The sequence below is a fragment of the Maniola jurtina genome, chromosome 9 (assembly GCF_905333055.1).
Source record: "Maniola jurtina chromosome 9, ilManJurt1.1, whole genome shotgun sequence".
Taxonomy (NCBI): Eukaryota; Metazoa; Arthropoda; class Insecta; order Lepidoptera; family Nymphalidae; genus Maniola; species Maniola jurtina.
The window spans coordinates 11,107,596-12,184,133 of record NC_060037.1 but is presented as its reverse complement, the minus strand read 5'-3'; the positions used below and the strand labels follow the sequence as shown (position 1 = coordinate 12,184,133).

Sequence of the window (1,076,538 nt, the reverse complement as noted above, 5' to 3'; positions counted from 1 at the left end):
AAACTCCTAAGTCGGAAGTAAATTAAGTATAGGACGCGGCTGACGGGCGCGGCTTACGGACGAGAAAATTCGTCATGGATACCACCGACCACGGGGCAGCACAGTGGTTATGATGGACTCCTACCGACTAAAAACCTCACGAAGTTCCATCTCTGATGACGGAGCACAAGGGACCGAATACATCTTGAATATAACAGGGCGGTTCAATTAAAATGGACGGTTTGATGTGGCGGAGCCGCTAAGATCCTGAGTTGATTAATGCAGACTAAGTAATATCTAAAACGGTGTGGTATTATCGTTTCATGAATATGTTAGCCTATCCAGAGATTTATATTGACCTAGCGAATTTGAGCAATAATCTCTCACTTCGAGGAAGAGAATATGCTACAGTCGCAAAGTTCCAAAGTATTAGATCAATTGGATCAATATCAATTTTGGATCAATAGTGAACAAGTGGGTTATTTTATGTTCTCCTGGCTCTCACCGGCACGTTTGGAACCCTCGTAGCTTAAATATTTTAAGTTTGCGTAATATCATCACTTCACTAATCCATACAAACAGACAGACACATACAAGATCTACTGTATTCAGAATTAAAATCAATGATAAGTTTTGAAGTCCGAGCCAAAAATGACATTTCTGTAATGCCGCTAATTACACACGTGTGACGTCACACGCTAGTAAACAAGTTCACAGTTGTTCACACGATGTGAACCAAGTGTCAAATAGTCTATTGTCTACGTGTCGAACTGCCCGCTTTATTATAACCAATACCAATAGTAATAAATCTGTGGATTAAATCAAGCCAATCCTAATTGAGCTTGGATTCCGTTCATGGACAATTTAAGCCGCAGCAGTCATTACTCAAGGCAATGGCTGCATCAATCTCTTCGCTTTATACAGTAGATATAGTAATACTATTGCTACCGGAGAGTTTTAGGATGCCCTTTTCATTTGAATTTGGAATCAATTCTGATGTTTTCCTTTAAACTAGCGTAACAAAGTGGTCCTATAAGAGTTCCGTTATTCCTTTTGAGGTACGGAACCCTGAAAAGGACGGAAAATGAATCTAAAAAAAAGGCTCTAAATTCTATTGCTACTCTGCAGACTTACAACTCAAGCTTGGCATATAAAGTCACGAGGTTTGACAGTTTTTAAATCAATTTTATCTGTCCTGTTCTTATTATATTAATTAGTAGGTAAGAAAAAGATGCCAATACTCCAAAATATAGTACTCCAGAATCGGTAGATACTGCTTGTCCTAGCGAAAAAAAAACGAATTGTTCCTATCCGTCCCCCTAATCTGTCCCCCCGGGGGGACGGATAGGAATAAAAAGTTCGATCTGTCCCCCTACACGCGACGAGGGGACAGATCGAACTAATTCTTTCCGAACTGTCCCCCCGCTGCTTTCTTAGGGGGACAGATTGGAATAAAAAGTTCGATTTGTCCTCCTGCCACGGACGAGGGGACAGATCGAACTAATTCTTTCCGAACTGTCCCTCTGTTGCCAACGAACTAATCGAAAGAATCAGACAGATGAACAAATTATTCCTATTATCTGTACGCCAAAATAAAAATGATTAAGCATCTATACTATTACGTTATCAGTTACCGTTATAAAGTTAAAAAAATTTGGAAACGTTTCCTGGAGGATTTAACAACACTTTTCATTTATCTTCTAGGTCAGTCAAAATAGAATTATGAAGCAAAATAAGAATTAATATTTATTACATCCATGGAAACAAAACTGTGATACCACGCATTAAGAGCTGAGGTTCGTTCAATTACAGTATGACTTCAATGACTTAAGGTTAAAAATAAAAAATAAACCGGCCAAGTGTGAGTCCGACTCGTGCACGAGGGTTCCGTACTACAGAACCCTAAAAAATTCAAAATATTTTTCATTCATTAAAACTTTTACAAGTGCTTATGAATCTACTACTGATTCTTCTAATGCTAAACAAATCGGTCATGCAGCTCCAGGATTTTGTGTTATGATGACCATTACAGGTTTATAGTTTTTATTTCAATGATTTAAGGTTGAAAATTGAATGTACATCTAATGTTAAAAAAACGGGTCATGCAATTCCAGGATTTTTCTGTTTCACGTAGAGTTTGAGCTAATTGTAGTTATGCTGGTTAGTAGGTATTGTATCTACGCGTGACATCAATACTTATCTCATTCCAGTGGAGTGATTAAAATTACTAGATGTGACAAAGTTTGGAAGATCCAATTATAAGAAATTTGAATAAATCGAGAGGATTATTGTAAAGGTAAGCTTGCATAACACTTCATTCTAAACCTCATTATTTGCGATAACTTTTATGTTTGTTAGCCGGTTAGCAACCTTTTTGATTTCATACTTTTTGTTTTGGCGTTTGAACACCCGTAACTCAAAAAAAAAATCACAAATAGATCATACATAATATTACGTGTAATACGGCATACGGCAAAGTATTTAGAAACGTTAAGATCCCATTTATTAACTTTACAGTATTGATCCAGTGTAAATAAAGTCTTACGCAATCCACTGTTTGTTTTACAATAGCGGTAACTGATAGCGTAATAGTAAAGATGCTTAATTATTTTTATTTTGGCGTACAGATAATAGGAATAATTTGTTCATCTGTCTGATTCTTTCGATTAGTTCGTTGGCAACAGAGGGACAGTTCGGAAAGAATTAGTTCGATCTGTCCCCTCGTCCGTGGCAGGGGGACAAATCGAACTTTTTATTCCAATCTGTCCCCCTAAGAAAGCAGCGGGGGGACAGTTCGGAAAGAATTAGTTCGATCTGTCCCCTCGTCGCGTGTAGGGGGACAGATCGAACTTTTTATTCCTATCCGTCCCCCCGGGGGGACAGATTAGGGGGACGGATGGGAACAATTCAAAAAAACGCGCATAAATGGCGTTTTTTTTTTGTTGTCGCTGGGGAATGCATTTACGCATCCCCCCCGGAAGTTAGCCAGCCAGCCGTGAGGTAGCCAGCCAGCTGAGGCAGGGTATGTGGGACTCGCCGGCCGAGAGGCGACCGGAATACCCACTAAACCCCAGCGGCGCTACTGCGCGTCGCCTGGCGACTGGGTCACGGGAACTGCCGAAGGAAACAACCGCGACCCAGCCAGCGACGTCTGCCGAGGCAGACCCTCCACCGGGGACCTGCTCGGTCCCCACCCCCGCACCTCCGGGACGCACCAACGAAGTGCGTCCCCCGACCCTGGGACGCGCACGTCGCCCGTGTCCCATCCTACGCTTCGTCCAATGTGCCCTCTGCTAGTCAGAGGGACACGCGGAGAAACCTCCCTCCCTGCCAGGTCATTAGCCATAGCCAACTAGCATAGCCAAATAGCATAAATGTCGTAAACGTATATTATCGCCGTTAAATATTTAAACGAGTTGATGCTTGTGACTTCGTTCGCGTTGATATAGGTTTTTAAAATTCCTTGGGTACTTACTTGATTTTCCCCGACAAAATGTATGTTATGTCTGAATCCAGGATCAGAGCTATTAACCGAGATCGGTTAAGCTGCTATACCGTGAAAAGGTAACAAACAGACAGACATACTTTCTCATTTATGATTAGAATGGCGTATAGAATATTATGTTGTCACAATTTAGCTAGATTTGTTCCTACGAGTATCTTCAAGCATCTTTCAGTTCAAAAAGGTCAGATCTGATGAAAGACTTCAACCGTGGCTAGTTACTAAGATATTGGAAGTACCGTCCCGGTATTATGCCTCTGGAGATGGTGACTTGGAGAGTATAGAGCCATAAAACTGCTATAACCTTTCAGGATAGTACCGACGCGGCCTTAGAGTGCATTACTGTTAACACTCACTTTATAAAGGAGCGTAAGTAGTATAATATCTATACTACTGATTTTAATGGCCGCTATATCTATATAACATCCATACAATCCATACTAATATTATAAATGCTAAAGTGTGTCTGTCTGTCTGTCTATCTGTCTGTCTATCTGTCTGTCTGCTACGTTTTCACTGCTCAATCGCTGAACCGATTTTAATGAAAGGTACAGTGTTGGCTTACATCCCGGGGACGGACATAGCACATTTTTGTATCCCGGAAAATCAAACAGTTCCTACGGGACTCTTAAGAATCTATCTGTTAAACCGATTTATATGAAATTTGGTACAGAGAAAAGCAAAGAGTTCCCCCGGGATTTTAAAATAAGCCTAAATCCAGGCGGACGGAGTCGCGGGCATGATCTAGTACTTAATAAACAAGGTAACCCTGCCCTGCTTCACTCGGGTGTAATTTTTAAAAATATTTTTTGACGACAGGGAAGGAGGTGGATGAGAAAGGTGGAGGACCGTGTGTGATGCCACGCTCTCGGGAAGGTCTATGTCCGTCAGTAGAAACATAAAAACCACATATAGAAACTTGTTATTTTTAACCTCCGACCCAAAAAGAGGGGTGTTATAAGTTTGACGTGTGTATCTGTGTATCTGTCTGTTGCATCGTAGCTCCTAAACTAATGAACCAATTTTAATTTTGTTTTTTTTTGTTTGAAAGGTGATCGAGAGTGTTCTTAGCTATAATCCAAGAAAATTGGTTCAGCCGTTTGAAAGTTATCAGCTCTTTTCTAGTTACTGTAACCTTCACTTGTCGGGGGTGTTATACCTAAATTTTTAATTTACACTTATACATAACTAAACTATTTAAAATTATTTTGAATTTTTTGAACCCCACACATAAAATGAGGTCTATGTCAAAAGAGTAGGGTGATTAAAAAGAAATCCTAAACCATTTACGTACAATGACTTGCACTTGCAAACAATTTTGCTTATCCGCGTTAGAAAATATGATAAAAGACAACATGTGACGTCATGAATATTATGAGAGCCACCTCATAGCCACCTAAAATGAACAATAAGGCTCTTATTAATAATATGAAATAAAAAACGGTCAAAATATGCGAGTGGAATTTTATGAACAAGCATTTTGCTACTTTCAAAATTACGGTAAACAAATTATAGAATAGGTAATCACAAATTCGATACCAAATATTTATTAGACTCTTTAGAGTTTCTCAAAAAGAAAAAAGGGAATTTTATAGGATCACTTTGTTGTCTGTCTCTCTGTCTGTCTGTCGAAAGTTATTAACAATAGGTATGCAGAAATCCTCGCGATTAGAATTTAACTAGTGGTTAGTTAAAACCCCGATTCGTCAATTTTCGCATGTACAATCGTTTGTTACATTAATTTAACTAAGAATTATTATGATCACGATCAATAGTGCTGATATTTCACAGGGGGGTTATCACAGAAAGGGAATTTTCACACTTAAGTATATGATTTTGAGTGCGAAAATGTACCTACATGTTTTTCGTTTTCTAAAACGCAGCTATTCGTGTGTTCTCGCTCTCGCGCTCTTTAGCATCTTGTCAGTTCATGCAAGTGCAAGATTTAAATAACTAAGCAGGATTTAATGTACTTAATAATTTTCTTGTAAGATTTTGCTTTGATATTCCAGAGCCTACTTTACTAGGCTTACTACAAGGTAAAAGTCGTCAGTGAAGTTCTAACAGTGCGTAAGTCAAAAAGTCTACTTTACAGGAGAGTAATAAAACTACAAAATATTCGTTATCAACCCTTGATATTTTAAAAAAGGATTTAAAATGAAGCTATTGAAATAAAACCGGCCAAAAATGACTTACACACTGAATCAGAACTTCGCTGATGAAATGTCACATATTATGAAAAGGCTTTACACGTGATTTTTGACATGCTACGAAATAAGTCTGAAAGACGATTTGTCGTTTGTCGAGTGCTTTGTTTGCTAAATTTTCAGCGAGAACACAAAAGGAAGTCTTTGATGTGAAGGGTCTTTTATCGGTCGACAGCGAACAAATAGGTTTATTCAGAAAGGCCATCAAATAGCTATTATAGATATGCCGTTTCACTGAAACCTCATAGGGTAGAACGCGGGTTGCGGGGAGAAACAGTTGATATAAAAATTAAGGTTCTAAAGCAGAATTAACATTACGAAATTAGACGTTTACACATGCAATTGATAATGAAATTAATGTCGTGACACTAATTTTGTGCCGCTAATTTCTTAATGTAAATTCCGCTTGAAAGTTAGTCCTGCCCCTTACTTCAGCATTCCTTTGCCGTCTCACTCAAATGGTAAACCTATAGAAAAATCGGCCAAGTGCGAGTTGGATTCGCACAACAAGGGTTCCGCATCGTCGTAAAAGAAACCTCAAACCAGAAATTTACAAGTTAATAACAGACAGGACAAGGAACTAAAAGCTTAATTTGCTATAATTCGCCAAACCAACGAAATCTGTATGGTACGCAACACCACACAAATTCCAACACCACTCGACTCGCGTTTCGCCCCGACACCGGAGCATCCTCAGGAGATGTTGACTTTGCAATTAGGCATTGTGAGGTCTAGTTTTGATTCCCCTGAATTGACAGATGACAGACAGCAAACTAAGTGATCCTATAAGGGTTCTTTTTTTTGAGGAACGGAACCCTAAAAATAACGTGGAAATTTCGATTGAGGTAAACTTGGAATAGAACCTCATTATTCACAAACTAAGATATACCTACGTCGTATTCTGTTATTCAGTATTCAATTAGTAATTCTGTATTAAAACTTTTTGGTCTGAGTTGGGTATAAAATGATAATAATTATCAAAACTTTAATTTACCTAGACTGTGTCCACGAGAAAAACAATTTTAGACTTTTATAAGCTTTACATAATAAAGTATGTTAAATTACGTTGAATGTTCACGGAGAGCATTAACTTATTCATACACTTTCGGTTTTAAATTATAATACTTGATGAGCATAAAAGTTAAATGTGGTTAAACTAAGTAAAAGCCTTTTTATGTTTGCAACAAGGCTTAGCTGTGGTTTTCTAAGTTTGTTTTATTCTGAAAGTAATGCAAATATTTAATTTAAGTAGGTAAGTATTTTCAAATATGTTTAATGGTATTATGGGGAATACTTCGAGTACCTAAAAGACCAACGAATCTTCCGTACCTACTACAGTAGGTACGGATGATTCGTAGACGTCCTAATTAATGATTAGCTGTGTCTGGCAGTACTGAATATTAATTATTATTTACAATAAAAATTAGTTTTGAAACTCTCCTGAGAGATTTCCATTATAATTATTATAATGTAAGGATCTGGTTGTTTGTGTGTTGGTTTGGCTATGTGTTTAGTTGACGTAGGCCCGACTATTGGATATAGGTATAGGTCTTGGAAAGCGGTAGAGGCCTTCTGCGAGGAGGTAATGTCGCAGAAGGAGGCGGCGGAGCGCATGAGAGAAGATGATTTGAGCTCTCATGCCATCCGTCGTAGGAGGGTTGGGCGTAGGCGAGTCGCCCACGACCGCCGCCTACCCCCTTGAGAGGGGCTTTCGGGCGATGGGCACGGGGAGTTTATCGCCCGAAAAGAAACCAGTCCTCGAGTCGGGAGGCGCACTATTGTGTTCCTAGTGTGCCTCAGACGGTGGGTAGGGACTATATTGGTCCCCCGAGGAGAGTCCTTAGTAGGCGCCGCTGGCCAGGTTGCGCGAACGTGTTTTGGCCCCGTAACCTGGCCATCAGGCGATGCGTGGAACGCCGTGGGGTTTTAGTCGGTAAAAGTCCGACATAACCTCCGTGCCTCCCCGGGCGCGGTGGTGTCCATGAGGATTTCCCCACGATAAAAAAAAAAAAAAGGCCCGACTATTCCTAATTTCGAACCCGGGTTCATTCAGCACTCAGCTCATTTTACGTAAAACATGCTTACATAATAAATATCAGCACTTAGGTTGAAATCTATAGAGCGCACTTTGATTTTGCTTAGACTTAAGTTTCAGTTAAAACGAGACAGATTTATGCCAGCGTTATAGCGCTGTCTCGTTTTAACAGTGCCTTAGACTTAAAAGTGAGCATAATTTTTTGTCAGCTAATAGCAGCAGCTAATAAGCAGCTAATAGCTATAAATTGGCCGTCGCGCATCGTCACTAGCTAGCAGATATGCGTAGGTAGAAAAAGTACACACGGGACTTCGTCTGTGTTGGTGTTTGCTGGCGCGCGTGCTTTGCCTTTTTGGAGTGTTTTTTTTTTTGTTAAAAGTGGCCGGGTTTTGTGATTTACTGGTGTTTTTGGTGGCGAAACTGACTGGGAAGCGCTCTAAAGGGGTGCCGCGCGTGGGTCGGCGAGCGCCAGCACAGACGAAGTCCATACTTATAATATAGTTTTCCTAACTTGTAGATAAATACAAACTTCACATTAGCAAAGCTTTGTAACGCCAGAAGAGAGAGGAAAAAAAAAGTACACTATCACTTCTCCATCCCACGCATTTTGATTCTCAGTAAATAAGTAACGTCCTGGGATCTTGGTCAATAACCATAATATTTTAATATTCAATCGCAGGAGTCAACCCATTAGGCCGGTCGTAACCTAAAGTTAGCAAGGCGGAGAATTGGTTATTTTTATTTTTATCTCCAAATGTCATAGGTCATTGAGCATCTAACGACCTTTACCTACAAATTTTTAAACAGCAATTAGGTATCATGATTACTACGGGTGACCTTTAAAAATAAACCTTAGCTATCACATTGATGTTATTTTAATAGCCTATAACTTCAAAGGTCACCCCTCACGACACTTGAAGACGCTCGGTCGCATAGGTTTGTTTGTCACATCATCAAAACCCCTCGCCGCTGGCCCACTACTGAGATTACTGATAACGGGTCTTCCTCTCAGCGTGAGAAGGGCTTAGGCATGGTCCACCATGCTGGCCAAATGTGGGTTGGTAGACTTCACACACGTTTGAAAATATTACGGGGAAGTCTCAGGCATGCAGATTCCCTCACAATGTTTTCCTCCACCGTTAAAGCAAGTGAATGTAATTGCTTAAAACGCACATAACTCCGAAAAATTTGAGGTCCGTGTTAGGATATTACTGCGTCTCTGTCTTAATATTTGCAGGTCTTTAGCAAAACATAAAGAAAAGAAGTGTTGAAAATCTATTTTTTTGTTTGCTAATTTTATCAAAAATTTTTTTTGACCCCAGCCCGCCAGCTCGTTTGCTCGCTATTTTTTTATAAAAAAATAGCGAGCAAACGAGCTGGCGGGTCACTTGGTGTTAAGTGATTACCAACGCCCATGAAAATTTGCAGCACCAGAGGAACCACCATGCGTTGCCAGCTTTTCAGGACAAAAGTTAAAGGTTAAAGGACAGGTCATCATCATAAGGACCCATTTTATGTTAATAGTATTTTAGTTTTATGCTGTTTTCCTGAACACGGTTTCGTTTTTGTCGCTGCATCGTCACTAAATTCAGTAGAGTGAAATAAACTTTTCGAACTGCTGGTTTTACTTTTACCTTGTACCTATTTAGTACTTAACTTCTTTACTCAGAACCTCTTTAAGTAAGTATTATGAAACAAAGTTACAATCCACGATTGTCTTTCTTCTATTCGCTTACATAACTTTTAAGCTTGTTTTAGGATTTACAGTGAATTTCAATGCGGTTTTAAGTACAGGTATAGCGTCATATAATATAGCGGACAAACACCCCCCCCCCCCCCCCCCCCCCCAATAAAGAGCCAGCAAGAAACTCGGCGGTTGCACTTTTCAAGTGTTCAATTTACAACAATATTATGCCATACTATAGGCCCATACGCGATTATAATAATGTATGATATCATTGTTACCGCGAACTGACAATTAAATCATAATACGAGTGAAACACCTAACTCCAAAAGGTCTAAAAAGCGATGGAAAGTCGCGTTCCAACGTTTCTGTGATTTGTGAGCAAAACTAGGAAAACGACTAAGTTAGTTCTGCAAGTCGTGCGTTTCACAGCTGTTATTATTTTAATTACAGACAGAACGACACGACCCTTTAAGGCATTATAATAATAGGTAGGTATAGTTAATTATTAATAATTTCAAATTTGTAGAGAACGAGTATTATTATTATAATCACGTCTTGTCACACAATTCGTCGAGATGGAAACTTTTGTGAAAGTTCACAATAGACCTAAGATCTGGGATGATTATGATTTCTATGGAAATGATGTATTATATTGTCAGAGTGAATGAGTAGCTAATGCTTCTGAATATCTAATTCTAAAATCCCGAGGGCATTATCACTCAGTCCGAAATTCTTCCGGTAGGTAGATATTTCTTAGAAAGAATACATTTTTTTTTTAATAAAACTACTTAGGTACGTCAGAAATGGTAGATCGCTTCGCTTTTTCTGAAATAATTCTAGTTGCTTTTTTAGGATTCTAACTGACCCTATTATCCGCCATCTGCGTTTTCCGTCCACCCGTTCATCCGTCTGTCTGTCAGTGAGTTGTATCTCGTGAACCGAAATAGGTAGAGAGTTGAAATTTACACAGTATGTATTTCTATAGCCGCTTTAATAACAAATAATATAAATTTAAAAAGGGCTGTTATAAAAATTGAAAAAAAATGGTACTTATATGGTACGGTACGGTCTTATGGTACGGAACTCTTCATGTGCGATTTCGTCCGAGAAACAATGGACTCTAATAGTTTCATGCAGTACATTTCTGCCTGTCTATCTGTGTGCCATAGTCATTACAAAATATAGTAGGTACCTACTTAGCTGTAAGGTTGAAATTTTAGTACAAGTATAAACTATATCGCTTGCATTCGAATTTCGAGCCCTAAAAATCATGTAAAACTAGACTTTGGTTCAAAAAAAACATAATAAAACTATAAAATCTTAGTACAATCTTTATAGTATCTTACCTATTTATTTTTACCCTTTAGTGAACTGTGAGCGTAGTCTTGTTGCATGCAGTTTGCAAAAAATACGCCGTCTCGCAATTCATTTCACTGTTTCAAAGGTTGTCTAGGAACGCTGTCTTGTAGAAAGTTCACAAAGAAAGTTGTTAATTTATATCTGTTCTATTTCCTTGAGTAAAGGAAAATTACGTTATTTTTTGTTTACGATTATAAAAGTATGCTGCAGCTGCAGTCGATATGACTAAGAAGCACGAAGCTTTGTAATATAAAAGTAGATTTTCAAAAGTTACACCTTAAGCTACAGCCACACCTGCGCGTCAAGAACGCGGGATGCGGGGAGCGTCCACGACCCGAATCTAATCGCACACACATGCGCCCTGATTGCGCGTATTTTCATTTTTTTTCTCACAGGAAAATCTAAAGCGAAATATTACAATAAATTTCTTAAAAGCTAATAACAGAAATATAGCCAATTACAGATTAGAATTACAGATCCAGCATAAGGACTGTTGTAGTCGCGTAGGTTTCCGCTTCATAGTCGCTCTTGTTGCGCAGGTTTAGATGATGCTTTACTTGTTTGAAGTGCAATAATTAATTATCTGATAGTCACAGAACGTACAGTTAACGTTAACTTGAAACCTTAAGGGCTCTGAACACGGTAGTCTTTTAAGAGCTTCATACCATCCGTCCGTCCGTCTGTCTGTCAGCCTCCGGTGCCGTCTTACAGCGCGCTGTATCTCATCAATCATAATAGCAAGAGAGTGGTAATTATCACAGTATCTAGGTATTTCTATTGCCACTATAACAACAAATAATAAACATTTCAAAATGGCCGCCATGTAAAATAAAAAAATTAAAAAGTAAACACTTCGTGTGCCAGTCCGACTCGCACTTGGCTAGTTTTTGGTCATTTCAATACACCAAGGGGTACTAAAATTCATGCCAATAAAAACACGAAAAATGTGAAGCATCTGTTTCGAACATAAAGTAACACAATGATATACGAAAGCGAAAATTCTCGTTGGATATAAAATTAACCAAGCTACTTTGATCCTGAATTACTAACAAGTAATAAGGGCTTCTTTTGCTTGTAAAAATACAGTTTTAACGTAGGTATAACGTAGTTTGTATTGTTTGCGTTTTTCAAAGCATTAAGCATCCTTCATCGGGTAAGCAAGCATTTTTTCACATGAGAGTGTTCTCATTTTAACTATTTATTTGCTTTCTCCGCAGACAAGTGAAAAATTGTATCAGATACTCTAGACTGATATGCTTTTAAAGTTTGTATATATTGTAATTTGATGTAGTGAATTAATCTTGAGGTGTCCCTAGCTGAAAAATGTGACAAAAATGTTTTTCAGGGAATATTTTCACTTTTATTATGTTCGTTGTACAGTATAGGCGATTAGTTGATGATGAAGTAGGTAAGTTATGTTATGGCTTCTGTTTTTTGAACATAATTGAGAAGAATCTCCATTAATTCAGAAAAACAACGAGTGCAGGCTCTAGTATCGTTTACTTCATAATAATACTATAAACACTAATGGATGGCACTACTGACTATGACCATGTAAACACTCGTACCAATAACGAGAAAGAAAATTTCAGCAAAAAAAAAAGAGCAACACTGTCTCAGCTAGAACATACTACAGATAAAATTACGTTGTGCCGATACTGTCGCAAGAAAGTTGCTAAATGTATAAAAGAAATCGCAGACGAGTACAAATCTACAAAGCAAATCAGACTGAATTTAAACTATTTAAGTTTGTACGTGTTTTCTCTTGAAGAAAATCTTAGAAGTATCGCAGACGACTGATAAAATAGTCGATCCGATAAAATTAAATGAAAACACATTGAACGCAAATGCCCCACAAAAATCACAGTAATGTATGAATTAGGGGTAACACACATCTAGAGTAGAGTGGAGTCAAAGCGCAGTCTTTTTAGGGTTCTGTACCTCCAGAGAAATAAGAAACCTTCATAGGATCACTTCGTTGTCCATATTTTGTCTGTCTGTCATGTCTGTCAAGACCCGTTAAGAGAATCAAAACCTATAGGGTACTTCCCGTTAACCTACAATCATAAAATGTATCGCTCGGTCACGTGAGTTGTAACTGCAGAAACATACACACAACAGAGCGCCCGTTCGACGGCACTCGCGTAACTCTATCTCTTATTATGAGAGCAACTTACCCGATAGAGACGCGTTTATTAAAATTGGGGCCACAGCGCTGTGCGAGCTGAACTTTATTGCGATATACTAAGAATAGCAATTTATTGAAACGTCTTTGCTAGGTCAACCTTCTTTACCTAGAACGTACTACTTATTGAGTTTAGTATCCTGTGTTTAGTACACCGCATTTAAAGTTGACAGTCAACGAAAAAAGATTATTATTAATCTTCACCATAGTCCTTTCGGACGTCTGCGTTAGCTCTAAAGTTACAAGAAAAAAGAAAAGGTAACATACAGACAGTTATTGCATGGAATTCTAATGGAGTACATCATTTATATGTATTGCGAGTAATACACGCTGAATATGAAACATTGTCTTTTATATATTCAGATATTAGTATGTGTATGGAAGTATGTACTTATTGTTATGATTACAAATACATAATATTAGACTTTACCTTATTGGTATCTCAAAATACGGAATCTTAACGTATTATAGTATACAAAATAAGCCATTTAAGTATAGATAGATTATTATTAATTATAAATTGAAAGGGACAAATATTTGCTGCGTAAGCACCAGCCTATTAATTATAATTGCCGATTATCTCCCTAGCGTATTGATCATATTGCCTGCTATTGTTCCGATGATAGTAATGGGAACAATAAATTAATGGTAATAATAAATTGAATGCGAAAATAAATTTACCTGCAATTAACGAATCTCGGTTTGTATACAATCGTTGAAACACTAACTTTTGCCTGAAATGAAATTAAATGAAATTTATTTATTTGAATATCAGTTGTTAAGTTTAAAATTATAACTAAGTAGCGACCTTCATATTCTACTTCATAAGCATGCGACTTCGTTGCCTGATATTACTATTGTAAGGTTATTATTTTTATTTAAATTGATTTGAATTGTTAAAAATAATGTAAATTATTAATTTATCTCGTGAAGGTAATAGTTTAATAAAATCGATATCATACGATCTGTTGCTAGGAGGCTGCCTCAAATGAATTTGTACAAATACGATGGTTTCAGAAGAAAAGATTATTGCATATTTTTGGTGTTTAGATCGGGAACTGGATAATTAGATGTTGCGATAACAATCGTGCTCTAATTAAACTATTTATTTTGCCAATAGATTTTTTTAGATTAAAACTCAGACAACCTCTAGACGCGTTGTAACTGTGTTCTTCGCGTAGGTTTTGGGAGGACATTCCAGTAATTCGTTAAAATTATTTAAATAATACCTGCTTTTCTGAGTGACGCTTATACTATATTTTATACCCTATAGCCCATCTAGTAAATCATTAGTTCCGGAGATTATAGATCCCTTACATCCAAACTTACTAACTTTACCTCTTCATAATAATTATTATTAATGTTAAATTCAATGTTAGCTATGTTAAATTCAATGTTAATATTTTGTGTCTAGGCACGCCGCAGATTCAATTAATTTCAGTTTTGAAATTCAATAACAAGTTGTTGTTTAATAGACTTCGTATTCAAATTTGATATTCTGATATTCTGTTGCATAAACGGTTATTTGATAGTCCAAATAACAAATTAAGTAGTTTATATTCTTTAAATAAAGGAGTTTTCGTAAAAACACTTCCATCTACTGTTTTTTTAACCCCCGACCCAAAAAGAGGGGTGTTATAAGTTTGACGTGTGTATCTGTGTATCTGTGTGTCTGTGTATCTGTGTGTCTGTGTATCTGTGTATCTGTGTATCTGTGTATCTGTCTGTGGCATCGTAGCGCCTAAACGAATGAACCGATTTTAATTTACTTTTTTTTGTTTGAAAGGTGGCTTGATCGAGAGTGTTCTTAGCTATAATCCAAAAAAATTGGTTCAGCCATTTAAAAGTCATCAGCTATTTTCTAGTTTTCTTGTAGAAAAGAAGGTTAGATAACCCTTAGGTTCATAATATTCAAGTGTCAATTGACAAATGTCAAGCTGTCACGATGGACGTTGCCTAGATATACATAATTATTTATTTGAAAATGATTTGTCGGGGGTGTTGAAATTTTTTAATTTACACTTGTTTCATATCTAAACGACCGTCTTTCTTGTTCAAGTAGTTACTTACCCCCTAAGGAACAATATCCATAATTTACCTTTCAACGACCGATGGACCAAAAAACGGAACGAGGAAAATCACACCATATGGGAAATTTGTCCCTACATTTTAGTCAACAAAATTCAAGAAAAAGGGTATCTAAAGATAACTAATACACAAAAATATTTACAGCAATGTGAGCTGTAACTCCAAAGCGTAAGAGATAAAATAGGGTGTAATAAATATTAAATCAATATACGTGGTAAACAAAATTACTCGTTGTCCTGTACATGGGCTGAAATTCTTTTATATGGGTTTCGCTATTTTGACGTGTTGAAATTGGGCAGCAAAAATTATGTTTATGTTACGCTCAAAGACTGAACAAGTGTAAATTAAAAATTTATAACACCCCCGACAAGTGAAGGTTACAGTAAATAGAAAAGAGCTGATAACTTTCAAACGGCTGAACCGATTTTCTTTGATTATAGCTAAGAACACTCTCGATCAAGCCACCTTTCAAACAAAAAAAACTAAATTAAAATCGGTTCATTAGTTTAGGCGCTACGGTGCCACAGACAGATACACAGATACACAGACACACAGATACACAGATACACACGTCAAACTTATAACACCCCTCTTTTTGGGTCGGGGGTTAAAAATATCTCTGAACGCGTTATGGACACTTTAAAACATCTGCATCGCGAAATTCGTGTTATGACTTTTATGAAAATGCTCACAATACCTTTATGCCCGGACTACATCAGAGCCGATATCAATCCCATACAGATAAGAAACACAAAAACTCAGACGGCCAATCACAAACGAACACCTATGTTTTTGTATTGCATTTCGAATATTTTTGAAAACATAGGTTCTCTAATAGAGTTGTATGAAAAACGTATTGGATAACAAGTGTAAATTAAAAATTTTCAACACCCCCGACAAATCATTTTCAAATAAATAATTATGTATATCTAGGCAACGTCCATCTTGACAGCTTGACATTTGTCAATTGACATAATATTATGAACCTAACGGTTATGTAACCTTCTTTTCTACAAGAAAACTAGAAAAGAGCTGATAACTCTTAAACGGCTGCACCATTTTTTTGGATTATAGCTAAGAACACTCTCGATCAAGCCACCTTTCAAACAAAAAAAAGTAAATTAAAATCGGTTCATTCGTTTAGGCGCTACGATGCCACAGACAGATACACAGATACACAGATACACAGACACACAGATACACAGATACACACGTCAAACTTATAACACCCCTCTTTTTGGGTCGGGGGTTAATAAAACATAGGATGGAGTTCGTTTGTGATTAGATGGTGTCTCAAAAAGAGAGTTATGCTAACTTCTTTCCGTGGAGAAAGTATAACTACTCTTAATCTATACATATTATAATGAAATTGTAGAAAAGTGGTGTCTGTATAATAGAAATATATAAAAAAAAGTAGCAGGGGTTGTTATTATATCGATGCCGAACCCGAAATTGTAATTAATTTTTTTTTGTCTGTTTGTCTGTGTGTTTGTGCACGCTAAGATCAGAAACGGCTTATTCGATTTAGATACGGTTTTGACTAATATATTGTAGTAAGCTTCACTTAACATTTAATGTTTATTTCGGTTCATAAATAAAAAAGTTATGTCAATTTAAAGAATCACGGCGAACATTTTTAACGTACAGAGTACGTACTACACGCCTCGCGCCTGAGCGTCCGTGGATATATAAAGCGCGCTGATTCCACGCGAACGAAGTCGCGGGCACAGCTAGTGTGTGAATAAATCCCGCGAGTGCAAGTGCCAACTTCTACGAGACACGAAAAATTTACGATTCAGTTTAAAGTTGAAAAGAAAGATGCAACATCGTTGCGAGATTTGAAACATTCTTACATCACTCTAACTCGTGTAAGTGGTGAGTTAGCCGTAGGTAATGCTAAAGTTAGGTATCAACTTCAGAAGTAGTTTTGGTTTCAGAAATTCTGAATATACATTTCAGTATTTTAACAGCCCGTTGATATACTTAAAATAAGATATACTGCAGTCGACACAAAACATTCTGCAAAAATTAACATAGCATTTTGTTACCAGAGGTTTTTATTAGGTACCAGGGCCTGTTATTATTGGCAACTTTTCAATCATTAAATCTTTAGAAGGCGACTCACTCGTAGCTTAAATTGTCAATGGATGGGAGTGAACGTGAATTAATTATTTATTGTTCTTTTTAACCCCCGACCCAAAAAGAGGGATGTTATAAGTTTGACGTGTGTATCTGTGTATCTGTCTGTGGCATCGTAGCTCCTAGACTTGGAGAGTGACATAATAGGCTATTTTTTATCCCGGAAAATTCCCACGGAATTTTTCAAAAACTGAATCCACGCGGATCATCGATGTATATGGATTAGCCTTTCCCATACAATTCCGTCCGCAAAAATACGCTTGAATCTTACGTCATCGTCATTGACAAAGTCAAGAGACTTTTGCAAATTCTCTTGACTTTTTGAGCGCGTTTTTTATCTTCGAAGGGCCCATCCATATACATCGATGACGCGGATGAAGTTGCGGCCATCTGCTAGTAAACTAATATACTTAGTAAACAGTTTAGCTTATTTAAAATCGTATTAATAGGGCTAATTTATTATTTCGATAATGAAATATTTTGGGTTCAGGTTGGATAATTTGATTACGCTATTTAGAACTATCATTTTGGGTATTAATGTTACTATTTCAGGGAAACAAGATTTGGTGAGCATTAATCCATTTTGGGAGGCAAAAAGAATATAAATACAACACGTACAATTATTCTGATGAGTGTATAATTATTTTGGAACCTAAAACGTTGTTCTTTAGGTACCTCGTTTTACTTAGTGCTTAGATTTAGGGTTTAAATTATTTTGGTGAGCATTTAAATTATACCTATTTATTATTACAAAGTTACCTAACCTAAGACTGCAAAGACTGTAAAGGTTTCTACAGTAGAAAAACCTTGTGTTGTTGTGTGCTTCTCGAACCCCGTAAAATAAGATTTCACAAAATTTTATATGAAAATGCCAGCCGTGCCATTAAAAAAAACTGAAGTAGAAGTTTACAACTCTCGGTTTCAGTTCACAGTTGGGTAAGCGCCAAGTTAATAATTTAAATTACACAATAGAGAGAACTTTTGAACATATTTTTCACTGCGACTGAGGAATGCTAAACAGTGGAAAACTCACCCTCTCAAATGAGAGGCTTGAATGAAAGGCCGGGAACTTATTTACGTGGCGTGGGGTGTCATATTATGGCGTGGTGCCAGGTGCCACGCTAATTTCCAGTGACCGCTTTTTAACCCCCGACCCAAAAAGAGGGGTGTTATAAGTTTGACGTGTGTATCTGTGTATCTGTCTATGGCATCGTAGCTCCTAAACTAATGAACCGATTTTAATTTAGTTTTTTTTTTTGTTTGAAAGGTGGCTTGATCAGGAGTGTTCTTAGCTATAATCCAAGAAAATCGGTTCAGCCGTTTGAAAGTTATCAGCTGTTTTCTAGTTACTGTAACCTTCACTTGTCGGGGGTGTTATATATTTTTAATTCATACTTGTTTGCGAATGTCATTACATTAATCTATACTATTATACTAAAATATTTTTTTTACTATAAATGCGAAAGTAATATGTCTGTCTGTCTGTCTGCTACATTAACACGGCCCAACCGCTGAACCAATTTTAATGAAATTTTGTACAGACTTGGGATACATCCCGGGGCAGGGCATAGGCTACTTTTATCCCGGAAAATCGAAGAGTTGCTACGGGATTTTAAAAAACTTCAATCCACGCGGGCATCCTCTAGTATTATTATAAAATATTATTCGTACCTATTTAATTATAGAACACGCTAAAACTAAAAAATAACATCTTATAGGATCACAAGATTGAAAAACATGACTGCTCTGCAATACTGAATTTTACAAAATAATTATAGCCAGCGTCACTCGGGATGATGTGAGGATTGTAATGATACCCCATATATCTCTATCTGTTCAGGTGTTTAGGAGTTATGGTGGAACAAAGAAACTCATATAATATATACCCTGAAAACATTAGATACACGGTTTTTTTGGACCATCGCGTCGCGTCGTGTAATAAAGGAAGCAAATAGGCAGGTCACTTTATACTTACTTACCAAGGAGATAAATAATTACTTAATTACAGGAGATATTTTGAGTAGATCCTACTAATCCTAATATATCCTACTAATATTATAAATGTGAAAGTGTGGATATTCGGATGTTTAGATGTTTGTTACATAATCACGCAAAACCTACTGGACGGATTTGGCTGAAATTTGAAAAGTAGACAGATTATACCCTGGTTAAACACATAAGCTACTTTTTATCCTCGAAAATCAATGAGTTCCCACGGGATTTTTAAAAATCTGTATCCACGGGAACGAAGTTGCGGGCATCAGCTAGTTAGAGATAATCTAATTATGTCAGATTCATGTCAGGATCCTTATTACGTATTCCGTTGGTCTAGAAAGCCTTGACACGTGAGACGAGAGAAGCGAAGATACGTCCGCAAACCACGAACGTATCGTTCGGATATGCACGTAGTACTGTCATGCTCCCGGCATATTCTATTCAATAAATTTTATGATTTATATGCGACTTACATTGTTACGCTATCGTGCTCTACATTTTTAGGGTTCCATCCCCGAAAGGTGCCAACGGAACCCTATTTCTAAGCCTCCGCTGTCCGTCCGTCCGTCCGTCCGTCCGTCTGTCTGTCAGTGTAACTTCGAGAGTTCGAAAGTTGAACTTTACACAGAATGTGTATTTCAATTGCCACTCTAACGAACAATAAAAAATTCCGCCATGAATTATGACCGCTATGAATTATGGTACGGAACCCTTCGTGTTTGAATCCGAACGCTCTTGGACATTTATTTCTTTACAATTGCTTAGATTCAAATAGTACCATTGTAAATGAGCCTTGAAAAACTTGAACAAACATAATGGAAAAAGAAAACGGAAGCCTTTTAGATCAATCTGTTGTCAGCCTGTCTGTCCGTCAGTCCACGCGTCATGGCCCTTTTCCTTAGAAACCGCTTGAGGGATCAAGTTGAAATTACTTACTATCAAATAATCTAAGATGTATTAATATAAGATAAACTGAAGCAAAAGAAGTACTTATATAAAAATAATAATAATTTTAATAATTACTAATTGCCGTACTACAAGTACACACCGGTGCCGGTACTCGAGTGCGACGGAGTCCGGCTCTATTGGGACCGGTCCATCATCACGGACAGGACTATTCTAGCAAATAAGCCTGACATCGTGGTGGTGGACCGGGCACAGTCGAGGGTGTTTTTGGTGGACATCACCATTCCATATGACGAGAACCTCGTGAGAGCTGAGACGGAGAATAAACGCAAGTATCTTGATCTGGCTCACGAGGTTTCCGACATGAGGCATGTAGAGTCCACTGAAATCATCCCAATCGTTATATCTGCGAACGGGTTGATCCCAGTCAGCCTCGCTCACCATCTGAGGCGACTGGGGTTCCGTGGCAGTTCGCTCGCAGCCAGGATGCAAAAAGCGGTCTTGCTAGACTCGGCTTAACGATAGGATCTCTATTAATATGCCAGACGCATGTATGAGAGCGTATAATCCAGTAGGCGTTGATTCTTAGACCGATGTTTGTTTTGACGACCTACTTGAATCAGTAATTCCTCACAAGTAATCGATTCCCAGTTAAGGCTTCAACACACAGTAAAATGTGCGGCGAAGCGTGATCAGCGCCATTTCTAGGAGCTGTTGGAGCTGTAAAAAGCCTTTAGAAGAATCTCTATTCTCTTCACTTAAGTTCGGAGTACTAGTAAGCTTTATTACCACAGCTAATTGAAAAATCTATATTATTCTTTCGAAAATACCAGGGACTTCGTCTGTGGTGGCGTTTGCTGGCGCGCGTGTTGTGTCTTTTTGGAGTGTTTTTTCTTAGAAGTGGCCGGTTTTTGTGTTTTGCTGGTGTTTATTGGTGGTGGAACTGACTGGGAAGCGCTCTAAAGGGGCGCCGCGTGTATGTCGGCGGGCACAGACGGAGTCCATACATACATATAGTTTCCCTAACTTGTAAATAACTACAAACTTGACATTGGCTAATCAGTGTAAAGCCAGACGAGAGAGAAAAAAAAAACCAATATTTATTAGGCCATTAATCAGTCTAGACAATATAATCGATTAGTACATCCTGGCCCCTTTTTAGGGTTCCGTAACCAAACTTCGCCTCTTGTGCCAATTGTGTTGTAGTGGTGGTAGCCGGTTGTTGTTCTCCGCCGTTGAGACGAGGTCCATGTATGAACCCGCTTCTCTGCGTACGATCCCATCCAACATCATCCAAGTCCTCATACAGCGGGCCTCATGAACCGTAATAGTAGAAAGTAGAAATTTTCATAGTGTGCGTTTGCCGCTCTGTAACAATAAATTTTAAAAAAATCAAATGACGTACGATGGTACGGAACCCTTCGCGTGCGGGTTCCTCTCGCACTTGGCCGGTTTCATTTTAAAACAGGCACAGTCGACTGGGCTTGCACTATGGGATGGGTCACAAATTTAACCAAAGGGCTATTGTTAGGCGGTCTAATTATGTTGTCATGTTATTGATATTTTAATTTTGTTAAGTACCGGAGTACCTGTAACTGTACCAGTATAAAGTACCTACACTTTCAAAAATTAAATAAAAACTACATGTTCAAATTGTTTTCTATAGATACCAGATTAATTTATTACTAGAAGAGGTCCATGACTTCGTCTGGGTGGTTTTAACCTGTGGGACCTCCTTATTTTTTCGGGATGAGAATTAAGTACTTTCCATATCCGTATCTTCGTTGTGGCGTAATTGAAGGACAAACTAACAAACCAACAAATAAACACACCTTCGCATTTATAATATAAGTTGTGATATGAGTAATGATAATATGGGTAGTTTTGTGGACAATATAGATTTCTGAGTTTAAAAAAATGGAAATAAATATTTTCATTACGATTGCGTGAAGCGTTTGGTAAGAATACCTACGAGTCAGTCCTAATACATAAGCGTTACATGGACGGATCTATTCGAATGCACCTGAACTAACTCGGCCATTCGGGCGAGGTCGTCTGCGCGTGCGATGCGACGCGTGACCAAACCGAAACGTTTTCAATAGATTTAGCTTGCGCACACTTTAGATACGACTGCCTTATAACTTGCGCACTAGTAAGTAGTAGTGGTAGTAGGTACAAATCCAAGACCATTGGATGCAAGCACAGTTAACTTTGGCGCGCCTAGGTAAATACTACGAAGTGCATGATAGAATGAAGTTACCTACCTAGTTAGTACATTTTTGGTCTAATGCGACGAAGTCTTGGACTTGGACTACAGAGTTTAAGCCTCCTTAGGTATATGGTCTAAGACAAGAGCCTTCCTACTCTAATGACTCCTAGGGTGAGATCTATAGCAACCGCCGAGTTTCTTGCTGGTTCTTCTCGGTAGGAACGACATTCCGAACCAGTGGTAAATTATTTGACGATTCAAAAGCACTTGTAAAAGTTTATTTGAATAAAAATCTATTCTATTCTATTCTATAAAGTGCACTTTGACTTGGCACAGACTTTACAGAGTTAAGACGAGATAGGTTTATACATCTACTTACATAAAGCCACGTTTTAACTTCGACTTAAGGAGCAAAGACAAAGTGAGCTCTATAAAACTCAGGCATTCAAGGGCTAACTTGTAATTGAATAAAAAACAAGTTAACTTGGTTCTTGGACCGAATTCAATACGACAAAATCGGCATGCGTTACGCAACTAATTTACATAACTATCGGATTCTCTTTATGAAAGTGGATTAATTAGCAAATTCTATCATTCCACGACAATCTAAAGTATCCTGATTTAAGTCTAAACAAAGTCAAAGTCTATAAACCTCGGGCATTCAAGGGCTGACTTGAAATCGAATAAAAAATAAGTTAACTTGGTTCTTAATTATTATTGCACTGTATTAATGTAAATACATAGTTTGTTTATTTTGTTAGGTTAAGAATTATGTTGTATTGTTATATTTAATTAGATTATAATAGGGCTGACATGTACATATAAAAGGTATAAAAGCCCTTAAATAAATAAAGAAAAAAAAAAAAAAACTTGGTTCTTGGACTGAATTCAATACGACAAAATCTGCATGCGTTACGCAACTAATTTACATAATTATCGGATTCCCATTGTGAAGTGAATCAATTAGCAAAACCAGCTAAATGGTTTTTCCATTATTCCCCGACAATCTAAAGTGTGCAAACAACTGCAAAACTCGCGTTACGAAATGAATAGTAGTCAAAATGACAATCGTGGTCATGTGAGGTACACTCGTGCTCTGCACAGATTTGTACTAGTAGTAGTAGGTAGTAGTTTCTAAGATCTTCTCAGATGCAGTGAAGTTTCAATGAACAGTTTCGCAAGCGGAAATTGTTCAGTGCAGTCTAGATCGTAGTTTCAAATGTTTTGTGAATTGTAGCGATGTATTTGAGTCTCGTGTTTGTTTGTTTTGTTTTGGTCTTGTACGGGAAGTGCCAGGACTGCAGGGTTGGAGGGAAATCGGTAATTTTGTTTTATCTAAATTATTACTTACTAGAGTATGCCCGCGACTTCGTCCGCGTGGATCTAGGTTTTTAAAGATCCCGTGGGAACTGCTTGGTTTTCCGGGATAAAAAGTAACCTATGTCCGTCACCGGGATATAAGCTAACCCTGTACCAAATTTCAGCAAACAAACAGACAGACCCACTTTCGCATTTATAATAGGTATTAGTATGGATTTATGCGTTTACGTAAGTTAGAAGTCGAGTGATTAATTAATTATATTATCAATTATTGGATAGAATCAGGCGTTACTTTGCGGAAGTTCATGTTTAGCAAGAAACAGTTAAAAATTATTTTGCTATAATCCGCCAACAGAAAAAATCTGTATGGTCAAACATGCAGTTACAAGCTAAGCACTTGGCTTTATTGCTTGGTTGGGGAGGTAAGCGGTGCTTAGCTTGTAACTGCATGTTTGACCATACAGATTTTTTCTGTTGGCGGATTATAGCAAAATAATTTTTAACTGTTTCTTGATATTATCAATTGATTATAACGTACAGATTTTTAACAGAGACTTGTTAATAGTTTTTACCTATTCTAAATTTTCTTAGTTTACTAAACACTCGAAGGAAATTTTAGTTTAATCCACACTCGAGGCATTAATACTAAGTGTTATATTATCAATTATTGGATAGAATCAGGCGTTACTTTGCGGAAGTTCATGTTTAGCAAGAAACAGTTAAAAATTATTTTGCTATAATCCGCCAACAGAAAAAATCTGTATGGTCAAACATGCAGTTACAAGCTAAGCACTTGGCTTTATTGCTTGGTTGGGGAGGTAAGCGGTGCTTAGCTTGTAACTGCATGTTTGACCATACAGATTTTTTCTGTTGGCGGATTATAGCAAAATAATTTTTAACTGTTTCTTGATATTATCAATTGATTATAACGTACAGATTTTTAACAGAGACTTGTTAATAGTTTTTACCTATTCTAAATTTTCTTAGTTTACTAAACACTCGAAGGAAATTTTAGTTTAATTATTATTAGGATTTCAAATTAATTAATTCAGCGCTCCGGTACGATGTAGCGTATATTATATAAGTGTTGATGTGAGTCTGGGTTAGGATATACCCACTACTATTCTAAAGAAATAATCACTTTCTTCTACAAGATGTACAAGGCATGATTATTTCTGTTTCAGTGTGGGCATCACGAGCAATGTTGTGGTGGATGTTGTTTCGATGGACAGTGTATAGACAGTAAGTAATTTACAGAAAAACAACTCATATTCAACAAACTTCGAACAAAGGAAGAGGTATATTTCTCAGGAACTGCTATGCCATTTAAAATCTTAGTAGAAAGCTCTCCTTTTTGCAAGTAGTGAAGCTATTGAAATGTTTCCACCGTTCTCATTAACCGACTTCATTAGAAAATAGGATATAACAAATCTTAGGCTGTGTATGTATGTATATACTATATATGCAGAAAAAGCTGTGATAGCGTATTGGTTAGAACGTCGACCTCCTAATCGGAGGTCGGAGGTTCGATCCTGGGCACGTACCTCTAACTTTTCGAAGTTATGAGCTTTTTAAGTAATGAAATATATCTCTTGCTTTAACGGTGAAGGAAACCATCGTGATTCGTGAGGAAACCTGCATGCCCGAGAGTTCTCCATAATGTTCTCAAAGGTGTGTGAAGTCTGCCAATCTCACTCTGAGAGTTGATCCGTGCTGTGTAGTACCCAAGCCGTAGTATGAATGCCTGTAGTGAGAGAGTTGATCATGATGATGATTGCAGTGTATTAAACGAGAATAGGTACAACCTTTTTACTGTTTTATTTTGTGTAAGAAGATCGGTTTAATTTAAAAGGAACAATGATTGAAAAGACCCCGATCTCGGTCACATTGCCTACATTGTCTCGACCGAAGGGAATCTATATTGTGGCACAAGTATGCACGACATCCTTCTTATTGTTTTCTCTGACCCTAATCCGCATTTCATTTTCAGCCTACAGATCCTGTTTAGAAGATTTGAACGTGTGCAGAGACCATGTCTGCAGAGGTGAAGAGAATTGTGTGGTATACAAACCGCGGCGATGCAATGGATGCGAACCAGTGCCTTTGTGTCGGATGGAAAAAGAACCGTAGTGTCATACTGGTGAAAGTTCGTTACTTCGGAAAATTGAAGGATTTTGATAGGTTGTAAGTCTGTGGATGCGACGGGTCTGCCCGCGAAATTCAAATTTAATTTGGTTTTTCACAATTTGTAAACTAATACGACAAAGTAGGCTTATGACACTTTGATTGCACTAATGGCAGTATCATCCTCACAGGTTTATATAAAAATCTTTACTTGAAAGAGTCCAGTTTAAGAAGTTAGCTCTAGTATCGACTATAACTCACAAATTAGTCGATTAGTTTACAAATTGCGAAAAACCAAATTAAATTTCATTTCGTGGGCAGACCCGTTTCATGTCCCTTAACAAAGTTGTCTTATGTTTTTTAGTCATTATTATCAACCCGGCTCACTACTGAGCACGGATCTCCTCTCAGAATGAGAAGGGATGAAATAAAGTTATTTTTTAGTTCACATTGAAGAAATTATCTGTCTATCATTATAAGATTACTCGTAGAATTGTATAGGCACAAAGTTTTTTTTGTCAAACGAAGATTTAAAAAAAAATATAATTATATTACTGTGAATAATTAGGTACTGCAAATTAGTGATTAATATTGAAACCTGAGAAGAAACTAACAACTGCCATTTTATGAATCGCTCTAATAAATTAAAGGCCATAAAACTTTTCAAACTCAGGAAAGGAAGAAATTACTAGATAATGCCTGCGACTGCTACGTCGTTGTTTAGGTTTTTAATTCGATAAGAACTCTTTGATATTCCGGAATAATAACACCTATCTAATATATCTAATTTTGTCAAAATTGGTAAAACAGATGGGCAAATAGATTGACACATATGTATATACAAACAGACAGACAGACACACGCTTTCGCATTTATAATTAATTTTAGTATGAATAAATATAGTAGATACTCGCATCCAACATGAATCTAAAAGAATAAAATTAACTATTTTATCCAAAATATGATATAAGTAGGTGTATTATGCATGTAACAACGGATTTAATTAAGATAGTATAGTCACCCTCATTGTATATGATGACATAATTACTAATACTATAATGAGCCCGAAAACATCACAACTACATTGTGTTTTATTGAACAAGAGCTCGTAAAATGGTGGTTTTGTTTGATGAGTTTAGTTGGGTATTTATTTTGCTGCAAACCCATTGTAAGAGATAATTTTAATATTGTATACTGCTATTATTTTGTAATTTACATAACGCTGTACCTATTTGATAATTGTGATAACAGCAGATGTTATAATAGAAAATAATATGTATTATAATATAAATATATCTACCTAATAAAATATAATATCACTGATGATTTAGTGAAACGTTAATTTTATCCTGAAAGTGTTTACTTATCGCTCTATTGGAAGTAAAGTAGAAACGTTTAAATCAATTCCATTCTGATCGATTATTATTAATTAAACTTTAGCAAATTGTTGGTAAATGTAAGAGGAAGGTTTTTCATAGGGACTCAGCTCGCTGTGTGACAACTAAATACATGAGTATAGCCGCAACAATCTAGACTTTTAACCTACTAGCAAACGCCCGCCACTTCGTCCGCGTGGATTTAGATTTTTCCAAATCCCGTAAAAACTCTTTGTTTTTCCGGAATAAAACATAGCCTATGTGTTAATCAAGGGTATAATCTATCTGAATTCTGAATTTCAACCAATCCGTTCAGCCGTTTTTGCGTGATTGAGTAACAAACATCCAAACATCCACACTTTCACATTTATAATATTATTTTTAGGATTAGGATTAGGAATAGGATGTAACTTTAATATAACAGCTATCACAAAAACTATAACTATTTTATTTATTTAAAAAATAAATATACTTGGTTTAAATTGAAGCTTAAAATAAGGTAGTTAACTATCATTATACCTACCACATTTGCACCTTATCTTAACTTCTGTTATCAAGAACAAACTACTGTTAGGTAAACAACTGTATAAGAAAATATGGGTCTTTCATAGCTATAAACCATTGCAATAAAATGAACCCCCAAACATAAAAAAAGCGGAAACATCCGCCAAGCTCTTTTGAACCGTGTTAATTGGCAATAAAAGCGCTGGAAAATGACGACTACATTCCTCTGTTTTATTTACTAGTCTGTGTTAAATTATTTTATGAAACACACTATAAAGTCTATAAACTTTAATAACTTTTGTTGGTAGTTAACTGTCACAAACAGATTCAACTACATAAAATATATATAATATTACATGTAGTACAGTAACTACGCCATAAAGTTTATTTGAATAAAAATCTATTCTATTCTGTTCTATTCTATTCTATATATGTCGATTGTCGACACCGTGGAAAACTAAGCGTTGAAACTTTAGAAGTTTTGTCACAGGCTATTCATACAAGTGTAAATTAAAAATTTATAACACCCCCGACAAAGTATTTGAGTTTTCCAAAACATCATTTTCAAATAAATAATTATGTATTTAGGCAACGTCCATCTTGACAGCTTGACATTTGTCAATTGACATAATATTATGAACCTAACGGTTATCTAACCTTCTTTTCTACAAGAAAACTAGAAAAGAGCTGATAACTCTTAAACGGCTGAACCAATTTTTTTTGGTTTATAGCTAAGAACACTCTCGATCAAGCCACCTTTCAAACAAAAAAAAGTAAATAAAAATCGGTTCATTCGTTTAGGCGCTACGATGCCACAGACAGATACACAGATACACAGATACACAGATACACAGATACACAGATACACAGATACACAGATACACAGATACACAGACACACAGATACACAGATACACACGTCAAACTTATAACACCCCTCTTTTTGGGTCGGGGGTTAAAAAGCTACTTACGTGAGTAAAATTTACAGGTGTATCCGCGAACTTAGTATTATTTCTATACTAACTGATGCCCGCGACTTCGTCCGCGTGGATTTAGGTTTTTAAATCCCGTGGGAAGTGGGAACTCTTTAATTTTCCGGGATAAAAAGTAGCTTATGTCACTTAACTATACCCATGCAAAAAATCACGCCGATCCGTTGCTCTGTTGTAGCGTGATTATAGGACAAACAAACACACTTAGGCATTTATATTATTTACTAGCTGATGCCCACGACTTCATTCCCGTGGATATAGGTTTTCAACAATCCCGTGGGAGCTCATTGATTTTCCGGGATAAAAAGTAGCCTATGTGTCAATCCAAGGTATAACCTATCTCCATTCCTTTCAACCAAATCCGTCCGGTAGTTTTTGCGTGAAAGAGTAACAAACATTCATCCATTCATACAAACTTTCGCGTTTATAATATTAAGTAGGATAGTAATAAGTATGATAGTGGACACTAGACCTTACGGAAGCAAAAAATAGCGAATCAAAGAACAGTGATTGACTGACGTAACTAGATAGTGCCATCCAACATAAGGAAAAGTAAAACGTGAACGAAAATAAACCCCAGTATCGTGTGTCTGCATCACTGAATATTTTTAGGGTTCCATAGTAAGTAAAGCATGAAACCCTTATAATTTCATCCAGTCCGTTTGTCCGTCTATCCATCACTACACCCATATCACTACACCCATATCACTACACCTATGTCACTACATGTACCTACCCATATCACTACACCTGAGTATCACTTCATCCATATTGTAAATACAAAAGTGATTTTGTTTGTTGGTTTGTTGGTTTTATTGACTTGTTAGTTTGTCCTTCAATCACGTTGCAACTGAGCAAAGGATCGATTTGACTTTTTGCAAGGGTATACTTAAAGACCAGGTGAGTGACATGGGCTAATTTTATCCCGGAAAATAATAGAGTTCTCACGGTATTTCAAAGAACCTAAATCCAAACGGATGGAGTCGCGGGTATCAGCTAGACTGTTTTTATGTTAAAGTTAAAGGGTACTTTCCGTTGACCTAGAATCATAAAATTTGGCAGGTAGATAGATGGGATTATAACATAAGTAAAGGAAAAAATCCGAAAACCATGAATTTATAGTAAGGTACATCACAAAAAAAATGACGTGTTCACGAAATAGTTATTTTACTAAATCACATATTATAGATGGCGTAGTCCGTCAATAACTGGCAGCGTTCTATATAAAAGTGTTTAGGTGCATATCTGTACGATAGTACAGAACCCTTCTTGTGCTAATCCGACTCGCACTTGACCGGTTTTTCTGTTTAGACGAGGCTTTGCGTGCTTGTCCAAGTCTCCATTTTTCAGAGCGCTTGACAGTAGATCTAATCTCGATATCAAATCTCTATTTTTATAGAGGAAACCTCAATAAACCTCGTTTTGACGTCACCCACTCAAATGTTTATAACATCCTATTTCACCTCCATTAGGGTCTCGAATTTCGAATGTGTGTAGATGCATATTAAATAAACAAGTGTAAATTAAAAAATTTTAACACCCCCGACGATCCAAAGTATCTGAGTTTTCAAAACATCATTTTCAAATAAGTAATTATGTATTTAGGCAACGTCCATCTTGACAGCTTGACATTTGTCTATTGACATAATATTATGCACCTAACGGTTATCTAACCTTCTTTTCTACAAGAAAACTAGAAAAGAGCTGATAACTCTTAAACGGCTGAACCAATTTTTTTAGATTATAGCTGTTGCGGCGCGTCGCTTGTAAATGCGTAACAACGCCTGGGAACTTGTCCCACTATAGTTGACGGGGCGCGAGTGAGTGGTCAGGTAACTATTTTGCTCCCTGTTTCTCAGTTGGCTCGTAGGCTGGTTCTAACGTCCCGTCCCGTGCACCCCGGTCGTGCACCTCTACCGCGACAGGTAGATGTAATTTATTGGTATAGACGAAGAGAGGTTTCTTGAAATAAAATACTTATTTCGTATGCTAGTCTCTGGTCTGACTTGGGCTGACTGATTGGTCTCGGCTCAAGGAGTGGTATTTATATCATGAAGCCAGTAAAATATTCCCACACCAATGAGTGAACCCTTCGAGACCCTCTTTATTTCAATTTAAGTTTCACACACTTATTTCTTAGCAATAAAATAGGTTGATTTAAACACAAAAATGACAAGTTAACATAAATTTAACCTCAATTGGCCTCTACAACACAATTGGCCTCTATTCTAATTTCTATTCTCGCTAGGCTCCTAATAAATCTAAAACATAAGGGCCTTTTAACCTACACTACACTACTTGAGTTCCAAATTCTATGAGTTTAAACACTTTAGTCAAGCAGGTAGACGACGCGAAGAGTCATAAATTAAACCGTTCTTGAAACGTTCCTTTTTTGTGGGCAAACAGCGAAACATGGCCCTTTGCCTAACTTATAGGTACGTCGTGCGCAGAATTCACACAATATTAAATCTAGTCGCTAACATCCTCCCCCTTGTGCGTAGCACCAATCTTCGAACCTGGCGATGCTACATCTGCTGCATCACGACTGAATCTGAATTCTGAACTAGCTCGACGTAGCACTCCTCTTCTTGTTTCGAAAACTCAGGATCAGTAAACCACATGTGACTCTTTGATAAGTTTTCTGGTACATCTCGCGTGTCATCATCGGCTGGATTCATGCAGTGCCATTCATGTGGTTGAAAGACATCTTCGATTTCTGCAAGTCTATGTGCCACAAATGTCTTGAAGTGTCTGGGATCCGACTTGATCCATGACAGGACAACGCTGGAGTCTGTCCAATAAGTCTTTCTCTTGATTGTCAGATCTGACTCATGTATAAATGATTCAACTAGTCGGCTTCCCAGCAGTGCAGCTTGTTTTTCTATTTGCTCATTCCAGCCAATTCCACTTCTGCATATAATTTGCATTAGGTTTTTTCCTTGTATCAAAACTGGTGATGCTAGCCCTAACGGGTCTAATGTGCTCATGACTGCACCAGTGACTTCTCTTTTCGTTGGAAATCTTTTTTCTTGCAGTACTTCTTGGGGTGTGTTCCGTAGACAAGTACGAAACCCGATGCTGCCTTCTTTGGTGGACCACCGTAAGCCTAGAGTTTTCTCTTCTTTTTCTCCAAGCTCTATTTCAGTCTTGTCTGCATTTTCTTTTGTGATTTGCTGAAGAAGATTCGGGTGATTTGATGCCCATCCTCTTAGTACGAATCCTGCTTTTCTGTGGATGTAATCTAATTCTTTCGAAACTTTCACAAGTACTTGTTCGGAGTGAAAGCTATGAAGATAATCTTCCATGTAATGATTACGTACTATAGCTGTTGCTGCATCTGGATAACGTTCTTTGAAGTCTTCTGCGTTTCTATTCTTCACAAAGATAGCTGTGCTTGGTGATGAAGATGCGCCAAATATGACGGTGTTCATCCTATATTCTTTCCGTGGAGCGTCTCGACGACCTTCTCGCCATACAAATCTCAAACTGTCCCTGTCTTCAGGTCTTATTTTTAACTGCAGGAACATTTCTTTAATGTCTGCAGCTACTGCCGTTGGGCCTTGACGGAATCTTGTTAACACCCCGAAGAGATATTTCAGAAGATCTGGTCCTGATAGAAGAACGTCATTCAAACTTCTCCCTTGGGACTTAGCTACAGCGTCGAAGACGATTTTTACTTTCTTTTTTAATGGATGTTTGACAGAGAAGTGAAGAAAGTGCCATTTTCTTTTAGAATCTCGTTTGTTTGGCGTCTCTTCTGCATAGTCTTCATCAAGCAGATGCAGAATTTGCTTGATATATTCATATCTGAGGTGAAGATCTTTATCCATTTTCTTTTCTATGGTGAACAGTCTTTTTTCGGCTGATTTGTAACTTTCTGGCATTTGGTCATCTTCGTTTTTCCACAGCAATCCGACTTCAAAACGTCCATCTTCTCGCCTTCTACAGGTTTTTTCTAATATGGCGAGAGCTCTTCCATCTGAGCCTGTCGTAGGTCTTCTTGGTTGTACTCCCAACGATTCTTTGGCGAAGTCTTCTTTAATCAAATTGTGCATTTTATCTTCGACCATATTGACGTGAAAACACTTATTCAAGAAGTGCACTGGCTTCGTGTTTTTACTGTCAAAACCATGAAGAACCCACCCGAGTTCCGTCAGTGAAACGACTGGTTGACCGGGTTTTCCTCTCTTAGTTTCTTGAGATACGATCAGTTTCCAGTTGTCTTGCTCTATGAGTAACCGAGGTGGCTCAAACTCATAATAAAGAACACTTGTCATTTCTTTCAGGTGTGGATATTTTTCTATTCTTTCTTTATCCAGGAACTGTGGAGCAAGATTCAGTTCTTCGATGGTGCGAACACAATCGAGGCTTTTCTTTTCTTCTTGGTGGACTCCTCGTATTATTAAGTTGAGCTTCTCAGAGTCCCTCTTGCGTATCAATTTTCCTCCAACTGTTTCTAGCACCAATTCTTCTTCAGTTCCCTTTGCCCCAATATTTTTAGCTATTCGTGAATCAAAAAGAGAGACCGTTGATCCTTCATCCAAAAGTACTAGTATCTTCTGGGATCCTTTTGGTCCAAATACTTCTACCGGAATTATCTTCAAATAAGCCCTGGTTGTTCTCACTGCGTGGACTGGCAACATCGTGTTCACTATCATTCCTAAATTCTCAGCTCCACTCGACTGTTCTGAGCTTATAAGCTCCGAGTGCAGCAGGGACTGATTCCCTCGTTTATCTGGAATGATATCCTTTGTTTCTTCCAAAAATGAAGCCTGGATCCAGTTCTGAACATATGAAGCTGTGTCTTCTTGTTCTTCATCCAGACCGTCTTCTAAAGCTGAATCCGCAGCTCCACTCGACTGTTCTGAGCCTATGATCTCCGAGTGAAGCAGGGACTGATTCCCTCGTTTACCACGAATTATATCTTTAGTTTCTTTCAAAGATGACGTCTGGATCCAGTTCTGAACAAGTGAAGTTCTTCCTCCTTGTTCCTTATCCAGATCGTCTTCTGAAACTCTGGTCGTTTCCACTGCGTGGATTGGCATCGTTGTATTCGCTATCATTTCTGAATTCTCAGCTCCACTCGACTGTTCTGAGCTTATAAGCTCCGAGTGAAGCAGGGACTGATTGCCTCGTTTGTCAGGAATGACGTCTTTTATTTCTTCTAAAGTAGAGGTCTGGATCCAGTTCTGAACGTGAGATGTTCTATCTTCTTGTTCTTTATCCAGACTAACTACTTTATCTTCGATTCGTTGTTTCTCGAATCTGATTCTGGCCAGATTAACTGCTGCTTCAGCCCGCTGCAATTCTAAAAGCGCCAGTTCTTCTCTTGCTTTTAAGTCGCGTAATCTGGCAGAAGATCTCTTAGACCGAACTGACGTGCGGATAAAACCCCCTGATTCAATCGTCTTCAAGGTTCTGTTCTGGTTCTTCCACTTAGCCATCATCTCGTCAGTGGTCTTCTGTTCTTTGAGTCTAGCCCCATTTTCGAACATCTTCGTAACTTTTGTCGCGGTGTATCCCGAAGATTCCATATTTGAAGATCTTAAGTTCGTGGCTATAGCTTCGATAGATGTGGTCCCTTCTGATCTGCGCACATTCGCCTGTTCTGTTCGTTGCGATGTATTTGCGCGTAGGGGCACACGCTCTTCCTTCTGGAACCTGGTGAGGGTCATATCTCTTGTTCCTGTTCGTAGCTTCACCTTCAAAAATCTTCAACTTCCAGTTCTAGGAATCTGTCTTCCGGGATCCGGCTCGAAGGACCATTTGTTGCGGCGCGTCGCTTGTAAATGCGTAACAACGCCTGGGAACTTGTCCCACTATAGTTGACGGGGCGCGAGTGAGTGGTCAGGTAACTATTTTGCTCCCTGTTTCTCAGTTGGCTCGTAGGCTGGTTCTAACGTCCCGTCCCGTGCACCCCGGTCGTGCACCTCTACCGCGACAGGTAGATGTAATTTATTGGTATAGACGAAGAGAGGTTTCTTGAAATAAAATACTTATTTCGTATGCTAGTCTCTGGTCTGACTTGGGCTGACTGATTGGTCTCGGCTCAAGGAGTGGTATTTATATCATGAAGCCAGTAAAATATTCCCACACCAATGAGTGAACCCTTCGAGACCCTCTTTATTTCAATTTAAGTTTCACACACTTATTTCTTAGCAATAAAATAGGTTGATTTAAACACAAAAATGACAAGTTAACATAAATTTAACCTCAATTGGCCTCTACAACACAATTGGCCTCTATTCTAATTTCTATTCTCGCTAGGCTCCTAATAAATCTAAAACATAAGGGCCTTTTAACCTACACTACACTACTTGAGTTCCAAATTCTATGAGTTTAAACACTTTAGTCAAGCAGGTAGACGACGCGAAGAGTCATAAATTAAACCGTTCTTGAAACGTTCCTTTTTTGTGGGCAAACAGCGAAACATGGCCCTTTGCCTAACTTATAGGTACGTCGTGCGCAGAATTCACACAATATTAAATCTAGTCGCTAACAATAGCTAAGAACACTCTCGATCAAGCCACCTTTCAAACAAAAAAAACTAAATTAAAATCGGTTCATTCGTTTAGGCGCTACGATGCCACAGACAGATACACAGATACACAGATACACAGATACACAGATACACCGATACACAGATACACAGACACACAGATACACAGATACACACGTCAAACTTATAACACCCCTCTTTTTGGGTCAGGGGTTAAAAATGGAAAAAGTACGTGGTAATCAAAAATCAAACAAGATAGAAACCCTGCCAACAATGCCAGAACATATTCGGCAAAGAACTGTGTACCAGATGAGGACCACAATAAGCCTGCAAAACTCAAGAGAGAGTTATAACTACCTATTTATTTTTTCCTTTAACTAATATTATTTGAAATTCAAATTCGTACTAAAGTTTCGGGGGAAAAATAAGCCTATACAAATTTTTCTTTATAAAAGCTATGGAACTGACGGTTTCATTTATACAATTCCAGATAATCCATACCGAGGTCTTCTGAGGTTCAATATAGATTAGCGTGGATTTGATACGCAGTGACCCGTCCTACGTTTTGGTAATTTATTCTACATAAATAATAAATACTACATTAGCCTAGTGGTTAGGGCGTGCGTCTCCTATTCGGGAGATTGGGGGTTCGATCCTCTAACTTTTAGCAATTCAATATCACTCGCTTTGACGGTGAAGGAAAACATCGTGAGGCAACTTGCATGCCGGAGAGTTCTCCTTAATGTTCTCAAAGGTATGTGAAGTCTGCAAAACTGCACTTTTCCAGTGTGGTGGACTATGGCCAAACCCTTAATAATATTTTTATTTTATTTTTTTATTTATATTTATTGACTTAAAAAAATATACTTACAGAAAGTTTTTGTTACATTCATATGTAACAAAAATACTGATATCGTGTATTTGTAGGTATTGAAGTCAAAGGTATTATAAGCTACTAGTGAAAGCACTAAGGTGCCCTAAAAGTAGCAATTATCTGTCATTACCATGCCTTATATTACTTTATATCTAAGTAGTTTTTATGGGCAAGTCTTAATTTCAGAAATGTTACCTCGAAATCCAATTAGTTAATTACTAGAAGATGCCCGCAGCTTCGCCCGCGTGGATTTCGGTTTTTTTAAAATCCCGTAGGAACTCTTTGATTTTCCGGGATAAAAAGGAGCCTATGTGCTAATCCAGGATATTATCTATCTCCATTCCAAATTTCAGCCAAATCCATTCAGTAGTTATTGCGTGAAAGAGTAACAAACATACACACACACACACATACAAACTTTCGCCTTTATAATATTAGTGTGATTACCTAATCGTGTGATAACAAACTTAATAAAAATTATCCTATAATATTATAGAATATAAAGAGTGTCTATCTGTCTGTCTGTTTCTTTTTTACAGTCTATTGACGAAATCTATGACAAAAGATAAAACAAGTCAATTAAAAAAAAATACGACTGCCCTGCCCTATTGAACTTCTTTAAAAAAATGTAACTGTTACTCGGCATAATGTAACGATATTCCACACAATCCAAATCTGTTCAGGTCTTAAGAAATTATGGATGAACTCACATACATGAGCCCTGGAAACCTTACATTCCTTTTTTGGGCAGTCATGAAATAAGTAGCAAAACAGCCACTTGCAATACTCATGAATTGCAGATGCTGCAATTTAGTTTGAAGCTTTCAAAATCATCTCAGATTTGGTGGGGATTTGTAGTTCAAATCTTACGGACCTCAATGTTGACCGCTTATCGCCAGACGGATCACAAAATGCAGCAAAAGCCACAAGTTGAGCTGTGCGGTCTAAATGAGGGTTAATAAAATGAAATTGTTTTTGAAATCCTCCAGTAAAAGCACAGAGTAAGAACTATAAAGGATGGTATGTTATTACCTAGTCTGAAGTTCCAAAAGCTCGAGTATAAGAGACGACGAAATCGTGACCCAAAATTCTTTTTTTTCCGGTTTATTAGTTTGCCCTTCACTCAAATCGCAACCCGACAACGGATCTTCGTGATTTTTCGCATGTTTAAAGTTATGGTCTGGTGGGAGGCTTCGGCTGTGGCTAGTTACCTTACCTTATCGGCAAAGCCGTGTCGCCAAGCGATATCACTTACCATCAAGTGAGATTGGAGTCAAGGGGTAACTTGTAAATGAATAAACATTAAAAAAGATCTGGAGAGAGACGTAGGTTACTTTTCATCCGGAAAATCAAGGAGTTCCCACGGGACTATTATAAATTAAATCCATGAAGTCGCATGCATTACCTAAGTAATAGGTACGTGTATATAACTACGATTTTATTCAGGGACAGCAATATGTACTTGTTTGTATCTCTGCATAAAGTCTGTGCGTAACAAGTATAACGTTTCATTTTAATCACCATGTTATTGTTGTTTGATGTATAATTTCTGTTTCTGGGGTTCTATTTTCGGTCGATTCTACGAAAGCGAGTGATGCTCATTTTTCGTTGAATAGAATTTCTAATCACACTAATATTATAAAGGAGAAAGTTTGTATGTGTGTGTGTGTGTGGGTGTGTGTGTGTGTGTGTGTGTGTGTGTGTGTTTGTTACTCCTTCACGCAAAAACTACTGGACGGATTGGGCTGAAATTTAGAATGGAGATAGATTATACCCTGGATTAGCACATAGGCTACTTTTTATCCCGGAAAATCAAAGAGTTCCCACGGGAACTTTAAAAACCTACATCCACGCGAACGAAGTCGCGGGTATCAGCTAGTCTTATATACAGTTGAAAGAGGACTAAGCATGTTTTTACTCTAGGGTCCATAGGGGCCATGCGAAGGGTGGCGAGTGTTTCATTATTCCCTATCTTACATTTTATAGCTTTTTGACTTGACTGGTTTAAAGAAATTTTGCGTGTGTTGCGTGTATGTGGTGCGTGTGTGTTACGCATGTGTGGCGCGTGTATTGGCGCAAGTTTGGCGCATGTGTTGCGTATGGTACGTGTGTGACGCATGTGTGGTGCATTTGTGGCGCGTGTGTAGAACGTATGTGTGTGTGTGTGTGTGTATAAGTATATTTGTAGTATAAATATCTCTCATCCTCATCCTTATACTCGTATCTATTTCGTGTAGCATGTTATACGTTCCCTTTTATCCTTCAGGCTCAAAATGTTGAATTCCACATTATTTATAGCTCCTATAGGAATCCTAACTCGACTAAGGTTTATGTATCTTCCAGACCGACCAAACAACCTCAAGAGCGAAATGTTTTCTTTAAATATTTTATAAAATGTCAGAAAAATCTCAATGTAGCCAGCCGCGTGGGTAAGTATACGCTCGAATGGCTTCGTATAACGAATATCAAGTTTCCCACGTTCTTAGAATTCCTGCTGAAAGCGTGATTTCTACACTTCGATGAAACCATAAATTTTCCACAAAATCTTAGGAAACTTACGAATTATTTTGTTAATTATTTCAAATATCACCGAACCCAGTCAAATTAGCATTTAATTAATGAGAAAGCACAGGCCTAAGATTTGAGAATCACGTCATTTATCTACGAGTTTTTTTTTCATGAAGTATTTATTTAGGTATGTATTTTTATTGCTGCTATGTTGAATTTTTCATGACGACATCTTTGATAAGCGAACGCTAAGACAACCCCGGCTCCCTGCAACTTATTTATCTGAATCTAATAGATTTGCAGATAATTCTAAAATCCCGCGATCTTGGATAAATGTTTATTCTACTCTAGGGACGTTAACAATCACTATCAAGATATAATCAAGACTACATAGTTTAAAATACCATAAACATTTCTCTAGGTATACGAGTAATTGCAGGAAAAAAGGCCGTCATTTCGCTCCAGGGGTTTCAAGATTTTAATATAGTGATATAGGGCGCTGTTTACAAAGGCACGCCTGAGTTTTATTTTCCTTTAAGCATTAATAAAATTTGCAAAGGGCTTGCGGCTATAAAATGGTACATCTTCTGGTTTATATTAACACTTTTTATCTATGGGTCGCTTTAACAATATAAAAGGAAATGTTAACCTGTAATGGTAGACGTTAAAACGGTGAAGAGTAAAACCTAGCACGCTCCTCGGCTCTTTCCATATAAACATATACTTACTAGTATGGTTCTCATTAATTGAATAACCAATTAAATTCAATGGAATTTTGCTAAAACGTTCTAGAAATTAGTATCGGTGTTTGTGGATTGTCAGATTTCCGTAAAAATGTGTAGTTTCAAAGTTATAAGGATTGAAAGATTTGTATGTAAATCTTTGAGCCCGTATAACTTTAAACTTACACTTATTGGCTGTCTTAAAGTGACTGACTGATTTTGTAATTGTGTATTGTGGAGTCTACATCTCGTAAGGATGCTCCGAAATTGGAGTGAAGCGTACATTGAGTGTGTTCTAGAAGATTCGTGTGGTATTGTGTGTTAGTGATATGTATTGATTGCTTTTCCTGCTTCTTTAGTAGCAGGGGGCGGGTGGTACATATCTCATGCTGCAGCACGCTGTACCATACAGAAGTGTTTGTTTTGGCGGATTATAGCAAAGCTTGTGGTTCCTTGTCTATATATATGCTGTGGGCGTACCTTATAATAATAAATAAATAAATAAATATAGATTACAGCAAAAAAAAAAGCGTAACTTTTAGAGAGATTCGTAGTTAAATTAATTTGTGAAGCAAACTCTTCACAAGACACAACACAATAGATCCATAATACAGTTCCCAGTAAACCTCAACTTTGTCTAGATACGAACAAACTTAGCAGATCGATTCTAATTAACTAACCCGCTCAGGTAAATGCGATTTGTCAGACGCTTGTTTAGAGCATCAGTTAAACAAGAGTTAAACTTGACAAGGCAACGTTAAACTTATGGATTTAACGTGATTTAATTATAAACGATCAATTAAAGTTAAAGTCCGATGTATAAGACGAAGGTCGGTCAAAGGTTATTTTATTCCAGTCCAGTAAGTTTTGTCCAGTCCGTCTGCAAATCTGTCTGTGTATCTCAGGCAGCTCAGGCATTATAAAAGTAAACGTCAAAGTTTTTAACAACCAATAATTCTAAATCGATGCAACTAATTAAATGATAATTAATTAATTGACCAGTTTTGTAATTAGTATTACATTACTTAAAAAATGGTTGTATTAGTGTTCAGAGATCATGTACATGTGAGTCTATTCGTTCCATCATAACTTCTAAATGCCTAAACAGATTTGGATGTATGGGTTATCATTAGAATCCTTACATCATCCCCAGTAACACTGGCTATAAAATCTATACTAATAAATAAAATTGGAGTGTCTGTCTGTAATTTCGAAATAACTACCTCATATTAAGCTCATATGGTTATTTGAACGATACCATAACTGAATCACACGTTTTTAAAATTTTTGTCTGTCTGTCTGTCTGTCTGTCTGTCTGTCTGTCTGTCTGTCTGTCTGTTTGAAAAGGCTAATCTTTGGAACGGCTGAACCGATTTTGACGGGACTTTCACAGGCAAGTAGAGGATTGACCAGGACGTAAAATAGGCTACTTTTTTAACCGACTTTCAAAAAGGGAGTTGTGTTTTTCTACCTATGTACACCGAAATCTCCGAGATTTCTGAACCGATTTGCGTCATTTCTTTTTTAATCGATAGAGGAACTTTGCGACATTGTTTCATAAAAAATTTGGAGTCCAACTCCTCAATCCTGATGCTGCAGGGGATCTGACCAATCCACGCGGGCGAAGCTGCGGGCATCAGCTAGTTGATAAATAAAATCAATATGCTGACTGTATGGCGTCACTTTTTAACAGGGCTCTCTCCGTCACTCGTTTCATACAATCGTAGTTCCAATTTCATTTGAATATTAAGCAACCAAAGTCCATGAAATTTTGCAGACATATTCTAGAAACTAATATCTGTGTCTGTGGTGTTTTAGATTTTTCTAAAAATATGTAGTTTTAAAACTACAGGGGCTCAAAGATTTGTATGTAAATTTTTTAGACCGCGTAACTTTGAAACCGAATATTTTAACAGAAATCTGGAAAACCACAGACATAGATATTAGTTTCTAGAATATGTCTGCAAAATTTCATGGACTTTGGTTGCTTAATATTCAAATGAAATTGGAACTACGTTTGTATGAAACGAGTGACGGAGATTTTTTTAGTTTTTAGTTCATTTTTTGACAGGGCAGTTATATACGACGGGCAGTCATTTATATACGACTTGTTTTAATTATAAGCTTCGAAAGCGACAAAAATTAGGAACAAGATTTGACTGTTTGTCAAAAAGATTCTCTGGCATTAGCCAGCCAGATGAGTTCTTGCAAGAGCCCACGGATTCGATTCCCGGCAGAGGTAGTTCGTAGGAGAACACTCAGTCCTCAAAGCCAAGGAGGCCGTTAAATTCCAACTTAAAAACGTCGAATATGTATATTATGAGGGTCATGTATCTCAATAAAGCTAACAATGAAACGGATCCCACGATTTTCACGATCAGTGTTAGAGCGGTTTCAGATTGGCGTTTTTTTACTTGTATAGGTACCTACGTGCGTACTTAAATGATTAAGTACGCACCTAGGTACCTATACAATACGTGTCTCTTATCACGCGCATCTTGTACGAACGTAGACACGCTTACCTAAGCTTGTATACACGAGAGCCGTTTTTACGTCGAAATCCATATTCTTGCTGCTACTAGCCTCAATAGCTCAACGGTTATAGGAGCGGACTGAAGTCCGAAAGGTCGGCGGTTCAAACCCCACACGTTGCACTATTGTCGTACCCACTCCTAGCACAAACTTAACGCTTAGTTGGAGGGGAAAGGTGAATGTTAGTCATGATTAAAATGACTAATATTCTTTTTTAAAAACAAAAAACAAAAACAAACTTGATTGACTCAATAGAATGAATTGAATGACTTGCTTGACTCAATAGTATATGGCATATTATTGTAAATTGTACATTTGAAAAGAGCAACCGCCGAGTTTCTTGCTGGTTCTTCTCGGTAGGAACAGCATTCCGAACCAGTGGTAGATTATTTTGACGATTCGAAAGCACTTGTAAAAGTTTACTTGAATAAAAATGATTTGAATTTGAATTTGAATAGATTTCTGTTCAAGTGAACGCGTCGGAATGAGTCTGCTCACTGCTTATCTGGGGGAAGGCTTCAGCCGTGGCTAGTTAGCACGCTGCCGGCAAAGCCGTACCGCCAAGCAATTTAGCGTTCCGGTACGATACCCCGTAGAAACCGATCAGTATATGGGTTTAATGAAAGTACCATACAGGGGTATCCAACTTATCCCGCTTCCATCTTAGACTTGACATCACTTACCACCAGGTGAGATCGTAGTCAAGGGTTAACTTGCATCGTAATCTATACTATACTAATTACTATACTAGTAAATAAAATTGGAGTGTCTGTCTGTAATTTCCAAATAACTACCGCATATTAAGGTCATATGGTTATTTGAACGATACTATAACTGAATCACACGTTTTTAAAATTTTTGTCTGTCTGTCTGTCTGTCTGTCTGTTTGAAAAGGCTTATCTTGGGAACGGCAGAACCGATTTTGACGGGATTTTCACAGACAAGTAGAGAATTGACCAGGGAGTAACATAGGCTACTTTTTTAACCGACTTTCAAAAAGGGAGTTGTGTTTTTCTACCTATGTACACCGAAATTTCCGAGATTTCTGAACCGATTTGCGTCATTTCTTTTTTAATCGATAGAAGAACTTTGCGACATTGTTTCATAAAAAATTTGGAATCCAACTCCTCAATCCTGATGCTGCAGGGGATCTGACCAATCCACGCTTGCGAAGCTGCGGGCATCAGCTAGTAAAATATGAAGATTATATTGAAGCGTGAAATGTAGCGGTACCTATGCCAAAACAAGCGTTATATGCGCAGAAAAAACGCTACCATGTAATCGCCCTTAGCACCTTTCGTTTGCAGAATAACCGGATGAGCAGGGCGTAATAAAATACTACTAAAACCCTTAGGCCTATGCAAATGTTTGATTTATAGGACATAAAGTAACACCGAAAACGCGTTTCAGATTTTAAGAGTGGTTTGTGTGGAAAAAAATGAAAATATGTCTTATATTGTATGGATCTACGTAATAAAATCGTATCTCAATAATTTTAATTACTTCTTCCGTGTTAGGGAAAACCTCGGCCCTTAAAATACGGGCTCTCCCGGTTTGGAGGGGCCGAACTCCATGAAAGTTATACCTGCCTAGCTAGTGCCTATGTAACTAAGATTTCTTTAACAAATATTCATTGAATTTTATTAGATGATGCTCGCATTTCATTCGAGTGGATTTAGAGTTTTTAAATGCTTATTAGTAGACTTGCAACGAATATTCGGTTACTATTCGGTATTCGGCCTATTCGGCTGCTTTTATTATATTCGGCCGAATACCGAATATCTACATATTATTCGGCCGGAATACTTAAATAATATATTTTGTCGTAGAGAAATAATTGGTAAAATGAAAAATTAAAATCGATTGATTACGTATATATTCATATTTTCATTTCTGTTATATTCATTTAAGTAGTCATTGGTGCATAACACAGGTACATAATCATCTTCTGAATTGGAAAAATGGAGGATTCTATGTATTTGAATTATTGTGGTAATCAAAATTTAGAAGGGTAAGGTTCTCATTTCTTTTATAATCATTTATTAAGTAGTCATTGGTACATAAAACAGGTACATAATTTAATCATTTTCTGTATTAAACAAGTTAAGAATTTTTCTATGCATTTGAATTATTTTCATAATCTAAATTTAGAAGGGGAAGGTTATGGTGCAGAAAGACTAACTTTTCTGCATTTTTAGGAAGTAGTTAACTTCTTTTTTTCTCGTAGACCATCCCAACTTCAGAGCGATGAGTACATTAGAATAAAACAAAGGAGCGCGAAACAATCAGGTCTGTACAAGTTTTTGGCGCTAAAATCCGGCCGAATACTTTTGCCGAATATTCGGCTATTCGGTCAGGGGCCTCGCCGAATATTCGGTATTCGGTATACTGCCGAATATACTATTCGTTGCAAGTCTACTTATTAGTTATTTTTTAAATACTTGTGATGCACAGACAGATGGGCAGATTTACTAAAAATCCTCAACCTATACCTACACAATATTTTGTTCTTTAAAGCCACGTGTAGATTGATTGATTTCGAATCCAATCTTAAGTGACTAAAGGATTTAGCTCCGATATACCTACTTATATCTAGTATGATACAAAGATGCCATTCCGTTATTCCATTACGGCTTCCATTAAATTGATACCACCTCGGCAATAGGATCGCAATACCCCAGAGCAAACACGTTACGTGCTAAGACAATATTGCAGTTGTTTTAAGCTTTGGGTAAACCGGGTTGTTATTGTAAAGGCGTAAACATTAGGTACTCCATGGGATACTACCTACTACCTATTTAATGAAACCGTGTTGGGGGACAGAAACTTGTATGTACTATAACTTTGTTTTGGCCGTGATACTCAGACAAACAAACGGACTTAATGAAACTATATAAAAATGTATACCTACAATCTGTTGTGCTTTACAATTACGTTTAGAATGATCGATTTAGAATCTAATCTCAAATGATTAAAGGATTTAGCTCCAATATACCTACTTGTATCTAGTACGATACAAAGATGCCATTCCGTTATTCCATTACGGGTTCCATTAAATTGATAGCACCTCGGCAATAGGATCGCAATACCCCAGAGCAAACACGTTACGTGCTAAGACAATATTGCAGTTGTTTTAAGCTTCGAGTAAACGTTACTCTATGGAATAAAACTATTGAAACCTGTCTTGAGGGATACAAGCTTAAAATAACTTTTTTTTCATCAATAAATAAATGGTTATATGCATCACACATCAAGAGGTCCATGAGGTGAAAAAGAAAATAGACCTTAAAAAAGTAGTCCCAAATCAAATAGATAGTTATTTATTTTTATACCTACTGAAAATTCATAACTCCAGCATCATTGATATAAAGGTCACCATCAAGATTATTTGTATTTGTCTTCTCTGTCAGGAAACTTTTTGATGCACCCCGACGATCCCGCTCTTTATCAAAAAACCGGCCAAGTGCGAGTCAGACTCGCGCACCGAGGGTTCCGTACTTGGGTGTTTTTTTCGACATTTTGTTCGATAAATCAAAAACTATTATGCATAAAAATCAATAAAAATCTGCTTTAGAATGTACAGGTAAAGAAAGCCCTTTCATATAATACCCCATTTGTTATAGTTTTCTTGCTTTGAAAACTGAAAATTCAAATTATTTGTTCATGAACACATTTTAATTTTTTTTGTGATGTAACCACTAATTCGTTTTCGGATTTTTCTCTTTACTTGTACTAGACCTGTCCATGATTCTGGGTCAACGGGAAGTACCCTATAGGTTTCCTTGATAAATACGACAGACGGGCAGACCGACAGACAGACAGACAGACAATAAATAAATAAAATAAATAAATAAAGGTTTATTCAGCTCTCATATACAGAATCACACACAAAAACAAAAAAAAAAAAACAAGAATAACAACAAAGATAAAATCAAACTCGAATATAAATCAAACTCAAAACTAGAAAACACCATTATCCTATTGCTGTGTCTGTGAGCTAAAAGGGCTCTGCCTCAGCAAGATGCTGCAGTATTTGACTACTGCAGCGCTGATTTTCAGGCAGAGCCCTGGTGTCACGACCTGACAACGAAACAGTGCATCTGCATATTAGATTTAATCACAGATATAAAAAACAACCAAAAAAGAAAAAAGAATTATTAGTAACTAGGGTAGAAAAGATATTATATATATATATATATATATATATATATATATAATATATATATATATATATATATATATTATACAAATATAAACATGAGTAGGGTCGACATGTCTTCAGCAAGGAATACGATTTATTTATTTTTTATCTTTACTGTAGACTTCATGGAGTTATAAGAGGCAGCTTAGCATTATGGGAAACTGGTGTAGGTAGCAGGTATAAGTATAGTGCAGTGCCTGGAAGATCTGGAATGAACCTTAACCCAACGCTTTTTGTTTTTCTAAAACATATTTTTTTATAATTTTTTTAAAAGAAATTGCGGATTTTAATACACGGGCTGGGGGCGGGAGATCATTCCAGATCTTGCAGGCTGCGTGTTTAAAAGTGCCTCGGAATGCGGCAGTTTTGTGCCCAAAAGATGATCCCATAAGGGTTCCGCTTTTCCTTTTGAGGTACGAAACTCTAACAAAGCGGAATACCTTATTCTTTTAGCTATATTTTTAAATTGTAGTATCACGTTTAAGTTATTAGTGGAAACTAAGAAAAATGAGATGGCTTAAAGCGATCCCGTACAACAAATGGGTGCAATAACGGTGCTAGGTGAGAAAAATTGTTTCATACTCCTTCAATATTAAAACCAATGGCAGGAGAGTTCGGGATTCTCTTGAGAAATTTTATCCTTTGATACAAAGGCTAGGCAAGTCTTTGATAAGGTTTGATAAAACAAAAAAGCTTGCTGAAAATTGGCTTAAACTAAGGTAATTTTGCTAACTTAAAAGAAAGCTTTTTTCGCTTATTAATTGGAGCAAAAATCGTTTACAAAAGTAACAGATTTATCTATGTAGTCGAGTATTTTTAAGAGTCACCTGAAAAACAACACAGGAGTGGTAGGTATACATAACTACTACAATATTACGTTGAGGAGATACTTTTTGGGACTTTGCATCACATAATATTATAAAATGACCGCTATCACACTAATATTATAAAGGAGAAAGTTTGTATGTGTGTGTGTGTGAGTATGTTTGTTACTCCTTCACGCAAAAACTACTGGACGGATTGGGCTGAAAAGAATGGAGATAGATTATACCCTGGATTAGCACATAGGCTACTTTTTATCCCGGAAAATCAAAGAGTTCCCAAGCACGGGAATTTTAAAAAACCTATCCACGCGAACCAAGTCGCTGGCATCAGCTAGTATCATAATACATTCTCGAAATTGTTGTGTGATTTCTATTATAATTTTATATCACAAATAGACAATTGTTTAATTTATTTATGTTATCATCATCATCATCTCAGAATGAGAGAGTTTAATAATTAAGGTCTGCCAAGCTTGCACAGTGTTAGATTGATTGTACTCATGTATACATAATTTGAAATTTCCATGGTCTTATTAATAAAAAATTGTAGGTACTTACGCGTACTTGTGCGTTATATGGGATAAATATCAAACCCATTATAATCTTAAAATGTATGCCAATAATAAATTGTAATTCAACAAAAAACCATTAAATGTATTTAAAATGGAGCCATGAACCTATTTCTAGCATTCCTGTTACTCTCGTCAGTTTCAAGATGCAATACAATATAACAAAACTTCAGTCGCTATGCGCTAAGAAATTCAGGCAATTTACATTTTTAAGTCAAGAATCACGTGCAAAGAGGAAAACTAGGGAAGCCTGGCATTCATCCAGGCATGTTCAAGCTTTTATTCGTTTATAACTTTAGAGCAAATTAGGGCCATTTATCAGCTTGAATGTATACGTTACATAAATTGTAAGAAAGTAGTACCTAGTACTCGTGCAAGAACTGGTAATTATGCAAGGATAGAATTAAAACGAGCGCAATTATGTGCCCAAGAAATATAACTAGCTAATTAGGATGATTCAAGCTTTCATCTCCCATATCAGATATTGCCCTTAATACAGGCATGTTGGTCAATGCAGGGCTAGACTAGCGGTTCAAAGAACTTTTGGGACCCTAAGATGTTGGAATGGCAACCTTATACTGGAAAGCGCAAACGAGAGACCCATATCTAGCAATAGACTTCGAGAATCTGATAATTTACTAACTCGGGTGGGTACGTACTGGGTAATTTAAAGACTTGCTAATTGCGTTTCTTGATACAAAAAATGTAACACCTGCGTCTCAACTCCTGATGCCTTGATTAATGTCTGGTGAAACTTCTTCGTTTCCTCTTTTGATAGAGATCATATTATATGAGACTATCTTTTGCCCATGGCTTAGCCCGCTTATAATTTGAATCTGAGATATGTATACCTATCGCGTTCAAGTATACCCTAAAAGTATCCCTGAAAATTAAATTTCTTAAGGGATTTTCAAAAACCTTGAATCCACAAATAAAGTCGTGGGTATTTCCCTGTTCCTAATAAATAAGCAGCTATTCTTCTTATCCTTTGACATTACTAATACTAGAGTTGTCTCTTTACAGTGAACTCCTGCCTATCGGTTCATAATACCGTCATGAGTATAGGCACCTAAGTGTTAAATGTTGATATCTAACGTATTTTTTTAAAGAAGGAATCATGATTCAGAATCATGTTATTAATATAAAAGCTTGTATCAAAAATCCACATTCAAATTGGTCCATGAATTTGAGCATACATTTGCCACAGATAGACAAACAGACAAAGTGGTCAAACTTAATATAACACCCCTCTTTTTGTGTCGGGGATTAAAGAAATAACGGAACTCCTTCATTTTATAAGAATAGAAAAAACAAATAGTTACGGTTACTAACTTAGTAAGACCCTAAATGCTAGATCAAATCTAAGGCACATTTATTGAAAAAGTTTTTTCATTTTCTGTAGTACAAAAGTGAGAGCTAGAAAATTAATATTTCGGTCATACAGCGGGCAAAGCGGGTGAATAGGTATTTGTCGGTAATAATGTTGATTTCAAAGGGTGGAAGCTCCAATGATGTCCCTTGTGAGCGAACAAGTGAATCTGATGAACCAATGAGATCCAGTTTTATTGAAAGTTTTTTAAACAGCTCTTTCGGCAATTTAAGGGAATTTTACATATCGCCAATTTCAATACAAGTGTAAATTAAAAATGTATAACTACCCCGACAAGTGAAAGTTACAGTAACTAGAAAAGAGCTGGTAACTTTCAAACGGCTGAACCGATTTTCTTGGATTATAGCTAAGAACACTCTCGATCAAAGCCACCTTTCAAACAAAAAAAACTAAATTATAATCAGTTCATTAGTTTAGGAGCTCGATGCAACAGACAGATACACAGATACACAAGTCAAACTTATATCACCCCTCTTTTTGGGTAGGGGGTAAAAAAGGTAACAGCCTCATTTACTGACTGATCTATCAACGCACAGCTCAAATTACTGGATGGATCGGGCTAAAAGGCATGCCGATAGCTAATATGACGTAGACAATTCCACTAAGAAAGGATTTCGAAAATTCAACCCCTAAGCCCCCTAAGGGGGTAAAATAGCAGTTTGAAAGTAAAGTCCATGCGGATGAAGTTAAGGGCATAGGTCAGATGGTTCAAGATAAACTTGAATTACACTACCAATTTTGAACTAGGTACTTATCATATAAAATCTGCTTAATTGGATGTCAGTACTTAACACGTTTACGCAGTTTAAAAAAAAATAGGTAAATCTTGTTTCTACAAGTGTAAATTAAAAATTTATAACACCCCCGACGATCCAAAGTATTTGAGTTTTCCAAAACATCATTTTCAAATAAATAATTATGTATTTAGGCAACGTCCATCTTGACAGCTTGACATTTGTCAATTGACATAATATTAAGAACCTAACGATTAGGTATCTAACCTTCTTTTCTACAAGAAAACTAGAAAAGAGCTGATAACTCTTAAACGGCTGAACCAATTTTTTTGGATTATAGCTAAGAACACTCTCGATCAAGCCACCTTTCAAACAAAAAAAAACTAAATTAAAATCGGTTCATTCGTTTAGGCGCTACGATGCCACAGACAGATACACAGATACACAGATACACACGTCAAACTTATAACACCCCTCTTTTTGGGTCGGGGGTTAAAAATAATAGAAACTTTTTAAACTTCTTTTATAACTTTTTAAATTAAAGTAAAAAAAATCCGATTATACATTTAAAACAAAAAATCTTTCCTGTATGGTAATTAAAAATGAAACTTTTTTTTATTAAAACATACCTATTATGCTTACAAGTGTGTAGGTTGCAAGCGACATATAAATGTAGCCACTCATTTGCTGCATACTGTGCAGTGTCTCCTTTGAACCCTTTGACACTAGCGTCAAGGAGGTCTGCATGAGTGCACTGCAGTCAAAGAACTTTAAAATTAGTGTGAACCAGGATGCGAGAGCTGTAATTAACATTCCATCCAGACTGAAACGATCGAGTTTTCAACGAAATTAGAGCAAATTCCTTAACTCAAAATGTGTCCTTTTATTAACCCCCGACCCAAAAAGAGGGGTGTTATAAGTTTGACGTGTGTATCTGTGTGTCTGTGTGTCTGTGTATCTGTGTATCTGTGTATCTGTCTGTGGCATCGTAGCGCCTAAACGAATGAGCCGATTTGAATTTAGTTTTTTTTGTTTGAAAGGTGGCTTGATCGAGAGTGTTCTTAGCTATAATCCAAAAAAAATGGTTCAGCCGTTTAAGAGTTATCAGCTCTTTTCTAGTTTTCTTGTAGAAAAGAACGTTAGATAACCGTTAGGTTCATAATATTAAGTCAATTGACAAATGTCAAGCTGTCAAGATGAAAGTTGCCTAGATATACATTATTTTTTATTTGAAAATGATGTTTTGGAAAACTCCAAGTTTTTGAAAGTTATCAGCTCTTTTCTAGTTACTGTATGTAACCTTCACTGGTCGGGGGTGTTGAAAATTTTTAATTTACACTTGTTAACCTGTTATATCCGCTTGACTAAAATCTCATTTGATTACTTACGAGTCACGAGAAGCTTATGTGGATGCTCCTTTAGCTTTAAGAGGGATCTCTCCGTCACTCGCTCCATACAAACGTAGTTCGTCTCTCATTGGAATACTAAGCAATCATACTCAATGAAATGTAGAAACGTTCCAGGAACTAATATCTATGCCTGTGGTTTTCCAGATTTCCGTTAAAATATTCGGTTTCAAAGTTACGCGGTCTTAAAAATTCACATACAAATCTTTGAGCCTCTGTAATTTTAAAACTACTTATTTTTAGAAAAATCTATAACACCACAGGCACAGATATTAGTTTCTACAATATGTCTGCAAAATTTCATGGACTTTGGGTGCTTAATATTCAAATGAAATTGGGGCTACGCTTGTATAGAGCGAGTGACGGAGAGACTGTTAATGATTACGAACGACTGTCCGCTATTTCGTTCAGCAAATTTATAAATCTTCTCTATTCCTTATCCCGTGGGAATATACAAAAATCTAGCCTTCTTCCTGTGTTTTTTACTCCTCGCAGCCAAACATTAGGGGGCATACAAAGGCACACATGTCATGGGCTAGCACCACAGGCTAGCATCTAGACTGTGTCCACATAACAAAGAGAACCTCTGTGCTTTTTCTACTTCCAAGGTTTCTAGGTTTTGGCCTTCAAGGGGTTGATTAATCAATCAGTGAGTTTAGTGATAATAACCAGGCCCAATGTAACAGCTTATTCTCTTAATTCCCTCAGTTACACTCGGTTCAGACCCTTAAATCACTGGTGGTTTTTTTATTAAAACAATACCTGCCAACAAAATCTTAATAAACTTTTGATACTTGTTAAAAAGTTATAAAGCTTTTATCAAAAATTTACTTCCAAGTTTTTCATCTTTATTGATTATTTTCTTACTTAGTCATAACTTGATATAAACTTTAACAGAAATAAGATTACACAAACTTTAACTTGAACATCAAATAGAAGGGGAAAAAAATTTTACTTTGAAGTTGAAAAATCGTTTAAAAAGTAGTTTAAAGCCCATGACTTTACTAATTATTATTTATACAAAAAACTACAAAGCTTTTGATACAACTTAGTTCTTCATTTTTTGCTTTTTTACCCGTACTACGGCAAAGCCTGAAAGAAGGGTTATTAGCTAGCTAAAATTAGTCCCTTTCTAAATATTAGGTTATGTTTGTAACATATTTTCTGTATTAGTTTTTAACCTCCGACCCAAAAAGAGGGGTGTTGTAAATTTCACGTGTGTATCTGTGTATCTGTGTGTTTGTGTTTCTGTCTGTGGCATCGTAGCTCCTAAACAAATGAACCGATGTTATTTTAGTTTTTTTTGTTTGAAAGGTGGCTTGATCGAGAGTATCCTTAGCTATAATTTAAGAAAATCGGTTCAGCCGTTTGAAAGTTATTTACTAGAGTTTTATGTTGGGGGTTTTAAAATTTTGAATTTATTCCGTGTAAATATGTTCACAAAAAGTTATGTGGTAAGTAATTAACATCCATTTCTTTTCCTTTGTTACTGTCTAGTTTTTAAAGCTTATTTACATTTTATATTACAATCTTGATCACAATTAACTTTCAAGTGTGATACTTATCACAAAAAGTACATATTGGAAAGTGATTGGAAGTTATTGATATAAGAGAGCGTTGTTTTCAACAAAAAGCAATTTCGCGACAAACAGAACTTCAGAGTTCGAAGCCTTTGATTGAGTTCGATTGGATCTCCATCACCAGTTTTACTAAGGATTTCATGACAAAGATACATAGACCTAGAAATTTAAGTAACAAAAGTACCCAATTTCAATAATAGGCTTTGACTTTGCGATCTTTAAATGAGGAGCTGGTGAAGAAAACGATGTTATTACACTAAAGTAAATACTGAAAATGAATGAATTTTTGAAACTTTAACTGTAATTAAACTCAGTTTTAGGCCATTTTGCTTGGAAATGAATTCAAATTTGTATTTCGCTGGCCAAATTAAAAGTCCGGATTAAAGAAAAAAAATTGGCGTAATCATATCGTTTTGTTTGTCAGCTCAAATAAAGTTGGTTTACTTATTGTGGGTTACACTATCAATACCGTCTCGCGAATGTGAGATCACAGGATTTAAAGAACATTCGGAATTGCGTACTTATCTCGTGATAATTTTGATATTGTATTGATAGTGTAATAGGCCCTAACTGTGTTTTATACCACATAATATTATGTATCTATTAATTATAGTATTATGTGAAATTACTGAGTACAGCATTACCTGGTAATATACTTGATATCTTTACTCTTTCGAGGTATTTCAGAGTGTAGAATTTTCTCTACGATTACGAACATACTACACTTGTATCTCGTAGCAGGCGTAGCAAAGAGCTACGCAACGGAGCATGATACGAGTCTTGTAACCCCCGACCCAAAAAGAGGGATGTTATAAGTTTGACGTGTGTATCTGTGTATCTGTGTATCTGTCTGTGGCATCGCAGCTCCTAAACTAATGAACCGATTTTAATTTAGTTTTTTTTTTTGTTTGAAAGGTGGCTTGGCTTGATCGAGAGTGTTCTTAGCTATAATCCAAGAAAATCGGTTAGCCGTTTGAAAGTTATCAGCTCTTTTCTAGTTACTGTAACCTTCACTTGTCGGGGGTGTTATAAATTAATTTACACTTGTTGATGACTAACATTACAGTACTATAAACTCAACTTTATGAACTTTGACATACCTTTGAAATTCGTATACTGAAAACAAAACACGGAAGGTGCATTTCGAGCTTAGGTGCACGCAATGTTACCTACAGTGAACGTCTTGTCTTGCTACCCACCGCCACCCATACCTATGTGTCAAAACAAAGCTTCAAGAAAGATGCCGCCGCGTCTCAGCTCTGCAGGTGTGCCTTGTGCCTTAGAGAAAGCTATATCAGCATCATCGTTACCCATTGCCAAGCCACTAGCATAGAGACGGACGGACAGACAGCGGAGGCTAAGTACGAGTAATATAGTCTCGTTAGCATCCTTAGGATACGGAACTCTAAAAACTACTCTATGTCCAAGCACTTCTCAATCCTAATACGTCAAAAACTAGTCGTATTTGGCAGCAAAAAGCTCTTTCGCTGCCAAAAGTGACTATAGCCTGCATACTGGTGGATTCTCTTTGAAATGGCAGTTGAAAATTGCAGGGCTTTGTACGGGCTGTCATTGAAGGTGAAATTTTAAATTAGAACACTAAGGTGGAGCCAAAAAGCAGGTTTATTGTGAGTTGTTGAGTTTTAGCTAACTTATTATGTGTGGAGTTTGATGAATTTATCCACTTCTATGGCGGATATATCAACGTTAAAGGAAAACATCGTGAGGAAACCCGCATACCTGAGAATTTTCTATAAGGTTCTCAAAGGTGTGTGAATTCTGACAATCCTCACTTGGCCAGCGTGGTGGACTTCTCATGCTGAGACGAGACCAGTATACTCAGTAGTGAGTTGGCGACGAGTTGATGATGATGGTAATATTTTTGTAAAGGTTTATTTGCGGTCTTTACCAAGGTTTTATCTGCGGTCTTTAGCCTTTCATAATGCGAAAGAAGGGTGAATTACCGGAACATTAATGTAATAGGGTAATTGCCCTTTTGTAATCCTGCAAATAATTAATGAGACAAAGGGACGGATTAAAAATACCTGCGAAGGTTTTAATTTACTTTATCGTAGAACGAGAATACCATTTTCGTATCTTGTTAATAATAAAAATATTACCAAGTAACTAAATTGTCTAATTAATGGACTAAGGAAAAAATTAGGAATTAATAGGAATAAGGCGAAGGAATTTTGAAACATAGCTTATTAAATTTTTACTATTGAAATTTTGTTCACAAAAATATAATATCAAATAAGGTGCCAAAGTTTATCACGTTGGGTGATTATTTTTAGACAACTTTATGATCTTTGATACACACACACACACTAGCTGATGCCCGCGACTTCGTTCCCGTGGATATAGGTTTTTAAAAATCCCGTGGAAATTCATTTATTTTCCGGGATAAATATTAGCCTTTGTGTTAATTCAGGGTATAATTTATCTCCATTCCCAGCCAAATCGGTCCAGTAGTTTTTTCGTGAAAGAGTAACAAACATACACACATATACACAAACCCATTATAATATTAGTGTGAAGTGTGATAGTGTGATGTGATGTGAAGTGTGATAACATGCCCAAGTTCGTCACGTTGGGTAATTGTTTTGCGGCCTAACTTTGGTTGTATAATTGACACATGTCTGCTAAAGCACCCCCTATCTTGACTATGAGTTCCAGTGTTAGTGTAAATTTTCAAGATAACGCTAACTGTGCGTAGCTCTGCCCAACCTTCCGACCTTCCTTGTTATAAAGTTAAAAAGAATCGAGTCAATTTCCAAATCAAAAATTTATTGTAATGTCGCAAACTAATTTAACTTTTAAGGATCTCATTTACCCTTTTCTGTTGTTCATCCTATCGCAAGGAAAATCTTATACACAAAAGATAGGACAAAATGAATGAAACGAAAAACGAAAAAAATCTAGAGGCACCCTTACACCTTAGTAATTAGAAATTCTAACACTTTTTTACCTCTTAACTTGTCTCTTAGTCCTCTGTTATTATAATTATAGTGAATCAATTAAATAAAAGTCCTTCTAAGTTTTTAGTGCACAATGCGCTAGTCATAAAAGCTTGTTCTTTGGAATCGTGATTTGAATTTTTTTTTTCTCTTGTTTGAAAAGGTATACCACATTACCATATAAATTTGGTGAAGATCTGATGAATATCTTAGGAGATGGAGAACAGAACTCCTCAGTGGATAAGAGTAAATTGCTCGCGATCAGTGTAATAGCTTAGTAAACAGTGGGGTTTTAACTGGGCATAGCATATTATCACAGTTTAACGAATATATTTCGAGGCTGTGATATTATAGTACAGTGAGGCTACTAAAAATTGTAAAATAAAATATACTCAAAAGAAAAATAAAACCAAATTCAGAACCACAAACACTTTATTTTTACTTTTCAGTGTTTGTGGTTTTTGAAGTCGGTTTTAATTTTCTTTTGAATTTTTTTTATAGTTTTTTTAACTAGGTAGTTATTTTTCGAAAAATGTTACAATAAAACAAGGCTTGTCTTATCTAATTACTGTTCAAATCATGCCCCCGTGGAATGGTACCATGAATACTAGGTAGGTAACTAGGTAGTTGTAATATATTTATTTGAGCAGACAAATGAAAATATGATGGCACCTTTTTAGGTAGATACCAAATAATTTTCGTGTAAGTACCTATAAATATTTTATACTGAAGTAGAGATACATAAATTCTAGGATATCTAGTATCGGAAAAAGATATGTTATAAGTACACGTCTCGATAGTTTAACTGTCTATAGTGTCTACCTATGCAGGAAACTGTATCGACATAACTTATTGGACTGAATTCTGAAATCAGAATGTATCGTACCTTCTACGAGAAATTCTAATAAATATAAAGAGATCTCTATTCTGTTTGTAGAATATTCTTCTGCTAACATTATACTGTTAAATTATTTTGCTGAACATTATAACTCAAAATTTAAAAAACCCCCGACACAAAACCTCTATAAAAAAACTAGAAAAGAGCTGATAACTTTCAAACGACTGAACCGATTTTCTTCGATTATAGCTACTCAAATTATAAATATTCAAACAAAAAAAGCTAAATTAAAATCTCATTCGTTTAGGAGCTACGATGCCACAGACAGGTACACAGATACACAGATACACACGTCAAACTTATAAGCCTCTTTTTAGGTCGGGGCTCTAAAATAAGTGGTTTAAACTAGTGCCTTGATGGGGCCCTGTAAGTATGACATTAAGTTAACGAGCTGGCTGGGTAACGTGACATGAGAGTTGAGGTTTTGTCATTTAATAAGGAGGGCCAAACCATGGCAACGTCATGATTTGACATTTCCATTCCGACTATATCAGAGTTACTAGAGAGGAGTGAACTCTCAATTTGATCCTGAGTCGACGATATGCCAAATATTAGGCTATGGGTGACGTGAAATCAAAGAAAAATAGGCGATTCATAGGCTACCTAGCGTCAAATGTAGGAACATTTGACGCCTGTCAGTGACGTCGAAGCCTCGGCGTTTTGTTTCAAGTTCCCTATGACCTCATTCATACGAGAGCTTTTGAAATCCGTTAAAAAAGCGTTCAAATAGAAGAAATGCATTCCCAAGTATCTGTTCACACGTCAACGCTTTTTTATCGCGCACTGTTGTATTTTCAGCGCAACGCCGGGTTTTAACGCAACGCTTTTTTAATGCTCATGTGGATTAGGGCTAACTATCGTAAACTGTGACTAAATGACCAATTCGAAAAGTTTGCTAACCTTAATAAATACAATTCACATCAATCTGGGGTACAATTCGATGCAGAGTATTTGATCTAAATCGTACTTTAATAATTATTACTTTTCTAGTTGAAATAAACGTAAAGTTACGTTTGTATTACAAACATAGTATGGACATACCTACCGACTCTGCGTAAACGGAGAAACAGTGGCGTAAGACAGAAACTCGTGACGCGTGTCCACAAAGCCAAGGACAAACTTATCGGAATTACTCGAGCAGAAAAACCCTTCCGCTTCAATGTATTGAATTTTAATATCATGGTAAGTTCACACTTGGGCCAAAAATTCAGCCTAAGTTTCTTCCTGGCCGGCAAGAGTTGAGGCCGGCAGAATTCGTCCGCGTGGATTTAGGTTTTTAAAAATCCTGTGGGGAATCCTTGATTTTTCGGGATAAAAAGTATTCTATTTCATTCCCCAGATCTTTGGCTATATTAATGTAAAAGATCACACGCACAACAGACGGAAACGTTTAAGTGCGGAAACCAGCCCAGAAAGAAGAAGACGTAAAAGATCACGTCAATCTGTTGATCCTTTGCGACGTGATTGAAGATATGTGAAGGATATACCTATGTCTCGTTTTAACTCCGTCTTAAGTCTACGCAAAGTCAGAGTACGCTCTATAATAGATCTCACCCTAAGGTCTCTACAATTCCAATTAATTTCAATCCAAATCAATAGGTAAATTGAATCGATAAATATATCAATAACTGAACAGGTCTCGGCACAGCTTGCCTAATTGCTGTTAAATTGAGTTAACAGGGCTCTCTCCGTCACTTACTCCATACAATCGTAGTCCCAATTTCATTTGAATATTAAGCAACCAAAGTCCATGAAATTTTGCAGACATATTCTAGAAACTAATATCTATACCTGTGGTCTTTTAGATTTTCTAAAAATATGTAGTTTTAAAATTACAGGGACTCAAAGATTTGTATGTGAATTTTTAAGACCGCATAACTTTGAAACCGAATATTTTAACGGAAATCTGGAAAACCATAGGCATAGATATTAGTTCCCGGAACGTTTGTACAAAATTTCATTGATTATGATTGGTTAGTATTCCAATGAGAGATGAACTACGTTTGTATGAAGCAAGTGACGGAGAGGCCCCTCTTAACAGTCATTAATCCAACATAATCGACTGACGAGCCGACGACTCCATTGCTTTGACTCCAATGATTTAATTGAAAACTTATACAAACTCTAATCTGGATAAGTTTTGTAACAATTTGGAAAAAAAATGTTTGAAACATTTTATCAATGCCTTGCCTGAGTGATAGGCACAGTGTGGAGTAGGTTTTCATGTTAAAAACAATAGATTAATAAGTAGATATACCACGTCTGTGTCTTCCTTTTGGCTTTGCCGTAGTCGGGTAAAAAAATAACTTGACGACCTCCCTGCAGTGCAGTGGTGAGCGCGGCGGTCTCATAAGTGGAAAGTCTCGTGTTTGATGCCTGGCTGACAAAAACATACAAAGTAGGTAGATGGCACTAGAACAGTCTCTCTATGAAAAACAAACTTAATACATATCAAGGCATAGAATTGAATTAGAAATGTTTTTCTCAAAAAGCTCTTTACGATAATACAATACCTTTTAGAATATAAATACTTTACACAAAATTCGACTAAAAAGAAATTGGTCACGCATAAAAGAAGTATAAAACAAAAATCTGCCTCGTCCATAATATATTCCGTAAAAATCCTGTTAACTATTCAATTATGAAAATTGTTCGTTGTTTTTCAGTCACAAAAATAATATATTTACGGAACGCGTACGAGATTTATTTTCGTAATAAATACTTATAAGAAATCGGTTTACAAGATAATGTATTTTCCTCCCTTTATTCTACGCATAAGTTTTAATGCACAGGGAAAAAATAATTATTAATACACAAAAGTTTAACCGTCCTCATATCAATACCAATATCAACCGATAGAGTCCATATTTGGGCATAAATTTCTTGTAGGGACTTCACATGCCACGGCCTGGCGCCGTCTGAACCCAGCGGCATCCTGCGACTCGTTTGATATTGTCTTTCCACCTAGTGGGGGTTTTTCCAGCGCACGGTGCGGTTTCCGGTTCGAGGTCGACATTCTAGCACCTTGAGACGCCAACGTCTATCTCGCTTTTCCGAACTATGTGCCCTGAATATTGCCACTTCAGCTTCGCAACCTGTTGAGCTAAAAGGTTATTCGCCTGATTTATATGAGAAATAGCTTGTATTTGATACATGTACCTATAGTACGTGACAGGTCCTGAGTAGACCTGCGCAAGCGCAAACCTCAGATTGGACTACTTGTATCGCACGCACTATAGGCCGAAAATATTATAATCAAGGATTTATTGGACATTTAACTCCTGAGGCGTTAAAATGGCGACCGAAAAACGCTATGTTGGTCCATATAGACATAAATATACCTATACATAGTAGTTCAATGTGTTGATAGGTGGTCCCACAAGGTAGTCTCTATAAGGTAGACAGATCATTTTCTGTGAATATGCTGGCAAAGACATATGATCAGCTTTAAAATGAAACGGTTGAGGGAACGATGGCAATGACGAGCCATTTGGTTCCACGCACCATTTAAATCTACTATTGTATGCCCGTAGTTCTAACTACATTATGGTCCATAACGCATATTATTATTCACATTTGCATTAAGCGCAAGTCTGCATAATTTTCATCTAGCGGAGTAATGGGACGAAGTTAATGCGAATTTTTCGCGTTACTTCTAATTTATGTGCGGATTATGAAAGACGGCCATAAATTATGTAGGGCGTGAAATTACTTTGACATTCGTTTTCATAACGCATAAGAATTTTCATTTTGAGACGTAGATTTTAATAAAGACGCCCAGCTCTAAACAAATTATTTCCAATTCCTTGCCAAATTTGCATATAGTCGTATATGTATTTGCAGAGTCGCTATTTCAGTAGCTTGGTCCAACGATTCTTCGAGGTATGTACCCAACAATTGATTTACTAGCAAGCTGAGTAAGCTAAAAGCAAGGACAGCAGATTTTAGGGGCGGTAAAAGACACCGTATATTTTTAGGATTCCGTACCTCAAAGTAAAAAAGGAACCCTTATCACTTCCTTGTCTGTCTATTTGTCCGTCGGATCTGTCAAGAAACCTATAGGGTACTTCCCGTTGACCTAGAATCATGTTTGGCAGGTAGGTAGGTAGGTCTTATAGCACAGGTAAAGAAAAAAATTTGAAAACCGTGAATTTGTGGTTACATTACATTTAATTAGTATTTTCAATTTACTATTACTATACCAAGTGGGGTATCATATGAAAGAGCTTTGAATACCTATGCGTTTTAAAACAGATTTTCATTTATTTTTATGCATAATAGTTTTTGATCGTGCAAAATGTCGAAAAAATACGACTGTAGTACGGAACCCTCGGTGCGCGAGTCTGACTCGCACTTGGCCGGCCAGAAGAGGCATTCTGCCATTTCGGCTTTGCAACACCTAGAACCTATAGTGCGCGACAGATTGAGATGGCAACCGGGGTGGGGACGCCCCGCACACCCGCACAGCCCCCGCGCTAACCCGCTGCGGGTTAACGCGGGTGACCTGCGGGTGTCCCCCCCTGCCTGATATCCCGATTGCCATCTCAACTTGTCGCGTACTATAGGTATATTACATTGGTTACTCTGGCTCTTCCAATAATGGACTCTTCATTTTCATTTATTGAATAGGTACTTAGTTACTAAAGCAGATTGTTACTTTATCTAGATAAAGTTAGATAAACTGTCTTCAATTAATTAAATTCAATTGCTATAAATTGAGAAGGGTAAAATCTCAAATAAATCAGTCGTTATGATAGCAGAACTCTGAGATACTTCCCAAAAGTCTAAACACAAGCATTTAGGATCGTCTTGCTTCACACAACCGAATATTTCGTTTACTCTTTGTATAATACTGATGCCTAGGATTGTGTTTTACTTAGAAGTGTTTATCTTACTTATTTTCTCTATATTCTCTTATCTAAACGAGTTAACTGAATGTTAAAAATACAACCACCAAGCATTCCAATAAAAACCTCATATCACGAGCCCAAAAGCCCCTAAAGCTACCGCCACACCTACGTGTCATGTACGCTGGATGCGGGACGCCAATCTACTACAGATTGGCGCCCCGCAAGATTATTGTGTAGATTCTATACGTGCACACATAATCAACTGCTGTAGTCGCGTAGATGTACATGGCATCAATGGGAACAAGTGTAAATTAAAAATTTATAACACCCCCGACAAGTGAAGGTTACAGTAACTAGAAAAGAGCTGATAACTTTCAAACGGCTGAACCGATTTTCTTGGATTATAGCTAAGAACACTCTCGATCAAGCCACCTTTCAAAGAAAAAAAACTAAATTAAAATCGGTTCAATAGTTTAGGAGCTACGATGCCACAGACAGATACACACGTCAAACTTATAACACCCCTCTTTTTGGGTCGGGGGTTAAAAATAATTTAAATTTTGAAATTTGCGGTTTCTGTACAATTTAGGGTGGAACGGGATCAGCGTATCTACACGTGGACGGTATTTTACTGCAAATGACAGTTAGTGACACGGACCGCACGTGACAGGAATAGATTGGAAAAATATGCTTTGTTTTCATTTTTACTGGACAATCACTGAGGCATCTTTAATTTTAATACGTAAACAAAAGTTTATTTAGCTCAACAGAACACACAAGAAAGCAAAAAAAAACATAATAAAGAAACTAGAAATGTAAGTGTGAAGCTCGCCCTACTTCGTTTATACCTTAAGGGCCAATTTCATCAACGTAACTTAGAGACTTAACTAGTCTTCTTCTCTCTGGGCTGGTTTCCGCACTTAAACGTTTCCGTCTGTTGTGCGTGCGTTGCCCCTCCCCGCCGAAGTCTTCACTCCAGCCATCCAAGCTCGCTCCAGAAGCCAAGTAGACCAAAAAAATTAACTAGTCTTATCCGAGAGTGATATTTTGGCAGGTTTTCAGTGCAAAAATTGTCACTGCGCCCTATTTATTCCTCAATTAAACGTTACTCGATGTTGGTGAAATCGGCACTAAAACACGTGTAGAAACAAAAATTATTTTTTTACTTTTTAGTGTTTGTGGTTTTATCATAAATTCAGCCAGTCACAACAATTCGATAATTACAATTTTCATATGGATCTTGGTATCAAGACGAACAGAATTCGTAATATCTTAGATAGGTAGGCAGTCTATTAAATGTCTAGACTAGACTCCAAACGAAAGGAGATCATTATTTTTGGGCCTTTTCTGAAAGTGCCGGCCAACGAAAAAAAATGGTACGGATCGTTAGAACTAGCCATTTGGAGTAATAGTTAATATGGCAGAAAAGTTGTAGGATTGTTCTGAACCAAGTTATACAAGGTCGAAGATTCGTCATTTTCATACATTTTTTTGATTTCTAAAAGTGTTGGGAAACATAAAATAATGTTAGATATTGCTAGAACTAATGATTTGAAGCAATTGTCATTATGACGCGAAGGCTGTGAGGCCATTATATGTCGTGTTATACAAGTCATACAAAAAATGAATATACTTTGTATAATTAATTGTAACCGATTTTATGATTTTGTTACTGTTCTGATTGTTTTATACGAATTTGAATACACGTACAATTATTTTGACTCCCATGAAGTGCTGGATCAGCTGCAATGTGGACAAAATTCGTTTATACATACCTGGATTGTATGCGGCCTTGTAATACTAGGTGATCTCATCCAGCCATCTCCCAAACTTCTGCCACTGGGAATTGGGATATCGCCGGCGAGCTCTGTGATGAATGCACCATTTGGTTATACGTACTGTTCACCATAGTAACTACGGGCTTGCTTCAGTCGATAGCTGCTCAAAGCAACCTGCGTCAATTCTTCTGGAACGTGAATCTAGGAAAGTCATTGAACGGAGGATGTCGGCTTCCATAGCCTGGAAATGAGCTCTTCTTCTATTATAATTACATATTGTTTGTGATAACAAATTCTGCTGAACTGTTTTGCTCATTGACCAGTTCATGGATTTTGTCAAGGAAATCACGTCGGTAGTACACGTTATTGTCTATCAGAACATGATAGCTGTTTAGCGACGTTACCGCGATCCTGAAATAATCGATCACGTTACTTAATGCCCGGTCACTCTGATCAATCCTGAGCAAACGAAAATCTCTTTTAAAGCAATTGTTCATTACTTCCACAATCCAGCGGCAAATGGTAACAAGCTTAGATTTATTGGTTTGGTCAGTAATTAGCTGGGTTTTATACTGATGTTTTGTTACTGGCATTTGTGCCACATAACCGCACACCTCAAGAAAGAAAGATTACCTCAAGATTGTTTATGGTATCTCTAAAACCATGGAGTAAGATAAAAATCCAGTAAAAATCTTCTATATCATTTAAGGTATCATTTAAAATCTGGGCATTAGAAGTTGCTGCAGCGTGTAGATTATTGTTCCATCGCAACAAATATAAAGGCTTTTAAAGGTTTCGGAACTTGTGGTTAGGGTATGATTTTCACTGAAAAAAGAAAATAGTGCTTTTCTGAAGATATATGTACATGCCTGTATGTGTCTGTACATGCTCTTTATAGATAGCCTTTCTTTCTTGAGGCATGCGGTTATGTGACACAAATGCTAGAAACAAAACATTTAAATGAAACCCAGCTAATTACTGACCAAACCAATAAATCTAAGCTTGTTACCATTTGCCACTGGTTGGTGGAAGTAATGAACAATTGCTTTAAAAGAGATTTTCATTTGCTCAGGATTGATCAGAGTGACCGGGCATTAAGTAACGTGATCGATTATTTCAGGATCGCGGTAACATCGCTAAACAGCTACCATGTTCTGATAGACAATAACGTGTACTACAGACGTGGTTTCCTTGACAAAATCCATGAACTGATCAATGAGCAAAACAGTTCAGCAGAACTTGTTATCACAAACAATATGTAATTATAATGGAAGAAGAGCTCATTTCCAGGCTATGGAAGCCGACATCCTCCGTTCAATGACTTTCCTAGATTCACGTTCCAGAAGAATTGACGCAGGTTGCTTTGGGCAGCTATCGACTGAAGCAAGCCCGTAGTTACTATGGTGAACAGTACGTATAACCAAATGGTGCATTCATCACAGAGCTCGCCGGCGATATCCCAATTCCCAGTGGCAGAAGTTTGGGAGATGGCTGGATGAGATCACCTAGTATTACAAGGCCGCATACAATCCAGGTATGTATAAACGAATTTTGTCCACATTGCAGCTGATCCAGCACTTCGTGGGAGTCAAAATAATTGTACGTGTATTCAAATTCGTATAAAACAATCAGAACAGTAACAAAATCATAAAATCGGTTACAATTAATTATACAAAGTATATTCATTTTTTGTATAACTTGTATAACACGACATATAATGGCCTCACAGCCTTCGCGTCATAATGACAATTGCTTCAAATCATTAGTTCTAGCAATATCTAACATTATTTTATGTTTCCCAGCACTTTTAGAAATCAAAAAAATGTATGAAAATGACGAATCTTCGACCTTGTATAACTTGGTTTAGAACAATTCTACAACTTTTCTGCCATATTAACTATTACTCCAAATGGCTAGTTCTAACGATCCGTACCATTTTTTTTCGTTGGCCGGCACTTTCAGAAAAGGCCCAAAAATGTATGGAGCTAGAATGATCTCCTTTATTTTTCTGCTAATTCATTAAAATTTCATGATGTCAAAATATTAGTTACGTATTCAATGCGTAGGCTGCAATGACAAACAGCTCTCCAAAAATAATTCTAAATAATATGTATTTAGCATTTACTTTATAAAATGTCTCGAGTGAAATCTCGAAAGGCAGACAAATCTAACGAAATAATTTAAGTATTATTATTTTCTTATATCTTTGGTACCTTAGGGACAAACATAGATGATTATATAACGCATTAGTCTATAAGGGGGGACAAAGCTTTCTTGTATCTTTAGTCTCAAGATATCTCTGAGCAGAATTTCACAAAAATCACTTGTCTGGCTAGATTTGTAACAGACTGATAGAGACAGACACTTTTATAATATTCAAATGGATTTTTCGCTAAGCATTTCAACTTGATTTCAACAAATAAATACCTACTTAAGTATTTTTATTTAAAATAAAACTTTTACTTAAAAGGAACCCATAAGAAGCTGTCTTATTCCTAAAAGCTATTTGATTTACTTAGAGCTTTTAAAATTTATTCGTTCACCCTCGAGATCCATAAGTGTTGCACCCTTGTCAACATGCATTAAGCCCGGGCCTTGTTTTATTCCTTTCCCTTTAAACTAGATATGTACACAAATCATTTGCTTTATGTTTTTTTACCTTTATCGTATTACTAGCTGATGCTCGCAACTTCGTTCGCGTGGATGTAGGTTTTTAAAATTCCCGTGGGAACTCTTTGATTTTCCGGGATAAAAAGTAGCCTATGTGCTAATCCAGGGTATAATCTATCTCAATTCTAAATTTCAGCCCAACCCGTCCAGTAGTTTTTGCGTGAAGGAGTAACAAATATACACACATACACACATACAAACTTTATAATATTAGTGTGATTTAGGTACTTAGTGTAAGGGGTAGATCAAATCAGAAATGCGATCCGTAGCAGAACCAGAGTAACCGACATAGGTCAGTGGGTGGCGAAGCTCAAGAGGCAATGGGCAGGGCACATAGTTCGAAAAACCGATAGACGCTGGGGTCCCAAGGTGCTGGAATAGCGACCTTGCACCGGAAAACGTAGTGTTGGAACTTGGAAGATCTTCACTGGGTGGATGGACAGTCAGGCGAGTCGCAGGGAGCTACTGGATTCAAGCGCAAGACCGTGGCGTGTGGAAGCCGAGGAATTGAATTGAATAGAATAGAATAGAATAGATTGTTATTCAAATAAACTTTTACAAGCGCTTTTGAATCGTCAAATAATTTACCACTGGTTCGGAATGCCGTTGGTTCGGAATTGGTCCAAAAGTGGACGTAAATCAGTTGTGGACGATGATGAAGGGGTAGATTCTTTCTAGCGGGAGAAATTATCGTTGTTGCCTTTAATTCCATACCTACCTACGGAATCTTACATGATTACGCCAATATTCACACATCGCGCTGAGTTAGCGCTGAAATTATTGAATCAAGACTCCCTGACGACGTAATCACAGAGACAGCCCGGAAAATGAACCATGTAATATAAGCTGAGCATGACAAACGACCAAAATAAATTTATTACGTCGTGGAGGACGTCATAGCGGTAAAAATACGCAGTTAAAAATTTGGGAATAAAAAATCAGTGTTACAAATGCGATGAATCAACACCAGAGTATCCAACAACATGGCTGGGCAGCGTTCGGGAAGCACTAAGTACTTCCAGAATCTAGACGAGTGAAAATTCCTCAGTGCTCGATCAGCGTTTGAACAGTAGGTACGTGTTGCCAGTGCGAGTTTCTCCACGTGATCAAATCATAAACGAGGAGTTCAGTAGAAGAACCAGAGCAACCGACATAGGTCAACGGGTTGCGAAGCTGAATTGGCAATGAGCAAAGCACACAGTTCAAAAAACCGATACCGTCCAAACCGATAGTCGTCGGGATTCCAAGGTATTAGAATGGCGACTTCGCACCGGAAAACATAGTGCTGAAATACCCACACCAAACGACGACATCAAACGAGTTGCAGGCAGCCGCATGTGGAAGTCCCTATAAAAGACCTATGTTCAGCAGTAGACGTCTATCTTCTGTCCTGACTCTTGGGTCCACAGAAGATGTAGTCCGTCTGCTTTTTTTTTTTAGAATATTGCCATGCTCATGACCAATATTCCCCTTTCCCCTCCAATTAAGCTTAAAACTTGTACTAGGAGTAGGTACGACAATAGTGCAACGGGTGAGTTTGAACCGCCGACCTTTCGGTATTCAGTCCGCTCTTCAACCGTGGCTCAAATTGAGCTATCAAGGCTATGGAACATGCGATACATCGATGGCGATAAATAATAGTTCTATCCGTCATCCATCGACCTTTCTTTCACCTTATACGACAAGTAGAATCTGATCAGCACTATATTTCGTGAAACTGAAGCCTAGGTCTGTATAGTGACATTAATACCTAAGGTTAGCCGTCGCGATGTTTATTCATCGCTAATTGCGACCCGCCTGTATGCCCTGTATGACAAACATCGACAAACTTACGCAACTATCCAGTATCTATGAAATTAATATTATTTAGGTATCTTTAGTTCATTAAAAGTTCATTAATTTTGCCCTTGGCCTTGCCTGGGCGTAATTTACGCTCTACCTTTATTTTTGAAATATTATGTCAGTAAATCGAATCCAAGAATCAAAAAAAATACATAACAAGAAATTGTTCTTCTCGAAAAATATTAATATCTTACAATTACCTTTTTAACCCCCGACCCAAAAAGAGGGGTGTTATAAGTTTGACGTGTGTATCTGTGTATCTGTCTGTGGCATCGTAGCTCCTAAACTACTGAACCAATTTTAATTTAGTTTTTTTTGTTTGAAAGGTGGCTTGATCGAGAGTGTTCTTAGCTATAATCCAAGAAAATCGGTTCAGCCGTTAGAAAGTTATCAGCTCTTTTCTAGTTACTGTAACCTTCACTTGTCGGGGGTGATATAAATTTTTAATTTACACTTGTTACTCTAAAATTACAGTTAAATAAAATTGGAGGATTGAAATAATCTGGCAAGCCTTCTTTCTCAACCAGTCAACGTTTGGGCATCTTTAAATGACCTATAAAGATTTTTTTAAGGAGCACTAGGTTAAGTAGATACATCTGATTAAAACAACTTGCTGAGTAAAAATTTGTAATATTTATTGCATAAAACTGAAATATTTAAGTGAGTAATAAAGATTTCACAATACGCTAAATCAACAACAAAATTTAAACATTGCAATACTTTTTTGCGTCTTTTTAAGCACATTATTAATGAATAATATTTAAGTAGACCCGTAAGATAAATAACTAACCTTTTAATTTGGGAGGTAGGCACAAAACTAAATAGAAATCTGAAACAAACGTGTTAACAGAAACCGAAGCGCCATGATACATACTATAGCGCTGTTTGTACAATTGGCTTCTTTTATCTGGCGGTTCAAGAAGATTATAGGCTGTTACTCGTTAGTCTGGTGGTATTAAACCTTCAGCGATCATCCTTTGCCGTTTCGCTTCCTCCCTAGCTCGCCTCTCGGCCTCTTTCCTCTCCTGTTCCTCTTTTTCTTCTTGAGCCTTCTTTATCGCCATCGCAGCTAAAGTCTTTTGATCCAATTTGAAGAAATTAATCGGCTCCTTAATATACCTCTCATCTTTCGCGTTCATGTTCTCGATAAACTTGACATAGTTAAATGTACCATCCTCAGGGTTGTATGTCTTATCTTTGATAGCTAATTTCATCCAATCCACAAACTCAATCTCTGATAAAGGTTCGCCCCATTTCATAAGTTCTTCTCGTAGAAGTTCAAAATCCACTTTTCCCGTATTTTCATCATCATGGCCTACGTCAGCGAATGCTTTCGTCACGGCCAACTCAAAATCATCGCCCCAATTCATCTTGGCTTCAATCATGAACAACCATTCGTGGTATTCTACAGTATCTACGTATTCATCCTCAAGGAATAGTTTGAAAAGTTCCTTTATTTCCGCACCTTTTGGATTGAAGCCTAACTTTCGTAACATCACTGGAATTGCTTCCAGTTTCACCTGAATTAAAAATATTTATTAAATTTACAAATTCAAATACTCTAGGTAACATTGAATCAACTGATCGGTAGTATTTAAACTTTCAAAATATGTAGTTTTATAATTTTTATAGAATCTGAATCATCATTTTGATCTTTTCAATATTTTTTTGTGATGTAACCACAAAATCACAGTTTTCGGATTTTTTCCTTTACTTGTGCTATAAGATCTACTTACCTGCCAAATTTCATGATTCTAGGCCAACGGGAAGTACCCTATAGGTTTTCTTGACAGACAAGATAGACGAACAGACGGACAGACAAACAGACAGCAAACTGATCCTATAAGGGTTCCATTTTTCCTTTTGAGGTAAGGCACCCTAAAAATCAGTACCTTATCTATGTTTTCTTCATCAAAAGCCTTAAAAAGCTCTTTGAACTTTGCCAAATCATCCGGACCGAAACACGCTGGTGGTGGAGGGGGTTTCTTAGGCTTTGGTGGAGGACCAGCCGCCATCATAGCTTTTGCAGCGGCAGCGCCAGCCGATGGCTCTTTACCCTTACCCTTAGCTTTACCCTTCGGTGGCATTATGAAAATGTATGATACTTCTAGATCTTGGAATCAGTAGATATAATTTTACATGTCTCTGAAGGTTTATGTTTGAATGTGAATAAAATAGCCCATATAATACGTATTATAAAAACTTATAATAATAAAATTTACATCTGCGTTATGTTTCTATTACATTGTTTACATAATATTTTGCCGTCAAATAACTATCAAAACTTCAGACAACTCAGAGTTCAGACTAAAAAGTCGCTAAATATCCATATCATATCCATATTTTTATGTGACACCCATCGCACCCATCACAATGCCACACTCTGTGGTAAGTTGGGTAAGTTACCTACATCCAAAAAGTTTTTGATTAGATCATGAATTAACAGGGCTCTCTCCGTCACTCGTTTCCACTCGTTTCATACAATCGTAGTTCCAATTTCATTTGAATATTAAGCAAGCAAAGTTCATGAAATTTTGCAGACATATTCTAGAAACTAATATCTGTGTCTGTGGTGTTTTAGATTTTTCTAAAAATATGTAGTTTTAAAATTACAGGGGTTCCAAGATTTGTATGAAAATTTTAAGACCGCGTAACTTTGAAACCGAATATTTTAACAGAAACCTGAAAACCACAGACATAGATATTAGTTTCTAGAATATGTCTGCAAAATTTCATGAACTTAGGTTGCTTAATATTCAAATGAAATTGGAACTACGATTGTATGAAACGAGTGGAAACGAGTGACGGAGAGAGCCCTCTTAACAAAGTTTTTTACTTAGTATACCGGCCTTTATACCGGTTTTGAAGTTATGTGCGTTATAAGTTATTAAATATCACTTGCTGTAACGATGATGAAGAAGAAAACATCGTGAGGAAACCTGCATGCCTGAGAGTTCTCCATGTTCTCAAAGGTGTGTGAAGTCTGCCAATCCGCACTTAGCCAGCGTGGTAGACTATGGCCAACACCCTTCCCACCCTGATAGGAGACCCATATTGTGTTTGTAGTGAGTCGGCGATGGGTTGATCATGATGATAGATGAACAACACTAAATAACTAATTCTATTGCATTCCCAATTCTGTTTTCACCTACATTTCCCAAACGTTAACCCACCAATGCCCTAAATTCAAACGACCTTTCAAACAACAATCACATTAGGTGCGCGTCAAACCACGAAACCTGCACAAACAGTTCGACTGGAAAATAGTGCTTGCCATTCCGTACAATCATTTTACGATGAAGCCTAGGTAATCAAAAACACGCGGGTGGATTCTGTCCAGCGGACCAAATTTGCTTATATCAACTCTCTTTTATTTGAAAACTGTCCGCGACTTCGTCCAATTTACGTTTTTAAAATCTCGTGGGAACTTTTTGACTTTCTGGGATAAAAAGTAGTAGATGTCATACTCCAGGTCTTTATAATTACATCCATGCTGAAAATCACGATGTGAATTTATTTTTGACATAGGCATCATCCCCTTTGCCAACCAACCCCATAAATTATCTGGCTAAGCCGAAATAGAACCGTTGGGTTTTCGCGCGGTTCCTTAATTTGATTGTCGTAGCCGTGGCTATAACATCTCATTTCGCTAGGGGTCAATGTGCAATTATAGGGTTACATAGACATTTCGGAACGGTTAGGGGTTAGAGGCCTATAATAAGGATGAAGTATACCCAATATACGGTCGGTGGTGTTAACAAATCGAATTGAATGGGGAAATTCTCATGGGATATTTTTTACTCACTATAAACACATACTTGACCACAATCACATCTGATGGAAAGTGATGATGTAGTCTAAGATGGGATGCGTTTACCTAGAAGATGCCTATAGACTTTTGTTTTAAAGATAACTAACTTGATTATAATTTGTTATGAAAGACAGATCGCGGAAGAGTATTCCAAACCTTAGCCATGCGTATGAGGAATGACGCAAAACGTTTCATGCGTGTAGGTAAATGGAATGTCAGCAACATAAGGATGGGAAACTCGGCGGGCGCGACGTCTTGACTCTTGAGGTATGGTGGTAAAAAGTTGTAGGGGGGACTAGATCAAAAAGTTCCTGAGCATATTCCCCGAAATAATAGGTATATCCTTTACACCTGTATAACACCGATAAGCCGGCAACCTTATGTGCATAAGAACTAAGTTTCGCCAGTAAAGGAGAAAATTCAAAATATTTAATTTAAGTATTTAAAAAAAATGATTCCGACAAATTGAAAACCTCCTCCTTTTTTGTAGTCGGTTAAAGAGTGACATGTGCAAAGGTAGGTGCCATCTTTTGAATAATGAACACTCGAAGCACTGAGTCTCGTAAACTTTTATGAAAACGATTTCTCTTGACGTTAGCACTTTTATTATGGTCTTTCTTCCTAGAAAGATATTTTTACCCGACTGCGGCAAAGCTAAAAGGAAGGGTTATGATTTTTATTTATTTATCTAAGTAAGTATGTATCTACCTGTTATTCTAATAAAAGACTAAACTAGCGGCACGCTATGATGGCCGGTTTGACGTTTGTCCGCTCATGAAGTTCCGTATTAATTGATAACGACTTTGAAGGAAATAATTGTATTACTTTATTGACGATAGTGATGTGCAGAGATTCATAAATTTTATCGAATGTAGTTTTAGGTTTAGGACTCAAAATTTATTTATTAAATTGATTTCTTAAATGTATACAAGTGTAGAAAAATCAGTTTGCACCATTTAAGGGGTGAATGTACTTGTGAATATGAACAATTTTCACTATGTGGACAAACCTCTGAAATCGCAAAAAAATATCAATAAATTTTTAAAAATGGAATCTAATACGATCGTCACATAGGATCGCTGGCTAGCACAACTACTACCTCCGGCAAACTCGCGTCAATGCTCAATGCAAAACAAAGCAGTTTCGAATTGACGTTGCTTCGAAAAGTATAAACTGTCAGTGCAATGCGATTGTGATATAGTTTTGACCTGGCTTTGGATTTCAAATATTGATACTGCATTACTGTTGACCCTTGCTCGTTAATTTGGACTCTGTTCAAGCCCTTTGTTGTGGATTTCGTCGATATGACCGAACGTACGCAGAGAACTGTTCTAAATAGTCAGACACGTGAGTTCGTAATACGCCTTCGTAACTATTTCGATCGTGAAGCTCAAAATGGAGGGCCAATTTTACCTATAACGTCAGTGGTTGAACGCGTAGCTGATGCGCTTAATATTGGACAACGAACTGTTAGACGGATAACTAAAAAAAAATATGGCGAGACTGGCACAGAAGAAAATAAACTTCACACACCAAAAAAGAGAAAACGAGCAAAACCAGTCGTAGGCATCGATAGCTTTGATGCCGATGCTATCCGAAGACATGTTTACGGCTACTATTTACAGAAGGAGTATCCAACAAGAAAAAAGTTGGTGCATTCACTGAAGGAAGGTGGATTATTCTTCGGTGGGGAAAGTTCTTTAACGAAGATTTTGAAGACCATTGGATTTCGATTCAAAAAATGTAACAAACGCAAAATATTGATGGAAAGATTTGATATAGCGATGGCAAGGTATGCTTTTTTACGGCAAGTGAAAGAAATCAAAAATTGGCAAAATGTTGTGTTCTTGGATGAAACATGGCTTAATGCTAACCATACTGTAGGCCGTTCTTGGAACGATGACACAGCAGCATCTACTTCCAAAGTTCCTGTAGGAAAAGGATCGCGACTTATAATTTGTCACGCCGGAACCATCAACGGGTTTGTCGAAGGTTCTCTCATGGCTTTTGCGTCAAAAACCACTGGAGACTATCATGAAGACATGAATGGAGAAAAGTTTACTGAATGGTTGTGATGGTACGGTGTGATCGTCTATACTAGTGGTTAAGATTAGGCATTATGAAGAGATAAAATAAGAAATAAACTCAGCTGAATTATAGAAACACCTAGGTATTTAAGTCATGAGTTATTTACAAGTAATTAATTGGTACAGTACGTTGGGTGAACACGTAGACTTCTCGACCAGCTAACAGGTTTACACGGATTGAATTATAAAAAATTAATGTAAAATTTCAACTCCTCAAAATAGATATAATGAGTGGAGAGATTTGCTAATTTAGAACGTCCTGTTAGTGTGGAAAATCAGTTGATACGTGTATTTGCCTTATTTAGGCCATCGGTTTGAGACCAACCGGCATTCCTCAAGCACGGGGGGAGCCCTACACTGAAATCTCAGTCTTTTAGCATTGTTATCGGGGCACAGCACTTGGACTCTCCTATTTCGCTGCGAAGCGGTTTCAATTTGCCTAGGTACGGAAACCTAGGTTCTTTTCAATGAGCTCTGGGCTCGCCCCAAAACCATGGTATTTTTGTATATTTATATATTTGTTTGATTGATTGTCAATAAATTGGCCAATTTATTAGTTCGGAGAGTCCAGCTGTATAAAGACATGACGTGTTTGCTTTGTGCCGGAATCTCGCTGCTGGTACGTCACCAATCAACCATGTACCATATAATATCAAGCAAAGGAATTACAAAGTACAGCAAAACTAGTATTTTTATCTATTCAAAAACTCGGTGATTCACAAATTCAGCTGGCGTCGGTTTTAACAGATAATGTTACCTAAAATGCTGTTTGGGAAAGATCGGTACACAATAAAAAAAAAAGGTACCTACCTGCCTCGCCATCTGCCCTCTGGAGGCAGCGTGTACTCCATTGTCTCGTTCGGGGTAAGTAGATGAAATTTAGCTATGACTCGAAAGTAAAAAGGTCCCTTTGTCTTTAGCCTGAGATTCGAACCCAGCCAACTCTATTATCTTTAGTAGTGTAGAGCATTCTTGGTAAATTAGGTACTAATCGTTTTGTGAAAATAGAAGTATAAGGGAAAACCATCGTGAGAATTTCACATCCCTAGAGTTCTCTCAAATGTTCTAGTTCATTCATAACCATATAAAAGATTGATCATGATGATGATAATGATGCTTCGTCCTAACTTTTGTGATCAACTTCCACTAAAGGACGTTATTTTATTTACTCAATTTCAATACTAATTTCAATGTAAGATGGAAGAAATTTGTATTTCTTAGTTCCATAGTAAGTACTTTTATTTAGGTAGGTATTAGAGAGAGAAAGTCAATATTGAAGGTTATCAAATTAAATATGCACACATGTGACTTAAGTTTGAGCTATATCAAAAAATCAAATGAACCATAACTAATAAATCTTTAACTTGAATCTCCTTTCAATATTCACTACTTCATATAGGTATAATTAAATATAGCAATAAAAGAGGAAAATAATATTCATATAATTTATTACTGGTGAATAGATTTTCTACTACTCACTCAGTTTAAAAACAAATATAGAAGAGAAACTGAATTTATTATTTAGACTGGAAATTAAGTAACTTTATTACATTAATTAATTCCCGGCCGAATATTTGCTTCCTAAGCCATACTAATTATTGAAAGGGAAAAGCAAATATTCAAACAAAAAAACCCTTTCGGCTTTATATAATATTATGTACATCATTTTATCTAAAATACACACATGCCCACATAATCAATAGAGATATTATCTATAATTCTTACTTCTATAATAAAGTAAATTCTAAGGACACACATTATGCGTAAATTATAATATATTCATTATTTATTCTAGATATATTTGAATCCTAGTTCCACAAAGAGAAATGTCCCATTTCTATAATTTTGGATGCAAATCTAATAGTTATACACAATATTGTAACACCTCCTAATATCCAAATAATAATATCATCTCTAATTTAGTTTGTAAAATAATTCTTTACTCAAGATTTTTGGAACTGATTTTCAAATAATCTAGTTTAAAATTAAATGTAAATTAGTACATCACCATATATCAGCTTCTGCTGGTCCGGATACACACTATTTTATTCTATTTATAATTTACTATCATTAAACTACACAATTTCAATATATTTCTACACTTAATGTTCACTGTTAGGCTCTACTGCACGTTGAGCCAGACCTCAATCGAATGTCCCTCTCGGTCCCCCAGTGTAGACTTAAAACGTCCACACGGATATCTTTGTCCACGCCCATGATCTGAAATGCAAAAAAAAAACCAGCGAAATTTCGGTTTCTGATTGGTTCACTCTTGCGCACAGAATTTCCCTATTGGCTGAAAGAAGGATTGACGGCCATTTGACACACCTCGATTTCCCTGAATGGTCCGATTTTTGGCTCCACACTCGTTATTTTGTTCCCATGCTTTTTTTTTTTACTTTCGCGCAATCTGGTCGCAATAATATAGCTTTGTTTATTACACTTACAAAGATTTCTAAGTTAAAATTGACGGCTTTATCAAATTTATGACCGACCCTAACGCAATTTAGCTTTAGAGCAATTTCTTTTTAAATACTTAGGAACTTAAACTAATTTATTTGTTTGTTTATGGGTGGACTCAAAGAAACTTAGTTCCAAGACGTATTTCTCAGTATTTAATTTATTTCATTTTTATTTTTTTTTGTTCTACCATTCTTTGGACCTTTTAGAGTGATTTATTTTAATTTTACAAGCCGTTTCCTTTCTAAGAGCAAGACTTAAAGTAACGGCCATAAAAAAAATCTATGATGAATAGGTATGACTATCTCACACTCCCCCAAAATAGATTTTTAATACACGTAGCTCCTTTTGTCCCTGCAGCTGTGCTAGTCGTTTCAAAATCTATTTTTCCCCTTATCTGTATTAGAACGCTAGTATTAAACCTCCCACGCCTATCTATTTTACCCTCGGGCATGACCATAACTACTTAAATAAGGTATCTCTTTGTTTAGTGTACCCCAAACTACCTGTTTTTCTATTTCTTTCAATCCTCTAGTTTTACCTATCTTTCTAGTTATCTACATAGTACCTAAACAAATGAATGGCATTGTAGTTACCCTTAACTTTACCAGTATGAACGTCTATTAATGTATATACATTATTATATGGAACTGCCCCTATTATGTACGGTCCTTCATATAAGCGCATGAATTTTTTTGTCAACTTTTTATCCGCATCTGACTTCGTGAAAGTCTTAAGTTTCACTAAATCTCCAATTTCGAATTGTATTAACTTATGATTTTTGTTATAATGTAATTGCCTACTTTCGGCCGCCTTATCTATGTTTTGTCGTGCCTGTTGTCGAATCTGTTCTAACGGTTCACCTTGTAAGTCTGCCCTCACCGATGAGTCAGTGTTGAAATCAGTCGATAGCAGAGTACGTTTTCCATATATAATCTCGTTTGGCGAATATCCAGTTGTAGTATGTATTACCTGATTGTAACAATCTTCTATATCCGATAATAGATCTACCCATGATCGATGTGATTTGTCGCAATACGTCCTGAATAATCTACCTAACTCTTTATTAACCCTCTCTGTCGAATTTGGCCGCGGATTTCTAACAGATGTGTGCGTTAATTCGATACCTAGTTGGCGAATACCTAACTCGAAAACTTTTGAAGTAAAGTTCGCGCCTCTGTCTGAACATAATGTCTTAATTGTGACCTGCTTATGAAACTTTTTTACACAAGTTAAAGTAGCCTTCCCACTAGCCTGGCGTAGTGGGTATAGTCTGATTAACTTACTATAAGCATCTTGCATTACGAATATGTATTTAAACCCAAATCGTCCTGCCGGTAAAGGTCCAAAAATATCGCAAAAAACTCTCTCTCCTATTTCCTTCGCTATTACAGTTTTTATCGGCCCCGTGTGCGTTTCCAAAGCATGTTTTGACTTCTGACATGCCTCGCAAGCTCTTACAACACGACCTATTATACGAGACATATTTGGGAAATAATATTGACGTTTCATAAGAGCATAAACCTTGTATCGCCCGAAATGACCTACTTCTTCATGTATGCTAACTATCAAATCCCTTAGTATGTTCTCGGGAACATATAACCTTAAGATATCCCCTTTTATGTCTCTTCTATAAAGAATCCCTTCTTTAAGCACGTAGTACTTTGATTCAGAAGTGTCTGCTGTTTGCACGCGTCTAATTATCTCACTAGCAGTCTTGTCGCGACTTTGATAACTACCTATCTCTCTCCATCGCTCCCGCACTAATCGTCCTAATGATGTTTTAAATAGATTCATTTCAGGCCCCGTGACCTTGTTAGTTAATACATCGGTGGTCCCCTTTAAATGTCGAGACAATACGTCTGCTACAATGTTTAGTTTACCTTTCACATGTTCGACTGTGTAATTAAATCGCCCTATATAATGTACCCAACGTATCATCCTAGCGCTCAATAATTTGCACGTCTGCAAGAATATCAGGCTTTTATGATCAGTCCTAATGACTAAATTCGCTCCTCTCAAATATGTTTCAAACTTTGACAAACTGAAAATGATGGCCCATAGTTCTTGTTCAGTAACTGTCCATTTGCGTTCTGTCTCTGTCAATGCTTTACTACAGAACCCTAATATTTGTTCTTCACCTGCTTCATTCAATTGATAGACATAACCCGAAACCCCCAAATTACTGCTATCGGTTTGTAAATAATAAGTTCCCTTAGGATCTGGGTGTACAAGAAGTATCGTATCTATAAACAATTTCTTGACCCTTTCAAAACAATCATTAATTTCCTCTGTCCATGACCATTTCGTATTTTGTTTTAATAGGTCGCACAGTGGTTTAACCTCTTCGCTGTATTTTGAGATAAATCTTCTGAAATAATTTATTAATCCCAGAAATCCTCGTAATTGTTTTATAGTCCGAGGTATAGGGAAGTCTAATATAGCTTTAACCCGTTCAGGATCCATACGTACCCCGTTAGTATTTACTATGTGTCCTAACAACTTTACCTCTACACATAAGAACCGACACTTCTCTAATCTTCCAGTTAAGCCTGCGGTTTCTAATTTATCTAACACTCGATCTAAATGTTCTAAGTGTAACTTTATGTCCCCCGTAGTGAATATGACTATGTCGTCTAAATAGTTTACGCAAAACTCTCGTACTCCTACTAGGATATAATCCATTGCTCTCGAGAACCCTGCTACAGAAGTTTTTAAACCTTGAGGTAAAACATTATAAGTATACGTCTTCCCCATGAACGAGAACCCAGTATACTTCCTAGAATCTTTATGCAAAGGTATTTGAAAATAGGCATTATTCAAATCAATTAAACTGATATAATTTACTCCATGAAAGGATTGTAAAATCTCAGATGTGAGTGGAGGCGCGCCCGCGTCACCTACCATTTTCTTATTCAACTCTCGTGCGTCCAATAAGAGTCTTATTGACCCATCTCGCTTCTTAGTGAAAGTGAGAGGACTACAGTAAGGAGTCGCTTCCTGTCTGATCACGCCTAGTTTTTCTAACTCTTCTAATTCGGCTTTTACCTGTTCTCTATACGCCAAAGGTACCGGATAACTGTGTTTTACAAAAGGTGTTTCGTCTAATAGCTCAATAACGTGTTCGTACTTGTTTGTCAAACCTAAACCTTCCGTAAATACCTTACAGTGTTTGTTTAACACAGGTAGTAATAATTCCTTTTGTTCATTACTTAAGTTCGCGTCATCTAATTTTAATCCCTTAAATTTCTCATTATCTAAATTCATGTCTGATACACTTTGTTCCACTGGCCTAGAGTTTTGATTTAATATTAAATTAATCGTGGCTGCGTTCGTCTCTCCCCCTAACCTTTCGATTTTGCAGTCCGAATTCAGCCTAACACAAGACCTAACGCCCATATGTTCAATAGTCAAAGTGTGTTCACCATTACAGTTCACTATTCCTTTTACCCGCTCTAACCAATCGTATCCTAGAATCAATGACCTAGGAAGACGTCGCATAACTAGTACAGGTGCTTCAACTAAAGTACTACCTAACTGAAACTCTATTAGTACTAACCGATTTGTGCTTTCACTTCGCGATCCAAACGCGCCTTGTATTTGAATTGCTGGAATAGCGATCTCTGGCAATGTCCCATGTTCTCTTAGAATAGAGTCGTACAATTCCCTAGTTATTCCACTAATCTGACTTCCCGTATCTATGAGTGCACTCATACTTCTTCCATACAGTCTAACACATACTTCAGGTAACCTAGGTAAAGAATAATCAACACTCACATCGGTTTGTTCATCTAATTCATGATACATTGTGTACACATTCAAACCTCTCCTCATACAAGTTTCACAAGTCACGCCTAACTCATTACACTCTGTTACATTTTCAAACTGGTTTTCCAATAAGATTCCTATACTCCTAATTTCAAATTGACTACTATACTCGTTATAATCAACGCCGCCTCTTAATAACCGTTTAAGTCCCTTATCTCCGGTCCCCAAACTCTGTCCTGGCTTCCATCCACTATTAATTAAGATCCTATAGACTACACCTGTCCTTTCGTGATCTGAGGTCTTTCTGACGCCCGTGCCACACAAGACTAACTGATTTGACCTCGTTTGTGTTGGGCATTCTAGTTTTTTGATGATCCCTCCCCCACATTCTTAGACACAGTAAGATTCTCGCCCTCTTTCACGAACGTGATAGCCGGCCTAATTTGTTTAGATTCGGATACCGTAGGCCTGTTAAAGTTAACCCTAGAACCTAACCGACCACGATAGCCGCGTCCCCTCGTCGAATTTCCCCTAGCTCTCCAACTTCTTGTTGACATTGTTGCTACAATAGGTCGTCTCGATGATGACTCATTGTATCGTCTACCTCTGTAATTATTACTAACAGTACCTCTCGTAAATTGCCTAGGTTTTTCAACAATATTTTGCTCTATGTTTCGAAGAAATTTCGCTCCGTTCATGATGTTAACTTCCTCTGTTCTAGTAAACCATAATCGCTGTATATCTATAGCATAATGTCGCATAATAGAATTGACCAAATCTCTCTCACTAAACGCAATAGTTAATGACTGCATTGATTCTGCTTGCTCAGCAAAATGTTCGGACATCGACATTCCCGAATCGCTTGAATATACCGCATTAATCAATTTATATCTTATAGATTCCTGAATTTGTTCGGTCCAATAATTTCGTCTAAAATCAATCTCGAAGTCAGCGAACGTAGTCCAGCCCTTCGAATACAAGTCCATAACCTTCCGAGCATGCCCCGAGATGCAACCTAACGCTATATCTATTTCGCGATCTAATCCATTTACCGCCCTTATATATTTCTTTAATCGTTTTAGAAAAACGATGGGGTTAGTGAATGGTTTTCCGTCGAAATTTGGTTTAGTTACTGACGGCTGTACAACATATAAGTTCCGGGTCTCAGATAATGTACTTGTGCTCGCGGTTTCAAGATTTGACCCCTGCCTATCAGATTTTTCATTTTCATTAATCCCGTTCGACTCGTGTGAAGAAACGCTCGCGATTTCATTTGAACCGGTATTTGAATTTAATTGATGTAATTTTGCTTCGAATTCGGTGATTTTTTTCAAAATCAACTCTAATGTAGCATTCCCTAAGGTCGTTGTTTGTTCGCTCGATTCTACGGTACTAACATCGCTTTGCCCCGCACCTACTTGCTTTGTTCTACGTCCCTTCCTACCTGAAGACATCTTTTTTTTTTCAATTTGACCCTATTTCTTTTACCTACCCAAGTGCCAACTTAAATTTTATTTGAATAACTTTCATAAGTCGCGAAGCCGTATTTTTAATACTAATATATTACTGATACTAATTGCAATCACATGTTTGGGTCTGCTTCGATTATATGTATTCTCAGAGTTTGAAAAAAATTAAGTCTGAGAAATAAGCAAGGAATAATAGCTCGATCTCTGTAGTATCTTCTGAAAACCTGTAAATTTTACATTTATAAGACATACAGCTTATTTCTGCTCTCCTGCTCCCCCTATACATAAATAAATGTAAATGTACAACATATAAATATAAAACAACACGCAGTGTGTCCTTAAAACTTATAATTTATAAATAGTAATGTAAGTTTATAAATTTTTCTCTCTCAAATACCCAATCACAATTTCTACGTTGTGTTATTTTTATGTTAATGTAAATCTAGTCATATCGTTATTTCGAATACGTACATAGATCCCTGGTCACTCGGCATCATATTTCTGTGATGGTACGGTGTGATCGTCTATACTAGTGGTTAAGATTAGGCATTATGAAGAGATAAAATAAGAAATAAACTCAGCTGAATTATAGAAACACCTAGGTATTTAAGTCATGAGTTATTTACAAGTAATTAATTGGTACAGTATGTTGGGTGAACACGTAGACTTCTCGACCAGCTAACAGGTTTACACGGATTGAATTATAAAAAATTAATGTAAAATTTCAACTCCTCAAAATAGATATAATGAGTGGAGAGATTTGCTAATTTAGAACGTCCTGTTAGTGTGGAAAATCAGTTGATACGTGTATTTGCCTTATTTAGGCCATCGGTTTGAGACCAACCGGCATTCCTCAAGCACGGGGGGAGCCCTACACTGAAATCTCAGTCTTTTAGCATTGTTATCGGGGCACAGCACTTGGACTCTCCTATTTCGCTGCGAAGCGGTTTCAATTTGCCTAGGTACGGAAACCTAGGTTCTTTTCAATGAGCTCTGGGCTCGCCCCAAAACCATGGTATTTTTGTATATTTATATATTTGTTTGATTGATTGTCAATAAATTGGCCAATTTATTAGTTCGGAGAGTCCAGCTGTATAAAGACATGACGTGTTTGCTTTGTGCCGGAATCTCGCTGCTGGTACGTCACCAATCAACCATGTACCATATAATATCAAGCAAAGGAATTACAAAGTACAGCAAAACTAGTATTTTTATCTATTCAAAAACTCGGTGATTCACAAATTCAGCTGGCGTCGGTTTTAACAGATAATGTTACCTAAAATGCTGTTTGGGAAAGATCGGTACACAATAAAAAAAAAAGGTACCTACCTGCCTCGCCATCTGCCCTCTGGAGGCAGCGTGTACTCCATTGTCTCGTTCGGGGTAAGTAGATGAAATTTAGCTATGACTCGAAAGTAAAAAGGTCCCTTTGTCTTTAGCCTGAGATTCGAACCCAGCCAACTCTATTATCTTTAGTAGTGTAGAGCATTCTTGGTAAATTAGGTACTAATCGTTTTGTGAAAATAGAAGTATAAGGGAAAACCATCGTGAGAATTTCACATCCCTAGAGTTCTCTCAAATGTTCTAGTTCATTCATAACCATATAAAAGATTGATCATGATGATGATAATGATGCTTCGTCCTAACTTTTGTGATCAACTTCCACTAAAGGACGTTATTTTATTTACTCAATTTCAATACTAATTTCAATGTAAGATGGAAGAAATTTGTATTTCTTAGTTCCATAGTAAGTACTTTTATTTAGGTAGGTATTAGAGAGAGAAAGTCAATATTGAAGGTTATCAAATTAAATATGCACACATGTGACTTAAGTTTGAGCTATATCAAAAAATCAAATGAACCATAACTAATAAATCTTTAACTTGAATCTCCTTTCAATATTCACTACTTCATATAGGTATAATTAAATATAGCAATAAAAGAGGAAAATAATATTCATATAATTTATTACTGGTGAATAGATTTTCTACTACTCACTCAGTTTAAAAACAAATATAGAAGAGAAACTGAATTTATTATTTAGACTGGAAATTAAGTAACTTTATTACATTAATTAATTCCCGGCCGAATATTTGCTTCCTAAGCCATACTAATTATTGAAAGGGAAAAGCAAATATTCAAACAAAAAAACCCTTTCGGCTTTATATAATATTATGTACATCATTTTATCTAAAATACACACATGCCCACATAATCAATAGAGATATTATCTATAATTCTTACTTCTATAATAAAGTAAATTCTAAGGACACACATTATGCGTAAATTATAATATATTCATTATTTATTCTAGATATATTTGAATCCTAGTTCCACAAAGAGAAATGTCCCATTTCTATAATTTTGGATGCAAATCTAATAGTTATACACAATATTGTAACACCTCCTAATATCCAAATAATAATATCATCTCTAATTTAGTTTGTAAAATAATTCTTTACTCAAGATTTTTGGAACTGATTTTCAAATAATCTAGTTTAAAATTAAATGTAAATTAGTACATCACCATATATCAGCTTCTGCTGGTCCGGATACACACTATTTTATTCTATTTATAATTTACTATCATTAAACTACACAATTTCAATATATTTCTACACTTAATGTTCACTGTTAGGCTCTACTGCACGTTGAGCCAGACCTCAATCGAATGTCCCTCTCGGTCCCCCAGTGTAGACTTAAAACGTCCACACGGATATCTTTGTCCACGCCCATGATCTGAAATGCAAAAAAAAAACCAGCGAAATTTCGGTTTCTGATTGGTTCACTCTTGCGCACAGAATTTCCCTATTGGCTGAAAGAAGGATTGACGGCCATTTGACACACCTCGATTTCCCTGAATGGTCCGATTTTTGGCTCCACACTCGTTATTTTGTTCCCATGCTTTTTTTTTTTACTTTCGCGCAATCTGGTCGCAATAATATAGCTTTGTTTATTACACTTACAAAGATTTCTAAGTTAAAATTGACGGCTTTATCAAATTTATGACCGACCCTAACGCAATTTAGCTTTAGAGCAATTTCTTTTTAAATACTTAGGAACTTAAACTAATTTATTTGTTTGTTTATGGGTGGACTCAAAGAAACTTAGTTCCAAGACGTATTTCTCAGTATTTAATTTATTTCATTTTTATTTTTTTTTGTTCTACCATTCTTTGGACCTTTTAGAGTGATTTATTTTAATTTTACAAGCCGTTTCCTTTCTAAGAGCAAGACTTAAAGTAACGGCCATAAAAAAAATCTATGATGAATAGGTATGACTATCTCATGGTTTACCTCAATGTTGTGTAGCCTCCCTGAACCATCTATTATAATTATGGACAACGCCCCATACCACTCGATGCAAATTGACAAGCCACCTGCCCAATCCCAAAAGAAAGCTGATATCGTCGCATGGCTTCGTAAAAATGGCGTAGATGCAAACATGAATATGTTAAAAGCGGAATTAGTACGTCCTTTAAAAGAAAACAAACCAACCAAGATCCGATACGTCATTGACGAAATAGCATTAGAACATGGGCACAGAGTTATACGGTTACCGCCTTACCATTGTGAGTATAATGCGATTGAGTTGGTGTGGGCTCAAATTAAGGGATATGCTGCAAGACACAATACAGAACCCCCATTTACCACAAAAAAAATGCTAAAATTATTAGAAGAAGCTTGTGAACATGTGACTAAAGGAGACTGGGAAAAGGTTGTGAATAGAACTGTTAAATTAATAAGGGAAGATTATGAAAGAGATGTGAAAATAGATAATATTATAGAAAACGAACATATAATTATTAATGTACTAGCTGATGCCCGCGACTTCGTCCGCGTGGATTTAGATTTTTAAAAATCCCGTGGGAACTCTTTGATTTGCCAGGATAAAATAAATCCCATCAGTTTTGGTAGTCAGGTCCACTGCAGCATCAGGATTGAGGAGTTGGAATCCAATTTTTTTATGAAACAATGTCGCAAAGTTCTTCTATCGATAAAAAAAAAATTACGCAAATCGGTTAAGAATTCTCGGAAATTTCGGTGTACATAGGTAGAAAAACACAACTCCCTTTTTGAAAGTCGGTTAAAAAAAGTAGCCTATGTTACGCCCTGGTCAATCCTCTACTTGTCTGTGAAAGTCCCGTCAAAATAGGTTCAGCCGTTCCGAAGATTAGCCTTTTCAAACAGACAGACAGACAGACAGACAGACAGACAGACAGACATTGTTTTGATAGATATGATCTTTGACGTTAGGAACACACCTACATTGCTTAGACAACAGTGAGTGCTTGTAATTTAATATGAACTTTATACCATAGCAATAAAGCTCAAATTGACTACGTTTTAGTTAGAAATCATTTGTATGGGAAAAAGAAAAGGGCTATTTTTAGGGTTTTTACAGCAATAATTCTAATTTTTAGAAAAACACAACTCCCTTTTTGAAAGTCGGTTAAAAAAAGTAGCCTATGTTACGCCCTGGTCAATCCTCTACTTGTCTGTGAAAGTCCCGTCAAAATAGGTTCAGCCGTTCCGAAGATTAGCCTTTTCAAACAGACAGACAGACAGACAGACAGACAGACAGACAGACATTGTTTTGATAGATATGATCTTTGACGTTAGGAACACACCTACATTGCTTAGACAACAGTGAGTGCTTGTAATTTAATATGAACTTTATACCATAGCAATAAAGCTCAAATTGACTACGTTTTAGTTAGAAATCATTTGTATGGGAAAAAGAAAAGGGCTATTTTTAGGGTTTTTACAGCAATAATTCTAATTTTTCTCGCCGTAAAAACCATCCTTGAACTTCAACGAACATTTAAAAAAAAGATTTGGCCAAATTAGTCCAGGCGTTGTTGAGTTATGCGCTTACCAACACATTTTGCGATTCATTTTTATATTATAGATGTGATGATAGCAGTGACGACAGTGAAAATAGTAGTATGGACGAATCTGATTAATTATGGCCTTTTGTGGCACCTTTTTTGGTATCTTTTGTATTCATATGTTTCTTGTGTGCATATCTATAATATAAAAATGAATCGCAAAATGTGTTGGTAAGCGCATAACTCAACAACGCCTGGACCAATTTGGCCAAATCTTTTTTTTAAATGTTCGTTGAAGTTCAAGGATGGTTTTTACGGCGAGAAAAATTAGAATTATTGCTGGAAAAACCCTAAAAATAGCCCTTTTCTTAAACGTAGTCAATTTGAGCTTTATTGCTATGGTATAAAGTTCATATTAAATTACAAGCACTCACTGTTGTCTAAGCAATGTAGGTGTGTTCCTAACGTCAACGGTTCTGTTCAGGAGAATTTTTTAAAATACGTAGGCACAAAAACTGCCACATTACAAATCTTTTTGACAGGACGAAGTCTGTCGGGTCAGCTAGTAAAGTATGTATATTCATTTTCGTTCAAATATTCAGTTCGTTCAAATAAATTAAATAAACATATAAATTTTTGTTTTATTAAACCTATTTAATCAGGTACAAAAACAAAACTTAATTGTTTTTTGTTCGAGAATAAATTGACATTCCACATCACTATTGTAATGTGTCAAACCGGCCATCATAGCGTGCCGCTAGTGTAGTTTGAAATATCAGACTAATTTGAATACGTACGAAACGATTTGCTTCCTCTTTCCTAATTCGAACCGCTAGGATATGGAACGCCCTTCCGGCGTCAGTTTTCCCTTCCACCTATAATATGGGTACTTTCAAGTCAAGAGTGAATAGGCAACTTCTAGGCAAGCGCGCTCCATCTTAGGCTGCATCATCACTTGCTAGCAGGTCTGATTGTAGCCAAGCGCTAGTGTATATAATTTAAAAACTCTTAGTCTCTTAGACTCTTTTATTAGTCCGTTTTTCATAACCAAAATCAACCGTTAAAATATCAAAAATAATCGATTTACCTATCTAACTACTGGTCCAACTACCGTCCAAACTACCAGTATAGTTTACTAGGAGTCTAGACTCTAGTTAATTTTAGGTAGTAGATAACACAACGCAATACAACTTGCATCCAAGTTCCAAACTTCCAACTTTCCACGCAAACTACAAAGTGGCGCTGCGTAGCGGTAAATAGCTGAACTACGATGCTATCTATTAGTACTTTTTTTTTTTAACTAAAGCTAAACTTTAAGTGAGCTGCTGAATTATCACTGTATTTGCGACATTACTTAGACTTTTATTTAGTATTAAACTTTAATATTAAATTAACAGTTATTTAAGTTAATATTTTCATAATGCATAATCCATATTCTTTATTTCTGAACGACAAAGCATCTGCCTGACGCCAACTTTTGACATTTGTCCAATACCGCAAAATTCCCGTTTTTGTTGCTTAGCAAATTAATTAATATTCCGTAAATCTTAACAATTTGTGATAACTGTGAGCTAATTTGCGCTACGGAAGATGGTGGCACGGGTTGCTGGCGTATTCGATGAGAAGTTATCGGAGGCGATAGCAAATTCCAAAATATTAGTCGTCGGAGCCGGCGGTATAGGTTGTGAAATTCTCAAAAATCTCGTTCTGACCGGCTTTCCTTACATTGAAATCGTAAGTTTGGCTCACTCTTGACTTAGAAATAGTTAATTGTTATGTTTAAATTGTTTTATAGGGTTTAAAAATGCCCTATTATTCCAGATCGACCTTGATACAATCGACGTAAGCAATCTAAACAGGCAGTTCCTATTTCACAAAGAGCATGTTGGGAAGTCGAAGGCGCAGGTGGCGAAGGATAGCGCTCTCAGCTTCAACCCCAACGTGAATATCATCGCACATCATGACAGTGTTATTAGGTTAGTATGCGTCGTCAGAGGTAAATGAACTCTATGGCGTATCCTTTAAAGAATTTTTATGAATTCGCCAACTCATACAATATAATTTTAGTAAAATCAAACAATGTGGCTTATTCCGTTGTAGATATACAATCTCTAAACTAAATTGATTTTTCTACAGGGAACATTGTAAAAGTGACTACAATTAATTGATTTAGATGGCTCATTGTAGTTTAGTGATTGTGTACCACATAACCAGCCACATTGTTCTGCTTAATACATTACTGTTTTATGTATAAAAATTATATTTCCTTTCTTCTATTGTGATATACATCTAAAGTTACTATTAAACTTTACAAATGTGATATGTATGTATGAAAACTGTATTTAAATCAACTTATAAGTTACAAAGACAGATGCTGATTGTTACTTTCTTTTACTATATTATGATGCCTGTGACTTCGTCCATGTAGATTTAGGTTTTCAAAAATCCTATGGGGACTCTTTGACTATTTAGCATAAAAAGTAGCCTATGTCCATGTGTGCAACTTTATCCACATAAATTTTGGTTTCTTTTCTGTGGAAACTTTTTGAATTTGAGGGACCAAACATAGCCTAGATGTCTACCCCTGGAGAAAAGCTATTTATCAAAATCTGTTATCTGGATAAGCTGTGAAAAGCTAGCAGACAGACAGATTTATAATATTCTTAAGTTCTAACACCACATAAGTTATTTTTGGCAGTTTTAATATTGCAAAGCCATTCACTAAAGAATTGAAAGACATGTTATTTCAGCCAGGTAGAAACTAGAAACTTTTGAACAGAAAATCAAGAAATAAAAAAACTTTCCTGTAAAGTTGCTAATGTTGACTTATGTGATGTTAGAAATTAAACAACAGTGTTACAATGTTTCAGTAATGACTATGGAGTCAGTTACTTCAAGCAATTCAATATTGTGATGAATGCCCTGGACAACCGTGTGGCACGTAACCATGTCAACAGGATGTGCCTGGCTGCTAATATTCCACTTATTGAGACTGGCACAGCTGGGTATGCTGGACAGGTGAGGATTTTTGCCTTCAGGTTCAAAATATTGAATTCTTAAAATGTTGAATTCTCATAATGTTGAATTAGCAAAATGTTGAGTCCTAAAATGTTGAATTTGCAAAATGTTGAATTTAGGAATTCCTAAAATGTTGAATCCCAAAATGTTGGATTTGCAAAATGTTGAATTTCAATACCCAAAATGTTGAGTTCGCAAAATGTTGAATCTTGTTACCCAAACTACATAAATAGATTCATTAAAGAACATAGTTTATTTCACATAAATTTTTGAATGCTTTATTCAATACAAAAAATCGTGTTAAACTAGCCATATAATTTGCAAAAATTGGTAACATTTCTTTTTTTTACTCATTAATGTGGTTAAAAATCCATATTCTAGTTCATTATGTGTCAATAGGACTATATTTCTAATATTTAAATATTTTTTCCAGTAAATTAGATGATTTCTAAGGACAGATTTAGGGCTTCAAAGTTGAGTCTGTTACTGTTTTCATTAAAACTAGGCGCGGGAGATGGATCACTACAAAAGAAATAAAATAGTTTTCGCAAAAATGTTACATTAACTGTCAATACGAAAGATTGATTTATTTTAAACATGTATACAATTATGTGGAAGTCTTTCCTATGATGGTTAATTTGGAGCTCGAAAACTCGCATTTTTTGGTTTAAATGTAAGCGTGCCCTTAAACCTTTTTTAGGTGGAGCTTATCAAGAAAGGCCTCACCCAGTGCTATGAATGTCAACCAAAAGCCCCACAGAAGTCCTACCCAGGATGTACAATCAGGAACACTCCATCAGAGCCAATCCATTGCATTGTTTGGGCTAAACATCTCTTCAACCAACTTTTTGGTGAAGAAGACCCTGACCAGGACGTCAGCCCTGATACTGCAGACCCTGAGGCTGCGGGAGAAGCTGGAGCTTCCGCTTTAACATCTGAAGGTAACCTAATTGTATATGTTTTTATAATAAACTTCTGTATTACAATTTGGAAATCATAAGGCATTTTTCTAAATATAGAAAAATTATAGAAAAATTTCCAATCACTTTGAAATGGAATGGATTTCTCTTATAAGTATAAATTATTCTAAATTTTCAAATGTAAGCATATGGGTGCCAGTTCACAGTCAATATTATTTTTTTATAAATAAAAAAACCGACCAAGTGTGAGTCAGATTCGCGCAATGAGTGTTCCGTACTCGGGTATTTTTTCCAACATTTTGCACAATAAATCAAAAATTATTATGCATAAAAATAAATAAAAATCTGTTTTAGAATGTACAGGTAAAGCCTTTTCATATGATACCCCACTTGGTATAGTTATCTTACTTTAAAAATTGAAACACTTTTTTTTTAAATGATGTAACCACAAATTCAGATTTATTCCTGTATATGTGCTATATTAAGCCCTACCTGCCTTTCATGATTCTAGGGCAACTGGAAGCACCTTATAGGTTTCTTGACAGACAGACAGACAACAAAGTGATCCTATAAGGGTTCTCTTTTTCCTTTTGAGGTATGGAACCCTAAAAACTTGAAGGAGTTTATGTTTACACCAAAACTATATTACCTTTGTAGACACATTTTTTGTAAGTAAATAATAGAATAAAAACAATTAGCTAAATGGGTGGGCGTCAGATCTCATTACAGCTTCAGAAATAGGTACTGTTTAGTGTTTAATTGTATTTAGAAACACAAATTTCACTTTAACTTTACAGGAACAGAGGCAGGAAATGTGGAAAGAAAAAGCACAAGAGCTTGGGCATCTGACACAAACTACGATCCAGAAAAGTTATTCAGCAAACTCTTTGGTGACGACATTCGTTATCTGCTGTCTATGGAGAATCTGTGGAAGAAGCGTCGTCCGCCCACGCCTTTGACTTGGGACAACCTGCCGGGGAAGGACAGTCCCACTGCTCAGCACACAGGACTGCCCGATCAGAGGGTGTGGTCAGTTCATGAATGTGCACAGGTAATGAATTCCTTCAGCTAAGGATGAAAAAGTAGTTTTAGTTTCAGCCTGTAAGCGTCCACTGCTGGGCATAGGCCTTTCCAAGAGCGCGCCACCAAACACGGTCCTCCGCTTTCCTCGTCCACCCGCTCCCCGCTACCTTCTTCCGTCATTGGTCCAGCGGGCAGGAGGTCGTCCCTCACTGCGCTTACCGGTACGCGGTCTCCACTCCAGAACACGTCTGCCTCAACGGCCGTCGGTTCTGCGATAAGTTTATATAAGTTTTAGTTTACAGTAACCAAAAATGAGAATTGCAAAATTAGCTCATGGAGATCCATCATTTTTAGGGTTTACGGTCAAGTGAGATTCGGACTCGCACACAAAGGGTTCCATACCATCTTACAAGATATAAAACTTTAATAATATTATGTGCATCACTGCAAGTTAATAATGGGCGACGACAACCGCCATCTATATGTACTTAGTGATGTGTGATGTAACCATAACTTCATGATTTTCGGATTTTTTCCTTTACTTCTGCTATAAAACCTAAAACCTGCCAAATTTCATAATTCCAGGTAAAAACATAATGTGGTATTTATTGTTCGATGGTTCTGAACCCTTCATGTGCGAGTCCAACTCGCCCCTGATTGATTTTATTTCCACATTTAACCTTAATGATAGAAATAAATGAGAAAATAACATATTCAATGAGAATCTGTTTGCAGGTGTTTGCAGAGAGCTGCAAGGCCTTGCAGGCGGATCTGAAGAGTCGTCCGGACGGAGACCACCTGGTGTGGGACAAGGACGAGAAGAGCGCCATGGACTTTGTCACCGCTTGCGCTAACATCCGCGCGCACATCTTCAACATTCCACTCAACTCGCGCTTCGAGATCAAATGTACGTACTTCCTACCACTGTAACTATTTTATTATTATTATTTAAATACAAGAAAAGTGTAAATTAAAATTTTATTACACCCCCGACCAATGAAGGTTACAGTAACTAGAAAAGAGCTGATAACTTTCAAACGGCTGAACCGTTTTTTGGATTATAGCTAAGAACACTTGATCAAGTCACCTTTCAAACAAAAAAAAAAAAACTAAATTAAAATCGGCGCATTAGTTTAGGAGCTACAATGCCACAGACAGATACACACGTCAAACTTATAACACCCCTCTTTTTGGGTCGGGGGTTAAAAATACAAGTAATACTAAGTAGCATGTATTAAATAAACCATAGTAGATTGACCTTGAATGCGTAAGTGCGCTTTAGATACTTGTCGTAAAACACAAATACAATATTACAAATGTATATCCACCCTACCACTAAAAGAACATAAAAACCGGTCAAGTGCGAGTCGGGCCTCGCTCTTTTAGGGTTCCATACATAATTATAAACATCATAACATTTTGGTTGTTTGAAATATTTCTTTTCCGAGGTAGAACATTCCAATAAACCGTGAAAGAAAAACCCAAAAAATGTTTGTTTTGGTCACAGCTTTACCAAGTATTTCATAAATATTCATGTTTTCAGTATTTGTTGTTTAAATATAGTATATAGAAATAATATAACGAAATTTCATATTCCTAACTAGTTTAGTTTTGAGATAGCCCGTCACAAAAATGGTCTAAAACGGACAACCTTGACAGTAGTGGTGTCAAAAAATAATTTATCTATAATACATATTCAATATAAAAAAATATTCAGGATATTAGATATTCCTTAAACCCCATATTTAATATAAAATTTTTAAAGCAATACATTTTCTATTAGTAATTGCTTTTAAATTTGACGAGGCGTTTGCCAAAGATAGACCTACGATCTACGTCACACGATATCAGTAGCGAATACCATACGCGATAAAATATTATATTCTATCGCTACGCGTTGGTTTTTAATTCGTTTGGAATATCGCCCCTCGGTAGTTTCATTTATCAAATAGATTCTTTCGATTTTGCTATTCAATCAGGACAGTAGTTTTATTTATTTGTGAACTTGGTTGTGGGTGAATACTGAATGTAAATAATATCATATTTCGATATTCGGAGTTGATATTATCACAGATTAGGTTAGTTACTTGATTTTGTAGATTTGTGACGCGCATATTTGTTATTATAGGTTAGGTACGTAAATTGTATTGGTCTTTTTGGAAATGTGTGTGTTTGTGTGGTCTCATGATGGAACCGGGTGGGCATAGTGGATTATATCCAGGGTCTCATGATGGAACTGGGAGGTAGCCATAGGAACCGAGTGTCTGTTATAGCTCCGGCGTGCTTGGAGCTTGGGTTGTTCGATTTTTGTATTAGTTTAAGCCGTGATGAAGGCTAAAATAAAAACTCGTTATTAAAACGATTTTTAAATAGGTAACTGGGTAAACTTATCTACTTTTTGTACCTTCTTGACATTTCTTTATCATTCCAATTGTTTTTAATTTTGCATAAATACGTAGGTAGGTATAGGTACCTAGGTATTTAGAGTAAAATTATTACCATATACTATACGTCTTTCGGGATTTCTTTATTGTCATGCTTTTTAGGGTTCCGTATCTGAACCTGAAGGGTGCTAACAAGGAATACAGAATCTATTATTTATTTTTGTGAAGCTTGTAGGTACTTATTGAAGTAAAGGTTACAAGTGCCTTTGAAATTTGTTGGTACTAGTATATCGTGTTAGGTACTATTTTTATTACTTGAGTGTTATTGAAATGGAGACCCGTGCTCAGTAGTGCGCCGGCGATAAGTTCTCACTTCTTTTTAATGATTCTTATTAAAAAAAAAATGAAAAGAAATAATTTAAGTATAAAAATACAAAATAAAAATTATTTGTTTTTTAAAGTGATATAATATATTTCTACAGAACCTCTTCCGACACCTCCCAGACGTCGCTTTTAAGGTGGTAATCTGTATAATGGTTCGCTAGGGGTGAAAGCAACAGAAAAACAGGTGCAAGCGATTCTCGACCTTATTGACGGTAACGAGAAAGTTGTTATTTTGTCATATTCTTGCTCAGTATCATTCATAGATTGCTAATATGTGGTTTTTTGAAATATGTCAATAAGGTTGAAAATCGTTTGCATGCAAGTTTCTGCTTGCGGCTTTTTTTTTTGATAGTTAATATATTTTAACGTAAAAAATATTCAATATTTTTCTGTAACAAACATTAATATTATGATATAGGAATCTAACCATATTTGACACCTCTACTTGACAGCCCCCCATTTCGTTATTTTTTAAGATAAAAATAAATAAAAAACATATTCGTACTCTACTCAATGAGCTTTAAACAATGATACCCAATCATCAATGATGATGATGATGATCAATGATGAATGATGATATGATGATAATGATGAACTAGGATAACAAAGTAGTTTTTTTCTTTTCCCCAGCAATGGCAGGCAACATCATCCCAGCAATAGCCACAGCCAATGCCATAGTGGCAGGTCTGGCAGTGTTGCGAGCACAGAACCTGCTCAAAGGAGAGATTGAGAACTGCACCAGCGTCTACCTGCGCCCTAAGGTCAATCATCGCGGACAGCTGTTTGTACCTGAGAAAAGTGAGTAGTGTTACGTAATTTGTATAAATTATATATTCAACTTCAAAATATTTTTATTCAATTAGACTTTTAAAAGTACTTTTGAATCGTCAAGAGCATCCACCACTGGTTGGAATGCCTAATCCATCTTCCTTCCTTTTGCCTTATCAACTGAATGTTTACAATGCAACACTATTTACAAATAACTAGTGTCTGCTACTTTTTTCGTGTGGGTCTTGGTCTTTTAAAAATCCCCTGGGAACTCTTTGTTTTTCCGGGATAAAAAGAAGCCTGTGCTAATCCAGGTTATAATCTCCATTCTCAGCCAAATCTGATCCATAGTTTTTGAGTGCAAGAATAACATATACAATTATACATTGTTACTGTAATTTTTCCGGGTGGCAGTGGTAATTTTCCAAGATTATTTTTATTACTTTTTTCTAAAACTTGCTAAAGATTGGCATGTTCCTTTCAGCTTTGACCGCACCAAATCCTAAATGCTACGTATGCGCTCCAAAACCAGAAGTGGCCCTTGCTTGCAATCTCAAACAACTTACCCTCAAAGATCTCAACACAGCCTTCAAAGATGGCCTCAACATGCAAGCGCCGGACGCAACTGTAGAAGGCAAAGGCCTGGTCGTATTATCCTCAGAACCCGGTGAAACAGATCACAATAACGAAAAAACTTTGGAGGAAATCGGCTTGAATGATGGCTGTGCGTTACTAGTTGATGATTTCCTACAAAACTACGAAGTCAGAGTAAGATTACAACAGGAGGACGAGGAGAAATCATGGCGCTTGGTCACAGACAACGATTCACCGATGCTCGGACCGAAGGAAGAAAAAACTGCAAACGGTTCCAATGGCAAAGAAAATGATGAACCAAAACCTGGTCCATCACGTCCTAAAGATGATAGCGACAGTGATATGGAGATTATCGACGAGGATGATAACGGTGAACCCGCACCTAAACCTCCTAAACGTAGGAAGGTTGAAATGAGTACTGAAGTGGTAGAGTTGTGCTAGTATTTCGTATGCATTCTGCATATCTGGATGCACTTGCATCCTTCTAGATCTTTTGTACTAAAGCCCCTAGTTAAACAGAATTTCTCCCAAGTTATATGGGATGTCCAAAAGTGCAGTCACACAGGCTAAGCAATTACTGTCAGTGTTTGAAATGTGATTGAAGTGAAGGTGCAAACATACTTGTTACAGCCTAAAAAGATACTTTAAAGTATCTTTTTAGTATTTAAAGAGAGGGGTGAAAAGGTGGAAGGATTATAATACCGACTGGCAGAACCAACTTTGCTATTATCTTGCTTAACATGATAAAGTTGAAAACTAAAACCCAACTGCGATCATCTTAATAAACGCTGAAATATTATAGTAGAATTTGTTTTTCCGTCGCTTGGTATATTTTAATGTTGTAGAAGATTTATATTTATGAACTCAGGAATTTTCTTCTCTTTCGTTTGACATCCCACTCAATACAAAAGCAAAAAAAAAATATTTGGAGACCCCTACTTTTTTTGATGTCACATCCGTTGGGTCATTTTTTTCGTATAAAATATAGCCTATGTCACCGGGCCTTTAAAACGAATCAATTGACACCTCACTCATCAAAATCGGCCCAGTAGTTTAGGCCCTACAGTGGAACACACAGAATCTGGATACAAGCATACATACACACACACACAGCATACATACATACATAAATAGGCTGCTAAAATCATTACCCTTTCTTTTGGCTTTGCTGCAGTGGGGTAAAAAAGGATATTAGCCATTCCCCTTTCTCCTCCAACTAAGCAGAAGGCTGTGCTCCCCTGTGGCATTTTCGGAATTCAGTCCCCTGCATAACGGTAATAATGGATCAGTTCTTTGGGTATGTAGGTCCTAGGACTGCAAAACCGGCTTGTCTGTAAACATCAAGAGCCACCATTTGCCTGTCCTTTGACCAAATCCACTGTATTGACATGGTTTCATTACACCATGACTCATTAGTCTTTCATTCATTTTATATGAGAGGCGTATTCAATCAGATTGGTCGCTCATTGCATCAACACACCACAAAACATAGTGTATTTGCACCTTCATTTTTGTCATGGATTGTTTAGTTATAATATACATCAATGTAAATTTTGTCGTACATATTTTGTTGAAAACTCATAAGGTGCCCCACCCAATATTCGAACCTACTACCTGAAACATCTTATTGAGCATTGTTTGCAAATTATTATTGCCACAGACAATGGCTAGTTATATTTATAGTGAACTCTTATAATGGTTTAAGTACATACAGTAAACTATTTGTAGTGAATATTATTATTATACCTAAGTAAGATATAGTATGTTTTAACTACCCACTATAATTCTACACATACAAAATCTCATGTAATTTGAATTAAGTTATACTTATCTGAATTAATTTGGATGAACTAGAATTGAATATTTTGTGAGGAAAGGAATGATTCAATTTTATCGTATCTGATTATTATTATTTGATTCTTACACTATATTTATTGGAATAATAAGAAAGACCAGCACTGTAATTTTTTGGTTTAGTCCAGACTTTAGTTTTTATACCAACTTGTAGCATTTTGTACTGCTTACAGTACAAAGAATTTGATTTCATATTATTTAAGAAATACAACAAGATATATAAGAATACAACAAGAATTTAGTATTGTTAAAAGCTAGTAATTTTGTGTGACAACTGATTTATAACGCGTACAAAATGAGAACTCACTCGCCATTTTAAAGATTTTTAGTCCTTATTTTAAAGGTGAACAGTACATTATAACAGTTGACTTTGCAGTTGACACAGACTTAAAATGGCGAGTGAGTTCTCATTTTGTAGGCACTATACCTAATATTTATCATAGATAAAAGTGATGTATTTTAACTAAAGAAATTTTGTATATTAAGTACAAAATCAGAACAATTTGTCTTAAGTTAATTTCCTAAATATTTACTTCTTGATAATAAATGATTATTAAATTTTATTTTGTCTTTATTGACCTAGCTTGCACCTAAGGACTTCATAAAAACGATAAGGAAATTACAAAATAATTTATTATGAAAACGATAAGGAAATTACAAAATAATTTACTAACACAAAACATGTTAATATTAATAGACAAATACCTGTTAAAATAACACATACTTAGCTACTTTCAAATAAATTATTTATTACACATTAATAACATTTAATACTACGAACTAGAAAAATCTGTGAATTCCATCACACCACAAAAATGCTATTTTAAATGCTTCATTGGGCATGTCACTCAGTAAATTCGTAGACTTTAGTAAATTATAATATGTAATCTTTGAGTAATTGTTCACTACACATTTTTCATGCTCCATTAATATCTCTTAAGGCAGTTTTAATATTTATTACTAGGCATTTTAAATTCTAAACATGCATAGCTTAGCTAGATACAAATTGAAATTTTTATAGCAATAAATATCAATCAATGACCATAAATCAGACTTGTTTAGTGAGAAAGTTACAGTAATTTTTTATTATAGTTTCACCTATTACAGTGAATAAAAAATCAACTCAGCAATAGCTTGAAGATTATATTCTAGGGCATTATTTTGCAGAGTTAAAATCAGTGCTGATGAAATTCTATGAAGTATTCAGTAGTTAGAAAGAATAAAATATCAAATTAATCTATTTCAAATCTTAAAAGTACACTTTATATTAATACTTAAGTACACTTAATACTACTAGCTCACATTTTATATTAAATAATATGTATTACAATATATTTTAATAGGTGGACAACATTACATTACATAATTCATAGAAATAGGAAAGATTTTTCATTCAAATAAACTTTTACAAGAATCACCAAATGAATCTACCACTGCACAGGTTTATTTACTTAATTATTCAAAAGCACTTATCAAATACGTACACAAAACAGATCATGACGGACAAACTTTTTCTGCCCTCTGTCCCAAACAGAGACATAAGAAGAGTTGCATGACACTGGTCTGCCAGCGAAATTCTTTAATTTGGTTTTTCACAATTTGTAAATTAATACGACAAAGTAGGCTTATGGTATTTTAATTCTGACAATGGCAGTATCATCTTCACAGGATTACATAAAAATCTTTACTTGAAAATGTTCCGTTTAAGAAATTAGTCAAAATAATGAGTTTGACATGAGTTACTCACAAATTAGTCAATACTATAGCTAATTTCTGAAACTGGACCCATTCAAGTAAAGATTTTTATTTAAACCGGTGAGGATGATACTGCCATTGGTGCAATTAAAGTGCCATAAGCCTACTTTGTCATACTAGTTTACAAATTGCGAAAAACCAATTTAAATTTGAATTTCGTGGGCAGACCCGCATCCACCTTAAGAAAACAGTTCTAAAACCATCATAAATGTGCTTACTGATAATATATAAAACACATAATTAAGATAGTCATAAATCAATTAAGTAAATCCTATTATGCTATAACTTAGAAAATAAAAAAAAAGTACAGAAACACCACAAGGAATATGGTGACCCTATACCAGAGACATCTTACAAGTGATCTATAGTACTGGTTTTAATTTCAGGTGGGGTCAAATAGAGAATTTACCAGGTCTAGTTAGACTTTCCCCAGTTTGTATACTACTGAATCAACAGTTTCTAATTAATGTTACTAGCTGATGCCTGCAACTTCGTTTGCGTGGAAATAGGTTTTTTAAAATCCTGTAGGAACTCTTTAACTGTCCGGAAAAAAGAGTAGAATATGTGTTAATCCAGGGTATAATCTATCTCCATTCTATATTTCAGCCAAATCCGTCCAGTAGTTTTTGCATGAAGGAGTAACCTACACACAAACATTTGCCTTTATAATATTAGTGTGATTATTTTTGAAAAACACTGCAATACTTACACATTAGATCTGACCTTAAATTTAAATAAATATATACTTCACAAAAATCTTACATAACATCGAAGGGACGACAATTACTATGTTGCAAAATCAACAGTTGTAATAATAGGTTTAAAATGCTACAATAGCAGGGACTCAGGCTTTGCATCAATATATAAAAAAATATATGTATAACAAATACATCATTATAAACTATGTTGTTGTGACCGTTCACAAATTTTCACTGTATTAATTCTCAGGCAGCATACCATATTCTATAAGAAACTTTTCAACATTTGTAGCATAAAAATCGTCACCCAACTCAGTTATCAACTGTACAAAATTTCCAATCATTTGGCCTCCTTTATAGACCAACAAAGCTGGCACTCCCTCGACACGAAAATGCCTACTTAATCCAGCAATATTAGCTGCTATGCGACAAAACTTTACACCCGGATAATCAGCTGCAAGTATATTCAAACAACCATCCATACTCTCACACGCTTGCACACCATTATTATAAATGTGAATAATTACTGCGACTTTCGAATCTTCTTTGTCGATCGCGTTCAAAAACTCCTCTTGATTTTTCAATGTTATAACCTTACCAAAGTTAGGAGCCTTTTGCAGCTGTGTCATTAGTTCCTGCATCCTTTGTTGTTGGTATTTCATCAGAAACCCTTCGTCTAACAGTTCGTTTAACTCTTCTTCCAGTTCATCGATCTCTTTTGCATCTTCTTCTTCGCGCGCAGTTTTTACTGTCATAGTGAGCTTTTTAGCTAGAGCAAATCGTTCTTTCGCTAGTTCTTCACGATTTGCGGCTTCCAGCTCTTTGAACCTTCGCCAGTCTTCCAATACACCTTTGGGGCCAGTATTGCTTGCTGTACCATTCCAGTTGTTGACTGGGGCGGGTTCGGCGCTGGCTGTACATGGTTTCGAAGTTTTTTCTTCTTCACCTCCGCTTCGACTGTCTTCGTCCTCGGAACCCTCGTCTTCGCTGCTGCTACAATAGTTTTGTAACTTCTCGCCCAGGATTTTGTCTTCGAAAGTAGCCATACTAGTCTTTTATTATTTTAAGTTTACAAAATGATAACCTGCAAGATACTTGCTTAGCACTTAGCAGTTTAATGTTTTGTATTTGTAAACAAATTAATAGAGAGATGAGTAGGTACGCGCGCAGCACGCACTCCGTTTTTTATGGTTCTAAATAAAAAAACAGACGCGAAATATCGAATAGCAAGTCAACTTAGAACTCTACAAGTAATCTACTACCGAGTTCGAGTGACAAGTGACAAGGATCTTGGCAGTTGGCAGTTGGGACTTGAATGACAAGGACAGGTGTAGATGTATAACAATGGCTGCCAGCGAATAAAATATCCTCAATTTTAGAGAATACCTAACTATGTTGAAAATGTTAACGTTGGAAACCGAGTAAGTTTTATCTAATTTTAACTGAAAGAGCAATTACGGAAAGGTGTCCCTATTTTTGCAGCGAGAAAAAAATAATGAAATCCATTGATAGGCTATAATAACTGACTTGCAACCTTGCCCAAACACTAAAGTTTATAAAACCCAAGTTTATAAAATTCAGACATTCATGCTGACAGTTATACATCGTGATGTTAATGTATACCTAGGGAATGACAGTAATGCTGCGTACAGACCGGCCAAACGAACGCCAACGAACGGGTTTCGTTGACCTTCGTTGCTGCAATCTGGACGGCTTAGCGAATGCCAACGATCGCTCGTTGGCGTGTGCCGGCGATCCGAAGCGTGGCGGTAACATCAAAGAAATCGAGCTATTTGGACGGTCGCCGAAGGCCAACGAACGAACGCTCATTTTACTTCCACTATACACAGTCCTATTCTTAAAATATGTGGTTATCCACCATCTTCGCTTACGTTTATTTTTTCTTGTTCTTGCTAACTCGTTTTGGTATATAAAACTAGCAATTATAATGATGTCGTCGTCGTCCATGATTAAATTGCGAATGAAAGAGAAAAGAACCGGAATCAAGTGCCAACGAACGTTCGTTCGAGCACTAAATGTATTTGGACGTATTAAAGAACTCCAACGAGCGTGCGAAAGCCAACGCTAGCGAACCATAAATATCCATCGTAGGGTGTTCGTTGGGCCGGTCTGTACGCAGCTTTAGATTTTTCACTTAGCAACACCACATATAAGGGGATGATGTAGCAGGTCGATCGCGTAAAAATTGTCTCAATCTCACATCCAAAAATATCCTTAAGGATCGTTATCGTTACAGTCCTTATAACCGGTACCGCGTAAGCTTTTTCAGGATTGTAGCAATCGGTCGCAATCATGTAGCAATAGGTCGCAATCACGTGACTATCGATACTTTAGTGGTGGGTCATACTTATAATCCGACTAATTTGAATATCTATGGTAATCTAGCAATCTATACGGCCATAGTAGTCTTCCAAACTTGACTGCGTTGTAGCTAATGAAATAAAGTATTACGAGTCTGTGCCCCGTGCCGCGGAATTGTGAATTTGTGGTTCTTCTAGGTTCATAGAGTATTGTTTATTTACACTTTTACGTTGAGTTGACTTTGTGTCGAAACCTAATAAAGTAATTTAAAAGTCGAAACTAAAAAGGAAACTGGCACCCTACAGGGCCGCCTCTGTGAGGCAGCTTGAGATTCTCTTAGAAGTTGCTGAAAGCAACTCAAATATTGCACTCGGTGGGCTCGGTGGAGGACCTCTCGGCCGCCAGGTAGCTCTTAAAAATGGGAAGAGCTTTCCAGAAAGCTCAATTCTGTGGGGGCAGGGTGTATTAAACCTTCGTGGAGTGGAAGCGAGTAAGTATTCAAAACATATCGGCCACAAGCTCTATTGCGCTTTGTGGCAGATTTTTTAGTTTTAGCTGCATGTTGACCGTCTAATTTTGATTCAAAGAACGTATGCTGCAATTATGATAATAATTTATAGTATAAACTGCCACTATAAGACTATAAATAATAGCAGTAGGTTCTATTCTATTGTCATATATTGTATTGTAACCATTAAGAAAATAAGTATGTTTATTACTTTTTGAAGTATTGGATACTGCTTAAGAGCCCCACAAAAGGCAAGGCTGGAGACTTGCGACGAGCAGCCACTGGCACTGGAGGTGGACCAAATTTCAACACTTCTTTGACCCCCTATCGAAGAACAATATAAGTATAATTGGGAACGTGGCAGTAGAGGGAGAACCCAAAATCCAGATTCCAATAAATGAATCATAGCTATTATGGCAATTACACTTACTTTTGTTCAGTCTGAGTCTGTATATCACAGTTATTTTAAAATTCCACTGTCAGTTTTATAATTATACTGCAAGAGCTGTAAATTTTAAGTGGTTACTGTTACACAAAGGCATATTAAATTTTCAAAGAAATATTTAATAGTAGGTATTATGAATTTATGTATGAAATACTTTTATTTTATTTGTAGATTCCTGACCTGCCTACTCAACCAAGTACATCTACATGTACATCACCAATACGAGAAATCATTATTGATGAGCAGCTATACAACTATACAACAAACAGAGGAGCCTTCACAAATAGAAGCTACACATAACCCGCTACATATTTCACTAGCATTAGAAGTTTCTCAGTCTGTCTATCATGTTGATACTGAGATACCAGAAGTTAGCACACCAACCAGCACACAGCACCGTCAGCCTTTAAGAAGTAATAAACTTATCCAAATATATTTGAAACCTTTTCATAGCCATTGTTCACCTAACAACTATCATTTTTTTAAATTCCATTAATAACAAGATAATATTAAGATAAGCCTTTATTAACTGAATTGAATTACATTAATGCTATGTACATGATATATTTCAAATAAATAAATAATATTTTAGTTTTTGACTGGTGTTTTATTTGTTTTCCTTTTTTCTGCTAGGATCTAAAAAAACTTATTTAGTAATACAGAGTAAATAATCCATACTTACATACTATAATATTATAAATGCGAAAGGGTCAGACTGTCCGTCTGCTACCTTTTACAACCCAAAAGTTTAACCGATTTTGATGTTTGGTACAGTTAGCTTATATCTGGGGGATGGACAATGGACATAGGCTACTTTTTGTCCCATAAAATCAAAGCGTTCCCACAGAATTCCTAAAGACCCATCCGCTTAACCGATTTGTATGAAATTTGGTACTGAGGCAGCTTGCGTCCCTGTAATTGACACAGGCAACTTTTTATCCCGGTACAGTTCCTACGGGATATTTAAATACCCAAATCCACACGGACGAAGTCGCAGGCATCCTCTATACAAGTTTTCTCTATTTTATCTTCTGATCTGTATAAGGGCACGCTTTTTTCTCTTGAGTTCAGCTTACATAATTGCCCTTGATGCCATAATTGCAAATAATTGGTATAGGCAATATTTATGTATGTAGGTACTTCTTACACATAAACACACAATACTTAGTTATGAAAACTAAACTACCTAAAATAGTAGATATGTACTATGTTCCCACATGCTTATCACCATTATCATAAACAGAATTTACCCAGGCGCAAATTATTATTGAGTAGGTAGGTACACAAATCTTATGTAATACATACCCTATGCGGCTAATTAATCCAAAAACTACAATAGTTTGGTGTTTTTACTACGTTTTTACTAAAAAATTCGCAGTTGAACTTGAATACACCAAACCTTTGGCGGCAAAGTGCAAACATACGAAAGTGTCAAAAGGTAACTTTAAATCTAAAAATTATTCTTCAATGATTTTAACATTATCTTACTTCATATAATAATCCTAATTGCTTTGTTATTTGATAAATTATTTTAAAAAAGCTTTTTAAAATATTTTAACAAAAATATGAGTAGTAAAACGACTTTGGATACCACATATGTCACCGTAAATAACACCTCATGCCTTGTATCAATGAAAGCCTAGTTTGACGTAACATTTGTCGCAGTCCTTTACGGATATCTTACTTCAAAAGTCTTACGTGGAACCAATTTTCAGTCGTGTTCATACAAAATTTTTATCGATAGTGTACTGCATCAATGTCAGAAATTTTTTAGTCCTCGACGGTCCTTTACGGACAGTCTCAATGATACGTGGAGCCAAAACCATGTTTTGACATTGATGCTGTTCTTTAATGATTGATATATGTTTTACGCGATCGACCCGCTGTGTATGTATATAGCGTGACACTTGAAAAGATGGCGGCAACGTAGCGAATTACATAATCATTGATGGCAGCATTATTTCCGATTTTTACTTGAATTGAAGGAAATTCTTTCGATACTATCGGTAGTATTGCAAAATAACTTCTACAGAATCCATACACATACTTTATATATGTGGTTCCCTATAAAAATACAGAGAAAAATCATTTCAAATAGTTAGTATGCGCCCAGAAGCAAAGGTGTGCGCAAATAACCGCGAATCTCCCGCGGCCTTGCCGGTTGCGTCCGTAGTGCTAGTGCTAATAGGACGCTTGCCAGTTGGAGGGTAGGTACAGTCAAAGGCCGTAAGTCGTTTAGCACCTTAATGATCATATTCGTATGGCACGGTTATGCACATGCGTTAGGTGTGTGTGGCGTGTTTATAGAACAAAGATCATAAGTGAGACAAGTTTTTCATGCAATAGTTTCGCGGAATCGCTACTCGAATTCTGATGCCGACCGTACTTAATAATTTGATTAGAATTTGAATTTAACTATAGATTCATCGGAACCATAGAATAAGAATATCTACTCGTATGCATAGATATGTACTCGTATGTTGGAACTTTATGATTGCCGCTGGCCACTTTGTGGTGCAAAAATTGATAAGTACGTGACAGTCGAGATGGCAATCGGGGTATGAGGTGGGGAGACGCCCTGCACGTTACCCGCCCTATCCCGCACCGGATTAGCGCGAAGGCAATGTAAGTGTGCGTGGCGTCCCAACCACGATTGCCATCGCGTAGGTACCATATTATCTGGTGGTAACCTAAAATGGTCTGTAAATAAAACTATGAATAAAAAACTATTAAAGAGTATTTAATTGAATCACATGTTTATCACAACTTAATATTAACTTAACAAATCTTGAATCACAGGATGACTTTATAGATCTTTATAATCAAAACAACAATTTTAAATTTTCAGTCTTACACCGATTACGCACTGCATTCGATTCGAATCCATGAAAATCCGTTCCGAAGTAGTCATTGGTAGCTTACGTTCTAGCTTCGACTTCCGCCATCAGTGAGAATTTTTCGGATGTGCCTCGGATTCGAATCGGACGTATGACGTAGATATGTCAAATATGTACACTGAATAACTTGGTTATGGATCAGAGATCGGATTAGTGCGTAGGCAATAGTTCGGTCCGAGTTTCAAATATCCGTATTTTCATGGACTCTGATCGAGTCCGTAACCGCTCTTTCAGTGCGACAAGGATCTTAAGGCACGTGGCAAAAATCGGAACTAACGCCGCCATCTTCTGAGGTGTCAGGCTGTCCCTTTTTATGTGGTGTTACTAAGTAAATAATCTGAAATTCTCTGTTTTTTAATAATATCTAGTACCATTCCATACACAGAACATCATGATTATATCCTGTTAATGGATACAGCATAAATGTGTCTGCATCTAATAACTATATCTAGGTAAATATAGTATTTGAGGTAAACATGATACATATTAAGGGTCATGAGCCCATGGCTTGCCACCAAAATTCTTTAATTTGGTTTTTCGCAATTTGTGGGAATCGAACAGCTTCCCAATTTCTCATTCAGTTAAAGTTACATAAAACTTTCAACATTGGCATGTTCAACATATTCTGTAAAATTGAGATTTCTCTCCTTATTTTGTTTAATGGTTTGGAGATTTTATTAACTGGCATCCCTCGTTCTATAACTACGCCCCCTTATCTGTCATTCAACTACCAAAAGATCCTTGTTGCACTGAATATATATTAAATCCATACTAATATTATAAATGCGAAAGTGTGTCTGTCTATCTGTCCAAGAAGCCAAAATCCAGGCGAGCGAAGCCGCGGGCATCCTCTAGTTATTATTAAATTAGATGATGCCCGCTACTTCGTCCCCTTGGTTTTAGTTTTGTAAAAATACCATGGGAACTTTTTGATTTTCCGGGATAAAAAGTAGCCTATGTCCATCCTCGGGATGTAAGCTAACTCTGTATTTTCATCATAATCAGTTTAACTGTTGGGCTGTGAAAAGTTAGCAGACTGACCAGACTGACAGACAGACACACTTTCACATTTATAATATTAAAGTATGGATTAATAAACATGCAAATCAACAATTTAATAGATAAAAGTAGATGATAGAATATGTGGCAGAGCCAACCTCTTTCACAGTAAAATGAGAAACTTTCTTGGGCTGTTCCATAAAAGCCTCACAGATGGCGATGTTCATGTTTCAAGGAAATAATATGGTTTTATAATAACAAATCTAATATTAAACCCTTATGAGGTTGAGGTTGGTTCCATCCATATGTCATCAATATTCCATCTTTCACTTATATATCATTACCATCTACTTTTTAAACTGGACCTTTTCAATATATTTATATAAACCTGTGGAGATGATACTGCCATTGGCGCTATTAGAATGGCATAAGTCTAATTTGTCATATTAGTTAACAAATTGCAAAAAACCATCGCGGGCAGACCCATGTATTGCACCTTAATGTAGTTTGCCAGTACCCCAACCCTGAGTGAATGCCTTAAACCTAATACATCTTCACAATGAGAATAATCTTAAATTTTCAGTCTCACATATTAATTAACAATAACTTAACAACACACTCACCTAAAGGTTAACAGTTTAAATGCGCAAAAAATTAAAATAGATTCTATGATAGCCATCCCGGCCAACCCAACGTCTACAAGTGGGACATCTTCTACTATATTTCATATACTCTTCGAAGCACTTTAAGCAAAATATGTGCCCACACTTGGTCGAAATTAAAGACTTCTTCTCAAATTCTTCCCAACAAATAGGGCAGGCGTATCCTGTTGGCTGAAAAAGAAATAAATATTATTTTTGAGTAAGTAAATAATTTCATCTTGTAAAAGTTTACTTGACTAAAAATATATTCTATTCTATTCATAATCATCATGATCAACCCATCAATGGAACTAGTAAGGATGGGTCTCCTCTCATAGTGAGAAGGGTATCCTAACTTATCAGGATGCATTAATGATGGTAGGCCAACCAGTACCCTATTGCTTGGAAAAAAGAAAGCTTTTAGCTGGCAGAAATTTGGCACTATTTGATTAGGAAACAAAATGTCCATGAGGATTTCCCTTCCATGGAAAAAAGGCTGAGCTAATACAGGAAGCTAGGTAAATTGTTTAAAAACAACCTAAGAATGAATAAAGAAATAGTGACTCACATTGAAAGGATTTTATATAAAGTGTCCAAACTAAGAATGGGAAAGCCATAGATGGTTCCCCTATCTGCCACATGATGATTATCATTTGTGGGAAAACCAATTGCATTTAATGAAAAAATATATCTTATTTTTACATTATATACTTCCTACTTTGTAAGTAGGAAGTACCATAAAAAACATTGAAGATGAACATCTTTTGAGCAAAATTGGATAAAGAATGTTTAAAACAAAGTTAGCTAGACAACAATTATAATTATTCAACTTGGCCCAATAGCTCTAAGGTGGTTCTAAGACATCACATGATTGAAATTTAACCATATTCTGTTTTTTTTTAATTTTAACTTTTTACCTCCTCTGGGACTGTTTTTGCCGTAGTATCCATCTTTTCGACTTCTGGAGTAGTCTGTTTAGATTCGACGGATCTGGCGCGGTCAGCGGCAACATATCCTACTACTATAACGCTCTGATCAGCTGATTCTTCAAAGATCGAGTCACTGATTTCCAATACACTTACGTCATCTGATACTTCCATTACGCTTCGATTGGCTCCATTTTCATCATCTGAAAGGTTTGTGAGATCAATAACATCAGGTTCTATATTGTTACTCATAATTTATTATTGGTTTCGTAATAGGTAATAATTATTAGTTGCATGTATTTAACGTTGTCCGTAGCAAATGGTTTTAACGATTCCGATTCTTTTTACAGTGCCTAGAGCAGAATTCTTAAGTTCACGTGTTAGGTTATTTTCTAATTTCTATGCACTGCACTTCCTAACTTTGAATTTATTTTTTGAACAAGTTTCAGTTGGTTTTTTGGTATCCTATATGTTATATTGGTCTGTGGTTTTTACTGGCAGAAAGCAAAAGTCAGAATCAAGTATCAACGTTTTCTGAAATTTTTACGGCTCTGGGTTCTAGCTCTTTTGAGCCTGGTAGTATGGTTTAAATGGTTTAAACAGTATTATTCCTGCAGCTGAAACAATGCAACGTTTTCAGAACACAAGACAACAGAATCAAGACTAATTACTTATAGGATAAGACCACCAAAAGCTAAAACAACTATTTAATTCGCACTGACTATTTATCAAGCATCGGTAAACACCACAGAGTACTTTTATACCATAATTATACACGGTGTTTGACTTTGGTTTGGCTTGTAGCCAATCAGGTCCAAGCTCGTAAGGGGCATGAGACGAGCCTGCCCGCGAAATTCAAATTTAATTTGGTTTTTCACAATTTGTAAACTAATACGATAACGTAATTGCGACAATGACAGTATCATCTTCACAGGTTTATATAAAAATCTTTACTTGAAACGGTCCAGTTTAAAAAATTTGTTCTAGTATCGACTAATTTGTAAGAATAGTCGATACTAGGACTAATTATACTCTTTGGTAGTGACTACATAGTACATACTCTTTGGTCTGCTTAGTCTGCAGTAGAGGTGTAAAAGTAACGAAAACGAGCGTACCCGTATGCATTCGTTACTCTAACAATTAGTACTCGTTACTTTCGTATCGTTACTCGTTACTTTTGATACCACGTAAGATGAACGAATCGAGTCGTATTGCGTACGACAGTATGATGTCGCGGCGTCCGCGTCGCAACATTCGTAATTTGTAGAAAACATACTTAGGTCTACATTACATACAAAGCTGCGTAAGGTGCATTTTCTCACTTTTCCGTATTTTGAACCAGACGTGTGTTTAAGTTATTCTCAATTTAGTTTGATTTAATAAGTGTAGAATTACAAGTGAACTGTTGACGGAATCTACTAAAATATTAAAAAAAATTACCTTGAGCTTGAGCTTATGTTAAATATCTATACTAATAAATAAAATTAGAGTGTCTGTCTACAATTTCGAAATAACTGTCTCATTATTAAGCTCATATGATTATTTGAACGATACCATAACAGAATCGTACGTTTTTAAAATTTTAACAATAAACTAAACATACATCGGTTTTTGTAACGTACGTTTTTAAATTCACCGAATGAGCGCGCCTGCGCGTAAAACATACGGTTAGCAAACGTTTCAATACACGTATCTACGGTACTTGCGTGAACCGAAACAGTGTAGGAACGGTCATACGACGAAAAGTGCGAGTAACGAGATGCATTTGTGAGTAACGATTCGGTACTCGGTACTAGATGGCGCACCCGTTACTCAGTAATAGTCCTGTGTCAATCGTTCATTTTCTGCGATTCGGTCGTTCAAGTACTGATTACAGCAACGACTGAGATCTTTTCAGTCGTTCATCAGTCATCAGTCATTTTTTCGGTACTTCGGTACTTCGGTCCAATCAGTCTCTTCGTTCCTCACGAATGTATCGGTATTCGGTACTCAGTCTCAGTCGTCAGTCGTCAGTCGTGAATCGGACGATGAGACTCCAAGACGTCTCGATTGCGCACGCTCGTTTCGTATAGTTTCGCGTTTCGTTATAGGTCGTCCGACGACGCGGGTTCAAAATCGCTGCATTATTGTAATATTTTTCCCGATTGTATGCACTGTTATGATGTAATTACCTATCTTTTTAATTGAGCTTTTATTTTTAAACGTGTTTAATCATTATGTTAAGATTTATAGATACTAAAACCTTATGCATCTCATATACCTACACGTGTTGCCTAAATGAAGTAGGTAGATACCTACGATTTTACAATGAACATAACAACAAGGGTAAATATTGGGAAAATATACCTACCTAGCCCATATCTATATATTACTAGCTGATGCCCGCAGCTTCGCCCGCGTGGATTGGTGAGATCCCCTGCAGCATCAGGATTGAGGAGTTGGACTCCAAATTTTTTATGAAACAATGTCGCAAAGTTCCTCTATCGATTAAAAAAGAAATGACGCAAATCGGTTCAGAAATCTCAGAGATTTCGGTGTACATAGGTAGAAAAACACAACTCCCTTTTTGAAAGTCGGTTAAAAAAGTAGCCTATGTTACTCCCTGGTCAATTCTCTACTTGTCTGTGAAAATCCCGTCAAAATCGGTCCAGCCGTTCCCAAGATTAGCCTTTTCAAACAGACAGACAGACAGACAGACAGACAGAAAGACAGACAGACAGACAGACAAAAATTTTAAAAACGTGTGATTCAGTTATAGTATCGTTCAAATAACCATATGACCTTAATATTATTATTAAAATTTCGAAATTACAGACAGACACTCCAATTTTATTTATTAGTATAGATTAGTAAAGATTACTTACTATTACTATTTTACTATGATCTGTAGACCAATCATTTCTTTCAATATTTTTTAGTTTCATTCTTCGTTCTCGGTGGTTCTCGGTTCGTGGCGACTGGTTGAACCGGATCGGTCAAAAACGACTGATTCGTTCATCAGTACTTTTGCGCGACCTCAGTCAAATGACCGAATCGGTCGCGACTGACACAGGACTACTCAGTAACGAATACATACGGTTCGCTACAGCTCTAGTCTGCAGTCTGTTTGTGAAACCGGCGCGATTAGCGATTACTTTTTCAATTTTCACGAAATCATCGTAAATATAATATGTAATAAATATATCTTATTGTAAATTAGTCATGCCATTTAATTAAGAAACCTAATTATTCAAGTGATTCCTTTAATTACAGATAAACTACAAAGATGGCGGCGGCAATGCCTATTAACCCAAAGCCCTTCCTGAACAGCCTAACAGGAAAGGCAGTTTTAGTCAAACTAAAATGGGGACACGAATATAAAGGACTTCTGGTTTCTGCTGATGGTTACATGAACTTACAGCTCGCTAATACAGAAGAAATTGTTGATGGATCTTGTACAGGTTAGTTTCATGTTTGTTTGTAAAAAAATAACCTCTAAATATGCTAACTTGGTGTTTCGAATCTTTTGTGAAATACCAGCGACTTCTGCGTGTATTTAGGTTTTTATCCTTTATCCTCCAGTGTGTGCCTCTGCCAAAATTCGTAAAGACCGGTTAGCAGTTGAGGCGTGAAAGAGTAACTGATACTTGTATTTATTTGTTAATGTGGATTTGCGTGTTAAATCAATAACAAGGAAGGTATGTTTAGTCTTACCAATTTGATGATTGTAGGATTCGCTAGGGCTTATTATTGTCAAACTAACTTTTCTTCTATTCATTCTTGTTCTAGGTAATCTTGGAGAAGTCCTAATTAGATGTAACAATGTTCTCTATGTAAGAGGGGCTGAAGAAGAAGATGAAGAAGGGGAAATGAAAGAATGAATTTAATATTACTATCTGTATGTCACTAATAAAACCTTATGACTAATTGGTTTGAATCCAATGAATTCGGACAGATTTGAGGGGCATTCAAAAGCGCACCACACTGCCAAATACTGTAATCTCTCTTTGGCTGATATAGAGCATCAAAGGCAAAATCTGATTCTGATTAAAGTCAAAGAATGCTCTATAGATTTGAGCCTCAATGCCTTAGTAAATATTAAGTGGCTGGTTTGTTGAATTTGGATCATACAACAAATGCCACAAAACAGTCACATAACATTTAGGAGCTAGGACACTAAAACTAGAATTTAAAGTCAAGATTAAGGGATTCTTTAGAGGTCCATTAGGACAACATGTCATTTCAACCTCAATGCATTGCCTAAAGGTTGAATATGACACATATCCCTTACAAATAAGAAAATGATTTAGGAGTGTACCATACCATTTCTATTTAGAAAATCTATCAAAATTTACAAGTGACATACTGTATATTTAAATTAATAAAAAATATAGATAAGGTACTTTAAGCTATCAGATAAGTTTCTAAGAATATGTTCAATGTGATTCTTTCACTAGGTAATATAAGGTAAACATACTTTTGTTTCTTATTTTATCCTTTGTCCTAACCCTAAATAATTCCAGTCTTCAGCAGAATTGTCAGTTGAGAGCTGTCTGCAATTTACCTTGAAGGTAGGTAAAAACATTACTTAGAGATTGGTCATATTAAAGCAACCAAAGTGAGCCCCAACTTGACTGGTTTAGAAGTTAACCAGTCCTTATTGTAATTCTAGAAACATTGTCTCTGCTTTTATTCAATAACACATAGCTAAATAGGCCTTGACACCTTGTCTTGCTTTTAGCTGGAGTTCCACCAGCTAACGCCCACCTTTAGTCTGTGGGTCTCGTAAGTGTCTCGAAGTGGAGTTGCATAAGAGCAATAGAAAGTAAGGAACAAAATGTATAATTAAAATGTGTAACTCTGTGGGTGGTACTATAGTAAATAAATAAATAAAGTGGTGTCAACTGATGGACTCCTAAAACCACCCCAACATATACAAAATTAGAATCCTGATGTTCTGTGATCTGCTATCAGCCACTCTATGACCAATCGCAATGACCTTGCAGTTAGGGTCAACCAAAAATAACTGGCATTAAACTTGCGCAGTGAGTGATTTATCTATCTACTTAGCGCAGTAGTGTGGAACCGTCGTGCACTATTAGTGTATCTGTCAACCTTTCACCTATTTGCACAGAATAAAGGAAGTTGAATATAAACACAGGTTGCACTTGTTTTTAATATTTATCATCAACAAATATTTACAGAGATCACAACGATTAAATGAGCACACACAAGGCCTATATTTTTCATTTAAATAAACACATTCAACCACAGATTAAACCAACTTATATTTAAAATAAATAAATTCTATAATATAGTATATAGATAGATAAAGAATAGGTTTAATTGAAAACAATTTTGTTGTGCTATGAAAAGTTGAATAATACTATACTGTGCTCTAAACTTGTAAGTATTTATGAATATTTTTGGACATTGAACACACATGAACTACTTCGCATTAAGGCCCATACACTTTCTGCGTAGTTAAAGTGGCAAATTGGCAGTGCTCATTTGTTTAACAGTCTGTCTCAAATTGTACTATCCACACTGGAAATTTAATGACAAGGATAGCACTATTTTTAGACCTGCCAGTTTAGAATTTGTGTTCCACAGAACAAATGAATACTACTTAGTAGTATGCTAATTTGATTCCTAGTCATATGTTGTGTAATTGAAATAGGACCAATATGCTTTGCAGAAAGGTGAATTGGCCTTTGATAGAATTTCAAAAATATGTAACAGGAATGTTTCGACTAAGACAGTGATCTTAATCTAAACCTGCCTTTAGACACCACAATAGATAATTTTATAAAATATGTTATATTATGTATAATGAAATGACTACATATTTCAATGTGTTATACCAGATTTTTTTCTTTTATGCAAAATGAAACGTGGCAATCCTGATATGTACTAGTATGACAACTTTCATTTAATAACAATTCTGGTTAAAATGTATTTTTATAAGGCAGTAAAGTCACTGTGAATGTCTTTCTCTATTTAATAAAGTATTAGTAAATTCATAAAATATACATTATAGGTATACCTTTATTGGATGTGCTATACAAAAAAACGGCATTCAAGGACCTGTTATTCTTATAAAATAATTATTGCTTCATCATATTTTGAATAATAAACCTTAACATACAAAATTATTATGTAACTAAAATAATACATAGTACAAAAAATAATTATTGAGTGATTTTTTACAAAAAAAATATCTTTAAGTATAGATAAATAATACTATACCAACTATTTTGTCCATAAACAAAACTTAAGTTACAATTAAAAAAAAAAAAAACTATTTTTAGGATAGTATTCAGTAAAAATATGCTGTAATGGCTACAAATCTTCTGTCCAGATAGCTCTGCTCGATTTCCACAGAACTACTTGCCTCTTTCGCTAACGATAGTACCTGCAAAAAGGGATAAAGATGAAAAGTTATTTTTTGCATAAGTTACAGCCAATTTTTATGGGACCACATTAATAAAGTTGCAATATTTTTATTCTTTTTGTACAAACTTGTAATGACTTATGATTAAGTTATATTAACAAAGGTGAAGATTCTCTCTAATTTATAGAATATCTCTCTTTGGTACTCAGTGCTTAAGCTTAAAAGTTGTTTCCTATACTAGGTATAGGAAATTAGGTGTGTAACGTAAACTGGAACGTAGTCACGTCACTTCACCGCTCTCGCTCTGACAGGTCTATGCCTGTCAGCGACTATCTATGGCTAAACTCTCTCTCGAGGTGCCAACATAGTGATTTCACTTTACAACGTACATTGTGTTATAATTTTGTGTATTCGGTCTCTCTGTGTGTCATTTGGAACCCTAGTCCCTTTATAAGTTTGTTAATCAACTTACAGGTGTGGAATAAAAGAAACTAAAAATATAATATAAGTCAGAAATTTTCATACAAGTGCCAAAAACAACTGTAAAAAGTTTTAATTTAATCAGGTGAACAATGACCGAATATATAGGTTACAAATAGATTTACAGACAAAGGTTAATTGAATATTTAATTATTATAATTATTATATTTGCTAAGGATGAAATACTAAAATTTAAAACTTAATACTTACTTAAGAAGCTCTTAAGAATTCAGAAACTCTTCAATATTTAACTAACTATAAAATAATAGAATGGTTAGTACATGGATAAGTACCTGATCCGTTCTTGTGTTTCGTGGTAAATACAGGCTGACGTTGGAGTTGATTTCTCGAGCTACCCTCATAAGCTCAGACGCTGGTTTTGGTTCTAACATTGTTTCTATGTCATATTCAGAGTGCTGTGGAAATACAAATTCTATAGTTCATACATGTAAGTATAATATTTTATTAGAAGTTTTAAATTTCTGTCAACATAACCAAAATGAATGAATTTTTTTACAGCATATTTTTACAGAAAAATATTTTTTATGATAATTTGACTATGTGTCAGGGATTTTGGAGGAGAGCGAACAGACAAAGAGATGCAGATTGCGACTTTATTATTTAGACTAGATGATGCCCGCCCGCGTCAGGATCCCCTGGAATCCCCAGGATTGGTCAGATCCCCTGCAGCATCAGGATTTAGGAGTTGGAATCCAAATTTTTTATGGAATAATGTCGCAAAGGTCCTTTCTCCAAATCGATTAAAAAAAATTACGCAAATCGGTTCAGAAATCTCGGAGATATGTTAGGTAGAAAAACACAACTCCTCCATTTTCAAAGTCGGTTAAAAAGTAGCCTATGTTACTTCTTGGTTAATCCTCTACCTGTCTGTGAAAGCCCCGTCAAAATACGTTGAGCCATTCCGAAAATTAGCCCGTTCAAACAGACAGACACTTCAATTTTATTTATTAGTGTAGATAGTGTAGATGGTTTAGAAAGATTTATGTATAAACCCCTGCATACTTGGGTCCCATAGTGGACTCAAGATCACCATATCAGCAGTCAACATAGATGCTAGGTCAAAGAAGTCGCTCACTAAGAACTGTATCTTATCTGCTACACCCATCGATGTATACGGATGGGCCCTTCGAAGATAAAAAACGCGCTCAAAAAGTCAAGAGAATTTGCAAAAGTCTCTTGACTTTGTCAATGACGATGACATAAGATTCAAGCGTATTTTTGCGGACGGAATTGTATGGGAAAGGCTAATCCATATACATCAATGGCTACACCATACACTGCAGCGTTGTTTTGTCAGCGTGATCCTGACGGGCGACTTTTTTTGAACAATTTAGCCTACATTAAAAATCTCTACATATAAGTTGTACCTCTGAATACTTGGGTCCTCCCCATGGTGGGCTCAAGAACACCATATCAGCAGTCAACATAGGCGCTAACTCGAAGAAGTCTCCCACTATGAACTGTATCTTATCCGCTACACCATACACTGCAGCGTTGTGTTGCGCCAGCTCGATCTTAACGGGGTCTATGTCTATGGCTATCACTGGAAATACAAAAATAGTATGTAAATAAACCTCCACCTCAGGCAAAAGGTGAATAACGGAACCCTTATAAGATCACTCTGTTGTATGTCTGTCTGTCTGTCCGTCCATCTGTCTTGTCTGTCAAGAAATCCTATAGGGTACTTCCCGTTGACCTAGACTCATGAAATTGAAATTTGGCAGGTAGGTAGGTCTTATAGCACAAGTAAAAGAAAAAATCCGAAAACCGTGAATTTGTGGTTACGTCACAGAAAAAAATTAAAATGTGTTTCAATTTTCAAAGTAAGATAACTTTATTATTAATTATTTTATTTTTATGCATATTAGTTTGTAATTCATCATGTAAAATGTCGGAAAAAATACCCGAGTACGGAACCCTCGGTGCGCGAGTGACTCGCACTTGGCCAGTTTTTTTTTAAAGTTTAATCGATAATTTAAAATGATTATTGCACTTAAAACTAACGAAGGACGTGGATCTTACGTATTTTGGAAGTTCCTCTTTGTAATGATCACTGATAAATAAATAATTTACTTTTGACATAGGCAAATACTGTATTGCATCATTTTGTTCACCAGCTAGTAGATAACTAACCTTCTTTCTTTCTTCTCTCTGGCCTGGTTTCCGCAATTAAACGTTTCCGCCTATTTTTTTTAAAGAATATTAGCCATGCTAATCATGACTAAATACTCCCCTTTCCCCTCCAATTAAGGGTGAAGCTTGTCCCAGGAGTGAGTACGACAATAATGCAACGGGTGGGATTTGAGCCGCCGACCTTTCGGAAATCAGTCCGCTCCTCAACCGTTGAGCTATCGAGGCGCTATTGTGCTTGCGTTGCTCCTCTTCGCCGAAGACTTCACTCCAGCCATCCAAGCTCGCTCCAGAAGCCCAGTAGACTGCCCAGGTTGCCGAGAGGTTCACAAAGTGTGGTTGGGGATCCCAAATGGCGCTCTCAAAACTAACCTTTCTTCGAAGTCTGTGCGAACTGTATGGTGTTGCCGCCGGCGCCGCAGAACGCATCTATAACTACGTCGTATACGTATTTGGTGGCGATGTGCCGCGCCACGTTCTCTGGCGTCACGCTGAACCAACTCTCCCGGTCTAGTTTTATTCCTTCGTCGAATCTGAAACAACAGATATTTATGTCTTTGTCGAACCTTAAACAGTGAAACTCCTTTTTTTAGGGTTCCGTACTGTGGCATAATAAAACGAGAAACCAAGAAAAATATTGGTTTTATTTAACTGAAACGTTGACTCATTTGACAGTAGTTAGATGACAGTTGTCTATGGAGGTACAGCGCGGAGGTCGCATCACCTCACGTACCTCAAAAGGAACAAAGGAACCCTTATAAAACCTACCTACCTTTCGTGATTCTGGGTCAATGGCATGTACCGTACAGGTATTCCTGACAGTCAGACAACAAAGTGATCCCTAAACGGAACCCATATAGAGTTCCATTTTTCCTTTTAAAGTATGGAACCCTAAAAATAACCGATTATACCAACCGCAGAACAAATTTTAATTATTTTGCTTAGTAGTAGATCAGTTGTTTGTATTTGTTTTAATACTTTATACACATACATAAAAAGAGAGATTAGAGAAACACAAAAGAAAATAAACTTGTACATTAGGGGGCAAAGGTAGTTGTTTGGATATGTCGGTACTAGATAGTAAAGCTGGCTCATCCACAAAAGCTAAGTTGTCGTTCCACTGTAGTTTTGTATCTATGCTGTGTTACTGCTGTGCTTAATGAAATGTTATTTACCTGTGGAACAGGGAATGTCTCTTTTTCCAATATTTATACATTTTGGGATCATCTAAGAGTTCAGGTGGCATGTCAGAGGTATCGTAGTTCTCTTCTACTTTGGAATACCTTTTCTGTCTGCGTCTTCTTTTTATTTGACCTGTAAAGAACATTTCTAATTGATGTTAATATGTTTTTTTTTTAAGAATATTAGCCATGCTAATCATGACTAATACTCCCCTTTCCCCTCCAATTAAGCGTAAAGCTTGTGCCAGGAGTGGGTACGACAATAATGCAACGGGTGGGATTTGAACCGCTCCGACCTTTCGGAATTCAGTCCGCTCCTCAACCATTGAGCGTTCGAGGCTTGGATTGATTGTACACAAGAGCTCCAGCGATACCCAGAAGATAAACAGGTTCCGTAATTTGTGATTTGTATAAAAAATTAGTTTACTTGAAGTATATGTAAAAAACACTATTATTTGATTATAGTGATTTTTTGTTAGAAATGTTTGTAAAATACAATACTTACTTGTATTTTCGGTTACTTCATCTGCATTTTCTTCATTTTTACTGTCTAAAGGATCGCTGACGTGCTCATCAGAATTTGCATCATGTTCCAAACTTTCATCTATTATATTTGTTGATTCATTGGCCTCTTTTTCTTCATTTGTTGTATTTTTACTATTTTCTAAATTATTTTTCTCTGAATCAGATAGTGTTTGTGGAGCGTTTTCATCATCATCAGTCAACATCGCTCCATCATCTTGAGATTCTTGACTCTGTTCAACAAAATAACAGTTATATCAGGTACTAATAAGTCTATTTACTTTGGAATAGTTGCTTTTTTACTCAATCTCCCCTAGATTGAGTAAAAAAGCATCCTTCTTCTGCTCAGGGTTCAAACTAGGCACTCGCAACAAGAATGAACTTTGCTATCTTGTTGAACAAATAACTATTTTATTTTCATTGCTTTCAATTTTCATTGATTTCAAGTTTGGTCATTGTATGTCCAAACTTGAAATCCTACTCTTTCTTCAGTCATCTAGCTTGTCAGCAAAAACATTATTATAGTAAGAAAATCTCCAGCATGATTTATTTATAGAAGGCATCACAACCCTTAGAAAAGAGCATTGAGATAATATGAAGAAATCAAGTTTTCTTACCTCATCTATGCATGCATTTCCTTCATCATCGAAATAAGTTTTCTTTGACACTCCAAGTTTTCGATTCCTCGGCGGACGCAGTCTCGTGAAACGTTTTCTATATACGGTTTGACCTTTGGGCAGTTGTGTAGAGTCGAAGGAAAAGCCCATTATTTGGAATGTTGATTTTATCTTTTCTGATGCTATTTCTTCTTCATCCATTTCATGGCTGCAAGAAAAATTGCTAAAATGAAATTAAGACTTGTTTAAAAATTATTATTGATTATTTATTCATAATACATGATAAGTTTTTAATTATATTTAAAAAACATTGTTTTAAATGTACAATCGGATTTTAAAAAATTAATTAAGTTATTAAGGTTTATTTTGTTTTGAAAATATGGAAAAATTGCTAAAATTAAATTAAAGCTTATTACTGCTGAAAAGAATCTTAATTATGCTCTTTTTATGGTGCCTAAAAATTAGTGGTGAACTAATTTTTAGGTACATGTTACATATATTGACACCCCTTGGTCTCAATATAAGTAACATTTGCAATTTCATTGCATCATTTGCTTTGCAAAAGATCCTAAATCTTACCTCCTTTTCAGTGAAATTGGCTTTTCTTCTGGTGGTTCATCATCTTCATCATCATCATAATTGTTACAAACTGTACTATTACTACTTTGCTGCACATTATTGATCCCCATATTACTATCAACAACTTCTAATGTAACCACTTCTGCTTTAAAAGTTTGTCCATCTTCCCCTTCTACTGGTTGATCAACTGGCTGGGCAATTGGTTGATCAACAGGCTGGTCAACTGGTTGCTCAACTTCTTTTTCCTTTTGCTCTTTAAGCAAATTCTGTAGCAGCATTCCCACTGAACTTATAATACGATTATTCGATTTCTTACCCTTCTTTTTAGGCTTAGCTGGTTTCTCATTTAATTTAATTTGATCAATTTGTGTCTGAACTTCAATTACTGATGGTAATTCTTGGGAATTGCCTTCGCTATTCTCACATTCGATTTCCGAAACTTTTAATTCTTCTAATTTACTTTCGACATTTATGTTCGATAGCAATAATTTGTTGTTAGCTTCATGACATTCAATGTAATTTGCGTAGTGCAAAGCAAATTGTTCTCCAAAGTGTTTCTTCCATAGAAATTGCCAGTGTTCTTCACTATCCATTTCTACTGATGGTGTTTGATCATTGTATTCAATGTTAATAATACGAGTCTGATCATTGTACTGATCATCAGAAGATCTTGATGATACACTATAATCATCGGTAGGAGTTGATACTGAAGTCACATGACTTGACGTGACATTATAACTTGATAAAGTTAGCTTAGTCACATTAGTCATTGAATCTGTCCCGCCGAGCGTTCTAGGACTTACGATCCTTTCGTGTTCAGAACAGGATCTCCTTCTATTTACTGGAACCCAAAGATCATCTTTATCGGCTACATTAATTATTATTTTATCATTTTTACTTTCTTCTGTATTAAGTCCTTTTTGTTTCTTTTTATATGGATTTACTTTTGAGTCATAAGAGAATTTCCTTTCTCTTACACTTTCATCTTCATTTTTTAGTTTAGAATCTTTATTACAAATAGGTTCTGTGGAGTGTTGAGTAGGAATCCTACATTCATCATTATTATCTCCTAGATACGCTGGATTGATATAATCACTATATTTCTCTATCCATGAAGCCCAGATTATCCTTTCGCCATTCAAAGCCCAAAACTTTTCCCATGTGTCCTCAGATAAGTAATTCTCATTGATTTCAGTAAAATCTTGATCCATTTTCTCTATTTTGTCATGTGTGGTGTAGTCGGAATGACAATCTTGATATGTTAAGTCGGCTCCACTGTCGCTTGGTTGTAGAGCGTGGGAGGGAAAACAGTGCATTTGAGTGGGATCAAGTTCATCGGTTGAACAGTAGTTGTCTGTATGAGATGCACTGCAATAACAGCTGGTGCCTTCATCTTTCTGTAAATTAATTGTTGTGACAATTTTACAGGAACATGTTCTTAAAAGCCTGTATATATATAAACTAGCATATTCTCAGTCATAATACTAGATGATATGAACACACTGTGCAATTAGTCTTTATTAGGTTGACACACAGATGCAATTAGTCTTAACTCCTAATACATTTTTGTTTGTATTGTTGAAAAAAAAATTAAGCAATACAAGACCTACCAGTTGCATCAACTACAACATATTTGAACCATAAGTAAGTATAAAAATATTTGTTTTGAATTTTTGGTTATTGGTATGCGAAAGATGTTTTTATTTTTCACAGCAGTTTCTTACATGGGAAATAAATATTGTCTATTACTGCAAAATATTTTTAGTGCTGGTAATCACTTAAAACAGGTTAAAAGGTACCCCCGCTAATCGGGCACCCCTGTAATCCGACATGTCTATTATTATTGAATTTACTCAATTTGACATACATAATGAAGAATGCATTGTACTTCAGAGTATGTATAACATATAGAATGTTATTATTGGATCTGTAATTTGTTGGATTACAAGGTACTCTTTTGTTAAGGACACAAAGTCCGGAACTATAGAGGGTCTTAGGCAATATATTATATGACAAATTGGATAGTTCCACACTGCCCTGCCAAACATTTGTCGGATTAATGGGGATCCACTGTATTCTTAGTGAAACTATGTAGTTTGTTTAAGAAACACAGATCATGCAACTTACCTCACACTTAACTTTATAAGAAGTATTAACAGAGAAGTGGACATGAGAGTGGTCGTCAACTTCTTGTGATTGTGACACAATTTCACAATCACTCTCACTGCCACACTCCCTTTCTGCATAATAAGTCTTCATCGCATCTCTACAACAAATTAGTTTTTTAGGGGTTCCGTATGTCAAAAGGAAAAATGGAACCCATAAAGGGTCACTTTGATGTCTGTCTGTCAAGAAAACCTATAAGGTACTTCTCGTTGACCAGAATCAGAAAATTTGGCAGGTAGGTAGATCTTATGGCACAAGTAAAGGAAAAATCTGATAATCGTGAATTTGTGGTTACATCACAAAAAAAATTAAAAATGTGTTCATGAACAAATAATTAAGAGTAATTTTCAATGTAAGATAACTATACCAAGTGGGGTATCATATGAAAGAGCTTTACTTGTAGATTCTAAAACAGATTTTGATTTATTTTTATACTTATTAGTTTGTCATAGCCTGGCAAATTTTAGTAAATACCTAACAAGATTAAGTTTTCCTACTGACCTACTTCAAATTATCAGCCTGTAAAGAATTTTTTCTAATACAGAAGGTCCGAACTTTGTCCAACAGCAAATCCATAATGTTAAGGAATAATATTTATCACTATAAGAACCGAAATCATAGACAGTCCCATTGTTTTTTTCAATTTTGTGGGAAGTATTGATTGTTAATTATAACCTATAAAATGTTTTTTGATTCGTATAATTATAAGATTGTACTGTACCTTATAAAAGCTCGACTGCATAAGCAATAGAAATAATTATTATCATAAAGATCTTCGTTTTCGTCGATATAGAAATGAAATTCGGCCAAAGGCTCCCATCGATGGTAATGGTCGTAATACTCGGACATCATCACTGAAATTCAATGAAAGGGTTCATGAAATAGGTTGAGTATAAACAATTTAAGTCAGTATCATTGATTTCAATAAATACGAACCTTTTTAAAGTATATACTAATCCGAGAGGTTACTTGTTAGTTGTTTGTTTTATGGATTTCGATTCGGTGGGTTCGGTTCCTTGCGATTTCCAATTCCATTCCGTTCCGAAATCACGATTCACGAACCTTGAGTTGACAGTTGATACTTGACAGTTTATTGTATAATATTTATCTGTGGTTTATTGTTGACAGACAGCAGTGAGCAGCAAAGACTACAATATTATAGTGAGCAGTTCACATGGTTCACACCATGTTCACACAGCTGATAAAAACAAGAAGAGTCTTTTGCATTCATTTGCATTGTTTGTGCTGTTCTAGCATTGATTCGCTATATCAAAAATCAACTACAAAAAGCCACAAAACAAGAAAAGAAGAATTAGGCCTCATTTACACGAGAACTTTTTTAACGTCCGGTAAAAAAGCGTCCAAATAAAACAAACGTATTCCCAAGTAACTAGGTATCTGTTCACACGTAAAATAGCGTTGACGTGTGAACATATACCTCGGGAATACATTTGTTCTATTTTGGACGCTTTTTTAACGGACGTTAAAAAGCTCTCGTGTAGTGTAAATGAGGCCTAAGGACGGTCTGGCGTTAACGGTAACAGGGACAAAAGCAGAACAAAATAACAAATAGGTACCTAGGTTTGTAAGTCAGGAACTAGGTAGATAAGTAGAGGTAGGTACCTAATAGTACACTGGAAAGTTTATTCAAAAAAGTACTCTGGTGAATCCATCAATCTTTTACAACATCGAATATACTGACATAATATGCATATAATATTATATTATAACAAAGTACTCTGCATGTGTAAACTGAGTAGGTTCTAAACTGAGCTTGTAGTGATTACATATACTTTTTGGTATGTATATAGAATCAAAAGCTAGAATCCAGAGCTAGCAAGACGAGGTAGTCAATAAAAACTAAATTCTAGAGACGTGTTTTATGGTTATTTTCATTTTCTGAATGTTGTTTCCTTGAATATCTGTCAATTTCATTGACAACTAAAACTTGATTTTGACGTTTAACATCACATGTTGTTTTGGTTTTCGTCGGTGGTTTTAGTTATCCACGTTCAATACCGATATTATCTTCTTAATACTGTAAAATATTGTGTAAAATTACATTGTACGAGTCTCAATGGGAAAAAAGAATAAAGACACACTCGGACGAGCGCTCATTAAAGATAGATTTGCTAAAAATCGCAATCGAAGACATGTAGGAGATAATACCCTGGTAAACAATTTGAATAACTTTACTATAAGTATAATTAAAATTTCTAATGCCTGAGTAATACACGCAACTCTTTTGATTATGATAAAACTAGGCCTTTGTGAATCAATATAGGCTCAATATACATTGATAGATTCGACAAGTATTATTGTCTTTACAAAAGTTTACTGTGATATTTGCTGTTCACCAGTGCAATTTGTATCTTTCTCTAATCAAAGATAATAATTGAAACTTAAAGTTTGGCACTTCACATAATTAGAAAAGTTCTATGCAGTTAGGCAAATAGTAATGCATTTGTAATGTGGCTGTGTTAAAGTACCTACTTTAGGTTCACTAACACACAGATATCATATAGTATTTCAGTTATTAGTTCTAACAATAAATACTAATGATTAAGTAATAGATTTTTATTTTATACTAGCAGATGCCCGCAACTTCGTTCGCGTGGATGTAAGTTTTTTAAAAATCCTGTGGGAACTCTATGATTTTCCGGGATAAAAAGTAGCCTGTGTGCTATCCAGGGTGTAATCTATCTCCATTCTAAATTTCAGGCAAATCTGTCCAGTAGTTTTTGCGTGAAGGAGTAACAAACACACACACACACATATACACATACCTACATACACACAAACTTTCGTCTTTATAATATTAAGTGTGAAGTGTGATTCATAATAAGTACCTACCTAATATTAAACAAAATAATTTTTATTTTTTATAAAAATATTTTATCTTCATCAATCATTATGTATTTTAGCTTCACACAACTGAAGTTAATGACGGTTTTGACTGGGGCCGTCTAAACCTACAATCAGTGACAGCAGAGTCATCTCTCCAAGAGTTCCTCTCCACAGCTGACTTAGCTAATAGAGAGTTCATAGCAGAGAAACTAAATATCAAATATGTAAATACTGCACCATGTGAGGTTGATATTGTCACATCACAGCCAGATTTTGATGAACCTCTCACTGTTCCAAGAAGGTAAGGTATAAAAATCTCTTTTTGATTGTTGTGTTGGCAAGAAGCAATATTCAAGTCTGAATAAGTTTTACAGATCCTTACTAGTAGTATTACACACACAGTTTACGCATATGCCCTATAATACACAATTATTGATATTGTGTAGAAGCAGTCAGCATCCTATTTGGAAGCCTCCCACCAGACCAGACCAGACCAGAAACCATTTAAATATAAATTCCGGATTCAAACCCGTCACCTCCCACTTATAACATCACAACACTCAACACTGCTCCAGGAAGGTTGTCAGAAATGCTTCTGTTACTATCTAGTTACTGTTTTCAGACCAGCCTGGAAACCAGGTATTACAGCAGAAGAGCAATTGGCTAGAGAAAGAGATGCTTTCTTAAACTGGAGGCGACATTTAAATGAACTGCAAGCCAAGCTCGGGGCTGCTGTTACACCTTACGAGAGGAACCTGGAGCTTTGGAAACAGTTGTGGAGAACTTTGGAGAAATCTGATGTGGTGCTGCTTTTGTTGGATGCTAGGAATCCTCTATTGTTCAGGTATTGTTCAATCCCTTTAGGATTTTTAACATACATATTGCATTTAACACTTGGTATAATTTTTTTAGTATATAATTCAAACAAAATTATTACAAAAGGACCAGCAAGAAACTTGGTGGTTGCTCTTTTAAAAAAGTTGATTTACAATATGCTATGTATAAAAGTAATTGAAATCCCGCACAGCAATGTGCGGGATTTGCTGATTTAAATCTGTTGTCAGCTATACTTAAAACTTAAAAAAAAAGTTTTACTGACTTTGCCTCTTCTTCTTATTCTTTCTACACTTAGAAATTGTCAGTCAGTTGTATTGTACGAGATTCAAATTGTGTATAACTTGTAATAATTTAAAATTACCTATATGTAATTGATATTCTGTAGTTTGGCTTTTTTATTACTACCTTCTAGATACAAAAGATCTTAGCTTACTATGTTTTTAAATATGGGATTTCACCCATTTGCTGTCATTAAATAATTTTTATAATTTATCTTTAATTAAATCTAGATGTAGCGACTTGGAAAAATATGCAGCTGAGCAAAAATGTAAATGCATACTCTTGTTAAACAAGGCTGATTTAACTACTGAATATCTGCGCAAATGTTGGGCTGAATACTTTAATAAAGAGGTACGTAAGCTACATTAATAAAGATGTATTAATAATATCGTACAGAAATGCTTTGTCTAATATCACTAAATATTTAAACATTAAACATTCTTACTTTCAGAACATTCCCATAATCTTCTTCTCAGCTGTAAAAAGTACAGCTAGCAAAGAAAGAAAGATATCCGAAGAAGAATCAATTAAATCAGAAGAACAAGATAACGATGACTCAGGCGCAGAAATGGGCGATTCTGAAGACGAAAGCGATGTTGAAAATCCAAACGCACTAAATGACACACAAGATGACATAGAACTGTTCAAAAGACAGCTTGGAGACTTGGATAAAGCTGTAAATAATACTGCTAATAAAATAGACGCTATACAACAGGCATTAGATAAAGTTCTAGAAAGTTTACGATTAGGTAGACCAATAGAACCATTTCAAACTAATACTGACATAGTTACAGAAAATGGTGAACAAGAAGAAAATGTAGTTACAAATGATAACACATTTGAAAACCAAGGTACAGAGGGTGAAAACGTAGTTACAGAAGAATCTATTAGTAATACAGCAGAAAATAAAGAAAGAGTTCAAAATTCACACGAGATTTTTGACAGAGACCAGTTGTTACAAGTACTCAAAGAACAGAAGGTGGTCAAATTGAAGAATCCGCCAAGAATAACTGTGGGAATGATTGGATATCCTAATGTAGGAAAATCTAGTTCTGTCAATATTTTAATGCAGACTAAAAAGGTAGTAATGTTTTTTTGAATGTTTCCTATATTTTTTTGGAACTTGTGAATGTTTTTAGTTTGTGAGATTTACCAAAAAAACTCATATCACATTTCAAATTGCTCATTGAATTAACAAAAACAATCTATACTACTAATAAATAAAATTGGAGTGTCTGTCTGTAATTTCGAAATAACTACCGCATATTAAGGTCATATGGTTATTTGAACGATACTATAACTGAATCACACGTTTTAAACATTTTTGTCTGTCTGTCTGTCTGTCTGTCTGTCTGTTTGAAAAGGCTAATCTTGGGAACGGCTGAACCGATTTTGACGGGATTTTCATAGACAAGTAGAGAATTGACCAGGGCGTAACATAGGCTACTTTTTTAACCGACTTTCAAAAAGGGAGTTGTGTTTTTCTACCTATGTACACCGAAATCTCCGAGATTTCTGAACCGATTTGCGTCATTTCTTTTTTAATCGATAGAGGAACTTTGCGACATTGTTTCATAAAAAATTTGGAGTCCAACTCCTCAATCCTGATGCTGCAGGGGATCTAACCAATCCACGCGGGCGAAGTTGCGGGCATCAGCTAGTTTCAAAATAAATCCTGTAAAAAATTGTTATCATACGAGATCCTCCCTGAGATCATAAATTCAGAGTGTGTTCAAAAGTAATTGCACAAAATATTTTTTATTTTAAACATTTAATTTTTTAATTTAATTATTAATTAATTTAAATTTAATTAAAGACACATTTAATTAAATATTCTAGGTCAGTGTAAGTTCAATGCCGGGTCACACGCGGCACATCCAGTCGCTGATATTGGATGAAGATGTGGAACTGTTGGACTGCCCTGGCTTGGTGTTGCCCGCCTATGCAGTGGCTCCTGATCTACTGTTGACTGCTGTTCTGCCCATTGACCAGGTGAGTGTAAGCTCGATAGTATAATAATAATAATAATAATAATAATAATAATAATAAAGCCTTTTATTACTGAAAATTTTACAAATAATTTACAAACATATAAGTTATACATGCTTTTAGGTAAGATAGGTAATACATAATTAGAAATGTTAATCTTATAATTACAGTAACAACAAGTAGGTAAGTATATTTCAATTTTTCCATTCTTTTTTTTTTTATTTCTTTTTATGAACACAATTTATTACTACAACTATAATTTAAAAAATTGATTTTTAATCACTATTTATTCTGAATAAAACTGTTTTTAAATGGAAAAGCTCATATACACCTTTATCACATTGTAGGTATATGCCTATTGGAAGGTATATATTTGTTGTTATTGATATATAATAGTTAAATACAAATTTACAATTCATATTTTTACTAGATAACAATTTATTATCTTATGTTTTTATTTATAATATTTTAAAAAGCACAATATATATTGCATAATATATGCAGGTAAGTACATACATATTAGGTACACATTCTTTGCATTACAACAGCATATTGAAGAAGCAATGATTATACATATTATATCTATCTTTATCTATCATATCGCATGTATACATATGCGTAAATACCTGATGTGATCCACCCGAAGTAGCTTCTTAAATACCAAACGTGACTACTAACACATCAGGTATTTACAAGAATGAAAATAAGGAGAGGTAATTATAGGATTCACCATTGCTAGAAAAAATGCTTAGTAATTAGATTTTCCTGGTATATAAAGTAGGTTATGTCTATCTCTATGCTGTATGCTATCTCTGTACCAAACATTAAAATTGGTTTGGCGGTTGAGCCATGAAAAATAACAGACTGACAACTTCCACCTTTTTGACTCCCAATAAAAAGAGCAATGTCTTCAGGGTTAATGTATGTATGTATGTAAGTAATAAGTATGTATGTGAGTTTCTCTATTTTACCATAACTATGTACATACAGCAAAATTATTCTCTTACCAGCATACTAATGGCTTTAATTTTTTTGAAAAACATTCAATATGACATGGCTGTTGTGTTTTTTGTAATTGTCGACTCATATTATTAGTATATATTAGAGAAAGATTTTGACAATAATGTTTTTCTAGATGCGTGCTCACGAGGCAGCCATGGCGCGACTGTGTGAGCTAGTGGGTCGACATACTTTCGAGAAGAAATACGGACTCTTGTTACCTGAGTATGAGGGCAGCGAGCTAGAGTACAAGAAGATACTTACTGCGCATGCGTGTGAGTTATATAGATTACCAGCTGATGCCTGCGACTTTACACAAGTTTAAAAATCTATTAAAATTATGCTCCTGAAAAAAGCATATTACACAATCGAAGATTATGTAAATAATAAAAGAGCGTGGATTTGACCTGCAGCTCGTTCCCGCAATGCGCGGGATTTCAATTACTAAAAGTAATTATACATATATACATTATACATGGCATAATATTGTATATGAAATCTTTGAAAAGAGCAACCGCCGAGTTTCTTGCTGGTTCTTCTCGGGAGGAAAAGCATTCCGAACCAGCGGTAGATGCACTTGACGATTCAAAAGTACTTGTAAAAGTTTAAGTGAATAAAAATATTTTTAACTTGAACTTCGTCTGTGTGGATTCAGGTATTTAAAAATCTTGTGGGAATTCTTTGATTTTTCGGGATGCAATGCAAAACGGGATCCTATGTCACTCTCCAGATCTTTAACTATACCCATTGTAAAAATCACGTCGATCCGTTGCTTGCCGTTTGCAAGATGAGAACAATGGGGTACAATATAATATGTCTGAGGGATTCCCCAGGAAGATGGCACACACGACAAATGTCAACAGTTCCATCTTTCATTCCGTTTCCGGTAGTTATTAATTAGTCTTAATAGCTTCGTCCATAATTGCACAGATAAAACGTTCGGTTTCCCCAAAGAAAGTTATTTTTATCATTTCTATCATAGCAAGAAACAGTTAAAATTATTTTGCTATAATCCGCCAACAGAAAAAATCTGTATGGTCAAACATGCAGTTACAAGCTAAGCACCGCTTACCTCCCCAACCAAGCAATAAAGCCAAGTTCCCAAGCAAGCACTGCCACCACCACTCACATGCACCACCACACAAGACTTTTCCACTACTCTCTGTGGAGTATACACTACGAGAGTAGTGGAAAAGTCTTGTATGGTGGTGCATGTGAGTGGTGGTGGCAGTGCTTGCTTGGGAACTTGGCTTTATTGCTTGGTTGGGGAGGTAAGCGGTGCTTAGCTTGTAACTGCATGTTTGACCATACAGATTTTTTCTGTTGGCGGATTATAGCAAAATAATTTTAACTGTTTCTTGCTAAACATGAACTTCCGCAAAGTAACGCCTGATTCTATCCAATATTTCTATCATATTTTAATTTCAGTTAACAGAGGCTTCATGACGGCAGCCGGCCAACCGGACCAGTCCCGCTCCGCTCGCCTCCTGCTTAAGGACGCAGCGAGCGGCCGCTTGCAGTGGGAGAAGCTGCCGCCGGGAGTCGAACCCGCGCCCATCGACCAGCTCATACAGGAGAAGAAGAACGACGCGCGGAAACCCACGCCCAGGGAAACTAGAGCTGTAGAGGTGAGTTGGATATCTATATGAAGATGAAATTAATCGCAATAATATATGAAAACACAAAAAATGTTTCAAGCTGTCCATTATAGACTTTGAAACCATCCATTTAATATGCCCTAAGATGGTTTCATTAAAAAAAAAAAAGATTCCGACGAATTGAAAACCTCATCCTTTTTTGGAAGTCGGTTAAAAAGGCAATTATCCCAAGAGGGGTTTAGTCTAAATATATAGAAGGAAAAGGTGACTGAGTCTGACTGACTAATTTACCAACACAGCTCGAACTACTGGGTGTATTGGGCTGAAATTTGGCATGCCGATAGCTATTATGACGTATAGACATCTGCTAAGGAAGGATTTGTGAAAATTCAACCTCTAAGGGGGTAAAATAGGGTTCTCAAATTTGTGTAGTCCACGCGGACGCGGACGAAGTCGCGGGCATAAAACTAGTCGGTTAATACGCGTTGTCACAACTAAGCCACACATTCCTCCAAGTATATTTTTACACAAAACCGGTACAGGCAAGTCAGACTCGCATACGAAGGATTCCGTAGTCCGTACCATAGTACAAGAAAATAACACTTTGATTTTTGTGGCGTAACCACAAAGTCACTTCTTCTTCTTCCGGCCCTTATTCCACGCTACGTGGGGTCGGCACAACATGTCTTCCTCTTCCACTCTCTTCTTTTACCCCTTTTATACGCATATCCTCTTTCACGCAATCCATCCACCTTTTCTTTGGTCGTCCTCTTCTCTTTTTTCCTAACCTAACCACAAAGTCACTGCTATCAGTTTTTCCTCTTCACTTGTGCTATTATGTAAGACATAGCTATACCTGCCATATTTCATGATTATTATAGGTCAATGGCAAGTGTCCTATAAGTTTGATTTACTGAGGGGTCTTGACAGACAACAAAGTGATCCATTATATGGGGTCCATTTTTCTCTGGATATGGGGAACCCTAAAAACTAATTACCCAAACAACAAATTAATGCATAATAATATCTTTACAGGGATGGTTGAACAAGTCTACAGAAATTGACAACACGTTTTTCGCATTGAATAAAAGCACTGCGCATGTCAAAGGGAAACCAATGTTAGGGTAAGTTTGGTCAAATAAAATACCGTTTTTTAATAAGTCAATTGTTTTATTTAAAGTATTTAGCTGCACGTTGGTGATCTGGAAAAAGAAAAGATATTAAAATTAATATAATCATATAATGCAACGTTAAGTGAACAATAATCATAATTAGAAAGATCTGGTTTTCGGTATTTTTAGGGTCAAAAGTTGAATGTCAAGATTTTCTAAAGTACTATTGGTGAATTGATCTCATTAAATTATAACTTTCCGAAAAAGTTAAGTACTTTTGTAATTTTTTTAGATAGTATTATAATAATGGTGCTGTACATTGGTTGTACTCATCGATGTATATGGATTAGCCTTTCCCATACAATTCCGTCCGCAAAAATACGCTTGAATCTTATGTCATCGTCATTGAGTAATCGTCATCGTCAAAAGTCAAGAGACTTTTGCAAATTCTCTTGACTTTTTGAGCGCGTTTTTTATCTTCGAAGGGCCCATCCATATACATCGATAGTTGTACTATATCAGAAACTATCAAGCGAGTGCCATCAACCAATTTTCAACACAATAAAACGCAAACATATAAAAATATTTTTAGTGAATGATTAGTTAGATTTGTGAGAAAATTATATCAATTGCTAGCACATATAAAAACATATTTGCACTCATTAACAGGGCTCCTCCGTCACTTACTTCATACAATCGTAGTTCCAATTTCATTTGAATAATAAGCAACCAAAGTCCACGAAATTTTGCAGACATATTCTAGAAACTAATATCTGTGCCTGTGGTGTTTTGGATTTTTCTTAAAATATGTAGTTTTAAAATTACAGGGGCTCAAAGATTTGTATGTTAATTTTTAGGACCGCGTAACTTTGAAACCGAATATTTTAACAGAAATCTGGAAAACCACAGGCATAGATATTAGTTTCTAGAATATGTCTGCAAAATTTCATGGACTTTGGTTGCTTATAATTCAAATGAAATTGGAACTACGTTTGTATGGAGCGAGCAACGGAGAGACCCCTCTTAACCTAAATATACCGCGCCCATTCTCGCACTTTCGCATTCCGTTATTAGGCGGGTACACACATTACGGCACCCGTATTTACTTTAAGAGTAATTTGTCTGCTCGTTAACTGCCCTCGTAAAGGAGTCTAAATTAGATATTATGTTGTTCTTAAAATATTAATCTTACTTTATACAGGCTAATCCATACTGATATCATAAGTACGAACGTGTGTCTGTCTGCTACGTTTTCACGGCCTAACGTTAATGAACCAATTTTGACGAAATTTTTCAGTTATATCTAGTTTAAAAAAAAAGAAGTAAGTTAAGTTATCTAAGTTGCACTATCTAGTTATCTTGATAATTATTGTGGTTCTAAATACTTAACTGTGAACTTAATCTGTTTGCCATGTTTGCTGTTATCCATTTGTGAGAAAATTATATACTTTGCTAACAAACATAATATAAACAAGTGTAAATTAAAAATTTATAACACCCCCGACAAGTGAAGGTTACAGTAACTAGAAAAGAGCTGATAACTTTCAAACGGCTGAACCGATTTTCTTGGATTATAGCTAAGGACACTCTCTATCAAGCCACCTTTCAAACAAAAAAACTAAATTAAAATCGGTTCATAAGTTTAGGAGCTATGATGCCACAGACAGATACACAGATACACAAGTCAAACTTATAACACCCCTCTTTTTGGGTCGGGGGTTAAAAACATTACCTATTCACACTCAATAACCTAAATGTACCGCACCCATTCTCGCACTTTCGCATTCCGTCACTAGGCGGGTACACACATTATGATCTCCGCATTACTTTAGGAGTAATTTCCCTGCTCGTTAACCGCCCGTTTTCTCATAAACCAGTCAAAATTAGATAGTTTTAGTCGTTCTAAAGTAATGAATCCTACATTATACATGCTAATTCATATACTAACATAAATGTTAATAGTATGTCTGTCTATCTATCTATCTCTCTGTCAGTCTGCTACCTTTTTACGGCGTAATATGGTATGTCAGAGATCTTCACGGAAATGTCAACAACAATTGTACATAAAACTCAATCAGATAAACGATACGCGAGCGCATATGCAACGCAACAAACAAATATTAAAATTTATATTTAAAATTATTACAAAATACCAAAGGAGCGTTGACAAGATCACTCAAAACATATTCCAAAATATTCCAAGATGAAAGAGCACCGGAATATTGTCAATTATATTAAAATGGAAACCCAAATAACCTCCCGGAGACGGAACGGGCAGGCTGGCCTGCAGCCAAGCGTTAATTCATAAAATTTAACTGCTTTACGAGGAGGCGGGCGGTTAACGAGCGGGGAAATTGTTCTTACAGTAAATACGGACGCCGTAATAAATGTGTACTGTACCTAACTACCACTTTTATAAGTTGCATCAGCAAAATTCGTTTGCGCAGACAAGCGCAACCTAACGCTGACTAAAACTGAATTCACACCAATGAAATTGCTTCTTTGCCTCACCTCACCTCGCTTTATTGCTTGACGTTGATTTTTAACCCCCGACCCAAAAAGAGGGGTGTTATAAGTTTGACGTGTGTATCTGTGTATCTGTCTGTGGCACCGTAGCGCCTAAACTAATGAACCGATTTTAATTTAGTTTTTTTTTTTGTTTGAAAGGTGGCTTGATCGAAAGTGTTCTTAGCTATAATCCAAGAAAATCGGTTCGGCCGTTTAAAAGTTATCATAGCTCTTTCCTAGTTACTGTAACCTTCACTTGTCGGGGGTGTTATAAATTTTTAATTTACACTTGTTACTGAAGAACAATAGATACTCGGTCTATCTCGCTCATAGTTCGCGCGTACAAAACATGTTGCATATGCAACTATAGTGCGCGTCAGAGCGCATATTTCCGCGCGTAATTTTTAAAATTGTGCGGTACTTACGTGTAGCAAACTAATTTTATTATTGAGAAATGCTATTTTTAAACCCCCGACCCAAAAAGAGGGGTGTTATAAGTTTGACGTGTGTATCTGTTATCTGTCTGTGGCATCGTAGCTGCTAAACGAATGAACAGATTTCAATTTAGTTTTTTTGTTTGAAAGGTGGCTTGGCTTGATCGAGAGTGTTCTAAGCTATAATCGAAGAAAATCGGTTCAGCCGTTTGAAAGTTATCAGCTCTTTTCTAGTTTTCTTATAGAGGTTCTTGTGTCGGGGGTTTTTTTAAATTTTGAGTTATTCTTATGTGACTGTTAATGCTTTTATAAAAGGCGTGTTTTACTCTGTAAATCGGTACCCATGCAATATTTGTATACTATATTCAACTGAATTTGTAGTTGTCTATTTATTAAATTCTGCAATTTCTTTACCAGGATGTCAAGTGCGCAAGCGGCGGGCAACCCAGGCATTCTCGGAAAACCCTGGAAACAAGAAAAGAAACACGCGAACAAAAATAAAAGAGAAAAACTCAGAAGAGTTTACGCTCATTTAGATGAACACTAATATTAAGAATTTATCTGTGTAAAATATTATGGACTTTTTAAGAACATCTGTTTCGCAATAAAAGTACGTGTGAAACAACTAAAAATATCAGCGGAAAAACCGCGTCTACATCAATAAAAATTTACGTTGTGCGTCATGTTCGGGGAAAAATATTCTGTTGAAGCACAAATTTTCGTCAATGTACTCGTTTTTACGTAGAAATACATTCCAATTTACGGCAAAAAAACATGCAACGTTCAAGACACCACACTTTTATTGATGTGGACGCAACGTTGAATTAAATTAAAACCTGTACCTACCTACCTACTAATTTAATTTAGTCATCAAACACACTTACAGATACACTACAGTTTGGTAAAATTATAAAGATACATAATAGTCCGACGGCTTTGATCTCGTGGTAACGGCAATCTTTCAACATAGGCCCCTAACTACGTAGGCCAGTTCGGGTCATTCCTTCGGCCACACTTACTACACCATTGCTCTGTCGAGACAGCTTCGTGGAGCCTCTGTAATACCCTCCGTACTCTGTGGTTTGGTTCTCATTTGAATATTAACCAATGAAACAAAGTGAACACGTTCTAAAAACAAATATCTGTGTCTGTGGTTTATCAGATTTCCTTAAAAATACGTGGTTTCAAAGTTAAACAGACTCAAAGATATTGTATGTAAACCTTTGAGCCCACGGTTTTTTTTAGTTTATAGACCAGCGCTTGGCTGCAATCAGACCTGCTAGCAAGTAATGATGCAGCCTAAGATGTGGAGCGCGCTTGCCTAAAAGTTGAATATTCACTCTTGACTTGAAGGTACCCATATTAAAAGTGGAAAGGAAAACAGATGCCGGAAGGGCGTTCCATATCCTAGCGGTTCGGATTAGAAACGAGGAAGCAAATCGCTTCGTACGTGTTCGAGAAATTTCAACTACGTACAGATGCATACCTTGACGATGCCTTGCAGTAGGATGGTAGAAAGATGAGGAGGATCCAGGTCAAAGAGTTCTTGTGCACACTCTCCGAAATATATCCTGTAGAATACCGATAGACGACTGGCAACTTTGCGCCGATGTTCCAAACTTTAACAAGTGTAAATTAAAAATTTTCAACACCCCCGACAAATCATTTTCAAATAAATAATTATGTATATCTAGGCAACGTCCATCTTGACAGCTTGACATTTGTCAATTGACACTTGAATATTATGAACCTAAGGGTTATCTAACCTTCTTTTCTACAAGAAAACTAGAAAATAGCTGATAACTTTTAAACGGCTGAACCAATTTTTTTGGATTATAGCTAAGAACACTCTCGATCAAGCCACCTTTCAAACAAAAAAAAGTAAATTAAAATCGGTTCATTCGTTTAGGCGCTACGATGCCACAGACAGATACACAGATACACAGATACACAGATACACAGACACACAGATACACAGATACACACGTCAAACTTATAACACCCCTCTTTTTGGGTCGGGGGTTAAAAATAAATTAGTTTTTGACCTTTTTTACAGCTAACTAATTAACTGAGGTTGGGTTTTGAAACATTTTTGAGGTTATTATTCTTAAGAACATTTTGAGCGTGGATTTATTGAATGAAACTAATGTGTGGAAGTATGTACTCAAAATGTCTTTGAATACCGGCCAAAATATACAAGCTCACTAAAGGTACTTATTTATTAACATTCTGTATCATTTATGAGACTGTGAAGGGATCCAAAATAATGTAATAAACTATGTGTCTTTATTATGTGTTTTATTTTTTGTAGTAGGTACCTAGGTAGGTCTGGACATTCATTTCAAGGAACTAGGTACGAATAGTATCATAAGTTTTGGTCTAGTTTCATTAGCTGGAAGTTAGAACCAAGTATCAACGTAGTTAAAACGTCATAAAAACTTTCAGTTAAGAATTGGCAAATAAATTAACCAAATAGTTTTATAAAGATTTTTATTCAATTAAACTTTTATCAGAAGCTTTAATTTTAATGCGTCAAATGAATTAACCTCGTTATGATTCGTAATGCCCTTTCTACTGGGAAGAACTAGCAAGAAACTCGACGGTTGAACCTAAATTAGGTACCTATCTAACTACATGCATAACAGAATATTGTATTGAAAAATCACCTCAATTTGTTATGTTGGTTAAAGTACATTATACATTTTATATAAAAGCTATAAATCTATTTCCAAATATAAACAATGCTCTGACCTCATACAAACTAGAGATGACTAAGCTACAGAAAAAAAATCGATCTAGTCACTAGTGCGAGTCGGAATCGTTCACGAAATACCACTTTCGTTTTTTTTTAATTTTCATCGTGGCCATTTTGAAAATATGTTTTTTTATAGCGGCAATAGAAATAGACATTCTGTCAAAACAGCTCTCTAAGTCTCTACCTATTACGGTTCATGAGATACAGCCCGCTGACAGAGGGCGGATGGACGAACAGACCCCAGAGAAGAAGAAAAAGTACCAGTGGACCTAGCGAGGGTCATCATCATTATGTGGGGCCATCTTCTAACTGAAGCTCGGTGGTCAGCTCGAGAAGACTTTTTTTTTCGTTTAGCGAGAGTGAAGTAGGTTAATTAGGTATATTACTTTACCCTATGGTCAAGCTGCATCTGTCTTTTTGGCGTAGATAAAGTCAAAGTCAAATTCAAAATCATTTATTCAAAGTACTAGTACAGTACACTACAAAGTAAGTAGGTATTGTACTCCTTCTAATGGTTGGAATTGTTAGTTTGTACGATATAGTGGTGATAATTAATTACGTAACTTAAAACTAAAGCTACGAGGGTTCCAGGATAGATAGTGCGGATATAGATTTACGTTGTTGCATTGGGCGTCAGACACTTTCAACTTTCCTGACTGAGTTGTGCACTCCACAGTGCAAAAAAGCTGTCGCCAACCTTCCCAAATATCAAAACCCGTAAATCGTAGGTTCTCACAACGTTCTCTAGTAATTTGTTATACCTTTGATCACCCATAAAACGTCGTCAAACTTAAACCTGTCAAAGAAAAAAAAATGAACACCGTAGACTCAACCGCGATACGAGTTGAGAACGTAAAACTGAGCACTTGTCTTAAATTAGCGGGCGCGCTGTAAATCAGAAGATTCGGGCCAACATTACGCCATAGAATTCCGCGAATATTTCTACAACTACGCACTGGGAATTGTTTATATTGTGAATGGCGGGGCTCAGGGTTAACCGTTAACACTCAACGCGAATCTAACGCTCAGAGTACCTAGACTCTTTGTGATTAGCTAAGTTTCCTTCTCTATCGCGCATTCTTACAATTTCAATTATTGTGGAAGAACCAGTACTTTTTTAACAAAAGTGGCTCGGCCAAGTCCTTTACAATAAAACAAGTGTAAATTAAAAATTTATAACACCCCCGACAAGTGAAGGTTACAGTAACTAGAAAAGAGTTGATAACTTTCAAACGGCTGAACCGATTTTCTTGGATTATAGCTAAGAACACTCTCGATCAAGCCACCTTTCAAACAAAAAACTAAATTAAAATCGGTTCATTAGTTTAGGAGCTACAATGCCACAGACAGATACACAGATACACACGTCAAACTTATAACACCCCTCTTTTTGGATCGGGGGTTAGTTATCTAACTTCATTTTAGACATAGTTTTATCGTAATATACCTACATTGTTTTGACAGAAAAAAATGGGGATGAAAAATAATGAATATTTTCCCAATTTTTCTCTATGAATACCTACTACTAATATTAGGTATACTTAGTACTTAAAAATATGTTAAGAGTGCACTGATTCTTTCACAATCATTGAAAATGTTAGATTGTGCGAGAGAGAAGGAAACTTAGCAAATCACAGCGATTGAACTCCATTTCCACGTCAGCTTAGTCCGCCGCTGAGACAAGCAATGTTGTTTAGTAGAAAATAATTTAAATCTAAAATCTTCTCTCTTCTTAATGTTGCCCTCCTCGTCAGGTACACCTCGGAGCAAGTTCTCATAAAGGAGACCTTTTCGCTTTGCTGTTGACATTCCACAAGCATCAGCAGCAAAGCGGAAAAAGACAAATCTATGAAGAACTTTCGTTTCTTTCTTCTTTCTTCGTCATCTTCAACTTTGGAGTTCTTTGCGTTCTTCCTTAACTACTGTTTAACAATAAACAACTGTTTGTGTGACTTATGCCTTACCTAAGTATTAAGACAATATGTACCATATTATTATGGAATATAGACCCCTAGTGCTGTAACACTGTTAAAACGAGACAGCGTTATACCGCTGGCATAAATCTATCTCGTTTTAATAGAACCTTAAGTGTAAGCAAAGTCAAAGTGCGCTCTATAGATTTCAACCTTAGACTTAGATTGGCATTGAGACAAATCTGTCTCGTTTTAACCCTGTCCTAAAGCTGATCAAAGTCTATTAGATCTCAGAAGTTTTCATGTACAAGAATATGACAGTTGAGACCTACGGAACAGTCAGCTTATTGGCGACACTATATCACTATCTGTTAAAATTTTATGGAGTTGGGAGTGTCAAACCACTGGAGCGTGACAGGTTGCGATGGCAACCCAGGTGGGGACGCCCCACACACCCGCATAGCCCCCGCGCTAACCTTGTGCGGGTGAGCGCGGGTGAAGTGCGGGTGTGCGGGGCGTCCCCTCGCCTCGTACCCCGATTGCCATCGCAAACTGTCGCGTACTGTGTGTGTGTGTTGTGTTTTCCGTCAGAATATATGCAGTTTTAGTAACTCTTCTGTAACTTGAAAAGTTACACAAGAGCCTCTGAATACAATTTTACAGTAACTTTGACAAAGTTGCAGTAGAGCGCAAAAATGTAAATATCTAGGTACCTACGTTTAAGCAATTTTCATTCTATTTTTTTAATTTTATATTTTGAAATAAAGAAAAAAACTTTTATCATCTGCATGCATGGAATGGACAGTTTAACGAGGCGCCGAAAATATAATACAGAAAAATGTTGCCGGAATTTCGTTATACGGTTACAAAGACAAACATCGACTTTCACGACCAATTTAATTCAATTAATGTTTACCATAACTCTTCCAGACATCTGAGGGAGTATCTTGAGCGGCCCGCTTCTGTCTCCTTAGGGAAATTATTTTTATGTGATGAAAAACGTGATTAGTGCCGGAAGATATTTAATATTAATTTTAAGGAAGTTAACTTTCTTATAAATAAAATAATACACATACTAAGGTTTTTGTAATAAGTCATAATTTAAAAAAAAACATGACTGCCCTGCCAAAAACGAACTAAAAAGTAAAAAAAAATACATTTGAAAATGGCGCCACACAGCCGCCATATTTAATATTTAAAAAAAAATTATGGCCAGTGTCACTCGGGATAATGTATGGATTCTAACGATACCCCATAATTCAAATCCGTTCAGGCATTTAGGAGTTATGGCGGAATAAAGAAATTCATGGTACTTAGATACATGAACCCTGAAAACATCACTCTTTTTTTTTTTGGGCAGTCCTGTGAAAAGAAGAGGCGTTTGTGGCACTCACTCGTAATCGATTAGTTTCCTGCAAAAAACAATTCAAAATAGCGGTGCAGGAAAACTTCATAAGAAAACCTGCATGCCTAAGAGGTCTCAAAGTGTGGTCTCAGTCTACCAATACGCACCGGGCCAGATCGATATCCATTACTGGACATAGATGAGGATTTCCACTCACCACACTTTGTGCTGCTTATCACCACCAGTGATTCGGTTTAGATCATCTGTCCACCTATTCAAGTCTCAAAGCTGTTTTTCCAATGGAGTCGCCATTCTAGAGCCTTGGACGCCCATGGATAAGTATTGTTGTTTTGTAGCAGTAATGTAGTTTTTAGTAGGTATCTACTTCCGCCTACTTTACTTACCGGTCTCAGTTGGTATTGCAGCACATTATGGCTTCCCAACTATGTAACCAAAGCTAAGGAGATTATTGCACTTATAAGTTATCCAAAATGACGAAAGGGAAATACCAACTACTGATTTTTTCTATTCATAGACCAACGGCCGTAGAAAACACTTGCTGGTGCAAAAAGACAGCAGGTTTTTTTTTATTTGTGAAAGAGGTGGAACTGTTAGTCAAACATAAAATTAATATTTTTGACAATATGACTTTACCCTAAAAAAACGTGTTATAAAAATTTTTTGTTCAAGAAAATTTTGGGTGTAACTAGGCATCATCATGGATTCGTTTATGGATTTTTATTTCGAAGAAGTCTTCAGTGGTATGGAAAGGGATGGTCTAAATGTAAGGTTTAAAAGAAGGGAGCTCGTGGAATATTTTAATGCAGTAATTGCTGGATGTGCGAGAGGACAAAACAAATCAGACAACGCAACTTGTAAATCATTTGTCTCGTGTGCTCTCAGATATCACAATCGATGCAAGTCGGATAATGGTGATGTGTGTCTCATGGGAAAGTACCATAATCTTCTCTATGTCGCTATGAAACTAGCGTTCGATTGGAGTCTTCAAGACAATGGCACTGTTGCTGCATTATTGGACGAACTATATGCTTGTGAAGGAACATTCGAGAGGATATTTCTTGGTGCGATATTCGGTACTTCAGCACCGTACTTTTTAGCTGGCTGGAAATCCGATTTTGTGGATAAAGAAGAAAATGTACACGCGCTTGTGTTTTTCCTAGATCACGCTACTAATGCTAGTTTAGAATATTCAGACGGACCTAAAACCTATCGATTCATAGATGTCCCTTTGGAAAGCTGTGGAAAAGCGTCGCCTGTTAGAGTAGTCATACAAATGGGAGCGTCCGAAATATTAATGATACTCCTTAGATTTGGAGCTAGAATCACAGCTGATCACGTTTCCTCAAACCCAATCGAATGTATTCTCGATAGACTCAATGAATATAACCGGAAGTATCCTTACGAATTGGTCACATGTCTAAAACTAACGTTAAGAGCCGTACCGAGATTAAATTTGACTGTAGATAAAGCCGCATTAAAGCATTTGGAATTGCCAGATGACTATAATTACCAAAGGAAGTTAGCCTTAGAGAAATATGGTGATATACTGCAAGATCATTTGGTTCCTGCTTCAAGATGTGGTTTGCAGCCTGTAGAATTGAAACATCTTTGCAGGTGCTTGATACGACATATGCTGTGGGAAAATTTTGAGCTCCCATTTGGGATACAGAAGTTGCCTGTACCGGCGGCTTTGAAAAAGTATTTGGATTTGTGTGATGATTAGTTTAGATGTTTAAAAAACTATAAGGAACATTCAAGTCATGTTTGAAATGCGTGTGTGTGTGAGAACTGTGAGACAATGACACCTATCTTGGTTACTAAGCGTAAAGTTTAGGTTGTTAAATTGGTATGAAGTCAAAAGCAGTCCAATTAGGCGCAAAGCTGAATTGGGCATAAGCTTGGACTAACGATGAACGTCGGGGTCTCATAATGCAGGAATGGCGACCTCGTACCGAAAATTGCAGTGCAACTGTGTCCTAGGCGCCCTACTAGGTGGACAAATGACATCAAACGAGTCGCAGGGAGTCATTAGACACGAGCGACACAAAAACTGGGGCTTGATTACGGTAAAATGATAATAATAGGTACACTATGATAATAGCTATCACCTCTGATTGGCCGACGCTGCTCACTACAGGCTACAATGTATTGTCGCAACAAGAATACCATAAGTTCAGCCAATCACAACAATGTAATAATTGCTGTAACATTGATTGATACAGGTTTTTCGCAATCGAAACTAATCCAGTATAGATATAAATAGTTACACGACAAAGCATAAAGCTAGAGCGAAAAAAACTCGAAGCTCAGAGTTCGCTGAACCGTCGTCGTGGTGGCCTAAAGAAAGAATTTGGGAAATCGAGTCACCCATCAATATTAGACACTATTATGACTGCAGTGGCGCGTGCAAGAGCCGGTAGACCAATAAATCCTCGCCCGAAAATATGTGGAGTTAAAAAATAAACTGCATGCTAAAAATATAATGACGGATTTGAGAAACATGACGTCCGAAGATGAAATCGTGATGTCAACGCCCCCGTGTTAGTGCGATACAAGACTATTTTTCCCTTCACGTTACGTATAAAATACACTGGTATATTTCAACACTGTTTCATGCGCGTACGTTGGTCCAAAGCGCGGGCGTAAGACGCAGCCACTCGGAGTGCTACGTGAACACTAATTTCTCAAATAGAGTAGGTACATTCTGTTTTGTTTATCTTTTCAATAAAGTAAATCCATACGTGTCCATGTATCCATATCCATACTAATATTATAAATGAGAAAGTGTGTGTCTGTCTGCTAGAAACTACTTATTTATTTCAATTGTAACAGATGTTATGGAAGAGCGGGGCCGCCTGCCACAAGTACCTACTAGTAGTAATACTAGGCACTTACTGGGATGGTCTCAATTTCTATGTGTTGAGGAGTTGAACGAGTCAAATTAGTAATTCATTGAGTTAAGTTCCATCACCTCGCGAAAACCTGGTACTTAGATGGTTGAAAAGTCTACGTGTTCACCCAACGTAATGTACCAGCCATTAAATTGGCCATACATAAAATAACATATGACTCCAACTACCGAAGTGTCTCTAACAGTGTTCAATTGTTTTAACGTAATAAATATTTTGGTATTTGTATTTTTGCTAGCTTTTCACGGCCCAACAGTTTAACCGATTTTGATGAAAGGTACAGAGTTAGCTTACATCCCGGGGACGGACATAGTCTACTTTTTATACCGGAAAATTCGAGCTCCCACGGGATTCTTAAAAGCCCATCCGTAAATAACCGATTTATATAAAATTTTGTTCAAAGGTAGCTTGCATCCCGGAAATCGATATAGGCAACTTTTCATCCTGGAAAAGTGAAGAGTTCCCACGGGATTTTCAAAAACCTAATTCCACGCGGCCGAAGTCGTGGGCATCGTTAATACGTAATAGGAAGTAGCTTTTGTTCGCTTGTTTTACGTTACCTACCTACGTTTTTAAAGATCCGTTAAAATTTCTCATAAATTGTAATCCTTCCATAAGTAGCACTAAATAACTAATCTCAGCCGGTTTAGGCAATATACGTGTTCTTTGATAATAGGTATAATTTAAGAATAGTAAGAACATTGATGATATTCTTAGCCAGGATGAATTTTCGTGAGTTACCTACATTACATTGTAGAGTCTCAAATATCTCGACGTACATGCTCTTATCAAACTGGCGTAAATCCAAACAGGCACCAGTTCCAGGTGTATTTTTTACACACATGAATTATGTTATAGTCAATACCCGAAGCTCTGTCGCTCGTAGGTTTAACTAGTTGAACCTCAGGTCTGGCCCTGGACCCGAACGTTCGACTTTTGATCAAAGAATCTTTGATCAACCCTAAAAAATAGTCGAAAGTCGAAGCTGGTTTATACGGGTTAGCAACTGATTATATTCAATTCACTTTTTCTTTGCTCTTAGATTAACTATCGTAGCTTAGTGCCCGAAGAACAAAATTGTTTTTAACCGACTTCCAAAAAAGGAGGAGGTTCTCAATTCGTCGGAATATTTTTTTTTTTTTTTTATGTATGTTCCCCGATTACTCAAAGACCCCTGGACCGATTTGGAAATTTTTTTTTTTGTTTGAAAGAGTATACTGTGCAGATGGTCCCATATAAATTTGGTGAAGATCTGATGAATATCTTCGGAGATGGAGAACAGAACTCCTCAGAGAAGTTTCTGTAGCGTGCTTCCCAGCGCACTCCATACGTACCGTAAAACGTAGTTTAGTCCTCATTTGAATAAACAATCAAACACAATGTGAAGACACGTTCTAAAAAGCGCTCTAAAAAAATGTGTGTCTGCAGTTTACCAGATTTTCATAAAAACTTCTAATAGTTTTAAACTCTTTAAAGTTGTGTATTTAATATATTTGTATGTAAATTCTTGAGCCCATGTACTTAGGTACTTAACTTTAACTTATTATTTTTATGGATATCTGGTAGGTAAACCACGCAGATACGGATCTTAGATTCTATAAAATCTACAATATTTCATTGATTTTGATTGATTAGTATTCAAATTAAAACTAAACTACCTTTGTATGGAGCGCACTACGACTAAACTCTTAATAAGGCACTCCTAAGAATTACTTGAAAATTAGTCATCTATAGGTGTTGCCTAGAAGTCTTCCTAGATTTGAGGTTGCCTAGGCACACTGAGAAGTGCCTGTAGTTTCAGCTTTTGACTGTAGCACACATAATATATACAGTTTTTTATCCGAATAATATTTAGTCCGCGTCTGTAATCACTAATCAGGGTAGAAATAATACAAGGTCGATCTTCAAATAACTACCTACCTAGGCGAAAAGCGTACGTATTTGAATTTTAATGGCGAATTAAAACTATTCCTAGCAATGAAATCAAATGTAATTATTTCATATAGGACAACCCCTGCCACATAATATCTGACCTCCTCTACCACCGCCGGTTCGGAAAGACGCAGTTTTATTTTATTTTAAACTGTTACCGGTTTCCTGGCTTTTCTCTTTCTTTAAAACTCATAAGGCATTAAGTATACAAAACCCAAATATGTCATATACAATATACCAAAAAAACCTGTAAACGGACATTCAAGGCACAAAGTAATTAGCAAAACATAAACAATACTAAAATATGGAATATTGTAAATAAACTATTTATAGTTTTCGAACCGAACCGTGCGTCATTTCCGCTGCAACACTGCCAAAATATAGCCAAGAGGCGGAAGTTAGGGCAATTAGTTGATTTGTTTGTTAATTATTATTAATTAATAATTAGGCCCTTTCTAAAACAACGCGGTGGTTTCCTTCCTTGTTCTTTGTCGGTTACAGAAAGTTTTAATTTTTCATGACTTTTATTATTATTCTTCTGTTCCATGGGCATAGATGGAAGGTTTTACTAGAGCTAATTTTACAATCGCCTAGTAATCTTAACTCTCTTCTAACTGGTTAGTGACGTTTTGATAGATTTTTATCGAAACTTCGAATTTAAGTATTCCAGGATTTTTAAAACCACGAAATAATGATTTTACCTCAGTTAATCATTATTTCTTGGTTTTAAAAATCGGTGCTTATGTGTTTAGAATAATTGTAATATGATGTAATAATATGTAGGTACAGTTGTTGAAACCTGGTTCAAGGTTTCAGACTTATTAGTATCATCAACGTATAATAGGTGGCGCGCTAGTCGCGTCACAATGCATGCCGGGCATTACCTATTAGCTAAGTTACTAAAATTTAGAAAATACGTCGTAGAGGCACGTAGAGGGTCTACTCGTAGAGGCTCTACTAATCGTAGAGTGGCTACGCCATTGTAGCTTTCCTTTGCTACGTATTTACTATGGCAATAGCCTCAATAGGGGTCTTACATAGATGGAGATTTGCCATTCTCACAGAACGTGTCTATTGCCGCTATACCTTATCAACAAATTATAGAAATTTCAAAATGACCGCCATGAAAATAAAAAAAATTGAAAAGTGTTATTTCTTGAAGATGTACGGAACCCTTCGAGTGCGCGTCCGACTCGCACCTGACCGTTTTTTTGTTGTAAACGGTATACTGTAGGGCGTAGGCGATGACGATTGTCCTTTATTAGATTTCTAATAAAACTGAAACTATGTTGAGGGAGTAAGGACCGCTCCAAATAGCACGACTCGCATCCTCATCCGTCGGTTTATGGGTTCACGAAATAGCCAACCGGTTTCCTTATTTCCCTGCCGGCCATTGACATACAGAATATGTTAATATAACTTTGATTTCATAATAGTTATTACTTAATTATTGTTTAAAAAGTTAAGGATAAAAGAAAATGTCAGAATTTGTACCGAACAGTCTGACAAACAAACACTGTTGCATTGTTATCTAGTTCCGATCTGTAATAAAGATTAGATTTACTATTAGTATTAAAAGTGAAATACTAGTGTACCTAAGTATATAGTAAGACACTGCAAAATACTTATATTAGGTAGGTAGGTATTATTATAATAAGTATACAAGAAAAAGATTTTTGATTCTGCATTTGCGGAATGATAGCTTTTTTTAGAGGTTGAATTAATAGTTTGGGTAAGTATTAATAATAAATAATTATTGGTATGAGAATGACAGGTATTATAATTTCAAAATGAAAGTCTTCTTCGTTACAAGGCATGAGATGATACTGAAATCGTGAAATTACGAGTATGTTGTTAAATACTATTAATAATCCTTATGCGTCATAAATCAGCGCATTAAAAAATGTTTTAGGTCATTTATGGCAAATTGGTATAGAATCTAGGATACCTAAACCCAAAATCATAAGTGGAAACACTGACTTAAATGAAATTAATAACTTTAAGTACACTGCCTACAGGTATGAAGATTTGAATCAAGATTTGCAATAAGCTCTAGGTATAGGAACCTATTTAATAACGAATTCTAATCTCATCTAGTCTAAATAATCTAGATTATTTGGGCCAAATCGCATATGTTAAATATCTATCACTGTTATCAGAAACTAACAAACTATTGAATCCAAATCTCTCTTATAATGTTAGTTTTCATCAACGGGATATTTTGAAATGGTGCCAAGAAATCTTCCAGCGCGAAGAAAAGACGGAATTTCAGTCAATCAAAAGGGCTACGGGAAATCTTTAAAATCCCAAACATGACATTAGCTAAGCGAAATAAATATTTTAAGTTTGTTTTTGGTTGCGAAGTTACTTCAATTCCATAACTTCTTTGATCACTAGTTCTATTTCTACATAGTTTAGTAAAAATATGTATTAAGTAGGTAGGTACCTACTTTTCAACCATAGACAGTAGACACATAATAACAAAGATAATATACAACTCTATCAATTCATGCTCTGAGATAGGTAGGCAAAGCCATTGATTAGATAATATCAAACTAATGGGCAAAGCCCATACAATTGTTTTTTTTTTTAATGAAGACAAATTCATTCGGGTGGTATGCCACACGCGTAGCGATAATCACATGGATACTGGTAGGCAACTTTTGACACCTTTAAGCGTGCTTCAAAAAATGGTGACCTGTTACCAGGGTTGTATAATATACATATAACATAATAATTATATTATACAAGTGTAAATTAAAAATTTATAACACCCCCGAGAAGTGAAGGTTACAGTAACTAGAAAAGAGCTGATAACTTTCAAACGGCTGAACCGATTTTCTTGGATTATAGCTAAGAACACTCTCGATAAATCCACCTTTTTAACAAAAAAACAAACTAAATTAAAATCGGTTCATTAGTTTAGGAGCTACGATGCCACAGACAGATACACACGTTAAACTTATAACACCCCTCTTTTTGGGTCGGGGGTTAAAAATCTGTGGTTGAAATCGCGGGAAAAGCTAATTCATTTTAGTTCCTAATTAATAATTTCCGTTTGACACGTGAAAGATCGTATTTAGATGTTATAAATGCGTCTGTCAAACGAGGCTAATGGCTGTAACAGATTTCGCCCCGCTTCAACGTGGAAACTTTCATTTATTTGGAATCTTTTACAGTGCTTAGGTAATCACTTTAACTAAATTAAAATTACGTTTAAAGTTTATTTAAGAGGGTCACCGTCACTCGCTCCATACAAACGTAGTTCGTCTCTCATTTGAATACTAACCAATCATACTTAATGGAATTTTGTAGAGACGTTCCGGGAACTAATATCTCTATGCCTGTCGTTTTCCAGATTTCTGTTAAAATATTCGGTTTCAAAGTTACGCGGTCTTAAAAATATTCATACAAATCTTTGAGCCCCTGTAATTTTAAAACTACATATTTTTAGAAAAATCTAAAACACCACAGACACAGATATTAGTTTCTAGAATATGTCTGCAAAATTTCATGGACTTTGGTTGCTTAATATTCAAATGAAATTGGAACTACGATTGTATGAAACGAGTGGAAACGAGTGACGGAGAGAGCCCTGTTAACTAAATTAAAATTATGTTTAAAGTTTGTTTAAACAATTTCGGACATCCTTATTCGATGTGACAAGGATGTAGGTATAGGTAGTATAGATAGGTTGAGATGGTAACCCACAGCGGGTGAGCGCGGGTGACGTGTAGGTGTGCGGGGCGTCCCCCCGCCTCATACCCCGATTGTCATCTAAAACTGCCGCAAAACTTATACATTGCTCAATGTATTAATTTTTTTAAGAATTTTATCCATGTTTATCATGCCTAATATTTGCCTTTTTTAACCCCCGACCCAAAAAGAGGGGTGTTATAAGTTTGACGTGTGTATCTGTGTATCTGTGTATCTGTGTATCTGTCTGTGGCATCGTAGCGCCTAAACGAATGAACCGATTTTAATTTACTTTTTTTTGTTTGAAAGGTGGCTCGATCGAGAGTGTTCTTAGCTATAATCCAAAAAAAATGGTTCAGCCGTTTAAGAGTTATCAGCTCTTTTCTAGTTTTCTTGTAGAAAAGAAGGTTAGATAACCGTTAGGTTCTTAATATTATGTCAATTGACAAATTTATGTCAAGCTGTCAAGATGCCTTCACTTGTCGGGGGTGTAATAAATTTTTAATTTACACTTGTCCTCCAACTAACCGTAAAACGAGGTAGGTACGACAATACGGGTGGGATTTGAACGGGCAACCTTTAGGATTTCACTCGTTAACCGTTGAGCTATTGAGGCTGTAGGAATGGGTTATAGGAGGCAATTTGATTCTTAATGATTTGATTTCATTAAGTAATGTATGGACGCAAGTGTGTAAGGGCCGACGCATACAGACGGAGTGGAAACTTTTTTGATGACAACTTAAGCTGCAGGCGAGGCGGGAGCAGTATGGTGCCACCCTACCAGCCGCCCTATAACTGTCATCCAGGATGCCACTATATCTATACTAATAAATAAAATTGGAGTGTCTGTCTGTAATTTCGAAATAACTACCTCATATTAAGCTCATATGGTTATTTGAACGATACCATAACTGAATCACACGTTTTTAAAATTTTTGTCTGTCTGTCTGTCTGTCTGTCTGTCTGTCTGTCTGTCTGTCTGTCTGTCTGTCTGTCTGTCTGTCTGTCTGTCTGTCTGTTTGAAAAGGCTAATCTTTGGAACGGCTGAACCGATTTTGACGGGACTTTCACAGGCAAGTAGAGGATTGACCAGGGCGTAAAATAGGCTACTTTTTTAACCGACTTTTAAAAAGGGAGTTGTGTTTTTCTACCTATGTACACCGAAATCTCCGAGATTTCTGAACCGATTTGCGTCATTTCTTTTTTAATCGATAGAGGAACTTTGCGACATTGTTTCATAAAAAATTTGGAGTCCAACTCCTCAATCCTGATGCTGCAGGGGATCTGACCAATCCACGCGGGCGAAGCTGCGGGCATCAGCTAGTTATAAATGAATGCGTATTGTATCTGACGGGATCACGAAACACGATCCGCTAGTGGGGCGCCCATCACCTTCGATCTCATAAGAGAGAGATATAGAAAGAGACTCTTTCTATCACATTATGCCGAGCTGATTTGCACTTTATTGCGTCGTAACGAGAGTCGCTATTTATTTAATTACATTTGCAGCGTAACTCTCTGTACCTGTAGCTATGAAGTATTATATGGCGCTGTCGAGACCGTGGCCCATACTTTGCCTCTTAACACTACACTACATGGAAACTTTAATTCAATCGGCTCTATTTCAGTGTTTACTGATTTATACGCAAGTTTATATTGCTATAGAAATGTTTACAACAGCTCGCTCCACTTTACTAAAATACACGTTGGAAATGGTTTGAAAAATGGACTGTTGAAATTCGGTCTGCAACCGCCTTTCATTCGCGGATGTTTGTGGCTTGGAAGTAGGTATGCTGAATTAAATGGAATGGGTACATTAACCATGTATTTGCCAGACTAATCACAATCACAATTTCGCTTTGATCAGCTGTTTTAAATTCTCTGACTGAAACTGTAGGTAAGAGAGGCATTTAAGTAGGTTTAATAGGTAAGTAAGTATAACTAAGCCGCTGGGGCAGACGTTTTCTGGAGTGGAGACCGCGTATCAGCAAGCGCAGTTTGGGACGACCTCCGGACCCGATGGACTGACGACCTTAAGAGGATAGCAGGAAGTGGGTGGATGAGGAAGGCGGAGGAACGTGTGTGGTGGCGCGCTCTCGGGAAGGCCTATGTCCAGCTGTGGACGCAAACAGGCTGATTGATTGAAGTAGGTATAAACTAGACAAGTGTAAATTAAAAATTTATAACACCCCCGACAAATGAAGGTTACAGTAACTAGAAAAGAGCTGATAACTCTCAAACGGCAGAACCGATTTTCTTGGATTATAGCTAAGAACACTCCATCAAGCCACCTTTCAAACAAAAAAAAAAAACTAAATTAAAATCGGTTCATTACTTTAGGTGTTACGATGCCACAGACAGATATATAGATACACACGTCAAACTTATAACACCCCTCTTTTTGGGTCGGGGGTTAAAAATAAATTATTTACAACAAAAATTGCTTAGAAATGGCAGTTACGGTGATAAGATATCCTTAGCATGTATTAAATTAAACCTATCTATTAGTTAAAGTTTAAACACGACAAATTAAATACGATAACGGCATATAAAAATACAATAATACTTCCAAATGGCGTTGTCGAAAGACTTAGTACCGCTTCTCGCGACATATGCGACATCAAGATGTTGAAACTCAAATAAATTAAGAGACCACTTCATTATGTCTCGTGTGAGAGACGCACACTGAATCAGCGTAAATGTGTCCACCAAGTACGTGATTTATATCGCGAGAGGAAAATACATATTACCTACCACAGAATGCATCCACTTGTTCAAAAGTTTAAAAGTAACGTTGAACCTGAAAGGGGTATGATAGTTTTTTAAATAAAAATAAAAGTCATGCTAATCATGACTAATACTCGCCTTTCCCCTCCAATTAAGCATAAAGCTTGTGCCAGGAGTGGGTACGACAATAGTGCAACGGGTAGGAGTTTGAATCGCTGACCTTTCGGAATTCAGTCCGCTCTTCTACCGTTGAGCTATCGAGGCTTTCGAATTTATATTAAACCTATACCCCTTGGTTTCTACACGGGATCGTAACGGAATGCTAAAATGCTAAAAGGCACTTGGCGGCACGGCTTTGCCAGTAGGGTGGTAACTAGCCACGGCCGAAGCCTCCCACCAGATCCGACCAGAGAAAATTAAGAAATTATGAAATTCTAAATTTTCTCTTCCGGGAATCGCACTCACTACCTCTCACTAATACAGCACTCACCACTGCTCCAAAGGAAGGTTAGGAAGGTCGTCAAAATCCATCCAATATGTTAAATAGACATGCTAGAAGACTTAAAACTATCAAGATATAGGTACTACTACTTACTTATCTTCCAATTTCCAGGTGTGGCTGAAACTAAGTGAAAAGAGAAATACGGTCAGCTCGGTTCAAACGAAGCGTTGAAATACAAAATTACCGGCCAACGCAGATCAGACACGATAAATTCACAATCCATAACCGAGATATTGTGTTAGAAGCGAGAAAACGGAGCAGAATGTACCTAGATTTTGTAGAACAGGTAAACCGAATCGGCCTAGTTCTTGAAATAAGTAAAATCTAAATAAAATCCGCTGTGTTTATGTTTTTTGGAGTTTCTATCTACCCACCTTAGGTATTTACTATTTACCTAATTTCACATTTTTCTTAGATCTCCGGAGAACAAAAGTGCCTTATAATCTGTACGAAACTCAATACGATCTATCCATGCTTCTTTTTTAGGGTTCCGTACCTCAAAAAGAAAAACGGAACCCTTATAGGATCACTTTGTTGTCTGTCTGTCTGTCAAGAAACCTATAGGGTACTTCCCGTTGACCTAGAATCATGATATTTTGCAGGTAGGTAGGTATTGTAAGGTTATTTTTAAAAAAAGTTGATTTGAATTGTCAACAATAATATAAAATTATTAATTTATCTAATGCAGGTAGTTTGATAAAATCGATATTTGGCTCATTCGATGTCATACAATCTGTTGCTAGGAGGCCAACAAGATTGAACTTGCATAAATACGGGTGTTTTGAAGGTTTTAGTTCAGTCTCCTTCTGAGATTCGGAGCGATATCGCATATTTTCGGTATTTGGATTGTGAACTGAATAATTAGATGTTGTGATAGCAATCACGCTCTAATTAAATAATTTATTTTGGCATTAGTTTTTTTAGATTAAAACTCTCGGATAACCTCTACACATTGAACCTGGTGTTTTTTGTGTTGGTAATGAGAGGACATTCCAATAATTCGATAAAAATATTTAAATAATACCTGCTTTTCTGAGTGACGCCAATAATTCAGAAGCGGGACGTGTCTCACGTTGTCTTAATTTCGCTTTGGTATCTTTTTGTAAACAACCCACATTTGATTAAAATTTTTATTGAGTTTGATTTGGTGATTAAAATTTTTAGTTTTTTTTCAAGAATTTAGTCTTTTGTGAAGTGGAAAGTAACTTGCAGTAAGTAATTCAGATTTCGTGTACATCAAATGAGAGCATGGTCGTTTGGATTTATTTTTGATTGATTATTAAAAATGAGAGTTCGGCTGTTCAAGAATAGGTTTTGATGACATGACTAAGGGCAGCAACGCCCATGATTTGACGGAGGGCAGGATAGCCCATGATTTGGATTTGACTTAGGGCAGGGAAGCCCGCGACTGACATAACAAGATTGATTAGAAACACGAGGGCGTGTTAAATTCAGGACGGCCGAACTGTAAGGTTATTTTTAAAAAAAGTTGATTTGAATTGTCAACAATAATATAAAATTATTAATTTATCTAATGCAGGTAGTTTGATAAAATCGATATTTGGCTCATTCGATGTCATACAATCTGTTGCTAGGAGGCCAACAAGATTGAACTTGCATAAATACGGGTGTTTTGAAGGTTTTAGTTCAGTCTCCTTCTGAGATTCGGAGCGATATCGCATATTTTCGGTATTTGGATTGTGAACTGAATAATTAGATGTTGTGATAGCAATCACGCTCTAATTAAATAATTTATTTTGGCATTAGTTTTTTTAGATTAAAACTCTCGGATAACCTCTACACATTGAACCTGGTGTTTTTTGTGTTGGTAATGAGAGGACATTCCAATAATTCGATAAAAATATTTAAATAATACCTGCTTTTCTGAGTGACGCCAATAGTATTATAGCACAAGTAAAGGAATAAATCTGAATTAAGTATTTACCTAAATACCTTATTTACCTTTCAAACCCTAAATACCCTTTTGGGTAAACCTAAATACTCTTTCAAACAAAAAAAATCATTCCAAATCGATCCAGGCGTCTTAGGCTGAGATCTATAGAGCGCACTTTGACTTTGCTCAGATTTAAGACACTATTAAAACGAGACAGCGCTATACCGCTGGCATAAATATGTCTCGTTTTAACTGAGACTTAAGTCTAAGCAAAGTCAAAGTGCGTTCTATAAATTTCAACCTTAGAGTAATCTGGTAACATACATAAAAAAAAAAGATTCCGACGAATTGAGAACCTCCTTTTTTCGAAGTCGGTTAAAAATTTCGCGAAAAGTGGTGCAGCCCGCAGTTTTACAATGAAATGAAACAGAAACAGGTACTTAGTTTTGAACGTTCGTTAGAGTTAGACCATAAAATTGAAATACATACTGCACGATTTTAGTGTGGAGTCGTCAAGCAGCCAGTGAGTAAGAGACGTTCGTATTTATGGTTAGTTTATTACGTTATGGCGGTTTCACGACTTTAAAGATATACTGATAATGGTATGTGAAATGCGAAAAGTAGATGCACCTATTTACCTGCTTTGCACCGTAACATTGTGCAAACTAGGTTGTCAAACATATTTCTCATATTCTGAACAAGGATTCCTTCGAACCTTTTCTACCTAGAGGTCTTTAGGTTTTTCTTATAAAACTTACCGTACTTGTAAAACATATCACATAAAAACCGGCCAAGTGCGAGTAGGACTCGCGCACTGAGGTTTCCGTACTCAAGTATTTTTTTGTCATTTTGCACGATAAATCAAAAACTATTATGCATAAAAATAAATAAAAATCTGTTTTAGAATGTACAGGTAAAGCCCTTTCATATGCTACCCCACTTGGTACAGCTTTGTAACTTTGAAAATTTAAACACATTTTAATTTTTTTTAATTATGTAACCACAAATTCACGGTTTTCGGATTTATTCCTTTACGTGTGCTATAAGACCTACCTACCTGCCAAATTTCATGATTCTAGGTCAACGGGAAAGTACCCTATAGGTTTTCTTGACAGACACGACGGACGGACGGACAGACAGACAGACAGACTACAAAGTGATCCTCTAAGGGTTCCGTTTTTCCTTTTGAGGTACGGAACCCTAAAAATTAGTCATAGTCAATATGTTTTTTTCTTAGTATCAGATATCTACTCACATAAATCTAAATTTTCGAACGCAAGGATTTAGTGAGATCATATCGTCGTAAAAAGTTTATGATTTGGCGAACCCAATCCGCTGAAAAACTAAAATATACGAAGCTTTATTCGCGATATAACAAAGTTTCCACCTTGGGATTCTATGAATAAACAAAATAAAACGCCTAAAATCTGCTAAGATTTTCCACGATAAACATCGTCTGGGCTAGATTATTCTCATAAACTTTTCTAGTTTATGCGTATGACTCTATAGTTTTTGTATGAAGCACAAATATTTTTTTCTATTTTTTATTTATTCAAATACAAGGTAGCCCTTGACTACAATCTCACCTGGTGGTAAGTGATGATGCAGTATATGTAAGGTGGAAGCGGGCTAATCTGGCAAAGGTATGGCAGTTTTCATTAAAACTATACATCGAAATGAGGCGTTCCAGAAACTCAGAAGCAAGAAAATATTATATTTTCATATCAACGAATTTGAAGTTTGAATTAATAGAGCAAGATCCCACTGCCGCCAGACCTTCCTTATTTTCTGAGAAACAAAATGTGTGGAATAGAGTAGTGCTAGTGTGAGCCGTGGATCAATGTATATGTATCAGCTACTGAAAGTACCTATTTTAAAAAATTACTCACTTTTTTTAAAGTCAGACTACTGATTTTCACGTATGTTTTACAGAATATCGTTAATAATTAATATCAAATACTGCCAGACACTTCCTGTCGGAGGTAATTTCTGCTAAACGCTTTAAAGCTCTCAAAAATAACACAGTTTATCTTACTTATAGTATGAGTCGTAATTTTCATATAATATCAACTCAATATAAAATATAGAAATACATATATATCAAAATCAGCACTAAGACATTAAGAAAAGTGAGTAATGTTTTTATGAGGCTTTAGCAAATGATATCTTTAAATTGGCACGAGGTACAAGCTTACAAGTATGTGGACGTTTAAAGTAGACACGTTAGCACTATAACTCTATCCCACACATTTTGTTTCTCAGAAAATAAGGTAGGTCTGGCGGCAGTGGGATCTTGGACCATAACTTTTGAAGACTCGAGATTCTTTTGGCGTACCTAGCCTAGTGCCTACCTAACTGTTAGATAGGTACTTTGTAGAAGTCAAACCCATTACTTACAGTTTTAGAATACAGATTTTTCAATACTAAGTACTTACTGACAGCTAATACCTAGAAATGCGCATGATCACAATTTAAACAATAACTTTGGTAGAATCGACCGTTACTTCATCATTCATGAAAATACATTGTCGTTAGGCATGGTGCCTATCTAAGTTGGTAACACATCACGTGCAAATTAAAATACCAGCAGATGTTTTATCGGACTAGTCTTGTAAAATACGCGGAAAGACGTTTTATAGGTACAATTAAAAATGGGGATGCTACAACACACAAAACACAGATTTTTCTACTTACAGTATAAAAAGTCCAATGCACAAATTCCTACCAAAGCTTCTGCGCACGCACGTCACGCCCGTTGCCGTATATTTTTAATATAAAAATATCTAGTCCGGTATCGAATCATAAAAATATAAATATTTTAGGATCGACCGCGCGCAGCACTAAGCTTCGTCTACCCATTGACGTATTCGTTTCGAACTAATTTCGGTGCAGCGACTATTCCGCGATTCTGTAAACATCGCACCGCGGTGAAATACGACCAGTTTCACTTGGTCTGCAAACCGCCAATCGGATTTTCTTATCCACCCAGAACCCAAGTCAACGGGAGAGTCGGCGGACCAATTCAGATTGGTTGTTTTCCTGACTTACAACTTTAAGAACACAGTAGGAGAGAACTCTAAGTCTTGAGTGTTTAAAACTATTTTTGTACAAAACGTTTTAGGGATGTAAAGTTTGTACGCAATAAGCTCTGTTTTAGGCACACCGTGAGTCAGCCGCGATGAGGAAATGCGTGCAAGTTATAATTTCGGAACGGCCGACATTGTTTAATGGTTTTATAAATCTAAACCGTACGCGCTTCCTTAGGAAATCATTGTGTGAACGTTAGCGATGACTTGCCTCCGTTTGGCTCGTATGATAGATGCATCTGTTGTGTTTCACTTGGCAGGATAGCCAGAAACACTGAGCTACAAATTACAGATTGTATGTCATCATAAGATCCAATAGTTTCAAAGCTCTACGAGTTAGTACTTAGTAGGCGTGCCAACTGCCTACAATGTTTGAAGGAGTGCCTAGTTTTAATGGCACTTGCACTATTTTAGCATAGATAAAAATGATGATCGTATAAGTAGTTACCTACTTATTTATATTCTAGTAGTCAAATCCTAAAGATTACTACTTATAGCATTATAAACTTTAAAATAATTTCTGATCGATCATCACATATCTACATAAGGATTTAGGGCCTTTTCACAACACTTGCGGTACTACGTCTTGTGGTACAACGTCGCAACGTAAAAATATACGATAACGCACAACGCACCACAAGTATTGTGGAAAGGCCCTACTTTTAATCGGTAGGTACCACAATATTTAGTCGACAAAAATAGAACAGGTTCCAATAAATTAGTTATCACAAACTTCCTTTATGAAATCGGAGCAAGTATTGATTTTTATCAGCGTGTCGGAAAGATGCATACGAGTGAAGAAGAAAGCAGACGGCAGACATTAGTCGGGAGCACATCATATCTTTAGTAAAAATAGTAAAGTTTGAAGTACGGGTTTGAAGAGGTTTAGTGGAAGAAAGTTGGCGAATCCGGGAACCGAAAATCAACGTGTCCAATCGCGTGCACCCGCGTCGACTGATCGACCAATCGCGTGCACCCGCCATTCGCCAGCCAATCGCATCGAAGCTCAAGTTTTTTGCCGGGCACTGTACACTGTCAAGTATCGGGTAGGACCAGCGTTGCCAGAATGTTACTTTTGTAACATTTTACGTTACTTTTGACCCCCTCATGTTTCCTCCATGTTACACGACTCAAAATGTTACTTTACGTTACTTTTAGGACTTCATAAAAATATTCAAATTTTTCCCAGCAAACCAAAAATAATCGTGAAACGGAACGCATCCAAAACAGTTTTCGTTTGTCGTAATTGGCCCATTAGTTAGTTTATTTCACTTTCTCTAAGTTATTGGTCTAAGTTCACTTTGTTTTGTAATTACTCTGTGATTAAAAAAGTGTTTTGTTTGTTTTTCTCTGTGACTCAACTTTGTTTTGGCCAAGTTTTGGCTAATAAAGTTATTCGTGGACTTCGTCTGTGGTGGCGTTTGCTGGCGCGCGTGTTGTGACTTTTTGGAGTGTTTTTTTGTTAGAAGTGGCCGGTTTTTGTGTTCTGCTAGTGTTTATTGGTGGTGGAACTGACCAAGGAACTGACTGGGAAGCACTCTAAAGGGGCGCCGCGTGTATGTTGGCGGGCGCCGGTACAGACGAAGTCCATTCTTATACATATAGTTTTCCTAACTTGTAAATAACTACAAACTTGACATTGGCTAATCAGTATAAAGCCAGTCGAGAGAAGAAAAAAAAAAAGTTATTCGTTGCGGGGTGTGTGTGTGGGTGATATTGTAGGTAGTTAGGTATCTAAGTACAAAAAAAAATTGTATCTTTATTTCGTCAAAATTCGAAAGTGATTGGTTTGTTCGTTATCCTTATCGACTGTGTATATGTGTTGCTAACACTACTTGCTTGGTAAGTAAATGTTGTATACAATGTAGTTTTAAGTAAATAAGTAAGTAGTTAACTAATTAGGGAATCAGTAATGCAAAAACAAAGTCATAGTATTTGCAACTGAAAGCAGTTTGTTTTTGTATTGACTGTCATCTTATTATTAAGTCACATTAGTTTCCAGAAGTTCATTTAGCTATTTACTACTTAGTTATTGTTGTAGGTAACTTCGGTTTTCTTTACAGGAATGAGAGCGAGCTGAGTAGATACCGGCCGGCGTAACCTAAAATTTGAGTTTTGCTATCGAATCTATCGATCTCTTTGCTGAGACCAAGGTAAGTAGTTAGGTACCTACCTAGTATTGTTAAGTTAACAAAACGAATTTGGAATTCCCGCGTAATTTTCTTCACTGCGTACCTTGGTACCTACCTAGTGCGTTTTTTTTATTCTCTCGTCTGGCTTTACAAAGATTAGCCAATGTCAAGTTTGTAGATATTTTCAAGTTAGGGAAACTATATAAGTAAGGACTTTGTCTGTACCGGCGCTCGCCGACATACGCACGGCGCCCCTTTAGAGCGCTTCCCAGTTAGTTCCAGCATGGTTCTAGCACCAAAAACGCCAGTGAAACACAAAAACCAGCCACTTTAAACAAAAAAAAAACGCTCCAAAAAGGCACCACACGCGCGCCATGAAACGCTACACAGACAAAGTCCACCTAGTGCGTAGCCCTCAAACTCAAACAGTCCTGTGTCCAGATCGCCCCATATAAGACGATTTTAATCTTTTTAACCCCCGATCCAAAAAGAGGGGTGTTATTAGTTTGACGTGTGTATCTGTGTATCTGTCTATGGCATCGTAGCTCTCAAACTAATGAACCGATTTTAATTTAGTTTTTTGTTTGAAAGGTGGCTTGATGGAGAGTGTTCTTAGCTACAATCAAAGAAAATCGGTTCAGCCGTTTGAAAGTTATCAGCTCTTTTCTAGTTAATGTAACCTTCACTTGTTGGGGTGATATAAATTTTTAATTTACACTTGTAATAAAAATTGATTAGTTACCTAACAAAATAAGTTATAGCTATTCAAAGACATTTTTAGATCCGTTGGTATATTATTATTTTACTATTTTACTTGATTTGTTTTTCTTTTTCAGGATCAGCAGTCAATTTATTCAATCAACAATTATTATTACGATTCTTTTTAAGCTTAACTAATGGGATAAGAAAACTGTTTAAATTTTTGTATAATAAAGTGCCATATTAACCTGTGTACCTTATTACTTTTATTTTCCACGAAAAATAAGGAAATGTTACTTTTCTCGTGAAAATGTTACATTTTGAGATGTCTCGTGTTACAATTGACTATCTGCCACTGGCAACACTGGGTAGGACATGTGCGTTGATCTCTGTAAAATTGGATACCGAGTCGATTGATGTCGGCAGTAGTATTAATGGGTTTAGATGGATAATGCAGAGTAGGTAGGTAGGAGGTTTAGATGGATAATACAGGGTAGGTAGGTTTTTGATAACGTATAAAGTGTGCATGTTTTTTGCCGGACTTCGTCTGTGTCGGTGTTAGCTGGCGGGCGTGCTCTACCTTTTTGGAGTGTTTTTTTTTTGTTAAAACTGACTGGAAAGCGCTCTAAGGGGGTGCCGTGCGTATGTCGGCGAGCACCGGCACAGACGGGGTCCATACTTGTATAGTTTAACTAACTTATTACAAATAACTACAAACTTGACATTGGCTAATTTTTGTAAAGCCAGAAGAGAGAGAGAAAAAATGTTTTTTGCCCTGCTAGCACCTGTGGCGTCTCAAACAATCAGCCTAGCTTGGAATACTGTCGTAGCAAGGTAGGTTGAGTCACAAATAAAACAAAGAAATTAGTTCACACTTCATTTGACATTTATTATTTAACTAAGACTTCATGCAAATCAGTACTTTCGTTCGCAAAAATAGACACTTAAAATAACTTCTTCAAAGGATGCAAATTCTTCTCCTTTTTCAATTTACAATGCTTTTTGACCGGCCGTCACATAACGCTTCTCAATGCTTTACAAGCGTCGGCAATCTTTAAGCATTCCATGATAAAGAGTAGGTTCTCCACAGAGGCGTCTTCGTCGTCGTCGAACCAAAGTGTGAGCATGTTCTTGGCCCTGCTAGCATCTGTGGCGTTTTCTGTCTCAAAGAATTAGCCTAGCTTTGAGCTTAGAATATTATGGCAACAAGGTAGCTTAAGTCACAAAAAAAAATTTGTTCATATGAATAGGTACTTCACTTGACCTTAATAATTTAGGTTCTTACAAATCAGTACATTCGTTCCCAAAAATAGACACTTAAAATAACTTCTTCAAAGAATGTAAATGCTTCTCCTTTTTCAATTTACAATGCTTTTTGGCCGATCGTCACATTACGCTTCTCAATGCTTCGCAAGCGTCGGCCATCTTTAAACCTTCCATGATATAGAGTAGGTTCTCGACAGAGGCGTCTTCGTCGTCATCGAACCAAAGTGTGAGCATGTTCTTTGCCCTGCTAGCATCTGTGGCGTTTTCTGTTTCGAAGAATTGTATTTCATCGGGTCTGTAGCCTAGCTTAGCGGCTAGCTTCTTCCAATCGGTCAGCTTGGCGGCTAAAACGTCGAGCTGTGATGGGGTTATCATGGTTACTCTGGAGCGAGTTGTTTTTTCGTCGTCTTCGCCTGTTTGAGTTGGATCTGTCACCTGTAATGTATAGAGTGAAATTAAGTGGGGTAAACTTAGGTAGAAATCTAGACTTTGGCTTTGCTCAGATTTACAGATATTGGCTTTGACGTAAATCTATCTCGAGCAACGTCAAAGTCTCTTTAGCTAGATTTCTATGCTCGTGTGTGTTTACGTTCGATTGCGACGATTAATAAATATTAGCATACAAACGCGCGTGCTAATATTTAGTGTATGATAATACGTTTTTAAAGACTATTTTTAGTGCCCTCAACTAGAAATTTGAAATATTTTTACAGCAATTAGAGATCATTGATGAACGTGATACCCCAAGTCCTTTCTGAGGACAAGGTCCTTGCCACACAACAAATTAATGCTACGAGGGTTTCATTTTTCCGTTACGTACGGAACTCTAGAATTAAAAAAGTTGTATCTAAATCTAACTTACAGCATCCATGTCGGCCGCATCTTCTTCTTTGATGATGTCGGTTTCTATTTGCTCCTCACACATTTCTTCATCGGTAGGCTCCTGGTAAATAAATAACTGATCAAGTGTGTGACAACGCATAAGGTTAGATTTCATAGCCATGCTTGTTACTAAAAACTTTGGCAGCCATTACTTTTTTTTCCAAAAGCGTGGACAAAACCTCATAATGATTTTAAAATGATGTATCACTGGAGGGAGCATAACAATTTTTTTCGAATTAATCTTTTCATCTTTAAATCATCATAATGCGTCTATGCAGCGATACATATTTATTTATTGATTTTTTTTTAATTATTCTCTCTGTGGCTCTTCCATACCACGTGATACGTTCCACGATCGTCTTAATAAACGCTAAAATATTTTAGTAAAATTGTTTTCTGTCTGTCTGTAGTGCATTTATATTCATGAACTCAGAATTTTCTCCTTTTACATTTAACATCCCACTCGATACAATAGCACAAAAAATATTTTTGGAGACCCCCACTTTTTTCATGTAACATCCGTTAGGTCAATTTTTTTCTTATAAAATATAGCCTATATCACCCGGACCTTTAAAACGAATCAATCGAGACCTCATTCATCAAAGTCGGTCCAGTAATTAAGGCGCTACGGTGGAACACGTAGAATCTGGATACAAACATACAGACTGCTAAAATCATAACCCTTCCTTTTGGCTTTGCCATAGTCGGGTAAAAGGGTTGAATATAAATGTTACCTGTTTAATAGCTTTTTCGCTACTGCTGTCTCCGTTCGAGTTATTCGACGCGGCATTGGCGGCTGCCTCGCGGGATATTCGCTTCACCTGATATAAAATCATTTACAATGTGGTTAATTCTGTTAAATAATATTATACTCTTTGAATTCACTTAAAATAACAGGTCTAACCGATAACCGATAAACCGAACCGACCGGGATAACCTAAACCCGTAGGTATTGGTAATGTGTGGCACAGCTTTAAAAAAATTAACGTTTTTCTTTCTTTCTATGTATTAAGAGTCTGAAAAGAATATATAAAGAGTCTCCCTTAATAAAGCCGGGTCCAGACGAGTGTAATGTGTAATTTAAGATTACTTGTAATTTAGCATCAACAGTGTGGACGGCACACGAACTCAAAGCAAATTGTGTACGCGAATCTATTATTAAAGTCCAGAGCACTGCGAGTGCCTTTGTGTTCGCGCAAAAAACCGACAGCCGATGGATCAGCCCGAGCGCGGGCGCGAGCGTTACATGAAATGTTCGTAGTGCCGTCTGCACGTAGAATTCGTGTTACATTACACGGTGGATTACATTACACGTTACACTCGTCTGGAGCCGGCTTTAGTCGTTACCATGTCCTCGAGATAGTCGGGCAGTCGTCCGATGGGGTTGTTCGTGTGCACGAAGAAGTGTGGCGAGCGGCGCGCCAGCAGGCGCAGCGCGCGCCACGCCCAGCCGCCCGTGCCGTCCGTCGCAGCCGCGCCCGTACCACTCAGCATGTACGACTCTAAACCATCGACATACATTTTTTTTTCATGTAGGTACCAAAAAACTTTCAAAAAAAGAAAAACCGACTTCAATAACCACAAACATTAAAAAGTAAAAAATAATTTTTGAAGTCGGTTTTTTTTCGATTATTTTTTTATTTCACAATTTTTAGTGCCCCCCCCTGTAATAAAATATGCTATGCCTAGTTAAAAGCCTACTGTTTACTAAGCTACTAAACTTGAACATAAAGTTTAATGACAGTTTTATTGCAAAATAAAGACCTCTTGACATCCAAGATATGGAAAAATCTAAATATCTTGCAATGACATTTCAATAAAGTAGTTGGCGCCTAGTTGGCGTATTGACCCAAACATTGGTCAAACTAATGAAATTTTTACTGTTGAATTCTCTATTGATGCACACTTTATAAACACTTTATACTTTTATAAAGTTAATCCATATGAATGCACTCCCTTCGAACGCCCTCAACACAGTTTAGTAACCGCAATTACTATCAGAACAGTTGATTTTTGTCTGATATAAACTGGAGTTGAACTGAATTTTTTGGTTAAAAATTTTGAAAATCATGTCACTATTTTTTTTTTTTATAGAAGGATGTAAAAATTTATTCCAAGAAATAAATGAGAGAAATAACTCACCTAATGAAGGCATAAAATCCCTTTCCTTCGTCCGACAAGCGGCCAAGTTGTCTGGAGCTAGGTTCCACAACTTTGTGAGCTCATTGCTGCAAATAAAATAAAATAGTCTGTTAAAAGAAATAAAAAAAAAAAAAAAAATTGGGTCCTAGTATGTATATGTGCATAAATATATACATAATATATTTTTTTTCAGTAAAAATATGTTTACAGAAGTGACAGAGTGTTCATTGGCAGTGAAAACGAGCTTAATTGCGAACTTAGGCACTTAGCTTTGGGATCCTTACTTTCCCATAAAGAATTTATCTTGAGCCTCATATTCTTTGATTATGTCACCAACTGGTCGCCGTCTTTTCTTGGTTTTTCTCACTTCTTCAGTGCTCTCAGATTGAACTGGCGGCTTGGGTTTTTGAAATTCTGTCACAAAGAATACATTAAAGATGCAAAAACAGTATTTTTTTACAATGTTGATCTCATGTTTTTTATTGATAACAAGTATCTTTCTATTCTAACTATTTGGTAACAAAAGAGATATGTTTGAAACAATGGCAGTACAAGATGTGGGCACATTTTCAAGTTTTTAAAGTTCTATTTCTCCAGAGAAAAAAGGTATCCTTATAGGATCACTTTGTTGTCTTGGATGAATAAATACTCAGGATGGTATGCTCCGAAAAGTCAAATGAAGCAGGGGAACTGTCAGTTGATGAGTATGTGTGCGTTATGGAATGATACCATTCACATATGAAAATTTGCCTATTTTCCTATTTTTCCCTTTCACGATGATTATTAAAAAATGAGATCTCATTAGATTAGTCTTTATTATGATAGTTACAAATCGATGGATGTTCGATGCTAGAAAATAATAATTTATCGATTGCAACGTATTAAAATTTACCTACTCTGTTTTTACATAATTTTGATTAATTACAGTATAGGGCCTCTGGCCTTATTGAAAATCTCTGCTTAACAGGGTGCCCATCACCATGTTTACTATATAATCGTATCCTGACAGTTAAAAATAAAAAAGTTAAAAAGTCAAATATAAAAACGCAATATATTCACTAAAAATATTTAATAATAATCCAAGTATGTACCAGTTAGCGATTTTATTTAGCGTATCTCGCAGGGTTAGTAGACTATTCACTACTTTTGGTGTTATACACCGGGCAAGTTTACATCCCTATATCGTAGATCTCTTACCAAATTACACAAAGCGGCTCTTGGGTAGCGGTTTTTTTTTTCTCTAAGCCAAATTCAAAGTTATTTATTCAAAATGGGTTCATATTTTATTTGTCTTGTGTTTTCTGACATTTATGACCTTAAAAAATACCTAAATAAAGATAAATATTCTAGCTATCCGTATAGCGTCCCATCTTTGACCACATCACGCGTGACGAGTCCTCCGTTCGTCGCTAAGGTTGTTTTGGTGGGTGCCTACCAAAACAACCTATCATGGACTAACTATAACTAAATAATATTATTAATGTAGTAAGATTTTGATTACCTATTTATTTATTTCTTTATTGCACACACAAACATATACATTTACAAAAAACATAGAAGACAACATGGTAAGTACGTTGGACAGATAAAAACGTATGTTTTTATCTGTCCAACGTACGTACACCAATTACGTAGGTACCTAGGTACTTCATGATAAATTTGGCATGCAGCTATTATGACGGAGACTGGTATATTAAATGTACTACAATTTAGTAATAAGTTTTGTTTTAGTTAAATTTCAATATCAATTTAAAATCTTTTAATTAACAAAACAGCCTTTTTCGCTTAGTTATATTATGATTGTCATCAAAAATAAAATATAAAATTTGTCTAAATATAATGAAAAAAAAATTGCTCATTTTTAGGCAAAATTACCCCATTTATTTTCTGACAACCCTAGACTTCAATTTGAAGTTGTGTAATTTGCACAGCACGATTACGATACGATTTAAAATTAAATTATTTCATTGAAGTGTCAAACAAAAAAATATAATCACTACGTTGTGTCAAATGCGTATCGGAAGGTGTTAAGTGGCCAGTTTCGTAGAATTTATGTTGAGTTTGTGTGCGTGACGTGTAATTACACAGATTTGGTCGATAGTGGGTCGATAGTTGTGCTTCCTTCGTTTGTACGGCGGGGTCACCGGTTGTTTGTTGTCTGTCAAGACATGGGAATTAAAAACAAAAGGGTACTTTCTGTTGACCTAAAATGATGAAACCGTGAATTTGCAGTTATATCACAGAAAAAAAATATTAAAAAGTGCTATTTTTTGTATGATGGTACAGAACCCTTCATATGCAAGTCTGACTTTCACTTGGCCGGAGTTTTTACAAGAGTACACTGCTATGCAGTACAGTCTCAGGTTCATACTAATAAGGGAGGGAGTATCTCCATAAATTGGTTTAACAGTCATACCTGGGCAGCCATCATTTTTCCAGCTGTTCCAATGTTCCTCTCTCTTGAGTATGCTTTTAACACACTCTGCAAACTGCTTCCCGTCGGGTGGAGTTTCACCCAGTAGTCTGTATATCAATGATGTGGTTTCCTTCAACCACTCTTGCTGGTCAGATTTTAGTTCTTGGGATTCCCTGAAACACAAGAATTATACAAATAATTAGTGAAGCCTTTAGAAGGGTCAAAGTTTATCATCATCATTTAAAAGTCTAGATTGACTAACTTCATACTCCTTTGAGAACATTATAGATAGCTCTCAAGCATGCATGTTTTCTCAGAATGATTTTCTTCACTGTTAAAGCAAGTGATATTTAAATGCTTAATTAAATATCACTTGCTTTAACATTTTATTGCTTTGCTTAATTATTTAATAGTAGCGTTTTACCTGAAAATAAAACGCATATTAAAATACTTACCTCACTGGAAGCTTTATATAGAGAGTAGCATTTCCGTTTCCGTCGATTTCATGCCAGTTTTCGTACTTTTATTGATGTCATATCCGGTTTTGTGGCGCCACCTGGCGGGGTCGCGCTCAAAGTTTTCGTAAATTGCTCAGCGCGGCCATGGCTTCATTGGCTCAATATCACCAGGCAGGAATTACTGAAAGCTTCCAGTGAGGTAAGTATTTTAATATGCGTTTTATTTTCAGGTAAAACGCTACTATTAAATAGCTTGACCGTAACTGGAAGCTTTATATTGAGACCCTGTTTGTTTTCGCCTGGTGACGCCACATAAAAGATATTAGAATTCTACGCCAATGTGATAACATTTGTACCATAATGAGTACTTATATGATATTATGTTCTTTTTCATAAACAAAATTTTGTTTATTTGAATACAAAATCAATAAAGAAAAGAATTTTAACTATCAGTCATAGAACTGAAGAATAGTTAGTTGAGCGATACCACCTGGACTAAGTACATTGCCTTCAATCACTTTACATTTAGAAAAATTTTGAATTGTATTAGCTGATTGCTAATTTTCATGGGCCATCTCATCATAAGAATGATTTTCCCTGAGTTGAGTGTATGCTACTAGAAGTAGCAGATATGCTTGCTTCTTTCAAAAAGGTTTTTACCCAGTCTGCTATACCTACTGTACGAGAGGCACGTTTAATCCGTTAACCATTATAAAATATAGAGTACATATTATATTTTGTAGCATATCATACTCTGTCGTTCAATAATTAATTACCAATTACACATATAAATCCAAAAAGAGGGTAAAGATACCCGTTATGACTATTCCTATTACAAGCAATTTCTGATTGGTTGTCTATTTCAGATTTTGAGCCGAATTTAGGGCAAATGTCAGATTTTAATTTTATAATCATCAATTTTTATTAAATACACATCATTCGTTCTAAGGCACGATTTTGATGCAATATGAAGTTATCTGAATAGTAAGCAGTAATAAAAACGCAGATATTACAAATGATTAGTTAAGTAACAAGTTATTATTAGCACCCCAAACGGGTGGATTTCAAATCTTTCTGAAGAAATCGATTTTGAAACATGCTTGGACATGAATACATAATTGAGTAAATTTGATTTTATTCATTAATATAGCACATATAAAACGCGCATTAACAAACATTACTTGACTTTTATTTCATACATCCAATAACAGATCCAATTACAGATTCGTGTAAGAGGAATGAAAATTCTAAATTTTGTCATTTATATTATGTGCCAAAACTGGTGCTAATTGTGATACTTTAGGTTCGTATCAATATTTTTCTTTAAAGACCATGATGATCAACGTTTTCAAGCTTATTCAATAGTATCAAGATAGATTTCCGCTTGAAATTAAGCAGTGATTTACTGCTTAGGTTTTATGTGTCTAATGTATAGGACCACTCATTATTTCTAGACTTCTTAAGACAATGACAGACCCATTGCGAGTCAATGAGGCTGTGTTTTATATAAACGGTCGAGGCCCGCCAAACACTTTCGATCGGAGTAAATTATATAACTAAATCAACTATTCAAAAATATTCCTTTTGACCAATTGAGATGGGTCAAGAGTCAAGACGAAGGATTGAAAATAATGGCGTAAACCAACTATGCCAATGGAATTTCATGAGATACAGCATCGTGAAACAGGACTTGATGGTCCATCAAATCTAAGAGTGCATAGTTGTGTACTTCGAATGCTTTCTCCGAGGTGAATAGATCGACCTCCAGGATTACCCACTTTGCAAATATTATTTCCACACAAGCTCGTATTGCCACTCTGGGAGGTTGGCTATGACATTAGATACAAATTATTTACATGATTACTATACATACCGGATATAATATTGTATGCTATGGTGTATTTGTCAAGCCATAATTCCAGTATCTGGAATGTTTTATTCAATAAGGATAACAACATCCTTAAACCTTGTAAATATGCTTTATTAACAAATGAATGAATGAAAGAATGAACATCATTCCTCTTTTTCTTAGTAAATGAGAGAGTAACGTCTCGTCGTTACTTTGAATGAGACTTGAACTAAGGCGTAAGAAGTGAGCTCATGAAGCTTCTGAAGGGTAAATTAGACTATCGTTTTGATAAGAGTAAAGCATTTGTTCCTTTCCTGTCAAAGAGCATGATAGATGAAGATTGTTTTTTAATGCTCCCAAGCCTGATCCAAAGCATCCGTTACTAGAACATGAACTAGTGGAGGTAGCTAATATTTCTCCTTTAGCCCTTATAATTTATTTATCGCATCTGCCAGCTTGGAGTGCAGCGTGGAGATCGCCACTTGATGGATAGACGACATTTAACGAGTCGCAGGGATCCGCTGGATTCATGCAGTGTAATTACGTGGCATGTGGTAGTCTCTTTATGAGACCTATGTCCAGCTGTGGACGTCTAACGAATGATAATAGTGATCTACCAGTATTGGATAGATCTTGGATTATCCAGCGGTCATTGGTTTGTTAACTAGCGTTTCTCTAACTGTTCTTACATCCAACAGCCCTCTTTGGAGGCATTTTCTAGGGTCTCCATAGTATTTCTAAATAGTTAGACTCACTCTTTCGTGGTCAAAGAACCAATTCTCAAATTTCATATACCAAAAACAGTAAGTTCGACTGTAGTAGATATTAACTTAATGCATGTAAAAAATGTACATGTATTAAGTCTCTTGTACATTTAGCATGTACTTGCCTTAACTTGCTATGACAAGTTGATTAAGTAAAATAGGACTCATACTTCACCATTCTCTTAATATCACCCATAGACACCGTGGTTAGTCCGAACGGCAGGTAGGTTATCATCTAATCTATCTAACTTTCCCGTATGGCCTCAATAAGAAGCACTGACACAAGACTGTTTCACTACATGAAAACAGACTTTGCATGTTTATCAAAATGAAATGTTCTGCCATAACATACATAGTTGTTTCGTACTCTAAGATGTGATCTTGGTCGGGATGACACTTCGGAGTTCGGTACCAGAAACAAGGTGAAAAGGAAACTTGGCGTGCGGTGCAAGCTTCATGATTCATTTTACGCACTATTGCATACAGTTCCTTGGGAAAAGCAATAGGTGGCTTTTTAAATGTTGGTATGCGATACCATTGAAATAACCTTTGTATAACCTCTGGTGCCTCTATTTTCTTTCATTGCGAAAGACAGTGCACTAAATAACCTGCTTGGAACGAGGTCGGTTTAGTTTCTCTGATTTGTCTTGGAGAATTCGGGTGCAAATAATCATGCTGTGGCTTACTTACCTTTTTGGACCTCCAGTCCTGATTGAGGAACGATAAGAACTTTTTGATGATATCTTTGTAGATATTACCAGTATGTTCGTTTCCACCCCGCGAGGGTGTATGATATAGATCATGTTGGCATCCACCCCGCGAGGGTGGATGATATTGATCATACTGGTATTCACACCGTGAGGGTGTATGAGATTGCTCAAACTAGCATCCACCCCGCGAGGGTGGATGATATTGAGCATACTGGTATCCACCCCGCGAGGGTGTTATAATATTGCTCATGTTAGGATCAACCCTGCGAAGGTTAAATGATATTGATCATACTGGTATCCAACCCACGAGAGTGGATAATATTGATCATTGAATAGGCTCAATGCACGGCAAAGGTAGTCATGGCAGCTCTATGTATTGAAATGGTAACATTTGAAATGCATTGCCCCTACGAGGGGCGGGTGACCATTTTTCAGAAAAGCAATGTGCATGTCGAGTAGTTCCACGCGATGGAACGGCAACAATTATAATTTTCTGTGCTTGTGAAGCGGCGAACGCGTTCAATGTGTTTTCTATTTATTGCTGGGTCAAATAAATTTATCTTATCTTTATTCAAATACACTTTTGAAATTGCTTTTGAATCATCAAAATAATTTACCTTAGTGTATGCAAAATAGTTCCACGCGATGGAACGGTAACATTTTCAATGCCTTGCCCCCGCGAGAGGCAGCGGACTAATAATAATTGCTTAGCTTTTGACTGAATAAATGTGTTCTTTTCGACCCAAAAAATATTAACAAACTCCACTCGTTTTTTCCCATATGGATGTAACCAAAAGACCCACCTGGCTCGTGATAATTTCGCAGCGCATCGCAATACCTTCTATGCTGTAGCTACCCACTAATTGTGGAAAGACCCGACGAAGTCTGATTATTGATTTTAGTCAATATTTTAGTTAATTTAATATTATTATTTAAGTTAATATTGATTTTCAGTTAATTTATATACGAATAAAAATAAAGTCAAGAAAGCACAATTTTTAGGAAAACCTAGGCTTATTTTTGTTTATGCAGTATGTGATAGCTGCCATAAGCTTTATCTGCTAGAAATTGCAAGGTATCATACTTTTTTACCTCTTTGTTTGTTTCTAGGTCTATGAACCTTGAGTTTTATCAAAGACTTTTTAATGTACTGTGTAGGTACACGTAAAAACCAAGATGCGCTAGCTAAACCTGAAAAACCTGGAAACTGGTTAATTAATGGTTAGAACCTGTTGAAAGTAAAATCTAAACACGAACTTTGTTATTTGTTTTCATCCTGATGATCGTCAGGTGTGATATTTTTATTTTTATAAAGGTTACCTGTAATTTCATTACTATTCGATGTAACAATTTGAATTAACAATAACAATAACTAGAAAAGACATATCATAATCTTAAAAGAATTTCTCGTATAAATCCGAGAGGATTCATTTCAAAATGCAATCGGGGTCATAACTATCGTCATGTACCCTCTCAATAAAATGAGCATATTGTAACAGACTTAAAAGGTAAATTTTAGCCAATAATATTAATTTCAAATATTTGAAATTCATTTCTAATAATCGGTTTCTAATTGTTACATCGTCTCAAGTATGAAAAGTTTTTAATAACTACCTTCTGGCAAATAAATATAAAGTACTGTGTACTGTACTGTGTGTATCCGAACGGACAAACCGTTAAAAATATTGATCACGTACATATTATTATATTTTACATTTTACATAATGTAATATAAATTAAAAATAAGTACTTACTGCGAATTATTCACCAAATTCACTTTATAAAGTACCACACAATAAAATAAAATAAAATATCTTGCAACGTTTCGTGTTGACTGATTGCAAGTTGCTTCGACGGCAAACAAAACGCCAATGAAGCCATGGCCGCGCTGAGCAATTTACGAAAACTTTGAGCGCGACCCCGCCAGGTGGCGCCACAAAACCGGATATGACATCAATAAAAGTACGAAAACTGGCATGAAATCGACGGAAACGGAAATGCTACTCTCTATATAAAGCTTCCAGTTACGGTCAAGCTATTTAATACATATAACTCTGAAAAGTTGCATACCCGGGATTGAACACCAAAACCCCAAATAGGAGGCGGATTCTTAACCACTGGGCTATCAATAAAAAGAAAGTAGGTATATTTATGTTAAACAAAAGATATAAAAATGCACATACATTTTAAACTTAACTGTAGATGTCAAGTATTGAAATAATATCAAAAACTGTATGAGGACACATCTTCTGAAGTTTGAATCGGACAACTGCAATTCCAGAAGCTTCTGATTGGTCAGAAATTTGGCAAAGTAGTGTTGCTCTTTGCTCTCCTGCGTTTCCATATCTGTATTGTACGTCTTGAGTCTATTCAGCTTAGATTTCTGTAGCTCAACAGCTTCGAGCTTGTAAGATGAGAAGGCTGATAGTACACTGCCAGAATGCTGGAAAATATAGATTATATCTTATTATATATTATACTATTTATCTGCACAACAAATGGAAACATTTAAGTGCAGAAACCAGGTCAGAGTGAAGAATTTACAAAAAGATTAGATTAATATTTAGTGGCACTTGTACAGTTGTATAAAATCTCCAAACTAAATTCATTGGTTTAAAAATACTGCTATCGCTTTCACAATATTCCCTCCAGAAAAGGATAGCTGTTACAGCAATAGACACAATGCTCTTAGCATCAGCGATCAGCAATTTAGTTGATTTCCGGAAAGTTGATGCCATGACTGAACACTCCACTCTGCACATAGATTTTATCTTTTGTTTTAAATACAGTGATCAAACACAGATGCATTATCAAAATAATTGCTAACATAATAAAGTTTAAAAAAAAAGGGAAAATGAATGCAGAAAGTCGTCAAAACGAACAGGATAACACTAGACTTCGGACTTGTCAATTTAGTTTAGAGATTTTGTCCAACAGAATAAGCCATAATAACAGAATTGCAGTCACTAAAAGGTAAGAGAATTCATTGAAACTTACTGCAACAAATGTTTTCCACTGAATTTTGTTGTAGCATGTATTTGGATTCCTGAAAAAGTCTTGCAAGCTCCAAAACCTGCAGTACAAGTTGTAATCTATTGTGTGTTTGTTTTTCTCTTCATCTATAACCATCTCCTCATCCAAGGCGTCTTTTAACGTACTAGAATTGTCACCGCCAAACTCAGTCACATTTTCAAGATTGAACTCAGAGACAATATTAAGTCCTGAACGTTCCGAAAAAGGAAAGAATTTTGCAAGGAATAACAATATCCTTCCACAAAATACAGTGTTTTGTGATCTAGACAACCGTCTCAGCAAATCATTGCACATTCTAAGCAAGTTATTCTTACAAGCGACAAAGAATAGGTCTTCCCGCCAGATATTTACACCATTTTCGACGTAAGTGAACATTTTTTCGCATTTATTAAGGGTGAGCGCGTCAAAAATATCTCCGAGAAGAACTACAGGCATGGTAGGCGTCACCATCTGTCGTCTACACGACTCTATGCAGAAACAGACGTAATTTTCCAAAGTCTCAGGTTCTTCTATGAGTAACTCGAGAAGTTTGTCACGGAACGCTTGGTCCATTGCTGCTTTTCTATCCGTTTCGTTAACATTCTTCGAAAATGAGTCCAGTAAGTCCATGTTATTGTTCGCGAAAGCTTTGGAGAGGACATCCTGTAATAAATTGGAGTAAAATTAGGATATTTTATAAGAAAGCCGGAGAGAAAAATAGGTTAAATACTACCTTGTATTTGATCCGAAGTTCGTCGAAACCTATTTTCTCAGACATAGTGGAAGGTTTATATCTTCCAGTTCAGTCTTTTATTTCCGATACTCTCACAATACCTTACCTATGCGAAACTTATTGTAAATACATAGATAGTTACTATTTAAAAAGAATGGTAAAAAGACCAAATCAAAAGACAATGTAAAAACAAAAAAAAAATTGACATTGATTGACATTGCATTGCTCAATGCTCATCTTTTGAAGTTTTTTTGACTGTCAGGTCAGCGTGACAGCCACAGAGTACTTTTTATGTTTTTACAGCTAACAGAACCGATCACAGTTCAGAGATGGTTCATGGTGGTTCACCTTAAGTAGGTGCTGCAGCTGACATTACTATACATAGCTGACATAGCTTATTACATTGGGAAGACTGCAGCTTGCTGTGGCGCAAGAAAGTTGCATCAGACCAAGGGGGTAGGTACCTAATGTATCCGCCGGGAGCCTATGGCTTGTAATACCAATGTCATGGACCAATGTCAATCATGGACGTTTTATAACTAAATGTCAATGGGATTATGGATTATATTAATATACTCTGTGCAGCTGACATGTTGACGTGTTGACATTTGACAAGCCATACGACAGTGACAGTGACAGCTTTATGTTTTTCCATAAATGTGGCGTCGTGTGTATACTGTATATTATATTTCTTTTTATTAGTATTATAACCGCAATATTGCATTTATTTAGCCCATTTTATATAACACAAACTATACTTTAAATGGTTAGGCGTACGTGTTCGTTATATTAAGAAGTAGTAAAAGTAACAAGTGTCGTAAATTATCTAATTATAAAATGGATAGAAATAATATGAGGTAAGGGTTCTTTGTCTTGTCGCTTAGTTCTAGGCACTTTCACGAGATTTTGTTACGTGTTTGTTTAGCAATCGGATTTGTAAAATGTCCAGCAATCTAAGATTGTTGAAGGAAGGCTTTTTTATAATGATGACCCAGATTTCTCCTTTCTAAGTCTATTTGTTGGAATTTATAAATCAAAACTTATACCTCCAATTAATTCTTTGGAAGCTTTATTTTTAAATGCTCTAGTCTCTTGTTTCTAGTAAAAATAAGCAACTGATTAAAAAAAAAAAACAAAATAAGTTTGGTCAAAATCAAAATGATTTGTTTTATTTTCATTTTTATCATCAGGCAACCTTATCTCAGTGTTGAAAACATCAACAATGCATGAATCAGTGATAAGGATTAACAATACTGTCTGCCTATAAGCCTACCTACCTACTTAATCTCACATATACTTTGTTGTAACTATTTGTAATAAATTGATAACCTCAATTATTGTAGATATTTATAGAATAAATTCATATATAGCCTTTAATTTTACTTAAAATGTGTACCAAATGTACTCAGTCACATACTAAAACAAGTTACTAAGTTTGTAGAATTATTAAGTGAGTATATTAATAAAATATTAAGCTTATATAAAATTCTTTAAATTGAGCTTCTGATACCAAAAGTGAGTTTGAAACTCAAGAAGAAACTAAAAGCAGAGAACAAAAGCTAGGTTCAATAACTTGACAGTTGAAATAAAAGGATTTATTTTGCAAATTGATTGTTTCATCTATACTCTATACTAATAAATAAAATTGGAGTGTCTGTCTGTAATTTCGAAATAACTACCTCATATTAAGCTCATATGGTTATTTGAACGATACCATAACTGAATCACACGTTTTTAAAATTTTTGTCTGTCTGTCTGTCTGTCTGTCTGTCTGTCTGTCTGTCTGTCTGTCTGTCTGTCTGTCTGTTTGAAAAGGCTAATCTTTGGAACGGCTGAACCGATTTTGACGGGACTTTCACAGGCAAGTAGAAGATTGACCAGGGCGTAAAATAGGCTACTTTTTTAACCAACTTTTAAAAAGGGAGTTGTGTTTTTCTACCTATGTACACCGAAATCTCCGAGATTTCTGAACCGATTTGCGTAATTTCTTTTTTAATCGATAGAGGAACTTTGCGACATTGTTTCATAAAAAATTTGGAGTCCAACTCCTCAATCCTGATGCTGCAGGGGATCTGACCAATCCACGCGGGCGAAGCTGCGGGCATCAGCTAGTCTATAATAAAAATTATAAATGTGAAAGTGTGCTTGTTTGTTCCTTCCTTCACATCCTAACTAAACAACAAATCACCTTAATTTTGGGAATAAAGCTAGTTGAAAGGATGGAGTAGGCTACATTTGAAAACATCAAATTCCCAAGGGAGATTTAAGGAAATACTAATTTTTTGCATGAAAAATCACTCTCCTACACTTCTCTGATCAGAAAAATAATGCATGTAATAAAATAGTTTACCCAAAATCTACTATCTACAATATAATAAATCTGTCTTGTGTTTGAATGTGTTATTAATGACCGATTCACATCAATTGCGTATGCAGCACGTACACGTGACACGTGCGTAGTGACGCGAGTGAACTCATAGACGTAACTGCACGCATTACGTCTTATGTGAACGTTCACGCCACGCAAGCGGTATGCCATGTTTCATAAAGTTCCATACATTACAATGCAATGGTACGCGCTACGCCTACACTTACGCAGCCTGTCTGAACGAGCTCTAAGTCGTGGCACTTTGTAAGTTACAGATCAAACTACGTAAACAGTGGACCAAGGTCCCTCCCACACATGGGGGGAAACAAACGCCACGCGGGCAACGGTCACAGTGGATCACGGCTCAGTCCGCCCGCACAGACTACAAATAGCAACAATCACAATAACAACAATAACAAGAATCAGCATGATGATATTGTCAATTATATATTTGACTCTTGGAATAAGGTATGAAAAAATTTGTAATTTTTGTATTTTAGACAATAAAAAAGTAGCCCCAGGATGCAAGCTATCTCTGTACCTTTCATTAGTCAGTCAGTCAGTCAGCATAGACTAAGTATGTGACAGGTTGAGATTCGGCGGCAGGTATGAGGCGGGAGGACGCCCTGCACACCCGCACGTTAGCCGCGCTATCCCACACCAAGCTAGCGCGGGAGCTGTGCGGGGCTTCCCCACCCCGATTGCCATCTCGACCTGTCGCGTACTATACAAATAGCAACAATCATAACAACAACAACATTATTGCTATATTTTGGTTGGCCACTCGAAATTGTTAATTCCCCTTGAGCTTTTTTTCTCTGTCATTTGTATGGAAATACATAACAGAGAGAGTACTAACTTCTCTCCTTGGATAGAGTATAGCTTCCATTAGAAATGGTGCTTCTTATTTATATTCACAAATGATTAATCTAAACTAAGGACAGTTATTGGACTGTAAATTAGATTTAGAAATTAATCATAAGTAGAAGTTTAAGCTACAATAATATTACTAACTAGTTGATGCCCGCGACTTCGTCCGCGTGGATTTACGTTTTTCAAAACCCTGTGGAAACTCTTTGATTTTCCGGGATAAAAGTAGCCTATGTGTTAATCTAATTCTAGGGTATAATCTATCCATTCCTTTCAGCCAAATCCGTCCAGTACTTTTTGCGTGATTGAGTAACAAACATTTAAATATCCACACATTCACATTTATAATATTATTAGGATTAGCCCATAGGCTAGATGGTAGTAGCAATAAAGCTGCCATGATATAAAGGAGCTTCATGGCAAGAAAAAAAAAAGAAAAGATTAATTCCAATTTCAGGTGACCCGTGAATTGGAAAGAGGCAGCGAAGATGCTAGATATTATCAGGAAGTGCTGGCGCCGCGTCAGCTGGCCAACTTCAGGCCGTTCAACCTCGAGGACTGGTGGGGCTGCCGCATGATGCAGACCATCAACCGCAAGCACCGGTCTTAGTTCTAGCGCCCACACTTGTTACTAATATCTCATTGGTACGCTACTTGTTTAAACTATTCAGCTGCAAAAAATTCAAAAATTCAGCGGGAAAACTGCATCAATCATTATTACAGTACCCGGCAGAAAATATTGCACATCGAACTTTAGAAAGAGATTTCGGCTTCGTAGAGCGTTGTCTCTGTCACTCATACATGTGTGACGTTTTGTCGGCCTCTGCGACAGAGACGACGCTCTACAAAACCGTTATCTCATTCTAAAGTTCGATGTGCAATATTTTCTGCCGGGTACTGTACAATCGCAATCGTTGTGATTGGCTGAATTTATGTCAAAAAGTCAAAGTCAAAATGATTTATTCAAAATAGGTACTATTGTACACCTTTTGTTTGTCCGATTTGTTAGATTTGAAAGATGATATAGTGGTGATAATTAATTAATTACGTAAACTTAAAACTAAAGCTATGAGGGTATGGTATTCTTGTTTCAACAATGTTTAGCGAGCATAAACCAATCAGAGTTGATTGCGATTGTGATATTGTAGCTGTCATTCTACTGCAATCGAAACGCAAATTACTTTCTGATTTGCATTTTCCTAACTTTAACTGACTCCCAAGAAGGGGGTACTCAACTCAGCCCGTTTTTTGTTATTGACAAAGCTGTGTAGTGTATATTGAGACATTTTGAGATTTCACTCGCCATTTTAGCTAAGTGTCAACTGTCATGTCAAAAGTATGATGTTAACTCTACACTGGCGAAGTGCATTGTGCTGGGCTGGCACTACGAAAAGCCACCAAACAAGAAAAGAGGAAGTTAGTCCTTAATAAAGGAGAACCGTACTTTTGACATACCAGTTGACATAAAGCTGAAATGGAGAGTGAGATCTCATTTATACATTATACCTATCTGTGAGAACTATAATTTTACATATGCTAGCTTATCCACCCGGCTTACCTCGGGAGAAATTTGATATAGCCTAGGTACATAAGCCTACTAGCTGATGCTCGCGACTTCGTCCACGTGGATTGAGTTTTGAAAAATCCCGTGGATACTTTGATATTCCGGGATAAAAGTAGCCTACAGCACTCTTCAGGTTTTTAACTGTATCCATGTAAAAAATCGACCCGTTACTTCGTTGCGACGTGATTGAAGGACAAACCAATAAACAAACAAAGCAACAAGCACACACACTTTGTCATTTATAATATGGATATTAATAATATGGTCCATCTGGAATAATCTACCTTTCAAACAGTGAAATCATTATTGAAGTAGTTTCAGAGTTTGCCACCTACATCCAAACTTACAAACATTACCTCTTTATTATATTGGTACAGATAGTCTTTTTTCCTTACCTGGCTTCATTCTTTACTCACTTGTCCATAAAAGCTTATTAGTTGACTTCAAATTTGAAAAAATCAATTTTAGGGCAAATTTTGAAGGCTTTGTGCGTTAATCCATACTTAATACTATAAATGCGAGAGTGTGGCTGTCTTTTATCTTTTCACTGCTGCTCATCCGTTTAACCGATTTTGATGATATTTGGTCCAGATATAGTTTGCATCCCAGAGACGAAAAGGCTATCTTTTATCTTGGAAAACTGAATTTTCAAAAAACCTGTATAGACCGCATTTTTACTTTGCTTAGATATAAAAGTTAAAACAAGTAGATAATTTTATGTCTCTATCATAAACCTGTCTCGTTTTAATTCATATAGGTATACACATCTATCAGTAAGAAAATGATGGAATACTCTATATTTAAAGGATGTATAGATCAAATCGGCATTATTGTATATTATACATATCATACTTGGAAAGATGTATAATTTAGATTGTTAATTAGCCAACCACAATTTTGAAATGAAAAAAGAAATAGTAAAATCTTGATAAGCAATCAAATAATATATTTTTGTCAATACAATTTGTTAATAATGTGTAATGCAATAAATTCGTAATGGCAATAATATTAACTAGATTAATATGATTAGTTATAGAGTAGGATGTTACAATGAGATATTTTTAACTTATGAACAATTTATTCCGAATATGTATGATTTTTTCTTTGACCTAGCTATCTGACATAAAAAAGAAGATATTTAAAAATCAAAAATATTCAATTTTTGCTGTTAGGCCGACCGCATATTTACAACTATCGCTTGAGCTTGAGCGGCGAAGACAAGAATCGATGCTTGCGTTTCTGGTAGACTTTCACTGTGCCAACTGGTACGAGTACCACTCGCAGTAATAATCAAAATCCTAAATACTGAAACCATCAAGGCAATCTTGCAATCTCTCTCCTTCATATTTATAACCGCACGAAGTTATAACATCACGACTTCACGGTTTTACGATTCCACCGCGCATCTCCATGACTCCCCAGCTTGTCGCCAATGCTATTTTAAGTCATTTTTTTTAATTTGAAAGAATATTAGCCAAGTTTAACATTAAGACTAATATTCCCTTTTCCCCTCCAATTAAGCGTAAAACTTGTGTTCGGAGTAGGTACGACAATGTGCAACGGGTGGGGTTTGAACCAGCGACCTCTCGGATTTCAGTCCGCTTCTTTAACCGTTGAGCTATCGAGGCTTTTAAGTTATAGATAGCAATACGAATACAAAATAAATTGATCAGGCGATAGTAGCCAATGTGCGGCCAGCCTTAGAAATATAAACTTCTAATATTATGAGGTGTGAAAGTTTGGAAACACCATAAAATAAAATAGATTATAAATTTTAAAATAGTAGGAGATTACTATGTAAGTTTAAAAGGTTAGTTAATTTACTATTTTTACTTGTATTTTGTAAGATAATGACGATTTCGGTTCGGTTTATTCGGTCGGTGTCGATTCGGTTATTGCCGATTAGAATGAGCTAGATACTTTTTTTTGTTTTTATTCATGACATGTTTTTTTTTTAATGTAGCTTTTTTGTAATTTAGGTAGGTGTTTTGTTGATTCGAGCGTACAAAAAGTAGACTTTAGGCGTGAGTAAAGCTTGTTTACTAGCGTATAGTGCGCGACAGGTACAGATGGCAACTGGCGTAGGGATGCCCCGCACACCCGCACAGCTCTCGCGCTAACTCGCGTGAGCGTGGGTGAGCAGGGCGTCCCTCCGTTTCATACCCGATTGCCATCTCAACCTGTCGCGTACTATACTTTGTAGTAGTTTGAAACGTGTCGCTACTAGATGGCGTTAACAGTCGCTTGTAGGTATACCCATATCTACGTACTAAAAATACAACTCACATAACGTCACTAGCAGTAACTAAACCATGGTCAAAGGCGCTACGGACCGATACCCAGGAGAGGCGCAGGTTCGAATTCTGCCCGTTCCGCAATTTTTGATTTAAGTGTAGGTACCTATTAAGAAAATATTCTGTCCTTGTCTTATTGAAATAGAAAGAAAAAGATGCTTTCAACTTCAACGTTTAGTTTTCGTACGCCCGAGTTGTAACCAAATTATGTCAAATATCAATGTTTGTTTTTGTATTAACTAATATTTATTATATGAAAATCTTTGCAATTCAATAAACATCACATAAAATATAGTGTTTAAGGTTTCATCACAAATAAGTGGAATGACGTCCTTAATACTCCTCCGCGATCTGTGTTTCCTACCAATTACAATCCGGGTATCTTTAAAACAAGAGTGAATAGGCACCTTCTAGGTAAACGCGTCCCATCTTAGACCACATCATCACTTTCCATCAGGTGTGATTGTGGTCAAGCGCTTACCTATAGTGAATAAAAAAAAATACATTATCGGAATAAGTGCCGTTTTACTGTAACGGTTTGTGAGATAGGGCGCGGGTTGCGCCTGAGTTGATGGAAAAATAAACTCACCTCGCAATCAGCACCCCACCCCACGAGCCGTCTTAGGGAGAATTCACTCGTACCATAAGCATACCACATTTAAAAAAAAATCGGAAAAGATAGCCCAATCTCATCTGGTGGTAAGTGATGATGCAGTCTAAGATAGAAAGCGGGTTAACCTAGAAGGCATTAGTACAGAGGTAGCTTGCGTCCCGGAAAGCAAATAGTTCCCACGGGGATTCAAAAAAAACCTAAATCCACGTGGACGAAGTCGCGGGCATCATCTAGTTTTCATATAAATTAGTTCCCGCCCACGTGTTGTGGTTGTGGTAAGTGTAAATTTTCCCTTAGTCAACCGGTATATCTATAATTATAGTAAGTTTATTTTTTAATGCATTTCGAGAGACATGCTCGTAAAAATAATTTTTGGTAAGTAGTTTGCTGTTACCCCATTTGTAAAAGAACACTTAGTTTAAGTATCCTTATTGATTGTTATCCTTGATTTTTGACAAAATTGCACTTTTTTTACATTTTACAGATTGTGTAAAAGTACATTTTTTTCTGTCTAATGTTCTACTGAATTATGTGAAATTACACTTTTTGATACTTATTTCTTTTTTATTGGATCTGTACTTATTAGTAGGTATATTAATTATTTTACTAAAGGACGTTATTCTATAAGTTTATGGTTAACCAATTTTGACAAATAAGTAACTATGTCTTATTGTATTTATTACTACAAATTAAGATTCAAATAACATTCCATTCATTTTGTCTTGTATTGTACTTAGTAATTTCAAATAATAATTGTAAATATTTTGAAAAAAGAATGACAAAACTACAGATCACTGACTTTAATAAAACATTTTTTAGTATAATATATGTATTTTCTTTTATGTTCCTATGATATAGTGACCTATAGGGTTAGTACATTTTTCGTCACATCTCGACAACTGCAACGTTTAACAAGTGTAAATTAAAAATTTATAACACCCCCGACAAGTGAAGGTTACAGTAACTAGAAAAGAGCTGATAACTTTCAAAAACTCTCGATCAAGCCACCTTTAAAAAAAACTAGATTAAAATCGGTTCATTAGTTTAGGAGCTACGAAGTCCACTACTGGACCTGGCCTCTTGTATTTCTACAACGCTACGCCTTCAACGCGCCACACGAGTAAATGGCGCCGCTTGAATCCAGCGGCTCTCTGCACCCGTTTGATGTCGTTTTTCCAATAGTGTGAGGTTTACCGACGCTACGCGTTTCGGTGCGAGGTCCCCATTCTTGTACCTTGGGACCCCAACGTTATCGGTTTGTCGAACTATCTGCCCTGCCCATTGCCACTTCAGATACGCATAGCTTCTGGTAGGGTACCCTAAAAATTATAGGTACAACGTGCAAAAGATATCCACAGGAGTAAAGCTAATACAAGTGTAAATTAAAAATTTATAACACCCCTAACGATCCAAAGTATTTGAGTTTTCCAAAACATCATTTTCAAATAAATAATTATGTATTTAGGCAACGTCCATCTTGACAGCTTGACATTTGTCTATTGACATAATATTATGAACCTAACGGTTATCTAACCTTCTTTTCTACAAGAAAACTAGAAAAGAGCTGATAACTCTTAAACGGCTGAACCAATTTATTTGGATTATAGCTAAGAACACTCTCGATCAAGCCACCTTTCAAACAAAAAAAACTAAATTAAAATCGGTTCATTCGTTTAGGCGCTACGATGCCACAGACAGATACACAGATACACAGATACACAGACACACAGATACACAGATACACACGTCAAACTTATAACACCCCTCTTTTTGGGTCGGGGGTTAAAAATAGAATCGTTCATTCTGCGATTAAAGTGAAAGCTTTTAAACCGATCCGAGCTTTATCCAGTAGCGGGGCAGAGACCGACAGATGCGTTTATTTTTATTTCAGTTCATTAGATGCCTATTCCGGGAATTTGTGGCATCTTCAGAGTTCAGTAGTTTAGATGTTCCAACAAATTGACCTCTGATATGTTCCAACCTAATATTAAATCGGATCTGAAATGTGAATCCAGTGACTGACTGACTAACCTAACTAGTATTATACCTACCTACTTAACATATACCTACAGGGTCTTTGGTAATTAGTATATAATGACGACACGTACTCATGCTATTTTGATCTGATAAATACAATGCTGAAGTAAAATGACGAAATAAAATTACTTATAAAATTTCCATACAAAATTTTAATTTTTTTTTATGACCAAGTTTTCATGGCCCTAATGTGCCATAACTCACTGAGATCGTTGGCCTCGGCCTATTTAAAGATGGCCCACGATCTCAGTGAGTTAGGGCGCGTTAGGGTTATGAAAACTTTGGCATAATTTTTTTTTAATTTTGTATGAAAATTTTTATAATTTTATTTCATCATTATGCTTCAGCATTGTATTTATCAGATCAAACTGTACTTACTGTACGATGACCTACGGAACCCCCTGGTCGTATTATGATTTAACATATGTATAATTTTAATTTGATAGCATTGTGTTTCTCGGAGGGATGGGGACTACGGGAGGGACTATCATTTTAATTCGGCAGCATTGTAATTTTCGGAGGGACCACGGGTAAAAAAAATACCCGTGGTACTTCCAGGGACTAGGTAATAAACCCCTAATACCTACTACAATCTACAATCTAAAATGCTAAAAAACTTTTGTGTCCCAGCTCCGACCTATGTTGGAGATGAAGTTGGTTGTTGGAGTTGAAGTTGGTATATCTACAGATACCTACACTCCTAGGAATTCATAGCCGGCGCCGCGCTGCTCGTATGTCAAACAGAGCTCGCGGTTCAAAGCAACGTATTTGTGTTCAACCTCGACGCTTATGGCAACTAGCCGTCTAATGAGTATGGCGAACCTCTCATTTCTCAACTTAAACGAGAAGATTATGGTCAACAGACCAACAGTCCAACTTGGTTTTAGGGTGCCATACCTCCAGAGAAAAAATGAAACCCATATAGGATTACTTCGTTTTTTGTCTGTCTGTCTGTTTGTCTATTATGATCAGTCAAGGGATCAATATTCTATATAATAATATTCTGTATAATATATCTATTTGATAGGTAGTTAGTTAGCAATGTCTTATATAGCTTGAGACAAGTAGGACCTACCTATCTTAAGAAAAAAACCGAAAACGGGTTTGTGTTTAAATTACAAAAAAATTAAGTTTTCTTTGTATGAAGGCACCTACGAAACTCTTCGTGTGCGATTTCAACTCGCACTTGATTTTGAGGAGGGAGAATGCTTGCGAAGTTATCAAAAATATTTAGGGGCCACTTAAGTTATGAATGACAAGTTCATATTTTATTTATAGACACTCGTAGGTACCATCGTTGTATAGTCATCATCACTATAGGGTCTCCTCTCAGAATAAGAAGGCCATAGTCTGCCTTGCTGGCCAAGTGCAGATAGGCAGACCTTTGAGAACATTATGGAAAACGCTCAGGCATGCAGGTTTCCTCACGATGATTTCATTCACCGCTAAAGCAAGTGATACATAACTTCAAAAAGTTAAATGTGCGTTCCTGGGATGGAACCCTGGACATCTCGAAAAGGACTATCTTATTAGGCCATCGACGCTTTAATAGGTGTAAACCTATAATTACATCGATGCCTATAATACATAGATTGCAATGTTTCAAAAGATAGTCCTATTGAAAAATTGATTTAGTTTCGCTGGCATTAACCAATCATCTCAATGAAAAGAATTGATAGGTACCGGACCATTCATATAAATTGAGAAACAGAAAAAGTACATTAAGAAACCATTTTCTTTGGGTCCATTACAGTTTCAAAACAAGGATCGCTGTAAGTGAATGCTATCGTAAAAACTTCTATCGAGGTCTTAAAGTTCATTAGAGTGGCCAGTGATTCCCCGATAAAGGGGCTCGCCGTAAGCCGCTTTGCTACGTTTCCAGCTATTTGCAAGTCAATGCTCTTTACACAATGGGAAAATGATGGAAAATGATATTGCTCTGGAATAATATTTTCTAAGGACTTTGTCTCTAGTTTCATAGTAATTCATCGTTGACATAATAATAATTAGATGTATAAATAAATGATAATTTATTCATGAGAATGCAGGTACCAATTTAATGGTGTTTGAATATATTTTGATCTTTCCACTAAATTAATTAGCGCTCGTTCCCACTAGTTCAACTGATTAGCTCAACCGTTGATCTAGCGAGAATTTTTTTCCCACTAGTTCAACTCTTAAAAGGATTTAGATACAGTTGAACTACTGGGAATAAATAATTGAACTAAGGTACCTACTTGGTAGTGTGGTGAATTCACGAAAGCTGATTAAATTAAATCAAAATTTAATACTTGCATACTTGCCCCTCAGAAAATTATTTAATTTGGTAACGAAGTCTATGTACGTAGAAACTAGAAACTTATTTACTTAGGTAGTACCTACGTTTGTAGACTTCATCTCCTCGTAAATCTCGTAGAGCATTGATTAATTATTTATTAAAATATACCTAGGTTTAACATTCATAGCAAGTACCTACCTAGACAGGATTATTAGGTACTTAGGTAATAAATAAAAGGAAAAAGTACTGCAAAACTTCTTTATTCGTTTTACTTATGTCATATTTGCCAGAGTCGTCGTTATCGGTTCGATTTTTTTAAAGTATTTTTTCATTTCTCTTTTCGTCACAAAAAATTATCGCATAATAGAACGCTTTCCCACAAGATATATTGATCGGTCAAACTTATACTACTAAGTTTAAAAGAGTAAAAAATGTACACGGCTTTCGATTAATATAGGTAATGTAAAAACGTTCTAGTTTAAAATAATTTTGCTTTGTATACAATAGTCTAAGTATAAAAATATATCAGCGTCCAATGGCATGCATATTTCGTTACATTAGTCGAAGTTTACAAAGTATTTAACGATTTAAAACGAAACAATCTTTGTTTGAATATTATTATACAATAAAAAGTTACTCTTGTTAACATTAACTCATTGGTCCGTAAACGATTTAAGGCTCTACCACATAGATTCATGATTCCGGAAAACTTTCCTCCATAAATAACATTGGGTTCAAACCGTATTAACTCGTACGTTTCGATTTCAATGTCTTGAAGATAAGAAGTTATTAAACTCTTTGTTTGAAGGTATATTGAAAGAAGGTATATAAAGTAGGTAACAGCGGTGCTTTGTTCTTATAAATAACGAGCAAATGAACAAGCGGGTCACCTGATGTTAAATGATTACCGCCGCCTATGAACACCAGTATCTTAGGAACTATCAATGCCTTGAAGGAGGAAGCTGGTCGCATAGTTTTCAGATACTTTGCTGAAACAACTGGCATAGCTAGCGTGTTTAAAGAGAAATGAAATTGTTTATTAAGTTGGTTATTTCAACCTGGAGCTAGATCTTCTGAGACAGATATTCCAATACTTCAATACTAAAATAAAAAAATTCATAGCGAGAGGTAGAAGCGTACCAGGCATCCAGGAATTATGCAAAGGTGTGGTAGAGTCTTTAATCTATGTGATCGCTATAGTCAGTTCGCCGTATGGTCGCTTCACGCCTCGGCTGCCGGGTTCTGCGTCTGTGCGGTGGCGCCGCTGGTGGTGGATACGCTGTCAGGGTCTGGCTCCCGGACGCCCATCCAGGGTAACCGCTTTTGCAGTTCCGCCCTGGGACAAAAATTTACATGAATCTTACAGTAACAACCTATTTTTTGGGTTCCGTACCTCAAAAGGAAAAACGGAACCCTTATAGGATTACTTTGTTGTCTGTTTATAGTTATGTCGGACTGTCTGTCCGTCTGTCGTGTCTGTCAAGAAAACCTATAGGGTACTTCCCGTTTACCCAGAATCATGAAATTTGGCAGTAAAGTAAAGCAGTAAATCTGAAACCGTGAATTTGTGGTTACATCACATAAAAAGTGATTAAAATGTGTTTCAATTTTCAAAGTAAGATAACTATATCAAGTGGGGTATCATATGAAAGGGTTTTACCTGTACATTCTAAAACAGATTTTTATTTATTTTTAGGCATAATAGTTTTTGATTTATCGTGTAAAATGTCGGAAAAAAATACCCGAGTACGGAACCCTCGGTGCGCGAGTCTGATTCGCACTTAGCCGGTTTTTTTGAAGTGAAGCTTCTATATTGTGGCGTTGCCGTTCAGTCACCGGAGAATAAACCAAGAAAAACTTTCTCAGATGAATCAAAATTATGAAAAATTCATTTTTAAAATTGATAGCACTAAAAAGATCATCGTCATTAAATAAGAGTAGTTAATCTGGTTCCGGATTTTAAAAGCTGGATTAATAAAAAAAGCTTCGAATATCGTAGGAAAAAAATCTATTTAGGAGAAAAATAACATTAAAGTGAGAAAAGCTTTTTGGCTCGCGGGAAATTAGGTTATTTAAGTACTAAGTACCTACAGAAACAATTAAGAATTTGGGCATTGCGTCTAAAGGGGTTACGTGTTTAGAGATAAGACTGAAGTAATTTAGCTGAAACTAGTAAAGGGTTACCAAATTGCCAATCTTGGGAAGATTAAATGTAAACAAACTAAAAGACGATGTCCTTGGGCCAGGTAGGTATATCTCAAGCCTTTAGCAACAATATAATATTATGCTTTACTAGCAGATGCCCGCGATTTCATCTGCTCACGTTTTTAACTACCTATACCTATGCAAAAAATCATGTCGAAACGTTGCGACGCCATTGAAGGACAAACCAACAGACAAACACACTTTCGCATATACTTACAATTTATGCAAAATGCATTACCTCAAGTTGTAGGCCTAATTGTTGTGTCTGTCAGTTCTGTTATTTGTATTGGTAAGTAGATTAAGAGGGGTCTCTCCGTCACTCGCTCCATACAAACGTAGTCCGTCTCTCATTGGAATACAACCAATCATACTCAATGAAATTTTGTAGAAACGTTCCGGGAACTAATATCTATGCCTGTGGTTTTCCAGATTTTCCCTAAAATATTCGATTTCAAAGATTACGCGGTCTTAAAAACTCACTTTATGACCTTGTAATTTTAAAACTACATATTTTTAGAAAAAATCTAAAACACCACAGGCACAGATATTAGTTTCTAGAATATGTCTGCAAAATTTCATGGACTTTGGTTGCTTAATATTCAAATGAAATTGGGGCTACGATTGTATGGAGCAAGTGACGGAGAGAGCCCTGTTAAGGAGCTGTCTCAATCTGATGGGTCTTTCTGGTACTTACCGATATCTAGGGTGGTTGATGGCATACACCCATGGGTCTATGCAGGATACAACTTTCGCACACACCGCTGGTATCATCGTCGCAACCGGTGTTAGCAGGCTCCTAAAATAAAAATAAACAAATTCAATATCATGATCAACCCATCGCAGGCCCACGGGTCTCCTCTCGAAGGGTGTATACCATAGTCCGCCATGCTGGTCCAGTGTGGATTGGCAGATTTCACACACCTTTCAGAACATTATGGAGAACTCTCAGGTAACCACAGGTTTCCCCACGATGATAGATACTTAGATGATGATAGATGAAATCTTTATTGCACACAAATGTGTGCAAAGGCGGCCTTATTGCTTGGAGCAATCTCTACCAGGCAACCTTTGCTGAAAGGAGAAGCTAGTGTTGGATAGTACTAAGTCGCAGAGAATTATATATTCTAAATTATATATGATGATGATGTTTTAATTCACCGTTAAAGCAAGTGATATTTTAACTTCGAAAAGTTAGATGTGCATTATACCCCCGGGTATCGAACTCCCGACATCCCGAATAGGAGTTGGACTTCTAGGCTACTATAGGTAGGTATTTAAGTTATGATGAGAATCAGAACATAATTTTCCCAGAATTTCACACAGTTTTGCGTTTTGTAATTTTTTTATTTTTGACCGAATTCTTTTCAGATAGGTACCCGGAAAAGTGCAGTTATAAATAAAATAAAGGTAAGTAAGGCTTATCGATAACACTAACGGAAATACCGGCTTTCTTTATTTCCATATTCTTTTCAGGAACTTTTTCGGAACTCACGTGATCCGGTCTGATTTACATTTTTTTCTCATTAACCTTAGCACCTAGCTACTTTAAAGAAAGGATTAACATAGCTTGTAGGTACCTAAATACAAAAAATTTACGGAGTTCTTGTTGCGGCGGATATCTATAGTATGCATTAATTGAAACTGATAATAGAGGTATATGGCAAATTAATTACGGCTACTAATTAAGTTTGGAACGACTTCTAGATCGTTAGATCAACGACCTTAAGGTAAGAAAGAGGCGGGGGAGTGAGTAGATGAGGACTCTTGGTTGCAAACAGGCTGACGATAAAGTATGGCCTTCCCAGCAATATTCTCTGAAGCCCTCGATGAAATGGACGGCCTGCTTGAATTTTAGGCTGAGCTTGGCTCGGGGAACGCCTAAACCTAGAAAACCTCTGGCAAAGACACAGTAAGTGTACGTTATCTGGTAATGTTACCTGTCTCCAAAAGCCCCTATCATTGCGACGAATGCGTACGGCGTCCACGAGCAGACGAATAGGAAGAAGATAGTAAAGGCCACTTTAGCGATCCTGATCTCCACACTCTTGCCAGCGTCTTCCTTGCCCGCGGCTAGGGATTTCACGTTCATTTTCTTAGCTTGCTCCTTTAGCATTTTCTCGTGGAGACGGACCTGCAATCGAAGACATTTTGAGGTGAAACTTCTTAAAAAACGTTTAGGATTGCGGCCCTAAGGCCTCATTCATACGAGAGCTTTGTTAACGTCCGTTAAAAAAGCGTTCAAGTAGAACAAATGCATTCCCAAGTAACTGTTCACACGACAACGCTTTAAGTAGCCTATGTGCTAATCCAGAGTATAATCTATCTCCATTCTAAATTTCAACCCAATCCGTTCAGTAGTTTTTGCGTGAAGGAGTAACAAACATACACACACACACACACACACACACATACAAACTTTCGCCTTTATAATATTAGTGTGATGGTGTCAGATAGAATAACACAAAGGCGAAAGAAATTAAACTGCCATAAAAATGATTTCCATCCTTAACAATCGGATTCGGGAAGGTTTTGCATAGAAATTAATTTATTTCCGACATCAAAAGGAATCGGGCCGCGGTTACGATGGAAGCGATTCTAATCGTTTTAAGGACGACTTACGACAACTGGGTAGGTATTTGAATTTTTCTTAAACAAATGCAAAGTCTGATATATTTTCGATACGCTGGATGCGGCCGAATCTTGTTAACGCCAACAAGATTCGGCCGCATCCAGCGTATCGAAAATATATCAGACTTTGCATTTGTTTAAGAAAAATTCAAATACCTACCCAGTTGTCGTAAGTCGTCCTTAAAACGATTAGAATCGCTTCCATCGTAACCGCGGCCCGATTCCTTTTGATGTCGGAAATAAATTAATTTCTATGCAAAACCTTCCCGAATCCGATTGTCAAGGATGGAAATCATTTTTATGGCAGTTTAATTTCTTTCGCCTTTGTGTTATTCTATCTGACACCATCACACTAATATTATAAAGGCGAAAGTTTGTATGTGTGTGTGTGTGTGTGTGTGTGTATGTTTGTTACTCCTTCACGCAAAAACTACTGAACGGATAGGGTTGAAATTTAGAATGGAGATAGATTATACTCTGGATTAGCACATAGGCTACTTTTTATCCCGGAAAATCAAGAGTTCCCACGGGATTTTTAAAAAACTACATCCACGCGAACGAAGTCGCGGGCATCAGCTAGTAATTAATATAAATAATACAAGTGTAAATTAAAAATTTTCAACACCCCCGACAAATCATTTTCTCATCATTATATCATCATCATCAATTTATTAAACTATTTCAAATGCCTACGAAAACTTTTAGCCATTTAAAATTCTTGCGTCTCCTGTATAGAATAGCATATTTTCAAACCGCACTTTAAATTTTCCTATTCCGCGAACGAGATCAAGTCCAGGAATGAAATACATCTCGAAGCAAATCGGACTGGGAAATATTTGAACGGAAACTGGCATCGGTCGATCGACGCAAGCAATATTGGAGTCACTTAACTGACCTAGTGCCCACGATTCTTTGTACTTACACTCCCGTATTTATGCACGTCTCCTTACCACTAATAAAGGGAGCTTTTTTTAAAGTTCTTGTAATTATACAGGGTGTAATTACAGCGCTAGTAAAGACTTAACCTTATTAGTATACTATTCTGTTTTTTCTGTTTTCTTCTTTCTGTGTTATAATCCTTTACATGTGTTTTTGTGTGCAATAAAGTGTTCTATCTATCTATCTAAACAAAATCCAATGCCAATAACGTTAATAGGTAAATAAAATGCCTTATTTTGTAGTTTTAGTGATTTAGTATTTTTCAAACCCGCAATGTATAACGTGCCAAATAATGGAATTCCCATGGGATAGGGAATAAAGAGCATTTATATTTATAATATGCAGTTTACAATAACAATAATTGCTGTTCTTTTAAAAGTAGAGAGATAGAATTTTCGTCAACTGATGAAAATTAACAAGGGTTTGCAAGGCGCCGTCTGAGAAGAAGCCTATTTAACAAACTCCGGTATAGGTAATGTAGGTATTCTTGTTTGATTTCTCGCAATGTTATTTAGAACTAGTAAGAGTAGGAGAGTAAAATATTTTACTGTAACAAATTGACGGGCACTTAGGGATTAGGAGTTTTTCACTGAATTCTGCATCCGTTTCAGAATTCAGGCTCTCGAATAGAATAGAACGCAAACAAATAAGCACGGATAAACCCTCCGCGAGCTGGGAGGCAGCGCGTTTTGCTCTTTTTAACATTCTTTATCCGTCCAGTTTGTTTCTATACAGTTTTTTAACAGGGCTCTCTCCGTCACTTACTCCATACAACCGTAATCCCAATTTCGTTTGAATATTAAGCAACCTAAGTCCATGAAATTTTGCGGACATATTCTAGAAACTAATATCTGTGCCTGTGGTGTTTTAGATTTTTCTAAAAATATGTAGTTTTAAAATTACAGGGGTTCAAAGATTTGTATGTGAATTTTGAAGACCGCGTAACTTTGAAACCGAATATTTTAACAGAAATCTGGAAAACCACAGGCATAGATATTAGTTCCCGGAATGTTTCTACAAAATTCCATTGAGTATGATTGGTTAGTATTCCATTGAGAGACGAACTACGTTTGTATGGAGCAAGTGACGGAGAGACCCCTCTTAATCGCATTGGACACGTAGTACACTTTGGAGAATTCGAGCAAAATTTGTCCTATTGAAACGGTAAACGTTAAGTACCTCTAACCATTTGAATTTTTGGTTAAAGTTTTAGAACATCACGTTATGGTGATTTGGCTGGAGTTACAGTGTCTTCATCTAACATTAATATTTATAAAAAAATAAAATAAAATAAAAATAATTTTATTTCGTCATTTTAATTCAGCATTGTATTTATCAGATCAAAGTAGCATGGGTGCATGTCGTCATTATATACTAATTACCAAGCACCCTGTATTATGTCATGGTGCCGACGTATACGGTTTCTCTGACGGCTGACCTTCAGTAATGGAGAAAGACACGAAGAAGAAGTAGGGAATTTCATGAGTAGTTTGTAAGTTACGAGAGAATGCCAACAAACATGCCAACAAACCTCTGCGTATCGCTAATTGGGATAAAATAAACGTTACCAAGATCGTTAACTTTCCACTTTTTTATACTCACCTACTTATTTGATCAGCTCAGCTCTCGGGTTTGTTACTAACTACCTACTAACTACAAAGAGATGAAAGAGGAGTTAAGCAACTCGTTAAATCGTTTATCAGGTCGGAGTTCTTCGAGTGGATGATACCTACTTAATTGAATAAAGCGGGATCGAGTCTAATTATGTACTCGACCGACGACCGCAGACGAGTTCGGTTGAGTTTGTAACTTTACTTTTATTACAAAACTTACGGTATTAATCATACTATTCTTACTACTTAAGATTTATGTAAATGCGAAAGTATGTCTGTCTGTCTGTCTGTTACCTGTTCACAGCCCTCCGCTAAACCGCTTTTGACGTTTGGTACAAAGATAACTTGCATCCCAAAAATGGACAAATGCTATTTTTTATCTCAGAAAATTAGGAGCTACGATGCCACAGACAGATACACAGATACACATGTCAAACTTATAACACTCCTCTTTTTGGGTCGGGGGTTAAAAATGAATACCATCAATTACAGTTTAGAAGGATTACGATTTAGAATTATCGCATTATGAAAGTTCCGTAAAACGGGGGCTGAAATATACAAGCCTTGAGTCGACAGATCATTATCGTTTACGCCTGTAAAGCCTTAAAGCTTAGTTTAACTTTGATTAAGTGACTTGTTTCATAAAGATTAAGAATTGGCTAAAATATTAATCACCTCAGAATGTTACGAAAATAGATTTGCTGATAAAACAAAATTCATTTTATTAAAATCCGGTGGGAACTTTTTGATTTTCCATGATAAAATGTAAGGATGGAACATAAAAGCTAATTAATTACATGAAAACTAGTGACCCGCCCCGGTTTCACATGGTCGCAATTTACTAATGAAGACAGTGAGAAGTGCTAATTAAGATTTCTAGACAAAAATGTAGTTCCCAACTTTTCCGGTGGGCTTACTAAAAATGTTCTTTCATGCTCCTTGCCCTGACAATACTAAAATTATGAGCACAACATCTTACAGATGCGACAATTGATTTTTGGGTAGATTTTTTTTTTCTCTTTTTAACCCCCGACCCAAAAAGAGGGGTGTTATAAGTTTGACGTGTGTATCTGTGAATCCGTGTATCTGTCTGTGGCATCGTAGCTCCTAAACTAATGAACCGATTATGATTTAGTTTTTTTTGTTTGAAAGGTGGCTTGATCGAGAGTGTTCTTAGCTATAATCCAAGAAAATCGCTTCAGCCGTTTGAAAGTTATCAGCTCTTTTCTAGTTACTGTAACCTTCACTTGTCGGGGGTGTTATAACTTTTTAATTTACACTTGTGTATTATGCTTCAATGTATTGACTTTTACAGCGACCGAAGAAGAGGATACTTTTGAAATAAGTCTGATTAAATTTAGCCAATATAAAATTCACTGTAAGAAAAAATACTAAATAACGGACTCCTATTTCTCTGGGATCCTAATTTATTAGGCGTTAGGGAGGCCGCGTGAAATAAAACCCTACCTATATTTATACAGGGATGATATAAATCAATTTGAAATTTTAATTAGAAATTTACTTACATGTCTCAAAATTATTATAATACTTAGTAGGTACGAGTACCTATGTGATTTATAACATTACTTGAAAATTGTATTTTTGAGACATAAACGATCTTTGTACGTACAAGTACAAAGGGTTGATATCCAGAGTAAAATTTTCTGGAAGGTTGAGAATTACCTCTTCCCGTTCTCAGTAGTGGATCGGCGATGAGTTAAGATGATTGATTGATGATGGGCCTTTTTTAAATACTAATAAGATTATTATGTATCGATTGCAAACGACCAGTTTTATTTTTATAGATAAGTAATAGTACATTACAATCTAGGCCTGAAATAAAGCAATTACTGGCCAAGTAAAATTGGAAGGCCGAGGCAAAGCCGAGGACTTCTGAAATTATTTTGAAAGGACGAGGCGCCAGCCGAGTCCTTTTAAACTAAACGAGGTTGGTAATTTGTTTTTTTGTCGAGACTTGTATAGTACTTTTCTCTCATTTGCGAGGAAACAATAAAAATTAATTGAAAAAACAAGGTTTTAATGCATACAAAAATGTGTTTTTAACCCCCGACCAAAAAAGAGGGGTGTTATAAGTTTGACGTGTGTATCTGTGTATGTGTGTATCTGTCTGTGGCATCGTAGCTCCTAAACTAATGAACCGATTTTAATTTAGTTTTTTTTTGTTTGAAAGGTGGCTTGATCGAGAGTGTTCTTATTCATAATTCAAGAAAATCGGTTCAGCCGTTTGAAAGTTATCAGCTCCTTTCTAGCTATTACTGTAACCTTCACTTGTCGGGGGTGTTATACATTTTTAATTTACACTTGTGTATATTGTGTATAGTATAGTAAAATGAATACAAAAAAAATTAATAAAATGTAATAATGAAAGTATAAATTAAATATTAGAAAAGAAAAATATAAGTAATTAAAAATATATCATGTATAAAAATCAGATAATAAAAAAAACTGTTTAAAAAAGGTGAGTTCTTGTAAAAAAACGAAACAAAAATAGTAATGTGTCAGAATATTAATTTAGAACCGTGTACCTAAAAAACCTAATTTATGAAACCGTCCAGCAATTTCTATTATAGTCCGCTTGAAAACTACTGGCGTGCGTCCAGTAACGACCTGATTACAGTCCTCTGTAATGAAATCCTTTCTTCAGTAAAGTAACAGTTTCCGAGCAAGTGGGAGTAAAATAACTTTCTACTTTGTTGAAGGTACTGAGAACGAAATTTTTCCCTATTCAGTTGATGGAGAAAAGATCTAAGGGTTCAACAGCAAAATCTTTTAAGACCGGAATATCAATCAGAATATTTACACACTTACCTATACAAACATTTCGCATTTGAGTACCGTGCCTTTTTGAGCGCCTGGATTAGAAAAACCGGCCAAGTGCGAGTCAGACTCGCGCACTGAGGGTTCCGTACTCGGGTATTTTTTCCAACATTTTGCACGATAAATCAAAAACTATTATACATAAAAATAAATAAAAATCTGTTTTAGGATGTACAGGTAAAGCCCTTTCATAATAAGATACCCCACTTGGTATAGTTATCTTATTTTGAAAATTGAAACATATTTTAATTTTTTTTTAAATGCTGTAACCACAAATTCACGATTTTTATATTTATTCCTGTACTTGTGCTATAAGACCTACCTACCTTACCTACCAAATTTCATGATTCTAGGTCAACGGGAAGTACTCTATAGGTTTCTTGACAGACAGACAGACAGACAGACAACAAAGTGATCCTTTAAGAGTTCCGTTTTTCCTTTTGAGGTACGGAACCCTAAAAACTGGTCAAGTGCAAGTCGGACTCGCACACAAGGGTTCATCGTACATTAAGGGTACATCGTATATTATTTTATGGGGCCATTGTTACAGTGGCAAAATATCAACTCTGTGCATATTATGGTTCTCGAGATAAAGCCCGCTGACAAATAGATGGATAGACGGATGGACGGATAGCAGAGGCTTAGTAGCCTAGATAGGATAGATAGGATCCCGTTGGCACTCTTCGGGAACGGAACCCTAAAAATATTGATTCGGGAAAAGTGCTCTACCAAACACCGATCTGAATGGTTGCCTTTTATTGGATTGGAGTTATTCATATATCACCATGTAAAAATAAGTAACGTATTGAAACTTTTAAAAATCTTTCTAGTACATCCATACTGATACCTATTAATGCGAAAGTGTGTCCATCCATCCCATCCGTTTAACTGATTTTTAACAAATTCGGTACAGAGATAGTTTGCATCCCGGGGACGGACATAGGCAACTGGCTGTCCCGGAAAATCAAAGAGTTCCCACCGGATTTACAAAAGAATCCAGAACATAAGAAACAAGTACACTTGCGCACATAGGTATAACATTAGTAGGAGTATCTTCTTCTTTGTTATCCTTATTTATCCATTGTTGGTCATAGGCCTGCATGCCATTCTTCCCGGTGCTGGACGAGCCTCCTGCAAGTTTTTTCTGCAAACTTGGTAATGTCGTCCGACCAACGAGAAGGTTGTCCTTCAACGTTTTCCTTCTGGTAGGCACCTGGTCTCTATTCCAGTAGCAAACATTCCAGTGGCCCTACAGTTTGTATGCTACTAGCTAATGCCCGCGACTTCGTCCACGTGGATTTAAGTTTTCCAAAATCCCGTGGGAACTCTTTGATTTTCCGGGATAAAAAGTAGCCTATGTGTTAATCCAGAATAATATTTACCTCCATTCCAAATTTCAGCCCAATCCGTCCAGTAAATTTTGCGTGAAGGAGTAACAAACATATACACACACATACACACAAACTTTCACCTTTATAATATTAGTGTAACTACTTATTCCTTCTAGAATTAGTGAACGTGCAATACTTACAGCACTGAAGAGTCTAGAGTAGAAGAAGCATATTGAAACCATCGGAATGACGTAACTCCAGATGAATATGCACATGACGAATAGCCTGGTGTCGGTGTCGTCCGTGAAGTAGTCGAAGGAGCATGTTGTTAGGAAGCCCTCTGTAAAGAATAATAGATTTATAATCACACAATATTATAAGGGCGAAAGTTTGTATGTGTGTGTGTGTGTGTGTGTGTGTGTGTGTGTGTGTGTGTGTGTGTGTGTGTGTGTGTGTGTGTGTGTGTGTGTGTGTGTGTGTGTGTGTGTATGTTTGTTACTCCTTCACGCAAAAACTACTGGATGGATTTGGCTGAAATTTGGAATGGAGATAGATAATATCCAGGATTAGCACATAGGCTAGTTTGTATCCCGGAAAATCAAAGAGTTCCCACGGGATTTCAAACCTAAATCCACGCGGACGTAGTCGCGGGCATCATCTAGTAACTAAATAATAATATAAAAACCCCGTCGAAACGCTTTGACTGTCCAGGATAAAAATTCGCCTATGACAATTTTCGGGACACAAGCGACCTCTGTACCAAACATATGAATCGGTTAAATGGTGGGCCTTCAAGAACACCGTGGGATCTCTTCGATTTTCCGAGATAAAAAGTAGCCTATGTCCACTCGGGATGTAAGCTAACTCTGTAGGTGCCAAACATCAAAATCGATTAAACTGTTGGACCGTGAAAAGCTAAAGAATTTCTTTGCCGAAGTATTTCCATTAAAAAAAACTTGCCCATAATATTACTTATTAGTCGTGTAATTTAAACGTATTCAACTGCGCGTGAAATGGGTACCTATTTCTTTTTAAGACAGCCGCCATAATGTTCTTACTTCTTTCAACGGATGAGTATAATTTCTTGCACAATTGGCGTTCCTAATAAGCCGTTAATCTTGGTTTACATACGCTTGGCCACGTAATTCTTTAATGCTCTTTGTCTTTTCAATGGCAATTTATGTTCTCTTAACATGTATCTTTTCTTAATTAGGCAAACAGGCTTTACCTCGGTTCCGACGAGTTAGTATGCTGACAATCTACTACCCTGGTTTAAATTTTCACTTAGGTATATATGGCGCTAATTGTTCATACCAGGTTATTTAATTATTATCAATAGTCCTATACGAAATGAATGATATTGTGATATTAGATACATTACAGAATATCAGACACAAATAAAAACGAAATACGAAACGAATCAAAAGAGAAATTGTTTGAGATCATTGCAAATGTAAGACTAAGATATATTGATTCATCTTCAAAATTTAGAGCGTTACGAACGGAATATTTTGTGATAAGCAAAATACGAGCAAAATAAACAGGGAGAGGGAGATATAATTTAAGTTTAGACAGACTTCTATGCATTGAGCAGGTAAGTAATAAAATAAATAATAATGTCCTCTCGACCGAACACCATTGGAAAGTAAAAGTCACATCAAAGATTACAAAAATCAACGATTACAAAATTTTCTGGCGTTATACTTATCAAAGAATTTTCTACCTATACCAGAACGATAGCAAAAACTCAGCGTTTTTATTATACTTCCTAAACAAAATCCAATAACCTTAATAAATATATTGCCTTATTTTATAGTTTTAGCGATTTAGTATTTTTCAAATCCGCAATGTATATCGTGTATTTGAGTCAATGCCCCACCTACAACGCGGTATTGAACCCGAGTGGCCTACTTACGCAACGTTCGTTGACCTCTAGCGTCAATCAGGTGTTTTGCTTGCAATATATTGTAAACTTGTAAAAAATACAGGATTTTCATTCGTTTTTTCGGTTTTTTTTTGTGGTAGGTACCTTATCAGTAATCATCAGTATTATCACCTATCTTCGTTTTTGCTAGCGTTCTGGTTATATTCTGAATGTGTTGAGTTCTAAAGCCACTGAGAGCTGTTACCTGGCACAAATTTGCCCCAGACCCTGAAGGCAGGCATGAAAGTGAATGGCAGAGCCCACAGCCAAGTGAACAGGATGAGCAGCGATGCTTGCACTCGTGACAGTCGTCCGTCCAGTGGACTTGATATTGTCCTGGAGACAAAGGTTAAAGCAACTGTAGTTTAAATCTGAATCTGTCTCTATAGTCTTTATTCCTCATTACTTAGGGTCGTGACTCCTTTCCATTTACTCCTATAATGGTAAGAGTTCTCTTGGGATAATAATACGGTGGGTTTTCCTTCATCGTTAAAGCACGATATATTTACTAATTGCCAATAAAAACTTACTTATATCTATCATAGGCAATGATGACGTTTGAGATAGCGCCTCCAATGCCCGACAGTGAGCCCAGCACGCCGTATATATCACACCCCAGCTGGTATCCCACCACCCTTTGATGGAAGGAGTTGATCACAAGATACGGCATTTCCAGCATCATTGTAAGGTCGAATAGTGCTAGGTTGATTACGAACATGTTGCTTGCACTGCGTAGTGACTTTGATCTGAAAAAAGAGAATGGGGTTTTAACGGGTTTACTACAGGAAGTTATTCTATATTTTTTTTTTCTTCTCTGGTCTGGCTTTACACTGATTAGCCAATGTCAAGTGTGTAGTTATTTACAAGTTAGGAAAACTATATATGTATAAGTATGGACTTCGTCTGTGCTGGCGCCCGCCGACATACACGCGGCGCCCCTTTAGAGCGCTTCTCAGTCAGTTCCTCGGTCAGTTCCACCACCAATAAACACCAGCGGGACACAAAAACCGGCCACTTCTAACAAAAAAACACTCCAAAAAGTCACAACACGCGCGCCAACAAACGCCACCACAGACAAAGTCAGGTTATTCTATTGATTGTGTTTTTAAGTTCCGTAGCCAAATTAAGCCAACGGGACCTTATAACTAAGCCTCCGCTGCTGTCTATCCGTCTGTCTGTATGTCTGTCAGTGGGCAGTATCTCATGAAGAGTAACAGGTAGAGAAGTAAAATTTTTACAGAGTGTGTATTTCTAGTGCCCCGCGCACCACCCTGCTTGCCATCTTGACCTGTCGCGCACTATACTTAGGTAAAGTAAGTATGTAATATATTTTTTATTTTTGTACAATAGGCGGCCTTATCGCTAAAATGGCGATCTCTTCCAGGCAACCTTAGGGTATGTGGTCGGAATCACATCTAATTGGTCGGCACTCTCTCCCTGTTGGCTGAAATGCATCATCAACATCAACCAATGATCACCCACTACTACCAGGTCTCCTCTCAAAATGAGAAGACTTTGTCCACACATAGGGTTACGAGTAAAATTCAAAATCTTACATATAAAGCATCGAAGTGAAGGCATTTTCGTAAAAACTTCTAATGAAATAACTTTACGGGGAGTTTCAAATTTTATAAGTAGGTAAGTAGTACGTATACCGTAAAAAGTTAAATTATTTCCTGGATAAAATTCTAACGAGGTTCTTTAAGCTGCAAAGTAATATTCAATATTGTAAAAATGAATAGAGAGAATTGAGCTGTTTTCAATCTAGGTTCTAGACGAACAATATTACAGAACACAAACAATAATTCTTTGTGGAGCCTTTGTAATGAGCTACGGAATGTATATGCAAAATTTTTAGTTTCTTTAGCGATATTTCAAAATTACTTAAATCGGAAAAAAAATCTTGGATCTAAAAACAAAAGGTTTAGCTGATTAAAACAAAGTAAACCTATTTTTGCTTGTTAAATATACATACATAATTACTTGTACTTAATAATTAACTGTACTTACAATTAATTATACTTTTCAAAACAAAAGCATAATATCGTATTTCAATATAATCATTACCAGTCGTTTTCATTACCATCATCTCAATCCATTGCTGGCCCACTACTGAGCCCGGTCACTTCTCAGAATGAGAAGGGTTACTTTAGGCTGAAGTCTATCACGCTGACCAAGTGCAGATTAGCTTAATTCAAACACCTTTCAGTACATTGGAGAGCTTTCAAGAATTCAGGTTTCTTTCAGGATATTTAATTGCTTAAAATACACGTAATTCCAAAAAGGTAAAGGTGCGGTAATGAACCCCGGTTTGTACAATGTAAAAAGCTACATATTTTACAGAAATCTATAAAATAACAGTTTCTAGAATGTGTCCACAAAATTTAATTGGGTTTGATTGGTTAGTAATCAAATGAGAGACAAACACGCAAACAAACTTCATACAAAAGTAGATGACTACGATTGTATGGAGTGCGCAACGAATAAACTCCTCTTAATAAAAAGTAGTTATAGGAAAAGACAAGTAAGTTGCGCGAACAATGTAGCCTGTAGGTATTGGACTGGAGTGAACAATTCCAATAAAGGCAAACTTTCCCAGCAAATCCAGTTAATCCGCATATTATCCACTGCTTCAAAGTTTGCCAAAGGTAAGTAGGTTGCATGGAACTAGAAATACTAGTCAGTGACAGTTAAAATTTTTTCAAGCTCACCTTTTAGTTCTGATGATATACCTAATAATGAATTATATATGCTACTGTATTGAGGTAGGTACAGATCAAACCACATATATTTCAATTTTCAAATAAAAATGTAATTTTGCCTGTTTTATAAAAAGAAAAATCAGGATTGGCGAGCGTAGATATAATTTAGAAGATCTTTATTAAAGTTATAGAAAAATAAATAGGCGCCGGGATAACCAAACCGTTAGGTATAACTGAATGTGTGGACACAACTTACGAATGATAAACGTATTTTCTTTCTTTTCAAACTTTTACCCACCCCTAAATGGCACAGATACCTAATAATATTATACAATACAGTAAAAGATAAATAGAATGGGAGTAAAAATGTGCCGACGAAGAACACTGAACATCAGAAACGTTTTCCAAACTTCGGGAGGCGGCGGCTCACAACTTTTCCTGTAACGCTCGCTTGGATTACACCGATGTACGAAACTCCATCAATACTCCCTACATCACTAAAATATGAATCGTTTGTGGGGGAACGGAAAACATTTATTTATAGGTATGAAAACGGGGTCGCGGGATTGTATGCATCATTTTTTTTAAAGTGAATAAATACAATACTTAATTCATATTTTGTTTGGTCCTGCTAAATCATAATAGTTATCACGTGAGAATACCTATGCTTAGATCGCTGTTTTCTTTTTAACCCCCGACCCAAAAAGAGGGGTGTTATAAGTTTGACGTGTGTATCTGTGTATCTGTCTGTGGCATCGTAGCGCCTAAACGAATGAACCGATTTTAATTTAGTTTTTTTTGTTTGAAAGGTGGCTTGATCGAGAGTGTTCTTAGCTATAATCTAAAAAAAATGGTTCAGCCGTTTAAGAGTTATCAGCTCTTTTCTAGTTTTCTTGTAGAAAAGAAGGTTAAATAACCGTTAGGTTCATAATACCTACTATGTCAATAGACAAATGTCAAGCTGTCAAGATGAACGTTGCCTAAATACATAATTATTTATTTGAAAATGATGTTTTGGAAAACTCAGATACTTTGGATCGTCGGGGGTGTTATAAATTTTTAATTTACACTTGTTAGTCAATAATTTTTAACCATAAATAAAATAGCCAATCTACTACACGGTGAAATTTTAGTGATTCATCTACATTTCGACCATTTATATTGGCCCTAGTCTCAAAATTAAAAAAATTTAATCGAGAAATTATTGTGGGGAACAATTAGAAGTAGAGTACAGCAAGGACGGACGTGGCGTGGGTACATATTCGAACAGCACGTCGATGTTCGATGTATGCAATAATATTGTCACGCCACATCATTTTCCACTTACGTAGGAAATGGAAAATCTTATTTGAACACAAAAAAAAACAGTATTCCTTCGTTTTTACTTTGGACAAAAAGCTAAACATAAATTCAACGCGTAGATCAACTGAGTAGAATTATTTTGAAGGTAGCTCTAACTTACGAGCTCTTCATAGAAGAAGACGTAACTGTGCATTTACATATTCGCCCTGCGGCTCGATTTACCACTCGACGTAATGTCATAGACTCATCGTGCACACTCCGCCGGACATTTTGCGAGACTAAATCAGAGATATTGCAGGTAGCTCACGTCCCGAATCGCCATTCTTGCTCTCTCGTGCCTAAGATGCACCTTTATGGGGTGTCCATGATCATTGACAGTCGTTATAGTAGCTCCATGATAACACTCTTGAAGAGTGCCGGCGACTGCTGAGTGCGTTTACAAACTTAATTAAATCACTGCCAAGTGATGCCAGTCAACGCCACTCGATCGCCGAATTGTTCCGCCTTATTAACTTGGGCCTAACTAAAGCCAAACTTGAGCGCTTACATTCAGTTACTGATTTATTTTGAATAAATTACGATGAAAGGAAGTGTCCTTTTGGACGAGCTGTATGCGACCCATCTCTATAAAGTTTTGGGAAACTTCTGGGAATCTTATACAAACGCTGTAACTTTAAGTCATTAACTAATTTCAAGTATCTAGAAGGTCCTTCCAGTAATATCTTTGCCACCAAGTCAGAATCAGAAGTGGGATTAGGTCCTTTTTAAATTGATTTCCCATCACAGCTACATCAAGAGAGACAACATCAAGACCGAGAGCCGCGGCAGAAATGGCTGAAACCGGTAAGCGGCGCAAGTATGCCTCTCTTATCGAGAGTTAGATTTTTGTTCCGTTTGCCGTAGCGAACCTGGGGCCATGGAGCCTTTTGTACAAGACATTTTACCGCGGTTATAGCCTCATCTGGTCACAGAAAAGCTAATTTCTTGCGCAACGGATCAGAGTGTCTGTCCAGTGTGAAAATGCAATAAGTATTTTGGCACCATTTCACTGTTTCATTGTTTTATTGTAACATTTTCAATAATAAAACAATAACTCAAAATTTAAAAAACCCTCGACACAAAAAACTCTATAAGAAAACTAGAAAAGAGCTGATAACTTTCAAACGGCTGAACCGATTTTCTTCGATTATAGCTCAGAACCCTCTAGATCAAGCCACTTTTCAAATAAATAAAAAATAAGTTAAAATCGGTTCATTCGTTTAGGAGCAACGATGCCACAGACAGATACACACGTCAAACTAATAACACCCCTCTTTTTGGGTCGAGGGTTAAAAAATAAAAAACGTGTATGTAAATATAAAACTTACGTGCTAAATATCCATATAACGATTCCATTTCCTGATAACGAAGCCAGAAACAGGCAGGAGTAGATAAATGCTAATCCGAAGTGCCAGTACTTGCTCACTGCTGGGAAGTCTCGCCAGTGGTCGTGGACCATGGCCTGGTGCTCTTCTGGAATGTTCCAGCCTAGCATGTGCTCTACCACTTCTTGTGAGACCCTTGGGAGCAAAATTAAACGAAAATATTTTTAATCTGGTTCTTATTATTGTTCTATAGTCTATGGATTACTGGTATACTGTCGATCAAAAGTGTTTTAAAAAAAAAAAATGTTAATTTTTGCAGCTTATTAGAATAAATAGTTATTTATTGAATATTATAGCCTTGTGGTAAATTCGTGTTGATATAATTTTATTTAATTGCAAAATTTTGACAGGATTTATTAAAAGTTATCTATGTTTTTTACACAACTGCCCAAAAACCTCCGACTTGACGATAAAAATGGAGAAACAACAACATTTTGACGGGCAAAATTAAAATAATTAGAGTTTTCGATATTCATATTTGAAATTTAAACTTTTATTAATATCTTAAGTATTAGGAAGTCTGATTTCAGAATTGTTTTTAATACAATAAATTGTTATTGTTATTACTTTGAATTATAAAGTTCCAAGAAAACTTGAATGCGTATTTTCAGATAGAAAGGGACTTAACAAGCAAGTCGTTTAAATTAACCAATTTACATTCGTTTCGCTGATGGCACTCACAGCGGGGCTCGGGGGCTCCAGTCGGAGGTTTTTCTTATTTTGTTTTGTGGATTTGTCAAATGAGATCCGCACTCTAAATTGCTTTTAAAATAAGTTATAGCAGAAATGTTTAATGAATGAAAGCTTTCAGGGTTGAAAAATTAAATAAAATATTAACTAGATAGAGTTTCATAGTTAAATTTTTTTTTGCTGTTTTTCAATAAAATTCCATCCCCTCGATTGTCCCCTTTAGTGAGTCAAAGGATATAAAAATACAACTGTACAACAATTTTTAAATAATTTTTGAATAATAATATAATTTACAAACTCTACCTATTGGAACTTAAAAAAACTTTCTTTTAATATTTTGAAAGCGAATTTTGGTGAAATATATTTAAATATGTGAAAAAATCACTAAAGTAAACAAAAAAGAAATTGGTCAAAAATAGTAAAAAAAAAACTTAAACATAAAATATGGTTGAAAGTTGTATCTATGAAATTATAACTCGAAATAGTTATCATTTAATAAAAAGGGGAAAAAACTTATAAAAGAGTGCCTACTGAAATAAATTAATAAGAGTTAGGCAATGACCTTCTAAAGAAGGTCATTGCCTAACTTCTAAAGAAGGTCATTGGAGTTAGGATTGAATCATATTATAAAACTTCTTTTTAATATTTTGAAAGCGAACTTTGGTGAAATAGAGAAATAAATATGTGAAAAAATCACTAAAAATAAGTCAAAAATAGTGAAAAAAACTTAAACAAAAATGTGTTTAAAAATTGAAAAGGTTTTGATTTAAAAAACCGGGAAAATTATAATATATCAGAGTATATCGAAATAAAATAAGAATTGGGCCTTAATTACTATTAAAAAAAAAACGAAAAAACTTACATTTTTAATGGCCAGGCCACTGGGCCGATGTCATCTGTGTAGTTGGTCGCCATTTTGTGCACGTTTCACAACAAAATGGTCGGAGAAAGCCGGACTTTCGGGAAATAGACTATTTTTGCATTTGAATAAAGAAAAAGAAAATCACTAGGTAATGATGATTAGTTGTGATGACGAAGTGAGTAGTCCGACGGAGCCAGTCGCTTCTCACTTGTGTCCGTCCCAGAGCGACGTACTCGTTTTATATCGTCCCGAAGTGCGTGCCGGTTAATTCCTTAATTTAATAAAATAGTAAAGCTTCTAGTTTATTTGGTCAAATGTATTACATGTTGAGTATTCTTAGTGGAGAGTAATTCCTTTTAATTTGATTGTTTCTTTCAATAGGATCCACGCCGCGATGTAACAAGGTACGTTGAAAACGTGTTTACCTGTTTGCGTATTTAATTTTATTAATTTGATTTACATTAATTACAAAATAAGAAAAAATGTGATTTTATCTGTCTTGATGATTTTTATATAATTAGTTCTATTACATTTTCATTGGTGCTTAGGGTATTTACCTAGTACTAGCTTATGTCCGTGAGTTCATCCGCGTGGACTACGCAAATTTCAACCCCTATTTTACCCCTTTAGGGGTTGAATTTTTAAAAATCCTTTCTTAGTGGATATTTAAGTCATAATAGCTATCTGCGTGGTGAATTTCAGGCCGATCTGTCCAGTACTTTGAGCTGTGAGTTGATAGATCAGTCAGTCAACTTTTCGCAACATTTAGATTTATTTTTCAATTTTCACAAGCAATTGGTTTAACTGCAATTTCTTATTTGCATTATCATCATCATCACTCAATCCACAAAGCTGTCCTGACTATATATAGGATTCCGTGTTTTGGGTCAAAGCTGGTACTGTACTTAACTGTACGTACAGCCCCTATAACCATATTTCTAAACTAAGCCCGAATAGTCAACAAAAGCATTACGATCGCGACGAGATTGCGGCCGGGACCCAGTTTGGGACGCGACAGCAAACCGCACGCCGAGCTCTGCGATGCGCTAAGAATGTGACCCTCATTCTGAGTAGTTTACTTACATATTACTAAATTTTCGCTGTGTTACAAACATCGTCTTATTCAATTGAATAAGTAATTAACATATACAAAAATGGAGCCAGATAATGTGATAAATTAGAGTACAATATTATATTTTACAAGATTTCGCGCATCAATTCAAAGCTGTACTGTATTTACAGTCCTTATAACCATATTTCTAAACTAAGCCGAATAGTCAACAAGAGCATTACGCTCGCGACGAGATTGCGGCCGGGACCCAGTTTGGGACGCGACAGCTCCGCGCGGCGAGCCCCGAGACGTGCCGAGAATATGGCCCTCATTCTGAGTAGTTTGTATTTGCTTACAAACTACAAAATTTTCACTACATTAAGTAAATACGGAGTAACCATTAGAATGTAACCATTATGTAATATTATGTAATATAATCATTATATAGAAGCAGGCGTTATTTTGCGGAAGTCCATGATATACAAGGAAACAAAAGCTTAATTTGCTACAATCCGCCAAACCAAAGAAATCTGTCTGGTGCAACATGCAGCATGCGACATGCACCGCCCGCCCTCCCACTGATAAACATGCAGGAAAAGCCAGCCACCAAGCAAGCCATACGCACCACCACGCAGCACAATACAAATCCCAACACCACTCGATGCACGTTTCGCCACTTGTGCTTAGTAGTGAGCTGACGATGGGTTGATCATGATGATCATCATTATCAAGTAAATAAAGTCACCTTTATGTAAGGTATAGGTACTATGCAGCCGTGCTTTTGCTAACACTATTCTATCTAGATTGATTGATTTGACTATCCAACATACTTATAATGAAAGTATTTATTGACCAAGGCCCAAGAGTCATACGTTACTATACATATTTTAAACTGTGAGAAAACTGAGATTGGTGAAAATTCAAATCATAGTCTTAGCTAAGAGTCTACGAGGATCTACGAGGTTCTATGAGTGACGATTTATTTAAGTATATAAATCTTTTTCCTATTCCATATTATGAATCCATATCACTTATGTTATAAACGCGAAAATGTATTTGTCTGTCTGTCTATGGCCTTTTCAGGGCCGATCCGATTTTGATTTTGACGAAATTTGATAAGATATAGCTTGTGGTCTGAAGACAGACACGCTACGTTCTATCCCAAAAAATTCGAGAGTTCCCACGGGATTTTCAACGGGTAGGTATCATCTCAAACTCAAAATCATTTATTCAAATTAGGTACTATTGTACTTCTTCTACTACCTGTGTTTGTAGGTTGTAATGGTCAGAATTGTTGGATTTATAAGGTGTTAATTAATTACGTAAAAATTAAAGCTACGAGGGTTCTAAACGCACTTAGGTTTGAGAAGAGCCCGCAAAAAAATAGCAGGTTTAAAAAAAAAACATTTGTAATATAGTGTTGTCAGTTATCAGATTACTGTAAAGTTGGCGCTATGCTTGTATACGCAAGTTTAATATTCATTTATATAATCCTGTTAAGGCAACCATGAGTGTCATAATACGCATAATGCTTATTGTCTGACAGAGTGTAGGATTTCAATTATAATAAATTCTTCCAGTTCATCGGAAAGCCACTTAGGCGAGTCGTATAATCCTAAATGGTTTAACTAAAAAGAATACGGAATTTGGGCAAGAATTATAAAAGGGGCTTTTAGGTAGTTATAATTTACACCGGCTTTATTTATGTAAACTTTATTTATTCAGTAATTAGATGATGCCCAAGGCTACGTCCATGTGGATTTAGGTTTTCAAAAACCTCGTGGGAACTATTGGTTTTTTTGGGATAAAAAGCCTATATCCCATATTTGGGATACAAGCTATTTCTGTTACAATTAGAATATGATGCCCACAATTTCGCCCAAGTAGTATGATGCCCACAAATCCCGTGGAAACTCTTTGATTTTCTGGACCAAAAAATAGCTCATGGCCGTAGCAGCAGCTAAGCAGCAGACAAGCAGACAGACAGATACTTTTTCCCTTTTTGTAACATTAAGTATGGATTACTTGGGTATTGAAAGCCTTACTTAGGTATATAAACTAAGTACTATCTAGCCAACAGGCCCCAACCTTGCGCGGATAATTTTAGTGTAAAAAACAGATATTTTTATGCAGATAATGTCGTAGGATACAGTTAGTCATAGACTTATTATAGTGCAATAAAAACCTTTCATGAAAGTTCTTGTCAAACAAGTGTAAATAAAAATTTATAACACCCCCGACAAGTGAAGGTTACAGTAACTAGAAAAGAGCTGATAACTTTCAAACGGCTGAACTGATTTTCTTGGATTATAGCTAAGAACACTCTCGATCAAGCCACCTTTCAAACAAAAAAAACTAAATTAAAATCGGTTCATTCACTTAGGCGCTACGATGCCACAGACAGATACACAGATACACACGTCAAACTTATAACACCCCTCTTTTTGGGCCGGGGGTAATAAAATTCATTCACTATGAGCTTTCAAATAGAAAACACGCTTATTATTTAGTGTTTTGCTAAACATCTCTCTAATTAAATAAAAGGCAAGATTTAATTAAAAGATACAGCAAACATCTACTTTGTCCATCATCCACCGTCGCACTGGCGCCTTATATGAAATGAGTAGTACCCGAGTCTCTAGGGAATTTATGTGGTTTATTATGTAATATCACATTCCTGCCTTCTACTGTTATGTACCAAACTATAACACCCCCGTAGTTAGACGAGGATCCGTATGGAAACACAATTTTGAATCCTGCTTAAACTTCCGATTTTTTGTTCACCAACTGAGCACGGGGTCTTCTCTCAGAATGAGAAAGGTTTAGGCTATAGTCCACCACGCTGGCCATGTGTGGATTGGCAGACTTTGCATATCTTACTGAATATTCAGGCATGCATGTTTTCCATTTAATTCTTCTTTTCCTTACCGCTCTTACTCGAGGCAGTAGGGTTGATCGTGGTCGATCTCTACATATTACCATTTTTTAGGGTTCCGTTCCTCAAAAGGAAAAACCCTTATAGGATCACTTTGTTGTCTGTCTGTATGTCTGACTGTCCGTCCGTCCGTCCGTCCGTCCGTCGTGTCTGTCAAGAAACCTATGGGGTACTTGCCGTTGACCTAGGGTCATGAAATTTGGTAGGTAGGTAGGTCTTATAGAACGAGTAAAGGAATAAATCTGAAAACCGCGAATTTGTGGTTACATCATTTAAAATAAATAAAAAATTGTTTCAATTTTCAAAATAAGAATCTATACCAAGTGAGGTATCATATGAAAGGGCTTTACCTGTACATCCTAAAACAGATGTTTTTTTGTATAAAAGTTTTTGATTTATCGTGCAAAATGTTGGAAAAATACCCAAGTACGGAACCCTCAGTGCGCGAATCTGACTCGAATTTGGCCGGTTTTTTTTACTAGAAAAGAGATATGTTATCTCTTGTCAACTTTTAAATGTTTTATGATAAAAATCTAGGCCACTTGCTTACGTAGACTTTTGTTAGCACTTAGCTTAGCAATGATCTCGATTTCATATGAAAGTAGGCCATAGAAAGCTTGGAAATCATTTTCTAAAAGATTATTATTAACAAAGATAATTATCTAGTAAAATCTAAAAGAGAAATGAGGATAGGTAGAACTCTATAGCTTTTTTTCTTTGAGCCAAATAACATAAATTAAAAAATCGTCATTAATTCATTCTCAGCCCACTTCTGACCGGCGCGTCCTCTCAGAATGAGAAGGGTTTTGGTTTATTTTTATGAATCAATAGTGATCTACGGAATTGTAAAATTTAAAAAGCATGCTACTTAGACTAAGAATTTGGTCTCCGTTGCGCTCAGGAGTGGAGACCAATCCTTAATCTAAGGCATGCTATTAATAATTTCCTTAGTTGTCTAGGTTATGGACAACAGGACAGGAATAATCGAAAGCTTTTGATATCTCTATCTTTTAATTATTCCGATCAGGTGTTTACTTTGCTTCGTACCTACTTAGTGAAACAAGAAAGACTGGTTAATTTTTTTCGTAAAGAATCAACCAAGCTGTTCAGTGCAGTAAGTATTCTTAGCACCATTCCACGTGGGCATGAGTTGTCAGTAGATTAGACTAGCTATAAGTTTTTCAATAGTTGCAAAAGCTAAATCTTAATCTAGCAAACTTAGGGCAACTTTTGCAATTTAGTCAAGTACAAAACCGGGCCATAACCTCAGTATACAAAGGTACATAGTGCTCCGCTATGTACACATGACAAACTGTAAATTACTTGCAAACTTATGTTTACTCATAGTGCGCTGAATTAATACCAAAAGCGTTAATGAGGTAGAACCTAAAACAATCTTAATTATTTCTATTTGATTTCATGATTGGATATCTCTTTTCCTTCCAGTCATATTCCCAATAACTAATCAGGGACAGTTGGACTCTGTAGTACCTATAACTTTATTTAGAACTAGCTGTGCCCGCGACTTCGTTCGCGTGGAATAGTGACTTTTCGGGCAGCATGTACGTTAAAAATGTTCGCCGTGATTATTTAAATTGACATAACTTTTTTATTTATGAACCGATTGACATGAAATAAACACTAAATGTTAAGTGAAGCTTACTACAATATATTAGTGAAAACCGTATCTAAATCGAATAAGCCGTTTCTGATATTAGCGTGCACAAACACACAGACAAACAGACAAAAAATAAATTAATTACAATTTCGGGTTCGGCATCGATATAATAACAACCCCTGCTACTTTTTTTTTATATATTTCCATTGTACAGACACCACTTTTCTACAATTTTATTATATGTATAGACTAGGTGGTTAGTTTAAATTTCTGAAAATCTGTTAGTGAGTATCTAAGTTCCAGAAAAAACCTATTACCTGTATACGTTGATATGTCAGTCAGTCAGTTTATACTTTTACATGTAGGTAGTCGATGGTTTGAGGTCCGATCCCGGGAACTTTTCAGTATTATGTGTGATTTATGCAATTACTAGCTGATGCCCGCAGCTTCGCCCGCGTGGATTGGCCAGATCCCCTGCAGCATCAGGATTGAGGAGTTGGAATCCAATTTTTTTATGAAACAATGTCACAAAGTTCCTCTATCGATTAAAAAAAAAATTACGCAAATCGGTTCAGAAATCTCGGAGATTTCGGTGTACATAGGTAGAAAAACACAACTCCCTTTTCGAAAGTCGGTTAAAAAAGTAGCCTATTTTAGCCCTGGTCAATCCTCTACTTGTCTGTGAAAATCCCGTCAACATCGGTTCAGCCGTTCCAAAGATTAGCCTTTTCAAACAGACAGACAGACAGACAGACAGACAGACAAAAATTTTAAAAACGTGTGATTCAGTGTTGGTATCGTTCAAATAACCATATGAGCTTAATATGAGGTAGTTATTTCGAAATTACAGACAGACACTCCAATTTTATTTATTAGTATAGATATAGCCCTTAACCTTAAAAATTAACGCCCTACTGGCATCAGTTTTCCCTTCCACCTATAACATGGGTCCCTTCAAGTCAAGAGTGAATAGGCAACTTCTAGGCAAGCGCGCTCCATCTTAGGCTGCATCATCACTTGCTAGCAGGTCTGATTGCAGCCAAGCTCTAGTCTATAATATAATTTAAAAAAAAAAATTGCTTTTAACGACGAAGGAAAAACATCGCGACTCACGAGGAAATCTGCGTGCCTGAGATTCTCCATAATGTACCTACCTTCTCAAAAGATTTGTGAAAAACATTCAAAAATAAGTTCTTAATTATTCATTTTACTATTTTTTAACTGGCTATAAGTAGGTACTGCTTTAACTATAAGTTATTACCTATGTACTTACCTACATTATAGGGCAGTTAGTAAGTAGTTCTAATATTGTGTAGTTTGATTATATTTCGGGTCGTTGGTTTTCATGACCCATAAAACCAATGTAGCATGTGTTGTACTCCATATTGGCGTGTTGTGTCCAAAAGCAATTATCTTCACCACTTGGCACACGATATACGAGCTATGACAATTTATGAATCTATCATAATGATATTATGTGATCTAATAGGTACTGTATACATAAGAAACTAAGTTTGTTCTAGATTTTTCTCTTGTCATTATTTATTTTGTTCATGGTGAGGACTTCACGCACACATAACGCGTCACTTATCTACGTGTTACTTCTTCGTCAAGTTTTCTATGCGCTACGATTTGCATCTACGACTTTTTGTGATCTTGGGCTATTAAAGCGACGGTTTTAGGGTCTGTATCTCAAAAGTGACGTGACGTGGCTGTCCGTGGTCTCGCCGTGGGTGATGACCCGCCAAACACGCACCGTGGGAATCCGATATAATATTTTACATTTCAAAAGAAAGAGCGAAATGTTTGAGTCGCTCACTCTATGACATCGCCGTTCGAAAGCGTCCCGCAAAACATTTTCTTCAATAACTCAAAAGAAAATAGGTCATAATATTTTCGGAACAAAGCAAAAGAGAGCTAATGAAAAAAAATCCCTGGGAATTGTAAGTCGTAAAATAATAGCGCCTTTGAAAAAGATATCCCATTCATTAAAATGAATGTAAGTACGAACTACAATGGCGCTTACGAAACTGCAATTCCTTACGCCCTGCACAGCCGGTGGCAGGCGGCGCGTAGCTTACTTGTCGTGCTCTCATTAATTTGTCTTTTTGACCCCCGACCCAAAAAGAGGGGTGTTATAAGTTTGACGTGTGTATCTGTGTGTGGCATCGTAGCTCCTAAACGAATGAACCGATTTTAATTTAGTTTTTTTTTGTTTGAAAGGTGGCTTGATCGAGAGTGTTCTTAGCTATAATCGAAGAAAATCGGTTTCGGAAGTCGGTCAGCCGATTGAAAGTTTTTGGGTCGGGGGTTTAAACTGAAGCACGCTTGCCTAGAAGATGCCTAATCACTCTTGCTTTAAAGTGACAGGAAACAAGGATACCGGAAGGGTGTTCCAAACCTTAGCGGTTCGTATCAGAAACGTTGAATAAAGCGTTTTGGCGTGTAAACTGAATGTCGACCGCATAAGGATGCCAACGCGACGCTCACGATTTCTCGCTGTTCAGTGAATTGTAGGTACAGAACCTAGGGATAAATCCAGTCCAGAGTACCCTCTCATGTTTAGGGTTCCGTAATCAACAAGGAAACTTCATAGTCTTGTCCATCTGTCGGCTCGTCCGCAGTCTAGCTCAAAGAGTCTTAGTACTAGAAAGCTGTGATTCGGCATGGGTGTACATAGTTAATCACATCAACAAAGTAGTAAAATAAAATCTTAAAAAAAATTTTTTAGGGTGCCTTCCCAACACGTAAAAAGGGGATGAATTTTTATATCTTATGTTGTCTCCTGGTGCAGGGTGTCATTAGATAGTTTTTTGAAAATTACTTAGATGAAGTTGTTAGTTGTGTAAAACAGCATTCTAAGCCTTATATTGTGACGGGCAACTACGGAACCCTAAGTACACTGCCCAACACGTACTTGTCAAGTTTTAAATGGAATGCTATTGATATGCGTTTTATTGCGATCACCCTTTCCTTTCCAAACGACCTGTTCAGTGTTCATTACCCCACACACAAAGGAAGGGAGGAAAAGAATTCATAACTATTCCACAAACACAATGCAAGGGGGTGGTGAACCATGAAACCGCGATCCATTTACAAATTGCTCAGACGCTTAAATGGAAATTCACTAGAATTCATGCGGTTGTATAAATTTGAATGAGTGGTTCAGGAATCGCGTCTTTTTTTCCTGTTCTCTGTGCTTAAACTCTAGTTTTTACACTATACTTACAATGGATTTAGTTTTTTAAAAGTCCGTTGGAATTTCTCGATATCTATATAGGGTCTACGTTATAGAGAGAATCTGTCAAAATCTCAAGGTGCTAGACCGAATGGTGTGAACTGTAGGTACTTACGTTGACACTTCAGTCAGTCAATTTATCGTTGATACTATTTGTGTGGTAAAAAGTCAGTGTTACATACACTCCCTATCTGTTAATATACAAGTGTAAATTAAAAATTTTCAACACCCCCGCCACCCCCGACAAATCATTTTCAAATAAATAATTATGTATTAGGCAACGTCCATCTTGACAGCTTGACATTTGTCAATTGACACTTGAATATTATGAACCTAAGGGTTATCTCACCTTCTTTTCTACAAGAAAACTAGAAAATAGCTGATAACTTTTAAACGGCTGAACCAATTTTTTTGGATTATAGCTAAGAACACTCTCGATCAAGCCACCTTTCAAACAAAAAAAAGTAAATTAAAATCGGTTCATTCGTTTAGGCGCTACGATGCCACAGACAGATACACAGATACACAGGTACACAGACACACAGATACACAGATACACACGTCAAACTTATAACACCCCTCTTTTTGGGTCGGGGGTTAAAAATGACTGATCACACTAATATTATAAAGGCGAAAGTTTGTGTGTATGTGTGTGTGTATGTTTGTTACTCCTTCACGCAAAAACTACTGAATGGATTAGGCTGAAATTTAGAATGGAGATAGATTATACCCTGGATTAGCACACAAGCTACTTTTCATCCCGGAAAATCAAAGAGTTCCCACGGGATTTGTAAGAAAACCTACATCCACATTCCACGCGCACGAAGTCGGGGGCATCAGCTAGTTAGTAATAAATGCAAAATAAAACTCGGTCTTTTGAGTACAAAGACAAATTTAAAAGACAGTTTAAGACAAATTTATTGGTGCAATATTCATTAAAATCGATCCAAGCGTTTAGTCTCTAGAGCGCCACCAAGGAACAAACAAACATAATAGACTGATGAACACATAACCACTCCTTTGCGTTGCACAATCGGGTAAAAGGATGGGAAATTAGTACAAAATAAAAAGAAGGAAAAATTAACTGACTGACTGACTGATCTAACGCACAGCTCAAACTACTGGACGGATCGGGCTGAAAGGCATGCAGATAGCTATTATGACGCATACGCTAAGATAGGATTTTTGAAAATTGCCCGCAAAGTGGAAAAATAAAGGGTTTAAAATTTGTGTAGTCCACGCGGACGAAGTCGCCGGCATAAGCAAGTATAAATATAACAAACTTACGTACATGCATGAAAATCAACGTCCTGCCTTTTATGCGTGTGAACGCATACGCATATGATGCAAGACAATGCTGAGCCTTACACCCATTTGGGGTGGTGTCGAAGATGAAAATGTACATCTGTATACTTTGTTTTTAACCCCCGACCCAAAAAGAGGGTGTTATAAGTTTGACGCGTGTATCTGTGTATCTGTCTGTGGCATCGTAGCTCCTAAACTAATGAACCGATTTTAATTTAGTTTTTTTTTGTTTGAATGGTGGCTTGATCGAGAGTGTTCATAGCTATAATCCAAGAAAATCGGTTCAGCTGTTTGAAAGTTATCAGCTCTTTTTTAGTTACTGTAACCTTCACTTGTCGGGAGTGTTATAAATTTTTAATTTACACTTGTTATCTGTGACACCAAAAATAAATAAATGCATTTTCTTTCTTTCTTTCTTTCTACATGAGGAAATCGGCACAAGCCATAATAGTTTCCAATCGTGTCACTGACCGCAACCGAAATCCGACTCGGTGTAGGTATAACTCCGAGGCACATAATTCAGGATTCAGAGCGCGGCCCTTAACGCTCATTACCGACCGCGTTTGTCAAGATTTACGCGCACAATTTGCTTAATTAAAAAGTCGGCATCTCCCGGGAAGCTCCTGGGCCCTTATCGGTAAAACATTCAAATTAAATATCAACTCTAATGACGCCCGTTCAATCGGAGATAAAAAATGGGTTCTAATATCATTACTAATCAGACAGTAACACCCTCAAATCATTTGCAGGCTGTATTTACAGGTTTCAGACTAGAATTGGAAGTAGATGAATCATACAATTCTAGAGAAGTTGATGTTAAAAATTCCCTTCACCGTTTTTAAATAGTCCGCTTGAGATATTCGAATATTTGCAATAACTTAACATTCCTTGTTAACTCCAGCAGAGGAACTATTACTCCTGTCTCGTTTTCACGTAAAAGCTTCACATACTTGAGGCTCTTTACATAAATTATTTTGTATGTACTACGTGCGTCTGTGCATGATACAGAGTCAGACATATGAAAAATATTTTGTAAAATCGAATTTAGGTAGCTATCTATAACAAGTGTAAATTAAAAATTTATAACACCCCCGACAAGTGAAGTTACAGTAACTACAAAAGACCGAAAAGACCTGATAACTTTCAAACGGCTGAACCGATTTTCTTGAATTATTCCGCGCCTACGATCCAAAGTATCATAGTTTTCCAAAACATCATTTTCAAATAAATAATTATGTATCAAGGCAACGTCCATCTTGACAGCTTGACATTTGTCTATTGACATAATATTATGAACCTAACGGTTATGTAACCTTCTTTTCTACAAGAAAACTAGAAAAGAACTGATAACTCTTAAACGGCTGCACCAATTTTTTTGGATTATAGCTAAGAACACTCTCGATCAAGCCACCTTTCAAACAAAAAAAACTAAATTAAAATCGGTTCATTCGTTTAGGCGCTACGATGCCACAGACAGATACACAGATACACAGATACACAGATACACAGATACACAGATACACAGACACACAGATACACACGTCAAACTTATAACACCCCTCTTTTTGGGTCGGGGGTTAATAAATGGAAAATTTCAAATTTTAAACGCGCAAGAGAGACAAAACTAATATATTTTCGCTCTCCTATTCAAGAATATCGTCGATTTGACGCGAGCTGAAGTGATCAGTGAAGTGCGTTGAAAAAGCCGATTCCCAGTTTGTTCCCTACCACAGAACAGGGAATCAGCTTAACAAATGAACGCAAAACGAACGTCGTAGCTGGTAAAAAAAATCGCCGATTTTGCAGTGTATAATTTGTTTGATTACCCATTGTATTTACAGAACTTGGCACTGGAAAAATTTCACGCTACAAATTTAGCATTCAAAAATTAGGTCACTTATGGTTAATTATTATTAATTAGGTCTACTTCAATAAACTAATCAACACATTTGGCCACGAGGAAAGTGTCCATTTAGAACCGTAATACAAGCATAATAATATTAGGTATAGTCTGTATTTTAAGGTCCTACTAAATTACACGTTAAATGGATAGGAATCCAGAAATACTCCTCGATAATTTTCGCGGACGACGCTTCCCCGTCTCCCCTGTTCTCCCCGGGGCCAAGGACGGCCTCACGACCCGATGACAAGGAAATCTAAATGTCATTATAAGTTTAAGTAGAACTGGCGGAGTTCCGCTGTAGGCGGTTTTTCAAGTTTATAACGTTTGTTATAACTCTAAATAGTCTGTTATGAGAGTGCCCATTGTCGCTATTCAATGAATCACATATTAGTACCTACCTTTTCTTCTCTTGGTAAAATAATGCAGGGAACTTTCAAATTCTTCCACACCATCATCATCAACGCGAGGAGGTCTTCTCCATCTGACCTAGGTCAAGACGGGGGTACGGGCCTCGAGGCGTGGCCTCCTTGCCCGGGTGTGGCGCGGGGAAGAACACTTCCCCGGTAACGTCCTTTAAGCCGTTGTCGGCTAAGGCCTGCCTTCTTGGCTTTGGGCCTCGAGGTCTCGGATGTGTGTTGGATCCAGGGCCCCCGTACTGTGGGCGATGGACTCGCCATCGCGCACGGGGCTATTGTCAGGTCCAGTAAGCTTGCGTCGTCCTCGTCGTCATCATCTTCACCAGCAAGTTGCGCTGGTGCGGGTGACTGCATCATCAACGTCAAAAATGTCTACTGCTTATCATAGGCCTCTATCAGAGGGTGCCACCACACCCGATTTACAATAAAAAAATCTTATGGAACGCGGTCTACGGACTACGCCTGCTTACTAACATTTTCAAACCCCCAAATCTCTAGATAAGCTCTAGATCCATCGGTAGGCTATGCGATGTCTGTCAGTCAGTCACGGTACTTACTGTTTTTAACCCCCGAACCAAAAAAGGGGTTATTATAAGTTTGACGTGTGTATATCTGTGTATCTCTGTCTGTGGCATCGTAGCTCCAAAACTAATGAACCGATTTTAATTTAGTTTTTTTTTGTTTGAAAGGTGGTTTGATCGAGAGTGTTCTTAGCTATAATCCAAGAAAATCGGTTCAGCCGTTTGAAAGTTATCAGCTCTTTTCTAGTTACCTTCACTTGTCGGGGGTGTTATTTTTCAATTTACACTTGTATCTGTAGATATTAGATTTTACAACAGGGCTTTTTTTCCGTAATGTCGAAGGAGTTTGGAATATACTAAGTAAGCAATTTCATGATAATTTGCAGTCGAGGTCACAGCGGTTCTTCCATTACAAATATTTAGTTTGTCCCTGTGCCGACAAACGGTTGCCTTTGACAGATTGCTAGTGTAATTCGTTTAGCTGTAGGGTTTCTGGCTTCTCATTATTTTCCTTGCCTTGGCTGTAATATTTTATTCAGGCTGTGATTTATCACGATAACTACTATACTTATGTGTGAGAGAAACAGATGCCGTATATGTTATGAGGAGGCTGTAATGCACGAAATTGTAACAGATTACTATAATCTATCCACGGAAAGAAGTTAATATGGGACTCTCTCTGATACGTAATCCCATACAAATGACAGTGGGTGTTAACCATTTTGAGTCACCAACCAATCAATGTATTTTAACAAATCAAAGACATTTGAAATCATTCATTATCAAATATAGTTTGCACTAAAGCCCATAATTTTGTAATTTTGTAGTTTTTTACATGGTTAATTTACACACGAACTTGCCTTAAAATTTTGATTAAAATAGAAATGTTAGGGCCATTAGTCATTAGTTTCAAAATAAATATAATTTTACTATATCATTTTAGGGCTTACTTATTATTTTAGAGCATAGATAATAGAGAGATAAATAAATACCTAACCTAGTTTTAGGTTTTGAACAATAATAGGATAGTAGGTGTAATACGTTTGTATGGAGAAGCGCGTAAGAAGTGTATCTAACCTAACTCAATATGTAGTTCAAAGATTTGTTCACAACCGAGTACGCACCCTTACCAGTGCACGTAGTTTTAGCTGTCCCTGACCGTTCCTAATATGTCACCTTGTTTATGATTGTAATGGCACTCCTAGAATCCTAAAAGCCTTGCCTGTCTGGCGCTCCAGACGTCAGGGGTGGAGCATCCTGTTTGTCATACATTCGTGGTATCAGTAAAAGTGATCGTACATTATATCAGGACAACAAGAGGCTCAAAGCCGCATGCGACGCATTTTTCTGTAGGTAGGACTCATAATTTATTAATTTACTAGAGGATGCCCGCGACTTCGTCCGCGTGGATGTAGATTTATGAAGATCCCGTGGGAACTGTTTGGTTTTCCGGGATAAAAAGTTGTCTGTGTCAATAAAATGTACGCAAGCTACCTCGGTACCAAACATACAAATCGGTTGAGCGGATGGGTCTTTAGGAATCCCGTGGGAACTCTTTGATTTTCCGGGATAAAAAGTAGCCTAGATGTCCGTTTCCGGGATATAACCTAACTCTGTACCAAATTTCGTCAGAATCGGTTAAACTTTTGGGCCGTGAAAAGGTAGCAGGCAGGCAGACAGACAGACAGACACACGTTCGCATTTATAATATTAGTATGGATTTTTTATATTATCGATTATAAGTTTGCCCTTGACTATGATTTCACCTGATGGTAAGTAATGATGCAGAAAGCAAGCTAACTTGGAAGGGGTATGGAAGTTTTTAAACCCCTTATTGGTTTCTACACAGCAACGTACCGGAACGCTGAATCACTTGGCGGCACGGCTTTGCCGGTAGGTTGGCAAGTCAAGTCTGCTGGCTGACTTTATTCAGTTTTTTTTATCTGATGTTAGCCCTTGGCAGTGATCTTACTAATATATGGTGGTGGGCTAACCTGTACTGGATATGGCCATTTTATTATATCCTTACCGTAATACGTTTCTCGAGCTTTTTACGTGTCCATAGTACTGGACCATTAAATAATTTTGGTGGCATGGCTTTGCTCGTAACTAGCTATGACCGACGCCTCCCATCATGCCTGAGGTTTAGAAATTAAAAATTGACCAATTTGGGAGTCAAACCCGGGACAGTACCTAACTGCAAAAATTCGTTACGTGTGACTCTTGCGGTTCATGTGTAGAGTGCGATCAGCTTAATTCGCCCCGGAATATCGTAGCTAAATAAAATTTACACCCCCACAAGTCTCCAGGAATAGGTATTAGGTATGAATCACACGGTAATACATATTCATAGCGCTGTTCACATTGGCTGAGAGTTGAGACCAATGTATTTATTGTACCTACATTTTTCTATTTTTTTTTAAAAGAATATTAGCCATGTTAGTCATGATTATCATTCCTTTTTCCCCTCCAACTAAGCGTAAAGCTTGTGCTATGAGTAGGTACGACAATAAGGCATCGGGTTTGGTTTTAACTGCCGACCTTTCCAATTTCAGTTCGCTTCTTTGATTGTTGAGCTATTGAGGCTTCGATATTGTTTGTGCTTTAATTACGCCGCAACAGAGCAACGGATGGATCTAAAAACCTGGAGAGTGACAAGACTCCTTTTTATCCCGGAAAATCAAAAAGTTTCCACGAGATTATGAAACAGTCTTCTACTACTTATTTATAGAAATAGCACAATAATATAATAACATGCATTTTATTGTGTAGCAATTTACTAACATACACAGCTTCCAGTAATTCTACCTAACACCAACATTTCATTTCAGGAATCACCACGAGGCGATGGAAGTCCTGATTGTACCTGGCATGTCGGACCCACAAACTAAGTATGCTGCCATGTTGACCTGTCGTGTACTCTATATACCTACTTCAAATTCAGCATTTTCCTAGAAATGTGCGCTAGGCTGATGTTAGAGAAACGGGCGATGAGAATCCAGAAAAGAAAGTCATGGCTCATGACATTTCTTGCACGAAAGACGGCAAGCCATCTAAGGGCCGGTGCACATGGCGGAGCGCGGCGGAGCGCAGCGCAGAGCATGCTTGCGAGGTTTTCTAATCGCGTGACACATTACGCGAATTTCTACCAGAGAAAGCGCGAGCACGCGCGGGACTGCGCGCGTGCTCGCATTCGCATCTATTGATTTTAGATATTATTTCAATGAGGTCAATGTCGATAATACTTTGACTGTGAAAAATGCTCTGCGCTGCGCTCCGCCATATTATGTGCGCCGGCCCTAAATGCGCTTTAATTTACAGGAAAAATGTGCTTCAATTTACAGGAAAAATAACCTCATTACCTATTTGCATAGTTTTATTGCACCATGTTAGGCATTATGTTAGTGTAGTCAAATGTAGTCTTTTTAGGGTTTCAAGATAGGCGGTCGCTTAAAAAGCTTTTACCGCCGTCGTGACGTCATTTTATCTAAAACGATGCGATACTTTGGTTAAACATGTCTGCATCGTTCCATCATACTTGTCGAAGTCGTGTGATTGTGAATCAATTCCTGATCGCATCCCAACTTTACGGACTAACTGTGTAAACTGAATAACAGAGTATATTGTATTGCTTTTCATCCATTGCTGGTTATGTTCCCAAAGAAGAGCTATGCTTGTATAGTAAATAGTTGATGGATGTTAAAATATATTGGGTGTTGAGAAAATAAGTTTGTAGAATGTAGGGCGTTGTAAAGAGGTATGCCGCAAATGTGTTGGTAATAAATGCCAATATTGTGCGGGAAATGTGAAAAGCGGGAACATGACGTGGCTGTCCGGGAGCCGGTTGGTTGCGTCACCGTAAATTAACTCCAAACATGTTTCAGCTTTGATGTATAACAATAAATACCTGATTCTCTATGGTCTATTTGATTTGTTTTTATGCTGTTTCAATACTGGATGGGTGCCCAATAACTTAAAAGCAAAAATCTGAAATTGTACGGTCTACCTACAATAATTTAGGAGCTTTCTTCAGAGTCTTTATTGAATACTGAAATATGCGCACCGAAACGAGAACTGAAAGAAGGGTAGGAAGGGCATTTCCACCCAATACTTAGTAAATTCATTTTTTCGATTCAAAAGCACTTCTACTTATATTTCTAATCGTGGCAGTTATGATTGGAACAAAAACTTAAAAAGGACAAAAGAAAGGTTTGAAAAAGATCTTAGGTATATAGCTGTGTATTCCCCACATATTGTACTTTGCTGACCTTGAACACAAATTGTGTTATTATTCAAAAAGATGTACTTACGTAGACATAACATACAGAAAAGAGAAACAGCTTACGACCCATTTCTAAAGATACTCGTTTATAAGATTACGAGTAACGGGCAAAGATCTATCAGCCATTTATAAAGCTCTTGTATCAATTAGATTTTGCATGAATAGAGAATTTAATTAAAAATCTGGGTCAAATCATAAGAAGTCCTTAATAATTAACCCCCGACCCAAAAAGAGGGATGTTATAAGTTTGACTTGTGTATCTGTGTACCTGTGTATCTGTGTATCTGTTGTGTATCTGTCTGTGGCATCGTAGCTCCTAAACTAATGAACCGATTTTAGTTTAGTTTTTTTTTGTTTGAAAGGTGGCTTGATCGAGAGTGTTCTTAGCTATAATCCAAGAAAAACGGTTCAGCCGTTTGAAAGTTATCAGCTCTTTTCTAGTTACTGTTACCTTCACTTGTCGGGGGTGTTATAAATTTTTAATTTACACTTGTGTAACTGAGACAATCAAATAAGTAAATAACACATTATCGCCAAAACTAACAAGCTTTAAACCACTGAGAGGGATTTAGTCGATAGCTCTGTATCGAAGTCTTTACGCTAAGTGGTTTAGCAACTAATTGGTATCTGGATTAAGGGGAGCGTTAACATAAACCTCGGATTAGCAGATTACTGAGGATTCAGTCAAATGTTTGGGAATCGTTTTATTTGAAACCTATTTGAAAAAAAAGTATCTTAATCAGGTATATTTTAGTATAAATAATTGCGACTTCCGTAGCACCTGTGGGTAGGTACATTAAAAATATACCTATAATGCGTTGATAAAGGACATTCACTTCAATGCACTGAAAAACACACAGTGCCAGCGGGATTTTATTGATTTACTTAAATTATTGATTTATTTAAATACTTGTTTTCTTTAGGTTTTCTCGGTAGAAACGGCATTCCGAACCAGTGGTAAATTATTTTGACGATTCAAAAGCACTTGTAAAAGTCTACTTGAATAAAAATCTATTCTATTCTATTCTTTGATAGAATTCTTTGATTCTTTTCACTGCGACAAACTAGTGGAAAGAGTGTTCACGCAGAAAGTATGCACCTATTGCGGAAAATATGTAAGTACGGATTCATTACATCGATTGTACATGGATACGCTACTTTTCTTGAGCGAGAAAATAGTCTATCGCTCTAGTCGCTTACTCGTCGGGCGGTGGGACAAATGCCTGAGGTACAGCTACCTAGTATTTTTCAAATTCCTTGAACAAAAGCTTTGTTCAAGGAATTTGAAAATTTGTTTTACCTACTTACCTTTACCTACCTACCTTCCTACCACCTAGTACCTACCTACATACCTATTCCTAGTAGGTAGTACTATACCTAGTATTTAGACTGTAAGGAGAGAATATAGAAGATGTTTTAAAATCCGTTACTTGATTGGTTGGCAAATCGATCCACTCGTTAGGCAATTCAGAGGTCGTTCACCCGCGATATCTGAAAAAATATCTTCTATCTTGACGCGATAGCCGCTGGGAATTGATATTATATCGTGCATTCGAGTAACTGAGGAATATAAATAAGTATCTACCTACTGGGAGAAAACTAACATAATATACTAGCTTATGTCCACGACTTCGTCCGCATGGACTCGATTTCAAACGTCAATTTTATCCTCCTAGGGGTTGAATTTTCAAAAATCTCCTTTCACCCCATCCGTCCAGTAAGTAGGTGAGTGTGAGTTGTGCGTCGATTAGATTAGTCAGTCAGCTTTTCTTTTTAACCCCCGACCCAAAAAGAGGGGTGTTATAAGTTTGACGTGTGTATTTGTGTATCTGTGTATCTGTCTGTGGCATCGTACCTCCTAAACTAATAAACCAATTTTAATTTAGTTTTTTTTTGTTTGAAAGGTGGCTTGATCGAGAGTGTGCTTAGCTATAATCCAAGAAAATCGGTTCAGCCGTTTGAAAGTTATCAGCTCTTTTCTAGTTACTGTAACCTTCACTTGTGGGGGGTGTTATAAATTTTTAATTTACACTTGTTGTACTCGTATATTTAGACTAACGGATACCCGGCGTGTGCTACGACGCTAAAATATGCCTAACGGATTGTTTTAGTAGTCTAAAACCATCTTCGCATTATTGCCTTTCTAATGAAACTGTTTGGGGCTCATTGATTGGATGGTTTTAAAGTCTACCTATAATGGACATAGGTAGAAACAATTTTTGTGTCTCATATAGATAAATTAGTAGTTGTGCTAAATGTCAATGGATAGTACGCGACAGGTCGAGATGGCAATCTGTCAAACCTGTGCGGGATAACGCGGGTGACGTGCGGGTGTGCGGGTCGTCCACCCGCCTCATACCCGATTCCCATTTCGACTTGTCCCGTTAACTATTACCTACCTTAGAATACATAATAGTAGACCACACTATACTTAGTTGTGTTAATTTAGAAACTCATTCATTAGCTCTTTCGGTAAAATATTCGTTTAAGTAAATAAGTAATATTAACAAATACCTACATAATCAAAAGCTCTTTTGAAGTCTGGAGATGAGTATCGATTTCTTGAGACCTTGTCGTGACATAAATTATTATCAAGGATTCTTTTAGTGATTTTCATCAGTCTTATAGCAAAACGAGGACCATAATTTATTACTCATTTTGTCTTTTTTTGCGTCAGACATGACGTCTTGATGAGTTTTCTGTAACCACTTACAGAGGAATTGAAACATAATATTCAAACTAAGAAAACGATTTTCATCTCTAACCCCGCATCTACACTATACGTGGCGACGCGCAACACAAGGCGAGCGACAAGCGACGACGCGAGTGCGAGAATATTATGTACTACGCTCTCGGCTCATCTACTTATATTAATAATTATAATATTATAAAGAGGTAAGAGTTTGTAATTTTGTGTACAGAGGGTACTCTCTAAAACTAATGATTAGATTCAGTTTTTCTTCTTCTTTCACTGATAATATCTAGCTAGATATTCCTGAGGGCATATATAGGCGGATAAAGTCACATCAAAAGCTAAGTTAAATATTCAGATTTTATTTATTGTTTGGGTGTCTAGACCTAGAAGAGGCTTCCGGTGCGCTACACTCTGTGTTGGCTTTTTTTCTGGGATCAAAGAAAGTGAGGCGTGATATGTAGCGGGAAACTGTATAAAATATAGAGAGCGTTGTAGCCTTGAATTGCTACGACTCTTGCGCGATTGTAGGCTTGTGAAAGTGTAAATCAGGGGGTAAAAACTTTATGTGACAATGCAAATATATATTTTTCTTAGTTATAAGATAGTTATGATTGGGAACCTAATAAAGTTTTAAAATATTGACATGTCCCGGTTTTCCCATAAAACTTCTTCAAATCGCGAAGTTTTGAACGTTGATGTGTCAGTCAGTCAGTTTCTCCTTTTATTTAGGTAGGTATATGTATATCTCTAGTTAAAGTTTAGGTTTTAGATAAGCTTTTTGGAGGATGATCGCCTTGCTTCATTTCGAAGAAGGCACCCGATGATGATAAATCTAGATATATCTACCTAATACATAATATCGTATTTTACATATACATAGTTTGTATCCTGAGTGTTTTCTAACGCTAGGCTATGCACAATTCATGCTCTATTTGTTCCCTGTACTGTGAATGGACATGCGGCGGATTCGTTCAAAAGAAAATGGAATAAAGCAATCCATATTCCTATAGATATTTTTAACCCCCGACCCAAAAAGAGGGGTGTTATAAGTTTGACGTGTGTATCTGTGTATCTGTCTGTGGCATCGTAGCTCCTAAACTGATGAACCAATTTTAATTTAGTTTTTTTTTGTTTGAAAGTTGGCTTGATCGAGAGTGTTCTTAGCTATAATCCAAGAAAGTTATCAGCTCTTTTCGAGTTACTGTAACCTTCACTTGTCGGGGGGATATAAATTTTTAATTTAAACGTGTAATATGCCCAGTTTACCTATAATACTTTTTTGTTTCAACTACTTGACTTCGTGACTTCATTCTCGAGGATTTAGATTTTTAAAAATCCTGTATACTTTTTGGTTTTTCGGGACAAAAAAAGTCTGTGTCCTCGGGATGCAAGCTGTTTCTGTACCGCAAAATCGATTATACGGATGGGCTGTGAAAAACTATCAGACATACAGACAGACAAACAGCTAGACGGACAAACTTTTGCATTAATAATATTAGCATGGATATGGATATTTCTATGTATCCTGCTGTAGTGTATTTTTTATTAGTTTACTATTTGTCACAAAGAAAACTCGGAAGTGTAAAGTTAAAATGGAGGCAAATAATGGGTATAATAGTGGAATACCGACAGGCAATATTGACAGAGAGGGCTTCAAATGCAATTATGAGGCAGTGTTGCATCCCTCGGGAGCGGGCAACGGCGACACCGTCTGGATTCTGAAGCACATATTATGATGTCATTGCTATATGAGGATGTGAATACAACGTATGTGAAGGAAACCTTTACATATTGATATATCACTTGTTATGTACTCGTATCTCTTCGTTGAATGTTTTCTATGAAAAGTTATTCAGTTTTTCCGTCAACAAATTCCGCTTCCTCGTTTTTAATAAGCACTGCTAGAATCAAGTAAGTATAATATTATAAAAATGTCCTTATTAGTTTTTTTTATTCAGATACAAGTTAGCCCTTGACCGCAATCTCACCTGGTGGTAAGTGATGATGCAGTCTAAGATGGAAGAGTGTTAACCTGGAAGGGGTGTGGCAGTTTTCATTAAACCCATACTCCTTTGGTTTATACACGGCATCGTACTGGAACGCTAAATTACTTGCCGGTATCTTTGCCGGTAGGGTGGTTACTAGCCACGACCGAAGCCTCCCGTCAGACTAGACCAGAAATTTAAAAATTATAAAATCCCCGATGAGATTGGTTTCTATGGCCATTTTTAATGGAGTTTTAAAATAGCACATTAGGTGGGTTCGTGCACTCAATATTGATGTAAAGGACTTTAGATGCAATTATGTAGCAGAGTGCGTCGCTCTGGGAGTGCTGGATACGTTCATGTTATATTGCCTAGGCAGCCTAGGTGTATATCTATGTATGTACATAGTAAGAGAAGAGCACAGCATAATCTGTCACACTGACCAAGTGCGGATCGGCAGATCTCTCACAATTCTGAGAACAATAAGGAGAACTCTCAGGCATGCCGGTTTCTTCGCGATGTTTTTCTTCACCGTTAAAGCGGGTCATATTTGATTGCTTAAAACGCATTTAGATAATCATTTCGGAAAAGTTAGAGGTGGTGCCCGGGATCGAACCCCCGACCTTTCCCGAATAGGATGTAGACTTCTGAATCATTAGGCTAGTTGTACTGTAGGTACCTACTAGAAGTATCGGTTGACTATGATGATAAAATCTAGGTCAAGTACTTAATTAAGGTTGTTATGAAAAGTATGACGTGGATTGAAACATCTCTCTCTTTCTCGTCTGGCTTTACAAAGATTAGCCAATGTCAAGGTTGTAGTTATTTGTAATAAGTTAGGGAATCTATACAAGTATGGAACCCGTCTGTGCCGGCGCTCGCCGACACACGCACGGCACCCCCTTAGAGCGCTTTCCAGTCAGTTTTAACAAAAAAAAAAAAAACACTCCAAAAAGGCAGAGCATGCCCGCCAGCCAACACCAACACAGACGAAGTCCCCGGATTGAAACATAAACAGCTCATTCACCAACAGTTCGGGAATCAAATAAACTTTAGCAGTCGACAGCTGAAGTTTAATAGAGGTAAGGGACAACTGCTTGACAGGCAATTATCATATTAGGGCACGATCCCTACTCAAACTCAACAGGATGGCTTTTTGGCGACTATTATTAAAATGAAGCGACTATTATCAAATTTATGAAGGTTGAAGTGGTTGAGTTACTGTTTTCCACTGTAAAACTCTGCTTTTCTGCTCTATAAAAATAGCAGTTTTACTGATGTAAGTATTGTTACTTTTCTAATATAAATATCTTAGTCGTTTTAGGGTTCCATACCTCAAAAGAAGAAACTGGCCAAGTGCAAGTTAGACTCGCGCACCGAGGGTTCCGTACTTGGGTATTTTTCCGACATTTTGCAAGATAAATCAAAAACTATTTTGCTTAAAAATAAATAAAAATCTGTTTTAGAATGTACAAGTAAAGCCCTTTCATATGATACCGCATTTGGTATATTTATCTTACTTTGAAAATTAAAACACTTTTTAATTTTTTTTTCTGTTATGATTCTAAGAAAGAATTTTTGAAAATTCAACGCGCCTTACTCACAACCTTGAACGAGAAGCTGGAAGAAATCTCCGTTTAGCAATTAAGCACTTCCAATGTAACTTAATTTATTATCACTTTGTAACTACAGTTTTGCAACATGAAAAAAAAATTAGATCAATCAGTCAGTCACTCACCCTTACCTTTTATATATTTAGATTTTAACTTTACTTACTGCTGTCCAATTGCTTTCACACGTTGTGTTTGTTTCCAAGCAATGCAAACGATTTCAGATCGGAGCTGAAAACTTGCTAAAATTTTAAACAAATTCTGAAGTCAAAGCTTAGGAACCGATAAAAATACATAATAGATGACACCGAATATCACATGTCTAGACAGTTTTATTTCAGTAGGTAAATACTTTGGTACCCACCGCGTGGGTAAACCCGGTGGTAATAGCTAGTGCAATCGCAACCCTCCCTTGCCATTGTTTACACCCGAAACTGTTCAATTTATAGTAATACCACGGTTTAGCAAGCATACAGACAAATACAAAAAAAAGGCCAAGTGTAAGTCAGACTGGCGCACCGAGGGTTCCGTGCTTCAGTCGTATTTTTCGTCATTTTGCACGATAAATCAAGAACATGCATATTATAAAAATAATTAAAAATCTTTTTTGAATGTACAGGTAAAGTCCTTTCATATGAATACACTACTGGTATAGTAATCTTACTTTGAAAGTTGAAAACAATAATTATTTTTTATTTATTTAGGTATTTTATTTATTCACGGTTTTCGGATTTTTGCCTTTACGTGTGCTATAAGACCCTACCTACTTTCCAATTTTCATGATTCTAGGTCAACGGGAAGTAAACTTTAGGTTTCTTGACAGACAAGACAGACAGATAGACAGACTGACAGACAACAAAATGATCCGATTCCTTTTTCCTTTTGAGGTACGGAATCCTACAAACAGCAACACGTAGCAAAAGTTAAAATATCAAAGGTATTGAAAAGGTATTGAAGTTCATAGTTTTCAAGTAATGGAGCTTAAAATTTTGAAATTTTAAAATGACGACTCTATTTGTGACGAAATGCTCATGTCCACTGTTCATACTCAAAACAGTCGAGTGGCCGTCCAGATGGTGTTTTCACAACTGTATGATGCTTAAATTGTGTTAATTGGATGGTAAGTAAGGGGTGATACCTGAGCATATTTCCCGAAGGTATAATAAACGGGAAAACGGGTGTTTCCGTCCTAACGAATGCATCGAGAGTCAAGAGCCTAGTGCAATCACATTCTACAATTTTGGGGTAAACTTGCGATGTATTCCATCGAACCTCCTTGATCTCACGCTTGGGTAGAGAGTTTGGCTAAAGAGATAACAAATAGGTACTTAGGTATCTATTAGTTACTAGAGGATGCTCGTGACTTCGTCCGCGTGGATTAAGGTTTTCAAAGATCCCGTGGGAACTGTTTGATTTTCCGAGATAAAAAGTTGTTTATGTCAATTACAGGGACGCAAGCTACCTCGGTACCAAATTTCATACAAATCGGTTAAGCGGAAGGGTCTTTAGGAATCCTGTGGGAACTCTTTGATTTTCCGGGATAAAAAGTAGCCTATGTCCGTCCCCAGGATATAAGCTAACCCTGTACCAAATTTTGTCAGAATCGGTTAAACTGTTGGGCCGTGAAAAGGTAGCAGACAGCCAGACAGACAGATAGACAGACAGACACACTTTCGCATTTATAATATTATAAGTATATAAGTATAGTATAGATGTAATCTTTTTTATAAACAGTAGCTTACAAGATTTATACATCCATGCTTACAAGATGACAAGGCTTACAGGAAGCTTACGTACTATGAAATAATAATAATTAACTTGTCATTCATTAAGGAAACTAATTAGCCGTTTTCCTCGTACCTAGATTATATTAATTTCATCAGTGTACAAATTAATTTGTTTGCGGTTACAGGAAAAGCTACGAAAAACCACAGCTTAACAAAATGATAGCCTAGTTAGGCAGTATCTTCACAGAGGACGTTGACTTAAAAAATACATTATTATCTGTCTCTCTCAAACATCTTCCCATACTCTTCCGTAAATCGAAATCAAAGCTCGTCGGGATTGAAGCGACGTGAAGTTGCCGCGATTGTTGAAACAATGAAGTGAGCAGCAAATCAAGTTGCGTTCCGAATATGCGTATCAGTGAAAGTTCTACTAAATAATATATGTTTTTTTTTAAATGAAAAATATTTAAATTGCAATACGTAGCAAAAAGAATACTCATAATGAAATAATTACTATAAACTGAGTCGAAATATCTTGAATTTGGAATTATTTTTCGATTCTTATCTTGAGAATGACAGCTTTCGAACGCGAAAAATCACTTGTCAATGGCAAGTGTTTTGAAGAGCCGGATTGAAAATTCGTGTACGGAACGTAAACTGCATATGGCGGACGCTCAGTTTGTGTTTATGTCAATAAGAGACTGATTTTCGGTGGATTTTCGTTTTCGCGGGTGAGGATTAATTAAAATCTATAGAAAGATTATGTGCGAGTGATGCCAGTGAATTGTGTGTTTCAGTGATAATGTTTTACGTCACTGGACTGAAAAGCAACTTCATATCTTCAGTGGACTTATAAGAGTATGTATTTTCTATGTTTCTGTATACTTTGAGGTAATAAAGGTAATATTATACGTGCTAATGCTCGGTATAACTTGACCTAAGTCATATTTTATCATATCATACTCTACGCCCGATTAAATAAGCTTAAGACAACAAAAATATATCGGTATGTCTTCTGACCCTTTTCTCGTAGGTTATCATAACCAGATGATAGCATTTCGTAAATAACTAAAGTTGTTCCTTAAAGACTGACTCCCAAGTCTTCCTGTATACATAGATTTAGTCAGAAAAGAGCGTTTGCTGAATGTAACTGACTTGTTTGTTGTTAGTTAACGTAAACTAACAATTTCGTTGACTTAAGGGCTTTCGTGTATGATTAATTGATCCTTAACTGAAAGCTCTGAGTGAATTATAAACCATTACTGTAATATTTAATTTTACAAATTGCTTAAATTAATTAAGTAATGTTAGGTGTTTATTATGAGCAAATACATAACAGTAGAGCATAACAATTTAATATCATAATCATAAGTAAGTACTAATTACATATACTTACTAAAAAAACTTGGGGCCGATTTAGAATCGCTAAATAATATTTTAGTACTTATCTAAGTGAGTAATAAACTTCTCAAGTAATAAAGTTGAAGAAAAATCAAAGAAAAAATTAAAGTATACAGTTTTAGAAGCTTTTCAAAAACGAATTTTACTATTAGTTGATGGGAAAAGCTACAAAAAGTTACAACTTCTAAACAAATTCACTCTAAAATAAAGCATAGTTCTAAATTCAGAATAGAAAATCATTTAATCATAAGGCTGTCAGTGTAAAGATGTGTAACTGGTACTACTTACTGTTATGAAAACAAACTGATAACATTTTTTATTTACACAAGTAGCCAAGAACATTTGAATGTTTATGATTAGACCACATGTGGATCATCTCCTTAGCCTATGATTCATTTGCCATGTGTGGCCATTGATTTATTACTGTCTAGCTTAGTTTGACTTTTAAATATGGAATTGGGGCTATTTAAAATGGGTATAGGATTTTTGACATTCTTTACAAATGGCTCACCAATAGAATTATGCAGGGCACTCAAATATAAGCGTCACTCAGAAAAGCAGGTATTATTAAATACTTTTTTTTTATTGAATTATTGGAATATCCTCCCAAAACGTACACAAAGAACACAGATTCAACGCGTAGAGTCACACTAATATTATAAAGGCGAAAGTTTGAGTGTATGTGTGTGTGTTTGTTACTCCTTCACGCAAAAACTACTCGACGGATTTTGCTGAAATTTGGAATGGAGGTAGATAATATCCTGGATTAGCACATAGGCTACTTTTTATCCCGGAAAGTCAAAGTTCCCATGGGATTTCGAAAAACCTAAATCCACGCGAACGAAGTCGCGGGCGTCAGCTAGTATTAAATAAAAATAATGGCAAAATAAATAACTTAATTAGAGCGTGATTGACAGAATCCAGTTGACAATCTAAACACCGAAAATGTACAATAATCTTTCCGAATCTGACAGGGAGAGTAAACTCAAAACCTTAAAACACCCATATTTATGCAAGTTCACTCTATTTGGCCTCCTAGCGACATATAGTATGACATTGAATGAGCCAAATATCGATTTTATGAAACTACCTTCATTAGATAAATCAATAATTTTGTATTATTTTTGACAACTCAAATCAATTTTTAAAAATAACCTTACAGTTTGGCTGTCCTGAATTTAACAAGTCCTCGTGTTTCCATTCAATCATGTCATGTCAGTCGTGGGTGTTCTTTGCCCTAAGTCAAATCCAAATCATAGGCATTCCTGCCCTCTGTCAAATCATGGGCATTCCTGCCCTTAGTCATGTGATCAAAACCTACCCTTGAACTGCCGAACCTCGGTTTTAATATCCTCTCAACAATAAATCCAAACTACTGACCTCTCATTCAATGTACACGAAATCTGAATCACTTACTGTAAGTTACTTTCCACTTCACAAAACACTAAATTCTTTAAAAAACTTTAAAAATTTTAATCAACAAAACCACCAAACTCACTAAAATTTTTAATCAAATGGGGGTTGTTTTCAAAAAGATACCAAAGCGAAATTAAGGCAACGTAAGCCAAATATTGATTTTATCAAACTACCTTCATTGGATAAATTAATAATTTTATATTATTTTTGACAACTCAAATTAATTTAAAAAAATAACCTTACACAAAGTTGAGTTAAAAGTTATTACTAACTTGGCAAGTACCTAAGGCTGAAATCTATAAAGCGCACTTTGACTTTGCTCTGACTTAAGATTGAGTTAAAACGAGACAGATTTATGTGAGAGATATAGCTCTGTCTAATTTTAACTCTGTCTTAAGTCTAAGCAAAGGCAGAGCGCGCTCTATAGATCTCACCCTAAGAGTAGTTAGTTCATTTCAAGTTCCTTTTTAGGGTTCCATACTCGAAAGGTACTAACAGAACCCTATTACCAAGACTCTGCTGTCCGTCCGTCCATTCGTAGAACTGACTCTCTGTATGTCTGTCAGTGGGCTGTATCTCACAAACCGTAATAGGTAGGGAACTGAAATTTTCATAGAATGCATAGTTCTATTGGCACTATAACAACAAATAATAAAAATTTCAAAATTGACACCTTGAAAATTTTAAAAAATTAAAAAGTGTTATTTATTTTTTGTACATGGTAGGGAACCCTTTGTCTGATTTGCACTTTTATTTAAATCAATTTTGTGACTAGTTTGTAGACTATAGAGATAGTCTACAAACTAGTAACTAAACTAAATTGCACTAAATCACAACCTGCAACGGGAAGCTGGAAGAAATCTCTGTTTAGAGATAAGCATTTCCTATGTACATAGCTTAGTTTATTATAACTTTGTAATTACAATTTTGAAAGATTATGGATAGATTGATTATTATGATTAATTTAGGCTACTAATCTAGTGATATCCTTTTCCATAAGAACATTTTGAAAGGGATAGCAAAACATTTATACCTGTCATTTTAGTTTATTTTAGAGATTGCATAAAATAGAATAATAATTACTTAGCCACATGAGCTATGATATAATAATACTAATTTATTTATTTTATTTATTAATTAATTAATAATAGGTAATAATCAGGGAAGATTTGTTTGTTTGTATTTGACAAACTAACTCTGAAACCACTGAAGTGATTTTAATAATTCTTTCACCATTAGAAAGCTACCTACTTTATTCAGAAGAAACATAGGCTACCTATATTTTTTATGTATATCAAATTTCACCTGAGTGAAGCCGGGCGAATCAGTTAGTACTTAATAAAATTATACTATAAATATAATATATGCAGCCAACCACCCAAATATTACCTACCTACTTCAGAGTTCAATTATTAAAATAAAATTATAAAAACTTTTCATTAAGAATTGAGATTAGAGAGGTCACAGCATAATGAAAATATTATAAATTGATAAGAAAGTAATCATTATTTATGTTGATAACTATGCATATTAAGTTATAAGCAGATACTTAGTTACTCAGTAATCTCATAACTTCCTTGAGGACACTTACTCAAATAATTTACTTAATTAAGTATTTAAAGTTCTTGTTTGTGGTTCCCGATTTGTTTAGCCGACTAAAGAAGTAGGTAAGTGACTGTGTAAATGTTATATATGTTCCAAAAACTATTTTTATGGTTCCGTACGTCAAAGAAAAACGGGACCCTTATAGGATCACTTTGTTGTCTGACTGTCTGTCTGTCTGTCTGCCTGTTGTGTCTGTCAAGAAAACCTATAGGGTACTTCCCGTTGACAGAATCATGAAATTTGGCAGGTAGGTAGGTCTTATAGCTATATAGCACAAGTAAAGGAAAAAATCCGAAAACCATCAATTTGTGGTGGTTACATCACAAAAAAATGTGTTCATGAAAAAATAATAATATTTTCATTTTCAAAGTAAGATAACTATTATACCTAGTGGGGTATTCTCAACAAAATCTAAAACAGATTTTCATTTATTTTTATGCATAATAGTTTTTAATTTATCCTGCAAAGTGTCGGAAAAAAATCCCGAATACGGAACCCTCGGTGCACGAGTCTGACTCGCACTTGGCCGGTTTTTTCCTTTATCTATGCACACAACTTTTCTTATATTGCAATATAAACTCAACCACGTTGTATTCTCATAATCCTGTCCTCGGAAACTGGGTTTGCTTTGAAAATAATTTAAAAAGCTCTACTCATACTCGCATGTTGCTAAATTAGGCCGTAACAGGGAAGCGGAGTTTAATTTTTTGTTATGTAGGTTATGTGCAGGTTTCAGAGGAATAAATACGTGACGTCACCACCCATACATACAGCATTTCTTGCTGGTTCTTCTCGGTAGGAACATCATTTATTCAAAGTATTGTACATCCTTTGATAGTCAGAATTGATAGATTTGTAAGATGGTATAGTGGTGATAATAAACTTATAACTAAAGCTACGAGAGTTCCAAACGCGCCCAGGTCTGAGAAGAGCCTACAACAACTCAACCGATTATAATTCAGCTATTATGATTTATATACCATAGTGAACAAGGGTAAATTAAAAATTTATAACACCCCCGACAAGTGAAGGTTACAGTAACTAGAAAAGAGCTGATAACTTTCAAACGGCTGTACCAATTTTCTTGGATTATAGCTAAGAACACTCTCGATCAAGCCACCTGGCTTGTTCTTAGCTATAAACAAAAAAAAACTAAATTAAAATCGGTTCATTAGTTTAGGCGCTACGGTGCCACAGACAGATACACAGATACACAGACACACAGATACACACGTCAAACTTATAACACCCCTATTTTTGGGTCGGGGGTTAAAAATGAGCTTTACGCTACGCACAATAATTTCCATCCCCCATTGTTGGACACCATAAACGCATAACAATAACGCACTGAAACTCGTGAAATATCATGAAATGCCTTCATCGTGTTTTACCAGCGTAAAATGCGCCGGTACAATGTGCTTTAACCCAATTACCGGGGAGCTTAATAAGCTGGCTTCCGTTTATTATGTAGGTACATAGTTGCCAGTAGTTCGTCTGATGGGAATTTTGCAGCTTAGTTAAATTTAATAGTTCCTTGTTGCTGTAAAGTGACATTGGTCGCTATGACAGAGTTCTATCTTCTATCCCTAGATATTCTAGGTATGCCACTTCGGTATTTGAGAAAAGATTTCGCGTTTGGAGCTTTGGTTTTAAGATCATCATTACATAATTTTGCATAATTCAACAATTGCCAATCAAAAGTGTACAATGGTAGTTACCTATCACTACCCATATTTTACATATATGTATAAATGCGAAAGTGTGTTTGTTTGTTTGTTTGTCCTTCAATCACGTCGCAACGGAGTAACGGATGGAAGTGATTTTTGCGTGGGTATAGTTTAAGCCCTGGGGAGTGACATAGGCTATTTTTGATCCCGGAAAATCAAAAATTTTTAAAATCTTAATCCACGCGGACGAAGTCGCGGGCATCAGCTAGTCTATATTATAAAGAGGTAAAGTTTGTAAGTTTGTTTGTAGGAAGTAATCTCTGGAACCACTGAACCGATTTCGAAAATTCTTTAACCATTAGAAAGCTTATTTATCCAGAAGTAACATATGGTATATTATTATGTAGGTATATTTGATGACGGTAAGTATCTATTTATCCCGGCGCCCGTAAAGTAAGACATTGCATTAACCCCATGTTGAATAATCAGCTATTACACTGTTGCAGACAAAGTAGGACTTACCCAAAGCAAGAGTTTGCAGTTTACTAAAACTTTTAAACTTTGTTTGGTCCGCGCGCCGAAAAACTACGACAAACCGCGGAAACAGTTAATTCTTGTGTCTTTTATGGCCTAAATTGTTAGAATACAATTGGTTGTTACTTTGTAATACCTATTTTAAAACGAGAAATTGACATCGTCCAGCTCAAATAGCTGGGTCAAGAAATTTGAGATTCTGCTTACATGATTTCTCTATCCCTAGCCCTTCACCCTACTAAGAAAGAATTTTATAAAATTCCACGCGAGTGAAGTTAGAGTGGGTTAGCTAGTTTTGACACATATTTGATAAGAATAACAAGTGTAAATTATTAAAAATTTAAAACACCCCCGACAAGTGAAGGTTACAGTAACTAGAAAAGAGCTGATAACTTTGAAACGGCTGAACCGATTTTCTTGGATTATAGCTAAGAACACTCTCGATCAAGCCACCTTTCAAACAAAAAAAAAAAAAAATTAAAATCGGTTCATTAGTTTCGGCGCTACGGTGCCACAGACAGATACACAGATACACAGACACACAGATACACAGATACACACGTCAAACTTATAACACCCCTCTTTTTGGGTCGGGGGTTAAAAAAGGGCTGATTGAGATTTTAAAAATCGGATCCCACCAAAAACATTTCATGTAAAAAGTTAGCCAAGACTCACAAGTTCATAATGTTTTCACTGTTAAAAAGTTATGAGATCTCTAGTAGAGCCAAGCCCCTAGCTGAGCTTAGATTTGTGCTGGCCATGGGACCTATCCCAAGTCCAAAGTAATATAGCTCTTAAATGTTCTTGACTATATCACATTTATAACAATAAATAACAAACCACTCTACTTACAAGCTCTGATTCTACAAACCCTACATCTTGGTAAAAAAAAAATACGGCTTGGCCGTTTAATAACTTTTAACGTTTAATATGTTATGTCATGTAATAGTTTTACGAACATTAAACGGCCAAGCCGTACTTTTTTTACCAAGATATAGGGTTTGTAGAATCAGAGCTTGTAAGTAGAGTGATTTGTTATTTATTGTTATAAATGTGATATAGTCAAGAACATTTAAGAGCTATATTACTTTGGACTTGGGATAGGTCCCATGGCCAGCACAAATCTAAGCTCAGCTAGGGGCTTGGCTCTACTAGAGATCTCATAACTTTTTAACAGTGAAAACATTATGAACTTGTGAGTCTTGGCTAACTTTTTACATGAAATGTTTTTGGTGGGATTTCATTTCTTTTTGGCAGGTGCCCTAAATTTTTTTTTGGATCTATTTCTTGTAGGTACATCATTTTCATGGCCCACTCTCTATCGTTACCTCTTTTTTTAAAAGCTTTTATTCAACTTGCAATGTACTCGTATGTAAGTATATTTGTTCGGGTGGAATCTTGCAACTCAATTTTGAAGCAGATATACCAAATTTCAGTCTTTTAGGACTTCAGGAAACACAGAGATACTTGGTTCGTTTGATAAATCTGCCACGGACATCTTATCCTGTAAACTTTAGTATTCGAGCAACAGATTTTACAGATATGCATCTCATATACGAGGGCATGAAGGGGGACCCGATTTCTTAATTTATCTGTTGTTCATAATTCTTGAAATACCTACTTAATGCCAAATTTCAGTCTTCTAGGACTTCAGAAAGTACCCTAGAATTTGTGACTAGAGGTTTTGAATGTCGATAAATCTGAAACTATAAAAGCTAGACAATTGATACTCAGTACGTTTAATGAATCTGCCAAGGACATCTTATCCTGAAAATATCAGCATTCTACCGACAGAATTTACAGATTTGCTTTTCCCATAAGAGTCGTAGAGGGGGGGCATTGCCAATTTCTTAATTTTCCTGTAGTTTGTATGCAATTTCTAGTCTACATACCAAATTTCAGCCTTCTAGAACTTCGGGAAGTACCCTAGAATTACAGACTAGAAGTTTTGACTGTCAATAAATCTGAAACTATAAAAGCTAGACAATTGATACTCAATGCGTTTAATCAATTTGCCAAGGACATCTTATCCTGAAAATATCAGCATTCTAGCGATAGAATTTACAGATTTGCTTTTCTCATAAGAGGCGTAGAAGGGGGGCATTGCCAATTTCTTAATTTTCCTGTAGTTTGTATGCAATTTCTAGTCTACATACCAAATTTCAGCCTTCTAGGACTTCGGGAAGTACCCTAGAATTACAGACTAGACGTTTTGACTGTCAATAAATCTGAAACTATAAAAGCTAGACAATTGATACTCAATGCGTTTAATAAATCTGCCAAGGACATCTTATTCTGAAAATATCAGCATTCTAGCGATAGAATTTACAGATTTGCTTTTCTCATAAGAGGCGTAGAAGGGGGGCATTGCCAATTTCTTAATTTTCCTGTAGTTTGTATGCAATTTCTAGTCTACATACCAAATTTCAGCCTTCTAGGACTTCGGGAAGTACCCTAGAATTACAGACTAGAAGTTTTGACTGTCAATAAATCTGAAACTATAAAAGTTAGACAATTGATACTCAATGCGTTTAATCAATTTGCCAAGGACATCTTATCCTGAAAATATCAGCATTCTAGCGATAGAATTTACAGATTTGCTTTTCTCATAAGAGGCGTAGAAGGGGGGCATTGCCAATTTCTTAATTTTCCTGTAGTTTGTATGCAATTCCTAGTCTACATACCAAATTTCAGCCTTCTAGGACTTCTGGAAGTACCCTAGAATTACAGACTATGAATAGTGATGATCATCAGTGAGGGACGAAAACGGCGTATTTTAGGTATCAATAAATCTGTAACCATAAAAGCTAGATATTTGATACTTAGTATATTTGGTACATTTGCTGAGGACACCTTATACTGAAAATTTCAGCTTTCTAGCGCCATCCAGACCGAAGTTATGACGGGTCGAAAATACGGCGAAACACTTCGAGAATAAGGTACTACGTAGCGCCCCGGCCGCCGTTTGGCTCGTCTTGGCGGGGGCACTGCCGTGCCCCCTGATTAATCTAAAACTGGATCTTTAAAAAACTTAAACGAAGTCGCGGGCACACATTGCTTAGTCTTAAATAAAAAGCTAAGAAGTAATTTGAATTGGGATTTTATTTAAAACTGGATCTTTATGTAAAACTTAAACAAAGTCGCGGTCATCAACTAGTCACTACCCATATTATAAATGCGAAAGTGTGTTTGCTTTTGGTTTGTCCTTTAATCACGCCGCAATGGAGCATCGAATCGAGGAAAAGCTGACTGATTGACTGACTGACTGATCTATCACAGCTCAAATTATCGCGATCGGTCGAGCTGTTTGGCATGAAGATAGCTATTTTTAACCCCCGACCCAAAAAGAGGGGTGTTATAAGTTTGACGTGTGTATCTGTGTATCTGTGTGTCTGTGTATCTGTGTATCTGTGTATCTGTCTGTGGCATCGTAGCGCCTAAACGAATGAACCGATTTTAATTTAGTTTTTTTTGTTTGAAAGGTGGCTTGATCGAGAGTGTTCTTAGCTATAATCTAAAAAAATTGGTTCAGCCGTTTAAGAGTTATCAGCTCTTTTCTAGTTTTCTTGTAGAAAAGAAGGTTAGATAACCGTTAGGTGCATAATATTATGTCAATAGACAAATGTCAAGCTGTCAAGATGGACGTTGCCTAAATACATAATTATTTATTTGAAAATGATGTTTTGGAAAACTCAAATACTTTGTTGGATCGTCGGGGGTGTTATAAATTTTTAATTTACACTTGTGACGTAAACATCCCCCAAGAAAGGGTTTCACCCCCTAAGGGGGTAAAATAAGTGGTTGGAATTTGTGTAGTCCACTCAGACAAGGTCGTGGGCATAAGTTAGTCCTAAATAAAAGGCTAAGCAGTATAAGTAAGTACCTAGTTGAAATTAACTTTGATGACTGTCGAATCACATGCATCTAGTTAAATAGCTCTAATTCGTTAAGTGAGCCATAAACTTCATAGAACAAGGCACGCGTTTCATAGCTGTTCCTAATTAGGCACCTAACTTTAACTGTTTAACTAACTACTCTTTAGAAATAGCGGATGTTATTATTGTTATACTCTTACCATCTGCTCTAGCATACCTCGTCCAGGTTAGCCCGCTTCCATTTTGGACTGCATCACTTACCACCAGGTGAGATTGCGATTAAGGGCTAACTTGTATCTGAAAAAAAAAACATGCACGGAAAGAAGTTGCGAAGTTAGTAAGTATAGCGATTTCTCTGTTAAGTCATTCCATACAAATGAGAGTCAAAAATCTCACTGAGCGTTAACCATTTTGAGTCACCAACAACCAATCACAGACATGTTTTCAATATACATTCGAAATTCGATTCGAAAATGTTTTCAAAAAACATTCGAAATTCAATTCAATTTGAAAATATAGTTGCGTTTGTGATTGGTTGGCGAATCAAAATGGTTTACTGAGATTTTTGGCTCTGTCATTCGTAGGGGATTATGGATCAGAGAGAGTGCTATTCTTTCCGTAGAATGTGGATACAGTATAGTCCGGTGCAGGACACGTTCTAACTTAATCAGTGTTTAAAACGTTATCTTTTAAGCCTCTGTTAACATAATACAGATTACATAATGACCCCCAAAACACGGGTTTGATATATACGATAACACAAAGAACAGTTTTTTAATAATTTATTCCTCCCAGATAGTTAACATTAACAACTTTGAAGCGATGATAGCTTAATGGTTCAGATATTGGCCTCCTGTTCGAGGGAAAACTTCTAAGTTTTCGGAGTTATGTGCATTTTAGGCAATTAGGTAAATATTACATGCTTTAACGGTGAAGAAAAACTGTTGTGAAAAGCTGAAACACTATCTAAGTTATAGAATAAGTCTTTTGCCGGAATTAAGTTAATAATTTTCAGTTAACTATCAGTACTTAAATAATAACTTTCATAACGAATCCTCTTCAATAGCTACAAGACTTGCAAGTTGCAACTTACGAAGCAAACTAAGTTAAGTAGCCTAACTTTGTTTATCGTAGTTAGCTTTTTTAAACCGGCCAAGTGTGAGTCGGACTTGATTTTTATCTTCATGGCGGCTATTTTGAAATTTTTACTATTTGTTGTTAGAACGGCAATATTACACATTCTTTGAAAATTTCAACCTCCTCTATCTGTTACGGTTCACGAGATACGGACAGACGAACCAACTGACAGACAGCGGAGGCTTAGTAATAGGGTGCCGTTGGCACTCTTCGGGTACGGAACCCTAAAAAGGTATACAAGTAAAATACATAATACTTACCTACTTACTCAATTTGTTACGTTCCCGCTATCTAAACAAAAGCGCTAAAGATTAAAGTACTTTACTTTGAAATATTCATATACTTAGCTATGTCTAGATTTTATTTTATATTCTGTGAAATAGCGCCTAGGGGAATACCATAACGCATCGCTACGGGGAGCAAAAACACAGCGTAGCTATTATACAGATAGCTGGCAAACACTGAAAGGAAAAGCGTGCGATCTGTGGCCGTTTCTTGCATCGCTAACGGCCGCAAAAACACAGCGTAGCTATCATACAGATAGCTGACAAACTCGGAAAAGGTAAAGCGTGTATCTTTGGCCGTTTCATAGCTGTATGAGTGATAACTGATAAATTGTTGCACCAAAAATACTCTACGAAGCAAACGGCTCGAATAGCGACATACGAATCTATGAAATCACTTCGTCTACCTACATGAAGTGATTTTAACTATAGGTTTTTCTTTTACAGCCCTTGCACGATACCGCCAAAACAACGAAGTCACTTCTAAATTGTGTGATTGCTAAACTGCCCCACAAATCGACTCTTCGACTCGCGAGTGTAGTCAAGTGATATCACCAATTCTCGCACAATACCGCCGAAACAATGCTTTCACAAGAATAATAGTTTCTGACTGTGTGCTTAAGCTGTTACAAATCGACACTATGAGTTACTAGTGAGTGTAGATAGAAGTGATTTCATTTATGGCTGTTTCTAGGACGGATCCTATACCTCCGAAAGAATCTCTTCAAAAAGTAATTGTTTCCAGACCGAAACGAATCTACGAGAGACTCGTGAGTCGTGACTCGTGAGTGTAGACAGAAGTGATTCCACCAACCGTCTGGTTTTTATTTATAGTATTTTGCTGCGTACTGCGCCCCGTGCTGAAAGAATGTCTTTACAAGAATAATATTCTCCACACTGTATGCTTGCTAAATGGTGGCGCAAATCGACTCGTGCGTGTAGACAGATTAAGTGATTTCACCAACGTCTGGTTTTCATTTACAGTCCTTTGCTGCATACCGTGTCTCATGCTGAAAGAATGACTTCACAAGAGTAATATTTTCCCGACTGTATGCTTGCTAAACGGTGACACAAATCGACTCTATGAGGTACTCGTGAGTGTAGACAGAAGTGATTTCACCAACCGTCTGGTTTTCATTTACGACCCTTTTACCGTACGATACCGCCGAAACAATGACTTCACACGACTTCGTTTTGCTTGGTTGTTTTTTAGGGTTCCGTAGTTTTAGATCTTAAATTAATAAATTCAAAATTCAATTTTTTTTTCTATATTTGGAACTCTGTTTTATGTTTGGAACACTTTTAAATGTCATTATAAGGGTGGTGCCGATGATAAAGCTACGAACAATATTCTTTTACTTCTAATCTACCTATGAAACACGAATCAAGACATACGGTATTCCAGCTGTAGATCTCGTTCATTACAAGTCGTAATAAAAAATATATATTAAACACAACGAAATCCTTCCTATTGCCAGAAATTCTCGCACTAAATATTGAGTCAAACAAATGAACATCGCAATGCATCAATTACGTTCCACTTATAGAAATCCAAATCGCGGTTCCATGCGTGATTGCGTTCTTTCAGTCGTAGCGTTGACCTACTACGAGCTACGGTCGTAGCGAATAAGGGTCCATTCACACTGACAGAGTCGAAGCGATAATTTACGTATATTATTTAAAAGAATGCTCGTTGGTGTCGTTTTATCCAAACGTGTGTGAACAGCGCGACAGCATCTATGTACAGCACGCGACAGGTCGAGATGGCAATCGGGGTGGAAATGCCTCGCACCCTCGCACAACCCTCGCTCTTACCCGGTGCGGAATAGCGCGAGTTTTTTTTTTCAATTTTATTCATTAGTATAGATTATGCACATGAACTTATAACTTAAATCTCGCCAAACTGCATAGCGGTTTGTTGGCGAGTTAGCGCTTATAATGCTGCTACGAGTATGAGTGCACGTGCATATCACACACCCACACAAGCGTACGAATTCGTCACCATTTTTCATTTAAAGCTCCGCCTCCGATAGGCCAATCTGGAATTTTATTATTCTTTTGCATACCATATTGAACTCTATCTTCATGACCATCGTAATGCACAAATTTTCTTGAAGAAAAGCGTATTTTCCTAGAAATGAGTGCATTATGTTAACGTTACGTTACGTGCAGAAATTTTGCTATGTAAAGTTTTAGATTTACTTTGACATTGGGTCAGTATGAATCTGCCCTTGCATTTATTTACAGACAAGACGTGTATACATGAGGTTTTATATAAGACGCGCTTATAAGCGCTTATAGACGAGTTCATCGGAAGTCATATTGATACTGGCCCACATTTGTTCTAGCAAACACGCCGGAATAATCGAGTGCACTTGCGTTCGATTGATTGAAGCGCGAAATGTATACGCGCAGAAAAAATGCTAGTCTGTAACCGCCCTTAAGTTCCAACTTCCAAGTTAGAGATTGCGTTGCGCTAGATTCTATATCCAGATAGATGTCTGTGACAGTCCGTAATAGCTAGGATATAACGAAATAGGGCAACTTATTAGATCTACCTACTTAGTACTTACCATTTTGTACGGAATTGGTTTTAACAGGGCTCTCTCCGTCACTCGTTTCATACAATCGTAGTTCCAATTTCATTTGAATATTAAGCCACCAAAGTCCATGAAATTTTGCAGACATATTCTAGAAAGTAATATCTGTGTCTGTGGTGTTTTAGATTTTTCTACAAATATGTAGTTTTAAAATTACAGGGGCTCAAAGATTTGTATGAAAATTTTTAAGACCGCGTAACTTTGAAACCGAATATTTTAACAGAAATCTGGAAAACCACAGATATAGATATTAGTTTTTAGGATATGTCTGCAAAATTTCATGGACCTTGGTTGCTTAATATTCAAATGAAATTGGAACTACGTTTGTATGAAACGAGTGACGGAGGAGCCTTCTTAAGGAAGACTAGATTTTGTCTCTGTCTTTGCCAGCTCTTATAGATTACTAGCCGATGCCCGCGACTTCGCCCGCGTGGATTTAGGTTTTTCGAAATCCCGTGGGAACTCTTTGATTTTCCGGGATAAAAAGTAGCATATGTGCTAATCCAGGATATTATCTATCTCCTATCCAAATTTCAGCCAAATCCGTCCAGTAGTTTTTGCGTGAAGGAGTAACAAACATACACACACACACACACACATACAAACTTTCGCCTTTATAATATTAGTGTGAAGTGTGACTAGATGATGCCCCTACTTTGTCCGTGTGAATTTAGGTTTTTGAAAATCCCGTGGGACCTCTTTGATTTTCCAGAATAAAAAGTAGCCTATATTCATATCTGGGATGTCATATCTCTATACCAGATTTGAGCAAAATCGGCTGAACAGACGGGAGGAGAAAAGCTAGATTATAGACAGACACACTTTCGCATAATATAATACCTAGACACTAGAGATCAGTGAGGCATAGCGGTGGGCGTCAGTCTCCTTCAGGTTTGGTTTCTCCGTCGCAATTTCAATCGAATGTTATTAAGTAAATAAAGCTGAGTTTAAGTTGTTTTTAAAAAAAGACGCTGCGTGTCGGCTTCTCCACTTTGTATGTGTGCGCTGCGCCTAAGACATTATCCGTAAGGCTTAGCTTTTTTGGCAACTAGAAGATGTTGGAATAGTCTAGCCTTGTTTTCTCAGAGTTCATTGCCTCTAACGTACAAAGCCTTTTTATTGTTCGAAAATATTCCAAAGAGTCCATTGTGCTATACTAATATAAGAATAATGTATAATTTAATAATTAATTTTCCTAATAAAAGACCCGCAGTTACTAGTTGTCTGCGGTCGTTAATTTGAAAAATATTCTTTTAATCATAAAACTTCCAAACCAAGGTGCTTTCTGCGAGGTGTTTTCTTTAACCCTCGACCCAAAAAGAGGGGTGTCATAAGTTTGACATGTGTATCTGTGTATGTGTGTCTGTGGCATCGTAGCTCCTAAAATAATGAACCGATTTTAATTTAATTTTTTTTTGTTTGAAAGGTGGCTTGATCGAGAGTGTTCTTAGCTATAATCCAAGTAAATCGGTTCAGCCGTTTGAAAGTTATCAGCTCTTTTCTAGTTACTATAACCTTCACTTGTCGGGGGTGCTATAAATTTTTAATTTACACTTGTTATTTTAGCTAATTATTAGTACCTGAATCTCGTTCGCATGTTGTCTGTGAATTAATGTAAGCCGTGTAAGCCACATGAAATAAAAACTGATGACCCATTTGCCTGATGACTCTCTAAACAATGAAACATTCCCAACCAATATTTTTTTCCATACAACTTGTCTTTTTAGGGAATGTAAACAGAACCTTTGATCAGAAACAAAAGCGTGGTCCGTGTACTCCTGTGTAGTCCGGCCTTTGTTCTCGATGACAATGACGTGGATGCTTTTGAGAAAATATTTTCTTCCAAAAAAAAAACCTGGCCTAGTGCGAGTCAGACTCGCACATGAAGTGTTCCGTACAGTCGTGTAGAAAAAATAACACTTTTTTGTGCTTGTAACCAAAATGCACAGTTTTCTCTTTTCAGATTTTCTCCTTTACTCCCATGATTCTAGGTCAACGGGAAGTCTAATTCCCTTGACGGGTCTTGACAGACACGACAGACACACAAACAACGAAGTGATCCTATAGAAGTTTTTATTAAACCAACACCCCTTTGGTTTCTACACTGCATCGTATCGGAACGCTAAATCGTTTGGCGGCATAACTGGCCATGGCGGAAGCCTCCCATCAGACCGGGCCAAAGATTTAGAAAATATAAGATTCCAAATCCCTGCCGGGAATCGAACCCGGGACCTCCCACTAATAAGACCACAACGCTAACCATGTGCCAGGGAGGTTTCTCTGTAGAAATGGAACCCTAAAAATTTACAATGGATTTTTTCTTTTGCAGACATTTAGTTGCTAACAGAGCGGGACCAAGATGCTCTTCAAGACCGCATCCGTGAGTATTTAGTTGATTTTTTAAAATCTTAAGTTTAAAAAAATAATATAAATTCTATAAATTACATCACAACCGATTTGAAGCCATTCATTTAGAGTGCCATCTATTGGCGAATGTAGATGTTGCTAAGCAAATTAAGGTTGCTTTCTCCCTTGCCTATGTGATTCATTAAGGTATCGAGAGATGGCGTTGCTTTTCTTTCTTTGAAAGAGGTTTTCGTTGTTACCAGTAGATGGCACAACTTTTTACTAAGAAAGTATTGTACCAGGACAGCGCGGCGGGGTTAAATATTGCGTAGTATTTTTGCTACCCCTTGGTAGAGGGCGGTTTAAAAGTTAGTTTAACATCTAAATTAAGGGTTCATGGAGGAGATGTCGTTGTTTAAAATATTGATCGGTAGAAATTGCAACTATTGAAATATGTATTTAGAATACAAAACTAAGGTCTGTTAGTTTAATATCAAAACTTGATAACCTTATTAATGTACAAAAAAAAAAACACCTACTTATTATCTACTTCGCAATACTGATACTTATACATTTTATTAAGTTCTTATATATTTTCTACCTACTACCACCTACATACTACATAATATACACTATTTACCTATTTAGGTACAATTTTTCAACATCTAGAATTTTTACTTACTTATTTGTATTTACAATTTCAACTATTTTAACATACCTAACTATTGACTACCTCTAATCTGAGATCCATAGTAACTATAACAGCTAGAGTACTAATGTCAATTATTTGAACTTTTTGTAAGTTATTATTATTAGGTAAGCACAAAATCTACATTTAAGTTATATTATATTAACTGAACCCTCGTATAAATTAGATAGATATCGTTGCGGCATTCGAATTATAAATAAGTTAAAAGGTAGGTACATGAGCTCGGCCTCATGGGTACCGTATCCATTGTCCGAGGCGCGATAAACCATTAATTTATAGAAAGCGTTTCGGCTTCAATATTGCTCGGTGCATCGGTTCATTAATAAACTATACGCTGTTACCCGACAACAATGGCGCCGGAATTGTTCAACTGCAAATATATTGCGGTTAGAGTTTTGAATATTCGTTTCGATCCTTCCAACCGCCGGAGTATCGTTTCAAGCGTTTCAATTAACCGAAGTTTAGTCCGCGCCTATTCACACTCGCACGAACCTGCATAGTGAATGAAGCCTGCAGAATAGAGGTGAATCATTTCATATGTAACACTTGCTACTTTACTTAAAGTAGCCTGTGAACAAATCAATCAGCAAAATCTCACAAAGTTTGAGATTGATTAGGTACATTCACATCCGTATTCACAAACGTTACCTACTATGAAGTCTCATAGTGCGCTCGAACGCATAGTGTAGGTTCCACCAATCAGATTACTGTATCACGTCAATTTACAATGAGCTGATTGGTGGAACCTACACTATGCGTTCGAGCGCACTGTGAGACCTCATAGTAATGATTGTGAATACGGCCGTAAATCCCGTTTTATTTCTTAAAATTGCAAATGTATTGCGGTTAAAGTTTTGAATATTCGTTTCCATTGACCGACGGTTAGTCCACGCCTATTCACACTCGCACGAACCTGTATAATGAATGAAGCCTACAGACTAGAGAATGGATCATTTCACCGATATCATGTGAAAAATCACGTGAAAAGGTTTTTCATGTATCCTTACTTAAACTTGTCTGTGAAAAATCAAGCAACAAAATCTCACAAATTTTGAAAACGATTACTTAATACCTAGGTACATTTTAATCGCGCTTTATTGCTTCAATTATGCGAGTGCGTTTATCAACCCGAGCTAAAGAGCGTGCGAGTGAGTACATTAAGGGAATTTAGTTCAATAACAATGCAGCAAACAATCCTTTGCTACGTTTCACGAAAAGAGAATTTTCCTGATGTCCTAAAATCAAAATCCTAAATGCTAAAGTTCACTTTCCGTGAAAACCAACCTGCGAAAATCGAGCTATTGATAGCGCGAAAGAATTGAAAAATCACTTTCCGCATATAAAATCACTGTGAAGAATGATTTCACCAAATGAAAATGATTTGAAGTTCGCAATCATGCCCATCGCTACTGCAGACTGAAACCCCAACATGTCTGCGAATAAAGCTTTGTCGTAAATTCAAGCACGGCGCGAGCAGCCCCGCCCCGGGCGAGAGGCGGCGCGGCGCAAGCACGCCTGTTCAGGATACTCAACGTTACGAATGGCTTTATTAAGACTAAATATTACAATTCCCCACCAACTATTGCGATGCTTGGAATTGCTAATGCAACGGAGGAACCGAGTGAAAAGATGCGATTGCACCCAGCCAGCGATATAAATGTTCCACTAGATGGGATCTGCTGGGGTTCCGCTAGCTGTCTGCTGCGGAAATGAATAGTTTAAATTAGTATAAAGAGCAACATCCCACTTTATATTAACCCTATCTATTAACCACATTCTTTGTAATTACTTATATTCTATCTTATATACTGTCCGAAATTTCTGGCTTCACGGAAGACCAGCGCTGTACCTGCATTCCCGACACGGGCGCAGCAAATGCTGAGTGGAGTCCATTTTGGTAGCACACACCACGCATCTCATTTTGTTTCGACTTTATATATGTTATCTTATTTTTGTGGCACCAAATAACCAGTTTATCTTTCTTCTTACCTTTAGTTAGCAAGCGTGAAGCTGTAATTTCGCTGTTCATAAAACAGCGAAAGTCAGCGTTCTGGATGCAGCGATAGAAATGTTTCACTAGATGTGGCGCTTCACAGTATTCATTTTCCAACGAACATAGGTGTCGGTAGAAGGTTGTAATAGTTAGATAATGGTTGGTCTGGGATCGGTGTAGGGGATGGTGGAGCCGGTCTAGGTAGGACTAGGTTTAGGTCAGCCTTGTCTAGATACTTTTTATTATATTAATAGTTCAACTGGTATAAGTAATATATCTAGTTATAGGATCTCGTCCCATTCTATGGGTTATTTACACTATGAAGCGCACCGTCTACTGGAACATGTATATCGCTGCATGCAGCACGCTGCCGGTTCCCTGTTTTACGAACGGCGAAATTACAGCTTCACGCTAAGTTGCTAACTAAAGTGGGATGTTGTTCTTTACACTAATTTAAACTATTCATTTCCGCGGCAGACAGCTGCGAAATGGCCGAGTTCGGATTGAGTGTTTAGGATTTTTCTTTGTCCGAGATAAAACGTAATGCGCCTTTGTGAGATCCCACTGCAACTTATCATCGCAATCGCGGCCAGCGCCGGCCTTAGCTAACTCGACGCTCTACGCAAATTATTGAAGCCACACCCTTTGGGACAACAATTTTGCACAAAATAAAACACAAATGATCATTAAAATAATTTAATAACTCAAGACTAGAAATAGTTTCGTTTAAGTGACGTTAAATAATTTTCCCATTTTCCAGGCTAGGAGGTTAGGTACGGTTGCGTCGATTTTGATGTCTTTTGTGTTGTGTATGTTTTCGAGGCAAGCATTGAAATGTTTGTAGAGATTTACAGGAACGGTGCTCCTTTTGTAGACAGAAAAAAATTATGGTTACCTACTCATAATGAAAGCCAACAGGAAATAAGATACTTACTTAACAACTTTTTTTGCTAGATTCGAGCGAAGCGAGCGCAGAAATACTTTAATTTTGCAGGAAAGATGCTTAGGTAATTAGGGCGTCGATAGAATAAAATATTATAGTGTTCATAAAAACTTTTTTAATGATTTTTTATTGCTATGCTGCTACGCACAGAAGAGAAGCCAGTTACTCTCGCCGTGCTGCCCCCCACGAATTCCAGCGTCCTAGGCGATTGCCTAGGTCACCTTTATGAACAGACTGGCCCTGATTATGGCAAAAAATTATAATATCCGACAGCCTAGCCCGAGTCTGTTAAAAGAGAGGCCGCGTTTCGCAACCACAAATTACTATGATTTAATATTGCTTAGTTATCTGCGGGCTGGTAATTTGTTAGGGCGCCTCTCGGGCCGCGCTGCCGCCATTGTTGCTCTGCCGCCTTCTTTTGTTCATCGCCTGCCCCGCACGATAACATCTTGAGTTATTATGATTAGGATTCTTTGCCAAGTGAAGCCAACCGCTAATTTCCTCATTATCGCTCAAGTTTTGCTAATTTGGAAAGCGGGGTGCTATTGTTTCGTGGCATTCTATGCCGAAGATATAAAGTACCTACTTTTAAGCTAACATTTAAGATAATATGCTGTAAATACCAGCTCAAAAGTTTCATAGCATAATAAATAAATAAAGCTTTTTTTTGCTGAATTTACAAAACAATATATAGTTATTTATTTATTTAAACATCTTTATTTTTAACAAAATTACAAAGAGTAAGAGGATACACTTAAAATAAGAAAGGGCGACCTTACCACTAAAGTGATCTCTTCCAGGCTACACCCATAATTATTTATAAACTCTCACTTTAGTCTCTTTGCAACCAATGCGTCTTCTGACGTACGCGTCAGTTTTAAAGCATAATATGCTGTAAATATCAGCTAAATGTTGACAGAATTACGTGCTTATCTATTTACTACATAGCATATTGCCTATTTCGTTACAAGTTCGATAGATTATACCTATTAAAAAATCGATACTTAGGTTATACGGTAGAGCATGTGGGCAAACGGTCTACGGCGTAGACCACTGCCCATATTCTCTTCTTGCTACAGACTTCAATGATTGATGATGAATGATGTAGAACATTTATATCGCTTCTTATTGCTACTGTTGCATTACCTTCTAAAGTTTCTAAATTGCTAAGAAGATTTATTCTAGATAAGTCAGCTTTATTAGTTAAATACATTAACGATTGTTATCTTAATGGCATTTTGCTATGCATTTGCATTTAGTGTCAGCAATCACTTGATTAACACAACACATACATCCACCTGACTGTGTAATTCTATGGTGTAACTGTTTAATAAACGCCGCACTTCTTCATAAAGTCGATGGGGTTAATGCATCAGGCGCCGGCGTCACGCACGGCAATTTCATTTCATATAGTGCCCCAAATGAATCGATGGTAGTGGCCTTTTCAATTAGTGAAAACATCCAATTGTCATTGTGTTCATTATAGTGTAATTGCCGGTTTGTTATCCATCCATCTTGACCGTTGTAATGGCGGCCATCAGGGGAATGAGTCGCTTTGTCAAACGCCCTTCGATCAAATGCTGTTTAAGTACGTGGAATACCGTCAGAGTTTCATAAGAAAACAGATATCTGGTGAGCGGCTGTGCCGCCAAGCGATTTAGCGTTCTGGTACGACGCCTTGTAGAAACTATAGGAGTGTGGGTTTAATGAAAACTGCCATAGCCCTTCCAGGTTAGCCCACTTCCAATTTAGACTGCATCATCACTGACCACCAGGTGAGATTGCAGGTAAGGGCTAACTTGTAACTGAATAAAAAAAAATTCATGAACTCAGGACATGTTATAAGTTGATAAGTCAATTAAGAACTAGTTATCAATATTCCGGTAGTGTTTAATATTTCGCTGTGAACTATTAAGTGCGGCCCTGACCTACATTCAATCTAGCTATATAAAATCAATTTCATTGGTCAGTTTTATGATTGAGGATGCCATTGATGTTGGAAAAGCCACCCTTAGAGGTTGACGTCAGTGACCAAAGGAACAAGGAAATAAACTGGGTCTTCATTCTTTATGCATCGTTGAGAGCGATATTAGGTACATACATGCCCAGTTACTACATGTGAATGACTTGATTACTGATAAAATCAACTATAATTTTGTCAATCGATTTTACATACTCAATATTTAAGTAAATATTTTATGGTTAATTATATTTATTTAAACAAGTAGACCAATCAATGCATTTAAATTTGTCAAACCAAATCAAATTGCAACATGGCAGTTTGTTTTCGTACAGTACCTACGCATTGTTTTTAGATTGAGATATTTGTTTTGCACTTAAATCTGCTCCTTTTTTAATTTTATTTTCTAGTTACGATTAAGTAGAAAAAAAAAACATTGTTCCACATATTTCAACACTTAGAGTATTTTTGTTCCTAATTAATTAGAACAGACTGTCAGACTGCGAGATTTTATCTATTACCGTATATCTTACGTTAATTTTAATCTAAGAATTCGGTTAGCATATATTTATCAGCAGAATGCACTTTATTCTACAAAAACTAGAGATCTACAGTGGGGGTAGATTGATAAATGCGCGGAAGCACTCGGCGGCAAATGAATGGGGTGTGGCACGCACTGCATGCTTCTGTGTTGCAGTATGTATATCGCACGACTTCAGGGATATTTGTGAATCTCTCTTTACATGTTACAAGGTGCAACCAGAATGCTAGCGAAAACATAGACAGGAGATACCATAAAAAAAAATCTGTATTTTTTAAAATTTCGCAATATATTGCAAATAAAACAACTGATTGACACTAGAGGTCAACAAACGTTCCGTAAATAGGCCACTTGAAGTCAATGCCTCGTGGTAGGTGGGGCATTGATCCGAGTTTTGCACGCTATACAATGCGGGTTTGAAAAATAGTAAATCATTAAAATTACAAGATAAGGCCAATAGTTATTGGCATTGGGATTGTGTTTAGGTAGTATAATAATATCGTTTAGTTTTTGCTAGCGTTCTGGTTACACACTGTATAGTACCTATACCACATTTCTATGTCCCATCGACAAAATTCGTTTGCGCAGAAAAGTGCCTAACACCGACTAAAATCGAATGTACATCAATGAAATATATCCCTTATTGCTTGACGTTAAGATTCATACAACACAACACAAACACAACAACAGCACAACACAAGAACAACAGAGACTTTATTCCGAAAGGAAAAAACTCCTTAAAATAAAGACAAAAATAAATAAATAACAGAGACTCGTGCTGTCTCGCTCATCATTCGCGCGTCCAACACATTGCGCGTAGGCAACGACCACTAATGGATGGAGTGCTCTATGATTGGCTGAGATATTTTCGCGCCATTTAAAAATAAGATTTATATAGGTAAATCGGCGTAACTTTTTAAAGTAGTAGTATTGTATTACCTTATAACAGTAGGATTATGAAAGGCAATGGCTTTTCTAGCTTTTATTCTTGCGTATTGTTTTCTTGATTCTTGTTCTTTCTTGTTTCTCGTATTGTTTTCTGGTTCCAGTATCGTATTCTGGTTCTTCTTTGCTGCTTCAACTTGACTCGATTTTCGTATCCTTCTTCTAGTTTTTAGTCTTGGGGTTCTTTACTCCTAATCGTCCTTACTGGGTGAATTGTATTTACTTACTAATTTGAATTTATAATAACCACCTACATTTATTTTAGCCTCTATTTTGCCCTATTAGGTTTCATCATTTTCTAACTGACTTGTTGATTTAGATTTTCGTAATTCGCTCCGAAATATTCCGTTCTAAAATTACTTTATTACCGTAGTTAACTTTGCGTTTCAATCAAAGCAAAACTGAAAGGTTACAATAACTTGAATATTATGGTAAGCTAAGTTCAGTATTATTCTAATAATTGTCTGATCAGAATATATAAATTATTGATTTATAGTTAGATATTATCTGTAACGCTGTTGATTACACATAAATGAATAAAATAAAATAAAAATATTTAATTCTCTAATGATTTACTTATTAGAAATAGAAATTGAAAAGTTTTTTTTCTTAAATAGATTAATTTTAAACAACATAAACTACTACTAGCACTAAAATAGTTGTAGACGAGTTAAAAAGATTTGAGTGCATGTAGATAATATTATTTTTATCCTGAGGCGACGCGACGTGATGGTGCGCTTCGTACGTAGTCGGCAGTAATTTTAAATTTTAATTAATGAATGTAAGTGATGAAACAGCCCTATTGTTATTACTGTAAGGAATATTTACAGTAATAATGATATTACAGTAAATGATGAAAGCTTCACTGAAAACGGAAAGATACAATAAGTAAAATAGTAGTAGGCGAGATAAATAGATTGAAGCACTTTGTACTAATAAATAATGCGTAGGTGCGATACATAGCTACTACACCGCAGCGCCCAATTACCGCAACGTTTCAAAGATATAATTATTAATTTCCATGCACTTGGAATAATAACCATTGCAGGATGTCGCTCTGAATTCGATACCGCAATTACGTCGACCTAATATTACCAGATCAATGCTTAAACAGTTTACTAATATTTCAACCAACTACCATACCAATACCACTATACCAATTACAACTGAGAAATAAAATGAAATAGCACGAATTTCCGCAATTTCTCATCTGGGCAAGAAGTTTGTGTTTTACGTGGTTGGAGATAGAAGTCAATATCACTATGCTGTGTTAAATTTTAGAAATTCACTCCGATTCGCTTCTAGTATAAATCGACCCCTAGTATAAGTTTTCTCGAAGAGAATCAAAGACCTATTTAGCGTACCTAACTTTTAAGTAGTCTTTTTTTTATTCTGTCAGTATTTTGTGGTTAGTAAAGTATACATACACATTACACGCAGATTCAGCACGACATTCAACTAAAACACTGACTACGTAGTATTCACATGCTGCAATAATTACATAGGAAACAAGATTTGGCGTCAACCCGACGTTTTAGGATATCATAATGCTTATCGCAACCGCTGTGAAATTTCAAATGCTGTTCTAGCTGTTTGCCGAGCCAGCAACTCGTTTCAGTTTTGTATTACTGCAGATATTTCTACATTATTTGCATCGATTATTTCCAATTCCTTAATTAATTCTCTCTGTACCAAAATTTATGTTCTCTGTACCAAAACTTTATGTAGACCTTTAAGTTGTTTTATCATTTATTCCTTTGTTTTGATATCGACTTAATTAAGGTTCAGTGCACGTTTGTTTTAATTCAGCAAAACAAGATCTAAATTTAATTTAGTCCACCTAAGGGCCTTTCAACGCTGCACTTTCCAGCGCGAGGTCACCATTTCGGCGCCTTGAGATCCCAACGTCTATCAGTTTTTCGAAAGAGTCACAAAGAGACGCTGGGTTTAGGCGGCGCAAGACCGTGGCGTGTGGAGCTCCCTACAAGATACCTATGTCCAATAGGTCTTTCCATTGATAACGACGATGATGATGATCCCAGCATATTTGATGTCGTAAATCTCTTTCAACTGCACAGTTATATTTATTTAAAAAAAAGATGCACTGAACTTGAAGTTGATTTAGTGTAAACATTAGAAAGTTAATGGTACACTTATTGACTAATTTTTATTTTCTTTCACAGTGCTATCCCGCTTCTTGCCCTATCCTCAAACTTCCTGTGGGCGAATCCTTATCAATCCTTGTTGTTGGGAGAGTTGTGAGAAGATGAAAAAGAACCACTTGAAAATCCTTATTCGGAAGACTATCCATTGACGGCGTTAAAGATCAATAAACCAGAACGAATACAAAAGTCATTTAATTTATTTACCTAGAATTTCTTTTGCAGTGCCTTCTCGCTTCATGCTCCTTGAAGATCTTCTTGACAATTTCTTGCTGATGGAAAGTGTTGTAATAAAATGAAAAAGAATTACCTGAGAATCCTTATTAGAAAGACTATACAGGTAGATATTACTGATGACTATACATGACTATCAGTAATCATTAGTACTATCACCTGTCTTCGGTTATAGGGTTCCGTACCTCAAAAGGAAAAACGGAACCCTTATAGGAGCACTTTGTTGTGCTGTCTGTCTGTCTGTCCATCCGTTCGTTCGTCGTGTCTGTCAAGAAACCTATAGGGTACTTCCCGTTGACCTCTAGAATCATGAAATTTGGTAGGTAGATAAGTCTTATAGCACAAATACAGGAATCAATCTGAAAACCGCAAATTTGTGGTTACATCATTATTTTTTTAATGTGTTTCAATTTTCAAAGTAAGATAACTATACCAAGTGGGGTATCATATGAAAGGGCTTTACCTGTACATTCTAAAACAGATTTTTATTTATTTTTATGTATAATAGTTTTTGATTTATTGTGCAAAATGTTGGAAAAAATGCCCGAGTAAGGAACCCTCTGTGCGCGAGTCTGACTCGCGCTTGGCCGGTTTTTGCTAGCGTAGTGTATAGATTAATGGCATTGAAAACATTTATCAAGAAGAACTAAAATGTTTTCAAGATTAATATTGATATCTGTTCCCTAATTTATGTGAACATCTGGGTCTTTACCTACTCTCTAGCTCCCAGATCTTTATTCTCAATTTTCCGTTCAATCCATGGATAATGATAATGATAAAGTACTTCTCATTAAGGTTGCTTCAATTTGAGTAATAGGAAGTTGATACTTTATTAATAAGGCTTACCCCAAATTGTTACCATAATATTTCAAATGAATTATTAGAATTAATAGCTGGTTTGCGGTGGGTTTTTCTAGTTTTAGGTATAGGGAAGATATGTGTCTGTAAACGTCCAGTTACAGATATTTAAATCATTAAAATAACGGTTTTATTTTTTTGAATAAAATAATATAATTAAATCGATATTTTGAGGTTAGGTTTTTGGCGACCTCCGTGGACCTGGCGCAGTTTAAGCGCTGTGGTCTTATTGGTAGTTTTGGGTTCGATTCCCGGCAGATTCTCGGATTCTCATATTTGGTCTGGTCTGGTCTGGTCTGGTCTGGTCTGGTCTGGTGGGAGACTTCGACCGTGACTAATTACCACTCTACCGGCAAAGCCGTGCCGCCAAGCGATTTATCGTTCCGGTACGATGCCGTGTACAAACCAAATCGGTGTGGGTTTAATAAAAACCGCCATACTCATTCATCACTCATCACTTACCACCACGTGAGATTGCAGTCAAGGGCTAACTTGTATCTGAATAAAGAAAAGGTAAGAAATTTTGCAATAAAATGCCATAGAGATCTATGTATCGTGAACAAAACAGTCACAGACCAATAAGTAATCTTCGAAAAAATCACAGACCAATAACTTTTTTACAATAAGTACTATTATTTCCATTGAACTGTTACTAATAGGTTACTAATAACACAATTGACACGATTCTAAAGTTACCCATCGCCACTGCCATTCACATGCAGTAATTTCGTACGGCAAGCGCCCCCAAGCGTTGGCAAGCATAGGTACCTAGTACCTACGCAACATCCGTCCACATACTTTTTTTTTTCTTTAAATCTGGCTTTACTCTGATTAGCCAAAGTTTGGGATATTTTCAAGTTATTGAATTTATACAAGTATGGACTCCGTCTGCGCCGGCGCCCGCCGACATACGCGCGGCGCCCCTTTAGAGCGCTTCCCAGTCAGTTCCACCACCAAAAAACACCAACTAACATAAAAACCAGCCACTCTTAACAAAAAAAACACTCCAAACAAGCACAGCACGCGCGCCAGCAAAGCCATCACAGACGAAGTCCGTCCACATACTTGCTGGTGCTTGTTATTTGCTGTTTGTTGCAATCGTCTGGCGGCACAAATTATAGGATTGGCAATTCGACTAGTGTTACCAATTACGATTTTCGTTTTACCTCGAGTCGAAGAAAATCGGTTTAGCCGTTTAAAAGTTATCAGATCTTTTCTAGTTTTCTTATAGAGGGTTTTGTGTCGGGGGTTTTTTAAATTTTAAGAGGGCTCTTTCCGTCACTCGTTTCCACTCGTTTCATACAATCGTAGTTCCAGTTCCATTTGAATATTAAGCAACCAAAGTCCATGAAATTTTGCAGACATATTCTACAAACAAATATCTATGTCTGTGGTTTTCCAGATTTCTGTTAAAATATTCGGTTTCATAGTTACGCGGTCTTAAAAATTTTCATACAAATCTTTGAGCCCCTGTAATTTTAAAACTACATATTTTTAGAAAAATCTAAAACACCACAGACACAGATATTAGTTTCTAGAATATGTCTGCAAAATTTCATGAACTTTGGTTGCTTAATATTCAAATGAAATTGGAACTACGATTGTATGAAACGAGTGAAAACGAGTGACGGAGAGAGCCCTGTTAAGTTATTTAAATCATAAAAATCACTCCGGTGTCTCGTTAGTTGCACGTTTGTCTTTAAGGCATTTGTTGTGAATAAAAATAACCATTAAAAAGATCATGTTCTTATTCCAAATGAAACATTATGCGGGATCAGCAACCATTCGACCCAGTAACTCGTCTGCGGTTACTCCGACCGGATTGAATCTTTAAGATGCGAACCCGGCCGAACAGACATCCATATTACATCACCGGAAAGAGCGGAAGGTCCAGACGGTATTATAGTAGGTATAAGAGTATAAGATCCCGAATAGTATCGACCTTTACTGATCTGTTAAGCGAATGAATAGAATTTCCATCAGTCTTGAATCATGATGAATATCGACAACCACTTGTTGTCTACAACCAATACAACAACAATCGAAGCAAAAGAGCCTCTCTAACCAAGCCTCAATAGCTCAACGGTTATAGGAGCGGACTGAAATCCGAAAGGTCGGCGGTTCAAACCCCACCCGTTGCACTATTGTCGTACCCACTCCTAGCACAAGCTTAACGCTTAGTTGGAGGGGAAAGGGGAATGTTAGTCATGATTAAAAATAGCTAATATTCTTTTTTAAAAAAAAAAACCTTTCCTATACGCACGCACCCTTTGGCATGGCATGCCTCACCCCATGGGCATGCCCACAACCCTAATAGACTTGTGATAATAATCCTTTGAAGTTGAATTTTTAACAAAGTTTTAACAAAACCAGCTTAGTAATTAAGTCTAAATGTGATACTGTGATGTGCAAGCAAACACACTTTTTAACCCCCGACCCAAAAAGAGGGGTGTTATAAGTTTGACGTGTGTATCTGTGTATCTTTCTGTGGCATCGTAGCTCCTAAACTAATGAACCGATTTTAATTTAGTTTTTTTTTTGTTTGAGAGGTGGCTTGATCGAGTGTTCCTAGCTATAATCCAAGAAAATCGGTTTAGCCGTTTGAAAGTTATCAGCTCTTTTCTAGTTATTACTGTAACCTTCACTTGTCGGGGGTGTTATAAATATGGTGTTTTAATTTGTACTTTTGTAATTTTCATGAGCGAACAAAGTAATATTTTAATAAATTTATTTGCCCCACAGCTTTGCCCAGTGGAACTTCACAAAATCTTGGTCAGGGCGCCATTTATTTTGTAAACATATCCTTTGTATGAATGCACTATCATGTGCGATTTCATACTTCGACTCGCACTTGGCCTATTTCGGCTGTGACCACAACTTTTTAACCCCCGACCCAAAAAGAGGGGTGTTATAAGTTTGACGTGTGTATCTGTGTATCTGTCTGTGGCATCGTAGCGCCTAAACGAATGAACCGATTTTAATTTAGTTTTTTTTGTTTGAAAGGTGGCTTGATCGAGAGTGTTCTTAGCTATAATATAAAAAAATTGGTTCAGCCGTTTAAGAGTTATCAGCTCTTTTCTAGTTTTCTTGTAGAAAAGAAGGTTAGATAACCGTTAGGTTCATAATATTATGTCAATTGACAAATGTCAAGCTGTCAAGATGGACGTTGCCTAAATACATAATTATTTATTTGAAAATGATGTTTTGGAAAACTCAAATACTTTGGATCGTCGGGGGTGTTATAAATTTTTAATTTACACTTGTTTGAGGGCTGGATCCGCGTCTGACTAGACCGCTTGCAGATGAACGCAGTGAGCATAGTGGATACCCACCTTAAGACTTATGTTGTCTTTGATCATTGATGCGTATCAGGGGGTTGAGATTTGAATCAAACCCGACAAAAAACAGCAACAATGTTTATTCAGTGAAGCGGTCGGCTCACTAAATCTATTTTGAAGAGTAATACGATGCGATTTTAAAAGGGTAGCTTTTGATGTTAGTTTTATTACACGCGGTGTTTACTTTCTGGTCAATTTTTTTGGTGAATTCAGCAAATATTTATACAAGCCCATTTTTAGTATGTAATACAAAAACCCGACTACCTACGTACGCGTGGAGTTAGGTTTTTAGAAATCCTGTTTTATTTTCCGGGACAAAAAGTAGCCCATGTCACTTTCTAGGTCATATCCATAAAAAAAATTGCTCTGTTGTGGCGTGGGACCAACCAGCAAGGATTTATAATATTAGTAGGATCGTACGAGTAATCCTGAATAAAGGGGCCCACGCACTTGAACTGAACTGCAGCTGCACTGCGCGTCGCGGCAGCGTCCCGCACGATATTCTCTCCAGCCGTGACGCGCGGCAGTGACGTGCTACGCGGTATGTGCGTCGCGGCTGGAGAGAATATCGTGCGGGGCGCTGCCGCGACGCGCAGTTCAGCTGCAGTTCAGTTCGAGTGCGTGGGCACCTTAAGAGTCTTTTTAGATGATTTAGGAAGTTTTATTTGTCGAACAATTTTTTAAATTCTATAATAAATAATAATAATATCAAAGTCTTACACAAGGAAAGAGTTTACAAAGCTTGTAGATATAGCTTGTAGGTACATACATTTTATCTCGTGCAAGCTACGCTCGCATCTCGTTTATGGTGCTTTTGGACGCATTTACAAAGTTTGCTAGACGAAACCCCGCAGGCATGTAAACTTGCTTTTCATGCGAGTTTTCATCATCATTCATGATCAACCCATTTCCGCCCCACTACTGAGTACGGGTCTCCTCTCAGAATGAGAAGGGTTTAGGCCATAGTCTGCCACGCTGGCCCAATGCGGATTGGCAGACTTCACACACCTTTGAGAACATGGAGAACTCTCAGGCATGCAGGTTTCCTCACGATGTTTTCCTTCACCGTTAAAGCAAGTGATATTTAATTGCTTAAAACGCACATAACTGAAAAGTTAGTGGTGCGTGCCCGGGATCGAACCCCCGACCTCCGATTAGTAGGCGGACGTTCTAACCACTAGGCTATCGCAGCACATGCGAGTTTTACTTATCATTATTATGTTTAACCCCCGACCCAAAAAGAGGGGTGTTATAAGTTTGACGTGTGTATCTGTGTATCTGTCTGTGGCATCGTAGCTCCTAAACTAATGAATAGGTAAGGTAGGTCCATGTGTAGGTAACTGAAGTTTTATTTTAGTTTGCTCTTCGTAATCACTCATTGCCATCGTCAACCGATAAACGCCCACTGCTGGACATAGGTTTCTTGTAGAGTTTTCCACACGCCACGGCCTTTCGCCCGCCGCCTGAATACAGCGGCTCCCTCTTTTTGATGTCGTCTTTCACCTAGTGGGAGGTCTTCCAACGGTGCGAGGTCGCCATTTTATTACCTTGGGACCCGAACGTTTATCGGTCGTCGAACTAAATGCCCTGCCGATTGCCACTTCAGCTTCGCAACCTAGCTGTGTCGGTTATTCTGGCCCTCCTATGAATCTCATTTCTGATTTGATCACGTAGAGAAACTTCAAACATGGCTTTCTCCATCGCATCTTAAACAGACATACTAGTATGTCGAACCTGCCACACCTGCCTTTTGCTTCCTTTATGTTTTCATACGAAAGTATACGACTGCATATTCATACTAATATCATAATTTCGAAAGCGTGCCTGTCCCTTTGAAAAGCTGGAATGAGTAGTCAAATCCTATTCATCTTATTAATCTGGCAGGTGCGCTCATGAAAATGAATAGGGGATATCATTTATCAATGAGCGAAAAAGGTAAGGTACTATTTCTGCCATTCAGTTAAACCCCGATTTGTGGCCGACCATAATATGACCGGCTACTTTCCGCCTGGGCACGAATTTTTCCTACCCATATAAATATAAAAGTGTGTGTCTTTGTTGGTTTATTGGTTTGTCCTTTTCTTACGCTGCAACGGAGTAACGGATTGGCGTGATTTTATGCATGGTTATAGATAAAGACCTGTAGAGTGACATAGGCTACTTTTTATCCTAGAAAAAAAATCCACGGGAGTTTTATAAACTTAAATCTACATGGACGAAGTCACAGACATCGGCTATTAGACATAATAATATGTGTTTACCGAATTAGTTCGATTCATTTTGCTCTTTAGATCCATCCTGAAGCATTAGTTAGGTTAGTATGACTGTAAGCACATCTCGCCAACGTTAATAGAATTCAGGCGTAAAAAAAACTTTAACGTAAAAAAAGGGAACTTAAATACATTGTTTTAAAACTCAATTTCAGCCATATCTGCAGCGAACGTTCCAAACGGAAACCTTACGAAAATAAAATTCGATGGTACTGAATCTCAAGAACCTCTAGGACCATTTTACAGTGTGACGTTATTTTTCAATGCTCGAATTCTATCAACGTTAGCGAGCTGTGTAATCTCATATTAACCCTACAGCACTGTAATGGCGTCGATTTAATTACCTACCTAGTGGGGCTACACCACTTAATTTCCGTTCTGAAATCTCCAGATCTCTCACTCTAGTTGATCGTATATTAAGTCGCTTAATAGCTGTGACTAATTATCTCCTAATGTAATCACATAAATATAATGCTGTTTTTTTTTTTCTCTCTCGTCTGGCTTTTACAAAGATCAGCCAATGTCAAGTTTGTAGTTATTTGTAACAAGTTAGTTAAACTATACAAGTATGGACTCCGTCTGTGCCGGCGCTCGCCGACATACGCACGGCACCCCCTTAGAGCGCTTTCCAGTCAGTTTCAACACAAAAAAACACTCCAAAAAGGCACAGCACGCCCGCCAGCTAACATCAACACAGACGAAGTCAATGCTGTTATTATGACAAGCTTTGTAATCATTTGTAACTCTTCATATACTTCATTTGTAGGAGTTCGAAGACAAAATACTTTTCTAAATACAAACAGGACTATCACAACATAGTATGCTATTAGGGAGTTCCAGTGCCCTCCTTCCATATCGATCATCAGGCTCTTATCATTGTATTTTTACTTGTGAAAACCATGCAAATGAGTCTGAATTCGGCTGTCCGCAAATGCCATAAGAGAGTTCCAATGCTTACTTCCCACCTCCATCATCGGTGACAATGGTGCCATAATTATCTACTGTCAACCAAACCACGCGTGTCTGCAAAATTTCAACCTAACCTTAAGGAAGGAATTACAACATACAAACAAGTTAAACTAATAATAATTAAATATCTAAATTAACATTTGGTTACACCGAGTACCAAAATTTCAGGTTTGTAACTCATTCATCAACGACAGCCCGAAAAACGAACAGATAGACAGACAGACAGCAGAGTGACATATATAAGGCTCCGTTTTTACCCTTTGGGTACGGAACCCTAAAAAGCTTTAGCTTTATCGATTATTATTACTTATATTACTAATTCAGTACCAAGCCCTAAAAGGTTTTTGTTTATATTCCAAGCCCAAAACAAAATCCGTATTGATAAACAAAGGGAAAAATAATTATTGAAGCCAGCATAGTAAACATTTACATTACTTAATTCGTAGGGACCCTAATTTCGTAGTAAATTTTAATATCTATTGGCAAATATTATCTAAGTGTCTGGCGTCAACCTGATACGAAACAGGGGGTCAATTCTCATTTAATATTCTGCGTCCACCCCCATAATGGAATATCGTTGTGAATCCAACGCCCGCTGCGATGCGATCTATCTATATTTTATAAACACAAATTGCACGGAATGTGACCCTTGTCAGAGAGTAAAAAATCTATCCAGCATGCGAAGTGTAATGCTTAGGATCAGAACTTTTTGTTGCTATTGTTGGTATTTACAGACTTACAGCTGGGTATCTCGAATTCCGAGGTGAACTTACTATAATAACTGGACTATCAAGAGGGCTCTCTCCGTCACTCGTTTCATACAATCGTAGTTCCAATTTCATTTGAATATTATGCAACCAAAGTACATGAAATTTTGCAGACATATTCTAGTAATATCTATGTCTGTGGTTTTCCAGATTTCTGTTAAAATATTCGGTTTCAAAGTTACGCGGTCTTTAAAATTTACATACAAATCTTTGAGCCCCTGTAATTTTAAAACTACATATTTTTAGAAAAATCTAAAACACCACAGACACAGATATTAGTTTCTAGAATATGTCTGCAAAATTTCATGGACTTTGGTTGCTTAATATTCAAATGAAATTGGAACTACGATTGTATGAAACGAGTGGAAACGAGTGACGGAGAGAGCCCTGTTAAGAGAATTATGTCCCACAGGAGTCGGTTTATCCAAATAACGCAAGAAACACGATACGACAGCCGCCGCTCGTCGTGCTCTTATTTCATACTTATTGAGCCGCCATTTTTATCTTCCCATAAAACGCAATAAAGCAGGACGCCTTTAAAATTAAATGCACCGCCTGGGGGCTCTATCCGGCGTGTTCTTTTAGTTTCGTTCACTTTAAATTCAACATTTTAATGATGGTCGAAAAGAGAACCTTTTTATAAATCGTGTTTTGAAATTTTCAGTCTTATCGCCCTTTTTGTGTACTACAAGATATATTTTCTTATTCAACATTCTTTCTTCCAAATATTTTAAGGAAATTCCTAAAAATTTTTAGCGTTCCGTACCTCATAAGGAAAAACGGAACCCTCATAGGATCACTTTGTTGTCTGTCTGTCTCTCTGTCTGTCGTGTCTGTCAAGAAAACCTATAGGGTAATTCCAGTTGACCTAGAATCATGAAATTTAGCAGTTAGGTAGGTTTTATAGCACAAGTAAAGGAATAAATCCGAAAACCGTGAATTTGTGGTTACATCACCAAAAAAAATTAAAATGTGTTTCAATTTTCAAAGTAAGATAACTACGTATACCATGTGGGGTATCATATGAAAGGGCTTTACCTGTACATTCTGAAACAGATTTTTATTTATTTTTATGCATAATAGTTTTTGAGTTATCGTACAAAATGTCGGAAAAAATACCCGAGTGCGGAACCCTCGGTGCACGAGTCACACTCGCACTTTGCTGGTTTTTTTCAAATGTAAGTACGCGTATCAAAAATGCTTAGATGACACTAACAGTCGCTTAGAGTTAAAGTAGACTACCATCCGGTTTATAGTATAACTAGCGACCCGCCCCGGCTTCGCACGGGTGGACACTACCACGAAAAATCCTATCTATTTTCCGGCATAAAATATAGCCTATACGGATTCGGAAGAATCCCTCTAAGTAATGGTAAAAGAAATTTTGAAATCGGTCCAGTAGTTTTTGAGCCTATTCAATACAAACATACAAAAATACAAAAGTTTCCTCTTTATAATATTAGTATAGATGTGTATAGTCCATGCCCTGCAATGAACTCAATTGGGATTCATAATTACTATCGATGCATCTTCATTTACCTAGCAACACAAGATTTATTAGATCTCTAGAGTTAATAGCATTATTGTGGTAAGTTTAACAGTTAATTTTTCACCACAAAATGTACCGTAATATTGTAAGATATATTGTAGGGGAGGTAGGGGAGGTAGCTTGTATTGTCCATTTTTCTTTCGAAAAGCAAAATAATGGAACATGTCTTTAAAACAATAACATGTACTGCTCCAGGGCTTTTTATCCCGAGTAATGGTCAAATTGTTAATGGAGAGTTTTAATTAAGAGAAGAAAAGAGTTTTGTTTAAAAATATGATCATAAAAATTATGATAAAAATGGTAGATTAAAAAAAGGTGGTTTGCTTAAAATTGTAGATAAACAAATGTTATTGTTTAAAATTGTTCTGAAACAGAAATGGTGGAATAAGCCAAACCCAAGGCAATTTATTTACTGGTTATTGGTTTGGTAAAATTGCGATAGATTCTGATAATTTCGTAATAAGTATACACTAGCCGATGCCCGCAACTTCGCCCGCGTGGAATTAGGTTTTTCGAAATCCCGTGGGAACTCTTTAATTTTTCGGGATAAAAGCCTATGTGCTAATCCAGGATATTACCTATCTCTATTCCAAATTTCAGCCAAATCTAGTAGTTTTTGCGTGAAGGAGTAACAAACATACCCACACACACACACACTCACATACATACACACAAACTTTCGCCTTTTTGTTCAATTGATTAAAGTAAGTATAGGAAACAGTTGCTCGAGAAATGTTAGGCAAATAAAGAGCACATTTCTCCACTTGTTTGTTAGTGGAAATGGGAAAAATTCAGATGCATTAACACGTACTTAGCCGGGATTGCAGTAAAATTGTTTAGCTGTTTTATAGTGCGATTAAGCGTTTTTCTCGGTTTATTCGCTGACCGATGAATTTATATCCCGCGTCATTAACTGGGTCATACGAGTTACGACGTAGGTAAGTATCTACTTTAATACTTACTGACTTTTTTTTCAAGTTTGACTGTTAGATAGATAGATAGATAGAAGTCTTTATTGCACACAAAAACACATGTAAAGGAACACAACACAAAGAAGAAAACAGAAAGAATTATTGTGTGCAAAGGCGGCCTTATTGCTTAGAGCAATCTCTATCAGGCAACCCTTGCTGAAAGGTGAAACTAGTGTTGGATAGTTATTTGTTACCGGAAAATAATAATTGATCAATCTTTATGTAATCTGTTGATCAGCAACTTAGCAACGCTGTTATTTGTCTGTATTAAGAGGGTATAAGGACCGGTATCCACCAAAGCGGAGAGAGAGCAGAGGAGTGGAGTCAACCAATCAGATTATTATGCTATTAGGCTAGACTAGAGTTGCCACGGTAGGCTACTTTACATATACATACACATAAATAAGTTGGTAAGTATACATATCTACTTTATACTAACATTACTAACATAATTATAAGGAATTATTGTTACTAACACACTAACTTTGTATTATAATCTGTTTTGTACAGTACAGCCAGTACAGCCTGAATAAAATATTATTTAGTTATTTATTTTAATTATTTAATGATACTAATGTTAAATGTCCGTTCTAATTAAATAAAAAAAATAAAAAATACATTCAGTTGCTAGTGCTTGAACGTTTAAAAGTTAGTTAACAGGGCTCTCTCCGTCACTCGCTTCATACAATCGTAATTCCAATTTCATTCGAATATTAAGCAACCGAAGTCCATGAAATTTTGCAAACATATTCTAGAAACTAATATCTGTGTCTGTGGTGTTTTAGATTTTCTAAAAATATGTAGTTTTAAAATTACAGGGGCTCAAAGATTTGTATGTAAATTCTTAAGACCGCGTAACTTTGAAACCCAATATTTTAACAGAAATCTGGAAACCACAGACATAAATATTAGTTTCTAGAATATGTCTGCAAAATTTCATGGACTTTGGTTGCTTAATATTCAAATGAAATTGGAACTACGTTTGTAAGAAGCGAGTTTTCAAAAAAAATTCAAAATTCAAATTATTTTTATTCAATTAAACTTTTACAAGTGCTTTTGAATCGTCAAAATAATCTACCACTGGTTCGGAATGCTGTTCCTACCGAGAAGAACCAGCAAGAAACTCGGAACAAAAACGCGTAGCCGCACTGGTTCTGGTAAAAATGGAGTTAAACCAAAGGCGTTTTAACACGTCGCTCAAGCGGGATTGCAGTAAAATTGTTTAGCAGTTTCGCAGCACGTTAAAGCGTTTTTACTCGGTTTGCTAATGGAAACGGACTTTACTTAATGCCGTTCCGCTGTTGTTTAGTATTAATTGCGCCTTTTGTCGCTTTCAAGTGTTCCGTCGGTTGGGGGACGCTATTGTGGTTATGGTGCGAGAGGGACACTGAGCCCCTTTATAGCTTGTAGGCGATGGTATCTACAAATTGCGGTTATAACGGTTCTTGGGTACGAAAATGTGTTAACTGTCTTTTAAGGAGGAAAATATTGTTCTTTTAATTAGCTTCTGTCTTACGCGCAACGCCTATGGATGAAGTGGAGTGGAACAGCTTCTTTTTAGGGTCCGTAGCCGAAGGATGCCAACGGGTCGTCCGTTCGTCTGTTAGCAGCCTGTATTTCGTGAATTATAATAAGTACATACTTTTTACAGAATATGTCTTTCTATTGCCGCTATAACAACAAATACCTACTAAAAATATCAAAATTGCCGCCATAAAAATTAAAAAAATTAAAATGTGTTATTTCTGGTACAATGGCACAGAATCCTTTCTGTGCTAGTCTGACTTGCACTTGACCGCTTTTTTCAATGTGTCTTTGTATTGAACTCTAAAAAAGGTAATTAATAATAATAGACAGGGATTTTATTTTGTCTTCAATGGGAGTTATTCTCAAAATATAGGATACAAGCTATCTCTGTACCAAACGTCAAAATCGGCAACACGGATGGGCCGTGAAAAGCTAGCAAAAAGACAGACACCCTTTCGCATTTCTATAATATGACAGTCAATCAAACAGACAAACGGATTGGACTATGGGTTCCTTGTTTACTACGGAGCCCTAAAAAGGTAATAAGAGAAAGTGTTTTATTTTTCACCTCAATGGGGGCTATTCTCAAAACATAGCGGATGGACGTTAAATTCCAGTTAGTTGTGTAGAGTGCACTGGCCCAGACGCAATAGTTTGTCATCGTTGTTTTTCTGCGACAAAATAATTTTATTTATCGCCGCCATGCGCCAGTGTTACGGGGCCGTTGATTCAAAGTTTTTAATTAAATTATTCACTTGATAATTGTTGACTCGCTCTGATACTGTCGTTCTTTATGTTTATTGCCACTGGAGCTGTCAGCGGGTTGTGGGTCAAACTTAATTTTAACTTGTGTGGCTACTTTTAGTTTGACATGATTGATTTTCTTTTTCACCGTTATCTTCGTACCTACAACATCGGTTTTTCTAAGTGGTAACTAGATAGCTTTGCATGAATCGCCATACTTATCAAAGAGAACAGACACATGAATTTGTAAAAATAACGATGAATTGATGATTGAAAAATCGATTATTGACGTGACAACGTCTTATAATTCGATAGAGCCGGCTGCACGCACGAAAAAACATGACTCATGCGGCGTTACCATGCGGCGTTACCATGATGCGTTCCATGTAAGGCTTGAAGTGCAAGCGAGAGCGCGGAACGAGCGACAAAGAAACACAATCGGCCTTTGTTGTCACGTTCAACTATCGTCAGTAAACCGACTTTACAGACAACCAATTTTTTATTTTTAAAATATAACAAATTCCTGTTACCTACCCAAATATCAACATTTTTTTTCACTATATCTAATACCTAAAGCTGATAAATAACGGAATTCCTTGCGGCTATCCAATTTCTGTATTTGTCTTTAGGCACCCGTCAATCTGATTGCACTCGAAAACGTCCAGTATTTTAAACGAACTGCAATCTTGGCGTACAATGCACGCCAAGCCGTCCGTTGAGCCTCGATAGCTCAACGGTTGACAACCGGACTGAATTCTGAAAGATCGGCGGTTCAAACCTTACCCGTTGCACTATTGTCGTACCCACTCCTGGCACAAGCTTTACGCTTAATTGGAGAGGAAAGAGGAGTTATAGTCACGATTAGCATGGCTAATATTCTTATGAAAAAAAAAAAAAAAAAAATGTACTTAGTGTTTCGACGACATCCACGACTTACGGATGTAAACTGTGCGGATATAAACTAGAACTACTTATACCGTCTTGTTTTTTTTTTTTTTAATCTGGCTTTACTCTGATTAGCCAATGTCAAGTTTGTAGTTATTTTCAAGTTATTGAATCTATACAAGTATGGACTCCGTCTGCGCCGGCGCCCGCCGACATACGCGCGGCGCCCCTTTAGAGCGTTTCTCAGTCAGTTCCACCACCAAAAAACACCAACTAACACAAAAACCATCCACTCTTAACAAAATAAAACACTCCAAACAAGCACAGCACGCGCGCCAGCAAACGCCATCACAGACGAAGTCCATATCGTCTTGTATACGGTAATTTTGTTTTAAAATGATACCTGATTGTGATCCTTACATAGTAAAAGCCTCACGTGTACATTGATGAATAAAAATAAAAAGCAGTCGAGAAGAAATCGATACAGCTCAAGTTACTGAAAGAGTCCTTCAAAAAATGATAAGGGCGTAGGCGTATCGTATTTTCCGTCACACGTCATATAAACTTCACAAAGCTCTGGCTCCGTTATTGATATTGACAAGTTCAGATCAGGATAGCGGTAGGTATAAATATACATAAAGCCGAACGTTTCTGCGGTTTCCATTTTTAGGGGTCCGTATCTCCTGAAAAAAAAAGGAGCCCATAAAGGGTCACTTCGTTGTCTGCCTGTTGTAGCTGTCAAGACCGGTCAAGGGAACCAAAACGTAAAAGGTACCTCCAGTTGACCTAGAATCATGAAATGGCAGGTAGCACAAGGAAAGAGAAAAATCCGAAACCCTTGAATTTGTGATTACATCACAAAAAAAAGTTTTTTTTTAATTTATAGTCTAGCGCTTGCCTGCAATCAGACCTGCTGGCAAGTGATGATGCAGTCTAAGATGGAGCGTGCTTGCCTAGAAGATGCCTATTCCTCTTGACTTGAATGTACCCGTTTTAAAACTGGAGAGGATAACTGATGATATTTCTTGTACGATGATATGGAACCCTTTGTGTGCGAGTCCGACTCGCACTTGGCCGGTTTTTTCTTTCCCTCTCACCTGAAAATGAGATGAAAACAACTTCAACGACTTTGTGGCGTTAAAAGCCGTATTAGTTTACGTTGAAACAAAAGATGTTTACTATTTGAATGGTGTTGTTTTTCTATTATGCTTGTACGAGAATGATGCTTTTGAGTACAAAACAAAAGACTTCAAAGGTTCCAATATTTGCTGGGATATTTTGTGAATTAAGGGAATTAACAAAGGATTAGAAAGGCGAGAATAGAAAACTACCTACCTAATAAGTTAATTTGATTACTTAAGTTACTTATACGTATTACATAATATAAAAAAAAGAATATTAGCCATGCTAAACAAGACTAATATTCCCCTTTCCCCTCCATTAAGCGTAAAGCTTGTGCCAGGAGTGGGTACGACAATAGTGCAACGGGTGGGTTTTGAACCGGCGACCTTTCGGAATTCAGTCCGCTCCTCAACCGTTGAGCTATCGAGGCTTTAAAAGTAAGTTAAAATATCACAGAAGATTTCCGTTACCTGACAAAAGAAAAAAATAACCTCGAACATAAAGCCCTAGAGAGATTATAAGTTAAAATGGAATCCAAATCAAAATCCCAGTAACTTAATAATCTGCAAGTCATCTCTACTGAAGTAACGCATGGAGTAAAAATTAAATATGTCCAGTAAAACGAATCAACTTGGTGATTGTTGTCCTGAAATTGTTGCTAACGGCACGTTAAAAGGCCATCCACTACAGAGACAAATTGCTGTTCACTCACGATCAGGCAGGTGAGCTCTCTTAAGCGTCCTCATATAAATTTCAATTGGGTAGGCTTGTTCTTTATTGTATACAGTAGAAGACATATATGTATAACATTTACGCATTTCGGATAGTACATTATCTGTCGGTGCTGTTTCTTAATAGGCACTGAACTATTTGCCTGCCAGCCCATTGCCACTTCGAATGAGTAGATAAATGAAATACGAATTACCTTCAAACAATTCGCAAAATAAGTGTAAATTAAAAATTTATAACACCCCCGACAAGTGAAGGTTACAGTAACTAGAAAAGAGCTGATAACTTTCAAACGGCTGAACCGATTTTCTTGGATTATAGCTAAGAACACTCTCGATCAAGCCACCTTTCAAACAAAACAAAAATAAATTAATATCGGTTCAAATGTTTAGGAGCTACGATGTCACAGACAGATACACAGATACACACGTCAAACTTATAACACCCCTCTTTTTGGGTCGGGGGCTAAAAATGTACGAAACTTGTTGAGCTGTATAAAAGGAAACAACCGGTCGAGGATGTCGCGATAGAATAATATACATTAACCGTACTCCGGGGTTATTTATTAACTTGTACGGGTAATAGACAACACGGCGGTGTAATGGCGCGCGGGGAAAAAACAAAATGGCCGACGATGTGGACACCTGTCGCCCCGCACGGATGTTACTTAACAGGAAAGAAAAAACGAGCCTTTAAGTGTATTTGTCAATTGTTTTAGACGGTGGGTTTAATTTATTTGCAAATGTAATAAGGCTTGACTTGAAATGTAGTTGTTATTTGAGCTTTAACTGACTTAATAGACTCCCAGTGTTGAAAAACTCTTAAAAATGGATTTTGAATATCACTCGTATCTGTCAGTTATATCAAATATTACCTACCTAGAGGATGCCCGCAGCTTCGCCCGCGTGAATTTCAGTTTTTTTATAATCCCGTAGGAATTTTTGAATTTTCCGGGATAAAAGTAGCCTATGTCCTTCCCCGGGATGTATCCCAAGTCTGCACCAAATTTCAATAAACTCAGTTCAGTGGTTGGGCCGTGAAAACGTAGCAGATAGTCAGACAGACACACTTTCGCATTTATAATATTAGTAAGGATAAATGCGAAAGATTTTTGGTTTATTAGTTTGCCGCAACGGAGCAACGTATCGAGCGACGTGATTTTTGCATGGATTAAAGATTTGGAGAATGACATAAGCTACGTGTTATCCCGGAAAATCAAAGAGTTCCTATGGTATTTGTAAAAATGTGAACCCACGCAATCAGCTAGTAATCAATAATCCTCTGATGGAAAAGTTTGTATAAAATGAGAAAAGAGGCAAGTTAATAAAGACTACGAGTTAAGCAAAGAAATAGGTAGTAAGAATGGGCTACCCGTAGGTAGAAGAAGAAAAGCAAATCCGTAATTGGCCTGACTTTGACATTCGTCTGAAATCTCTTAGTATAAAAATCTACTGAGATAGTACAAAACGCACTCCTTCGCTTAACAAAAGATGTCGAGTTAATTAAAGTTTCTGAAGTCTCTAAATGAAAATTTGTAAAGGGTTTTAGCAGTTATTAAATGTAGCTGTAATTATATTAAACTTGAAGGTAACAAGGCGAAGACTGTTCGAAATGTTCCTTGGACGGAATTCGTCCTTATTATATTTTGTTCTTTGATTTAAAATACTTGATACGTGACTTTCATGTAACTTTGGACCTTCATGTAACTTTGGACCTGTCGAAGCAAGCGAGTATTTTTGAGACATAGAGAAAGTTAAAGACCATGCTACAGAATAATTTTACTACGTAAAGAAGTAGCTTATATATTTCATTCATATTCATATTCAAATTCAAAATAGTCTTATTCAATTAAACTTTTACAAGTGCTTTTGAATCGTCAAAATAATCTACCACTGGTTCGGAATGCCGTTCCTACCGAGAAGAACCAGCAAGAAACTCGGCGGTTGCTCTTTTCAAGTATTCAATTTACAATAATATGCCATATACGCTTAACTCGGTTCTCACCTTGTTGTCATGCAAGCGAGAAACACTGATGTTGCTTACGTATGATAGCGTTGACTTTGTCCCGCTCTATTGGCTTCGCTCAGACCTCAGCCATGTTCAGCTCTACCGTTACCCAAACACTCAAATCTTATGCGGACAGGCCGGTGCTCGGGTAGTAGTAATGAGTAACTAATCATTTCACTTTTATGGAGTGTCTGGGGGTGTACCATTACCTAGAATTTACAGAATTTTGGAATTCAGTCGGATCGTGGTTAAACAGATACTTTGTGAATGCAACGTGAATTTTTCTGTTGTCTCGAAAATGATTGCAAATTGCAATCACTCAGTACCAATATAATGGCTCAGTCACAGTCGCAGTCGCTGTGCCGTGATTTGTGCTCTGGTGCGGTGTTTGTAAAAGCTAACAATGGGAATGTGTGTATAGTTGCGCTGCACTTGGTCTAAAATACGGTGCCTCTTACAACTGACAGTTGCCAGATTATATTTTTAAGGCTAAAGTGTGGTATATGCTCTTAGTTTAAGGAATATTGTTAGTCTATTCTACTGAAAATATAACAGACAATTTAATTGTTCTTGAATTATCACAATCTTCTTTCTTCTTTCTTCTCTCTGGGCTGGTTTCCGCACTTAAACGTTTCCGTCTGTTGTGCGTGTCTTCACTCCAGCCATCCAAGCTCGCTCCATAAGCCGAGTAGACCGCCCAGGTTTCATGAAGTGAGGTTGGGGATCCCAGATGGTGTTCTCGATGTTCTGCCAAGCTCGTACACTCCAGCAGCACGTGCGTCGGTGTTTCATCGACCTCCATGCAGGCCCTGCACAGAGGACTGTCGGTAACACCTATAACGAAAAGGTGTTTGTTTAGTGGGTGAATCATCACAACAATACATCTTCACATCACCTCGAATTTGTCTACTAAGTCTAGGGCATATTCTATTTTCAAAGTGTATCAACTCATGCGGTCGTTCTTTTTTCGTATTTTGCCATGCAAAGCATGTCGATCGCAATCGATATCGTTTGGCTGTCGCATTTTTTTTTCCTAATATTTTCAAGGGGCTTTTATGGCTGTCGCTTCTGTACTTAAATTGTAGCATCATTCAAAAAATGTGATTTGCATGAATGACATGGACAAAACCTGTGGCGTTATTCATCTAGTAGGTATTTTTAAGTATTTAACCCCCGACCCAAAAAGAGGGGTGTTATAAGTTTGACGTGTGTATCTGTGTATCTGTGTGTTGGTGTATCTGTCTGTGGCATCGTATAGCTCCTAAACGAATTAACCAATTTTAATTCAGGTTTTTTTTTTGCTTAAAAGGTGGCTTGATCGGGAGTGTTCTTAGCTATAATCCAAGAAAGCAAAGAAAGAATTCAGCCGTTTGAAAAATATTAGAGGTTTTGTGTCGGGGGTTTTTAAATTTTTCAATTGAAAATATGCTATAAAAATATTTATCAAGTCAAATCAGGACAGCATAACTGATTGTGTGTTCGAAAAAAGTGCATGCAAACAGTACAATAATTACTAGTTGTACCAGTAATTTGTCCCTTTTATGAAAGTTGAATGGGTGCCTATGATTTATACTGCACATGACAGCCGAGCCCATTCATGTCATGGGGATACTTAAAACTTCGCTTTGTTAATGACCATGGAGTGGAATTAAATTGGTCTACGGGGATAAAACACGTATACGCAAATAATTTTGTTTACAATGTAAATCCTTTTATGGTAATCTGTCCTTTAGTACTTAAAAAGATACATGATAGGTACTTTAATTTATTTGAACAAAATAAAGTAAGATTGAGGTTAGAATGAAAAAAAAAACGTTTTTTTTTTGTAGAGTTAAGTGATTTTAGTGATTTTGAGAGTTGGTCTTTTGGACTTTGAGAACTGAGGAAAATTTGGATAGGTATTCATTAACTGAATATTCAATAGGGGTTGAATTTTCAAAAATCCTTTCCTAGCAAATGTCTACGTCATAATAGCTATCTGAATGCCAGATTTCAGCTCGACCTATCCAGGTTGCGTTCAGGCTGTGCGTTAATAGATCAATCATTCAGTCAGCTTTTCAGTCTAGTATAGTGAAATATGTTTTTTTTATTTGTGTGAAAACCTTCGCATTTATATCGAATCACAGATCGCTCGTTTGCGCATTATTACGTCTATTGTTTACACCATAATCTCTTTCTTGATTTCAAACTCTCCCAAGACGTCCTTTTACGATGTCAATTACACTTTCTAAAAGCGTCACTTTCCTAAATGTGCCAATATAAAAGTAACGTGGAACGATAACATTGTATTAAAACCGGTTGATGGTAAAGAACATCATACTTAGGAAGTGGGTACTACAAAGTAATAGCCGTCGAAAAGGCAATTAACATTGAAAGTTTGGGACATGAAAGGAAAACTTCCAATTAATTAATGCAATGTGCGCTCAAGTGTCGTTTGGCACGCAATGTTGTCTAAACGTCCAAAGACTGAACGATATGTCGTTCGATATTCTTGAAAGTTTTTCTCTATTCACATCAGGCAATCATCTTTATACAGTTAGACGTCTACTGTTGGACATAAAGGTCTCTTGTAGGGACTTCCACACGCCACGGTCTTGGGACGCCTGAATCCAACTCTCTGCGACTCATTTGATGTCATCTGTCCACCTAGAGATGGGTCTTCATTCAGAGCTCGTTCACACAGGCTGCGTAACCGTTGCGTAAGCGTAGACGTAGCGCGTAACATTGCGTTGTAATGTATGGAACTGTATGAGACATGGTATACCGCTTGCGTGGCGTGAACGTTCACGTAGACGTAATGCGTGCAGTTACGTCTATGGGTTCACGCGCGTCACTACACATGTGTTAGGTGTACGTGCTGCATACGCAGTTGGTGTGAATAGGCCATCAGGGGTCGCTGCGCTTTCCGGTGTGAGGTTTCCAATCTAGCACCTTGAGTCTCTATACGTTTTTCAACTATGTGCACATCAGGTAAATCTACTAAAAAAATATTAAGAATATTTATGACTTTCTGTTGTCCTTACTGTTAACAAGCGAAAGTTCATTAGCTACACAAACAACTCTTGTCAATTACCTACCTACTTACGCAATGTGGCACGCAATACAATAATTTGAAGCAAAAAAGTTATGATAAAAACCATATCTTTTAAGTAAAAATTATTTTGAACGAAGTCGTTACATGGATATTCATCATTTAGATGGTCTCTATCGTACAATCCAACATAGCTGCGGACATAATTGCCCTCTGGACATTTCTCCAACCGTACGTAATAGATGCAGAGTTTCATGATTGATTTGTTATCGTCAGATGGTTTGCGCCGATCCAGGCTAACGGTTTTGCTAAATTTGATATTTCACTCGATATCTCAATGGATAATCCTACATAATTGTGCGATTGAATCTACCAAATGGGACGATATTAATTTTAGCCAATGCACTATTAGTTTGAATAATTCGTATCCCGTCCTTGCACGGATTATTATGCCATTTGTATGGATGTAAGGATACTTTTTAAAGGCAACGAAATTCAAACGAAAAATATAAGTACGTAACATCATAACTCATTGAATTAACCAAAATTAATAATAATTTAGTTTATCTGTCGATAATAGTTTATTTATCAATGTAGTTTATTTTTGTTATTTGTCAAAAAAAAAACTGTACAATTTTTGACAAATCGTTGCTAAATAACTGATCGAGAGAATAGCTAAGCAAAATATTAAATGGATTACTAAAATTGTGAGAGTTAGGAGTGCCTGACAATATTTTATGCGACTATGGAATACATTCTACGACAAGTCGCATAGTCTAAGTTAGGGTAAGCTTGACAATTTCTGCAGTTGTGTTTAGATGTTAGTGGCAATGTTCGATTAAACATAGCCGTCCTGATCATCAGCCACATAGACGGCGCAGCTGCCAATATGTATGCGGTCTGACCGACTTCGTGATCTTGTTGTGTACACATCTGGACATTGTAAGGCGGTTCGAGAATATTCGACATACTAAGGTACTATGTGTGGTAGCTTCTATATTTTCATACTATAAAGTAAATAACATACACCACGATACATTTGATGATTTTAAATTATTGTTATGCCTTAATTCTGTATCTACACTGATATTAAATAAGTACATAGTTAGGTGAACTTTGTAAGTTTGGATGTAGGAGGTAATCTCCATAACTAGTTTTAAACCTACCCTATTTTAAAAAGAGTGTTAAGTTTCTAGAATCCAAAGGCATAGTAATTTCCAGAACTTATGATGACGGCATTGTGAATGGTACACGTATAAGAATAAAATCGATAAGTAGAAACTGATCTTATGGAAACGTTAAGAAACATTTCTTTCTTTATTATCTTTGGTTTCTTTATAAATAAATAAACGGTAAAGTGCTTTTAGACAACAGATGCGTTAGCTAACGGCCGACGATTATTTCTTCCTAGCTCATCCATTAGAGCTTTCGCCTCATTCCCTGCCTCAAGATGTATCCACTGCAGTATTTTCTTGTATTATATTGTTGAAAAAGAGCTTGCTTGCGCTGCTAAACTAATGTGCGATATTTTTTAAATGTTAAAAGAAAAAATCGACTACTGTGAGACATAAGATAACAAGAATTTTAGAGCGCAAGCAAAGTCAGAGTGCTTCATACAATCGTAGTTCCAATTTCATTTGAATATTAAGCAACCAAGGTCCATGAAATTTTGTAGACATATTCTAGAAACTAATATCTGTGTCTGTGGTGTTTTAGATTTTTCTAAAAATATGTAGTTTTAAAATTACAGGGGCTCAAAGATTTGTATGCAAATTTTTAAATGAAATTGGAGTAGGGTAATATTGTGTGTTCTAGCTCAAGTCTCTAGATGACGCGGCGCGCCAGCGCGCGCCGGATCTATAAGACTTAAGCTAGAACACACAATATTTTCACAATAGATATCAGTTACAAGAGAATGATCAGGTTATTGTTACTAACTCATGTAGAAAGATGATTCAATGGTTGATTTAGCACATTCTCAAGTGATGCAACTAGTTACGATACTGAGTTGGAATATTTTATAGAAATTCTATTCTTAAGCATCGATTAGATTATGTAGAATAATTTATATTTTGTACTGGAACCCTTAAGAACCTACCTAATGCAATTAATGTAGCACTCATCTTAAATTTATGTTAAGCAGAGGTTCCGTTTAAGATGGGAGCATGTTAAAGCGGAACAGGTATGTCAGTTTATTAATATAAGTAATTAGTAACCACACTCCTTTATCGTAAAGTCAAAATTCAAGTGTTGCGGTATAAAGGTTCAAACACGATCGTTCAATTATTCAATCATTCATTTATTCATTTATTCAAGTATTCAATTCATGGTAAGTGGTGTGTCAGTTTAAGATGGAAGCATACTAAACCGGAACAGGTACGTTTGTCAGTTTATTAATATAAGTATAATTAGTGACCACACTCCCTTACCGAACATTCAAATGTTGCGGTATAAAGGTTCAAAGATAATCGATCAATCATTCAATCATTCATTCATTCATTTATTCAAGTATTCAATTCATGGTAAGTGGTGTGTCAGTTTAAGATGGAAGCATACTAAACCGGAACAGGTACGTTTGTCAGTTTATTAATATAAGTATAATTAGTAACCACACTCCCTTATCGAAAATTCAAGTGTTGCGGTATAAAGGTTCAAAGACGATCGTTCAATCATTCATTCATTCATTTATTCAAGTATTCAAAACATGGTAAGTGGTGTGTCAGTTTAGGATGGAAAGCATGCTATGCCGGAACAGGTAAGTATGTCGGTATATAAGTATCAATAATAATTACTAACCACACTCTTATAATAGAAGGTTAATATTCAAGTGTTGTAGTATTAATTTTCATCCAATTCATTCATTCATTCATTCTAGTGTTATGGTATCCCACTAAAGCAAGTGTCCGAGTCAGAGGTGCATGCCTGGGATCGAACCCCTGCCCGACTTATAACCGGAGGCAGCGAGCGTCTTAATCACTATGCTATCATGACTCATAGAGTAGATCGAGTTCGGTTGATAGACCTACTATTCCATAAAATACTTACATTAACACTTTTCTACCTAACTATTTTTGTCGATAAAATCATATTTCATATAAGTAAGTATAAGTACTTTTTATTCTCTAAATAGGCGATAATTTTTATAAAATTATTATTATTATTAATCGATCCGCTTTTGGTAAGTAACTAATTAAATACTATATTGTATTTTGGCATTACACTATTTCAACTGCTGTAAACATTACCTACATAGTGCATAATATACATATACTTATCTAATGTAGAAATACAGAACAGACGCCATGAGTGTTAAAAAATAATATCAAAGTAGGTATAGTCGGGATACATCATGTGTTAACTAAAAGTGATTCTTTTCGGTGTCTAATGACTCGTATTGCAGGATTGCATATTTGCAGTTTGCTTCCTAATAGGGAATCCTAAACATGCATGCGGCATCTTATGTATGTGTGTAATAATGAGATCTTTGAATGTCATTCTAATTACTTTTATGTTTAAGAGTCATTATTCTATGCAAATACTATGAACTTTTGACTTTATTGATTGACTATTAGAAGAACCTAAATTCTGTAAGCACTGTTTTCACTACGCATTTCTTTTGTGAGCACTTCAACGAGCAAACGTTTACTTAATTCACTTAAAAAATCATTTTTTAAATTTCAAATAAGCAGTTGTTTAGCTTCAGTATGTATGTATTTTTTTATTTTTATTTTTTTACATATTTTAATGAAAGAGTTGTTGCATCTACAGAAAAATAATATATTTTTTAATATTAACTTCTTACCTAATAGTATTTTAAAAAGTTACATTAAGTACATACATGTTTAAATTTCATTTCACCAAAAAAATCTTTAATTGTTTCAGAACTAGTTAATAGTATGATGTAACAATATTAAAAAAATGTTTTTTCTATAACAGGGCTTCGAGCTTTAGTAATAATCCTTTTGATTCGGATGACGAATTACCTATAGCTTCAAATTCAACTTCAAAGAGTAAATCACTCAATAAAACGAAGAAATCAAAAAGGCGGCAGTCAGATTCAGAATCTGAACCGGAACCACCTGTAAAGCGTAAGAAAGCGCTTCAAAAAAAGCCTGTCAAGGCTGTACGTCCTTCATGGGAGTCTGAGGTGAGTTATTACACTTTATTTTTACGGTAAATATAATATTATTACAATTGTTTTCAAGAAATATTAGAATTCTGACTGAATATAAGCATCAACTAAACTCTTTGAGAAGATATTAATGGTTTTTTACATCATTATATTTAATTATTTAATTATTAGTTAATATTAATTTCGCACGTTTGAATATGGAGCCTAAGGTCTAAAGTTCGATTCTTGAGCTGGATCAAATAAATTGTTAGCTTTAGGAGAGGTTTCGTAACTCAACTCTGGGTTGTTGAATTTATTGATGGAAACCTATAAACAATTTATTAATAAACATTTTATTAAGTGAGTTAATATTTTTTAATAACTAAGAATATTATTTTTGTCTTTTCAGTACGAAGAAGAAGTGGTGCAAAAGCTTGAACCACTTAAAAATTTTATCACCAAGAAAATAGCATCAGGGTATTCTACCCAGCGAAAACCAGAGAAATTAATAACGGAAGGCGATTATTACTTAGAACTCCGCATCTATAACGCTGCTGAAGCATCAAAGATAAGCCCGGGTAATCGATGGCGTCACGCCCTTTTTACTTATAAGTCATGTATGGATACCAACTCAGAAATTTGGCAGGCAACGAATCGCTTGGTCGCTGCTGCTAAGGAAGATTTTAAAGGGGTTAAACCTACACTATACCCAGCATGAAAATTTTAACTGTATTTTACTAACTTCAAATAATAAGTACTCTTACTTAGTATAATCTCATAATGACTTTTTGTGATATTTGTAATATAACAGTGCCAAAATACTTTTCACACAAAAAAAGTTATATTCATAAGTCTAATTGTTTACTTCGCACAGAATTCGATAATGTTCAAATAATTGGAACTGCTTTTAAGAACAGAATACTAAGCTATCGTGTATGTCCATCAAAAAAATTTTTGTTACCTGAGCAATTTTTATCTGAAGTTGTAAATACGATATGTAATTTAGTAAAAAGAAGTCTTGAGAAACATAATGCTCTTAAAATAAATTTTGAACTATTTGCGACTTTTACTTTGCCAAAAAATAATGAAAAATCTTTGAAGTCGTTTAATACTAAATATGTACAAATTTTTCAATCCACAAACATAAAAAATATATATTTAGAGTGTGTAAAAAGCCTGCTTAACAAATTATCAGAGTTTGAACATTCAGAATCAGGCTGGTCTTTTGACTCTTTGAATAATTTAGAAGTAAACATTAATAAATACAATCCTTTAAGGACAGGCTCCTATATTCCACTACCAATAAAAATTCTGAAAACTAGATCTTGTGTAAATATTAAAAATAGTGATGATAAGTGTTTTCTGTGGAGTATATTAGCACATATGTATCCCACCAATAAAAACTGTAATAGAGTATCTTCATATCCTCATTATTCAAAAGTTTTAAAAATAGATGGTATGTCGTTTCCACCATCTTTTGAGGATATCACATTATTTGAAAAAAATAATTCTGACATAAGTGTTAATATATACAGTTTAGAAAAAAATGGTGATATTAATGGACCTCTGTACAAAACCAGCAAGCGTAAACTTGTTCATGTTAATTTGCTTTACATTACTAAAAACAATAAAAGACATTTTTGTTTGATAAGAAACTTTGAACGGTTGGTTCATAGTCAACTTACTAAAAATAAGTCTAAAATTTTTTTATGTGAGGAGTGCTTCATTTATTTCAATTCAGAAGAAAAATTATGCAAACATAATTGTGCTAGAATTAAAACTGTTCTTCCAGAGAAAAATAGTAAATTATATTTTGATAATTATGAAAGAACTCAAAGAATACCAATTGTGATTTATGGTGATTTTGAAAGTTTATTAAGAGAATATTCTGATAAAAGTAAATCTGGGCATACTGAAACCATACAGGTTCATGAAGCCACATCTTTCGCGTACTATATTTGTTGTGAGTCTAAACCTGAACTTAATGAACTGGTTTCATACATAGGAGCTAACTGTGCTCAAAAATTTGTAGAAACAATTTCAAATGATGTCAAACGATTACATGCAATTTTGTTAGAAAATAATCCCATGAAACTACTTACTGAAACTGAAAAGAAATGTTTTCATAATGCAAAAGTTTGCTGTATATGTAAACAAAAATTTACATCCACAGATAAAATTGTAGCAGATCATGATCATTTTACAGGGGAATATAGAGGCGCGGCTCACAACATTTGCAACTTGAGTGCAAAGAAATGTCCTTTTATACCTATTATATTTCATAATTTAAGTAATTACGATTGCCATCTTTTTATTAAAGAGTTAGCGAGTATTAACGGTCGTATAAATATTATTCCAAAAAATAAAGAAAAATACATATCGTTCACAAAATTTATATCAGTTGATTCAAAAACTGCTGCTCAATTGAAATTCATCGATTCTTTTAATTTTCTCAGTTGTAGCTTAGATAAATTAGCTAGATCTTTACATCAAGACGACTTCGTAAACTTGCGTAGGTATTACAGTGATCAGTATTTATTTGATTTGATTTGCAGAAAGGGTGTCTACTGCTATGATTATATAGACTCTTTAAAACGTTACGATGAAACTGAGTTACCAAAACGAAAACATTTTTTTAATAAACTTACTGCAGAACTTATTTCGGAAGAAGATTATAAACATGCAATGAAAGTTTGGAAAACTTTTAAAATAAAAAATTTAGGCGAATATACAGATTTATATTTAAAATGTGATGTACTATTACTAGCAGATAGTTTTGAAAAATTCAGGAAAATTAGCTTAGCAACCTATTGCTTAGATCCGTGCTATTATGTTTCTTCACCTTCTTTAAGTTGGGATGCAATGCTTTTGCATACCAATGTAAAATTAGACCTTATAACTGATGTGGAGATGTATCAAATGATTGAAAAAGGTATACGAGGTGGTCTAGCTCAGTGTTCTTTAAGATATGCTAAAGCTAACAATAAATATATGTCTGACTATGATATCAACAAATCAAGTAGCTTTTTGGTATATTTAGACTGTGTGAACCTGTATGGTTATGCAATGATGATGAAACTTCCTACAAGTAATTTTAAATTTTTGAACAAAGACCAAATTGAGACATTTGAAATTGATTCTATTACTATTGATAGTAACATTGGTTATATACTTGAAGTAGATCTTAGTTATCCATCTGAAATACATGACGCTCACTCAGATTTACCATTTGCTGCTGAAAAATTTACACCTTTTGGTCATAGAAATGCCAAGCTTATTGCAAATTTATACGACAAATGTTCCTATGTTATTCACTACATCCATTTAAAAGAATGTCTTAAAAACGGTCTAAAATTGTTAAAAATTCATAGAATTCTATCATTTGAACAAAAAGAATTTTTGAAACCATATATTGAATTGAATACCTCTTTGAGGCAAAAAGCAGAGTCTGAATTTGAAAAAGACTTTTTCAAAAAACAAAATAATGCTATTTTTGGTAAAACCATAGAAAATAAAAGAAAACAAGTAAATGTAAAACTTGTTAATACATGGACAGATAAGAATAATAAGACAAACAGGATTATTGGAGCAGAAAAGTATGTAAGTGCGCCTAACTTTAAATGTTTGTCGATATTTACAGATAATTTGGTGGCAATCCAATTAGAACAAACGAAATTAATTTTGGATAGACCAATTTATGTGGGGTTTACTGTTTTAGAGTTAGCTAAAACACATTTATATAACTTTCACTATTCTATAATGAAACCATTATATAAAGAAAATATTGAACTTTGTTATACTGATACTGATAGCTTACTATATCGCATATATACTGATGATTTTTATTCAGACATGAAAAAGAATATTAAGTTTTTCGATACCAGCAATTTTAGCGATAAAAATGTTTACAATATCCCTCAAGCAAATATGAAAATTCCGGGGTTTTTTAAAGATGAGATGGGTGGAGATGTTATTGTTGAATTTGTTGGCTTACGAGCAAAATTGTATTGTATTGAATCACAAAAAATGTCTATTAAAAAGGCAAAAGGAGTGACAACATCTGTTACCAAAAGGTTGGATATAGATAAATACAAAAATGTGTTATACTACAATCAATCAGTCAGAAAGAATATGTGTGTTATTAGATCTAAAAATCATAATGTATATACCCAAAAAATTAATAAGTTAGTTTTAAATAGTGAAGATGATAAAAGACAAATTTTAAAGAAGCAATTTAAAACGTTGCCGTGGGGGCACTACAGTACAATTTTTTAGTTGTTAATTTGTACTAGATTTTATGTTATTCATTACTGTGCAATTTTGATTGTTCATGTATGCATGCAAATATTGAAATAAATATTTACTACTCATCATCACTTACATTTTATTATTTTACCTTTTAGTTTTTTATTTTTATATTTATCGAGATCAATAACTTGAGTTATAGTGATATCATAGCAGGTGATAATGTTTGCTTACTGACCTTTACGTTTGTTTATATAGACCTTCAATTTCAACATTATATCCTTATCACCTTGGTCAAGAAATGAAAATGCAGTAAGCAAACATTAAGCAAAATTAAAAACCTTTACATTTAAGGGAATCGAACCCTTGAAATATTTGAAAAAACTTGATTGTACTACCTAATATTTACATGGAATACGTTAATATTATTAGGTACTTAGTACAATCATAATGTTTTCAATTAATAATTTAAAATTTAAAAAAAAATCAATTTTATTCTTTAAACCACGTTTATTTCATAATATAATGAATTCATGCTACAGCTCCTTACTCTAAAAAACACTATTTTTATAAACAAAAAATATGATGATATTTAAAAATAAGCAAATTACATTTCAACAATAGTTCACATTTATATGGAGTGAGTAATTTTTGACATTATTTTACCTATCAAATTTTCTGTAGCATCCATAACTTCATCGTAATTATCCTTGACTACATACTGTGCACTAACACTAGGAGTATCACCATTTATATTTTCATCTTGTTCTCCTCCATTTAGTCCATAAATATTTATTTTTATTAAATGAAGCCGTCTTCCAGTTGCTTTGCGAATAACATAGGATGTTGATGTAGAAGTCGGGGGTGAAACAGGCTTCAATAGTGATAAACTGCATTTTTTCTTTTTTTTCATCTCCTTACTAGATGCTTGAACTGGTTCTGCTGCTTGTTTTTGAGCTAAATCCTCGCAAAGTCTCTGAAATTCAGTTTCCGCGAACCCGTTTACATCTTGTGCGTAGTAAAAAGGATTTGTTAGATTTTCGTTGGGTAAGATAGGAGTCGACATAATTCTGAAACAAAAAGAAAAATAATTAATAAATAACGGTAAAAAAATACATGCTTTATTAAAAGTCAGCACATTGTTATAAAATAATTATAATAACTTACCAAGTAAAATACTCGATATTTATTATGATAAAATTATGAGCGCGGCTACTGTTTTCTTCGGGAGCTGTAGCAGGAATGAAGCTTTAATAAATAATAATTAATCTAATACTGTCTTGCGATCTAAAACGATGTAATTTGAGCAAAACGAAAACATAATGCTTTAGTGACACAGCATCACATTCCAAGTTTTTCCCGAGAGCTGTAACAGGAATGAACATGCATCGATAGTAAAATCTTATATAATCTTGTATTCTCAAATGGGTAATTTGAGCAAAGTGAAAACAAATCTTTAGTGACACAGCAACGCATTCCGAGTTTACACGTGTATGGTGTCATTTCTTTAAATTGGTTATTAACATTATGTTACATTTTAGTTATAAAATTATATAGAATATAATGTGAAGACTTTATAACAGGATTTTATATTTTTTAACAGAAAACACAATGAAGTTGATCAAACAACCAGTAACATTGGAAATTAACAATTTAAATATAGAAGCGTCATCAATCCAAAAAAGGCATAGTTTGCTGTTGCCCGATACGATTCGCTGTATAATATGTGGACCGTCAAATTGTGGCAAAACAAACACAATGTTAAGCTTATTACTACATCAAAATGGACTCAAGTTTCAAAATGTTTACCTATATTCTAAAACAACATTTCAACCAAAATATTGTTTTTTGAATAAAGTTTTAAGCATGGTTCCAGCTGTTAAGCTCTTTACCTTCAAAGATGATAAAGAGGTTATTCCTCCTACTGAAGCCTTGAAAAATTCTGTATTTATTTTTGATGATGTTACTTGCGAGAACCAAGTAAATATCCGAGATTATTTTTCAATGGGTAGACATAAGAACATTGACTGTTTTTATTTGACTCAAACATATTCTAAGATACCAAAACAATTAATTCGAGATAACGTAAATTTTTTAATAATTTTTAAACAAGATGATATAAATTTGAAACACATCTATAACGAACATGTTAATTCTGACATGACTTGGTCAGACTTCAAAAAATTATGTTCAGATATATGGAAAGATCCATACACATGTTTAATAATTAACAAAGATTGTGAATTAAATAACGGTAGATATAGAAAATCTTTCGACGTTTTTGTAAAATTTTGAATGAAATGATTTAAACAGATTGTAATTTAAAATTAGTTTCATTTTAATTTTTACTACATAGTTCAATGGTTGTGTAAAATAATTAAAAAAAGAAATGGAAACAAGTTTGAAAAAAGAGTTAATTAAATCAGTAAAGGCTATTAAAAATAAAGTAAAAAGATTACGTGATGAAGATGAAGAGTTAGAACTGAGGCGGAAAAAAATATTTAAACCACTGTCTGATCCTTTGAAAGCAATTGTTACACTAAGTAAATATGCTACAAACAAATCTTATCACGAAACTAATTGTAACAACGCAAGTGTTGGAAATAATCAATCGCCCGAAATTCCAAATATAAACTCAAAACAAGATGGTGATATTGAAATTACTCACAACGATAATAACTTTGAAGAAAATCCGAAAAAACAAGAGGAAATGTCTGAACCTTTGGAATTTCTAAATGATGAAGTCAACATTTCCGAAACACTGGCAGACAATGATCTGTTTGGCGAGCAAAGCAATGTATCTATACCATTTGGTATACGTCGCATTAACAAAAAATTGATGATAGGAAATACCCCCGTCAAATTTTCAACTGTAGATGATATGTCTTCAAACAAATTAACTTTTATTACTATTGATGATAAAAGTTATGAACTAACTGCTGGTTTAATAGAACTTTTATTAAGAAATAAACCAAACTTGAATAAAGTAACCGAAAGTGATAAAATCACATATAAAGATATCTTAATTAGTACTAGTGCTCATAAAAGGGATTACAATCCTGCTAATCAAATTAAAGGTGACAAAGGAAAAAAATATTCTCAAATCATCAAACCATTATTTTATGAAAAGGATATGTGTGAAACAAACAAATTAAAGTACGGTGGTAGGCTACCAGTTTTAAAGAAATACAAAACTGATACTGATCTCATCTATTGGGATGATCCTAATGAGTTAATTGAAAGATTAAGATTGATTATTGCGTCCAGAGACGCTGGCAACACTAATCATGATAATGAAATTCTTTCGATTATTGAAGAGTTAAAAGAAGCGGGTATAATAAAAGAATAAAAGAAAGCACATTTATGGAGCGTGTTCAGTATTGATAAGCAGGTTGAACATGAAAGTTGATAAGTTTGGACATCATGTTAATAAGATGCGAAGAATGAAAGGAGTGTTATTAGAATGCGCTTTGAAGTGTACAAACAATAATTTGGATGCTCAGCATAAAAGAGTAAAAAATCTTGCGCAACCGGTAGATTCTAACGATTGTGTAACAAAAGAATACGTTGATGTTTTGGCAGACAATCTTTCAAAAAAAATATCATCAATTAATCAGTTTATTACAGAAATAAATATTAAAGTAAGTAATTTGATCGAAATCACCGAGGCTAGTAAAGTAAAACATGAGCAAAAACAGCGTCGTAAATGAAATACATAAAAATGCAAGAGTAAACTTTCCTCGTCGACATGTTGTCATGAGAGATATAGACGATTTATGGCAAGCTGACTTGATTGATATGAAATCTCTTTCGAAACAAAATTCAGGTTATAAATATATTTTAGTTATAATTGATACATTCTCAAAATATGCTTGGGCATTTCCACTAAAGTTTAAAAATAAAGATCAGGTCTCTAAAGCGTTTGAATCTATATTAAAGAAAGGACGTATTCCAAAAAACCTTCAAACAGATTTTGGAACTGAGTTTTACAACGAAAATTTTAAAAAGATAGTCAAAAAATTTAACATCAATCATTATTCTACATATTCCACTAAAAAAGCTTCTATAGTTGAAAGACTTATAAGAACTTTAAAAAATAAAATGTATAAACAATTCAGTTTCCAAGGAAACTACACTTGGACTAAAGGTGTGCTAGAAGAAATAGTTGAAAATTATAACACCTCTAAACACAGAACGATCGGTTTATCTCCTAACGAAGTTAATGAAAATAATAAGAAACTTATACTTCAAAGATTTAATGTAGGAAAACAGTTAAAAATCCTGAAGAAGAGAAATTTAAAAGTTGGAGATTTTGTGCGCATTAGTAAGTATAAAGGTGTTTTTGAAAAAGGTTATACTCCTAATTGGTCCACCGAAATATTCCAAATTAAAAAAGTACAGAAAACGAATCCTGTTACTTACCTTATAGAAGATGCTAAACATCAGCCAATTTTGGGCTCATTTTATGCAGAAGAACTTCAAAAAACAGAAAATCCTAATGTCTATCTTATTGAAAAAGTTTTAAAAAGAAAAGGAAACAAGATATTTGTAAAGTGGTTAGGATTTCCATCGAGTGAAAATAGTTGGATAGATAGAACGAATATTTTATAACTAACCAGTTCCCAATTTATTTATTGTTATTTAAGTGATAGTATAGTTATTTTTCATTCATTGTAATAAAAGTAATGAAAGAGAGCAGTATTCTGAATTGGTTTATAAATCATTTACCATTTGAACTTCATCTACCTGGATATAATTACTGTGGTGCTGGTACAAAATTGTATAAAAGGCTTGCACGGGGAGATCAAGGTGTAAATAAATTGGATGAATATTGTAAACAACACGATATTGCATACGACTTGTCAACTTCATTAAGTGATCGTCATAAGGCTGATGAAATATTAATGAAAAGGGCTAAGCAACGTGCTTTAGCATCTGATGCAACTTTGGGAGAAAAGATAGCAGCAAATTTAGTTAATAAAGCTATGATAGCTAAATTGTATACCGGGTCGGGACTGACTAGTAAAGCCAACAATTCTAAAACAGTGTCGCCAAAAAAATCCGCTTCAGGCACTGGTTTGAAAAAACACTTTAAACATGTTGTTGCTCATGCAAAAAAGCATGTGCAAAAAATGAAACCCAAATGTAAGAAAATGGCTATAGAATTAGCCATAGCAGCAGCTAAAGAATTGACTAAAGACTCGTCAATAAAACTTCCTCGAATTATACCAATTCCAAAAACTGGTGGAGTACTTCCTTTGATACCTATTTTTGCCGGATTATCTGCTGCGGGTAGCTTAGCTGGTGGTGCTGCAGGAATCGCTAAAGTTATAAATGATTTGAAAGACGCTAAAAAACGTTTTACAGAATTAAAGAGGCATCATGAAAAAATGGAAACCCTCCATATAGGCAAAGGTTTACATATCAAACCGCATAGAGGTAGTTTAGGAATTTACATTTCAAATGAAAAAAACTAAGAGAAAGGCTACCCAAACGAGCGCTCACCAATATTGACATCATCAACCATTCGCAAGACATTCCTTACTTTCGAGGGGTATTTATGAGAGATGAGATGCCAAAACATCCTTTTCGAAAAGAATGTGGTATAGTTAATTTGGATAGCTCCAATAATCCTGGCTCTCATTGGGTAGCCTATGCAAAAGTAAATAATGAAATTCAATACTTTGACAGCTATGGAAATTTAAAACCACCTAAAGAGTTAATTCAATATTTAGGAACTGGTATGAGTTATAATTACAAAAATTTTCAAGGTAGTCATCCTTATAACTGTGGTCATCTATGTATAAAGTTTTTAAGAAGTTTTTGGAATACACAAAATAAAATGTATATATAAATAGTTCAGTAAAATCAGTAAATATTTAGTTTACGATCATGTCTGTAACAATCACTATTACCGGGCACAAATCTGTGTTGGAATCATTTTTTCAACCTCCTCTTATTCTCGATGGTGAATATGAATGCGGTTTATTATATTTTTCTGCTCTGAACTCAATACCAAACATAAATCATAGCAATAACATATTTGCATATGGTGATGAATGTAAATATTTAAAAATTCCATATGGTACTTATGATTTATATGACATAAGAGAATATCTTGCGAGTAAGTTAGACAACTGTGAAATTGAAATAAAACCAAATAATAATACTTTAACATGCTCGCTTTTTTGTTCCAAAACTGTACATTTTGACGTAGAAAACAGTTTAGGACGCTTACTTGGTTTCCCAAATGTAAAACTTGAAGCAAATAAATGGCATGAGTCTGTTAATCCAGTTAACATTCTTCCCTTGTCTGTCATCAGGATCGAATGTGATCTTATATTCGGATCATTTAATAATGGGTTTGCATCACATATTATTCATGAATTTATTCCTAACGTTCCTCCAGGATATCGATATATAGAAATTCCAAAAAATATTATTTATCTTCCTGTTAATAAGAGTAATATATCATCCATAACTGTTAAAATCATTGACGAAAACGGTAACAATATTGATTTTAGAGAAGAAAATATCCAACTGAGGCTTCATTTACGTAGAGCAAAATGATAGTGTTTAATAAAACACTTGGATATGAGGTGAAAAGAATCAATCATTTGCCTGCTACTAAAGCGCGTACACGTATTAAAGCAAATCGTAATATTGTAACAAAAAGAAACAAAGATTTTCTCCGATCACTCGGATTCAAATTATGAATATTCTAAATATTAATAACACCCCAGTATTCGATAATTCTATCGAAAGTTATGAGATCCACACGTACAATCCATACAATAACAGCTTTAAAGAAAATGATGAAATTCGCATTCCAATACATCAGCAAGACATATACATATTACCATGTAATAGTTCAATTTATGTTGAAGGCTTTGCCACAGTGACTGGAAAAGATCAATCGGGGAAAGAAATAAAGAAACCTGTAAATTTTACTAATAACCCTGTTATGTTTCTATTTCAAGACATTAGGTATGAAATGAACGGTATTGAAATAGATCGCGTAAGAAACCCTGGAATAACCACAACATTAAAATCATACATATCGATGAATGAGGGGGATAGCAAAGTCGCAGCATTGTGGGGTTGGCAAATGGATGGTTTTAAAATGACAGAGGGATATTTTAATGCTGTTATACCATTGAATAAAATAATGGGATTTGCCGAGGATTATAATAAAATTATTATAAACTGTAAACATGAACTTATTCTGAATAGAAGTAATAGTAATTTAAATAGTGTAACAATTCACAAGGATGATAATATACATATAGAAGTACGAACAATTCAGTGGCGTGTGCCGCATATAAAAGTTTCGGATCGTGAAAGACTCTCACTACTTAAGTATTTAGAAAAAGACAAACCTATTCAAATAGCATTCAGAAATTGGGATTTATATGAATATCCTTTACTTCCTAAAACTACAAAACATTCGTGGTCAATTAAAACTACTTCTCAACTTGAAAAGCCTCGATATGTTATTTTTGGTCTACAAACTAATAGGAAAAACAGTAAGACTAATGATAGTTCTATATTTGATCATTGCAAATTAACAAATGTAACACTGTTTTTAAATTCACAATATTACCCATACGATTCACTTAATTTGAAATTTGATGAAAATAAATACAGTATATTATACGAAATGTACACTCAATTTCGTCAGTCTTATTATAATCTTCCTGTTGATCCGTTGTTTGATCTGATCACATTTAAAGAAAAGGCACCACTGTTTGTAATTGACTGTTCAAGACAAAACGAGAATTTAAAGACAGGACCTGTAGACGTACGTTTGGAAATTGAAAGTTCGCAAGATATCCCGGATAAAACATCAGCATATTGTCTTATAATAAACGATCGCCTCTTTGAATATAAACCCTTAAGTAATATTGTTCGCAAGTTGTCATGAGTGTCATCATTGATGTACAAGGATTCAAGACGGATTCCAATGAGTTTATAGTAAAAGAAATAGCTATATTATGTAATAACCATATCCAGACTTATTTAATCAAGCCACCATACCCATTTTATAATTTAACGAAAACGGAAAGAAAACAAGTTTGTTGGATAGAAAGAAACAGAGGAATACATTGGAAAGAAGGTTTTATTTCATACTTAAACTACAAAGGATATGTAAACATGAATAATTATTTAAATAATAAACGTGTTTATGCTAAAGGTGTAGAAAAAGTGCAGTGGATATCGAAAATGTTTGGTTGCGATAGTGTTTATAATTTGGAAGATAAATCTTGCCCTAGCTTATTAAGTTTGTATGAACAATACGAAACGAATAGTGATGTGTTTAGTTGTTTATACCATCCTTCAATATGTGCATTAAAAAACGTGCTTGTTTTAAGAAAATGGTGTCTCGATAATAAAATTTTCTAAAAAATATATATCTAGTAGTTTTATTTACTTTCCTTTTGTTAAGGGTTGATTAGTAATATAAGTATGACTAGCAAAGTATAGTCAATATTTTTATTAGCTGTTGATTAATACGACTTTAGTTTATTCATGTACATGGTCTAAGGAAGTCATTCCTTTTCAAAAACTCAAAGTAATCATCATAATTATAAACAAATAAAAATGATATTAAAAGTTAATGATTTAGTTGACGTTGTTATTGTAAAATGGAATTTGTGTGGGCTGCATCATGTACATATATTAAACTATAAGGAATACGATGGTATTCTGATATCAACGATCTCAAAGAAATCCTACATTTATTATAAAGGTCTTAAAGTTTCCGCACGCGTATTAAGAATAAATAATAAGTATGTTGACTTGATACCATCAGCTGATTAATGTGTAGCTAAAATCGTCTGATTTTCATAAATAACCTTATAAAGCTGAGTCATTAGGATTTATCTGAAATTGACACATTAAAAGTAATTTGTTGAACGATTTAAAAAAACCATTACTTATATAAATCCAAATAATTCTAAAATGAGATGTCAATAGTGATAAGTAGGCTATCCAAGAATAATATCACCATTGAATCATCTTCGAGGAGTTTCTGACAACCTGATCATTCTCTTGTTACTGATTATATTTAACATCGATCGTGAAATTGGAAGTTGTAGCTCACGTCTATACGATGCGCGGCGCGGCGCAGCTAGAACGCTAGACGCGCCGCGCTTTATCTAGAGACGTGAGCTACAACTCCCAATTTTACCCTACTAATTGGAACTACGTTTGTATGAAACGAGTGACGGAGAGAACCCTCTTAAGACCAGAGTTGAAATGAGACGGATTTAAATTTCTACATAAATCTGTCTCTATTTAGAGTTCCGTATCTGAAGGTTTTCAACGGGACTCTATTATTCAGTGCCTCCACTGTTCGTCAATGTATCCGTTCGTCTGTCAACGGGCTGTATCTCATGAACCTTAATAGGTAGGGAGTTGAAATTTTCACAGGGTATACGTCGGCGATACGGATGCGGTGATCAGATCGGGCAAATCCATACTTCTATACTATACTAATACTATAAATGCGAAAGTGTGTCCGTCTGTCTGCTTCCTTTTCACGGCCCAATAGTGTAACCGATTCTGACAAAATTTGGTACAGGGTTAGCTTATATCCCGGGGACGGACATAGGCTACTTTTTATCCCGGAAAATCAAAGAATTCCCGCAGGATTCCTAAAAACCCATCCACTATACATACACTATACATATACATAACGGATTTATATGTTTGGTACCGAAGTAGCTTGCGTCCCTGTAATCGTTTTATCCCGGAAAATCAAACAGTTACACACACTAATGATACAACTAGTAATACATAATATTATGTGGACAAGGTCTAATAGGTAAATTATGCAGTTTATCGTTACTGTTTTTACCCAGTTTCTAACCAGTTTTTTTATGGTTAAGGTACACCTTAACATTGAATAAGCTTTAGGTATATTCGTATGTCTTTTGGATCGCAAAATCTCTCGGGACAAATACTGCACTACTCCTATGCAGCCAATATTTCACCCCTAACATTTGTGCGACACGTTTCACCGTAAAACGGGCTGTACAGTCGCAGTTAGGGTCACCATATCTCAGGATTTCGCGTGATACTCGTACATTAGGTAATTTAGTGCTTTGTTAGGACCATTGTAGGATAATAGTTGGGCTTTAAAGGTTTTACAAACAAAACGATGTCATGAAAACTAGAAGTATGCTTTTATTACGTCTGCAGTATTTTTCGATTTCATAGACCGCAAAAAAATATAGTTTGGCTTTGACTGATAAACATTTAGCTTAAACCGCTAGGCCTAGAAATTTGAGATATTGTAATGTTCTAAGGTATAAACTAAGACGTAGATCTGTCTTAAGAAAGTATTTTCCGAAATTCCAACGAAGCTAAGTAGGTATTACATGGTGTTTTTAAGAAAGAACTAGAAACGTTCAATATCTAAGTAATGTAGGGACTTCGTCTGTGTTGGTGTTAGCTGGCGGGCGTGCTCTGCCTTTTTGGAGTGTTTTTTTTTGTTAAAACTGACTGGAAAGCGCTCTAAGGGGATGCCGTGTGTGTGTCGGCGAGCGCTGGCACAGGCGGGGTCCATACTTGTATAGTTTAACTAACTTGTTACAAATAACTACAAACTTGACATTGGCTAATCTTTGTAAAGTCAGACGAGAGAGAAAAAAAAGTAATGTATCAAAAATATGTATATGTAAGAAAAATGTATAATAAGGTACACTGTTTACTTTCCATCATTTCATATTTCTTCCCTGAAAAAATAAAACTTAAATTGAAATCAGGTTTTGCGGAAAACAGCTCGTGCCCCTGTCGTGTAGCAAGACTTTAAATCAAATGAGAGACTCCATTCCTTGAAAGAGAATATAAAAACTAACTAAGTAAGTAGTTCAAAACATTTTATTATTATTTTTTGTAATTACATTTGTAATATTAAAGTTTTGCTTGCGCAATAGTAGTTATATAATATATATATTATATATATGTTATATATCGTACTAGATGACGGCCGCGACTTCATCTTCGTGGATTTAGGTTTGTGAAAATACCGTGGGACCTCTTTGATTTCCCGTGATAAAAGTAATCTATGACCACAGTTGACACTCTCCCGTTCTTTATCTATATCTATGCAAAAATCACGTCGATCCGTTCCTGTGTTGCTGCGCTATTGAAGGACAAACCAACAAACAAATATAGTTTCAATTAACTTAATAATAAATAAATAATCTCTTAGGAATAAAAAGATTATTTATAAATGTCACCTATTTTTGCTGATTTACTGAACTGTACTAAGTAAATCTGTCGAATGTAGAGAGAGATGGCACAGATTTGACTTTCAGAGCTTTTAGATGTCAGTAAATATTTTATACATAAGCATTTTTACTTATTTTTTTTAATAATTTTTTAGCTGTTCGGCCCAGAATCCAAACTTCTTTATTCCTAAAATCCTTCTCTATTTTTCAGCATATTTTATTCAAAATTTTTGATAAACTCCTACGGGACAAAAAATAAACTTTTAATAACATGTCTATCCTACTTACACTTAACCTGGCGGGTACAAAACCTGCGTTTGTATATTGAAGTGTCCATTATCCTGATGAGACGCGCATCCACTGTTGCCAGTAAAACTTGTATCGTTTGTAGATACTGATCTACCTGCACTGTGCGCTATTGTTGCAATAGTTTTTATACTTGGCATGAATAGAAAAATGCTACGTAATGTTTGATGTCGTGTATTGTGCTAGTCTGAATGTTTTTATTCTAATTCGTATACCTACGCTTTTAATATTAAATATTAACTAGCTAGACAAGCTTTTCTCGCGATTTCGTTCGCGTAATTAATGCGTTTGCCAACGCTCACTTTCTGGTGCAAGGCTGTCAATCGTCGTCGCCCGATCCCTTACCCCCCGTCCACACTCTGCCCGTGTGGCATGGGAAGGAGCGAGGAACGGAGGCAGAGACGTAGTGTGGCCGCGTTAGTCGGATGTTCCTCGTTCATGCCCATCGCTTCCTATTTTGACGCTAAGTATGCGATAGCGTGCACGCTGCCACAGTTTCGACGTCCATCGCGTTGTAAAGGCAAGCGACCTAGTGCGGCGGCGTCGCGATTAATTGCGCGAGTGCTCTACTCGCGCAATTAATCGCGAGTGTGTGGACGGGGGGTTACGACTTACGACTCAGCTTCGGAACCCATTGGGCTATGTCGGTTACTCTGGTGCCTCTACGGACTACGGACGGCTCTCTTCATCGCCAGCTGAGTGACTAAGCTATTTATGAGGCCCATAGTCTCATCACTGGTAAAACGCATTCTCCGAGGATTTCCCAGTGACGTAGGTAGAGGTATATCGTGATTCGTGACTAACTCAGGTATCTACTTAAGTGTTCTAATGTGGTTCTAATAGTAACTATTACGTATCTACCCATCTGTAGCATAGTAATAATATTATGTCCATAACAATAATAAGGACAGTATAATATCTACAAAATTCAGTCGAGTTCAACCTGCAGTTTTTTTGGGACTTAAAAATACAACATTGAAATTTGAAATATACTCGCGCTTTTATACTCTGGCAAAAAAAACAGAAACGGATTCGGCAATATATATTTTTATACTTTTCACTATTGATGAATGCTTTTTATGATATAAAACCGCACGTTAAAATTGATATTCTCTGTTAAAAATGAGTTGAAATGTACACCGAAAGTGCCAAATGTAAGAAGGCGTATGTGTTTAAAAATGGTTCAAAAGTGTAGTTTCCTTTGTGTTATGGAACATTTTATTTTATTACTGGTTGCAAAATTCGAATGAGATAGCTCAACGGTTGAGGAGCGGACTGAATCCCGAAAGGTCGGCGGTTCAAACCCCACCCGTTGCACTATTGTCGTACCCACTCCTGGCACAAGCTTTACGCTTAATTGGAGGGGAAACCCCGTATTAGTCATGATTAGCGTGGCTAATATTCTTTAAAAAAATAATTTTGCAGCCATCAGTATATAGGTAAATTAGTGTGGATAATATCTTCTTGTACAGCAGTGCAACATCTCAAACTGGTAGCTCACCAAGCTTGTATTGAGACGCCGGGCCTCTTAGAAATAAACCTGTATGTCGAACATCAGTGTTATCAAATGTCCCAACGCTGATTTTCAGTGACCGCCTTTTTACGTCCTCTATCACTCTGTGTGTGTGTATGTTTGTTACTCCTTCACGCAAAAACTACTGGACGGATTTAGCTGAAATTTGGAATGAAGATAGATAATATCCTGGATTAGCACATAGGCTACTATTTATCCCGGAAAATCAAAGAGTTCCCACGGGATTTTGAAAAACCTATATCCACGCGGGCGAAGTCGCGGGCATCGGCTAGTTATAACATACGCAAAGAAAAAAGATGGCAATGATTTCGAATGTCGATGCGTCGTCGTGGAGCGTGTCCTAGTTATTTTAAATCGATAGTCACACTTTGGATTGTGACAGTTTTATCCGTTGTTTCGCTGATTATTTCTTTGCGCGTTTGGCACAATGAGAAATCTCCCGGATTATTTTTCTGTATAGATTTTTATTGGACCCTTTCCTTTTTATAAGACTTAATTTTTTTGCTGTCTATATTTTCAACAGATGCAAATATTTATTGGATTTACGCTCCAACATTACTGTTTACTTTTTAAATGTTGGAAAAATCTAGCTCTATTTTTCTGAAAAGGGTTAGGTGTAGGTAGTAATGTCGTCATATGGTGGGGGAAAATTCACAATGAAAAAGGCTGAAGACAGGTTATGGTGGCGCTCATTAGGAAAGACCTTTGCCCAACCGTCCACAGGCTGAGTTGATGATGGGTTTTTCTAAACTATTTCCTTAGTATATAGCTAATGATATAGGTATAGTAAGTACTAATACTAGCACTAATTAACCCCCGACCCAAAAAGAGGGGTGTTATAGTTTGACGTGTGTATCTGTGTATCTATCTGTCTGTGACATCGTAGCTCCTAAACTAATGAACCGATTTTAATTTAGTTTTTTTTTGTTGAAAGGTGGCCTGATCGAGAGTGTTCTTAGCTATAATCCAAGAAAATCGGTTCAGCCGTTTGAAAGTTATCAGCTCTTTTCTAGTTACTGTAACCTTCACTTGTTTTTACTTTGTTCTTGTGTTCTTTAAATTGCACTAACACTATCCTTTCACTATGAATACTAACAAAGGGCATATTAACTTCACCCGGTATAGGACTATAGGTAGAATTAGGTACACATGAAACCCCATATCACCGGTTCGCCGGCAGCGTTATCGAGATACTGCATACGTCATTATCGTGACGTCACGTAATGACAGAGACGTCCGGCCGCCTGTCACATTACAGCACTTGACGTTAAACGCCCGAGTGACGGGCGATAACGTTGTTTACCGCCCATCGGAGAGCGTAAACATAACGGCCACCTTGTGTGTATACAGGGTGAGCTTTTTAGGTCAGAGAAAAATCGAAAATTAGCGAAATTGATGATTTTTTTGGGTTCCGTACCTCAAAAGGAAAAACGGAACGGAAGGAACCTATTTTTTTTTTGTTATGCATAATAGCTTTTGATTTATCGTGCAAAATGTCGAAAAATATACCCGATTACGGAAACCTCGGTACGCGAGTCCTTGGCCGGTTTTTAACATTGTTATTTTTTTCCCTTAGTACCTAATTTTCTCAATATGGAAGTGGGCGTTAACAACTATAACACAGTTTCTAACTGTAGCAGTTGTTACCGTTCTTTAATTTTAAGGCAATGTAAAGAGAAAATAAACAACTTTCTAATTTTTTCAGGTATTTAGAATTTTATTTTAACAAGTATACGCTAACTTTCAGAGCTTTTTAGAAAATTACATCATTCATTTGTTGTTTAAAACGGATTAAAATTATACGGATTTTTGAAGTTTTACTTAAAACTGCTCAACTTAATCCATCAACTTATTTCGAATAAAAAAGAAACAAGAACGTGTAATAGAATTTCGGCTAAAATCTTGTTTTTGTGAAGTAGAAAAACTTAAAATTAGCATACCGGTTTTAATTATTATAACTAGATGGCTATAAAAAAAGAGTTTTGTAAAGAAAGATTAGAATTATCTGATAATTCTGAAATGACACGATAGATTTAAGGATCACTCTGTATACAGGAAGGTAAGTAGATCTATAGGAGAAATATACACTTTATTGCTTACAACATAAGAGTTACATTGTTCACCTTCATCGTGTATGGTATGTTCGACCTTTCCTATATTTATTAGGTACTGAACACACTTAGCCGCTGGAAAAATTTATGGTTGATCTGTCTGCTACTTTTGCATATTATTTATTAAGGCGACGACGCTTAAAAGCTCTATGTTCCGTGTGCGCTTTTTCACTTTAGAGAATGTATTATATTAGGTCTAAAGTTTTATATCCAGGTTTTTAAATCCAAATACAAGTTCATTTTTTTTGATTCTGCTATCATCAACAAAATAAAATCGAAGCGATAATAATTTTTCTGCCAGATCTTGTGAGTAATCACTGTATCCTACTAATATTATAAACGTAAAAGTTTGTATGTATTTATATTTACTTTCACGCAAAAACTACTGAACGGATTTGGCTGAAATTTGGAATGGAGATAGATTTTACCCTGGATTAACACATAGGCTACTTTTTATCCAGGAAAATCAATGGATTTCCAAGGGATTTATAAAAACCTAAATCCACGGGAACCTAGTCGCGGGCATCAGCTAACTGCTAGACTATTCATAAGGAACATAGGTATTTTATTGAAGATAGTCTGCTGAAATCTATAGATGATACTTTTACTTTGCTCAGGCTTTATTTAGAGTTAAAACGAGAGAGATTCATGTCAGCCACATAACTCTGTCTCGTTTTTGCTTTAAGCAAAGTTTGAGCAAACTCAAAGTACCTACCTACGGTCTATAGATATCAGCCTCAAACTTACACACTGAACTAAGTTTTATTCTAAACCGAAGTAAAACTCGAGGTATAGTTTATACAAATCTCAGGCTCTGAGCTAGGTAGTTGTTCTAGACAAAATATATTTCCCCGCCCGAAAATTCCACCTTGTTCATTACATCGGTTTACAAAGACGCTGTACCACGCTCAGCGTAAGCGCACCTTTAAATTAGCCGTCTCAAGGGTGTCGTCTTTGCCGAAGTACAAAAGTAGTTTAATCGTATTGCTGATAAACTTGTACTGCCACTAAATCGTCCCGCTGTGACGTGGTTAAGTGATATTATGACAATGGATTGTCACACTAATCACACTAATATTATAAAGGCGAAAGTTCGTGTGTTCACCTTCACGCAAAAACTACTGGATGGATTGGGCTGAAATTTAGAATAGAAATATATTATACCCTGGATTAGCACATAGGCTACTTTTTATCCTTGAAAATCAAAGAGTTCCCACGGGATTTTTAAAAAACCTACATCCACGCGAACGAGGTCGCGGGCATCAGCTAGTAAATTATATGTGAAGAACTTCATTTTGGGACGAGTTGCCTTCCAGATTTATTGAATTTCTGAAAGTGTTGAGAGTACTGACAGAAAAACTTAAATTTTACTTTATAGTATTAATTGTTGCAATTATACATGTAAATGTATAAGCCAGGGTGGCTTTAAAAGCGAAACAGGGTGAAAGGAATAACACAAAAAATAAACGGACAAACTTACAAGAATTATAATAATAGAGATATTTGAATATTTTAGTTGCTAAGAAAAGTTACAACCTCAAAAAGAGGTCTAGATATTATAGATGGCAGCAGGCAGATGATTAATGCAAGGGCAGCCAGCCGTGGCGTTTATTCATATTGCGGGGGTAGCGGGCGGAGTCTTCAAACGCACTCTGTTTAATGGCCGCCTCTAGGGACCAGACAGACAATTTAAAATACCTTGCTCTCAAATTTGCGAAGCACCTGAAAGGAAGCCTGCGATAAAAAGGTAACCGACCACGGCAGATGATCTAAATTTATATATATTTTTTTGTGTTTTAGTCTGCCGTATTGTTTTCATAGATTTAAAGATGATGGCTGGGATTGCACTTGCGTGGATTTAATTGTCTTGTAGGAATTCTTAGATCTTTCGGGATAAAAGTAGCCTAATATCACTCTCTAGGTCTTAATTATATCCATGAAAAAAGCACGTCGATTCTTCTCCTTTGATTGCGTGATTCAAAAACAAAGCCATAAAATAACACACTTTTCGAACAAAGTGTGTTTGCTCCAGAAACAAACTCATCTTTAGCAATTATAATATTAATAAACGATAATGCCTTTTTAGGAGAGAATACCTAAGTACTTGCTACATAATAAATTCAGAGATCAGTAGAGAGTGGAAATTTCTTAATTTTTTTGTGAGCTGCTAAAGCAAAGCCGAAAGGTTTGGATTATAACGCATACTTAGGTATAGATAGGTACGAAACAACATCTTACCCCAAACGCATATACAAGTATCGCTTCCCTTCCGTCGTGGTTATAAATTATATCCCGGTATAATTTGTAGGCGGCGTATAAAATGATAAAACTATTATAATGGTATATGACTGAGCTACTTCTTTACAGCTACGTGTCTCGCCTGAGAACCGTCACCCGATGAGAGCGGCCGAGGAACTTCGTAAAATTCTACTCACGTAACATGAAGTCGGATAATTCCCAGATGTATATCTACATTTTAGTGAGGTGCTGAATTTTTTTTATATACTGTACCTGACAGACTTTTTCAAACTTTGTTAGGTACTGTTAGGGTAATAGTATACTGTTGGGAAAATAATAATAATAGGTTTAACGATCTCTATGTATGTATGTATGCGCGCAAAACAAGAAATCCATTCTGAAGTTGTAACAAGGTGGTTTGGGCAGGTCATAGACTAAAGATCAAATATACAAACCAGCTGAGATCTGTTTTTGTATATGCGTTTTGTATCAAGAACACCTATAGGGTAGGTACTTCCCGTTGACCTAGAATCATGAAATTTGGCGTAGGTAAGTCTTATAGCACAAGTAAAGGAATAAATCTGAAAACCGTGAATTTGTGGTTACATCACAGAAAAAAAAGTGTTTTAATTTTCAAAGTAAGATAACTATACCAAAGTGGGGTATCATATGAAAGGGTTTTACTTGTACATTCTAAAACAGATTTTTAGCTCTTTTTAAGCATAATAGTTTTTTAATTTATCTTGCAAAATGTCGGGAAAATACCCTAGTACGGAACCCTCGGTGCGCGAGTCTGACTCGCACTTGGCCGGTTTTTTTTGGAAATGTAGGAAGTTATACTGGCCCGTACTTTCCTTTAATTATAGTTTGAAATAGGAAGACTTCAGAAGTTTTACTTTCCTCTTTATTCTACGATTCTACGAACAATCAATCGAGCTCTTGGAAAAGGAAAAACTCTGCATTCTTTTTTTTTTTAATAATGTGTTTAATAGTTTTCTGCTTCTGAATAAAGTTCGTAATTGCTGCCAGCGTAGTTAAAGACATTACCGAGAATTTTTACTTAAACTCTAGAATGTTGTTATCTACCTACTGGTGTTGGCATTGTCTTCTTTGTACTTCATTGGAACTTTTAATATATCCCGAGTTTTATTAAACTCTATCACCTTTACCCGAGTTAGTCGGAATGTTAGTAATACGGAATAAGGGTATTGCTCTTTGAAAGTTGTCTAATTTATACCCAATTCCAGCTTCCGAGCAAGTGGAAGGGATTAGTCGACTCGTTGCTTCCTGCGAATCGCCTGATAACTCGGAACAACTTTTATCTTTATCGGCTCCGATATTTACGCCCTTTCTCCGTTCGAGCGTGTCCTAATACTCTTGAATAGATCGTAGTTTTAATCTTTCAATACCACTTCATGTAGGAACTAGTTATATCAATTAGTAGGAGTATGTAAAACTTATGATTTAATTTAATTTACTTGTTTTATGGAAGCATACAGTATAATACTTAAATGATAGGTAATCATGGATAACAGTTAAATTTTCATCGTCTCCAATGAATGATTTACACTTATTACATTAATTATAATTGTGCCTGTAACTTAATAATTGGGTATAGCACGCGTATCGTTACGAAAACGAAAAAAAGAATGATATAGGTTACAACGTTGTAGACAAAAACGAACCAAAAACGTAGTATGATGAATAAATAATTTATAAATACATATCAAAAATTTAAAGTACTAATTATTATTATTATTAGTAAAGGGCTTTACTTGTACATTCTAAAACGAATTTTCATATATTTTATGCGTAATAAGTTTTGGTTTATCGTGTAAAATGTCGGAAAAAATACCTGGGTTTGGCCGGTTTATTTAACTGAATTCACTTTTTCACTATTTTTTTTTCAACAAAATATGTAGAAGTTGTACCTACGTGTCGTCAACCATGTCTAAACGTCGTAAATCAAAGTTCTGAAAGTTTACTTTTCGATTTCGTTAACTTTAATGGTCTCCGTATCGTAGCTAGTTCGTGTAGAAGACTAAGTTTAGTGATTTCAAAACTCGATTCCTGATGTGTTTACCTAGATACTAATACATGACTTAGGTCATGTTTTGAATAATTAGGTTTTCAGAACTATTTGCTTCTTCTATGACTACTACTGCAACGCCTGCAACTAATACTTAAATAGGAATGTCTTTCTTCAAATCAGGGCTGTATGCTCTTGGCTTTATGCAAGGGTGGATATAAGTACGTATAAGTAGATATATGATGAGCTGAATTTTTTTTTTTACGTTGCGCCACCTATGGCTCAGTTTGTTACGGCCTTCTACTTGGGACCTCTTGGACTCAATTAATAAATAGTTCACGACAGATCGACATGGCGATCGGGCTATGAGGCGAGGGGACGCCCCGATTGCCTAGTCGACCTGTCGCGAACTGTAGGTAGTCACTTGAGGTTCAACTAGTAAAGTGGATACAATTAACCTATAAACATTTTTTTTTTCTTCTTTCTTTCAAATTTTCACGTCATCGACTAAGGTGAACTATTGTACGACTAGCTGATGCCCGCAGCTTCGCCCGCGTGGATTGGTCAGATCCCCTGCAGCATCAGGACTGAGGAGTTGGAATCCAAATTTTTTATGAAACAATGTCGCTAAGTTCCTCTATCGATTAAAAAAGAAATGACGCAAATCGGTTCAGAAATCTCGGAGATTTCGGTGTACATAGGTAGAAAAACACAACTCCCTTCTTGAAAGTCGGTTAAAAAAGTAGCCTATGTTACACCCTGGTCAATCCTCTACTTGTATGTGAAAATCCCGTTAAAATCGGTTCAGCCGTTCCGAAGATTAGCCTTTTCAAACAGACAGACAGACAGACAGACAGACAGACAGACAGACAGACAGACAGACAGACAGACAGACAGACAGACAGACAGACAGACAGACAGACAGACAGACAGACAGACAGACAAAAATTTCAAAAACGTGTGATTCAGTTATGGTATCGTTCAAATAACCATATGACCTTAATATGTGGTAGTTATTTCGAAATTACAGACAGACACTCCAATTTTATTTATTAGTATAGATAAACAGCTACACTAAAATATCTTCAACAATTGGAATGCTATAAAGCTACGTATTAATTTAGCGCTTTGCTCAAAGATTTCCCGTAATGGTCTACACATATTTCACCCCACACGCTCTTGCCTCGGGTCGAATGAATCCTACCACACTTGCGGCAGCTCAGCAATTTACATAATTAACTAACTTCCCAGCGACTTCGCATCAACCTTCGTTGGATAACGTCTAGTATTTTATTCCGTTCATATTTTACTTGGCCGTGTCGTAAAATGTTTTCGGCTTAAGTTGAATTTTAATGCGCTGTCGTTACTCGTTATTATAGAGTTGTTTATGCTCGAACATGCGTCTTTGGAATAAGATATTATCTTCGTAAGTTGGTATTATCGGGCAAAATTTTAGTAAGAAAGGGGTTTTTAAGGGGTTAAAAATAGTAAAGATAGATAGATAGATAGATAGAACACTTTATTGCACACAACAGCACATGTAAAGGAACACAACACAGAAAGAAGAAAACAGAAAAAAAAATTGTAACTAAGAAAAGTTGTAACTAAGAAAATTAAAAGCCCTTTCGAAGTCGATGTTCGAACGCTACCCCTTATATCCAAATCTGTTCAGCCATTAAGAAGTTATGGTGGACCTTGAAACAAAGACTCTCACATTTACTTATAACATGAACCCCGAAAACATGAAGTACAATCCTTTTTCTGGGCAGAAATTCGCTGAAGAGAGAGAAGTAGATAGTAGAGTTAAATTGGCTCTTTATATCTGTAGAACTCAAGTGCATTGCTAACAAGTGTTAAATTAAAAATTATATAACACCCCCGACAACTGAAAGTTACAGTAACTAGAAAAGAGCTGATAACTTTCAAACAGCTGAACCTATTTTCTTGGATTGAAGCTAACAACACTCTCGATCAAGCCACCTTTCAAACAAAAAAAAACTAAATTAAAATCGTTTCATTAGTTTAGGAGCTACGATGCCACAGACAGATACACAGATACACACGTCAAACTTATAACACCCCTCTTTTTGGGTCGGGAGTTAAAAAGCCAGAATGTGGTAAAATATAAAGATTGCTTTGCGAGAATAATATTTGAACTTGACAAAAATACACCTGTAGTATGCAACAGTGTTGCGAGGTAAGGCAATATACCATGTTACGGATGAGGATTACTACCCGGTACAGCCGCTTCCATAACATGTGGCGTTCCCAACCTCAATCCGGAATTGATCCACCTTTCACAATTGATGTGCGGTGCATCACTTATCCTCAACATAGGATGGTAGACATTTTGAACTCTATCTGCTGAAAGAAGTTAAGTAGTATAGTGCTTTCTCTGTTACGTAATGCCATACAAATGATAGAGACAAATCTCAGTCGGCGTTATCCATTTTGAGTCATCAACCAATCACATATGAAACTATCTATCTAATTGAATGTCGAATGTTTTTGAATTGAATTTCGGATGTTTTTGAAAACATATTTGTGATTGGTTGGTGACTCAAAATGGTAAATGCTTACCGAGATTTTTGTCCCTATCATTTGAATGGGTTTACGTAACAGAGAAAGTGCTATACTAATTTCTTTCCCGGATAGAGTATAGCTTAGCCCTCGATTTTGATGCCTTTTATTGAGTATCACAGAGTCAGTGAATAGCCCCGCAGGAAGGTATGTGAATATCATAAGGAAGTATATTCCCTGTCGACGACGTAAAGACTTAAGCTCTCTGTACTTTGGGTTGGAACAAAGGCAATTACTTAGCTATGACTTATTAATAGTGTGCGCATTGACTTACCCTCCCTCTCAAACAAGCGACCCTATACATGCTAAGTACTCTTAATTCAACCCAAACAACCACATTAACATACCACAAACAAACCAATATAGGCCTACAATTGTAAACTATTCCTCTTTACTAAGAAAACGTTATTGTTAGAATGTTAGATAATCACAAGGCCCGAAACTAGAGATGGGTATTTCAGAAGTAGCATGTGAAAATCACGCGAAAACCTTTTCATATGTAGCACTTGCTACTTCGAAGCAAAATCTCACAAAGTTTGAAATTTTTACATTTTGATCCTGCTTTATTGTTTAAACGGGTGCGCACGGTCTTCGACCCAAGCTAAGTACGTGCAAGCGAGAACACTCCAAAGTAGTAGTAGCGAAGTAGAAAGAAAAAAAAGTCTACCTAAATCTATGAAGCTAACAATCGTGTACTACGTTTCACTGAAAGCGAATTACGCTGTAAGTGCGAAAATTCACTTTCCGTTAAATGTAAAATATTAGTGCAATGACCATGATCACAATTCCTTGTTAAATTAATGTAGCGAACGCTTGTGAAATCACTGTGAAAAACACACACATGAAAAACAACAATTTCATCAAATGAAAATGATTTAAAAAATAGCAATAATACGCATCTCTACCAGAAACCACTTTAAAATTCAGTACTGTCACACCAATCTTAGCATCTCGAAACAAACTACCAAACCAAAATTCACGACAACGAACGAACGAAGTTTCTCATTCACGATTTATGAATCCCTGAAAAATATATTTAAATACGGTCCGTGATATACCGCCGGGCGGGGCTTGGCAAAGTTACAAGAATGTCCGGCGCCGCGGGCTGTGTGAATTGTAAAAAGCATAATGAGGCAATTCATGGGATTGATTTATTGTTCCCGACGAATGAAACTTGTTGCCTAAATGGTTTTCAGTTGTAATGGAACACAAGACCTGAAGAGAAATTGCCCAAAATACTTTTTTGCAATCAGCGCCGCGTCGATTTTAGATAACCTTAATAAGACAAGTGTATTTAAATTAAAAATTTATAACACCCCCGACAAGTGAAGGTTACAGTAACTAGAAAAGAGCTGATAACTAAGATTTTCTTGGATTATAGCTAAGAACACTCGATCAAAAGCCACCTTTCAAACAAAAAAACTAAATTAAAATCGGTTCATTAGTTTGCCACAGACAGATACACAGACACACACGTCAAACTTATAATATCCCTCTTTTTGGGTTGGGGGTTAGTAATATTTAAATTACTTAAGAAACGGTCAAGTGCGAGTTTAGAAAGAAACATTTAAATAGTTATTTGGTTAAATTTATGTGGACAGCTAAACTAAGTTTGTTTGTAAAGCCTTATTTCTGATACTTTCTAAAAATCTGTGTTATTGTAAGTATTTTATAATGCGACAATTCCTCAAGTACGAATATACATTTATTTTGGTTCCAGTGGCTTTAGCTTGGCACTATAATAGCGTTGCATTTAAAAATTCATTCTTAATCTCTGTTGCGAGTAAAATTGGCTCTGGAGAGCCCAATTCATATTTTAGAGGTTTCTTGTTAAAGTTAAAGTTGAAACGCAAGCAAATTGGGATAACGCCTATGTCAAAAATAAATTATTTCTTAGGAATTATTAAATAGCGAGTTTTTTTTTGTTCAATAAGAATTAAAAAAAAAAATACATATATTGTATCCGAAATTCGTAAAATCCACATCCTCTTCAAGTTTTATGTTTGCTGAACATTTTCAATTATTGATTTAACTAAAAGACTACTTCAAATAGTGCAAATGTCTATGACGTCACATCTGTGAATTTCATACAAGCTCCCTTGCTAAGCGAGCGTTTTGACGTTATATAAAAGGTCATTGATTTGTTTAGTAGTCATCATCCCCATTGAAAAGCTGGCGAACATATTAAGGTGTAAGTAGTTACGCTTATCCTGAACAAATTTTTTTCATGCGGACGTTTTTGACCACTAAACACCAATCAGAATTCATTTCCGTGTAAAACGGCCTAAAATTCTGCTAAAATTGACTGCAAAGTTCGTTATTTGTATCAACGATTACAAAGAACTCCTTTCTAAGCAAAGCAGTCTAAAACTGTGCTTAAATTGAGACCAAACTTCGTGATTTTGATAAAAAAGAATAGACATTGTTATGACAAAAAATCAAATTAACGTTGATTTATTTATTGAACCAGACCATAGATAAATCTGATGCTTTGACGAGCGAGTCCGGTAATCAAATTCCGATAAATAAAAAATGCGTTGCAGTCGTTTTTTTTAAACACAATCGTAATCACAGAACTGTAACATTTAGTTTAATAAATCAACTATGTGATGCGTCCTCATTCAAATGAGTGGGTTTCCCTATTCTATACCTAAGTATAGTAAAGAATAGTTTATACATACAATTTCAAACCATGCTCGTGGAATGCATTGAAATTACAATGAAAACTTCACTGAAATGTTATGAGTGAAGGGGTGTTATAAGTTTGACGTGTGTAATTGTGTATCTGTCTGTGACACCGTAGCTCCTAAACTAATGAACCGATTTTAATTTAGTTTTGTTTTGTTTGAAAGGTGGCTTGATCGAGAGTGTTCTTAGCTATAATCCAAGAAAATCGGTTTGAAAGTTATCAGCTCTTTTCTAGTTACTATAACCTTCACTTGTCGGGGATGTTATAAATTTTTAATTTACACTTGTATACATTGAAAACCGGTCAAGAGCGAGTCAGACTCACACACGAAGGATTCCGTACCATCACACAAGATCTATGTACTTTTTAATTTGTATAACGGCAATAGAAATACATACTCTGAAAATTCCAACTTTCTATCTACCTATTACAGTTTATGACAGACCGACAGGCATACAGACTGACGGATAGTGGAGGCTTAGTAATAGGGCTCAGTTGGGTACGGAACTCTAAAAATCAAAATATGCATAACATATTTTTCGTTCAAAGATCTTTTCGGTTTATTTATATACCTAGTTATATCTCTGTATACAAATAACCCCTTAAGCACAATCAATTTGATGATAGCCCGAAATATTAATCACGTTGTATACAAGGGTCTCCAACCCTTTTAAAAACCAATCATGCCCTCATTCCTGTTTCGATGGTCTCGATTTTTTTGACGTGATTTCGTTTTCAAAGGTCGCGTCGCGCTTATTTACTCTAAGTCCAATTAAGTGCTTATGAAAATTAATGGAAAAAATGCCTTGGATTTAGTTGAAAATTTTAATTAAATGAAAGTCGGGGTTTGGGTCACCTGTAACTGTCTTTCATGTGGATTATATATAAACGCAATCGATAACAAGTGTAAATTAAAAATTTATAACACCCCCGACATGTGAAGGTTACAGTAACTAGAAAAGAGCTGATAACTTTAAAATGGCTGAACAAGTAGCTGAACCGATTTTCTTGGGTTATAGCTAAGAACACTCGATCAAGTCACCTTTCAAACAAACAAAACTAAATTAATATCGGTTCATTAGTTTAGGAGCTACGATGCCACAGACAGATACATAGATACACAGATACACACGACAAACTTATAACACCCCTCCTTTTGGGTCGGGGGTTAAAAACAATAGAAATTACAAGGTCCTTGTAAACAACTACTTTTAAAGTTAATTCATTAGTCTATACGATCGTTCACTTTATTATGATTCGAACACAGCGACTATTGCTTTTTAATTTCCCTAATGGTATACCTACTTCGTTTGTTATGCAAATTGTCAAGTTATCTACTGGGTGAGGATTATTTTAATAAACTTGATGTATGTACGTAGTTGTATTAAATGCCCATCTTTTAAACGTTCTTCCATTTGAAACTTTGTTTGTAAGATTCATTTAATCAAAGATAATGACGTCTAGAAAATTCTATGATTTCGTAACTCCTTAAGCCATCTTTTTCTTGAAAAACCTCAATAGCTCAACCGGTAAAGGAGTGGACTGAAAACCGAAAGGTCGACGGTTCTAACCCCGCCCGTTGCACTATTGTCGTACCTACTCCTAGCACAAGCCTGACGCTTAGTTGGAGAGGAAAGGGGAATATTAGTCATTTAACATGGCTAATCTTCTTTTTTAAAAAAATAAATAAAAAATATATGGAATTAGAGGATGCCCGTGCCTTCGACCGCGTGGATTTAGGTATTTAAAGATCCCGTGGGAACTGTTTGATTTTCAGGGGTAAAAAGTTTCCTATGTCAATTACAGGGACGCAAACTACCTCGGTAAGTACCACATACAAATCCGTTAAGCGGAAGGGTTTTTAGGAATCCCGTGGGAACTCTTTGATTTTTCAGGATAAAAAGTAGCCTATGTCCGTCCACGGGATATAAGCTAACCCTGTACCAAATTTCGTCAGAATCGGTTAAACTGTTGGGCCGTGAAAAGGTAGCAGACAGACACACTTTCGCATTTATAATATTAGTATGGATTAAAATTAAAGTACAAAATGTGTACATATGTTACTCTTGTATTCAAATCACGGATTAGAAACTTTCGAATTATCTAAAATCTCCGACCAAAAACTAATGTTGCCGACATAAACATGACCATCAAGTGCCAGATTTTGTCCCTTTTCGTAGCTGTAGGTTTCAAAGCAAACGTGGCCCTGAGGTGGGTGCGGTGTACCTAACCGACCGCAATTCTGTAGATGGGACTCAAGCTGCCACTGGGTAGACAGCTGTGGGTATTGTACGTTTACTGGACGAATGTTTAGTTCTATAGGTAGTGTAACTTTCGCTGTATTCACTAGTACTTTTATCCTACTTTAGTATCTACTTCAATATTTTCAAATGTACCTATTCATCTCAGATACGTATTCAGGATCGTTGATTTCAGCTATCTGTGTGACATACTAAGAGATGTAGGTATTATGTTTGTATAAGAATCCTTTTATATATTGTGTGTTTATTCCACTACTTGGTTCACCTCTAACTCGATTTTTTATTTATTATACTTAATCTAACAATCTACAGTAATTAGTCTTTATATCTAAGAGGCTAGTTTGCGTAAAATATGGAAAAACTTAAAAAGCTATATGGAAAAACCTGACTATCTACCTTTCCAAGGTAACTCGAACTTGACGAAAGGCACAAAGATATTTTAAATTCTGGAGGCGGACATAAATTACTTTTTATCCCGGAAAATCAAATGTTCTCATAGGATTTCAAAAATCTAGATCCACGTGGACGAAACCGCAGGTATCAGCGAAATTCAAAATAAATTGTTAAACAAAATGATGTACCAAGTCACTTAATCATCAGGCATATTTAATCTGTCCTGTCATCTTTTTTGCGGTCACATCACAAAGACACCGTAACCAAAACCCGCTAAAGAGTCCGACCCTTTGCCCTTGCAAAACTAGCCACGTCCAAAACACATTCCTTTTTATACACCATAGACAATGAGGGGCGGCTTTTAAACAATCATAAATCACTGGTTGATTAATGAACCAAATAAGAATGGGACCTCGTCTGATTATGTGCCCGCGGATGTCCTTTACGCTTTTTGTCCGTCACCCCGAATTTTGTTACTCGTTTCGGCCAGTTGGATAATCCTTTTGCCTTGTTAGGGCGGCGAGTGAATTGTTGGAACATTCACTGCAACAAACAGTATTCTATTTGAGAAACGTACAGAATTTTTCGTTTTCATCTTTACGTTTGTTGATGTCTTAGCGCCTATCATTCGCAGTATCGGATTGCATGGGTATTCTTCGGTGACCTTTTTTTTTTATTCACTATAGGCAAGCGCTTGACCACAATCACACCTGATGGAAAGTGATGATGTGACCTGGCATAACTATGCATTATAGTTAGTATGAGATTTCGAGCATCGAAACACTATAACGTCACAGGAAAGTGGACCTAAATACCTTTTCTTCATTTAAGGCCGATTCACACCTAACACGTACACGTGACACGTGCGTAGTGACGCGAGTGAATCCGTAGACATACGTACGCCTACGCGAACGTTCACGCCACGCAAGCGATATGCCATGTCTCATACAGTTCCATACATTACAACGCAATGGTACGCGCTATGTCTACGCAAACGCAACGCTCACGCAGCCTGTGTGAACGAGCTGTTAAAGTAAAAGATTCAGTAGCACTGATTTTTATTTCGAGAAGTGTTCGTAGAGAAACTTCAAGCATAGCACTCTCCATTGCTCGTTGATTTGGAGCTGTGCCTTTCTCGAGCATTAGGAATACTAATTCAAAAGTTGGTTAGTAGTTTTTATTAAAGGCGAAACGCGGGACTGAGTTAGTAATGTTTAAAATCGATACCGAAAAACTTGCGGGTACACCAATCGATTAACTAACAAGATTGCATCGACCAATGCATTCAAAATCGCTACAAACTAATAACATTAACTCTCTGGCCGTGTCGTCACCAGTTCGAGCGTGGCCGCCGTGACAAATGGCGGCGCTTCGGATGTTTCCAATTTCCTCGTTGTGTCGCACCAGCCGCCTGCGAAAGCTAATAAATGACTCCAATGGCTTAGTACTGGAATCAATGGAGGGCATTATTTTTCGGAACTACCTATTCTTAAAACAATATTTACGATCAAAGATATTTGTTCGTGTCATACCGGGTCTTGACGGTATGTTTCCCACAAGACACAATCAAGAACAACACAATCAAGAATGAAGTCTTGATTGTGTTGTTCTTGAAAATACATTTCTGGCCTAACACAATCACACTAATATTATAAAGGAGAAAGTTTGTATGTGTGTGTGTGTGTGTGTGTGTGTGTGTATGTTTGTTACTCCTTCACGCAAAAACTACTAGACGGATTGGGCTGAAATTTAGAGTGGAGATAGATTATACCCTGGATTAGCACATAGGCTACTTCTTATCCCGGAAAATCAAAGAGTTCCCACGGGAATTTTAAAAAACCTACATCCATGCGAACGAAGTCGCGGGTATCAGCTAGTCAAGAATGAATTTCTTGATTGTGTAAGGCCAGAAATGTATATTTGTACATATTCCTTAATTTAACTTAGTAATTAATTCTAATAATATCAATTAGTTTTGAAGTCATTTAATATTGAACGTGAATTTTCGTTTGTATATTTCAACTTGTTACATATTGTGCCAGCTTTTATAGTTTATCGACTTTATTCCAAGCAGCCTTATTACTGTTTCGAAGGCGTACAAAAGAATTTCTAGCTTCTTACCTGTGACATTTTTGTCAGAATGTGGACGCCTCCAATATTTTCGGGGTGTCATATTTTCCTTATACAAAGCTGTTCTTCGAAATAAACTTTTCTACTATTGTCACAACAAGTTTTGCTTAGGAGAGCTTACTTAAGAGGGCTCTCTCCGTCACTCGTTTCATACCATTTCATACAATCGTAGTTCCAATTTCATTTGAATATTAAGCAACCAAAGTCCATGAAATTTTGCAGACATATTCTAGAAACTAATATCCCACCAAAAACATTTCATGTAAAATGTTGCCAAGACTCACAAGTTCATAATGCTTTCACTGTTAAAAAGTTATGAGATCTCTAGTAGAGCCAAGCCCCTAGCTGAGCTTAGAATTGCGCTGCCCATGGGACCTATCCCAAGTCCAAAGTATATAGCTCTTAAATGCTCTTGAGTATATCACATTTATAACAATAAAGAACAAATAACTCTACTTACAAGCTCTGATTTTACAAACCCTAAATCTTGGTTAAAAAAGGACGGCTTGGCCGTTTAATGTTCGTGGTACTTTTATCTGATATGACATTTAAGCCCGGAATAGCTTGTGCGACAATCATGAAGAATAATATAAATTAGTAATTGTCGAACAAACTATTCCTTATGACCTTAATATTAGAATATGTTATGACATGTAATAGTTTCACGAACATTAAACGGCCAAGCCGTACTTTTTTAACCAAGATTTAGGGTTTGTAAAATCAGAGCTTGTAAGTAGAGTTATTTGTTCTTTATTGTTATAAATGTGATATACTCAAGAGCATTTAAGAGCTATATACTTTGGACTTGGGATAGGTCCCATGGGCAGCGCAATTCTAAGCTCAGCTAGGGGCTTGGCTCTACTAGAGATCTCATAACTTTTTAACAGTGAAAGCATTATGAACTTGTGAGTCTTGGCAACATTTTACATGAAATGTTTTTGGTGGGATTTCATTTCTTTTTGGCAGGTGCCCTAGATTTTTTTTTTGGATCTATTTTTTGTAGGTACCTACATCATTTTCATGGCCCGCTCTCTATCGTTACCTCTTTTTTAAAAGCTTTTATTCCACTTGCAATGTATGTAACTATGTTTGTTTGGGTGGAATCTTGCAACTCAATTTTAAAGCAGATATATCAAATTTCAGTCTTTTAGGACTTCAGGAAACACATTTTTTAAATGTACAGACTGGGAAAAGTTTATTTTCCTGTTGTTTGAATGAAATCCCTAGCCTACATACCAAATTTCAGTCTTCTAGGACTTAGGGAAGTACTTTAGAACTTTTGACTAGAGGGGTTGTGAATGGCAATAAATCTGAAACCATAACAGGTAGAGAATCGATACTTGGTACGTTTGATAAGTCTGTCAAGGACATATTATCCTGAAAATATCAGCATTCTAGCGATAGACTTTACAAATAATTTGCTTCCCCCATACGTGGGAGTGGAGGGGGAAAATTTTGAATTTCTTAATTTTCCTGTAGTTTGTATGCAATTTCTAGTGTACACACCAAATTTCAGTCTTCTAGGACTTCGGGAAGTACCCTAGAATTACAGACTAGAATTTTTGACTGTCAATAAATCTGAAACTATAAAAGCTAGACAATTGATACTCAATGCGTTTAATAAATCTGCCAAGGACATCTTATCCTGAAAATATCAGCATTCTAGCGACAGAATTTACAAATTTGCTTCACCCATAAGAGGCGTAGAGGGGGGGCATTTCCAATTTCTTAATTTTCCTGTAGTTCGTTGTCAATTTTTAGTCTACATACCAAATTTCAGTCTTCTAGGACTTCGGGAAGTACCTTAGAGGTTTTGAGTAGAGGTTTTGATGATCATCAGTGAGGGACGAAATCGGCGTATTTTAGGTATCAATAAATCTGTAACCATAAAAGCTAGATATTTGATACTTGGTATATTTGATAAATTTGCTGAGGACACCTTATACTGCAAATTTCAGCTTTCTAGCGTCATCCAGACCGAAGTTATGACGAGTCGAAAATACGGCGAAACACTTCGAGAAAAAGGTACGTAGCGCCCCGGCCGCCGTTTGGCTCGTCTTGGCGGGGGCACTGCCGTGCCCCCTGATCTATGTCTGTGGTTTTCCAGATTTCTGTTAAAATATTCGGTTTCAAAGTTACGCGGTCTTAAAATTTTCATACAAATCTTTGAGCCCCTGTAATTTTAAAATTACATATTTTTAGAAAAATCTAAAACACCACAGACACAGATATTAGTTTTTAGAATATGTCTGCAAAATTTCATGGACGTTGGTTGCTTAATATTCAAATGAAATTGGAACTACGATTGTATGAAATGGTATAAAACGAGTGACGGAGAGAGCCCTGTTAAATATTTTACGTAGGTAATAGTGCTGACTTTCTCATAAAAGGTATAACTGATTTTCTTGTAAACAAGCAACCCGCCCCGATTTTGCACGGGTTAAATGTGGAATTACTAATGTGGTGGCAGTGTAGTGTGGTTATTTGTTATATAAAAAACAGCATTTTCGATGAAAGCTCTCAGTCGGCTTGATTTCTTCCTACATCTTGAATTTACGTTATTTTTCAACAAATTGACACACGATATAAACCTTCCTCTTATAGGGGCAGACGATAGGAAGCTTGTTATATTATACTATGGACGAGTATGTATAGACTAATCTTGTTACAGCTTTTTAAGATTAATTTATGTTTGTGCATCCTCTGAGAATCAAAACTTTAAAAAAAGCCTATTGTCTTCTTTTGCTTTTAAATTTTTATTCTGAACTAATTGGAGATATAAATTCTGCAAGAAAATTAAGACTACGACTTTTATAGTTGTAGAGAAAAAGTCCTAACTAATTTGTCTGGCAGTCGACTCCATTATAAAGGAGCTGCACTAGTAAAGTCTTATAGAGTTTTCTAAGTGACTAGCTCACCCGCCCCGGCTTCGCTTGAGTGTTATTTCAGAAATCCTTTCTTATTAAGAATCTAGATTATCAGAAAACCTACATGCAAAAGCTAAAGGTTTTTTAAAACTAATAGTTTGAACTTTACGTTGATTTGCTAGTCAGCCTATTTCTCTTTTTAACCCTCGACCCAAAAGAGGGGTGTTATAAGTTTGACGTGTGTACCTGTGTATCTGTCTGTGGCATCGTAGCGCCTAAACGAATGAACCGATTTTAATTTAGTTTCTTATATAAGTATCTGATGCCCGCGACTTCGTTCGCTTGGATTTAGGTTTTTAAAAATCTCGTGGGGACCTTAGATTTTTCGGGATGAAAATAGCCTGTCACTCTCCAGATCCTTAACTGGGTATACTAAACCTATTACCCATCTTTATTCATGCGAAAAATCACGTCGATCCGTTGAGAGTTCCGTATTTATAACATGGTTAGTAGTATGGGTAAGTAATAATATAGTTTTCTATTTTAGGCTCCAATTTTATGTACAGTGTCCTTTGGGCCATTGCGTCTCCGGACTTCATCAATCTTATTCATATTTGTCACATTTTCTTATCCAACCTAGGAACACTTCGTGTTAAGAAATGATAAATGCCTACACACTAGGCATCGGTTTTGTTGTTTTTCATGCTATATATATCATTGTCAAAAGCCTGTGAGCATTTTGTACCTAGGTATATATCCTACTAATATTATAAACGCGAAAGTTTGTATGTATAGATGTATGTATGTTTGTTACTCTGGATAACACATAGGCTACTTTTTATATCGGAAAATCAATAATTTCCCGCGGGATTTTTAAAAACCTATATCCACGCGAACGAAGTCGCAGGCATCAGATAGTTATTTTATATAGTATGGCACTCAGTTTGATGGTTCCGGTAAAAATTGTGAGGCTCCAGCGGCACGGATTGTACTTCGTGAATAAATAGCTACTGAACGTACTGTATGTGTACATTTACAGGCAATGTTTATTTTGCGATTTCGGAGTTTTAAAGCCACCCGTGTTTAATGTATCTTTTTATCGGGCCTGCTGCGTGCAGTGCAGTATATTAAAATACTTTTTAGTTCTTGGTTGACTTATTCTATTATTAAACGCTCATGATAATGTGCTAACTATTAGCAAGCTGAAGTGGCAGTGGGCAGGCCATGCCTGTCGTAGAGGCGATGGCCGTTGGAGCCGGAAAGTCCTTGAGTGGAGACCGCGTTTAAGCAAACGTAGTGTGGGACGCCCTCCAGCAGGATGGACCGACGATACACTTTAAGCTGCTGGCGGGAAGTGGCTGGATGAGGAAGGCTGAAGACCGGGTGTGGTGGCGCTCTATAGGGAAGGCCTATGTCCAACAGTGGACGTCCACAGGCTGATGATGATGATGATAACGTGCTAGGTGCATTGTCCAGTGTTACAAGTTTAAATCTTTGTATGTATTAGGTAGACTAGCAACGTTGCACTGGAGATTGCGGCTTAGGAGACCCGAATAAGGTGGACAGACGACATCAAACGAGTCGTACAGGGTTGCGAGATTCAAGCGTGTGGCGACCTATGTCCAGAAGTGGACGTGTATTGGTTGAAAATGATGATTAAGTATAAAGTTCCTATCATTATCATCATCTCAACTCTCAACCCATCGACCATGAACCACTCCGGATCATAGTCTCCGCCCAGAGCGAGAAGCCCATATCTAGCAGACGATTCATTTCAAAATGTGAAGTTATCTTCTACAGTCTTATTCATAAAAATCCCTTAATATAGGTTTAAAACGTTCATTAGCTAAAATGCTCATTAGGCCTATTAAACGTTTCATAACTTTCTTTATTCATAAAGGTTCAATAAACCTCTCACAACTAAATTCTCGCTATAGGCTAGTTTCGCTTTGTTATGTTGTCGTTCTGATGAATTCATAGACAAAATTGCAAAAAAACTGGGCTCTACACAGAAAAGTGACGCAGGTGTGACATTTGTTTTCGAATTTCGGTCAATTGTCTGAGTTCTGGAGGATAGTTAGGTATTATCTTTCGGAGTTTTGTTCCGATTTATTTAATTATAAAAATGGAAACAGGAAGGAATTTAGAAATTAGCGTTAGATTTTATTATACTATTTAAAAAAAAGATGTATTAGGTAAAAGTATGTATTAGAATTTAGATACCTGGACATGATATAGATAGTACCTGGACATTTATGGAATAAAATCCTTTTTTTTTTAATTGAAAATATTACAATAAAACTTAAAGCTAGCCTTATCTAATTACTATACAAATCATGGCCGTGTGGAATGGTGCCAAGAATACTGGTTGCATTTCCACGCTTGACAGCCAGGCTGATCCGTTGCGCAAAAAATGAGCCAGCCCTTTTTTTACCCAAATCCTTCTCGGTTTATGTAGTTAGGTACTGAGCTGCATCACCGCCATATTTCTTACGTTAGAAGAAATCACATACCTATGTAAAAGAATGATTACATGAAAAGAAACTTCGAAATTAGGTAGAAACTTTTAGGTACCTACTTCACGACGTCCGTCCCTAGCATCTTATGGCAATTAAAACTTGCAACTCTAGTTAATTATCACAGCCTCTCGAATCCAGAATAAATAACGTACAAATAATAATGACAATGCAATGACACTAGAATCAACCAAAACAAAATAACCTCACTTCCAAACAAATTATCAGCTGTTAAGACAAGACGGCGGCCATCTTGTTCTTTAATAAGGGTTTATAGTAGGGTTCAGCCTGTTATAAGTTATGGAGCCGTTATTGAACACTTTTAGCACTATTGAACGTTTATGAATCATGTTTTTGAGAACTTTGCTTATAACAAGCTAATAAAGCTTCTACAAATTTTTATGAATAAGACTGTATGTACAAGTGTAAATTAAAAATTTATAGCACCCCCGACAAGTGAAGGTTACAGTAACTAGAAAAGAGCTGATAACTTTCAAACGGCTGAACCCATTTTCTTCGATTATAGATAAGAACACTCTCGATACAGTCACCTTTCAAACAAAAAAAAAAAACTAAATTAAAATCGGCTCATTAGTTTCGGAGCTACGATGCCACAGACAGATACACACGTCAAACTTATAACACCCCTCTTTATGGTTGGGGGGTTAATAAAAGGAAAAGCCGACTGACTGATCTATCAACGCACAGCTCCAACTACTGGACGGATTGGGCTATTAGGACATTTAGCAGTTAGCTATTATGACGTAGACATCCGCTAAGAAGGATTTTGGAAAATTCAACCCCTAAGGGGGTAAAATAGGGGTTTGAAAGTGTAGTCCACGCGGACGTCGTCACGGGCCTAAGCTCGTGAACCAATATGATTCTAACCCTTTGGAATATTATCGTCGTAATAACATTATTATGACGTGTTAATTCCAAGATCAGGCGAGTTACAAATGGCGTTTGTTTTGTGAGTTATAGCAGGCCGAAGAATGTATGGAATTCACTAGGGAACTCGCGGTCCGATGAACATAACTATGAAGGCCAAGTAATCCTTTATAGTAATACTAGCTGATTCCCGCGACTTCGATCGCGTGGATTTAGGTTATTGAAAATCCCATGCGAAAGCCTTGATTTTCCGAGGTAAAAAGTAGCCTATGTCTCTCCAGGCCTTTAACTATACCTACCCATGACAAAATTAACGTAGATCTGATGCTCCGTTGCGACGTGATTGAAGGACAAACCAACAAACAAACACACTTTCGCATTTATAGTATGGGTTGTGATATCAGACATGAGACAATTTTTATATTAGGCCGCAATTACACCTGTAAGTTCTACTCACATAAGTAACTTACGGGATTAACTTACGACGTAATGTAAACACTTTTATAATTGTCAGTTAATTAATGAGAGCCTACAGATCCCTAAAAAAGGATAATTGAGGACTTAGACATATGGTAAGTTGCAGCGACCACCATTTGGAATAGAATAGAATAGAATAGACTAGATTTTTATTCAAATAAACTTTTACAAGTGCTTTTGAATCGTCAAATAATTTACCACTGGTTCGGAATGCCGTTCCTACCGAGAAGAACCAGCAAGAAACTCGGCGGTTGCTCTTTTCAATTGTGCAATTTACAATATTATTCTATACTATACAAGCATGGAATATTTAAATATGACTATTCCACTTGAATTATATAACGATTTTAAACAAATTTCCAAGAGCGCAAATAGAATTAGTGAACCAATTTGGAGCATTCAAGTTTGTCCGCGTTGGAGTTCTGAATGCGTTAAAGTTAAGAGATAAAATATCTTGTTTCATTTTCTTTAAACTCTGTCTCTAGATGCTTTGCTTTTTTGCTGCATATTTGTATTTCAAGTGCTTTCGACTCCGACAATCGTAACTTTTTCCTTCTTACTGAAATGACTTTTATTTCTTTTATTGAAATACCATTCTGGTTTAAACTGGGTCTTAGAGTTGATATAAGTATCTGCGGAAGAAAGTATGTCAAATTGCACTAACAAACTACCCTTTGCTTCTATTTTTAACCCCCGACCCAAAAAGAGGGGTGTTATAAGTTTGACGTGTGTATCTGTGTATCTGTCTGTGGCATCGTAACTCCTAAACTATTGAACCGATTTTAATTTAGTTTTTTGTTTGAAAGGTGGCTTGATCGAGAGAGTTCTTAGCTATAATCCAAGAAAATCGGTTGAGCCGTTTAAAAGTTATCAGCTCTTTTCTAGTGACGGTAACCTTCACTTGTCGGGGGTAATAAATTTTTAATTTACACTTGTTGAAGATTGACTATTGATACTATAATGATGACAATCAGAAGAAGTTTCGCTCTTCATTGGCTGACAAGTGACGATGCAATTAACTAGCTTCATTCTTCATACATTCTTTTGCTCAGCTTTTGCCCGAGCAGCAAATAATTCTAGAAAGTAGACCTATCTATATCTTGTTTGCGAGTGGTTATAGATACAGTGTAACATTATATTATTTATACAAAATGTCTGTATTCTTTACTTGTGTTAAAATGAACAATAAAGAATTATTATCAATTGTTAGTATGTTTATTAAGGTTAGTTTACTCCTTTGAGTTCCTTTTTTCAACGTACTTATAATACATGAACACAAAACGCTTTGTATTTAGAGTGGCGAAAGTCTTTAACTATCCGTAAGTTGGGAATAGGTCAACTCCTATCAAAATAGATGGTATATTCTGGTACAATCAATACGAGTTCAGAGGAAGAGAAATAATTTAACGTTTTGTATTATAAAGATTAGCCTATTGTTATATATTAGCGACTAAATGTAAAATTATTATCTTTTACCGCCGCATGAACTTAATCCGAAGTAAGTACCTAGGTATTAGCTACCTAAAATAACTAGTAAAGATACTTAATGAGTCGAACACTTTAGGCAACGATATATTGACACAATACAAGTTTAATGACCTAAACACTTAAACTAGTTAACGTTTGGAGGTGATATAAATATTTAAACAAAACAGTTAACGCTTGCCTTGAATATCTGTCGCATATTATAGGCATCAAACTGGCTATTATAATCACATGGCGTCAATTTCCGTCGCAACACTTGCCTCGTAACGAGCCTCGTGATTTAATACCTTGGATGAGATCAAATCCTGATATTTTGTTAATCATATATTATTCCATATAATCATCATCATCACACTATCACACTTCACACTAATATTATGAAGGAGAAAGTTTGTATGTGTGTGTGTGTGTGTATGTTTGTTACTCCTTCACGCAAAAACTACTGGACGGATTTGGCTGAAATTTAGAATGGAGATAGATTATACCCTGGATTAGCACATAGGCTACTTTTTATCCCGGAAAATCAAAGAGTTCCCACGGGAATTTTAAAAACCTACATCCACGCGAACGAAGTCGCGGGTATCAGCTAGTCATTATTACTATCAACCGATAGACTTGGATATAGGTTTCTTGTAGGGACTTCCACACACACACACACACACACAGGGGATCTCCTCATTTCAGATTCCATAACAATCCTTTTAAAATAGTCGCGGAAGGAAGAAAATTTTCAAGTAGCGTTAATACGTTGTTCAAAAGCATACAAGTTTCTATATCCTTTAAATAACTGCCTGTATCATTCCTTACATTGACAACGCTAAGATATGTTATTTCTTTGTATCTAGAAGTAGTGATATCTCTTTCACAATATTCCAAGTGGAACCGCCGAATTCTTGGTTCTGGGTAGAAATGGCATTTCGAACTAATTCAATGGTAGGTTTGACGAATCAAAAGCATTTGTAAAAGTGTATTTGTAATTCGTATTTCTATTGGGAAAAGCATATCTGTGCACTTCGTGTAAGAATTTGTATACAACCAAAATTGTAACAATATTGAAAGGAAGTATCGAAGTTTCTTGCTATTGATTTTTTATTTAGACCATATTTAATTACATAATTGGTTTCAGGGTTAATAAATGTATGTATGTATTTCTTTTGAGTTTCTTTATTCCACCATGACTTCTATATGCCTGAACAGATTTGGATGTATAGGGTATTGCTAGAATCCTTACATCATCCCGAGCAATATTGGTTATAATGTTTTGAAAAAATTCAATATGGCGGTTGTATGGCGTCATTTTCAAATCTTGCCTTTTACTTTTTAGTTTGTTTTTTGGCAGGGCAGCTGTATTATTATTATTTTCTGAATCGTTAAGCTTATCTATTCTATGCTAGACAGTATTTGCTATAATCGTGTCAAAGCGAACACACCAGCAACTTGCGTAATTGACACTAAATGGATCACACACGTCCATGTCTGTATGTAGATGCCCCGATCAAATACTAGTTAATGGATTAAACTAAGGAGCTTGACATACTTTATCTTTCTTTGCTGATAAAGGATTAGTAGGCTTCCCTTTAAGTTTTTCAGCACCTTTCTAATTCTTTATAAATTCGTTATTTATATATAACTAGCTGTGCCCGCGACGTCGTTCGCGTGGAATAGTGACTTTTCGCGCTTTATATAGCCACGGACGCTCAGGCGCGAGGCGCCGTGATTCTTTAAATTGACATAACTTTTTTATTTATGAACCGATTGACATGAAATAAACACTAAATCCTAAGTGAAGCTTACTACAATATATTAGTGAAAACCGTATCTAAATCGAATAAGCCGTTTCTGAGATTAGCGTGCACAAACACACAGACAAACAGACAAACAGTCAAACAGACAAAAAAAAATTTAATTACAATTTCGGGTTCGGCATCGATATAATAACAACCCCTGCTACTTTTTTTTTATATATTTCCATTGTACAGACACCACTTTTCTACAATTTTATTATATGTATAGATTAACTACTTTGCCATTGTTTCTAATACACTTAACTACTTATTTAATCGATTCACGTCTAGGTGTACATAGATCTTTTGTGTCGCTTGTATCCCAGAGCCTCATGCGTCTAGACTCTAGTATTATATAGGTGGCCTCTGAATGGGCGGTCTACCAACAAATCACTTTTGGTTGACGCCATTCCAGCACCTTGAAAATTAGTTTATGGTATCTTTCTATGTACTGTATAGGTCCATGGTACTGTGTTGCTCATTTTCCAAATAAATGATTTTTTAATATTATTTCCATACAACAAAAAGTGTTCAAAAGATATGCACACTAAAAAGTGTTTTGAAGGTAAAAAAAATTCATTAAATATCTTTTATACCTTCAAGCTACTTTTTGGTGTACATTACACGTCTTTTGAGAAGCTTTAAAGTTAATTTTGGCGAACAATACCTTAATAATGGAGGGACAAGGAGTGGCGGATACTGTGAAATTTAACGGTTCATTAAAACTTATTTAAAAATTTACACGAACAAGCTTCGGGCACGTACCTTATGTCTACAACTGAATTATTGTAAAATTCAGTGATGAATTTCCGTATTCATTACTTATTTAACTACTTGTACCACTTCTCCAATCATTGTCATGACGAATAATTACATTTTTTAACCTATTAAAGACATTCATTTGATAAGGCAATCTATATACCTACGGTATATTAGTTTTGTGACCTAAATTACAAAATTACATCTTTGTGCCTACATGTCTTTGATGTGGTTTGATGAAAATGCTATACCCCTTCCAAGTTAGCCCGCTTCTATCGACTGCATCGTCACTTGCCATCAAGTGAGGTTGCAGTCACGGGCTAACTTGTACCTATCAGAATAAATTAAATAAAAATAAAGCAACTATTTCCTCACAGATTATTACAAACTAATAACATTTGTTGTGCGTCTATAATTTAACTAGCAGCATAGAGGTGTAATAGAGCTATTAATTTATTTACGCCATTAAAACGGGTTGTTGGCGCTACTGAATAATAGATTTGATCCGTTAACAAACATATTATTTGCTTGACATTTATTACGGTTATTCAAATCGCTGCGGTGACAATTAATCAGGGGGCACGGCAGTGCCCCCGCCAAGACGAGCCAAACGCGGCGGCCGGGGCGCTACGTACCTTTTTCTCGAAGTGTTTCGCCGTATTTTCGACCCGTCATAACTTCGGTCTGGATGACGCTAGAAAGCTGAAATTTTCAGTATAAGGTGTCCTCAGCAAATTTACCAAATATACCAAATATCAAATATCTAGCTTTTATGGTTACAGATTTATTGATACCTAAAATACGCCGATTTCGTCCCTCACTGATGATCATCAAAACCTCTACTCAAAACCTCTAAGGTACTTCCCGAAGTCCTAGAAGACTGAAATTTGGTATGTAGACTAGAAATTGCATACAAACTACAGGAAAATTAAGACTTTGGAAATGCCCCCCCTCTACGCCTCTTATGAGAAAAGCAAATCTGTAAATTCTGTCGCTAGAATGCTGATATTTTCAGGATTAGATGTCCTTGGCAGACTTATTAAACGCACTGAGTATCAATTGTCTAGCTTTTATAGTTTCAGATTTATTGACAGTCAAACTTCTAGTCTGTAATTCTAGGGCACTTCCCGAAGTCCTAGAAGACTGAAATTTGATATGTAGACTAGAAATTGTATACAAACTACAGGAAAATTAAGACTTTGGAAATTCCCCCCCCTCTACGCCTCTTATGAGAAAAGCAAATCTGTAAATTCTGTCGCTAGAATGCTGATATTTTCAGGATAAGATATCCTTGGCAGATTCATTAAACGCACTGAGTATCAATTGCCTAGCTTTTATAGTTTCAGATTTATTGACAGTCAAATTTCTAGTCTGTAATTCTAGGGCACTTCCCGAAGTCCTAGAAGACTGAAATTTGGTATGTAGACTATAAATTGCATACAAACTACAGGAAAATTAAGACTTTGGAAATTTCCCCCCTCTACGCCTCTTATGAGAAAAGCAAATCTGTAAATTCTGTCGCTAGAATGCTGATATTTTCAGGATTAGATGTCCTTGGCAGATTTATTAAACGCACTGAGTATCAATTGTCTAGCTTTTATAGTTTCAGATTTATTGACAGTCAAACTTCTAGTCTGTAATTCTAGGGCACTTCCCGAAGTCCTAGAAGACTGAAATTTGGTATGTAGACTATAAATTGCATACAAACAACAGGAAAATTAAGACTTTGGAAATTTTCCCCCTCTACGCCTCTTATGAGAAAAGCAAATCTGTAAATTCTGTCGCTAGAATGCTGATATTTTCAGGATAAGATGTCCTTGGCAGATTTATTAGGGAGTGGGCCATGAAAATGATGTACCTACAAAAAATAGAAACAAAAAAATCTAGGGCACCTGCCAAAAAGAAATGAAATCCCACCAAAAACATTTCATGTAAAAATGTAGCCAAGACTCACAAGTTCATAATGTTTTCACTGTTAAAAAGTTATGAGATCTCTAGTAGAGCCAAGCCCCTAGCTGAGCTTAGATTTGTGCTCGCCATGGGACCTATCCCAAGTCCAAAGTAATATAGCTCTTAAATGTTCTTGACTGTATCAAATTTATAACAATAAATAACAAATCACTCTACTTACAAGCTCTGATTCTACAAACCCTATATCTTGGTAAAAAAAGTACGGCTTGGCCGTTTACAGTTCGTGGATTTTTTATCTGAAATGACATCTAAGCCCGGAATTGCTTCTGCGACCATCACGAAGTACAATACAAATTAGTAATTGTCGAACAAACTATTCCTTAAGGCCTTAAAATATGTTATGTCATGTAATAGTTTTACGAACATTAAACGGCCAAGCCGTCCTTTTTTTACCAAGATGTAGGGTTTGTAGAATCAGAGCTTGTAAGTAGAGTGATTTGTTATTTATTGTTATAAATTTGATACAGTCAAGAACATTTAAGAGCTATATTACTTTGGACTTGGGATAGGTCCCATGGCCAGCACAAATCTAAGCTCAGCTAGGGGCTTGGCTCTACTAGAGATCTCATAACTTTTTAACAGTGAAAACATTATGAACTTGTGAGTCTTGGCTACATTTTTACATGAAATGTTTTTGGTGGGATATGGTTTTCCGATAAAATTACAACGTTGTTCTAATATTTAGTTAGGGAAGTTAATTTTAGTGACTAACACAATGAATATGAATATTGAATGGGTTTTCGAAAATTTTGATTTTGGACTAGGTCTCTTGCATGCATTTTACCAGTGCTGAAACTCTTGAGATCGTCCGCCCACGGGATGAGTTTGTGCATTGTGTTATCAAACCATTATAGTTTTTCCTATCGTGTGACCTCGGCTTAGCAGCGGCGCAATTAGGCTGAGATTTTAAGACCTGCTTTGACTTTTCTCAGACTTGACTAACTCAAAACATAAACATGTCTCTGTGTCTTCTTAACTCTTTTTTAAGGTCAAAGCAAAGTTAAAGTAATCTTTATAGATCTCAGCTTTTTAGACTCGCATGAGTTGAGATACTTAGATTAGGATTTTAGTGCGTATTTTGACTTTGCTCGGACTTCTTACCCAGTTTTTAACCCCCGACCCAAAAAGAGGGATGTTATAAGTTTGATGTGTGTATCTGTCTGTGGCATCGTAGCTCCTAAACTAATGAACCGATTTTAATTTAGTTTTTTTTTTGTTTGAAAGGTGGCTTGATCGAGAGTGTTCTTAGATATAATCCAAGAAAATCGGTTCATCCGTTTGAATGTTATCAGCTCTTTTCTAGTTAATGAAACCTTCACTTGTCGGGGGTGTTATCAATTTTAATTTACACTTGTATCTTTTAAGTAAAGTCTGAGCCAAGTTAAAGTATGCTCTAAGATCTCAGCTTCAGAAATCAAAAACAAATGCGACTTTAAAACAATTGTAAATTAAAAATTTATAACACCCCCGACAAGTGAAGGTTACAGTAATAACTAGAAAAGAGCTGATAACTTTCGAACGGCTGAGCCGATTTTCTTGGATTATAGCTAAGAACACTCTCGATCAAGCCACCTTTCAAACAGAAAAAAACTAAATTAAAATCGGTTCATTAGTTTAGGAGCTACGATGCCACAACAGATACACAGATACACACGTCAAACTTATAACACCCCTCTTTTTGGGTCGGAGGTTTATGAAATATAGTCTAAAATAGTTTAACAACGTCTAAATTCTGTATTGACTCCGTTGAGGACAAAAGAAATTGGATGAGTCCGAATTTCAACAAAGTTTCCCTCCCATCTAAGCAACGCGTATTTTATACCAGTGTCAAACATCTCGCCTGCCCCACTTAGTTTGCCCAACAAGAGCGCAACTTAGGAGAGGCGATATATTGTACAACTTAAGGTCTTTTCTTTAACTTTGTCGGGATGACCCTCGCTAGATATAGAGCTGCTATCTTTTAGTTGAACTTTTTCTCTCTGTGCAAAACTACGCATAAAGATCTTTCAAACTTATGAATTATGCTATAGACTTCTTATGTCGCCAGTGTCAGATGAAAATCTTAAGTTCTGACATATTAGAACTTATCCACTACAAAGGATATTTAGAAACTTTTTTAGATTAGTTTAAGTAAATAAGTATAATATTCCAAATACATTATTATTATTAGATGACAAGCAATATAAATATAACCATAACCAATATTACCGATTTAGGGGTTACCTTTTCAATCCCTACAGAAATTAATTCACCAGTCTACCTAAATGTGTCTGAAAAACTCAATTGCTAAATATCATGGACTTGGTGAAGCTAGATATAGAATTTTGAGTCAAATGTGAGCGAGTCAAGCGTCGATTTTATTTTCGTTCTTCTGTCAATATTATGATTCCTCTTTCCAAAAACGAATAACGATCCTTTCTTCTGTCAAAGTCTGTAGGCTCACAGACGCATGGCGATTGAAACTTGTGATTGCGCGTTGTGATCATCACTCTCGTGTAACATCATCGTAGGTAGAAACCAAATAGGCGTGATTTAGGTTTTTTCAAATCCCGTGGGAACTCTTTGATTTTCCGGGATAAAAAGTAGCCTATGTGCTAATCTAGAAGATTATATATCTTAATTCCAAATTTTAGCCAAATGCGTCCAGTAGTTTTTGCGTGAAGGAGTAACAAACATACACACACACACACACACACACACACATACAAACTTTCGCCTTTATTAGTGTGATGATTTGATGAAAATGCGGCATCTAGTTATTCCAAGTCCGTGATCAACAAAATACCAATTTTTTATTTGACTCTATCCTACAAAATTTGGGCAGGAACATGTACTACTAAGTTGAAATCATATTTAGATGTATTGAGGCACGTCTCTATATCGATTTCACATTTTACAGGTATATAAAGTTTATATTTATATTTACTTTATAAAATTGCAGCAGTGTAAGCACTTTGTATGCAAGTTATTCCATAAATTGCACTCAGTTTGATGGGTCCGTTAAAAATTTAGGTGAGTGTGCGGTAGCTACTAGCTTCCAACGAGAAAGTAGACGGTGGAGGTAAATATTTTCGAAGCCATCTTTATATTGAGTTTTTAATCCTGGTGAAGATTTTTGCTTCTACTCGGCTTCCATTCCTTTTTTTCAGGCTTCTTGAATTTTTCGAAGTTCTCTCTGTCGTCGTTGATCTCTATGCTCACGGTAATGATAAGAGATACTGTCATATTGCTTCAGTCCTAGCATAACCAGTGCGAAAACGCTTTCTCGCGACTGTGATGGTTTTTGGACCGGCAAAGCCTTGCCAAAGTCGCGAGAAAAAGTTAAACTGATCTTGCTGCTGGAGCGTGGAATGTTACGCAAAATGGTTTCAATCTGACTAACACTTTTTATGTTTTTTCTTGACATGAAATTGGCTACAGTCCAAGCACAATCAACGCGACAACCCTTCCTCGCGCATTTTACTTTGAGTAAGCGTTTTGCAAAAGCTGTGAGAAAGTTTTGTCTCACTGATTGTTTGGACTACTGGATCAACTTTTTCATACTATCCGGCATGCTTTCACCCATCACCCTGTCTTTTTTTGTAAGCTTCTACTTTGATATTGCTTTATGATTTACATATAAATCAATCACAATCACAACTCACAAACGCGAATGTTCATGACAATTGAAATATCGCTTTCATTTCAATTTACTCCCTACTACGTAGGTACGCAAACCCAAATTACAGCTGTGATGGGTTGATATCAACACTAAGCATATTAGACGGGTTACAAATTGTGCGTGTTTTATGAATTATGACAGTCTGGAGAACGTATGGAATCAGCAGAGGACCCCGCGACCCGATGACATAAATACCAAGGCAAACACAACCCTCCGCGCGCGACGTGGGATTAGTTTGACATATGCCAGGTGTGATTTGTGAAACGTTTTAAAAGGCTGTTCTAATTTTGCACATGCAAAAAAATGATTCATTATGATATGTGACAGTTAGTACTACAAAAAACGCTGCTTCAGGCCTAAAGATCAGGTCTAAAATACTGAATATTCGGGGCCTTAATTTGGTTTTTTTTTGTTTTTGTTTGAATGTCGGCCTTTTCATTTTACACACGCAAAAAGTCGTAATTAAAATAAATTAAAAAAACCACGACTGCTCTGTTATATTGAATTTTTTTCAAAAAATCATAACTCGGAGGGATTATCCAAATCAGTTCAGGTATTACTAGAAGTTATGGTGGAATAAGGAACTCACATACATACCTACATTCGTGACACTTGAAAACATAACACTCCTTTTCTTGGATAGAATTTCTGTTTCTTTTTTACAGTAACCCATTGAAATCGTTTTTTATCAGCTATTATAAAGTAATCAAGTCTTAGCTATAACTATTAGAATGTAATCAAGTTGATTATTAGAAGGTAGGTGAGTAACTACCTAAGCTTTAATCTAAACCACATAAATGGAGGTTTGTTTGGTGAGCAAATATTTGCGTTTTCAATAAAAGGGCTTACCGGATTTAGTTTAGACATTGTATTCTACTTCTACATGCAAGGCATCCATATCAGACCCGCTTGACCGCGATCCTCTTGCTGAAATCAACCACTAAGAAGAACCACAAAGCAGGCCGGCAGGAAATATCGTAAATCGATCTTTAGAAGGGAATTTCGCCTTCATAGAGCGTTGCCTAAGGCCGATTCACACCAAGCACGTACACGTGACACGTGCGTAGTGACGCGCGTGAATCCGTAAACATAACTGCACGCATTACGTCTACACGAACGTTCACGCCACGCAAGCGGTATGCCATGTCTCATACCGTTCCATACATTACAACGCAATGGTACGCGCTACGTCTACGCTTACGCAGCCTGTGTGAACGAGCTGTTTGTCCACTCATACAGTATGTGACGTTTTGTCAAACTTAACGACAGAGACAACGCTCTACGAAACCGCTATCTCTTTCTAAAGGTCGATGTACAATATTTCCTGCGGGGTACTGTACTGGCGTAACTACACCGTTAGAGGTCCTTGGCAAATTCATCGGATGGGACTCTACCTCAAAGTAGAGAAGGTTAACCGACGCGGTTGAAAAGATCAATGATGTATGCGTAGTGGACAGGCATGGTCGCAATCTATGATTTTAGGTCGAAGTCTTCTACTTGGTACGGACATAACTTGCGTCATAGAGACGGATATTGACTAGATACTTTTTATCCCGGAAAATCTACCTAAATCCAGGCGCATAAAGTCGCGGGAATCATCTAGTTTAAAAATAAAAGTGGAAAATAAAAATAATGCCCTAATTCCATATTCTAGCGCATAAAACAAAATACAAAGAATCCTCGTTCGTTTTGAACGCACTCATTCGGCTATAAAAGTTTGATGGCGCAATAAAACATGACTGCACTCATAGTACGTTCCCTAATATTATGTAGACAATAGTGTTAGTACAAGTTTCTATGTTTCTACAACGTTGATAGTTTACGAGTATCGAAACACAATAAAAAAAAAATATAGGACCAAATTGAAATGCACCTACCTTGTTAAAACTAGAATACGTCGTCCATACATCTGCAGCTAGAACTCTGAAGTTTTGTGAAATAACATAATAGAATAGAATAACAGAATCTATCAACGCGGTCGATATTAAAAATCATATTTTTTTGATATAACTAAGTGTATTTTATAATTGTATGCAATAGTATATAAAATTAAGTGTTGCAATTACCGAACGCATATTTTAATGGCGTCCTGTCTTCTAACGTCAGCCGACTTTTGACGGCTGAAGTTAGCTGGTTTGACAGGAGATTTTCGGTTCGCCGCCACTCCTGGACATATTTTTTTCATCCTAAATAAAGACCTGAAATACGTGTTTTTATTCAAATGTTTTTTTAATCTAAAATAATTTCTGCTGTGTAATTTTGCTCCCGTAAAAGGGAGCGGAGTTTGGACTTTAAAGCAGAGTTTGGGACTTCAAAGCCACGTTTGGACTTTAAAGTATGGTTCGTGTTTAAAACCTTCAGCACGCCCCACCACCACGTCAGCACCGTCGGGATCCCACGGCCAAACACCCGCTGACCAAGACTCCACGCCTCACGCCACCTAAGAGGCCATCGACACCAAGGAGAGTACGGTCACATGCCCTAAGGAATTTGCCGAAATCGACCTACACCACGACCCTACAAATTTGTGTGCCACCGACTAGCTAAGCCGCGGTAGTTTCTGTACCATTTTTAAACTTAATTAGTATTATTAAACATTACCGTGTGCTGATCAATCTTTCATTCTTAATTTTTATTAATTTTTTTTAACACCCGGTACACTGGCGCCCAACGTGGGGCGCCAGTGTACCGGGTTCGTATAAAAAATATTATCTAGGTACTTATTATAATGTATTATTTTATTTTATGTTATGTATTATATTTATATAGTAAGTAATTATATTATATTGTACAGTTTTATTTTCTCAGTTACGTTCACTCTCGGCCTTAACAAGATTACTTTTCCTTTTTTTCACAACTATTCATAAGCTGCATGCACTTTAGGTCAGGACAATTATTATTGGTATTGCAAGAAAGTAACTTTAATTTGTAATTTTGGATTTTATTTTTAAAATAAAATCCTTACGAACGAAGGGGGGTAATGTAACGAAGCGTTACATGCTATATTGTATTTATATTATTATTTTATCTATTTACTATTAAAAATCATATTTTTTTGATATAACTAAGTGTATTTTATAATTGTATGCAATAGTATATAAAATTAAGTGTTGCAATTACCGAACGCATATTTTAATGGCGTCCTGTCTTCTAACGTCAGCCGACTTTTGACGGCTGAAGTTAGCTGGTTTGACAGGAGATTTTCGGTTCGCCGCCACTCCTGGACATATTTTTTTCATCCTAAATAAAGACCTGAAATACGTGTTTTTATTCAAATGTTTTTTTAATCTAAAATAATTTCTGCTGTGTAATTTTGCTCCCGTAAAAGGGAGCGGAGTTTGGACTTTAAAGCAGAGTTTGGGACTTCAAAGCCACGTTTGGACTTTAAAGTATGGTTCGTGTTTAAAACCTTCAGCACGCCCCACCACCACGTCAGCACCGTCGGGATCCCACGGCCAAACACCCGCTGACCAAGACTCCACGCCTCACGCCACCTAAGAGGCCATCGACACCAAGGAGAGTACGGTCACATGCCCTAAGGAATTTGCCGAAATCGACCTACACCACGACCCTACAAATTTGTGTGCCACCGACTAGCTAAGCCGCGGTAGTTTCTGTACCATTTTTAAACTTAATTAGTATTATTAAACATTACCGTGTGCTGATCAATCTTTCATTCTTAATTTTTATTAATTTTTTTTAACACCCGGTACAATGTGCAAACTCGTATTAGTCATAACTATGGCGTTCAGTCAAATCACGATATGGATAAATAGCTGTGGATCACAATATTTATTAACCCCCGACCCAAAAAGAGGGGTGTTATAAGTTTGACGTATGTATCTGTGTATCTGTCTGTGGCATCGAATGAACCGATTTTAATTTAGTGTTCTTTGTTTGAAGGTTCGAGAGTGTTCTTATCTATAATTGAAGAAAATCGGTTCAGCCGTTTGAAAGTCATCAGCTCTTTTCCAGTTTTCTTATAGGGGTTTTTGTGTCGGGGGTTTTTTAAATTTTGAGTTATTGAACGTGTAGCCTTCGCCTGTGTGCTAACTCGCACTAGGGCTCCAGGTATATGAATTTGCATACATCGTTGAAAGTACATTAGCGGTATGAGTGCTTTTACATTGATCGATATTTGGCCGTTTGTAGTTACGTTTTATAACGCCTCTATACCTGATGGTTTATCACACTAATATTATATTATAAAGGCGAAAGTTTGTATGTGTGTGTGTGTATGTTTGTTACTCCTTCACGCAAAAACTACTGGACGGATTGGGCTGAAAGAAAGATTTTACCCTGGATTAGCACATAGGCTACTTTTTATCCCGGAAAATCAAAGAGTTCCCACGGGAATTTCAAAAACCTACATCCACGCGAACGAAGTCGCGGGTATCAGCTAGTTTAAAATATTTCGATCGTAACAGTTGATTTAATTTGACAAAATATAGTTTTTTGCGAAAAATATAGTAAATATATACCTAACCATGTACATTTTGTATTCACTCTCTTTTTGAAGGTACTAATCTTAGAATAAGAACCCAGGCACCAATATAGTTAGCGTTGTAAACGGAAGCTTGCGAGGCTTTTATATTCTAGCAGTACGTTTAGAAACGAGGTAGCAAATCGCTTTGTACTTGTGCATGGGATTTCGACCACAGAGTACATTGATTTCGGCTATATTGGGGTTATATGTATATCTATTCGCTACATTATTTCTATTTGCAGAATTTAATATTAGTTTTGGGTAAAGTTTGTACAGATAATAATAGGTATCAAAAGAATATTCAACGAGCGTCTTAAAGGTAAATAACTTTGATGAAAAATATTGGTAACTTACTTTGCGTCGGGAAATCTGTTTGATGGTTCAAAAATTTTCGTTCAAAGGTGTTCGAATAATGCTCAAAATCAACCTTAATAAGTTACCTAAAGGGGCTGGTTAGAAAATGTGTTTCTAACGAAACCTTTTTAATCTGTTTTTATAAGCTGTCCTTTCATAATAGCTTTAATGAAACCCTTGTCACCGGTGGGCTGGTTTTACTTTAAGTCCTTCATTTTAATAACGACCTTGAGGGACCCTAAGTGATAGGTACAGTCCACTATTGGATAATATTGTTTCTGTACTAACTTTGTATTAGCCGTAATAGCCTAGTGGCTAAGAAGTCCGCCTATTCAAGCGTCCTATTCGACAGGTTGGGGGTTCGATCCTGGGCGCGCACCTTTAACTTTTTGGTCTTATGTGCGTTTTAACCTGCATGCTTGAGAGTTCTACATAATGTTCTCAAAACTATGTGAAGTCTACCAATCTGCAGGTGGCCAGCGTGGTGGACTATGGCCGAATCCTTCTCATTCTGAGAGGACACTATTCTTCAGTAGTAAGCCAGCGATCATGATGAACTTTGTATCAGTAGGTATAGGTTTATTATAGAGTTTTAAGGAATTATAAATTCGCACTTGGCCAGCTTACTTCTAGACCTAAGTTAGCTCTAAGTTACAGTTGTGGTTCTTCTAAATTACCTCGCCTTCATTTTAGACTGTATCATCACTAGATATACTATCAGTAGATTACTGCCCAGTCTAGGGTTTCGTTAACAAAAAAATGGGGACCGTGCGTTATCACGTTATCAATTTGAAAACAAAAAAATACCTCAATATCTCGCGGCCGCACTCCGTAAGTAATGGTACAATAAATCAGATACGGGTTTTTATTGACGCCCGCAACCATAATTCTGTTTACATGTCCCCTGCTTGAATTATGTAGCGATGCTCGCCTTTAAGCTCTAGATGTTTAATTTTTGAATTACCTATGTACCTCAAAAATCCATTCCATAATAATATTATAAATGCGAAAGTGTGTCTGTCTGTCTGTCTGCTACCTTTTCACGGCCCAACAGTTCAACCGATTTTGACGTTTGGTACAGAGTTAGCTTACATCCCGGGGATGGACATTTCAATTAACGCACATACAGCCCTATGGCGTGCTGTAATGACTCACTATATTGCTCTGGTGTAAATGCAATCGATGTATGTTTATGTTAATCGATAATTTTACACACGATACGAAACGATAACACAGTGATATGTTACCTATAAAAGTACCAAAATAAAGCAAAGAGAATTATTCTAAGGTCGTTTAAGCAAATACCGCAAACATCGATACGGAGCGGCCGACATCCATCCCATCCCTATCTCAAAGAGGACATAATTTTCAATTTACCGCGACAAGAAATATTTGAACATAATATGCAGACAACTCTTCACATTCTATGATCCTTGTTACAGACCCTTTCAAGCCGGCGCCACGGGCTATTTGTCCCTTGCAGATAAGCTTTTATACCTATTGTCAATCCTGAGGCCCAGATAGACGGATTCGATGTAGTCATTAAAAAAGAATAACGCTTAACAACCCTTTTTACTAGAGTTATCTTTTTGGGACTCGCGTAACGCAGACCCGAGGTTTATAAAAAGTTCCTTAACCGGCCAAATTGATATTACAAGTACCTATCCTTTTTGGCCTTTTATTCGCATGGAGATTTCTAATTATTTTTTAATTTTGCTTCATTCATTAGGCACTGCCTAGGGACGCGCGCCTTTGTATATTATGGCTTCATTAATACAAAATTACATTGTTTCAATTAAATTTCAAACGCCGATAAGCTTTATAAAAGCTTTTACCTTTTCTGAAATATTAAGGTATTTTAAGACATCGAGTTTTTTAACATTTTGAAGTAGTTTTCGTAGCAGCTGGACCTAGCAATGACGTAATTAGCAGCTGTCTTTGGATAGAATAGAACAGAATAGATTTTTATTCAAATAAACTTTTACAAGTGCTTTTGAATCGTCAAATAATTTACCACTGGTTCGGAATGCCGTACCGTATGATAGGTATCCTTACTTAATTGCCTGCTTATCACAACACCTAATCAAATCAGCAACTCTTTATCATAAGTCAAAACGCGCGTTAGTATGGGAGCGTGTATGAAATAATGCATTCTAACATCATAAACATTTGACTACTTCTTTAGTTCGTTAATTTTAAATGGTTATTCAACTTAAAACTGATAAAGGACGTTGATTTTACGTATTTTATCAGTTAACATTAGGGATGTTAGTAGGTATTTGGAAGAATTTGAGAGAAAAAACTTTAAATTATAAGATTGTATATTAATCAGAAAGAATGTTTGATATCTAAATGAAGCTCGCCAGTCCTTTCGCTCAAATATGCTTTGGCGCAACATCAAAAAACTTTGTTAATTTAACTTAGTAGAAACAGTTTCTAATTCCAGGATTATGAAGGAATTCCCACCCGGGTTAGGCGTGCAACTGGAATTAAAATAGCAATTACAAAGCGCAGGTGTAAATAAGTAGAGTTTACAAGTGGCATGTGTTGTATCGGCGGTAAATGTGTGAATGTGTGAAGTATATTATGTACAGTTTAGTTTTGTCTCAGTGAATGAAATTTGTCTCAGGAATTGGCGTAAAAACTACCATGGACATTGGACATGAGGCGTCTAGTCACCATGACTCATCAAGAGTCGAAATAAAAGCAAACCCGTTACCTACAGTATAATTATGTCGTTAAACCACGAAATAAGCTTAAAATCATTGGCATTAAAACGTCAATTTTAGAGGGAGTCCAAAGTTTTTTAAAGGGCCGTTGGTTTTTATAAGTGTGCTGTAAAAACTTAAGATGGGATTGAAGTTAGAGGCAAATCATACTAATATTTTAAATATGAAAGTGTGTTTGTTAGTTGGTGTTCTTTTTAATCACCCTGCAACGGAGCAATGGATCGGCATGATTTTTGTTTGGACCTAGAGTGTGACATAAGCTACTTTTAATCCCGGAAAATCAAAGGGGATTTTAAGACCTAAATCCACGCTGCCAAAATCGCGGTCATTAGCTAGTCTAACAATATAAACCGTGCTGTAAAAAGTATCATTGGTCTAATACTTGAAACATTCTAGAATAGTTAAATCCGAAGAAGATAATATGTAGATAAAGTTCCAGGCATTTGCTTGTGTAAAAACTGCAACAGAAATGCGGTTTCTAGCCTGCACTCTAATATGTATAGCACTATCAAGCGCAGAAGGCGTTCTCCACAATGCAATGGCTTGACTCATCGTGTATTCTCATTGTGCTTATTAAACGCTCGGATTTAGTGTTAAGACCTGATTTACTTAGGTGCTACCTATACCTAACCTGTCTAGTACCTACTTTAAGACGTTATTCCTTAGGGAACAGCTGTAAAACAACGTTTTTAAATGCAAGGGAAGGAAGTTAGGCAGAATGGCTTAATTGGTTTTGCTGACATTATTTAAAACGGTTAATTTTAGAGCCTCGATAGCTCAACGGTTGAGAAGCGGACTGAATTCCGAAAGGTCAGCGGTTCAAAACCCACCCGTTCCACTATTGTCGTACCCACTCCTGGCACAAGCTTTACGCTTAATTGGAGGGGCAAGGGGAGTATTAGTCATGATTAGCATGGCTAATATTCTTAAAAAAATCATGTAAAGATATTATCAAAAAAGAGGGTGAAGTTTCAGTTATCCTAGCATAGCAGGTTTATTAAAAGCGTTTTTCATATCAAAACATTCAAATAAGTTCCGCTTCTTTTGATTACAAAAGATTACAATTAACTTTTATTTATTTCGTTCATAATAAAAAAATATAGTGATTCTGCACATAATGTCTTTTTGTTGATTTATCATAAATTCATCTCTCACTACATAACCTGTGTAAAATAAAATCCAAAGAAAATGAGGCAGGTTCGTTTTGCTATCGTGCTGTGCAACCATTTTCCTTAAATTATGTCGTATAATATATCCAGCTTAGATTATTATTAATATCCAGACTACCTAGACCTGTTCTACCCGCAGAGTTCTCTGGCCAAATGAGCGGCAACTATCAGGATTAATGGCAATTTCTCCGCTTTAATCTCGAACTAGGTACACAGTCTGGCTGTACACGGACCGGTTTCGTACCAGCTAATAAAATTGGACTGTGCGGGCGATGACAGTACTGCCTACTGATTTGCTAACTTAGTGTCTAACACTGAATGATAGCCATCGACAAAGAAACAAAGAGAAATTCCTTTTTTAACCCCCGACCCAAAAAGAGGGGTGTTATAAGTTTGACGTGTGTATCTGGCTGTGGCATCGTAGCTCCTAAACTAATGAACCGATTTTAATTTAGTTTTTTTTTTGTTTGAAAGGTTGCTTGATCGAGAGTGTTTTGAGCGATAATCCAAGAAAATCGGTTCAGCCGTTTGAAAGTTATCAGCTCTTTTCTAGTTACTGTAACCTTCACTTGTCGGGGGTGTTATAAATTTTTAATTTACACTTGTAATTTACATTTTGGCCTTAGATTATGGCGTTGTTTCTTGTGTAATCACCATTATCACGACCTACTACTGAACTGGTCCCAGAATGAGAAGGATTCAGGTAATAGTCTAATGTGATACACCATTATATTATTAGGTAGCTTTTCTGAAACCGGGTCGGACCGCAGCCAGACTCCGGTTCGTGTAGGCCGAGCCTTATTGCCGGAACCGTATCGTCCATTGCTTACTTTTAATTTACGAAACGGAGTTTGCCTTGCCTAGCGTCGAAATTCGTGCCTCGCGCTACCGTAATTCGTTTTTTGCGGACTTTAAACCGCTAAATGGCCTTTTGCGAAATTTATGCGCAGATTCCGTGATTTTTATGAGCAAGCGGACTTTAATAAAGGTCGATAAAATGTAATAAATATTAAGCATGCCCACGACATATACTATCTTAAAGCTGGTCACTGAATATTTTTACGTAATTTTGTAATCGCTTTAGCATAATTGGTCGCTTCCACATAATTTTAAGAACCAATTTTATAATAGTGAATAAATTACCTATTCGTATTTGAAAAAATTAAAACTGCGCGCTTTTATGATAAAGCTTCCTAAAATGTTAGTAGAGATCAAACAAGTCCAAACTCTATAAGCTATAATATGGTATAGATAGGGTAGCTTTTAGCCATTGAAAAGTCCCTATGGCCTCCTTCCACTTCCACCCTTAAACAAGCACGCTGGTGATGGTATAATCACCACCACAACCACCACCATCATCACCATCATTTAATATTAGTACACAGTGTATTGACTATCTGTATCTAGGTACATTTTTTGAATGGCAATTTGAAATTTTGGACAGACTACCACGTTGGTAAGACTAAGTGCGTATTGGCAGACTTCACACACCTCTGAGAACATTATTATGATTATGGAGAACTCTCAGGCATGCAGGGCCTCTAGGCTATCATAGCTTGGCTAATATACAGGAAGATAGCTTTCTAGATAGTCAAAGTCAAAGTCATTTATTCAAATTGGGTACTATTGTACACTTTCTGTTTGTCAAGCAATAATGTAGTGATGATAATTAATTACATTAAAACTCAAACTACGAGGGTTCCAAACGCGCCCAGGTCTGAGAAGAGCCTCCTAAAGGCTTTTCTCAGACCTCCTATGGTTTCAAAGAGCCTCCTCCTGATAGGCTCCTAAAGTCTCAACAAGAGTTGATCCGGTGCTATTATACGTTTAACTAAAATTAAGGCGTCCCTTGCATAAACTCTGGATTAGTTTGTTCCGTAAATGAAAGTTGTTTACTTCGCCAACAAGCCACTAGACTTTAATATTATTTTTTGTTGTAATATTATAATCTTCAGAGTTCGCTTTTGGCTAGAAAATTTTAATGATTTACTGTTTCAAGGGTTCCGTACCTCAAAAGGAAAAATGGAACCCTTATAGGATCACTTTGTTGTCTGTCTGTCTGTCCATCTATTCCGTCTGTCCGCCTATCTGTCGTGTCTCTTATGAAAACCTATAAGGTACTTTCCGTTGACCTAGAATCATGAAATGTGGTAGGTAGGTAGTTCTTATAGCACCCAGTAGCTAAAGGAAAAATCCGAAAACCGTAAATTGGTAATCGGTTAAGTATCTCTGTTTTTTATAATCTAGGGGAGTATGACTTTTAGGGGCGATTTCAATGCAGTTTTGATCAAAAAGATTTTTTTATTAACTACCAAATATAATTAATTCAATTAAACTCTTAAAACCTCTATTATTATCTTGGTATCTTTAATTCCTATACTTATTTTAAAATGCACGCCAATTATTATGGGAATTATGGAATCCAGCCAAAAACATTGGGCCATCTAGGCCCTTAATGGGTAGGGACATAGTTTCATCTGGAATTTAATAGTAGTTTAAAAATTAAATATTTACTCCCTAATTAGCGGGTCGCAGCAACGCGCCGAGGAGACAGTATCTAAAGCCCTCTACACACGTATTACGCCCGTTTATAATTTATTCGGCAAACTCATTGCGGGAACTTGTACAATGGACTCGGAAATTAACATTTATATCCGAAGCTCACTGTGCGATAGTCTGGTCCACAGTTTAGCTAACATACAGTTCCCTAGTACTGTGGGGGCTTTTCGCAGCGCAATATATTCGCCTGGGTATGAACTGAACTGCTAACCTATCCTTCAAATGTATGCATTATCTTATAAGAATTATTATTTACTACGTCCATGACATTTATAGACATACAAAATTGTGAGAAAGGGATATCTTTAATAGGGATGATGACTACTAGTCAAATCAGTGACTTTTTATCAAACGTCAAAACGCTCGCTTAGTAAGGGAGCTTGTGCGAAATTCACAGATCTGATGTCGTAAACATCTGGCAAAATTTGACGTACTTTTTTAGTTAAATCGGTAATGTTAAATGGTTAACAAACTTTAAACTAACAGTGGCCGTGGATTCTACGAATTTTGGAAGATCCTCTATTTAATAATTCCTAAGAAATAATTTATTTTTGATATGGCATCATCCCAGAAAGCACACTTCTCAAGTTGTCACCTTAGGTAGGCACAACAGTACTACAGTTTGACATTAATAAAACCTTGACTTGTCAAATCTATTAGCGATCATACGCATTAGCAGCTAAACTGCATACGCGGCGGAACTGTAAGGTAGCTTAGCTATGGTCAAAGCCCCGGGAACAAGTTCAGTGTCTTGCTTAAATTATAATGTACAGAATCGGGACTCTAGAATAATACAGATTTGTTTCTGCAACTGGACCAAGGATAGCGTTGGTTATATATACCTACCAACTATAGTACCTAGGTATCTCGTGTATTATGATTTAGGCTATACATAGAGTGCACAGTTGCCATAAGAAATCGATTGCGACTATCGTATAGTAATGTGATATCTATACTAATAAATAAAATTGGAGTGTCTGTCTGTAATTTCGAAATAACTACCGCATATTAAGGTCATATTATGGTTATTTGAACCATACTATAACCGAATCACAGGTTTTTAAAATTTTTGTCTGTCTGTCTGTCTGTCTGTCTGTCTGTCTGTCTGTCTGTCTGTTTGAAAAGGCTAATCTTGGGAACGGCTGAACCGATTTTGACGCGATTTTCACAGACAAGTAGAGAATTGACCAGGGAGTAACATAGGCTACTTTTTTAACCGACTTTCAAAAAGGGAGTTGTGTTTTTCTACCTATGTACACCGAAATCTCCGAGATTTCTGAACCGATTTGCGTCATTTTTTTTTTAATCGATAGAGGAACTTTGCGACATTGTTTCATAAAAAAATTGGAGTCCAACTCCTCAATCCTGATGCTGCAGGGGATCTGACCAATCCACGCGGGCGAAGCTGCGGGCATCAGCTAGTTAAAAATAAATTGATACGTCACATACACGTCTGAAGTGTTTGGGACACATTTGTAGAGCGCTATCTCTTCTGATCTCATGCGTTTTTTATCTTCCCTCTTACTCAACAGAGATCCTTTTTAAGGCATGTGATATGAACGTTACCTAACATTGATATGGCCCGATTAAATAGTTATATGAGAAACGTGATAAGTCAGAAAAAAAAAAGAACAGAGAAAGGACATCTACGTCGCGCTATAATGTTTACGCCTGTTTTGTTTTACTTAGTCTATTAATGTTTTCTTCATAAAATAGGTCAAATAACACAATACCCGAATCTCATATCTTTTGCATTACGTTTACCCTAGTATTTCTTTGACTACACAGAGATGAAGACGACAATCGTTTAGCAGATAGTATAGTGGACGACATTTTTTCTTTGTAATTTCCTCTGAGGGATTCTGTGAAATGCAATAATAATTCTAGCCTGTCAGCAAAAAAAGCTGAGGGAATTCTTTTGTTACCTCTCTCCTGTAAAGTTAGACGGACTGTCTAGATTTTTGGGTTTTTATTATACGAGTAGTCTCCGATATTCAAAAAGAGGCGTTTTGTAAATAGCTCTTACAGATGTTTGCAGGATTAATTCCCGTTTTCGTCATCATCATTTATTCCTGACCATTTGCTGGTAAACCGCGAATTTTTTTAACTATCTTTCCTAGATGCATTTGTGCCAGATAATATTTAATGTTGAACAGTCAGAAATGCTAATGGAAACTATACTCGTAGAAACAAAGATACTACTTGAACATCGCGTGGAAATCTGCATACCTGAAAGTTCTCTAGAATGTTTTCAAAGGTGTGCAGAAGGCTGCTAAGGCCCACTTGGCCAGCGTGGCAGACTACGGCTTAAACTTTCTCAATCTGAGACAGGACCCGTAGTCAGTAGGTAGGCCGGTGGCATATTTGCGTATTTAGTTTCCGTGTTCAATAATAATAGCAATGTTTATTTGCAAAAAAACTTATGTTGAACTTGGTGCGCTTTGGACCCCTAACTCCCAAAAAAGTAAAAACTAAGAAAGTAAAAATAGGAGGCAGAATAGCCGCTAATTTCTTTCCGAATTCGTGTTTAAGGCACAATTTAAGGCACATTCGATGTCATACGGTCTGTTGCTAAGAGGCCAACAAGTGTGAACTTGCATAAATATACGGGTGTTTTGGAGGTTTTTAGTTAAGTCTCCCTCTGAGATTCGGGACGATTATGGCATATTTTCGGTGTTTGCATCGTGAACCGAATTATAGATTCGTTGAACCTGTGTTCTTCGCGTAGGTTTTGGGAGGGCATTCCACTAATTCTTTAAATAATACCTGCTTTTCTGACTGACGTATTATAATAATAATCAAACATCTTAGCACAAACACGCCTATTCAATCTGCGTAATTAATAATACAAATAATCAGTACTATCGTATGCGAGATGTGAGCAAGCAACAATCGCGATCTATAACCTATTTACATAGAAATGCCCAACGCTGATAAACATCACCCAATGGCCCACGACACATTATGCTAATTCGCCTACAAACGTTGTATGGACCAATTAGTATAAGCTATATACATTTGAGTGGTTTACTAAGTGCATCTTGATATTGCTGGCTCAATTTACCTTCACTGATTATATGGTTTCTATTTGTGGTAAGTAGATACCTTCTATATTTAGCTCTAGCGACCACTCGCGGTTTCTTTCGGCAAAAATGTAAATCCTCTTAATTCCCTATTCCGTAGGGATTTCGAAAAATCCAGACTTATTTTTTGTCTACATTATAAAAGGAATTCAGCGCAAAATTTCAGCTTTCTTGGTCCAACGGTTTGGGCTGGGCGTTGATAAGTAGGTCAATGCGTAAGCACCTTTCATTTTATTTAGATAAATGCGACGGCATAACATTATTAAAAAATACTGAAAAAATCACATAAGTTGGCTATATTTACTAAAACCAATCCACATACTCGTAGGTGATATTATATCAAAAGTTTACAAAAAATAAAAGTTACAGAGTTACAAAAATATCTACATGGATATGGTATGCAAGACGCTGGTGCTTTTTATTTTTGAATTGCTGAGCTTTGTTTAGGCTAACATTACTATGAGATTTTCAAACACCTATTCGACCACTTCTCCACTCGAGGGGTGAGGAAAAATTAAAAATATAATCAAAATGAAATACCATACTTATAGGTAATAGGTAAGCTACATTTAAATATGTATCTATCTAAAAAAGACTAAGTATACTTTTAGAATAAATACCCTTTTGTATCTACCATTAGATACAAAAGGGTATTTATTCTAAAAATTGTATATATTGCATTAAAGATCGTTGATTGCATAGCACGACAGGAAATGAAACTAATAAAAAGGGGTTCACATAGTTCGAGATAAATGCAAGGGTCTAAAGGACCCTAATAACTTCAGCTGCCAGTGATCTCGCAGGGTTGACGTTTAAACTTTACCCGTAGATGTTTACAGCGATCCGAGCGGGGCACTTACGGAACAACACATAAAACTGTCGCGCTAAAGACGCTGGACAGGGCACCTTTCTCAAAAAACTTTAATATTTACTCGACGTCTATTGGCTGGGGTATTTGCTGTAATAACGTTTGTTGAAGTATTTATGTAGGTGACATCGTTTTGTGGTGCTTCCTAGCCGTCGATGTATATGGATTAGCCTTTCCCATACAATTCCGTCCGCAAAAATACGCTTGAATCTTACGTCATCGTCATTGACAAAGTCAAGAGACTTTTGCAAATTCTATTGACTTTTTGAGCGCGTTTTTTATCTTCGAAGGGCCCATCCATATACATCGATGTTCCTAGCGTAGTCATAGATAATAACACTAATACCTGCTAAGCGTAGTTTCGAGGAGACCAGTGCAATGCTGTGGTCAAAAAGACAAAGTATTCAAGATGCATGCGTTAGATGTCCACTGCTAGACATATCATAATTAGGTGAGACTGAGACACGAGACTCTTACAAAATATAGATATTACTAGCTGATGCCCGCGACTTCGTTCGCGTGGATGTAGGTTTTTTAAATTCCCGTGGGAACTCTTTGATTTTCCGGGATAAAAAGTAGCCTATGTGCTAATCCAGGGTATAATCTATCTCCATTTTAAATTTCAGCCAAATCCGTCCAGTGGTTTTTGCGTGAAGGAGTAACAAACATACACACACACACACACACACACACACACACACACACACACACACACACACACACACACACACACACACACACACACACACACACACACACACACACACACACACACACACACACACACGCACATACAAACTTTCGCCTTTATAATATTAAGTGTGAAGTGTGATAAATGCAGATCATTACTTTAAACCATAAATTTAATCAATTGATTGATTACAATTTTTAAGTATGTAATAGCAATTAAATACCACTAATAGATTAAACACAATAATTGATCATCAAACTTTATCATCGATATTTCTCCGAAGAAAGTTTTTTTTAGCAAAGATTAAAATTTAATGCTGAAACAATTCTATACCTTTCTCTAAGTACAAAACTTTACGATATCTCTAGTATGAAAACTTTGCGAGTTATATGAAAACCTTCAAAGCAGTCATTATTTAAAGCGTTTCCAGGGTCTCTATATCGGTGTGGGGAGCCTTAAGCAGATAATTCCGGCTAGTTGCTTCGGAGTCGTCACCTGGGAACACCTAATTGCCACAACACAACTGCTCCAAGTGATTTACGTGAAATCTTAACAGGGCTCTCTCCGTCACTCGCTTCATACAATCGTAGTTCCAATTTCATTTGAATATTAAGCAACCAAAGTCCATGAAATTTTGCAGACATATTCTAAAAACTAATATCTGTGTCGGTGGTGTTTTAGATTTTTCTAAAAATATGTAGTTTTAAAATGACAGGGGCTTAAAGATTTGTATGAAAAATTTTAAGACCGCGCAACTTTGAAACCGAATATTTTAACAGAAATCTGGAAAACCACAGACATAGATATTAGTTTCTAGAATATGTCTGCAAAATTTCATGGACTTTGGTTGCTTAATATTCAAATGAAATTGGAACTACGATTGTATGAAACGAGTGACGGAGAGAGCCCTCTTAAATACTGGCTTATAGAGGATTCTGAAGAGACTTCTTATTGCCAATTTTAAATATAAGCTATCTAATACACGAATGACGTGTGGCCTAGTTGTTACAACGCATATCAATCGATTGCGATTGTTAAGCAACGTTGACCCAAGTTGGTAACTGGATGGGTGATCGATTTTGGAGGTCCTGGCCTTTTCTGATGATAACTGTAAAACCTAAGAAACAAAATTTTGTTCTCTTATTGAAGTTGTATACGAAAGGATTATCCCAAGAGAACATTAAAACAATCGTGAGTAAGTAACACAACGTTCATTAATTCATTTAAAACATTTGTAATTAGTAAAGTCTATTATAAAATTAACGATTACATTGATGATTAATGCAACGCCGTCTCCTTGCTAAACCAAAAATTGCAATGCCCCAACGGGGTTCCAATATTGGTATTGTATAATAATAGTAAATAAGTCTTATTGCAATTGTTGATTGAATCTATGTATCTAATATTGGAATGCATTGAATAAATGACTAAAAAAATGACCCTTCGTCTGGGAGTCTGACTTGCACTTGGCCGATTTTTTACACGGACCGGGTACCATCTGACCCCTGTACACCATTAAGGGTTAACGCGTAAGCCATCGGGGTTGGAATGATATTAAACCAATAACGGGGATAGACCATATATCCTCTACGAGGCATGGGAAGTAATGGCCTAATTTTACGCATCCAGGCTGAATATTTATGGTGTTAGATAATAATATACTTACCGCTGAACCAACTACACATAAAACCAATTTGAGTGTTTTGGCGTATTGCCTAAATCCCTTAGGTGTACCCAGATGTTAGGTTTTAGTAGTTAAGGAAAACTTACGTTTAGATACAGTCTTAAACCAGAAACCAGAAGTGCATAAGCACTTCTGGTTTCTGGGTATATCTGGTACTTAAAGGAACGCACCTGGTTTAAACAAGTGAATGCATTTAGAAATAACAACATTGCTAAGTAATGTATCTACAGATAACAGATCGATTGAATATTGAAAACGGATAGCTCAACAGAATTTTTGAAAAGCTAAAATCCAACCGGACGAAGTCGCGGCGATTTGTGATCAAAAAGCTCGCTGTTATAATACTTAAATTGTATAAAAGTATCAAAATGATATTTTTCAGTTAGAGCGCAACTACGGGAGTCAAAATGTACTGGCTACGTATAATCATGATACACGACATCTCCCTGCCATCGATCACCCGCGCAATTTTCCAGCCCCGGCCCAAATCTGGCCTTTGTCGGATTGCTCTGGTGTGTCGTTCACGGCATTGATTTATATAGTTTTTATACAACTGTTATGCCCAATAACTGACAACCCCCTGGCGTAGTGGTGGGTGCTGTGATCTTATAAGTGGGAGGCCTTGGCTTTGATTCCTGGCAGGCGCTATTTGGAAACTTATTTGTAAAGTATCTTATTTGGACTGGTGGCAGACTCCTAATTTGTGGGGTGTTTACAGCGTTTGATGCCAGATTCGTTAAGTAGCATATTACAACGAATACAAAGCATTGAGCGATTTTGATTAGGGTAAGCAGTTCCTTTATGCATCAATCCTGCACGCCACTGATCATACAGATACAAAGTATGTTCATTACACTGACGCCTAAATAAGTATCAATGTTTGCGGGAATTGTTGTTGTTTATATGTGAGAATATTGGTGACAGATTATATCCTGGCAGCTATATACCTTTAGTGAGGTGTGGAAATCTCAATAAAGTGCAGAATTTTTGTAAATAAATTGCCTGTAATGGCGACTTCAAGGGTGCTGAAAGGCACTATTTAAAGAAATGTAATTACTAATTAACGTCTAACGAAGAAATAGCGTAGTAAATATGTATAACTACCACCATATACGAGTACATATTGTATGCAATCTACTTTAAACACTAAAATGCCAACATAAAACACCACACTATTTTATGTTTAAATAAGTTCCGCTAACACATTATCATTAGCATTTACATGTGAAATAATGTCTCGCATTTAGTACTACTTGAACGAGCGAAAAATGCAACTATTTGATTTTTTTATACTTTTTCCACCGCCTTTGTTTGCGAAGAGCGTGGAAATTAGACCGTTACGGGAAACCTTTAGAAAATTCTATCGCAGCCACTTTTCACCATAACTACTAAAATGTTACTTTCGCAGCTCGTTTTCGTTCTCCCCTTTTAAAAGTATCCACTCCTTTCATTTTTATTTCAGCTTACCTTCTAATTAAAAGTTCGTGAGCTAAGTACACTTACTTAGCGGGTGTTGTGTCTACGAATTTTCGTGAACATCATTTTTTTTTTGATAGGCACTTACGCATCCAAACTTTTCTTAAGTATGTTGGTTTTTCTATTTTGACCACCGAAATATCCTCGATTAAATTGTGTTTTTTGAATTGTTTGTGGTTTTTGAAGTTGGTTTTATTTTCTTTTGAATTTTTTTTACTAGTCACTAAACTATGCTCAGTATTTCATGATATGACTAGATTTGTTTTGTGAAATGGACTGATTGAGTTATGCCTTGAGCCATTTCGCTGCGACGTATAGATCTCACAATAAAGAGGTTCACAATCTTTCGATAGTTTACAATCTCACGAAATTGATTCTGTTTCAAATTCAAATTCAAATTATTTTTATTCAATGAAACTTTTACAAGTGCTTTTGAATCGTGAAAATAATCTACCACTGGTTCGGAATGCCGTTCCTACCGAGAAGAACCAGCAAGAAACTCGGTTTTACTAACGGTATTTACAAATTCACGGTGACGTAGTACAGCTGTGGTGGTTGTATTATTACAGTTGTAGTCATGTTTAGTTACATAATGAGTCCGTAGTCAAGCTCTAGGTCACGAACATAAAAAAAGAAAATGAGAGCTAAGTAGCATTACCGTTTTCATACTCTCGTCGATCGCTAACCGCACTCACCGCTTATCTCTGAAGTCTGCTAATGATCTGTTTCTAGACCTGACGTATCATCCGGCCGTTTGTATTGTATGCTTTGTAACAATAATTACCTGAGATGCATTTGTTGGGACGGGAATGAAACTTGGTTGTGTAAAATACTGAAAGAGTGCTACGTTTTTAGACATTAGTGGGGTTTCATTGTTTGATACGTAGATAGAGAAAAGAATTCTTCTTAAGCATACAAAAATCTACCATTGATGTGTGGTAATGGATACAACAATTTTGACAAAGTAAAAAGCATAGTATGGACACCGGTTCCGATTAACAATCGTAAGTTATTTCGTTGCAGCGTGCAATGACCGTAGAGCCCTTCGGATTGAGTCCGAGTAGCGACATCTAGTATTTGTTTATGAAGCCCACTACAGAGTTAAAAAAAAAAAGAAAAAAAAGAGTTTTCGAGTCTAGTAGGTATAATGAACGACGATGAGACCTAAACCGACATGACAACATCAAAGGCATTCTCCAGCACACCACATCCGGGCAAGGAAGCTATTCCTCGAGACTCGACTCGTCTTGGCCTGGGCCCTAGACCCCTAGACCTCGCTGTGAAAAATAGAGAAACAAATTGCAATGCCTATCTAGTACTAAGCGATCTAGTAGTATATATAATAGTTGGTACCTACTCGTACCTATACTACTGTGTACCTACGCATCCTATGAGTTATTATATCATTTCTTTCTGACCTTCCCCTTCAAAACTAGACACATATTGTCCATTCCGCCCTATAAAGGGTTGGCAAAGGTCAACAACGTATTCTATACAAAATGCAGGATGACGTTATTCAGGCTAAATAATAGCCTGGCCATCTATCACGTGAATAAAAGGGTATTCGTTGATAAATCAGTCAAATCATACCATAACGTTATATCTGGTGGAGGGATTTTATAAATGAATCGAAAAATGTTGCTACTATAAAGGAGTGATAAAATATTAAACCTTCTACATATTATTATTTTGCTTTGTTACCTAATCTTTTAAAGCAAGATTTTCTCATTTAAATTATTTCTAACGTTATGAAACAATAAATATGATTAAAAAATTTAGAAGCAATCATAATAATAATTATTTAGATATCAAATGGCAAAAACGGTAGGTATAGTGTTGTATAGTGAGAGTATGAAGACGTATGGGAGGTCTCCATAATGTTCTCAAAGGTGTGCTAAGTCTGCAAATCCGTTCTCATTCTGAGAGGAGATTTGTGCTTAGTAGTGGACCGTTGACGCGTCATAATATTATGATGAGTGCTGTATTTAAAAACTTTAGTGTTAGAGCATAGGCAACTATAGGTGCTTTATTAATAGTGTGAAGTCGCAGTATTTTACTAATGCAGTTATCTACCTATGTATATATCTTTTATACCTATTAAAAAATCAGAAATTAATAGAAATACACAGGGCTAAGGTTTGGAATGCTCTTCCGCGATCTGTGTTTCCTACCAAATACTATCTCGGGATATCTATAAAACAAGAGTGAATAGGTTTCTTCTAGGTAAATATGCCCCGTCTCAGGTCACAATATCACTTTCCATCAGGTCCCACCTGCGGTCAAGCGATTGCCTATAATGAATTTAAAAAAAATCTCTACGGCAGCAGTTAAAAACGTTAGACCCTGGTAAAAACGAATAAAATGTCCAAAGATGTTGGTTACGAAATGCAACTTAGAATACTTGCTGATAAGAACAAGTTAAAGTTTGCCAAATTAGTGCTCGGAGGAACTGCCAGCGTATTCTGACTTGCCGTAACTCCGAATGCGACTGTAATTCACTATTAAATGTCAGCAGTTTTACTAACTTTGACATATTCAGTTTAGCCCATCCGTGATTCTTACCACCAAGATGTAACTTATTCTGAGCCTCGAGTGTTTATTGACCTGGATGGACAAAATATATGACTTAAGGCCATAAAAAAAAATTACTCGCGCTTTTAATTGGTGTATCATTTCATCTCACCTTTCTCATTTAAAAGGTACTTTTTAACCATCAAATTTTGAGATGACTGAGCTCGTTTCCTTTTCGCTAAATTTCGCTTTTTTCTATGCTAAAACAGAAAAAATGCGCTCGCTGCGCTTACGCTTCTATTTGCAATTGAACTGTTAAATGTTACTGTCAAATAGGAAGGTAAAATTTTACTAACAACTTTTTTTATAAAGAGAGTGTTTAGGCTGTGATAAAAGATTTAAAAAAAATCATACAGAAATCTATACTAATAAATAAAATTGGAGTGTCTGTCTGTAATTTCGAAATAACTACCTCATATTAAGCTCATAGGGTTATTTGAACGATACCTTAACTGAATCACACGTTTTTAAAATTTTTGTCTGTCTGTCTGTCTGTCTGTCTGTCTGTCTGTCTGCCTGTCTGTCTGTCTGTTTGAAAAGGCTAATCTTGGGAACGGTTGAACCGATTTTGACGGGATTTTCACTGACAAGTAGAGAATTGACCAGGGAGTAACATAGGCTCCTTTTTAACCGACTTTCAAAAAGGGAGTTGTGTTTTTCTACCTATGTACACCGAAATCTCCGAGATTTCTGAACCGATTTGCATCATTTCTTTTTTAATCGATAGAGGAACTTTGCGACATTGTTTCATAAAAAATTTGGAGTCCAACTCCTCAATCCTGATGCTGCAGGGGATCTGACCAATCCACGCGGGCGAAGCTGCGGGCATCAGCTAGTCAAAAATAAAATCGCACTTTTGGTTAGTTGCATTTGTGGTAATCTATGTCCACATCTGTCTTCCATCCTCATAACAGCTTGATGGCTTATTTTATAGTCATCAATTGTATGAGAAGTTTTAGATTGAAACTATATTAGAAGTAGGTAAAAAGTAAGTTGTATTCTTTAACAATATCACGAAGTCACAAACCAAGCGTTATACAAAAAGTATAAAAAAGAAACTCCGCATAAAAATATCAATAACTATTCAATTCTATTCTTCCACGTAATAAAGCCCCAGTCACGCAAATAAAGGGCGGATAGGGAAAACAATTATAGGGACAAAGCGGTATTATTTAGTCAATAAACTGGAAGGGAGCATCACAGATCGTATCAGGTGGGATCTCCATAGAACGAGGTGTTTTATAAGGGGGGCAATCGTAACTGTTGGGTTACCAAACGACGGGAATTTTTGCGGATAGGTCCATCACTTTGGCCCAATGTTAACGGGTAATTTGTTGTTATGGTTATAATAATATGCTATCGGAGTGATTGCGTGTGATGCTATTAAAGTAACACTTGATTTAACGGTGAAGGAAAACTTGCATACCTAAAAACCACATCACACTTCACACTTAATATTATAAAGGCGAAGTGTTTATGTGTGTATGTTTGTTACTCTTTTACGTAAAAACTACTGGACGGATTTGGCTGAAATTTGGAATGGAGGTAGATTATACCCCGGATTAACACATAGGCTACCTTTTATCCCGGAAAATCAATGAGTTTCCACGGGGTAAAATAAACCTATATCCATGCGAATGAAGTCGCGGGCATAAGCTAGTTCTCCATAAAGTTTTCAAAACTGTGTGAAGTCTGCCAATCCGCACTGAGCCAGCGTGGTAGTTTATGGCCTAAAGCTTTCTCATTCTGAGAGCAGTCCCGTGCTCAGTAGTGGGCTGGAAATGGGTTGATCATGATGATGATAATCTTGCGGAAAATTAGGTTTGAACCGCGTTTCTTAAATTGAGGTTTTTTGTTCAATTTATCAATCTCTTAAAATAAGAATAGATTTATTGGCCAGTTGTAGCTGACAATTTTAGTTACAAAAAACATGAAAAAACATAGAAAAAATCTGCTTTGCCTCCAATGTCACCGCAAAAAGAATGATATAATTGTTGCATTGTTAAATATTGCTTTTTAAATACACTAACTGTTGAATTTCTTGCATGATTGTTCTCACTAGATTTTGTTTTATGAACTGGGGGATAAAATAAGCCCTTAAATTTATTATTTGGATATAATAATATAAAATTTCATGTATTTTGTCCGGAATTCTGATATTTACACCTGGCAACCCTAGGATGGGGTGTGGATAACAGAAATACGGACAATTGTTAAAGAATAATAAGCAAATTAGTGTGAGAAAATATTTACTTTCTTTTTTTGGAAAGAGACGGTGTTTTTTTTTGTAAATTAATGAAATAAATTATATTATTGATGTCAGCAGTATACCTACTTGTCTGTGTTAAGAAATGAAATTATGTGGGATGATAGAGATCTTTAATGTTATTGTAATTTATTTCAACGAAATTGAGTCTAACCCGAGCTTATCGTTAGGTCAACAATCTATTTTTACATAGATTGCTTTGACTAAGAATAGCAAAATATATCTTGTTTTGTTTTATAAATGTACCTACTTCTATTCAGCGTTTTTATTATCATCATCAACATATTGCCGGCCCACTACTGAGACCCGGTTTCCTCTTAGAATGAGAAAGGTTTAGGCCATAGTCTGCCACGCGGACCCAATGCGAATAACTTTCCTATTTTAACCAAGCCTATGCTGAACAAAATCCCTAATTACGCACAGCTAAAAAAACAGGTGAATAGCCTGCTATTGCTTCCTATTCATATAAAAAGCAACGTCTTCTTCTTGTCCTTTATCCTTTGCCCTTTTACACACATATCCTCTTTCACGCAATCTACCCACCTTTGTTCTTCCTCTCCTCTTTTTCCTTCTAAGTACATGCATATTTAACATTCATATAATTTTCATATAAAAGCAACATCAAACTTAATTTAAGTAAAACATACACTTATTAAAGTTAAGTTCAGAACTACGGATATCAACCACTTGGCCAAGTAGTTGCAGTATGCAAAGTTCTTTAATACGATCTTGATGTGTTACTCGTTTTATGTCTCACTTTACGAGCAGCAGTATTCAACTATCATGCTCTCTGTGGTTATTGTTCTTAAAGTTTTCTACTTCGCGAGCGGGAATGCTTTTCTAAGGCTGATCGCATATACTATAGCAACAGCACGCGCCGCAAACGGTGCATTACCATTTACCACAGAATATTTAACAGTACCTTCCAAATGCAGAAATCCTCCTGTTTTCCTAGTGCGCTTTCTGGTGCGAAGTCGTCATTCCAGCACCTCAGGACCCAATGCTGGCATCTTATAGGAACTATTACTAAAACGTGGCTAAGAATACTAGTTTGCTAGCTATCACCAAAAACATGAACAAGTGGAATCATGAAGACTTATGCGAATGCTGTAACAAGGGTACGTTACCGTAGGGTTTTTGGGTTGTGTGGCCAAGTGAGCCCGGTCTGGTATTACTGGAAATGTAGATGACGTCAGCAAGTGTCATATGCACTCAGAAAGAGCCTATCATTTTACTCAGAAAGAGCTGCACTAAGCCTATTATTTTACTTCGTGTCACAGCGTGCCGATTCTTGCAACCAGCATGTCTCGTTCTATTGCACTGTGTTTCTGAGCGACAAAAAAAAAACATGTAGAGAATTATCCAGCTCAAACGTGGCACTTTCTGTTGCCGTCATCAGCATTTTTGTAGTCCATTGCAGTCATCGCGTTCTGATGGAGTCATTGACGCATTTTCAAGATGTTTGTGTTGCGGTATTGCTTGCGTTTTGTGTGGTGCGCGGTGTAATGTGCAATCAGTTAAAGTTATCTTCGCGACAGGGAATGCGTTCCTTAATAGTATGTCCTGAACGTGTGGAACTGGTATTTGTTAATTTCGCGGTATGTTTACTTTGCCTTGCCATTCTGTATTAGAAGCAAATTTATATTCGTTTCCATGCGGCCGTGCGACGTAAATATTCTTTTTGGAAGATAAAATTGTATGTAGTACACTAATATTATGAGGAGAAAAGTTTTGCTTGTTTCTAATCGATAAATTCTGAAACTGCTGAACCGATTTTAATGATTTTCTCAACATCTTTTCTTAGTGCAGATCTACGGATTTTAGGTTCCGTCTATAGACCTCATGTACCTAATTGACTTTAGACCAAGCTTTGAGCTATAAATTGATACTTATATCAATCATCCTTTTATGTGTTTGTTATTGTTTATTATTGTATTAACTTTTTTTAATATCCCGTGGGGACTATTTAATTTTTCGGGACAAAATCTAGGCTATGTCTGTCCCCAGGATGCAAATATCTCTGTATCCTAAATTCGTCAAAATTGGTTAAACGGGCCGTGAAAAGCTAGCAGACAGACAGTCAGACACACTTTAGCATTTATAATGTTAGTGAAGATAATCGCATTCACGAGTATATTATTAAGTATGTGGATATATATAATGAATTTAGAATATTTCAACCTAATGCAAAACATACTTACATCTACCCAAGAGAGTAGAATTAATGCTCGCAACCCCAACACTCCGAAAGTGTCACAAATACTTAGCTAATACGAATAGTTCATAAACTTACGGAATAAACTCATCAGTCTAAATGGGGCCACGTAAGCTCGTGGAGGAACTTCAACAGACAGCGGGCGAGCACAAATCATTATAAGTTGCAATTACTGCAGCGGGGCCGGTCATAAATAGCGGTTATTAGTTGCATAGTTGCGAAAGAGTGCGCCGCGCAACAATTCACCCCATTATTAAAAATTTGATTGGTGGCGGTGGATCGCTTAGTCTTATTACCGCCAGTGGGTACGCGCTGCAACTTATTATATTTTGAAATAGTGTAGAATGTGTAAGGAACACAACTAGGTATTTTTTAGAAAAAAAAAAAAAAAAACAAAAGCTTTCTGCATGTTAAATTTCACCTCGATCCGTCCAGTAGTTGAAGCTGCGTGTTGGTGTTCAGTCAGTCAGTGATATTGGCGTCACTCAGAAAAGCAGGTATTATTTAAATATTTTTATCGAATTATTGGAATGTCCTCTCAAACCAACACAAAAAACATCAGGTTCAATGTGTAGAGGCTATCCGAGAGTTTTAATCTAAAAAAAACTAATGCCGAAATAAATAATTTAATTAGAGCGTGATTGCTATCACAACATCTAATTATCCAGTTCACAATACAAAAACCGAAAATATGCGATATCGCCCCGAATCTCGGAAGGAGACTAAACTAAAACCTTCGAAACACCCGTATTTATGCAAGTTCAATCTTGTTGACCTCCTAGCAACAGATTGTATGACATCGAATGAGCCAAATATCGATTTTATCAAACTACCTGCATTAGGTAAATTAATAATTTTATATTATTTTTGACAACTCAAATCAATATTTTAAAAATAACCTTACAGTTCGGCCGTCCTGAATTTAACACGTCCTCGTGTTTCTAATCAATCTTGTCATGTCAGTCGCGGGCTTCCCTGCCCTAAGTCAAATCCAAATCATGGGCTATCCTGCCCTCCGTCAAATCATTAAAACCTATCCATGAACTGCCGAACTATCAGTTTTAATATCAAATCAATAATAAATCCAAACGACTAACTTCTCATTCGATGTACACGAAATCTGAATTACTTACTGCAAGTTACTTTCCACTTCACAAAAGACTAAATTCTTTTAAAAAAAAACTAAAAATTTTAATCACAAAATCAAACTCAATAAAAATTTTAATCAAATGTGGGTTGTTTACAAAAAGATACCAAAGCGAAATTAAGACAACGTGAGACACGTCCCGCTTCTGAATTATTGGCGTCACTCAGAAAAGCAGGTATTATTTAAATATTTTTATCGAATTATTGGAATGTCCTCTCAAACCAACACAAAAAACATCAGGTTCAATGTGTAGAGGTTATCCGAGAGTTTTAATCTAAAAAAAATTAATGCCAAAATAAATAATTTAATTAGAGCGTGATTGCTATCACAACATCTAATTATCCAGTTCACAATACAAAAACCGAAAATATGCGATATCGCCCCGAATCTCGGAAGGAGACTAAACTAAAACCTTCGAAACACCCGTATTTATGCAAGTTCAATCTTGTTGACCTCCTAGCAACAGATTGTATGACATCGAATGAGCCAAATATCGATTTTATCAAACTACCTGCATTAGGTAAATTAATAATTTTATATTATTTTTGACAACTCAAATCAATATTTTAAAAATAACCTTACAGTGAGTTACCTTTCCTTTTATATGTTTAGATAGACAATTTCATGTTATATTTAGTTTGTTACCGCAGCTTACAGAATTTACCTTTAACAGAACTTTGGGTCCGTTGAAAACATATCAAACACAAGTGTAAATTAAAAAATTTATAACACCCCCGACAAGTGAAGGTTACAGTAACTAGAAAAAAGCTGATAACATTCAAACGGCTGAACCGATTTTCTTGGATTATAAGCTAAGAACACTCTTGATCAAGCCACCTTTCAAACAAGAAAACTAAATTTAAATCGGTTCATTACTTTAGGAGCTACGATGCCACAGACAGATACACAGACACACGTCAAACTTATAACACCCCTCTTTTTGGGTCGGGGGTTAAAAATATCGACAGAATTTCCACTCACCGGCTAATCTGTAGCCTTAGTATAAGATTTTACATCTCATCAACGTTGATAGAAATCGAGCGTCGAAACACTTCTGCGTTAAAGTAAAGTGAACTTTAGCTTCTTGTTTTAAAGCGGAAGTTCGTCTATAGGTACATCTACAGCCAGTGCCCCAAGCGGAAACCTTGGCCTAAAACGATGAATAACTCAAAAACGGACGCTTTGTGCCCATAGGTGTTAAGGGATCATTTGATAGCATTGGGCCTCCTCCACAACCTCTTAAAGAGAAGGTAACGTTTTGCTAGACTTCATGTATAAATATCATACATATGGATTAAAAAATATTAAAAATTATTTCCCCTATTTATTTTTATTAATTAATATATAAGAAACTATAATTTAAAAAAATATCAAAATCAAACCCGTTTCTGAGGACTTTCTAAGATTGGCTATTTTACTGCTTTATTGACTCCACTATTTGCCGTTTTTGTGTTTCGACACGAATTCTATCATGTTGGGTGAGAAGTAAAATCTCATACTAAGCGTACTGGTTAAATTTTAGTTAACGATTCACGTGTTCCCGTACACCTGTGCTTCGATCTACAGTGGGGACATGACTATAATGTATTGCCGGGCCGCGGAGATCGCCCGGGGATAATGGCCTACCTAATTTAGGTAATGTGTTGGATCTAATTTTGAGCTTCGAAATGTATGTTTAGGACACAGGTTGTAAAATTTAGAGGCACGAGCATTTTCAAGGAACATTTGAAAGAAAAATAAGTGCAATCATCGAAAAGTTTTCTCTTCGACCTTAAATCAGAGCCTCGATATCTCAACGGTTGAGGAGCGGACTGAATTCCGAAAGGTTGGCGGTTCAAACCCCACCCGTTGCACTATTGTCGTACCCACTCCTGGTACAAGCTTTAGGCTTAATTGGAGGGGAAAGGGGAGTATTAGTCATGAATTCTTAAAAAAAAAATTGTGAGTGAAATTGCTCCTTTTAGGCAAGACAGATTAAAACGATGTCGGCATGCTATCTAAATTTGAGTGACCCGGAAAAGCACAGAATAAGAAGTCCAAACAGTGCGAGCTAGATTTTTTATAAGGTTTTTTTTAGGAAATTAATTTACCTAATTCTGTGATAAGTAAGCAAAAAACTTAACACGGTGCATTAGGAATGTATTTTTCTTAATTGAGTTTCCTTATTCCTAATTACGAAATAAAGTCTTTGTGAAATAAAGCTGACACATTTGCAAATTATGTTCGCTGCTTCATCAAAACTCTGTCATACATAATACGAGTATCTCGCACGGTATTTTTTAACCCTCGACCCAAAAAGAGGGGTGTTATAAGTTTGACGTGTGTATCTGTGTATCTGTGTCTCTGTGTATCTGTGTATCTGTCTGTGGCATCGTAGCGCCTAAACGAATGAACCGATTTTAATTTAGTTTTTTTTTGTTTGAAAGGTGGCTTGATCGAGAGTGTTCTTAGCTATAATCCAAGAAAATCGGTTCAGCCGTTTGAAAGTTATCAGCTCTTTTCTAGTTACTGTAACCTTCACTTGTCGGGGGTGTTATAAATTTTTAATTTACACTTGTCTTTATATGAATTGAATATTGATGGCTAAGCTATGTATTGGTGACTTATAACGGAGCATATAATAAATTAACAAGCCCCTTTAAATAGCCTTCTATACGACCCTTCTTTCTGTTATACTTGAACTCTTAAGGGTACATAACCTTTCGCTTCCCCATTGCACAATTTTATTTGCGAGAATTAGAGCAAAATATCTCGGCAATCCCTTTTAATATCTCCGTGGATTCCAATCCCTCCCTCGGTGCTAAGATTGTCTGAAAATAATTTTTCAAATAAATATCCAATATTTGTATAATGTGCCTGCCCAGTCGTATGCCAATATTCTAAATTGATATTTGACATAGTATCCTTCTTTTTTTTTATACTAACTTGCGTGACTTTTACGGCCTATAAATACTTATGCCGATGCTGGTAAATTTATGCTCATACGCTCATACTTTTTCTTTTTATGTTACTCTACTCTTTTGCCAAATACCTATAGCTTTGTTTAAATATAACCTACATCTTATGAAGCAGTATTTTCGTTTTGCAATTGTCAAATGTATCACTGGTATCATCCCTCAAATATACTTGTGTCGTGATTATTCCATGTACAAAAATAAATAATAATAATTGGAGCAACTTCTTTCTGTTTATTTCTAAATTTAACGATCGAATTCCCTACTCTCAAAGAAAAATTCGGTGGCATTTGTGTATCAGAATCATTAGAGAAACACTTATTTTTGTTATAAACATGAAAATCCATACTTTCATCAGTCCACCCAACTAGTAACGTTGTCAAAACAAGACTAGACCGTTCTCCTTTTGTGCCGAACGTTCTATGATCAATAAAGCAAATATTTATATAAAGTTAGCACTGGGAAACTCCTGTTTTCCCAAGTGTTGAAGCGTAGTAACAGAATCCTAACAGTCGGAGTCCATTGTGAGATATCACTAGGAGTATATTCGATTTAGATGTGTGCTGGGAGATATGTTCGGTCACGTATGATTCTAGAGTCGCAGTCACCTTTAGTGGGAAAAGTGCCAGAGATGTTTCGTGAAATAGATATCTCGAATTGCATCACGATAGCGAGGGTGCAATTCAATACGAAATATAAGGCGTTCATAAACATCACACACGATTACTCTAAAGTTTTCCAATGCCACTGGAGGGTCGTTATTCCCCGGCTATACGCTGCTTCTGTTTGTAGCTTTGGATCGTCTACAGTTTTTAACCCCCGACCCAAAAAGAGGGGTGTTATAAGTTTGACGTGTGTATCTGTGTATCTAGGTGTGTAATGAACCGATTTAAATTTAGTTTTTTTTGTTTGGTAAAGGTAATCGAGAGTGTTCGTAATAATCCAATAAAATCGGTTCAGCCGTTTGAAAGTTATCAACTCTTTTCTAGTTACTGTAACCTTCACTTGTCGGGGGTGTTATAAATTTTTAATTTACACTTGTCCATCCTTTGATTATTACGCTCTATTCTAAGCATCTTGCGAAACTTGAACCAATCTAGGTCGTCATTCGTTAATACCAAGGTTTAGTACTACATATAAGGAATTTTTGGACAAGGACATTACCACGGATCTGTTTTGCGATAACCTGGCTAAAAAAGCCAAGTTGTTCAAATCATTCGATTCCTCAATAGGATAACGATAATTAGTGTCAGTCCCTAGCCGTAAGTATATTGTATTTTAGATGATTTAGATAATTTAGCTTAGTTTAACTTAACTTAACTTTAACTTAATTTCCACCTTATTATATTCTTTTAAAATTTATAACTTAGGTATTTTTTTATAGTCCTTAGGTTAGCTATTATATTATATTTTATATTTTACTGTACGACTTATGTTTATGTTAATGCACGCTGTGACTGCCCGTAAGTGGAGTTGCATAAGAGCCCTAGAATTTAAGGAACAACATGTATAATTTAAATGTGTAACTCTGTGGGCGGTACTGTAGTAAATAAATAAATAAATAAATAAATAAACTGCATTTCGTTTCGGGTTCGGCAATATGTTGGGTTTGTGTTGTAATTGGTAAGTAATGCATAACTACTTTTATAATTTTATGCAAGCATTTGGTGATGAAGGAAACCTGCATACCTGAGAGTTCTCCGTAATGTTTACAAAGGGATGTAAAATCTGCAATTTACACTACCCAGCGCAGCGGACTATGACAACAACCCTTCTTATTTCGAGAGGACACCTGCCCGGCTAGCAGGGGCAGTAGATAAAAATTATATCCCCCGGTTAAATCCACTGATGTCATAGAAATCAGTGGATATAAATGGGGATATAATTTTTATCTACTGCCCATGCTAGCCGGGCTGTGCGATCAGCCGGCGATAGGTTGATCATAATCATATAGTGGCGTATAAGTAGTGGAGGCATAGTATCCTTGTTAAAATAGCTCGATTCTTATATTTCATTATGAACTGATCTGCGAGTAAATAAGTGTCTGCCTCCCCTGGCTTGGAATCCTATGCAACGCTGGGGTTTCTGGTCCGAGATCGCCATACTAGGCCACTTTGGGACTCCAACGTCTATCGGGTTTTCGAACTATGTGCCCATTGCCACTTCAGCTTCGCAACTCGTTGGGCTATGTGTGGTTGTCCTACGGTCCTAATCACACCAATTACAGCACCTCAATTGCAGCAAAATGCCCATGACCGATAGTTTACAACACCGTTTATTAAGTGTACCAAATGGCATGTAATGGCATTATAAAAGCCAGACTACTGTTTTACAATCCATGGAAATATAAAAATATACTTTAATGGAAGGCGTTGAAGTTTTAGTGCACAAAATGAACACAATTTAGGATCGGTTCAGACGGGCCACAATTACACCATCGGGCAAATATGCTTCTGGGCACTTGTTTAAAACCGCGTACCTAAAGTACACGCAGATGTGTTCAGACATACTACAAATATTTGCAGATCCTAAGTAAAGGCTGTTTTACGCCGGACCAACAACACGCGACAAAGCAAAATGCTACAAATGAAAAAATCATTCATTAATGTGCGGCCTTAAAGGCATGTAAAAAAAAACTGTACTGTAGAATTGAAAGTACGACAGTTTACAACGATTCTTAGTACATTTTAAAATAGTGTAGCCTTGTCGCATGCTTCAATACCGCGTAAAACAGCACAGCCTAATTTAGATTATATTAGATTTATTTCTTTACATTTTTATGACGCTCTATGAGGAGACGACGCGATGGCGTGATGAAATAGACAATTTTCAGTTAGATGCCCCGAAGAAACACAGAATAGAGAGTTGTGGAAGATTTAAAGGGAGACCCTTGCCCAGTTGAGGGACAGTAAATACAGCCAAAATAGATTTGATTCATTTCTTGAAATTTTTGGCGGTCTATTGTAGCCCATCTCAATCAACCTTTAGACGCAAAACTTACGGCGTTGCTTGCACAGAACATTGCAGCGGTCGATATAAGTACCGCTCACTGAGCTTGTAAAATTGCAGAAATGATGGATCTGGTACATTTTCGTGATGAATATTTAAATGGACATTTATATATTTGTATTCAATTCGTGAGTCTCTAAAGTAATTGCGTCTGTCTGTTTAGTTGTAAAGAAAATAAAGTTGGCACCGAATACATCAAGTTCTACAAAGGTACCTTTGATAGTTTTAATTAAAATGTACGAGTAACTTCTGTTGGGACCGTTTTTTTTCTAATAGTGAAACAGACTGTTGCCTAATTATTACTTTATTTTAATAACTTTTCATTAACAAGTAGAGTTGTATGTAAACACGCCAACTTCGTATGAAAATTTACAAAAAGATTAAAAACAAATTTAATTAATCAGATTCTTTTAATCAGACATTATTAATCAGATTTTCTGCTGATTAATAATAATAGTTAGTTGTTTTATTTACAACTTCAGTACAAAAAGCTTTTACGTTTAATATGCAGCTCCCACATTTAATAACCTACTTTTTCCAACAGCAACGACTACAATCCGTACTACATAATCAACTTCGTCCGTATTCTGTCTAATGTTTTGTACCACAGAATACAGAACCGGTATAGAAGAGGTATAAAATATGTATAGTAGCATGTGCATGTCGCTATGCAGATGAGTAATGAAACATCATTAACTAAGTAATAGTGTTTAATTTTTTTGTATTTAATTTACCTTATTGAACTGCTTTAACTAACTTTATTATTTTTGTTAATTATTTCTTTTATAATAAGTAATTGTAACTTTTGATTGAAATTGGAATATTTGTAACACACTACTCTGACCTATCTTAACAGGTATTTGAGGAAAAATCCTTTTCAAAGTTTAAGTCTTAATAAATAAAGCTACGCCAAACAAAAAACACTAACTAAATGCTTTTGAAACATTATAATGTAACGTTATTTTCAATTTGTACAACGTCAACTTAAACTAAATTATTCTTTGAACAACAATATGTTGTTAAATTAAGTTTTTTTTTTATAGGAAACTTTTATTTATTTTTAGAGAGAGAGAGAGATACGCTGTCGCGGCGTTGAAGATAGCAGCTGCCCTTTCTATTATTGTATTCGAAATTCTCTGTTTCCTACCTCCAGGCCGGCTTATTAGTACCGGCTTCCGCTTACTCATAAACGGTGTTCGCCATTTTCTTTCTTACAGCTCCGGAAAAATAGGTTTAACGTACGTTCAACCCGGCTTGCCTGGTGTTAAGTTTAAATGAGGATCGCCTTTTAATACGCTCACTTTAGACCCTGCAACTACCGCATGATGTAAGCTGAATGTGAATGGAACTACAAGTAGGTATAGGAAGAAAAATGTTTAGTCCATTTGTTCCGATTAAAAGAAACTAGCGATCCGTTCCGGCTTTGCACGGGTGTAAGGTAGATACGAAAGTGATGTCCCGTGTCAGTGTGGAGTGATTTTAGTCAACTCGTTTTCTGCAGCTGACATCTTGAAATCATCATCATCATCATCATCAGCCTGTGGACGTCCACTGCTGGACATAGGCCTTCCCTAAAGAGCGCCACCACACCCGGTCCTCAGCCTTCCTCATCCAGCCACTTCCCGCCAGCCGCTTGATATCATCGGTCCATCGTGCTGGAGGGCGTCCCACACTACGTTTGCTTAAACGCGGTCTCCACTCAAGGACTTTCCGGCTCCAACGGCCATCGCCTCTACGACACGCATGGCCTGCCCACTGCCACTTATGCTTGCTAATAGTTTGGGCTATGTCAGTGACCTTGGTTCTCCTGCGGATCACCTCATTTCGGATCTTATCCCTCAAGGAAACTCCTAACATAGCCCTCTCCATAGCTCGCTGAGCAACTTTGAATTTGTGAACAAGGCCATTTGTCAGTGTCCACGTTTCAGCACCATAGGTGAGGACGGGAAGGACACACTGAAATGAACACTTCTTGAAATATTATGGTTATATTTCAACAAATTAACACAAAACAATATTAACCTATATGCACCTATAAACCGTCCCCTTAAATCACTTTATCTATTGATGAAAACCGCATTAAAATCCGTTGCGTAGTTTAAAAGATCAAAGTGTACAGAGTGACTGATGGCGGAAAGCGACTTTGTTTTTAACCGCCGACCCAAAAAGAGGGGTGTTATAAGTTTGACGTGTGTATCTGTGTATCTGTCTGTGGCTTCGTAGCTCCTAAACTAATCAACCAATTTTAATTTAGTTTTTTTGTTTGAAAGGTGGTTTAATCGAGAGTGTTCTTAGCTATAATCCAAGAAAATCGGTTCAGCCGTTTGAAAGTTATCAGCTCTTTTCTAGTTACTGTAACCTTCACTTGTCGGGGGTGTTATAAATTTTTAATTTACACTTGTATACTATGTAGAGAAGTACTCTACTTGAAGACACTTCAATATATTTCGACCGATAATGATAAGTTTTTTGGTGCTAACGTCATGTTTCTTATCACTTTTCCTTATTTATGATATTTTTCTTTTAAAAGTAATACTTTTTTGTATAATTCCTTTCGAAATGGTACTCGTAGGTATATACTATTGGCTACATTGAATCGAAGCAATCCAATTTTTTTATAGTGCGATGTAAAAAATATCTTTATTGTTGTTATTACATTAATGTAATGATAAGTTAAATTAACAACGGCACTTTGAATACGTTCCAAAACAATAATATGTCCTGCCAATACGATTGTTAAATGTAATCGTAAAATTTCATTGCACTTTTTTATGCGAATCACGAAAAAATTTTATTGTTATAAATACAAACATTTATTTTATATAGCAAAGGAAAAATCCCAATACATTGTCAATAAATCATATAGAAAATCACGTCACCCGGTCTTTCTTTTATTTTACACACTCTTTTACTATTGGCTTTAATACACAGTTGCAGCAAGAATACCATAAATTCAGCCAATCACAATAATTGAGTTTATTGTTGATTCTGCTTTCTTGGTGTAACAGCCATACTTTTACGGTCACAGTTATTGACACTCTCTCACTATTTATTGCCTGACTAGCCGATGCCCGCGGCTTTGCCCGCGTGGATTTAGGTTTTTCGAAATCCCGTGGAAACTCTTTGATTTTCCGGGATAAAAAGTAGCCTATGTGCTAATCCAGGATATTACCTATCTCCATTCCAAATTTCAGCCAAATCCGTCTGGTAGTTTTTGCGTGAAGGAATAACAAACATACACACACACACACATACAAACTTTCGGCTTTATAATATTAGTGTGAAATGCACAGTAGCAAGAAAAGCATAAATTCCGCCAATCACAAAAAATTGCGATTGTTACAATATGATAGTCACAATAATTATCGTGCTAAGGGGACTGAACACGATTGACTGCTGTTCAACCAATCAGCCTGTTTGAGTTCACTGCTGGACCGGCTTTGCCAAAAGCGCACCACCACACACCGTCCTCCGCCTTCCTCATCCAGCAATTTCACTCTATCTTCTTAAGGTCGTCTATCCAGCTGGTCGGAGATCGTTCCACACTGCACGTACTGGTACACGGTCTCTACTCCAGAACACGTCTGACGAGAGGGACATCGGTTCTGCGACAGACATGGCCTACACACTGCCACTTCAGCTTGCTAATTCGTTAAGCTAAGCTAGTCACTTTGGTTCTCCTACGGATTTCCTCGTCACGGATTTTGTCCCTTAGACAGACATTTACTTACTGCTATTATGTGTACCTAATATCTTAACAGGGCTCTCTCCATCACTCTATTCATACAATCGTAGTTCCAATTTCATTTGAATATTAAGCAACCAAAGTCCATGAAATTTTGCAGACATATTCTAGAAACTAATATTTGTGTCTGTGGTGTTTTAGATTTTTCTAAAAATATGTAGTTTTAAAATTAAAGGGGCTCAAAGATTTGTATGAAAATTTTTAAGACCGCGTAACTTTGAAACCGAATATTTTAACAGAAATCTGGAAAACCACAGACATAGATATTAGTTTCTAGAATATGTCTGCATTTCATGGACTTTGGTTGCTTAGTATTCAAATGAAATTAGAACTACGATTGTATGAAACGAGTGACAGAGAGAGCCCTCTTAAGCAGTTTACATTTTAATATGTAAAATACAGGATAGTAAACGTTAGTTATAAAGACACTTATCATGGAAATTAAGTTGCGAAGTTGATTAACATTTTTATATATTTGCAAGTTTTAATTAAAACTAGCGCTAGTTGCGACAGAATCATATTCATAGCGCTGCAACTGTCCCCAGTAGAGGCATTAGTTGCATCGCGAATATTCCGCGTTTGTGGAAAAAAGAAGTTATTGTTGTAGAACAAAAAAGCAACTCGTGAGATAGCGTTAAAAGATAATCTCATATTTAATTTTTCCATTCTTTTCACACTACACGCTTCGTCTTTGCACTGTAGAAAAGTAACTTGAAAAATAAGTGTGATTGGACCCATAATGGTAGCAAAGATAGATAAATAAATAAAGAATTCGAACTAGTAAGTAAAAAGTAAAGTAATTTTATTAGAGTAGAATAATGTCAAAAATATTAATGAATAAATAAATATAATATTGGAAGCATGTTAGCGAACTTACGAAATAAAATTTGCTTGCTTTTTTCCTTTCCTCTTTTATTCATGTTACATTGATTGATTCAAAACAAATAAAGAAAGATAGATTAATCTTTTAAGATCTTCTTTTTAAATAGATTAGATAGATTTTAGATAGATAAATAAACTTTTGTATATCAACGAAAAACGAAATCATTGCGCTTAATCCTACAAATGAAATGATTTTGTTCTATTTTATAAAAGTATCATTTTTTGATCGTAGAGTATTATTGTCTCTATTGCCGAATATATTTTTATGGCGCACTAAGACTGAGATTACGCGATAATATCTTGCTATTTTTCTATCTTTGTGTCTAGACAAAATACTAGGGTTTCTGAAAGCTTGTTATTAAACCTAATATTAATGTGAAGAAAATCGATGTAAGTGCTATCACTATTTTTTCTAAATTATCTGTGGAATTGGTAACTATTATTGTCAAAACAAATAGCTTCCACAAAAACTTTTATTTTTTAACTTATATTTTAATTTTATAATATGAGTAGATTCTTCTAATAGTGATTCTATGGTGGATTCTATACAGAGTGTTTGGTAATTAGTATATAATGACGACAGGTACTATGCTACTTTGATCTGATAAATACAATGCTGAAGTAAAGTAGCATGGGTACGTGTCGTCTTTATATACTAATTACCAAACACCCTGTATACCTATAGGGTGAATCCGAAAGATCATATGATTAAATGGTATTCATTATTATTGTCTGATAGTCAGATATTTTCGTCTGTTATAAATAATGTAATTAATGACCACGTAGCACGATTTATACCATGACTGCTAAATTATTATCGATATTTTAACCCTGCATTTCTCGACACAAAACAATTTAAAAAAGGACACATTTAAAATAAAGCCCGGGATGTTTACCTTCAGATGAGGGTGCCACTACAGGTAGGTTAAACAATTAACAATGTTTGCTTTAATTACAAGTGTAAATTAAAAATTTATAACACCCCCGACAAGTGAAGGTTACAGTAACTAGAAAAGAGCTGATAACTTTCAAACGGCTGAACCGATTTCCTTGGATTATGACTAAGAACCTCTCGATCAAGCCACCAGATTATCCAGAACTCAAAATATCTGGCTCTCTATCTACTTAATACTTTTTAACTCCCGACCTAAAAAGAGGAGCGTTATAAGTTTGACGTGTGTATCTGTGTATCTGTCTGTGGCATCGTAGCTCCTAAACTAATGAACCGATTTTAATTTAGTTGCTTTTTGTTTGAAAGGTGGCTTGATCGAGAGTGTTCTTAGCTATAATCCAAGAAAATCGGTTCAGCCGTTTGAAAGTTATCAGCTCATTTCAAGTTACTGTAACCTTCTTTTGTCGGGGGTGTTGAAATTTTTAATTTACTCTTGTAGATCTACATCTGTGCCTCTTAATAGGCGGAGTTTTGCGGCTTCAGTTACATAAATTAATTCCTTTGAGCCGTAGATTGTTCTCTAGCCGATGTCACATTGCAATAATCGTTATTACTTGTCTATAAATCAATCCATCACTCCAAATCTTATACCGTTCTATGTGCTTAACCCGTTACCCGAAGCCATTGAAGGCAATTTCCACTATATCAAAATGTCACGCACGTCCCCAAGTTTAGATGGCCTTTATTCATCGAGGTCCCAGTCCTCACCGATGCTGTATAATGAAACAAATCCCAAGTTGGAATACCTCTAGGTTTCCCTCACAAAGGACAGCCCAATTGTTGTCAAATGAAGATTCAATTGGAGCATAATAAATTAGTTCAGGTCCCTCGTTTATAGTCAAAACTCAAAGCCCTCAGACAAGCGTGACTTCCGCATTGTTGTTTGGTATTCGCATTTGATATTAAATGGCTTGGCGTTTGTATGTCGGATTGTTGGTACTGTGCTTAATATAGTGTGGTAATGCGGTGGAATGTATAATAGTATGCGACGATACCTACGCAAATACAAGGTAACTATGAACTCGGAACTGAGAATGTTTGCCCAAACCACACATAGATAAACGTTGCTCGCGTAGCGGATTAGCGATCTTTATGTTGCGGCTACATTAAGGTTAACGTCAATGCCCAACAACGCCATAATTATCGCGATAATTAACGCGTTAAACTGAGTGGCCACACTTGAACGGTTAACGTATAATGTCAATTGAATTGGGGTTAAAATCGTCTAACGCCAAACGGCATTATGAATGCCGTTGTACGTTGATCGTGGCTACATCTATGTTTAACGGGAAACGCCGTTGAACATCGCGTTATTGGTCGCTAATGTAGCCGGGACATTATACCTACTGCTGTGCTATTGGAGAAATATAATTCCGATTATATTCAACTTTATTTTCGTTAAACCTAAAGCCAAAGCATTTATATTCAAAATGGGTAGGTACTATTGTACACTCTTTGATTGTTAATTGTTGGATTTATAAGATAATAATAATGTAAGCTCGACTTGGCGGGGGCACATCCGTGTCCTCAAATAGTGATATTTAATTACGCAAACTTAAAACTAAAGCTAGAAGCTTGGTTAAAACTAAAGCTATGAGCTTGGCTATTAAATTATTGTAATTTTATAAATGTAGCCCATATTGTTTTTAAATAAATGCTTATTACAAAATTCGCGGTTGAATTCAATCACGCCGCTGCCTCGGTCCCCGTTTAAAAGACTCAAATTGAGTCTTACGCCGCAATAGGGCCCGAGTTTGCCGAGTCAAATGTCGGGGCAACATCACCCATTATTGCCTTCTGAACAAACATTACCGGCTCACTCGGCTTAAGTATCCCCTCTTTTGTCTCCGACCTCCGATGCTGGGAACAATCGGCCTTTCTATATCAACTCCCAATTTAGTGTACTGCGATAATGCTTGCGCCCCTAATATCTGCCTTTTATTAGGTTTTTAAAGAATTCAGGTTGATATCTTCATGGACTTAATATGGCCTCTTTTATTTATAACGGCTATATTTTATTTAGGCATGTATTTAAATGATCGATTTTATTTTGCTTAACGGTAGATTTTTTTTTATTGATTGATGCCCTTTGTTTGAGGTATAAAATAAATCAAATCAATCAACTTAACTATATAACTTAAGTTCTAAAAGATAGGTATATCTACCCAATAGAACCTAAGTGCCTTATTTATGTACTAACTAATCTCACCCGCCGGTTTGGGACGGCAAATGGCCGGTCACGTCATTCAATCATTTAAACAATACATCATTTTTAAAAGATATTATAATAGATCAATTAGATTTTTAGAGGATCAAATATTATTTGGAACTTTCCCTTTTTTTATAACTGATACTATTATCTGATACTGATACGTTTTTCAGGTAACTAAAACCTTAAAAAATACCATTTGTAAGGGAAATACCCTTTATTGTTTGCATTGGTATCGAATTGAAATTATAGGCTTCAACTCTTGTTCGGAGAAAAAGTCGGGATGTCGAAAAACGTGGTTTACAATTATTCAGAATTGGCCTGATATGGCTGTTCGAGCGTTGTGTAATATTTATGGGTTATAATAAAGCACGCTTCAACGGAATAATGACCAGTGTCGGGTTATGAATGCTTTATGACGGTAGCCGCTATGAGCTTTTCCACTGCGCTTCAGTTGTAATTTTCATTTACTTTAAAAAAAAGTCCGGCTGAGTTTGTGGGCTCTTCTCAGACTTGGGCGCGTTTGGAACCCTCGTAGCTTTAGTTTTAAGTTTAAGTAATTAATTATCACCACTATATCATCTTTCAAATCTAAAAAACGAACAAACAAAAGGTGTACAATAGTACCTATCCATACTAATATTGTAAATGCGAAAGTGTGTCTGTCTGTCTGATTTGGTTTTTGATTTTACCTATTCATGTGACTCTTTCTTTATCTAACTTAATTTTGTTGTATCTTTTACTAAGATATTATGCTATATATTATTGCGCCAAAATTTGTTTGGGCTTTTACATACTTTGGTAGTATTAGGCGTTAGTATAATAAGTATCAAGGATTCGATATACCGAAGCAAAGAGCAAGTAGTCTTGATAGCTGCAAAGTGTCGCTACTAGATGACATTAACAGTCGCTTTTGACCATACATATCACAAACGTTACTGAAGCGAAACGGTGGCTTAGCGGTCAGAGTGTCGAGTGCGAACCGATAAGACGCAAGTTCGAATCCTGTCGGTTCCGCGATTTTTGATATGTAGGTATTTAAAAATAATATTTAGAAATTCCTTGAAGTGTACATAAAAACACTGTCATAAAAATATCAATAGTATTTTTCGACTGGTAATAGCAAAATCCCATTGATGACAGGATGATTTTTCTTCACAAAAGATTCAAAAAGGAAAATTATGAGATGCCTGACGGGTATCCAAATAGGGATCGAAGAATCTCGACTGGCGACACGGTCTACTAATGAGATTGTGCAAATAATTGGTAGCGTGCAGTGTATTGCTTGATAAGTGGAATAGGACCGGATAAAGTGAATGGGCCCGTCTGTCTGGAGGACGGATCGGAGGATATTTTGCACGAAGTCATTCAGTGGGTAATAGATGATATTTTAACTATCTAATTTATATATTAACCCCCGACCCAAAAAGAGGGGTGTTATAAGTTTGACGTGTGTATCTGTGTATCTGTCTGTGGCATCGTAGCTTCTAAACTAATGAACCGATTTTAATTTAGTTTTTTTTTGTTTAAAAGGTGGCTTGGCTTGATCGAGAGCGTTCTTAGCTATAATCCAAGAAGATCGGTTCAGCCGTTTAAAAGTTATCAGCTCTTTTTTAGTTACTGTAACCTTCACTTGTCGGGGGTGTAAGGTATATTTTGGGTTTTACTTTTCATAGTTTACAGTACAGTACAGTACAGTTTTACAGTACTTATGGTATTCCTACAGGACTGTAACAGTCAATTATTTATTAGTAATCTAGGATTTTTCTTTCTTTCTTGACGTTCATTTGTAGGTGCATGTTTTTTTTAAAGTCAGGTAGAGTACCTACCAATTCCTTTTCCAAACCTAACATTTATTTATTTTAATGCTATAGGGCGTTCCCACTTTTTATTTTAATGGGTTCTATTTTGTCTAAGATTTTTGAATCAAGAGAGGCATTTCATAAGTGAATTATTAAAAAAAATAACTAGTCGACTCAAAGCTGACTGCGCAAAGAACTTTCTCCGAAAATCAGTTCTTTTCTTAGTGAAAACCGTCAATAAATTTCTTGCAATATTTTTTGAGACCCTTTCAAGAAAACTCGGTGATCTCAAATTATTATGTAGTAGCAAGGCACTCTAAGGAAAAGGTTACACACTTAAATATGTAGAAATCCAAAACTCGTTACCATATTCCCCAAGCAATAATAACTTGACCCACTCATACACAGATATTATCAAAATTATGCGTGCTAGCCAAGCCGTACCTCACTCGGTATCGGTTAGGAAGCTTGCCAGTTTCTTTGCTGGTCGTACGTCGTATGGTAATTCACCTTCCTTCCTTGTGGCGGTGAACATAAATTAGGTGCCAGCGGCCTTCCTCGTTGAAAAATTACCAACTTGTGCGGAAACAACGGCTTACTCTATCTATATGTGGTCATCTAATTCGCTTCTTTTAATATTATTTGTGGCTCAGTATAAACACTCACTTTTACACCAAGTTGATTTAGTTGTTTAAAAATTTCGTGGGATAATTTTGATTATTCGCGATATAAAGTATCGCGCATCCTCCTCATAATGTTATATGAAAAGGACAGCCACAGTTTGACAGTTTTAAATATAATTTAGAGCTGTCGAACCTCGTGACCTTAGCTGCCATTGCTTATTTTTAACCTCCAACCCAAAAAGAGGGGTGTTATAAGTTTTACGAGTGTAATCTGTGGAATCGTAGCACCTAAACTAATTTACCGATTTTAATTTAGTTTTTTCGTTTGAAAGGTGGCTTGTTCGCGAGTGTTCTTAGCTATAATCCAAGGAAATCTGTTCAGCCGTTTCAAAGTTATCAGCTCTTTTCTAGTTACTGTAACCTTCACTTGTGGGGGGTGTTATAAATTTTTAATTTACACTTGTTAATTGTGTAGCTTGCACCAAAATTAAGAAAATCCATGTTCCGTCCTTTTTAGCAATATTAAAAAGAAAACGATGCAAATACTTACTCTAGATTTAGTTTATAGAAAGATGACAGAATCAGCGCCAATATCTGGTCGTCTATCTTATTTTTAGAAGACAACTGACCGGCGAAAAAATGCTACTTAATTCGTAAAATTTTGGAATTCAATCCCCTTTCTAAATACCGTTTACTTTGTGTTTTTTCTTAACTCATCCCTTAATTTTTTTTACTTTGACAATAGCGCTAATATACCCATTAACTCTGTTCAAACTCCAAACAACATAAGTGCTCATTCAAATGTATTATTAGGCGCATGGAGTATGAAATTTTCAACTTTGTGATTGTTCAAAGTTCCCCGGCTAATAAGCCAAGTTCGCATCAACTTCGTTCCCACCCTTTGTTAGAGCAGTTAACCAGTTCGACGCGTGCCAAATCAAAAATTACGGCTTCAATGTAAATAATAATTCTACAATATTATACTCGTATGTATGGTATTACCATAGTCTTTGTTAACCCCATGCTATGCTTACTATGTTGGCACAAAAACGATCTTGGCTTCGCATATTTTATGTAGGTAAAGTAAAACATTCTTTATTGTACACCTTAACATCCGTACTGTTTATTTTTAACAATATTACAAATGTGAAAGTAACAGAGTTACTAATATTTTGGTAAAATAAAAATAAAAAAAACTTTCATCCACTATTTTTACCCCCTTTAGGGTAAAATTTCAAAAAACTTTGAATGTCATATTTATTTATCTAAATATATCTACCCAAAAGCCCAAAAAATAAGTTTTATGCTTCTAGCTTTAAAAATGACGTAACTTCCATTCAAACTTTCATTCCCTTACAGTCCTTTATTTTACATTAAAAATTTGCCTATGTCCTTACTCAGGCTTTAGACTATCTTTGTACCAAATTTAATTGATTGCGTAACACACAGACAGACAGAGTTACTTTCGCATTTATTTATAATATTAGTAAGGATTTTTTTTGCAAATCCTCTAACAGAGCTATACATACAGCTATCCATAACTAATGTATTTCGATCATGTTGGTAATCATGGTTTGCGTTGTTAACTTACCTTGTTAGCTTGAGTGGATATTGATAATTAATTAATTAATTATTAATAATAATAATTGAGCAATGGATTAATTGGTAGACGTACATGTAGATAATTATTATTATAAGAATAGAATGTAATAGAACCAAGTTCTTGGTGGAAAGGGCGTTTTGAACCAGTGATAGATTCAGTGACGTTTCGTCAGGACTCGTAAAAGTTTATTTGAATATAAAAACTTTCTATTTCTATTTATTTGCAAATAGACAAACATCGCATTCCATTCCATTCCATCCGCATGTATGTGTCCACCGCTGGACATATAACTTTCCAAGAACATATAATAGTATTCGCGCGGTTTTACCATTAAAACTGTGATATTGCTTTACAAATATTTTTATTTTTAACCCCCGACCCATAAAAAGAAGTGTTATAAGTTTGACTTGTGTATCTGTGTATCTATCTGTGGCTTCGTAGCTCCTAAACGAATGAACCGATTTTAATTTAGTTTTTTTTTTGTTTGAAAGGTGGCTCGATCGAGAGTGTTCTTAGCTATAATCGAAGAAAATCAGTTCAGCCGTTTGAAAGTTATCAGCTCTTTTCTAGTTTTCTTATAGAAGTTTTTGTGTCGGGGGTTTTTAAATTTTGATTTATATTGGAAGTGTTCATTTACTATTTGTGAAACCTACCATTGAATGAAACTAAATATTTAAAACTTTAATCATAACTAGTAATTCAAACATAGTAAGTAGGTACATACATTTATAATTATCATCATCATCATCATCATCAGCCTGTGGACGTCCACCGTTGAACATAGACTTTCCCCATAGAGCGCCACCACACCCGTTCCTCAGCCTTCCTCATCCAGCCACTATACCTACTTATACTGCCTTCAAATCTAATCTTCCCTGTTTACGGTCTATTTGTTTTACCGATTTTGGGAAATCCAGTAAGTGCAGATATAGTTTGCATCCCCAAGGAAAATATAGGCTACCTTTTATCCCGGAAAATCAAAAAGTCTCCACGCTAAATACAAGCGGAAGAACTCGCGGGTCGTGAAGTCTAGTAAAGAAATAACAGCTATCTATTCATACTCTCGCAATAGTAAACTCGCTATCAATACCGATCTCGTAAACAACGGACGAAGCTGGCCTCGATCCAAGCTTCCTGTATAGGGTTACAAAGAAAAAAATCTCCACCAGAGACTAGGTACGTATGTGGCCATACAAAACGCACTAACGTCCCCGATATGCAAATCTCTATTAGCCTTTAGTTACGATTAGTACACACTAGCGACTGCGGCGCTAAGTTTTTGTCATTCGACAAAAAGTTGCTTCCCATTTGGTATCCATGCAGAAAGACAAAATATAATAGAGGCAACCGAGGGTAGGTTCAATAAATAATACTAATTACTTATTAATTAAATCTGTTAGTACCTATGTTAATCCATTTTGTCCATGTTATAAATACGTATTTTTATATTAATTTCCTTTGTGCTAGTGTAACTTTAAAACTGCACATTTTTACAGAAATCTGGAAAACCATATTTGTTTATACCTATATATGGTTTTCCATTATTTATTATTTCCATTGGTATTGGTGTTGGTGGTTGGTATTGGTACTTATATGTCTACAAAACATTAAGATTTATTCTTTGAACCAACTACATCTGCATAGAGGGTTACTTCTCTTAATGAACAGATTGTGATTTCTTTGTGAGATTTCTAACTTATGTCGTCGTTCTTAATATTAGTTCTTGCAAGCCTGCAACCACTATATCCACAGGGTAAAAAAACCCTTCAAAGAGAGCGTCTCCACTTTCCACATACGGTCACGTGTTCTTCACTCTAGCTAATTCTTGCTACCTTTCTGTTCAGTGATCCGTCGTTCCAAGCTGCGTTTACCGAAAAAGCCCAACTTTAGTGCCTGTTGATACTACCAAATCAAATCTGTCAGACCAATAAATTACATCCATGTTTATGACTATACAGGACAAAAAGTTTTGAAACAAAAAGTCGCAAGCGGGATTTTACGCTTAGAGGTATCTCTCTACCTCGTCGTTGCTTTTTATACCTCCCAACTGTTAAGGTAAACTGCACTTCTTTTCGCTTAAGCAAAGTTTCAGCGGTCCCTTCGGCGCCGTTCTCATTTGAGATTGCAGTTATCTGAACAGTTATTGCACTTTTAGAGGCTTTTAGTAATGTTTTAGGAGAAATAGCATTATCTTTTTAGGGGTTTTGTCTGTTTTCTTAAAATATGGTATGGGTTAATATAAGTTGCAACTTGTTTGCAGCTGTGGAGCCATGATATCGTTCTTTACGTACCTTATCAAGACGTGAAAAATAAATCTAAAATATTTTTTTAAACAATTTTTAAATGTTTGTAAAACTCATGTCTTCATACAATGCAAACTAGCGGACTAGGGGCGCGGCGTCTTTCCAAAATAAGTTTTATTTGCTTTCGTAAAGCAGCGGCGGCAGGCGGCAAGTCCCAAGCGTTCAATGGAATTATTGTTTACAAATAACTTCATTCATTATTTGTATAAAAGTACTGACCTTCCAATTTGATGTCAGTAGTTATTACGTTCATCCAAAGTTAGTGATCAGGAACGAAAAACGTCAAAACGGGCTTTTTAGATACCTAAGTTTAGGCAGTTTCAAAATGATGACTGTACACCTCCAATCTGCCTGCACCGGTTTTGATTGTGAGAACTATGAGTTTATAGTCATCAAAAAGACTCCATTCCACTATCTGCTTGCACTGGCCCATAGAAAAGAATTGTGAAACTTATGGCTACTCCACTTGCCCTCAAAAACAAAGATCTCTTTAATTTATTACTCCAGAACCGTTGCCAATGGAGCCAATGCAATTCCATAAATAGTTTGCTATCGATCGGGAGCAAAAATGTCTCCGTCGTGTTTCCCAATTAGGACTGACATTGATTCCGTCTGCAGGCGGCGGATGGCCGGCCAGAAATAACCGGATCGATGCTCCCCGGTTCCGGATCCAAACTTTATGAGCTTGCAAATTCTGACCGGGAGAACAGTACAGTTATAGCCGAGATAAAGGCTATTGTGTACTGCGGCTTTCTTACTACTTCGGACTTATTTTCGGACTAACTATTAAGTATCTGTTCATCTTTGGTTTAAGTATTATAACAAGTACTACCTGATGCTCGTGACTCCGTTCGCGATTTAGTTTTTGAAAAATCCCGTGGGAACTCTTTTATTTTTCGGGACAAAAAGTAGCTTATGTCACTCTCCAGATTGTTAACTATAACCATGTTAAAAATCACGCTGATCCGTTGCCCCGTTGCGTGATTGAAGGACAAACCAACAAACAAACACCTACGCATTTATAATATGGGTTGTGATTTTTCGCATGGAGCAATGCAATATTGCCTCTTAATCGCTCTTTTATCGCGTATACTTTGGAGAGTGTGCTCAGAAACATAACAACCTTGTAAGTTCTTCATCTTTTTACCAGAGAAGAGTGAGAAACTGTGAGCGTTTGGATCTTTATGTGGTCTACTTTCAATCAACTCTTACGAAACGTTTTTGCTCAAGTTTTCATTTGTACATTCTATGGCTGAAACCCTTCTCATTCTGAAAGGAGACCCTCAAGTGGGCCGGCGATGGGTTGATCATGATGATTTATCTTTTACTAGCTTAGTGGATGTCTACATCATAATAGCTTCCGCCCAATCCAGCTAAGCCTATTTTCAGCCCGATCCGTCCAGTTTTGAGCTGTGCATTGAGTAATCAGTCAGTCTGCCAATTTTTCCTTTTATATATTTGGAGGATTAAAAACGTAAACGAGTTATAGGCAAAAGCTAGTTAATTTCAAAATTGTTTATATGGAAACAGTTGACATTATGCATAGTGGAAAGTCTGGTCGCATCGCCACTGATGCGATTGCGACCGCGAAACCACCGTTCTGTCAGCAAATTAACGCTCACTGCTGCTACAGAGTTCATTTTAATAGTAATTTTGTATGCCTATAATATGTTTTAGTCAAATTCTCACTGACCAATTGCCTAGTGACTAACTAGTTTATTTGGCTATGGATCATGAGGTCTCGAGTTGGTCTGGACGAAAAAAGTTACTGGGTTTAAACTTTACAAGCGAACCGATTTAACTACCCATTACTACTACCGGTTCACCTGCCTATTCGCATACTATTTATGTATATGGGTAACGGCATGGCTGAGGTCTGAGTGAAGTCAATCGATCGGGATTAACAAACTTCATACAGCTTCGAGAACATTATGGAGAACTCACAGGCATGCAGGTTTTCTCATGATGTTTTCCTTCACCGTTAAAGCAAGTTTTAAGCAATTAAATATTCATTTGCTTGATACGCACTTAAGGTGCGTGACCGGGATCGAACCCAAACTTATCGAATAGTAGGCGGACGTGTTAACCACTAGGCTATCACAGCTTTATATATATATAGGCGATACCTACGCATTATATATAATCATATGATAGGCATATTTAAAAATATATGCTTATTAATAGCATATATTTCAGCATACATATGCATGTGTACTGTTTAAAGTTTCATAATAAATGTGTAACGCCATTTCATCAAATATTGCCAATTAGTAATTACATAACGTTTATTTGGTTGAATGCATTGATTTTGCCGTATATCTATCGATTTTATCGATGCTTTTAGTAATAACACATACAGGACTGAATAAACAAGTTCATTCAACTATTTGCTATTTTTTCATTATCATCATCATCATTAGCCTGTGGACGTCCACTGTTGGACACATGCCTTCCTTAAATAGCGCCACCACACCCGGTCCTCAGCCTTCCTCAACCAGCCACTTCCGCCAGCCGCTGTATATCGTCGGTCCATCGTGCTAGAGGGCGTCCCACAGTAGGTACGCTTGCTTATACGCGCTCTCCATTCAAGGACTTTCCGGCTCCAACGACCATCGCCTCTACGACAAGCATGGTGTGCCCACTGCCACTTCAGCTTGCTAATAGTTTGCTATTTTTTAATCTATCTTAAATACTACATCCTGATCAACCCCCGGCCCACTTCAGAGCCCGGGTCTCCCCTTCAGAATGAGAAAGCTTCAGGCCGTAGTCCGCAACGCTGACCCAGTGTGGATTGGCAGATGGAAAACGAACATAATTCAGAAAAGTTACAGCTGCGTGCCCGGGATCGAATCCCCGACCTCTCGAATAGAATGCCGGCATCTTAAGTACTATGCTATATAGCACCACTAAACTTTTATTTCATAGAAGGGTTCCGTACCGTACGACCGTACAAGAAATAACAATTTTTTATTTTTAAATTTTCATGACGGGCATTTTAATTTTTTTATTATTTATTGTTAAAGGGTCATTCTACACACACATTCTACGAAAATTTCAACTCTTTACCTATTACGGTTCATAAGATAAAGCCCGCTGACAGACAGATGGACGGGCGAACGGACAGCGGAGGTTTAGTAATAGAGTCCTGTTGGCACTCTTCGGGTGCGGAACTCTAAAAAATAAGGTCTCATTTGTTCATTAACTAACATAAAATGTATTTTGCACCTAACTTCCCGTAGGTATACACAGAAACTTCTTAGCATCCTCGCAAGAATGAGTATACTTTCCAAGAAACCCTTAGTAAGTACATTCACGTAACAACTCTACGCTGCTCCATTACATACTTTGATACTGTCTTTCCTTACGACATACATAACGGGGCGAAATGCCTTTGTAATACGTAAGAATACGTAATTTAATATACATAAATACATGAGTAAACTTGATGGAATGTCGGTCCTAATGTTACGTAAAGTACGCCGTGGGTGCGTATTTTGTTCGTTTTATATTCTACTTGGGAAGTATCGAGTTTCTACGTTCTATTGAAACTTAAAAGCGTCTATATAAAAAGCCAAATATACCTTACAAACGTTATTTATATAAACGTGTTCCCATTTTCTTGCATTCGACATCATAAAAGGAAGAAGTTTTGTGCGAAAAAAACTATGACCACGATTTTTTTCTGTGCAATATTTAAGATTCTGCAATTCTTGACATTTTAGAAACATATGATTGACTAGAGGATTCCCGCGACTTTGTCCGCGAGAATTTCGTCTTTTAAAGATCCCATTCGAACTATTTGATTTTCCGGGATAAAAGGTTGCGTATGTCAATTGCAGGGATGCAAGCTACCTCGGTTCCAAATTTCATGCAAATCGGTTAAGCGGATTGCTATTTTGGAATCCCGTGGGGACTCTTTGATTTTCCGGGATAAAAAGTAGCCTATGTCCATCCCCGGGATGTAAGCTAACTCTGTACCAAACGTCAAAATCGGTTAAACTGTTGGGCCGTGAAAAGGTAGCAGACAGACAGACACACTTTCGCATTTATAATATTAGTATGGATAGTATGGATGGTTTACCTCTATATCAAATCAGCGTTTGGTATTTCATTAATTTTTGCAAAACTAATCAATATTATTAAACAAAATAAAGACAATTTAAATAATTATAAAGCCAACTATGCCCCTCTACATTACTAGTATTGCAATTTTATATTTTACTAGTACATTTTGTTAACACACGAAATCGTTTCTATATTTCACTACGGTACACTACACAGTGCTACGTTTCACTACGGTTCATGCTACTTTCGTAGCATGCGCTACGCACCTGCAGTCTAAGCGCAAAAAGTGCTACAAAGCTTCAGAGGGTATTTTTATATGTAAAGCCTTTCAATAAATCATTGTGCTCGTGTTTTCAGTCTTGCTTAGGTACGTTTGTAGAAGATTTGCTGACCATCATCTCTGGTCAGAGTATGAAAACATTGACAAGTTTGAAACAGTGTATGGCCCGATCCATGCACGGTATAATATGAATCCACCCTTAGTTCATACGGATCATCGACCCGGCCCGTGAACTGTCTCAACGTAAATCCACCATAAAATGCTTAACTCAAACCTTTTATGAATAAAGTTGCTTCACAATTTATAACCATTTTAATACTCGCCCGAAAAGTTCTTGTTAGTCAAATATACAGAATTTACGACCAGTGTATAAAACTGTTAAAGCCGGTTATATAAGGTGCTATGAATTTAAAAATGTCACGTATAAATTATAAGCACAACAACATTTTAATAAAACGGCTAGAGCAGAGCGCTTTACCCCGAGATGTTGGGATTCTAGCCTTAATTTAGAGCACGCTGTGTTCCAAAATTGGGAACTTGTGGCCAATATCTCTTGCTGAGATTCACTGGAACCTGTTTATTAGCGGCTAATGCGAATGTGTTGGGCTTGGGCGAAATCGCTTGGCCAACTTTAGGGCCAATGCAGAATTATACGGCGAAAGATCTGGGCAAATATTCAAGACAACAATTACAAATGTTTCCTATTGGCTTTCAATGCAGAATAAACGTACTGGTCGCGCCAAATTATGTGACATCTATTCTTATTTCAAACCGAGAGGATTTGCCCAACACGGAGATCGTTGAGTTTCAATAAAAAACATATTTTGAATAATAGGATTAAAACTTAACGATATCTAGAGATAAAAGAACTAAGAAACAGAATGGTCCAAATCAATAAGTTATTAATTAATCTAATATAGATTAATCAATAATTTACAAATAACGATATTGTTAAGTTACTTATTTATGAATTACAGATATATTGACTATTATTTATTCATTATTAATTTCAGCTGTTAATCGACCAGCTCGTATATCTAGGTTTTCGTTCGGTAAAATGATGAATTGTTAATTTTTAAGGTTTGATTATATTGCTCTGTGCTCATACCGTTCATTCTGTCATAGTCATAGAAATAAAATGATTAAGAGGGCTCTCTCCGTCACTCGTTTCATACAATCGTAGTTCCAATTTCATTTGAATATTAAGCAACCAAAGTCCATGAAATTTTGCAGACATATTCTAGAAACTAATATCTATGTCTGTGGTTTTCCAGATTTCTGTTAAAATATTCGGTTTCAAAGTTACGCGGTCTTAAAAAATTTCATACAAATCTTTGAGCCCCTGTAATTTTAAAACTACATATTTTTAGAAAAATCTAAAACACCACAGACACAGATATTAGTTTCTAGAATATGTCTGCAAAATTTCATGGACTTTGGTTGCTTAATATTCAAATGAAATTGGAACTACGATTGTATGAAACGAGTGACGGAGAGAGCCCTGTTAAAAAATGAAATAAGTGCTTCAAATACTACTACTCAAATTTTCTGACTTATTGCTTATGTGTTAAGTTTTATTTTATAGTAATTAATTTTGTTCTCATTTCAAAAATACGTTGCCACTTGAGCGAGCTCATTTTTTTTTATCCCCCGATCCAAAAAGAGGGGTTTAAAGTTTGACTTGTGTATCTGTGCATCTGTCTGTGGCATCGTAGCTACTAAACTAATGAACCGATTTTAATTTAGTTTTTTTTGTTTGAAAGGTGGCTTGATCGAGAGTGTTCTTAACTATAATTCAAGAAAATCGGTTCAGCCGTTTGAAGGTTATCAGCTCTTTCTATTTACTGTAACCTTCACTTGTCGGGGGTGTTATAAATTTTTAATTTACACTTGTGTTCGTGTCATATTATTATTATCTATACCTACTGTTCTAGTATATCAATGCACACTGCAATAAGTAATTTTCATATCTATAGGTATAGGTACGAAATTGTATTATGCAGTAGTAATTTTGTCTAAAATCAAAACGCTTCGAAATTATGCTGCGACGTTTAATTTCTACAATGTATTGAACTAGCTGGGTAATGAACTAGCTGCAATCCCAGCATACAGCATCAGATAGCATCGCGGCCGCCAATAAATCACATATTGCTTGTACCACGATGTATTATTGAATGTGTGTATTTACGGTAGTGCTATTCCACGCGGGCAAGATATTTAAATGAATATTAACTATGCATGTATACACAGAAATATCGTTGATTTTTATACTGGTTCATTTTTAGGGTTCCGTACCTCAAAAAGAAAAAAGGAACACTTGTAGGATCACTTTGTTGTCTGTCTTTCCGGTCTGTCCGTCTGGCTGCCGTGTCTGTCAAGAAAACCTATAGAGTACTTATTGTTGATCTAGAATAATGAAATTTGGTCTTATAGCACAAGTAAAGGAAAAAATCCGAAAACCGTCAAATTGTGGTTACGCCATAAAAAATAATTAAAATGTGTTCGTAAACCTCAATAGACATAATTGCGTCGTCCGCAGCGCTGTGCCGGTTTTATTCAGTTCCATTCGGCTGGCACCGGTTTAAACCAAATAAAACCAGTTCTAACCAGTTCAGACACTGGCCCGGAGCGGTTCGTCGATAGGTCCGCGCGACTGCGTATCGGATTGACGTGTAATTTGTGATCGCAGACCCCTATCTATGTCGTACTGCGTGGGAGTACTAGACAAATAGACTAAAAAAGTTTTATTGAAAAGTGAGCTAGAAGTACGAAATGGAACTGCCGCGAAAAAAGAAAAGTTTTTGTTTGAGTTTACTCGTCTAGGTTCACTCACTTTTAACCATTCCTCAGGCAAACAAGGAACCCTGTAAAAGAATTTGATGTTTTGACAGTCTTTGTATTGGAAATCTACCAAAATGACAAAATTTATCTATCAGATAACTCGGCAGTTGAAAAATTTGTCCTTAGAGACCAATACATCTTTATTCTTCAGTTAAACATTAGTTATATAAGAAAAATCGGCCAGTTCCTAAATCAAATGGCCCTCTTAATTATGAGTCAATATACAACGTGCAGGGTAGTTAGTTCTGTTGTATAGAATATCTAAACTAAATTTTCAAGATTAAATCTAGTACGGTCCTTTTCCGCAAGAAACATTATAAAAGGAGAAGTATTTTTTGTTAAAAGAATTTTTCTAAACAGAATTAGCCACAATGTGTATGGTCTGAAATTCGTACATATTCTTGTATGATAAAATGTGACCTAGATTTTCCAGACGATTCTATAATCTATCAGATTTTCATAGAAAGTAATAATTTAATAACACTCAAAATATTATGGTTACTCCTATATCAAAAGTTTTGTTTATCCTTAATTAAATGAGTACCTCGAAATTTCTGGGCTGTTTTAATAGGGTATTATAATACTTGTTTGCATTTGATGCCTCGGTAAACCCCATAAAACACAATGTTTTTAAATCCACTCTCTCCCTAGCATTAAGTAGGAAAAGCAATTTCGCATTTTCGTCTACACCGAGCCTTACACTCACTCTAAGTAACAAACCCTACCATGAACAACATTGGTTTTTTTTTACGTTTTAGAAGTGATATCGAATCGAGTTCGGAAGATTTTTGTCATTGCATTGATATCCATCTCTAATGGTGCAAAGCAATATGTCTGGCCTGTGTTCCTGGATGGATAGCAGATGCAAAGCAATACGTCAATAGTCTGGCTTTTATTGGTTAGCTTTTTTTTTTTTTAATCAGCCAATTATTTTAGAATCAGCCATGTCAGGACATATACCTCTTGTAGAGGTCTCGTAGTTTCTTGTGAGGCGCTTTATTTCGTCTGCACACCTAAGGGAGGGTCTGCCATCATTACGCTTTCTGATAAGAGGTGGCCATTCCACATCTTTGGACCAAAATTTTTATGGGTTCATGAGCTATGTGCCCGACATTTTCGCTTCACACCTCGCTGAGCTATTTCTTACGTAGAAGAACTCCGAACTTTACTCACCCCGTGAGTGACTATGGGCTTTCTTTATTCTTTGACAGTATTCCAAATTATCCATAATCTCATACTTATAATATAAATGCGAAAGTGTGTCTGTCTGTCTTGTACCTTTTCACGAATCATCCGCTTAGGTAATTTTGACATAGTTTCTTTCAAGGATAGTTTGCATTTGGAGACGGACATGGCTACTTTTTATCCCGGAAAATATTAGTTCCCAAAGGATTTTTGGAAATCTAAATTTTGGGAATCATCTGTACTGTATCCACGGAAAGAAAACATTTTCGAATTAAATTTCGAATGTTTTTTGAAAACGTGTTTGTGATTGGTTGGTGCCTCAAAATGGTTAGCGCCCACTGAGATTTTTGTCCCTGTCATTTGTGTGGGATTATGTAACAGAGATAGTGCTATACTAACTTCTTTTCGTGTATAGAGTATAGTTGGACTTCGTCTGTGTTGATGTTAGCTGGTGGGCGTGCTCTACCTTTTTGGAGTGTTTTTTTTTGTTAAAACTGACTGGAAAGCGCTCTAAGGGGGTGCCTTGCGTATGTCAGCGAGCGCCGGCACAGACGGGGTCCATACTTGTATAGTTTAACTAATTTGTTACAAATAACTACAAACTTGACATTGGCTAATCTTTGTAAAGCCAGACAAGAGAGAAAATAAAAGAGTATAGTTTTATATTAATATATTTTCGTGGGAGTGGTAAGGGTTAGAAGCATTAGGTGGATTACACAGAACGCGCTCGACGCGCGAAATGACAACTTAAGCACCTGCTCATCGTCTTAATGCCGAGACGAAAACATTTCCAGCGGGGATGATAGAGAGCTATTAATAGAGGATTTAAAACGGAAAATAATGAGCCGTGTCCTGATAAATGCATTTATGGACAAGTGGTTTTATGTATAACTAGCTGATGCCCGCAGCTTCGCCCGCGTGGATTGGTCAGATCCCCTGCAGCATCAGGATTGAGGAGTTGGAATCCAAATTTTTTATGAAATAATGTCGCAAAGTTCCTCTATCGATTAAAAAAGAAATGACGCAAATCGGCTCAGAAATCTCGGAGATTTCGGTGTACATAGGTAGAAAAACACAACTCCCTTTTTGAAAGTCGGTTAAAAAAGTAGCCTATGTTACTCCCTGGTCAATTCTCTACTTGTCTGTGAAAATCCCGTCAAAATCGGTTCAGCCGTTCCCAAGATTAGCCTTTTCAAACAGACAGACAGACAGACAGACAAAAATTTTAAAAACGTGTGATTCAGTTATAGTATCGTTCAAATAACCATATGACCTTAATATGCGGTAGTTATTTCGAAATTACAGACAGACACTCCAATTTTATTTATTAGTATAGATTTTGTGGCGCCACAATCCACATCACTACCCATCACTACCCACAGTGCGAAACTGTGTTTGTTTGTTAGTTTATTGGTTTGTCCTTCAATCACGCTGCAACGGAGCAACGGAGCGATGTGATTTTTCGCATGGATATAGTTAAAGGCCTGGGCTCCTTTTTATCCCGAAAAATTAAAAAGTTTCCAAGGATTCCATAAACTTGAATCCATGCGGACGAAGTCGCGGGTATCAGCTAGTAAACTTAATCGAGACTACTTTCAAAACAAATAAATAGCTTAAACTTTTACCATAATTTCGATCTAATGCCTACTTACTTACAATGCTACATTTGTACGCAGTGTTTGCATGCTGTTTATCTTTTTTATTATCTTTAATTATGAAAAAGTGTTTTTCATTTTGAAGTAGAGAAACTTATAAAGCTAAAGTATATTTGCTATTACTCGTAATATCGTAAGGTACTTTATCTGCTTTTCTAGGTTCCGTTTGCAAAAAAAAATTAGCCTGAAAGAAACAAAACTTGTGTAGCAACTGAATGAGCGCGACTTTGTATGGTGAACGTACGTTTACAATTTGTATACCCGTGCATTTACACATTCACTATCATGGCACGCCGCGTCACTCGTCATACGTCATCTACATGTTGCGCATAATCTCGCCACTGCGTGATTGTGAGACCAGAACGAAGACGAATGTGCGAACTGGTAGCTCGCGTCACGGCTCGCTATTCGTCGCATCCTCGTTTACAAATGTGTAAATGCACCTTAACAATTTTTACGAACAGCGTTACCCTGATTCGTTGTTGATGTCTGCGATATGTCGCGCATAATCTTGCCACTGCAACTCTTACAAGGCATGATTGGGGACGGGAATGCGTTGCCATGGCAAATATGTAAATGCAGGGTTAGACACGTTAGGCGCACATGTTTTTAAAAGTTTGAATCTCTTTAGGTATCGACAGGATATAGTGGAATTCAAATGACGAAAAACAAATGTTTTCTCAATCAAATAATTTTCCTTTAGAGGCATGGATCCCTAAAACAGCTGGAACATGTTTATTTTACTTAAAATATCGTAAGATACGGGAACCTCATCTGTTTTTCATGGGCTAAATACTCGTACTAAAGAGCGCCTCTTAGGTTGGGTATCTTTTAGTCCAAACGTCGGGTTCCATTAACTATTGACTTTTAGGTTTAGACCCGGGCAGATGAATGGGACATTCTGCTAAAAGCTGCCGTGCAGTTTAGTCACTATAAACTGTGGTGTGTGAGTGCTGCATATTTTTAGTTACTAGTATTACGGGTTTTACTACAAAATCCTACTAATATTATAAACGCGAAAGTTTGTATGTATGTATGTATGGATGGATGTTTGTTGCGCTTTCACGCATAAACTATTACAGGTTATACCCTGGATTAACACATAAGCTACTTTTTGTCCCGGAAAATCAATGAGTTCCCACGGGATTTTTAAAAACCTATATCCACGGAAACGAAGTCGCGGGCACCAGCGAGTTATTAATAAAATAAACAAGTGTAAATTAAAAATTTATAACACCCCCGACAAGTGAAGGTTACAGTAACTAGAAAAAAGCTGATAACTTTATAACGGCTGAACCGATTTTCTTGGATTATAGCTAAGAACACTCTCGATCAAGCCACCTTTCAAACAAAAAAAAAACTAAATTAAAATCGGTTCATTAGTTTAGGAGCTACAATGCCACAGACAGATACACAGATACATAGATACACAGACACACACGTCAAACTTATAACAACCCTCTTTTGGGTCGGGGGTTAAAAAGGTTTCTAAAGCGTTCTGATCTAAAACATAAGAACGAAATAAAAAAAAATATTCAGTTGTGTTTCTAATAAAGCGAACAGTACAACAGTTTAACTTTTGAAAGTAAAGAAATGAAAAAAACAACCATCATAAATATGGACGATGCAAAAAGCGATCCGTCAAAGAGACGCGAAGCCGCAAAAGAAAATAATGCAGAAACGAACCCGCCCGGGAACAACTCGGGAATACATTGTTTTTCAGCGCGCGTTTAAACTTTTCAGTTTTAACTTTATATTCCTTTATAAAATCGCACAAAGTGTGACTTTTAAATAAGGTCGTGTTACAGAAGCATTGATATAAATATCTCAAAGATACGTCCTACTTCTAAAAAAGTACACCCCCGCCTTCGTAGCACGAGACTGGGTTAACTTAGAAAGAGAGCTAACTCAGACGACCGTCATTTCGCTGCCTATCTTATGACACAACATAGTCAAAGACAAAAATAGTTTGTCTTGCTTTAGAGAACTGAACTCTTTATTTTTAACCCCCGACCCAAAAAGAGGGGTGTTATAAGTTTGACGTGTGTATCTGTCTGTGACATCGTAGCTCCTAAACTGATGAACCAATTTTAATTTTGTTTTTTTTTTTTTCGTTTTAAGGGTGGCTTGATCGAGAGTGTTCTTAGCTACAATCCAAGAAAATCGGTTCAGCCGTTTGAAAGTTATCAGCTCTTTTCTAGTTAATTTAACCTTCACTTGTTGGGGATGATATAAATTTTTAATTTACACTTGTTTGTATAATATACTTTCCAACCTATCATTTTATTTATATAGAACACAACAAAAGACGCAAATACATTGAAATCAAAATCCATTTTAGGTCCTCGTGTCATCGGATTTATTCAAATTATTGCTTTTGTGCTTTATTTATATGCTTCATGCTTTACTTATACTTTCGTGTGCGAGACTGTGTATCTTTCTATTAAGTATATCAATTATATACTGCGATATTTTCAAGAAAGAGTCCTTTGGTACCGCGGTGTTTCTACAGTGTTTCCATATGCAAATCGAATGTGACTTTGGCGTTGTGACGTTTCCTCCGCGCCCCGCGTTTCTCCTCGGATATATAAGATGATAGTTTTATTGTCAAGCTATTCCAAGTGAGGAAAGGTGTTTTGAAAGGCAGTATGAGATGTTAAACTTGTTGTGCAAGTTCTTTTGTTTACGATGTTGTTTAGTGTGTACTTACTAGATAATGCTCGCGACTTCATCCACGTGAATTTAGTTTTTTTTTTTAAATCCCGTGGGAATTCTGATTTTCCAAGATAACAAGTGTAAATTAAAAATTTATAACACCCCCGACAAGTGAAGTTTACAGTAACTAGAAAAGAGCTGATAACTTTCAAACGGCTGAACCGATTTTCTTGGATGATAGCTAAGAACCCTCTCGATCAAGCTACTTACGTTTACGTTTTACGTTTAGGAGTTACGATTCCACAGACAGATACACAGATACACACGTCAAACTTATAACACCCCTCTTTTAAGGTCGGGGGTTAAAAAGTAGTCTGTGTGCGTCTTTATGATGCAAGCTATCTCTGTGCCAAACGGGATGATGGTCCACGAAGATTCAGGGTTTTTAAATATCCCATTGAAACTCTTTGATTTTCCGGGACAAAAAAGTACCCATGACCGTCTCCAAGATGCTTATCTCTCTACCAAATTTCTTCAAACAGACAGATGCACTTTCGCATTTATCATATAAGTATAGATAGTATGGATACCCGCAATTATGAATAAAGCCTAGACTGACATAAATAGAAATTTAAGGGGAGGCATGTTTACTCTGTTGTTTAAAAAAAACAACAGAGTAAACTGAACTGAACTGAGTTGTTTAAAAAAAATCACAAAAATCACTTCGATTCGCACGTTGCTCCATTGCTATATGACTGAAAAACAAGCCAATAAACAGACACACATTCGCTTTTATATTATCAGTAAAGTATCATTTTTATCAGATATATCCAATCCCTCATAAACCAATATAAACCAACTCAAATATAAAACCGTCATGCGTTTTAAGTAAACAGTGGATACATAGACACGTCTTACTCGTACCACTGAGTTACAGACTGAAGAGGTGCAGACCCTGCATTAAAGGGTAACCTTGTAGGTATATAAACATAACATCCCGCACTCTTATAAAAGTACCAAAAGAGCTGCATTATATAAGATCTTTATAATGATACTTATACTGTTGACAGATTAAAAGGAGACAAAGTGCCGATTCACAGAATAGAACAAGTGTTAATTTAAAATTTATAGCAACCCGACAAGTGAAGGTTACAGTAACTAGAAAAGAGCTGATAACTTTCAAACGGTTGAACAAATTTACTTGGATTATACCTAAGAACACTCTCGATCAAGCTACCTTTCAAACAAAAAAAAACTAAATTAAAATCGGTTCATTAGTTTAGGAGCTACGATGCCACAGACAGATACACAGATACATAGATACACACGTCAAACTTGTAACACCCCTCTTTTTGGGTCGGGGATTAAAGAAGTAGATAAAATTGTTCCTCTTCTTCATAATCAGATAAGTCGTTTTGTGGTACGTCAGCTTCTCTAGTTAACGGCATCTCTCCGACTTGTATGTACCGAATAAAACTTTACACATAAACTCGTGGAAACACGTGCAAACAGGGGTATAAAAATTGCTACCTCGTACGCAGCTTGTTTGCTGAAGAGTTTAACCCTTACCGGATCAAATTTAGTTACAATAAATATTTTCACACAAACTTTGTCCCTCCACTCGTCTCGTGTTAGCTTTCAAGTTCACTTGCTGAAAATATCCTGTTACACACACGGTCGTCGAGTTTGGAGGACTTTCATTATTGCGTATTTCTTTTTGTAACCCAACGTCTCGTAGATGAACAATGGAAATAATACAAGTACCTACTCTTAAACATAATATGATATCCAAGTTGTAAAGCGAAATCTTATTAGTTAACTATAACTATCTGTAAACGTGTATTAAAAATTCTGATAACGTTTGTTCTTATTTGTTGTAACTTTTTAATTCTTTTTTTGTTTCATGGCAAACAAAGTAAAACTATGTGGCTTATATTTCTGTTCCTTACATTGGGAATTATAAGTTTTAACTAAAACAACAGGTCTAAATGCATTTTTATATTTTCATTATGCTCGCTGCCGTAGGAGATAGATAACACTAGAGTTGGACATGTTCAATTCAGTTTAATTTATAGATTTTCTATTGCAGAATTAGCCACTATGCCTAGTCAATCAAATGAGCTATTCTAGGATTTATCGAATATTAGGACTGATGATCTGTATGTATTGCAATCAGGGAAACAGGATTATAATGAATAAACTAAGTGAGGTTATACTCAAGTTCAATTCTTGTCATTGAAGAAATAATTGAAAAAGTGATCTGATACATGGGCGTACATACTATTCTCTCTATAGCTTCTAATTTGCCGTTATATGTATTTTATTCACCTCACATCCCTTTATTCCCTTGCTTCTGGTAATCGGTCATGATGGTTCCCCAAACCAAGCGAACGTGTGTGACGAAAGCGCTAGTAGCACGTTAAACGACAACTCGACGCTATTTGCAGTGTTGAATTTCAACGTTATCGAATTTCTACTTCATAAACTATTCCATTGCTGCCCAGGCAGTGTGGGCCCGTTTGTTTGAGTAGCAAAAAGTAGTGTGTTGAGTCCCTCGCCAGAAAAAACCGGCCAAGTGCGAGTCAGACTCGCGTGCCTAGAGTTCCGGACTCGGGTATTTTTCCCGATAAATACAAAACTATTATGCATACAAATAAATAAAAATCTGTTTCAGAATGTACAGGTAAATCCTTTTGGTAATTTATCTAACTTTGAAAATTGAAAATATGTACTAATTATTTGTTCATGAACACATTTTAATTTTTTTTTTGTTATGTAACCTCTTTTAAAATTCACGGTTTTTGGATTTTTCTTTACTTGCGCTATAAGACCTACCTACCTGCCAGGTATTTGACATAGATTCCAATCCAAGGCTGATCTTAAAAAAACAAAAGTCACCCAGCTAGAAAAAATAAATGAGTAGAGAGTTCAAAAGACAATATTTCAATATCGCAAATTGTACCTGTGGGATTGATTACTGTGTTTATTTATTAATCAAAAAAATAATCAAACCTAAGTGCTTGATAATTCGAAGAAGTGGGTCTTGATAATAAAACTTGATAAAAAACTCTATTTCTTGTTCCAAGTAAAATAAGAAATATGGATGAATAAAATATTCAAACACCTACTATTTCTACGAAATAGATTGATAGACTTTCGATGGCTTATCCATACTTCCATACTAATATTATAAATACGAAAGTGTGTCTGTCTGTCTATCTCTATGTCTGTCTGTCTGTCTGCTACCTTTTCACGGCCCAACAGTGTAACCGATTCTGACATTTGGCACAGGGTTAGCTGATATCCCGGGAATGGACATAGGCTATTTTTTATCCCAGAAAATCAAACAGTTCCCATGGGATCTATAAATATCTTAATCCACGCGGACGAAGTCGCGGGCATCCTCTAGTAAATTATACTTGTCTCACAGTAGGCATTTATATAACAGTGTCACATCTTGTTTCATGAAAACCATTGACAATAGCACTCGGAGATAATGGTATCGGGGATATTAATGGAAGAATTTTCAGAACAGGACCCTAGTTCCGAAAATTCCAGATGGGGCGCGCTTACCTAAACGCCCCTCAACTTGTGTTGAGTCCCTGGCCAGACAAAACCGGCCAAGTGCGAGTCAGACTCGCGCACCGAGGGTTCCATACTCGGTTATTATTTCCGACACTTTGCATAATAAATCAAAAACTATTATGCATAAAAATAAATAAAAATCTACAGGTAAAGCCTTTTTATATGATACTCCACTTGCTATAGTTATCTTACTTTGAAAATTGTAAGTACTATTTGATGAGGACACATTTGATTTTTTTTTTGTGCTGTCACCACTTTTGAAATTGACGGTTTTCAGATTTGTTCCTTTACTTGTGCTATAACCTACCTACCAAATTTCGTGATTCTAGGCCAACGAGAAGTACCCTGGATTTGTGGTTACACCCGTCGTGTCTTAACAGACGGACGGACGGACAGACAGATACACAGACAGACAGCCAGATAACGAAGTGATCCTATAAGGGTTTCGTTTGTCCTTTTGAGGTACGGAACCCTAAAAACTATTAAAATGTAATAGCGGTAGTGATAGAGATAATGATACCTCTCTGATAAAAACACTCCACAGCCTGAAGAGCCTGTGAATTGGTCCTTATGAAGCCGGATGTCTGTAATTGAGTTAGTGCCAGCTCTCTCGAGTTAAGGCTCTTAAGTGAGCGGATGCATTGGAGGCGTTTCTTGAGCGTCTGCTTGAATATTTATAGCCTGTTGCAGTTTATTAAATGTTTTATTAAAAATAAGGGAATATGTTCTATAGCTGAAAAACTGAAAGAACGCTTTTGAAGGTGATTGACTGTCTAAACTTATTTATTTTAACTTTGTAGTGACTTCGATACAGGTTATTCTTCTTCTAAATGTAGGTTGGCGATTATTACGGCAACAGCAGCTTTGGGCTAAAATGAACGCCTAATTAAACCATAATATGCTATATCATCGTCAAACGACCGACGGTCAATGCTGGACATCGGTCTCTACCAGTGTAGAGACTCTACAACATACATCTACATCTGATATGTCTACATTGTTCTATAAACTGACAGACATTGGGGCTCCAAAGTTCTAGAATGGCGTTCTAAAAGCACACTATATGGACAAACGACATCATACGAGTCTCAGGGAACCGCTGGATTCAGGCGGGGCGTATTGCCCCGTGGAGTGTGGAAGTGCCTACACGATTCATGCTATTTAGGTGATTACTCTCAATACAGGCAAAACCTCTACAAAACTGACAGTTTTTAAAAATAATGTCCTGCTAGGTCCACTATTATCCAATACAAACTCTTTTAACTTTAAAATTATTTGAACGGATATTTGATAAGTAAATTTTGCTCCTATTTAAACAACGTTACACAGTAACATAATTACGACCGCCAGCCGCTTTTTTAATGGCCACGGCATTAAGAACCCGTGGAGTAGAGGAAATCAATGCGATGAATAGACGAGAAACGAATTGTGGGTATCGGCGGGGAAAGTTTGCAAGCCCGACTATTATGCTTATACCATTGATCGAACTGGAACTGCGAATTATTGAGGATACGACTTTCTTCGTCTTTATTTATACTTTACTAAGGGATGCCTGCGACTTCATCCGCGTGGATTTAGACTTTTATACAGACAGACAGATAGACAGACAGACACGCTTTCGCATTTATAATATTACTACAGGATGCCCGCGGCTTCGCCCGTCTGGATTTCGGTTTTTTAAATCCCGCAGGAACTTTTTGATTTTCCGGAATAAAAAGTAGCCTATGTCCTTTCCCGGGATGTAGCCCATGTCTGTACCAAATTTCATCAAAATCGGTTCAGCGGTTGGGCCGTGAAAGCATAGCAGACAGACAGACAGACAGACACACTTTCGCGTTTATAATATTAGTATGGATTATTAGTATATTAGTATGGATAATATTCTCTTCGATAGATTCAAGTCGTACGTGAGAGTATGCTTTTTATCCCACTGGACGGAGGGAGTTGCCCGATATAATTTGACAACACAAATCAATGTTTGGTATCGGATGACGGAAGGGCTGGCTCATTTTTTGCGCGAAGAACCAGTCTGGCTGTCCAGCGTGGAAATTCAGCCAGTATTCTTAGCACCATTCCACGCGGGCATGATTTGTATAGTAATTAGATAAGGCTAGCTTTAAGTTTTATTGTAATGTTTTCAATACAAAATTTTTAAAAAATTGTTTGGTTTTACATTCATTTTTTTCCGTAGCACTTTTTACGAAAAATGGGCTGATAAAACCTCCTTCTTTTTGGTAGTCAATTAGGTAAAGTTTCTTCTTACATCTACTCTATTGATTTTTAATGTTGATCACAGCGGAATACGTAAACGTCATCACTGCTATAGGAACATGAAATCAGTCGAATAAACTTAATACGTAATATTGATTCGGGATCATTTATCTCTTGCACGAGCGATAAAACAAATGCACCCAGAATTGCTCCCTGTATTGCGCCCAGTCATTTTCTACAGCACAGGCAGTGAGATGCTGTAATTCTAGAGAGTGCAATGTATCGCAAAGTAGCCTCAACGCCAACTGACTGGAGCGGCGGCGCGAGCTCGTCGGCTGTATCTAGTGAATCGTAATAAGTAGACAGTTTGATAGGATGTGGATTTCTATTGCGGCTATAACGACAAATAATAAAATTAAACACAAGTGTAAATTAAAAATTTATTACACCCCCGACGATCCAAAGTATTTGAGTTTTCCAAAACATCATTTTCAAATAAATAATTATGTATTTAGGCAACGTTCATCTTGACAGATTGACATTTGTCTATTGACATAATATTATGAACCTAACGGTTATCTAACCTTCTTTTCTACAAGAAAACTAGAAAAGAGCTGATAACTCTTAAACGGTTGAACCAATTTTTTTAGATTATAGCTAAGAACACTCTCGATCAAGCCACCTTTCAAACAAAAAAAACTAAATTAAAATCGGTTCATTCGTTTAGGCGCTACGATGCCACAGACAGATACACAGATACACAGATACACAGACACACAGATACACAGATACACACGTCAAACTTATAACACCCCTCTTTTTTGGTCGGGGGTTAAAAATAGCGGCTATGAAAATTTGAAAAATTAAGTGGTTTTTGTTTGTACGATGTGGTACGAAACCCTTCGTTTACGAGTACGACTCGCACTTGACCAATATTTAATTTATTTCACATCTGGTATAAATATGACCAGGTTGTTGCTCCATAGTCCCAACTCAATGTGAATGAGCGATAAAACAAAATGCACCCAGAAATTGCACCCCGTATTGCGTCCAGTCATTTTCCGCGATACCATTGCCGAGTTGCACAGTTGGTATTATTTGCCGACTTATAAAACCGACGTTCATTCAATTTTAACAGTTACCCCGCTATCACACTGCCCCAACAACCGTTCGGTGTATTCCTTTGTTTTCCATGCGGTTTTAAGGGTATATGAAATAATGCATTCCGTATATTCTGATATTATTATATCCATCCACTCATTAAGCCTGAAACACATACATTTACAAAGAACCAAAAGCTTAAATTTCTGTAATCCGCGGAAACAAAGAAATCTGTATGGTGCATCATGCGATATGCACCGCCTGTCCTTCCACTGCTAAATATGCAGGAAAAGCCGGTAGTTAACAATCTGCTACCAGCTACTACCACAGAGTTACTTTTTAATCCATACTAATATTATAAATGCGAAAGTGTGTCTGTCTGCTACCTTTTCACGACCCAACAGTTTAACTGATTCTGACGAAATTTGTACATGATTAGCTAGGCTAATTATCCCGGAAAATCAAAGAATTCCCACGGGATTCCTAAAAACCCATCCGCTTAACCAATTTGTATGAAATTTGGTACCGAGGTAAAAGCGTACAATAAAATAAAACACACTATATTTTATCATGCAACTTGACCTGTCCAACATTCTTCGTATTTGGTAGTGGTGACAGCCTAGTGCTAAAAACGGGGGCGTCCTATTCTGGAAGTCTGGAGTTCGATCCCCGGCACGCACCTCTAACTTTTCGGAGTTGAGCGCGTTTGAAGCAATTTCACTTGCTTTAACGCTGAAAGAAAACGTGTATACTTGATAGTTCTCCACAATATTCTCAAAGGTGAGTGAAGTCGCCATTCCGCTCTTGGCCAGTGTGATGTACGGCGACCTAAACGCTGCTGAAAAGGGACACATGCTCACTAGTGGGCCGGCGATGGTATGAAGTATGATGGTATGATGGTATTAATACGCAGCAAGAAACAGGATAAAAAAAAGATCATCAAGGTATGGAGGTGATGGCACTCCTTTATTCTTAAAGCAATATATCTGCTATCTACAAACATCGAGGTAGATGGAATGTATAAAATTTCACATAATATGACGTATTAAAAGATGAATCATCCCGCATACCCGCCGGAGTCACGGTGTAATGACGTCATTACTTATTATGACTTGCATTATTCGCGCCGGGATAAAATGAAATAGATCCTTCATTTTGTCTAGTTTTTATATCAGGTTCTACCTTTATACGTAATGCCTAGAAAGAAATTGATTGAGGTTTAGATAGTTAGCGCTTGGAAACTATTTTAATTGATAGTAGAAATGATAAAGGGTATCATGAACAGGCTAGGTTTTCAAAGAATTCTTATATTTATTTGTAAAGTTAAGTAATTTTTTGGCTCCCACCGATGTCACTGTTTCCCACAAAATAGTAGGGTTCAATTCCCGACAGGGGAATTTTATAATCTGTTTTCTTCTCGTCTGGTCCGGTGGGCAGCTTCGGCCGTGGCTAGTTACCATCCTACCAGCAAAGCCGTGCTGCCAAGCGATTTAGCAGCCGACAGACAGACAACAAAGTGAACCTATAAGGTTTCCTTTTTACCTTTTGCGGTACGGAACCCTAAAACGATTACCGTTTCACGCCGTCACGTACAACATATTTTAATTTCTCTCTTTTAATTTGAGGCATAGTTCCCTAGCTAAGAAGAAACGTTTAGCACTCGTTCCTTTCATTACTCTATACGACGTAAGAACTAAGGAGCCCTTAAGCTCCACTGCTTGACGCCTCTAAATTTTGTAAGTTCTATTTTTTACTACGTCTGGATTATTAAATTTCTTTACATGTTAAGTATAGTGTTAATAGCTTAAATATTGCTTTTTATGATTAATATAATTTCTACTTACTTAAATAATTTAATTCAATTCAGTCAAAATACTTAATTTATAGTTTACCTTCCAAATCCCTGAAATAGAAGCTTGCGCGAGAACATAGGCCCAATTTTGAGAACCAACTCCCTTTGGCGATGTTCTCGCTAGATTTCAAGATGGGGTTACTCAGGAAACAAAATTCCTGAAAAGCCGGTAATACATTAGCGGTTCCTATGTAGAGCAAATGTTTATAGGTAATAATCAATTAATACAGGTTACTCGTTTGCTAATTATTTAAAAAAAAATTGTAAATTTTAACACGTATCTAACCTTATATTATCTGACACAACACAAGTGACAGGCGCAAACCCATATAGTAACAAGTGTGAATTAAAAATTTATAACACCCCCGACAAGTGAAGGTTACAGTAACTAGAAAAGAGCTGATAACTTTCAAGCGGCTGAACCGATTTTCTAGAATTATTGCTAAGAACACTCGATCAAGCCACCTTTCAAACAAAAAGAAAACTAAATTAAAATCGGTTCATTCGTTTAGGAGCTACGATGCTACAGACAGATACACAGATACACACGTCAAACTTATAACACCCCTCTTTTTGGGTTGGGGGTCAAAAAAAAGCTTGCAATAAAACAAAATGTAATCAATCCTATCTATATGAAACCTAAAAACCTTATAGGACTTCATTAGAATGAGCGTTTGTTATCGCGAATCTCCCATTGGATGTATTTTAATCCGGGGTTTCATTGTTTGTTTTTGGGAAAGGTTTTTGGATACATAAAAGTTTAATGTATGTAAAAGGAGTACGACCGGCCGGCATAAAAGTTGTACCGTAATGAAATCTTTGCGGTTAATAAAATAAATTAACATTAGCTCATTAAACCTTTTCTTCCCAGTTGGATTGCCTATGCCCAGTTAAAATGCTTTTTGACACACACAACACACATAGCTAATATTATGCAAGCAAATAGGTACCTACTTCGTGCGCCTGCATATATCGATAGGTATCTCAGGCATCAACTAGTGTTATAAATAACTAAAAAGTCGGCCAAGAAAAGTACATGACAACTTTGACCATTTATTTTTCGTATAACTTTTCCCCATTTACTTTCATCGCGATGATGTATAAAAAGTTAGAATTAAAAGTTCGAGGAAACAGATATGTTTAATTTTAATGACTAGTTCTGTGAAACAGTATATTTTAATTATTATATTTATGTCCACAACCAGCGGGATGTTGGAATAAAATGTAAAGTTTTAGCCATAGATACAAAATTACTTAGATTGCGCGTCTCTATGAGTCCCTAGAATTAACTTTTATTAAATTTTGGAGTGCAACTAAAAATTTTAACTCAAACAAAGCTTGCCATTGATGGTAGAAAACGTGTAGAAACCTAAGGAAATATCCAATCTTTTTGCCAAAAAATTTAAACTAGGATTTCTAAACAGCTTTAAAAGATGAAATAAATGTTTTACCCTAAAATTCTAATTTGAGCAACGTTACACCGGTCGATTTAAAAGATGCTACGTATAAAACAAATAAAACGCGGTAAATCGGTCATGCCATTGACCTTAGTTTTTTTACAGTTTTTTATTAAGAGAGGTCTCTCCGTCACTCGCTCCATACAAACGTAGTTCCAATTTCATTTGAATATTAAGCAACCAAAGCCCATGAAATTTTGCAGACATATTCCAGAAACTAATATCTATTATAATCGAATACCTATCTGTGATTCTAATATCTATCTGTGGTTTCCAGATTTCTGTTAAAATATTCGGTTCCAAAGTTACGCGGTCTTAAAAATTCACATACAAATCTTTGAGCTTCTGTAATTTTGAAACTACATATTTTTAGAAAAATCTAAAACACCACAGGCACAGATATTAGTTTCTAGAATATGTCTGCAAAATTTCATGGACTTTGATTGCTTAATATTCAAATGAAATTAGAACTACGATTGTATGGAGTAAGTGACGGAAAGAGCCCTGTTAAAAAAGGTACACAATTTTTTGGTTTTACTTCTTTAACTCATAATATTTTTAAACCGTGTTTCCTTACTTTTGATATCAATGGTTTTAGCTCAGTTTTCTATGTAAATCGGAATCGCGGGGCTCAGTTGGGGAGAGCAAACAATGAGGTTTGCCCCATATCGCTTAATGCCGAGAGTTCAACAGATATATTATATTGCGCACCTTCAGCGCTTAGTTCACACTTTGTATCTTTTTCTTTTATTAAAGATAGAAAATTCTCCTATATTTTAGTTTTATACGGCATTGTACTTATCTTACAAAATTTTAAAATTACTTGAACCAATAAAAACCGGTCAAATGTAAGTCGTAGTATTCGAAATGCATTATCGCTAATGATATTATATAAATGTGAAAAAGAAGTAGCTATGTGTTTAAGTGAAGATTAAAACTACAACATTTGGGTTAAATTTGTAGAGTACTATCTCTTCTACTCTCGTGTGTTTTGTATCTTCCGTCTTACTCATTACCGAGCACAAATTTTATACTCATTAAACTCATTGTTTATAAATAAAAAGCTATCTGTGGTTAATGCTAATCGCAGTGACAAGGAATAAAATATATCGGCGAAACATGTACATACGAAACAGAGAAACACAAAACCATATTTTATTTCCTTTTAAGCCCGGCATCGTCACTTTTGTCGCATTACGTCGCTTGTAAGGCCTTACAAAACGCGTCACTTGCACCATTTGTTTACCTCCGCCACCCTACACCGGGATTTGAGGCTTAAGTAGCGTTTAATATAAGCTCGCGAAATGCATTAGCTCTAATGGTGACGCGTTGACGTAAGGACGCGGTATTGAAATTTCGGATGTTTTAAATACGCCAAAATACCCGAAGCTTGTGTACGTATAAATTAAGATTTAACGGTTGGTTGTGCCCGATTATTGTTTAAAATTCATCACAATTTTTAACCATCGACCCAAAAAGAGGTCTATCTGTGTATCTGTCTGTGGCTTCGTAGCTCCTAAACTAATGAACCGATTTTAATTTAGTTTCTTTTGTTTGAAAGGTGGCTTGATCGAGAGTGTTCTTAGCTTCAATCCAAGAAAATCGGTTCAGCCGTTTGAAAGTTATCAGGTCTTTTCTAGTTACTGTAACCTTCATTTGTCGGGGATGTTATAAATTTTTAATTTACACTTGTGACGGTCAGTCTTCAGTTTCAATTCAAAATTTAAACGACTATTAGATGCTTTCGGAAATGATTTTGATTTTGAGGCTGCGATAACAATCAAATAATCAAACAAATATTGTTATTGGGTGTAGCTAAGTGTATGATTACCAGTCAATTCTTTACGTAGTAATATAGTTAGGTGTAGTTCTTTGATCAAGCTGAATATGGTGTATTGAGGTTTTATTGCGTAAGTATAAACACACAAAACATGAAGAGAACCTATCTAACATGTAATTTCAGCAAAAGTTTTGATACCATATTAAGCTTATAAAGAAAAATATGTTAATATGTTCCAAATGTCTTAATACAATGATCTCCGCAGTGGCGTAACATATTCTCCGTCTAAGGGATTAAAAGTTGGCCAAATTGTAATGCGAGCATATTTGCTTTGGAGCGTGCCACAATTAGAATTCTCTCGTATTTGAATGTACTTTTGGGAATCACTACACAGTCTGAAGTAAAGTTAGCCCACCGAATCTGTCTGTTTGAAAGCGGTAATCTCAAAAAGTGCTGTACACGGATTTCATTAAAGTTTCCCATTCTTGAACCTCTCGTTGTGAAGGTTTCCGTATTCTTGTGTGAGCTTGACTTCAAGGCTTTTCGGTTAGTTGGATGTGATTTTAAAACCTCTACCTAACACGTGCGACATTCGAGTAAAAGTAAGTAGGTAATTACTTACTGTAAGATACTTTATACGGCAATTACAAAAGACTTTCTTTGTACCAAAGAAAGTCTTTTGTAATTGCCTTGGTTGGTCCTTCAGACCCAAAAATTAATTAAAGTAGTGGAGCCACCAAGATTATTGAATTATTGATGTAAAGTGTGGGGGGGACCCCCCTTCAGTTTAAGGTAGGTTTATTGATAGGGTCCGGTTGGCATCTGTTGGGTTTGAAATCCTAAAAGCCCTCAAAATCGTTACGACACGGTGAAAATTAGTTTCAATATACTTAGAAATACTATAACTGCGGGAAAGTGGAATTAAATTAATGGCTTTTCACAACTTATCTGCAAGGAAATTAAAACAGCTGTTCGTTAACGAACTCGCCGGTTCCAGATAATGATCACTGCGCATCAAGTGTGAAGGACTTAGGGTTGCCTCACTATTGGAAACTTAATTAGGCGCTAAGTGACTTTAGTATTAATAGGAAACTAAACCCTAACCGCGCAAAGAATTTAGTATAACGATCTCTGTTATGTAAATCCCATACAAATGGTAGTGGCAAAAATCTCAAGCGCTAACCATTTTGAATCACCAACCAATCATTAACAAAACTATGTTTTCTAATTGAACTACAAATGTTCTTTGGAATGCGCTAGTCTATAAATTAAAAATGTAGGTTGAATGAATCTGTTTTATTATAAAAAAAATATTCCTGATATTTTATGCTTGGCCAAAACTCTATAGTGATAAATGGATATGCGTGAATATCGCATAACCCTAATTGCCTAATATGTGGTCGTTTAATTGAACATTCATTCAATAGACGAAGTTCTCAGCTTGCTCGTCTTGCTTATGAAAACTACTGACTTGAAAGCTCGTGAACAGTGTTCAAAGTGCTAAATTGCTCTATGTAAAGCCAAACTTGCCGAGAGTGTAGATGGCGCAAATTTTATTTTTTAACCCCTGACCCAAAAATAGGGGTGTTATAAGTTTGATGTGTGTATCTGTTTGTGGCATCGTAGCTCCTAAACTAATGAACCGATTTTAATTTAGTTTTTTTTTTGTCTAAAAGGTAGCTTGATCGAGAGTGTTCTTAGCTATAATCCAAGAAAATCAGTTCAGCCGTTTGAAAGTTATCAGCTCTTTTCTAGCTGTCGGGGGTGTTATAAATTTTTAATTTACACTTGTTATATACTTAGATAAATTTCTCCTTTTGAGGGTTGCGTATCTTAAAAGAACTAAAATCATAACCCTTCCTTTCGGCTTTGCCGTCGGGTAAAAAGAAACCCTTCTAGGATCACTGCGATGTCTGCCTGTCCGTCTGTCTGTCAAGACTGGTCAAGAGAGTCAAAACTTAAAGGGTACTTCAAGTTGATATAGAATCATGAAATTCATCAGGAAGGAATTTCTTATAGCACAAAGAGATAAATCCGAAAACTGTGAATTTGTGGTTACATCACAAAAAAAGGTTGAAAAGTGTTATTCCTTGAACGATGATGCGGAACCCTGTGAGTGCGAATCCGAATCGCACTTGACCGGGGTTTTATCGATGGTAGTGAAATCGACTCTGTAACTAATTTAGTCACCTTAAGGGACAAAAACACATTTCGAATGGGGTACACAACACGGTTATAAAGATACTGTTATTATCGAAGTCGTAGTTATAATTTTGGCCGCATCTGCTCTGAAGTACGGCAGCGTTGTGTTTCTGCCCTCGTATTGGTAATAACTTCGAGTTTGTGTGTTTTAGGCACAGGGCCCTGTAGCCCTGTCTATTATTGTATTATATTATGGACAGTTACGTGAGAGATACGGTACACAGCCGCAACTAACTACCTCGATGTACTGTCAGCAACACAGCTAGGTTTGAACCCGCCTAGTCGCTTGTACTGGCGGGCGCGAACCTAGCTTTGTCGCTGACTAGTGTACAAAGAAAAAATAAGCAAGAAAGAAAGAAAAACTTTTATTTTTTGATAGCTGTGCGACACATTAGGAGTACCAGTTATACCTACGGGTCAGGCTATCCCGGCGCCTCTAATACTTGAGCATTTATTTTCATACTAATTCTGCATCCTGTTTAAAAAAAAAGTGGTTGACTGCATAAAGTAGTTTTTGAGTTATCACCAAAAAATGGTGGAAATTCCCAAAAACTGATGCTTCTAAATATAATGATATCCATACCTAATAGAAGAACTAAGGCGCTTATATGAACCCAATTCTATTCAAACTAAGTACAATTGAAACCGAGGGCATTCGTTATTTCAAACATTATAAAAATAACCAGGAGTTGAAAGGTTAATATAAGCATTATCATTTCTCATATAAATGGTCACGATCATAAATTTTCAGGCGCGTGGCAAATAATACCTGCACGGGTTGCTAATCGTATGTAAAAAACCGGCCAAGTTCGAGTCAGACTCGCACTTGAAGGGTTCCATTGCACAAGAAATTAATTTTTTTTTAATTTTCATGGCGGCCATTTTGATTTTTTTATTATTTGTTGTTATAGCGGCAATAGTAATACACATTCTGTGCAACTCTCTAGCTATTATGGTTCACGAGATACAACCCAGTTACAGATAGAGAGATGGACGAACAGCGGAGGCTTAATAATAGGGCCCCGTTGGCAGTTGGCACCATTCGAGTACGGAACCCTAAAAACCAATTTGTTTATGTTTTCTTTATGGCGCTAGACTTATTAAGGTTAAGCTTCGCTCCACCTTTCACTAGGCAGTACAATACAGACAGCCAAGGAACGTAAGGAAAAAGAGAAATGGGTGTGTTACAATATAGCTAGTTTTAATTACAAAAACTAAACCAACTACTATATTACAAAAATAGTAAAAAAAGCAACCCTTATGGTACAATTTAGTCCGTTTGTCTGTCTGTCACACCTACTTATTTAACTGACTACTAATGCTATCGCCTTGTTTAAAATAATGCTTGTCCTCCCTTATTCCAAATGAAAGAATTCAAAAAATATTACCTATTTAGTTTTTTGAGAGTTTTGAGTGCGAAATCATATGAAAGTTCTTTATTTGCACTTCCTAAAATGGATTTATATGTATATTTAAACCCCTTAGTATTTGACTAATGTAAACTAATGAACTAATGTTATAAAAGTACCGTAATTTTACCAAATATTACGATTCAAAGTCAAAGTCAAAATCATTTATTCAAAGTAGGTACAATTGTACTCCTTTCGATGGTCGGAATTGTTAAATTTGTACGATATAGTGGTGATAATTAATTACGTAACTTAAAATTAAAGCTAAGAGGGTTCCAACTACTACGAGGTTTCTTTACAATCTACGGAACCCTCGGTCCGCGACTCTGACTTGCACTTGGTCGGTTTTTATTTCCACGTTATGAAACACTCTGTTTTGTACTGAACTACAACTAGATCCCTACTTCAAAATAAAAATATATAGAAGGATTTATTTATTAAAAAAATGTGTAGTCGAAACTTAATTGTAGCAACGCCTCATTAAAAATTTCGACTAATTAAATCGCCGGTGGGCATTTACAGCAATTTAATTACATTACATTACACATATTTTGTCCTATCACGCATAGTAGGTATGTGTTAACAAACAGTCGTATGACATTAATTGATGTAAAATGTATGCAAATTATGTATTTAATCATTTTTGAATGCGCGAGTAGGTGATCTTTCTTCATGATATACGAGTTTAACCGAAAAAGTGATTACATAGTCACATCACATCACACTAAATATTATAAAGGCGAAAGTTTATGTGTATGTTTGTTACTCTTTCACGTAAAAACTACTGGACTGATTTGGCTGACTTGGAATAGATTTGGAATAGAGATAGATTATATCCTGGATTAACACACAGGCTACTTTTATCCCGGAAAATTAAAGAGTTCCTGGGATTTAAAAAAGTTATATCCACGCGAACGAAGTCGCTGGCATCAGTTTATATGCTTAGGTATTTTTTCATATTCTGCAGGTTAGGTAATACTTATAATAAATTTCTCAAACTTTAAAGTAACATAAGTGATAATTCCTTAGAAGGCACATAATTGCAAGCTTTGAGAGATCAGCTCTATCTTATCGTAGTGAAGCTACCTGTGATTCAATATTCAGATTTTACTGAAAAGTAGCTGTCAGGAAACAGAGAGATAAGCCACAGATGAGCTTACGGTCGTCAAAAAGGTGTTCGTGAATGAATATAAAACTTACCTAATAATTAGTAAGTTTTGATGCAGCCTAAGGTGAAGCAAGTCTACGTAGAAGATGCCTATTCACTCTTCCTTTGAAGGTTCCTTGGTAGCTTTAGCTTCCATCAGTAGGTATGTATGATACCTCATACAATATGATATGTATGTAATTATTGTATTACACCTAGCATCGATAGAGCAAATACCTGCACATTCATTAGGTTCATATAATTACACATACATATTATTAACATAATACATAGTAATTTGGCACTCCGAGACAGTTTGAACATTGATTCGCTGTTATTAATATGAACATTACTAACCGCTCTGTGTTATGTGCGTAATATTATTATTAAATGTGTAATTAATATTGTGCATGCTGATAAAATACGGTAGTTATAATAAAATTATAGTCTCAACCTTTCGCCCGGTCCACTACTGAAAACGGAATTTCTCTCAATGTTTTTTTTATAACTCAGATACAAGTTAGCCCTTGACTGCGATCTTACCTGTAGTAAGTGATGATGCAGTCTAAGATGGAAGCGGGCTAACCTGGAAGGTGTATGGCAGTTTTATTAAACCCATACCCCTTTGTTTTCTATACGGCATCGTGCCGGAACGCTTAATCCTTGTACATATATGTAAGAGTAGGAGAACTAGCTCCAATAAAACTCGCGCCATTGTTATTATTCATCACAGTTTATTATCAAACTTTTAACCATCTTTAATATTACTTTTATCCAAATAAACCTTTACAAATACTTTTGAATCATCAAATGAATCTACCACTGGTTCGGAACGCCTTTCCTGCCGAGAAGAACCAGCAAGAAACTCAGCGGTTGCTCTTTTCAAAGATTTGATTTACAATAAGATTCGATTTACAATATTTTAACCGAAATTACATTTAACCGTCAAACTTAAACGAACAAATTTGAAAGAAGTTAAGAAACTCAACATTTAAACCAAAGTTACAATTAACTGTCAAACTAAACCGAATAAATTAAAAAGGTAGACAAATTCAACGTGTTATCACTTCGACTGTCGATAATAGAATGCCGCTCCGCTGGACCGCTTCGCTTTTAAATACTATCGTGGCGGTGGGGTTCGGAAACGTCGACGACGTACGATGCGTCATTGAGGATTCTACTCGTCATTCGATCTATGAATTACGTGTCTCATTATTGCGCCGATACGGCCATACTGATCATAGGCGCGTCCCTGCGCCTACTCTCGTCCTTTTTCTCTGCAATAAAGTGCATAAATTAGTAAACCAACATCACACACACATAAACCCTTATAATTTCGAAATCAAAAATGGTTCCTCAACACTCTTATCACGTTAAGAATCTCATAGCCTCAGGGCCTCGACACCCATATTAGCTTTCACGTTAACTCATAGCCTTCACGTAAACACATTTCAATTATCTTGGAACACATAAGTGATAACGTCAGAACCTCATAGCCTCAGCGCTAATTTTGGTTCAGCCTCAGAGCCTCGGCGCTCATTTTAGCCTTGACGTTGACACATGAATTACAAGACAATTGAAAACACATAAGTGATCATCAGAACCTCATAGCCTCAGCGCTAATTTCGGTTCAGTAACCATTTTTTTTACATTTCAATTATCTTAAAGCACAAATGACGTTACAACCTCATAGCCTCAGCGCTAATTTTGGTTCACACATCAAATGGACTTCAAGGATAATTGAAACCCCAAGTGATGACGCCAGAACCTCATAACCTCAGCGTTAATTTTGGTTCAGCCTCAGAGCCTCAGCGCTCATTTTGGCCTTGACGTTTACACCTTCGGAAAGATAGTAAAAAGTGATGACGGCGGAACCTCAAGCCTCAGCGCTAATATTGGTTCAGCCTCAGAGCCTCAGCGCTCATATTGGCCTTGCCGTTTACACTTAAATAATGGAAAAGTACTTAACTTATAAAAGCACGTCAGTCTGCGCGTCAAATCCTCACTTTGCCGTACTATTACGTTTACTCATAGCCGATACGGCCACATTACTTTGTACTTCAAATTTTGGTACGCTTTCCAAACGTTCGTTAATCGTGGCAAACTTTTCTTCTGGTCCCATTGGTTTACTTCGATGAAGTTCACGTCTATTGTTCAGTAATATTCATATTCAGAGGATATTCTTACTTCAGCTTTTACGTTAACATTTTATACAATATTATTATCAGTTTTTTTTTTTTTTCTTTCTTTCTCTTTTTTTTTTTTTTTTTTGCATTGTTTATCTTTTTGTTTGTTTTTTTTTTTTTTTTTTGCGGTATTACCCTTTTTTTTTAAATATTTATCCTCTTTTTTTATCATTACTATCCCATTGTTTTTTTTTTTTTTTTGTATCATTGTTTGATAAATACAAAACCCCAACTCTACCTAGACCGGCTCTTCCACCCCTATACCGGTCCCAAACCGACCATCTAGCCTAGCTACCACAACTAGTACTATGACCTCAACCAACGGAAACCACATAAGGTAACCACAACTCTAAAACCTACAGTAAGTACGACAGACCGTGTCTACTGAGAAGTGTCTCTGACCAGAGCCGCAGAATAATGAATCGGTTTTGATATATACAACACCCAGCGTTACGAATTCATAAAACACCACGGGATTCTATAACTAGATCTGATATGTATCACCGACCTGTAGAACTCTGATTATAATAACAACAAGTAACTGGGCGACGGTACCCTACACTAGATTGGCTCCATCGTAACTACTATCTCAACCGTCTAATCAACATTTCTAACCAACAATATCCACACGTATGTAAATTCACATTATTTGTACAAATTGGAACGAACTCACCAATTACAACTGCAACTTAAAATCACTTTCACAGTACTGACTCAAGAAGTCCTTTCACTACTTCACTCTGTCGAAACACCACACGTAATGAATGCCGCTCTGCCGCTGGTTAGCGTGTCTACCCCAAAAATCTCCCTACCACTTCACGCCATTTTATCATAAAAATACCCGCGCCACTTGCTATTGGTCGATTCAAACATATCACAAGACTGCCAACATAAAAAATCATATTGCCAATATTGTTAAAGTTGCCACTTGAAAATAATATTGACTATGGACAAACACGATTTACTCAAAACTTTGAATAATTATGGAATTATTAAACAGTTTTAATCGAAATCACGACAATTGTAATGTTATTATCTGTTCGTATTTGGTTGGTACCAAAAATTTGTAACAATAAGAAGAGAAAAAGTGGATTCGCAAACACATCTCTTTATGAGGTCTGTACTATTTGGTAGATAATAGGAACACATGGAAGCACTTAAATTATAAAATCGCGTCAACACCTTGAAATTAAAATTTGGATTGCACTACAGGAACAAGCGAGGTCTGTTAGTCAGTCATCAACTCATCGCCGATTGGGCGAATTTCATAATTAGTTGATAATAGGAACACGTCAAAACAGTTAAATTATGAAACCACGTCGATCGCCTTGAAATTAAAATTTAGATTGCACTTCAGGAACAAGTGAGGTCTGTCAGTCAGTCATCACCGATGTGGTCTCATTGATTTCTTGGGTGAATTACATAATTTGAGAACATGTTCGGCCATTCTGCCCATGACAACCTTTTCTCGTCAGTAGACAATAAGTACCTCAGATATGCCGTGATTAAGTCAGTACTTTCATCTCTTTTAGGATCGCTTTATGGTGTGATTTGATGTATTCCACTGAAGGTTTGATTAGACATTTTTAACTTTCTCGTAAAGCTTGAGCTTGATCTTAATATGGGATGGTGTTATTAAAACTGATTTAAATTGTCTGTCAATCGTCCAAGTAAATTACTTAGTAGAAAATTCTTTACAATAATGGCCTTCTTAATGAACCAAACTTATGAACATTCAACAAATTTATGACTACAAGACTCGTATCTTGGTTGAAAAATGAAACCTTAAAAATTTATTCACTACTATCATTTAAGACAAAAAGGAAACTGGGATACCGGTTCTACGTATCGTTGATATTTGGCATTGGCACGCACAACACACGGAAATGTTTAAGTGCGAAACTTGTAATTAGAATAAGTCTGAACCGAACGAGAAACTCGAAAGAAATGGCCAATACGAAGATGTTCCAGTAAGTCTTTAAGATAGCTTGGATTCGGGCTCCAAATACCTAATCGAGCAATCCATGTACCCACAAATGTTTAATCCGCCAAATGCGGCAGTGGTCTGAGAAACACGCGGAACAACTATTAAAATATCAACTTAAAAAAAAAATTAAAAATCTCTGAGATTAAATCCTACAAAAGATTCATAACCAACGGCCAAGAAAGACAATTTAGTTTTCCCAACAACACTTCCTAACGGAGCCAATACTTTTAACGGAAATGGAAAATGATCAGCAAATCACCAAAGCCGTTGAGTCACCTCGCACAGACCCGTCAGCTCACCACAGAGTTTGTCAAAGTTATTCGATAAACCTGTATTACGAAGAAAACAACCGATTCTATATGACACAACATCCAGTCAGTAGCTTGGTCCTTGGTAATAGTATTCCACCATAAAACAGAAAACGTTGAAAAGAAGGAACACTGCCGATCAGTGTCTCCCACCATAAAACAAGCCCTTGATCTAGTACGGTATTAAGGATCACTTAAAAAAACAAAAATACTATGCTATTATGACCTCTCAAAGTGACTGCTGTGAAATTTAAGAATATTCAACGGTTCGCCATTAACAGTGAAATCTACGAATAATCAAAAACGATTTTGAAGACAAAAAAAAAAACGGAACTATCCAGAAACACAACAGGAGTCCGATAAATTGCTTAAACCCGTCTACTATCATCTTGGGACCACGAAATAGTAAAGTAAATGTTTTCAAAGAAATACACCTGTGAAGCTTTACAAAACACATCTGCTTCTAATAGCGGCCTACCACTGGAAAAATAAATAAAGATTATGATAATAATAAATGAAATGATGACAAATAAAACAGCTCACACCACGCCAGGCACGTCATCTTCTGTCGGCAACTATCTTTGAAATCTTAGGTTTGTATCACGTTCCAGACTTTGGATACCTTCAGCCATTATTTCACTTATCCAACATCATACGTATGCCAATTCACTCAGGTTATACTCCTTGGATTGATTGTTCTAAAACTGGTACTGTACTCCGTGTCGTGGTTTTAAGCAAACATTCCCACGATTTTACTGCTCCTAAATGAGCGCTAGCTGCTTTCAGTCGCACTTCGTTGTATTTTAAATCATATTCATTTCTTTCACATCAGGGTTGAAGTTTGAAAATAAACGGCTAAAATCTATTCATTATTTCTCAATCTATGTCTCTAAAGTATTATCCAGAAATGCCGTTGCTATTAGCGAGGCGATGATGGTAATTGGCGTTGATTCATCCCACTTCTGATGTAAGAGTAGGAGAACTAGCTCCAATAAAACTCGCGCCATTGTTATTATTCATCACAGTTTATTATCAAACTTTTAACCATCTTTAATATTACTTTTATCCAAATAAACCTTTACAAATACTTTTGAATCATCAAATGAATCTACCACTGGTTCGGAACGCCTTTCCTGCCGAGAAGAACCAGCAAGAAACTCAGCGGTTGCTCTTTTCAAAGATTTGATTTACAATAAGATTCGATTTACAATATTTTAACCGAAATTACATTTAACCGTCAAACTTAAACGAACAAATTTGAAAGAAGTTAAGAAACTCAACATTTAAACCAAAGTTACAATTAACTGTCAAACTAAACCGAATAAATTAAAAAGGTAGACAAATTCAACGTGTTATCACTTCGACTGTCGATAATAGAATGCCGCTCCGCTGGACCGCTTCGCTTTTAAATACTATCGTGGCGGTGGGGTTCGGAAACGTCGACGACGTACGATGCGTCATTGAGGATTCTACTCGTCATTCGATCTATGAATTACGTGTCTCATTATTGCGCCGATATATATAGGTATATATAGCCTTGTGGTTAAGACTTGACCTCCTATTTAGGGGGTCCACCATTAACTTTTGAGAAAGTGTGCCTTTTACTAAATTAACGGTAAAAGAAAACTTCATAAAGACACTTGCATGCCTGAAAGGTTTCTATAATACTTTCAAAAGTGTGTGAAGTCTGCCAATCCATACTTAGTTAGTGTGGTGGACTACCGTAACCACTAAATAGCTAAACCTGGCCTAAATCTATTTTATTCTGAGAGGAGAATTGTGCTCAATAGTGGGTCTCGAGATGAGTTTGATGATGATGCGGCCTTATCCGGCTGGGTGGTCTTCTAGGCGCCGCCTGGACCTTACCACTTAAACAGACCTCTTTAAAAATTGTTTTAAAACTTTACAGTAAAAGATCCATATAATTCTTAAGAATGAGCGTTAAAAACGCCCTCGTTTCAGGATCGTCCCCAAAAAAATAAATGTAGGTCTTACACAATGACTTATTGTAATCTCAATTAAAATATTCCCGAAATACCCGAGTAATGCGAGAGTGGCCGCTGAAAAAGAGCCGCAAAGTTTAATTTTTATACGGATTCCGGGGAGAAAATTTCACGGCCCGCTGCCCCCTTATTTGTCTCAACAGTTTCTTATGTCTGTTTCCATTGAGCAACACAGACAAATGATGACTGTTCTTAGCCAGCTCTACAAAGTCACGTTCTTTTCATCGGCCAGTAGGTACCTACATTCCTTCAATATCAACGAAGTCATATGAACTAGCTGGTCTCCACGACTTATTTATGGATTTAGGTTATTAAAATCCCATGGAAACTCTTTAAATTCTCGGGGTATAAAGTAGCCTATGTCAGTCTCTAGGACTTTAACTATATTCATGCAAAAATCACGTCGGTCCAGTTCTCCCTTACAGTGTGCTTGAAGGATAAACCATCAAACACACTGAATATGTGTTAGTGATTATCATGTATTTCTTGACTAATAAAGCCCGTCTGTCTGCATACTGCAATATACTGCACAGTGCACACGTATTACAACAGATAGATAGAGATTATAATTAACATCACTGTCGCTCCAAACAAAGTCCCCCACATTTCATGCAGAGTTAAATAAAAATTCTTTTTCCCAACATATTTCCAGAATTTCTATTCAATCAAGGTAAATTAAGCCTATTTGACAAGCGGCTAGTTTTTATTACATTGGATTGCCATTATCTTCTACACCAGTTTAACGCCTAAATATTGATCTGAAAACTGAATCAACATTAAACAATAATAGGTATAAATTAACGGTACTTGTATATTTAACACCCCGATACAGTTCTTAATATGACCAAATGGACCGGTACATTGGTTAAAGATAAGTAACATTACATTTAGCGTCTCCCCGTTTAAGGATATTTTACTTATTTTATTCCGTTTCCCCAAAGTCTCTTTGGAAAAGCAAAGGCTGACAAAAAAGGAGCGGGGCATCACAAGACGGTCGGCCGCTCTTTGTAAATCATTATTATTTTACTTTATCGCCACGCTAGTTGCTTTGTGCCTTTTCAAAGGCCTTGTCAAGGAAATTATTAATATGTTTAGCGTATAAGATCCCGGTTACTGATATTCTATTGTCCTATGTTTGTTACGCTTCCGTGGAATGTTCCTAATTAGGTTTGATAAAGGATTTAATTATGAAACATGTTCCACCAACGATATAATTATTTTGAGTAAAGTTAAGTTTTCAAACCAACCCAATATACTTATATCAGATTTAAAATCAACCAAATAGCAGATCAAAAGCACTTGTAAAAGTTTATTTGAATAAAAACTCTACATATTTTTATTTACATGCAAGTGGAACGCTTTAATAGGTTATTGATTTTTTGATTTATTTATTTAAATTTTTTATTTTGGACAGCATAATATCACTGTGTTTCAAAATAACATTTGTGCATTATCATTTTTATTTGAAAGGCAAACAGCCTTTTATCATCATTATTATAGGTAAATGTTATACTTTTTTTAAGGGTTCTAAAAATACGAGTATTTCAAAAAATTTCGAATTGGCGGCACTGTAACGTGCATAACTCTGGCTATGGCAATCATGGTAGTTTGACCTTTGGAGTTCAGCTTTATTTAAGCTATTTTTTACCAACCTCTTAAAAATAAATCATTGGTCCATGGATCCATAACAAAAGAAGACCTGACCCAAATTCTTTAAAAGACTTTAAAATTTAAAACTTTCGTGAACCTTTGCGAAATTTCAACCGGATTTCGTACTAATTTAAGAAGTCCTTACAACCGAAACAGAAGAATACCTTGGAACACCTTATTTTTCTCTGACAACTGACGTTCAAAACAGACTCATTAAAAAGTGGCAGGTCAACGTCGGAGGCTCCATTCAAATCCATATCTTGATAATCGTGTTGGATTTGACTCTTATTTGAATAGAAATAAGGGTGGTAATGGCTTGAGGATTGAATGTGAAAGTCTCAATCGTGGCAGTTAGCGCGAACCGCGGGTGAATAGGCGCTCGCCGCAACTGACAACAAGATTATCAAGTTATAGCGAAGAAAGGGGGCAAGAGCTTGTTAATCAACATCAAATGCATAAAGAATGTTTCGCGTCCATTTTGTAGAAGCTCAGGCTTAGCGGCCGCGACGTGAGGCAAACTAAGGCTGTTTATAAACACTAAAATCAAACCCTTCTTGGTTGAGAGTATCGTATAATGATTTGTTACCCCCCGTCCACACACTGCCCGTGTGGCATGGCCAGGAGCGAGGAACGGAGGCAGAGACGTAGTGTGGCCGCGTTACTCGCATGTTCCTCGTTCATGCCCATCGCTCCCTATTTTGTCGGGGTATGTAATAGCGCGCACGCTGCAACAGTTTCTACGTCCATCGCGTTGTAAAGGCAAGCGACCTAGTGTGGCAGGCGTCGCCATTAATTGCGCGAGTAGAGCAGTGTGTGGACGGGGGGTTACAGTAAAGTGATCGTATAATGATATGTGGTGTAAAAAATGTTCAAACGTAGCTAATATTTCCGAATAGTTCCGAACTGGTGGTAGAGTTTTGACAAACCTATCATATCCCAACAAAACTTACCTCTAGGTAAAGCATTCCTCGGGCTGATGATGTAGGAGTTGAAAACTTGCACTTACCAATATTTCTTGATGATAATATTATATGTTAATGGATTGCTGTCAAATGCTAATTTTTCTTCAGAAATCTAAATAATGAATTTTACGTAAAATACATGAATAATACGGGATAAAAGGTTGCTTTAAAAAAAAATTAACTCGGTCGCTCGGTCGGTTTTATCAAAAAGAAAATTAAAAGAATAAGCAGATTAGTAAAGCAGAAAAAAAAGTGGTTTGAAAGAATTCAGTTACCTTTCAATTAGGTGTCCTTTGCTTTGAATTAAATCAAATATTTGGAAATGATTATGAACAGGATTGACTAGGTATTTAATTCAGTATATGTTTTTTTTTAACAGGGCTCTCTCCGTCACTCGTTTCATACAATCGTAGTTCCAATTTCATTTGAATATTAAGCAACCAAAGTCCATGAAATTTTGCAGACATATTCTAGAAACTAATATCTGTGTCTGTGGTGTTTTAGTTTTTTCTAAAAATATGTAGTTTTAAAATTACAGGGGCTCAAAGATTTGTATGAAAATTTTTAAGACCGCGTAACTTTGAAACCGAATATTTTAACAGAAATCTGGAAAACCACAGACATAGATATTAGTTTCTAGAATATGTCTGCAAAATTTCATGGACTTTGGTTGCTTAATATTCAAATGAAATTGGAACTACGACTGTATGAAACGAGTGACGGAGAGAGCCCTCTTAATAGTCTTATTAATTGTAACTAAAGCTTTAGGGAATATACAAAATAAGCAAAAAGTTTGCTTTATTTGGAATTCTTAAGTTGTCACCGAGAATATATATCATTTGGACAGCTAAATCGTTCTTTCTGCCGGTTTTTTGGAATTAGGCGGCGGGATTACGTAGGGAATCCGAAATTCTACACGATTTTATGCGGCAAATAAATGCTAAGCCAAAACACAATGAATTTAAAGGAGACTAGATATTGTACCTACTGTATCAATTATTATATGTTAATCCTGAACAATTTGAATACAAGTGTAAATTAAAAATTTATAACACCCCCGACGATCCAAAGTATCTGAGTTTTCCAAAACATCATTTTCAAATAAATAATTATGTATTTAGGCAACGTCCATCTTGACAGCTTGACATTTGTCTATTGACATAATATTATGAACCTAACGGTTATCTAACCTTCTTTTCTACAAGAAAACTAGAAAAGAGCTGATAACTCTTAAACGGCTGAACCAATTTTTTTAGATTATAGCTAAGAACACTCTCGATCAAGCCACCTTTCAAACAAAAAAAACTAAATTAAAATCGGTTCATTCGTTTAGGCGCTACGATGCCACAGACAGATACACAGATACACAGACACACAGATACACAGATACACACGTCAAACATATAACACCCCTCTTTTTGGGTCGGGGGTTAAAAATGAAGTGCTTTGAAACAAATCTAAAATAATTTATTCCCCAAAACAATATAAAGTTTTATATAAATTACTAAAGTAATGAATCAGTGCTTTTCACTGATCAAGGATAGTTTACGATTTTTAATGAAATTTTTTTTGCCTTGGATTTTGATTTACTATTAATTGTACTGATGTTATAATTTTCCTACATAAAAACTATTACTTGAATTCCCAACGCATCCTGGTCTAAAAAGAAGCCGACAAAATAATCCGCTGGGTATGATTTTTTTATCACTATTGCTATCTTATGATTTTTTATCACCATCTCACATTATTATCAATTAAAAAAAGCTGATGAGAGTCATTCACTCCCCAACGTCATTCACTCCCTGATTCATTTTTGTCATTAAGTAATAACACATTCGTATCGTATGGAAGGATTTTTCTATAAGCTATATCAAAAGTCATATAAGATCTTAGATATCCACTGTTAGACTTCTGCAGTCTTCTTCATCCAACTTATATTATTTATTAACCCCCGAGCCAAAAAGAGTGGTGTTATAAATTTGACGTGTGTATCTGTCCGTGTGTGTCTGTGTATCTGTCTGTGGCATCGTAGTTCCTAAACGAATGAATCGATTTTAATTTAGTTTTGTTTTTGTTTGAAAGGTGGCTTGGTCGAGAGTGTTCTTGGCTATAATAGAAGAAAATTGGTTCAGCCGTTTGAAAGTTATCAGCTCTTTTCTAGTTTTCTTATAGAGGTTTTTGTGTCGGGGCTTCTTTAAATTTTGAGTTATTCGTCAAAACATTGTCATAGAATGTCAGGAAGTATATTTTAAGCTACATTCTAGCCGACTTAAATTAAACAAACTGTATACAATTGGGTTTTTATGACGAAATCGCTATACCAATGACACGGGGCAACAAAGCAGTTAATTGAAACAGTGAGCTACGTAGCTGCTACGGGCGGCGTCAGTGCTACGACGCTCATCGCGTAGACCGGTCGCCGCTACGCCGTAGTCGTACAGTCGACAGTCGATAGAACGTTGTGTGAACGTACTTACATGTAAAGTGATTGTGATAACCGCATAGAGTTGGAAAGCGCATGTTTAAAACCCCATTTCACTTTAAAAAGTTTTTTTTGTTCTCGTAATGTGATTGTTGAAAAACTTCTTTTATATTTAAAAATGTTTTTCATTTGTTTGGAATGTGATTGTTCCAAAAAGTGAGAATCGATGTGTGTATACGTTTTTTTGGATAGCGCCCTATTTGGTATGTAGGTATAATTTAAGGTACGCATGGATTCTAGAGATTTCTACTCCATAGCGGATATAACTTATGGTAAGGTAAAAGGTATCTTATGATTTAGTTATTTGGCCTTTTTCATCTGCGTTTTTCCGTACTTGGTAGACAAAAATAAGTACAAAACAAGCCTTAAATCATCAGGAATTTTAAACTAAAGATATTTTTACGAATTTCAAACATGAAATAGCAAAAAATTCTATTCGTATACGTAAAATAGTAAAACAATATAAATAATATTCGGAAATGGAATTATAATTTATCAAAAATAGCGTGCCTTACTCGTTAATTTCTGTACCTATGTTCTGTTTCTTTGATATGAAAATTGTAGAAGTGGGGCACGCAATTTTACTTTAGTTCAATTCAATCCAATTCAATTTTTATTGCGAATTTGGGTCAATTTACAGATCTTAATACTATGTAGTTCTAGATTTTACCCAAAAGAATTATCTATATCAGGTATATACTAGCTCTTATCTGCAACTTCGTTCTTATAATTTCTAGCTTTATAGCACTCGGGGATAATGCAGCTTTTTATGAGTGTTTTTTTTTTTAAATATCGGATGATTAGTTTTAAAGATTACCTCCTGCCCAAACCGCTGAGTCTAGAAACTTGAGAATTTGCTTGTTAGTTCTCTTTGTAAGCGCAGTAAGATAGACCCCATTAAGAAAGGCTTTGGAGATAGATATTTATCCCCATCGAAGCCGTGTGAATTACCTAGTGTGGATTTGAAGACCTCCTTGGCGTAGTGGTGAGTGCTGTGGTCTTGTAAGTGGAAGGTCCCGGGTTCGATTCCTACAGTGATCTGGAATTTTATAATTTTTAAATTTTCTCTGGTCTGGTCTAGTCTGGTGGGAGATTTCGGCTGGCTTTACCACCCTATTAGTAAAGCCGTGCTGCCAAGGAATTAAGCGTTCCGGTATGATGCCGTGTAGTATCCAAAGAGGTATGGGGTCAAAAGCTGCCATACCCCTCCCAGTTCAGACCGCTTCCATCTTAGACTGCAATCGTCACTTACCACCAGGTGAGATTGCAGTCAAGGGCTTACTTGTATCTGATTAAAAAAGAAGGTCTAGACTGCATCTCAGGCTCCACCAATCGCTTTTGATCAAACGAAGCGCAATCGAACTGCGAACTAAATACACGCAAGTTTTAAATCCTACCGGAATATGCAACTTTTGATTGGTATATACCTAGCTAAAAATTATTAAGACTAAACAGAAAAAAATATGTTAGAAGCATTATATTTAAACAATTTCGTGAAGAAATTCTTTGATGGAATATAACGAAGAGCGTTAAATTACGAGTAAATATGTTTTGAATTCCTTTTTAATTTGGTACTTCGCGAAGTTCTCAGCGCGCCTTACAGTACACCGTAAATACTTAACAACTTACAGACGCTTCCATTTTCTATTTTAATATGAAAGCCATTTTAAGAGGGCTCTCTCCGTCACTCGTTTCATACAAACGTAGTTCAAATTTCATTTGAATATTAAGCAACCAAAGTCCATGAAATTTTGCAGACATATTCTAGAAACTAATATCTATGTCTGTGGTTTTCCAGATATCTGTTAAAATATTCGGTTTCAAAGTAACGCGGTTTTAAAAATTTACATACAAATCTTTGATCCCCTGTAATTTTATAACTACATATTATTAGAAAAATCTAAAACACCACAGGCACAGATATTCGTTTCTAGAATATGTCTGCAAAATTTCATGGACTTTGGTTGCTTAATATTTAAATGAAATTGGAACTACGATTGTATGAAACGAGTGACGGAGAGAGCCCTGTTAAGTACGAGTAGGACGTGACAGCAGAAAAATTGAAATAGATTTTTAATGATATAATATTACATTTTTGTCTATTTCATTTGATAGTGATATGATACCTAGATCTTAAATTGGATAGAGTTAATCTGTAGTTTTTCTTACTTAGGTATTTATATTAGGAGTTATATCATTTGTTCCTTTCACTCAGCAAAATATAAGTTTTTCCTTATTCCCTATCCCGTAGGGATTTTGAAAAATACAGCCATATTCATTGTCTATATCAAAAAGGGAACCTCTTTGCAAAAATCCAGGAGTTTGGGCTGGGCGTTGACGCGTCAGTCAGTGAGTGATTAAAGTAAGTTTTGATGGAAGGGTAAAAAATACGGTCGTGTCAAAATTACGATTTACCTTTGAACATAAGGGCTTAAATAAAACTGTACTATTGACATAAAAAATTGCTTGCATCCTGAAAAACAACACAGATTAGGTACTTTTATCCTGGTAAAATAAAGAGTTCCCACGGGATTTCGAAAAACCCTAAATCCGCGCGGAAGAAGTCGCGGGTATCTAGAATTTTATAATTAGGAAACGGAAAAACCTAACTGAAAAGAAAACCGGTCTTGTGCGAGTTGGGTTCTCGCACACTAAGGGTTCCGTACCATTATACAAGGTATACCTAACACTTTTACGTAGAATATTGCAAGTTAATAAGGGACTACGCAATCTATATGTCATTTAGTAAATCAAATTTTTCATGAATACATTTTAATTTTTTTGTGTGATATAACCACAAATTCACGGTTTTCGGATTTTTACCTTTACTTACGCGATAAGACCTACCTACCTACCAAATTTCATGATGCTAGGTCAACGGGAACTAGACAGACAGACAGACAAACAGACGGAATACAGGTAGCAGATAGACAGTAATGTGATCCTATAAGGGTTCCTTTTTTCCTTTTAAGGTACGGAACCTTACAAACGTGAACCTTTCCCTAATTCAATTTCAAAGGCGAGTGTAATTTTCCTCAATTCTCAATGTAGTATTTTTTAGTTACATTTTTCGGCTGATTGGGGTAACTCGCTATTTTACCCGGCGCTTGAATCGCCACTGACACGCCGTAATTGGTGCTCGATGCGATTGCATCTACCCGTACTTTTGTTATTAAGAGGGGTCTCTCCGTCACTCGCTTCATACAAACGTAGTTCGTCTCTCATTGTCATACTAACCAATCACACTCAATGGAATTTTGTAGAAACGTTTCGGGAACTAATATCTATGCCTGTGGTTCTCCAGATTTCCGTCAAAATATTCGGTTTCTAAGTTACGCGGTCTTAAAAATTCTCATACAAATCTTTGAGCTCCTGTAATTTTAAAACTACATATTTATAGAAAAATCTAAAACATCTAGAATATGTCGCAAAATTTCATGGGCTTTGGTTGCTTAATATTCAAATGAAATTGGGACTACGATTGTATGGAGTAAGTGACGGAGAGAGTCCTGTTAAGTGATGGCAATTTACAATTGAATATATTGAAAAGTTGCCATACGTTTTTGTTTTAACTACCTCTCTGGTGTACAAGGGGTAACCAGAACGCTAGCATACATTTATCATTTCCAAAAAACGGACGTTTAAGGTTCTTGCTTCTGCTCTACAATGCTTGAGTAACACATTATTTCCTTCTGAAAGTTAAAAAACCAGCCAAGTGATCGAAGGTTCCGTACTAGGGTATGCTTTTCGGCATTTTGCACGATAAATAAAAAAATATTGTGCATAAAAATAAATTGAAATCTGTTTTAGAATGTACAGGTAAAGCCCTTTCATATGATACCCCACTCGGTATAGTTATCTTACTTTGAATATTTAAACACATTTTTTTTAAAATGATGTAACGACAAATTCACGGTTTTCGGATTTATTCCTTTACATGCTAAAAGACCTACCTACCTGCTAAATTTCATGATTCTAGGTCAACGGAAAGTACCCTATAGGTTTTCTTGACAGACACGACGGACGGACGGACAGACAGACAGACAGACAGACAGACAGACAGACAGACATTAGGGTACCGTTTTCCTTTTGAGGTACGGGACCCTGAAAAAGAAAAAATAGGTTACGAGTGTAAGGTTAGGGTTGGCTCAGACAAAAAGTCAAACTGTATCGAGTTGCCCTCTGTGGTAATCGCGGGTCGATACACGGAGCACGCGACTCCTCACTAACTGCTAATCCTAAGAAACGACACTACTTTCCGGGTTGCCTTCCTAGATTTAACCTTTTTAATGACTTCGTGTTTTATTAAACTTTACCCCTTCGTTCGATAACCCCCCGATTTAAACCCTTCTATAAACCTCCGATAGTCGAAATGCGTTTTGTGTAACTAATTTGAGTAAATGCGATAAAAGATTTATCTTTTAATTTTTTTTAATGGTTGTAAGATAAGGGTACAGGAAGGTAAGTATTTTTGCTCAAAATTTTTAAAATCACGAGGGAAAAAATACCTTTTTATAATTTACGCTGGTTTTAGCATAGTACCCTTTTTCTGTGATTTTTTTTTCTGCTGAAATTCGCAAAGGAGATAGATTATGCTCTGGATTACAAATACACCATTTTTTATCCCGGAAAAATCAAAGAGCTCCAACAGGATTTTGAAAAACCTTAATCCACGCGGACGAAGTCGTGGGCGTCAGCTAGTAAAGCAATGATGAGGTCTGGGATTGAGGGCACTGGTCTAGAAGACGTCTTTTTTTATCTCTCATTAGGAAAACTTACTGAATCTCATTTAACGCACTCTCAATCAGCTGGATCTAAAAGCTTGAGATTTTGCAGATTTTGTCTAAAACGTAGACCCTAACATTAATACAAGCTAAACGTAGCCGAGACAGCTCTCCTAGTAAGTAATAATAATTTGCCAATTTACTCTACCTGTTTTCTGAAAGACATCAACAAAACGTGCCCAAGTAAAGCTCGAAGAAGCAAAAATATTATATTTCTTGAAGACATTTTGCTTCGCAGGTTGGTTTCTTTCCTCTTTTCTTATACTTTAGTTATTTTTTGCCTTCGTTAGCGCAATAGGAGCGTTCTATTTATAAACCACTGCAACTGCAACGGTTGTAAGTTACGGCCATTTCGGCGATACATTCGACTTTTTAAATCCGTTTGAGGTTACTTTTAGTGAGTGGAGTTGGAAGCATAAACCATTCCTATGTACCCGTACCGCTGCTTAAAGGAAAATATTTTATAGTACTCCTAGTAGTTACTAAGGCACTTGTCCCACCGACGAGGAAGCGGTTATAGCGTTCGAATATTTTATCGCTCGTTGGTATATATTAAAACCCGAAAATTCACGCCATTTCAATCGCGGGCACAAACTAATCCATAGATAGATAGAAAGATTTTATTGCACACAAAAAACACATGTAAAGGAATACAACACAGGAATCCATGTTCATATTATAGATTTAAAAGTCTGTCTGTCTATTAACTTTTCACGGCCTATCCGCTTAACGAAATTTGACGTTTGGTACAGAAATAGCTTGCATCCTGGGAACTGTAATGTAGGCTATACAGGGCTATATTTTATCCCGGAAAAATCAAAGAGTTATCACGTATAAAATCAATTTACGTGGGACGTGGATTTATTTGTAAAAGTCATATGCTTTGAAAAAGTGGTTTAACATAATATTGTATATATGTCAAAGTTTTACCAATGAATTCAACTGTAATTGACTATTTTACAGGAAGTAATTGAATTCCATTGAAAATATACGATTATATTGTTAAAATTTTCAGTGAAATTGTATTTTCTGTGTACTAGACTTCATACTCACTCATTTGATTAATATAAAATGTTTGACGTTTAATGTATGCCGTGAACCATTTATGAGTATAGCCGGAATAATATATACTAATAGTATAAAATGATTACACATTTTATGTACAATTCAAGTTGACAAATATTTTCATTTAGTATTTCAAGCACTAATTAAAAAAAAAACGAACCCAGTTTCATTTACAAGCTAAATTAATAATAAACATTTTCCTAAACAAATCGTATACGTATATAACTTTGCATGGAATGAATCTTAGAATATGGTTTTTTTTATGGTTTTTTTTGTGTTGGGTATTACTATCTGGGATAAAATCCGGTACGAGAAATTCGCAGAAGAACAAGAGGCTTTTCGGTACATAGCTCAAAGGATTTGCAAGCTAAAGTGGCATTGAGCATGTCATGTCTGTCGCAGAACCGACGGCCGATGGAGCAGATGTGTTCTGGAGTGGAGACGACAGTGTGGGACGACCTCCAGCCCGCTGGACCGATGACCTGAAGAAGGTGGCGGGGAGCGGGTGGATGTGGTAGGCGGAGGACCGTGTTTGGTGGCGCGTTCTTGGAAAGGCATATGTCCAACAGTGGACGCATACAGGCTGTTGGGATGGATCATTGTGCCCTTCATTCATCGTCTTTCACTAAAAATAGTTCACTACATGACCCGTCAGTTTTTCGTTCACTAACGTCTTATAAAGACGTGTTGGTCGCGTGTCTTATTTGCACCCTCCCCACATTGCGTGACCGAAGTCAATATCGCGCGCCACCATCACTAGTGGTGAATTATATGTTTTTTTTATTCAGATAAAAGTTAGCCCTTGACTGCAAATCTCACCTGGTGGTAAGTGATGATGCAGTCTAAGATGGAAGCGGGCTAACTTGGAAGGGGTATGGCAGTTCTCATTAAACCCATACTCCTTTAGTTTCTACAAGGAATCGTACCGTGACGCTTAATCGCTTGGCGGCATGGCTACGCCGGTAGGGTGGTAACTAGCCACGGCCGAAGCCTCCCAGTAGAACAGACCAGAGAAATAATAAATTTTCAAACCCCTGCTGGTAATCGAACCCGGGACCTCCCACTAATAAGACTGCAGCGCATACCACTGTTCCGAGAGGCCGTCTTATTTGCACCTTCCCCCACATTGCGTGACCGAAGTCAATATCGCGCGCCACCATCACTAGTGGTGAATTATATGTATAATTTTTACGATATTATACCAATTACACTGAATATATGTCAGTTCAAAGGGCCTCTCTAGTATGATATCAATGAAACGAATCCATAATTTCATTGAATGTATTATTTCCATTTGCATATAAAATATCGGAGATATGATCAATGCTATTGCAACACGCACGGTGTAGTGGCAAAGTTACTCTTTGGAGGTTTACTTACTTTATAATATTAAATATAATTTATGATATATTCATTTATCTGTCCATTAAATGTATTTTCAGTAGATGTGTTAACTTTTTTTCAAAATGTTTTATTTTTTAAATTTTAAGAAAATTTATTTACTTACGAACTTTTGTACCATCTTTGCGGGTAGAACTTTATTCTCAGGTTCTTGGGAATTGATTTGAATAAAAATTGGATCTTACTTTGAGCTTTCGTATTATTCGTTTAGGGGTTTCGCGTGAATCCACACAAACAAATATACATCTTGAAATCAGATTTTTGCTTGGAACTTGGTCGACGTAAAATTAGGTTTAAAAATGTAATCATTGTTTTCGTGTGAGAAAAGTGTCCAAGATGCAAGGTATCTTTGTGCTAATTGTCTTTGAGTGAGTCTCATTCGTAATTCGAACCGCTAGGATATGAAATGCCCTTCCGGCATTAGTTTTCCCCTGCAATTTTAATCTTAGATACCTCGAAGTCAAGAATGAATAGGCATCTTCTAGGCAAGCGCGCTCCATCTTAGGCTGCATCATCACTTGCCAGCAGGTCTGAAAAGACTGATTGAGATGTAAGAAGTAACAAACCAACAAACAAACACTTTTGAACAACACCAGAAGTTTGGATTTTGAGAAGATAGTAACATTGTGATGAAGCATGTAAACACGAATTCAATATACGCACAATATGGGTGTTTGCGCCGACTATTGGCTGATCGGTGATGCGGAAAATATGCCCTACAATAAGAGGGTTATGCCTTTATGGGGATACGGTTTCCGCATATGGTTTCACGAAAATGACTTTTAATGTATTCTAAGATATGAAACATTATATCTTTTTAACCCCCGACCCACAAAGAGGGGTGTTATGAGTTTGACGTGTGTATCTGTGTTTCTGTGTATCTGTGTATCTGTCTGTGGCATCGTAGCGCCTAAACGAATGAACCGATTTTAATTTACTTTTTTTTGTTTGAAAGGTAGCTTGATCGAGAGTGTTCTTAGATATAATCTAAAAAAATTGGTTCAGCCGTTTAAAAGTTATCAGCTCTTTTCTAGTTTTCTTGTAGAAAAGAAGGTTAGATAACCGTTAGGTTCATAATATTATGTCAATTGACAAATGTCAAGCTGTCAAGATGGACGTTGCCTGGATACATAATTATTTATTTGAAAATGATGTTTTGGAAAACTCAGATACTTTGGATCGTCGGGGGTGTTATAAATTTTTAATTTACACTTGTTGGAGATATAAACTAGGTCAAGTCTGTGGCATGTGTAAAAGTTAAAAAAGATAGAAAAATGATTGTAAAATATTCTTTCCCTCACTGTACACACATCTTCTATTGTAATAGTAATCTGTGTTACTATATTGTATCAAGTAGAAAACATGAGCATGATTTGAAAAAAAAAATAGACTTATTTTTAATTCAATCTTTGAAACACTGTCTAGAAATTACGTATATTATTCAATGCCTGCTAGATCTGTTATAAAGATAGGTTTAAAAGATACGCCTCCGAAGGACAACTTGAAAATTTAAAGCTGAATTTAACCCCAAAGGAGTCGTGTTCGTACACTAGCAATTTATTGCTTTAAAAGCAAATTTTACTTAAGAATTTTTAAAAATACCGAAGAGTATTTTACTGTACATAAAAGTGCGTCAGTTAACCAATATAAATTCTACACATACAAAAAATTCATGCAAAATAATTGAAAATAACTACTTAGCCGACGCCCACGACTTCGTTCACGTGGAAATAATTTTTTTTAAATTTCTGTGGGAACTCTTTGATTATCCGGAATAAAAAGTAGCCTATGCCAATCTCAAGGATGTAAGCTGTAAGTACTAAGCTGCCTAAGTAATCTTTGTACCAAATATCGTCAAAATCGATTTAGCGGATGGGCAGTGAAAAGTAGCAGACAGACACACTATCGTATTTAGTACTAGCTGATGCCCGCAGCTTCGCCCGCGTGGATTGGTCAGATCCCCTGCAGCATCAGGATTGAGGAGTTGGACTCAAAATTTTTTATGAAACAATGTCGCAAAGTTCCTCTATCGATTAAAAAAGAAATGAGCAAATCGGTTCAGAAATCTCGGAATTTGAATTTGAATTTGAATTCTCTACTTGTCTGTGAAAATCCCGTCAAAATCGGTTCAGCTGTTCCCAAGATTAGCCTTTTCAAACAGACAGACAGACAGACAGACAAAAATTTTAAAAACGTGTGATTCGGTGTTGGTATCGTTCAAATAACCATATGAGCTTAATATGAGGTAGTTATTTCGAAATTACAGACAGACACTCCAATTTTATTTATTAGTATAGATTTCGTATACACTATAATATTAGTACGGGTATGAATACCTATTTGAATTTTAATTTAATCAATAGCTGTACCATAATGAAACAATCAATACATGTACAAGTGTAAATTAAAAATTTATAACACCCCCGACAAGTGAAGGTTACAGTAACTAGAAAAGAGCTGATAACTGATTTTCTTGGATTATAACTAAGAACACTCTCGATCAAGCCATCTTTCAAACAACAAAAACTAAATTAAAATATGTTTATTTGTTTAGTAGCTACGATGCCACAGACAGATACACAGATACACACGTCAAACTTATAACACCCCTCTTTTTGGGTCGGGGGTTAAAAATAACCCAAAGAGTTTTTTACATTTCATCGCGCACACCTTTTACCCTAATATATCGAGTGTCGAACTCGACTGACTGTCAACAGTGCTCACTCGCAATCTGTTTTGCACACACATAATCTGTTGTGCACACACATAAATTGTTCGGTGGGCTCTTTGTGTGTTGAGGCTAATTGATTTCGGCTCGGCCCGCCTTGTGGGATACAATAGCCGATTGCTCTTCTCGAGGAATAATTAACACCAAATTATAGGTGCGGACCGCTCCTTCGGTTTGCTTACTTTAATTTATTTGAAATCGCAGTATTTATGTGTAGGTACTCTCCGGTTGTATTTCATCGTAATTTGCGAGACTTCGTAATCCATACTTCCTTATCCATACTAATATTATAAATGCGAAAGTGTGTCTGTCTGTCTGTCTGCTACCTTTTTACAGCCAAACAGTTTAACCGATTCTGACAAAATTTGGTACAGGGTTAGCTTATATCCCGGGGCTACTTTTTATTCCGGAAAATCAAAGAGTTCCCACGGAACTCCTAAAGATCCATCCGCTCAACTGATTTGTATGAAATTTGGTGCCGAGGTAGCTTGCATCTCTGTAATTGACATAGGCAACTTTTTATCCTAGAAAATCGAATAGTTCCCACGGGATCTTTAAAAACCTAAATCCACGCGGACTAAGTCGCGGGAATCTTCTAGTTCGTTATATTTAGACAATGTGCTACCACAGTGTAAATACTTAGGTACAGTAAGACGATACACGTGATGTGCACGGACGAGCCAGTTTTACGGCCGTAGCACCATTATCTGAATTCCGAACGACCGATCCACTAGTAAGCATAATATCCATACTTCCATAGCAATATAATATTATAAATGCGAAAGTATGCCTGTCGGTCTGTCTGTCTGCTACGTTTTCGCGGTCCAACCGCTGAACCGATTTAAATGAAATTTGGTACAGAGTTAGCTTACATCCCAGGGACGGACATAGGCTAATTTTTATCCCGCGGGATTCTCGAAGGCCCATCCGTTTAACCGATTTATATGAAAGGTACAGAGTTAGCTTGCATTCTTAGACAACTCTTTATCCTGAAAAATCAAAGAGTTCCCACGGGTAAACCTAAATCCACGCAGATGAAGTCGCGGGCATCATCTAGTTAGAAATATTTTAAAATAATGGCCGTAAGCCCATTCGAACGTTCCATGGTTAAATTTTTCGGTTTATTCGATCTTTTCCGGAATAATTAACACCAAATTAAAGGTCGTCCGACTCGTTTCGTTTGCTTAATTTAATATTATGTTTGGAGATCGCAGCACTCGTATTTATGGGTATTCTCGGTTTATGTTACACCGCAATTAAATTTTGGGGCTTCTAGTTTTTTAACCGCCTACTCAAAACGAAAAGCGTGCAGTTATTTATTAACCCCCGACCCAAAAAGAGGGGTGTTATAAGTTTGACGTGTGTATCTGTGTATCTGTCTGTGGCATCGTAGCTCCTAAACTAATGAACCGATTTCAATTTCGTTTTTTTTGTTTGAAAGGTGGCTTGATCGAGAGTGTTCTTAGCTATAATCCAAGAAAATCGGTTCATCCGTTTGAAAGTTATCAGCTCTTTTCTAGTTCTTACTGTAACCTTCACTTGTCGGGGGTGTTATAAATTTTTAATTTACACTTGTTATGAATATTTTTTAAAACAATGGTGGAATGATTGCCAACATTGTTCCTAAAATATATCTAATAAAAATGTTGCTTCTGAAAATTTCTTCAATCCAAATTATTTTAAGCACAAAGGTCAAACTTATAAATATAAATAAAATGTTTCTGCGAAATTGTATTGACACCAAAGATAAGTGACTCAAAAGATAAGATTAATCTTTCCTTACTTTTTTCTTTTGATCAGTGGCCTTCTGTAACGCCCACACTGAGTGGCAGACGTTATTTATGTTATAACAAGATGATGCCCACGTCTTTGTCCGCGTAATCTTATAAATAACTCTTTGATTTTTCGAAAACTACATATTTTTATGAATTAAAAAAAAATACACTTTATACTTTGACGAAAGATTTTATACACCTTATCTGCCAAAGACACGATGACACGATCAAACTTCATAATCGCTGATCGTCCTTTCCTGTATTGGGGGCAATGTGCAGAGAAACTTTCAGCTTTTATAAAACAACTAAGGGCTCGTCCTCACAGGCTCCTCTATTACACATTATGAAGTTAGCTTTTATGCACACATGTAAAAAGCTCAAAGGCAACCCATGCATGCCGAGGCTAATTGATTTCGGCCTTTTCTTGTGGCGCAGAACACCGATTGGCCTTTGCCGCGTAATTAACTTCAAATTATGCGTGCGTGCCATTCCTTAGGTTTGTTTACATGATATAATGCTTTTTATTTTTGCTTAGTGACGGAGTTATTTTGTAACCTATGTAAAAATTAAAAAAACCTACTTTCTGTATGTACGTATGTTAATTTACTGTATCACTTCTGTTTCTTATATTAGTGCGTATTTAGATTAAGTTGGTGGCCGAATTCGTTAACATATGTCTAACATTCAATGCATGTTAAGTTGGTAGCCAAATTCGTCAACCGATGTTTAACAGTTCAATGCACGTTTGACGAATTCGGCCACCGACCTATATATAAATGCTCCCTAAAGCCTCGATGACACGAGGCGAGTTTACAAGCTGCTAGCGAACTCGCTGCCTTGTAACTTGTAAACTCGCCACGTGTCATCGAGCTTTTTCACAATCTGCTTTTGATTATCAGATTGTAAAAACGCTGCTTGAAAAATAGAAAGCCGGGCTAATTTACTCGCCATTCGCTGGCGTGTTGGCCTGTAAGCTAGTTAACTAGCCACGTGTCATCATCACTGCTAGTAAACTAGTTGCGAGCATCTGCGTTTTGGCAGTTAAAGCTAAAATGTCAACACGCTAGCTAGTTGGCTACTGAGCGAGTGGAATGTTTTGTGTGTCATCGACACTCGCTTACTCGCTCACTCGCTAGCTTTTAAACTCGCCGACTAGCAGCTCGTAAATTAGCCCAGTGTCATCGAGCCTTTAGTGTGCTAATGGCTAGTTGCTAGTAGCCTAATTACGACTGCGCATATCAATTTAAAAAATTCTATTCGTCCGGGATTCGATTTGATTTCGGGCACTCCTACCCTAATATTTGATAATCCTTGGTAAATATAAGACCAGTAGAGTGCGGCATGACCCAAGAGCTGACCATATTATTGTTCCAAGAAAACCCAATCTGATCTGAATATGATTAATGGAAAGGGTAACGATCATCAGTAATTAGTAATAGATATTCGTCAGAATACCACACAAAAAGAGACAGTTTATTCGTCGAAATCTTTTCCGCGAGGTTAATTGATTTTTGCAGGGCTGATTTTGCCCTTCCTACGGAATTATTAACACCAAATTATGGAGCCCCGCCGCTCCCTCGGTTTACTCACTTAATGTATTTTAAAATCCCATTCTTTATAGCAAGCTGCCTTCGGGTTGTATTACGCCGTTATTAAAATTTAAAACGCGGCTTCTTTTTTTTAATTTGGTCCGTACGCTTAATAATAATTTTCGACCGCGAAATGCGGAGCGGAGCCTTTGCGATCCCTCGAGTTTAAGGCATGTAAAAAACTCATAAAATTGTTAAAAAATGTATAAATCCTTTTTGCGTACGTAACTTTCATTTTTGTGTACATATACTTAGAATGTAATCTCTAACTTGTGCGTTTTAAGCAATTAATTGTCACTTGCTGTAACAGTGAAGGACAAGTGTAAATTAAAAATTTATAACACCCCCGACGATCCAAAGTATTTGAGTTTTCCAAAACATCATTTTCAAATGAATAATTATGTATTTAGGCAACGTCCATCTTGACAGCTTGACATTTGTCTATTGACATAATATTATGAACCTAACGGTTATCTAACCTTCTTTTCTACAAGAAAACTAGAAAAGAGCTGATAATTTTTTTTAGATTATAGCTAAGAACACTCGATCAAGCCACCTTTCAAACAAAAAAACTAAATTAAAATCGGTTCATTCGTTTAGGCGCTACGATGCCACAGACAGATACACAGATACACAGATACACAGATACACAGATACACAGATACACAGATACACAGACACACAGATACACAGATACACACGTCAAACTTATAACACCCCTCTTTTTGGGTCGGGGGTTAAAAACATCGCGAGGAAATCTGTGTGCCTGATTGTCCTACATAACGTTGTAAAAGGTGTGTAAAGACAGTCGATCCGCGTGCATTGCGCGTATCATGCGCGCAGCGCGCACTCTGCTTTACTACGTATCACGTGAACAGACCCTTAAATCATAATCTCGGATGGGTCTTAAACTAGTCGGCCATTTTCTGCTAAAATATGTAACTTTAGCCATTTCATATAAATGTATAAATATACTAGCTTATGCCCACGATTTCGTCCGCGTGGACTACACAACTTTTAAACCCTTAGGGGTTGAATTTTCAAAAATCTTTTCTTAGCAGATGTTTACGCCATAATACTCGTAGCTATCTGCATGCCAAACAACCCACACCGTCCAGTAGTTGTGCTTTGCTAGGTTAGTCAGTCAGTCAGTTTTTTCTTTAATATATATTTATTACTTTTATATATTTAGATTTATTACGTGTATTATACGCGCAGGGGCTGTCGTAGGGGCGATGGCCGTTGGAGCCGGAAAGTCTTTGAGTGGAGACCGCGTTTAAGCAAGCGTAGTGTGGGACGCCCTCCAGCACGATGGACCGACGATATAAAGCGGCTGGCGGGAAGTGGCTGGATGAGGAAGGCTGAGGACCGGGTGTGGTGGCGCTCTTTAGGGAAGGCCTATGTCCAACAGTGGACGTCCACAGGCTGATGATGATGATGATGATGATGATGATGATTATACGCGCAACCGATATCAGTGTATCACAACACAAGACACCCTGTCAATCAAAAGCCTCGCGAAAGCAAACAAGCCGGAGATCTGACAAACCGACTCCAAACACTGTCGTGTTCCATACGCCAGTCACGTGCGATCATCTGTAACCAACAAAGGACGGGCACAAAAGCCAACCTTCTTTATGCGGGGGCGTAATTTATAGACGGGAAGCGGTGACTGAAGGAAAAATTACAATACTAAACTTTTCCGCAAGGTAATCCATATGGAAAAACGGAAGTTTGAAATATCGTATCCGGAAACCGACGATCACCATAATAATATGTATAATTATTTTCCATAGTATTCACGATATGTATTATAAATAGATATATGTAAAAATAGATATGTATTATTATTATCATTTAAGTCACAGAATTAAGTATAAGTAATGTATAAAGTTTAAAAAAAATTCTCACTGCGGTTTGCACTGTTCTCTCATGTGTTTATAAATGAAGAATTTTTTTAAGCAAAAGAAAGAGGAAGAAGATATTGAAGAAAATATCTTTTTTCCAATTTGAAGTTGGCGCCCATACAACCGCCATATTGTTTATTTTTTTCAAAAACTTTTTAAACTGTTTTTCTCGGAATGATGTAACGATTCTAATGATACCCCATTCATCCAACTCTGTTCAGGCACTTATTTAGAAGTTATGATGGAACAAAAACCTCACGTTCGATAATAATTAATTAATTGGTAGCGGCACAACATTTTCGTATTTTTAATGATTTCTTGTTTTACTCCTGTTTTCCATTAACTAATATTCATTTACCCTATTCCAGGATATTATAAAAGCTGTCGCTATATCAAAGCTGAAGTATTTTGTTACAACTCCAGGTATACGACAGCGATATAGATGTTCCACTAGATAGGGCGGTAATAATAGTAACAACGTGTTCCAACGAACTCTGTGTCCGCAATCCATAATCCGCTTTGAACGCAAATCTAAAATTGTGAAGTGGTGATATTTAAAGAATACTCGGTTGAGTTTCTTCTGGGTTCTTCTTAGAGCTGAGCGCGTTTGAAAATCTCGTAGCTTTAGTTTTAACTTTTAAGCGTAATTAATTACTACCATTTTCAACAAATTCAACAACTGACAATCAAAAAGCTTAATTAATTACCACTATTTTCAACAAATTCAACAATTGACAGTCAAAAAGTGTACACCTTATCTGATTTTGACTTTGACTTCAATTATATTATTCACGTTATCATTTTTGAGTAGGTATGCTTTAGTTTAGCTTAGTATATAATATAGTGCTCTAAGTTATCCATGTCTATAGAAATGAACTGCGGTGGTCTAAAGCGGATACAATTGACAGGAGTGCGGCCAGCGATGTTCGTTTGAAACATGTTATTACTACAAAGCGCCCCATCTAGTGGGGCATTTATATCGCTGGTATACAACATGTCCCCCCTTTCCCCCCATAGTCACATTGTCTCCGCTGCATTATCGTAATTGTGTGCGGCATCCTATGGGACAGCCGTCAGAAACTGAGTTTGCATGGATACACCATTAGTATAATAGAGAATGCTTAATTAAACGGTGTCTGTTCTCCAGAGGTATTTCATAAAAACTTCAGGCCCGTTCTCTCAGGTTTGTAAATCCATATTTAGATATAAGCAAACCAGCCCGGCTAGCATGGGCAGTAGATAAAAATTATATCCCCGATTATATCCACTGATTTCTATTACATCAGTGGATATAATCGGGGGATATAATTTTTATCTACTGCCCATGCTAGCTGGGCTGAGAGGACAAAACTTACACAAGATAGAAGGGGATAATTATATGCCACGATTACACCTGTAAGTTTTAGTCACGTTTTTAGCTTACGTAAGCTACAAGTGTGAATTAAAAATGTATAACACCCCCGACAAGTGAAGATTACACTAACTAGAAAAGAGCTGATAATTTTGAAACGGCTGAACCGATTTTCTTGGATTATAGCTAAGAACATTCTCGATCAAGCCATCTTTTAAACAAAAAAAAAAAACTAAATTAAAATCGGTCCAATAGTTTAGGAGCTACGATGCCACAGACAGATACACAAATGCACCGATAGACAGATACACACGTCAAACTTATAACACCCCTCTTTTTGGGTCTAGGGTTAAAAATTACTATAACAATTTAGATAAAAACATATCTTAAACTGACTATGTACCGTACAACGGACCACTTGGTCACGAATTACTCTTAACTGATCTCTACGTGAACCAAAGTTAGGTAACTTCCAGTAAGTTAGCCTTCCACAAACACCGCCTGAGGCGTTCCCATCGCTGTCCTAAATCATTCGCTTCACCGGCCACAAATAAATGCAAATTCACTTGGTTTTCGTTAATTATGATGAGTTCGAAATGAATTTTAAATGTGGTTCGAAAGTGAAACTTTACTGGAGATGACCCACTCGGGGTTTGTTGGAAAGTGGGTGGTAGGTAATTATGGATTCATTTGTGGTGATTAAATTTATAGGAGTATTGATTTCATTCAAATTTACATATTAGAATTTCATTGGATGATTACCAAGTAATGTGAAAAATGGATAATGAAGGCTTTTAATTCGATAAATGACCTTAAGGCCTGAAGGAGTGTTTTAGGTTGGGTTTTGGGTGCGCTTTCCTTCCACTGCCTTTGAATCTATACAAGTTTTCGATCTCTAAGGTTATCTAATGGACGGATCCGTGTGTGTGTGTGTGTGTGTGTGTGTGTGTGTTTGTGTTTGTATGTAGTTTGTAGGTATAAGTACACCTGTATATAAAATCCCGAATTTTCTAAGTTTCTAACCTCCTGAAGTTCTAACCTTTCTAAAAAATTCTGCCTGACGACGATAAAGTTGAAGATCGCTTGCGTACTTTGGTCGGTTCTCGAATTTGTTAGAAAAACTATTGTAATTTCGAAATGTAATATTACTTTTCGCTAAAAACAGACAACGATATGAGGTTTTGAAATACATATCACGTTTTTGGTGGCAAAGGCTAAAGTCCTCTTAAGAATTAAAAATATATTTTCAGCGTTAATTAATGTGTGCACAGCGTCTACTTTTTCTATGCGGTGACTTTAGAATGATAACCTTGTTTAGTATTTCGCGAGAATATGAGAAAAATCTCTCTTACTTAAATATCAAACTTAAACTTAGCATATTGTATAGTAAACTAGTTGACTGACCCCAGCTTCGCACGTGCATAATTGTTAAGTTCATGTAAATCTGTAACATTATAAAAGTGGATGTATCTTTGTTTTTCTCTGATTTAATAGGATGAATGGTAAAGGAATGCTCAAATTCTTTTATCTGATTCCGTTAAAACTTTGTACAGTTGTTGTTGGGACTTGCGGGAAGGTTTCATACATCGCACGATCTAGGTAGGTACCTACGTTCGTATTACATGGCGTATAACAGTCATAGTGTAGAGTAAGACAAGATACACAAGTGTAAATTAAAAATTTATAACACCCCCGACAAGTGAAGGTTACAGTAACTAGAAAAGAGCTGATAACCTTCAAACGGCTGAACCGATTTTCTTGGATAATAGCTAAGAACACTCTCGAGCAAGCCACCTTTCAAACAAAAAAAACTAAATTAAAATCGGTTCATTAGTTTAGGAGCTACGATGCCATAGACGTCAAACTTATAATACCCCACTTTTTGGGTCGGGGGTTAAAAACAGTATTGAAATCCACTAAGACGTTACAAATGAATACACATGGATTTTGTTTAATGTTGCGAGATAGAGAAGAGAATAATACAGTTAAATCACAATAGATATTCAAGAGTTTTCCCATACATTTGTCCGTCTCGAGTTTATTGTGCTCAGTCTCTATTCAAATGGCGTACATCCAACATATAGATAGAGACGGTAGGTACGTCCTTCGTCGCAAAACGACGGGGGCCAGACCAGGGGACGGGAGACAGGTGCGACTAGCGTTCAGTCCAAATCGTTAAGCTTGGACTGCTCGAAATAATAAGTAGTTCCACCGTTTGAGTTGCGGAAAACGTCGCCGGCAATTCCATTCAAAGGTAGAATGAAGATAAATGGAGGAGTCGGCTCTATAACGAGCCGAAGTCGACTGTTTTCAATTTGCCCACGCTCTTGGTTCGATTTTGTGTGAATTCTGAAATGTATTTTGTTTGGCGATCCGCCGTACAACGGATGATCGGGGAATCGATTCTTTCGTTTTTTAACCCCCGACCCAAAAAGAGTGGTATTATAAGTTTGACGTGCGTATCTGTGTATCTGTTTGTGGCATCGTAGCTCCTAAACTAACGAACCGATTTTAATTTAGTTTTTTTTTGTTTGAAAGGTGGCTTGATCTAGAGTGTTCTTAGCTATAATCCAAGAAAATCGGTTCAGCTGTTTCAAAATTATCAGCTCTTTTCTAGTTACTGTAACCTTCACTTGTCGGGGGTGTTATAAATTTTTAATTCACACTTATTTACTGCAATTTTGTTAGAATGTACTCGTAATTGCTTGTAAATAAAACGCATTCTTGAACTATAATCAAGAATGTTGTAAGGGACATGTCAATCCCATCGTTTTAGATTTTACACAGTCAGGTACAGGCATGGCACGTTCTATCTTAATTAATTTTCACCGTGTTGTTTGCTAATGTTTTTCTTTGTGTAATCCTTAATTTATCATTTTATTTTATACCTTTACTTTCATATTTGAGAGATTTGCTGGCTTTATAATTTAATATTCAAGTTATCGTTCTTTTATACCTATTGGTACATTCAGAATAAACTTTATCTACTATAAATCTTTTTGAAACAAAAGAATAAGATAGATTAAAAGATAGATGGCTTGTTTTATTTATGTACCTAAATTGGTTAAACTTAGTTTTATTTGTCGTGTGTTGAAATCATTAAATACAGAGAACTCAATTAATTTGATTCAGAGAGTTTCTCTGTGCCAGCTATCATTATTATGGTGCATAATTCCTCTGAATACGGGATGGATGCCGCCAACGCGAGATTTTTACACGTCTTTTTTTGTGGTCTTGGCATCTCGCCCCTTTATGCACTTTAATTAGAAGATATTCTTATGTCTGGGTTTTTTGTGATTATGTGAATTGTACCTAATTTTATTAAGGGCGGTTACGCACTCATCCGATCTGAGTCCGTGAAAATAAGTTCCGAAGTAGTCATAGAACTGTTTGTATGTTAGCTCTAAACCCGACTTCCATCATCCGAGTTCCGTCCGTCTGTGAGAATATCTCGTATGTGCCTCGGATTCAAATCGGACATAAGATGTAGATATGTTAAAGATATCCACTGGATTACTTGGTTTTGGATCATAAATCGGATTATTGCTTAAGCAATGTCAGAATTTAGTCTTTGTTTTTATATCCATATTTTCACGGATTCGGATAAAATGATAAACTTCATGTACATACCTAGTAGGTACGTAAGACATAAGTACGTGCTAGTACTCATGTCCTTCTCAGTCTTATAGTCATATACCTAGCTTTATATTGTCAAATAGAAGCTAATAAAGTATGTTATATCGATGTATTGACCTTCACGTGAAACTTTTTCTTTCACACTTTTTCACTTACGTACAGTTTGTTTATTGTTATGGTTTTAGTATTAAAAATCTGCTGTGTTGGATATAAAGCACATTTGAAGCTTCCTGTTGATTAGCTTTAGGATTCATAAAATTGCTTCATATTCATTTACCTTCTGTCCGGACGGTGAAATATTAAATGCAAAGTTTGTTCGAGCTCCCCTCGGCTATGATTTTTAAACGCCCCCCATAATCCCGCGGGCGACCATACGTGAAATTAAACGCCACTTTCAATTATCGGGACAGGACTTCCGAACGCCGTGGGCTTTTTGGAAGCCATGAATTTTAGACGTAACGAGCTCAATCTGGAGAACTAATGACCTGTAAAGTATCTCGCCGAATTGAGTAATTTTTCTTCGCGCCCGTCCGCTTCGGCTTTTAATTAGGGATATCATTGGGTTGAAATGGATGCTTTGTGATTGACGAGGCGTTGCTCGCAGGTTTTGTGCTCGGGATTCAATGGGAAGTTTTGTCTTCACATTTCGTCGGTTAACAAACAATACGTTTCAAATTTTTCAAATTGGCAGGCATACTGAAAACAAAATACGTAGGAGACTAAAACAAAACGCACGGCGCGCGTGAGCGAATCGTGCGCCGTCGCCTTTATGCCAAAGTTAATAAACTAAATTTAATTTAAGTTACTATCGAGAAAGATGCCGCCTCGGCTCCATTCCTGTCTACCAGTGTACGTTGCGCCTAATAGTATTGGAAACATTATTAAAGCAAATTCGATAAAGATACGAGGTATCATACCTATCTTAACCTTTTCTGTGTATAGTCAAACATTTGTATAAATACGTTTGTGTTTCATAAATTATTATCATGCGGCTACTTCCTCCTTTGTATATAAATTATGAACGGTTCTTATGTAAGTACTACAATGATGAATGCTTTCATCTTTTTTATTCGATCCCTCTTACGGCCCAGCTCTATCTGTGGTGATCGAGCTAATCTCAACCTTATGTCTAAGTTTTGTGGTGGATTTTCGTGAATACGTTTTGGAATAAGTTTATTCACTACCCCAGATATAGAAGCAGTTTTAGGCTCTGTTATTTGCTTAGGGTCGGGTTGGTCGCCTCAACAAATACTGTATGCTTGAATATTCGCTCCAGTAGCAAATGTCAAGTACTGTACGTAAACGCAGCGAAAACAGAGTGGTTCTATCGGAACATTCTACATGCCATTAAAGTTATTGCTGTACTTGTAACTTCCGTACAGGGTGTGTCATTATACCTACTGTTTTGTGTCATGATACCTACTTTGACTTTTTGCAGGACTGCTTCAGATCCATGTTTAAACCGAGCACTCATTTAACTCAAATGAAATAAAATTATTTATATGTTACAAAGTAGAAACATTAACTGACAAAGATGGATTTCTCCAAAATTCTAAAGCACACTCTACAGTTTTAAGGAGAGAACAGAGAGAAATTATTCCAGAATTGTTAGAAAATAAAAGAAAAATGCACACATGCAAACATTTTATTTAATACCCTTAGTCTCTTTGCTCATAACGAATGACCTAAAAACCTCAAAAACTTAATATGTAACTCGGAGGTTTTTTAACCCTTCGTTGGAAAAATGTGTAGAATACATTTTTTAGAACTTGCCTTTGGTCACGCGTTGAGTTGGAAATGTAGATTTTTAGGGTTCCGTAACCAAGCTTTCAATGTTTTTGACGTGACAACGTCTTATAATTCGATAGAGCCGGCTGCACGCACGAAAAAACATGACTCATGCGGCGTTACCTCGCTCTGAGGCGTTCCATGTAAGGCTTGAAGTGCAAGCGAGAGGGCGGAACGAGCGACAAAGAAGCACAATCGGCCTTTGTTGTCACGTTCAACAATCGTCAGTAAACCGACTTTACAGACAACCAATTTTTTTACTCCACTCCACTAATTAACAGTGAAGGAAAACCCGCAACGAAACCTGCACGCCTGAAAGTTCTTCATACTGATCTCAAAGGTGTGTGAAGTCTACCAATCCGCGCTTGGCCAACGTGGCAGACCATAGCCTAAGCCCTTCTCATTGAAGCGAAGACCCAGGTTCAGTAGTGGGCCGGCAATAGGTTAGTCAAGATGAAAGATTAATTAGGCAAGAAATATTGCCCGATAACTATTAATTAGATGATTCTGTTTTATTTATGTACGATTAAAAAACGAATAAAAAATGTACGTATAAACCCGGCTGAGTTTGTTGTGGGCTCTTCTCAGACTTGGGCGCGTTTGGAACCCTCGTAGCCTTAGTTTTAAGGTTACGTAATTAATTATTATCACCACTATATCATCTTTCAAATCTAACAAATTGGACAAACAAAAAGTGTACAAGTGTATTTTAAATAAATGATTTTGATTTTTTTTTGAAACCAAAAAAAAATCAAAACACGTGCCATATTATAAACTTTATTCTCTTCCACACTTATGAAAAGCTGCTGTAAAAGTTGTTGAACATAGAATTTTAACAAGGTTACTAACAAAAAGCCTAATTAGTGGAGAGCGAAGTAGGTTTGTTCAGATAGACAATAGACCCGTGGCCTGAAAACTAGGTTTTATAGTTAAGAAGCCCCGGGGATTGGTCACATGCTAGCATAATGAATTAGTGGAGTGTGGACTTACTGCGAAAAAGTTTTGTTCGTTTGTCAGTTTCTGTTAGTATGTGGCATTTAATTTTATGATGTGAAACACATACGTTTTGATGACAGTTGCACTTGCCATTCTAATTTCAATTAGGTAATGTTATCAATTTTAGGAGTGCCTACTATATTAATATCTTTTTGTTGCAAAGTAGTTTTATCTACTCATGTACTATTAGTATCTAGTAAAGTATCTACTCGTACCTACCTAGGAAGCGGTGATAGCTTAGTGGTGAAGACGTTGGCCTTCTATTCAGGAGGTCAGGGGTTCGATCCCGGGCACTCACCTCTAACTTTCCGGAGTTTGTGCGTTTTAAGCTATTAAACATCACTTGCTTCTATATAATGTTCTCAAAGATGTGTGAAGTCTGCCAATCCGAACTGGAACAGCGTGGCGAACTACGGCCTAACCCCTTCTCAGTTCGAGAGGAGACCCGTGCTCAGTAGTGAGCCGGCGATGAGACCCTCTTTCGGAAACATGGAGAATTCTTAGGCAAGCGGTGAAGCGAAGCAGTGAAGGTTTTCCTTCACCGTTAAAGTCGTTTTTTGCCTTGAGGAACCGCTACGAGTGATTTTCGCAGTATCTCTGTGGCCGCCGAATAAAATGAATAAGTAAAACTTTTTAAAGTGTAACCTCGACCTACTGTTTATTCATTTTGGTAATGGAATTTGCGAGTTCCGTTGAAATGTGAAACACTATAATCTGATTTATGTGTAGAGTGTGTTATTAACTAACTACGAAAATCGTATAAATTGTGTTTCATCCTTTCACTGACCGAGCTATACTGATGTCGAATTTTTAAAAGACTATATTTGACCTCTAACGAGACCAATTGTCAGACCTTAGAATGTACCATGAGATTGTATAATTCGTGGGTAGGTAGGTAGGAGTACTACACTAAAGACAGTTTTATGTTTTTAAATAAATTTTTGAAATTTTCGTTACGGTTGTGTTTTTACCCGCAGTCGGGTAAAAGCTAAAAGGAAGGGTTAAGATTTTTTTCAATACAGATTAAACCCAGTGCTAGTATAGAACATCAGATTGTACTCTTGTAGTGAGATGCGGTTAGAGGGAAATGGTAGCACGCACAGATAAATTTATTTCCTTCATCTGCGGAAGGAGCTATTTTAAGCGCTATCCTCCAACGAGTTGTCGCTTCTATGAATAAGGCTCTAAAACTGTTGACTTGTCGTTAGGTCTAAGCGAGGCCTTAATTCTCTATGACGTTGCAACATAATGCGTGAAGGTGAAATCCATTTTGACATGAATTAGGACAGTTGTTCAGCTACATTTTTCTAATACAACGTCTGTCTAATTAATGCCCTATATTCTGACTTCATACCTATCAAGCCTACCGATTCGCCAATTAGTATCTAACATTTATTTTTAATCGATTGAAGGTTTTCTACGAAAAGTTATTTTAGTATCGCTCAGTTAAGCAGCAATGTAACCAATCAATGTTAAATGAGCTTGGTGGCATTAATTCAGTGTTAGACACTGAGTTAGCGAATCAGTTTTGGTACCAAGTAAGTTAAAAATTAATTATGACAATCAGATATTGTACCCACATTACCCACTACCTAATGTAAAAAATTTCATGGCCACCATAACAACAAAGTTGCTTTGTGAAGCCCGAAAACTTTTGAAACCGTGATGACTATCACTTTCGCGCCCTCTATAGAACGAACCACTTGCTAAGTGAACAAAATAAATCATTCATCACTTCTAATTCCGCCCTTAGGGAAAACTGAGAAAATCCAAAGTCCGTGTCGGTAATTAGGAGTAACTTGGCAACAAGTAGGTATGTACAAGCCTCAGTTTGGTCTGCCGGGCGATTCAGAACACTCGATTCGGTAAGTTATCGTTCGATAAGACGTATTTTTCAATGAAGAGTACGTCTTATCGAACGGTAACTTACCGAATCGAGTGTTCTGAATCGCCCGGCTGATCAAGTACTACTATAGGAGGGCTCCCATGTTTATGTGTTATAAAAGGATATTCCCTGTTTATTTATAATAGGTGTTAACCTCTCATAAATAGCTTTTTTTTTGGAAATAAATTCATTAGTTTACTAGGTAATTTTAATGTACAATGATTTTTACCAAATTATTATTTGTCTTGATATTGCAATAGTTTAGTTTCATGCATACTAGTAACTACATTTTACAGAAATCTGATTTTTATACGATTTAAGTACATATTTTATTTTATAGGGACTTCAATTTACCATGGTCTTGTACCATGTACCTATAGATCTAATAGGAAAAGGTCTAATAGCACTGCGTTTTCTGATGCGGAGTGGCCTGACCTTAAAATCCAATTTTTCGAACTACGTTCATTGCCACTTCAACTTTCCGACTCTTATCTATTGGTCTTAATATTCCAATGAAAAAGTATAATTTCTTTTATTACAAACTAGCTGATGCCCGCGACTTCATTCGCGTGGATGTAGGTTTTTAAAATTCCCGTGGGAACTCTTTGATTTACCGGGATAAAAAGTAATCTATCTCCATTCTAAATTTCAGCCTAATCCGTCCAGTAGTTTTTGCGTGAAGGAGTAACAAACATACACACACACATACAAACTTTCTCCTTTATAATATTAGTGTGATCTCCGTAAGTTTCTGATTTGATTATGCCGATTTACTCATAATTATGTGCACTCAGAAATAAACTTCTTGCAAAGGTTTTGGTATACGAAACTTTTTTTAAACTTCATGTGTAGCATTTATATTCAGACTAGCTGATACCCGCGACTTCGTTCGCGTGGATGTAGGTTTTTTAACATTCCCGTGGGAACTCTTTGATTTTCCGGGATAAAAAGTAGCCTATGTGCTAATCCAGAGTATAATCTATCTCCATTCTAAATTTCAGCCCAATCCGTCCAGTAGTTTTTGCGTGAAGGAGTAACAAACATACACACACATACACACACACACACACACACACACACACACACACACACACATACAAACTTTCTCCTTTATAATATTAGAGTGATTATTATGCTGCAATACTCACGTCTGAAATTAGTTGGCTACGCAGCGGTGCCTCGGGTCCTCGACGTGGAGCTGTGTTCTCACATGCACGTAAGAAGCTTGCGACTAAGTTTAGAGCGCGATCAAAACTAGTTGGATTACTCCGAGCATACGTGAGTGTTACTTTTATACTATTGAGATGTAATAAACAGACTTGTTTATACCGAAATCCCATGCATAGTAACTACTAATTGATGCCAGCGATTTTAAGTTTTAAGATCCCGTGAGAAATTTGATTTTCGGGATAAAAAGTAGCCAATGCCACTCTCAATGTCTTCAGCTATATCCATCACGCCTACCCGTTGCTCCATTGGGGAGTGATTGAAGGACAAACCAACAAACACACTTTCACATTTAAAATATAAGCTTTCCGGTACGATGTCACGTAGAAACCAAATGGGGTATGGGTTTAAAAAAAAACTGTCATACTCCTTCCAGGTTAATCCGCTTCCATCTTAGACTACATCATCACTTACCGTCAGGTGAGATTGCAGTCGAGGGCTAACTTGTATCTGAATAAATAAACTACCTACCTATGCCCGACGAATTGGAAACTTTAATGTCGTATAGATTTTAAAATGTATTTGAGAAACATTATTTTATGCTATAAAAAAAATAAAGCATCTTGATTTTTATGCTCACATTATGGCAACCCTAACAGCTATATAACTTTATCGTACAGACCTTGTTCTGCGCGCAGTAAGAGTCATGAAAGTCGTAAGACCGTTCTTGCTCAAAAGGCACTAATCTGGCCTTTTAGCCTTACACTAATGTGGGAATGTGGTTAATGTTAACATTGCCAGCACAATGTACAACGTACTCGGTCTTTCAAGAGATGTATAGACGAACACAGAGTCTATTACGTAGTATATATATTTAGATCTTTTGATAGCTATGTACTCCTAACGTAAAATAGGGCCTGTTTCACAACCACCAGGCTTAACTTTATCGTCTGTATCCTACGAATAACATAGATATTGTTATTCGTAGTTCGTATCGTATTCGTTATGTAACGTTTATCGTGCAATTGTGAAACAGACCCTTACATTTTTACTAGGTATTCAAGAATCTTCTTTGACTGATCGATATTTTGATCTATCAACCAACTGGACATCAAATGAATTCTGACTAGACTTGATGACAGAAAAATTTCGGAGGAATTCTGCAATTGCTAAAAACCTCGGATTTTCCAATCTTTAGTTATAGCGGCAATAGAAATAGGTACTCTTTGAAAATTTCAACCCATTAAATATTACGGTTCATGAGATAAGGCCTGCTGACAGACGGACAGAGGGATGGACGGACAGCGGAGGCTTAGTAATACAGTCCCGTTGGCACCCTTAAAGTACGGAACCCAAAAGAGACGATAGATAAATACTAAGTACTATATCTAAGGCAGAAAATAGTAGCAATATTCGTTAACGTTTACGACACCCACGAACGTAATAATGGTAGCTTTATTACGTTTTTACTCTGGCTATTATCAAAATCATACTCAGCTTTATTAAGATTTAAACGCCTCATTTGCTTTTATGATCGCAATCAAAACTAAAGCCTGCATGTGTGGTGTTAAGACCTCACATGCTAAATGGGGATCAGGAGTGTACCTATAAGGGTAATTTGATATAATTATCAAGAAAGTCTGCTATACTATACTTAAGCTTTTAAATTTGCATACACATGCGTTTATTTTGATGGTTCTCGTACTGGTCTAGAACATTAACTATACATATAAAAGATAAACTGACTGGCTGACATAATTGAACGTATAGCTCAAACCACTAGGTCTTAAAAGAGATTTAACATGTAGATTATCTCTTTAACCTAGGTCTCCACTTAGAAATATTTTGAGAAGAAAATCTTAAGATTTTTTTTTCACTTGAACGAAGTAAGATAAAACTAGTGTTATTATAAGTATCATGAATGTCTGCTGTACTGTACTCGTGAATATACTGTTGGTGGTTGTACTCTTTACGTGTTAACAAAACCGAATACAACTACTTATTAACCCCCGACCCAAAAAGAGGGGTGTTATAAGTTTGACGTGTGTATCTGTGTATCTGTCTGTGGCATCGTAGCTCCTAAACTAATGAACCGATTTTAATTTAGTTTTTTGTTCGAAAGATGGCTTGATCGAGAGTGTTCTTAGCTATAATCCAAGAAAATCGGTTCAGCAGTTTGAAAGTTATCAGCTCTATTCTAGTTACTGTTACCTTCACTTGTCGGGGGTGTTATAAATTTATAATTTACACTTGTTATGTAGGTACGTGTAGTCACTATATGCAAGCAATGTTATTAAAAGTTTTAAGAATGTTTCTGCTGTATATTTACTCGTATTTTAAATTCGGAAAGTAGAAAGACTTGGACCTGTTATATTATTCCCAAAAGTTTAAAGTTTATCGCATGTTACTAAACCACAAGCAACGAATTTTTCTTATGTAACATTCTATTTAATAATATAATTTATTCGAAGCATTTTCACCGAAATTCTCTTGAAACATGATAGCTTCTAAAAATTAATAAAAAAATACGGCGTTAATAAAGCAGAAATGATTGAAAGTAATATGATCAGACCCGACCATTTACCGGGCGGTTCGTTTATTTTACTAAAACCTAAGTAGCTGTTTCATAATCTCCGCCCCTGTATTTTCACGGTATTTACCCAACTATGCCTACTTAATTACGTGAAGCTGTAATGGTCTAATATTAACTACTAATATTATAAATACGAAAGTGTGTTTATTCGTTGGTTTCTGGATTTGTCCTTCAATCACGCCGCAACAGAGCTTCGGATCAGCGTGATTATTTGCTTAGATATTAGATAGGTATAGTTGAAAACCTGCCTACTTATTCGCTAACTCAGTGTCTAACATTGATTGATAGCCAACGAGCTCATTCGACATTTATTTTTAATCCATTGAAGGTTTTCTACGAAAAATTATTTTAGTATTATAGAAGTAGCAATGTAGAACCCACCAATGTCAAATGAGCTCAATGGCTAAAAAAAACAGTGTTAGATATTGAATTAACGAATCACCCCGTTGGACTAGCGACATAGGCTACTTTTTATCTCGGAAAACCAAAGACCTGCCACGGCATTTTAAAAACCTAAATCCAAGCAGATGAAATCGTAGGCATTACCTACTTACAGAACAGAAAAATATTATTTAATTTTTAACAATTTATGAATACTCAGTACCTACTCACCTATTAGGAAAATACATGAACAAACGTAGGGTACCTATACGTAAAGACGGACTTTTTTGCTACGTATAATAATTTTATGCGTCATTGGGTTGAATTTTAGGGGCAATATGTAGGATCACTAGCCTATTGATGTTCGTTCTGGGTTGCTCTCAGGGGCACACTTCGGCGTTTTCCACTGTTCGAGCAGTAAAATTGGTTTTAGATAAAAGAAAGAGCTTTATCTAAATTTTTTGCCTATCTCGGGCCGGTTGGGAGACGTACTCGTTTATTTGTATTGATCTTTACTTCCTACTATTCTTGCTGGTCTATTTTTATATCTACAAGGAGGTACGAGTATCAAAGGATAAATAAAGCCTTCGCGCTTTCATCTATTTTGTTGAAGAATTCTGTGCGGTTTCCAGCATCATTTAGAGAAAGTTGCTTACAAATCTATATACCAACATAACCTAACATTCTCAGTGAAGCCTTTATCAAAGACTAGAATCTGCTTTCTGGGCCTGTGTAGTCATTAAGACGACCTACCTACGTACCATCGGTTTCATGACGCTTACTGCTGCTATCAGCGCCAAAATGGCGAAAATCAAGGTATTTCGAAACCAGGTCGGCAATCGCAAGTCCAGAGCACTTGTATTATTAGTAGAGGTCAGTATCTGAACTGCATTAAAACTATCCAATTTTTCCGTGGGCTTACGATCACAAGTGTAAATTAAAAATTTATAACACCCCCGACAACTGAAGGTTATAGTAACTAGAATGATAACTTTCAAAGGCTGAACCGATTTTCTTAGATTATAGCTAAGAACACTCTCGATCAAGCTGCCTTTCAAACAAAAAAAAAATCGGTTCATTAGTTTAGGAGCTACGATGCCACAGACAGATACACAGATACACACATTCACACGTCATACTTATAACACCCCTCTTTTTGGGTCTTGGGTCAAAAATGCAGAAAATTTGTGTAAACTGTCAAGAATGTACAAGTAGGTACTATCCAACCTCCTTCCTAGAACTTCTCCTTTCAGCAAAGGTTGCCTGGTAGAGATTGCTCCAAGCAATAAGGCCGCCTTTGCACACAATTGTTTTTTTCTGTTTTCTTCTTACTGTGCTGTTATCCTTATATGTGTTTTTGTGTGCAATAAAGAGTTTCTATCTATCTATCTATCTAATGTACGAAGAAAGAATGTGTTGATGTATCTAAAGGAGTTTTTATTATGTAAAGCTCTACAAAAGCTCAACCTTAAGCTTCATTATCCGTGCTAACTAAGCGCATGCAAAGTACTACGGTGCTAAGTATCCTACGAAGCACAACATGATACCGACATCAAATCTTCACACCTCCTTGTATAAAGCTGAGATGCGTCTTGTTAAAAGCTTTTGTTCAACAAAGACTTGTTTTTAACTTGATAACTACTTGTTTATTTAAGAATCCATACTATAATATTATAAATGCGAAAGTTTGTACGTCTGTCTGTCTGTTAGATTTTCGCAGCCTATCAGTTTAACCAATTTTGACGGATGCAGAAATAGCTTGCACTCCGAAGATGAATATAGGACTCTTTGCTCCAGAAAATCAATTAACTCCCGTGGTATTTTTAAAAAACCTAATTTCACCTAGAAGAAGTCACACGTGCATCATCTATACAAGCATTTGGTATCCACAGATATGTTGGTATCACAAGTGTAAATTAAAAATTTATAACACCCCCGACAAGTGAAGGTTACAGTAACTAGAAAAGAGCGGATAACTTTCAAACGGCTGAACCGATTTTCTAGGACTATTCCGCGCCTTCGATCCAAAGTATCTGAGTTTTCCAAAACATCATTTTCAAAATAAATAATTATGCATCAAGGCAACGTCCATCTTGACAGCTTGACATTTGTCAGTTGACATAATATTATGAACCTAACGGTTATCTAACCTTCTTTTCCACAAGAAAACTAGAAAAGAGCTGATAACTTTTAAACGGCTGAACCAATTTTTTTGGATTATAGCTAAGAACACTCTCGATCAAGCCACCTTTCAAATAAAAAAAAGTAAATTAAAATCGGTTCATTCGTTTAGGCGCTACGATGCCACAGACAGATACACAGATACACACGTCAAACTTATAACACCCCTCTTTTTGGGTCGGGGGATAAAAATGAAGAAGGATTACTTTTTGTTAGGTTTGAGTAATACCATAAAGTGATTCGTTCATTGTTTACAAAACGTTCAAATAATGGGAAGTTTTATTACAGTCTGCAGTTTGTTATTGGATCGACAATTTATCTAATGGCCCCGAGTAAGCGATGTCGTTACATGTCAGGAACCGAGTTACACACACATTCGCTCACTTTTATACCGAGTCGACGCTTTTACTCGTTACTCGCTTTTCTTTTTTACTCGTGCTTTAAGCTTTTGGTAATAAAATTGTTACTTATCTAATCCATACTAATATTATAAAGGCGTAAGTGTGTCTGTCTGTCTGATTGCTAGCTTTTCACCGCCCAAATGTTTAACCGCTTTATTTTAGGACAGATATCGCTTGCATCGCTCAGGGAAGGCTTTTGTACCGGAGACTTAAAAAAATTTCACGGAATTTAAAAAAAATAAACCTTTATGTACATAGGCATAGGGCACCACGTAGGACATCATAGTATAGTGTTAAATATCACTAATTCCCTTCAATGCGGTGCCAATGTACCTAGTTAAAATTATTTTGAAAAGCATTAGCTTTTACATAAAGTAAAGCGTTCAAAATTAAATAAATTTATCCCAGTTGATTAACGTTCCAAATTGATCTCAAAAGATCATCACCGGAATAAATTGAAACGGAATCAAATAGTTCGTTAAGGTCCCGCCGCTGTATATTTAAGATAACAAACAATTTCTCTTTCAAAGAGGGTATCTCTCAATGCCTACCTAAACAAATTACACAGGCAATACAGTCAGAAGAGTGAAAAATAACCCTGACGCAATCAGCCGGTGGATGGGACGAACCGTGCTTGAAAAGAAACAAATTAGATCCGTCTCGAGAACACCGCTTTTCAAATAGATCTGGGGAAAAGACCCGCACCGCTAATGAAGGGTTGGCTGACGTACGCAACCCAAGAATACTCCGATAATATGTAACAAGAATAAGTGGGGAGGATTTTTCGGACCGCCTCAGAGTTTAAATTCCTAGAAAACACATGCATTACAGAAAACCAAAGGATGCCCGCGACTTCGTTCGCGTGGATTTAGGTTTTTAAAGATCCCATGGGAATTGTTTGATTTTCCGGGATAAAAAGTTGCCCATGTCAATAACAGGGACGCAAGCTACCTCGGTACCAAATTTTATACAAATCGGTTAAGCGGATGGGGTTTTAGGAATCCCGTGGGAACTCTTTGATTTTCCGGGATGAAAAGTCCCATGTCCGTCCCCGGAATATAAGCTGACCCTGTACCAAACGTCAGAATCGGCTAAACTGTTGGGCCGTGAAAAAGTCGCAGACAGACAAACCGACAGACAGACAGACGCACTTTCGCATCTATACTAATAAACAAAATTGAAGTGTATGTCTGTAATTTCGAAATAACTACCTCATATTAAGCTCATATGGTTATTTGAACGATACCAACACTGAATCACACGTTTTTAAAATTTTTGTCTGTCTGTCTCTCTGTCTGTCTGTCTGTCTGTTTGAAAAGGCTAATCTTCGGAACGGCTGGACCGATTTTGACGGGGTTTTCACAGACAAGTAGAGAATTGACCAGGGAGTAACATAGGCTACTTTTTTAACCGACTTTCAAAAAGGGAGTTGTGTTTTTCTACCTATGTACACCGAAATCTCCGAGATTTCTGAACCGATTTGCGTCATTTCTTTTTTAATCGATAGAGGAACTTCGCGACATTGTTTAATAAAAAAATTGGAGTCCAACTCCTCAATCCTGATGCTGCAGGGGATCTGACCAATCCATGCGGGCGAAGCTGCGGGCATCAGCTAGTTTATAATATTAGTATGGATAATTGCGTTACAAAAAGTAAAGGTGGCGACTGACCGTGGAGATTGTATGATAACGTAACATTCGCAACAACGTGTTATATGTAATGCGGAGTTCGTGATGAGTGGAGAGGCTTGCTTTGCTTGCTTGCTTGAGTCTACTGAATGTATATTCCTCACATTGTATACCAAGTTACACGTTATGTTACGATACGATTTTAAGGTGCGTACTGATCAGGAGCATTCACTTGTAATACAACAGCTTGGATTTGAGCGTTTGTCGGTCAAGCCGAGCACTGCACTGCGCACTTTTGGAATGAACAAAGAGACAACTTCGAACATTCCCGTATTTCTATTTTATTATTTTACATTACATTGCCGTTTTTATATTTCATTCTTTTTCGTCGATGACTATGACAGGCTGGGCATTAGGTACATTGAACACTTTTGTTACGACTAATGATACAACTTCGAATATTGCTAAAGTGTATTGCTACGGTCAGTACCATAGAAATAAATAAGAGATTGCGCTCCAAAATCGATGGTCAGTACATACCACGCCATTGTATTGTGATACTCAAAATCGAATTAGAAACTCCCTCACCCTCACTTTAGTTCACTCTGGTGTTGATTACCGAATTACCGTATCACCCCACAAGTCAGTGCGCGCCTTTAAATAACCAAAAAAGCATCAGCAGTGAATCGTTGCTATTTGCTAACATAACATAAAATACATTTTAACAAGTTCCGTGTACCCATAACTACCGTATAACGAGCAAACATTTAAACTGTTTGAGAAACAAGCACGTGCAAGTGGAATAGTAAAGGAAAATATTGGTTTACACTTGGAATAATATTTTATGTGGAAATGAGTTCTCCATTCCGGCAAGGCTTCGGTAGTTATCGTCTAACAGGGAACGTTTCTCAGAGAGATTTCACGTCTCGATACATCGGACTGACTGGTAACGCAGAGGATATGTACGTGGGCAGAGAGCTGTTATCACTAGAGTAGTAACTCCGCGAACAAAGATATAAAACTCCAGATTGGCAAAGCGCACATTCATATTTTAAAAAGAGAAGACGTACGCTTCTTTGTGTGATCTACATACACCAAGGCGGCATAGATTACATAGACATTTGTGCGGTGTTTACGCATCTTTGAGTAAAACGACACCTACGAGCATATGTTATGACGGCATATTACCAATCTATAAAGTTGTGCCCGCAAAATGGAATCAAGCTGACTGGTGTACAGATTTATGATTTGCTGTAACAGCCTGTTTAATATATAAATTACAAGAAATATAAATTTTTATCCAAATAAATTTTTACAAGTGCTTTTGAATCGTTTAATTTACTAAAATGTATCTCAAATATTAAATTTACAATAGCTATATTTAAGTAATTGCAGTACCACATATTGTTGGAGCGATTCAAATTCACGCATTTTTATCATTCACATATTAAGTGCAAAAGCGTGGATTCTAAAAAAAAGCATATTATATACTAATATATGAGCTTGCTTTTATCATATTAATTATATTTATAAGAGGCAACTCTAAAGTTATAAGAGTTAAGGAGTTATATACATTTGCTAAAAATGCTTCTTTCTAATCACTAGATGGAGCTTTTTTGTTTAACGCCAATTTGCTGCTCCATATACATTAACTCAATGTAGGGAATGAAAATGATATCACTCCGTTACTCGCAGATTTTGGAATTTTGCAACACAAGCTAGAATACGTTTGCTATGCGACTTTTGAGATCTATCGGGAAAAATTGTTCAAAGGAGACGTAATTTTTTTATGATTTTGCTGAAAAATTGGGTATGATTTGCTTAAATCATGCATGGTATACCAGCATTTCTAATTTTTTTGTTTCCTTTCTGTATAAGGAAATCCCTTTATATATAAGGATTTCAAAAAACTGTTTTAATAAAACTGACTTTTATTTAATAGCTGGGTATATTTCTGGGTACACTCATATAATATGCAATTATAAAAACTACTATTAGATATCTTCGTCTTCCCAAAATACTATGCATGAAGCTATTACTTCAGTCATTTATACATGAATAAACAAATACTGTAATCTTCATACATTTTCACCTTATTATTGTAGATCTTACTTTATATAATAACTAGCTGTACCCGACATGCGTTGCAATGCCGTAAACAAACATTTTTTTTTAGTCATATATACATAGTTTTTTTGATGCAGGAACCATCTCGGGCGCCCAGAACACGCTACCAAAGTTTCATAACAATCTGTTCAGCGGTTTAGCCGCCTATAGAACACAAACATACAAACATTGATTTTTATATATAAGAAGATAAAAAGTTATAATGTCTCAAGGTAATATTGTTATAAATATTTTCCATGGAATTTTCTATTCCATAGCGGTATCCGTTAAAAACCAATGCAATCTTATCAAATAACTACTCCGAGATATTGCTTTCAAGAAGCGTAAGATTTATATATCAGAATATCGGTTTGAATTACAAAAACTGGCCAATTGCGAGTTGGACTCGCGCATTGATGGTTCCGTAACTTAAAAGGATGCGTGTGATTATTGCTCAAAATATTTCCAATCGCTAATAAGTTTGTACATTTGAAATCGCAAAAAATATTTCTATGTAATATAAAAACAATTAAAAAATTATAAAAACAATTATAAAAACAATATTTTCGGATTTTTCCTTTATATGTGATGTGAGAGCTCGCTTCTTGACTTTCATGATTGTAGGTAAACGTCATTGACCCTATAAGTATTTTTTGATTTTTGTCAAAATATGCGGTGTAAATGACTGTAAGTATTTCTTGATAAGCTTGATTTTTTAAGGCCCTTAGAGATCGTAGACCTGAGTATTTGGTATTAATTTCAACTCGATACGCGATCTACGCGATCCTGAGAAAAAGGGTTTGTTAGACAGTCAGACGGGCAAGAAAGTGGTCCTATCATGAAGGTTCTTTTTTCCTTTTGAAGTACGGAACCTTAAAAATGAGCTCGCAACTGCACGAAGCGGCGAAGGAGAGAACCGGAATAAATTCAAAGTTTGGCGAGGTCCGATGAAGTGAATTGAAAGCGAATCATACCGCCCCAATTTGAGGGTTTCTTCGAGTTTTTGTGCGAATTGAAATTATATAGACGGTCTGTTAATTGACTGGCGGCGGTAATTAAATATCGGATCGCGTGAAAATTTTATTACAAAAAATCGTTTTACAATCTCACGGCTTTTTGATTGAGATTTGTTATTTTTCTGATTGTTTGAGATTTTTGAAAAACGAAACCGTGATTTGTTGCATAATTTGTACAATATCAAAAGAAGTAACTATTTTATCTAAATAACCAGATTCTTCTTCTCCTCTTTATTTTGCTCCATGGCTTTTATTAGTGCCACATCAGCACAATCCACTTTGCCAATGTCACGTGGAATGGATGAGCCACAGAGGGGAAAATTAAAAAAAAAACAATATTTTGTGATAGAAAGTAAGAGTTAATAAATTAATAATTTTAGCTACAACAAAACATAATTTTCTTTCTAAATGGTAATATTTTTATTCCAAATATCGCCTAGTTTAACAGCACTACCGTTTTTAACGAAGGGCCATTATTTTATTGTTGTTCATTGGAAACGCGAACGTATTTGCATCGACCACGCGAATATATATTTTATTTCAACACCCACAAGTCTCAAACTAGACTGCGGATAGTCAGGCAATACTCAAAGGATTTCTGGGAATCTATTACTTTATGTATTAAAAAGGCGAAGAAACTAATCCTTTATAGCCTTTGAAAGCTACGACGAAGGTTCTAAATCTTCGCCTTAACGTTTTCCGGGTATTGAACTGGGGTCGCTTTATTTCTTAAACTGATCTTGACAGATTGTACTATACGATGATCCACTCATATTAGACATCATATCAATTGCTATTTGACACTTGCAATCTATTGAATAAAGTAAAACGGTCAAGTTCGAGCCGGAATTGCACACAAGGGTTCCGTACCATCATACAAGATAATTATAACACCTTATTCTTTTTTTTTTTAATTAGTATGGCATCCATTTTGAAATCCGCTGTCTTGGTTTTTCATTATTTGTTGTTGAAGCGTAACAGACATAAGCGGCGAACCGTATTAGACTTTTGAGAGGTCAAAGTCTAATACGGTTCATAAGATACAACCCACTAACAGACAGATGGATAGACAGGCAGACAGATGGATGGACAGCGAAGACTTAGTTTAATTAAGTAGCCAGAGACAGTGGCATATAAATGAAAGGTAAATCTGGATTCAAAACCCTTCTTTGAATCTATTTTGGTAGACATCTTCGAAATGTAGATAGATGTATTAAAGTGAATTAAAGTCGCAATACCAACTCAAGTTACATCATAATTGCTTGTCACGTTTTCAAAAGGAACACGAAAATTACATGATTATCCGTACACAGTCGCAGACTTATAAAGCCATAAACGTTTCCCGAACACAGTCACTTTTCTAGAAAACGGTCACTTTTCTACGTACATTCGTTGCTTTATAGAAATCGTTTCGTTTTAAATCAAATTGCTTTTTGACTGCACCTTGTAACACTTGGTTTTCGTAATTTTATTTATTTACTAGATGACGCCCGCGATTTCTTCCGCGTGAATTTAAGTTTTCAAAAATCCTGTGGGAACTTTTGATTTCATAAAAATCGGCCAAGTGCGAGTCAGACTCGCGCACCGAGGGTTCCGTACTTAGGCATTTTTTCGACATTTTGCATAATAAATCAAAACTATTATGCATAAAAATAAATAAATCTGTTTTAAAATTTACAGGTAAAGCTCTTTCATGTTATTATGACACCTCACTTGGTAGTTATCTTACTTTGAAAATTGAAAATACAAATTTTTGTTCATGAACACAATTTTTTTTTGTGATGTAACCACAAATTCCCGGTTTTCGGATTTTTTTCCTTTACGTGTGCTTAAGTATTTACCTACCTGCCTTTCATGATTCTAGGCCAAAGATAAGTACTCTATAGGTTTTCTTGACAGACACGACAGACAGACAGATAACAAAGTGATCCTATAAAGTTTCCGTTTTTCCTTTTGAGGTACGGAACCCAGAAGGACCCCGGATGGGTTCGAAACTAGTTAAACATACGTCGAATAATTACGTGATTATTCATTAAAGCTGTAACAATCTATACTTATAATTTGTAATAACTTTTTTGTAGCTTTATTTCATGTTGTAATAGAATCTCTAGAGGAAACAAACGTTGTGGCAACCGCGAGCGTTGTTTATTGCCTCTTCGGTTTCACGTAATGGTTTTAAATTGGTTTTTAATATCAACTCACGTTCGCTCATGATTTATTATTTTGATTAACTTTGTTTATATATCGGTTTTTAATATTAACTCTGATGCTCATAGTGTTATTTAACTTTATTAATTTCATAATAGCCTACGATATGTATCTACTGTCTTAATATTTGTAAACTGTTAATTAATTTCTACAATTCACTTTTTCGTGTAAACTATCGATCCAACTTTTGTTTGCGAATTTTCTCGATTGTTTATGGCTGTTAACATGATTTAATTGTGTTTCGTTTTTAAAAAAACTTTTTTCTATTGTACTGGGGTATATTTCTAGAATTTTATGTTATTTGTGTTTTTGCTTTTATTAATGTAAACTATGAGCAATATTGGCTCATAGATTACTTATAGTAACTACACGAAAGCCGATGCCGAACTGGGTGGGGCCTGGGTAACTTTAAAAGGATTGAAACAAAAATCCCAGATAGCTATAGTAAGGAAGGTGGCTTGGCCTCAGGGCGCGTATCCTTCGACCAAAGTTAGTTTGAGAACAACCAAGGGCTCGTACCCTAAGGAGTAAGGACGAACTAAAAAATGGTCAAGTGCGAGACGGAATCACACACGACCAGATAAACTTACCATCCATCGTACGAAAAATACCCCTTTTTGTTTTTTTTTCATGGTATTTTGAAAATTTATTAAGTATTTATTATTATTATTATAGTAGTATTTATTATGATAGCGGCAATGGTGGGATATTGTGTGTAAACAACTTTCTACCTATGGTTCACGAGATACAGACAGACGGACGGACGGATGGACATCGGAGGCTTATTAATAGGGTCTCCTCGGCATCTTTTAGGTACGGAACCCTAAAAAACTTAATGCCAATATCTCAAAATGCAAGGCAAACATCTATTTACTTAAAAAAGAAGTCTATAAGTTTTGTACTGGCAAGGCAACGAATACAGAGTACTTGCTGCACCGTGGGCAGCAGAGCGAGGCTAAGTGCAGGAAAGACTCCAAAGAGAGCTAAGCCAATCCCAAATGATGTGCCATGCAGTCGAGAATTCTTTACATAAAATATACCAAAATATTTCGTCTACGTCGAGACTATTTCAGTATATTATAATGGTAACTTTCGAATATTTATTAGCTTTTCACCTTGACTTCGCCAGCGTGAAATTCGATTGCAGACTAATATTGATCAAAATTGTAGCTGTATTCAAGTCTTACTTGTCTCTAAGTCTATATAATAAGTAGCCTTATGTGTTAATCCAGGGTATTAGATATTTAGAAAAGGTAAAAAGAAAGCCAAATAGACGATTTTGTGACGACTAGGTCATGAAGAATAATAACATAGCGTTTATACTTATCGGTACATTAAATCCCGTTATTTTCTTTTTTTCTCCGTTTTCTTCTCCATAATATTCTAAAAGAAGAATTGTTTTTTGTTTTTTCCGTTGTTCCGTTTGCCGTGGAGACCCTGGTGCCATGGAGTCTTAGTGCAAAAAAAAATTTACGAGACATTTCACCGCGTTTAATAGCCTCATCGGGTGACAGAAGGGCTGGCTCATTTTTTGCGCAACGGATCAGCCTGGCTGTCCAACGCGGAAATGCAGCCAGTATTCTTGGCACCATTCCACGCGGGCATGATTTGTATAGTAATTAGATAAGGCTAGCTTTAAGTTTTATTGTAATATTTTCATTAAAAAAAAAAAAAAAAGAATTTCGAAACACATTTTTGATGGTACCGCATTAAAGGTGACAGCATCTAATTTACTCAATTCACTGACATTTTTTTCATGGTTATGTACATTTTATCACAATCTTCCCCGCGTTCATAAACTTTCATCACTTTTCATCACTTTCATAGACTTTCACAAAGTGCGTACGGAAACGCGACGCTACTTAGTCTAAACGACGTTACTGTGTACATATTATGCGAAAAATTTACCAAAGTTTGTTCCTTTTTCGTCAAAGGTAAGTAAGTATGCTTAATTTCTTCCTAAACGTATTGTCGGATAAGAAGCATTTAAGCAATTTCTAATACTTTGAGAAGAATCCCCGCGAGCTTATAATTTTTAATAAAAAAAATACATTTTATGTAAATATATGTATATACATATTACATACATACCTATAACAAATATATATAATAAATATATATAATATTAGACTATGGTTTTGTATTTAAAGACGCATCAAAATGATTTTGGCATCTGGTACCTCAGATGTTTGCCATAGAGGTTAGTTAGTGTCTGAGGGGCGCAATGATGACGCCTCAACACGCCTACCTGTTCGAGGTAAGGTCCAGGTCCTTTCACGCAAAAACTACTGGACGGATTGGGCTGGAATGGAGATAGATTATACCCTGGATTAACAGATAGGGTACTTTTCATCCCGGAAAATCAGTGAGTTCCCACGGGATTTTTAAAAACCTATATCAACGGGAACGAAGTCGCGGGTATCAGCTAGTTACCTATATTTGATTATAGATAGCTACGCGTTGCTAATACAATACCCCTCTCTACATGATTTCTAGACAATGTGTTCCAACTATTTGTGTAGTTCACATCTTGATTACGTTTGAATATACCTAGGATACAGCCCGTCACTGTTATAAGGCTATTGTTAGGTCTTTGAATGGCCTGGACTTGATGGTGTCGAATCCCATATCCACATACAATCCATGCAAGTTATGTATTCTTGTCTAAACGACGTTAACCTAGCAAACAGCTGATTTGAATTCAAGTATATTTGTGCGTAGCTGCAGTTTCTCAACCTATTGTTGATTAATGTTGATCAAAATCCATACTTTTACTAATATTATATATGCGAAAGTGTGTCTGTCTGTCTTTCACGGCCCAACAGTTTAACCAATTCTGACGAAATTTGGTACAGGGTTAGCTTATATCCCGGGGACGGACATAGGCTACTTTTTATCCCGGAAAATCAAAGAGTTCCCACGGGAATTTTAAAAAACCTACATTCACACGAACGAAGTCGCGGGTATCAGCTAGTATCTTATAAGAATTTAGAGATAACAGTGATTACAATATAGTTATGTTATAGTAATTACTTATAGTTTTTTATAGAATATTTGCAAAAACTTTTAATTGTTACAATCAGTTTCTGATATTGACAAGCTTATTATATTGTTTCCATTTATTTTATTCATTTTTTTGTTGGAATAAATTGCTTTCAAACGATTGTTTTAAACCTATTTCAGTGATGGAACCTTATTAATTTGCTCACAATTCATCGTTATCAATTTTATTTATGTTATATTTATATTCTGGTATATAGTACCAGAATATAAATATATAAATATAATATAACAAAATATAAGTACTTGAGTATATAATTTGTAAGTATACCTCCATATGCATTTTTTATTTTAGATCCATAATTTTTCATAAAATGGTACTTAACTGAAAATTCCTCTTAACCTATTAGGTATAGAACCTATTTCGATCTCAAAATGTGAATTCATCATCTATTGTTTAAAATGGCGAAATACGGAAATGGAATTTCTATTTCTGTAACCGCTTCTGTTCATTAATAAAAACAATATGGATGAAAACATTTAACAAAAAGGTGAAAGCATTAGGTTGCGTATTATAATTGGTTTTCCGCGTTGTAATATGAATATTTGTATCCAGTATCAAAGCCGTTGCCCTATGAATTGAATATGTAGGTACAATTGATTTTTTTCTTTTGTTAATTTTGCCGTTTAATTATTATGAATCTGTTTCAATATAGCTGCCGTACTAACAATACCAGCTTCCATTATTCCGACATGGCGCATGAAGCATCACTACACAGGAACTAAATTAAATTAGCATTCTAGAATTTCCTTATATTTAATTAGGATCTAAGGATTATTCTGATGTACAAAGGAGATGTATGTGGATATAATAAATAATTTACGTTCTTTTAAATTATTCTAGAAGAAAGCTAGGTTTACGCTTAGTTGTTCCCACTATTCACTGCTAGTTCGGGTCGCTTCTTCGTCCGCACTTAGAACACAATCGCTCCGTAGACAGTTTCGTCAAACCTCTTTTATATCTATAATACTATCCTTAAACTGTGATACAGCTATTCAAAATCAAAGTCAAAGTCAAATTTAAAGTAATTTATTCAAATTGAGTGCTATTGCACACTTTCTGACGGTCAAACAATGATGTAGTGGTGATAAATAATAATGTTAACTTAAAACTAAAGTTACAAGGGTTTCAAACGCGCCCTGCGTTGTCTGTCTGAGAAAAAGTCTGAGAAAAGCCCACAATAAAACTCACCTAGGTATTCTTTTTTTTCATCACCACTTTCTTAAATAATTTATACTTATTAGAACTATCAAAGCTGTTTAGCAACTCATTTCCAAGCTTTCTTATCATTTAAATAATCCTTTACATTGTAATAGGATTTTTCAATCAGTTAACGTTTTATGAAAAAAACTTGTTCAGAGACATCTCTTATGCCTTTTAAATGCCTTTTAAAAGCTTATTGTATTCGTTAACTAGGTATGTTCTAGATATTTGTGGTAAGTAGTCTATAACCGTGTCTACGCTCCGGTGGTCTTTACACCGTAGTTCATGGTTGATACTAAATCTCGCGGTAAGGTTTCATATTACACCTAATGATAGTCGTTAATCCTTGCCAGGAATTATTCCTGTCCTTACAGCACCCGTATACTACTACTCTAATGATGAAGTGCTTACCTCATCGTTTATTGTTTGCTGATACTAAAACTTGTAGGGTTGCGAAAAACCTTTACATGAAAAGGGCCGGACCCTTTACTGCAACTCACAAAGTAGTCGATACTAGAGCTAATTTCTTAATCTGGACCTTATCAAGTAAAGATTTTTATATAATCACGTGGAAATTATACTCTTATTGTCGCAAATAGAATGCCATAAGCCTACTTTGTCGTATTAGTTTACAAATTGCTAAAACGTAGCTCCTAAACTAATGAACCGATTTTAATTTAGTTTTTTTTGTTTGAAAGGTGGCTTGATCGAAAGTGCTCTTAGATTTAGTCCAAGAAAATCGGTTCAGCCGTTTGAAAGTTATCTCTGTTCTAGTTACTGTAACCTTCACTTGTCGGGGGTGTTATAAATTTTTAATTTACACTTGTGTTCTGTCATCTATACCTAATACATCAGTGGTGTTTCGACGCTGTATCAACGTCGGTGCGTTGTATAGTTATACTCTCATACTAAGCATACTGAGGATATAACGTGGGTACTTGTAATCGGTGACCTTTTCAAGTTCCGCAAGCCCCACCACCCTTTGTCCGTCGACGTATCAATAGCAGCGCGATCTTTTGTCACGGGTCAACCTTTGCAAACAAGAATGCGTGTTTGTCTCCCTATACATTATTTACCCAAGGGTTATATGTCCGAATTGGGTCTGGTTTGATTTATTTACGAGATATTTCTATCAGTTTCATGGATATTTTACTTCGCTACCGATTTCAATATAAGTGAAACTGTTTGTAAATATATTTTATGGGAGAAAATTACTTATTTATTTATTTAAAACAAACATGCACTTTTAATACTACATTACAAAATCAATTCCGGAGGATATTTGTGAATTTATTATGATTTTTTTAATATTATTATAGTTTTTTTATACGATGGCCGACGTATTGGTCGTCGCATAAAGATGTTTGTAGGTATAAGTACGGATCTCTATGCATAAGTACTTGACTGCAGTCTCACGTGATGTACTCGTATGATGATAAATGACGATGTTATTCTAAGGGTTATATTTATAGAGCGCACTCTGTCTTTGCTTAGATTTAAGACTTAAAACGAGACAGGTGTATATCTCTCACATAAATCTGTCTCGTTTTAACTCAATAGGAATGAAAATTGGTAACTAAGAAGAGGTATGGTAGGTAATTTGAATAAGAATTATTTTCCCAAAATTTTGTGGTATTGAAATTAATTGCTCTACTGGTATTAATTGTGAAAATAATTAAGGAATAATAAAAACAAATTTATTGAAGGTACGTTTATTCCCCATAAAGAATTTTAACATAACCATAAAAGCGTTAAGGCTAAGCAATTTAATTACCCACCGCTGGCTTTATAACAAGGTTAGTTGGAAGCTAATGTTGTATCCTTGGTCTTAATGAACACACCGTGAATTGGCTATTTCGTACGAATTGAGGCACACTAACCACTAAAATAATAGACCAAGAGCCTGCGTTCACCAGCTTGGTAATTCGCCGACTCAATGTCTAACACTGAATGATATCCACCGAACTCATTAACCCCGACCCAAAAAGAGGGGTGTTATAAGTTTGACGTGTGTATCTGTGTATCTGTGTATCTGTCTGTGGCATCGTAGCTCCTAAACTAATGAACCGATTTTAATTTAGTTTTTTTGTTTGAAAGGTGACTTGATCGAGAGTGTTCTTAGCTATAATCCAAGAAAATCGGTTCAGCCGTTTGAAAGTTATCAGCTCTTTTCTAGTTCTTACTGTAACCTTCACTTGTCGGGGGTGTTATAAATTTTTAATTTACACTTGTTTTACATTGCTGCTTCACCGAGTCATATTAAAATATTTTTTGTAGAAAACCTTAAGTGAATTAGACACAGAACAAATATCGCCGCGATAGTATCGCTCTGAGGAGGTTGCCCATAGAGTTTGTATCAAATTTTGTCACTCAGCGAGATTATCGCCCTGATTCTCTCGTCCGCCCGTGGAGATGGCGCCTAAGGAATTGCCCATCGACGCATTATTCTTCCTTGATTCAAGAGACGCTTGGTTCACGCGTTCTTTCAAAACTAAGTACACTAAATTTTACTAACATATTAGCATAAATATTACGACTTAGTCGTTGCGGTAGAGGCATCTTCGTCTATAATTATAATTCATCGCTTTCAGGAAAAAATAACCCAATAAATAAGTTACTAGAACATGAAACAAACCCCGGTTTTAGCATCCCACTTTCTTATTTTCCACCTTATTCTCTCTCGTCTGGCTTTACAAAGATTAGCCAATGTCGAGTTTGTAGTTATTTGTAACAAGTTAGGAAAACTATACAAGTATGGACCCCGTCTGTGCCGGCGCTCGCCGACACACGCACGGCACCCCCGAGCGCTTTCCAGTCAGTTTTAACAAAAAAAAATACTCCAAAAAGGCAGAGCACGCCCGCCAGCCAACACCAACACAGACGAAGCCCTATTTTCCACCTTGTTGTACACGAAATTTTACGAACTCCACCACAGATTTCTTAACTAAATTTTTTTTCTCTCAAATCCGCAAGACCGCTTTTATATTAATTAGAGACGTGACAGGCAAAAAATTCTGGCTAATTATTCATCGGGTCCGGTGGTAAATCGTCAATTTGAGCTTTCTTTAAAGTTGTTCGCGCACTATGAGAACGCACATAGGTAGGTAATATACATAAGTATAAACCTTTAAGATAAACTTTTAATTAGTAAGAAATAATTTTACTTAATCCTTTATTTTGGCTTATTTATAATAGTATTAAGTCTGAACTGTTAAACTATATTATTTGTAACTTTGTTGATTACAAGAAAAAATGAAAGACTTCAAAAAGGAAAGCGTCTCTCAATGTGTATGTACATCGATTTCTACCTAGATTTACCTAGATTTTCGTGTTGATTCCCGAGGTTTTACTATAAATCAATACAAAAAACTGTATAAACTAGATCCTTTAAAAATTTCTTAGTTAAGTAGTTTTTAGGTAGGTATACACTATACAGCTTAAAAAATTGGTGTAATTTATGTTCTTGTCGTGCAGAAATTCACTAAATAGCTACCTGCGCTGAATAAACGTAAGACGCGTTCCTATTTATTTATTTTAAAAACTTTCTTGCGGACAAAAGGACACACAGACGAAAAAAATTAAAAACTAGGAATATAGAACTTCACGGCCTGTCATATAATATTATGGCTCTCTCGATATAAGCAGTAGGTAATTTTCTACTATTAAATTATACATCATGTCCGGCGCTAAATCGCCAGTCTACGCGTCTTTTTAATGGAGTAGAAAATAAAAAAGTTTTGAAACATAACAAGTGAGGCGTGTCCCACCTTATTCATGAGGCGGGAAGTTGAAGGAAATTTTCCTTAATATTTTATAAACAAGGGCCGTTGCAGTGTTAAACGTAACGGGAGTTTTGAAACTTTCTGAGGAATTGTAATATTGACGTACAGTATACATAACAAGTGTAAATTAAAAATTTATAACACCCCCGACGATCCAAAGTATTTGAGTTTTCCAAAACATCATTTTCAAATAAATAATTATGTATTTAGGCAACGTCCATCTTGACAGCTTGACATTTGTCAATTGACATAATATTAAGAACCTAACGATTATCTAACCTTCTTTTCAACAAGAAAACTAGAAAAGAGCTGATAACTCTTAAACGGCTGAACCAATTTTTTTGGATTATAGCTAAGAACACTCTCGATCAAGCCACCTTTCAAACAAAAAAAACTAAATTAAAATCGGTTCATTCGTTTAGGCGCTACGATGCCACAGACAGATACACAGATACACAGATACACAGATACACAGATACACAGATACACAGATACACAGATACACAGACACACAGATACACACGTCAAACTTATAACACCCCTCTTTTTGGGTCGGGGGTTAAAAAGTGCGAAAGTAGGTTGTTACATGTAAGTTTGTACATACTTTTTTATGTTTTTCTTAATTGACTGCAAGGTATGGAGGAAATTCAATTCAACGCGTAGATTTTTATCTACGTATCGCGGTTTCATATTGGACATGTTACAGTGTTACTAAATAAAACAAATAGAGTTTAACCAATTTACTGATGTATTATATGCGCTGTACAATTGTACCCACATAGGACTCATTTAAGAGTATAACTCAAAATTTAAAAAACCCCTGACAAAAAAACCTCTATAAGAAAACTAGAAAAGAGCTGACAACTTTCAAACGGCTGAACCGATTTTCTTCGTTTATTGGCTAAGAACATTCTCGATCAAGCCACCTTTCAAACAAAAAAAAACTAAATTAAAATCGGTTTATTCGTTTAGGAGCTACGATGCCACAGACAGATACATAGATACACACGTCAAACTTGTAACACCCCTCTTTTTGGGTCGGGGGTTATAAACAAAGCGACTTTAACCAATTTACTGATTTACTGATGATTTCAATATGCGTTGTACAATAATTATTGTACCTACATAAAACTCATTTAAGAGTATAATAGGTAAATTTTTCTCTGTTCTCTGATAGAATCTCTGTAGGTCAAGATACAACATAATATGTAGTTAATGTATATTCTCATAATACTTCTGTTTAGACTACACTGTGGCATTTCAGATAATTCCCTGGATTATAAGCAAAGGTTGAGGTTTCATTGTCCAGGGCAGCTTTGACACGGCTCACCCCACTTGAACTTCTGTAAACTAATTACTTGGTCGGTTACGGAGAGGTATTACACACTAGAGTTAGCAATGTCCTACAAAACAGCCACTACCTACTAGAAGAGTAGACGTGCAATTTCTCATGCAGTCAATTGACGCTCTACCCACTTTTTGCACGACTGCCCAAAAAAGGAGTGTTGCGTTTTCAGGGTTCGTCTATGTATGTGGGTTTATTTATTCCTTCAGAACTTCTAAATACCTGATCAGATTTGAATGTTTGGGATATTGTTAGAGTCCCTATAGGATCATGAGTGACACTAGCTATATTTTTTTATGAAAAAAAAAATCAATATGGCGGCTTTAATGCGCTATTTTATACTCTTTTTTACATTTTAGTTCGTTTTTTTGGCAGAACAGTCGTGTTTTTGATTTTTTATCATACAACTGGTACTAACTATACTTTCAATAAAATTGCTATCTATACTAATAAATAAAATTGGAGTGTCTGTCTGTAATTTCGAAATAACTACCGCATATATTTGAACGATACTATAACTGAATCACACGTTTTTAAAATTTTTGTCTGTCTGTCTGTCTGTCTGTCTGTCTGTCTGTTTGAAAAGGCTAATCTTGGGAACGGCTGAACCGATTTTGACGGGATTTTCACAGACAAGTAGAGAATTGACCAGGGAGTAACATAGGCTACTTTTTTAACCGACTTTCAAAAAGGGAGTTGTGTTTTTCTACCTATGTACACCGAAATCTCCGAGATTTCTGAACCGATTTGCGTCATTTCTTTTTTAATCGATAGAGGAACTTTGCGACATTGTTTCAAAAAAAATTGGAGTCCAACTCCTGATGCTGCAGGGGATCTGACCAATCCACGCGGGCGAAGCTGCGGGCATCAGCTAGTTTTTAATATAATGGGATGCACCTCTTATAGTACCTATTGTAATAGGAGTAGGTAAGTGTTCAATGTTGTCATCAATATTACGTATTGGTATAATTTATATGGAGACGCTTGTTTAAAGCCTGGTCAGTATTTCTATGGTTTATAGCTCAATGGTCGGCTAACGACTAAGCAATGTGATGAAAAATTACTTCTTCAAGCAATTAAAAACTTTTTATTACAGAAAGGATCGTGGCCTCGTGATAATCTCTGTTATGATCAAGTAGATTTTTTGCTTTTTCCCCAATCAATTTTCTATCTCGAATGGACTTTTTTTCGTACCCTGTCTCAACATTTGATTTAGTTAACGTTTGGGTATGGGGTGAGAAATGCAGAAGACCGTGTGTGGTGGCGCGCTCTTGGAAAGGCGTATGTCCAGCAGTGAACGCAAACAGGCTGATTGATTGATTTAGAGCCTCAATGGCTCAACCGGTAAAGGAGTGGACTGAAAACCGAAAGGTCGACGGTTCACACCCCGCCCGTTGCACTATTGTCGTACCTAGGTACTCCTAGCACAAGCCTGACACAGGTCCGTCACCGGGTTTCAAACTCTCTCTGTATTTTTCTTCAAATTCGTTTAAACGGATGGGCAGTGAAAACCTTACTTAACGTACGAAAAAGTATTAATAATATTAGAACGGATAGGTAACGTATTTGTTTTTTAACCCCCGACCCAAAAAGAGGGGTGTTATAAGTTTGACATGTGTATATGTGTATGTGTCTGTGGCATCGTAGCTCCTAAACGAATGAACCGATTTTAATTTTTTTTTTTTTTTTGTTTGAAAGGTGGCTTGATCGAGAGTGTTCTTAGCTATGATCGAAGAAAATCGGTTCAGCTGTTTGAAAGTTATCAGCTCTTTTCTAGTTTTCTTATAGAGGTTTTTGTGTCGGGGGTTTTTAAATTTTAAGTTATTAACTTTTGTTATAATTTTTTTTTGTATGCTATATTATTATAATCAATATACTACTAGTGTATTAGGTACATGGATACCTAAGTACAGACTACTTATAGGTTAGAGTAAATGTTATGTAACCACATATTGTTACGCCTGGAGTGTTTCATTACTCATTCCGCTTTTAATAAAACTTACAATTGCAAATCTACTTTCTATTTAAAACTTCAGAATACCCGCTTATAAAATTGTCTGTGGAAATACGACAAAAGAAGTTAAAATAGAAGCTACTTGGTTATTCTGTAGTGCGAAATCTTTCTCATTTCCCGTAATAATAGAACAGGGGAATGTCTGCTAATAATTAATACAAGTCCAACTAGAACTTCCGAGAGCACTTAGCGAGTAAAGTTAGATTAAATGTTGTACATCGACGCATATCAACCCGGGTCGGGGGTGCAGCTGTGGTTTTGTGCGGAATTGTATTGCAAATTAGTTTGGAAACGGAATTTTTCACAAAATGGAAGGTTGCGAGGTGGGTTTTTGTTTTGCTATGGAAGTTCTATCCATTGTTTTACAGCAAAACAATGAGATGGAGAGAATGATTCTGAATTATTAGGTATTATACTTAATTCAATCAGTCGTCAAAGAACAAAAAATATTTGCTGAGAATAATACAGAATGATGTCGTATTGTTCTTTTACATTTAATATTAATTCTTTCATAATAAAAGATTTATTAATTCTTTCATAATAAAAGATGCTTCGATGTTTGAAAAATAAAAATATTAAATTAGTAGGTATTGTAGCTAATTTAATATACCTACCTACTTAACAAATAAATGGCAAATGTAGTCTAATGGTTAAAATATCGGCCCCCTATTGGGGACTGGGGTTCGAATCTCTAGCTTTTCAAAGTTACTGTAAGTATATTTAAAGCAATTAAATATTACATTTTTTAATGGTGAAGGTAAACATACCATACATGATTCTATGTCAACGGGAAGTACCCTATAGGTTTTCTTGATAGACATAACAGATAGACGGACAAACGAACAGACAGACAGAGTGATCCTCTAAGGGTTCCTTTTTTAACTTCCGATCCAAAAAGAGGGGTGTTATAAGTTTGACGTGTGTATCTGTGTATCTGTCTGTGGCACCGTAGCTCCTTAACTAATGAACCCATTTTAATTTAGTTTTTTTTTGTTTGAAAGGTGTCTTGAACGAGAGTGTTCTTAGCTATAATCCAAGAAAATCGGTTCAGCCGTTTGAAAGCAATCAGCTCTTTTCTAGTTACTGTAACCTTCACTTGTCGGGGGTGTTATAAAATTTTTAATTTACACTTGTTCCTTTTGATGTACGGAACCCTAAAAATATTATTTCCATTTCCATAATCTAAAGCAGCAGTACAAACAATCAAGTTAACGATAAATAACGTTATCAAATAGCAGTAAAACACACATACAGCGTTGCAAATTCTTGTGCATAAATTCCGGGCATTGTCGGGCGATAGCGTCTGAACGACGTATTGATCTTTCGCACGATAACCTGCTCACATGAATCTTTCACATTATATTATATCTACTATCTACTAGATTCTACCCCTATTTTACACACAAGGGGTTAGAATAGGGGTTGAATTTTTAACCTCCGACCCAAAAAGAGGAGTGTTATAAGTTTGGCGCGTGTATCTGTGTATTGTCTGTGGCATCGTAGCTCCTAAACTAATGAACCGATTTTAATTTAGTTTTTTTTTTTTTGTTTAAAAGGTGGCTTGATCGAGAGTGTTCTTAGCTATAATCCAAGAAAATCGGTTCAGCCGTTTGAAAGTTATCAGCTCTTTTCTAGTTACTGTAACCTTCACTTGTCGAGGGTGTGATAAATTTTTAATTTACACTTGTCAAAAATCCTATTTCAAACTGACGTCCATGAATAAAAATTGCTAATGCCCGCGACTAGATTTCCGCGTGGATTTAGGTTTTTCAAAATCCCGAGGGTAGGTACTCTTTGATTTTTCGAATTAAAACGTAGCCTATACCACTCTACAGGTCATCAACTATACCCATGTGAAAAATCAGGCCAATCCATTGCTCTGTTGCGGCATGATTGAATGGCAAACCAACAAACCAATACACTTTCGCATTTATAAAATAGGTAGCGGCTGATGATATTGCAAATAGCTAGGACAAATTGACTTGGTAGTGCCAAAGACAAAAAAAAAATGACACCATCTAGAGCTAGAGAAGGTCAATAGAAGATCTTCATCTAGAATAGTATGAAAATAAGATTACATACAAAAGCGTTAACTGTCTGACTGGCATATTAACGTATTACAGCTTAAACGGCTAGGTCTTAAAACTTAAAAATTTGCATTTAGACCCTTACTAAGAAGTATGTTCAAGGGAGACGGACCAACAAATTCCATAAAGGCCGGTAACGCATCGGTGATCCCTCTGGTGCTGCAAATGTTCATGGGCGATGATAATCACTTAACATCAGGTGACCCGCCTGCTCTTTTGTTAGCTTTTTAGGGTTCCGTACCTCAAAAGGAAAAATGGAACGCTTATAGAATCACTTTGTTGTCTGTCTGTTTTATTTAAAAAAAGATTGTTACCTAGAGCCCTAGAATACGAAATACATACTAAAATTAATACATTTAAACAAAAGCACAGCTTAATTACCTTAAATGAAAGTATGGAAACACAGGTTTTATCTACTAGGGAAGTATAAATTATGTTATCAATGTGGCATCCACAATCCACATACATGAGTTGGCGAATTCTTGCGCATAAATCCCGGCGCGCTGTCATGCGATAGCGTCCTGGCGGTATTGATACTGTGACGTTAGGTGTAAGATAGTACAATGAAACATTCATGTTTGGAAACACGGTTTCATTTTAAACGGGCTCTCTCCGTCACTTACTCCATACAATCGTAGTCCCAATTTCATTTGAATATTAAGCAACCAAAGTCCATGAAATTTTGCAGACACTTTCTAGAAACTGTGCCTGTGGTGTTTTAGATTTTTCTAAAAATATTTAGTTTTAAAATTACAGGGGCTCAAAGATTTGTATGTGAATTTTTAAGACCGCGTAACTTTGAAACAGAATATTTTAACAGAAATATGGAAAACCATAGGCATAGATATTAGTTCCCGGAAAGTTTCTACAAAATTCCATTGAGTATGATTGGTTAGTATTCCAATGAGAGATGAACTACGTTTGTATGGAGCGAGTGACGGAGAGACCCCTCTTAAGGTGCAGGGTACGGGTCTGCCCGCGAAATTCAAATTTAATTTGGTTTTTCGCAATTTGTGAACTAATACGACAAAGTAGGCTGATGGCATTCTAAGAACGCCAATGGCAGTAGGTATCTTATCCACAGGTTTATATAAAAACCTGTACTTGAAAGTGTTTAGTTTAAGAAATTAATCAAAATAATGAGTTTGACGTGAGTTACTCATAAATTAGTCGATACTCTGACTAATTTCTTAAAATGGACTCTTTCAAGTAAAGATTTTTTATATCTACTGCTCTATCTGCTCTATGCCTAAGATCTATAGACTGCTCAGATTTAAGACATTGTTAAAACAAAGACAGCGTTATACCGCTGGCATAAATCTGTCTCGTTTTAACTGAAACTTAAGTCTCAAAGTCAAAATCGCTTTATAGATTTTAACCGAAGAGTAGTACGGAAAACTTAGCCCGTGTTTGTGATTGGTTGGTCACTCAAAATGGTTAATGCCCATAACTTTTTTGTGTCATAAGTATTGGATTACGTAACAGAGAGCGCCGTATAGTAACTTCTCTCAGTGGATACAGTATAGTCTGGATGAATAGTAGTGACAAGCGAATGAATTGGTTTAACCCCGTGTATTATGCAACTAATAAATTCGCTCAGTTAGCCGTGGCGGCCGGCCCCACAGTGTGACGTTGCATTTTCATTTAATTGATGAACCGGCTTTTCAATCTGCAGTCTATCCTGTTATATTGATTGTTGACTGTGTATTAGTTTATTTTGTAAATTGACAAGCTGCGAAATTCAATAAATGTACACCCATATACTGATTTGTGGAATGTACTGATGGAATAAGTGGAATGTACTGATATTGGCTTTATTTTCGACGTAGGGATTTCAAAACTTATCTGAATTTTATTGCTAAACTTTACATAGGTAGGTACTTAGGTCTCGTCTCATCATCGCTGACTCACTATAGAAGGTCATAGTGTGGATTGACCGACTGGACATGAATTTGAGAACGATATGGAGATTTTGCAGTTATGCAGGTTTCGTTGCGATGTTTTCCTTCACCGTTAAATCAAGTGATATTAAACTTTTTTAAACGCACATAACTCCGAAAAGAAAGACAATCGTGCAACTGAAATAAAGACCACCCAAGAGGAGACTGAATCCTATTGTGTCTAGGCTGTCATTGTTTCTATTAAAATCTACACTAGAAGTCATGTATTTAGTCGATGTATGTCAGTCTCAATCGCGACGCGCATAGAGTCCCTAAGAAAAAGTCTACAGTGTTGCAAATTCGCTTAGCTTACATTAAAAAATGTTTTCTTAAGCAAAATCGTTGTAGGTAAGTACTTACCTATAATGTTAAATATAATTGCGAAAGCCAAGCTGTCTGCTGTTAAAGCTAAGCTGAACCTAGATTGCAGATAAAGTAAATATAGGAATTCTAAAACCGTACGATCTAAATTCAACGTTCAATTGAGAGATCTTCGCGTCACATAAATCTAGCGGTCAGCTGTCCTCGATAAATGTGTCCAATGTTACGTATTCCAATGTTGTATCGAACTAGACAATCGTGCAACTTGGCATTCCCCGGAATAATTGGTCCAACATTGGACATATTATTTCAATCTTGTGAAGTAAAGTGGTCAAACAGTCAAAACTATTACTCAGCTTAAGAATAGGTTATTAAAGATATATATTGCGGACAATATTGTATGAGTAGAACTTGTAAATTACACAAAATTGATTTACTCGTAGTTAATCAATAAGTTAAACATAAGTGTTGTGAATAGTTGATTACGTAGACATGGTTTACATACTATAGTAAAACTAGCTGACGCCCGCGACTTCGTCCGCGTGGATTTAGGTTTTTCGAAATCCCGTGGGGAACTCTTTGATTTTCCGGGATAAAAAGTAGCCTATGTGCTAATCCAGGATATTATCTATCTCTATTCTGAATTTCAGCCAAATCCGTCTAGTGGTTTTTGCGTGAAGGAGTAACAAACATACATAGACACATACACACAAACTTTCGCCTTTATAATATTAGTGTGATGTAAGATTAAAATTGTAAAATGTAAATGCATATGAATGCACAAACATATCATGATGTTTCTTTTACAAATCTTGTATGAATAGTGTCAAATGAAAATCAGGCGTACTTAGTTGATTTCAAAATTAAAAAGAACTGAAGTCAGAGGCTTCTGATTTTGGATGTTTTTGTTTATTTATAACCCATACATAAACAATCCGTTACATCCAAGTTATTGCGCACGAATCGTATTGCAATTCGAAATATATGAATACGAAATTCAATTTTTACTTGGGGAATCTTCGTTGGCTATAAATTTCGTTTCCTGTCAAAGATAACCGTGCCCCATGTAACGTGCTCCGATATAACACAGAACACTGACTTGTGACAATGCATTTACACTTATTTTTTTTTAAATGAAAATCACATCACACTTACACTATCACATCACACATCACACTTAACACTATCACATCACACTTCACACTAATATTATAAAGGCGAAAGTTTGTATGTATGACGTATGTATGTGTGTATGTTTGTTACCCTTTCACGCAAAAGTACTGGACGGATTTGGCTGAAATTTAAAATGGAGGCAGATTATACTCTGGATTAACACATAGGCTACTTTTTATCCCGAAAAATCAAAGAGTTGTTTAGCAGCTCTGGTAAGTAAGCAAAGCAGCTCGATCACGGTAAAATGACAGCTACAATGTCACGAACGCAACTACCTCTGATTGGTTGACACTCGCTCACTATTGGCTACAATACATTGTTGCAACAAGAAAACCATAAATTCAACCAAGCTCTACAATTGAGATTGCAGTAATGATTGATGCAGTTTTTCCGCAATCGACCAGCAGCTATTCTTAATGTATTTAATCGCTTCGCCTTTTTTAACCCCCGACCCAAAAAGAGGGGTGTTATAAGTTTGACGTGTGTATCTGTGTATCTGTCTGTGGCATCGTAGCTTCTAAACTAATCAGCCGTTAGAAAGTTATCAGCTCTTTTCTAGTTACTGTAACCTTCACTTATTGGGGTGTTATACATTTTTAATTTACATTTGTAACTCTTCAGATCTGATTTTCTCAATCATTTCTCGAGGTTACTGAAGAGGCAATAATGCGAAAACCAAACATTGCTCCATAGTTACACAAACCAAATTGTGCAAACAATGCATTTGAATGCAGCATGCGGTAAAGACCAATTGAGCGTGCCGAAATAACAACGCGTATCAAATTAGCCGTCCGTCGGAACGTGAAACACCAGCGATGCGCTTATTTTCACAGCATTTGGGTCTCGAACGATTTTGCTTTGCATATTATCGATATCGTAGTACGCCTATAAAATTAATTAGTATTTGACCAATGACCAGTGAGGCAGACGCGTTCTGGAATTGAAACGTAAGTACCGGTAAGCGCAGTGTGGGATGACCTCTAACCTTACAGAAGAAAATAAGGACGTTATTTCTAAAATTGGCGCGTTTGGCCACTTTATATATATTTATATTTATTTTTCATGTACCAAAATTGTAGTTACAAAGTTATGATAAATTAATCTATGTACAAGGGAAATGCTTATCTCTAAACAGAGATTTCTTCCAGCTTCCCCGTGCAGGTTATGTTGATTTTTGTCTGATTTTGTAGTTTTAACCTATTACTTACTTCATTTCCTATTGAAAATCTTTACATATATAAAACGATAACTGACTGTAACGTCTTACAACGAATTTTTAGACATCCGAGCGAATTCAGTTTTTCCTGTTGAGGTACGAAACCCAATATTTTTGGTCTCATCCGAAAATCAAAACTAGGACCACGTTATCCGCAGTCGAACATGTTAACCACTAGACTAGCGAGGCTAAGAGGAGTTTGATCGCAGTGGGAAACTTCTCTTAAGAGTTGGGAAAAATATACCGGTTCGATTGAAGTACCCCTAAGGGAGGCGTAATTAGTGTTACCGGACCCTAATTTAGTGGGTTATTGATTTGCTGTTAGTTCCGTAGTTTTGTTTGTTGTTGTTGCTTATAGCCCTGTTTATATTAAGTGCTTTTGGTGGTGATTAAAACAGGGGAAACACTTAATTAATTGTATATTTTATGAAGCATTTACTAAGTACTATCCATATTAATATTATAAATGCGAAAGTATGTCCGTTTGCTGGCAAGCTTTCCACGGCCCATCTGTTTAACCGATTTTGATGAAAGGTACCTACAACAGAATCAGCCACAATATGTGGTTAGACATTATTGTTTATTTAGCTGTATAGTCACGATTTCGAGTGGTTAATGTCTAAAGTGGTCCAGATCAGTGTTCAAACAGTGTAACGGGTAATCTCGTAATGCGCAGCATCCATATGGCCATCTGCTTTACGACGCGGGGCAACATGTGCGCGAACATATAATACGATGGCTATAAAATAAGATTAGCTTGGAATAAAATACGGTACAGCATGTGTAAGGTTCTACTTCTGTTTTACAGCGCTCATTGAAGAGTTTATGTCGCGTAATGATGCCTTATTATGATGAATGCCTATTGCGATAAGATTGTGATGAGATGATCTTAACAAATTATCAAGCAGAAGTTACCTATTCATCAACCTGACTTTTTGTATACATTTTGATACAAGTTAGCCCTTGATTGCGATCTTACGTGGTGGTAAGTGATGATGCAGTCTAAAATGGAAGCGGGCCAATTTGAAGGGGCATGTAATATTTGGTTTCTACACGGCATCGTACTCGAACGCTAATTCGCTCGGTGGCAAGGCTTTGCCGGTAGGGTGGTAACTAGCCACGGCCTAACCTCCTGCCAGACAAAACAAAAACTTTCGAGATGTGCTTGAAATAGCGAAAAAACTGGTCGAATGCGTATGCGAGTTCGAGAGAGTTATACCTTAGATTAATACACATGCTACGATTGATCCCGAAAATCAAAGAGTTCCCACGGGATTGAACAAAGTCGCAAGTATCAGCTAGTTTGTCAATAAAATCTAGGCAGTCATTATTTCTTACGCGGTATTTTTTTTGGAAAATCTGTCTCAAAACCTTATACTTGATTTAGAGACCCAACTTTTTTTGACTCACACTGTCATGTTCAGGAGATACCGACCCTGATTTTTTTATTTAATTAACTGTGTAGTAAAATTGAAATTTTTCATGAAAAAGATTTGACGAAAGGAATTTTCCAAAATTCCACCCAACGCAGCTGGGCGGCTCAGCTATTTTACATTGTAAAAAGCTGTAGCAACTGTAATCGTTTTCCGATACTGAAAATAAACTGGTATTTTTGTCACACACTGTCCCGTATTATCTAAATTACTCTTATTTACATAGGTAGGCGTTACGTGAATTTATTTTACAAACTCCCTCGAAAATATGAACGTTCATTCATTAAACTAGATTACATTGATAACGAATTTATTGTACAAATATTCGCTTTTGGTACGTATTTTGGGAGTACATAGTTTTGCCATGGTTTGCTGATGCCGAAATATGTACGTACAGAATGTCTATAAACTAAATTGAAAGGAATCTAATAGAACAAGATCCTGTTATGGTATCGTTCAAATAACCATATGAGCTTAATATAAGGTAGTTTTTTCGAAATTACAGACAGACCAACCTAATCAAAATGTCGGATTTAATAAAATCTTCTTTTTAACTTTTTCAAACTCAACCTAATTTAGTATAAAACTAAATTATATTTACAAACTAGCTGATGCCCGCAGCTTCGCCCGCGTGGATTGATCAGCATCAGGATTGAGGAGTTGAAATCCAATTTTTTTATGAAACAATGTCGCAAAGTTCCTCTATCGATTAAAAAAGAAATGACGCAAATCGGTTCAGAAATCTCGGAGATTTCTGTTTACATAGGTAGAAAACACAACTCCCTTTTTGAAGGTCGGTTAAAAAAGTAGCCTATGTTACTCCCTGGTCAATTCTCTACTTGTCTGTGAAAATCCCGTCAAAATCGGTTCAGCCGTTCCGAAGATTAGCCTTTTCAAACAGACAGACAGACAGACAGACAGACAGACAAAAATTTTAAAAACGTGTGATTCAGTTATAGTATCGTTCAAATAACCATATGACCTTAATATGCGGTAGTTATTTCGATATTACAGACAGACACTCCAATTTTATTTATTAGTATAGATAAACGTGCGATAAACTAAATAATGATAGAGTATTTGGCAGGATTAAAGAGGTATTTAATCGCGTACTAGCTCAGATTCCAATATACCTAATTACTGCTCTCTTGAGAGTTTCCCTTCCAACGCAAGATATTTTTCTAACTTCCATCTACTAAGAATCTCTGCGGGCTACAACTTTTGTTTCAATATAAGCTTCGTAAACATGGTTTGTGGATCGCAAAACTTCTTTATGAATGTGTTTATATGAAGGCAGTAATAAACTAACATCGCATGAACGAACAACCTATTACGAAGGTAAAAATATGGTGGCTGCCCCGACTTCTTTCAGGAAATTTGTTTTTAGTCTTCCGTACCTTAGAAGGAAAAACGGAACCCTTATAGGATAAGTTTGTTGTCTGTCTGTCTGTTTATCTGTCCGTCCGTCTGTCGTGTCTGTCAAGAAAACCTATAATGGTACTTCCCGTGGACCTTGAATCATGAAATTTGGCAAATAGCTATTGGATAGCGTTTACCTCTGCGCCAGGACGGCCGTCAGTTTAAATAACATCCCGGGTACCTGAAATCGGATAAATTCAGGTTAAACTAGAGTTAGATTAACTTATTAAAAACTAAATTTAACAAACTCATGATAATATCAGTCACCTTTGTTAAATTATGCTATTTTGAAGTGTTAATAACAGTAGCAGGTATTAGAGTACAGTAGAGTGGAGTATTAATATCATTCTCTTTATGATAAAGACGCTTTATAGCGAGTCGGAGACGCTCGAATTCAGCGAAGTTCCTCCAAATTTCGTTTGACGAAGTGTATTCGTACCCATATCGTAGTTTTCGCGGAAATATGAAAGTTTAGCGAATTTAGAGCGTGTCGCGCTCCGGAGTGCGATTTGGTGTTCTGTGACGTATACGGGAAAGGATAATACTCGGTTCAGTTTTAAATTTTGATGTACGTACGAGGAAGTTCTTTAAACAATATTCAGCTCGTATTCTGAATATATAAGAAAGCTCAGAGTCACTCAGCGAGCGATGGAGAAAGCTATGCTTAAGAGGGGTTTCTCCGTCACTCGCTCCATACAAACGTAGTTCATCACTCATTGGAATACTAACAATCAAACTCAATGGAATTTTGTAGAAACGTTCCGGGATTTATGCCTGTGGTTTTCCAGGTTTCCGTTAAAATATTCGGTTTCAAAATTACGCGGTCTTAAAATTTCACATACAAATCTTTGAAAAAATTATTATTTTTGAAATAAACTATATTGACCGTCTTGGAATTTGTTATTTCGAGTTTATTCAAATTCAAAATATTTTTATTCAATTAAACTTTTACAAGTGCTTTTGAATCGTCAAAATAATCTACCACTGGTTCGGAATGCCGCTCCTACCGAGAAGAACCAGCAAGAAACTCGGCGGTTGCTCTTTTCAACTATTCAATTTACCATAATATGCCATACACTAGTATTAGACATAATATTATGGTTCAATTTATCCCTGTTTTGGATTATTTTCTCTCGAGTTTATTAGATATATCATGATTCAATGTTATCCTATTTCTTAATAGGATAAAACTGTTGGAAACTGAAAAATCTTTACAATACTCTTTCAAATTCAAATTCAAATTCAAAATGTTTTTATTCAATTAGACTTTTACAAGTTCTTTCGAATCGTCAAAAGCATCTACCACTGGTTCGGAATGCCTTTCCTACCGAGAAGAACCAGCAAGAAACTCGGCGGTTGCTCTTTTCAAAGATTTGATATACAATATTATGCCATGTATAAAAGCAATTGAAGTCCTGCGCATTGCTGGAGCGAATCGAAGTTCAAATCCACGCTTTTTTATCATTTACATAATCTTCGATAGTATAATATGCTTTTCTCAAGAGCATATTTTTAATAGATTTTTTGAACCTGTGTAAAGGCAAGTCCAAAATTGACTGAGGAATTTTGTTATAGAAGATTATACCCATTCCCACAAATGACTTTTGGACCTTCCTGAGACGGAGCGTAGGAGTCGCAAGCCTGTTACGGTGTCTAGTCAGCCTGTTGTGTAGATCGCCAACCTTCTTGTAACTAAGAATATTTTGTCTTACAAAAATTATGTTGTTGTAAATATATTGAGAGGCTACGGTAAGGATACCTATTTCCTTAAATTTTTCTCGAAGTGAATCGCGTGGTTTTAAGTTATAAATTGCGCGTATTGCCCTTTTTTGTAATACAAAAATTCTCCCAATATCTGCCGCTCTACCCCATATTAAGATTCCATAAGACATAATACTATGAAAATAAGCAAAATATACTATCTTTGCGGTCTCCACGTCAGTTAATTGTCGAATCTTTCTAACCGCGTAAGCAGCAGAGCTTAGTTTGCCAGCAAGAGTTGATATATGGGTGCCCCATTGCAGCTTCGCATCTAAGGTTATCCCCAAAAATGTAGTAGTCTCTTCTATTTTCAAAATATCATTATTTATCCTTAAATTAATGTTACTTGTGTTCTTGGTATTGGGCAGTGCGAATTCAATACACTTAGTTTTTTTTGCATTTAAAAGTAGATTATTTACAGTAAACCAGTGAGTTACCTGAGATATGGCACCATTTATATCGTCAAAATTGTCCTTATTTCTATCGACTTTAAAAATCAAAGACGTATCGTCAGCAAATAGTACGATATCGCAAATATTTTGGACTACATATGGTAAATCGTTTATGTATACTAAGAACATGAAAGGACCTAGAATAGAGCCTTGAGGAACACCCATTAGTGAGGCTGATCCGGATGACTTCACATCATTCACACATACTGTTTGAATACGATCACTAAGATAGGACGCAATGAGACCAAGCGCAGTGTCTTTGATTCCATAGTGGCTCAATTTAACTAAAAGAGTCTCGTGCTCAACGCAATCAAATGCCTTGGATAAATCACAGAAAATACCAATGGCATTCTGTGACCCCTCCCACGCATTGAATATATGCTTTAACAGCATTGCGGCCGCGTCGGTTGTTGATCGACCTTTAGTGAAGCCATACTGTTCAGAATGGAGTAGCTTATTAAAATTGAAATGCTGAAGCAGTTGGTTGAGCATGATTTTCTCAAATATCTTGCTCAGTGTTGGCAAAATTGAAATTGGCCTGTAATTGTTTGGGTCATTTTTGCTACCCGATTTAAAAAGTGGTATCAATTTACTACATTTCATGAGATCTGGAAAAGCGCCTGTATCCACAGACTCATTAAAAATTAAGGCTAGATATGGCGCAATAATATCAATAATATTGTTAATTATTTTTACTGATATTCCCCACAGATCTCCGGTTTTTTTGCTTTGTAAAGATTTGAACACTTTAACAATGTCATATGGAGTAACGTATTCAAACCTAAACAACACACCGCATTCAGTGACATTGGCCCTGAGAAGATCATAGGCTTCTGTTGGTGAAGAGCTAAGGGAACTAGTAGTGATGACTGGAATGTTCTGGAAAAAATTCTCAAATGTATTTGCAATTTCAATATTGGAGTCAATAATACGGTTATTAATTTTTAGCTCCAATTTATTGTTATGCACTTTTTGTTTCCCAGTTTCATCCGTGATGATATCCCAAGCTGCTTTAATTTTATTATCAGAATTAATAATTTTTTGCTTTATGCAGAGTGACTTTGCTTGTATGCAAACCTTTTTGAATAATTTTGAATAATTTTTTACATATTCAACAAATGTGGGAGTGTAGTTATATTGTTTTTCTGCATACAAGTCGAATAACTTATTTCTACTTTTATAGATGCCAACAGTAGCCCAGTCACTAAATTTAAGATTTTTAAACAGTTTTTTTTCTACAATTTTAAAGGTAGAATTAAATTGAGAGTTTATGAGATCAAAAAAAGCATTATAGTGTTCATCCGGACCACCCTGAGTAAAGTCAAGTTTAGGTAAAGCAGTTAAAACCTTTAGTTTGAACTGCTCTACCTTTTTAGTGGTTACTGGCCTATACTTTATTAACTTTGTTATGTCTTGATTATCACTGGGAACAGATATCATTTGTCCACAGTGATCGGATCTTAGATTCGTCATGATCGATTTTGCGACAATCTTACAGTCACAGAAAATGTTATCTATACAAGTGGCTGAATTTGCAGTTATCCGTGTTGGTTCATTGAAAATTTTCTGTAAATTAAAGCTTTTAAATAAATTGAGTAATCTGTCAGTAAAAGAAGTGTGAAGCAAAATATCAATATTGAAGTCTCCACAAACTAATATCTTTTTTGATGACCTACATATCCGCCTCAAGGCCTCTTCCATAACGTCCTCAAACAGAACAAAGTCACCTGAGGGGGGTCGGTACACGCAGACGACAATATAGCGCTCCAGCTCAACACAGGACAGCTCAATAGTGCGTTCCAATGAAAGATTAACAATGTCTTTCCGTTCTTTATAATTGATATTGTTGCGGGTTAATATTAAAGACCCTCCGCGTATAGCTTTCTTTCTAGAGAACGCACTTGACAATTGATAATGTTTTAAATTTACTATTAATTGATAACTATTGAGCCAATGCTCAGTGAGGCATAAGATGTCAATATCAAATTTTTTAATAAATAGTTCTATCTCATGTTCTTTGCCAGATAAGCCCTGAATATTTTGGTGTACAAGATTGATTTTACATAGCTTATCTGTTGTCGCACTACTTAGTTTAAAATCTTATTACTGTTTACAGTAGTGTCCATGCAACTATTTGTATCCAAACTATTATAATAGTTTGTATCCAACGTAAAAAAACTGGAATTAGTAGTATTACTAATTAGGTCTATATTATTAGTACAACATGTACCGTTTTCAAAAGAACTCAAGCTAAAAATAGCTGTGTCTTGTATATTACAAGCTACCAAGGTAGCTATTTGTTTCTTATAACTAAGGGGCAAGTACATTGTATCCTTTGTCAGTGAAAATTTTTTTATAAAATTATTCGTGTCTATTATGTGAATATAATCCCTATGGCCAAAACTTAAATTATTAATAAGCATGTTGAGTTTATAGACATACCTATTTTGTGCTGGGGTTAAAGTGCAAGAGTAAGGAAAAGTGCACAATATGAATTTACAACCCGTATTTTCTTGTAGGTCCAATAGGTATGCAAAACTTCTTAAAATTTGTTTTTTTGTTATTTGCATGCTGTCACCTATCAACAAGACAACTGTACTATATTTATCTAAACAGCAGCCTTTTACATTTTCAATTATATATTCATACTAGTGTTTTGCTCGGTGCGCGAGCTGCTAAAGCAGCTCGCGTGACGTGGTTATGTTAATTTTTTTGTATTAAACCGAATTTATTTATTGAGATAGACAATCCACCCCGAAAAACCCATGAAACGACACCCATGTAAATTTTTTCTTAAAAAGTGCATGTCCACCACCTTGGATCTAAAAATGAATGTCATTATCAAAATCAGCACCCTGGAAAACCCTGAAAACGATATCCATATTATTTTTTGTAAATTAGGATAATAATTTAGTAGGGTGCGTGGGTGCGCGGACCACTAAAGTGGTCCGCGAGCATGCAGAGTTTGTTTCACCGAGTAGACCTTCGGACCCTGATCATCTTTTGCCAAGAAACCACTCGTCCATCTTTTATAGCCTCCGAGATAGACACCGACGAAATTTGTACGGCGGCCATCTTGTTTTTCCAAAATTTTCCACTTTTTCTATTAATCGCTTGCTACATTCTTTAAAGATTGCGAGTTTCAACGAAATCGGTTGGAAAACAAAAGAGTTGCAAAAATCACGTCGGACGCCATCTTGTTTTTCTGAAATGTCATAATTATTCCCTACTCGCCTCCCCCACCCGAACACATCTCCCCTACATTATCGTATCGTTTTCCGTCTCTTTCTAGGAGAATGAGACATTCAATATTCGCCATACAAAATGTATGGGAAAATAAATTCCGCCATTTTAAATTTTTTTTCTATTCATCGAGTAGACCTTTGGATCCTGATCCTCATTTGCCAAGAAACCGCACCTCCTTCTTTTATACCCTCCGAGCTGGACGCCGGCGAAATTTGTATGGCGGCCATCTTTTCTTCGCCATTTTGAATTTTTTTTCAGCTTTTTGGCAATTGGATGATGTCATGAATGACATTTGGTCGAGCACCCCCCACCTATCTTCAATACCTTGAGCGGACCCTTCACCCGTCTCCGACATCCTCGATCATCAGCTATTTCCAAATTTTTCCTCGATTTTTTTTTTGTTTTCTATACGAAACCATCAGTGAAAAAAAAAATTCATACAAAATTTTACAGGAGGAGTTTTTGGGGAAAATCTCGAAAATCTCCCCAAATGTGGCAACACTGTTTACATATTTCGATACTGCTGGTCGAGTCACACAATCGATTGATACATGTCGACTTTCCAAAATGTTGCCAACTGCCTCAAAAACGTGATCAAAATTTCGGAAAATTTAAGGAAAATACAAAATGGCCACCAACTCTTTTTGCAGAAGCAAATTAGATAATTTTACAACTTTCCCATTAACTAAAGGATATACCGCTCCCGATACCGTTTCAATCTCTCATCTCGCTCGCACCCACGCGAACCTATCGTCCCTGAAAAAAGACCATGTCGAAAATCACTTTTTCTTTGATGAATTCCAGTGTTGCCAGTCTCCGGCGACAAAAATACCCAAATGTCATTTGTACAAGCAAAACACATAATCGCTCATACTCGGATTTTGCACAAAGTCCTTATTTCGATTTTTTACAATTTCCCGAAAATCTTGAAATTTCCCTAAAAATGGGGTAATTTTTTCCCACCGATCTATACCTCGAGTCTATACGTACAACCGCTTCATAGAAACCAAAACGGTCCGACGTCGTCGACTGGGAGAAATTTTAATTTTAAAATTGCGATTTTTCGTACCTCTAACTTAACGGCCGCCATGACAGCCGCCATCTTGAATTTTTAAAAACCACTCCTGTTTTGTCAAAATACAGGATGATCGTGGGCGAAACACGAAAAAATAATTATCCTCGACTTCTCCGTCTTGGATCAGTGGCGCCGCGGTTAGGGATCGAAAAATGAAAATTTTGAAAACTCTCCAGCTCGGCCGCCATCTTGTTTTTTCAATTTTTTCGACATTTCCCATTAATCGTTTACTATTTTCTTCAAAGATTGCAAAATTTAACGAAATCGGTTGGAAAACAACGGAGCTGCAAAAATCACGTCGGCCGCCATCTTGTTTTTCCGAAAAGTCATAATTTTTCCCCAGAGGGTTCCCGAATCCAAACACATCTTCCCTACATCACTATATCATTTTCCTTCTCTTTCTAGGAGAACAATTATGTCAATGAGTGAGTCAGTGAGTGGTAATCGAGCTATATATAGTATAACTAGCTTTTGCTCGGTGCGCGAGCTGCTAAAGCAGCTCGCGTGACGTGGTAAGGTTAACTTTATTATAGAAAACCAAATTGATTTATTAAGATACATAATTCACCCCGAAAAAACCCATAAAATGACAGGCATTTCTATTTTTTGTAGAAAATGTAAGTCCGCCATCTTGGATTTGAAAATAAATGTCATTATCAAAATCAGCACCCTGGAAAATCCTGAAAACGACATCCATATTATTTTTTGTAGATTAGGATTATAATTTAGTAGGGTGCGTGGGTGCGCGGACCACTAAAGTGGTCCGCGAGCATGCAGAGTTTGTTCCACTGAGTAGACCTTCGGACCCTGATCATCTTTTGTCAAGAAACCACTCTTCCATCTTTTATAGCCTCCGAGATAGACACCGACGAAATTTGTACGGCGGCCATTTTGTTTTTCCAAAAAATTCCACTTTTTCTAATAATCGTTTACTACATTCTTCAAAGACTGCGAGTTTCAACGAAATCGGTTGGAAAACAAAAGAGTTTTAAAAATCACACAGGCCGCCATCTTGTTTTTCTGAAATGTCAAAATTTTTGTCAACTCTCATCTCGCCCCCGAACATATCTTCCAAACATCATATTATCGTTTTCTGTCTCTTTCTAGGAGAATGAGGCATTCAATATTCGCCATACAAAATGTATGGGAAAATAAATTCCGCCATTTTGAATTTTTTTTCTATTCTTCGAGTAGACCTTCGGATTTTGATCATCTTTTGCGAAGAAGCCACACTTCCATCTTTTATACCCTCCGAGCTGGACACCGGCGAAATTTGTATGGCGGCCATCTTTTTTTCGCCATTTTGAATTTTTTTCCGGCTTTTTGGCAATTGGATGACGTCATGAATGACATTTGCTCGAGCACCCCCCACCTATCTTCAATACCTTAAGCGGGCCCTCCACCCGTCTCCGAAATCCTCAACCATCAGCTCTCTCCATAATTTTGGCTTACTAACTTTTTGTTTTCTATACGACACCATCAGTGAAAAAAAAATTTTTCATACAAAATTTTACAGGAGTTTCTTAGTTGAGAATCTCGAAAATCTCCCCAAAAGTGGCAACACCGGTTGCATATCTTCATACTGCCAGCCGAGATACACAATCGGTTCATACATATTGACTTTCCAAAATGTTGCCAACTGCCTCAAAAACGTGATCAAAATTTCGAAAAATTAAAAAAAATACAAAATGGCCGCCAACTCGTTTTACAGAAATAAATTACATCGTTGTACAACTTTTCCAATAACTACAGGATATACCGCTCCCGATGACGTTTCAATCTCTCCTCTCGCTCACACCCACGCGAAACGATCGGCCCTGAAAAAACACCACGTCGAAAATCACTTTTTCTTTGATAAATTCCAGTGTTGCCAGTCTCCGGCGACAAAAATACCCAAATGTCATTTGTACGAGCAAAAGACATAATCGCTCATACTCAGATTTTTGAAAAAGCCCGTATTTCGATTTTTTACAATTTCCCGAAAATCTTGAAATTTCCCCAAAAAATGGGGTAATTTTTTTCCTCCAATCTATACCTCGAGCCTATACGTACAATCGCTTCATAGAAGCCGAATCGCTCCGATGTTGCCAACTTTGGGATATTTAACTTTTAAAATTGCGTTTTTTCGTACCTCTAACATAACGGCCGCCATGACAGCCGCCATCTTGAATTTTTAAAAACCACTCCCGTTTTGTCAAAATACAGGATAATCGTGGGCGAAACCAGAAAAAAAAATTATCCTCGATTACCCCGTTTCGGATCTGTGGCACCGCGGTTCGGGGTCGAAAAATCAGAATTTTGAAAACGCTACGGCTCGGCCGCCATCTTGTTTTTCCAATTTTTTCCACATTTCCCATTAATCATTTACTATTTTCTTCAAAGTTTGCAAAATTCAACAAAATCGGTTGGAAAACAACGGAGCTGCAAAAATCACTTCGACCGCCATCTTGTTTTTCCGAAATGTCATTGTTTTGCTCGGTGCGCCAGCTGCTAAAGCAGCTCGCGTGACGTGGTTGGGTTGACAAGTATTAAAACGATAGTATTTATTAAGATACAAAATTAACCGCGAAAACACAATAAAACGACACCCATATCGATTTTTTTCTTAAAAAATGCATGTCCGCCATCTTGGATTTCAAAATAAATGTCGTTATCAAAATGAGCAACCTGGAAAACTCTGAAAACGACATCCATATCATTTTTTGTAAAAACGGGGTAGTTGAGGTTAATAAAGTAGGGTGCGTGGGTGCGCGGACCACTAAAGTGGTCCGCGAGCATGCAGGATTTGTTCCACCGAGTAGACCTTCGGACCCTATTCATCTTTTGCCAAGAAACCAGTCTTCCATCTTTTATATTCTCCGAGATAGACACCGACGAAATTTGTACGGCGGCCATCTTGTTTTTCCAAAATTTTCCATTTTTTCTATTAATCGTTTACTACATTCTTTAAAGATTGCGAGTTTCAACGAAATCGGTTGGAAAACAAAAGAGTTGCAAAAATCATATAGGCCGCCATCTTGTTTTTCTGAAATGTCATAATTTTTCCCTACTCATATCGCGCACCAAAACATATCTCCCTTACATTATCTTATCGTTATCCGTCTCTTTCTAGGAGAATGAGACATTCAATATTCGCCATACAAAATGTATGTAAAAATAAATTCCGCCATTTTGAATTTTTTTTCTATTCATCGAGTAGACCGTCGGACCCTGATCATCTCTTGCCAAGAAACCACACTTCCATCTTTTATACCCTCCGAGCTGGACACCGGCGAAATTTGTATGGCGGCCATCTTTTCTTCGCCATTTTGAATTTTTTTCCAGCTATTTGGCAATTGGATGACGTCATGAATGACATTTGCTCGAGCACCCCCAACCTATCTTCAATACCTTAAGCGGGCCTTCCACCCGTCTCCGAAACCCTCAATCATCAGCTCTCTCCATAATTTTGGCTTACTAACTTTTTGTTTTCTATACGACACCATCAGTGAAAAAAAAATTTTTCATACAAAATTTTACAGGAGTTTCTTAGTCGAAAATCTCGAAAATCTCCCCAAAAGTGGCAACACCGATTGCATATCTCCATACTGCCAGCCGAGATACACAATCGATTCATACATATTGACTTTCCAAAATGTTGCCAACTGCCTCAAAAACGTGATCAAAATTTTGAAAAATTAAAAAAAATACAAAATGGCCGCCAACTCGTTTTGCAGAAATAAATTACATCGTAAAACAACTTTTCCAATAACTACAGGATATACCGCTCCCGATGATGTTTCAATCTCTCCTCTCGCTCGCACCCACGCGAAACGATCGCTCCTAAAAAAAGACCACGTCGAAAATCACTTTTTCTTTGATAAATTCCAGTGTTGCCAGTCTCCGGCGACAAAAATACCGAAATGTCATTTGTATGATCAAAACACATAATCGCTCATACTCGGATTTTGCGAAAAGTCAGTATTTCGATTTTTTTCAATTTCCCGAAAATCTTGAAATTTCCCCAAAAAATGGGGTAATTTTTTTCCTCCAATCTATACCTCGAGCCTATACGTACAATCGCTTGATAGAAGCCGAATCGCTCCGATGTTGTAAACCTTGGGATATTTAACTTTTAAAATTGCGTTTTTTCGTACCTCTAACATAATGGCCGCCACGACAGCCGCCATCTTGAATTTTTAAAAACTACCCCCATTCCGTCAAAATTAAGGATAATCGTAGACGAAACCAGAAAAAAATTATAAGTTTCAATTTCCCGTTTCGGATCTGTGGCGCCGCGGTTCGGGGTCGAAAAATCAAAATTTTGAAAACGCTACGGTTCGGCCGCCATCTTGTTTTTTCAATTTTTTCGACATTTCCCATTAATCGTTTACTATTTTCTTCAAAGATTGCAAAATTCAACAAAATCGGTTGGAAAACAACGGAGCTGCAAAAATCACGGCGGCCGCCATCTTGTTTTTCCGAAATGTCATAATTTTTCCCCAGAGGGTTCCCGAATCCAAACACATCTCCCCTACATCATTATATCATTTTCCTTCTCTTTCTAGGAGAACAATTATGTCAATGAGTGAGTGAGTCAGTCAGTGGTAATCGAGCTATATATAGTATAATAACTAGTGTTTTGCTCGGTGCGCGAGCTGCTAAAGCAGCTCTCGTGACGTGGTTGGGTTGACAAGTATTAAAACGAAATTATTTATTAAGATACACAATCCTCCCCGAAAACACCATAAAACGACGCCCATATCAATTTTTTACTAAAAAAGTGCATGTCCGCCATCTTGGATTTCAAAATAAATGTCGTTATCAAAATCAGCGCCCTGGAAAACTCTGAAAACGACATCCATATCATTTTTTGTAAAAATGGGGTGGTTGAGGTTAATAAAGTAGAGTGCGTGGGTGCGCGGACCACTAAAGTGGTCCGCGAGCATGCAGAGTTTGTTCCACCGAGTAGATCTTCGGACCCTGATCATCTTTTGCCAAGAAACCACTCTTCCATCTTTTATAGCCTCCGAGATAGACACCGACGAAATTTGTACGGCGGCCATCTTGTTTTTCCAAAATTTTCCACTTGTTCTATAAATGGTTTACTACATTCTTCAAAGATTGCGAGTTTCAACGAAATCGGTTGGAAAACAAAAGAGTTGCAAAAATCATATAGGCCGCCATCTTGTTTTTCTGAAATGTCATAATTTTCTCATACTCATATTTCGCATCCGAACATATCTCCCATACATTAATGTATCGTTTTCTGTCTCTTTCTAGGAGAATGAGACATTCTATATTCGCCATACAAAATGTATGGGAAAATAAATTCCGCCATTTTGAATTTTTTTTTTATTCATCGAGTAGACCTTTGGATCTTAATCCTCTTTTGCCAGGAAACCACACTTCCATCTTTGATACCCTCCGTGCTAGAGACCGGCAAAATTTGTATGGCGGCCATCTTTTCTTCACCATTTAGAATTTTTTTTCAGCTTTTTGGCAATTGGATGACGTCATGAATGACATTTGCTCGAGCACCCCCCACCTATCTTCAATACCTTAAGCGGGCCCTTCACCCGTCTCCGATATCCTCAATCATCAGCTCTCTCCATAATTTTGGCTTACTAAGTTTTTGTTTTCTATACGACACCATCAGTGAAAAAAAAATTTTTCATACAAAATTTTACAGGAGTTTCTTAGTTGAAAATCTCGAAAATCTCCCCAAAAGTGGCAACACCGGTTGCATATCTCCATACTGCCAGCCGAGATACACAATCGATTCATACATATTGACTTTCCAAAATGTTGCCAACTGCCTCAAAAACGTGATCAAAATTTCGAAAAATGAAAAAAAATACAAAATGGCCGCCAACTCGTTTCACAGCAAGATTTTATACGGTTTCATAATTTTCCTATAAACTACAGGATATACCGCTCCCGACGACGTTTCAATCTCTCATCTCGCTCGCACCCACGCGACAGGGGATACCGTGAAAAAGACCATTTCGAAAATCACTTTTTCTTCAATAAATTCCAGTGTTGCCAGTCTCCGGCGACAAAAATATCCAAATGTCATTTCTACGAGCAAAACACGTAATCGCTCATACTCAGATTTTTCAAAAAGCCCGTAGTTCGATTTTTTACAATTTCCCGAAAATCTTGAAATTTCCCTAAAAATGGGGTAATTTTTTTCCTCCAATCTATACCTCAAGTCTATACGTACAACCGCTTCATAGAAGCCGAATCGCTCCGATGTTGCCAACTTTGGGATATTTAACTTTTAAAATTGCGTTTTTTCGTACCTCTAACATAACGGCCGCCATGACAGCCGCCATCTTGAATTTTTAAAAACCACTCCCGTTCTGTCAAAATACAGGATAATCGTGGGCGAAACACGAAAAAATAATTATCCTCGATCACCCCGTTTCGGATCTGTGGCGCCGCGGTTCGGGGTCGAAAAATCAAAATTTTGAAAACGCTACGGTTCGGCCGCCATCTTGTTTTTTCAATTTTTTCGACATTTCCCATTAATCGTTTACTATTTTCTTCAAAGTTTGCAAAATTCAACGAAATCGGTTGGAAAACAACGGAGCTGCAAAAATCACACCGGCCGCCATCTTGTTTTTCTGAAATGTCATAATTTTTCCCCAGAGGGTTCCCGAAACCAAACACAACTCCCTTACATCACTATATCATTTTCCGTCTCCTTCTAGGAGAACAATTATGTCAATGAGTGAGTGAGTCAGTGAGTGGTAATCGAGCTATATATAGTATAATAATGGTGCCCCTGGTTATATATTCATATGGTGCCCCTGGGTTACATATGTTGATCACTGTTTGATGTAATTTATTACTTATTAAATGACCAAAGTCTTTTCCCAATCCATCTGAAACAACAAATGTTTTCCGCTGAGGGCAATGTAACGAGGAACCATTGTTTTCACAGCCTTTTTGTTGTCCTATACACTGACTGTCCACTGGCATTTCGTCCGGAACCTTATTTGAGCACTCACATCTATTGATCAGAGAGTCAAGACGATCTATATTATAATTACTTAGGGCTAACAGCTCATCAGCGGCCAGTATATGCTCACCGACCTGTTTCTGTGACAGCTCGTACTGGGAAGTAACTGTTTTCAAGGAGTTTTCCAGTTTTAGAATCTCCTCATTAAGACTCCGAACGTCAGTTTCATATTGAACTCTCATCTCTTGCAGTGAGGAACAATATGTATTGAGCTTATTTAATAAATCTGAACGTTCTTTTCTAAGCCTAATGTTTTTATTACATAATTTCTGAAATTTTATTAATTTTTTCGTTTTTTTAATTAATTTACCAATTTTGATGTATTTTTTAATTTTTTTGTGACTATTTAAATGGATAGTTTCTGAATGTGGCTTATTATTAGCAGCACAAGGGCTGTCACAGGTCAGGTCAATTGTCAACACGGGTGCTGTTGAGGATGAAGCAAGCAGCTCATCATACAAGTTATTTGTTTTTTGTGTTTCACAACTTGCTATTTGTGACTGAAGGTCACAAATTAACTGTTGAGATTGGCTTAATTCATCCTCTAACATAGATATCTTTCCCAGAGCCTCTTCATAAGTTTGTATGCACTGATTGAACGACCCTACTGCCAACTGAAGTTGGTCGCGCTCCTCTGATAACAAAGTATGAGCGTTGTGCAGGTTTGCAAGTTCAGACTTTAACTGTGAGTTCCTAGCAATAATGATCCTCATCTCAGCTTCACTTTCATCTTGTTCCTTCAGTAGTTGGGTATTTAATTGTTTCAGTGATTTTATTTCGTGTAAAGCATTTTTCAGTTTCTGTTGTTCTTCAAGAGCGGCAGCTTTTCTGGTGAACATAGGAGCCATCTTGTACTATATACCTGAAACACACCAATAGATATATGTAAGTGAAGGAAATGGAAAGTGTTAGGAGTCTAGCAGAGAGAGGATGAGAGACAGCGAGATAACAAAAGTGAGATAAGTTAATAGACTAGGAAGAAAAGTTAAAATTAGTTTCCTGGTATGTTGACTAGGTTTATTACCTATATCATAAAATAAACTAAACAAGTAATAAGTAGGTACTTGATGCAAACACAAATAAAGAGGCCATAGGAAAATTTAGTCAGACTTACACTATGCCTAATAACTATTTATACCTAACTCAGGTGGACTACGTCGTACTGTAATCATTATGTGTACAGTGGAATGTTAGTTTTGTCTGAGGCAGTAGGTACAGACTGTACAGATCATTCTTCAACTTCACTTCCACTGTAAGTCAAGCAAAGTGAGAACAAGTTTTGCCTAAGTGTGTGGAGGGACGTGTCTCGAGATTCTCGAGTATGTACGAATACCTATCGTGTAGGGAGTGTTGGATTACTGAATAAGTTGTATAAAATAATAACAGATACTCCCCCGGTAAAAGTCCGTTATAGGTTATTGAATCACGTCACACCGCTCACAAGTCCGTCTCACTGGTGCTGGTTGGCAGTAGATCGGTATTGAAATTATGATTTATCACAAAATACACTTTGATTACAGTTGTTTTACAATAATTGTAGTCTTATTTAAATGTAAATTTACTTAAAATTGTAATTAAAATTAAACAGCTGATTTTCAGACATGTCAGCTTCAGTGTTGCCACCACAAAAAAAAAAGCTCTTTTCTTTGAACAAATAGTGAGTAAAGAGGTACAATCCAAATAATGGTACAGCGGCATGCGGTCTCGTATTAATAAAGTTTCAAGCATTTGTAAACTCCGCAATACCTAGGCGAAGGCTTCGAGACGTCCTAGTTTAAGATATTATTTTTTGAAGTAGCATTTTCAGTCTATTTCCTGAGTTTTGCTGGTTTGCTCATTACTGTGACCTAGATTTTACAGCCTACTAGTTAAAATTTAAATAGATATATGTAAATCATTTAAGAGTAAATTTAGGCATGGACTTCGTAATTTTTTTTTGAATTTAAATAAAAAACCGATCAAGTGCGAATTGGATTCACACACAAATGAATTTTTCGAATTTGTTTGCTTTACTTGTGATATAATACCTACCTGCCTACCAAATTTCATGATTCTAGGTCAACGAGAATTACTCTCAACAGACGGAAAGATGGACAGACAGACAGACAGACAACAAAGTGATCCTATAAGGGTTTTGTTTTTCGTTTTGAAGTACTGAACCCTAAAAGGGTTAAACCACCATGCTTGCCACCAGACCACCATGCTTGCCAAGTTAGTATTGACAGACTTTATACCCCTTTACCTCATAAAAAAAGCAGTGAAAGCCTATGGTTAAAGACATGAGCCTATTCGAAGGGTCCGTTGTTCAGTCTCAGGTACGCATCTCTAACTTTTCGAGGTTTTGTACGTTTAAGCAATTAAAGTCTCTCGCTTTAAATAAGAAAAACGTGCGGAAACCTGCATGCCGAAGACTTTCTTCTGTTACAAACAAAGTAAATTTTACACTGGTTAAACCGAAGAAATATGTCAATGTCTTCCTCTTCTAGTGGCATTTTCGGAGGTTGACAATCATTGAGGCTAATTGGATTTTATACACCGCTTCCCTAAACAGTAACCTTGTACGCTTGTTGAACCATGGCGAAGGTTCTTAAGCCAGGACGTTCGTCTACGGCCAGGTCTACGATTGCCTTATATCTTGCCCTGTATTATAAGCTGTAGCAGGTCATATTTTGAATTACACATATACATATTTGCACTCATTTTAGTAACTCAGTGGACTTCCCCATTCTCTGCAACAAACTTTGCACAAATGTCAATATACATTAACATTATTCAAAGTTACTACACAAACATTATCCAAACACTGGCGTGGACGGTTTCATTACCGGCCTAATAGCAAGTTTCATCAACTCTCCTCTAAAAGCTTTCTCAATCGTGTATAATTAAAGCTATTATTACCGACTCCGACTTGGCCTAATGAAATCTTCCACGCCCCCCTCCTAGTTCCCTTCTTTCAATTCCACCTTGTTACACTTAACTTTTAATTTTGGGAGATATTATGCATTGTACCTAATACTTGGTTTGTTCAAGTTGGATTGGCGTGGTTCTGTAACGGTTTATTTTTTGAAAAATATGAGGTTTGAATAATATATATAATATGACAACGTCTCAGCATTTCTAATGTGATTTAAGACCTTTTAATTAAAAGTATTTCCCAAATCGTTAAGAAAAACAACTTCGGGGAGGTGGCAATATGTATCTCACTAAGGAAGTTTCATCAACTCTCCTTAAAAGCTTTCTCAATCGTGAATAATTAAAGCTATTATTACCGACTCCAAATTGTTCTAATGAAATCTTTCACGCCCCCCTCGCTAATTCCCTTCTTTCAATTCCACCTTGTTACACTTAACTTTTAATTTCGGTAAATGTTATGCCTTTTAATGTTTGGTTTGTTAAGGTTGGATTCATAATTATCGTTTCGTGTGGTTTTTCAACGGTTTATTCTGTAGAGAAAATAAGATTCCAATCCATACCTACTTAATATTATAAATCCGAAAATGTCTCTGTCTGTCTGTCTGTCGGTCTGCTACCTTTTCACGGTCCAGCAATGTAACCGATTCTCGAAACCGATTCGATCGATTCGAAATTTGGTACAGGGTTAGCTTATATCCCGGGGACGGACATAGGCTTATTTTTATCCCGGAAAATCAAAGAGTTCCCGCGGGATTCCTAAAGACCCATACACTTAACCGATTTGTATGAAATTTGGTACCGAAGTAGCTTGCGTCCCTGTAATCGAAATAGGCAACTTTTTTTTTCCGGAAAATCAAACAGTTCCCACGGGATCTATAAAAATCTAAATCCACGCGGACGAAGTCGCGAGCATCCTCTTGTTCCTAATAAATATAAGCTTAGACCACATTCCGTCTTTTCAAATAAAATTTTGGCATCATGTCTTCCCAACAGTTTCCAACCACCAGATGTTCTTAAAACAATATTGCCTTACCTATAAAAGCATTATGCTAATAGCGTGTAAGTAGGGGGGAAAGAGGAGCTCTCACCATTAACTACCCTATCGGACCGATAAAAACTTTGCCTCTTTTGAAATTATAATTTTGGACTCTTTTTTTCAAAACTTGGTTTAGTATGGTAATTGAAACTAAAAGCCCGTGAAGTGGTGAAGATTTTTTGGTGCCTTTTTTGCACTTAGTAAAAAAGGCACCAAGAAAATTCCATTAGAGACTTAGCTTTAGAATGTAACCGGGTTGTGGTTTTTTTAAAAACCTGGTACAACGATATAGCTAAATAGTGATTGTATACGCCTGCCAGAGTACCTGAAGTTTCGGTACTGTATATGCTTTTCAAATTTTTTTCCGAACTAGACAGATAGTTCTGTGCGGAGTAAAATTCAGAATTCAAATTATTTTTAACCCCCGACCCAAAAAGAGGGGTGTTATAAGTTTGACGTGTGTATCTGTGTATCTGTCTGTGGCATCGTAGCTCCTAAACTAATGAACCGATTTTAATTTAGTTTTTTCGTTTGAAAGGTGGCTTGATCGAGAGTGTTCTTAGCTATAATCCAAGAAAATCGGTTCAGCCGTTTGAAAGTTATGAGCTCTTTTCTAGTTACTGTAACCTTTACTTATCAGGGGTGTTATAAATTTTTAATTTACACTTGTTATTGAATTAAACTATTACAAGTACTTTTGAATCGTCAAATGCATCTCTATTCTCTACCACTGGTTCGGAATGCCTTACGAATAAATCTGTAAATAATTCTGTTAAACTCACATACATTTCTGTTGTTAAAAAAATGTTCATAACATAAACACAACATTGATGAAGAATATTCAAATACGCTATAAATATTTCATACTCGTCTCAAGCAAGGACATCCCATCGCGGTCCGGTATGAGCTAATTAAATTCTTGTCAAGTCTCCGGTGCCACCCTCCTCTAAGCCTGATTCCTAGTTTCTTTTAAACTCGACAACTTGTGTTTTAATTTAATTATGAATATTATAATTCTCGCCTCGGGTCCCACTCTGCACGCAAATTGGCAAAGTTTATTATTTATTGTCCTGATCCGTTATAAAAGCATCTAGAGACGTGCCAACTTCCAACAGACCCAGAGTCAGCAGCCGACGCTTTTTAGAAACTTTTTTTATGTTGGTAATTCGTTCCGTTGCAATCCCCAATTTAAATTATACAATATATAAAGATACAAGTGTAAATTAAAAATTTGTAACACCCCCGACGATCCAAAGTATTTGAGTTTTCCAAAACATCATTTTCAAATAAATAATTATGTATTTAGGCAACGTCCATCTTGACAGCTTGACATTTGTCTATTGACATAATATTATGAACCTAACGGTTATCTAACCTTCTTTTCTACAAGAAAACTAGAAAAGAGCTGATAACTCTTAAACGGCTGAACCAGTTTTTTTAGATTAAAGCTAAGAACACTCTCGATCAAGCCACCTTTCAAACAAAAAAAACTAAATTAAAATCGGTTCATTCGTTTAGGCGCTACGATGCCACAGACAGATACACAGATACACAGATACACAGACACACAGATACACAGATACACACGTCAAACTTATAACACCCCTCTTTTTGGGTCGGGGGTTAAAAATGACTGACTGACAACCTACTTTTACAAAACTTGAAAAGCTTGTCTTTGCAGGTTTTCTCTACCTATAACGTTTAGAAATCCTAACCGAATGAAGTGGGTGGGTCAACTAGTCAGTCAAAACTGTACCTAATTTTTAATACAATTTACAAAATTCCTTCAAGTAGAACGAAGGTTCGTAAAGAGATTTACAATCAAATGAAAATCGTGGTAGGTGTGTGAAATGTACGCGTTATTAACATTATTAGGTTAGTAAGTGACTTGTTGGCAGGTCTGTAGATGTTTTAATAAACTCAGTGCGACCGCGACGGTTTGGTGGTATCTCACCGAAGCCCGTAAATAATCGGAAATTTTCATATTAAATATTTATTTCATTACCCAGTTTGTTTTGGCGGCAATAAATTTTATGTACTTCTCGTATTCCGAATTTAACTTCGAAAGTATAAAATGAAGATAAATATCAAATTTTAACTTTACCATGTCAGAATGATATGAAAGGTGAAAATTTTCTGAAAATTATTAATTATTTTGTAAAAAAAAGTTTTAGCGTAAACGAAACTCGTTCTTCGGAAAGCGTTTATGTTGTAAAAGTTTAACTAAACAAGTGTAAATTAAAAATTTATAACACCCCCCCGACAAGTGAAGGTAGAAAAGAGCTGATAAGTTTCAAACGGCTGAAGCGATTTTCTTGAATTATAGCAAAGAACACTCTCGATCAAGTCACCTTTCAAACAAAAAAACTAAATTAAAATCGATTCATTAGTTTAGGAGCTACGATGCCACAGACAGATACACAGATACACACATAAAACTTATAACACCCCTCTCTTTGGGTCGGGGGTTAAAAAGCTGTGGGATCAAGGATGTGTGTGCAGAGAAAGTCGAACACGGAACACCTACGCATTTTAAACTTAGTCTCGCTGGATAGATCATTGGATTGATCGCGAACGATCACACTAATATTATGAAGGCGAAAGTTTGTATGTGTGTGTGTGTGTATGTTTGTTACTCCTTCACGCAAAAACTACTGCACGAATTGGGCTGAAATTTAGAATGGAGATAGATTATACTCTGGATTACCACATAGGCTACTTTTTATCCCGGAAAATCAAAGAGTTCCCAGGGGATTATTAAAAAAAACTACATCCACGCGAACAAAGTCGCGGGCATCAGCTAGTAGATAATATAAATAAAAAAATTTTTTTATTTCAGTAGATAATATATCGAAGGAATATATTTCTCGTCTGTCTGACGTCTATTGCTTCTTCGAACTATGCGTTCCGTCCATTATCACTTCAACTTAACAACTAGTTAGTTCAGCGTTGTCAGCTTTAGTTTCTTTATGGATCTCCTACCATCATAAGGCCTCATTTACACGAGAGTTTTTTTAACGCCTTTTAAAAAAGCTTCCAAATAGAACAATGTATTTCCAAGTATCTGTTCACACGTAAAAAGCGTTGACGTGTGTACAATGTACCTATACATATATTGTTGTATTTGATCGGTTTTTTAACGGACGTTAAAAAAGCTCTCGCGTAAATAGGGCTTATGTCAATGATGGATCGCATCATTTTCGATTTGATCACATAGTGAAACTCCGTATTATTCAAATAGGTACGAAATGTAAACGATTGCAGGTTCAAAGTTTAAAATAATTTACAGGATAAAAATAACTATATTTTATACTAGCCGATGCCCGCGACTTCGCCCGCGTGGATTTAGGTTTTTCGAAATCCCGTGGGAACTCTTTGGTTTTCCGGGATAAAAAGTAGCCTATGTGCTAATCCAGGATATTATCTATCTCCATTCCGAATTTCAGCCAAATCCATCCAGTAGTTTTTGCGTGAAGGAGTAACAAACATACACACACACACACACACACACACACACACACACACACACACACACATACAAACTTTCGCCTTTATAATATTAGTGTGACTAGCCGATGCCCGCGACTTCGCCCGCGTGGATTTAGGTTTTTTGAAATCCCGTGGGAACTCTTTGATTTTCTGGGATAAAAAGTAGCCTATGTGCTAATCCAGGATATTATCTATCTCCATTCCAAATTTCAGCCAAATCCGTCCAGTAGTTTTTGCGTGAAGGAGTAACAAACATACACACACACACACACACACACACACACACACACACACACACACACACACACACACACATACAAACTTTCGCCTTTATAATATTAGTGTGATAAATCCGCTTTTTTGAACGCTTAGTCGAAAATAAAAGTTGCATCTCGTTTTTGTGGCATCAACTCGTAAAGTACCTCCCAATGTTTGTTTTATTGGTTAAAAAGTTGGCCGCGCATTGGCCGTGGCACAGAGATAACGGCATTACCTAGCCGTTAATTCAACAAATTCCACGAAAACTGGTTATTTACGTGCAGTATTTTGTTTAATTTAAGCTGAAATTGTTGTGCTTAGGATACACTATAAATCCAATATATTTGCTTCTGTGAAACAGTGATAATACCTACATTTCAGTTTGGAATCTAAAGCGCTTAAAATAACAGAGCCAAACAATTTAGAATAACTTTTGTTTGAGGAAGATTCATTAATTGTTTAGGTACTTAATTCTTCCTTACTTCCTTACATTCCTGTATACTTCTTCCTTACATTTTTTTTTTATAAAGAATATTAGCCATGCTAATCATGACTAATACTCCTCTTTCCCCTCCAATTAAGCGTAAAGCTTGTGCCAAAAGTGGGTACGACAATAGTGCAACGGGTGGGGTTTGAACCGCCGACCTTTCGGAATTCAGTCCGTTCCTCAACCGTTGAGCTATCGAGGCTCTATTTCTGTATACTTATCGTTATATTATATTCTCAAGCGCTTCAGTCACAGCTTCAGTATTGGCATACTGGCCATAATCATCATCTACGCGGTGATCATCACCACAGTTCACGACAGTTAGAGAACTTCTAACAAAACGTCGAGGCTTCAAAGTCACTGGCAAACGTCAAATGTTAGTGCATCTGACGCAGGTAGCCCTAAAGTAGCCCTACTTTCTTTGATTTTACGTCACCATAACATAAAAGGCACTCGACATATCACACGGAGATTTCCCTCACTCTAGTTCAGTCTGTTATCAATAAATGAAAGCCACCGAGCTCATTTGACATTTTTAACAGGGCTCTCTCCGTCATTCGTTTCATACAATCGTAGTTCCAATTTCATTTGAATATTAAGCAACCAAATTCCATGAAATTTTGCAGACATATTCTAGAAACTAATATCTGTGCCTGTGGTGTTTTAGATTTTTCTAAAAATATGTAGTTTTAAAATTACAGGGGCTCAAAGATTTGTATGAAAATTTTTAAGACCGCGTAACTTTGTAACCGAATATTTTAACGGAAATCTGGAAAACCACAGACATAGATATTAGTTTCTAGAATATGTCTGCAAAATTTCATGGACTTTGGTTGCTTAATATTCAAATGAAATTGGAACTACGATTGTATGAAACGAGTGACGGAGAGAGCCCTCTTAACTAGATTATGCCCGCCACTTCATCCGCGTAGCATACACTTTCAAACCCCTGTTTTACCTCTTATCCTATCCTTTTTTAGCGGATTTCTACGTCGTAATAGCTATGGCCTATCAGCATGCCTTTCAGCCCGATCAGTCCAGTAGTTTGAGCTGTGCGTTTATAGATCAGTCAGTCAGTCAGTTTTTCCTTTTATATATACAGATTTCGACCTCCTGCCCGCTGGACCGATGACCTGAAGAAGGTGGCGGGGAGCGGGTGGATGAGAAAGGCGGAGGACCGTGTTTGGTGGCGCGCTCTTGGAAAGGCCTATGTCCGGCAGTGGACGCATACAGGCTGATGGAATGGAATGGAATATACAGATTGTTGAGCTATTGAGCCTTCAATTAATCCACACATCAATCATGTAACAAGTCAATAACTCAATCCGAGTCGCGCGAAATATACTTGCACATAGAACTCGAACACCGTCTGTTATACACATCTGTCATTGTCACATATCCGTCATATTACACAGTATCGCTGTTTAAACTGAATAATAGCCAAGTGGTTAACATGTCCGCTTTCTATTCGAGAGGTAGGGGGATTGATACCGGACATGCACCTCTTGCTTTTTGGAGAATATCGCATGTTTTAACGATGAAGGAAAATATCGTGAGGAAACTTGCATGTCTAAGAGTTCTCTATAATGTTCTCAAAGGTGTGGGGAGTCTGCAATCCGCACTTGGCTAGCGTTTTGAACTATGGTTAAACCTTTTGCGGTCTCCTCTCAGTATGAGACGTTGGGCGAGTTTCCATCCTTATGTCGTCGACATTCCATCTACATTCTACACGCACGAAACGTTTTGCGTAATCATTCCTCATATACATGGCTAAGTTTTGGAATACTCTTTCGCGATCTGTGTTTCCTACCAATTACAATCCGGGTTTAAAACAAGAGTGAATAGGCATCTTCTAGGTAAACGCGTCCCATCTTAGGCCACATCATATAACGTTCATCAGTACAAGCAGGTGTGATTGAGGTCAAGCGCTTGTTTATAATGAATTTAAACAAGTGTAGATTAAAAATTTATGACACCCCGTCAAGTGAAGGTTACAGTAACTTGAAAAGAGCTGATAACTTTGATAACAAACGGCTGAATCGATTTTCTTGGATTATAGCTAAGAACACTCTCGATCAAACCACCTTTAAAACAAAAAAAGCTATATTAAAATCGGTTCATTGGTTTAGGAGCTACGATGCCACAGACAGATACACAGATACATATACGTCAAACTTATAACACCCCTCTTTTTGGGTCGGGGGTTAAAAAAGACCCGTGCTATTAAGTAGGTGGCGAAAGAGTGGATGATGATACTGTTATAAACTTACTAGTATCCGCCCGCAACTTCGGTCTAGCTTTTTAAAAAAGGTTTTTTAATAACTAAACTTATTTTATCTTTTGAAATGAGAGTTGGTACCTCTAGATACTATGCAGCAGAGTTTATACGCCCCATTGATTTATAGCGGCCTCCCGTAGAGTTGTAACTCTATATTTTCCCCTTTTTCTTTCCAACAACGTGATCTACGAGTGCGTTTCCAGTTCCAAGTCATTTGAAATTCAGATTAGCCTTCCTCTGAAATATGAGTGTCATTGATGGGCTTATTTATTAAGTACCTACTGGCTGATGCCTGCTGCGACATCGTTTAAGATTTTGATTTCAAAAATCCCGCGGGAACTCTTTGATTTTCTGGGATCAAAAGTCAAAAAAGATCAAAGCTTATCTTTCCCTGGGATGCAAGCTACTTTTGTACCTAATTTTGTTAAAATCGGTTAAACGGATGAGCCTTTAAAAATCCCGGGAACTCTTTGATTTTCCGGGATACTAAGTAAGTATGTAGTTATGTCTGTCCTCGTGTTGCAAGCTTTCTTTGTATTTATAATATGGTTTGTGATAATATTATGGGTAACCATTTCCTTTGAGTGTAGGAAAAAACTTATACTTCGTAAAAATTTTAAATAGTACCTACTTTTTGCAATTCGATATATATATTTTTTATTCGTTAGTTTTATTTTTAACCAAATCGTCTGTATTGTCTATTCCAAACGACCTCATGCAAATGGTTGGCCCTGTAGACAAAACCCATTAGTTCTATTTGTACGAAAACGATCAATTTGTTATCACAAACAAAAATGATTTCCATAGAACTTGTTCTTTTCCCTTGTCAGTGCTTATAAGGCAAATGGATGAGTCTAGGCCGTAAGGTTATTCTTTATTTTTCAAGCAAAATCTAGGGTTTAATAAAGCGGTGATAGCCTAGTGGTTAAGTCGGCCTCCTATTCGGGTGGTATGCGGTTTGATTCCTGGAACGCACCCCTAACTTTTCGGAATTAACATGTGCGCTTTAAGAAATTGAATATCACTTGCTTGAATAGTGAAAAAAAAAATTGGCCAACGTGGTCGACTATAACCTAAGTCCCTCTCATTATGAGAGGAACCTCGTACTCAGTAGTGTGCTGGCGATGGGTCGATTTTGATGATGATGAATAAGTTACCTCAAATATTACTATCCATATTAATATTATAAATGCGAAAGTGTGTCTGTCTGTCTGTCTGCTACGTTTTCACGGCCTAACCACTTAACCGATTTCAATGAAATTTGGTACAGACTTGGGATACATCCCGGGGAAGGACATAGGCTACTTTTTATCCCAGAAAATCAAAGAGTTCCTACGGGATTGAAAAAAAAATCGAAATCCACGCGGGCGAAGCCGCGGGCATCCCCTAGTAAAAAGTAAAACAGCACTTTTTCAAGTTTTTCTGGCGTTCGGTGTATTTTAACGCTATACTATATACATTTTTAAGAACGCAGAATGTTTTCTTCTTTCATTTGATATCTCACTCGATACAATAAAAAAAATTTTTTTTGGAGACCCCCACTTTTTGAACTTAACGTATCCGTCAGGTCGATTTTTTTCGTATATAATGTACGCTATGTCATCGGGGCCATAATAACGAATTGACATCTCATTTATCAAAATCAGCGCAGTAATTTAGGCGCTACGGTGGAATACACAGAATCTGATACATTCATATATACACACAGACTGCTAAAATCATTTTTAAAAGCCTTTTGGCTTTGCCGTAGTCGGGTAAAAATACATTTGACTACATTTCCATTAAAGGCCGCTTAGTATGGAAAACGTTAGCATAAAATAAAGTTCTTAACTCTCTCATTTTCTTTAACAGGCACATTAACTATCTCGCTACGGTTATGTAAAGTAAAAATCGAGTGAAATCATTAGACTACCGGAATGAAAACTCCGCGTCACCCGTTATAATAACCCAAGAGCTGGAAGAAAGTTAAGGGGAAGTGCTGAAAGTTAGTTCAATGATTCATATACCCTAACTCTACGTTGATTGAGTATAGCAAACTGGAGCCTTACTAATATCGATTAAAATAGTAATGTTTTGATATTGTTTTGACATTTTCATATGAAACTTGTATGAAATTGTCAAAATAATACTTAAAAATTTCTACTTCAAGCAGTGGTAGTAGGGTCCCTGAACTTGTCAGCTGGTTGCTAGCGTTTGTGAACGTGGTTCCATAATTAGAAGTTTCAGGTTGATGTGCCAAGTAATGTAGTTCCGCTTCCATTATCTACCTTCATCTTCTAGGCGCCATAGGTAACCGCGCTTCAAAATAGACCTCGTCATGGCTTTTTTATGGCTTTTTTAATAGCATGATTATTGTCAAGCGCAAAACTATCAAAAATCTATGCTCTACCAAAGGCTTCCCTTTCAACCTTCTATTTATTCAGGTCTTCAATTATGCATCAAGTTCGTCACTTTCATCCATCGCAATTTTACCATTAACCTATTTTTAAATTAAAAGTTGAATCCTATCCATCTCATACACAACTTAATACCAACGCCATTCGGGCAGCAGGTTTACGCTACTGAAAAAATATATCAAGCACCTCTTCAAAATTTCCTACGTGCTCTCGGTTCATAAGTGTCGATGCCTAGAACTTAAACGACGATAGTTCCAGTGGAGCTTCGGGGACGGCTATTAGGGGCAGAAGTTGGCGCATCTATGCGCAGCCACCATTTCGATGTCTTCCATACCCCTTAAAAACTTTCAACGAATTTTGGGATAACTTTTAATTTGACTTCCTTTTGAAATTTTTGTTGGAATTCACTACGTTTTCTCTTTATTACGGAATGTAACCCATTTTACCTATTTAAAATCTATCCCTGATACCTAATATTATAATCGCGAAATATCTTATATCTTTTCACGGCTTAGCCACAGAAATAAATCTTGACAGAAATTGAAAAAGAGATAGCTTGTATCCCGGAATGGATATAGGACACTTTATACCCCGGAAAATTAGAGAGTTTACTCTGGGTTTTTAAAATAGGCTTAATCAATGCACACGAAATTCCAATCATCATGGATTTCTAATACATTTTCAGCGCCGCATATTTCAATTTTATACGATTTTTGCGTTTATACGTTGCGTGTTTTTTGTATAAGAATTTCTTAATATTTATCATACTTAATAACTAAAGAGTGTTATATGAAATAAAGTCTAGTTTCATTTTAGTGAGTAATCGAAAAGCGTAGGAGTATTGATATTTGGCGCGCAGCCATGGTTGAAGATCCTGCACCCAATAATAAGCACCTGCAAGGAAAATGGGGTTAGAATTCAATTAGTATACCTAACTACTCAGAATTCATGAGATGTTATAGTTTATTACAACTTTAATATTGTTATGTATACGTATAATTTATAAGGGTTTTAATTTATAAGGTCTTCAACACAGTACAGAGATGAAACTGGATGACACAAGACTTCAACTTCAATTTATCGACGGTTTTTTTTTTTTTTATTCACTATACAATCACAATCACACCTGATGGAAAGTGAAGTCTAAGACTCTTGTTTTAAAGATACCCGGATTGTAATTGGTTATAAGTCTCGTAGGTCGACGGTCAACGGCATCCAGAGCCGCTAGTTGGTACTTAGCGGAGCCATCGTAGAGGTGACTGCAGTACTCCATGCACGACCTGACTTGATAGCCGATGCCCGCGACTTCGCCCGCGTGGATTTAGGTTTGAAATCCCGTGGGAACTCTTTGATTTTCCGGGATAAAAAGTAGCTTATGTGCTAATCCAGGATATTATCTATCTCCATTCAAAATTTCAGCCAAATCCGTCAAGTAGTTTTTGCGTGAAGGAGTAACAAACATACACACACACACACACACACACACACACACACACACACACACACACACACACACACACACACACACACACACACACACACACACACACACACACACATACAAACTTTCGCCTTTATAATATTAGTGTGATTAATAAAAATAAAAAAATTGAAATTTATTTTGATTTTGCAGATCTAAACATCAAAATTGGTATTTTTTTGATATTATAGATGACCAAGTTAAAAAATTACAACGTTTCGCAATAAACAAAGGCTCCACAGTGGCTAAAAAAATCAAAAGGTCTGTAAAACCAAAAAAAAATCATATATTTTTCCCGTTGGTACAATTGGATTGGGTCTAGCTTACTGTTAACTCAGTTTCTTATGTATATTTTAAAAAGAACTACACTGTATATTACATTAAAATCTAAACCGTGCAGTAAGTTGTAGTTTTTGAAATTATCTTGTTCATAATATTAATATTACCAAGCAGAATTTTAACAACCGCAAACTGTGGTTCGACTAACTTACCATTAATTCAATTACAGTTCGGTATTGTTTGTGATAGTACTGTATCAGTTTTTGCTGAATAGGGGGTGCTTATTCATTCTCCGAACGGGGAACTCCACTAATTGCTTTTTGCCTCGCTAATTTTCCAATTGATAAAAAAGTTTCCAACTTTCTTTTTCGTATTGCCGAACGGATCGGTGTTTGCTTTTACTCTGTATTTGTAACATATTGAATAAAACGGGTCCCAGCTTTCAATTGCGATCTCCAACCAGAAAGTGTAGTGTTGGAAGTGTTGGTGGACAGACGGTGTTGGTGAATAGGCACCTTCTAGGTAAACGCGCCCCATCTTAGACCACATTATCATTTTCCATCAGGTTTGATTGTGGTCAAGCGCTTGCCTATAGTGAATTAAAAAAAAAACAGATAACCCCCACTAGATGGGCAACGGAATCAAATGAGTCGCAGGAAGCTGCTGGATTCAGGCGGTGTAAGACCGTAGCGTGTGGAAGTCCCTATAAGTGGAAAAGACCAGCAGTGGACGTTTATCGATTGACAATGATTGATTATTGCGTTAAGTTAAGCAATGCAATTACGTTTCGTGAAAAAAATTGTTAAGCGTCTCCAATATGGCAATACAAATCTCTAAGAGTCCTAGAAGTTTAGGGCTTTAGTCCTGTTTAGGGCTTTAGTACTTAGATATATAAAAAAATCAGTAGAAGGTTAGTACCATTTTGGTTTTATTATCGACACAGCGTTGTAAAAGCCGCAAGAATGCATTGTAGCTATGACTATGCTTTGAAATCAGTTCTATTTCCTTGAAAATAATTCAGACTTGCAAGTTCTTTGGAAATATTTAGTGCTTCAAACATTTTTAGACCATAAAACGGTTGAACATTAGATCCACAGACACTAAGTCAGACTTATCAAGGCATATCTACCTGAGCCATTTGTTTCCTTCTCGCCCAAGATTCTATCGTATTTGCGATAGTGTCAAACCCGGCTGCATGCGAATGTTGGCTTAGCCACGAACCAGTTCTAGTCGAAGCACTGGTGGGAAAAATTTAGGATGCATCTACTTGATCATAGCTAAAAGATTGTAGTACCAGCCTCGACATACAGTTAGCGAGTCTGAAACAGATTGTTTATTTTGCTATAAAGATTATGTCGGCTCATCATATTTGCCTACACTTGCTTAATATTTCTGCTCAAGAAATGGTGTTTAGTCAAAATAAATTCTCGCGCCGTTAGCAATAGAAATACTGGAAAGAAATGCGACCATAAAATAAGAACATCCATAATTTCTGACTTTTTTTCTGGCCATAAAACTCCATTATATAGTGGCAGCTTTATTGCTATTACCATCTAGCCTATAGGCTAGTAATCAATATTATTCTAGCTTAAACTTCTTCATATGATTAATTTCCAAATCTAATTTACAGGCTAGGTACAGAACGCTCACTCCAAAAAGACGTTTAAATAAATAGCGACTCTGACTATGACGCAAAGAAACTCAAATCGGACAGGCCTGCGACCTAAAATTTAACAAACGCTTCTCTTTCTATCACATAAACTCTCTATTGCTATGAGATGCGAACGAGATGTCGAAGTAGCGCGTTGGAGGTATATTTATCGGGTCACGTGACAAAGTGAGCCCGGCCTGATATAAGTTTCAACTATTATTACAAAGTACCTATCTCTTCAAAATTCACCACGAGCTCTTGGCAATATTGGGCCACTATATGTAGATCGTTGCGCATCATAAAATTTAAAGAATAGATCCCTTTATTGCCTCTAGCTGCTGAAAGAATTTATACGACGGAGTCCATTCATGAATTGCTTTCTATATCCTGAATCATGCGGCTAGCACAACCGACTCAAAAATAAAATTTTATCACATGAACTTTTACGGCAATCATCTCTGCGTATCGTTTGTCCACTACTGAGAACTCTAGTCTTTTTCAAAACGAGAAAAATTACAGGGTTATATACCTACACCATACACCACACTGACATACAAATTAAGAATTGGTATACTTCGCTCACCTTTGAAAATATTTTGGAGATACAATTAACCAAAAGCTTAATTTGCTATAATCGCAATGCAAATTGACTTTGTAAGGTCTACATCTCCTGAGGATGCTACGGTGTCGGGGCGAAACGCGCGTCGAGTGGTGTTGGAATTTGTGTGGTGCTGCGTAGTTGTGCAGTGCGTACCATACAGATTTTGTTGGTTTGGCGGATTATAGCAAATTAAGCTTTTGATTCATTGTATAATATCATGGACTTCCGCAAAATTATACATTTTGGAGAAGCAAGTGGTATTTAATTGCTTGAAATACACATAGCTAAGAGGCGCTTCATGATCAACCCATCGCCGGCTCACTACAGAGCACGGATCTCCTCTCAGAGTGAGAAAGATTTTGGCCATAGACTACCACGCTGGCCAAGTGCGAATTGGCAGACTTCACATTATGCCATACTGTGGCCTACACCCTTCTCACTTTGAGAGGCTGTGCTCAATAGTGGGCCGGTAATGGATTGATAATGATCATGATAATAACTTTCTTACTCACATACTTTTCGTCAAATCTCTGTAACCATCAGTATTTATAGTAGCTCTCATCATAGCATTATAGTTAATTCATGAAACGCTAATAACTCATTGCAGTCATTAAACCCGTTATGGGAATAAACTCAGATAAACGACGCGTGGAATTGTTATACAAAGCAAACGCTTACGCCGAATTAACCGGCACAGTATGTATGTAGCGATACTAAATCAAAGTACGTTGCCGTATCTACCGAACACGTACAACAATCTGCGCTAGTTGTGATTTATTTCGAAGGTGTCTCGGATTTAGATAAGTTAATATTATGATCTCTAAGATTGTCATAATGATATAACTTAAGGCTTCACACCAAGCACGTACACGTGGCACGTGCGTAGTGACTCGCGTAAGCCCCTAACACACCGGGTTACGCATACGTCCACGCTGTACGCAAGCGGTGTGCCATGTTTCATACAGTTCTATACATTACAACGCAATGGTACGCGCTACGTCTACGCTTACGTAGCCTGTGTGAACGAGCTATTAAACTCGCGTTTAGAGTCCATACACACACTCGTACTTGCCTGCGTAATCAAAATTAAACAAAAGATGGATCATGGAAGTCCCAAGTGCTTTTGATTCGCCAAAGAATTTACCACCGTTTTGGAATGCCATCTATAATATTGTCTTGGTATTGTCAGTGGTAGATGCTCTTGACGATTCAAAAGTACTTGTAAAAGTCTATTTGAATAAAAATATTTTGAATTTTGAATTTTTTTGAAACGAAAATTATATCATTTGATACTTATTACTGTACCTACGAGTACATGAGGAGTATCACTGTTATTTTAGACCCAAATCTTTACTTGTAAGACAGTTTTTATTCTGTACGATTTATATATTTGAGCATTGTTATTTTAGTTACATAATCTTCCCAGTCTCAACGAGTTCGCAAACGTACTAATTACCCTGTTACTCATTTCGGTGAGAATAAAACCACCCGCATCCTTTGCACTTCCATAATTAGAGAGTGCGTTAATATTTTGTAGTACAGCAAAGTACTACAAATTATTAACAGTGTTCCAGTGTAGTTTGCAATTTCAAACAGCTGCTTAAGAATAATTGCTCGGAAAATTGTCTTACCGACACTAATTAGAGCGCAGCAATGATTTTATCTTTGTACCTAGATCTTAATTCTAGATGTCGGTTTGGAGCTCAGCCCAGATTGTGTTTCGTAAAATCTAGGCTAGTGTTGGGCGTCGAATGAAACGGTTTCTTTGGAGTCAACGGATAAACCGTTTACTGTTAATGGAAAAACTAGTTGAATCATAAACAACATATGAGCTTAGAATGTCACAAATACACTGGCAAAAGTATGTATGAATATGTATGAAGTTGTTTTGGGCAGCGGTGAACAAAATCCAGTCAGCCTTAATGATTGCCAACCTCCGATAAGTAGGAGATGGCACCAGAGGAAGAAGGTGTATGAACAAGCCCATTTGCCGTTATCGCTTTTGTCTCGGCTACACATTAAGGGTCTCCCCATATCTATCGACGTGGCAGTAGTCGATCCGAAAAAGTTAAGAGGGCTCTCTCCGTCACTCGTTTCCACTCGTTTCATACAATCGTAGTTCCAATTTCATTTGAGTATTAAGCAACCAAAGTCCATGAAATTTTGCACATATATTCTAGAAACTAATATCTATGTCTGTGGTTTTCCAGATTTCTGTTAAAATATTCGGTTTCAAAGTTACGCGGTCTTAAAATTTTCATACAAATCTTTGAGCCCCTGTAATTTTAAAACTACATATTTTTAGAAAAATCTAAAACACCACAGACACAGATATTAGTTTCTAGAATATGTTTGCAAAATTTCATGGACCTTGGTTGCTTAACATTCAAATGAAATTGGAACTACGATTGTATGAAACGAGTGGAAACGAGTGACGGAGAGAGCCCTGTTAAGGGTGAAAATGACGTCGCTAGTCTCACTAGGGTCAGATGATTTTTGGAAAACGGTGATCTGTAGATTTGCCGAGCGCATCCATATGGCATTGATGGTAACCTGACGCCCAGATCGGGATACCCTGCACAGACGATCGATATTATGTGGTCCTGGTGATACAAAACCGATACCGTGTTGATAAATATGAGAACATTTGAACTAGTCTAGTTTAGACTTAGCGTTACTATTATACAACCTTAACACAATCCAATGCCAATAACCTATTTCCTTATCTTGTTGTTTTAGTGATTTAGTATTTTTCAAACCCGCATTGTATAGCGTGCAAAACAACCCCGCCTACGAGGTGACACTGACTTCGAGTGACCTATTTGCGGAACGTTCGTTGACCTCTAGCGTCAGTCAGATGTTTTATTTGCAATAAATTATAAACTTTTAAAAATACAAGATTTTTTTAATTTTTTCATAGTTTTTTTATGGTATCTTATCAGTAATCATCAAAACTATCACCTGTCTTCGTTTTTGCTCGCGTTCTGGTTACACCTGTATATAACTGACTGACGGGTTAGTTTTTCGACGATGGCGGTTTTGAATCGACTGTCAAATCGACATCACTAATCTAAATTCTAGGTTAATATGAAAACGTACCTACTTGTAGTCGTCGAAACGACAAATTCCCAGTCAAACCTCGCTTTGCTCGTTCGTTAATTGTCAAAGTTGGCTCCAGGTCCCCGGGCGTTGTGATATCAGCCGTACGTTCAATAAAGTTTTGGCAAAATTATCGTTTGTATTGCTATAAATTGTTGTAGCGTGATATTGGGAATAAATAATGCATTTTGACTGATGAAGCTTTGTTATAATGCTTGGGTTATATTATCGAATTTGCGTAACTTTTGTACATGCATACATTGTATAATGATATACATATGTTTTATTCGGGAACGTTTTGCTAACAAAGAAAGGCATATTTGCTGAATCAATATAATTTATTTACCTATGAACTACAGCACGAATTTGACGAAAATGTTTACGCACTGTGTTGAATATGTGGTCCATTCAGTTCAAATCGTGGAAAAAGACCTGGATTTTTAAGACGTAAACTATATGTCTTATATTTTAACATATCTGCCTACAACGTATCTTAACTCCGCGCCACCTCACTTTTGTTTTCTTTTACAAGTGTTAATAAAAAATTGCGCCACCGACAAGTGAAGGTTACAGTAACAAGAAAAGAGCTGATAATTTTCAAACAGCTCTACCAATTTTCTTGATCATAGCTAAGAACACTCTCGATCAAGCCACCTTTCAAACAAAAAAATAAAATTAAAGTCGCTTCATTAGTTTAGGAGCTACGATGCCACAGACAGATACACAGATAGACAGATACACACGTCAAACTTATAACACCCCTATTTTCGTGTCGGGGGTTAAAAATGTGTTATATTAACAAAGAAGGCGATATTTGCTGTAATTTAGTAGTTATTTATTATATTATGATTTATTAAAACAGCCATGTTGTCGTTAATTTTGATATTACTGGTACCATTCTATGTTATTTAAACTTAGTTCAGTATTTGAGTCAGTACTGCTAGCAAAATGTTCATAACCCGGGCACAACACAATTCTACATTTTTAATGTTTAACAAATTCGAGTTTACAAGCGGCTCGCATTGAGGGCTTTAAAAATTTCACACTTAAATTTTGACTAAGCGATTCAGCATAGAATTCCGTAAATATACATTTAGATTACAAGCGTAGGTACTTTTAAAAACCAGTTGTCGGTACTCAAGTTGTGAAATATGATTTTCACATTCAGAGGGAAATGTAGGTACGGATAAAGAACTGGCGCACACTGAGTCACCGGTGGTGAGAGTAGTGGCACCAAGTGAATGAAAATGTTCGTACACTTTACAGAGGCAAAGTATTTGTTCAACTTGTCTTGTCCAAGTTACAATCGACCAAATAAATATAACTCTGACCTGTAGAAATATCTGTGCCACTGCGCATTGGTTTATCAGTCAAGCTATCGTTTCGCGCTGTAGGCTAGAACAGCAGAACCATATACTCATGGGCTGACAAATCCCCGTCACTCTCGTCCAGAGATTTTTACGTGATGCTCACTATAGTTTGCAGTTCGTGCTTGATTCGATCTTAGTTACCAGTCCATAATGGCCACTGTTCCAATTTAGTTGCGAGAGCGTTGAGTTTGTTGTGGGCTTCTTCTTAGACTACGGCGCGTTTGGAACCCTACTAGCTTTAGTTTCAAGTTTACATAATTAATTATCACCATTACCTACATGATTATCTTACAAATTTCACAATTGACTATCAAAGTGTGGTGATTTGAGTTTAAACCGCATAGACGTGCTTAGACGCTAATTGCTAGTGACTGCCATTAGCGGCTGCCACTGGCGACCGCTACTGGTAGCCTGGTGTGCAAAAGCTCTATAGCTGAATGCGTGGTAGAGTATTTATTATGAATGTGTAAACACGGCGGCGAATGGAAACGAATGTACCTACTGTAGGTTCTGCAAATGTTTCTATTTATACAATTTCATGTTAACGTTTTGATATGCTTAACGTAAATACGAGAGTTTGTAAAGTGGTTCTGGAATTTGTCTCTTCCGTTTTGTTTTATACTTTGTACTTTTGTCAAACTCAAATACTTTATTTCAAGAAGCACCTACTTTACAAATGTTTATGATAGACAGTTCTAGACTCTACCAACGGCACGGAAAGTAGGTTCACTGAGAAGAGCTAGCGAAAAACTCTGACGTAAGGTGCGACACATACTCATATCTTCGGAGTGGTGTAGAGCCAAGGCGCATCGTTTCCTTCTTTATTTGGTTTATGGGCTTTTATTAGTACCTACCTTTGGCGTGTTCTTTGATAACAACTTAAATACAACTTTATTTACTTCGACATACGGTTGAAATTGTAGGTATAGGTAACTCGTCACTGCTATGCCAAAATAATGATATAAAGGTGAGTTTACCTAATCAAAATACGCTACGTTTCGGTTCAGTTTCACTCTGTAGGTATGTGATGCGCATTATTCATGTCAAAAGAGTATGTCTCAAATACGATCACATTGATTTTTATATGGATTTTTTACTAATGGATCTTAGGAATAATCTCCCCTTAACCGATTGGTTAGCGATATTACCTACATCTTTTCTTATAGCAGAGTAATTCTGAAGAGCCCTTATGTTAAGGAAAACAACTTCAGAAAGGGAATAGTATATGAGAGTAAATTTGGAGCACCATTAGGCAAAATATTATTATCTCCACACGACCCAAAACAAGTGTAATTATGTGTTAGAATCGCGCAAGTTTCTAGTATGTAATAACATTTTGGAGATTGTGCGAAGAAATATTATTGCCGTCGTTAAGGCACCCGTAGTCGACGTTATGGTAATACTAATGTTTGTGTGGTTTTTGGCTCGTTTTGGGAATATTTTTGCTGGGATCGGTATTATTTTTGCTAGATAGAGCGTTATTTACTGATTGATATTCAATATTCATCTCATGATTCTCTGTTAAACAAAACTAAGTGTAATCTCTCTGTTTCAGCTTTTAACTCTTCTCTGTAGGTGTATAATGGGCCTTATTCATCTTATTTTTTTTTTATCTAATTATTATTTAATCATTTTGTTTTTTCCTAAAGGGGTTTGGGTAACTTTGTATGGAGCAGTGGTGCCTATTTTTTTTGTTGCGGCCACTGATGGTATTTGTGTTATTTTATAGTGCTACTTTAAACATTGTAATGATAGTAAATAATGTTGCTCTAAGTGACATCGGGGCTGAGATATTTGAATTTGAAAAATTAAACTTGAAGCATGAAACCCGATTTCAAATGCACTTTCTAACTGAATAATATCTTTAAATATGTAGATATGACAATGCATAGGATGTATAAAGATAAAATGACCTTATTTTGAGCTAAAAAAACCCCCACTTGATGGACAAACGAGCCACAGGGAGCCACTGGATTCAGTTGGCGCAAGCCCGTAACGTGTGGAAGTCCCTACAAGAAACTTATATGAAGCAGTGACCTCTATTGGTTGATGATGATGAGAGTAAGTAGTCCCTATGATCTCCAGGTTATATACCTAAACAAAGTAAATTCTTCTCTGCGCGACCGTAGGTAGACGAACCCTGCGCTGTGATTGGCTGTGAAACGCAATGCGCCTCCATTTGTATTTTGGGAGAAGTTCTATGGACAGTCCTAAACCACTACACAAAAGCCGGTTGAAGATTTGGCTAGAGATCCCCGAGCCAAATTGACTCGACGCTACACCGAAGATGTCCCGGACGTCAGCCTATATGAGATTACTATGGCTCTCAAGCAACTCAAGAACAACAAGGCACCAGGTGTTGATGGAATCACAGCAGAACTCCTGAAAACAGATGGAAAACCATTACATAGGTCTTCCAGCGCTTGTATAGTCCTGCCATCCACGAGGGCATAACGCCAGAGGCATGGCACAGAAGCGTAGTGGTTCTGTTCTTTAAAAAGGGAGATACTACCTTGTTAAAGAATTAAAGACCCATATCCCTGCTGAGCCATGTCTACAAGTTGTTCTCGAAAGTCATCACGAATCGTCTCGCTCGTAGGTTTCCAGCCTCCCGAACAAGCCGTATTCCGAATAGGCTTCAGTACCATAGATCACACCCACACCGTTACGGCAGGTTATACAGAATACCGGAAGAGGATTCGAACCATAACCTAGAGGCATCCTGTGTTTTGGCTCTGACCCCACCATGGGAACTGGACGCTATGACACTGGCTTGTATGTACCAGAGTAGGGTGGATGCCCGTTGACTGGCGGAACACCCGTGCGACAGAAGTAGATGGGTGGCAGCTATTAGCGTAGATCGAGTTCTTTTTCCATTGGCAGAGGTGGCTCGAGTCACCTACAGCCGGTCACAAGACGATTGAGGCTATCCGTTCTACCCTCGCGGAGTGGATGAAGAGGAAGCACGGACCACTCACGTTTCACCTTCCGTACCGACCGTCGCTTGTACCCTTGAATAAGATCTCTAGGTAATAGGCACGGAGAGTTTTACTCGTGGAAGAGTATGTCCTTGAGTTGGAAGGCAAGCCTTTGTTCCCGGCGAGCCTTAAACTGTGCGTTAGGGATCCCTTTTAGTCCCACAGCGAGGCCTGCTTTGGCGGGTGCCGTTAGCTAAGTTGCAGTTGAATACATTCGTGTCCCTATGCCCAGCAACAACGGACGAGATGGAAAACCGTGGGGTTTTAGTCGATAAGCGTCCGAAATAACCACTCTTACCTCTCCGAGCGCAGTATTATCCATGAGGATTTTCCTATGTAAGAAAAGGTTATACAGAAGACTGAAGATCATAATCGACCAATTTGCTTACCGTTTGCGGACTATGAGAAAGCCTTCGATTCAGTGAAAACTAAGGCTGTATTGAGGTTGCCACAGAAATGTCCGATCGGCTACTAATATATCCAAGTGCTGAAGTGCTTGCACGAATAGACCACCATTATATCAGTTCGTATACCAGACTACGAGGCTTATCCAATTGCAACAGGGAGAAGTAATCTTCCCGAAGCTCTTTTCCGCTTGTTTGGAAGAAGTCTTTAAGCTTCTGGGTTGGAACAGGCTTGACATTGACAAAATGACATTAATGACCTCAGCAGAATTTCTCAACATTTGGGTCTAAAAATAAACGTGAGGAGGACGAAAATCATGTCCAATGCTCTTGTCTCGTCCAGTAATTGTTAAGAGCTCTGCAAATTGTAGATAAGTATGTATACCTAGGACGAACAATCGCGCTATGCATGTCAAGGCTGGAGAAAGGGTTTCGCCCCCCCCCCCCGCCCCCCCCGCCCCGCCACTAAGTGGACAGACGACATCAAACAAGTCATAGGGAGCCTCTGGATTCGGGTGGCGCATAACCGTGGCGCGTGGAAGTCCTAACAAGAGACCAATGTCCAGCAGTGGGCGTCTATCGGTTGATAATGATGATGATGATGATGCATTTTGGTGTGGGCATTGCTTGTGAGTTAAAAAAAAGCATTTTTTACTACTTTTAATGCGAACAATTACAAAAAGACATTGGGTGTAATCAATGGAATTTAACATATTGAAGATGGAATATCTCTGCCCCGATTTGATTTAGCCATATGTATTATATAACATTTTTTGTTTGTTTTTTGCTGTTCTGTCATAAAGTACCAGTTTTATCGGTGGCCGCAATCCTAAAAAAAGGCACCAATTTTACCCAAACCCCTTTTGCATGGAATTTTTCAGTGGATCTTGGAGTAATCTCCCCGTAACCAAATGGTTAAGGACATTAATCTACATATTTTCTTTATTATTATTACTGTTAGCCCGAACTGTCCCAATGTTGGGCAAAGGCCTCCCCTTCTTACAACAGATAAATTCGGAAGAGCCTTAGTATTTATTTAAAGTTAAAATTATTTCATGATTCTTCCTTCCACCCAGCTCCGATCTCCCTTTTACCTTGCCCCTTGACACATGTGTTAGAAAATTGAAAAACTAAAATTGCGCGCTGAACTTAATTTTGATTCTTTACGTCCGTCGTGTAAAAATGTAGATTTCTTTTTAAATTATTTCTTGATGAGCATTTATGTCTAAAACATTCTTTTTGACCGCCTTAAGCGTGTGGCTACCTTTATAGTTACATCGCTTTAGTTTAAAATCTAAACATTTTATGATTTACTTAATGTCCGCAATTTCGCCCGCTTGGGTTTTGATCTTGAATCCCGTTGAAACTCTGTAATTTTCCGAGATAAAAAAGTAGATTTTGTCCCTCTCTAGATCTTAAACTATATCCATGCAAAAAAATCACGTCAATCCATTGCTCCATTGCGGTGTGATTGAAGGACAAACCGACTAACAAACAGTTTCACATCTCTATCTCTAATATTAATAGTGTTAACATGTTAATAATTCATTTACTGAGAAAACGGCTCATACTTAAAGCATAATTTAAATTTTAACCATTCCAAATCATTACAAAGACGCTCTAAAATTTACTCTAAGTAAGAATGTCACGTACAAACCGAGTCCTGACCATAGACTTCGAATAGCTAGATACCGCATGCCATCCGTCCAGCATGCCTGAAAGAGTCAATCAAACATCTATCAATACTCCGAAAATCGATCCTCTTTCCTGTCGAACTCTGTTGACGTATGCAGATTGAAACTTGTTAGTGCGTGTTGTTTATTATCACTAAGGCCTCATTCGCACGAGAGCTTTTTTAATGTCCGTTAAAAAAGCGTTCAAAATAGAACAAATGCATTCCCAAGTATCTGTTCACACGTCAACGCTTTTTTAACGCGCACTTTGTATTGTCAGCGCAACGCCGGGTTTTAACGCAACCCTTTTTTAACGCTAGTGCGAATTAGGACTAACTGACTCGCGTGACGTAACGTAAGTATGAAGCAAGTCGTAATAAAAAACAATAATTACAAATTAAATATCAGCGAAATATTGTCCATACTTAATATTATAAATGCGAAAGTGCGTCTGTCTGTCTGCTACCTTTTCACGGCCCAACAGTTAAAACGATTCTGACGAAATTTGGTACAGAGTTAGTTTATATCCCGGGGCACGGACATAGGCCACTTCCCCGGAAAATCAAGAAGTTCCCACGGGATTCCTAAATTCAAAATTCAAAATATTTTTATACAATTAGACTTTTACAAGTCCTTAAGACCCATCTGCTTGACCAATTTGTATGAAATTTGGTAGAGCCTATATTGAAATGACGCGCCCCACTACATAATTTTGTGTAGTAGTGATGTGTAAATTAAGGTGCTAGGGCGCGTCATTTCAAAATAGACAAGCTCTACCAAGGTAGCTCGCGTCCATGTAATTGACATAGGCAACTTTTTATCCCGGAAAATCAAACAGTTCCTGCGGGATCTTTGAAAATCTAAATCCCCGCGGACCAAGTCGCAGGCATCCTCTAACGTATTATAATAATGAAAGTGCGGCATCTAGCTATTCCAAATCCATGGCCGCGACAGTCGGGAGGGCTCAAGGATCACGGAACAACTTAGATATTCCATCTGGATGTAAATCCGCTAACTAGATAACTTGTCTGAATGCGAATGTTAATCAGTAAACACAATGATTAATTGAGTAACTCTGGAGGAGACGTGATCTTTGTTATTTTAATGAGTACCTCCCGGTATTCATATGCAAACGTCTCGGCTAAAGAGCGGAATCCCTGGTGGATTCTGTCAACTAAACTATTTAATTTTATATACCAACCTGCTGTTAACTTTCTCAGTTATTATAAAAGTTAAGCTTTTATGATAAAATTGTAAGTATCTAAATGTAGAATGTTTAGAAAACTGTTTTAGCATAGGAATTTCCGTGTTATCAATTACTAACTGATGCCCGCGACTTCGTTCGCTTCGATATAGCTTTTTTTAAAATCCCGTAGGATTTCTTTAGTTTTCCGGGATAAAGAGTAGCCTGTGTGTTATACAACTGTAAAACTACTGGATAAAATGGATAAAATTTGATACTTTAAAATAAAAGGAACTCAATAATGATTTAAATTCACGTCAAACCGTAAATAATTCCTAAATAAACACCACGGGAATACAATGACCAAATAAATGTATAGGGCCACCATTTCGATTCGTTAATACAAATTGAATCGGCCGACGCATTAATTTCCTGTCAACAGCGCGCCGGTTAAAGTGTCCGATAAATAAAAACGGTTCCAAATAACAAACGATCTGTATGAAAATTCAATATCCGCCCAAGAGCCCCGAGAAATGCAGCGAAAATACAATGCAGCGGATTGAGATTTATATGCCGTAATATACATAATATGTAGCCTTCTACACACAAAGTATGTGTATTATGTACATTTAGGTTTAAAGAGTTTATTTCTCAGAAGAACAATGTTCACTTATATGAGAATAATTCTAAATATAAATATAGATAAAACATAATTTTTAAAGGTACGGTGATACAATACTAATATTTCAAAACATGCTATATCCTAAGTTAACTAACTATAATATATATCTATCTATTATGTCTGACAGTACTTTTTTAACTCGGCTTTAAATTTTGGAAAAGATTTTTCCTCCAATATGTGTTTTGGCGTCATTATATAGTAGCGCTCCCTCAAACTGTATAGTTTTGGTACCATAATAGTCCTAGCTTTAGTTAATTGTAGCATTTACTCTTCTGCACATTTATGTCGGAACTACCCTTTCTTCGACAAATATAATAGTCTGAGATTTATGTGCCGTAATATAATACTTATGTAGCCTGTTACACACATACCTATGTGTATTCTTCGACACATACTCGTGCCTAGTCTGATTTTGTTGCATCGGTTCAGATTCAGTTGAACTGACGGACAAATTCATATAAATACAGCTCTAATAGCTAGAAACTTGATATTGGTTGATTTTTACATCACTGCCCAAAAAAGGAGTGTAACGTTTTCACGGTTCATGTGTGTGTGTGAGTTCCTTTATACCAGCCTAACTTCTAAATTTCTGAACAGATTTGAATGTGTCCTGTATCCTTACATCAATTTGAGTGCCGCTGGCTATAATTTCCCTTAAATCATTATTAATCTAGCATAAAAAGTGAAGTTATCAGTTTCACATCCTCGCATTGCAAACGCCGGGTGCAAAATTCTGAATTCTATTCTAGCTAGACTGCTGGCTGTGGGATCGAGGCCTTGCAAATTATTCTCTACGTACATAAAATATCATGGCGACATGAAAATTTGACACACGAGTTTAGCCGCGTTGTTTTGTTAACCAAACAATAACAGTTACTCGGCAACATATCGTGGATGCATTTCACTGGGAGCAGTGTACTACCGTGAACTGCGTACTGTTTAACAGGGCTCTCTCCGTCACTTACTCCATACAATCGTAGTTCCCATTTCATTTGAATATTAAGCAACCAAAGTCCATGAAATTTTGCGGACATATTCTAGAAACTAATATCTGTGTCTGTGGTGTTTTAGATTTTTCTAAACATATGTAGTTTTAAAATTACATGGGCTCAAAGATTTGTATGTAAATTTTTAAGACCGCGTAACTTTGAAACCGAATATTTTAACAGAAATCTGGAAAACCACAGACATAGATATTAGTTTCTAGAATATGTCTGCAAAATTTCATGGACTTTGGTTGCTTAATATACAAATGAAATTGGAACTACGTTTGTATGAAGCGAGTGACGGAGAGACCCCTCTTAATATATGCGTACAAACAAGGCCATGTAGTGAAATGGTTCGCAGTTCCCTCGCAGCACCTACTATTCTCTAAATGCAAAACTTCGAGCTTGCATTTCATCGCTGAAAGCGACCAAACGTAATATTTGACAATACATTAGCATCGTTTTGTATGCGTGATTTGATTGAAAACTACTTCTGCCAACAAGTGTAAATTAAAAATTTATAACACCCCCGACACGTGAAGGTTACAGTGACTAGAAAAGAGCTGATAGCTTTCAAACGGCTCACACAATTTTCTTAGATTATAGCTAAAAACACTCTCGATCAAACCTCCTTTCAAACAAAATAAAAACTAAATTAAAATCGGTTCATTAGTTTAGGAGCTACGATGCCACAGACACATACACAGATACACATGTCAAACTCATAACACCCCTCTTTTTGGGTCAGGGGTTAAAAATCATGTTGTAAAAAGCATGCTATGGTTCAAGTTTTGTCAGTTCTGCGTGTTTTTTCATGAAGCAATAACAGTCTTGCACAATAGCTTCTGTGAGTCATAGTTGTACGTAGAGTTACAATAATAAGCGGCTTATTCGTAAGGCGTGAAATGTCATAGTAATGAATATTCCTAATAATGAAAAGAAATGTTTAATTTGTAGCTTAAAACCATTGGTGCTTAATGTGTGTCAAAATATATTACAGCGGCGAATTCAACGACGTCCATAATATTTTATAGAATAAAATATTGTCGTTGTCCTGTTTCCCAACTTATTTCCAACTACTTGCACAGTGTTGTAACTTTTGAGTGTCGATGGAAAAAAGAAATAAATATTGGCTGTCAATTTTAGTTTTTCATGTGAAAGGAGGTGAAAGGCTTTTAGAGGAATGTTTGAAATAGTGGTTACGCTCTCGAATGTAAATTTTGATATATTTGTGTCGGCAGCGTTGTATGTTTTTATTTGGTGTCATCCGAATATTTTTGTTTGTTGAAAACTGGCTAACTTGGGTCACATTCGCAAGGCCTTGGTAGCATAATATGTAGGCAGAAGAGAAATACTACCTTTATATTTATCTGAATATGGTAGTTTTCACATGAAAAGAACCATAAGAGTGGTTATACACTCATCCGATTCGAGACCATGAAAATACGGATAAAATAAACTGGGACTGAACTCGGATATTGACTCTAATTTTAATTCTTAATACATAAGATCTTCCAAAAAATATCAATGTAGTGTGCTTATATATATAAAGAATGATTTAAATCAATTTCCAACGATTTCCAAAAAATAGACAAATAGCGTATTATCAAATAATATGTCACACACGTCATTACATTTAAACATGGCAATGATATATTACGAACTGCTCCCGCGTTGTCTAAGCGATCATGCATACGTAATTATATAATACTAGCTGACGCCCGCGACTTCGCCCGCGTGGATTTAGGTTTTTCGAAATCCCGTGGGAACTCTTTGGTTTTCCGGGATAAAAAGCAGTCTATGTGCTATTCCAGGATATTATCTATCTCCATTCTGAATTTCAGCCAAATCCGTCCAGTAGTTTTTGCGTGAAGGAGTAACAAACATACACACACACTCACACACACACACACACACACACACACACACACACACACACACACATACAAACTTTCGCCTTTATAATATTAGTGTGATTAAAGCAAATTGACCATCTAGATTGCAGATTGCAAAGTAAATAGTTTAGCGCTTTGACCTGCTAATATGTATTTAGAAATCTCAACCACGAGTGTTCGCTTTTGAGTAAACAAAACTTGTCGCTCGAGTTAATCTGTTTGTACGGGAAAGAGAGTTTCTGAAACAAGATAAAGTTTAATATTAAAATCTGGCTACTGCTCTATTAGAAAACTGTATTACTTTTCACTACTCATATTATAAATTAATGCAAAAGTGTTTTCATTTTTTAGTTTTTCTCTCATCCGTGTAGTTGCAACGGAGCAACGTTATTTTATGCATTATTTAAAGACCTATGAAAAGACATAAGCTACTTTTTATAAGCTATTTATGCGAAAAATGATGGACCAAGGACCCGTATTGGTCATAATGTTTATGTCACAGCAAATCGTGTGTGAGAGATGCAAAGAATAATGTTATAGAGGGTGATCCGAATAAAGCGATGCGGGTAAACTATGCGTGGGTTCTGTCTAGAGATCCTCAGGAAATGAACCAGAAGGCTGCGTGGAGATTGCTAGTGCTATCCGCCAACAATGTAAAAGAGTTAGGCCTCATTCGCACGAGAGTTGTTTCAACGTCCGTTAAAAAAGCGTTTCAAATAGAACAATTGCATTCCCAAGTTCACACGTCAACGCTTTTTTAACGGGCACTTTGTATGTTCAGCGCAACGCCGGGTTTTAACGCAACGTTTTTTTAAAGCTCGTGCGAATTAGGGCTTAATATAGACGTACGGTACTTAGAAATGTATATGGATAACATATTAAATCATTTTTGTTTTGTCGTTTTTTGTCCCAAATGATCCGGCGCAGTTATTCTCCTCCAGTTTCTATATTGCTGATCTCCGTGTATGGTTGCTAAAACATAGTATAATGCCACGGTTAGACCATTAAACTAGACGCCAGAGTCACAAATAGATTATAACTACGCCCTATTAAGATGCACATTGGATCGTTAGTCTGGCTGGGTTTAGTTGAGATCGCAAGGAAAATTACTCGGAATATGGAAAATGGATGATGCGTTTTATAACTGTATACACATTACTTTAATATTGTAGCGTTTTGCATAATATTTCTTTGATCAAAGTTGAAAGACCGAAAAGGGTTGGATTGAAAGTCAAAATCCAGTACCATTTATCTTAATTTTTATTGACTGTAGATGTAGGGACGAACTTGAGCACTAATATAAGCCATTTAAGATTAATTTTTCACGGTATTTGCCTATGTCAAAAATAAATTATTTCTCAGTGATTATTATTAAATAGAGGGTCTTACACGTGTCGTCCAAAACACGTAAAATCCACATCCTTTGTTAGTTTTAAGTCTAATAACTGATTTTAAATAATCAATTTAACGAGAAAAGCATGTCTAATCATTGTGAGATCACACGCCAGTATTTCACAGAAGCTCGCATACTAAGCACTTGATAAAAAGATACTGATTTGACTAGTTGTCTAACACTGGATTGTTTTGACGCCGGAATTCTCGTTGATAAGATTTAAAATCTTATGCTAACCGTACATTTCCTTTTTCTACATTGCATATAAGTCGTCAGATACTTTTTAACACGTAGTGTAATTCAGGCTTAAGAAAATACAGTTTTGCACACAGACGCCGCACCTCATTAAGTTTAAGTACGACATTATCTGCGGCCATGTAAGCTGCCACTTGCCTAAACGAGCACGCATGTCTCATTAGACTTACGTGCTCGTTTGGGCAAGCCGTCTGGCTGTCATATTATTCAACATCGTGTATAAACTGGATACCTGAGTAAATGTTATGTTACGTTTATTACTCTATCCACGGAAAGAAGTTAATATGAGGCTCTCTCTGTTACGTAATCCCGTACACATGACAGAGACAAAAACTTGGTGGGCGTTAACCAGTTTGAGGCACCAACCGATCGCAGGCACCATGTACTTTGAAAATGTTTAAAATCTTGGCTAACAATGTGTTTCATCAAGCCTCAATAGCTCAACGGTTGAGGAGCGGACTGAATTCCGAAAGGTCGGCGGTTCAAACCCTATCCGTTGCACTATTGTCGTACCTACTCCTAACACAGCTTTGCGCTTAGTTGGAGGGGAAAGGCGAATATTAGTAATGATTAGCATGGCTAATAATAATCTTTATAAAAAAACACGGCTCTTGTGATATCAAATCTCTACCAACCAGTTCGGAAAGCAGATTCTACTGACAAGAGCCGGCAAGAATCTTGAGCCAATTTTGATCGTTAATTTAACTAGGGCATTATCCATGAGCGTGTAACAGTAACGAGCACGTGCGTCTAATGTTGCATAAAACGACTGCCAGACCATTAAATTAGGCGCCGGCTAACGATAAGAGCTTATTACATACCTACCTACAACGATATCTATGCCTAGCTGCTGTAATCAATGTATAGAAGGATATTATAATTCTAAAATTCAACTTTTGAACCGACTTCAAAAAAAAGAAGAGGGTCTCAATTAGACTGTATGTTCCTTTTGTATGTTTGTTACGCGATTTCGCCGCCAAATATGAACCGGTTTTGAGTATTCTTTTTTGGTTTGGTAGTTCATACTTTAGAAGTGGTCCCATTTTAGTTTGGTGAAGATCTGTTGAGTATCTTCGGAGATGGAGAACAGAACTCCTCAATGGATAAGAGTAAATTGCTCGCGATCACTGTAATAGCTTAGTAAACAGTAGGTTTTTGACCAAGCATAGCATATTTCAATACAGTCGGGCCACTGAACATTGTGAAATAAAAAAAAACTCAAAAACAACCGATTTCAATAACCACAAACACTAAAAAGTACTCTTAAAAATGTCGCTTAAGTATAGAACTACATTGATCATTACTCTACTATACATATAAATAATATATTCGGTAATAAATCAAATTAAATTATTTTTTACTTTTTAGTGTCTGTGGTTATTGAAGTTGGTTTTTATTTATTTTTTTGAAAATTTTGTTTGAAGTAAAGAGTAGCCTAGAATTCTTTTTAATATGCATTTAAACTGTAGTACGGTAGTAATATGGTTCCGTTGGCACCCTTCGAACACGGAACCCTAAAAATTGTGGCAGAACTTCACCGAATGTTCCTGTGGTATTGTCGTAGTATTTGCGCCTCTGATAATACTGACAGCAAGGCCTGGGATTAGCCGCAACGGTGACAGCCCGCTATTTTCTTTTCCACTACTAGATAGTGTATCGCGAACACGATTCATCGTGTAAAATCCATCATGCGTCGATAGGATATAAAATATGCTCCACAATCCGTTTTTTTTTCATATAAGTAGGTATAATAAGAATTACGCTTATAAGTAGACCTGTAAGTAGGCAGGTAGGTATTTGAAAATGAAATTTTGGATGTAGAAACTAAAATACTGATTTTACTAAAATTGTAGAACATCATAATTATCTTATAACAATAGGCACAAATTCTGTTATCGAATACCTAGAATTTTAACAATAACGTTTAAGTTTGGGTAAACTGAAACATTATCCATTAATTAACGGTATTCTGATAAAACAAATCAGAGTAGTATAGAAGCAGGCGTTATTTTGCGAAAGTTCATGATATACAAGGAATTATACAAAATTTGATAATGCTATAATCCGCCAAACTAAAGAAATCTGTATGGTGCGACATGCACCGCCCGCCCTCCCACTGATAAACAAATAAGCTTTATTATTGAACTAGGTTTTGCCCACCACTCCGTTCACGTGAATTATTCTACTAGAAACTGATAATCAAATAATATTTTTCTGACTCAACGACCTTAATACTACTTATACATACAATATAGGTAAATCGAATCTTTAAAAAGAGCAACCGCCGAGTTTTTTGCTGGTTCTTCTTAGTAGGAAAGGCAATTTGTACCAGATGCAGTGGTGAATTCGACGCAACGATTCAAAAGTAAGTTCTTGTAAAGGATTAGGTACTTATTTGAATAAAAAGTATTTCTGTTCTAATCTATTCTATTATTCCCAATAGCCATATTACGTCATATACCTACATGTATGTGATATATTGATTAATCATTATTATATATAGATTTAATTCAATATCCTGACAAAACAGCCACGGCAGTCAATCTGTGCAAAATAAGTTGTTGTATACAAAAAAAAAGCTAACGTTATAGAAGTTCGCAAATGAGGTCGCTTAGTTAATTAAGATCAAGCGTGATTAAACGTTTCCAACTTGCCACATGATAGATGGCAGGGGTTCTGGTTCTTAAGGTGAACGCACACGGCCGCGAGATCTGCAAGGAGTCTCAAAAGGCGCAAGCTTTTACACGTCTGCCCAAAAAAATAGAAATGTTTTCAGGTTTAAATTATGTATGTATGTGAGTCCTTTTATTGCACCGTAACTTCTAAAAGCTGGAACGGATTTGGACGTGTGGGTTATCGTTAGAATCCTTACATTTTTCCAAGACACAGACTACAATTTTTTGAAAAAAATCAATATGGCGGCTGTACGGCGCCATTTAAAAATGTAAAAAGAATATTCCTACGATTATTTGTACATTTATGAACACATGATAGACATTACACTACATAGAGACATATGATAGGGATCGGTTAATTCTGAATCTAGGTGCCATAAGTTTGTTCTGGCAAACTATTTGCACGTCCGCGCGTCATGTATTGGAAAACTTGCAGAAATTGGCATGACAATGACAGCTGGTTTATTGCTGGTGACCACATAGCTCAAAAAAATAGCAATAGAGGTCAGCATTGACTAGTCTTCTACTTACACGATAAATACGACATAAAATATTATCTTTACATTTTGAGACCGCACTCGTCATTTTAGCGCCATGTGCCTATCACTATGCGAATGAAATCTCAAAATGTACGCGCTATACGTCTCTTGTAACTCTAACGGCTCTTGCGATCTCCGACATTCTTGCGGCTATGTGCGATCTTCATTATTGTTGCTTACTTGCGAGGGCTACCGGCATTACCAAAATTTGTTTGACGCCTTGTGGCGTATGTTATGGAACATTGACAACCCTAGTAACGTCCATTGTAATTGCCTGCACGGTTATAATCAGAAGTAGAGTGTGGTGAGTGGAGTCCGTCTCCGTAAAATCTATTGTTTTTTAATAGATAATAAGTTGACCCTAGACTAAACCTGACCTGATGGTAAGTGATAACTGATAATGCAGTCTAAGGCGGGAGCTGTCTGTAGGGGATATAACTATTACCCCTAATCAGTTTCTACAATAGGCATCATACTGGTATGCCAAATCGCTTGATGCACGTCTTTGTGGCTAAGATGCTAACAACAGCATCCCACCAGAGTACCAGAACACCAGACCAGACCAGGGACGATTTAGTAATTATAGGTGCCAAAATTGCTAAGAATCAAACCCTCTTATAAGACCATGCGTTCAAAATTGCGTCCGTAGTGTCTGCGTTACTAACCGACTTCAAAAAAGAAGGAGATTCTCAATTCGTTGGAATATTTTTATGTGTGTTCTCCGATTACTCGACGACTTAAAAAGTCCTTTTTTTTTTTGTTTGGAAGAGAATAATTTCCAGGTTGTCCCATATACATTTGGTGAAGATGTGATGAACATCTTCGAAAATAGATAATAAATAAAATCAATAAATAGATAATGGCACTCCTCTACGTATAAGAGTAAATTGCTCGCGATCAGTGTAATAGGTAAACACTAAACAGTATAGATTTTTATCCAGGTATAGAATATTTTTAATTTTTAATGTTACGTATCGAAGTCGGTTTTAATTTTTTTGTAATTTTTTTTATTATTTCCAAACAATGAATAAGTTCCTCTATTATCGTCTATTCAAACCCCATAGCGCCAATACGGTCAAAATGATTGCATTACCTCCCTACACAGTAAACACGGCAGATTAATAATGGTCTAACATTGTACTGTAATTTCAGCTAACCTAGATCTCGATATGAATGGGTAATTAAGGTTATATAAGCGTGTTATTTTTGTTTACACGGAACCAACAGTGTGTAACCAATCATTCAATCGTGAACTAATATTTCCGTTAATAGATAGCCTGGATTGGTTAGATACGAATTGTTGATAATGATTGTAATGAAATGAAATGAAAGGTTTTTTTTCTCTATTAGGTACCGTATTTATGTGACTTATGAGTTATAAACAATATTTACCACCCAAATAAGCTTTTTGACCCCATAAATATAAAACTATTCTAAACACCAAAAATAAGATTACCTGAATATTTCCTCTTTCTCTCCTCTCTTATGTATAATATCTAGGTACAACTACAGAATTTTATTAATTTAATAGAAATGGTATCTGCAAAAGTACCGAATCAATTTTACAACAAGTGTAAATAAAAAAATTATAACACCCCCGACAAGTGAAGGTTACAGTAACTAGAATAGAGCTGATAAATTTCAAACGGCTGAACCGATTTTTTTGGATTATAGCTAAAAACACTCTCGATCAAGCCACCTTTCAAACAAAAAAAAAAAAAACAAAAAAATCGGTTCATTAGTTTAGGAGCTACGATGCCACAGACAGATACACAGATACACACGTCAAACTTATAACACCCCTCTTTTTGGGTCCGGGGTTAAAAATTCATACGTAGAATGGAATAAACACTGGTACGACAGATGCGTATATGCAGTATAGGTGTAGAGGGCAGCTTAACAGAAATAAACGAGTTTACTTTTGCGGCTGCTGTTAAAAGCTGTACATGTTCACAAATCAAAAAATGTGTTTGCACGGTCGCTGTGTGCAAAACTAGTGAAAAAACTTTCAAAATGGCCCTTGAGCTTTAACTAGTGGACGCAATTCTTCAAAAAAAAATGTACAATAGTAGGTAATATTTTTATTTATTAATAAATGTCTATATATTTTTTTATATAGACACTTAGGCTGAAATCTATAGAGAGCACTTTGACTTAGCTCAGACTTAAGACACTGTTAAAAAGAGAAAGCGTTATACTGCTAGCATAAATCTGTCTCGTTTTAACTGAAACTAAGTCTAAGCAAAGTCAAAGTGCGCTCTACATATAATTTTAAATTTTAGCTTCAGCCTATTTAAGCTTAGCCATTTAAAAAGTTGAATTATATCACTTGTTTTAGTGATGAAGGAAAACACCGTGAGAAAACCTGCGTGCCCGATGCTTCATAATGTTTTCAAAGGTGTGTGAAGTCTGCCAATCCGTACTTGGTCAGCGTGGTAGATTGTAGCCATACATCTTTTCATTCTGACAGCAGACCAGCTCTGAGTAGTCGGCGATGAAGTGATCATGATATCGATATTTTGTACAGTTTTTGTAGTAAATTCTTTTATTTATTTAGATACAATTAATTGAAAGTATGCCTCTAAATAGAGATGGGATTTTCAAACAGAAAGTATAGGTGAAAACAGAAGAAACTAAATGAAAAACTGAAAACACAATTTTTTTTATACTATAGGTACCTACTTATATTCGTATCTCTATCTATAAATTAACTTGTTATCTATAATAGAAATCTTTTGTTCAACACAAAAATTTGTTTCAGAGACTTGTACAGAAAATACAAGCAGAAAACTTTGAGGAAACAAGTTAAGGAGTATTTACACTACACGAAACATGCTCTTGCTTTCTATTTTTATTTATCTTTTGGTTTATTTTTCTCCACTTGATGAATTTAATACATGCTCGACGAGCAAGTATTATAATAAATAGATTTTTTTAAATCTTGTGTCTACAAAAAGAACTATAAACGTCGATATGCTTTCTCTTGTAGTTAGATTTAGCAAGGCATATCCATACAGATACTTTCTTGATGAACAAGTGTCATGCAGCATTGAAATGCTTGACGTTGTGTCCATATTATTTCAATTGTATGAAAAAATACCTTGAATTTAATTAAATGCACTTAGAGACCTGACAACTAGGCCCCCATGCATAAACTAGAGTAAAACTTACAGGTGTAATTACGGCCTTAGAGATACAGTTTAATTTATAATAGTGTTAGAGGATGCCCGCGGCTTCGCCCGCGTGGATTACGGTTTTTTGAAATCCCGTAGGACCTCTTTGATTTTCCGGGATAAAAAGTAGCCTATGTCCTTCCCCGGGATGTATCCCATGTCTGTACCAAATTTCATCAAAATCGGTTCAGCGGTTGGGCCATGAAAGCGTAGCAGACAGACAGACAGACAGACACACTTTCGCATTTATAATATTAAGTATGGATTGGTACTGCCAGGGTCCATGTAAATACTCCTCTAACTTCGCTATGAGTTAGTAAACAAGACGTCCAAATGCGCTCGCTTAAATAATAATTTGGCTCCCGGCACGGTAGAGTACCTTTATAATAAAAGCGAGTCACTCAGCTTCGTGCTATGCAAATAGCTTCAGTCGCCCGGTCACACCTGGTCCGGTCTTATTGGAAGTTATAAGTCGTGCAAACTGGTATTGCTCTCTATCATTTGATATCTAACATGCTCGCACATCTGATGGTCCGTTCCGCATAAGCCAAATATAATAAGCATTCCGCATTAGCTAAATAACCACCGAGCAAGAAAACGCAAATCCAAATATATGAAAAATCCTGTTTTACTCACTGCCCTTAGATCTGGAAAGCTAAAATTTTCCTTAAAAAATCCTTTTATAATGTCAGCAAGGATTTTTAAATCATATAGCTAGACCTTATAGTTTGTCTCGTGCTCTTGGAAAATTAATAACGTCCCTAGTACACATAACTGAATAGAATAACCTGAAGAAATGAGAATGATGTACAGCCGATAATGATAGCGAGTTGCCTGAACAGAACACTATTATCGTATTTTCTTTACACAAAATTTTAATGAAATCACAAAGCTGTTAAACAAAATCGATGCTCTGCACTTGATAAATATCAAGCATTAATTCATCGTCAATCGAACAGTCATAAAAATTTTCAAGCAAATAACTCATCCATAAAGAATCTTGTAGATTAAATGGCACGTGCGGAAAATGAATTTTATCTCGGGCTCCAGAAAATTTATATGAAGTCGTTCCGAATGTGCTTGATTGCGGATGTGCTGATAGATGTGCGATCAGGTTTAGCCCCGTAGCTGTCTCTGTCTAAACTGTGAAACTGAAAATTCTTTATTGAATTCCAAGGTGAGATCCAAACTCCTTTCGCTCGCTGCAGTTATTCAAGTAGGAGAGTAAACTTGAATAACTGATAAAAGTTATTTCAAACTTCGGTTTCCATAAATTATGGTGTCATCGAAATAGTCTTCGATATTGAGTGCTCTTATACTGGGGACGGGACTTTAAAATGGATCTTTTACTTTTTCATTTCTTTTATTGAACGGTCCCATATATCACATTAAGTGCAAAGTGGGTCCTCAATTCGCAAGAGCTAGTAGAAAATATTAAGGAGTTGCTTAATTTAAAGTCTGAAAGTTATGGTGCTTGATGAAAGATGATTACGGTTCTTCAACGTTAGATTGAGTTCCGAGGTGGTCAATGGGTTTACGTTTTTGCATTTTAAGTGGGGCTCGGGTTGCTTCTTTGCCTATGGTAATATCAATATTTTGAATAATGCAATTGTTGCATTATTTCAACTTAATGAAGATTGTGGATCAAGGATTATACTTATAGTAGATCAAAGATCTTTATTTCCATTGGCACCTCCTCTAGCATCTTTAAAAACTTTAACCTTCAACTTAAAAGGTAGTAAGTAACACTTGCATCAGAATATATTGGCATTTTCAGTAGATTATGTAATGATTCAGCCCCAGTCTACTTTGAGTTTTGCTTATCTATTATTGGGTTTTGAGCGCCGCATGACTACCGGGAATGGTGTTTTGTTTTCCTCTCACATAAACATATCAATAGCAATGAAGCCGCCTTTGCACTTGTATAGTTTTTTCTGTATCTCGTATTATTTTTCTGTATATTTTGGTATGTGCCACAAAGATTTCTGAATAAAGTAAATAAATAAATACATCTCTTTAATTCAAAAGCATGCTCTGCTAACTATTTAGAGAACTAAGCGTGCGGAGCTTAGTTCTCTAAATATTTCGATTGCTCACTATCCCCTTCCCTACTCTATCACGAAGGCTTCGTTTGTATTAAGCACCTCTTCAAAATCGTCTACCAGCTCTAAGGGTATTGGTGTTAGGGAGTGGAATTTCACACGTTTCCACTATATTTGACCGATTTGGCTGGCCGAGGCCATAAGCTTAAGTAATGGCTTTTAGTGAGCGATTAGATAAGCATAGATAATGGACTTGGTGCATGTTTCCCGATATGTTAATAGCTAGACAGAAGACAATATTACACATAATTGAGTAGGTACATTGTTATAATTGTCTATGAATATCTAATACACAATTATACATCAAGTACTTAGATGATGCTCTCAACTTTGTCCCCGTAGGTTTAAGTTTTTTAATAATCCCTGGGAACTCTTCCTTGTAAAGTAGCCTATGTTCGTCTCCAGGATGTATGGTACCTTTCATCAAAATTGGTTAAACGGATGGGCCATGAAAAGTCAAGAGATGATAGACAGACACTTTTGCATTTATAACAGTGCATTAATTATATTATGGATTACAAGTTTTGATGGTTTGTTTGACTTCTTTGAACGACTTAAAAAAAGGAGGTTTGATAGTTTCTGCTTTCAACATTATATAACAAATTGAAGTGGTTTTTAACCCCCGACCAAAAAAGAGGGGTGTTATAAGTTTGACGTGTGTATCTGTGTATCTGTCTGTAGCATCGGAGCTCCTAAACGAATGAACCGATTTTAATTTAGTTTTTTTTTTGGTTGAAAGGTGGCTTGATCGAGAGTGTTCTTAGCTATAATTCAAGAAAATCGGTTCAGCCGTTTGAAAGTTATCAGATCTTTTCTAGTTATTACTGTAACCTTCACTTGTCGGGGGTGTTATAAATTTTTAATTTACACTTGTTTATCAAATTTTTCCATACTCACTCATGACTTTGATGTGGACTTGTCAGATCGTGGTGCGTCCATAACCCAACCAACCTTGACTTTATCGTTGCTTTAACCAGGCATGATTGTCGTCAAGCGCAAGGCATTTTGAATTTAAAAAATCAAATTAAATATATAATGGATGTGTGTATCCTAAACCTCACGGCCGTCGGAATTTAATTACAAAATGCAACATTTGGAATGGAGGAACTTTGCTAATTATTGCGAAATAAGCCACTCTGGTAGCTCCACGATCACCGTTCTAGTTAAGAACCATTCGGAATGTCGGCTTTAACTTTCTGTAATTTAGGCAACATTGTTTCTTTTACAGTTACTTCACGTGCTTTAAACTCCATTATTAAGCTATAGTTACTTCTACTTAGTATTTTTATGAAGTTCGCTTATTATCGTAAAATAAGGTAATCGTAGTTTCGCGAACAGTGGCCTTATTTTCGAATTTCTTTTGAATATTTTGTTAAAGAATATTTAAGCGAAAAATAGGTGTTGGTACGACAATGTCTATGGAGGACTTACGACGTAATACAACTCTTAGATAAAAGGAAATTTTTATAAGATACGTTCAGTTACTTTTTGAACACTTCTTGCGTCTTGCGTCTTAGCTTGTGTCTTGCGGTTTCTAGCTATTCGCTTGAGATTGCTCGTGTACCTAAAGAAGGTAGACGGCCGGTTGTTTGGTGAGAGGCTTCGGCCGTGGCTAGTTACCACGAGCTAAACCCTACGAGCGGAACGCTAAATCTAAATATTTGTTCGTTTCCTCCCTAACGTTAAGGTTGTCTGGCAGAGATCGCTATTTAGCGATAAGACCGCCTTTTTGTACCTACATTTTTAAGCTTTCTTTTTTTGTAATCTGTCATTTGTGTTTTGTGGTTCAATAATGTGTATACATACACATACATACATACTACAATTTCCGGTTTACAAACTTCTTAACTTCTAACGTCCGCACATACGAACTTTCCGTGTATTTTACGATACAGTTGAAATTTAATTAAAAGTGCAATATTTCGATCGGTTGAACTTCGCTCATTAGTGTACACGAGCCAACGTTGGTCGCGATCGTTGCCCTACTTAGGGCGCCATTGGGAATTTTGCTAACTGAAACTTTAATTTTGTCACTATTTCAACCCCCGACCCAAAAAGAGGGGTATTATAAGTTTGACGTGTGTATCTGTCTGTGGCATCGTAGCTCCTAAACTAATGAACCGATTTTAATTTAGTTTTTTTTTTTTGAAAGGTGGCTTGATCGAGTGTTCTTAGCTATAATCCAAGAAAATCGGTTCAGCCGTTTGAAAGTTATCAGCTCTTTTCTAGTTATTGTAACCTTCACTTGTCGGGGGTGTTATAAATTATTAATTTACACTTGTTAGTACTAGTTTTCGTCATCATTGGGGTATAGATAGTATATCTTGTAAGTTTTCAAGTACTTAAAATTATTATCATGCAGTTAAACAGCTCTAAAACCTAAAACCCGACTATTACCCGCGAACTGCCGATAGATAGCGACAGATATAGTAAAATTGTTTTTCTGTCGCTTGGTGTATTTTAACATAGTACTATATTCGTATTTATGAATTCAGAAATTTTCCTCTTTCATTTAAAATCCCACTCAATACAATAGCAAAAAAAATTTTTGGAGACCCCCACTTTTATGGATGTAGAATCCGTCTGGTCAATTTTTTCCATGTTATCCGAACCATATAACGAAATTAATGATAAAAAGATGTGGCTACTTTTTGTGCCGGAAAATCAAACGAGACCCTATGAATTTTTATAAACCTAAATCTTCGCGACGAAGGAATTAATGTGCATCATCTAGTAAAAGTTTTTTTCTTGTAAAAAATATCAGAACTCAACGTATGCATACGTCGTAAAAAGGCTTAGTTATGTTAGACATCACATAATATTCTATGTTATAGCTCGAACCATAAACGTCTAGAGGAATGTTGTGTGGCTACGCGTCTAGCAACAATGTATCACCCCGTAGCCACCTCGTAGCACATTGCTACAAAGTGACTTATGCATGCTCTACTATGATTCCACTGCCACCAATTTATCTATACTAATACTAATACTAATATACTAATAATATTATAAAGAGGAAACCTTTGTATTTTTGTATTTTTGTATGTTTGTATTGAATAGGCTCAAAAACTACTGGACCGATTTCAAAATTTCTTTTACCATTACTTAGAGGGATTCTTCCGAATCCGTATAGGCTATATTTTATCCCGGAAAATAGATAGGATTTTTCGTGGTAGTGAAAATTGTGGAGTAAGGCGTCGAAAAAACTGCCGTACGTTAACGATTCTCGCGAACGCTGCCTAATGGTTAGAGATGTATGGTTGATTTCTATAGAAAAGTTGTAGAACTCAATAATGCCTAAAAACCTAAATTTACGCGGACGAAGTCGCGGGCATCAGCTAGTGATTCAATAAAATATGTCCTTACCATTCGCGACACGTTTTACACATCGAATCTCACTTTAAAAATATAAATGCGTATTTTTTTTATTAAAATCACTTTTTTGTTATTTCAATTCTGATGTTTTGTCAACAAGATGCGCGTTCCAATTCTATTTTTATTTTTTTAATGTTACATATCGGCATCATACGTAATATATGCTGCAGATATGTAACAAGTAGGTCAATCTCGTTACAGGAGCGACTCGAGGGGAGCAACGCATATGATTTTAATTTCAAGAAATAAAAAATGTGTTTGATGAAAAGGAAGTTCCGTTGTAGTGTTAACAGACGAACGTACAAGTGCCGTGTTTCACAAGGGTCCAGTTGAGAAGACTATAAACTCTATAACAATGGAATATGGTTGAACTCTCGCTCCCGTTTCAACCGAACTGTGCTTCCGGAAAATGATCGCGCGCAGTGAAACAAAACCCTAGCAAAGAATCGCGAAAAACGAAACAATCAACTAGAAATTAATAAAGAAAATAGTTGTATATAAATTATATAGTTACTAATCGTTGTCCTTTACAATACTCTCTTAGTTGTAATATTTCGAATTTTTTAATAATCATCGAAGCGGTTGTCGTATTTTTTGTGATATAAATAAAAATAATATTTGTTAGTCGAATAAAGTTATTATTAATGTATTGAAAAGTTTATCGTAAGTGGCAAAACTCGGTTGTGATGTGTATAGTGTGTAAGGAGTAAGTAATATTTGGGGTTTTTAAGGGGTTGGTTCTGGGTTGGGTCTGGGTTGGGGTCTGTGTTGGTGGGTGTGGTATGCAGCGCGGATGCTCCGCGCGGTGATGTTGGGTACGGTGCGTTGTCACGTGGTGTTTGGCACAGGCGCAGCCCGGCGCCGGTAAGATGCGAGAGAGGCGCCGCGCGCAGCACCGCACCGCCGCTCTGTTGACCGCCTGCCTCTTCTTCCTGTCTCAAGCCGACGCTGCTGGTAAGTCCCGACTAGTTTTAGTCTGGTTATGGCTCTCATTTGTTTCTTTGAAACTAAAATCTGCAGCGTTTACACTATCGCGAGTTATATTCATCTATTATATTTTGATTTATACCAGAAAGTTGTAACAATATAGAGAAAAAGAAAGAAAAGTGGACAAGGAAGCACTTATCTTTATAAGAGATCTCTACCAGTGACCCTTGGCAGTGCGAGCGGTTGTAAAGGGAGTAGAATAGATACAAAAATGACTGGTATTTGTAAAGAGAAAAGATTAGTTTGGTTGTTTGTAATAGATAAACTCAGAAACTACTGAATCAATTTTTCTAATTCTTTCACCATTAGAAAGCTACTTTTTTCAGAAGTAACACGTATGCTATAATAAGGTATGTGTATAGTGTATATGTAAGTAAATCAGACAATCTTATAAAAGTTTTGATAGTAGAGACATAAAACTCACAGAAACTGGAAGATTCTTTATTCAAATCAACTTTTACAAGTATTTTTGAATCATCAAGTATAATGTACAACTGTTTCGGAATGCTCATTGGCAAGAAATGCGGCATACAAAGTACTAATTATAATTAGTTGATGTAATACAAACTAAGTAAAAAAAATACGCTACTGAAACCTTGCTGAAATCTAATTAAGTAAAGATAGAAAACAATACCCAAAAGAACAGTTTATGAAGGTTAAACTTTAAGTAAAAAGTTACACGAGTGTTCAAACTAATAAAATGACATTTAAATATTTTTTTAATAAATAAGACTTATTTTAATGATAAACAAATTTTAGCATTAATTTCGTATTCAAAATGCGGACTCACGAAATTCTAGAAACGAATGGGAGCCAGACCAACTAGCATGCTATTATTAAGTTGTTATTTAAGTACTTTTGGAATGTAAAGAACGAACTGACGATCCACCGGCACGGAAGTGTACCACAGTTTAACAAACTTACAGTTTGGAAACTGCTAAGTTAAACAGGAGTCTACCGTCACCATAACTAAGCATTTAAATAACACGTTTCAGTCTGCCTGTAAAATTCAGTGCACAAAAGCGAGTTTTGTAGGACGCGATCAGTATCTAAGCCCTAATTCGCACGAGCGTTAAAAAAGCGTTGCGATAGAACCCGGCGTTGCGCTGAAAATACAAAGTCCGCGTTAAAAAAGCGTTGACTTGGATTCGTTCTATTTGAACGCTTTTTTAACGGACGTTAAAAAAGCTCTCGTGTGAATAAGGCCTGAAGGCCCTTGTAACTATAACTTTTCAACACATCGTGTCATTTAGTATGGAAGAAAAAAGTAAAGACAACATTTTCATCCCTTTTCTGTCTGTACTACCTAAATGACAAAACGAACAGTTTCAGATTGAATCACAGAGCCTCTCATTTATACTCGTATGTAATTTGTAACTTAGAATTTGACAGTTCAGATTTGTCAAATTTGACGTCAAATGTATTTGCGAGTAGCTACAACGTCATAAAGTATCAGGGTCCAGAGGTATAAAGACATTCTGTTTTCCCAAACTGTATGATGTTTAAACTAAGACTTTCGTAAAGTCTAAATAATTACTTACATTCAGCACAAAATAGGTATTTCATGGCATTATGGTAGGCCATACTGTTATTATTTTACAATTCTCAAGGGAAAAGACACTTGTAACTATTTTACGTAGTAATTATGATTAGATTGATACGAAAAGAAATTTCCTAAGTAATGATAATTACTACTGAAAGTTATATTTTCTAATTAGTGGTTAGTGGTGTGTACAATTTGTCTCAATTTAAAGTAAATTAGCATTTTTTTTGTTAATTTCAACATAGGACTAAATCTATTAGTATAACCTTCTTACAATAGTTTTCAAAAATTAATTGGAAGTATTCCATCACCCCAAAAACACGTCAATACAACACGACTGTTATTTTATGGTGGCAATAAAAAGTTAAGTTTTATAGACCAAGAGTCCACTTCCCACATTAATGTGGGACCACACCGAGCCAGTGCGGCGGACCATGGACTAAACCCGTCTTATTCTGATTGGAGACTCATGCTCAGTAGTGCTGGCAATGGGTTGATCATGATGATGAGTCCTGGTTGGCAGTGGCATCCAAATCCTACATGTTGACTAGCTAGATCTACAAGGAACCAAAAGCTTAATTCCTTCCTTCCTTCTTTCCTTCCTTCCTTCCTTGTATGTCATGGACTTCCGCAAAATAACGCCTGCTTCTATACTTCATTTGAATAGATCTGTATGATTTCACGCATGGTAATTGGAAGTACTACCTGGTAGAATTATTATTTCCTACATCCATGAGTTCACGTATCCCTAGCCTAATATACGAGTATATATAGACAAATGTCGATTCAGGATCTAAGCCAAGAGTTGCCTCACTCTAGTTCACTCTGCTATGGCCTTAACCTAATTACATAAAATGTCAATTACAAGAACGTTTAATGAAAAAACTGCCATAAAGCAAAACATTATGGTAATAAATTCAACCGCTTTTATGAACGTCAGGACTAAAAATATTGTGTACATACCTTTAATGAGAAATATCAAAAAGCTGCTTTGGTTGTGCGTACCTTAGAAGCTTATTAATAAATGTCGTTATTGTTTCTAAAGCTAGGAACAAAGTGTATACTTTGTTCGGAAAATTTTAGCTATCCACACTTCTCTCTATCTGGTATCTATGTAGAGGTCTGTCTGTCCGTCCGTCCGTCTGTCCGTCCGCCGTGTCTGTCAAAAAAACCTATAGGGTACTTCCCGTTGACCTAGAATCATGAAAGGCAGGTAGGTAGGTCTTATAGCACAAGTAAATACTTCCGAAAACCGTGAATTTGGAGTTACATCATTGAAAAAAATTAAAATGTGTTTTAAATTTTCAAAGTAAGATAACTATACCAAGTGGGGTATCACATGAAAGGGCTTTACCTGTACATTCTAAAACAATATTTTTTTTTATGCATAATAGTTTTTGATTTATCGTGCAAAATGTCGGAAAAAAACCCGAGTACGGAACCCTTGGTGTACGAGTCTGACTCGCACTTGGCCGGTTTTTTTCTCGCTCTCCCAAAAAGGACAATCGTATTGCAATTCTTTGATGTCTTTTTACGCAGAGTAGATGCCTTCATACATTATGTACTGCTATGATATAAAAGCTTAATTTGCTATAATCCGCCAAACCATCCATGGTTTGGCGGATTATAGAAAATTAAGCTTTTATATCATCCTTGTATATCATGGACTTTCGCAAAATAACGCCTGCTTCTATAATACATTATGTACTGTTATAACGCCTGCTATACACTCACTACAGCCTGGGAATATTGCAAAATAATAATGTGCATAGTGCATAGTCTCGCGTTGTTCCCCGTGTAGTGTTGGTTTTGATGACAAACAGACTGCGAACTAAATTCCATTGTGACTGTAAAGGGGCAATGCCACGCAGGGATCACGCGTGAGTCGCGAACAGAATTCCGCCCGCGATCCGCCCTGAGTGTGGAGAAGCTGTGAATAGCTCCGGATTCGTGATTATAGTGGGTATCTAGCTTTAATCAACATTCCGAATCAGTGGTAAATTAGTTTGACGATTCAAAAGCACTTGTAAAAGCATTTGAACAAAAATCTATTCTATCACACTTCACACTAATATTATAAAGGCGAATGTTTGTGTGTATGTGTGTGTGTATGTTTGTTACTTCTTTACGCAAAAACCACTGGACGGATTTGGCTGAAATTCGAAATGGAGATAGATAATATCCTGGATTAGCACATAGGCTACTTTTTATCCCGGAAAACCAAAGAGTTCCCACGGGATTTCGAAAAACCTAAATCCACGCGGACGAACTCGCGGGTGTCAGCTAGTTCTATTCTAAAAGGAGAGAAATTCACCCAATTGAAATGAGAGAACTAAATTTGAAATAGGCACCTTTGTTACTTTACTGGTAATCTTCAAAGCGGTTCCAGCTAGCACAATAATCAACTCTCTATGTTTTCGTAATAAGGGCGTTGATATTTTGATTGGTTCCACGTTGAATCCGCCTGAGTAAAATTAACATAATGCCCTTTTACTAAAGTAATTGTGCTTATAGCGAGGGTGCCTCCACACGCGTTCGTATTGCCATTGTTTGATTTATTTCTATCAAAAAATTTGAGACCCTAACTTCCGTCAGATCGATTTTTTCGTATAAAGTATAGCCTATGTCACCCGGGCCATTACAAAGAATCGATTGACACCTCATTCAGCAAAATCGGCCCAGTAGTTTAGGTGCTACGGTCCAGATTCTGTGTGTTCCACACAGAATCTGGATACAAACATACATACATACATACATAGACTGCTAAAATCATAACCCTTCCTTTCGGCTTTGCCGTAGTTGGGTAAAAAAGAGCGCTATTTCGGTCTACACATACATGACTCACGTTCAGCGCAGGATACTTTCGGGTGTGTTTTTGATCGTAAACGTTCGTTGGAGTTCAATAAGCCAAACGACTTTCAGATGCCCAGTATGTTCCCACTTTTCAAATAAAAAGAAAGAAAGAAGGCTTAAAAAGAAAAATTATATTAGTGAAAACAACGCCACAGACATATTATCTATATTATCTAGCGTATTCGTTTAACCAGTGTTTGTAAATCTAGATAGATACCTACTGCGTTCTTATTCAACCCATCGCTTGCCCTTTGCCGATTACTGAGCACATGATTTTGGACATAGTCCACCATGCTCCAAATGCGGATTGTCAAACTTCAGACAGAACCGGGACTCCCTAATAAACATACCCGATCATTTGTGTACGCATCCTTAAAAAGCGTATAAAGGATTAAATAGTGGTCCCATACGTACACGTCTCGTATTCAGTCATTAGCATAGGGAAGGGTATATTAACATAAAACTCGTACCAAAAATCGCATCCGTGTCTCGAGTGTAACGGGGGTCTGTATTACCCCGTCGTGGTACCCTTACCCCGCATAATTATGCTCCCACTGCTTTATGAAAATGAGATGTTAAAATGGCTTCACGCGCCCAAATTAAATGTTGAGGTCTGATTACGAACGGACCAGATAAAAGTAAATAATGGTAGGCAGCTCGTATTGCACGCCACTCAAACTGAACTGGGGGTAAATTCAATTCTTAAATATCTGTTGTCCAAAAGCGATGATCGGAAAAATTTATCAATACCTAAGTAAAAAAATCACTAACCATATTATAATGATTAATGCGAAAGTGTGTGAAAAAAGAAGTCCTGACTGATTCATTAACGTCCAGTCCAGACCCTTGAACCTAAAAATTGAACTCATTAACGTCCAGGCCAACACTTGGACCTAGAAATTGAAATGTTATGTTGGAACCAAGAAATTAGCCCAGATTTTGGAATTCCCACTGGATAAAGAATAAAGAAAATTTATACAGGTTGTAACGAGAACGCTAGCAAAAACGAAGATGGTGATAGTACCTACTGATGACGACTGATAAGATACCATGAAAATTACGTTTTTTTTAAAATAGTATCCTGTAATTTTTAAAAGTTCACAATATATTGCAAATAAAACATCTGACTGACGCTAGACGTCAACGAACGTTCTGTAAGCAGGTCAACGAAGTCAGTGCCCGTCTTAGGTGGGGCGGGGCATTGACCCGTGTTTTGCACGCTATACAATGCGGGTTCGAAAAATACTAAATAACTAAAACTATAAGATAAGGCAAATGGTGGCATTGGATTGTGTTGAGGTAGTATAATAATAACGCTAAGTTTTTGCTAGTGTTCTGGTTAAATCCTGTATTTTCGCCGAGCAAAGCGGCGGGCGGTTCTTAGTTAAAATATAATTTACATCTCATTTTTTTACATTTCCCATCCACAACCCATGATTTACTGACACACGCGCTACACTGTATCACAATATGACAGCTTCATTCCTCGTATTAAAATGCAAATCAACGTCTGCGGTGGCGCAATTTTTAGGGTACCGTACCTCAAAAAAGGAACTCTTAACCCTTCGTTGTCAGTCTTTCTGTCTGTGTGTCGTGTCTGTCAATTAAAAGGGAATCAATACCTATAAGGATACTTCCCGTTGACCTAGAATCCTAAAATTTGACAGATAGGTCTTATAGCACAAGTTGAGGAAAAAATCCGAAAACCATGGATTTGTTGTTACATGAATGATACTACATCACAAACAAAAATTAAAATGATATTTTCACGAAAAAATAATTACTTTACTAAACAGCATAATATAGATGTCCGTTATTACCTTCCAGTGGCTCATAAAAGTTTAAAATAACTTGTACAATGGTACGGAACCCTTCGTGTGCGAGGCAGACTCGCACTTGACCGGTTTTCTTTGCCGAATAGATTCGAAGGGAGCAATCGAGTCGAACATAGTCACGTCTGTAATATATTTTTCTCGGCTGTCGTAAAGATCTAATACGGAATATTTTTTACTTATTCCAATATGTTCCGGTGCACATACGAGAATAATAGATTACTCGTAAACCATCTTTCCCGCACGCCGCGTTACGCGTTTACGCCCGCAATAAAAATTCTTAATCGAAAATTAATGTTGAAGTGATACCGTTTGTACGAATAATTTTGCATGCCGCCGTACTTTTTCTAAAAAAGGGCCAACCTCAAAAAAACATTTTTTGATTTAACGCCAAAAAGGGTGGCAATTTTTAAAAACTGAAAATGCTACATAGGAGAATCTCGCTTATGCAAATGGTTCGTGTTGTTTGGCGATAACGCAAAAACTATTTTTTAGGGTTAGCTGCTTTTTAGTAAAAAAAAAAAAACAGCAGTATGGAGGGTTAGCAAAAAGGGTAATTCCGTGGAGTTGGCTCCGTTATTGTATCAGTTGGTTGGTTCATTAATTGCGATCTTAAGTTCGACGCGGGTCGCGGCTCAAGGGGTCTTATCACCGGTGCAGCCGCGGAATCTCACTTATGCAAACGGTTTATATTTTTGGCGATAACTCAAAAACTATTTTTCGGGGTTAGCTGCTTTAAGCAATAGGAGAGCAGTATGAGGGGTTAGCAAAAAGGGTGATTCCGTGGAGTTGGCTCTGTTGTTTCATTTGGTTCATTGATTGCGTTCTTAAGTTCGACGCGGGTCGCGGCTCGAGCGGTTATATCGTCGACGCAGCCGCCGAACCTCGCTTATGCAAATGATTCATGTTGCTTGGCAATAACTCAATAACTATTTTTCGGGGTTAGCTGCTTTTAGCCATAGGAGAGCAGTATGAGGGGTTAGCAAAAAGGGTGATTCCGTGGAGTTGGCTCTGTTGTTGTAGCAGTTGGTTCATTGATTGCGTTCGAGCGGCCTTATCACCGGTGCAGCCGCGGAATCTCGCTTATGCAAACGGTTCATGTTTTTGGCGATTACTCAAAAACTATTTTTCGGGGTTAGCTGCTTTTAGGAATCGGAGAGCAGTATAAGGGGTTAGCAAAAAGGGTGATTCCGTGGAGTTGGCTCCGTTGTTGTATCATTTGGTTCATTAATTGCGTTCATAAGTTCGAAGCGGGTCGCGGCTCGAGCGGTTTTATCGTCGACGCAGCCGCCGAACCTCGCTTATGCAAATGGCCCGCCGCGTGTCTGTAACGATCGCATTATAACAATTTAAGAAGTAAAATAACAATACGGCCCATCTCCCGCGGGGTTATTGACAAGGATACTGTTATGGAGAGTGCTCCTGTAATATGCGATCTTGTGTCTCTATCATTGTCTTTGGATAGCAGGGCAAAAAAAACCTTACCGTGTCCGTCTTTTACCGTGGTAAAAAAAAACTTAGGACTATTGGAAGGTTTATTTAGATTCCCTCAGAATGGATTCCTGTACATATCAATATTAATAAATCAGATAAGACAACGCACAGCTTAAAACGGTGGGTCTACAAAATGTATGTTAGTGCTATGAAAGAGCTACGCGATTTTTAAAATTCAGACGAAATCGAAGGCATCCACTAGTTAACTTAAAAGCTCGCCACATGCAAAGCCACTGTATTATTCCCAGTAAGTTGTACCAGATTTAATCTATATTGCCAGATGAACGTCTCAGGCAAACAATTCGCAAGCAAATAAAGCATAGTGGGAGAAACGACGTGCGTTGGCGAAGATAATCTAAATGCTAATATGGCGTCAACTCGTATCTGCCGTCAGGATTGGAGAGTGGGAAGCTATCACGCTTGATAGTCTTCTGAGGTTGCTTTAATAAATTCTCATAGGTTGAAAATCATTACTGAATTGTTTTTGTCACACTATCACACTTCACACTAATATTATAAAGGCGAAAGTTTGTATGTGTGTGTGTGTGTGTGTGTGTGTGTGTTTGTTACTCCTTCACGCAAAAACTACTGGACGGATTTGGCTGTGGAATGAAGATAGATAATATCCTGGATTAGCACATAGGCTACTTTTTATCCCGGAAAATCAAAGAGTTCCCACGGGATTTCGAAAAAACTAAATCCACGCGGGCGAAGTCGCGGGCATCGGCTAGTTCTCTATAAAATATAATCTTTACTTTTCCTCCATGAGCAGCGAATTTTAGGTGACTCTACTATGATATTCATTACTTTTTATTATTATCTATGTTAAACATATTTTCGTCATCGTCATCGTGGTCTCAATTGATGGACGTCTACTGTTCTAGCAAGAATGTCCACAGAACACTGTCAGAGTGACTAGTGTGAGGGAACTCTCGGTTATAGCAAAATAAGGCTATTTCAGGGCTACCTGCGTCAAATCTACCAACATTGACGTTTTGTTAGACATTCCCCTGTTGTGAACTTTTTTGTGTTGTGTGGCACTGTCCTCTTGTGTCTAGCAACTTGCTTGAGATTTATGTCCACCTAGTGGAGTCTTTCAACGCTGCGTTATCCGAGTTTGCTTTCAAGCACTTTAGAATCTCAACATCTGCTGGTTCTGTGTGCTCCGCCCATTGAATTGGTTACTCTGGTACTTTTATATATGTATTTTCATTTTTCCTCGAATGCATAACGAGTTGTAGTGAGTTTTTTTCATACTGTCCTTGTTTAACATCGTTTGTCATAATCGTTATCTCAATCAAGAGACGTTTACTCCTGAAAATATGTATTTTGCAAAAATTTTCACATAGTAGATACCTGCGTCTTGTCTTGCTAATGCCGCTAGTATCCAGTGGAGTTCTGCAGCTCGCGTAAGATTTGTCCATTTGGGCACAACATTTTCCGGTGCAGAGGCGTCATTTGAACACCTTGGTATCCCAATCTATAGCTTCTTTATAATATGCTTCGCTGTTTTTTTCGCACCCACATAACCATTTTAGCTTCGCATTCGAGGTTAGTTATGTTTGTTACTCTGGTTCTCCTGCGATTTTCATTCTGGGTCAAAGTACAGCAAAATGTAGACAGCTATCAATTATAAGAGTATCTTTCAAGCAATAAAAGTAATCGCAATTTTATACCAAACGTAGAATTTTAATGAGCCCTCCAAAATAATATATTCCTCGCACATTTCCCAATACTTTTGCGCCTCAAGCGACCCGATAATGAATATGGATGAGCTGTAATTCTGACGTAGATGTATGTTATTGTTTAGAATATGACTCCCCAATTTGAAGTACCGCCTACCCTGCGGCCTGAAGTATTGATTCGGGGCATTATCATGATGCCTTGGTGCTTATTAAGTATGTCAATTGTATATAATTTATTAAGAAACCGGTCATGTACAACGGTACGGAACCCTTTCTGTGCGAGTCAGACTCTCACTTGACTGAGAGATACGGAATTTTTCTCTGGAGATACGGAACCCTAAAGTTAATTTAGATCTTAATACAATGCGATTAGGTACAACAAACGCATCGTAATTCGAAAAAAAAACCAGCCAAGTGCGAGTCAGACTTGCGCACCGAGGGTTCCGTACCTACTAAAGTATTTTTTCCGACATTTTGCTCGATAAATTAAAAACTATTATGCATAAAAATAAATAAAAATCAGTTTTAGAATGTACCGATATAGCCCTTTCATAATACGATCCCCACTTGGTATAGTTATCTTACTTTGAAAATTGAAACATTTTTTTTTAAATGATGTAACCACTAATTCACGGTTTTCAGATTTATTCCTTTACTTCTGCTATAAGACCTACCTACCTGCCAAATTTAATGATTCTAGGTCAACGGGAAGTATCAGTATTGACAGACACGACGCCGACGGAGGGACAGACGGACAGACAGACCGACAGACAGACAGACAACAAAGTGATCCTATAACTATAAGTGATAAAAAACAATAATATACACTAATTTTCACACTTAATATTATAAAGGCGAAAGTTTGTATGTGTGTATGTGTGTGTGTGTGTGTGTGTGTGTGTGTGTATGTGTGTGTGTGTGTGTGTGTGTGTGTGTGTGTGTGTGTGTGTGTGTGTGTGTGTGTGTGTGTGTGTGTTTGTTACTCCTTCACGCAAAAACTACTGGACGGATTTGACTGAAATTTGGAATGGAGATAGATAATATCCAGGATTAGCACATAGGCTACTTTTTATCCCGGAAAATCAAAGAGTTCCCACAGGATTTCAAAAAACCTAAATCCACGCGGACGAAGTCGCGGGCATCATCTAGTAAAATATATTTTTATCCTTATCTGGATGATCCTGTCGTTCAAACTCCAACTTGAGCCTATCGATAGGCCACTTGAGACTGAAATGAAAAATTAATGGTGTGGAAGTAATTCTCCTTAGATAAACGTGAGATAATAGATTCCGAGTTCTGACGGTCTTTAAAATCCAGGATCAATTTCGTTTTATAACGATCTCCCGCCTTAATTAGTGAAACTTTTGAAAGGTCGAGTAAATTGAAATTACCTTTATATTGAAACTAACTTATGCCCATGACTTTGTTCGCGTGGACTACACTTTCATATCCCAATCCAAAGTCTTTAGAGGATCTCTACGTCAATATAACTTAGCTATTAACAGGGCTCTCTCCGTCACGTACTCCATACAATCGTAGTCCCAATTTCATTTGAATATTAAGCAAATTTTGCAGACATATTCTAGAAACTAATATCTGTGCCTGTGGTGTTTTAGATTTTTCTAAAAATATGTAGTGTTAAAATTATAGGGGCTCAAAGATTTGTATGTGAATTTTTAAGACCGCGTAACTTTGAAACCGAATATTTTAACAGAAATCTGGAAAACCACAGGCATAGATATTAGTTTCTAGAATATATCTGCAAAATTTCATGGACTTTCGTTGCTTAGTATTCAAATGAAATTGGAACTACGTTTGTATGGAGCGAGTGACGGAGAGACCCCTCTTAAGATATCTGCATGCCAAAGTTCAACCTGATCCGTCCAGTGGTTTGTGCTGTGCATTGATAGAGCATTCAGTCAGTCACCTTTGCCTTTTATTTTTATTTAGGCTAGCGGTTTCACTCGACACACGAAATCACAAATCTTTTTTATTCCCTACCCCATGGGAATTTCGAATAATCCGACCTGATTTGGTGTCTACATTGTAAAGTATACTTCAGTACAAAATTTCACTAGGTCCTTGGGTTTGGGCTGGGCGATGATGAATGAGTCAATGAGTGAGTAATGACTATTCTTTTCATATGTATTGATAAGATGGTTTGTGGTCGTAAAAATTAATTAAACAATAAAAATTTAACGGCGTGACTCTATGAATTGTGGTTAATATAATTTTATTTATGCGTGATGTTTTAGAAAATATGTTGTTTTGATTTATGACAGTATTAAGTAATAAAGGAAGGCAACGTCCAAATAACATGCGATATCACAATTTTGTTGATATACCTATATAACAGAGTGTAACCAGGACACTAGCAAAAACGAAGACAGGTGATAGTGCTGATGTTTACTGATAATACACCATTAAAAACTATGATTTTTTTAAATCTTTTATTTTTCAAAGTTTCAAATATATAGCAAATTAACCATCTGACTGACGCTAAAGGTCAACGAACGTTCCGTAAATAGGTCACTCGAAGTCAAAGCCGCGTCGTAGGTGGGGCATTGACCCTAGTTTTGCACGCTATACAATGCGAATTTGTTTCAGAAATAAGAAAAGTGTCTTTTGCTGGCTCAAACTGCTTGAAAGGCTGGAAGGAAAACAATTACGTGCTTGACATCAAGTCGCTTGACCGTCTCGAAATAAATTTAGTTTAATTTCGAATAAATAGACGTACAACTTAAACTACTGGGCCAGAAAAAGAGTTTGCTAATTTGCTAGTTGTTTGTGGCTTAATATTGGACCCCCTCTAAAATAACTTTTCAGAAAATCTATCCAAGCGAAGCCAAAGCAAGTTTTCACTAAGTGTCGTTCGTGGAAGGTTCATAAACACATATATCTTCACTCAGCTGGTATTAAACGAGAAAGACGATCCAAGTTAAAAGTTTTCTATTACTGTAGATTGAAAGGATTCCCTCAGAAGCGATCATATTGGGCCAGGATTAATATCTAACGGTTGGCTTGTGTATAGTCACTGCAGATACAATTGTCGTAGCATCTACAGACGAGCAAACTCCAACTCTAGTTCAGATTGGCACCCAACTTGCTCGCATTCTGTGGATTGGTTGACCTAAATAGTGATAAATACTAAATGAATTAACTGCTCTATGGCTCAAGGGATCTTTATGTAATAATACGTGCAAGACGGAATAAAAAAAATTGTGGGTTGAAATTTTACTTACACAATACTAATTTTGACAGCTTTAAAGAATACAATTTTTATTTGAAATATCTCTTCTGTAGACACTACTTCAGTTCAATGAATGTCAAAGTCATTTACAAATTCATATTTTGTGAACTCATGATTTTAATGCCAGACTTCCAGAGAATCAGCATTCTGGTAATTCTGGTTGAAAAGTATCTAAAGCCCATTTTGAGCGATGGTTGACCTAGTTGTTTCAATCCACATATTACAAGGTTGGAATGTGTCAACTTGTTGGCTCATCTGAAGATGGCTTTATATGAGACATCCTTTGTGTGCTGTTCAATTTCTTGTTTTTTAGAGCGGCACATTGCTGTGTGGCAAGTGGCGCCAATATATCTGATTAAAGTGGTTTAAAACTCAGCGCTGGATGCGGTTTCTCGTGTATTGTTGGCTGGCAACTAATAAGTTCGGAATTGAAAATGCTTCCCGCATTTTACAATGGGACAGTGAAAAGATTTTTTGATGTCGTTTGTTTTGTTTTTAATTCTGTATTGCGTATGGAAAACATTTGCTTACAATGAACTTAATGCCTAGAGGCGTTTCAATTAACTTTGTAAGTAGAGCCAACTTCCCTGGCACAGTAGTAAGTGCAGTGTTTCTATTAGTGGGAGGTTCCGGGTTCGATTCCCGGCAGGGGTTCTTAATTTCTCCTTTGGTTTGGTGGGAGGCTTCGGCCATGGCTAGTTACCACCGTACCGGTAAAGCCGTGCCGCCAAGCGAATCAGTATTCCGGTTCGATTCCGTGTAGAACCCAAGGGGGGTTTAACAAAAACTGGCATACCCGGTTTAGCCCGCTTCCATCTTAAACTGCATCATCACTTACCACCAGGTGAGACTGCACTCAAGGGCTGACTTGTATCTGAATCAAAAAAAAAACTTCATTATATTATAAATCGTAAGCTCGCTCAAAAGCCCGAGCACAATCAACGCGACACATCTCATTCGCGGCTTTTCAACGCGAAAAAGTGTCGTCGCATAGATTCTACTTAGGCAATAGGCCGCAGTATGGCGTGTCTATCCAGGCATTTAATATTATACAGCTACTAAATAGCCGTCGCGTAAAGTAAAAACGTATTCAAAGCGCGCTCTTGAGTTGCTATCTCGGGTTGCGTTCGTAATTACCAACTAACGCTAGAAAAATTGGCGGCCGGCGCAAAAATGGTGGGTCTTTTACCGAGACGATGAGCAAACAAGCCCGAGATAAGGTGCATTCAGGGCAAAATTGTGAAAGCGTCGAGTGCCCCCAACAAAGAACCGTATTAACCTCCCACTTACTAATGGACGCCGATAGGGTTACAAAATGGACCGAGTAAAAAGCTTTATAACAGGGATATATGTAAAGGGGCCTATTTTGAACGTTCTTCAGTTAACAGGGCTCTCTCCGTCACTTACTCCATACAATCGTAGTCCCAATTTCATTTGAATACTAAGCAAACAAAGTCCATGTTTGCAGACATATTCTAGAAACTAATATCTGTGCCTGTGGTGTTTTAGATTTCTCTAAAAATATGTAGTTTTAAAATTACAGGGGCTCAAAGATTTGTATGTGAATTTTTAAGACCGTGTAACTTTGAAACCAAATATTGTAACGGAAATCTGGAAAACCACAGACATAGAAATTAGTTCCCGGAATATTTCTACAAAATTCCATTCAGTATGATTGATTAGTATTCCAATGAGAGACGAACTACGTTTGTATGGATTAAGTGACGGAGAGACCCCTCTTAATAATGCAATCGAATTTAATTGTATCTGTTTTAATGTCCTCTTTATTAGATCGGCTTCGCTGTGCCAAAACCAATTTGTAAGGCAAATATTGGGGCGAATAATGTTACAAAACACATTGTTCCCAAAAATGCAATTTTCGTACGATAAAGTCAAATATGGGAATACATTGAACGTAATAAATTAGGAGTTAACGGCCGAATACTTTATTTCTGAGGGCCTACAATATACGTTATTTCATTGGACCTTATTGACTGGCTTTATTACACCTCTAATACAGAATGAATACTGGCACATTATGAACAGACTTTCTGAATATGTCTGAAAGTCTGTTCATAATGAATAATGATTAAAATTGTATAGATGTTATTTTGGAATAGATCGCGGTTGATAAAGCTAAATCAATAACCTAGGCATTCACCATTGTAAAAAAGTGCCTAAACTAAACTAAAAGTTGTACTTACAAACTTTTCCTATTGGGAATATAATTGTGAATAATATAGCACTACTTTTTTACCCCCGACCCAAAAAGAGAGGGGTGTTATAAGTTTGACGTGTGTATCTATCTGTGGCATCGTAGCTCCTAAACTAATGAACCGATTTTAATTTAGTTTTTTTTGTTTGAAAGGTGGCTTGATCGAGAGTGTTCTTAGATATAATCCAAGAAAATCGGTTCAGCCGTTTGAAAGTTATCAGCTCTTTTCTAGTTACTGTAACCTTCACTTGTCGGGGGTGTTATAAATTTTTAATTTACGCTTGTTATAAACCTGTCAATTTCATTTAATTTCGAGTCTCTGTGCATCAATGCTTATGAAGTGCATGCCGTTCATCGTGTAATAGGTGCCAGTAATTAATCGATAGCCATGTCTATCCAAAAAATTCCAGAGACTTTTTTAATCAAAGTTTGCCAAAAAAGCGTCATGCAAGCATCAAAGCACCTTTGACCACCGCTATGTGAATAGGCAACGCCTTCAATGGTGAACGGGATTGAATCGACACAGAGCTCGATAGAGGCCCATGTAAGCCTACACTTCACCCGAGACTTGGACAGCGCTGAAAGGAGATGTAAACAAGATAGGTACTTTGCGCGTTAGAGCACACTAAAGAATTTTTGTTGTAGAACTTTTTAGCTGGTCGCATTTAAAAATGTATAATAATACTGGGCGATTTCCACGACTTCGTTCAGATTTTTAAAAATCTCGTGGGAACTCTTTCATTTGCCGGTATCAAAAGTGGCCTATGTGATCGGGACGTAAGCTATCACTGTACCAAGTTTCGTCAAAATTGGTCGAATGGATGAGTGGTTAAGAGCTAGCAGACTCCACAACAGTCAGACAGACAGACATACCTACTTTTGTATAGTATTAGTATATTAGTATATCTAATATGTGGATTTGATTGCATTTAACAAAATAATACAATCTTCAGCTTCTGAATTGTCTGGCACTTTTATTCTAAGCTCTATAAATTCAAGTAAATACATTAATTTGGTTATTAATTTCATGACAGATATTGCTTTCATCGACTTTTTAATCGTCTCTGCCAGGTTGTTGTCTGGTATTGCAAAGTATTTTTCTTGTCAAAAATATAATATCACAATTACCTAGTCATGTTTCCTTTTAAAAGTGTGTAGCGACATTCAGTCGAGTGTGAGCTAGTCTTAAGCTAAAGTATAGACCACGAAGGCTTAGAAAACTGAAAGGAGATGTAAACACGATACATGCATAGTTTACTAGCGCCTTTACTTTGGTGGAGTTAATGAGTGTAGGTGCATAGAAAGCCTGCCTTATCTGCTCCGGTAAAGAGGAGGCTTGTTGTCACATGGGGTCAAACGCTTGGAAAGATGACTATGCTGAAACGTACTTACATTGTGTTTTTTTAACTAACTAACTTGCGTTGGAAGCGTGCTTATTTTAAATCTGACATCACACTAATATTATAAAGGCGAAAGTTTGTATGTGTGTGTATGTGTGTGTGAGTGTGTGTGTGTGTGTATGTTTGTTACTCCTTCACGCAAAAACCACTGAACGGATTTGGCTGAAATTCGGAATGGAGATAGATAATATCCTGGATTAGCACATAAGCTACTTTTTATCCCGGAAAACCAAAGAGTTCTCCCGGGATTTCGAAAAACCTAAATCCACGCGGACGAAGTCGCGGGCGTCAGCTAGTACTAACTAATGTAACAAAGACGAAAGTTTATGTGTATATTTGTATGTTTGTTACTCTTTCACGCAAAAACTACTGAATGGAGTTGACTGAAATTCGAAATGGAGATAGATTATACCCTTTTTTTTTTTAGTAGTCTATGTATGTATGTATTGTATGTATGTATGTTTGTATCCAGATTTAGCGCCTAAACTACTGGGCTGATTTTGATGAATGAATTGTCAATTGATTCGTTGTAAAGGTCCGGGTGTCATAGGCTACGTTTTATACGAAAAAACTGACCTAACGGATGTTACATCAAAGCAAGTGGGGGTCTTCAAATTTTTTTTTTTGTATTGTCAAATGAAAGAGAAGAATATTCAGAGTTAATAAACATTTGAACAGCATTAAAATATACCAAGCGACAGAAAATAAATTTTACTATAATATTTCAGCGTTTATTAAGATGATCGCAGTCGGGTTTTAGTTTACAACTTTATTTAATTTATTTTACTGGTTAAGACTGGTTAAGGTTTAAGACTGGTTTGTAACCTACCACAAACCAGTCTTAAACCTTAACCAGGTAGGTAAGATGGTTAGTTTTGTATGCCGAAGGTGTTATGAGGTGTCGATTTTACTGCTTCTGGTACTATAAAGTCATGTTTTAAGGTTATGTTATAAAATGTAGGGGCTTAGAAAATACTTGGACATAAGATGTTGCTTTTATGATTTACGTCATAAAGTTTGGAACTAAAATCCTCTTAATAAAGGAGTTGATGCATTTTTAGACATAAATCTAGATCTTCAAGATTATGTTACAATGTAAGAACGTTAATTAAACAAACATGGAAGTAAGAAAATGGGATGGCCTTAAAGATAAAAACGCATACCATTCATTTAATTTACGAAATGTAGCACCTGTATTATTTACCCTTTTTAAATACTCAGAGCGGTGCTATTTAGATTAATTTTCATCCCTAATACCATACTCTCATTATGCCCCTTTCCATTAATTACATAATGGTAGGATTTTTCTTGGGATTTATTAATCTTATGATGCGAAACTAGTGTCTAAATTGATTATGACAAAATTTGTGTCATGGAATTGGATAGGTATTGAAAAATAAAATAAGAGAACAAAGAGCTCCCACAGCATTTAAAAAAAATATTTGAGTCGGACAAAATCATAGCATGAAATGAATCCATATATAACAACTGTAAATTAAAAATTTGTAACACCCTCGACAATTGAAGGTTACAGTAACAAGAAAAGAGCTGATAACTTTCAAACGGTTGAACCGATTTTCTTCGATTATAGCTAAGAACACTCTCGATCAAGCCAAGCCACCTTTCAACCAAAAAAAACTAAATTTAAATCGGTTTAGGAGCTACGATGCCACAGACAGATACACAGATACACACGTCAAACTTATAACACCCCTCTTTTTGAGTCGGGGGTTAAAATAGAGGTTTGGCGGACGAAGTTGCGGGTATAGGTTAGTTATTCAATAAAAGGTTGTTCGAGCCATCTGTTCGAATAAAAATATATTTTGCCCAAGTAGTTTTCACAAAGGGAGGCAAATTGCCCGTGTTATTTATTCAAAAATAACAAAGTAACTCGTAAATCCTCTTCCACATCGCCACAGCAGAATCTCAGTTTTTATTAATGTGCCAAGATTAAACAATTTCACGTAACGTCTTGAGTTTCGCTTGAAATTCCTCCCTAATAGAGCATATAGATCATCGTGAAATATAGGCGAGGTTTCAGTACGCCAGCGGGTGAGTTAGGACTAGATGTAGGGCTTCCGAAGTTTAATACTGGGAGATGCTCGGTAGCTAAATATTAATACCCGTCTGTTTCACAAAATAGCTTAGATACGCTTATTAACAGGGCTCTCTCCGTCACTCGTTTCATACAATCGTAGTTCCAATTTCATTTGAATATTAAGCAACCAAAGTCCATGAAATTTTGCAGACATATTCTAGAAACTAATATCTGTGTCTGTGGTGTTTTAGATTTTTCTAAAAATATCTAGTTTTAAAATTACAGGGGCTCAAAGATTTGTATGAAAATTTTTAAGACGCGTAACTTTGAAACCGAATATTTTAACAGAAATCTGGAAAACCACAGACATAGATATTAGTTTCTAGAATATGTCTGCAAAATTTCATGGACTTTGGTTGCTTAATATTCAAATGAAATTGGAAATACGATTGTATGAAACGAGTGACGGAGAGAGCCCTCTTAATACTGGGAGATGCTCGGTAGCTAAATATTAATACCCGTCTGTTTCACAAAATAGCTTAGAAACGCTTATTAATACCAGTATAACAAGCCAAGATCTGCGCGTTAACAACCTACTGTATATGTAGGTAAAGATCATTTTTAAGTATTAGCGAGATTGCTACTATTCCATGGGATAAGATAAGAGGGGTCTCTCTGTCACTCGCTCCATACAAACGTAGTTCCAATTTCATTTGAATATTAAGCAATCCATAAGTCCATGAAATTTTGCAGACATATTCTATAAACTCTCTCTCTCTATAAGAGATCTCTACCAGTGACCCTTGTTAATGCGAGAGGATGTAAAGAAAGTAGAATAGGTACAGCAAATTATTAATCTCTTTTATTGACGCATTGTACCTACGTGTATCGTATATATATCGATTTATTGAACCAGAAAATAGTTGAAAGCTAGTCACTAGAAAGAATCTTAAGAAATGCAAGCCTAACACCCTTTAAGAACTGCAAGACGTGCATTTTCTGAACTGAAAATACGGATGTCGTCAGCGGCAGATGTATCCCAAATTATTATGAACATGTTCCAATAAGGACAGCGATTCAGTCACGTTGCGGAAGGCTTATTACGTCACACATATGGTGACCTTTATTACTTTCGGCTTCGGTAACATTTATATCTTATATGATTCTATTTGCTTCGTCTTCCTCGTCGCGTACGTATTTGCCCGTTTTTGTGTTGCCGTACCTCAAAAGGAAAAATGGAACCCTTATAGGATCACTATGTTGTCTGTCTGTCTGTCTGTCGGTCCGTCCGTCTGTCCGTCGTGTCTGTTAATAAAACCTATAGGATACTTCCCGTTGACCTAGAATCATGAAATGGCAGGTAGGTAGGTCTTATAGCACAAGTACAGGAATCTGAAAACCGCGAATTTGTGGTTACATCATTAAAAAAATATTAAAATGTGTTTAAATTTTCAAGGTGAGATAAAATTTCATCGATTAATTATATTATTTCTTCTTATTAAAGCCTTGTGATAAAGCTTAAAGTCACTCAGTGGGAAATTAAATGGGTTGGAGTTTCTCTACGTGTTCAAATCAGAAATGAAGAGATCCACAGAACTAGACTAACCGACGTAACCCCATGGTTCGCCCAAGCAACGGGCGGGATGCATAGTTCCAAGAATCTATGGACTTTGGGTCTCAAGATGCTCGAATGTTGATTTTCCTCTTATTTCTTCAATCTGGGCTGGTTTCGCAGTTAAACGTTTCCGTCTGTTGTGCTTGTATTCCTTCTTCCCGTCGAAGTCTTCACCCCAGCCATCCAAGCTTGCTGCAAAAGCCAAGTAGACCGCCCAGGATGCCGAGGGCTTGATGGAGTGAGGTTGGAGATCTCAAATGGCGCTCGCGTTGTTATGCCACGTCAAACTCTATAGGAGCACGTGCGTCAGTGTTTCATCAACCTCCATGCATGCCCTGCACAGAAGACTATCGCTGAAGCGGCGTTAAAGTAAAAGATGCACAAAACAATGCTTATTTCTGTAATAAGTTAAAATTACAGTATACATATTATGTATATTTCAATTTAAATTAAGAAAAATAAAATTATTATAAACCCGCCCCGGCTTCGCACGGGTGGACATTTATTTTTTCTATTTTCAGGGATAAAATATAGCCTATACGGATTCGGAAGAATCCCTCTAAGTAATGGTAAAAGAAATTTTGAAATCGGTCCAGTAGTTTTTGAGCCTATTCAATACAAACATACAAAAATACAAGGGTTTCCTCTTTATAATATTAGTATAGACTAAAATAGCCCGGTACTACTGCCAAATAGTTTAATTTCATTAACATCTACCGTAAATTTTCCTATGATCTAAAATTCACTAAGAAGACAGGTAACCGGAAGAACGATATCTATGCAAATTCGAGCAAAGGGAACAGTAGTTCGTATAATCAGGGTTAACGAAATAATTGGATAGGTCGCAACTCAAACCTCCGTCATATATCTCTGTGGCAGCAAAGAGGTAATTTTAGACCCAGTCGGCTACAACTTGGGTTCAGGCACTAAACCATAGATAGAGCTACGCTATCTTAAGCTAGTTAACTTGTGCAAGCTATGTATTTGGATATGGGGTGAATAGAAAATTTAGAAATGCAATGAAAAATAAAATTAATGAAGTCATAACACCCGTTATTTGTACAACAGAGAAGTGGAACCTAGAACGAGGAGATTTAATTATTATTAGTAAAACTAACTTGCTTATAACTTGTAATATTGTATTTGTACGTATAATTTGTAAAAATTATGATTTGAATACTTGGTAGGTACTGTGTAGTAAGATAACTATACCAAATGGGGTATCATATACAAAGAACCTTACTTGTACATTCTAAAACAGATTTTTATTTATTTTTACGCATTATAGTTTTTGATGTATCGAACAAAATGTTGAAAAAATACCCGAGTACGGAACCCTCGATGCGCGAGTCTGACTCGCACTTGGCCGTTTTTTTATGTTAAAAGGTTGAAGAACAAAAGCAAAGAGAGATATTTCACAATTAATATCTGATGTTGTGTGAAAGCTTCGCTTTTCATAGGGTGTAGTAGGTTAAAAGTCGTAGGTAAACAGGGTAAACCGTGACGTAAATAATTACACGCACCGTGAACACAAGGTTAGGGTAGTAACATACTACTTAATCGCGACGCAATGTGGTAAGCTGGTTGTTGAAAGTATGACTCTCTCAAATATGCTACAGTTTGATTTACCATGGCGTCATCTGATGGATCGCGTGTAAGGATCAATGCATATTGCTGCAAAGTCTAAGCGAAGCAACGACACGTCTTTTCTATGATGTTGTACGTGTTTCTATGTTCAGTACAAATCAAAGAATATTTAACTTTACTGCAATGGCCAATTTGCATTTCAACAAAATGAAGGTCGATTCGCACTGACGCAGATTTGAAGAGAAGCGTCAAATTCGCGTGCCCTAAGCCGCTTGCAAGAGAAAATAGGCGCACGCTCGATACGTGTATTATTCTGTTGGGACAGAGGTCAATATGCTGTATAATACTTTAGATTGTCGCTTCGATGCGTTTCGACTCTGCGTCAATGTGGATCGACTCTAAGATAATCGTAGATATTGTAGATATGTATATGAGATGCAAGTTTAAATTGTAATCTAACCTACCTACCTACCTACGTGCTTCAGTACCTATATATTATAACTGGCAAAGGATTTCCATATCCCATGTTCGTAACAAAGTAGCTATTCCGGGAGCGTCCATCTTCATTTCCTCTAAAATATTCAAAGCTTTAAAGTAAAACGGTATTGTTATAGACATCTATTCTTGTAATAAGGCCACTTGCCGTTTATTTTGTTACCTGGAAATACTATTTTAATATGTTCTCTATGTATATAAAAGTATGTGTAAATAGTGATGATGGCCTAGTGGGTAAAGACTTTCGCATACTATTCGGAGTGTCCAAGGTTTGTGCGTACCCTGGATACTTCTAACTTGTAGGAGGTACGAATGAATAAATTAATATACTTCTATAATTGTATGCCACAAAATTTATACAGAAAAATTAATAACGAGGTATGTGCTTTGATCTTCTTTCGGTTGCTCTTTTCAAAGATTTGATGTACAATATTATGCCATGTATAAAACTTTTAAAATAACTACCCCACGGGCAATCTGTTGAATTGTTTTCATTGCAAAAATATCGATGGAATGTGATGAAGCGCCATAAAGTCTGCAATGGCGGCTCGTAACCGTGAAATTCGCTTTGATGCCGACCAACCGTTTCGTGCTTGACGAAGAGAATTTCCAAATTGATTTAAAATAAAATATAATATTTTGGATTTTATGCTCCTATCGAATTCCTTTATGCGCTTTTGTTGAGATTTTAAATTATATTTTTGAAGTCAGAGACCTGCAACAATTATTGTTACCTTGAGGTCATAAATCTCTATATAGCTATTGGATAGAGCACTCCTAATACCGGCTTCCCACCAGCCCGCACCAACGCGGACGTACCATGGGAAGAGTACCGTCCGTGGTAGCGCAGACATTTCGTGGGAGCCTTGTGCGCGGCGCGTGGCTGTCCGTTGTCGTCTACCGTGCTCGATAATCCGCAGAATCATGCACCGTGGGAAGCCAGTATTATACCTAGTTCAAACAAATATCATCTCTACCCTACTTCGACTGCCATGCGAGAACGAGAGGTCGGACCATAGACCTACGATTTTTCGGGTCGGACACAATTGCCCCTGATTGTGTCTACGGAGCTGACTGTTTATAAACTCATATGTATTTAAACCGAACGTTATTATAACTTACTACTTGACGCTTGCGGTTTCGTCCGCATAGTTTTTTTTTTAATTCCGTGAGAACACTGATTTTCCAGGATAAAAAGTAGCCTTTGTCACTCTCAAGATCTTTAACTATACCCATGCGATAAATCACGTCGACCTGGTGCTCCGTTGCGACGTAATTGAAGGACAAATCAACAACCCACTAAACCAACAAAACAACAAACAAACACACTTTCATATTAATAATATGGGTAGTGATTAAATCTGAAGGCAGCAGCTTCCATACGAACGATATACAATTAAATTACGATCTTGCTATTGGCTTTTCGATTTAAACCAATCTCAAATGTAAACAAATTTCACGTGAAACAAAATGGCGTTAATATTGAAAATGGTAATTATATTTGGTTGGTTAATCCAGTTTTAAAATGCAGTAATTTTACATAATATATTATTTACTAGAGGATGCCCGAGACTTCGTCCGCGCGGATTTAGGTTTTCAAAGATCCCGTGGGGACTGTTTGATTTTCCGGGATAAAAAGTTGCTTATGTCAATTACAGGAACGCAAGCTACCTCGGTACCAAATTTCATACAAATCGGTTAAGCGGATGGGTTTTTTCTACTTAGTTCAAGAAATATCTAAGTATATTTGTCACCAACATCTGGCATTGCGTTAAGATGTGAAATTGCAGAGCACTGTTCGTTATCACGGTTAGTCAGACTTGCGGATCATTTGTCTAAGAGCTTGCTATAAAGTTTATATGAAGAGGCGTAACCTCATTCTATAAAAACCCAGTTCGATATGAATTACTAGCCGATGCCCGCGGCTTCGCCCGCGTGGATTTAGGTTTTTTGAAATCCCGTGGGAACTCTTTGATTTTCCGGGATAAAAAGTAGCCTATGTGCTAATCCAGGATATTATCTATCTCCATTCCAAATTTCAGCCAAATCCGTCTGGTAGTTTTTGCGTCAAGGAGTAACAAACATACACACACACACACACACACACACACACACACACACACACACACACACATACACACACACACACACACACATACAAACTTTCGGCTTTATAATATTAGTGTGATGCACACGCGCGGTTTCTTGAACTCAACTATCTATCTATATCTATTATAAGAACTTGAACTAGTTTTTTCCACTAGATTTATCCCTATTCCTTTCACGGGCTTAACTGATACGAGTGTGACGGGGCACATAATAACCATAAAAGCAACAACAGGTGTGAATATCATCCAGTAAATTGCCTGACGCGTCACTCCTTTGAGTGTTCATCATATTATCCCCCCTCCATAATACACGGTAGGATATTATATGGCCCCATGCAAAATTGTATAGTGCCTCCCTGTTTTATTACTCTTTTATGAGACTTTTCAATGACGGCTTCTTTTATGTAACGAGATTGCTGTATGGGTAGAAAAATTGTGTTATCATCGTTGTCAACCGGTCCACGGACATAAGTCTCTTGCAAGGGCTTCCACCCGGTGCAATCTTGCGCCGCCAGGATTCAGCGGCTCCTTGCGACTCTATCTACCTAGGTCCTAGTGGGGCATTTGCCAGCCCACACCTTAGCATCTTACCCTTAAGCGGAATTTACATTACGAAATTAGTGGCACGAAATTAGTTTCACGATATTAATTTCACTATCAATTGCACGTGTAAACGTCTAATTTCGTAATCATGCATTATAAATGTAAATTCCGTTTACCTTACTGAGGTAGCTTGCATGGAGACGGGCATAGATTATTTTTTATTATGGAAAATCAAAGAGTTCTCGCGGGGTTCTTAAAAACTTAAACCCACGCGGATGAAGTCGCGGGTGTTAGATTTTAGTTAACGAGTGGGCTTAAATGATGACTAATGAAAGTTATCATCTATCTTTTATTTAAACTTGTAGGTAGCTATGATTTTGTCAGGTAAAGCCTAAATATTAAATCATTTAACAATTAAAATCAGAGCAAAGCAACTACTGTATTATTTTGTAAAGTAAGAATCATAGACTGGTTTGTAAAATAGAATAAATTAATAACCTAACCTATACTTTTATTTCAATAGATAAAGTTAATTATTTACCAAGAGAGGGTAGGTAGTAAACACATAAGTAAAACAAACCAAGCTGGATAATAATAATAATTAATCGTTTATTCTTTCTTACTTTAATCTTTATAGATCTATCTGTATTTTATTGTATTGTTCAGCATAGATCTATTTATTTAAAAATGAATCTACCGCCCGTTTCGCAAAGGTGTTTAGTCGTGGAGAAGAAAGGGCAAAGAAACTCCACGACACACGTCCTTTAAAAACCATTACAACATACAATAAATAGTAGATATTTGTTAATTATATTAATTATTAATTATAATAAAATATAAGAATACTTAACTTTGGTATAGCCTGCCGCCCTTGTTTGCTCTGAAGTGAAGGACTTCACCGTTTTGGATTATAATACAAGACTGTGCTTACTGTTTGAATTATAAGACTAGAATGAGCCTCCTCTGTCGAGGTAGGGTACTTTTATAATTACTGTCATCGCAAACAACGGCGGGAGTCGGCAGTCACGTGATCTTAATATTTATTTGAAGGTTGGTACATTGTATCAACAATGTACCAACTACCAACCTAACAGTATGTTGACAATATTTAATTAACATTAATAATATCACTAGTTACATTGTATTTACGGATTACATATTATTAATTTGACAACAATAATTAATGATATAATAAATGGAAGGTTTACATATTATTTCACATAATAACTTGACAACTGTATATTACATCCGGCAGTATAATGTCAACCCTAGTATAGTGACAGTATTTAATTTACAATTAATAATTAGTGACATGTATTGATAATTAACATCATAATATTTTAGACATTCTCTTATTCCTAAATACCGGACTTAACTACAATTGTTAATATTAAGCAGTACATTGACATTGGATCCACTAGTGGAATAGTAACGTTTCCGTAAAAATATTACAGTAAATATCTAATTTAATCTTCAACTTTATGATTGGGTCAGTTTTAGCATAATAAATATAGACATAAAATTATCTTGATATGACACGGCCATACTGACAAGTACTTCGCTCTCGAAGTACATAGGGAAAAATAAATTTTTGGTATAAAAAATATAGACATCAAAATCATCGTGATATGAGACGGCCATACTGGCAAGTACTTTGTTATAAAGTAAAAAAAATATTTACCCATTCGGGAGACTATACATTATATAGTTTTTTTTTTTGGTTTTTTTTTTGGGTTTTTTTTTGGTTTTTTTTTTGTTTTTTTTTTGTTTTTTTTTTTTGTTTTTTTTTTTGGGTTTTTTTTTTGTTTGTTTTTTTTTTTGTCTTATTCGAGAATAAAAACATTTATAATATTTGTCCCATTCGGGAATCTCAATTTCGTCCCATTCGGGAATCTCAATAGTATGTAAATTTGTCCCATTCGGGAATCTCAATTTCGTCCCATTCGGGAATCTCAATAGTATGTGAATTTGTCCCATTCGGGAATCTCAATTTCGTCCCATTCGGGAATCTCAATAGTATGTGAATTTGTCCCATTCGGGAATCTCAATTTCGTCCCATTCGGGAATCTCAATAGTATTTGTCCCATTCGGGAATCTCAATTTCGTCCCATTCGGGAATCTCAATAATATGTGTCCCATTCGGGAATCTCTTTTTGTTTTTTTTTGGTTTTTTTTTTTTTTTTACATTTGTACAGTTACAGTTGTAACTATTGCGTTTTTTTTTTTAATATTTGTACTTATCGCAAATTTTTTTTTTTTTTTTTTTGGTTTTTTTTTTTTTTTTTTTTTTTTTTTTTTTTTTGTTTTTTTCTTTTGTGTCATTTAGCATTTAGATTATTAGTATATTATATATATTGCTCGGCCATTCTGATAAGTACTTCGCTCTCGAAGTACATAGGAAAATAGAATACTCCAGCCAGTGAAATTTAATAATTGTGGCAACAAAAATACCAACTTAAAAAAAACATTTAAGATTGTGTCATTTAGCATTTAGATTATTAGTATATTTTATATATTGCTCGGCCATTCTTATAAGTACTTCGCTCTCGAAGTACATAGGAAAATAGAATACTCCAGCCAGTGAAATTTAATAATTGTGGCAACAAAAATACCAACTTAAAAAAAACATTTAAGATTGTGTCATTTAGCATTTAGATTATTAGTATATTTTATATATTGCTCGGCCATTCTTATAAGTACTTCGCTCTCGAAGTACATAGGAAAATAGAACATTGTAGTCAGTGAAATTAAATAAACTGCGGTAGCAAAAATACCGACATAAAAAAAAATTAAAATGGTGTCATTCGTAACAAAGTACAACGTATAAAAATAAATTATGTATAAATACGATTGTGTCATTCGTAACACAATTAAAATTCAAAGATTCAATGTCAATGTAACTGTCATCAAAACTACGACTACACAGAGCTAGACGCCAGACCGAAACAATGTACCACATAATATACAATTATTACTGTTTGTTTTTTTTTTTTTTTTTTTTAAACTATTCAATTTTTACTGTATGAATATACATTGTCTTTATTTTATGTACAGTATTTGTTTTTTTTTTTGTACATTATCATTTTCTAATTAATTCCACATTGTTTATATATTTTATCAAAACGCTCGGCCAATCTGACGCCTAACTAGATTAACCATTATCTAAGTAAGATTATCTTAATCTAGATTTGTCTTATTGACTAAAACTTTTGTAACCACTCTCACCAAAAAATAAACACTAAAACTTAGCTGTAGCATTGAGTTTCACCAACGGAGCGACGTTTTAACCAACGGTGCCAAACTAGCACCAAGTGCCACTGAAGACAGGGTTGCCCATCGCTCTCTGGCCATCGGATTAACAGCACCAAATGCCGTTGACGACAGGCAGCAGCCTGTCGCTTCAAGGAGAAGCCGCATCCACGATTACTGAAAGTATTTAAAAAGTATTAGTATTTTAAAAGGCAATATCTTATCGTATCCCACTTCTGATGTTAGATTTTTGGTTACAGAGTGGGCTTAAATGATGATGATTAATAAAAGTTATCATCTATCTTTTATTTAAACTTGTAGGTAGCTATGATTTTGTCAGGTAAAGCCTAAATATTAAATCATTTAACAATTAAAATCAGAGCAAAGCAACTACTGTATTATTTTGTAAAGTAAGAATCATAGACTGGTTTGTAAAATAGAATAAATTAATAACCTAACCTATACTTTTATTTCAATAGATAAAGTTAATTAATTACCAAGAGAGGGTAGGTAGTAAACACATAAGTAAAACAAACCAAGCTGGATAATAATAATAATTAATCGTTTATTCTTTCTTACTTTAATCTTTATAGATCTATCTGTATTTTATTGTATTGTTCAGCATAGATCTATTTATTTAAAAATGAATCTACCGCCCGTTTCGCAAAGGTGTTTAGTCGTGGAGAAGAAAGGGCAAAGAAACTCCACGACACACGTCCTTTAAAAACCATTACAACATACAATAAATAGTAGATATTTGTTAATTATATTAATTATTAATTATAATAAAATATAAGAATACTTAACTTTGGTATAGCCTGCCGCCCTTGTTTGCTCTGAAGTGAAGGACTTCACCGTTTTGGATTATAATACAAGACTGTGCTTACTGTTTGAATTATAAGACTAGAATGAGCCTCCTCTGTCGAGGTAGGGTACTTTTATAATTACTGTCATCGCAAACAACGGCGGGAGTCGGCAGTCACGTGATCTTAATATTTATTTGAAGGTTGGTACATTGTATCAACAATGTACCAACTACCAACCTAACAGTATGTTGACAATATTTAATTAACATTAATAATATCACTAGTTACATTGTATTTACGGATTACATATTATTAATTTGACAACAATAATTAATGATATAATAAATGGAAGGTTTACATATTATTTCACATAATAACTTGACAACTGTATATTACATCCGGCAGTATAATGTCAACCCTAGTATAGTGACAGTATTTAATTTACAATTAATAATTAGTGACATGTATTGATAATTAACATCATAATATTTTAGACATTCTCTTATTCCTAAATACCGGACTTAACTACAATTGTTAATATTAAGCAGTACATTGACATTGGATCCACTAGTGGAATAGTAACGTTTCCGTAAAAATATTACAGTAAATATCTAATTTAATCTTCAACTTTATGATTGGGTCAGTTTTAGCATAATAAATATAGACATAAAATTATCTTGATATGACACGGGCATCATGAAGTACTGAATAAAGCACTTTAAAAATGTCATCGTCATCATGATCAAATCGCCGGCTCACTACAGAGCACGGGTCTCCTCTCAGAGTGAGAAGGGTTTGACCGTAGACTAACTACCACGCTGACCAAATGCGGATTGGCAGACTTCACACACCTTTGAGAACATTACGAAGAACTCTGAGGCCTGCAGGGTTTTCTCACGATGTTTTCCTTCACCGTTAAAGCATGTGGTATTTAGGTAATTACTTTAAACCCATATAACTCGGAAAAGTTAGAGGCGCGTGCCCGGGATCGAACTCCCGACCTCCGATTAGGAGGTGGACGTCCTAACCACTAGGCTACCACAGCTGCAAGCTTTTAACAAGTGTAAATTGAGAATTTATAACACCCCGGACAAGTGAAGGTTACAGTAACTAGAAAAGAGCTGATAACTTTCAAACGGCTGAACCGATTTTCTTGGATTATAGCTAAGAACACTCTCGATCAAGCCACTTTTCAAACAAAAAGAAACTAAATTAAAATCGGTTCATTGTTTTAGGAGCTACGATGCCACAGACAGATACACAGATACACACGTAAAACACACGTAACACCCCTCTTTTTGGGTCGGGGGTTAAAAATGTAATTGACGTTCAACCAAACGTTTTTATTTTGCATTTTATTTTAAAAGACAACGTTTTTTTTAGTTAAGTACAAAACTTAGGTTTAAAAGAAAATGTTTATTCTAACCCTCGTACTGCTCGTGTCATTAGTTGCCGACAGGAAGACCGGTGCCGGAAAAATTGCATGACTAAAAACTTTTACCCCTTTTGTCAGCCCGAAAGAATAATGCGGTACAATTATGCGACTAAATTCGAAATACAACACGGTTTGCTGGGTAAAAGCGCCGTTTTAATTATTATGCTTATGCTTTGAGTTTTAAAAGGCGCAAAATATGATAACTCTGTAAAACAAGTTGTCTCTGATTTTAGCATTCAAATGATATGAAATGAAATGTACCTATTTAGTTATTTGTACCATTTTACTCTGTTCTGCATTTTGTATAAATTAGGTCTAGTATTTTAGTATTTATTTGTCTTTAGGTTTATACGCTTAGCGATGTTCTACATATTACAAGTGTAAATTAAAAATTTATAACACCACCGACAAGTGAAGGTTACAGTAACTAGAAAAGAGCTGATAACTTACAAACGGATGATCCGATTTTCTTGGGTTATAGCTAAGAACACTCTCGATCAAGCCACCTTTCAAACAAAAAAACTAAATTAAAATCGGTTCTTTACTTTAGGAGCTACGATGCTACAGACAGATACACACGTCAAACTTATAACACCCCTCTTTTTGGGTCGGGGGTTAAAAATGAAAATGGGTACTTTTAAAAGTTATTTTCGTTTGTCTCATTTTCCGATCGTAGAAGTTATACTTACAATATTACGTTGCCAAAGTAGAATGACCCAAGGATCCGATATTAAGTTATCGGACAGAGGTCGTCCGGTAATTTTCCGCCGCATAACCGGATAACTACGTGAAAGTAACAGCGTTAGGGCACGCCTACCTAATGCCCTTATATCGGAGAAGATTACACTGGAATTAGATGTGAATATAATAAATATTGATGTCGATACATCCTTCGTTGTCGTTCTATGATGACGAGGAAAATTTATCATTACATATACCTCAGTCCTAACTCATTCGCTGACTCATCATAGCCAGCCCATCTATTGGACCAAGAAAGCTGATCTTTTCCACAGAGGTTCCTACAGAAAATACATACAAAGAAAAACAAAAATATAGGCAGGAACAATTTGGCAGCCTTATCATTACTTAGTGATCTTTTCCAGGCACCCAAAGTGGTGCAAACCATAGCTTTAGAATATTAGAGGTAGGTGGTTCCCTTTATGACTGAATATCCAGAACTGAGTCAGCAAAGCTGGAATAGGTAAAGAATAAGTGTTTGTATAAAAAAAGGAACATGACAAAGCCGCATTTTTAGTTCAAAGAAAATACTAAAATAACCTTTTGACCTAGTCAGGAGGCGGAAGTAAGTACATACGTACGAGTATCCTACCCATTGTTGAGTTTGTACGTATAACGTAACGAGAAACAGTAAATCCCTGCAATCAATAACAACCAATGCATTCGATCGAAAAGTAAGCCTCGTGCACAAAAGCGCAATATATAATGCAGCCATTCCGAAACACGTTAACTATTCATTACCCATTCGTCAAGTTGCGGCAATTCGGCTGGCTCAGCTGGTATATCGGGAACAATATCCGTCGGCGGCACGAGAAATATGTGAAACGTTCACAAAGCCACAGTGAATTCAGCTATTTAGCTTTTCACTTGAAAACTGCGGGCGCCCCCAGTCAGCTTTGACTTGGCTGACATTCGGCGATTGATCGTTTCAAGTAGGTACGCTCCGAGCTCAGCGTATGTGAGTTACGCTCCATATGCTTTACCTGTGTTTGTAGCTTTTATAAAATTTCGGACTAAAATTTCTTGCTTGTTTAATCGAAATAATTTGCCTTATATATTATATACATACAGTTGTAATCAGAACGAAAGCAAAAATTTAGCATTGTACTATCTTAACACAATCCAATGCCAATAACAATTTGCCTTATCTTGTAGGCATTGACTTCGAGTAACCTATTTATGGAACGTTCATTGAACTCTAGCATCAGATAGCTATCATGATGAAGAGGTAACGTTAAGAAAGGATTTTTGAAAATTCAACCCCTAAGAGGGTACAATAGGGATTTGAAATTTGTGTAGTCCACGTGGATGAAGTTGCAGGCATAATCTAGCTATTCAGTAATAGGTTGTTTGAGCCATCTGTTCGAATAAAATATTTTTTGCCCAAGTAATTTTCAGAAAGGGAGCAAATTGCTCGTGTAATTTATTTAACAAGTGTAAATTAAAAATTTATAACACCCCCGACAAGTAAAGGTTACAGTAACTAGAAAAGACCGAAAAGACCTGATAACTTTCAAACGGCTGAACTGATTTTCTTGGACTATTCCGCGCCTACGATCTAAAGTATCTGAGTTTTCCAAAACATCATTTTCAAATAAATAATTATGTATTCAGGCAACGTCCATCTTGACAGCTTGACATTTGTCAATTGACATAATATTATGAACCTAACGGTTATCTAACCTTCTTTTCTACAAGAAAACTAGAAAAGAGCTGATAACTCTTAAACGGCTGAACCAATTTTTTTGGATTATAGCTAAGAACACTCTCGATCAAGCCACCTTTCCAACAAAAAAAAGTAAATTAAAATCGGTTCATTCGTTTAGGCGCTACGATGCCACAGACAGATACACAGATATACAGACACACAGATACACACGTCAAACTTATCTTCCCCTCTTTTTGGGTCGGGGGATAAAAATAACAAAGTAACTCACACTAGCACACAACACAAGCTAGTCTTCTACTAAACTGGTTTCAAAGCAGTCAATAGCGATGTATTCCACTTATCTTCGGAGGCCCGAATACGCATTTCCGATTTGTCTCCGAGGCCGAGACTCGCAGCGAAACGTGCCTCGCATGCCAACACGACATGTGTTCACTTGTACCCGGATATTAATCGCCGGCAAATATTTTGGATATCCAGTTTTGTTTGCGTACCAAAGACAGGGTCAACACGCGTAGGATATTAAAAGATTTTTTTTCTTAATGCGTCAACTAATGCGCGACAAAAGCGACTACTAAGCGGGAACGTCAGCCGCGCGGAGGTCGCCTCACGCAGTGTCGTGCACTGGTTCGAACCAGAGTATATAACAACATACATTGTTGTATATCAAACTCAGCAGCTATAGCTGAAGCATAGCTGTAACAATCTATACTTATGGAAATCATTCACGGTAGTTTCAATGTTAAAACGTATAATTTCTTAGAACCATTTTCCCACTTGGTCGGTCCTGTTTTATTTCTCGATACTTTCATAGGTCCACGGTCGAATGGACCGAATGATATTTTGCTTATTCAATTGTACTCTTTCAGCCGTGACATCGGATAGAATATTCAGGAAATTCCCTATTCGTTATTCAAATATTCAATATTAGAGGTTGGAACGCCGGGAAACTTGGACTCAAGCCAGCCTGGCGTACAAAAACAATTAAGTGATACGTTTTTTGATTTTAATCACTTATTTAGACTTTTATTAATCATTCTATTTATTTTTATCTATCACTGTTTATTTATTGACCAAAAAATTAAATCAAAAAAAGGACGTCCTCTGTGGCATAAAATTTGATTTTTGTTTACCAGTGGGTCTAATATGAACCCATCCATATTAGATATTAATTAAAATAAAGGTAGAAATAAAGCGATCTTTTTCAAGGGATTTGTAACAATTTTGGGTTCATTCAGGACCAATTTTAACTAATCGAATTTACTATAAAAGCTGAAAGTCTTCCCTCGCAAAGACAAAAATTGAATTTTCCGTTGATACTCGTAAATATACGTAACTGTACAGCGATCGTTTTCCCGTTTCCTTGATATCCGTTAAAGGGTCAGACACACAAAATGCGTTACGCAAACGTCCAACGCGGCTCCTAGAAGTATTAAGACTATTCAGTAATACTAAAAAGGAACTGTATGAAGTACCTACTCTCATATTCTTCCTAAATGTTGTACTAACGGTGGGTATTGTGTTAATCCAAAACTTGAAACGACTTTTAATAGTTCTCAGCAAGGAATTAAATACATGACCTTGGATACGCAGAACTCATATTTTGAGGGTCCTTGATTGGTTTGCTGTAATGTTATCACGTCATGCTCTTCCGCCCCCATTGGTTACAAAGCGTCTTCGTACAGTATGCAACACCAATCCTTTAAGCAAGGCCACACCTGCGAATCATGATCATGAATGCGGGATGCTGGACGCGATGCGGGAGCGTCCACGACGCGAATCTATAGGTACGTGCACACCTACGCGACTATTTTAGTCGCATAGGTGTGTATGGCGCTATTTTTCGTAAGAGGCGACCACCGTGCGACTGATGTTCCCGCTTCGTAGTCGCTTTGGATGTTTTATAGCATAGCAAAGTAGGCAAGTGTACATGTGGGTATGTATCCAAGCTCATCCTCGAGATCCTTGGCCGTTTACTATACAAACATCTTGTTAAATTCTATTGCTGATTTATGAAATTCGTCAAAACAAAACAAAAGTCATGTACCAAATTGGCTATCTACAAAGCCCTTACTCCCGCTAACAAAGTTAAATGTATTTTTATTTCCTCGCTTGCTGTATACCATTGACATATAAAACCAGAATAACATTTTTAATCGCCGCGGGAACTCTGTATTTTCCGTGATAAAAATGTTATTATTCAACCTAAGTATTTAATTATATCCATGCAAAAAATCACGTCGATCTGAGCCTCCGTCAAAACGTGATTGAAGGACCAACCAATAAACAAACACTTTTTCGGTAAGGTTATAATAAAATAACTGCTTGTGATTTTGTTTTCGTTGAACATGAAAATAATGGACAATTTTCGAAGCAATGAATTCAAGGAACTTTACATCTAGGTTTCCTATATCAGCGGTACTTCAGCGCTGTTATTACGAACTCGAGTGTTTCGACACTCCTTAAGAAACATTACTCCACTCTTATTAATCACGTCCTGCTCCGCCATTTTTTTTGACCGCAAGGAAATAATAAATTTCGGTTAATTTGCATTTTGGCCCTTATCCCCCGCCTTTATTGAGCTATTTTCAGCGTTTGCGTTCGCCTTATAATTTTAATTAATTTCTTACCGCGCCTATTTTTTTTTGGCATTAATTTTTTTGTTTGCATCTTGAATACAAATATAATACATCAGTGGTTTGTATGGATACTGTGTAGTTGGACGATTTTACTACCTATGGTAAGAAGTGATAGTGCAGTAGAAGTGCAATCGGGAACTTATCTCTCTCGCAATTTTTGTAAAGCTTTGTCGATGAAAAAGCCGTGAGAAAGCTTGCATTGAACAGACGTGTCAGAAAATTCCACTTTTACCTACTTTTAGATGACCTATTTCATAAATAAATAATAAAGTTGTATATACAATATATCAGCGATTCTAAATCGTCGGCAAAAGATAGTGTTATTAATATCCCGCCAACAATAGATCAGTGTTGAATAGAAAAATGAATACAATATTCGGCAGATCGCGAGAAAAATGGGTAGAAAAATAAATTTGCGCGCCAAATCCGAGATAACCGGTCAACCGTTCGATCTCATCAATCATTAGCCCTTCGCCCAGGCTGATGGATGTAGTCCTGGGCGAGATTGCGGGCCTCCCCTGACGTATCAATTTATAAGACAAAGAATGAACTGTCAGTCGTAGCTAGATTAGCGCTGAGCATTCTGATAGCGCGATTCAGGCTGATTGACGATAGGTACAGGCGTAATTATTTCAAGAGATTCCATATTCCAATAAAATAAAATAAATAAATAAAAAATACCGTAAAAAAACCAAATGATAATTAGTACATACAATCTTTAATCCAAATAAAGGCTTTGAAAGCTCATTTGAATCTTCTTCCAAAAACCGCTTTCTCTGTTACAGAGAAAACCTACATGAAAAATCTCTAATTTCTATACCCACTTATATCTATAGGTTGAACGTTGTTTTTTATTCTATCAGTACTCAGTATATATCCATACTAATATTACAAACGCGAAAGTGTGTCTGTCTCTCTGTCTGTCTATCTGCTACCTTTTCTCGCCCCACCGAAATGACCGATATAACTCAATGTGCTGCGTAGCTGAAGTGGCAATAGTTGAAAGATAATACTATCAAGAAAAGCCAGCAAGAACCACTTTATTTGCAAAATATTGTTGCGCAAACACAAGTAAACGTAAACCAGTTGCAAGGTAAAAATAGCGTACAGTTAAATCGAAATAGGTAAACAAAATCGGGTTATCAGCTCCTATGCAACTACAGTGCAACAAATACACAGTTCCATTCGAACAATTGGCTGCCTGGTGAAATGTTCTCCGAAACTCGAATTCTCTGCACTAGATACATCTCCTCGTACATTTCAAGTCGATCGTGCATTATTGGCGAAGTTACCTGTAAAATATTATGTTTCCGCACTTTCGCGGCTTTCGCCTGCGGTTTCATCTATAAACTTAGTTATTCAACAAGCTTCCAACTCGTAAACAGTACTAACATTATTACCGATGCCGCACATAGTTTGAGCAAGCTGGTAGCATTTAAAACTCCTTTTGGCCGGAAGAGAAGTTTGGTTGATGGTTGAATTTCAAACTTGTTAACATAATACAGGTATCCATCAATGGAAGAGTTTGGTTTAGCGGAATCCGTGCAGGCCACGGCCAGATTTGTTTTACAAATTGAAGGAAAACTATAACATCATCATGATCAACCCGTCGCCGGCCCACTACTGAGCATGGGTCTTCACTCATCTATCTCCTTTCACCAAAGGCTGCGTGGTGGAGATTGCTTTAAACAATAAGACCGCCTTTTTATACAATCGTTTTAGTTTACAGTTTCTTGTTTTGTCTTGAATTTTTTTTTTCACTCTGGCCTTGTGAGAATTGGCTAATCAAGAATAGATTAGAATTTGCAAATATTTCCTATTTAAATATATTTTTTGGAAAATTCTTCAAATTTTTAAGTGGAAATATTAGTGTGTTTTACAAGCAATGACGATATCTACTAGAAAAACATAAAACAATGGAATAAGAAAAGATTTACTAAGCAGAATAGCAATTATAATAGGTATATTCTGGAATAATACACAGAGGATCTGTTATTTAGGAATCATAAGCATCCATAAGAGTTGACACGCGAAACATTATAGAAGCTGATGCTATAACAAACGAATTAACCTGTCTCTGCCAATCTATTGACAGATCCAGTATCCACACAAGCATCCTCAACTTCCGTGTTAATCATATTTTTCCCAGTTAAGTGCCTGCAATCAGCTCTGCAAATACTTTCATACACTTCTTAGAAACGCCTGTTCTTGAGGGTTATACAAACTTTCAGCCTTCCAATTAGGCGTCAGTCGATTCCCATTTTATCCGGCAAAGTATTAATTGAATCGTTTGCGCATCCTCACAGAGCTTAGAAGAAACTACTTCAGTAAATTGTTGATAACCTATATTGGATTCTATCTTGTAGAGATTTAGATTGGTTATCGATTGGATATTTTCTGTTAAGTTACCTGTGTCAGAAAAACTTATAGTACCTAAGTGTGATCTACTTGCAACACTAGCAAATAGAACTCGTTATCGGGGACCTAAGTGTAAGTTTTCAAGTTAAAGCAAACTGTGCGTAAGTATATCATTTGGATAGATATGGAACGCCCTTCCGTTATCAGTTTTCCCTTCCACTTTTAATATGGGTAGCGTTTTTTATTGCTTAAAATGCATATAACTTGAGTTGCGAGGCCAGAGTCGAACCCCCGACCCCCCAATTAAGAGCTTCTTAACCGCTAGGCTATCACAGCTTTTTCTAATAATAATTCCCAATAAACTACTAGCGTTCAGCTACTATTTTTTTCGCTTCTTTTCGCTTCTTTAGGCTTTAATCGGGCAGCCGTCCTGGAATGTAGCAATTTTCGCCGTTGCCCGTCACCACGTTTAGTGGAATTTAATCCTATCCCGCAGATAGGCCGCTTACTCGGTCGGATTTTTGCAGAAAATTTGCCTACATTTTTCCTTTGCCTTTGTAATTCAATCGCATCTTATGCTTCGGCTGTAGAGCGTTCGCTGGTATTGAATAAGATATTTTGTTCTTGCGAGAAAAATTATTATAGATCCATGGCAAAATCTATGTCCTTTGTTAAACAAATCATCTGGAAGAACTGTGCGGTCAGTGTGTATGATATTCCACCGATTTTGAGCACATCGATAGAATTCAAACGTCGAAACACTTCAGCGTTAAAGTAAAATGGATTTTAATAGCTTTATTTTAAAGGACAAGTAACAGCCATACATCTACAGCCAGTGCTCCAAGCAGAAACGTTGTTTTCAAATTTTCAGTACTCCGGTTCTGAACGTATGACTTTAATTCGGTTTATTTTACTTTGACAATATTATATTTCGATGTCAAATTCTATCATCGTTGGGTCAGGTGTAAAAACTCGTAAGAAGCATATAGGTCTACCGAAATTATTGTTATTATTAATTAGACATTATTGTTAAGTAGCCTGTCCGTCCCTGAGATGTAAGCTGACCCTGTACCTTTTGTCAAAATCGTTAAGCGGATGAGCTTTGAAAAGCTCGTAGACAAACAGACTCACTCTCACATTTATAATATAAAATCTCCGAAAGTAAAAGAGTTTTTTTTTAAATGCCAGGTTTAAGTAATGAAGGTAGAAGTGCAATGAATGAGAAAGGATTTAAAAAAGCTCGCTTGTAAAAGTTCATTTACTGCGATTAAGGTGTCACAAGATATGCGAATGAAATTGTTTACTAACCCCCGACCCAAAAAGAGGGGAGTTAAAAGTTTGACGTGTGTATCTGTGTATCTGTCTGTGTCATCGTAGCTCCTAAACTAATGCACCGAATTTAAATTAGTTTTTTTTTTTTGTTTGAAAGGTGGCTCGATCGAGAGTGTTCTTAGATATAATCCAAGAAAATCGGTTTAGCCGTTTGAAAGTTATCAGCTCTTTTCTAGTTACTGTTAACTTCATTTGTCGGGGGTGTTATATATTATTTATTTACAATTGTATGATTTTGTGTTTGAGGGAAACCCCTAGTGTTTAGAATGTTGTAGTTTTGATTATAATGAAGTCACGCAGAGACGTTATTTTCTTTTAAAATTCAAATTACACCGTACGTTGCTTATCGCAAGCGTAACTACATGCGATTGAGTAACTTTTTACTTTTTAATTGCGTTTTCAGTAAATTAATTGCGTGAAGAACTCCAAATTAGTCAATTATCCGACTATGTTTATGTGAACTGTTTTACTGAAACTCTACTTAAAATTTCAATTCTTAATAGACAAAGCCTTTGCTTCAAAATGGGTACCACTATACACTTTTATTAAAAAATATATATATATTAGCCATGCTAATCATGTCTAATACTCCCCTTTCCATCCAACTAAGCGTGCCAGGAGTGGGTACGACAATAGTGCAACGGGTGGGGTTTGAACCGCCGACCTTTCGGAATTCAGTCCGCTCCTCAACCGTTGAGCTATCGAGGCTCTAATATATTGATAGTCGAATGTATGAAATAAATTGACAAAATGGTGATAATTAATAATTATGTAACTACGAAACTTTTAACTAAAAAGTATGTTTTAGTGAATTCACAAGTGTATAAAGTTGATTTCAAACTACGGAATATACCTAATACCTAATATTATATATAAATATAGTTCACCCTACTTTTAAATGTCACTGTTCACAGAGTATTTATTCATCCAAGTGTTCACACTGTTAGATGTAATAATATTACATCTAAGTGTGAACAGTGACATTTAAAAGTAGGGTGAGCGATATTTATATATTATGTTATATTTCCGTAGTTTGAAGGCAACTTTAGACTAGTTTATATTTTTTAAGTACGTTATTATTTTGAGCAAGTTTATTCAATAGGATTTAAATAATGGAAACCCACAATTAAAAGTATTAGTTATAAAATAAGTATGAGTAGCTACTAATTTTGAAGATGACAAAAATATTTAGATAAAACTGAGCGTTAAAAAAAAAAGCGATGATTCTCTAGAATGTAGAAGCAAAAAAGTTGAAAAGAAAGATGGTAATTCCAAAACAGTGCCAGGAAACAAGGAAGATAATTGTTTTCTTGATTAATTCTGAATACGAAACGCTCTTCCGTTCCCCGGCAGAGATCCGTCTGTTTGTACTGGCTACATAATTGAAATGATCATTGTTTTCTTGAGCAATGGGGAATGTTATCTGATGGTTACATTTGTTTTTTCTTGTTTTTTTTTTCTGGTTTCAGTACGATTTTCCGGTGTTTAAACTAAATACAAATTAGTTTGCTTATAAAGGATATTGGGTTTCTTTAAAAATGCTGTGAATGTGAAAGCATCAATCAACGCATTTTCAATGAAAAATTGGATTAACCATTATTCCGTAAATTTCTTATGTATAGTCTTCTATGCATATTAGTTTATTTAAATCGTTTGCTATATATATGTCGATTTCTTTAGCTTTGAATTATTTTATAACAGAATAAAAAGAGGGGTCTCTCCGTCACTCGCTCCATACAAACGTAGTTCGTCTCTCATTGGAATACTAACCAATCATACCAAATGGAATTTGGTAGAAACGTTCCGGAAACTAATATCTATGCCTGTGGATTTCCAGATTTCCGTTAAAATATTCGGTTTTAAAGTTACGCGGTCTTCAAAATTCACATACAAGTCTTTGATCCCCTGTAATTTTAAAACTACATATTTTTAGAAAAATCTAAAACACCACAGGCACAGATATTAGTTTCTAGAATATGTCTGCAAAATTTCATGGACTTTGGTTGCTTAGTATTCAAATAAAATGGGGATTACGATTGTATGGATTAAGTGACGGAGAGAGCCCTGTTAAGAAGAAAACTGGCGATATCGTTGTTAGAAAGAGGCATTCGATTACATATTTTAGTCGCATCTTCTATATTTTGTTTCTAATATCAGAAGAGCTTTTAATACAGTTAAGTGCTGCGTTCACTTTTATTTACGCTTCATGTATTATTTGTACATTTATTCTCGTGTGTAGTGTATTCCATTTACTACGATGAGATTTTCTAAAGGCTCCATGTACTATAGACTCAATCGCTTTTCGCGCATTTCTTGTAATAACACCGTAATTTATTGGTTACTTCACTTCATTGCTTTGTCCAGGACTTCGACCGCCTGGAATTGTATTTAAAAATCCCGTGGGAGCTCTTTGATTTTTCAGGATAAAAAATTGCCTATGACACTCTCCAGGTCTTTAACAATACCCATGGAAAAAATTACGACGATCCGTATCTCTGTTGCGACGAGATCGAAGGTTAAGCCAACAAACCAATAAACTAACTAACCCACATAAAACTTACAAACCTACTCTACTGGCTGGTAAAACAGAGTGGCTTTTGACGTAAGACATTATCAGCCCAAGTACAATCAGTGTGACAACGCTTCTCGCGATTTTATTGACAAACCGTTGGAATAACTGCGAAAAAGATTTGTCGTAGTTATTGTATTCGGACTGTAATAGCTACCACATATGCCTCTCTTGTCTCTTCGGCGAGCTTGCAAATTTTAATAAAGGATCTGTAATTACTTACTTATTTTTCTGTTAGACGCTTTAAGTATGCTTAGGTCTCGGCATTTCAATCTTCCTTTATATACTGGTGCTGGCTTAATTCAAATTTTCGTCTTTTTTCACATCGTGTATAAAAAATATACTTATTTGGATTTCTATTCGATCGTTATATTCTCTACATTGAAGTTAAATGGAAATTTATTAAATTTCACAATAGACTCGTCGAAAGTAACGTTTCTTGGCTCTAGCGTAACTCCTATTAAAATATGGAAATAAGCAACGGCAATTCAGCATATGTATTATGTGCTATTATAAATTGGAAACGGTCGGGAATTATTCAAATTCGGAATATAAATGCTTTCAGGCTCTCCAGAACATTTCTGCGTATTTTACATTTTAGTATAAATATATTCAGTTGTTTCCTAAGTATTAATGGAATCTTTGCATATACTTATTTATTATGCTACCAAAGTCATTTAAGTTTATTAATTAAGGTGCAGGGCACGAGTCTGCCCGCGAAGTTTATATAAAAATCTCTATTTGAAAGTGACCAGTTTAAGAAATTAACTCATTATCACATTCACATTCACACTTTCACACTTTTCTCACTATACTATAAAGCCGAAAGTTTGTATGTGTGTGAGTATGTGTGTGTATGTTTGTTACTCCTTCACGCAATAACTACCAGACGGATTTGGCTGAAATTTTGAATGGAGATAGATTATACCCTGGATTAGCACATATAGGCTACATTTTATCCCGGAAAATCAAAGAGTTTACACGGGATTTCGAAAAACCTAAATCCACGCGGGCGAAGCCGCGGGCATCGGCTAGTTTTGACTAATTTCTTAAACTGAACACTTTCAAGTAATGATTTTTATATAAACATGTGGAGATGATACTGCCATTGGCGCTATTAGAATGCCATAAGCCTACTTTGTCGTATTAGTTTACGAATTGCGAAAAGCCAAATTAAATTTGATTTTCGCGGGCAGACTCGTGCCCTACATCTTATTTCCTTTTATCAAAGCTCAAGTTTCACAGTTCAGGCTTATTATTGCATTGCTGCAATCATCATCATCATCATCATCGCGTGCCTTCTTCGAAACGAAGTTTGGCGATCATCATCCGAAAAGCTTCTCTATTAAAAGCCGCCTCTTTCAACTTCGGGTAACTAAGCCCTGTCCACCCCCTTATATCGTCCAACCATTTACGTCTTTGGCGACCTTGAGCTCTTTTGCCTGCAATTCTCCCTTGCTGCAATAATAAGCCTGAATTCATCACCCATTTCAGAGTGATAGCAGTCAAGCGCATGGCTATTAAGTTAAACAAACTGGCCAAGTGCGAGTCGGACTCTCACACGAAGGTTTCCGTACCATCGTACAAGAATGCAAGTTATTGTCGGACAACACCATCTATAATTTAGTAAACATATTATATTTTATTCGTGTTTTTTAACCCCCGACCCAAAAAGAGGGGTGTTAAAAGTTTGACGTGTGTAACTGTGTATCTGTCTGTGGCATCGTAGCTCCTACACTAATAAACCGATCTTAATTTAGTTTTTTTTATTTGAAAGGTGGCTTGATCAAGAGTGATCTTAGCTATAATCCAAGAAAATCGGTTCAGCCGTTTAAAAGTTATCCGCGCTTTTCTAGTTACTGTAACCTTCACTTGTCAGGGGTGTTATAAATTTTTAATTTACACTTGTTTTTACGATGTAACCACAAATTCACGTTTTTCGGATTTTATTAATTTACTTATGCCATAAGACTTAAGATGAGCAAATTTCATGATTCTAAGTCAAAGGGTAGTACCACGGTAGTACTCTAGATAGGTTTTGATTTCCGAGTCTTGATATAATATTAATAATTTTTTCAAGCATTATTTTTCAAACATAAACTATCAAAATACCTGTGCGCAGGTAATGAATTGGATGTCTACTGTGCAACCGGACTGAGTTTATGTCCGTTATCATTGTTCGTATCAGCAAGCTGCACTGTTGCCCTCACGCAATTTGCTGAGTGCTCCCTTGTATCATACGTTGATAACTTCACGCTACTGATACATCATCAAATTACATTAGTTGAATTCTAGTCATCACAAAATCTTCTCTTGCTGCCGTAAATAAGCAGAACACTAGTCTTTAATTCACTTTAATTACTTAATAGAAAAAATGAACTCATAGAAATATAATGCTAATATTCGGTTAGATTAAAGCATTATCCAAACCTACGCGATCAAAGCGACTACGAAGCGGGAACGTCAGCCGCGCGGCGGTCGCCTCTTACGATATAATAGCAGCCAATAATAATAATTATAACCGGCCAGCTACTTTAACTTTTGTCTTAGAATCATCTGATCCTTAGAAACAACTGAGATTTCATCATTCTGGGTTCTGTAGTAAAACAAGGAACACTAATAGTTTCAACTAGTCCATCTGTCTGTATGCCTAAACTATCATTTATTAGTGTTTAATAATAATTTTACTAAACGCCGCCAAAGTGCTAACAACTGGTGTGGCTACAGAACTTTTCCTTATGCGTGTTCTGACATGAACTTCTCACACCAGTTTTATATACCCATTTGTCGATACTTTTGGTTTTTTCTCCATTCTATAGTCTTTTGAGTTTTGATCTCATAGCTCTTTATTCACTTTGTTTACAAATCGACAGTATATTATTATGGCATTCTCTATATCCTCAGTTTATTTGTGTAACACGTTTCTCATATAGAATTGTCTATCCCGGAAATAAAAAGAAAAATGGAGATATATTGCGCTTCTATGGAAAAGTAAAGTCGGTCCGTTTGCAGAATCGTAATAACATTATCAAGGTTAGGATCGGCTTTGCACTCAGCGTACAAATGTAGGGTAAATTGGCCCTCTTTAAGGAGCTCTCGAGGCACGAATCAGCTATCGAATAGGCAATTCAACGGTTAGCATGATACGAGAATAGGGTAATGATTAGTGGCCCTTAACTTCCTTCCCTTTAATCCTGATCACCTATTCATTGCCTCTCCAATGGACGTATAGGCAGCTACTTTCTCATTCAAGCTTATAAATTTTCTTATATTTTGATTGCATATTAATGGTATCATTATACTTACTTGTACCCTCAGCTTTCCATATCCGATTTAAGGTTGTGGATTTTCATCTGTGAACTGGCTGATGCCCGCGACTTCGTTCGCGTGGATGTAGGTTTTTAAAAATCCCGTGGGAACTCTTTAATTTTCCGGGATAAAAAGTAGCCTATGTGCTAATCCAGGGTAAAATCTATCTCAATTCTAAATTTCAGCCCAATTCGTTCAGTAGTTTTTGCGTGAAGGAGTAACAAACATACACACACACATACACACAAATTTTCACCTTTATAATATTAAGTGTGATGATTAATTTATAGGTAGATTGGCTGAATGGATTTAGGCTTTTAAAAATCCCGTAGGAACTCCTTGATTTTCCGGGATATAAAGTACCATATGTCCTTCCCCGGGACGCAGCTATATTTGTACCAAATTGCGTCAAAATCGGTTTAACAGATGGACCCTGAAAAGCTGACAGACAGGCAGACATACTTTCACATTTATAATATTAAATATTATGGATGTTTTGGAACTGCAAAAGTTTATCTTAAATAGTGGATTCTGTTGTTTTGTATGATCCACGCATAAATAAACAAGCTTTTTTCTGTTACAGGAGAGACAAAAAGATTTTAATTATTCAAGTCACTGCACAAGTTTCGGTTCATGTATTTTCGAAACTGTATTACGTTTCCTTTTTAAGTCAGAAAAAGCATTGCATGAGAAATGAACACAATTTTCTCCGAAATAACATTAACGTTTCTGCTTTCCAATCGACAGTCAGAAAAAAAAATACATTTGTACAAATGTATGTAAATAATATTAACTTTCCTCGAAGTTTACTGTCAAATGCACCCACATTTTACCTTTCGTGAGTATAATCGTATAGATAAACTAATTGTATCGTAATCTATCGAATGCTATTTTCTCTCCTTACGTTATATATATTTATGAGTAATTTTAAGATGATAATGTATATTTATTCATGAATATTTAATATTTTAAAGAAAATACTGCATTTATTTAAAACAAATCAAATGAAAATATATATTTTTTGGACGATTATGGATAGAGAAGTAATTTTTCGACGATCTACAATTCCCAATAGGTAGGCATGATACTATAGAGATTTTCAGCCAAGGTTTAGATCTTAGATAAACGAACATTTGAGGTTTCATCATTTCTTCTACATTTTTTTTTTAAATTTTATAGTATTGTAGGGTTTCTTTATGTTTAAAACAGCAAAATATAAACCAAGCAAAGTTTTTGTTAGTCCAGGACTAAAGCCTACCTACCTACCTAATTTTAATCCTCGTTTGAAACGTAAAATTTTATTTCTATCAATAAAATTGATGTTTTTTTCATATCGTTCTTTATGTTTGAAATCATTTTAAATAACTCGAATCCATTCATCCGTGCGATTAGATTCGAAGCTAATATTATTTGATGATTGTGTTTGAATATCGTTGAGCATAATTTCAACGCTATCGCTCCAATTGAATGGGGCTGTATATTTTTATGTGCTGTTTCGCGATCAGTATCAGCTTTATAGTTACAGTTTGTATAAATAGACCCTTATGTTATCTTTTATCGCTTGTTCTGCTTTTGTCTACGTCCAATACGCTCCGATGAACATTTTGGGTTGATTATATTACACGTTTTCATAATAATATAGTGGGTTATGGATTAACAATAAGCAATTCATAAAAGGGAAAGCATAAGCATAGACATGAAAGATTATTTTGGTAAAATTAGCAGTGCATCCGGGTAAATAGATGACTTTATCTTTATTTAAAAAAATGTTTATTTATCTGAGACATTTCCTGTCTAGTTAATAATGAAATTAATTTTCAATCTTCTTCTGTATTGAAAAAGTTCGAAAATCCTAAGATTAGGGGTCGTAAAAGATTGCAGCATCAGAAGAGCCGCCAATGCGTTTCTGGCTTTTTTAAGACCCCATCTTAAAATCTAATGGGAACACCGCTGAAGAGAGTTAAGTTCCACAATTTGCGCATTATTTTATTTAATCTTTCACATTTTTACTAGCAGAATCTTTTTACAACAAAAAATACAAAAAAAAAACAGGATTTCGCACGCAGTCATTGAAGGCACAATAAACTGAAATGGATGTACGGTCATTCAGTTGGCTGTTTTATAAGCAATTTATGTAATTTTATTTCGCACGATCGCTGACCTAACGATAACGTTTTATTAATGGCAATACGTTTTTCAGATTGATTTTATATGCGATTTTTTTTTGTTTTAATCCATTGATGCTGATATTGCTTTGGACCTTTTGTTATTCATTACAACAGAAGCCAATCCAAAATCGAACTTAAGAGGTGTCTCTCCGTCACTCGTTCCATACGAACGTAGTTTCAATTTCATTTGAATATTAAGCAACCAAAGTCCATGAAATTTTGCAGACATATTCTAGAAACTAATATCTGTGCCTGTGGTGTTTTACATTTTTCTAAAAATATGTAGTCTTAAAATTACAGGGGCTCAAAGATTTGTATGTGAATTTTTAAGACCACGTAACTTTGAAATCGAATATTTTAACGGAAATCTGGAAAACCACAGGCATAGATATTAGTTCCCGGAACGTTTCTACAAAATTCCATTGAGTATGATTGGTTAGTATTCCAATGAATACTTGACTCTCTTAGTCGTCAATTGGTTCACTTCCATTGCTGGACATACTCGTAGGTCGATAGTAAGAACTTTCACACGCCATGGCCTTCACGCTAACTTAGACGTGTTTTATGTTAAGTTATTGCTCGAAGCTACACCGTTTACCTTGGTTTTTAGACAATTCTGAGGTCTGGTAAGAGCTATAAGGTCAAGGGTCAAACTTTAGATTATTGACTGACGAGTTTTTGGTCAATGTTACGAGTACTTGAACTTTTTATGGAGTTATTAAACTTCAAAACTTTAAAAATCTTATAAATCTTATAAGATAGGGTAGGCATACCTAGACAGGGCGGATTTTTGTGAGTAAATTACTAAATTAATATCTGAAATTTGACCTTTCAAAACATTTTTTAATAAAGTAATCTTACATAATTTTTGAAGGATGGGAGTTATAAATAATAATAATAATTAAACTCGTCTACTTTATAACGTACGTTTTAATTCGATCTAATTCAAGTTAATATTAGTGAAGGGGAAACTGCTGTTTTTGAAATCCCAACGGATAATTAAATTAACATATCCGGCACTGGTTCAGCGTTTCAAGTGGATTTTTTCGCGAATCGCTCCTCCCTTTACTGTCGCATATAAAAGAGAACGACCTATACTAATAGTTTGAGAACCAGTGGGAAATATTTAGGGGTTATCTAAAATGAAGTGAATTTCTTTGATATTTAAAAGTGCGCGGTCCCTGCTTCAGAAAATGTCTACTGCAGCAACTATCCTTCTTGTGATAAACATGATTTGTCCATTGACATTTTTATTTTTCTATCTTTCTTTTTGTTTCATAGATTACACATCTGTCTTCTAATTATAAGTCTTCTTCATAATAAATAGTAAGAGATTTTAAGTTTTATTATTGTAACTGTAGCTTGCAGTAAAATATTATTGACTTTTTTGACGAAGTAAATCAAATTCGCGAACAAAAATGGCAATTCATTGTCTAGACAGCACACAGACGTCGTTGTATGTAGGAATCGTCAACTAACCATAACACATAACAAGTGTAAATTAAAAAATTATAAAACCCCCGACAAGTGAAGGTTACAGTAACTAGAAAAGAGCTGATAACTTTCAAACGGCTGAACCGATTTTTTTGGATTATAGCTACACTTTTGATCAAGCCACCTTTCAAGCAAAAAACTAAACTAAAATCGGTTCATTAGTTTAGGAGCTACGATGCCACAGACAGATACACAGATACAGACGTCAAACTTATGACACCCCTCTTTTTGGGTCGGGGGTTACAAAGGAGGATGCGAATTTTGGTCTCACCCTCCAATAGCTAATAGCTATGTGTAATACATCGTTGGATAGTTATTTTTGAGTTGAACAAATGTTACTTCGGTGCCAAGTTTATAAAAATCCTGGCATCATCGTCCTTTCAACCCCCTCAAATTTTACCACCATCTCTCGGACTCATACTAGTTATACCCGCGACTGGTTTCTAGTTCTCGTCCGGGAATTGCTAGTGTTGTCCAGAGTCGACTTTTTGTGTACCAATTGTTATCTACAAAGTACCGTAGTTTTGTTATAGGCTATCGCTCGCTTCGTTATCTCTTTGGCTATAAAGGCAAATGGTATTATTGTTTTGTAGAAGTATAGTTCGCGTTTAAGCCCTTTAATGTCTTTGAATTTTATTTTTTGAGACAATTTTTTTCATCAGATTGGGTGCACATTTACAAAATCAGATTTGCTTATGTTGTTTTGTTGTAAGCAGCGATTGAAATAGGTAGTGCATATACCTAAGGTTGGTGAAATGAGTTGTTAAAACCAATCTATACTGACTTATTTTTGTTGAATCCCGGGATTTAGTGAACTACTTGTTATCCCGGAAATTAAAACAGCTCTTATGGGATTAAAAAAATCTAAACCAAGCAAGTAATCTAAACATCATATAATATTAGAGTCATGAATAAAGCGAGTGACTGATATGTTACATATTTTGTAGTTTCGTATCCTATAGTTGCTGTATTCGGCCGAATTAGTATTAAATAGCCCCCTTTTAATGAAACAATACGATCTACCATTACGATTCATTTCGCTTCGGCAACGTTCTTTTTTCTCCTCATTGCGGGCATTACGAGAGCCCATAAATGGAATAGCCACAGAAATGGGCGGTCGAACTTGCCTTACGGACTTTCGATGGACCTAATCGTTCCGCCTTTTTCGTTTCCCGAAGAGGGATAGACGTGGAAGCCAGTTGAAATATTTATATATAAAATAAAGACGGCGGATTGTACGTGATCTAAATTTATTTCCAAAAAATATTTCTTACCAGCTAACTTGTCCTGGGTTTGCTTTGGTACTAAAAATCCCTAGATAGTGGCGTTGTAGAGAAAACCTATCGTTCGCGACAGGTCCACATGGCAATTTTCTAGTGATGTGACATCACATACCGGGTAATATCTATAATTTTTTTGATAGGTACGCATCAAAATGAGCGTCTGAGTTGTTACGACCTTTTTCTTAAGTAATATTTTATTCATCACAATCAAAATTATTTGATTTATTTGGATGATACTAAAATTGAAAATTAAATGTATATGCAGATCAAAATATGCTTAATATTCGAAACCGCATAATAAGCTAGGTTTTCTCTGACCTTTTAATATTGTAAGATAATGTTCCAACGTAATTTTAATTTTCACGAGTTTTTTTGTATCTAAAATTGGAAACATTTAATGTTTTTCTCACACTTAATTATTTTTCATATCCGCGGTAATCTCCCGTATTCATCATCTGCAACATAAAAACGTTAATAACTGCTCTAAAACATTTTAATTAAAGTAAACCGTTGAGTAATGTCCGCAAGTCTTATGGGCACTATCTCACTAGGATACCAGTTGCGGCGCTGCCAGTCACGCTACCAACAAAATGTATATACCTACAGCAGACAGCTCTATGGAGGGTTCCTTACCAAGGGCCCGCTTGGTTGCGCAAACAATTTGGGGCGATTAACTGCTGGTGGCGCAACCACTAAATTGTATAGAGCTATTTGGCGTCTCCCACACGCCACTACCAGATTCACTATCAGGGATGCCGTTCGTCGTATGTACCTATTAGCGAAAGAAGTTTTTAGTGCTTGATGTAAATTTCGAAATAACTATCCTGGTGTCAGACTTTGGTGTTTTTCGTTTGGTAGCTCAAAAGACCACAGTGACGTGAACGGTAGCGCCGCCATGGTGTCCTAGTGAGATGTTGGCCTTTATGGACTGCAGATTGTAAAAATCTCTTTGTTATACAAGCTAAAGAATATTCCCTGAGATAATGGAAAGCTTCATCAAAAATTTATAAAAGCTTATCTATGACTTGCTTGCTTTTAATCAAAATGTCTAACTTAATCTTAATCAAACACTAATTTCATTTTGTTTCTTCAACCGTGTAATCAAAGAATTCTAATTAAAGTACTGTCAATTACTAATCTAGAGTATAAACCAGGCTAGAAAAGCGATGATTGTTGAAAGTGAGTGGTTAACAGGGTTCTCTCCGTCACTTACTTCATACAATCGTAGTTCCAATTTCATTTGAACATTAAGCAACCAAAGTCCATGAAATTTTACAGACATAATATTTTAGAAACTAATATCTGTGCCTGTGGTGTTTGAGATTTTTCAAAAAATATGTAGTTTTAAAATTACAGGGGCTCAAAGATATCTATGTGAATTTTTAAGACCGCGTAACTTTGAAACCGAATATTTTAACAGAAATCTGGAAAACCACACGCATAGATATTAGTTTCTAGAATATGTCTGCAAAATTTCACGGACTTTGGTTGCTTAATATTCAAATGAAATTGGAACTACGTTTGTATGGAGCGAGTGACGGACAGAGCCCTCTTAAGACTGTGCGGAGATTGGGGTTTGACACTTGGTTCATGGATAAAGAAAACATCATACGGGAACCTGCATGCCTGAGATCTATACTTAAAGTGGACTATACTTAGAAGCTGTCGTACCTGTTTCAATTTTTTTAATGTAAACTATAATTGCATAAACAGTTGCACTCTGTTTCAATGCAATGATTTAAAACCCTTAAAACTATTAGCAGCTTATCCGATGTTTTGAAAAAAAAAAGCCTTTATTGTAACAAACTGCTAAAACAACTAGCGATACATAAAATCCAATATAAATGGCCGCCGATCCCTTTCTCCACTAATACCATTATTGAGAGAAATCGTCGCGCCATCCACAATGGTCGGCTTAAAAAATGCCGACCTTAAATCACACGTCGCCATCGCGGAGGCATTCAATATTCAGTTTCATAAATAATTCAATCCATCTAGTGAATTCTAGTTGTGTGTTTTGCTTGCAGACCCTTTTTTCAATGATCATTTTCTGGAAGGAAGTCACTTTTACCATCACGGACTAGGAGCCAGCGAGGGCCAGACTGGTATAGGCTAAGGCTAAGGCTAAATAGTAAAAAGGTGATAGAGAAAGAGAGCCAGCAAGGACCAGACCTTCGTTATATTATAGAAGCTGAAAGTTTATCTGCGTAGTCCCCAAAACAGAGAAGAATAATCAGCGACTATGAAGTTTGGATCAGTGTCTGACAGGGGGTTACCATTATACTAGTGTCTGGCAATGCATGACGTGATTTCTAATACCATTCCAAAGAAATAAAAAATTACACGTTATAATTTGACGTAAAATTTTTACATCTTTGTTACCTGTTACCTCCTTAAGCCACCATGATCCAAACTTCATAGTTGCTGACTGTTTTTCTCTGTGTTGGGGACAGTACGCAGAGAAACTTTCAGCTTTTATAAAATAACGTAGGTCTGGTCCTTGCTGGCTATCTTTCTCTATTACCTATCTCTAACCCCGACCCAAAAAGAGGGGTGTTAAAAGTTTGACGTGTGTATCTGTGTATCTGTCTGTGGCATCGTAGCTCCTAAACGAATGGACCGATTTTGATTTAGTTTTTTTTTTTGTTTGAAAGGGTTCTTGATCGAGAGTGTTCTTAGCTATAACCGAAGAAAATCGGTTCAGCCGTTTGAAAGTTATCAGCTCTTTTCTAGTTTTCTTATAGAGATTTTTGTGTCGGGTTTTTTTAAATTTTAAGTTATTACTATTATTTAGCCTATACCATTATTTAGCTTGAGAGTTAAAACATCCATTATTCGGTTATTAAAAATGCAACGGAATGTAAAAGTTCAACTCCAAGTATGAAAAGTAACTTTTGGAAACAAAGTTATTTTGAAGTAAAACCTATAAAGCCAATAAATCAAAAACCACATATCATGGCCTAGCAACACCCCATGGAGTCCGGTTACCACTTAATCAACAGGAAAAAAGAGATGGATACACTCTAGGGATTGTGACTCCCCACAAAATCCATTACGCACTTAGTACTTTGAAACACATACCAGTACAGTGTATATAGTCGCACCACAGCGTAATAAGCTCATACAGTTAGGCGACGGGACTTGATGTCGGCTTTTCGGACGTAGCACCTACACGCCCGAACGACTGTCACTACTTTTTTGTTGTTGTGCCTTATCGTGCGATCAGTTTGTGGACTGTGAGTAGATTGGTTGGAGGACAGGTTAGCGTTCAATAGGAGACAACATCCCCAGCGGGAAAACTCCACGAGTCTCAGCTAAATATCCAGTATATTTACACTACGTCTTATTCCCGATTTTTCTATCGTCAAATAACTTTTATCTGAGGAATTAATTTCAGATTTTACAGTTTTTGCATAAAAAATCTGTCAATACGTCAAATAACTTTTATCTGAGGAATAAATTTTAGGTTTAGCCCTAATTCGCACGAGCGTTAGAAAGCGTTGCGCTGAAAATACAAAGTACGCGTTAAAAAGCGTTGATGTGTAAACAGATACTTGGGAATGCATTTGTTCTATTTGAACGCTTTTTTAACGGACGCTAAGAAAGCTCTCGTGCGAATGAGGCCTTAATAGATAGAGAATCTGTCAATACGTCAAATTTATTCCTCAGATAAAAGTTATTTGACGATTGAAAAATCGGCCCTTGGTATTAATTAATTAAAGTTTGTTCTACTGACTTCTGCCGGTTGGTATAATGCCTCTCCCGTCTCGCCTCTGGGAGCCCGCACGGTTAATCTGCCTAGACAAATTATTATTCGACCGACTGTATGAAGTACCTATCTCTTTAGACTGTGGTATTAGGCATATACGATCAGCTATCCATTGACTTTGAGAGATCATCCATTATGTGGATGAAAGGTTTTATGAGAAATTTTGATCTCCGGTCGCTTAGTGTTATGAATTCTGTATGATTTTATAACAACTAAGTATATCCCTAAGGTTTCATCAATCACTTCTTTTGAATACCTAACAATTTGTATAAGGGATATTAAAAACATTATTGTATAACCTAACTTTGAACATTTTTACACTGAACACTAAGGTACTAGTTACAAGTTAGATTACAAGTTAATAAAAAAAGAGAAATCACGCTGAAATAGCTTGTTTTTTAGGGTTCTGTACCTCAAAAGGAAAACGGAACCCTTAAAGGATCACTTTGCTGTCTGTCTGTCTGTCCGTCTGTGATGTCTATCAAGAAACCTATAGGGTACTTCCCGTTGACATAGAATCATGAAAGTCAGATAAGTACGTCTTATAGGTCTTATTGCACAAGTAAAGGAAAAAAATCGAAAACCGTGAATTTGTGGTTACTACACCAAAAATAATTAAAATGTGTTTCAATTTTCAAATTAAGATAACTATACCAAGTGGGGTATCATATGAAACTTTACCTGATGATACTTTACCTGCACATTCTTAAACGGATTTTTATTTATTTTTATGCGTACTAATAGTTTTTATTTATCGTGCAAGATGTCGGAAAAAATACCCGAGTACGGAACCCTCAGTGCGCGAGTCTGACTCGCACTTGGCCGGTTATTTTTAACTAAAATAACTAATATACCTACTCTCAGGTATAAGAATGAACTCAGTCATTGCTCCCAACGTATCGCTTTATTTGGTATTATACACCACAAATCCGCAAATCTGACAGAACGTCATGAACAAAAATTTGGAAAGTTGCATACACGCTTGAGCGACCCGGTGCCTTATTCAATTTTCCTCTAAACTTTGGCTTCGAGCCAAAATGTAACGACATTCCCGCGAACTTTATAGGTACACGTTGTTTTCTATTTTTTTTTTTTTAAGTAAATCCATCAATTTATTTAAAGTTTAACACATAATTTAACTTTATGAGGTTCTCACAAAGTTGCATCTATTACACAGAAAGAGACATTAAACTAACCAAACCCTCGTCACCAAACACTTGTACTTTGCTTGCTGACATTTTATTACTTATCGAGCGAAATATAAAATCAAGTCTCACAATTTTATCGGTATAATCAATCTTTTCTCAACTACCACATGATAAATCATTATTTTGCCCTGTCACAGTATTCAGTTCAGTTTTGCTTTAGAAACCTTTTAGTTTTATTAAAGTGCCAATAGTGGCTCAACTCAGAACGACTGCCTCTCTGTGCGATAGAAAGAAGTAAAGTTTAACTAACATAATGCTCCTCTTATTTATAGAAATCTCCTAGAAGAAAAAGAAAGTATCACACTATAAAAAGTGTCTTAAGAGGGCTCTCTCCGTCACTCGTTTCATACAATCGTAGTTCCGATTTCATTTGAATATTAAGCAACCAAAGTTCATGAAATTTTGCAGACATATTCTAAAAACTAATACACTAGCCTGTGGTTTCTCAGAATTCTGTTAAAATATTCGGTTTCAAAGTTACGCGGTCTTAAAAATTCAAATACAAATCTTTGAGCCCCTGCAACTTTAAAACTAGGTATTTTTAGAAAAATCTAAAATACCACAGGCACAGATATTAGTTTCTAGAATATGTCTGCAAAATTTCATGGACTTTGGTTGCTTATTATTCAAATGAAATTGGAACTACGGTTGTATGGAGTCAGTGACGGAGAGAGTCCTGTTAACTTCATACAATAACTTAGTCAAACGCCTCGTCTATCATCCGACTTCACAAAGCTTCCAGTACTTTATAAGGCCCTTAATGGTGTTTTACGGTACATAACTTCTGAGCTAACGGTTGCCATCTGATTTTTATGTCCTCATTTTACAAGTCGAGCTCTGAATATAATTTCTTCTGCTTACATTTGGTTCTTTTTATTTAACCATGGAAAGAACTGTGAATAGACACCACCGTTATTATCATCATTATCGTAACTCGATTCGACACAGACTCTTTCTGATTAAGATGAAATCAACATATTAAAATGCAATAAGTACTCAGCTGAGAACAATACACTCATACATATTATCAACTAGGTCAAACCATTCTCGACCTGTGCTCAATAATATTCAGTACAAAATGTATAACTACCCATTCACGTGAATAATAACCAAAATGGACGCGGTTTATTGATTGTCAATATAATAAGTTGTATATTATTAGTTAATATTGCTTGCGTTTGATTTCCAATTACCTTAATGAGTGGTTACAGATGTGGTTTACATTGTTGTTTTGAAAATTGACCGCTGTTTGTGAACTCACTTCACAAACAATGGATGCTTGCGTTGTATTGATCACATTGGCACCGATCCTGTTGTCTTTCTCTAAACTATATTTAGAGTATTTGCATCTTTTGACGTGACAACGTCTTATAATTCGATAGAGCCGGCTGCATGCACGAAAAAACATGACTCATGCGGCGTTACCTCGCTCTGAGGCGTTCCATGTAAGGCTTGAAGTGCAAGCGAGAGCGCGGAACGAGCGACAAAGAAGCACAATCGGCCTTTGTTGTCACGTTCAACTATCGTCAGTAAACCGACTTTACAGACAACCAATTTTTTCTTTTCAATATTGCTAAAAAAGAACAAAACATGAAGTTTAAATTTAGAGACTCTAAATTTTAAACATTTTTTTTAAAGAACATTAGCCATGCTGATCATGACTAATATTCTCCTTTCCCCTCCAATTAAGCGTAAAGCTTGTGCCAGGAGTGGGTACGACAATAGTGCAACGGTTGGGGTTTGAACCGCCGACCTTTCGGAATTCAGCCCGCTCTTCAACCGTTGACCTGTCGAGCCTCGTATTTAAACAATAGCTCGTGATATTTGACAGCTCTAAATTAAGTATAAAAATGTCAATCTGTGTTTGTCCTTTACATATTACATTAGTAAGAAAGGGATGCGAATACTCCAAAATTTAATTATGTTCAGAATCAGTATCAAAATATCTCTCTGGCGCAGTGATGAGTGCTGTGGTCTCAAAGTGGGAGGGACCGGATTCGATTCCTGCAGTGGCAATTTGGGAATTTATATTTTCTAAATTGTATCTGATCTGGCCTGGTGGGAGGCTACGGCCGTGCCTAGTTACGACCCTACCGGCAAAACCGTGCTGCCAAGCGATTTGGCGTTCCGGTACGATGACGTGTAGAAACCAAAGGGGTTTAATTAAAAAAATGCCATACCCTCTTCCAGGTTAGCCCGCTTCCATGTTAGACTGCATCATCACTTACCATTAGGTAAGATAGCAGTCCAGGGCTAACTTGCATTAGAATAAAAATTAAAAAAACTCACTTTACAAACAACGAACGCTTGCGCTGTATTGATCACATTATAAATTGCATGCCACAAAAGGCTGCATTTTTTGTATTTAGATTATAACTTGCGTGTGTCGCTATCAAACCTCATTTACATCTATAATGTTAACCCAATTCTATTAAGCGTTGTAAAATAAATTTTCTTTGTAGGACTCTTGGCGCCTGATAATATTGGTCCGCAGATTTTCCCTCAAAAAACGAAAAAAAGTGGTATTTCTATCAATCAATCAATCAATTTATGGCAAATTCTAATACACACATAATAGTTAAAATGTATGAAAAACGGTATTTTAAGAGGGTTTTCTCCGTCACTCGTTTCATACAATCGTAGTTCCAATTTCATTTGAATATTAAGCAACCAAAGTCCATGAAATTTTGCAGACATATTCTAGAAACTAATATCTATGTCTGTTGTTTTCCAGATTTCTGTTAAAATATTCGGTTTCAAAGTTACGCGGTCTTAAAAATTTTCATACAAATCTTTGAGCCCCTGTAATTTTAAAACTACATATTTTTAGAGTAATCTAAAACACCACAGACACAGATATTAGTTTCTAGAATATTGTCTGCAAAATTTCATGGACTTTGGTTGCTTAATATTCAAATGAAATTGGAACTACGATTGTATGAAACGAGTGACGGAGAGAGCCGTGTTAAGACTAAATATTTTTGATCTTTTTCTGTAGACCGTATGTTTCTGTGTCATAGCGCAAAGCTATGGTCCCTTAAGTAATGGAATATTTATTTATTTATTTTCATCTCCTGTTCTAGATAAGATAATAAATAATACACAATAATATAAGCTATAGAAAGATGTAATGTATATATCGCTACACAATTTCAAAGAAATAGCCAGCACTTTATATTATTGTCACAGTGTTACCACACATTTAACGCTTTCATTTTCGCCTAACGCTAAGAGCATCCGATCGGGCTGCCATCTCAAAGACAACACTAGTCCTGACTCAAAGGTAAAGGAAAAAAAAGCAACGAATCTAATAAACGGGCCCAGTATCCATTCCGTTTGAACCGACATTTCCACAATACAAAGATCTTTGGGGTAACATCCATTTACTCTTCGTTAGCGTCGATCAAAATGACTTTTAGGGGCCGCGATGGGTCAAGTAAAGTTGGCGCCAATACATGTCCAATTCTGCGAAATGGAAGGACATACCCTGGGGACGGCCTTTCACAATAGACCTTTCAGAATGAGGGCCATTAATTCACATCTTTGTTTTATAAAACCCGATGTGACACGAATCGACGCTATGTGAGCTCATTTTAACGATAATTCAGCGTAAATGCTTTTACGCAAAAAAAGGTTGCGCATCAAACCCTTTTGAGCGTAATCGAATTAAAATAAAGATCCTGAAATTCGGGTTACACGGCTATACGGCTTAATCCATTATTGTTCTATAAAAAAATTATGTATCATAAATCAGATGGGAATGGGTCGAAATGTAATCTCGTTTTCAATAAACTGCCCGGGATTAAGTATGATAATAAAAAACAACATATTGCTGTGAGTGATTTGATAAACATATATACAGTTGAGCATAATATGTTAAATCATCGATTAACAAGTGTAAATTAAAAATTTATAACACCCCCGACAAGTGAAGGTTACAGTAACTAGAAAAGAGCTGATAACTTTCAAACGGCTGAACCGTTTTCTTGGATTATAGCTAAGAACACTCTACTAATCTTAGCAGAAAAAAACATAATTTTTATTGTGTGTAAAATGTAAATACAGTTTTGGCGTTTCAAATTGTGGTACGTTTTATACATTTCCTAAAAAACATTACCTAACTCCAAGAACTTTTTTACGCTACTACACACTTTTTAACCCCCGACCCAAAAAGAGGGGTGTTATAAGTTTGACGTGTGTATCTGTGTATCCGTCTGTGGCATCGTAGCTCCTAAACTAATGAACCCATTTTAATTTAGTTTCTTTTGTTTGAAAGGTGGCTTGATCGAGAGTGTTCTTAGCTATAATCCCAGACAATCAGTTCAGCCTTTTGAAAGTTATCAGCTCTTTTCTAGTTAACTACTGTAACCTTCACTTGTCGAGGGGTGTTATAAATTTTGAATTTACACTTGTATAATTACAAAATAATATTGATGATAATAAAGCTTTAGTGTATCAGTAATAGTTTCACTCAATTATTTTCAGAAAATCTGATATAAAGGACCCTAAAAACCTAATTTTTTTTCTGCGTCGCATCGCAATGATCAAGAATTATCCGTACAAGAAAGTAATACGTTCCGAAGATTATTCCTCTTTTCGATATGCGATCCAATACGAGACGTTTATTGAAATAAATCACGTCTACGGCGAACAATGCCGTCCTCGTTTACTTGTATCCGTTTTTTTAGGATTCCGTTTTCAAAAGGAAAAACCAACTCTACTTTTTGTTGTTAAGTACAAGTTTCTTGTCTTGTAGAACACAGATTTGTACAAATTAAAGGTCAGTGACTAAGTAATTACGACAAAAGATCATTATTTCCGTCTTAGTAAAAAATATAACACGTGAATCAAATTATTGTTAAAAGCCAACTAACTAATACCCAGCACGCCTTGCAATGGTACCTTGCGGAGTGTCTATCGTTGGTACGTTCAGCATATCAGAAATCTTTTCACGCAAGTGCCAACAACATCAAAACAAAGTTTCTACTCTTCGTATGAATGATTCGTAAAGGCTTTGGTAAAAAAGAACACATAAACATTCATTTTTAACCCCCGTCCCAAAAAGAGGGGTGTTATAAGTTTGACGTGTGTATCTGTGTATCTGTCTGTGGCATCGTAGCTCCTAAACTAAAGAACCGATTTTGATTTAGTTTTTTTGTTTGAAAGGTGGCTTGATCTAGAGTGTTCTTGGGTTATACCCAAGAAAATCGGTTCAGCCGTTTGAAAGTTATCAGCTCTTATCTAGTTATTATAACCTTCACTTGTCGGGGGTGTTATAAATTTTTAATTTACACTTGTTATAAATATGTATTAGATTTTACGAGTATTATACTCATAAAATCTATATCTATATTAGAAGACAGTTAAATAATCTTAGTAACAATGCGGAACCCACATGGAGCGAGCCCGACTCTTTCTAAATCAGTTTATTTTTTTATTAAGCCGAAGGACGGATCAGAACAATGTTCAGGGATTTACGACTGTTTGCGGAGGAACGAATATGTTCCAACAGGTCCAAAGTGGGCCCACACGAACGGACATAAAATCTGAACTAAAATTGGGTACCTCGATAAAATTTTTTCGTTATACTCTTTTAGGGCCGTAGTTGACTTCTTTGATGGCTATAGAAACGTTTACGGCTTCATCTATTGGATATCTTAAATACGTTTCCGTAAACAGAAAGTTTATAGCTACTTCAATGGCGCTTGCGATTTGATTAAATTCTCTTTCTGATTACAATTCTGGGTTTCATCGTTCTAAATTTGCATAGGGTTTGAATTAAATTAACAAAAAACCGACCAAGTGCGAGTCAGACTCGCGCAGTGAGGGTTCCGTACTCGGGTATTTTTTCCAACATTTTGCAAGATAAATCAAAAACTATTATGCATAAAAATAAATAAAAATCCGCTTTAGAGTGTACAGATAAAGCCCTTTCATATGATACCTCACTTGGTATAGTTATCTTACTTTGAAAATTGAAACATATTTTAATAATGTTTTAATGATGTAACCACAAATTCGCGGTTTTCATATTTATTCCTGTACTTGTGCTATAAGACTTACCTACTTGCCAAATTTCATGATTCTAGGTCAACGGGAAGTACCCTATAGCTGTCTTGACAGACACGACGGACAAACGGACGGACGGATGGACGGACGAACGGACGGACGGACAGACAGACAGACAGACAGACAGACAACAAAGTGATCCTATAAGGGTTCCGTTTTACGTTTTGAGTTACGGAACCCTAAAAAAAAGTTAGAAGCTTATTCAAAAGACCTAAAAATTAAAAATAACAACAGAGCAAAGTGTCCCAATAAATTCGAAAAAATATTTTATGTACTACCTATAAAAACATAACGGTCTCGCCGTAATGTTAAAATTTCCCCTTTATCGATGTAGAAGCGTATAAAGTGCGCCGAGTGTAAATGCCGAGGCTTTGGCTCCGTTTAATTTTGTGGGGTCATTTTTTGGGTCATTACGCATGCCGTCAGTTCACGATTTGACTTTTGGCTGAGTGAATAAACGCAACGATTAACGGGGTCAACTTGTTTATGAACTCTCCTACTTAACTGGATCGGGCTAGGTGAGTTATAAAAGTACTACTTTTTTTTTTCTCAACTGTAGATCCATACTAATATTACAAATGCGAAAGTGTGTCTGTCTGTCTGTCTGCTACGTTTTCACGGCCCAACTGCTGAACCGATTTTAATGAAATTTGGTACAGACTTGGGATACATTCCGGGGAAGGACATAGGCTACTTTTTATCCCGGAAATCAAAGAGTTCCCACGAGATCCTTAAAAACCTGAATCCACGCGGACGAAGTCGCGGGCATCCCCTAGTTTCCAATAAATTTCTCGCTCTCGCTGCATTGTATTTTTCTCTGCTGAGGATTGTGACCCCCTCCATTATTCACATAATGGCAGGAGTTTTTCTTCATATAGTAATGCAGTGAATTTTTAGATCCTTCCACACATTGTCAATAGATTCTGTCCAATTATTGACTTTAATTTGTTAAATTCTAACTTGACTTTCTTTTCTACAGGCACTTATTTAAAGTAAAACCTTAATAATATACTCGTACAAAAAAGATTTCGAAATAAAGGCAAAAAAGGCGTAGTCCGTTCTCCTTAACCATAATTTTGTCAAGGAGATTATGATCCACGAAATTATTATTCATTCCAACTTTCTTATTACCTACTCTATATTTTATCCAGCATTTTATTCGAGATTTGAATTTCGTCATTTTTCTTGCTACATTATTAAAATTTGAACGCGGTAACTTTAAAAAATCTTAAAACAACCTGAGGACATCGAATGTTGGTCAGGTCTTTCCAAATGATTGTGGCCATCCTCAGTCCAAGCCTTTCTCATCCTTATACCCTCTAGCCTCTATGTATATCGTCAGAGCCTCACTAGCTCAATAGTTAAAGGAGTGGAATGAAATGCGAAAGGTCGGTAGGTTCAAACCCCACCCGTTGCACTATTGTCGTACCTGGAGACGAAAGGAGAATATTAGTAATGATAATCATAGCTATTATTCCGTTGTATTTCGTACACAATTTTGCATCATATTCATTGATTTAAATACAAGTGTAAATTAATTTATAACACCCCCGACAAGTGAGGGTTACAGTAACTAGAAAAGAGCTGATAACTTTCAAACGGCTGAACCGATTTCCTTGGATTATAGCTAAGAACACTCTTGAAGCCACCTTTAAAACAAAAAAAACTAAATTAAAATCGGTTCATTAGTTTAGGAGCTACGATGCCACAAACAGATACACAGATACACACATCAAACTTATAACACCCCCCTTTTTGGGTCGGGGATTAAAAATGCAGTACAATCATTCAACCCTTAAAGATATGTTAACGCTAGATCCCCGTAGTTGGGTTCACCGATCTCAGATTACTAATGAGAGGGCACCAAGGGATACGGGTTCGTATTACCTACTTCCTGTAACTCGCATTCGATGGAATGGGGCGATGGTTTACGCCCAATATACACCAAATAAGGCTTTATCCACATCCGAGAACGAAATATGCTACTTGACACACTGCCAAGAATAAATCAGATTTCCCCAGGAGTCTTGCGTTTTCTGATCTCCGGGCTTACATCGAATGTAAGCCGTTTGATGGTCGCATTAAAATTCAAATTAGGTTCCCGTTCCTATCCAACTACTCTTAATGTTTGTTGCATGTTTAATAAATAGGCCCGGAGACGACTGGAATGATGTAGTACGGAATAAATGCATAAGAAATTATGGTACCGTAACTTACTAAACTGGAATAAACATGCAATATTTTTATCCGCTAACTCTTTTGGTACATAATTCAAACTGAAATTTTATATTTTTCTCGTGAAGATTGTGGATTTATGATCTTCTTCATATATTACACACAAGTAAAAATGCACAGAACCAATTATTACCTTTATATTTTTATAAATCATCGGATGTTTTGCTATACTTTCTTCAACTACAAGATTTACCAAAATACCTACTTACTGTTATTGGTGATAACTCTGAATGCAGGATATAATTCCATGATATAATTAAACTATTATATAGTAAGAATGACCCGAAAATGAACCCGATTAGAAATGCAGAGAACCGTTTTTGGTGGCGCGATCTCTGCTGTCCAGGTAGACTCATACAGGCTGATTGATTGAATTGAGTAAAGATTGATACTTCAGATTTATAATCTAGTAATTACTTTGTTGTAGGTGAGTAGGTAGGATGTTTGTAGCTAGCTAGATCAATAAGTGTAAATTTAAAACTTAGAACACCCCCGACAAGTGAAGGTTACAGTAACTAGAAAAGAGCTGATAACTTTCAAACGGCTGAACGGATTTTCTTGGATTATAGCTAAGAACACTCTCGATCAAGCCACCTTTCAAACAAACAAAAAACTAAATCAAAATCGGTTCATTATTTTCAGAGCTACGATGCCACAGACAGATACACAGATACACACGTCAAACTTATAACACACCTCTTTGGGTCGGGGGTTAAAAAACAGGGTGTTAAAAATAACAAACAGAGCCCATTTAAATACCTGAATACGGTTGAAGAAGAAGGTTACTACTAGGAGTGTATTCAAGAATTTAGCAACCCGAAAGTCTGTGAACTATTTAAGCCACACTCGGACAAATACTGTAACTACGGTCGTAAAACATTTATATGAGCCGTAAAACAAGAAATCCAAGTGAACATGATGTTCAAATTTCACACAAGAGTAAAGAAAGCTTCATTATGCGGAGTTATGCCGGATTGTTGCCGAACTATTGTGGGCATAGTCTGCTAGTGTGAACGTCAGATAGCATTTGCATATTGTTCCCAGTTGTTTTTGAGAATTTACATTCCGCTTAAACAAATATTGTTGAACAGTTCCCTTTTATATTACTGTAATGCCACACCGGATGGATTTCGCGCTGGAGGCTGTAAATTCACGCTTTTGTCTGCTTTAACAGATTTCGGTGAAGGATTTTGTTTGTTTTTAAAAGGTGAAGTTACTTTACTATTTGTGCCATACGCCTTATTTGCGCTACATCAATCTACGTTGAATTTTCTTTTTGCTTGTTTTTAAATTTCCGTATACCTACCTCAGTTTTGCGTATTAGACTTTGTCATAATAAACAGAAGTTTACAACAAAAACAGGAAATATTTCGAGGTTTAACCGCTGACCTCGTTAGTTCATTGCGGCACGTAGCCCCGACTCTTGGCGCTAATCTCACCCCATCCCTTATCCGTGGTACGTCCAGGATTTAGTCCGGTGTTTTAGAGTTCCGTATCTCAAGAGGGAAAACGGGATTCGTTGTCCGTCTATCTGTCAAGACCCTTTTTCTCAGGATCGTGGAGGTATCAAGTTGTTTATATCAAATACTTAGGTACATGTCTTTGGTTCCTTAGAGCTATAAAAATATCGAGCTTCTAAGTTAACGCAATCAAAAAATACGGCTGTTTATGCTACATTTTTTGATACTCGCAAGTAAATCAAAACCTTTCCCGTTGACCTAAATTATAATATTTTTTTTTATTATTATTTTTTTAATGATAAAGTGCTGATGACAGTACTTTATTAACATTGCAATCTAGCCTACGAGTAGAGCTAATAAGCAATTTTATATTAACCTAAACCTTTAAAAGTACTTATATCTAAGAATCGGTTCATTAACCTATCTTAGTTTACAGTTAGTTTTCACTGAAAAAACTCACTTTGTTCTTGTGTTCTTTACATCATGATAATATTTAACTAGAATAAAGATCTCACACAACACAAATAAGGAAAAAATCGGTAATCATGAATTTGTAGTTAACCTAAAGTCTTCCATTTTCAGTTGAAGCTAATTTAAGCAACAAAATAATTTCACGTCCTTTCAAGGGCCCTACGGGACCCTTGGTGCTCGATTTTGACTCGCACTTAGCGTGTTTTTTTATATTTTTCAACATCAACGCGAGATGAAAACTTCGCCTGAGGGCCGCCAAAGTTTTCATAGACTAATCCGATGGTGGCGTTCTAAATTCACGATTTACTTTGTTGCACAGTTCGGGCTTACGCGGCGTCGTAACTCGTATTTTTAAAGCAACGGCAGTTTCATTGCGGATTTATTGAAGCATTTGTTATCATCAGCTTGTAAAGTTTGCTGAATTTTTTGAATTTTTTTATTCAATGTCTAAGTGACAGCCAATATGGTTTCTGCTCTATTTTTCTGGACTAAAATAATAGGTCTAAAATGTATAGCTATCTCTTTCATTATTGCTTCCAGCGGAAAAGGATACCATTAGATTTAGTAATTGAAATTGCCTCGGTAAAGAGACAGTTTAGAAGTAAGTTAATATAGTAAGTAGGTACTAGCTGATGCCCGCGACTTCGTCCGCGTGGTTTTAGGTTTTAAAAGTCCAGTGGGAACTCTACAATTTTGCGGGATAAAAAGTAGTTACTATGTTACTATCCAGGTGTTTAACTATCCCATGCAAAATATCACATTAATCTGTTGCTCTGTTGCGACGGGATTGAAGGACAGACCAACGAACCAATAAACCAATAAATAACACACTTTCGCATTTATAATACGGGTACGGGTTTCATTCCCGAATATCCCCTGCCCCACTTATAAAATCGCAGTGCTCATTATTCAGTACCAGAGAAGTGGATAATAATAATTGATCGAGATAAAGAAGCCAACTCAACCAGAATCTCACATTTCATTTCTACCTCACTGGCTGCGCAATTTGTAAATATGTCCAACTAATAAAACTCTCTTCCGCTCGAGTTTATAAAGAGATACAGTCCCAAGGTGGAATTACTTTCGGACTTTTATTGAGAAACTGAACGAATCCCGACCGTAACAACGTTGAAAGTTTGGACTGACCGGCATATCCCGCTTCCTAACTTTTCCACCACTTTCTGTTATTGATATTGGGAGGCTTGGGAATGTCGCTATAGTACCGCAGTATAAAAAAAAGACACAGTAGACAGTAGTCCGACGTCTTTAATCTCGTGGTAAATGGCTGAATGGTAAACATAGGGACCCTAACTACGTAGACCAATTCGGGTTGCTCCTTTGCCCCGCAATTACCGTACGATTTAAATAAATAAATAAATAAATAAATAAAGGTTTATTTAGCTCATATACAGAGTCTCACACAAAAACAAAAAAACAAGAATAAAAATAAAAATACTATTATACTATGTTGTGTCTGTGAGCTAAAAGGGCTTTGCCTCAGCAAGATGCTGCAGTATTTGACTACTGCAGCGCTGATTTTCAGGCAGAGCCCTGGTGTCACGACCTGACAACGAAACAGTGCATCTGCATATTAGATTAAATTACAGATATAAAAAGCAACCAAAAAAGAAAAAGAATTATTAGTAGGGTGGAAAAGATATTATATATATATTACCATTTATTGTATATACATACATATATAGATATTATACAAATATAAAAAATTTCTATCTTAGGCCGTGATTACACCTGTAAGTTTTACTCTCGTAAGTAGCTTACGTAGTTAATTGAGAACTTCATATTGTAAATGTATTCATGAGAGTGTTTACATTAGTAAATTAGTTGTAAGTTAATCATGTAAGCTTCTTACGAGAATAAAACTTACAGGTGTATCGTGTGGCCTTATGATAATCCAATTAATGTTAGCTGCAGTTTTTTATCCTCTTTCTCTTATCGCATTGGGCTCGCTTTAGAAGGCCTTGTTGAACCTCTGTATTAAATTATCTTTACTCTGTGATAATACTGCAGATGCCGCGGGAACATGCCCCAATACACGGTCGAATGACAATAAATAACGGGGAAATTGTCTCCACTTACGCAACCCAGAATAAATCACTTTCTGTTCTGTATATTCTTATTGTCTTTCCCTATGGTGGTTTCAGACTAGCGTAGCGAATAGCGTTTTGCGCCACTCGCGTATACGAGCTTACTAGCCGATGCCCGCGACTTCGCTCGCGTGGAATTCGGTTTTCCGGGATAAAAAGTAGCCTATGTGCTAATCCAGGATATTATCTATCTCCATTCCAAATTTCAGCCAAATCCGTCTAGTGGTTTTTGCGTGAAGGAGTAACAAACATACACACACACATACAAACTTTCGCCTTTATAATATTAGTGTGATAAGCACATCTAGATGCTCTTACGAGATGTGTGTATGATAAAAGACGCACGTATATGCGTACAAAAATAGGCTTATACGAATAATCTGAAACCACTTTTACTTGACTGTGAATTCCAAAATCCCCGAATCAGGACGTGGATGTTTTAACTTCTAGGCTATTAGTGCCTCATATAATTCTTACATTGAATTAATTACAAAACCAAGTATTTAAAAGAGGTCGAATTTACCTTGAATTAAAGTGGATTCTATCTTGTTCCTCGGTACATTTGCCAATAAATACGTGCGTATAAAAACGAGCTTATAAACCCAAAAAACGATAGCATGTAATCGCCTATTTCTTGGCTTAGAACTGCATACCCGCTAAATTAAAACGCGAATGTTTTAACTATTTACTGTACTGTTACGGCTAAATGAATGGTTACATTCAATTAATTCCAAAACCAACTATTAAAAGCAGTAGGAGTGTATATTGAGTTGGAATGGATTATTATCTTGTTCCTCGGTACATTTGGCAAAAAATCACGATACTAGAAGTACTTCTTTACGCTTTGCTTTTACGAGTGAGAAAGTATATGAAAGCCTCGCATATCACGATAACCAAGCCGTGACATTTTTCACACACAGACGGCCGATGTTTATGTAAGCTTTTACTGAGCATTAACTCGTGGCTGTGTAACTATTTATACTATCTACTGAATACGCGATGGAAAAATATGCTTCTAAGTTAAGGTGAATTTGCTTTTTAACCCCCGACCCAAAAAGAGGGCTGTTATAAGTTTGACGTGTGTATCTGTCAGTGGCATCGTAGCTCCTAAACTAATGAACCGATTTTAATTTAGTTTTTTTTTTTGTTTGAAAGGTGGCTTGATCGAGAGTGTTCTTAGCTATAATCCAAGAAAATCGGTTCAGTCGTTTGAAAGTTATCAGCTCTTTTCTAGTTACTGTGACCTTCACTTGTCGGGGTTGTTATAAGTGTTTAATTTACACTTGTGTTTATTTAGATATTCGTCGCCGTCTCACCTAAAGAATATATCCACCGGTGGGCATAGGTATCTTTTAGAGATTTCCATACGCCACGGTCTTGTCATTTGCGTCCAGCTGCTTCCTGCGACATCATATCGACAATGATATCATTTGACCACTAGATAGTGGGATTCTATTATCACTTCGCTACCTTGTAAGAAGTGGACCTATTTTAGGACCCATTAGTCCCTCGAGTTGTAATAACCTTGTGTAGATGTGACTGTAACTGTTTTTCGTCAGATTTTACTGGACCAATTTGATAATCGTTTTGCGTTAAATAGGTACATATCCTTAGTGAAAGTTCTTAGATAAATTCAGAGATTGAGTCAGCCGTGGAGTTTGGAAACGTTGTAATATCTTGTTTTATAAAAATAAACTTTTGTACGGTTTTTAATATTGAAATAAGCATAATATTTTGACTCTCCATCAACTCCGCTTTAAGCACTTATCTCAGTTTTGCCAAAAGCTGCCCATCCGAGTTTTCCCGTCTATTTATTTTATTCGCTCCTGTTTGTTTTATATAACGGCCGAGCGTGGCCCAGATATGTCCGTACTTGCTGACACATATACCGAGGACTTGGACGAGGTAGAGTATATATTTTTTTTAATTTTTTTTTTAATGAAAATCACACTAATATTATAAAGGCGAAAGTTTGTATGTGTGTGTGTGTGTGTGTGTATGTTTGTTACTCTTTCACGCAATAACTACTGAATGGATTTGGCTAAAATTTGGATATAGATAATATCCTGGATTAGCACATAGGCTACTTTTTATCCCGGAAAATCAAAGAGTTTCTATGGGATTTAAAAAACCGAAATCCACGCGGGCAAAGCCGGGGGCATCTTCTAGTATTACAATAAAACTTAAAGCTAGCCTTATCTAATTAGGTACTATACAAATCATGCCCGCGTGGAATGGTGCCAAGAATACTGGCTGCATTTCCGCGTTGGACAGCCAGGCTGATCCGTTGCGCAAAAAATGAGCCAGCCCTTCTGTCACCCGATGAGGCTATTAAACGCAATGAAATGTCTCATATAAATTTTTTTGCACACATTTAAATTAAGTATTATATTTCTATTAAATTGTCGGTATCGGAGGAAGTAAACACCTTTGAAACTGTCGCAGTCGTAAATGTTCATAATTGACTTAGTTTCTGTCTCGTAAAAATCTGTAATAATATGTAGGTTGCTTACGCATCGATCGATCAAACCGTCGTCAAGTTGTCATCGTCTTCCAATGAGCTTGAATTGCAACCACGCACCAGAAGCGTTGATAGACCCCCCCCACTAGGTGGAAGCTTACCTCAAGCGAATACTTAGCTGGGAGTCTTCTGCGAGTAGCTGGAAACAAACGGCACGACACAATCACCCACACCGTCACAAACATACATACCCACACACACACAATCACACGCACCCACACCAAATTTACACAAATACACACACGCCCAGACAAATACACACACACCCATATCCACAAAAATACACACACACCCACACTCAACTGCCAGATACTACTTTATCCTAGAAAATTCTGCAAAAAAATGCAAACGCGATCATGTTATTAATAAGTTATCGTTTTTTCTCAGTCGAGCTCATTCTTCCGCTTCCTCCGAGCTGCCGAGTCCACGTGCTGATGTGATTTATGATCCACTGAATAAATAACTTCGAGATTCCAACGTTGATATACTAAACCAAACCCAAAGATACACAGTTAAGTCATCATGACATGAAAATTGCAAATGGAATCATGTTATTAAGTTACCGTTTTTTCTTAGTCAAACTCATTCTTCCGCTTCCTCCGAAATGCTGCGTACACGTGCCGATGTGATTTATGATCCACTGAATAAATAACTTCGAGACTCTACCATTGATATACTAAACATTAATTATTCATAATAATTAATGTTTAGTATATCAATGGCGACGATACGATCGACGATGACGATACGACGATGACGATGGTACGATCAGCTACAGAGGGAAATTCGGAAGAAAACTAGAGAGGCTAAAGAAAAATGGCTGGAGGGTCTGTGTTCAGAGATGGAAGATTTTGATAAGAGACATGACAGTTTTAATATACATAAGAAGATCAAAGAAATAATAGCACCGAAACACCAAGGTCGTGCGATGGCATCTCTTGTCAAAGATGGAGATGGGACATTTACCTCTAATATTGATGAAAAATTGCTGTTGTGGGAGGCTTATATTAAAGAGCTTTTTTACGACAATAGGCAGGGCCATAGCAATATATTTGCTGTCGATGATGGTCCACCCATAACAAGAAGAGAAGTCTCGCATGCAATCATGTCATCAAAGTCAAGGAAAGCAGTTGGCCCTGACGAAATACCAGTCGAATTAATGAAAGAAATAGAGGAAACCAACTTAGGTTACTTGGTGCAACTGTTTAACGCCATCTATGACACAGGGAAAATTCCAGATGATTGGCTGAAGTCTGGTGGTGGATTGGATTTGTAACATTGCCAAAAGTTAAAAATTCGAAAGCTTGCAGTGATTTTAGGACAATATCTCTTATGAGCCATATTCTTAAGATATTTCTTAAAATTATACACAAGAGAATTTATCCGAAATGCGAGCACCTAATATCAAACACACAATTTGGCTTTCGAGATGGCTTAGGCACAAGGGATGCATTATTTGGCTTTCAAGTTCTAATGCAGAGATGCTTAGACATAAATTGTGATCTGTATGTCTGTTTTATTGACTATGAAAAGGCTTTCGATCGTGTACGTCATACAAGACTTTTGGAGGTTTTGGCGAGTGCTGGCCTTGACTACAAGGATATCCGTTTTATTAAGAATTTGTACTGGCAGCAAACAGCCAATGTAAGGGTCGACGGTCACACATCATCCTACATAGCAGTGCTACGCGGGGTACGGCAAGGTTGTATATTGTCTCCCCTGTTGTTCAATATGTACGCGGAAGCAATATTTTCTGAAGCACTTGACGGTATTGACCAGGGAATAACTGTAAATGGCGTAGTTATAAACAATATTCGATACGCGGATGATACAATCTTGATAGCGGATAGTCTGGAAGGCTTACAGTCATTAGTAAACGTAGTTTCCTCTGCAAGCAACTCATATGGCATCAATATCAACTACAAGAAGACGAAATATATGATAATCAGCCGATCACCCGTGCAGAACACCTCCTTGTATCTCAACCATGAAAACTTAGAAAGAGTCCAACGATATCGATACTTAGGAACCATGATTGACGAAACCGGCGACCACAGTCTGGAAATACGATGCCGTATTGAACAGGCAAGAAATGCCTTTACGAAGTTAAAAAGAGTTCTCTGTGACCGAAATTTAAAAATATCCCTTCGGATGCGTGTAGCACGGTGCTATGTTTTCTCAGTTTTATTGTACGGGGTAGAAGCCTGGACGTTAACGCAGGCGATGAGCAATAAACTGGAAGCGTTCGAGATGTGGGTATATAGGCGAATGTTGCGAATCTCATGGAGAGATCGTGTTCGAAATACCACCGTGTTGCAGAGAATGGGGAAGTCTACTGAAGTACTCAAATGTGTGCAAAGGAGAAAGCTCGAATATCTGGGACATATAATGCGGAACTCAAAATATGACCTGCTGCAGCTCATAATGCAAGGGAAAATAAAGGGCAGGCGTAGACCTGGCCGTAGACGAACATCCTGGCTCAAAAACCTTCGCCAGTGGTTTAACATGAGTACGAGGTCACTGTTTAGAGCAGCGGTGAACAAGATCCAGTTAGCCTTAATGATTGCCAACCTCCGATAGGAGACGGCACTAGAAGAAGAAGATTCATAATAAATATTAATTATTATTAATAATTAGTCATGGTCAGAACATCCTATGGAAACAAAAATGCTATGACATTTTACTGCATTTAGACTTTATCTTCGATATAATAACTGCATTATTGTACTATTATAGCGAAAATAGCGAAAATAGTAATGTTTCTATTTTTTCATTGATTTCAATAACACACGAGTTAATGATTATAAGCTTATTTCGTGGTTTAACGGACACTTATAATTTAAATAACGGGTAGGTACGTATCACGATTCATACCTACTATAATTTTGAGATATCGATATTTCGACCCAGTTGGGTCGACGAGTTATATCTTTTATTTTTAGTTTTTAAGTTTACTTTAGCGCTGACATTTTTCAGCAATGTTTCCCGTGGGAGTGTGTCTTGGATTACGTATACAATGGGCTTTACAGATATTTTTTCAGGATATTAAATGGTGGTTATACTTTTATCAACTCATCAACAACGTAGTCACGCGCTGTACTCCAGAAATCTCGTTGGAATTTTATATTATCATGCCGGAAAAATTATGAACATTAAAATATTATGCAAGTGAATGAATGGGACGTTTAAAAAGAGTGGTTTAAAATTTCTTAATGGTTGAAAACTCGAGATAATGTATTGTTTATTACTTGAAGATAAAACAATGGTGATTCACGTAGATATCTACGTCGAATTTGGAATATAAAGACGCTCGTAAAGCATGAACTCACTGAAAAAAAGTGGCTGTGACATACGGACGGACAGACAGACAGACATGACGAATCTATAAGGGTTCCGTTTTCTGCCATTTGGCTACGGAACCTTAAAAACCGGTCAAGCGCAAGTCAGACTGGTAGATGCTTTTGACGATTCAAAAGAACTTGTAAAAGTCTAATTGAATAAAAATATTTTGAATTTGAATTTGAATTAGACTTGCACACGAAGGATTCCGTACTATCCTACAAAGATAACAATTTATTTTTGCGTTGTGAGCACAAATGGGGCACAAAATCCCCATTTTCGTATTTTTTCCTTTACTTGTGTTATTTTACTTTAGTAGGTACTGTGTGTCTCCTAAATAAAAATAAAATAAAATAAGACCTACCTACCTGCCCATGATTCTAGGCCAACGCGACGGGAAGAACACTATAGATTTTCTTGACAAAAACGACAGACAGACAATAAAGTGATCCTGTAAGAGTCCCTTTTTTACTTTCAAGTATGGAACCCTATAAACCGGCCAAGTGCGAGCCGGAGTTAACGGAAAGAACATCCAGTAACTGCTTAGCTATATCAAGCAAATATCAAATCGATCCGTGACTCCGTTACGGTTTCATTGAAGGAAAAAACAAAAAACGAACACCTTTCGCATTTATAGATGTTAGTCGTGACTAGTAGTACCTAACATAAACGCTTTCTCGATCGATTTAGGAACTAGGTCTTCTAATTAATATTTGACCAACGTTTCACCAATAATTCCGATTACGCATTTACGTGTATTTGACGTGTAATCGTTAAAATGTTTCCAGGGTAGCCATTGTTAATTGATATCAGATGAAACGCCTAATAATTCCGCCGAATATAATATCGCTTGGACGCTCGTTAACCAAATCCGAATAATTAATTTCCGCGGCGGACACATCGTTTTGCGCTAAAATATTAATTTGTGCGAACAGTTTGGATTTTATTGCGATGCTTACAGTGCCCGACAAACAAATTGAGCATTGATGCGATTGGCTGGCGAATGGTGGGTGCATGTGATTGGTTGATCAGTTAGCTCGGGTGCACGCAATTGGTTCATTCGTCGACTTTCGCTTCCCGGATTCGCCAACTTCCTCCCACTACACTGCTTCAGGTCTAAGTTGTTTGCCGGGCACTAAATTAGTTATTAGTTAATTAAATTAGACACAGATATTAGTTTCTAGAATATGTCTGCAAAATTTCATGGACTTTGGTTGCTTAATTTTCAAATGGAATTGGAACTACGATTGTATGGAGTAAGTGACGGAGAGAGCCCTGTTAAAGCCGTACGCTATACAGTGCGACACTGAGGAATGCCAAAGGGCTACATTAATCCTTAATACCTTTGACATGGTAATATAATAGGTAATTTAAAAATAAATAAAATTTGTCTAATGCGAGTCAGAGTCGCCCAAGAAGGGTTCCATATATCGTACAAGAAATAAATCTTTTTTTTTTCAAAATTTTTGTGGCCGCCATTTTGCAATTTTTATAATTTTTTTTGTATATCGGCAATAGAAATACGTGCAATATATGAAATTTTCAACTCTACCAGCTGATGGACAGTGGAGGCTTCGGGTACGGAACCCTTAAAAACGACAGCCTTGCCATGTTTTTTTTTTTCAAAAAATTAATAGCCTAATAGACAGACACTTGGAATGATGTAAGGATTCTAACAATAACCCACACATTCAAATCTGTTCGGCAGTTTTAAGTTTCTTCCCTGAAATATCCTCGAATATTCTTTAGAACTAAATAAAAATTTCTATCCATAGATTTTATTAACCCATTAAGTTCGTCGAGTCACTAAAATAACCATAAGATGCATCTAACCATAAATAATTCATAACTTGGCCGGCGGCAAACTCGATATCTAAGTTTACCGAACCGCGTCTAAATAATGTTTATTTACCTTACTCGACTTCTATAAACAGTTTACTTTAACGAAAATTGGTTTTAACTGCTGGTTTCTCGTGTACTTCTTACTAATATATATTATATATTTTTTAATCTGGAAAATCACGGGATTTAAAAAACCTAAATCCACGCGGATGAAGTGGCCATGAATTTATAGATTTTATTAACCCATTAAGTTCGTCGAGTCACTAAAATAACCATAGGATGCATCTAACCATAAATAATTCATAACTTGGCAAACGGTGAACTCGATATCTAAGTTTACCGAACCGCGTCTAAATAATGTTTATTTACTTTATCCGACTTTACTCGACTTTCTGAACAACTTGTTTTCAATGAAAATTGCTTTTGACTGTTAAGTTTACCAGTTAAAATGAAAATATTATAAGGAAACGTGATAGCTCTTAAAGGAATTGGATCTTAATTGATTTTATTATTTACTAGCGACTCGCCCGTCTTCGCACGGGTAGCTTATTACAATTTTGTAGGGATCACTAATAATTAAAACAAGTGCAAATTAAAAATTTACAACACCCCCGACAAGTGAAGGTTAGAGTAACTAGAAAAGAGCTGATAACTTTCAAACGGCTGAACCATTTTTTTGTTGGATTATAGCTAAGATAACTCTCTTTTTTTTTTAAAATCGGTTCATTAGTTTAGGAGCTACGATGCCACTTCTTTTCGGGTCGGGGATTAAAAAGTACATAAATAGCCTTTGTTACTCAGGAATAATGTAGCTTTCTACTGGTGAATGAATTCTCAAAATCGGTTCAGTAGTTCCAGAGATTACTTCTTACAAACAAACTTACAAACTTTACATTAAATATCAGTATAGATAGATAGGATTTAGGTAGGTACTTTTTACCTATGGGGGCATTAGTCCTTAACGGAATACTTACGCTCGTCATTCCCGTGGAGTTGCCTGGCCGTCGATTATCTCATGAGATTCCTTACCGATACTTGTACTTTGGACAAGGATTTACCGGGGAAGCCGGGGGACTGGATTTTACGGGGTCCATTAAAAGAAGTTTCTCTAACGCGCTCTCCACACACGTGGCGGACTTCATACACCTTTGAGAACATTATGGAGAAAAATTTAGGTTTCCTCATTGTTTTCCTTCACTGTTAAAACAAATGATAATTGCTTGGAACGCACATAACTTCGTAAATTTAGAGGTGCGTGCCCGGGATTGAGCCCCCGACCCCCGAGCCCCGAAGGAGGCTGACGTCTGAACCACTAGTGCATCATCACTAAGGCCTCATTTACATGAGAGCTTTTTTAAAGTTCGTTAAAAAAGCCTCCAAATAGAACAGATGTATTCCCAAGTATGTATTCACACGTCAACGCCTTTTTTAGGTGTTAGCAAATACTTGGGAATACATTTTGTTCTATTTGGATCCTTTTTTAACGGACGTTAAAAAAGCTCTCGTGTAAATGAGGCCTTAGATACTAATACCTACCTACCTATAACTCAAACTAAATGCGTTAAACCGTTTCCGAAATAATTCAATTCCACCTATCCGTACAAACGATTACGGAATCGTAACTCAGTGAAAAGCAAAGGAAAGGCGGGAAATTGGAACTAATTGCACGAAAGTGTTGAAACGGGTGTCAAAACATATTTTAAATCAGCTGGCAGTCGAGAGGGTACACAGAAAACTTCTTACCTGACTGGGGCGAGGGAGAAAAATAATATTTGTGCATTAATATGCTTCTATGTACTCCATGTTTCGTTTCCCTCGTATTTTTGAAGCGAAAAATTCTAAAATATCACCCAATGTGAGTGTAACGTTGCATCAATACAATACAATTTATCATATTATTAGCTCATGCTCATGTTCTTAAAAACCCCGCGGAACTTTTTGATTTTTCGAAATAAAAATACTTTCTAGGATTCAAGCTATCCCCTGTGCCCAATTTTGTCAAGATTGGTTCAGCATTTGAGCCGTGAAAGATAATAGAAGATGAACACGTTTTTTAAAAATAATATTAGTGTGAATTAAAGTGGAAGATAAAAATTAACTCTATTATTATACTTTTTATTAGGGCAAGACATCCTTTTTCTTTAAAAAAATTATAAGGGTCAAGTAGAGTCAGCGATAAAACTAGGTTTGAACTCGTCTATAGTCGCTTGTGCAAACCTGGCTTTGTCGTTGTTCGTACTGGTACTTAATTTTTATAATCTTGTTTTTGGTATTTTAAAACCCATCCCTTATTTAAGAAGCTCAGTAGGGGATAAGGGATGGTTTGAATTTCGGCCCTGTCTTTAGTCAAATAAAATCGTACTATCTCAATACTAAGGCAGTAGTACGATTTCTTGTTTCTTAGTCAGAGAAAGTACATAACACTGTCTAGTATCTAGTATAAACATAGGAACGTAGTGAAACACTAAAAGACCAAAGCTCGGCAGCATCGTATCGTTTCATGAAACGTTTCAAATTTGAATTTTGCACGTGTCTCCTTTAACTATTTAAACCTGCACTTCCAGTACAAATGTGAACTTTATCACCTATAAAATAAAGTTTACTTTTAAAGTGGAACAGGTAAAGACTCTTGGATACTTCCCACACACAGTTGAATATAGAGTCTTGACTCGAGAGAATTTGTGAGATAAAGTTTGCTGCACATATACGAATAACTTCGTCGTAAATAGGAAACGATACGGTATGCGAAAAGGTGTGTTGTTTTAACATAATAGAAAATGGAATAAGGAAGAAACATAATATTCTTATGTTTATAAAACTGCAAACGATATTTACTATCCGTACTAATATTATAAATGCGAGAGTGTCTGTCTTTCTGCTAACTTTTCGGCCCACTTTTAACCAATATTGGCGAAAAGTTCAAAGATAGCTAACATCCCGTGAAAGGACGGAATTTTTATCCCGGAAAATCAAAGCCCACGGGGAAAAAAATTGAAACTTATGTGAACGAGGTCGCGGGCATCATCTTGTAATATTTACATGGAAAAATGTGTATGTCTGTCTCTGTTACCTTTTCACGGCCCATCTGCTTAACCTAACTATAGGTATCTACTTGTTATTTCACTATTACTCATTAATCAAAAAAATACTGAACCAGGTAGTCTGGAATAACGCTTTAATATTTTAATGAATCCACAGTACCTCCTCAATTTACTTAATAATATAAAAACCGCAAGTTTTTTTTTTTTTTTAATTCAGCCTTGCCCTTGAGGGTTCACAGCCATTGTGTATTTTGTACACGATTCTTTTACATTGCCTCATTTCGCTTATGCTAACAATTAAAACGAACATTGTCTATGTAAATGTTTGCCGGACGATTTTTCATAAAAGTTTTCAGGAAAAATTGTGATTCAGGGCTCCGTACCTTAAAATACAAAAAAGGAAATCTCATAAAATCACTTCGTTGTCTGTCCTTCTGTCTGTCTGTCTGTCTGACGCGTCTGTTAATACCCGTCCAGGGAATCAAAATTTATAGGGTATTTCCGGTTGACCTAGAATCATAGAATTTGGCAGGTAGCAATGTCTTAAAGCACGAGTAAAGGGAAAGGTCCAAAAACCGTGAATTTGTGGTTACATCATTAATTAGAAAAATTACACTCACTAGACCCACCCTGCACCCGACCAGCACCGCCTATATGGTAGAGTGTATGGTGTTTGTAGAGTGCGCTTGCCAGAGGTACCGATTCATTCTCCCATATTGTAGATGGCGGGGAAACCGGAAACCAGAACGACATTCCATATTCTAGCAGTGTAGGAACGAGGAAGCGAATCGCGTCGTACGAGTCCGTGGAACTTCTTCCTTCTCCTTGAACCACTCTTATATCAACTGTTCTTAATTATGCGCAAAGGACCCATCACTAACGGCAATATGTTTTTCCATTCCATTCCATCGCATGCGTCCACTGCTGGACATAGGCCTTCCCAAGAGCTCTCCACCAAACGCGTTCCTCCACCTTCCTCATCCACCCGCTCCCCGCTACCTTCTTCAGGTCATCGGTCCATCGGGCTGGAGGTCGCCCCACCCTGCGCTTACTGGTACGCGGTCTCCACTCCAGAACACGTCTGTCCCAACGGCCGTCGGTTCTACGACAGAACCGACGGCAATATTTACCGACAATAAATCCGCACGAAAACTTTACAAGGACAGATGTAATTTCGGAAACCATTCACACGGTTGCGTAATGCAAAATCACTCACCCGACCCCCCTCATCGTTAAATTTATATTGGATTACCCAATTAATTCACGTAATCGCTGGACAAACTAATTAATATCCCACTTCATATACGGATTGAAATTTAACAGACCAAACTGATCATGTGCAGTATTTGTCCCTTCAAAACGTATAAATGAGCCAGCTGTGACGTTTTGAGTGCTAGGCGTCCATTAGATGACAGGTTTCTGCGGTCAGTTTATAAATAATATAATTTGTGGTTTTTGCGTTCAATTATAAATATGATTTGTGCCCGTACTACGTCATTTTCCAGTGTCTCGAGCCCGTACTACGTAATTTTCTAGTGGATCTCTGCTTGCGACGCGGTACTAAAGATACTGCGAGACGGCAGCCAATCCCAACGGCTCCTTTTTTTATTCACTGGTAAAAATGCAGTAACGCATTCCGCACTAAAGCGAGTATGTGGAACTCACTGGGTATGGCTACAGAATACTACAGCATACCCACTAAAAACCCAGCGGTACCCGTCCGCTGCAGGTATGAACCGTCTCAGGATCCCAGGTCTCGTATGCGACTGAGATCAGAGATGACAGATTCAACGGACCACATTTAGATGCAAGTAGCGATGACTCTAGAGCCATCTGACTTGCCATACCTACATAAAAATCTGGTAGAGATCTTTTATAGGTATAAGTCCTTCCATGTCTACTTCATATCTTATTAGAGTAACGTACTTCGAAAGGAAAAAAGGAACTGTTTGTCTTTTTACTGTTAGTAATTTTTGATACGAATTAATAAATAAATAAAAAATCACAATAAAAACGAATTATTATTAAGTATTACTAACACTAAAGTGCGAATGTATTCCGGTGTACTATCTTAATTTTTTCTAAAATCTCTAGACCAATACCTACCATTTCACTAGGGTTAAAAAATAACGTAATGAAATAACTAAACAGGTGTGCTAGTTTAAAAACCTCGTAAACATATTCCACACAAAGTTATTCACATGAGCATCACATGTTTCGTTACGATTTGGGTCCACGAGACCCCTATTAGAGCTATTAGCTTAATTACTGGGTCCAATATACCCGCCCGTAGTTGAAAGAGCTCTAACCAACCCTTAGCCAACGGTCAATTTTCTAAAGGACATTTTATATAAAATGTAGCAAAATTCAAAATGTCCAGTAAATTTATTGCTAGTAAGCTTTACTATCTCTAGTTTTTCGGAGTTATATATAAATTTCAAGCTTAGAAGAACAACTCAGAGAGTTCTCTATAATTTTCTCAAAGGTGTGTGAAGTCTGCCACTTTGGCGTATAGTGGGTTATGTCCTATACCGTTCTCATTTTGAGAGACTGCTTAGATTCTGTGCTCAGTAGTGGGCCGACGATAAGTTTAGATGACGGTGATAATAACCTTTACTAGTGTTTATCTATATTTTGTACTTATCTTTCGTCAAAATTGGTTAACGGATAGGCCGTGAAAAGGTAACAGTTACACTTGCATCACATCACACTAATATTATAAAGGAGAAAGTTTGTATGTGTGTGAGTGTGTGTGTGTGTGTGTGTGTATGTTTGTTACTCCTTCACGCAAAAACTACTGGACGGATTGGGCTGAAATTTAGAATGGAGATAGATTATACCCTGGATTAGCACAAAGGCTACTTTTTATCCCGGAAAATCAAAGAGTTCCAACGGGAATTTTAAAAAACCTACATCCACGCGAACGAAGTCGCGGGTATCGGCTAGTTTACAATATTAGTAGGTAAGGATTTTACTACAAATAGATAAGAGATGAGAGAGAGAGAGAATATACTCAGGAAACGACAGTAACTAAGACTCGCGGGAAATGTAACAGCTTTTCTTGTATGCAAAATGTGTATTTTAAATACCTTTCCTCGTATAAACGGGGAACACTTAGGTAATACTGTTAATTTGCTTAGTTTGTTTGTTAACCTCAAACGGGAACCCTCTCGCTTGGCTGGCTGCATCTAATTATTATCTGAAGTCCTAATAATGATAAAGAGCTGGTAATGACGTTAGAGCCTTTATTTGTAGTTCTCTTGAATGAATTTCAGAAACGGCAGACTAACCAACTAATATTATAATATACCAATTTGTACGTAAACAACAGTGCACTCTCTCGCCCTCAATTCTAAATTATAAGTCCGATGGGACGGCAATTGAACACAACCGGAGAAAAATCAAATACCAACCAATAGTTTTTCAATACACGGGGTGGCGGTAGCTGCGCAGAAAGTGTAGGGAGTAAAGCAACAGGCTTTACTCCCTAACGACACTAACATAGTGTCGCTACCCAAGTAGTGTTTATTATTTATATTCGTATTTTATTAACCCCCGACCCAAAAAGAGGGATGTTATAAGTTTGACGTGTGTTTCTGTGTATCATAGCTCCTAAACTATAGTCGGCGCGGCGAACCTTGATCCCTATGACAGTTCGTGTTAGTGATGGGTCGTGTCTTTGGTCGTATCGATTTTTTTTTTTAGACAAATGCGTGGCTTGCATTCATCCACGTTGGTAAACATGTTTTAAAAAATATTATAATGTGCATTTTTAATGTGCATTATGTTGTTGTTGTATTAATTTAAGATTTTTGGCATAGATTAAGTAGGTAAGTAAAACGAAAGTTTCCAACCTTGTTATTTTCTAATAATGTTTAACCCGGTAAACACGTTTTTGCTATATAAGTATATATTTTATCATGAAAATGAATGTTCCCAATTTATTTATTTTGTCTGAAAAAAAAATTGTTACTATAACCTACAATAGGCTATAATAATATTATAGGATATTTTTAGATATAGCCACACTATTTGGTCGGTTACTACGACGCGACGCGCGCGATCGCTCTTGCCGATATCGATACTTGCCGCCCTAGTCGATAATGGTCACACGACGTAAGTTTTGCAGGACGTAAACATAAATTCAGATTGAGATAACTTCTTGTAAATGTTAAGAATTGTTAAAAATATCAACGGAATATCATTTCTAATGGTATAAAGCTACGTAAAATTTATAAATGGCATTTTTAGACGCCCCCAATATGATCCCAATTTAATGGTGACGCCACTACAATGTTATATGGTGACATTAGCTGTCAGTGTCATAGGGATCAAGGTTCGCCGCGCCGACTATAATAAACCGATTTTAATTTAGTTCTTTTTGTTTGAAAGGTTGCTTGGTCGAGATTGTTCTTAGCTATAATCTAAGAAAATCGGTTCAGCCGTTTGAAAGTCATCAGCTCTTTTCTAGTTACTGTAACCTTCACTTGTCGGGGGTGTTATAAATTTTTGATTTACACCTGTTACAATAACCGTAAGAGTTATATAGTATTCTATTTTATTCTTATAATAGAAAACATTTATTTAACAAACACATAATCTATACTACTAATAAATAAAATTGGAGTGTGTGTCTGTAATTTCGAAATAACTACCACATATTAAGGTCATATGGTTATTTGAACGATACCATAACTGAATCACACATTTTTAAAATTTTTGTCTGTCTGTCTGTCTGTCTGTTTGAAAAGGCTAATCTTCGGAACGGCTGAACCAATTTTGACGGGATTTTCACAGACAAGTAGAGGATTGGTCAGGGCGTAACATAGGCTACTTTTTTAACCGACTTTCAAAAAGGGAGTTGTGTTTTTCTACCTATGTACACCGAAATCTCCGAGATTTCTGAACCGATTTGCGTAATTTTTTTTTTAATCTTACGGGAAAGTTCCCACGGGATTTCAGACCCTAAATCCACGCGGGCGAAGCTGCGGGCATCAGCTAGTAAATAATAAAACGAAAGTAAAATAATAACAGACTTTACCTGCACTTTCTGCGCAGGTACATCGATGTAACTTATAAAAGATTAGTACTGTAAACAGTTACGATAGCTGCTAATAGGAGACAATACTTTGGCGGATTTATTACTTAATTGTTCAACCCTACATGCTTCGGTCGGAAGTTGGCTAATTTGCAGGCTTTGTTCGCGGTGAATTTTCATTGTTCTTACTTACTTCATTCGTAAGTTGAAGTTATATGCGAGACATGGATTCCGTCTACAACTTCGTCTTGCCTTCCATCTACAGTTAAAATCGTTTGGGCTGACGTTCACTTTTAATTTTGGTTATTCATCTAATTACGATCTCTTGCTATCTTAACTTTTTTGGCAGTTATAATTTTCCTGAGCAATGCGTCAGTAAAATCGGGAGATTCTTCTAAACGCAATTAAGAGATCTGGGTCATTGAAGTAAATTAGTACCTACATAAAAAGGGTTATTTCAAGTTTCAAGCAAATATTGTGTTCTACGAAACTGATATTTGTATGATAAGGATTAAGGATACTGGACATCAAGTTACAAGCAAATTCGAGTAGGAGCCCGCAAAAGTTGTTGTTCGGTATGATTTCTACCTAGTAGGTACCTACGGACTATACAGTCCTGACTCCTGAAAATGACCTTCTACAGTTCATCCTACAAAAAAATATGCAATACAAGGTGTCTGAAGGAGGTAGAAAACCTGCAGTATTGATTCATTAAAAGCACTTGATTGTTGTTTCGAGTTGCGTACTTTGTCTAAGGTCCATATGGGTCACAGCTTTCCAATGATCGCTAACTTTCGTTAGAAGATGTTATTAATATTATATAACGTGGTTATAATAATTTTCCAAGTTTTATTCGCGGCCAATTTCTAAAGTTGCTTAATTCTTACTTACTTAATTAGTAAACTTAAAAGTTATGAGCGCGACATGGATTTCGTTTACAACTTTAGCGGGATTTCTAATTGCATTTCTGTAATTTGTTCTCATTCTGGAGCGAGAGTCGCTTCGGCTGACGTTTACTTTTAATAGTTTCCGCCATATTCATGTCTTTGGTTTGGTTTTTGTTATCGATTTGTAAATTAATCATTTGGATTAACGACAGTTAGTTTGATATATTTGTGATTATAGTTTTGAGCTTTGCATTACTAAGGTTCAGTTGCAAGACAGGCGGCTCAAGTTTCCGGTTATACTTTGACCACAAATAAAAATCGGTTGCATAAATCAGAATTTAATGTAAGTTAATGATAAAGTTTTGATCCAAAAACAAACCCTGACCTACTGGCAACTCGTTTTGCTGTTATTGACAGTCAAAGTTTAATTGCTTACTTAACTGGAACTAGACCGAAGAATGATGAAACCTAATACTAATTAATATAGGTAACTATAGGTAAGGTAGGTAATATAGGTAACAGTTACTTAGAAAACATTTTTTTTTTCTTCGGGGGAGGAAAAAATCCCTACGGACTTCTGCCGGCTGGCAGGGTGTGTCCGACTTGCACGGACTAAAATAACCCCCCATGTCGTCCAAGGTGAGCACGGAACTGCGTGGCATTACTTCGTGCTGACCTCCCAAATCTCGATCCTCTTCTTTTTCCCTCTCTTCTCTTCTAATCACTATAGCCCTCAGCATTTGGCTATATCGCTGCCAGGCGTCTTCGCTCGACAGCATGCGTGGTGTAAGGTTTCGGGCATTCACACCGACTGAATGCCCGACTTAGAAAATAATATCGTTTATCTTTCGCATCAAATAGAATTAGGTATATAATATATTCAATTACATCAGCATCTGAAAGGCATCGTTAGGTCTTCGAAATTAATTCGGTAAACTAATTAGGATCCACAATCGGTCCAAGCCAGTATTCTCGAATATTCCGGCTTGAAGAACTCCTAACGTAAATTAATTTTGTAGAAGCAATTCGGTCCTAAAGGTTGGGTTCGTTATTTGCGATTTGCATTTATCTGTATTTCGATTTAAGTTAGATTATTATTTTACAACGAATAAATGCGAATTTAACGAGGGAAAAACCAAAGAGAACATAACGGGTGGATTAATATAGAGGACTAGCTGATACCCGCGACTTCGTCTGCGTGGATTGCGTAAATTTCAAACCCCTATTTTACCTCCTTAGAATTGAATTTACAAAAATCCTTTCTTAGCGGATGTTTGCGTCATAGCTATTTGAATGCCAAACTTCCGTAAAATCCGTCCAGTAGTTTCACCTGTGTGCTAATAAAATTCAGTCTGAGAGTTACCTTTTCCTTTTATTTATTTAGATTATTTTCCAACGAATGAATTCGAATTTAATGAGAAGAAACTAAAGAGATAATAACAGGCTGCATTAATATACAGATGTCTTCTAAATATTATACAAAAAAAATAAAATAAAGACTGTTAAAAATAACCATCGTTCACCATGACGATGAAAATTGGGCGGGCGTGTCAGTGCATAGAACTGAGTAGTAATTGAGATTTAGCTAACGAATTGGTAAACTCTTGCGAGTTTCATCTGAATATTAGGTCACCAATTTAGACCATCTAGATCTTGTTCAACTGATTTTCCTCGAACCAGAGGACCTTTTGAAGAAGAAGAGAGAAATTAGTCACTTCATAATCAGATTATTGATAAATAGCATGATCAAGTATATGCAAAGACATCTTACAATAATCTGATTGGTGAAATCGCACCCTTACCTACCCTATTGGGCTTAAATGCACTGTTAGTAATGTGATATGAATACGGCATGATTTACTATAAAATGTGACCTTTACAAATGTTGAATTATTATGCTAATTTCCTTATAATTTAGATTAATTTTAAGTTTTAGCAGAAAGTGTTAGTTTAGCTTACTTTTTTAGTAATTATCTAGAAAATACTAAAAAATGTAACCCAAAGAGCCGTCTACCGCTGCAAAAGTTTCTTTTTCGGCGATTTAAACACGAGACCCCTTTGTCTGACGTTTAATATCCTAAGTAAATTCCTCTGCTCTTGTGCTTGTTTCTCTCTTTAATACATAATAGTCGAAGAGTTGACGACACAATCTCTAAACTAAATTAAATTGGCACGTATAAGCAAATTGTGCTATCCCTTTCTCAATTCACTGTACAGAAAAGGACAGCATTACTTGTTGTCTTATAAATTTTGTTTCAAGACTCCACAACCAAATAATTATCACCATTAAATTAGTTTAAAATACATTTAGTCATTTTAATCATCTAAACATATTTGTCTCAAAGATTGCAATTTACGGATTTTCATTAAATTAGTTGCAGTTTATGTTGGAAATATAACGATTTGGATAAAACTTATAATGCCAAAAGTTTAGGTCATATAAATGATATTCTTTTTTTATTTGACCCTCTAGACTGGTTCCAAATAGGCAGTTAAACATAAGATTAGGGGTAAACAACATTCAACGCCTACTTACAACAATTTACATGAAATGACCATAGCCTGCACAAATAGGAAATAAAACTAGAAATGAAAATAAAAACCCGCAATCGCTTTTACTATTTTGGCAAAGTTGAGTAATCGAGGGTGAGTTTAAAATTTATTAAATGCTTTAAAATTTGTTTTTTTTTTGTGTGGTTTTATATTAATTGAAATCATTCGTTCATCAGAAAGGATTTTTATATAGCTATTAGATATATTTATAGATGGAATCCTTTAACAATTAATGACATGAGCTCTCTAACTATAAGCCCTAGCACTAATGTTTCCCAGAATTTCGTTTCTCCTGCAGTCTTACCTCTTAATGTTGTTATTATACGCTTTTATGTTGGCAATAATGGCCGGATTTTTTCGTAATGAGTACCACAAAGCAATGTTCTTCAGAGGTAAAAGCATTCTCATATTGGTTGAGTAATACCCATGATCTAATTTATTTTATAACATTTAGTCATTCTGTACATGGAATTTGGTATTGGCTTTAATTATAGGGTTTATTTACGAAGATCTACTTTTTACTCTAATAATTAATATTAACTGAGTATTAAGCTATTCAAAAGTAAATAGGAGATATAATAATCCTCTCCTTATTAAGAAATGTAAATTAAAAATTTATAACACCCCCGACAAGTAAAGGTTACAGTAATGACTAGAAAAGAGCTGATAACTTTCAAACGGCTGAACCGATTTTCTTGGATTATAGCAACACTCTCGATCAAGCCACCTTTCAAACAAAAAAAACTAAATTAAAATCGGTTCATTAGTTTTTAAAATCGGTTCATTAGTTTAGGAGCTACGATGCCACAAACAGATACACAGATACACACGTCACGGTTAAAAATAAAACATTTGATATGGGTATGTTTCAGAATACAGAATATTAATTATTCTTTCCATATTTTTAAATGGTATCACGTCTTAGTTTCATAAAATTTCAACCTCTCTCCAACTTGTATTAAAGATTACTTTGATTTGCATGAGTTTAAAATATATGTAGTAGTCATGATTGACAATAGATTAATTTTATGTATTTAAAAATTCAACTAAAAAACATCCGAACGTAAACAAAAAAGCAGTACATCCACTGCTCCATAAACAAATTTCACGTAATTGGCAGAATGTACGTGTAAATCCTACATTAATGATGCAGGCCCGTAGAGTAGTTCGCTAAAAGCATTAATTCAAACACCCGCCGAAAAATATTAGCTCGTACGGAAAAAATACATGGCGCGCGGCCACGCATAAATGACGTCATAAATCTGCTGGCAGGAAACAAACATGCTCAATGGCGCCCAATTATGGGTATCGCTCCATCTCCCTCCCTCATAGGTGTTTCATATTATTATCCCCACTCTTTGTGCCTTCTGTTTTCTTTACACTCTATGAAATACGCATTGATCTTTTTTAATAGGAGACTTTTTCAAGTAGGTTATCTTTAGTCCATGGTAAAAAACATTTAGAATCTGAGTTTAGATAAAATTATGGTTTTACGAATTTAAAGGTCATGACGTCATAAATTTGCTGGCAGGAAACAAACATGCTCAATGGCGCCCAATTATGGGTATCGCTCCATCTTCCTCCCTCATAGGTGTTTCATATTATTATCCCCACACTTTGAGCCTTCTGTTTTCTTTACACTCTATGAAATACGCATTGATAGGAGACTTTTTCAAGTAGGTTATCTTTAGTCCATGGTAAAAAACATTTAGAATCTAAGTTTAGATAAAATCATGGTTTTACAAATCTAAAGGTCATGACGTCATAAATCTGCTGGCAGGGAACAAACATGCTCAATGGCGCCCAATTATGGGCATCGCTCCATCTTCCTCCCTCATAGGTGTTTCATATTATTATCCCCACACTTTGTGCCTTCTGTTTTCTTTACACTCTATGAAATACGCATTGATCTTAATTCTTCTTTTAATTGGAGACTTTTTCAAGTAGGTTATCTTCAGTCCATGGTAAAAAACATTTAGAATCTGAGTTTAGATAAAATCATAGTTTTACAAATTTAAAGGTAATGACGTCATAAATCTGCTGACAGTCTTTACACTCTTAAAAATACGGACTGATCGTATTTATTAAAAGAGAATTTTCTGATCTTGAACTCCTAATATTACAAGGCGAAAGTTTGTATTTGTATGTGTGAGTCTGTGTGTAACTGTGTGTGTGTATGTCACAATAATATTATAAAGGCAAAAATTTGTATGTGTATGTTAGTTACTCTTTCACACAAAACTACTGGACGGATTTGGCTGAAATAGAATGGAGATAGTCTATACCCAGACTTAACACATAGGCTAGGTACTTTTTATCCCCGAAAATCAAGCAGCACCCACGGGATTAAAAACACCTATATCCACGCGGACGTAACATCTGTTAGTTTTATAAATGGGCCAAACCAATGAAGTTTTGAATCCGGATAGACAAAAACAATCCCGGCCCCGGATCCTCTTACCCGGCATAAATAATGGTAACACAGTTTAGCTAAATCATCGTCCCTAATTCCGCATATCCCGTGCACTAATCATGGGATTACGCACTCCCGCGCTGACAAACGCGGCGGTTTCCAACTTTGCAACCCGATATTTGGAATCGGTATAAGCGGGCCATTGCTTCTATAGATTTTATGGGCGTTTAATAATAGCGCTTTAATGTAACTGCAATAATGGAAGTTTAGTTATGTGATTGCGGTGTGGCCTAAATTTAATCGCGTGTGGTAATAATGTTGATCAATAGTCGCCCAAGTGATTAAAGGTCTCGGAGACAGATACAGGCTACTTTATTTTAACATTTAAGCTATCGAGAGTGATTTCCATTAGGAGTATAGATTATTACGGCTATGCTGATCCATCCGGGGTCCTTTTTCATAGGGACTTAGCTTGCTGCGCGTCGCGGTTGAGCCTCGAACCCGCTATGCGCCGCGGCCCAAACGTACCGCTGTGAATTCCTATGAAAAAACCGGCCAAGTGCGAGTCAGACTGGCGCACCGAGGGTTCCATACTAGGGCATTGTTTCCGACATTTTGCACGATAAATCAAAAACTATTATAAATAAAAATAAATTAAAATCTGTTTTAGAATGTACAGGTAAAGAAAGCCCTTTCATATGATACCCCACTTAGTATAGTTATCTTACTTTGAAAATTGAGAGATATTTTATTTTTTTTGCTATAAGACCTATCTACCTGCCATATGATTCTAGGTCAACGGGAAGTACTCTATAGGTTTTCTTGACAGACACGACAGACGGACAGACAAACAGACAACAAAGTGATCCTATAAGGGTTCCTTTTTTCCTTTTCGAGGTATGGAACCGTAAAAGAACCCCGGATGGGTTCAAAACTAGTCGGGCTTACGTCAACTAAATGTAAGTATAGCCATAACAATCTATACTTATAACTGACTACTTTTTCTCAAAAAATCAGAGTTCCCACAAGATTTTTAAGACCCCTAATATAGTCGTGGTCATCATCTAGTTAGTTGTATTATATTCAACTTGACCAAACTATATGTGTGCCAAATATCTAAATTTGTTTAACAGATAGGCCGTGTAAGCTAACAGACAGACACTCTTTCGCATAAATATTATATGTAAAGATTGTTACAAAATTCAATTTCTATTTTATCCCTCACATGAGTTTCCATCTTAATCTCCTAAATTATATAAATAAAATGTCAATACGGATAATAGATTTAGCTCGAAGGTAGGGTGGTAGGGGTGGCTTGCTTTTATTGGGAGCATTGTCAGTGCGCTTAGCCAAATTAAAGGTAAACTAATTCGCAAATGGAAAGCAAATGAAAGGACTCGAGATAGGCGTCGCGTTTAATTAATAAATTCACACCTTGTTTTGTAAACGGGATTATGAAATGAAAGGTACTGACTGATATTTTTGATCAGTCACATTGAAATCATTTCTTTATCAATCAAAATTTGAAAACTTTAAAAGAAATCTGTTTGTCAAAAAACAATTGTATTGTCGATGGCCGCTGGGGCAGATGTGTTCTGGAATAGAGAGCGCCTACCAGCAAGCTCAGTGTGGGACAACCTCCAACCCGCTGGTCTGACAATGAGAAAAGCGAAGGATCGTGTGTGGTGGCGCGCTCTCAAGGAGGCATATTACATATTATAATCAACAGTGGACGCGATCAGGCTGATTAATTGATTAAAAAATTCACTACTCGCCGTGTGTAAGTTTCCGCATATCACAGGTTTTAAGTAAGTACATGATTTTTTTAATCAGCAATATGATTAAGTATATACTGATCAAATGTGTGTGCTGTGAGCTTACATCCAAAATATTTTTTGGAAGAAACTACCGTTTCGATATTTTTTACCAATTCGCAATTAATCGACTTCAAAAACTTTTCATTTTATTTACCAACAATATGCAATCAGAAAATCAAAATAGACCATTACTTAAGCCAACATTAACCTTGATAATCGAATCAACTTTAAAATCGATGGTTTCCTTTGACGTCGAATATTTTTCATTCGCCAGCAAATCGAATTGAGATTTCAAGTGGTCGCTGAGGGGGTTGTTCCCTGCTGCAATCGAGATTGGATTGTAATCGAGTAATTTACAATGATAGCCTATGTGAGAATATGAGTTTCCTTGTTAACAACTTAAATAAATATTACTGATAACAAGTGTAAATTAAAAATTTATAACACGCCCGACAAGTGAAGGTTACAGTAACTAGAAAAGAGCTGATAACTTTCAAACGGCTGAACCGATTTTCTTGGATTATAGCTAAGAACACTCTTGATCAAGCCACCTTTCAAACAAAAAAAAAACTAAATTAATAGGTTACTATAATGGCTAGATATATTTTGTATGTTACGTTATATATTACTGAACTTTGCCCAATTGTCTCAGCCTTATGTAATACTTTCATTAACGTCAACATTTATAATCTCCTCAAAATTGATTACGCTATCTGAAATTGGAAGACTGAAATATAATCACAACTTCGGCCTTAGGCGGTACTTTACCTGAAGCGACTTTCGTAATCATTTGCCAATTGTAAATTTGATGTCTCTTAACTATTTTATTGCTTACGATTTATGTTATTCGAAATGGTTTTTTTGGTAACCCATAATTATTATGATCTTATGATTATCTTCATCTCACTACAACGGAGCAATGGATTATCATTTTTAAGTGCTAACAAATAATATTATAAAGCTTTACAAGTAACTATAAACTACAATTGTGGAAAGATCCATCATAAATAAATTATAATCATAAAACAGTAAAGTAAAGAAAACCCAGTCGCTTCTGCCCAGTAATTAAGGTTACTACAGTTGCAACAATTTAAGTTTTTGACTCCAATTACAACTGTCTGTTAAGTGGACTTGTTCATTAAGCTAATTGTGGACCGCGTCGGTGCGCATATTTTCTATTAAAAATGTAAGGCCATAATGTTTACAAAGTTTTCCAGGTCTTGTAAACCCTCAACTTCCTTATTAAAAAGTTCTTTGGCTTACTTAGAAACATGTGAATAATGTAGACGATAGCCGCGAACGAGTACCTACCTAAGTATTAAAATGAAAAGGTCAAAACAGAGGTTTCATGACATCACTACATGGTATACAACAAATTCGCTTCCCTCTATCTGTCCCTATGTATGCTTAGATCTTTAAAACAACACAACGGATTTTGATGCGGTTTTTTTAATAGATAGAGTAAAAAAAAAAAAAGGTTTAAGAGGAAGGTTTATATGTTTAATACATGCATAATATAGTAGAGAAACACTGATAATAATTTTAGAGGTAATGTGATTGTAAATAAACGCATTTTTTGCGCTTACATTGTATAAAGTATCTCTTTAGTCTTTAGGCTGTGGTGTCGATAAATGGGCAGATATTGGACGGCTTCATAGACCCTTATTATTAACGAAAAAGAGAATTGGTCAAGTGCGACTTAGACTCGCGCACCAAGGGTTCCGTACCATTATATGTACAAGCAATAACACTTTTTTTGTGATTTAACCACAAATTTTACATTATTAGACATTGCTCTCATATTATTATTGGTACCTGCCATTTTCATGATTCTAAATCAACGGTCAGTATGATATTTGATTACCGGATTTTGACAGTCACAACAGATAAACAGATAGAGGTTCCTTTTTGACGTGACAACGTCTTATAATTCGATAGAGCCGGCTGCACGCACGAAAAAACATGACTTATGCGGCGTTACCTCGAGGCGTTCCATGTAAGGCTTGAAGTGCAAGCGAGAGCGCGGAACGAGCGACAAAGAAGCACAATCGGCTTTTGTTGTCACGTTCAACTATCGTCAGTAAACCGACTTTACAGACAACCAATTTTTTTTCTGAAGATAAAGATACGGAACCCTAGAAACGTTATTTCCTGTTGAAAAGTATTCCTGTACCCTTGTTATAGATTAGTTGTGTTTGTAAAAGTTTTTCTTTATGCTCCTAAAAAGGCCCTCGATGAAGTTTGTTGGTAACTTTTAATGTGTATAAGAGCATCGGCCACCGCCTTCTAAAAGTATGAGAAAATATTTTATCGCTTTTATTCAAAACTTGTTTTTTTAACTGCATATAATAACATCGTACCAAGCATCATACTTACTTTTCCCTGCATAGTCACTCTTTACCTTATTTAAAAACAGTTTTAACAGTCTAAACAGTTTTAATTAGTAAAAACTAGTTCTAAATGAAAGGGCGTTTGTGCACTCATTCATATTAGATTCGTATTCGTATTTGTAAAAATACGCTTCGTAGTGGCCGTCTTACAAAAGGTGAGTACGCTTGTGCACTCATTTGATTCGTATTTTGACGGATCCGTATAAACACGAATCAAATCAGTGCATAAGTGTACTTACATTTTGATGACAGAGAGATGACTAATCGAATACGAATAAGTGCACAAAAACCCAAAAACGACATCCGTAGTGAAACAAAGCCCAAATAGGTGTAGCAGAGGGAAGGCGACCAAACACGTATCTTCTGATGTAGGCTATTTTTAAAAAAAATAGTCAGTCAGTTAGTCGAAAATTAGCAGACAAACACTTTAAAAAAATTATAAGCCATGATGCCTCATGAGATTCGTATTCGTATTTGTAAAAATACGCTTCGTAGTGGCCATCATACAAAATGTGCATACGCTTGTGCACTCATTTGATTCGTATTTTGATGGATCCGTATAAATACGAATCTTAGTGCATAAGCGTACGTACATTTTATATGACAGAGATTATACGAATCGAATACGAATTAGTGCACAAACACCCAAAGACGACATCCATAGAGAAACGAAGGCCAAATAGGTAAAGAAGAGTGAAGGAACGACCAAGCGTATCTTCTGATGCCTATTTAAAAAAAAAACAGTCAGTCGAAAAGTTAGCAGACAGACACACTAATATGAATATTAGTCATGATGAATCATAAGAAAATATTAGTTAATATTTCCTTCCCCCTCCAACTAAGCGTAAAGCTTATATGCTTGGAGTGGGGGTAATAGTGCAACGGTTGGTGTTTGAACTGACACCTTTCCTGTTACAGTCCGCACCTTAACTGTTGAGCTATCAAGGCAATTTCACTCCTCTTGCATTTGTAATACCTATTAATTTGGATGTAATATTAACCAGGCACTAAAAGACCACGACACTAAGGTATTACGGATTCCAGATCAATCCTTTATTCATTAGCGAGCTGATTTTCATTACTATTCATGACACCACGATCGAATGACACACGGTTGCAGAAATGTAGAGCAAAAGCTTCCAAAATCCGTGTAACAACGGCTAGAGAGGGCTCTAGGTTTGATGCTGAATCGATATGTCAAATATTAGGCTCAAGAAAAACTAAATTTAATTTATTATTAATTTTGTTATTCAAGTTGCTTTTCGGCTAAAGGAACGCACACTTATCCGAACTGAACGCGTCGAACGAGCCGAACGAAACGAATTTTAGAATCCTGTATATGAAATCTCATGAAACCTCGCACACTTCCCCGCGTCGAATCGTCCGAACCGGAAGTAGATTTCATATAGAGAATTCTAAAATTCGTATCGCTCGACTCTTTCGACGCGTTCGGCTCGGATAAGTGTGCGTTCACCTTTAATCATGCCGCTTATCAAACTTTTGTAATTTTTAACAAATTTTTAACAGTCCAAGTTGTGTTCCTATAGGATGCTGAATTAGTATTTACTATCTTTTACTTTAAACTAACAATTCTAGTATACTTACATCCTTCATTATAAATGTGAGAGTGTGTTTTTTTTTTTTTCAATCAAGCTGATAGCGTGGAACAACTGATAACCTTGTTTTGTTGCATGGATATAGTTAAAGACCTGTAAAGTTTATATAGTTTATACCGGAAAATCAAAAAGATCCAACGGGTTCTCAAAAACCTCAAATCCGCGCGGACGAAATGGCAGGCATTGTCTAGATTCTAGAATTATATTGAATACGTAACTGGTTTCTCGGAAATAGATTTGGGTTACATTTTGTATTTAGATAATGTTTTAATTTCAAAGTTTACCTATATAAGACGTGAGATCCATGAGTTCCAGCGGAGTTTATCGAAAAATACTGAGTGAAGTTCATTCGCGCCCGGGTACTGATTTTGTTTCAGAAAATAAACAATGCTAATTGTTTGAATATTCAGTAAAAGATCAGAGCTCCAATGAATTACAACCTCGCGATCAGTGTTCTGTTCATTACCGAGTGTCTCATTACTATTCATCAGTCGCGCACAGCTGACACACTGCTGTGCTGGTTACCTGATTTAACATCTACTGGTTCCTACTCATTTTATATTCCTCGTTGTATTATACTCATTGCTGAAGATCGACACCCCTTATTAGGGGTGGCCTTGGGATATAATATGGATTAATTTAACCAACTCTTTATTAAACCTTAAAACACGCGCTTAGTAGGTATGGGACCTTGTGCCTTGTGAACAGTGAAATGTGACGTCATAAACATTGACTGGGTTTTCAACTTGATGGTAAATTTAAAATGGTCATTATACGTAAAACTAAAATATCAAAGAAATAAACAATGCTGATTGTTTGAATATTGAGTAAAAGATCAGAGATCCAATGAATTACAACCTCGCGATCAGTGTTCTGTTCATTACCGGGTGTCTAATTACTATTCATCAGTCGCGCACAGCTGACACACTGCTGTGCTGGTTACCTGATTAAACATCTACTGGTTTCTACTCATTTTGCTCAAGGAAATAAATAATGCTTATTGTTTGAATATTCAGTAAAAAACCGGCCAAGTGCGAGTCAAACTCACGCACTGAGGGTTCCGTAATCGGGTAATTTTTCCGTCATTTTGCACAATAAATCAAAAACTATTATGCATAAAAATAAGTGAAAATCTGTTTTAGAATATACAGGTAAAGCCCTTTCATATGATAGCCCACTTGGTATAGATAACTTACTTTGAAAATTGAAACACATTTTAATTTACTTTTAATGATGTAATCACAAATTCACAGTGTTCGGATTTATTCCTTTACTTGTGCTATAAGACGTACCTAACTACCAAATTTCATGATTCTAGGTGAACGGGAAGTACCCTATAGGTTTTCTTGACAGACACGATGGATGGACGGACAGACAGACAGACAGACAGACAACAAAGTGATCCTATAGGGTTCCGTTTTTCCTTTTGAGGTACGGAACCCTAAAAGATCAATGAATTATTACAAGTTCGCGATTAGCCCTCTGTTCATTGAGAATCCTATAAAGAAGCAGCTTGACAATGAATTCCAGTGAGTATGAGTACTTGTATGGAATAGGGAAATGTGACGTCATAAACATTCGTCTCGGCTCATATAACACCGTTCTCGCTAATTACGAATCACGCATGACATAGAACATGTACATGATTCGTAAGTAATTATCATTATCATCATCACCCCAGCGTTAAAGCAAGTGATATTTATTGGTTACTAGCTGAACTCTTTGATTTTTCGGGATAAAAAGTAGCCTATGTGCTAATCCAGGATATTATCTATCTTCAATCCGAATTTCAGGCAAATCCGTCCAGTGAGTTTTGCGTGAAGGCGTAACAAACACACACACACCTACACACAAACTTTCGCCTTTATAATATTAGTGTGATATTAGTGTGAAGTGTGAAGACGCAAACAACTCCGAAAAGTTGGAAGTGCGTGCCCGGGATCGAACCCCCGCATAAGAGGCGGACGTCCTAATCACTGGACTATCACGGCTCTCATACGTAATCCTTGCACAAAACATATCAATCCGACTCCCCTTTGGAATTTGTTGAAAAACTCAAACAACAAAGTATTCCGACAGTAACTTTCTGTAACTTTTGACCCGTGAGCAGGTAGGTATTTCTGATTAAAAAGGAGTTTATATGCTCGACGACTTTCCCGGCTGTCAACGTCTCCCAAAATCGTAAAAGTTTATAAAGGAACTTGTATTCCTCTAATTAATTCTCTCGTTCGTTAATCTTGAACTTTTAATTCCAAGGGTTTGTAAAGTTTTAAGATCCAGGCGCTCCGCCCACGTCAGACTTTTTGTAGGTTCGATAGTAATCGGGCTGATAATTTAGCCGACTTTTATCACAAATATTTTGATTGACTTTTTGTAGGACGTGTGTGTTTCAATATCTATAACTAGTTGATGCCCACGACTTTGCGTCGATTTAGGTTTTTCAAAAATCCCTTGAGAACTCTTTGATTTCCGAGATAAAAAGTAGCATATGTCCTTCTCTGGGATGTAAGCTAACTCTGTACCTTGGTTCAACTGTTAGGCCGTGAAAAGCTAGCAGACAAACAGACAGACACACTTTCGCATTTATAATATTAGTATGGATATGGATTAATAAATCGTCCGCGGTACGTAGAGTAATAAAAAAAAAAACCAAAAATAACCTACCTAACTACCTATGTGTAAAATAGGTTGCAACTATTTACCCTGTGAAGTCTTTTGAGAATCGCCGATGAACGTCGGGCCCGATTGTTTGTGGTGGACGTAGTAGTGTATTAGAATGTGGTATTACGCGGAAATAAAACCTAAAGAATCAATATGTATGCCAAGATGTTACGACGGCCGACCCAGCCAAAAGCGCGTATGAATGTCATCCGACAGAGAACATTTGACGTTTGGAGTTGCCGTTTAAAGTATTAACCACCAAACATATTATAGTATGTTTCATTTGTTGCCGTCAAAAAATCGGTCATCGGTTTTCGGACGTGGGCGGATCGTCTTAGAACCTTTGGATGCGTGATCAATGTCAGATGTGAATAAAAGCGGTATTTGAAAGAAAAAATCTCTCTTTTGATCTGCATTAGAAATAAGCGCTTTGACGAACATCCTTTTGAATCCGAGTTTACATAGTGAAAATGTTCTTTGTACCGATGTTGGTCTTGTAGGTAGGTACTATGTAGGTTTTAGGTTTTTGAAGGCTGTTACATGACTTACAACATTTCTAATCCACATGAATACCTTCCTACTAAGATCATTATGATTAGATTAGTCAGATCAAATTATTTATCCATACTTTAATATTGTAAATGTGAAAGTGTGTCTGTCTGTCTGTCTGTCTGTCTGCTACCTTTTCACGGCCAACACTTTAACCGATTCTGACGAAATTTGGTACAGGGTTATCTTATATCCCAGGGATGGACATAGGCTACTTTTAATACCGGAAAATCAAAGAGGTCCTAGGCGATTTAACAAAAACCGAAATCCAAGCGGTCGAAGCATCGGGCATCCTCTAGTTAATTATAAAACTGTATTTACATAGGTCTTAAAAATTATAAAAGGTCCAATTACAATCTGCCATGCAAATACTTTTACATAATTTACCTAAATACAAGTAAAAATAAGTGTATTGACGGTTTATATACGAAAGTATCATTTGCGTACCTACTTATTGACTGGTCTTTGTCTTGCTACGTTTCTATTCAGATGTATGATTACATATTTTCGTGATATTCTAAGGGGTTTTCGTAGAGTCTTCCAAAAATACTTTTTAACCCCCGACCCAAAAAGAGGGGTGTTATAAGTTTGACGTGTGTATCTGTGTATCTATGTATCTGTCTGTGGCATCGTAGCTCCTAAACTAATGAACCGATTTTAATTTAGTTTTTTTTGTTTGAAAGGTGGCTTGATCGAAAGTGTTCTTAGCTATTATCCAAGCAAATCGGTTCAGCCGTTTGAAAGTTATCAGCTCTTTTCTAGTTCTTACTGTAACCTTCACTTGTCGGGGGTCATAAATTTTTAATTTACACTTGTAGGTAATTCCGCTTACGGAAACTTCTTTTGCAGATCCAACTTTAATTCAGCAAAAAAAAATTAATGAGTTTTATGTGAGATTCCTACAAAAACATTCTAAATTGTGATCTTGAAGCAAATCTCATCAGCCACAAGCAAAGTCCGAGAGAAGTAATGACTCGGCAATTCTTTTCAATTCAAAATCCTTTTTAACTTCCACTTTACATTCTCTGCCGTCGTAAGAATTAAATGAATTGTCCGGGACTATTCTCCTCTTGGCTGACAATCCCTTGACGTGTTTTATGTCCTAATTTAAATTGCTTTTATCGCGAACATCGCAGTTATGCGTACCGAAGTTGTCACTGCGACCCCATTTTTCAGTTGCGTAAGCCGATATTATGGCATTCACTTTATTTAACGTTTCGCTTTTGTTGCTCGGTCTATTTATTTAATTATTTCGATGGTGGAGTTTCGTGAGCCATAATATTATTATAAATAATTGTGAACATAAGAATAATACATATATAACTTATGACACTTTTGTTATAATTAATAACTGATAATCAGCAAATAAATTTCATTTTATTTCATTTCATATCAGATAAGATATTGTGAAGACTATAGACTATAACGAGTAATTTGTAACTAGGAAACAAGGTAGTAGAATAAATGGCTGTTTTATTTTATTTATGTTAAAAAGAAGAAAGGTTTTACTTCTTCCATTATTATAATTTTCATCAGTCTGAGGACGTCCACTGTTGGGTTTAGACTTTTCATAATAAGCGCCACCACACCCGGTTTCAACCTTCCTACACCAGTAACTTTCGGCCAGGTTCTTTATATCATCGGTCCATAATGTTGAAAGGCGCCCCATACTATGCTCACTTGTAGCGATCTTCTCTCTGGGACTTTCGGCAGCAACGGCCGTCGCCCTTACCACAACCATATCCTATCTGTCTGTCTGTCACTTCAACTTAATTTTGGACTATGCCAGTAACCTAGGCTCTGTTCTAATCACCTCATTTCTGATCTTATCTCTCACAAAACTCCTAACATAGCTTGTTGTGCGACTTTAAATTCTTTATTTATTAATTTATTTCAATCCTTATTTCAGACAGGATAGCTATATCCAGACGGAAGTCCAACTGAATTTCAATTCAATTTCAATCAGGGTTATTTTAAAATATTCTAAAAATTAAGTAAAAACGTTTTAAATTTAAAAACCAATTTCTCCTGGCGGTTTGTACGTAGGTAGATATCAAAAGGAGCCTTTTAATATCCATAGTCAGCCTCCATACAGCCAGTAATGAAGTATGTTCTGAATTCACGCTCCGATGGCTTCCTTTAGAGCCTCCGTATTCCTTACACCCGACCCCACACTCAGTAATACTCGCAAAGGATGTATAAATCTCAGGTTTGTTATGATACCGTATCAACTTTGCATGTTTCGATCTTGAATTATTTTCTAAAGTTTAATAAGAAAGGTTAAAGACAAGGTTATAATTAATGTAACTTTCAAAATCATCGCTTTTGTGCGTCCCTTTTTAAAAATTCTGTCTCTTTTCAAAATTCACGTGCGAAATCTTTGTTCTTCTGGAATAAAAAGTATTCTCGGTCTGTCTTTAGAACACAAAATTTGTTTTCGCCAATTTGTGCCTTTCGTCAAGATTGGTCTGTCTGTCTGCTACGTTTTCACGGCCCAACCGCTGAACCAATTTTAATGGGTACAAACTTGGGATACATCCTGGGGACGGACTTAGGCTACTTTTTATCCCGGAAAATCAAAGAGTTTCTACGGGATTAAAAAAACCGAAATCCACGCGGGCGAAGCCGCGGGCATCCTCTAGTTTATAATATTAGTATGGATCACTGAATAGGCAAAACATTTCTGGGTTGGAACATCATTCTAGGAAGTTGAAATAGATGCATCACCACACAGACAACTAAAAAGGGGTTTTAAAATCATTATCCTTCTTCTAACCAAGGTTTTGTTACTTAAACTAAATAGATGTAAGTATAACAGGCTGTAACAGGCTATAGCTATTTTTCTACATAAACCTATTATATGACCTCATCAAAAGAGATTGGTAAAGTTCCATTTACGTTCGTTGAATATTCGTTTAGTTTGAGAGCTATTTTCATCGTCCCCAAACCAAAATTGTTAACACGAGTGGAACGAACACGAAGCTCCCACAATGCTCGGGTCCCAGATGTGGATGAATCGTGAACGAGCGAGCTATGAATGAACAAAAACCTCGTAAAGTAAACAGCTCGCAGGAGATCTTTATGCCAAAAATCAAGATCGGTTGCGTGATTGAGCCGGGAAAAGATGACAGACAGACAAATTGGATATTTATGCATTTATAATACCTATTTGTAAGGATGAATTTTACTTTTCAGCATTCTGGTTGGAATAGTTACACTTCCTGATAGACAATTTGAAAAAGTTTTTGAAATATACATTCATTTTTCTTCTAAGGTTTTTGTAAAATGTTGTAAAAGGTTCTAGCTATATTTTCTACACGTTCCATTTACGTTAGTTGAATATTCGTTTTAGTTTGAGAGCTATTTTCATCGTCCCCAAACCAAAATTGTTAACACGAGTGGAACGAACGCGAAGCTCCACAATGCTCGGGTCCCAGATGTGGATGAATCGTGAACGAGCGAGCTATGAATGAACAAAAACCTCGTAAAGTAAACAGCTCGCAGGTGGCATGCAAAGCGCTTTTATATCGAGCACTAGGCGATTCCCCGAGGACTTTTATATAAAACCTTCACATAACGTAACTTGATTTACCTGTAAAATGTGCCGGAAGAAAGCGCTCCTTGCCGTATTGCTGAAATTATTCAATTTCAGTGTGTTTTTCTTTTCTTTTCCTCGCTTTATAAAACAACTTCTGGCACAACATCTTAAGCCTTCGTGATTTTTCGCTAAACAAAGCAGTATGTTAACATTCTTGTGTGATGATAAAATCTAATCAAAAACTATGAGCCTGATGTCGTACTTATACTGTGTTTAATTTCGCAATGTCACCCGAATTCTAATGCTATTCTGAAGAATTTTTTGTATTTTATTAGGTAATTTTTATAGTTACATACAAATTCCTTTATTATTATTCACATACAAATTAATTAGCCTTTGACTGCTATCTCACCGAGTGGTAAATACTGATGCAGTCTAAGATGGAAATGGGCTAACCTGGAAGTGGTACGGCAGTTTTTCATTGGTTTCTACACGGCATCATACCAGAACACTAAATCGCTTGGCGGGCACGGCTTTGCCGGTAGGGTTTAAACTAGCCACGGCAGAAGCCTCCCACCAGATCAGACCAGTATATACTTATATTGGTAAGCATTTGGCTAGTCTTCATCAATATATAACAAACACTCTAAGGAAATTAAGGTACTGTTTTATAACACCATATAGATTTTAAGATTTTACAATTAAGGCATCTTTAAAATTTTCATAATGCTTTCTAAACATACAACATTACATTAAACAAACTACATAAAATGTAACATTACAAAAATACTAAGTGCGCAGAGCTTGTGTCCGCTCATTAATAAAAACATTTTGCTCTATAATAGTAGGGTCCATTAACTATACAAAATGTGTCCTTCGGGTGTCTTTCCGCACATCCGGGTACCAATAGTCCACATATAAATCAAAACATATTCTCAATATCATTAATTCAAAAGCCTTAATGTCATTATAAAAAACGAATGGACAAAGTTTTCGGGTGCGTCGACCGGGCTCAAATCCCCCTTGAGTTATGTTATCGGGCTCCCCTCCACAGATTTGGGCTCAGTCGATATTAAACCGGCTTCGATTCTGATGAAAATAAACGCTCGAGCGAGAATTAGTGGCAAGTTTCCTAATCCTCTCATATTATAACCCTACAGAACTGTCATTTATGCTAGATTTAGGCCTTTTCTTTAACATGCTACTCTTTTTTTATTCGATTTCTAGCTGTCGCTTGGAACAATTTCTCCATTATTTAAGGCTGAAGTCAAATTACACTTATTTCTTAATAAATCAGATTTTAATGATTACATGATAATCACGATCACAATACATTTCTCAATTTTATTATTGGCATAGAAGTAAAAGCCATAAAAGCTCTCAATACTTTGACATGAAAGGACCTGCCAGCAATTGTAGAACCTACCAAAGAAAATAATTTAATAGCACAAGCAGCTATTACCCAACGATACTAAAGAAAATTTTGCTGTAAGCGCCGTTTATGCAGAAAGGTATTGTGTATTGAGTAAAGTTTAATCAGGCCTTAACCTCAATGTGAATAAACGGTCAGGCGAAATTGCTTAGCTTATTCGATAGCACGTTATTACTGATACTAGTAACAGCAAGAGAGCTATTAGTCATTTATTTCAGGCAATTTAAACCTATTTGTAACATCAATCTAAGTACAAATATACAATTGCTTAAAAACAATAAAATTATTAAGCTAAAATAAAATAAACTTACAAATAAAATTAAAATTAGATATGCATCTCATATACGAGGGGATGGAGGGAAAAAAATTCCGATTTCTTAATTTTTCCGTTGTTTATATGCAATTCCTATCCTACGTGACATATTTTAGTCTTCTAGGTCTTTAGAAAGTACCCTAGCTATATTTAATCGTGTTCTGCCATCCCTTCTCAATGTGAGTAATTTGAAAAGAAAAAAACCGGCCAAGTGCGAGTCAGACTCGCGCACCGAGGGTTCCATACTCGGGTATTTTTTCCGATATTTTGCACGATAAATCAAAAACTATTACGCATAAAAATAAATAAAAATCTGTTTTAAAATGTACAGGTAACCCTTTCATAAGATACCACACTTGGTATAGGTTTGAAAATTGAAACACATTTTAATTTTTTTTAATGATGTACCACAAATTCACGGTTTTCAGATTTATTCCTTTACTTGCGCTATAAGACCTACCAACCTGCCAAATTTCATGATTCTAGGTCAACGGCTGCCCTATAGGTTTTCTTATTAGACACGATGGACGGACAGACAGACAGACAGACAACAAAGTGATCCTATTAAGGTCCTGTTTTTCCTTTTGAGGTACGGAACCCAAAAAAATAAGTAATTCTTTTTTAGTAAGACCGAGGACATTCTCTCAGGTGAATACCCGGCCCTGTCCCATAAAAACTGCCTTTTTAATATCGGGTCTTGATTTTCATAAAGGCGACCCGTCACTGAGATGAAGAAATTAAAATCCTAATCTAATTTACCCGGGTAAATTTATTCTGTGCGTTATTGCCTGTCCCTGCGATATTTCGCCTTGATTGGACTCATTGATATAAAATCCCAAAGATACGGGGTTTCTTAGACATGTAATCCCTTGAAGCAGCCACGTCTTTTTGCTATTGTGTAGTTTTATTTTGGTTCTGTCAACCTCCCTCAAATTAAGTTCTTCAATTAATTTGCTCAAAAGAAGTGGAGTTGAGAACAGGTAGAGTTTTTATTTTTACATAAATATTTCTTGAACTAAATTACTAGTTTGTGACTGGTAGTACAAAGTAGTTCCTGAAAATCAATACGATTATTTCATGTGCTTAACTCTAAACGTTTTGTTGTTTCTCAAATGCTTTATTTACGCACAAATTTGCCTCAAAATTAGGATGCTCCAAGGGTCACAACTTTCAAAATTAATATAATTTTACAATACCTACTAATTATTTCCGGGGATAAATAGTAGAGAGATAAATAAACATCTGACTTAGTTTATAACTTTAAGAGTTTTCTGGGTTAGTTATTAAGAACCTATCTGTAAAGTAATAAACTTGTTTTTTTTAGCTCTAAAAATACAAATAATATAAACATCAGCGTAATATATTTGTATGGAGGAACGCGTAAGAAGTGTTAACTTCATTTCACTTTTTTCCTTAATTTTTTATCTTCTCTTCTGTGATAAGTTTTCTTTTTTTTTGGCTTGTCTCTGCTGACATTACGTTTATTTACCTTTGTTCAAAGGTTGTTAACTACTAGCCGGTTTAATAATGTCAGGAATATAATCAAAAAGGTAAACTACAGTCGTTATCAATTTGCACGGAGTCATAATGGTGGCCTTATTACTATAGTGTCGAACGCGACACCACCATTTTGCCCCCTCGTCACGCATCTGACGTCACGTGATTCGATGATTATGTCGTTCTACTCTTTCTTGTATTTACCCATAGATATACAGAGATATAAAGAGAACGCTAGCGAAAACTTAGGGCTATTATTATACTAGCTAAACACAATCCAATGCCAATAACCATAGTTTTAGTGATTTAGTATTTTTCTAACCAGAAAACTCCGTCTACGACGTGGCAATGACTCTGCGGCACATATCTACGCAACGTTCGTAAACCTCTAGCGTTAGGCAGATATTTTATTTGCTATTCATTGCGAACTTTTCTAAAATACAGGTTATTTTTATTTATTTTGGCACGTTTTTTTGTGGTATTTATAAGTAATCATGAATACTATTCATCTGTCTTCGTTTCTATCAGCCGTCTGTCAAAATCTGGAAGTCATCTGATGTTTATAATTCATTAAAACCATATTAAAACATATTAGATTTAAGCTTACATCAATTACATTCGTTATGTTTTTGTTCACATTTTTCGTTGCCTGGACGCAGAGTTCTCGTAAATACAATAAATATTTCCATTGATTTATTCACTCGCAAAAATCATTCAACATCCCATAAACAAACTGCGTGTATCCAAACTCGTGTCAGGCGGCCATTTATGAAGCAAGTGTCGGCTTGGTGTTGCCAGTAGCGTAATACGGTGTTTTTCATGTAAATGACGCTCCGTAGTGGTAAAAACCGGTCAAGTGTGAGTTGGTATCGCACACGAAGTTCCGTAAAAAGAAAAGAAATGACACTTTTATTATCTTACTAGCTGACGCCCGCGACTTCGTCCGCGTGGATTTAGGTTTTTCCAAATCCCGTGGGAACTCTTTGATTTTCCGGGATAAAAAGTAGCCTATGTGGTAATCCAGGATATTATCTATCTCCATTTCATTTCGTTTCAGCCAAATCCGTCCAGTGGTTTTTGCGTGAAGGAGTAACAAACATACACACACACACACATACACACAGATTTTCGCCTTTATAATATTAGTGTGAAGTGTGATGTGATTGGCATAGCGACCATTTTGGAATTTTTAATATTTGTTAATATAGCGGTAATAAAAATACACACTCTGTGAAAACATTTTCGTTTCTCTACCTATTACGGTTCATGAGATACAGGGCGCTAATAGACAGACGGACGGACGGGCGGACGGTTGGAGGCTTAGTAATAGGGTTCCGTTGGCACCCTTCGTGTAAGGAATCGTAAAAACCGAATAATTATACGCTCTGGTGTTACTTTATTGCATTGGCCGTGTCTTGTTCCGCTTTATTGCCAGTTTATGAAGTGTTTAGCATCCGGCATTTTAAAGCTAATAAATTGCAGTACATCCACTGTTTGCACAACTATTATTTTGCTCTTTTCAACGAAGGGAAGAATGTTTATTGAAAAGCTGTACCGTACATTCATTTCATTCCATCAGCCTGTATGCGTCCACTGCTGGACATAGGCCTTTCCAAGAGCGCGCCACCAAACACCTCATACCGTTAAAGAAAGCGTTCATTTAATTGCGTAAACGCTCATATCTCCAAAAAGTTGAAGGTGCATGCTTAGAATAAAATGCTGGATCTCCCGAATACTAGACCGATGTCTTAAGCACTAGGCTATGACTGCTGTATACCGGGAGCCAAATATAATTAGTTATTAATATTAATTAGTAAATATGAAGTTATGAGAAAATTATATACTCAACATATAAATAAACTCAACAAGTAATTTAAAAAGTTTTCAAAAAAACCGGCATGACACAAAACAACACTAAAATATACTGTGAACAAAGCAAGAATTAAAATTCGCGATAATACTCTGGGACATAAGCAAATACCTATACAATAGAAAGGTCCAAATTAATGAATATCGGCTCCTTTAATTCTAATACCCTACGGATTCCCTCCTAACAATACTCTTCATTGTTCAGCTTCATGAAAAAACCTAATCAAATGAGAAAAGCACCCCTTTTGGTGCGATAAATAAAAAATGACCCGTAAATAACTTTGGAGAGCTGAGCACGGATTCTAATGAGTTATAGAGAGGAGGCCGGGGCAAAATTGAAACCGATTGCAGAAATAAACCATTTGTATTCAAACCGGCCGTCCTACCGGCCGCATTTTAATTTACTTACTCGAATTAAAAGTGCGCGTGATTCGAATAGAATCCCAAGTTTCATTCGATACTTCTTTTTATCGTTGATTGAAGACACCGGCCCTACCTTTAGTACAAGTTTGTACAACGCTGATAGATTTCAGATATCCAGGTTTCAGAGTAATATGGACTTAGTAGCTGTTGCCTTAAAGTCGTTTATGCAATGCCATTTCTTTCCATATGTGGGCATAGGGATGCATTCAGAAACAAATCTAGCGCATTTCTTTCTCATGAAATTTCTATGCAATACATTAAAATATTAGGGAAGCAATAAATCTGCACAAACGAAATTGTTCTGATAGATTTGGCGTTATATCACCTTCCAAATCACTTCACAAAAACGTTTAAATGAATAGCGTAGCGAATATTGTATATCAAATCTTTGAAAAGAGCAACCGCCGAGTTTCTTGCTGGTTCTTCTCGGTAGGAAAGGCATTCCGAACCAGTGGTAGATGCTCTTGACGATTCAAAAGTACTTGTAAAAGTCTAATTGAATAAAAATATTTTGAATTTTGAATTTTTTTGAAGCGAATCTTGTTACGATGCAGTAAAGTGCAATTCAGCTCGCACCGCGATGCGGCCTCAAATGCAATAAACGCCTCTATTATCCGTTTACTCTTATACATATCTCTCATAAAACTTACGCGAACAGCCAGCGTAGGTATTATAAATAATTATATATTTCTCAGGTCACGTTATGGAGTATTTTGTTTCTCGAAATCTAACAACGTTGTCGAGATATGGAAACTCGTGCTTATCTACTAGACTGTTATTATTGGAGGTTTTCTTAGGATCCCCAGCTCTTCAATTGAAATTCAATTGTATATTCAACTCGGCCCGTTCCGGTATACCTTCCGAATCGCCCGGCTCAAGGCATATTTTGCAAATTGACTATAAGTCTCCCGTGATAAAGTCGATTGTCTTCGGCCGTTTATTCTTTCAATTTGTGTATTGAATCGCCCGAGCAGAATTGAAGAGCCTCTGCGTATTATACCCGGGACTTTTCGCTTAGAAAATGGACTTGCCTTTCGATTAGTAGCAGAATTGGATTTACAACGTAATTCGGTAAACACCTGTAAATAATGTTACCTTAGTTTTGAGATACACTAGAATCCTGCGACTTTGACAGCTTGGATATACCGAGATAGTTCAAAAATACCGTGGGGTGTTTTTAATTTTTCAGGATAAAAATTTAGTACAGAGTTAGCTAACATCCTGGGGACGGGCGTAAGCTACTTTTTATCCCAAAAGGTCCACCTATTCAACCGATTTGTATGAAACTTGGTACACAGAGGTAGGTTGCGTCCCGGTAATTGCTATAGGCAATTTTTATCCCAAAAAAGCAAATAGTTTCCACGGGATTAGTAAACCTAAATCCACGCGGATGAAGTCGCGGCATCATCTAGTGTAAAACTAAATAACTCAACTATTCCTTCAATAATATTAAAGGCAAACAACACCTTTTTGCAACGCTTTTTGGTTTCCTTGCGCCGCTTTTATCGGCGCATTCGATGTTTATATTTGCACAACAATCTCGCTGCAGCGCTGCCGACGCTTTGTTGTGGTAATTTCATTAGACGGTCGCTGCCCGCTGCATATTAATTGATGGGGACGCAGCCGCGCTTCCTGCACTTTTGCGTCATCTTTCATAAAGCGCTTTTTATGCGGTAATTTTTAAATCCAGGTTATGAATTGAGATTTATCGGGTTTATCGGCGATACTCATAACCATTTATAATTTATTTTTTATCCAAATGCGACGACCTTAGTAATGTAGACCTATAATAATTATAATGTACTTATGTATGTCTGTTCCTATGTCTGCTCGTAAAAGTTATTCAATGGCTCTCAATTTATGATAAATTATACGTAATGACGTATTCTAGATGATTCCCTTTGACGTAGATTCGTCTTGATGGCGCGAGTTTAACGGAGTAGGTACAAGTTAAAAAGATAAAAAGTAGCCTATGTTTGTCTCTGGGGTGTTATGTCTATACCAAAGTTTGTACAAATTGGTGAACGCGAGGGCTGTATAAAGATAGCAGGCAAACAGACATACAGGCACACTTTCGCATTTACCTATAAGATTCATATGGGTAGGTATTATCTTATGCTATCTTAGTAGTTACTAACAATATTACAAACTACTGAGATATCATACATTAGATACACCTGTGTCTCTAAGCAGCAAACACCTTAGCGGAATGAGCGAGGAGATGTTATTATATCGGAGACTGGGGGCCATTCATCATGTTTCATCATGGCGTCTTGGGTACATCCCTTTATGCAGTTATAAAATAAATTAATATTGATGTTCATATTAGCCTTAAACTCAATGAAGTATGGAGTCTATAATGCAGGCTAACCTAACCATTCACATTTACCTATCTAAATTGCAATCGACCTTAACGGACTCATGCCGGTGCTTTCTTCATACTTCATGAGAGTAATTATTACATTATTTCATATTGTGCGCAGCTCAAAACTAAGTTTTATATCGATTTCTCTCGTCATTGTCTAGGTTATAAAATATTGAAAAATTAATATTGATTTTAAAATAACGTGCCTCGATTTTCGGGCGTAAATAAATAAGATTAGGAGTGTGAAAATTCTAAAACAAACAGTTGTTTTTTTTATCAAAAATACTTTTCCCAAACGACTGTTCAATCATCTTTCTCATACAATGTTAGGTGAAATAGCCAACAGATTACCCACGTGCGCCGGGAACTCGAGTTGAGCGTACTGCGTGGCCTTAAACATAATTTAAAATAAATCTAGCATTTTAACAAAAATAAAGTAAAATAAGTTAGTACGCCCACCGCCTACTTATCAAACAAATTAAAAACTTGGAAGCGGAATTTCTGAAGAATAATATGGATTGGCTTACAAACTGTAGGTTTACTCACCTAAAGGTGTGGGCAGATAAAGCCGCCTACGTGACAAGAGTCTTTACACTGGCTCTACAACGGCTAGGACTATTGATTCACACTTGAACTTATAATTTAAAGAACTCCCGACACAAAAATCTCTATAAGAAAACTAGAAAAGAGCTGATAACTTTCAAACGGTTGAACCGATTTTCTTGGATTATAGCTAAGAACACTCTCAATCAAGCCACCTTTCAACCAAAAAAAAAAAAACTAAATTAAAATTGGTTCATCAGTTTAGGAGCTACGATGCCACAGATACACAGATACACTCGTCAAACTTATAACACCCCTCTTTTTGGGTCGGGGGTTAAAAATACGTCGCAATTCATATTTAAAAGCTTTTAGCGTTTACCAAGATCTCACTTTGTACAGCATTCAGAGACATTCTAAGCGTAGACTGAGCTTTCTTAAGGCCCATAGTGACCATGTCTTGGATCCATATTATGTCTAAATTCTGTTCTAAGATTCTGATTAATTCAAAGCCTCGGAATCTTAAAAACCTAAATCCAAACGGATAAAATCACGCGGAAGAACTAGTTAGTAAGGAATTTAAAAAAATCTATTTAGATGTGAAAAAGAAGAAAATATATAAAAAACTCGAGACTCCAAGAATCATTTTAAAAAGCCTTGATTTCCTACCTTTTTACCACTTTTCTGTGGAGCGGGAAAAGTCTATTTTTATTCCGCGCGTTTTTTCAACAACCTAGGGGGGTGGGGAGTAGATTTTCACCAATTACAGGGGTGCGGAACGATGGGCCCGCTGTGTTTTCGTGCGACGGGGTATTACCATGCATATTGCATGAGAGGCAATAAGGTGTCAAAGTTGGGAGCCACTGGAAAAATACGCAGTGAAATACCGCCGGCAGTTCGAGAAGATATCTCCGCAAATATGATTTTAATGGGATATTGAGATAGAAATTAGATTTCCATCGGCATTTTCTGTCTTTGTCGGTAGTGTTTTTTTTTTGATAATTTCTGTCTTTGTCGAACGTTTGAGCTGAACGTACTTGATAACAGTATGAGCTATTTTCACACTATTTTCATCTCTTTAAGAATCGCGTTTCCTTTAGTTCGGATGGTTCGTCGTCGTCTCAACCAATTCCACGCTCACTGAGATTTTTTTCTCTATCATTTGTATGGGATTGCGTAACAGAGAGAGCGCTATACTAACTTCTATATGATAGAGTATTGACAAACAAACTTATACAGGGATTTGAATTTATGGCCCTTTTCGAATTTCAGTCCTCCTAAGCCTTTTATTTAGGCTTAAAAAAATGGACTAAAATATAACGGCGCTTTTCAATCAGGACAAAAAGGCTTAATAATTTGTTGATGCGAAATCCTTAATCCTCGAACGCTTTTCGCTGTGGACTTTATGTTATTAAATGACAGTAAAATTTTATATTCATTTTCGACATTAAGTCCATGTTAAGTCCATATTTAATCTCGGCCTGATGACATTTGCTACCACTTTTTATAAAGTTACTTAATTGTTGATTTAACACATTTTCATTTACACGCTTTCTTGTCGGTCTGTTTATTTGTTTGTCTGTTCTGATTTTAAACTAACTTACCGATCAGTTAGAAACTTGAAAAGCCTTGCTTGGTCAATAGTAGTTGATAGTGTTGTGTTGGGATGCTTTGGTCACGGCTAGCTACCATTCAACTGGCAAAAACGTAACGCAACGCAATTTAGCGACCGCGCACTAGGTGGCCAGACGACATGAAACGAGTGAGTCGCAGAGCCGCTGGATCCAGGCGATGCAAGACCGTGCCCTGTGGAAATCTCTACAAGAAATCTAAGTCCACTGTCCACCCGTGGACGTCCATTGGATGATGATGATGGTGACAGGAAAACTGTAATGCTTGTAGAATAATGTGAACCAATCGTTTCCATACTGGCATGTATATGTCGATCCTACAACTTATTGACCTGTCTCTATGATAAAAATACATTGACAATATAAACTACTTCATTCTGGTGTTCCCAGTACACCTATATTTTGTTACTAGAATATCAACACGTCGCCAGAGGTACGTGTTCGTCATATGCAATATAAAAGCATACAGAAATACCGGGGTACAGTCGCGTATAAAAGATCAGCATATGTATGATTCAGTTTATTTTGTGCTACGGTTTGGTCTTTGGCTTTATTAAAATCTTTTTGGTTTTGCCTTTCAAATCTTGAACGTGGTTTTTGATGCCACTAGTTTTATTTACAAAGTATAGTTGCGAAGCAATAGGGATGATGACTACCTACTAGTCAAATCAGTGACTTTTTATCAAACCTCAAGACGCTCGCTTAGTAACGGAGCTTGTATGAAATTCACAGATGAGACGTCATAAACATGAGACATATTTTGACGTATTTTTTAACCCCCGACCCAAAAAGAGGGGTGTTATAAGTTTTTAATAAGATTGACGTCTGTATCTGTGTATCTGTCTAAGTCATCGTAGCTCCTAAACGAATGGACCGAAAAAACCTGAATGCCTGTGAGTTTCCATAATGTTCTAAAAGGTATGTGCAGTTTGTCAATCTGAACTTGGCCAGTGGCAGACTATAGCCTAAACCTTTCTGTGAGGGGATAGTTATGTTTATGATCATAAATAAGTTTGTATTTTATTTGAACATACCACTAATTATTATATAACTATTAACAAAATTGTAAAAAATGCGGTTCTATAATTTTTTCAATCTTACAGAGAAACAATTTTTCAACCTTATAAAAATATGATAGTTAAAAAGACGAAAATCTCCATGTAAAAATACATCAGAGATTCTTCAATTACTCACTATAATATTAGGTGGCATCTTCATTTTAGTAGCTATGAGCACGAATACACATAATTTATTAGTCTAGTGCGTGTTTTTACGCATTTAATGGACACCTAGATCTTCACAATTTGGTGTAGGTGCTATTCAAATTTAATTCTCATATTTTAATGGATACGTATGGTTGGTTAACTTTTGTAATAAATACTACGGTCTTTATTCAAATGTGGGATATAACTGACTATTAACAATATTTTCAGTTAGAATGCCCGCCCAATTCCGCGCTAAGCGTCAAAATGCTGCATCAAAATACATAAGCCACGCGATTGTATATATCGCGTATAAAACTAGCATAAAATTAATGCACAAAATGTAATGGCTTTGTTAGATAGAGACAACTACTGTCATCTTTCACTAGCATGACAGTATCTTGGCTTGATTCGATCGGTTGCCTTCTTATAATCTTAAGTTGCCAGAAGAATGGCAAATTTCGAATTGTGGTAAGGATAAGCAAGTGGAAAATGAAAAATATTTACTAACTTGCGTGCGAGTGATTTATATAGATAAAGGAGAATATTAATATGTCACTGTAACGCTATGCAAATAAAATGTGTGTTTTTAAAATAACGCACATTGATGTTTCACTAGACATCTGCACGTTGACAAGCTCACGCTTTTTTACCACTTCTATCTTCTTTCTGCGTCGTTTCCTCAATTTTGACGTGGCTCCCTTTATATGCATTCTTTGCTGTGATGCTCCTCCGTGGCTCTCTATACCACTTCTATACCGATTTTAAATTCCGTGGTGGCTATAATCACTGCTGACTTTCACGCTAGCATGCACTTAGTGACTTAGCCAAATAAAAGTAACATAAAATTAATGCACAAAAGTAATTTTGCCGGCGAATGTACCGCAGACAGTGCTTCGAAGTAATATTGTTTATGGTAAGCTGAAAATCTTGTCACAGCTTTATATCCCGGTATACATTCATAAGTTTAAATACAAACGTCTATGTTATGCGGTTAGTCTGAGGAACGGTGTATTTGAATAGAATATTATCTGTATTTTTAACCCCCGACCCAAAAAGAGGGGTGTTATAAGTTTGACGTGTGTATCTGTGTATCTGTGTATCTGTGTGTCTGTGTATCTGTGTATCTGTGTATCTGTCTGTGGCATCGTAGCGCCTAAACGAATGAACCGATTTTAATGAACTAGCATGAAACTTTGAGATTAAAATATTTCCTACATACCATATTTGGTTTGTTCAATAAATAAAATCATAAGATCAGATTACTTACGGACGTCATAAAGCCACGATTAGTCTGGCAATGCATGACGTAATTTCTAATACTATTTCGAAGAAATTATTTAGAAAATTAACTTTATACGACGTAAGATTTTTTACACTTTTATTACCTGGTATCTCCCAAAGTCACCATGATCCAAACTTCATAGTCGCTGATCGTTCCTCCCGGTGCTGAGGACAATACGCAGACACATTCAGCTTTTATAATATAACGAAGGTCTGCGACGCGCTGGCTCCTAGTCCAACACTGCCGTTTCGTGCCCGCGTTTTGGCTTTTGTGCCACGATTCGTAGGTGAGTGAAGAGTGGGCTTTAACCTTTCTCTAAAGCCGGCTCTACACTCGCACGTGAAGTCGCGCCGTTATTTCACGCCGTGAATGTATGTCGCGATCCACGCGTGATCTATGTCCCTTCCACACTCGCAAATCTTCACAGTCTTGTTCGTGACTATGGACGAAACCCTTTAGCGCTTCCAAAAACCGACACTAATCGGGGAAAGGCGCGAAGCGCGAACGCGAAGGCGTGAACAACATCTACACTCGTGATTCGCAGTTGTCGCGGGCTTTTGGGGCCGTTCGCGCCGCTAGTGTACAGCCCACTTAAGAAGATTTCCGCAATTATTTACGTTTTTAGTGAATATGTTCAGTGTTTTCCAGTGCGTAAAGTTCGTCAGTTCGTTCCAAAAATATAGATTTATGTAAAATTAGCTTATAAGAATGTGTATTTATAAATATTTATTATTTATGTTAATGGTATTTTATGTTACGACTCATTAAAAGGCATATTCATTATTATTCAGTCTCATTAAACATCCTCAAAGCTTTGAAGAACACAGAAACGAAATGAGTGGAAACATATTCGATGCAAATTTTTAAGCTTCCATACCTCAAAAGGGAAAAAGGAAACCTTATAGGATCACTTTGTTTTCTGTCTGTCCGTCTGTCTGTTTATCCGTCTGTCCGTCTATCGTGTCCGTCAAGAAAACCTATAGGGCACTACCCGTTGACCTACAATCGGTAAAATACGGTGACCTTTTTTATTATATTAGAAACTATTCCTTAAGTCAAAATCATAAAGCTACGGCCACACACCATAGCCACACATATTACGTGTACACTTTATACGCGACTATTTGTAGTCGCGGAGTTGTGCATGGCGCCATTAAATATCGTGGGAGGTGACCGCAGCGCGGCTGACGTTCCCTCTTTGTAGTCACTTTGAATGTCAGTGTTACTAAAATAAACACCTGTAATAGACGAATACAGACTCGTTTGCGATTTGCTTGGTCTTTGTCATTTGTACGGGATTACATAACAGAGAGAGCCCTATATTAATCCCTCCGTAGATAGAGTACAACATTCGAGGTTATGTCTCTTTGTCTTATTTATGGACTGTACACCCAAACAATGAAATGGGTATCCATGGAATGGTTTTCATAAAAATATAACCCTTTATAGGCCGTAGTATCCCGGAAATTGACTCGGATGACGGCCGTAGCTCGTCTTTAATGGCGGGCGCCGGAAGACTCTATTAGTTCCCTACCATGTTTTAGATTTATGTGCCATTTTCTCGTGTGGGAAATTGCCTAAAAGAACTCTTTTAGTATTGCTTTGAAGGAATATACCAGCCTTTACGTATAAGCTCTACTAAAAATATGCGTCTAGGTTTGTATGTAATTATCTAAGGTTGCGGAGCAAATCTATATGCTCCTACCTACTCTTATCATAGATGCCAAAATGTGTCAGTCTGTTTGTCTATCACCTTTTCACAGCTCAACCGTCGAAATGACTCATACTAAAGACACACAGATAGTTAACATCTTGGAGGTGGACATAGAAATACTTTTATCCCGGAAAATTCAAGAGTTCCTTGAAACGGACCTATGTTCCAGATCATCTCTTTACGTTCTCTGTCAATCTTCATCGCTGGCACTGTTACCGTAGTCCAGGCATGCGTGGTGTTCTGTCCCAAGGATGATGGCTTTATCTTGCGATAAAGCAGTTCTACGCTGAAGCCAGCATCCATCCATTGTCACGATCAAATGGGTATCACTCGCTATAGTTTAAACGCTAAAATAAAGATCAATGTAGCCCTCGTTCGTTCAAAACTCCTGTAAAATAATTTTAACCTGACGATTTTCACCTGATGATAAGTGATTACCGCCGCCCATGAACATTTGCAGTGCCAGAGGAACAGCCAATGCGTTGCCGGCCTTTCAGGAGTTTGTTGGTCCGCCCCTTGAATAACCCCACGTTGTGATCTAATGGAAACACCGCAGAAGGGAGTTGATTCCACAGTTTGCATATGGAAAAAAGGAAATGGCACACAAAGAGCAAAAATGGTGGGTGAGCTCTCAAAAATGTATATTACATAATTTCACAGTTAAAGAAAAACAAGCCTCGAACCGGCACTTAATGATGTTACGTGCTTTCCTGACAATTTACACAACAGTTTTATTGTTTGCCTCGTCAACGCCGCTCCCAGTGACGGCTTTCCGCTTTTCCTAGCTTTTTCAACGGTCGTCCTCTGAGAAACCCGCATTGTTTGCTGTCCATTGTTCAACCTTGTTTATTTTTACACATAGTACTCTCGCGTAGGACCGCAAACCTATTAGCAAGTCACTGTATATCCACATAGCGACAAAACACTTTTTATTGGAGATTACATAACTAGACAATTTTTTCATTATGCCTACTAAAATAATTCAATAAAAAAAATTAAAACGAAGACAATGGTTTTTATTCCTTTTGGCTCTCCTGACAATTTACACAACGGTTTTATTCTTTGTCTCGTCAACGCCGCTCGAAGTGACGGCTTTCCGCTTTTCCTAGCTTTTTCAACGGTTGTCCTCTGAGAAACCCGCATTGTTTGCTGTCCATTGTTCAACCTTGTTTATTTTTACACATAGTACTCTCGCGTAGGACCGCAAACCTATTAGCAAGTCACTGTATATCCACACAGCGACAAAACACTTTTTATTGGAGGTTACATAACTAGACAATTTTTTCATTATGCCTACTAAAATAATTCAATAAAAAAATTAAAACGAAGACAATGGTTTTTATTCCTTTTGGCTCTCCTGACAATTTACACAACGGTTTTATTCTTTGTCTCGTCAACGCCGCTCGAAGTGACGGCTTTCCGCTTTTCCTAGCTTTTTCAACGGTTGTCCTCTGAGAAACCCGCATTGTTTGCTGTCCATTGTTCAACCTTGTTTATTTTTACACATAGTACTCTCGCGTAGGACCGCAAACCTATTAGCAAGTCACTGTATATCCACACAGCGACAAAACACTTTTTATTGGAGGTTACATAACTAGACAATTTTTTCATTATGCCTACTAAAATAATTCAATAAAAAAAATTAAAACGAAGACAATGGTTTTTATTCTTTTTGGCTTTCCTGACAATTTACACAACGGTTTTATTCTTTGTCTCGTCAACGCCGCTCGAAGTGACGGCTTTCCGCTTTTCCTAGCTTTTTCAACGGCTGTCCTCTGAGAAACCTGCATTGTTTGCTGTCCATTGTTCAACCTTGTTTATTTTTACACATAGTACTCTCGCGTAGGACCGCAAACCTATTAGCAAGTCACTGTATATCCACACAGCGACAAAACACTTTTTATTGGAGATTACATTACATAACTAGACAATTTTTTCATTATGCCTACTAAAATAATTCAATAAAAAAAATTAAAACGAAGACAATGGTTTTTATTCCTTTTGGCTCTCCTGACAATTTACACAACGGTTTTATTCTTTGTCTCGTCAACGCCGCTCGAAGTGACGGCTTTCCGCTTTTCCTAGCTTTTTCAACGGTTGTCCTCTGAGAAACCCGCATTGTTTGCTGTCCATTGTTCAACCTTGTTTATTTTTACACATAGTACTCTCGCGTAGGACCGCAAACCTATTAGCAAGTCACTGTATATCCACATAGCGACAAAACACTTTTTATTGGAGGTTACATAACTAGACAATTTTTTCATTATGCCTACTAAAATAATTCAATAAAAAAAATTAAAACGAAGACAATGGTTTTTATTCTTTTTGGCTTTCCTGACAATTTACACAACGGTTTTATTCTTTGTCTCGTCAACGCCGCTCGAAGTGACGGCTTTCCGCTTTTCCTAGCTTTTTCAACGGTTGTCCTCTGAGAAACCCGCATTGTTTGCTGTCCATTGTTCAACCTTGTTTATTTTTACACATAGTACTCTCGCGTAGGACCGCAAACCTATTAGCAAGTCACTGTATATCCACATAGCGACAAAACACTTTTTATTGGAGGTTACATAACTAGACAATTTTTTCATTATGCCTACTAAAATAATTCAATAAAAAAAATTAAAACGAAGACAATGGTTTTTATTCCTTTTGGCTCTCCTGACAATTTACACAACGGTTTTATTCTTTGTCTCGTCAACGCCGCTCGAAGTGACGGCTTTCCGCTTTTCCTAGCTTTTTCAACGGTTGTCCTCTGAGAAACCCGCATTGTTTGCTGTCCATTGTTCAACCTTGTTTATTTTTACACATAGTACTCTCGCGTAGGACCGCAAACCTATTAGCAAGTCACTGTATATCCACACAGCGACAAAACACTTTTTATTGGAGGTTACATAACTAGACAATTTTTTCATTATGCCTACTAAAATAATTCAATAAAAAAAATTAAAACGAAGACAATGGTTTTTATTCTTTTTGGCTTTCCTGACAATTTACACAACGGTTTTATTCTTTGTCTCGTCAACGCCGCTCGAAGTGACGGCTTTCCGCTTTTCCTAGCTTTTTCAACGGTCGTCCTCTGAGAAACCCGCATTGTTTGCTGTCCATTGTTCAACCTTGTTTATTTTTACACATACTACTCTCGCGTAGGACCGCAAACCTATTAGCAAGTCACTGTATATCCACATAGCGACAAAACACTTTTTATTGGAGATTACATTACATAACTAGACAATTTTTTCATTATGCCTACTAAAATAATTCAATAAAAAAAATTAAAACGAAGACAATGGTTTTTATTCTTTTTGGCTTTCCTGACAATTTACACAACGGTTTTATTCTTTGTCTCGTCAACGCCGCTCGAAGTGACGGCTTTCCGCTTTTCCTAGCTTTTTCAACGGTTGTCCTCTGAGAAACCCGCATTGTTTGCTGTCCATTGTTCAACCTTGTTTATTTTTACACATACCACTCTCGCGTAAGACCGTGAACCTCCTCTTAGCAAGTCACTGTATATCAACATAGCGACAAAACACTTTTTATTGGAGATTACATAACTAGACAATTTTTTTATAATGCGTACTAAGTACTAAAATAATTCAATTAAAAAAAATGGAAATGAAAACAATGGTTTTTTTTCTTTTTGGTTTTTCCTGTCAATTTACACAACGGTTTTATTGTTTGCCTCGTCAACGCCGCTCCAAGTGACGGCTTTCCGCTTTTCCTAGCTTTTTCAACGGTTGTCCTCTGAGAAACCCGCATTGTTTGCTGTCCATTGTTGGCTTTGTTTATTTTTACACATACCACTCTCGTGTAAGACCGTGAACCTCCTCTTAGCATGTCAGTGTATATCGACAAAGCGACAAAATGCTTTTAAAATGAACGCAGTACAGTTTTAGATTTTGGAGGTTACATAGCTACATTTTTTCATGATGTGTACACGATACAATAAGTGTAAATTAAAAATGTATAACACCCCCGATAAGTGAAGGTTACAGTAACTAGAAACGAGCTGATAACTTTCAAACGGCTGAGCCGATTTTCTTGAATTATAGCTAAGAACACTCGATCAAGCCACCTTTCAAACAAACAAAAAACAATTAAAATCGGTTCATTAATTTCAGAGCTACGATGCCACAGACAGATACACAGATACACACGTCAAACTTATAACACCCCTCTTTTTTGATCGGGGGTTAAAACAGAAAACAACATCGTCATTATCGATCCATCAGCGATCCACTACTGATGTCTACAGGTCTCCTCTCAGAATGAGAAAGATTAACCAATAGTTCACACTGGCCTGGCAAGTGTAGATTGGCAGAGTTCACATACCTTTGAGAAAATTACGGAGAACTCTCAGGAATGTAGGGTATCATCGCGATGTTTTCCTTCATCGTTAAATCATTAAGCAATAATCAATTTTGTTGCTTAAAACGACCGTATGATACATTATTTTAGCTGACTTCAAAGAAATACTAACAGTGTCTACTAATATAAATAGAATTAAAAGCAAAAGCTAAAAGTGTAAATTAAAAATGTATAACACCCCCGACAAGTGAAGGTTACAGTAACTAGAAAAGAGCTGATAATTTTCAAACGGCTTAACCGATTTTCTTGAATTATAGCTAAGAACACTCTCGATCAAGCCACCTTTCAAACAAAAAAAGACTAAATTAAAATCGGTTCACTAGTTTAGGAGCTACGATGCCACAGACAGATACACCGATACACAGATACACACGTCAAACTTATAACACCCCTCTTTTTGGGTCGGGGGTTAAAAATGACTCCTATTCTTTAATACACAACACAATTTTCAGGGACCATTAACAGTCTCGCTTTGTGAAAGTAAGTCCATTTGTCCCATTATACATAAAGGGAAAGCCTAGATAAGTAAGTAGTCATAATCATAACTCAGAAAAGGCAATATTTCACGTTCTAAACACTTCCGTGGTGACTGCTAATGAATGGTGTGGGTAATATAAAAGGTTTTCCAAGATTACACTCCCGTTAACCCATGGTTTCCTGATATAATGGACGTTATGCTATGTGACTGCCTCCGTGTAGCATTAAAAAAAAAAAATTGTTTGACTACCTGATGCCCGCGACTTAGTTCGCGTGGATTTAGGTTTTCAAAAATCGTGGGAACTCTTTGATCTCCGGGATAAAAAGTAACTTATGTCACTCTCCAGGTCTTTCATCGCACCAATGCATAATCACGTCGATCTGTTCCTCCGTTATGACGTGATTGAAGGACAAACCAACAAACAAACACACTTTTGCCTTTATAATATTGGTAGTGATATAGGCTTATGCTTGACGAATTTCTTACTTATAAAACAAGAGGATATTATCGCTATTATCAAGCAAATATAAGTAATATAAGCAAAGCATAAGCTATAACAACAGTGTTTCAATACACAGAGAAACTAGGTATATAAAGAAGGTGTAGTTAATATATTTTCCATTCCATTTAAACAACGAGACAAAACCGGAACGCTCCCAAAAATAGAAGATCCCGCTAAAGCTCTATTCATTCAAAAGTGTTTCCTTAAAATAAAGCGCAAATATTTTTGCCTCCGTTCCGCCTCATTACATGCAATTTCATATCGTTGGCAACCAAAACATGATTGCACAAAATGCTTAACACCCAAGCACCCGGCATTTGAATGCAAATGAGAGCTAAAAACTAGGAAATTCGTTGAAATTCTTCGCTAACTTAATGCTCGGTCAGACCAGAGACTTGCTATTTCACAACTTTTTGTCCTGTCGCCTACTTGTGCCAAAGTCAAGTCGAAGTGTGATAATTTATTCACAAGTGTAAATTAAAAATTTATAACACCCCCGACGATCCAAAGTATTTGAGTTTTCCAAAACATCATTTTCAAATAAATAATTATGTATTTAGGCAACGTCCATCTTGACAGCTTGACATTTGTCAATTGACATAATATTAAGAACCTGACGGTTATCTAACCTTCTTTTCAACAAGAAAACTAGAAAAGAGCTGATAACTCTTAAACGGCTGAACCAATTTTTTTGGATTATAGCTAAGAACACTCTCGATCAAGCCACCTTTCAAACAAAAAAAACTAAATTAAAATCGGTTCATTCGTTTAGGCGCTACGATGCCACAGACAGATACACAGATACACAGATACACAGATACACAGACACACAGATACACAGATACACAGATACACACGTCAAACTTATAACACCCCTCTTTTTGGGTCGGGGGTTAAAAATACACTTGTTTACTACACACTTTTTTAGTGTCCATTTTTTTTTAACCCCCGACCAAAAAAGAGGGGTGTTATAAGTTTGACGTGTGTATCTGTGTATCTGTCTGTGGCATCGTAGCTCCTAAACTAATGAACCGATTTTAATTTAGTTTTTTTTGTTTGAAAGGTGGCTTGATCGAGAGTGTTCTTAGCTATAATCCAAGAAAATCGGTTCAGCCGTTTGAAAGTTATCAGCTCTTTTCTAGTTATTACTGTAACCTTCACTTGTCGGGTGTGTTATACACTTGTTAAGAATATTAGCCATGCTTATCATGACTTCTACTCCCTTTCCGTTCTAATTAAGCGTAAAGCTTGTTCCAGGAGTGGGTACGACAATAGTGCAACGGGTGGGGTTTGAACCGCTGTCCTTTCGGAATTCAGTGCTCCTCAACCCTTGACCTATCGAGGCTAAATTTTTGATTCGTAAGATGATGTAGACGTGATAGTTAATTAGGTAAACTTAAAAGTAAAGTTACAAGGGTTCCAAACGCACTCAGTTCTCCACCTTATGTTAGTTTTGTAGCCGTCTAAGAATTTGTAAGATGTCTTCATCTTCTTCTTTCGTCCTGTGTATCTTTTTCGCCCTATAGACGTAGCCGTGCGTTGATTGTTCGAAAAATCACTTTAATTAAAAAAATACTGGAATTTTTAGATATATTTTTTTTTTTAATTTTGGATATATGGGTATGTAATGTAATCACACTCATATTATAAAGGCGAAAGTTTGTATGTGTGGGTGTGTGTGTATGTATGTTTGTTACTCCTTCACGCAAAAACTACTGGGCAGATTAGGCTGAAATTCGGAATGGAGATAGATAATATCCTGGATTAGCACATAGGCTACTTTTTATCCCGGATAATCAAAGAGTTCCCACGGGATTTCTAAAAACCTAAATCCACGCGGGCGAAGTCGCGGGCATCGGCTAGTACCCTATAAAAACCAAACACTATTTTTTGTGATTTTTAATGTATTTCTTTAAGTAAAATGGCCTAGTTTCATGTTCTTTCGTTTGTGCACTTAATGACTTGGCACATTGTATATGGAGCTATTTAAAAGGTGGATAAACTAATTTTTCAAGCGCCAGCAACGAGACTATCTCCAGTATAATTAATACTTATATATACTACTATATTATATATAGTAGTATAAATAAAATTCAAAAAAAATTCAAAATTCAAAATATTTTTATGCAATTAGACTTTTACAAGTTCTTTTGAATCGTCAAAAGCATCTACCAGTACCTATAAGTACCAAGATCTATAAGTTATATATATTACTATATTATAGTATAGGTATATTTAAATACCTCGTAGGAAACTTTTCCCAGCATTCTCACCCATACAATAGGAGTGGGTGTATAAAGTGTATGAATAATGATGTAGCCCTCTTCAGAGGCGCTCAGATATAAATCTTTCAATAATCGATGCTTGGATGTTTATTTATTGCATACCGTTTCGAAAACTGGGTTTTTCTCGGCTGTAACAATGAACTGATTTATGGTGCTTATATTATTATGTGTTGTATGGATCATAAATACATTATTCATGATATATAATTCACACAATATGTACATATAAGTATATATTATGCTTTTCCTTGTATTATATTATACTCGTAGATTTCAATACACGGGTATCGAAATTGAAAATTATTATTTTATACCTGCGCATATTTATAATATTACGTGTAATCTATTGAATATGCCTTTTGTTTGAGTATTCAATAAATTTAAGGGTGGATTTACGTTAAACTGGACCGGGTATAATCATGGACGGTGCCCGTGACCCATCATGGTACAAAAGTATGTAATTTATGGCCACGTCCTGACCCACGCATGTTATATCATGAATCCACCCTTTATTACATATAGGATATAGATATTATTCAAACTAAATTGACAAGTTTTAAAATCAAAGTCTGATCCGCAAAAAATGTGCAAAACCTTTGATTCTACTTTGATCTCTTAATCAGTTTAGTTTGATTCTACCAATGTTAATTTAACAATCAATTTAAATTAATTTAATGTCCAGTCTAAAGTATTAACATTTTATGTAACACAATCAATTCTCTACAATATAAGAGCTTTGTCACATGCGTATACCGACAATCCGAGCACAATCAGTGGGAGTTATTTCACGACTTTTGCAAAGACAACCCTTTCTCGCTTTGTTGACAAGAAAGCGTTGTCACAGTTATATAATGGGCTGCAAAGCGTAGAATTTTAGTGTGATATGTGTCATATTCCGACCTGTTTTAATACTATAATACATCTAGTACTAAGTAGAACTTAAGTTTAACATTTAGTAGTTAGGACAAAAAATACGACAACCGCATAAAAAATACAAAAGTTTTATCATTCTGGGACAGACGTAGGGACCGAAGAGTCACTGGAGACACTGCCGCCCCTAGAGGTCACAGTGACAGAAGAGCCCCTGATCGGGATACCCCCGGTGAACGACTCTGCGAATATTTTTATACGATATCTAACACGTAAGTTGTGTATGAACTAAACTGTTTTTGTGTTTTACAGATCCTCAGCGGGAGTCCACGTCATCGTATCTGTATTGATTTTTTTAATTGAAGCTGTGAGAGCCAGAATGGCCTAGCTGAATTTTTAAAGAAATTTTATCTGTTAAAATTGCTTGGCATGGTAAATTAATTTTAGGCCAATGCGGTTCTAAAGCATAGCGTTAACAGTTGGTTTCCAGCTATTTTAATATGTAATATAAGACCACTTTAAAAAAAACAATTAGATCGCTCTAGCTCTCATGGCTTTAACTAATTTTGGTGAAAAATTGTAATTTTTTTCTGTAAGATTTCCAGAATTAGATTAAAAATCGTGACTTGCATCTATTGAGCCACTTTATCCTTTAATTCCTTTTTTTCCACATAATTAGTTTTCGTTAATGACTTTTTACTCGTATATTATATGCATGGTGGTAATATGTATTCTGTTTAAAAATAGGCTGCATCATAACTTGCTAGCAGGTCTAATTGCAGCCACGTTCTAGTCTATAAATTAAAAAAAAATCTTTAAATCAATACTGCAAATTAAGTACCTTCATTATTATTTACGATTTGCCCGCTGTAAGCGATGCGCTTTTATTAATAAGGTAAGGTAAATACTTTCCGTAATTTTCAAATATTTGTATAGCTGTAAAACAAGTAAGTGTAGCAGCTCTATATGCTGAATGGAGCAAATATTAAAAGTATGAATAAGTATATTGATAAGCTATTCAACAAAAAATCTATTTAATTTACTTGTACTCTGCAAATTAAATGAAACACCTACAAAGCATCATTACAGTCGATAAAATCTGTACGTGCTCTGAGTCTAAACTTTTAAATCTAAATTAGTTTTCGGTATAACCTTGCTCTACTAGTATTGAGCTTCGAACAAGTTTGATAACCTATCTGGATTAATTTTATTTTAGAATCAATATTTTTTATCTGATTTTTTGAAGCTTTTCCTTACAGAAGTCTCAATTAAAAATTTATAACACACCCGACAAGTGAAAGTTACAGTAACTAGAAAAGAGCTGGTAACTTTCAAACGGCTGGACCGATTTTCTCGGATTATAGCTAAGAACACTCTCGATCAAGCCACCTTTCAAATAAAAAAAAACTAAATTAAAATCGATTCATTAGTTTAGGAGCTACGATGCCACAGACAGATACACAGATACACACGTCAAACTTATAACACCCCTCTTTTTGGGTCGGGGGTTAAAAAACGTCAGCAACATCGTTCCCTGAGTGAAAATTATACCTAAACTGAAAGTACTAAATGATGCCTGCAACTTAGGTTCTGCCCCTAGATTCTGTTCGAGACCATCTTTGAATTCAATATCTATGCTCAGACCAAACATATTAAATATGCTTTTTTTTGCATTTCTAATCTCATGATGAACGGTTAGTCAGGTTCTATGAATTAATAATAATTTATTGAAATACTTAATATCAATAGCGTTATTGCATCCCTATAATAATATATCATCATTGAGCATTGAGTTTGATAAATTACTGTTATTCATGTTGGTTAACTTATCATTATTAAGCAAAACATGATCAAGAGTTACGGGAAAGTGAAATTGATTTATCATATTTTAATTAAAATCACTGCGCCCGAAGAATTATTATTATGAAGCTTAGTTTACAGAGTCCGACGCCTGTTTCATGTTCGTTTCGCGTCCACCGCATTTTTAACGATTTCGAATAAAATTCCAGTTCCAAAAGCCGTTAAACTCACGTCGTCCGTTATTCAACTGTCGAATGATTTATTAGTATCAACTAACTCGTGAACCATCAATTTACATTAAGAGGGGTCTCTCCGTCACTCGCTCCATACAAACGTAGTTCCAATTTCATTTGAATATTAAGCAACCAAAGTCCATGAAATTTTGCAGACATATTCTATAAACTAATATCTATGCATATGGTTTTCCAGATTTCTGTTAAAATATTCGGTTTCAAAGTTACGCGGTCTTAAAAAAATCACATACAAATCTTTGAGCCCCTGTAATTTTAAAACTACATATTTTTAGAAAAATCTAAAACACCACAGGCACAGATATTAGTTTCTAGAATATGTCTGCAAAATTTCAAGGACTTTGGTTGCTTAATATTCAAATGAAATTGGAACTAAGATTGTATGGAGTAAGTGACGGAGAGAACCCTGTTAAACAATATTATTTGGAACGTCGAGATAATGGTTGCTTCGAATGTGCTCAAAAACTTTTGGCTGCAGGCGGCGTACTGAAGCATTTTATTCGTCTTGAAATCAAACTCTGAAATTGATACCTGAACTCTAACCGATCGGGTATCTTAATATTGGAAGGTTTAACGATAACTATTCATTGAAAGTCTCCCGCATCACAGAATTATGTGAGTGTATATGTGTACTGGAAGTGTTTAATATACAAAGGTTCAGGTCGACAAAGGCATGTCGACGGACTGCTGGATTTTGATGCCTCATTTTTAACCCCCGGCCCAAAAAGAGGGGTGTTATAAGTTTGACGTGTGTAGCTGTGTATCTGTGTATCTGCATATCTGTGTATCTGTCTGTGGCATCGTAGCTCCTAAACTAATGAGCCGATTTTAATTTAGTTTTTTATTTGAAAGGTGGCTTGATCGAGATTGTTCTTTGTCATAATCCAAGAGAATTGGTTCAGTCGTTTGAAAGTTATCAGCTCTTTTCTTGTTATTACTGTAACCTTCACTTGTTGTCTTTGACGCCATGTTACCAAGATTTTAATGATTGCATTTTAAAATATGAGTTCGAATAAATACAACGATTTCATAAACTACTATTCTAATTGTGTTTCATTTTAAACAGTACAAATTGCACCGCTTTCTATTCCAAAACACATACAAATTAGATGATTAGCCGCCACATGGCGCTTGCCAGTTGAAATATTCCAAATGCAACGTCAATTTAATACCTGCGATATAATAAATTGGTCCAATTTCTGTGTGAACCTGACCTAACCCGGGCGGACGAGATTATTGTCATAAATTCTGTGAAATATGTAACGTTACGGTCACCAAGCTGCTTTGTCAACACGTACCTACGCCGTTATTAATATCAATGTTTTGTGACGGATTTCATTTTGCATAACATTATTATCATTACATTTTCGTTCATTTGGCATTAAATAATAGTTTTCCAAGTAAGCGTAGTGGTTGAGACTTCAGCCTCCTAATTAGAGATCGGGGGTTCTATCCCGGACCTCTAACGGAGAAGGAAAATTTGAGGAAACCTGAATGCTTGAGAGTTCTCCATAATGTTTTCAAAGGTGTGTCAAGTCTGCCAATCCGCTCTTCATATCAATTGATTCAGTATCAAATAATCAAATACAATCGTATTAAGTAACAATCAAAGTAAGGTGAGCCTCGAATCGATCACACTTCACACTAATATTAAAGGAGAAAGTTTGTATGTGTGTGTGTGTGTGTGTGTGTGTGTGTGTGTGTGTGTGTGTGTATGTTTGTTACTCTTTCACGCAAAAACTACTGGACGGATTGGGCTGAAATAGAGAATGGAGATAGATTATACCCTGGATTAGCACATAGGCTACTTTTTATCCCGGAAAATCAAAGAGTTCCCACGGGAATTTTAAAAACCCATATCCACGGGAACGAAGTCGCGGGTATCAGCTAGTAGTTAATAAGGTATAGTCCTGGATTTGATAAATACAATTATAATAATGAGATTGCATGTCTCAAACAGGTTTAAGTTAAACAACGTTTTCTCCTTCATTGCACTCGCAACTTAGATAAGAAGTTTGAAGTTACGGAAGGCAATAATCGTCCAGTCAATTACTGGCAAGCTCGCCACAAAAAGTGGCAAGATAATGGTCACTAACTGACCCACTGACCTCGCAATAGGGCTAGTTAGGAAACGTTTCCATTAAAACAATATCGAGCGGAGCGTAGACGAAATTTTAGTAACCATACTTCATAGTGCGAGTATCTGTAATGAAAATCAGCGTTAGCTTAGAAGAGAATGATTAATTATACACAGTTATGTGGCACCGTCATACTTAATCACAACTTACAAGTATTTAGATGATACATGCGTTCACGCCACGTCAATTTTGAATGGATAAAAATAAGTGTGAAGTGAATACAGCTGCAGGTTGGCACAATATAGAACAGAGTAGAGCGAAGCTTGCTTTGGTACCAACGATTTTGTTTTGAAATAACCCATCTAGTGCGTAGTCGTTAAGTATAGACGGTGTTCTGATACTAACAGACTCCTAACGTTTTAGAGCTGCACTTTTCCTCTCTCCGCTCGCATCCGCTTCAGTGGAAACGCACCCTAATGGTGCTACGATACAGTGTTTATTCAGCATCGGTGATTGCAGGGGTTGTATCGAGGTATGTGTATTCTAACTATACCTACTAAGTAATATCATGAATGTTGGCAAACTAACGTCATAAAGTGTTTATTACTGCGTTAACAAGTGTAAATTAAAAATTTATAACACCCCCGACAAGTGAAGGTTAGAGTTACTAGAAAAGAGCTGATAACTTTCAAACGGCTGAACCATTTTTTTTGGATTATAGCTAAGAATACTCTCGATCAAGCCACCTTTAAACAAAAAAAGAAAACTAAACTAAAATCGGTTCATTAATTTAGGAGCTACGATGCCACAGACAGATACACAGATACACACAAACACACGTCAAACTTATAACACCCCTCTTTTTGGGTCGGGGGTTAAAAATTAACTCTTCTGACAGTTCTTACAATGAGTTATAACAAGCTACTTTGTTATTATTTAAGTCCCGCCAAAATAATTAACCTAAATTATTATGAAACTTTATAGGGTGAAAATACTGGTTGGACTTCAAGCTACAAACCAGCCATTTTCTAAATAGGGACTCGTGCCCAGTTTCAGTTGTCATAGCTTGAATATCATCTCTCGCAGCACTGCAGTCCCGTCGTGGCCACAGCTCAGGTAACTGAGTCGAAATATCGGTAGTTAAAAACCCCAAATTAATCGTGGTACGTACTTGTTATCTACAATATATAAAATGTAGTAGGTATAGAATAATTATTTAGGCGAAAAAAGATACCTAAAAAATTTCAAGTTTTCGTGTTGAATATATTAAAGAAAACGAGCAAAAACTGTGATAACAAGGTTACAAGCCAAAACTGCCGACTCATGAGCCCAAGAGTGAAATCGCTTCCATAAAGCAATTTAATTTCGTACATAGCGACGTCTAGGCGTCGCGTAATTTAATCCAGCTTGCTTGGCGCGAATCACGCCAAAAAAATCGGTCAAGTACAAATAGTTCTTGCACAGTCAGTGTTCCGTAGTAATAAGTCTCCATACTGTAAACCAAAAGTAGAAATTGTAACAATCAAACTTATTTTCGGTGTTAAATTAAGGCCGATTCACACCAATTGCGTACACATGACACGTGCGTAGTGACGCGTGTAAACCCCTCACACCGGGTTACGCATACGTCCACGCTTCACGTAAGCGGTGTGCCACGTTTCATACAGTTCCATACATTACAACTCAATGGTACGTCTACGCTTACGCATCGCTTACGCAGCCTGTGTGAACGAGCTTTTAAAAAGTTTTCTCGTTCTAACAACATGCTGTGTCATAAAGCAAATCCGAAACCCTGAATTTGAGGTTACATCACAAAACAAAAGATTAAAATGTGTTCATGAACAAATATAATTAGTATTTTCAACTTTTGAAGTAAGTTTAATATACCAAGGGGGGTATCGTATTATGAAAAGCTTTTACCTGTACATTCCAAAACAGATTTTTATTCATAAAGTTTTTGATTTATCGTGCAAAATGTCGAAAAAATACGACTGTAGTATGGAGCCCTATGCGCGAGTCTGACTCGCACTTGCCCGATATTTTTTTTTAATTTTGACTACATACTTATTTGTCTATTTAGCGGTAACTTTTTGTATCTGTACAATAACAGCAAGTTTTAATATAACAAATCGATTGAGACTTCTTATAAGCGATCCTTTTCCGCCCATTAGTTAATCAATCAGATGATCTTCATTTTTTTACAAGTGTAAATTAAAAATTTATAACACCCCCGACAAGTGAAGGTTACAGTAACTAGGAAAGAGCTGACCCCCGACACAAAACTCTTTAAAAAGTAAATAACTTTCAAACGGTGGAACTGATTTTCTTGGATAATCACACTAACATTGGCTAATAACACTCTCGATCAAACCACCTTTCAAACAAAAAAAAACTAAATTAAAATCGGTGCATTAGTTTAGGAGCTACGATGCCACAGACAGATATAGGTACAGATGCACACGTCGAACATATAACACCCCTCTTTTTGGGTTGGGGGTTAAAAACGGCTGTGATTACAGGACGTGATACATCGTTAGACAATATGTTTGATAGACACCGGTGTTCAGGTTTTATCTTTTTTCACGGAATTCTAAAAGTGGGCGATTTCTATTTGTATTCGTGCGCAGGCACGTACTTATGGCCGTTTCAATCCCTCGTACATATAAAACGTGACCATTCACAGCCTCATCCGTCGAGGAATAAACATAATCTGTCACACATCTTTTTTTTCCGCCGCCACCTCCCAACGTGATTTAAAAGCAAATGGGTTTGAGAGATGGTATTAACGCCATATACCAAAAATTAGTCCGTGGGTCAGGTGACCCAAAATCAGGCGATTATTACTTAGTTCAATGAGTGAGCCTGGAAATCCAAGGGTAAATATCCCCAATGACTTGGGTACCATGGTTATTAGTTAATACTTGTATTGCAAGCTGATAACTTACAAAGTTACAATTCAGTAAGAATCGTTTAAATGATAAAACGAGCACGAGTTAGTATTCAGCACTTGGGACGAGAATTTAGTAAAAGAGGAAATACTGGTTTGTCATAGCATACCTAAAAGAATAAACATAATCTGTCATAAATTTTTTTTCCCCCGCCACCTCCCGACCTGATATAAAAGCAAAATGGTTCAAGAGACGGTATTAATGCAATATTCCGAAAATTGGTAAATGCATCACGTGACCCAGACGATTATTGCTTACCCCAATGACAAAGCCTGAAAATTTAGGGGAGAAATAGCCCTAACGACTCTTAGCAGCTACAATGCTTAAGAAATGGTATTTTTTAGCTTCAATAGGTATTACATATCAGTGGCTGTGGCCGGCAATTATTACACATGTGAGAGAACCGATATGATCGTTTTATGACGCTCAAAGCTGATCCATCTTTTTTTGATAAGTCCAATCTCGAACCCACCTCTGTGGTAGCCGCTCCATGAATATTTAACTCTGTGGACATAAATATACGTTATGGCAGCTTCACATTGTATCGCAAAATCTATACGGCATAATCTCGCACCGTGAACTGAGCTGAACGAAGCAAAATCTAAATATTCGTATATTACGAAAATCTGACTGACTGACTGACTGATATATCAACGCACAGCTGAAACTCTGGACGGATCGGTTTAGACGTAGACATCCGCTAAGAAAGCATTTTTGAAAATTCAACCCCTAAGGGGATAAAAGAGGGGTTTGAAATTTGTATTGTCCATGTGGACGAAGTCGAGAGCATAAGCTAGTATGATATAAAAACCAGCTTCAAAGTCAAAATAATTTTTTAAATAGCCTTTCAGTAATTCGCTATGACTTAGTTATCTGTTTCGGTTTTTTTACGTAGAGACTATTTTTATTATTGTGAATTATTGTGTTTCCACAGTATTGAATTAGGTTTTTTTTTTTTTTTTTTACATTCAATTTTAATTAATTTAAAATTGAATTACATTCAATACAATATTCTTAAGCGAGTGGTGAGGGCGAAGCTTTACCTGGGCTCTTAGACAACACCAGAGCTTCCCGCGTCTCCTATGAGGTTTGGACCTCGGCTTAGGATAACGTTGGGATGGGTTGGTTGGACTTGATCAGTCTGTACCTCCGAGACAGTGGCGTGAGTCCACATCAAAGACCTTGTCTTTGCCGGCAAAGATGCTGTGCAGTAGTTGTAGTCTTATATTGCCCTACAAGATAGCGTGCATTGTTGGTCATGATTTGATCAATAGGCCCGGAAACTTTCGCGATTTTTATCCACATTCACGCCTGTTCGCAGACGTTCGCGAATATGTGTCTATGTGAAACCGCCATTACGAACGTTCGTTTATTAATGTCACACTGATTGCCAGATACCGGCCCAAGGGACACACCTCGTATAGAGGACTATAATGGGATTTCATTTTCTAGTTCAGGAATCAAACGTTCCCGGCGGCGCGCGTCCAATGATCTCTGCGAGGTCCCTTTAGACATTTTTGCTCAGGTTCGACAGGCGCAGGGGTTTCGGTTTGGTGTTTACGCGTCACGGGTATTTCAAGCCTCAGTGCGTGACTTTACGCGGTATGGGTTGTTTTATCTTTATCCGTTCAAAGGTAAATGAAACTAGTAATATGTGATTCTTTCAATAGAGAGAAGTTACATTATGTTGTATCTACTTGTGGAATAATAAAAAGCGGTGATAGCTTAGTTGGTGAAAACCACTTTGGTCCACCTCCTATTCGAGAGGTTGGGGGTTCGATCCCGGGCACGCACCTCAAACGCAGTTATATGTTTTAAGCAATTAAGGAAAACGTGAGGAAACTTGCATGCCCGAGAGTTCTCCATAATGTTCTCAAAGGTATAAAGTCTGCCAATCCACACTTCGCCGCGTGGTAGGCCAAAATCCTACTCATTCTGAAAGGGAACCCGTACTCTGTAGTGAGCCGGCGAATGGTTGATCATGATGATAATGATCATGATATTTGATTAATTTGTTTATTTTAAAAACTACTCGAAATTCAGCTTCCTATACATCCCAAACAGTAAACTAAGTTTTTACCTATGTAAATTTGCGGTCGTTGCAAACCAACATGTCAGTTTTTATGTCTATAGTAGGAGTTTGCATCTCTAACTTTTTGAATGATATGTGCTCAAAATGGGCTCTAAATACACGCAACGCTCTCACGGTTGAGATAATTTCATTACGAAGGGTCTTGATATGCTCTTAATTTATTCATAGTCGAAAATTGAATCTAAATGGACTTTGCTGTAACGCGCACCCACAGGTAAAAGTTTAATTCCGACTGGGGTTTCCCTTCAAATACCTACATGCTCACTAAAACACGAGGGTAATTTTAGGTATAGAATTCTAAATCTATCTGTATCCCTACTAATATCCTACTTAATACTATAAATGTGAAAGTCTTTGTTTACTGGTAGGTCATAGAGTTGCCACAGGATTTTCAGAAACCTAAATCTAGTAAAGTCGTGGGCATTAGTTAGTATACCTATAGAAAAAAAAGAAACTGACTTACCTGAATACCTACAGGCAAATCATCGTAAAGCCCAAACCGCTGAGTCCCAAAACTTAAGAGGGCTCTCTCCGTCACTCGTTTCATACAATCGTAGTTCCAATTTCATTTCAATATTAAGCAACCAAAGTCCATGAAAGAAACTAATATCTATGTCTGTGGTTTTCCAGATTTCTGTTAAAATAATCGGTTTCAAAGTTACGCGGTCTTAAAAATTTTCATACAAATCTTTGAGCCCCTGTAATTTTAAAACTACATATTTTTAGAAAAATCTAAAACACCACAGACACAGATATTAGTTTCTAGAATATGTCTGCAAAATTTCATGGACTTTGGTTGCTTAATATTCAAATGAAACTGGAACTACGATTGTATGAAACGAGTGACGGAAGGAGCCCTGTTAAGATCTTGCATTCATAACTAGATTCTAATAAGATTTTTTTTTAGATATTTCACCCGAGGAAAGCTGGAGCTGTCTATTTTTGCTGTTCTTTAATACCAGGAGATCTTTAATACCATATTATCGTCGTTATTTTGCAACTTACCTACATAATAATTAAGTCTATACATATCTCTAATTCAATAAGCAATTTAAATATAATTAATCTGTAATGTTATGCAAATAGGTACGTCTGTTACCATAACACTAACTGATGCTTCGTCATCTAGCAGCCATAATTCATGCTCCATTAGTACTTCGGTACCTATTCTGAAATCTATATTATAAGATTAAATGAACATTATTTTATTATATTATCTTCTCTTTTAAAGATACACCATGCATTTTAATACGAGTAAAAAGGAAAGTTTTAAAAAACAAATTTTAGTTTTGTTTTAGTATTTTTTCAAGAGGAAATTAAAGGAATATGCAGCATATTTTATCTTCTAACGCTATTTTATTTTGTGAAGTACTTATCATAAAAACGATAACTGGCCAGTATGAAATACCGAACCGACAAAAAGTTAAGCAAGCAATTTTACAGCGCCCGCAGCCCAAGTACAATCACTGCGATAAATTTTTTCTCGTCTCATTTTCAATTTTTAAGAGATGTGACGTTCTGGTTATGCTTGAGTTGCTGGCTATTTTTATAGTATCATATGTGGCATAATAACTTGTGACCAATATTGACCCTTATGTGTTACTGACGAGGGCCTTTTTTTCTGTGCGCAGATCCGCCCGAGATCACGATAAGGCCGCGCAACCTGCAAGTCCGCGCGAACGGAATCGCCGCCTTCTACTGCGCAGCAAGAGGCGACCCCATACCCAACATACAGTGGAGAAAGAACGGCAAACGAGTTTCTAGTAAGTAATAATAGTTCCCATAACTTACTCTCTTCATACCATAAGCTCGTATCGATATTTGCATCGAGCAATGGAAAATCGAATCAATCAGCTCATTTTTTAGCTCAGCACTTACGTCACTATAGTTCAGTCATGTCACGGAAACGCAATTCCTTCACTTCTAGATATGATTTATTTATTTTATTTATTTATTTATTGTCAACCAAAACAGATTACAATAATTACATTAACTTAATTCTTAAATTGCAACATCTTGACCTTATTGTAACCCTATATGGTCGCACAACATGACTATGGTTTTTTAGGCACGCTTAGTTATTATTTTATATTAATAAATTAAATTTAATATAAACACTTAATAAGTACACTTATACTACAACAAATATTACCCTAAGAATTTGACGAAATAACAATGTTATACTATTATTTTACTTAATTATTTTTACTACTTTCCTAGCAAAGATATTAAATCTGTGATCAAAAATATCTAAGTCTATATCTGTTATATTATTATAGTAGCGGCACATTCTTATAACAGGATTATAAAATGAGGTGTTATTTTTATAAGTTTCCAGTATAAAAGTTTTTGGTTTACGATTTACATATCTAACATTAAGGTTTATCTGAGAAAGTAAAGTGGGGGAGTCTATATTGGAATGTAGTATTTTATGTAGGGTTAGCAAATCTTGTCGTTTACGGCGAATATGGAGGGGAGTCATGTTAAATTTAGTAAGACGACCAGCATAGGATGGTATTTGCCTGGAGATTCCACACCGGTAGGAGAGTATTTTCAGGCATTTCTTCTGAACGCCTTCAATGTTATTAGAATGAACAGCATAGCAAGGGGACCAAATTATTGAGCAGTATTCCAGCACCGTCCGTACAAAAGTGCTATACAGTAGGATGAAGCTATGTGGATTTTTAAACATTTTCGTGGTTCTTGCTATGAAGCCCAGATTTTTGTATGCCTTATTTGTTATACTGTTGATGAAATAATGATCCCGAAAACTAAGCTGGTCATCAAACAGTACACCGAGATCCTTGATAACAAATTTTCTCTCAAGAAGTTGATCATTAATTTTATAATCAAAGGTAACTTTAGAACGTTTTTTAGTAAATGAAATCACAAAGCATTTTTTTATATTAAGATACATTTGATTTTGTGTACACCAGTCCACTAATGTAAATAAATCCTTCTGGAGATACAAGCAATCACTAAGTTCATTTATTTGATTAAATATTTTAAGATCATCAGCGTACAGAAGACAGGGTGAAGACAATCTTTCGATTAGGTCATTAATAAACACAGCAAAGAGAAGGGGACCTAAGTGGGAGCCTTGAGGCACACCGGATGTTATTGTAATAGGCTCTGACGTTTGTCCTTTAAGTCTTACTAGTTGACTCCTATTTAATAGATATGATTCTAACCATCTCAGAAGATTTCCGTGCACTCCATAACATCGTAACTTCCTCAATAATATCATATGACTAACTTTATCAAAAGCTTTGCTAAAATCTGTATAAATCGAATCCACTTGACCTCTCTTAGCAAATACTTTACATAGGTAATTTTTGTACTCTAGTAGGTTACTGACTGTAGATTTTCGTTTAAGAAAGCCATGTTGCTGAGCAGCTAATAGTGAGTTAAAATGGCTGTAAAGATACTTGTAGACGGAGGCTTCAAATAATTTAGCGATACTAGACAATATGCTAATTGGTCTGTAATTTGTACAATCCGATTTATTGCCAGACTTATGGATTGGCACTATGTGGGCTGTTTTCCAAGCGGAAGGAAATTTTCCAGTACTAAGCGACTTATTAAATAAGAAAAACAACGGCAAGGATAATTCCAGTGCACACCTTTTTAAGAGGAGAGAAGGAATGCCATCCGGGCCTGGACCTTTATTAGGATCTAACTTTTTTAATAAGTTTAATATTTCTTCTTGTTTAATAAAAATAGAACTAAATGTGGAGTGCAACTGACAATCTACGTTAAAGTGAGTGCTTACATCTGAAACGATAGTTTGTTCGAAGACTGAGCTAAAATATTTAGAGAATAGTTCACAGGTTTCCTGAATGTCAGATGTAGTCTTATCCTCATAATGCATATTCTGGGGAAGATCATTAGACCCTTTTTTACTATTAACATACTTGTAAAAAGGTTTAACATCATGTCTAAGTGCATTTTCAGTTGCCAGCAAAAATGAATTATAAGATTCAGTAGTAAGTTTGTTACACCTAGTTCGTAATAAAGAAAATGTGTCGTAATCTCGTGGGTTTTTGTACTTAATAAAACGACGATGATACTTATTTTTTTCAGCAAGACACTTTTTTAAAGGCCAAGAATACCAAACTGGATATTTCATCGTGTTTACTTTTGATACTGGCGTGTATTCCTTAATAATTTGGTTTAAAACATTATAAAACTTTTCAATACAGTTATCAATATCTTCACTTGCGAACAGTTCATACCAATCAACTTCACTTAGTTTACGCCTTACCTCATCAAAATTACATTTTCGAAAGTTAAATTTGCTATGAGTTGGTATTTTCATATACTCATTATTTGATGTAAGATCTTCCAAAGATATGGAAAGAGGAGGATGATGAGAGTCTATTCGTACGATAGGATCAGCACATTTAACAATAATATTATCTGTCGAAGCTAATACCAGATCGAGCTGTCGGTTATTTTTATTCGGGATGCTATTAAACTGTGATAAGTTACATAACGATAACATTTGACAGAGGAGAAACGCCTTGTGATCCTCGGGTGCGCTAGGTTCAAGAATCTTACTGAAGGAACACGATGACCATGAGAGGCTGGGAACATTAAAATCACCAACTAGCAAGTTAATATTATTTTCGTCCATATTTATGATGTTTCTATGCGCGTTTTCGTAAAACAAAGTTAAGTTTTCGTTCGATATGTCGGGTGGTAGATAACAAACACATAAGTTAACCGTTACTTTCGATAAAGAAATACTAACCCAAAGGTCCTCCACTTTACTTTCCCAGGTGTTACGACGGATAACATTGAGGTTTCTATTAACGGCTATCAATACACCACCGCCATCTAATTTATTTATACATGTGCTTTCGCGATCTCTTCTAAAAACTATGTATCGGTCATCAAGTAATTCATTGTCATACACACTAGAGTTTAGATTGGTTTCAGACAAACATATTATATCGTAGTTATCATTTAAAGAGTTTATAAAAAGTTCATTTATTTTAGTTCTTATTCTATTTACATTTTGATAATATATTAACATTATTGAAAAGGGAGAACGGATAAGGGCTTAATATTATATAGTTTACAATGGAGGATAACTTATTGGGTAATTTTCGTCAAATCACTAATGTTCCGTATAAGAATAGCGGACGATTTATCGTTCTTTCTAGTATATACACGATCGTTTCTAACCCACACATAAGTGTAAGCATGCTCCTTGGCAGCCTTTCTAGTCGCAGCATGAATTGCCTTACATTCAGGAGATAGATGTTCACTCACGTAGATCTTGTGCTTCTCACCGGGGATACCTAAGTGACTCGAGTTCAAAGGCTCAGATTTATTACTTTTGTTATATCTTTTAAAAGTTGAAATGAGATCATCTCGGTGTCGTTCGGAGGGCAAGGTTACAATTACGTTACGAGGCCTAGTTGACTGGGTGTTTAACTTAGCAACCCTTCGAATTGAGCATACATCAGTTTCGGTAGTAGAAGCCTTTATAGTACCACACAAATTTTTAAAAATTCCTATGAGATATTCGTTTTTCTTCTCTGGAATTAACTGAATTTCTATATTGCGGCTTCTAGAAGATTTCTCTAAGACACTTAGTCGACGACTGAGCTGGACAACTTCAGATTTTAACTGTATGTTTTCAGAGCTAATAGTTTCAATTGTTTTATTGGCCGTGATTAAATCATTTTTTAGAGCGCATTGTTCCGCCGAGATAAACTCTAACGACTGTGTAAATTCTATTTTTAATTTCTCGATGGCATTTGTAAACTCCTTTTTGAAATCTGAAACCAAAGCGCTTCTAATTTTTTCGATTTTGGAATCTAAAAGTTGACCAAACTGATCATAAGATAAGGTAGGAGCACTTGTACTTGTACACTGCGTAGGGCCCGCTACGGAAGATTTAGGAAGAGTGCCACAGGCAATGTCATCGTAAGACATATTACTGGATTCTTCCGACAATAGTGTTAGCTTTTTCAAAAAAACTATTTAAAATTTAAAATAATAAAACAGATATTTGACTCATTCGACGTCACACGATCGCTTCCGAGCAGCCATCTTGAATCGATTTGTATAAATACGGCTGCTTGACGGTTTTTAAGCCAGTCTCGCTCCGACTCGAGACTCAACGACTATTAAATACTTTTGTGTTTAGGTCGCCAATTTGATTGAGTGGTTGCAATAGCAATTGCGCCCCGGTCAAATTAATATTGCAGTTAGGTTATTTAAAGATTAAAACTCTTGATAAGCCTCTACGCGTTGTGGCTTATGTCCTCGCGCAAGCTTAATATGAAGGAACATTTAATAACTTATAAAAATAGTTAAATTATAACGCCCCTTTTGGTCTAAGCTTACAGTTCAGAAGTGGGATAGAATTAACGCAAAAATCCACTTAAAGCATACAAAATATAGTTCACAAATGAATATAGTTCGAAGTTAAGGGACAACCCTGGTCCTAGAATAAAATGTGTTGGGACAACCCTGGTCCACTCATCCCTTTAAGGGACAACCCTGGTCCTAGAATAAAATGTGTTGGGACAACCCTGGTCCACTCATTCAACACCCTTTAAGGGACAACCCTGGTCCTAGAATAAAATGTGTCGGGACAACCCTGGTCCCGTAGTATTACGAACAACCGTGCCCCTATTAGTATTCTGGACAACCTGGCCTAATATTTATTTTCGTCGCTCGAGGTCGAACGACCCAATTTGGATGGCCGACTGTTAGCTTTTTCAAAAAAACTATTTAAAATTTAAAATAATAAAACAGATATTTGACTCATTCGACGTCACACGATCGCTTCCGAGCAGCCATCTTGAATCGATTTGTATAAATACGGCTGCTTGACGGTTTTTAAGCCAGTCTCGCTCCGACTCGAGACTCAACGACTATTAAATACTTTTGTGTTTAGGTCGCCAATTTGATTGAGTGGTTGCAATAGCAATTGCGCCCCGGTCAAATTAATATTGCAGTTAGGTTATTTAAAGATTAAAACTCTTGATAAGCCTCTACGCGTTGTGGCTTATGTCCTCGCGCAAGCTTAATATGAAGGAACATTTAATAACTTATAAAAATAGTTAAATTATAACGCCCCTTTTGGTCTAAGCTTACAATAGTAATTCGAACTGGTTGCGCACTGGGGTATTTTCGTTTCTGCGTCGAGTAACGTTCATGCACGAAGGACATTCCCATGACCGTTTCACTTTTTGGATGTGTTCTGTGTAGAATTCTTTACTTATGTTAAGACATTTATAGTCATAAGTACTGCGACAGGAACAGCAACTCAACAGTTCCCCACGCTCAATATCCTTATTACATGCTTGACACTTCATGATTATGAGTTAATTAACCCTTAGAACTGTCGAAATAAGTACAATCAATGAAGGAATTCAAATAAAATGCACCGCCCATATATTGTTAGGAACTGACGAAGAAACAGCACATGCCAATTTGACCCGTCGCACACTAGCAATTAGGTCGAAGAACACGCATGACTGTTTGCAATAAGTCAATGTGAGGGTAATGGTCGGTAACAGCTGATTTTATTCATAATATTAACACTGTTATTTCACTGAAATCAAGTCACTATTTTTATTATTTTATACACTGATGTTAAGTTTGGTATTAAAACTTTAGGTTCGATACACTTCTTGAAGTAATTTAGGCTATTGTTAAAAGAAAAACAAATAGATCACAATGTAAACAATGCGCGCCGTGTACCGTGCAAACGAGTATGCACGGTACACGGCGATATACCGTGATTTATATCGTAAAATATCTCACGGCGGGTGATGAAATTACTTAGAAGGGCCACTAACCCAGTCTAGCAGCTAGCTATAAAATTGAGCTTTTAGTAGTAGCCCACATTTATTTTTGATAAAACTTATTGTTTACGAGAAAAATCCAAAAAACCTCAAATTTTGACCTTTGACCCCGAATAACTTTTGTAGCACACATAGGATCGATGGGGATTTTTAACACTTTATTTGTAACTGTAAACCCCAGCACTCCACCAATATTTGGCTCTGTGGGATTATTGTTATTTGACCACTATTTTTATGTCTAAATTGACCGGGCTATAGACTCTGACTGGTTGTAAAATCTCAGAAATAAACTGTCAAATACCATGCACATAGTTAATTATATTTTGCTGTTGACTGATTTCTCTTGCAATACTGAGGTTGTAATCTTATAGAGCGGTCTTTGACTTTGCTTAGACTCAAATAGTTAAAACGAGACAGATTTATGCCAGCTATGTAACTTTGTCTCGTTTAAACAAGTCAATGTGGTCTCTAAAGATCTCAATCTTGAATGTGTAGTAGGGTGTAGTATGACTTATGTTGTAATAAGTGCTGCGCCAATTATATTTGAACTCTCATTTAATATGCATAAATATTCATATTATTATGTCTGATATTTCAATACGCATAAGTATACCTTGTAACGCTGTACAGCTTTCCTGAATGGACTATAGCTCCCAGTTAGGCATTAAAAATGTAGCGCGATTCATATTTTGTGCCAGTTTCGTACTGTGAGCCATTATCGATAAAATTGTGCATCGAGCAATGAAAAATTGAATCAGCAAGCTCAGCACTTACGTCGCGTCACTAGTTCCTCCTTCCGTAGTTCAGTCATAGAGGTGCGATTCTTTCACGTTCGCCGCACTCCGGATATGATTGATAACGTAACATATTTCACGGCGGGCGATGAAACTATTTAGAGGGGGCATGGACGGTTTTATGGGAGGGGTTTTCGCGTGCGTGGCCGCTACGATACGTTTTTCCAGCTCATTGCTCCGGGCTTATAGACGTCATTACCGGCCTCACATATTTATGGGCCCAAACATTGATATGCATAACCCAAGATATTAAACTTAAGATGTATCACGAAATGCTTGACAAAATAGTAGGTAGGGTGTGGCGTAGTGGTTTTTCCTTCTCATTAGCTTATATATGTTATTACCAGCCGCACATATTATCATGGGCTTAAAACATTGATATACATAACCAAAGGTATTAAGCTTAAGACGTATCAAAAAATGCTAGACAAAATAAGTTAGATCATTTGAACTATTTTTTCCTTGGGTTAGAAATGCCCAGGAAATTTTCCTTCACCAAAAAGCGCGCTAAACATTAGTGTACGATTAACTTTGCTAAAGTTTTTTTCGTTTGCGCCGCGCCCTTAAAGAAATGATTTTCTTAAACCAGAACAATTGTCGCAGCTCAGTCGGTTTGTAAATAATTATGTATCTACGTTGTTACGATTCTTAAAAAAATCTGAACCTTAAGTGTAAAAAGTCTGAATCTTAGGTGTATTTAATATCGATGGTCTAAAACGCCATTTTTACATTTCAATCACGCACAGTATTCCCGGATTCAATGGTCTGTGTTTTTTATATAGCGCGTTTGTCATCCCGCGCCTTAGCCCGTAGGGGTGACAGCGGGAGGGGAAGAAATGGGGACAAAACGACGTGTTTGTTGTTTCGCATGCCGGAACGAATAGATACAAATCGTTTACTTCTGAGATCATGATTTTTATGTGTCACTGATTATTGTGTATTTCGCGCTGGCACCCCACATGTAACCATGTCAACAGCCCCAATACAATCAGTATGACATATTATTTGTCACAGTATTTACAACACTTTGTCGATATAAAAGGTGCGACAAAGCGTTTTCGCGTACTAATTGTGCTTGGGCTGATTTTTAGAGTTCCGTACCCACAAAGCAAAACGGAACCCTTATAGGATCACTTTGTTGTCTCTCTGTCTGTCTGTCCGTCCATCAAGAAACCTATAGGGTACTTCCCGTTGACCTAGAATCATGAAATTTGGCAGGTAGGTAGGTATTATAGCACAAGTACAGGAATAAATCTGAAAACCGCGAATTTGTGCTTACATCATTAAAAAAAAATCAAAATAAGATAACTATACCAAGTGGGGTATCATATGAAAGGGCTTTATCTGTACATCCTAAAACAGATTTTTATTTATTTTTATGTATAATAGTTTTTGATTTATCGTGCAAAATGTTGGAAAAAATTCCCGAGTACGGTAGCCTCAGTGCGCGAGTCTGACTCGCACTTGGCCGGTTTTTTTCTTAATAGCGTAGATATATCTATGTTATACCAAGAATGTACAAAACTGAGTATCGATTTCAGTTACATTTTCTTGTTATGGTCCTACTAAATAAATGACAGATTTTCTATTGTGGACTTGTTTATAAAATACAATGTAGTCTTAGCTACAAAGTGCTCCAGCAGTTCCAATACGTGGCATTTTATTGATAACTGAGCTAAAACTGAGCTTTATTTTCTTTAGTATAACATGTTTGTTTTCAGTTAAAATTTACAGCAAACGTCCTAACTTCGATACTTGACATACCAACAAGTGTAATTTAAAAATTTGTAACACCCCCGACAAGTGAAGGTTACAGTTACTAGAAAAGAGCTGATAACTTTCAAACGGCTGAACCGATTTTCTTGGATTATAGCTAAGAACACTCTCGATCTTACCTTTCAAACAAAAAAAACTAAATTAAAACCGGTTCATTAGTTTAGGAGCTACGATGCCACAGACAGATACACAGATATACACGTCAAACTTATAACACCCCTCTTTTTGGGTCGGGGGTTAAAAAACTCGACCCTATTCTGTTCAACTCTGTATGCGTCGGTCGTAAGATGTACCTCGAAAAGGGTATTGCACTGTAGCTTTACTTCTAACTGGTTTCTAAAAGAAATCATGAAATCACGGTCTGTATCAATCATCAAATACAGGCTTTAAAATAGAATTTCTTTCTAGATTTTATTTTTATTGCAAAAAGAAAATCTAGAAAGAATCACACACTTACAAAATCAAGCAGCATTTCTATTTTCTTTACAAACACACTAGAATCAGCTCTATTTCGTAAATAAAAATACGAGCCGTCGCATCCCTACTCCGTGTTTTATCTGCTTTATCAAACTTTATTCTCGATTTGTCCCACTGTCGTCGGCTGCTATCTATCAAACGTGCCCCTGACTCGGCGGAGCATGTGACAGGGAAACATTCGGATACTAATACGAACGGGAACGAAGATTTATTCGGGGCGGACCGAGTGGAAAATCTATGAATTAATTATTTATTTTGTGAGAGAATAAGTCCATTTTAGGGTTCCTTGTCTCAGAAGGAAAAACGGAACCATTATAGGATCACTTTGTCGTCTGTCCGTCGTGTCTGTCAAGAAAAACTATAGGGTACTTCCCGTTAACCAAGAATCATGAAATTTGGCAGGTAGGTAGGTCTTATAGCACAAGTACAGGAATAAATCCGAAACCCGTGAATTTGTGGTAAATAAAAATGCGTTTAAATTTTTGAAGTAAGGTAACTATACCAAGTGGGGTATCATATAAAAGGGTTTTACATGTACATTCTAAAACAGATTTTTATTTATTTTAATGCATAATAGTTTTTGATTTATCGAGCAAAATGTCAAAAAAATACCCGAGTACGGAACCCTCGGTACGCGAGTCCGACTCGCACTTGGCCGGTTTTTTTAGGAACTAGTTCACGACATGAAATATACGAGTCGTAATTGAATAAAGGGAGAACCGTGTCACTCGTTAGGATATTTTCGGATATAGACGCTGCACTACTTTTATGAACCGACGTGAAATAAAAGCAGTATTGTGTGACTACGACCAGATAAATTGCAAGTCACTTAGTAACCTAAAAATGCATGACCGAACAACGACGTTATAAATAATTGTATCACACGAATTAGAATCAGTTTTCCTGGGGCCTGAATTGGTTAACAGGGCTCTCTCCGTCACTTACTCCATACAATCGTAGTCCCAATTTCATTTGAATACTAAGCAACCAAAGTCCATGAAATTTTGCAGACATATTCTAGAAACTAATATCTGTTCCTGTGGTGTTTTATATTTTTCTAAAAATATGTAGTTTTAAAATTACAGGGGTTCAAAGATTTGTATGTGAATTTTTAAGACCGCGTAACTTTGAAACGGAATATTTTAACGGAAATCTGGAAAACCACAAGCATAGATATTAGTTCCCGGAACGTTTCTACAAAATTCCATTGAGTATGATTAGTTGGTATTCCAATGAGAGACGAACTACGTTTATATGGAGCGAGTGACGGACCCCTCTTAACAAATATTTTAGTTAGATACAAATTAAAGAAAATGTTTTAGTAATCTTGGGGTAAAGCCCAGACTTCAAGCTTGCGCGGTGATATAGGTCCAACAAGAAAATGCTTCATGAGAGAATTATTTATTTACCTATCTAAATTATGAGATGGACACAACAACCACTCTCTTGTCTATTTCTTTCTTCTTCTGTATGTAGGTATCAGTACATCAGGACTATTTCAAAGAATGTGCACTGAACACTACCTGATTGGGCTATTAAACTATTATTAATTTTACTCACCCCGACCCAAAAAGAGGGGTGTTATAAGTTTGACGTGTGTATCTGTGTAGGTATCTGTGTATCTGTCTGTGGCATCGTAGCTCCTAAACTAATGAACCGATTTTAATTTAGTTTTTTTTTTGTTTGAAAGGTGGCTTGATCGAAAGTGTTCTTAGCTATAATCCAAGAAAATCGGTTCAACCGTTTGAGAGTTATCAGCTCTTTTCTAGTTACTGTAACCTTCACTTGTCGGGGATGTTATAAATTTTTAATTTACTCTTATAATTACTTCAGTTGTATGCCTCGTATTATACCATCCCTCCATTGAGCTTGTTCCAGCTTTCCTACAAGTTTTCCTAACACACTTTGGCGTTAACTTTGTGAGATTTATTGGATCCCTCCTTGTCATAACTCTGACTTCTTTTTATGTTAATCAAACAAAAGTTGTGGTGGAAAAACTCTGTTATTACGTATCCGAGGTTATTATAACTAGTTTGTTCTTCTTGGTTGTCGAATTCTCTCTTCGTCAACGTCAGGTCAACATTTTTAGGGGCTTTTTGAGGTGCATGCGACGGGTCTGCCCGCGAAATTCTTTTATTTGGTTTTACTCAATTTGTAAACTAATACGACAAAGTAGGCTTATGGCACGCCAATGGCAGTATCATCCTCACACGTTTATATAAAAATCTTTACTTAAAGGAGTCCAGTTTAAGAAATTATTCAAAATAATGAGTTTGACATGAGTTACTCACAAATTAGTCGATACTTTAGCTAATTTCTTAAACTGGACCCTTTTGAGTAAAGATTTTTATATAAACCTGTGAGGATGATACTGCCATTGCCGCAATTAAAGAACACTCTCGATCAAGCCACCTTTCAACAAAAAAAAACTAAAGTAAAATCGGTTCATTAGTTTAGGAGCTACGATGCCACAGACAGATACACAGATACACCTTACACACGTCAAACTTATAACACCCCTCTTTTTGGGTCGAGGGTGAACAAAGGAGGATGTGAATTTTGGTCCCACTCTCCAATAGCTAGTAGCTATGTGTAATAAATACATCGTTGGATAGTTATCTTTGAGTTGAACAAATGTTACTTCGGCGCCAAGTTCATAACCCCTCTTTTTGGGTCGGAGGTTAAAAATGGGTACCTTTCATGTGCATTAATACACTCAGCTATTTACGTTTTATTATTTAACATACAATATTCAATATCTTCACACGCGAATATTGGAACCAATTTGCGTTCCGTATAGGGTTTATTTGTGGAATGAATTACGCAAACTGTGGGGTAACAGGACCCGTCGGATACCTTCCAAATTTTCTCAATTCGACAAACATGATTATAATGTTTAATATTGGTTTCCGATAATTTTGTTTACTCAGCATTGTATACACATATATTGTTCCTTGGGCTTTATACTCCCTTTGTGTATATTATAAACTTGGTTTTTTTTTTATTCACTATAGGCAAGCGCTTGACCGCAATCACACCTGATGGAAAGTGATGATGTGGTCTAAGATGGGACTCGTTTACCTAGAAGGTGCCTATTCACCCTTGTTTGAAAGATCTCGCGACTTAGTACCTATGGAACTAGAGTTTAAAGATTCAATGGGACTTCGTCTGTGTTGGTGTTAGCTGGCGGGCGTGCTCTGCCTTTTTGGAGTGTTTTTTTTTTTTGTTAAAACTGACTGGAAAGCGCTCTAAGGGGGTGCCGTGCGTGTGTCGGCGAGTGCCGGCACAGACGGGGTCCACACTTGTATAGTTTCCCTAACTTGTTACAAATAACTAGAAACTTGACATTGGCTAATCTTTGTAAAGCCAGACGAGAAAGAAAAAAAAAAGATTCAATAATGCTTTCAACTGCGCTCTGTTATAGATAGAGCCTAGAGCCTGCTTACCTACGTTGATGTGTCAGTCAGTTTATCCTTTTTTAGGGTTCCGTACCAACAGGGGGAGTGGGGGGGGGGGGCAACGGGATCCTATTACAAAGCCTGCTTTGTCCGTCCGTCTGTCGGTCAGCGGGCTGTAACTCGTGAACCGTAATAGGTAGAAAGCTCAAATTTTCACAGAATGTGTATTTCTATTGCCACTGTAACAAAAAAAATCAAAATGGCCGCCATTAAATTTTAAAAAAAGTGTTATTTCCTGTACAATGGTACGGAATCCTTTTTGTGCGAGTCTGTCTTTGTCCAAAGAGAATGACGAAACAACCTGCAAAAATAAGTATACGTAGCTTTTCATAATTTACAAAAAAATAACTCTAAATTAAAAAAAACCCCCGACACAAAAACCTCTCTAAGACTAGAAAAGAGCTGATAACTTTCAAACGGCTGAACTTTCTTCGATTATAACTAAGAACACTCTCGATCAAGCAAAATCAAACAAAAAAACTAAATTAAAATCGGTTCATTCGTTTAGGAGCTACGATGCCACAGACAGATACACAGATACACACGTTAAACTTATAACACCCCTGTCTTTGGGTCGGGGGTTAAAAAATGGTGCTCTAGTTTTTTAAATGATAAAAATACTTTCTCGTTGGAATGAAATAGAACACGAGAGTAGGTATGCATTATTATGCTTAACAAGTGTAGGTAAATTAAAAATTTATAACACCCCCGACAAGTGAAGGTTACAGTAACTAGAAAAGAGCTGGTTTTCTTGGATTATAGCTAAGAACACTCTCGATCAAGCCACCTTTCAAACAAAAAAAACTAAATTAAAATCGGTTCATTAGTTTAGGCGCTACGGTGCCACAGACAGATACACAGATACACAGATACACAGATACACACGTCAAACTTATAACACCCCTCTTTTTGGGTCGGGGGTTAAAAATTAACATATTTTATATTGTCTGAATGAATAAATCCCGGTTATGTTGGTTAAATAAATTATTGTTGCCTTTATTCGACGGTGGAAGTAAAAAGTGCTGTTATGAATTAAACTAACGTACATTTATATACATACATAATATATTAAAGTACTGGGAATGTGGTTAAATGAATAAATGGATTTTATTGAGTACTAGCTGATACCCGCGACTTCGTTCGCGTGGATGTAGGTTTTTTAAAATTCTCGTGGGAACTCTTTGATTTTCCGGGATAAAAAGTAGCCTATGTGCTAATCCAGGGTATAATCTATCTCCATTCTAAATTTCAGACCAATCCGTCCAGTAGTTTTTGCGTGAAGGAGTAACAAACATACACACACACACACACACACACACACATACAAACTTTCTCCTTTATAATATTAAGTGTGATACCTGAATGACCAATGAGTTTTAATGTTATTTTATAATTAAAATATCAGAATGTTAATTTTTTATTAGAGTTTCTATTCAGAATTATTGAGATAAATCTGTTTCTAATAAATAATATTATATAAATTTAAAATGCCCTAGTATTTAAATGAATATGTTTTTATGAATATAAACCTTAGTTCATATCCAATCAAAACGGCCTAAAACTGTCCTAAAATTGACTCTAAAGTTTGTTATTTCGATCAACAGGGCATTACAGTAAAGTTGCAAGAGGTTTCATTCAGTTTTTTGCTTCTTATGTAAAATTTTATTTTGTGCAATTCATTTTGTTCGCCGGTTCCTCATATTATATCGCCTTTTTGTCTTAAATCAAAGAATTAGTGATACTCGTATCTTCGTGTTACCATAATATTTATTGCGTTTGTGGTAATTTATCTACGGCTTATCGTATACGACCTCTACGGGGCAATAAATAATACCTCTCGGGGTAATAGGTTTCATTAATTGATATCCCAGCAGTAGATTATGCTAAGATTAATATTCTTTGGAGTTATATTGAAATATGGCTTTTTTGTGTAACTATTGCACTCATCCACTCACACGTCAATATTTATGAATCAATTGCAAAATACATAATATATCATGTTATGTAAATAATTTTGTATAAAATTACATTAATATATTTAGAAGACCTTCTTGACATAAAACCTTCCCAAAAATATTTAAGAGGGGTCTCTCCGTCACTCGCTTCATACAAATGTAGTTCCAATTTCATTTGAATATTAAGGAACCAAAGTCCATGAAATTTTCCATGGTTTTCCAGATTTCTGTTAAAATATTCAATTACAAAGTTACACGGTCTTAAAAATTTACATACAAATCTTTGAGCCCCTGTAATTTTAAAACTACATATTTTTAGAAAAATCTAAAACACCACAGACACAGATATTAGTTTCTAGAATATGTCTGCAAAATTTCATGGACTTTGGTTGCTTAATATTCAAATGAAATTGGAACTACGTTTGTATGAAACGAGTGACGGAGAGAGCCCTCTTAAGAATTGATAAAAATTGTTTGTTTTAATCATTGTTTTAGATACTCGATGAACTGAGCAAATCTTATCAAGCATTAATCTATATCCGTAGCATCTACTATCTACTATAATTTTTTATAAAGTCAATAAAGACTGAAAAGGTCCCAAGGTACACATCAATTTTGCCGTATTTTTTCCAAAAAACAGCTAAGTAGGTAAAAAGTAGTTTTTGATCGCCAAGAAACATGGAGATTTTCAAAAAACTATTTTTAAAAAAAGAATGATGTTTTTATGAGGGTCCATATAAAGTTTTTGGTTATTCTTTAGTTTGTTCCTACATAGCAAACTTGGATGTGGTTTTGGATATACCTCGCAAAATGCTTTTTGGGGTTAGCCGCTTTTTAGAAAAAAAATTCAAGGCTCTGAGGCTTTTTTGCTAAACAACAACAAAAAGTACAAAACCTGCGCCACCACAGCTGTGCCTGGCCACCATTATCTTTTTAAAGTAAACGGTAGAAAGACACCGATTATTCTCACTTGTTGTGGAAATACATTTCTGTGCCACTTACTGCGAGTGACGATTTAGCTCTGTCGTCCTACACTAACTCGCATAGTCGTATCAGACCAACCTGTGCAATTTTATCGTTCACTCCGAACTCGGGAGTTTCAACTTTACCACCCCGTAATAAGGAAGTTGTAAACGTACAACAAGTCTTGGGCGTTGTTTTTTTTTATAATACCCTCTTATAAAATGCAAACGACGCTCTACAATGAATCGCGGACATTTTATCTAGAGTTATAAGATTTTCAATAAGCATAAAAATGGAACTGTATGCATAAAACCTAAAACTAGTTTTAAAGTACCTGTATATATTTTATCCTAAGTCAATCACACTAATATTATAAAGGAGAAAGTTTGTATGTGTGTGTGTGTGTGTGTGTGTGTGTGTGTGTGTGTGTGTATGTTTGTTACTCCTTCACGCAAAAACTACTGAACGGATTGGGCTGAAATTTAGAATGGAGATAGATTATACCCTGGATTAGCACATAGGCTACTTTTTATCCCGGAAAATCAAAGAGTTCCCACGGGAATTTTAAGAAACCTACATCCACGCGAACGAAGTCGCGGGTATCAGCTAGTATTATATAATATAGGTCTTGCTTTTTTTTTTGTCATTAATCAACATCTACAAAAAATCATTTATGAAATAGTGATTATATCATTTGATTTATAATTAACTACCACAATATTGGTACGCCGCTACGGCTAATGTGTTGAACTTTGTAATAATTACCAACGTCTTTTGTAACACACATTATGCAAATAAAGAATTTCTATGTATAATAAAATTGTAGAAAAGTGGTGTCTGTGCAATGGAAATATATAAAAAAAAAGTAGCAGGGGTTGTTATTATATCGATGCCGAACCCGAAATTGTAATTAATTTTTTTTTGTCTGTTTGTCCGTTTGTCTGTTTGTCTGTTTGTCTGTTTGTCTGTGTGTTTGTGCACGCTAATATCAGAAACGGCTTATTCGATTTAGATACGGTTTTCACTAATATATTGTAGTAAGCTTCACTTAACATTTAGTGTTTATTTCATGTCAATCGGTTCATAAATAAAAAAGTTATGTCAATTTAAAGAATCACGCTGCCCGAAAAGTCACTATTCCACGCGAACGAAGTCGCGGGCACAGCTAGTACATACATAAGTTTCATGGAGAGTAGGATATTTTTGATGGGTGTTAGTACGAGTATGTACTATATGTATGGGCGTTACAGTAATGTTGTTCCAGGCAATATAAGCTTTCAATTTACAATCAAACTGCAAACCACTGCAAACTTACCCGCCAAAAAAACTATTGCCAATTTTTTTTTTTCAATTCGCAAACCATTCAAATTGGGGACAGAATTAGAACGTTTGCGGTCGTTCAATAACTATTGGACGAATTTTTGATAACTGTTTCAGTTTTCACGGGTTTTTATTTCGGGTTATAAAACGAAAGCCGCGAATAAAAGACAATGCCCATTCAAGTATGAACAAATGTACTGTCTTCAAGATTTTTGTAGCACCATCAAATCAAGTTCTATCTGTTCAATGACATCATCAGAATAATTGTAGAAAAAATTAGTGAAAACGGTTTCCGCATTTCAGAAATATTAACCATAAAAAATTACAATATTTTGAGGTTAGGTCCAGCTAAAAAGTAAGAAAGGATCTTTATAGGCTTAATAAAACAGTCAGTTTCAGATTTTTTAAACAAAATAGTCGAGTAGGTTATAGTTCTGTAGTTTCGAACATACGGGTTACCTGGGAGAGATCACTTTAGTGATAAGGTCGCCCTTTGCATTTCTAAAATTTTATCATTTATTATCTTTGTATTTTTTGTGCAATAAAGCTGTTTAAATAAATAAATAAATAAATAGGTATTCGACTGATAGCAGAGTAAGAAAAATATAGCCTTTTATTTTACGAATACTTACCTACATAGTACCCGTTCAAATATAGGTACATCGCTGACCTACACGATTAACACCGATGCTGTAACTCTACATGTTCTGTAGTAATAATTAGTATGAATGATTGGATAGTAATAAGGAAATAATATATCACCCGTATTGGATATAGGAAGTGGCAATTTGCAGGGCACATAGTTCGAAAAACGATAGGCGTTTGGGTCTCAAAAGTGTTGGCATCACTACCTCGTAGCAGAAAGCGCATCGTTGAAAGACCCCTCACTAGGTGGAAAGACAACGAATCGCAAGAAACCGCTGGATTCAGGCGGCGCAAGGCCGTGGTCTGTGGAAGTCCCTACAAGAGACCTATGTCCAGCCATGGACGTCTAGCGGTTGATAATGATGATGGTTGGATACCTAGCTTTATGAGACCAGATAATACATCTAGTGGGAGGCTTTGGTTGTGGCTAGTTACCACTCTACTGGATAATTCACTCCTACAGCTACTCAACTCGGCGCGTAACATACACAAACCGAAATAAAAACATACTAAATAGAATCTAAACAAACCAAAAATATGGCGTCTATACATATATCGCTAGGCATCTCGAACATAGACAATATAGACTGGGGCTATGTACTCTTGCCGATAAAAATAAATCGATTCGACTTTCATCGTCTATTTTTCTTCGAATTATATAAGTACCTACATTAAAACGTGTTATTAATTACTCCGCATTTGAGAAGGTTAAAAAATCATAAATGCCGTAAAAATAAAGATTATTCACAGTAAAAATAGGCTCTAAAAATAATAAATAATAAACAATTCAGAGTAACAAAACTCAAATTAAAAAAATCGATATCGTCGACCTAGATAATCGATATAACTAACAATAATATCATTTTTAAAAATGGACATCCCTTCTCAGTACTTTTGTGACAAATGAATGGCAATCAGTAAATAACTACAATAATGGCTTCTTACCAGGCTGCATGGTCTACGACCTTTGCCTTTCCTGAAGGGGATAAAAATTAAAAGTTAAAACTAACTACAATAATGGCTTACATAACAGCCGGAAGTTTAAAAGCACTTTTATTTACGAAAAAAATAATCCCAAAACAAATATTCATGAAACTTAGTGAGAAATTATGTTTTTATTTTAGCTTTAATAAATGAATAAAAAATTTAAGGTACAATGCTTCTTGTGAGAGTACTGTCCATGGGCATTCTCCTTTAAGCTATTTGGGGTTAGGTTACATTTTTTCTACTTTAACTAATTGTAATTTTAACACTGTATTCTATTGTTGTCTCTACTACATGACCAACGGTCCACAGAAGTTTTTTTCGAGTTTGTTTTCGCGATCAGCTGTTTTCAGGGTTGTCACATTGGAGCTTTAAACATTCCACGCGTATTACCGTATTACGCTACGAGGCTCATTATTTTTGACGTGACAACGTCTTATAATTCGATAGAGCCGGCTGCACGCACGAAAAAACATGACTCATGCGGCGTTACCTCGCTCTGAGGCGTTCCATGTAAGGCTTGAAGTGCAAGCGAGAGCGCGGAACGAGCGACAAAGAAGCACAATCGGCCTTTGTTGTCACGTTCAACTATCGTCAGTATACCGACTTTACAGACAACCAATTTTTTTTCGGTACACTACATACACGTCGGTCCTAACCTGCAGGACTTGTTACGGTCATTATGTAACACGTCGTCCTTGTATATTGTGCACACCACTGCTCTCAGGGCTGAGACATATTCCTGAGTTACACTCGTATTCACAAACGTTACTATGAGGTCTCACAGTGTGCTCGAACGCATAGTGTAGGTTCCACCAATCAGATTACTGTATCACGTCAATTTACAATGACGTGATTGGTGGAACCTACACTATGCGTTCGAGCATACTGTGAGACCTCATAGTAATGATTGTAAATACGGCCGTTAGTATTTGTTTTAAAACACTTTTCCGAGTAGAGTTTAGCGAGAGTTCGGCAAAATGTGAGGAAGTTTACTTAGCAATATTCAAAGTAGTTGAAAGCTTTAGATAAAGACGAGCGCTACGCTGCATAAAAATTACTTCGCAAAACTCATGAGACTTTCTACGATTTCATCTTTGTTTCGTATTTTCTTAGTTTTTAGGGTTCCGTACACGAGGGTCCAACAGGAATCTATTAAGTACTAAGCATCCATTGTCCTTCGTCTGTCCAATATCCACCCGTCTGTCCGTCCATCTGTCTGTCTGTCAGCAAGCTTTCTCATGAACCGTAATAGGTAGAGAGTTGGAATTTTTACATTATAAAACTGATAAATCATAAAAACTCATTTACAAATAATAAAAATTTCAAAATGACCGCCATGCAAATAAAATAAAATAAAGAACAGATTGTGATATATCTTGTATGATGTTACGGAACTCTTTGTGTGCGTGTCCCACTCACAATTGACCGGTTTTTGGAGGATGCATAATATTATTTGACTTTCAGTGGAAATCTTTACATCTGGAAAGTCTCTTGAGCGTATTTTCTAGAAAAATGCATAAGCTGCGGCCCTTAAGAGCAGATACATCGCCTAGATAGCATTTACTCTGTTATTCTTACTTACTGAGTGTTGTTGTGTTTCCTTATCTTATCTGAAGAAAAATGTTTTTAACCCCCGACCCAAAAAGAGGGGTGTTATAAGTTTGACCAGTGTATCTGTGTATCTGTCTGTGGCATCGTAGCTCCTAAACTAATGAACCGATTTTAATTTAGTTTTTTTTTGTTTAAAAGGTGGCTTGATTGTGTTCTTAGTTATAATCCAAGAAAATCGGTTTAGCCGTTTGAAAGTTATCAGCTCTTTTCTAGTTACTGTAACCTTCACTTGTCGGAGGTGTTATAAGTTTGTAATTTACACTTGTGATACAGTTCTGTTAACCTTCTCTAAATCAAAATGTCAAGTCTAAATCCATCGTTATTCATAATGTTTTCATTAATTATAATGCTCCCTGCTTAAAAAGATGTTTTTTTTTCTAAGGAACCGCCGATGTTGTGGTCGGAGACCTTGTTCATCTTATGGGATTAGGGTTACTTGAATTTGTTTGAAGGCAACATGGTCAAAGCATAGATTGATTATTTGCCGGAGTAAGTTATTATATTATCACAAATACACATCATACTGTTACTGGCTTTTATGGCCAATCTATGCTTTGTTTCGTTTATGGGATTTAGCCTTTTTGGGATTAGTTAACTTCTGGGAGCACTGTGCAATTCTACGGAGGTAAATGGTGGGTCCAAAACTTCATTTTTTTCAACGTCTCCACAATTGAATAACCTATCTCTCTTGTCCAACAGGCATGCAGTCCCGCTACCAGGTGTCGGGCATGGAGTCCGCGGCCGGGCCCAACGCCAACGGGGCCGTGCTCCGCATCGAGCCGGTGCGGGCTCAGCGAGACGACGCCACCTACGAGTGTGTTGCTGAGAACGGTGTAGGGGACGCGGTCACCGCGGTCGCTACCCTCACTGTGTTTGAAGGTAAGGGACTTTAATAGAATCATCATCATTTCAGCTTGCGCGCAACCCTTGCTGGGGCCTTCTCCAGAAAGCGCCACCACATCAGTAACATAATATCAGTTACAATTTACAAAAAACTCAACCTTAAGCCCTAATTCGCGCCTCAACGTTGCGCTAAAACCCGGCGTTACGTTGAAATACAACAATATATCAAAATATTTATCATCAAAGTACAGCTACATTCCACGAAAAACTCAACCCTCACAAAGTCCGTACAATTCAAGTGGCAAGCCAGAAAGGGGAACGACTATTAACCACATAAAACAGTTCTCGGTGACACCCTGATCCCGATAGTAACTCCGCTGGCCGTGAAGACCGGCTCCTTTCAATAAATAAGCATTAAAACCAATCTCGGTCGACGACCGGCCGATAACGACGCACCTCTAAATTGCGGGAGCGATTCCAGAAAATACCTAGACAATTCCTCTACAAATGAACTGCACATATTACGGTATTAGGGGTACTTTTGCAACCAGTCACTACTATTATAAGTGCTAAATTGAGTTTGTTTGTTGGTTTATTGGTTTGTCCTTCAATCACGTTGCAACGGATGTATTGACGTGATTTTTTGCATGGGTATTAAAGACATAGGCTAATTTTTATCTTGGAAAATTAAAGAGTTCCCTCAGGATTTTAAAGATCTAAATCCACGCGGATGAATACACCTATCGGAAAACAGACTCCCTGTGTCTATCGTGTGGAAGCATATTTACCGCCCTACCCCAAGCGATTTGGTACGAGCGACGACCGCTTTCATAATATGTTTGTTATGAGTAGAATTACAACTGTCATCAACAATCATCATCATCATTCCCTAAAGTCTACAGTCTTACTAAAAACTAGAAAGGACCCCTAATTAGTGTTCTTTGTTTGTTCAAACCTGGTTGAAACAAAGCAAGATTCATAAAAACATTAAGTTGTAGCACCCGTGGTTCATAATTGTATAAATCGCGATAATTATGACGTAACTCCAAACTGCCGGCGACACACTGCCTGCATACATTAGCGCGGAGTTACGACTGCGGTCTATCTCGGAACGGCGACTTAGAATCCTTATACTTAGGTGCGTTTGATTACTTAATAACTTTTATTTTTACCTCACTACGGCAAAGCCTAAATGAATGGTTATGATTTTATTTTAGCAGTCGTAGGTTTGTATTTATGTCTGTTCTATTGTAGTGCCCTAAACTACTGAGCCGATTTTGATGAATGGGGTGTTAATCGATTCGTTATATTCGTGTCTGGGTGACATAAGCTTCATTTTATACGAAAAAATTGACCTGACTGATGTTACATGAAAAAAAGTGGGGGTCTCCAAAATTTTTTTTTGTAGTAGTTTAGGCGCTACGGTGGAACACACAGAATCTGGATACAAACATGCATAAATACATACATACATACATGCATACATAGACTGCTAAAATCATAACCCTTCCTTTTTTCTTTGCCGCAATCGGGTAAAAAATGGGGGTTTCCAATTTTTTTTCTATTATATCGAGTAGGATATCAAATGAAAGAGGGAAAAAATGTAAATATAGTACAACTACAACAATACAAAACAATTTTACTATATCTATAGCTATCTATCGGAAGTTCGCGGGTAGTAATCGGGTTTTAGCGTTGTTTAACTCCCGTGGTTCATAATCGTATAAATCGCGATAATTATGACGTAACTCCAAACTGCCGGCGACACACTGCCTGCATACATTAGCGCGGAGTTACGACTGCGGTCTATCTCGGAACAGCGACAAGAAATTTAAGAGGTTAATTGCCCCTTCTTGTTTATGCTGCTTGTTCGTGTTTCCCTTTTTGGTACGCGTTTTGGATGCTTAATGTCTTTTATTTTTAGCCCCCGATCCAAAAAGAGAGGTGTTATAAGTCTGACGTGTTTATCTGTGTATCTGTCTGTGGCATCCGTAGCTCCTAAACTAATCAACCGATTTTAATTTAGTTTTTTTTTTGTTTGAAAGATGACTTGATCGAGAGTGTTCTAGCTATAATCCAAGATAATCGGTGCAGCCGTTTGAATGTTATCAGCTCTTTTCTAGTTACTGTAACCTTCACTTGTCGGGGGTGTTATAAATTTTTAATTTACACTCGTTATACCAGTACCTAATTGATCTTACTTTACTAGACCTACCTATAAATAATTATTATTACTGAATTTAACAGTAAACTAATATAGGTACCTGGTAAATAGTAGGTACACTTGGTATATCGAAACCCTGAAAGTAGATAATTCCTGAGAAAGTTAATATGGCGAATTGAAGCCTCAAAGTTCTTGGAAGAAACCTAATGGAGCTAATTTGCTTCGATCATAACATGTGTGCCTTGCCTTGTATTAAGTTGTAACATATTATTATTTTAGTACAAACAATGTGGCTAATTTTGTTATACATAATCTCTAAACTAAAGTAAAATAGGTCTAAATGTATTCCTATCTCTTTCATAAGTTCCCTCCGGAAAAGGATAGCTTCAGATTTGGACCTGTCAAATTTAGTTTAGCTTAGAGATTTTGTACAGCAGAAGGTATAAGCCTGATTAAAATCTTTCTAAATATATATCTTTCTTAATATCGTAGACCCCTACGGTAAAAGGATTTTGAGAAATTCCAACGGGGTGGAAAACTTAAATTGTAGTTCAAACTAAATCAATCAATCGATGAAGGCAAGGGAAAAGCTATCACACTAATATTATAAAGGCGAAAGTTTGTATGTGTGTGAGTGTGTGTATGTTTGTTATTCCTTCATACAAAAACCACTGGACGGATTTGGCTGAAATTCAGAATGGAGATAGATAATATCCTGGATTAGCACATAGGCTACTTTTTATCCCGGAAAATCAAAGAGTTCCCATGGGATTTCAAAAAACCTAAATTCACGCGGGCGAAGTCGCGGGCATCGGCTAGTAGGTAATAAAAATTATATACATACACACATACCTATAGTAATCTATAGATAGTTTATTTAGCCTAATTAGCCTAATACAACCCCTGCATAATATGCTAATGATTTAATATCACATCGCCCAACATTCACGGACTAATTGGTTTCTGTTTAGATAACAAATCAAACAAGCTTCAGTAATATTAACGAACAAACTTGGGAGAGTATTGTTATCTTCGTTATTATGTCAATTAAGAAAACTGTTATTATCTTTGAATGCCAATATGATGACTCAACCTGCCTGGACGCATACGATTGTGCGCTTGTGACACACCAAACAGCTATACTAAAGGCGGATACAAACTATCGGAGGTGTCCGTAAACCGCGCGGTTGACAGCCGCCACAGATAACTGAGTACATCATTTGGGACGTCCGAGTGCTCAACGCAGGTACAAACGTAGTACAACGAATAGTAAGGTAGTGTGTAGGTTTATAGCAGGGGGGTTCAACACTCGCTTCGCTCGCCGCCACCTTTTGCTCCATTCTCCCTCGTAGACTCGCTTCATTCAGGACATCATCATAGTTCATCTAGAGAGCATTCTTAAAATATCAACGCCGTTTATAAACAACAAAATTCTACACTATTTACCTGCGATACATAAAACAATAAATTAACAATTCGCCAATACATCGATGTATCGACCCATTCGAATTGATCATTGATCAATTTTTCCATCAAAAGGGGTCGTTTCTGTTCCATAGAACGATTGCGTCGGTCTGCAATTCATATAATAAATTCTTTACCTTTGTAGAATCTTAATAAAATTCTACGTAAGCCCGGCTCAGCATACATCGTTAGATATTTAAGTTTTTCAAGTTGTTCAAGTAAACCATGATCTAAGCTACAGCTAAAGTAAGTTACCGTAGACTTCGCTACTTGTCTACAAATGAGATGTTTAACCTCCAAGTTGAATTGTGTAGTAACTTGGGTGCATAGTGCTGTATTTATGAAACTTTAAAACATTGTACGGTACTACTGACCCTGAGTAACCCAACGTGGTCACTTTCTGCGAAACTTACCTAATATAACTAAAATACTTAACAAAGTGTTAAATAATTCAAAAAGTTTCTTTTCCCGAGTTTTTTTTCGATTCTGATCGACATTCAACATTACTAATCGGTGGTAGCGTCGAATGAAAACAGACTTAGCATAAGTTGCATTACCATATTATTAGTTGGGTGCTAACTGCTAGCTAATAGCCGCGACTTCGTTCGCGTGGATTTAGGTTTCTAGAAATCCCGTAGGAACTATTTTCCGGGATAAAAAGTAGCCCATGGCACTCTTCAGATCTTTAAAACTATATCCATTCCAAAAATCAAGTAATACCGTCGCGTTGCTCCGATTTGGCGTGAATGAAGGACAAACCAAGAAACAAATACACTTTCGCATTTATATAATAGGTATGCGTAGTGATGACTACGAATCATAATTCTAGATACTAAAGTTTTGAGCGAAATGCTCCAAACTTTTTATCAGCGCGACAGCCTACTTAGGCTTCTTTAATATTATGTGCAAAGATCTTTATATTCACCGCTAAAGTTTTCATTCTAGTATTTTCTTTTACTTTGGAAGTAATAATAAATTGAAATCTATGAGTCGACGCGAAGAAAATTGTAAAGGTGGGCTCACATTACCGGCGACCAAGATGCGTTCAATATTTCGCACCTTATTTTATAAGACTAGCTTTAACCTGCAACTGCGGCTGCAAGGATTTAGGTTTTATGAATCCCACGGGATTCCTTTGGGGGAAAAAATATTCAAAGTCCTGTACCAGCGGCGCGGTGAATTGCTAACTCAGTGATCATCACTGAATGGAAGCCACCGAGCTCATTTGACATTGATTGGTTCTACATTGATGCTTAACTGAGGGATATTAAAATGTTTTTGCATAGAAAACCTTCAATGGATTTAAAAAAAATGACAAATGATTGATGTGTATCATTTTGTATTGATCACTGAGTTAGCGAATCAATTGCCAGATAGTGTTTAAGCTTTTTGCCTCGCATTGGAATCGGTTGAGTAGTTGATATTTCATTATAAAGCGAAACGCCACAATTTTTATTTTGGCGTTTTACGTTGTTGGCGTTTGTACGTCTAAGGGCCGGCGCACATATGGCGGAGCGCAGCGCAGAGCATGCCCGTGAAGTTTGCTAATCGCGTGACATATTACGCGAATTTGTACCAGAGAATGCGCGATCACGCGCGGGACTGCGCGCGGATGCGCGAGTATCCGCACGGATGCACAATTGATTTTAGATATTATTTCAATGAGAACAATGTATAGAGCCTCAATAGCTCAACCGGTAAAGGAGTGGACTGAAAACCGAATGGTCAACGGTTCAAACCCCGCCCGTTGCACTATTGTCGTACCTACTCCTAGCACAAGCCTGACGCTTAGATCGAAAGGAAAGGGGAATATTAGTCATTTAATATAGCTAATATTCTTTTGAAAAAAAAAAGGTCGATAATTTTTTGACTGTGAAAAATGCTCTGCGCTGCGCTCCGCCACATATGCCCCGGCCCTATATGGGAACGGAAATTCAAAATTCTAGTAGTAGTTGGTAGTTCCAAAAATAGCAGTAACACTTGAACATGAAAGCCTCAAACTATTCCACAGCTGTAGCCGCCATAAATCGCAATAACTGCATATTGAAGTCACGTGCGGTGTATAATAGAGCCCTGAACACGCCCCCACCTGGCTGGCTTTAATCTGAATATAAATTATCCATAATTAAAGAGGACTCGGACAAGGGGAGAATAAATGCGACCACTTGAAACAAAAGCCTCGAATTTCGGTTCATGTTAAAAGCGGTTAAAAGCGACTATCTTTTAGAAACCTAAGTTTGTACATTAATAGGTGAATTGTTAGTGAGCGCAGGCAACTTTCTCTTGTGATATAACTCAAAATTTAAAAAAACCCCGACACAAAAACCTCTGTAAGAAAACTAGAAAAGAGCTGATAACCTTCAAACGGCTGAACCGATTATCTTCGATTATAGCTAAGATCGCTCTCGATCAAGCCACCTTTCAAACAAAAAAAACTTAATTAAAATCGGTTCTTTCGTTTAGGTGCAACGATGCCACAGACAGATACACACGTCAAACTTATAACACCCCTCTTTTTGGGTCGGGGGTTAAAAACTAATAAAAACATATGAAAATGAAATAATTGTGTGATGTATTTTTCTCTTTGTTGACAACCTTTAAGATACCGGCGAAATGATCTCAGTGACGTAGAAAGGGGAAATGGTACAAGGCAATATGGACACCTGAGTGTAGGATGAAGTTTAATTATCTTGTCTGTATGTTTTATCCGGTGTATTTTATAATAACGCCGACATTTAGTCAACATCTAAAGATTGAAACTTTGTATTTTAATACAGAATCACACTATAATATTATAAAGGCGAAAGTTTCACACTAATATTATTAGAAAGGCGAAAGCAAAGATTAAAAGGTGTGTATATGTGTGTGTGTGTGTGTGTGTGTGTGTGTGTGTGTGTGTGTGTGTGTGTGTGTATGTATGTTTGTTACTCCTTCGCGCAAAAACTACTAGACGGATTTGGGTGAAATTTGGAATGGAGATAGATAATATCCTGGATTAGCACATAGGCTACTTTTTATCCTTACTTATAAGTATAATTAATGCTATGGGCTTATCCTGACCAATGTAGTGGTGTCCATCGTCTATTTGATGGACATACAGCATTTGTTGATTTCCCCACTTGTATGTTTTATGGCGCTTTGTCCAGCAGTCCCCTGCGACTTAATTGCTTAAGTCGCAGGAAGTATTGGTGGAGTTAGGATACACAATGCAGGGTCTATCATTTTCAAGCCCTGTGCAGGGTTGCTACTCCAGCGCCTTGATCACAATAGAACGCCTTAATCGATTGGTTCTCTGAGCTATGTTAACGCTCCTTTTCCACAGAACCGTCATACAAACAATAACAGGCTAGTGAGAAAAAATTTCCAAAGCACATTAAGGCCCTACAGACTCTCAATATTAATAAAAGGGATCCACTGTTGAAAAAAAGATTCGACAAACTCTATCGATTATCACCATCGACTTATTAAAAAGAGAAGAATGAAACATTGCTTCCGGTTTGGGCCCAAGTTAAAAGTGTTTTTACTTTACATGTATTTTTACCTCTATTCTTTAATATCTCACAATAAAAATAATTATTAAATACTACAGGATGCCCGCGACTTCGTCCGCGTGGATTTAGGTTTTTAAAGATCCCGTGGGAACTGTTTGATTTTCCGGGATAAAAAGTTGCCGATGCTTTGTCGATGTGATACAATCCGCGAGAATACTTTGTCGCACTGATAGTGCATAGATTGCAGTTGATTTATTTGTTGAGAACTGAATAATAAAGGCCATTTACTTTGTTTTTATAGCGGCAAAAGAAATGCAAACTCTGTAAGAATTTCAACACTATACCGTTCATGAGATAAGCCCGATCATGGGTGGACTGACGGAAGGATGGACAGGCGAACAAAGAGCGGAGGTTTAGTAATAGAGTCCCGTGGGCACTCTTCTGGTATGAAACCCTAAAAAGCTTTTCTTACATTTGTTGATTTATCAGCATTGCGATTGCGTCAGTACAGTTTTATAAAACCAGCTTATCTAAATTTTTTTTTGTTTGTTAAATACATACATATTATCACAGTTTCATATATCATCGACTCATTTCAAAAACCACTTTTAATCTTATTAGGTGATTGCGTAAGTTTCCCGCTTTCCGCTTATTCTCTAAACCAGGCATATTTGAGGCAAGCCATTGTAATACACGCTCAAACGGTACCATATTTTTTCGAGGAGCTTTTCCGGGCAATAGTGCTAAAGTCGTTATGAGTACGAGTAGAAGAATTAAACTAACTGTGAAGAGGTACGTTCTTCATTATAAATAGGTATTCTTACCTACCTTAATTTAAGGGTGAAATGGTCTTATTCCACATATTAAGTAGGTATGCCAAAATCGACTTATCTCACAAACCATCGCAACAAAATCATACGATTGTATCTGAATAATCAAAAAGTTATGATATTTTGAGTTAAAAACACCTAGTATTAACATAAAATATGGAGTTATATTCTGTGTTATCATCGGGTTTAGTTTTTAGCACGCAAAAATGTAACACGTGTGAAAAAAGTAAATATTTTGTCATCTCGCTTGAAGAAAGTGCTACAACCGATTACCATATAAAAGATCGAGTCAACAGCACACTGTAGTATATGTGCCTAGTAGTAACACATTGTAAGATCTTCTTTAGCGCGAGAACCGTGTACGTACATAAAATAGCAAACCTATCGATTCTGTTTGGCGCAAACTGTTCAAGTTGCATGTAAGAATATATTGAGAATAAGTTCTTTAATGTATACCCGTTAACATTAAGTTAGAATAGGAATACGTTCTTCTCTGTACGAGTGTAGTTATATGATATCGAATTCAGACTTCGAAATATATAAAAGGAGAAACTGACTGACTTCACTAAGAAATAATTTTGGGAAAGAGAATATTATACCTGAATCCATGTGGAGGAAGTTTTAAAAAAATGACAGTCATCCTAAATAAAAATTAAATAATAAAAACCAATTTTATTCACACACGTTTTAGAGTTAACTTATAAACATAATTTTTTTTAATAGGGACTTTAGAAAGTACTTAGTGATGACTATCCTTAAAAGTGGTTCATCCGTTTAAGTTCTTTGACCTATTTATATATTTTTATCAAATGATACAACTGTACGACTAGAAGATCTGATAATGCAAACAAATATACTTTCAGACAACATATTTTAGAACTCAAAAGAAACTCGAAAATATGGATGAACTTTGAAAATGAAGAGAAAACTTTATAAAAATAAGTGCGAAACCCCGAGATCAAAAGCGATAGTGTTATGCAAAAGAAAGACTTCAATAACAAATATTTTGCTACTTCGCATGGGAGAGAGCGCTGCAAGCGATTTCCATATCGAAGATCAAGTCAACAGTACTCCAGACTCCAGTGCATAGGTAACACATTGGAAACTCTTTTGTGTAACGAAAAATCTGCGCACAAGAAACATATTATCGATCCAGTATCGAGCAGACTTTGGAAGTTTCATATCTTAACATATTTTGCGATGAACTATGGTTTTATGCGAAACAAAAAAACTATACTTTACTTCACCATTTTTTCTGTGTCGTTAACAACCTCTTTGTAGAACTACGCACTAGCTGAGCCTTTCCAAAAAAATTTTTTGCGAGCTTCATCTCGTTTTTGCTTACTTAGTAATAATTTAGTTCAAAGTTTCTTAGATTTTGCATATCCTTTGTGAATTGTCTTTATTACATAGACCACGTTAAAAGGAAATTTGCAAAATCTCAAGTTTTAGTTTTAAAAAAAAATTACCCGATTTGTCACTTACTCGGCCCACAATTGCTTGCTATACCTATTACAAAATATCAAGTCAACAATACGCTACTTTGAACTTTCGTAACACAGTGGAGCCTCCTTTGTGCATAAAACTGTACGTTCAAGAAAGTTGTCGGGCCCACTCATAGCAAACTATCCCGAGTCGTATCTCTTAACATATTTTGCGAAGAACTTCTCTACACTCAAAATGTATAGTCAGAAGTTTGAAACCTTCACATTTAAATATCAAACTTTAATCTTCGGAGCTTATAGATGCTGCGTTTTAAATGTATTATTCATTTCAGTGTTTCACAATAAATTTTCATGTTGTATTGCATCAATTTGCATGCGTTTCAATGCCATTTTGCATGATGATTCACGCGCCAACTATTATACGATGATGGTAGTAATATATCAAAAACATTTCCGCAAGTCCCAATAACAACTGCACAAAGTTTCATCACCATAGCTTTAATGGTATACCTAAGAGCGCATAAGGGCCAAACAAATAAACAGATGAACAAAGATACATATAATTTTATTACAATTTATAGAATTAGATAGATTTGGTATTCTCTGTTATTTCATTCGCAGCTTTGAATTTATTTTTATTAATTACTAGAGGTACAATGGTTTAGCCTAAACATATTGGCCCAAATTACTTAGACAATGCAGTCGAGGAACTTAATATCTAAGGCCCTAAGGCTGCTCTACGTAATTGTCGCGCGTATTAGACTACAACGGGGTACTAAGTACCAACCCTGTTCGACTGAATGACAACCCGTCCCGTGCTCGGCATGTAAGCATAAATTATTATTGCTGAAATTTTCAATGGATTTTAACCCTGAAGGGGTTCCTCGAGTGTAGCCTAAGGCGTAAATGTTTTTTCTGTAAATTATGCCTAAATCCTGTGTTAATTGAATGAAACCCACACGTATCGGCCGCCGGCCATTGCTGTCCATACGTGGCATAATAATAACCATCCATACTTAATATTATAAAAGCGAAAGTGTGTCTGTCTGTCTGTCTGCTACCTTTTCACGACCCAACAGTTTAACCGATTCTAACGAATTTTGGTACAGGGTTAGCTTATATCCCGGGGACGAACATAGGCTATTTTTTATCTCGGAAAATCAAAGAGTTCCCACAGGATTCCAAAAAACCCATCCGCTTAATCGATTTGTGTGAATTTTGGTACCGAGGTAGCTTACGTCCCTGTAATTGACATAGGTAACTTTTTATCCCGGAAAATCAAACAGTTCCCACGGGATCTTTAAAAACCTAAATCCACGCGGACGAAGTCGCGGGCATTCTTTAGTTATACTATAAGCCTAAAGGTTCAAGACTCTTTGTATGAATTTTGGTACCGAGGTAGCTTACGTCCCTGTAATGACATAGGCAACTTTTTATCCCGGAAAATCAAACAGTTTCCACGGGATCTTTAAACACCTTAACCCACGCGGACGAAGTCGCGGGCATTCTCTAGTTATGCCAAAAGGTTCAAGACCCAAGTTAACGTTTCGAGCTCGCCGAAGGCTTCGGGCCAATGTATAGAAGTGGCATTACATCATATCTACAGAGGTACATTTGTGAACGTAGTCGCAAAGTACGTCACGTACAATAAACCCAATTTACGTGGATATAAAATATGACCGGCCACAAAATTGCTTTCCGATTGCATGCAGCATCATCTTTTAAATTGAATATAAAATGTAGCATTGAATATAACTGAATAAATTCGCCACTCATATTTGAAGTTAAACTGACAATTTAAAATTTATAATAACTAGCTTATGTCCGCAACTTTGTCCGCGTGGTCTACACACACTTCAAACCAATAATTCACCCACTTAAGGGTTGAATTTTCAAAAATCCTTAGTGGATATCTACGTCATAATAGCTATATCTGCATGCCAAACAGCCCGATCCGCTCAATAGCTTGAGCTGTCACCTTTTCCTTTTATTTTTTGTATTTCGATGAAGATGGCTTTTGTTATTGAAAAATAAAACTTAGCTAAGTAGGCTTTAGGGGTTTAATAAAGGGTTTAATAAATAAATACCGTTATACCAACATATGGGCAAAGCAATGCAGTCAAGAGATAAGTGCCATAACCCACTATATGCAGTATGTCGCGAGCGGCTTGTCGGAGAAACGGAGAGCGGCTGGCCGACAACGCATTTGCGGTTCCTCTGGTGGCCGGCAACGTATTATTGGCGGTTCCTATGTTGCTGCAAATTTTCATAGGTAGCGATAATCACTTAACATCAGGTAACCAGCCTGCTGGCTATTTTTATTTAAAAAAACGCGTGTGATACGGTTTGGCCGGCGCTTCTGGAGATAAGTTTTCAGTCGTCACAAGATTTCAATGTCTTCGCGGTAATAAGTACGGGTCGCGTATTAGTGCGCCTCTTACGAATTTTAGCGAGAGGCTACTTGTTTATCTTTTCTTCAAGATAAGAAAAAAAAAAAATTCCGACGAATTGAGAACCTCCTCCTTTTTTCGAAGTCGGTTAAAAACTTACATGAAATTACTACCTTATTCTATTTCTGTGCTTTAAATAAATGCTCACCCAATAATATTTTTGAACAGAATTGGAGTTAGTTTAACATACAGCTATTATCAGGTGTTTTGAATTAGCAAAATGATAATTCCCAACAGAATTATAATCATCATTAACACGAAGCCTCAGTGCAAACATTAATAGCGGCGCTCACATCAAAACTAATTTAATATGGCGATATGACGACAACAATAGTATTTGTTCCCCAATGTTTGCATAGTCACTCCCTTCCCAGCTAGGGTTGTTAGCTGCTCCAGAAATTATAATTACTAGCGAAAATGGTTTTAACATTTTAATATGGAAGAATCCATACAAGCGCAGGTAAAGTGAACGTCAGGATGGCTGGACCACGAGAGAATTTGGAAGTTTGAGCCATCCTAGGATTTAGTACCCATTTGGTACTATTTGGTACCTGACATCAAATAATTAAATACATCGATAAACAGGGAGAAATTTTATAATCAAAGTGGTCAGCCGTTCTGACCGTCAGAATGGCTGACCACTTTGATTATAACAAATAGTACCAAATAGGTACTAAATCCTAGCATGGCTCAAACTTCCAAATTCTCTCGGGGTCCAGCCATCCTGATGTTCACGCAGGTAAGCGTATTTTTTTTAAATTGCAATACAGGCTTGTGTTTGAACACGAACGTCAAAGTAAGTCCGACTAGTTTCAAACCCATCCAGGGTCCTTTTTCAAGGGGGCTTTGCTCGCAACTGAGCGCGGTGATCAGCTCGCAAGCGCCATGGGTTCGACGATACAAGTACTCCGATTAATCACGTGAGAACAGCCGTTATCATCATGGATTCACATTCATCATGGATATCACACAGGATAGGTCATCATCACGACGATTATGTCTTATGGAATTAACTTGTAAGGAATAATATGATAAAAATAGACCTCAGTATCATCTTCCAAAGCCTTTCGCCAGACAAGACCTTAGAAATTTTCATGTAATTTGCTAAGTAGACTGAGTCACTAAGCCGAGAATTCAATCCAGAACCTGACTCTTACCAAGCCATAGCTTCCATCACCAGTGCTTATTATGAAATATTGACCACATATTTCAATTTACCGATCTTGCGGCAACCCTGTATACTAAACAACGGCTAGGTCACGTCTCGCTCATTAAATTACAAGCAATATTGACATTTATGTACACGCATTAGTGATTATATTAGCGTGCTCGAGTTTAAGTGCGCACAGTGTCGGCGTGTGTACGGATACTAATTAATGCACAAAGGGATCTTGCATTAGGCAATGAGGTATGAAACCGATGTAATATGGGAACTTGTTGGGTGAAATCACAGAAGCGTAGTGCTTCTGTTGATATTTCCTTCCCGGTTCAAACTGCGTGAGGTGCAGCGTTAATTAGAAATTAGGTTAGTACCTACCTACCTACCGCGGCTTTCGAAGAATGTGTTAATTTGTTAATAGCAAAACAAATGTTTACTAACTGACCCACCCTTGCTTCGCTCGGATGGATTTTTTGAAAATTGGCAAGGGGGTGGAGTTTCCAAAAATCTTGAAACACATGGTTATTCATTTTTCAATTTTCATATAACTTGAAAACCTGTTTAAGTGTGAGTAGCCTTCGCACACAAAGGCTTCCGTACCATCATACAAGATGATATAACACTATGCACTTTTTAAATTTTTGCGGCCATTTTGAAATTAGCAATCTTGGTTTTTTATTATTTGTTGTTTTAGCGGCAATAGAAATACACTTTCAGTAAAAATTTCAACTCTCTACCTATTACGACTATTGAGATAATGTATCTACAGCCCGCAACAGACAGACGGGCAGACATACATCGGAATCTTAATAATAGGATCCGGTTGGTACCTTTCAGGTAGGAAATCCTGAAAAGTCTTAATTTTAATAAAACAAAAGAGTATGCGATATAACTTATTAAGAGGGGTCTCTCCGTCACTCGCTCCATACAAACGTAGCTCGTCTCTCATTGGAATACTAACCAATCATACTCAATGGAATTTTGTAAAAACGTTCCAGGAACTAATATCTATGCCTGAGGTTTTCCAGATTTCCATTAACATATTCGATTTCAAAGTTACGCGGTCTTAAAAATTCACATACAAATTGAGCCCCTGTAATTTTAAAACTACATATTTTTAGAAAAATCTAAAACACCACAAGCACAGATATTAGTTTCTAGAATATGTCTGCAAAATTTCATGGACTTTGGTTGCTTAATATTCAAATGAAATTGGAACTACGATTGTATGAAGCGAGTGACGGAGAGAGCCCTGTTAAAGGTAAGTCATAAGGTAGAGAGACATATTAAACAAAGTAATTGGATTAGTACTCCTGTTAATTAATAAATAAATAGTAATGCTGTCACGGAAAAAGATAACTAATTCTTCCCTCTGTTTTCCTTGTAAGGATATTCATCTTCAAGCCGAACTGGGGTAAATAGGTACCTACTTGTCACCAGCCCTTATAAAGCCAAACATGTAACTATCATTGCACCATACTTGCACGTATAAACTTGCAGAAATTGACTTGCAGCGAGTATTTACACGATGTTAGTATAGTGCAAGTTACTTGCCAAAGCTGACTTCTGCAAGTTACTTGCCAAAGCTGACTTCTGCAAGTTTTATTGCTAACAAACTAATGATTTAGAATATTAGAAATTTCGTGGGATGGGGGTCTATAACATTTAAAAAAATTGTTAGGAATATGAAATAATATATTAGAAAGAACTAGCATCCTGCCCGCGACTTCGTCCGCGTGGATTTAGGTTTTTAAAGATCCTGTAGGAACTGTTTGATTTTGCGTGATGAAAGTTGCCTATGTCAATTATATGCTACCTCGGTACCAAATTTTACTATACAAATCGGTGAGAACGCTTTGATTTTCCGGGATAAAAGTAGCCTATGTCCGTCCCCGGGATATAAGCTAACCGTGTACCAAATTTCGTCAGAATCAGTTAAACTGTTGGGCCGTGAAAAGGTAGCAGACAGACAGACACACTTTCGCATTTATAATACTAGCTGATACCCGCGACTTCGTTCGCGTGGATGTAGGTTTTTTAAAATTCCCGTGGGAACTCTTTGATTTTCCGGGATAAAAAGTAGCCTATGTGCTAATCCAGGGTATAATCTACCTCCATTCTAAATTTCAGCCCAATCCGTCCAGTAGTTTTTGCGTGAAGGAGTAACAAACATACACACACACACACACACACACACACATACAAACTTTCTCCTTTATAATATTAGTGTGATTAGTATGGATAATATAAGAAACTAGCGGATGCCCGCGACTTCGTCCGCGTGGATTTAGATTTTTATAGATCCCGTGGAAACTGTTAGATTTTCCGGGATAAAAAGTTGCCTATTTCGATTACAGGGACGCAAGCTAATTCGGTACCTTTCATAAAAATCAGTTAAGTGGATGGGTCTTTAGGAATCTCTTTAAATTTCCGGGATAAAAAGTAGCCTATGTCCGTCCCCGGGATATAAGCTAACCCTGTACCAAATTTCGTCAGAATCAGTTTAACTGTTGGGTCGTTGGGCCGTGAAATGAAGCAGACAGACGGACACTCTTTCGCATTTATAATATTAGTATGGATAATATAAGAAATTATAAAAAAGCAGCATTCGAGATTCTAAATGATTAAATCCATTAAATAGGTACTTGTGCGATCTTTCAATAGAAATACATTTATAATGTCCACGGCCCCATTTAGTCTTTCCATATTCTAACTTTCAGTTACTCTTGCCCTACTTTATCCAATACCACATAAAGGCAAACAAACTCAAGGGTAGCGTCACTTACACCTCGAAATTCCGAGTAAAAAAATCAACTTTGGCAGTCTTATTGTATTTCCCGTGAAGGCGCGGGATTGAAGTCAACCAATCCAATCCAATTTTCGTTAATGGGTTAAAAAACAAGGCGCAAGCTCTGTTACCCTTTTACAGGGTATACACAAAATGGTAATTGAAAATTTGATTCTATAAAAAAACTAGGGACTGCCCACGGCTTCACTCCTGTAGGAATTTCGAAAAATTCGGCCTTATTCCTTATTTACTTAATAAAGGAAACCTCTGTGCAAAACTTCTGTTTTCTATATCAAAAGTATAGGCTGGGCATTGAAGAGTCTGTCACTGAGTCAGGTCTTTTGAAGGGTTCCCTATGTCCAGAGAATACCGTGAATATATAGTTCTATCACAATACAAACTAAAAATTATTATGTATTTTCTTGTAAGGTGGTAAGAAACCCTTCGTGTACAAGTTTAACTCGCCTTTGGCTGGTTTTTTTGGTATAATGTATTTAGAAGTTATAGAGTAGGTAACACTGCAAATAATCCATGGGAAATCAGAATCTCCATTATGAAGTCGTGGAATGGAATGGAGAATTACAAAGACATCCCCTCAAATAACATTCAGACCTAATTTTGAACGATCATCAGCCATAAAGGTTTACTGGGAGCTCAAAGTTACCAACAAAAGCTCGCTTACAAAAGTGAAAAATCTCTAACAATAACGCAAAGCCGACTTTGGAGGCGGACAAGGTTATCCTATTAGGGCCCGTGCGACTCCGCGTAGCGTTTATTTATTCATAAATCCGCCTAACTGAGACTAATCTTGCCGACTTTACCGCTTATTTTGGGCAAAACCTAGTTAATAAGAAAGTGTGTGTAAAATAATAAAAGTTGAAATCACCTTAGAAACAAGTTATAATTAAAAAAGATTAAAAACGCAACTCCCCTGTCATATTTAAATAGATTTTAAAAAGAAAGTAGCCAGTGTAGCTTGGGATGATGTAAGGGTTCGATCGATATTCCAGTCATTGGAATGGATCGATATCCCATCTATTCATTTGGGTATGCAACCCAAAGATTGTTAAAATCAGTTCAGTGGTTGAGCCATGAAAAAGTAAAATCAACCAAAGATTTGAAAGCAAGCAAAACTTTCATATTTATTTTTAACCCCCGACCCAAAAAGGGGGGGAGTTGCTCCTAAACGAATGAACCGATTTTAATATAGTTTTTTTTTGTTTGAAAGGTGGCTTAATCGAGAGTGTTCTTAGCTATAATCGAAGAAAATCGGTTAAGCCGTTTGAAATTTATCAGCTCTTTTCTAGTTTTCTTATACAGGTTTTTGTCGGGGGTTTTTTTTAATTTTGAGTTATATTAAATAGGCATGGCGGACAAGCGTAAAACTCCAAACTTACATAGATTGCTTAGATTTTCGTTTCTAAAAGACTCCAATAGTTCAAAGCGGCCCAAACCAAAGTATCTCTAAATGTCAGATTTTTCAGTATTTCTCCAAAAATTTTTACACATATTGTAAGAATGAAAATAGTTTATAGTCTAAAAATTGAGTGGATAAAATATAAAAGTGTCCTCCATTCACTTTAAAATACATTTTTCAAGACTAAATCTGTTGAAAGCGCCAATTTTACACTCCTATACGGTTTTCGGTGTGCCAGCTAAAACTTTGCTTGTCTTTATTGTCACATAAACTGTCCGTTTGGTTATTTTTGTAACATTTTATTCCACTATGGTAAAGGCTTTATACACCTTTTGTACTCAAAAGAAGAGGTTAAAAGAAAATGTTATTTCTAGGGTTTCGTACGCGAAGGGTGCCAATCCGCTGTCTGTCCGTCCGTCCGTCTGTTTGTCTACATGTCTATCATGGGGCTGTATCTCTTGAACCGTAATAGGTAGAGTTGAATTTTTACAGAATGTGTATTTCTATTGGCGCTATAAAAACAAGTAATAAAAATTTCAAAATGGCGCCATGTAAATAAAAAAAATTAGAGCACAGAATCTTGTACGAAGGTACGGAACCCTTTGTGTGTGAGTTTGACTCACACTTGACTGATATTTTACATTTGAAATACATGTCAATTCTGTTGGATTTACGCCCATTTGTATCATCATTCTTTACTATTTTAGTAGGTTCTTCCACAGCCGAGGTTCTATACTGAAGCTGAAGTAGGTATTTCCCGGATCAATCTATTTTCGTTTGAGACAGTGCCAACTAGCGCTGTGGGTATTTGGTACAAAATGCAATTACCCGCGCCTTTCTAAGCTCCATCCTGAACTAAGGAAATCATCTTATATCCCAGGAATTCTGGAATACTAGACAGGAGTACGATTTCGTAGCCAGATTTTTTTTTAATTGGAAACCTTTAGATTTTAGACGACATATTGTGTTATATTCAACCACTAGCTGATGCCCGCAGCTTCGCCCGCGTGGATTTAGGTTTTTAGAAATCCCGTGGGAACTTTTGAGTTCCCAGGACAAAAGTAGTCTATCCGTACCTCGCGACAAAGTCTTTACTTGGTAAATATACCTTCAATATCAAGTTATAACCGACGACAGTTTCTAAATCCCATCCACTTTGGTGATCAGATCCCCTGCAGCATCAGGATTGAGGAGTTGGAATCTAAATTTTTTATAGGGCAATGTCGCAAAGTTCCTCTATCGATTAAAAAAAAATTTACTCAAATCGGTTCAGAAATCTCGAAGATTTCGGTATACATAGGTAGAAAAACACAACTCCTTTTTTGAAAGTCGGTTAAAAAAGTAGCCTATGTTACACCCTGATGAATCCTCTACTTGTCTGTGAAAGTCCCGTCAAAATCGGTTCAGCCGTTCCGAAGATTAGCCTTTTCAAACAGACAGACAGACAGACAGACAGACAGACAGACAAAAATTTTAAAAACGTGTGATTTAGTGTTGGTATCGTTCAAATAACCATATGAGCTTAATATGAGGTACTTAGTTATTTCGAAATTACAGACAGACACTCCAATTTTATTTATTAGTATAGATATTGCAATGAGTAAAGGTTGAATATGGCACATGTCATACGAATGGTCCCCTAGAAAGGCCCCTATCTTGACTATGAATTTCAGTGATATAGCATATAGCACAAGTCAAAAATCCGAAAACTGTGAATCTGAGGTTACATCACTAAAAAAATTAAAAAGTTATTCCTTATACGATTGTATGGAACCTTTCATCTGCAAGTTCGACTCGCACCTAACCTGGTTTTGTAGACCATTTCTACCATTTTTAATAAGATTCTATTCAAGGAAATCAGTATAAAAATAGATAAGGAAGTATTGAATTCATATTCAAGACAGTGTCTTGAAATTTAACCCAGAGGTTCCCTTTAAAATGCAAACAAGGAATAAGGCCGATTTTTTCGAAATTCTCACGGGATAGAGAACAAAGAGGATTCATATTTTCGCCTAGTAAAGCCGCGGGTGGCCTTAAAGCTTATTATTAAAACTAAGTAGGTTCACAAAATTCAGTGAAATAATATAATTGAATATTTCATTAATCAGCGTTAATTAAATATTGTGCTTTCAAAACAACTGATCATATTAACACCCACACTAGATATACCTAAGCCAAGCGCGCATTATAATTAAATTATTATTAATACTTTGTAATCCGATTGCATTATATGGATAATGGCACAGAACAATGACGCCTCTACCACACTATAAAGAGAGACAGTAGTCCAACGCGTATGATATCGTGGTAAATGATGACCACGCTTTAACATAATTATGACCTAACCTACGTACGCCAGTTCGGGTCATCTTTGACCCGAACTTACCACACGATTGCTCTATCTAGACGGCTTCGTTGAACCTATGTAATACTCTATCTATCTCATCTTTACTCTATATCAATGGAATTTGTATACAGAATGATATTTTAAAATAGGTCATTTAGGTCATTTTTTAAACTATTACTCTTTCTCTCCTTATCTCTCTCCTCCCTCTCTCTCTTTATTCCCTTTCTCTCTCTCTATTTTTATCACTCTCTCTGTACCGTAATTTTCATTGATGAAGGTCGTGACTCTATCCATTAATGGCAAAATGGTAACAGTTTTCTTGGGATAATAATGCGGCGGGCTTCCATCTTTGATGAATATTTACAAGATTAGATTATGGATATCAAAAAAATACGTCCGTGAAAATAATTATAGCCACAAAACCACGATTGGTATTATAGAGTTGTCATTTAGATGATTTGTACTTTAATCTGAATAAAGTAGGTTTTAAAATTAATTTTTATTTGCTCACATTTAAAGGGCACCTCTTTGCAAAATTTCAGCATTCTAGGTCCATGGGTTTGCACTGAGTATCGATGAGTCAGTGAGTAAGTCAAGCCTATTCTTTTAGACATGAAAATATCTCTACATAAATAGAAGCAAAATACTTTTTTAGTTGAGATACTATTTACAGGTATTTGTATCTTGTAACAAAAAAGTAGTATTAAACTCTCTTTTGCACTTAAAAATCCTTAATGCTTCCCTGCTATTGAAGTTTCAATAACCTCTTGGGTATAACAGAGCACTCTCTAAGCGTTAATGCTCCCATTTATCTATAAAAAGAAAAAGATATGTCTATCCGGATATCCTCTGGGACTTAAACTTGTTAAAAGTAACGAGCGACCTACGAGTAAGTTAGATGGCCTTTTAATTAGACTGTCTACATGGCCAAAGCGAACAACGGGTTGATTACACTCCAATAAAAGACCGGCCAAGTGCGAGTCAGACTCGCGCACTGAGAGTTCCGTACTTTTAGGTAGGAGGTATTTTTTCCGACATTTTGCACGATACATCAAAAACGGTTATGCATAAACATAAATGAAAACCTGTTTTAGAATGTACAGGTAAAGCCCTTTCATATGATACCCCACTTGGTATAGTTATCTTAGTTAGAAAATTGAAACATATTTTTTTAAATGATGTGATCACTTTGCGGTTTTCAGATTTATTCCTGTACTTGTGCTATAAGATCTACCTACCTATCAAACATGATTCTAGGTCAACGGGAAGTACCCTATAGGTTTCTTGACAGACACGACGGACGGACGGACGGACGGACGGACAGACAGACAGAAAGACAACAAAGTGGTCCTATAAGGGTTCTGTTTTTCCTTTTGAGGTACGGAGCCGTAATAAAAGTAACTAACTCCAAATAGTTACAAGTAACACCGATTTATTCGTCATCATCATCGTCGCCTCATTGCCGGCTCATTACTGGGCCCGGTTCTCTCGAATAAAAACTGTGTACAACATATCCCCCCACGTTGGTCAAGTGCAAATTCACAGATTTCACACACCTTTAACAACTTTATTGAGAACTTATCAGGTATGCAGATTTGTTATGATGTTTCCCTTTACCTTAAAACAAGTTAAGTATATTTAATTGCCTAAATAATTCAAACAATTTAGAGTTGTGTGCCCTGGGTTGAATCCCAGACCTCGGAGTAGGCTTTATTATTACTAGTTCTGTTACGTAATAACTAAGTTCCGAACTCTACCATTGTGGCGTCAAGAGTATGTTTAGTGACACAACAAACATACAAGGTGACTAAACAAAGCCTTTAAAGGTCAATTTGAGTATTGTATTCGAAGTTAGAACGCCAAACTTTAGTACCCCTTTGGCTTTTAGAAAATTCTACAATAACATTTCAAAATAAATGAAAATGAATTACAATACAAAAATAATAATCCGTCATCGCGAAATGTGTCACTTTTGAATTTATAAAGTGGGCTCTACACTCGCGGCGCGAACGGCCGCGAAAGCCCGCGACGACTGCGAATCAGGAGTGTAGATGTGGTTCACGCCTTCGCGTTCGCGCTTCGCGCCTTTCCCCGATCAGTGTCGGTTTTTGGTCCGCGACAAAGGGTTTCGTCCATAGTCACGAACAAGACTGTGAAAATTTGCGAGTGTGGAGGGACAAAGTTCACGCGTGGATCGCGGCATACATTCACGGCGTGAAATAACGGCGCGACTTCACGTGCAAGTGTAGAGCCGGCTTAATATAATACGAAGACTAAACAAAGGGATATTCTGTCTCTCGAATAACGATTCGAGTCGATTTATTTTTTGTATAGAAACGTTTTTCTATACAACCGCGCCATTGAGTTATAAACTGTAGAGCTGCAAACCTCAGACATCAAAAAAGCCTCCCTATATTATCATGCAAGTATATACAATGAGTTCTATTATATTTTTACTCTTGTTACGATACAGAAAAGAGATGCGATATGATAAGGATGTCAATGGTTATAGGCACAGTTGGTTCTGTTCTTACTGATCGGTTAGAAAAGTCTTTCACTTTGGGCCCTAGCTCTTTTTGCCTGACATCTACCTATAACTGTTTAGCTTTAATTATAACTGAATAACAAAAAGCACAACTAGTTCTCTTGTTCAGCGATTATGTTAACTGATCCTTAGTGCGTATGAACGCAATACGTAGACACAACTTTGTTGTAATATATTATGAGGGCCGTAGAGTGTAGCATTATCAGACCCTCCCAATAAGTGGACAGGGCATATGGAAGTGACTTTTTTAACCCCCGACCCAAAAAGAGGGGTGTTATAAGTTTGACGTGTGTATCTGTGTATCTGTGTGTCTGTGTATCTGTGTGTCTGTGTATCTGTGTATCTGTGTATCTGTCTGTGGCATCGTAGCGCCTAAACGAATGAACCGATTTTAATTTAGTTTTTTTTGTTTGAAAGGTTGCTTGATCGAGAGTGTTCTTAGCTATAATCTAAAAAAATTGGTTCAGCCGTTTAAGAGTTATCAGCTCTTTTCTAGTTTTCTTGTAGAAAAGAAGGTTAGATAACCGTTAGGTTCTTAATATTATGTCAATTGACAAATGTCAAGCTGTCAAGATGGACGTTGCCTAAATACATAATTATTTATTTGAAAATGATGTTTTGGAAAACTCAAATACTTTGGATCGTCGGGGGTGTTATAAATTTTTAATTTACACTTGTTAAATAATTTTGTTTAATAAGAGACAGAGTCAAGCTGTTGACATATTCTAAAGGCTGACGACGGTGATAGTATACATGAGTTGTTGTGCGCACGCACAGTTACGTGTGTTCCTTTGTATGCAGAGGATGAACTTTGATGGCATATTATTGTAAATTGTACAATTGAAAAGAGCAACCGCCGAGTTTCTTGCTGGTTCTTCTCTGTAGGAACGGCATTCCGAACCAGTGGTAGATTATTTTGACGATTCAAAAGCACTTGAAAAAGTTTAATTGAATAAAAATAATTTGAATTTTAATTTGATACGTACAAACCTTGAGTCCCTTTTGCGGAGCAATACCGCCTCTAGAATATGCCATTTCAAAGATCAGAACTGAGCCAACGAAATGGAAGGTAATACTAAGCCTATTGGTAGACACATCAACGCTTTCATCGAGATCTGCTCGGCTTCATATGCCCCGAGTTTTCTACTGAAAGTGCTCTTATCCGCAGAGGTTGTTTATTTTTTAGATTTCAATTTATGTTACATCATTGTGCGTCTCTGGATTAGGTAAAGATTTATTTACAAATTGAATGCTATTTACATTTTACTGAGTAGTTAATTTTTTATACAATGAGAATTATTGGGAAGAACATGCGTAAATTGTTACTTGACGTAGGTAATTGAAAAAAATCACTGTGTAAAAAAAGTAATTTGTTTTCTAATAACTATTCTTTTAACTTTTTTAGTTATAATTCTGTTCATTGATAGTCTTAGATATATTTGACTATAAATACAATAGTGTCATAAAACATTGAACACAATAGCCTGACTAAATTATCAGATTGAAATTATAAGTTATAATACTTCAATTATTTTTAATATTATTTAACAATATTTGTTATTTTCATATAATTTGAATAATAATCAAGAAAAATCTGAAAGCCCTCAAATTACATATATTAACAGACCTAATGGATGCTCATACTCAAATGGAAAGTCAACAAACAATCATATCACATTTTCTCTGATCCTGATATATAATAACATTTCATGCTTTTGCAGTCCCCCGGATAACCGTTTCGATTTTTTTGTGTTACAATCAATTATCCACCTGCAAAAAAATAAAGGATGGTCAAAAATAATTTGAACTATATTATATTGGTTAATATTGAAAAATATCGGTTAAGAAATTGTTTTAAGTTGAGTTTCCATCCCATATGTTTATGAATTGGCTACTTCAAAAGACTAGAGACATGACAAAATAATTATTACAGAAGACTCGTTTCATTACCCCTTTATTCAGCTTCACCATCAGAATTTGTGGCCTATCACAAAAAAAAATGTTTTAATTAACAAATAAAATTAGTTTAGTATTTTCAACTTTCAAAGTAAGATTCATATATACCAAGTGGGCATATAATATGAAAGGGCTTTATCAGTACATTCTAAAACATTTTTATCTTATATTATATTTTTGATTTATCGAGCAATATGTCAAAAAAATACAACTGTAGTACGGAACCCTCGGTGCGTGAGCCTGATTCGCACTTGGTCGGTTTTTGTAGTTAATTGTAATTTTGACCGGATAACAGTTTGACTGTAACATGATATGAATATTTTCCAATACAACCCCTTGGGCTCCGAGTGTAAGGTTTTGCTAAGCTTGTTTGAAGACACACCAATGCTTTCAGTGAGGTCTTGAAAGCTTCGTAGCTGAGCTTTGCGACGCTCTTATCCTTTAAATCTATAGATACAATTTTTATTTCAATTGTTATCTTTTCTATCGAATTCACGATTTATTCTGTGTCTATGATCATGAAATCTCAGAAACTGATAGCCTACAAACTAAGATAGGCAGTATGGAAGCTACACTTGTAGGAAAGAAATTCGGGTTGGGAAAATTATATTATGGCAGTCCTATGTTTTTGAACTACGGTACTTCCAGTATTTAAAACTGTAAAAACATGGGAATTTGCTTAGCGTTACAGTTTTTAAGTTATTTTGGATGGTAGAGATATAAATATATTGCGAGCTTCGAATAGGGGCTTGGTAAAATGCGAATTAGCTCTTTTAAGTTTTTAACCCCCGACCCAAAAAGAGAGGTGTTATAAGTTTGACATGTGTACCTATCTGTGTATCTGTCTGTGGCATCGTAGCTCCTAAACTAATGAACCGATTTTAATTTAGTTTTTTTTTTTGTTTGAAAGGTGGCTTGATCGACAGTGTTCTTAAGGCCCCAGTACACAATGGCCCATGCGGGCCCACTACAGGCCATCGCCATTGTGTACAGGGGGTAATGGTATATGATGGCGGACAATTGTCAATCGTGGCGCGCAATCGGGGAGTTGTCGGTTTTTTGGGCACACTTCAAAGGAATCGTGGCGTAGCGTGGCCTGTGGTGTTTACACAATCGGCCATTGTTTAGTTCGTCACCGGCCGCTGACCGGGATAGTACGCAGCCGTAATTACTTCGACGTCCATCGCAAGTGGTTTGCCAGGCAGCAATGAGCCATGCGCCATTGTGTGAACACCAAGTGATCGTGGCCTACAATTGTGCATTGCAAAGCGTGGCCCATCACAGACCATTGTGTACTGGGCGCTTTAGGTATAATCCAAGAAATCGGTTCAGCCGTTTGAAAGTTATCAGCTCTTTTCTAGTTACTGTAACCTTCACTTGTCGGGGGTGTTATTAATTTTTAATTTACACTTGTAATACTATTCGATTCCAGTATTGGCGATAGACAGCCACAATAATCATACGAATAGTTGAAAGTACGATTTTATCCATCCAGGCAAAATCCAAACAAAGTTATTAATTAGTGTTTTGTATCTCCTGCAAAGTGAGAGAACATAATTATACGTCTGTAATGGCTTAAAAACAACTTTCGAAAAAATGTGGTTTCGAATCATACTCGAATGAATGAGTGAATTCCGAAAAAAAAACCAGAGAATATAAAGAAGATCTTATAAGAAAGATACCATTTCTATTACCTGATTTGAAATTCGGTGATTGAAACTAACGACAAAATCGCAGGCAACAAAATTGTTTGTTAAAATAATTATTCAAATTGACGCCAATCTATTTCCATCTAAAAAATGACACGTTGAAATTTGAAATATTGAAGCATGCGAAAATACAATCCCAAATTATTTCAATTGAACAAACAAACAGTGATATTCCGTTCTCTTTTTAACCCCCGACCCAAAAAGAGGAGATAAAAAAGATAAAATAGCCCAATGTTCTGCCATTATTATGCCCTTCCTGAAAATAGATACCTACCTAATACTTATCTATAATAGGTACTACCTATGAATATTTTTTAACCGGAAAACTCAAATTGTTTTGGCGCGTTTTTTTAAAAACCTATACCTATCCATACGTAGTCGCGAGCATCGTCTACTTATTAAGTTATTTTTAAACGCGATAGTGTCTGTCTGTCTATTAATGATTTTAACAAGATTTGATACAGGATTAGCTTGCATCCAAATGGATGGCTAGAGGCTAATTTTATCCCGGAAAATCAAAGGATTCCCGCGGGATTTAGAAAAGCCAAATACACGCGTATGAAGTTGCAGGCATCATCTATTAAAAATACAATGATTTCTTTTCGTATAATAGTGTCTTGTGTTTTAAAACATTTTTCTGCCTCAAAACATTTTACGAATAACCCCGTGGCTACAAAAGGAAGGTAGCGCTAAGCCTGCTTGTAGACATACAAACGCTCTCAGAGGTCTTCGGAGTTACCTTCTGAGTTTCACTCTGAAACCCTTCTCATCCCTAAATCAAATATAAACAAAAGGGTTTTAGATACTCGATATTATCAATAGAAAGAAAATAAAGTTGTGGTTATACAGTGTTTACACGCGAAAAAATGTTTGGGATCATGCGCGCTTAGAATCGTGTTATTCTTAGGCCAACGCACACCGGCAGGGGCGAGGCGTGGGCATATTTCTTAATAAAAACTCAAAGTAGATACTTACATTTTTTTAGTTACCTGTGCAACGCTGTACAACCAGTATGTATACCAACCAGTATACCAAAGTATACCAACTTCTCAGTCAGTAAGTAAATTTATAAGAAACTAATCTATGTAAAGGATATCATGTAAAGTAAAGGATCGTAAGCTGTAAATGTGAAAGTATATTTATTTGTTGCTTTGTCCTTTAATCACGCTGCAATGCAACGGAACAACGAATTGCCGTGATTTTTGCATGGATATCATATTGTACAAGTGTAAATTAAAAATTTATAACACCCCCGGCAAGTGAAGGTTACAGTAACTAGAAAAGAGCTGATAACTTTGAAACGGTTGAACCGATTTTCTTGGATTATAGCTAAGAACACTCTCGATCAAGCCACCTTTCAAACAAAAAAAATTAAATTAAAATCGGTTCATTAGTTCAGGAGCTACGATGCCACAGACAGATATACAGAATATACAGATACACAGGTACACACTACACAGATACACACGTCAAACTTTTAACACCCCTCTTTTTGGGTTGGGGGTTAAAAAGAAAACCTCGGGACTTTTTTAGGTAAATTTTCCATTTTTATACTAGTAATCTGCATAGGAAAACAGCTTCTCTTTATATTAATTTCGTGTCAGAGCCTCGATACGCACGCTTTACGACGCCGCGTCGTTATCTCCACTGCAAATTGCAATTTAAAAATTTCAATTTTTAAACTCTATCGCGGTGTAGCTTTGGTTGAATCACTTTAGTTTTAATAGGTAGATACTACATAAGTGGTTTTTTTATCAAGCAAATAATATAAAACCAAAATGATTAGATATGCTACTTAATAAAAATTGTAAACATCGGCACTTTAGGTATAATAAATCTAGCGAATATCCATGAGTATATCTAGAAGTTGTAAAATCTGTTAATTTGAAATCTTTGGAACTAGTGAACCGATTTTGAAAATTTTCACGCGTAGAAAGCTTCATTATTCCTGAGAGACATCGGCTATAATTTATTTATAATAAAATGCCTGCGAAATTGTTAATAAGCTACTCGTGCGAAGCCGAGCGGGTCGCTTGTAGTTCATTAACAAATCCTAGCATGAGTTTTTATAGTACTCGAAAATTAAATTCGATGTCGCCAATTCTATTACATTTTTAAAGTAGCAATTCTAGTGTAAACTTTGTCAAATAAAAAACTCTATATTGTACGGCTCTAAAACAGTTATAATAATATAATAATTATAAACTACGAACCATTGTCAGTATGTGTACAATCGTATCCTAGGGGGTACCAGGTTAAAGTTATGTAGGCCAACGACTTTACAAAATGGTTCAGATCTAAGGGTTAACTCACACCTTCCTGTAATCTTTGGTAATGGCTGTAAAACGTGGGGGTACTTTAGGACCCTCGTTACATTTGATACTCAACGGGCAACGGGTTACATTATGACAGATGTAAACGTGTGGCGAATTTAAAAATAACTTTACTGACTTGGAAAAAAACGTGTTTTTTTTATCAGACCAAAAGCAGACCAATTTCTTATATTCTATTCTAAATATGGACAGGTATCCACCCGAGATTTGCTAGAATATGCAGCGACGGGTGTGTGTGAACTCCATCAATATGATCGCTGCGATTTCATATCAAACTTTTTCTATTTTTAGAATAGAATAGAAATATTTTTATTCAAATAAACTTTTATAAGTACTTTTGTATCGTCAAATGCATCTACCACTGGTTTGGAATGCCTACCGAGAAGACCCAGCAAGAAACTCGGCGGTTGCTCTTTTTAAAGATTCGATGTACAATGTTTTGTCATGAATACTAATACGAATATTGGTAATTGAAATCCTGCGCTAATTGCTACTAATAATCGCTAAGCATCCTAATATTATTATGGAAAAGCAACCTTTTACTGCCCTGGCACTAAAATATATCGGTTTGATCTGTACATTTATATGTTACTCAATCAGTTTAGCCTATAAATCCAGTAATAGGTATAGGTAAGTAGGTTATTTTAATCCTATACTTAGTAGTAATGTGAAAGTCTGGATGTTTTTTACTCTTTCACACCACAATGACCGAATCGATTACGCTGATATTTTCCATGGAGATATCTTGTACCCTTTTTTTGTGGGGAAATTTACTTTTTATCTTGCTACAGAGTTCTCGCGCGATTTCGAAAACCTATATCCACGCGGACATAGTCGCGGGCATAATCTATTATAAGATAATTTCGCACATTTTTCTGGAGTGAGTTTATTTATTCTGTGACGCAGCACTAAATAAGATCTTCATTTTTTGTTTCTGATTTAGCAGCGGAAATAACATTGACTTTGCCACGGCGGCCATTTTGTCGGAGCATAACTCAATTCGGCGGAAGGGCATCAATATCGCGTCTCATTGTCTTTTGTATATCTCGACAGAAATTGGATAATGGAGACTTTTTCTTTATACGCTCGGAATACGTTGTTATTTATTTTATTGTATTATCATCCTTAATGTAAGTAGAGAGGCCATGTTGTATACGCCTACTTAGAGCCATTAAGTTCATTAAGTTTATTCTTAACGTAAACTTTGAGATCGTTACACGCGACAATTGAAAGGCGACAAGTACATGGAAAGCATTTGAAATGATCGACCGCGACACTGCCTTCGATATTAGTCTACCCACACACTTAGTCTAAGCGTATGCTGAGACGCATGCTCCCGTAGGACGTGATTGAAAGATAAACAAACAAACCGACAAAAAAATCACTAGCATTTATAATATTAATAACTAATGCCCGCGACTTCGTTCGCGTGGATGTAAGTTTTTTAGAAATCCCGTGGGGTCTCTATGATTTTCCGGGATAAAAAGTAGCCTATGTGCTAATCCAGGGCAAAATCTATCTCCATTCCACAGGCAAATCTATGTGTGTGTAAAAATATGTATGTGTGTAACAAACATGAACACACACATACATACACACAAACTTTTGCCTTTATAATATTAGTCATTAGTATGATAAAGGGATTCACATAGGTATATAGATAGTCTGTTACCTAGCTAACCTTCAGCACCCTAGTTATGAAACAAGATACATTTCTTAAAGGACCTCCAACATCCTTTGTAGTATCACTTGACTCACTAGGGGCGTGTATTCATCATAATGTAATCCGTATTCGACGAGAGCCCTAAAATTGCTCTCAGCGTTTCCCAGTTATTGTTGAGATTTGCAGACAGGTGTGGGATGACCCTTTGTGAACAATGCTTTCGTGTAATGGTGCTACATTTACATTACTTGAACTGTAACTTGGGTGAGTCGATTTTAGGACTATTTCGTCCTTGTTTTCATCACTTTAACCGAACATAGGTATTATGAATAGACTGATGCCCGCAGCTTCGCCCGCGTGGATTTAGGTTTTTAGAAATCCCGTAGGAACTTTTGATTTCCCAGGACAAAAGAAGCCTCTCCGTATCCCGGGGACGGGGTATTCCCCGTGCAACATGTTTCTGTACCACGTAAAACATGTAAACTGACGATCCTTTAAAAATCCCGAGGGATCACCAGGATTTATGAATGCAACTCCTTATAGCATTAGGGTTGAGGAGTTGGGTCCTCGTAGTCAACGACAAAGTCTTTACTTGGTATACATACCTTCAATATCAATTTATAAGCGACAGTTTCTAAATCCCATGAGCTTTGGTGGTGAGATCCCCTGCAGCATCAGGATTAAGGAGTTGGAATCCAAATTTTTATGGAACAATGTCGCAAGGTTCCTCTTTCGATTAAAAAAATTACATAAATCCGATTAATCCTCTAATTGTCTGTGAAAGTCCCATCAAAATCGGTTCAGCCGTTCCGAAGATTAGCCCGTTCAATCAGACAGACAGACAGACATAAATTTTAAAAACGTGTGATTCAGTTATGGTATCGTTCAAATAACCATATAAGCTTAATATGAGGTAGTTATTTTGAAATTAGGTACAGTCAGACATTTCAATTTTATTTATTAGTATAGATTTCCACAGAACAACGGCTCGCAGCAACTATCTTGGGTCCACCTAGTTGGGATGGTCTCCTTTTTGGGGGTGGGCTCACTATTCCACGCTCAAAAAAAGTATTACCTTGGTCTTCTTGATAATACCCTTAATTAATACCTAGGTACCTGTCTTAATAACCGCTATTAGCTATTTCCATTATAAAAAGATACGTAGGTAGATTTGATAAATTACTTCGGCCTACATTTAATTAGTGGTTCTCAATACTAATCACGTGCAAGACTAACAGTAATGAATATTGTTTCCTTTACACGTGTCGAAATGTAATGTCTTTATTATATTTTTTACTTTTATGTTTTCTACCGATGTCGAAACCACTCGATATTTTCTATATCAAACATAAATTATTTATACTTACTTTAACATATTATTTTATTTGATTTCCAAACTAACCTACTTTTAATTTACTTGGCAGTTTATAACTGTCTCGACAAAACATTTTATACAGTACGTCACTCGCCTTGTCTGTTAAGTTTTAATTAGTTGAATAGTTGTGTAATTAATAAATAACAGTTCAAGCGCGAAACGTTTAAGTGTACATAGATTCTCGCCGAGACTGCACCCATGTCAAGACATCCCACCCCATCACTCTCCACCGTAAGGGATCCATTTTTCACCTTTATACGCCTTTCAAGCTCGTTCACACAGGCTGCGTAAGCGTAGACGTAGCGCGCATCATTGCGTTATAATGTATGGAACTGTATAAAACATGGCATACCGCTTGCGTAAAGCGTGGACGTATGCGTAACGCGGTGTGTTAGGGGTTTACATGCGTCACTACGCACGTGTCACGTGTACGGGCTTGGTGTGAATCGGCCTTTTATGTTCATAGCTAACAGCTGCCTTGCTATATTATTAATTTATACAGCACGTCACTTGTCTTGTATGCTAAGTTTTGAATAATCAAGTGGTTTATCAGTTCAGATGTGGCACAATGTTTATATTTACTTGTGGCATGCGATGAGGGCCGTTTTGATCTCTTATTGCAAGGTCTGTTATCATTAAATTTACCTACATAACTATATACCTGACATGTGCCTTGTCTGTTGAGTTAAACAGCTCGTTCACATAGGCTGCGTAAACGTTGCGTAAGCGTAGACGTACCATTGCGCTGTAATGTAATGTATGGAACTGTATGAGACATGGCATACCGCTTGCGTGGCGTGAACGTTCAGACGTAATGCGTGCAGTTATGTCTACGGATTCACGCGCGTCACTACGCATGTTTCACGTGTACGTGCTTGCTGTGAATCGGCCTTAAATTAGTCAAGTAGTTTCATAGTTCAAACGCGGACTTCGTCTGTGTCGGTGTTAGCTGGCGGACGTGCTCTGCCTTTTTGGAGTGTTTTTTTTTTTGTTAAAACTGACTGGAAAGCACTCTAAGGGGGTGCCGTGCGTGTGTCGGCGAGCGCCGGCACCGAGGGGGTCCATACTTGTATAGTTTAACTAACTTGTTACAAATAACTACAAACTTGACATTGGCTAATCTTTGTAAACCCAGAAGAGAGAGAAATAGTTCAAACGCGGCACATTTAAGTGTAAATAGCTGGATTCTGCCGACACTGTACAGTGTACACATGTCAAGACATCCCTCCCCATCGCTCTCCACTGTAATGGCCCCATCATTCACCTTTATACGCCTTTCATGTTTATAGCTCGGAGCAACACGTTGCACCGTGTTGTTTTATTCGGTACATCAGCTTCGTTCTCGTTAACTTCGTCTGTCTCTCTGTGCCATTGACGAAAAAGTAATCTGGGCTAATGAACGAAAAAAACGTCATATTCCAGCCGTTTCGATGGCTTTTCCGAAGTGAGTAATATTAGATGTTTTTCCTATTTTCGTCCTAGTACAAAACAAGGCTCTGATTAGAAAGTTAGATGTAGGTAGATATGTTAGATTGGAGAACACAAATGTTTTTTAAAACGTGTAAACATCGTCACATAATAATATGTTACACTAGTCATTATTAATCCCCGACCCAAAAAGAGGGGTGTTATAAGTTTGACGTGTGTATCTGTGGCATCGTAGCTCCTAAACGAATGAACCGATTTTAATTTAGTTTATTTTTGTTTGAAAGGTGGCTTGATCGAGAGTGTTCTTAGCTATAATCGAAGAAAATCGGTTCAGCTGTTTGAAAGTTATTAGCTCTTTTCTAGTTTCCTTATAGAGGTTTTTGTGTCGGCGGTTTTTAAATTTTGAATTATTTTACTTCAATATGTGCAGTATTACCATGATCTTACCTTACTTAATTATAGGTACAGTAGGCTCACTCTGCAAAGACATTTAAATAGCGACACATTTAAGCTTCTTCATCAACCCATTGTCGGCTCACTACGGAGCGCACGAGTCTCAGAATGAGAAGGATTTTATATAGCCACTGTCTACCACGCTGGCCAAGTACAGCTTAGCATACTTCACACAACATTATGAAGAACTCTCAGGCATGCCAAGGCTTCCAGTTCCCACTAGACCGAACTTTTATTTAATTTATCCAGTCGGAAATCGAACCTGAACCTTTCCACTTACAATATCGCAGCTTACACCATTGCACCAGAAAGATCTAGTATTAAATATGTATAAAGCCATTACCATACATGACAATATAATATTTAAAAAATTCCAATCTTCTCTAATATCCAAACCTCATATCGAGATAGGAATCGATCGTAAGCGACTCCCATTAAATTGGAATGCCAGGGAAATAAAGATATTGGATTAATCCTTGTAAACACGAATCCCAGCATCAAATTTGTCGGAAGATTTTAATACTTGGGACCTTAAGCCGGCATCGTGTTGCGTTATTGTGTAGAATGTAAAGGTATGGCCACACTGAGCGAATTTTTCCTTTCCGTTAATCATAATCATAATAATCATAATCATATTCTTTATTTGCTGAGTACAGGTAAAAAAGGTGGTACAAAGAGCGTACAATGAGTCCAATGCATTCAACCATTTCTGGCATGCAAATATAGTAATTAATATAATAATTAATTAATTAATATATTAATATAATAATTAATTAATTATTATATTAATTATAGTTGTCTTGGTTTTGTTTTTATATTTACAGACTAGAGCTTGGCTGCAATCAGACTGAATCGATTGGCTTTGTATATGACGTCGTTAGTCAAAAGAGCCTTGTAATGCTGTTCACACTATTTTGTATTGTGTCGCTTGTGTATCGGCTAACTGATGCGTGAACATAGTCTCTCTCTTTCTTTTTGCGCGTATTCTTCATTACTAAGGATCGTGGTCCCTTGCCCTTTATTTGGATAGTACCTAATGCGGAAGGCACCCAGATCCTTCCGCATACTATTTGACTATGATTACTATTTCGGTTTATGTCTCTCCGCGAAAGGTCAAATTCAGTCAACATTAGCGCAAATAATTGCTTAGTGCAATTGACTGGTAAGTCTTGTCACAATAGTTACACGTCCCTCGCTAGTCCGTGTGTCCGATCAGTGTTAAAAAATATTCTATTAAAATAAATTTTCAAAAGAAAAATAAAACCGACTTCAAAACCACAAACACTAAAAAGTAAAAAAAAAAATTTGTAATTTTTTTATTTCACAATTTTTAGTGGCCCCACTGTACTATAATATGCAATGCCCAGTTAAAACCCTACTGTTTACTAAGCTATTACCATTATTACACTGATCGCGAGCAATTTGCTCTTATCCATTGAGGAGTTCTGTTCTGCATATCCGAAGATATTCATCATATCTTCACCAAATTTATATGGGACCACGTGCATAGTATTATACCCTTTCAAACAAAAAAAAAAATTCCAAGTCGGTCCAGGGGTCTTTGAGTAATCGGGGAACATACAAAAAAAAAAAAAAGATTCCGACGAATTGAGAACCTCCTCCTTTTTTGGAAGTCGGTTAAAAATAAGTGCGCTTGGTGTAGCAAAATCTTTGTATCGGTTCGAATGACCGACGCGTAAGCTTTCGAAGTCTGTAGTAAGAAGACTTCGTTAGATGAGAGAACCTTGTGAATCATTTCACGGAGTGCGGCCGTAAAATCAGTATTGAGCTGTGAAATTTGTCTTATCCCTAGTTATGATATCAGGTGATGTTTGTTGTTTGTGTGTTATTTGATACTTTTACTCGTGTCTTTGAAAATTCTTTGTATTATTTTCTTCGTCTTTTAACAGAGCAATAGTAATCTATCCATTTTTACTACCTGGATGCCCTAAACTTTTAATGTGCTCTGAATTAAAAAAAAAAACTTCCCTATTTAATATTAGGTATAAATTTATACGAAAGTTTTCGTGTGTCCTAATAATCACGCCGCAATGAAGCAATCGACGTGATTTTTTTAGATTTAATTGAAGGCCCGGAAAATTCAGGAAAATCAAGAATTCTCACGGAATTTTTAATTTTAAATTTTAAATCCACGCGGACGAAGTCGTGGGCATCATTTCATTTTTTCTTTTTTAGAAAGTAAATTGGGATTTTTCATGGATCTCAATTTCAATAGATTTCAAAATCTATATTTCAATCTAAATCTCAACTGAGCGAAGCGAAAATTGTATGTCTATGATCTCAACAGCTTTTTAATTTTTAAGGATAGCATTGCTACCGTAGGCGTAGGGATTAGGTACTTTTAAAAAATACCCACTCTAAATAGCGCCCTAACTCAAAATTATACCTAGGTACCTATGTGATTCTATTATGCATCATTCTATAGGTAGAAAAAAGTCCCACATACATTATAATGTTATTCACAAAACGCCAAATTTTTTCAGTAGTAACGTTCATTTTAGTACAAAATAATACACTGAGCCCTACCATTATTACAGCTAATTTACCCCGGAAGAAGCCGAAAGCGATTTCAGTTCATAAATTATTCCGCTAACAATTGGAAGTCGAAAAGTGGGGAAAATTACTTAGAAAATTTTAATTAAAGAGGAACTCACTCGTAACATATTATCTTCGATAAAATTAAATTGTGCGTTATAAACCGTCGTAGGTTTTAAAGAGTAAATAGTATTATTAAGAAACAACCATAAATTCTCACTTATCAAGTGTAAATTAAAAATTTATATCACCCCCGACAAGTGAAGGTTACAGTAACTAGAAAAGAGCTGATAACTTTCAAACGGCTGAACCGATTTTCTTGGATTATAGCTAAGAACACTCTCGATAAAGCCACCTTTCAAACAAAAAAAAACTAAATTAAAATCGGTTCATTAGTTTAGGAGCTACGATGCCACTGACAGATACACAGATACACACGTCAAACTTATAACAACCCTCTTTTTGGGTCGGGGGTTAAAAACAGTTCCGACGACCTCCTAGGCTCATTGTTCATTTCCATTATCTGTGGGTCTTATGATCAGTACCGGGTTCTACTACCTCGCGCTGCTGAGTGTTCAGCGTGAGATCTATAGAGCGGACTTTGATTTTGCTTAGACTTAAGATTGAGTTGAAATGAGACAGATTTATGTGAGAGATATACACCTGTCCCGTTTTAACTCTGTCTGAAGTCAAGGCAAAGTCTGAGTTCTCTCTATAGATCTCACCATCAGAGTCATACTGCGGGAGATGGAAAGAACTATGCTCAGAGTTTCTCTCCGTAAACTAATCAGAAATGCAGAGATCCGTAGAGAGTTAAAGCGACCGACATAGCTAAACGGGGTTCCGAACTTGATGTCGAATGAGCGGTGCACATTGTTTTTATTTTTATTTTTTTATAGACAAGCGCTTGGTTGCAATCAGATCAGACCTGCCGCTCGCGCTGGCTAGTAATGATGCAGCCTAAGATGGAGCGCGCTTGCCTAGTTCGAAGAACCGACAGATATTGCGACCTCAAGGTGCTGGAATGGTGACCTTGCACAGGTCAAGGACTGGCTTGTCATCAAATTGAAAAAAAATAGCTGGGATCGCAGTCGAACGATAGGAATCTAATTTTGCCATGAAACGAAATTTTTAACAAGTGTAAATTAAAAATTTTCAACACCCCCGACCAGTGAAGGTTACATACAGTAACTAGAAAAGAGCTGATAACTTTCAAACGGCTGAACCGATTTTCTTGGACTATTCCGCGCCTACGATCCAAAGTATCTGAGTTTTCCAAAACATCATTTTCAAATAAATAATTATGTTTATCTAGGCAACGTCCATCTTGACAGCTTGACATTTGTCAATTGACACTTGAATATTATGAACTTAAGGGTTATCTAACCTTTTTTTCTACAAGAAAACTAGAAAAGAGCTGATAACTTTTAAACGGCTGAACCAATTTTTTTGGATTATAGCTAAGAACACTCTCGATCAAGCCACCTTTCAAACAAAGAAAACTAAATTAAAATCGGTTCATTCGTTAAGGCGCTACGATGCCACAGACAGATACACAGATACACAGACACACAGATACACACGTCAAACTTATAACACCCCTCTTTTTGGGTCGGGGGTTAAAAATATCTTGTCATTACCCCAAAATTACATCATCAGAACGAAATTTAAAATCTAACAAATCTAGACCAATCTTTTTTAAATTAAGCCACGTTTTACCACAAAAGCGTGTTCCTCGAATTTTTTCCTCTCCCTATCTCGAAGTTGCAGCGTTCTTAGTATTTCATCGCTTTGTACAGTTTCAACATTTAATTACCAACTGCTGAGCGCGCGGCGAATCGTCTATGGGTTTGTCTTTGGCTTAAATGCAGCCACCTTATGGAATTATTGCGCTAACTAGCTTTTGTCTCAAGAATTTGTCAAATATGCCTGATTCGTTCTTTGGGGAGCGATTCAAGACTAGTCTGTTTAACAAGACTATTTTCTTGTCACTGTATCTACGTTATAAATTAATCTAAAACGGGTATCTTTAAAACAAGAGTGAATAGGTATCTTCCAGGTAAATGCGTCCCATCTTAGGCCACATCATCACTTCCCACCAGGTATGATTGTTGTCAAGCGCTTGCATATAATAAATAAATAAAAAATCGAATACCTAGACTGGGCAGAGGTCTCCCTCAGATTTCTCTACACGTCTTCTGTGTCACTTTAGGCTACCTTATAATAATTTAAGCTAATTCATCAAGCCATCGGCACCTCGGCATGCCACGCTGGTGTTGATAATTTTGTGGGAGAATTTATTCAGAAATTCTTGAAATTCGGTCGGGACTCGGGAGGGCATTAAAATAAAACACTACTTATCTCATTCTTCAAAACTTTAATTCTTTTAGTGTAAAATGATGGTAATTGCCCCCGATTCCGGAAAGATTTTTGGGGACGATAATGTCCGGTAATTAATTTTGTTTCTATGTATTCGTGGCACGTACATTGTAGATTGTTAGATACTGGTTTAATATTGTTCAACACGCTACAGTTTGAATTGGCATGTCCAACAATGGATTTACAATCATCATACCAAATGGGGGATCGAAAACCAGACCCATCAAATCGGAGGCCAAAGTCTTAACCACTTGGTGATTAACAAGTTCATCATAAGATAATGGCTAATGGTTATATAATGGTATTAATGAACTGGAGAAAACCAAAAAAACACCGCTATTATTTTTCTAGGTCGGCCAATAGATAGGTCGGTTCATTAAAAAATTAACCTTACCTTTTTATTTCAGATAATTTTATTACAAAATAAATATTTCAAGACTTTCACTGGAAGTTTTTATTAAAGAAATCTCAAGCACCTGATATAACAATCATTAATTAATTATTATAAAACTAAATGGAGCATAAGTTTCATTACTCGTATTTTGCGTCTTAAATTTCTCTTTACAATAATTTTTTACTATTATAACAGAAGATTTATTTTATTATTTTTACATAATACTATAACTAGGTACATGTCGATACCGAAATCTTTCATACTTTTTATACTTGTGAGTGGGCCTATGAATGCTCAACTGTTTGTTAGCTAAACTGTGGTATTTCGCTCCCCGTAGCAACGTTACCTTAAAATGAGATGAAAATATTTAATGCTAAAAGCGTAACGCAATATTTCCCAGCACGTTTTACAACTCGCCGCTTCCGACTTCTGGGTCGGCCTCAAATAGTAATGTAGGTATAAGTACAGCCTCAAAAATTTCAAAATTACTACATAAAAAGTAGGTCAAGTGAAATTTAAGGTCTGGGTCGTAGCTGTTATCCAAGATAAATTGGATGAAGAAGGACTCCGGATGGGTCTGAAATGGTCTGAAACTATAACTCTTCTTCTACTTATTTTGTTTAAATTTAACTCTATCCACGGAAAGAAGTTAGTATACTAGGTCTCTCTCTCTCTTAAAATGGTTTATGCTCACTAAGATCTTTGTCTTTGTCATTTGTTTGGGATCTCATAACTCGTAACAGAGAAAGCACTATACTAGGTTCTTTCCGTGGATAGAGTATAGTAGGATATAACTACTCCGAAAAAAGTTGGTCCTATTATACTTAATATTCATCCTATTTATAGCTTCTCGTTAGACGAGAAAAAAAGTCTCGCTTTTCCTCGCGACTTCGTTCGATTTGCATTTAGGTTTTTGAAAAATCCGATCTCGTTGGGATTTCTCAAGTCTTTCTTAGTAGTTGCTTAGTTTACGTTCTAAAAGCAAGATATTAAGTTTCTAAACCCAGTCGTTTGAGCTTACGTTACAGTAGATAATAATATTATATACTACTGCCTTCTCATATTCATTATCTAAATTATAGTTATCTTGTAATTGTAGCTGGTCTAGAATTTCCAGCATATTTACTCTGCATATTTAGTATTTACTCACAGGTAGTCCAGAGACTAAATATCTCTCTTGAGTAAATCATACTAGCCCACTAATATTATAAAGACAAAAGTTTGTAAGTATGTGAATGTATGTGAGTGTGTATGTGTGTGTGTGTGCAGGTGCATGCAAAAATACTGGATGGATTTGGCTGTTTGGAATGGATATAGATTATACCTTGGATAAACACATGGGTTACTTTTCACCTCGTAAAAATCCATGGTTCCCGCGGGATTTTTAAATATATATCTATGCGGACGAAGTCGCGGGCATAAACTAACTAGTACTCACTAAATAAAGGCATTATCTAAGCTTAATATGCAAGTTCAAGTTAACGGCTTTTGATATTTTTGATAGACAACGCAGGGAAACCTTACAACGTAATGGTGCGCGCTACGTCTACGCTTAACTGAACTGTTAAGAGGGCTCTCTCCGTCACTCGTTTCCACTCGTTTCATACAATCGTAGTTCCAATTTCATTTGAATACTAAGCAACCTAAGTCCATGAAATTTTGCAGACATATTCTAGAAACTAATATCTATGTCTGTGGTTTTCCAGATTTCTGTTAAAATATTCGGTTTCAAAGTTACGCGGTCTTAAAATTTTCATACAAATCTTGGAGCCCCTGTAATTTAAAAACTACATATTTTTAGAAAAATCTAAAACACCACAGACACAGATATTAGTTTCTAGAATATGTCTGCAAAATTTCATGGACTTTGCTTGCTTAATATTCAAATGAAATTGGAACTACGATTGTATGAAACGAGTGGAAACGAGTGACGGAGAGAGCCCTGTTAAGGCTGTGGCAGGTAATAAGTCCAAAGTTAATAGGCATATTCTAATCATGCGCGCTCCATCTTAGGCTGCATCATCACTTGACCACCAGGTCTGATTGCTGCCAAGCGCTAGTCTATAAAAAAAAGCTTATTCATAGCTCCATCATTGCAGTTGAACTTTTCTTTATAATTTTGAACTTTAGGAGCTTCCTAGTTCCTCTATATCACTTCAACCTACATAAGTTTTAAATTTAGCCGTCTATAACAATACTTCAATATTTTGAAGTATGAAATACAAACAAAAGTTGTATGAAAGTATGGAGTTCATACTTGCGCGATAAAATTCCGCTCAGCGTGCATTTTCAACATTTAAAAAGCAATCTAAGATAAAACGCCGACAAAACTCAACCTTATCATTTAGGATTTAAGTTTCAAAATCGAGCAACGTTTCAAAAATTTAGGAACAGAAGCTAGCGAGGGAAAATCAGCTTTAAAATGAGTTAATAAGATCAATTATTGTGTAATCGCTTGGGGGTGATAAATTTTGCGCAAAGTTGATATTAATTAGGCAGGCTGCTCGCAGCATCACCGCAAATTGTAATATATTGTACGGCTCGTTATATTAACTGCCCATATAAATTAATCTGCGATTGTAATATTGAGACTGATAGCTTCGGTTTTTAAAAGAGATATACCTAAGGCTTTTTAGAAAGCATCAACAATAGCCAATGCTATATTAAAAAAAAAAAATTGGTTGTCTGTAAAGTCGGTTTACTGACGATAGTTGAACGTGACAACAAAGGCCGATTGTGCTTCTTTGTCGCTCGTTCCGCGCTCTCGCTTGCACTTCAAGCCTTACATGGAACGCCTCAGAGCGAGGTAACGCCGCATGAGTCATGTTTTTTCGTGCGTGCAGCCGGCTCTATCGAATTATAAGACGTTGTCACGTCTTTAAATGTTCTTTATTTCTGGCATAGCTTCTGCGCAAGGTAGAAGAAATTATTGCTCATTGAAGAAGAGGATAATATTCTTACGCTAATTATTTCGTCAATACGAAATGAGTTTGAGTGTACGAAAATTCTAATACGCATGCCATCATGGTATTTTTCTATGCAAAGAACCTCATCTCCCAGTCAACTTTAGGAAGATGTAAAAGGCATGTTGCAGATGTATTCAAAAGCAGTGATTGAAAAAATTAATACTTATATATATTATTAATACTTATATTAAATAAATAAAAATAGGATAAAATATAAAATTCTGAAAATAAGGTTTACAAAGGTTTTTTTATGAGTACTTACACTATAAAAACCTAAAGAGTAAACTGTCCTATAGATACCCATCCACGGAAATTGAATTTCCTAAGAAATTAAACTAAAACCTGTCTTTGATACATCTTAAAGAGACCTTTCCCGGAACTTAATAAAAGAGCACTCAGACATCACGGAGGATCCAATTCAATAAATTTTGGTGATCATCACTTTACCAGATACTAGATATTGCCCGCGACTAAGTCTATGTGGATTGTGTTATACACAATTTTTTTAGTTTTTATATAAGTAAAGCCTTTTCTGCAATTTCACCTGGTGGTAAGTGGTGATGCACTCTAAAATAGAAAGTTGCGAAATTAAAATCAGTGATACTGAATTTTATTTTGCTTTAATAAAAGAGCACTCAGACATCACGGAGGATTCCAATTCAATAAATTGTAGTGATCATCACTTTACCAGATACTAGATATTGCCCGCGACTAAGTCCGTGTGGATTGTGTTATACACTACTTATTTAGTTTTTTTATAAGTAAGGCCTTTTCTGCAATTTCACCTGGTGGTGAGTGATGATGCACTCTAAAATGGAAAGTTGCGAAATTAAAATTCAATGTCACTGATTTTAATTTCACAACGTTTCTGTTAAAAGCGCAAGCTGTAGAAATATGAACAAACTTAAGCTTTAAAACAAGGTCGTTTAAGTCTAGTTTACTTTAACGCTGAAGTGTCTCGACGCTCGACTTCTAACGTTGCTTGGCGAGATGTAAACTCTCGTACTGAGTATAATATATTTATATATATACTAGCTGATACCCGCGACTTCGTTCGCGTGGATGTAGGTTTTTTAAAATTCCCGTGGGAACTCTTTGATTTTCCGGGATAAAAAGTAGCCTATGTGCTAATCCAGGGTATAATCTACCTCCATTCTAAATTTCAGCCCAATCCGTCCAGTAGTTTTTGCGTGAAGGAGTAACAAACATACACACACACACACACATACAAACTTTCTCCTTTATAATATTAGTGTGATATTATAGTAACATAGTTATTAGATCAGTCGCCATGACAACGGCGCGTATGATGTGCATACAGGACTTTCTTATCTCGTTCCGAATCTGATTATCGTAGATTGTTTTTGCTAAAGGCCCTCGCGCAAACGGTACAAGTCATAAACTGAAGCGATTTCTAGAGAATGGACTCTTGAGACATTAGTCGTAGTCGTCATCCTGGCTGTGATTCGCTTGACAATCGTTCTCGAGTCGTCCGGCTTCCCTGGACCCTTTCGGAGGACTTATTAAAAGCAGAATCGTGTGTTCATATTGGCAATGATCGTAGTCATCACCTATCCATGTACATAGGTCTGATTTTTTTTTACACCAACAACTTCCATATAAGTATGACTATAAAATATACAAATTCACTCCAGTATGGTTGAGCATTACAAATGCACTTATGAGAGAAACATCCTAACATGCACTAACTTAATATTAAGTACTTAATTAAAGTAATACAAAGCACTTTTCGTAGAATTGAGCGTAAAAAGTGTCCCCAATTGAATAAATAATAATCATGTAAATCGATCCAGAAATCTTGGAGATATAAAACAAATATAAAATAAGTAGATACAATAAGAAAAATACGCATCGAAGCGTGTCTGTTTTTCGTTTACATCTATAATCCTACAAACAATCAAATTAACATAAAATAGTTACAGTATTTTGATCACACATAATTCAAATCACATCACACTATCACACTATCACACTAATATTATAAAGGCGAAAGTTTGTATATGTGTGTGTGTGTGTGTGTGTATGTTTGTTACTCCTTCACGCAAAAACTACTGGACGGATTTGGCTGAAATTCGGAATGGAGATAGATAATATCCTGGATTAGCACATAGGCTACTTTTTATCCCGGAAAACCAAAGAGTTCCCACAGGATTTCGAACAACCTTAATCCACGCGGACGAAGTCGCGGGCGTCGATGATAAAGTAAATCAATAGATTTGGAATATAGGTGCCGTCGTCAGTTCGTAACTTACACCACTATAATAACATTTTGTTACACGACAAGCTTGTAACAATATTGTGTTTGTATAACAAGATATTGCTTCTTATAAGATAATCGCTTTTACTACATTCTAGTATCCTCGCTAAGACAACGCGCGGACGTACCATCCATGTTAATAGTATAAACGCGCAAGTACTGTTGTCTGACTGCCTGTCAATTCTTGCCTATAATGAAAAAAAACCGGCCAAGTGCGAGTCAGACTCGCGCACTGAGGGTTCCGTACTCGGGTATTTTTCCAACATTTTGCACGATAAATCAAAAACTTTGCAAATAAATAAAAATCTGTTTTAGAATGTACAGGTAAAGCCCTATCATATGATACCCCATTTGGTATAGTTATCTTACTTTGAAAATTGAAACATATTTTAATTTTTTTAAATGATGTAACCCCAAAATCGTGGTTTTCAGATTTATTCCTGTACTTGTGCTATAAGACCTACCTACCTGCCAAAGTTCATGATTCTAAGTCAACGGGAAGTACCCTATAGGTTTCTTGACAGACAGACTGACAACGAAGTAATCCTATAAGGGTTCCGTTTTTCCTTTTGAGGTACGGAACCCTAAAAAAAGCTTCCCGAGCTAGAGAGTGACCCGGGACCCCTCCAAATAGGAGACCGAAGTCATAATCACTATGCTATCACTGCTTCCGTAAGTCCAATTGCAAAACATTTATTAAATTATCCCAGTAAATAAACAACAGCAATAAATATTCGAATACGCTCAAGACAACAAATTTCGCACCGTGCCGTTCGAAAACTTGGTCTCAGCCAGAATCTTACGCGCAATATATAACTTAGCTGGTTTGGAAAGGGGAGTGAGAGGAGTGAGGGGAGAAAGTAATGTCAGTTTTGTTGCTTAATCAAATTTCGTTCAATTCGGCAGTGAGGGGGGAATTTCATTTGGGGAATTAACATTTCACTATCTTCATTTTACTGGCGTTTTAAGATTTTCGTAAGATATTTCCGCCAATCCGGATCTCGTTGCCACGGTCGTCCTGTAAATCCCCTTCTACAGTCTTAGTATGTGTATAGGATTACCGACAACGTTAATCGATTTCGAATTTCGAAACACGTATTCGTATTATTAACCCCCGACCCAAAAAGAGGGGTGTTATAAGTTTGACGTGTGTATCTGTGTATCTGTGTGTCTGTGTATCTGTGTATCTGTGTATCTGTGTATCTGTGTATCTGTGTATCTGTGTATCTGTGTATCTGTGTATCTGTCTGTGGCATCGTAGCGCCTAAACGAATGAACCGATTTTAATTTACTTTTTTTTGTTTGAAGGGTGGCTTGATCGAGAGTGTTCTTAGCTATAATCCAAAAAAATTGGTTCAGCCGTTTAAGAGTTATCAGCTCTTTTCTAGTTTTCTTGTAGAAAAGAAGGTTAGATAACCGTTAGGTTCTTAATATTATGTCAATTGACAAATGTCAAGCTGTCAAGATGGACGTTGCCTAGATAGATAATTATTTATTTGAAAATGATGTTTTGGAAAACTCAGATACTTTGGATCGTAGGCGCGGAATAGTCCAAGAAAATCGGTTCAGCTGTTTGAAAGTTATCAGGACTTTTCTAGTTACTGTAACCTTCACTTGTCGGGGGTGTTATAAATTTTTAATTTACCCTTGTAATGTATTTCAATTAATCAATCAGTGTTGTCGAGCTGAACAAACTATTTTAAGGATACTGTAGTCTGTACCCAGGATAGATCTCGTCGTATGAATTGGACGCATATTTACATGTTTTACCATCGTAACTTCTGTTGGAAAGAAACCGAACTTTGGCAAAATCCTTGATACAAAAAGAAAAATAAGTTTGACTAAATGCGCTAAACGAGATAAATCTGTACTGCAGCATGCGCTATGCACCGTCTGTTCTTCTGCTACCACAGTCACACACGCCAAAAAAGCAAGCAATACGTGTTTTTTTTTTTAATTATAGCAAAATAAGCAGCTTGTTGTTCATTGTGTCATACAACTTAGTTCATCTAATGTCTAATAAAAAGTTGAACTCTATTCAAGTTGTGCCAGATTTGTTTGACCCTATAGTGCTTTATTTCTCGAAATCGATCAACGTTATAGAGAATCTCAAACTCGTACTAAGAGTACCTACTGGTGGATTTTGTTATTTGCCTCGCGATTCGGTATGCCTGAATTCAAATGAGCATTTTAAAATTTATGGTCTCGAAATTAATTTTATTGTAACAATCAGGGAAATTCAATTTTGATATAGTTATGATACTCAATTGAGTACCTAATTAACCCCCGACCCAAAAAGAGGGGTGTTATAAGTTTGACGTGTGTATCTGTGTATCTGTCTGTGGCATCGTAGGTCCTACACTAATGAACTGATTTTAATTTAGTTTTTTTTGTTTGAAAGGTGGCTTGATCGAGAGTGTTCTTAGCTATAATCCAAGAAAATCGGTTCAGCCGTTTGAAAGTTATCAGCTTTTTTCTAGTTATTACTGTAACCTTCACTTGTCGAGGGTGTTATAAATTTTTAATTTACACTTGTAGGTAAATTAAAATTGTAATACGATTAAGTGCAATATAAGTAAATGTTATTTTGACAAAAATTCTAAAAGTCTACTTTACCTACCCCCTTGACTCATGGGTATATGATTTTTTTAGGGTTCCGTAATCCGTACCTCAAAAGGAAAAACGGAACCCTTATAGGATCACTTTGTTGTCTGTCTGTCTGCAACTTGCTGAGTTCTACATAAAGCTGTAGGTATATCTTGTATGATGGTACGGAACCCTGCGTGTGCGATTCCGACTCGCATTTGACCGGTTTTTTAATATCAACTCTTACCTTTCCGCAACCCGTAAGCTAGGTTGCCTGGTAGAGATTGCTCTAAGCAATAAGGCCGCCTTTGCACACAATTGTTTTTTTCTGTTTTCTTCTATCTGTGTTGTGTTCCTTTACATGTGTTTTTGTGTGCAATAAAGTGTTCTATCTATCTATCTATCTCATGGACCGTCTCAGTGAAATACCTATAATTCTGATCTAATACTAAGTATTTTTTTTCCTTACAGCTGATAAAGTTCCACCCGGTTTCCCTTCCATCGCGCCTCCGCCCACCACTATGGTGGTAGAAGTTGGGCACACAGCGACCCTGCCATGCCAGGCCAGCGGCAACCCGTCGCCGCGCGTCCGTTGGCTGTGGAACTCTCTGCCGTTGGACGTCGCGTCCAACCCCCGATACGCGTTGCTGAATGACAAGATGCATGGTAAGTGCTAAAATTAAAAACCATCGTGAAATCCATCCATACTAATATTATAAATGCGAAAGTGTGTCTGTCTGTCTGTCTTTTCGCTGCCCAACAGTTTAACCGTTTCTGACGAAATCTGTTACAGAGTTAGCTTCCATCCCGGGGAAGGATACAGGCTACTTTTTATCCCGGAAAATCGAAGAGTTCCCATGGGAGCTTTAAAAACCCAAATCCACGCGGACGAAGTCGCGGGCATCCTCTAGTATAATCTAAAACGTAGAACGACTATCAACTAAAGGCGAAATATTGGACTTTTAGGTGCCATCTCCACGGACGAGAGAATCGGGGCGATAGTCTCGCCATGTGATAAAATCCGATATAAACTCTATGAGCAATCTCCACAGGGTGATACTATTGTGGCGATATGACGGGTGACTCTGGACGAGTATAACCTCACGGACTTGACTGGGTATAGTCTATCTCTATACCATTAAGTCTCGTGAAGACACCATCGAGTCTAGTGGTGATACCCTACAGATAAGAGGGGTCTCTCCGTCACTCACCGAATATTTTAACAGAAATCTGGAAAACAACAGGCACAGATATTAGTTTCTAGAATATGTCTGCAAAATTTCATGGACTTTGGTTGCTTAATATTCAAATGAAATTGGAACTACGATTGTATGGAGAAAGTGACGGAGAAAGCCCTGTTAAGAGGCGCAACAAGGTCTTTACCAGGACTTTAATGACAGGACTTCAAATGAAATTGGAACTACGATTGTATGGAGAAAGTGACGGAGAGAACCCTGTTAAGAGGCGCAACAAGGTCTTTACCAAGACTTTAACCGAAGTTTCTCTTGAGAAAAAACTTTTGCTTAGTAAATTTTTAATCAAAATACCAGTGTGAAAATACCATGTTACACAAAACTCACCTTTTACACTTTTTTAAAAACAAGTGTAAATTAAAAATTTATAACACCCCCGACGATCCAAAGTATTTGAGTTTTCCAAAACATCATTTTCAAAATAAATAATTATGTATTTAGGCAACGTCCATCTTGACAGCTTGACATTTGTCTATTGACATAATATTATGAAACTAACGGTTATCTAACCTTCTTTTCTACAAGAAAACTAGAAAAGAGCTGATAACTCTTAAACGGCTGAACCAATTTTTTTAGATTATAGCTAAGAACACTCTCGATCAAGCCACCTTTCAAACAAAAAAAACTAAATTAAAATCGGTTCATTCGTTTAGGCGCTACGATGCCACAGACAGATACACAGATACACAGACACACAGACACACAGATACACAGATACACAGATACACAGGCACACAGATACACACGTCAAACTTATAACACCCCTCTTTTTGGGTCGGGGGTTAAAAAGAAAGATGATAATCATTTTTAATCAAATAATAAACGGCGACAGCTTGACCCGAAATTCGGCGCAAAATTAAAAGAAAATCATACAAAATTCCTTATTAAAATTAAACTTCGTCATCTTGTTTGATCAACGCCATCAATTAATTACGTTTAATTAGTGAGATGAAGTTAGTGAAAAAAGCTGTCCGGATGAATTTAATTTTCGACTCGTCCTAATGGAAGTTCTACTTTTGCTTACACTGCGATAAGGCGGGAAGGCAAGATATTAATTTAGTGTCAATTTTGTGGGTACGACAACTTTTTCTTGCCAATAAATTGATATTTGTGTAATCTATTTTGTTAACCCCCGACCCAAAAAGAGGGGTGTTATAAGTTTGATCTGTGGCATCTTAGCTCCTAAACTAATGAACCGATTTTAATTTAGTTTTTTTTTTGTTTGAAAGGTGACTTGATCCGAGAGTGTTCTTAGCTATAATCCAAAAAAAATGGTTCAGCCGTTTGAAAGTTATCAGCTCTTATCTAATTACTGTAACCTTAACTTGTCGGGGGTGTTATAAATTTTTAATTTACACTTGTACCTATTTATTTGGTAATAAAGTTGATAGTAAATAGCAAATAGTGGTAGCAAGTAAATAAAAATGAAGATTTTTATACAATAACTGCTCAAAAAAGCAGTGTTATGAATGAATAAATGAATTAATATACTTTTATTGTACACCACAAAATGAATACAGAAAAAAACACATACAAAGCAAAATAAAAATATATGCAGCTGTACAATTTAGCGGCGGAGTGTTTTTAGGGGTTCATGTAATATGTATCTATGTATCTGAGTTTTTTATTCCATCATAACTTCTAAATGCCTAAACAGATTCGAAAGTATGGGGTATTTTTCACATCTTTCCTTGGGATTCATTAATATACTAGGTACATCCATTCATGGATTCTTTTTCCTACAGCCTTGTAAATTCTTACACATATCGGAGCAAAGCATCCGTGCGTATGCTTGAGAGATGTATTGCAGGCAGGTCACGTACGTGTCAAAGTTAGTGGCGGTATTCAACCCTTTTTCTACCATTGACAGGCTCAAGGTTAGCTACGATCCCACCCACATGGAGACTTGGAGATCAAGTAAGCAAATTATGCTAAAACGCAAAATAACTTACACAGACAACTCCTTTACCGTTTGAGCCTCAATAGCTTAACCGGTAAAGGAGTGGACTGAAAACCGAAAGGTCGACGGTTCAAACCCCGCCCGTTGCACTATTGTCGTACCTACTCCTAGCACAAGCCTGACGCTTAGTTGGAGAGGAAAGGGGAATATTAGTCATTTAACATAGCTAATATTCTTTAAAAAAAAAAAGACAAGCACACTAAGTCCCTGCATTTCAAAGTGTAAATCGACCCAAGAACTATCCAAAAAATCAAATTGAGATCATTCATGAGTTTGACTTAAAATGAAAGATCTCATAATATTACCTACTAGCTTGTGCCCGCAACTTCAAATTCAAACCCCTATTTTACCCCCTTTCAAAAATATATTCTTTGCGAATGTCTGCGTTATAATAAGCTATCTGTGTGCCCAGCCCGATCCGTCCAATAGTTTGAGCTGGCGTTGATAGATCAGTCAGTCAACTTTTCCTTTAATTAACCCCCGACCCAAAAAGAGGGGTGTTATAAGTTTGACGTGTGTATCTGTGTATCTGTCTGTGGCATCGTAGCGCCTATACGAATGGACCGATTTTAATTTAGTTTTTTTTTGTTTGAAAGGTGGCTTCATCGAGAGTGTTCTTAGCTATCATCCAAGAAAATCGGTTCAGCCGTTTGAAAGTTATAAGCTTTTTTCTAGTTACTGTAACCTCCACTTGTCGGGGGTGTTATAAATTTTTAATTTACACTTGTATATTTAGAGTTCAGCAAAAATAACCTTCCGTGCTGGTATTTTTCAATGAAAATAAGTATCTGAAAGCGGACTTTATTCGCCAGAATGGTATAATTTTCACTTTAACACCATTCTGCACTCCGCAAGAGTTACCTACGAGTGAAAGTAATTTAAATTCATCTAAACCTCGGACCTGCCTCGGGCTCCTAATCTCATTAATTTAAATTTATTCGAGGATTATTTCGCGGTCTTTATTAATGAGTTGTATTAGAACTGACGAAGTTGCAGTCTATAAATGCCTTCATACATATAAGACATGAACACTAGACAAGAAAACGAGTAAGGCGCGTGTCTCATCCGACATAGAAAAAATATCTTGTACATAATATTATGATCTAACCAATAACGCAATTGCCGAGCGCAATACGCAGATAATATTTTATCTATCTAACGAAAAATAATATAATAAATTGAATTAGACCTCGCAAAGGCTATATTTATCTTATATGTGAGAGATATTAAATTAAACACATAACGAGCACAATTATTGCAGAGCCCTTTCCCTTGTCGGGAGGTGGCTATAACTTTTATAGGGAATTATTATTATTTTATAGTCTGTTAGGGCCAAAACACACACGACAGGTACTTTTATCTACGCGATTGTTGATTAAATAGCTTTGCTGAAACTTCAAGCTGTGTTTGTACTCCTATATAATATTTTATGGTAAATCTAGTCGGGTCCACATACAAGGCTACTGCGGTCCTTCTGAAAAATGGCTAACACAAAAAATTAGTTTTGAGTTATCGTATAACTCATGAAAATTTAGAAAAACTCATCTAAATAATTTGCTACGTAGGACCAAACTCAAACCTAAATAAAAAATTTGGTCCTGCGTAGAGTTATTTTTTAGAAACATCATGTTTCTGCAAATACTCACGATGTTTGACGATAACTCAAAAACTACTTTTACAACTTAGCCGCTTTTTAGAACCAGGATCGAGACCAGGGAGGGATTACATTTTATTTTATTTTTATTTTTTTATACTTTTGCTTAGTAAGTGGATCAGTTCTTCAAGTATGTATACTGTGACTGTAATGCCAGCTCATCCGCTTTGATTGGCTGTTTATTAACGCAACAAGTCACCAAAATGCGATGCAAAGCAACAGCAAAATCGCTGATCGTTGGAGGCTAAAGTAGCGTGTGTGTTTTGACTCTTATAGTCTGTTATACGTGGTAGTAATTTATACCTACGCGAAACAAAGACAGGGTTTTACGACCTATCATAACATGGTGGTGGAATTAACAACTAAACTTGGCCGCGAAATAATGACTTTGGGCTGAACAAAAATGTGTAGCTAATAGAAAAGACATATTGATACAAGTGTAAATTAAAAATTTATAACACCCCCGACGATCCAAAGTATTTGAGTTTTCCAAAACATCATTTTCAAATAAATAATTATGTATTTAGGCAACGTCCATCTTGACAGCTTGACATTTGTCTATTGACATAATATTATGAACCTAACGGTTATCTAACCTTCTTTTCTACAAGAAAACTAGAAAAGAGCTGATAACTCTTAAACGGCTGAACCAATTTTTTTAGATTATAGCTAAGAACACTCTCGATCAAGCCACCTTTCAAACAAAAAAAAACTAAATTAAAATCGGTTCATTCGTTTAGGCGCTACGATGCCACAGACAGATACACAGATACACAGATACACCGATACACAGATACACAGATACACAGATACACAGATACACAGATACACAGATACACAGATACACAGATACACAGATACACAGACACACAGATACACAGATACACACGTCAAACTTATAACACCCCTCTTTTTGGTCGGGGGTTAAAAATTATAACACTTCCTTTCGGCTTTGCCGCAGTCGGGTAAAAAAGAAACTTTGTCGAACATTACTTGTATTTTCTTTGAATCTTTTACTAACTTTACATTTTTTTTAAATATAATTTTAGTTTACACAGGAAAATAAAGGTTGATTTGATTGGTTTTAAATATTTGTTGCACACAAATAAAAGGAAATTTACAGAAGAAATTAAGACTAGGTGTAAAGCTAACATCTACTATGGAAAAGCAGTCTTACCTATTCGAAAAAAGAAGAAGGCATACAAACAGAAAATAAATGAATCAAAAATTGAAAAAACTTTGACTTTTCAGTTTTTTCTTTGAGGATTTTTTATCACAACACAATAATATGATCTGATACGTTTTTGCCAATTATAGGAAAAATTTAAAACAAACAAATTAGATTTTTTTTAACGACCAATTTCAATCGCGTTTAGAGACTCTCGTTTGTGCACTTTATAATCACTGGGCACATTGTATTTTATTCAATAGACGTGAAAATAAAGGTATGTTTTACAAAATAAATGTGGAAACGATATGTGAAACTAATTCATACTGTTTATTATTTGTACAATGTTGTTTTCGTGAATTTGTATTGGTGTTGCTTGAATTACATAAATTAGCATAATTATTATGCGTTGTGAAAACATTATTTATCGCGGTTTTATGCCACTGTTAGTTTTTAACTAATTAGTTATGCTGAAAACATAAGTTAAAAATAATAAAAAATGTGTATGTAAATGTGTGACATTTAATTCAGATTGAAGCGATTTCGAAAAAAATGTTATTGAACTACGAAGAATAAACGAACTTTTTTCATGTTTTTGCGATTAGGTATAACTAGATGCCCACAACTTTGTCCGCGTGGATTTAGGTTTTTTTAAACCAGTGGGAATTCTTTAATTTTCCGATATAAAAAGCAACTTATCTCACTCTCCAGGTCTTTAACAACATTACGTCAGTCCATTCCTTCTTCATAGTGTGATTGAAGGACAAACCCAATAAACATAATTTCGTATTTGTTAATATTAGCAGAAGTAAGGAGCGATATCGTCAGATATCTTTGTTTGTTGTATCGTTTTCCTCTCTCTCTCTTTATTCCTCTATCTTACTTGATTGCTGAATGCAGTGACACCCTCCTCCCCCTTCCCTACCTTGATCACATGGGTTTTCTCAGTATGAAAATGGAGTGGGCTCCCAAACCTGAGGTAGATAGGTAGATGTAACGGTGATTGCGGCCTAAGGGGTGAGATTGCGATTCATTTGCATACAAATGCCGGCCCCCTAGCTCGAATGAGATGGCACAGACTGTTGTTCCAACAAAAACGGCTCTTAATTCGTACAACAATAACAGTGGTATAACTGGGGCTTAACTTGATCGAGACCGTATCTCTTCGACTACGCCCCCTGTCGCTTCCAGATGCAACGTTTTTGTTAACTCTTTGGAGTAAGCTAAAAGCTTACAAGTGGTATTTTTACCCGACTGCGGTAAAGCCAAAAAAAAAGGTTATGATTTTAGCATTCTGTATAAGTATGTATGTGTGTTTTGTATCCAGATTCTGTGTGTTCCAACATAGCACCTAAACTACTGGGCCGATTTTGATGAATGAGGTGTCAGTTGATTCGTTGTAAAGAACATTGGCTATACTTTATACGAAAAAAATTAACCAACGTTACCAATTAATTAACGTTAACAATTTTGTGGTTACCTCACAAAAAAATTAAATTCGTACGATGGAACGGAACGTGTGCGAGTCCGACTCACATTTGAGCGTTATTAACCCCCGACCCAAAAAGAGGGGTGTTATAAGTTTGACGTGTGTATCTGTGTGTCTGTGTATCTGTGTATCTGTCTGTGGCATCGTAGCGCCTAAACGAATGAACCGATTTTAATTTAGTTTTTTTTGTTTGAAAGGTGGCTTGATCGAGAGTGTTCTTAGCTATAATCCAAAAAAATTGGTTCAGCCATTTAAAAGTTATCAGCTCTTTTCTAGTTTTCTTGTAGAAAAGAAGGTTAACTAACCGTTAGGTTCATAATATTATGTCAATTGACAAATGTCAAGCTGTCGAGATGGACGTTGCCTAAATACATAATAATTTATTTGAAAATGATGTTTTGGAAAACTCAGATACTTTGGATAGCTATAATCCTAGAAAATCAGTTCAGCCGTTTGAAAGTTAACAGCTCTTTTCACTTGTCGGGGGTGTTATAAATTTTTAATTTACACTTGTTTTATCTATCTATATTGTCTACTAGATGATGTCCGCGATTTCGTTCGCGTGGATTTGAGTTTTTAAAAATCCCGTTGGAACTCTTTCATGGGACATAAAGTAACACTATGTCCTTCCCCGAGTTGCATGCTATGCGGACCAAGTCACGGGCATAAACTAGTTGCAAAAAAGGTGCATTATAGCAACCTATTCAGTCGAAATTCTCTAATATACCTTGTCTTATTTAGAGTTTACAAGATAAACGAGTGACTGAAGGGTTCTTGAAGTGGGACATTTTGATTTAATTACTTACTTGAGTCGCTTAGCGGGAACTTTAGAAATGTTAGTGGTTGCTTATACTAGTACAGCTTGGTTAGTTAATACGTTAAGATTACGCGGCCATGATTTGCACAGTAGGTAATTAGATGAGGCTAGCTTTGAGTTTTATGTAATAATTAAAAAAATTTAAAAAAAAAGATTATTGTCAAATTTCGTATTTTTGGGGTTTTCATCATTTTACCGAGGGCATATTATATTTAAGAAGATAGGATCTAGAATATATTCGTATAGTGTATACGAAACTGATATTCAAATCAAAATGTCAAGCCTTTTAAAATCAATAAAGGTTTTTTTTTAATTGTTAGATAGGCTTGCGCTTGATCACAATCATGCTAATTAACAAGTGTAAATTAAAAATTTATAACACCCCCGACAAGTGAAGGTTACAGTAACTAGAAAAGAGCTGATAACGTTCAAACGGCTGAACCGATTTTCTTAGATTATAGCTAAGAACACTCTCGATCAAGCCACCTTTCAAACAAAAAAAAAACCTAAATTAAAGTCGGTTCATTAGTTTAGGAGCTACAATGTCACAGACAGATACACAGATACACACGTCAAACTTATAACACCCCTCTTTTTGGTTCGGGGGTTAAAAAACAAAGATGAGGTCTAGGTTGGAGCGAGCTTGCCCAGAGATGCTTATTCATCAAAGATTAATTTTGTGGTGTTAAATAAAAGTGTTCCAAATCCTAATCATAAAATGACACTTTACGTGAAAAAACTGTTACCATAATCACAAACCTGTCAGGGGCCAGGGCCGGGCGAATTCGTGAAAGTCACCCCAGGGACTAGCTGGCATAGACATTTAAGTATACATATAATACAGTTTTACCAGTCATCAAATAAAACAGTGCTACTACGTAGATGGGATCCGAGGCTTCTACTATACTAGGTATATACTTATTCGTATATCTTCGGAAAAAAGGTTCGAGTAATTATTATGCGTTTGGCTAAAATAATAAAAAAGCGAGAGAAATTGTGAAAGCTACCCCGTGGGGCTAGTTGGTAATCAAATCAAATAACGTGCTTCGTGGAGGGATCCGAAGATCGCTGTAAGCCACAGAACGTGCTGAACTCAAAAATACACTCTGGAATGTCTTGTACTTTTTTTTATACGTGCCCGGTGATAATAAACAATTAGTAATGTTACATGATACATATTCATTTGTTTTTTTCTGCGTAAATTGGTCACCACACACTAACAATTTGTTTATCCAACACAGAAAAATAATCAAGTTTTAAATACTAAACTGTCAAGACATCTTTTTACAAACGCTCCAAAACAAGATTAAGGTTTAATAAACACCGTTTCTAAAAAATACAAAAAAAAAATGACGCCACGACAATCGCACACATGTCAGGACCCTGCGAAATCGTGGTTGCCTCTGGGGCTAACCGGTAATCTAATAAAACAGCGCTGCTCCGTGGAGAGACCTGTGGATTACTGCAAGCCACAGGACGCGCGAATCTCAAAATCACACTTTGCAATGTTTTCTTCCACTCACGTTCTTCATACTTAGCTAATTTTGTTAGTGATAATTTTATTTATCAAACTGTTTTCCTACCGAAATTGCTAATCGCACACTGACTATTTCAAAATGTGTTAAACATCAAAATGTCAAGCATTTTTACAAACGCCCAAAACAAGATTAAGGTTTAATAAACGGCGTTTCTAAAAAGTACAAAAAAATTACGCCACCACAATCGCAAACATTTCAGGGCCCTGCGAAACGTGGTCGCCCCTGGGGCTAGCCGGTAATCAAATAAAACAGCGCTGCTACGTGGAGGGACCCGGGGATTACTGTAAGCCACAGGACGCGGGGAACTCAAATAAAACCACACCGCAACAGGCCTCCTTTTATTTATTGTTAATGCTCCATGCTCCATAGTTGCCACGATTTAGCCGTTTTGTCACATTGCAAAAGCGATTTCGACTCCGCTCTTGGGAGTCCCTTTGTAATAGGATTGCTGTTATAATACTTCCATAATATATTATTTCACTTCCGAATTCGCACTGCTCTGCAAGTCTTCCTTACAGTTAAATGATCTCGAAACATGGTGAGAAATTTGACGAGTACTCTTGGGCCACCCTTCAAAGAATGTTGGCAATTGTAGCGATTGTTTCCATTTTTGACATTGCAGCTCGGAGCATTCTTGACCCACAAACCGGCTGCGCCAATTCTGAACCATCCATCGACGTGAAGCTTTTTTGGATGATGCAATTGTGAACTGAAATTGATGTATGCTAAGGTTGTGTATAGTCGTATTAGCTATAAAGCTAATACGACAAATATATTTTAAAAATATATTTTTTTTAAATATATTTTTATAATTATTTTTTAAAAATATATTTTATTGATAACTAATATTATAAATATTAGTTATCAATAAAATATATTTTTAGCAATCAAAAGTGAAATTTATTCAAAAAAAACAGAACAGAACGAAATTTATTGAAACTAAAACGAACTTTTTATTTCACAAATAGGTTATGTTTCGAACAATTAACAAAATCGTCAAATGACGGACAGTAATTAATCTTATCACGATCAAAATAAACCACCAAAACAATAAAGTGCAGACAAGGAACAAAGCCGGATTTTACAAAATTCCCACGGTATAGGGAATAAAGAAGATTTATATTTTCACCTACGGGTGTTCACTAGTTTTTTGATAAAAGCAAGCATGTAAAAAATAGCAACATACATTCCTTCATACAACAATCTTTTTCCCTCCGCCCTGCGTCAGCCAGAGCATATAATATTCAAGGGTGTTCATATTATTCGCGCATTATTTTCCAATTCATCATCCCACGTCGGATTGATACCCATAAATTTCCGCGCCCCAGAGACTCGAGCTCCCATATTTTTATAGCACCTTCGCAATATTAACCCCGGATGAAATAGTGTACAGAACTACTACGGAAAAATGCTCCGTTATTTACCTATACTAGAGTGAACAACCTATACCCTTGTCACGAGTTTTCCCATCTCGACAACGTTGATAGATTTCGAACGATAGTGTCTGAGTGAAATGAACTTAAAATCCTTTGTTTTAAAGTCTTACATTCAATACGTCGACCTCGACTGTTAAAACAAAGGGGATTTAGAGCCATTTCACTCTACACTATATTATTATTACATATCCGTGCCTTGTAGAGCACGTAAAGCCGTCGGTCCTTTATCCGGTCGTGTCGGATTTCCGTCTCATTGGGCTATTAGAGTGAGGGAATAGAGAGTGCACCCCTGTGTTTGGTGCACACAATTGTGCACTATAATATCTTCCGCGCAGTTGGCTAATTGACTGCCGAAATTCGATTTGGAGTAGGATAAGAAGTTTCTAGCTTTACTCGCGTGGTTAGTCGATGTAAGTCCGACTAGTTTCGAATCCATCCGGGGTCCTTTTTCACAGGGGCTCACCTCGCAATGCGGCGTGGTTGAGACTCTAAGTCTATGACATTATAAGAGAGTTTTAACCCAAAACATTATAATATATTCGATTAACTTCGTCGAGGTAGTATTAAAACTTGTACTAAGAGTATTAAATAATAATAAAGGTGTGTTTTGACTGAAGCGGTGATGAGCGGGGTAAAACACAAACTTTTGCGTTTCGACCAATGAGAGATTGCGTGATAAATAAAATATCTAACAAATAGTATTGAGAGCTTTTGCAGTAAACTATAGTGCTATAAAAAGTATTATTGGTCTATTGCTATATATTTCCACTCCACTCCACTCCACTCATCGCTTCTGCATTGGAAACAAACCCTATGTAGGTACAGTGAACAGTCAGACAGGGCGCAGGGCGTTGGAATATTTGACAGTGCTTGCTAACTTAAGTGTCGAGGTATTTATTTGGCTTCTCGCGAGGAAACTTAAGCAAAATAAAAGTTTCATGAATAAGTAAGAGGCCACTTATATCCCGCTAGAAGACAAGGCTGCCTTTCTCATTAAAGGAGGAATTATGGGAGGAATATAAAAGTTCGCGTTAGTTTTCACACCACAATTTCTTCCGAGGTTTGTGTAGAGCATAGACATTCACATAGTACACTAGATATGAAATGACACTATATAAAATGACACTTCTTTTTTGTACTGATTTGAATCACCTTACAGTACGTACCGGGAATTAAAATAGGGTATTTTACTCCAATTTTTTTATTACATTATTATAAACTAGGATAAAAATAATGACGTAAACTGAAAAAAAAATAATTAAATCGATCAAATAACAAAAAAGTTATAAGCATTTAAATAATTCAGATTAGACAGAGATAGCGATAATAGCATTCTGACGTCACTCCGTGCTAATGCCATAGTGGCTTCGTGCGTTTCATACAAATTTTCGTTTTGCGAGAAAGGGGTAGAAGACCTTCCCACTCCAAAATTAAAATGCCTGTAACTTTGTAAATCTTTGTTGGATTTTAATATATTTTTCAGCGTATTTCATTATTTTTATCCAATTTTATAATAAAGTAAAGTATTTATCAAATTCAAATGTAGGAAAATACCCAATTGGCACTTTCAAATGGTTGTCGTATTGACAGATGTTTCATCATTAATATCTAGTTCCGAAAACGCTCACATGACGCCCTCTGCCCTTTTGACTTTACACAAGTTTAAAAAAATCTATTAAAACTATGCTCCTGAAAAAAGCATATTATACAATCGAAGATTATGTAAATGATAAAAGAGCGTGGATTTGACCTGCAGCTCGCTCCAGCAATCAGCGGGACTTCAATTACTTTTATACATGGCATAATATTGTATATCAAATCTTTGAAAAGAGCAACCGCCAAGTTTCTTGCTGGTTCTTCTCGGTAGGAAAGGCATTCCGAACCATTGGTAGATGCTTTTATTTTATGTAGACGATTCAAAAGTCATTGTTAAAGTATATTTGAATAAAAATATTTAGAGTTTGAATCTGCCGCTATCATTTTATATCGCTCAGTGAAGCATTTATGTATAACCAACCAATGAGTTTGATGGTTTTAATTTAGTGATACCCTCGCACTCCGCAGGCCATCACAAGGCTTTAAACATACCAGTTAGCCAATATCGACAAATGTATTTCGTCCTAAATATTTCAGGCACACAACTCGCAAGTTCATAGCGAGCAGTCTAGTTGGAAATTGAATAAGTGTTTGGAACACGTATCTCTTCGCTTGTTCCTCCACGGTATTCAGTATGCTCTTATCGATGGGATGGACGTGAGCCGGAACTTGCAGGAACTTTTGAAATACTGTGAAAGGGAAAAGTAGCAAGTTGTAAACAACGTCCGGGGCGGACACAAAGGGAATGTGATTACGAGTTAACGGACACTCCAAGTTTTAAGGAGAGAGGAATTGTTACCCGGCTATTTTTATTATTAGGTAGGTATCTTCATGTTAGGCCACAAATCGTCCTCCAAATTAACTAATCCCAAAAATGGTTCAGTATATAGAAATGGTCATTATCACACTTAATATTATAAAGGCGAAAGTTTGTATGTGTGTGTGTGTGTGTGTGTGTGTGTGTGTGTGTGTGTATGTTTGTTACTCCTTCACGCAAAAACTACTGGACGGATTTGGCTGAAATTTGGAATGAAGATAGATAATATCCTGGATTAGCACATAAGCTACTTTTTATCCCGGAAAATCAAAGAATTCCCACGGGATTTCGCAAAACCTAAATCTACGCGGGCGAAGTCGCGGGCATCGGCTAGTACAAAATACATTCGAAAAGACCCATAACAACGAAACTATACCTAATGCTATGAAATAAGACATGTTGCAAAATCTCCAGCACTTTGAATGCACTCTCTATCGACCTATGAAAATATTTCCCCTAATAGTTCCCTATTTCCACCGCGTGCACCTCAAATGCGTTTCCTATTACGTTTGTTGCAGGTTGCAGCTCGCAAAAATTTTTGTTCGATAGTTTTCGTCTTGTACCTTATAGTAGGACAATAGAGGTCTTTGTTTCCTATTGATCAACAAAAACAAGTGCTAGATATGTCTGTAGTTCAAAATCGAAATACGCGTCAACCCAGCAAAAAAAAACCAAATGAAAAGTTTAAAATTAAACCAAATAAAACATTTGAAAATACATATTGAGTTTTTATTATTTCAAAAAATGTATAGCCAGTGTCACTCAGTAGGTATAATGTAAGGATCCTATCGACATCCCATACTTTCAAATCTGTTTTTGAAGGCATTTTGAAGTTATAGTGGAATGAATAACCTCACATAGGTACATATAAAAACTCTGAAACCACCCTGGAAACTCCTTTTTTTCGGGCAGTCGTATAATAAGTCTTTATTTATCAAGTAACTGATAAATGCTAATTTCCTTAACTCCATTCAACTCAGCAACAATACAAGTAAATCCGGCTAACCCCAAGGATTTACACTCTTCCCATCCACAGCCTAGTAATGATCTCCGCGTGACGGATGACGTCTTAATTCCCGAGACTCACAATGAATCACTGTGCGCAATAATCATTATACCACTCATTGCAGACGTTAGTAGCTCATAAGTGTCCGCCGTGATATCCTGTGACCACTTAAATCAACCGCGTTGGCGTAAAGTAAACCTCACCTCCCGTCCCGACCTAAGAGCCAGATTAAACGGGCCTCCATGATAAAGCGTCTTTGACCATATAACTTTGACCCCCACGAACGCTGTTAGGGTTGTCAAGTGGCACGGTTTATTACCATGCCAAACTAACTTGGCCACGTGACCTAAGGCATCATTATACCTACGACGGCAGGCGCCTTCGTCGGCTTACCCCGTAAGAGAGAGAGACTTTAGAGATAAGATTTTACGCGATAGAAAGAGAGGCGTTATAGGCCGCAGTACTGTGTGAGCCGACTTGCACTTTATTGTGTCATAACAAGAGTCGCTATTTATTTTAACATCTTAGCGAAGTAAGCATTCTAATTGGTCCTCGAATCTGTATCTCTTTTAAAAATCTTCGCGATTTGAAGTCGGTAGACTATTCTCGCTTTCATGCAGACTTTAAATTTTCATCTTCTCTATTAACCTAATGCACGCGATTTAGGTATTTAAAAGCCTCATAGTAACTTTTTCGTTAGCCGGGATAAATCCAGGTCTTTAACTCCATGTAAAATCACATCGATCCTTTTCACCGTTGCCGTCTTGGATGAATTAAACACAATTCATCCAAGGTTGCGGTGTAACTGAAGGATTATTAGTTATCTCTCAAAATCATGATCCAAACTTCATAGTCGCTGATCGTTCCTCCCTGTGCTGGGGACAATATGCAGAGAAACTTTCAGCTTATAAAATAACGAAGGTTACCTTTCTGACGCTGGCTATCTCTGTATCAGTATTCTTCGATTTTTTTTTTGTCGGACCCTATTTGTCAACCCTAGTGTAGAGTATAAGAACATTGTTTGTGTACAAGAACAAGCGGGGGTCGGGACCGGCTGGTGGCACGTAATACCGCGACCCGGCTATTCCTCTGGACGTTTATGAATAGCTCTTATTTTTCTTTTAATTACGCTCCCCGCTGATCTGTTGACGCGTTTTGTCCTACACTATGACATTTGAGCTTTATATTCGTGGGTGGTATTATTTGGAAGTTGGAACGAAGTAGATACAAGTATACTTTATGAACTGTCTTCTTGTTTATAACATGTATACTTTATCTGAGTATTTGCATAGTAATGCCTAAGCACTTACGCAGTTTTTTTGATTCAGCTGCAAACAAAATAAAGTCAAAGTGATACATTATTATTAACCCCCGACCCAAAAAGAGGGGTGTTATAAATTTGACGTGTGTATCTGTGTATCTGTCTGTGGCATTGTAGCTCCTAAACTAATGAACCGATTTAATTTAGTTTTTTTTGTTTGAAAGGTGGCTTGATGGAGAGTGTTCCTAGCTATAATCCAAGAAAATCGGGTCAGCCGTTTGAAAGTTATCAGCTCTTTTCTAGTTACTGTAACCATCACTTGTCGGGGGTGTTATAAATTTTTAATTTACACTTGTCTATTAGATTACTTGGTTGATGACTAAAGTATAGGTATGGGTAAGGCACACGGGTATGAGGTAAGCTAAGAAAAGAGTACGTAGTAAGTTTTCAAGTCAAGAATAAAAAACTTATTTTAGTTTTTTTTTTCACAAAATTTTGTCACCTTTTCTCAGCACAGCCGCTAAACAAAATTCTCATTAAAATCGCTATTAAGAGCAAATACAAAATTGGAAATACATAAGCGTTAGCGACATTACCTTTGCCTAGAGTTGCATTGTATAGCGATGGAATAAAGTCAGTTCTTATGAGTTGAGGTTATTTCTATTATAAGTAAGTATGTACAATTAAAGTTCCCGTGTTCCCTTTTTAACCCCCGACCCAAAAAGAGGGGTGTTATAAGTTTGACGTGTGTATCTGTGTATCTGTGTGTCTGTGTATCTGTGTATCTGTCTGTGGCATCGTAGCGCCTAAACGAATGAACCGATTTTAATTTACTTTTTTTTGTTTGAAAGGTGGCTTGATCGAGAGTGTTCTTAGCTATAATCCAAAAAAATTGGTTCAGCCGTTTAAAAGTTATCAGCTATTTTCTAGTTTTCTTGTAGAAAAGAAGGTTAGATAACCCTTATAGGTTCATAATATTCAAGTGTCAATTGACAAATGTCAAGCTGTCAAGATGGACGTTGCCTAGATATACATAATTATTTATTTGAAAATGATTTGTCGGGGGTGTTGAAAATTTTTAAATTACACTTGTTATTTTGTTTACAACGTTACCCCTTTGGCAGTTTTTTTGAAGTTCTTGTCGATTTCCGGAGCACGTCCGTTCTATCGTAGACGCATATTGAATCCAGTGTATGGAAAGAAGATACGTGTTCGGAAACTTTCAATTGCAAGGGCCGGTCCTCGGACGTGAAATATTTGCCATAATTAACATGTGCTTTCGAACTTTTACCCAGAATTCACCATTTTTCACCCGCTTTTACCCATCTTTCCCCTATATGCTAACTAGGCGTATAGGGGAAGATGGGGAAAAATTTTTATCACCCCAAATGCTTGCTAAATACTACCTAAATGCGATTTGTATCTATCGTTCTTCTTTTTTTTCCGTAGTGGCATAATTAACACGTGTGCTAGAACTTTCACCAAACCACTTATTTTCACTTCTCTTTCACTCCTCTTTCATCCTATGTAATTAACTTGTATATTAGTGGGTGAAATTAAAATAGGTTAGTACGTGTAAATATTTGATTACTGATAGGTACTCATTAGTAGCAACATCGCTAGGTTTTGTTTTGTCTGACCGAGGGATGTTGTCTAATGCTTTCTAAACTTTTGCCTTGGTCGACGCGAACCCATACTTGACGCCCCATCATGCAAAGTAATGCAATTTGGGGAACCTATATTTACACCCCAATCAGGATCTGCCTATTATTGAAGTAGCCTATTTAGACAAGCTAAAAATTAGAGTACCTAAATCTATTGCACAATGTACAGTCAAAGGCCGTAATCCGTTTAGTACCTTAATCATCATATTCGCGTGCACTGGCATTTGGTGTGTATGACGTGTTTATGGCAAAAGGTCATAAGTGCGACAGGTTTTGCTGCTCGAATTCTGAGGCCGACCGCACATCCATTCAAAATGTATGGGTACAGTTCGATTATAGTATAGGATTATAGTATATAGTATAGTATAATATGGTATAGTAGTTATATAGGAGATTCGATAAACTTCCAATTTGACACTGTTAAGTTTGAGAGTTACTCTAAAGTTAAGGAACCGTAGTAGGTACTTGTAGAACATGTTCGTTACAATATGGTACATTACCTGCTCGTACCTCGTACGTGTTCATATTGTTATAACTTCAAAACTAGAGTAGGTAGCTATAGTACACGACAGGTCAAGATGGCAATCGGGCTTGCCTTATCACTACCCATATTATACTCGTAAATGAAAAAGTGTTTATTTGTTGGTTTAGCCTTCATTTGCGCCGCAATTGAGCAACGTATTGGCATGAGTTTTGCAAGAATATAGTTAAAGACCTGGTTAGTGACGTATGTTACTCTTTAATCCGGAAGATCTAAGAGTTCCACGGGATTTTAAATAACTAAATCCAAGCAAACGAAGTCACGGGCCTAAACTAATCATCAATAAACGTGAACAAACACTTTACTACAGTAAATTAATGAGATTCGAAGTCTTTTCCAATAAATCTCTCACAAAAATGGCAAAAAAATTCTAGATCTGTCAATTATTGTCTTATTTGTTAGAACAACGAATGTCCATTTCACAGTAATTGCATTCCCTTTGTCCGGGCCGGCTCCGAGTCTCCAACTCCCTACTTTTTTACCTTCAAGAGTTTCAAGAAGTTTCTCGAAAATTGTCAGTGTCTAGTTTTGGAACGCCCGTAGCTCGTAAAAGCTATCGATAAGCGCATACTAAATTGAATCCGTACGTGGAATCGTGATATTGTTTAAACTTTTATTTTCAAAAAAAATAGCAGAATTCCTAACGCTTCAATTGTTTCTAAAATTTTCTAGAAAATAATCCACTGACTTGCACACGACGACTTTTTTTGCCCTTTTTCAGACCCGTGACAAAAATGACTTTAAATGTACTAGATCTGTCAATTTGTCTTATTTGTTAGAACAATGAATGTCCATTTCACAGTAATTGCATTCCCTTTGTCGAACCCGGTTCCGAGTCGCTACTTTTTACCTTCAAGGAAGTTTTTCAAAAATTCTAAGCGCCTTATTTTAGGAAGCCTCGTTCGTATCTATCAGAAAAAACTATACACAAAGAGAGAACTCTCTACTCTTATGTACTTTTAAAAATACATTAATAATAAAATGAAACCGTTGCAATTTCGCTGAAACTATTAAACACGATAATAAACTATGTTCAGTTTTGAAAACTATTAACAAGTTACATAACTGCACGGTTTACCTTTCAGTTTAAAGGCACGCGAGCATCATTGAATTCAGTGTACCATGATTATATTTATTTTATACCAAGCTAGTAAATGGCCAGGGGTACACAACCATAAATAAAACTTTATTTCAGACAATTTACAATGGCAACACCACGATAATTTGTGTCAGTCTCAAAAACCTATAGTTTCTTAATCTAAGCAAAAACACTCAAATAACTAATATGGTCGACCATGGTGCTTATGGTAATTTCTTAAACTAAATCACACACGGCTATATATATTTTATTTTCAAAAAAATTAGAGATCCCTATGAAAATTGAATATCCGTGCGAAGCCGGGGCGGGCCGCTAGTTCCTTTAAGAGGGCTCTCTCCGTCACTCGTTTCATACAATCGTAGTTCCAATTTCATTTGAATATTAAGCAACCAAAGTCCATGAAATTTTGCAGACATATTCTAGAAACTTATATCTATATCTGTGGTTTTCCAGATTTCTGTTAAAATATTCGGTTTCAAAGTTACGCGGTCTTAAAAATTTACATACAAATCTTTGAGCCCCTGTAATTTTAAAACTACATATTTTTAGAAAAATCTAAAACACCACAGACAGATATTAGTTTCTAGAATATGTCTGCAAAATTTCATGGACTTTGGTTGCTTAATATTCAAATGAAATTGGAACTACGATTGTATGAAACGAGTGACGGAGAGAGCCCTGTTAAAAGCAAAACCAATAAAGCTTACATATAACATAGCTACACAGCGTCATAATGTTGTGTTTATACGATAGTCGCAGAGGTATGCCAATGCTTCCTTTCATTTTACGTTTCACCGACACATTAGTTTGAAAGTTTAATGCTGTATGCAAAATTTTAACTTCACCACTATCGCTATCAGCCTGTATGAAGTTTCATTCTCTTCTATTTTTATTTAAAATTCAAAAGCTCAGTCGCTAAATGGAAAAAGAATTGAAATCTGCTATTGTGAAATCTAAAATAAATGTAATCGTTATAACTTACCTAGCCCTAACATAAGCTTTACGTATATAATAATTAGAAAAATATTATAGATTTTGCCCGTTCGTTTTTTTTTTTTTTTATTCATTTAGGCAAGCGCTCGACCACCATCACACCTGATGGAAAGTGATGATATGGCCTAACATGGGACGTGTTTACCTGGATGATGCCTGGATTTAGGTTTTTGGAAAATACCGTAAAAAGTCTTTGATTTTCCAGGATAAAAAGTACCAAATGGATGATGCCGGCGCTTTCATGCACGTGTTATTAGTTTTCAACTGGAAAATAAAAATTACAAAAATTATATTATCGTCTATGGCTCCAGAAAGCTCATCAAAGGTTATGAGATGAAACTGTGAACAATACTGTCGTTCCTTTCCTCAGGTACACTACAAATAGTGAAGAGCGAGGAGGAAGATCAAGGGAAGTTCGAGTGCGTCGCCGAGAACGCCATTGGCACCGAGTTTTCCAAACCAACGTCCTTGTATGTCAAAGGTAAGGATATAGTCAATTTATTTGATAAGAGAAAAAATTATCCAATTTAAAACAGTATATTGGATAAATTTGGAAAAAGATTGGATTAAAAAGTATTGACAAGAAATTGCTTAAATAATAAAAATATACAACACCTACCATAATCAAAAATTTTAAAGATGAAGAGTTTAAAAATGAAATCCGAACTAATATTTTTATGTGTAATACTTACTAGTTACTACCCTACTTTTTAGAATGAAAGTAAGCAAAACCAGGGAAGGAGATTAATAATACCGTTATAGTTGCGTGACCATAACAGTATTATTAAGTTCCTTGGATCTAGTTAACTATAACTGAGATTAAAATCAAATTGTTATTTTCATGAAGCGAAAAGCGTTGATTCCTATTATGAAAATCAAACCTATGACTAATACGATTCGTATGAACTCCAAAAAACAATTGAAGATAATGCTTCAATCCACTATGAACAAGAATATAACAATAATATCGGTCAAGTGTGAGTCCAACCCGCACACGAAGGGTTCCATGCCATTGTACAAGAAATAACACTTTTTGATTTTTTTTTATACAAAGCGCTCATTTTGGAAATTTTTATTGTTTGTTGTTATAGCGACAATAGAAATACACAATCTGTGAAAATTTCAACTCTGTACCTATTACGGTTCACGAGATACAGCCCGCTGACAGACAGTCGGACGAACGGACGGACGGACAGTAATAAAGTCCCGTTGGCAACCTGCGGCAAGGGAATCCTCGTGTTATAACAATCAATAAAGTTCCCTTAAAGCTTTGATTAAATTGACTTTAGTCCACAAACACGCAACTTGAAGCGGCCACACAAACACATAATATGTTTGCCCCGCCAAGCGCTATTATAGCGCTGTTGAAAATAACATATGAGAGTCGTTACTTTCCAGCGCAGCGCTTTATTATCAGCTGGAAAGTAGGCTGCGGTAATATTTGCAGGACGTACGAGTACTAGGCTCGCATGAGATAGCGTCGGTAGTCGGGACGCTAACTACTCGTATCTCACTTCAGATTGCCGTGACTGATTGTGCCTTGAGTGCCGGCGATTTATAAAACGACGTCTACGTGAATTGTTGCTAACATTTTTTTGTACTTATCACAGGTTTCTTGTGAGAAATGCAAGATTGTCTTCCTTTAGTAAAACCCCTTTATAACACACTTGTTACGCACGTATTATTATTTATTTGAAACTTATTTTCTTCATACTTTAAAACATGTATGCGAAAAAATACTCACGGTCGCTTCGCTAACCTGGTATTTATAATTCCAAATAGTTTTCATGCATTGTACCAAACATCAATTTAAAAAAATGCCGCGCTCACTTCGCTCATGCTTTTGTCACCACCATGACCAATATTGTTTCCAAGAATTCGAGATACGACAAGAAGAGACTTTCAGCTGGCTACAAACAAATAGATAGTATTGCCCCACAAAGCGCTATTATAGCGCTGTTGAAAATTACATATGAGAGTCGTTACTTTCCAGCGCAGCGCTTTATTATCAGCTGGAAAGTAGGCTGCGGTAATATTTGCAGGACGTACGAGTACTAGGCTCGCATGAGATAGCGTCGGTAGTCGGTACGCTAACTAGTCGTATCTCACTTCAGATTGCCGTGACTGAAGGTTTTTAGAAATCCCGTGGGAACTCTGATTTTCCGGGATAAAAAGTAACCTACGAGTATGTGCTAATCCAGGATATTATCTATATCTCGATATTAGGATTTCATGCACATTCCTATGTACATAGTTAATATTAATAAAGCTATGAATCCCTGTTAACGCATTACAATTTGGTTACATTTTAGTCCTATTTAGATAAGTTACATTATTACGGAAGTTTCAAATTAAATAGACGAGTAAAATTATTATGAAAGCTTAAAATTACAATCGCAGTAACAATTTGATTCCCCGCAAACAAAATTGTACGACTTTGCACTGAACAAAGCTGAAGTGAAGTTTATTTAGGTTCACCAAAACTGTTTGTTGAAGCTTGAAACAATATACGTTATGGTTTATTTAACCTTTGACGGAGCAAATTAATGAGGACGTAACCTAGGAAATTTAAATATTGGCATGGTGATCTGTACTTTTAAGGGCGGTTACACACACATCCACTCTTGTTTTTCCTCTTTTTCTCGTTTGCCTTCTTGATTTTTTTTTAACCCCCGACCCAAAAAGAGGGGTGTTATAAGTTTGACGTGACGATTTTAATTTAGTTTTTTTTTGTTTGAAAGGTGGCTTGATCGAGAGTGTTCTTAGCTATAATCTAAAAAAATTGGTTCAGCCGTTTAAGAGTTATCAGAGAGTGGTAGATTATTTTGACGATTCAAAAGCACTTGTAAAAGTTTAATTGAATAAAAATAATTTGAATTTGAATTTGAATTTGAATCAGCTCTTTTCTAGTTTTCTTGTAGAAAAGAAGGTTAGATAACCGTTAGGTTCATAATATTATGTCAAAAGACAAATGTCAAGCTGTCAAGATGGACGTTGCCTAAATACATAATTATTTATTTGAAAATTATGTTTTGGAAAACTCAAATACTTTGGATCGTCGGGGGTGTTATAAATTTTTAATTTACACTTGTTATAGTCTTTTATTGCAGTGTTGTAGTACACTTGACTACTCGTCTCCACTCCTCTCAGCTGCCTTCTTCGTCCACTCATGTAAAAGAACTTGCACCGAAGCAGTCGCAACCTTTCTCTACTAGAAATGCTAGAATACAACCTGATGAACTCATGCAAAGTTCATGGGTATCTTTAAAACAAGAGTAAATAGGCATCTTCTAGGTAAACGCGTAACATCTTAGGCTACATCATCACTTTCCATGATGTGTGATTGTTATCAAGCGCTTGCCTATAGTGAATAAAAAACCAGCCAAGTGCGACACTTTGCACGATAAATATATGTATATTTCTATATAGATATTTCTTCTGATATTTTGCACGATAAATCAAAAACTATTATGCATAAAAATAAATAAAAATCTGTTTTAGAATGTACACGTAAAGCCCTTTCATATGATACCCCACTTGCTATAGGTATCTTACTTTGAAAATTGAAAAACATTTTAATTTTTTTTTCTGTGATGTATCCACAAATTCACGGTTTTCGGATTTGTTCCTCTACTTGTGTTTTAAGACCTACCTACCTGCCAAATTTCATGATTCTAGGACAACGGGAAGTACCCTATAGGTTTTTTGACAGACACGACGGACGGACGGACGGACGGACGGATGGATGGACGGACGGACGGACAGACAGACAGACAACAAAGTGATCCTATAAAGGTTCCGTTTAAGGTACGGGACCCTAAAAAAGGGACTGCCCACGGCCCCACAGAAGACCTATGATCGATATCACATGGGCGAGCTTCCTCGTCCTATAGTGACCAGTAACGACTCGATGGATTCAAATATATCCGAAGATCTTTAATTCTATACCGTGCAATAAATACTCCATTTTGAATGTCTACCTCGATCCCGGTAACGAAATAAAGAAACTTACGACGATGGAGTCTTATTGAGTTTGTCCGCAACTTGTCGAAAGGGACTCGGATTATTTAACTTCAAAACGAATGCCTCCGAGCTTTTATTGAAACTCTTTAGACTTGATTATACTCTTGTCTAGTTTTAAATTGTTACTCCATTGTTTAAGTTACGATAATTAAATAGAATAAGTGCCGATTTCACCAAAGTGAGTGACGTTTAACTGAGGAATAAATTGGGCGTAATAACAGCTTTTGTATTGCAAACCTGCCTAAATGTCATATTTACTCTCACCCTTAAAGCAAATGATATAATTAATGCTTAAAAAGCTTATTATACGAGTAACTCCGAAAAGTTAGAGATGCGTGCCACTGCCCGTGCTTGAACGTCCGTCCCGAAGTAGGCCGAAAAAATTAACCACTAGGCTATCGTCCCTTTGTTACTATGTTACTACAATTTGTGGTACATAAATATTAAGAACAAGGTAAAAAAAAATTATTTTATTTAGTATTAATTTTATTTAACAAGTATAAATTAAAATTTATAACACCCCCGACAAGTGAAGGTTACAGTAATAACTAGAAAAGAGCTGATAACTTTCAAACGGCTGAACCGATTTTCTTGGATTATAGCTAAGAACACTCTCGATCAAACCACCATTCAAACAAAAAAAACTAAATTAAAATCGATTCATTAGTTTAGGAGCTACGATGCAGACAGATACACAGATACACACGTCAAACTTATAACACCTCTCTTTTCGAGTCGGGGGTTAAAAAGAAAAGTCTTGACTCTCCTTCTGACTGACTCATCAACCCTCAACCTAGAAAGCTGAAATTTTTCACAGTTATTCTCTTTATAATGTAAACAAGCAATAAGGCCGCATTTTTTTTAATTTCTTACTGGATGGAGGATTTATATTTTCGCCAACAAATTATTATATCAGTGTAAAAGCAATGTACAAAACAGAACATGTACGAACACATTAGTGTCCTTTATCTTCATTTAATGGTTCACGTAGTGCTAATTCCGTTACCACGGCTATGTGGCCATTGTTGAAGCGAAACACGGAACTAGTTGTCAAATCGGTGACAAAACAGACCCATTGAACAATAAAAGCCATGGTTAGCTCCATTGTTTGGTCACACAAGGCATTAATCTGGTAAAAACAATGTGCCACAGAAAGAGACCGGGTGACTGGGCTTCCTTACAAACGAGACAATAAAAAAGGCAAAAATAAAACCGGTCAAGTGTGAGTCGGACTCGTACATGAAAGATTCCGTGCCGTAGCAGCGTACACTTAATTTTTATTTTTTTATTTGCATTGCAGCCATTTTGAAATTTTTATTATTTGTTGTTATAACGGCGATAAAATTACACACTCTGTGTAAATTTCAACGCTCTATCTATTACGGTTCATGAGATACAGCCCACTGGTGACAGACAGACAGACGGACGGATGGACGGACTAACAGCGGAGGCTTAATTGTAAAGTACCGTTGATACTCTTTGGATACGGTACCCTAAAAACTTTGCTGCGAGCGGCCAAACGAGGAAATGGGAAACTAAGAAGAATAAAACAGGACACAGTTAATGATCACCTGTTGAAAATCCATTTAATTTTGGTTTTTATTGATTTTTATAATCGAACTAGCGATTAACAGGGCTCTCTCCGTCACTCGTTTCCACTCGTTTCATACAATCGTAGTTCCAATTTCATTTGAATATTAAGCAAGCTAAGTCCATGAAATTTTGCAGACATATTCTAGAAACTGATATCTGTGTCTGTGGTGTTTTAGATTTTTCTAAAAATATGTAGTTTTAAAATTACAGGGGCTCCAAGATTTGTATGAAAATTTTAAGACCACGTAACTTTGAAACCGAATATTTTAACAGTAATCTGGAAAACCACAGACATAGATATTAGTTTCTAGAATATGTCTGCAAAATTTCATGGACTTTGGTTGCTTAATATTCAAATGAAATTGGAACTACGATTGTATGAAACGAGTGGAAACGAGTGACGGAGAGAGCCCTCTTAAGTTAGTACTTACCAGTATGAGTGATTTAAATCGTCTCTTCCTATTCGAATCAAATACAAAATTGCTGTCGCGTTAGCTTCTATAATCTATTTTTCTTCATCTTCAACGATATAGACAAATCACTGATAACTTTGGGAAACGTGTAACATACATTCCTATTCATCATCAATTCAGCCTATCGCCGATACACTACTGAGCACAGGTCTCCTCTCAGAGTCAAAATAATTTAGGTATAATCCAGTGCCTCGCAGAGCGCAATAAACCGTTGATTCCGATTATTATCACTAACATCAGTAACATCTCTAGTTCTGTAAAAAACCACTGTTGAAATGTCGTTCTCTTAGTGAAGTGGTATGCGGAAGAATCTGGAAACTCGCCTTATTGATATCTATGTATTTTGATAATTGATATATTTCCATGGTTTCGACTCTGTATAACCCTGTATTTACATCTAAAATCAAGCGTAAACTTAAACAGTACTGTACAGTATCAGTCAGCAACATTAGCTAGTATCAGAAGAGGCGAGTCATCAGTCATTGGTCGTTTGTCTTGGAGGCTGTTTGGTCGCGCGCCAACACTGCCCAGCGCTGTTATTGATGACTGTTGACGTTGCCGACTGACGATCGGCCTGAGCATACACTGACTCAGCTTTGTACGACCACTTCGGCAACGCAAAGTCATAGTTCGAGTGATTTAAATCGTCCTTACGTATTCGAATCAAATAGGCAACTCTAACTTATTAAGGTCATTTAATCGACCAGACGACACGTAGTATACCAATTACATGACTCTTAATTTCGCACACTTAATTTTCTACCATAGAAATATATCTATTTTGATAATTGATATATTTCTATGATTTTCACTCTGTATAACCCTGTATTTACGCCTAAAATCAAGCGTAAACTTAAACAGCAGTATACAGTATCAGTGAGCAACATTAGCTTGTATCAGAAGAGGCGAGTCATCACTCATTGGTCGTTTGTCTTGGAGGCTGTTTGGTCGCGCGCCAACACTGCCCAGCGCTGTTATTGATGACTGTTGACGTTGCCCACTGACGATCGGCCTGAGCATACACTGACTCAGCTTTGTACGACCACTTCGGCAACGCAAAGTCATAGTTCGAGTGATTTAAATCGTCTCTACGTATTCTAATCAAATAGGCAACCGTGTTAGCTTCTAAAATCTATTTTCCCTCACTCACAAGTTTAACCAATATTATATACTCGGATGTATGTCGGTCTGTCCAGTAACTTTTCAAGACATATCCGTTTAACTAATTTTCAAAATTCAAAATTCAAAATATTTTTATTCAATTAGACTTTTACAAGTTCTTTTGAATCGTCAAAAGCATCTACCACTGGTTCGGAATGCCTTTCCTACCGAGAAGAACCAGCAAGAAACTCGGCGGTTGCTCTTTTCAAAGATTTAATATACAATATTATGCCATGTATAAAAGCAATTTGAAATATAGAGATAGCTTGCAAATCCGAGATGGACATAAGCTACTTTTTGTCCCGCAAAGTCAAAGAGTTCCCACGGTTTTTTAAAAGTCCATCCGTTTAACCGATAGAATTTATATTTAACCTCCGACCCAGAAAGAGGGGTGTTATAAGTTTGACGTATGTATCTGTGTATCTGTCTGTGGCATCGTAGCTCCTAAACTAATAAACCGATTTTAATTTAGTTTTTTTGTTTGAAAGGTGGCTTGGCTTGATCGAGAGTGTTCTCTTAGCTATAATCCAAGAAAATCGGTTCAGCTGTTTGAAAGTTATCAGCTCTTTTCTAGTTACTGTACCTTCACTTGTCGGGGGTGTTATAAATTTTCAATTTACACTCGTGAAATATAGGATTGGCTTGCAAATCCGGGATGGATAAAAGCTACTTTTTGTCCCGCAAAGTCAAAGAGTTCCCATGATATTTTTAAAAGTCCATCCGTTTAACCGATAGAATTTATATTTAGTTTGATGCATAGAAATGTTTGTATTGCTGGGAATCTGGACAGTCAGTTTATGAACAAGTTACAACAGTTGTCAATGTTGCAAGTGTAAATATCATCATTTATCGCTTGCTTGTGTTGGCGCTAAGTTCGGTAGCTTGCGGACACTTGTTATTGATGGCTATTGACGTTACACAGTTTGACTACTCGGCCTGAGCACACAAAGTCCGCCCTAAGTCGACTTACACGCGACGGACTTGACCAAATCCTTTATGATAACAAATGATCGATTAAAATCGATTTTAAATCATTAACTGTTCAATATAGACTAAACCAAGCACAGAGCTAAATTGCGGTGTTTTAGGGTTCCGTACTTCAAAAGGAACAACGGGACCCTTATAGGATCACTTTGTGGTCTGTCTGTCTGTCCGTCCGTCTGTCGTGCCTGTAAAGAAACCCTATAGGATATTTCCCGTTGACCTAGGATTCATGTAGGTAGGTCTTATAGCACAAGTAAAGGAAAAAATCCGAAAACATTCGTAGTATAATAATAGGTTAATAACTGGATTCACTGATTAACTAAGAAATGGCTATGCATTGTCTGTCAGTTAGTCACGGTAGGGTTGTATGTAAAGAATAATATTTTTAAATATTAATTCATTGAACCCTCTACCAGTATATTATTGGAAAGTGATCTCGGCTCCTCATGTAAGAGGTATAATAATGTACAGCTCAAACCTACTAAGACATTTTTGCACGTAGGTTTTGTCAATAAGAATGGCTTTCAGAAATTTCACCCAAGACAAGACAGGATGAGTCAGTTAGTTTAATGATTAAATGAGCTTTTAAATTTAAGCAATTTGATCACAAATCGCTCTTATATTTACACGGTCGTTTTGAGAGAGATTATTCTTTTGTAAAAACGTTTCCTAAGACGCGTTCCGCCACTTTGTTTTCGCTTTTAATTAAAATGAGTCCAGACGAGAAATGTTCCTGGAGTCGCCATTTTCCGTATTAAAGAGGAATAATTAGAACCGGTGCAATTGTGTCCTCTTTTATTTGTTCGTTTTGTTTTCGCTTTTGAGGGATTATTTCACGGAAGCCGTGACAGCGGGTGACACTTTGATAGGCGTTTAATAATAATGAATTAAGCGCACTTTATTCACTCTTTTTTAGGACAAAATAAAGAATAGTACAGCGAACAAGTCACTTCATACGCGCTTTTGAATAGAAACATATTATTACGCTGATTATTATTATTATCTGTGTATTATTCTAGGTCTGAAACTAAGCCAATTATCAATTTATCTCTTTATTAGATTCTAGCTTATGCCCGCGACTTCGTCCGCTTGGACCTTCTAAACTACAACCCCTATTTTACCCCCTTAGAGGATGAATTTTCAGGAAACCTTTCTTAGCGGATGTCTACGTCATAATAGCTATCTGCATTTCAGCCCGATCCGTCCAGCAGTTTTGAACTGTGCGTTGATAGATCACTGTCAGTCAGTCAGCTTTTCTTTTTATATAATATGCTAGCTGACGCCCGCGACTTCGTCCGTGTGGATTTAGGATTTCCGAAATCCTGCGGGAACTCTTTGCTTTTCCGGGCCTATGTGCTAATCCAGGATAATATCTACCTCCATTCCAAATATCAGCCAAATCCGTCCAGTAGTTTTTGCGTGAAGGAGTAACAAACATACACACACACACACACACACACACACACACATACAAACTTTCGCCTTTATAATATTAGTGTGATTAAGTGTGAAGTGTGATAGACTAGGTAGGCAGACGGCATCAAACGAGTCCCAGGAAGCCGCTGAATTCAGACGGTGCAAGACCGTGGCGTGTGGAAGTCCTTGCAAGAGTCCTATTGGTCCAGCACTGTGTATAGTGAATGGCTATTGGTTGATAATGACTATGATAGTGACGAACTTACTGAGGCCTGAGCTATCGGTGTTACAGAAACGGACAAGCGCCGTCTCTGTCCCGTATAAACTTCAGTCGGAATGTACTTAAACAGTTTCACCTTAAATAAACTTTCCTTAACAGGGCAAATATTAGTAAATCTGTACAATTCTGAAACGGGAGTAGTTATTGCGTTAATTAGTTATGGCTTCGGGCGTTAAATGTTTAAACTTTCTTAACATTACCCCGACCATGAACTAGGTATAATGTTAGCATGGTGTTAAGTGTGTTATACTATTATTCGGATTTTGTAGTGAAACAAGGAATCCTTATAGTTTGGGATTTTATCACTTTTAGAGCTCGTTGAAAAGTTCTTTTGAAATTTTCAAAAATAATTTCTGTTTACGAATCTTTGTCACCAAATTCGCAATTTTATCTGAATTTTTCCCAGTCTCTTAACTCCTATATTGAAAAACCTGAAAAGAGTCTGTTTTAGAAGGTTTGTGTGGTGTTGCGTGGTGATGAGGCGTATTGCTTACTTAGTCACTTGCTTTTCCTGCTTGTTTAAAAGTGGGCGGTGCATATTGCATGGTACACGTTGTATATTACAGATTCGTCTATTTTGGCGGTTTATAGCAAATTAAGCTTGTTGTCCCTTGAATTCCAAATAATATGACTATGGCGCAGTTCACGACAGTTATGAAACTTTTAACAAAACCTCGAGTCTTCGCCTGTCAAATGTAGGCTATGAAACGATTAGGTGCGTGACATGCAGCGAGTGGCAAAGTGTTTAAATCCATTCTACATACTAATATTATAAATGCGAAAGTGTGTGTGTCTGTCCGCTAGTTTAACCGATTTTGATGGAATTTCTTACAATTAGCTTACATCCCGGTGACGGACGTAGGCAACTTTTTATCACGGAAAACCTAAATCTACGCAGACGAAGTCGCAGGCATCACCTAGTATAATATATTTTTTTAAATCTTTGATTTAACGTCACCCCTAGACCTCAAATGCCTAATATTTGATAGACGTTGATTTATGATCAAAGGCCTCCCCCGCTCTGACTATGGTCTTCCATTTGAAACGCATAGTATGTTTCCATCTCTAACGTCTTGTCACACTATATAATATTATAAAGGCGAAAGTTTGTATGTGTGTGTGTGTGTGTGTGTATGTTTGTTACTCCTTCATGCAAAAACTACTGCACGGATTTGGCTGAAATTTGGAATGGAGATAGATAATATCCTGGATTAGCACATAGGCTACTATTTATCCCGGAAAATCAAAGAGTTCCCGCGGGATTTCGAAAAACCTAAATCCACGCGGGCAAAGTCGCGGACATCGGCTAGTATTTTATATTTTATTCCACAATATTACGTATAAAGCATCGCGTTCACCAAGCGGATCAAATAGAATCGGAAACGCGTCGAAGCACACAAAATCCTCTTTATTTCACGTCTCAAACGGTATACTTTCTGAATTTCATCTAGAAAATAATATTAAGTTTCATGAAAATAAAACTTATTTTTAACCCCCGACCCAAAAAGAGAGGTGTTATAAGTTTGACGTGTGTATCTGTGTATCTGTGTGTCTGTGTATCTGTGTATCTGTGTATCTGTGTATCTGTCTGTGGCATCGTAGCGCCTAAACGAATGAACCGATTTTAATTTAGTTTTTTTTTGTTTGAAAGGTGGCTTGTTGATCGAGAGTGTTCTTAGCTATAATCTAAAAAAATTGTTTCAGCCGTTTAAGAGTTATCAGCTCTTTTCTAGTTTTCTTGTAGAAAAGAAGGTTAGATAACCGTTAGGTTCATAATATGATGTCAATAGACAAATGTCAAGCTGTCAAGATGGACGTTGCCTAAATACATAATTATTTATTTGAAAATGATGTTTTGGAAAACTCAAATACTTTGGATCGTCGGGGGTGTTATAAATTTTTAATTTACACTTGTACCCCATTTGATTGGTTCGCAGACACCTCCCTTCCATTTTCGTCCAAGCTCAACTGACGCCAACTTTAACTACTCAATTTTGTCAATTTTATTACACAGCTCTAAAAATACTATGACAGTCATACGAATACTCGTACAATATTGTTTCGTGTCCTTCATAAAAACACCGAGTCGGAAGTTAATATAAAAACAAATTGAAGTAAAAAAATCCCGTTCCATTCTTTATTAGCGCAATCTTCCTGGGGGTTCGTAAATCTGAAAACCCTTTTATATTCGCTCGAGTTACGTATCTTATTCATATTTAGTAACAGTAAAACTTGGAGCCTTGCTTCGGGCGTGCGGGAAATGTTAATAAGATCACACGGAGTATACCTACAAGATAATGCGTTCTCACTACATTTTATAACCCGTTTGCCTTCCGTTTGCCTATTCCACACCACCGACACTCCATATAAGCCTTAATCTATGATATAAGCGACTACCGCAACACCGGCCTGTCCGCACACGATCCCAAAAAATAAAGTACAAAAATTCGCATAGAGCTGAAATTGTCTTTACACTTTTTCGCCTAAGGGTCACCGTTTCTGAGATATAATGATTCAAAAAGTTCTGCACAATATGCTCATTTTTCCACGCCTCCTGTGAGGTAGTGTACCTACTTGGCACGTTTTTAACGTGGTTTCCCTATTAGGCCTATTCCACGATCTATTCTGATCTTGTATAGGAAGGATACAATTAAATATCACACTATCACACTTCACACTAATATTATAAAGACGAAAGTTTGTGTGTGTGTGTGTGTGTGTGTGTATGTTTGTTACTCGTTCATTCAAAAACTACTGGACGGATTTGGCTGAAATTTGGAATGGAGATAGCTAATATCCTGGATTAGCACATAGGCTACTTTTTATCCCTGAAAATCAGAGTTCCCATGGGATTTTGAAAAACCCAAATCCACGCGGGCGAAGTCGCGGGCATCGGCTAGTCAATTTAATAAAAGAGGTGAAGGTCCTTTTAGCAATTATTTCGATCAACCCCGTCAACTTAGCGAAGGGGCGTGGAGTGGCAGGAATTATGTAGTTAGTAATTACCATTTGTTACTTCTGTAACCGGCCACTGCACCGCGCCGGGGCGAGGTCCCACTTTATAAACGCCACAGAATAAGAAAAGATAAAGGCAAAGGTGGAAAAACATTTATTTGCCACCATTGATACACAAAATCCAAGATACAAAGGCGCCAATCAGATAGCGAAATAAAATAATGTATGTTTCAAAATAGAGTGCTATAATTAAAGATCTTAAAGTATAATTTATGAGAATCATGATTATTATTGGTTATATTGGTTAGTTTAGAGTCAAATGGTTACTAAGTAGACCGTGAAAAAAAATTTTATTCAAATTCAAATTCAAATTCAAAATGTTTTTATTCAATTAGACTTTTACAACTTCTTTCGAATCGTCAAAAGCATCTACCACTGGTTCGGAATGCCTTTCCTACCGAGAAGAACCAGCAAGAAACTCGGCGGTTGCTCTTTTCAAAGATTTGATATACAATATTATGCCATGTATAAAAGCAATTGAAGTCCTGCGCATTGCTGGAGCGAATCGAAGTTCAAATCCACGCTTTTTTATCATTTACATAATCTTCGATAGTATAATATGCTTTTCTCAAGAGCATATTTTTAATAGATTTTTTGAACCTGTGTAAAGGCAAGTCCAAAATTGACTGAGGAATTTTGTTATAGAAGATTATACCCATTCCCACAAATGACTTTTGGACCTTCCTGAGACGGAGCGTAGGAGTCGCAAGCCTGTTACGGTGTCTAGTCAGCCTGTTGTGTAGATCGCCAACCCTCTTGTAACTAAGAATATTTTGTCTTACAAAAATTATGTTGTTGTAAATATATTGAGAGGCTACGGTAAGGATACCTATTTCCTTAAATTTTTCTCGAAGTGAATCGCGTGGTTTTAAGTTATAAATTGCGCGTATTGCCCTTTTTTGTAATACAAAAACTCTCCCAATATCTGCCGCTCTACCCCATATTAAGATTCCATAAGACATAATACTATGAAAATAAGCAAAATATACTATCTTTGCGGTCTCCACGTCAGTTAATTGTCGAATCTTTCTAACCGCGTAAGCAGCAGAGCTTAGTTTGCCAGCAAGAGTTGATATATGGGTGCCCCATTGAAGCTTCGCATCTAAGGTTATCCCCAAAAATGTAGTAGTCTCTTCTATTTTCAAAATATCATTATTTATCATTAAATTAATGTTACTTGTGTTCTTGGTATTGGGCAGTGCGAATTCAATACACTTAGTTTTTTTTGCATTTAAAAGTAGATTATTTACAGTAAACCAGTGAGTTACCTGAGATATGGCACCATTTATATCGTCAAAATTGTCCTTATTTCTATCGACTTTAAAAATCAAAGACGTATCGTCAGCAAATAGTACGATATCGCAAATATTTTGGACTACATATGGTAAATCGTTTATGTATACTAAGAACATGAAAGGACCTAGAATAGAGCCTTGAGGAACACCCATTAGTGAGGCTGATCCGGATGACTTCACATCATTCACACATACTGTTTGAATACGATCACTAAGATAGGACGCAATGAGACCAAGCGCAGTGTCTTTGATTCCATAGTGGCTCAATTTAACTAAAAGAGTCTCGTGCTCAACGCAATCAAATGCCTTGGATAAATCACAGAAAATACCAATGGCATTCTGTGACCCCTCCCACGCATTGAATATATGCTTTAACAGCATTGCGGCCGCGTCGGTTGTTGATCGACCTTTAGTGAAGCCATACTGTTCAGAATGGAGTAGCTTATTAAAATTGAAATGCTGAAGCAGTTGGTTGAGCATGATTTTCTCAAATATCTTGCTCAGTGTTGGCAAAATTGAAATTGGCCTGTAATTGTTTGGGTCACTTTTGCTACCCGATTTAAAAAGAGGTATCAATTTACTACATTTCATGAGATCTGGAAAAGCGCCTGTATCCACAGACTCATTAAAAATTAAGGCTAGATATGGCGCAATAATATCAATAATATTGTTAATTATTTTTACTGATATTCCCCACAGATCTCCGGTTTTTTTGCTTTGTAAAGATTTGAACACTTTAACAATGTCATATGGAGTAACGTATTCAAACCTAAACAACACACCGCATTCAGTGACATTGGCCCTGAGAAGATCATAGGCTTCTGTTGGTGAAGAGCTAAGGGAACTAGTAGTGATGACTGGAATGTTCTGGAAAAAATTCTCAAATGTATTTGCAATTTCAATATTGGAGTCAATAATACGGTTATTAATTTTTAGCTCCAATTTATTGTTATGTTATATCTATTATTGTTCAGTTACATCAATTAAGCGCCAAATATGGTCCACTCCATTTAACTTTTATTTTGTTATCTTGAATCTATCTATTTAAGGTTTTTATGCCGATGTAAAAAAATTAATTTAGAATATACCTATTGAAGTAAATTGGACTGGAGCAGAGGTGGACCCAAATATCTTGTCGATTCTTGTTGCGTTCAAAAGAGTTTTAGTCCGAACCGTGGGTTAGTAGAAATGGCAAATATAGCCATTCGCAGTAGCCTCAGTATTTCTCAAATCGAGGCTCTTTAGCTTGACGCTACTAATGGGAAGTATAGAAGCAGGCGTTATTTTGCGGAAGTCCATGACATACAAGGAACCAAAAGTTTAATTTGCTATAATCCGCCAAACCAAAGAAATCTGTATGGTGCAACATGCAGCATGCGACATGCACCGCCCGCCCTCCCACTGATAAACATGCAGGGAAAGCCAGCCACCAAGCAAGCCACACGCACCACCACCACGCAGCATCACACACATCCCAACACCCCTCGACGCACGTTTCGCCCCGACACCGGAGCATCCTCAGGAGATGTAGACCTTACAATGTCTAATTGCAAAAGCTAAAGCTGACTCTTCAAGAACTATGCATCTTGGTTCCTTATATCAACGGCCAAGGTGGTAAAACATTTACCCGCCACCCATTATGTTAATTACAGTCACGATCCCCCATCGCGCCGTGTTGCTTGTTACGTGCAAACAATTTACGCCCGTAGCGTAAAAGGAATTGGACCCAAATTGGTTTGTAAGTAAACATGCTTTTTCCGTGTTCACGAAGGCGTTAAAAATGTAGCCAGGTGGTTATGCAGGACCGTGTGAGATGGAACTTATTTTTTACTAGCTGATGCCTGCGACTTCTTTCGAAAAATCCCGTGGGAACTCTTTGATTTTCCGGGATAAAAAGTAGCCTATGTGCTAATCCAGGATATAGTCTATCTCCATTCTAAATTTCAACCCAATCCGTTCAGTAGTTTTTGCGTGAAGAAGTAATAAACATACACACATACATACACACACACACACACGCACACTAACTTTCCCCTTTATAATATTGGTGTGATGGGCATTGTTCTCTGAATGGGTAGAGTGGATATTGGTATTGGTTCTGATGTCAACTAAATTTTTGAATTTGCATCTTTTTCTTACGAATGTAAGGAGGTGGTAATCAGAAAGGGACAGACAAGTTTAATTTATTTTAAACTTCGTCACTTTAACGGAGCTCTCTCCGTCACTCGTTTCCACCCGTTTCATACAATCGTAGTTCCAATTTCATTTGAATGTTAAGCAACCAAAGTCCATGAAATTTTGCAGACATATTCTAGAAACTAATATCTGTGTCTGTGGTGTTTTAGATTTTTCTAAAAATATGTAGTTTTAAAATTACAGGGGCTCAAAGATTTGTATGAAAATTTTAAGACCGCGTAACTTTGAAACCGAATATTTTAACAGAAATCTGGAAAACCACAGACATAGATATTAGTTTCTAGAATATATGTGCAAAATTTCATGGACTTTGGTTGCTTAATATTCAAATGAAATTGGAACTACGATTGTATGAAACGAGTGGAAACGAGTGACAGAGAGAGCCCTCTTAAGTGCCGATCCTGAGCATAGTATTTGAATTTATAGAGTAGCACTATTTAGTCTTTATTTTAAAATTCATATACATATATTTTTCTTTAATCTTTTCCTTCTCTAATCTTAATTTATATCTGCATCTTTTTCTTTTTAATATTGCTAAAAAAGGATGCAAAATGTATTTTAAATTAAGAGGGCTCTCTCCGTCACTCGTTTCATACAATCGTAGTTCCAATTTCATTTGAATATTAAGCAACCAAAGTCCATGAAATTTTGCAGACATATTCTAGAAACTAATATCTATGTCTGTGGTTTTCCAGATTTCTGTTAAAATATTCGGTTTCAAAGTTACGCGGTCTTAAAAATTTTCATACAAATCTTTGAGCCCCTGTAATTTTAAAACTACATATTTTTAGAAAAATCTAAAACACCACAGACACAGATATTAGTTTCTAGAATATGTCTGCAAAATTTCATGGACTTTGGTTGCTTAATATTCAAATGAAATTGGAACTACGATTGTATGAAACGAGTGGAAACGAGTGACGGAGAGAGCCCTGTTAATGACTCTGGAGACTGGCACTTAAAGTAACGAGGTTTGACAGTTTTAATTGAAATTAAGTTTCTAAGTCTCTCCTTTTCTTATTACATTGGTAAGAAAAAGACGCTATCTAGATTCTAGGTATTAAGAAAAGCACAAACTGCTGCTTCCTTAAAGAAACTTTGCACCAACAGTTTTCAGAAAACAAGTGCACATAAAATAAAAATATGAACTTAATTTTCTTTAAAGAAAACTTTAACCTACAGATTCTGGTCACGTCGTCGAAAGATAAAACCTACAAGCTTGCAGCTTAAGAGATTCAGGTGTTGAAAATACGCCGCACGTGTTCGGCGAGGCAATGTAAACCGCGCGGATATACGAGTGTTGTGTGAACGACGTGGTAATAACAGCCGTGGAAACCTCACGAGTGCCTATTTTCATGTGTATCGCGATAAGCAAGTTTACATTAGATCGGATCGATACGATTATCGTTCCGACAAGTATGTCGGTGGTATATTGGCGTATGTTTTTCAATAGTACTAATCACTGGTCCGATCAAAGTATCGGCCACGATAGAAACACAGCGTGACTGATCAATGCCTGCTTTCTAGAGGTAGTTCTATGCTAGACTAACACAGTGCAACATTAAGACGGGCCATAGGGCTGCATGCTACAATAATTCAAAATGTAGTAAGAGTCGTCGGCAGAATGTCATACAAAAAATATCACCTCTTCAGTTTTCACTTATCAATATCTAAATAATGTTCCTAAAAATAACAAAACAACACTTCTAAGAGTCTTTTAGGAATGTTCTTTTTTTGCTCTTTTTTAATCAAAAGGTCACAATACCCAATATCTAAAAATAGAAATAGTACTTTTGTTTTGGAAATTAAACATTTTCTCGACGACTGGAATTTCCGAATATTGATCGTTATAAAGATCTGATCTCACTTAGAATTATTAGGATAATATGCTATATATATAATATGGATAAGTTGCTTATGTCAAATTCCGGACGTAAGCTACCTCTGTACCTTTCATATTAATCGGTTAAACGGATGGGCTTCTAAGAATCCCGTGGGAACTCTTTGATTTCTCGGGATAAAAATTAGCCTATGTCCGCCCCCGGGATGTAAGCTAACTCTGTACCAAATCCATCAAAATTGTTTATATAGTTGGACCGTGAAAAGCTACCAGACAGACAGACAGACAGAGAGGCACACTTTCGCATTTATAGGCCTAATATTAGATATGGCTAGCTTACAGTTTTATTGGAAGAAATCGCTAGGTAGCGATAAGGCCGCCAAATTTTGCCTATATTTTGTTGTGCTTTGTATGTCTTACTAATTTTGTTGTGTACAATAAAAGTATATTCATTCATTCACTCATTCATTGTAACATTTTCAGTTTTTTTCATTCAAATGCTATTGTTTTTGTCCACAGTTCGGAGAGTAGCGCCCCAGTTCTCGATACCTCCTCCGGCTCGCACGGAAGTGATGCTGGGCAGCAATCTGACGCTCAAGTGTGTTGCTTTCGGGTCTCCCATGCCTACTGTTAAATGGAAGAAAGGTAAGTATTTTTTATATTCATTGACTATAGTATTTTTTTTTCTCTTTCGTCTGGCTTTACAAAGATTAGCCAATGTCAAGTTTGTAGTTATTAGTAACAAGTTAGTTAAACTATACAAGTATGGACCCCGGACTCGCCGACATACGCACGGCACCCCTTTAGAGCGCTTTCCAGTCAGTTTTAACAAAAAAAAACACTGCAAAAAGGCAGAGCACGCCCGCCAGCTAACACCAACACAGACGAAGTCCCTATACTATTCTATCCACGGAAAAAGTTAGTATAGCGCTCTCTCTGTAGTCCGATACAAATGACAGAGACAAAAATTTTTGTTGGCATTAACCATTTTGTCACCAACTAATCACAAACATGTTTTCAAAAAACATTCGAAATTCAATTTGAAAACATAGCTTCGTTTGTGGTTGTTTGGTGACTCGTAATAGTTAACGCCCACTAAGATTTTTGGCTCTGTCATTTGCATGGAATTAGAAGCAGAGAGAGCGTTATACTTGTTTACTAACTTGTTTCCGTGGATAGAGTATAGACAACTCACCTACCTCAATACTACTACCTACTGCAACCTCAATAGTTGATGGTCAATAACGATGCAGTTTAAGATGGAAGCGGATGGATGGAAACCTGGAATGAGTGTGGCAGTGTTTTTTCGGTTTTATTTATTATTTATTCCGATACAAGTTAGCCCTTGACTGCGATATCACCTGGTGGTAAGTGATGATGCAGTCGAAGACGGTAGCGGGTTATTGAAGTTTCATTAAACCCGTACTCCTGATCGGTTTCTACGCGTACCAATACCATTAAAAGAATTTTTCGTAGAAAACCTATAAACCTAGAATGAGCTATGTGGCTGTCATTCAGTTTTGATCACTAAGTTAGAGAACCACCTCGCTGGTGGTAAATAATGCAGTGAGCAGTTTTATCTATTAGTCTCACCTATTAATATGAGTATCTATTTTCAAAGGTTTGACAAAATGGCTGACTCCAGAAGACAACCCGCCCCTAGGGCTTAACACACTGAAGCTGGAAGACATCAGGGAATCTGCCAACTACACCTGCGAAGCGGCGAGTGTACTCGGCGTCATAGAAACCACTGCCGAAGTTAAAGTACAGTGTAAGTACTTCTCATCCCATCATCATCATGATAAACCCAGCGCCGGCTCACTACAGAGCACGGGTCTACTCTCAGAATGAGAAGGGACTTGGTCGTAGTTTACCATGCTAAGTGCTTATTGGCAGACTTCACACACCTTTGAGTACATTATGAAGAACTTTCTGGGTGCGGGTTTCTTCACGATGTTTTCCTTCACCGTTGAAGCTAGTGATTTAATTACATAAAACGCACATAACTCGGAAAACTTGAGGGGATTTCTCCTCTTCATTTATGAAAAACAAACTGACCCGCCCTGCCTTGAATTGGATGGAATTGAAAAAAAAAATCAAAATTCAAAATATTTTTATTCAATTAAACTTTTACAAGTGCTTTTGAATCGTCAAAATAATCTACCACTGGTTCGGAATGCCGTTCCTACCGAGAAGAACCAGCAAGAAACTCGGCGGTCAAGCATTCAGTTTACAATAATATGCCATACTGTATACAAGCAATTGCAGCGCCGTGTATTGCTGGAGCGAGTCAAATCCAAGCTTTTTTGTCATTTACATAATCTTCGAATTTTTGAAAATAATCTCTTAGTAGCGATTAACTAGGTACTTAGGTCCAAATTCGAAAACTGGGCAGCTTTCGGTGTTCTTGTCAAAAAATTCTAAGTGCTTGAATACCAAATTCTTCGCACAATACGTTTTGCCAGTGTATGTATCCGAGACATGGTCGCTATCTATGGGTCTCATAAGAAAGATCAATGCCACTCAGCGAGCGTTGAAAAGAGCTATGCTGAAAGTAAGCTGATGTGGAAATGGGGAGGAAAACTGATAGATGTTGGGATCTCAAGGTGCTATAATGCCGACCTCCCACCTTTCTGGTGCATCGTTGGAAGACCCTCCACTAGGTGGATAGACTACATTCAACGAGTCGCAGGAAGCCGCTGGATTCAGGCGGCGCAAGACCGCGGCGTGTGGAAGTCTTTACAAGAGAACAATGTCCAGCTATGGACATCTATCGGTTGACGATGATGATGATCACACTAATATTATAAAGGAGAAAGTTTGTATGTGTGTGTGTGTGTGTATGTTTGTTACTCCTTCACGCAAAAACTACTGGACGGATTGGGCTGAAATTTAGAATGGAGATAGATTATACCCTGGATTAGCACATAGGCTACTTTTTATCCCGGAAAATCAAAGAGTTCCCACGGGAATTTTAAAAAACCTACATCCACGCGAACGAAGTCGCGGGTATCAGCTAGTAGTAAATAATCTATCTGAGAGCTTAAGAGGGTTCCTTATGGAAATTTCGAGACTCACGGTCAAAATTTGTATACACCATCAATTCATTTAGATTAATTCCTAAGAAGTTCCAAAATATTATTATCAAACAGATAGTTCAATAATTCCCATTAAACACTGCAAATTATTATCACGAACTCATTTTCAAAGCCCTAATTAAATTACTATTTATTCATATTTGATCGAGCCCTGATAACTGCCGGAGGTATTGTTGGCGTAAATTTTCACTTTATTATCGGAATGTATTCAATTATTCTACGAGATCGTTCTTATTGAACAAATAATAATAATTGACTTTTATTTTTTAATTCCGCCCTTGTTCTTTTATATGAATGGTATATTTCTACTGTTTTTAACAGACAAAAGTAATTGAAGTAGGTATTTTTTTCTACGAATGAAAGAACTCATGATAATAAAGAAATCGTATTTACTGTTGTGTATGAAATAATGATCAAATCAAAGATATGCATTAGGCATCCACCCCTACACTATGACTTATCACTTTTATTTTGTTAACCCCCGACCAAAAAAGAGGGGTGTTATAAGTTTGACGTGTGTATGTGTGTATCTGTGTATCTGTCTGTGGCATCGTAGCTCCTAAACTAATGAACCGATTTTAATTTAGTTTTTTTTTTGTTTGAAAGGTGGCTTGATCGAGAGTGTTCTTAGCCATAATTCAAGAAAATCGGTTCAGCCGTTTGAAAGTTATCAGCTCTTTTCTAGTTATTACTGTAACCTTCACTTGTCGGGGGTGTTATAAATTTTTAATTTACACTTGTACTAGATGATGCTCGTGACTTCGTGGATTTAGGTTTTTTTTAAATCCGTTGGAACTCTTTTGTATATGTCCTTCCCCGGGATGTAAGCTAAGTGTGTACCAAATTTCATCAAAATCGGTTAATCTGTTGGGCCGTGAAAAGCTAGCAGACAGACAGACACAGTTTCGCATTTTGTAATAATTTATTATTGGTACACTTTTACTTAGGTATTATTCCTAATAATGAAAGGTCGACAGCCATAACTTGTGAAAAACCGCCCAAGTGCAACCGGCCTACCCTCGGTGCGCGAGTGGACTCGCGCACGGACGGACGGACAGACAGACAGACAGACATACAGACAGACAGACAACAAAGTGATCCTATAAGGGTTCCATTTTCTTTTTGAGGTAAGGAACTCTAAAAAGTAGATCGTATACTTAGGTACCGCAATTGTTTCATACCACACCAAACCAGACCGGGCGGCGTTATCGACGTGGTTTTTATCTAGTACACAACGACAAAATAACCGTCAGTCATTCAGTGGTGATTGTACCTACGTCAGTCACGAGCCAAAAATAAAATCTGCCTACAAAATGCATGAAAACAAAAACTTTACTTCCATCAGGCTGTAACAACTAGCAACAAAAAATTCACTACAGTACCCGGCAGTAAATCACACTATCACACTAATATTATAAAGGCGAAAGTTTGTATGTGTGTGTGTATGTTTGTTACGCCTTCACGCAAAAACTACTGGATGGATTTGGCTGAAATTTGGAATGGAGATAGATAATATCCAGGATTAGCACATAGGCTACTTTTTATCCCGGAAAATCAAAGAGTTCCCACGGGATTTCAAAAACCTAAATCCACGCGGATGAAGTCGCGGGCATCATCTAGTATTACATATAAATCGAGCTTTAGAAAGAGATAAAATTTGTAGCTTCGGCTTCGTAGAGTATCGTCTCTGTCACTAATACCTATGTGACGTTTTGTTGCTGAATTTTCAGAAAAAAAATTATGGTGGTATTATAGGTGTTGATCGCCAGTAGGACCACGGGTATATGGTGGTACCATACCGTAGACCCATCAGTGGGAATACGCCTAAGTACATGGTGGTAAACCATACATCTACCATGTAGTATCACCAAATGTACCTTTAAGTTGAATTTTAGTTTCACGTCGTTCAAAAATCTAATCTTTATCCTCTGCCATCAAATTTGCAAAGATGAGTAACTGACTCAATATAAACTCACAATTTCTAAGAATAAATGATGCTAATTTATGCTAAATACTTTCAGGGTAGACTCAGAGAGCGACGCCGACCGCAAAGTACTATAGATAGTTGATTTTATTATTCAAATCGCAACAAACGATCACCCCAATAAATAATTTAAAACATTAATTCCCAAAGAGGCATTTAATAAATCACTAGCTGATGCCCACGACTTCGTTCGCGTGGATGTAGGTTTTTAAAATTCCCGTGGGAACTCTTTGATTTTCCGGGATAAAAAGTAGCCTATGTGCTAATCCAGGGTATAATCTATCTCCATTCTAAATTTCAGCCCAATCCGTCTTGTAGTTTTTGCGTGAAGGAGTAACAAACATACACACACACACACATACACACACATACAAACTTTCTCCTTCATAACATTAGTGTGATAATACTTATACTACAACCCTATGTAAATTTATTACGCTGAATTTGTGCTAAGTCCGAGTTTCTTTTCATGGACTGAACTTACCAAATCTGAATCTAAATATCGAATTACGTGTATTTGGTGCATATGGACATAATATGAGACTGGTTCGTTATTTATATCGTTATTCAGCCTCGTAATATCACACTAATATTATAAAGGCGAAAGTTTGTATGTATGTGTGTGTGTGTGTGTGTGTTTGTTACTCCTTCACGCAAAAACTACTGGACGGATTGGGCTGAAATTTAGAATGGAGATAGATTATACCCTGGATTAGCAAGAGTTCCCACGGGAATTTTAAAAAACCCAAATCCACGCGGGCGAAGTCGCGGGCATCGGCTAGTAGCTAATATAAATGCATAGCTGATTTAGCCATTTTAAGAAATTCATACATATAACCTTGGTACCAAAAACAGTATTTCAATCTAAATTACATCTAAATTTAATTTTAATGCAACGGCAGATCCAGGATTTTTTACGAGATTATGTTATACTTAAATAGCAACCGCCCGCGGCATCGCTCCCACGGGAATTTTGAAAAGTCTGGCCTCATTCTTTTTCTTCGTTATAAAGGCAACCCTTGAGCAAATCAGCTTTTTAAGTTGAAGTGTTTGGGCTGGGCGTTTATGATTCTGTCAATGAGTCAGACAGGACCTTTCTATTTATATGTTTGGTTATAGGATCCGGTACCTTTCGAAATCACTAAATTAACTTTGGTTCTCAAAATGTATTGATCTTCAATGATTAGACCGCGACGTAAACACTTGAGGGATTTAAGAGAATCAATTTGATAAATTGCGGCAACTCGGAGACATCCATTATGAGTTAGTGTTATAATTCATAATTGAAAGGAGCCCGAAGTTGCGCGAAGCCCCGGAGACAAACGAATGTCGGCTTGATTAATGATTAATTATATTGTTGCTCTGCCCATTTCCTCAGCATTATTCGGAAAAGGGATTAAGGAATAGGGGTTGAGTTATTTAGCCTTTGGGCTGTTAAAAGTTTTAAACAAACTCCCCGTTTTGCTACATATTTTCGGGCATATTTATTTTTGATTAAGGACAACTTTGCCGCGGCACGGATTTTACAAAATGGGCCCGGATTAAAAGGAGAACATGAAATATTAATAAATTCTCCATTCGATGTCGTGAATAACGAACGATATTTTATATTAGTAGCCCACCTCGTGTGAACCCACTTCGATTAATTCGGCAAGTTGCGTAACTATTGAACAACTATCCTTCAACAACACAATATGTTTTCATAAGCAAACGACCCCTATTTATTTCGTCTACGACCTACGTTTTCATGATTACCGGATCACTACTGAGCACGGGTGAGAATGAGTAGGCTTTGATCCAAGCACACAATTTTTCGGAGTTATGTGCGTTTAAAGCAATTAAATATCACTTGCTTTAACAGTGAAGGAAAGCATCGTGAGGAAATCTACCTGAGAATTCTCCATTGTGAAAACGTGTGTAAAGTCTGCTAATCGCCCCTTTGAACGCGGAAAATATAAGAAATATATTTAAAGACTCTTATAGGAAACTAGTTGGCCCGCCCCGGCTTCGCATGGGGTGCCTACCTATTCCATACACAAAATATGGTTATGATTTATGAATGTCATTTTTTTTTCCCTCTCGTCTGGCTTTACAAAGATTAGCCAATGTCAAGTTTGTAGTTATTTGTAACAAGTTAGTTAAACTATACAAGTATGGACCCCGTCTGTCCCGGCACTCGTCGACACACGCACGGCACCCCTTTAGAGCGCTTTCCAGTCAGTTTTAACCAAAAAAAACACTCCAAAAAGGCAGAGCACGCCCGCCAGCTAACACCAAGACAGACGAAGTCCATGAATGTTATACCTATTAGAATCTACCTACTTATAAACATTCTTCGTGAAATGTTCTGATTATAATGAAACCCGTATTGAACTGCACTGAGAAATTTAGGCGCGTCCCTACCAATTTTTCTTTTACCGGAATCAACACTGTTCACACAATCTATGGATTCTGTGAACAGTGTTCTAGCGAAAGGGAGGGTTTATATTTTTTGAAGAAAATATAATAATATTGTAATTTTGTAGCGCTGCCGGGACCACCGACTGAAGTGAGGGCATCAGAAATCACCGCTACCACAGTGCGACTGGCGTGGACGTACAGTGGACTTGAGGACCCCCAATATTACGTCATTCAGTACAAGCCTAAATATGCGAATCAGGTATGTAACAATTGTTTGTCAAAGTCAGATTCTGGTCATACAAGTGTAAATTAAAAATTTATAACACCCTCGACAAGTGAAGGGTACAGTAACTAGAAAAGAGCTGATAACTTTCAAACGGCTGAACCGATTTTTTTGGATTATAGCTAAGAACACTCTCGATCAAGCCACCTTTCAAACAAAAAAAACTAAATTAAAATCGGTTCATTACTTTAGGCGCTACGGTGCCACAGACAGATACACAGATACACAGACACACAGATACACACGTCAAACTTATAACACCCCTCTTTTTGGGTCGGGGGTTAAAAATACGAGATACGAGGCGAAGCTAAGGGCAAAAGTATTATCAGAGTGATCTAGTAGTATTGTAAGAATATTAAAATAAGATAAAATATAAAGTCTGACTTTCAGACATGTGTTTTGTGCAACAGAATTTGCATAGGTCTATGTTTCGTATAGGTGCTACTCTCGTAAATGAGCGCAGACCTTTTCCTAACAGTTGAGCAAAAGTTATGAAAAATAAATTTCTTAAGTTATGAAAGAAATAGTAATTAATAGTAGTTTTGTGATCGTAACTTGCCTTCTGTTCTTCGCTATGTTTTGCCCTCTTATGCCTTTATGGTTTTGTATTTCTTTGACAATTTTATGGTCATAATTTTCCTTCTGTTCGCCGCTGTTTTGCCCTCTTATACGTTTATGGTTTTGTGTTTCTCTGCGTATCGTTTCTTAATAATCTCATGGATTAACTTTCCAAATGTGCAGGCATTCAGCGAGATATCGGGAGTCATCACGCAATACTACTCTGTGACGAACCTGTCGCCCTACACTGAATACGAAATGTATGTGATAGCGGTCAACAACATCGGGAGAGGACCGCCTTCGTCGCCTGCGGTCATCACCACGGGGGAAACTGGTATGTTGATCATGAATTGTTTTACTTTTACAACTGGAATGTGTACCTACTGGATACATAAACCTATGGGTTCGGCGATAAAGGCTAAACGTAGTAAGCGAATTGCCTTTTTTTTACTGAATTTTGGCATTAAACTGATTTTTTCCCAATTTCATTAAGGTTTACAGCTCGTTAAAACCACCCGGCATCTGACCTGCATAGCCTCGCCTCGTGCGGTTAGTATTCTTTCTATGGACTTCTGTGAATACACCTTTGCTCACTACATGAACTCCGTAACGTCAGCGGATCGCCTCGGAGTTGATACGGTGAGCGTATGTCCAATAACCGCAGAAAGCAAGACGGTGCAGGTTGGGTGCCGGTTGGCTCTAATGAGCTATGACCTTTATTCATTGAAAAGATGCATATTAAATATTCTTCAAAACTAATTTCAGTAAGTATTATATGAAAATAATTCAATGTTATCTAATATAATCTAATATAAGAATTATTTGGCCAATTTGTACTTATTTGTTTAAGATATATTTTTTAACTCTACTTGACTAAAATTTTCTTGTGTCGTGGATTTGTTTCTCTATAAAAAAAAAAGTTTTAATCATTATTTCTTCATAACATCCATCATTCGCTTGTTTCCATTTAATTAAGTAATTATATCTTATTCGCTTTAGGCTCATTTTTATTTGTCAATTTGAAGCGGGGAAGATTTCTAAAACGTTCGCGGAATTTTGGATATATTTATAGCTACTTGTATAAAATGAAAGCTGTTCTAAATAAACCCCGAATCATTTGAAAACGGGGGCCCATGGCTGCTAATTTATCTAAACGTGCTAGGCCAGAAGATTCGCTTCGTCATCCCTTCATACAGCTTCACCAACTTGGCCTTAGTTATATGGCGGCAGATTACCTAGAGAATCTGTAAGTTAACAAGTTAATCTGAGAACCAAAACAGTTTTTCGTAACCTTAGCACCTTAGCTTTCGAACCTTAGATGGGTAATATATCTACTAATAACAGTCGTGTGCACATGAATTAAAAACACGACTTCAGTCTTCATGGCAAATATAGATAACAACTTGTTATAACTTTGTCGTACGTTTTTTCGTCGTTTTTCTCTGTAGAAAATGCATTACAAGATAGTTTTTTTTACTTTACATTGACGCTTCAATTGTTAGTTTGTGTGAATTGACTCTTAGTGTGAGTTTACGCACATTCGATTGAATTATCGACTAATGAAAATGAGCCTTAACGGTTGCGATAATTATTATAATTAATTCTTATCAGTGATTGTTTTCATTGCTTTAAATTCGGTAAATAGGTTTTGTTTTTGCGCTGTTTCCTTTATTCTAAGGTTGTTTTTGATCGTCTTTTCATGCGAACGCATTTTAACGCGACGTTACAACTACCGCCGCGCCGCTTCGCGTAAGTTCGCTTCTGAATGGAATTCTGAAATGGGTTTATTTCTTTTGCACATTTATTTTTTTCGTTTACTGTAGAATTTAGAGGTAGTGCGCATTTTTATTTCTCTATTCATGCACCATTCTTTTGTTATAACGATAGTTAGTATGCGGGCCCCTGCAGACTACAGACTTTTTATCGGTCGATGGATAACGGCTGAAAGTAATAATAAATAATCAATCCTATCTGTGATCTGCCGATAGGTTAATTAGCAACGTTGTTATTTGTCTTGAAAATGGTATTTTTTGACAAACAATATCGCTAAGTAACTTATGGACCGACTGCAGATAGATTGATTAATGCTCAATGGTCATAAGACAATCAACCAGATGTATGATCTTTGTTTCTTTTACTGACTTAAAATAGAAACATTTAGCTTTTTGCTGAAGTGCGTAAGAGGTGCGGCCCATAGGACATTGTTACCGCGAACTATGAAATGAATTTTGTAAAACCAGTGTTTCGGAAAATCAATTAATTAAAACAAGTTCACGGGTAACTATAGTGTGAACATATACAGGGTGGTCAAAAAGTCGTGGATCAAACGAAATAGGGAGATAGAGGAGGTCATTTCCAGCAAAAAATATTTCTACAGCATGGCCTTATTTAAATTGCCCTAAGAGTTATGAATATTTTTGAGATTTTTAACAAAATACCAGATTCTCTTACAATTAGACTAATTTAAAAAAAATGAGATAAAAGATAATAAAACAAACGATGCTGTGTCATTACTAGATAATGTATCAGCACTACAAACCTTCTATTCAGGCTCTGGGTGCCAAATTACAAGAGCAATTAATTTTTTTCCAAAACTTTTAAAGCGTTACCAAAAATTTAATGTCACTTTAAAAGCGCACAGTGAAAAAAAAATGTACTACGGAAAAGTGACCCTGTATCAGAAAAACTTGCTGATTTAATGCCAATTTAAATGAGGTATAACATATTACTCTTTGTTTCGTAATTCTGGTATTATAATTGTTTTTTCATATCAAGGTGCAAATTTCAGTAGATTAGTTTAATTCAAAATAATTTTGAAGATTATCATGCTGCTAGTTAAACTGCTAGTTTTTTGTACGTTGGAATGCTAGAAACATCAATGTGCTTGTCACACTTAAAATTTGTGAAAAGAATAGAAACTCTTCACTACCACCTCGTGCCAGAACCACCCAGAACTACCCAGAACGCCCGTCTTGCAAGTAGTTCATCTTTTCTAGGAAACAAAAGGATAAAGAAACTATGCCTCTCGTTCACACTAATCATCATTTCTATTTGCATTGTTGGAATAAGGAAGGATGTGAAAGAGAGGCATAGTTTTTTTATCCTTTTGTTTCCTAGAAAAGAGGGCATTCTGGGTAGTTCTGGCACGTGGTGGTAGTGAACAGTTTCTGTTCTTTTCACAAATTTTAAGTGTGACAAGCACAGTGATGTTTCTAGCATTCCAACGTACAAAAAACTAGCAGTTTAACTAGCAGCATGATAATCTTCAAAATTATTTTGAATTAAACTAATCTACTGAAATTTGCACCTTGATATGAAAAAACAATTATAATACCAGAATTACGAAACAAAGAGTAATGTGTTATACCTCATTTAAATTGGCATTAAATCAGCAAGTTTTTCTGATACAGGGTCACTTTTCCGTAGTACATTTTTTTTTCACAGTGCGCTTTTAAAGTGACATTAAATTTTTGGTAACGCTTTAAAATTTTTGGAAAAAAATTAATTGCTCTTGTAATTTGGCACCCAGAGCCTCAATAGAAGGTTTGTAGTGCTGATACATTATCTAGTAATGACACAGCATCGTTTGTTTTATTATTTTTTATCTCATTTTTTTTAAATTAGTCTAATTGTAAGAGAATCTGGTATTTTGTTAAAAATCTCAAAAATATTCATAACTCTTAGGGCAATTTAAATAAGGCCATGCTGTAGAAATATTTTTTGCTGGAAATGTCCTCCTTTATCTCCCTATTGCGTTTGATCCACGACTTTTTGACCACCCTGTATAAGAAGAAAAGACTGACTGACTGATTTATCAACGCACTGCTCAAACAACTGGACGAATTGGGCTGAAATTCGGCATGCAATAGCTATAATATGACATAGACATCCCCTAAGAAAAGATTTTTGAAAATTCAACCCGTAAGGAGTTTGAAGTTTGTCTATCGTGAAATGTATATTGTGAAATTGCGGAAATACAAATAAAATAACCTTATCTAATATCTACCAATACAATATTAGTTATATGGACATGGTGTGAATGCTCATTCTGCCGTCAGTTTAGTAACTTATCGACAGATTGCAGATAGGATTGAGTATTAATTCCGGTTATTATCCGATTAAACTATCGTCCGATCATGTCTGTAGTCTATGGACGCTCTAAACCCTACAGTCAAATGTTCACGACTCAACCCGTTTCTGCTAACGCACCGTGTGATGAGTGTTATAGGTTTTTCTTTTTTCATTGAACTAATAGTGTTTTTTCTCCCATGCATCATTGCAGTGGATTCACTATATGGAGGTGCCAGTGAGTATAAACTTAAGACTTGGATAGACAATAAGCGACAGTAGCGATGCATATTATATGTGCAGCGAAATGGCATAAACCGGGAGTTAACCAACTCCCTTGGGGTATGGCTAACGCCCGTCAGATGTTAAAAATATAAAATAATAATAGATAAAAAGTGTAGGTTTTACTTACAAATGTATTTAAAAAAATTGATTTCGTGAGTACTTATCGAAAACTCGACTCCAGGCCCCTTAGCGCTATTTAAACATCTACTCATGGCTTGCGTATTAAGAGGGGTCTCTCCGTCACTCGCTTCATACAAACGTAGTTCCAATTTCATTTGAATATTAAGCAACCAAAGTTCATGAAATTTTGCAGACATATTCTAGAAACTAATATCTATGTCTGTGGTTTTCCAGATTTCTGTTAAAATATTCGGTTTCAAAGTTACGCGGTCTTAAAAATTTACCTAAGAACATTGACTTACAAATTTAACTTACAAATCTTTGAGACCCTGTAATTTTAAAACTATATATTTTTAGAAAAATGTAAAACACCACAGACACAGATATTAGTTTCTAGAATATGTCTGCAAAATTTCATGGACTTTGGCCGCTTAATATTCAAATGCAATTGGAACTCAGATTGTATGAAGCATGTGGCGGAGAGAGCCCTGATAAAATTTGTGCACTAAATTTTACGCGCTTATAACATAATTACAGCTTTACTGTATCATTATTGTTTAGTTTTAAAGGTTAAATGGTCTTATCTTTCTCTGAGTTAACTTCGACCCGCTTGGTCTTTGTTCGCAAAGTTTGGGTGAACCTACTTATTAAACTAAGTTACTTGTCAATTTAGAATTACCGATAGGTATAGGTGGAATTAGTGAATCAGATTTTCAAAGGTATCTTTAATTTTTGCGACGGCATTGTACGGGTGCATGAAGATCATGTAACTTGTTATAAAAAAAAATATTGTTATATAACAAGTCCCACATTGTTTAACATTATTTTAAAGTGTGTTCAGACTTTAAAAAATGTTATATAACTAAGTTTTGTAACGTGTTATGTTAGATGATTCGATTGATCACATTTTTATGAACATTATTATTTTAAAAATAATTTTTCTACGACTTAGATACTGTACCTGTCTTAAACAATCGTTTAAACATTTTCTTCTTCTCTGATAAACAAATAATACTCTTGCGGAAACTGCTTAATGTAGCAATGTATTCAAAAATGCTGACAATAGTACCAAAGCCAAGCATAAAAAGAAAGCGTTATAACCAAAATAACAAGCAGATATCAAGGAATCGTAAACAATATAATTCTAAACGTATAACGTGCTCGTAATTTCGTCGAGAAGCTATCACGTCCAATTTCAGTGACGTAAATAAATATTAAATTTGACTTGTCCCGCTTTAAATTACCGCGGTGTCACAAGACAGACAATAAAAATGGCGACTGATGAGATGGTAATGAAAACGTCGCTACAGGCAAATAAAATTGTTTCCACTGCTTCTTTCTCTCTTCGGAATTTTCTTTGCGTTTCAAATAAAGGAAAGTTCTTGAGCCAGGCAGCGACCCGATCTCAACAAGATTATAGCGTTTTAATATTACACCGCCCCTCAAGTTTTATTGTTTCGTTCTCACTCAGTAATATAAACATCGAAGACACCGCGACATCACTCCATCTCATCAAGTGATGCCCCGTTTGTTGGGTCCCGGGCTGATTGTAAATACTTTAAAGTAACACAGATGACCGTTTTTCGTCCGATACTGATTTTTATCCGAGAACGGCTGGTTTTAAGACCAAAATCTAGATTAAACAAGCTTATTACCAGCAATGGTGTCTGATTTTACGCTAACTTGATGTCCACTATATTGTACGTTAGCAATTGACCACGTATTTTGACGAAGAGATGGATAGAACTATTTACCTCTTCGTCAAAATTCAGATATAGACGGCGAGGATTGGATTTTTCGATTTTTCGTAGGGTGTATTTTTAGTGACTTGTCTGCGCTGCGTATCTGACCTGTTTTTCATTATTGCTGACTTTTGTTTAACCGGGTATTGATATAATGGGGTCTATTATAAGAAAGCCTAATATTATAGTGGCATTCCTCAACTTTTACTCTTTAATTCTAAAGTACATATTATCAAAAACACGACGGGGATCCATCCCGTTTTTCATATCGCGGGGCCGATTACAAATACTGCTTTGAAGATGTTTGTATTTCGTTATCATCCCATTTTGCGTTGTCATTGTGTTTTCTTTGTGAAGGCATTTAATTAAGATAGAATGGACCCCGACTTAATTCGATATTACGCTGGTTCGAGCGTTATTATGATTATTATGAGCTATGACGGTATTTTAAATTCAGACTCAAGTACTGGAAAAAAGGAAGGAAAGGTTATATTATTTGTTCTGCCCCATCTGTCATGTAGACAATAAATAATGACATATACCAAAATAGAACACTGTTTCTTTTTTATGAATTATTTATTTTAAAAATAATTTACCGATAAGCGCTACGATGTAATTCAGAGCATCTTAATTACAATAACAGAAAATAGTTTTATCATTTACATGATTTCGTATAAATCTTCTTGACGTATTTAATGACGTCACTTCTAATAACAGCTAGTTTATAATATTATTCATGGTTTATTTTTAATAAGTGATAATCGTTAGAACATTACTAATAGTTTCTTTTCCGTTACAGAACCCGGTTCAGCGCCTAGAAACGTTCAAGTTCGCCCATTAAGTTCCAGTACCATGGTGATTCAATGGGATGAACCAGAAACGCCGAATGGGCAAGTCACGGTAAGTACAACATGATAACAAATCTCTTCAGTATGTTATTAACCTACGAGTATCAACTATATAATCCATACATATTTTCAGACTTTAAATCTTTAATTTTCTTAAATATTAGATAGATAGAATTATTAGATTAGATAAATGTTTTTGATTACTACACAAATAAGATAAAAATTACCATCAAAAGAAAAACTAAACAAATGTAAAAAACGTGCAAAGGCTACGTTATCGCTTTAAGGGATCTCCTCCAGGTAACCTTATACCTTATAACAATTTTTTTTACGAGGGAAACGGCGGAAAGCGCAACAATTTAAAAAAAATTGCACAAAACAAACACACTAATAATACACAAACGACAATTCAAAAGAACTTGTAAAAGTCTAATTGAATAAAAATATTTTGAATTTTGAATTTTTGAATTTCGAAACATCATAACTACAAAAGAATCGTTTGAGTATATTTAAGTATTTCCATAGTTATATAGCAGAAATATTATATTCCATATTAATAATAGAGCTACGTAAAAAACTTTGAATTACAAATATACAGCTGAATTTATAAAGGGAAATGTTCTATATCTTTTAGGTAATTATCACGCATTTAGCATAAGTTTTTAAAATCAACAAATGAATTAAATATTTGTTTCAGGGCTACAAAATCTACTATACGTCGGATCCATCTCAGTCATTGCAATCGTGGCATTCTCAAATGGTAAGTCTATGCCCTTAACATCTCTTAATAAGACAAGTATAATTCATGATAATATCCTACCGACTGCGCCGCTTACTTCGTCTGCTACGTTATCTTGAACCAAGATTTGGCTAGGTCAAAGTATATCCTAATATTTTTATTTAAGGTGAGGATCTGATAAATTATATCTTTTAAAACTTGAAGGATTGATGACGGAATACTTCAACTCCCTAAATTTTTCTCGTCCAGTGTAATATTTTAATAAACAGTAGGCATAACCATTATACCATGTACATGCAACGAATTGGGGTTGGTTTTTTTAATTCCATTGTATTTCTAACAGATGGACAACAACCACCTAACTACCATCAGCGAGTTGACGCCGCACACGGTGTATACGATACGAGTGCAAGCATTCACCTCAGTGGGTCCCGGGCCTATATCCGCGCCCGTGCAAGTCAAAACACAACAAGGTACAGTTGAAAGCATAGAGTCACTTTTACTCAAACTTTACTTGGAGTTTAATTATATTTTGCCTAAGTTCATTGGTTGGGCTACTAATCGATTGTCATATAATCGCTAATTTCTTCCATCCATCCATCCATCAGCCTGTATGCGTCCACTGCTGGACATAGGCCTTTCCAAGAGCTAATTTCTTACTTTAAAGAAACCATAATATTTTTTTTTTGCATACAATGTTATTAAAACAATATACCAGTCTTAACAAAACATTCATTACATATGTTCAAAAATCTTATTCATGTTAGTTTCAAGCGTGACCCGAGATTTGCTTTCAGTTTCTTTTTGTGATTTTTCTATTCTCGAGTTAACTATACTATTTTAGTGCCAAAAAGATGAATACACTGACCACTTTATTATGCTAGATCATACCTCTTTACTTCTTTTATTTTACAATCACTAAAAGTAATACAAAATGCAATATGGGCCCTTGTTCCCATTTTTTTTGCTACTATTTCTAGTAATCTGATATGTCAGATGAAAGGCAATTTTTGACGTGAAAATTTCCCTTTCTCATATTATTGTATAACGATTAGGTGTACCGTCACAACCATCAAACCTAGTGGCAGTGGAAGCAGGAGAGACGTCTGTTACGCTCAACTGGAGGAGACCCGCGCACGCTGGCGACAACATAGTATCTTACGAGTTGTACTGGAATGACACTTATGCTAAGGAGCACCACAGAAAGTAAGTTTGAAATATCGACTCAATTTTTTTTATCATTGAAAACAATCGCCATTGTATAAAAATGTGATAAATTGTCGCTGCCGTACGCTCCGATTATATAACATAACATGTTATATAACATTCCCTACTAACATGTTTCTCGGTTTTATAGCCTATTTTATTCATAAAACAACGCAGTTTATAGTAAGTAGCCTGTGGTTTCATGTTATATAACAATGAAATAAATGTGTTATACAACAAAAAAATTAAAAGATGTTATAGGACGAGTTTTAATAAATCAAGGTGTTTCCAAATTGTGGGATTACGAGAATGTACTTATATCATATCTTTTCTGTGTACTTACTGCAATGAGCTGTTAATAAAAAATATATACTTTTTTTTATCTGTGGCATTTAAGTAAGTATTTAGGTAGGTAGGTAGGTAGGTCTGGAGAAATGTTTTTCTTTATCACATTTAGAGAGAGATACCCTCACATAACAATTTTTGAAATAAAGTGATTTTGAAGTTCTTTTACCAAACAGCTCTAGCTATTGTTTTTTTGTACATCTACTTCGAAACTCATTGGGAATTTACGTAGAATATTTAAAAGTTATTTGGAGGTTTTCTCGATAAGATAACAATGATCAATTGATAAGATAAACTTTTCAAGAGTATAAACGGCGAAAGTAAATACAAGATTTAAATAAACGAAAAACTTTGCATTCAGTTAAGAAAACACGGATGTAATTTTTTACCTAAGTTTATTTATTTGATTTTATTTTACCTCCTTTACCTTAGGCGCAACGCACATTTGCAGAGATAAGTGAATCCGGAGTACAGCATCTTTAATGATAATAACTTCTCAAACCAAGCTTTATTTTCTTTGGCATAGATGCGGTGGCATACAAATAATATTATATCAGAGTACCTACATAAAGCTAAGTTTAGATAGGTACCTAGTTAGTTATCATACAAACTCAACTCCACTCCACCTTACTCCACTCCATCCCATTCCATTTCAACTCATTCTACTGCAGACCTCTCCCTCTACTGTTGCTCTGGCACTCCATGTCATTCCACTCCACCTCATTTCACTCCATTCCACCCCACTCCACTGGTTGCTCTGGCTCAAACTTTTACTTACCCAATTTTCTTTTTACATAGGCGGATACCAATAACAGAATCGTACACCCTCAACGGCCTATACCCAAACACGCTGTACTACATCTGGCTGGCAGCGAGGTCTCAACGCGGCGAAGGAGCCACCACGCCACCGATCGCCGTGCGCACCAAGCAATACGGTATGTCGCTCACACCGACACCATGAGTGTGGCGTGAGTGTGTGCACGTTTGGAACGGACTTTATGTGTACGCTTACGATACACGAGGAATAGTAACAAACAGTTAACAATTAGTTAAAAATAACCCGACTTTTTACTTTAAATTGTAAACATTACAATAAAACTTAAAGCTAGCCTTATCTAATTAGGTACTATAGTAATCATACCCGCGTGGAATGGTGTCAAGAATACTGACTGCATTCCCGCGCTGGACAGCCAGGCTGATCCGTTGCGAAAAAAATGAGCCAGCAGTTCTGCTTTATCTCGTCTTCTCATCTTCTTTGGTTGTTCTTGTTCCTTATGTAACATTATACCTAACTAACTTCGACTGAGAACACTCCATGACACCGATGATTTGTCGCCTGTTTAGTGCCTTAATGGATCGGCAACCTGCACCAGCGAGCCCCACGAACTAAACCTTTGGCTCGCTGGCTCGCCAACAGATCACCTACTTCACAGAAAAGTTGTCCTACATCTACTCTACCTCTACTCCAAACGAATGCCATTTTTTCATCTAGCATCAACACGGATTTTTGCTGAAAATGCGCCAACCTTGTGAGAATTTACCTTGCTCAAAGACTTGATTGCTCAGCACCAAGAATTAAATGTTTTAATATGAGTATCTATGAATTCAACCATGTACCTACTCGTATATGTAACCTCTGACTCGGTATGCTATTTGGCATTGTTGTTGTTAGCATAATGAGGTATTATTTAATAAATCAATAAAATAACACGTCTGGCCGCTGACATAAATCCGCGATCGAGATAGCCTGCCCAGTGCCACTTCAGCTTGCAGAATCGTTTGGACAGTGTCGTAAACATTGGTTCTCCTACAGATTTCCTTCTCGTTTTAGAGATCTCTCAAAGTTTGTAAGCTTACGAGCTGTACTGCGCGATAATTCGCAAGGATTTCTGGTTTACGAAATACCAATTTCATAACAATTTCACTGCGTATAATGCGAGATGTTTTCTGATCCCACACACGTCAGAAAAGACTCTGCTGTCCTTGGGGAATTTCAGAAAAGCTATTACCAAAGAGATCGCAGCCTTGAAAATCTCGTAGATTGATAGTAGTTTTAACCTTCAGTGATTATCTAGTTTTGTTAGGTTTTCCTGTACCAACAAACCAGCAATCTTCTTTTGCGTTCACGATAGCTACATACTTGTATCGTAACATAATTCTGTAGTAAAGTCCGTTCCGAACCGCATCAAGAAATAGTGCGAAAGTAAAGTATGAACCGATTGTGGGTTTTCCAGGTAATTCCTACTGTAATATTTCACATAAGAGCACCTGCCCGGCACGCTGCCAGTAATATACAGCACAAGCACCAAGTTTTATATCACGATAATATGTGTTTTGTAATCGTAAATTCGTCTGACACGGCAACGTGCACTCATCGACACTAACTAATAATTAATTTGAAGCGAACAAACTCACGATCGATGCGTGCACCGTGCCAGTATCACTAGTAGCTTTATGTCGTTCGTATGTTTTGTATCCGACAAGGCATCGCCTCGAGGGACAATTTTTTTTTTTTATTTTTTTAAACAACTGCAGCGTCACGAACAACATCGAACTTTCCGGACGTTTAATCCATCCGGACGGATAAACGAGCAAAATCCGCTCTGCGAAAAATCGCGCACACCGAAAATGCTGTTCGTGCCGTCATAGAACATAATGATCACAATTTTCTTCCGACAGGAGAAAGTGTGACGGATGACACGTAGAGACGTATGGGCGAGCGGATCCTACACACCACACATTGCATGCTGGATTTTTTTTAACGAAGATTTTATATTATAACTTTTCATTTCTGGGCACATTTACATTTCGTTAACACTAGCATTCAGTGATTGCATCGGTCAGGTCGCATTTCGGGTGCTGAGACTCGGTGGGGACCGGGTTGCCGGGTTTTGTCTTACATGTTGAGCTTGTTTAGTTCCCGGAGCGCCACCTATGAATGTGACTGCGGCTGCGATTTCGCCGACGGCTATTCGAGTGTCGTGGCAGCCGCCGCCCGCTGAACGGGCGAACGGAAGGATCGCCTACTACAAACTGCTTTGCGTGGAAAGTGGGAGGGGGGACTCGGAAGCTACCGTGGTGAAGCTGAACCAGACGAGCTTCGTGCTGGACGAGCTGAGGCGGTGGACCGAATACCGCATCTGGGTACTGGCCGGCACCAGTGTGGGCGACGGCCCTGCCTCCTACCCAGTCACCGTTCGCACGCACGAAGACGGTACGTTTCCTGCCACGGTACATCATTCACTAACCACGAAAACATACTCAATTTTATGGGAAATAATATCAATCATTTCACATTTAGTGAAATAAGTAAAAACCTATTACATCATCGAAATATGCTGCTCACTTCATTAAAAACTTCACATTAATAATAATAATAATAATATGTTTTCGATAAAATTGAGTTGATAAAACCATCCTTCATAATATAAAAATAACATTAAATTATTCTGTGCATTCACATTGCAATGAAACGTCCGAGGGATTGATATTGATTTTTAAAAAGTTATAATATTCAGTAGCAAAAGATATCAACGAAAGCTGGAGGCGACTCGAGATCTCAATCCTTTGACGCTTCATTTGTGTCTTTTGTCATTGATATCATAATATATTTCTTGTTTTACTAAAACCAATGTTATGTTAAGGCTCTGGATCGCTACTGGAGGGTGGTAAAATGGAAACTACAAAATCATTTAACACCTATCTTGAATATTAATCTTGATGTCAATTGATATTTAATTATGAATGATTTTGTAGTTGAATCAGTATCGGCAGAATGGGGATAATTTAGCGAGTTAATGAATATACGCGAACACTCACAAGCAATTTCATACCTTAAAATAGTCCCAAATTATTTCCGTTCTCGCCGATTCTCGCCGAAATAATTTTGATATGCAAATGTTTGTTCGTTCTGAATTGGTGGTGGGACCATTATATAATAAATCACTTTGCTTAGTTAATGAATAAGATCGTATTTGAATTCCTGAATAGATATTACTACCAAGGATACTAATGTAATTTTTTCTTTTGTTTCTTTCTCATGAGCATATAGCAGGATTCTAATGAAGGAGGTTAATTCTCGTAACCAATGTTAATATGCTTGCCGATGAACTCTAATGTATGAACACTTACAGTCGTTTGGTTTCACTCTATTTCGCCCGATGCGGCATAGATTGATATTTCCACTCACTTGACACATGTAATGATTTGATCTGATGGCGCATCGCACCGATGCGTCGTCGGTTGGTTCGCTAAAGATGGCACTCACTGAAATGCAAACTTTTATTGCACCTGGTATAGTGTCGACGGCACCGTTATATTGATTTGACGCACAGTTGTTGAGTATTTAGCCATATATACACAATTTTGCATGCTTTCTTTAACGACACAGCACTATTTTTCGTTCGATTAATTTCACTGGGCACCTGATAGGTTTGTCTTGCGGAACACAGATTGCGAGAGATATTTTGAAATTTGTGTGATGTAAGAATAGCACTTTTAGGAGCACTCAGCACAACTAGCGACGACACAAGGTGAGAGAGCGAGTGCGTGGCACAAGATACGGCCGTTGGACCTGCTGAGATACGAGAGACCACGAACGATGTACAAGTCCTTCAGTAGACCAGAGGCATAGATAACGTCGGCGTCTAAAGCATACATTTGCGTTCTTAATTGATCTCATGCAATTCAAAGGCTCAGTCAAATTTTATCTCATCCCTTTTTGCGTATTTCTCTAGGTCTACCGATTCGATACGGCTTTTACGTTGCTAAGTTGGAAACAGTCAGGCTCTGTTTCTGAGCGGGTCCTCGGCCAATAAGCCCAACACGCACTACGGCCCGAGCGCCGCATTTGAATACCAATACCGTCCCACACGACACGCGCGCATGCTACTATACTACTCACAACTATTCTCTACTCACTATACTATCCCACTTTACTCTTAGCAGAAAGGCAGCGGATTAAACTAACGATGATCCTGAAGATCTATCCTGAAGTGTTGAACCACTCGAAAAAGAATCCGAAGGATCAGATCCGCCACGCTCTTGCCTTAAATCCCAACTGCTCAGCTCGGTCTAGACTACGCGCTATTTCTACTTCCTTCCCTCTATCTCTCTATTCTGTCTCACTCTAAAGCTACAACTTCTCGCCAGTAGACTTCTCTCTTCCTCTATCTTCTGTATACTCTATCGAACTATCGTCGTGCATGAACACTAGAATATATTGTGACATACAAAATACGCATAACGTACGCTATTGCCGTTGACGAGGAACGAACGGAAACAAGGGAACGCTAAGACAGTTCGGCTTCAGATCCTGTTAATAAATCTAATTTTATACTGAACAGTTCTTTGAAGATATACCCACAGCCAACGGACAATGACACTGACACCTTCACAAACATCACTGTGGATACCAACACTGGGGACACACACAAGCAGCAGACGGCGCTCAGAGAAAACAAGACAACACTGATGAAGCACACACACATAGACCGGCGCCGTCGCCTTAATCAATACATGTGCGTGTGAGTGAACCGCCTAACGCCAAGGGACATCAAAAAATTATCTACGTGCCTGCCTTCTACTGCTCACTAGAATGTAAATTAAACATTACTCTTAATACGATGCTATTGCAATAGTATTCGTAGTAAGCCCGTATTCGAGACACATTTCACCTCATGCTAAATAAATTGTGAGCAGAAAAGGGCAATGCACGCTACCGTAGTCGGCGTCTAAGTCCCAAGCGGCTTAACCAGAATACGCCTCCTAAAAAGAGCTCAAAATACACGAGGAAGTGAAATAAGAATACCCCTATTTGCCGACAAGCGTTCTACTCGTAATCTCTCACTTAGTAGTTCCGTTCGCCCTGCAATGTTCGCACAATTTGTCTTAAATGTATTTGAATGCGTTTTCTCTTTTTTCTCTCGTCACTGACTTTGTATGGGCCGCTGGTAACCCGTACAGCTCTGAAGAGTGAGTATAATTTACTATAGTGCTTGTATTTATGTGCGTTTGTGCTTGTGCCTAAGCTTTCTGTAGTTTGTTCTTCCTAGCACAATATATTAAAAACCTTTTTAAAACAAACTGCAAGTGATGTTCTCCAAGACGCATGTTTTTGTGTCTCGATTTGATTAATCTGTTTAAGATTTGGTGTGCCCTTCTAATAATATGTTACATCAGATCTTTTCGCTGAATGTGAACCCTTGCAGAATGTGATAACAGATAACTATGTCTAGATATAGTAACGCTGCTTTGGATAACTACTATAGATGACTTACTAAATGTTAACTCTATGTAATGCTTGACGATTTTAGTTGATCTTAACCATGTGGATTGGAAGGTAATGGATTTTAATTGGTTATGGTGATGTGAAAGGGCGTACAAGTAAAGATGATTCAGTGTGTGTTGGTATTCAAATGCCCGATCGAGATGCTGAGCGGCGACTGTCGCGACCGAAATACTCTATCAGCATATCCGACGGGACTGCCGACCGCACTTCTTGAATATTTTTTCGATAACTTTCCGCAACGCTTACCGATAAGCCGTCGAAGCTTTTTTCCAATTTAGCCCCTAAATACTTTAGCTTAAGGTAGTTTTTAGTACGCTCCCTTAGATGCTGATAGGGCATTTAGGTCTGTGCAACGGTAGGTCAGGCTCAGATATCCTGAAGTTTTCTCTGTGTGCCCACAGTGCCAGGAGAGCCGCAAGATGTGAAGGTTAACGCGATCAACTCGACGTCGATCCATGTCACGTGGAAGCCGCCGCAGGAGAAAGAGAAAAATGGCATTATTAGAGGATATCATGTCCACGTTCAAGAACTTAGGGAAGAGGTAAATAATATTTCTGTTGTACATTTGAATTTTCTATTGCAATTTTTCCTCAACGCTAAATTGTTCTTTTAACAGGGAAAGGGTCTTCTCAATGACCCAATGCGCTTTAACGTAATGGATGACACAACTCTGGAGTTAAACATATCTGGCTTGCAACCGGATACTCGGTATAGTGTGCAAGTAGCGGCTCTCACTAGAAAAGGTGACGGTGATCGCAGCGCGCCCGTAACTGTCAAAACTCCTGGTGGAGTTCCAAACCGACCGACTGTTAATTTAAAGTGAGTATAAATAAGACAATCTTTGAAATGAGGTTCATTTCTTCTTCTAGTGCCATATTTTATCGGAGGTTGGCATCCATTAAGGCTAATTGGCCTTTGTTCACTGCTGAACTAAACAGTAAATTAAGAAGTAAGATTTGTAAGACGAGCATGTTGGACCATAGGTGAAAGTTTTTAAGTCAAGAAGAGACAAGAATGTAATTTTTTTTTGTGTAAAACTAAAGAAATTATTTGTTTCAGAATTTTGGAACGTGACCCAATAGTATCGATTGAAATAGAATGGGCAAAACCAGCTCAAACCTACGGTGATCTTTTAGGATACAGATTGAGATACGGCATCAAGGATCAACCACTTGAAGAAGTTAATTTTGCCGGAACCAAAGTTACCTCGCATAGGATTAATGATTTAGAAAGAGGAGTGCAATATGAGTTTAGAGTAGCTGGAAGGAATCAGATTGGGATCGGTCAAGAAACTATCAAGTATTGGCTAACGCCAGAAGGCGCTCCGAAAGGACCTCCGAGTAACGTTACCTATCATTTCCAAACTCCAGACGTTATTAGCGTTACGTGGGAACCACCAATCAGAGCAGACAGAAGTGGCCAAATAAAAAAGTATGACGTCCAATTTTATAAGCGAGGAGACCAATCATCTCTGATTGAGAAAACTACTGAGCACACAAAAGCAGTATTTACCGGCTTAGAAGAAGACGCCCATTATGTGTTCAAAGTCAGGGCTTACACGGACCAAGGTGCCGGCCCGTATAGTAAGGATATCATGGCTCATACTGAAAGGGACATCGGTAGAGCGCCCATGTCAGTCAAAGCCGTTGCAACGTCAGAATCAAGTGTGGAAGTATGGTGGGAGCCTGTTCCGTCGAGAAAGAAAATAATCGGTTATGTTATATTTTTCACTATGACTCCTGTTGAAGATTTAGATGAATGGCAGCAAAAAACTGTTCATGTAACACATTCTGCTGATTTGGAAAACCTGGAAAAGTTCGCCGAATACGCTATAGCAGTTGCGGCAAAGACTGCTGATGGTTTAGGAAGGCTATCGGAAAAAGTTACTGTTAAAGTCAAGCCCGAAGAAGTGCCTTTACATCTTAGAGCTCAAGATGTATCCACCCATTCTATGACACTATCGTGGTCTCCCCCGTTACGTTTGAATCCAGATAGCTATAAGATTTCGTATAATGCAATAAAAGAATTTGTTGATTCCTTAGGAATGACTCAAACTCAAGAGATTCCAAAAAGAGATATTGTTGTTAAACATGATATAACTTCGTATTCAATTAACGATTTATCGCCATTTACTACGTACAATGTGAATATAAGTGCCATACCTAATGATAAGTCATATAGACCGCCTACCACGATAACGGTGACTACTCAAATGGCCGCACCTAAACCGATGGTTAAACCAGACTTTTACGGTGTTGTCGACAATGAAATACTAGTAATCCTACCTCAAGCCTCTGAAGAATACGGACCCATATCACATTATTATTTAGTTGTTGTACCAGATGATAAAGCACATAACCATAAAAACCCAGATCAGTTCCTAACCGAAGATTTAATCAAAAATAATGCTCGGACAGATGACGAGAATGCACCGTATATAGCTGCCAAGTTTTTGCAAAGAAATATTCTTTATACCTTCCATCTTGGCAATGACGAAATGTACGAAGGTTTTCTAAATAGAAAGTTAAATCTAAATAAGAAATACAGAGTTTTTGTGAGAGCCGTCGTGGATACTCCTCAAAAGCATTTATATACATCTAGTCCATTCTCAGAATATTTATCGCTAGATATGCGAGAAGCTCCACCAGGTGAAGAACCGAGGAGACCTGATCCCAAAGATATTAATGGCGATCCTGAAATTAGAATAGAGGAGAACAGAAAAGAGGCTGGAATGGTATGGGTTATTGGTCCAATAATAGCAGCGTTGATGCTATCGTTATGTTTAGTATTGTTATTCATTGTTAAAAGAAGAAGACAACCCTGTAAAACTCCCGATCAAGCGGCTGTTACGCGACCTTTAATGTCTGCAGATATTGGATTTGGTGCGCCTTCCGATCCAGTTGAAATGAGGCGATTAAACTTCCAAACACCAGCTATGATCTCTCATCCACCGATCCCAATATCAGAACTATCTGAACATATTGATAGGCTAAAAGCTAATGACAACCTAAAATTCTCTCAGGAGTATGAGAGTATAGAACCTGGTCAACAATTCACATGGGATCACTCTAACATGGAAGTTAATAAGCCTAAGAACCGCTACGCCAATGTTATTGCATACGACCACAGTCGCGTCATTCTGCAACCAATTGACGGAATTCTTGGAAGCGATTACATTAATGCCAACTATTGTGATGGTTACCGTAAACATAATGCATACGTCGCCACTCAAGGGCCACTTCAAGAAACTTTTGCTGATTTTTGGCGCATGTGCTGGGAACTGAGAACCTCTACCATAGTGATGATGACAAAGTTGGAAGAGAGGACGAGAATTAAGTGCGATCAATACTGGCCAAGCCGAGGTAGCGAGTCGTATGGTATGATGACGGTTACCATCGCAGAAGTTCAAGAACTTGCCACTTATTGTATTAGAACATTCCAAGTGACTAGAAACGGGGGAGCTGAGCGTCGAGAAATCAAGCAACTTCAGTTCACTGCGTGGCCCGATCACGGGGTACCCGATCATCCAGCTCCTTTCTTACAATTTCTACGTCGTGTTCGTGCTTTGAACCCTCCTGACGCCGGTCCTTTAGTCGTGCACTGCTCTGCTGGAGTCGGGCGTACGGGATGCTTTATTGTTATCGATTCTATGCTCGAAAGAGCCAGACACGAACGCACTGTAGATATTTACGGCCACGTGACCTGTTTACGAGCCCAACGAAACTACATGGTGCAAACCGAAGACCAGTACATATTTATCCATGATGCCTTACTCGAAGCTGTTATTTGCGGAGACACCGAAGTGCCGGCTCGTAATTTGCATTCGCACATTCAGAAGCTGATGCGAATCGATACGATTGAGAATATAACCGGAATGGAATTGGAATTTAAAAAGCTCGCTAATATGAAAGCCGATTCTAGCCGATTTGTGTCCGCAAGCTTGCCGTGCAATAAACATAAGAACAGACTGGTGCACATCTTGCCATACGAGTCTACCCGAGTCTGCTTGACTCCAAGGGATGGCTCTGATTATATCAATGCGTCGTTCGTTGATGGATACAGATATAGGGCCGCCTACATTGCCACTCAAGGCCCCTTGCCTGATACGACAGATGATTTCTGGCGAATGCTTTGGGAGCACAATTCGACCATCATCGTTATGCTTACTAAATTGAAAGAGATGGGCAGAGTAAGTTGCTGTTACTTCTTTAATTTTGATACTTGACTTTTATGAACATGTTTTTTTAAATTACTGTCTATTGCAGGAAAAATGTCACCAATATTGGCCTTCGGACCGCTCTGTTCGATACCAGTGCTTTGTCGTTGACCCTATCGCTGAGTACAATATGCCACAGTACATCTTGAGAGAATTCAAGGTAATTTACCTAATCCTGGATAACTTCTCGTCCTTCCGTTTAACTTATTATTAACTTATTGTGGTTTTCATGTAGGTCACAGACGCTCGCGACGGGGCCTCGAGGACGGTCCGTCAGTTCCAATTCACGGACTGGCCTGAACAAGGCGTGCCTAAGAGCGGTGAGGGCTTCATCGACTTCCTCGGACAAGTCCACAAGACTAAAGAACAGTTTGGACAGGACGGTCCTATCACTGTACACTGCAGGTAGGTTTTATGCAAAGTATAACATGTACCATTACATATTTATATTTTTACGCTTGGTTGTTCCATCACACATAACTTTAATGGTCTTACGTCAATTGCTGCACTTAGGTTCTTGTAGAGTGTTTTAATCTCTACGATTACGACGATCTTGCATCGCTTTTATCCAGCAGCTTCCTTCGACTCGCTTGAGATCATCCGTCTTACTCCTAACTTCATAGTCATTTTTTTCTGTACAGTGCTGGTGTGGGCCGTACGGGCGTGTTCATAACGCTGTCGACGGTGCTCGAGCGCATGCAGTACGAGGGCGTAGTGGACGTGTTCCAGACCGTACGCACGCTGCGCACGCAACGCCCCGCCATGGTGCAAACTGAGGTAACGCTCTTATCTTGTGGGGGTAATCTTAACAGTGCTGGTTTTGGCCGTAGGAGCTTAGTTTAAAAGTTTAAGGATGCCTGACAGGGGGTTGCCACGATACTAAGTGTCTAGCAATGCATATCCCAAAGCCACCGTGATCCAAACTTCATAGTCGCTGATCGTTCCTCGCTGTGCTGGGGACAATACGCAGAAAAACTTTCAGCTTTTATTAAATAACGAGTGTCTGGCACGCGACGGCTCTGAGTCCACATTAAGCATTCATCTGATAATAATTATTTTGAATACCTAGAACAATGACAGCGATCGAAAATAAATAGATTTTCTACAACAAATAACATTATGGAGACAAATTCGAGTATCTGTAATAGTGACTTAGCAGATTAGCAACAATCTTTTTTCAATCAATGTTGCTTTTACAAAAGTAGCGGAAGCTGAATTTAATTTTACTTATAAAGGCCTGAATTAGGGTTGTCACCTTTATCGTTTACGTTTAATTTTTTTTAAATGAAAATGTATTCATCTAATTTAAGTACATTTTATTGCATTGATATGATTTATCCTGGCTTAAATAAAAATATCTTGAGAAAATACGTATATCGCTTAACCTAGTGAATTTTACCGAAAAAATGCATATTTATCTTTATCGTAGTTTCACACTTTTCCATAAATATTAACACTGTGCTAAAGAAAAAGCCTTATTTGCTCCAACAATCTTTACAAACAACGATTTAACTATCTTTTTAATACAGTTGCTCAAAAAGTGACGTATTGCAGGGACGTATAGCGTTCGGGATGTGGGCTATTACATAATCGTGCTTTTTTTTTACCTTTCCCGCACTCGTGCTTTTTCTTTCCCAACTGTCAAAATATTAAAAAGAAAAACCAACCATGAAGTTTTTACTAAAAAAATTCATAGAAGTTTTTATGATTCATGCAAATACGTATATTTCTAAAAAGAAGCTACTAATTTGTTTCAATATCAGATTTAATAATTTGATTGAATGAGTTTAGTTAGGTTTCATTTCATTTCATCTCATTAAATTTCATTTTCATTTCATATCAATAAAAAACTTCTACTGAAGACTTGGCTGTATAGGCATAGTTCCCTTTGCCTACCAGAATGGGTGAAGAAAAAAAAAACTCTACTTATATTCTACGGTTGGCGCCATTTTTCAGAAATTTTCTTTGCAAGTTTAGTTGTTGGTTGCCTAAAATGAGTAATTTCGACCCTAGTTTTTTATATCTATTAACAATAAAGTTGTTTTAAATTAAATTAAATTAAGTTAGTTGAGTTTATTGTGTTTTTATTATTTTATTAAATTACTTCATTTTTTCGCAACTGTATTAAAAATAGTCGTTCAGTACACGTGCGGAACCGTCATTGCAACTCGTTCCGACTGTCAACCCTCGCCTTCAGCTACGCCTCGGCTCGGGTAGACATTTGTCGGAACTCTTTGCAATGACAGCCTTTCCGCACTTGTAATGAAATATACTATTGTAAAGATGAACAGTTTCAGAAATAGAGGACGGAACTCCTCAACGGGTAGCAGCAAATCGATCGCGATCAGTATAATAGCTTTGTAAAAGTTAAATTCTTAACCATCACACTAATATTATAAAGGCGAAAGTTTGTATGTGTGTGTGTGTGTATGTTTGTTACTCCTTCACGCAAAAACTACTGGACGGATTTGGCTGAAATTTGGAATGGAGATAGATAATATCCTGGATTAGCACATAGGCTACTTTTTATCCCGGAAAATCAAAGAGTTCCCACGGGATTTCGAAAAACCTAAATCCACGCGGGCGAAGTCGCGGGCATCGGCTAGTAATACATAACATATAGCATATCATGGAATAGGTGGGCACCCCGTGCGAAGCCGCGGCGGGTCAACTAGTTACCAAAATATCTTAAACAAAAACAACCAGTAATTTCTACGATAATAGCGTGACAACCCTAGCCCGAGTACACTTTCAGCGGGGAATACCTCGCGCCTTTGAAAGCTGTAAATTCCTCGTATCGGCTAAGTAATTATTTTTAATGGAATTAGCTTACACTGTACAAAGGTCGCGTCTCTACCCGCGTCCCGGATTATAAGCAACAATTTACTTAGATGCGACCTGCCAACAATACTGATAGAATAGCGTGCGCAAAACAAGTGGGTAGGTAGTCCAATGTGAACACGAGGCATTTATATGACTTAATAGAGGATGCCCGCGACTTCGTTCGCGTGGATTTAGGTTTTCAAAGATCCCGTGGGAACTGTTTGATTTTCCGGGATAATAAGTTGCCTATGTCAATTACAGGGACGCAAGCTACCTCGGTACCAAATTTCATACAAATCGGTTAAGCGGATGGGTTTTTGGAAATCCCGTGGGAACTCTTTGATTTTTCGCGATAAAAAGTAGCCTATGTCCGTCCCCGGGATATAAGCTAACTCTATACCAAATTTTGTCAAAATCGGTTAAACTGTTGGGCCGTGAACAGGTAGCAGACAGACAGACAGAGACACTTTCGCATTTATAATATTAATGTGGAAGTATGGATATACGCATAATCCTTAATCTATGACCGAATCACACTACCGATATACTACTACTACTATTACTATCGCTATACTATTACTATTATATCATAATATTATAACTCTTTCACGCAAAAACTACTGGACCGTTTTGACTGAAAAGAACGGAAATAGACTATAAATTGGATTAACACACAGGCTACTTTTTATCCCGGAAAATTTTACGGGATTTTACTAAACCTATATCCACGCGAACGCGATCGCGGGCATCACCTATAGTATAAAATAAGAACCCGTGATAGCCGTTAAGACGTCCGCCTCCTATTAGAGAGGTCGGGGGTTTGATCCCGGGCACGCATCTTATGCAACTTTTCGGGGTTAAATGCGTGCTAAGCAACTTAAATATCACTTGCTTAAAGCAAACATGAAGAAAACATCGTGTGGAAACCTGCTGTCCTGAGATTGCTTTATAATGTTCTCAAAGATGTGTGAAGTCTGTCAATCCGCACTTGGCCAGCGTGACAGACTATGGCCTAAACCTTTCTCATTCTAAGAGGAGACCTGTGTTCAGTAGTGGGCCGGTGATGGGTTAATCATGATGATGATGAATGACCTGCGCAAATCGCCATACTGTGAATTGCAACTTCAGATTGAACTATAGTAGATACAAAATGTCTTCTCACGCGCCATTTTAACTCTATGGGTCAACTGGCATGTGAAAAGTACGGTTCACCTTTAAAATAAGGACTAAAATCGTACTTTTGACATGATATTTGACACATACAGTTGAAACGGCGCGTGAGAACTCATTTTTTACGCATTATACCTACCTACTTGTTTTGTGCTCTGTCCGCTTGGCATAAAAACCTTTTTTATGTTTGAATAAATACATTATAGCAAGAAACAGTTAAAAATTATTTTGCTATAATCCGCCAACAGAAAAAATCTGTATGGTCAAACATGCAGTTACAAGCTAAGCACCGCTTACCTCCCCAACCAAGCAATAAAGCCAAGTTCCCAAGCAAGCACTGCCACCACCATTCACATGCACCACCACACAAGACTTTTCCACTACTCTCGACGCACGTTTCGCCCCGACACCGGAGCATCCTCAGGAGATTTCAACTTTACAATGCTGTATTGTCAAGCCTTGACAATACAGCATTTTAACTGTTTCTTGCTAAACATGAACTTCCGCAAAGTAACGCCTGATTCTATCCAATATTTAAATACATTATAATTGGTGTTTTTTTTTTGTCATAGGACCAGTACGAATTCTGCTACCGCGCTGCGCTGGAGTACCTCGGATCGTTCGACCACTACGCCAACTGACGCTGAGACATACTCGTCTAAACTAACCCTTAGAAAACCCTGCCGTGTATGCATATCGCCTTAGAGAAACAATTGTCTATGATCCTTTAACATGAAAGCATGTTGTTAATCTGTGTAAATGTGACAGATCGTTCGTATTTTAAATTTTAGAAGGGTAGGTAACTCTAAAACATAAGCCAAATTAAAATTGCCTTAAAAATTGATGACTATTGTTGTTGAATTGGAAGCAATTGTAATTTTTTTCATTTGACCTACCAATTACTTTCTATTCAAACTTATGAACTATACAATACAAATTACACTTAATTAGTTATAAACTTTAGCTGTGTAACTCATTTAATACACAATAAGTTATAATTTAGCTGTCTAATTTCATCCTAAAAATATGCATAAAAAATATACAGTTGATATCTGATATCATGACATATCCCTTGTAGTCCATCAAAAAAAACTTAAATTAAAAAGAACTATGATGCCTATTCTTCATAGTGTTTTTTATACAGTTTTAACAACACGCAAGTTGTTTGTATACAACAGTTTGCTTTTAAGACCTATAGTTAAACCACTGTTGATACCTTACACTTTTAATATAGTAAGTACATCATTAATTTAATTACCTACTTATATTACTTTAATATTGATTTAATATAATAATAATAATCAAAACAGTTTGATTTGTTTTTTCAGTTTTGCATAAAAGTTTTGTGTATAGACTTATTATAGTGGCATTTACTGATGGAATTGATGTGAAACGCACTTTTCTAAAATTTAATTGAGAGTGGTCTAATGGGTCTTAGATTACATATAAATTGCCAACTTTGTTATTATTTTGAGATTTCAGCATCTTTTTGAACCGAAATAATCATAATGACGTGTTGATGATAATAACATTGATGTATAATAAAGATTAAAACGCCATTTTAACATAGTTGTCAATTTCTAAATGAACATTACTTATCTGAAAATGTAATTCCTTTTAAAAAATATTAATCATAGCTAAATAATATATTTAGAAAAAACGGCAGGGTTAAAGTTACAAAAAGGAGCAGTTTTTCTCAAACTGATTATTTATAACCCACATTTGTTCACAAAATGTTGTATACCTTATGAGGCTATCACGTACCAGTGCCTAGGAAAAGTTACTTATGATGTATATTTACGAATGCGACCAGTTGCAAACATGATTGTGAATCGGAAGGGTAAATATCTTTAATGAACTCTTTATTGAATAACCCTATATCTAACTACCATAGATAAAAAAGAACTTTTAAGCAGACTGCACATTACACCATCAAACGCAACTTACCTATTTATCAGTACGTTAAAATGCAGATGACATTAACAGCATACGCCTTATTTTCACCGCTTGCGGATGATAACATTATTTGGATTTTAATTGAGTCAACAAAAAATACGTTGCTTACGGCGGTGCACGTATTGTTTAGTAGTAATGTGCATTCAGCTTTATCTTACTACCATAGATAAAAAAGGAACTTTTATGCGCTGATTTTCGTGCTATTTTTTAAATATGGAACATTATAAACGTTGTATCAATTAAAAATTAAAACTTCGATACATTTAAAATACAGAAGAAAAAAAAATTTCGTGATGGCAAAGTATATAAAAATTAACCATTTAATTAATTTGTGCAACCCGAATACACAATTTAGCAACATACATATAACATGTAATTATAAGCCAAGAGCTGGTGGACTACTTTTCCAGGTTTTTATACCGCTCCATGTATTATTTTTAAAACTTAAACGTACAAAATGTACGAATATTTTTTTTTATACCTATACAATTTGGATCGGCTATAAAAGCTTTGAAGAATTCGTGCACTAGTCCTGGTAAATTAGAATTGAATCAGTGCGCTTAGAGGACGTTATGCGACAATTATCATAATATTTTACTCTGATCATCACATAATAATATATCTTATATGACATTATATTGTAAAAGTGTATAAATAGTTATTGCAGCTGTAATTAGAAGTTTATTTTTCATATCGGGTGTTAAATACGTTTAGTAGTGTAAATTTTGTGGTAAAAAACATGTTTCATTAATGCAATATAACAAACTTTTTAGGACGAATCGGCTGTGTCGTGTGAAATTCTGTCATGTGCGTAGTAGGTATGTAATTTTATGTAAATAGCTCTGATTTTACACTTTGATTTGCGTAAAAGAATATTTACCTATTTCTCTTGTCCATTCCGTGTTACCTTTACTTTTTAAAATCATCCCTAAATAGAATTCGCCATAAAAATGGACCAATGTGTTTACTATCAACAATTATTTCGTGTCAATTCAAGGCCGAAGAAATTTATCGTAGGTAAATAATTCAAATGCATATTTAACAAAACTTTCATGATTTGTAAAAAGTTGATAGTAGGCCGTTGAGTTTCTCAGCTAAGCATTTTTACTGTTTTTATTTACATAAATAGATTAAGGAAATATTTTTTAACATCACTGCCCACATTAGTGAAGACGGTGATTCGATGACATATCTATTTGTTAGGTAGAAAAAAAATGTTTTGTCGGTGTGTTGTAATGTTTTAATGAAATTGTAAGGAGATGATTCGAATATGAATCGAATCTAAACTATTAGAATGGTGTATTCGAATAAACTTATCGATGATGCCTAGTAAAAGGAATTCTGAGTCACATTTATAGACAAAAGAATTTTTAATACCCATTTATAACGGTTTGATTATTTTTGTCTTTCTAAAAACAAAAGTGCATCGTACTAAGAAAAAAATGCGATTGCCTTAGGTATCTATCTATTTAATTAGTTAAATAAATCTTGCGCATATTATTTTTTTCGGCTATGACACCCTTCATACTATTTTAAGCTATCTTTAAGTGTAGGATTGTTTAACCTTTTACAATAACCCTTTGCCCAGTATCGTATTAAGGTTATTAGGTTTTCCACTCGTTTTATACAATCTATACCTTATATCAATCTACGTGTAAGTTAAAGTTGAGCTTTTAACTTAGATTTATGAACATAATATGATGCGTTCTACGAAATTTGAAGAAAGATCTTTTAAATTTGTCCGACAGGTACACCATAAACAAAACGGTATTACCTATTTTGTGTAGATATTTGAAAATTAGAATCCTGTATCATTATCACAAACAATTATGATTTATCATTTGCATTTTCTCGGTTTAGGCAAATACGAATCAACTGTACAACTGTAAACATGACACAGTGTTAACTGTCACGAACCGATTCTATATTTATTCGTTTTGTCTATGGCGTAGGGACATTTTTAATTGATCGGTTAACACGGTCGACGTCAACTGCCAATCGTTCATGTAGTTATAATAAAACTTAAGATGTATCGATAATCGAAAACGTAGGTTTTAATGGAAATTATTGTTAAATTGAGGTTATAGTGAAAATTTAATACTCGTTGATGAATCGCTTATGTAACCAGGTTTGCTTACACGTTAGAGGAAATATACTCCAAGAGTCCATAAGTAAATTGAGGGAGGTATTTTATCTAGAAGGTATTCCTCTTTCATTGAATACCTCCTTTAAGTCATGACATGGACTCTTAGTCTATAAATTGAGAGAGGTTCATGCTTACATTTTTCTTTCAGCCTCTTAAGCTTTTACAGCACTTTTAAAATAAATATCTGTCATACCTTAATATGTGATACTAAAATTTGATTTACCGATTTTTTTACAAACTTTATTTATTATAATTGTTATACTTTACGTAAAATGTGCCACACATATTTTTTTAATTTGTTGTAAATGCCATTTTCGTGTTCATACATTTAAAGAACTACTTAATTTGCTTTTTTTAATCTATTTTATGGTAAAACATGTATTATGAACCATATTAATTAGTGTGGAATATTTGTTTGTGTCTTTATTATTTCTTTACAACTATGTGTGAATTAAATCGGGAAATCCTTATTTTTCGTTTTTATGTAAAAACTTAACACGAAAAAATGTTCGCACACTACCGATCTGTAAAATAATTACATAGAAATCCATCATTCTTTTTAGTTTTTTATTCATGTTGTGTAGAATATCAATAATCAGCAGTGCAATTATTATTATAAAAATGTTAGGTACGTATCACCAATACTGCAAAGAATAACTGTGTTGCAAGTAGGAAATATTGAAAGAAATAATAGTAATACTTTTTAGCTAGATAACGTTATTTTTCTACAATTTGTAGACAGTGTTCATAATAAAATGTAATTCTTAAGTGTGAATTTTCCTTAGGTCGTGATTTGATACAGTATTGGTCATACGAATACTAAACCAAAACCATTTTGCCATAAAGAGGTGCTGTATGTATGTAATTCCATTTTTAGTACAAAATAATGTGTTAAAAGCAAATCAAGTTCGTATCCAATGTTAAGTTGTATGTATGTAAAAGACTGATTTACTACGTTTTTCCATGTGTTCTTTATTAATTTTATTATGTAATTTTTGTCTCCTATGCAGCTAGATACTATATTATGGACTATAATGATGATTTTAATACAGATTTTGTAATTGTAATTTTTTTATTAGTAAGTACCTATTATGTTTAAGTAATTTTGACAAAGTGTCTGGATGAGTGGGGAACCAAAATTATTGATTTTTCCATATGATGAATTAACCTAAACAGTGTTATAGGAAGATTATTTTTGCCAAAAATAATGTTAAAAACAAAAATGTAGGTAATGTATTTTTATAAAACAATAAGAAATTAATAAAATCGACAAATATATTTAAACGAGATGTTTACTTTTCGAAAATAATAATTTTAGTTCCCCCAGATGTAATTAACTTAAAAATGTACATGTTAAATTGCATTATTTTTAATGTATTCAATGTTGCAATCCGTAATCAAGTAGCCGCCTTGCATTTTGTATATTTTGAATTGCTAATGTTGGTACGGTGTTGCCATAGCTTAAATATATTTTAATGCAAAAATTAAAATGGCGGACGCAATATGGCGGGACGGTGTGTGAATGTATTTAGTAGGAGTTCGTAGACGATGATTATTTTATAAAAAGAAATAAATTTTCCCGCGCTGCGTCTCGGGACATGGTGGATTCGCAAAATTATACATAATGTATATGAAGAAATAAATTTATGTGAGGCGATATACTTAATCGATTTTTTTTATTTCCCCTCCCCTAAATATCAAAGACAACTGACAGGGAATTGGAAAGGCAGTTAGTTTATTACGACGTGAAAAATGCAATGGCTTAACAATAAATAAAGATGTTTTATGAATCCATTTCATACATAATAATTCGTACATAAGAATTATTTACTTACAAAATCCGCACGACAAAAGCTTGTCTCCACTAAACCTGTTAAGAAATAACCTTATTCGAGACACGTCTTTCCAAGTAACATTGTTATCAAGATAATCTCATTACCTAAGTATTGCGTCAACACAAATTGGCTCAATGAAAACGTATTGCTGGCTGTTAATTAGAATGCCATGTATGTATTGTAGATACAACGTGTCGAGGTTATGAGGACATTAATCGTGGACTTTATGAGGCTTTTAGTCTAACGGTTAAAGCCTAATATTTCCAAAGGCAAGGCAAATATGTTTCCTACCTATTACAATCCGGGTATCTTTAAAACAAGAGTGAATAGGCACCTTCTATGTAAACGCGTCCCATCTTAGACCACATCATCACTTTCCATCAGGTGTGATGTGGTCAAGCGCTTACCTATAGTGAATATTAAAAAAAAAGGATTTCAATACAAATGTATTGAAATTATGGAAAAGTATTGAAATTATAGTAAGAATTATGGAAATCCATAATTCTTACTTCGATAAAAGTAAATATAATTGCTCTACGTTAAGTTGCATCATCACTTTCCAATAAGTTATCATTGTAATGTTTTAGGTAAGTAGTGTATGTTCTTCAAAAATTTAGATCGGTTATGAAGTATTAAACAAATAGTACGCCAGCTCTCGAACTATGAAGTTATAGACAGGTAAGGGTTTGGTAATAGGTAGCTTATATCATAACTTCTACTGCAATCGTCCAATTAAAGTGTCTAATTTGCATATCGATGACAAAATTACTTCTACCGAAATCCGAATGCTCGTGAGCAAACATCCAAATTAACCACAGAATATGAGATTAAATTTTAAGCTGACCTAATTATTAGATTATATGAGTGAATTTTTCTACAACAATATCACCTACTTACTTATATTAAGTATACGCTACTGCAATGGAAATATCTAAAATATATAAAAGGAAAATCTCTGAAAAAATTATCTATCAACGCATAGCTGAAACTACTGGACGGATCAGACTGGGCATGCAGATAACTATTATGGCGTAGATATATAGATTAAGTATTTTTGAAAATTCTATCCCTGAAGGGGTAAAATAGGCGTTTAAATTAGTGTAGTCCACGCCGACGAAGTCGCGGGCTTATGCTAGATTATATAAAAAATACTTATTGATTTAAATCTTGCAGCTAAAAAACTAGGTAGGTAAGCTCCTTTCGTAACTTATATTCACATTACGTTACGTTTTTCTAAGCTTTCATTTTTGACCATCTTTTTAAACTTTTATTTATCGTTTCTATTCATCGCTTAAGGCACTTTACGCGTTTCAAAAGGAGGCTGTTACATGATTAATTACTTTCACGTTTTACTAAATCGATGGGGCTGTATGTTTAAATCACCGGCTTAGCCCACTGGGCGCCATATTGTTCGCCGCGCGCGGGAAAATAATCCCGCCATAAATAACTGAATGACGTTTGTCTGTGGTCCACAAAGAACAGATTATGTTTAACTGTGGCGATTATGTTATGTTTAACTGTGGCGAATTTGTTTGCGGAACACTTAAAAATAATAATAAAAAATCTGAAATAAATAAGTTAGGTCTAAAATATAGAATGGACGTATTACCGTATTTAAGTAGGTACAGACTACGAAATTGGCGACGGGTTCACGCACTTTTGGGTAAAACAACACTCACTATATTATTAGTGTAGTGTTTTATGGCTGTCCGTTTTCGTTCGTTCCCGAAATATCATTGAATTTTCTTTATAGTAAAAAGTTAGTTTCCTAACTCTATTATAATTCTATTCAAATTCTATTAATTAATCTCATCATCATCGTATCAACTCTCAAGTCTCAACCCATTGTTGGCACACTACTGAGCACGAGTCTCGTTTCAGACTGAGACGGGGTAAGCAGGGGTGTATTCCGAATCAAATGATAAATTATTTGACGATTCAAAGCACTTGCAAAAGTTTACTTGAATAAAATTCTATTCTACTCTACTATACTATTCTATTCTAGTATTCTATCTTGTGTCACGGTGACCAAGTGTGGATTGCCAGACAACACTAACCTTAAAGAAAACTATGAAGAACTCTCAGGCATACAGGTTTCCTTACGATGTTTCCCTTCACCGTTAAACAAGTAATCTTTCATTGTTTAAAACACATAGGTAAGTACCTGCCTACCTAATTCTTAAATTAAATAATTTTTAAATTAAAAGTATCTGGAAGCAAGAACTTGACTCTCCGAATAGAAGATTGAAATCTTAGCTAGGCTATCACTGCTATTCGAATTAACCTACACGCAATGCATTTCGATAACACATCGAACTATGATGCGTCTAAAATTAAAAAAAAAAAAAAAACAAAATTCAAAATGTTTTTATTCAATTAAACTTTTAAAAGTGCTTTTGAATCGTCAAAAAAACCTATCACTGGTTCGGAATGCCGTTCCTATCGAGAAGAACCAGCAAGAAACTCGGCGGTTGCTCTTTTCAAGTACATATTCAATTTACAATAATATGCCATACAGCACCGTGTATTGCTGGAGCGAGTCAAATCCAAACTTTTTTGTTATTTAGATAATCTTCGATTATCGAATCATATCGATATCATAGGCATGATACTTCTACAACTTACTGGGCAGGTACCTAGATTTAGCTGTTAGCACCTTACCTGATAAGACTTAGCGTGGATTAAACTACTGGATTAAGTTGCTACACTAAAATTTAGCGTTCTTTTAAGGTGGAAGTGACGGGCCTGCCCGCGAAATTCAGATTTAATTTGGTTTTTCGCAATTTGTATTAAACTGGACCCTTTCAAGTAAACATTTTTATAGAAACCTGTGAGGATCATACTGCCATTGTCGCAATTAAAATACCATAAGCTTTCGTTGTCGTATTAGTTTACAAATTGCGAAAAACCAAATTTCGCGGGCAGGCCCGTCTCAAAAATAAATTAATAAGATCACGAAAAAAGCACATCAAACATTAATTAAAATATACCTACTCGTATTTGACCCTCCTCCGTATCTTGGAGGAAGAAATATGCAATTTGTTGAGCCACATAATTACAGAGCAGTACCGGCTCCCTAATTATTAAAATAGGGAAGGCAAACGGTGTCACGCAAAATAAGGCTTAATTTAACTGAAGTAATGGATATTAGTTGGACTGTGTAATGTAGGCTGAATATTTTTGGTGGGCCTGCGTTTTACATAACTAATCTTTACACTTAAAGAAATGTTTTTCTCTTATGAGGCTTTCTAAAATATCCGTTAGATCCATCTGTCTACATAAGTATTTAGGTAGGACTTAGTGATACCCATTTACTTACTGTAAATTTTTATGTTAGATACAAGTGCGTAAATATTGTAGTCGATAGCGATAGCTCGTAGCTTTAGTTTTAAGTTTACGTAATAATTATCACCACTATATCATCTTTCAAATCTAACAAATCGGACAAACAAAAGGTGTAGGTACAGGTTAGGTTTTAAATAAATGATTTTGACTTTGACTTTGATATGTATAATAGTACTATAGCGAGAATTATAGCCGAGGCGCAGTGCCTGAGGGACCGAGCCTAAGGCAGCAGGATAGGACAAATTGATTTTCAACTCGGACATTTGATAATTTAACGGAGAGAGTACCTAATTAAAAAAATTCGAAACCTATCTCAGTTTAAGCACTGAATTTTCCTCTATTTATCACCAAACTCTCATGTCAAAATATCCAGCGATTATTTTATCAATTGTGAACATCCAGAATGTACCTAAAATACAGATGGCGCTAATTTATTAGGCGCTATAATTACTTCTCGCTATCGGTGCCTTTTGAAGTTTTGAGAGTGTTTAATAGAATTCCATATATTTTATTGATTTGTAGGAGAATTTACGTTCTTATTTATTGGTATAGATCAGTTTGTAGTTATGGATAAACATGATAATAATAATTTATAATACCAACTCCCAACATCTTTAAAGATGGCTAGGTTTTGAAGCCAAAACAGCTATTTAATTTGGCGATTTTGACAGCGAAAAGATCAACCTACCTAGTTTCCCCAAGAGAAAAACGCAAAAACAGGATCAAACGTTTGAATGTTTGAATATGTATGAAAAGGCGAAAAGACGTTTTAATTATACCCACCTAGGTATTATACCGAGGCATTATTCGAAGATACTAACACCGTTTCAATGCTAATTCATCGGGAAGCTACCCAGCATCTGAATGGAAGCGTGTGTTCGGTGTGATAGCTCAACTCGTCCGAGGCAGAATACGGATAGGAATTACGGGTTCTACAATTGAGACGTCATGTTTGCATATCAATGACCCTCGGATGAAGTTTGAATATATCTGCCTGAATTAATACAGTTTATATAACGGAGCAGAATTGACCCCAAGCCGGAGACGGGATATATCTACCTACCTACCTAGATACCTAGTCATATCGAAGTGGATATTCGAATTTCACCAAGTCAATAGGGATGGTGCCTAGCAAGTGTAAATTAAAAATTTATAACACCCGACAAGTGAAGGTTACAAAACAAAACAAAAAAAAACTGAATTAACATCGGTTCATTAGTTTAGGAGCTACGATGCCACAGACACATACACAGATACACAAGTCAAAGTTATACCTAACATCCCTCTTTTTGGGTCGGGGGTTAAAAACTAGTCAAATCAGCAATTTTTTATCAAACGTCAAAACGCTCGCTTATTATTATGGGAGCTTGTATGAAATACGTAGACGTGGCTTATTTTTTAACCGACTTCAAAAAGGAGAAGGTTCTCAATTCGTCGAAATCTTTTTTTTTAACCGACTTCAAAAAAAAGGGAGGAGGTTCTCAATTCATCGGAATCTTTTTTTTTATGTTTGTTCCCTGATTACTCAAAGAGGCCTGAACAGATTTGTAATTTTTTTTTGTTTGAAAGGGTATACTTTGCAGGTGGTCGCATATAAAGGTAAAGATCTGATTAATATCTTCGGAGATGGAGAACAGAACTCCAGAGTAAATTGCTCGCGATCAGTGTAATAGCTTAGTAAACAGTAAGTTTTTAACTAGGCATAGCATATTTTATTACTTTTTTAGTGTTTGTGGTTTTTGAAGTCGGTTTTATTTTCTAGTATAAAAATTATTTAAGAAAAACGCATTTAATTAAAATATTAGGCTGATATGTGATGGTGTAAGCCAGGCTTTAAAACTTCAATATTATTAATTACTTAAGCCCCAGCTCTCCTGGGGCGACGAAGATCTTTATTAAGTGGCACAATTCATTCGGGGAGAGGAGATGGATTGGCTTCGTTTATAATAAACAATATCGCCCGCGTAAATGAGTTCGCTTTACTTTAATTTCTGGGGCTCTGGTCTCTATGATGACGGAGCTGTGCGATGTTTACCTGTTTACCTACTTACGTAGATAACAAGTACCTAATTTAAAAAAATTGGTTGTCTGTAAAGTCGGTTTACTGACGATAGTTGAACGTGACAACAAGGGCCGATTGTGCTTCTTTGTCGCTCGTTCCGCGCTCTCGCTTGCACTTCAAGCCTTACATGGAACGCCTCAGAGCGAGGTAACGCCGCATGAGTCATGTTTTTTCATGCGTGCAGCCGGCTCTATCGAATTATAAGACGTTGTCACGTCAAAAGTTTAAAAAAAACCCTGACTGTGGTTTGTGTTGTGACTTTAAAAGTACCAACTTTTTATTACTACCTTTTACTTTAAAACACATACTAGCTGATGCCTGCAACTTCGTCTATTTAGGTTTTGGTTTTTAAAAGTGCTGTGGGAGCTCTTTGATTTTCTGGGATAAAAAGTAGCCTATGCCACTCTTCAGATCTTCAACTTAGGTAGGTACTTACCCATGCCAAAAATCACGTCAATCCGTTACTACGCTCCGTTCCGAAGTGATTTATTTTCGGGACCTACCTACCAGCAGCCCAGCAGTGGACGTCCATCGGTTGATAAAGCGATGTGTGTGTACGGGAGCTGTGGGTGTATGCTCAACCGTAGCAATAGGGAAATTTCCCAACCGAGCGGTGTTGTGCTCGGTAGCGCCAGCTGGGCCGACGGTTTTGCGTTGAAACTTCTATATATAGTCCAATTTGGTAAACGCTCTGTCATTGTAATTGAAAGTTGCGTGTTCTATTTTGAGTTTTCAATTAGGCTACCCGTGCTGCCATCTAGTGTTTCGAGCGTTGTTGATTCATCGGGTTTAGAAGCGACATCTTCTTGCGAATGTGGCAACCGCTACATCACTCCCCTCTGAGACGAAGTTGTGGTGTGAATCACGTGTGGTGGTGTGTGTCAATGAAAATTTCAAAATCCATACTTTAATATTATAAATTTGAAAATGTGTGTCTGTCTGTCTGTCTGTCTGTCTGCTACCTTTTCACGGCCCAACAGTTTAACCGATTCTGACGTTTGGTACAGGGTTAGCTTATATCTCGGGGACGGACATAGGCTACTTTTTATCCCGGAAAATCAAAGAGTTCCCTCGGGACTCCCAAAAACCCATCTGCTTAACCGATTTGCATGTTTGGGACCGAGGTAGCTTGCGTCCCTGTAATTGACATAGGTAACTTTTTACGCCGGAAAATTAAACAGTTCCCACGGGATCTTTATAAACCTAAATCCACGCGGACGAAGTTGCGGGCATCCTCTAGTATATAAAAATTAAATTAAAAATTTAAAAAACCCCCGACACATAAACTTCTAAAAAGTAAAAAAATAATAGGTAAGTATGTATGGGCCCTTTAAGAATAGTATAAATAGTAAAGTTTTTATCCAAGCGCTCGTTGCGCCAGGGGACCGCTACCTATCATAAACTATGAAAGTCATCTGTTGTAGAAAGAATAGTTTTTGTTAACTTTAGCGGTCCCCCGACGCAACGAGCGCTTGGATAAAAACTTTACTATTTATACTCTTCTTAAAGGGCCCATACATACTTACCTATTATTTTTTTACATTTTAGAAGTTTATGTGTCGGGGGTTTTTTAAATTTTTAATTTAATTTTTATTTCACGCTTTTTAAACTTTTATTTATAAATTACCGTTTATTTGTGCCATTCTAAGACCCAATTTCTATAATAATATAAATCCAATAAGGCAGCTAATATCTCTTCAAAAGTAACATCAATGTTATGTTAATTATACGTTCCATGAAATATTTTTAACCGAACATCACTAAATCAAGAATTATTATCTGAATGACTCACAAAGTATTCACTTATAGTTTAACACGACCAAAACGAAATATCTGTTTCTAACATGTCGTTGCTTTAAAAATGTACCCATTTTTCGTAGTCGTATAATATTTCGCTTTTTAAGATATACGATTAAATTGAAATCGACTTTCAACCGATGAAATAAGGAATAAAGTGGCTTGTATTTTATTTTGTTTGTTATTGCAAGGTTATTGCATGTCAAATTTTTATTTGACATAACTTTCAAAAACCGGTCAAGTGCGAGTCTGCCTCACACATGAAGAGTTCCGTGCAAGTTTTTTTTTATGTAATGACAATTCAGTTGTCGGATTTTTCTCTTTACTTGGGCCACAGGAGTAGAGTGCTTGGGCTATAAGATATTGCTACCTGCCTTTCATGATTCTAGGTAAACAGAAAGTACCCAATTTATAAGTTTTGATTCTCTTGAAAGATGCGACAGACGGACACACAGACAGACAACGAAGTGGTGAAGGAAAACACCGTCAGGAAACCTGCATGCTTGAGAGTTGGCCATAATGCTCCCTCAAAGGTGCGTGAGGTCTGCCAATACGTGCTTGGCCAGTGTGGTAGCTTCTCATTCTGAGAGGAGACTTGTGCTCAGTAGTGAGCCGGCGATGGGTTGATCCTGATGATGATGAATTTTAAACGTATTTTGTCAAAGTAAATAAGCTGAGTTCGAGCAGATAAAATAAAAGAAGGTGGTAATCCAAACCTGCGCGACAAAGCGACTACGAAGCGGGAACCTCAGCCGCGCGGAGGGTCATCGCCTCCCACGATATTTAATGATGCCATGCACTCCTACGCGACTACAACTGTCGAGACTCAAAATTTTTTTTTTCTCTACAGATACCTACTGAACCCTAAAAATAGTTTGACTATAGTTTGGGCTTGGGTTGATTGTTCGTGGCCTTTGGTTAACTGTTGGATATTATAATTGAATTGATGTTTTGTCGTTTAACTGTGATTATAATATTTTATAAATTAGAAATTCCGCGCCTACGATCCTAAGTATCTGAGTTTTCCAAAACATCATTTTTAAATAAATAATTATGTATCTAGGCAACGTCCATCTTGATAGCTTGACATTTGACATAATATTATGAACCTCTGTTACAATAGTGAAAGATCCCAGGGCCACCAGAGGTCACGTATTTTCTGACGAACGAAATGTGGACGATTGAGTAGTGTTAGTATGTACTAAGAACGCATGCCTACAGACCTGCTAGCTTGCTTAGACGGCCAATTTTCAGGTATCAGGTAATAAAGGTACATAAAAACATTACTTACCTCACGTAAATTCTCCAATTTTTTTAATTTTTAGCAGATTTTTTTAAATATTAATAATTAATTGACATAAGTAAACTATAAGAGAGTGAGAAAGAGAGAGAGAGAGAAGTCAATACATCCTAATACATGTCTCACTCAGTCTCATGCGCGTAGATAATGCCCTCGCGCTCAAACCCACAGAGGCATTAAAATTGAATTTAGGGGATGATTGGCCCTCTGGATCGGTCTGTCTTCTTGTAACAGGTTTTAAAATAGTTGTCTGGTGGACATATATAAAAATGGAGCGTCAGAATTTACGTGCAGTTAAGTAATTACTTGTTTTGGGAGCTTTAAAGCGTCTGCAAAGCAATACGGCCAACGCGGGAAGTGTCTAGGAGTATTGGCGACTTATTTTTAAGGATATTGCCTAAAATATACGTAAAAATCAGCTTGGAGAATTTACGTGAGGTAAGTAATGTTTTTATGTACCTTGATTATCAGAAACCTGAAAATTGGCCGTCTAAGCAAGCTAGCAGGTAGGCTAGGCATGCGTTCTTAGTACTTACTAACACTACTCAATCGTACATATTTCCTTTGTCAGAAAATACGTAACCTCTGGTGGCCCTGAGATAAAAGTAATAAGAAAACCAGAAAAGAGCTGATAACTTCCAAACGGCTGAACCAATTTTTTTGGATTATAGCTAAGAACACTCTCGATCAAGCCACCTTTCAAACAAAAAAAACTAAATTAAAATCGGTTCATTCGTTTAGGCGCTACGAGGCCACAGACAGATACACAGATACACCGATACACAGATACACAGATACACAGATACACAGATACACAGATACACAGATACACAGATACACACGTCAAACTTATAACACCCCTCTTTTTGGGTCGGGGGTTAATAAATAAATAGAGTTAGTAGATTGGTAATGGTAGTAGATAAAGTACATAGATAAAGTTTTCAATAGTTTCCAGACGTCATTTATTTTAAACCATCATTTGAGTTATCACAAATCACGTCGCTTTGGAAATCACGTTTTTAGGTAATTCCTGTGTCGTACAACAAAATTTTATCGAAGCTCGTTATGGCGGTGAAAATTTTAATCATCCGCTAAGTGGAATATATTCAAATTAACCGAGCACTCAACAATGGTAACATCCAGTCGAGAACAATTTAATTTCACTCTGGTTGGATGTTAATGGAATTAATTACCGAGTGGGTACAAATTTAAAGATTAAATAAACAAGGTTTTTAAAAATCTCCCTGCCAGCCCAGCTATAAACTCACCAGGTATAGCGTTCCCGTACTGTACTATGCCGCGTGAAAACCGATAAAAAAAATTCTATTTAAAAAAATCTATTAGCCCCTTTCCCCTCCAACTAAGCGTAAAGCTTGTGCTAGGAGTAGGTACGACAATGGTGCAACGACCTATGTCTATGAGGTGTTGGGATATAGGGAAAATTACTTACACCGTGTACGTACCTACTTTATAGGTAGTAGTACACTTAGTAGTAGTTTAAGTCAAAGTCAAAAGTCAAAGTCAAAATCATTTATTCAAAGTAGGTACAATTGTACCTTTTGATGGTCGAAATTGTTAAACTTTGTACGATATAGTGGTTACGTTACTTAAAACTAAAGCTACGAGGGCTTTACTTTATGAGTAGGTATTCTAGGATGAGGAGAATCGAAAATAAACTTCTCACGTCTCAAGAGTAACTAGGTACTTACCTTAATGTCGTAAATCCAACCTGACAGTCAGAAAACCCATAAGGTAGGGTTCCGTAGCCATGCTAGTTGCTCTATTTAGGGCTCTGTACCCGAAGAGTGCCATAGGGACACTATTACGTGCTATTACTAAGACTCCGCTGTCAATCCATCCATCTTTCTGTCAGCAGGCTGTAAGTATCTATCTCGTGAACCATAATAGCTAGAGAACTGAAATTTTCACAGAATGTGTAGGTTTTCCTATTGTCGCTATGACAACAAATACTAATAAATTAAAATTGGTTCATTCGTTTAGGCGCTACGATGCCACAGACAGATACACAGATACGTCAAACTTATAACACCCCTCTTTTTGGGTCGGGGGTTAAAAAAATTGAAAATAGCCGCCATGAAACTAGAACTCTTTGTTAAAATAGTATGAGTGTAACCAACCTACTAGTTAGGAGTAGAGTACACCCCCTGGGACCAACAACCACAATAAAACCTATTTAAAATTAATCAGATAAAAGAAACGTCACTTGTATAATGCCTTTTTTAACGAGGGTCGCACACTTCTTTTGATATCAACCGTATCAACGTATTAATGGGGTGTCGGAAACGTTGCTTTACACAAAAGATTGTTGTGATAACTGTGTACCTATTTGTAATGAGATTCATATCCTTTGTGGATCGAATGTACCTCCCTGCCTCGCTGTGTGAATGGAAAGGGTTGGGCTTGATTTAAATCGTAATAATTATAATAAATTATATTACTTAGGTAGGCAGCTTAGCGATCTATATCAGAAATGTTTCGAGTCAACCTTTTTATGGTTCCTCGATTTTTATTTTTCGATAATACTTACCTACGTATATTATATAAGTCTTTTTAAAAATTCCTTGCGACGGCACTATCCAACACTAGCACTTCTCCTTTTAGCAAAGGTTGCCTGGTAGAGATTGCTCCAAGCAATAAGGCCGCCTTTGCACACAATTGTTTTTTTCTGTTTTCTTCTTTCTGTGTTGTGATCCTTTACATGTGTTTTTGTGTGCAATAAAGTGTTCTATCTATCTATCTACTTATTGATTTTTCTAAAACTCAATCAAATCCGAATCTGAACTATGCATACGCAAAATTGCATAGATTGGATTAGCTGCCTAGTGCCCGAGGACTCTTAGAACAGGTTCCCACTGTGTCGTAACGGTTAATTTATCGTTGGATGACTATGGCATCTAGCTGTTCCCATTGGATGCCGTCCCATTGGATTTACCATCACGATCAGTCATGATTTTTTATCGTTTTACGACTATCGCGCTAACCGTTTCCATTGTCTCAACAATCTATCGTCCCTGCATTGAACTAATAATAATATCTACCTCAGTGCGTCCCTGCAAAAAGTCGTGGACGACAGTTAACCGTGCCGTCCTATTTGAACATCTCCATGCACGACTGTCTGTATGTCGTCACGACAGAGTGCGAATGCGCCCTTACGATACGACAGTCTGCGGACTATTCTCGCTACATTTTAAATTACTGTATCAGCATGCGGCTTTATGGCATGCCATAATAAATATTAGAATGTCGCATAAAAAAACTACACTATTGCATCAATTATTTTAATTACTTTCTTATAAACAATCATAATTCTAAATTATTAATAAGTAATAATTATTATCACAATTAAAACTGGAGGTAATCAACAAAAAATGCAATCTGTTTCGATTTGTCGACATGATTTCAAATCACAACACAATCACTTAACAAAAACATTCATATTTACTTCCAAGGTGAATTTCCTTCACCACTTTTTAAAGTTTTAAAACTATTATAATCCGCCATCTTAGATCATCCGCCATGTTGAATTTTTAATGACGTCAGCAGTATTGACGTTCGGAAAATCGGATCTCAACGGTATGATTCGCTAACTCAGTGTTCAACACTGAATAATAGCAACCGAGGTCATTTGGCACTGGTTGGTTCTACACTGCTGCTTCACTGGGTGAAATAAAAATATTTTTTCGTAGAAAACCTTCACTGGATTCAAAATGAATGTCAAATGAGCTCGGTGGCTAATATCTATCATTCAGTGTTGAACACTGAGTTAGCAAATCACCCCGCCGATATTGAGCCTGCGCAGTGGGTGATTTATCGATCTATTAGTACAAGAGATATAGTACAAGAGGCGCGACGGCGCGGAGGTGTCTATGTGGGCTAGTTAAAACAGCGCATATCAATCAATTGCGATCGTTAAGCAATGTTAACCCTTTGAATGAATTCAGAGGTCCAATTTTGACCTTGTCGTTCCGGCGCGGGGGTTTCTATGTGGGCTATCTGTCTTGAGACAGCACCTATCAATCGATTGCGATTGTTAACCAACGTTGACCAACATCGGCAACTGAATGGATGATCGACTGCAGAGCTCCGAATTTTGACCTTTTCGTATCTACCGTGTGTGCTTCGGAGAGCACATTAAGCCGTCAAAGATAATAATCGTTCAAAAAAGCTAAGACTTGAAATCTAATCTTAGTCGAGTCGTAAAGGGTTCCTTCAAAGTTGGAACCCACTGCATTATCCAAAAAAACTCCTACTGGTTAATGCAAAACAGTCACGACTGTCAGGTATGAGTATTACGACTCAAAGAGAGATGAAACAACGGTTCACATCCCCCCGTCATTCAGTAGGTCGATTTTGGTAAACTTGTACCTATCAATTACTATCACTATTATTGTGATTGGCTGAATTTATGAGATACTTGTTGCAATGCATTTTAGCCAATAGTGAGCGAGTATCGGCCAGTCAGAGGTGATTGCGATCGTCATACTGTAGCTGTCAATTTACCGTAATCGCGCCCCCAAACTCTTTTTCCGGAACTGTAGTACCCGCATTCAAGTATTATCGTAAAAACTAATGAAGATACTTTAAGCTTAGTGAGTATTCAAATAAAACTTTAAAAAAAGTGGCAACGGAGATTCAAAGTAAAAAAAACACTGTCATAAAACAATTCAGTAACGCTTACAATAATGCCATAATTAAATGTTGTACTGCCATAATAAAAATAATTCTTCTTATTTCTTTAACACTGTCCTGAAACAAAAATGTCAATGTTATTATGGAACTTATTAAACTTTATTTAAATTTTATTTCCCACGGGATTCCGGGCCCATCCGCTTAACCGATTTATATGAAATTTGGTACCGAGGTAGCTTTCGTCCCAGAAACTGACATAGAAAACTTTTTATTTCAGAAAATCAAAGAGTTCCTACGAGATTTTTAAAACCCTAAATCCACGCAGACGAAGTCGCGGGCATCATCTAGTGCCACTGTTACCGATTTAACCTTTGCATAGAGTTGAATTTAAAAAAAGAAAAGACATTAGGGGAAGATGGGAAAATGGCGGCAAGAAAAGCAGTTGATATTGATTCGAAGCAGAAAAGATTGGAATTTATCAATATGTTTTCAAGAAGTTAGTAGTTTTGAATTAAAGTTAGAGTTTATCATGCATTGTATAGCGATGGAATAAAGTCAGTTCTTATGAGTTGAGGATATTTTTATTAGTTCAGAAGTGGGATACGAACCCACGCCCACAAAAGTCCTAAAACAAGCTCACCTTTTCTGAAAGCCAAACTTGCTCAACAAAGTGGGTTGATTGGACGGCAGCGATGCAGTCTTCCTCAAACCCGGGACCCTGCATCTCGGCTTCTTAGCGCCAGGTTTGAACTTGTCCAGGGACGATTGGGAAGCCGCTTTAGGTGGCGATGGCGAGTCGAAGTATAATGACTGGGGAAAGTAAAATCATGTAAGTTATTTCAAGGATGTTTCTAAGGAAACAGAGCGTAATGTCTGTTTGATTAGAAACTCCCAATTATTATGTAAACAAAATAATGAGACATTTTTAAACAGATCTAATAAGGTAATTATAATAACTACTAATAACACTAATATTATAAAGAGAAAAGTTTGTGTGTATGTGTGTATATTAGTTACAAAAACTACTCGTCGGATTGAGCTGAAATTTAGAATGGAGATATATACCCTGGATTAATACATATGCTACTTTTTATCTCGGAAAATTGAAGAGTTCCTACGGAATTTTTAAAACCTATATCCACGCGAACGAAGTCACGGGCGTTAGACAACGGGCAATACAATCGAAGATTATGTAAATGACAAAAAAGCTTGGAATTGATTCGCTCCAGCAATATACGGCGCTGCAATTGCTTGTATACAGTATGGCATATTATTGTAAATTGTACATTTGAAAAGAGCAACCGCCGAGTTTCTTGCTGGTTCTTCTCGGTAGGAACAGCATTCCGAACCAGTGGTAGATTATTTTGACGATTCAAAAGCACTTGTAAAAGTTTAATTGAATAAAAATAATTTGAATTTGAATTTGAGTACTACTAGAATAATAACTATATACTACTATATATTTCATAAATTTTTCTAGTAAAGTCATTTGATGATGGAGGGTGATTGATTTATAAAAATGAAAAATGTAACAAAAATCATACAACTATATCCACGGAGTTAAGTTAATGTAGCGCTCTCTCTTTTACGTAATCCCATACAAATAATAAAGACAAAAAGTCAGTGGGCGTTAACCATTTTAAGTGACCAACCAATCACAAACGAACCAATATTTTCTGTGCTAACTTTCCGTGGATAGAGTAGTACCAGGCCTAAGAAAGCTTACATACTTTGGCAATATCTAAGCAATCAGACTACCTACCACACACTAAACTACTAGATACTACCTTAGTTACCTCAGGATCCACTGGAATTACCATATTTTCATACAGACAACTATTCTCTATCATAGATTCACTGAACCCTGTGTCACATGTCGATTGAGATTCCATAAATGCGCCATTTTGTTCCAAAATTGGACCCTTGTCTACCATTTTTGGACTATTCTTATCCATATTTGGACTCAAGGAATTCTCTTTGCAATCCACTAATAAACTTTCAATAGGCCTTAACTTAAACGGATTCCTTATTTTAGGACTGATATCTAAAATCTTACTGTTTTGATCAATTTTCGGATCGTTTGGATCTGATTTTGGACTAATTTTATCCATTTCTGGACTCAGAGAATTTTCTTTCTGGGAGACCTCCAATACAGAATCGTTTTCCGAACATTGTGCAGGCCTCAACTTAAATGGATTTCTAGTTTTAGGACTTAACTCCAAAATTGGACTTTTCTGACACTTTTTGGGACTCAAGCAATTCTCGCTTTGTGATGAATCGATTTGCGAACACTGAGTATCGATTTCTAATTTATTACACAATATCGATTTTTTATCTATTTCTATGTCATTTTTATTCGCGCATTTTTCAGGCGATTCTTCTATTGTTATACAATTTTCAACTTTACTAATTAAGTCATTAGGTTCATTATTGAAAAATTTGCTTTCAATAACGTTGTCACTTAATACAGTTCTCGGAAATCGGCTGAGTTTCTTTAAAATCGTGTCACTTCTTTTCTCTAGATATTTCTTGAAAGATCTTTGCCGGTTTTCTAATATTGGTGATTTATCTTTTTGTGTGGGATTTTTTGTTACTTCTATTTCAGTTGTTGCAATGTTGTGTTCATCTTCAGTGAAAGTCTCGATGTATTGCGTATCGTTTTCGGAATCAATTTTTTGTTTTTTCATCGCTGGCTCTTTACAATACATACTTTTTAAGGTTTCTATGGATAGGCTGTAAAGAAAGTTTTAGATTTTTAGAATTTTGTAGGTTTGTAGAAAAATCCATCAATACACATATTATAAATGCGAAAGTGTGTTTGCTTATTGGTTTATTGGTTTGTCCTTCAATCACGCCGCAACAGTGCAACGGATCGACGTTGCATGGATATAATTAAAGACTTGGAGAGTGACATAGGCTACTTTTTATGCCGAAAAATGAAAGAGTTTTTAAAACCTAAATCCAGGCGGACGAAGGAGAATCAGTTAGTATTATTATTAATGCGAAAGTGTCTGTCTGTCTATTAACTTGTCACAGCCCATCCGTTTAACCAATTTGGACGTTTAGTACAGAGTTAGCTTGCACCCCAGATACGAAATCAAACTCGAAAATCAAAGGGATTTTCTGAAACTTGAATCCATGCGGACGAAAGCGATGGCGTGAGTTATTCTAAATATATAAAAGGAAAAGGTGACTGACTGATTGACCGACTGACTGACTAATCTATCAACGCACAGCTGTTTACTACTAGACAGGTCGGGTTGAAATTTGGCACACAAATAGCTATGTTGTGTAATTATGACGAAGTCACCCGCTAAGAAAATTCTAAAAAAAGTTTTTGAAAATACAACCCCTAAGGTTTAATATTTGTGTAGTCCATGAGGTCGCGGTCATAAGCAAGTACAAAGCAAATCAATAGGGATGATGACTACTAGTCAAATCAGTGACTTTTTATCAAACGTCAAAACGCTCGCTTAGTAAGAGAGCTTGTATGAAATTCACAGATGTGACGTCATAGACATTTGACATAATTGGACGTACTTTTTTAGTTTAATCGATAATCATCATCACACTAATATTATAAAGGCGAAAGTTTGTATGTGTATGTGTGTGTGTGTGTGTGTGTGTGTGTGTGTGTGTGTGTATGTTTGTTACTCCTTCACGCAAAAACTACTGAACGGATTTGGCTGAAATTTGGAATGGAGATAGATAATATCCTGGATTAGCACATAGGCTACTTTTTATCCCGGAAAATCAGAGTTCCCACGGGATTTCAAAAAACCTAAATCCACGCGGGCGAAGTCGCGGGCATCGGCTAGTTTAAAATAGTCAGCAAACTAAAAACTAGCAGCGGACGTGGGTTTTACGAATTTTGGTACTCCTCTATTTAATGACTCCTAATAAATAATTCATTTTAGACATAGGCATCATCCCAATTGAGAAAATCCTTTTTAATTTTGATTTGGTCAATAACTACCTTTCATCCTGCGTTTCTGGCACAAACTTGCTAACCAAAGTGACAACTTTCTTCCTCAGCCTGGTTTGAGGCACCGCTATGATTGGTTCAACTTTCTTAACCTTTTTCACCCAAGGGTGGGTCTCAGTTAGATATTGGACGAAATCCGCACTCCATATGCTTGGGTGATTCGCTATCCCTTTCTCTTTCCAACTATTTGTTTTTATATCTGTCTCAGACTGTGAAGAATTTGAAATTGGTTTATAAAAATTTGGAATATTTAGATTAGAGCTAGAGCTTTAAAATAGAGGTATTGGGGAACCCACCGCATAATTATTCCAAAAAAACCCCTGCCATTTTGTTGTTACTGAAAAACTGCCACTACCTTCAATGAGGAATACAACTCAGAGAGTCAGTTAAATTAGGTACACTAATTTTTAAATATTCACTTTCTTGGTATAACAGAAGAAATGTAGTAAGTAAAAAATAAAACTTTTAACCTATAGCACTAAATACTTGGCACTTTGCACTTCGATAAACTGATAAAAGATGGCCGCCTTAAAACAGCTGTTCTGTTTAGTGGTCATTTGAAGTATGTTCTCAAGAGATCTATGTCCAGCAGTGGACTGAGGTGAATTTCAAATGAAATGAAAACAGTATAAATACACTTACAGCAAGATCTCGATGATCGGGGTCCCAATTGTCCAATTTCTTTAATGTAAAAGGATCAATATTTCCTAAGGCCAACTGAAATGCGACTTTAGGGTCCAAAAGTTCACCTGCGTTAACGCACAGCGCTATCTCAATATCTGGAAATAATTATGTTTCATTTATTCTGAGTAAACTTTACTAAATTTTTCATATATTAAGTGTATGAAAAATACTAAATTGCTGAACTGATTTGGTTGTGAATTTTTTTTATGATGATACAGACAGAAAAATTACTAAATTTTAAGTATCAAAACTAAATTGCGGTGTGTGTTTTTATTGACTATGCTCAAAAATGCTGGAACTATCTGGGAACATTATCCCAAGAAAACTCCGGCCATTATGTGAATACTAGAGGATGCCCGCGGCTTCGCCCGAGTGGATTTCGATTTTTTAAATCCCTTAGGAACTCCTTGATTTTCCGGGATAAAAAGTAGCCTATGTCCTTCCCCAGGATGTATCCCAAGTCTGTACCCATTAAAATCAGTTCAGCGGTTGGGCCGTGAAAACGTAGCAGATAGACAGACAGACAGACACATTTGCGCATTTATAATATTATTATGTATGGATTGGATAGAGGTCTCATGAACGATGAAGAGATGTTCAAAAAAAAATTGTTTAATAACCAGAACTATTTTTGAGCATCAAGTCCATACCTTCATCATCTGGTTCAGTGAGTCGCACCATCTTTCTCTCAGTGGGGTCGTAAACAAACTGATGCTTGAACGTAGCCTCGGCTTTCAGGAAGCTCTCCCTGTATTCATCTGTTACCGTTAAATTCGATCGGTTGAAGAAGCTCGGCAGTTTTCTTAGTGCCTGAAAGTTAATTAAATTATTTTGATTATCAGTTTCATCTTCATCTACACTCTATGCCATAGCCTAGATCGGGAATAAGAAAATTTTCTCCCACTTGCTCAGAAATTGGTTTTTTGTTAGAAACAAAACGTTTATCGACTCTTTTCTGTACGCACGCCAGCAATTTCCAACATGACAGCTGTAAATAGAATAATAGAAATAGAAATTACTGCACAGTTTCAGACTTCCAGGCCCAAAATGTTGAATTGAATTCTTATAATGTTGAATTAGCGAAATACTGCTAATGAGGTTCTTTAAATGCACATTTACAAAGTTAGGTTTTTTAGATGATATTTATTACTAGCTTATTCCCGCGATTTTGTCCTTGTGGATTACACAAATTTTAAACCTCTATTTTACCCCCTTATGGTTTAAATTTTCGAAAATCCTTTCTTAGCGGATGTCTACGTCATAATGGCTACTTACATTAGCGAAGTCCGAATCTTGCGTGGCAGTTACAAACTGCCTCGCTTTGGCCAGGCCAATGCCGGGCAGCGACGCCAGGTAGTCGCAACCAGACATTATGCACATCCGCCGGAACTTGTCGAACCGATAGTGCTCTATGGGGCACTTCATCACTAGCGGCAACTTCGCTGTCTCAACGAGGGTACCCGTGCCATCGAGGTCCATTTTAAAAAGTACCTGAAACAGAACAAGAGTATTTTTCCCAACCAGTGGTAGATACTTTGACGATTCAAAAGTACTTGTAAAAGTTTCATCATAATCATCAGCCTGTGGACGTCCACTGTTGGACATAGGCCTTCCCTAAAGAGCGCCACCACTCGATCCTCAGCCTAAAGTTGTAAAAGTTTAATTGAATAAAAATATTTTGAATTTGAATTTGAAAATTAAGTTTAATTTTCAAGCTTGCTCGCGCTGTAACCCTTAGCCACGGAATATACTCAAATGATACATTTCGAGCTCACTACGCTCGCGTTGTAATAAAAATATATACATACATGATTTCATTTCAGATTGAAGTAATAATTTTGGACTTTCGAAAAATTGATGTTTAAACTTATTATTGATGAATAACCTCTATAACTCATCTATTAAATACTTACTCATAATACAATGAGTATAAAGTTAAATTTCTTCTTTCTGGGCTGGTTTCCGCACTTAAACGTTTCCGCCTGTTGTGTGTACAGTTAAATTTATCAACTATTTGCGCATCAAATGGTATAAAAAACCGGATAGGGCTGTTTGTTCGTGCAGAAGTCTGCCCTTTTTTCACCGTGCAACAATACATACAATTTTTGCCGAAAATGCGCCAAATTGCTCAGCATCAGGAATTGGATGTTTTTTATATTAGCATTAACGAATATAAGAAGCTAAGTATATGTATGTAACCATTAACTCGGTATGCGATTTGGTGTTTGACTGTAAGCATACCGAGTATTCTGCATCAATAAATCAATAAAGCAGCACTATGTAATGAAGGAAAATTTGCTCAGGAAAAACAAAGGGAGACTAATAAACCAATTTTGCGCTGTTATGTGATAAAAATTTCCTCACACGCCTTTCACCCGCCAAAGACCTCTTACTATCCACTATGTGCATTTGCTTAACTTGTTTGTCAGTCACTGTAACACATAATTAGTAACTAGCCGATGCCCGCGACTTCAACCGCGTGGATTTAAGTTTTTAGAAATCCCGTGGGAACTCTTTTAATTTTCCGGGATAAAAAGTAGCCTATGTGCTAATCCAGGATATTATCTATCTCCATTCCAAATTTCAGCCAAATCCGTCCAGTAGTTTTTGCGTGAAGGAGTAACAAACATAAACACACACACACATACATACATACACACAAACTTTCGCCAAATTAGTGTGATCTGATAGTGTGATTACCTTAGTGCACCCAAACAGTATCAAATCCGAGTCCTCAGTAATAACAAGTTGTGCGTAATTCTTAATATTGAGGTAGGCCAGTTGTGCATCAGCCTCATACGGAGCAACTATACAGTCAACGTTGCGCTTCCGACACTCCTTGATTAGAGCTAGAGCCATTGCATGGGTGATGTCTACGCTGCGTCGCATAAAGCTTCTAGCTTCTTCAATCTGAAATAGATAAATAACTATTGTTTATAAGACAATGCAACAACATAACATAAATAAAATAAAAATAACCTTTATTCTTTGATCTTATACTATATACACTACTTTCTAAATAATGGTATTGCTAATTTCCTAATGCTCATATCCAATCCTACATAATTTATTCTAAACAAGTGTAAATTAAAAATTTATAACACCCCCGACAAGTGAAGGTTACAGTAATAACTAGAAAAGAGCTGATAACTTTCAAACGGCTGAACTGATTTTCTTGGATTATAGCTAAGAACACTCTCGATCAAGCCACCTTTAAAACAAAATAAACTAAATTAAAATCAGTTCATTAGTTTAGGAGCTACGATGCTACAGACAGATACACAGATAGACAGATATACATGTCAAACTTATAACACCCCTCTTTTTGGGTCCCTTAAAAACTGGCCATGAAGTTATAAGCAAAAGCTTTCAAAAGTTACAACTTTCAAAAGCTTTTGATTGGGATACTAACAAGTTTTCTAAGAAAGTTTAATGAGTAACTAATATAAGTAGCACAAAAAATTACAATTAAAGCAAAGATTTTTACCTTTCCTAAACTCAGTAATTCTGCAGCTCTTTTCTTTGATATATCACGAGTTCTGTAAGCAAGTACAGTAAAATGTATATACTTCATTATTATAAATTATTCTCATTAAAATGACTTTTGGTTTCAGATCACTCTTTGTACTATGCAAAATGACTAAACCAATATGAACAAGACTTGCATTTAAAATATAAGGACATTACGTAGAATACTTGTAATGTCCTTTCATTAAAAGTATCTATATTATATTTAAAGCCTCAATAGCTCAACGGTTGAGGAGCGGATTGGATTCCGAAAGGTCGCCGGTTCAAACCCCACCCGTTGCACTATTGTCGTACCCACTCCTGGCACAAGCTTTATGCTTAATTGGAGGGGAAAGGGGAATATTAGTCTTGTTTAGCATGGCTAATATTCTTTATAAGGAACAAAAAAAAAATATACTTAGATATTTTAATAAGTAAACATGATGTTTTGACTGGAAGACCTAGGGGTTGATGAACTGACAGAATAGAGAAAGATGAGACTTTCAGAAGTTTGGAGCTGAATGAAAGCTGCTTCTTAGCACTGCTAGAACACTGGAGAAGTTTACTTGACCAAACTACCCACCTATAATTTACAGCTTTGATAATGTTATAACTAAAGTCAAAGTCAAAGTCAAAATCATTTATTCAAAGTAGGTACAATTGTACTCCTTTTGATGGTCGAAATTGTTAAACTTGTACGATACAGTGGTGATAATTGGTGGACTATTGGTTTTTACAAACTAATTTTAATAGATCCCTCAATATTGATATAACATTATAGTGTAATTAATATAATACACTCACTCTCTCCTCTTCAGTTCAGTCATTGCTTTGGCTGGCAGGTGGCGTCCATCAAACACTAAAATTGGCTTTATATTCTTCGAAAGCAACATTGTCACATATTTTAAACAGTATTTGATATGTCTGCAAGAATAATATTTTTATTTATGTTACTTAAGTAGTGTCTTTAATTTATTCAGAAGATAAAGAAATATTAAATAATATCTGACAAAACTAACATATGCAAAATAGATCAAAGCATTCTTTGCAGCATTGCCAAGTTTCAGCTTTCAAGTTTCAAGCTCTTGAGCCTGAGGTATGCTCTGTCTTAGAAGAATTATTATTGTTGTATTCCAATAGTGACAAAGTAATATAAAAAAATTGTGAAAAATAGCATCATTGCAATGCTGGTTCTTAGTTATTACTTAGGTTTTATTACTAATAGCAGGTAGCAGGGTCAAAAATCTTTAGATAAAGCTCATTGCATTGTAAATTTGAGCACACATGTACCTACAACTAAAACCAATAGGTTTGATGTTTTAAGTTCTACAAAATGTTGAGCAACTTACACATCAGTCTCTTCACCTCGTACCAACTTATCAGCACAAGCAAATGCTCCCTTATGAAGCCAGCAGTACGTATCTATCGCTACTGTACATCCGCTGAACTCGCCAACATTAGCCCTCCTTGAAGCCTTCTCGAGGAAGGGTATCAAACCTGTGATACCCATGTTATGTACAATTATCACTTACTATAGACCATCCTAAATAATACTCAAGTCTCCTAGTTTATTACTATAGTTAGGATATAAATATTATAACGTCCTCATGATAAAAAATTAATAAAAACTAATACTGAGAATCCTTATTCCTACGATTTTCGGTAGGTAGAAAAAAAACGAAAACAAACGAGATCGGAAATGTCAAATAAATCTGACAAATGTTCCCGCACCCGGCCCGCTGTCAGCAACGGAAACGTTTAAAAACATACCAACATGGGTACCTAGCTATATTTATTTAAAAAATATATATAGTTAAAATAAGTAGTTATTTTTAGTTATGAATTTCCAAAATAACTATATTATTACTTAGTTAAATTACATAGTTAGTCTTGTAATGATTCGTTATTAATAGGAATAAAGAATATAAGTTAATGAATAATAATAGTTACAGAACTGATAGGCATGTAGGCATGTGACAATAACGATACGATACAAAACGAGGGTAGTTACGAAATTCTTTTAGTTAAATGAAAAAGTATCACTATCAATGACCACCTCATTTTATTTCAAAATATAAAATTGAAGGCTGGTCTGTGTGCGTGCCAGATAAAAGTGTTAAATGTTTGAAATTACTTATAATGAGATTAAATCCGCGTCTCCTATCATCGGCCGCTGCAGTGGCAATAACTTGTGTCGTATCTGCCGCCGCGTATTACTACAGACGTCGTAACACTGAAATCAATGAAGTGATGGTCTTCTGTAAATTGCAGTTCAATCCCCACAATTATTTTGATAAATTAGTCAGCTTCATTGAAGGCGCGAAACACAGCGTCCACGTTTGCATGCCTGGCATACACAACCCAGCTATACAGGCCCGTCTGGTAAACTTAATTAAATCCAAAAATATAAAAGTTCGTATTGTTATCGACCGTTCGGGATATAATGCATCTACAGATTTTTTCGTCAAAGAACTTATTGAAGCTGGTAAGTTTCGTTTCATATATCTTAGTAACTACTTAGTTTAGGTATTTGGTAATACTGAATCCGTAAATGGTATTCAAGACCATGTTCGAGACATGGTCGCTAACTATAAGTCTCGTCAGAATCACTCAGCAGGCAATGGAAGAGTACTAGGCTTGGAGTTTCTCTACGTGATCAAATCAGAAATGAAGGGATCCGTCATCCGTAGCAGCACTAGAGTACCTAACCGCCATAGGTAGCGAAGCTGAAGTAGCAATGGTTAGGGCATATAGTTACTTAATTCTAAAACCCGAACGTTGGGGTCCCAAGCGAACCCGAATAGCGCCCTCGCACCGGAAAGCGCAGCGTTGGCAGACCCTCCACTACATAGACATAGGACAGACAACATCAAACAAGTTGCAGGGAGCCGCTGGATTCAGGCGGCGCAAGAGCAAAACCGTGGCAGTGGATATCTAATGACTAGTTATGATGATATGGTTGGTGACTAGACACAAATAATTTTTTCATAAAAATTTAATTTCAGGGGCTGAAATAAAATGTAAGGCCAACGCACCTGTTAACAGTATGAAACACAAATTCTGCTTAGTCGATGAAAAGATTCTGATGACGGGAACACTCAACTGGGGTGACGATCGATCCTTCGACCACTGGAACTATGTTTACGTCACTAGCAAGCATCAATTGGTTGAACCAGTTAAAAACGAGTTTAACCAAATATGGAATACTGCTAGCGATGTACTAACTTTATTCGACATCTACTGTGACAGTGATGCAGAAACAGTAGAAATTCGCAATCCTGAAGAAGTGTCTGATGACAGTGCTGAGCTGGAAGGCGATGATCGAAACGAAACTATCGATATTGTAATCGATAAGAATATGGCCACCCCTATTGAAAAACAAATGGCACAAGGGGAATTTAAATCTTTTTCAATAAACACTCCTTTATTTTAAGTTAAGTTAGTAATAATTTTAATTTATCAATAATTTATCCTTAATGATTCAATGCATATTTTTAAATGAATTTATATATTTTATAATGTAACATGCCCTGTGATATAAAAATAGTTAATCAATTTTACTGCCCAGACATAAATTTGCTAATTGTGTATATAAAATGTTATATAGATTTTTTTAAACAATAAATACAAGGGCGCCCTATTTTTTCTAAGCTTTGAAAATCTCTAATTTATTTTTTAATTTCTGTATCATTTGAAACCACTTTTGAAACAAAGTGTTTCTTTTATTCTTTACTAAATATTGGATTATTTTTATTAATTTTCAATTTTATTTTTCTATAAACTTTCTGTTGCTATTTTAGCTAATATTGTTTTTCCATTCTATATTTTGAAAATGTTTACTTATGTATTTTCAATAAATCAAATGCTCTTTATTTTTTGCAATTTTTATTCATTCTTATAAAAAAACTTATGTTACAGCTCTTCTATTATTAGGTATGTAGTATGTACCTAGAGACTGAAATGTAGGTTTAAATAATAGAAATAAATTCAAATACAGACAGAAGAGTATAAAAGTGAAGGCAGTAAGCAAGGAACATACTACTGTCGAAGCAGGGTATGCATGTCTTGCATTTACAAAGGTGAGAAGAGGTAATACAACCAATTTAAAAATTAGTAACTGATACCAGCTTCTAACTTCTCTGGGTGTATATAATTTTGAGCCACCTTATTTGGTCATAGTAGAACCATAGTAATCCAAGTAATGATATTCTCAAATAATTCTTTTTTCAAAATAATAGCAAAAAAAAAAGCATTATTCTTCACTGAGCCAAGTTCTATTCAAAACCATTTTTCTTGAGAAATCCCAACTTATAAATTTAGAAACAAAGGAATTAACATGTCCAAATAAATTTCCTTTATTTTCTCAAAAAGTTTAAAAAATAACTTGTATCACTACGGTTCTACCATCATTTCGTCACTATAGCTATTCTTAGTCTGTAATGATAAAGTAACCTTATAAAGTAAAACTATTGAATAATTAATATAATCGCAGATACATCTATTCACCACCCCTTATGGCCTTATATTTAGCTATTTCATTAGGGAATGTCTTTGACAGTTCTGTAAGGAGGTGGCTCTTGAACCGCTTGTAGGAGTCAATCTTCCCTTTGACCTCTTCATTTTTGGCCAAAGCTTTATCTATGCAATCTTTTGTGTACAGCTGTGGGTTGCGGCCTTGATCGATGTAGCTGTAAAAAAAATTAGAAGTTTAAACTTTAGAGAGAGAAAATTTGGATGTTTGTTACTCTTTCACACCACAATGACTACACACCAATTTGGCAGAAATCTGGAATGGAGATAACCTACACTCTGAATTAGCACATATTATGCAATATTTTATTCTGGAAAATCGAAGAGTTAACACAGGATTTTTGAAAAACCTAATCTACACAATCACAGGCATCATCTATTTTCTCAGTAAAAATTTTGTACGATAGAAATTAATGAACAATATTAGAAATCTTTCCAATATTAAAAAATCATAGCATTACATATGATAACATGATTAAATGTCAGAATATTAATTTTAATGAACTTTCATTAATAAAAGGTGCAAGTTACACACAACATTATTTATGCAGTGAGTGCTACTTAAGAAAAGGAAAACTTTTAAGAAGGATCTTCTAAGATGGCAGTAGTAGACAGTTTTGAAAAATATGTTTACAATATTAACTTACTCAAAAACTTCTGTTGGCACAAGAATATCATGAACTTGAGACTTCAACTTGTCGACTTCTTGGAGTCCTGTGACTAATGATTGGCTAAAAAAAGTATTATGTGATAAGTAAACATGGCTTAGATTTAAAGGGTAGCATATCAGTTATAATAGATTAGCATCTGGGACCTGCCGGGTTACGAACAAATTAATAAGGTAAATATAGTAGCAATTTAATATATGGCTACTGAATACTGAATAACATTATTATTAGGAAAAAATACTCACATTTTCTGATTCAAAACACTTTGGCCCTGTGGCTGAAAATCGCTTACAATAATACGTATCTGTCTTACATTCTCTATGAACATTTCGAGCTGAGTCTCTAGGTTTTCAAGAGAGGCAGACATCGCGGTTGATTGTTGAAAGTTATCAATGATGAAGATTGTTAAAATATTAGTTTGGAAAATAGAAATTGCAAGTTTATCGCAGAATATTTCGTCCAAACAAAAATACAAAATATCATGACATGAAATGAATGACAGACAAACGTCAAACATGCATCAAACCACAGACCACAAATTCAAACATTGACCATAGATAAATGACATTGATCCAACGACTCATATTTTCAAAGATTAAAAATCTAAGGCCCAGGCTATAACATGTCGGGAGCCCGGTTTCTCACCGGTAGACCGTTCTGGTTATCTACACTGAGCATAATCCACTTGCCTCAATGTTTAAAGAAGAAACTACGTTATGTAATTTTTTTTTCCATTTGTGTGATATTCGCATAGCAAAAAAAACTCTGATTTCTCAAAACATGCAACAATAATTCATTTTTTTTTTAAACCGGGAAGCAGTCCGAATAAAACCGGACTAAAGTGTAATCCTTGCTTTATTTTCATAGCGGACGACTATCTATGGTATCGTCAAAGTTACAGATTGTTAAGAGTGTTGAACCGGTATGAGCTATTCTTAAGCTATTTTGCCCCCCTATATTTTATTAAACACTGCATTTATGTAAACCATTTATATACTACTTTGTAGAATATTTCCTGTTCTATTAAATTGACAGACAACATTTTGCAATTTATTCATAGTTTATCTTTTATTGCCTAAAATACCAAAAGACTATTACTGAATTTTGGATTTCGTGTCATCTTTGACGTTCACTACATCAAAAGTTACTTGGTAGATTCTCACAAAGAATTATATTTACCAAAGAAAAGGTCCTGAACTAATAAGATGACAGAACCAAATCTTTCGTTTGGCATTTTTTACATTATAAAAATTCAAACAAAAAAGTCATAATTTCGTAAAACTACAGACACATAAAACTGTCATTTAGGTGGGTTATTTATCTTCATTTATAAATAAAACTAAGTACTCATTAAAGAAGAACATATTGGCAATATATACAGAAAAAAAAATCTAAATTTAATTAATATTTTTTTCCAAAAAATAATCTTGAAACACACTACAAAACCGTGCAACGAGCAGTAGTAAATTGAACTAGGAAATCAGTACCGGCCGAGGCCTCTCCGAGAACGGACGTAACGCTTGTTTGCTTAGCAATTGTTATCGGATTATTTACGATTTACCTGAAATTGTAGTGCGACTATCACTTCTCAATACTAGGTATTTTTAATACTCGCTATTTTTTCTTAAAGATAGATAAAAACTTTTTGTATGTTTTTAAATTGTGTATATGATGCTGTAAGGAATTGCATTCCTAAATCCTGGTGATCCCTCGGGATTTTTAAAGGATCATCCGTTTAGATGTTTTTACGTGGTACAGAAATGCGTTGCATCCCGGGGACCGGTGCTATTACGGATAGGCTACTTTTGTCCTGGAAAATCAAAAGTTCCCACGGGATTTTTAGAAACCTAAATCCACGCGAGCGAAGCTGCGGGCATCAGCTAGTTAATAAATAAGTATTGCTTCGAGCAAATAGCTGCATTGGTATCTATTACGCTATTACGGTATTGGTAACAGTAAAACGCGATTTCGGTAGAGAATAGATTAATGCCTATCAGAGCAGTGGCATTGATCTATATTTTTAATAATTTCTAAAAATTAAATTTTAAATGGGTTTCACATTTATTTCAAAAGCTTTTATAAATTTGTAAAACTCAATACTCAAGGTTTCATTATACTGTTTGTGATAAGGAAAACCATGTTTTTTAAATAAACAGAAAGTAGAATTTTGTATAATTAGTTATTGACTAGAATTATAACTTTTCAGAATTAAATATTCTTAAAGGCTTATAGTTTTACAGTTATTACCGGCTGACAATGCTATATGCCAATACCCTTGCTATTTGTCCTAGCCGCTAAATAAAATTTTGATGATTCATCGTCCTTTTATGGCATTAGCGCGGTTTCTTGTATTCCATTATGATTTCTTTTTTTGCATTTGCATAATAGCATTAGTTTATTGTCTTTTACAGCATTAGTACGGTATTTTGTATTTAGATTTTGGTTGTATACATTGTACACTCTACCATAACACCTGAAACAATAGGATAATTACTATCATTTGCACGTGGTCATCCCTCGTGGATCTTTATGATGGTTTTATTTTTGAATAAAACAATTCTTTATCCAACTAAGGGAGGACTGAGTTTTCGGCAGCTATGTATAGTACGTGACAGGTCGAGATGGCAATCGAGGTATGAGGCGGGGGACGTTCTGCACAACCGCACGTCACCCGCGCTATCCCGCACCGGATTAGCCCAGGGATTGTGTGGGTGTGCGGGGCGTCCCTACCTTGATTGCCATCACAACCTGTCACGTGTTGTGTTGCGTGTTTGTTTGTTTATCAACTCATCAATTCACTTATTACTGCCAAACTGCACATTAAATTTTGATAAATGAGATCTCTCTTTGGCTTAGCTTTACCATTCCGTATGTTAGAGGCTATATTGTCATATGTCATAAAATTTTCTGATATGTCATAAAAGAACTTATCATAATCAAAACGAATGTAAGAGATATAACCTACAAAACCCAAAAAGTATATCGAAATTGGTATTACCTACACAAGACATGAAAAAGAAATGTATAATGTATGTAATGCGGCAGATATTGGGAGAATTTTTGTATTACAAAAAAGGGCAATACGCGCAATTTATAACTTAAAACCACGCGATTCACTTCGAGAAAAATTTAAGGAAATAGGTATCCTTACCGTAGCCTCTCAATATATTTACAACAACATAATTTTTGTAAGACAAAATATTCTTAGTTACAAGAAGGTTGGCGATCTACACAACAGGCTGACTAGACACCGTAACAGGCTTGCGACTCCTACGCTTCGTCTCAGGAAGGTCCAAAAGTCATTTGTGGGAATGGGTATAATCTTCTATAACAAAATTCCTCAGTCAATTTTGGACTTGCCTTTACACAGGTTCAAAAAATCTATTAAAAATATGCTCCTGAGAAAAGCATATTATACTATCGAAGATTATGTAAATGATAAAAAAGCGTGGATTTGAACTTCGATTCGCTCCAGCAATGCGCAGGACTTCAATTGCTTGTATACATGGCATAATATTGTATATCAAATCATTGAAAAGAGCAACCGCCGAGTTTCTTGCTGGTTCTTCTCGGTAGGAAAGGCATTCCGAACCAGTGGTAGATGCTTTTGACGATTCGAAAGAACTTGTAAAAGTCTAATTGAATAAAAACATTTTGAATTTGAATTTGTATATCAAGAAAAAATAAACTTGAAATAGATGGATCGAGTGCGATATCAAATCATAGCAGTTACTATGAAAATTTCGAATACATGTATATAATGATTTATACATATTCAAATATAAATCAATCATCTGCGGTGAAATCTTTAAAAGTAGTTGGTGGGTTTTTGTACTTTCAGTTTTGAACTTTATCTTATTTTGTTTTTGTATCCCTAGCTGACTCGCGTAGCAGTGCACTTATTTTTGATGAATAAATACCTACTCAAGTGTAACATCTGCATTTTTGTACCTGTTAATCCCTTTCATTGTACTGTCCATTGTTTTGCGCTTACGGTAAGTACGATTTAGTACTAACAATAAAATTTGAAAAGATTGTAAAGGACCATAAATAAGAAAAATTGCTCAATGTCTTTATGAGTATTAGTAGCATTGCATTATATTTTCGACTAGCTGATACCCGCGACTTCGTTCGCGTGGATGTAGGTTTTTAAAATTCCCGTGGGAACTCTTTGATTTTCCGGGATAAAAAGTAGCCTATGTGCTAATCCAGGGTATAATCTATCTCCATTCTAAATTTCAGCCCAATCCGTCCAGTAGTTTTTGCGTGAAGGAGTAACAAACATACACACACACACACACACACACACACACACACACACACACACACACACATACAAACTTTCTCCTTTATAATATTAGTGTGATAATATTGCAAATTAAATATTTAAGACTTTTTAAATTTTAGACGGATTTCACATTTATTTTACCAGCCTTTATAAATATATATGTGAAAATTAATATAGTAGGTGTAATTATTTATACTGTGCATGATAAGGGAACCATATTTTCGTAAATATGTATAAGGAAAGTTGAATTTTGTATAATTTCTTGACTCTCTTATACTTACACAAGTATATAAAAGATTAGTATTAAGTACTGACTACAATTATAAGTTTTATTCACTCGTACTTAATCTATAAAGACAATACACTGTTTTAAAAACATCACTGTTTTAAAAAAAACGACAAACTAACACCACATACTTAAAAATATTGAAAAAATAATCCGTTTGAAAATCGTCTAGGATCAAAACGGTTTGTTATAAACTAAACTGAACTCGGTACGTCCGTTCACGGAAACAAACAAAGAACCTCGGGTAAATACCTAAACTTGCCAAGCAGGCTCATGCGTTAACGCTCTTAACATCTAATATTTTAAAAAGCGTAGGTATGTCGGCGAGCGCCGGCACAGATGGGGTCCATACTTGTATAGTTTAACTAACTTGTTACAAATAACTACAAACTTGACATTGGCTAATCTTTGTAAAGACGGACGAGAGAGAAAAAAAAAAAATATTTTAAAAATGCTTTCAAATTTGTGCCTTACTCCCTTAATTTAAAGGTGGTTTTGCCACTATTGTACTCCGAAATCAGCTGTTTGCAAATGCCCAAAATCACCTTGTGCAAGTCTTAAGATTTAAAATTCGAAAATTATTAATTAAAATGGGGCATTTTTTGCAAAATATTGAATCTAAAATTAGCGTGACTCAAAGTGCAATCGCTGGTGGTGCCGCCGGAGCCGTGACTAGAGCCATTGCACAGCCGTTAGATGTGTTAAAAATAAGGTTTCAATTGCAAACTGAACCTATACAACAAGGATCGAAGTATAGTTCGATATTACAAGCCTTAAGGTCCATTGTGAGAGAAGAAGGCGTATCTGCATTATGGAGCGGCCACATCCCCGCGCAACTGCTATCGGTAACATATGGAATTATTCAGTTTTCGACATTCGAAAGACTGTCTCAAACATGCCAGCAAACGGACCTTGAATTTTACCTCACGCATAAACATTGGGTGACCTTCTCTAATGGTGCGATAGCTGCTACTGTTGCTACAATATTATCATTTCCATTTGATACTGTAAGAACTAGATTAATTGCTGAAAAGAAAACTTGTAAAGCATATAAAGGTTTCCTAAACGCATTTACTCTTATGATTAGAAACGAAGGTGCTAGTGCGTTGTACAAAGGTATTATGCCAACAATAGCTCAAATAGCCCCTCATGCAGGCATACAGTTTGCTGTATACAAATTGTTTACTGAGCACATATTTAATAGAATTAAATTTTTTCAACGTAGTAAAAATGTTAGTGAAGTAGTAGAATCGTCTTTAATAGCAAATGTATTAGCAGGTGGTACTGCTGGCTTTGTTTCTAAGACGGCAATATATCCATTTGATGTTGTAAAGAAAAGGTTACAGATTCAAGGTTTTCAACAGTATAGAAAGGATTTTGGTAGGCAGATTTACTGTAATGGGTCAATACACTGTATAAAACTGACGATCGCCGAGGAAGGTTTCCTAGCTCTGTACAAAGGTTTTGGTCCTAGCATATTGAAGGCAGTATTTGTTTCAGCGTTACATTTTGCTGTGTATGATGAGATTAAATATTTGATATTAAGAATGCAATAAGTAAAATGTAAAGTAAATCATACTCATTTGGTTTTGTAAAGTATAAAGCGTTTTTTTTAAGTTTCAGCTAAAATATCTCACTACACCTAAGTAAGTTATATGAATTGAGAATTTCTTACTGTTAACATAAATTATAACTTTACAAAAAAAGTAGGTAATTCAGTCCCTGGTTTCCAGTTACATAAAATATTCATTTCCTAGTTATTTACCTACTTGTCTTCAAGTAGGTAAATAATTAGAAATAAAATAGGCAAAGAACTTATCCCATTTTAATATATTTTAATACTTCTTAATTTCTCAGACAGTTAATATTACCTATAATAAGTGATAATGGTAAAGGTGGGGAGATGGGGGAACAAATGGGGAAGATGAAAATGTCGGAAAAAAATACATCATTTGGTTGGTTCTTATTTTACTTTATGTGGCATTGTAACACATGCTGGGTTAAGCTAGTCAGTAGTAATATATAATTCATGTTAACTGCATCCACACCAGTAACACAGTTTTGCGATCTTTGCATTGTGAGTTCATCTATGATTATTACATTGAAGAACAAATTGTTTTTAAGTTAAAAAGATTATATTTGCAGCAAAAATAAATACCGAATACAATGTTCAACACTTGCAAAGTTTATTGATGTGGAAGCACCTTTAGAAGAAAGTTTTGCCAATCTGGTTCCTTTTTGTTTTAAGTAAAAATGTGGTCATTATCCTTTTGTATAGTGTTATTTATGTAGGTAGGTAGCTTACATGATCCTATAAATAGCTTAAGTAATGAAAAATCTGTGATAGCGAGTGTGTGATGGTAAGCTTATGTAGGAAGAATATACCTGATCTGTCATAATTTATACGTAATTATTAATAATAATAATTTATCAAATCATTAAAACTTTAATTATTTTAACATGTATTTTATTTTACACTCATCAAAAATATTTAACACTTTATACAAGTATTTTTGATAGGTACAGTACTGAGGCCCTCTGAGGCCCCTCTCAAAACAAATTTTATTTCACTTTTAAAATTTTGTAGGCTCAGGTTTTATAAAAGACATTGATGCCTTGTCTGGCTAGGGGCCTTGGCATGTTTTCTGCTCCGCCACTGTACCTATAACGTTTGTATTTATAAATAGTACAAGATGGAAATAGTTTTAACAACACTGAGTAAACGTGCAAGCAAATAGGATTTTGCTTTAAATCAGTCCAGATTGCTTTCAAGAAATTTTTTCGGGATGAACACATAGGATTAGCCAACTTTCGTTTTAAGGTCAAATCAATTTTGCAGCGGTTTCAAAAAGATCAAATTAATGTCTAAGAAATGCTGTAATATAAAACCGCATATTCAAAAGGAAAGTAACCTAATCCAAAAAACTTATTAATCATCGTATTTGCCCTTATAGGTATGCAACTTTTGTACAATAAAAAGATTATCATCATCCATATGAGATCACGTAACCCATATTCCTCATTAACGTATCCTTGATCGCGGGCTGTAATTCTTTCTTCATGTATGTGGTTAAAAGCGTCCTTATTCCCTTCGTAAAAATATCCTCCATTTCACGCGAAATATCTTCCACCTCATCTAACTCATCTTCAGGTCGAAAGAGTTTACTCCTTTCGTAATTAACTCTGTTGTTACTCGATTCATACATATAATCCCAATCGTTTGATGTTCTGCCATTTAAGTTTTCTTCCTCAGAAGGAGTCTCTAAATGTGGTTCGAATGAGAATTCATCAGAACGTCGTTTCCGTTTCAAAGGCAAATTGTCCTTGTTCTTTATGGAGTTTCTGTTCACATATTTCTCACAACCATAAGCGTAAACGCTGATGAAGCCTGGTTCAACGAACTCTGAATCAGTTTTAACGTTGAATTTGCCGGGCTGCTGATTCAGCGGCCGAGTGTGGAATCCAATCCCGGCCTTTCTCAGTCTTAGTATCATGTTACACCCATTTGTGTTGCGCTTCGCGTATCCTGTATAAGAGTCGTATTGTAAATCAGCGTAATTCCTTCTTAGTCTTCGATTTTGTGGCACGTTACGATCAAGATCGTTTGCTTCATATAAGTCTACGTTGCCGCTTATGGTTAAATCGTGAAATAGTAGCATTGTGTCGAGGGAAACGTTTCTTGGATCGAAATAACATTTTTCAACGCGAACCCAATTCGAGTTTTGTGGTAGTCGCACCCGCATCCTTGTTACATACATATCGACGGGGGCGGTTCTCAGTGCTTGGTGCAAACTGTAGCCGTTGAGATCGATGCTTTGACTCTGCGAGAATGACAAATGAAATATAAATAAGTATCTAATAAAACAGTTGCGCTTGTCGGCCAAGTTTGTCGTTTGTAACCTGATAGCACTTTTCGTGCCTCAGAGAGCACGCTAAGCTGATAATTCCGGTGTTTATCACTACCGATGATAATCGCTTATTCTAAGCAAAGAAACAAAAGGGCCTTTCGTAATGCAATTGTTAAGATACATAATAATAGAGCTAAAAAAACGTACTGTATTTTAACATCAGAATTGTCACCGTGGCCGTTGATAAATCAGATGAATTTTAATTGCCTAAAGTGATTACTAATTAGTGATTACTGATTACCAATGGGGTGTCTAAGCTTTTAGGCTGATTCCTCTTTCTTCGTTTTATCTGCTCCAGTGCAGATTCAAGGCGAGCCGAGCATCTTTCCCCCGCAACTGGAACAGATGTTAGTGGTGGAAGACCAGGCCCCATCGGCCTGTCATACCGCTTCATCTCGAACAGGGGAAGAAATCTTGAACCTGAAACAAAAGAAAACTTTGAAAAGAAAGTAAAAAAGCCATGTGTTCAAAATGTTTTCTGCAAAAAATCTCCCAAAACGAATTGCATAATTTTTTATCGTTGCGTTTTTTATTTTTTGTTAAAGTGTAAGTTGTATAATTTGAATATAAGTACAAAAATTAAATTAATGCTTCGTTATAATATTATGTAGACATGTAGACATAAATACATATAGACATAATAATATGAGGCCCCCCTTGCATTAGGGCCTGGCATTTACCGAGCTTTCCGACATAATTTTATTATTATCCTTAGTAAGCTTAGCGTTAATTTGCAGAAAAAAACTGAGGGCAGAAAAATAGATAAAACAAAAAAAACAGAGGGAAAAGATAAAAATATAAAGATATGATAAGATTAAAAAAGGAAAGTTAACTAGCAATTATTTTCCATAGCGTTCCTACCTTTTCACTTCCATTGTCTCGTGCTTAGAACCGTGAAATGGCAGACGACAAACATCGAGAGTTTATTCACGAAATTACTTGAAATACAATAAAATAAAAATTACTGACCTGTTGTTAATTTTAAATTATTTTACCTACCTACCTAATTTAGTTCAGTGGAGAATTTTTACTAATAACACGGTGTTTCTCTGATTGGACAACTAGGTAGGTAGTTTACTGGTCTGAAATAATCTAAACTCTTTTTTTTATTGATTCGTCAAATATTGAAAATAGTAAGACCCTAGTGGTTAGTAAAAGACTTGCTGACAATCATCATTATCAACTTATCACCGACTCACTACTAAGCACGGGTCTTCTCTCAGAATGAGAAGGGTTGGGCCATTCTTACCACTCTGGCCAAGTGCGAATTTATGGAGAACTTTCAGGCATGCAGGTTTCCCCACGATGGGAACATTATGGAGAACTCTCAGGCATGCAGGTTTCCCCACGATGGTTCTACACGTTTAAGAACATTATGGAGTACTCTCAGGCATACAGGTTTCTCCACGATGGTTCCACACCTTTAAGAAAATCATGGAGAACTCTCAAGCATGCAGGTTTCCCACGATGGTTTCCTTAACCATTAAAGCAAGTGATATTTAATTACCTAAAGCGCACAATTTACTCGTAATTCCGAAAAGTTAGAGGTGCGTGCCCGGGATCGAACCCCGGGCCCCTGAACATGGAACGACGACGACCTGGCCGACGTCTTTACCACTAAGCTATCACCGCTTTTTATATATATCTTAGTTGTATGTATGTTTGTTTATTTCATTTATTTGCATAGATTGAGGAGAACAATTTTAGATATGCTTATGGGTACAGTAACTACAATTAAGTAGTAGTACAGAGTAGTAGTTTAGTAGACAATTAGTCCAACGAAACTGATCTGAACCTGGGACCTTTCGAATTTCAATAAGGAATTGAAGTTTACAGCGATATGTGTATAATAGAGATGTACTATACCTACTTGATGCCTTTAAATTATGTGAATCAAAATAATTCGTAATGGAAAGCGTGGGAAACGGCGGCATTGCAATTTGTATTCAAAAAGTGTGGGTATTTTTTGAAACAGTTATGTCATGTTTCAGTGTGGTAACTACTGAAAGCGAAATTTTTATGCAAAAGTTCGAGAGTTGTAGGTTTTCTAATATTTATAGACCAAATTAACTAAGCCGAATAGAAAAGTTATAGACCGTACTATAGAATTTTTAATCTTTGCCCTTTTGTAGGTACGCAAAAAAACCACGTCATTTCTCCGGTAGTTTTAAAGAAAATTGTATAAGTACACACACACACAAGCAATACCTACCTAAACGTATTAGGTATCTATAGGTACTTATCTAACATCTGCGTTCCTTCGGGGTAAACGCGGTCAAGTGCAAGTCGGACTCGCACACGAAGAGTTCCGTACCATCGCCGAGTTTCTTGCTGGTTCTTCTCGGTAGGAACGGCATTCCGAACCAGTGGTAAATTATTTGACGATTCAAAAGCACTTGTAAAAGTTTATTTGAATAAAAATCTTTTCTATTCTATTGTGCAAGAAAATATCTAACACTTTTTTTTCAATTTGCATGGCTGCTATTTTGAAATTTTTATTATTTGTACTATATCAGCAGTAGAAATACACACTAAAAATTTCAACTCTCCACCTATTACAGTTTATGAGATACAGCCCGCTTACAGACAGACGGCCGGACGGTCAGCGGATGCATAGGAATATGGTCTCGTTGCTACGCTTCGGATACGGAACCCAGCTGATTCCCACTTCCTGATTTCCGAGGCAAAAAATATACCTTCCGAATCAAATTCAAACAGTAATGCACAGTCGTATGCATTCCCGGTTCCAGATGGTCGTAGGTTAAAATTGGATTGGGCCTATCTACGCTCTAGGGAAAAAGGATTAGTCAATACTGCCTACTTAGTTCTTGATCTCGATTGTTACCTACAAGTTCTCAGATAGGTTTTAAAAATCTTTTTTTATTTATTCAGATACAAGTTAGCCCTTGACTGCAAGCTCACCTGATGGTAAGTGATGATGCAGACTAATATGGAAGCAGGCTAACCTGGAAGGGGTATGACCGTTTTTATTAAACCCATACCCCTTTGGTTTCTACACGGCATCGTACCTACCGGTACACTAAATCGTTTGTCGGCATGGCTTTGCCGGTAGGGTGGTAACATACCAAACCCTGCCGGGAATCGAACACGGGACCTCCCACTAATAAGACCACAGCACTTACCACTGCAGTAGGGAGGTGTGTATCCAATTATAGGTCTTGCGACCTTAAAATATTTAAAGTTTTAATAAACTTACTTTTCTCTGACTCTGAATCGGGTAACTCATTATCACTAGCCGAGGCCGTTTTGGCAAACAACAGGAACATCCACCAAAATTTCACCATTCTCACAAACAACAGACATCAAATGTTACCAAAACGCACCAGACTTTTAACAGGTGTCTTGTCTTGCGTAAAAAAAAAATAAACAACTGTCAAATATTGGCGCGAAACTAAACAATGGCTTCCTCTCACCACGGATTCGAGACAAGAAATAAAATGTGGAAGTCAAGAATCAAGAGACAATAAGAAGTGCAGCCAGTGGAAAACGATCCCCGCTCATTCTTTAACTTCTAGACAACGTGAGATCTCATTAGCGACATGTCGCGCGACTAAAATTGGCATAATAACTCCAATTTTACACTCGGATATGACTGACTGTAAATACATCATTCAATCATTGCCTGTCCCAAAAAGTATAACTTATGAAAGTTATAAAATGCAATGGCAACAGTTCATTGTATAGTGTATCCCGATTTTGACTCTAAATTCTGGATGGAAAAGTCTTTATCTACTTATATAAAACAAAAAAAAAAAAAAAAAAATAGTTGGTCTGAACAAGTACATCGGTCCAATGGCATTTCCAATACCTAGGTACCCTATTTATTGTACTAGGTATGTGGAAGGAAAGAGCCCACCGCATTATTCCCCCAAGGAAATCTTTACCATTTGTATTTGTATTTGTATTTATTTATTCTTCGTTTCAGACTTATAAAAGCACTTACGAAAGTCACAATACACTGAAAAAATAAGTCTACCAAATATGTAGGATCTAAATAATAATATCAAAATAACAATAGTAACAATAGTAAACCAAATTTCTAATATTACGTGTACACAAGTACTGTACATAATTTTTAGCTTAGCTCGTTGAATAGCTTGTGCAGGGCTACATTTTCCATGCGTTTTTATTATGTAATTACTGATTAATCCAAAGGAGTCACGACCCACAGCAATGAGTAAATGACGCAGAGAAAGAGAGACGTATCTATAAAGTCAAGTATTAATACGAGTAAAATTCAACATGTCCCAACAACTTCGACAGTCGTAAACAAGACAAAAAGTGGGAAAACAAAAAGTCTCTAGTGTGACCTTAGGTGCCTATTCGTAAGTTATTGTTCTAAGTTTCCGCAGCTCTAATAAATGTTGAGGACCTACTTTAGCTCATGGTGGCAATGGCGGATGAAGGGATATAGAGCGAGAACGTTGTTTTAGATAATTTGTACGATATTTAAGAACAAGCGTGATATGGATCGAACTCGGAGCAAAGGACAAACCAGCTGTTGTGAAAGCTCACGTAACTTTTTTACCCGACTACACGCCAAACCCAGAAGGAAGGATTATGATTTTGGCAGTCTATGTATGTAGCTTTGTATTTATATGTGTTCCACCGTAGCGCCTTAGAAACTACTGAGTCGATTTTGATGAATGAGGTATCAATCGATTCGTTATTATGGTCTGGGGGATGGCCCCAGGCTACATTATATACGATAGAAATCGACCTGACGGATATTATGTAACTAGGCCTACATAATATCCGTCAGGTCGATTTCTTTCCCACTCAATACTTTTGCAGCAAAGAAAAACTTTTGGATACCCCCACTTTTTTAGATGTACCGGTACATCTAAAAAAGTGGGGGTAGCCAAAAGTTTTTCTTTGCTTTAATATTTGCATACTGAAGTTTCAGTAAATATGCAGGGACTATTTTAGATTATAAGACCTTTGTTAACCACCCATATTTAGCAAATAAATAAATTTCAATTTCAATTTCAAAGTATTGAGTGGGATATGAAATGAAAGAGGAAAAAACCGGCCAAGTGCGAGTCAGACTCGCGCAGTTAAGGGTTCCGTACTCGAGTATTTTTTCCAACATTTTGCACAATAATTCAAAATCTATCTAGGTAGTCTATTGAAATGTCTTTATTGTGATCTTCAGCTGCGGTTCTTCGCGGCCCTTTGATGAGCCATAAAAATTAAAAGGTAGCCCAACACGAATTTACCTACCTTGTCGTACAAGATTATTAGGTACTTTTATTAAAAATTAAATGAACATTTTCCTTAAAAAGTGCTGATACGGAGCTTTTTTATTATCACACTTCATCCCACTATTAATATTATCAAGGCGAAAGTTTGTATGTGTGTGTGTGTGTGTGTGTGTGTGTGTGTGTGTGTGTATGTTTGTTACTCCTTCACGCAAAAACTACTGGACGGATTTGGCTGAAATTTAGAATGGAGATAGATAATATCCTGGATTAGCACATAGGCTACTTTTTATCCCGGAAAAACAAAGAGTTCCTACGGGATTTCAAAAAATCTATATCCACGCGGGCGAAGTCGCGGGCATCGGCTAGTTAAAAATAATTATAAAGCAGTGATAAATTACCTACCTTAAGTTTAATAATGCAACTCCACAGATTCTCTGTTCTACTACCTCTACCTAAATCTATCTCTAATTTTCCATCTTAGCGACATCAAGTTCGTGCAAGGTACCTACTTTTCAAGAGATCATAAGTACAAGTAGACTGTGACGTAATTACGAAAAGAAATTGGGTTGTCGCGTCAAATCTCTTCAGTGTCTCCTAGGGATTGCAATGCTGGATCCGCAATCCAGCAATCCAGCTGGATCCAGCACGTTTTTGGTGCTTGCTGGATCCAGCATCTGACGCTGGATCCAGCGGTGCGGATCCGCAATCAGCTTAAAACAAGTAAATTACTTACTTTTCGCGCAAAAACCACAGAATGTCTTTCAGAAAAGTAAATAAAACTGTAACATATTATTTGATTGGCTTCTCAAGTCTGAAATTATATGATAACTTCAACTTCTGTTAAGATTTTTTAAGTGGGAAGTGGGATAGGCTACGCAATTTTATTTCGAAAATTAGTGAGACTGAGAAACTGTGAGCCCTACAAAGTTAGTAAAATAGTACCTAAATGAATAGCTATTTCAGATTAATGATGTATATAATCCCTTATAAAATCTCTTATGGAATGGCTACTGTAAAAGAAAGCACGGTACGTTTTTGAGTCCAACGTTTTCGTTCTGGAAATTCTTTTGACCCTGTGGATGGTCGGAGATCCTAGTTGACAGTGAAGAATTAAAGATGATCGTGGAAGAGGATCTTGCTGCTGGTATCAAACACTACAGCTTTCTTAGATCTAGCCAGATGATTACGACAGGTCTTTACTGTCAACAATTGCAAACCACGCTGGAAAAGCTAGCCGTTAACAGGGCTCTCTCCGTCACTCGTTTCCACTCGTTTCATACAATAGTAGTTCCAATTTCATTTGAATATTAAGCAACCAAAGTCCATGAAATTTCGCAGACATATTCTAGAAACTAGTATCTGTGTCTGTGGTGTTTTAGATTTTTCTAAAATTATGTAGTTTTAACATTACAGGGGCTCAAAGATTTGTATGTAAATTTTTAAGACCGCGTAACTTTGAAACCGAATATTTTAACAGAAATCTGGAAAACCACAGACATAGATATTAGTTTCTAAAATATGTCTGCAAAATTTCATGGACTTTGGTTGCTTAATATTCAAATGAAATTGGAACTACGATTGTATGAAACGAGTGACGGAGAGAGCCCTCTTAAACAACTGAGATTGGTCAATTGCTCTAGCACACTGCTGCTTCAGGATAACGCTAAACCTCATACTTCACGACAGACGATTACTAAATTAAGGAGCTATGACTGGAAACACACACCATACACATACTCCCCGAACATTGCTCCAACAAATATTTTTTTCGGAATTTAGACTATGTCTTCCAAGGAATAAAATATAATTTCAATTCAGTCCAAAGATTTTATTGCCTTGAAAGATTTTATTGATTCTCGCTCCCACAATTTTTTCAGCAATGGAATCAATAAATTACCTATAAAATGGCGAAAGTGTGTATATAAATAATGAATGGTATATACTTCGATTGATTAAATACAATAGGTACCTAATTTCATTCAAAAAGTTTTTGTTTTTTTGCATATAAATGCTTTTTTCATAGGTAAAGAACTCATATTATAGCTAAAAACAAATATAGGTAGTTAGTTATTAAAGTTTTAACAGTTACAACGTAAAAAAATGTTGCATTTCTTTGAGAAATCGATAAGTGCTGGATCCGCGCTGGATCCAGCTGGATTTGCTTCGATCCAGCAAAAATCCAGCTGGATTGAAAATGCCGCTGGATTGCAATCCCTAGTGTCTCCGAAAGTTCACTGATCTTTGAAGAATTTTGTAGGCTGAGGTATTAACTGATAAACTAAGATACGGTGAGCCACATCAAGCCATTTTAGTCTTTGAGTTCATGAAAACAAGAATTAAATTTATGTAAAAAATCAGCGGCATAATTTTTTTACTGTTTACGAGTTTGCGCTTCACTGATCTCACCTTGCGATTTGATAAAGTGATGAGATGATGTACCTACCTATTTACCTACTTAGTAATTTGATTGCAATTATATTCGTCATGTGACAGATGGATAAAATAAATAATAATAATTATTTGTTTAAGAAAAATAATTAATAATAATGGTGTAGGTAATCATAATATTCCGTACACCAGTACCGCCGACATTAGGCAGGTATAATACTTAAAATTTAGGCCATAATAAGAACTAGGTAGGTAAGATAATAATATAATCAATATAGAATATAATATAGGTAGATAGGTACCTACTTAGTAGATAGTAGTTAGATACTCCTCAAAATACCTTTGTAATTTTGTTATCACAATAAGTAATGCCTTAGGCTGTGTGGCTTAGGTAAGTATCATTATGATCAACCCATATACTTATCAGTAGCAAGCACTTATTATTATATTATTCAGTAGGTACTGTAGCCAATTTCAACACATCTAGTAGATACATACATGTAAGTGGGTAGGTACTTGGTATTGATATTGAATAATTGAGGAACTCAACCGTTTGGCCCCTAGTGTCCGGTTGGTGGGTCAATCAATTTGACAATTGATTGATTTGTATGGAAACAATGATCTGATTGTAGTATTATCTACATCGATATAGGTAGGGTGATTTGAATTCCACAGATAAATCTTTGAATGATTGGAGACTCATAAACTTAGGTAAAAAAATTGGTTGTCTGTAAAGTCGGTTTACTGACGATAGTTGAACGTGACAACAAAGGCCGATTGTGCTTCTTTGTGGCTCGTTCCGCGCTCTCGCTTGCACTTCAAGCCTTACATGGAACGCCTCAGAGCGACGTAACGCCGCATGAGTCATGTTTTTTCGTGCGTGCAGCCGGCTCTATCGAATTATAAGACGTTGTCACGTCAAAAAAACGGTGATATTCCAAAGTCTCACTTCAGCCTTTCGCAATTCAGGCGGTCCGGACTCCGGAGTTCAATCCTTGGCATGCACCTCTAACGTTTCGGGGCTATGTGCATTTTAAGCCATTAAATATCACTTACTTCCTGAGGATTCTTCATTATGACTCAATATGTGACGTGAAGTCTGCCAATCCGCATTGCATTGGCACCCAACTGCCAAAGCGTGGTGGACTGTGATCTAACCCTTCTCATTCTGAGAGGAGACCCGTGCTCAGAAGTAGGTACATAATAACCGGCGATTGGTAGAGACACCAGAATAAAGAAGGTTTGAATAAACTGAATAAATAAAATACATATAGGAATAAGACGTAGTAGAGTCTTATTTTAACCTTTTGCAGACACTCCCCCAACTTTACTTACTGGCATAGGTAATTCGAACAGTAAGGATATGGAACGCCCTTCCAGCACTAGTTTTCCCCTCCACTTTTAATATTGTGTACCTACCTTTAAGTCAAGAGTGAATAGGCTTCTAGGTACCTATCGCTTCATCTTCATTCAGGCTGCATCATCACTTACCAGCAGGTCTGATTACAGTCACGTATCTTTCCATGTTTTACCACTCTATCTCGATTGCCATATTGCCTTAATAAACGGGAAATATACTGACTGAGGGCTGATTTTTCAATCGTCAAACACCTTTTATCTGAAGAATAAAATCGAGGTTTTGACATTTTTCCTATAGGAAATCTGTCAAACGTTTTTATTCCTCAGATAAAAGTTATTTGACGATTGAAAAATTGGCCCTAAGTCTCTGACTCAGATCTATCATCTACGTTTATGAAACTTGTGCTGTTCTTTTGTAAGAACGTAGTAGTATTGTGGACGACATCAGAGTGTGTGGAAGCTGATGAAGATCTTGTAGAATTACTTCTGCTCTATGAAGTAGATCACACTAATATTATAAAGGAGAAAGTTTGTATGTGCGTGTGTGTATGTTTGTTACTCCTTCACGCAAAAACTACTGGACGGATTGGGCTGAAATTTAGAATGGAGATACATTATACTCTGGATTAGAACATAAGCTACTTTTTATCCCGGAAAATCAAAGAGTTCCCACGGGAATTTTAAAAAACCTACATCCACGCGAATGAAGTCGCGGGCATCAGCTAGTAATCACACTAATATTATAAAGGCGAAAGTTTGTATGTGTGTGTGTGTATGTTTGTTACTCCTTCACGCAAAAACTACTGGACGGATTGGGCTGAAATTTAGAATGGAGATACATTATACCCTGGATTAGCACATAGGCTACTTTTTATCCCGGAAAATCAAAGAGTTCCCACGGGAATTTTAAAAAACCTACATCCACGCGAATGAAGTCGCGGGCATCAGCTAGTTGTAACATAATGTAGGTAATGTGTATGTTCAGTTGGCAAACACAATACCCATTTGTATGGGAAATTAAATCACCAAAAAATACATGGCATATAACAAAATATCGCAATATAAAAGAAGAACTTGAGACATTTCGGAAGTAAAAGTGAAGAGAGTAATAAAGATATTAATTTTAACATACTTATACAGAATACGCAAAGCCTAAAAAACAAATCACACATATTAACAAGCTTCCTCGAGGAACAAAATATTGACGTTGCTTGCATCTCCGAAACATGGATCTCCGAATCTCAAAAAGACTTAGTTACAGTAGATGGCTACAACCTTGCGGCATCGTTTCACCGTAAGAAACGACAAGGAGGTGGTGTTGCGATTCTAACAAAGAACGGGATAGAGTTTAAAGAAAGGAAAGATATAACGGACTTATCGACTGAATACATTGTTGAATGTTGCGCGGTAGAGTTACCTTCACAGAATTTACTACTCATAAATGTGTATCGTGCAGATCGTGAAATCGAGGTCTTCTTTACTTTCATAGAAAACCTGTTAAAAAAAGTTTGCGCCAAATTACAAAACAAAAAAGTTATAATAGCGGGAGATTTCAATATTGATGCACTTGCAATGCCTAAAATAAAAGACTATCGTAAGCTCTCGAATTTGATGCTTGAATTAAATCTAACTCAACTAATTGATAAACCAACCCGGGTGACAGAAACGACGTCCTCGTGTATAGATTTAATTTTTACCAGCGATAAAGACCTTACTTTTACGGTTGAGGATCATGGTATTTCAGACCATAAAAGTATCATCTGCATACACAAAGGTCGCGGAAAAATAAATACAAATCCCACCCAGTATGTTACTAAACGTATCTTTAATGCCAAAACAATGACTAATTTTAAAACAAGACTGGAAAATATAAACTGGAACAAAATAATAACACAAAATAACAACGCCAACGAAAACTATAACAACTTTATAGAGCAACTAACCCAAAACCTTGACACATGTATTCCTAAGCGTCGACTTAAGATTAAAGCCAGGACCAAAACCTATCTAACCACCGGACTAAAAATCTCATGCCGACACAAGCGCATACTTAAAACACTAACTAATGAGTCTAACAACAAAATCTTAAAAATACACCACAAAACCTACAGTAAGTTGCTTAAAAAATGTATTAAATTATCGAGGAAATTTGACAATATAAAAGAGATGCAAAGTTCTAAGAACAAAACTAAAACCATGTGGAACATAATAAAGGACGTAACGAATAAGAACAAACAGACATACACCAAAAACATAATGCTATCGACACAATCAGGTTTAGCCAAAGAACCACAAGAAGTCGCAAACCTATTTAACGAGTACTTCGCATCAGTTGGAAGGTCATCCTTTGACGATAGAACAGTTTCTAAAAAATACGATCCGCATATGAGTAATCCTGAACCTCGATCTATTAACTCTTTATTTCTAGAGCCGGTTACAGAGCGGGAAATATATAACACTATTCGTAGATTAGAAAACAAACGCAGCTTCGGCGCAGATGAAATACCACCAACATTAATTAAAATGTGTATTAATGAATTAACCCTTCCCCTGACATTTCTAATAAACCAATCTTTTGACGAAGCCTACTGTCCCGACAAACTGAAGATAGCAAAAATAAGACCTATTCTCAAAAAAGGCGGGAAACCCAACGAACCCAGCAGCTATCGACCTATCGCCCTATTGCCCGCGCTGTCAAAGATCTTCGAAAAGATAATAACAAACCGCATATACAAATTTCTGGAAAAGTATAACATCTTGAAAGGAAATCAATACGGCTTTAGGAAAAACCGTTCGACAACGCTGGCCGTATTTGAATATATACAGGCAATCCTAAACTGTTTAGAAGAAAAACAGTACGGTGTCGGACTGCTCCTAGATATGACTAAAGCATACGACAAAGTTTCACACAAACTACTATTAAAAAAAATATACGACTCAGGTATACGGGGAAATGCTCACCGATGGCTGGAATCCTACTTGAAAGACAGACAACAATTTGTACAAGTGCAATATCGCGATGAACGGACTAACATATTAAGCGACTTTGAATCGAACGTACGCGTTACGAACTGGTCTATACCACAAGGAAGTGTCCTCGGATGTATTCTTTTTTTGGTATACATCAACGACCTACCTAACATAATAAACCCACACTCGCGATGCATTATGTTTGCGGATGACGTGTCAGTCCTATCCATGTGCGCCAATGTGACAGATTGTGAAAATTTCATCTCGGAAAACCTAGCAAACATTCAAAATTACTTATCACACAATAATCTCGAAATAAATCTAAATAAAACTAAACTCATACAATTTAAACCGCACCAGAAACATCCACTAAACCTCAAATTACTTGCAAATAACATAAAAATTCAAGAAGTTAGTGACTTTACTCTTCTCGGCCTCACTATCGATACTCACCTGGACTGGAAGTGCCATGTTCACAACCTAAGCGTAAAGCTTTCGCGATTTGTGTATGCTCTCAGCGTACTGAAAGCAAATACAAATTACGAAACTGCACTTTCCGCCTACTACGCATACGCATATTCGTGGATCCGATATGGTATAATCCTCTGGGGGGAAAGCACCAATGCAGAGGATATCTTCATCCTGCAAAAAAAATGTATCCGCATCCTTGTCAACATAAAACCACGCGATAGCTGTAGACCGCACTTTCTAAACAAAAAAATCCTGACAGTACCTTCAATCTATATAATGGAGGCGGCTTTATTTGTTAGGAAGCATTACAATTTATACAAAACTGTGGAGAACACAAAGAAACACGAAAGAAGTACACGTTTGCAAAACAAACTAGCATACCCTACTTACAAGCTTAAAATCTCCTGCCGCGGCCCACTATACAGAACTACTAACATTTATAATAAAATCCCAAAATACATAACAGATGAAAAAAACGATACGACCTTTAGGCGAAAACTCAAACAATGGCTCACACTAAATTGTTTTTATGACATAAATGAACTTTCCTCATAACTAACTGCACCTACTTTTACGCATATGACCTCAATTCCACGATAAATTATGTACTCCAATGAATATTGTTACGATAGATGTATTCTGAGCAATGGATAAGAACATTTATTTATACGTGACATTGTATTTTTTAATTATTGTATTTTTTAATTATTGTATTTTTTTTTTTTTGTGACATTGTATTTTTTTAATTAATTACCTACCGTTAAATTAACTCAAAATTGTTATTTACATTTCATAATTTTCATAATTGTTAACAATAGAATTGTAATTGTTCTAATCACCAATGTTATACTTTGCAGCGCCCTGACGGGGCTTCATGTTGTAATAATATTTTTTATGATGAAGACATGAATGCAAATAAAGAAAGAATAAATAAGAATTCGTGCGTTACAAAATTGTACCAAACTGAACATTACCAAATAGCATTGTTATTAGATACTTTATAGTCGAGACAATAACGTTATTAAACTATTTGAATACGGTTGCATGCTCAATTTTATTCTTATCTTATCTTTTTTGTTTTAATTTCGTTCTTTGATACATTGTTTGACTTAAGATAAAGTATGTTATGATTGCACAATAGGTAGGTACCTACCTACATAATATGCCATTTACTTGTACTTGTGCAGTAGAGTGTATCTTGCCTAGAAATCATTTCATTGCCTCAATAGGTCGGGAAGCGAACTGGAGTCCAAAAACGACAGTTTTAATTGGTTCAAAACCAAGCCTTTGCACTTTATTGACGAACAGACCTATTCTTCGGCTGTATCTGTAACTACGCTTTTGTTTTCATATGGATTCGACCGGTGGGCGGCGAATTTATTAATTGCTCATTCTTCATGATAGAAAGGAAGAACTTTCGGAATCATAGATGGATACTAGAATCTTTTTACCAAAAGACGTATAACCGATAGTCGTTGGAGCCCCAAGATGATGGAATGGCAGACGATATCAAGCGAGTCGCAGGGAGCCGCTGGATTCGGGCGGCGCAAGACCGTGGCGTGTGGAAGTACTTACAAGAGACCGATGTCCAGCAATGGATGTCTAGGTATCGAAGACGACGCTAAAGTGGAAAATTTTCTTCAACTGAAGTTATAGCGGCGGTGGACGGTTGTTTTGATAAGCATTTATGAAAGCTAAGCTTACGTTTTATAATTAAAATATAGAGTTTAGTGATAAAATAAACAGTAGGTACGAGGCCCGCTACATAAACGTGATGCAAGTCACCCATTGTCAAGTGAACAATGGAGAAAGCAGAACATAACGCAGCCAGACGCTAAGCATGCGGCCATTCGCCAATCGCCATGTTTATACTGCGGGCATAGATGACAGAGTGTTTTACCTAATTATATCTGGGTTCCGTACCCAAACGATGCCAACGGGACGACGGCAAAGAAGGCCTCCTAAAAGAACTACTTACCTAGGTAAGTTACGGCCAGGTTCCACCAATCGATTGGTGGAATGGACACTGTGCGTTCGAGCGCACTATGAGACCTCATAGTAAAGTTTGTGAATACGCAAGTATTGTCGTAAAGTGATCGCATAGACGCACACATAACGTTCAATCATTAGTTTTTATCAAAAGAGTAAGTAATTTGTAATAAGTGTGCATGTGTTACAAACCAAGGTTACAAATTATACAATAGGCAGGATAAGGAGGAAAATGTCAACATCACTCTATTAACAGTAGGTAATATATAGCTGCTAGGTACCTACTCTACAACACAATTACAACACACTGGGCGTGACTGGGCTACATAGATAAATTAAATAAGTAGGTACAGTTTTATATATGTCGCAGGTATACTGTCAAAGCCGTGATATTACAATCTCACCAGTGATATTATAATTAAACGGTAGATTGTCAATCGACTTCATTTCTTGCACTACGCAAGCGTAGTGTGGGACGCCCTCCAGCACGATGACCGACGATATAAAGCGGCTGGCGGGAAGTGGCTGGATGAGGATGGCAGAGGACCGGGTGTGGTGGCGCTCTTTAGCAAAGGCCTATGTCCAACAGTGGACCTCCACAGGCCGATGATGATGATGATTTCTTAATTGAGTCAGATCCGTGGCCGTGGCCGTGGCTAGTTACCAACTTCCGTAGCTTTTAGATACGATGCCGCGTAATCGTCTTGTCGTCAACTGATAGACATCCACTACTGGACATAGGTAGGTATCTTGAAGGGAATTCCAACGCCGTGGTGTTGCGCCGCCCAGATCCAGTAGTAAGCTGGACTGCCAATGCTGCGGTTTTCGGTGCGTGGTCGCCTGGGATCCCGACGTCTGCCTATTTGTTAAAACCTCTTTCAGGTTAGGCCGTCTATACTATATCAACTACCAGCTGAGATCGTAGTCAAGGTCTATATATACCCACCTATATTTGTTGACTTGCGTTGGGCCTGAATTAGCTTTAATCATCGCAAATTTGCCCTTGAAAATAAATCGAACCTAAGACTTACTATAGGAATGACTAGTGCACCTCTGCGCTTAAAGACCTTTTAATAATATTGTAATATTTATTCTAATTCCAAAATACTAGAATCACGTCATCTACCTAGATAGGTATATCGTTGATGTCTTTTTAATAGTAAAATGTAGTTTGATATTAAAGACTTCAACGCATTTGATTTTTTTGCCTTATGATATAAATAAAATATGTGGTATCCATGAAGTATTTATTTGCCAAATTGTAAGTAAATTACCTGAAAATAATAAATTAAATGTAACCTATCCTAAACGTAAGTACCCCTTAAAATTGGGAAAATAGGTACCTAGTCATTACTAACCCATTTGCCGGCTAACTACTGAACACGCGGCTCGGGTAAATGATGGTGAAAACCGCATTAGAATCGGCTAAGGAGTTTAGGAGTTTTAAGCGAATACATAGACACTTTATAACTATGTAGGTACTTAGTTACCTACTCTTTAGAGAAAAAGGTAGGTACCTATACTTATAGGTGGTCTTATATTTTATAGATCTTTTGGTCAATTCAGTTAAATTTACCTACACACATAGTTAACTAACTACCTAAATAATTGTAACAACTAACAATACAAGTTATAATTTTATTCAAGGTTGGTAATCGCTTTATTCATTCGCGCTTCAAAGTAGCTCTTCGTTCGAACACGTAATTAAGCACGTGATCACGAGTTAAAATTAAATCAAGCTGCGCTACATAGCAGCACGGTAATATTATCTAACCGTGATAGCAGTCTACAGCTACGTACCTAAGTAGTAAGTATTTTATTTTATTTTAAGCGAACTTCCATTGCTTCCATGCAGTGCAGTGCACGCAAAGAGTGTAACAATAATAATATTAGGAGTTAACTATAGGGAGTGCACGTATAAAACAAAGCGGGGTTCGGTTTCGTTTAAAAATAAGTACCAATCGGAATCCACATCAACACATGCCGCATGCGATATGCATATTTGTGGAACTTCAGGTTTTATTGCGATATTTTGTACTGTACGCCGTAATATATATGTTACGGGCAACGTGATTAATTGGGCATTATTAATAAGGACCGGCCATTATTAATAATGCCCAAGAGCGATGGGCAAAGTGATTAATTTATCACTTTGACCGGCCATTATTAATAATTCCCGACGGCCCGTGGTCCATGTAATAAGTCAGTGTTTGATTTAGCTTGAATTTATCACTTGGACCGGGCAGTATGAATAATTCCCTACTTGTAGCCGGGCAATGTGATAAATTGGACCGCGGCCGTTGGCAGGGGCGCATACGTGCGGGGGGAGGGCCTTAGGTTGGGTTAGGTTAGGTTAGCTCCTCTTCCATTGGCGGCGGAGGCTCGAGTCACCCACTGCTGGTCATAAGATTATCGAAGCTATCCATCCCATCCTCGAGGATTAGACGAAGAGGAAGCATGGAGCACTCACGTTCCACCTTGTACAGGTTCTTACGGGGCACGGGTGATTTGGAAGATACGCTGGCAGAGTGCCCGGCGTGGGCGGAGCCTCGCCAGTCACTGGTGGATATTATGGGGCAGGACCTCTCATTGCCCGCCGTGACTAAATCCATGGTGGACAGTGAGAGGGCCTGGCAAGCGATGGTCTCCTTCAGCGAGGAAGTAATGACGCAGAAGGAGGCAGCGGAGCGGCTGAGAGAGGAAGCCGAAAGCTCTTATCCCATGCGCTGCAAGAGAATCGGGCGCAGGCGAGCTGCACACGACCGTCGCTTGCTCCCTTGAGTAGGGCCTCCGGGTAATAGACACGGGGAGTCTATTATCCACGGAAGAGTAGGTCCTCAAGTTGGAAGCAAGCCCTTGTTTCCGGCGAGCCTTAAACGGTGTTGGGGACCCTTTTAGTCCCAGAGCTGGGCCTGCCTCGGCGGGCGCCGTTAGCAGGGTCGCAGTTCAATACGTTCGTGTCCCTGTGCCCAGCGACAACGATTGAGACGGTAAGCCGTGGGGTTTTAGTCGGTAAGAGTCCGACATAGCCACCTCGCCTCCCCGAGCGCGGTGGTATCCATGAGGATTTTCCCACGTATAAAAAAAGCTTAGGTTAGGTTAGGTTCTTTCATTTAATAAACAAAAACACTACAGTGCACCTATTTTATTACTTTGCCCAAGATAGGGTGGGCATTATTCATAATGGCCGGGAAAAGTGATTAATCATGCTGTTTTAATCACATTGCCCAATTGAGTCGGGCATTATTAATACAGACCGGCCATTATTAATAGTGCCCGGACTTATCAAATTGCCCGTAACATATAGATAGAGATACCTATTACTCTACTCTGTTTTTATATAGTTAGTGTAAACGTAGCGGGTAGGTAGGAACAGTTTTTACGAATTTTCCTTATGAATTTCCTGAAATTATTAATTAAATTAGCGAATATTTTCATGAAAATTAAAGTTATAGTCTGTGAGTCTAAATATAGATGTCACTACTAGCTTCAAGTCGAGAGTTTTGGTTTTGATAGCTTGCAATTTGACGTTTATTATCTATCTCCAAAAAAAAACATAAAAAAAAAAACATAGAAATTAGAAGTGAAGTGAACGAAGTATGCGTGAAATATTTACTTGATTGGAATTCGAATTTCGAATTCAATAGAAAAATGTGTTTTCAGTGTAATATGTTTTGATAAACTAAATTACAATGTTGGCGTGACAAATCAAACGCGATGTTCATTTAGAATAGAATACATAAATCGAGGTTGTTTAGGATCGATAGTTCATTGTTTGAAGATCGCACAAGGTAATCGCCTTATTTATTTAAGACAAAAGGCAGAGGCTCCGTCCTTCACACGTTAGAACATCGTTATCAATGCACGTAACTGATCGGTTTATTTAGAGGTGATTATTGAAGTAACTAAGCAGTGCATGTAAGTACTCACGCTGAGCACGTCATTCGAAAATCGTAATTACACTCAAAGACGTACATTTTACTAATTTTTTTGGTCTACTCTTTGCTGGTGGTGGTCTCTTTCGCTTTTTGCTACAGATTATTACAAGCTAGTAACATAATTAAAGCTTGCTAACCAGTGATAACATGTACTAGTTTTTATCATGGCTAATGTAAAGATTAGAGTTAACTCATCCAAAACTGTGTCGAAAACAGTAAAAGGGAGTGGTAAAATTGGTAAACACAAATCGTTATCAGGTTTTAACAATGTGAAGACTCGTTCTGTAATGAAAACTACTAACACTTCACTATCAAATGAAAAACTTAAATCTTCTCTCAACCAGCTCGTGAAAGATAAGGTGAAAGACACAGTGCTTGTAACAGATTCCAAACTCAAAAAGAAGATTCATATAGTGAAGGATAGATTTTTGAATGAAAACGGACATATTAAACGGAAGAACAAGGATAATTTAAGATTATGCAATGACATTTTGAAAAATGAATTATTAATATGCGACAATAAGGAAAAACCTACAAACACATCTCAAAAAAATCATTTAAATAACAATAGCATTATAGTCAGTGACCAAAATTCAAACTGTGAAAAGATTTCAAAAAACTTTTCAAAAGAAAAAGAGTGTAAAACAAAAAAATATTTGAATAAAGGTCCTCGTTTGCGGAAATATCCACAAAACAAACGCAAACCAAAGAAAGGTGTTTTTCAATGTGATTATTGCCATAAACAATTTGATACCAAGTCATCTATAAGGAGACATATGTATTTGCATCTGGATGTAAAGAAGTTTCCATGCGGCAACTGCAAAAAAGTTTTCCGCAAACAGTTATACCTGTCAGCTCATATTACAAGGCAACACCCAGATTGGGACCAACATTACATGTGCAATTTATGTGACAAACCTTTCCTGTTGAGAGAAAACTTGATGGTCCATATGGCTTCCCACACTAACACAGAAACAATGTTCAAATGCATTTATTGTAAAGAGAAATTCTTGGAGCAAATTGATTTAATACAACATGAAAAACAACATCTGGTCAGCGGCCTGTACGACTGCATTATATGTGAGCAAAGCTTCGACTGCAGAAATAAATTATCAATGCATTTCAAAACTCATCTACGAGTTAAAGATTTTATTTGTCAACACTGTGGTAAGGAGTTTTTACGGATGAATTCGATGAGACGTCATGTACAAATATGTCATGCTGGTATTAGAATACAGTGTGCAATATGTAAAAAGTACCTTAAGGGACATTTATCTGAACATATGCGGACACATGAGAAGCGACGTCCACATAAATGTCCAGACTGTGGACAGTCCTTTACACAATCAACTCAGTTGACTGTCCATCGACGTTCTCACACAGGAGCCCGGCCATATCCTTGCAGAATATGTAACAGACCGTTCACTCACTCAAATGCTCTCATGTTGCATATCCGACGTCACACCGGTGAAAAGCCATTCGAATGTGCAATGTGCCCCATGTCATTTTCACAATTGCCACACATGAAAGCTCACATGAGAAAAATTCACGGTAAAGAGAACCCTTATAGGTGTAAAAAGTGTCAACAGTTTTTCAAATTGAAGGTCCATCTCGAAAATCATGCAAAGGTCTGTAAGGTGGGAGAAAAAGAACTTTCGTTCGAAGAGAAGATAGAGGCTTCGATCAAGGTGGAAGAGGAAGAAGTTGTTGAGTCGGTCATGAGTTTGTCACGCATGAGATTCTTACTGGCTCTCCTACTCACAATGATTGCTACCAAAGAGAAACTGCAATATTTAGGTGCGTAGTTTTTATTATTATAACACTTTACACACAAAAAAATGCACTTGACATTCTTATTTTATTGGTGTGACCTAAGCTTTCTGTGTGTGTGCCCAATAAGAATACGTTTTTGGCGATTCACAACATTCATTCCATTTGTTGAATTAATCAAGGATTTTTTTAAATTAAATTAATTACTTGGATAATATTCATTATACCTTTTGTACTTCAAAAATCTCTAGTGAAAGACATAAACGGGAGATTTTCAGATTCATTTTATGTGTTCATTGAATTTGTTTATAAGTACACTTAACAATATTTTTGAGATAAAGTTTTATGCACTGTCACTGATTTATACTTAATACTTTAAATTCATTAATCATAGGAACATAAAACAACATCGGCCACTGCTGAACTTTCTCATGGGTTGCAAATATTTCGTGCGAGCGTTTTGATTTTTGTGTGCTGATGTGTGCTTTTGTGGAGTACCTTCTACGAGTTGTGTCATTAGCACGCGTTCCATTGCGTAGATTGACAATCCGGCGTTTTTATTCTAGCGAACATCTTCGCCATTCTATAACATGGCAGGCAAAGTCATCGTACAAGATCTTGGGTAATATATTGATGAGTGAGTTCATTTACCATTTAGTTTATAATATTGGTGCTGGTTGGTGAAGGGCTATGCCAAGAAACGGCATATAATATGTGCTGTTATAATTTTTAATTTATTATAGCTTTTAAGAGGTACTGGTAAGTTTTAAGAGGTGGTGGTGTGCATTAAGGTTCTATCCTCTTAAAAAGAGGTGATGGAAGTTGGTGGTTAGAATTTACTTATAAACACTCCCAGCTTTTGATTGGAACAATTTGATTGGTAACTTGGTCTGGAAAATGAAAAAAATATTGTTCAGAGAACCCCTGTAAATTGACACTGATTGATTCTTTAACTTTGAGTTAACCACTTATACTATGTAATGTAAATATTTATCACAACCATTGAACTGTAACTTGTAAGGTTCTAAAGTATTTATTTTAATACAGGTTTCAACAAACGTCTAATAGATGATCTGCTAGTGGAATCGCTGGAAGCCATGGGTCATTCTCCTTGCATTGACGAAACTCTGCCACCTGTGAAACGGCTGAAAACGAATATAGAGATTTTATTGAACGGAACCGTCCCAAAGGAACAGATGGTGAAGTTTAAGAAGGAGCATAAACGTACCGAGGATATACTGGAACTTCTTACTGATGAGAAGAAATAGGTAATTTGCATGATTTGAATGAGAGTCGTACTCGCGTATAAGGAAGGCTGTTAAATTTTTAAATAATTAAGTAGGTATATCAATCATTGCTGAACTGGCAGGATTCGAACCTGCGTCACTCACGCCCTGTGTACTAGATGTCACTAACAGTCGATTAGACTGGCTTATGCTGGCCACTGGACAGCTGGACTTGAAGCGGCGTCCAGTGTATGACTATCAGTATACATACACCTTCAAGTTTACTGGACTTCAATTCTATCAACCAATGTAGATAGAATTGGAGCATCAAAAAATGAAAATCGGTAAAATGCGAGTCGGACTCGCACAAGATGGATTCTGTACCATCGTACAATAACAAATCATTTTTAATTTGCAAGGCGGCCATTTTGAAATTTTTATTATTTGTTCTTATTACAGTAATAGAAATTCACCCTTATTATTCATGAGATACAGCCCGCTGACAGACAGACAGACAGCGGAGGCTTATTAATAGCGTCTTGTTGGCCCCCCTTGGGTATGGAAACTTGTTAGTGAAATGACATATCTATGATGAGATGTAAAATTTACATCGATGAAAATTTCATACTAATCACACAGAAATAAGTCAACCGTGGTCTAGCGATCAAAAGAAGAGAGACGCAGTGTACGGATTTGAGTCCTGCTGGTTCCGCAATTTATGATACCTACCTATTAAAAAAAGGTATTTAGTTTCCTTGAAGTGTAGGAAAAGACTTTAATAAAAAAAAGTTATAAATTTTCTAAACTCACGTTTTAAAATGTTGACTAATATTGTGTGAAGTGTGTGAAGTCAATATAATCATTTCTTATCAATTATTATTATCACTCATAAAAATATATTATTATTATTTTTAAAGTTTCTAATAAGGTTAATATTATGTTATTTAACTAAATGCCAGCATTGTTCATTCAACTTTTTATTTATGAATAAGGAACTTCTAATTTACAACTAAGTATTTTCAGTTTAGCCCTATTTATTAAGCACAAAATCATACATCACATTTTTTAAATAGAGAAAGATATTTTACTTTTTTTAATAGATTGGTAGATATGATAAATAGAAAGCATGAGGTTTTTAATTTTGCTGTTATTATTAATATTTTTTACTCTGTTTCGTTAGGTACTCTTCTTGAAAAATTAATATTAATTATAATTTATTAGTGAACTTCTATTTTAGAAAAATTTGAACTACAACGACTTGCATTCGTGGTTAACTGAGCATTCTGCCGATATTCACGACGTGAGATATTATACCCGTACGGGCATAATATTTGATGAAGTAATCGTGATATGACGTAAATAACTTAATATCTAAGATGTCTCCTAAAATATGGTCAGTACGGCTATTGTCTTTCTACCCCTCTGAGAGAGAATAATATGACCGTTTTATAATTATTTAATTATTAAAATTACGTGAATAAAGTTATTTTGTTAGAGTATCTCAACAAAAAGAAAATCAAAGACAAAACAATTATTAAGGCTTGCCATAAAAGTGATGACTCCAAAGCTTTTAATTTATCGTAGGTATTTTAACTTGATTTGACTTTTACTAGTATGTAGTTAAGATTTTAATCTATTTATTTGTAAAATGTTAAAGTGTAAATATTAAATCATGAGTTGCAACATTTTTAGTAGGTTAACAGCTGAAATCAACAATAATCTTAACTGTATTCTATCTATAACTCACTTAGCAATGTTGTTATCTATTTGTTACAAAAAACAATACAATTTTTGACAAAAAACAACGTTGCTAAGTAATTTATCGTCTGTTTACAGATAGATTGATTTTATGTATTATTAATCTCGGTTGTTATGCAGAAACTTCAAAAACAACAATGAAAACCAAAGACAGTTTGCCTTTCATTTAAATTTCTGTGACTATTTTATAAAATAATAATAAGGAACATAAATTGGTATAATAAGGAAAATATAAGAATATATAAGATAATTAGGAAATATCGTTTTAATTATTTATTAATATTTTGTGCCATTAATTATTATATTATTGTTAAAGGTATTTGTTTGGGTGGTTATTTTAATTTATATAATATTCACATTTAAAATATTTACTTTATTAATGTTTAATTGGGTATTGAATTAAGTTTTAACTAAAACAAACTCGTTAATGTAAATATATTTGATTAATTTTCTAGTGTCCCAGTGCCATTCCTTGTTGGTTTGCTTATTTGTTTGATAAAAGTAAAATTAAGTTATAACTTCTTCCAATATATTTTATTCATAAAAATAAAAATCATTATATTATTGTACATTAAAAATTATGTAATAACTATACAATTTTATAAGACAGAAAGATAAATATTATCATGAATGGATTTTTTTAACAAATAATTTATTTGACATGATTTATATTTTTCCAGAATAATCTGTTTTTAGAAATATGTATTTAGCTTTAGCGAATATCAACACTACATGCTTTGACTTTAGATTATAATATTATATACGCGAATAAACTTTCCATAAAGAAGAGAATAAATATTTGAAATTCGTTAATTGCTTGAGAGGCAATGATATTGCGATTAATATAAAATTCTACCATACATTCAAATTGCTAAGGGGGAAATGAAATTCAAATTAGTTTTTTTATTCGCTACGTATCTTATAAACAGGTTTATAATCTAAGGCATTGTACATAGTATGTGTGAAACAATGCTATTTTACATTAGTTTATATTACATGGCAAATGTACCAGTGTTGTTAAGCAAATGTTATCGAATCGAGTGTTTAGATTATAATATTATAATAACAATACATATGTATAATTGTAGTGTAATTAAACGGCTGTATAAAACTAATATTACTGGAACGGTTCAAATGGAAATAGACAATATTTAATATGCATGCCCTAGTCTGTAATTGTTACAAAGATATTATGGAAGAGAGTGTATCAAGTGTTCAAAGTATGAAGTATACAAAGCAGGCTGGGTACGAAATTACAATGTTGTTTTGGGTGCGGTCAATGAAACCAAAATTTATTCTATTAGAGGTAAAAGAACCATGGAAAATAAAATAAAACCTGATTTCAAAGTTTTCCAAAAATCTAAAACACAAGTTAGGAATCAAACACCCATCTTTTTCTTTAAAAAAAAATCGTGAGGAGTTTTATTGTGGTTAATGGTACCTTATCGATAGAGTGCTCTCAGAAATAAACGTAAAGAAAAATTATCTCTTAACTATAGGAAATAGATTTAGGATTATGGATGACATATTTTAAAATCTAAATTCCGTTTTAATTTTCTTTAAGTGGGGTCTCTCCATCACTCGCTCCATACAAACGTAGTTCCAATTTCATTTGAATATTAAGCAACCAAAGTCCATGAAATTTTGCAGACATATTCTAGAAACTAATATCTATGCCTGTGACTTTCCAGATTTCTGTTAAAATATTCGGCTTCAAAGTTACACGGTCTTAAAAATTCACATACAAATCTTTGAGCTCCTGTAATTTTGAAACTACATATTTTTAGAAAAATCTAAAACACCACAGGCACAGATATTAGTTTCTAAAATATGTCTACAAAATTTCATGGACTTTGGTTGCCTAATATTCAAATGAAATTGGAACTATGATTGTGTGGAGTAAGTGACGGAGAGAGCCCTGTTAAAATCGACACTATGGTTCTTTAGACCCTATACCTACCTCTAATAGTTAAAATCGCCTCCTTGACCACTTGCAAAATATTTTATAAACATACCTACATTAGTATCTCCTTTCATAATATTGAAAGAAAATAGTTTAATTTTACTGTTGGCCCGTAGTTCTAAGCTAGACAAAATATCGCTATGTATGTTTCGTAAATAGGCACTTGCACTAATCGAGTATTTCGTGACGTGAGTTGTATTTATAATAATTTTATAAATATCGTAGCCCGGTATTATCTACTAAGAATTCTTTTGATCCTAATATATGGTAGGTACTATAGGTGTCATAACGTGAGTGTGTTTCTAAAAGCTTATTTGCTAATCCAGTATTTGGCGACGTGAGAGTGCCTAAGTATATAGGCTTATCAAATATTTGGCAATGTGAGAGTACCTACTAGTTACGTTAAAAACGCTCACACTTACGTAACTGTGTCGTGAGTGAATAATTTTCGTAAATATACACACGATACTATCTATGAGTAGCAAATCATTAATATTATTATTAATTAATTGAATAGCGTCGTGAGTTGGTACATTATATATTTTTTTTATTAACATAAACAGAGTTTTTTTTTTAATAAAATAAACTTACATCTAAATTAAACTAAAAACATTTATAAAATTAATTTTACTAGTTGGAATGTTACAAAAACTTTATTTTACTTTGAACACGCGATATTATTCCGAGGTGGTGCGCAGGACAGCTCGGGGCTCCCGCATACTTCACAAAAAATATTCTGCTTTTGCGTTTGTTAATGCTATTTATATATACAATTATTATTTACTCAAGTTTAAAAATCTATTAAATTATGCTCCTGAAAAAAAGCTTATTATACAATCGAAGATTATATAAATGATAAAAGAGCGTAGATTTGACGTGCAACTCGCTCCAGCAATGCGTGGAACTTTAATTACTTTTATATACATGGCATAATTTTGTACTTAAGTATAACAAATCTTTGGAAGAGCAACCGCCAGGTTTCTTGTTGGCTCTTCTCGGTAGGAAAGGCATTCCGAACCAGTGGTAGATGCACTTGACGATTCAAAAGTACCTAGTTACTTGTAAAAGTTTAATTGAATAAAAATATTTTGAATTTATGCCTACCAATGCAATGAGTATTTTTTATTCATTAGAACTTTGTAAATTACAATTTTTGGTAGGTTGTGCCGGGCTAAGACGCACGTAACAAAGCAAAGTCAACTTTTATGTTGCGAAATGGTATGACTACGTACCTACCTGTACCTACGTTATACGTTACTTTGAAACACGTCTTATCATTTGAACCAGATTGAATTCAATGTATGGCGGTTTATGTTTTATTCATGTAGTGCCGACATAATGCAGTTATTGTTTATTAAATAATATAGAATAAGTAATGTATTCATAAGGTAATTTATCAACATACTAAGTTTGTATGTGTCGTGACTTGTTGGACTAAGTGCGAGAGTATAATATTGTCATTTAATCGGAATATTCAGTAATTATTGCGCAATGATTGAAAAACCCCGACTTATAGGAATATGATAACAAGCACCTTTTTTTTCTTCTTCTTCTTCGTCTTCGTCGTAACACTCTTGGTAGAGCGGTCGTGGTCATCACGACGCAACGTCTTTGAGGGCAGATGTTATAGGTACGCCTCATGAGCATTCGCCACTTCTCCCTTCTGACCGACAGCCTAGTACGCTCGTGCAAGGGATCACCCACAGCAGACTTAATGTGCCCACGCACTCGAACTCAACTGCAGCTGAACTGCGCGTCGCGGCAGCGCCCCGCACGATATTCTCTCCAGCCGCGACGCGCGTACCGCGTAGCGCGTCACTGCCGCGGCTGGAGAGAATATCGTTCGGGGCGCTGCCGCGACGCGCAATTCAGCTGCAGTTCAGTTCGAGTGCGTGGGCACCTTTAATTGGACCGGTCCATCGCGTGGGCGACCTTCCTTGCTCTCTGGTGCCCTCCACCTTGCCCTGCACGACAAGACGTTCGATGTAGTCACTCTCGGGAGACGTCCGAAGAATTTTAATATTTGATTCTATACTAACAGGCACCTAGGTGAATTGTAAGAGTATCATGAGTTTCAGTCAAACAGAAGAGAAAAGTTGGCGTAGTGAGGGAAAGTGTGGGAGAGAATCAAGGACTGATTAACCAATCGCGTGCTCTCGCACAGTAGAAATCGCTCGCGCCTACATCGGTCCGCCAAAGACAAAGAGAGAAACGGTCGGAGTGAAGAGAGAGAGAGAGAGATTAAGGCGCATTTTTGAATTTGATGGTCAGTTCAGGGGTTCAGACTGCGGAACCCTTTTATACACTGAAGGGTTCGGTGGCCCGCAGTGGAACTTTATATACCTAGTGCTTTGGTATATATGTACAAAAAACATCTGTAGGTATATTATGATCTTCTATGGCGTCATTTCCTACTGCTGAGGAATCTATGGCTGAGATCTACAGAGCGTACTTTGGCTTTGGTTTGGTTTTTACTAGATTTATGCCAGTGACACTAACACTGTTTCGTTTTAGCAGCATTATAAGTCTGAGCTAAGTCAGCTCTAATATAAGATCTCAGCCTAAGAATTGCTATATCATAGCGCAAAACATGGTAAGCATGGTAATGGACCCCAACTTGAAAAGGCCCAAGATAATTCGTGATCTCTACCTATATTTTAAGAAGATTTTACCCCCAACTTAAAATGTTGGTGAGGGTCTCGCATTAGTAGGCACTTTATAATATTAAAGCTACTTTTTCTCATCCATTAAGTACCTACTTCAAGCCTGACACCCCCAAACTAAAAATTTACTAAAGGTCCATGTTGTTTCGCCTTTTTGAAAATTATTTATTCCTAGTCGGGTACTATATTTTCAAATTTCGAATGTGAGCGCGCGCCATTTTCTTTTAAAGATTCTTGCCAGTTTTATCTATCTTTAAGCTTTTAACCAATATTCAAAGTGTTTCACCAAAGAAAGGGCCCCACCTGAGTTGTTGGCATTGATTTAATTAGCAGGTATATAGTTAATGATTTAATACAATAATTCATGTAATAGTTTGTCGAGAAATTTTAGCCAAAATCTGTATTTTTTATATAAGAAAATATATTTTTTATGTAAAGAAATCTCACGTTATGTTATGGCTTAGGATACCAAAGAAAATACAAAGTAGTTAAATAAATGTTTTAAATGTGCATTCAATATGATTTTTTTATCCGTTCACCTACTTTCCCTTCTAACGGCCGAAATTAATAAACCAATCTATTTTACTAATAACTACGAGGGGTGCACGAGTCACACTCAATCGTGTCACAGTGTGACTCGTTGGGAATTCATCGATTTTTTTCCCATCGAGTTACTAGTTGCAACCTTTTTATAAATTAGAATTTCTAACGAGTCACACTATTACTTGCTTTTACTGTGGATGTGACTCGATGGGATTTTTATCGATAGATTCCCAACAAGTCACACTTACAGTGAGTCGTTGGAAACCCTATCTGTAATCTGCGGGTCGATCGCGTAAAACATATATCAATCATTAAAGAACAGCATCAATGTCAAAACATGGTTTTGGCTCCACGTATCATTGAGACTGTCCGTAAAGGACCGTCGAGGACTAAAAAATTTCTGACATTGATGCAGTACACTATCGATAAAATTTTTGTATGAACACGACTGAAAATTGGTTCCACGTAAGACTTTTGAAGTAAGATATCCGTAAAGGACTGCGACAAATGTTACGTCAAACTAGGCTTTCATTGATACAAGGCATGAGGTGTTATTTACGGTGACATATGTGGTATCCAAAGTCGTTTTACTACTCATATTTTTGTTAAAATATTTTAAAAAGCTTTTTTAAAATAATTTATCAAATTAACAAAGCAATTAGGATTATTATATGAAGTAAGATAATGTTAAAATCATTAAAGAATAATTTTTAGATTTAAAGTTACCTTTTGACACTTTCGTATGTTTGCACTTTGCCGCCAAAGGTTTGGTGTATTCAAGTTCAACTGCGAATTTTGTAGTAAAAACTTGGTAAAAACACCAAACTATTGTAGTTTTTGGATTAATTAGCTGCATAGGGTATATGTATTACATAAGATTTGTGTACCTACCTACTCAATAATAATTTGCGCCTGGGTAAATTCTGTTTATGATAATGGTGATAAGCATGTGGGAATATAGTACATATCTACTATTTTAGGTAGTTTAGTTTTCATAACTAAGTATTGTGTGTTTATGTGTAAGAAGTACCTACATACATAAATATTGCCTATACCAATTATTTGCAGATATTATAATAAAATTATGGCATCAAGGGCAATTATGTACGCTGAACTCAAGAGAAAAAAGCGTGCCCTTATACAGATCAGAAGATAAAATAGAGAAAACTTGTATAGAGGATGCCCGCGACTTGGTCCGCGTGGATTTGGGTATTTAAATATCCCGTAGGAACTATACCGGGATAAAAAGTTGCCTGTGTCAATTTTATAGGGACGCAAGCTACCTCAGTACCAAATTTCATACAAATCGGTTAAGCGGATGGGTCTTTAGGAATTCCGTGGGAACGCTTTGATTTTCCGGGTCAAAAAGTAGCCTATGTCCATCATCCATCCCCCAGATATAAGCTAACTGTACCAAATTTCGTCAAAATCGGTTAAACTTTTGGGTCGTGAAAAGGTAGCAGACGGACAGTCTGACCCTTTCGCATTTATAATATTATAGTATGTAAGTATGGATTATTATTCTGTATTACTAAATAAGTTTTTTTAGATCCTAGCAGAAAAAAGGAAAACAAATAAAACACCAGTCAAAAACTAAAATATTATTTATTTATTTGAAATATATTATGTACATAGCATTAATGTAATTCAATTCAGTTAATAAAGGCTTATCTTAATATCTTGTTATTAATGGAATTTAAAAAAAATGTTAGTTGTTAGGTGAACAATGGCTATGAAAAGGTTTCAAATATATTTGGATAAGTTTATTACTTCTTAAAGGCTGATGGTGTTGTGTGCTGGTTGGTGTGCTAACTTCTGGTATCTCAGTATCAACATGATAGACAGACTGAGAAACTTCTAATGCTAGTGAAATATGTAGCGGTTATGTGTAGCTTCTATTTGTGAAGGCTCCTCTGTTTGTTGTATAGTTGTCACTAAGCTGCTCATCAATAATGATTTCTCATATTGGTGATGTACAGTAGATGTACTTGGTTGAGTAGGCAGGTCAGGAATCTACAAATAAAATAAAAGTATTTTATACATAAATTCATAATACCTACTATTAAATATTTCTTTGAAAATTTAATATGCCTTTGTGTAACAGTAACCACTTAAAATTTACAGCTCTTGCAGTATAATTATAAAACTTACAGTGGAATTTTAAAATAACTGTGATATACAGACTCAGACTGAACAAAAGTAATTGTAATTGCCATAATACCTATGATTCATTTATTGGAATCTGGATTTTGGGTTCTCCCTCTACTGCCACGTTCCCAATTATACTTATATTGTTCTTCGATAGGGGGTCAAAGACGTGTTGAAATTTGGTCCACCTCCAGTGCCAGTGGCTTCTCGTCGCAAGTCTCCAGCCTTGCCTTTTGTGGGGCTCTTAAGCAGTATCCGATACTTCAAAAAGTAATAAACATACTTATTTTCTTAATGGTTATAATACAATATATGACAATAGAATAGAACCTACTGCTATTATTCATAGTCTTATAGTGGCAGTTTATACTATAAATTATTATCATAATTGCAGCATACGTTCTTTGAATCAAAATTAGACGGTCAACATGCAGCTAAAATTAAAAAATCTGCCACAAAGCGCAATAGAGCTTGTGGCCGATATGTTTTGAATACTTACTCACTTCCACTCCACGAAGGTTTAATACACCCTGCCCCCACAGAATTGAGCTTTCTGGAAAGCTCCTCCCATTATTAAGAGCTACCTGGCGGCCGAGAGGTCCTCCACCGAGCCCACCGAGTGCAATATTTGAGTTGCTTTCAGCAACTTCTAACAGAATCTCAAGCTGCCTCACAGAGGCGGCCGTAGGGTGCCAGTTTCCTTTTTAGTTTCGACTTTTAAATTACTTTATTAGGTTTCGTCACAAAGTCAACTCATCGTAAAAGTGTAAATAAACAATACTCTATGAACCTAGAAGAACCACAAATTCACATATTCCGCGGCACGGGGCACAGACTCGTAATACTTTATTTCAATAGCTACAACGCAGTCAAGTTTGGAAGACTACTATGGCCGTATAAATTGCTAGGTTACCATAGATATTCAAATTAGTCGGATTATAAGTATGACCCACCACTAAAGTATCGATAGTCACGTGATTGCGACCTATTGCTACATGATTGCGACCGATTGCTACAATCCTGAAAAAGCTTACGCGGTACCGGTTATAAGGACTGTAACGATAACGATCCTTAAGGATATTTTTGGATGTGAGATTGAGACAATTTTTACGCGATCGACCTGCTGTTGTTATGTAGTTACCTAGCAATCTTATTATTTGTCAAAAATACCATACATTTTTTAATGGTGAATATACTTATCGACAGATTACAGATAGGATTGGTTATTAATTTCGACTGATCATCAACGATCCCTATGACTGGTCGAGATGGCAATCAGACGCCCCGTCTCATGACCCGATTGCCATCTCGACCTCTCGAGTACTATACTTCTTGTAATTCAACGCATGGCAATATACCCTACCATACAAGATGAGAACTCTCTCTCCATTCAACTGTCGTATCAAAAGTACACAACCTTTTTTTTCTCTCGTCTGGCTTTACAAAGATTATCCAATGTCAAGTTTGTAGTTATTTACAAGTTAGGGAAACTAAAATAGTTAAGTATGGACTTCGTCTGAAACCACGAGCCATATTTTACCACCTTTAGCCACATTTTAGCAATAGGACAGCAGCGTTGGAATTTTGAGGTGCTGGAATGACGAACACAGGTGCAGTGTTGACAGACAGTCCCACTAGGACTAGGTGGGCAGACGATCGTAGACCGAGGCGACGTGTGGAAATCCCTACAAGAGACCTATATCCATCTGTGGATGTCTATTGTTTGGTGACGACAACGACTCACGTTAGGTAGGTATATAAGAACAAAATTAATCCACTGAACTAAAGGTTGCTCACGGGTACCTATGTAGTTAACTAATTTTAGAAACTTGTTAAAACATTATGAGTCAATGGTTTTTGATAATTCAGAGAGATTCATAACGATGTTAAAACCTTTGTTAAAACACGGATGTTTTCGAGTAAATCTTAGATGTTTTCGTACTCGACATCGATGTTTCGATAAAATCGATAACATATTACGCATCCCTAAATTTAAGGTTATTCGTCTGTGATCAAATGTCAAAACCCAGTCGTTTTGCACGTTGGTTATTTATCTGTGTTATCAAAACAAGGTTGAACCATTGAACGTCGCTACATTTTTGTATCAGATTTAAACATTTAAATAAAAATAATAAACGGTAAACCATAGTTAAAATTAAACCGCCGTGAACATGGGAACTACAGGGCAATCGATTACACTTGCTAACAGTATTATTGGAGTAGGTATACTAGCTATGCCCTTCTGTTTTCAACAAGTAAGTTTGTTTACGTTTCTATAATAAACCTTTAATTTAATACTTCCTCAATAATTGCTTTATTTATTGAGCGATATACGAACATTACGCACACTTGGACATAAATAAATAATTGGTTGTGAGAAATAAATACTTATCTATAGATTTTGAACGAGCATAATTATTTTAAAAGTCGACGTGGTATTTTGAGTTGTTTTTATCTAGACTTGTTTTTTTGAATAACTTACTATAATTATTTATTATTTTTGCGGGACGTCGAGCCTAGATGCGACGTCATATTATATTAGTTGATGTTAGGTAAACATTTATCAAAGTCACTAACTGGATGGATGACCAATTTTAAAGGTCCCGAATTAGCCAGCATTTTGAACTGTTGGTTCCGGTTATTATAACTAACTCATTAATGATATCTATACTCAAACTAAAAGTTGAATTGTGTTCGTAGCCAAGCCATATCACAAGAAATCACTACTATGTGATTAATAGATGAGGTCACAACCTTCAGCAATGAGAAATATGATGCATAGAGAGCTAGTAAAACTATGAGTAAATAGTAAATATATATTTACTATTTACTCATAGTTTTACCAAAAAAGTTTGGATCAATTTTAACACCTGAAACTTTAAGCACTAAAGTCGTTAGTACTAGCACTGTTATAATGATATAACTAACTCTTTATTCCTTTACTTTTCTTAATTTAATTAAGTATGTTCATAATCATTTGTCTTTCATCAAGAAATTGAATCCAAGTTAAACAATTAATTAATTCTGCAGACTTCACTGCAGTTCCAAGCCAAAAAATAATTGAAAGGTGTGAAAAGGTGACAAACAGACAGACAGTTACACACACACACTTCACATTTATAATAGTAGGGATGGATCACGGGCGGGATACAGAAGAAGAGAATACATTGGAGCCCTGGTAATCCAGCCTCTGTCTAATCTGGCACCCCCTGAAATCTGACATGTCTACTAGTCTATTATTGAATTTACTAATTCTGATGCACAAAATGAAGTACAATTTGTACTTCAGAGTATGTATAACATATAGAATCTTATCATTAGATCTGTAATTTGTCAGATTACAGAGTACTCTTTTGTAAAAAATTCCAGACAGACTATAGGGGATCTTAGGCAGTACTTTATGATCCAACAAATTCAATAGTTCGACACTGCCCTGCAAAATGTTCGTCGGATTACCGAGGTTCCACTGTATATTTAATGTTTATTGTTGCAGTGTGGAGTATTGCTAGCTACATTAATTTTATTATCAATGGGCCTGATCTCAAGACTGTGCTGTTATTTCCTATTGAAATCTGCCATTATTACTAGAAGAAGAAATTATGAATTTCTTGGTAAGTTACATTAATATAATATGGAAATTGTAGAGGTTTGGTCTTAATAACTAACTTGAAAAAAAAAAATTGTTTTCTTGCCTGCAAAGCAGACTGACTTGACTACAAGAGCTGTACGGATTCAAATTTTCCTGGATAAAAAGTAGGCTTAGTGCCATTGAAATCGATTTATATTGTGTTTTGGCGCGTCTCTGTGGTTTTAGGTATGTATTTAAAAATTTATTTTTAGAATCTCTTTTTCCCTATGCCCGTCTATTTTTATGTCTATTATTCAGGATGCATGCTATTGCACTATGCTGAATTTCATCAAAATCTGTTTATTTGTTGAAGTATAAAAAGGTAAGAGATACCCTTTCTTATCCATACTAAGTATAATATTCTTCTTCTTCTCTCTGGGCTGGTTTCCGCACTTAAACGTTTCCGTCTGTTTTGCGTGTAAGTATAATATTATAAATGCGAAAGTGTGTCTGTCTGTCTGTCGCTACGTTTTCACGGCTCAAATTTGGTACAGAGTTAGCTTACATCCCAGGGACGGACATAGGCTACTTTTTATCCCGGAAAATCAAAGAGTTCCCGCGGGATTTTGAAAAACGTAAATCCACGCGGACGAAGTCGCGGGCATCAGCTAGTTTATAATATTAGAAATGATAGAAATGTAGACAATATGCAAGATACCATGTGTATTATTAATGTAATAAATACATTTTATCATAGGATTAATGACTTACTTTTAAGTCGATATTTAACAGAGTAATTTGCCTAATCTAAATAAACCTGTCTAACACTTGTTTAGGGCTTGATAAGAATTCTTATAATTTCGCATTCACATTCAATAGAACCTATAAAAATAGCAGCAAATTTTAAAAAAACCATGTATCTCTGTGTATAAATAACTAGGAATATATATAATTATTACATATAAATGATGCTGATGAAACTTTGTCCGTGTGTATGTTTAAAAACCCCTGCAGGATTTATTCGGGAGCCATGGATTTTTACGGGATAAAAGTAACCTAAAGTAGCCTAAGGGCCGGCACACATATGGCGGAGCGCAGCGCAGAGCATGCCCGCGAAGTTTTCTAATCGCGTGACACATTACGCGAATTTCTACCAGAGAATGCGCGAGCACGCGCGGGACTGCGCGCGGATACGCGAGTATCCGCACGGATGCATAATCGATTTTAGATATTATTTCAATGAGGACAATGTCGATAATACTTTGACTGTGAAATTTGAAAAATGCTCTCCGCTGCGCTCCGCCATATGTGCGCCTGCCCTAAGGTACAATACGAGTATATCATTCCAAACAGTAAAATCCATCCTATAGTTTTTGCATGAAACAGTTATAAACATATACACACATATACAAACTTTTGGCTTTATAATACTAGTGTGATGCTGATTGCTGACCATGGTTAGTAAAGAAGTAATTTCTTGCAGCATTCCACATATTCGGTCCAGCGGGCAAGATGGCAGTAGAGATGGGTATCATAGGCTTCCTAATGGGCACCTGCATAGCCTACTTCGTGGTGGTCGGCGACCTGGGCCCGCAGATTATCGCGAAGATGTTCAACATCAACCAGAGCGATATATTGAGGTAACCTAGATACACACCAGTGTTTCAACCAAGTTCTATTAAGACAAAGAGATTTATGTGACACATTGTAATTCTATATCGATGGACACATTGCATCAATTTCCATCAGATTCATTACTGTTTATTTGAATTATGTTTTGATTACTACCTCCAGAGGTGTAATAATTGTAATATGAAGTCTCATCCATACTAATCCATAACTATTTAATATTATAAATGCGAAAGTGTCTGTCTGGCTGTTACGTTTTCACAGCTCAACCGCTGAACCGATTTTAGTGAAATTAGTGCAGGGCTGACTTACGAGTACATCCCGGGGACGGACATAGGCTACTATTTATCATGGAAAATCAAATAGTTCCTACGGGATTCACTTTTTATTCTGGAGAATCAAAGAGTTCCAACAGGATTCTTAAGGGTCTATCTAGTCGGTAATAAATACATTGGGTAAGTGTACGCTGGATTCCATTTTTTGGGTTTAAAAAATAATATATGCAGCTTTTATATTGTTATATGTAGGCCTGTTTTGCAAAACAACACGGTGACATTAGCCACCGAAAACAATTAAGTGCAATTATTGATTAGATACATTTTAATAAATATGAGGTTGTTAGAATTTAGTATTTGTACATAGGAGTTAGCAGTGAATAGAAAATTTTGAAAAAAAAAACCTTTTTTTTTTGTTAAAGTTATAATTTTTTTTTCACAGAACGTCAATAATGGTGATAGTGTCGCTAGTGTGCGTACTACCTTTGGGCCTGTTGAGGAACGTTGATAGTCTGAGTAACGTTAGCGCTGCCACTATCGCATTCTACTTCTGCCTAGTGATAAAGGTAAGGTGTTTTACATTTGAAACTACTAAATATTCATATTAATTTTATTTGCTTTACATGTGATGTTACCTATAATAGTAAAAAAAAAAAAATTACAATTCGAATTACATTATACATTTCATTGAACAAGATAAGTATTAGCGCTATTAGTATGCCTACTACTTGAACACAATCCAATACTTGTAATAACCTTCTAATATAGCCCTGTAGAATAAATGGATAAATAAATAGATATAAAGGCTCAAGTTCCTTTAATTTATCATTGCTCATTGGTATGACCAGTGATAAATTAAATACATATAGCGAAAGTGTATTCTTCAATCACTTCAAATCCAATGATAATTCAGAATAAGATCTGGTGCGCAGCTCCGCGCCATAAAATAAAAATTGAGAGAATAAGATAACAATTGATTCTCAGTGCTTTATTGAGTTAGTAATTCCGCTTCCATCTTAGACTGCATCATCACTTACCACCAGGCGATATTGCAGTTAAGGGCTAACTTGCATTAGAAACAAAAATTAATCTAAGCTTTTTTCACACTCAATCAACCCTTAAATAAATAAAGGTAACTTTTTCAGACTAAGATATTTTATTCAGGTGATAGTGGAAGCGACCGGTCAGCTGTTCACGTCAGATTGGACGTCCCGGATCGAACTGTGGAAACCGTCGGGCGTGCTGCAATGCGTCCCTATATTCTCTATGGCTCTGTTCTGTCAAACGTAAGTTCTTACTTTTACTTTATTTACTAACTAGCTTATTCTCGCGACTTCGTTCCCGTGGATTTTCTAGGAAATCCTTATATCTATCCTTATATCTAGGAATATCTTATTAGGGAAATCCCTTGAATTTTGAAAAAAAAATATCTTGGCGGATATCTACGTCATAATAGATGGTCTGCATGCCAAACAGCCCGATCCGTCCAGAATTTGGAACTGTGTATTGACAGATCAGTCAGTCAGTAAGTCACCTTTTCCTGTTATTCTATTGCGCAGGTATACTTTGGAAGTTGGATAGTGTGCTTAGGAACTTCACAATCTTGATCTTCTTTCACCACAAGAAAATTAAATTAAAAAAAAAAATGCTCCTGGGTAAATTAAATTAAAAAAAAAAACCGCTAGGATATAGAACACCCTTCTGGCATCAGTATTCCCTTCCACTTTTAATATGAGTATTTTCAAGTCAAGAGTGAAGTGGCAACTTCTAGGCAAGCACGCTCTATCTAAGGCTGCATCATCACTTGCTAGCAGATCTGATTGCAGCCAAGCGCTAGTCTGTAAATTAAAAAAAATCTTATAAGAGAGAGAAAGAATGCGATAAAAAACGAGTCCTTTTTTCTCTCGTCTGGCTTTACACAGCCAATGTCAAAATTGTAGTTATTTACAAGTTAGGTAAACTATATAAGTATGGACTTAAGCAAGCGCCGGCACAGAGCGCGGCGCCCCCTTAGAGCGCTTCCCAGTCAGTTCCACCACCAAAAAAACACCAGTAAAACAAAAACCGGCCTTCTAACAAAAAAAAAAACACTCCAAAAAGGCACCACACGCGCGCCAGCAAACGCCAACACAGACGAAGTCGCGAGTCCTTTAAATATGCTTTTTTTTCAGGCAACTGTTCGAGATATTCGAGTCGTTGCCATCGCTATCGCTGGAGAAGATGTGCGTAGTGACGAAGAACGCCATCAACATCTGCTCCAGCGTGTACTTCACGCTCGGCATATTCGGCTACATCGCGTTCGGCTCGCAAGAGATATCAGGTATGGGAGTTCCTTTTTAGGAAAAACGGAACTTTCATAGGATCACTTTGTTGTCTGTCTGTCTGTCTGTCCGTCCTTTCTTGACAGAAAACCTATATGGTACTTCCAGTTGATCTAGATTCTAGAATCATGAAAGGCAAGTAGTAGGTTTTATTGAGGTAGGTAGGTGGTAGGCACTAGGCAGGTAGTAGGGATTCAAAAGCACTTGTAAAAGTTTATTCGAATAAAAATCTATTCTAAAGTGAATTTGTGGGTACATCACAAAAAAAAATTAAAATGTGTTCATGAACAAATAAGTATTTTCAATTTTCGAAGTAAGAAAACTACAGCAAGTGGGTTATCATATGAAAGGGCTATGCCTGTATTGCCTGTACACACTAAAACAGATTTTAATTTATTATTAGGCATAATAGTTTTTGATTTATCGTGCAAAATTTCGGAAAAATACCTGAGTACCGACTGACTTGCACTTGACCGTTTTTTCTTTGTAGAACTACGTATCATTAAAAACAGATGTTCATTAACAATACAATCTTGTTCGATGTAACACAAATACCTACTTCATATACAGACTATATTCTGTAACAATGCCAAGTATGACAATACACAAAATTAGCATAAAAACTTTTTGTTTCTGTCACAGTCAGACGCGCCGACTGCTATTGTACGAGACCTAGACGAGGCCTTGAACCAAATAGTTTTGCTTTATGTATGTAGTCTGACTGACTGATAAAATGGTAATATTACGGTTTTATGGTTCAATATTAAGGATATTACGTTATCTTTCAATCGAAAAACCGGCCAAGTGCGAGTCAGACGCGCGCACCGAGGGTTCTGTACTCGGATTTGTTTCCAAAATTTTGCTCGATAAATCAAAAAACTGTTAAATGTCGAAAAAATACCAGAGTGCGGAACCTATTTTTTTTTTATTTCAGGTAACATCCTGATGAGCTTAAGCCCAACGATGGCCAGCGACGTGATAAAGCTGGGCTTCGTCATGTCTCTAGCGTTTAGTTTCCCGCTCATCATATTCCCGTGCCGCGCCAGCCTCTACTCCTTCCTATACAGAAAGGTAATTTAGTAATCTATATTTTATAGAGCCAAATTGGACAAAGAATGGCTTTTCTCTAAACTTAATTCAGGCTTTAGAGTATCTGCATCTTTTTCTTTTCAATATTGTTAAAAAAGGACGGAAAAAGAATTATAAAATAATATAGAGAGAAGAAAGAAAAGCTTTACACCGATTTCTAGTTTATTAACCCCCGACCCAAAAAGAGGGGTGTTATAAGTTTGACGTGTGTATCTGTGTATCTGTGTATCTGTCTGTGGCATCGTAGCGCCTGAACGAATGAACCGATTTTAATTTACTTTTTTTGTTTGAAAGGTGGCTTGATTGAGAGTGTTCTTAGCTAGAATCCAAAAAAATTGGTTCAGCCGTTTAAAAGTTATTAGCTCTTTTCTAGTTTTCTTGTAGAAAAGAAGGTTAGATAACCGTTAGGTTCATAATATTATTTCAATTGACAAATGTCAAGCTGTCAAGATGGGGGTTGCCTAGATACATAATTATTTATTTGAAAATGATGTTTTGGAAAACTCAGATACTTTGGATCGTAGGCGCGGAGTAGTCCAAGAAAATCGGTTCAGCCGTTTGAAAGTTATCAGGTCTTTTCTAGTTACTGTAACCTTTACTTGTCGTGGGTGTTATAAATTTTTAATTTACACTTGTTTTATTATGTTATAATTTTGGAAGTCGGTTTTTCTAAATATATTTTTTAAAGCTTTTTAGTGTAATTTAGTCATTGCTTGTTACCGATGTTTTATTTGTATTGCGAACTTTTAAAAATACAGTTTTTTTATATTATTATTTTTTGCGTTTTTTTCTGTCATCGTGAAGTTTTGACGTGATGAAAAACGTTTTTTCAGGCGCACCCGACCCACCACGACCACATGGCACCACACTCCATCCCCGAGGGTCCCTTCCGTCTCCTGACCCTCGGCATCATCAGCTGCGCGCTCTGCGTCAGTCTGTTACTGCCCACTATTGAGCTGGTGCTGGGGTTATTGGGGGCTACCATAGGTGTGCTCATATGCCTGGTCTTCCCCGCTGCTGCATTCCTCAACGTCACCTTCAAAAACACCAATGAAAGAGTACTGGCGAAGGTAATAACATGGTATTAAATAATTTGCTGAGACATTTTAGGTCACGTCGAACCTATCGTCTATTTCTCTACTACTAACTAAGTACGTGGTATCTTAAGCTGCATGCTTGGCACCAGTAAATCATTGAGTGTAAATAAATTACTCACCAACGAAATGTCATGACAGGACATGTCACATCAATGAAATGTCAGAAATCGTTCGATTTACGGTCAGAATAATGACAATAACCTTAAAATGTATTCATTTCCAGTTCATCGTAGTGCTGGGCCTGATAATCCTTATACTGGGGACTTACGCAAACCTGCAAGCCGCCGAAAATTCACGGGAAAAGTATGACGAGAAATACATCACTCAGGAGCGCATCGACAAGATTGTTGAAGACTTCTTCCAAAAGAGGGAGAAATCTGAAGGTAAAATTTACATTTTTGCACTAACACTAAAAAGAAAAGAAAATCATCTTTTATGTCGCGAATTTTTAATGGTAAATAAATAAATCCTCATTTATTATTATTTAGATCTTAGTTGAGCGTAAAACATTCATCGATAAAAAATATAACAATGTTAAATTTTTGATTACAGAAGTAATGGCCAAGCCCCAACTTGAAAATAACCCAGTTTTGCAAAAAGACGTCAATGAATTAGTAAAACCTGTTATGAAGGATTCAGAAGTACAACCACCTAATCCTGTTCCACCTGAATCTCACTCTAACGAAAAACTCCCAGTTATTTACCCGGTACATGAGCAAAAAAATATAGTGCCAATTGTCGATGTCAAAGACTCTATAACTCACCCAAAGAACGTAATATCGAAAATAAACGGTGAAAAACTAGTAAATGGTGTTAGTAAAAGTGAGGTTGAAGACAAAATCGCAATACCTGATAAGATAGAGCAGCCGAAAGAAGAGAAAGCCCAAGCAAACCAACAAAAAATAGACATGATGAAACAACAACAGTTAATAGAAACTATCAAACAACACGGTCAAGAGCAGAAAGAATTGATTAAAGAGCAGAAAGAAATCCTAACTGAACTACAAAAAGCCAAAAAGGAATTCCAACAAAATAAAAAGGAAATGGACAGCATCGAAGCCAAGAAGATAGCTGTTGAAAGTATACAGAAAATAGCTAATGTAGCTATTCAAAGCTTAAGTGGTGTCACAGATAAACCAGTAGATGTCAAAGCTGAAAAAGAACCTGTAGGAAATATAGCGAATGAAGCTGTTGATAAAATTGTTCAAAAAGCACAAGAAACTTTTAATGCCATCCAACAAATCGATAAGAAAAAGAATGAACAACTCGAGAAGGACAAGATTGTTCATAGTCAAGTTATTAATAATGTACCTCAAATACCTCTTAAAGATAACGCTGTTCCATTAAATAATGTTCCAATACACCATTCCGGTCATGAAAGTATTAAACAAAATGTTGTAAATACTAATTTAGATAAACAAGCTATTAAAAGAGAAGTTCCAGACGATAATAAATTAGAAATTAATAATTTGCAACAAAAACCAAAGGAAGAACCTGAAATCCACCCTAATCCTGTCAAAAATATACTAAAATCGATTGAACTTAATGGAAATAACTTAGAAGTGCCTAACAAAGCACATTCACATTTACCAGATGAACCAAAATCATATCAACAAGGAGAAGATACGCAAATTAACCAAAATCCTGAACTAAAACCTAATAATGATAATGTACAAAATGTTGCCGTAGTTAAAACCGAGCATAAAGAAGATATAAATAAAAATGAACCAATCAAAAGCAAAGAAAACGGTGATATTAAGTTTAAAGCCGATGACATATTGGGTAACATTGCAAATGGCAACGTGATACCGAGACGAAAAAGGGAAGTTGTTGATTGCACCAAACAGACGACATTAAAACCAGAAGACAAACAGATTTGCGAAAATCTAGTAAATGTGCCTGATAACCGAAAAACGCAAGAAGTATTTTTGCCAAATGTTAATTTGGCAGATGTAGGTTTATCGGATACCTTTCAAATGATAGCGTCACATCACATGAGATCGCTTAAAAGTATTCAAGGAGACGAGAAAAGATGAATATTAAAAAATAGCATATTAAAATAAAAAAAAAGTCCTATAATATTTATTTTAACGAAATGTAATCATGTATTTTATTATAACGCCTGCCAAAAAACGAAAACAAAGCAGCGTTAATCATACCGTCTCACTCACACACTGCACACAGGTTTACTGTGTAAGGGAGATCGAACGATAAACGTAGGTCTTTCCAATTCATTTCTTTATTGGCACGCGTTGTAACACTTCTTATTTCGAAAATTTTAATCCGAAACACAAAAATTTAATATTTTAAGAATCATTTTACTAAGAAAAAAATCACTATAATAGTAATTTGCTATCATGTTATTTAGATATAAATATTTATTTTTGCTTGGTATTGAAATATTTGTGATGTATAAAGAAGCATTTATTAAATTTTAAGATGATTTTAAGTGATATTGTGCTGTTTTAAAACTTATCAAATCACTGATGACAGGCTATTTTATTCTAAAAAATAAAACAGTGAAAATAAACTCACATTTTGAACTCAAGAAAGGGCGAGTATAAACGCATTTTGCAATTAATTTGTTTGTATGGTATGGAAATACGTACTTTTTAAAAGATTACTTTTCCCAAAAAAAAAAAAATTATCAAAAGCCTGACCAGAAAGAAAAACTACCTCACCATATTGCGGACCCCTGGAACATGCGTGGAACTAATCTATACAACTCCCTAGATCATAGATCATTATACTAGTGGCGGCCCCAGAGCAAGTTTTTTTATATTTCTGGTCAGGCTTATACCTTTATTATAAAACGTTATGGAATAGACATGTAACGATTTCTCGTTTTAGAAATAAGTTATTTATTAAAATGTCTGTGATCTCAAAATAAGTCCGAAGCATTGTAATTATTACGGAGTCTGTGGAAATGCTATAATAATAATTCTGCTTGGTTAGACTTCAGTAAAAGGCTTTCTTCACTCTTAAGTAGAGTTAGATAAGGATCCATTTGCCTGATTGCATTATTATCATTTTTTTACTCTCATCTGGCAATACAAAGATTAGCCAATGTCAAATTTGTAGTTATTTGTAACAAGTTAGTTAAACTATGGACACTATACTACAAGTATGGACCCCGTCTGTGCCGGCGCTCGCCGACATACGCACGGCACCCCCTTAGAGCGCTTTTCAGGCAGTTTTAATAAAAAACAAACACTTCAAAGGGCAGAGCACGCTCGCCAGCTAACACCAACACAGACGAAGCCCCTTATTATCATTTACTTACACGGTGAAATTTTAGTGGTTTTAGAGCCATGGCTCGGTGAATATCGACTACACTTGTTTGTTTTGGAAAACTAGGCACCTTTTTTTAGTAAAAAAAAATATATCTTGACACAAACTCGGATCTGTGAGAAACATTAGAGCGCCACGTGACAGCCAAGCTGTTTATTAGCATAGCAGTTTAATTAGCATTTCCACTGAAAACGATTTCCACGCAAAATAATAATTATTTTATTGATTAACGAAATAAAAATTTGTGATGTGTAAAAATATTGCTGACTGAATATTTATTGGAAACTTATTTTTAGTGATTACTGGTACGATGATTATAAATAAAAAACGTTTGTAACTGTTATACTTAATTTTATTTCTTATTTAAGTAAAGGCAACCACAATTCACTTAATATTTTATTAGTTGAAAATTGAAAACAAAATTAATAATCCTCTTAGGTCTTAATTTTGTCAGCGACAGTTCTTGGACCTTAATTGAGTTTGTTAGTTATCATTTGTAGGGTTTCCAGAAGGGTGCCAACGGGACCCTATTAATAAGCCCCCGCTGTCCATCCGTCTGTCAGTGAGCTGTATCTCATTAACCTTATTAGTAACCGTACCTATTGGTAGAGCGTTGAAATTTACACAAAGTGTGTATTTCTATATAACAACAAACAATAAAAAAATCTAATCATGGCGAATTTCAAAATGTCGCCACGCAAATAAAAAAATAATTAAAAGCACATCCGTACTTTTTAATATTATAAATGCGAAAGTGTGTCTGTCAAAGAGTAGGTATGTAATCAGTACTATGGTGTCTGTCTGTCTGCTAGCTTTTCACGGCCCAACAGTTTGACCGATTTTGAGGAAATTTGGTACAGAGTTAGCTCATATGCTACTTTTTTCTCAGAAAACCTAATATATATAACCAGAAATACAAGTGTAGTCATGACAGAAAATAAAACACATTTGAAGTCAATGATGATGACTAATGTGGTTAACCCATATAGTCGTAATAAATGATAACACGTTTGTTATAAATTACAATTTCCCCAACTGTCGTGAACTGTGACCCTATAAGATAGCTAAACACACAATGAAATATCAGAAATCGCCCAACAAAGAAGTAATCGTGACAACAAAGAAAGTGATTAAAAATATTTACAGTTTTACAAACAAGCAAGCTTTGCCTTCCTGCATAATTGCAAACAACAAAGAATATACTAAGTACTCAAGGATAATGAAAATAACCTTAAAATGTATTCATTCCCAGTCTTCATAGTACTGGGCCTGATTATCCATATATTGGGGACTTCCGCGAACCTGCAAGTCGCTGAAAGTTCAAGTGAAAAGTATGACGAGAAATACATCATTCCGAAGAGCATAAACAAAATTGTTGAAGACTTCTTCCAGGAAATGGAGAAATCTGAAGGTATTTACATTTCTACATTTTACTAACTAAAAAGAAATGAAAATCATTCTCTTTCATGAAGCGAATTTTTTAATTGTAAAAAATATAGTAGAACCTAGGTACAAAGATCTACATAAAATGAGAAATATTTGTGCCACTGATATTAGGCTGTCTCGTATTAACAGCAGAGTCAAAGTGCGCTCTATGGATAGTAATTTTTTTTATTACAGGAGTTATGGCCAAGGACCATCTTGAAAACAACCCAGTTGCGCGGAATGAATTAATGAAATCTGTTGTAAAGGATTCAGAAATACAACCGTCTAATCCTGGACGCCACTTCATAACGAATGTCTTAGTTATTTACCCAGTACACGAGCAAAAAGATACAGTGCCAAATTTTGATTTCAAAGACTCTTTATCACACCCAAAGAATATAATACCAAAAATAAATGAAGAAAAATTAGTTAATGGTATTAGTAAAAGTGAGGTTGAAGACAAAATTTTAATACCCTATAAGATAGAGCAGCCAAAAGGAGAGGAAGCTCAAGCAAACCAACAACAAATAGCTATAATGAAACAACAACAGTTAATGGAAACTATCAAACAATACAATCAAGAGCAGAAAGAACTCAGTAGAGAGCAGAAAGAAATTCTAACCGAATTAAAATTACAAAAAGCAAATAAGGAATTCCAACAAAATAAAGAGGACATAGACAAAATCAAAGCCAAGAAGATCCCTGTTGATAATATACAGAAAATAGCTAACATTCCGAATCAGAGTTTAAGTGGTGTTCCGTATAAACCAGTAGATGTCAACACTGAGAAAGAAACTGTAGAAAATACAGTGAATGAAGCTGTTAATAATATTGTTCAGAAAGCACAGAAAATTTTAGATGCCATTCAACAAGTTGATAAGAAAAAGAATGAACGACTTGAGAAGGAAAAAAATGTTAGTAGGTAATAAGTTATCAATAATGTACCTTAACTACCTCTTAAAGATAACACTGTTCATTAAGTAATGTTCCAATACAACATTCTGGTCACAACAGAATGTTGTAAATATTAACTTAGATAAACACGGTATTAAAAGAGAAGTTCCAGGCAGTAATAAATTAGATATTAATAATTAATTTGCAACAAAAATCAAAGGAAGAACCGGAAAGCAATCCTTTATCCTGTCAAGAATATACTAAAATCAATTGAACTTAGTGGAAATAACTTAGAAGTGCCTATTAAATCTTTATTGATTAACGAAATAAAAATTTGTGATTTAAAAAATATCACTGACTGAATATTTATTGGAAACTTGTTTTTAGTGATTACTGGTAGGATGATTATAAATAAAAAAACGTCTGTTACTGTTATACTTAATTTTATTCCTTATGTAAATGCAATCACAATATTTTATTAGTAGAAATAGAAAATTGAAAACTAAATTAATAATAATCTTCTTCTTGGAACTTAATTTTGTCAGCGGCACGTCTCGGACCTGTAACAGAATTTTCATTTTTATTTCTGACTAGCGACCCGCCCCGGCTTCGCACGGGTGGACATTTATTTTTTCTATTTTCCGGGATAAAATATAGCCTATACGGATTCGGAAGAATCCCTCTAAGTAATGGTAAAAGAAATTTTGAAATCGGTCCAGTAGTTTTTGAGCCTATTCAATACAAACATACAAAAATACAAAGGTTTCCTCTTTATAATATTATATTAGTATAGATAAGAGGTAAAGTCGTTACGGCGTTGCAAGAAATCCCGGATTGGATGCCAATTCAGCAATCAATTCTGAAAACCTATTCCAGAGTTGATTTTATCCATACTAATATCAAATTTGAAGGGATCCAGAGGGTAACTGACATAGCTCAACGGGTTGTGAAGACATTGTCGTACCCACTCCTGGCACAAGCTTTACGCTTAATTGGAGGGGAATTGGGAGTATCAGTCATGATTAGCATGGCTTATATTCTCTAAAAAAAAACGGTAAATCTTACGTGTTATTTGTATGGAAGTCATTATTTCTGGCTGGTAGAACCACGACGATTGCGTCGTCCGCGGGTCGCCGGGGTGGTGGGCGTCTCCACCTCCGAACTTGGAGAGCTTTGTAGACTCTGTGAAAGAGTTTTCAGCTAGTGAGATAAACATATAATACTACTATTTACATAGTACTGCATCCACGGAGAGAAGTTAGTATAGTGCTCTGTTACGTAATCCCATACAAATGAAACAGACAAAGAAAAAAGCTGAGTGGGTGTTAAACATTTTGAGTGGCCAACCAATCGCAAACATGTTTTCAAAAAATATTCCAAATTCAAATCGAAAACATAGTTTCGTTTGCGATTGGTTGGTGTATGCGAGGCATCCTGGGATACGCCCACAATGTTTTGTCGAAGTCCCTACAAGAGAGCTTATATTCAGCAGTGGATGATGTTCAGTTCTACTCACCCTGGTGTCGGAGGAGGTCCGCCTGCCTTTAGGCGTTTGTAGCGCCTCGCACGCGCGCGCGAACGACGCGCGCCGCCCGCGCGTCGCGCTCGCCGGGGACTCGCTCTCCACCACTGTTGCTGGAAATTGAAGCTTCATGTAAGTTCATCTTGAACGTACACCATGCCTAAATTCTTTGGCATAGATGCGGTATCGAAATTAATACACTTTCAAGAAAGCATTTTTGAAAATTCAACCCCTAAGGGGTAACTTAGGTGGTTAAAATGTAGTCCTTATACCCGATAAGCTAGTCGTGTATAAATACCTATATCAACGGACATTCTCCGAGTGGCTCGAACGGGCTTTGGCGACGACTTCGTCTCGGAGGCGGCCCGTGCTAGGCGTGCTAAAAATATTCACAATGCATTTATAATTCTAATGTAATAAATGACCAACCTTCTTACATTTTCAATGGCCCGTTGTTCCGTCTTAAAAAGTTAAATGCAGGTTTCCTTTACTAGGTAGGTTGTTATACGGAAAACGAGAAAAACAGAAAATTTTAAGGGGAATTCAAATTTTTAGAAGGAGCACTATTATCGATACGGAGTAGGTACAAACGTTTTTTTGTTATTTTCCCATCGCCGGCTCACTACTGAGCACGGGTCTCCTCCCAGAATGAGAAAGGTTAGATCATAGACCACCACGCTGGCCAAGTGCGGATTGGCAGACAGTTTTCCTTAGTTTACTAATATTGAAATCTATAAAGCGCACTTTTAATTTGCTTAGACTTAAGTTCCAGTTAAAATGAGATATACTTATGCCAGCGGTATAACGCTGTCTCGTTTTAACAGTGTCTTAAGCCTGAGCAAAGTCAAAGTGATCTCAGCCGAAGACGAGCACTATACGCGGCCCATATGGCCATATGTTACCGCGAAGTAAAAATGAAACATGCAATAAACTTACCTCGTGGTCTAATACTAGAAGTGGAGTCAGGCGACGCTCGCGATTCGTCCGTTTCCATCGAGCCTATAGTGAGTTAGCGTTATACAGGTTATTAGCGACACAACTACTGGTTATAAAAAACTAAAAAATCGGTTAGGTGTGAATCGGGCCTCGCTCTTTCAGGGTTCATATTAAAAGGGTAATTATGAACAAAATATTTTGGATGTATGAAATACTAGAGGATGCCCGCGACTTCGTCCGCGTGAATTTAGGTTTTTAAAGATCCCGTGGGAACTGTTTGATTTTCCGGGATAAAAAGTTGCCTATGTCAATTACATGGACGCAAGCTACCTTGGTACCAAATTTCATACAAATCGGTTAAGCGGATGGGTTTTTGAGAATCCCGTGGGAACTCTTTGATTTCCCGGGATAAAAAGTAGCCTATGTCCATCCCCGGGATATAAGCTAACCCTGTTATACCTTTCATCAGAATCGGTTAATCTGTTGGGCCGTGAAAAGGTAGCAGACAGACACACTTTCGCATTTATAATATTATAGTATGGATTTCCTTTCCGAGCTAAAGCATCGCAATAAACCGTGAAAGAAAACCCCAATTACTATTTGTTTTGGTCACAGTATATGGTACATAATACATATGCCTAAATTCCGTGTTCCTAACCAGTTTAGTTTTTGAGATAGCCCCTTTCACAAAAATGGTCTAAACCAGATAACTTTGAGGGCCCCCCATTTTTTATGAATATTGGTATTTTCAACTCGATTTTTAACCCCCGACCCAAAAAGAGGGGTGTTATAAGTTTGACGTGTGTATCTGTGTATCTGTCTGTGGCATCGTAGCTCCTAAACTAATGAACCGATTTTAATTTAGATTTTTTTGTTTGAAAGGTGGCTTGATCGAGAGTGTTCTTAGGTATAATCCAAGAAAATCGGTTCAGCCGTTTGAAAATTATCAGCTCTTTTCTTGTTACTGTAACCTTCACTTGTCGGGGGTGTTATAAATTTTTAATTTACACTTGTTATTGAGTAAGTATTTCAGCAGTGAAAGTGTGGTTATATTGTTAGTGATTCTCTTAAATTATGATAAAGGGGTGTGAAGATTTTGGGCGAGTTAATAGTCCGCCATTTTTCTTTTTGCAAAATAGCGGCCGAGACATAACCTATGGTATGGTGGCTAAACTGTTGTACTGGTGAGCCCACCAGTAAAACTTTGATAGCTTATATCTCGGAATCGTGATATTTTGGAAGATTTTGTCTCATACAATACTTGTTTGTATTGATTCCAGCTATTGATTAATGCAGGTTTTAATGCGTGGCCGCTATTTAAAGAAAAAAAAAAGAAAATGGCGGACATGTAGGCCAGGCTCCATACTAAAATATTCAAACCCCTTTAATCATAGTTTGGTTTTAATTTACTATGTAATAAGGCTGGCAATTTTTACAAGTAACCTACACTTGTTAATGTTCTTTAAAAACAACAGACTAAAAAAAATGTGCCACAATGTCATAAGTAATTGCATAAAAAGTGCACTTTTACTAATAAATAGAGCTATAAAACTAAAACCATGCTTATTAAAATGCACAACATAAGATTACAGGCAAAGGATAAAAGGAAAAACCAAACTAAATAAACTAAACTACTACTAGTATGTTATAAAACTAAGAACCGATTTTTTAATTGTTAATATCCCTTAAACAAAAACATTTAAAAGAGTTAATTTATTCCTAAGTTATTCCCAGTCATCGGCGTGGTATTCCTTATTACCACTGTTCACAACAGTTAAGTACCTTGTAACAAAACGTCGAACTTTCAATGTCACTGGCAGGCGTCAAATGTTCCTACATTTGACGCTAGGTAGCCTATGAATAGCCTATTTTTATTTGATTTCACGTTATCCACAGCCTAATATTTGACATATCATCGATTCAAGATCAAATCTACCTTCTTCCTGAGCGGAGTTAGTGGAAGCCGCGTCGTCATCTGCCTCGCGCGAGGCAGCGCTCGCGCGACGCCTCGGGGTGCGTGGGCTCCTGGTCTCGAGCAGGGCATCCAGCGTTTTTTTCTGATGTCTTGTCAGTCTGTTAATTGAAACGAAAATAGTTTGATGTAGATGTGTGGCCTCATAGGTCTGGCCATTTAAAAAAAAATAAGACTGTATGGTGGCGCGCTCTTGGGAAAGCCTACGTCCAACAGTGGACGCAAACAGTCAAATTGATTCATGATGTTATCTGAACGAATTTGAATGTTTAAAAATTTACCTTCTGGCATTGGAGTAGTCACTATGAATTTCTTCTAGTGTTTCTAAGTTCGATTCCTCACTAGTGACTTCTGGAATCACAGTCAGTTCAGGCTTCAACGACGGCCTGCGTTTCCTTACACTCTTCACATCGCCCGCGTTTTCACTCGCCGTACTTCTAGAAGATTTGACGGATGAGTCATCATCATTCTTGCTTCTAGAACGAGTGGAACGACGTCTCGGTGTTAGTGCTTCTTCATCTACTGTAGATACGTCTTCGCCTAGCTCTTTTGACGCTCGACGAGTGAGTATTCTTCTAACCTCTGTAGAAGTAGGTGTTTTGGATCGTCTTCTAGAAGATGGCGTGGAAACTTCGCTCTCCGGTGTTTTATCAGCCTCAGATTTGAGTGCAGATGTAGATTGAGTCCTTTTGCGCGTGGGTGTTTTTGGTTCTATTTTTGTTTCTCCCTCATCCCTAGGCTTGTTGGAGGTAGACGTTGTACGTTTTTTCGTAGATGACGATATTTGTTTTTTTTCAATGCTTCTGTCATCAGTATCAAAATCTTCAGCTAAGACCGTTTTCTTTTTAATAATCTCCGTTATATCAAGGCGAGGAATTTCCACGGCTAACTCTGGCGATGCCTTAGGTTTATCTATAAAAAGAAACATTATTTTTACGATCAAATAGAAAGTTTTCCGATACATTTCGTAAGAAAAACAAAGATGACCATTTATGTTAGTTTAAAAGTTTCAATTTTCTTTTGTGCGAGACGTCCACTGACAAAATTGTGTTTGACAGACAATTTTTGTCAAATACAACGTGGATTACGGCCTAAATTGCAATGGAATTGAAGCCGGGATTCCCCACTCAGCCCAAAGCGCTTACCACTACGCCAAGGAGGCCGTCAAAATGTGTTAAATGTCATGTCAAAAGTACGGTTTTAGTAATTTTTAGAGTTCCATACCTCAAAAGGAAAAAAGGAACCCTTATAGGGTCACTTTGTTGTCTGTCTGTCTGTCCGTCGTGTCTGTCAAGAAAACCTATAGGGTACTTCCAGTTGACCTACAATCATGAAATTTGGTAGGTAGATACGTCTTATAACACAGTTAAAGGAATAAATCCGAAAACCGTTTTGTGATTACATCACAAAAAAAAATGTGTTTCAGTTTTCAAAGCAAAACAACTACATCAAGTGGGTGCTATCATATGAAAGGACTTTACTTGTACATTCTAAAACAGATTTCTATTTATTTTTATACATAATAGTTTTTGATTTATCGTGCAAAATGTCGGTAAAAATACCCAAGTACGCGCCCTCAGTGCGGTTTTTTACATGACAGTGACATATAGAGCAAATAATATTATAGTGAGTACATTCTCGAAATGTATGGCATTATAGAAACCGATAGAACTATTTTAATGTAAATAAATGAATTAGAAAACTCACTTATCTCTATCTGTTTATCACATCTATCTTTCGTATCGCCTTCTTCAACCTTAGTTCCTTCTGAATAGTTCAAATTAGATTGATCAGTTTCAACATTGGAATTATCATCAGTGAGAATTGACATTTGAGCTTGGTCCAACAGATTTGTTGAATGATCATCGCCTACTGATTCACTTTCCATAACCGTTCGTTTATTTTCATCTTCTATTTCCGTTGCTTTAACATTATTTAAGTCAATATCTGCAGTCGAAGTAGGGACTTCATTCATTTGATCCGATTCTATAGCTATTTTGTTATTTTCGTCAGGTTTTATAGCTATACATTTAATTTGGTCGGATTCAGTGAATGTCTGGTCTGGTTCTTTAGATACATATAGGGTTTGTGCCATAATTATAGATTCGTTGACTACATTTGGTTCTGTAAGCATGACAGATGATTTATGAATTGTCCAGAATGGAAGCTATTTGAATGAATAAAAAAGAGTGTTTATTTGGGGCCACAGATAGTATAATATAGAAAAAATAATCACTCAAAATAAGTGGTAACAAAACAGACTCCACTCAGTATTTGCTGTCTGTGGCACAATGTTGGTCTTCTGTGGAGCCAGAAATTTCGGACAGTATAAACGATATGAAAGAATCGAATTACAAAGAATGTGGTAAGTAAATTAGATTATTATAAAAATTTAATAAAAAAGTAGGTAAAACATTTGTGTTAATATGAGGATTTTATTGGTTCAGGTGTGAAAACCAATTTGTTATGTAATTTTAATGAGATCTACCTGAGACCTGGATTCCCTCGGGTAGAATTTCTGAATACACTTTGTTAGGCTTTCTTAATAATCTAGCTATTATAGAGAAAGCTTACAAGTAAAATCTCAAGTTTCTAAGCCCAACGTTTTAAGCTGTACGTTGAAATTTCGCCAGCCAGTTTGTCGTTTTGTTTATTATTTTAAAACTTACCAATCTCCATCGGCTTTTCATCTCTAATTTTCACATCGCCTTCTTCAATCTTCTGCCTTTCAGAATAGTTCAAATTAGATTGATTAGTATCTACGGCGGAATCGTCATCGGTAAGCATTGTCAGCATACAAGCTTGGTCCAATTGATATATCGAACTATCTTCAAATACCGATTCACTTTCCATTACTATTACTTCACTTTCAACTTCTATTTCTGTTGCTATAACGCTTGTTAAGTCAGTGGCAGTTGAAGTAGGTAGTTCTTCCCTTTGTTCCGGTTTAGTTTCGTAAGGTTTTGTTGGTATATTTTTAATTTTGTCGGATTCTGTGGATGTATGGTCGAGTTCTATAGCTGCAGCATGTTGGTAGAAGTTTTCGAATTCTTCATCTAAAATTGGTTCTGTAGTCACATCTGATGATGGTTCATCTATTTGAAGCCTTTCTTTGTCAGACGACTCGTCGGAATCTGAGATAGGTATTATTTCCCCGTCATTGTTGTCATCTACTTCAGATTCCTGTAAATAAGTGATGGTGTAAACAGATATTTTATAACTACCCGCATTTATGCTCACCACGCTTATTCATAACGCATTCCCGTGTAGTGATTAACAGTGACATTGGTGGGAATTTGTATAAAAGCGTAAAAGGAAGCGGCTAAAACAAAGATTATGATTGAGTGATCAGTGGTTACGGTTTGGTATCTCACGAAGTCAATGAATAAGTGAGTAATGTACGTGCATGTGACGACAACTGATATTTGCCTAATAGCTCATCGATATAATAGCTCAGTGAAATTGAACAATTGAAAAGAGCAACCGCCGAGTTTCTTGCTGGTTCTTCTCGGTAGGAACGGCATTCCGAACCAGTGGTAAATTATTTGACGATTCAAAAGCACTTGTAAAAGTTTATTTGAATAAAAATCTATTCTATTCTATTCTATATGTTACGCAATCATAAAGGCGTCGTTTCGTTAAGGATTATAAATCGTTTTAGGTCAACGTGTGTACTAGTTATCACTTCCATTTACTCGAAAACTTGAATAATTGATATTAATAAAGTATACTGTGTATTTTAAATGTTTTGAGTTTCGAGTTTGAATTGACTAAACACTACATACCTCTTCTTCCTCGCTATCGTCTTCCACACTTTCTTCTTCATCACTTTCACTGGAGTCTTCATCCTCATCATGCTCTTCTTCATCATCATGCTCTTCTTCCTCATCATGATCTTCTTCGTCAATTTCTCCATCCCCAGAGTCAGTCTCAATTCTACAGTCATCCGACATCTCTCCTTCTATCTCATTTATCTCCCTCTCAATATCAACTATGCTCTCTTTTTCTCTTTGAATCACTCTCGCCTTAGTCTCCATTTGAGATTTCCAATTATCTTTCATTTCAACTTCACTATCACTCGTCATTATACTAGAGCCATCTTTAAAGGTTTCGCCTAAGTTTCTGTTGACTCTATTCGTTGAATCCTCATTTTTGGCAACGCTGCTTTCACAACTAGCTAGGACTGATTTTCCTAATTCTGCTTCATGCAATTTGAAAGCGATACTCGAAATTCCTTCAAACTTTTCACCAATTTGAGGGCCATCCTCAGCCTTTTCTTTTACATTTATGTCTTCATTGCTAGACTCCGCAATACTACTTTCTACACTTCGCAGTACTGATTTGCCGAAATCTTCATCTATAGTGGTAAAGGCTGGTAGTTTTATGTGACTCTTAGTGACTGTTTCAGTCTTTTCTTCTTGAATATTAGAATTATCAGCTACACTGCTCTCATAGCTAAATAATACAGACTTTTCTATGTAAGTCTCATTTATTGTAAACGTTGGCAAAGCTTTTACTGCTGCTGCTGATGCTGGATTATCGTCAGTAGTTTTAATCCCCTTTTCAATAGTAACAGATAGACTTTCTGAGGAACTTTGCAATACTGATTTGTTGGTTATAGGCGAGAAATTAATGTCTGTTAAACTTGGTATTTCTTTCGAAGATTTCATTGGCGTGCATTCCATTGCGGCTTCGCTCTTCTCTTCTACGTTTGTCTTCTCTTCTACGACTTCAGTATCCATATTTTCTATTTGTTTCGTTTTGGCAAAAGTATTAGCTTCAAGCACGATTCTAGTGAGCGATTTTCTGCGCCTAGAAACGTGTTCTGTCTTTGGAGACATTAGTTTTTCTGGTGTTTTCGCCCTACAGCTTCTGTAAAAACAATTTCATGAGATAATTTTACATTGAGAATTGACGATTAATACTGCTTAAAATCTTATAGGATTATATTTTCATTAATAAGTTTTAAGTTTGCTGAGTTAATTTGTAATATATGTTTTATGAAGATTTACCTCACACTGCGTGGACTCTTTACAGCGTCAGATTCAGATATTATTTCTGTTTCCGGGGTTCGAGAGCGGCTTCTAAAATAACAAAAGTTGGTCCAAATAAAGTAAGACGCGTCTAAACTAAGAAAGGATTTTATTCCGCCATGTTAGGTGGATTTTATAGGACAAAATCACTATCACAACTTTTGCACTTATTTCTTTACTAACCTTAAACTACGCGGGCTTGAAGGAACTTGTTCCGCTACGACGGCTACTTCAGGAGTCCGGGAACGGCTTCTAAATAGAACAAACGAACACAAACATTGAATTTTTATACATAGTGATAATATAATATTTTTATTTATGTATCTAGTAAGCGATGTTCTACATCGACTGGATTTTCAGTTTAACTTAAACTGGGAGAACTATAGTTTACGACAGGACTACATGGCAATCGGGGCGGGCACGTCCTGCACATCCGCACAGCCCCCACGCTAACCCGGTGCAGGATAGCGCGGGTAGCATACGTCCCCGCCCCGATTGCCATGTCGACCTGTCGCGAATTATAGTTCTCGCAGTTCTCCGCCGGAGTAGGGGGACGGCCCCTAAAATTTAAAAATATGTATGCCTGTGAATCTGTCCGTCTGTTACGCTTTTTTGATGAAATTTTGATAGAGATAGCTTGCATCTCAGAGACGGGCATTCCCACGGGATTTTTAAAAACCTACATGGATAGATAAATAAAAATTTACTGCACACAAAACATAAAATAATCAACACAAAAGGGAGAAACTGAAAAAAAACTAAAAACAATTGTATGCAAAGGCGGCCTTATTGCTTAGAGCAATCTCCACCAGGCAACCTTTGGTGAAAGGAGAAACTAGGTGTAGGTACTGGAAAGTACTAACACGCAATGAATATTTAATCGATGTGGACGAAGTAGCGGGAATCACGTAGTAAAATAAAATGTATATCTAACCTTAAACTTCGGGGACTTGGAGCCGGTTGTTCAGGCACCATGGTAACTTCGGGAGTACGCGACCGGCTCCTATAATAAAAGTAAACCAAACATTATTGGGCAAAAATCACCGCCAAACAGAATAGCTGTATTGAAGCCGCCATCTTTTACCGAAGTGGTAATAAAAATTAAAAATTAAAAAAAAAAAAATATCCGCCAAACATCAAAGCTCAACACGTGATCCATTTAGAAATGAGGAGATCCGTAGAAGAACCAGAGTAACTAACATAGCTCAACGGGTTGTGAAGCTCAAGTGGCACTGGGCAGGGCACATAAATCGAAAAAGCAATAGACATAGGGGTCCTAAGGTCCTAGAATTGTAACCTCGCACCAGAAAGCACAGCGTTTGAAGACCCCCCCCCACTCGGTAAACAGATGACATCCAGTAAGTCGTAGGAACCCACTAGATTCAGGTGGTGTAAGACTGTGGCTGTGGCAGTCCCTACATGAGACCTGTCAAGCAGACCAATCAACTCTGACCATTCTCAGAGGAGACCCATGCTTAGTAGTGGACCTCGATGGGTTGATGATAAAACAACGAAGTGATCTTATAAGGGTTCCTTTTTTCCTTTTGACATACGGAACTCTAACAGCTCGTTCCCACTTGTCGGCTGTCGGGTCCGGATTTTAATCGGATGTTCCAGTGTCAGAACATTTTGACACAAAATCGATTTCAGACAAGTGTGAATAGCTTCATATAAAATGTTCTGCCGCTGGAACATCCGATTAAGATCCGGGCCCGCCAGACGACAAATGGGAACCGGCTGTTAAACCATGATATTTCAGTATTACTAACCTCAAATTGCGTCTAGAAGGCGAAGCGGGTGGTGATTCGACCGGTTTTGTGGGAGATTCCTTTATCGCTTCCAGCCGTGGAGATTCTTTGTACAGTTTATCTTGTCTTTCCGGCGTACGCGATCTGCTTCTGTGTAGTAAGATAAATATACAGGGTGTTATTTGAACGCTAGCAAAAACGAAGACAGGTGATAGAACTTATGATTACTAATGAGATACTTACCAAAAAGTAACGAAAATCTGTGTTTTTAAAAGTTCGCAAATAAAACATCTGACTGACGCTTAGAGGTCAACGAACGTTGCATAGATAGGACTGTACTGTTGGTTGTAAGCGTACGACTATGAATGTTAATTACCTGATTTGCCTGGGAGCGCTTAGTGTAGTGGCCTTGGGGTGTGGTTCAGTTTCGAGCTCTTGCTTGGGTTGTTCCAGAATGGGCGGCAGTGGGGACGAGTGTGGACTTAACTCGGGCGTACGTGACCTGGACCTGGTCCTATAGACAAATTCACACTATAAATACAAATACACGATATATAAGTATAAATAATACACAAAACATCCATCCATACTTAGTAATATTATAAAATATGTAAAAGTGTGTGTCTGTATGTCAGTCTGCCAGCTTTTCATGACCCAACAGTTTAACCAATTTTGATGAAAGGTACAGAGTCAGCTTACACCCCGGGCATGGAAATAGGCTACTTTTTATCCCGGAAAATCAAAGAGTTACCACGGGATGCTTAAAGGCCTATCCATTCAACTGGTCAAATTTGGCACAGAGGTAGGTTGTGTCCTGGAAATTGACCCAGGCAACTTTTTATGCTCAATAATTAAGGAGTTATCACGGGATTTTTAAAAACCCAAATCCACGCAGACATGGAAATATTGCGCACCCAACTTTAGAAAGAGATTTTTGGTTCGTATAGCGTTCGTATCTGTCACTCATATCTATGTGACGTTTCGTCGGTCTCAACGACAGAGACAACGCTTTACAAAACAGATGCCTCTTTCTAAAGTTCGACGTGCAATATTTCCTGCCGGGTACTTTTGAGTTGTAAGCTTACCTGGTCGCTCTGAGAGGCCGCAACGGAGTTAGTGCAACCGGCGAGTCCATACGCTCCGGCGTTCCGGAACAACTTCTGAAAATTTCAAATTACGTTTTTACGTAAGTAAATACAGGATGTAACCGGAACGCTAGCAAAAACGAAAATAACAGGTGATAATACTGACGAATATTGATGACCGATGAGATACCACAAAAAAAAATGCGTTTTTTTTTTAAAGTTCATTGTCACTTCAGCTTCGCAACCCATTGAACTATGTCTGTTATTCTGGTCCTCCTACAGATTTCCTCATTTCTGATTTGATCATGTAGAGAATCTCAAAGCACAGCTCCCTCCAAGTATAGCATAGACAATAGACATATTTTATCATAATATTACAGTGTCAGTGGGTATACTTAATGCACTAAAGTTCTTAAGTATGGGTTGCCTGGAAGAGATCACTATAGTGATAAGATCGCCCTTTGTTTTAAGTCTAACCTGTATTTTATTCTTTGCCATAGTGTATTAAGCAACAAAGATGTTTAAATATAATAATAAAATTGGACAATGGAAGTAATAAGTCTAAAATACCTGACATGCTGAAAAAGAGTTTATAATCCCTTAAACGGTTGAACAGATTTTCATCAAACGAGATAACGAACAGAAAATAGTAATTGAGACATAAATACCTGTTCTTCAAGGGTATATTCTGTCCCACACCTGATCTAATACTTCTACGACATTGCGGCGTCCGAGGCACAAACACCCTAGAACCTTCCATGCTCTTCTCTTCTTCTATTTCCATCTCCATCTCCTCTTTCTCCTGTTTAATATCACTCTCCATTTCTGTTTTATTTTGGTCGTTATAGTCCGAGAGCGAAAGTCGTTTTTTGTCTGCCGAATAGCGTGGGTTGAATAGTGTGACTGCAATGTCGGCGATACTTTCTATTGAGGTGTTGGGGTCATCCGATAGACTACTGTTAGCCGAGAGTGATAGGGATATCCTGTCGAAATAACAAAAAAAGGTCAAGTGTGAGTCGGACTCGTACATGAGAGGTTCCGTACCATCGTACAAGATATAACACTTTTATGTGCAAGACTGCAAGTTAATGACTGCATCATTTATATGTGATTTAGTAAATTAATTTTTCGTGAACTCATTTTAATTTTTTGTGATGTAATCACAAATTCACGGTTTTTGGTTTTTTTCCTTTACTTGTGCTGTGGGAAGTACCGTATAAGGTTTTCTTGACAGACACGACGGACGGACAGACAGACAGACAACAAAGTGGTCCTATAAGGGTTCCGTTTTTTCTTTTGAGGTACGGAACGGTAATAATAAAGTTTGTATACACTTACCTGGCCCGAACAGTGTCCTTGTACCATTTTTTAGGCCTAACTTCTTCAGCGGCGAATTTCTTCGGCGGCGACTCCATAGGATGTGCTTCGCTCTAAAATATATCAGTCAATATTAATTTTTTTTTTTTTCAGCGAAAAGACCATGGTCAGACCATAGTCTTTTGGCCGCTGAGCTCATGAATATAAATGTACAACAACATTAAAATATACCAAGCGACAGAAAAGCACTCTAATATTTCAGCGTTTGTTAAGACGATCAGTCGGGTTTTAGTTTACAACTTTGTCTTGTGCTTTGTGGATTTCTAAGCTTATGAGATTAATAAGAGAATTGTATATAATATAGTGAGGCTATATCACACTAATATTATAAAGGAGAAAGTTTGTGTGTATGTGTGCGTGCGTGCGTGCGAGCGAGCGTGCGTGCGTGCGAGCGAGCGTGCGTGCGTGCGTGCGTGCGTGCGTGCGTGTGTGTGTGTGTGTGTGTTACTCCTTCACGCAAAAACTACTGGACGGATTGGGCTGAAATTTAGAATGGAGATAGATTATACCCTGGATTAGCACATAGGCTACTTTTTATTCCGGAAAATCAAAGAGTTCCCACGGGAATTTTAAAAAACCTACATCCACGCGAACGAAATCGCGGGCATCAGCAAGTAATATATAATAGTATATCCTCACCATGGTACTCTTATAGCTGTCACTATGTCCGCCTCTGTCAGTTTCATCTTCCGTCTCTCTCGGTTCTCGTTTCACTGGTATCGCAATAGGGGAGGGCGTCGACTCCGCTTCCGACGCCGTTGGGATGGTGAAGCGGAGGTGTCTACAAAACAAATTGCTTTATGCTTTTAGTAGATCACGATATTGGTACTTGAGTCTTTTAAACTGTACAATCAAAGGCCGTATAACTCGTTTAGCATCTTAGTGATCATATTCGCATGGCACGGTTATGCACATGCGTTACGTGTGTGGCGTGTTTATACAAAAAGGTCATAAGTGCGACAGAAAAGGTTTATTACAAAAAGTACGTAAAAAGAATTAAGCAGCTTTTATAAAAGCACTTTTTTTGTATCCAAATAAATTACAGTTAATGTTGCTTAAATAAATTTTTTAGAAGTTTAGAGTTCTATAACTAAGGGCCGAAGTTTCAACCGTCAAATATTCATTATCTAAGCAATAAATTTGCCATTTTGACAGATTTCTTATAGAAAAATGTCAAAACCTCAAATTTATTCCTCAGATAAAAGTTTTGTTACGATTGAAAAATCAGCCCTTAGCATGTACATGTTTTGGATTAGTCTATAAGTGTAGTCTATAAGTGTTGTTTAAACTGAAATAAAAATAAAATGAAAAGGTGGTCTTCTCACCTGAACTAATCTACAGATAATCCCTTTTAAAAGGATTTGGATTAAGGATGTTATATCGATTATGTACTTACTTATTAGTAGAATCACTGTAGTGCGTGTGGTTGCTGGCGGTCTCTAATTCCTCTTCGTCCGTGTCGCACAGATACCTGGAGTCCGCGGGCGAAGACACGTCTCTGTCGCGGTCGTCCAATCGACGATTCTAGAAAACCGGCTGGGTTTTATATACTCTTTAAAAATAGGTACAGTACCAGGCAGGAAATATTGTACATCAACCTTTAGAAAGAGAGTTTCGTAGAGCGTTGTCTCTGTCGTTGAGACTGACAAAACGTTACATAGGTATGAGTTACAGAGACTAAGCTCTACTAAGCCCTATCTCTTTCTGAAGGTCGATATACAATATTTTCTGCCTCAATGGCACTGATTCTGATGTTATGCCCCAAACTAAATTTAGAGTACATATTTGCATCTCTTTCTAATTCATACTGCTAAAAAGGACGGAAAATAGAATAAATTAAATTTTAGTGTTACCCTTTTTTTTCTCCCTCGTCTGGCTTTACAAAGATAAGCCAATGTCAAGTTTGTAGTTATTTGTAACAAGTTAGTTAAACTATACAAGTATGGGCCCCGTCTGTGCCGGCGCTCGCCGACATACGCACGGCACCCCCTTAGAGCGCTTTAAAGTCAGTTTTAACAAAAAAAAAAAAACACTCTAAAAAGACAGAGCACGCCCGCCAGCTAACACCAACACAGACGAAGTCCAGTCAAAAAAAAAACTCTAGTGCTACCCTACAAAATCTAGTAAAATTACCTTTAATATACTCTGTGGTGTATCAGCCCCACTCCTGTCATAATATTTCTGTGGTGTCTGAACTTCTGGCATGTCCAGTAAACTGGCCATTTGTTGGCTGAGAGCCTCACTGACTTTTAGATTGCAGGGCATTTTAGGTGTTCGGGGTGTGCCAGTAAGGTCTAATTTTGCTCGCTTTGGTGGTGTCGCTTCCGATCCTCTTTGCTCTGAAGCCAGTAGGCTGAAATGTTCGAATTTTTCATGTTTCAAGTCCTATAACTGGTTTTGATTATTTCACACATTTTACCACTTTGGAAGTGTCTCTCGCGCAAACTATTCAGTTTAGAAAAAAATGATATTAGAAATCTCAATATCATTTTTGAAGGCTTATCCATAGATACTCCACATGTATGGGTTTGATGAAAAAATTTTTTGAGTTTCAGTTCTAAGTATGGGGAACCCCCAAAATTTATTGATTTTATTTTTTTATTTTTGTGTGAAAATCTTAACGCGGTTCACAGAATACATCTACTTACCAAGTTTTAACAGTATAGTTCTTATAGTTTCTGAAAAAAGTGGCTATGACATACGGACGGACAGACAGACAGACATGACGAATCCATAAGGGTTCCGTTTTTGCCATTTGGCTACGGAACCCTAAAAACGTAGGCATTCAATCCAACAGATGTTACATGGCGTTGTGGAGGTGGATATATCGCCACCAAATTGAAATATCCATGATAAAAGATCCAAAAAATCGTCAAATCACAGGCTACAGATTGTTATTTAACCTACCTCCTTATTCTATTAGTCTTCGGAGTGCAAATAAATGGAGTTTCTTGAACGTTGAGCGCGCGTTTCATTCCCTTCCTCCACTTTGGCTTGTTGACCCACGTTTCACTGGCATTCTCTATGGTGTCCTAAAAATTAAATACTAAAAGTAATTCTGTCCTTGTCTGCGAGAAGCATTGAGAAAGAGATGGCAATAATTTTAACTGACTTCCAAACAAGAGGTGGTTCTCAATTTGGCCCATTTTTTTATTTTTATGTATGCACATCGATAATTTCGAGGATTCTGGAGCGATTTTATACTAATAGTCGGTTAAGTTTAAGTTAACAAGTAATTAGCTCACAACTTACTTGTATAAAAGATGATTTGTAGGTGAATGTATTTTTGGGAGACGTAGCTTGCACGTAGACTGACATAGGCTTTGGTTTTGTGACTGTAAGAAAATGAGAAAAATCATTATTATATCCTATCTGCGGAAAGATATGGAACGCCCTTCTGGCATCTGTTCCCCCCCCCCCCCCCCCCCACTTTTAATATGGGTACCTTCAAGTCAAGAGTATTGATTTTCCGGGATAAAAGTAGCCTATGTGTCATCAAACATCCATACATACATACTAACTTTCGCGTTTATAATATTAGTAGGATTATGTCAACGAAATCACTGACTAAGGAGAAATACTAACTGTGCGTGTCAAAGTTCGTTAAAGCCACTCTGGCCACTGAAGTAGCAATGGTAGGTAGAGTGGAGCAGAGAACTTCTACCAGCGTGTCTCTAGCGCTCTCTCTGTCTAACACGTCCAGAATTGATTCCGCGGATGTTGCCATATCTTTGGGACGACCTTTTGATTTTATTTTGCTGTTATACTGTTCTGCTTCAAGGTATCTAAAAAAAAGAAATTAAGTTGTAAAAAAGACACAATAGGTCATATTCAAAACCTAAAGGATTTAAATTTTAGTGGACAAATGAGAAATCATACAATGAATTTCTTTACAAGAATGAAAAGTAGGTTATTTTTTTTTTCATATTTAAAAATCTGATTTTAACCGTTCTTTTTCCAGAAAAATCTATTATCCTTAAAATTAAAAACTCCACAAAAAAAACTAATAATTAATAAAAAAATCAGCTTTAAAATGCTAAAACAAATACAAAAAATTATAAATAACTATTGTAAGGTTATTTTTAAAAAGTTGATTTGAGTTGTCAAAAATAATATAAAATTATTAATTTAGCTGATGAAGGTAGTTTGGTAAAATCGATATTTGGCTCATTCGATGTCATACAATCTGTTACTAGGAGGCCAACAAGATTGAACTTGCATAAATACGGGTGTTTTGAAGGTTTTAGTTCAGTCTCCTTCTGAGATTCGGAGCGATATCGCATATTTTCGGTATTTGGGTTGTGAACTGGATAATTAGATGTTGTGATAGCAATCACGCTCTAATTAAATTATTTATTTTGGCATTAGTTTGTTTAGATTAAAACTCTCGGATAACCTTGCACATTAAACTTGTGTTTTTTTGTGTTGGTTTTGGAGAGGACATTCCAATAATTCGATAAAAATATTTAAATAATACCTGCTTTTCTGAGTAACGCCAATACTATTCTAAGGTATATTACCTAGCCTGTTGCAAATAGTACATGACAAGTAGTTCAGATGTCTGCGACTCGTTGCAGTCCTGCAGGTACTTTATGAAGACCTCCTCCTCAAACGGCAATAGGGTCACTTGGAGGACCTTTGATAGTTGTCCAGTGTTGCGGCAACCTAAAATGAACAAGTGTAAATTAAAAATTTATAACACACCCGACAAGTGAAGGTTACAGTAACTAGAAAAGAGCTGATAACTTTCAAACGGCTGAACCGATTTTCTTGGATTATAGCTAAGAACACTCTCGATCAAGCCACCTTTCAAACAAAAAAAACTAAATTAAAATCGGTTCATTAGTTAGGGAGCTACAATGCCACAGACAGATACACAGATACACACATCAAACTTATAACACCCCTCTTTTTGGGTCGGGGGTTAAAAAGACGATCATAAGTTGCACTAGACGGGTCTGCCCGTGAAATTCTTTAATTTGGTTTTTTGTAATTTGTAAGCTAATACGACAAAGTAGGCTTATGGCGTTCTAATAGCGCCAATGGCATTATCATCTCCACAGGTTTATATAAAAGTCTTTACTTGAAAGTGTACAGTTTACTTACTGTTACTGACTAATTTCTTAAACTGGACAGTGGACATTTTCAAGTAAAGATTTTTATAAAAACCTGTGGAGATGATACTGCCATTGCCGCTATTAGAATGCCATAAACCTACTTTGTCCTATTAGTTTACAAATTGCGAAAAACCAAATTGAATTTGAATTTCGCGGGTTCACCCATCTAGTGCACCATAAGGAGCGGAGGTTTAACGTCAAATCGCCTTGCCAAATAGATTGCCAAACTTCTTCATCGTTTTTGAACAAATAGGGGTAAAAATTACAAATTACTAGAAGATACCTGCGACTTTCGCCTCGTGGATTTAGGTTTTTAAAGATGCCGTGGGAACTGCTTAATTTTCCGGGATAAAAAGTTGCCTATGTCAATTACATGGACGCAAGCTACCTCGGTACCAAATTTCATACAAATCAGTCAAGCGGATGAGTCTTTAGGAATCCCGCGGGAACTGTTTGTTTTACCGGGATAAAAAAGTAGCCTATATCCTTCCCCGGAATATATCCTAAGTCTGTACAAAATTTCATTAAAATCGGTTCAGCGGTTGAGCCGCGAAAGCGTAGCAGACAGACAGACAGACAGACACACTTTCGCATTTACAATATTAGTATGGATTTGAAAACTTACCTTTGTAAAAGAAATTCAGCAAATGCGCCTTATCCTCAGCCGAGTCAGCGTTCCGTACGCACATCCTTATGACGTCCAAGGCCTCAAACACCAACCCTCTAGCCAAATACAAATTGCAGCAAGATTGCCAATCCTCCAGTTTATAATGCTCGTTCACATTATCTTCCCCATCCTTCATATTTTGTATGGGCGGAGGTTTTTTAACATGTAAATATTGCAATGCCGCTTGGGTCTTTTTTTGTGCGAGTAGGGAGGATAATACAACGTGGTGTTGCCAGTCTGATAGTGTGTTGCCAGTTAGACATTGTAGTTGGTCCAGGGCGAACTGGAAAATAGTTACAGTCCAAAAATTATACATAGCAGGCGCCACAGATGGTGAACAGGATTTAAACTACACAAGCAGGACTACCAATCGCTAAAAAACCTAACACCTAGAAACGTCCGAACGATGTGCGACGTTGTGATAACAAATTCACTCAAATTTAGACGTTATTTCGTCAGAATAAGATACAATTTCAATTGTATGCATTAGTGACAAAATAAAACACATACCCTTGTAGTGAGGCTATTTTGTTTATTCCAGACAAGGTTTGAGCGTGATTAAGGTCTTATTGGTATAAGTAAGTCAGTGGTTTAAACTTGAAATCGACAATATATATGGTTATTTCAACTTCACCTCACCAAGCAAATACTTGTATGGAAAATTGTATTCCCTATGTTGAAGATCTATTGCAGATCCTTATTTTAAGAAAAATAGCAACAAGGACATAATGAAATAATTTAACTTTGTGTATAGATTTAATGTGCAGTGGGTTACTGAAATTAAAATTACAAGAATTGGTTCTCACGTCAAAGTCCCTGTGGTCAAGATGCCAGAACGCCTGCGTTGCTTTGATAGCTGTATTACTCAGACCAAACATGGTCGGGAACTGCATTAACCGACGAATCACCGCCTCATACCTATAAATAAAAGCGACAAATTTCAATTGGCACCTAAATATGGCAATAGTTAATTATTTGCTAGAATAGCACTGTTGCGTAAGAATGCCATAAAATCAGTCAATCACTATTTACAACAATTGCAATTATCGCAATGTGATGATCATAACTGGCATAATAGACCCACACATGCCCTAATAAAACCGCTTACCAGTTGTAATATTTTAATATTGTTTTGATATTATCATCCCAGTCATGGTAGTATTAGGTACCAATCGGTGGTACACGTAAGGGCCTCTGGTTGAAAACTGCACCATTTAAATTGATGAAGTAAATTATTTTGAATAGATTTCCAACCAACAAATTCCTGAAAGGCCGGCAACGCATCGGCGGTTCCTCTGGTGCTGCAAATGTTCATGGGCGGAGGTAATCACTTAACTTGATAAAAATGCATGGATTTGACTCGCTCCAGCAATGCGCGGGTCTGCAATTGCTTGTATAGTATAGAATATTATTGTAAATTGAACAATTGAAAAGAGCAACCGCCGAGTTTCTTGCTGGTTCTTCTCGGTAGGAACGGCATTCCGAATCAGTGGTAAATTATTTGACGATTCAAAAGCACTTTTAAAAGTTTATTTCAATAAAAATTTATTCTATTCTATTCTATAACATCAGGTGACCCGCCTGTTCCTTTGCTCGTTTTTTTTAAGACTTGTCGCTAAATTGGCTCTTATTACACCACTGAATAAAAAACCACTGTAAAAAGTTTAAGGTAGACAATTACCGCACAAGTGTGATAAAAAAACGTCTGCGCGCAATTCACTACCTACAAAAGTCGTGCAATAATCAGAATTATTAGTATCCCCTTGACTGAAAAAAAAAATACCCGGCTGAGTTTGTTGTGGGCTCTTCTCAGACTTGGGCGCGTTTGGAACCCTCGTAGCTTTAGTTTTAAGTGACGTAATTAACTATCACCACTATATCGTACTAGTTTAACAATTTCGACCATCAAAAGGAGTACAATTGTACCTACTTTGAATAAATGATTTTGACTTTGACTTTGACTGCAAGTGCCTAATTTGCGCGCCATAAACTAAATAACTATTTATCGTACGCACCGCATTTCATCGTAAAGCATGGAATAGTCCAGCAAGAGGTAGAGCAGGAGTGAATGTTTGTGCTCCAGAGCGATGTCGGGCAGCAAGTACAGTCGGAGTAGGGCGTATAGCGATGGTGGCGGGTACAGACCGCCGCATTCACTTCCACCTTTTATCCACATTCTGTAACAAGGGACAATTGATGTTATTCCATTCCATTCCATCAGCCTGTATGCGTCCACTGCTGGACATAGGCCTTTCCAAGAGCGCGCCACCAAACACGGTCCTCCGCCTTCCTCATCCACCCGCTCCCCGCCACCTTCTTCAGGTCATCGGTCCAGCGGGCAGGAGGGATTGATGTTATGCCTGGGCGGAACTTTATAAGGGATTTTTATGCTGCAACACAGAGCCCCGTAGCCCCCAGCCCCCGTTAGACAAAATAGACGATATTGTGAATTAAAAAATAAAAACCGGCCAAGTGCGAGTCAGACTCGCGCACTGAGGGTTTCTTAGGTACTCGTTATTTTTTTTCCGACATCAAAAACTATTATGCATAAAAATAAATAAAAATCTGTTTTAGAATGTACAGATAAAGCCCTTTCATATGATACTCCACTTGGTATAGTTATCTTACTTTGAAAATTGAAACACATTTTAATTTGTTTTTTATGTGATTTAACCACAAATTCAAGGTTTTCGGATTTTTTCCTTTACTTGTGCTATAAGACCTACCTGCCTGCCAAATTTCATAGTTCTAGGTCATTCTAGGTCTTCTAGGTCTAGGGAAGTAGCCTATAAGTTTTCTTGACAGACACGATAGACAAACAGACAACAAAGTGATCCTGTACGGGTTCAGTTTTTTCTTTTGAGGTACGGAACCCTAAAAAACCAGTTAAATCGGACTCGCACACGAAGTGATCCGTACCATCGTACAAGAAATTACACTTCATTTATTTCAATGAACATATTTGAATGTTTATGCTTTTACCGTGCTGGAGCTGTGTCGTGTAAGTCAGCTGTGACCTTTACACTAATAAGTAGATAGATGAACTTACGTATGTACTCTTTCACCGCCAAACTCGTGTTCGATGAGTTGATCAATGTAAAGAAGAGGACAGGACTTGTTTTCTGATTCCTCTTCCGATTTATCTTGCAGTCTATGAAGTTTTAAACGGCTAGAACAAACAGGCGTAATGAATTTTTGTGCTTCACAAACTCTTTTAGGTTGAAATCTAGGGCACTTAGACATAGCTCAGACTTAAGACACTGTTAAAACGAGACAGCGTTATACGGCTGGCATAAATCTGTCTCGTTTTAACTGAAAGTCTAAGCAAAGTCAAAATGCGCTCTATAGATCTCAGCCTTAGAAACTCCTAAACTATTCAGGCGCAACACACACATACATAGTGGAGTGGAACCAAATAGAAGCATGATTTAATTTTCATTAAACCAACTTCAACCGTAAGTCAACGTGAATAAAGCTGAGTTTAAGTTATTTATACTCAATGTTAAATAAGAAAAGATATGTTTGTAATTGATAAATTCTGAAACTACTGAACCTATTTCAATAATTCTTTAACCATTAAAAAGCTACTTTATCCAGAAGTGACATAGACTATTTTATATAATTATGTACCGCGGACGAAATAGTGGACAAAAGCTATCAAGAAAGATGCTGCGCCACGCTCCATTTATTCCAATTCTCGCTAAGAAAAATGTATCCCAGCGAAGTGAGCGCAATATTTTTCCTCACCGTTTCTTGTAAGTAGCGTAGAGTTGAGGCGCGGGGTAGGGCAAGGCTTCGTAGGAGTGCAACCGCTCGGGCAGCAAGCCCACGCGCACAAACCACTGCACAACTTGGAAGTAGAGCGACACTGTGCCTATGCCTTTATACTTTTCTTCCATTTCGCTTAGCGCTGAAACCGCACATTCAAAATTATATAGTACGTCCACACTATAGGCTCAGAGAAAGGATGTCGCTACACCCGCAGGCGCACTTATAATTTTGCTTTTATTTTATTATTTTTTACTGTGTTATGTGCATAATATATTTTTCTTATGGTTATTATGATAAAATCCGTACTAATCCATACTAATATTATAAATGCGACAGTGTGTCTGTCTGTCTGTCTGCTTTTCACGACCCAACAGTTTAACCGACTCTAACGAAATTTGGTACAGGGTTAGCTTATATCCCGGGAACAGATATAGGCTATTTTTTATCCCGAAAAATCAAAGAGTTCCCACGGGATCTTTAAAAACCTAAATCCACGCGGACGAAGTCGCGGGCATCCTCTAGTACGAATATAAATAATAAATACAAGTTAGGTAGCGACACTATGATGATGATGATGGAGTCCTTTTGTTTATTCGTGAAGCTTATGGTTGCAGCAGTTGTTTTCCATGTCTCCCTATCTTTAGCTGCTTTCTTTACACATTTAATACCTGTTATCTCCCACCATGATCCAAACTTCATAGTCGCTGAACATTCTTCTATATGTTGAGGACAATACGCAGAGAAACTTTCAGGTCTTATAAAATAACGAAGTTCTGGCCCTCGCTGGGTCTCTCTATTTGGGATGAGGGAGGTGAAGGACCATGTTTGGTTATGTGCTCTCAAAAAGACCTATGTGCAGCAGTGGGCATATGCAGGCTGGTGGATTAGATTGGATATCATCATCATCATCATCAGCCTGCACTCTCCGCACTCTCGTCGGTGTGGTGGCGCTCTTTAGGGAAGGCCTATGTCTACATAAGCCTTCCCTAAAGAGCGCCACCACACCCGGTCCTCAGCCTTCCTCATCCAGCCAATTCTCGCCAGCCGCTTTATATCGTCGGTCCATCGTGCTGGAGGGCGTCCCACACTACGCTTGCTTAAACGCGGTCTCCACTCAAGGACTTTCCGGCTCCAACGGCCATCGCCTGTGCGACAGGCATGGCCTGCCCACTGCCACATTGATAAATCGTATCCTAATTCCTACTTACCGTCAGGCACAACCAGGTTACAGCACTTGGTGAGCACAGCGTCCAAAAGCCCCGTGAGGGCCGTCAGCTGTTGCACGCAGTGTTCCAAGCAACGGACTACATTCCTGTTGAACCAATACATTTTAGACCAAATTACATTAAACAAAGTAATATAAACAAAAAAAACCGGTCAAGTGCGAGTCGGGCTCGTACAAGGATTCCATACTATAAAACTACCTCGATAGCTCAACGGTTGAGGAGCGGACTGAATTCCGAAAGGTCGGCAGTTCAAACCCCACCCGTTGCACTATTGTCGTACCCACTCCCGGCACAAGCTTTACACTTATTTAGTGGGGAAAAGGTGTATCAGTCATGATTAGCATGGCTAATATTATTTAAAAAAAAAAACGCTTTAAACTTTTTACTACTCAAAAATAACACATTCACGGTTTTCTGATTTTTTACCTTTACTTGTGCTATAAGACCTGTCAAATTATTATCTGCCTAGGTCAACGAGAATAAATGTAAAGATGATCACCTGTCTGGTAAAGTGGAGGACGTGAACAGCGGCGCCGTCAGTTCCTTTGCGTTTTCCTTCAGCTCGATTGCTCGTTTCCAACACCAATCCACCTGAAAATAAATCCACTAGTATGTTTGTGTCCACGCGGAAGAGGTAAATAAAATATTTATGTACTTTTAAGTTTATTAATTTTACTTCTGATACCCGAATTCACAAACATTACTATGAGGTCTCACAATGCACTCGATCGCACAGTGTCGTTCCACCAATCAGATGACTGTGTCACTTCAATTTACAATGATGTGATTGGTGGAACCTACACTATGCTTGTGAGACCACATGATTGTGAATACGGCCGTTAGTTCATGTACCATTCCTCGCTTTGGTCAATTAAATCCAAGTCACCAAAGGTCTGTAAGAGATTGTCTTAGCAATAAGGCCACCCTTGGACACTGTATAGTTTTTACTATATCTAGGTCTCCCGTAATGTGTGTGTGTGTGTGTGCAATACAGATTTCTGAATAAATAAAATATTCATTGGTAATTGATTCTGTTGGCAAATATATAGAGTATTCCCATCCTCTTCTTACTAATGTAATATGAAAAGGACAGACACAGTTTAAATTTCATTTAGAGGTGTCAAACCTTGTGACTTTAGCTGCCAGTCGCGAGCCTATTGTTTAAATTTGTAGCGTACACTTAAATTTAGATTCCTTAAATGTAAAATTCATGTGCTGTCCTTTTTTAGCAATATTAAAACAAAAAAAGATGCATGTACTCCTTATTTCGTTTAGAGAAAGAAGAGAATCGGCGCTATTATTTACCAAAAATGTGAGTGTACATCCAACCCCACTGTGTGTTCCGGTAGCCCAGTCGTGGGCGCAACGTTTTAGAAATCGGGACAGGCGAGCTTCTAACGCCACAGATAGTAGAAAGTGACGTTGTTCCTCCTGTGGAAAAATTAAGTTTATTTAGTTTGTTAGCAAAAAGAATGAGCTATTAGACTAATCATTGGAAATAATTGGAAATAGTTTTAAATTATTCTTTATTACATAATAAGCACACTAACATAAATTAACATTTTTCGGATGATAGTATTAAAAATTAAAATCAATGGATAAAGTTTAAATTTTGAAGACCTCGCCAAAAACTACATTTCTGTAAAGACGCTGCTCACATGACTCGTGACGTCACACGCTAGTAAACAAGTTCAGAGTTGTTCGTCTGTGAATCTTGTTTACTAGCGTGTGACGTCACACAAGTTCACAGTGAACGTAAGTTCTAGTGAATCCTAGGTAGTATAATAATAGCGCTAAATTTTTGCTAGCGTTCTAGTTACAACCTGTATGAACGCAGCGAGCGCGAAAATATTGGTCACTGGGACCGGGTTTTGGCAGGCCTAATAAATATGCTCAACTAACCGGTGTGGGCGCGTAGGTCGCGTGCACGTTGCAGTAGAGAGGCGCGAGGCCGGCGGCGCGACACATAGCGTGCAAGCGCGCAGGATTTAACAAACAGCTGGGGCCCGCTGCGCACATAGACCGCAAAATCTGACGCTGCACGCCCACCGTGTGGATGGACGACGCCTCCGATGTGTTGAGGCACACACAGTCTGTACACAAAAAAAAATGTTTGTGTGTATCCAGTTTATCCATACTAATATTATGAATGCGAAAGTGTGTCTGCCTGTCTGCTAGTTTTTCACAGCCCAAAATTTTACCAATTTTGACGAAAATCCGTACAGAGCTTACATCCCGGGGAAGGATATAGGATATACTTTTTATCCTGGAAAATCAAAGAGTTCCCACTGGATTCTTAATCCCCATCTGTTTGACCGATTTATTTTGAAAACAATATGTGTCAGCTATGTTGGAGTCGAAAATAGACATCACTTTCATAAGAAGTACCCCACGGCGTTAGTCCGGCGCTGTGGTACATTTTCCTAACGTCGCTCGGTTAAACACTCCAAAAACAAATTGTAGTAAAATTGTATTTAAACCCAGTGATATGACCTGGCCTTATGCTGTTTTAGGCAGCTTACTTTTGCTATTGAGTTGCAAATACCCGCTTTTGTGCGAGATGCTATTAACTGCAAAAATAACAAATAACTATCACACTAATATTATAAAGGCGAAAGTTTGTATGTGTGTGTGTGTGTGTGTGTGTATGTTTGTTACTCCTTCACGCAAAAACTGCTGGACGGATTTGGCTGAAATTTGGAATGGAGATAGATAATATCCTGGATTAGCACATAGGCTACTTTTTATCCCGGAAAATCAAAGAGTTCCCACGGGATTATCATCCATCCATCAGCTAGTTAACTGTAAAAATAACAAATATCAATAATAAATAATATAAAAGTAAGGAAAAGAAAAAATGCAACTTACTATACTGAAGTGAGTTAGGGTAGAAATGCTCCTCTAGTCTGGTCGCGTGGGAGTAAGGCGACACGGACGCGGGGTCCAGCCGCAGGTCCAGTGTGAGACACGCGCCACGACTGATCTCAGGACATCTGGCCACGCTCATGAACGCATTACTTTCCAGCTCACATGTTGCTGTAATAATAAAATTTACATTATCATGGAAAAGATCTTCACCAAATTTATATGGGACCACCTGCACTTTCAAACAAAAAAAAAATTCCAAATCGGTCCAGGGGTCTTTGAGTAATCGGGGAACATACATTAAAAAAAAAAGATTCCGACGAATTGAGAACCTCCTTTTTTGGAAGTTGGTTAATTTTTTTATAAAATTTAAAATTGGCTAAAAACGTCTCTGACCACCATGTCAGACGAAGCACCCACCTCCTGTCATACTAACAACAGGCAAAATAATATCTTACCGGGCATTTGATCCTTGTACCATTGGTCTAAATCAAATAACAGCATGCCATACTGTATACAAGCTGACGTCGCTCCCCAACACTCCCACACCAGTTGACAGAGGTTCAACATTGCTGGAAAATTACACACATCATTAAACTTAACATATTGAGCGCTTAACAACTTAACATAGGTCAGTGATACGGAAAGTGTCTCACTTTACCACTCGTTCAGAATGTCTTTCCTACCAGTTGCTCTTTTCAAAGATTCTAGTTACAAAAATAGTATACCATGTAACTAGCTGATACCCGCGACTTCGTTCGCGTGGATGTAGGTTTTTTAAAATTCCCGTGGGAACTCTTTGATTTTCCGGGATAAAAAGTAGCCTATGTGCTAATCCAGGGTGTAATCTATCTCCATTCTAAATTTCAGCCCAATCCGTCCAGTAGTTTTTGCGTGAAGGAGTAACAAACATACACACACACACACACACACACACACACACATACAAACTTTCTCCTTTATAATATTAGTGTGATTGCAGTCACACACATTGTGTGAGTGAGCTCTGAGTCAAATCCACTATCACTTTCGAGTCATTCGTTGTATTAGTGTAAGAAATCATAATGTACACCTGCGGAGAGTCTTTTTTGATAATTACTATACTAATTATTCAGCTTTATTCATTTTGGCATAAAGCAGTGACTTAAAGTAGCACTCCATTTGAATCTCTTCTCGTTTTTCACTAAACGAATTTCAATCTTATGTCAATGCACATAAGACTGAGTTTGAATGATTATTAAAAACGCTTACTATCTTCTCCTTCTTCCCCTAAAGTAGAACTGATGGAGTAAGAGTGACATGAGAGGCAGCGAGCGCCGATAAATTGTGATTCATCTTCTATTGCACACAGCTCCACTTGGAAACGGACTGTAGCCATCAGGAAATCCTTAAAAGAGAAACAGTATTTAAGAGCCTCAATAGTTTAACGTTAACCAAATATATTCCGAAAAGTTGGCATTGTTCTTACCTACTTCTAGCACAAGCTGTATGCTTACTTGGACGGGAAATCAATATTAACATAGATAATATTTAAAAAAAGTATGAGCAAAACAGGTTGCAAAGTTAAAGCGGCAATGGGCAGGGCACAAAATTCGAAAAACCGACAGATGTTGATTATCAGTAAAAAAATATACAACATCCTCACCTGGTATAATGATTTGGTCTCCGTCAACATTCTCTTCCCCTGATAAGTCAAGGAATACATCACAGCCAAGGGAAATTTATTCCCAAATCTATCTGTGTCAGAGAATACGACCCACAGATAACAAAAAGCTCGGGGGTCATCACAGGGCTCCTAAAACAATCAACAACAAGGAATTTATAAAGTTTTCAAAACCCCCAAATGTGGTTTGCAGTGCACAGTCTTCATCTTTGACACTTCGATTTTTATTTTTTTTTCATATACCCAGTGACATCCCAGTCATCTATTGAGGTATCATTTATCAAAAACATTTGTATTGGAAAAGGAAAAAAGAAAAATAAGAGTTCTCACAGGATTCTCAAAAACCTAAATCCATGCAAAAGGAGTCGCGGGCATCAGCTAGTTTTTAATAACTTAGAATAATGGGGTTAAGCCTGTTTCCTTTAGAAGGCTTTATAGCTAAAACTTCCCTAGTCCCAGACGCAGACAGTTGGGTGCAGTCATCAATTTTCTGCCACAAGTTGACAATTTTGTGACAACTTTTAGCAGCAAATTGGTCACAACAATTGATTTTAAACTTAAATATAATTTATGGAATTTTTACCTGGAATCCAAAATGTGTAACCGGCACATATTTGGTACTGAATTGTGATGTAAATTCCAATTCCAAATTCAACATATTCCAGATTTGGAATGCCCCAAAGTTGAATCCCACAGCCAGACTACCCAACTGAGGAATATATTGGAGTACTGTTACTCTTACTTTACTTTGCAAGGCATGCATTAGGGCTGTGCCATCAGGATCGCGCAAATAATATTCTGTTTCTGTATATGAGTCTTCATTCAAAAGTAAGCCTATGTGTTCATCATTTTTGACAGCTGACTCCCTTTGGCGCTCAATTTTGTGTAATGCTTTGAGGGGTAGGTATGTAATATTAGTTGAGTTCTCTTCATTTCTGACTAGGTCTTCACAACCTTGCGATATGTCTTTCAAAGCTGAAAAGCAAAACCCATACTAATATTATAAATGCAAAAGTGTCTGTCTGCTACCTTTTCACAGCCGATCTGTTTAACCGAAATTGACAAAATTTGCTGCAGAGATAACTTGAATTTTAGGGATGGACATAGCTTATATTTGTCCCATAAAATCAAAGAGTTCCCACGAAATTTTCAAAAACCTAAATCCAGGTGAACAAAGTTGCAGGCATCATTTTTTTGGTACAAATAATATATTATTATAATATTTTGCATCTCGGACATAGGCGACATCCTATTCCAGAATGCTAAAGAGTTCGCTTGCGAATTTTAAAAGAAATAAATCCACACAGTAGTGTGTATCATCTAGTATTAAAAACACAAAAAAAATTAACATTGATGTCTATGTACACATCACTAGATAGGTCATTCCAAAGGAAATTTTTGCAGGCTGCAACTCCTTTTTGCTTATAACAGGATGATCACTGTGATTTTTCTGATAGATATAATTCAAGACCTGGAGAGTGACAGGCTACTATTTATCCTGGGAAAACAAATATTTCTTATTTTTAAAAAGTAAATTTCTATGACAAAATCGCGGGCATCTACTAGTAATTTAATAATGCAAACTTACCTTGTATCAAGCTAGTTCTGTTGAGATCAAACACAAGGACCTCTCCACGACAAGTCCCTGCCATGACCAGTCCATCAAAACACATAAGTGGCCCACTAGGCACATCGTCACAGATTGCCAGCTCCGTGATAACAACGTCTGTCTTTATACAACGGAGTAGCTGTGATCCATTAATGTGGAACACACATATTAGTCCTTCGTTGCCATCAAGTTCTAAGCTGATAATCAGCTGTTGAGAGTTATCCGTTAGAGGAGTGGGTAGTTCAACCACACTCGTGACATTTAAGCAGTTACTGTAAAAAGAAATGTTAAACACATAAGTGGCCCGCTACGCACATCATCACAGATAGCCAGCTCCGTGATATCAACATCTGTTGTATGCAATAGAGTAGCTGTGATCTGTTAACGTGGAACACACATAATATTAGCAGTTTGTTGCCATCACTGAATATGACATTTAAGCAGTTGCTGTAAATAAAAAATGTGAAACTAATGTAATTACTGGAATGTTTTTTAACTGCTTTTAATGCAAAAACAGTCTAATACAGACTCTGGAATCATTCTCATTCTAAAGTGAAAGATTCTAGAAGCAAAATTATTCTAAAGTGTGCAGTGTGCACCATCTGGGTCACTGAGAATGAGAAACAGTATTTTATCACATATATTCATACAGTACGTAAAACTTACCTCGCGCCATTTCCAAAGGTTCTTGCAGCTACTTTTAAGCCGCTTCTTAAATCTACGACGCAGAACTTCGGACCCAGTGCGAGCCATCCATACTTCGTGTCACGGAGGATTCCACCCAATGGCAAGGTCTTGTCTAAAAAAATTAACCAAAGTTAAAATGTTCGTTTGCACCAAATGTGTAGTAAATTGCCGACAAATATGTACCTGAAAAATCTTCAGTTGGTTGCAGAAAACTAAACACAGCAGGCGATAAACTGGTAGTTTTAACAATAGAAAATACACTTTCTTGTAACTTTTGCATCGTTTTATAATTTATTTATTCGTCTGAAAGAGGGTACTTTTTTCTACAGGTTATGATTTCAATTCCATGACTTTTGATTTAGAACTATTTAGAATGCGTGTTATTTTATCAGAGAATACAAAATTTAACTCTACAATAAATGGATAAAGCCACATTTCACACTTTCGGCAAAATTAAAAGTAGATAAACCACCGAAAACTGCGAAGTGCGAAAAACGAAAAACGAACTCAAATCTATTGACACTATATTGACAACTTTGACACTTTCTTTTTTTTTCTCTCTCGTCTGGCTTTTACAATGATTAGCCAATGTCAAGTTTGTAGTTATTTGTAACAAGTTAACTAAACTATACAAGTATGGACACCGTCTGTGCCGGCGCTCGCCGACATGTACGCACAGCACCCCCTTAGAGCGCTTTCCAATCAGTTTTAACAAAAAAAAACACTCCAAAAAGCCACTACACGCACGCCAGCAAACGCCACCACAGACGAAGTCCAACTTTGACACTTGAGTTTGACGTCTTTATATTCCTCTACTTTGTCGTTGGATTTAATAATAAAATCGATATTTTTAGCATACTTTTTCTGGTCTAAGGTAATCGATTTCAACCGAGTTACTATACTTTGCTCCATCCCTCTGCACTTTTATAGGGAAAAACGCAGACTAAAGTAAAACACCGGAAAAACGGCCATTCAAGAGATATTTCGGAATTTAATTAACTACCTGTTGAAGATAGAATTATAAAACTCCGAAGATTCAATTAAGTACGTTTGCCATAACATAGGTTGGTACGTAAGTAGGTAAATCTCAAAGACTTCTACTTGCAAATGTTCAAATTAAATTTGGATAGGTAGGTAGGTAGTTACCTAGTTAGTAGTCAGGTACCTACTTCATTTCCTCCTATTTCTAAGTAACTAGGTACCTAATACAACTTATCTAGATTTCATGTGCAGCTACAGGTGATTCTGACAAACAGAACTTTTTAATTTTCAAAGATGAACTTACACACGTAGGTACCTAAGTATAATATTATTTTATTTTGTAGGTATCTAGTCTAGTTACTTACTTTCATTTTACTCTTTTTCTATATTCCTAAATACTTACCTATTTAAGTACCTATATAATTTCCATATTCTCTATAGCAAAGGGTGTTTTGATACAAAGATCTTTATTTTCAACAAGGTGTTTTCCAAAGACTGGGAAAATAAAACAATTTTACTGGACAAGTAGGTACCTATATTTATTTTGTACTTATTCTATTTGGTGTCTTCGCTTAATGTTTTTATGACAATTAAGGGCTGATTTTTCAATCGCTAAATAAACTTGAACTACTTAAACCGACGAATTATTTCGTTTTGATAGACTCTCAAGTGTCAATACGTGAAATTAATTCCTCAGTTAAATAATTGAAGATTTAAATTCTGATATAACTATGTAGGAAGTAATATACAGTCTGAATTAATAATAAGTTTAATAAACATAATACGTATGCATTATAAACATTAATTAATAATAATGATTCTTGTAAAATGTCTTTACTGCAAAAACTTTTGTATTTAAACAACTTTTTTGAATAAAGAGCCCTAGGCCCTGATTGTAAGTTTTTATTTTAACAAGCGTACAATTATTATGAGATTGGAACTTAATCTATAAACTTATAAATCATGTAGTATGTCTGAATGTGGACTGCCTAAAGTCGGATGTAAATTTTATGATTATCTATAACTTATTAGCGACCATAAATCTATATTTAGATATAAAACCTAATAACTACACATAATAATACATTATAAAGGTTTAAAGATATTTTGGACCGTCAACGTGTAAAAATTCGCACTTAAAACTACGTAGGTAGGTAAGTATACCTAATGCATCAATTTTGAAAACGCACTCGCCATATTTGCCCAAAAGCGTACTTTTGAGATGCCAGTTAATAATATTACGGCGAGTATGCTCTCAAAATGTATGCACTATAAGTATAATGTTCATTTCAAAAATATTGAGCAAATTTATATTTTCTTTTTGTGACTAACTTGAGTCACTGAAACATTCACAACATTTCTATTGATTTCTTTGGCGTGTGGACTTATTTTTATTTGTCCTTGAACTATGTTCATCATAGAAGTATAGGGACTGTCTATTGGCTGGTTATTTTCATTTTGTACATTATTTTCCAATTTTTGATGTTTCAGTGTTTCATTTCTGGAACTGACATTTTCATACGCCGAACTTTTCATAGAGACGTACTGTTCATTTTCATTGCTGTTAGATATTTCTTGATGCTTTGTACCAGGACTAAATCCATTTTGTGTTATAACAGGATTGTTAGAACTTGGTGTGTTATTAGTGTTATCGGTTTCTTGCAGCACATCATTTGCATTTTTGTTGCTTTCAAGAGAACTATTGCGAGTTACCTGAATACTGTTTGATCTAGAAGAATTGCCTATAGAATGAAGCGTGGAATTACTATCTCTTGTGTTTTCTAGTTCTTTAAATACTTCCTCACTCTTTTGAAATCTCTGCGCGTGGGAAGATAAAGTACTAACGGAGGGTGATTTTTGCTGAAGGGATGTAGCACTTAATGATCTGCTAGGCGAGCTATTTGAAATTTTATCAACGGGTGATAAGTATCTTTCTGTTTTGTTATTAACATTTTGTGTTGAAGTTTCAATTGATCCATAAGCACTATCTTTTGTTGAACTGTGTGACAGGGATTCTTCTTTGACACCGTATCGTCGGACCACATTTGCTGGTGCTACTGGTTCTAAATTTTGTACATCATAAGAAAGGGGGTTTTTGTCTGCTGCTCGACTGACACCATCTATAATTTCTCCTGTTCTCGGGTTGATGTGTTTTTCGGTGGCGTAACGAAGAGTTCTTTTTGTATGGTTTTCATCTACCGGATAAGGTCGTGATCTATCTTCCAACTCTGCATCGCTGTCATCGTATGCACTAGGTTCACAAACACTGTCCTCCTGTTAAAAATACATTATGTTATATATAAAAACGTAAATATATCAAATAAAGCAGAAATTAATAAGAAAATTGTGAATAATATTATAATACCTCTTCATCCGCTTCTTCGATAACGCTGTTTTGAATCCATTCACGTATTCTTTGCTTTTTTGCTTGACGATCAACTGTAGTTTCAATACCGTTGTCCCTAAAATGTTTCAGCAGTATGTTTTTTTCATTAGGATCACTGTGAAAGCTATACATTGATGGACAGAGCTCATCAATATCTCCTCCAGCTGAAAATAAACCAAAAATGTTTATAAATCGTAGATCTAGTTCCAGCAGATTTATTGCTTATCTCAGTGGAATGTGCCTAACTACGTTGTACCTTCAAGTGATATGAAAGTGTTTACAAAATACCTAACTGCATAACAGCATGACAGTGTTCACTATTCATGCCATTAGTATTCAGTTGGTCACTTGAGTTGTTCAGTAAAAAAGTATGAGTTTATTATAAGTACATTAATTATGTGACTGAAATACACCTTAGTAGGCTTACAGATATCAGTTATTCAATATATTTTAATTTTTTGTAAGTATAATAATTATCGTACCAACTCGATCTGTATATCCTTTCGCCATCCATCGATCATCAGCAAAACGAGATAATTCAGTAAAGTTTGTTGCTCTCTTTTCTATTCTTGGTTCGACAAACTTTTTAAACATTTTTTGTGCTTTTGAAGATACCATTTTCCATAATTTTGGTTGTCTCTTAAGAGGGTTAGCACTATTGTACCAGTTGTAGTAGCTAGAAATAAAACATAGTGAAACTTTAATTATTAGATACAAAACCATTATCAATAAATTCTCAGAAAGTCAAACAGCATGTCATGGTACAGGCATATTTTTTAACATTTCAGTACTGTTCATTGATAGTAACAATTTATTTGTACGAGAAAGAAATTAAACTTATTAAAATATACGACAGTTACAAAATATCCTACCTATAATAACGTGGATCGTCAAAAGCGGCTTTCTGCCAGGGCAAACAACCAGTAAGGCAAATAAATATAACTACCCCGAATTGCCATATATCATGGCTTATTAACGCTCTGGAATAAAAAATAAATAGCAGTATGAATAATGGCTTCTGGTTTTTCATTCTTTAAAATTTTCAGTCAAGATAAATTATTATCAGGCATAATTTGCAAGTTTGTTTAAAACAGTTGGAAGTAATAGCATGTAAGTTCTGTTTACTTGTAGGTACTATCCATTGATAAACGCAAAACTTCAGGTGGTGAATACGGCAACCATTCGTTTCTTCTTCTCACGACTGATTGTACTTTCCTTGTTTCTCCAAAATCACATAATTTGATCCTTGAGAAATCTGACTTAAATATAAGAATATTATCTAATTTTACATCCCGGTGCACAAGTTCTCTGTGGTGCAAATGCTCTAAAGCAGCCGCTAATTGTTTTGCTACTCTCTTGGTATGAATTTCTCCTATTCCTGTATCAAGCATATTTGATGTTAGATCACCTGAAACAAAAACGATTTCAATATTTTCCTAAACACTGAAAAAAGTGCATTTATGTAATTTCCTGCACAACAAAAGAAAACATCCGCATGAGTGAAAAAATAACATGCATTATAAATTTTAGTCTTGGCTGAATTCCAATAAATACAAAGCTGAAACGTCCGATGATTTGATTGCATCTAGAATCGTATAAACATGTGTACCTACTAAGCGAACAAAGCTCAAAATAATAATAATCATAAAGTATTTTACCCAAAGGAGCGTATTCCTGACAGAATACATAAAATCCGGCAGTCTCAAAGGCAACATCGAATGTGGTGACAATATTTTTGTGTGCACTTAAATGTAAGCCATAATGGAATTCTCTGTAAAAGTCTCTTATAGATACGTAAGGCTTTGGTAACGCTTTCAAAACAATCTCTGTATCAGACGCTCTGTGTTCAACTAAAAGGATTTTTCCAAACCATCCTTCACCAACTATTTGTAATATATCAAATTCTTCAACCAAGCATACCTAAAATCAATGACCAAAATGCATTAGACCAAAAATAAATATAAATGAAACACTTTTAGAAAAAGTGTGTCATATCTTACTTTTTCCAATTCAAACTCCCTAATTTTATGTATCGAGCCGGTTAGGGCTCGTCTCGTACCGTTGTTCATCTTTTAATGCGCTTATGAGTCATCCTTTCAGGGCTGAAAATAGAAATCTATTTTAATCACAGCCTCCTTACGTTGAGAACGAGCTACCATTAACTCCTTTAAGGATTAGCTGATTAGAACCCAAATAAGAGATTTAAATATCGTTCCAATTTCACAAGAAATTGTTGAGTGAATGATCTTGGCTGATCGCCAGGTCAAGATGTCTACTCCAATACCAGACAGCTGTCCTGACGTCATAGTGGCGTCATAATCGTTTTACTTCTCAAATGTTTGATGCCCTAGGCTTCAATTGGTTTCACTTAAGGTCAGTTACGTTGTTTTAATGGATGCGCTATATTTAATAACCGATCTACTAAGCTACTGGGAAAGTTATTAGATATTAACCATTTGAAACATATAAGCAGGATAAGTTTGATTTCTCGAATGTTTAAAGAAATATTAAATGATGTTTCAGATGTTACTGAAAAAACAATTAAATTAAGATATACCTATTATTGCAAACCAGATCAAAAATTTCTGTCCTTCAATATTTAGCAGAATAATCTGAGAAGAGGGGCCTAATTGCATATTTGAAAAAACCAATAGGTAAACATAGCTGTAGGTATGTTCTATGATAGTTAGCACTAAAAAGCCGTGACTATGACAAGTTAAATAATAATTATTGAAATGGCGAACTCTATAAAAGTCCAAAATACCGACTGTATATTTCAGAATAACCTTTATGAAATGATACTGTAGTGTTAACAAGTATGCGAAACTCTGTACAACGAATGCAGAAAACTATTAAATGGGACGTATTTTTTGAAAAACGTTCCAGTACACAATCAAGTCAAAATTGAGATATTATAAAGAAACTGATTACCTACCGTATAATAAGATTGATGTAGATAATCACCCAGTTCAAAGTAATTAGTTTTTTTTATAATTAGTAGTTAGTGAGAGACTTCGCGGTATCCCATAATTCCCATGAGGTAGTTTTAACTACATATCGTAATAGAAGACATCGCCATCATCAACATTGTTGTGAAGTTATGTTGAAAATACTGCCCATAAATGCCTATTAAACATTAAATAATTTCATTTCTTTATAATATTTATCTAATTTTATTATTTGTTGTTCCAGTATAGGATATAACTAACATTATACACAAGTTATACACAATAGCCGTTTTTAACATATAGCGTCAAATTCAATCTCCACTTTGAAAGCCCCCCCATTCAGTCAATTTTAACGGGAAAATTGTCTGTTCAAAATCGTCTTTAAAAAGATATGTCACAAATCACAATCCTATGTAACGCAAGAAAAATATTTTACTTCGCATTCGCTTCTATAAGAACCCCCCTGATATAAAGATTTTTATATTTTTTTATGCAATATTCGACTGAAAGCCATCAGTTCACACAATATGTTTGAATTTGAAGTAATTACGTTTACTAATTCAGAAGTAATAAGGCTATGACAGGCGGATGGATGTACGGACGGACAGATACAAATTCACTCAAGTAGACTCAGAGAATAGAAAAGAAAGAATTATACCTATTAATTTTGACTTGGTTGCAGGTTTGAACTTAGAACCTTTTTCAGAAAATAGTCCAATAATTGACTTTTGTAGCTGATGCTTTTTTTATTTTTGGTTTTAAAGAAAGAAACTACAGGTACAGTATATAAGAACATACATAATTCTAATCCTAATAAGTAGTCACACTAATATATGCTAATTTCCTCGGGAATGCGTGTGAAAGTTTAGATGTTTGGTCGTTTCTTACTCCTTCACGCCTGACTATTCAATGACTAAACCAATTAGACTGAAATTTCTAATTTAGATAGCTCATACCCTCAATCAATACATAAGCTACATTTTATTTCGTAAAATCAAAAATTCCCACGGTATTTTTCAAAATCTAAATCAGTACGAGCGAAGTCGCAGGCATCACTAGTGCAGATAATAAAGAAAGAAATAGGTAGCAGTTAAATGGGAAGCTAAGTTTATTGAATTGGATTGCAGATTTTGTTAGAAATAGGTTATTCGAATTGTATTTCTTTTGAGTTATAGTTGAGGATGAAAGTCATTTGAGTCATTTGAAAGGCGGAATTTGGCTGTATAGTGAGTGGCATAAGACCAGTCTTATAATTGTCAGACTGAAAATAACATAAAATTATTGTTTTAGTTAATCAAAAAGTAATACCAAGCTCAAGACGGCAATTCTTTATGAAATGCCCAATTCACTAAACACTTGGAATTAATCCAACACTGTCACATCTGTGTCACATTATGGTACACCTTTTTTAAAAATATATCACAATATATCTGTACTTAATCGTCACAAGCATTGAATTCCGATAGGAATTGTTTTGTTTTATTTCTAGACTTGCGGGTAGGTCAACCGGCGCTTATGTCTCAACTGACGGCGCATACGCAGCGACACCCGGCCGGTTATTTTCGTGCTACGTGTACATGTGAAAATCATTTCATAGTGAAAAAAGTAACGATCAACGACCCGAAGATTTTCTGTCAAACTTAGTCAAACGTTATTTAAGATGTTTGGATTGACTCGTACTATTACCGAAAAGGCTAAATTATACAATGTGTTATATCAGCGTAACTAGGTCTATTTATTACAGTAGCTACATTTTTTAAATTCACTATAGGCAAGTGCTTGATCGCAATCACACCTCATGGAAAGTGATGATGTGACATATTTTTACGAGTCGTATATATTTTAGGTATCTACTTAATACTTGAGGTAAGTTGTACTCGGTAATCCCATTGACTACTCCATAATTATCTTTGAAACAATTTTGTAAGTACTTAGCACTTTCAAAAGTTTTCATTTCTTGAAATTCTCCGTAAAAATTATTACTTTTGTTAGTTGGCTTAAAGGGCATAGTAATGAATGAAGTACCTAGTTATGTACTTATTAGTTATTGCAATTTATAAATAGATTCAGCAGGTTCCTAAACCTTAAACTGGAAGTGCGCCAATTATTCTGCTAATTGCAATTAACTAGGTGTTTCTTTAAATTCCTAATACTATTGTAATAAAATAGCGAAATTATTCGTCTAACCGTTTACAATGGTTCTGTACTTGAATATTAGGCACCTAAGTAGTTGATATATACCTAAATAATTAACTAATTGTAGTAGTTATCTTAAATTGAACATTTTTTTTATTCTTGTTGAAAAACTTAAATTAATTTGAACCGTAAGAGATAATTTAAAAATAACTACATCCTACATAAAATCGACGGTAGTTAATTTTATGAATGTGAAAGTGCTATTAATTGTCTGTCTTTCTAGTACGTCTTTGTCACAGCTCATCCGTTTAGCTGATTTTGAGGAAATTTGATTCACAGATTTCACCTCGCATAGCTTGAACCTCAACGATGGACCTACTTTTCATCCCGAAAAATCAAAGATTTTCCACGAGATTTTCCAAAACCTAAATTCTCGCAGACGCTGTCCCGGGTATCATCTTCTGTTGTAATAGAATCGATTTTATCTTTTTTAAATATTCGATTTTAATGTAAGCATTGTCTATGGTACCAGAAGTGTCAAAACTTTGAAGCACTATTTTCATGCCGTCCTTTTCTACGGGGAGTACTTTGAGAAGGATAGCACTATTTTCTAAGCTGTCAGCTGTCATAGTTATGCTTACGGCAAATGGTTACGTCAGAACTCAGAGTAAAACTTAACATTTTGTTTTGTTTACATACCTAATTTATTAAAAACAGTGAAAAATAATTCAAAGAATTCTAAGATGGGATAGTAGTGCTTGATTAAATTAAGGTACCTACCTAATTGTGAATTACATCATGTGTTCTCTGACTTCTCTGTGAGTGTGAACTCTGATGTGTTTGTTTTTAGTCTGATTTTGATGCTAAAACGACCTTTCTGTTCTTATTAATTAATATTCGTTTTACTTTTAGATTTTAATTTCGTTAAAGGCATATGTAGTGAAACCTGTGTTAATGAAACTGCGAAGTGCACGAAATATATTTGGTAAGTAAGTACCATATTATAACCTCAATTCTTGAGTAACAACTAACAAATTCACTGTTGGCAATTAGCAACTTATATCGGCAATGATGCTCTTATTCAAAACTCAACCTGCTATAAAATGTAGATGTTTAGGTACTACGGAAGAATTTTGCGCAATGAGGTCTTTGAAAAACTAAATCCAAGCAGGCAAAGTCGCAGGAAACAGCTAGTATTAAGATATAGCCTTTACTGGTATTCCAGTATCCTCTCAATATGCTTTCCAAGTATCACACTGATGTATGTTAGAGGATATCACAAATCACACAATACTATTTCCTACTTCCTAAATGCATGGCAGTGAAGAAGATATGCTTAAACATATACAGTTCCCACACTGCGTGGGAAAAGAAAAGTTGACTGACGGACAAATCACGCGGCAGTACAGATACAAACACCCCATAATCGCACCTCTGTCTCTACCATCAAAAGGATAGGATCTCCATTAGGCAAGCTCAGAGTTCTGTTTTCCTCCGTTTTGGCACTTAGGTTTGTGCATTAGTATATATTTTGGTTACTGTACTTATAAACCTAATCCTTTCCTAATTTTTATCCTTACCTTGCAGATCCCATTTTACTACTGTGTTAAATACCTCAAAAATACCTCAAGCAACTCCTGGTTATCTGACTGTCTTGAAGAAGTTTTCTTACACAAACTTTGAAGTCTGAACTGAAGTCTGAATGGACCTCCTTAAGTGATCCCTAAATGCCCTATACAATGACAAAGACTCATAAATACACAAAGTTATATCTCAAGAGTTATTAAATATTTTTTGAAGGAAATCGTTTTTATTACTTTTCAAGATTAGAATTTAAGTCTTATTGTGGAGGCTCTTTATTGTAAGGATCAGGGCTCTTTAAAACTCAAGATTATCTCAGCTCTTAAGGACTTTTAAAGTATTATACTTAGCAAATATAACAAATGTATAGTGCTCAATTTTAGAGTAATTGCATCTTTTTCTTACCAATGTCATAAGAAAAGGACAAATAAGCCTAATTTAATTTAGAACTGTCAATCCTCGTGACTTTAGGTGACAGTTCTGAGCCTATTGTTTAAAGCAGAGTGTACTATTTAGTCTTTAAATTTAAAATGCATTTTCTGTAATTTTTTAACAATATTTAAAAGAAAGAGATGCAGATACTCTTAATTTAGTTCAGTGAAAAACATCAGAATCAATGCCAATCTTTAAACTGAAATGACAGATCTAATGGTATCTAATCCATAATAGAAATAGAAATATTTTTAACCCCTGACCCAAAAAGAGGGGTGTTATAAGTTTGATGTGTGTATCTGTCTGTGGCATTGTAGCTCCTAAACTAATGAACCAATTTTTATTTAGTTTTTTTTTGTTTGAAAAGTGAAAAGAATGTTCTTAGCTATAATCCAAGAAAATCGGTTCAGCCGTTTGAAAGTTATCAGCTCTTGTCTAGTTACTGTAACCTTCACTTGTCGGGGGTGTTATAAATTTTTAATTTACACTTGTTAGACCTGTCATTTGTGTTGTAAAATATAATTCAAATATTTTAAGTTGCCGATTTGACTACCTAGACTAGCCACCTATCAATCCTGTATTAGGTGCGGCAGTTTAAAAAATGCTATCAGCAATAAAAGTTTAAAGTGATCCTATAAAGTTGGTCAATCACATTTTTTATGGCCTGCTTTGAGCTTTTTAAGTTAGTTGCAACTTGCCGCGTATTACATCCTTACTTTTATAGGCAACATAAGTAGTTGCTGGATAAGTTAGTTTCTAAGTTGCATAATCTCAATAAACCTGATCACAGACTAGACACCTGCAAGAAGTGTATTTGAAATTTGAAAATTTGAATGTGATATAAAAGGATACGGGACGTACTTCATACAAAATTGTTAGTAAGAGGAGGTATATCATATTCAAGGAAGCCACCTGCATTTATTTGACCAAGGCTTTAATTGAAGTCCAAAGAACAAATCTGCGTCCCACTCTAACTACCATTAGGTACCTACCTTATCAAAATTCAAAAAATATCAAAATTCTAAATATTTTTATCCAATTAAACTTTTACAAGAACTTTTGAATTGTCAAATGCATCTACCACTGGTTTGGAATACCTTTCATGATCATTTCGTCACCGGCTCACTACAGAGCACGGGTCTACTCTCAGAGTGAGATAATTAATCTCACTCTGAGAGTAGACCCTCACTTCATAGCCATAGTCTACTGTGCTGGCCAAGTGTGGATTTTCAGACTTCACCCACCGTTGAGATTATTATGGAGAACTCTCAGACATGCAGGTTTCCTCAAGATGTTTTCCTTCATCGTTGAAGCAAGTGATATTTAATTACTCAAAACGCGCATAATTCTGAAAAGATAGAAGTGCGTACCCGGGATCGAACCCCCGAGCTCCGACGTCCTAACCACTAGGCTATCACAGTTTAACAGGTATCTACCTCTAGTGTGCCAGGTTGAGATGGCAACCGGGGTGGGGACGCCTCACACACCCGCACTGTCCCCGTGCTAACCCACTGCGGTTGACGTACGGGTGTGCGGCGCGTCCCCCTGCCTCATATCCCGATTGTCATCTCAGCCTGTCGCGTACTATACATACCTAATGAATGATAATAATTGCTATTTACTTAATACTTATCTTAATAAGTTCTTATTAGTTTTGTACTTCCCCTTGTTCTGAGAATTCTCTCATCAGAGCAGCATTCTGTATCTATTATTTAATTAGATATTATTAAATAGTTTTAACAACTAGTTTGGATGTAATCTAGGTAAGTTTTAGCACGCTTTAGTAGACAGGTAATAGAAACACGTGCCAGTAATAAGTTTTGTACCTACCTACCTATAGTAGATTAGTTAATAATGTTGACTCAGATAGGTATTACAACCTCGAACTGGAACGCGCGGTGAACGTTTTTTTTTTATTCAGATACAAGATAGCCCTTGACTGTTATCACACTTGGTGGTAAGTGATGATGCAGTCAAAGATGGCTAACCTGGAATTTAGTGGGAACACGGCCATTGAAATGAAGGAATGTATGACATATACTTTATTGTACACAATTATAAAAAGTAAAACAATGAACAACATAAATAAAGGTTACCTTTGGCAGCCTTATCGCTTTGAAGAGATATCTACCAGGCATCCAGCTGAAGGAGGATTTAATGACTAGTGAGAATGAGAAAGGGTTTAGGGTGTAGGTACATGAGTCGTCAAGAAAGGTGTTGTGTGTGTCTAATAGCTCGTTCACACAGGCTACGTAAGCGTAGACGTAGCGCGTACCATTGCGTTGTAATGTATGGAACTGTATGAAACATGGCACACCGCTTGCGTAAAGCGTAGACGTATGCGTAACCAGGTGTGTTAGGGGTTTACACGCGTCACTACGCACGTGTCACGTGTACGTGCTTGGTGTGAATCGGCCTTTAGACTTTAAATAACAATAGCGCCCAGAAGAACACGGAAGCTGCGCAGTAAGCATTCTCCTCGGCTTATCTCGCCAGTACTCACCCTTTAATTGGCAACTTTTACCGTCAAACCACAGATTAGCTAACGGTGAAAGAGCAGCGAATTAATTAAGAAAATACGCGAGTGTTTCAGGTAGACAATAAAGTAGGTAACTAAAGGGTAAATAGCGTCCGGTTTACATTATTCCTTTAGAATTCCAACGCAGTGCTGTATGTTATATCAGCGTATATTGAGAGGCTCCGACATCTCTATACTCTTACAAACACATCGATGCTCCATTTGTGCGAGGCCCTTTCGGCTTGTCCCAGGGAAAATAACCCTCGTTTTGAGGTCCCACAGCAAGATTCTATCATTCTAAGGTCACATGCGTGATACCAGCCGGACACAATTTCATGGGTATTTTTTAATAAGTAAGTACATATATAAATAGGCTTGGATGGAATAATTCATCCTAGGCAGGTGGGCTACCTGATATTCAGCTGATAAGTGATTAGTAGCCATGAACATTTGCAGCACCAGAGGAACCGCCAATACGTCGCCGGATTTTTAGGAATTTGATCATTATGTAGAAATTGACCCTGGGATCATGTTAGGACGAGGAAGAGTGTCCAGCCAACTTGTAAGAGTATGGTGATCGTCTATTGGTTAAATTTCTATCGTTTCAATGCTCAATTACCGCCGGCGAGTTGTTCGGGCAGTTTATATGGAAAGCAGCGAACAATCCATCGTTGCCGTTAGATGCACGCTCCGCCCGGTGCCCGACGACGATTTAATTAAAGTATTGTGTGCCCGCCAACATTATTAAGGGGATGCCTCCTCGATTGTAAAACTACGAGTACCCAGAACGGTTTCTTCCGGCATCAGTTTTCCTTTCCACCTATAATGTGGGCACCTTCAAGTCAAGAGTGAATAGGCAACTTCTAGGCAAGCGTGCTCCATCTTAGGCTGCATCATCACTTGCTAGTGAGTCTGATTGCAGCCAAGCGCTAGTCTACATAATTAAAAAAAATCCCCGTATATCAATTTGATGCCCATTTATGAAACCTGGAGGACTTATTGACCTCTATTCCTCTTTTTCGAGTAATTTATCCGTGCAAACATATTTTTTGTGTAATTAATTAATGGAAAATAACAGTAAATTCCTATCTTTTATCGACAAAGTACATAGACCATAGTAAATGTCCTTGCCTCCAAAGGATCTAATAGACATTGAAAGACCTGATGGTGGAAGCTTTTTATGATACAATACAATACTGATTAATCTTTGTTTGACTCTTACAACCTAAGGGAGGTAGGTTTTATGAGAGAGTCCGCCTTCTCTTTTGCTCGAAACCTTAGCACTGAAGAGGATAAGTACAAAAAACAATGTCCGTGAGTCCTCGCTTTAACAAGGAACTCTCGATAAGGGATTATACGCCATTATTATGCAAAGCTCTAAGGTTTCGGGAACGCAAACTCTCGTCAATTAAGGTATCGCAGAAACTCATCTTCTATCCAAGCACCCCGGCCGCAGTGAACCTATACGGCACAATGGTATAATGAGACATCGGACAAACGCCTAGATTGTTCTAAGCTAGATGAAATGTCTACACATGGGCCAGGGACGGAGCTAAGACCGAGGAACTAAATTGGCTGCGTAAGCGCAGATCGCTAATTGGCCATTTTTTGGCCTTTACACAAAAATTAAGCTAAAAGGGTAAATGGGTACCAAGTGTTATGCAATTGAAATTAATGCAAGTATTTTTGGTCAAATTTCATTTCATTTTCAAATAAAAATTAGATTGTGCCCGCGACGTCCACTTTGGATTTAAGTCTCAAAAATCCAATGTCTTCAAAAATCACAGAAACAGAAAAAACAATTGTGTGCAAAGGCGGACTTATTGCTTAGAGCAATCTCTACCAGCCAACCTTTGCTGAAAGGAGAAGCTAATGTTGGATAGTCCTAGCTACGTCACTGATATGAAACCTAATGGCACTTAATGGCTTTGATTGGGCGATCGGCTGCCAGGATTGGGAAAGCGGTTGTCTGCGCTTTATGGTCTCTACCGCCGTTTTTAGTATGAATTGCCAATTCGGTCTTTAATTGTACAGTTGGAAATGAGTTGATAGTTTTCTATTGCGGGGAATGAAAGTAATGTACGTCTATCTGAATTCTTACGGCCATAGTTATTGCGTTTAAATTTTTTTATTAATTGATTATTTTTCAATAATAGAAGGAAAAGCTGCCTGACTGATCTAACAACACACAGCTCAAACTACTGGACGGATCGGGCTGAAATTGGTATCCAGATAGCTAGTATGACGTAGACATCCGCTAAGAAAGGATTGTGATGTGAAAATGTGAAATTGTTAGATGAGAAAAAACTAATGTCTTTACACCCAGATAGAGGTGAAACAATGATCACCCGTAGCTTTGGTTAACCAAGACCGCAAGACGCCAAGCGGCTTAAAGAAAAGCTGGAAAACAAGGAGAGATGAAGAATTTTTTTAGAGCAGGCCCGAGCCCTCAAAGAGCGGTACGCCGATTATGATGATAATGTTGAGGATAACTAAACGAAGATAGACTTAGAAACAATGATCAGTCAAAACTTCTGCCCTTAAAACCTTAAAAGGCTGTTACAGGGAAAGCCAGCGCGTGCCAGACCTTCGTTATTTTATAAAAGCGCCGTATTTTCCCCAACACAGGGAGAAATAATCAGCCTCCCAAAGCCACCATGATCCGAACTTCATAGTCGCTGATCGTATTTCCCTGTGTTGGGTACCATGCACAGAGAAACTTTCAGCTTTTATAAAATAACGAAGGTTTGGCACGCGCTGGCTCCATGTAGCTAGCAAAAGAATAAATAGTGGGACTTCGTCTGTATTAGCGTTTGCTGGCGCGCGTGCGGTGCCTTTTTGTAGTTTTTTTTTTTTTTGTTAAAAGTGGCCGGTTTTTGTGTTTCAATGGTGTTTTTTGGTGGTGGAAATGACTGGGAAGCGCTCTAAAGGAGCGCCGCGCGTGTGTCGGTGAGCGCCAGCACAGACGAAGTCCATACTTATATAGTTTCCCTAACTTGTAAATAACTACAAACTTGACATTAGCTAATCTGTGGAAAGCCAGACGAGAGAAAAAAAAATAGTTATGCATTACCTTTAACTACATAGATAAACGTTGCAGGGAAATTCGAATGTAGATTCTAGGTATTATGCAATTAATTGAACATAGGTGATAAAATTGTTCATTGCACCACCTCGCACGTACTAACTAGTTTCTGAGGCACTGGGAAATTGCTAATGAGGCACATAATTAAAGGGCCCTTGCAGGAAATTGCCACGAACTCAACGTAAAACGACTCATATTAACGCCAACGATGGTTATCTGCCATCTACTAGCTAATATAAAGTTGATAATGCCTCTAAATCGGTTGAACACGAAAACTTAAACTAGGTACCTACTTATTAAATTGATACACTTTAAAAAAATATCATTTTCGCCATGTAAAGTTTTGTTTGCAACTACGAGTTGGTAGCTCGATTGTCAATCTGGAAAAAAGGTCTGTTCGACTGCTCGGTCTAACAGATTGAAAATGAAATATCTAAGCAATTAAATATCACTTGCTTTAATGGTAAAGGAAACCATCATGAAGAAACCTGCATGCCTGAGAGTTCTCCATGTACTCAAAGGTGTGTGAAGTCTGCCAATTCGCACTCAGCCAGCGTAGCGGACTATTATGGCCTATACTTACCATTCTCATTCTTAAAGGAGACCCGTTCTCAGTAGTGGGCCGGTTATGGGATGATCATGGTGGTTATATTACACATCTATGCACATTTGTATAGCGGTGTCTGAAAACATCGCGCGCTGCCGGTGGGAATCAATTGCGCTGGCATGCGCCCGCGCAGCGAAAGTGAATTATAGTGAGATTGTCATTGTAAAACCATTCCTTCGGAGTGGCTATAAAATGAAACAGGAGTTATTTTTAGTTAACTAATGGCTTTACCCCGATGTCTGCAGGTATAAAACATGGCTTCGGGTGGAAATTAGACGAAAAGATGGCTTTAGTTTAGAAACGTCTTCTAGCAATTCAAAAATTATTAATTAATTTGAATGGATGTTCTTGGAACTGCTTTTGGTGGCGAATATAACCGTTTCCATAAACATCACGCTAGCGAAAAAATACCGCTATTTAGGAACACATGAAATTAGTTGTTTTTGTGGTATTATAGACTTATTTATACCTACCTTAATCCCTTGCTTTAGGGGAGACCATTCTGAAAGCAATTGCAAAAAAGCAACCGGATTGTTATTGGTTTTAAAAGTTCCGACTGTAGACAAATTAGATATCGCTACTTATTAATGTAAAGCCAAAATGTGTTGGTTTGTCTTTCAATCAATGCGTTGCCACGCAACCGCGTGTTACAACGAATCTACGTGATTTTTGAAAAGTCACATAATATCTAGGCTACAATAAATTTTATCCCGAAAAATTAGTTTTCAGGGGTTTCTTGAAGAAAGAAGTTCTTTTGAAACAATCCATGCGGATGAAGTTACGGACATCATTTAATGCAAATTAAACTGAAATTTTGCAGCAAGAGCAAAAGTCGGTTTGGTTTTTAAATCACATCTTAGGTCCTGTTCCGATTTAACACGTCCAATTTACAATTCTGATCGCGAAGGCGCAGAGTTGGGAACTAGTAAAGGAATGCTAGCTAGTCTCGCTAGTTGCTAGCCGTTCCCTCCCGTGTTCTCACGAGTCGCAGCTTGTTCGACTGTCTCCAAACGACACGGATTTTAATCGCAACACCGTCATTGCTGATTTATCTGCCGATGTGCGCCTTGCTTAGATTTTCCCGTTGCTTATGAACCCCTGGTACCTGCACTAGAGTTTACCCACTTACCTACTGGATGTATATGTTTGTACGACTTAATAAATGGCCATTTAATTTTACTGTTATTGTGCTTACGACCTTTTGTGGAAATTGCTTTCATAACTTATGATTGGAGACGTGGTTCCAACGTGATCTTTAGTTCCTCTAGGAGTCACCAAAGATCAAATCTATAAAACTTTGATATTTAAATAACTACTTAGGTATATCATGCGTTTCGAGAGGGAAAGCAAAATATTAAGTGGACTACCTATACTAAAACTTCTAAAAACTGTGCAGATCGAAAACTCATGGAGAAATAAATGTGATTTATTTGAACTAGACCAAGATGGATAAGTTCGGTAACTATTCCTTTCTCCTGACCTATTAAATAAAGGTAGATTAGCACAGCTTAATCTATGAACAGTACGTGCTCCTCTTTCATATGTTGACGACCTCCAAACGCAATGGTGAGTGCTGTGGTTCGGGTGATTATGGGTACTTATAATAGATTTTCGCACACCTTCGAGAACATTACGGAGAACTTTGAGCCATGCCGATTTCCTCGCGATGTTTTCCTTCACTGTTTTAAAGCCACGTTAGATTAACATTGATAGAGCATATTGATACCCTATTGGTTAACGCGTCGCTCTTCTATTTGAAGGACTCAGGATTTGATCCCGGGTACAGCGATCGTACCTCTAAAGCGGTAACCTATAAAACATTACAAAGTGAGTGGTACGAAATTAGTTTCATTATCAGTTGCACGTGTAAACGACAAATTTCGTAACGCATACATTAATTAAACTAGACGTTTACACGTGCAATTGATAGTGAAACTAATTTCGTGCCACTAATTTCGTAATGTAAGTTCCGTTTAACTTCTCGGAGTTATGGGCGTTTTAAGAGGGCTCTCTCCGTCACTCGTTTATACAATCTCAGTTCCAATTCCATTTGAATATTAAGCAACCAAAGTCCATGAAATTTTGCAGACATATTCTAGAAACTAACATCTATGTCTGTGGTTTTCCAGATTTCTGTTAAAATATTCGGTTTCAAAGTTACGCGGTCTTAAAAATTTTCATACAAATCCTTGAGCCCCTCTAATTTTAAAACTACATATTTTTAGAAAAATCTAAAACACCACAGGTACAGATATTAGTTTCTAGAATATGTCTGCAAAATTTCATGGACTTTGGTTGCTTAATATTCAAATGAAATTGGAACTACGATTGTATGAAACGAGTGACGGAGAGAGCCCTGTTAAGCAATGAAAATATCACTTGCGTTAACGGTTAAATTCACAATAATACAGCAAGAATGAATTTTCAGCCAATTCTCAAGAAGTCCTAGATATTGTAGTGCCAGTAAATACTGCAGTGTAGACGTGCGGCGGCCGGTTCTCACGTGCCGTTTTCCGAGTCGCGGGCGCAGCGGCCACGCCTCTACAAGGCCTATCATGTCCGACTGTCAGTTGGTTTAACCATTGCACTAAAGCGACAATACTGCAGGGCTTTATCATTATTAATTAATATATTTGTCGTTATAAATTAAGAGCCTCGATAGCTCAACGGTTGAGGAGGCGACTGAATTCCTAAAATCATGTTTGCCAGGTAGGTAGGTCTTATACCTACTATTATATCTTATAGGTACTATTACAAGTAAAGGAAAAAATCCGAAAATCGTGAATCTGTGCTTATATCACAAAAAAAAATGTTTTTTGTTCCATGGTACAAAATGTGATGGTATTAGCGTGCGCCATTTTTTGGCCATTATTTCTGATTAATAGCTTCATTTTTTTTCTATCTGATCATATTTAGGTATTAAGTTTGATAGTTCGAGTTAGACTTTGTTTTGTTGGAAATAAAAAAACATAATTTCAAGCAACATTAAACACTAACTTTATCATAGAAATAAAAATCCCGATATTTCTAATCAAAGACCAGGGCCTTTATTATTCAATCAACATCGACTTTACAGGTCTAAACTTAAATTACCTATTTACCACAGTTTTTAACACCCGTTGCATTTCAATTTTAAGGCAATCTATATTCGAGCAATAAGTATTATCATTGAAATAAAAATTCCGACACTTAATCAAAGAACAAGGATCTTATTATTCAACAAAATCGACACATTAGTCACATTTTTAACCCCCGACCCAAAACCAGGGGTGTTATAAATTTGACGTGTGTATCTGTGTATCTGTCTGTGGCATCGTAGCTCCTAAACTAATTTACCGATTTTAATTTAGTTTTTTTTGTTTGAAAGGTGGCTTGATCGAGAGTGTTCTTAGCTATAATCCAAGAAAATCGCTTCAGCCGTTTGAAAGTTATCAGCTCTTTTCTAGTTACTGTAACCTTCACTTGTCGGGGGTGTTATAAATTTTTAACTACACTTGTCACCTGTCCTTATTGTTGAATTTATTCAAGCATAAAGAAATTTTAACTAGGCTTGATTCAACCACGTTTTCAATAGCAGTGCTAAAGGGTTCCAATATCTGGATTTTATGAACCTTCGAATCGTCCCGTTGACATTTTCACCTAAACAGCGCATTTCGCAAATCCCCGTGATCAAGATGTTCAAACCCCTATTACACGTTTTTAAAAGTTTTTTGTGTTCCTTAATCCATCAAATTACAAGCCGGCCATCAGCTTAATATCCCCCGCCCCTCAGCCTTTCAATAAGCAGTACCGCATTGATAGACCGTAATTATAGTATACGGCGTACGCTGGCTCGCTTCAAGCGAATTTGTACGGTAATAACTAATATGGTGTCGAGTTTGTATTGTGGGATTGCTTTGATGTCTTCGATATGGGATTGTGTTTGTGTTTCCTATTTTATCTTTCCGTATTTTTGTTCAGTTTTTAGTGTTCCTTACTTGAAAAGTAAAAACGGAACGCTTATAGGATCACTTTGTTGTCTGTCTGTCTGTCTGTCTATCTGTCGTGTCTGTCAAGAATACCTATAGGGTACTTCCCACTGACCTTAAATCTAGAAATTTGCGAGGTAGGTAGGTCTTATAGCACAAGTAAAGGAAAAAATCCGAAAACTGTGAATTTTTGGTTACATCACAAAAAAAACTAAAATGTGTTCATGAACTAAATATTAGTACGGTCTACATATTTTCAATTTTCAAAGTAAGATAACTATACCAAGTGGGGTATCATAATATGAAAGGGCTTTAACTGTACATTCTAAAACAGATTTTTATTTATTTTTATGCATATGATTTATCGTGCAAAATGACGAAAAAAATACAGTCTGTTTTATTGTTTGTTGTTTCTGTTATTTTATTTTTGTTATTTCTATTATTTTATTTTTTAAACATTTTTTTTAAATATGGTAATAATGAGATAATAAATAAATGAGAGAATCATGATGAGTAGTGATAAATGGGTAGTGAGTGCTAGTTTTACCATCACCACTACTTAGTTAATTTTCTAAATAACGAGTAGGATTTTATGACCTTCCTGGCACAGTGATACATTAAACCTAGCGCGAAATTTTGATGTTATTCAATAAATGCATACCTACAGGTGCATTTTAATGACGTTGGACATTTACATACAAAGTTACTTTTGAAGATTTCAATGTAAATGTGAATTTATGTAAATCGATACGATATCCTTCCATTGATTTCAGTAATAACCTTGCTAAGGGAGGAAACGTGTCGTTAACACGAATGAAATATAGGCCTTGGGTAGTTTTAATTGCATTTTACATACAGAATTTCTAATTAGTTGGGTTATGTTCCTAAAAAAATGTAGTGGATGGGTTTCAAAAGTTAATTTACAGTTTAATCCTAATGTATTTTAAATTTGAATTTATTTTGCCAAATGTGAGTACAGATAAATGTAAATCGATTAATATATGACACAATTTACCGTAGGTATTGGTACTTGATCTGTAAAATTGGCAGTAGAATGATCATTGCAATAAAGCAAAAAAATAATAATTATAGGAATTGCTTCTACATCAATCCTACCCTTTGACCTTAAAACTATTTTTGTACTGTTAGTGATTTCGTGGTGAAAAAATTTAGAAAGCAAACCGTCCTTTTTAGGTGGTAACTTAAAATTAAGTTTTTATCTTCCTTGGTTTTTTTCGTGTTTTCGAACAAGCTTTCGGATTTTGGCGATCCTGTCTTTTTAATCGACTTCAAAAAACTAAGGTTCCCAATTCGTCGGAATCTTTTTTTTCTGTTGAGCGATTGAAGCTTTAAAGTGCGGACTACCCCCATTTCTGTCGGTTCAAAGTTCGAATAACATCGTTCGCGCGACATATCACCCGGCCACTTAGTTATCGCCCAGAGCTCTACAAATCGTCTGGCTCTGGGTAAATGTCCTATGAAATTGCATCGTGAGTCCCGCTCGGACCATAAACAATGCGAAACGCGACGCGTTTATGATCCAATAATAGCGTTAAGACAATATTATCAGCCCCGCTCACTGATATAACTGGGGTGAATACATCTTCGTGGGAGAATGCTATCAAAGATAGAATTTTGAACCAAATTATTAAGCCTAATCACGAAATACCCAACCCGCTGGACTGACGACCTTAAGAAGATAGCGGGAAGTGGGTGGATGAGGAAGGCGGAAGATCGTGTGTGATGGCGCACTTTTGGGAAGGCCTATGTACAGCTGTGGACCCAAAAAGGCTGATTGAATCACAAAATATAGTGGCTAAGACATCGGCCTCCTGTTCGGGTATTTGGGGATTCAAACGCCCCTCTAACATTTCGAAGTTGTGAGCGTTTTGTTTTTAACCCCCGACCCAAAAAGAGGGGTGTTATAAGTTTGACGTGTGTATCTGTGTGTCTGTGTATCTGTGTGTCTGTGTATCTGTGTATCTGTGTATCTGTCTGTGGCATCGTAGCGCCTAAACGAATGAACCGATTTTAATTTACTTTTTTTTGTTTGAAAGGTGGCTTGATCGAGAGTGTTCTTAGCTATAATCCAAAAAAATTGGTTCAGCCGTTTAAAAGTTATCAGCTATTTTCTAGTTTTCTTGTAGAAAAGAAGGTTAGAATATAACCCTTAGGTTCATAATATTCAAATGTCAATTGACAAATGTCAAGCTGTCAAGATGGACGTTGCCTAGATATACATAATTATTTATTTGAAAATGATTTGTCGGGGGTGTTGAAAATTTTTAATTTATACTTGTTGCTTATTTTTTATAAAAGAATATTGGCCATGTTTCTCACGACTAATATTTTGCTTTCCCCTCCAACTAAGCGTAAAACTTTTGCTTGGAGTAGGTACGACAATAGTGCAACGGGTGGGGTTTGTACATCGATGGGTTTGAACCAACCTTTCGGATTTTATTTCGCTCCTTTACCGCTGAGCTATTGAGGCTCTGTTTTAAGCAATTTTTGCTTTAATAGTGAAGGAAAACATCGTGAGGAAACCTGCATGCCTGTACTGTGCTCATAATCTTCTCAAAGATGTGTGAATCCGTATGTCAGTTAACAAAGTCAGAAGTCACAAAATGAACTTGACCAATATTTAAACCGCCAGAGGCGCGGTCACGCACTGTATACCGTTCGCACCCGTAGGCGCTGTTCAGACCATTTTGAAAACGAGACTATAATATCAGTTATTTGTAACAATACTGCAGACAATGTTACTTCCAATTGCCTTGAGGACGATAACAATCGGAGAGTAATTTGAGATGACTTGGTGCTTTCAAGAAAAAAATTTACTTGAAAAGATATTCTACTACTATTTTTATCAATGCAAATTTTTTCTATAACTGTACATACATTCATTCAATATGACACGTATTTTTCACCATTTGAAGATTGTACATCATTAGCAAGATCTTTACTACTAGATGTGCTTTGGAAGGTTTTACACCTTTTGAGACAATAATTCTTTAGTGGGTCAATTCTAGAGTGGAAAGGAACACATAGGTTCCTGGGTAGGAACCTATGTGCCTTGCGGAAGTGCAGGGAAGATATCCTGGGATCTAACTCTGGTCTCTGTCTTAAAGTTAAAGATATGGAAAAGGTCTCTAGAAGCTTTAAAATCTTCATCAAAAAACAGAAATGTGTGTAGGTACTGAAGGACTATGCTTCAGTTTCATGAACGCATGCCGGAGAAATCCGTTTACCCTGTTCCTATAACATTATTAGAAATTTTATCGTTCTAACTTTATGCGAGGGACTTCGTCTGTGTTGGTGTTAGCTGGCGGGCGTGCTCTGCCTTTTTGGAGTGTTTTTTTTTGTTAAAACTGACTGGAAAGCGCTCTAAGGGGGTGCCGTGCGTGTGTCGGCGAGCGCCGGCACAGACGGGGTCCATACTTGTATAGTTTAACTAACTTGTTACAAATAACTACAAACTTGACATTGGCTAATCTTTGTAAAGTCAGACGAGAGAGAAAAAAAAAACTTTATGCGATTAAAAATAAATTGATGGGAAGATTCCTCGAGTCTCGTTACAGTGTCCCTAATGGTCTCAGCAGATAAACATCCCAGACATTAGCATTCAGATATTCAGTTACACGGCGTTAGTATAAAACTATAATTCCCGGCACCACCGCGCTCGTATATTCGCCACCGGGTATCTTATTACTGAATATCTTCTGCAATACTGCCACTATTTATTAGATTGAGTCGTGAGACCGTGCGCGGTAGCCGGGATTAAATAAATAAATACGAATATTCTAGTGCCCATTCAGTGATTCCCAAACTTTTTACCGCGGACCAGTCATCTTTAAATGTACTATTGTGATAGAATCTGTTTTCCTAACCGCTGGCCACTCAACCCGCAGATTTGACGTTTCAAAAGTGGCTGTAAGTATACCACAAAGTAGCAAAAAAGTTTGAAAAACCGGCCAAATGCGAGTCGGACCATTGCCATCGTACAAGTTAAAACACTATGTAGTACTATTTATTTTATTTTAAATTTGTATGGCGGTCAATTTGAAAATTTTATTGTGAGTTATAGCGGCAATATAAACAACACATATCTACTCTGTGAAAATTTCAACTCTACCTATTACGGTTCATGAGATACGGCCCGCTGACAGACAGACAAATGAAGGGAGAGCGAAGCCGTTAGGAGTTGGGACCCTACGGGTGCAGAGCCCTAAAAATGAAAATCGTAAAATAATACATTGCTGGCTCAATGACTTATGACGTGTTTCGGTACATGGGCTAGAGGCTAGAGCCAAGTGCCGAACCCTGGTGGCGACCGACCGCGAATTTTGTTTCTTTGCCCAGGGGGGGCGATGACTGTGTCAAAAATGAATTATTTCTTATTAATTATTAAATAGAGTCGATTCCAAAATGCGTTAAATCCACATTCGACGCTAGTTTTAAGTTTGCTAACCATTTTAAATTATAGATTCAACTAAAATAGTACGTCAAATTACGTCAAATGTTATGACGTAACATGTGTGAATTTCATACAACTTACAAGCTCCTTTACTAAGCGAGCGTTTTGACGTTTGATAAAAAGTCGCTGATTTAACTAGTACTCGTAGTCATCATCCCTATTATGGGCGCGAGCTACAATTTGGCGAACACTGTTCCAGTACAAAGCCAATAAAGTAACGGTGTTTGCTTACGGAGAGGCTGGATGCAGGTTGCGGCTGCGAATGATTGCCTTGGATTGGTATTAGAAGAATTTTCTTTTATCTTATCCACATAGAATTGTATGTGTGAAAAATGCCTAGATTTTAACTAAGGTTTTAATTAAGTAAATAGCAATTCTGTTTATTCGGTTTATTCTAAATTCCCTTTTAATCCGTATGAGTCTGTAGTTACTATTCCGCAACCGCAATAATAGTTGAGTAACTCTTTTTAAATAGCGTTGAGTTGATATGCTTTTTGACCTCCGACCCAAAAAGAGGGCCTAAACTAATTAACCGATTTTAATTTAGTTTATTTTTATTTGAAAGGTGGCTTGATCGAGAGTGTTCTTAGCTATAATCCAAGAAATTCGGTTCAGCCGTTTGAAAGTTATCAGCTCTTGTCTAGTTACTGTAACCTTCACTTGTCGGGGGTGTTATTTAATTTACACTTGTTGAAAGTGGGTCCTACTCTCAGAATAAAAATACCAGCATAAAAATTGGAATAAAATTGAGGTGAAGAAAGCACTCAGAATGGACCGGTAATTTCTCCAATCTACATGATGATATCTAAGTAAATTGAGCATAGAATTTTCTGTATTGCTCACTAGTCTTAAGTTACAATACGTTCATTAGTAAAAGATTAGTAAGGGTACTAAGAAAATTATCCGTTTGAAATCGGAGGCTTACTTTACGTATAAGAGATCACATTAGATCGCACGCCACATCATCAATAAAAGTTTATTGGCGATACATTCACGATTGATTAAATTGCAACGCAACTGGTCTCGGCCCGGTATTATCATAAGTGATACCCGGTTTATTGCTCTATTGCGCAATCGCAGTTCATGCTTTATAGCTGTCGATACTGAACTGCAGGGGCGGATCTACTTAAAGGCTTTTTGGGCTGCAGCCCAGGGCCCCGCGAATACAGAGGGCCCCCAACCGAACCGAAACCAATAGACGATATTGTCAATAAAAAAATCCGATCATAAGGTTGGCAACTACGATCAATCAACCCGTGTTTCAAACAGAAAACAGTTTCTTGTCAAAATGGCAATTAGTTCTATGCAATTAGTTGAGTAATTAGGTAGGGCCCCTAAGCAGTATTAGCCCAGGGCCCCACAAATTCAAGATCCGTCCCTGCTGAGCTGAATATATCGAAGCTACGAATATAAGCTTCGAATGTGCCACAAGTGGTTATATGTCGATCTTTAAGAATTCCGTAGTTTTGGATAAGGTCATAAACATAAACACATCGTTAGTGGCGAACTTCATTTTATAAAACCTTTACACCTTAGAATAGGCACCTTCTAGGTAAACGCGTCCCATCTTAGACCACATCATCACTTTCCATCAGGTGTGATTGTGGTCAAGCGCTTGCCTATAGTGAATAAAAAAAAAAACATTTCTACGTTTTTGCTACTACGAAAATTCCAATAACTCCGCTCTTGTTTCAAAACTACACATCGAAGTGGCCTTGTTATAATTTTCATGCGTTTTTACAGTTTCCCGCCCAATCAGACTTACGATGAGTGTTCAACGAATAAATTGAGTTACCACTTAGTACATATTATAATAACTCAAAATTTAAAAAACCGCCGACACAAAAACCTCTATAAGAAAACTAGAATAGAGCTGATAACTTTCAAACGGCTGAACCGTTTTCTTCGATTATACCTAAGAACACTCTCGAGTCTCGACCAAGCCACCTTTCAAACAAAAAAAAACTAAATTAAAATCGGTTCATTCGTTTAGGAGCTACGATGCCATAGACAGATACACCGATACACACGTCAAACTTATAACACCCCTCTTTTTGGGTCGGGGGTTAAAAACCACTATGAACCAATTCAATTGCGATATTTATGACAAGTTTATTAGGCATGATTTTCGTCAAGCGCAAGCCTATCTTGCAATAAAAAAACTTCACTATAGCATCTCCCAAATCTCTTTATTGTCAGAAAATTATTCTATTGTTCTATTGTGTGTGTGTGTGTGTGTGTTTGCTCCTTCACGCAAAAACTACTACACGGAAATTTGGAATGGAGATAGATAATATCCTGGATTAGCACATAGGCTACAGGATTTCGAAAAACCTAAATCCACGCGGGCGAAGTCGCGGGCATCGGCTAGTAAAATATATGCCTACCCAACCACTACCCAGTCTTATCTCTTTTGCTGCCATACAGTATGTTTATAGAATACTTTATGATCCTAACAAATACTGTCTCTTTAATACCTAAGTTTATGTCCCGATGCGCAATGCATGCCGAGCCTTCATGTTTCACCATTTGTGTTTATGGCTCTATAGCAGTTAGTATTTCGTAATCGATAAATAGTTTAATGTAAGTGCTGATAAAATAGCTTCCTATATTTAGAGCTAACCAATTTATTATTTCTAGCTTCTGTATACAGCTTCTCCATCCTTGTCTATTTTACTAACCCCCGACCCAAAAAAAAGGGGTCTTATAAGTTTGACGTGTGTATCTGTGTATCTGTCTGTGGCATCGTAGCTCCTAATCTAATGAACCGATTTTAATTTAGTTTTTTTTGTTTGAAAGGTGGCTTGATCGAGAGTGTTCTTAGCTATAATCCAAGAAAATCGGTTCAGCCGTTTGAAAGTTATCAGCTCTTTTCTAGTTACTGAAACCTTCACTTGTCGGGGGTGTTATAAATTTTTAATTTACACTTGTTTAATATGTAAAAGAGTCGTTATGTAAACAGTTTGGTTAACGTTTAAAAGCAGCGTGTTTAACTTATTAAATGCAAGACGAAATTTTCTTTATAAATGCAGTATGTAATAATGCAGGTGTAAAGGTTTATGGATGTCAATAATAGTTTTAATGCATAGTGTCATTGTTCGTGTAGCATTAGCATAGAGATTAGTTGTAAATTGCTTCCTCTTGAAGCCTCGATGTTATAAATTGTTTGATTATGCTGATGAGACGTATATTATCGCCTGTGTTAAGGTTTTGAGTACCTATCAAATTATTTTCATACTCACGCCGAATAACTAATACATATTTACAGTTGGCTCATTTGTCTAGTAAAAAAACATAACGTTCACAAATTGAAATTCACAAATGTAGTTACAGATAGGTTTAAAACACTTGTTTGAAACAATGTCAACTCTGGTGTAGTAGCTAGCTTATTCGTCTGCAAATCCTGAGGTCCTGGATTTGAGTCCTGGGTCTGGCCAAAAAAATATTGGAGTTTTCTGTCAAAAAATGTTGTTGACATCCGTTACACGATGCCTCGGAGAGCACCTACAGCCGTTTGACGCAATGTCTGATGTCTCTCTGGTTGCGTCAGAATGCCGTCCCATTCGACTGTTAGATTGAGGGGATAGGGAGTTTACCAACCCGTTTTGCGTTTGAACGATCAATTTTTTAACCGACTTCCAAAAAAGGAGGAGGTTCTCAATTCGTCGGGATCTTTTTTATTTTTTTATTTTTTTTTAATTTTTTATGTATGTTCCCCGATTACTCAAAGACCCCTGGACCGATTTGGAAAATTTTTTTTTTGTTTGAAAGGGTATACTGTGCAGGTGGTCCCATATAAATTTGATGAATATCTTCGGAGATGGAGAACAGAACTCCTCAATGGATAAGAGCAAATTGCTCGCGATCACTGTAATAGCTTAGTAAACAGTAGGGTTTTAACTGGGCATAGCATATTATAGTACAGTGGGGCCACTAAAAATTGTGAAATAAAATTTTTTCAAAAGAAAAATAAAACCGACTTCAAAAACCAAAAACACTAAAAAGTAGAAAATAATTTTTGTTTAGCTACACATGTAATGTACCTAGGTATGAAGTCGGGCGAGCTTCACTCTTGGATTTCTAATTTTGTTTTAATATGCTCGCTCGACTTCATATCTAGGTACATTACATGTGTAGCTAAACAAAAATTATTTTCTACTTTTTAGTGTTTTTGGTTTTTGAAGTCGGTTTTATTTTTCTTTTGTTAAACCTTTGTAGCTTTGTTATTTTATTATTTTATGTTTGTTACAGATTTGGAGCTAATCTTCTACACGAGCGATGTTACTACAAGTAAGTGAAAAAAAAAACTGCCAAGTGCGAGACGGACCCGCACACGCTCTATAGATCTGAACCTTTACAGCTCGTTCACACAGGCTGCGTAAGCGTAGACGTAGCGCGTACCATTGCGTTGTAATGTATGGAACTGTATGAGACATAGCATACCGCTTGCGTGGCGTGAAGGTTCGCGTAGACGTAATGCGTGCAGTTATGTCTACGGATTCGCGAGTGTTACGTATACGTGCTTGGTGTGAATCGGCCTTTAAAGATTTTTTGTCAAAAATAAAATTCGTTTGACCAGAAACATAACCAACACGTGCCCTGTTACAATTGTGTTCTGGCTTAACACATAAATGAACTATGAGGCGTATGTGGTTATTATAATGGTGTGTGAAATTACAGTCGGTCGTTTGTCAAGGAGGCAGAGCGGCCGCTGGCCCGTGATTAATTTCATTACGCCGCTCTTAATCAAATGCGAGGGAGCCACGCTCCTTGCTCGGCCTTTATTAGGTGCTACGTTGAAAATAATCAATTTATGGACTCGTTTGATGACCATACCATTACACACTTGAGTGGCTTTTACAGCGCAGAAGTGAACGTTCTCGCAGAAGGCATGGGGTTCAGTTCCGCAGATTTAATGAGAATAGATTTAAAAAAACCGGCCAAGTGCGAGTCAGACTCGCGCACTGAGGGTTCCTTACTCGAGTATTTTTTCCAATATTTTGCACGATTAATCAAAAACTATTAAACATAAAAAATAAATAAATAAATGTTTTAGGATGTACAGGTAAAGCCTTTTCATATGATACCCCACTTAGTATCGTTATCTTATTTTTAAATTTGAAACATAACAACAAATTCGCGGTTTTCAGATTTATTCCTGTACTTGTGCTATAAGACCCACCTGACCTAAGGCTCTTGAAGGACATGCCATAGACGACGTCATGCTTGTAATCCAGTATGCAGAAGCAAACCCGGCACATAATTCCTGAGCATAGATCATACACACGCTGAATAGTGAGATTGGCATAATGACACCTGCCCCGGGCGGCGGGCGGCTAACTTACGGCCACATTACCACTGACACATGTCACATTATTACACGCAATCCGTTAGCACGAGACGAATATAAATAGACAGACATACAGTCCACAGACAAATCAAAATATGCCTTAATTAGGCGCATTCATTTCTATAATCAGTCAACCTATAATATAGTCGGTAATATTGACTTTGACCCTACGGAGAAAAAGTCTGCAAGAAACTTAACAAAAAATCTGTAAAATATTCATGATGAAGTATTAGAATATATCGTTTGCAGTAACATAAAAATTTTGGATAAGAGATGTAAAAATAAAGAAGACGAAATAAAGAATAAGACAAGTGTAAATTCAAAATTTATAAATAACACCCCCGACAAGTGAAGGTTACAGTAACTAGAAAAGAGCTGACAACTTTCGAACGGCTGAACCGATTTTCTTGGATTATAGCTAAGAACACTCTCGATCAAGCCACCTTTCAAACAAAAAAAATTAAACTAAAATCAGTTCATAGTTTAGGAGCTACGATGCCACAGACAGATACACAGATACACACGTCAAACTTATGACACCCCTCTTTTTTGGTCGGGGGCTAAAAAGAGACGTTAGATATTGCTTGTACACGCATTTTATTCGCATATTACGACTCCAGTCTTTATAAAGGGACAAGATAATGTTGCCTGTAAATAAATCCTAGACGCGGCAACAAATGAGAAGCGAACAGGCAGGGCGAGATACTGCAAAAACGTTTTAAAATATCGTGCACATTGTTACATGTAACGTGAGATTGTTATAAATTGCTGTTATTTTTGCGATCATAAAAGTGTATAAAATGATGGATGGTGGATATAAAAATCCTGATTCAATCACAATCACAAATGGATAATAATTATTATATTACATTCAATAGAATATTTATTATTCGGAAGTGTTTAACGTAGAAACAAACACAATAAGATTTTTTTAACTAAACCATGAATTTTATTAATATATCGACGAAACATTCAAACATACGAGATGGATTGATAATAATTGATGACCTTTAAAAAATAATTAGTTAACACTAATTACCTAGAATTTCTTAAATTGGTTACATAGCCGTTTTTTTAAAAGCATTGTTCAAAATTCTTGGCGTTTTTTATGGTCTCTATGTAAAAATTATATTTCAGTAGCAGCTAAAATCAATTATTTAGTTATACATATAACAAGCTATGGACCACTTTGGGCAGTTGTAAGAAGATTAGTCAAGTATTGGGAGAGATCATTAATAATTATTGGCATTTTGGACCCGAAACAGTCAAGTTTAGCGAAGACGCAAGGTGCGGCAATTATTTACGAGGTGTTAACAAGTAATTCTATAAACTCCGGTAATTAATTTGTTCAATTTACAATGTTATAATTACTTAAGCTCATAATGAGTTTCCTAACAGAAGCGATTTCGACAGGAGATGAATAATTTGAATAAGTACTTCTTAGTTTTATATCTTACTAGCTTATGCCCACGATTTCGTCCGCGTGGACTACACAAATTTGAAACCGTTATTAAAATAGGTGTAGTTACTTTTTTCTTTGTTAACAAAGGTTCAGTAACTTACTTTCGGACAATTTTTTCTCTGCTCAAAAATCACTTGTTGAAATAAGAATCTCCTATTTTTAATTCGGTTTTAAAAATAAATTTAACAACATTGATTAATCTTATAAATATTAATAATTTGATATAGTTTTAACTGTAAACTTAGAGACCTAAAAACACCTGTTTTGAAATAAACGTAGGTCTATTATAACAAATAAAATTATCATAACGAAACAAAATGAATATTGTGCAAAAATATTGCATAGAGAACGAATGGCATGAAATTAAATCACGGATGACATTAGAAGTAGTTACGGTAGATACGCTCATTTTACCTAGAAGTCTATTCGACTAACAAAACAATAACCTTAAATCGAATCTTATAAATAAATCTTTCATAATCTTAATAGCATCTCCGATACGAATTTGTACAGAGTATCTAGAAATAGTATTCAATTAAGCGGGTTAGGTAGCTTTTATTGGAGTAAAACCAATATGATACGAGTAATATATTGGACTGGAAGCGACTAAAATACAGCTGCCTTTCAATCTAGTAGTTTAAAGGGCTTTGGCAGACGTGCATGTTAACGTTCGTTCAATCGTTAAAATACGTTCATGCTTTTGGCGATGTTTCAACATTTAAATTGATCTAGAACATTAAAATTATGTAAATACCCTAGCACAGCGATTAAAGAGTTATTTCAATATAACGAATCAAAAAGTAGCCATGAATTGAAAGCAGTCTTCTGAGTCATTGGTTAAAATATCTTTTCTTTATCTTCTCTAAACGAGTGCTTTCTCTTCTTTATCTTCTCTAAACTAGTGCTTTCTCTTCTTTATCTTCTCTAATCTAGTGCCTTTTCTATTCCACATTCACATCAATATTATTCGATAACTTGCTTAACTTAATGAATTGATTCGTCTGTCTCTAGTCTTGGTTTCTTTAATCGCCTATGTTGAACTTTCTCAATATAGTTTGCTGGAAGGTTTAGGTTTTGAATTAATGCCTTAAGTATAAATGTTTTATGGTCTGTGGTAAAATATTAATACGGTTTATAATATCGGTCTGTACAGATAAAAGGTTAGATATAGGAGGTGTGTCCAACGGGCGGAGCCGAATCGAACGTAAGTTCGAAAGCAACAAATAAACAATATTCGATTGCCTGCATCTGGGATAGAAGAAATAAATATCCGAGCAACCGAACATAAATTATTTGTTAAGCAAATGTTTGCTTAAGCCTTCAAGCTATGTAAACAAATCCTGTTATTAATGTCTAGCGTAGAAGGTAATGCCCATTGTTTCCTTCGGTGTGATAATACGGGTAATAAAATTGTATGCTTTAGATGTAGGTACCTTAGATTCAAATAACTTTGGACGAAAATAACTGAGTTTCTATTATCAAATTAAAAATTAAAACAAGCTTAAAACACAATGTAACCATTATTTAATGAAATCTTGAAATAACTTTTGTCATTAACACAATATTCATGTTACTTCACTTAACCCTTTTCCATAAGCGAAAAACATTCTAAATATCGCCTGTGCTCGGAGTGGCGTTTAATCTAGATGGCAACTGGAAAGCAAACCATAACCTTTTACATTTATGAAGTGGTTGAAAATTAAATTCTGCAGTTGAATAAAGCGAATAAATCATACCATATCACTCCACACAATCGTCATGGTAAACAATAAAACAGCTATACGGAAACCGGGGAAGCGAACAAAACAGCTCACCTCTTAAACACACAAAGGTCTCGCAAGGCACAAGCTTGGATCGGGAAAGAAGCTCACAAATGTCACGACTCTGCAACCTCTCAATTTCTAAAACAAAACCACATCAAACGATTATCCTATCCCCTGCTACCGTTACATGCAGAGGCCTCTACTCATGGTTTGTTTGTTTACACTCGTTCGAATATCCTTAAATCCTCGAGAATTCCAGTTTCTCGTTATTCTTTGTTTGTCCGTGTTAAAAGTTGTCATGATCAACATTACATATAATCGTCATTAATATAATCGTCATTAGTTGGAGCCTTGAAAATTGTAAAGATGATATTATCAGCATCAAGAAAATGAAAGCTTTATCAAAAAAATGTGTGACTATCTAGAAAGCTAAATTACGCATCTAATTTTACACCTAGCCAGTTAGCCATAATGGCATAGTGGCAGTTAGCCATATTTTAACAGGGCTCTCTCCGTCACTCGTTTCATACAATCGTAGTTCCAATTTCATTTGAATATTAAGCAATTCATGAAATTTTGCAGACATATTCTAGAAACTAATATCTGTGTCTGTGGTGTTTTAGATTTTTCTAAAAATATGTAGTTTTAAAATTACAGGGGCTCAAAGATTTGTATGAAAATTTTTAAGACCGCGTAACTTTGAAACCGAATATTTTAACAGAAATCTGGAAAACCACAGACATAGTTAATAGTTTCTAGAATATGTCTGCAAAATTTCATGGACTTTGGTTGCTTAATATTCAAATGAAATTGGAACTACGATTGTATGAAACGAGTGACGGAGAGAGCCCTCTTAAACTAGTGCTCAATGCAGGGTGACACTCTTTATAAATAAAATTGAACTTTAAATGTAAAATTAGAGAGCTGATAGCAAATAGTAGGAGTCACAGCTAGCACAGGCGCAAGAAATAGAAACCATAAAGACATGTTCGATTTAAAATTCAGTACAGCAAAAAATAGGTCTTCGCTCTTCGGTGAGCGCAGCGCATTATGCAGGCGTGCCTCACGATCTCGAGAATACTGTTGTACGTTGTAACCAACGTAGGATACTTGGTACAATGTATCGAGACATTGAGATGTCAATGGGAGATGTCAAAAATGTCAAAATGGGCAGTTGTAGTGGCACTGTTCGTAGTTTCAGGGAACCTATTGCGAACTTAGTAAACCCCGTGCAGTTTTGAAAGAGCTTAGGATTTTTAATATTATTATTATCAACAAAATAGCAACTGCATTTATGAGTAAAAGAAAATAAGTACAAGTGAAGGTTACAGTAACTAGAAAAGAGCTGATAACTTTCAAACGGCTAATTTTCTTGGATTATAGCTAAGAACACTCAAGATCAAGCCACCTTTCAAACAAAAAAAAAACTAAATTAAAATCGGTTCATTAGTTTAGATTTTAGAAGCTATGATGCCACAGACAGATACATAGATACACACGTCAAACATAATATACACACCTCTTTTGGGTCTGGGGTTAATAAATAGAGATGAATCTAACGTAAGAATGTTTTGTAAAGAATTTAAGAATTTTTACGAGTAACATTTTAAGTGCGTGCAAAATTTAGGATCATTTATTGTAAGAATTTAAATAGAAGCAATCGACATTGACAAGATAGTTACTCGTACAGTTAAAGCGCCGTTAACAGGGCTCTCTCCGTCACTCGCTTCATACAATCGTAGTTCCAATTTCATTTGAATATTAAGCAACCAAAGTCCATGAAATTTTGCAGACATATTCTAGAAACTAATATCTGTGTCTGTGGTGTTTTAGATTTTTCTAAAAATATGTAGTTTTAAAATTACAGGGGCTCAAAGATTTGTATGTAAATTTTTAAGACCGCGTAACTCTGAAACTGAATATTTTAACAGAAATCTGGAAAACCACAGACATAGATATTAGTTTCTAGAATATGTCTGCAAAATTTCATGGACTTTGGTTGCTTAATATTCAAATGAAATTGGAACTACGTTTGTATGAAGCGAGTGACGGAGAGACCCCTCTTAAACAAAATCAATATCTAAAAGAAACTTGTCATTTGTCTTTATCATGTCTTTATTAATAGACGCCTGAGCACCTGAGTGGCAGTTGTCGTCTCGCGCCAGTAGATCTTGATGTGTAATTCAAATATTCTTTTAATGTTTAAGAGGGCTCTCTCCGTCACTCGTTTCCACTCGTTTCATACAATCGTAGTTTCAATTTCATTTGAATATTAAGCAACCTAAGTCCATGAAATTTTGCAGACATATTCTAGAAACTAATATCTATGTCTGTGGTTTTCCAGATTTCTGTTAAAATATTCGGTTTCAAAGTTACGCGGTCTTAAAATTTTCATACAAATCTTGGAGCCCCTGTAATTTTAAAACTACATATTTTTAGAAAAATCTAAAACACCACAGACACAGATATATTTTGATAGCAATTAGTTTCATAGAATACCATCTTTGTATGATTTATCCCTTGTAAAGGTAATTTAGTTTAAATTAGACCGGTAGTTCAAATTAGTCCAAAATATAGAATTTAATTTTCGGAGTAGTGTTTTAAAAACCGTGTGTGTGTGTGTGCGTGCGTGCGTGCGTGCGTGCATGCGTGCGTGCGTACGTGCGTGCGTGCGTGCGAGCGAGCGAGCGAGCGAGTGTGCGTGCGTGCGTGCGTGCGTGCGTGCGTGCGAGCGAGTGAGCGAGCGAGCGTGCGTGCGTGCGTGCGTGCGTTCGTGCGTGCGTGCGTGTGTGCGTGCGTGAGTGCGTGCGTGCGCGTGTGTGTGTATGTTAGTTTGTTACTCCTTCACGCAAAAACTACTAAACGGATTTGGCTGAAATTTGGAATGGAGATAGTCAATATCCTGGTTTAGCACATGGCTACTTTTTATCCCGGAAAATTAAAGAGTTCCCACGGGATTTCAAAAAACCTAAATCCACGCGGGCGAAGTCGCGGGCATCGGCTAGTAATTTTTAAAAGCTTTAACGGCATAGCTCTTCTGCGAAGCGACGAAATATTACAGGGATTCGCCGTGGAGATTGGTTGCCCTTAGATTGAGGATTTCATTTATTCCTCGAGCGAAGGGTTCGCGGTAAACAATCAAGCAGGATCTATCCCTTGAACGGGCCAATCAGCGGAAACAAATGACTGCCATTTGTCTACGACGGCCATTGATGGACGAAAAAAGGGATAAAAGATCCTGTGCCACAACTTTTTTGCAATATTACCTTGAAACCGGGGTTGGATCTTGAGCATGCACCTCTAACTTTTCGAAGTTATGGGCGTTTTAAGCAATTAAAAATCGCGTTAACGATGAAGGAAAACATTGCGTCCAGTAATTTGAGCTGTGCGTTCATAGATCAGTCTGTCAGTCAGTCTGCTCGACCAACGACCTCTATAGGACTGGTCTTCTTCTTCTGTCCTAGACGACGGGTCATTCCCATCAAAAGTTTTTGCAGGGTACAACTTATTTTTGCTTACAACTTAATGTCTAGTGTTATACTAATTTTGATAGCTATTAGTTTCATAGAACACCATTTTTGTATGATTTATCCCTTGTATAGGTAATTTAGTTCAAATTAGACCGATATTTAAACTAAAAGCTCGTTTAGCTGTGCGTTCATAGATCAGTCAATCAGTCAGTCTGCTTTTCCTTTTATATATAGACAAAAACTATTTTAGTACAAAAGATACTCTCTTGAGCACCTCACCGTAATATGCCCAATAATTCATCTTATTTCAATACTAAATAATTTACAGATCACATTTACATAAAACATGGGCTCGGTAAACCGAATAGTATTCGACTCAATCAGCTTAATGCCGATTAATGCCAGATAGATGGCGGTGTTATTAATCTTTTGACTAGTTTGATAGGAGGTCTTTGATATGATAATATTTTAATACTATTCATTATCATAGTAATATTACTGAAGGGTGGTCTAATAAAGTAGTAATTTTGTAAGTATAGGTACAGCAAAATAAAATGTTTAAAAAAAACCGGCCAAGTGCGAGTCCAATTCGCGCACCGAGGGTTCCCTACTCGAGTGTTTTTTCCTACATTTTGCACGATAAATCAAAAACTATTATGCATAAAAATAAGTGAAAATCTGTTTTAGAACGTACAGGTAAAGCCCTTTCATATGATACCCCAATTGGTATAGTTACCTTACTTCAAAAATTGAAAATACTAATTATATTTTTTCATGAACAAAACGTGCCTGCCAAATTTCATGATTCTAGGTCAACGGGAAGTACCCTATAGGTTTTCTTAACAGACGGACAGACAGACAGACGATGGAGTGATCCTATAAGGGTTCCTTTTTTCCTTTTGAGCTACGGAACCCTAAAAACACTGCAAAATAAACCATCATTGTTTAATTAATAAAAGGAGCGTCGTACGTCAAACTGGGAGCGTTTCTTGACTTCTTGACAAATGATCGAATGTAATTTCACACGTCATTACACCGCTTGTTACATACAGTATCCTATTAGGTGTTAGGTGATTAATAAAGTCGTAGCGCCCCTTGTTGAGAAATTCAGTAATGCTGTTGAAAATTCTACAAATTCTAATAAAATGACAAAGATTTATCAAAACTGTGACCGATTTGATTTGAACTATAAATTATGGACGAACTATGAAATTATGGATTGACTTCTGGACAGAGATATAAATAAATCCATGTCTTTGCTTATGGATGAAATTTCAAAACAATAAAGTTAACAAGATAACAAGAATAAATAAGTTTGGATGTAGGTATTTGAAATGATGGGAAGTGGCTTGATGAAAAAAACTGTTGACATTTTTGAGAAACGTTAGTACATAATTCAATGGAGAGTTACCCGTTTTTAGCTGCAGTGGATGTTTGCAAGCTGAAACGATGATGATGATGAGTTTAGATAACCAAAGTTAAAGTTACGCACTACTAACTTTTGAGAAAAAGCATTGTTATTGCATAATAGTTCAATGGTACTAACAAGTTTTCTTTGCTATCCATGTTGTCTTAATAATTTTGTTAAATAAAACCTGCTTCTACAATAAAATTAATAATAATCGATCTGCCGAGTAAATGACTATTTTTATCATTAAGTATGTAATTTGCTTCATTTTAGTTAAAGTTAAATTCTTCTGATCATTCTTAATATGTCTGTATATCGGTTATTTTATGGTTGCTGCAAGTATTTTTGTTGCACAAGAATTTTCATTACATGGATATACCAGGAGATAAAACCTAATCACCCTTCATAACTGAAATTATATTGAATTTAACGATTATAATAAACTCTAACGGTGCGATTACGGAATCCCTGGGTTCCGCAATTATGCACTTAAATTCATCCGAGCCTCACTGACTAGTGTAGATAGACTAGGTTAAGATTTTAATCTTATGATCACACTTGGGACATTTTATTTACTAGATTTTGTCGTGTCATGAAAACTACCTCGATATTATGATAGATCCAGGTCACTTGGATAAAAAAAAGAAACATGGTTTGACGATTAAAATACCTAAGTCTTATTTGAGTCATCAAACCATGTTTCAGTATGTGCTTCCTTTGTTAGTTTGGGTTTTTGGTTGAAATCTAAAAACCGTACTAGGACTTTGCTCTATATCGATTGCTCAGACTTAAGACATAGTTCAAATGAGATGGAATTACTATGTCAGACACATGAATCTGTCTCGTTTTAATTGTAAGTAGAGTCTGAGCGATGTCATAGTACTCTGTATAGATCTAAGCCAAAACATGGGTATTACGTACCGTAGCTAGTTCAAATCAAATCTTTATTTTGCAAAATTGTGAGTAAATAACAGATAGTGCATTGCTTATACGTGCATAATCTACTGTCGCCAACAGTGTGTGAAAATATAATGTAAACTATTAACTGCTATACCAAGTGTGTGTTGTGGCTAATGACGATCGGAATCACTATGATTGGTTGACGCTCTTTTACTTTTCATTAAAATGCACATCATCAAAACTACCATAAATTCAACCAATTACAACAATTGCGATTGTAGGAATATTAAAATCACGTCTGTACTAACCTGGTTTTCCTGTAAGTGTCGGAGGAGTATCACAACTTTTTGTCGACCGATAGTTCGTTATTGTGACGTCTCATTGCAGAACGTTACACCGTGATAGCTAAGCTTTACAAGATAGATCATAAGAGAGTACCAGGCGGTATTTATCATAGCGTACTTGAAGGAAACAAGATCGTCGCTAGCCGGCTAGGCGCGGCCGTACGATAAATCTGCCGCACTTAACTCGCAACCGGTAAATAACTATGGGATTTCCGCGTGCGAGGCGATGCGCCCGAGCATAAATCTATGCCCGTATTGTGATATTGTGTTGCCATTATGGAACCCCGGGAAGGCTGGACGTCACATAAATACGTGAGGTCCGCGCTGTCCACTCGGCGTCTGCTTGTTTTACCAGTGTGTGGACTACTCGTAAACTGATCCGACGGTGTAAACAAAACGCTTTCTGCATTTACTGTTTACCTGTCTACTGACGTCATGCTTCGATATATCTGCTTGCGTTTTGTTAAGAAATTAGCTCTAGTATCGACTAATTTGTGAGTTATAGTCGATACTAGAGCTAATTTCTTAAACTGGACCCTTTCAAGTAAAGATTTTTATATAAACCTGTGAGGATGATACTGCCATTCGCGCAATTAAAATGCCATAAGCCTACTTTGTCGTATTAGTTTACAAATTGCGAAAAACCAAATATTGTTTCTATATGATTGATCCTGGATGGATTGGTCAGATACAAATCCATTGGACAAAAAAGTCAATTTCATTAGTTCATCATTATTATTACGCCAACGTGTCGACGTCCATATTGGTTGGCCTTCTCTAATAAAAACCACCACTTCCTCACTCAGCCTTTCTCACTCTGTCATACTCTTTAAATAGTAGGTCCATCGTGCTCAGGAGTGCTCCTGACTCTGTACCATTCTTATGGCTTACTAATTGTACTCGGTCTCCATTGTAGGACTTTTTGGCTCCAACTGCCATCGTTCCGTCGACTAGCGTGAATTAGCATGACTATAGTGTTGTAATAGTCTGTGGTTGGCGGGGGAGACGTACTCTGTGGGTTTGGGCGTAGAGAGGAGGTTTATTGTACTTTGTGTGTGATTTTAATAAAGTGTACTTATCGCCTATAATGACTGGTTTAATTAGTACATATAGTTTCCCTTTAATTATATATAACCGTTTCTGTATATAACAATTGATGAATTTTGTCATAAATCTTTGTACCCGCGATTAGAGTCCTAACATTTCCATCTTTGTACATCCTAATAGGCGCTGTGGATCGCGATAGCTGGGGCGCAGTACACGTGTTGCTGAATTACCATCATTATCGATCATCGCGAGCGTCCTAACGACTCGCAATTTAGGCGCGACTTGGACGTGAATTTTATCCGTAGATTCTGTGCGAAACCTTTACCGTTGGTAGATATATAAATGTTCCACTAGATACGGCGCTTCATAGTATAACAAGTATAACAAATAGTATAACAAGTAGTATAACAACATGTTCCAACGAATATCGGTGTCCGCACTTCTGTCAATCGTAATCTGCTTTAGACGCAGTCCATTGGTAAAAATTAAACTTGTGCAATAACTCTAATTAATTACTCAAGTTATCATATTTGCCTACATCATTTCATGACATTTGTTTGTTTTATGTTATCAATCATGTTTGTTTACAGTCTACTTAGACCTATAGTCTCTACGTTATTTGTACTCGTAGCTTTGGTTTTAAGTTTTCGTAATTAATTATCTTATAAATTCCACGATTTGACAATCAGAAGGTGTACAATGATTCCCAATTTGGAAAAATAATTTTGATTTGATATATTTGTAGAAACGGACTGCGTCTAAAGTTGATTACGAATACGATTGACAGGAGTGCGGAGTGAGGACACCTATGTTCATTTTGAAAAAAATTCAAAATTCAAAATATTTTTATTCAATTAAACTTTTACAAGTGCTTTTGAATTGTCAAAATAATCTACTACTGGTTCAGAATGCCGTTCCTACCGAGAAGAACCAGCAAGAAAGTCGGCGGTTGCTCTTTTCAAGTATTCAATTTACAATAATATGTTCATTGGAACATGTTACTTTACGCCGCATCTAGTGGAACATTTATATCGCTGCCGTTGTACGACGGTAATTGTGCTTTGTTTGTCTTTTCGATTACAGTAACACTGAAATATTTATGGCTGGCATAAAGCAGAGGTTGTTAGACTTGTTTTGAATCAAAACTTGCGCTATCTGAATTTTCAGAATTGTCTGTTCAGAGTAATCTGAAACTAATGATCATCTTAGTGATAAAAAATTAATTTTTTTTAAAGTAAGGTTTAATTTCGGTAAAATATATTTATTGTCTGCCAATCGCATTTGGCCAGCGAGGTGGACTGGGGCCTAAGCTCTTCTCATTCTGGAAGGAAACCCGTGCTCAGTAATGGGTTAGATATGGGTTGAAATAAGGATGATAATTATATTTCGGGGGCACAGTCTAGGAGTCGATGACATAAAATACTGAAAAAGTTCCGCGACAGGTATAAAAAATTGTCTTTTCTAATTTGACTACTATCTTCGTTTCAATCATCAATCTTACAACCATTCATTGTTAGTTATTTATTGTGTGATTGGTATTCGTGCAGTAAGCGTGAGCTAAACAAGTTTCGACCTTAAACCTGCGCAGTGGGTGATTTTTTGATGTATTTTGTGGTACGAATTAGAACCCTACAGCAGACTTATCCCATCCATTGTTGTCAAAAGCTCTTGACGCCAACTGTAGTAAAGGCCAAAAAGTTTGACAAAAAATCCCTGTGCTGCCACAGGGATTTTGACATACTTTTTGGCCTGTCTTATATGTATAATCTGTGATAATCTGTACAGTAATCTTATGTCTATTGTTTTAATGAAATTACATCGCACAAACAGACCGAACCTATAAGAATATCTCACTATAAAAATAAAGGAGGTGAATCTGCCATTGTCAGCTCGTTGTACAGGAATTATTGAGAGCACTTCGTTATGTCGGTGCGTTGCAAATTTTATTTAGTGGCCGTGAAATTGGACGCCTTTTATGTTTTGTTCGTAGTGTTCAACAATAATAATTTGTATTGGAACGCACCTATAATAACATTTAAACTAATAGTTGAAGAGCTGGTGGCAAATTCACGGATATATACAAACTAGTTTGCACGCCCAGCTTTCTGAAAATCTTTTCTTAGGAAGTGTCTAAAGCCGAAGCTATGAAGAAAATATGTATCTAGAACCAGGCAATAGCCGAGTTGTACAATGATAATGCAGTCACAGTTGGTTTCTCCTTTTACATAATATAGATAGAAATTGCCTTCTTCAATACCTATTAATATTAAAGGTACCACACTTGGGTACTTGGGGTTACTTTATAACAAAACTATTATAAATGCGAAAGTGTGCCTGTATGTTTGTCTGTATGTCTGCCTGGTAGCTTTTCACGGTCAAACAGCTTAACCGATTTTAATGAAAGATACAGAGTTAGCTTACATCCCAGGGACGGACATAGCCAACATTTTATCCCGGAAAACAGAGTTCCGAAGGTATTTTTAAAAAACCTAAATCCACACGGATGAAGGCGCGGATATCATCTAGTTACTAATATGTGACAGAAATATTTTTTCCTGACAGTAAAATATTCGATAAATATGTAGCACTGGTTTCTAGACTATAAAAGTGCACGCCTTGTGTTCCTCCGAGCATATTCCCGATCGCATTTTGCAATAATCTTCTCTTTAAAGTGGGAACTGTATCTAACTACGACACTATGCTTTTATCCTTATCGCGTCGGGTTTGATTATCCCTATTCGAAAATATAGCTACGTTTTATATGAGTAGACTATATTAGGTACCAACTCTAAAACTGCAGTAATTTACTAGCCATAGTAAATGTATAAAATGACCTGGTAGTTTCACCTAAAAGTTGAACCCACCGCTTTGCTGTCACAATCATAGGTAACACAGTAGAAGTAGAACCACATAAAATCATAACCCTTCCTAATAATAATGGCTTTGCCGTAGTCGGGTAAAAAACTACCAAGCATCACTTCCAAATATGCTAAGAGTAATTGGCAATAATATGTCAAACGTTCCTTGGCCCAGGTATTATCTTATCAATTTTCAAAGAAATTTGAAAAGAAAATAGCATGTGTAATGCTGTTGTCCTGTAGAAATATTTTTATCCTGAGCGAAACGACAAGATCTTTTGGTTGGTTCTACATTGCTGCTTCACTGAGCGATAAAAAAAAATCGTAGGCGCAATTCGTTGATGATCACTGAGCTTATGAGTCACCCGCCTGTCGCTTTTCAATGGTTGACTCTGAAAAGGTGTTCGACAAACAGACACTTTAGATATGAATAATACACATGAACAACACTAAGCAGTTTTCTGACAAGTGTAAATTAAAAATTTATAACACCCCCGACAAGTGAAGGTTACAGTAACTAGAAAAGAGCTGATAACTTTCAAACGACTGAACCGATTTTCTTGGATCATAGCTAAGAACACTCTCGATTAAGCCACCTTTCAAACGAAAAAAACTAAATTAAAATCAGTTCATTAGTTTAGGAGCTACGATGCCACAGACAGATACACAGATACACACGTCAAACTTATAGCACCCCTCCTTTTGGGTCGGGGGTTAAAAATCGTGACCTAAAAGATATAAAATTAGATTTCTGTATTCGAAAGCGGTGTAGTTCGACATAGCTCGCGAGGCTGTGTCGAGTGTCGATGTAGATTCTCAATAAGTTACTTTACACGCGGCAGCTTGTATATGTTGCGTCTACACGGCTCCCTGCTACTCGCTCCTGACTTTGTTGCTTCGGTACGAGTTCGCATGCGCTAAAACTACGCTTTTCTTTTCAAAATATCATAATTTCAAATTCAAAGCCTATATTCACGACGTCCGACGTTTACGGCTTTACATTTTATTGACTAGGGACACGACACATCTTGTATCGCCTGAATCATCATCATCATCATCATGATCAACCCATCACCGGCCCACTACTGAGCACACATCTTACACAATGAGAAGAGTTTAGGCCATTACGATTAGCAGTCTTCATACACATTTGAAAACATTATGGACAAGTGTAAATTAAAAATGTATAACACCCCCGACAAGTGAAGGTTACAGTAACTAGAAAAAAGCTGATAACTTTCAAACGGCTGAACCGATTTTCTTGGATTATAGCTAAGAACACTCCATCAAACCACCTTTCAAACAAAACAAACTAAATTAAAATCGGTTCTTTAGTTTAAGAGCTACGATGCCACAGACAGATACACAGATACACACGTCAAACTTATAACACCCCTCTTTTTGGGTCGGGGGTTAAAAACTGTCAAGGGATCGAACTTGGGGGTTCAATGACGGGCCCTAACTTATCAGGTTATCATAATTAGTTGGTTGAGGAATGTTTAATTTTTAACCCCCGACACAAAAAGAAGGGTGTTATAAGTTCGACGTGTGTATCTGTGTATCTTTCTGTGGCATCGTAGCTCCTAAACTAATGAACCGATTTTAATTTAGTTTTTTGTTGTTTGAAAGGTGGCTTGATCGAGAGTGTTCTTAGCTATAATCCAAGAAAATCGGTTCAGCCGTTTGAAAGTTATCAGCTCTTTTCTAGTTACTATAACCTTCACTTGTCGGGGTGTTATAAATTTTTAATTGACACCTTATTGACACTTGTATTATTGATAAAGTGACGTGCAAAGAGAATGTGTTTCATGCTACAACGTAGCGGCCCATGTATGGGAAAGTAGATAAATGTGTCTGTTGTATTTACTGGTGCCGTGTTTTATATTTTATTGATGGAGGATCTTGCTTTAGCGAAATATATGGGATTATTATATTTAAGAGGATACTTGTCAACAAGCCCCCGTCGATTTCCTACGTATGATATTATTGTTCTTATCTCTATTTGCCCTGGTTCGTGCATTCTCGGTTCCTAGATCGGTACATTTGTGATATCCAATTCAAATTGCTGTGATTGGCGGAATTTACCATGTTCTTGCTGCGACAGTGAGTTTGAGCCACTAGCGGAACAATGTTAGCCGGTCAGAAATGATTGCAATTAGTCAACCTGTTTGACGTCCGTGTTCTGTTTTCGATTACAAAAAAGCAAAAATTGTTGTTGCAATCATCAATTTTAGCAAATAGTGAAAGAGAGTCGGCCAATCAGAGGTCACAACTACCGCCACACTTTCTGTCAAACTTTGGCAGTAGGCCTGCCGAGTAATGAAAACAAATTTTTCATTCTGTCTAGGTGTAGGGTAGGTGTAGGGTTGCCACCTGCCTCTTTTAGATTTACAGGCTACCACCATCAAAAATACGGGGTTTAGATTTGTTTACGGGAGACATTGTTTCTTATATATTGTTGTATTATTGTATTGTTTATTATTGTATTTGAAGAAATAGGCGGTGGTTCTCTCTGAAAGCTTATTTAGATATTTCAGTTTATTTGTATGTTTTGTATTTTTTCTCTGTATGTTGCCGGGTCTTGATCGGTGAACTGTGTTTGCAATGTGGTTTTAAATAAAAGATTATTTATTTATTTCAATAGCTTTTAAAAACTCTTCATTTTGTAAAACAAAATGCATGTTAACTTAAAATTACATTTAACTTGTAATTCCACCTTCAAAGTATCAATACCATGGCCGTAGCCAGGAATTGATTTCGGGAGAGGTTTTATCAGGGCCGGAACTGAATCCTGTCATGAGGAAAAATACGTTCGCTCAACTTTATGGGCTAATTACCTGGTTAGTTGAATTTCGCCTTTCAATTTGATAGTGGAATAAAATACAACAATGAAAAAGCGCAGCGCAGTGAGCGTAAGTGTTTTTGGTTCAATACAGAAAAAAATAAGTGAAAGGGAAACGAGTTTAGCCATAGCAAGATACTTCTTTACCAAAATTTTGATACTTACTATTCAGAGGTAAATTGCACCCCAGAAACGAACATAAGCTTTTTATCCCGGAAAATCCCCCACGGAATTTTTAAAAACCTAAATTCATGCAGACGAAATTGCGGGGCATACACCAAGTAATACAAATTCAAAACGCGAGTGAAGCGAGCGCGAAATGTTTGATATATTTCCAAAAAAAATTGGTAAGCAAATGCAAGAAATAGTGTAAGTATTATTTTAGGTTTAGGTTTTTGACGGTCTCCCAGACGCAGTGGCCATTTCTAAATTTCTGGTCTGGTGGGAGGCTTGGGTCATGGCTAGTTATATGGTTAGTATGGCCCTACCGGCCAAGAAATTAGACTGCACTATTACCACTAGGAGAGATTAAAGTCAAGGGCTAACTTGTATAAAAAAAGGCTTAGATCCTAAAACCAACCTCCGCCTCTTTGGCTACGGCCATGATCAAAATCGAGTGGGTTTCGGCTACGCAGGTATTATTCTACGCATTGTCGCACAAGGAAAATATGTATTCTTTCTACTGGACATAACGTCAGCGTTTGGTTTCGCAAGCCAGCCCGGCTGAATTTGTAAAAAACCGGCCAAGTGCGAGTCAGACTCACGCACCGAGGGTTCCGTATTCGGGTATTTTTTTTCGACATTTTACACAAGAAATCAAAACTGTTATGCATTAAAAAAAATATGCATAAAAATAAATAAAAATCTGTCTTAGAATGTACTGGTAAAGTCCTTTCATATAATAACCCACTTGATTTAATATTTAGTTACTTTGAAAATTGAAAATACTAATATTTGTTCATGAACACATGACATACGAAGAGACGGACAGACGGACAGATGGACAGACAGACAGACGGACAGACGGAAAGACAGACAGACGGACAGACAGACAGACAGCGAATTGATCCTATTTCCTTTTTGCTTTTGAGGTACGGAACCCTAAAAATATTTAGTTTTATTTGCCTCATATTTTATTTTCATAATTACGGGTTTCTGTATCCTGAAATACCAACCAGTAACCAGTAAAATACGGGGCCTCTGGCAACCCTACTCGGAAATCACTGTCACATTCAAGTTAATGTCAAATATTTTGTTTTCGATTACAGAAAGCTGCATCAATCATTATTAAAATATTTTATTTGTTGTGATTGGCTGAATTTTTGAGTTTCAGCCAATAAACAGACTGTTTGCCAATTAAATGTCATAACAATATAAATGCCAGAAAGTTTAACCAAATAAAACAAACTTAATGAGAACTTAGTGAGAATGCAAACGGCACACAATTTATAATACATATTATGTTAGTCGTATATAATAGATATTATAGTAGTCGTTCACTTTGGTAATAGTCAGATTGTCATCAGTAAAGTTGATATTGGTTGATGTATCGTAAATTAAGTATTGTTTCGGTGACAAATATTTTTATAATCTATTTATCTTTGAACAGAATGGAATAGAATGAAATGGAATGGAATACAATGATTAATTTTTATTCCTGTAAACTTTTAGGTAAACTTCAAAGTGTTTTTGAATGGTCAGAAAAATTTACCACTGGTTCGGAATGCCGTTCCTACGTTTCTAGGGTTTCGTACCTCAAAACGAAAAACAGAACTCTTATAGGATCACTTTGTTGTCTATCTCTCTGTCTGTCGTGTGTGTCAAGAAAACCTCTAGGGTACTTCCCGTTGACTCAAAACCATGAAATTTGGCAGGTAACCTAACTGCGTAATTTTGGCTAGTTTTTTTAATCGATAAAGAAAGTTTGCGACATTGTTCAATAAAAAATTTGGATTCCAACTCCTCAATCCTGATGTTGCAGGGGACCTGACTACTAAAGCTAATGGGATTTAAAAAGTGTTGATTATTAATTGATATTGAAGGTATCTATACCAAGTAAATACTTTGTCGTTGACCTCAACCCTGATGCTGTAAGAAATTGCATTCCTAAATCCTGGTGATCCCTCGGGATTTGAAAAGGATCATCCGTTTAAATGTTCTTATGTGATACAGAAACAAGTTGCATCCCGGGGACGGGCTATTACGGAGAGGCAACTTTTGTTCTGGGAAATGAAAGGATCGGGATTTTCAAAAACCTAAATCCACGCGAGCAAAGTTGTGGGCATTAGCTAGTTGTAAATATATTTAAAAGCTACTATAAGATAATAAATAAGGTACTTATTTCCTTATATTTTTATTGTATGGCAGCGCGCGGTTTTAAATTATAAATTGCACGTCCTGTCCTTTTCTGTAATACATTTTTTTCTCAATATCTATCGCTTTATCTCATAGCAAGAGTCCGTAAGACATAATACAGTGAATATAGGCAAAATATACAATTTTTGCAGTTTCCACGTCAGTACCTGTCGAATTTTTCTAACAGTGTAAGCAGCAGAGTTGAGTTTACCATCAAGTGTTGATATGTGGGTGTTCCATAGAAGCTTTGCATCTAACGTTATACCGAGAAACACGGGGTTCTCCTTTATTTTCAACATATGATTATTAATCAATGAATTTATGTCATTTAAGGTCCTGGTATTGGGCAGTGTGAATTGAACACACTTAGATTTCTTTGCATTTGGAATTGATTTGGAAGTAAATTGTTAGCAATAAATCAGAGAGTGACCTGTGATATGGCATTACATATAGTATACATTGTCAAAAATTATAATATTAAAGCTGTGCGTATTGCGTGAGGAATTGCGTATTGCGTGAGGAATAGGTGCAACTTGCAGGGTTTGATGCATGCGCTATTGCCAGCAAACATGAGACATATTTTTATCTACAGGCAACGTCTGAGTAGGTAACGCATACGTCTAACGCAAGTTCAAATGTACCAGTGTATTTAGTTAGACCTATCGACAAGTTTAGAGTCGGGTGTAGTTTAAATGTGGCCCGTGTGTTTAGACCAGTTTAGACTGTCAGTTCCGCCCCCCGTCACCGTCGGGGGTTGGTCGTCCCCCGCACCTCACCACCCCTCTTGCAGAAATCGAGACAGCACGAAATTTTCAAGATTTCTGGGTGTAATTTCTGGTTTTCGTAGTTCCAACATAATTATAACAATATAAAATATATAACGATAATTTTTTTACTGCATGATATTCATTAAATTTTCTAGGTCTGTGGTTTTTCCAAATTTCATTAAATTGCTTCGTTGTCTAGAAAAACGAGCACAAAGTTGGGCCTTTTTTTAAAGAAAAATACAAATCTTTGAACCCCTGTAATTTTAAAACTACATATTTTTAGAAAAATCTAAAACACCACAGACACAGATATTAGTTTCTAGAATATGTCTGCAAAATTTCATGGACTTTGGTTGCTTAATATTCAAATGAAATGAGAACTACGATTTTATGGAGTAAGTGACGGAGAGAGCTCTGTTAAACAAATGGAATAATGTATCATCTAGCTTTTTTAACAACGTTGATTCATTTGACGATGATGATCAAAAAAGTGTTAGTGGGCAGCGGATCAAGTCTATTGCGGAACCGACGTGCCCTGCCCATTGCCATTTCAGCTTCTCAACCCGTTGAGCTATGTCAGTTACTCTTTTTCTCCTACGAACCTCCTCATTTCTGATTTAATCACGTAGAGAAACTCCAAATATGACTCTCTCCTAGTAGTATTCTACTAATATTATAAATGTGAAAGTGTGGATGTTTGAATGTTTGTTACTCAATCACGCAAAACCGGCTGAACGGATTTGGATGAAATTTGGAACGGAGATAGATTATACCCTGGATTAACACATAGGCTACTTTTTATCCCGGAAAATCAAAGAAGGGTTTTGAAAAATGTAAATCCATGCGGACGAAGTCGCGGGCATCAGCTAGTTATGAATACTGACAGATTTTGCAATGCAGATGTTCACAGTAAAATAAATTATGAAAGCAATAAAGATAAACTGAAATTAATTGACAACAATCAATTCAATAAATCCCATAAAACTAGCCATGTCTCTGGGCGAAATATGGAATATCGTTAGGTATACCTTCGCCGCGCCCGTGAGAACCGGGACCCAGTACCAACATTGCATAAGGTGAAATGACATTTACCACTATTGCCCCGGTAACATTCACTTAATTACATCGTAAACTGTGTTTGGGCGCCCATTAGACCAAGTTCTCTATTCTCTATTAAGATAATACCTACCTTGTGTTTGTATGTTTATGGCAAAACGTTTTAATTGTACCTCAAAGGCTCACAACACAATAAATAAATCTTCTATTTCACTGAAAATGGCGTTAACTTACTTTCTTTTTTTTTCTTTTTTATTATCAAAAGTAGCCGATGCCCGTGACTTCGCCCGCGTGGATTTAGGTTTTGCAAATCCCGTGGGAACTCTTTGATTTTCCGGGATAAAAATTAGCCTATGCGCTAATCCAAGATATTATCTATCTCCATCCCAAATTTCAGCCAAATCCGTCTAGTAGTTCTTGCGTGAAGGAGTAACAAACACACACACACACACACACACACACACACACACACACACACACACACACACACACACACACACACACACACACACACACACACACATACACACAAACGTTCGCCTTTATAATATTATAAGTGTGAAGTGTGATGGGGAATGTTTAACAAGACTGCTTTTGACACAGTAAATAAACCACTATGGTTTACATGATGTGTTTCATTCCGTCGACTTGAATTATAAATTTTACGTAGCAATTCTATTGTTAAATTTTCGGTACTAAATCTATTTAACTAATTCCTTGACAATCCATCCAAGACTAATTCACGCGGTGACCATTGGCGAAGTGAATTCTAACTAGAAAATAACTTCTATTCAAATAGAAATAGAAAGATACTTCATTGAAATAAAATACTTTTAAAAGTGCTTTACATCGTCAAGTGTATCTATCACTGCACACTAGTTCCAGAAGAAAACTCAGCGGTTGTTCTTTACAAACAAATGTAAATTAAAAATTTATAACACCCCCGACAAGTGAAGGTTACAGTAACTAGAAAAGAGCTGATAGCTTTCAAACGGCTGAACCGATTTTCATGAATTATAGCTAAGAACACTCTCGATCAAGCCACCTTTCAAACAAAAAAAACCTAAATTAAAATCGGTTCATTAGACAAGTCCAGAAATTGCGCAATATACTTTTAGATCTATCTTTTTGGTTTATGATTAGGTCCACCCAGATTAGCAATAATATGAGCACAAATCTTCGGTCAAATTATCTAGTGCGACGATCAACATCGTTCAAACGCATCGAATCACGTAGCTCCGACTTCGATTTACGCAGATGCCATAAATTCTCAGGAATCTAATAAACGTCTGCGGAATTTGGCGTAACAACGCTTTAGGTCCAGTAATGACTACAGAAAAAGACTTTACGATGCAATTAGAAAGGTCACTTTGGCAATTGTAAATGTTTTCATATTTGATTATAGTTGGTACTGCAGATTTGTGGTGTGGGTAAGGGAATTATAAGAATTTTGAAAAATGTCTGCCTTGATCAATGGTATTAGGTATATTATGTCGGATGTTTTCGTCTTTTTAACCCCCGACCCAAAAAAAGAGGTGTTATAAGTTTGACGTGTGTATCTGTGTATCTGTCTGTGGCATCGTAGCGCCTAAACGAATGAACCGATTTTATAAGAGAAATTAATAGGTACTTCATACATTTCCATATGAAGTTCTACCAAATTATATTTTTTAGAATGCTATATCGAAAAATCCCTTTTTTTTCAAAACGTTCTTTGCTTAGTTGGTGTGAGTAGGGTTGTAGTAGTGTGTAGTAAGTCTCAAAGATAAGTGTCAAGTATATTTCCAAGGAGGCGCTTAGTAATAAAGCATGCAGTGTGATAAAACTTACAGATAAGAGGAACTTTGTTATTAAACAACGTCTATTTGCTGTTATAATTAATGGGTCTGTAAAATTTTATAGCCTCTGCGTTATCAATCATTGATAAAATATTGACGTGTTAAAATTTTAATGTGAAATGATGCAGTACATTATATTATATGTATGTGCTTACATTGTTTTCCTTTGAATTTAGTTATCTATTTATTAAAACACTAGCTAACGCTTCGTCCGCGTGGATTTAGGTTTTTAAAAGTCCCGTGGGAATTCTCTGAGTTTTCGGGATAAAGAGTAGGGTAAAAAGATATCCATACAAAAAAATCACGCCGATTAGTTGCTATTACGCTGTGATTGAAAGACAGACGAACAAACCAATAAACCAACAAACTAACACACTTTCGCATTTATAATATAAATAGTGATTTATTAAAATACTAGCTAAATAACGCTTCTTTCGCATGGAATTAGGTTTTTTAAAAGTCCCGTGGGAACTCTTTAATTTTTCGGGTGAAAAACTAGCGTATATCACTCTCCAAATTTTTAAATAGGTATATCCAAACGAAAATCACGCTTATGTTGCTGCGTTACGGTGATTGAAGGACAAACCAACAAACCAATAAACCAACAAACAAACACACTTTCTCATTCATAATATTGATAATGATAATATGGGGAGTGATGTTTTGATTGCGATGTTTAAATTAACATTGTTTTGAGAAAAAAGTAAGTATTTTAATAATTATGATATGTAGATTAATAAACATTGTTTTCAGTAAAAAAACTTATGCTTTTGTTACAATAATATGCTATCATAACATAATATTATGATAGTATGCTACAAAGTTGTTGAGAACAATTTGTTTCTATGCGAAAAATCACACGTGTATTAATTCCACTGCAAACTGCAACTATAAATAAGTACATAATATATGGAAAAACTGGAAATTGGTGTTTGCTCTCCAATGCTTTTCTTTTGAATAATTTGTCTTGATTTTTTCATTTATTTAGTTTGTCTGTATTCCTAGTTTGTTCATCTTAAATTACCTACAATGCCTATTATTATCTAAAGTTGTCACTCTTATTAGTTTTCTCTTCGTCTTATCTATCCCACTTCTGAAACAAGGAGTAACCACAAAAGCGAAATATTTTCAAATGCCATTATTATCGCTCCAAAAATAGTTGCCCTCCTACATCCATCATTCATAAATTTTCAGAAGTCGTATTTAAACGAGATTTTACTTTTCGAAGCCGTTCCTTTGTCCAATTTCTTTATTTTGTTTGAAGTTCTGGTGTGATATCCTGTTTCGCTCATTATAAATTACTAGCCGATGCCCGCGACTTCGCCCGCGTGGATTTTGGAAATCCCGTGGGAACTCTTTGATTTTCCGGGATAAAAAGTAGCCTATGTGCTAATCCAAGATATAATCTATCTCCATTCCTATAATATTAGTGTGAAGTGTGATAGTGTGACAATGCCTAGTTTATAGGTTGTTAGTCTTATTAGTTTTCTATTCCTCTTATGCCACTTTTGAAACAAGAAATAACCACAAAAGCGAAATATTTTCAAATGCCATTATTATCGCACCAAAAATAGTTCCCTGCTCAGTATTTCCGAGCACGTACACTTTGCAAATACAATGAGAACTTATATAACCGGCGGAGTTATGGGCGCTTATTCTGGGTCTTCGATCGTTCCCGCGACTTTCACACAAGATTTGTTCCGATAAAAACCTATTGGTGTCAGCTGCCCAGATTGCAGCGTACCTGAAAGCGCATGTACTGCACCTATCTCCCAGACACGGGCCATGGGCTAAGCAAACACTATGCGAGAGGCGCCAAGTTATAAGAGCTTTCTTATTTTTAACCCCCGACCCAAAAAGAGGGGTGTTATAAGTTTGACGTGTGTATCTGTGTATCTGTCTGTGGCGTCGTAGCTCCTAAACGAATGAACCGATTTAAATTTAGTTTTTTTGTTTGAAAGGTAGCTTGATCGAGAGTGTTCTTAGCTATAATCCAAGAAAATCGGTTCAGCCGTTCGAAAGTTATTAGAGGTTTTGTGTCGGGTATTTTTAATTTTTCAATTGAAAATATGTTATGCTGACACAACACTAAGGCCTCATTTACACGAGAGCTTTTGTAACGTCCGTTAAAAAGCGTACAAATAGAACAAATGATTCCCAAGTATATTTTCACACGTCGACATCTAGTAAGTAAGTTGTAAGTATCTCCGGTAAGTGATATCTGTAGTAAAAGCAAGCTGTTAACGGCTCGGGTCTTGGAGTCTGTTGTAATTGCTGGGTTTTCAAAAAGGTCGAAAAAAGTCAAAGTAAAAGTCAAAATCATATATCCAAAGTAGGTACTATTGTACTTTTGATGGTCAGAAATGTTATATTTGTAGGATATAGTGGTGATAATTAATTACGTAAACTTAAAACTAAAGCTACGAAACAGCCTCGATAGCTCAACGGTTGAGGAGCGGACTGAATTCCGAAAGGTCGGCGGCGGTTCAAACCCCACCCGTTGCACTATTGTCGTACCCACTCCTGGCACAAGCTTTACGCTTAGTTGGAGGAGAAAGGGGAGTATTAGTCATGATTAGCATGGCTAATATTCTTTATAAAATTCATATCATTTCATAGTCCTTAGGTTAGCTATTATATTATATTTTATATTTTACTGTACGACTTATGTTTATGTTAATGCATGCTGTGACTGCCCGTAAGTGGAGTTGCATAAGAGCCTTACAATTTAAGGAACAACATGTATTTAATCTAAATGTATAACTCTGTGGGCGGTACTATAGTAAATAAATAAATAAATAAATTAAAAAAAAGTCGATTTTTATACCATACTCCATGGTCCGCTTGCGCTCGCGTCGTGCACCGATCCCATGTTACCTTTCACCGTGGAGAGATATTGTCCGTGCAGCCGCGATCCCTACGCCTCATTACCATATACTGGGCCCGTGACAGCATCGCAATTAACTATCTGTTTATTGTTGTTGAATTATAAACGACCAACGCGTCCAGCGATATCACTCCCGGGCTGCGAAAGGAAAGCTGGTTCTAATGTGAGTATACGAGTATTCACCTACTTAACAGTGTTTCATACATAAGCAAATACGTCACTAAGACACCATGGCGGCGGTGACCAACGCAAACGAGAAACACCAAAGCAGACACCTGCATCGTCAGTATTAGAGATGCACTATGCACGTCGTAGAGTTAGGAAGAAGGTAGGTATGTTCTATATTATATCTTGAAGGTTTGATTGGAGTATTCAAACATCCTTCTAATGGTGATTCGCTAACTCAGTTTCTGACACTAAATGATAGCCACCAAGGTTGGTTGGTTCCATAGAAATGGGTGGGGCTTCCAAAATCGATGGTCGGTTCTACATTGCTGCTTCACTGGGCGACATTAAAATACTTTGTCGTAGAAAATCTTCGATGGATTAAAAAATGAGATCGGTGGCATTCAGTGTTAGACACTGAGTTAGTGAATCACCCCGCTGCGCTGGTCCTGATCGACTTAGGCTACGTCAGCCTATCTCAAATTCTCAACGGTGCCTAGCCAATTATGTAGATGAAATACCTAATAGTGCAATAAATCAATTTCGCTTAAAATTTCTCGACAGAAAAACCAATTGTTAACCAGACGTAGGACTCGAACCCGGGATTTCATGATTAGAATAGAATAGAGTAGCTTTTTATTCAAGTAGACTTTTACAAGTGCTTTTGAATCGTCAAAATAATTTACCACTGGTTCGGAATGCCGTTCCTTCCGAGAAGAATCAGCAAGAAACTCGGCGGTTGCTCTTTTCAATTGTTTTTACAATAATACGCCATACTATACAAGCAATTGCAGCCCCGCGCATTGCTGCCATACCGCTTGATTCGTAGCCAAATAACTGTTAAATAATTGGTTAGCCAGTAGACATGAGGCAATCAATGTTCTAAGATGGTATACGGTATACCTAGGACCTAGCTATATGCCATCGCGTGACTCCACTTCCGTGCCGCAAATTCAAATAGAAAGTTAATTTGTACTTGTTTTTGGTGAGGATTTATTGTAGCGTGTGATACTGTCATTATAGGCAAGGCTGTTACTGTTGAATTTGCAATTAACTATCAGTTTATTATGGTCGAGGTGTAATAAACTTCTATGCTATGCTACTTAATTGAGTATTATTATAGCTTCTCTCTTCGCTGGCTATGTTGACACCTTATTTTCTTAAAGCCTAATTTACGTTGCAAAACCTCAATACATGTAAGAGGAAAAGGTGACTGAATGATCTATACTCGTACAGCTCAAACTACTGAACGGATCAGGCTGTTTGGCGTATTATGACGTACACATCCGCTAAAAAAGGTTTTCTGAAAATTCAACCCCTAAGGGTATTTCCTTAGGGGGTCGTAAGCACGACTTTATGAATATCAGGACTTTTTAAACATGACTAATTGTTTGACATGTTGATTGTCCTAACATTCAAATTATTGGACATTTAGTCTCGATAAACAAGTGTAGGTAAATTAAAAATTTATAACACCCCCGACAAGTGAAGGTTACAGTAACTAGAAAAGAGCTGGTTTTCTTGGATTATAGCTAAGAACACTCTCGATCAAGCCACCTTTCAAACAAAAAAAACTAAATTAAAATCGGTTCATTAGTTTAGGCGCTACGGTGCCACAGACAGATACACAGATACACAGATACACAGACACACAGATACACAGATACACACGTCAAACTTATAACACCCCTCTTTTTGGGTCGGGGGTTAAAAACAAACTCACTGACTGATAACATGCTGATAACATATAGGTCAAACTTCTAAGTCTAGAAACTTGAGCTTTTTGCATACCTACAGTTTTCTTTATTTAACTTAGACTCCTCAAAAAGATTATTTCAGAAATTCCACGAGCAAAGCCGGTTATTGTAGTATAAAATTTTTCTTAGGCAGTTTCTTTGAACAATGACGCATTGATATTTTGGCATGGTACACAAGTATTAAGTTATTTAATCATTTTACGACTTAATAAGCAATTGATAATATAAGCTTTCTATGCCAAGATTGTCTTCAAGATAATAATTTCAGCACCACACACCTTTACGTAAACGTTTTAATTGTTCAAATTACAAGAGACATTTGTTATGTTCCAGCGCTATTGTTTAGTATTTATAAATCGATTCGATGAGCTGATAACAATCGTTCAACCTTTCACGATGTTTACACACAACCTTTCATACGTTCTGCTGGAAAACGGTGAATTTGCTTCGGTTTCATCTAAACTGAGATATCTAAACCTTAGATCAGTTAGAAAGGACAAATCATCATACTGTATTGTACTGTATTGTACATAAAAGGGTGTCATTGGCTCTTATGTGAAAAAAACCACAAAATTAATCGAGTGCACATACTTTTAGATACATACGCACGCGCACGCACGCATGCATGTACGCACGTACACACGCACACACATACACGCTGTATCTGAAATCTTAAAAAATAAATAAATAATAAATACTTAAAAATGCATACCCACGCCCAACACCCTAAAAACTTTTGGCTCTCTCCTCGATAACGTACAGCTATTGCCAAGTTTTCACGACGGGGATTGTATATTGTAATCATTAGATATCCCTACAGAAGTATGAAATCATACTATTGATATGAAAATATTCTGAGAACCTGCTCTACTTATTATTTACCTAAATCTCTACGTAAATAAACTTAAGTAAATAATCTCAAATGCCATTTGATAAACATGTTGGAAATGTCAATGCTGTAAATGTAACAATGTTTGTCCCAATGCACCACACTGCAAAGTTCACTGTTCTTAATGAATATGGAAGCCATATTTTAGGCTACCATTTTGTAGCGAATTACTGTTGTGGTGGCGGTTGAACTGTTGCCTTACTCGAACCTTATAAGCTTATAATTGGAGGGGAAACATGAAATAATTAGATCTGCTTAATATCTTTCTTTTGGCAAAGAACTGGTCATAAAGTAATCGTAAACCACTCAATTTAGCTACAGATTATTTTTCTGTAAGTTGTATCTGTAGATATCTCACGAGCTTAAGCCTTAAATACTTCGTTACCGCATCACGAATTTTTGGTACAGTATCACTTGACAGTACCTTTACAGTAGTAAGCTTCGTGTAAGATTCTCAAGCCCGAAGAATCCGCCTTAATTGTAAGAAGTTCCTCAAGGTACATTTCACACTGCAGAATGTACCGGCCACATAAATAGCAAGTGACTGCTTAATTAACTCATAACTCATACAAACTCACACTCAACAGACGATCGCTCTGAGCGGAAAAAACGTGAAGATAAATAACCGCGCATCGGCATTCGTATCAAGGGACGAAGTAGGGTCGCCAGATTGGTCCAAAACCTTTGAAACAACGTAAGAGACGGCAATGACGGGTTCATATAAAAATCTACCTCGGTATATGGAGGTAGTAATCAGTTTAGGAATAACGTAATTGACGAGTTAATCGTTTACGTAAGAGAGAAATTGAAAAAGATATAAGCACATAATAAGTCGGCAATAATAAGAGAAACAACAATATGTATAAACATGTTAAACTAATTCGACATGTGAAAAATTCAACAATTTACTCTAAGTTAGTTGGTGAATTTTCTCACGTATAGAATGATTTTCTAAATCTGTGCTAGAAATGAATTATAGAAAATACACAAAGGAAGTATCAAGGCCACCTTGCCCCAGGAAACGCAGTAGAGTAGAATAGAATAGAACAGATTTTTATTCTAATAAACTTTTACAAGTGCTTTTGAATCGTCAAGATAATTAACTACTGGTTCGGAATGCCGTTCCTGACGAGAAGAACCAGCAATGTCAGAAGACTCTCCACTAGATGCACGGAAAAAATTGATTAAGCATTATATCAACAAAAAAATGTTTTTTTTTTTTTTTTAAAGTAGGTATGATCGATACTATTGATGTCGGAAGAATCTACAATCGATAAGTCAGGTATTAGGTGTCATCTCGTAAAAGATTTCTAAAATATAGACATACCAAAACATAGGTAACTATGAAAACCTCGAAAGAAATTGACAGCCCTGCGTATGATAATGAAGAAGGCACTGCGATTTATTTTGAACACGAGTTCGACGTATCGCATGAATAATATCGATTTCGAAACATTATTTGAAATAATGAACTGAGTTATTACGTCTGTCATGTATACGGTGTGGTGAACATGTTTTTTAGCTTTTAATTTTGCATTTCACTCTCGAATAGGCAAATGGAACTTGGTGAGATATTGATTTTTTTATTTATACAACACCATGAAATTTTATTTCAATACCACATACTTAAGTACTTGTCATAGTTATTTTATTAATAGCTATTACCTACTCAAGCCGAGTGCTGACTAGATTCTGGTGTAGAGGACCATCTGGTGGAGAGGATCTTTCTTAATGCCTATCAACGTAAAATCTCTGTCTGATTTTTGAATTACGCAACTAAAACGGAAGGTGTGATGATTGCAATTGTTGTAATTATTTGAATTTATGGTATTCTAGCCAATAGTGTAAGAGAATCAGTCAAGAAGAGGGGATTACCATTGTCAAACTGTGTGTAGCTATCAAACATTGGTCCTAGATGTTTTGACATTTTCATACAAAACTTGTACGAAAATGCCAAAACAATATTAAAACATTACTAAGTACATTAAGCTATGGTAGTAAGGCCAGGGGCCTTATGTATGTATATGTGGTAGTAATGTACGCTCTTTTAAAAGCAAGGTTACTTTCAAAAAGTGTCTTTCATAGACCACTACATACATAGAACATGTAACAAAAAATACAGTCTCTATCAACACAAAGCACCAAACAGCAATAAAAAGAAAGTTTGTGGGCGCAGTTAAAAGATAAGATACTATCAATAGCATAACTCAAGAAGCAAGGCTCGAGACAGCTCGTCCGGTTTTTGTCAATACTACAAGCATTCACATAACACATCAAGATAACGTACAGATGAAAAACGTTCACATAATATTATAATTAGTCTGTCATTAAGATGGATATTTGGGGTTCCATTGCGGAAAACGTGAAACCATATCCATAACTAACTTACGCTCGCGACTACACAAATCACAAACCCCTATAAGGAGCCTCCTCCTTTTTTGAAGTCGGTTAAATATTTTTATAAGTCGGTTGTTCTCAATTCGTCGGTGTTTTATTAAAATTCAGATACAAGTTAGCCCTTGACTGCAATTTCACCTGGTGGTGAGTGTTGCTAAGATGGAAGTGGGCTAACCTGGAAGGGGAATGTCAGTTCTTATAACCCCGTAAACAGTTTTTATTAAACCCATAAAGATAAATTTCTAAACCAAACTACTGAACCATTAATGCCAAACCGTCGTAATTATTCTTATCTCGTGTGCCATCGATAGTCATCAACACTATCCGTGTGGTCAGAACACTAGTTCTCTGCTATTTAAATATTTTTTTTAAGTACATAGTGTATGTAAGTATCTTTAAAAGTATCTAAGAAATAGTTCGTGCTTATTCATCCTTGCCGGTTCACCTACCTATTTTGAAGATTTTTTTAGAAATTCTAATATCCAAATGTACCTCATGTACCTATGATCTACTCGTGAGTTTACAGTGTTTAGAGAACTTTCATCCAGACTTTATTTTAATCGATTTAAAACTTCGTAGGTACCTACCTAAAGGTACCAAACTAAAGGTCGCTCAGCGCGCTATGGAGCGAGCTATGTTGGGTATCACTATCAGGGATAAAATCCGGAACGAGGAAATTCGCAGGAGAACAAAAGCGACCGACATAGCTCAAAGGATTAGCAAGCTGAAGTGGCAATGGGCAGGCCATGTCTGTCGCAGAACCGACGGCCGATGGGGCAGACGTGTTCTGGAGTGGAGACCGCGTACCGGTAAGCGCAGTGTGGGACGACCTCCAGCCCGCTGGACCGATGACCTGAAGAAGGTGGCGGGGAGCGGGTGGATGAGGAAGGCGGAGGACCGTGTTTGGTGGCGCGCTCTTGGAAAGGCCTATGTCCAGCAGTGGACGTATACAGGCTGATGGAATGGAATGGAAAAGGTACCTACCGATTCTGGCTTGTACCTTTTCAGATTAATCAATTTCAACTTAGACTTTCAATTTCAAATTTCACCGGGGTTAATAGCCTCATCTGGTGACAGAAGGACTCTCTTTTTTCACGTAAAGAATCAGCCTGGCTGTCCAGCGCGAAATTGAAGCCAGTATTCTAGGCACCATTTCACGTGGGCATGATTTGTACAGTAGATAGATAAGGCTAGCTTTAAGTTTTACTGTAACATTTTCGATATAAAAAAAACTTTGACTGTTCCAGTTAGCTAATGTGAAATCATATTATAAATTGTCTGTTAATTAAAAAAGTAAGACTTATATGCATGTACATATGTAGTTATAAAACTCACTTTCTATTAGATCACAAGTCATCACCATGAATAAAGCCTCGGACATCGATATGAAATCGATATTACCATCGAACAAACAATTAACGCCTCATGAATGACAAAATTTCGCTCGCGCGTGACAGTGAGGCGTGTTCGAATGTAAAGTTGCGATACATCATCGTTTCTGATACACCTGCGATGCCCCGCCCCCATCCCTCCTCACCCCGCACCTCTGGTTTCCCCTGTCTTTCGCGTAACCATCATCAAGACACCATTTCATGTTCAGACGTCATAGCGAGCGGTTGTTGTAACCGCTAACCGTTAAAGTTTCCGTGATTTTTAAGTTTGAACTGAGTGCTGTGTCGGACCTTGCGTGATTGTAATTTGTAATATCGTGTTTTGTTTAGGGAAGATTTTGATTTCGACGTCAATTTATTGTAAGTTGAATGCTTCTTTAATTTATTCATTACAATTAAAAGCTGTTCTACTACTTGTTATAATAATCAAAATCTAAATCTCGATGTAGAGTAACTTTTTGCATGATTAACTTGACTCTGAAGTCAGTAAAAACTTTCAATAAATGTATTGGAATGTCGAGATTTGTATGACTTTATATATTTTGTTATAATTATTAACTCTACTGTGTTGACTAGTTTGTTTACAAAACTTATCCTCAGGATTATTAGGTAGTTTTAATTGAACTTAACCTTCTTATAAGTGCAACTTGCAACCGTTGTTTTTTCTCTCGGATAGTATTATTATGGACTGCATTTATATGCTATAAAATGAATGGCTATCATTTAACTGTTTATTCCAATAATCAATCTTAACCTTTATCACTTCGGAGAAGATAACCGGTCTATTTATATATTAATGTCCGTCACTTCGATACAAAGTACATAGGTACCTACTCAATAAGCTGAAGTATGTATATTTAATTTATCTCGCGTCTTCAATAATCACAAGTCAATCTCATTTATATAAGCAGTAATAAGCAGTTATAATATCCTTGTTTTTAATTTGATACACAAAACTACTACATGACACCACCACACAAATTATTCGTAGTGTATCGTTAGCTTACTCCGGTGTCATTCGATTTGTATTTTCCAAATTGGTTGTAATAAATATTTTACTGGTCAAAATGTGTTGAATTTCAATAGAATTTTATTATAAGAACTGAATTAAGTGTGTAAATTCCGCATTTCTAATATCAGAATTTGATCTAAGTTTCTAGCAAACGATCGATCAGATTTTTTATGCCTACATTTTTCACTAATTGGGCAATTTAGATTCTCTAAGAGTTTTCGCGACACTCTGGGATTCATAATTTGATCTATAAAAACACTAATGATGTCAAAATATATCATGAGTAATGGCACAACTCGTGTGGTAATGGCATTGATTAGATAATAAAGATAATGATTATTAGTAATGGTGAAGCTGCGATAAAAAATATTTATTTTTCCTCATTAAAAATTATTTGGCAGCTATTTTATCAAGATAATTTGATCGTTCTCTATTAAATACATCTCCTAGGTACTACCTACTAAACATCTAAAGAACATCAGAAACAAAATTGATGTTAAATGATGTTCTTGATGGAAGGCCGTAGTTTTTGTTTTTTTTTTCAGTGATATCACTTGTTGCAGTGTATCCAACATTTTTCTTAACTTTCTCGCAACCTGTTGCTTAAAAGGAGGAGCTAATATAATAAACTGCCTATTTGCACATGCGCAAAGTTATTTTTATTGTCAACAAAAACTTGACAGTACCAACGTTTTATCAAGTTATATAACAAAATCTAAACATTGCGTGTGAAATTGAACTGCTCTGCCATTATGTAAGATAGAATATAAGTTTGGTATAATAAAAGTATCTTTAGTATTCCGGTATGATACTGTCCAGAAACCATAACATGCATCAATAAAAATGCTAATTATAATATACTAGCTCAACATAATATCCAACGTGACACAGGTGAAGTGCTTTGATAATTTGGTTTTGCTAAAAACCAAATCAAAAGGAAAAAGAAGAAAAGTTCATAGCTATCGTCTAACGCAACAATTTCATATTACGTTGAATGTTGAATCATGATAGTTTTATAATCACATGAGAGTTATTTAACTTGTTATTACGAGTTACTAACTTACTTATAAAAAAAAACAATTGCGATACGACTTAATTATGCTAAGTTATCTTTATGAAGAGAAGTTAAGAAGATAGGTATAAACAAATTGTTAATAAAATTACTTGATAAAGACGCCACGCGTATAAACAATGATGAGTTGGTTTTTACTGGTTGGGTTTTTATCGGAGAGGATATTGTAAGATTTAAAATATAAACAATAGTTTTATTGTTAAGAATACGTTTTGTATCGACATCCTTGGTGCAGAGGTAGGTAAGCTTGTTTAGTGGTATATTATTTACTCGTAAAATTCTAAGTTGCAAAGAGGCATCGAGGATCACAAATTTCTGCGCTTTTTGACGTGACAACGTCTTATAATTCGATAGAGCCGACTGCACCCACGAAAAAACATGACTCATGCGGCGTTACCTCGCTCTGAGGCGTTCCATGTAAGGCTTGAAGTGCAAGCGAGAGCGCGGAACGAGCGACAAAGAAGCACAATCGGCCTTTGTTGTCACGTTCAACTATCGTCAGTAAACCGACTTTACAGACAACCAATTTTTTAAGTATGTTATTTAAAAATATATACTTACATATATAATTTGTGAATCCTAAACCATATTATAAATACAAATATACAAATACAAAGTGTGTTTCTTTGTTCGTTTATCCTTTAATTACTTACGCCGCAATAGAGAAACTGATCGACGTGATTTTGTACGTGTATATAACTGATGATTTGGAGAGTGACATAGGCTTTTTATCCCGGAAAGTCAAAGAATTCACGGATGCAAGTATTATCTAGTAAAAATATTTAGCAAAAAAAACAAACAAGTTTAAATATAGCCTTTAATTACAGTAGTATCATGCAATAGTACAGCATCGTGTAAGAAATGATGATTTGAAGATAATGATGAAACATTGTAATTAAGATGCGATTAGCTAATATTAAGATGATGTATTAGTGCTACGGATTTTAGTATCTAAATAAGTTTCCCTGCTCCTTAACCATAACAAAATGTTTTTATTCGTTAAAACAATAAAATCTTTGAAAAAACATGTAACACATACGAATGTCTGTTTTTTACGTTCTTGCCTATATTGAGACATCGATGTCCCAAAAGATAGGTACTCTGTACAATACAGCTGTTTAATACAATTTTGTTTATGTTTAACATTAACTAATGCAATATTCGAATATATCCGAAATAATAAGTCTTTTATGACTTATGTGACTTGTATGACTTGGAGAAATTTCCTATGTGTTGCAATTTTTATTTTGTTTATCTATTCCAGCATTATTGCTAAACTTTCGTTTTTTATCTGAAATCTATACTAATAAATAAAATTGGAGTGTCTGTCTGTAATTTCGAAATAACTACCTCATATTAAGCTCATATGGTTATTTGAACGATACCATAACTGAATCACACGTTTTTAAAATTTTTGTCTGTCTGTCTGTCTGTCTGTCTGTCTGTCTGTCTGTTTGAAAAGGCTAATCTTTGGAACGGCTGAACCGATTTTGACGGGACTTTCACAGGCAAGTAGAAGATTGACCAGGGCGTAAAATAGGCTACTTTTTTAACCGACTTTCAAAAAGGGAGTTGTGTTTTTCTACCTATGTACACCGAAATCTCCGAGATTTCTGAACCGATTTGCGTCATTTCTTTTTTAATCGATAGAGGAACTTTGCGACATTGTTTCATAAAAAATTTGGAGTCCAACTCCTCAATCCTGATGCTGCAGGGGATCTGACCAATCCACGCGGGCGAAGCTGCGGGCATCAGCTAGTCTATTAATAAGTTCTATGAGTGCGTAGCTAATCTAGGTCTTACCGATTTTGTTATTTCTAAAAAAAAATACGGTCTGTTTTGACAAGAACATAGTTCTCAGCAATATATCTATTTTATCCACGATTGTATGATAGCATTATAAATCATAGTAGCGTGAAAAATCTATTTTTTTATTGTTACAATATATGTTTGTAGTTAAACAACTGATTAGCAACGTCATTATAGGGCAAATCCCGTCATGTATGTAACGTAACGTAAGGGCGCTGGGGTCACAACGTGGTCACAGCTTAAAGCACCTTACGCAACACCTGTCTCAATATTTTTTTTTTTTAGTTCTCTTCAACTTAGTTACTTTATCTTTCAAAATCATGATCTCTCTTATTTTTATAAAATTTCGCTAAATTCGTATCGGCTTGCGGTTTCGTTATAAAATTATAAACAGTTTGGATTTAACGCTATTTAAATCTGTAAAATTTTTACTCAATTGAATATTTTAATAAGGATATCAATAAATATAATCATTAAGAAAATAGGGTTCCATGAACCTGCCAAGTACGTTACTTACCTACATGTTAATTTGGCCTCAAAAGGTATTGTTAATGTCCAAGACGTTCATGTTTAGGAAATCACATTGTGTATGCAAATGCTGGCGTTGTTTGCATGTCTTTCAGTCCTTAAGCCTTCTAATAGCTTAGACGTGACTACATATGTTTAAATCTCAAACGTTAATCTCAGATTCACTTCAAACTTACTTAGCTTTAATATATTCCCAATACAACTTTTTCTTTTAAGACTTTCAGCAACATGAGAAAAGAGTTAAAGGACGTTTATGCCAGCTAAATGTTATGTTTATAAAACTTATTTAAAAAATAACTTTCAAAATTCACAACAAAATTCACTTCCTATTATCAATGCATATGCATCTTCAAAAGCTTCATCAAAAACTTTTTAAAGGGTATCTTGATGTTAATAAACATCTTATGTCTTATGCCAGTGGTTTAATTAATTTAAGAGAGGCCGGTGTAACCGACGGGAAGTCTTCAATTACAATTAATGCATCTCTTCCAATTCGCACTCGCATGAATGTATGTTTTTGTGCGTGTATATATGACTAATATCCGGTCAAGACATCTGCTCTGCCAGTGATCGCTTGATGTCATCCTTGATCATTGTATCGTTATAACGTTTATCATTTATTGTAACATTTATAGTATGGCGATATGTAACATAAATTTAAGTACTTTGTAATATTATTGGTCCATTACGTTCAAATAAGGCCTTTGGAAATACACTGTTAACATTTTATCTTAAGTATTAACAAAACTAAGTTCTAACTGTGCAGTTATGCTTCTTATTTGCACTTGTTATGTTATTATGTTCTTCCTATCTATAGGAATCAAAAATCTTTGGCAAGTAATAAAAAGGTATCGGTTTTGGTAGGAAGTTTCGTTAGTTCGAATTGCTAAGTGCACTTATATTAAAAAGTTTTCACCCCATAGAGATTTTTTGAAAAAACTATCGGAGCTCTACCAAAATACCTAAAATATTATAAAAGAGAAAATAACAACTTAATTTATTTCTAAAAACGCATAAAAATTACTCACGGCAACTCAATCGACTATAAAGTACCTGATATATAAATAGAAAATATTGTTGAAGATCTGTATGAGATAAAGTAGATTGCGTGTAGCATAAAAACTAGTTTTTATTAAACACACAAACCATGAACGAAACGGTTATGATCATTTATCAAGATTTAATTCGGAAATATTTGAAATTTTTTACGATAAGTTCTGCCTTATGTTATTGATGATATTTTAGATGGTAGCGTAGAAAGGCGTTCAGACGGCAATTTGAATATACTGAATGGTAGCTCGTATGTTCAATATGGATTCTCCGTTATAATTACTTATTCCAATATATTGATTTCAAGTCACGGCGCCGCGTTTAAAATTTATATCGTAAGCGCTCATTGACTAGTCTATTTTATTCTGCCATTTATCTTCCGTTTGTGTTTGGATTATTTAAATGTTATTTCCTAAATGAACCGTTTATTATTGTAGCAACATTACGTTTAACGGGGTTCATACTTCTATTTGATAACGCATTTAGTAAAATATCTTGTGTGAGAATTGGATTATGTAAATTCGGATTCTTCTTGGATTTTGGATTCATGAATTTTGGGTATGCCATTTGCTATATTTGACAGATTGATTATTTTATAGTTTATAAATTTTTAACTTTTTCGATTGTCTCTACACACAATATATCTTTTTTCTCTGCGTTCAGACAACTTTTTTACGTTAAATTATTTTACATATGCATTTTTACAAAAACTGCGTATTTATTAATGTAATTCATTTATATTTTTTAAGCTACTATATTTTGTTTCTTGATAGGTATTCATATATCTCACATAAATTTTTTATGCAATTGGGCCTGCAATGAGTGTTATTACTTTGCTTAGAATTCTTAGAACAGAACCCCTATTTTGTTGTAAAATTTTACAACACCTTATAGCTGAATGTTCACTGTTATAAAAGATCTGATTTATCGGCTATCTGAGTGACGTACGGCTGTTTATGAGGTTGTTGGTTTGACGGGAGACGGACAGAGCGAGTTCCTTATTACTGTCGTTAGTTTCTGAATTTATTGGCCACGAAGTAACGGTTGCACCCTTATTGACCCTTCAGCGGCTGACGTCTTCTGTAATATATAATGGCTGTAACATAGTTTGTGTTACTTGGGAGGTGTAATTTTCTCATCTTTGTTAAAGACATATTTTTCTTAATCATCAGATTTTTTGTAGAAACCCCTTTATAATTTGTCAAAATACTTTCTTAATAGAGCTCTACGTCATATTTTAAAAACGACAAGGGATAACTCTTTATTTGCACAGATGAAATCAAATACGAATATATCAATCTTCAATGTGAGCGTAATGTAATATATTTATCATATTCAGGACTTTGAATACGATAAATGCAGTCCCATTATTTATGTCATCGATGGAACGGTGATTTATATGTCGGCAATAGTTTTAATTTATTAGCTGCAACAAATGCCTGCGCCAAGCGCTCTACCTACCTATCTATCTACTTTCTAATGTCGCACAAGCTATTTTTCCCGTTAGAGAAATGCCTAACTAAAATTGATCGTATAGCATGAGAAGATCTGCAAAAGCCGCCAAAGCTAAATAAGGCACGTTTTTCAATGCTAAAAATGGCTGTGGTGTAACAACCAAGAATCAAGAACTTCTAAGAAATCTGATGGTATCAGCAGAAATGAGGGTTGAAGTGAACTCTGCTAATGTCACTGTTACACATTTTAGTGTTTTTTTTTTTCGATGATAATTTAGCCATTGATCAGATGGAAACGGGCTAACTTAATAGGGTATACTATTAATTAAACCCATACCCCTGGTCAGTTTCTACGTGGTATCATACCGTTTTTGCTTTCCACTAGACCAGACCAGAGACAATGTAGTAATTTTGATTTCTAAAATGTCCCTGCAGGGAATTAAACCCGGGACCCTTCACTTTTAAGACCGTAGCGTCCACCACTGCGCTGCATTCGGCTCTAGCGGCTCTGCGAATCTTCAGTCATATGGGAAGTCCTAATAGATTGATGTCGCAGATTTACGGAGACATGTATGGATTGTTGTAGTCATTCATTGAATTAATGTCCTAATAGATAAATGTTGGAAGTGAGCAAAAGCCAATATGTTACATTCATTTTCATTAGTGTTAACATTCTAACATACATACTATCCACATTAATTTTAAATGCGAAAGTGACAGTTCATATATTCACTAACTGAAATAGTGATAAAACTTAATACCTAGATTACAGATTGAGAAGACTTTCACTAATGGGTGAATATTTTCAGAGATCTATTTGCAGACAGTAGATCAGTCTCACTTGGGGTGAGCTGAAGCATAAGGCATCAAAGGTCAGCTTTAAGAAAGAGTGGTGGTGGTGGTGAAAGCTGGAAACACTAAAATCAGTTAAAATATAATGACGCGCAGTCATTCCAAGAAAAAAGGCCCCAACAAAATGAAAAATCGGTATAACTATAATCTTTTTAGAATTTTTGTCTTAATAGAACTTGGGGGATACACTGATGAGTGTCTTGATCAACTATTTAATTTTTGACAGGAAAAAGGATAGAACACACGATTTAACACAATATGCTAAAGCCATTGCTTTCGTGAAATCGGATACTGCTTCTCACCATATATTTATCAAAATCGGTCTCAGACAAAAAGTATTCTAGTTTGCCGCTAAAGTCTCACCAGTTACAACGATATAGACAGAAAAAATCATCACTTCCATATGTGAGTAATATTTGGTCACCATCATCACTTAACACTCCTTCTGATAAACATTTGGGTTCCATTGATCACTATAAATTACCGCTATACATCAATGTTTTCGGATCGTAAAAGATTATTATCTCAAAAGGAATTAGTTGTTGTATTGATTACCTATTATAAATTAGATGCGTCACCGAAGTGGATGTTTGGGAAAGTTTTATTATCCTCTCTATATCCTTATTCTGAATTACTGGATATTCTTGCTTGGATCATTCTTTTCGTGTACATGCAAAGTGTGAATTCTAGTTCCTAGTTCCTAATTCCTTATAATCGTCGTCATAGTCTCAATCGAAAATCGGCCACTACTGGATATAAACTTCTTATATCCAGCAGTATCTTAGTATATCCAGAATTGTCTGTATTTGCACACTCCACTCGCTTGAGATTATCGGTTCATCTAGTTGAATGACTCCTAACGTTGTGCTTTTCGGTGCGGGAACGTTTCTCCAGCACCTTAAGATATCCCGATCAGTTCGCCGAGCTATGTACTCCGATCAGCTCTTGTGATTTCAATATTGGACTTTTAGCAACAATTTTGCACCAAGCTTTTGTTGACTTGTATTACTGATTACTGCTATTGTTTAACTTAACCAAAGTACTTGTTACATATTTTATATCAGTGAATGTGTACTAACTAGCGGTGGCGTTGTTATTTATGACGACCGATTCTATCGACCCGGACTTGTCAATCACTTTGTACATTACTGACATGCCAGCTAAATCTCATTGCAATCAATTTTAAGTCTTCTGGTGATGGGGATTAGATGTTTAATAGCAGAGCAGTGATTTGGTGATGGTTCCAATGAGTTCCACCATGGAGCAGTAAATCTCATATTATCAGAAGTCAAAAAGCGTCCATAATCATGAGATTATAAAGACTTGAGCTTGGAACTAAAACACATTTTTCAGCAAACTACCTATTTTTCTACTGTTGCATTACCGTAAAAGTTGCGTCATACGATGCGATACAGAAGCGATATATAATGCGATGTCAGCGTATAATAATAATCTGACATGCTAATAACAGATCTAGCGTCAATTTACTGAATCACCGAAAGCACGACTGGTGAACTTATACAGTGCACACCAATCTTTTTATGGGACTTTGTTGCTTTAGTAATATGACAACTCTCTGGTTGTTGCAAGTTAGCCACGGTCATCGATCATTCATAGCCGCGTAACGAACCTTTATTCGAGAATAGAAGACGCGCTCGCGACGGTTTTTACACCCTCCTGCGCTCTTATTGATGGATCACGAATTTGTATTAGCTTATCGTATTCAAATATACATCTTGATCAATGTCTGTCTTTTATACAAAGGTTGAAAGATTTTCTACTCTCTAAATTACATATTGTGCCGTTCTATTTAAAGCACATGTTAATGTTTTCTATCCAAAGACATTGGTATCTATAAACGATCATTGTTGTTTATCCTTTTGAAGAGTATCAACGGTAGAAGTTGATCAATCAGAGGTACATACATCCTGATCAACGTCTGCCTTTCGTACAAAGGTTAAATATTCTCTACCTCTAACCCACCTTGGTATAATACCGTTCTACTTTAAGCACGTGTTAATGTTACCTATCTAAAGATATTGGTACCTATGAATGGTCATTGTTGTTCATCCTTTTCAAGAGTATCAATGGTAGAAACTTGAAAGGCTCACGTCGCTATCAGATCGGCATAATTGAATAGCTAATGTTCCAAGACTCCCCACGGTAAATACAGTGTGACGTGCTGCGGTCGGAAGAAATCACCCTAACGATCGTCAGATGGTATCTCAACATTGACATTTCAATACAACGTTGATCAATCGGTGGCTGATGCACGAAAGGCTGGAGCATTTACCGAATAAGCGAAACATTGGGACAAATCTACTATATTTGGATTGAGACTTCTGACTTTGCAAGTGCTTTTGGAAACACAGTTTCCTAAACAGACTATTATCATAGGGGCTAGTTTGAATCGTTTAAACCGATACAAGTTCACAGTTTAACTTGAATCTCTTGCGAAAATCTTCACAGTGCAAATTCTTGTGCGGCTTGTGTCAGTAGCTCCCAGTAACTTGCTTGAGATCGTCCCTCCAACAAACGCTGCGTGAGACTTCACTAACGTGACACTGCATCTTCTATCCGTTCTGTAAACTTGCAATAAATTAGTAATTACTATCCTTTTAAAAGCCAAAGCCTCTGAAATACATAGTGCAATAATAGGTACCATTGTACATTCTTTGATATTGTCAATAATTGTTGAATTTCTACAATGACATGAATGTAGTATATTTTAGTTTTCTTACCGCATTTTTATCTCTCTCGCTTTTCTTTTGCAAAGAAAGAGCAACCGCCGGCTTTTCGCTGGTTCTTCTCATAAGAAAGAGCATTCTGAAACAGTGGTTTCTTTTGAGTTGAATAAGATTTTTCAAAAGTTTGTATATGCATAAAAAGTTTCTACTCTTTTCAATCTATAACATTGAAAGCTTTTCTTCAGTCGTGGATATCTATCTGCTATTTGAATTGCCTCGTATAATATTTGTGGATCGGATTTCAACATTCGAAGATAACTCTATTACAGTGTGTAATTTGAAATCGGTGCCGCACTGTGAATAACTTTCGGCTGCATGCCCTTTAGGCAATATCGCTTAAGCAATCGCTTCTTTAAGCAGCTACAACAAGTGTCTGATTTTAGTAGCTTACTTTGACATACCGTTGAAATTTGTATACTGAAAGAATACGGTAGACACGCGCCACTGATGCCAAAGTAAACAAAGTTCAGTTTGAGTTGTTATCAAAAGATATGCTGCGCCTCGGTGCTTAACGGAGTGCGTTTCACCGTAGACTTCCATTCCAATTCCACTCACTCATGGCGTCTAAGGCATTTTCTAGAAGCCGCTGACATAACGTCAAGGCTGATAGGGAGACTAGACACTTAGGAAATGCCAATGTGTTCCTAGTAATACTAGAAAATCTAATGGAAATCGATAGTGAGGTAGGGAATTCTAAAGTTAATCAAAACCTTACAAATATGGATAAGAACAGATCGCATCAATCTTACATAATCACAGCTCGATAGAACGTGCTATTTTACAAAAACGGTTACAATACAACACCAGAAATTACTGTGATTTGGACGTGAACCGTCGATATTCAGACATCACACGCAATCGGTCTAAATTACTCAATAACACGGGCAATGTTGGTTCTTCTAAAGCGGTACTAGTACTATTGTTGTTGGAATAATATGCCTCTCTTCATACGCTATTTTAAAACATCGTGACTAAGAGTAAATGGACGTAACATACTAACAAAGTATTTCGAGTTGGTCTCTGAAAGCTTTAATTGATTAAAATTTTAAATATTTGGTCTTGTTAAATAGTTAGGTATTTAAAGCACTTGTCAAGTAAATCAAATAAGAGCACGTTAATTTAGACCTAATTGTGCATTAGCTAAACAATAGCCGTCTAGACGTTACTATAACTCATTAAAATATGGATTCGTTGCGGTCTTTTCCTTTTTTGTTCTCTTCTCGGAACTGAGATATCGTGATTATCGTATTGGTTTTGTTTTTTCCGCATTACGCTTTCCTTGAAGTCTCCAAATTTTATGGAATTTTTTCCATTCTTTTTACTCTCCAAATTTTAAAGTCCTTTTAAATTTACTGCGGCGATAACATTGTGCGTTGTAAAAAGATAAGTGTCATATATTCCACTTACGATTTTACTTATCCTTTTGATAAGGGGTATGAGAAATGAGGACGTAGGAATTTCCTTTTTGTATCGTCTTTGACTCTTCCCTAGAATTTAGTAGTCGTAACGCCGATAGTGCGTGTTGCCAGTGTTATTACATAATATTATGGATCCGAGACATCATTATGGGCCTCATAAGAAAGTCCAGAGTCACTTAGCAGGCTATTGAGAGAGCTATTTCTCTACGTGATCCAATCAATCAGAAATGAGGAGATCTGTAGGAGAATCAGAGTAACCTACATAGTTAAACGGGTTACGAAGCTGAAGTGGCAATGGGAAGGGCACATAGTTTGAAAGCACGATAGACGCGGGGGACCCAATGGAACCCACCACCACTCTATGGGTTCAATGGTCCCAATGGACCCATAGAATGTGACCTCGCACCGGAAGAGTAGCGTTGGATGAGCAAGCCCAGCTCAGCTCAATTCCTGCTGAGCAGCTGAGCAAGCTGTGCAAGACCGTGGCGTGTGCAGTCCCTACAAGAGGTCCATGTCCAGCAGTGGACGTCTATCGGTTGATAATGACGATGATGATGAACGGCAATAGCATCATTATATTGTGGATAAATAATACTCTTGGCATAAAATTATGCACTGTTTCACTAACCTCTATCAGCTTTGTATGTGAAAATTAATTTCAACGCTGGACCATCGTTTGCCAGCAGTGTATAATTATCGTAGCATCGATTTTGTTCGCCCGTAATGAAGATATCGTCGTCTTCTTTAATGCAATTATAAAATATAGAGAAATAATTGGATACGGACGGATTTGTCGATTGCTTTTTGAATGAATTTGAATTTAACTTTGGTGTTGTAATTAATTTTTTTTCAACTATTTCAATCACACCAAATAGTAAGTTTTTGGGCTAATCTTACATGTAATGTTCCTTACTTATATCCGCTTACATAGTTTCTTAGACGTTCCTTCTGTCCGTAACACAGGCTTTCCTAGTGCGGGTGTCAAAGCACTTCATCGGGTTTCAACATTTATTGTGTTTACCTTTTCGGTGTACTAGATTTAAGGGGTTACTTTACTGTGAATTTTTTTTCTTGGTTGAAAGAATATATTATATTTGAACGCTAAGTTTACGCCGATGCCATACATGTATAAAATATCTTGTCCGCAACTTGGTCCAGTATACGGTAGCACTATATTATATTTCTCTAAACATAGCTCCTATTCTAGGGCCGTTGCCGTTGTCGTATGTTTTTGACAACAGAATAAAAACCTGGTCTAGCCGTGCCCCCATACCAACCTGTTCGCTCGGTCCGCGGCCGTTCACCGCGAGACAACGGACGTGCATAAATAATCAAGCGATCACTTTTATCGTAACCCAGCGATTCTTGATCTCGTATCGTCTAGCCAAGCCTTTGAGATACTTTGACGTAACGTTGAGTTATTACGATATAGTTTTTATCATCGATTTTAGAATCGCCCCCCTGTTTTATCTTTTAATATCACTGAGTTTTAGTTTTTCATGCGCTTTCATTTGTTAATATGCCTTTAAAGGATTGTTTTGTTTTCAGGCCTTCAGGGTTCATATCTGTAAGTTTCTCTATTCCACCTTAACTTCTGAATATCTGAACAGAATGGAATTATGGGGTATCGTTAGAAACTTTACTTTTTTAATTCAGTATCACTAGAGAATCTGCTATATTCTGAGGAAATTTTTTTCTCAAACTCAACATTTTCTTAGGTAGTTATATCGTTTGGTCATAGTTTTTAATTTATCGTCAAAATAATTATTTGGATAATCTTTGCCAATATTTTTAACACGTAATTTCTTTGTTTCAGATCATATATTTCCAATTTGCCCAGACGCGAATGTATAAGAACTACATATCATAAATGTAAGTATTTCACATATCATTATTTGCCTGAATACACCAGAAGGAGTAGGTAATGCTCTGCATGTAATGCTATTATTGTTACATTTTTAGACAAAAAGAGTAAGAGTTCATCTTTGGCAATATGTTGGCAATATTTTGATAGCTTTTCACAGTGTATATGTATTACATTAAAGCTATGTAACTAATATCAAATATCTGGTGTTTGATGTACGTTCTAGGTGGGAAATAAATAACTTAACATTACCTAAGTTAACGTGTCGTTAGTCTTGCGTTTATTGCTTTAAACCGTTATTTATATTGCTAGATTTTATTTCGCAATTACGTATCTTGTACCTATTTAAGAGTTATGATCTTGTAAAAGTCCTGTACATATTTTTTTTGTATTCAGAAATGTAAGTACTCAAAAGATAAGTATGAGTCTCTTGTTGTTGTGTACTAACACAGATTTTTATCAACTTAAATATTTATATGCTATAAACAGACAGTTAAAACTCCACTTTTTAAAGTTTCGAACAACTCAGCCTTGCATGAATTGACCTGCTTCAGCGACATAAATGTAAATCTATGTCTGTGACCTGCGTCTATTGTCTGTAACATAAAATTTCGCAATAAATAATGAGACGCCTGTATATACTAATAAATATTAAACCGTGCTTTGATTTGTATCTCATCTGATAGGCTAGCTTATCTTGATAGCTCTATCACGCTCACTCAATGTCCTCTGCGATAAATTGGAAAGGGATAGTCGCGGTTCCTGGTTCTTTAGGGTTCTGCGATAATGTAAGTTGTAACCAGGTTCTTTGTAAGAAAACACATTTAGGATTCACGAGACAAACTATATTATGTAAAAACAATGCCCGTGACAATCGCGGGACGCGTACATGTCAAAGGTAGGCGCGAGTTAGACTAGCGAGGCGCGCGGGCGGCGACCGGCTGCCGTGCGCCTCTCGGGTGCGATCGAGTGCGCTCGGCAAGGTTACTAGGCGCCTTAGCGACCGGTTGTCATGGCAACGGTGGACGAACGCGGCACGTTTTAACATGTCTACCACAGGCTCCCCCTTTTCACCTGGCTTTTGTGCCCTCACAACAGGTGAAACAAGCAAAAAAAAGGTTAGGCAGGAAATTTCCGCGGTCTACCCCGTTGTCTTCGGGGACGGAGTGGTTCCGGCCGATCGTCGTCGCGCGCGTGGTAACGACGCAGATCTACGGTGTGGTACTTACCCAGTACGTCCTCAGGTTTCCCACAGTGGGCCAGTAGATACGTCGTGGGACTTATTTTCTTGCTTATGACGTAGGGTCCATCACGTTTAGGAGCGAGCTTGGATGTGACACCTTTCCGGGCATCACTCAGCACATGACTGCGTAAGAGGACCAGATCCCCTGGCACATAGTCCTCCGAGAGACGTCGAGTTTGGTCCTTACTCGCTTTGCTGCTATCCTGTTCCCGCTCGATGGCCTCTTTCGTCGAGCACAAGGTTTGGGCCATTTTCCGCAAGTAGGGCGTAATTTGCGGCACGAAGTTCTCGGCCTCAATTATCGCGCGAAGATCACTTTGGGCGGTGATTGGCGATCGCAGCTCTCGGCCAAAAGTGAGATAAGCCGGCGTATGCTTAGTGGACTTACATATGGAGGTGTTCAAGGCGAACCGTATGAACGGTAAAGCCTCAGCCCATTGTCGATGCTCATTCCCTACAAGGATGGCTAACTGACCTTTCAAGTCCCGGTTCTTTCGTTCCACCGGGTTTGCTTCTGGATGGTAAAGTGGGACTAGGCTCTGCTTAATTCCTAGGACGAACATGGCCTGCTGCATTAGATCCGCAACAAACTGGACCCCATTGTCTGAGATTAGCTTGCGCGGCAGGCCAAATCGGAGAAACACTTCTTCAATGAGCACCTTAGCACAAGCTTCAGCAGTAGCATCAATGAGAGCGAAGAGCTCCACCCACCTACTAGCGGTATCCTCTACGATTAGTATCCATCTCTCACCGTTCGGCCCCTTGGGCAATGGTCCGAAGAGATCCACGGCTAACACCTCAAACCGCTGAGACGGCACAGGTGTTTGCAACAAGCCGGCTGGCTTCTGGTTGCTAGGCTTATAACGCTGACACTCTATGCAAGTCTTAAGGTACTCGGTCACATAGCGTCGCATACCTGGGAAGTAAAATCGTTGGGAGATACGATGGAGAGTTCTTTCTATACCTCCATGACCCGAAGTGGCAGAGTCGTGACATTCCACCATAACCTGCTTCTTCAAATCCTCAGGCACGACGAGCTGGGGCTCTTCGGTATCATCGTCCGTATAGCGGTACAGAACTCCTCCGCACATATGGTATCTTCTTCCTGTCCAGGTGCTGATTGCAACTTCTTCCTTACCTTCCAATCCTTGAATGATTTTAGCCACTTCCGGATCGGCTAACTGAGACTCTCGTACGGACGTTGCATTCCAATGAGGCGTCTCTACAATTACCGTGCAGACATCGCAGGCCTCCCGCGTCTGTCCGTCACAAGGCGGTCGACTGAGCGTATCAGCGAGGACGTTTAGCTTTCCGGGTGTATACTCCACTTGAAGATCAAAAGCTTGCAACCGCATCGCCCAGCGAACTAACCTACCTGTGGGTGACTTAAGGGTAAGAAGCCACCTCAACGGCTGGTGATCGCTACCAACGCGTACCGGGTGTCCATCAATGTAGCCCCGGAACTTCTCGCAGGCCCACACCACCGCAAGGGCTTCCCTCTCTGTGGTCGAGTAGTTGCGCTCAGCTGCCGTGAGAAGACGACTGGCATATGCTATTGGGCGTTCCTCGTGAGCTGACTCCCCCTGGAGTAAAGCAGCGCCGAGTGCGTAGCTGCTAGCATCTGTCCTCAGAACAAAGGGTTGGTTGTAATCCGGTTGGATAAGAATTGGCGTGGAGGTAAGTAACCGCTTAAGTTCTTTGAAAGCCTGATCTTGGGCTTCTCCCCAAATCCAAGCTTGATCCTTTTTAGTTAGCATCGTTAATGGTTGTGCGATTTTCGCAAACCCTGGCACGAACTTACGGAACCACGAACAAGTCTGTAAGAAGCTCTTGATATGCTTCACCGACGTTGGTTGGTTCATATCTTGAATGGCACGTACCTTATCTGGATCCGGCGCAATACCTTCTGATGAAATAACGTGTCCGAGGTACTTAACGCTTTCCCGCGCGAATACACATTTGTCGCGGTTAGCTTGGAGGCTAAAGACACGAAGACGCTCAAAGACAGCACGAAGATCCTGAAGATGCTTAGTGAAGCTGTCAGAGATCACGATCAGGTCATCAATGTATCCCAGAAGAGTGACATCTTTAAGGGAAGCGCCAGACTTGAACCTGTCAAGAAGCCGCTGAAAAGTGGCGGGAGCGTTCCGCAACCCGAACGGCATGCGCTTAAATCGATGAACCCCGAACGGAGTGACAAAAGCCGTCTTATCTTGGTCCTCCTTCCGCACACATACTTGCCAGTACCCAGCCCGAAGGTCGATGGTGCTCATGAAGCAACTTTTCCCAGTATACTGTAGCAGATCGTCAATTACAGGTAAGGGATAGGAATCACTTTTGGTGATGGCATTTAACTTACGATAATCCACGCAAAACCTATACGAACCATCTTTCTTTGGTACTAATAGGGCCGGAGCAGCCCACGCGGACTCGCACTCCTCAATAATTCCGTCGCTCATCATCTTATCGAGTTCCTTCTCCATAACGGCTCTCTTGGCAGGAGTGAGGCGATAGGGCGGCACGGCAACTGGTGAGTGGTCACCGGTGTCAATGGCATGTTCCGCAAACGGAGTTGGTCCCTTACCTTCTTCGAAGACGTCGTTGTACTGGTCAATCAGGCATGCGAGTTCAGTACGCTCAGCAGGTGACAGCTTAGGGCCCTCGTCCACTCTAAGCACATTCGCGGAGGCACATCCCACGAAGTTACGCGAGGACTCACACCGCAACGGATAAATCGCGTGAGGACGATCGGCCGTGAACCAGCTGTTCGAATCTATGTTAATTACCAATCGCGCTTTACGTATGAAATCTATACCTAGAAGTGTATCATTGGTACGCGAATGAGTGAAAATGATAAACGTAATAGGCACCGTTACGTCAGTCTGGGCTAATTTAACCTGTACGTCCGCGAGTTTGACCTCGAGGGTACGCACGACCCCATCCGCGAGCCTTACTGTCATTTCACTATTCCGGAACGAGTGATGTGTATTTCGCAACCAATCGTAAAGCCTAAAGCCAGCAATGCTACGCTTTGCGGCGGTGTCAATCAGACCGGTACCATGGCAACCATTAATCACAATATCGAGAATCGGACGATCACCGCTGCCCGTCGCCTCCCCACTCGAGGCTGAAATGGTAGACGCAGCTACCAAGTCCGACTGCACACTATCAGTTACATAAACATTTTCCGAAATATTGTCTCTGAGAGACAAATTTTCGTAGGCAGGATAATCTATATTATCCTTACTCTGTGACATCATTGCTCTATGACTATTAGTTAGGCAATCATTATCAGACGCATTGTCTCTGAGAGACAAACATTCGTTGTCACATAAAATTTTGTTATTCTTTGACATTATTGATCTATGACCACGAGTAGGAAAAAATTTCTTAGGTCTAAGCGGAGTAGACAAATTTTCCTTAGGGCTAAACACATCACACGATTTATCATTATTACGATCATTGTCATGATTATCACTGTAAACATCGCACGAACTAAAAGAGTTACACCGCTCACAGTCCGATCGAATGAAACCCCTTTGTTTACACTTGTAACACAACAACGGACTATTGTTATTATTAGCCGGAGTCCCCGATTCACTCTTATGTTTTAAACGTAAACAAGAATCGACCCCGTGACCCCCACGCTTACAATAAACACAAAACAATTTACCTTTCGTATTGGTAGTAACGTTTACCGTACGTGAGTCCATAGGCCCTTGTGTAAAAGTTGACGGCGGCCTGGCGGTGACGTCAGAGCCCCGACTCCCGCCGCCTGCGCCGCTTGCCCCGCCGAGTCGATCGGTCGGGCGCACCGTCACGCACGAGTTCCCGCGCGCCACGCCCTGCGACGGCGTTAAACTAGCTTCGCGCGCGGCTTCGTCGACGTTATTCGTATGCGTAGCACTTTGCAGAACGGTTTTTGTAGGCATACTTTGTACGACTTCGGATAAGGATTCCTCTACGATTCTAGCCTTTTCATAGAGTTCATCGACACTAGTAAATTTATCCCGCGCTACGCGTTCACGTATATTTCTACGAAGAAGACCATAAATCATGTCAAGTTGCATCCGTTCGTCCACGGCATATGGCAATCTCGTGAATTTCGCGCGTAAGCGGGCAATGAAAACCTCTGCTCGTTCTTCCCTTTGCTCTGTCGCGAAGATTTCTCGGAATATCTTATGCGGGGGCCGGGGAACGCCATACATTCCACGAAGTTTAGAAATTGCGTCATCCCATGACGTAATCGTCGATTTGACGCCTCTGAACCACAGAGCTGCTTCTCCTTCAAGGAGCATCGGCAACCCCTTCAGTGCGTGATCATCCGATATGTTGACGCACTCCTTAAATACCTTCACCGAGTCAATGAATGCCTCCAGGATCTCCGGGTTCTCCGAACATCCTGCTCCATTAAACCTTGCTAGGCACTTAGCAAAGTTACCGGCAGGTTGTACATTCGCAGACAGGGTAGGTGATGGGAACGTAGGTACATCCGTCTGGTTGGCGCGCGAGCCCAAAAAAGACTCCACCAACTCTCTGTTGGCTTCAGCTTGAGCGTGCGCAAAAGAGGCCAACAATGACGCGATACGTTCCTCGATTCCTTCGTTTCGAGTCTCACTAGCAGCCGGTGTACCGCGAGGCATTTTCAAAAAATGCCGGTTACGAGTACGACGCGATTACGTCACCACAGACCACACAGTAAGTACATACACTACTATATAGTTTCTCGGGCCCCACGTTGGGCGCCAGTGTAGTCAGGTTTCTTTAAAATGAAACACATTTAGGATTCACGAGACAAACTATATTATGTAAAAACAATGCCCGTGACAATCGCGGGACGCGTACATGTCAAAGGTAGGCGCGAGTTAGACTAGCGAGGCGCGCGGGCGGCGACCGGCTGCCGTGCGCCTCTCGGGTGCGATCGAGTGCGCTCGGCAAGGTTACTAGGCGCCTTAGCGACCGGTTGTCATGGCAACGGTGGACGAACGCGGCACGTTTTAACATGTCTACCACAAAGTTAATTATTTTAAGTGTAACTGTATGTAAGTTAATATTGTTTGTGTAATTAGTGTGTAGGGTGATCCGTATCTATTGCGTGTATGAGAAAACTTTTTTTTTATTTTTTTTATTTCTCATTTAAAGAGCTGGGTCACTAGTGTGACCACACTAAGAAAATGGTAGAATATGTTAGAAAAGTGCATGGTAAGCAGATTATGGCATCTTACATTCGTTTTACTTTATAGCCTATATTATTAATAGAGACTAGCGATGAAAGCAGCTTGGAATTGATTCACCAACCCGCTTATCCCCAGCCTGCGACGCACATTGCATGCGCACGCGCACTTAGTAATTATTCACGCGTCGCGATCTTAGCAAGCGCTGTGATTTGTGGTTTTCTGTAATAACATACAAGGAATAGCGAGTATAATAATATTATAATGGGGTATTATGTTATTTATGGTACGGTTCATTTTGTAATGACGGCGTTCTGAAGAATATACCTACCTAACTACATATTTGAACATTATAATGGTTTGATCCCTAGCGCCGATATTTCGATCGTTAGTTTTGCAGGATTTCAAATATATAAAATTTAATTTAGACTTGTTATTTACCATACATGCTTAAAAGCTGTAATTTAGTCTAACCTAATTTAATCCATTCAGACTTTGTCTCAATCTGTTCTAACTAAATGCCAACAATGTTTAGCTGAAAATAACGGGCGGGCAATCCCACGCGTGCACAAGACATGTAGATCTTAGTACTACGATTAATACAACCAAACTGATTTTGAATTTTGAGTCTATAGCTCATGGAATAAGGTTTAATTTTGAGTGGATTTTGCAACAGTCGTTTTATCTTTTGGTAACTCTGCTACCTACGCGTAACGTGTATGGCGTCTTTGTTGTTTGTGAGGTTTGTGAGAGCTTAGACATATTGTCGTCGGCTTATCATGTGAACGGATACCTCCTTGTACATACAGTTTGTACAAGTGACTAACCTTGCAAATATGTTAAGCCAAAGCTGTAATACCTATAAACAGATGATGGACGATATCATTAGCGGACAAGCTACTGCTCTTCTGCGTTGAAAAGATAAAGACAATTTGAAATTTTATTCAATTAGTCCTTGGTTCTACTTTAGCTTCTCTAACTTACCTTGACTACAAGTGTAAATTAAAAATTTATAACACCCCTGACAAGTGAAGGTTACAGTAACTAGAAAAGAGCTGATAACTTTCAAACGGCTGAACCGATTTTCTTGGATTATAGTTAAGAACACTCTCGATCAAGCCACCTTTCAAACAAAAAACTTAATTATAATCGGTTCATTAGTTTAGGAGCTACGATGCCACAGATAGATACACACGTCAAACTTATAACACCCCTCTTTTTGGGTCGGGGGTTAAAAATAATGTTGCATGTATCTGAAGAAGTGAAGAAAATAATAATTGTTACCAATAATTTAAGTACTTATAGCCATAAAACTAGTGACATACACTGATCTATCTATGTACTTGGATTTAGGTTTCAGAACCCGTGGCAACTTATTGATTTGCATGTCCGATTAAAGTAGTAGCTATGTCCGTTTCCGGGATATATACCATCTCAGGACCAGATTTCGCCAATCGGTTAAGCGGATGGGCCTTAAAGCTTAAAAAGGTAACAGACAAGACACGCTTTCGCAATTGTAATTTTAGTATATGTAGTTAAAATGTATAAGCACACTCTTTTACTTAACTGTACCTACATTACAAGGAACACAGTACATTAGAAGGAAGAACCAATAAAATACATATAAAATATACTTTTTGAGGTCCAGAATACGCCACAAGTACTTACAGTCTCTCAGTACAAAACACACTGCTAACAGATTCAAATAGAAACATGTTGTGTTGAATCGCCGACACCACGAGTCACGATCTTTAATTTTAAACCATTTATGAGAATGGCACCCATAGAAATAACATACGTCTCAACTCCACGCTGAAATTCTATTTATGCGAATCAAATGCACGTCAGCCGCTATCACATCCCGTCACGGGATGCAATGTAATGGATTTTATGTGAAATTGATTTAGGAATCGCTGTTTAGTTATGGCTTACAAACCGTCGCGATTTTGACATCTGCACAGTTCACGATAAAGGGAACTTCGAACACGAGTGTAAATTAAAAATTTATAACCCCGAGAAGTGAAGGTTACGGTAACTAGAAAAGAGCTGATAACTTTCAAACGGCTGAACCGATTTCCTTAGATTATATCTCTTCCTTTCCTTTCCTTAGATTACACTCTCGATCAACCCACCTTTCAAACAAAAAAAACTAAATTGAAATCGGTTCATTAGTTTAGGAGCTACGATGCCACAGACAGATACAATACACACGTCAAACTTATAACACCCCTCTTTTTGGGTCGGGGGTTCAAAATGGCGAGGCTTCACCTACAGTGGCAGGCGTCAAATTTTACCTACATTTGACGCCTGTCATTTTAGATAAACTTCCCTGATTAGTTACTTTATGAAATTCCAGCTGAGATGTACCCCAAGGAGTTGAAAATAAAGGTTGCCTTCTTTACTTTAATTTTTTTTTAATTCTGTTCAGTAGAACCTAAATGCCGGTACAGTAGAAAAACCATATTGGGATATCCAGATTCCCATTGTTACAGGAAAAAGCGATTGCTGTTATTTTTTTAAAATCCTGTTTATATTGAATTTATCAAATTAATGCAACATCTAGCTATTGCATGTACACATTATTTACTGAATTATTTAACAAGACGTATTTTATTATATTGACTAGTTCGTACATTAAGAATTAGGTAATATCAGTACCTAACGAGTAGGTTCTTTATATTTTTATTGGCTAGCTCCAATACCTAGTATAGTTATCTATACTAATAAATAAAATTGGAGTGTCTGTCTGTAATTTCGAAATAACTACCACATATTAAGGTCATATGGTTATTTGAACGATACCATAACTGAATCACACGTTTTTAAAATTTTTGTCTGTCTGTCTGTCTGTCGGTCTGTCTGTCTGTCTGTCTGTCTGTCTGTTTGAAAAGGCTAATCTTTGGAACGGCTGAACCGATTTTGACGGGATTTTCACAGACAAGTAGAGGATTGACCAGGGTGTAACATAGGCTACTTTTTTAACCGACTTTCAAAAAGGGAGTTGTGTTTTTCTACCTATGTACACCGAAATCTCTGAGATTTCTGAACCGATTTGCGTAATTTTTTTTTTAATCGATAGAGGAACTTTGCGACATTGTTTCATAAAAAATTTGGATTCCAACTCCTCAATCCTGATGCTGCAGGGGATCTGACCAATCCACGCGGGCGAAGCTGCGGGCATCAGCTAGTATTATAATAAAGTCCTTATAATATGTTTGTTAAGCCATAATCAATTCCTATTCGAATTGAAACTTTCACTTTTAATATTATTTACGATTATATCTGTTTCAAGCAAGTTCTACGATATTAATGTGGCATGTTGAGTTTTCTTATTGAACATTTGATTTCCCAATAGTCGGCTTCTTTATAGCTTTTAATGTACTATTGAAAGTTAAATCGATCGAGATTTTAAGGATATGATTATTTTATTGATATTCAATTGATAACTGACAAGAATCAAGCCATATTCTAATTACACTGTACATTATGTAGGGCAAAATATAGATCGCCGTAAAAAAGCTGTTGTGATAAAATATCCCCACATAATATATTACTGGGTTTTCAAAGGATTGGTCATGTGCATTATTCATATTGCCAAAAAATATTTTTACAAGTATTTTTTTACAACGAAATGGCTAAGCAAATAAGTATTTAAAATATTTGCAATATTATGATATTTATATTACCTTCATCAAATACATTTAGTATGGGTTTTCTGACAGATATGGTTAGTTGAATTGATACAGTTAGATGTAGTTAGTTGAAAAGTTATTTTCATTCATTGTGTTATGCGGAAAAAACTAATCTAAAACCTTACAATAATTTGCTTAAAGTCTTAAAAATCGTGTTAAGGAAATAAATATTATCATAATAGACTAAAATATGACCATTTAAAACCGTCTAAACATTTTAAAAGCGCCATATAATATCATTATGCAGACGTTATTATTAACTAAATCCCAATTTGATTTCGATCACTGTCTTATTTGAATAATTTCTATATTGGCATTTCCGATGATATTTATGCGTTCTCTAGAATATAATATGTTATGAAGAATTCCAGAAAGCTGATCAAAATAATTTTATTATTATAGATTGAGATGAGTGCGAATACCGGTTTAAAAGTTCTAGCATTCAAAACTTTATTTAATATAATTATTATCTTTATTTAATCTCGTCAACTTAATTTAAGACAAACTAGATTTCAAACAGTTTCACATTTCAATTTTTTTTTTTCAATTTCAATAATCTTGATGCTTGTAGTGGAATCGTTTCAAGAATATCAAATCTTTAAAGTAGGTATCTACCAATAAGGTAGAAAGAAGTTCTAAGTCAAATCAGACTATCTCAAATCTTCCTGCTTGAAAAATATTAAGTGAACATTCTCTGTTTATTTTGTAAACAACACGAGTAATTTGGGTGTCTTTGAGCCATATTGTAATCTTTTATACAGAACTTGAGCCTTTATCCTAAATTGCATCATTACTTTCCATCTTATGATTGTGATCAAGCATAAGTCTGTTGTATAATAAAACAAATAGTCTTTATTTATCTGCGGTACAGTTGAAAAGTTAGCTTTCTTTAAGAGGGCTCTCTCCGTCACTCGTTTCATACAATCGTAGTTCCAATTTCATTTGAATACTAAGCAACCAAAGTCCATGAAATTTTGCACACATATTCTAGAAACTAATATCTATGTCTGTGGTTTTCCAGATTTCTGTTAAAATATTTGGTTTCAAAGTTACGCGGTCTTAAAAATTTTCATACAAATCTTTGAGCCCCTGTAATTTTAAAACTACATATTTTTAGAAAAATCTAAAACACCACAGACACAGATATTAGTTTCTAGAATATGTCTGCAAAATTTCATGGACTTTGGTTGCTTAATATTCAAATGAAATTGGAACTACGATTGTATGAAACCAGTGACGGAGAGAGCCCTGTTAAGTGCGTGTATTGAATTGTTAATTCGAAGTTGTGGACATACGAGCAGATTACGACAATTCTTGTACAGGCTTGCATAACAGCTGTCAATCATCATGTTTCAAGCACACAATACATTTCAAGCAAAGTTTCTTAGAATGATCGCCCAACCCAACTTTTGTTTGACGTGCATCTTATAACGCTGACACATATTTTATCAGATTGTGTGGTTGATCTAATCAAATGCTTTCGTCAAAACCATTTTTTGATATTTCTTTTTTTTGATATCTTACTAAATTGCTCTTTTTTGAGTGATTATCGGAAAGTATTTTTTTAATAATTCAGTATCCGCGTACTTTACTACTTTGCAATCAGTATAGGTACATATACAATATTCTTATTATGTTTAAATAGGTATCTAAGTGAGTGACCTACCTATACTTACTTATAATCTAAGTTTTCTATTTTACTACTACTATAGCTATTATATCTGCAACGCTATGCTTCCACTAAAAACCGCAACATATTTGTTTTCCTTATATTAACATACATTCGTAGACCTAGTTCTCATAAAAGCCAAAGATCTCATCTATAACGATATTTATCGCGGTTTCACTTGTAATTTGCATCTGGTTAGGTTCATTACGTATATCTTTAGGAACGTTGTTTATTGACTATTAGTAGTATCGTGTTATCAAATATAGCATGAATCTTTGGCTTTTGATACAACTAGTTGAGTTACATTGATCTAGTCAACAGTTTAGTTAATTTCCATGACATCGTGGGCTTAAAGTTTACTTACTTAAGAGGGCTCTCTCCGTCACTCGTTTCCTACAATCGTAGTTCCAATTCATTTGAATATTAAGTAACCAAAGTCCATGAAATTTTGCAGATATATTCTAGAAACTAATATGTATATCTGTGGTTTTCCAGATTTCTGTTAAAATATTCGGTTTCAAAGTTACGCGGTCTTAAAAATTTTCATACAAATCTTTGAGCCCCTGTAATTTTAAAACTACATATTTTTAGAAAAATCTAAAACACCGCAGACACAGATATTAGTTTCTAGAATATGTCTGCAAAATTTCATGGACTTTGGTTGCTTAATATTCAAATGAAATTGGAACTACGATTGTATGAAGCGAAAGACGGAGAGAGCCCTGTTAAGGTATGCCACTCTTACTTACTACTAATTGTGTTCCTTGGATTTTTCATTATTATTTTCAAATACATCTTTATGCATTTCTTATTTCCATCCATTGGCAAGTTATTATCGGTTGACTGCGATCTTACCTGATGAATAAGACGTGGTATAATGAGTGAAATGATTATTTCCTACAAACTTACAAACTTCACCTCCTTATAATATAAGTATAGATATAATGTGTTTGTACTATCTTGTATTACACATTATAATATGAGATAAAAGTTTTCTCGGTTATTCTAAGATTAGTAAATACAAAATGGCGTCAAACATTAGCGAGCTTTCTTCGAGTTTCCACAATTAGCACTATCCGTGTTAATGCGACTCTGATTGCAGATAACACTTACCGATGAGAACGCAGTCCCATTTATTCTCACTACGAGATACTGTTACAATTTATATAAATGTTTAGCGTTTACTCTCTCACTTGCATTATCTTACTTCGAACACTTATTTGTTCATGAACACATTTTCTATTCTATATTTTACTTCAGTTCTAGGTCAACGGGGAGTACCCTATCCTATAGGTTTTCTTGACAGACACGACAGACAGACAGACAGTGACGTCCCTAAAACCCCTACAAATAGTAGTTCGAAATCATAGTTCGAAATTTATATCGTAAAACCTTCCGGAATCGAAAAGCTCTAACTTAAAACGTTAGATTACACCCAAAACGAGCTTGAAATGTATTTCAAGCAAGCTATTGCAGAATTTCGAATTATCAAGCAACGACAGCTAGTGAAAAGTTAAAAACAAAAACGGTGCATTAAGGTGCTATGGCGAGATTTACAATTAAATTAAAGCAACTGCTTGATCATTTAATATTTTTTTAAGTCATAAAAGCATACAAGTGTAAATTAAAAATATATAACACCCCCGACAAGTGAAGGTTACAGTAATAACTAGAAAAGAGCTGATAACTTTCAAACGGCCGAACCGATTTTCTTGGATTATAGCTAAGAACACTCTCGATCAACCCACCTTTCAAACAAAAAAAAAAAACTAAATTAAAATCGGTTCATTAGTTTAGGAGCTATGATGCCACAGACAGATACACAGATACACACGTCAAACTTATAACATCCCTCTTTTTAACCCCCGACCCAAAAAGAGGGGTGTTATAAGTTTGACGTGTGTATCTGTGTATCTGTGTGTCTGTGTATCTGTGTATCTGTGTATCTGTCTGTGGCATCGTAGCGCCTAAACGAATGAACCGATTTTAATTTAGTTTTTTTTGTTTGAAAGGTGGCTTGATCGAGAGTGTTCTTAGCTATAATCTAAAAAAATTGGTTCAGCCGTTTAAGAGTTATCAGCTCTTTTCTAGTTTTCTTGTAGAAAAGAAGGTTAGATAACCGTTAGGTTCATAATATTATGTCAATAGACAAATGTCAAGCTGTCAAGATGGACGTTGCCTAAATACATAATTATTTATTTGAAAATGATGTTTTGGAAAACTCAGATACTTTGAATCGTCGGGGGTGTTATAAATTTTTAATTTACACTTGTTGGGTCGGGGGTTAAAAATAAAGAAGATGTCAAACCACGCTGTCAGATATAAACAAGTTTTAAAAGTGCCATTCATGGAGATATAAAACCAATATAAAACACTGTAAAACAATCATCCAAGGTGCCATCAAAGAATATGTAATCACTACGTTCTCGGTGCCATTGCTCATAACACACGTGGTTGGTGGCACTACAAAATAACTTGCGAGAAAGAGATCATACATCTAACTCTATCATTCAAATGATCTAGCGCGATCCCACCGCTCATCCTTCTTCATGAGGACGCATGATGGAAAATTAAGGTAATGCGGTTGCACGATAAATGCACCCTGTAATACTCCTTATCTCTTGACAGAGCCAACGGTGCAATCAATCATGACTCTATGCATCATCACACTAATATTATAAAGGCGAAAGTTTGTATGTGTGTGTGTGTGTATGTTTGTTACTCTTTCACGCAATAACTACTAAATGGATTTGGCTGAAATTTGGAATGGAGATAGATAATATCCTGGATTAGCACATAGGCTACTTTTTATCCCGGAAAATTAAGAGTTCCTACGGGATTTTAAAAAACCGAAATCCACGCGGGCGAAGCCGCGGGCATCTTCTAGTACTTAGATAAAACTAGATGATTCCCAATTGCGTCCGCGTAGGTTTCTTGAAAATCCCGTAAAAACTCATTGATTTCCCGAGATAAAAAGTTGTCTATGTCAGTTTCCGGGATGTAAGCTACCTCTGTACCACATAGAAATCGGTTCAACGAATGGGCCTTTAAGAATCCCGTGGGAACTTTGGATTTTCCGGGATAAAAAGTAGCCTATGTCCTTCCCCGGGATGTAAGCTAACTCTGTACCAAATTTAATCACTTTGTTGGGCCCTGAAAGCTATCAGACAGACAGACAAACAGACACCCTTTCGCATTTATAATATTATGAATGGATAAAGTATAACTATTATTAGATAAGATTAGTTATTAGATAAAGTAAAACTGCAGAAGGATGTTAACGAATATTTTAGAAAGGCCATCACTATTCTACAGGTAGCCTGCTAGTCTCAAGTAACAAAAGATAAAGCACGCAAGAATTAAGAAGATAATACATCTACTTCTATCGCAGGCAAGATCTCTCACGATCAACCCTTCATAAGGACACACGACAGAAATTAAACTATAACACGACCAATGATAAATGTAACATGCATTGAGTAAAACGATATTGTGAATAGCGGTGATGCTAATTCAATAGCGTAATACCCCGTATCTCTCGATGTAGCCTGAGGTCGATCCGAGAGATAGTCTGATAGTCTTCGATTGTGCCGATATGGTTCTGCTCGTGATTTATTTTGGCCGCTCCCATATAAGTGCAGTGGATACAACAATGGATCGAGACTTGGGATTTACGACAGTCGATTTGGTAGCGATAAAAATAAAACCGAGCATATTAAAACAAAATTAGAAATCCAAGAGTGAAGCTCGCCCGACTTCATACCTAGGTACATTACACGTGTAGCTAAATAAAAGTTATTTTTTACTTTTTAGTGTTTGTGGTTTTCGAAGTCGGTTTTATTTTTCTTTTGAAAATTTTTTATTTCACAATTTTTAGTGGCCCACTGTACTATAATATGCTATGCCCAGTTAAAACCCTACTGTTTACTAAGCTATTACACTGATCGCGAGCAATTTGCTCCTATCTATTGAGGAGTTCTGTTCTCCATCTCCGAAGATATTCATCAGATCTTCACCAAATTTATATGGGACCATCTGCACAGTATACCCTTTCAAACAAAAAAAAAATTTCCAAATCGGTCCAGTGGTCTTTGAGTAATCGGGGAACATACATAAAAAAAAAAAAAAGATTCCGACGAATTGAGAACCTCCTCCTTTTTTGGAAGTCGGTTAAAAAGTTTTAGCCACGGTAATATTTTTAGCCGCGTTCAGTAAAGTATTGGATGAGCTGGCATACCTACATTCTTAGAACATTTGCGTGCTGGAGAGGTTAAAGAGGGTACATTTTTAGGGTTCCGTTACTCAAAAGGAAAAACGGAACCCTAATAGGATCACTTTGCTGTCTGTCTGTCTGTCTATCCATATGTCCGTTTGTTGTGTCTGTCAAGAAAACCTACAGGGTACTTCCTGTTCACCTAGAGTCATATTTGGCAGGTGGGTAGGTCTTATAGCACAAGTAATGAAAAAAATCCGAAAACCGTGAATTTGTTGGTTACCTACATCAATAAAAGAAATTCAATTTTCAAAGTAAGATAACTATACCTACCAAGTGGTGTATCATATGAAAGGGCTTTACCTGTACATTCTAAATCAGACTTTTATTTATTTTTATGCATGATAGTTTTTGATTTATCGTGCAAAATGTCGGAAAAAATACCTTAGTTCTGAGCCCTCGGTGCGCGAGTCTGACACGCACTTGGCCGGTTTTTAAATACAACATTCTATCGTCTTGTGGAACAATTTGCATTGCATTTTTGACGTTATGATATCAGTATCATATTCTCAGCTCTACAAAGATTATTTGGCAAAACGTCAACTATTTCTAATGTATCACTAACTAATTTGTCCCAGACTCTCACGAATGGAGTTATCCATCGATAGATTGTGAATAATATGTACATTTTTTTTAAATTCAAATATGTGATGATACAGTCTAAGATAAAAGCGAAATAACCTGAAATGGGTATAGCAGTTTTTACTAAACCCCTTTGGTCTCTAAGCTAAAACGCTTGGCGGTACGGCTTTGCCGGTGGGGTGGTAAATAAAATTTATATAATACACGATGAATTTATTTAATACCGCTTTATTAATGAAAGTGTTTTATTGCAGGTTGATCAACATCCTGGATGATCGGCATTTCAACGGCTCCTTTTAAACGTAAGTCGATAATTATAATCAAATCAAATAATTTGCTTTTTAACCCCCGACCCAAAAAGAGGGGTGTTATAAGTTTGACGTGTGTATCTGTGTATCTCTGTGTCTGTGTATCTGTGTATCTGTCTGTGGCATCGTAGCTCCTAAACTAACGAACCGATTTTAATTTAGTTTTTTTTGTTTGAAAGGTGGCTTGATCGAGAGTATTCTTAGCTATAATTCAAGAAAATCGGTTCAGCCGTTTGAAAGTTATCAGCTCTTTTCTAGTTACTGTAACCTTCACTTGTCGGGGGTGTTATAAATTTTTAATTTACACTTGTTAAATTGAAAATATTACGACCGAACTTAGTTAGCCTTATGTAATTACTGTACAAATCATGCCCGCGTAGAATAGTCTTGACATATAACAATTATAGTCATAAGGTGACCTACATGAAACGATCTTTGAATTTGAATTCAATATCGATACCAGGATTGATTCAATAAATTGGTGGCGCGAGACAAATAGAACCATTATTCAATTACCACTAGCTCGCGCCAGATACGATGGTCGTTTGACCGCTGAGCGCGGGCCACCCTCAATCAGTTTAACGAGCTTAATACGGAGAATATATTATCTTCGATGATAACAGAACTACATACAGACAGCGACTAAACTGGAAACACCCATCAAAATCCTCTCATTTTGCGTTGAGGGTACAATGAACTTAATATAGGTACTAACAAGGACACAGAATTTCTACTTGAATTTGCAAAGGAGTGGGATTTGATTCCAAACTTCCTCGTATTGTTCTAACAGTGAGCAAACTACTTTACTATAAGACCCAGCATCTGCAAAAGCAGATATGGACGGCCAGTTTTGTCTGATGGGAGGTTTCGGCCGTGGCTAGTTACCTACCACCAAACCGGCAAAGCCGTGCCGCCAAGCGATTTAGCGTTCCGGTACGATGCCGTCTAGAAACCGATCAGGGTTTAATGAAACTGTCATACTCCTTCCAAGTTAGCCCGCTTCCATCTGAGACTGCATCGTCACTTACCATCAGGTGAGATCGCAGTCACGGGCTAACTTGTATAAGAAATATTTAATGTACTTAATTTAAAAAACAGACCAATCAGATTTTATTTATAGATGACGTGAAAAACTATCACGCCAGCTCTCAAAAATCTGATCGGTCGACTGAACATTTCTGCTTCCCTCCGCTTAAGTGGAGACTGGCCTAATATGGAGTTTGGCCTAAAAGTCCTTTCCCCTGAAAATTTTAACAGAGTGGTCTAGTCAAAGTTATTCCATCGTAAATTGCATCATTACTTTCCGTGAATTAATTCTGTGAATTTTAAAAATAATATGATTTGTATGGTCTCTGCTATTTCCCAGATTTATCATTTAACATCAGATCTTTTCCCTACTAATCTTAAGAAGACATCGTAGTCAAACTCGTTACAGCATCATTACTTTGCATTCCATCAATTTTAAAAATAAAATACGACTGCTGTGGTCTTTGCTCTTTCCCAGATATAAAATGGGGTCTTAAAATTGCACGGTCAGGAACATAATAATGTATTTCTATGAAACGTTCGTATAATATATCCCCTAGGGGGATATTAGGATAGAAATTCGTGACACCCGGCCAGTGCTCGGCCCATTATGGAGCGAGGCCAATAGAACTGTCCGACCACTTATTAATGACTGCAAGACAATGATGCTAATGCTTGTGCTAATGCTATTAAATGGTCCAGGTTATTCGATGAACTTTGTTCACAGAGTAAGGATATGATATTACACACAGAGATTCGACGAAGCCGTATATATGTACTCTATAGATGGGGAAAAGTTAGTAATAGGGCTCTTGAAGTAATTGCCCTTCCCACGAAATGGACACGGGGCGGTCCGTCCGTTCTCAATGTGGCCCTCACTCCTCGGGTTGGTCGGCGTGCTGTGGTTCCGACGTGCCTCTAATGGTTTTTGGGGGCACGTAGTGACCCAGTGGTGAATCTGCTGAGACGGACATCCGCTGGCGGAGTAACGAGGTGTTTCCGGTCCCTTGTGCTCCGTCGTCAGCGGTGGGATGGAACTTCGTGAGGTTTTTAGTCGGTAGGAGTCCGACATAACCATGTGATCCCCCGTGGTCAGTGGTATATACTCACGAATTAAGGGCTCTTTCTGTTACATAAGCTCATGCAAATGACAAAGATAGACACTCAGTGGGCGTTAACTGTTTAGAGCTTGAACTTGAGCAGTGGGTGATTTATCGATTACCCGTACAGTCAAAATTAACGAAGACTTCGAAGGAGAAGAAGTAATAGGTGTCACAGTAAAACAACTCTTCAAATTACGCACGTGGAGTGTGGACTGATTGCGCATATCCGGTGTGAAAATACGTCAAAGCGTCTTTCGGAAAACACGTCTAAGATATTTATATGACGTAAATGATGTTATAAGCGCCATGTCATAGCTTCATCGTGATAATTATTATATACCTATTCACATATCACAAATTCGGTTTCACTAGTGCTGCAAATGTTCATAGGCGGGCGGTAATAATTTAACATCCGCTGACCCGCCTGCTCGATTGCTCGTTTTTTATATTTAAAAAAATATTTGTACGGCTCATCACATAGTAGAGTCGAGTTTCAAAAAAATCTATGCGTAGGTAAAATTGTTCTGACTGACTGACTGACTGAACTATAAATAGAATAGAATAGATTTTTATTTAAATAGACTTTTACAAGTGCTTTTGAACCGTCAAATAATTTACCACTGGTTCGGAATGCCGTTCCTACCGAGAAGAACCAGCAAGAAACTCGGGGGTTGCTCTTTCCCACTCTTCAATTTACAATAATATTCCATATAGCTAAATACAGCATACAGCTAACACGGCTGGGGTAAGAAACAGCGTGCCGCGTCGCGCAAAGGCACATTGAATAAAGACCCCGGATGGGTTCGAAACTAGTCGGGCATACAACACATATTTATTTTATTCGTTTATTACAAGGCCACACGACATAATGTGCTTTGGTGCAATTTTGCAATGCGCTGCCTAATTTTGCAACGGGACCCTAAAACATCAAACAATATAGAATCACGGCTGGTCCACAACTGACGTTACGTTGAATCTGATGTGGCAGTTATTGAATAATAATTGGCGCAGTCCACACGGATCGGACGTCACGATGGCGATGGTATCTCGGAGCGTGCCGCATCCATCAGCTCCACTGGCCGCTATCGCTGCTCGCATCGCACCAACGATAACCATTGTCTTACCGGCCCGATTATATCAGCGAAATTTGTGCTCGCCGTCGAGCGACGCGCCTACGAGACTGTTTAGACTGAGCGTCTCTTACCGATCTAGCAGTATGACTGTAGCGTGTGACAGCTTTTCAGACACGGGAGCTATGCTCTAATGCAAACCCAACCCAAGTTCGAACCCAAAGTATCTAAAAAACAGACGTTTCGGCTTCCGCAAAGATGCCACTGATTCGCCACAATTGGTTAGGTACATAACGCTCTTGTAAAAGTTTAGCTCCTATAACTGGTGCAGATCGGGCGTCACTACGGCTATGGTACTTCTGAGCGTGAAAAAAAATCAAGGAACTTTTTTTTTTCGAATGTATCATCCGCCATATTGAATTTGTTCATATAAAATATAGCAGGGTGACCATAATACCAAATCGATTGACACCTCATTCACCAAAATCGGCTCAGTAGTCTGAAATTGTGATTTTACCTGCCTGCTGAATAAATAGAAATAGAAAAATAAAAAAATACTGCGAAGTGAACGTTGCGTATAAAGAGTCCCACTTGATCTCAAATTCCCAGAAACATTGCCGACATAGACAGTACTCTGGTAGATGAAAAAATTGGGTATAGCGAATACTCCCTAGATTTCTTATTTGACCCTGTGGTCCAGTAGTTTGGCAAAGGAGAAAGTTTGGTACAGTAAAATCCTCTCGACGTTTCATCTCGACTCTCGTACCAAGCAATAACTATTGTCTTACCGGGCGATTGGGGCGATTATATCGGCGAAATTTGTGCTCGCCTCCACCGTTTGTGTTCCACCGCAAATGAGACGGTAATGGGCGACGCGACGGCACATAAAAGGCACGTTTTATGCGCCGTCTGCTTAACTTTTGCCTAGTCATTAATATTCCGTGGGAAAGTTTCTAGATGTTTTCGAATTGATCATTGATCGGGTTTGGAACAGATTTGGCTATCGGTGACAATATTCATGGTTCTTAAGAGGGGTCTCTCCGTCACTTGCTTCATACAAACGTAGTTCCAATTTCATTTGAATATTAAGCAACCAAAGTCCATGAAATGCAGACATATTCTAGAAACCAATATCTGTCTGGTTTTCCAGATTTCTGTTAAAATATTCGGTTTCAAAATTACGCGGTCTTAAAAATTTACATACAAATATTAGAGCCCCAGTAATTTTAAAACTACTTACATATTTTTAGAAAAATCTAAAAGACCACAGACACAGATATTAGTTTCTAGAATATGTCTGCAAAATTTCATGGACTTTGGTTGCTTAATATTCAAATGAAATTGGAACTACGATTGTATGAAGCGAGTGACGGAGAGAGCCCTGTTAATATTATAGTGAGGTTTCTGCTACAATAGCTTCAATAGGAAATCCCAATAGCTCAGCGGTCTAAAGCTATCCGAAAGGTTGGCAATTCAAATCCCACCAATTGCATTACTGTCCACCTATTCCAAATCCAAGCCACCGAGAAGTTTAAACGGTATACATATAATGCGTTGTAAAAATATAAACCAAATGGTATACATATAAACCATTACAACTCAAATATGTCTAATTAACCCCCGACCCAAAAAGAGGGGTGTTATAAGTTTAACGTGTGTATCTGTGTATCTGTCTGTGGCACCGTAGCGCCTAAACTAATGAACCGATTTTAATTTAGTTTTTTTTTGTTTGAAAGGTGGCTTGATCGAGAGTGTTCTTAGCTATAATTCAAGAAAATCGGTCAAGCCGTTTGATTTTCTGAAAAGCCGACAACTAATTTTTTTTTAATTACGACTTACATAAATACAAATTAATTCCAATTCCAAATATCACATTGATCCAATAGAAGGGAAAATACGGCAGCCGGTCTAAAATCTCACTCATTCAGACATCTGACGATGTGTAATCCAGTTAGTGCATCGTCGCACGCGCCGGCCATCAATTAGGCCCAATTAGCGGACGCCCGGCTTTGATCCGTCGACCGCCGACCCTTGTATCATCGGACCAGTTATTAATGTGATCAGTGTACGACAAATTGTGTTATGTAGGTCTGGATGTAACTTTTTCTAAACGACTGCCCAAAAAAGGAGAGTTCAGGGGCTATGTATAATGTCTTTATTACGCCATAAAGAACGGAAAAGATTTGGATGTATGGTTATCGTTAGAATTCATACATATCCCGAGTGACACTAGGTATAAATTTTTTGAAAAAAAATAAAATATGGCGGCTCTTTGGCGTTATTTCCAAACATTTTTTTGCAGGGAAGTAGTACGGTACGACTTATATGAATAAAAAATTAATTCCAATAGAGCTAATTCCTTAAACTGGACCCTTTCAAGTAAAGATTTTTATATAAACCTGTGAGGATGATACTGCCATTGGCGCAATTAAAATGCCATAAGCCTACGTTGTCGTATTAGTTTACAAATTGCGAAAAACCAAATTAAATTTGAATTTCGCGGGCAGGCCCGTCGCTTCCACCTTAATACGATGACGATCCCCTTCCGAGCTGATAAGTGTGCTATGACCTTAAAAATAGATTTGTTACTAATTCAGAATGCAAAATATTTTAATTTTGTCATTGCATTTTTACGATGGAACATACAACCCAACTAGGAAGTAAGAGGAAATCTGTTACAATCCTGACAATTTTTATTTTTTTTGGAAATTCTTAATAATTTATTTTTATTTTACTTATTTTGTAATTTTTGTTTGACGAGTAGAATAATAGAGCCTCGATAGCTCAACGGTTGAGAAGGACTGAACTCCGAAAGGTCGACGGTTCAAACCCCACTTGTGCACTATTGTCGTACCCACTCCTGGCACAAGCTTTACACTTAATTGGAGGGGAAAGGGTAGTATTAGTCATGATTAGCATGGCTAATATACTTAAAAAAAAATCTATGAATTAACCTGCAGTAAAAAAAATTCATAGGCAACTCCCATTTCAATAGTTCCTGGGGTCAAAGTTCTACATACTTCATTTTTATGTGTGAGCTTAAATAAAGACACTTTGCATATCGTTAAAAATTAATTCGATTTGCACAATCATCGAGTCATTAAAACAGTTTCTAGGAAGAGACGATCATTATCTGGCGACGAGCTACATAAAGTATAGACTTTATATTTCTTAATTGCTTATTGCACGATAGAGACACTATCGGACCACTATTTCCAACATAATAAGCATTATCATAACAATAACAAGCGAACTCGCGGCACCGTCCATGTCGGTTACGATAACCCACATAAGCCGGCTATACACGTGCCAACTGTCAACAAGCCCGCTTCCAAGCTAAAGACGATTTATATCTGGGCATGTTTTTAGATTCTATTAAAGTAGACGGTTGTAATATATAATAATATATAAGAAATAATATATTTCCAGACAACTGTTTCCAACATAAGGTGGAAGCGACGGGTCTGCCCGCGAAATTCAAATTTTACTTGGTTTTTCGCAATTTGTAAACTAATACGACAACGTAGGCTTATGGTATTTTAATTGCGACAGTGGCAGTATCATCCTCACAGGTTTATATAAAATCTTTACTTGAAAGAGTCCAGTTCAAGAAATTAACTATAACTCACAAATTAGTCGATCCTAGCTCGTAAACTCATAAACCCCAAGTCGGATGTGGATACACTCCTACCAGTAAATATATAGTAAAACTGGGCTGAGACAAATAGCGTAACCAATTCACAGCTGTTCAAATATTATAGCTGCTGAGTTGTACCTACTTTTAAATCCGTACTTACATACTTTATTATTATAAATCCGAATTACCTACGCAGTTTGCGTCAACTACACCCAATTAAACGAAATTAGTACAAATATTGAAAATAAAATGGTGGAGGATCTGAATCCTTTTCATCCCAGGAAAAGAAAGAATTTCCTACAGGATTTTAAAAATAAAGTATAATCTGATCCAAGTTTCTTGCTGGTTCTTCTCGGTAGGAGAGGCATTTCGAACCAGTGGTAGATGCTTTTGACGATTCAAAAGAACTTGTAAAAGTCTAATTGAATAAAAATATTTTGAATTTGAATTTTGTTGATCAGCTAAATGACTTCATACACACACACACACACACATACAGTAACACACGCTTATTTCTGTTATAATTTATAATTACTTTTATGTTAACTGTAATCATACTTGTATATTGTAAACCCATTTGGCCTTATTTTTATATAGTTTAAAATGTAAAATTATAATAATTGTACCGCTGTTGTTTAGAAATAAAGGAATAAAATAAAAAATAAAATACCCTACAGACGCTCAAACAAGTCAGCCGACTTCAGTTGGAGTTGCAAGTTGGCCTGTCGGTTATGATAACCTATGGACGATAGACCATTTCAAAGTACAGTCAGTCGATTCTCGCCTCCTAGCGCGTCAACTGCACTATGTGTGCTTTCTAAATAAAAGTTTTCATAAAGTTGTATTTTTCGTCTGTGGAGTGCTTGTGCTATTAATACTGGTGATACGTTGCGCATGTGTTGACGTAAGCGTTGGCAAAACAGGTGAATGCATCTTGTGCTTGGATGAAGGATTATATACTATCTCTATGATCTTGTGTTTATAGTTCTATGATATTATTGTTTGATGTATCTGTCTATCCGTTTGTTACCTTTTTAGTGTCTAACCGCTGAAACTATTTTTTCATTTTTATGGACGTCCGTTACACAAAAAATAATATTCTATTTCTTCTCCAGTACTTAGTTACTCGCCAATTTTTTCAAAAACAAAAATAGCGAGCAATCGAGCAAGCGGATCACTTGATAGTAAGTGATTACCGCCGCCCATGAATATTTGCAGAACCAGAGGAACCGCAATTGCCGGCCTTTCAGGAATTCGTTGGCCCGCGCCTTGAATGACCCCATGTTGTAATCTAATGGAAATACCGCAGGAAAGGAGTTGATTCCAAAGTTTGCATGTGCGTGGAAAAAAGGATCTGGCACAACGGGCGGCACAACTATTTATTCCCTTTTACCTATTACTTTACACAAATCTACTTTTATTAACCAACTTCCAAAAAAAGGAGGAGGTTCTCAATTCGTTGGTTTTTTTTTTATGTATGTTCCCCGATTACTCAAAGACTCCTGGACCGATTTGGAATTTTTTTTTTGTTTGAAAGGCTGTGCAGGTGGTCCCATATAAATTTGGTGAAGATCTGATGAATATCTTCGGAGATACAGAACAGAACTCCTCAATGGATAAGAGCAAATTGCTCGCGATCAGTGTAATAGCTTAGTAAACAGAAGGGTTTAACTGGGCAAAGCATATTATAGTACAGTGGGGCAACTAAAAATTGTGAAATAAAAATTTTCAAAAGAAAAATAAAACCGACTTCAAAACCACAAACACTAAAAAGTAAAAAATAACTTTTGTTTAGCTACACTTGTAATGTGCCTAGGTATGAAGTCGGGCGAGCTTCACTCTTGGATTTCTAATTTTGTTTTAATAAGCTCTTTTTACCCATTTATCCGTGTACGAGTTATAAAAAAACTCTAACTGGTTCCAGACGCTTTTCTATTGAAAATCTCTTGTCAACTTTTACCTTCTTCTGTAAGGATCTCTATATTATCTTCTTAACAATACAAAAAAAACAATTTTTTCGCAAAACCAAGGTTATGTTAACACTTAGTCAAACTTTTATCATAGAGCAACTTGTATGAGATGTTCCTATTTATCTCTTCATAAAATTACCGAAGATTCATCTTGAAGATAAACGAGCCGTCCTATTAGTCAATTGTTACGGTAATTTTATCAGAGTCAAATTGTCTATGAGATAAATTCCGTGTGTGATTGAATGGGATTTTTGTTGAGTTTGACTGAAATTGTTTGTTTTATACTGTCCGATAACGACGGATGACGGATATAAAAATACATTATAAAGTCTTTTTGAATGTGCGGTTAAATAAATCTACTACTGGTTTTGAATAAATAGCCTTTCCCATCGAGAAAAACTAGCTAGAAATTTTTCTTCGGTTTGTGAAGCGGTTGCTCTTTTCACTGATGATTCATTTTTCAGTCATAGAAACATTGTTACCACAGATATGAAGACTGCTCCGAAATCAATGATTGTTACCGTCGTACCCACTGAATAGATACATACATACATAGAACCTTATTTATTTATTCAGTGGTCACTGGTCGTATCGTACCGTGTTGTTTATCGTACGTATGCTTAGTGTTTTATCGTCACCCATATCGGCGACTGTAAAAATCACTTTCGTAAAGGCATCTTAGTGTTTAGGCAGGTACGATGCAAGTCATTAATCACCTCTTGTTTGTGCAAGGACGTGGGACGGCATTTAGGTTATACTTAACTCTTTTGAATGCTGTACGCTTAGTATAAGATTTTAAATCTCACCAACGTTGAAAGTCAAATACTTTCAACGTTGGTGAGACTTTAGCGTTAAAATAAAATGACCCTTAACTGCCTTTTTTTAACCCCCGACCCAAAAAGAGGGGTGTTTAAGTTTGACGTGTGTAACTGTGTATCTGTGGCATCGTAGTTCCTAAACTAATGAACCGATATTAATTTAGTTTTTTTTGTTTGAAAGGTGGCTTGATCGAGAGTGTTCTTAGCTATAATCCAAGAAAATCGGTTCAGCGGTTTGAAAGTTATCAGCTCTTTTCTAGTTACTGTAACCTTCACTTGTCGGGGGTGTTATAAATTTTTAATTCACACTTGTTAATGCTCAAGTTTGTACATATATTTACAGCCAGCGCTCCAAGCGGAAACGTTGCGAAATTAAAATCATTAGTACTGAATTTTTGACTTTAAATCGAGAATGTTTATGTCTATTTTACTTTGACGTTATTTTTTTTCGTCTCTCGAATACTATCAAAATTGGTGAGAAGTGAATCTTATACTAAGCGCGCTGACTGGAGTGATCTTGAAGTGCCTCGCTCGCTTGGAGGCTTGCTTAACAATGTATTTGTAATACTGTTCATTAATGTTCATTAACAAGGCTTAGTTTTGTCAATAGGCTTTAATTTTTTTTAGGGTTCCGTATCTCAAAAAGAAACCCTTATAGGGTCACTTCGTTGTCTGTTTGTCAGTCTTGTCTGCCAAGAACAACCTACTTTCCGGTAACAGTATTCTAGGTCAGGTAACTTCTGGAAACTTCTCAACGAGATTTAAACTGAAAATAAAACCCATGATCGAGAGTGTTCTTAGCTATAATCGAAGAAAATCGGTTCAACCGTTTCAAAGTTATCAGCTCTTTTCTGGTTTTCTTATAGAGGTTTTTGTGTCGGGGGTTTTTAAATTTTGAGTTATTATTTATTTAAATAAATATAACAATATTATCTAACAAGTGTAAATTAAAAATTTATAACACCCCCGACAAGTGAAGGTTACAGTAACTAGAAAAGAGCTCATAACTTTCAAAAGGCTGAACCGATTCTTTTGGATTATAGCTTTCTCGATCAAGACACCTTTCAAACAAAAAAAAAAAAACTAAATTAAAATCGGTTCATTAGTTTAGGAGCTACGATGCCACAGACAGATACACACGTCAAACTTATAACACCCCTCTTTTTGGGTCGGGGGTTAATAACAAAGTAAATCACGTTAAACGAGTATTGCAACTTGTGCCACTTAATTTATGGATGTCACTAGACGCTCTGTAAAGAACAATAATATATTATGAATAATTATTCAAAAAGCAGTGGAAAAAATGCTTCGATTGGCGTCGCACGAAGCCGAACACAATAGTCACGTAATGTATTCAGAATGCCGGCGGGTCACCGGCATGTCACACTGTATTTTCATGTATTTTACACCGATGCCGATGTTGGTGTACATTTGCATATGCTATGCCCGCGGCGCCGGGAATTCTAACAAAAACAAGAGACCTTGTAAAGGCATGAAAAATCCTTATTTGCTCGTGCTGTAAACAATACATTGTTTAACTTCTATGGCGTTAACATTTAACATACTTGACTGTCAAGACTGTGCCTTAATAACGCCGTTATCTTGCAAAGTAACAGTCTCTCGCATAACTCGACAATCGACTTGACAGAACCAAATAGATTCTCTTAAAAATAAAGTCCTGAAGTAGAATGTGTCTAAACAACGCTGTTTTCTTGCAAAGTGACAGTCCCGAATCCGAACTCAGAACCCGAAGTGACAGAAACAAATAGAATCTCTTCAAAAAGTTTCTAAAGTAGTTTGGCTAAAATACTTCAGGACCTTTCTTTTTCTTAGTAGCTTTAGCTCCTGGTCTCGTAGCTTCCATCCTACCTGCAAAGCGTCCAGTTTAAGAAGTTAGTTCTAGTATCGACTATAACTCACAAACTAGTCGATACTAGAACTAACTTCTTAAACTGGACCCTTTCAAGTAAAGATTTTTATATAAACCTGTGAGGATGATACTGCCATTGCCGCAATTAAAGTGCCATAAGCCTACCTTGACGTATTAGTTTACAAATTGCGAAAAACCAAGTAAAATTTGAATTTCGCGGGCAGGCCCGTCGCTTGCCCCTTAAACTTATTTCATTAAATGCAGAAGCAGACCCAGGAATAACAGAAGATAGAAAAAATTCAAAAACTATAGCCCGACTTTGGAAGCTTTTTTCTCTATGTAATTTTTTCCACTTGTTCCAGACTCAGCATGGTGGTGGTGCTGAACGGAGTTCTCGTGGACGAGTGCCCCACGTCCGTGAGAGCGCTCCTGGCTGCACACCCTGGGTACAGAGACGCTGCAGCACAGTTGCTGGCTGCAGCCGCTAGAGTTGTCGGCCCTGCTGGTCTTCTATACGTCGCGCAGAGGGAACTAGCTGCTGTTGTTCCTCATGACAGTAAGTACTGTGACGATAACCTTCCTGACGCTGTGGTGAGCGCTGTCTTAAATAAATGAGAGGTAGTAGATAGGCACTGGCTTTAATTGCTGGCAGGAGCAATTAGGATAGTATGAGTTCTAAATTGGCTCAAGTCTGGTCTGGTGGGATACTTTGGCTGTGTCTGCTACCCACCCCACTGGCATAGCCGTGCCGTCAAGTAGTTTAGCATTCTAGGACTATGCCGCGTAGACACCGATTATGGGTTTGAGTTTAGTATACCTAATAATTGTCATACCCCTACTAGGTTAGCCCGCTACCATCTTAGACTGCATCATTACCATTAAGATGGCAGTCAAAGGGTAACTTGTCATCAAATTAGAAACCTAGATCATTTTACAATGGCTAAAGCTAGAAAAAGTGGGCATATCAGCATATCTAGCAGAAATCCGGAAACTCTGATAAGCTCGAGAAGCTTCAGAGGCTGAAGAAGGTTGTGTTGTACAGACGTGGTACATTGATTAAGTGAAGAGGGACATGAGGATTTTGGGAATCCACAGTTTGACACATGATTTAATGAGGACAGTTATGTTTGATGACAAAATTGCTAATTAGGTACATTGCAAAATTTGTTGGTTAATTTATAGTATTTATCGTCGTATTTAGGACAGTAAAAAGGACACTTGAAAATACGCCGTGAAAACAATTATTCAGTAAAATAATGGATTTTATTTGTTTTCAGAGAACGTCAGTATCATCGGGTCGGATGACGCCACATCATGTATTATAGTCGTTGTCAGACATTCAGGTAATTTATGATGAAAATATATTTCTAATGTACCTACTTATGGAGAAAACCTTTCTTAGTTTTAATGATGTATTTTTCAATGTACCTAGGTACCTACTATCAATAATAATTAATGGGTAATAAACGCTATGATGCATATTTCATATAGAAATTATTGGATAAAATTGGTCACTGTTGATTTTCCTTAATTTTAGGCTACATGGAAATTATTTAAGCTTTTGATAGTGCCTATCACAAAATACGTTATCATTTTCGTGAAATTCACTATAGGCTTCACACTTTTATAACTAATGACCAAAATAATTCAAAATTATTAGATTTCTCAGATTTTACATTTTATTATGTTAGAATAAGGAGAAGGCTAATCACGTAAACGTTTTCATAAGTATTCCTTTTTTATGGTTCTGTACCCGAAGTGTGTCAACGCGCAACGGGACCTTTATAACAACGCCTCTGCTGTCCGTCCGCCTGTCTGTCAGCGGACTGTAGAGAGTTAGGGACAGGTAGAGAGTTGAGACTGTGTGTATTATTATTGCCGCTATAAACTACAAATGATAAAAATTTCAAAATGTCCGCTTTTGTAAATTAAAAAATAAATAAAAAGTATGTACGCTGATACGAAACTCTTCGTGTGCGACTTTTTTTTTTACGTTTGATTACCTACGGAATACCAAAATGTACTTATAAAATGTCTCTTACCATTCCAGGGTCTGGAGCAGTAGCACTCGCCCACTTAGATGGGTCCGGAACGGCGGAAGCAGCGTCCGCTATGGTGGCGCGGGTCCAACAGCTAGCAGTGGGCTACCCTGAGGGTCGACTGGAACTGCAACTGGTTGGCGGATTCACAGACCCCCACCGGTACTCTGACGAGCTGTTCTCTAATATTATGTGTGAGTATTATAAATATGTGGCGGTCACCAGTGGCAAAAAGAGGGCGCTTCTCACTCATACAAAGACATCGATCCTCAGACCTCGATACGAACCAAAGCCGTATGTCACTCGCAACGCTTTCGCTGGATGGCAGCACGAGTATCTTAAAGCTGAAGTGCAAGTAGAACACGCAGATCTAAATCGCACTAACGGAGCGTTTAGGAATCTGCACAATATACAGGGTGTCCAAAAAGTCGTGGATCAAACGCAATAGGGAGATAGAGGAGGTCATTTCCAACAAAAAAGTTTTCTACATCATGGCCATATTTAAGTTGCCCTAAAAGTTATGAATATTTTTTTTTTTTTTTTTTTTTAACAAAATAAAACAAAAATGCAACACTCTTATAAGTACATTTTTATTAGTTTGGTTGTAAATTACTTACGTGAGTAAAACTTACAAGTGTAATCGCGGCCTTAGGTACTACTCCAATCTAAAGTCTGAACGTCATTTCGCTAATAATTCACAACACCCATTTGGCATGGTGACAGATGAGTCAGGTCAAATGACCTTCGTGTCTCTTGTATTTCGAGACGTTCAATATCCGATAGCGTCTAGCACGTTACAGTTTACGCGTTATCTGTTTAGGGGTAGTAAAATATCTCACGCAGATTACAACGTCTCGGCATAACCTCCGTAGAATCAGAAAAACGCCCAGCCCAAACCTTTACCCTGTAGGTTAAGGACTACTTGAGGATTGAAACCACTAAAATGGATATACTAGCAAACTTTAGCAGAAGTCAGTGATTTAAACTCAAATCAATTAATGTGCTCGAATGTTCAATGGTTCAAATAGAATATCTATAGATATATGATAGACGTACAATAGAAATGTCAAAACCGTTACGTGGACTTCGTCTGTGATGGCGTTTGCTGGCGCGCGTGCTGTGCTTGTTTGGAGTGTTTTTTTTTTTTTTGTTAAGAGTGGCTGGTTTTTATGTTAGTTGGTGTTTTTTGGTGGTGGAACTGACTGGGAAGCGCTCTAAAGGGGCGCCGCGCGTATGTCGGCGGGCGCCGGCGCAGACGGAGTCCATACTTGTATAAATTCAATAACTTGAAAATATCACAAACTTGACATTGGCTAATCAGAGTAAAGCCAGATTTAAAGAAAAAAAAACCGTTACGTGTAGCATGACTATTATTAGAGCATACTCTTTGGCTTGATGATAAACCACCTTTGGGACGATTCTACTATCTATGGTAAGAACGAACGAGTATGCGTAGAGCAGTGCCAAAATCGATTAATATCGATAAATAATCGATATCACAATAATACATTTCTATGGCGCTTGCCAATTCGATAGCAGCTATTTATACCAGACGCAAACTGTCTGGATATTTGCAAAAATATTGACAAGTAGAATTTAGTTTGAAGAATCACTCGGATGATATTAAAGTCAGACGGACGAGTAACAGACTCTTAGTATGAGTAAACACATCGATGTCTAAACGAACGTAGTTATTGTAGACGCGTGTATTCAACACTATCTATTTTAATATCAAGAAGGCTATTTTTGGGGCGCGGTAGATGTATAGACGAGTTTGAGCCATAAAACGGGGGTGTACGGTCCATTCTACTTTGTCGTTATAGTTATTCGATACTCGAAATCTATGACCGTTTTCGAGAGGTATAGTCATTCTAACCTTGCAGGTAGGTATTGTCAGAGCGCCAAATAGGTGTCGCACATATTAGCAGAATGAAGCGTGGGTGTGTATTGTTAGGTATGTATTTCAATTAGTGCGTTAATATAATTCGTCTTTTGCTTGTTTAGAGTCGTAATTGATGACGTATGGTCAAGTCTATGTTTTGTTCCTCATTTGGTTTTTTAGAAGTTTTAATTTTGCATACTTACTATATTAATTTATCCTACGAGTAAAAGTTGCTATATCTTAAAATTAATAGGTATGCAATTACTGGAGTAGGGTAAATACCCATTTATTAGGCTGATGGATACCTACGTCCTCATAACTCATGAGCCAGAATTTCTGTCAAGATATTTTAAGTTTCCTTTGTTATGATTGATTTATTTTTTAATTCCCTAATCTAACTCTATTTTCTCTATTCATTCCAGTATCATTCCATCGTCTGTCAGAAGAGATAGATTTAACCCTCGCATGCTGTTGCGAATTAAACACGGCTTTAGGTGGGGGGTCGCCTGCACCCCTTGTCACTGGCGTTGGTGTGGACATCCGTGCTGGGGATCTCTTTCCGGCGACTTTCCCTGATAAGGGGCCTGAACTACCCTTACGTGGGGCCAGGAATATCACTGGTGGACCAAATTCTGCACAAGTAAGTGGCTACTAGAGACGTATCGCTTTTCATGGATAAAATACCGGTATAGAGCAGTGTCATAGTCAACAAAAAAACCTTTCAAAGTAAATCAATTCAAGTAGTACTTACCTTCTTAAATTTAATTTGTAAATGTACATTAAAATAACTCCGTATCAAGAATTATGATATTCGAAAAAATATTTGAGTTTCCAGTCTACCACACCAGTGTAAAAGTAAAATTATTGTAGGTACTTAGTCAATATTTTCTATGGGTTTCAGGTTTTAGACATTTACGACAACGGCGTTGGCATGCTACGCATTGGACCATTCACGTATGAACCGTTGAGAGGTGTAGACTTGTGGCTCGACCAATCTGACGACTTCATCCTTCAGCACCTCAGCACTACACCGGCTGTTGAGGCGCCGCATTTCGTCCATCACGTAAGTATTCAGGCCCCCAACGAGGCTCCCATGTATTGAGAGCTATCGATATTTAAATGGGTAATTTTAATCAAATTGTCTGCTAAATAAATTGACAAGTAAACATTAAGGATATTCACAAATTATATGAACTACTGAAAGGTGTGGACTGGTGGTTCGACAAAGCCTACGACTTCTATATTCCATGCCTCAGCTAGCAGCTGTTGAAGCCTCACAAATACAAGAGCTTGAACAAGGCCCCCAAGTTTTAGGGGCCATTCCTGTATTGTCCTATTTTAGGGTCATAAAATTTGACTATTGTGAAATTGATATAAATTAATTTTTTTTTTGAAATTATCCAGTTTATGACATAAGTTCGTTTCCTTCCAGATTCGTGTGACCCTAAAGTTCATCCAACAGCATCCGTTCCCAGCTGTAACAGTGTTTCCGGACAACCGGCCGCATTACTACCGTCGCGATGAACAGACCGGCTGCTGGGTGCCCGTGCGGTTCTAGACGTTGAACTAGATCAGTGGCGTGAAAGACAGAGGCTGCTTTCCCTAAGTAGCTCATTACTTACTTTTCATTATGAGTAAATGGGTTCCTAACCAACTAATGGCTACCTTGGGTTCAAAGCCCTATGCGCGCCACTGCATTAGATATTAACTTAATGACAGGAGTTCCGACTGTGATGGACCAGACGGATAGATTGCACCATCTACAAAGTCGAAACAACAACCTCCAATGTACTACCACAAGATGGGTCATTCAGAACAAAGTTTTTTTTTTTTGCAACCAATTCAGCACCAGTAGCAAAATTTCTCATCATATTTTTTTCTGTTATGGCACAACTTATTTCAGATTTCTTACTTTTAGCAACGATCAAAGACAATCAAGCAGCCTATTTTTATTTTAGCTTATAGTGATGTTTATTGAATAATGAATAATATTCGATTATAATATTGGCTGTCACTGACATCCCAGTGTCTACTGACAAAATATAATTTTGTTACAAAAACTTCATTTAGGACGAATTTATGTTATCGTGTTTGATAATAACAGTGATTTTTTTTAGATAAATAATATTATTGTTTTAGCTCTATACTGTACCACAATTTAGATTGAAAATGTTGTAATAATTTACATTCCATTGTGATATGGTAAGGTTTTGTTAATGATAATACAAGATACTATTTATGAATTCATTATTAAATTGTTTGTTTGTGGAATAAATATTGTAATGGGTTGAATTAAAATCTGAAAAATAAAGATTGATTTCAATACAATTAAGAGATAGATTTGTTTATATTTTTTAGGACAATGATCTGTTTGGATTTATTTATTGGACTCTTTGATTATTATTATTATTATTACCTATTATTCTTTGACCCTGTGTTTGAAATGTAAAACATGTTTTGTTTTTATTTTCATAATTTACCTGCATACCAACATTTTATAAATTGGATTATTATAGAAAATACGTATTTTTGTTGTTTGATTCAAAGCTGATTTAAGCTACTATAAACTATTAAGTTGAATTTCTTAAAAAGTCATCTGAAATTGTTATGTGATTGGCAAAAAACACTGTTCCTTTGTAAGTTTTTCGTTATGTGCGTAATTAAGCCTCTATCGCCCTAGAATACGACAGTTACTGACTTGGTCTGTAAATATGCATGTAGAAAGTTAGTACAGTTTAAGAACTAATATGATTGTATATTTTGACATATTATCAACTCAGATTTCTTTTTTATTAAACTTAATTGTCATGTATTAGAATAATAGGTCTATTGTTGTACATTCCGTACATACATTTTCTTTTAAAACACTTTTTAAAATATCAATAATTTAAAGTTAAGACTTATAGACTTCACTATTATGTTAATTGTGCTTCCCATAGGATGATTTGTTGATTGAGTTAATAAGTTTATCTTTTTTTTGTAAGTAACGCAAATATCAACGTTTGTTACGTTCCTGTATGTATGTGTGAAAATGGACAGTATAATGTTTAGTTTATTTTGGGGAATAGAATATTATGATACCTACTGTAAATATAATAGTGATTGATTTAGAAACGTAATTATTAGATAGTGACGTTATTAGTTATTGTTTTGTGTAATATATAATGAATATTATATTGAAAGTTTAATACTGGTTCCGTGTTTTATTTACCCTTAACCAATAAAGCGATAACAATATTTTCAACAAGTTATAGATCTTAGCTATCTCTACGTTACTTTGGACGCATAAATAATATGGATATCTATACCTAATAATTGAACAGCTAAGTTACAATTATTATTAAAACATAATAAGTTCTTGTATTTCAGTCTCTTGGCCAAAGTGGTGGACTATGGACAAACCTTTCTTATTCTGAGAGGAGACCCATATTGTACAGCACATTGTGTAGCACATACAATGGCGATGGGTTGATTATGATGATAAATTGTTTTTGAATAATACAGACTAGCAGCTGATGATTTTCTAATAAGTATAGGAAACAAAAGAAACGTCAATATAATCATATTATTATCTAAAAACCTCAATAATACCTACATATTCTTCGTTTATAATAAGACATGATTTGAAATAAAATAAAGATAATAATTATGGTAGGTAGGTAGTTAGTAGTTACCTAAATAAAATTATGATGGTATGATTTACGGATTTACTGTAAACACCGTAAACGATTCTCATGAAAGTTGCTACTTAGCTTGAAACAACTAGTACCAGCAAAGGCTAGCAAAAAATGTGGTTTTGAATGAAACACAATTAAACCTACCGGCATCCCGATGCCCAATTCAATCTCCGCCCGGTAGGAATACTTACTTCTTACAGAATCTGTAAGTAGTAAGTAATGTGGTTTGCCTTTATCTTCGTAGTTATATGCTCCCAAGTCCCATGTTACGAATAAATAAGTACCTAGGTAGTAAAAACGGAATAAGTAAATCAATATTCCATAATATTAATCTATATTATTCAAATAAGTAAATCAATATTCCATAATCGATATTATTCAAATAGGTAAGTATCGATATTTTTGGGCATCCCTAAATTCCATAAATAATTTACAACACCCACAGACAACGATATATTTTAATCTGTGGCAGTTTTGAACCTTGACTTTTGCTTGTCTTTTTTGCTTTTTGACAGCTGACTTTTTTGTTGACTGAGTTGTGAATTGAGAAGATTAATTTGTTTTCGTCTTTTTGCGTTTATTTTTGAAGTCAGGTACTTCTTATTTCTAAGATTCTACAAGTGCTAAACTGGTAACTAGAAGGAAAATGGAAAAGCCAACTGTTACGGATCAACCTCCTCCATACTACGCAACCGTACCACCAGGTAAATTCCTTTTAACAATAATAATACCTACTTGTATTGAAAAACTTCTGATTCATACGAGCATTATTCGAGATAAGGTTTCACAGTATACAATTGTAATTTACGATGTAGAACAAAAATAATAGGTATATTACTGTGCAAGGTTAAAAACACAATTAGAATTTTTGCTTTTTACTTTTCTTGTATGAATCAAACTATGAAACCAATTAGCGTTACCTATCCTTAATTACGAATTAGTAATTTGTTTATTCGTCACAAAGCTTGGACAGTATTTATTTCCTATAGATTTATTACCTGCTTTATGCATGATGAAATTACAGGAAAAATAAAACAAAGTAAAATGACTCCAATATCAATTTAACCTCAACAGATTGATATATTGATTTATATTTTTTCAGAACAATCTTTTTATAGGAAGACTTACAAGTAGTGTATTGAGGGCAAAGTGAAGAAAGATGATATAGATTATAGATATATATAAAAAATTGGTAGGTTTAAAAAAGTGCTATATTTTTTGCTCTGGGAACAGTGTGAGAAAGATATTATCACTAATTTTAAACCTATTAACTTAGTACTTAAAGAGATTTGTGTACAAGTGAACTGGCCTTGAAGAAATCAGAACACAGTTCTGTATTTTTATGCTTTTCATGCCTGTAGAATTAATAGAGAAGCATTTTTTGAAAAAGATACAGTAGAAGCTGTTTGTCATGACTATGTCTGTGCCCATACAGAATTTTAGGGTGTATGAAGGGTTTCATACCATTATACGAGTAACCACAAAGTTGTGGTTTTTGGAATTTACCCTATACTTGTGCAGGTGCTATAAGACATTGCTACCTACTAACTTTGAAGATTACTAGATCAACAGAAAGTACCTATAGGTTTGACTCCCTTGAAGGGTCTTGACAGACATGAAATGAAGGCAACAAGCAGACAATGTAGTGATCCTATAAGGGTTCCTATTTGACCCCCGACCCAAAAAGAGGGGTGTTATAAGTTTGACGTGTGTATCTGTGTATCTGTGTGTCTGTGTATCTGTCTGTAGCATCGTAGCGCCTAAACGAATGAACCGATTTTAATTTAGTTTTTTTTGTTTGAAAGGTAGCTTGATCGAGAGTGTTCTTAGCTATAATGCAAAAAAATTGGTTCAGCCGTTTAAGAGTTATCAGCTCTTTTCTAGTTTTCTTGTAGAAAAGAAGGTTAGATAACCGTTAGGTTCATAATATTATGTCAATTGACAAATGTCAAGCTGTCAAGATGGACGTTGTCTAGATACATAATTATTTATTTGAAAATGATGTTTTGGAAAACTCAGATACTTTGGATCGTAGGTGCGGAATAGTCCAAGAAAATCGGTTCAGCCGTTTGAAAGTTATCAGGTATTTTGGGTCTTTTCCAGTTACTGTGACCTTCACTTGTCAGGGGTGTTATAAATTTTTAATTTACACTTGTTCCTCTAGAGTCTAGAGATACAGCACATAGAGACATAATGCCTCTTGTAATCCACTCCGTAATTGTGGATTGCACTTTGTGACTTCCTGTTGACCTATAATCATGAAATTTGGCAGGCAGATAAAACAAGTTAAGGAAAAAATCTGAAAACTGTGAATTTGTGGTTACATGACAAAAAACAAATTAAAATGTGTTTATGAACAAATAATTAGTATTTTCAATATTCAAAGTGGGATATCATATAAAAGGGCTTTACTTGTACTTTCTAAAACAGATTTTTATTTATTTTTATGCATAATAGTTTTTGATTTATTGGGCAAAATGTCGAAAATTTCATTGAAATTATTATAATACAAATGTTAGTCATGCTATATAATATATCAAAGTTTGATAATGCCAGAATATCTTTGTTAAGCTATGACTCATGAACAGAGCCATGTAATCCATACCTAATATTTTTTTAATCTATTTAACATAAATATTCAAAGATAGTATGAGATAATATAGTATTGAATTCTGTACATGAGATACATCATTATTATTCAAAATCCTTAAGATGATGCAAAGGCTGTTTTAGATCAGAGTAACAATATGCAAATATGTATAATGTATATGTTAATATGTCGCGAAATAGTAAATCCTACATCTTAACTTGCTATTGCTGAATTGTTCAAAAGAAATTTAATTTCAGTAGAGATTATACTAGAGACTTCATAAGATTCTTGTGATTAAATTAGTTTGATCTCCACTTAAGTTTTCGAATTCTGAACAACTCGGCATAATATAATTATAACCAGTATAACTATATTATATTATCTGCATATAGATTATAACCACCCAAAAATGCCGCTATAATAATTTTCGCCATTCTCAAATTTCAGGTCAACAGCAGCAGCCTCAGCCTCAGGCATATCCTCAGCCAAGCGCGTATCCTCAACCAAACCCACAACCGGCGCCAGGGGCATTCCCACCCCCTCCACCAGGATACACCCCATACGGTACACCACAAGACCCTACGGCAGCTTTTGTCCCCAACTATGGGGCAACACATACAAATATTATCATTCCACCACCTATTATAGCAGTTGGAGCTTGCCCCGCTTGCCGAGTTGGTATCCTCGAAGACGACTTCACATGCCTTGGTATTCTATGCGCTATCCTCTTCTTCCCCTTAGGCATTTTGTGCTGTCTCGCTCTTAAAAATAGGAGATGCTCAAACTGCGGGGCTATGTTTGGATAGAACTGGCTTGGTGTACTTATGGCTCCATACTTGATCAAGGATTTAAGCAATCTGGTTTTACCGTCCAAGTTTTTTATGTTTTGTTGTATGGTAAGAATGAATACTAGAATATTCTGGCAGAACAGTAGCTGTATTGCTTGACTGATAAAGCTAGTGGGTAGGGTATGGGTTGTGGGAGGGTGACAGTGATGTTGAATTAATTGATTTTTACTTCAACTGTCAGTCTCCCGCAACTTGCCCTGTACATCATGAGCCATCTCAGTGAAATGCAATCCCAAATATTTGATTACAGACAAATCAATAGGTGTCTTTTTTTAAAAGCTTCGTAAAATTAAAAAATAATGATTCATATTAACTAATTAGAGTTTGGGATTTATGTCAATTTATAGTACTTATATTTATATTTATAGTCTACAAAAGATTAATGTAATAACATGAAATATGTTAATTACTGTAACAAATTAATAATAAAAGAACATAATAGTAATTAGATTTTAAATACTAAGCTATGATTAGTAAAAAAATTATGCAGATCTATCAACAAAACTTTAAAACTGACACTGATTAGGTATATTATTATGATCTATAGATCTATAGAACAAACTTTTACTTTGCTTAAACTTATGACACTATTGAAACGAGACAGCTTTAATATTGCTGACAAATATGGTCTCGTTTTAACTGAAACAGCAAAGTCAAAGAATGCTCTTTAAATCTAAGCCTAAGTTATGTTTGCATTTAATTACTATTGATTAATAATTATGCTGTATGGAGCCTTATTGGTGCCAACTCTAATATACAACAAACTAAACTAAATGAACAGTTGAGTAACAATAACAATGTCTATAGTAAGCAATATAAATAAATCAAAGATTGAAAATATTTCAAATTATTTTTGTAACACACAGTACAAATACATTAATTGTAATACACTTAAGCAATAAACTTTGTTGCGGTAAATCTGTATATTGAAACTCTAACTTTAGGACTGAAGTTTAAGTTTTTTAAAAGTGTTCATGTTATGTAAAAAAATTAATAATTTGGTTTATTTAAATTCCAAGCTAAGCTAACAGACTAAATGACTAGACTAATTTAGCTGTCCTTTTCTGCGAAGGAGGTACTAAAAGTCATGGTAGTTTAGTTTACAACTTGACTACTGAGCATTACAGTCAATTAGAACTTTGGTGTAAAAAAAATTGAAAAAAATTGACTAATTGAATGCTTGATTCGAAATTAATGTACATTTTTGTACGAAATATTATATACCTTCTACATGTATGTGTAGATGATTATTATATTATATTATGCGTTTATGTTATGGATATTATTATAAAATGCTCTTTTGTAGCTCAAATGAGCCATTAAAAATAAAATTTTACTGTAATTTACAATTTTGTTTGGAGTTTTATTCATATTATTATTATTCCATAATAGGATTATAGAATATTAATTATTATTCATTATCACTGTCCACTGTTAGACGTCCACTGATGGACATAGGTCTCTTGTAGGGACTTGTAGGGTATTAATTATTGTGGGGCTATTAAACGGGCGGTATAAAATTGCATTTTGTCGTATTATTGCAGAGTAGTCAAGCAATGATAAAACTTTAATTTTGTTCACTGATTAACTTAAAAAAAAAATGTAGCCCGTTTATTAGCATTTTAGGGTAGATACTAAGCATATTGATGTTTATCCTTTTTTTGTTTTATTAATTATTATTCCTCCCTGTTCATAATACTGAATTGTTTTTAAAGAAAGAATATAGGGTACAACATTACTTGGTACTACAAAAAATAAACAATGTGCTCTAAAAATACTATACATTATAATAATACTAAACGCTACTTTGCTGCAGAATTCGATATGACAAATCCTGGAGTGATTCATTTTTGTTTGGCATGGTCTAAGGCTAAGATCTACAGAGTGTACTTTGACTTTGAAGACTTTACTTAGGCTCAAGCCAATAGAACGTACTTTGATTTAACTCTGACTCAATACACAGTTAAAACAAGACAAAAATATTTGACTGACATAAATCTGTCGCGTTATAAGTGTAAAATCTAGTTGTAGTTCTGAGTCTTAAGTCGTAGTAAAGTCTGAGCAAAGTCAATGTATGCTCTACAGGTAAAGTTCAAGCGAAGCTTGAAAAAATTTAGGTTTGTGCTATAAATCTGTGCTCGGGTAGTGTGCGGGGCGTCCCCCCGCTTCATACCCCGATTGCCATCTCGGCCTGTCGCGTACTATATGTTCCATAGCAGGTCTATGGAACATATAGTACGCTTAATTTATGTACATACAACATTTTATCGCCATTGTTATATATTTGTGCCACACAGAATTATTGTGCCATAACACTATTTAACAAAAGGCACAGATGATACAAATAAATACTGATTTCACTAACCACTTAGAAACTTCCAATATCTTTTTTTTATATATAATATAAATGATTTTAAAATGTTGGATGAGAGGACAGCACTATTATTATGTACCCAACGGTTGTAATTTTGTTTTTAACCGATTTCAAAAAAGGAGAAAGTTCTCAATTTGTCGGAATCTTTTTTTTTTTTTTTGTAATTTATAACATTATCTCTATGCAACTTAATAAAATAAACCTAATCTTTTTTAATGCAAACAGGTGATTTAGGGCCGACTAAAATGAGGTCTAAGTAATAAGTTTGACAGTTTTCTAAATCAGTACCTAATCTGTCGTAATGTGAGAGTAAAAGTTTATTTGGTGATTAAAAATCAGACCTTAAATATTTATCAGCCCTGTTTGATGCATTAAATAAATAAAAAATGCTGCCATATTTGGAAATTTCTATGTGAATAGATAAAACTAATATACCAATTTTGTATCTATAATAATTATTCTATATTTAGTTATTCTTATGAGCTTGGGGATTTAAAGAAAAACAATTTAAACAGAATGTGATAGAGGAATCAAAGCTTTATTATTAGGAAGGTGGTTTCAAAATTTTGTTTTCATTCATTTTAATTATCAAGCGTGTTTTTTTTGTTTAATAATGATTGTTATTATATTATTAAGGAGAGTTCCCATTTCATTAAGCTGTGGAAAGTTAGTGACTTTGGAAGGCTGGAATCCGGGACCGTCTAAACTCTAAATCCTAAATATATCAATTGAATTATCTTAGCTGAGGTAAACGTAAACAATTTGCAGGTAACTTCTTGCAGAAATGCGTAATCGACGCCCTATGCACGCTTAAGGGTGCGTTTCCACTAAAGCGAAGTGGAGCGGAGACGTTCAATAGAATTAGGTTATTCTTAGATGACGTAAGAATTTTATTGCGTCATCTCTCAATAATTCGATTGATCTGCAACATGTCTAAATTCCGCTCTGCTTCAGTAGAAACGCACCCTAAGGCTGAGATCTATAGAGCGAACTTTGCTCAGATTCAAGACGTTATAATGAGACAGTGTTATATAGCTGACATAAAGCTGTCTCGTTTTAATAGTAACTCATCGTGGTTTTAGTGATTTTTAGTGGCACACGTATTGCGTGTTGCTTTCGCTTATCTTCTAAATTTTTATCTGTGATTCATTACCTTTTTTTCAGTAAGGCTGAAAAATAGACGAAAGAGATCCAGACTGTGGAGTTTTAAAGTTTTAATAAGGCTGAGATTGCTCAGACTTCAGACACTGTTAAAAGGAAACAGCGCTATATCGCAGACATAACTCTGTCTCGTTTAACTGAAACTCAAGTCTGAGCAGAGTCAAAGTACGCTGCATAAATCTCTGTCTAAGACTTCGGCTGATTTCAATAAAGGCGAATACACACGTCCGGGCTTCAGTTTTCCGTTTTACCACCCGGCTTTGTCTAATAGGAACTCGGTCTTAGGGCTCCTTCACATTACATATAAGAACTTTATACGTACAACCAATGATATGATCAGGTCGAAATGTTATAGTCTGTGGGGGGCCTTAGATTGTAAGAGCGTTTTCACACTATCCGATCCGATAACCACTAGAAATTTGCCCAATTCGTCAGATGCTCTCGTGTGCCTTTTCAAGATAACTAATTATGCCTCACTCTCGTATAATAAGTATAGGCAGATTATCTTTAAGAGCGTAGAAGGTACAGTACACTACTTTTATAAGTTACGCCGATGCATTTGCGCAGAAATCTTACCTATCGGTTACCCATGGACCTAAAAATGCTTTTTTTGGGACCGCGTCGTTACACTTTAGTGAAGGGAAATTAATTATCTATAGGTAGGTGAAATAAAACAAAATATGCAGAAAACATTTTGTTTGAGATTACCTACAAAATAGGTACTAGTATCTATTAGTTCAATGCTTGATATACTAAAGGCCCAAAAAAATAACTTTCGTAACGCGTAGGTACTTAATATTTGATGTGACTGTTATCGTATCGATTAATGTGAAAAGACCTAATAGTTATTAAATTAAGTGGCCAAATGCCTTTATAATAATTATAAGAAAGATGTTTATTATAATTATGTATTCATTGTAGGTACCTACGTAATACCTAATTATTATTTCCATAGGTATAATCCTTATTATTTAGATATGTATACAGTTGTGTATATCTATCAGAAGTTATTATTAAATTTGTACTGTAGATTTGTCAAATAAATTTTGAAAAATGTACCTTAGTGTTTTATTTTGGTTTGTACTCAGACGCTGATACTTCGACGCATAATGCCAGAAACGCAAAGTGCCAAACAAGCCAAAATTGAAATGTATGATGTTTTGCGATAAAAGATTACGTTCCTACGCAAAATACCATACCATAGAAGCACATAATATGGCGGAGCGCTGCGCAGAGCATGCCCGCGAAGTTTTCTAGTAGCGTGACATATTACGCGAATTTTCACCAGAGGAGAATGCGCGGGACTGCGCGCGGATACGCGAGTATCCGCACGGATGAACAATTGATTTTAGTTTTTTGCACAATTATTATTTCAATGAGGACAATGTCGATAATACTTCAACTGTGAAAAATGCTCTGCGCTACGCTCCGACATATGTGCGCCGGCCCTAACGCAAAATGTCGAAACCGTAATGTTTGGAAAAATTAAACCTAGGTATAGGTACAATTTCATAGTAAGGCAAGGCTTGAATATTTAGACTTTCATAATTTTAAGGGTCTCTTTTTTTCAAGATATTCTTTATTTTATGGATAAGAGTTAAATAAGGATATTTACTAGTATTTACCCTTAAAAATAATACCATCTTTTTGTAGCATTTTGTAATGCAACTTTAAAACAAGAAGCTTGCTACGAGTAGGTAATATTACCTAACGACCTCGTAAGCTCGGAAATCCTTAGGTAGGTATAGCGTTAAATTAATTTGATACGGCACCAAGTGTGGTCTGTTCAACACTGATAAGCGCTCTAAGAGGATCCTAATGCTGAAAGAAATCGCACCGAAATTATTTCAGCTTCCGTAAGCTTAGCTCGTGATTATGACTTATCGTCGAACGAAATTGTTCTCGTACCTACCTAATACAAATGGTACCCTCTTTCCATGATAAAGGTCCGATCGTTTATTATTTACCCGCCTTTGCCTTGTCACGATCCCAGGCACGCACTTCTTAGGGATGATATATGCTAGACCGGGCCGTGCCTCGTCCGACGCACACGATTCACAGATTGTAGTTTAATATGATAAACGTAACACGGACGAGGCTCGAAAGACTCGAACATGGCACGGTCTTATGTGACATACAAATTGCTCATCTAGTGACTCGGACGTGGCACGGCTCTGGCCGGGCGCGGTCTAGCGTAAATCATCCCTAACTTTACGTAGTTAAGTGCGTTTTAAGCAATTAAAATTACATGCTTTAACGGTGAAGGAAAACACGGGCACGCACTTGAACACGGGCGTGAACTTTTCGTCAAAATCGGTTAGATGATGGATGGATCGTGAAAAGGCAACAGACACACTTTCCCATTTATAATATGAATTACCCATTTATAGTATGAATACTATCTATCTCTTTTTATTTAAATAAAAATAGCGAGCAAACAAGCAGGCGGGTCACCTGATGTTAAGTGATTACCGCCGCCCATGAACATTTGCAGTACCAGAGCAGAGAAACCGCCAAAGCGTTGCTGGCCTTTTAGGAATTTGCTGGTGCGCCCCATGAATAATTTCATGCTGTCCCATAATTCGATATAATCGAGATGCAATATTCAAATCTTTGTTTATCCGTTAACATTAAAGTAAAACGTATCTCCTAAAGGTTAGTAGGTAAAATGGCTAGGATGTAGGTCGGGACGGAGCGTTATTTCTGCTTTGCGTGGTTTGAACCTCTCCCTTGGGGTTTGAACACAATTTAGAAAATGGAGTAGGTACCTAAACGCGCGCTGTTTTATGTGGTGTTAATATTAACATGGGTAAATTGAGTTTATTAAAAACTGAATTAATCGTCGTCGTCGTCTCAAGGGACTCTTGTAGGGACTTTTCGTTCATAGACAAGTTTGCCCTTGACTGCGATCTCACCTGGTGGCAAGTGATGATGCAGTCTTAAATGGAAACAGGCTACCTGGAAGGACTGTGGCAGTTTTCATCAAGCCCTTGCGGTGCGATGTTTTTTTTTTGCCCATTCTTTTGTAATTTACTCTCAATTTATTGTGGTTGCTTCGGAAAAAAAGGATTGTGATTTTAAATTTTTTAATCACGACAAAATGTATTTATTGCTTAACATTTCACTTAATCATCAGCAAATCAATCCATTGCTGGCCCATCGGCCCTTTTTCAGAATAAGAAGGCAATGCCCACGCTTGACGCTGGGGAAGGACTCATTGGCAAACTTCCTGCCGCCTACCGGCAAACCGTTCAAAAACAATTTTTAACAGTCACTTCTTCAATCAAAAGCAATTTCGAGTCCTAGTGTACTGCATACACACTCAATAAAGTACTTTTTTATGTTATTTACAAGTCGTAAGAGCGTATCTAGTCAACCCTCATATTTCTACGGTGAGATTACATCTCGAAACATTTTCCGGAACCCTTTGGGTACAATAATGGCGATAACAATATGTCCATAGGTTACAGCCTCGTTGGTGCGCTGTTTTTAGGGTTCCGTACCTCAAAAGGAAAAACGGAACCCATAAAGGATCACTTTGTTGTCTGTCTGTCTGTCCGTACGTCCGTCCGTCCGTCCGTCCGTCGTGTCTTTCAAGAAACCTATAGGGTACTTCCCGTTGACCTAGATTGATCATGAGGCAGGTAGGTAGGTTTTATAGCACAAGTACAGGAATAACTCTGAAAACCGTGAATTTGTGGTTACATCATTAAAAAAAAAATTAAAATGTGTTTCAATTTTCAAAGTAAGATACCCCGATTGGTACAATAGGGGTATCATATTATGATATATATGATAGTTTTTGATTTATCGTGCAAAATGTTGGAAAAAATACCCGAGTACGGAACCCTCAGTGCGCGACTCCGTCTCGTACTTGGCCGGTTTTTCAACTCTTAACTTGCCCATTCTTTTGTAATTTTCTCTTAATTTATTGTGGTTGCTTCGGAAAAAAGGATTTTTATTTTGAACATTTTAAACCGATGTCGTGCTCCGGAAAAAAAAGATTTTTATTTTAAACTCTTTTTTAAATTTTAAATTTTATTTGAGCCTCGGTAGCTCAACGGTTGAGGAGCGGACTGAATTCCGAAAGGTCGGCGGTTCAAACCCCACCCATTGCACTATTGTCGTACCCACTAAGGGAAAAGAGGAGTGTCATGATTATTAGCCCACTCGATACAATAGTAAAAAGATTTTTTGGAGACTCCTACTTTTTGGATGTAACATCCGTCAGGTCGATTTCTTTCGTAAGTATAAAATGTAGCCTATGTCACCCGGACCATTGACACCTCGTTCATCAAAATCGGCTCAGTAGTTTAGGCGCTACGGTGGAACAAACATAAATACAAAGCCACATACAGACATACATACATATATACATACATACATACATACATTTACATACATACATACAAAGACAGCTTAAATCATAACCCTTCTTTTTGGCTTTGCCGTCGTCGGGTAAAAATAAAATAAATTGAATTGAATCTTCGCTAATGTACGATGAGCCTAAGGTTAAATCAATTAAGTATGTTAACCATGCAGTAAATATTAGTTAGAGTTGCGTCCCAGGTTGTGTTAAAGTGTTGTAACTAGTTATAAGTTTGAAAGCCATTTAGGGAATAGACAGTTGGGTAACTCACTAAAAACAGTTGTGAAATGTCTGAAAACTCTACGCTACGTACCTTTTCACTCAATTACGCGGGTTGTTCATTAATTTCCCTTCAACTATGTTATGTATGATGTATGTAAATTAAAAATTTATAACACCCCCGACAAGTGAAGGTTACAGTAACCAGAAAAGAGCTGATAACTTTCAAACGGCTGAACCGATTTTCTTGGATTATAGCTAAGAACACTCTCAACCAAGCCACCTTTCAAAGAAAAAAAAAAAGAAATTAAAATCGGTTCATTAGTTTAGGAGCTACGATGCCACAGACAGATACACAGATACACACGTCAAACTTATAACACCCCTCTTTTTGGGTCGGGGGTTAAAAATGGATGAATTTTCATTGCTGGGCCGATTTCTTCATTGTACGAGATATATTCTCTATCTCTGCATCATATTCTTCATTGCTAAGGGTCATGTCCTCTTCCTTACCTTTGTTACTTTATTATCCTACTAGCGACCCGCCCCGGCTTCGCACGGGTGGACATTTATTTTTTCTATTTTCCGGGATAAAATATAGCCTATACGGAATCGGAAGAATCCCTCTAAGTAATGGTAAAAGAAATTTTGAAATCGGTCCAGTAGTTTTTGAGCCTATTCAATACAAACATACAAAAATACAAAAATACAAAGGTTTCCTCTTTATAATATTAGTATAGAAGTATAGATAAATGGTAGGAGTTTTTTTGAGATAATAATGCTAAGCGAACAAGATTTCGATTTAGTTTTTACGGTTATTATCAAATGTTAGTGATAATAACCAGGACCGTCAGCTTTACGTGCTCTCCGAGGTACGGAGAAAACAAAAAGTCTGAAGTCCGGTCACCCATCCAGTTACCGACTTGGATCAACAACAACAATCGCAATTGCGATGTTATGTGTTGTGACGACTAAGCTACACCGCACATGCCCCTTTAATAGGAGATAATAGTCCTATGTAATACTAAAGGAGACCCGCGACTTCGTCCGCGTGGATTTAGGTTTTTAAAGATCCCGTAGGAACTGTTTGATTTTCCTGGATAAAAAGTTGCCTATGTCAATAACAGGGACGCAAGCTACCTCGGTACCAAATTTCATAAAATCGGTTAAGCGGATGGGTCTTTAGGAATCCCGTGGGAACTCATTGATTTTCCGGGAAAAATGTAGCCTATGTCCGTCCCCGGGATATAAACTAACCCTGTACCAAACTTCGTCAGAATCGGTTAAACTGTTGGACCGTGAAAAGGTAGCAGACAGAGAGACAGACAGACACACTTTCGCATTTATAATATAAAGTATGGGTAGTAATTTAACTATAGGAGATGATATTAATAGACATTTGAAAAAAAAAAACTTTGACTTTGACAAGTAAATTTGTACCCCGTGGAACATATACCCCGGCCCTACCTCGTGTTGACCCAGCAGCAATAGAACCAGACTTTTTCTTCAGTCGATCTCAATGGTTATATAACAAAGGGACATTTAGATAGCACACCGAAACCCGAAGGGACTCCATGAATATTTCATGACCCTTTATCAAATCTATCGCATTTATCATAATTTTTCATTTAAATTGTTCGAGCTTTATCGAATTCTTTTGCATAAAGAATATTTTTTTCTTCTTGCTTTTTTTACGATCGAGTTGGAGAGTTTACGTATTCCCTGAAAGAAAATGAAATACGAAAGATCCTCAGATGAAATCATATTAGGTAGTCAAGTTTAACAACGTACTTAATCAAAAAGATCAACCGCCGAGTTTCTTGCTGGTTCTTGTCGGTAGGAAAAGCATTCCTAGCGATAAATAGATTCACTTGAGTATTCGAATACATTTGTAATTTTTTTTTTAGAATTTTTGTTTTATTAGAACTTGACGGACACACTGGCGTGTCTTGATTGAATGAAAAAAAAAAAACTATTTTTACTGGAAAACAATAATAAATTATAAACCAATGTAGTAAATTGGACAAATGAAGAACATATGCATACTAAACTTAGTATGCATATGTTTGCATGTTTAGTATGCATATTATGTTCTGTGAGAACCATATAGGTAATATGGTTAGAAAGCGCAGATGAAAGAAAGTTACTTATGTAGTGTAAGCACCTTACTCCAATTTAAGAACCTATTTATGTTTATATATTAATCGTCAAAAAATTTATCGACGCATGTTTCTAAGATATTTTTTTAATCGATTTATATAAAAATATTATTGTTACTGTTGAATGCTATAAATTAAATTGATTGAATTGAGACTTCTGAATTGTTTGATTGAGAGCTTTGTATCGACTCGTATTGATAAAATATTAACGTATTTTCCGTAACAGAATAGCGAGTGATTTCCTACTTCATTGGGCCGGAATCAAGCATTATATATTCACATTCACTGAACAACGCTGATGGGTTTCATATCATTCAGAAATTTAATAGAATTTTACTTATACCTAGGTATATAGATTTTTTTACATTGAATTTGAGATGCTTGCCCGCAATTGACAGATCACACTAATATTATAAAGGCGAAAGTTTGTATGTGTGTGTGTGTGTGTGTGTGTGTGTGTGTGTGTATGTTTGTTACTCCTTCACGCTAAAACTACTGGACGGATTGGGCTGAAATTTAGAATGGAGATAGATTATACTCTGGATTAGCACATAGGCTACTTTTTATCCCGGAAAATCAAAGAGTTCCCACGGGATTTTTAAAAAACTACATCCACGCGAACGAAGTCGCGGGCATCAGCTAGTTTTAGATAATCCACAATAGTTACAGTCACAGACATCATGACTTAGAACATCCATCCATACTTATATCTATACTTACTTAATATTATGAATGCGAAAGTGTGTATGTCACACACAAAGGAACATGGCTAGCTTATATCCCGGGGACGGACAAAGGCTACTTTTATCCCGGAAAATCAAAGAGTTCCCACGGGATTCCTAAAGACCCATCCGCTTAACCGATTTGTATGTTTGGTACCGAGGTAGCTTGCGTCCTTGTTTTATCCCGGAAAATCAAACAGTTCCCACGGGACCTTTAAGAACCTAAATCCACGCGTCCGAAGTCGCGGGCATTCTCTAGTTCTCTATAAATCCGTATAGAATAGAATAGAATACATTTTTATTCAAGTTAACTTTTTACAAGTGCTTTTGAATCGCCAAAGTATTTACCACTGGTTCGGAATGTCATTCCCACCGAGAAGAACCAGAAAGAAATTCGGTATAATAACCTAACTGCTCTATTTTAATATAATTTACCTAATTTGCACACAGCACGAAGACGAGTACCTACCTAGGTAAGTATCTGAGTTCATTAGTAATGCCAGTATTTTTTAATGAATGTCGAGTTTTCATATTTTGCTATGAATGTGGGCTCGTTAGGTCGAGTTTTGTCGCCTATATTATAAAGGGTCGGAGTTTTTCAACTGAAAATCATTATTAATTTAAAGAATACTTAGCTTAGCTTACTTATTTATTACTTCTAACTTTACTAATATTAAAAATGCGAAAATATGTTTGTTTATTTGTTTTGTCCTTCAATTGTGATGCAACGGAGCAACGATTTGGTGCAATTTCTGCATAGATATTAATATAATTAAGGATCTGGAGAATGACATAGGCTACTTTTATCTCCAAAAATGATGAGAACATCGTTGATGAACTCAGATTCCCAACGTGATTTTTAAAAACCTAAATCCACAGGCATCAGGTAGTACTAGTAAGTATAATATTTACCTAAAACTGAAATTCACACTGAAGAGATATCGAAGATATCAGACCAGGCCACGCTCCACAGTGGTGACTTGCCAACTGCCCAACTCCAAGCTGCTAGTTGCTACTGAGATATTATTGACAGAAAAACACCGTAACAATAGTTACGGTGTTTGCCTGAGCTAGGACTCATAATCCACTGTCAAAAAGGTACGTTGGGCCTTTCTCTTAATTCAATTTAGTGGCAGAATTAGCTAAAATATACCTACTTAATACCAGTATCAGTAAAATGAGAGAGGCTTGAATTTACGAAAGCTTATACGAAAAGACAGTGCAGAAGTTGTGCCCTAGAAATTGTTCTATAGAACAGTTGGCAATTAACATAAAATACGACTCATATTTTGGATATTTCATAGTTTTAAAAGAAAATACCTACACGGTTTTGAACGCCTTTAACAAGGCTCTCTCCGTCACTCGCTTCATACAATCGTAGTTCCAATTTCATTTGAATATTAAGCAACCAAAGTCCATGAAATTTTGCAGACATATTCTAGAAACTAATATCCGTGTCTGTGGTGTTTTAGATGTTTCTAAAAATATGTAGTTTTAAAATTACAGGAGCTCAAAGATTTGTATGTAAATTTTTAAGACCGCGTAACTTTGAAACCATATATTTTAACAGAAATCTGGACTACCACAGACATAAATATTAGTTTCTAGAATATATCTGCAAAATTTCATGGACTTTGGTTGCTTAATATTCAAATAAAATTGGAACTACGTTTGTATGAAGCGAGTGACGGAGTGACCCCTCTTAATATTAAGGTGTTCTCATTATATCGTTACCGTGTAAGAAAACGGAATTGTAAAGTTTTCCGTAATTAATACGACCTACATACGGCAATTAGGTAACTTAATTCTAAGACCCCTTTACGTCACAATTAACTTTAACTGAGTGGTGAGAAAATAAATAGTAGTTTTTTTAAAAATCTAATAGCTATGCACGTGTCAGCCCCGTCGAAATCTAAGTACATTAAAGAAAAGAAAAAGTTCCTAACAAAATAACACAAATTTATAATCTATAAAAGATTCAAAAAGACATAGGGCATCCTTAGATGCAGGAAGGGCAAGTATATTCAAAAACATCCCAAATCTGTTCAAATTCAAATACAAATTAGAATATAAAATAGATTACAAATATTTTTACTGATATAAACTGTTACAAGTATCTACTTTTGAATTTGCCTGAACATTATCTTCGATTGTGTAATATGCTTACAATTTAGATAGAAGTCATATTTTTTACCAGAAAATATGACTTCGTGGTACAGCTATATTATATGGTAGGATTTTTTATTCAGATTCAAGCAAGGCCTTGACTGAATTTCACCTGGTGGTAAGTGATGATTCAGTCTTAAAAGGAAGCAGGCTAACTTGGAAGGGGTATCGAAGTTTTTACTAAACCCATACCCATTTAGCTTCTACTCAGCATCGTACCGAGACACCAAATCGCTTGGCGGCACGGCTTTAGGGTGGTAACTAACCGGTGGTGCGTGTCCAGGATCGAACCCCCGTCCCCCGGCCTCCGATTAGGAGTCGGACGTCCTAACCACTAGGCTATCACAGCTTGAGGGGGATGTAGGGCAACATAATTGGCACGTTCGGTTATGCCTGTGTCCAATTTTGTCCAGTAGAGCCTGGGGCTTGTCACCGCCATGCAATTACCTAGGCTCGTGTTCACGCGCTAGTGATAGCCAAACTACGTGATGCATGATATTGCTTTAGTACCTTCCTGCATACGCGCTGCTAGTAGCTAACTTAATTTTGACATTAGGGCTATCGCATACTGACGGAGTGGAGTAGAGCCGAGTATTTTTGATAATAGCATTTAACTCAGCACGTGAGTATAGCCGGGATCTTCTATTTTTATAACTTCATGGTATGTGGTAGGTACCTACCCAGTAGGGCAGGTTCATGGCAACATAATTGGCACTTTCGATTATGCCTGTGTTCAATTTTGTCTAGAAGAGCTATGCCTGGGGCTTGTTGTTACCGCCATGTAATTACCTAGGCTTGTGTTCGTGTAAGTTGAACGTGACGGAAAATAAAAATCGGTGAAGACTCTAAGGACAAGGTGAATGGGTGGATCAAGGGTGAACTGCGAGCAATCCTCTTTATGTCTAAATAAATAAAGCTTAGTTTGAGTCGTAGTCAAGAAAGACGCTGTGCCTCGGCCACACTCCAGTCGGGTGGTGTGCATTGCGCTTAAGGCGCAATCAGAGGTCCACCCAGAGATTCCAGAGGGATCCCAGGGAACCCAGAGGTCCTTTTTACACGACGTCAACTAGGTACTATTTGGGTTCGAGTTGATACCACTAAAGCACAGCTAAATATTGCAAGCAAGACTATACTACTATTATATTATTCTGTGCAAAGACCATCTGCGCGGCATCGTACCGGAACTCCAATCGCTACGACTTCTTATAGTATAGACTTCCCAGTCTTAGTCGAGAATAAAGATTGTCTGCAAGCTAGTGCAATTCTCGGCTGTAATCTCCCAGTCGAGTGCGCAGGGCAGGATGTAGGGCGCGTTAATTGGCGTCAGATTGCAGCCGTGGCACAGGCCTCACCACAAGCTAAGCTAAGTCAAGTTTATTTATCACTAGAGGATGCCCGCGACTTCGTCCGCGTGGATTTAGGTTTTCAAAGATCCCGTGAGAACTGTTTGATTTTCCGGGAAAATTTGCCTATGTCAATTATAGGAACGTAAGCTACCTAGGTACCTTTCATACAAATCGGTTAAGCGGATGGGTTTTAAGGAATCCCGTGGGAACTCTTTGATTTTCCGTGATAAAAAGTAGCCTATGTCCGTCCCCAGGATATAATTCAAATTCAAATTTAAATTATTTTTATTCAATTAAACTTTTACAAGTGCTTTTGAATCGTCAAAATAATCTACCACTGGTTCGGAATGCTGTACCTACCGAGAAGAACCAGCAAGAAACTCGGCGGTTGCTCTTTTCAAATGTACAATTTACAATATAAGCTGATCCTGTACCAAATTTCGTCAGAATCGGTTAAACTGTTGGGCCGTGAAAAGGACAGACAGACAGACACACTTTCGCATTTATAATATTAGTATGGATTTTTATAATAGTGTTTACCTATACTTTAAGGAAATTTGTAAGTAATTTTTAAATACATATAACAAATTTAGCTTAGCTTTGCTTATCTCAGAAGTTGAATGTAAGCTAAGCTAAGCAAAGATAGTTTAGCTTAGTTCAGCTCGCGGTGTGGCTTACGTTTTATCGCTCGTCAGCCATATGCAATTACGTCGCGACACCGGAATTTGGTGACAACTAAACTACGCGATGTTGCATCCCTTTGTCGACATTGCTAGTGCAGTGTTGTGTAATGTATGCTAAACGTGAGCGTGTTATATGCGACCAGTAGCGCATAGAGTCATAAAAACACTGCTTTGTCACCGTCAACCGAGCGACGTCACCTGCTGACAGTGATTTTGTGAAGTGGTGCCTACTAACAAGTGTAAATTAAAACTTTATAACACCCCCCACAAGTGAAGCTTACAGTAACTAGAAAAGAGCTGATAACTTTCAAACGTCTGAGTTTTCTTGGATTATAGCTAAGAACACTCTCGATCAAGCAACCTTTCAAACAAAAACACTAAATTAAAATCGGTTCCTTAGTTTAGGAGCTACGATGCTACAGACAGATACACAGATACATACGTCAAACTTATAACATCCCTCTTTTTGGATCGGGGGTAAAAAAAAGAATAGCCGGCTGAGTTTGTTGTGGGCTCTTCTCAGACATGGGCGCTTTTGGAACCATTGTAGCTTTGGTAATTAATTATCACCACTCTTACTAATCTAACAATTTCTGACCATCAAAAGTTGGTACTACTTTGAATAAATGATTTTGAGTCTGAGGTTGAGTTTGCTGGATGTAGATATCTTGTAATGACTTCCATACGGCACGGTCTTGCGCAGCCTAAATCCGTTTGATGTTATCTGTCCACCTTGTGGAGGGTCTGCCAAAGTTTTGCTTTCCAGTGAGAAGATACCATTCCAGTACCTTGATAGCAAAGCCGTGTGGTGCCGCCGTTCCGGTGTGATGCCATGTAGCGACCGATAAGGGGCATGGATTCAATTAAAAGTGCCATACCTCCATCTTAGACTGCATCATCCCTTACTACTTACCAATGAAATTGCAGTCAAGGGCTAACTTGTAATGGAATAAAAATAAAGCTTCCTGCTCTCAACCCCTATACGCCCCTTTGGGCGGATGATAAGTAAAAATGTGCCTGTCATGGCTTTGAACGGGAATTCTGGTGCCTTGCGTTATAAACCTTTAGTAACTTCTCAGTATTTATATCGTTGTATGAGCTCTTTGCTCCCTGCACCTTGCCCTTTGGGTATAGACCCCTAAAAATGCACCTCCGAGTGCGAATTCTGGTGCCTTGCGTTTTAATAACATCTCAGTATTTATATCGCGGTACGAGACACGCATCGTTCTCATCTCTTTATGTAAATGACAGCTTCTGTTACGTGAAGGAATCTAGGACAGCCTTCAGCCTGGTTATGAGTATAAATGAGAAAATTCACTGTACGTACTTACCTACATTTTTTTTATAAGTACATACTATCAACTCATCGCCGGCTCACTACTAAGTACGAGTCTCTTATTAGAATGAAAAGGGTTTAGGCCATAGTCAGCCACGCTGGTTCAGGGTGGATCAGCAGACTTCACACAGCTTTGAGAACATTATGGACAGCTTTCAGGTATGCAGGATTCCTCACGGTTTTTGTCTTCACAATTATTAAAGCAAATGATTTTAAATTACTTAAAAGAAAACGCACATAACTCCAAAAATTTAGAAGTAGTACAAGGTACTTTAGTACAAGGCTATTACGGCTGTTAAACAATACGCATCCATTTTATTATCATTTATGATGCCTTCCTGGATGATAGCAGGAGCCGATGACAGTGCGTCACCATATACATGAACGCGTATAATATTGTATAATAGAAAGCAAAAAAAAGTGTTCATTTGGGGCTACAGAATGTACCTACAAATAAAATAATAATTGCTCGAAATAAGATGCGTGGTGAGTGGTACCAAAACGGACTCCATTCAGCATTAGCTGCGTCTGCATCGGGAACGCAGCATAATGCTGGTCTTCCGTGGAGCCAGAAGTTTTGGACAGTATAAAAGATAATCATCACCCCGCAATTCCGGCTCCACCCACCGCTCACGTCTAAGCCGCGCCCTCAACAGCAAAAGTTAATTTAAAGGGTATAAAGCTCATCATGGAGATCATAATTAATTTATCTGTTGGGCTCCCCACGACCCGCGTGTCCGCTGTGATAACGAAGGGCTACTACTTCCTCGTTCCTAACCCTTTAGTATACGAGTTACGACCCTTCGCTTGAAAGGGAGGTGTTATATGAAACATTCGCCTCTGCCAAAGAACCAGCCAAAATATTACAAGACAAAAGACAAGAGGTCTGCCCCTATTAAGGCTGATTTACGCTGCTGTACCGCCGTAAACCAGCCTTAATATTAACATGCGGCAAAGCCGACGGAAACTCTTCGATAGTATACTAACATCTCAGAGTTTAAGTCATACTTTTAATCGAGTCGTATGTGGAAAGATCTTGGAGCCCACCGCATTAGTATACCAAGAAAACCTCTACCATAAATGAAAGGAATAACGACGTTTAACAATGGGGAGTTAGAGAGAGATGGAGAACATGAAACTCATGTCTGCGTTGATGCATTGTTGCTCTTGGGCTTCTGAGTTCTGACCCTTCAATTGCCTTACAAAATTCATTGCCTGCTGAAAGTTTAAGTCATTTCATCTAACTTCATAATATGAAGTCATTTGTTACGAAGTGAATGTGAAGGAAATGAGAATGGTTTTGTTCTTGTTATTATTTTATTTTTATTTAAGTGGGAAAACCAACAGCTTACATCACACTAATATTATAAAGGCGAAAGTTTGTATGTGTGTGTGTGTGTGTGTGTGTGTGTGTGTGTGTGTGTGTGTGTGTGTGTGTGTGTGTGTGTGTGTTTGTTACTCCTTCACGCAAAAACTACTGCACAGATTTGGCTGAAATTTGGAATAGAGATAGATAATATCCTGGATTAGCACATAGGCTACTTTTTATCCCGGAAAATCAAAGAGTTCCCACGGGATTTCAACGCGGGCAGGTCGCGGGCATCGGCTAGTAAACTATAAAATCTTAAAATTAAGTAAGTTAGAGGTAATAATAGCTTATATGTAATAGGTTATATGTAATAGCTTATATGTAATAGGTAATATGTCTACGAAACAATACTATAATAGTTAGCAGGCTGAAATTTTAATCAAGCGGGTTAACCATTAATTTCATTTATTATTGAAGTCGTTAGTGCATTAATTTTAATAGTATTAATATTTACAATAAATTTTGCATGAAAATAGGAAATGATTTCTAATTAATGTACCGTAATATCGGGTCCATAATATTCTATAATTTATAGTTTAAACGACCGATGCATAGTAATCGGTTAAATTACTGAGCAATAAATGTCTTCTGTTGAAGCATGATAGAAATAGATGGTTATTGGGTCTACTTTTCAAGGTTCAAACTATTTATTTAACGCTAAGGCGTTCATAGCGAAATTGTATTTCTAGATTCAGATATTTTAGATGTCTTCTTCACTACACCACTATCACTACTAATATAAATGAGAAAGTGCGTTTGTTGGTTCATTTGTCTAATTTTAAATTATTACCAATACTACCAACTTTATTAATATTCCTATTAAAATTTTCATCAAAATTGATTTCATGGTTTTACTTCATCTTACAAGGTTCCTTGTAATTAACATATTTCATTTAGTTATTTTTTCATTAAAACTAAAACATTACAACGAAAAGACGGGCATAAAGGACAATTACTTGTCTCTATTGTAGAGATTCCTTCCAGCCAGCCTATCCTATTAGGTATCCTAAGCATTAGGCGTTACTTTGCGGAAGTCCTTGATATACCTACAAGGAACCAAAAGCTTAATTTGCTATAACCCGCAGCTGATACAGACAATGACAAATCTGTATAGTGCACCATGCACCACCATGCATGCACAGAGCAGCATGCGATATGCGACATCCACCTTTCCAGCCAGCCCACCATAAACATTTAGCATTTGCACCATAAAAAATTGACTGTTACAGCGGATTACAGCAAATTAAGATTTTGTTTCTTTGATTACTTATATTACCGTCGTCGCCCTACTAAATAAGTACTGTACAATGTACTTGATACTTGAACTGAAATTGATATTATTGAATACTATGTATACTTCCATTAAGTAATCAATCCATGAGTTAAGTTCTATCCTTGCAAGTTTTTTAAAATTATACCTTATATATTATATTGTATACAATGTTTTCTCCTACGTAAAACTGGCGATAAAACATACTTTATACACAAGGAACCCACCTGAACCTTATCTTCAAGGAAATATTAACGCTAGCATTCAGGTTAATGCATCTCACATCTGACTCGTAAGGAGGCTAGTTCCCTCTTGGGGGGTGTACTATTTTATAAATATAGTACCTACTAACATATTTCTCTGACAAAAATATTTATGTTAGCACTTAACGGGTGTCTAGCGTTACAGGCATCATAACAATCATATTAATTGATCAGGCAAGCATATCAATTGATGGTCTGGTTAAGCAAAATCTTCCCAATCTATACGAACAATAATTAATCTTTGCCCACTAAGAAAAGGTTTCAGAAATTCCATCCGAGCGAAGCCGGGCGGAAGTATTTATGCATCTTACTTTTATATCAAATCTTTGTATTTCTGTTTGACCAATCCTAACACTAATATAAATGCGAAAGTCTGTCTGTCTGTCTGTCTGCTACCTTTTCACGGCACAACAGTTTAACCGATTCTGACGAAATTTGGTGCAGGGGTAGCTATATCCTGGGGACGGACATAGGCTACTATTTATCACGGAAAATCAAAGAGTTCCCCGGGATTCCCAAAAACCCATCCGCTTAACCGATCTGTATGAAAGGTATCGAGGTAGCTTGCGTCCCTGTAATTGACATAGGCAATTTTTTATCCCGGAAAATCAAACAGTTCCCACGGGATCTTTAAAAATCTAAATCCACGCGGACGAAGTCGCGGGCATCCTCTAGTATTATATATTAAAAATAATAAAAGGTATCAACTACACTTGATGGTATAAGATCTTGAAAGGTGGAAATCAGTACAAGGAACTATTTCCAACAATGGGCATCTACTCATAAATCGTATGACTGAATATAATAGAAGTCTATTGCTGTAGCTAGACTACGTAGATATTTCGTAGAGAGAGCTACGCGCTACGGCGTAGTGAACTGGTGAGTTTTCCTGTTTCCCCACCTAGCGTTGCTTCCTGCACTGGTGTCTGTAATTAGGGTTGTCAACATTTATTCCAGGAAATGTTGAATTTTTTACAACTTACATAAAACCTAAAATAAATACTGAACAGAGTAAAGATTGTATTTGCTTTATTGAGACAACTGTTTTGGTTAGAAAGCAAGCTATAGTTATACAGATGACAGGATGACCAGCCACCATTAAGGGTGCAAGGGAGCATTACTCATTAAAAAATGTATTTGTTACTGTATTTCTTCTTCATCAATTTATAGATAGGTAACATTAACGAAAATAAAGGTATAGTAACTGAGCTGTCTTCAGTACATCACCCATCTAGACCCATCTACTGAGACGGGTCACCTCTTAGAAAGGTTTTGGCCATAGTCCATCACACTGGCCAAGTGTAGAATGCCGTTCGCACACCTTTGAGAATATTATGGAGAACTCACAGGCTGCATGCCTGAGGGTTCTCCATAAATGCTACTTACGTAAAAAAGCCTGGTGTTTAGGGCGTCACGGCCTCTTATACAGGGGGTCGGCCACGCACCTCTAATTTTTTGGAGCTAGGTTGGTATACATATATGCGTTTTGAGCAATCACTCGTAAACATCACTTGCTTTAATGGTGAAGGAAAACATTGGAAAAAAGCCTGCATGGCTGAGATTTACATAATGTTCTCGAAGGTGCGTGAAGCATGCCAATCCTCAATAATTGACCAGCGTCGTGGACTATGGCCAATGCCATCTCACACTGAGAGGAGTCCCGTGCTCTGTAGTGAGCCAGCGATAGGTTGATCAAGATGATGATGGTGATGACTGAAATGTCTCCAGTAGGTACAGTCAGCAACAAAGCTAGGTTTGCACCAGCCAGTACAAGCGACTATAGACGGATGCAAACTAAGCTTTGTTGCTGACTGCACGTATAAGCTCCTCAAAGCATTGGTAACAGGTACAGCAGGCAACCCTAGCGTGCTTTGTTAAATTGCAGCTGTATTATTCGTTTTGACTTTAGTCAGCGCTCGTGCACGTGTGATAGCTTCAATCGATATTATTTCGATTTCCAACTTTTGTGACGTTGCACACAAATTGGAAAGGTATATTGCAAATTGCAAAGTATTCTTTTACGAACGCTACTTCCAATTAAATCATTGTGAAATGTATTCGAACAACAATAGTTGCAAATGCACATTGCCAATATATCATAGTGAGATGGCCTTGCCATCCGTCATACGGTTTTATGTCTGTCGGAAATTTGAAGCCTTGCTCTTAAAAACAAAAATCTCGCACGAAAAGAAATAAATTAGTTAAGATTCTGAGTAATTGTAGGAAAGGAAGTATAAAAAACAAAAGGGCAAAATAAATTGCTCTAAAGCTAAATTGCGTTAGGGTCGGTCATAAATTAGATAAAAGTCGTAAATTTTAACTTAGAAATCTCTACAAGTGTACAAAATTGTAATCACGTGTTATGCGAGTGGTCTAGGCAAGGCAAGAGCGTGAGAAAGCAAAAGGTACGGCCCATTAAGGGATGTTTGAAATACATTTTATTTTCAGCCAATTAGCCATCAGCCAGGGTAATTCTGTGCGCAAGAGTGAACCAATCAGAAACCGAAATTTCGCTGGTTTTTTTTTCATTTCAGATCATGGGCGTGAACAAAAGATATCCGTGTGGACGTTTTAAGTCTACACTGGGGGACCGAGAGGGACATTCGATTGAGGTCTGGCTCAACGTGCAGTAGAGCTTAACAGTGAATATTAAGTGTATATTGCAATTGTATAGTTAATAATAGAAAAATTATAAATAGAATAAAATAGTGTGTATCCGGGCCAGCAGAAGCTGATATATGGTGATGTACTAATTTACATTTAATTTTAAACTAGATTATTTGAAAATCAGTTCCAAAAATCTTGAGTAAAGAATTATTTTACAAACTAAATTAGAGATGATATTATTATTTGGATATTAGGAGGTGTTACAATATTGTGTATAACTATTAGATTTGCATCCAAAATTATAGAAATGGGACATTTCTCTTTGTGGAACTAGGATTCAAATATATCTAGAATAAATAATGAATATATTATAATTTACGCATAATGTGTGTCCTTAAAATTTACTTTATTATAGAAGTAAGAATTATAGATAATATCTCTATTGATTATGTGGGCATGTGTGTATTTTAGATAAAATGGTGTACATAATATTATATAAAGCCGAAAGGGTTTTTTTGTTTGAATATTTGCTTTTCCCTTTCAATAATTAGTATGGCTTAGGAAGCAAATATTCGGCCGAGAATTAATTAATGTAATAAAGTTACTTAATTCCCAGTCTAAATAATAAATTCAGTTTCTCTTCTTTTTTTTCTAAATACTCAACTGTATGAGTAAATAAACAATTATTTACCAGAAATAAATGCACTTGGGTATAACTATCATCTTTTATTTGCTATATTTAGATACATTTTCCTAGACATTTAATAATGGAGATTCAATTTGTTTGGAGGCTAGACTATCGTATTGTAATATTAACAAAGCCAAAGATACGAAGAAACCATGTATCGAACTAACTTGAGCTCCAATATTAAGATTTTCTCATATGACCTATTTACCAATCACAATTCCTATTATTAAGTAAAAATTAGGTTAGGTTTTTTTTTCAGCAGTGCACCTATTTATAATACTAGCTCTTATTCAGCATTAAATAGGGAATAAAATTGAATTAGCAGTCTAATGCAGTCTGATGGAATGACACTTGTCGTTACAATTATAGATTTGGTAGAAAAATTACTCAATAGCTAAAATAAGGTGGTGTGCTATAAACTACTAGCTACCGCGGTATAAACATCGTCTTCATCAACATGAACAGCTTTCACCGGCTCACTACTGAGCGCGGACTTCATAGAGAACTCTCGATCAAGTTTACCTTCATCATATGGTATTTTATACCATTATGTGAAATTCTCACGATGGTTTTTCCTTATACTTTTATTATCACAAAACGATTAGTACTAATATACCAAGAATGCTCTCCACTACTAAAGATAATAGGGTTGGCTGGGTTCGAATCCCAGGCTAAAGACACCTTAAAGGGACCTTGTCGAGGATACTTTCGAGTAACAGCTAAATTTCATCTACCTACTAAAATACCCTGAACGAGACAATGGAATACACGCTGCCTCCGGAGGACAGATGGCGAGGCAGGTAGGTACCTTTTTTTTTATGGTGTACCGATCTTTCCCAAACAGCATTTTAGGTAACATTATCTGTTAAAACCGACGCCAGCTGAATTTGTGAATCACCGAGTTTTTGAATAGATAAAAATACTAGTTTTGCTGTACTTTGTAATTCCTTTGCTTGATATTATATGGTACATGGTTGATTGGTGACGTACCAGCAGCGAGATTCCGGCACAAAGCAAACACGTCATGTCTTTATACAGCTGGACTCTCCGAACTAATAAATTGGCCAATTTATTGACAATCAATCAAACAAATATATAAATATACAAAAATACCATGGTTTTGGGGCGAGCCCAGAGCTCATTGAAAAGAACCTAGGTTTCCGTACCTAGGCAAATTGAAAACGCTTCGCAGCGAAATAGGAGAGTCCAAGTGCTGTGCCCCGATAACAATGCTAAAAGACTGAGATTTCAGTGTAGGGCTCCCCCCGTGCTTGAGGAATGCCGGTTGGTCTCAAACCGATGGCCTAAATAAGGCAAATACACGTATCAACTGATTTTCCACACTAACAGGACGTTCTAAATTAGCAAATCTCTCCACTCATTATATCTATTTTGAGGAGTTGAAATTTTACATTAATTTTTATAATTCAATCCGTGTAAACCTGTTAGCTGGTCGAGAAGTCTACGTGTTCACCCAACGTACTGTACCAATTAATTACTTGTAAATAACTCATGACTTAAATACCTAGGTGTTTCTATAATTCAGCTGAGTTTATTTCTTATTTTATCTCTTCATAATGCCTAATCTTAACCACTAGTATAGACGATCACACCGTACCATCACAGAAATTTGGTGCCGTGACCAGGATCTATGTACGTATTCGAAATAACGATATGACTAGATTTACATTAACATAAAAATAACACAACGTAGAAATTGTGATTGGGTATTTGAGAGAGAAAAATTTATAAACTTACATTGCTATTTATAAATTATAAGTTTTAAGGACACACTGCATGTTGTTTTATATTTATATGTTGTACATTTACATTTATTTATGTATAGGGGGAGCAGGAGAGCAGAAATAAGCTGTATGTCTTATAAATGTAAAATTTACAGGTTTTCAGAAGATACTACAGAGATCGAGCTATTATTCCTTGCTTATTTCTCAGACTTAATTTTTTTCAAACTCTGAGAATACATATAATCGAAGCAGACCCAAACATGTGATTGCAATTAGTAACAGTAATATATTAGTATTAAAAATACGGCTTCGCGACTTATGAAAGTTATTCAAATAAAATTTAAGTTGGCACTTGGGTAGGTAAAAGAAATAGGGTCAAATTGAAAAAAAAAAGATGTCTTCAGGTAGAAAAGGACGTAGAACAAAGCAAGTAGGTGCGGGGCAAAGCGATGTTAGTACCGTAGAATCGAGCGAGCAAACAACGACCTTAGGGAATGCTACATTAGAGTTGATTTTGAAAAAAATCACCGAGTTCGAAGCAAAATTACAACAGTTAAATTCAAATACCGGTTCAAATGAAATCGCGAGCGTCTCTTCACACGAGTCGAACGGGATTAATGAAAATGAAAAATCTGATAGGCAGGGGTCAAATCTTGAAACCGCGAGCACAAGTACATTATCTGAGACCCGGAATTTATATGTTGTACAGCCGTCAGTAACTAAACCAAATTTCGACGGAAAACCATTCACTAACCCCATCGTTTTTCTTAAACGATTAAAGAAATATATAAGGGCGGTAAATGGATTAGATCGCGAAATAGATATAGCGTTAGGTTGCATCTCGGGGCATGCTCGGAAGGTTATGGACTTGTATTCGAAGGGCTGGACTACGTTCGCTGACTTCGAGATTGATTTTAGACGAAATTATTGGACCGAACAAATTCAGGAATCTATAAGATATAAATTGATTAATGCGGTATATTCAAGCGATTCGGGAATGTCGATGTCCGAACATTTTGCTGAGCAAGCAGAATCAATGCAGTCATTAACTATTGCGTTTAGTGAGAGAGATTTGGTCAATTCTATTATGCGACATTATGCTATAGATATACAGCGATTATGGTTTACTAGAACAGAAGAAGTTAACATCATGAACGGAGCGAAATTTCTTCGAAACATAGAGCAAAATATTGTTGAAAAACCTAGGCAAATTACGAGAGGTACTGTTAGTAATAATTACAGAGGTAGACGATACAATGAGTCATCATCGAGACGACCTATTGTAGCAACAATGTCAACAAGAAGTTGGAGAGCTAGGGGAAATTCGACGAGGGGACGCGGCTATCGTGGTCGATTAGGTTCTAGGGTTAACTTTAACAGGCCTACGGTATCCGAATCTAAACAAATTAGGCCGGCTATCACGTTCGTGAAAGAGGGCGAGAATCTTACTGTGTCTAAGAATGTGGGGGAGGGTTCATCAAAAAACTAGAATGCCCAACACAAACGAGGTCAAGTCAGTTAGTCTTGTGTGGCACGGGCGTCAGAAAGACCTCAGATCACGAAAGGACAGGTGTAGTCTATAGGATCTTAATTAATAGTGGATGGAAGCCAGGACAGAGTTTGGGGACCGGAGATAAGGGACTTAAGCGGTTATTAAGAGGCGGCGTTGATTATAACGAGTATAGTAGTCAATTTGAAATTAGGAGTATAGGAATCTTATTGGAAAACCAGTTTGAAAATGTAACAGAGTGTAATGAGTTAGGCGTGACTTGTGAAACTTGTATGAGGAGAGGTTTGAATGTGTACACAATGTATCATGAATTAGATGAACAAACCGATGTGAGTGTTGATTATTCTTTACCTAGGTTACCTGAAGTATGTGTTAGATTGTATGGAAGAAGTATGAGTGCACTCATAGATACGGGAAGTCAGATTAGTGGAATAACTAGGGAATTGTACGACTCTATTCTAAGAGAACATGGGACATTGCCAGAGATCGCTATTCCAGCAATTCAAATACAAGGCGCGTTTGGATCGCGAAGTGAAAGCACGAATCGGTTAGTGCTAATAGAGTTTCAGTTAGGTAGTACTTTAGTTGAAGCACCTGTACTAGTTATGCGACGTCTTCCTAGGTCATTGATACTAGGATACGATTGGTTAGAGCGGGTAAAAGGAATAGTGAACTGTAATGGTGAACACACTTTGACTATTGAACATATGGGCGTTAGGTCTTGTGTTAGGCTGAATTCGGACTGCAAAATCGAAAGGTTAGGGGGAGAGACGAACGCAGCCACGATTAATTTAATATTAAATCAAAACTCTAGGCCAGTGGAACAAAGTGTATCAGACATGAATTTAGATAATGAGAAATTTAAGGGATTAAAATTAGATGACGCGAACTTAAGTAATGAACAAAAGGAATTATTACTACCTGAGTTAAACAAACACTGTAAGGTATTTACGGAAGGTTTAGGTTTGACAAACAAGTACGAACACGTTATTGAGCTATTAGACGAAACACCTTTTGTAAAACACAGTTATCCGGTACCTTTGGCGTATAGAGAACAGGTAAAAACCGAATTAGAAGAGTTAGAAAAACTAGGCGTGATCAGACAGGAAGCGACTCCTTACTGTAGTCCTCTCACTTTCACAAAGAAACGAGATGGGTCAATAAGACTCTTATTGGACGCACGAGAGTTGAATAAGAAAATGGTAGGTGACGCGGGCGCGCCTCCACTCACATCTGAGATTTTACAATCCTTTCATGGAGTAAATTATATCAGTTTAATTGATTTGAATAATGCCTATTTTCAAATACCTTTGCATAAAGATTCTAGGAAGTATACTGGGTTCTCGTTCATGGGGAAGACGTATACTTATAATGTTTTACCTCAAGGATTAAAGACTTCTGTAGCAGGGTTTTCGAGAGCAATGGATTATATCCTAGTAGGAGTACGAGAGTTTTGCGTAAACTATTTAGACGACATAGTCATATTCACTACGGGGGACATAAAGTTACACTTAGAACATTTAGATCGAGTGTTAGATAAATTAGAAACCGCAGGTTTAACTGGAAGGTTAGAGAAGTGTCGGTTCTTATGTGTAGAGGTAAAGTTGTTAGGACACATAGTAAATACTAACGGGGTACGTATGGATCCTGAACGGGTTAAAGCCATATTAGACTTCCCTATACCTCGGACTATAAAACAATTACGAGGATTTCTGGGATTAATAAATTATTTCAGAAGATTTATTTCAAAATATAGCGAAGAGGTTAAACCACTGTGTGACCTATTAAAACAAAATACGAAATGGTCATGGACAGAGGAAATTAACGATTGTTTTGAAAGGGTCAAGAAATTGTTTATAGACACTATACTTCTTGTACACCCAGATCCTAAGGGAACTTATTATTTACAAACCGATAGCAGTAATTTGGGGGTTTCGGGTTATGTCTATCAATTGAATGAAGCTGGTGAAGAACAAATATTAGGGTTCTGTAGTAAAGCATTGACAGAGACAGAACGCAAATGGACAGTCACTGAACAAGAACTATGGGCCATCATTTTCAGTTTGTCAAAGTTTGAAACATATTTGAGAGGAGCGAATTTAGTCATTAGGACTGATCATAAAAGCTTGATATTCTTGCAGACGTGCAAATTATTGAGCGCCAGGATGATACGTTGGGTACATTATATAGGGCGATTTAATTACACAGTCGAACATGTGAAAGGTAAACTAAACATTGTAGCAGACGTATTGTCTCGACATTTAAAGGGGACCACCGATGTATTAACTAACAAGGTCACGGGGCCTGAAATGAATCTATTTAAAACATCATTAGGACGATTAGTGCGGGAGCGATGGAGAGAGATAGGTAGTTATCAAAGTCGCGACAAGACTGCTAGTGAGATAATTAGACGCGTGCAAACAGCAGACACTTCTGAATCAAAGTACTACGTGCTTAAAGAAGGGATTCTTTATAGAAGAGACATAAAAGGGGATATCTTAAGGTTATATGTTCCCGAGAACATACTAAGGGATTTGATAGTTAGCATACATGAAGAAGTAGGTCATTTCGGGCGATACAAGGTTTATGCTCTTATGAAACGTCAATATTATTTCCCAAATATGTCTCGTATAATAGGTCGTGTTGTAAGAGCTTGCGAGGCATGTCAAAAGTCAAAGCATGCTTTGGAAACGCACACGGGGCCGATAAAAACTGTAATAGCGAAGGAAATAGGAGAGAGAGTTTTTTGCGATATTTTTGGACCTTTACCGGCAGGACGATTTGGTTTTAAATACATATTCGTAATGCAAGATGCTTATAGTAAGTTAATCAGACTATACCCACTACGCCAGGCTAGTGGGAAGGCTACTTTAACTTGTGTAAAAAAGTTTCATAAGCAGGTCACAATTAAGACATTATGCTCAGACAGAGGCGCGAATTTTACTTCAAAAGTTTTCGAGTTAGGTATTCGCCAACTAGGTATCGAATTAACGCACACATCTGTTAGAAATCCGCGGCCAAATTCGACAGAGAGGGTTAATAAAGAGTTAGGTAGATTATTCAGGACGTATTGCGACAAATCACATCGTTCGTGGGTAGATCTATTATCGGATATAGAAGATTGTTACAATCAGGTAATACATACTACAACGGGATATTCGCCAAACGAGATTATATATGGAAAACGTACTCTGCTATCGACTGATTTCAACACTGACTCATCGGTGAGGGCAGACTTACAGGGTGAACCATTAGAACAGATTCGACAGCAGGCACGACAAAACATAGATAAGGCGGCCGAAAGTAGGCAATTACATTATAACAAAAATCATAAGTTAATACAATTCGAAATCGGAGATTTAGTGAAACTTAAGACTTTTACGAAGTCAGATGCGGATAAAAAGTTGACAAAAAAATTCATGCGCTTAT

At 36.5% G+C, this 1,076,538-nt stretch overlaps 23 protein-coding genes and 8 long non-coding RNA genes across 54 annotated transcripts; 19 read left to right on the top strand and 12 right to left on the bottom strand.

Annotated features, from left to right (window-relative positions):
- Positions 1-68,058: 68,058 nt before the first annotated feature.
- LOC123868549 (myosin light chain 3, skeletal muscle isoform-like) lies at positions 68,059-69,709 on the bottom strand. Its single transcript, XM_045911108.1, has 2 exons — positions 69,333-69,709; positions 68,059-68,960 (listed from the first exon to the last, which is right to left on the bottom strand). Exons 1-2 carry the CDS (start codon positions 69,525-69,527, stop codon positions 68,382-68,384), a joined length of 774 nt encoding a protein of 257 aa, XP_045767064.1. The 5' UTR covers positions 69,528-69,709; the 3' UTR covers positions 68,059-68,381.
- A 17,627-nt stretch (positions 69,710-87,336) lies between these two features.
- LOC123868532 (SUMO-activating enzyme subunit 2) lies at positions 87,337-97,374 on the top strand. The gene is made up of 8 exons (XM_045911090.1): positions 87,337-87,600; positions 87,688-87,842; positions 88,737-88,884; positions 89,585-89,825; positions 90,602-90,855; positions 91,563-91,734; positions 94,226-94,393; positions 94,848-97,374. Exons 1-8 carry the CDS (start codon positions 87,457-87,459, stop codon positions 95,396-95,398), a joined length of 1,833 nt encoding a protein of 610 aa, XP_045767046.1. The 5' UTR covers positions 87,337-87,456; the 3' UTR covers positions 95,399-97,374.
- A 1,720-nt stretch (positions 97,375-99,094) lies between these two features.
- Positions 99,095-100,521, bottom strand: LOC123868548 (phosducin-like protein). The gene has a single exon (XM_045911107.1). It carries the CDS (start codon positions 100,308-100,310, stop codon positions 99,504-99,506), a length of 807 nt encoding a protein of 268 aa, XP_045767063.1. The 5' UTR covers positions 100,311-100,521; the 3' UTR covers positions 99,095-99,503.
- A 1,231-nt stretch (positions 100,522-101,752) lies between these two features.
- Positions 101,753-103,135, top strand: LOC123868556. The gene is made up of 2 exons (XR_006796651.1): positions 101,753-102,076; positions 102,711-103,135. It is a non-coding gene; the product is annotated as an uncharacterized LOC123868556 (long non-coding RNA).
- Positions 103,136-111,092: 7,957 nt separating this feature from the next.
- LOC123868554 (small nuclear ribonucleoprotein F) lies at positions 111,093-112,458 on the top strand. Of its 2 annotated transcripts, none has more exons than XM_045911117.1 (3): positions 111,093-111,160; positions 111,255-111,442; positions 111,771-112,458. In XM_045911117.1, the coding sequence occupies exons 2-3, from the start codon at positions 111,268-111,270 to the stop codon at positions 111,860-111,862; spliced, it is 267 nt and encodes an 88-aa protein (XP_045767073.1). In that variant the 5' UTR covers positions 111,093-111,160; positions 111,255-111,267; the 3' UTR covers positions 111,863-112,458. The 2 variants fall into 2 exon arrangements, with proteins under 2 accessions (XP_045767073.1, XP_045767071.1); XM_045911115.1 differs by having other exon boundaries at positions 111,093-111,173.
- Positions 112,459-113,146: 688 nt separating this feature from the next.
- Positions 113,147-123,154, bottom strand: LOC123868527 (trimethylguanosine synthase). 2 transcript variants are annotated; one of them, XM_045911081.1, is made up of 11 exons: positions 123,008-123,154; positions 122,793-122,925; positions 122,033-122,171; positions 119,906-121,302; positions 119,327-119,549; positions 118,693-118,942; positions 118,182-118,320; positions 117,379-117,539; positions 116,244-116,419; positions 115,149-115,271; positions 113,147-114,396 (listed from the first exon to the last, which is right to left on the bottom strand). In XM_045911081.1, the coding sequence occupies exons 2-11, from the start codon at positions 122,921-122,923 to the stop codon at positions 114,301-114,303; spliced, it is 2,835 nt and encodes a 944-aa protein (XP_045767037.1). In that variant the 5' UTR covers positions 122,924-122,925; positions 123,008-123,154; the 3' UTR covers positions 113,147-114,300. The 2 variants fall into 2 exon arrangements, with proteins under 2 accessions (XP_045767037.1, XP_045767039.1); XM_045911083.1 differs by having other exon boundaries at positions 119,327-119,534; positions 123,008-123,152.
- An 883-nt stretch (positions 123,155-124,037) lies between these two features.
- On the top strand, positions 124,038-135,662 carry LOC123868531 (large subunit GTPase 1 homolog). Its single transcript, XM_045911089.1, has 10 exons — positions 124,038-124,244; positions 124,996-125,219; positions 125,541-125,762; positions 126,265-126,385; positions 126,486-127,115; positions 127,874-128,026; positions 129,159-129,297; positions 130,451-130,650; positions 131,656-131,744; positions 135,092-135,662. The coding sequence occupies exons 1-10, from the start codon at positions 124,149-124,151 to the stop codon at positions 135,219-135,221; spliced, it is 2,004 nt and encodes a 667-aa protein (XP_045767045.1). The 5' UTR covers positions 124,038-124,148; the 3' UTR covers positions 135,222-135,662.
- Positions 135,663-141,233: 5,571 nt separating this feature from the next.
- Positions 141,234-143,460, top strand: LOC123868543. The gene has a single exon (XM_045911103.1). It carries the CDS (start codon positions 141,406-141,408, stop codon positions 142,429-142,431), a length of 1,026 nt encoding a protein of 341 aa, XP_045767059.1. The 5' UTR covers positions 141,234-141,405; the 3' UTR covers positions 142,432-143,460.
- Positions 143,461-161,149: 17,689 nt separating this feature from the next.
- Positions 161,150-174,745, bottom strand: LOC123868530 (THO complex subunit 1). Of its 2 annotated transcripts, XM_045911088.1 has the most exons (11): positions 174,518-174,745; positions 173,770-174,447; positions 172,956-173,215; positions 166,992-167,164; positions 164,860-164,989; positions 164,576-164,661; positions 163,781-163,935; positions 163,168-163,254; positions 162,414-162,494; positions 161,786-161,986; positions 161,150-161,412 (listed from the first exon to the last, which is right to left on the bottom strand). In XM_045911088.1, the coding sequence occupies exons 1-11, from the start codon at positions 174,560-174,562 to the stop codon at positions 161,299-161,301; spliced, it is 2,010 nt and encodes a 669-aa protein (XP_045767044.1). In that variant the 5' UTR covers positions 174,563-174,745; the 3' UTR covers positions 161,150-161,298. The 2 variants fall into 2 exon arrangements, with proteins under 2 accessions (XP_045767044.1, XP_045767043.1); XM_045911087.1 differs by having other exon boundaries at positions 161,150-161,986; positions 174,518-174,744.
- A 404-nt stretch (positions 174,746-175,149) lies between these two features.
- LOC123868553 (transcriptional regulator MIT1) lies at positions 175,150-178,500 on the top strand. Of its 2 annotated transcripts, none has more exons than XM_045911114.1 (3): positions 175,150-175,374; positions 177,161-177,353; positions 178,213-178,500. In XM_045911114.1, the coding sequence occupies exons 1-3, from the start codon at positions 175,355-175,357 to the stop codon at positions 178,363-178,365; spliced, it is 366 nt and encodes a 121-aa protein (XP_045767070.1). In that variant the 5' UTR covers positions 175,150-175,354; the 3' UTR covers positions 178,366-178,500. The 2 variants fall into 2 exon arrangements, with proteins under 2 accessions (XP_045767070.1, XP_045767069.1); XM_045911113.1 differs by having other exon boundaries at positions 177,155-177,353; positions 178,213-178,498.
- Positions 178,501-186,785: 8,285 nt separating this feature from the next.
- Positions 186,786-207,225, bottom strand: LOC123868540 (opsin-3-like). Its single transcript, XM_045911098.1, has 8 exons — positions 207,000-207,225; positions 205,391-205,582; positions 200,550-200,765; positions 200,225-200,355; positions 198,296-198,435; positions 190,684-190,877; positions 189,441-189,542; positions 186,786-187,877 (listed from the first exon to the last, which is right to left on the bottom strand). Exons 1-8 carry the CDS (start codon positions 207,050-207,052, stop codon positions 187,763-187,765), a joined length of 1,143 nt encoding a protein of 380 aa, XP_045767054.1. The 5' UTR covers positions 207,053-207,225; the 3' UTR covers positions 186,786-187,762.
- Positions 207,226-232,885: 25,660 nt separating this feature from the next.
- Positions 232,886-819,326, top strand: LOC123868383 (tyrosine-protein phosphatase Lar). 6 transcript variants are annotated; one of them, XM_045910878.1, is made up of 26 exons: positions 232,886-233,143; positions 249,134-249,184; positions 540,678-540,783; positions 664,963-665,085; positions 675,614-675,745; positions 696,497-696,676; positions 743,288-743,482; positions 763,479-763,589; positions 781,904-782,029; positions 783,006-783,155; positions 788,992-789,125; positions 789,891-790,041; positions 794,008-794,013; positions 796,722-796,822; positions 797,468-797,530; positions 797,853-797,982; positions 798,565-798,715; positions 799,859-799,995; positions 801,978-802,274; positions 805,751-805,890; positions 805,966-806,168; positions 806,409-809,538; positions 809,615-809,725; positions 809,801-809,970; positions 810,207-810,342; positions 814,131-819,326. In XM_045910878.1, exons 2-26 carry the CDS (start codon positions 249,164-249,166, stop codon positions 814,197-814,199), a joined length of 6,273 nt encoding a protein of 2,090 aa, XP_045766834.1. In that variant the 5' UTR covers positions 232,886-233,143; positions 249,134-249,163; the 3' UTR covers positions 814,200-819,326. The 6 variants fall into 6 exon arrangements, with proteins under 6 accessions (XP_045766834.1, XP_045766833.1, XP_045766836.1 ...); XM_045910877.1 differs by having other exon boundaries at positions 232,886-233,144; positions 793,990-794,013; XM_045910880.1 differs by lacking the exon at positions 664,963-665,085 and having other exon boundaries at positions 793,990-794,013.
- Positions 375,686-379,765, bottom strand: LOC123868384. The gene is made up of 3 exons (XR_006796637.1): positions 379,755-379,765; positions 377,572-377,576; positions 375,686-375,786 (listed from the first exon to the last, which is right to left on the bottom strand). It is a non-coding gene; the product is annotated as an uncharacterized LOC123868384 (long non-coding RNA).
- Positions 434,586-458,140, top strand: LOC123868385. Its single transcript, XR_006796638.1, has 3 exons — positions 434,586-435,004; positions 442,228-442,232; positions 458,128-458,140. It is a non-coding gene; the product is annotated as an uncharacterized LOC123868385 (long non-coding RNA).
- An 11,958-nt stretch (positions 819,327-831,284) lies between the features above and the next one.
- Positions 831,285-842,516, bottom strand: LOC123868058 (exonuclease 1). 3 transcript variants are annotated; one of them, XM_045910397.1, is made up of 11 exons: positions 842,175-842,516; positions 841,630-841,749; positions 840,806-840,857; positions 840,019-840,228; positions 838,594-838,809; positions 837,969-838,128; positions 837,277-837,413; positions 836,626-836,843; positions 834,437-835,382; positions 833,290-833,459; positions 831,285-832,766 (listed from the first exon to the last, which is right to left on the bottom strand). In XM_045910397.1, exons 1-11 carry the CDS (start codon positions 842,333-842,335, stop codon positions 832,748-832,750), a joined length of 2,409 nt encoding a protein of 802 aa, XP_045766353.1. In that variant the 5' UTR covers positions 842,336-842,516; the 3' UTR covers positions 831,285-832,747. The 3 variants fall into 3 exon arrangements, with proteins under 3 accessions (XP_045766353.1, XP_045766354.1, XP_045766355.1); XM_045910398.1 differs by having other exon boundaries at positions 834,446-835,382; XM_045910399.1 differs by lacking the exon at positions 831,285-832,766 and having other exon boundaries at positions 833,286-833,459.
- A 295-nt stretch (positions 842,517-842,811) lies between these two features.
- Positions 842,812-844,676, top strand: LOC123868061 (mitochondrial cardiolipin hydrolase-like). The gene is made up of 2 exons (XM_045910405.1): positions 842,812-843,310; positions 843,831-844,676. Exons 1-2 carry the CDS (start codon positions 842,965-842,967, stop codon positions 844,256-844,258), a joined length of 774 nt encoding a protein of 257 aa, XP_045766361.1. The 5' UTR covers positions 842,812-842,964; the 3' UTR covers positions 844,259-844,676.
- A 407-nt stretch (positions 844,677-845,083) lies between these two features.
- LOC123868062 (mediator of RNA polymerase II transcription subunit 10) lies at positions 845,084-846,521 on the bottom strand. Its single transcript, XM_045910406.1, has 3 exons — positions 846,269-846,521; positions 846,003-846,086; positions 845,084-845,513 (listed from the first exon to the last, which is right to left on the bottom strand). The coding sequence occupies exons 1-3, from the start codon at positions 846,388-846,390 to the stop codon at positions 845,324-845,326; spliced, it is 396 nt and encodes a 131-aa protein (XP_045766362.1). The 5' UTR covers positions 846,391-846,521; the 3' UTR covers positions 845,084-845,323.
- A 4,555-nt stretch (positions 846,522-851,076) lies between these two features.
- LOC123868060 (mitochondrial thiamine pyrophosphate carrier-like) lies at positions 851,077-853,056 on the top strand. Its single transcript, XM_045910404.1, has one exon. It carries the CDS (start codon positions 851,188-851,190, stop codon positions 852,151-852,153), a length of 966 nt encoding a protein of 321 aa, XP_045766360.1. The 5' UTR covers positions 851,077-851,187; the 3' UTR covers positions 852,154-853,056.
- Positions 853,057-853,433: 377 nt separating this feature from the next.
- On the bottom strand, positions 853,434-858,053 carry LOC123868059. 3 transcript variants are annotated; one of them, XM_045910401.1, is made up of 3 exons: positions 857,723-858,053; positions 854,747-854,925; positions 853,434-854,418 (listed from the first exon to the last, which is right to left on the bottom strand). In XM_045910401.1, exons 1-3 carry the CDS (start codon positions 857,808-857,810, stop codon positions 853,585-853,587), a joined length of 1,101 nt encoding a protein of 366 aa, XP_045766357.1. In that variant the 5' UTR covers positions 857,811-858,053; the 3' UTR covers positions 853,434-853,584. The 3 variants fall into 3 exon arrangements, with proteins under 3 accessions (XP_045766357.1, XP_045766359.1, XP_045766358.1); XM_045910403.1 differs by lacking the exon at positions 857,723-858,053 and adding an exon at positions 855,509-855,553; XM_045910402.1 differs by lacking the exon at positions 857,723-858,053 and adding an exon at positions 855,367-855,485.
- Positions 858,054-872,217: 14,164 nt separating this feature from the next.
- On the top strand, positions 872,218-878,882 carry LOC123868087 (gastrula zinc finger protein XlCGF57.1-like). Of its 4 annotated transcripts, none has more exons than XM_045910444.1 (3): positions 872,218-874,642; positions 875,182-875,252; positions 875,663-875,883. In XM_045910444.1, exons 1-2 carry the CDS (start codon positions 873,010-873,012, stop codon positions 875,202-875,204), a joined length of 1,656 nt encoding a protein of 551 aa, XP_045766400.1. In that variant the 5' UTR covers positions 872,218-873,009; the 3' UTR covers positions 875,205-875,252; positions 875,663-875,883. The 4 variants fall into 4 exon arrangements, with proteins under 4 accessions (XP_045766400.1, XP_045766397.1, XP_045766399.1 ...); XM_045910441.1 differs by lacking the exon at positions 875,182-875,252 and adding an exon at positions 877,079-878,882 and having other exon boundaries at positions 872,221-874,642; XM_045910443.1 differs by lacking the exon at positions 875,182-875,252 and having other exon boundaries at positions 872,222-872,698; positions 873,104-874,642; positions 875,663-877,070.
- A 2,594-nt stretch (positions 878,883-881,476) lies between these two features.
- LOC123868105 lies at positions 881,477-882,742 on the top strand. Its single transcript, XR_006796585.1, has 2 exons — positions 881,477-881,509; positions 881,624-882,742. It is a non-coding gene; the product is annotated as an uncharacterized LOC123868105 (long non-coding RNA).
- A 1,615-nt stretch (positions 882,743-884,357) lies between these two features.
- On the bottom strand, positions 884,358-886,041 carry LOC123868100. 2 transcript variants are annotated; one of them, XR_006796580.1, is made up of 3 exons: positions 885,501-886,041; positions 884,990-885,177; positions 884,358-884,781 (listed from the first exon to the last, which is right to left on the bottom strand). It is a non-coding gene; the product is annotated as an uncharacterized LOC123868100 (long non-coding RNA). The 2 variants fall into 2 exon arrangements; XR_006796579.1 differs by lacking the exon at positions 885,501-886,041 and having other exon boundaries at positions 884,990-885,350.
- A 933-nt stretch (positions 886,042-886,974) lies between these two features.
- On the top strand, positions 886,975-897,557 carry LOC123868084 (putative sodium-coupled neutral amino acid transporter 10). The gene is made up of 10 exons (XM_045910437.1): positions 886,975-887,171; positions 888,410-888,527; positions 889,968-890,124; positions 890,831-890,954; positions 891,553-891,674; positions 892,560-892,708; positions 893,644-893,780; positions 894,632-894,868; positions 895,119-895,278; positions 895,448-897,557. The coding sequence occupies exons 1-10, from the start codon at positions 887,088-887,090 to the stop codon at positions 896,929-896,931; spliced, it is 2,772 nt and encodes a 923-aa protein (XP_045766393.1). The 5' UTR covers positions 886,975-887,087; the 3' UTR covers positions 896,932-897,557.
- A 1,727-nt stretch (positions 897,558-899,284) lies between these two features.
- LOC123868095 lies at positions 899,285-900,938 on the top strand. The gene is made up of 2 exons (XM_045910461.1): positions 899,285-899,597; positions 899,807-900,938. Exons 1-2 carry the CDS (start codon positions 899,423-899,425, stop codon positions 900,535-900,537), a joined length of 906 nt encoding a protein of 301 aa, XP_045766417.1. The 5' UTR covers positions 899,285-899,422; the 3' UTR covers positions 900,538-900,938.
- On the bottom strand, positions 900,934-932,211 carry LOC123868080. The gene is made up of 42 exons (XM_045910431.1): positions 931,967-932,211; positions 931,763-931,895; positions 931,076-931,368; positions 930,071-930,462; positions 929,470-929,619; positions 929,076-929,211; positions 928,283-928,396; positions 927,828-927,995; positions 926,862-927,052; positions 926,265-926,390; positions 925,459-925,550; positions 924,942-925,045; positions 923,710-923,872; positions 923,012-923,131; positions 921,978-922,139; positions 920,769-920,880; positions 919,921-920,245; positions 918,699-918,843; positions 917,764-917,963; positions 917,431-917,513; positions 917,086-917,210; positions 916,312-916,531; positions 915,575-915,702; positions 914,818-914,959; positions 914,140-914,231; positions 913,470-913,784; positions 912,802-912,876; positions 912,093-912,230; positions 911,738-911,866; positions 910,903-910,971; positions 910,152-910,220; positions 909,948-910,019; positions 908,721-909,807; positions 907,605-908,118; positions 906,643-907,059; positions 905,217-905,847; positions 904,900-905,036; positions 902,964-903,026; positions 902,326-902,406; positions 902,022-902,140; positions 901,571-901,687; positions 900,934-901,065 (listed from the first exon to the last, which is right to left on the bottom strand). Exons 1-41 carry the CDS (start codon positions 932,061-932,063, stop codon positions 901,592-901,594), a joined length of 8,025 nt encoding a protein of 2,674 aa, XP_045766387.1. The 5' UTR covers positions 932,064-932,211; the 3' UTR covers positions 900,934-901,065; positions 901,571-901,591.
- LOC123868106 lies at positions 915,742-932,429 on the top strand. Its single transcript, XR_006796586.1, has 3 exons — positions 915,742-915,845; positions 930,392-930,404; positions 932,419-932,429. It is a non-coding gene; the product is annotated as an uncharacterized LOC123868106 (long non-coding RNA).
- Positions 932,430-933,282: 853 nt separating this feature from the next.
- Positions 933,283-939,638, bottom strand: LOC123868086 (sperm motility kinase-like). 3 transcript variants are annotated; one of them, XR_006796578.1, is made up of 9 exons: positions 939,407-939,638; positions 937,151-937,252; positions 936,809-937,070; positions 936,276-936,558; positions 936,023-936,130; positions 935,633-935,826; positions 935,130-935,314; positions 934,012-935,038; positions 933,283-933,958 (listed from the first exon to the last, which is right to left on the bottom strand). XR_006796578.1 is itself a non-coding variant. In XM_045910440.1 (8 exons), exons 2-8 carry the CDS (start codon positions 937,217-937,219, stop codon positions 934,073-934,075), a joined length of 2,067 nt encoding a protein of 688 aa, XP_045766396.1. In that variant the 5' UTR covers positions 937,220-937,266; positions 939,407-939,638; the 3' UTR covers positions 933,283-934,072. The 3 variants fall into 3 exon arrangements, 2 of the variants coding, with proteins under 2 accessions (XP_045766396.1, XP_045766395.1); XM_045910440.1 differs by having other exon boundaries at positions 933,283-935,038; positions 937,151-937,266; XM_045910439.1 differs by having other exon boundaries at positions 933,283-935,038.
- A 1,265-nt stretch (positions 939,639-940,903) lies between these two features.
- On the top strand, positions 940,904-1,043,200 carry LOC123868094 (protein N-terminal asparagine amidohydrolase). Of its 5 annotated transcripts, none has more exons than XM_045910458.1 (11): positions 940,904-941,006; positions 941,147-941,219; positions 961,151-961,189; positions 1,007,604-1,007,659; positions 1,024,539-1,024,586; positions 1,036,449-1,036,642; positions 1,037,364-1,037,429; positions 1,038,137-1,038,319; positions 1,040,430-1,040,647; positions 1,040,909-1,041,070; positions 1,041,440-1,043,200. In XM_045910458.1, the coding sequence occupies exons 6-11, from the start codon at positions 1,036,456-1,036,458 to the stop codon at positions 1,041,563-1,041,565; spliced, it is 942 nt and encodes a 313-aa protein (XP_045766414.1). In that variant the 5' UTR covers positions 940,904-941,006; positions 941,147-941,219; positions 961,151-961,189; positions 1,007,604-1,007,659; positions 1,024,539-1,024,586; positions 1,036,449-1,036,455; the 3' UTR covers positions 1,041,566-1,043,200. The 5 variants fall into 5 exon arrangements, with proteins under 5 accessions (XP_045766414.1, XP_045766413.1, XP_045766415.1 ...); XM_045910459.1 differs by having other exon boundaries at positions 940,910-941,006; positions 941,165-941,219; XM_045910457.1 differs by having other exon boundaries at positions 940,905-941,219.
- On the top strand, positions 1,021,394-1,043,200 carry LOC123868102. The gene is made up of 2 exons (XR_006796582.1): positions 1,021,394-1,021,432; positions 1,042,112-1,043,200. It is a non-coding gene; the product is annotated as an uncharacterized LOC123868102 (long non-coding RNA).
- Positions 1,043,201-1,044,175: 975 nt separating this feature from the next.
- LOC123868099 (brain protein I3) lies at positions 1,044,176-1,051,715 on the top strand. The gene is made up of 2 exons (XM_045910467.1): positions 1,044,176-1,044,388; positions 1,046,722-1,051,715. Exons 1-2 carry the CDS (start codon positions 1,044,331-1,044,333, stop codon positions 1,047,078-1,047,080), a joined length of 417 nt encoding a protein of 138 aa, XP_045766423.1. The 5' UTR covers positions 1,044,176-1,044,330; the 3' UTR covers positions 1,047,081-1,051,715.
- Positions 1,051,716-1,053,087: 1,372 nt separating this feature from the next.
- Positions 1,053,088-1,075,972, top strand: LOC123868104. The gene is made up of 3 exons (XR_006796584.1): positions 1,053,088-1,053,229; positions 1,058,600-1,058,603; positions 1,075,962-1,075,972. It is a non-coding gene; the product is annotated as an uncharacterized LOC123868104 (long non-coding RNA).
- The last annotated feature ends 566 nt before the right edge of the window (positions 1,075,973-1,076,538 follow it).

Coding starts and splice junctions, on each gene's coding strand:
- LOC123868549 (XM_045911108.1), bottom strand. CDS start 69,527: ATGCCACCGAAGGGTAAAGCTAAGGGTAAGGGTAAAGAGCCATCGGCT. Junction 68,961..69,332: donor ATGAAGAAAACATAGATAAG/GTACTGATTTTT, acceptor TTTTTAATTCAG/GTGAAACTGGAAGCAATTCC.
- LOC123868532 (XM_045911090.1), top strand. CDS start 87,457: ATGGTGGCACGGGTTGCTGGCGTATTCGATGAGAAGTTATCGGAGGCG. Junction 88,885..89,584: donor CAGCTGGGTATGCTGGACAG/GTGAGGATTTTT, acceptor AACCTTTTTTAG/GTGGAGCTTATCAAGAAAGG. Junction 90,856..91,562: donor CAGTTCATGAATGTGCACAG/GTAATGAATTCC, acceptor ATCTGTTTGCAG/GTGTTTGCAGAGAGCTGCAA.
- LOC123868548 (XM_045911107.1), bottom strand. CDS start 100,310: ATGGCTACTTTCGAAGACAAAATCCTGGGCGAGAAGTTACAAAACTAT.
- LOC123868554 (XM_045911117.1), top strand. CDS start 111,268: ATGGCGGCGGCAATGCCTATTAACCCAAAGCCCTTCCTGAACAGCCTA. Junction 111,443..111,770: donor TGTTGATGGATCTTGTACAG/GTTAGTTTCATG, acceptor TTCTTGTTCTAG/GTAATCTTGGAGAAGTCCTA.
- LOC123868527 (XM_045911081.1), bottom strand. CDS start 122,923: ATGATGTCCGAGTATTACGACCATTACCATCGATGGGAGCCTTTGGCC. Junction 121,303..122,032: donor CTTATAAAGTTAAGTGTGAG/GTAAGTTGCATG, acceptor ATTAATTTACAG/AAAGATGAAGGCACCAGCTG. Junction 115,272..116,243: donor GAGGACCCAAGTATTCAGAG/GTACAACTTATA, acceptor GTATTTCCACAG/CACTCTGAATATGACATAGA.
- LOC123868531 (XM_045911089.1), top strand. CDS start 124,149: ATGGGAAAAAAGAATAAAGACACACTCGGACGAGCGCTCATTAAAGAT. Junction 128,027..129,158: donor CTGTTCTGCCCATTGACCAG/GTGAGTGTAAGC, acceptor ATGTTTTTCTAG/ATGCGTGCTCACGAGGCAGC. Junction 130,651..131,655: donor GGGAAACTAGAGCTGTAGAG/GTGAGTTGGATA, acceptor ATATCTTTACAG/GGATGGTTGAACAAGTCTAC.
- LOC123868543 (XM_045911103.1), top strand. CDS start 141,406: ATGGATTCGTTTATGGATTTTTATTTCGAAGAAGTCTTCAGTGGTATG.
- LOC123868530 (XM_045911088.1), bottom strand. CDS start 174,562: ATGTCTGAGAAAATAGGTTTCGACGAACTTCGGATCAAATACAAG. Junction 173,216..173,769: donor AGTGGAAAACATTTGTTGCA/GTAAGTTTCAAT, acceptor TATATTTTCCAG/CATTCTGGCAGTGTACTATC. Junction 161,987..162,413: donor ATGCGGCCGACATGGATGCT/GTAAGTTAGATT, acceptor TATACATTACAG/GTGACAGATCCAACTCAAAC.
- LOC123868553 (XM_045911113.1), top strand. CDS start 175,355: ATGGATAGAAATAATATGAG. Junction 175,375..177,154: donor ATGGATAGAAATAATATGAG/GTAAGGGTTCTT, acceptor GCACTTTGTAAG/TTACAGATCAAACTACGTAA. Junction 177,354..178,212: donor TATTTGACTCTTGGAATAAG/GTATGAAAAAAT, acceptor TTCCAATTTCAG/GTGACCCGTGAATTGGAAAG.
- LOC123868540 (XM_045911098.1), bottom strand. CDS start 207,052: ATGGCGACCAACTACACAGATGACATCGGCCCAGTGGCCTGGCCATTA. Junction 190,878..198,295: donor ACTCTAGACTCTTCAGTGCT/GTAAGTATTGCA, acceptor CTTCGATTGCAG/GTCCGTCTCCACGAGAAAAT. Junction 189,543..190,683: donor ATAGGGGCTTTTGGAGACAG/GTAACATTACCA, acceptor TTTTTATTTTAG/GAGCCTGCTAACACCGGTTG.
- LOC123868383 (XM_045910877.1), top strand. CDS start 249,164: ATGCTCTTCAAGACCGCATCC. Junction 802,275..805,750: donor CGTTCGCACGCACGAAGACG/GTACGTTTCCTG, acceptor GTGTGCCCACAG/TGCCAGGAGAGCCGCAAGAT. Junction 810,343..814,130: donor CCGCCATGGTGCAAACTGAG/GTAACGCTCTTA, acceptor TTTTTGTCATAG/GACCAGTACGAATTCTGCTA.
- LOC123868058 (XM_045910397.1), bottom strand. CDS start 842,335: ATGGGTATCACAGGTTTGATACCCTTCCTCGAGAAGGCTTCAAGGAGG. Junction 840,229..840,805: donor AATTACTGAGTTTAGGAAAG/GTAAAAATCTTT, acceptor TATCTATTTCAG/ATTGAAGAAGCTAGAAGCTT. Junction 838,810..840,018: donor TACTGTTTGGGTGCACTAAG/GTAATCACACTA, acceptor GTTCTGTTTCAG/GTACTTTTTAAAATGGACCT.
- LOC123868061 (XM_045910405.1), top strand. CDS start 842,965: ATGAGATTAAATCCGCGTCTCCTATCATCGGCCGCTGCAGTGGCAATA. Junction 843,311..843,830: donor CAAAGAACTTATTGAAGCTG/GTAAGTTTCGTT, acceptor ATTTAATTTCAG/GGGCTGAAATAAAATGTAAG.
- LOC123868062 (XM_045910406.1), bottom strand. CDS start 846,390: ATGTCTGCCTCTCTTGAAAACCTAGAGACTCAGCTCGAAATGTTCATA. Junction 846,087..846,268: donor AGTGTTTTGAATCAGAAAAT/GTGAGTATTTTT, acceptor TACTTTTTTTAG/CCAATCATTAGTCACAGGAC. Junction 845,514..846,002: donor GTGCCAACAGAAGTTTTTGA/GTAAGTTAATAT, acceptor TTTTTTTTACAG/CTACATCGATCAAGGCCGCA.
- LOC123868060 (XM_045910404.1), top strand. CDS start 851,188: ATGGGGCATTTTTTGCAAAATATTGAATCTAAAATTAGCGTGACTCAA.
- LOC123868059 (XM_045910401.1), bottom strand. CDS start 857,810: ATGGTGAAATTTTGGTGGATGTTCCTGTTGTTTGCCAAAACGGCCTCG. Junction 854,926..857,722: donor CGATTCAGAGTCAGAGAAAA/GTAAGTTTATTA, acceptor CTTTTGTTTCAG/GTTCAAGATTTCTTCCCCTG. Junction 854,419..854,746: donor AAAGCTTAGACACCCCATTG/GTAATCAGTAAT, acceptor TCATTCTCGCAG/AGTCAAAGCATCGATCTCAA.
- LOC123868087 (XM_045910441.1), top strand. CDS start 873,010: ATGGCTAATGTAAAGATTAGAGTTAACTCATCCAAAACTGTGTCGAAA. Junction 874,643..875,662: donor AGAGAAACTGCAATATTTAG/GTGCGTAGTTTT, acceptor ATTTTAATACAG/GTTTCAACAAACGTCTAATA.
- LOC123868084 (XM_045910437.1), top strand. CDS start 887,088: ATGGGAACTACAGGGCAATCGATTACACTTGCTAACAGTATTATTGGA. Junction 887,172..888,409: donor TGCCCTTCTGTTTTCAACAA/GTAAGTTTGTTT, acceptor TTATTGTTGCAG/TGTGGAGTATTGCTAGCTAC. Junction 890,125..890,830: donor AACCAGAGCGATATATTGAG/GTAACCTAGATA, acceptor TTTTTTTCACAG/AACGTCAATAATGGTGATAG.
- LOC123868095 (XM_045910461.1), top strand. CDS start 899,423: ATGTATTCATTCCCAGTCTTCATAGTACTGGGCCTGATTATCCATATA. Junction 899,598..899,806: donor GGAAATGGAGAAATCTGAAG/GTATTTACATTT, acceptor TTTTTATTACAG/GAGTTATGGCCAAGGACCAT.
- LOC123868080 (XM_045910431.1), bottom strand. CDS start 932,063: ATGCAAAAGTTACAAGAAAGTGTATTTTCTATTGTTAAAACTACCAGT. Junction 910,972..911,737: donor CCTTCTAGACGCAATTTGAG/GTTAGTAATACT, acceptor CTTTTATTATAG/GAGCCGGTCGCGTACTCCCG. Junction 905,848..906,642: donor TGATAAACAGATAGAGATAA/GTGAGTTTTCTA, acceptor TTCTTTTTATAG/ATAAACCTAAGGCATCGCCA.
- LOC123868086 (XM_045910440.1), bottom strand. CDS start 937,219: ATGAACAACGGTACGAGACGAGCCCTAACCGGCTCGATACATAAAATT. Junction 937,071..937,150: donor GGGAGTTTGAATTGGAAAAA/GTAAGATATGAC, acceptor CATTGATTTTAG/GTATGCTTGGTTGAAGAATT. Junction 935,039..935,129: donor TCGAAGAAGCGGATGAAGAG/GTATTATAATAT, acceptor TATTTTTAACAG/GAGGACAGTGTTTGTGAACC.
- LOC123868094 (XM_045910458.1), top strand. CDS start 1,036,456: ATGGTGGTGGTGCTGAACGGAGTTCTCGTGGACGAGTGCCCCACGTCC. Junction 1,036,643..1,037,363: donor TGCTGTTGTTCCTCATGACA/GTAAGTACTGTG, acceptor ATTTGTTTTCAG/AGAACGTCAGTATCATCGGG. Junction 1,041,071..1,041,439: donor CGCCGCATTTCGTCCATCAC/GTAAGTATTCAG, acceptor GTTTCCTTCCAG/ATTCGTGTGACCCTAAAGTT.
- LOC123868099 (XM_045910467.1), top strand. CDS start 1,044,331: ATGGAAAAGCCAACTGTTACGGATCAACCTCCTCCATACTACGCAACC. Junction 1,044,389..1,046,721: donor CTACGCAACCGTACCACCAG/GTAAATTCCTTT, acceptor CTCAAATTTCAG/GTCAACAGCAGCAGCCTCAG.